This window comes from Podarcis gaigeae (assembly GCF_964106915.1).
Source record: "Podarcis gaigeae genome assembly, chromosome: 17".
In the NCBI taxonomy this organism is placed as follows: domain Eukaryota; kingdom Metazoa; phylum Chordata; class Lepidosauria; order Squamata; family Lacertidae; genus Podarcis; species Podarcis gaigeae.
In genome coordinates, this window is record NC_139694.1 from 33,538,217 (window position 1) to 34,681,265 (window position 1,143,049).

Here is a 1,143,049-nt window from a genome sequence, read left to right on the forward strand (position 1 = left end):
ACTTTCTTGGGCTCCATGATCACTGCAGATGGTGACAGCAGCCACGAAATTAAAAGACGCCTGCTTCTTGGGAGAAAAACAATGACCAACCTAGACAGTATCTTAAAAAGTAGAGACATCACCTTACCAACAAAGGTCCGTATAGTAAAAGCTATAGTTTTCCCAGTAGTGATGTATGGAAGTGAAAGCTGGACCATAAAGAAGGCTGATCGCTGAAGAATTGATTTTGAATTATGGTGCTGGAGGAGACTCTTGAGAGTCCCATGGACTGCAAGAAGATCAAACCTATCCATTCTGAAGGAAATCAGCCCCGAGTGCTCACTGGAAGGACAGATCCTGAAGCTGATGTTGGGAAAGATTGAGGGCACAAGGAGAAGGGACGACAGAGGATGAGATGGTTGGTCAGTGTTCATGAGTTTGACCAAACTGTGGGAGGCAGTGGAAGACAGAAGTGGCTGGCGTGCTCTGGTTCATGGGGTCACGAAGAGTCGGACGTGACTAAACGACAACAACCACCTATAGAAAACTGCATAAATTGGGAATTATTAAGAGCATGGCACATCTTTGTAGTTTGCATTGCCTCAGTATCCTTGAGAGGGAAATTAATTAAGGTCAGAACAGCACCTGCCACAATTGCCCCCAGAGGAGCAAAGTAATGCTGCAATCCAGCCAGAGTTCTCCAGACGTTTTCAACAACAAACAGTAAATAAATTTCATGAAATTTATAATCGGTGCTCACAGAGCGACACAATTAAGCAGGGAGTAGGTGCTAAGAGGGATGTGGGCGGCGCTGCGGTCTAAACCACTGAGCCTAGGGCTTGCCAATTGGAAGGCCGGCGGTTCGAATCCCCGCGACGGGGTGAGCTCCCATTGTTAGGTCCCAGCTTCTACCAACCTAGCAGTTCGAAAGCATGCCTGTGCAAGTAGATAAATAGGTACCGCTCCAGCTGGAAGGTAAACAGCATTTCCATGCACTGCTCTGGTTTTGCCAGAAGCAGCTTAGTCATGCTGGCCACATGACACAGAAAAACTGTCTGCGGACAAAAGTCAGCTCCCTCAGCCAGTAAAGCAAGATGAGCGCCGCAACCCCAGAGTCATTCACGACTGGACTTAACTGTCAGGGGTCCTTTACCTGGTGGTAAAGTGTTGGTGGCTAAATATTGGAAAGAAAATGATATACCCACCAAATAATGGTTATGCAAGCTGACCTGAGTACAGTGGTACCTTGGGTTAAGAACTTAATTCGTTCTTGAGGTCTGTTCTTAACCAGAAGCACCACTTTAGCTAATGGGGCCCTCTTCCTGCTGCCGCTGCTGCACGATTTCTGTTCTCATTCTGAAGCAAAGTTCTTAAACCAAGGTACTATTTCTGGGTTAGTGGAGTCTGTAACCTGAAGCGTATGTAACCTGAAGCATATGTAACCCAAGGTACCACTGTACAGTGGTACCTCGCAAGACGAATGCCTCGCTAGACGAAAAACGCGCAAGATGAAAGGGTTTTTCGTTTCTTGAGTTGCTTCGCAAGACGATTTTCCCTATGGGCTTGCTTCGCAAGACGAAAACGTCTTGCGGGTTTGCTTCCTTTTTCTTAAAGCCGTTAATACCCAGGGAATCCGTGCTCCGCAAGACGAAAAAATCGCAAGACGAAGCAACTCGCGGAACGAATTAATTTCGTCTTGCGAGGCACCACTGTACTTTGAACTCGCGAAGAAACAAATCTAATGCTATAGTTAAGAACAGGATCATTTAAACAACTACCTGATAAATCAAGGTTCAGCACCTAAGATCTGGTTGTGCCTAGAATAGCACTGCAAAAGCAATAGTGTCCTGATACCAAGATGAGGAACCAACTGAAATACAGGAAAGTATCTTTACTAAGAACAATGAACTGCTGTGGTATTGGCGGAAGTCTTATTTGTTGTTTCGTAGGTAGTTTTGTATGTGGTTCTCTGTGTTTTAATTTAACAATTTGTTTGTAAAATATTAGTCTAACAATGAGTGATTTACTGTTATCCTATTATATATCCATATATATTTCCCCCCTCCTTTTCTTCACTTTTATACTTCTTTTTTCTTCTATAATTTTACTTTTCCTTATTAATTTTTTATTTATTTACTTAATCTGTTTGACGACTATAAGTTTTGTTCTAATTGTTTGTGTATGCAACATAATTCAATAAAAAAGAAAGAAAAAGAAAAGAAAATAGCAAGACCTGAGCCTAGAGCATGGGTAGGTAAACTAAGGCCCGGGGGCTGGATCCGGCCTAATCACCTTTTAAATCTGGCCCGCGGACGGTCCGGGAGTCAGCGTGTTTTTACATGAGTAGAATGTGTGCTTTTATTTAAATTGCATCTCTGGGTTATTTGTGGGGCACAGAAATTCATTATTATTTTCCCAAAATATAATCCACCCCACCCCCCACAAGGTCTGAGGGACAGTGGACCTTGCTGCAAAAGTTTGCTGACCCCTGCCCTAGAGTGTCAGAACTGGAGCATTCCTCTCGAACCAAACTTCCCCCTTTTACCAAATGCACCCACAAGAGGTCGTTTTGCTCCATAAAATGCAATCTTGGCAGCTGGCAATAAACCAGCTTCATCCACTTAATCTGTGATCTGCAAATAGCCTGTAACTTCAGCTGACATTCACATTTTTCTGCTTACAGGACACAGCTGGGCAACCAATGTCGCTACTTGGAACAGGAGTATTTTCAGGGGCACTGGAGGAGGGGTTGAATGTGGGGGCTCCAGCCAGCATTCTGGATGGTGCAGTGCAATTGCTTTGGGTAGCAACCTCGCCCCCCCCCCCCAACCTCTGAGGCTGTCCTGTGTTCTTGCCACATTTCACAGAACAAATGCATAATTTGTTGCTCATAAGTCAAACTCAGAAGAGTGGTCCAGGAGTTTGAAAAGAGCTTTTGTGCCATCTAAACCAATCCTAACCTTTTCCAGAAAAAAACAATAACTTTCTGCTGTGTTCCCACCCAGCCACCTATGGAATAAGCCTGGCAAATATGCAAATGCAATTTATAATATTTTATTGCTTACCCTTACTTCCACTACATTTATAGGATGGAAACTGAAGCAAGGTGAATTGTGTAAGGCCCTACAATAAGTCCATGGGAACAGAAATCCCATAAGCGTCCAAATTATTGATTATTTATTCATTTTAGACAATTAACATACTGCTTAACATGGAAGTTAAGTCTCCCTATCCACTCAGACTCTCCTGTCAAAACTATCAAGTTATCTATTTCTCCACTCCTTTGTGAGCTTTCTGCCTTCCTAAACTACTTTTCCCTTTTATTGCCAAAATCTGCATACTTAAGTGTTCTTTGAGATTTGGTTTTAATTGGATATTGCCTTAAGCATCCAGTTTCTGAGCTGAGAAGGAGCCTCTTGGTATTTTAAGAAGAAAAAGTGGAAATTAACAATGGACAATGGTCAAGTACAGCTATGAGGCTCTGGACTGCGGTGGTTTATAGGTTGCTCTTTATAGCACACAATATTGCTGAATAGTCTTTTAGTTGTTAGTATGATTTATTGATCTCCTCTATTTATTTATTTATTTATTGTCTGTGGCAGCTTTTAAAAAAAAATAGTTGCTTTGGCTGTGAACTGCTTTTGGGTATTGCTTTAAATAGAAAAGCACTCTGTGAATATTTGAAACAAATAAATAATAAAAGACGTAGCCCCCCAGTTGATAAAAAAATGTTTTGAAAATAAGTAAAAAAGATAAAATATTGCAATTAGCCGCTCAGCTTACCAAGAGACTGGGTTCAGTGCTACCTCCCCACTCCATACCAAACAGCTGATTTAGCAGGATTTCTCGTTTTGAAAAAGAGCCTCAGCGGAAATGTGAGCTGCGCTTAACGTGAATGTGTACCTCATGTTCAAGAATTATTCAAATCTGACTTGCAATGGGTGAGATCAAAAGAGTACCTTCCTTTTGGTAGTTCCTTATAAAGAAGCAAGATCTTACTGAAGCCTTCAATACAGCAGTGTATACCAGAGTTTAAGAAAAATATTCTAAGTATTCAGGCGAAGACATTCTCCAGGACTGAGTCATCAGAGCGAAGTATTCAAAACACAAGAGGATGCAATAGCTTGAAAGGGCAAGGTGGGAGTGAATCAGTATTTGTGATAGCACTGGCATATGTGAAAGTGGGCTGGGTTCAAGCAGAACCAGGACCAATAAGAACTACTGCTGTGTTTCTTGGTTCAAACACTAGGCATGCAGTGGCCTGTTTGAACAGATCTCAGCTTTGAAGAGCTGGGGAATACTTCATATCCTTGTAAGGTGGGAAGCTGAGCTCTTGTTCTGGTCAATCTTTAATATTTACTTTTTCATCAGTTTGAGGAATATATTATTACACACAGCAGAGGTTTTCAACCTTTCTGAGTCCAAGGCTCCCTTGACCAAGTCCATTCTTCCTGCGGCACCCCTGTGAGGCTCAGGAGCCCAGTTATGCCACCCCATTACCTGCAGAGCTGGCAGCTTCTCACCCCTTTTCGAAAACCCTCCCTTGGCAGCCTGGCAGCCTCCTCTCCTTGGGAGTCCTCCGGGCAACCGCTTCTGGTCTCTGAGCTGCCCCTCCTGCCCCAAAGAGAGATGCCTCCTCACACTGCCCCACAGGCACCTGGGAAGAGGATGCCACCAGCCTTAGTGGCCCTACGAAGACTGGCCAAAGGTGAATATGAGGCCAGCACGTTACCAGGGGAGGCAGCAGCGGGCGCTGTCAGGCCTGCATGGCGGAAAGGCTCCTTTTCAACACTGGGCACTCAGCTCCCAGGCAGGGTTCACAAGGCCAGTGCAGCACCTTTCTGCCTGGCCTCCCACTTGTCTATCCATTCCCGACAGCAAGGGCTGGTGGACTGGCTGGCTGGGCTCCCTCGCCCGCTTGCTTACTCCGAGGCCACCTCAGCTCCTGGCAACCAGCACCCCCTGGCCAGCCCCAGAGGCACCATTTGCCTAGGGAGCTTGTAGCCAGGGCTGCTGCAACAAACAGCTGTGCAAGCCTTTGGGAGGCCGAGATGGGAGAGGGCATCAGAGGAGGAAGGGAAGGAAAGAGGGACAGAGGCCAGTGTTACCCACGGCACTCCTGACCATCATTCAAGGCACCCCAGGCCTTAGAACAGGGGTTTTCAACCAGTGTGCCGTGACCAGGGGCGTCTTGCCCATAGAGGCAAGTGGCGCGGGGCACCAGGGTGCCAAGTTCTGGAGGGTGCCAGGGAAGAGGCGGAGGCTGCCCTCGCCCGCTTCCGCCATGCCGCACCAAAACAGTGCCACACCCAGAGCCTCTGCCTGCCGTGGCCACAGATATGCTTAAGACGGCCCTGGCCATGACACCCTGGGGTGCCTTGAATGGTGGTCTGTCTCAGTGGCAAGTGCTTCTTATAGGTAGTCATGGTGGGGGAATCACAGCAGTTTCACCTTGGAAACTAGCTATTAGTATTGGATATAAACTATAAGCAATTGTGTGTGGTTTTTTAATTTAAAAAAAAACACCTTTTAATTCTGTGATCTGAAACATACTTGCTAGGGAGTAAGGCCCAAGGAAGTTCTTAGGCTGCAATTCTCTACACAGTGACCTGGGAGTAAGTCCCACTGAATCCAGTAGTCTGAGAAGTCTGCATAGACATTTATAGGATTGCAGTTAGGCTGCAATCCTATGCAGCAGCACCCCCCAGCCTGGTATCCTCTAGAGGTATATTCTAAAACACCTGGAAGGCATCAGATTGGGGATGGCTGCTATGCAGTATGTACACTTACCTGGGAATAAGACCCATTGCATTTGTATTTATTTTATTCTCCTTGGTATCCAGACCCTTGGTCATCTTGGTAGTCGTCCTCTGCACATGTTCCAGCTTGTCAGCATCCTTCCTAAATTCAGATCAAGGGAGGTAATAGTACCACTTTCTTCTGCCTTGGTCAGACCACACCTGAAATACTGTGTCCATTTCTGGGCACCACAATTTAGGAAGGATGCTGACAAATACAGGTATGTGAAGCATAGGAGACTACTCTTAGGGGCAGTGCCAGATTTACGTACTGTATAAGCTAAACAAGCTATAGCTTAGGGCCCCACTCCCTTGGGCCCCCCAAAAAAATTTTTAAAGAAAAAAAACTGGACGTACATTTCCAAAATATAGGATAAAAGACGAATAAAATAAAACCTACAATTATTATTTCATGTTATAGCAAGTTTCTAGAAACTAGATTATGAGTCTTTGTAAATTGTTTTTCCAAAGGAACTTTTGTTATTGCCAATGTGTTTGCATTATTAAGTATGTTATGACTAAAAAATCATTTTAAGTTAGAGCTTCATAATTATTTCACTATTAATATATTTCTTAATTGTATTTCACTATTAATATACTTCTTAATTGAATTTCAGTTCAACAATTACTTTGATAAAATACCTATTTTGTTCTGTGCAGTTGGCTTTAGATACCTATTAGGTCCATAAATGACCATATAGCATATATTCAACACAAAAAACAGCGACAATTTGTTGCTGACAAAGGAGAACTGGACATATAAAGGGCCCCATTACCGTCAGTAGCTGAGGGCCTCATCGAACCTCAATCCGGCCCTGCCTAGGGGCTGAGGTCCCTTCGGGTGCGGGTCCCCCCCAAAAGTTGATTGGCATTGCCATTCCAATAGTGCGCGCGCGCCGCGTCTTGCCATCGATTATGCAGGGCGGGGTTTACCCGCCCCCCCGGCACTATTTTACTCAAGTTGATTCCATAATTGTGAAGCATAACTAGGAGGTGCCCCCCCCCCCCCGGCGGAGGGACATTCCCGGCCCTCTTCCGCGGCTCCGCGCCTTCCTATTGCGCCCAGAAGCGCAGCGCAAACTGCGCGCGCCGGGGAGTCGCCAGCGGGTTTGCCGCTTCGGACGGGCCCGGCGAGGTCTGAAGGAGAGCCGCCGCCCGGGTTCAGCAGGTGGCGAGGTCGGAAGCCGAGGCGCGCCCGGGGAAGCCCCTCCCCGGCTGCAGGTAGCCGCGGGGAGGAGGCAGCAGGCGCGGCTCGACGGCGAGCAGGAACCACGAGCGCGGCGCCCGGGCCTCGCGTGGAGGCGCTGCGCGGTCGCTTCCAAGAGAGCCGTCGCCGAGCGGGCGGGAATCGGGAAGCCGCCTCCGGGCTCCCTCGGGGCGGGGAGTTCCGCGGTCCCCACCTTTGAAAAGGTGGGGCTTGACTGGGAGCCACGCTCCTTCGGTGGCGCCTTACTCCTCCTCGCCGCCGGCCTCACCCACCCGAAGGAGGAAAGGTACGTCTCTTGGTTTCTTTCTGTTTAGTGAAGGGTCGGAGGATTAGGCTTCTGGGCCGCCTGTCCTTTTCCAGGCGCGGAAAACGGAGCTGGCTCTCTGCTACCATAGATGGGCTTCGGCGGAGCTGCGCGCGGCCGCGTTTCCTTTCCCACCGAGCGCGCCGTTTCCTGGTCTCTGGACTTGGGAGGAGAACTTCGCGGCGCGCATTTTTCGCCGCCGTGCAGTGCCGGATTTACGTATAAGCTAAACAAGCTATAGCTTAGGGCCCCCCCAAAAAATTAAAGAAAAAAAAAAACCCTGGGTGTACATTTTCAAAATATAAGATAAACACAAATAAAATAAAACCTACATACAGCAACAGTGTTTTAATATACTTCTTAATTGTATTACAGTTCAACAATTGCTTTGATGACAATTTGTTGTTGACAAAGGAGAGCTGGACATATAAAGGGCCCCATTACCTTCAGGAGCTGAGGGCCTCAACAAACCCAAATCCGGCCCTGCCGCCGTGGGGTTTCCGTGTGCCAAATTCCAGCTTTAGTTTTTGGTCAGAGTTGTGGAGCAGTATCCGTACCTGGCATTGCAAGGTGGGCGTGTTTGTGTGTGTGTGTGTTTTCCTCTGTCCCGTCCCCCCCACAACACAACACCAAGTCGAACGCCACATACAAAGTGATCACCACCCAAGAGCTGCACAACTTTTGCAGGTTGAAGGGAATTAGACAACATTCAGAAACTGCTAGTAATGATATGGCCCCGAGTTCACCCTATGGCATAGTTGAGTAGAGTGCATTTTAAATTGGCATTCCACTTGCTCAGTAACAAACGCTGAGCTCAAAAGTGGCACACAGGGATCTGAGAATTGTAAAGCTGGAAGAACACTGCAAACACTGTAATATCAAACACAATAGGTGAAGGTAAAAGGTAATGGAGCCCTGGATGGTTAAGCCTAGTCAAAAGTGACTATGGGGTTTGTGGTACTCATCTCACTTTCAGGCCGAGGGAGCTGGCGTTTATCTGCAGATAGTTTTCCGGGTCATGTGGCCAGCATGACTAAACTGCTTCTGGCACAGCGGAACACCGTGATGGAAGCCAGAGCACACGGAAATGCCATTTACCTTCCCGCCGCAGTGGTACCTATTTATCTACTTGCACTGGCGGGCTTTCAAACTGCTAGGTTGGCAGGAGCTGGGACAGGGCAACAGGAGCTCTCTCCATCGCGGGGATTCAAACCGCCAGTCTTCCAATCGGCAAGCCCAAGAGGCTCAGTGGTTTAGACTACAGTGCCACCCACTTATGTAAAGCAAACAACAACAACATCCCATTCATCAACACAATCCATACAATTCACTAAAGTTATAGTAACTCATAGTATTGCCAGGATACTTCCTAATCACATGGAACCTTGCCCTTAACTACAAAAAATGAACTGGCTGTTGGTTATCAAATGCATTCACTGTACATGAATTATAGACACTTACAAGGACCTAGAGATGTAAAAAAACATTTCGGAAGGCGTGGCCAAGTTCATTGAATGGTTGGCCAGCTTCCACTGGCGGTTCCCTCACTGTGAGAAGTGAGGTTACAGGGAACTAGGCAGAGGGCCTTCTCGGTAGTGGCACCCGCCCTGTGGAACGCCCTCCCACCAGTTGTCAAGGAAATAAACAACTGACTTTCAGAAGACATCTGAAGGCAGCCCTGTATCGGGAAGTTTTTAATGTTTGATGTTTTATCGTGTTTTTAATGTTCTGTTGGGAGCCACCCAAAGTGGCTGGGGAAACACAACCAGATGGGCAGGGTATAACTACCGTATTTTTTGCTCCATAAGACTCACTTTTTCCCTCCTAAAAAGTAAGGGGAAATGTCTGTGCGTCTTATGGAGCGCATGCAGGCTGCGCAGCTATCCCAGAAGCCAGAACAGCAAGAGGGATTGCTGCTTTCACTGCGCAGTGATCCCTCTTGCTGTTCTGGCTTCTGAGATTCAGAATATTTTTTTTCTTGTTTTCCTCCTCCAAAAACTAGGTGCGTCTTGTGGTCGCGTCTTATAGAGCGAAAAATACGGTAAATTATGATGAAATAATAATCGAGTAAGTGCCTCTGAGCATGTGTGAAACGCCTTTCCCTCATTTGCAAGAAATCCCAACCAGTTGAGTCTGGGACCCAAGGCCTTTCTAGGTCTGAGAGTGATTTGCAGACAGACTCTTAGTCTTTGGTGACTCCTTCCCTTCTAGGAATCAAGGGCATGACTCTGGTCTGACTGGAGTGGCTCTCAGTTTTTAAGAGGAAGCTGAGAACTAAAGCTGAACAAGATCCTCATCCTCCTGGAAAAAAGTGACAAGTGAGGTGCTGCAGGGTTCTGTCCTGGGCCCATGGTTGGTCAATGTCTTTATGGATGACTTGGAGGAGATTGATCAAAATGTTCAAGGGTGTGGAAACCAAGCCTTATGAGGAACGGTTGAGGAAGTTAGATATGTTTAGCCTGAAGAAGATGAGACTGAGAGGAGATATGACAGCCATCTTCAAATATCTAGAGGGAAGAAGAGTGAACAAGCTTGTTTTCTCGTGCCCTGGAGGGTAGGAGACAAACTAATGGCCTCAAGTTACAAGAAAGGAGATTCTGACGGAAAGAGCTGTTCGACAGTGGAACAGACTAATCCGGGAGTCGGGAAGTTGTGGACTCCCTTTCCTTGGATGGCCATCTTCATGAATGCTTGAGTTGAGCTTCCTGCATTGCAGGGGGTTGGACTAGATGTCCCTCGGAGTCCCTTTCAACTCTGAAGTTCTGTGATTCCAAGGAAGAATATTTGTGGCCAGTGAGTAAAGGTAAAGGGACCCCTGACCATTAGGTCCAGTCGTGGCTGACTCTGGGGTTGTGGCACTCATCTCGCTTTATTGGCCGAGGGAGCCGGCGTACAGCTCCCGGGTCATGTGCATAGCTGTCAACTTACAGATTTGAAAATAAGGGACCAGCAGCCTTGAAAATAAGGGACCTGCAGCCTCACCTGTTCCAGGCACTCCAGTCTTCCTGTCCTCCTGCAGTCTGGTCAAGCTCATGCTGGTAGCTTCGAGAACACTGTCCAACCAACTTTGTAACCAGAGGTTCAACTGAATAGAATCTGAATCACATGCACCACAAGGCCTATGCAGCCTCAACTTAAGATGGCTCCCCGGTCTGGCTTTGCACTGCAAAGTTTGCAGCAGCACGTGCAACAAAATGGCGTCCAGCATTCAAAACCCCTCTCAGCTTGCATTAACTAGCCACACACAAGCCATGCAAGCTCCACCCCCCCCAGTTGTTCTTAGACTTATTATTGGGTGGGCAACACAGCCAAGCAACACAGTTGGAGCCTCCCTCCTCCCTGGCTGGCAGGGGGGGAGGGAGAGGAGCTGCTTCCTTTGAAATTTAAGGGACATCATTTAAGGGACATCTATCAATAAGGGACAGCAGCGGGACATGGCGCTGGAATAAGGGACTGTCCCTTCAAATAAGGGACACTTGACAGCTATGCATGTGGCCAGCATGACTAAGCTGCTTCTGGCGAACCAGAGCAGTGCACGGAAACGCTGTGTACCTTCCCGCCGGAGTGGTACCTATTTATCTACTTGCACTATGACGTGCTTTTGAACTGCTAGGTTGGCAGGAGCAGGAACCGAGCAACAGGAGTTCACCCCGTCGTGGGGATTTGAACCACCGACCTTCTGATCGGCAAGCCCTAGGCTCTGTGGTTTAACCCACAGCGCCACCCGTGTTAATTCATATCAGTGAAGTGGCACAGTTTGTGTTGGGAACCTTATTCAGCTAGCCGCAATCAGGGCCATGACCGCAATGAACCGTAGAACGACTGAGATAATAAATAACGAACTTGGGGAAGTGCCTTCTCTTTCGTGCTTCTGCCTTCTCAAGAAGAAGAAATGACTCATGGTGCTCTTAAGACGATGACACCCCAAACCCTCCTGTTATGAGGTGCGGGAACTTAGAATCATAGAATCCCAAGCTTTTTCAGGCCACCCCCCCCTTGCTTCCAAAAACTCATCTGCCACGCAGTGCTCCTTAACATATAAAAACAATATTTCAGAATGAAAGCTTTCACAACCCACTAAGGAAGATGATAACGCAGTAAAATTCAAAACAGTGACAATCAGTTGCACATTTATTCAAAATTCAATTTAAACTACTTAGTTTGATTAATTCAGCAGTGTTAATGAACTTGATCCAGTAGTGCCAGCTTTTCAGAGGCTGATGGGCAATGACACCTCCAGGGCCCCCTGTCTCTTACTTCCCTCTTTGCCCCCCCCCCCGAACACCCCCTCTCCACTTTGGGAACCACTGTTTTCGCCTCTGCAAGGCCCTCCAGTTGAGGTGGCTGCGGTTTAGAGGTATAATTAGCTATTTGCTATCTATGGTCAGGCCCCTGCCTTAAAAGGATTCTCATTTAAATGTGACACTGGGAGGATGAAAGGGAAAGGAAACTGTGGAGGAATATGCAGTTACACAGGCTTAGTTACATAGACTTAGTGTCAATCGGAAGAGCAGAGTAAAATGTTTTAAAATGCTTTAGATAAATGTGACATTAGGGGGCTGTGCCAAAGGCTTCACGGAGAAATTGTGCTTTGCTTAGGGATTGGAAAGAAGGAAGAGAGGTGGATTTGTTGTGTAGGTGTTCTGGGAAGGTAGTACCAGGCATAGAGGGCAGTGTCTTTTGAGGCAGCAAGGGGACCTTGGAGAGCTGAGAGTGGGCAAGCAAAGGTCAGGGATGCATCTGGACATTTCATTGATTCATTCATAGATTCATTCATTCATTCAGAAGGGCTCCCAGAGGAACTTACAGATCAGTTTTTTTAAAAAAAAACCACACACACACACAACAGAGTACCTGAGGTTATAAGAAGGACGTCTCTCTTTTCCTTGTCTTCAGGATAGATTCTTTTTGAACCAAACGCCTTTGGAATCAATGGCCAAGCCCTGGTGAGAAATGGCCACCCTCCCCATGGAATTAAAGACTCGCAGGTGGCGCTGTGGGTTAAATCACAGAGCCTAGGACTTGCGGATCAGAAGGTCGGTGGTTCGAATCCCCGCGATGGGGTGAGCTCCCGTTCCTCGGTCGCTGCTCCTGTCAACCTAGCAGTTCGAAAGCACGTCATAGTGCAAGTAGATAAATTGGTACCGCTCCAGCGGGAAGGTAAATGGCGTTTCCGTGCGCTGCTCTGGTTCACCAGAAGCAGCTTAGTCATGCTGTCTACATGACTCGGAAGCTGTACGCTGTCTCCCTCAGCCAGTAAAGCAAGATGAGCGCCGCAACCCCAGAGTCGTCCGCGACTGGACCTAATGGTCAGGGGTACCTTTACCCTTAAGAGTTGGAAGGGACCCCAAGGGTCATTTAGTCCAACCCCCTGCCTGCAATGCAGGGATCAAACTGCAGGATTGGCTTGGTGTGGCTGGATCTCCCTCTGGGGGTCCGTGTGAAGCTGTAAGCACTGCTGTGGCTATTTTCAGTGTCTGGTGATCTGGGGTGCTGCTCTGGGGCACTCAGTAAAAGGTAAAGGGGCCCCTGACCATTAGGTCCAGTCGCAGATGACTCTGGGGTTGAGGCCCTCATCTTGCTTTATTGGTCGAGGAGGCCGGCGTACAGCTTCTGGGTCATGTGGCCAGCATGACTAAGCCGCTTCTGGAGAACCAGAGCAGCACACGGAAGAGCCGTTTACCTTCCTGCCGGAGCGGTACCTATTTATCTACTTGCATTTTGACGTGCTTTCAAACTACTAAGTTGGCAGGAGCAGGGACTGAGCAACGGGAGCTCACCCCGTCATGGGGATTCGAACCACTGACCTTCTGATCGGCAAGTCCTAGGCTCTGTGGTTTAACCCACAGCGCCACCCGCGTCCCGGGGCACTCAGTAACCTGCTCTTTTGAAGACTCTGAAGATTTTAGTTGGGGGGTGTATTGGTGTGAGAGAGAGAGAGTTAGGGAGTTCTGGGTGTATTCAAACAGGTTCTGTTGTCGTTATGTATCAGCTGTGCCTGATGTGGAAATCTACAGGATGGTAGATTTTAAGTGCTCTCCAGGAAAAAGCACACCTGGCCTGACACTGTCTGCCTGTCTGTCTGCCTGTCTGTGCCTCTGGCCATCCTCCCTAAGTCAAGCTGCTTTTGCAAGGATTTCCAAAGCTGTTGCTTGTGTGGGTCCTGTGCTGGGAACAATGCGCGAAAAGGGAGCATTTCCTCTCTATTGTGTGGCTCACCCTGGCCTCTCTCTGTGTTGATTCTGACCAGCTGGTGGAGCTGACTGTTGTGCCTATTAGCTTGGCAGTGGCAAAGTTGGCTGTGCATGTGCACATGGCGGTGTGTGTACGTGTGAGGAGGGGGTCGTGATTTGGGATTCCTTTACTCACATCTATCTGTTAGTGACAGACCCCAGGATAACTTTATTCTGAGATTGGGGCAAGGTAGGCAAGCTAGATGCACCATTCCCCCTTCCGCATCTAGTGTCTTGCTTTTTGGTTTGTAAGGCAGCTTCCCTCCCTTCAGGGCCATTTAATTCAGTTGTTCTCTCTCTAGCATTCCAGGTTGATGCCTCAGGCTTGCTTGTGAGTTTATTTTGGCTGGAGCCATTCTTGCTGAATCAAATTAGACTGAAAGAGTCGATTCTGCCACCTTCACCATGTCTGTTGAAGCAAAAAAACCATTCCCATTATCTGCTGCAAGCCTCCTATGTTTTTTCCTCATTCTCATTTTTTTAATATACATTTCTATTAGTTTTTTTGACATATCATTTCCAACAATCATTTAACATAACTTATTATCTTATACAATATTTTATTCTTCCGTCAACAACCTCTGAAGATTTTCTGTTCTTTATCACTTGTTCTGCATTTCTTAATTGCTCTATTACTTTTAATTATCATTAACTAATAATTCTCTTCATAGTCTTCCTTGCAATATTTCACATAGTCCTCCATACAGAACTTCTTGCAGTCCTATTAGCGTAATGTGTTTATTACAATTGCTTTTCAGATAGTTCAAATATTTACTCCAGTCTTCTAAGAGTCTCTGGTCCCGCAGAGTTTCCAATCCTTCCTGTTAATTTATTTAATTCTGCATAGTCCATTAATTTCATTTGCCTTTCTTCTTTTGTCGGTAATTCTTCTTGCTTCCATTTTCTTCATTCTCTTTACTCCACCAACTGAAGTCTTCATTGCATGAGGTGAAATTGTACTGATCCTCTGGAATTTCTTTTTTTTTTATTATTATCATCTTTTAAGCCAGTGTATTAATCTCTTTCTCCCCCCCCCCCCGAGGTGGATGAGTTCAGAGGGGACTTCTGGTTGTATGTGACACATTTGTGACATCGGTTTCCTCCCCCTCAGTGAGTTTGTAACCTCAATCTTGTCATCACCTTTCCTGCCCCTTTAAAAGGAAGTGTTTTTCTTTATGCAGGCTGTAGAGTCAGTGGCGGCAGGCTGGAAGGCAGTTCAGAATGGGGAACCAGACAGAAGTCATTTTCCCTGCGAATTAATGTTTCTGGAGGAGATAAGAGACACATCTACCACTGGAGAAGTTGTTTCCTCAACAAGTCATTTATTAGATGATGGTATGTTACACCTTCTACTTATTTATTTCCTTTTTAAATACATAACGGTCTTCTTTTCCCCAAGAAAAATCCAGGGAAAGTGTTTGGGTAGTGCCTTTCAGTGTGAGTTCAGCTCCCTTTCTGCTAGAAAATGCTGGACTAAAAACTGTTCGGCTATGAGTTTCTGTATCTGAATAGGGAGAATAGAGCATGGGTAGGCAAACTAAGGCCCAGGGGCCAGATCCGGCCCAATCGCCTTCTAAATCCAGCCTGCGGACGGTCCAGGAATCAGTGTGTTTTTTACATGAGTAGAATGTGTCCTTTTATTTAAAATGCATCTCTTGGTTATTTGTGGAACATAGGAATTCATTCATTTCCCCCCCTCCCAATATAGTCTGCCACCCCCCCCCCCCAAGGTCTGAGGGACAGTGGACCGGCACCCTGCTGAAAAAGTTTGCTGTTTTAATGTGTTGAAAATGGCTTTGAGATTTCCCCCCCTTTAAAATATAAAGCAGTATAGAAATAAAATTAATAATAATAACAGTAAGTTCCATTGTAAAAAACACAAAAATCCTGCCTAGAGATTCTGTTGTGGCGATCATAACCCAGGTTTAAGAGGTGCCATTTGGCGATTAGCTTATATACCTGAGTTTCTAACACTGGTCAAGGGTGGGGAAGAGACTGTCAGTGCCTGCAAATCCCAGTGCTTTACTTCCAAGTAAGAGAGAGTGCAGATACAACGAAGCCCGTGTAATTGGGTTTGAGGGTGGGGCAGCATCAGAGTCCCCCCCGCACTGTTGCATTCTTGGAAGCTGAAACACTCTAATCGAGCTTCTAATTCAGGTGGTACAATGGGGGCACCCAGCTAGAATGTTGCTCGGAGTGGAAATGTTTAGGAGACTTTTGAAAATGCACTTTCTGGCTGGGCTGGCAACTCTTTTTTCCCGGTCAGAACGGAACGGTCTTTCAGATTCCTATGAACAATGGGGCTACTGATCATGGCCGTGCAGCCTTAAGATTGAGAGGCGATTTTAGTTGGAAAATGTTGACCAGCTTGTTGGGCAAGGGATTCATGTCATGCTCTTTTGGCTTCCGTTTCTTCACCTGCACTGAGCCTGCTTCTGAAGACAGCACTGCTTTTATTTTCCAACACTCCTTTCCTGTTAATGGTTAATTCCATCCCTAGGCAAACAACGCCAGAAGGAGAAAGTGCTTATTTCTTTCTGGTAGGTTGTCATGGCTCCAAGCTGCTGCTGGCTGTTATCTCTCCCTCCCCCACCTGCTCAGCAGGGCCAACCCAATAAGTTTACCTGTCCCAAGCAGGTACCCTGTGAAATGGAGGGGTTAGGAGTGCACCTCTTTTACTTCTTGCAACATTGCAGAGCATGTTGGCACCACAACTATGAATATGTACACTGTGTTTGGTCCTGTGATAGGAATTTTGAGGTCTTAGATATATGTTAAAATGTTCATAAGTGTACCAACCAAGCACGTACATAGATCAGCACAGGAAGACCGACCTGAAGCCATTTTGATTCCTAAACTGAGCAAATGTTTTCTCTGCAAAGTGGCAAAGCCTCCCCATTGTCTTTTCCTTCACAAATCCTGTCTTAAGGGTATGTCTGTGTTTGAATAGGGTGTGAGCCTGTGACCCGGCCCAGGAACTAAGTATTTATCATTACAAAAGACTGGCCAGGCTCCCCAGGCAATCCAATCAAGTAACCTGCCAGACAGGAGATAAACAGCAACAGGCGGAAAAACAACATTCAAATTTCTATTTTAAGACCGCCTTTTCTGTGATGTAGGTATGATGTATCTGATGGGAGGTCTTAGGTTACACCCTTTCTGTGATGTATGTATGATGTTTCTGGGGGTGGTCTTGATCTACAGGGTGGCAATTTCAAAAGTTTTTATAAGGCCTTGAGCGCCATTTTCCTGGGTCCCTCCTCCTCTCCTGCGGGTGAGGGGAGCACCCTGTTGCAACAGATCAATAAAGATCAAGCTTACTAGCTGCTTTGCTTCTCAATATTCTCTGGTTGGCCTCTGTTATTCTCTCCTACCAATAGGGAACCTATGTAAGGACTCTATATGGGCTCTTGGATACCCCATAAGGGAAAAGGGCAATTTTTGTTTACAACAGTCCACTGTCTTCTGTAATGCTTTCCCCCCATTTATATCCCACAAGAGTTCAAGATGGTGCAGCTGATTCTCCTCCTCATTTAATCCCCACATCAACCCTGTGAGGTAGGCTCGACAGAGACATAAGAAAGTTACTGGCCCAAGGCACTGAGCTCCGAGGCTGAGTGGATCTGCCAGTCTTAGTTTGGGCATTTGAACCAATATGCACTGCTGGAATCTACTTATGCAGGCAACTCTCAACTTAGGCAGGGGTTGGCAGGCAAAGCCAAAATTGTGTATAGTCAAAACACATTTGCGTTCAAGGGTGGTGAGATTGCCAAAGTCTTTATTACCCGCTTTTGACCCCCTTTTAAATTTTTTTTTGCCAAGCATGTAAAGCTGAATGCGCACAAGTTTTAAATGCACGTAAGCTACGAGTTACCTGGACTAACATTGCGGACTGTTTACGTTGTACTCTACATCAATATTTTCTTATACGCAGCTTAGCAGCTGTTTTATGTCTTGTGCCCCTTGCCTGGTTAACGCCTTCTCCTTCTTTCTTGCTCCACAACTGAGCAGAAGAATATGGAACTGGCTGGTGAGAAACTGAGGAAGGAGCTGGAAGAGGAGTTGAAACTGGACCCCGAGCAACTTCGCAGCCATGCCTGGTACCACGGCTGTCTGCCACGCCAGGTAATAGCCCACAGATACTGTGGCGGTGAGCAGGAGGAGAACTTAACAATGCTTTCCTGGGACTGTCTCTTAACTCTTGGAAAGTGTAGAAATCTGCCGGTAGTGCCCCAAACTGTTCTGAATGGCGAAGCTCTGCTTCTCCCGATGTATTCGTGATTACTTGTGCCTTTTCTCTCCTGTCCATCAATTAAGTCCTCTGCATGGTTCACAGCTGAACGAAACAATAAAATACAGTAGAAAATGTAGTGGAATTCAGCACGATGGTATTACTCGTAAAGCCTGTTCTGCTCAGCGCAAAGCCCTTTACAAAGCTATCTTAATCCTCTTTGCCTCTTTCGGAAGTTTGGACAAAGAGGAGGAGCTGTTTCAGCACAGAGAGCAGGAACAGTGGTGGTGAAATCATAGATGAAGATGGTTCTGTGCCTCCAAAGTGTGCGGAAACTGAAAATGCCATGTCCTCTCAAAGTGGGGGGGGGGGGGGAGGAGAGCATAGAATTGTAGAGTTAGAAGGGACCCAAACAGCCACCTAGTACAATGCCCTATAAAATCTCTTCCCACTGTGGATTCCCTGTGGCAGAGGTTTTCAATCTTTGGCAGCCTCTCTCCCTCTTTCAGACACCCTCCCTTGTGGAGGGTTCCTCCAGCCTCCTCTTCTCTCCACTCTCCTTTCCTTAGGAGTCCTCTGGGCAGCAACTGCTGCCGCCCCTGGTCTCTGAGCTGCCCCCTGACCAGCTCCAGAGGCACCACCCACCTGTGGAGCTTGTAGCCAGGGCTGCTGCAACAAACAGCTGTGCAAGCCAGAGACATGCAAGAGGGCATCAGACGAGGGAGGGAAAGAAAGAGGGACAGAGGCCAGTGTAGCCCATGGCACCCCTGACCATCATTCAAGGACACCTCAGGGTGCCACGGCACGCTGGTTGAAAACCACTGCCCTATGGAGTTATTGCGTTCAGTAGCTACAAGGTTCTCTCCTTTAATAGTTGTCCGGAAGGGAAGAGCTTTGATGGGTGCATATTGTATCTGGCCCAGAAGGGAAACTGATGTAGCTGTCAAAGGCATGAGTGTCCTATAGCGGATTTGGTCTCCTGCCAATGGACTTGCAGTACCTCTCCACACTGACTCCTTGGATCCTGCTAGACAACCCTCCTTTCTTGCTACAGTGGTACCTCGGGTTACAGACACTTCAGGTTACAGACGCCACTAACCCAGAAATAGTACCTCGGGTTAAGAACTTTGCTTTAGGATGAGAACAGAAATTGCGCGGTGGTGGGAGGCCCCATTAGCTAAAGTGGTACCTCAGGTTAAGAACAGTTTCAGGTTAAGAATGGACCTCCGGAACAAATTAAGTTCTTAACCCAAGGTACCACTGTACACTGTTTTTGCTCCTGATCGCCTCGGCCACCTCCAGCCGCAAACTAAGTTCCTCTATCTCTCTCTCCCTTGTTTTGCTTTCTGGCCTTAGGAGGCAGAGTCTCTGCTGCAGGACGATGGAGAGTTCCTCATTCGTGACTCACGGTCCAGCTCCGACGACTACGTCCTGTCGTGCCGCTGGGGCGGCCAGGCCCTGCACTTCAAGATCATCCGCGTGGTGCTGCGCCCCCGAAAGGGCTATTCCCGCACCCTCTTCCAGTTTGAGCAGGAGCAGTTTGACAACGTGCCCGCCCTGGTGCGTTTCTACGTGGGCAACCAGAAGGCCATCTCGGATTCCTCGGGAGCCGTGGTGTCCCGGCCTGTCAACAGGAGCGTGCCCCTCCGCTGGCTGAAGGAGCGGTACAGTGACACTGGCCAACCCCCGGGGCCGGGCAGGGTGCCCCTTCGGCGCTTCAGCTTCCGTGGAGCCACAGATGTGGAGGACACGGGAGACGGGAGCTTGCTTCGGTGAGCAAACCATTGCTGTGGGAGCTTTGTCTTGGGGGAGGTTGTGATGGTGGGCATGGCATGGCTTTCTTGTGGTGCGAATCTAAGCCAGTGCCTAATGGGACTCCCAAATCCCATTCTCAGCCAGCATGGCCAATGGTTACGGGCAGAACTTTCCCCTCCAGCTGGAACTCAGTTCCAGCATCTCTCAGGTGAGTTCTAGCACCTCTCAAGTGGGCACCATTGCCATTCTAAGAGAACAAAGGAGTTGTTCATGGTGAGTTCCAGCACCTCTTTTTCTAGAAAAATAGTACTGGCTAGGGGTGAATGATAGGTGTTGTAGTTCAACAACATCTGGAGAGCCACAAGTTCCCGTGATTTAAGCAGGCCAACTTGGACAAAGCACCACTTTTAGACTTACGTCTAAATAGCTGCGAGCAATTCTCTGGTCTCGTTCAGACGTAATGCCAAACCATAGTTCAGTGCTTCAGAGGGCCTTGGGCACGGGCGCTCCCTCCTCCCCTCCCTCCTGTCCAAGTTTGAGATAAATGTGCCTTGTGTCGTGGCTCTTGAAGCCTCCTCAGTGTGATTTTAACGCCTCCCTTTCCATGGAGGCGCAGGTTACAGCAACAGCCAAGGCGACATTTTTCCACCTTTGCTGCATCAAGCAGTTGGTCCCTTAGCTTTCCCGCCCCGACCTGGCCACAGTGATCCAGGCGACGGTAATCTCCAGGCTTGACTACTGTAATTCGCTCTACACGGGGCTGCCCTTGAAGCTGACCCAGAAACTCCAGAGGGTGCAGAATGCTGCAGCGAGGCTCCTCACGGGGTCCCTGCCATGGGAGCATATTCACCCAGTGCTTTTCCAGCTGCACTGGCTCCCGGTGGAGTACAGGGTCAGGTTTAAGGTTCTGGTTTTGATCTTTAAAGCCCTTCACAGCCTAGGACCCTCGTACCTACGGGTCTGCCTCTCCCGGTATACCCCACGGAGAGCCTCAAGGTCCATAAATAGCAACACCCTAGAGGTCCTGGGCCCTAAGGAAGTCAGATTAGCCTCAACCAGAGCCAGGGCCTTTTCAACTCTGGCTCCTGCCTGGTGGAACGCTCTGCCTCATGAGACCAGGGCCCTGCAGGATCTGATTTCTTTCCGCAGGGCCTGTAAGACAGAGTTGTTCCGCCTGCCCTTTGGCTTGGAGTCAATTTGATTCCCTCCCCCTCTTTTTTCCTTTCTCCTCCTGTGATGAGGCTGCATTTTAATGTTTTAATGTTTCAATATTTTAATGTTGTATTTTAATCTTGTTTTTAAGTTGTATTCATTCAACTTATTTTTATTATTGCTTGTTAGCTGCCCTGAGCCCGGCCTTGGCTGGGGTGGGCAGGGTATAAATAATAATAATAATAATAATAATAATAATAATAATAATAATAATTATTATTATTATTATTATTATTATTATTATTATTTCCATTTGTATGTGAGTCTTAAGCATTATCTGGCAGCTGGTCCACACATTCAAGTGGATTTTCTGCAGGTTTTTGAAAGGTGGCGTTGGTGGGCTGGAATGGGTTGGTCAGCCAGTCATTTCCTCTTATCTGTCCCCCACCCCAGGACAAAAGATCGAAGTGGAAGTGACCCCAGTAGTCTAGACCAGTTGGACCGGAGGCCGTCCTTGCATGGTGCCCAGTCGGATAGCAATTTGCTGACAGGTGAGTGACATGGAGATGATAGGCTGAAGATCAGCAACTTAGCACAAGGCAGCTTCTGTTTGTAATGCTGGAGGTGGGTAAGCAATGGTAAAAGTTCAGTGCAGTTATTACTAGACTTGAAAGAGGCAAGCTGTTAAGTTTTCATCAGCTTACTGGGATGTTTTTCACTGTCCAGTTGTTCTTGGGCTTGCTGATCAGAAGGTCGGTGGTTCGAATCCACTTGATAGGGTGAGCTCCTGTTGTTTTGTCCCAGCTCCTGACAACCTAGTAGTTCGAAAGCACACCAGTGCAAGTAGATAAATAGGTACTGCTGTGGTACCAGTGCCGTGTCCCGCTGCTGTCCCTTATTGATGATGTCCCTTAAATTTCCCGGGTTTCACGCTCGCCCGGCTTGGGAGGGAAGCAGCGGCTCAGGGTCCTCCGCCTTGAGAGAGAGAGCGCGCAGGAGCTGCTGCGTCTCTGTCTCTCCCTTTTCCCCCTCAGGGGCGCATTGTGAGGAGACGGGTGGCGGCGGGCGGGCAGGCAGCCCCTCTCTTGCGAAACTTCCGCTGCACTGCCAGGGGAAGCTGGAGGCGGCAGCAGTGGCGGTGGCTGAGGAGGCGGCCTGAGGGAGGAGGAAGAGGAGAGGATGGGGAGGGACGCAGAAGGGTGGCGCTTCAGCGGCTGCCGTGGTGCCGCAACCACCTCATGCCGGGCTTGCGGGCAGCATGGGTGAATCTCTCTCCCTCTCCCTCCCTCCCTCTCTCTCTCTCGGTCGGGGAAGGGCCAATGGAACTTCTCGCACCAGGATGACGGCAGCCCCGACGTGCTGCTTAGCATACCCTCCAACCAGTGCAGCATCTTAATGTAATGATTTCCCCCTCTGCATCCCTTTCATAACTCTATTTTTATAAATCATTTGTCCATCCATAGTTCAAATTTTTACTACAAGTTTTCTGTCAATCCTACCAATGTATGTAACTCTTTAGCTTTTCAAATAAATTATAAGCTTTCCCCATTCTTTATGAAAGAGGTCCTCTTCCTGGTTTCTAATTCTGCCTGTAAGCTTTGCCATCTTGACGTTGTTCATCAGTTTTGTCTGCCACTCTTCTTTGGTGGGAGTTGTGGACCCTTAGGATCATCTAGTCCAACCCCCTGCAAAACACAAGTCAGTCGCAGCCAAAGCAGCATGGCTCCATGAGTGCCGGATTTCTGCATAAGCTAAGCCAAAATCCCTTATTTTGGCTGCTGATCCCTTATTTTCGAGGCTGTTGGTCCCTTATTTTCAAATCTGTAAGTTGACAGCTATGGTCTGGAATGCTTTCCTAGTGATAACGTGTCAGCCAGCTGCTCCGTCTCTGCCTCACCCTCTCCCATTATTTCCCTACTTTCCCCCTCATCTTCCTCTGAGCTGTGATCCCCTCAAAGCCCTGTTGTAATTCTGAACTGTCTTCTTCTCTGGAAGGTTCAGGCTGGGGGAGCCATTCTCCAAAATTCCTCCTCTGCCCAGTCCCTGACACTGCGTGGACTTAGCGCCTCTTCTTTCTTCTGACCCACAGGTAGCCCAGAAACATCACCTGGAGCCCAGGACCGGTGCCAGCTCCCTCCCCTGTCTCCTGCCTTCCGCACAGGTAGCGACCCTGTCCTGCGGCCCAACGCCCTGAAGCCTCGCCCACTGGGAGGTCCACCATTGAGCGGCTCTGAGGGGCGCCTCCACTCCAAGGCTCCACCCAAACCTTTGAGGGCCCCGTCCATGCTGGTGAGCGACTACTGCGAACTGGTTCCCAAGGCTCCCGAAGGCCCCGGGAGCCACGTGGAACGTCTACGGAAGGAAGAACGGTGGCGGGGCCAGGCCTACATCACAGAGACGTCCTTTGGATTCCTGGACACGGACGGGGCGCCTTCTACCCTCCCCAACACGGCGGAGGCTGTCGAGGAGCTAGAATTCGAATGGCCCCTGGTAGAGACCACCTCCTCCTTCCAGCCTCGCAACTTCAAGTCGCTGCTCTTGGCCCCTGACAACAAACCCCTGGAGCCCAGCGCCCTAAAACGTCTCAAGGACCTGTTTGCCCAGCATGACTGCCGGGCAACTGCCCTTCACATTCTCCAGGTAGACTGCCAGGTGAGAGAGGCCAGCGGCAGGTGGGTGGGGGACACACGACAACAACTTTTCACTTTACCGTTCGTCCCTGTGATCTCCTGCCCCCACCTCAAGTATGGCACATTTTGGGTCTTTTATAGATGATTGGTTTTGTCCAAACATGTCCTGAGAGCTCACTGCTGAGATGGGACTTGAATGCAGATCTGTAATATGTTCTCTGCCGCACCACCACTGTGGAGGTGGGTTTTTTTGGTAGGGGGGTGCATTCCCCTTCTCACAATCGGGTAGGGGCTAAATCTAGGTGGGAGACCTGGCTTCCAGCTCAGTATCATGGCTGGGCAATACAGTGGTGCCTTGCAAGACGAAAAGAATCGGTTCTGCGAGTCTCTTGCGGATTAGCGCTATTAGTGGCTTAGCGGATCAGCTGATAAGCAGCTTAGCTGATAAGCGGCTTAGCGGATCAGCTGATAAGCGGCTTAGCGGCTTAGAAAAAGGGGGGGGAGGAAAAAAACCCCGCAGGAACTCGCAAGACATTTTCGTATTGCGAAGCAAGCCCATAGGAAATTCGTTTTGCGAAGCACCTCCAAAACGGAAAACCCTTTCGTCTAGCGGGTTTTCCGTCTTGCGAGGCATTCGTCTTGCGGGGCACCACTGTATCTGGTTTTCAGTATTGCAGTATATCACCAGTTAAACATCTCAATCTACTGATACAGTGGTACCTCGGGTTACAGACACTTCAGGTTACAGACTCCACTAATTCAGAAATAGTACCTCGGGTTAAGAAGTTTGCTTCAGGATGAGAACAGAAATAGCGCACCAGCAGTGGGAGGCCCCATTAGCTAAAGTGGTGCTTCAGGTTAAGAACAGTTTCAGGTTAATAACGGATCTCTGGAATGAATTAAGTATGTAATCAGAGGTACCACTCTGCATTATAATATCTGAAATGAGAATGGAACTATGGAGAAGCATTGGCTGGCTTCGCAGTTTTTCCCACATTGTGATTTCTACAATAGTGCATACACACAAACACACACACACCATGATTTGCAATATATTGCCAGGTTAAAATTATGAAAATGATATCATGATATGAACTTCAAACCAGTTTTGGGTGATATATCCATATATCACCCAGCCCTATTCTAAGCTGGGGGGGTGGGGGTGGTTCTATTTTTGCCCAAAGTTGTGGAGCCCACCCCCCATCAAAATCTACACTTTCGACATGGGTTGCTATCCATCAGGATTTTCCTGGACATTTCAGCGAAATGCACAATAGAATCTCTTCTCTGCCCATAAGCATAAATTGGAACGCTTTCGCTCTTTTTAGGATGATGCAAAAACTGACAGATGGACTGTGCCAAGAGCTTTTGTCGACTGGCTAGACCATCGTTTATGTGACCAGCTGCTCTGTGGCTCACAAAAGCTGATATCTTTGTTGGCCTACAAAATGCCTGAAGACACTGTTGTTTTTACTGTAACAGTCTGACACACTGCTATCCTTCTGAAACCCACTCACAGTCCATCCTAGATTGTAAAAGTAAAATAAACTAAATAATTAAGGATGAGACCTGCCTTGGTTAAGAGGTAGGTAACCTTTGACTTTAGTACATCTCAAGACAGAGAGAGAGAGATGCATGGTGTTGCCCTGAGAACTAAACATGACAAGGTGGAGTTTTACTTTTTTTAAAAAAATCAGTGAATAAATATTGGAGCAGAAAGCTTTGGAGTCAAGATTTCCCTTCCTTCAGCCCTCTTGCTTATTCTTGCACACATGCTATTTAAGGCACTGTTTTAATTTGGTTTAACAAAATAAAGCTGCCTCATTCTGAAGAGATAGGTTTGCTTTTAAGCCAGAGATTCATTGTGAAGTTTTAAAAAGCCTTATGAAGGCAATGGAGAGCCATGAGATTGGACTTGTGTTGTACAGGAGTGGTTCATAGGAAGCGATGTGGGGAAGGCCGACTCGTTTTTAAATGGAAAAAAAATGCATGTGGGTTGCATTTTTGCATTCCTACATAGTGCAACATTCAAAGAAATGTTCTGATTCCTAAAATGCCTGATCCCTACTCGCTCTAATGGACCAGGGAAGGTTCTCACATGTTGGGTCCCAAAAATGATGATTTTTACTACCACATTGTGTTCGCGTTTAGTTCTTGGGTGCCCACCTGAGCACTTCTCATTGTGCACCTCGTCACAGAAAGCAGATTTTTATGCTTGCTTATCTCAGGTGGGAAGCACGATATCTGTGGCAGCCCATAAGGGAAACCGGCCTGCATGGGGAGCGGAATGGAGGGAGGGAGGCCATTGGCTGCCTGATCTTCCTCACCCTTTCCCCAAAATGTCCCCCTCTATTCTTCAGGTTGCCAGAATCATTGGAGTGTCCAAGGAGCAGCAGCGGGCGATGGGGGTCAGCTCAGGTCTGGAACTCATAACCCTCCCTCAAGGGCATCAGCTGCGGAAAGACCTGCTGGAAAGGTATTGGCATTTGGGAGTGGGCAATGGAGCAGCTGCGGGTGGCGTTGTGGGTTAAACCACAGAGCCTAGGGCTTGCCGATCAGAAGGTCGGCAGTTCGAATCCCCGCGACGGGGTGAGCTCCCGTTGCTCGGTCCCTGCTCCTGCCAACCTAGCAGTTCGAAAGCACGTCAAAGTGCAAGTAGATAAATAGGTACCACCCCGGTGGGAAGGTAAACGGAGTTTCCGTGCGGTGCTCTGGTTCGCTAGAAGCAGCTTAGTCATGCTGGCCACATGACCTGGAAGCTGTATGACGGCTCCCTCGGCCAGTAAAGCGAGATGAGCGCCGCAACCCTAGAGTTGTCCGTGACTGGACCTAATGGTCAGGGGTCCCTTTACCCTTTACCTTTAATGGGACAGACCCTACAAGAGGGGAGGGTGGCATTCCTAAGATGACCACAGCTACCCCAGGAGTTGGTTGCTTGTGGCTCATGTGTGTTTGTGTGTATGAGAGAGAGAGAGTGAGAGAGAGCGCGGGTGCGGGGGGCAACCAAGTCAGTATGGAAATTGTAAACTTTGATAATGAATGTATTTGGAGGCGGAAAAGAATTTTCCTAGGCTGAGTGTTCATGGGGCCCTGAAATATTTTGTGTGTGTTGGCTGCATTTTTCCTCCTTCTAGGGCTTGAGATGAGTATGCAGAGCTGTTTGCCAAGTGGAAACATGTTCGAGTGGGAAATCCAGCAAGGGAAAATCCAACAGGAGGGTTTTTACGGGGAGTCACCCAGCCTCTGGCCAGACAGAGCTCCAAATAAATAGCTAACTTAGCACTGTGATCTTGTAACTACTTGGTGAGAGGTTACCGCTTGGCAACTGGTTGACTGTATTCACTTTAATAGTCTGAGCAGCAAAGAGCAGCCCAAACCTCTGTATGCACCATGTTGAGTTTCACACCTGGGCTGTGATGCGATTCTGGCTAATCTGAAAACCTGAGTGTTTTCCCCAAGACTAGAAATCACACCTGCAAAATTCAAAGCCTTGAGAGTTGAAACATTTGTGGTGGGAGACTCAAGGTGTGCTATTGAAATTGGCGTGGTGGTCAGAAAGGCCTCAAGCCCTCTCCCTACCACAAAACTGCTGCTGTGCTCCTGAGTTTGGAATGTTTACTTATTAAAATTTATGCTACACCTTTTTGATACGGTGGAGTGGCTAAGAGGCTAAGGTTTTGGGAGTGTGCCTGGTTCTGAGTTCACGCACTATCTTAGGCAGACTCTCTCAATGTCAGCCCCACAGCTGCAATAGGGGAATAATCCTACTTGCCTACCTTGCAAGCAGGGGTGCCAACTTGAATAATTTTTTTTTGGGGGGGGGGGAGGTAAGCCCCACCCCATATAATCACATGATGTGCACACACACCATTTGAGTGGCAATGCCCATCAACATTGGTGGGGGGCAACCTCCTCAAATATTTTATGGGGGGGGTCAAAGGGACCTCAGCCCCCAAGAATTCGCTCCTGTGTTTGCAAGGGTTTGTGATATAATGTGATTGTGATGTTACTTGATCACTCAGCAGTAGCATAAAATTCTGCTCTTCTGCTGGTAGGTGATGGGATTAAGAATTTCCTGAATTATGGGTATATTCAAACACATTTAGTATTGGATAATATGGGAGTAAGGGACGCAGGTGGCGCTGTGGTCTAAACCACTGAGCCTAGGGCTTGCCGATTGGCAGGTTGGCGGTTCGAATCCTTGTGATGGGGTGAGCTCCCGTTGCTCGATTCCTGCTCCTGCCCACCTAGCAGTTCGAAAGCACGTCAAAGTGCAAGTAGATAAATAGGTACCGCTCCAGCGGGAAGGTAAACGGCGTTTCCGTGCGCTGCTCTGGTTCGCCAGAAGCGGCTTAGTCATGCTGGCCACATGACTTGGAAGCTGTCTGCGGACAAACGCTGGCTCCTTTGGCCTATAGAGCGAGATGAGTGTGCAACCCCAGAGTCGTCCGTGACTGGACCTAGTGGTTAGGGGTACCTTTACCTTTAAGATGGGAGGTGATTTTCCATATCCATTTTCTGTGGCGCAGCACCCTCTCGTGGTGATGTCATGGAAGGACAAAATAAAACACTAATTAATCTGTCATTGCTTCTGGGCCGAGAGCCCAGATGCCATAGAAAATGGTACTCTAGGACTGTGTTTGTTTTGAGGGCAGCAGCGCCCCCTGTCTGTCCACTCAAGATTCCCCCTTTGCCAACCCTCAGGCACCACCTCATCGCTCTGGGCATCGCTGTGGACATCCTAGGCTGCACAGGGTCCCCAGCTGAGCGGGCGGCCATTCTGCACAAGATTATTCAGCTGGCGGTGGAGCTGTGGAAGTCAGCGGGGGACCTCTTTGCCCTCTCTGCTGTGATGAAAGCCTTGCAGCTGCCGCAGGTGAGAGATGAGTAGGGGAGTGAAATGAACAGTAAGGCATTTGCCAACATTCTGGTCACGGGATCTGCTGCAGGGGATGGAAAGCCAAGGCTGTGGAGCAGCTGTTTGCCCAGAAGGATTGTGTAGTGGGCCACAGACAAGCGTCGCCCTTCGGAAAAGCCAGCCCTGCTCACACTTTGTGTGTTGTGGGGGCCTGACTTGCTGTTAAATGGCTGTCGTGATCTCTCCTCCCCTCAAACCACTTTCATCTGAAAAACAAGTATCAAGTTTCTGGGCCTGACTGAAGGGTGTACAGTGGTACCTCGGGTTACATACGCTTCAGGTTACATACGCTTCAGGTTACAGACTCCACTAACCCAGAAATAGTGCTTCAGGTTAAGAACTTTGCTTCAGGATGAGAACAGAAAGCGTGCTACGGCAGCAGTGGGAGGCCCCATTAGCTAAAGTGGTGCTCCAGGTTAAGAACAGTTTCAGGTTAAGAACGGACCTCCGGAACGAATTAAGTACGTAACCAGGAGTACCACTGTAATGTGCTTTAGAACATGAGAGTGTGGGTATTTTAACACAGCCATGTTTCCTCAGAATGGGGAGGCTTCATCCCAGTTATCAACATCCTTCTTGAATTCTTCTGATGTTTCATTAAAAAGTCCCTGCTCATGGCATGTACAAAGTTATACCTCAATAAATCTGCACGTGCTGATAATGCCGGCCCTTATTTTGGTCCTGAACTTGCCATTCAAGGCCAAGAGGTTTCGGGCTCAGAAAAAAATGTACAGATTAATGCCAATGAAATGGATTGAATTTGAATTTGCCCAACCACAGGGTGTGAATATAAAAGCAGCCCTGGGTGTTATGCGGAAGCTTGCATACAGACTTATTAACCCCCTTGTGTGGATTTAACACATTTCCATCCTGTATATCAGGGGTAGGCAACGTAAGGCCCTTGGGCTGGATGCGGCCCAATTGCCTTCTCAATCTGGCCCACGGATGGTCTGGGAATCAGCATGTTTTTACATGAGTAGAATGTGTGCTTTTATTTAAAATGCATCTCTGGGTTATTTGTGGGGCATAGGAATTCGTTCATTCCCCCCCCCCAAAAAAAAAAATAGTCCGGCCCCCCATATGGTCTGAGGGATGGTGGACTGGCCCATGGCTGAAAAAGGTTGCCGACTCCTGCTGTATATCCTCAACAGAGCTCTGTGGGTTATCAGGCCAATCGCCCAGGTCTTTTTGTGACACAGAAGTCTGTGCTGGTAGCTGGTCCAGTAAGTTTGGCTCTGCTTCTCCCTCTACAGATCACACGACTGGAACAAACATGGAGGCACCTGCGGCAGAACCACACGCAGAGCGCCATCACTTTTGAGAAGATGCTGAAGCCTCTCATGGGGTGCCTGAACCGGGCTGAAGGTGAGGCCTCTTAGCCATTTTGACGGAGGCAGGCCTTGAGGATGCAGAACATGGCGTCTACGTGATGACATGGTTCTATGGCTCCCATTCCACATGCTTGAACCTAGTTGCGGTTTGCAGCTGTCGCAGAGTGTACAGCTCCACAGACGTTTATTTTTGTGGCCTCCACATGGGAGGCTATGATGTTTGGATCTTCTGCCTGTGCCACAGTTCACAGGAAGGGCTTTGCTAGAACCATATAATTGTAGAGTTGGAAGGGACCTATTAAAAACCATTTGCTACCCTTCTGGAACTTCTGTTTCCATGCTTTGGTACTAAACACTATGGCAGCTCTTGGCTTGTCATTGCAGCCCCCCCCTGCCCCCCCATCTCAAGGTCAGGTCACTTTTGTACCCGCCTCTCAACATGCAGAAGGCGGTGTTTGGCTACAGCCCCATTTACATGGCGGCCCAGGAAGAAAAAGCCTGTGCAGGGTGAGCTGGGGGTGATGTAAACGCATTGCTGCCTCCCCATCTTGGAAGTAGGTGTGGATGGAGGCAACTACCGTATTTTTCGCTCTATAGGACACACTTTTTCCCCTCTAAAAATTAAGGGGAAATGTGTGTGCATCCTATGGAACAACTGCAGGCTCCTTGGCTTCAGCGATAGCAATGCGAAGCCTCCGAAGGGCAGAGGGAGTGCTCCCTCCGCGCTCTGGAGGCTTCACGTTGCTTTCGCTTTCCGACCCCTCTCGCTCTCCAGGCTTCAGGGATAGCCGCCTGAAGCCTTCGGAGCGCAGCGCGAGTTCCCGCTGTGCTCCACAGGCTTCAGGATCCTTTCGCTGAAGCCAGGAGAGTCTTGCTCTCCTGGCTTCAGTAGAGAGGGAGAGCTGCGCAGCGCCCCTTCAGCCAAGCGGGAGGAGAAATGGAAGGGGCTCCGTTTCTCCTGCTGCTTCGCTGAAGGGGAGAATTTTTTTTTTCTTGTTCTCTCCCTCTAAAACAAGGTGCATCCTATGGTCGGGTGCATCCTATAGAGCGAAAAATACGGTACTTTGCCTCTGGCTGGGGACCACTCTGTAGGCTCCCCTTGCAGTTGGATGACACCCAGATGAATATGCGCACCGGCTCTTGGAGAAAAATTTCATCCTTCCTATATACTTGCATCTAATATACCGTTGCTCTCCTACTGTCTCCTGAAGCTCCCATTTTTTGTTTTTAAAAAAGCATTAATAATTTATTGAGCTCTCAATTGAAGCAGCAGCATTTTTGAGAATTTGCACAAGTCAGCCTGTTAGCCAGCGCTGTCTGCTATGACTGATGGCAACTCCTTAAGGTCTTTCCCATTACAAAAAGGCTCCTGGGGTCCTTTTAACTGGAGATGCCAGGAATCGAGCACAGGACTTTTGCCTGCAAGGCATGGGCTCTTCTAGTTGTGGCCCCTTCCATTTTTCTTTTTTTTACAAAATAATTTAATTACAAAGTGATTTGTGCTTCTGCCCCACAGGGAATTCAGTCCCCACCCTGAAGGAGGTTGCAGTTCCCCACATCCTGCCCCTCCTCTGCCTTATGGAAGGAGAAGAAGTCTGGGGTAGCAATGAGGAGACCTGTGACGCTCTTCTACGGACACTGGAAGCAGCTCGGTTCATGGCCACCAACGCCAGTGCCTACCGAATCAGTGCTGAAGCAAAGCTCCAAGGTAGGGTAGCTCTTGACAGTACTGATGAGCCCAAGCCTGTCCAGAGGTTGGCAGCTTCATCCCTTTACAGTCTCATTTTGTGCTCAGGTTAGAGTACAGTATATGAGAGACTTACATTTTATTCTCTCAAACATTTACAACTGCATATGCATGGAACGTTTCTTGGAGTACATGGAGATTGTTTGTTGTAGAGATTTCCAGAAACCGAAAAAGTTAAGGAAACCAAGTTGGCTGAGCTGCAGAAATAGACAGATGCCTCCAGGGGCAATGTGAGTGTCGTGGCTGTGTAGGGGTTGGAACCTGGGCTTTCTAAATCGAAATCTGGCGGGCAGCCGTTCCATCGCCATGTTCATGTGCAGATGCATGCCCTGTTTGACCCCCCCCCCCCATTCAAGCAAGAGACTGTTGGGTGTCTCAGTCAAATCCTGTAGCCACATTGGTGCTTAAAATGTGAAGCAGCGAGATTTTTTTGGAAGGTTGTGAAGAGGTGTAGTTTGCACATCACAGAAACACCCGAGGGGATCCTCAAAGCGAGGCCTCTCAGGCGCACGTGCAACTTGTGCCAAGGCTTCCCTAACCTACATTTTATTCCAGGCAGCGAAGGCTTCTGCACATCCATTATTTTTTTCTGTGTCAGCTTGTCTTAGCCCCAGGCAAACACTCTCTCCCTTCTCCAGCCAGCTTTTCTGCCTTTCCAATAAAAAAGCTAGATAGCAAGAACCAACCCACAGGAGTTCATGTCTTGTGGCACTACTTGAGTAGCCTGTTAGTTCCTTTCCCTGAAGCTCGGGGGGTTAAATTTGCGACATGCTGCATCTGTCCACTGTGGCTTCTGTTGCTTGTGATAACATCATAATCTGCTTTGCTCGGGATCTGAATTCTGCACAGACAACACCTGGTGCCTCAAGCAGAGGCTTGCAGAGAGGCATTCCTTTTCATGCTGCCTTAATGTTTTCATGCATGTGTGTTTAAGCTGATCCACAAGAGCGCCACTGTGGCCCAGAGGGGCTGCCCTTTCTTCTACCTGGCATTGTGGCATCTAAAGAATATGGTTTCGTGCTGAGCCTTTCCGTTAAGCCAGCACTGCTCAAACGGCTGTTTTGTTATGTCCTGGAACTGCTTCTCTCTAAGCTTATAATGTGCAACTTCACACCTTGAGCCACCTCTATTGTGGGCAAGCCTGGTGCCTGACCTACGTGTAACTCTCTCACTCCCTGCGGACAACTGCTGGAGCCTCACGGCTGTTTTTTATCCCTTCTCCAGGGTTCCAAGGTACTCCAGAACTCCTGGAAGCATTCCAGACTGAGTTTTCCCTCCGCTTATTCTGGGGCAGCAGAGGAGCCGATGTGGACCGGGTGGAGAGGCACAAGAAATTTGAACAGATACTGACTGTCCTTTCCCAGAAATTGGAATGAACGGGACTAAGAGTTTTGCACTCCTGACACACCTGCTGGGATGCATGCAGGGAACAGCAAAGAGTAATTGGTCAAGAAGCCAAAGGAAGAAGCATCTGCTGCTGCTATGAGAAACGTCCGGGACTGGAAGGCGCAGACAGCAGCGTTTGCAAGGAGCCGAGACTTTTCGGTGAGATAAATGTTCCTTCTAGGAAACAAATGGTCGTCTTTCTATGCTGCCCGAGGCTACTGGTGCCTCTCCCGGTCTTTGAGAATACAGGCAGCCTCTGCTGGGGACCGAACAGGTAGAAAGCAGTCAAAGGCCTTTGTTACGATGTGGTGGTGGAAGCATTCTGTTCCCATCCTACTCGTAAATTTGAATGCCGATTAAGAATGCTACAGATGGGGAAATCTGGGATTACCGGCGTGGTTTTAGAACCCAGGAAGTTACATTTTACACACCCCTTCTGTTTCAGCACATGCTTATAGGTATCTGTGTTGGTGTTCGGACCGAGGCTGTTGAAAGTTAACTGCAGATGTATTTAAGCTCTCTAAGCTAACTTCGCCTGATTAGTGGCATTTGCCCAATACTGATGCTGGAAGGTGTCTCCCCACTCCAAAATTAAAGGAGGCACTGTTCTTTCTAGAATTAGATGTAATTAATCTTAAGCAGTTGAGCATGCTCCCAAACCCTCAACTTATAAAACTCCTTCATCTCATCTCAGCTCTGCTGTAGAAATTGGGAAACGGTGGTCTTCCAGTAACCCCCATAACCTAATCCTGGGGGGCTGCCGGCTGAAGGGCCCCGGGTCTCCTAACACCCTCACTTTGCCAAGTGCCGTTTCATATTTTGCTGCCGTCTATGTCATGTATGCTTTGCTTACAAGCCATAGAGGCAGCTTATGATAAAGAGGGGGCAGAAAGTTTGGTTGGCAGGGGGTCTTTGTGATAAATGGGGACAGGGGGTAGTCCGCTCCCAAATGATCAACATACACAGCCGTCTAGCATTTTTATAAACTTCTTAAAAAACCCGCACTTGGGAGGCCAGAGAAACCAACAGTCAACTGCACAGGCTAAATTTTGTCTGCTATTTACATAAAGTGTAAAAAGGCACCAGCAAATACATTCTACATCTCGAGAGAGAGTGTGGCTCGGGGCCCCCCAAAATCCCCTTACCCCCCCCTCCATGCTTTATGGGGGAACCAGGGTTAAGAGCCAGGGACATTTTACCGATTATGTGAGTAAGAAGCTAAACTGAGTGGTAAAATAAATTGGTCACTGTATAAAAAGGCTAATATGTTAAGAGTCCTCTTTTTGTTTTGTTTCCTAAAAACAAAGCCACACGAAAGTCCACAGATCGGGGGGGGGGGGCAGGAAGTAATTGGTGGCTGTCCCCAATGGCAAAGTTCAGGGTTCAGGGTAGTGACTCCAGGGAGCAGGCACTTCTGAATGGCTGAAGGGGCCAGGCCAATCAATCCAGGAAAAATAAAGTGCATTTCAAGGAAAGAGGAGCTGGGTGTGGTTTGATGCCGCTGTGGCATTTGGCCTGCCTTCCGAGCAGAGGTGGTGGTGCTCACACCTTACGCAGCGATAGCAGCCGACTGCCTTGCCAAGCAGCTATTCACAACCCGGTTCTCCCTCCACCCTACCCCAGAAAGCCAATGGCAGGCACAGTGGCATGAGGGTGCAAGTTAAAGGCTTCCTTTCAATCCGGCTCCCTTCTCACTGGTACACACACATACACACAAACACACAGAGTCTACTGACTTGCAGTGCAAAGCAGCTACTGATTCCTTAGAGAGAGCTCTGCTCCGACCAGCCCTACTGAGGGGGATGGCTGCCACCTCGCCCCCATGAGAAGGCAGGCCCATTTTGCCCAGGGCAGCTGGGAGAGAGGAAGCAACGCCCCCCCCCACGCACATGCCACACCAATTGCGCTTACACGATGGGAGACCCACCCAGGGCTACAGGCGGGAAGCGAGGCATCCGCATCCTTTATGCAAAACCGCAACATTGCTAAAGAAGCAAGCAAGCGGTACGTTTCGATCCGTTCCTTCTAGAGAACGTTTTGCCAAGGGATCTAGTGTACCTAGGCTTGCCTCCAAAGGCATGGCGGGGAGGGAGGGAAAGGGAAATTACTGGTTGGGGGCACATTATTAGCATGGAGACCAATTCCACCCCTCTCCTCCATGGCTCTTATCCAAGATTTTGAGCGGGCTGCAGCCATCATTTCTTCTCTTCAGGCAAGCAAAGTCGCCTCCCCCAGTTTCTGCAGTGGTGATTTGGTGTGACCTTCCTTCTCGGACGGGGTCACCCGCAGCAGGCATTGCACCGTCCTTCCCCTCAGTCAGCTGAAACACTGCACCTCTCTTCCACACGCGCCCTGCTGTTGACTCGGAAGTCTCCAAGCCGCAGGCCTCGTACCACGGCCAACTCGGCACTCAGTTGAGGTTGACCCGCAGGTAGGAAGTGGGGACGTACCCCTCGCCCCCTTTGCTTCGCCGCACACGGGTCCACCCGTCACCCTTGTCCTCCTCCATCAAGCCAAGCTCTTCGCCCTCCAGCATGGAGATCGTACCTTCACTGGAACCTGGAGTGGAGGGGGTGGGGTGGCGGGGGGGGGGGGGGAGAGCAAGCAAGCCGGCAAGTGAGCAGAAACCTAAGAAAAGGTAAAGGACTCCTGGATGGTTAAGTCCAGTCACGACTATGGGGTTGCGATGCTCATCTCGCTTTCAGGCCGAGGGAGCCAGCGTTTGTCCACAGACAGCTTTCCGGGTCATGTGGCCAGCATGACTAAACCGCATCTGGCGCAACAGGACACCATGACGGAAACCAGAGTGCACGGAAACGCTGTTTACCTTCCCGCCACAGCAGTACCTATTTACCGTATTTTTCGCTCTATAAGACGCACCAGACCACAAGACGCACCTAGTTTTTGGAGGAGGAAAACAAGAAAAAAATATTCTGAATCTCAGAAGCCAGAACAGCAAGAGGGATCGCTGCGCAGTGAAAGCAGCAATCCCTCTTGCTGTTCTGGCTTCTGGGATAGCTGCGCAGCCTGCATTCGCCCCATAAGACGCGCACACATTTCCCCTTACTTTTTAGGAGGGAAAAAGTGAGTCTTATAGAGCAAAAAATACGGTATCTACTTGCACTGGTGTGCTTTCGGACTGCTAGGTTGGCAGGAGCTGGGACAGAGCAATGAGAACTCACTCCATCACGGGGATTTGAACCGCCGACCTTCTGATTGGCAAGCTCAAGAGGCTCAGTGGTTTAGACCACAGCGCCACCTGCACTCAAAAGTAGAACTGTAGCAGGAGATGTACAACCCAGTGACAACCACAGCAAGCTTGGAACATGGGGTGGATGTGAAAAGAAGAAGCCAGGACTTTACCAACCTCTGTCCGAGACAAATTAAAAGCAGCAGTGGTTCCCACAGCCCTTATGTAAGTTAAGATTGACTTTATTTAGGTTGGTTTACCTTCGCCTACATAGCCCATGCGGCTGGGATACTTGACCGGTGTCCCCAGCCAGGACATCGGCAGGGAAACAGCTGTAGCAACCCCTCCATAGCCCCAGAAAGACTGTATGGGGTGAGCTTTGCTATCCTGGATGAGTCATTAGCTCTCTAGGGAGGGGCGTCCTGTGACAGGACTATTTGCATGCTGAGGGTCTGCCAAAGTGCAGGAAAGGCACAACAGAACTCAGGTTCTGAGGAATCTTCCTTTTCGCTACTGCACTTTAAAAAATGTTCCCCATAGGAATGTACAGCCGGTCCCTGCTGGATCAGACCAGAGGCATCCTGTTCCCATAGGCAAGTAAGCTAAGGAAGTGTAGGGGAGGAATTCATTGCAAGAGAAGGGATCCTGTGGCCCTCCAGACCTTGCTCTACCTCTCTTTTAAATCAGAACCAGTGAAGGCGGTGAAGGTCCTGTGTGAGTGTCTGGAAGCGGTTGGGGGATGGATGGCGGCTAACAGATTGAGGTTGAATCCTGACAAGACAGAAGTACTGTTTTGGGGGGACAGGAGGCGGGCAGGTGTGGAGGATTCCCTGGTCCTGAATGGGGTAACTGTGCCCCTGAAGGACCAGGTGCCCAGCCTGGGAGTCATTTTGGACTCACAGCTGTCCATGGAGGCGCAGGTCAAATCTGTATCCAGGGCAGCTGTTTACCAGCTCCATCTGGTACGTAGGCTGAGACCCTATCTGCCTGCAGACTGTCTCGCCAGAGTGGTACATGCTCTGGTTATCTCCCGCTTGGACTACTGCAATGGGCTCTACGTGGGGCTACCTTTGAAGGTGACCCGGAAACTACAACTAATCCAGAATGCAGCAGCTAGACTGGTGACTGGGAGCGGCCGCCGAGACCATATAACACCGGTCTTGAAAGACCTACATTGGCTCCCAGTACGTTTCCGAGCACAATTCAAAGTGTTGGTGCTGACCTTTAAAGCCCTAAACGGCCTCGGTCCAGTATATCTGAAGGAGCGTCTCCTCCCCCATCGTTCTGCCCGGACACTGAGGTCCAGCTCCGAGGGCCTTCTGGCGGTTCCCTCACTGCGAGAGGCCAAGTTACAGGGAACCAGGCAGAGGGCCTTCTCGGTAGTGGCGCCCGCCCTGTGGAACGCCCTCCCATCAGATGTCAAAGCGATAAACATCTACCTGACATTCAGAAGACATCTGAAGGCAGCCCTATTCAGGGAGGTTTTTAATATGTGACATTTTAGTGTATCTTTCATCTTTGTTGGAAGCCGCCCAGAGTGGCTGGGGAAACCCAGCCAGATGGGCGGGGTACAAATAATAAATAAATAAATAAATAAATAAATAAATAAATAAAAATAATAATAATAATTGCCTGTCTGCAAGGACCACCATCCCTAGCTGTGGCTGGAGTTGAGCAACATTTGGAGAGGCACAGGTTCCCCTTCTGAGACTGCAGTACTGCTGCAGCTAAGCAGATAAAGGCCTGAGCAGCCCCTTTGCCTCGAGGCTCCCAGTGGCCTCCTATCTGAGCGAGATGTGTATGTTTTAAGTGTGGGCAATGCCACCTGAAGTTGCAAGAAGCCAGAGCGGTTGCCAAATGGAAGTATACCTGAAGGAGCGTCTCCACCCCCCATTGTTCAGCCTGGACACTGAAGTCCAGCCCCAAGGACCTTCTGGCGGTTCCCTCACTGCAAGAAGTGAGGTGACAGAGAACCAGGCAGAGGGCCTTCTCAGTAGTCGTGCCCACCCAGCAGATGTCAAGGAAATAAACAACTATCTGACTTTTGGAAGACATCTGAAGGCAGCCCTCTTTAGGGAAGATTTTAATGTTTGATGTTTTATCGTGTTTTTAATATTCTGTTGGGAGCCGCCCAGAGCGGCTGGGGAAACCCAACTAGATGGGCGGGGTATAAATAATAAATTATTATTATTGTTTTGAGGAGTGAAAGTGTGCAGTGGTAGAAGCCCCAATTGTGCAAACTGGACCATTTTGCACCTGCTTTACAAATAAAACAATTTGCGGGGATTTGTGCAGTGTAAATTTTGTGGCTCTTGGGTTCCTCCCCCACTTCAAGGGAACCATGCCTACCTTTGCTTTATCTGTAACTTATAGGATGAGGAATCACACTTTCCGGATACAGGACACTACTTTTTGTTAGAAAACTGTGCTGGCAGGGCAGGAAGAGAATAAGACTGGGTCTCTTTCTTAGGCGAAGTCATATAGGCCAAAAGGAGCCTGGCCTGGCCACTGCATCCTTCACAAGTTCGCACTGCCAAGTTAGCAGGGTGAAATAGCACATTCCAAACAGCACAGTCCAAAAGCAGGTCTGTTCCTTGCAAATATAGTAAGGTAAAGGTAAAGGGACCCCTGACCATTAGGTCCAGTCGTGACAGACTATGGGGTTGCGGCGCTCATCTTGCTTTATTGGCCGAGGGAGCCGGCGTACAGCTTCCGGGTCATGTGGCCAGCATGACTAAGCCGCTTCTGGCAAACCAGAGCAGCACACGGAAACGCCGTTTACCTTCCTGCTGGAGCGGTATCTATTTATCTACTTGCACTCTGACGTGCTTTCGAACTGCTAGGTTGGCAGGAGCAGGGACCGAGCAACGGGAGCTCACCCCGTCGCGGGGATTTGAACCACCAACCTTCTGATTGGCAAGCTCTAGGCTCTGTGGTTTAACCCACAGCGCCACCCGCGTCCCTTTGCAAATATAGTAACTGGGCAACATTGCTGAGCAGGTACCTTCAAACTGATAGAGAGCCACACAGGTGCCTATGGGAGACGTCATCTCCTCCTCAAAGTCGTCATCAAACTCGGTGTAGATGGGCTGGTTGAGTGCGTCCTGATTCTCATCAGAGTGGGTGGTGTTGAGGCTGCAAGGGGAAGGGAGAAAAGAGAGTGAAGCTGGTTCTCTCTCCAGTACTAGGATCAAAGCAAGTCAAGGAACCAGGGCTGCTGGGCTCTCCTGCAAAGCTTTCCTTAGACAAATGCTTCCCTCTGATATTCAGGACCTCCGTATTCATGCTGCACCGCAAGCGGCAATTACTGAATCTGATCAAGAGCCAGGAGGGTCAGTACCAGTTAATGGGATGGAGGTGGGAGAAAAACAAAAGAATCGGAAGGGAGAGAAAAAGAAATGTTCTCCTTACCAAAAAGCAAACAATCCCTTCCCTGGCCCAAAAGGGTAGGACGATCCAGCTGCTAACCTACACAAATGCTACCTATTCAATTCGGGCTCACAAAGCACCAATAAAGCAGATGCACTCTACAAAGGATAATGCGCAGCTCACGCAAGTGAGCCAAGCCACTTTCTGCAGGGGGTCATTGTCCTTTTAAGCTCTGAGAAAACTCATATCTTAAACAAACATCAAATAGGAGATGGTTATATTTGCAAGTAACCACCAACTGACTTCTGTGAATGGGTCATGGAATCGTAGAATTGGAAGGGATACCAAGGGTCATCTAGCCCAACTCCCTGAAATGCAGTGTCACTCATGTTTTGCATAGAAGTGTGACCCATTCACCTCCGTCTTTTGTTCTCATGGCCCCACTATTTTAAACCATTTTCCTGCATGTGCAGAGGGCTTTGCTGCTTTCTTCTGACAACGTGGGTTATTTTGAGTCCAGGCAACCACCCTGCTGGGGACTGGACAGGACTGGGGTTTTTATTATTTTTTATTCTGTAGTTCTTGTCTTCTTCTACTGATCTTTGTGAGCTCCAGGTTGCTTTCCAGTAAAAGCACTGCACTGTACACTGGAAAAAGCAGCAGGCCTCAGACTAGGGAGAGACTCTGGGGCCTGGTGCAAGGGGACAATACCCTCAGAAAAGCAACTGACATCAGCCACAGCCACAGGCCCGGCCTCCACTGCTTCTAGGAACAGAAGCAACTGGACAATGTGTCTTGATTTTTCTGCTGCTTCTCTCTCCAGCCTGTAACATCCAGGGCTTAGGGACAATTTCATGTCCCCGAAGTTAACTCTTTAGATGGAGGTGGGGAGGGTCAAGCAACAAACTGAATACACCAAAAACTAGGTTTCAGTGGAAGAGTTAATGAGAACCTGTGATAAGGTAGTTGCAAATATGTGTACAGTGGTACCTTGGATCTCGAAGTTAATCTGTTCCAGGAGTCCGTTTGACTCCTGAAACCGTTAAAAAAGAAAACAAGGCACAGCTTCCAGTTGGCTGCGGGAGCTTCCTGCACTCAAGCGGAAGCCGCGTCAGAAGTTCGGCTTCCCAAAAATGTTTACAACCTGGAACACTCACTTCCAGGTTTGCAGCGTTCGGGAGCCAATTTGTTTGGGAGCCAAGCCATTTGAGTACCAAGGTACCACTGTACTGTACTGGCTTTTTCAGATTCGGATCTCTGCTTTAACCATGTTATTTACAATTCCTAATATTAATGGGAATTGTAACTCGCAGTGTGTAACAACTTTTAAAGACTTGAAAAACACATGATACATGAACCCTTAACTAATGTAAAAAATAATAATCCAATGTGTCTGGGGGGTTATTGGTTTGCTTCTGTTTTCGATTATGTATTTTGTGTTGTTATATATTGTGATTTTCTCTTGTAAACTGCTCTGAGACCTGTGGGTACAGGACAGTAGAGAAACTTAATTAAGTAATTAAAGATGAATTTGAAGCTCAAGGAAGTTTTGAGGCCTTGGCTCCGTTCCAACGATCAACTCAGCCCATGTAGCTCATGCCAACTTGCTGCCAAGCAGCAAGTTGTGCCACTGCAGCAAAGCAGCCCTTCCAGGGACTTGGAGAGACTTGGCTCATCTTCTGTTCATAAAAAAAGAGGGCTCCTGGCACACCTGCTATGGGGGCAGCTGGACGTCCTGCACCTTGCTCTGCAAACCCAGCTCTCACCTGTCTTTGTCATGCGAGCAGTTATTGTTGTTCAGGGCGCTTGCATGATCCAAGTGGCGGTTGTAGCGTGTGACGCTATCGGGTCGGTTACTCAACATCCTGCTCTCTGCATCTGCCAACCAAGCCTACAGAAAAAGAAGGGACACAGTTAGGATTTCACTGCACAGATAAAAGGTAAAGGACCCCTGGACGGTTAAGTCCAGCCAAAGGCAACACTGGGGTTGTGGCACTCATCTCGTTTTCAGGCTGAGGGAGCCAGCATTTGTTCACAGACAGCTTTCTGGGTCATGTGGCCAGCATGACTAAACCTCTTCTGGTGCAATGGAACACTGTGACGGAAGCCAGAGCACATGGAAACACCATTTATCTTCCGGTCACAGTGGTACCTATTTATCTACTCGCACTGGCATGCTTTCGAACTGCTAGGTTAGCAGGAGCTGGGATAGAGCAATGGGAGCTCACCCCATCGCGGGGATTCGAACCGTCAACCTTCTGATCAGCAAGCCCAAGAGGCTCAGTAGTTTAGACCACAGCGCCACCCTAATCTTTCCCATAGTGGTGCCTGGGCTGCTTGCACAGCTGTCCTGTCTGCTGTGACTTCTTGAAGAATGAAAACGTGTGGATGGCCACAATGATCCACTGAAGAAAACAAGACCCTCTCCCCCGACCCCAATGTTTCATCCATCCCTGTTCTAATCAGGCTTTCCACACACGACACTCAGGGCTACCTGAAGATGCTGTGATGCTCAGGGTAGAAAATAGTGGAGAAAAAAGGACAGATTGCTCCTCCTCCTCCCTCAGTGTAACTTGTCAGGAAGCTGCTCTGTGCAAATGTCATGGGAATGAATAACAGCAAGGCTGCAGCTTTTGTCCCATCTAATGAGCAGTAATGTACATCGGTTTTCGAAAAGCTTAGTTCATGAACAACTTGGAACTCAAACGCCGCAAACCTGAACATCTGGTGTGGCTTCCGATTGGCTGCAAGACGCTACTGCAGCCAATCGGAAGCCGCATCTTGGTTTCTGAATGTTTTGGAAGCCCAACGGACTTTTGGAACGCATTCTGTTCGAAAACCAAGGTACGGCTGTATATCAGCTGCTATTTGTAAGATGGTGAAGAACCTGAACTAGGAAGTCGCTAGTTCAGATCCAATAAATTGGGGATCGCAGTCAACGCACTCTCAGCTGGCCCCTTCAACCTGGAAGATTCAACCAGCGAAGAACCCTCCCATTTTGTCTCTGGCCTGGCCTGGGTGGCTTCTGTGCAGAGAGTGGATTCAGGCAGTGAATCTGGGCAAATGCCTGACCCTACCACTGTCTGGAGCCGATCACAAAATCACCTCCGTCTCACACTTGCTAGGCACACCCCGATCTGTTAAAAGGTCAGGTCTTTTGTTTATGGGCGCCATTGCTGTTATAAGAGAACAAGGGAGGTGTTCACAGTGAGTTCCGGCGCCTCTTTCTCTAGAAAAATCGCATCGGATATGGTGTGAAGCAGTTTACAGGGCTACTGAAGAAGTGGGCAACTGGATCTGGCCGGCAGCCCATATCTCCACCCCCTCCAGTAGGCCAAATACAGCAGGTGGGCAGGATGGCTCATCTGCCCATCGCTGGAGTGACACTTTTTTTGCCCTCACAGTTGAAATCAAATGGTGAGGGCAAATGCGCAGCTTGCGGAAGTGCCCCACTAGACCTGATGAACAATTGCAAACCTCTTTTGGTGGAAACAGGTCTCTCACCTGCTCCAGATGGCCGTGACTTGCTTGAAATGGCCCTGTAGGCCCAATGAGGAGGTTCCCTAACCCTGGATTACTGATATGAATGACAAATAAATTGCTGCCCGGTTCAGATCTACAAAAATAGAATTACGCCTAAACCTTAACATTTGGGACACAGTTCCGGGTCAGCCGTGCCTGAGCCATACATGTGATGATGGTAATGATTTATATAAGTGCCAGTAAGGAACCTGCAAGTAAGGAACCCCCCACTTTGCCTGCCAGTCCCTTACTTCACATTTCTGGACTTCTAGTCGCAACCTCTCAATGTTGCCCAGAGTCTCAGAGATCTTTGGCTCAAGGCTATTAGGGTCTCCCATCTGCGGCGTCTTCTGGTAAACATCCTTCATCTTATTTAAGGCATCCCTGAAAGAAAGGAGGAGGGCAAAATGTTCTGCGTTGTGAAGATACTCTAAAAAAGCAGGTTCATAAAATCAGGAATCCATGGGGTTGGCCGCCTTGCGTTGCCCAACAGGGCCAGTTAGGTATTCTTAACATTCCGTGCCGTCCGAAAGCAAAAAAATTCATTCATTTTTCCAGAGGGGTAGCTATGCATGCTGTTTTTGCTGCAAAATACTAGACCCCCGAGGCACCACAAAGACAAATGCATTACAACTGTTATAGCTTTCCTGGGCTAGAGTCCACCATCAGGTGCATGATTGTAATCCTAAATATAGGCAGCGTCCTCATTTGCATATCATGATAAGCCACCATGCTTTAAACTGTGAACATGCCTTTTCCTGCAAACATGGCACACCCCTTCCCTCTAGTTTGCATGGCACAAACAAGGCACACTGAGACTTTCTGGATCACCTGATTCTAGACAGTGGCTTGTTTGTTTCAAAGAAACTATGGACGGTAAGCCAGAAACACACTAAGAGTGGATTAAATTTAATGATTACTTAGTTAAATATGTTAAGTTAAATTAACTGAAAACAGCTTGCAGATACTTAATTGGCCTAGGATTTTATTTATGTTAAGTGATGAATTAATATGTTTAATTTCATAATGTGAAGATCTAAGGATGTTAATGTTTAAGTTAAATTTTATAAGAACTGTGATTTGGAAAACCGTTAAAAGGATATGCAATGAAATCCAACCAAGGGGAAGTGAGGAAGTCACTTAACAATGTTAATAAGTGTAATTTTCAATAAGGCTATGATTTATGTTTGTTTGTTTTATGTGTTTGTTTGTTTGTTTGTTTGTAATGTTGTGAAAACAATAATTTTTTGGAAAACAAACAAACAAACAAACAAACAAACAAAAACATGCTAAGAACAAACCCTGGTTCATTTCTGACTTTCTGTTCATGGTTTTCTTGCAACAAACAAACTATGGCCTGGGTTTGGATGACGCAGCGAGTGGTTGGGGTTTCCAGGCAGGGGGAGAAACCACATGGCAAGGGAGAGGCAGGCTCACGGTTCAACAATTGTTTAAGACACTAGACTGTGGCTTCTCATGACATGCAAACCAGGGCAGCGAGGTCAGAAGGAAATGAAGGGCATAATCTACAGAGGAAGCTTAAGCTCAAACAATGATCTCTAGAGTCTGATCCAGCAAATGGCAGGAAAAACTACAATGGTATCTTGCAGCACCGTAAATGACTAAACAAATTTATGACGGCATTAATTTTCATGGTTCGTAGAACTGTAGAGTTGGGAGGGACCCCGAGGGTCATCCAGTCCAATCCCCTGCAATGCAGGAGTCTAATGATGATGATGATGATGATGATGATGATGATGATGATGATAATAATAATAATAATAATAATAATAATAATAATTTATTTATTCCGCAGCCACTCTAAGCGGCTCCTAATTTAGAATATTAAAAATACAATAAAACATCAAACATTAAAAACTTCTCTAAACAGGGCTGCCTTCAGATGTCTTCTAAAAGCCAGGTAGTTGTTTATTTCCTTGACATCTGGTGGGAGGGCGTTCCACAGGGCAGGTGCCACCACCGAGAAGGCCCTCCACAAAAGCATCTATGATATCACCTTCCATACGATTAAGGATTTCTACGCAAAAGCAAAATTTTGCACAGCCCTAAAATCCCTATGATTATTTATTTATTTTCTATGTCACCCTTCATCTGAGGATCACGGGGTTTACAATATAAAAACACACACAAAAATTATCCTAGTAACCAGTGCTATTTTTCAGGGGTTTTCAAGGGTACACAATACCAAGGGTACACAATACCAGCACACACATCTCTCTCTCCCTCTCTCTCTTAAAGTGTTGCACTTACTGTAACAACTTCATGGTGAGTACCGACACCTATTTTACTACGGGGAAAGGCACTGATAGTAACAAACTAACCAAAAGTAAGCCGTTTGAAAGGCCTTGGATTGTTTGATGAGCCAAAGGCATGGGAGAAAAGGAATGTTTCACCCGGCTAGGCGAGCCTCCCTGGGGAAAGCATCCCACAAATGGGGAGCCACTGCGGAAAAGGCTCTGCTCTCATGTTGCCACCCTTCAGACTTATCGTGGGGGAGGCACGCAAAGGAGGGCCTCAGAGGATGGTCTCAGGGTCCAGCTAGGTTCATATGGGGAAAGGCGGCCTTTGAGACCCTGAGCCTTTTAAAGCTTTGTAGGTCAAAACCAGAACTCTGAATAGGGCCTGGAAACTGATGGGCAGCCAATGCAGTCAGTCAGGATCCTGCCCTATGACAGATAGCAACCGACAAGCCATGAACTTTTTGGCCTTTTACCAAGTCAAGTGTTTTCAGCCTGGCTGTTTGGGAAAGACCGACGAGATAGTGCCTTTTTGTATTAAAGGCTACAGGTATTTACTTGGGAGTAAGTCCCTTTGAACTCAACAGGGCTTACTTCTAAGCAGGCATATAGAGGGCTGAATTCTAAGCGCTACAGTAAGACAGGGAGTAAAACTGCTTGGGCTAAGCCTGGTGTCGGTAACACTGAAGGCTAGATTGTTCGTGGATATTATAAACCATTATTAACTATCAAGTTTAACTACAGATTTTGAAAAGATTCAAATACTGAAATCTCAAGATATATATATATATTTAAAAAACTGCCAAGAGCTAATTTTAAGCACTGCTTAGACCACACAAATCCCATCTTAAGAGCCTAACAAGCAAAGAGGATGGTGGTTTTCGGTTTCTGACCTCTGATCGAGTTCTTTCTGCAGCTCCCGATTCCTTTCTTCAATCTTCTGCTGGAGCTTTTTTCTCCTCTGTTCTGGAGGCAGATGGCTAAAGTCCTCCGTGATCACAGTCTGGCAGCAGGAAAAGAAACACACATGAATGGCATTGGTGCCCTTAAGGCGCCTCTATGCGCATTGCCCTACTGACCCCAACCCCTGCCTCTTCCCTTGTCCACCTAATCTGTCCAGCCCATCTGTGGTTAGGGCACATCATTTAGCACAGCCCCAGGCACAGAAAGGACCACCGACAGCTTGCAGGCAGCAATGATCCCAGGGCCTAAAGCAGGAGTCAGCAAACTAAGGTCGCAGGTCAGATCAGGCCCAATTGCCTTCAGGATCCGGCCTGCGGACTGTCCATGGATCAGCATGGGGATTCTGTTCCTTCGGGCTGCGCCATTCCCCCCCTGCGCCATTCCATTTTCCCCTCTCTCCTTCACACACCTCATCGCCACCTCCAGGCTTCTCCCCGCCCTGCCTAGAGGAGGAAGGGGGCTGGGCTGAGCTAGATGAGCGCCATTTTAAGCAGCTATCTCCAGAGCCAGCTTTCACGCTGCTCATCTTCCCTCCAGTGCCGCTGCCACTGCCCTGGTACTCCTGTGGGCCAGAGAGTGGAGTGGAGTGCATGAGTTCGCTCTGCCCACCCATGAGAAGCAGCAGCGGCAGTAGTGGTGGCAGCAGCGGCAGTCCCTGGGAAGGTAAGCGCAGAAGCTGGGAGTGGGGAGGAGGACTACTTGCCCCCCTCGCCTCTTCTTCCAGCCCCCCAGTGCCGTTTCTCTGGCCCGCCACAAGGTCTGAAGGACAGTGGACGGGCCTGTGGCTAAAATTTTTTGCCGGCCCCTACCCTAAAGCCTCACAGGCCCTGCTGCAGCAGATCTTGCTTGCCCTACCCAGTGTTAGGATATTGATATTCCATTCCACCTTAAAACAGATGTGTGGATTGTTGTGTGTCACATGGCTGTTTACACACCAGCACAGCACAGCTTGCTGGGAACTTGCGTTTCTGTATAGCTTTTGCTTATGCTGTTTGCTTGGAAACGAAGGGGAGCAGACATGTTTTTCCTTTGTCCTGATGCTGCATAAAATGCCTGTAAATATGTTTTTAAAAGGTAAAGGGACCCCTGACCGTTAGGTCCAGCCGTGGCCGACTCTGGGGTTGTGGCGCTCGTCTCGCTTTACTGGCCAAGGCAGCCGGCATACAGCTTCTGGGTCATGTGGCCAGCATGACTAAGCCGCTTCTGGCGAACCAGAGCAGTGCACGGAAACGCCGTTTACCTTCCCGCCAGAGCGGTACCTATTTGCACTCTGACGTGCTTTCGAACTGCTAGGTGGGCAGGAGCAGGGACCGAGCAATGGGAACTCACCCCGTCGTGGGAATTCGAACCGCTGACCTTCCAATCGGCAAGTCCTAGGCTCTGTGGTTTAACCCACAGTGCCACCTGCGTCCCTAAATACGCTTTACACAGCCTCTAATTTGCCCTTTTGTTGCAAAGAGTTCTTATCTCGGCTGGCTTGCGTGCTCAGTTTCTGAAGTTTTCATGAAACTTGAGTTGCAGTTATACGCTGATCCAAGGACCGGGGTTCGCCCGACTGCTGGCCAGTGAGCTGGAGCCAGCTGGGGGCCTGCCAATTGCCACTGCAACCCAACACCCAGCTCTACGTATAGGGCACTAGGACAGGTCCACCAGAAATAATCAACAGTGCTTTTGAGCATTCAAAGAACTTCATAGCATTATTTCAGCAGTTCTTATGGCAAACCTGTAAGCTAGACCACCTGTACCTTTCCCCTCCGTGGGGTGAAAGTGACTGGGGAGTGACTTGGGACAGGAAAAGTGGAAAGGAACAAGGAAACACCTCCCCCACCTACATGATCTTCCACTCCAAACTCCCGTCTTACAACACAGCTTTGGAGGGCAAATAAATAAATTGGGAGGGGGAAACCTCACGCCACTAAGCAACACGTGTAGTTTGAGCATGAGTGGTGCATGGATTGCATAAGACCAATTAGTGAAGGCCAGGGTTAGATCCTAACTGGGGACTTCTTAGCACACAGCCAGGGTGAAAATGCAGCAGAGCAGCCTTCTTTTCCACCCTTGTGTCATTCATTCTCTACTGTGCGCTGTAAGGGTCAGAACAGAGGGGCAACAGGCACCCTCATCAGATCTAGCCAGAAAAGCAAGCCAAGGCATCTATGACCTTGTTAGACAACTACAGATTATCACAGCAGGCTGTGAGCCCTTTCCAATTCCATGATCCGTAGGTCTTTCTAAAACAAGGGACCACAAATGAAGTCGCACCAAGGCTGAAAGACAATCTACCCTAGGGCTGCTTGGTAGTGACAGAGGCAAGGCAGGGAGTGTGTTTGCCTCCCTTCTACAGAGTGTAATTCGACTCAACTGCACAAATCACCAGAGTTATTTGCTCCATAAGCGTCATCTTCCAGCACACTTGCTCATCTGCTTTTGTGGCATAAATGTGGCCTGAATTGTGCAAACTGACTGATAAGAACTGATGGGCTTTGCTTTGGGAAGAAGGGTGCCTTCCGATTTCTCCCACCACCTAAGCTTGTAACAAGTTCCCAAGTAAAAGCCACCTTATCTGAGACCTGAACCCACAGTACCTAAGAAATGCAGCAACTAAACCCTTCTCTTCCTCCAGCTTTTACTGCTTTGGCATGATTTCGTGGAAGCATGCATAAGAATGCTTTAGGTATGTAAGATTGGAAAGTGCAAGTCTTTGAAACTACATTCATGCGTGGACTACGACTGCCAGTTCATTGGAGCTAAAACTAGTTCTTGTTTGGGTCTGTGCAAATAAAATAAAATAATAATAGTAATAATAATAATAATAATAATAATAATAATAATAATAATAAGGCACAGCTAAAAAGTCAATAACCCAAATCTCAGGCAGACACTCTAAGCTATCGCCTGAGGTCACTTGTGCTAGTATCTGAGCTCAATGGACCTCATTGCCCTTGCAAGACTCCACGTATCAGGAGCCCTATAGGTCAGAATGGAAGAGGGAGGGGCAATATCTGTCTTTAAGACATTTTATAGGTATATGTCAGACCTGAGGTCAAGAAAGCAGGGTAACCAGCTGCACCAGAAACAGATAATGGATAGACTGACGGCATATTCAAATTTGAAATGTCTCTTTTCCATATTCAGTGTACTGGGGCAAACAGTGGCTGCTTTGAAACGAATAGGTGATCTAGGATTCTGGCTTTTTAAAAAGTGTCTTCTCAGCACCAAAACTACGACTGGCAGGCAGGTGCCTTTGGAAGCAGGAGGCACGCGATGCTGGTTTAGCAAAGAGCAATTGTCCACTTACCCCCCGTTTGAGGCTGCGGAAGGACGTGATGCGGGGTTTGACTGTCTTATTGATCTCGTTCAAACAGTAAGACAGGGGGTCACGGGTGAATTTGGGGGATGGAGGTCCATTGATGGCAGATGAGGAAGGAGAAGAAGTGGAGGAGGAAGGGCAACTTATGGGAGAGAGGGGAGGGGGTGGAAGCTAGCGACAGACAAGGGTCGTGAACAAGAAACGAAACACAAAAGAATGGAGAAAACTCTGTAAGAAAATAAAAAGGCACACGGAGACACACACACACAAAAAAAACCCCACCCCCAAAACACAACAACAACAAAAATTACAGTACATTCCATCTATACGGTACATTCTTACAATGGAGAGCAACCCATTGGCCAAATGTTTTTAGAAACCATTTGCCCTGAGAAGCAATGAAGCAATGGCTAAGTTCGCCTACCTCAACCACCTGACAAGACAACAAATAGCAATCCAGTGTGCCCAATATAACAGGAATGCACTGTAATAAAACCCCACCACCAAGAATACATGGGGAAGTGGGGGGGGGGGGAAGAGAGGCAGGAGGCAGCAGAACAAGATGTAGAGCAACACTTCACCACCACGGACAGTATGAAAAAGAGAGAGGGAGTTGCAGAGTCATGCCAAGATGCAAAGCTGGCTTTCTGTGTAGGCATCTCATTCAAACATGTCCTTAGATATTGCACACACACCCCCCCCCCCATCCTGAAATTGCTGGTCACCGATCCCATGATTTAAGGGCTGGCCCTAAACTGCAATACCAAGGGAGGATGAGATTTGATGGGGCCAGTGGCGTAGCGTGGGGGTGCAGGGGGGGCCGGCGGCACCGGGCGCAACATCTGGGGGTTAGGGTTGGGGGCACAAATCCATGGGTTAGGGGGCGCAAATTACTTGCCTTGTCCCGGGTGCTGACAACCCACGCTACGCCACTGCATGGGGCACAATATTGTTGTTGTTTAGTCGTGTCCGACTCTTCATGACCCCATGGACCAGAGCACGCCAGGCACTCTTGTCTTCCACTGCCTCCCGCAGTTTGGTCAAACTCCTGCTGGTAGCTTCGAGAACACTGTCCAACCATCTCGTCCTCTGTCGTCCTCTTCTCCTTGTGCCCTCCATCTTTCCCAACATCAGGGTCTTTTCCAGGGAGTCTTTTCTTCTCATGAGGTGGCCAAAGTATTAGAGCCTCAGCTTCAGGATCTGTCCTTCCAGTGAGCTTCAGGATCCAGCTTCAGGATCTGTCCTTCCAGTGAGCATTCAGGGCTGATTTCCTTCAGAATGGATGCATTTGATCTTCTTGCAGTCCATGGGACTCTCAAGAGTCTCCTCCAGCACCATAATTCAAAAGCATCAATTCTTCGGCGATCAGCCTTCAGAAGCCATTTTTGAAGGCCAGGGAATTCAGTAGCACTGAATACTTTGAGGGAGCCACCATTTCCACTCCCCACCCCATGCTCTCCCTGTTTCAAATTAAACCTTCAAAGCTCGTGCAACTCACCCCTCCTCCCAATGGACCCTTCCCCCTTGAAATGCTGCTTTGTGTTCCTGACTACCCCATCACAGGGTGGAATCAGCCTTGCTTTACTGAGAGCACCCTGACGAAAACACACAACCTTTGTCTCTCTTGGAATGAGTCACATGGCGGGTCGAGGGATTCCTCAGAGCTGGACCCAAATTCCCTGCGCCTCTGAAGGCCACGCTGCCAATCAAGTTGAGAAAGCAGCATGCGGTCACTCCAGGGGAGCACCCCACCCCGACAGCAGCTTCCTTCGGAGCTGCGCAAAATTGGCACTTGGTTTGCAACAGCTGGAAGAGTCGCGTCCGAGGAATTGCGTCAGACTCGTTCCGGCGTGGCTGCACCTTGCCACAGGGGAGCTGCAAGAAGCTTGGGAGCCCTGCGCAAGCTAGGAAGAGAAACTTGCTGAAGCTCAGCGAGGGAGAGTCTGGTCAGGGACTGGATGAGAGAGCGCCTGGAAAAAAACCCGTTTGCTGCCTTAGGTTCCACAGCAGAAGAAAGATGGGGAATAAAGGCAATATACCGTATTTTTCCGCTCTATAAGACACACCAGACCACAAGACGCACCTAGATTTTGGAGGAGCAAAACAAGAAGAAAATAAATTCTGAATCTCAGAAGCCAGAACAGCAAGAGGGATCGCTGTGCAATGAAAGCAGCAATCCCTCTTGCTGTTCTGGCTTCTGGGATAGCTGTGCAGCCTGAATTCGCTCCATAAGACACACACACATTTCCCCTTACTTTTTAGGAGGGAAAAAGTGAGTCTTATAGAGCAAAAAATACGGTATATGCTGTGAAAAGCATCGGCACCGGGCAGTGGGGCTTAAAGGCAGCAAGCCAGAATCTAAGAGACTTTATCGATCAAGTGAATGCTGGGATTTTGGCATGCACATCCTCACTTGGCTCAGAAGTCAGCATCTCAAAGCCCTGTTGCTGGGAGGTGGGCGGTAAGTGAGAGGCAAGAACTATCAGACTGGTGTGGGATGCATGACGGAAAGAAAACAAGGCTTCGCTGAGATTATGAACAGCCTTTGCCCCCTCACCTCCCGGATGCAGGAAGCAAAAGAAGTAGGGACTATCACTGAAGATCTTTTGGGTGTCCCACATGAGCTAAAAAGGGGCCTGGCAAGTTCTCTTAGAGAAACATTGGATCCTGGACCACAGCTCCCATCTTCCTCAGCCAGCATAGCGGATGGTGAGGGGGTGGGGGGTTGTAGCCCAACAACAACCAAAGACCCAAGGTCATAAGAGTTAGTGCTCTTATTTCCTCCCCAACTAGAAGACACTTGTGGCTACGCAAGGAGAAAACAGGAAGCAACAGGAAGCAAGGAGCAAGGCTGCACACAGGACATGGAAGAAATTACACAGTATTTTTATTTTTTTTAAAAAAGGGATGCAACAGATGTGAGCCAAGGCAGCAGAGTCTGGCTCTCCTGTAACATCTGCACTGCGAGATTTACAGGACAGATGTGGCTGAGGAGAGTCCCAGCCCAGATCTGGCAGCAGAAGAGTTAGGGAGCGAAACGAAGGGCAGCTTAAGAGGAAAGCAGGAGAAAGGAACCTTCACAGCACCCGAGGAAGTTGTTCAGGTGGGAGAAGGAAGGAAGGAAGGAAGGAAGGAAGGAAGGAAGGCCTTGCTAAAATGAGCTTTTTGCGAAAGAACAGCCTGTGCACAAGTTATAAAGGAGCCTCTGGAGAAAACTAGCTAGAAATGTGAGGGCTTGCTGAAGCAGATCTTGGGCCTATGCCATAACCATCTCCATAATACAAACACAGGGGTCAGCTAGGGACTGTAGGGAAGAGGAATGCCCTCCTCTGAGTGATAGGGGCAGCTGGAAGTGAGAATAGCAGGTTCCAGAGGCAGAGATCCAAGGCTTCCATAGCAGAGAGCCTGGGTGACACGAAGGGCAGGAGGCTGACCTGGCCAGTGCCTGAATAACCCAAGGTCAGCATTGAGGTGACCAAGAGGTGTCTACCATTAGTTATTGCAAGACAACCACTTTTGGGGAAGGCTCAAAAAGTTAGAGGAGAAACCTCTTTGATAAGGACTAGTACAAGCAGCTGGGAAAGAGACAAGAGAGGGCAGCCAGAAAGTGGAATGACATGGGGGAGAGGTGCAAAATCATGGCATTTGCTAGCTTGTCTGTCGTGCTGCCATCTGGCAGACGAGCAAAGTGGCAGAGGCAGGGAGGAAGGAATGAGGTCAAAAGGGGCAACCTGCTGGAGATCCAGGACTCTGGAGAGGAACCCAGGAGATGAACACTGTGGTGATCACCCCTCTTCTCCCCAATCCCTTCCCCCAATTTTACTCAATCACACTTCACAACCTGATCTGTGAACAGAACCTGGTAGCTATGGGAATCCCACAAGCCTGAGGGCCAATGGGTTGAGGGCAGAAGGACAGGGTGGATTTGATTTAAATCAAATTGATTTAAATCACTATTTAAATCATGATTTAAATCACTAGTCCAGGCTTCCTCAAACTCGGCCCTCCAGATGTTTTGAAACTACAATTCCCATCATACCTGACCGCTGGTCCTGCCAGCTAGGGATCATGGGAGTTGTAGGCCAAAAACATCTGGAGGACCGAGTTTGAGGAAGCCTGCGCTAGTCAGTAAGACTTGATTTAAATCATTTAATATTTACAACCAGATGAAGGTTTCAATTTTGGAATAATCAATTTTCAGAGTAGTTTTTACAGTTATATCAAAAATTACTGATTTGGTTCTTCTATCAGAAATACATAGACAGATAATTATGAAATTATTGTGAGGTTTAATAAGTTAAGTGTTTATATTTGGACAAGTTTTCTGCTGTACTTTATTGGAAGGAGAAAAATAATCCTTAATAACAATTTAAACAATTTATTTAGCTAAAACAATAACATTATAGCATACGTATCCATGTTAACTGATGTAGTTAAACAAATTCTTTTTTTTATATAAAAAAAGAGGCTTTGAGTTTTAGCACACATGAAAAACTTAAAACAAATCCTTATTTCCTGATGAATAGCCTTTGGACTATAATGTAACTTAAATAGAAAACTATCTTTAGAAAGATTTTTCCTCCAAAAGCATTTTATTTTAAAAATCCAATGTAAATTTTAAAAAAATTCCAATTTAAAAATCTGAATTTTTAAAATTTATTTTTAAATCATTGATTTTTATCCACCCTGCTTCCCGGCCACCCTTTTCCAGGCTGTCCCAGGCCCTCCATGCTAGTCCTCACCTTGCTCTTCCTGCTGAAGGGCCAGCGCTTCCCCTTGCTCTTGACTAGCAGGCGGGGGTCCAGGCGACCATCGAGGGTGCCGCGGGGGTTGCCAAGGCTGCTGTCTGATGAGGTACGATTGATGGGTTGGCTGAAGTCTTCAAAATCCATGTCTCCTGGCCTCTCAAAGCCCGATTTGTGCAGTTCAATCAGCATCTGGGAATCCTGCAGGAGAAGAACATCCTTCTGAGTGACCTTGAGGAACAGAACCACCTCCAGCCCAGTTGTGCTGCTGAGCCAACACAACACAAACGAGCAGGAGTTGGGGACATCCATTATCAGTCCTGCTGAGGACCAGAGGAGGATATGTGTCAGGGAACTGCCATCGGAGCCAGAGGCGGAGGGAAGGCTCCAGAGGGATGCCGGAGAGGGTCCCAGCAGGGAGAGAGGCAGCCCATCTGCTGGGGAAGGAAATCAGCGTAACACCAGGGGTGAAGGGGGGCAGATGGGGGAATCGGAGAGAAGGCTCCAGGACTCTTCACTGGAGACCAGTGGGGAGAGCACGGGTCCTCCGCTGCCCACACCCTCCCTGCGTAGAAGACTTCCGCGCAGGGAGAGTAGGAGGAGACTTGGCGTCAAAGAACTTCTTTGCTGGAAGAAGTTCAAGAAATGCCCACTGACGGATTCTGCCAGCGACTGAGACAGGCACGAAGTGAAAGGCTGTCCAGACAGAAAAGGTTCAACCAGGTAACCTAGCCAAGAGTGGCGGCAACTTACGCATGAGCAACCCCTAGAACCATTACAATATGGCAGAAATTTTGTGGTAGTTTGAGAGTACACTGAGTTTGTGGGATGTAATCCATTGGTACGGTCAAATGCAACATTCCTTATTTCCCTAGAGTAGGCACAAGCAGGGGGACATCCAGTCAGTGTAACTTCCTGTTCCACTGGTCTGGAGCTTCCTCCCCCTGCAAGTGGCTCTGGCTGACTCCACAAAAGAGCCATGCAGCCATTTTCTCAGTTCGTCTTGTCTCTTATTGCTCTCTTGATGATCTTTTGCTGCCACGCTGCTCTCCTGCAGTCATTTTGTTCTATTAATGTAATTTTGCTGTCTGCTGGCTCTCAGCCAGCAGCACATGAGTTCAGTCTTTTTATGAGATAAACTTACTCTTTCCTTATGTAACTACCAAGTAAATCCTGCCTTTCAGAGATCATATTGTGAACTGAAATGTGAGTAAAAAAAGAGTTCGCAAACCGGAACACTTATTTCAGGGTTTGCAGTGTTTGGGTTCCAAGTTGTTTGAGATCCAAGGTATACCTGAAGGAACGTCTTCACCCCCATCACTCACTGAGGTCCAGCTCTGAGGGTCTTTTGCTGGTTCCCTCACTGTGAAAAGTGAAGTTACAGGGAAACAGGCAGAGGGCCTTTTTGGTAGTGGCGCCCGCCCTGTGGAACACCCTTCCTTCAGATGTCAAGGAGATAATGAACTATCCAACTTTTAGAAGACATCTGAAGGCAGCCCTGTATCGGGAAGTTTTTAATGTTTGATGCTTTATTATGTTTTATCTATTTTGTAAGCCAGAGCAACTGGGGAAACCCAGCTAGAAGGGCGGGGTATAAATAAATTTTAAAAAAATTATTATTATTATTATTATTATTATTATTATTATTATTATTAACTATGCATGGACTACAGCGGTTATTTGATAGCACACTAACTTTTCGGCAGTACACAGGGGAAATGTTACAACTTATCCGGGAGGCACTTACGTTCTTCTCATCCACCACATCTGCTGCTGCCTTCATGCCCTCCAGGCACTTCCCAATAATGGGCATAACTTGCTGCTCCGTCTCTGAAAAAACGCTGTAGCCTTCCTTGAGGCGCAGTGTCCGCCGCTCGTCCATCTCTTGCAGCTTCTAGGAACGGGGGGAAGGAAGGGGGCAACACACACAAAAGGAACAATCAGAACTTGAGGATTAGAGAGGGAAGGTTCCTCACAGGGAGCTAGGATCCCCTCAGCACCCCCGTCCTACCAGAACCCACATCACCCACAAAACGAAGAGGCTCGTCTGGTTATCACACCTCTGTTCCTTGCAGTCAGCAAGGCATGTGGCACTGGGAAGGCTGGTACACAGTTTAAAATGGCACAATGCCATCTAAAAAATGCCTGTTATAATAGCTGCATTTGGGTTTGTTCTTTAAAAATTATTTTTTTAAAAAAATAATTTTATTTTCTCTCCTTACAAATATACAGTGATACCTCAGGTTAAGTACTTGATTTGTTCCAGAGGTCCGTACTTAACCTGAAGCTGTTCTTAACCTGAAGCACCACTTTAGCTAATGGGGCCTCCTGCTGCTGCTGCAGCACCGCCACACGATTTCTGTTCTCATCCTGAAGCAAAGTTCTTAACCCGAGGTACGATTTCTGGGTTAGCGGAGTCTGTAACCTGAAGCGTATGTAACCCGTGGTACCACTGTACTTATAACATACAACTTACATAACATCTCTCCCTCCCCCCTTTTGGACTTCCCTCAGCTTCCATTTCTGATGTATTAATCTCATTAGTATATTCTGTTATTTTCTACAAATATCACATTTTTCCTTTTATTACATTATTTGTTCCCTATCTATAAGGTTGTGAATGTTTATTTAAATCCTACCATCAGGTCAATATTCTTTCTTTGTTTCTATGATATAAAAGGTTCCCACTCTTTTTTCAAAATCCCTATTTTCCTTTTCCCGAAGTCTGTCTGTCAGCTTCGCCAACTCCACATAAGTCATCAGTTTTTCTTGCCTTTTCTTTTCTTTGCATCTGGGTGTGCTATAATGCGATACCATCCAAGCTCAACTTCCCAAATGTCTCCAGATAAAAAGATTTCAGGGAACGGGACAACAAGGATGTGGGTGCATTTTCTAGCATTTCCAGGGCTGCCATCAGTAGATTGCAAACTGGCATGGATCAATTTTAATCGATGAAGCAATAAACTGCCTTATTTATTTTCTAAGCTATGTTTTTCAAGTTTTTCTGATAAGGCAGTGGGAAATGAATGAGAAACCCTTTTAAAACCACCTTTCCTTTTTAAGAAGGGTAGCTATGGTTTGCTGTCAGGTTATCTCAAAAAGGCCCTTATTACTGAGGTTCTGATAGTACAGAAATGCAAACTTAAAATTTTAAGTTTTAAAGCAGACGGTTAATCAATTAACAAAAGGATCCCATGCATGCCTTACTCAGACATTAGTCCCATTCAGCTGAATTTGGAATTTACTCTCAGGTAGGTATGCACAGAATTGCAGACTGAACCCTTTAATTGTGTGGCAGCCCTAATAATGTTCAAGGATTATTATTTTTTAAAGCCCACCCCAGGAATGGCACTTGTGAAGTTAGGAAAGGTTAATAACCCTCCCACCTTCCTCCATTACCCCCAGAGAGGAGGTTCCTGCTTTCTTTGTCGTGGGATCTTTCCACATTCTCAACCAGAACCTTTCCCCACAAATGCTAGAAGCCTTCCCCATAGAGCAGAGATTAACAAGGCTGCAGTGGCCCAAGGTGAACTTCCTGACGAAGACGTGTTATAGGTCTCCAATGACTTCCACTGCCAAGTTATTTTCTTCTGGGGGAAGGCTGAGAGCCTATCTAATATCTGAAGTCAGAGAGAGAAAAAATATTCAACAACGAGGAGCCATAAAAAGAGCTGCTCTAGGAGAAGCTCTAATTTTATGGAACTCCCTTTTCTGAAAGTTCCATGGCGCTTGCTTCATTTTAGGTGATCTGAGGCAGGCCTATCTTTTCCTCCAGCTTTTAGCAATCCTTGATGTTGGCTGGTCCCAATCTGCTGCTGCTGGACAGCTAGTTTTTAGAGCTGTTGCTCTTTCTCCCCTTGTTGCAGGGATGGAAAGATCAGAGTATGTTTCTGGTTCATGCTAGTTTCACACGCATTTGTTCTTAAGTATGTTCTGCCCTGTTACCACATCAGTATGTGATTAAAAAACAACAACAAAACCCTGCATTAAAATTTGCATTTTGTTATTTTCCCCACAAGCTGCCACAAATATGCTTTGTGGATGCATTTAAAACTTATACATGTGTTTTGTTACGTTTCTTTGAGCAGAGAACTGTATCGCAAAATTTTGAGAAGGGCAGAAGGATGATTGCATTCTGATCTGTGTATTAGTGTGGAATTGCAAGTCAGGTTGGTTCATGTAGAAGAATCGCTAGATGGTTGATTTTTATAGAGCAAGGTTTATTTTAAAATGCTGTTCTAAGGCTTTTTGTTGAGGGCTACTTTGAAGGACGGCTTAGGCTAAAGGGAGTTGCAGAAAACTCTAAACTAAAATGTTAGGAAGTTGCTTAGAGAGACTTGCATTGAAGATTTGTGGCATCTCCAAAAAGTAGAACTGGCTCTGATTGTGGTTAAACTTCTGCAGATATGAAGCATATTCATTCTTGCTCTCCTCAGCCATATGACTCCTCAAGTTTGCCTGCTGCTTTGCCTGGAGAAGGTAAGGGGAAATGGATCAGCAGAAATACTTTGGTTACAGTCAGCTCTAGAGCAGAGGTGGGGAATCTGTGACCCTTCCAGGCACTGAGGGAATCCAGTTCCTACCAGCCCCAGCTAACATGGCCAGTGATCAGGGATCAAGGGAGCCCAGCAAAATCTGGGGGGAACCAAGGTTCCCCGCCCCTGGGCTTAGTAAGTCATCCAAACCTAGGCTTGTGGGTTTAGCTCTCCCAAAAAAACCCACAAGATGTAAACCGTAGGACTGTCTTGCAGACTGTCTCGCCAGAGTGGTGCATGCTCTTGTTTCAGGGAACCAGGCAGAGGGCCTTTTCGGTAGTGGCACCCACCCTGTGGAATGCCCTCCCACCAGATGTCAAGGAAATAAACAACTATCTGACTGGTTTCCCGTAACTTCGCTTCTCGCAGTGAGGGAACAGCCAGAAGGCCCTTGGCACTGGACCTCAGTGTCTGGGATGAACGATGGGGGTGGAGACACTCCTTCAGGTATGCAGGACCGAGGCCATTCAGGGCTTTAAAGGTCAGCACCAACATTGTGAATTGTGCTCGGAAACGTACTGGGAGCCAATGCAGATCTCTCAGGACCAGTGTTATGTGGTCTCGGCAGCCACTCCCAGTCACCAGTCTAGCTACCGCATTCTGGATTAGTTGTAGTTTCCGGGTCACCTTCAAAGATAGCCCGACATAGAGCGCATTGCAGTAGTCCAAGCGGGAGATAACTAGAACATGCACCACTCTGGTGAGACAGTCTGCAGGCAGGTAGGGTCTCAGCTGGCATACCAGATGGAGCTGATGGACAGCTGCCCTGGACACAGAATTGACCTGTGCCTCCATGGACAGCTGTGAGTTCAAAATGACTCCCAGGCTGCACACCTGGCCATTCAGAGGCACAGTTACCCTATTCAGGACCAGGGAGTCCTCCATACCCACCCGCCCCCTGTCCCCCCAAAAGATGATGTCTTGGCTTTAATGGCTAACTGGAGAAAGAAGCTGTGGTTTGCTTAGAAAGCTTTCATAAGCAAAACCAAGGGGTAGGTGGTCAGTTACGGGGCACAAGCAAACAAGGGACTCAGGATATCTGTCATGACTTCCATTGCAGAAGGACTCTGTTGCCCTCCTAAACACTATTAGGGATAGTGGTACCATCCTATTCAAAAGCACTGACCTTCTCCACATCTGCCTTGGTAGCATTGATGTCCTGGTCCAGTTTCTCAGCAGTCAGCACAGCTTTCTCAGCCTCTCGGCAGTCTCGCTCAAACTTGCGTTTGCTCTGCAGTTAAGAGAGAGCGCCTTTGAGAGTGAGGGATGCCCACAACAGCAAGGCCCACAACAGCAAGCCTAACAAAAGGCTACACACATTTGGACGCAAAGCGTTAGATGCTGCCATATCTCTCTTGCAAGGATACAGACATGAGCATCACTCGCACTTAGGCGATGAGATCTCTTGGTTTCACAGGCAGGATTAAATCACACCACCTGTTAAGTGCTCCCATTTTGTTTGCCCCGTTCTGGGCTTTCAAATAAAAGCTGGAAATGGGAGAAGGGGTTAACAGATTGTTATGTATAATGGGCTTTCAAAACAAGGTGCAGTACAATCAATAACACTAAAAAAGACTCTGGCTGCAGGTTTACAATTAAGTGACACATGCAAACATTTGCTGGAAAAGGAGTGGGTGGAAAGGCTGTTTGTGTACACGGTCTATGGAGCTACTTTCAAAGCTTGCTGAGGCTTTGAAAGAAGCTACTAAACCAAGTGATCTTTTATTTTTGGGGGGGGGGGCAGAGGGCATAATTTATTGGGGTGGGAATAATTCAGGTACAATTGATTGTACCCCAGTGGACAGGGAGAGGAGAGCTGGAGAATGGACAGGAGACCTTTCCCAGTTTAGACAGCAAGAGCTTCACTGAAGTTCACCAACTGGAAGGCTACTTAATTCATCTTTCCAGATTGTCTCCACGTTCAAGGTTACGCTTAAGGCAGGGCTTAAAATTCAGCCCAGTGAATATTCTAAACTGGGCTCTAAAGTAAAACAAAGCCCACAAACAATTCCCCCCATTAATTCATGTGGGGAAAAGTAAACACAACCGTGTGTTTGTGCCTTGTAGAATGTAGGAAGGTGAATCACAATGGAGGCACTGCACAGCCAAAATAGGGAAGGCAGGAACTGGCTTTGGCAAGTGCATGCACACTCACATGTAAAAACTGAGTGTACCTGCGTGTGAATGTATGCAGGAAGGAAATTCAATGTATGCAAGGTCTTATAATATGACTTTTTTCTGCTTTAAGGGAAACTGGAGCAAGTGTACTATTTCTTTTTGAGTCTACATCTAATGCATGCACACCCCTACAAAGAAAAACATTTACAAGTTGACAAGAGATCCCTGTGGTCTTCCAAGGTTTCAGTCTTGGCTTATTTGCATATCATTCTATTGCACCTTCTTTGAAATCTTCTCTTAAAACCCTTTATGCAACAAGAACAAAGCACTAGCAACAACGCCGGAGATGGGTTCAGTTTTGTTTCTGGCAAGCTTGCGCCTCTGCTGTTCATAAAGGCTTGTTCTTGCGTAGTCCAAGCTGGGGTCTCTCCCCCCCCCCCCCCGGATGATTTACAAAAGTTGAGAAGTTCTTGGAGACTTCCAAAGGTAACACAGGAGATTCTATGGTTGATGCCATAATAAAGCCAGTGCTACAGCTTCCCTCTCTCTTTCCATGTGCATTGGATTCTGTCCTCTTCCTTGCTTTCCTCCATCTGTCATCCCCAAATTTAATTTTGAAAAAAGGACAGAGGAAACATTCTTGGTGGAAAAAAAAGCCTATGTTTCCATTCACTAAATGTTTGGAGAATTCTAAAGGGATCAATGACCCTTCCACAGCTGTGTTCCTGCTCCGAACATTGGCCAAATCCACAGAAGTTGTTTTAGGTCTTCCAAGCATATGAGCCTCGGACTCTGCACACCGCTTGCAGAGCTAGGCTGAAGATAAAAACAACTCACATTTTCAAGTTGCTTGAAGGAGTTCTCCAGCTGCTGCTGAGCCCTTCGGCCTTCTTGCAAGTGCTGGAGAAGGAGAAAGTTTACAGAATGAAAGCCTTTGTTAGAAGTGTCATGGTGCTTCTGCCAGAACCCAAACAGTTCTGTCAATCATTTTCAAATGATGAATAAAGTACCTCAGAAAGAGCAAAAGGCCACCTGCTACTACCAAAAGAGTCTTCCGGCACCTACCTGCTACCTGATCTACCTAATTCTTCCCATCTTTTTACCAGAACACTACAACCCTAAGAAAACTTACTGAAGAAATGGGCCCCCAAACAGGTCCAAGTCCCTACTGTCTACAATCTGAAAAAGAGAGTTTGGGACATAGTGGGGTGGGCTTCAAAGGAGATACCTCAGCTTGAAAAACCAGAAGTACTCATAATTCAAGGTTACTTCCTAATCAGGTACTCTAGTCCCACTGTGCTGAGGTCATGAAGACTGCTCCACAGAACTTAATTTTGAAAAGTCATACAGAAATACTGCAATAAATAAATACAGATTAAAACACTATGTAGACAGCATAGTGGCTACGCTATTTTCAAATCCTGAATCTAATTGCTAGCCCTCTTCTCCAAAACCTGCCTAATTTTAACATTATCCTAGTTCCCAACCCTCAGTGACTCAAAAGTCAACACTGCTGATGGAGAATTTAGCAACAACAAGGTGATATTTTTAGTGTCCCCTTTTTGTTATGTTATTCAAATTGATTTTGTTGTTGTTTTATTTTATTTTATTGTGCTTTTGCTGTTAACAAACACTCTCCTGATGGAAGAGTGACAGATGAACCAAAATTGGGTGTGGTTGTTGTTGTTTTTTAAGGGGGGTACTTTACATTAAGGCATGGTGGACTCAGCAGTCAAAAACAGTTTTTGAAAGCAGTTTGCCACGCAGCATGCAGTGGCTGCTGCTCAAACTAAGAACAGATCTACAGTCCTCTTGGGCTTACAGAACTGAGTTTCACAGTTCTCTGGATCTTGGCCATCATAAGTAAGTACATAAAAAATCTCTACGCCAATGCCAGCAGCATCAGGAACATCTGGAAGTAGCATGGAAGCTCTCCCCACAGATGATGCAGATGGCCAAGCAATCCACTCTGTATGCACAAAGGCAAAAAGGCCAGGGACGATATGCCTTCATCTCCTGCTGAACAAGCAGCAAGAGAGCCAGGAGAGCACAAAATATGAAGAGCCCCTCACAGAGAGGTAAACCTGAATGGTTTTGTTCTTCAGGACCCCTGGGCAGCAGAATCAGAACCTGATTTGGTCCCCCGATTGACCACTATGCAGAGTTTCTTGACCCTACAAAGGCAGGGGAGCACTTTACCGACTTCCTCTCCTGTTTGAGCTCCTGCGAGTACTTGGCAACCTCCACACAGATCCGCGTTAGAAGGTTCTCAGCTACCAGCTCACGCTGGCCTGCAAAGTCGTTCAGCTCCTTCACCACCTGAAGGAAGGCCTGATATTGGCAGAACCTGAAAAGGAGAGGAAAGGCAGGAAGGTTGTGCCCAGCAGCAGAGAATGAATGAATGAATAAATCTTTATTTGTGTCGGCCATCAGCCATAGCAATAAAACAACAATGCAATATACAAAGAATAGAAATAAAAGTCAATTACATAAAATACAATCAATAGTCAAACGGTGGATCTTATTCTGATTGCCCCAGTAAAAACCTTACAACCTTTGCTGTCACCTGCTCATCTTGATCTGCCAAGATCAAGCAGTGGCAGTGGTTGGGCGACTCAGAATGGACAATAAAAGAGGGGTGATAATCTCATTCCTCAAGTCTTTATAAAGAGTGCAAGTCAGAAGGGCATGCACCACCAATTCGGGCCTGCCATCTCCACAGGGACATAAGTGTTTTTCAGTTTGAAAGCACGCCAGTGCAAGTAGATAAATGGGTACTGCTGTGGCAGAAAGGTAAACGGTGTTTCTGTGCACTCTGGCTACCGTCACGGTGCCCCATTGCACCAGAAGCGGTTTACTCCTGCTGGCCACATGACCCGGAAAGTTGTCTGTGGACAAACACCGGCTCCCTTGGCCTGAAAGCAAGATGAGCGCTGCAACCCCATAGTCACCTTTGACTGGACTAAACTGTCCAGGGGTCCTTTACCTTTTTTTACTGAATGACTGCTTGGGTGGTCGGCCCTGCAAGAGCCCAAGGCTTGCTAGCACAAAAGTCTGTGAACCACTGAGCTAAGTTTTTGTGGTCAGAGTACTTTTGCCTCAAAAATGTGTAGCACTGAGTAGGAATATCTCATGCATCGCTGCAGCTAAACATGCACTTGACACAATACATACTTTGATTCTGGGTCTTCTCGCGTAGTCCTCTTAGGAAGATGCTTCTTCACAAGATTCCTATAAATGAGAGCAAAAATGAGCTAGCCAAAGGCATTTTGCTGCCTGAAGATGAGCTCCCGTTGTGCCCCCCACCCTCCCAATGCCTCCTTATATCATTCAGACATCAAACTCCTGCCTTCATCTATTGGCTGACATCCTGTCACCTTGTTTCATTTTGCTGCACCGTAGGGCTGACAAATCAAACAGGAGCCAGGTAAAAAATTGGACAGCTTCGATATTAGGCCTATAAGAAGCAGCTCCAGTCCTGTGTAGATGGAAGTGTTGATAATTGGCACAGGTGAACATCCCAGAGATAATTCTTATCAAATGTGACAGGTTTAAATAAGCTGGTAATGTTTTATACAATAATTTCCCATGAATGCTGGATACTGAGTGAATATTTTATCTTTCTTATCTTTTCTAAAGTGTGCATGTGGGATCTTTGGTCACATCAATCTTTTGTTTTCAAAAGTAGGCTCCCCCCCCCCCATTCCAATTCATTTTTCTTCAAATATTAGAAATACACAGCAGAACTGGCAAGACCCACAACAGGAGCTTGAAAGAGGGAGAAAATCAAGCCTGCTGCCCAGGACTGACCTGCTGGGAGCCTGAAGGGCCCTGCCCTGCCTCTCTCCACCAGGCTTGGGGCAAGGCCTGACAGGCTCCATAAAGGCCTGCTGCCGCTGCTGCTAAGTTTTTGTTTTTTAAATGGCTTTTATTTTTTATCTATGTCATTTTAAATTGTGATTGATACTAATGCCATATTCTTAGTTTTAGATTTTATGATTTATGTGGAAATTGTTTTCCATTTGGTTGGGTACTTTTCGATGTGTTTTATTTATTGCTTGTGACTTTTGTTACGCTGGTAATTATGTAAATCTTGTCAATGTTGTAAGCCGCCTTGAGTATTGTTTTAACTATGGAAAGACGGCATACAAATAAAATGATGATGAAGAAGAAGTTGGGATGCATTTTAAAATAAGGAAAGATGAGCCGCTTTTATGTGGAACAGGATTTTCTTACAAAGCTAGACAGAAGACTGAAGTAAATAATAATTAACCTCCAGCCTGGGAAAAAAAGATATATATGCTGTACCAAAAGGACGGAAAGGACCTCTCTGGCTCTAACAGGGAAACACTCCCTTTGGAGCAGTGTCCACGTTGTTCCATAAGACAAGTAAACTCTTTTCTAATGTCTGCAGGACCAAACAAGGACCACCTGATTTAGCCAGGTAACTTCCAGAGTGGATTTTCACTATGTGCTGTACATGGGGCTGCCCTTGAAGATGATTCAGAAACCTCGGTTGGTCCAAAAAGCAGCTGCAGCCAGATGAACCAGCTGGGGTTCCATTGAGATCTCATACAACCCCTGTTCTGAAACAAATGCACTGGTTGCCAGTTCATTTCTGAGCCCAACTGAAGGTGCTCACCTTAGTGTTTAAAGCCCTAAATAACTCAGACTCCAAATACCTGAAATAATAATAATAATAATAATAATAATAATAATAATAATAATACAGTGGTGCCTCGCAAGACGAAAACAATCTGTTCCGCGATTCTCTTCGTCTAGCAGTTTTTTCATCTTGTGAAGCAAGCCCATTGACAGCTTAGCGGATTAGCGCAATTAGCGGCTTAGCGGCTTTTAGTGGCTTATCGGCTTATCGGATCAGCTGATAAGTGGCTTAGCGGCTTAGAAAAAGGGGGGGAAAGGAAAAAAAAGTCGGAAAAACTCGCAAGACATTTCGTCTTGCGAAGCAAGCCCATAGGGAAATTCGTTTTGCGAAGCGCCTCCAAAACGGAAAACCCTTTCGTCTAGCGGGTTTTCAGTCTTGCGAGGCGTTCATCTTGCGGGGCACCACTGTAATAATAATTTATTATTTGTACCCTGCCCATCTGGCTGGGCTTCCCCAGCCACTCTGGGCGGCTTCCAACAAAGATTAAAAATACATTAAAATGTCACTCATTAAAAACTTCCCTGAACTTCCCTTGCCTTCAGCTGTCTTCTAAATGTCAGGTAGTTGTTTATCTCTTTGACATCTGCTGGCAGGGCGTGACACAGGACGGGCCCACCACCGAGAAGGCCCCGTGCCTGGTTCCCTGTAGCTTTGCTTCTTGCAGTGAGGGAACCACCAGAAGGCCCTCAGCACTGGACCTCAGTGTCCAGGCAGAACAATGAGGGTGGAAACGCTCCTTCAGGTACAGTGGGCCGAGGCCATTCAGGGCTTTAAAGGCCAACACCAACACTTTGAATTGTGCTCGGAAACGTACTGGGAGCCAAGGAAAGGCTGCCTCCTGTCCCGCAGAGCCTCTCAGGTGGTCAGATCAGCAGGGGCCTCCCTCTTGGTAGTTCCTCTGCCCTCAGAGGCCCTGGCATGGGGTGGCCAGGGAGAGGGCATTCTCTCTGGCAGCCCCTAAGCTGCTTCCCCACAGAGGTGCGCCTCGTAGCTTCATTATACGGCTCAGCCAAGGGAACAGGCTTCGCTAGGCTCAGCTGTAGCTTTCAAGTGAGCTTCAGAAGAGGGGCAACAGGAGGACAGCAAGAACTGTACTTGCTCTGCGGACACTTTGTTTAGTTATTTCCTGTGGTTTTGGCAAACGGTGCATGAAATGGTGGCAGGAGGCTGAGGTATAAAGGAGCCCGCAGTTGATGGACTTGTGTCAGTCTGAATTTTTTTTGCAATTCTAGGGCTCAAGAGAAGAGGAGAAACCCTTTTAAGGGAAAGGAGCCAAATGAGTCATTCTTGACTCTAAAAGGAGTAAAACTCGTGGAAAAGGATGGGTGGGAGCTGGGGAACTCAGTTATTGGAGGAAGAGGAGGAGGGGAAAGCAAAGCAGCCAACTTTTGTGCTGCTGCTGTCCAGTTCAATCACCTCGGAGGACTCTGCTCCCAATTCCAAGTTTGCCTGGTCATCCAGACCGGCAGACTGGGTGGTGGTGGTGGTGGTGGTAGGAATGAGTGTCACAGGATCCAGCCAAAGAGCAAAGGGACTTGGATGGCCCCTGAAGTACTGAGTCAGCCAGAAATTCAACACTCTTTTGGGTCTTCCTGGACAAGCGGCTCCGTCCAAAGCGAGTCTTTGGCTCTGCTTCAGGGACAGCTGGAACAAGTGGCTGGGAAGGAGACAGCTTTAAGAAGCGCGGGGACAGAGGGCGAGAGAGAAAAGAGACTGTGTCTCAAAGGTTGGACAAAGCTGCTTGGGAACTCGGCTGGACCAGTGAATCATGGGGAGAGGGGTAGGAAGGGAGAGAGAGAGAATGAATAAAAACAGACCCGGGAGCAGACGCTGGAAATGAAACTGTAAGCCTCAATTAAGAACTGGTTTGCTGGCTCTGACCAAAAGGTCCATTTAATCCAACATCCTACATCCAGTGGATGTTCACAAGTGGGAGATGAAAGGGGAACCCCTTTTCTGTTTATCCCCGACATTTAATATTTGGAGGAGCAGTGCCTCCAAGCATTGGGGGGCAGGATGGGGGGAGAGGGGGGAGGAGAATTAGATCAATTCACAAGGATGGGTTTAATAAGAGATGATGGCAATTACAGTGGTACCTTGGTTCTCGAATGGCTTGGCTCCCAAACAAATCGGCTCCCGAATGCTGCAAACCCGGAAGTAGGTGTTCCGGTTTGCAAATGTTTTTCAGAAGCCAAACATCCGACATGGCTTCCGCTTGAGTGCAGGAAACTCTTGCAGCCAATCAGAAACCGTGCCTTGGTTTTCAATCGGTTTCAGGAGTCGAATGGACTCCAGGAATGGATTATGTTTGAGAACCAAGTTGTCATTGTGTTGTTGTTCAAGAACCAAGGTGTGGCGATCACACAGGGTCCCCGGACGTTTGACGGTCTATTGATCCCTGTGCCACCACTGTGTTCGCTTCCCCGCTGCCACCAACCCATTTCTCAAGTTTATTTTATAAGCATTAACAAGTTTATGGTTTCAGATAGTTTTTCTTGTCAGTTTCTTAACCTTAGTTTCTTTACCGGCCTATACCTTCCTAATACCTTCTAAATGATTATCCCAACTGTTTAACTGACTCCTCTTAACAGGTTCTCTCACTCTCTCACATCAAACTGGCCCAACCCACAGACTTATCCTCCCTCCCTCTCTCCCTCCCGACTGACTTCTTAACAACTCTAACTCCTCTCCTTGGGTTCCTATTGGTTAATCATTTTACACTTAGTTAACTCTTTCCTTATGACCCAGTATGATGTCACACACGGAGGAGGGCAAACGCCACACAAGGTGTCACTGTGTCATTGTTGTTGCTTTATTGAATCTAAAATAGTGGCCATCACTACATCCTGTGGCAATTCCACAATTATTCACAGTGTGAAGAACTTCATTGTTCTGTCCATCATAAACCGAATGAAAAATCAACTTGATTCTAACCAAGTATCTTGAGAAGGGGAGAAAAAAGTCACTCCATCTACTATCTCTACACTATTCTAGAATCTATCAAGCACCTCAGGAGCAAGTTTTTAAACCTCGCTCTCCCTGACCAGTGGCGTAGTGTGGGGGGTGCAGGGGGGGCCGGCCGCACCGGGCGCAACATCTGGGGGGGGCGCGCTCGCCGCCTCCGGAGTCGCCGAAGATCCTCGGGCGCAGGCTGTAGCAGAGCCCCATGTCTCGCGGAACCGACAAGCTGTGCGCGCGTCCGGGCTGAAGGCGTCCGGCAGGCAGCGGCTCTCAGCGCTCGCCGCAGAGGGTGCGCCAGGCAGCCCCTCCTCACAGCCCCGCCGCTGCTGCAGCTATGTTGCATTTTCCTTGCCTCTCTGCCCTCCTCCTCCTCCAGGCAAGCGCCGTTGTTTGGGTGGCAGCGCCAGCGGCAACTCGCCTCAGACCACCTGACACGGACCCGCCGCCATGGCTACCTTACCGTAAATACCCCAGCCCAGGCAGCAGCAAGAAGAAACTGGCAGTGGCGGCAGGTTAGGGGTTAGGGGGCGCAAATTACTTGCCTTGCCCCGGGTGCTGACAACCCACGCTACGCCGCTGTCCCTGACAAACTGCTATTTTCCAATGCCAAGCATAATGACCAGTTGGCGATGTATCCCTTCCCCTTCCCATGGCCCATCCCAAGCTTTGCCATTCCCTGCCAGGCTCAGTCGTCCTCGTAATAACCCAGGCATAATACCTACCTCAGCTGCTTTGCATACGCCTGCTCGATCTCGGTCCGCTCTTTCACAAACTTGACGTATTTGTCCATCAGGTCCAGGCCCCATTGAGTGTGGCGCTCAATTGTGTCAAATTGATCCTAAAGGGAAACAGAGCAGGCGAAACATTACCAAACAACACCGAAAGCAAGTGTAAGTGCTGGCCCCAATAGGCGGAACCGAACACGCGTTTAGATGGTAAAAAACGTGTCCGGGTTGAACCACTTTCGGCAGCAGCTGAGGATTCGCACACAAAGTTCCCTGCAGCTGGAAAACTAGCAGGTCAAGGATAGAACCTTTCCCAACAGAGCCACTGAGGTGTGTTGGCTCCTCTGTCAGACTAGGAGCTGTGAGTCCAGGTTTCAAATCTCTATTCAGACATGATGCTGACTGAGTGGCTTTGGGTCTTTCATCATTTTTCCACCTACCCGACTTCATCAGTTTGTTGCAACGCTGCAGGGAACCACGTCTACCACCTTGAGCTCCTTGGAGTAAAAAGCGAGGTACAGTGGAGCCTCGAGTTATGTACCGCTCTGGATACATGACTTTCGGGTGGCGAATGTGGCAAACCCACGTGTTTTGCCGTGCGCTCAGGCGCAGAAGTGCTCTGTGCATCACATGTGTGAACAGAAGCGCTCTACCGTACCACGTGCGTGTGTAGAATCAGCACCTCCAGTTACGGACTTTTCAAGTTAAGTACGGACCCCTGGAATGAATTTAATTCGTATCCGGAGGGTCCACTGTATAAAGGTAACAACAAGCTAGCTTTCTATGCAAATTAATTTTATTTTTTGGTATAGAAGGGGAAAAATATCTGCCATGCAAGCCCCTACCCACTGTCTGAAATGACGCAGCCCAGACACACACTAACCAACTCAGAAAGCGCTAGGTTAAACAGTGCAGAGCCTGTCAGGGCAGGAAGGAAGAGATGTGTACTTAGGGATTGCATAACAGCAACAAGGCTTATCTGCCATACGCTGATCTATCCATTTGGCTTCCTGCCTAAATTTCACCAGGTAAGTGAGCTTGCAGGTGTAGGCCTGTCTGTTATGAGGTGCCAGTCATGTAGCTCTGCCCAGATGCCCACATGAGTGTGTCCCCTTGCCAGCCTTACTCATAGGTCTAACCCAGGCATAGGCAAACTCAGCCCTGCAGATGTTCTGGGACTACAACTCCCTGACCACTGGTCCTGTTAGCTAGGGATGATGGGAGTTGTAGTCCCAAAACATATGGAGGGCCGAGTTTGCCAGTGCCTGGTCTAACCCATAGCATTTTGGAGTCTGGAAGTAGAAACTGCCCCCTCCACACACACTAACACAAGGCAAAATCCACCAGGAATCTCCCCTGTACAAGACCCATTGAAAGCAGACAAAGAAGGACAACTGGAGCACATCTTTCTATCTCCAGATGCCCTGGGTTCTGCATAGTTAAGGAGTTAGTGATAGAAACTGTGATAGAAAAGCTAGGAGCCAAATGGCTTTTGGGACCTGTGGGCACCAAAACAGAATGTCTAGTCGCCATTTTGGGGGGGCTGGGCAGTTGACACTTTTTATTTATTATTTATTATTTTGATAAGCAGGAACTAATACGCAATTCACTTAAGTGACACATTGTTAATATCACATTTTTAACAGGAAATGTTAATACATGTTTAATTTGGTGTGGAAAATAAAAATACAGTGGTACCTCGGGTTAAGTACTTAATTCGTTCTGGAGGTCTGTTCTTAACCTGGAACTGTTCTTAACCTGAAGCACCACTTTAGCTAACCTGGAACTGTTCTTAACCTGAAGCACCACCTGCTGCTGCTGTGCCGCCGGAGCAGGATTTCTGTTCTCATCCTGAAGCAAAGTTCTTAACCTGAAGCACTATTTCTGAGTTAGCGGAGTCTGTAACCTGAAGCGTATGAAACCTGAGGTACCACTGTATTGGTACCATACTTCAGTTTTCAAAACATTTTATTCTTTATTGTTAAACTCCTTAACGCAGTGTTTTTCAACCACTGTTCTGCGGCACACTAGTGTGCCGCGAGATGTTGCCTGGTGTGCCGTGGGGAAAATTGAAAAATTCAAAAGATTTAAAAATAAAGTATTTTATAATTTTTCATATTTCTGTTTACTTACTATTTCGTAATAAAGTAATTATAAAATACTTTCTTTGTGTTTATTTGATTCCTATTCAAGAGAATTACTTTATATATAGTCAATATAGGCACAGAGTTAAATTTTTTAGCATTTTCTAATGGTGGTGTGCCTCGTGATTTTTTTCATGAAACAAGTGTGCCTTTGCCCAAAAAAGTTTGAAAAACACTGCCTTAACGTATTGTCTATCCTTAACATATACAGTCGTACTTGTTTCTCGATTTCCAAAACGTTCAAAAACCAAGGTGTGGCTTCCGAAAAACGTTCTAAAACCGGAACACTTACTTCCGGGTTTTTGGCGTTCGGAAGTCAAAATGCACAAGTACCAAGGCGTTCAGGAATCAAGGTACAACTGTACTTCGAGGCTTCAAAGCACATACATTTCAGTGAATCTTGAGTGTCAGCCAGGCACAAAAAATGGCACCCAGACTTTTTGAGGTGCTCACAAATGGAGAATCTTCAGGCGTGAAAAGCGCCTGGTGCCCTGCTAATTTCGAACCCTGATAAGCAGAGTCTGTCTCCTCACTCAACGTGCAACTACTAACCACCAGATCTACTGAGAATATCGACCTCTTGGATCCTTGCCAGTATTTATTTATGCTCACAACAGATATGAGAACTTTGTCTGAATGCAAGGGAAACAAATGAGTCAGGGCAGTACACTCCCCTTGACACAACAATCTCCATCACAGTGGGAGCAAGCGGCCACCCAAGGACATGTGGCTGAGTTCACAAAACAAAAGGTACAGGAAGGTATTACACAGGAGAAAAGACATGGAGAAGGGTAATCCTCTGCTTTTCTCAAAAAAGGCAGCTTTTAATCATATTCTTAATAAGCCTAGTTTGAGCCTGTTTGGCAAATCATAATGGGCTTGCTTGCCCCAAGTTAGCTTGGACATGCGCTGCACACAGCAACACTCCGACATGAGCCACAGTGCTGAGAATGGTGCAGAGACCATGGGTGGCGTGTGAGGGCTGGAGCAGTACAGTCGTACCTTGGAAGTCGAACGGAATCTGTTCCAGAAGTCTGTTTGACTTCCAAAATGTTCAGAAACCAAAGCGCGGCTTCTGATTAGCTGCAGGAAGCTCCTGCAGCCAATCGGAAGCCCTGTCAGATGTTCGGCTTCCAAAAATAGTTCCCAAACTGGAACACTCACTTCCGGGTTCGTGGCGTTCGGGAGCCAAAACGTTCGAGAACTAAGCTGTTCAAAAACAAACGTACAGTGGTACCTCTGGTTACGAATTTAATTCGTTCCAGTGTTCCGTTCTTAACCTGAAACCGTTCTTAACCTGAGGTACCACTTAAGCTAATGGGGCCTCCTGCCGCTGCACTGCCAGCGCACAATTTCTGTTCTCATCCTGAGTTAAAGTTCTTAACCCAAGGTACTACTTCCGTGTTAGCGGAGTCTGTAACCTGAAGTGTCTGTAACCCTAGGTACCGCTGTAGAACTGTACAAGCAGAAAGCAGGATTTTTCTACTACCTTTGAACAAGCTGTCTATATTACACGTGACTCATATCTGAGTACTGCTATTTTGTGAATTGGGGTAGAGCTATGCCCGTCCATTGGAAGCCTTTATACCACCATACAGTTAACAGGGCTTGAAGTAAAAATTTTAAATTTATAAGCATCAATAATGTTTTTTTTAAAAGGGAAACTTCTTTGCATAAGGTTGTCGAATAACACATAGTGCAAATTTCAAAGAATAGATGTTTATGGTCTTGGGATGAGTAAATTGGGCCTTCCCCGCCATCTCTACTCAGTGTATTTATTTATTTAAAAAAATTGTATGCTGCAATCTCATAAAACAAAATATCAAAGCAGTTTTTATCTATGCACAGTGAAAACCACACAAAGATTTAAAATTACAGACGAGGTACTATGAAAACTGATTTTCTTAATTTCCCTGAATAGAAAACTTTTCAGCAAGGTTTAAAAGCAATTGGGGTTTTTCTTCAGCCCAGACCCCAGCAAAGCCAGTTAGCCATTTGTAACTTCTTCAACGTGGAATCCTGTTTTAAAATCCTACTTGCAGTTGCTGTAGATTTGAGGAAGTTTTCCAGCACCGTAGCTAAGCAACTTTTATTTTTATGCATGCATGCATGCTGGGGGATGAAAAGAAAGTTAATACTGTCTGAAATCTTCTCTGAATATACTGCTTATGTAACTAAACTACCTGGTGTTCTGCTTCCAAAAGTTTAATTACATCACATTATCTAGTGTAGTTAAGAGTACCCTGCTTTAAATCCACAGTGGGTCACAAACACAGGGGCAACAGGCTAGATTTGGAGTTTATTCCAGTCCTCACAGATGTTCCACATAGTCTGTTATTAGTGTTAGGAATAGATGGATCTGTAAATCCCTCAGTTTCTCATCTTCCCAATCTTAAATTCACTTCAACAAATTTCCTCATCAGTATGCAAGTTTAATTGCACTTTGCGATTTTTTTTTTAAAAGCCCTCACAAAATTTGCCAGCATTTTAGTGTACATTTCCCCTAACAGTCAATTTTTCAATCCATTTTCTCTAATAGAGTGCATTTTGCATGTTACTGTCACCAAAGCACATTTTCATTTTTGGGCACTTTCCCCCCAATATAAGCATTTTAATACATGCATTTTGGTTGGAGAACTGCATCCCAAAATTTGGAGAAGTGCAAATTTCAAAGAATAGCTGTTTATGGTCTTGGGAAGTGTAAATTGGGCCACCCCCGCCATCTCTACTCAGTGTCAGTGTATTTCTTTATTTATAAAAATACCTGTATGCTGTAATCTCATAAAACCAAATATCAAAGCAGTTTTTATCCATGCACAATAAAAACCGCATAAAGATTTAAAATTACAAACCAGCTACCACGGAAACTGATTTTCTTAATTTCCCTGAATAGAAAACTTTTCGGCAAGTGTTTAAAGGTTATTAGAGAAGACGCCTGCTGCATCTGTCGGGCTAGCTAGCCTTCCACCTTACTGGGTTTCATGCTAATGTCAAATGAGCTTTGCCAACTGGGGAGGGAAATGCTTTGTGTGGTTTGCTGTCTTCCTCCCCTCTCTCCGAGTGCTCAAAATAAAGCACACAAAGCAATCGGATAAACGAAACCACAAAACATTAATTCCCACAAACATTTTAGGAGAGCCTCAGCAGTATTCGCTGAGTCCTACCCTCTCTTTCTTACCGAAAAGACTACAAGTATTCTAAGCATAGGACTAGATTCAGATTGACACAAGGCTACTACTGAAAAGAGAAACTCTGTGTTGAGTTTTCTTTCTTTCCCTCCACAATATAGTCATATCTCAAGTTACAGATGCTTCAGGTTATGTTTTTTCAGGTTACAGACCGCCGAAACCCGAATGGGTTACTTCCGGGTTTTGGCAGTCGCGCATGCACAGAAAGCACTAAATCGCGCTTTGCGCATAAGTGCCGAATCGCAACCCAGGCATGCACAGAGGTGCCACTGCAGGTTCCGAACATGCATCCCACATGGATCACATTCGCAACCTGAGCGTCCACTGTATAGGGAACAATTTACCTGGTTGCATTGTGCATTGCCAGTGGGGAAACACACAAGCAGATGTCATAACACAAGGTAAAAGTGACAACAGGGAAGAACTCAACTCAGGGATGCTATTTTCTGAGGCAGCTCCATGTCTGACCCAAGCACATGAGCGCTGAATATGCCAAACGCCAAAAAGCAACGGGCTGTCATGCAATGACATCTTCTAGGTCAAGAGAAGAGGTCAACAGCAAGATAATATTTTGGCCACTGGAAAAGAAAAAACAATCCCAGCAAGGGCCAAAGCAAATCATTTTAACAACTTTCATGCTGATTCCTTGAGTCAGCCACTCAGACCTTGGCTCTGCCTACCGAATAGAGAGGGGGGAAGTCCCAAGCAAAATGCAGATTCAAATAACAGGCTTAACTTCAGAAGAGATGGAGGTTGGCAGGAGAAAATTGGCAACTGCTGAATTCTGCACTCCAAGCAAGCCATGTTATTGGGAAAGCCAGCCCTGCATGCTCTAAGGTTTAGAAATGCTAAGCAGGAACTCAAAAGAACTTCAGCAAAGTCCTCTGCTGATCTGTATATAAATTGCAAGCGGACCTTTAGGCACAAACTTTGCAGCAAGATGTCTCAAATCTACCCCGAACTGAAAGGTGCTAAATACAAACTGTTATGTACTGAAGTTCTCACCCTGGGCCAGTAGGGGGATACTGTAGATAGTTATGCAAATAAGTGACGTTCAGTGATTGGATAGTTTTAGAAAATTGTTACAGTTACGTTGTACTGGAGCTCTATATAAGCAGGCTGACTGAACCCTTCAGTTCAGTTTTGTTCTGGCCTGTTTGAAGAATCGCTGTGTCGTCTGATATGTTCACCCACAACTTAACACAAATGGTCTAACGCTGCAATCCAAACCACACTTACTAAACACACCTAGGATTGTGTGCCGTACAAAGGTGGAGAATGAGTATGGTATCCACTAAGGAAGAATGGCAGTTTACAATGCTTGAATATGCTGAATTGGCAGGTATAGTGAATAGGATAAGAGAAAACGATGCAAAAAGAATATAAGGAGGACTGTAAAAAGTTCACTGAATATTTTAAGAACCGGTATAAACAAGTAAATAACCTAGCAGGTCTTTCTTGAGTAAATCCAGTGGAACAGGAGCAAATAGAAATTAACAGAGGAAGAAATTTGAAGGTTAAAAATCTGGAATATGAGATTTAGTAGAAAAGTAAAGAAATTATGAAAAGGGTAAAAGGGGAGTCGCTAGGTATTTAGTTGTACTGTATGTCGTTACTGGTACGAAAGTTGTATAATTGGTGGGTGGAGGGAAAGGGATGTGTGTTTCGTTTCTGTATTATAAATGTAAATAAAAATGTTTTTTTTTTTAAAGGATTGTGTGCTGTAAGTTAATTACATTATTCTAACGACATATTTTTTAATGTGTCTGTCAGGCATTACACGCATTGGCCAGAACACCAGACAGATTTGCTTCTGACTACACAAGCAGAACACTGCCTGCATACTTTGCCATCTCTCTTTGCATAAGAGATGTCTTTGGATACAAAGGCATATTTTTTTAAAAAATCTTAATAATAGTGTAAATCTAACATTAAGGGAAGAGCCCAAAATACCCTGAAGGAGACTAGACCCACCTCAAGACTCTGTAGCTAAGGTTCTGACTGCATGTCAGATACTGTAAAATAGAAATAATTATTTTGCCTTCTCTTTTAATCTTTCTGCTGTTGGGTCAAACACAGCCATCCAACATCCGAATCTCACAGGTAGGATCAGAATCAGGAATGATTCTTGGAATTAAAACATCACACAAATGTGTGGGGGGGTTAAATGTATCTTAAGGCAGAGGGTGCCATAGATGTTTTAGCTGAGATTCCTGCATTTCAGGGGGTTGGACTAAATGATCTTCAGAGTTCCTTCCAACTCTACAATTCTATGATGCAATAACATTTTCCAGGAATAAAACAAGCCTGGTTTGGTGCTATGCAGATATCAAGGTCGGAGTACAAAGAGACAGAGATAATGTCTCTGCCTTGTTTATCAGCCCACATCCTAGCCTTAACAGAGCTGATATAAGGCCACACAGTGGACCGACAGCAAGTCAATACTTGGCTCTTAGATCTCTTCCGTCCCAAAGCACTCAAAATACTTTGCAAGCTTTTTGGCCCATGAAATCTCCAGGAAAGACTCCAGGAAGATGCTATAATCACAGGAGTGGGGATGTGGTCTTGTTCAAGGTCACACAGTGGGAAAGTTAAAAGAACTCATGAACCTTACCAAGCAAGTGGTATTCAATGGGTTCCACTTACACACAAGAGAAAGAGAGAGAGAGAGAGAGAGAGAGAGAGAGAGAGAGAAACTAACTGACTGACTAACTAACTAACTAACTAACTACAGTGGTACCTCGGGTTAAGTACTTAATTCGTTCTGGAGGTCTGTTCTTAACCTGAAACTGTTCTTAACCTGAAGCACCACTTTAGCTAATGGGGCCTCCCGCTGCTGCTGCCACCACACAATTTCTGTTCTCACCCTGAAGCAAAGTTCTTAACCCAAGGTAACATTTCTGGGTTAGCGGAGTCTGTAACCTGAAGTGTATGTAACCCAAGGTACCACTGTAACTGAGATTTCTGTATGCGTACTCTGGAGACTGCGGTTTTCTCATCTCCACTCTCCAAGCCGGATGGATGGGGAAAGAAAGAGACAGAGAGAGCCAGCAAGCTTTGAAGTAAGAATTCCAGAGTACATACTGCTCCCTTTCAATTCTGTATGTCATGACGTAAGGAACTGAGCTTTCATAGGATGCCAGATTACACTTCAAATATAAAGTATATTTCTAGTCCTCACTGTTGCAGTAGGAAATTTCAAGAAAGCATGGTCAATGTCTCTTTGCTGAAGGCCCCGAGGAAGGATTTCTGCTTATAATATGTTTGCAAGTGTGAGTGGACACACCCAACACCAGTTTGTGGGCCACGTCGTAAGAACCATTTCAAAATAATTGAGCTGGCAATGTATTGCGAAGCACAGCCTTCCAAACTCCAAGGGGCGGTATAATTGTGAGCCGTCTAGCAGCTGGTTTGGGGGAACTGGCTGCTTTTAATGAAAGGGCCGGTGCTGTGCTGTTTCTATTGTAATTATATGTATGTTTTAAACAGATCTCATATTTGCATACAGTTTTGATTCTATTAACGTTTAATTGCTTTCCAATGATTTCTCCCTCCTATGTTTTTAGCGATCCTTGGTTTTCCCCTGTATGCCCCCTTGAGTCTTCTCAGGGATAAAGGCCGGTTATAAATATATAATAATGATAATCATTCCCAAAGCAGCAAAGGGCTTGCTAATATTCACTCTTAAAGGGAACAAGCTGAAAAGCTAATCTGCCTTAGAATGGACTTTGTCCCTTCAGACTTCATTCTGCTGCAGACAAAGGGAAAAGTTCTTGAAGCTGAAATTTCCCCAAAAGTCCCTACATTACATACGCGTAGGCTCAGAATTTCTCCACGTTTTCATGAAGCAGGAAAAACTCTGCTTAGATTTGGTGGATTTACGCAGGGAAAAAACCTTAGCATGAACTGTGAAACAAACAAAAACATTCCTGACGTGGCTTCTTTGTCAAAATGCAGTAGGCATTGAGGCAGGCAAGAGATAGAGTGAAGAACAGTTTTGGAGTCAGCAAAAATGTCAACATCCTTTTACAACACTGCGTAAGGGCCCAGGTGCATTCGGGGGGGGGGGGGAAGGTTTATTTTTATTTATTTCATAAACCCACATATCTTGGGAAGGCTTGCCTGAACAAAAATGTCACATCTAGTTTGGTCTTCAGGTGTAAGCTACTGAAGCGATTATTATATTTTGGAAGTTTCTGAACCAAGTCATGCTGTTCTCTCTGTGCGATGTGGGAGATAAACTTAGAAGACACGTTAGAAGCTTGCAGCCTTGGTTGAGATGGGAATAAACACACCACGGGAACCAGGAGCTTTGCAAAGTTAGTGAGGGATGGCTGAACATCAAGTTCAAACGAAACACGTTACAGAGAGCAAGGGAACCCTTGAGAAATTTAAGCAGACTCTGACCAAAAACCCCTCACTGCCACTAGAAGTAGCAGCTCCACAGTGTCTGCGGCGAGTGCAGGTCTCCAGAAAAAAAGTTCTGCTTCCGAAAACGCAGCCTAGAGGGCATCCAGGGTATATTTTACTTCTGTGTGCCTTGCAGTCATGTAGGAGAGAAATGCTACCCGCTCTGAGACCCCACAGCTAATTTTCCCCTGGTCTCGCTGACCCAAATAGGACTAATTCAGCCAGCTAGCCCTGGGGATTATCTAATGCTTATTTCTCCTAAATTGATTTTTGAATTTTATTGTTATTCATGTTTTTATACTGTATTTTATGCTGCTTTTATAATTGTGTTTTAAATTTGTTGTTAGCCGCCTTGAGCCCGGTTTTTGAACTGGGAAGGGCGGGGTATAAATAAAATATTATTATTATTATTACATTTAAGAAGTTGCATAAGCCATGGAAGCAGCTTCCGCACTGAAGAGATTCCTGTGTTGCAGAACTTGCTATTGCAACATCCCAATGCACAGAAGGATTGCCCTTTCCTAACAAATGACTTATCATCCTCGACAGCCAAGCAGTTCTCCCAGTGCTCTCAGCCTCACAAGTACGTAGGTTGGAACCTCCACCCGGAGAGAACTTGCTCACTGCACTTCCAGTCAATGCCAAGGAAGTCCACCCTCTTTAATGTCCATGACCACCTTCCCAGGACAATAAAGCAGAGACTTCAACAGACTCGGGAAGGAGACTCATATCATGACAGATACTCTCCTCCCTTGCTGTTATCAGATGGAAACCAGATGGACGTTTGTCAAGCAGCAGGAGAGTTCTTTTGCGTCATCTCACCAGCTAGGCTTTCTAAAATACAGATTACCGTGACTATGGAACAAACTAGGCAGTCCAAGCAGCTACCAGTCTAGGCAGTTCAGTCGAAGACACTGCTAGTTAAGTCAGCATGGAAAGAGCTACCCCTAAGGAGGCAGAACGGTTTGGAAATGTCCTCTTTTCTTTGAGGCAGCACACCTACTCTGGCATCCTACGTGGAACCACTTCCTACGTGGTCTCCTAAGTACTGAACTGCAGGGCTAAAAGTCAGGAGAACCAAGTGTTTATCTCTACACTTGCAAGAACTCCCCAAGCAACAGAGATGAAAGCAAAGGAATATAACTACCTAAGGCTTCTATGGTGCTGGAGGAGACTCTTGAGAGTCCCATGGACTGCAAGAAGATCAAACCTATCCATTCTGAAGGAAATCAGCCCTGAGTGCTCACTGGAAGGACAGATCCTGAAGCTGAGGCTCCAATACTTTGGCCACCTCATGAGAGGAGAAGACTCCCTGGAAAAGACCCTGATGTTGGGAAAGATGGAGGGCACAAGGAGAAGGGGACGACAGAGGACGAGATGGTTGGACAGTGTTCTCGAAGCTACCAGCATGAGTTTGACCAAACTGCGGGAGGCAGTGGAAGACAGGAGGGCCTGGCATGCTCTGGTCCAGGGGGTCACGAAGAGTCGGACACGACTAAGCGACTAAACAACAACAAAGGCTTCTACTGAGCAGATCTTCTGTCTAAAAAAACATTTCTGCAACATACTGGGAGCAGTGAGCAAGTTCTCTCCAGGTACTTCACAGAGGTTCTCAAGGGGCAAATGCCTTGCACTCCTTCATTCCACAGCCTTGCTAAAATGAAAGATGGTTTCTCAAGATATACTTCCACTTTGATCATTCAAGTACAGTACAAGAAACCAGTACTTTCAATATGTCATCAGGATAATTATACTAGGCAATAAACGGCTAACCACATTTTATCCAAATAACCCTTAAGACATCCTTTTAAAGCCGGTCAGTATTTTTTGTCCATACTGCATATGAAGGCGCCAGGGGAAAGAAATGTCGTTTCCTCAAAATCACCTGAAAGTTTGTTGCTGAAAAGAGATTTCAACTAAGTCCTTCCCAGGTCACACTGTTAGCTGCAACAGTATGCAAAGTCTCATTAGCAGGATATAATATAATGGTCCACCACAGCTACCCATTGCCCAGAATTATATTTGTAGAGGTGGGGAAAGACTGTAAGTGGACAGGAAGAATTGAGGATCACTGCTGAAAGAGCAAAGCAGTGATCTAAACCTGATAGGGGCCCAGGAGCCCACCAGCTTACGCAAACTTAAAAGTGTCGGAGCCACTGGCCAACAGCACAAAATCTCGATGCCGAGAACAAGCTGTTGCTTCCAGGGAACAGGACATCTGGCAGGAAGAATGGCTGGCTGGCTGGCTGGCCAACGAATGGGAGTTTGGCTGAGACCAAGTTTCAGACTGGGATCCTCCCAGAGCTCAGATCCTATGGGGGGATTACAAGAGGAAATGCCGATCCTCCCACTCACAGCAACATTAGGAGGGAAAACAGCTCGGAGGATGTTTACCAAGAATAAACCCTATCATGGAGGCCTTGTAAATGGACTGCAACCAGCCTTGGAGCTTGTTCTGGGGATAGATAGAGAACATATGGATCGAGAGAGCTGGAGCCCCGCTGCCCAGGAAATCAAGGCACAGATGCTCACTGGCCACCAGCAGTTTGAACTTTATGGGGTAAGAACATGCGTATCTAAAAGCATCACACTCCCTTACACAGGGAATGGGATGAGGTAGCCCTGTGGTCTAAACCACTGAGCCTCTTGGACTTGGCGATCAAAAGGTTTGAATCCCTGCGACAGGGTGAGCTCCCGTTGCTCTGTCCCAGCTTCTGCCAACCTAGCAGTTTGAAAGCACACTAGTGCAAGTAGATAAATAGGTACCACTGCGGTGGGAAGGTAAATGGCGTTTCAGTGCACTCTGGCTTCCATCATGGTGTTCCTTGCCCCAGAAGCGGTTTAGTCATGCTGGCCACATGACCCAGAAAGCTGTATGGACAAACACCGGCTCCCTCGGCCTAAAAGCGAGATGAGCTGCACCCCATAGTCACCTTTGACTGAACTTAACCGTCCTTTACCTTTACCTTACCTAATAGTCCATCCAGCCCAGCGTCATTGGCAGTGGCTGGCATGAGGGCTCTCATCCTTCAGGCAGAACCCTTCCCTAGATCTGCTGCCTGAGAACTTTTAAGTGGACATGACCAGAAATCATGGGGCTCAGTCTGTAGAGAGTGAGACTCTTAACCTCAGGGTTTGGGGCTTGAGTCCTGCATTGCAGGGGGTCGGGCTAGAGGGCTTTGTGGTCCCTTCCAACTCTACAATTCTACAATAGGGAATGAGCGAAGGACCTCATGTGCACATTCTAACTCTAAGCTCTGGACCATCCAGGAGGCTGAGGGGACCGTTTGACGGAAAACAAGCCAGTCAGACTTTCAGCTCAAGTTTCAACTCAGGCAAGCCAGCATTTCCTCAGCCGCCCAACTACAACCCTGAAATAATGACTGGCCTTCCACGCAAAGTTGGTAAGGTATAATGCATACGAAGAATACATGCTTGAAACTTGTCACACACCCTTGTCAAGCCTCTCACAAAAATGAGCACGAGGCAACAGAACAGAACTCGGCAAGAAGCAAAGACAATGGCCGATTCTCACCTATCTCCACTCCTGACACTGAGGGTGGGTCCTCTGTCCTCAGCAATGCTTGCAGATAACTAAGGCAACACTGCAGATCTAATCTCTAAAGGTAAAGGTAAAGGTACCCCTGCCCGTACGGGCCAGTCTTGCCAGACTCTGGGGTTGTGCGCCCATCTCACTCAAGAGGCCAGGGGCCAGCGCTGTCTGGAGACACTTCCGGGTCATGTGGCCAGCGTGACATGATCTAATCTCTAGTTAACGGTTAAACCAGGGGTCAGCAAATCTTTTCAGCAGGGGGCCGGTTCACTCTCCCTCAGATCTTCTGGGGGGCCGGACTATATTTTGAAAAAAAATATGAACGAATTCCTATGCCCCACAAATAAGCCAGAGATGCATTTTAAATAAAAGCACACATTCTACTCATGTAAAAACATCCTGATTCCCAGACCGTCCGCAGGCCGGATTTAGAAGGCGATTGGGCCGGATCCGGCCCCCGGGCCTTAGTTTGCCTACCCATAGGTTAAACTCTCCTTCCCCACAAACCCCACCCAATTATTACAATCTAGAAGTCACTGCCTATTCAACCCCAGTCAGAAAGCATTATAAATGAGGTTACTGTACTATAACTGGTGACCTGGGGCACAAAATTTTCAACTGCTATATCCCACCCCCCAAAAATGTCCATTTCTAAAGCACATTTGTTTCATTAAATGTAATTATCAAGATAATCGGGGGGGGGGGAGGTGGTTTCAGATTAGTGCCATTTTTTCCTCCCTAATGATTCTCTCTAGGAAGCATGCATATATCATAAAATAAAAATTGAAACATTTAAAACCAGGAAAAAGCATTAAAAATAGTTAATCTACAACATATTTAAGATCAGGTACATCCAAATCACGTGCCTGGATTTTTCTTTTCTTTTTTTCTTTTCCACCACAGTGGTCTCAAGAAATCCCTGTGGTACAGATTTTTCTGGCTTAGATCCCACTCAGATAATTAAGCTTTCATTACCCTCACCCACAATTCTCCTCTGTTGCAGCAAAAGCAACTGATTAATAAACATGGCAAGACAGCTACAGGCAAAGCTTTCAGACATAGCACGGTTCCAACAGCTTGCTAGTGACCCCAGCAGTTTACAGACCACCTAACCCTGTACTGATCACCTTCAACACGGGCTGCATGTCCTTCATGCACTGTCCTAAACAAACCTTAGTAATCTGTGCAAGTTCCTGCAGCCTTAATCTTCTCCTTGCTTGTGCCTATAAACCTCCATTACCCAGCGTCACAAATGCAGCAACCTAATCCCCACGTACGCTACTGATGGAAAGAGAGCAGCAGCATGCTTAAGCATTTGAGCTGGCGGCAGAAAGTCTTCAGTTCAAGTCTTACCTTGGTTGTGAATGCACCAGATGGTTGAGGAAAGCTACTCTCTCTTGCACCGTCTTGGATGAAAGAATAGAACAGGGTTCGGCAACAGTGGACCAAAACCAGCTGATGACATGGCTCCCCAAATCTCTTTTCTGATGAGCAGCTTTTGCATCTCATTTGGAAACCAAGGACCAAGAATCTTGAGGAAGAATGGGGAGGCAAACAATGCCAGATGCTTGAAGTCCAGTGTGAAGTTTCCACAGTCTGTGTTGATTTGGGGAGCCATGTCATCAGCTGGTGTTGGTCCACTGTGCTTCATTAAGTCCAGGGTCAACGCAACCGTCTACCAGGAGATTTTGGAGCACTTCATGCTTCCTTCCACAGACGAGCTTTATGGGGATGCTGACTTCATTTTCCAGCAGGACTTTGGCACCTGCCCACACTGCCAAAAGTACCAAAACCTGGTTCAATGCCCATGGGATTACTGCGCTTGATTGGCCAGCAAACTTGCCTGACCTGAACCCCATAGAGAATCTATGGGGCATTGCCAAGAGAAAGATGAGAAACATGAGACCGAGCAATGCAGAAGAGCTGAAGGCTGCTATTGAAACATCCTGGTCTTCCATAATACCTCAGCAGTGCCACAGGCAGATAGTATCCATGCCACGCCGCATTGAGGCAATAATTGATGCAAAAGGGGCCCAAACCAAGTACTGAGTACATATGTATGCTTCTGAGAGGTCCAATATTGCTCTATTTGCAATCCTTGATGATTTTAATATTCTAATTTTCTGAGATTGTTAATTTGGGGTTTTCATCAGCTGTACGCCATGATCATCACAATTATAACAAATAAAGGCTTGATATATCTCGCTTTGCATGTCATGAGTCTATCTCATATATTAGTTTCACCATGCAACATGATGGAGGAGGCCTCGGTGCTTCTGATATGTCAGGTTTGTGGCTTCATGAGCTCATCATAGCTGAGCATAAGGCTCAGTCCTACCTGCAGTCATTTCCTCTGGATTGTGGAGATGACGACTAGCACACTAGCTGCAGCTTCAGGGGGTTGTATTTCCCCCGCCCTGCGTGGGTTATGTGGTTCTAGCAAAGCCATGAATCCTTGTTTCTCCATTACCCTCCAGAAGTGTGTTAGTAGCCACACCAGAGACACAAACTGGATTTGCTTTAGCCGGCAGTGTTTGCAGAGACAAACATGCATCCCTTTTCCTTTTTCTTTGAGTGCAGGCTGTGGAGAATGCAGCCAGCCAGGTTTTCCCAGTTAAGAGAAGAAAAGGCCAATTTGACAACTCCCACGACAAAGATGGCAGATATATATGCCTGGCTGCAGGGTGAGGTTGGGAACGTACTCATTCCCCAATAAATAAATAAAAATTAAAAACCAAGCCATGTCAAGCATTTGGAAAGGCACACTGAGAAGACCAGGGCTGGAGTTGCCATTGTGGCCTCACAGCACAAAGCAAGAAAACTATACCTATTACAGTGGTACCTCGGGTTACATACGCTTCTGGTTACATATGCTTCAGGCTACATACACTTCGCTAACCCAGAAATGGTGTTTCAGGTTAAGAACTTTGCTTCAGGATAAGAACAGAAATCGGGCTCTGGCAGCGCAGCGATAGCAGGAGGCCCCATTAGCTAAAGTGGTGCTTCAGGTTAAGAACAGTTTCAGGTTAAGAACGGACCTCTGGAACGAATTAAGTACTTAACCCGAGGTACCACTGTACTAGATTGTGGCCTCACTGAGGTGGTACGGGCAAACCTGTGTTTGGGCCACCCTAATTCAGACTGCAGGTGGGGCTCAGGGGAATTTAACAAACAAGTTGACCATTTCAATGAAACGTAGATGTAACTGATGACACAAGTTTGAAAATTGTCCATTCATCATCAAAAATAGGGGTTCAGAGAAAAGAGATCTATCCAAGTGAACTGGTTCAATGACTGTATTCAGATGTCATGATAAACCCTGGTTTGTTGTGACAAGAATGATCCTTGGGTTCATGCATTCCTCCACTCTCCCTTCCTTTTGTGGTGTGGCTCCAAGGAGTAGCTTGAAAGTAAAAAATAAAAAAGAATGGAAGCAAATGGTAAATGCGGCTTGCAATTTCACACAAACCCAGAAAACAGTAGTTCATTTTAACTGCTGTTCATTTGAAACAAATCAAACAATGGGAAATAAAGTTTACTTGTTTCAAAGAAATGGTATTTTTAAATAAGCATGGTTTAGAGATAGGTGTAAATGCTAAATTGTCAAAAATAGCAGTGAAAGCTTCCAATCTCCTGCTCATAGTCAAACTAGGGCGGGCAGACCATGGACTCAGCTACAATAGTAAAGAAAAAGTGTTTTATATGTGTTACAACACTGTGGCACCAGATGGCGCTGTGGAGTTCCGTCTTTCGCCAACGTGATTTCCCACTATGTGGTTTACAACACGTTTTCCTGAAAAGCTTTTCTGATGTGTCTAGATCCAGCCTACGCAAACCAGAGGCCTACCTAGGTCTGATGCCATCATGATAAATCATGACTTATCACGACAATCAAATGCAACCTGTATGTTACCTACAAAGAGATGCAGCAACAGCTTTCCCTCCTCTGCAAGCTCCCCATTCAAGGTTCATTTCAACTATTTAACTCACTAAACAACCTTAAGCAAGCCACTATTCCCTAACCTCTGTCACAAGGCCAGCCTTACAATTAAGCAGGGTGAGGCAGTCTGCCTTAGAAAGCTAATTGTGCTGTATCATTAAAAGGCAGTTAAAAAAACAAAACTCTTCCTGGGCAAGGAGGCAGAGTGAGAGCTTGCTCTGTGTCTGTCTGTCTGCCTACACACTTCACTGTCGGATGACACACATGGGCAATGGAACAAACTCTTCCTCATTGCAGAAGTTGGCTGGCTGGTTTTCTTGAAGCTTGCAACTGGGGTACTTTAAAGTACATGTAGGGAACCCCTGGGAGACAGGCCAGTTCGGGGGGTCCAGTTTGGCTGCTGAGGCCATTTCCCCCAAACCACGCTCAACCATTTATCAGCTGGTGACATCAGTTGGTGGGTGAGGCCTTCTTGGGGAGCCCACCCCACACCAATCCCTTTAACCTTGGGTCTTTCTAAAAAAAACCTAAAAGCAGGTACAGTCATACCTCGGGATGAATACGCTTCAAGCTTAAATATTTTCGGGTTGCGCTCCGTGGCAACCCAGAATTAACGGAGTGCGTTACTTCTGGGTTTCGCCGCTCGCGGATGCGCAGACACTCAAAATGGCGCCATGCGGAAGCGACGAAACGTGATCCACGCATGTGCAGTCGCGCCTTACGTTCGCTTCAGGATGCGAACGGGGCTCCAGTACGGATCCTGTTCACTTAATCCGTTCTGGAAGTCCGTTCTTAAACCGAAACATGCTTTCTTTCCCTAATGAGACCTCCCGCCGCCGGTGCACTTGCACCGTTCGCTTTCTGTTCTTAGACCGAGGTAAAGTTCATAGACTGAGGTAAACTTCTGGTTTTGTGGATGCTCGTAACCCGAATCGTTCATAAACAGGGTTGTTCTTAAACGAAGGTACCACTGTAGAACCATTTACCTCACCTTCATTGCTGCATGATGGAGTAGTCCCTGCCTGAGTTGGCGTCTGTTTTGTGCTCTACCACACACTGCTGAAGAAACTGGCGATCTCTAAAGGGGTTGGGGAGAGACTGCTGCAAAGAGTGCTCAGTCCTCACTCTCCTATGCTCAGGGTCTGCCTGAAAGCAAGGGATTCTGATGACATGGGAGTTGGGAGTCCAACGACTGGAGTACATTAGGCCTCTGCAGGATCTTAGGGGGTCAGTGCTGAGCTTTTAAATCAACATACAAGAGGGGATAGAGATTTTCCCAGATTGTGTCAGGACGCATTAGTCAGGACAGTGTGACTCATTATGCTTTCTTGGGAACAGGGTGGGAGAAGTTCAAAGCAAGCCTGAATTTCACCACACACAGCAAAACAGAGGATCGCCTCCACCCGCCACAGCCTCAAAGCATCGACCCATGCTGCAAACAAGAGCATAAAAATCACAAGGCTGTCAATCATCGAATCTCACAAACGGAAACGAAGGGGCTACTGCAGATGGAAACTGTTGGCCACCTTTCCGATTCCTTTCTGTACACCAAAAAATGTTTACTAAAGTGGTAGATCATGCAACAAAAGGGACAGACTTCTAATGAGTCTGAACAGCAACCTGTCCAAATTATAAAGATACAGTCGTACAGTGGTACCTCGGGTTACATACGCTTCAGGTTACACACCCCGCTAACCCAGAAATAGTGCTTCAGGTTAAGAACTTTGCTTCAGGATAAGAACAGAAATCGTGCTCCGGCGGCGCAGCAGCAGCAGGAGGCCCCATTAGCTAAAGTGGTGCTTCAGGTTAAGAACAGTTTCAGGTTAAGAACGGACCCTCAGAACAAATTAAGTACTTAACCCGAGGTACCACTGTACCTTGTTTTGTGGCCAGGACCCATTCCGGAGCCCCAGCCGCTAGCCGAAAAGAACGCAGGGCAAAGTGCCGCGTCTGCGCACAGAGTGGTTTCCACTTCTGCGCATGTGCGAGTGGCAAACCTGGAAGTAACCCGTTCTGATACTTCTGGGTTTGCTGCGGACGTTCGCCAGAATGGACACTATACAAGGCGGACGTTTGCGGAGGTATTACTTTACTGGGAAGTCTTTCAAACACTGAAAAAACATGTGGAAGTGTGCAACATGCATGCCAGTTCCAGACCCTGTTGAGCACACACTTTTACACATGTAAGAAGTCCTTCATTGCACTGCTTAATGTGTGGCTGGCCTAGAGGAGGAAAATCAGCACGATCCTAGGACCCGCTCACAATGGTTTCAGCACTTCTGGGTACAGTGGTACCTCGGGTTACAGACGCTTCAGGTTACAGATGCTTCAGGTTACTCCAATAACCCAGAAATAGTACCTCGGGTTAAGAACTTTGCTTCAGGATGATAACAGATATTGCGCGACGGCAGCAGGAGGCCCCATTAGCTAAAGTGGTACCTCAGGTTAAGAACAGTTTCAGGTTAAGAACGGACCTCCAGAACTATTTAAGTTCTTAACCCGAGGTACCACTGTACTCAAGTGAACTTCCCTGCTGATACCCTTAACTCAATTAATTTCTCCAAAGTAATTCTGTAGTTATTTGGAAGCCTACTACCCAAGATGCTGTGGACTGAGGTTCTCAAAATGTGTATTCTACCAAGCTACAGTTAACGCCTAAACCTGGCCAACTTTTCAAAAATTTAACTTCAGTTCACACAACTATCTTAGTGCAATCTTATCTTAGAGCCAGTGTGGTGTAGTGGTTAAGAGCGGTGGACTCGTAATCTGGTGAACCGGGTTCGATTCCACGCTCCTCCACCTGCAGCTGCTGGGTGACCTTGGGCTAGTCACACTTCTCTGAAGTCTCTCAGCCCCACTCACCTCACAGAGTGTTTGTTGTGGGGGGAGGAAGGGAAAGGAGAATGGTAGCCGCTTTGAGACTCCTGAAGGGGAGTGAAAGACGGGATATCAAATCCAAACTCTTCTTCTTCTTCTTCAATATGGAAGAGGATTTGTTACAGTTCATAGGTGACCATTTTCAAGTCAGAACTGGCTTCACCTTCAGCCCAGAGCTATACAGAGGTAACAATGCTAAACCTATGATCAAGATAACGATGATAAATATTTGTGCAGCAGTTTACTGTGTCCAAAGCTGTTCTCCTCCTCGCTATCCTCACAAGGGCTTTGTTAAAAAGAGGTCAGTATTATTCCAGCATTGGAACTGGGATGGGAGTGAGGTCAAAGGAGTGACTTGCCTAAGGCCACCTCATGGCAAAAGTGAGGTTTAAAGGTGGGGTTTCCCAGTATTTGGCTCCATCTATTAGCCACTATGTGGGACACGGGTGGCGCTGTGGGTTAAACCTCAAAGCCTAGGGCTTGCCGATCAGAAGGTTGGCAGTTCGAATCCCCGCAACAGGGTGAGCTCCCGTTGCTCGGTTCCAGCTCCTGCCAACCTAGCAGTTCGAAAGCACGTCAAAGTGCAAGTAGATAAATAGGTACCACTCCGTCGGGAAGGTAAACAGCGTTTCCGTGCGCTGCTCTGGTTCACCAGAAGCGGCTTAGTCATGTTGGCCACATGACCCGGAAGCTGGGCGCTGGCTCCCTCGGCCAATAAAGTGAGATGAGTGCCGCAACCGCAGAGTCGGTCACGACTAGACCTAATGGTCAGGGGTCCCTTTACCTTTACCTATTAGCCACTATGCCACATCAACTTTCGAAGAAGCACGTAAACAACCTAGGCAACCACAGAATCAGGTACAGTACAGATGCACTACAGCGACAGAGCCCTAAGTGTCCTTCCAAAGGGTTGCACATTAAGATCCAACTGCGAGTCAACACGTTTCTGTGCCTTGGGGCCAGAGTTGGCATGGTGCAATTTGGAGATGAACCTACAAGCATTGTTGAGGCAGAGAGGCCTGGAATGCACTTCGCCAGCCTGGATAAACAGAGCAGGAATTCTAATGAGGCCAACCTCAACTGAGTCATGGGACTGCATTGTTCCAGCAACCCCAAGACTAATCAGCTCTCTTGTCCCTCACCCAAAAGGTCTGATGAGTGGGCTGGTCTTTCAAAGAACAGTTGCATGTTGCTGGAAAGCTACCAGAAAGGGCTACGAAGTATTCAAGGGCTATATCTGAAACCACTTTTGCGCAGAGAGCCGAGCAAAGTAGATTTTTAATGAGAGATTCGTTCTTGGCATGAGGAGTGGCACAAATGCAGCGTACAGAACAGCTGCCCATCCCCTCAAAAGCTGAAGGTGGGATGCAAAGATAAGAGCTGGAAGGAAACAGGTAGGCTCTGATACCTGCATGCAGTCAGGGTCACTGCATACAACCTCACACCCACCATTCTCCAAATGTTTGTTTCTGTGTGCAGAACAAACACGCATCTATTTCTGCATGAGAAACTGAAGAGTTTGATAACATTTTAAAAATATATAAATTTATTTATTTGGTTTTTCAAATTGAAATTTTACATATATATATCAAACATATATCAGAAAAACAAGATTCCATCCTCCCCTTTGTGGGTCCTAATTTAATCATTTCCTCCCACATCTTTTATAATAATCCAAATCTTTTACCTCTCCATTGTAACCAGAATTCACTCTTAAACAACAAGTGATATTCTAATCCTACTAACAATTTCAACTGTTTACAATGGTCTTTAAGATAGGTTATAAATTCCCCCCATTCCTTATTAAAATTTTGGTCTTCCCGATTTCTGATTCTTCCGGTCATTTTAGCCATTTCAGCATAGTCCATCAACTTCATCTGCCATTCTTCTCTGGTAGGGACTTCATCTTCTTCCCTTCTCTGGGCCAATAACATCTGTGCAGCCATGGTCACATAGAACAGTTTGATAACTTGCAAGTCTCTCTCATTTTTCTTCTTTTTGGGGGGCAACCTCAAACTAATCATTGCCAAGACTAGGTCTAACTCAGGAAAACCTGAGGATCCCCATATCACACTGAAGCTTCTTTTTAAAAAGCAAACAGAATTTGTCACCTGCCTCTCCGTGCAGTAGGAACCTTTAGGTCTTACACAAAAGTCAACCCAGAAAATGAAAGACGCCAAGTCAAACACAGAGTTCAAGAGGTCTCACCTCGTATATCACATGTATCTGCATCTTTTCTCCCTGACTTAAAAACAGACGCCAGGAATTAGAGGAAATTAGGTTGTAAAACATGCAATCAAGTTTCATACTGTCAGTTCAGTGACAAAGAAGACTCCACGTTACAGCGTATTTTGTGCGTTTCCTGGCTCCCTTGAAAACCAATGCAGAGACTGAGCTGGTATTTGACACTTAACGTACCACATTTCATTCTGGTATCTCAGACATGTTTTATTAAAAACAACTAAACAAGAGCATGACAAACCATCAAGTTAAATATCACTTTGCCTTGTTAAAAACATTTCCAGCCACAGTAAGAGCAAGTACCGTATTTTTCGCTCCATAAGGCACACTTTGACACTGGAGTTACGATAGCTCAGTTTAAATCTGCTAGCACCTTCCACTTATCAAATGCTAAATGCTAATTGCATATTTGGTTTTTACGTCTGCATTATTTTGTAAGTCATTCTGGGTTACATTTTGTACAACTAAAAGTGACTAATAAATGTAATGACTAACATGTAATAAATAATGCCAATTACCAGATATCCCAACATATAACTCACAAAAATATCTAATACTCAGCAGATATTCTGCTATTTGGAGAATGACAACGAAATACGATTGAGAGCAAAGCAGGTCTTTGGAACAGTGCTTAGAAAACTCTGGGAGCTGCCTGCCCACCCCAACTGGGAGAAGGGAAATGTCCAAATCTAAGGAATAAATATACTGGCTGTTTTATTGAGTAGGAAGAGCAAATGCAGTGTGTACATTTTTTAAAATGCTGAAGGAAACAAACCTGCATTTGACCTAATGGAATGTAAAATGTAAAAATCAAACAGTGTAACTGAAGGGGAGCCTCAAATTAAAGTACAGTGGTACCTTGGGTTAAGTACTTAATTCGTTCTGGAGGTCCGTTCTTAACCTGAAGCACCACTTTAGCTAATGGGGCCTCCTGCTGCTGCCGTGCTGCCGGAGCACAATTTCTGTTCTCATCCTGAAGCAAAGTTCTTAACCTGAGGTACTATTTCTGGGTTAGCGGAGTCTGTAACCTGAAGCGTATGTAACCTGAAGCGTCTGTAACCTGAGGTACCACTGTATTTAGAGTGGGGAGCCTAAGTAGGGGACGACACATTAAAATACAATACAAAAGGAAATGCTTCCATTGAGGAGGTTGGCAAAAACAAAACACACACACACACATCTTGCAGTTAAATGCATCTAAGCCACCAAAAACTAAAATTAAAGGTTGAAACCAGGAATTCCAGAAACCTGTCAAATGATGACTCTAGAGAATCCAGCTTCCTACACAGAGACCTAAATCGTGAAAGCCCAGGGCTGGAAGAACTGCAGCCACCCACACTAGATTCAATGCCAGCTCCTAAGAATATTTTATCCCAGCCCTGATGAAGTCATAACCCGTTTTATCTGCAGAAACTTGAAATGCCTGGACTTTTAGCAGAACGAAGGAGGTGCAGGACACAGCGTCACAGGCACAGGGCTGGCTGCCTCGCTTCGTTTGTGCCTTTGCAAAGCTTGTTTTTCTAGAGGGCTTTTGGAGCCAGGCCATGTCATGTGGGAGGGTTTTACAGAAAGAGAGAAGGGACACCAGTGAGGCACGCATCCTCATATTATGCATGCCTCTCCTCTGAAGGGCTCTGCAGAACCCTGCCTTCTTTGAAAGCTGCTTGGCAAGTTGGCCATCCAGAAATCCCCAGCTTTTCTGTTTGAAGACGCTGCTCATTTGCAAGGGGCATCAAAACAGAAGGACATTCAGAGTCACCCTTGGAAGCTGGCATTTGCTGTGCGCTGCCCTTGCCAAGCCACTGCTGCCACCATGTATTATTTTTAGGAGGCAAGTAGGTTGGAGTGGCACAGAAAGGCGAGAAGTTCAGGCGTCAATCCAAGGCAAGGGCAGCTGCTGCAGAAGTGAAGGGGACTTAAAGGGAAAGAATAGACCTGCTAAACCTTTCTGTTCGAGTTGCAAGGCACTCCTTTGCCGGCCCTCATCTTGCAATCCAAGAAGCACGGCCAGCCTAGCTGGATCTCACCCAACTGTAGTAAAGTTGCTGCAGGAACATGCACACCAGGTCTGGCTGTTCCCCACCACCACCCCAGTCCCAGGTATCAACAAGAGTTTCTACATGCCAGCTAGGATACGATGACACAAGGGCACAGCATATGCAAAGGGCAAACAATGCAGCCATCACCACCTCTTCCACCTGAATAGTATCAGAGGAACTCTTAGGGTCATGGGTTTGAGCCTCACTTGGGGCAAAAGATTCTTGCATTGCTAGGGATTGGGCTAGATTACCCTTGTGGGCCATTCCAACCCTATGTTTAAGAAAAGTCTATGAAATGTTATGAACCGTGCATTGGTTCCTCTATGGCAGGCACGGCCAACTTCCAAGAGACTGCGATCTACTCCCACTACACACACACACACGAGTTTGGATTTGATATCCCGCTTTATCACTACCCTAAGGAGTCTCAAAGCAGCTAACATTCTCCTTTCCCTTCCTCCCCCACAACAAACACTCTGTGAGGTGAGTGGGGCTGAGAGACTTCAGAGAAGTGTGACTAGCCCAAGGTCACCCAGCAGCTGCAGGTGGAGGAGCGGAGACGCGAACCCGGTTCCCCAGATTACAAGACTACCGCTCTTAACCACTAGACCACACTGGCAGTGATCCACCCAGAGTTGTTGAACTTTTGGGTAGGGGGTGATCGATCAGGATCCCGTGATCGACCAGGGACACCCAGCGATCTACTGGTTGGACACGACTGCTCTATGGCTACAGCACCAGAACTGGTGAAGATTTTGACAGTAGCAGCAGCTGACGTGATTGATGCCTTCATTAAAAGGAGCAGTCCAGTTCCTGCACGCTAATCCCTTTGCATTCCAGACAGCAGGCAAACTAAGAGACTCAGGGTCCTGATCTAATCCAATATCTATTCAGATGCAGCCTACTTTTTTTATTGAGATTCACCTTGGAACTAAGTTGGAAGGAGGAAGTGCTTAGTCCTGAAACAAGTACCCATTGTGCAGTCTGGGAAGATTATTGAAAAATCAGAGCATAAGCAAAAATACCTATTCTCCATGGCTACAGAACAAGCGTTCAACAAACCATTTAAATCTTTTTAAAATAACTGCAATAAGGTGTAAAGTCCAGATCTGTCAGTTACAGAGCAAAACGCATTAATCTAAAACATTGTTGATAATGAACTTCATCAAAATTGATTCCAAGGCAGTTTTAAAAGGTTTTTAAAAAATCCATATATATAAAACCACAAATAAAACATGAGGCCAGCAGATAAAAGGCCAGATAGCAATATTTAAAAGCCCATGTTAATAACAAGATTTCTGTCCAATCCAATCCACTGGAAAAGTTCTCCTGAACAAGCCCCATTGAAATGAATGGGCTTATCCTTCTTGAAACTGTCAAATTCCATTGCAGTATCATTTAAACCTGTAGACATCATTCCATCTGGAGGCATTGTGCGAAGTAATACTGTACTTTGTGTGTCCTGAATCTGCAACTACCTCTTGGTTTTACTGGGTGGCCTTCAAGGCTAGAAGTTTGACAGAGAGAGAAAGTGTTATGCTGATATTCTCCACATGATGTATTTTGTTGTTGTTGTTGTGGTGGTGGTGGTCTTGAGACACATGGATGGTACACAAACCCTGCTGAAGCCATGGAGGCCTAGGCCTGGTCAGTGCTCATGCGAGAGGGTCTGGAAACCCCCCTGCAAACTGGTTCGAGTTTCATGAAGACAGGTGCCATATAAATGTACTAAATCAGGAGTGGAGAACATTTTCCAGACTGTGGGCCATGTTCTGTTGTGGACAACCTACCAGGGTCCACATTCTAATTCTAGCGGTGGACAGGGCAAGAAGGAAGAGTGGGCACAGCATCAGATGCAACTCTTTCCTTTGCAAAAGGTATAGTGCTTTGTACAATGCTACACACACACACGGACGGGGGTGGCGCTGTGGGTTAAACCACAGAGCCTAGGACTTGCTGATCAGAAGGTCGGCGGTTCGAATCCCCGCAACAGGGTAAACTCCCGTTGCTCAGTCCCTGCTTCTGCCAACCTAGCAGTTCGAAAGCACGTCAAAGTGCAAGTAGATAAATAGGTACCACTCCGGCGGGAAGGTAAATGGTATTTCCATGCGCTGCTCTGGTTTCCAGAAGTGGCTTAGTCATGCTGGCCACATGACCCAGAAGCTGTACGCCGGCTCCCTCAGCCAATAAAGCGAGATGAACCCCAGTCGGCCACTACTGGACCTAATGGTCAGGGGTCCCTTTACCTTTACGCGCGCACACACACACACACACACACACACACCACTTTGGCTATTCCCCACCCCAAGCTAAGAAGCTCCAAATGATTTATCTCTTACTTGTGGAGAAAGGTGCTCAACTTCTTGATCATTTGGGTCACCCAAATTGAATTGAATTGGAAGTGACCAAAACTGTACAAAATTTCACATATGGCTGTGCCACTGACATCTTATCAGAATGCACATGTTACCTTCTGACCTCCAGCTCACAATATAGTTTCAGTGTGAACTTCTTTTGCTGAATGAATTGTTTAGTCCTGAAGTAGATATATTGTCTTAAAGAGCAGGAAAACACAGCATCGCATCTCTGTTTTCACAAAGATTTGCTTTCAGGCTTACTCACAAAACAGGGCACCCAATAAAGCAGGTTTTGGTCATTTGCAGCCATTCCACAGGGACTCCCCAGGGCGCTGCTTTTATTTAGCCAATCAAGACCAAAGGCTTCAGAAGAGTCTTGATTCTTTGCACTGAAGTCATGCCAAGGCTTTTATCGCCAAGATAAAAGCTCTACTACATCATCAATAAAGTTGCTCAATAGAAACAGCAAATGCCAAGAACAATGGCACTAAATCCTATCAACAAGAGCTACAGACAATGACCAGATTACAGCAAAACCCTCAGATTACATACTGGTATATCAGCAATGGAACTGGGAGCATCATGCAGACCAATGTTTGAGAGTGGGTACAGATTATATACTTCTCAAAACCAAGGAAAGAAAACCAAGGAAAGGGGAAAGAAAGCAACATTTATTTGTGAGTCAGCATTTGCTTTCTTCTCTGCTTTAAACTTCTTCTTCTTCTTCTTCTTCTTCTTCTTCTTCTTCTTCTTCTTCTTCTTCTTCTTCTTATCCCCAATGGAACTCCTATGCGAGGCTGACTCCATCTCCTCCTACAAATCTCTCCTAAAACCCCACTGCTCCCATGAATCTTTCTGCACAACCTCCTTCCCCCAACCCAAGTCTGCATCCCCTTCTAACTGTGATGGGAGATCCAGCTTTCCTTTGCTTTACAGTTCAAAGCAGCTGAAGGTTGATTTAGATCAGGAAAATCCACATCATTAACCGTCCTCCCCAAGCTAGTTGTTTGAAACTTAAAATAATTATTGCATGGGAGATCCAGTCCCAAGAATTTCTATCACCTTCTTTGGCCCTAACTAGATTTTCCCGGACATGTCCTGGAATTGGGCAGCATTTTGGCATTTGGGCGGATTTTCAAGAAATCGGTAAAAAGTTAGGGGGAATAAGGCAACCCTACCTAAACCAAACTAGTTAACTTTTAATGAACTCCTCTTCCTTCTTGCCTTCTGTAGCTTTCCCCTGCTTTGAATTTTGGACTGCAAGCTCCTCAAGGCAGGAACCTGTTTCTTTATCACTCTTATGTTGTATCCATGACACTACATAAATAGTAAGATGAAGAATTGTGGGTTTTCGCCCCCTCTTGGGGAATGGGCTATAGCTCGGTGGCTTCTGCTTCTGAAGGCCCCAGTACGGCTGGGAGAGGATCTTCATCTGAAACCCTACACATCTCTAGCCAATCAGTGTGTAGACAATACTGGGCCAAGTTTGATAGGCCAAGGGTCTGATTCAGCATAAAGCAGCCTCTTATGCTCCTAATTAGAATCTCACTTAGAAAACAAAACATCTAGAGCCTAGATGCAGAACCTCAGGAACTGGGCATTTCACACCGCTGTTGATAAAAATGGCTGGAGAAGCCATCAAGAAGATGAAAGGAAGGACCAGGGAGCAGGTCCTCATCAGGTTTTTCTGGGGCACTTAAAAGTTTCTTTCAAAAATTTCAAGATCAAAGGCTCTTCTCAAAAATTCACTTATCTCCTCCTAGGGTACTTTCTGGGAATGACAGTAGAAGTAGCTGATAATGATAGTGGAAACAGAAGCAAGAGATCCTGATCAGGAGCATTTAGCACGAGAAGTAGCTCTCATTGACTACTCTTGCTCCAACACTGCATGGATATACGCTGTATATTATAAAGGTAAAGGTACCCCTGCCCGTATGGGCCAGTCTTGACAGACTCTAGGGTTGTGCGCCCATCTCACTTAAGAGGCCGGGGGCCAGCGCTGTCCGAAGACACTTCCGGGTCACGTGGCCAGCGTGACAAAGCTGCATCTGGTGAGCCAGCGCAGCACACGGAAACGCCGTTTACCTTCCCGCCAGTAAGCGGTCCCTATTTATCTACTTGCACCCGAGGGTGCTTTCGAACTGCTAAGTTGGCAGGCGCTGGGACCGAACGATGGGAGCGCACCCCGCCGCGGGGATTCGAACCGCCGACCTTTCGATCGGCAAGCCCTAGGCGCTGAGGCTTTTACCCACAGCGCCACCCGCGTCCCTGCTGTATATTATACAGCATACTTATTGACTGAGGGGGTTGGGAAGAGATGAGCCCATAATCATAGGATCCATTTACCAAATGGCCATGACGAACATCCTGTCTATCTCCTGCCCTAAGGGCTGGCACTATCATGAGCCATCCAGCAGCTGATTCAGGAAGACTTTTTCAGACCAGGGTGGATAAAAATCAATGATTTAAAAAATAAATAAATCAAAGAAATAGGATTTTTTAAATCATTTTTTTAAATTTTAATTGGATTTTTTAAATAAAATGCTTTTGGAGGAAAATATCTTTCTAAAGATAGTTTTCTATCTGTTAAGTTACATTATAGTCCAAAGGCCATCAGGAAATAAGGATTTGTTTTAAGTTTTTCTTGTGTGCTGAAAATCAGTCTAAGGTGGTTTTTTTAAAAAAAAAAAGTTTAACCACCTCAGTTAACAAACATGGATACATATGCTATAATGTTATTCTTTTAGTTAAATAAATTGTTTAAATTGTTATTAAGGAAATGATTATTTTTCTCCTTCCAATAAAGTGCAGCAGAAAAGTTGTCCAAATATAAACAGTTAACTTATTAAACCTCACAATAATTTCATAATTATCTGTCTATGTATTTCTAATAGTATAACCAAATTAGTAATTTTTGTTATAACTGTAAAAACTGCTCTGAAAATTTATTATTCCAAAAATGAAACCTTCATCTGGTTGCAAATATTAAGAATATACCAGCAGGAGTGACTTTCTGTAAAAAAAAAAAAAAAGATTGCAATCAAGTCTTACTGACTAGTGATTTAAATTGATTTGATTTAAATCAAATCCACCGTGTCTCAGAGAGACCTAAAGGGCACCAGTGTTACCTTGCTCAGTTTTGAGAGGACAGGCAGTAGGGCAGGGCCTGGCTAGGTGAAAGGCAGTCCTTACACAATTTTGGAAGTGGATTTTGCTCAGGACATAGTAGTTGGTATCAGGAGTATGACTTTCGGATACAGAGCCATCCCCTACACAGGGATGAGAAAACAGTCACCCTTCAGCTCTTGTTGGAGCTCTTGGACAGGGTTATATTCCTGGATTTGTTATGCTTATATGCTGCTTTATAAAAAATTCTCATAGTAAAAGTATACAGTGGTACCTCGGGTTGAGAACTTAATTCGTTCTGGAGGTCCTTTCTTAACTGTTCTTAACCTGAAGCACCACTTTAGCTAATGGGCCTCCCACTGCTGCCTTGCCACCGCTGCGCAATTTCTGTTCTCATCCTGAAGCAAAGTTCTTAACCCGAGGTACTATTTCTGGGTTAGCGGAGTCTGTAACCTGAGGTACCACTGTACTCAGATCTGAGAGGTGGCTGCATACCTGAGCGGCAGTTTGAGAAAGCTTCCTGAAGCCAGCTTCTCCATACCACTCCTTGTTCTGTTCCACTTCAGCTACACTAACCAGGACTATGGCTCTCAGAAACTCAAGACCTTACTCCAAGAATCCCACAACAGTTTTGGTGTACACTTGGGGAACCATGGTTATATTTGTATTTCTAAGACATATCAGTGTTTATGTTCCCCCACACAGGAAGTTGAGCGTCTCCTACCTGACAGCAACCAAGGCGCAAGCCATAGGGACTACAGTGAGATGGACCCCCTAGGGCTTCATACAAAATGTTAAGCAAAGCACAAACACTGCGGCCACAAGGCAAAGATCCTCATACAAATGAGGCTGTTGGAAAGAATGGATCACAGAACGCTGATGTCTACCGAAGCAGCATGCTAACATGACTACAGAGGATCCCACAATCTTGTCACCTTGCCCTCCCTTTGGCTAAGTTGCCACTGAACCCCAGCAGATCTGGGGAAGTTCACCAAAGAACTGTAGTGGTAGAAGCAAGACAAGGCAATCTCCTATTACATACATAGGTCACTTGGAGGTCTCAGTTACAAGAGCACCTTTTCAGCTCAGGTGAGCTTTGGGCTGAAGCAAGGGCCTTGACAGTGCTAAATGAGTAGCAGGGGAGAAAGAAGGCTGGTGCTTTCTGAAAGAGTGCTAAGGTCCCAACCGAGTTATAAATAGCACCTGAGCTCTTCAAACACTGTGTTCCCGTTGAAATTTGGGGACCACTGCACGAGGCCTCTCTCTCTTCCATCACACACACTCTCCAAACTATAATTAGCAGCAACAGATGCATTTAAATGACAGGTCTACAGGTGGGCAACTTGCTAGATCAGTTTTCCTATTATTTCACCAGTGTATTACTTCATGGGTTCCTGCTGCAACACTAGATCTCAATCAATGCAAAAGTCAATTTCTCTGCTAGACTGGGGTGGGGAGAATTAACCGGATCTTTCAGCAGTAATACCAGGGACAGGAAAATTACAGCCCAAGGGCTCTGTGTGTGGCCCTCAGTCTATTTTAGCTCCATCTGGTACGTAGGCTGAGACCCTATCTGCCTGCAGACTGTCTCGCCAGAGTGGTACATGCTCTGGTTATCTCCCGCTTGGACTACTGCAATGCGCTCTACGTGGGGCTACCTTTGAAGGTGACCCGGAAACTACAACCAATCCAGAATGCGGCAGCTAGACTGGTGACTGGGAGCGGCCGCCAAGACCATATAACACCGGTCTTGAAAGACCTACACTGGCTCCCAGTACGTTTCCGAGCACAATTCAAAGTGTTGGTGCTGACCTTTAAAGCCCTAAACGGCCTCGGTCCAGTATATCTGAAGGAGCGTCTCCTCCCCCATTGTTCTGCCCGGACACTGAGGTCCAGCTCCGAGGGCCTTCTGGCGGTTCCCTCACTGTGAGCGGCCAAGTTACAGGGAACCAGGCAGAGGGCCTTCTTGGTAGTGGCACCCGCCCTGTGGAACGCCCTCCCATCAGATGTCAAAGCGATAAACATCTACCTGACATTCAGAAGACACCTGAAGGCAGCCCTGTTCAGGGAAGTTTTTGATATGTGACATTTCAGTGTATCTTTTATCTTTGTTGGAAGCCGCCCAGAGTGGCTGGGGAAACCCAGCCAGATGGGCGGGGTACAAATAATAAATTATTATTATAAATTATTATTTTCAGGAAAGGCAGAAGGAAAGACAAAAACAGAGGGAACACGGGAAAGAATGGGGCGGTGGCGAGGGGAGGAAGGAAGCCCTCTGTAAGAGATCAGTTCAGACCTCTGGCAAGAGCAATCTGTCCTCCTTCTGGCAGCCTGCTGGGCAGATAGACATGTGAGGGTGTGCATAGAGGTAGAAAAGGGGATGGAAGAAAAAGAGACAAGCTGGGGGGCCCATCCACTTTTGGCTCTGGCACCACCTATCACTGGCTTTGCTTCTGCCCACTGCTGCCAAATTATCCCACCGTCCAGGAATGCACCCCTTGAGAGAAAGAAAAGTTCCCCACCCTTGACTCATATAAACGTGGAAGAAATATGGCGATTATTGGCCAGTTGCAGATCCTTGTTTTCCACTCCCCATTTGCTTACACACACACACTCAAATACAGGAGCATCTTTCATCATCATCTTAATTGGAACAAGTATTGCAAGGGACTATGAATGGGATCTTACCCGCCCCACTATAAAATGAAGGAAAGCTTGCGCTTTGGGCAATCTAGCACAGCAAGACCGGAAAGGTAAATAGATAAGCAACCCAAAAGGGCTGGAAAAACAATCTCAAATTCCTTGGAACCAACAATACAGCCTATTTTTTTTTAAAAAAATGTGTCAAAGCCCATTGGGTTCAACTTGATTCACACAATTGTATTTTAAAACTCAAACCACAGCATCCAAACATGCAGCGGGTATGATGATGGTCAGCTTTCTTCTTCCATCTGCTCAGTACTTCTGTTCCTCTAGAGATGGAGCAATGACTATTATTATTCAGATACCACATCAAACCATGGCTTGCAAATACATTTCATTGCAAATACATTTCAAACCATGTTTCCATATTCTGGTTTGCTGGCTGGAAACAAGCCACTGTTTTTTAAGATGACATTATGCCAGTATACAATCTTTGGTCAGTCCTTATTTCTTAGCCTAACCTGCCTCACAGAATTGTTGAGAGGATAAAATGGAGGAGAAAGAGAAAGAGGTAGGTTTCCAGGAGTTCCTTGGAAGGTGGATGAGATAACAAAACAAATATAAAGCTTCCATAGTTATAACAACAACAACATTATTAATAATACTAATAATACCCCACCCATCTGGTCGGGTTGCCACAGCCACACTGGGGCAGCTTCCAACATATAAAAACATAATAAAACACAGAACATTAAAAACTTTCTGATACAGGGCTTACTTCAGATGTTTTCTAAAAGTTGTATAGTTATTTATTTCCTTGACATCTGACAGGAGGGCATTCCACAGGGCGGGTGCCACTACCGAGAAGGTCCCCTGTCTGGTGACTTCACTTCTTTTATATATATAGATATATAATATTTATTAAGATTTTGGAAATTACAAAAAGAAAAGTTGAACATACAAAGACAGAAACAAAAACAAAAACACTACATAAAACATTAAATTAACAAAACAAAACAAAAACAATTAAAAACACTTCCAATATTTTCAATCTTAACTTTCATACACTTGTTTCATTGACTTCCTCAACGCCTCCCTTTTTGTATTCCACTTCAATTAACTATTTCAGCAAGTCCTTTCCATCTTCATCTATTTTCTATCTTAAAGTTAATTTTAACATATTGTAACCTTGTTTTTTCCCTTTTAATGCATTAACAATCTATCTGTACCTAGTTCCTTCTAACATTTCTGCCAAAGCCATATAGCTTCATTCCACCTTTTTTCTAACATTCATTAATTTTACAATATTTCCGTAAATAATCTTTAAACTTTTTCCAGTCTTCTTCCACCGACTCTTCTCCCTGGTCTCGGATTCTGCCAGTCATTTCCGCCAGTTCCATATAGTCCATCATGGTGACTTCACTTCTCACTGTGAGGGAACTACCAGGAGGCCCTCGGAGTTGGACCTTGGTGTCCGGACTGAAAGATGAGGTGAGACGCTCCTTCAGGTACATAGGGCCAAGGACATTTAGGTCAGCACCAACACTTTGAATTGTGCTCGGAAACTTACCGGGAGCCAGTGTAGATCCTTTAGGACCATTGTAATATGGTCCTGGTGGCCGCTCCCAGTCAACACTCTAGCTGCTTCATTCTGGATTAGTTGTAGTTTCTGAGTCACCTTCAAAGGTAGCCCCATGTAGAGTGCATTGCAGTAGTCCAAGCAGGAAATAACCAGGGCACTCTGGCAAGAAGAGTCTCAGCCGGTGTACCAGATGAAGCTGGTAGACAGCTGCCCTGGATACAGAATTGACCTTCTGTCTCCATGGACAGCTGTGAGTCCAAAATGACTCCCAGGCTGCACACCTGGTCCTTCAGGGGCACAGTTACTTCATCCAGGACCACAGAGTCCCACACACCCACACACCCTGTCTCCCCCAAAAAGCACTTCTATATTGTTGGGATTCAACTCAATTCCAACAGCCTCCAGACATTCAAATACGACATTCACCGCCTTCACTGGTTCTGATTTAAAAGAGAAGTAGAGCTGGGTATCATCCGCATACTGGTGAACACCAAGCTCATACTGGTGATCTCTCCCAGCGGCTTGATGTAGAAAAAAGCATGGGAGAGAGGACGGAGCCCCAAAGCACCCCACAAGTGAGAGCCAAGGGGTCGGAACACTCATCCCACAACACCACTTTCTGAACACAGGCCAGGAGGAAGGAGTCATGGCTTGATACTACGTATGAACTGGACCCAGGTAACCAGGCAAATCAGATTTGTTTCCAGCATATGAAAGAAGGCAGTATTACCCTGATGAGGACTCCAAGCTTTTGATTATGCAGGCAAGAATTCCTGAACAAAGATAGAACCACGCTGAGCCAACAACTCCAGAAGACAAGGTGTCATTTTACAGTTCTCACTGGGACCTAATGACCAGCCACCATCAATAACTACACCCAGCTTTTCCTTAACATCAAATCATTATTGAGCACAAACGATGGAGCAGCAAGGTTGCCAAATACGTACCTTGACTCTGCAGCTGCTACAGCATCTCATTGTCACAAGAGAATAAGGCCCATGACCGACAGCAAGCGTCCTATCCTTAGCTTATTTGTGCAGCAGCCAATATATTTCCCATGCAGGGACGCCTCCTGCTTTCCTACTGAATATTTAACAGACAGGATCAGTGTGCTTTGCCTCCCCATTTAAAAAGCTAGCCAATCAAGGCACACTCACCGGCATTTGACAGCGACGAGGTAGAGCCTACTTCTCCACCTTTGCAGCAGGAGGTTCGCAAAGAATCTTGTAAGTATAATGGCAAACATATTCACAAGTCATTTTTCCAATCTCCTGGTTAAGGTGATCACGGAGGAAGCCTTGGGTGATTTCATTCTCTGCCCATCTCCCACTGGTGCCAATGAGACTAGCTTGGGAGAACTGACCAGTAGATTATTCCCCACGTGAATTAGAGCTGGGGGTTGCCATTTTGATTTCCTGCCTCCGACACCAAAATGCTTTGAGTTGGTCCCCAAGACAAACTCTGAAGTGGAAGGCCAGGTTTCTGCAAGTACAGTGGCACCTCTGGTTGCGAACGGGATCCGTTCCGGAGGCTCATTTGCAACATGAGCAGAATGCAACTCACGTCTGCGCGTGCGCGGGTTGTGATTCGCCGCGTCTGCGCGTGATGTCATTTTGCGCGTCTGCACATGCGGCGAAACCCAGAAGTAACCCTTTCTGGTACTTCTGGGTCACCGCGGGACGCAACCTGAAAATGCTCAACATGAAGCAAAAGTATAACGTGAGGTCTGACTGTACAAGGATTCTGGAAATAGTGGAATCTCACCTCTGCCAAGTATGCAAGTGGCTTGCTTTCCATGGACCTACCCCTCCCCTACTCGGATCTTTGGCATCCTTTACCCCCACATGCCAAGAGAATCTCATTTCCTCCACTTCACAGTCAAAACACACACCAGCGTCTCCTACTTTCTCTCTCCTCTTCCCTCGCCCCTCCTGGATGCACAAAGTGCAAGACAGTCTCCGTGGCAACTAAGGCTTCACCCCAACAGACTATGCCAGCTTTGACTGTGAAAAACACGTGTGTGTGTGTGTGTGTGTGTGTGTGGAGATGGAAGGAGCAGTAATGTCAGCTGAAAAGGCTCTCAAGACACCAAGGCATGCAGACACAAGCAATCATTGATTTGTACCCTCGTCTCTTACAGTTGCATTCAGATTGGCAAGACTCAAAGACTGCACAAACTTTGAGCCAACATTTGCGGCATGGAGACGGAACCCGGTGGAACAGAACAAAAGTGTACTCCGTATTCTTTAGAGCAGGAGAGGCTGTCCTCCAGATTCGGGGCCTGATTCCCACCCCACAACTCCCTCCCTGCCATTTTGGCAGCAGTGGCAAAATAAAAAAACCCCAACAACTGCCCCAGGTAGAGTAGACACAGCAGTGGGGTGCACAGAGACCTATGCCCTCAGAGTGACATAAATTCCTCCTCTGTAACGAGATCAAACATTTAATGAGCTGGAAAGTGGTGATTCCATCTCCCCCTCAGCTGATCTGCGTGGATCAGTGGAGGAGGGAGGGCTCTGTACCAGTGTGCATCACCATACTCGAATTTGTGGAAGAGTATAGTAGGGTGGTCACACTGCCATATTGTTCACATTGAGTTGGCCAAGGGCAAATGCGGTCCTCACGGGGGGCGGGGAAGGTTAGCCACCTCTGCTGCAGAAACTGGAATGCTCATCAGAATAGTGTGCAAAAGACACAGGATGCCATTTCACACATTACAGGGGGAAAACTCAGAGTTGCCACCTGTAATCCGCTCAAGAGGGTGTGGCAGACCACTATCGCTCTGTGAATTATGTACCAGTGGCAAGTCTGCGTCTGCACAAGCACATTTGATGTGCTACATCTACAAAGCTATACAACTGAAAGAGGTGTGGTGCAGTGACTACAGAATGCTGGATCAAGACTGGGAAGATCCAGAGTGGGATCACCCCTCAGCTGCGAATCTCACTTGATTCCCTTGGGCCAGTCCCCATCTCTCAAGGCCAACTGTCATCTCTCTGCCTAACCAAACTTAACAAGGGCTGTCACGAGGAGGAAAAGGGAAGTGGAAGGGGCGGGAGAAAGATACATAATAATGTACATAATTTTATGTTTGATTTCTTAGAGCAGGGGTGTCCAAACTTTTTTCAAAGAGGGCCAGATTTGATGAAGTGAACATGCGTGAAGGCCGACCAAAGTTTTACCCCAGGAAATAAACCGCCACAGGGGCCGGATTAAACCGAACAGCAGGCATTAGAGGAAACACGGGATACAAATGCAATAAAGCAGATAACATGTTAACCTTTTAAGCTGTACAGGTGCAGGGTTCGAAATTAGCAGGGCGCCGAGTGCATTTTGCACCTAAAGATTCTCCATTTGCAAGCACCTCAAAAAGTCTGGTTGCCATTTTTTTTTGCGCCTGGTTAACACTCAAGGATTACTGAAATGAATGTGCTTTGAAGCCTCAAAGTATATTTCAGGATAGGCAATATGTTAAGGAGTTTAACAATAAAGAATAGAGTGCTTTGAGTACGGTACCAATATTTTTATTGTCAACACCAAATTAAAGATGTATTAACAATTTATGTTAAAAATGTGATATTAACAATGCTTATCAAAATAATTAAAAGTGTCCCCCCCCCCCCCAAAGGCAACTAGACATTCTGTTTTGGCACCCGCAACCCAGGTCCCAAGAGCCATTTGGCTCTTAGCTTTTCTATCCCAGTTTTTAAGACTGTCATGTGAAGAGACCCCAAAAGAAATCAAGACAACCTAACATATGGATAATAAATATTATGACTAATAGGTGCTCCGTCTCTCTCAATTCCCTTCCTTGGCTACAGAGCTGAAGCTGTCTCCCACAGGAACTTGCTAAGGAACAGCTATTTGAAACTCCTCTCTCTGAACCAATTATTTTCCATCAGAAAAACGGAACTCCCCTCCTTATCTCTAGCAAAAAAACAACAAAAAAAACCACAATAAAAAAACTTACACAATAGACTAGTAAAAGAAAGAAAGAAAGAAAGAAATGTGGTCAAAGGCAGGGAAAACTTTAGACAGCGCACTATCTTCAGCGCAGAGAGACACTTGTGAAAATTACAGCTAGACAGCACCCTAGAAATTGGAATTAAAAGATCCAGTTTTTCTTGCTTACATGAGGCATTGCTATAGACACCCTTGTTTGAGACAAAACTGCTTTCAGTACCATTTGGCACAGCCCCATTTCTCCCCTACATTTTAACCATGTGTTAGGTCAGGTATGAGGAAGAAAGTCTGAAATTAAAACACACACACACATACACATACACACACACACACACACACACACACACACACCTTTACCCAAGTGTCAACACAAACAAAATAAAGGAACAGCAACTACTGCCAGGAAGTCAGCTGCATTTATAAGAAATGCCATCATGCAGGGAGGAAACACTTTCATGTCTAGAGATGGTTTGCATTTTTTGGTAATCGAGACAAATACTCCCAGCTTCTTGGGTGCGAGCTACCAGGAAGAATCTCCCTAAGTGAATCACTTGCTTTATGGCATAAAACTTAGTAGTAGTAATAATAATAATTTATTATTTATACCCCGCCCATCTGGCTAGGTTTCCCCAGCCACTCTGGGCGGCTTCCAACAAAACACTAAAATACAATGACCTATTAAACATTAAAAGCTTCCCTAAACAGGGCTGCCTTCAGATGTCTTCCTAAAGTTTGGTTGTTATTTTTCTCTTTGACATCTGGTGGGAGGGCGTTCCACAGGGCTGGTGCCACTACCGAGAAGGCCCTCTGCCTGGTTCCCTGTAACTTGGCTTCTTGCAGCGAGGGAACCGCCAGAAGGCCCTCAGTGCTGGACCTCAGTGTCCGGGCAGAATGATGGAGGTGGAGATTCTCCTTCAGGTATACTGGACCGAGGCTGTTTAGGGCTTTAAAGGTCACCAACATTTTGAATTGTGCTCGGAAACGTACTGGCAACCAGTGTAGGTCTTTCAAGACAGTTGTTATATGGTCTTGGCGGCCGCTCCCAGTCACCAGTCTAGCTGCCACATTCTGGATTAGTTGTAGTTTCCGGGTCACCTTCAAAGGTAGCCCCACGTAGAGCGCATTGCATTAGCAGTGAAGAAATTGGGAGCGGATTAGGCAACCCCACATTCCAGTACGACTCTGAACTCTCCTTCCTTTTCCTTTTGCTAACAAAGGAATAGAGACCCCGCCACATACATTATTCCTGCCCACCAGCTGCCGCTTGGTGAAGTGCAGCCCAATCCTAGCATGTTGTGTGCTAAATGAGACTCTCTCATATATACGACTGAGCATGACTCAGACTATGCCACCTTTTCCCTTATATTCTGCCTTGAAGCCAGATTGGGCCCACCAGTTCAAACTGAGGCAGGAGAACCGGGCCCAAAGAGGCCAAATACCCTCTCAGATAGGGAACTTAATCCTAATCTCACAATACCCTGGGTGTAATATGGTAGTACCTTGGTCTACGAACAGTCCTGTTAATGAACTGTTTGGGAAACTAACTCCACAAAACCGGAAGTTGGTGTTCCAGTTACCGAACTTTGCCTCAGAAGCCGAACGTGCTCCACTGCCGGTGGAAGGGCTCTGGCCGTGGGAGGCCTCGCCGCAGCCCCCATCCCACCCCCAAAACTGTGGAAGACTATCACCAGTGCAGGTAAGGGGGGGGAAATCATATTTTCTTTTTTTTAAAAAAAAATCATCAATACTGTCTTATTTATTTTATAGTACAGTACACTGATGATTGCTTTGATTATCGATCAATGGTCTCGTTAGATAGTAAAATTCATGTTAAATTTCTGTTTTAGGGGTTGTTTTTCATCGTCTGGAATGGATTAATGTATTTTCCATTACTTTCTATGGGAAAGCACGCCTCGGTTTAAGAACGCTTTGACTTAAGAATGGACTTCCGGAATGGATTAAGTTTGTAAACCGAGGTACCACTGTATAGCTACTTGAACACTCTGCATATGAGTTGCTTCTCTGCCACCCCTGTATTTAGCATCTAGCTTGATAAAGAGTTCTGTACAATCTAGAAGCTTGCATGCTGTCTTGTGACATTACCACACTATGATTTCTGGATTTCAAATGTGCCAACACTGTACCTTGTGACTCATTTAAAAAGCTATGCAATTCACAACAACTTGATGAACACAATTTTGCTAGCATTACATTAAAAAAAAAAAGATCGCAGAGTGCGTGGGTAAAAATGACTTGGTACAAATTCAAATGTTTATGTGAAAAAACTGACACACATTTTGACATGATCCACCTTTTTCTGAAATGTGAACTGAGCATCATTTTACCCCCCCAAAAAAGTTCAGTGTGCCCCCACCTTCTTTCCGTATACCCACGGAAACTTCCAAATACTAACAGTTAATGTTTGTTAATGACCAGGAAGAGGGCCTTCTTGGTAGTGGCGCCCGCCCTGTGGAACACCCTCCCATCAGATGTCAAGGAAATAAATAACTATCTGACTTTTAGAAGACATCTAAAGGCAACCCTGTTTAGAGAAGCTTTTAATGTTTGAAGTTTTGTTCTGTTTTTAGTGTTCTGTTGGGAGCCGCCCAGAGTGGCTGGGGAAACCCAGGCAGATGGGCGGTTTATAAATAATAAAATGATGATGGTTGTGGTGGTGGTGGTGATGATGATGAAGAATGGGTTTTCCAGTTAAATAGAATCCAAAACAAGGTACAGGTTCTACTCATGTAAAAACACCAGGCAGGCCCAACAAATAACCCAGAGATGCATTTTAAATAAAAGGACTCATTCTACTCATGTAAAAACACACTGATTCCCAGACCATCCACGGGCCGAATTAAGATGGCAACTGGGCTGCATCTGGCCCATGGGCCTTAGGTTGCCTACCCCTGCTTTTGCCTACTCACTTATAAGCAGCGCCACTTCAGAGAAGCTACAAGAGGTTCCTTCAAGAAAGATGAAATGGGAGGTGCAGTGATAGCAGAAGAACATGCTGAAGAAAACAGACACCACCTCACCCAACATAAACAGCCCTGGCTAGATTTGCAAACAGTGGAACTGTTTGATCCTACCCAATTCACCAATCTAAACACCGTCCCTTTTAAGCTCCAAAGCCTTGCAAGTCCTTAGCTAAAGGTTAACAAAAAATACCCTGGACCACACCCAGAGACATCGGGCGGAATAGCCTGAACAACGGACAACACGTTAAATATATCTGCACAGAAGCAACTCGGCAATCAGTATAGGCTTCTACACACACACACACACACACACACACACACACACACACACCATTTCAAAGACAAGTTCCAATCCATCCTGCAACAAAGGACAAAACTACATGTTATGCTGGTAAACATGTACTTGCCAGTTAATGTTAATGAAAGGGCAGAGGGGAGGCTCAATGTGCAGAAAGGTGCTTAAAACTTTGCACGCCTGCCAGATCTCCCCTAAAAGTCCCCCCCACCCTCCGCCTGCTTTTGCTGGCTTCCCTCCCCTCCAAGCAAGCTTCTTCTGATCTTTGAGTCAAACAAGACTGTGGGACAAACAGTAAACAGCCACGTGGGGCAACTTGCAGAGGAGAATCTGGTTAAACACCCCATCCTATCTATTACCGTATTTTTCGCCCCATAGGACGCACTTTCTCCCCTCCAAAAATGAAGGGGAAATGTGTGTGCGTCCTATGGGGCGAATGCAGGCTTTCGCTGAAGCCTGGAGAGCGAGAGGCATCGGTGCGCACCGACCCCTCTCGCTCTCCAGGCTTCAGGAAGCTATCCGCAAGCCTTGCAAGCCTGGTGGGAGTTCCCGCAGGCTCACAAGGCTTGTGGGCAGCAGCCTGCAGCCCCAACGAGTGTCTGCAAGCCTTGGGCGCCCAGCGGGAGATCCCGCCGAGCGTGCGAGGCTTGGGGCGGCAGCCTGCCGCCCGAAGCACGCGGAGCCCTCCGGAGGGCTCCCCATGCTTCGGGCGAGTGTCCGCAAAGCTTGGGGCGGCAACCGCGGCTGGGGGGGGGGTAATTTTTTTTTTCACTCCCCCCCCCAAAAAAACAAAGTGCATCCTATGGGCCGGTGCGCCCTATAGGACGAAAAATACAGTAATTCTTCCTTCCAAAAAACCCCCCTCCATCTCCTTCAGATTAGTGTTGAGGGCGATGCAGTTTTCAGTACATGGGTGGTTATTGCTTGCTTCTTGTTGTTGTTCTTCTTCTTCTGTATTTTATGTTTTCATACTGTAAACCACCCTGTGATCTTTGGATGAAGGGTGGTATATAAATTTAATAAATAAACAATAAATAATACAGTGGTACCTCGGGTTACATACGCTTCAGGTTACATATGCTTCAGGTTACAGACTCCGCTAACCCAGAAATAGTGCTTCAGGTTAAGAACTTTGCTTCAGGATGAGAACAGAAATTGGGCTCCGGCGGCGCGGCAGCAGCAGGAGGCCCCATTAGCTAAAGTGGTGCTTCAGGTTAAGAACAGTTTCAGGTTAAGTATGGATCTCCGGAACGAATTAAGTACTTAACCTGAGGTACCACTGTACTTCTATCACACAGCTCATCCCAATGATTAAACATCAGCATCCCCATTAAACAAAAGGGAATTATCCCTTCAGATACAAAGTAGAGACTTTTATGTCCAGTCAAGATGTACATAAAAGAGCATAGGAATCAACCGATGCTTGTGTCCCTCCCCCTTTTTGGGCAGAGTACAAAATAAGACACAACCTGCAACATTGGAAGGTGAGGGGGAATCGGTTCCATGAATCTGCCACAAGTTTTTGAAAAACACCCCAGAGTTTGATTTATTATACAGAGAGCATGACCACATGGGAAAAATCAGGGCGATCAGATTGCCAACTGCTACAGTCAAATGAGTATAGACCATCGCTATTTTGCTGCGCGTACAGATGGTGTACATTAATATGAAAAGACACGGCCAATCTGTAGCTTCCCAGCAGTTTGTACAGCAGCATGTTCTACACACACAGTTTTGCATGCTGTTTCTGACATGCAAGTGCTACCTGCACAGGTAATTCATTAAATGAGAATCAGACGCTAGGCAAAGAATAAGCAGCCTCCAACTAAATCTACGGATTGGGAAACAACAAACTCAGGCACCCAGTGGAAGGTTCCACTAATGGCAACATTCTGAATTAATTGTGGCCTAGCAACCATAGACTGCATGATTCCAGCTTGTACATTGCCCCTTTTGACCCTAGACATGGTAGAGAACCCAGGAGACCCAGAAAATTGGCCAAGTTATGCTATGCAGATGTAGAAGTATGCAGATCAATTTTACTGGTGGAAATGGTTAGACTGAATTTTGAGGGTATTTAAATATTCCTTCCCCTGTCGAGGGCACTCAACTGTTGCCCATGCAAGGGCAGAAGCCAGAAATAGCCTCCTCTACTCATGCAACCAGGCTAAAGTTAATCTCTGAACTAACTAGATTAGACACAGAAGCTTTGCTGAAGGGGTGAGAAAGACACCTTCGGATCCTGTATCTTCCACATTTGCACACAAGCAAAACCTAAACCAGGTGCAAGAGAAAGCACTGGTCCTTCCAGAAACCCAGAACGTGCTTCACAGCACATGAAACAAGGGCTGCGAGAGAAAAGCAAAATCAAGAGCCCCTTTTGAGCAATTGGCAAGAGAAACAGAAAAGTCAAAATACAGACCAAAAATAAGGGGCCTGACATTACTAATACTCCCAACCTCTCTTGGATGTGTTCAGGATCAATCATCACCTTTAATCCATGAAAAAGTAATCAGGGAAGGGACTTCTACCAAATATACTCTCCAAACCTATTAGGTATAAAGTGCATATACCCAACACTTTTTCTTCTTGGGAAACTATGTTTTGAACTGGGTACAAAGGTCTTACCCTCTGTGAGGCTCTAGAACAGAGCAAGCTACAAATAAAATTCTCCCACACTCTTTTCTCCAGCTCACTTTGCACCACCAGCAATTTTGCCTTACATGAAAGTCTCTTCCACTGCTATTTAAAATCATTACTATATTCCTGTTCTACCCCAAAGCAGATTAAGGGACATTTCTGCTGCTGCCTGTTTAAAGCAACAGTGTTTGTTTCCCCCCCCCCTTCCTCAGCTCCTGATTGAAGTCTCTACCCTGTTTTTCTTTATGCAATAGCTACACATTCTGCCCACCTCTGGCTATCCTTCACCATAGCTTACCTGGGAAGATGAAGGGGAGATTAAATCACATGTACATAGAAGTTGATGGTGCCTTAAGGGCCTCATTGTGAGACGCTGAATTTGCTCCCAAATAAGTTTTCATGAACCAACGCATATTCTAGATCAGAAGAAGGCAAAATGAAGACCACAGTCCAATTGACCAAAGGCCAATTTCCTAGGGCTTGCTGATCAGAAACTCGGCAGTTCGAATCCGCACGACGGGGTGAGCTCCCGTTGCTCAGTCCCTGTTCCTGCCAACCTAGCAGTTCAAAAGCACGAAGTGCAAGTAGATAAATAGGTACCGCTCTGGCGGGAAAGTAAATGGTGTTTCCGTGCGCTGCTCTGGTTCGCCAGAAGCAGCTTAGTCATGCTGGCCACATGACCCGGAAGCTGTACGCGGTCTCCCTCGGCCAATAAAGCGGGATGAGCGCCGCATCCCCACAGTTGTCCACGGCTTGGCCTAACGGTCAGGGGTCCCTTTACCTATCAAAGAGTACTGGACTATGTAGACATTGGTTCACTACATCAAGGGTGAGTAAAAGGACGGTCTTGATCTACTGGCAGATTTGCAGTAGACTGATCTACTGGGAGATTTGCAGTAGATTAAACAATTGGCACCACAACAAACAGCAGCAGTAACAAAATGAATCCTCATTCCCTCATATTGCCAAAATGAAGAAATTCAGGGAAGCCAGGAGAGGGTTAGTGTGTGCAAGGACTGTACACTCAGTTCAGTTCTGGTACTCAAAATAAATTCCTGGGCTCAGAATCCTTTAGTTCTTCGATGTATCTGTCTTTTGTACCAGACTCCAGGCGGTGAATATCAGAAGTCTGGTAAAAACAAAGTAAATTCTGAAAGTTTGCTCACTCCCTACAGTAAGTATAGCACGTCTCATGTTCTTAGCAGGAGAGCCTCCTCAGCATCACTTGATATATATCAATTAGGCTTTCAGCTGCTAACAGACCCAGAGTACGCAGTCTGCCTTGCTTCATACATTTAACCCGTATTGGTGGACCACGTAATGATTAAAACAGACCACGTAAGACTAAAGTCAGGCCACCTTTATTCCAGATTAATTCGAAGCACAAAATGGTACAGTCTGGCAACACTCTTGGGTTTTGCATTCATTAAAATGGGCCAGGATTAGAATTCATACTTTACCCACAAATTACATTATTTGGCCTCCCTGATTTTAAGTACAGCAGGACAGTTAAAAGGTATTGAGGGATGTGTATACATGAGCATTTTGCATATACATAGAGCCATGCACTCCAAGTGGCTGTTTAGGGCAAAGGTCCCCAAACTGTGGTTGGCAGACCACTAGTGACCTATGAGCTTCATTCAGGTGGTTTGCAATGTGTTTGTGTTTTTACGGTTGTTGAAGAATCATAGAATCATAGAGTTGGAAGAGACCACAAGGGCCATCGAGTCCAACCCCCTGCCAAGCAGGAAACACCATCAGAGCACTCCTGACATATGGTTGTCAAGCCTCTGCTTAAAGACCTCCAAAGAAGGAGACTCCACCACACTCCTTGGCAGCAAATTCCGCTGTCAAACAGCTTTTACTGTCAGGAAGTTCTTCCTAATGTTTAGGTGGAATCTTCTTTCTTGTAGGAACCATTGCTCCGTGTCCGCTTCTCTGGAGCAGCAGAAAACAACCTTTCTCCCTCCTCTATGTGACATTCTTTTATATATTTGAACATGGCTATCATATCACCCCTTAACCTCCTCTTCTCCAGGCTAAACATGCCCAGCTCCCTTAGCTGTTCCTCATAATGCATCGTTTCCAGGCCTTTGGATTTGATACCCCTAAGGAGTCTCAAAGCGGCTAACATTCTCCTTTCCCTTCCTCCCCCACAACAACCGCTCTGTAAGGTGAGTGGGGCTGAGAGACTTCAGAGAAGTGTGACTAGCCCAAGGACACCCAACAGCTGCATGTGGAGGAGTGGGGAAGCGAACCTGGTTCACCAGATTACGAGTCTACTGCTCTTAACCACTACACCACACTGGGTCTCTTAACCACTACACCACACTGGTTGAACACCAGATACGGCACATCCATTTCTTGTATTGTAGTACAAAATGCAACAAATAAAAGAAGGAATAAATAAATAAATAAATAAATAAATATACAATTAAAAACCACACAGCATCTAGCACAGCATTACAACTGGGACAACAGGCAGAAAAAATAACATTAAGTGGTCCGCCAAGACCCTCAGCAATTTTTAAATGGTCCATGAGGGGAAAAGTTTGGGAGCCACTGAGTTAGGGGCATCTTCTCACAAGCAGTAAAGCAGCACATAATGGAAGATGTATGCCTTCAAATGATATACAGAGGCCCAGTGACCATTAGGACAACCCTGCTTTGCAGCTTGTCTGGTTTTTGCCCCAGGTGAAGCCTCCAAAGGGGCGCCATTGAGGCTCCCATAGCCTGTGTGTGTGTGTGCAAATATGCATGGGTGGGGTGCTAAACGGGGTCTTTGTCTTGGGTGAAATAAAGCCTAGTTTCGTCCCTGGTAAAGAGCTAAACCACAAGCCCAGGTTCAGGTAACACATTAAGCCAAACTACAGCTTAAATTTAACTTAAAACTTAACATGCTTGCTTGTTATGTGTGAATGAGGACAATATCACAGAGGATATTAGGACATCCAGCTCTTAAATCACAACTCAGGTGTTCCCAATCTGAGAGCTGCACCCCAATATGCAAAAGTGCAACAGCAGAGCCAAAATATGATAGGCTAGCACAGTAAAACATGCAGCTCACTTACTCATGATAAAGCGGTAGACAAAGGGTTTCTTGCCCATCTAATTATCAAGCGTAAGAAGCCAGAACCAGGAAAAAATATATACTTAGGGAGCAGTGGGGAGTCTGCTATGGGTCCAGCTACAGCTTTAAATATTGAAGATCATTAATGTGAAAGCGCCTCCTCTTGCTTTCAGGTGGTCTTATCTACCCGGCCAAATTAAAGTTAGTCTGTGTTAATACAGTGCCTAACGACCCAGGGAAAATATTGGTTTCTCTCTCTCTCTCTCTCTCTCTCTCTCTCTCTCTCACACACACACACACACACACACACACACAGAATAACATCCCTTTTCTCAGCCAAGGGGCAAAGGGAGGGAGGAAAGCAACAGGGTCACCGAAAGAGAAGAAAACGGAACGGAACAAGGCGGCAGAGAAAAGGAGAGAGCCCAGGACAAGTAGCAGCCAGAATAATATTAGCAGCCATCAGGAAAAGAGGGGGAGGCAGGCACTGAAGGGGGGGGGGGAGAGAGAGAGAGAGAGAGAGAGACGACTTCTGACACGAGGGAGAAAACTCTGAGTTTCGGGTGGGAGCTGGAGAAGAGGGCGGAGAAACGCGCTTTAAATCAAGTCTGGGGAATCATGGAGAAGCCCAACCCTTGAGTGGAGAGACGAAGTGATCGGACATGGAGGGAGGGGAGAGAGGGAGATAAGGACTGGAGGGGGGAGAATATGGGGTGCCTCCGGGCAAAACCCCAGGGGGAAGGGGCGGCCGCGCGCTTTCTTACCCAGAGCTCCGTGCCCCAGTCCATGCTGGCAGCGCCGTCGCCGTGCGCCCTCGCTCCGTGCGCCAAGGCCCACCCGGAGCCCGATCCGCCGCCGCCTCCGCCGCCGCTCCCGTCCCGGGGAGTCCCGCTCCTCCCGCCCGTCCAGCCTCCAGCGCCTGCCCGGGACACTCCCCGCTCCGGCCCCGGCCCTTAAAGGCGCAGGCAGGGCTCAGCGCAGCCCGACGAGCGCCGGCATTCCCCGGCTTGGCACGGGGCGCGTCTCCCTCTGGCTTCCGAGGGTTTGATTGATGCCGAGGCGAAGGCCGCCCGCCCGCCCGTCTTCCCCCTCCCCCGAAAAGGGATCAACAGGCGGAGCCGAGGCGCGCCGCTCTTCCCAGGAAGCCGCCGCCGCCCTCCTTCCCCCGCGCAATGGGCGAAGGGTTTCCTCTCGCGTCAGGCTCCGCGATCGCTCGCGCGCGCGCTTCCTTGGAGCCGGGCTCAGCTCGCCGCGCGGGGAATCTCGCGGCGCGGGCGCTCGGGATCCGGCCCGCTGGACTCGGTCGGGGATGCGCCGCCGGTGAACGTGGGCGGCGCTGGGGTGGATCTTCTCTCGCTTTGACCCGAGACAGGAAAACGCGTCTCGATCTCGGGTGGGACGGAGGGCGCGCTCAGCGTCGCGGCTCCACGCCGGATTTTGCTTCGCCTCCAAGGATGGAGTCCATGTGGCTGCGTCCCCCGCGTGGTTGCTAAGGGAGCCCGGGCAGCGTTCGCAGGAAGGCTATTTCCAGTCCCACGTGGCTGCGCCAATCCGTACGGTGGCCCCTTACCAGACGTGACAAGCAGTCACGTGAAGCCTCACGGCTCCCAGAGAGGTGCTCCGCAAGCCACTGACGTGTGGTATGAAACGATTCCAGTCCCATTCACCCTGAGAAGAGCAACCCCAAGGCCGGCCCAAGACACAGAAGCATAGAATTGGAGAGTTGGAAGGGACTGCAAGACTCATCTAGTCCCATACCCTGTAATGCAGGAATCTCAGCTAAGGTGAACCACAAAATGCCTCCCCCAGCCAAGAGAGACTGGGGAAACCCAGCCAGATGAGCAGGGAATAAATAATAACATCATTATTATCATAAGGAACAAGCATGGGAGGAAAGATCTAGATCGGCAACAAAAAGGGAAAAATCAAGTCAATAATAATAATAATAATTTATTTATACCCCACCCATCTGGCTGGGTTTCCCCAGCCACTCCGGACGGCTCCCAACAGAATATTAAAAACACGATAAAACAGCAAATATTAAAAACTCCCCTTAACAGGGCTGCCTTCAGATGTCTTCTAAAAGTCAGATACAGTAGTTGTTTTATTTGCTTGACATCTTATGGGAGGGTGTTCCACAGGGCAGGCGCCACTACCGAGAAGGCCCTCCGCATGGTTCCCTGTAACTTTGCTTCTCGCAGCGAGGGAACCGCCAGAAGGCCCTGGGAGCTGGACCTCAGTGTCAGGGCTGGACGATGGGGGTGGAGACGCTCCTTCCAGTATACTCAACCTTACCCAAAGGTTGAAGTGGGAATCAAAGGTTGTCATGGTGGGGAAAGGGGCTTGCTGTAAATCACACTGGGCAGGCGCAGAATCCGGGAGATCCCAGAGGGGAGCCTCTGCTATTGCCACCCTAAGGGTGGGAGGAAACCAGCAGTACCTCCTATTCACTGAGAGGTTGCACTGGGGAGGGACTGCTGAGGAGGAAGGCAGATCCAGCCTCCAAGGAGTGTGCTTGTGATGGCCTGGGATTCCGATTCAGAGGATGAACCAGAGGAATCCCAGCCTGCACAGGAGTCCCCGCCTCCAGGGCCGGCTGAACTGGGGCAAGGCCTAGATGCTGAAGAGCCTGCACCTGTGGCAGAGCACCAGGAGCTGGCCCCAGGTGAAACCCTTCTGGCCCCAGAGGTGCTTGAGGACTCAGTGGCGTCAGGTGAGCCTCCTCCAGGGCCCAGTAACCCTTCGGCCTCTCCTGATCTGCAGAGGCTTAGGGCAGAGAGGCGAAGGGAACTGGTTGCTCCCAGGAGGAGTGCTTGCCTTAAGGCCAGAGGAGGCGGGGCTCCTGGGGGCCGGGACCGCCCCCGGCCTTAGAAGAGGATAAAAGCCTAGTCAGCCCGGTCCCAGGTTGCGGGAGCAATGTCGTTGTTGGCTTCGGACCTTCCTGTGTCCCTGACCCCTGCTCGGCCTCCTGTTCCTGACCAGCCGGTGCTCCTGTTCCCTGCTCGGTCTCCTGTTCCTGATCATCCGGTGCTCCTGTTCCCTGCTCAGTCTCCTGTTCCTGATCATCCGGTGTTCCTGTTCCCTGCTCAGTCTCCTGTTCCAGCGTTCCTGTTCCCCGCCCGGCTCTCCGCCTCGGACCTCGCCCCTCTTCGTGTGGACTCTGCTTACGCCCACGGTACCTTACCCCTGGGACCAGCACAGTGCTGCAACCATGCAACAGCAGCGGCAGGCAATGCATTCCTTGCAGGCCGGATCTGCTGCCCCTATGTATCTTGCCTGAGGCCCACACTTCACTTTGCCTCATGGGTGGGCCAGCCGTGACACCACCACCACCTGACCAAACCCCCACATTTCCTTGGGACCAATAAAGTAAAGGTAAATGACCCCTGGATGGTTAAGTCCAGTCAAAGGCGACTAGGGGGTTGCGGCACTCATCTCACTTTCAGGCCGAGAAGTCCACAGACAGCTTTCCAGGTCATGTGGCCAGCATGACTAAAACGCTTCTGGCGCAACGGGAACACCATGACAGAAACCAGAGCACACAGAAACGCCGTTTACCTTCCTGCCGCAGCGGTACCTATTTATCTACTTGCACTGGTATGCTTTCAAACTGCTAGGTTGGCAGGAGCTGGGACAGAGGAATGGGAACTCACCCTATCGTGGAGATTCGAGCCTTCAACCTTCTGATCGGCAAGCCCAAGAGGCTCAGTGGTTTAGACCACAGCGCCACCTGCGGCTTGGGACCAATAACGCCAACTCAAACACAAATGGTCTGTTAAATGCCTCTCTGTTCTTTTTTGGGGGGTGGGGGGTAATATTACAAAGCAGGTACAGTGGTACCTCAGGTTACAAACTCCGCTAACCAGGAAGTGGTTTCTCCAGGTTAAGAACGGAAATCGAGCGGCAGCAGGAGGCCCCATTAGCGAAAGCACGCTTCAGGTTAAGAAAGCACCTCTGGAACAAATTAAGTTATTAACCCGAGGTACCACTGTATTCACAACAATTTAAGGGCAGCAAAAGTACCTTCAATAAGAAGCGCAAATGTATGGGCGTTCTTTGCAGACACACCAGGGATGACCTGAATGAAGCTTGCAGGCCAGTGTTGGTCTGCAGACCAGTTTGGGAACCTTTTCCTTAGGGGGTGGCCACTGGACGGAGACAAAGTCTTTTGGGGTCTGCCGCCAGCTACTGTGGTAGAGATGGGGGGGGGGAGGCCTACTGTCACTTGTCAACTGTACATCAAAGGCACCTCCATTTCTTCCCTTTTAACAAATGCAAGGGGACAGCTAGGCTTTGTTTAGCTTCATTTAACTGCTGCACACCAAACAGTTCCGTTCTTTGGAATGTCCATTCTTGTTTATTTGCATATATGTGTGTACGATAGCATTTGCAAATTTTATGCAGATGTGTCTATTGCTTCTTTTAAGCACTAAGCAGTGCCCCCAGATAGCAAGCAAAGGTTAGTCATTTGCCACCCTCGAGGCACCACAAAAACCTCTGCCTTTTCTTTCCTTTTCCTCACACATTTCTTTTTTTTTTACCTACCTACACAATTTCTCTTTCTCAGCCCGTTCGCTACTTCCTTCCTTGCCTGTTGACTTAACTTCCTTACATTCTGGGACTTTTGTTCTTGCCCTATTCTGTACTGTGTGAGGTTTTGATCTCAGATAGATAGACAGCTTTCCCACTCCAAACAGAAGTTGACTGCAGGCTGCTTAATGCTCTAATAAACTGAACATAGGTGAACCATCACAGCGAATGAACCAGTCAGAGGCAGATGTCACAAGCACCATGCAGTTTAAAGGAGGACCAAGTCAGTGGTTTAGCTGTTCTGGATGAGAGTGGATTCTTCTATTATTTTAGGTAAAGGTAAAGGGACCCCTGACCATTAAGTCCAGTCGCGGACGACTCTGGGGTTGTGGTGCTCATCTCACTTTACTGGCCGAGGGAGCCGGCGTTTGTCCGCAACAGCTTCCGGGTCATGTGGCCAGCATGACTAAGCCGCTTCTATTTACCTTCCCGCTGTTTACCTTGCACTTTGATGTGTTTTCGAACTACTAGTTGGCAGGAGCTGGGACTGAGCAATGGGAGCTCACCCAGTCACAGGGATTTGAACCGCCGACCTTCTGATCGGCAAGCCCTAGGCTCTCTGGTTTAGATCACAGTGCCACCCACATTCCTCTTATATTATTTTAAAGTAAAGGTAAAGGGACCCCTGACCATTAGGTCCAGTCGTGACTGTCTCTGGGGTTGTGGCGCTCAACTCGCTTTATTGGCCGAGGGAACTGGTGTACAGCTTCCGGGTCATGTGGCCAGCATGACTAAGCCGCTTCTGGCGAACCAGAGCAGCGCACGGAAACGCCATTTACCTTCCCGCCAGAGCGGTACCTATTTATCTACTTGCTCTTTGACGTGCTTTCGAACTGCTAGGTTGGCAGGAGCAGGGACTGAGCAATGGGAGCTCACCCCGTCGCAGGGATTCGAACCGCCGACCTTCTGATCGGCAAGTCCTAGGCTCTGTGGTTTAACCCACAGCGCCACCTATGTCTTGACCTTATATTATTTTATTATTTAACAAATTGGTACATTGCAGCGTGAAGCGATTAAAATGGTATACAGCAAGCTAAAAATGAGATAAAAACAACAAATGAGATAAAAACAACAAGTTCTAGAAACATGAAAAGCAAACCATTGATTCCTTAAGGATCAGGTTCAATTTCATATTTGGATTGGGTCCTTTTTGCCAGCTTCAGATGGTATGCCAACTGTGCCCTCTCCTGGTGGACAAGTGTCCCTGCTGCCCACTCTTCAGAGGGTAGCAACTTTCTGGTTTGATTACTACACTGAGCTCTGCATGGTTCTACCCTTGAACACAGTTGCCCAGCAATTGGTTGAAGTTAGCCATCGTATGGAATATTTTATTCCCCTCTGAAGGGGCGCCACTGATTGCTAGTAGGTTTCTGGGCTTAGCTTATGGTACTGCCCATGTGACCCAATCCAATACACGTTTACTGAAGAGTAGGACCCACTGTGCTCAATGTAGTAACAATGCACAGGACGGAAGTTATAAAATCCTAAATAGCCTGGGTCCAGGAACAGAGAACATTATCACTTGTATGAATCTTCCAGGGTGGTGCAGTCTTCAGGAAATGGTCTGTTTCTTATTTCCATACAACTGGGCATCAAACTCATGTCCACTAGAAGCAAGGAATCCAAGATGGTGAAGTCTGTGACCCAGTACTGTTGGATTCGAACTCCCAGCTGCCTCAACCAGTATGTCCTGGGGTGATGGGTGTTGCAGTCTGCAATGTTCAGCAGTTCTCTGTACTAAATGGATACTTTGACTACTGCAATAATCTTGAATTGTTGATTTAATCTGAACCGTGTGTTGTTTTTTTACTGTTGTATGTTAATTGTTGTATTGAAATTGCATCCCATTTTATTTTATAAAATAAATAAGTGAAGGAAGCAGTTATTCTGAATTAATGCAACTGTATGGCACAAATGTGCCCTTATATACTGTACACACCATTGTTTCTTATAAACTTCTCGCTCAGCAGAAAAACAATGGACTGTTGAGATTACCAAGGCATCCTTCAGTGGAATGAGCAAGACAAAGCTGTCTCTCCACAAGAACTAGAAAACCTTGCTGTCAGCAAAACCATCCTCAACCCCAATGGCAATGAGCGTCACATCAGTTTCCCATGTCGCTGACCTCAGGAAATTTAACTTCCTCATAACCTTCGGAATGAACCAGTATCAGAAGGAATGTGGAAGGACTATCTACAAAAATGCTGTGAAATTCATGCAGGGTTGCACATAGAATCCTATCGCGTTGCCATGGTGACCAGGAGGGGTAGTGGCGGCGGCTGGGGGAGCCAGTGACTCAAGAGCGAAAACTATGCGGAGTCAGGAAGTTTTGTTTTCTTCCTGTGTGTTCCAAGAATACCGTACATAGTCATTGAAAACCCAGTCCTAATGGCAGTCGGCTCAGTCAAGAGTGGCTCATCTTCCCATCCTTTCAATGCTGACTGGACGCAACTTGATGGCTCTTCTCTCCATCAATAATTCTAACGAGGTGATAAGTTGTGCCAGATTGATTAATGTAGAGACATAGATGGGACGTCAGATAGGTGGCATTAAAATGGTAACCCTCTTGGTTTATTGAAGCAAGACTCTGCCACAAGGAACAGCTGTTGCCTACTGCGCAACACTGCTGATTCCCTCATCTCTTACCAAAACGATTGAAATAACTTTAGTTTCAGTAAAACCCCTACACCTTCATCTCGCAGAGATTAATTCCAGAGTTTGCACATCAATTCAGCCTGACCCCCTCCTTTGGCAATCCTCACAGAACTCTAGCCATTAATCTGATTTGAACTGATTTTATAATCAAATGATTTTAGAATGTTGTATCATTTTACTGTTGTTAGGCACTCTGAGCCCGGTTTAAGCAGGGGAGGGCAGGATATAAATAAAATTTTATTATTATTATTATTATTATTATTATTATTATTATTAAGGTGTGTTACCTGCAGGAGTTATGTGTGTTATGGTGCTGGAGGAGGCTCTTGAGAGTCCCATGGACTGCAAGAAGATCAAACGTATCCATTCTTAAGGAAATCAACCCTGAGTGCTCACTGGAAGGACAGATTCTGAAGCTGAGGCTCCAAGACTTTGGCCACCTCATGAGAAGAGAAGACTCCCTGGAAAAGACCCTGATGTTGGGAAAGATGGAGGGCACAAGGAGAAGGGGACGACAGAGGACGAGATGGTTGGACAGTGTTTTCGAAGCTACCAGCATGAGTTTGACCAAACTGCGGGAGGCAGTGGAAGACAGGAGTGCCTGGCGTGCTCTGGTCCATGGGGTCACAAAGAGTCAGATACGACTAAACAACAACAACAACCTGCTACAAGTACACGGTTAATAATATCTAGCATTTATATAGTATTTAAAGTATGCTATAATTTGTTGTGATTCTTATAACCTGTATTGCAGATGGGGGCAGGCTGAGGCTAAGGAACTTGACTAAGATCATCTAGTGACCTAATGCTGGTGGCAACATTTGAACCCAGGGACTTCCTAGGCTGCACCACACCAGGCCCCGCCCCAGAACATTTTCATTAAAACATCCCCGCTTCTCTAGCCCATTTAATTACAGGTAAAACAAGTGAGCCCGGTATTACTGCTACATATTGCTATGGCCTATTGGATGAAGTACAGGCCACCCCAAAACAAAACAAATGTCTATTAAAAAGCTTTCATGTGATAATTTGGCCATAGTTCCTTTTTAACCAGGCTTTTGCCTGACTTGATCTACATCCTATAACCTTTTTAAAATGCTGGCTCTTTTGGGGGTTTTTTAATTGGGTTGTTGTTTTTGTTTTACAGTGGTGCCTCGCAAGACGAAAAGAATCCGTTCCGTGAGTCTCTTCGTCTTGCGGTTTTTTCGTCTTGCGAAGCAAGCCCATTAGCGGCTTAGCGGATTAGCGCTATTAGCGGCTTAGCGGATCAGCTGATAAGCAGCTTAGCGGATCAGCTGATAAGCGGCTTAGCGGATCAGCTGTTTAGCGGCTTGCGGATCAGCTGTTAAGCGGCTTAGGCTTAGTGGATCAGCTGATAAGCGGCTTAGCGGCTTGGGAAAAGGGGGGGGGGAGGAAAAAAAACCCCGCAGGAACTTGCAAGACATTTTCGTCTTGCAAAGCAAGCCCATAGAAAAATCGTTTTGCGAAGCACCTCCAAAACGGAAAACCCTTTCGTCTAGCGGGTTTTCCGTCTTGCGAGGCATTCGTCTTGCGGGGCGCCACTGTAATTTTATGTATTTAATATTTTATGTGAACCGCACTGAGACCTTCAGGTATAGGGCAGTATAGAAATTAAATAAATAATAATAATAAATAATTTTATCACTCAAAGCATCTTTAGAATTTGTGTCCTCCCTTTACCCCAGCAGCTTAGCTAGTGGATACGCAAAATAAAAATTTAAAAATGGGACCCTTACATTGCTACATTCTCAACTCCAGCCACCCAAAATGCCTCTTTAAAACGAAAGGATAGATTGGAAGGTTCTTAGTGTGACAGCAGGGCAGGAAGACCTGGGGAGGAATGGGATGGCAGAGAAAAATGGTGGTCTGGTCTCCAGGCTGCAGTTTGCTGCCTCCAGATGTTTTGCAGGAGGGATTCAATTTCTTGAATGTGCTAAAGATCTTTAATGGATACATCTTCTAACAAGGTGGGCCTGTGAAAGCTTCTGCCCTAATCAATGTGTTAGTGCCTTCAGGTGCCACAATAATCTGTGATTGTTCTCATACTCTGTTGGTCACACTTGCAAAACTCCAAAATAACAGGAGTTGGCAGAATGACATGTCAGCTCTGAGTCTTCCACACATGGATTCAGAAAGTAATGGTCTTTCCCTGATCCACACACTTTAGACTGCCATATGTCTTGCTTTTTGAATTATGGTGCTGGAGGAGACTCTTGAGAGTCCCATGGACTGCAAGAAGATCAAACCTATCCTTTCTGAAGGAAATCAGCCCTGAGTGCTCACTGGAAGGACAGATCCTGAAGCTGAGGCTCCAGTACTTTGGCCACCTCAGGAGAAGAGAAGATTCCCTGGAAAAGACCTGATGTTGGGAAAGATTGAGGGCACAAGGAGAAGGGGACAACGGAGGATAAGATGGTTGGACAGTGTTCTTGAAGCTACCAACACAAGTTTGACCAAACTGCAGGAGGTAGTGGAAGACAGGAGTGCCTGGCACGCTGTGGCCCATGGTGTCACGAAGAGTCGGACACAACTAAACAACAAAAAATGTGTTGCTTTAGTTGTGAAGCACACAATTAACATTTCTCTTCCCACCCCCCAGTCAAGCCCCCTCCCCCATTAAGTTCTTTGGTGGAATTTACAGGAAATATAGCAAACCAATAAACAATGACTACTAATCGACCAAGACACAAATAGGTATCAAAGCAGCCAATTCCTTTACAAAAGTATTTATTTAACAGACTACTGCATGGTGGAATGTGCACAACTCAGGCACCAATCCTAGACACTTACTAGGAAGTAAGCCCCAAATAACTTAATGGGACTTAATTCTTAGTAAAGGTGCACAAGATGGTGCTATTAGACAGTTTCTCAATAAAACCAGTCAGTGTCCCTATACTGGAAGATCATTTGGATTTGGTAACAGGATTCTCTCCTGAATCTCTCTCTCACACAAACCCCGCCTTGAGAATATACCTAAATTACCTAACTGGTCCACTCCCTTGTGGGTTGAAAACCCCTGTTCCACCCACACTGATAAGAGATTTGGATATAGGATGTATGTAAAAAAGACACAGAAAAGGGGCAGTTCTACTTAGGATATTTTAATTATTATATTTTAATCCTACTCTTCATCCACGAGACCAGAACAGGTAACTCTCTCCCATTTTGTCCTCACAATAAAGCCTTCAAGGTAGGTACGACTGACAGTGACTGGCTGAAGGAGACCCAGTTAACTCCATGGCAGAGCAAAGGTTTGAACCCAGGGGCCTCTGACCCAAATCTAGCACTCTCAACAATCCCCATACTAGACTAGCCAGGCCAGACAATCTGAGAAGTGTGCTTTGCCGTTCTTTGCAATGTTGCAGAAAACACTCTCCTGTTGGTGCTTTCTAAGATGTAGCCCGAACGACCGCTTGGTCTATTTAAGCTAGTGGAATCTAGCATCTTTTCCTATCATTGTTCTCCTGTCCCCCTGTATTCAGTCATGGTTGGTCCAAGAAGCAAGAGCATTTCCCCTTCCTCGTCCTTTTCTTTTTTTAAAAAAAGGATTCCTATCTCTGCTTTCACCCCAATGCCTCCCTCAGTTCTCCTCCTCCTGGTTACGTTAAGAAAGAAAATAAAACTGGAATTGCAATTTCTTTTTCAGCCTTAAAAGCTGCTCCATAGACTTGTTCTTATGACGGCTTCTCCATTCTGAGGGTTGCTCTAGATCAGTGATGGAGAGACTGTGGCGCTCCAGGTTTTGTTGGTCTTCGACTTCCATCAGCCCCAGTCAGCATGGCCAATGGCCAAGGGCAGGAGATGTGGTTCACCAACATCTGGAAGGCCACAGCTCCCCCCAGCCCTGACTTGAGAGCTGGTCCAAGACTGCCAAGAGTCGCTTGACATCTCCAGCAGCAATCCTAAGGGGAGGTCAGTCAGGTAGAAGTCCAGATTCCTGGTTATATTCCTGTTTGTCCTCAAGTTGGTCCCTCCATTAGGCAGAATGAGATAAGACAGGTGTGATTGCATTCTGGACAAATCCACTTTGGATTACAGAGGGCCATGTTTTTAATAAAGGGGAGGTGGCAAAGCTCAGAAGCGAAGCACTTGTTTTGCATGGAGAAGGTCCCCAGTTTCTGGCATCTCCAGTTAAAAGGTTCAAGTAGTAGGTGGTGGGAAGTCAGCATAAGCCAGAGGAAGCTATCAGAGTAGTGGGCTAGACGACCAGATAGTCTGGCTTTGTATAGCCCTGGTAATTCTCTCCCTCCTATAAATCTCCCTGCATGCAGTAAGCTAGCATATCAGCAGAGACTGCTCTGCTAAAACCCTTGACTGACATGCCAGTTTACTACGTGCAGAGTATTCATTTTCTTATTTTACATAAAGGAAGATGGAAAAAATATATGGCAATCCTACTTGCAGGGCTAAAGTGGTATGGGCTCCAGAATGCTACCTGGCTCCAGAATGCCAGGGCAGGAGAACCTGTGCCCAAGCAGTTCCAACTCCTGAGACCCAGCCAGCTTTGCCAAGGCTTAGGGATGATGGAGAGCTGGCAGTTCTACAACATCTGGAGGCCGACAGCTTCCCCAGCTCTAAAGCAGACGCCCCCAACCTGGTGTTCTCCAGATGTTTTGGTTGCAACCCTCACCAGCCTCTGTTGGTGCTGGGAGTTGTAATCAAAACATCTGGAGAACATCAGTTTGGGGAAGACTGCTGTACATAGTGTGAAAAACAGGGTCAGCCAATGTTGTGCCCTGTGGATGTGGTTGTACTACAACTCCCATCATCAGCAACTACTGGTTATGCTTGCAAAGGCTGATGGGAGACCAGCAACATGGGCGACATGTTGTCTATCCTGGTGAAGAACAAAGCATAGGCTACTGGAACATAGAAAGTGGAGGAATTGCCCCTTTCCCACGTTATTCGATGGCCTATGAGGGCTTGGTGCCTCCTTTCTCTTTGATCCTTAAAATTCAAGCCTGTGAAAAAGCATAAATAAAATGAATAATCTAACCAAATCCTGCTGCTTGCCTCGGTTAGACTAGGTGACATTTCAGGCTACTTCTGGTAATGAGATTCTTAAATGTTCAGAGAGGACATGATGCTGAGGCAGGTCCAGTGCTGGATGTTGGGACGCTCTTCTGCAGCAGAAGGCTGGGTTTCCTTGCCTGCTTCTGTGAGGAGACTTGCAAGACCTCAGCGGCAGCCAATAATTTCTCATCTCAGGAATTCTGGTGCTCAAGGGCAAAGACGACAACAAACCCTGCAGAACGTAATGGCACCTTCCTCTCGTTAACTGACAGGAATGCAGCAGAATCGAAACCGAAAAGAACGTGAGCTATCAGAGCGTATCACCTCCCCAGTGGATCAGACTTTGCCTCCATGAGACATCCAGAATCTGCCGCCTGAGGCAAGGGCTGCCTCACTTTGCCTCATAGTAGGACTGCCCCGGCATCTAGGGAGTATAATGCCGCCCAGGATTCAATGCTAAACTCTCTAGAAAGCCTGCGAGTGGGCTGTGGAAGTGAGAGGCTCTGAGGCGAGTCAGCCGCTTCCTCTCAGGGGGACCTGCTGTGCTCCATGTCCCGCCTCTTCCTCCACTGGAGCATTTTGAGGAGGCTGAGGCTGGCTTTGAAGAGCCGGTCATGCTGGAAGATCATCTGATGGAAGGCGTTGAGGGGCAAGTTCCCACTGGGGTCAGCGTGCTTGAGGGTGGTGATGGGCGTGTAGAGGCTGTTGGTTTGGTACCGGAATGGAGGCTTCTCGGAGGTGATCACTTTCATAGTATGCTGCCAGGAGGAGTGCAAAGCGGAAGGTTAGAAAACAACAACAACCACCACAACAACAACCACAACAACCACCACCAGCCAGGATCACCATTTCAGAATTCAGCAGGGGGTGCAAAGAAATTGCTGCAGGAAAGGCAGAATTCATTTTGAAAGCCTGCACTTCAGCATGGTTAAGATGAAACACACTAATGATAAATTGACACATGCTATTAAAGTAAGACGGGGAATAGGCAGGAGAAATGATTCTGGGGAGATATGGAAGGTTTTTGTAGAATTTGTACTGTTAAAATGGAAAGGGGCCGAACCATCGAAAGAGGTGTTGAAATTTTGGGAGGATGGATAGTTACAATGGAATGGTCTCATGGTGGGGTGCACGTTTTTATTCTTATTTATTTATGATTATTACTTTGTCAAAATTATATATATATATGATTAAACACACACACACATTTATAAATAAATAAAATTTTAGGAACTTTTCATCGGGATTTAATAATAGGCAACCATATGTCCTGTGTCAGTATTTTTGATAACCAATTTCAGACCGTCACCTATTATTTTTATACAAGAGAAATGGTGCCTTTGGCCCAATTCAGGAATAAGTAAATAAAATACCGTACTTCTCCATGTATAGGACTAGGCTTTTTCCTTTTGAAAGCATGCTAAAAAACGGGGGTCGTTTTATACATGGGTAGCGCATAGGGTGGACGTTTGATGGGTTGCTGCCATGGCTGTTAGCAGCCATTGTGCGTGTTATTGGTTGCTGCGTCAATGGGTAGTGTTGACTGGCTGATGCTGCAGCAGTTGGGCGGGCAATTGGCAGCTTGTGCCAGCGAGGGGACACATGAGAGGCAGATTTTGTGATGCGTGCGGGAGAGAGATTTTCAGCAAAAAAAGCTCAAGAACTCTGTGCTGCCATCTCCTCCCATTTTCTTAAATTCGAGTCCCTCAAAATAGGGGGCGTCTTATACACGGAAAAGTACAGTACCTTGTACACAGATCAGTTATACTGTGGGCAGACTAGAAAGCACCCCATCCCAATATTCCTGTATGTTATCACTAGGGGTTGCCACCCCTGTTTGCTCTGCTCGCTGGCACCCTTTTGCCACCCCCACTCCCCCCACACCTGGCCAAGCCCTCCCCCTTTAGATGCCACCCACCTCCTTGCCTATCCCCTTATAACTCGCCCAAACCTCTCCTCTCCTCAGGGTTTCCCCTAAGCTCAAGCCCTTTTTGTTAAGTTGTGGGTGAACATATCAGACGACACAGTGATTCTTCAAACAGCTCTTGTTTATTCACAGGCCAGAACAGAACTGAACTGAAGGGTTCAGTCAGCCTGCTTATATAGAGCTCCAGTACAACGTAACTGTAACAATTTTCCAAAACTATCCAATCACTGAACGTCACTTTCGATCCCTTATTTGCATAACTATCTACAGTATCCCCCTGCTGGCCCAGGGTGAAAACTTCAGTACATAACACCTTTAACTCCAAACTGCTCTCTGAACCCCACCACAAACCCCACTGTAGCCTTTTAAAATAATGCCTTTCGCCCTCCTTTAAGCAGCTCACCTGCGGGGGCTGCCTGCAACCTGAGCTGCTTCCCCCCCCCCTTGCCTCCCTGCTGTTCTGGCACCACACTGGAGTCAGTGTGGCCACCGCAAATGGCACCATGGCAGCAGCCTTGCACTTTTGCATACAATATGGCTTTAATCATGTTTTCCGTTTGATTCAGTCTGCAAGGAGGCAGCTTGAGACCTGATCGCAAAACTGGCTGGAGGAGTTAAACCAATCACCTCATTGGGCCCAAGACTGGAAGTCACATATATGCATGGAACGTGACCTTTGGCAATTTAATCAAGGAGATACAAAAATAGGAGATGAGCCTATTGTTCAAGTCCAAACGTAATCAGTGACTATCAATGCATGTCTCCACAAAAGAAAACGCTATCTGGGTTAGGACTCACTTCATCCTGACTCTCCAGAAAGCATCTAAATATAGTCGGAAGTGAGGAATGGCAATCAATTGTTCAGTTTGTCTGAAGCTTTTGTTTATGAGGGTATAAATACTACAGGCTTCACAGCAAACAATTGTTCTGGCTCTTCAGATCTACTTTGCTGAATATCAGCAAAGCACTTATCTTAGCTTATCACTTTTTACTTCCCTAAAACATTACTATCCATTTCCTGTCTCTTGGACATTTGTTTCAATAAATCATCACTCACAACCTCTCAGTGGGATGATGGTCTGCCATAGATTCTGAGCAAAGGGTTGAATTCCTTCATTAATTGTTACCCAGCTACATTGGCCGGTGGAGGCAGCTATCTGTTTTCAAACTAAGAACTGGGAATTATGCTGTATCATAGAATCACAGAGTTGAAGGGACCCCGAGGGCCATCTAGTCCAACCCTCTGCCATGCAAGAATCTCAACACAGTCTCCCATCCAATTTGAAACCATATCAGACCCTGCTTAGCTTTGCAAATGTGGTAGCAGTTTTATTGCTGCACCACTAGGAGATAGTGGCAGGACTATTTTTTCGAAACAACCACATGACGTTTCAAAGACATCTGAAGGCAGCCCTGTTTAGGGAAGTTTTTAATGACTGATGTTTTAAATCTTTTGTTGGAAGCTGCCCAGAGTGGCTGGGGAAACCCAGCCAGATGGGTGGGGTATAAATAATAATAATAATAATAATAATAATAATAATAATAATAATAATAATAATTTATTATTTATACCCCAGCCACTCTGGGCGGCTTCCAACAAAATATTAAAATACAGTAATGCATCAAACATTAAAAGCTCCCCTGAACAGGGCTGCCTTCAGATGTCTTCTAAAAGTCTGGTAGTTGTTGTTCTCTTTGACATCTGGTGGGAGGGCGTTCACCAGGACAGGTGCCGCTACCGAGAAGGCCCTCTGCCTGGTTCCCTGTAACCTCACTTCTCACAGCGAGGGAACTGCCAGAAGGCCCTCGGCGCTGGACCTTAGTGTCCAAGTAGAACGATGTGGGTGTAGACGCTCCTTCAGATATACTGGACCGAGGCCCTTTAGGGCTTTATAGGTCAGTACCAACACTTTGAATTGTGCCTGGAAACGTATTGGGAGCCAATGTAGGTCTTTCAAGACCGGTGTTATGTGGTCTCGGCGGCCACTCCCAGTCACCAGTTTAGCTGCCGCATTCTGGATTAGTTGTAGTTTCCGGGTCACCTTCAAAGGTAGCCCCACGTAGAGCGCATTGCAGTAGTCCAAGCAGGAGATAACCAGAGAATTATTATTATTATTATGAACTGAGGAACACTGCTGCGAGGGTGCTGATGCTTCTTGCAGCTGAACCACAGATCAAAGCTGCAGCAATTTTAAACCTAGCAAGTGCTGCCTGCAACAAAATATTGTAGCACAACTTCCCTCCTGATTCAGGATTCTAGTCAGCTCTTACCTCAAACAAGGCATTCCACTTCTCCCACTCCCCCCATTTTAATAGTTTCTCTTTTCTTTCCCTCTACATTAATGGCTACTGAGTGTTCTCAGGCCTCACTGGGAAGTTTTGCGGTTCTTACCAGCACCAGCACCACTTTTAAAGCATTGCACTTCTGCACACCTTGGGGCACCTCCATCTTATTCCTCGGTGGTTCTGTTCGAGCTACAAGCCTAGCGGCACTCAGCACCTGAGCTTGCTGTTAGAAGGAACAATGGGCCAATGCCCTAAGCCAGAGCTTTCCAAACTGTGTGTTGCGACAACTGCCTGACTTTCAGAAGACATCTGAAGGCAGCCCGGTTTAGGGAAATTTTTAATGTTTGAAGTTTTATTCTGTTTTATATTCTGTTGGGAGAAGAAGAAGAAGAAGAAGAAGAAGAAGAAGAAGGAGAAGAAGAAGAAGAAGAAGGAGAAGAAGAAGAAGAAGAAGAAGAAGAGTTTGGATTTGATATCCCACCTTTCACTCCCTTTAAGGAGTCTCAAAGCGGCTAACATTCTCCTTTTCCCTTCCTCCCCCACAACAAACACTCTGTGAGGTGAGTGGGGCTGAGAGACTTCAGAGAAGTGTGACTAGCCCAAGGTCACCCAGCAGCTGCATGTGGAGGAGCAGGGAAGCGAACCCGGTTCCCCAGATTACAAGACTACCACTCCTAACCACTACACCACACTGGAGCCGCCCAGAGTGGCTGGGAAAACCCAGCCAGATGGGCGGGCTATAATTACCGTGGTACCTCGGGTTACATACATTTCAGGTTACATACGCTTCAGGTTACAGACTCCGCTAACCCAGAAATAGTACCTTGGGTTAAGAACTTTGCTTCAGGATGAGAACAGAGATCAAGCTGCGGCGGCGCAGCAGCATCGGGAGGCCCCATTAGCTAAAGTGGTGTCTCAGGTTAAAAATGGACCTCCAGAAGGAATTAAGTTCTTAACCCGAGGTACCACTGTAATTAATTAGTTAATTATATTATTATTATTATTATTGTGTGTTGGCTGCAGCGTGCAGCTGTGTCATGCAAACGCTTCCCATGCTCTTATAAGGGGTTAGTTTAACCTCCAGCTTGCTAGTAAAACCAAATTGCTGCGCCACGAAATGATGCGTGTCTAAAAAGTGTGTCACCAACATGAAAAGTTTGGAAAGCTCTGCCATAATAATGAGCAAGGCTGGGCAGCCTTTTCCCTTCCCCCGCAGAAGCAGATCCCAGCTAGCTTTCCTGTGGGCTTGAGAGGAACCAGGGAGAAAACTTACAAACCTACCTGAGCCACCTCTTCTGGAGATTGCCCCAGCGCAGTGAAGACTTCCTTGGAATAGGCCATGTAGAAGCCCTGAAATATATCCAGCGTTTCTTTATCCACCTGAGAGAGGTCCATATTGGCTGCTTCTTCGTAGAGCTTCCTCTCGAATTCTGTTATCACTGGCCCAGGCTCAATTAAACTGATGCTGCAGAATGAAACAAGCAGTAATCAGAACTAATGAACGTCACCGTCTGCTGAGCTGAGAAACCGGGTGGGGTCGGGGGGGGGGGGAGAGACTGCCTGCCTTCACATGGCTGAGCTTCACCAGCCAGCATGGATTTTGCCTATAGCCCTCTGGCATTCAGGCCGATCACTTCATCTCTGCTTTAGTAGACTACTATCTGGGTTTACGGCGTTTAAACGGCGTTTCCGTGTGTGGCTCTGGCTCGCCAGAGCAGCGATGTCACACTGGCCACGTGACCCGGAAGTGTCTTCGGACAGCGCTGGCCCCTGGCCTCTTAAGTGAGATGGGCGCACAACCCCAGAGTCTGTCAAGACTGGCCCGTACGGGCAGGGGTACCTTTACCTTTACCTATCTGGGTTTAGCACATTCTGTCCTGCTCAGTCTTGCGCCGATAATGACCTAAAGAATGGGCTGTCCACACAAAACACGATACCTGTGTTATAGGAATTCTAAGGTCTTATATATATATATAAAATAAATGTTCATAAATGTACAAGGCAAATACATAAGTATATAACCACGTGTCTGAAACAGTACAGGAGAACAATCCTGAAGCCATTTTGACTCTCCCAAATTGACCTCAAATATTTCTCTGCAAGGAGGAAGGAAATGGGGAAAGCTTTCTAACTGTCTTTGGACTGCAGGGGCTCACACCTCCCTGTAAATACAGTCTGGCAAGTATCTGTTAAGCTGAGCACACTATCAATATGCGTAAGAGATTCAGGAACTAAGTATTTACCATCTCAAAGGAATGGCCAGGCTACCCAGAAAAGGCAATCAGATAATAAGGCATTATCAGGTATCCTGGCAGACAGGAGAGAAGCAACACACTCAAATTTCTTGCTGGGGACCACCTCTTTCTATGTATGATATTTTGGGGGCTGGTCTTGAGCTACAGGGTAGGCAATTTCAAAAGTCTATATAGGAGCTTGCACACCAATGTTCTGGGTCCTTCTCCTTTCTATTGCGTGTGAGGGGAGCACCCTGTTGCAACAGTTTAATAAAGATCATGCTTACTAGCTGCTTTGCTTCTCAATATTCTCTGGTTGGCCTCTGTTATTTTCTCCTATCGACAGAGAACCTGCTTAAGGACTCTATACGGGCTCTTGGATACCCCATAAGGGAAAAAGGAGCAGTTTTTTCTTATAACATCTGGTAAGCAAGACTGACCAAATGTGCCTGAGAGAAAACACACTGTGGAGTTAAGGCTATATAATTTTGGTTCACCAGGGAGTCCTTTTATATTAACTCTTCCCCGTCAATTTTCAAAAATTTATCTGCCACCAGGGAGTCTATATGGACTATATTAAAGATTCTGCGCAAGTTCTGCAGATAAATGAAAATACTTACATCCTGCCTTTCAGTCCACAAAAAAAACCAACAACTAATAAAACAGAATGCTAAAACCAGAAAAAATTGTACAGATATTCAGAGAGAGCAGACTAAAATGAACTCAAACCAAAACACTGCCACTAGGAATGTGAATTTAATTAGGACATATCTCTCATGCCTTCTTTCAACCTTGAAGCCTCAGGAACATGAAAGGAAAAGTTGCATTCATCGTCCTCCATGCTAATATTGAACTTGGGTGGTCCTGCACATATCAGTTCAGAAGTGAACTCATATTTTTGGGTGGAAGGGTTACCCAAAAATAAGGTGATGGTTTCAGTCTTCTTGGGCAAATAGCCAGCTACGGAGAAGAATATGAGTTGGTAAATTATTATTTTTTGGGGTGGGGGAGGGAATAGCCAGTAGGTGTCCAGGACCTACAGTGTCTGTGTAAAAAGAAAATCAGGGCAAGGCACAGAATTGGCCCGCTTGTGTTTTTAACAGCTTACAGTACTCTTGTGGGATTTCAGACTCCGTGAGCATCATGGCATGTAAATTGTGTTTGGCGGAACTCAAGAAATGGCTTCTCAGTGGCGGCTGTACCCTGACTTTGGAACCTATCTAACCTACTCATCGATAGGTTGCTCACCAGGGCAAGACCATCTGAGCATATCACACAAAACCCAGCCCAACTGCACTGGCTGCCAATTAGCTTCCGGGACCAATTCAAAGTGTTGGTTTTGACCTATAAAACCTTAAATGGCACAGGAGGACTGCAGTACTTCAAAGACCACCTCTCCCCATACGAACTAACCCTGACCCTGCAATCATTCTCTGAGGGCCCTTCTTCATGGGCCTCCTCCATGAGAGGTCCAGAGGGTGGGAACAGAAGAACAGCCCTTTTCTGCAGTGGCACCCCATTTGTGGAATGCTTTCCCCAGGGTAGGGACGCGGGTGGCGCTGTGGGACTTGCCGATCAGAAGGTCAGCAGTTCAAATCCCCACGAAGGGGTGAGCTCCTGTTGCTCAGTCCCTGCTCCTGCCAACCTAGCAGTTCGAAAGCATGTCAATGTGCAAGTAGATAAATAGGTACTACTCCGGCGGGAAGGTAAACGGCGTTTCTGTGTGCTGCTCTGGTTCGCCAGCCTGGCTACATGACCCAGAAGCTGTATGCCGGCTCTCTCGGCCAATAAAGTGAGATGAGCGTTGCAACCCCGGAGTCGGCCACTACTGGACCTAATGGTCAGGGGTCCCTTTACCTTTACCTTTACTCCCCAGGGTGGAGGCCTTTGGCTAATTAACATGCTGTGGCCTTTTAAATGTGTTTGTAGAAGAGGGGTTATAGGTTTGTTTTGTTTTTATTCTGTATTTTGTATTCTCATTTTGTATTTTTATGTTGTTAACACAATCTTTGGATGGGTGGCATAAGTAATAATGGTGACGATGAAAATATAACCTTCTCCCATTTAAGCAGGCATTGCCCTTACTGAACTGATTTGTTTGGTTTTGCTGTTCTGTTATTTAAACTTAAACACGTTTTTAACTTCCTGCTCCTGTTGTCTTATCTTTTATCTACTCTGATTTTATTATACTGAGTTTTTGCTCTTTTATTGTTTGTTTGTTTAGAAAGACCGATAGAGCACTTAACTGCAAAATTCTCTAAGCAGTTTACCATGTTACGGCTTATTATGTTAATTGTTAAGTGTACTGGTTACTTTTTAACTACATATTTTATTGCCAGCTGCTTTGGGCATTGTATAGGGAAAGGTTTATTTAGTAAACAAATAAAAGAAAAAATCACCCCTTCTTGCACTGCGTGGAAAAGGACACTTTCCCCTTTGCAAACATCCAGATGCCTCCCCTACAAATATATAGCAATTAAGTGTTCCAGTTTAGTGCTGAACCTGAGCACTTTAGCTCAGATATAATAATGCAGCAGAAAGTTGTTTCTAGGCAGGAAAGACCAAACAGAAGTGTCCTTCCTGAAAAGCTGTTTGCCCTCCTCCCAAGGGGGCCAAACATCAGAAAGTAAGAAATGTAAGGATGAAGAGAAGAACATAAGAAGGGCCTGCAGGATCAGGCCAATGGTCCACCTGGTCCAGCATCCTGTTCTCACAGTTGCCAATCAGATGCCTGTGGGAAACCCACAACAGGTAAATGTAAAAGGTAAAGGACCCCTGGACGGTTAAGTCCAGTCAAACTAGAGCCAGGGCTTTTTTGTCTGTGGCTCCGATCTGGTGGAACACTCTGTCACAAGAGACTAGGGCCCTGCGGGACTTGACATCTTTCCGCAGGGCCTGCAAGACAGAGTTTTTCCACCAGGCCTTTGGCCAGGGCACAGCCTGACTCCCTCCTTCGGCAATCTTCGCGGAGCTCTGGCCCAATGGCTGCCATTGGTTTGATTTGAATTAATTTTATAATGAATGATTTTAGAGTGTTGTGTTGTGTTGTACTGTTGTACTGTTTTATTGTTATTAGCCGCCCTGAGCCCGGCTTCGGCTGGGGAGGGCGGAATATAAATATTTTTTTTTTTTAATTATTATTATTATTATTATTATTATTATTATTACCATCATCATCATCTAACTATCAACGTATCTCAGTAAAAAAATTCCCCCTTTGCTTAAGCATCATACACAGCCAGCGTATATCCCTTACAAAAAACAACAACAAAAAAACATCAATTCATGGTGTGACCTTTTATTACTACCCTCCCCTACGCATGTCCAGTATAGATGCCTCTGTTATTTGTTATATAAAGCCTCTCACTGTGGAAAAAGAATGCTGCAAATGTGCTGATCTTAGTTCCACTGGGAACATGAATAACTTGCATCTGGGCAAAAGGGAGGACTGGCGTAAGGGATGTGTACACACAGACCTCCTAACCTAAGGATAGAGAGGAAGAAAGAGACCTCTCTATGTGCCTGCTCTTTGCCTGCTGTGGGCTGGATACACATGGAAACAAGTCCCAATGATCTCAATGGGATTTTCTTCCAACCAGATGTGTGTAGGATTGTGCATTAAAGCATCTTTTTTCCCCACCCACTAACCAGAAGCTTCCAGCATTTAAATAACGTCCCATGCTCCCTAGCACCTGTAATCTAGTTTGTTAAAACATCTCCTCCAGATTCTAAGACCTTTTAGGAATTCCTCTAATGAATTTGAGAATTGTTGGATCAGACGCCCCCTGCAAGGCTGGTGGGCTCCTGCTGATCAAGCCTTTTCCGTCGTCATCTTTTAAGCTTCCTGTCACTACAGGGCTGATCTAGGTATCTGAACCATTTATGTAGACTTGCTTTTTGGATAGGCCTTTAATGACTAGTGGTCTGTTGATCCGTTTTAATGCTGACTCTTGGTCTTGCTTTTGCCTTTCTGTGCAGAATTTGTGCTGTTAAATTATCTCCAGTGGGAGATCAAACCTTGCTTTGGAAATCTAACAGGACTGAAGAATGGGCTGCGAACAACCATTTCAAAAAGTGGCATGTTGATTTCTGCACAAACATAAGGGACAGAACTGTGAAGAATCACTGTACTTTGCCATTAAAGGCCTGCAAAAGAAGTACACGGGACAGAATATTATGTACGAGGTTAAGTTATTATAAGAATCTTGGGGAAGGTTGTAAAATAAAACAAAAACTCTGCTAAAATTTTATGCAGTATGGGAATCAGAGAACATACTATCAGAATGCTGAAAGAGAAGCCAATTCTTTTTTGGTGGGAGGAGGAGAGGGGAACATGGGACTCATTAGTTAATTACTGCCCTGTGTTTTTAATTTATATCTTTTTGTGCGTGTGTAAATCATGTCCCTCCTACCTGATGCCCTCTAGATCTTTTTGGGCTACGATTCCCATCATCCTTGCTGGTACACTAGTGGCCAAAATTCTGGAACCCTTAAGGAAAAAGTGTACTTCCGAGGTTTGATGTCTCATAACACCACTTTTTTTTTGAGTAATGCCATAAAATTATATATCAATGGAAAGATAATTTAACGAAGAATGTAATTCACCTGATAGGCTCTCTAAACACTCATGCTCATTGGCTACATTCAAACGAATGAAATCTACTACATATCAATCTACCGTATTTTTCGCTCTATAAGACGCACTTTTCCCCTCCTAAAAAGTAAGCGGAAATGTGTGTGCATTTTATGGAGCGAATGCAGGTGGGAGGCTCTGTCAGCGCTCCCTTTTAAATAGCCGTGTGGAGCGTGTGTGAGGCTCTTGGGGGCTTTTCCCGAGGAAGGAGAAGGGCTGCCCTTCTCCCTTCTCGGGGAAAGGCCCCCAAGAGCCGCACACACACTCCATGCGCTCTTTAAGGGGAGCGTGGCTCTTGGGGGAGCCTTAGCTGCGCACAGCCTCTCCCGGGCAGGGGATGAAGGCTCCCCTTGCCCGGGAGAGGCTGTGCATGGCTAAAGAGGAAGCCAGGACAGTGAGCGGGATCCCGCTGGCTGTTCTAGCTTCTGACTTAGCCACGCGAAGCCTCCGCAGGGGAGCGGGAAGCCTTCATCCTGCTCCCCTGCGGAGGCTTCGTGCGGCTCTTGGGGGCTTTTCTGGGAGGTGGGGTGAAGGGACAGAGCGGCCGCACGCTCTTTAAAGAGCGCGCGGCTCTTGCAGAAGGAAAGCCAATAGGCTTGCTTTTGCTGAAGCCAGGAGGGCAAGAGGGATCGGTGCGCACCAATCCCGCTTGCTCTCTTGGCTTCAGGGGTAGCCGCGCAAAGCCTCCTGAGCGAAGATGGAGGAGCGCTCCCTCTTAGCTCAGGATGCTTTGCGTTCCTTTCTTATTTCTTGCTTTCCTCCCCTAAAAACTAGTTGCGTACAATAGAGCGAAAAATACGGTAAGCAAGTTCTGCTTCCTTTTTCTGGTTATTTGGCTACAGCTTTTGATAGAATACAGATAATTGAACAAACTTTGTTGCATTACATTCTTCATTAAATTATCTTTCCACTGATGTATAATTTTATGGCATTCCTCCAAAATAAGAAATTATTTTTGGAGTAATACACTTTTCCCAAAAGGTTTCCACAATTTTGGCCACTAGTGTACATCTAAGGGGGCAAAAGGGCACAGACAACCGTGAGCGAGGCAAACCAATGAACTGATTCGCCAGGGCTGCTTCCTACCACACTACACTAACCTGGCTCACAGGAGTCTAGCTCAGTAGTAGGAGAACCCCAGCCATGATGTCTCACAATCCCATAATACTCACTTGACCCCAAATTTCAGGGCCTGCAGGGCCAAGCTTTCGCAGAAACCTTCCACAGCAAATTTGGAGGCAGAGTAGATGTCGTTGAAGAGGAGACCTAAAGGGAATGGAGTGTTGGCATAAGAGGTGTAAAATAATTGTGGAGAAAGATGGTTCCTTTGCATGTCATCTTGCTCCAGAGTTGGGATGGGGGAACTGTGGGCCTTCCAGGTGTTGCTGAGCTGCAGCTCCCATCATCGCTGACCATTGGGACATACTGCCTGGGGCCGATGCAACTTCTGGATGGTCGCAGGTTCCCCATCCCTGTTCTGGGCATGGGGGAACAATTGTAAGAAACACCACAACAAACACAAACCTTTTGCCAGTCGGGAGCAGAGCTGCCAACATTTTTACTGCCCCAGCTCCTATGCCTTTAACAATAGTGACAACAGACAGAAGTAAAGCAGGGAAAGTTCTTTCTGGCATGGAAATAGTGATGGGAATCCGACATTTACTTGTATTTTTTATTTATTCATTACAGATTGCTTTTAAAAGCACAGGATCAGGGTTGGTGAAATAGGTGGCAACCCTAGTCAGAAATCATGGGCATAGCCAGAGGGGCAGCTACCCCCCCATCAAGTAAATAAATAAAAATACTTAACTAACTGACCAACTGTGTCACTGATAACTCAGTTCTGCCCCTCCAATAAATCTTGGCTATGCAGTGGCGTAGCGTGGGTTGTCAGCACCCGGGGCAAGGCAAGTAATTTGCGCCCCCTAACCCATGGATTTTAGCAGTCAAGTCTCTTCCACTAGAGAGCTGTGAGTGCGCCCCCCCCCCAGATGTTGCGCCCGGTGCGGCCGGGCCCCCCTGCACCCCCCACGCTACGCCACTGTGGCTATGCCCATGGTCAGAATGTGGGAGTTTGCCCATCACACCCATTCCACACCCAGGGAGGGGAGGAAATAATCTTGCTAGCATAAAAGTCCCACCTCATTCATTAGGCCGATTAAGTAAAACAGCAGGAATAGGCAATTTATTTTATGAGCAGCAATTAAAAAGAAATTAGCTTGTTCAGGCAATAGGAAACAACAGCAAAGCAGACATCGCGTTTGCAAGGTATTCCACGATACCATCTGAGAGAACAACACGGAAAAGAAGGGTGGACTTTTAAAGGGTTCAAAAAACGGCTTTTGGAAAAGAGCTAAAGGCTCCTATGCACGTATTAGAAATCTCTTTTATGTGATTTTACAGTAAGATGTATCCTACTCAGGAGTAGTCATCAGCGGAAGGGGCTTCATTGCATGACAGAACTGTTGGATAAATCTATGAAGGATGTGTTAAATTTCTTTCTTGGTACCTCCTTGGGATCAGAAAAGACCCCCCTCACCATGTATGCAATTGTAGGCCCGCTCCCCCTTCGTTGTGGTCACTTTTTCCTCCTGTGGACGAATTTTATTTGCAGAATTTGCCTTCACCTCTTTGCCCTATAGCAGGCCCATCCAATTCCCAAGAGACTGCGATCTACTCCCAGTATTAATAAACTGGCAGTGATCTATCTATTGTCATTGAGGATTGAGCAGAGTTGTTTACCCTTTGGCGGGCGGGGGATTGAGCAGAGTTGTTGAGCCTTTTTTAAGGGTAGTGATATATCGAAGTGAAAGCTGGACCATAAAGAAGGCTGATCGCCGAAGAATTGATGCTTTCGAATTATGGTGCTGGAGGAGACTCTTGAGAGTCCCATGGACTGCAAGAAGATCCAAACCTATCCATTCTTAAAGGAAATCAGACCTGAGTGCTCACTGGAAGGACAGATCCTGAAGCTGAGGCTCTAATACTTTGGCCACCTTATGAGAAGAGAAGACTCCCTGGAAAAGACCCTGACATTAGGAAAGATGGAGGGCACAAGGAGAAGGGGGCGACAGAGGACGGGATGGTTGGACAGTGTTCTTGAAGCTACCAGCATGAGTCTGACCAAACTGTGGGAGGCAGTGGAAGACAGAAGTGCCTGGCATGCTCTGGTCCAGGGGGTCACGAAGAGTCGGACATGACTAAACGACTAAACAACAACATAAATCGCTCAACTGAAACTCTGTCGCATGCTGCGCTAGAACCAATTGCCGTATTCCCAATCTCCAACAGAAAACCCCCAAACACCGCCCACTGGATACGACAGAGGTGGGGTGGGGGCAGAGACATTCATTCCCCAGTTCTTTTAAGGCCGTGATCAATAAGGATCCCACAATCAACCATGATCACCTGGGGATCTACCTGTCGATCGCAGTTGACTGGTTGGACATGTCTGCCCTATAGCAACAAAGGACCATAGCTCAGTGGGCAGAGCTTTGCATGCAGATGACGCCAGGTTCCACCCCCAACATCCGCAGGTAGGGCTGAGAAAGGTCCTGATCTGGAGAGATGCTGCCGGCCAGTGCAGGCAAATGAGCTAGATACTTCCTGCACAGGCCCCTTCGGGCTATGTTCCAGGTCCATACTGTGTCATACTACTGTGTTTGGATGATAAGGTGATCAGCGTGGGGGCAAGAAACTGGCCTCAGTTCATAGGAGGGAGTTAGCTCTGATGGACTTTTGTGTTCTGCCTGTGCCATTCACTGTGGTCCCAACAAGAGAGGAATGTGTGGAGCATGGAGGTTGCTTTGGCAGAACAATACAGTGGTACCTCTGTTTATGCACTTAATTCGTTCCGGAGGTCCATACTTAACCTGAAACTGTTCTTAACCTGAAGCACCACTTTAGCCAATGGGGCCTCCCGCTGCTGCACGATTTCTGTTCTCATCGTGAAGCAAAGTTCTTAACCCGAGGTACTATTTCTGGGTTAGCAGAGTCTGTAACCTGAAGCGTCTGTAACCCAAGGTACCACTGTACAGGACAACCAGCTCACCTAAAGATTACAGTGGTACCTCGGGTTACATACGCTTCAGGTTACAGACTCCGCTAACCCAGATATAGTACCTCAGGTTAAGAACTTTGCTTCAGGATGAGAACAGAAATTGTGCTCCGGCGGCACAGTGGCAGTGGGAGGCCCCATTAGCTAAAGAGGTGCTTCAGGTTAAGAACAGTTTCAGGTTAAGAACGGACCTCCGGAACAAATTAAGTACGTAACCAGAGGTACCACTTTACTGTTAGGCAGATGTATGTATTCTCCTAAAGTGAAAGAGAGAGAACAGAAGGGTGGCCGGCTGGGCATTATGGGGAATACCATTCAAAGGCTGTAGGAAGTTATTTAAAAATGGCTTGAGGTAGGGAATGAATGAATTTATTATGGTCACAGACCAGAAATACGGACATATACAGCAATAGAGAACATGTTTACAGATTACTCACTGATTACTTACAGATTACAGAACAGATTACTCACTGCTTTCCTCTCAGTTTTGTTTTAGGACCAATGTGCTCTCAGGGCCCCCAAACCCCCTTATCAGTCACTGAGGACATCTGGTGAGCCCTTCATTCATCCAGAAAAAAGTCCAGGACTCTTCTACATCAACAGAAGTCTAGTGTATTCTGCCTGGGTCAGACCACACCAGGAATACTGTGTCCAATTCTGGGCACACAATTTAACATTATTATTATTATTATTATTATTATTATTATTATTATTATTATTATTATTACTGCACCCCACCCATCTGGCTGGGTTTCCCCAGCCACTCTGGGTCACTCAAAGCATGTATCAGAACATACTAAAACAACAAACATTAAAACTTCCCTAAGCAGGGATGCCTTCAGATGTCTTCTAAAAGCCAGATAGTTTATTTCCTTGACATCTGATGGGAGGGTGTTCCACAGGGCAGGAGCCACTACAGAGAAGGCCCTCTGCCTGGTTCCCTGTAACCTCACTTCTCACAGTGAGGGAACCAGCAGAAGATCCTCGGGGGAGGACCTCAGGCACTATAAGCTAGTGTGCGGTAAATAATACAGATATAAAACAATTAAAATATATAGGTTAAGACCTTAGCTGCTAATTTAAAATATGCATATTAAGACATTGGCCATTAGATTCATTCAGAGCTCATCACCTTAGTTTTATAGCAGCAGCACGGAATGTGGCCATCTCTGGTTCCATGACCTCTATTAGATATTTTAATTAGTGGCCACCTGATCTGATGGGGTTCATTGCATAATTGGAATGATAAATATCGAAGTAGGGAGAGATCGGAGGAAAGGCCAAGGAACAGTTGACAGACCACGTGCTCTGTCTGCAAAAGGTTCCCGGTACCATGGTACCTGGGGTTACAGACGCTTCAGGTTACAGACTCTGCTAACCTGGAAGTAGTACCTCAGGTTAAGAACTTTGCTTCAGGATGAGAACAGAAATTGTGCGGCGGCACAGCTGCGGCGGGAGGCCCCATTAGCTAAAGTGGTACCTCAGGTTAAGAACGGTTTCAGGTTAAGAACGGACCTCTGGAAAGAATTAAGTTCTTAACCAGAGGTACCACTGTATATTCATCCTGGCAACGCCATAAAAAAATCAAGGTGACTGGGAAAGATCCAAGAGCCACTCTTAGTCAGAGCAGACAAATGTCTTATGTTCCAAAGGGGAGAAATGAACTCTTATTTAGAAGGCTTTCGAAATAGAAGGAATCTACCACAGCCCTGTGTCTCCCTTCCTCCAGAGCTCACCTCATCACCATCCTGTTGGTCAAACAACATTTGCTACCCAAATGCTCCGCATTAGAGTCGCGCCCCCCCCCCCTTCTGGCTGAGCCTCACCTTGCAAGCCCAGAACGCTGCTCATCACGACGACATGTCCCTGTCGTCGGCGCTTCATGCCAGGGAAGACTTCTTGAATTAGGCGCACCAAGCCAAAGAAATTGGTATCAAAGAGCTGCTGCATTGAGGCCATGCTCTGGCTTTCAACCGGTCCAATCATGCCTAAACCAGCGTTGTTCACTGCAAGGGGAAGCAGTCAGTTAGCAATAGAGAACAGGCAAAGTGGTGCTTTTCAGATAATAATAATAATAATAATAATAATAATAATAATAATAATAATAATAATAATAATAATAATAATTTATTTATACCCCGCCCATCTGGCTGTGTTTCCCCAGCCACTCTGGGCGGCTCCCAACAGAATATTAAAAACACGATAAACCATCAAACATTAAAAACTTCCCTAAACAGGCCTGCATTCAGATGTCTTCTAAAAGTCAGATTGTTCTTTATTTCCTTGCGCTGGTGCTGACCTTTAAAGCCCTAAATGGCCTCGGTCCAGTATACCTGAAGGAGCGTCTCCACCCCCATCGTTCTGCCCAGACACTGAGGTCCAGTGCCGAGGGCCTTCTGGCGGTTCTCTTGCTGCAAGAAGCCAAGTTATACAGGGAACCAGGCAGAGGGCCTTCTCTGTAGTGGCACCCGCCCTGTGGAACGCCCTCCCACTAGATGTCAAAGAGAAAAACAAGTACCAGACTTTTAGAAGACATCTGCAGGCAGCCCTCTTTTGGGAAGTTTTTAATGTTTGAAGTTTTATTCTGTTTTTAGTGTTCTGTTGGAAGCCGCCCAGAGTGGCTGGGGAGATAATAATAATAATATTATTATTATTATTCCTTGACATCTGATGGGAGGGCATTCCACAGGGCGGGTGCCACTACTGAGAAGGCCCTCTGCCTGGTTCCCTGTTACCTCGCTTCTCACAGGGAGGGAACCGCCAGAAGGCCCTCAGTGCTGGACTTCAGTGTCCGGGCTGAACAATGGGGGTGGAGACGCTCCTTCAGGTATACTGGGCTGAGGATATCCTTGCTGGAGGTGTCTTCCATCAGCGGAGATAATGAAAGGATGGCATTCATTCTGCCATTTACCTTCTACCAGCCTCTAGATACTGTACAGCTGGATACCTGGTTTAGCAACCAGTTGCTCCTTGAAGGGCTAATGTCCCACAGTTTGAGCTACAAGGCTCCTGCTGAAACACACCACTTCTAGCTGAGAATTCCTGTGACCGTCTGGGCCTGTTGCAATGTTGCGCTCACAGGGTTTATGCTCATGGGCTTGCCTGCTTCACCGTGAGCACAGATTACATCTTGCCCCATCCACATTCAACCTGCTTGCGAAGGCTTTCACAATAGGGTGGAGCCCCACAACCTGTACGTTTAATGAAGCACTCATGCAAGTGTTTTTTGCATGAGGAAAAAAGGCACCCTGGATTGCTTCAGCTCTAGACTGTGCCTGACATATGAGCTGTGAGAATTGGCGTAATCTCTACTCCATACAGTGGTTTGATGAAGTGCTTAATCCACAGTGGATAATATGAGATACTTGTGGGGTCCAAGTCCAATCCAGAGTGAGGATGACAATTTAGCCATGGCTGGCTGGGCCCAGCATTACACAGGCCCATCTGTGCAGAAACAAAATCATGATTGTATAGCCTAGCAGGTCTTGTGAGAAAACAGACACTGCCCATTTCGCAGCAGGAGGCAGCTACCTGTGGTCTGTTACACAGGCATTTATTACAGCACACTGACCAATAAAAGAAAACGCAAAGTGTAAAATACAAAACCAAGGCCTCAAGAAAACCAAATTATAAAAAATGACAAGGTAAGGTCAAACGGTCATAGCAGATCCAAGAGACAACGACATTCAACACCTCAGAAATAAATTTACTGAGAAGATACTTAAAATAATTTCTAGATACCAACCAGGAATCAATCTCATTTAAAAAAATGCATAATGATTCTCTGATAACATGATTTAGAAAAAGAACACACAGGAGATGTTTCCCATCTCATAAGAATTATATCTAGCTATAAAACAAACTTTTAAGAGATTCGCCATCTAATCTCTTTGAAAGCCAAATGTTCAAATGGCCCAATAAAACAGCTCTACTGTATTTAGGTCTTGATGAAGCATTCAAATAAAGGCATATAATTGTTAAAAGCAGACCAAGTCATGCTTAAACAGCATGGCTTACGTGGTCCGCTAGCTAATGCTAGCTAATGCATGTAGCTGCCACACTCTCATATCCTTTATTCTCTGTTTACCCAAAGATTTGGCTTGCTCTACTTCCAGTGTCAGCAGATAAGAGGAGAAAAGCCAACAATGTAATTTCTCTCCATTAAGCTCACTTTTCCACAAAGGCCAAGAGGGTTAACTAGCACCTGATGGGCCAAAGACCTGAAGGAGGCAAAGGAGCAAATTTGGAACTAATAAATAACAAAACTTATCCATGCCGTGCTACTTAATGAGGCCAGCTTCTAAATTAAGAATATCAATAGCAACACATTAAGGTAGGTAAAAGGTCCAGGCAAAGGCGATTATGGGGTTGCGATGCTCATCTCGCTTTCAGGCCGAGGGAGCCGACATTTGTCCACAGAAAGCTTTCCGGGTCAATTGGCCAGCATGACTAAACTGCTTCTGGCGCAACAGAACAGCATGATGGAAACCAGAGTGCACGGAAATGCCTTTTACTTTCCCGCTGCAGCGGTACCTATTTATCTACTTGCACTGGCGTGCTTTCGCACTGCTAGGTCGGCAGGAGCTGGCACAGAGCAATAGGAGCTCACCCCATAGCGGGGATTCGAACCACCGACCTTCCAATCAGCAAGCTCAAGAGGCTCAGTGGTTTAGACCACAGCACCACCCACAATTAGGTGTGCCTCTAAGGGTTGAATTCCTTCTTTAAAAAGTCCTCAAAACCAATACTGAGGCTGCAGGGGAACATTTTTCCTACCAAGCACATCCACCCTGCGCTGGGGGATGGTGCCCACACAGCGTCGGATCGATTCCTCGCTGGTCACATCCATCTCCTTGATTTCCAGAGTCTTCTCCAGCACAGGCCCTGCATGCTTCACCAGTTCTTGACTCTTCTCCAAATTCCTCATGGTGGCAATAACTAGGGAGCAAGGGGAAAGGGTTACATGACACCACTGGGATATTGAGGATGAGGGGTGAGTTCTTTCAGGAATACTCAAGGCTGTGGGGTTTGGCAGGGGGCATGCACCAACTAGAGTTAGTACTCCAAGATACTCCTCTGTTAGGGAAGGCATCTAACAACGCTCAAAGGTGTTCAGGATACCAAACAATAACTGCAGCAACCAAGGCCATGTTCCACTTCAGGCTGCAGGTGCAAGACTGAATGCCTAATGTCTCCACAAAAGTGGAAGAGGCAAAAGCCAGAGATCTGCACACGTGGGTTTTCCTCACTGCATATAGGAAAACTACCACATTTTTCGCTCTATAGGACACACTTTTCCCCCTCCAAAAATGAAGGGGAAATGTTTGTGCGTCCTATGGAGTGAATGCAGGCTCCTTGGCTTCAGCAAAAGCAACACAAAGCCTCCAAAGCGCAGAGGGAGCGTTCCCTCTGCGCTCTGGAGGCTATGCGTTGCTTTCACTGAAGCCTGGAGAGCGAGAGGGGTTGGTGTGCACCAACCCCTCTCCCTCTCCAGGCTTCAGGGATAGCCGCCTGAAGCCTTTGGAGCGCAACTTGAGGTCTCGCTGCGCTCCAAAGGCTTCGGGGTTAGCTGCGCAAAGCCTCCGCAGGGCAGCGGGCTGAAGGCACCCCACTGCCCTGCGGAGGCGTGAAAGGCTGTCCCCAAAGCTAGAACAGAGACACGGAGCGCTGCGCAGCGTCTCGCTGTTCTAGCTTGGGGATGTTGGGGCTTTATGGGGAAACCCCGGGCTTCCCCCTTCAGCCCCGACACTGATTTGATTCAAAATATTTTTTACTTGTTTTCCTCCTCTAAAAACTAGGTGCGTCCTTTGCTCGGGTGCGTCCTATAGAGCGAAAAATACGGTAACTTGTCAGGAAGAAAACAAGACTAGGACTTGACAGGGAAATGGCTTTTTAACCCACCCGCTTTATATACTCTTATACCAGTGCCAAAGTTTTGCATGTTTAAACTGCAGTTCCATCTGAGACACCCACACCTCAGTGTAGAACCCGAAAAGCACCTCTGGGTGCAAAGCCTGGCGGGGACTGAATGCAGCAGTAGGCTCAGGAATGAAGAACGTAATCCATTGCTCTGATTCTTCCAAGGAGCTGCACTGTTCCCTCCCTGCTCCCTACCAGCTGGTCCCTGGATCCAGGCAGTTCCTCACCTCGGAATCGCTTCAGCTCGTCTCTGGCCAGACGCACCGCCAGGGCGAGGCCAATGCCGGAAGAGCAGCCTGTCACGAGTACATTTCGAACGGCCATCTTACTGCCTGCGGAAGGGAGAGGAGAAAATCAGAGGAAATCCTGAGGAAGTGCGGGGAGAACCATGGGATACGGTTCAAAGGATGCTAGGATTGGATCTCTTCACTCTGACGGTTTCTGGAAGCTCTGTGGTGGAGAGAGATCAAGCTGTCCCAACTCAAATGCCACCTCTGCTAGGAATGTTTTAAGTGCTCTGAACACTTAAAAAACAGGTCCATGCTAAGCATTATTGTGGGCTGGGCTGGAAGCAATATAGGTCTTACCTACATCACCAAATATTGGACCAAGGGATAGAGAGGAAATCACAACACTTGTGACTAGGTGAAAAGACGACAGAGTAACTTTTATGTTTCTGGTGTCAATGACTGGCTCAAGGTCATTCCCCCTAAAACAGGGGAAGCCAACACGGTGCCCTTCAGCTGTTGCTGGATTATATACTATCCAGGATTTGACAGGGAGATATTTGAATAAGAGAGGCAGCGTTTTCTCCCCCCTAACCCCCCTAAACTTGTTTTCAAGACGCCTTGCAAAGCCACAGAACCCTGTGTAACAGATATCACCATGAAAATTGGTACATACATTTAGGGCACAATAATCCTTTAAGGCTTCAAACACTAACTGCCTCCCCACACCCATTTTACGGAGCAGAAAGGCATGCAAAATACATTGCAGTTCGGTATCTGAATTACTTATTATTTATTAAATTTATACACAGCCCTTCACCTCAAGATCACGAGGCGGTTTACAATATTATATACACAACAAACTCATAACATCACAACAAACGGAAACAATAACCCCTGCCCCCCCCAATTTAAAAGGCCATAGATTGTTTAATTTGCCAAAGGCCTGGGAGAAGAGCATTGCTTTTGCTGGCACATAAAGATATGTGATGAAGGTGCCAGGCGAGCCTTCCAGGGGAGAGTGTTCTATAAGCAGGAATCTACCACAGAAAAAGAGGCCCTGCAAACAAGGGCTTTAAATATGTAGGCTGCACATTTTCCTGAAAGGAAGCCCCACTGAACAAAGTGTGACTTCTGGAGCTGTTTACTGCAAACAGTTCTTAGTCTACTGTCACTAGGTACCACTTTCTGCGCCAAACTGGGAATGGGTGGCCACTAGTCATAACCCTTGCTCTGTCTGATTTGCCAACAGAGCAGCCTGGGCAGAACCAGGGAGAGAGTCTGGTAACTTTTGACACCCCCAGAGACACACTTTCCACCGCCGGTGGACTGAGGGTGTAGAAGCCAGAGCACACCAGCTTTCTTCCCATTTTACCCTTTTAACATAACCAATTGATTCCTCCTCTGCTTGTGAGCCTCTTCTCTCCTTCTTCAAAGTGGAAATCAGATTATTACTCTAACATTACTTCAGAGAGCTCTATAATCCATTTACAAACGGTGTGCATTGCTCTTAGTAAAACGACCCTGCCTGTATTCTGTACAGCATAAAAGACAAGTGCTGAACTAAACCAAACACAGCTTTGGGTCGTCCCTGGAGCCTGCATCTCACACCACCCAGTCTGGCTGCTCCTTCGTCACCCTTACCCAGTCCATTTTTCCACAACTCTCTCTATCCTCGTAGTGAACATTTTCAGCTGGGATTATTAATGCTGTATTTAAACAGTACCCCTTAAATAAGAAAACAGGGGGCTATTATATACATTATATGCTGAGTCAGAGTTCCAAGGCCTAAAATGCTGCTGTGACTTGTTAAAGCTCCCACATGGAGTTTCAGACTAACCTGAGATGTGTCTGAGCTAGTTTTCCATTGCAGATCGGGTCAGTGGTCATCGGAAATATCTCCAGAGCGCTTTAGCTGCCTGTACTGGTGACATGCAGCATATGGTGTGCTGTTACCACTCAAGACACATTCCCCTGCTTCATCCTTCAGCATTATAGAAGAGGGTTTGGAAATAAAGCTGCCGGATCAAGGACCAGGACCGGTCTCTTTGCACACAGCCTGGTTCAACAGGTGAGGCTCGCTGGATGGGAGGAGTCTGTGTGGTCTTCTCCAATCTAGCTGGGTAACACGGGGTCTTTTCCACAGGACCTCCTGATGTGATTGTCCTCCAGATACCTGCTGGACTACAATTCACATCACACCTAACCACTGGTCAAGCTTTATGAGGAACAGTTGAGGGAGTTGGGTACTGTTTAGCCTGAAGAAGACTGAGAGCTGTATGATAGCCATCTTCAAATATCTGAAGGGCTGTCACACAGAAGGTGGAACAAGCTTAGTTTTCTGCTGCTCCATAGGGTAAGACCCAAACCAATGGATTCAAATTGTACGAATCATATAGAATAAGAGGGTAAGAGCTGTTTGACAGTGGAATAAACTCTCTGGGAAGGTGGGGCATTCTCCTTCATTAAGAAGTTTTTAAAGAGGAGAAGAAGAGTTTGGATTTGATATCCTGCTTGATCACTACCTGAAGGAGTCTCAAAGTGGCTAACATTCTCCTTTCCCTTCCTCCCCCACAACAAACACTCTGTGAGGTGAGTGGGGCTGAGAGACTTCAGAGAAGTGTGACCAGCCCAAGGTCACCCAGCAGCTGCATGTGGAGGAGCGGAGACACGAACCCGGTTCCCCAGATTACGAGTCTACCACTCTTAACCACTACACCACACTGGCTCTTTAAACAGAGATTGGATGGCCATCTGCCAGGGATTCTTTAGCAGTGATTCCTGAACTGCAGGGGGTTGGACTAGATGACCCATGGGGTCCCTTCCAACCCTGCAGTTCTATTCTTCAAATCTATGAGATCTGGGCAAAAACAAGATGCTAAGGCACAAGTGCTCAGGGGAGAAACAGTACCCAGCAAACAGAAGTGTATGATGAGGGGTGGTCCAAGACTGCAATTGGGCTACAAAACCCTCCCTGCCCTTCCCAACTGCATATTTGTTGGTGTATGTATTGCAAAGAAAAGAAAACAGGCTTTGTGTCATCATGCCTTAGAGCTACTTGTACAAAACAAAGCCTTGGCCTGGAGAAAATGTGGAGGCATCTCGATGTCCCTTGAGACAGCCCAAATTATATTCAGGCTTGCTAACTCACAATTTCTTAATTACACGGACATCAACTGCTGTGGATATGCCGTCTGCTGCGATTCAAAGCTTGGATGTAGGAGTACACAACCTAAGATTCACATTCTTTATAATTTGAATGAACATAGGCTTTATTTACAGCCCATTGACCGTCAGTAGAAAGTTACAGAACATGAAATACATAAGATTGTTAAAAGGAGGGAGACCTGGGTAAGCAATCGGGGCTTGTCTGAAGGAAATTAAAACATTTAGAAATGTTGCAACTTGCTTAGCAATTTAAAGCAAAACATGAGTTCTCCAATAAAATGGTCAACGGAGACTCAGAAGACTGTCCTTGCAAAACATGCCCACAAAAAGTGGCCTGGACTGTGGCACTTTGTAGGCTCCTGGTGGTACAGATATATCAATGCTTATTTTGATGCACACCCAGACTTTATTAATACTGGTAATTACTGGCATTGGGTAGCATGCTGAAGAGTGACTTGTCCCCCCAAAGAAATGCTAGCTAGAGCACAGTAGGGGATGGTCTCCCAGTGTTGTGGGTGCATCATGTGGGGTGCCCTGTTTACTTGGGAGTAAAAAAATATCCAGACCCTTATTCCGAAGTGCAGCATGGAGGTGCACTGTTAAAAGTGTGTGCCACAAGTTAGGGATCATGCAGCGAGGATCACAGGTTGCATGGTGTGATGCAGCCCAAAACTTATTTTGGGGTGCAGCAGCACAAAAGCTTAAGATCCCCTCTCAAGCAGCTCGTGCATCCCTGTGCAGAAGGGACCCCAGCAGTCTATGAAAGTTCACGCCGTAATAAACGGAAAGGTGCCGCATTGCCCTTTGTTCTTTTCGTTGCTACCCGTCTGTGGAAACTGTGTAGGCAGATAAGCAAGTGGAAATCGGAAACCGGCCTCGGCCTGCCTCGTTCTCCAGGGGCTCCTGTGCAGCAGCTACAGGTTCTCTTTTCCAGGCCCGGGCAAGGAGAGTGATGGGGAAAGCTCCTGCAAACAGCAGCTCCGAAGACACCGGAGGAGCCCCGCCACCTGGCAACCCAGCGCCGCGCCAGCCAGCCGGCGAGCAGCAGGCGGCGGCAGGGCGATTACTGGCCACGTCATGGGGGATTACAGGGTGTCCTCACCGAGCGGAAAAGGCCGAGGAAAAAAGGTGGGGGGGGGACCTTCCAGCCTAGCGGTCACCCCGGATAAATCCAGGCTGGGGCGCGGACGCAACAGCCGCAAGCTCTTTATCTGCCACCTCTCCAAGGCGCGCACGCAGCCCGAGGCTATGCAAGCCCCAGCCGGCTGCAGCCCGGTCGTGCCTTGGAGAAGGCGGGGGGCACCTCCTGGCTGGGAGATTTCCTGCGCCATGCTGCTGCCCACCCCGCCGCCGGGCACCTACCTACCTCTCGCGCCCCTCTTTACGCACGATCCCTCGTTGAGAAAGGTGAGGAGAGAGACACAACAACAAAAAATATGACCCCAGCGCCCACCTCTCCAAAAGCGCAGAAGCGGGCGCTCGCCCGCGCACCAGCCAAGCCTCTCGCCTCCGGAGTCAGCCGCCCCTCGCTCACTTCCCCAAATTCAGCCTCAAGCCCGGCGATCGAAGGACAAGCGAGCCCGCCCCGAGCCGGAGGACGCCGGGCGTTGTAGTCCCGTCCTCCCCGGCGAGGTCCGGCTCCTCCTTCTCCTCCTCCCTGTCGCCGCCCCGCCTTCCTCGGCCGAGGAAAGGGAGGCTGCGCCGCGCTCGGAGCGCAGCCTGTTGGTAACTTAGGAAGGCGATTAGAGAGCGAAATCGCGGAGGAGGAGCGGACGAGCCCGAGAGCTCCGCGGATGTTCCGCGCCTAGAGACAGCTGCGCGCCAGAGTGGGGCGCTATAGGCTTCATGCCTTGCTTGGGAGGGTTCCCGGATTATATGGTTGGCGCTGGGGAAACAGGATCCTGCGCTAGCTTGTTGTTGTTATACTTAACAACAACAACAGTTTCATTAATTAAATGTATATTGTCTCCCTGCTTATTTAACTTATATGCAGAATTCATCAAGCGAAAGGCTGGGCTGGACGAATCCCAAACCGGAATTAAGATTGTCGGAAGAAATATCAACAACCTCAGATATGCAGATGACACAACCTTGATGGCAGAAAGTGAGGAGGAATTAAAGAACCTTATATTGAGGGTGAAAGAGGAGAGCGCAAAATATGGTCTGAAGCTCAACATCAAAAAAATGAAGATCATGGCCACTGGGCCCGTCACCTCCTGGCAAACAGAAGGGGAAGAAATGGAGGCAGTGAGAGATTTTACTTTCTTGGGCTCCATGATCACTGCAGATGGTGACAGCAGTCACAAAATTAAAAGACACCTGCTTCTTGAGAGAAAAGCAATGACAAACCTAGACAGCATCTTAAAAAGCAGAGACATCACATTGCCAACAAAGAAGGCTGATCGCAAAAGAATTGATGCTTTTGAATTATGGTGCTGGAGGAGACTCTTGAGAGTCCCATGGACTGCAAGAAGATCAAACCCATCCTTTCTGAAGGAAATCAGCCCTGAGTGCTCACAGGAAGGACAGATCCGGAAGCTGAGGCTCCAATACCTTGGCCACCTCATGAGAAGAGAAGACTCCCTGGAAAAGATCCTGATGTTGGGAAAGTTTGAGGGCACAAGGAGAAGAGGACGACAGAGGACGAGATGGTTGGATAGTGTTCTCGAAGCTACCAGCATGAGTTTGACCAAACTGCGGGAGGCAGTGGAAGACAGGAGTGCCTGGCGTGCTCTGGTCCATGGGGTCACAAAGAGTCGGACACAACTAAACGACTAAACAACAACAACACTGCTCTTCATCCGAGGATCACAGGGTGCCTAACAGTATAAAAACACAACAATACATAGCATAATTGCAGACAAAACAATGCAACCCCCCCATTTTAAATGCCATAGATGTTTAATCAGAATGTTTTTGCCCGGTGCCTAAAGGTGTATAATGAAGGTGCCAGTCAAACGTCCCTGGGGAGGGCATTCCACAAATGGAGCCACGGCAAAAAAGGCCCCTTCTTGTGTTGCTGACCTCGGGACCTATGGTGGAGGAGACATAAGGAAAAGGACCTTATCAGTTCATATGATATTTTTTTTACTCCTTAATCTGGAGTAGTAATTTTGGTGATACATTTTTGTATGACTTTTCTTAAGTAGAGACAACTAGGAATGTGGCCTAGGGAGAGCTTGTGAGAGCCAGCTAGAAATACCCACCCCTGCCTTAGAACCATTGTAAAATTATCACTCATTTTTTCTCTGGCAGTGCTCTTGTGCCTTTAAAAGGTGCATCACAGGCAGGAACTGAACAGGTGCCGCTTTCCAGGGATAACAAAATTGTTATTGCTATTATTATCTTTCCTCCCAAAATAGCCCAGGGCAGCAGACGCACAAGCAAAAATAATAATTTCAATGCAGATGCAGACTGGGAAAGAGTTCTGCTTAAAAGATTTGTTATAATATGACTTTCTTGCTTTTGAGTCCTAATACTACATCCACAACATCACCGAGTGTCGGTGGAGATTCGTGCTGTGATAAGACTGCATTTAGGATTCATCTGAGGGGTCCAGAAACAGAAGATCAGGAGAAGGAAATGTGTCTTGTGAACACAAGAGGCTACTGCTGCTAGATGCAGATAGGTTCTAGTTCTGCAGTTTACATGGTACCCCCTAATAATAATAATAATAATAATAATTTATTTTTTGTACCCTGCCCATCTGGCTGGGTCTCCCCAGCCACTCTGGGCGGCTTCCAACAAAGATTAAAAATACATTAAAATGTCATTCTCACAACCATTTTCCATGACGGATGAGGCTGAGAAACTGTGAATGGCCCAAGATTTCCCAGCAAGCGTCACACCCAAACAATCAGTCAGAAGCTGGAGCCAGGAGGTCAGTAATAAAACTGCCGCACACAAGATGGAGCAAGCTTGTTTCCTCTGGCTCTGGAGGGAAGGATTCGAACCAATGACTTTGAGTTACAAGAAAGGAGATTCCGACTAAACATACGAGGGGGAAACGTTCTGACAGTAAGGGCTGATCGACAGTGGATTCCTCCCTTGGCAGGTTGTGGATTCTCCTTCCTTGGAGGTTTTCAAACAAAGGTTGGACGGTCATCTGTCATGGATGCTTTAGCTTAGATTCCTGCATTGCACTAGAGGACTTTTGGGGTCCCTTCCAACTCTATGATTCTATGACAACACCCAGTGTCAGTGCTGACATCACTTACGCATCCCTCAGGGCATGCTATGTGTTGTGTGCATGCCACACAGCTTGCACAAGTGACATCAGTACCCCCTGCAGTGTGTGCACATGGCCACTGTGGAATTTTGAGCCTCCTCAAAATTTTTGGAGGGGCCTTGTCGCCCTTCCTGGCACCCCTGGCACTGGTTTCTTCAAAATACCTGTGATGCTTTCTGACTCTCACTTGCAGCCCCTATCACCACCAGTCATTTCTCACCCAGTACAGTGGTACCTCAGGTTAAGAACTTAATTCGTTCCGGAGGTCTGTTCTTAACCTGAAACTGCTCTTAACCTGAAGCACCACTTTAGCTAATGGGGCCTCCCACTGCTGCTGCCACACGATTTCTGTTCTCATCCTGAAGCAAAGTTCTTAACCCAAGGTAATATTTCTGGGTTAGCGGAGTCTGTAACCTGAAGTGTATGTAACCCAAGGTACCACTGTAACTGAGATTTCTGTATGCGTACTCTGGAGACTGCGGTTTTCTCATCTCCACTCTCCGAGCCAGATGGATGGGGAAAGAGAGAGATAGAGAGAGCCAGCAAGCTTTGAAGAAAGAATTCCAGAGTACATACTGCTCCCTTTCAAATCTATATGTCATGACGTAAGGAACTGAGCTTTCATAGGATGCCAGATTACACTTCAAATATAAAGTATATTTCTAGTCCTCACTGTTGCAGTAGGAAATTTCAAGAAAGCATGGTCAATGTCTCTTTGCTGAAGGCCCCGAGGAAGGATTTCTGCTTATAATATGTTTGCAAGTGTGAGTGGACACACCCAACACCAGTTTGTGGGCCACGTCGTAAGAACCATTTCAAAATAATTGAGCTGGCAATGTATTGCGAAGCACAGCCTTCCAAACTCCAGGGGGTGGTATAATTGTGGTACTATTTCTGGGTTAGCGGAGTCTGCAACCTGAAGCGTATGTAATCCGAGGTACCACTGTATTAGGGCATTTGCTTTTGAGTTAACTAAACTGCATATTTGACCTAGTAAACATGCAGACGTGTTGCAACAATGTCTTTGGAGATTGTCCAGGTTCCATTTCTATCCAGACCTGTTACTGGAAGCCAGCTGATAACCAGCATTTCCCAATTAACTCTTTATTTGGTTGTTTATGCCCATTTTATTGAGCAAAAGTCATCATAACCATACCCGTATTTCTCTACTCTGAATTACCTCCTCCTCAAGTTTCTTTCTCTGTTCAGGGATAGAGATAACGTGACGCTTCAGATGTTGTTGGACTCAGGGAACAGGGAACTGAACTGTAAATGCTTTCGTTTGTACTGTGATAGAGCACGCGTGAAAGACTACCGTATTTTTCCATGTATAAGACTATATTTTTCCTTCAATTTTTGAAGTTTAAAATAAGGGGTCGTCTTATACACGGATAGTGAATACAGTGGTACCTCAGGTTAAGAACTTAATTCGTTCCGGAGGTCCGTTGTTAACCTGAAACTGTTCTTAACCTGAAGCACCACTTTAGCTAATGGGGCCTCCTGTTGCCGCTGTGCTGCCACCGCACGATTTCTGTTCTCATCCTGAAGCAAAGTTTTTAACCCGAGGTAATATTTCTGGGTTAGTGGAGTCTGTAACCTGAAGTGTATGTAACCTGAAGCGTATGTAACCCAAGTTACCACTGTAGTGCAGTTTCTTAATTTTGAGTCCCAGAAAATAGGGGGTGTCTTATACCTGGGGAAGTCTTATACACAGAAAAATATGGTATATTTGAGTGACAGTGGCATGCATGGGACCACATCTTTTCTGTGACATATCTATGATGTCTTGATGATGCTTCTGGAAATGTATTATGGGAAACTTTGGGAAACTTTAAAATACTGATGTAACCATTGTTCAGGGCTTCGGGCTTCTTCTCTTTGTGGTAGTGAGAAGTCTTGTCACAGCAATAAAGATCAGGTCTACAGGTCGCTGTTTTGCTTCTATCTCCTGGCTGAAGTCTTTTGTTTGTGACCCTTGACCTGAACCTATGGGATCCAAGGTTAGGCAATTGTGGGGTGATCCAAGGACTCCCTTATACAACTCTCATCGGCAATTATTGCTGCTTCCCCTTGACTGCCATTTTCGGGAGAGGCACAGGTTTTTAAAAACACACAGATAAATCCTTGTGGTTTTTGACAGGCTTGCTAGTTTATTTTGAAATTGCCAGGTTGCTCCAACTCCTCCCCATTTACTGATTAAACATGGAGAGATTGCAAAAGGGCAATGGCTTGGAAGGGGGCTCAGAGGATAAATACTGAGACGGTAGCTTGCCTCTCCTGTTCCTCCAGATCACCATGGAGGGGACTGCTCTCTACCTGGTGGCTGCCCTCTTGGTCTCTTTCCCGACTTCTTCTCACAGCCAACTGTAAGTACAGGTTGATTTCAGCAGTTCACACCAGCACCACATTTCTTAAGAAGTGGGGTACAAGCCCCACTTCTTTCAATGGTGCTCATTTCCATGTAGACACAGTTAGAATCAATGTCTTGGTGATGGGTCAATAGCCACTTCATTCATTCTGTCTTTAAGGTGCCGCAAAACTTTGTTTTTGCTACAAAATAAGGCCTCTGACTAAAGTAACGGGGGGGGGGGAGTGTGCTTTAAAAGGGACAAAGATGCCACAAGACAAACATATTTCAACACCCATGGGGGGCACCAGGGGTGCCAACTTGAATAGAATATTGGGGAGGCCCCACATGACATGGTGAACACACACCATTTGAAGGCCAATGCCCATTAACTTGGGGGTCCTGGCACCCTCAAATATCTTATGGGGAGGTGAAGCCCCCTCAGCCCCTAGGAGTTGGCTCCTATGAGGGGCCATGCAAATGGGTCCTCAGAAGTGGTGGCAATGATTAACAGTAGCAGAACTGCAAACAACTACAAACGGTGAAATCCATTGCGCAAGGAGTGCCCACAACACATCCTGGCAGATGCAGCATGGAGGGGCTGTCATATGACATTTAAATGCACCAAACAAACTCACTACTGTGAGCTTTTTCTCCTCTGTAGCTACTCCCTCATCACCCCAAGCGTCCTGCGGGTAGAGACCGAAGAGACGATTGTGGTGGAGGCTCATGGGGCCAACTTTGACGCAGAGGTCACCGTCTCTGTCCATGACTTCCCACAGAAGAGAAACACCCTGTACATGGTCAAGACTCGCATAGAGCCAGCAAGTGGCATGATGGTGACCCCAACCATAAAGGTGGGTGCAGAGTGACGATTAGGGATGATGACATTTTGTGCACGTCAGTCCTATACATGCACAAATCATGCTGCAGTCCTATACACACTGAACCTGGTAGAACACAGTACTACTAGCATAGGACTGCACTGTGTGTCAGTTATTTTGGGGGTGTCTGTGTGTGTGCTTATAAGGGACACGGGTGGTGCTGTGGTCTAAACCACAGAGCCTAGGTGTGGCATTAGTATGGAGCCCCCGGTCATCTCACAGACTATTGACCCGTACACCACTAATCCGCTGCCACCAACCAGGTCCTCCCCGGTAAAATCACTTCAGTCTCAGTCAGCTTTTCAATTCATAAAGAAGAGTGTATTTTATTTCAGACTTAAAACAAAACTATTACAGCCTTCCAAACAGTGTTCCTCTTTACTTTCTTAGTCTTATGTTCCTCTCTCTATCTCTGCTACCACCTCACACTCACGGACCAATTGCCCTAACTGTCTACTACCAACTGCCTTTCCCAACCAGCCAAACCACTCAAACCAACCAACTACCCACCCACAATTCCCAATGAACTAACTCCCAGAACTCCTTTATAGACCCACTGACTCCACCCCCTTGGGTCCTGTCTGTGCAGCCTATTTAACTATTTCCCCTCCAGCACTCTCTCATATATGTTAACGTCACATACCTCCCTCTTAAGAAGTTTCAATTCAGGAGGGTTAACTTCTTAAAGTTGATCAAACAGTTTTGTATGTGGGGTTTTTTAATATATCTATCTATATACATACATAAACAAGTAAAATATTGTTTGTCTTTGTTTATCCTTCACTCTCTGGTTTTCGTGATAAGGCATCCGCCACAATGTTCAAGGATCCTTTCACACTTTTAGTTTTTCAGTTTCTAGATCCAGAGGTTGCAAGGCAGGTTTTTCTGACTGGCTGGGGTCATTTTCCAGCACAGGTTTCTCAGCATGCAAAGCCTCAAGCCTCAGTTTCTCTCGCTCTATTTGTAATCTCCCCTTTTCCAGTTGAAGCCCCTCATGCTCCAGGTCAAAGTGTCGTAACCGCTCTTTTTCGATCTGCAGGTGCTCCTTCTCCACTTGCAGGCATTTTGCTTCGATATCCAGTCGCTGTTTCTCTAACTCCAGCTTCTGTTTTTCAAGGCTATTCAGCAGATGAGAATCTTCATAGGCCAGCCTAGCTTGATCAGAGCTTAGATTGCCAAATCAGGAAGGTCACTTTCCTTTTTAGAATCTGGCGACACTGAGGACAGAATCTCTTCTTCTTCCTCAATAGGAAATTCAAAACTCTGTGGATTCTCCTCCTCTTCTTCCACTTTTATTTCTGTTAATGATGCACCTGCTTCTCCGAAGTCTGTAATATTCTGCCATTCAAAACCAGCTTCAGTTGGAAACCCAATTTTCTCATCAATATCTTCGTTGAGAGAATCATCCAAATCAGATGATGGAAGGTGAAAGCCAGCACCCACAAGCTTTATGTTGGTCTTAAGTCACTTCCGTTTCTTAAGGGCCCTCCAATCGAGGTATCGTCTTTTGACTTCTGTTCCCATCCTTTGCTCTCCTTCACCAACAGCATTAACACATTCTGCTATCTCCTCCCAAGCCTTCCGCTTCATCTCATTAATGGTTGCTTCATCCACTATGGTGAGGATGTATCTGTTTCCCCGCTTGCTGGCTCTAGGCAAGGGCCCTATCAGGTCCAGTCCTAACCGTTGAAAAGGGGTTGATATGATAGGCAAGGGGCACAATTTGGCTTTTGTTTTGTCTTGCCCGGTGCCTTTTCTCTGACATATGTCACTGGCTTGACAGTATTGTTTTATTTGCTTCCCCATTCCTGGCCAATAAAAATTTTGAGCCACTCTCCGTTTTGTACGTGTAATACCATATGCGCTCCAAATACACTGTTGTGAGCGTGCTGCAGGATTTTGCCTCGGTATTCATGTGGGATTACTAATTTTCTTTTCACTTCTTCACCCCCCCTGCATGGTGGGCCAAGGACTTCTCGATATAAAAGGTCCTTGCTGAAACAAAACCATTCTGGGCACTCAGGAGTTAACGGCCTCTCCGACTTGGCTGCCTCAAAGTACATTTGTAACTCAGTATCTTCTTTTTGCTTTTTGGCAAAACTTGGGGTTTGACTTTTAGTCAAAGGAAATAAAAAGGTGTCTTTTCTTTCCTCACACAGATTATCCCCTTGCTGTCCTTCAGCATTGTCTGACTCTGCTACTGTATCCCCCCCCCTCAGGCTTGGGTGACTGTGGGCTCCCTTTTGCTCTGGTAACTAGGAAAGCACTCTGCACATGTTCTAAAATGTCCCAACCAATGAGCACAGGGGCGGGAATTTCTTCCGAAAGGGCTACCTGCCACTTCCCTGCCCAATTTTTGAACCTGACATCTATTTCTGCCACCTTTAGGATCTCTGCTTCTTTCGAAATTCCTTTTAATTTCATTACTTTTCCTGGGATTATGGCCTCATCCCTGATTATTTCCGGGTGGACTATGGTGACTTGCGATCCCGTGTCCTTTAACCCGAGATATCTTTTCCCGTCTATCCAGATATACTCTCCAGCGTTCTTTAACAAGAGATTATCTTGTTGTATCACATAACAATGCACGACTTCGGCCTCTACTTCCTCAGCAGGCTTGGGCCTAGTTGGCATTTCTGTTTCCTTGACAACCTGACTAGTTGGGCCCTGCTCCACAGACTGGATACAATATGTCTGTTTCTGTGTGGTGCTAGAACTAGATGTTTCTTTTCCTGGTCTACAATCAAAACTTTTATGCCCTAACTTTCCACATCTCCAACATGAAATGTCTTTAGCTCCTGCATAGCTTGTTTTATTGACTTTTCCCTCAGAAAACTCTGTATGGGTGTGTGCCTTCTCATGTGGGCATTTTGATGAGGGCTGCTTCTCTCATCGGTTTCTGAGGTAAACTTTCCTTTGGTTTGCTGAAATTTATTTTTGTTTGTTACTTGTCCTATACATTTTTGCCAACTTAGTAGGGGTTAAACACCACTGGTACACCATTGAATAATAATTATTTCTTTTAAATCCACATCTTATTTTTTTAAACCAACATTACAAAAAACAGTGCACTTTCGCAACCTGAATGTGCTGTTTCCCCCACCCCAGTCTTATAAGAATTCTGTGAAGTTTTACTAGGCTGAGAATTAGCAACTGGTCACCTACTGAGCTCCATTACTGAGCAGGGATTTGAGTTTGCTACTATTTGCCTTGCAAGCAAAAACCAGGAGATATCCGATTTTTAGCTCCTGATTTGCCCCTGCAGGTTTCTGCCAATGATATGAAGAAGGATTCCAAGCGAAAGCAGTATGTGATTGTTGTGGCCAAGTGTCCTCAGTTCACATTGGAGAGGATGGTTCTGGTCTCCTTCCACAGTGGATATCTCTTCATCCAGACAGATAAAACCATCTACACACCTGGGTCCAAAGGTAAAGCCTTCTGCGAGTCCCTCCCATAACATTATCTGGAACTGCAGGAGGGGTCTGGAGTGGATAACCTACTTGCAATCTGCAGATCTCTGCTGTTCATAGATCCTTCCCTTGCCACCAGAGCTAGGAACGGATGATCCCCACCTCACACAACAGACAGTTACCGTATTTTTCGCCCTATAGGATGCACCGTCCCATAAGGCGCACCTAGTTTTTTGGGGGGGAAATAAAGGGAAAAAAATTATTTTCCCCCAGGCGCAGGGCTGGGGCGGGGGAGGCCCAAGCTTCCCCCGACCCCAGTCCCCAAACAGGCAGCTCTCTGCAAGCCGTGGGAGCCCAGCGCTGGCTCCCGCTGCTCGCTGAGAGGTCCGCGAAGCCTGGAGAGCTGAGCTCAGTGCGCGCAGGCTTCGGCATGCAGGCAACTCTCCGCAAGCAGCGGGAGCGCTCCTGCTGCTTGAGGAGAGGTCCGCGAAGCCTGGTTGGTGCGCACCGACCCCTCTCGCTCTCCAGGCTTCAGCGAAAGCCTGCATTTGTCCCATAGGATGCACACACATTTCCCCTTCATTTTTGGAGGGGAAAAAGTGCGTCCTATAGGGTGAAAAATACGGTAATAATGATAATAATAATAATAATAATAATAATAATAATAATAATAATAATAATAATATTTTATTTATACCCCGCTGGGCTCAGGGCGGCTAATAACCAATGATAAAAACAAGTTGATTAAAATCCAATTTAAAAGATTAAGATACAACATTAAAACATTCGGGTGCAATCTCTTCATAGGAGGAGAAAGGAAAAAGAAAGAGGGGGAGGGAATCAGACTGATTGTAAGCCAAAGGTCAGGTGGAACAACACTGTCTTACAGGCCCTGCGGAAAGAAATCAGATCCCGCAGGTCCCTGGTCTGATGAGGCAGAGCGTTCCAGCAGGCTGGAGCCAGGGTTGAAAAGGCTCTGGCTCTGGTTGAAGCCAATCTAACTTCCTTAGGGCCCAGGACCTCTAGGGTGTTGCCATTTATGGACCTTGAGGCTCTCCGTGGGGCATACCGGGAGAGGCAGTCCCGTAGGTACGAGGGTCCTAGGCCATGAAGGGCTTTAAAGGTCAAAAGCAGCACCTTAAATCTGACCCTGTACTCCACCGGGAGCCACTGCAGCTTGAAAAGCACTGGGTGAATATGCTCCCATGGCAGAGACCCCGTGAGGAGCCTCGCTGCAGCATTCTGCACCCGCTGGAGTTTCTGGGACAGCTTCAAGGGCAGCCCCGCATAGAGCGAATTACAGTAGTCAAGCCTGGAGGTGACCGTCGCATGGATCAAGTTGAAGTTTGTCTGAGAGAGACATACACATCACAACTCTTTTACCACTGGTAAACAGGTTTTGCACTTGTTAAAGAACCAGCAGACTCTCTTCTACCAAGACAATCATGGCAAGACAGAAGTACTGTTTTGGGGGGACAGGGGAGGGCAGGTGTGGGGGACACCCTGGTCCTGAATGAGGTAACTGTGCCCCTGAAGGACCAGGTGTGCAGCCTGGGAGTCATTTTGGACTCACAGCCGTCCATGGAGGCACAGGTCAATTCTGTGTTCAGCTGCATCTGTGTTCACCCTATCTGCCCATGGACTGGCTCGCCAGAGCGGTACGTGCTCTAGTTATCTCCCGCTTGAACTACTGCAATGCGCTCTACGTGGGGCTACCTTTGAAGGTGACCCAGAAACTACAACTAATCCAGAATGTGGCAGCTAGACTGGTGACTGGGAGTGGCAGCTGAGACCATATAACACTGGTCCTGAAAGACCTACATTGACTCCCAGTACGCAGAGCCATAGCTAGGTGATCTTGCGCCCCTGGCAGAAACGTCCAGATTGCGCCCCCTAGCCATGGACAAATTAGCTCTTCTTTCTGCCTCTCCTCCAACCCCCCCCCCCCGCTCCACCCATTCAAATCACCCTCTATTTAAAACCTTTTCTTATGAGGCAATAATTGATATTTTTTATTTACAGACATATTTATGGAAATATTTTTAGCTGATTTTGCGCCCCCCCCCATCGCCTGCACCCTGGCAGGGGCCCACCTCACCACCCCTTAGCTATGGCCCTGCCAGTACATTTCCAAGCGCAATTGGGCGAAATACGTTGGAACCGCTTACAACAACTTCACATTTGCTTAACTATTTGTAAAAAAAAAAAACCACTTGAGAGAGTTTATGTTGCAAAGAGTGTTTGTTTCCTGACTGGTGACACTTTACATTAGAAATATAAACTGTGTTCTAGTCAGTTTAACTTATCCTGATCAAGTAAGCCCACCTCCCAAAGTTCTCCTGTGTAGGATCTAGAGATCTCCAGCAAATACCATATTTTCCAGTGTATAAGACTAGGATTTTTTTAAACCAAAATTTAGGTTTAAAATTGGGGCTGATCTTATACACAGGTAGTGCTGAGGGATGTTTTCTTAATTTGGAGTCCCCCAAAATAGTCTTATAGATGGAAAAATACAGTAATTATCAGCATTCTTAAAATATTGCTGTTCAATGAGTGCTTTGAGGGAAGACATGAAACTTTGTCAAACCAAATGTACAGGGTATATGACAAACATCTTCTCTTCTTTCTCAGTGCACTACCGTATCTTTTCTGTGAATCACAAAATGCAGATTTTGGATAAGCCTGTGATTGTCGAGTTTGAGGTGAGTGGTTCGTGTATGTGTCCTTGTGGTTGGTACAGTCAGAGCCATTTTCATTGGAGAAATGTTGGAGAGTATGCTTTATGGCTGAGCAAAGATTTGCTGGTCTCGATCCAGCGCATCATATCTGGTCTCCTCATCTCGATGGTGCACAACTTGTGTGGACACAAGCTCTTGTGCTCCGTAAGAACTCTTGCACTGTGGCAGGGCTGGATTGAGGTTTGATGATGCCCTAAGTTACTGAAGGTAATGGGGCCCTTTATATGTCCAGCTGTCCTTTGTTAACAACAAATTGTTGCTGTTTTTTGTGTTGAATATATGCTATATAGTAATTTATGGACCTAATAGGTGTCTAAAGCCATTTGCACATAACAAAACATGTATTTTATCAAAGTAATTGTTGAACTGAAATACAATTAAGAAGAAGTATATTAATAATGAAATAATAATTAAGCTCTAAATGTATGTAGGTTTTATTTTATTTGTTTTTTATGTTATATTTTTGAAATGTACATCCAGTTTTTTTCCTTTAAATTTTTTTTGGTCCCCCAAGAGAGTGGGGCCCTAAGCTATAGCTTGTTTAGCTTATACATAAATCCGGCACTGCACTATGGAATACAAATATTAAGTGCCAGCGTTTTTATTATTACTTTTCCAACATCCCTTTAAATATACTTTTCCTCTTTCAGACACCTGAAGGAATTGTTGTCAGGCAGTCATTCATCAATCCTACTTCAAGAAACTTCCAACCTCACCCCTTACCAGAGATTGTCAGGTATTTGCCATGAATATTACCTCAAACCTAAGGGACACAGGTGCTGCTGTGGTCTAAACCACAGAGCCTAGGGGCTTGCTGATCAGAAGGTTAGCGGTTTGAATCCTCGCGAGGGGTGAGCTCCCGTTCCTGAGTCCCTGCTCCTGCCAACCTAGCAGTTCGAAAGCACGCCAAAAAGGTGCAAGTAGATAAATAGGTACCGCTCTGGCGGGAAGGTAAATGGCATTTCCGTGCGCTGCTTTGGTTCGCCAGAAGCGGCTTAGTCATGCTGGCCACATGACCCGGAAACTGTACGCCGGCTCCCTCGGCCAATAAAGCGAGGTGACCGCCGCAACCCCAGAGTCGTCTGCGACTGGACCTAGCAGTCAGGGGTCCCTTTACCTTTATTACCTCAAACCAAATTTGTACACAGGACTGTTTTATTCAGCCAGAACGTGCCTGAACTCAGTTCCGGTGCCTCTCAGGTTGGCGCCATTGCCATTCTAAGTGAACGAGGGAGGTGTTCATGTTGGGTTCTAGCACCTATTTTTCTAGGAAAAAATAGCACTGTTTGTATAGAAAGTGAGCTGAAACAGCAATTGGCAAAGAAAGCACATCAATGATGAATTAATGATGTAAGGAGGGAGCTGCAGCCCAAGATAGGAAAAGAGGTAGTAAGGGAACATCTAGCTACTTTAAATGAATTCAAATCTCCAGGGCCTGATAAGCTGCAACCAAGGGTACTAAAAGGAGCTTGCGGATGTATGTTCCTGCCCACTTTGGCAAACTGAGCCCCCCACTGTAGCAGAATCATCCCCCTCCCTCAGCCACGGTGCGTTTCTCTACTGGCCTCCAGACAGGACCCTAAGCACCATTTTAATTCCAACCACCATCGGGGGGAATGAGCATCAAGGGACATAGACTATATTCTAACCTCACCCATGGGGAGAAGAGGTCCTGCAACCCATTCTTATTTCACCTTTAATATTATGAGTTGACAAAGCAGAAGCAGTGAAGATTCCTTCCTTTTCCTTCTCTAGTTTGGGGACCTGGAAGATTGTGGCCAAGTACCAAGACTCCCCACAGGAGACCTTCAGCACGCAATTTGACGTCAAGGAATATGGTAAGGAGGACCATCTCTGCTTAGCACTTTTCCTGGTTCACCACAGGCACTGTTTCCTCTTTAATCCCTTGGAAGACGCCCTTTGGTTCTTCAGCTCTGCTTTGGGACTGCTCATTGAAATATACTCGGAGTCCAGTGTGGATTTCATGCTCTTTATTCAGCTCATAGTAGTGAGGAATGGAACTTCCCCTGAAATGTCTGCTTTACATACGTTATTTACACAATGGGCCCCATGTGATTGGCTAGTTCCGGGATTCTCCTGTAGGCCAATCAGGTTGCGGATTCACTTCCACCTGGAGTTGGATTGGGTGGCTCCTGCGGACCAATCAGACTGCTGCCTTCTGGATCCTATTGTTCTAGGACCAATCAGACTGCTGCAATTTGGATCCTATTCAACTCAGTACATAACACTCATACTTTTCAAATTGCAGACACTGTCCTAAAAAGTCACATCTCTCCTCAAATATTTATATGTTCTTCTTCCCCTATTTTTTTCTTTAGTATTGCCAAGCTTTGAAGTCATAGTGGAGCCATCGGCTAAATTTTATTACATTGACAGCAACAGGGATTTCAGAGTGTCTATCACTGCAAGGTGGGTGTCTGCAACTGTGGGAAGGTAAAGACGAGGTATTACCTGCGTGAAAGAAAATTAACATATCTAGAATTAATAGCATAGTAGGGAGCAGCTGTGCCAACTGCAGGTGGCAGAGGTGTCGTCACCCCCTCAATATTCCTTACCAGGGGGTTCAGCCATCCCATTAGTGAGGGGCGTCAGTGGTTGAACCACAGACCCAAACACAGTGCAAGGCATACAATCTGGACAAAAAAGTTGGCTTCCAGGTGGAAAAATCAAAATTGGAAATAGAATTGTTAGACTCAAAAATCAAGAATTTGTCAAGAATGTATAGCTTGCTGTTGAAATGGAACACACAGGATGAAATGGTAAAATCAGCTATGATCAAATGAGCACAAGATGTTGGACATAACATAATGATGGCTGACTGGGAACAGTTATGGACCACAGGTATGAAATTCACGGCATGTAATGCCCTAAGAGAAAATTAATGAAAATGATTTATAGGTGGTACGTGACACCAGTCAAGCTTGCAAAAATTTACCATTTGCCCGATAATAAATGTTGGAAATGTAATGAGACTGAAGGTACATTCTTTCACCTTTGGTGGACATGTCCAAGGATTAAGACATTCTGGGAGATGATTTATAACAAAATGAAAAAGGTATTTAAATATACCTTCCTGAAGAAACCAGAGGCCTTTCTCCTGGGCATGGTCGGCCAATTGGTGCCAAAGAAGGATAGAACTTTTTTTATGTATGCAACAACAGCAGCAAGAATACTCATCGTGAAGTATTGGAAGACACAAGATTTACCCACCCGGGAAGAATGGCAGATGAAGTTGATGGACTATATGGAACTGGCGGAAATGACTGGCAGAATCCGAGACCAGGGAGAAGAGTCGGTGGAAGAAGACTGGAAAAAGTTTAAAGACTATTTACAGAAATACTGTAAAATTAAGGAATGTTAGAAAAATGTGGGAATGAAGTTATATGGCTTTAGTAGAAATGTTATAAGGAATTAAGTATAAATAGATTATTAGAGTATTAAAGGAAAAAATAAGGGCAGAATATGTTAAGATAATTATAGGATAGAAAACAGAGGAAGATGGAAAGGAATTGCTGAAACAATTAACAGAAGTGGAATACAAAAAGGGAGGTGTGAGGAGGTCGTTGAAACAAGTGAATGAAAGATAAGATATTGAAATTGATTGATGTGTTTTAAATTGTTTTTATTTTGTTTTGTTAGTTTAATGTGTTAGTGTTATGTAGTGTTTTTATGTTATGTTATGTAGTGTTTTGTATTGTATTGTATTGTTCATTTTGTTCTGTAGTGTTTAAATTGTTGGAAAAGTAATAAATATTATTTTTTTAAAAAACCACAGTGCAGCATCAAAGGCACTGTGCAGCAATCAAAGCCATTGAAGCTGTGTGACTCTGGGCAAGGCCTCCTCCCGACGATGTGCGTGTGTCGTCCCACATTGGGTGTGTGATGTCACAGGCGCATACCAATCTTTGCCTCAGGGTAGCACCTCTGGCGGGGTGTTAATAGCAGCGCTCTCTCTCTCTCTCTCTCTGTGTGTGTGTGTGTTTGTGCAAGGTTTATGTTGGGACCCCAGCACAGGAGGAAAGTTTTTCAGCATGATGTGAGCGCAAAAGCCCTTTCTCTCCTTGTTATTCCCAGCAGTGGCGTAGCGTGGGTTGTCAGCACCTGGGGTAAGGCAAGTAATTTGCGCCCCCTAACCCGTGGATTTGCGCCCCCTAACCCTAACCCCCAGATGTTGCGCCCGGTGCGGCCGGCCCCCCCTGCACCCCCCACGCTACGCCACTGATTCCCAGCAATTGTTACTGAGAAGTATGGTGCCTCTAACAGATAGCCCTATCCTTTTTGAATTTGGCCCTTATTTGACATTGGATTTTGTTGTTTTAGGTTCCTCTATGGGAAGAGTGTGGAGGGTATGGCCTTTGTCCTCTTTGGAGTGAAAGTGGATGGCGTCAAACACAGCATTCCAGACTCACTCCAGAGAATTCAGGTAGGGTGTGTTTATGTGTGTGTACTCTCTCTCTCTCACACACACACATGCACAAACACATGTATCACTTGGCTTACCTCCCATTTTCCTTTTCAGATGAGTAATGGAGAAGGGGAAGGAATCCTAAGGAGAGACATCCTTCAGACTCGATTTCACAACCTCAACAATCTTATTGGGCACTCCCTCTATGTCTCTGTGACAGTGATGACAGAGTCAGGTGAGTGTCAGTCTGAAAACCAGATGGAATAGGATGGAATTTTATTATTCATTAAATTTTTATACCGCCCTCCTTCTGAGGATCACAGGGCGGTTTGCAATATAGACAGACAAAAATACACAACATAGTAACAAAACAAAATACCTGTCCCTGCCCCTGCAGTTTAAAAGGCCATAGATTGTTTAACTACCGTAGCTGAAGGCTTGGAAGGAGAGGAATATTTTCGCCGGGCACCTAAAGATATGTGTTGAAGGCACCAGGCGAGCCTGTCTAGGGAGAGCGATTCACAAGCGGGGAGCCAGTACAGAACTCTCGTGTGTCACCGTCCAGACCTCTTGTGAATGTTGGAGTCTGACTAACCTGCCGCAGTTCATAATGTTGCTTTGAGACTATTCAGCCCCTTCTGATTTGGATTTTTACAGCCAGACATTTGATTATGTAACATTATGAAGCCAAAATATTTAATCTTGCAAAGAAATAATCTTCACCCAACTCCTGGAAAGAAATATATATTAGACCTGTATTTTGCTGCCTGCGACGAAGAAGGTCAAATGATGCTCTCTACCTTGCCATTAGGGTTGGCATTTTAAAGAGCCTTGCTGTATCATTTAGACACCAATTCCTGCCTTCATTTATCCCTTTACAAGTCTGCAATCCCTAGTCACGCTTTTCTGAAAGTAGGTCCCATTGAACTCAGTGGAATTTACTTCTGAGTAGACCTACATTGGCTTCTCCAAGGTCTCTTATTATTTTTAATGATTTTAACTATTTAGTTACTGAAATTTTCAAGTGGTGTACTGTACATAAAAACGACAAAAAAGCATACAGTGGATAAAACTAATTAAAATTCATCGTAAAAACAGAAAACCTCCTTTAAATGCCTGCTGAAAGGCTCTGAAACAATTGGAAGATTTCTCTCTCCCTGTCAAGCAGCTTGGCTTCATTCCTTCTCTGAGTCCCCTCTTTTCCTTCCTGCAGGCAGTGACATGGTGGTGACTGAGCGATCTGGCATCAGCCTTGTGACATCGCCCTATCAGATCCACTTCACGAAAACCCCCAAGTACTTCAAGCCAGGGATGCCCTTTGAACTGATGGTAATGTTCACCTGAGTCTCTCTTCCTTTCATGGCCCAGTCCCAGGCTCTTGGAAATCCACAGTGGCAAACATAAGGAGCCGTGGGAAATCTCTTAAATCCATGGATGTCTTGGGGAAAAGTGGTGTTGGCTCTGCAGAGATGGCTGCATCTCACGTTCATTCACCTCTTCTCAATTGCTTAGGTGTTTGTCACCAATCCTGATGGCTCCCCGGCTTCCCGTGTTCCTGTGGTGACAGAGCCAATTGCAGCTGATGGAACCACCCAGAATGATGGGACAGCCAAGCTGATCCTGAACACGCCAGCAAACAGCCAAGAGCTCAGAATCACAGTGAGTCCCCCCGAGGCCGTGCCAAGTTCCCTTCAAATGCATGAATTGTGCTATTGGCAGTTCCTGTGTGTATCTTCTGCACACAGAACCAAAGCAACTGTTCACGGGGGTACTTAGGAATTTTTAAGGAAGGGTCCATAGCTCAGTGCAATAGAGTTTTGTTAGCCCCCAAATGGGAAGTGAGCGAGGTCCCAACCAAAGAGGATTGACAACTTAAGTTGACAGAATATGCACAACTTACAGATTTAACATATAGAATAAGAGAGCAAGGAGAACATACGTTTAAAGAAGGCTGCAAAACATGTATTCAGTATATGGAAAATAACTATACAGCTGAAAACGCTGGCAGCATTAAGATGAATTCAACAGAGTAAATAATTTTTGATGGATGTAAAAGTGGAAAACTGATTTGAATGGTTATACAGTGGTACCTCGGGTTACAGACGCTTCAGGTTAGACGCTCCAGGTTACAGACTCCACTAACCCAGAAATAGTACCTCGGGTTAAGAACTTTGCTTCAGGATGAGGCCCCATTAGCTAAAGTGGTACCTCAGGTTAAGAACAGTGTCAGTTTAAGAACGGACCTCCACAATGAATTAAGTTCTTAACCCGAGGTACCACTGTAGTAAAATATGCAGGGATGTATGATATGTAAAATGAACCATGGGAAGAGAAGAAGGGAAGCCATTGGATTTTTTAAAGTTTGTAAAATGTTTATTTGAAATTGTAAAATTGAAAATTTAATAAAAATTATTAAAATAAAAAGTTCTGGGAAGCAGACTGGGAAAGTGTGGACCTGTACCTAGAAAGTTAAGTGTGGATAACTTTTTCCACTTTCTGTAGGTAAAAACCAAAGATCCCCAACTTTTAAATGAACGCCAGGCAACCAAGACCATGATAGCTACAGCGTACCAGACCCAAGGAGGATCCGGAAATTATCTCCATTTGGCAGTCACAGCTACGGAGCTGAAGGCTGGAGACAACTTGCCTATCAATTTCAATCTGAAGGGCAACAACCAAGAAGTGCTGGATCAGATCCAATATTTCACCTATATGGTACGTACTGGGCAGAATGGAAGCCTGAGGGCCAAGTCTCTATACACCTGTTAATACTGAAGCTGGTGAGAGAGGTGTCTAGTCCTCATGGAAAAACAGGTTTCAGCAGTCATTTCCTACAGCACCTGCCTTCTTTGGTTGCTTTGGGTTAAGCTTCACATTACAATGGCACTTATAAAGGCATTCCTCAGAGATGGAAGGGAGACAAAGTCCCGACCTGAGAAGAATGGGTGATAAAGATGATGGATTAGGCCAAAATGGCGAAAAAGACTGGGAAGATCAGAAATCAAGAAGATAGAAATTTTACTAAAGAATGGGACAAATTTATAATTTACCTCAGAGAACACTGTAAACAACTAAAAACTTTGGCAGGACTGTAACAACACTTGTAATGTAACAAGAACTATGGGAAAACAGGGATTTTTAAGAAAATGGAGAATTTTAAATGATGCAGTTAAAAGAAAATAATGTAGACGGAACCCATAGAGGGGCAGAGGGAAGTCCAAGGATTCATGGAATCCTATATGTAAATTGTGAAAACCAATAAAAAATGTAAAAAGAAGAAGAAAGGTATCCCCCAAAATAAACTTTTCCATGTCGCTGTGCTCCATGAGGTGAAAAACATTTGCATTACACTTGTTATGTGAGTTAGCCCAATTGCATGGAGTTTTGTTCAAACCAATCTATGCTTGCTAACCTGCTTCACGTTAAACAGGATGTCTTGTTCACCACCAGATCTTGACAAAGGGGAAAATGTTCAAGGTTGGGAGGCAGCGCAGAGAAGCAGGACAGAATTTGGTGACCTTTTCCTTGCCCATCACCCCAGAGCTCATTCCTTCCTTCCGGATTGTGGCTTACTACCAAGTGGGGAACAGTGAGATTGTGGCCGACTCTGTCTGGATGGATGTGAAGGACACCTGCATGGGAACGGTAGGTGAATCTTCTCATGGATTTCCTGTAACAGTGCAAGCTATTGCAGAAGTGCAATAAATTCACTTCCCTCCAACCCCACTCCATCACTCACTGTTTTTAAGAACATTTGGAATGAGAGTCCTCTCACAGTTTTGTTTCACTTTGGATTAGAAAATGAGTAGAACCTTACAATGTACGTGCAAATGTTTTAACCCATAATAACTAAAATGGGAGGGGGAAAAGAAATCCAGCTCATATTTCAATGCAAAACCACTGAATCTGTCCAATCTGAAACAATAGGAGAACCAAAACGCAGCTATTCTTTGAAATTTGCATTCTCTGAATGTTCTCAGGCACTTCTCCAACCAAATAATGCATCCACAGAGGTGTTATATTAGAGGAATGTGTGCATATGATATGTGGGAAAGGACATAATATATAAAAAACCAGCATATTAAATTTGTTATATTCCTGCAAAAAATGTGCATTTTAGGAAAAATTGCATATAAAAATGTGCACATGTATGTATGCACATATTAGGAGGAATTATGAATTGTCATGAGGTATTTTAAAAGGTACAATTACAGAAAATTAAATTTAATATTAGAGAAATGATAAACTCGGAGAAACAAAAATAGACAAATTCTTCCATCCTACCAAATACGTGTTTCTTCACACATACATAAAAAAAGAACACCTGTCATCGTACAGCCCCCTTCATTGGAGGATTTGTACTGTGGTCTAAACCACAGAGCCTAGGGCTTGCTGATCAAAAGGCTGGTGGTTCGAATCCCCGTGACGGGGTGAGCTCCTGTTGCTCGGTGCCAGCTCCTGCCAACCTAGCACTTCGAAAGCACGTCAAAGTGCAAGTAGATAAATAGGTACCACTCTGGTGGGAAGGTAAACGGTGTTTCCGTGCGCTGCTTTGGTTTGCCAGAAGTGGCTTAGTCATGCTGGCCACATGACTGTACGTCGGCTCCCTCAGCCAGTAAAACGAGATGAGCGCCTCAACCCCAGAGTCGTCCGTGACTGGACTTAATGGTCAGGGGTCCCTTTACCTTTACTGCCATTTTACAATCCTGGATTTTCATGAAGACGAGGTCAGGTAGGGGAGCTGAAGAGAAAGCAGGTTGCACAACAGTAGTGACAATGGCAGGGCTGTTGGAAAGGAAAGACACTGAAAATGGAAAGAAGTGGAAGAGGTCCGAACCGATTGGGAAGGGAAGTTTGTGTCATTGAAATTCTACTCAATATTGATCCAGAGTGGATTTCAACGTATAGTTAGCAGAGTAAAAACTTAAACACATTGCAGGATTCTCAAAAAATAGACCAGAGGCAATTGTATTTCATCCAGTAGAGCTATACTGCTACTGAAGGCGAATGAGCATAATGGTCACAAATCCAATACATTCAGGATTGGCACTGTCCATAAGAAATCCAGTTGCAGCAGACTTAACTTAAACCTACAACTACTTATAATTATAAACTTTAACACTATATACGGAACACCACACCAGAAGGAAAAGAGATGGAATGAGAGAATGAAACCCAGGCTCCTTCTTGCCTCACTATTATAGTCAGCATGACCTTGACAAAAAGAGATAACAGAACCAGTTTAAGCCTTCTCAGAAGGAATAAATCAAATATCAGTAACCTTCTGCTTGATTCTTTCACACAAAGAAGCTTCCAGAATTCTCTTGAATTTATTAGAATAGGAAAGATCCCTGCACATCAGATCAATACTTTCTACACCAAGAAATTCAATCTGAGAGTTTGTTTCTACTCTTTTAAATGTCAACAAGGAGAAATAGCAGAGATGGGTACAAAACAGAAGCTAACACTAAAATGCTAACATAACAAAGTTTTCCTCAGCTCTCTTCTTGCTATACTGAAACCCTGCTTTAAACTGCCACTTTTCCTCCTCAGTGGGTCATCCCCCCCCCCACTGCTGCTATCTCTACTCAACCTTGGCCATTGTTGAAAACCAACCTGTCAGGGAACTGACATCGGAGCCAGAAGTGGAGGCAGGGCTCCCAAGCGATGCCGGAGAAGGGCCAAGTAGGGAGAGAGGGAACTCATCGGCTGGGGAAGGAAATCAGCGTAACACCAGAGATAAAGGGGGGCGGATGGGGGAATCGGAGAGGGGGCTCCAGGACTCTTCGACGGAGACCAGCGGGGAGAGCACAGGTCCTCCGCTACCCACACCCACCCTGCGCGGAAGACTTCTGCGCAGGGAAAGTAGGCGTAGACTTGGCGTCAAAGAACTTCTTTGCTGGAAGAAGTTCAAGAAACGCCCACTGACGGATTCTGCTAGCGACTGAACAGCCACGAAGTGAAGGGCTGTCCAGACAGAAAAGGTTTAACCAGGCTACCTAGCCAGGAGTGGCGGCAACTTACGCATGAGCAACCCCATATAACCATTACACAACCTTTTCCTGTCAGCGTGTCTCCATCCCTGCCTCTGCTTCCTTTCCTCAGCTGCCATGTGTGTGAGAAATAAAGGATTCAGAGCCCTCAAATATTCCATAGTACTTTCACAGAATGTATTTCCTGGCATCATATGCTGTCTTCAACATGAAGTTCCAGATTCAATCAAGTAATTTAGAACAGGTATTTTATTAACAGGCAAACATCCATAGATATACAACTGAATTGAACCTTCTCTAAATGAATAGGCTAACTGACAGGCTTGCTTTTAAGATTACAGTATATTCATCTTATGCATATCCAATTTATGTGCTCCAAATGTCACTGTTTACCAGGTTGCACAGTGTTGATTGTCTGTCTGATCAGAAAGCTACCCTTTGCTTGTCCCCTTGTTCAGCTCTCGGAGAAGGAAACATAGGGGAGATTGGCAAAGTATCTTTACAAATATTTAAAAGACTGACTTAATATAAAATAGCGATTCTTCTTCCCTCCCAAGACAGTCATTCAGACACTTTCCCTGCCACGGAACTGAACTTCTTTGTTGCCTTGTTCAAGCAGCTGGTTGTGAAAGGAGAACATCGGGAAGATGACCAGATCCACGAGCCAGGAGATCAAGTGTGTATCAAACTCGAAGGAGATGCAAATGCTTGGGTTGGTCTTGTGGCTGTGGACAAAGGAGTCTATGTGCTTAACAAGAAGTACAAGCTTACACAAAGCAAGGTGAGGCCGGGAACGATGCATGATGACACAAGAATGTACAAAATTCAGTTGGTAAAGGCACATTCACCAGGGCAGGGGCTGTTGGAGATTGATTGGGAAATGTACACAATTACTTGTAAGAATTATGTGCACGTTCTCCATGAGGCCTGGGTGAATGTGCACAATGGTGGATTGTGATGTACATTAACCCTTCACCTTACATTTCCCCTTAACGTTTATTGATTGATTTCCCCCTCTCATACTGTGCCTGCTCCATGTCAGATATGGGACTCAGTGGAAAAGAGGGATATTGGATGTACAGCCGGCAGTGGCAGGAACAATCTGGGTGTGTTTGAAGATGCTGGACTTGCTCTGGTGACCAGCAATAAGCTTTCCACGCAACAGAGATCAGGTATTATTGGGGAGGGTGTTGGTGCCGGTGAGATGGCAAAGGAGTGAGAAAGACCTTTCACCTAAGAGCAGGGCCTAGACCAGCGGTTCTCAACCTGTGGGTCCCCAGATGTTGTTGGACTACAACTCCCATCATCCCTGACCACTGGTCATGCTGGCTAGGAATGATGGGAGTTGTAGTCCAACAACATCTGGGGACCCACAGGTTGAGAAACACTGGCCTAGACTCTTTTCTGGCTCAAGTACTAGCATGGCATTGTCTGCAGGCTATGCCCCAGGATGCCAGGCAGGGGGTGGGGTGGGGGTGCAGGTTCTTGGACTGAACTGTCCCACTACCCCCCACTGTGTGATATGCAAATACACGTGACAAATCTCAGAAGACTGCTATTTCTAAGAAACAGCTTCAACAACCAGGACAATCAGAAATACTCCACATTGCACCCCCTGTAAGATGTCTTAATGAGAAATGGCAGCTATCAGGAGTTCATTGTCCCATGTGTAACATGTAGTTAAGCCTTACATAATGGGACTCGGTGGGAACCACTTTTACGTAAACACGCATAAAGTCAGTCTCCAAAAGAATTAGAATTCAGCGGTACTAACAGCTTATTTCAGTTCCAAACAATTAGTTCCTTTTCCTCCCTTTTCTACTCCAGATCCAAAGTGCCCTCAGCCTGCAAGACGCCGACGCCGCTCTGTACAGCTCATTGAATCTAAAGCAAGTAAAGGTATGTGATGCATGGCAAAGGCTTCATCTGCAAGAATGGTGGAGGATTTTGCAATCATTGAACATGAATTCCAGTTCTTCTCCAAAATCTCTCATTCAGCTACCAAATGAACCCATTGATTTTCACACGAGTATTAATGAACCTTATCAATGCCAACTTGTTAAATAAATCCAACGAAATTAATGACACTCTTTCTGAACCCAGAACATATTTAACAATTATTTCTTATACTAACATTGCTCCGTTCATTGTCTTTGTTTTGGAGTGATGGTAGGCATTCACATTTATTGTGATGCACTAGTCCTAGATCCTGCTGAGTTCCAGAAGAGGGGAATTTTTTTTCAGAAATATTGTAACTTGGAGATGTGATTTTAACTGACCTGACCTCAGAGGTTTCAGAAAGCGATTCAGTGCCTGTTTCCTCAGAAGGGATGGTGGGTTGGAGTGGTGTCAAAACAGCTTCCTCGTTCCGCTGAGCCACTTGGTCAGAATCAATTCACTCTACAATGGCTAACAAATCAATACTTAGCCTTCAGGCACCCTAAAACGCAATCCCTCTTGGCAATGTTTTATACCCATCCAACAGTTTCACTTTTTCAGGCATTCCCGGCATATACCACCCTTTCTCAACTTTTGGGCCTTAGATGTTGTTGGACTACAACTTCCATAATCCCTGACCGCTGGTTGTGCTAGCTAGGGATGATGGGAGTTGTAGTCCATAAACATATGGGGACCCAAGTGTGGTGTTCGTACGGAGCCCCCGGTCGTCTCACGGACTATTGACCCGTACACCACTAATCCGCTGCCACCAACCAGGTCCTCCCTGGTAAAATCACTTCAGTCTCAGTCAGCTTTTCAATTAATAAAGAGTGTATTTTATTTCAGACATAAAACAAAACTTTTACAGCATACCAAACGGTGTTTCTCTTTACTTTCTTGGTCTTATGTTCCTCTATCTCTGCTACCTCCCCACACTCAAGACTAACCGCCCTAACTGTCTCTCTATTACCAACTGCCTTTCCCAACCAGCCAACCCATGAAACCCAACCAACTGCCCACCAACAACTCCCAACGAACTCCTCCCAGAACTCCTCTCAGAACCAGTTTTATAGACCCACTGACTCCACCCCCCTGGGTCCTGTCTGTGCAACCTATTTAACCATTTCACCTCCAGCACTCTCTCATATATATTAACGTTACACCAAGGCTGAGAAACGCTGCCTTATATGCTCCACCATCTCACCACCACCAGGAGAATCCAAAACAATAACATTCATAGCATTTATTTGCACTAGGGGCTGCGCATCTGCTTATCTTGCTTACCAGCCCCACCTACCCCCCACCCCCACTTGCCAACTCTCCCACTTCCTTTACACCTCACTCAACCCCCATCTCCTCACAGTTTACCTTACACCCTCATTCCCATGATCTCCAGTCGCTGCCACCACTGGAGGGGGGGAGACACAGAAAGAATCCCCTCCATTGCTTCTGCCAGTGGCAGCAGTGATGACAAGGAGAGCATGATAACACCTTCTTGGGTTTCTCACTGCCTGGCCAACCCAACTGCTCACTTGGCCTGCTTGTATGCCTCCTTGGACTGCCTGCCTCCTATTGGCAGCCATGCAAACAACAGCATGACAACATCTTATATTATTACTATAGAATAAGATAACAGCTTTCTTCTGATGCCTGTTGGGAGTAGGAAAACAACAGTGGTATGGGAAACATTCTTTGATATTTCCCATGTTGTTTGCATATTTCAGCTGGCCAATTTCAGAATCGGACACTAAGGAAGTGTTGTGAAGATGGCATGCATGAGAACCCCATGGGCTACAGCTGTGAAAAGCGTATACAATACATTGTGGATCAGACTGAGTGCCAGAATGTTTTCCTTGAATGTTGCCGCTTCATCAGAGACATATTGAATGAGAATGAGCAGGATGAAGAACTGATACTGGCAAGAAGCAAGTAGATTTTTAATAATAATAATAATAATAATAATAATAATAATAATAATAATTCAGAGGCGCACTATTGGGGAGATGGTAAGTAAGTCTCTCAGAACACTATGGAAGGGCTGCAAAACCCTTTGTTACTTATGTGATCCCATTGCCCTATCTGACACTTTCTGCTTATGTAAAGATTGGGCCCTGGTCTGAGGAGACTGCAGATTTGACAGAAGGAAAGGGAATGAGAGAGGGGTGAAAGGAGTGAAGAGAAAGCAGAAGGATATGAGAAGAGAAGGCACAAGGGCATGCACAAATGCAGTTGCACCCTTTTGGACATTGTTTCAGGTGGAGAGGAGTATCTTTAGATTAAACCAAAAGCCTCATAAAAACAGTGGACATTAAGTGTTTGATGGAAAGGAGGTGCTACATAGGTGTTCTGGGAAGGAATTCAAGGTGTGTGACGGCTTAGAGTTTAATATAGTCTTGATTTAAGCCTGGTCTATACATGCAGAAAAATTAGTAGAACTCCTGAGGTGGTAGAATAGACTACTATTTTTTACCTCAAGAGGGTGTGTGTGTGCCATTTTTGAATGTCTTCCCGCTACAATAACTCCCTGCAAGTACAGTCGTAACTTGGATCTCAAATGCCTTGGCTCCCAAACAAATCGGCTCCCGAATGATTGAAACCTGGAAGTCAGTGTTCCGGTTTTCGAGTGATTTTCGGAAACCGAATATCCTGCACTGCTTCCGCGGCTTCCGATTGGCTGCAGGAGCTTCCTGCAGCCAATCAGAAGCCACACTTTGGTTTCCAAACTTTTTGGAAGTTGAACGGACTTCCGGAATGGATTACCGTTCGACTTCTAAGGTACGACTGTACAAAATTTTCTACGTGCAAAGAGTTCTTAAAAAACAAAACAAAACTCAAGCCAAGCAGTATTAAAGAGTGTTCAAAACCTCCTGCAGTGATCTAGCCCATTCTGTTGCCTCAAGAATCTCTTATAGTTTTGCTCAGGGGGAAGCACTTCTCTTGTTCGCCCGCTCAAGCCAATGCCACAGGGATTAAGTTAAAACTTTCACCTCCAACACACAGCCCTGAGCACTGTGCTGCCTGATGCCTCTGTTGCGCAGCCCCAACGCTGTGCAAACAATGGAATACGGGAGGTGTCGGGAGAGATAAAATAAAGTACTTCTTTACAAACAACACATGGTTAAACTTTGGCACTTGCTCCTGCAGGGATGGAGTTCTGGCCACCAACCTAGATAGCTTTAACAGAGGATAGGGCAAATTCATGGAGGAGAGGGCTTTCAATGGCTACTAGCCCTAAAGGCTAAACTCTGCTTCCACAGATGGTGGCAGCAATTATTCTGAACAGTGCCGGATATACGTATAAGCTATAGCTTAGGGCCCCACTCTCTTGGGGCCCCCCAAAAAAATTAAAGGAAAAAATAAACTGGATGTACATTTCCAAAATATAATATAACAAACAAATAAAACAAAACCTACAAACAGCAACAGTATCTTGTGTTGTGTAGGCTCCTATGATGTAAAGTCATGGGCCCCGCCTGCTAGCCTGCTCCCTAAAATATCACTGGTTTGCTCATTTCTATATATAGGGTGCCTACATTCTGCATGGACTGGTTGCATGGCAACATGTGCAAATGGCTTTAGATACCTATTAGGTCCATAAATGACCATATAGCATATATTCAACACAAAAAAACAGCGGCAATTTGTTGTTGACAAAGGACAGCTGGACATATAAAGGGCCCCATTGCCTTCAGTAGCTTAGGGCCTCATCAAACCTAAGTCCAGCCCTGCTTCTGAACACCAGTTGCTAAAACCACTGGAGGATTTTGTGCTTGAATCCTGCTAGCGGGTTTCACACAGGCTTCTGCTTGGCCACTGTGAGAACCAAATGCTGGACTAGTGGGGTCCGATCCAGGAGGTTTTCCTTATATCAGTGGCAGGGGCCATAGTGGGGCCTTTGTAGCTGCCCTTCCACAGCAGGACTGTGGTGTTCAACAATATGAATGCTGCCAAGTCCATATGCATTAGCCTGCCAAGCATGTTGAGATGGTGGCCTGATGTGTTCTTTTCCTGAAGCTGCTGCTCTTAATGAGAACGAACCCAGAAGTCAAGTTTTGGGTCTGTTGGTCACTTATTGCAGGGACTTCACAGTAACAAAGGCCATTGCAGCTAAGTCTTTGTCTCCCGTTTTCCCAGGTGACTTTGAGGATGATTTCTTAGCTGATGAAGACATCACTTCTAGAACTCAGTTTCCAGAGAGCTGGTTATGGCAAACAGAACAGCTGACTGCACCTCCTAATGATCAAGGGTACAAAGATGTTATGGCTATGTTCTCCTTTGGAGCCTAGCATCTGCTCTCCAGACTTAGGCTGCAATCCTACAAGGTGTGATTGGAAAGTTCGGTGGATGGTCACAGAAATCGGACAGCGAGAAAAATTTGAACATACGTACATACCTTACATGCCTTCAAAGTAGGCCCCCTCAGATACAATGCACCGTTGACATCGTTTGTATAACTGTTGGAAACTTCTGGAGAAGTCCTCTTTTCATACTGCTTTCAGTTCCCTCGTCATAGCAGCTTGGACATGTGAAATGTGGGAAAATCTGTGTCCTTTCAGTGCAGATTTCAGTTTTGCAAAAAAAGAAAGAAATCCGGTGGGGCCAGATTGGAGAATATGGAGGGTGGGACAACTCAGTAACCTCAGTAATGATTTCCTGTGGAATATGCAATTCTTCTGCCATCATTTGGATGGACAAATGCTGATCCCGCATCAATAACTCACAAACTCTGTCAACCTTTGCCACCGTTCTGCTCATTGATGGTCTGCCAGACCTAGGGTCATCTTCGATGGTTTGCTGCCCTTCATGGAATCTCTCAAACCACTCATACACTGTCTTTTGAATTACAGCTTCATCTCCATACACAATTGTGAGCATTTCGTGGGTTTCTGATGCCAATCGTATGTTTGAATATTTATCACTGTCCGATTTCTGTTACCGTTCACTGAACTATCTAGCCACACCTTGTAGCATTTACTTGTAGCAAGAACCATTTAACTCAAGTACACACACACACACAGTGCAAGAGAGAGGATTATGCTATATAGCTAGCTTGACAATAATTCCTTTTCCCCAAAGGCTAGGTATCTCGACAAGAGACTCTTCGACACCTTCACCAAAACTACAGTTCCCAGGATTCTTTAGAGTAGGGGTAACCAATGTGGGTACCGCTAGATGTTGCAGGACTTCAACTCCCATAAGCCTCAGCCAGCACTGCCAATAGTCAGGAATGAAGGAAGTTGTACTCCAAAACAGCTGCATGGCATCATGTGAGCTAGCCCTACTCTGAACGCTAAGCTTGTATGGAGCCGATATCTATCCATCACACAATTTGTCAAAGAGGAAGAGCAGGGTGTAAGATGTAGTTTTTATATGAAGGATGGTGGCTAAAACACTTGGTTCAGAGCAAACACACATGAGGCATGAGGAAAGCTTAGCTGTCTCAGAGCTTGCTCCCAGCGGCGGAGGAAGCCGTTTGGGCGCGTGGGGTGGCACACCCAGGAGCAGGGCGAGGGCAGGGCAAGCCGCCTATGGGGTGGGGCGCACCGTGGGGCCTCCAGAGTGCCTGCCTCCTCCCACTCAGCCACCCTACAGCTGGGGGGTGGCAGCGGGCAGACAGTTTGGACAGCATGGAGCCTGCGCGCGCCCAAGCCACGGCACCGCGGTGAGTGCTGCCTGGCATTTTGTCACCCCCCTCAGTGGTGACACCCGGGGGGACCACACCCACTGCACCCCCTTCCTCCACCCCTGCTTGGTCCCTAGAGCTTTAGGTGAAACCTGGCTGGAACTCCTCCAAACTCTGGTCAGCTGGAACAAATAAAACATGGATTGATCACCTCAACATATGTAAGAACAGAGATGACCGAACATGCCTCAATCTATTCCAATATCTATTCACATTTTCAATGGGTATTTTCTATTCCACAGCAACTGATTTATTTTGCACAAGTCTACATTCCATTCTGATGTCTACTGATATGATAATATATGTAATTTTTTTAAAAAAAATTTTTTACATAGCACCCAATACACATGCATTATCTTAGCCACCAACAGATATTGCTTATCCATTATGTTCCCTGTGTAGCAGCTGCACTCAGGTATGACATGGTAACCTTTCTCGTTGTTCCTAGGATCTCATCCAAAACAATACCTGTTTACCTGAAGGATTCAATCACCACCTGGGAGGTGCTGGCTGTGAGCATTTCAGACACAAAAGGTGAAGAAGAGCAGGTGGGAGACAGGGGCTGGGGAGATGATGCCAGGCCACACTCTGCCTGGACAAAAATCTAGGATGGGCAATGTTCAAGTTCTTTTGATTTTTCAACCTGCTTCCTTCCCTGTTGGCCCGCCTTGCAGGGATCTGTGTGGCTGACCCTTATGAGATAACTGTCAGGAAGAACTTCTTCATCGACCTACGGCTACCCTATTCAGTAGTGAGGAATGAACAGGTGGAGATCCGAGCTGTTCTCTACAACTATAGGAGGCGGGATCTCAGAGTAAGTGCAAGCTTTTGGCAGAAGCATTTGATGTTGATGATTTCATGCTTAATTGGTTTCACACAAATTGTGTGTTGCCTGTTTATTTTTACACTGTAACTTGCTCTGGCATTGCTTGTTAGGAAATGTGTGCACACTTCAGTCCAGCTGCAGGGAAATTGCATTGCAAATCCACACTGTAATGAGTACTGTAAGTATTTGCAGGGGCCAGGCCCTGAGCGCAGTGGGAAGTTGCAGGACTCCTTGCTGTGCTTGTCTTGGGGGAGTCGGGTGCGGCCTGGCATGTGTGGCCAGATCAGGAGATGTGTAGCATCTGGAGGCAAGCCTAAAAGGAGTATATAAGGACAGCATTTTCCCCTGGTTCTTTGCCACAGCAATGTGGTTCATACTCTGCTGTTACCAGTTCCTGCTTTCGCTCTTGATCTTGCTCCAGCACTCCTGTCCTTGTTCCAGTTCCTGATCCTATTTCGGTTTCTGCGTTCCAGCCTTATCGACTTTCCATTCTCCATTGAACTGCTATCATGATCTCTTTCAGCTTCTGCCTTCTGGAAGAAGGTACAGGGTTATAAAGACTAGGACTAGCCGCCTGAGAAACAGTTTCTATTCAAATGTGATTTTGGTTTTAAATGCAGTGTAAGATGGTCTCTATCGGGGTATATTGTATTTAATTATGGGGTATCAGAGTTTTTAGGGGGCTAACCAGGCTGGGATAGCTGGCATAGCAGGCTTGTTGGTTTCTGAATGTCTGATGTGGATTTTCAATTTCGTTGTTCTGTATGGGAGAATGACAATAAAGATTATTGTATCGTACCATTGTTACCACCCACACCCTGGTCCCGGCGGGTCAGGCCTGGACTCCTGCCGCCTACGACCCAGACTGTGGCGCACAGTTGCAATGAGGCATTGCTCCTAAACCTGCTGAGCCAGCGATTGTGGCCTTCAGAGGGTTTAGCAGCAATGCCTCACTGCAAGCGTGGATTTGCATTGCAATGAGGCGTTGCTGCTGGAACGAAGTGCACACACATCTGTGCAAAAGAACTGAGCACTCTTTGGGTTCAGGAAACATGTTATAAATATAAAGAAAGTGTGGATAGCCCGTGTCCCCAAGTGTTACTTGTGTCCATCTAATTTCACACAGCTTACTTTCATTTTGGGTTATGAGGAGGGGGGAAGTGGCTGGCAGAGAAAGAAAGAAAATGGGATGACAGAAGAGAAAGCAGAAAAGGGAACAGTGGAGAGAGAGAGAAAAGGGGCAACCCCCCCCCCCCACTTTGCTTTGGTAGAGCTTATTGTTGGCTTTGGCCTTGCACATCCTTGACATGCAGCTACCAAAGAGCCATCAGCAGGGGATGTGGGGTACGCAGCCAAAATCACAAATGCATGTTTTGCTAGTCATGCAAAGGACAAGCACACAGAGAGTTCTTGAGCTTCCTTGTGTGTGTGGTCACTTCCTTTGCTTCCTCTGGTCAGGAATTCTGCAGCAAAGGAGACAATCCTTTGTATTTCCTTCTGCCTTTTATGAGACGCTCTTTCCACCATGCTTCCAAGCTGACCAGACGTCCATGGCTAAAGCTCCTGCTTTCAGGAGCTAAGACTACCAGCTTTTATTTTACTATAACAAGTATTTTTTTTGGCACATTACTTTACTGTATGTGCTGCCTGCACTGAAATGTAAGTAAACCCTGCTTTCTTTGACTTGCCAAAAAATGTGTGGTTCATTTTCTGCAATGGAGGTGAAGAAGGGGATGTCAAAAGACTGCAAACAGAAGGGATAAAAAGGTGTAATTGCCTATTAATAAAAGGTAAAGGACCCCTGACAATTAAGTTGTTGCGAATGACTCTGGGGTTGTGGCGCTCATCTCGCTTTACTGGCTGAGGGAGCCGACATTTGTCTGCAGACAGTTTTTCTGGGTCATGTGGCCAGCATGACTAAGCCGCTTCTGGCGAACCAAAGCAGCGCATGGAAACGCTGTTTACCTTCCTGCCAGAGTGGTACCTATTTATCTACTTGCACTTTGATGTGCTTTCAAAGTGCAAGATTGGCAGGAGCTGGGCCCGAGCAATGGGAGCTCATCCCATCGCTGGGATTTGAACCACCGACCTTCTGATCGGCAAGCCTTAGGCTCTGTGGTTTAGACCACATAACCACCTGTGTCCCCAATTGCCTCTTACCAAAGCTTTAATAACTTATAAGCTTCACAACCAGATTACTTTTGTATTTCTCCCCCATACTTGGGATAGGATGTTTAGATCTAAATCTACAGGTTTAATCCTCGCTCCATCTCCCACAGGGGAAAGGTCCCTCACTCACTCCTGGTGTGAAGGATCTGGCAGCGGGAGCCTTTGGGTGCCTCCTAGTTGGAAGCTAAAGCATGACCCTGCTTCATGAAGGAGACGTTCCCACTGGAGGGTCCTTTGATCAGGGAGTTGGCAAACAAAATAGCAGGAGGGCAAGTCTGCAATGAGCCTGGAACAGAAAAGCATGTATCTGAGACAGGGGATAAGAAAATAAAATTATTCCAGCTTCCATAGCAGAGTTACACGTACACCAGCCATTCAGAGGGAGAATCTTCTCTGAACAGACTTATCTGGATTGTGCTTAAACATGAGCTCAAACAGCTAGCCAAAGCGAGGGACCTCTGCTGCTGGAGAGGAGTTTGTCAAATGCCCAATCAAGATTTTGGAGATGGCTGTGTGCTGGTAAATTACCCGTTGTTCTCTGCTGACATAGATGTAGCCTTTGAAGAATGGGTAGGCAAACTAAGGCCCAGGGGCTGGATCCGGCCCAATCACCTTCTAAATCTGGCCCCCGGACGGTCCGGAAATAAGCGTGTTTTTACATGAGTAGAATGTGTCCTTTTATTTAAAAAGCATGTCTGGGTTATTTGTGGGGCACAGGAATTTGTTCATTCCCCCCCAAAAAATATAGTCTGGCCCCCCACAAGATCTGAGGGGCAGTGGACCCTGCTGAAAAGGTTTGCTGACCCCTGGTTTGAAGGGTAGCAGAGGCTGTTTGCAAGGACCTTTCCTGCCATTAAAGCACACATACTTCCCCCCCCCCACCCAATCACAGGCTGAATGATCCCCACCCCCTCATTATAACGGATCACTTCATTCTCTCTTTTCTCCTCAGGTGCGGGTGGAGCTGATACACAACCCAGCCTTCTGTAGCGCCTCCACTGCCAAGGAAAAATACCAACAGATGCTCACTATTAAAGGCCAGTCCTCCAGGGCGGTGCCATTTGTGGTCATTCCACTAAAGCTGGGAGAACATGACATTGAGGTCAAAGCTGCTGCCTTGGGAGGCGCTTCGGACGGCGTGAAGAAGAAGCTGACGGTTGTGGTACGTGACAAGTTGGGTCTGTTTAGCCTGGGAGTTGGGTCTGTTTAGCCTGGAAAAGAGGAAACCAAGAGGAGATATGATAGCCAACTTCAAATATCTCAAGGGCTGTCATGTGGGAGAGGGAAGAAGCTTGTTTTCTCCTGCCCTGGAGGGTAGGACCTGAACCAATGGCTTCAAGTTACACTCAAGGGGGTTTGCTCTCTAGAACTGAGGGCACCTGGAGTCACTCCTCCTTGAGAGAAGGAGTGAGGAAATGAGATAGATTCCTTCTAAGCTAGGCACCATGTTCCCACAATCCATGGCTTCTATTTCTCTCATGGCCGATTGCAGCTAGGGGTAGAGTAGGCATGGAAGAGTTTCAGTTTAACTGGGCATTTAGTTTGGAGACTGAGGAGGTTTTTACTCATTCTTAGCCTTTGGGAAGGGGTGGTGTAATAATAATAATAATAATAATAATAATAATAATAATAATAATAATAATATATTTGTACCCCGCCACTCTGGGCGGCTTCCAACAAAGATTAAAAATACATTAAAATGTCACACATTAAAAACTTCCCTGAACAGGACTGTCTTCAGATGTCTTCTAAATGTCAGGTAGTTGTTTATCTCTTTGACATCTGGTGGGAGGGCGTTCCACAGGGCGGGCGCCACTACCGAGAAGGCCCTCTGCCTGGTTCCCTGTAGCTTTGCTTCTCGCAATGAGGGAACAGCCAGAAGGCCCTCGGCGCTGGACCTCAGTGTCCGGGCAGAACAATGGTGGTGGAGACGCTCCTTCAGCTATACTGGGCCGAGGCCGAGGTATAGAAAATGAGTTGTAAATAAACAGGAGCAATCTTGGAGAGAGAGACAGAAAGAGTACGTTGCAGGGTGTGCCATTTGTATTTCCTAAATTTAGATTACTCCCATAGAGGAGCATGCTTTTCACAAGTACCACAGGGTCTGAAAAGAGCTCTCTCCCTTCTCCTGATGTGCTCTGTCAGCCAGGGGCAAAGCAAGGAGAACTGGCACCCAGTGCCGGGTATTGGGGGCGGGGCAAACCACCCGGTGATGCATGCATGTGCGCCATAAGTAGGGTGCATGCATATGCCATACGTAGCACTGTTGTGCATGCACCTCCAGGCAGTTTGCCGACAGTGCCACTTGAGTGCCATGGGAACGGCAGCGGAGGGTGCAGCTGCGAGCGGAGGATCCTCCACATGCGACTGCGGCGGAGCGATGGCGGCGGCTCACACCGCCATGCTCGGGGGCAGGGGGGAGAGCCCCCCACAGGGTGCCTTCTTGTCACCCCCCTCAGAGATGGCACCCAGGGTGGACTGCCCCCCTGCCCCCTTCCTCTGCCACTGCTGTCAGCTTGCTAGGACACAGGTGGGCTTCCTAGGGCATCAGGGCTGACCTAAGAGTGGATGGAATGGAATCTGTGACTATCCAGCTGTGGTGGCAAAGCACCATTAAGGACAGGTTGGTGCCACCTATGGATGAGGGACTATTGACCCCAACCCAGGATTGCTACAGTGCCTTAGCTACTGAGGATTTATGGGGCTGACCTGAACCTATTCCTGTGTTATATTCGGGCACAAACATGTAGCTGAGTCATATTGCAACAGAAGCTAGATCCGATCATAGCTATCGACCTTCCCTTTTTTTGCGGGAAATTCCCTTATTCCAGCACCGTTTCCTGCTGCTTCCCACTGCTATCCCGAATTGTTAGATATCCCGTAGACTGTCTCCAGGACAGGCGAGGCTGCTGATCCCTTATTTTCAAATCTGAAAATTGACAGCTATGGATCTGATGCATATGTTTGCCCTGTCCTGCCTTTTTGAATTGCTCTTTGCTGCTATGTTAAGTACCGTAATATTTGCAGTGAGACTCGTTCTTTTCTTTCTTCTTGCCCCAGCCTGAAGGGATACAGAGAAAACTTGTGACTGTCATTGAGCTGGATCCTGCTACGCAAGGGAACAGCGGTAACATTCATTCTTCAACTTCCCTTTTCCTTCTCTTTCTTCACCCTTGGAAAACCAGCTCTCTGTTGCCCAGCTCTTCCATTTGCTTACAAGGGAAAATGGGTATCATTTTGTCTAGAAGATTTCAGACAGGAGTTCATTTCTCTTGTGGAGATTGTTCTGAGCCCAGAGGAAGGCATCTCTATGTAAGGGGAGGAGCTCGCTGGCAGATTAATAGGTACCACTGTGGTGGAAGGTAATAGTACATACACTATCACACCTCCTGCCAATCCCTAAAGAAGGTTAAAAACGCAAAAAGTAAGATGAACGCTTATGCAAAATCACACTTATGTGGTGTGTCTGTACATCAGGCAGCGCTCCTGGCAAGACCTCGGAGGACCGACTCACTTACTGATCCAGCATTCAGTTTGGTGGTGAGTGTGTTTGTAGCACCAGCTGTGAAGTGGTGGTACAAACATGGTAGAGCAGGTGTGGGTGGCGCTGTGGTCTAAACCACGGAGCCTCTTGGGCTTGAATCATAGAATCATAGAATCGGAAGAGACCACAAGGGCCATCGAGTCCAACCCCCTGCCAAGCAGGAAACAGAAGCTAGATTATGATCGGATCGGTTGGCGGTTCAAATCCCCATAACGAGGGGTCTCATTGCTCTGTCCCAGATCCTGCCAAACTAGCAGTTCGAAAGCATCCCAGTGCGAGTAGATAAATAGGCACCACTCCGGCGGGAAGGTAAATGGTGTTTCCGTGTGCTCTGACTTCCTTCACGGTGTCCCATTGCACCAGAAGCAGTTTAGTCCTGCTGGCCACATGACCCGGAAGGCTGTCTGGACAAACGCCGGCTCCCTCGACTTGAAAGTATGATGAGCGCCGCAACCCCACAGTCACCTTTGACTGGATTTAACTGTCCAGGGCATATTTTGTACGCAGAACGTCCCAGGAACTGTCTATAGAGTTCCCAGTTAAAAGGATCAGGTAGCAGGTGATAGGGAAAGACTTGTGCCAGAGAAGGTGGCAACATTGGGCTGGATGGACAGATAGTTTGACTAAATCCATTGCCCTTCTATACCCATGTTCTCTCTTAGCTTGATAATGCCCTGACAGGGTTTATTGTACTCCTTTTTTCAGATGGAGTCCAGGAACATCAGGTCAAAGCTAGGAGTTTAGAAGATATCATTCCTGGTACAGACCCTGAGACCAAAATTACTGTTCAAGGTAAGCACTAGTTACAGTAGTGGCCAAAATTGTGGAAACCTTTTGGAAAAAGTGTATTTCTGAGCAGTGGCGTAGCGTGGGGGGTGCAGGGGGGGCCGGCCGCACCGGGCGCAACATCTGGGGGTTAGGGTTAGGGGGCGCAAATCCACGGGTTAGGGGGCGCAGATCCACAGGTTAGGGGGTGCAAATCCACGGATTAGGGGGCGCAAATTACTTGCCTTGCCCCGGGTGCTGACAACCCACGCTACGCCACTGTTTCTGAGGTTTGATGGCTCATAACACCACTTTCTTTTGGAGGAATATCTAAAATTATATATCAATGGAAAGATAATTTAATGAAAAATGTAATGCAAGAAAGTGTGTTCAGTTATCTGTATTCTATCAAAGATTATAGCCAAATAACCAGAAAGAGGAAGCACAACTTGCTTAGGTTGATATGCAGTAGTTTCCCTTCATTTAAACCTCAGAAATACACTTTTTGACCATTAGCGTGCTTCGACATGCAGAAGTCTAGGCTTGCAGAACTGAAAATAATCAAAACCCCACCCTGACTTGCCCCCTGCAGCAACCCACCAGCCCCAGGAATATGCTCCTGGGGCAAGCCCTCTGAGAATTTCTGAAGTGATAGACCATATAGCAGCCAGAGCCTCCTCTGCTGATCTCAGTGAGTGTGGCAGATGGAAAAAAGCTTTAAGGCTTTCAAGGGAATAAACCTTGAATTAGGCTTGGAAGCTAATTATACCAGCCCTTGATGCAAATCGGACAAGGCTGGCACAAAAGAAAACTAGCTGGAAGAAGGAGGCAAGTCTGAAAAGAGCTGTCTGTACTTACTGGTGGGTTTTATTAGGTAGGTGAGGGAATATAATTAACTATATTTTATTCCTCTACAGACCCGTGTGTGTGTGTGTGTGTTAGCAGACAGAAAGGATCAGCTTACCATTTGTATTTAAGAGCACGAGGCTGAGCAGAGTTTAAATCCCATCTCCTGTGGTTTAATTGAAAGCATAGGAATTAGCCGCTGGGCTGATCACCCACTATGTTGCCCCAAATGTCAAAGAAACAGGCTACAGACTGAAATGTAAGTTTAAAGCTTACAGTTTACTCACAGTCCAGCATTCGTCCTTAGAAACAGCCGCAGTAAAAATAAATGCAGGTAAAATACTTGTGTTTACAGCAATAACAGCTTCAGGTATGGGCCTAATGCTGGAGCAAGTGGGAAGACATCTGTCTCCGTTGCTGATTGAATAGAGAGAGGGGAGAAGGAAATACTTCATTGTTTTTTCTTTCCTCCCAGGAGAGGAGGGGGAAATGATATCACACAGAGCCTTCTCTACCACTTGCCTTTCTATGGTCTGAGTTTGCCTTTCAGCAACGGAGCTCTGTGGTCATAACCCATTCACATGCTAACTAGCAAGAAAATGCATGGTTAGATTTGCTTATCTCCCACACTTACAATCCAGCAAGGCTAAGACTGCAACCCACACAAGTGTTAGTTTCTGTTTGTTGCCACTGTGAAGTTCTTGGAGTCACAAGACTCTGTTTACATTCCAGAGATTCCATACTGTTGGAAGTCTCACGGGAGACAGGAGACAGATGTGACGTTACTGGTTTCCTGTTTCTTTGTTTTTCCAGTTGCTCTCTGCTCTCACAGAGAGAGGATGTATTTTCTATTCTGTCTGCGTAGTTAGCAATAAAACCTAGCAATGTAGCTCAAACTTCTCGTCACTTCTGCTGCTTTGAAACTCTGCATAATGGGGAACGTGCTTGGAGTCTCATCAAAGGCTCAGGTCGTTAATCACGTCGGAGGGCGATTCCGGAGGAGTCGCTCAGTCGAACGCAGGTTCCGACAACAAGTCCCTACTCATGCTTGGGCTCACATGTCTGCTATCATTCTTTTTGTGGCCAGGAGACCCTGTGGCTCATATTGTTGAAGACTCAATTGATGGGACCAAACTGAAGCACCTCATTGTAACGCCCGCTGGCTGTGGGGAGCAGAACATGATCACCATGACGCCATCGGTTATTGCCACCCACTACCTCGACACCACAGGGCAGTGGGAGAAGCTTGGGATGGATCGTCGCTCCGATGCAGTCAATCAGATCATGCAAGGTAAGACAATTGGGTGTCTCCAGAGCTGTTCCTCCTCCAGCTCGTGCAAGGGTCTGTCCATGGCTTCTTGAGTTGTCCATTCATAGAAACACTGAGTTCAGGACCCTCCTAGATCAAGAGTCCCACAGAACTTGCAACAGGTTTCAGGCAGCCTCTCCCCATATAAACCGCCCCAGACCCTGTAATCATCATGTGAGGCCCTTCTTTGTGTGCCTCCTTCATGTGAGGTCCAGAGGGCAGCAACATGAGAACAGGCCTTTTCTGCAGTGGCTCCCCATTTGTGGAATGTTCTCCCCAGGGAGGTTTGTCTGGTGCCTTAATTATACATCTTTAGGCGCCAGACGGAAAACGTTCCTCTTCAACCAGGCCTTGGGCTGATGAATATTCTATAGCCTTTTAAATATGTTTGTGGGAGGGAAGGTTATTGTTTTGTTTTGTTTTTGTTTTAACTATTTATTTTGTGCTTTTATCCTGTATTTTTATCTCGTGGCTAACCTAAGATCTTCAGATGAAGGGCTGAATAACAACAACAACAATAATAATCATCAGTGCTTTTTTCTAAAAAATTGTTTAGGGATACTCTCATTTTGACTCAAGAAAATTGCCATTTTATAGTTCGAATTGGGAAAAATAAATACAGTAAATGGACAAAAGTACAAAGAACATGTATTACCTCATATTACACAGCTAACAGCTCACACTAACTTCCACATTGGCATGAGGTTGTGTGCACTAACATCTTCCTGATTCCTCTGCTAGATTCCAACTCCTAATTCACACATTAAATGCTTGTTTTCGTCTGAGACTCAGGAAACCACCGACAGGAAATGAGGCCAGCGGTGCTAGCAACAGAACTAACGATTCACCGTGCTAGAGAAGAAATTAAAATTTTTAGTTTCTTCTTCCATTAGATTCACAAAATGTTTAGGGGTACGCGTTCCCCCTGCATCCCCCCAGAAAAAAAGCACTGATAAAATTTTATTGAAGAATGGGTACCCACTGGTAATGGCCTCTGAGAAATTTCTAAAGGCTACTTGAGTTGCCTCCATATCCATTTACAAGGTTAGGAATTTCCATCTCCCATTTTTCTCATCTGGAGAATCCCAAGATAACAAGAAGGTAACTGCCCATTTCTCAACTGCCTATGCCTCATAGTGGCAGTCTCTGTGTTAAGATCTTGATGGGGCAAAGCAGTCCTGTTCCTCAACTGGTGTTCTGCCGAAGCTACAAAGAGACCAGAAGGGAAAGCTGAAAGGGACACAAGGAAAAAGGCATCTGCAAAGGAAGAGCAGATGAGGCGGTGCAGCAATTAAATAAAAGGGGCATGGAGCAAAGTTTATTTCTGTGCAGGGTGAGTGCCAGTTGCCTGTCTAGATGCATTTGTCTAAGCCAGAGGACGGCAGCCTAAGGCCCAGGGGTCGGATACGGCCTATGGGGGTCGTTTAACCGGCCCCCGAACCCTGCCGCTGTGCTCAGGGACTCACTTCTGCAGCGCTGGCGGGGTTTCTTATCAGCTGCAGGAAGCTCCTGCAACCAATAGGAAGCTACAGGCGCCTCCTCCGTGCTGGAAATAGCATCTACGCATGCGCGCACACATGCAGACGCCTCCTCTGCGCTGGAATTGTTATGTACTGAAGTTCTCACCCTGGACCAGCAGGGGGATACTGTAGATAGTTTTCCCTCAGGTCTGCATATGCAAATAAGGAATTGAAAGCGACGTTCAGTGATTGGATGGTTACAGAAAGTTGTTACTGTTGCTTTGTAGTTGAGCTCTATATAAGCAGGTTGGCTGAACCCTTCAGTTCAGTTCATTTCTGGCCTGTGAATAAACAAGAGCTGTCTGAAGAATCGCTGTGTCGTCTGATATGTTCACCCACAACTTAACAGGAATGCACACGTGTGATCCAGCCTGTGGAGAGATCTCCGGGGGAGTGAAGCAGACCAGGGTGTTTAAGCCTTGCTGACCCCTAGTCTAAGCTGCTGAAGCAGCATTTCAGAGTTCTGTTTCTCTTCCTTCCTTCCTTTTAGGTTATACCCAGCAGATGACGTACAAGAAAGAAGACCACTCCTATGCTGCCTTTCAAAACCTCAAAAGCAGCACTTGGTAAAGGCAGTACTCATATGGCAGTATATATCACGGATGAGCTTTCCAGATGTTGATTGTAGCCTGATAACATGGACAAGGTCCTTTCAGCAATGCGGCCAATAATGTCTCCTCAATTGTTGCCCCTCTTGGCTTATTAAAACTTACTAATTGGATATGACCTGGTGGATTGAGGGAGCAGACCCTCCCGATGTCCCTATTTTCCAGGGACAGTCCAGATTTACAAAAGGCATCCCAGTTTCTGATTTTATCCTGGAATGTCCCAATTTTCCTTAGGATGTCCCTATTTTCATTGGAGAAATGTTGGAGGGTATGGAGTTAGGCAACTATGCAACCTTGAGAAGACATCTAGGCAGCCCTGTATAGGATTTTTTAAAAAAATGTTTAATGTCTTGTTATGTTTTAATGTATGTTGGCAGCCGCTCAGAGTTGCTGGGGCATCTCAGTCAGATGGGTGGGGTATTAACAACAACAACAAATCAATAATAATTAATAATAGAATAGGACATCCCTATTTTCTTCGGAGAAATGTTGGAGGGAAAGTGACTGCAAAGGCTGTGATGAAAAAAGTGCAAGTACTCTTAAATGAAACTGATTATTTCTCCCCATTACAATCTGGATTCAGGCCTAGTTATGGATCTCTTATCAGGCTTGGTTGCCCTGATGAGTGACGCTTATTGGGAGAAGGGCAGGGAGGGTGTAACCCAATTCTTCTTAATTTATCTCTCAGCATCTTTTGAAACCATTGACAGGGTATCCTTCTGAGCTGACTTAGTGAGATGGGAATTGGAGAGACTGTTGTACAGTGGTTCTGATCTTTTCTCCATGGTCGATTTCAGAGAACAGCATTGGGTTTTTTGGCCCCTTGGCAGTTGTGCTGTGGGATGCTGTAGGGTATATTATCATTATTACTAATATAATCATTCTCATTATCATCATTATTACTAATATAATCATTCTCATTATTTTAATATAATTAGTTCCTTGGTGTCTAAAAGGTGCCCAAGCAACTTACATCTAAAAAATATAAATTCATTAAACCTGTAAAAATTAATATAAAACATAATTTTCCTCATACCAACAAATAGACTATAGCCAGAAGAAGATTTAACAGCACATTTGACAACAGACAAAATCAGCTCAGTCCATAAAAAGCCTTGGGGGGGGGGGAGCTTTTACCTGATGCCAAAAAGATGTTCCGCAGATGGGGAGCCACCACTGAGAAGGCCCTCTCCTTTGTCATTAATCTCTGAGCCTCCCTTAGAAGGAGGACCCAGAGAAAGGGTCTCAGGTGAATTTCCAAGGGTTGAGTACACTGGGAGAGAGGAAACATATAGTGTGGCTGGAATTTAAGTGGGGGTATATGTAGAACCTGGCAACTGGCAAACAGACATAATTTGCACTTAACTGAAGTTTCTGAACCATTTTCAAAGACAGCCCCATGTAAAGCACATTGCAATGCTCCAATAGTTCAGCCACCAGTTTAACATGTATGTGAAGCGGTTGGGAGATTAGGAAATCAGAACGCAGATCATACCCAGCTCTATTTCCCTGTAACATTTGAATCAGGAAAGGCCATGTAAGTCTCTGACTGCTGCCTGGATACAATGGTAGGTTGGATGAGGGCCAACAAACTGGCAATGAATCTTGGGAAGATGGAAGTGCTATGGGTGGGTTAATAATAATAATAATAATAATAATAATAATAATAATAATAAATTTTAACAACAATCAAAATAGTCCAACATTCTAAAAACATTCATTATAAAATTAATTAAAATCAAATTAAAATCAAATTAATGGCAACCATCAAGCAAAATTCTGTGCAGATTGCCAGAGGAGGGGGTCAGGCTGCGCCCTGACTAAAGGCCTGGTGGGACAGCTCTGTCTTGCAGGCCCTGCGGAAAGATGTCAAATCCTGCAGGGCCCTGGTCTCTAGTGACAGAGTGTTCCACCAGATTGGAGCTGCGGGTTGTTCGAGGGTCCAGATAACAGGTCCATTGTTGTATCCATCTCACAGTGGCTAGGTGTGCCTTTTATCAGCTTCAGGCTTGTAAGACAGATACAGCCATTTCTGGACTGGGATAACTTGATCGCTGTTGTCCATGTGCTGGTAACCTCCAGGTTGGATTGCTGCAATGCACTCTATGTGGGGCTGCCCTTGAGGTTGGTCTGCAAGCAAGTGCAAAATGCGGCAACTCAGAGGCCTGTTGGAGAATATGCATTATGATTACAGAATATACAAAATTCAGTTGCTATATAAACGTTGCCCAAGGACTTTTGGAGTCTATACGTATTGATTGGGAAATAAATAATAATAATAATAATAATAATAATAATAATAATAATAATAATATAAAATAATTTTATTTGTACCTCACCCTCCCCAGCCAGAGCTGGGCTCAGGGCGGCTAACATCATAAAACTAACACAGTATACAAAGAACATAAGAAAATAAAAAGGCAATCAGTCAATTAAAATACATCTTAAAATTAGTTCAGAGCAAATTAAAATCTGGACAGAGGGCAGTCCAGGGGTAAAATTGGGAGTGGTTAATATTCTTCAGGGTCAACTGTTACCATTGGTCTTATAGAGGCCTCTTTAATGCTTGTTCTTATACAGAAAGAAAAGAATCAGACTGAACCCCGAACAAAGGCCTGGTGGAACAGCTCCGTTTTGCAGGCCCTGCAGAAAGATGTCAAATCCCACAGGGCCCTGGTCTCTTGTAAGAGAGCGTTCCACCAGGCTGGGGCCAGTCTAATCTCCCTGGAGCCTGGGATCTTCAGGGTGCTATTATTTGCAGACCTTAAGGTCCTCCGTGGGGCATACTAGGAGAAGCGGTCCCGTAGGTACGATGGTGTGCACAAGTTAGCTCTTCATGGGTAGATATTGTGAACATTCTCAATGAAGTCTGGGGAATGTGCACAATCGCTGGTTGTTAAGCACATATCCACTCAACTTGCATTCCCTTTAACATATGTATAACTTCAGTTCAGGACAGTGCTTCATGCATCTGATAAAGTACATTGTAATTCAAAAACTTGCCCCATAATTAATTTGTTAGCCTTTAAGGTGCCCAACATGTTACTCCTGTTTAATGGTGGAGCTGATGCATCGTATTCTCTGCAGGTTAACAGCTTATGTCATAAAAATCTTTGCCATGGCTTCAGGAATAGTATCTTCTATTAACAACGATATCCTCTGTGGAGGTGTGAAGTGGCTGATTCTGGAGAAGCAGAAACCAGATGGAATTTTCCATGAAGATGCCCCTATGATCCATGGAGAAATGCAGGTGTGCTTTCTTTCTGCTACTAATGGGGCTTGACGTGAATAGAATCATAAAACTGTAAAGCTGAAAGGGGATCCTAAGGGTCATTTAGCCCAACCCACAGCAATGCAGGAATATCAACTAAAGCATCCATCACAGCTGACCATCCAACCTCTGCTTAAAAGCCTCCAGTGAAGGAGGAATGCCTTTATTGGCACGAAAGTGAGGTTGCGATGGACAAGAAGCCATTATAATCACAACCGTATGGGGCTGCAGAACCATCAAGAAGGCCCCCTCTGCCAATCTTAACATCCAATAGCCTCTGCAGGGAGCTAATACCTGATCTATGTTGATCTATCTACCCACATTGCTTAGATCAGGCATGTCTAAAGTCTGTTTATGCAGCCCCTGTGGCAGTTTATTTCTTGGGGTCAAACAAACTCAACAAGTTCAACCCTAAAAAAAGCTCCACAGCTTCAATCCTAAAAAAATGGTCAACAGTTTTGGTCGGCCCTCACAAATGGTCACTTCATCAAATCTGGCCCTCTTTGAAAAACGTTTGGGCACCCCTGGCTTAGATACATAATCTGTGTTTGCGCACAGAGAGATGGTGGTATGCTTTCTTTCTGCTGCTTGTCCTTTCTGATAATAAATCCATGTATTTTCTGGTTCCTAATTCAGAAGAATCAGTCAATAAGAATAAGAATAAGAATAAGAATAAGAATAAGAATAATATTTTTTATTTATATCCCGCCCTTCCCAGCCAAAGCCAGGCTCAGAGTGGCTAACAACAGTAAAAATAACAATAGACTGTATTGCAGGCAGGTGGTCCTTCAAGCCTTTTGTCCGATGACAGTTTCCTGCAGGCCAGGTTCTTTATGGAGGGGTTCACAAAGAGGACATGGTGGTGAGACACACCCCTACCTACCACTGTGGCTGCTGTGTTACTTTTCTGTAGTGCTGTCCTTGTGCAAACCACAAAGGCAAATAGCTTCCCAGGGGATATGCAATCTGCAAAAGATGGGGGAAAGCGGAAAACATATATGTCTTTAAAATCCTTTGGGTTTTTAATTTTCTAAGCTTGTCAAATTTCTGGTATGTTCAGGCTTGCTTCCCCTACCTTCCTCCCCACCCCACTGCCTGTACTTCTGAGCTATGTTTTTGGTAGGAGATCTGTTTGTGTGAACCAAACACATTCAAGTGTTCTTGCCCACTCCCCTCTGCTTCCTTCCAGGGAGGTTATAAGGGCGCTGAACCAGAAGTGTCATTAACTGCTTTCGTCCTGATTGCATTGCTGGAGTCCAAAGACATCTGCAAGGATCAAGTCAATGTAAGTACCTGTCAGTCCCCCTAACAGTCCCTTTTGCCCATCCCTCTGAGTTTTGGCTGGCAGGGAGGTGAGAGAGGTCTCCATTGTTGCTGCTGTTTGTGTGTTATCTTATTTGTTATTTCATGGGTTTTTTTTCTTTTAACTTTTGTAAGCAGCCTTGCGTTTTTCCATTTCTTTGGTAGTAAGAAAGGTGGGAAGATAAATTTGTAAATAAGATTCTGGCAGGAGCGCTCTATCAGGATCTGATGCCTGCTTGTAGTGACCGTTTGCTCGTGCTCTGCTCTGCTTGTATATTTATAAATAACACAGATTTTAGAAAGGCTCCCTAAATCTAATTTGCTTTCTCAACCAAAGGAGACTGGGCTCAGTAGTGCAGCCCCTGGAGCTTCTCGTTGCTAAGAAGAGCAGGAGGACATTGCATTATGTTTGCATGAAATACATAATGTCTGCAGTTGTTCTCCCAAACACTCCTACAGTGTATATTTTGTCCTTTTTACCCAGATTCTAGACAGCAGCATCACCAAAGCTTCTGAGTATTTATTAAGACAATATGGGAAGTTGCAAAGACCTTACACCGTGGCCCTCACGGCTTATGCTTTAGCTCTGGCAGGAAGGCTTAATGATGACAAGGTACTCATGGAAGCATCAAGAGGTATGTTTGCGGCAGCACACTCAATGCAAGTAAAAACATGGTCAGGTTTTGAAGGCTTCTAGGAAGGAGGACAGTGGTAGCAGCCAGGCCAAAAGCAGTCTGTAAGCGGCTGCCCTGCGGGAACTGGGAATGCTTTCCAGAGTACCAAGGGAGTATATCCTGACTCCATGCACCCTTCCCTCCCCCTCCTGGCTGCCTTGTTCCTTCTGCTGTTGGGGAGAAATGGAAAGGTTGTGTCTGCAGAGCAGCAAGAGAAGGAAAGGGCCCCGTGGTGGTTGTGGGTGGCAAATGAAGCCAAATACAACCGTGGAGGGGAAAGGGATTTTTTGCATTTGCTTTACTTGTTGGAAGGGGATGCATGAGCCGACGAGGAGCAGAAGCAATGTTTGAGTCCCAGACTCTAAGTTTATGGAATCAGTGTGTGAAGCCTGAAAAGGAATGGCTGAAATGCTGTGTGGTTGTGGGTGGTTGTGCCTGTGTGGATGAGCCTCAGGGCTGTCTTTTAATGGTTGCTGGCTTCTTCCTTGGGGGTGGTCTAGATGACACTTGGGATCCCTTCCAATTCTACCATTCTATGAAAAACAGATATTTTGTTTCCTGCACTGGTTTTCAATATTCTGCGCTTCCATAGCTGTTGTAAATTTGTTCATAAACAAATGCTGCATCACAGCAGCTTGGCCCAATGGCTGGGGGAGGGAGGAGGCTTGCAGGCAAGTGACAGGCAGTTTTTAATTTATAATGTATTATGTAGTGCATTGATAATCTCTTAATGGAAACTGGTGGGAACTGGGTGGGCCCTTAGGACATTGAGCTCATCCGCCCATCAGGATCTGTTTAACAAGGATCTGTTTCATTGCTGGTATTTAGGTAAGAATCGCTGGGAGGAATATAAGGCTCACACCTACAACATCGAAGGCACCTCCTATGCTCTGCTGGCCTTGCTGAAAATGAGGAAGTTTGATGCTGTTGGTCCCATAGTCAAATGGCTGACACAGCAGAAGTATTATGGCGGGACATATGGACAAACCCAGGTGATTGCTTGCTTTACTCCGCTTCTGCTTAAAAACTGAACTGTAGCCTGCATTGGCACCTATTTTTGAGTGAAGTGATCAGCCTGCATCTGGGCTACACTGTTGTGACGTGGGGTTTGTGATTTCAGCTCTCTTGACATAATATGCTGGAGACAGTTCTCTAGTAACACTTCTTTATTAACGCAACAAGACTGAAACTTGAGGAGGGGAGAGCTACATTTATAGGGACAGGGAACCAGCTAGAAAGGATACATTTTGGAGGGAACAATATCAGGCAATCACAGTCCTGCCTTTTGGAGGCAACCAATAAGACAGAGGATCCAAATACAGCAGCTTAAATGAACCAATAGTAGCTGTACCCTCTGGAACCAAAAGGCAGTTACTTTACCCTAATGCAAATACAGACAATAATAATACAGATATAAAATCCTTTGACTCAATACACAACATACACCACTTTAGATTGCTGGTGGGGTGACCTCCCTACAAAACAATTCCCTACACTTTGAAAACTAATGTGTTCAGCTTCCACCATAGCCTTTAAGTTTGGCATGTTAATATCTTAAATGTGGGGAGGGGAGGGCTCCACATATAGCCATGTACCCCCGTACCCACCCCAATCAGTAGACTCAGATGGTGCTACAGTTCAGACACTGCTTAATCACTTCAGGAAAAACTAGGTGTGGCTGATGGGCAAATTACATGTTCAACTGCAGCTACTTTCCATGTTTGTTTTTGTTGCTTCCTGCCAACCTGGCAGTTCGAAAGCACGTCAAAGTGCAAGTAGATAAATAGGTACCACTCCGGCGGGAAGGTAAATGGCGTTTCTGTGCGCCGCTCTGGTTTGCCAGAAGCAGCTTAGTCATGCTGGCCACATGACCCGTAAGCTGTAAGCCGGCTCCCTCGGCCAATAAAGTGAGATGAGCGCTGCAACCCCCGAGTCGGTCTTTTTACTTACCTGTCAGATGTTGTTGGTGGTTGCTTGTGCGTAACCAGGCAGGACTCCGACCTGTCTTTTACAGGTTTTATTGTGCAAACTACTTACAGTGCAGATCTACCAAGTTCATGTCTGTCTTAGTCACTTGCAGAATCCGGGAGTGGCCCCTTCCGGCTTCTCCCCCAACATAAGAACTTCGGCACCCGAAACCTCCTCCTCCCCTCCTTGTGTTTCACGCCTCTGTGTAAGCTGGGTGACGGAAGGGATGTGCGTCCCTCCTGGCCAGCCTGGCGAGGTGAGGTGCTGGGGCTCTCAGCAGCATCCTCGAGCCCTCTCCTCACTTGGCTGGCCCCTTCCCTCTCTTCTCCACTGGAGGTGTGGCTTTTCCCACCACTGGAGGAGGAACTGCTTCTCAGGAGCTTTGGAGGCTCTCTATATCCCAAAGGTCCCCCTGCCTCCCTCCCCTGTTCCGATGGCAGTCCTCTGACATTACCCTAATGTAGATTTTGATCTAGGAGGCTTAGTTTGCTCAGAATTGAGTATGCATTTCCAGAGTTAACGCTAAATTGATTACTTCTGGTAAAGGAGCCACCATAGCCGCTAGAGGGCCATGAAATTTTTTTGTCTCAGGCTTTTTAGACTTGTCTGCCCCTGTACTATCTGAAACCAAAGGAGTGCATTGGTTGCCAGAGGTGAACCCCTGCCCAGCTCTGCTACCCCACTACTTAGGAGACGATGCTTTACAGCAGAGGAGGGGCAGGGATAAGATGATGCTTCTTCCTTATCCCCTTTATCGTAGAGCTACCCACATGTTTTGATCAGCAGGGCAAATAATAGCTTACAGGGGGTGATTTTTATCTGAAAGGTGGTGCAGTTAAGGAATGGCTCCAAACTGAATCAGGGCCTCTCATAACGGATATTAATAACTTTGTAGGAGATTCTGTTCACAGACCTCCTGTGTCATATACAGTGGTGCCTCGCAAGACGAAATTAATTCATTCCGCGAGTCTTTTCGTCTTGCGAAGCACGGTCCGTCGCAACTGCGCCTCTTCAAGCGGCTTTAGGAAAAAAGCGAACAAACTCACAAGACGTTTTCGTCTTGCGAAGCAAACCCATAGGGAAATTCATCTTGTGAAGCGACGCAAAAACCGAAAACCCCTTCGTCTTGTGCATTTTTCGTTTTGCGAGGCATTCGTCTTGCGGGGCACCACTGTATCTAATCTACTCTCACCCACAGGATTTAAATATGTGGATATTTAAAGTATCAGATACATGTCTTGATGGCATTCATGTTTCACATGCTTACTGCAAGAAGCAGCAGCATCACATCGGTGCGCATGCATTAAACGCACCTGCTGCCTAAACACAGAGCTGCTCTGAGTGTGCTCCAGTTTCCAGGTGACCTCTGCTGGTGAACTTTCATTTCCTTTATGCTAAGGTCCCTGTCTAGATAGCCACTGCAAGCAGGTGCTGACCCACCACAACTGCCCTGCTGCTGAAGCCTCCCTTATCTTGGTCGCAGGGGCAATGGCAGAGGTCTTGCAAAATCTTGGCAACATCTCACCCGAAGCTGCCAACGCTGCCACTGCTTCTCTGCTGCCAGTGGAGATGGCAGGGCAGGTGAGGTGCCCATGGGGCACCACCTCTTGGGGTTCCACTGCCTGAGGTGGCTGTCTCATCCCAGCTCATGGTCGGGCTGGCGCTGACTGCAAGCTGAACTCATTGAACTCCATCTTCTTCCTCCCGTTTCAGGCAACCGTCATGGTATTCCAAGCTCTTGCCCAGTATGAGATCGACATCCCTACCCATAAGGAGATACAGCTGGCAGTTTCTATTAAACTGCCAGGACGTCGAGAGATGATTACTTTCCCTATTGACTACGACAGCGCACTCTTAGTACGATCAGCAGAGGTACAGCTTTCCTTTGAACGAATGATATTTTACTTGTTATTTCCCCCTCTGGAAATCAATATTTATTACTCTGTAGCTAGATTTTGAACTTGGCTTGTTGCAAGAGCTGAGAGGAGGAGTGCGGCCAAACAAAAAATGTCAATGAAACACAAACACAACAATATAAAATGCCAGGGTAGGCCGAAACTACTTTCTACAATGTCATGTTGAAGTGCCCTCAACACCATATCTGACTTAATGCCAGCTTAAATAAATGGACAACCATCGCTAAATATGTCCTGGAATTCTACTCACTGTTGATCCAGAACAGATTCCAATGTATAGTTAGCAGAGTAAAAACTTAAACACATCGCAGGATTCCCAAAAAATAGACCAGAGGCAATCGTATTTCATCCAGCAGATCTTTACTTCTACTGAAGGCAAATGAGCATAATGGTCACAAATCCCAATACATTCAGGACTGGCTCTGTCCGTAAGGAATCCAGTTGCAGCAGACTTAACTTAAACTTACAATAACTTATAATAAGACTAAACCTTAACACTATGTACTAAACACCACACCAGAAGGAAAGGAGAGATAGAAAGAGAAAGTGAAACCCAGGCTCCTTCTAGTCTCTTATTATAGTCAGCATGACCTTGAGATAACAGAACCAGTTTAAACCAGGTGTACTGAGCTTTTCTGAAGGAATATCCCAAACATCATGAACCTTCTGCTTGTTTCTTCCACACACAGAAGCTTCCAGAACCCTCTAGAATTAATTCGAATAGGAAAGACTTCTACACATCAGATCAATACTTTCTGTACTAAGAAATGCAAACTGACAAAATAATGCTTTGGTATGCTGCCTTGCAGTGTTTAGCCACTGGTGAATGGTGAATAATTTTTTATGAGGACTTTATAATCACAAAAAAAATGTGCCATCTGTTTGCTTGCGTCATAGTGTTATATCTCACCTCTACTACAACTTAATAAAACAGTAAAAGCAATCAATAAAATTGAATGTGTCAAGAGAGAATCAAACCAAAGGCACACTGACTCTTTTTGTTTTTTCAGACCAAGCTCAATAAAGATTTCATTGTGAAAGCATCTGGTAAAGGAAAAGCAATTATGACCATTGTGACAGTGTATAATGCAAAGCTACAGGAGAGTGCAGAGCAGTGCAAAAGTTTTTCTCTGCAAGTTTCTGTTGAAAATGTCCAGCTGAGTAAGTATGAATAGTGGGCTTAAGTTTGCTAGAGCAAAGGTATTTCCCCCCCTGTAAAATATTTGAGGCCAGCCCTCCCCCCCCCCCAAGTTTCAGGGCATTGCCATTCAAATGGTTTGCATACACCATGTCTTCTGATCAATTATGCGGGTTGGGAATTTAGATGAGGCAAGTTGTTGGACTCCATGTCTCGTCAGTCCCAGGCAGCATTGCCAGGACTCAGGGGTGAAGGGTTGTGGTCCAACAACATCTGGAATGCCACACGTCCCCACACCTGGTTTAAACATGGACATGGCATCCTTCAGGAAGGGGCCAGCAATGGCAGGTATGGACGAATCCCTTTTTCATAAATGGACAAGCCAGCCAGTTAGCTCTTCTTCAAAACACATAAGATTGACACTGGAATTTTACAAAGTGACTAATTCTTTTCTCTTTCCCCCATTTTCAAGGTAGCAGGCAGGCAAAGGGAGCCAAGGGTGCAGTCAGGATCAAAATCTGCACCAGGTGAGAACTGGGGGCTTTCAATAGAGACATACGTTGTCATCACTGAACATTCAGAGCAGAGGTCGTCAAACTAAGGCCCGCGGGCCGGATACGGCCCACCGGGCTCGTTAATCCGGCCCGCAAACCTTGCGGACCCTGCCGCCCGCTCGGTCAGTCCCCGCGCTAAACAGGCACAGCGTAGAGGCCTCACTGCGCGGAGGCTGACTTCCGCGACACAGCATGGCTTCTGAAGCTCCTGCAGCCAATCAAAAGCCGCGGATGCCTCTGGGCAGGCAGCGATGCTGGCATGGTTTCTGATTGGCTGCAGGAAGCTCCAAGACAGAGGACGCCAACACTGTCGAAGACGAGACAGCATCGGCTGCGGTGTGAGTGGCATAGGCGGGGCGGCCTTTTGGGAGGGGGGCGCTTTCGGGAGGTGGTGGGTCCGGCCCCCCACAAGGTCTGAAGGACAGTGGACCGGCCCTCTCCTGAAAAAGTTTGCTGACCCCTGATTCAGAGGAACAACCAGGAGAAACATCAAAGGTGGCTTAGCATGAAAAATAGCTTACTCACCTTTGTCTGAATGCTTCAGGAGTTGGGGATATTTTGACTCTTAAAGTCTCCCTCTTGGCCACTTGCACTGCAAACCTCACTCCAAAAATCTACCTCCAAGTGGACTTCCTTTGGAGATCTAAACAAACACACACACTGGTGTGGGAAGAGGTGTTCTTTCAGTTATATGTGTGCCCTTTCTTCTTCTTTTTTTAAAAAGGTGGACTTGCCAGATGTGTAATGACTGAGGGACGAGGAGTGAGGCTTGTTTTTATGCAGCTGTGTAATGTAAGGTTGCCCTATTTCAAAAAGTTGATGAATAACCTACTGTGACTTAAAATCTTATACTTCAGTAGACTCCCTGCAGTGGCCCTGCAGCACTGGAAAAGCCTTCCTTGTGAGGCACACCTTGCTTTTACAATACAGTGGTACCTTGGTTTTTGAACGTCTACGTTGACAAACATTTAGGTTTTCGAATGGCGTAAACCCAGAAGTGAACGCTTTGGTTTTTGAACACGCCTCGGAAGTCAAACATGTCATGCGGCTTCTGTACTGAGTTTTCCATATTTATTTTTCCGTATTGAAGCTTCCGTGTTGAGTTTTCGGTTTTTGAACGTTTCAGAACTCAAACGGCCTTCTGGAATGGATTACGTTTGAAAACTGAGGTACCATTGTATTTTCATTTAGACAGGAGGTAAAGGCACACCTCTTTGCCCAGACTTCTGGACAGGGGTTAAGTTCATAGTGATGGTATATTTTCACTTCTGCTGCCTGTATTCAGTTTTAAACTGTTAGGACGCTGAGGTTGTGGGAAGCTGTCATTCTAAATCCTTTCAAGGTGTTGTGCATTAACCAAGTTGATCACATTGTATTTCCCTTCATCCTCTCCGGTTCTCAGTGTTGAAACCTAAAACCCTGAGAATTGGCTTATTGCAATAACATTAATATGGGAAGCTGATAGAACTGAAGCCAAACCTATTTTTAAACTATGAAATTCATTTTGGTGTCTTTTTTCCTCTGTCACTGATTCTAGATACCTTGGTAAAGTTGATGCCACAATGTCAATCATTGATGTCTCCATGCTTACTGGTTTTGCACCTGACACAGAAGATCTCAAGAGGGTAAGTGATGCTGAAACCAACTGCTCAAGTTGTTCTTTGAGGATATTGCACCGGAAAATTCACTACAGTCAGTGAAAAACTTTAAACAGATATCCAGAGAGAATGGAATAGGATTTCTCATCTGTGCGGCACCAGTTCTCCTGCTATGAAACAGCAGCTTACTATGCTAGATGCATCAGAGATGCCTGTTTCCTATCAGTTCCTTGAAGACAGGGGTCTGCGCAAATGTGACCCTGGCCAAAATTGGCATCTTTTTATTATCTGCTATACTTTATGATTTGTATTAGTGTCCTTGTACAGTTCAGTCTGGATCCTTACTAGAGCAGAGCTCAGAGGTTACTTTAGCAGGAGTTATCCTGAGACTGAGGCTCAAATAGGAGCCTCTGTTCCTAGCAAGTCTTACCTTTGCTGAGAGCAGTTCCTTCATTTAAAGGGGCACAGTTAAATTTAGCAGCCATGGGCTGCAAGAGATCAAGGGGAAACGGCTCAAGGATGGGCAAAAGCTCCCTGAGGGATGTTGGGAACCTTATCAATCACAGATACAGGAACTTCGATATTGCCCCTGCCCTGGCAAGCATGACTGAGAGTTCTGTGGAATTCCCCCAACAAATTTCTCTAGCTGTGTGAAAATTCATTCTGCCTCTTTTGAAAGAAGAAGAGCAGTTTGGATTTGATATCCCGCTTTATCACTTCCCAAAGGAGTCTCAAAGCGACTAACATTCTCCTTTCCCTTCCTCCCCCACAACAAACACTCTGTGAGGTGAGTGGGGCTGAGAGACTTCAGAGAAGTGTGACTGGCCCAAGGTCACCCAGCAACTGCATGTGGAGGAGCGGAGATGCGAACCTGGTTCACCAGATTACGGGTCTACCGCTCTTAACCACTATACCACACTGGCTCTCTGAAATCCTTCAGATGCCTATCTGAAGCCTGGCACCTCCAAATTTCCTCTAGATGAAATGCTCTACCCCTGAGGGGTTGCATGCTTGGGTTAACTCCAACCCTTGGTGCCAATGATTCAATTGTTCTCATTCTGTGTTCAGCTCTCTGAGGGAGTCGACAGATACATCTCCAAGTTTGACATCAACGACGCCGTGTCTGAAAGAGGGAACCTCATCATCTATCTGGACAAGGTAAATACTTGCAGGAAAGGTTCTAGGATTAACTGGCATAGCTGAGAGTAACCATTTAAAGGCTGCCACCCAAAGACTTGTTTTCTCTTTTGTTTTCCCATCCTAGGTTTCTCACACGGAGGAGGAATGTTGGCAATTTAAAGCGTACAAATATTTTGAAGTAGGTCTCATTCAGCCAGGATCTGTCAAGGTGTACAGCTATTATAATCTAGGTAATGGCTACCGTACTGTAAAATGGGCTTGCCGATCAGAAGGTCGGCGGTTTGAATCCGGGTGGGGTGAGCTCCCGTTGCTCTGTCCCAGCTCCTGCCAACCTAGCAGTTCGAAAGCACGCCAAAGTGCAAGTAGATAAACAGGCAGCGCCGTAGCAGGAAGCTAAACTGTGTTTCCGTGTGCTCTGTTTTCCATTGTGCCAGAAGCGGTTTAGTTGTGCTGGCCACATGACCCAGAAAGCTGTCTGTGGACAAACACTGGCTCCCTCGGCCTGAAAGCGAGATGAGCGCCGCAACCCCATAGTCTCCTTTGACTGGACTTAAGGGTCCAGGGGTCCTTTACTAGTTTTTTAGTGCAAAATGTACACTTTACATGAAGGATAGTGACCTTAAACTTAGTCTGAAACTACTCTCGGCTTTGTTGAACTGAAGGACATAAAACACAAGCTGGATTCCCTGAACATGACATGCAGCTCTTCCAGTGGTCTCGGCATAGTAGAACCCAGCCAAATAGGAGTAAGGATTCTGAGAACAAAAGGCAAATGACAAGAGAGCAGAGGCCCACAAGTAGCACTCAGCTCAGCAACATTCCTGCTCTAAGCAGCCAGATATAATTTCCTTCCAAGGGCAGTGAACAAAACCAGGGTGGCCTGGCTCCTAGTTTCCTCTTCTCTACCACTAACCCACCCACGGTGCACATAAGAAAGGCAGAATACTTCTTTCTTTCTTTCTTTCTTTCTTTCTTTCTTTCTTTCTTTCTTTCCTTTTCTTTTTCTCCAAACCTTTATTAGGCATTACAGATACAGAACATCTTGAAATATCCATATAACTAACACACACACACACACACACACACACACACAGCCATATAAGATATATAGTAACAGAAATTTTCATTGGAGTGTCTTCCTGTTAAAAAAGGGGGATAACATATTTTATGTAGCTGGTTGTACACTGGACAGTAGAAAAGTAGCCCTCTTGATGGATTTCCCTACGGGACCGCCTCTCCTGGTATGCCCCGCGGAGGACCTTAAGGTCCACAAATAACAACACTTTGGAGGTCCCAAGCCGCAAGGTGGTTAGATTGGTCTCAACTAGGGCCAGGGCCTTTTCAGTACCGGCCCCGACTTGGTGGAACGCTCTGTCACAAGAGACTAGGGCCCTGCGGGACTGTTGCGAATTCCTCGCGCCGCTTTTTAGTGAAACGCTCAGAGTCCCAGGTTTTTCCAGTGCAGTCTTTTTAATGTGAGCTATATACAGGTATTTACAAAAACAGTCCATACAGAGTATCTGCTCCTTAAGGCAAACGAATACTCTCCACCACAGCACCACCACACCACAGCACAACCACCACAATTACTGTTGAGCAGGCTTTCCTTTTTAAAACAGGTGTTAGCCAATCACATTCCTGCTGAGTCACTCTGACCCAGCACTTCACAGAGTATTGCATCAGCCTGTTGAAGCCTGCAGACTTACTCATCATCCTGCAAATCCCAACAAGGACTTGACATCTTTCCGCAGGGCCTTCAAGACAGAGCTGTTCCACCTGGCCTTTGGTTTGGAATCAGTCTGATCCTTATTTTTCCCTCCCCTTACGGTTTTGATTTATGGGCTACTATTAAAACGAGGCTGCATTTTAAATTGTATTTCAACCTGTATTTTAATAAATTGGGTTGTTGTTGTTTTTGTCCCGTCCTCCCCATTATGGTTTATTGTAATTTTATTGGTGTTAGCTGCCCTGAGCCCGGCTCTGGCTGGGGAGGGCGGAGTATAAATAAATTATTATTATTATTATTATTATTATTATTATTATTATTATTATTATATTAAGTCAGGGTGATGTGCCACTAGTATTCCTTTTGGTAGAAACGGGTCACCCACTCCTGCTCTGTGCATTTCCTAAGGCTTATCTTATGGAATCAACCCCCCCACTAGGGAATTAAATCGGTGAGCCACATAGGCGTGTCAGTGTAGAAGTAAGGACCTCTTTTCATTCCTCCTTTCAGATGAGCAATGCACCAAGTTCTACCATCCCTCCAAAGGGAGTGGCCTCCTTGATAAGATATGCCATGGTGAAGTTTGCCGGTGTGCAGAAGGTAAGGCAGGGCGCGAAGCAGAGATGCTGCTTCCAGTCACCCAAACACAGCTCTGGGGATGCGGGGAAGGTTGGTCAGCATGGAAACAAAGGTCCTGTCGACATTTGTGGTTTCTGAATTATAGGAATTAATCTAGGGTGTATCTATTATCTAAGGTGGCATAGTGAGGGATGGGGTTGCTATTAAAAGAATCAGGTCTTTACAAGGTTTGGCAATATCACGAATGATGGGTTTGGACTTGGTGATGCTTCAGTAGTTTGATGAAGGGCCTTCTTGGTGGCTGCTTCCGGACTTTGGAACTCCCTCCCTGGAGAAGCCAGACAGGCTCTCTCCTTCATGTCTTTTTGCCAGCAGGTGAATAACTTTTTCTTCCAGCAGGCTTTTGAGATCTGACTACTTTTAATGAAAGGGATATTTTTATTGTAATTATTTGTCTCTCTCCTCTTCTCCCGAAGACAACTGCTTCTTGCAGAACGATGCAGATAACCCTGTTGATGTTGATGCACGAATGGAAGCAGCCTGCAAGCCAGGAGTGGATTATGGTAACTGAAGTTTAGATTGCCGAGCCCTGTAAATTCAGGAGTGGATGTGTTTTCATGTTAATGACCACCAGCACCTTAGCAACCCTTGGGGGGGTGGCTGCCTTGCATTTTCTCATGGTTGGGCTGCTTCCCTCCACATAGTGAGTTGCTACAACACAGAAAACAGGCACTGTGGACACCGTATTACAGTTTGTTGGTGTATGTAGAGTCTCCAATCTATCACAAAAGAACTTATGTATTCTAGAATCAGACCTGAACCAATCAGGAGGCTCTGTATATACAGGCGCCAAAATGCAAACAGATTTTCTGTCTCTCCAGAAATGTTAGCAGCCCTGTTGATGAGGTACCACTGATGGGAGCTTAGACCAGGGGTCAGCAAAGTTTTTCAGCAGGGGGCCGGTCCACTGTCCCTCAGACCTTGTGGGGCCCCCGGACTATATGGGGGGGGGGGGAAATGAACGAATTCCTATGCCCCACAAATAACACAGAGATGCATTTTAAATAAAAGGACACATTCTACTCATGTAAGAACACGCTGATTCCCGGACCGTCTGTGGGCCGGATTGAGAAGGCGATTGGGCCGGATCCAGCGCCCGGGCCTTAGTTTGCCTACCCATGGCATGGACCTTCATGAAAAACACAATACAAGCTGAATGACTTGTTAATCCTTTTATGTGGAAAACATGCAACCATCAATTAATGACTTTTCTCTGTCTTTGTTTTGAAGTGTACAAAACCAAGCTGAGTCATATAGAAGAAGAAAATGATTATAACAACTACTTCATGGAAGTTCTGGAAATTATTAAAGCAGGTAAGAATTTCCCTCCTGAAGAAAAACATGCCTTGGATACAAAAGCAGGGACTGTTTATAAAAATATTTCTTGATTTAAACACTCGCTTTCGGCCAGTGATATCCAGTCTGTGTTGTTATGGGACCCCAAGGTTCCTCAGAAACTCCCCTGAAAGGCAGCAGTCCTTGCACTATAACCAAATCAGAATTTTTTTTAATATAACAGTAAAAACTACTCTGATAATTTATTATTCCAAAAATGAAACCTTCATCTGGTTGTAAATATTAAGATTATACCAGCAACAATGTCTTTTTGGTAAAAAAAAAAAAGATTTAAATCAAGCCTTACTGACTAGTGATTTATATTGATTTGAATTAAATGCAATCCACCCTGATTATGAATAACAAACCCGCATCCCTTCTGAGGTCATTGTTAGGACTTGCAAACTCTGTAAAATATGAAACAATATGTTGTGAGCTGGGAATATTGCCTTTGTCAGTAAGAGCATGGCTGAGGACCTTGAAATACTGGATCTTCCTTCATTATAGAGCCCTATCCCCTAATTCTCTACTTTACGATCTTTTAAGTGATAGTGCAATCTACAATCTATCATTGATTTGTAGGAGAAAACTGGATTCGATAGGGCTCACTCTAACTGACTTTGAAATCTCTGATCCCAAAGATACATGGGAAATTATCAGGAAGACTCTCACAGAAAAAAGTGTTCTCGCCATGCTTGAGGTTGCAAAGCACAGCACCTGCTCTCCTATCCACTTAAATCTCCCTTTGTGTAGAGATTTCCAAAAGGGATACATGACAAATCTGAAGAAACATGAATCGTGTAGGCTGTTTATGTTGGCCAGATTTAACATGTTTCCCTTGGTGGTAGTGAGAGGAAGATACTTAGCTATCCCAGAATCAGAGTGTCTCTGCAAATGCAGAAAGCAGGAACCCGATACAGTACTCTGGAACATATATTCTTTTCCTGTGATTTTGGCAGTTGTGCCAGAGGATTTGAGGCCCTAAAATTTAATAGACAGATTTTCACACAACCAACTGTTCAGGACCTGCTGACGGACATCGATAACCAAATTACTTTAATAGCGGCTGAATTTTTAAGTGCTGTCCATGAAGAAAGAATGGGCCATGGTAAAGAGACTTAGTGGTTTTTAATGGTAGGTGATGTTGCTATGTTGTATTATATTATCTATGTTCATCGATTTATTTCTTGGAGTTAAGAATAAGACTGGGATAAACTGTGTTTGCTGAGCCCGTATTTTATACAGTCTGTATATGATGCTTGTTAGTTAATGTGTGGTGTGTTATGCCTAATAAAGGATTTTGAATTGAATTGAAATTGAATAACAAACCTTTTTCTGATGAGTAGTAACTCAGTCTTTACTTGATACCCAATGCTGAACAGCATCGGTACCAGTTGTATCTTGGGATGAAGGAGGTCCAAAGTTGGGACATCACCACTTAGAAACCTCCCCCATACATTACTACAAATCAATTTGACATTAAAATGTAACACTACCACAAGACCTTATATATGTATATTTACTACAAATCATTTTGACATTAAAATGTAACACTACCACAAGACCTTATATATGTATATTTATAAGCCAAACTTAACATTCAGATAGGATCTTGGTTCAGATCACAATAGGGGTGTGTCCACACTTATCTTTCCTCCACTTTTTCCAGACACAGCCCATGCTTTAAAGCTCTGTGTTGGAACACTTCCCACGCCCTCTGGATCTTTCCCCTTGAAAACTCACTCTTTATAGCTCAATTGGACGAAACAGCAATCCTTGGAAAACCCAAATTGATGTTGAATCCATTTGAGCACCAGAGAGCATGTTTTTGCAGGGAAAGCTCAGAGGCAAAAAGAAAGCCTTACACACACAGAGCATTTAAGCACAGACGTGTGCCTGTTTTGTCTGATTCCTAGGGAGTGATGCAAACCCAGAAGCCAAGCCCCGCAGGTTTATCAGCCACAAGAGATGCAATGAATCTCTGGATCTGGTGGTGAACAAGGACTATCTAATCTGGAGCCTCAACAGTGACCTGTGGCAAACCAAAACTGAGTATGTATTTCATTTATTTAACGTATCCTCTGCTTCCTCCACCATTAGGTCCATGGAGTGCCTATCGGGAAACAATTCCTTCAGTCCCACTTATTATAAACATGTTTATAAGCATTTGCGCTTCTTTGATTTTTAACTTTCTGGTGGAACTTCATGCCACTATAACTCACAGTTCATCATTGTGACCCTTTCCCACTGCCACCGAATCCCTTAGAAAGCTTTCAGAACCTCCTGTCAGCTTATTATAGGCAGCATAGATGTGAAATTGACACTGAGACAGTCTCGACAACTGATCCATGGGGCAAGACCTACTAGGGATGAGCTGCTGCGCCCATTAGACCGGACACCCCACCAAGTCTGTGCAGGTTGTGTTCTTGCATGTAAAGAGTTAACTCCAGCTTTAACTGCTGGCTTGCTCCTGTCACCAATCTGCATCAGCTGATAGCTGATGTCTGGATTCATCCACTCCATTCAGGTCAGCCAGTTTTCCTGTGGAGTACCGATTCAAATCTTCCCTTCTCCCCCTTTCCAGTTTCAACTACATGATTAGCAAGGATACCTGGATTGAGAAATGGCCAAATGAAGATGAATGCCAGGACGAAGAATTCCATGACCTGTGCAATGACTTAACTCAATTTTCTATCACACTGATGACTTTCGGTTGTAACACTTAACGATGGAGATGTCAACTGGAGCCCATGAGATGGGTTTGAGTCAGTGTTTGACGGACACCTTCCCTCCTGAAGTTCACCTTAGGTTTTTTGCTCAATTTCTCCTTAAAGGGGGGGGGGGGAGTGTACATGTACCAAATAAAGAATTGATTTCTTACTGTTGTGTCATGTTAATTCTTTGCCAATCACCTTATGTTTCTAATGCTCTTTCAGTTTTTATTCATTTAAAGCACACCATCAGTGTGCATGAATGGGAACACAGGTCTAATAACTTGACACAGGAAAACAGGGGAGGCAGAGGTAGATAGTCAAATGTAATTGCAAATTTCTGATGGTTGCTAAAAAAAATTAATCAATGAAGTTGACAGATGCATTGTAATATAGGTGATTCCTACATTGGACCTGTTTAGTTCAATAACTTTTTTTCCTGATCTCTTGGGCAGCTGCAGCAAACATAGAAACCTTACAGGCAACATATTTATCTCTATAAATTGATACCCTGTTGTTTAAAGGAAACTCACTGAAGAATCTCTTTCAAAAGCCTTTCAAAATCTCTTTCAAAAGGGGGAAGTATACAGGATGCAATGTAATACATAATCAACAATATCCTCCTTCTCCCCCCTGGCCACAAATGTGTAGACACGTAGGAAAGTGCCCATTTGCTTTCAGGGATAAACTTAAAACTGAGCTAGAACAGATGGTGCACTTACAAGGAAATGCAGGAGAAAGAGAGAGAATCGAATGGAGCCGGTAAGCAGCGGTGGAGCAAGGTAGTAGTTGGAACATTTTGTTTTGCTTTCTCACAGATGGCAGGGGGAAAAGAACAGGAGATGTGTCTACAAGCAAGGAAGCTATTTTATTCTGCCCGATTCTGGTAGAATAAAAGGAAACCAAGGTTTTGTGAAGGAGAGAAAATGCAGGTGAATCCAGAGTTTCTTACCACTGTTTTTTTAATAGGTAAAGGTAAAGGTACCCCTGCCCGTACGGGCCAGTCTTGACAGACTCTAGGGTTGTGCGCCCAGAGACACTTTCCGGGTCACGAGGCCAGCGTGACAAAGCTGCATCTGGCTAGCCAGCGCAGCACACGGAAACGCCGTTTACCTTCCCGCCAGTAAGCGGTCCCTATTTATCTACTTGCACCCGGGGGTGCTTTCGAACTGCTAGGTTTGAATAGAGAGAGACTTTATTCTGGGATCTAACATGTGTTAAAAGATTTGATACAACAGTTTGGGAAGGACACATTAGACTGTGTAAGTGTGCATTCAAGATCAAATCTAAATAATTGTATACCCTTCAATAAGACTCTCTTCCTATCCTTCCCCGTATTCCTCAATGTCTGCTTCTTCCCCAGAAACAACTACCGTATTCGCCTGAATATAAGCTGCACCTGCAAATAAGCCACACCTTTAAAATTCAGGGAGGGGGGAGAGGAAAAAAAGACAATACCCTAATATAAGCACCTCCCTTAAAATTCCACAGGCACTCACACCTGTAAATGGCAAATGTAAAAGAAAATCCTATAGTAATATCATAAAAGCCAATTTTTGTAAGGTCATGAATTTAAGCCGCACTTTAAATTTTCACGGTCAGAATTTGGAAAAAAAGTGAGGCTTATATTCAGGCCAATATTGCTCTCTTCAAGTCCCCTGCTTCGGAGCTTCTTCCACTATTATTTTATAAGAAATTGCAGTTTATAAATGCAACATTTAAATTAAAAATTATTTAGCAACCCTGAACAACCTTTAGGCTGGGAGCAGGCAGCAGTCAAGGTGTGGAAGAAGGTGCCTCTTTATTAGGAATGTTTTCTTAAGGAAAACATGGGAGCTTGCTCAATTAAATGGCCCAGGACCAGTGGTGAGATAAGAATTTGAACTTATGGCTCTAAGCTAAGCAAGTAGTTTGTGCACATGGTCCAAATAATTTGGAAGGGAAAGGTTCAACAACTGCGTTGCTAAAAAATGCAGACTTTTGGCCATCTGTCTTGGATGTTTTTGTTGAGACCCCTGCATTGCAGGGGTTGGACTGATGACCTCGCCACTCTACAGTTCTAGGATTGTAATATTCTCTTCACCCAAATTTGAGCTGCAACCAGATTGCTCCCCAAAATCTGCAAAATCCAACTGCAGGTGTTAATGCTCTACAGAAGCTGGTGACTCTGATATTTATAGACTATTTGAAAATTATATATTTTGACAGTATCTGATTTGCATCTGGTATGTACTAATGGGCACCGTGACTTACAAGTGGAGTCAATGTTTGACAATATACGGCATGTTGCAGTTAGAGTTACACTGACCTGGCTTGTATGTCATGTAAAGCTGGGACTTGTGGGCTTCTGGGTTTCTTCTGCTGCATGCAGAAGACTGGAGTTTCATCTTCTGTTTTCAGCTAACCACAGATACCAGTTTTGCCCAAACCGAGAAATGTGATTTTTGTTACGTAAGGTTTAGGGAAACCAGCAAGAATCATAAGCAAAAGTTGGTTTGTTTTTCTAAATCACAGATAAGGCTAACCACAGTTTGTTTGTGCGTGTGACATATCAGCAACTGTTTTGTCAATTCAAAGTGGAAGCAAAGATTTCCAGTATCCTCCTTATGGTTGTACTAGAGGAAAAGTGAGTATGCAGGCCAAAGATTCACTATGGCAGACCCTCCAAGTGTCCTTATTTTCCCTGGGACGTCCCTGATTTAGAGAAGCCGTACTGGTTTCTGATTTGATCCCAGAATGTCCCACTTTTCCTTAGGATGTCCCTACTTTCATTGGAGAAACATTGGAGGGTATGAAGTTATCTGAACCCTGAGCTGTCTGAAGGCAATCCTGTATAGGGAAGGGTTGTTGTTTTTTAAATGTTTTTATATATGTTGGAAGCTGCCCACAGTGGCTGGGGCAACTCAGTAAGATGTGGGATATAAATATCAAAATTATCATTATGGAAAGGGAATGTCTCTATTTTCATCGGAGAAACGTTGGAGGGTATGCTATGGTTTGTAGTGTTATGTCTAAACAGAACCAGTTTTCCCTTTGCTACTTTTACGTTGGTTTTCAATTGTTGTACCTTGGAACCACAGAATTGTAGAGTTGGAAGGGACCTTGAGGGTCATCTAGCCCAACCCCTGAAATGCTCGAACCCGCAACTCTGAAATTAAGAGCCTCATGCTCTACCCACAGAGCTATCTGAGTACTTACACTGATTTTAGATGGTTCTTGCTACTTTGATTTTTATAACTGGTTTTGCCATTTTGTTGTGTAGAGTTTTAGATGTGATTGTATACATTTGATGTTTCTAAACCGCCAAGAGAACCTAATCATTTGAGGCCATATAAATTGAAATAAAAGGTGGTGGCGGCCTCAGCTTAGAGACTTTGAGCTATGCAAGGAACTTGGCTGGGCATACCAGGAAAAGGAAGAAGAAGAAAACTGATTCAGAGGTGTCAATCATGTCATAAAATGCCTGTGGGAAAGATTGTGGGGCGGGGGGTGATAGAGAGCAATGATGTCAACAGGGTTGGACTGCTATAAAAGGTAAAGGTAAAGGAACCCCTGACCATTAGGTCCAGTTGTGGCCGACTCTGGGGTTGCGGTGCTCATCTCGCTTTATTGGCCAAGGGAGGCGGCGTACAGCTTCCGGGTCATGTGGCCAGCATGACTAAGTCGCTTCTGGCGAACCAGAGCAGATCACGGAAACGCCATTTACTTTCCCGCCAGAGCAGTACCTATTTATCTACTAGCACTTTGACGTGCTTTCAAAATGCTAGGTTGGCAGGAGCAGGGACCGAGCAACAGGAGCTCACCCCGTCGCGGGGATTCGAACTGCCGACCTTCCGATGGAGCCAAAAGCAATGACATGGGCAGCCAGTTTTTTCCTCCTCTTCCCTGTTAAGTTCTTAACAAAGGCAACACATGGACTGTGTGTATATTAATGCCATAAACTGCATCCAGGTTGTTCTGACAGGGCAAGGCCCTACTCACATGAATGGGTTAGTCTACTGACAAGACTTTGGATCAGAGGGTCCTTTTGTAAAGTAATACACAGGCCCAGGCTGATCCTTCAGAAAGTTTACAAAGCCTTTTTAAGTATATGTCTGTAATATAACTCCAGAAGAGAGCAACATCATGGGGGCGGGATGTTTTCTGGTACAACACCCCCCTTCACCCCACCCTGAGAAGGCTTATAAAATGGCGCAGGAGTGGGATTGCAAGGGATTTTTCTAGGAACGAGGTGAAACTGTAGAGCTCCCTTGTTATTTTTGCTATCGGATGTTGTTTATAACACTGCTATATTTATAAAACTGAAATGTGTTTTTTATGTTATTATATTTGCTGCTGTGTTTCGCTGTTTTTCTGAAATGGATTTTGCACTGTTTGGTTTCGAAATGCATTCCTGTTTCCTTTGTCGGAAGCTACTTTGGGCTGAGATCTTTTTTGTTGCTGTGGTAGAAAAGTGCAAATAAAAGGAAGGAATGCATTATCACCTCAAGAGAGCCAAACCACCCCCCACAATAAGACTCTTACACCCAGAGTTTGAAAATGCTTAACTGCACAACTGAGTACAGTGTCTTTTCATAGTGACTAATCTGTGTCACGGGGTTTGCAAGAATGGACGCTGCTGTCAACGAAGGCTCAAGTCCAAAAGGTTTCAGAGCATGAGTATTTATGTGAGAAGGAAATGTTGTGTTTTTCCCCAGTTTGGTAACTTATGAGGGGATTTCCCTGTTATCTGAAAGGGCTCACCGTTCCCACCCATCCCCTGCTGTTGATTAGAACTGTTTGTTTAGCTTTTCTCTGGAAACACTCTCTAGGCCTTGTTCTCTGAAATTTCAGAAGCTGGCATTTCCCTTCCCTGTGATTGAGGGATAAGGAAAAGCATTTTTCTTAAAAGAGAAGGAAAAGTGACCAACTCCATATGCAAATGAGGGACCTACTTTGCAAATGACCAGAGGAGATGCAGAGGGCATGTGAAGTGATAGCTAGGCATGGTGGTAAATGTAGAGAAATTCATGTATGAATAAACTAACCTGAAGCAAATACACCATGGGTAGGCAAACTAAGGCCTGGGGGCCGGATCCTGCCCAATTGCCATCTAAATCCGGACTGCAGATGGCCCGGGAATCAGCGTGTTTTTACATGAGTAGAATGTGGTTTTTTATTTAAAATGCATCTCTGGGTTATTTGTGGGGCATAGGAATTCGTTCATTTCCCTCCCAAAAATATAGTCCGGCCCCCCACAAGGTCTGGGGGACAGTGAACCGGTCCTGTGCTGAAAAAGGTTGCTGACCCCTGGTCTACACGCAATTCATAAACATGCAGATATAATAAATTAATAATAATAATAATTTTTTATTTATTCATACCCCACCCTTCCTGGTTCAGAAAACCAGGCTTAGGGCGGCTAACAAAAATTTAAAACACGTAATTGTAGAAGCAGCATGAAATACAGTATAAAAAGATGAATAACAATAAAATTCAAAGTTCAGAAATCAATTTGGGGGAAATCCATCTAATAAGCATTAGATAGTCACCAGGGCTAGCTGGCTGAATTAGTCCTACTTGGGCCAGCGAGGAGGCCAGGGGAGAATTAGCTGTGGGATCCCAGAGCAGGTAATCTTCATAAAAGGGGAGGGGGAGGGAAGGGGAGGGAAATAAAAGATCAGGCTGGATTCAAATTAAAGGCCAGGCGGAATAGCTCTGTCTTACAGGCCCGATGGAAGGAGGGTAAATCCTGAAGGGCCCTGGTCTCATGGGACAGAGCATTCCACCAGGTCGGAGCCATCACTGAAAAGGCCCTGGCCCTGGTAGAGGATCTGATTTCCATAGGGCCCAGGACCTCTAAACTATGGTTATTCATGGACCTTAAGGTCCTCTGCGGGGCAGACCAGGGGAGGCTGTCCCGTAAATATAGATATGCCAACACCAGCCACATGAAGGGTGCTGACCTGGACTGCTACTCTTTTTCTAAAAGGCTGCTATTTATTTATTTATTTTTGCAAAATGCAATAAGCTGTTCTCTGATGTCCCCTCTCCTTTCTCCAGCTCTAATCAAAAGCACAGCCATCCCCTTTTAGCAATCAAAGGTCACTTACCTCTCTCGCCCTGACCTAGCCACTGTGATCCACGCGACGGTCACCTCCAGACTGGATTATTGTAACTCGCTCTACGTGGGGCTGCCCTTGAGACTGACCCAGAAACTCCAGCGGGTGCAGAATGCCGCAGCGAGACTCCTTACGGGGTCTTCGCTTAGAGATCACATTCATCCGGTGCTATACCAGCTGCACTGGCTCCCGGTGGAGTACAGGATCAGGTTTAAGGTGCTGGTTTTAACCTTCAAAGCCCTATACGGCCTAGGGCCCTCGTACCTACGGGACCGCCTCTCCTGCCATGCCCCACAGAGGAACTTACGGTCTTCAAATAAAAACACCTTGAAGGTCCCAAGCCACAGAGAGGTTAGGCTGGCCTCAACTAGAGCCAGGGCTTTTTCGGCTGCGGCTCCAACCTGGTGGAACGCTCTGTCACAAGAGACAAGGGCCCTGCAGGACTTGACATCTTTCCGCAGGGCCTGCAAGACAGAGCTGTTCCACCTGGCCTTTGGTCAGGGCGCAGCCTGACTCCCTCCTTTGGCAATCTTTACAAGACTTTAGTTTATGGTTGCCATTAATTTTGATTTTAATTCATTTTTATAATGTTTTATAATGTTGTACTGTTTTAGTGTTGTTAGCCGCCCTGAGCCCGGCTTCGGCTGGGGAGGGCGGGATATAAATAAAATTTATTATTATTAATTTATTACTTGCTCGTGACTTTATCACAATGTCAGCGCATTATTTGCTATGACACTCTGATCTGCATCTCCTTTAGAAATATCTCTTTCCCTGTCCCATAGTGGGAAGGCTAACAAAGGACGGGTTAATGCTCCCAGTCCATGACCCGGTTCCGGGAATCTTGAAGCTAGGATACCCACTGCAATATTGTGCAAGCTGCATAAACAACTCCAGGGCCACCTCATTTCAACAAACAGTGTCTTTGCAGGGAATTCAGTGTAGCCTTATGGCAATTGTTCCATCAGTGCAAACATTTCAGCTTCCCAGACAGAACAACTGTTCTCTTCTCCCAAACCTGCCTTCCCCCAGCCTGTTGGAGGGTGCCAGGGGAGGAATGGGGATGGGGAAAACCCCCTGGGCTATCAGAAATCATTGTGTGGGCCTCTGCTAACAGGTGAATCCAACCATGAGTGCTATGGTGTAACCTGTTACAACATTTTATGTTGTATGCTTTTATGTTACATGCTTTTATACATGTTCAATTGAGGTGCTGTTGTTTTTTTAAGTCAGGGCCTCCAGTGGAACTCGCAGCCAAGAACTGGTGCAAAGGCGAATAGCATGTAACAATCACACAACCTGGATTGCTCGGCTGGTTAGAGAGTCCTGCTGATAATGCCCTGGTTGCAGGTTTGATCCCTATGTGGGACAGCTGCAGATTCCTGCATTGCAGGAGGTTGGACTAGATGACCCAAAGGGTCCCTTCCAACTCTGCAATTTAGTGGTTCTATGATCAGTCAATAACCTGCCTTGATTATACAAATGTATGTGGATTTTAAGGGACGTGGGTGGTGCTCTGGGTTAAACTACAGAGCCTAGGACTTGCCGATCAGAAGGTTGGCGGTTCGAATCACCACAATGGGGTGAGCTCCTGTTGCTCGGTCCCTGCTCTTCCAACCTAGCAGTTCGAAAGCACACCAAAGTGCAAGTAGATAAATAGGTACCGCTCCAGCGGGAAGGTAAACGGCGTTTCCGTGCGCTGCTCTGGTTCGCCAGAAGCGGCTTAGTCCTGCTGGCCACATGACCTGGAAGCGGTACGCCGGCTCCCTCGGCCAATAAAGTGAGATGAGCACCGCAACCCCAGAGTTGGTCATTACTGGACCTAATGATCAGGGGTCCCTTTACCTTTATGTGGATTTTACATAAATGCAATGTAATAAAACAATCAAAGATGTCTGTTTTTAACTTTTTATAGTTTTATTGTGTGGCTTTATTGCTGCAATCTGCTTTGTTTTGTTTTTTTAATGATATAGCCATATACAAATACTTTTTGTGCTCTTAAGGTTCTGTATCTTCCAGACTTTTGCCACAGAATCTCTTTTACTCGGGTCTCATCCACACTTCTGCTTGTCCCGTGCATAGAGCCCCAAACACTTGGACCTGTGCTTAGAAATACAGTGCAAAAGGTAAGGTGGATAAACCCTTCGTTAGCTCTGTAAGATGTCTTCAACTACAGCTCCTCAAGAGAAGTACTTATACGGAAGGAATTTAAAACTCTAATGACACTGGCACATGTAAAAGCAGTGCTATTTTTCTAGAAAAAGAGGTGCTGAGACTGAGTTTCCAGAGAGTTCCGGCTGGGGCGAAAAAAAGCCCTGTGTAAAAGCACACTAAAATATAATTTTGTCACACCCTTCTGTGTCGGTTCATTATAACAAAATTGATGGGGATTCACATTGCATACATATTTCCCTTTAAATGTTTTTGGCTCATCTGGAGTAGGAGTCCAGCATTTATGCAACGTGAAAACACTCATCCTCCTCTGTGAAAAATGACGGATCTTGATAAAGGTATTTTTACATTGCTGTCTCCACCAATTAAAAAACCACAATGCAATAAAGTGATGGAGCTGGATCTGAATTCAATGAATGCTGCACCTCCTTTGAGGAGTTAGAGACCTCTTGAAATGTCCTTGGGGCCTCCTGCCTCTCACCTGCAGACCTAGAGTCATAGATCACTTCTCACTCCCCGTGTTAGGACACTTGCTTTTGAGCAAGCTGTACTGAATGTTTGGCTGAAGTAAACACGCAGACATGTTGCGAAAGAATGTCTTTGGAGATTGTCCAAGCTCCGTTTCTGTCCAAATACCGTTGCCAAGAAAATAAACCTGTTACTGGAATCCAGCTGATGACTAGAATTTCCTGATTAACTCTTGATTGATTTGCATGGATAATTTGTAAATTGCTGTTTGTTTGACATCTTTTTTATCTCGGAACTTTTATCTGCAAAGAGTCATCATAACCCATTCCATTTATTCCTTTGGCCTCCAAACATTCTTAAGAAAAGGCATGAAGAAGCAGTTAGAGCATGCCAGAAGATGCTGGTCTTTGTAACTTGCAAAGAGCTAGCTGCAAGTCTTCCACTGGCAAACTTCAGCAGAAGGGCCAAAATGTGTTTGAAAAACACACCTGACCATTCACAAATTGTGATTATGCAGTTCCCATTTGCACTTTTAAGGAAATGGATGTACCTGGGATTTTTGGAGCTCCCCCCACCCAAATTGTTCCCTAGCCATGGCTCTTTGCAGACATGATTTTCCATATGAGATTGCATTTAGGGCCAATTTGGACTCGCTTTGGACTTGCAGGACATTTGTGCAATCTCTTCCAGGTTATTTATTTAATAACTTTACATAATGTACCTCCAACTCCCTAGAGTTTCCATGCTCACCATTATTTTTTTTTAAAAAAAATTAAAACCAGAATATTCCCTGGCCATGTACGAGTAAACCCTAGTAAAGAGATTGCCATCTCCACAGCTGTGTGTAACTGATCTCTCAAAAATTTTCAATGCGGTGACTAGACATTGTCCTCAAGGTAGAGGACCTGGTACACTTTTTGTTGGCATGCCCTCCACATGAACATCTGAGGACCTGATATCTTGAGTCCCTTGTTGCTGGGATTAGTGACAACTCTCCTTTAAGCAAACGTTTTGTTCATATTGCCTGGGAAAGATTGTTCTGTGTCATATAGGACTGACTTTAGGGAAACAGAAGTTGCTTACCATGTTATTATATGTTGATATCTGTAGGTAAGTTACTGAAATGGCATAATCTTTAATCATATTTTTGTATGGTTTAATGTATTCTAGCTCCGAGGGCCTCCTGGCGGTTCCCTCACAGTGAGAAGTGAAGTCACCAGACAGAGGGCCTTCTGGGTAGTGGCACCCACCCTGTGGGACACCGACCTGTCAGATGTCAAGGAGATAAACAACTATATGACTTTCAGAAGACATCTGAAAGCAGTCCTGTGTAGGGAAGTTTTAAGTGCTTGATGTTTCATTATGCTTTTATATTTGTTGAAAGCCACCCACAGACCCTGATTTAGAGAAGCCATCCCTGTTTCTGATTTGATCCTGGAATGTCCCGCTTTTCAGAAGGGACCGGTGTGTTAAAGGTATACAGGTCGGAGCCAAACAGTACAAGTTGAGAGCCTTTGCAGATGACTTAGTATTGACGTTACAGGAGCCAGAATCTAGTACTAAAAGGGTTTTAGAACTAATTCAAGAATTTGGTCAAGTGGCAGGATTTAAACTGAACAAGTTAAAAACTAAGGTTTTAGAGAAAAATTTAACATCAATTGAAAGAGAGAGGTTTCAGAATGAGACAGGTTTGACCGTGGTTAAGAAAGTGAAATACCTGGGGATTAATATGACAGCTAAAAATGGGAACTTATTTAAAGATAACTATGAAAAATGTTGGACGGAAGTGAAAAAAGATTTAGAAATTTGGTCAAATTTGAAGCTTTCGTTGTTGGGTCGAATTGCAGCTATAAAGATGAATGTATTGCCTAGAATGTTGTTTTTGTTTCAAACATTGCAAATTGTGGACAAGATGGACTATTTCAAGAAGTGGCAGAAAGATATTTCTAGATTTGTCTGGCAGGGCAAGAAGCCCAGAATAAAATTCAAGATATTAACTGATTTAAAGGAAAGGGGTGGATTTGCCCTGCCAGACTTTAAACTTTACTATGAATCAGCAGCATTCTGCTGGTTGAAAGACTGGCTGCTTCTTGAGAACACAGACATTTTGGATTTAGAAGGTTTTAACAATGTTTTTGGGTGGCATGCATATTTGTGGTACAACAAGGTTAAAGCACATAAAGCATTTAAAAACCATATTGTCAGGAAAGCACTGTTCAATGTCTGGATAAGATATAAGGATCTATTGGAAAATAAAACCCCAAGGTGGTTGTCACCAATGGAAGCAAAAGCTCAGAAAAAGCTCAATATGGAGGCCAAATGGCCGAAATATTGGGAAATTTTGGAACAAGAAGGAGATAGACTGAAATTGCAGAGTTTTGAGAAATTAAAAAACAAAGTGCGAGATTGGCTTCATTATTATCAGATAATGGAGGCATATAATTTGGACAAGAAAATTGGCTTCCAGGTGGAAAAATCAAAATTAGAAACAGAACTGTTAGAACCTAAAACTAAGATTTTGTCAAAGATGTATAACTTGCTGTTGAAATGGAACACTCAGGATGAAACGGTGAAATCTGCTATGATTAAATGGGCACAAGATGTTGGACATAACATCATGTTTGCTGACTGGGAACAGTTATGGACCACAGGTATGAAGTTTACGGCATGTAATGCCCTAAGAGAGAATATTATGAAAATGATATACAGGTGGTACATGACACCAGTCAAGCTTGCAAAAATTTATCATTTGCCCGATAATAAATGTTGGAAATGCAAAGAAAATGAAGGTACATTCTTTCACCTTTGGTGGACGTGCCCAAGGATTAAGGCTTTCTGGGAAATGATCTACAATGAAATGAAAAAGGTATTTAAATATACCTTCCTGAAGAAACCAGAGGCCTTTCTCCTGGGCATGGTCGGCCAATTGGTGCCAAAGAAGGACAGAACTTTCTTTATGTATGCCACAACAGCAGCAATACTTATTGCAAAGTACTGGAAGACACAAGACCTACCCACTCTGGAAGAATGGCAGATGAAGGTGATGGGCTATATGGGACTGGCAGAAATGACTGGCAGAATCCGAGACCAGGGAGAAGAGTCGGCGGAAGAAGATTGGAAGAAATTTAAAGACTATTTACAGAAATATTGTAAAATTAATGAATGTTAGAATGATGTTGGATAGAAATTAAGTGGTTTCCAGCTGTAATGCTTAAGGGAATATGAAAAAAGGTTTAGAAATAAGTAAAATTTAATGGTAAGGATTTGCTGAACTAACAATCTGAATTGGAATACAAAAAAGGGAGGTATGAGGAGGTCTGGGAAATAAGTTAAAGGAAAATAAGTAATGGAAATTCTGTGTGTTTTTAATTATTTTTATTTTTGTATTTTTGTTATTTTTTCTTTTTATTTTTCATTGTATTATTATTGAAAATCTTAATAAATATTCTATAAAAAAAAGGAATGTCCCGCTTTTCCTTAAGATGTCCTTATTTTCATTGGAGAAATGTTAGAGGGTATGGAGTTATCCAATCCCCAAGCCATCAGAAGGCAATCCTGTATAGGGAAGGTTTTTTTTTTTAGGTTTTTAAAAAATGTTTTCTTATGTTTTTATATATGTTGGAAGACGGCCAGAGTGGCTGGGCAACCCAGAAAGATGTGTGGGGTATAAATAGTAAAATTATCATTATGGAATAGGATGTCTCTATTTTCATCGGAGAAATGTTGGAGGGTATGCAGCCAGAGAGGCTGGAGCAATCCAGTCTGATGGACGGGGTACAACGATGAGGATGAGGATGAGGATGTTTGTATAAACTGGTAGACCTGTTGTCCCTTCCGCACACTTTAACTTTTCACCTTCCCAGTAGTGAGATAAGTGGGGGAGGAGAGGGGAGGCAATGGGTGAGCCCAAGGCCCACCCGCAGTCTCTCCCAGGTAGATATAGATAGATGATGATGATAGATAGATAGATAGATAGATAGATAGATAGATGATAGATAGATAGATAGATAGATAGATAGATAGATAGATAGATAATACTTTATTCAGCTATAAGCCCACAAGGTAAAACCAATCAATAAATAAAATAGCATTTTACATTCTAAAATATCAACTAAAATATTTCAACGCATAATCTCCTTCCCATTACATACAATCTCTAGATGTACCGTATTGTGGCCTTGAATATAAAGATGGTGCATAGAGTTTACTAGATTTTTAATGAAGTCTTTTATATGAAAGAACTGAATTCAGGAATCTGGCAACCTGTAATGTTCTATAAGAGTCAATGTCCTGGAGTAGATAGGCTAGATGTAATTCAGGTGGGTTAGCAACAGTTTCCAAAACGATTGAACTCAGAATCCTTGATCGGGGAACAATATATAAAGGACAATTAAACAAGATATGATAAAGGGATTCTATTGATTTGTTGTCACATGCGCATAAAACAGAGGTTTTACCGTTAGAAAATCTATTGCTCAGCACATTTGAGGGGAACACATTAAATCTGGCTCTAACAAATGCGAATCTATGCGACGCAACCGATAAGGTAGACAGATATCGAGGTATCTGGGACATAGATGTAATGCCCTGATTTATCGGGGAACATGTACCTCCACCTGTAGTAAGATTTTGTTGCAAATCAACCTCCTCCAATCTTTGTTTGATGACCTTTTTAGCTGTAATTAGATGTAAATTTAGTAAATCGGAAGGAGAGATTCCATAAGACAACAGTTTGGAATGGATTTTTGTTGCCCATGGGCTGGTAAATTCATCTCTCCAAAGGCACTGAATAAGATGGTAATTAGGCAATTTATGCCAAAGGGACAGCCAATAATTAAAGGCATGTCTCCACATCAGGATCTCTAAGGAGGGGGTCTTAAGTTGTAAGCGAATAGCAGAGTTGCTTACACAGGAGGGTAGTTTCAAAAGGCGTCTGAGAAAAAGATTTTGCAATGTCACCAGAGGCATGAGGTTTACAAAAGCGCCCCATCTCTCCCAGGTAAATAAATAATTGTGTGTAATAAGTAATAAAAAAAAAAAAAAAATTGCATAGGGCTCTTGTGATACAAGTGTATCAAGCCAAGATGCCAAGATGCCAAGAAGTTCAAAGCAATTGGAAAGACCTCTTGTTGCTATTGACCATGCAAGACTTCCTTCTTAGGGGATAGATACTGGTTGGGAAGCTGCGCCCCAGGACTGGACTCTTCAGTGGTGTGTGTGTTCGTGTGTGTGTGTGTGTGTGTGTGTGTGCGTGTGTCAGAAAGAGAAAGTTTTCAGTCGGCCTTTTGAAACTAGGATTGGCCCAGATCATGTTTGCATAGTATGCCAACCTCCATCAGGATTATCAAGAGCAGATTGCACAAACATACTGTTTAGCTGTTGCTGTAAAAAGAAAAGGGGAGGAAAAAGACAAATCATGGTCATTTTTGACAGCCTTGCTAATTTATTTTGAAATTCCCAGGTTGCTCCAACTCCTCCCCATTTACTGATTAAACACAGAGAGATTGCAAAAGGGCTTGGACAGGGGCTCAGAGGATAAATACTGAGACGGTAACCTGCCTCTCTTGTTCCTCCATATCACCATGGAGGGGACTGCTCTCTACCTGGTGGCTGCCCTCTTGGTCTCTTTCCCGACTTCTTCTCACAGCCAACTGTAAGTACATGTCAGATGTCAGCAGTTCACAGCAGCACCACATTTCTTAAGCAAGGGGAATTTTCTGTACAGGGAAGCTGAGGAGAACCTTCAATTTCAGGAATCTGGTCCTTCTAGGGGTGATTTAAAATTGCTTCAGATGTAGTGTGAAGAGGATTTTTTGTGAGGGGGGGGGATTGCCTGCAGCAGAAAATCCAAGTATCACTCTCCCCCTGGCCCCTCACCACCATAGTGATGGAAATATCATTTAAAATATTCACGAACTGGCTGCTTCCAGCCATACTCCTAAGTCTGCTGCCTGAAGCAAGCTACTTCACTGCCTACTGGCAGGGCCGGCTCTGAATTTCTGACATGCAGAAATGTTCTTTGTACAAGAAGTGTAGAAGCCATGGAAGGACAGAAGAATCCTGCTTTAGCAAACTGTGTCTCTGGGTCCCTCTGATCTTGCATTTGCCTCCCTGGAGTGGCCCACCTTTGGAAAGCTCTCCATCGGGGCATGAAGGCAACAGCCCTGGCCTGTTACTTGTCTCCAGTTTCTGATCACCTCAGAGCATGAAGTTTCCATTTAGCCATCCTGATTTAGGCTTCATGGTATGTCTGACAATTACATGTGTGTTTGCTCTGTTGCGTGTACATGTGTTGGAATGATAGTCAGTTGTGGTGTAAAATGACTAATTACCAAGACATTTAATTTACCAAGATGTTTATTATGTTTTTATATGTGCTGGAAGTCGCCCATAATGGACAGGGTATAAATATAATAAATAATACAGTGGTACCTCGGGTTACAGACACTTCAGGTTACAGACACTTCAGGTTAAAGACTCCACTGACCCAGAAATAGTACCTCGGGTTAAGAACTTTGCTTCAGAATGAGAACAGAAATCGCGTAGCGGCAGCGGGAAGCCCCATTAGCTAAAGTGGTACCTCAGATTAAAAACAGTTTCAGGTTAAGAACGGACCTCCAGAAAGAATTAGGTTCTTAACCCAAGGTGTCACTGTAATAATAATAATTCTACCTGAGGCTAAGGGCAAGGTGACATCCCCTCTAGTTCTTGCCAAATTGCCAGGGTTAATCTTATTTTTATACTAGTGACTGGACCTCCATTGCGCCGAGGGGCAGCAGGCTAGTTTAGGGGTTACACACAGCTCCATCCTCCAACATTTTGCCATTGGCACTCGCCCCCTGCCATCTGTCTCCAGAGACAGCCACTTTACTCTGCCTAATGATAGGACCAGTCCTGTATTTATGCACTATCAAAAAAGAGAAAACTCATCACCTTAAAAGAGGACATAGATTTTTCATAATTTTTTTCATAAAATCTGTATATGCTGCTGTCTATATATTTAGCAGTGATTACAATTTATATAGGAATGAAATACCTCTCACCATAAGGTGGGAGAAGAAAGTGTGATCAGCTGAACTGTGCGCATGTTTAAAGGTAAAGGGACCCCCAATTATTAGGTCCAGTTGTGGCCGACTCTGGGATTGCAGCACTCATCTCGCTTTATTGGCCGAGGGAGCCGGCAAACAACTTCCGGGTCATGTGGCTAGAATGACTAAGCCGCTTCTGGCGAACCAGAGCAGTGCACAGAAACACTGTTTACCTTCCTGCCAGAGTGGTACCTATTTATCTACTTGCACTTCATGCTTTCAAACTGCTAGGTTGGCAGGAGCAGGGACCGAGCAGCGGGAGCGCACCCCGCCGCAGGGATTCAAACCATGTTCTTCTGATCGGCAAGTCCTAGGCTCTGTGGTTTAACCCACAGCGCCACCCGTGTCCCTTGTGTGACTGTTTACTATGATGTTAATGGGTGATCTTTGCAAGCTCCTTGCTCTCCCTTGTTAGGTTCATTATCATTAAGTCAAACTTTGAACAGATAGCTCTTTGTATAGAGAACTCATTCAAATAATAGAGGGTTGTCCTCCAACAGCCCTTCAAACAGAGAAGTGTCCTTGGCACACTGACACCCTAGGATAGAACATGAGATTCTTAATCTCATGGTTGGGGCTTCAATCCTTTCGTTGGGCAAAAAGATTCTTTCATTGCTACATTGCAGGGGCCTTGGGCTAGAGGAGCCTTGAGCTGACTTTTGTCAGATGCCACCACTCTGTGTCTGTTGTGATGGGATATGGGGAGCGTATGGAGTAAATGTGGAAATGTCCTCATCTCAGGCATAAATCAAAAGTTAGTGCATCCAAAAATGAAAAAGTTACAATCAAAAAGTCGCTGAACTTAACCTGAACTCAAATTTATTGGTTTAGAGAGGGTTTCTTGTAAGTGAAGTAGAATTGAATCCAAACCCAAAATCTTTTTGTTGCCTTAGACTGAATAGGAACCCAACCTCTAATTCTAAAAAAAAAAAGGTACATGAGAGCACACACATTAGGGAGCCAGACCCTTCCCCCCCTTTTTTTGCTGACCTTCTTATGTTTGGCTAACATTGGAAGGAGTCAGGGATTTCATGAAGGGACCCCAACCTTATGTTTTTATACCGTGCTTAGAGGCAAAACCTTCTCAAAGCAATTTACAAAGCATAAAACAATAAAATATGCATCATATACAATCAGCTTAAACAACAGCATTATCCAGGGTGCTGGTAAGTAGTAACCAGTTCCCTATTGGTGGTTACAAATTTCAAACATAAGAGGAAAAAACAAAGTGCAATATCTAATGTCAAGACTTATGCATCAAATGTCAGCTGGTGTTCACATCCAGATTACTGTTGTGCGATTCCGGAACAAATTGTGGTGTGATCTCATAGGAGGAAGTAAGATGTTCACTTCACATTATGGCTGAGGTTAGAAAGTAATGATTGACGAGGGCCCTACAGTCTTCCTTGCATAGGAGCCAACTCTTAAAGGCCAAGGTCCCTTTGCCCGCCACCCAAGTTGTTGGGCATTGCCATTCAAAAGGTATGTGTGTGCCGCATATTGTGATCAATTATGTGGGGTGGGGCTTACCCCCCCAAGTATTTTATTCAAGTTGGCACCCCTGATTCCTTGGAATCTTTAAAATACATCATATACGGTACATTTCCTAAGAGGTCACATGTACAGCACCTACATAAGTCTCCATCCTTTTCTGTTGTGAGTATTTTGCTGTAATACTAATTCAACCAGGCTTGTTTTCCGATTCAATGCAAGTGGACAGAGGATTGCAGGCGACATATATCATTCACCAATATAAAACTACAGCAATTACCCCAGGGTAATATGAGCTTCATGGCTGTGTGAGGTTTTGAAGCGAGGACTGGACTCCTAGGCGCTAGCCCAACAATCTTATCTCTAGACCTGCACATAGGACAGTTTGCAATTTCAGCAGAAGCCTCCAGAATTCTCTCATCTCCCCCACATGCCACCGTTTCTCACAACCACCTAAGTAAAGGAAGAAAAACCGGGCTGCTGTATGAACTTCCATTATGCAGTTTTCTCACCCTAGTTTTACAACAAAAGCAATGTTGGGCAATGTGCCTGGACAAAAATCCTTCCTCCTCATTCTTTCTGGAACTGTTTTCTCTTGATGGGGACAGAGGAGGGATATTCTGCTAGTGGTTTTTATGACTAGCTAAGCAGAGGAGACGCAGGTGGTGCTGTGGGTTAAAGCCTCAGCGCCTAGGACTTGCCGATCGAAAGGTTGGCGGTTCGAATCCCTGCGGCGGGGTGCGCTCCTGCTGCTCGGTCCCAGCGCCTGCCAACCTAGCAGTTCGAAAGCACCTCCGGGTGCAAGTAGATAAATAGGGACCGCTTACCAGCGGGAAGGTAAACGGCGTTTCCGTGTGCGGCTCTGGCTCGCCAGATGCAGCTTTGTCACGCTGGCCACGTGACCCGGAAGTGTCTCCGGACAGCGCTGGCCCCTGGCCTCTTAAGTGAGATGGGCGCACAACCCCAGAGTCTGTCAAGACTGGCCCGTACGGGCAGGGGTACCTTTACCTTTACCTAAGCAGAGGAGATGGATGGAAGCCTCTCTGTCACTGGAAATGTATTGCTATTATTCTAGGTGACAGGACAAAGACTGGACCATGGCTTTGGAGGGTTTTTTTTTTGGGGGGGGAATTCAGAATCTTGACAGGGTGATGCCCCTCCCACCCTGCCTATAAGTGAGGGCCTCTTAAACCATTTGTTTCTTGAATTTCCCCAAGCAAGAGGAGGCAGCAAATGCAGCATGGAGGAGCTGTGGTAAGGTATTTAGATGCAACAAACAGACTCACTGCAATGAACTTTTTCTCCTCTGTAGCCACTCCCTCATCACCCCAAGTGTCCTGCGAGTAGAGACAGATGAGACGATTGTGGTGGAGGCTCATGGAAGCAACTTTGAGACCGAGGTCACTGTCTCTGTCCATGACTTCCCACAGAAGAAAAACACCTTGTATATGGTCAAAGTTCCCATGAACCCAGCAAATGGCATGATGGTGACGCCAGCCATAAAGGTGAGTGCCGAGTGATGGTTAGGGACGGTGTCATAATGTATGCAAAAATCAAGCCCCACACTTGTGCACACTCAACCTAGGAGCAAGTCCCATTGAATGCAGTAGGGCATGCATACGATTGTGCAGTTTGTCCATTATGTTTGAGGTAGGCGGGTTAGCATATAAAAAGAGAAACTCCGGGAGGGGTAAGGGAAGGGCAAAACATCTGTGCTATCAAGCCTGATGATGGGAAATTTAAAGAAAGTACAATGCTGTCTGATCAGACCTGAATATAACATAGGCTTCCTCAACCTTGGCCCTCCAGATGTTTTTGGCCTACAACTCCCATGATCCCTAGCTAGTAGGACCAGTGGTCAGGGATGATGGGAATTGTAGTCTCAAAACATCTGGAGGGCCGAGGTTGAGGAAGCCTGATATAACACATCAGAAGATCCAGATTGTTAGTTCCCAGACCAGCTTTAGAGGTTAGTAAAATATATTTGTGAGGATTTGTGTGATCGTATGCAATGGTCATATTTCAGTATCTGCTTTCTGGCAGGGTCAGCAGTAAATTTGGCCTGAAAAATGTCAAGGTTGACAACCCAGAAAAATACCAGTCTCTCCCACCTTTGTGCCTTGATCTGCAGAAACTCACCCATGAAACTCATTCTTCGCACAAGGTCTAAACATAATTTGCCCATTGCAGGTGATCAAACTGCTGTTAAAAGTCAGAACTGCAAGATTCTTTTGAATGACTGCACTGTATAGGGTTGCCCTATAGCTGATTGTAGGGCAGTGTTTCTCAAACTTGAGTCTCCAGCTGTTGTTGGACTACAACTACTATCATCTAAATTTGATTTTAATTAATTTTATAATGAATGTTTTTAGAATGTTGAACTATTTTGATTGTTGTTAGCCGCCCTGAGCCCAGCTTCGGCTGGGGAGGGCGGGATATAAATAAAATTTATTATTATTATTATTATATCTCTAGCTGGCAGGACCAGGAATGATGGGATTTGTAGTCCAACAGCAGCTGGAGAGTCAAGTTTGAGAAACACTTTTATTGGGTGTTATTCCTAATACTTAAGGAAGGATTCTAAGAATAGTGGTTTACCATTTTGATGTTTCATCTTAATGGATTTGACTTTGCTAGTGGCTGGATGCAGAGGAGTGGGGGGAAGCACCAGCTGGGGAACCCCCAAGGTAAGAAGGCTCAGAGCCAGGGGATTGGCCCCCAAAAAATTAAAGGGGGAAAAACTGGATGTACATTTCCTAAATATAAGATAAAAATATAAGATAAAAAACCAAAAATATAAGATAAAAAACCAAATAAAATTAAGCCTACATACAGCAACCTATTAGGTCCATAAATTACCATATAGCATATATTCAACACAAAAAACAGTGACAATTTGTTGTTGACAAAGGACAGCTGGACATATAAAGGGCCCCATTACCTTCAGTTGCTTAGGCCCTCATCAAACCTGAATCCAGCCCTGGTTGGCATGGTGAGCAGCATGTATCTTGGTCTTTTATGAATACATATTTCAGGCCTTCTTCTATGATTAGTCACAGTTTGGCTCTGCCTTACGGTTTCAGCTGAGGGAACCTGAAATATCTGAATTCTATTTTTAAAGTGCCTTTGGCAAGTTTATGTATTGTCTCTTTAGTCTGGAGTTAATGAAGTGTGCGGTCATGTTTGCATTAAGAGCAGAAGACAAACTCTGTTGTCAGCACGTCCACAGGCATTTATTTGAAGTGTTTGGTGGGCCTGTCATGCAAGAACCACTCTGAGCTGCCATCCTCCACATGCTCTGGGAATCATCTGAATCATAAATTATAGTAACAACTTATTTTCTTAAGGTCATCCAGCTTACTTATGCGCTCCTTAGTTATATCTCTTGCACACTTCAGTTTTACTTGCCAGTCAGCAGCTATATTTGATGCTGTGCCAACTGTTTGCTGAATGATTTGCATTTACCTTGTCAAAGAAAGGAGTTACACTTCAATTGGGTTGAGCTTAGGGATGTTATAGAATTCTGTCAGACACAGAAATGGAAATAGAAATTCCCACTATTTTCACGTTTGTCCGAGGTCAGGAATGAATATCATGCAATCATACGAGTAGTACTGTATTCACTATTGTGGTGTGTTTTTTTAATGCGTAAACATTTTGTAAATAACTGTTGTTTTTTTGGCATGTCCCTTCCACTGAAATGCATTGAAATTACTTATGTAAGTACAAGGTAGAGGAAGCTGCAGCTGACAGGGTGTCTCTGACCCAGTGACATGTGGGAATGTTAAGGATAGTAGGGAAGGATAGATTGAAAAATATTATCCTTCTTTCACTCACGCTAGTAAGTGATGTAGCAGAGCAAATTCCCCTCAATATAGCTGGAAGCTAGTTAAGATTATTTCCTGGTGTCCCCTTTAATCCCTCTTAAAACAATAAAGGGACGAGAGTCTTTCTGAGTAAAGTAACAAAAGGTTTACTCACATTTCAGTTCACGATTTGATCCCTGAAAGGCAGGCTTTACTTGGTAGTTACACAAAGAAACTGTGAGTTCACTGAACTCATGTGCTGCTGGCTGAGAGCCAGCAGACAGCAACATTACCTTTAGATAACAAAATGGCTGTAGGAGAGCAGCATGGCAGCAAAAGATCAGCAAGAGAGCAATAAGAGACAAGACGAACTGAGAAAGTGGCTGAGAAAGTGGCTGCATGGTTGGGCTCTTTTGTGGAGTCAGCCAGAGCGATGCCCATCTCCCGGGTCACATGCAGGGAGAGGAAGCTCCAGACCAGTGGATGGTCTGACTGGATGTCCCCCTGCATGTGCCCACTTTAAGGAAATAAGGAATGTTGCATTCGACCGTACCAATGGATTATGTCCCACATGACAAAGTGTCAAGCAAACAGGAGAGTTAAACATCTGAATGAGTTTAGCTGCAGGGCAAGGAGGTCAGGGCATTCTATTCTGCCCCCCTCCAGCCCTTTGACCTAAACAAGTTTTCCTGATTCCCTCACGCAGGTTCCTGCCAAAGACATGAAAAAGGATTCCAAACAAAACCAGTATGTGGTTGTCCAGGCCAGCTGTCCTCAGTTCACATTGGAGAAGACGGTTCTGGTCTCCTTCCACAGTGGATATCTCTTCATCCAGACAGATAAAACCATCTACACCCCAGGATCTGCAGGTGATGCCTTCTGCTAGCCCCACCTTATCTGGGACCACAGGAAGAGGGTACAGAGTGGATGACTAGCTTGGGATCGGCCTTTGATTTATCTTTCAGAACTTTACTATTATTAGACGCATCCCTAGGTACAACTAGAGCCAGACAAATATTAACACCCCCACTACACACACCTGACAACTCAAGTTGGTCTGAAAAGGTTCTGTGTATCATCACTCAGGTATTGTAGGTTTTTGTGTTCTTTAAAAAACCAGCAGCCTCTCTCCTGCAAGAGGCAACTGTGGAACAAAGCAAATGGATGTGCACACCATGGGATGTGAGAGTAACAGACAGCTTGTTGGGACTGTGGCACTCACCTGACCTCCCTCCAGCTGAGTTGTAGCTGCATACTGCCCCAAAGAGGAGGAGAGGAGAGGCTGACACCGTGCAGACTACCAGAAGGAGCACTTGATTGGCTTTGCACCCCCCTTTCTCTGCTGCTATGCGGCAGTGACTCAGCCAGAGGGAGGTCAGGTGAGCAGTGCACCTTCACCATGCCATAGTCCACTACCAGAAATGGATTTATCTTCTGGTATTTTTTATCTTTAAGCAATAAGGAAAAAAACCCTGCAAGATTTGTACATCTCAAAATATGGATGTGAGCCCACACGCACACACACATTTTTTTTTTTTTTATCTTTAAACAATAAGAAGGAAAAACCTGTAAGATTTGTACATCTCAAAATAGGGATGTGAGCGTTAGTGCGCGCGCACACACACACACACTCAGACAAAATGTGTAGGATGGATGTAGTTGATGTTTTTTTTCCCTATTTCTTTTCAAACTCAAATACCTCTCTTTTATTTCTCAGTGCGCTACCGTGTCTTTTCTGTGGGCCACAACATGGAGCTTTTGGATAAGCCTGTGATCGTTGAGTTTGAGGTGAGAGGCATATATTTGTGTGTGTGTTGAGTACAGCATTGGCCGCCTGAAATTTCAGTGATGGTTGGTGCTTCACTAAACGTTCTGCGGTGATTTCGCAGAAAGAGTGATGGCCATTCAGTGTAGCTTTTCTTAGGAAGCATGGGCATTTTTCATAACTCCTTAAATGCCATTTCAGACCTTGGCAGTGCTGGCTCATCTCAGCAGTGGAATAATGGGAAACTATCTCACCAAGATGAGAACTGGGATGAGGGAGGTGGGGCATCAGGCTGTTTATTTTTTTCCTCTCAGTCACACAACCATTTATTTCTCCTGCTCCTCCTTTAATCACCCCAAAGTGGCAATATGGGGGTTATCCTCTTCTGTCCTCTTGCCTGCATCTTAAGAGCTAGTTCAGAGTGCCTGCTTCAATGTTTGCTAGTAAAGGCAATTAGACAAGTGTGGTGAGCGCACACACAATAGCAGGTCTGGCGGAAGACATTTTGGCGCCTGAGGTCAACCACAAAATGGCGCCCCTCTGCCAGGGAAGAAGGCATCAGAAACAAGGGGGAGAAAAGAAAGATTTACAGCGGGAATAAGGGAAGTCCTATTTGCCAAGAGATCCTTGTACAGGGGTAGATCTGGCCTCAAGGAGCATCCTACAGCTGTAGCTGCCTCTGTGGCAGCAGGGAATACATTCCTTGGAGACTGGATCTGCTGGTCCGATAGATCCTGCCTCCTGAGGCAATCACCTCACCTTGTCTCATGGGCTGGCCCTGTATTGTTTTTCAGCCGTGCTGGAATATGATTGCTGTAGAGATTAGGTTGGCCCCATCTACTACAAGGATAGCTAATTGAGGCAAGGCTGGAGATTCTTAAATGTACTTTTGCTTATTGTTACTGGTTTTGTATTTTCAAAGATAGGTATTTTTAAATACAGAAAGCCACTTTGTGGAGGAGTTCCTCAAAAAACAGTGTGTGAATCTCCTAAACCAATTAATTAAATTAACTATCATCACAACGGTTTAGGCCAGAGGCATCCTGGAAGCTTTGTGTCTAAGCCGAGGTCAAGGACTTGGTAGTGTAGAACTAAAGCTCTACCTATCTAGAGAATTTGTTTTTCCACATTATGAATACTGAGTGCAATCATTTTTCATTCCTTCAGCAACCATTGAAACATGTTTTTCTCCTTCACAGACACCAGATGGCATTATTGTCAGCCAGAGTTCCATCAGCCCCACTTCAACAAACATCCGGCCTTACAACTTACCTGAGATTGTCAGGTATTTGACCATGAATACTACCATGCAGCATATTTGTAGAGAAAGTGAGCTGAAACAGCAAATGGAGAAGAAAGCTCATCAATGTGCAAAGTGCCCTTTATCCTTCTTTTGGGGGTTTCATATGAAACAAAAATACACTCCAAGCTCTCATCAATATTAGTATATATTTACCACCCACAACCAGGGAACACGGGTGGCACTGTGGGTTAAACCACAGAGCCTAGGACTTGTCGGCAGTTCGAATCCCCACGACAGGGTGAACTCCCGTTCCTCGATCCCTGCTCCTGCCAACCTAGCAGTTTGAAAGCACTTCAAAGTGCAAGTAGATAAATAGGTACCGCTCCGGTGGGAAGGTAAACGGTGTTTCCGTGTGCGGCTCTGGTTCACCAGAAGCGGCTTAGTCATGCTGGCCACATGACCCGGAAGCTGTATGCCGGCTCCCTCGGCCAATAAAGCGAGATGAGCGCCGCAACGCCAAAGTCAGTCACAACTGGACCTAATGGTCAGGGGTCCCTTTACCTTTACCACCCACAACCACCCTGTGACATACACGTAGATGGGGTGTGAGAGTGTGATCTCATCCTCCACATATCCACATCTTAAGATTTTTGGGGCAGGCATTCTGCTCCAAGCTAAACAGCACAGTCCTTTGCATGTATTCCCGATTGAACCCAATACGGCTTATCTCAGGTGTGTATGACTAGGAATGTGGCTGGGCAGAGTAAGCTCAACCCTGATCAGGAAGCAGACATGTGGCAGATCCAACACTGCACCCAAAGGCCTGTCACTCACCCTGGCCAGGGCGGAGAATGGGGAGGGGGTTTTTACACATATTTTGCTGAGGTGCAGCTGAGAGACTTGAGGATAGGACCCCTTGGGTGGTCCTTGGTGCTCTGGGTTCAATAGGCCCGAAGTCATCACTGCTCCACCGTGCCCCAAAATGGCACTTTGGGGTTCTTCACAGAGTACTGCCAGCAAAGAGAATTGCTGATGGGATCTTGCTGCCAGCTTTAATAATACAGTAATAATAATAATAATTTATTTCTACCCCACCCATCTGGCTGGAACAAGCATGGGAGGAAAGCTCTACATCGGGAACAAGAAGGGGGAAGTCAACACAACAACAACAACAACAACAACAACAACAACAACAACAACAATTTATTATTTATACCCTGCCCATCTGGCTGGGTTTCCCCAGCCACTCTGGGTGGCTCCCAATAGAATATTAAAAACACGATAAAACATCAAACATTAAAAAGTTCCCCAAACAGGGCTGCCTTCAGTTGTCTTCTAAAAGTCAGATCATTGTTTATATCAGTGACATCTGATGGCAGGGAGTTTCAGAGGGCAGGCGCCACTACCAAAAAGGCCCTCTGCCTGGTTCCCTGTAACCTCACTTTTTGTAGTGAGGGAACCGCCAGAAGGCCCTTGGAGCTGGACCTCAGTGTCTGGGCTGAATGATGGGGGTGGAGAGCTCCTTCAGGTATACAGGACCTTTACAGGTCAGCACCAACACTTTGAATTGTGCTCGGAAACGTAATGGGAGCCAATGTAGGTCTTTTAAGACCGGTGTATTGTGGTCTCGGCAGCTGCCCCCAGTCACCAGTCTAGCTGCCACATTCTGGATTAGTTGTACTGTAGTTTCCAGGTCACCTTCAAAGGGAGCCCCATGTAGAGCAAAGTGGCACTTTGGCACTTTCTCCCCTCTAATGTATCATAATCATCCCCCTCTCTCAGCCATGGTGCTTTTCTCTGCTGGCCTCTAAGCACCATTTTAATTCCAACCACCATTGGGGGGGAATGAGCATTAAGGGACATAGACTATATTCTAACCTCACCCATGGGGAGAAGAGACCCTGCAGCCCATTCCGATTTCACCTTTAATATCATGAGTTGACAAAGCAGAAGCAGTGAAGATTCCTTCCTTTTCCTTCTCTAGTTTGGGAACCTGGAAGATTGTGGCCAAGTACCAAGACTCCCCACAGGAGACCTTCAGCACGCAATTTGACGTCAAGGAATATGGTAAGGAGGACCATCTCTGCTTAGCATTTCCCCTGGCCCATTACAGACATTGTTTCCTCTTTAATCCCTTGGGTTGGATTCAACAGATGAATCTTGCCAGTGAAAGCCCTGCCCACTTGTGCAACTGGGCTTCCCCCCTCTCCCTGCTCCTGAAGTTGGCTTGTGAAGGGGTCACAAGAACCCCCAGAATAGTGCACTGAGAGGGATTGTTGAATTGCTCCCCTTGACTGTTTCCCAGGGAATACTCCCATTGGTCTTCCACCATGACACTTGGAATCCCTCTTGCTGTTCTGGCTTCTGGGATAGCTGCACAGCCTGCATTCGCTCCATAAGACGCACACACATTTCCCCTTACTTTTTAGGAGGGAAAAAGTGAGTCTTATAGAGCAAAAAATACGTTATATATTCTCATCTTTCCATGAATGTTTAGATGTTCTTCCCCTGTTTTTCCCTCTAGTACTGCCAAGCTTTGAAGTAATAGTGGAGCCATCAGATAAGTTTTATTACATTGACAGCGACAAGGATTTCAGAGTGGATATCACTGCAAGGTGAGTGTCTGCAACTATGGGAAGGTAAAGACGAGGTATTACCTGCATAACATGAAATTATCACGTCCAGAAAAACAAGAATTCACAGTATGATTTTAAACACGTTTATTTGGTACATTTTGAATGTTTAGAAACATTAGAATGCAAAATACAAAGAAGGAAAAGAGAAGATATTGTAAAGGGGGAGAGAATAAGATCATGTTTTCATTATATTACAGAAAAGAAAATATCCGATTTTATACTATCCTGAAACTTATTATTCCAGATTGTAACAATCAATATTTCAGTAGATTTGCTTGGCTAAAAGGAACCTATAATTTTCCTGCTTTGGCTGCTAGAATACATGTCACATGTAGTTGGGTTGCTATGTGAACCTTTTAAAAACTGTAAATAGCAGCCACTGGGGGGCCCCATCCAGTTGTTTTTACCTCACTAGGAACTTCCCTCTTAGAGTTTAGAACAGCTGGAGAGGGGAGAGGAAAGATCTCCTGGGATCACAGGACAAAGGCTAAGAGTAAAAACCTTATCAACACCCTCCATGGTGCCTGCCCTGATCAGGCTGCCCAGGAACTGCTATTTACAATTTTTTAAAGATTCACGGGGTCACAGCTACAAGCGATGTGTGTAGTGTCACATGTAGTTTGGCCCTTAGGGCAAAAATAGATGTGAGAGGGACAGACACATTTGTTCGTGTACAAATCTAGCCCGTTCTTTTATCAAGGGAAGAGGTAGGAAATTCTATTAAAACATCATAAGAGGCAGATAGGTATGGGAATTGAACCCTTCCCCTTCTGCAAGTTGATCTCATTGTCATTCTTGTCACTGCTGTTATAAATAGACTATGTTTTCCACAGGTAAATCTGTATTCAAAGTGGTACATACAAAAAACAACATTCTAAGTACAGTACAGTCGTACCTCTGCTTACGTATCTCTCTGGATACGTAAACTTTGGGCTGCGAACATGGCAAACCTGGAAGCACTCTATGTGCTCGCACATGAGCAGAAGCACTCTATGGCACCACGCACATGTGCAGAACAGGCGCCCTTGGTTGCGGATACTTTGGGATACGTCCGGAGCTCCGGAACGGATCCTGTTAGCAACCGGAGGTACCACTGTATCAGAATAACCACACATAAGACACATAATATCACTGCAACATAATGCTAAAAATAATAATAACCAGCAATTGCAGTTCTTTTAATATATCTAAACATACATCTGCCTATGGATCTGGCACCGGTCTCCTGCTTTTTGCAGTCCTCTGATCTTACCCCCACTTACCACTTACCCCCATTTGACGTTGAAAACAGATCTTTAATTTCCCAAGAAAATAAGATAATAGGTTAATGACACTGATATTGATAGTTTTGCTTTCTCATTTGGTGAATTAACCAGAAATTTTATGTTAGGAAGAAAAGCAGATGAATTTAGGACTCTAAAATATATGTTGGGTGTCTTACATTTGTCATAAAAAACACATACTCCATCTCTCCCAACAAATAAAAGGGAAATTCAGTATGTTTTAACTTTATTCTCTGCTTTGAGGTTCTTAGCATTAAGGAAATGTGGTATTAACAGAAATGTGTTTTACATGCATTGTGACTGATGTAACACCACCAGGGTGCGACCGACATAGTCGGGAAAAGGGGAGACAAGCCTAGGCTGCCCGATACTGTGACTGAGCTGAACATGCAAGTTGCAGAGAAATTTTGGAGTCTGCAAAACAGTTACATTTTTCTCAGCTTTTAAAATGCAATTACAGTGGAACCTCGGCTTACATTACCCTTGGGTAATGTAAACTTCGGGTTGTGAAAACGGCAAACCTGGAAGTATTCTTTCGGTTTTCACAGCTTGCATATGCACAGAAGTGCTATGCACGGCGCACATGCGCAGAAGTGGCACCTCCGGTTGCGGAAAACTCGGGATCTGACCGGAGCTCTGGAATGGATCCCGTCTGCAACTGGAAGTACCACTGTACAGGAAAGCATCTAAACTGTCAGTATTTTTTTTTTTAAGGGAAGATCAGGGCAGTTAACAAAACAGTATATAGTTGTACCTGGAAGTCGAATGGAATCCATTCTGGAAGTCTGTCCGACTTCCAAAACGTTCGGAAACCAAAGCGCAGCTTCTGATTGGCTGCAGGAAGCTCCTGCAGCCAATCGGAAGCTGTGGAAGCCCTTTGGATGTTCGGGTTCCAAACAATGTTTGCAAACTGGAATGCTCACTTCCGGGTTTGCTGTGTTCGGGAGCCAAAACGTCTGAGTACCAAGGCGTTTGGGATCCAAGGTACGACTGTAATGTTAACTGAAGTTAAATAATATCAGCTAAAACACAAAACGTTAAGTAAAAAAGCTTACAAGAGTTATATTGGTCACTACAGAATCACCCCAGGGCCGTCTCCCCAGTTGTGATTCTGAAACTGGTAGTCGTCTTTATGCTGCCCCCAGAAAGTGGAGGTAGAACACGGCTTTCACGGCTAGTAGCTGTTGAGAGCCATGTCCTCTGTAAATTGACCCCTGCAATTCATTTTTGTTCTTTTAGGTTTCTCTATGGGAAGAATGTGCAGGGTGTGGCCTTTGTCCTCTTTGGAGTGAAAACAGATGATGTCAAACACAGTATTCCAGATTCACTCAAGAGAATTGAAGTAAGATAGGTGTCTGTGGGTGTGTTCTGTTGTGCGCACACGCATATGTGCCACATTGGTTACACTTTTGCTTTCCTTTCTTTCCAGATAACAGACGGGGAAGGGGAAGCTGTGCTGACAAGAGCAATGCTGCAGAAGCGATTTCAGAACCTCAACGAGCTGGTTGGGCACTCCCTCTATGTCTCTGTGACAGTGATGACTGACTCAGGTGAGCTATGATGCAAACAGGGCCAGATTTAGGTTTGATGAGGCCCTAAGCTACTGAAGGTAATGGGGCCCTTTATATGTTCAGCTGTCCTTTGTCAACAACAAATTGTTGCTGTTTTTTGTGTTGAATATATGCTATATGGTAATTTATGGAGCTAATAGGTGTCTAAAGCCATTTGCACATGTTGTCACACAACCAGTCCATGCAGAATGCAGACACCCTATATATAGAAATGAGCAAACCAATGATATTTTAGGGAGCAGGCTAGGATCACAGGAGCCTACACAACACAAAACACTGTTGCTGTATGTAGGTTTTATTTTATTTGTTTTTTATCTTATATTTTGGAAATGTACATCCTGGGTTTTTTTCCTTTACATTTTTGGGGGCCCCCAAGCTAAAGCTTGTTTAGCTTATATGTAAAATAAAGGAAAGGGAGCAAGGAGGGGAAAAAGGGAAAGAAAGAAGTGAGACAGTTTCTCCAGCCAAGTTAGCAATCCCTTCCCTGTAGGAGCAGGGGCAGGTATTTGGAGAGAATCCCAAACAAGAACGAAACAGAGAGAGAGCATGCAGCAGAGTAGGAATACAGGACAAACTGTGTCCTGTATTGAATTAACGCAGGACATTGCATTCTGCATTGAAATACTGGATGATCCTGTATTACATGGGACAGGTGGCAACTCTACTGCCAGTACATAGAGCATTGTGTATGGAGGGGCTGACCTGTTCTTTGGCAAGGATCCTATGGCCAATCCGATGCACAGGGATTCTTCGGCAGTCAAGCAGGTGTGTAAGGGATCACCTGGAGGGCAGGACATTTGTGTACTGGAGCTATTCCATTTGGAGGAAATGCTGAGAGCCTGGCTCTGAAACACTGTGAAGATTTTTCTCTCCCCGCTTGGCTTCATTCCTTCTCTGAGTCCCCTCTTCTCCTTCCTGCAGGCAGCGACATGGTGGTGACTGAGCGATCTGGCATCAGCCTTGTGACATCGCCCTATCAGATCCACTTCACGAAAACCCCCAAGTACTTCAAGCCAGGGATGCCCTTTGAACTGATGGTAATGTTCACCTGAGTCTCTCTTCCTTTCATGGCCCAGTCCCAGGCTCTTAGAAATCCACAGTGGCGAACATAAGGAGCCGTGGGAAATCTCTTAAATCCATGGATGTCTTGGGAAAAGTGGTGTTGGCTCTGCAGAGATGGCTGCATCTCACGTTCATTCACCTCTTCCTTTTCAATTGCTTAGGTGTTTGTCACCAATCCTGATGGCTCCCCGGCTTCCCGTGTACCTGTGGTGACAGAGCCAATTGCAGCTGATGGAACCACCCAGGATGATGGGACAGCCAAGCTGATCCTGAACACCCCAGCAAACAGCCAAGAGCTCAGAATCACAGTGAGTCCCCCCGAGGCCATGCCAAGTTCCCTTCAAATGCATGAATTGTGCTACTGGCAGTTCCTGTGTGTATCTTCTGTACACAGAATCAAAGCAACTGAATTATGATTTTTTTAAGGGAGTGGGGATCTGTAGCTCAGTGGGAGAGAGCATGCTTTGCATAGAGGTCCCAGTTTCAGTCTATTTTTGATGGATATACTCTGCTTCCATGGTCAAATGCTATATGCTTCTGAATACCAGTTGCTGGAAACTGCAGGAGAGGAGAGTGCTCTTGTGTTTGAGTCTTACATGGGTGGCGCTGTGGTCTAAACCACCGATCAGAAGGTTGGCGGTTCGAATCCCCGCAACAGAGTGAGCTCCTGTTCCTCTGGCCCAGTTCCTGCCATCCTAGCAGTTTGAAGGCATGCCAGTGCAAGTAGATAAATAGGTACTGCTGTGGTGGGACTGTAAACGATGTTTCTGTGTGCTCTGGTTTCTGTCACGGTGTTCTGTTGCTCCAGAAGTGGTTTAGTCATGCTGGCCACATGACCTGGAAAGCTGTCTGTGGACAAATGCTGGCTTCCTCAGCCTGAAAACAAGATGAGTGCCACAACCCCATAGTCGCCTTTGACTGGACTTCACTGTCCAGGGGTCCTTTACCTTTACCTGCTTGTGAACTTCCCACAGGCATCTGATTGGCCACTGTGTGAACAGGATTGTGGATTAAATGGTGGACTTGATTTAGCAGGCTCTTCTTATGTTCCCCTTGAGAGCAACAGTCTGACTTGGTTCATGTGGTTTATTGGTACTTCAGTCGCAGTGTTTACTCTTTAAACTTTAGATCCCAATAAACTATATTCTAATTTTCTTCTTTCTTTTGATGGCAGTTCACCAATTCCATCTCACCTGCACCTTTGATGTGTTGTTCAGCCATCATTCACACTGCAGACTGGAGTTCACAAGTTACTTAAGATGGCTTTCCCCCAAGAGCCAAGATAACTTGTGCTTTAAAGGAATCTATAATGTGAATCTTCATTGGTCTGAATAGGGTTGAGAGACCACACTGTTCTCTTTTTATCCTGAGGTACTGAAAAGACCCACCATTCTGACCCATTGATTCCAGGCACAGTGCAGGACCCGACCCAAGCTTGTGTGGGGCCTGGTAGCTGGGAACGCAGTGATATATATACTGTATATATATAGTTTCTCCATAACTGCTACATCCTATATTTGAGGAAGGGTGTTCTGAATTTCAGTTACTTCAAATATTCATATTAAAGTGGAGTTATTTCTGAAGATACAGGTTACGTAACAGAGGTGTTTCATAGATCTTCATAGGTCCAAGATTCTATCCAGTTCCTCCCCACTAGGACATTGCCACCCTGGGCAGGATATAAATATGAATATAATAATAAATAAACACTCAACTGTGCTCCGTGTGGACCCTCTCTCACAATGTTGGATGTAAAAGGACTGATGGATTCATGTCTGAGATCTGATCAACACTTTCAATTTTCTGTAGGTAAAAACCAGAGATCCCCAACTTTTAAATGAACGTCAGGCAACCAAGACCATGATAGCTACAGCATACCAGACCCAAGGAGGATCCGGAAACTTTCTCCATTTGGCAGTCACAGCTACAGAGCTCAAGGCTGGAGACAACTTGCCTATCAATTTCAACGTGAAGAGCAACAACCAACAAGTACTGAATCAGATCCAATATTTCACCTATATGGTAAGTACTGGGCAGAATGGAAGCCTGAGGGCCAAGTCTCCATACACCTGTTAATATTGAAGGTGTTGGTGAGAGAGGGAAGAGGGAAGTCTTCAGCCATGCGCCTAGTCCTCATGGAGAAGCAGGGAGGTGTTATATAATGAAAGGAGGGGAGCTATTTAAAAGGTATATTGTAAAAAGACTGGAAGCCTTTCTTTTAGGAATAATAGGGTCAGATGTACCCAGTGATCAAAAGAACTTGTTTCTCTATGCAGCTATGACAGCCTGAATGATATATGCTCAGAAATGGAGGGAGGGAACAGTACCAACAAGGGAGAAGAAGCAACTGAAATTTGTGGAGTATGTAGAATTAGCAAGCTTTAACTAAGAAGAGACCAGGAAGAAAAGACTTTTAAGGAAGATTGGAAAGTGTTTGTAGCATATCTGAAGAATCATTGTAAACAGGTTAAGGCACTAACAGGATTAGAGTAAATTCAGCAGTATAAATCAAGTAGAGAAATGATGAGAAAAAAGAAAAATGGGAGTAATTAGAATATTCGGTAGTAATTGATAACTAAAATGAACCATGTTGAGGGGGTGAAAGGAAGTCAATGATCAATGTATTGTTGTATTGGTTAATGTATGAATGTGGAAAATCTGTAACAGAAAAAAATATATTTTTAAAAAATAAAGGATAAGCAGGGTTCAGCAATCATTCCTACAGCACTGCCCCTTTGTGGGTTGAGGACAGTTTCATGTTATTGTGGCACTTATACGGAGCCCACAAAAATAAGTAAACTCTTCCATGTCACAGTTCTGCGTGAGGAGGAGAAAAAGATTTGTATGACACGTATTGTTGAATGGAGCTTCTCCATGACAGCATTACATTGTTCAAACAAACCAGTGCTTCTTTCCCCCCGCAATTTTTTAAATTAATTTTCCACATTTTTAAACAAGCAAACCAACACACATCATAACTGAACTTGGTCCAATGTTAATATCATAATTAAATGACTTCCTCAAATTCCCTTGACTGAATTTCATTGTATATGATTGTAACCGTTTCCCAAAATACTATCTCATAAAATTTACTTAATCCTCTTAACATCTTTATCTATTTTCATCTTAACTTTAAACATATTCTTTTATAATTTCACATATTTAAATCCGTAGCCTATCTGATATTTCGCAAGTATTTCTATTTAATTTATCTTAGCATATTTGAATAAATAGTCTTTAAACAAATCAGTTCTTCTTAACTCCCTTCATGTTAAACAATAATGGCTTCTTCAACCATCAGATCTTGACTAAGGGGAAGGTGTTCAGGGTTGGAAGGCAGCCCAAAGCCCCAGGACAAAATCTGGTGACCATTTCCTTGCCCATCACCCCGGATCTCATCCCTTCCTTCCGGATTGTGGCTTACTACCAAGTGGCGAACAATGAGATTGTGGCGGACTCCGTCTGGGTGGATGTAAAGGATACCTGCATGGGAACGGTAAGTCGCTCTTCTCATGGATTCCTACATACAGCATCAGCGCAAGCCTTCTTCTTCCTACAGCCATATCAAAGGTGTAAAGTAACTCTTCCCCTACTCAAAGCTTTTCAGAGCATATGACTTGAGAGTTTCCCCCACAAAACTGTTTGGTTTCTAGTTGGAAAATGAGTAGAACCTAACAACATGCATGCAAATATATTCACCTTTAATAACTTGTAAATAACCTGACACTAGGGAAGGGAGATGAATTCAGTTCTTATTTTAATGCAAACTTACTGAATTTGCACTTCCTAACACGTTATGAGAACCAAAATGCAGCTATCCTTGGAAATGCACATTTCTCTGAATTTTGTGAGGGAGTTTTCTTTTTAGAAACATAAATTTTATTAGAGTTTATAAAGAAAACTACAAAGATTATTGTCAAATATCTTTTTTGGGTCCAAACTAAAACATTAATCCAGGGGCAAAAAGACGAGAGAGATAGAGGAAGCAGTGGCGTAACATGGGTGGCTGGTGGGGCCGTGGCTCTGGGCACATTTTTTTGAGGGGGTGCAATGTGGCGCCCCCATGACTGGCTCCTTCATCAAGGCCAGAGCTGTGGGGAGGGAAGCTGTGCCCAAGTCGGGCCTTCAGGGCCCAACGCTGTCAGCCGGCCTCAGTTCCACTCCCAAGTCAGGCCTGATCCGGGGGCAGAAGAAGCATCCCAAGTTTTCTTGACTTATTGCTTAACTGTCCCTCCCCAATGCCTGGGTAAGGGAAATGAGGTAAAATGACAAGTTTATATTGAACTGTGGAATCCAGGTAGCAAGAGTGGCTGCAATCCTAGCCTCACTTAAGTTGGAGTAAGTCTCGCTAAATGCAATAGGATTTACTTCCGAGTAGACATTGTTAGGTTTGCCGCCATATATGGCTTTGCGATTGGGCCCATAGCCACTTAATAAACTTTGTCTGTGGTGTGCAAGGCTCTTGTTGTTGGAAAAATACTAAAAGGGCTATTCCTTTGGGAACTCATTTATTTGGAGATGTGCAGGGAAAGTACCGTAGTTTTCGTTCTATAAGACACACCAGACCACAAGACGCACCTAGCTTTTGGAGGAGGAAAACAAGAAAAAAAATATTCTGAATCTCAGAAGCCAGAACAGCAAGAGGGATCGCTGCGCAGTGAAAGCAGCAATCCCTCTTGCTGTTCTGGCTTCTGGGATAGCTGCACAGCCTGCATTCGCTCCATAAGACGCACACACATTTCCCCTTACTTTTTAGGAGGGAAAAAGTCAGTCTTATAGAGCAAAAAATATGTTAATTGATTTGTAAATAACTGTTGATGGCTGAGATATGCATGTTTATTGTGTGCTACATATGAAATAGTTCAAAGTATGTATATTTCTACATCAGCAGAATACAAAACAGAACACAGATTTGTGCAAAATATACTAATTGCAGCTGAGCGGAAAATCCCAGTTGGAAATGGGAATGAATATCTGAATGGATATGTATGAAACTAAACCACCTGGTTTCCTTTGTCCAAACAGCTGGTTGTGAAAGGTGCAACTGAGGCAGACAACCGGATTCACCAGCCAGGAACTCAAATGAAAATCAAACTGGAAGGCGATCCAAATGCTCGGGTTGGTCTTGTGGCCGTGGACAAAGGCGTCTATGTGCTAAACAGGAAGCACAAGCTTACCCAAACGAAGGTGAGGCAAGAAATTCCTTGGGGTGGGAGCAGTGGGGTTCTGATCCTTCCCCTACAACTGGAAACATGCTGGGCATATACATTTATTTTTTCTATCACCTTGTGCCTCCTCCATACCAGATATGGGACTCAGTGGAAAAGAGTGACATTGGATGTACAGCCGGCAGTGGCAGGAACAATCTGGGTGTGTTTGAAGATGCTGGACTTGCCCTGGTGACCAGCAATAAGCTTTCTACGCCACAGAGAGCAGGTATTATTGGGGAGGGTGTTGGCGCTGGTGAGATGGCAATGGAGTTCCAGTTTGAGAAAGACCTTTCACCTTTAATTTGAATTCAGCCTGATCTTTAATTTCCCTTCTCTTCCCTCCCCCTCCCCTTTATGAAGATCACCCGCTCTGAGACCCCACAGCTAATTCTCCCCTGGCCTCCTCGCCGGCCCAAATAGGACCAATTCAGCCAGCTAGCCCTGGGGATTAGCTAAAGCTTATTTCCCCTAAATTGATTTTTGAATTTTATTGTTATTCATGTTTTTATACTGTGTTTTATGCTGCTTTTATAATTAAGTGTTTTAAATTTGTTGTTAGCCGCCCTGAGTCTGGTTTTTGAACTGGGAAGGGCGGGGTATAAATAAAATTTTATTATTGTTGTTATTATTATTATTATTATTAGGGCTTAGACTCTTTTCTGGCTCAAGTGCTAGCATGGCATTGTCTGCAGGTTATGCCCCAGGATGCCAGGCAGGGGGTGGGGTGGGGGTGCAGGTTCTTGGACTGAACTGTCCCACTACCCCCCACTGTGTGATATGCAAATACATGTGACGAATCTCAGAAGACTGCTATTTCTAAGAAACAGCTTCAACAACCAGGACAATCGGCAATACTACACATTGCACCCCCCGTAAGATATCTTAATGAGAAATGGCAGCTATCAGGAGTTCATTGTCACATGTGTAACATGTAGTTACGCCTTACATGGGAGTAAGCACCGTTGGACTCGGTGGGAGCCACTTTTACGTCTACACGCATAAAGTCAGTCTCCACAAGAATTAGAATACAGTGGCGCTTATTTCAGTTCCAAACAATTACTTCCTGTTCCTCCCTTTTCTACTCCAGATTCAAAGTGCCCTCAGCCTACAAGACGCCGACGCCGCTCTGTACAGCTCATTGAATCTAAAGCAAGCAAAGGTATGTGATGCATGGCAAAGGCTCCATTTGCCACGGGAAATCAAAATAATTTGAGCCAGATTGAAAAAGATAACATCTAATGGGCATTAGAGTGGAAGAATATTGTGCCTGTTCAGCTTTAGCACTGGGGATTGATTGTTGATGCTCATGCATGGTCCCCACTGTGGATGGATTTTCTTCTCCCTTTGAGGTGGCTTTCAGTTCCTGCTCTCTCAAGGAACAGGCTAGTGTCTGACAGAGAAAGATCACTGTCCATTAAGCAAGGATCTCATTGTACCTCAGTATCAACAACAAGAGGAAAAGCCAAGCTCTCTTGTAGAAATTATTGTGGAAGACCTCATTGTGTAGTGAAGAAGCACACACTCTGTATGCAGAAGGAATCAGGCTCAATCCCCAGTAACCCCAGTTTAAAAATATCTCAGTAAGGCTGGGAAAGACCTTGAAGAGGAGCTGCCAGTCAGAGTTGACAGTGCCGGACCAGTGGCCTGACTCTCATTCTCTCTAATATCACACTAAGCCATCCACTGCCTATCGGTTTGGAAGTGAATTGGGCAACACACACACCCCTCAATGGTAGTAATTTCTGCTTACTCGGGGGACTCCCTAGGTATGTAGGAGTATAATAGTTGGCATTTGAAATGGAAATGGAAGTTTTAATTCCTACCTGCAAGATGGCCTATTAAGGACATATATGTAGTAACATTCAGGACTTATGGAAATTGGGAGGTTGTTGGAGTTGAGAGAAAGAGGTTGTGGAAAAGAAGGGAAGGGAATTAGCTTGCCAAGGGCCCTGATGTAAACAATAAAGCAGTATCATAAAATGGCAATCTATAAAAACTAGCAAAAATTTGAAGCACATTTCATTTCTCCCTGGAAGCAGACCAGAATAGGACATGGCAATTAGGAGACCAGAATAGGACATGGCAATTAGGAGCTCATTCATAGCGTTTATCTGTATTTTAGCTTTCTTCTGGCTCCTGTTATGAGTAGTAGGACAACACTGGTGTGGGGAACAGACATTCTTTGATATTTCATGATGTTTGCATGTTGCAGCCAGCCAATATCAGGATCGGGTGCTAAGAAAGTGCTGTGAAGATGGAATGCACGACAACCCCATGGGCCACAGCTGTGAGAAGCGGGCACAATACGTTGTAGATCAGACTGAGTGCCAGAATGTCTTCCTGGAATGTTGCCGCTACATCAGAACCATAAAGGATGCAAACAGACGGGAAGATGAACTGCAGTTGGCAAGAAGCAAGTAGAATTTTTGTAAATAATAAAAATTCAGGGGCGCAATATTGGGGAGATGGACAACTTGGTTAGCGAGCTGCAAAATCCTTTCCTACGAGGATGCCAATCTGGCTTGCAGAACTGAGACCTGGGCAGCGTTGAGCTGACCCACCTGCACCCACCAGAATTCAAGTTCTGGGTCCATTTTTGTCACCTCTTCAAGAGACATAGCTTGATCAAGTTGTCATAGCTTGGTTACATAGGGACACGGGTGGCACTGTGGTCTAAACTACCGAGCCTCTGGGGCTTGCCAATTGGAAGGTCAGTGGTTCGAATCCCCGCAACGGAGTGAGCTCCCGTTGCTCTGTCCCTGCTCCTGCCAACCTAGCAGTTCAAAAGCATGCCAGTGCAAGTAGATAAATAGGCTTCAGCAGGAAGGTAAACAGCATTTCTGTGCGCTCTGGTTTCTGTCACGGTGTTCTGTTGCACCAGAAGTGGTTTAGTCATGCTGGCCACATGACCTGGAAAGCTGTCTGTGGACAAACGGCGGCTCCCTCGGCCTGAAAGCGAGATGAGCGCTGCAACCGCATCACCGCCTTTGACTGGGCTTAACCGTCCAGGGGCCCTTTACCTTTAAAAAGATAAAGGACCCCTGACAGTTAAGTCCAGTTGCGAATGACTCTGGGGTTGCAGAGCTCATCTCACTTTACTGGCTGAGGGAGCCAGCATTTGTCCGCACACAGTTTTTCCAGGTCATGTGGCCAGCATGACTAAGCCGCTTCTGGCTAACCAAACACCGTTTACCTTCCCGCTGGTGCGGTACCTATTTATCTACTTGCACTGGTGTGCTTTCGAACTGCTAGGTTGGCCGGAGCAGGGACCGAGCAACGAGAGCTCACCCTGTCGTGGGCATTCGAACCGCTGACCTTCTGATCGGCAAGCCCTAGGCTCAGTGGTTTAGACCACAGTGCCACCCGCGTCTTCCCTTTATCTTTACCTTTACCTTTACCATTGATAAATCTGTGTCTCCTGTTTCCCCAGGTGACATTGACGATGAGTTCTTATCGGATGAAGAGATTGTCTCTAGGTCTGAGTTCCCAGAGAGCTGGTTGTGGCAAACAGAAATTCTGACTGCACCTCCTAACGATCATGGGTATAAAGTTTTTTATGGCTGCATTCTCCTTTGGAGAACACTGTCTGCTCTATAGACTTAGGCAGCATTCCTATACTCCCTTACAGGAAGTAAATTCCATTTAGCACAATGGGAATTCCTTCTGGGTAGACATGTACAGGATTGTGCTGTATATCTAGTTTGAAAATAATTCCTTCTTCCCAAAGACTAAGAATCTTGAAAGGAATAATCATCAGTGCCTTCACCAAACTACAATTCCCAGGATCCTTTAGAGAATGCTATAAGGGCTAAGACCCCAGACAGCATCTTAAAGAGCAGAGACATTACCTTGCCAACAAAGGTCCGTATAGTTAAAGCTATGGTTTTCCCAGTAGCGATGTATGGAAGTGAGAGCTGGACCATAAAGAAGGCTGATCGCCAAAGAATTGATGCTTTTGAATTATGGTGCTGGAGGAGACTCTTGAGAGTCCCTTGGACTGCAAGAAGATCAAACCTATCCATTCTGAAGAAAATCAGCCCTGAGTGCTCACTGGAAGGACAGATCCTGAAGCTGAGGCTCCAATACTTTGGCCACCTCATGAGAAGAGAAGACTCCCTGGAAAAGATCCTGATGTTGGGAAAGATGGAGGGCACAATGAGAAGGGGATGACAGAGGACGAAATGGTTGGACAGTGTTCTTGAAGCTACCAGCATGAGTTTGACCAAACTGCGGGAGGCAGTGGAAGACAGGAGTGCCTGGCATGCTCTGGTCCAGGGGGTCACGAAGAGTCGGACACGACTAAACGACTAAACAACAACAACAACAACAACAACATAAGGGCTAAGATGGGATAAAGCTTATGTAAACGCATCATGTAAATTTAGCTTTCAGTTTATCAAAAGCAAGGATGATGCAAAACTTAATTGCTCTGCTTTTGAGGCAAATTTGCCTGTCTCACACAATGCAAGCATGGATGGGAAATCAGTCTTGTCTCTAGAGATGGCTCTGCTTCCAGGTTCCTCATCCTAGAAATGGAATGAAAAGGAAAGATCCTCCTCCCTGACTATGTGAAAGGGAAGGGAAGTTGCCGAAAGTATTGCACCTGAGCTCTTGCCTGCTAGTTTGAACACCAAGCTTCGGAAAGGGTGGATTTCAGTTAGGTGTGAGGAAGAAATTTGGTTCAGTTTCAAATTAAAACCTACCTGCCATATTTCAAGAGGTAATAATCCAGACACAAAAAGAACCACACCAGAACCACACACAAGAAATTGAAACCAGGACATTTCCTTTAAAATTCCCCCCAAATGGGAATGTAGGACCCCCCCCCCCCAAGAGGACATGTCTGGGAATTCCCAGGTATATGACAACTCTCCCTAATTCACACTTCCTGAAACAATATGGAAAGCAAAGAACAGCCTTCCTTAGCGATTCACACTTCTCCAAATTGTGCTTGCGGTTCTCTAAACAAGTAATGTGTACACGATGCACATGCTAGATCAAGTCTGCATAAAAATCCCTTTACGAGGGAAAAATAGTTGCAAAAATGAGTATATTAGGAGAAGTTTGCATTAAAATACTGATGAGTTTTTATGGTGACTTAACAACAGGACTGTACAAGGGTCCCCGATTATAAAATCATAGAAAACGGGAAATACGTAGCCACTCCAGCAAAGACTCTCCTCCCTGAAAGAGAGGGGAGTGGTTGTGGGCGGGAGCCTGAACACCGCCCCTAGCAGGGGGCGTAGCCCCCTGCCTCCAGCTCACCTGGCTGGTGCTCACGCCCCCCCCCCCCGTGGCCGTCCAACCAGGTGCCGTGGGGGGGCGTGTCCAGCAGCCTTGATGCTGCAGCGTCAGCCTCTCCCCGGCCTCATATCTCTATTTCCTCACATCCAGAAACGCAAGAAGAGCTTTCACTCTTGCTAGAAGCTCAGCCTTGCCCTCACCGGTTCTGGAAGGCTCCTATAGAAGAATCCCGTACGCACAGTGACTTTACACCTGCCCATTCGGGGAAATAGGAAGTCCCGAACATATATATTTTTAGATGTCCTTTTTATGTTGAGATTCGTAGAGACACCATTGATCCTTTGCTGAAGAGGCTTGCTGATCTTTCAGACAAGTCTAAACTTAATTCTCTCCTATTAGGCAAAGATCGCAAGACCACCTGGCTGGTAGCCAGATTCTGCGCCCAGATTTGTAGGCACAGATCATCCTCTGGAATAAAATAGCTTACTAGGGAAATGCTGAAGTCGCCCTTTGGGGTGCCTCAGGGTCAAATTTTATGGTAGCCCAAATATCAGTTGTACGGGTGTGTGTATATATCTGAATTTTAACTCATGAGCTATTGCTGCAATCTGCTCTGACTGTATATTTTATCTTTATGAATGCTGTTTTTATTGTGTTATGCGAGCTGGTCTTTGACCGTAATAAATTATCTGGTGACTTAAAAGCAACAACAACAAAGGATGGTGTGGAAATGTGGGCAACTGAGAGATACTGAAACTGGTCAATTTGCCCATCCCTAGCTTCTACTTGCTGGTTAAAAGCCCCTGGGATCACAGGGCACCTGAGCCACCATGTCCCTTCCAGCTGGACTGCGCCTGAGAAGGATGTAGTCACCCCCTGTCCCACAACGTGGTGTGTGCCCCTGCCCAGGCAGCTTCCTGTGTTCTTGTTCCATCTTAGTCTTCAGCTACACAGAAATATAACATGGCACCTTTCTCTCTGAATCCAGAGTCTCATCCAAGACAGTGTCTCTTTTCCTGAAGGATTCCATCACGACTTGGGAGGTGGTGGCTGTGAGCGTTTCAAACACAAAAGGTGAGGAATTCTCGACAGCAGGTGGAAGGCAGGGGCTGGGGAGATGAAAGCAGGCTATGTCCACCTCAGTAAACACCTTAGGTAGGTGTTGTTCAGCTTCTTTTGATTCTCAACCTCCTTCCTTTCCCATTGGCTCTCCTTGCAGGGATCTGCGTGGCTGACCCTTACGAGATAACTGTCATGAAGGACTTTTTCATGGATCTACGGCTACCTTATTCAGTAGTGAGGAATGAACAGGTGGAGATCCGAGCTGTTCTCTACAACTATAGGCATGAAGATATCGTAGTAAGTGATTACCTTTCAACAGGGTTATTTGATAGTGATGATTTTATGTTTTGTTTTGTTTTGTGCAGTTTGTTTTGTGGTGTATTGTGTATTTATTTTTACACTGTTGGGTTCTTAATGAAAAGTGGCTTAAATATACTCTAATAGGTAAGTTTGTACTACTACTGATATTTGTGGTAGTGCCCCATCTAAATGTTCTTTTTTATTGTACATTCATGATTTGTGTTCATGATGCTATCACGGCAATCATATGTTAAAAAGTACTGTTTGTGCCTGCAAAGATTTCAGGGCGGTCACACTGATTCATTTCCAATCAGAGCCTGTTCTGTAACTTCGCCTTTTTTTACTTTATTCCCCCAAGCATTTGAGGAATTCAGTTAAGATCCTATGGAATATGAACTGAAGTAAATGATCTTGCTAGCTTTAAGCACAAAATGTGGAAAAGCCCATTTTTCCTCCGTCAGTGGTGAGGATGTTAATAGTACATACACTATCCCACCTCCTGCCAATCCCTAAAGAAGGTTAAAAACGCAAAAAGTAAGATGAGCGCTTATGCAAAATCACACTTATGTGGTGTGTCTGTACATCAGGCAGGGCTCCTGGCAAGACCTCGGAGGACCGACTCACTTACTGATCCAGCATTCAGTTTGGTGGTGAGTGTGTTTGTAGCACCAGCTGTGAAGTGGTGGTACAAACATGGTAGAGCAGATGAGGGTGGCGCTGTGGTCTAAACCACGGAGCCTCTTGGGCTTGCCGATCAGAAGGTTGGCGGTTCGAATCCCCATAACGGGGGCTCTCATTGCTCTGTCCCAGATCCTGCCAAACTAGCAATTCGAAAGCATGCCAGTGCAAGTAGATAAATAGGCACTGCTGCAGCGGGAATGTAAACGGTGTTTCTGTGTGCTCTGGCTTCCGTCATGGTGTTCCTTGCACCAGAAGCAGTTTAGTCATGCTGGCCACATGACCCGGAAAGCTGTCTGTGGACAAACGCCGGCTCCCTTGGCCCGTAGTTGCCTTTGACTGGATTTAACCATCCAGGGGTCCTTTACCTTTTACAAACGTGGTGATTCATGGTGCAACAAAAGAACCTATAATGAAAACAATGTGGTTCACCAAGGGGAAAGCAAAGGAGACACAGAACCGATCCAAGAGGGAACACTGCCTTGGCAATGGACCTAGTAATGGATCACCGCCCTTTCTCTTTCTCCTCAGGTGCGGGTGGAGCTGATACACAACCCAGCCTTCTGCAGTGCCTCCACTGCCAAGGAAAGATACCGACATCAGGTCACTGTTAAAGGCCAGTCCTCCAGGGCGGTGCCATTTGTGGTTGTTCCGCTGCGTTTGGGACTGCATGACATCGAGGTCAAAGCAGCTGTCAGGGGACAGTTTGTGTCTGATGGTGTGAAGAAGAAGCTGAAAGTTGTGGTATGTAATATGTCCAGAGAAAAAGAGCCAGAAGCACTATGCTTCTGAATACCAGCTGTTGAGAATCACAAGTGGGGCGAGTGCTGTTGTGTTCATGTCCTCCTTTCACACTTTCATATGCATCTGTTTGGCTACTGGGACTAGATGGGCCTGTGAACTGAGCCAACGGGGAGCACCTTAGGGAGGCAGTAGGATGGGGGAAAATGGCTTTAAACATGAGAAAATAATTGGGGAAACATACTCCGGCCAACCTAGCAGTTCGAAAGCACGTCAAAGTGCAAGTAGATAAATAGGTACCGCTCCAGCGGGAAGGTAAACGGCATTTCCGTGCGCTGCTCTGGTTTGCCAGAAGCGGCTTAGTCATGCTGGCCACATGACCCAGAAGCTGTACGTTGGCTCCCTCGGCCAATAAAGCGAGATGAGCGCCGCAACCCCAGAGTTGGCCACAACTGGACCTAATGGTCAGGGGCCCCTTTACCTTTACCTAGGTGGTGATTACAGACTTTTTTGCACCTTTACAAAAGTATCTGAACACCATGGAAATTCAGTAGAACTCTGGTTTGCACCATAGTGTGTGAGCCTATGAGCTTCTTGAGTTCTAGGTAGTACATTCAAGCCATCGCCTATTTTCCAATGCCTGTCGTCTGTCAGTTGACCACACGAGGGCACATCTGCATTTTTCTTTTTTAATCCAAGGAAGTACGGCTGGCTAGGGTAGTTTAAGTTTAACTGGATATTTTGGAGAGAAATCCTGTTTTTGTTCTTTGTAGCCCTACGTAATTCCATATCAATGGTGCTTCCTCAGCATTGTCACGTTCTGTTATTAGCTTTTTTCAGTGCCATGCCGCTAATTTAACACACTTACCTCACTGCCCATGGAACCTTTGTCATCAGCCCATAAACCTGGGGACACTCTGTTCTGTCACTGCTTCCAGCAAAAATAAGAAAAACACATGTGATCCGCTTGCTTCTCTTTCCCCCCACATATTTCCCTGGCATAATTTGATTACTGCTGCACTTTGACTAAACGTTGTTTCCATGTATAGCTCAGAAGTAGACATCACTAAGTGGAAAAGGAGCTTCCTTCCAGGTACATCTACTCAGAGAGGAGAGTGAGTTCCATCTGGGAATAAAGAGTAGCAACAATAAAAATGAAATGGGATGGGGCAAGCACTATGTAGAATCGTGGTGGGCACAAGGAGGTGGGGGCATGAAAGCCCTGAAACCTGATATAATCCGAAAACTAGGATATGCCAAATGCACACTGCATGGCGCAGTGGAATGTAATTGTTTTATAAAACCTTTTTGCACTGCTATCGGCGGCAGGCCTTAGCTCTAGGAAAACCGAAATTTCAGTAGGAAAGTGTAAACATTGTATGTGGGGCTTTTTTATCATCCATAACTCACTGAAACACAGTTCTCTCAGGTGGGCACCATAGCCATTTTAAGAGAACAAGGGAGGCGGTCATGGCAAGTTCCGGCACCTCTTTTTCTAGAAGAATAGCACTCAGTATGGTTCATACCCTAAAAACACAGGAACAGGCAACCTACAAGGCACGTTTTGAGACCTTGGATAAACCCAGAATGTGTGCACTGTACTTGGACACTGTGCATACCTAAGACAGTTTTTACTTGCTCTGAGCCTTTGGGGTGGTATATAAACTTAATTAAGAAAATAACTGGGAACAACTTTAGCTATTCAGGGTATTTAATGATAACTGCAACCTCCACTTGAATAGCTAGGGGTGGGAAAATGTTTGCAAAACAATGCAGATCCCATGACTTTCTGTGGGGTTTGCTCAGGATGAAATTCTGCTGCACTGAATGCACTGTTAATTGGTGGGTGGGTGTTTTGCACAGAGTGCCATTTGGATTTCCCAAATTTAGATTACTACTATAGAGGAGGATGCTTTTCACAAGTACCTCAGGGTCTGAAAAGAGCTCTCTCTTCTCCTGATGGGCTCTGTCAGCTTGCTAGGACACAGGTGGGTTTCCTAGGGCATCAGGGCTGACCTAAGAGTTGACGGAATGGAATCTGTGACTATCCAGCTGTGGTGGCAAAGCACCATTAAGGACAGGTTGGTGCTGCCTATGGATGAGGGACTATGGACCCCAACCCAGGATTGCTACAGTGCCTTAGCTACTGGAGATTTATGCAGCTGACCTGAACCTATTCCTGTTACAGATAGGTAGCCGTGTTGGTCTGCCATAGTCAAAACAAAAAATTCCTTCCAGTAGCACCTTAAAGACCAACTAAGTTAGTTCTAGGTATGAGCTTTCGTGTGAATGCACACTTCAAACTACAAACATGTAGCTGAGTCATACTGCATTTGCAACAGAAGCTAGATCTGATGCATATGTTTGCCCTGTCCTGCTGCCTTTTTGAATTGCTCTTTGATGCCATGTTAAGTAATATTTGCAGTGAGACTTGTTCTGTTCTTTCTTCTTGTCCCAGCCTGAAGGGATGCAGAGAAAACTTGTGACTGTCATTGAGCTGGATCCAGCTACAGAAGGGAACAGCGGTAACACTCATTCTTCAGCTTCCCTTTTCCTTCTCTTTCTTCATCCTTGGAAAACTGGATTGACTGGAACCCAAGTCAATCCTAGACTTAACTTAAATTGTATATTTTTCTGCTGCTGCTTCCTCCCCTGTTTCCCCCTTCTTAAATAAATCTTTATTCATTAACATTTCTAAACATTTTTTTAACTTTCATTTTAACCCAACTCTTAAAGTTTCAAGTTAGTGCCAATGCATTTTAAAAAACTTAAATATTTATACATAGTTAGACTACTTATATTTGTAATAGCTTAGATATATAAGTAGTCTAACTATGTATAGATATTTAAGTTTTTTAAATACATTGGCACTAACTTGAAACTTTAAGAGTTGGGTTAAAATGAAAGTAAACAAAAAAATGTTTCTTTTTAGTTAGACTACTTATATTTGTAATAGCTTAACCAAAACTAGTTCCTGCCAACCTAGCAGTTTGAAAGCATGTCAAAGTGCAAGTAGATAAATATGTACCGCTCCGGTGGAAAGGTAAACAGTGTTTCCGTGCGCTGCTCTGGTTCGCCAGAAGCGGCTTAGTCATGCTGGCCACATGACCCAGAAGCTGTACGCCAGCTCCCTCGGCCAATAAAGCAAGATGAGCACCGCAACCCCAGAGTAGGTCACGACTGGACCTAATGGTCAGGGGTCCCTTTACCTTTACCTTTAACCAAAACTAGTAACTTTTCCAAAGAGCATACAAGCCACACTGAAACACGCTGGGACTTATTTCTGTGTGACCAAAATGAGTATTACTGTGATGGGCAATTGCCGAATTTATTAAAACAAGAAAACAGAATTGACTCTAGATCCAAAAATTTCTTATATCTGCTGTTTGTTAATGAAAAAGCTTGAATTCTGTCATAGCAACCTAGGGGTTACAGTATCTGATCACATATTCCTGTAGGTGAAGGAATGCTCTTTGAGGGGGTCAATCTCCGTAGAACCATTGAGTGTTAATAACGGCACACGCACAAACAGATCAATCAATCTAGTTCTTGGAAACACGGGAAGGTGAGGATTCCTGATCACATGAGGAGCCTCCACAGATGCAATAGGCTCCCCACTGCAAAAGCAACTAATGTTTCTGTCTCGTAATTTTCCTTCTTTTCCTCCCTTTCTTCAGATGGAGTCCAGGAACAACAGGTCCAAGCCAAGGATTTAAGTGATATCGTTCCCGGCACAGAGCCTGAGACCAAAATTAGTCTCCAAGGCAAGAACCAGTTATTTTAACATGCAGAAGACTAGGCTTGTAGAACTGAGAATGATCACAACCCCACCCTGCTCTACCTTTGCCAGCAGCCCACCTGCACGAGGAATACCCTCGGTGCCTGAATTGAACCATACACCAGGCAGGGCCCCCTCTGCTGATCTCAGTGAGTGCGGCAGGTGGACAAGTTTAAAGGCTTTCAAGGGAATAACCCTTGAATTTGTCCTGGAAGCTAACTGTACCAAGCTTCTGGTGCAAAGGGACAAGGGTGACAGAGAAGAAAATTAGCTGGAAGGAGTAGGCAAGAGCTGTCTGTGCTTAGGACCCAGCTAGGCTAAGACTGCAGCCCCTACAAAGTCCCTATTGGCTTTCTGCATGCTTGGGTTCACATATTTGCTGCTGTTGTACTTTTTGTGGCCAGGAGACCCCGTGGCTCAGATTATTGAAGACTCAATTGATGGGACCAAACTGAACCACCTCATTGTAACGCCCTCTGGCTGTGGGGAGCAGAACATGATCACCATGACGCCATCGGTTATTGCCACCCACTACCTCGACACCACAGGGCAGTGGGAGAAGCTTGGGGTGGATCGCCGCTCCGTTGCAGTCAATCAGATCATGCAAGGTAAGACAATCGGGTGTCTCCAGAGCTGTTCTTCCTCCAGCTTGTGCAAAGGTCTGTCCATGACTTCTTGAGTTGTTCATCCATAGAAACACTGAGTTCAGAATCCTCAAGAATGCCACAGAACTGCCTATGCCTCATAGTGGCGGTGCCTGTTCTGCTCTTTGTGAAGATCTTGATGGGGCAAAGCAGTCCTGTTCCTCAACTGGTGTTCTGCCGAAGCTACAAAGAGACCAGAAGGGAAAGCTGAAAAGGACGCAAGGAAAAAGGCATCTGCAAAGGAAGAGCAGATGAGGCAGTGCAGCAATTAAATACAGTGGTACCTTGGGTTACAGACACTTCAGGTTACAGAGGCTTCAGGTTACAGACTTTGCTAACCCTGAAATAGTACCTCGGGTTAAGAACTTTGCTTCAGGATAAGAACAGAAATCGTGCAGTGGTAGCTAAAGTGGTACCTCAGGTTAAGAACAGTTTCAGGTTAAGAATGGACCTCCAGAACGAATTAAGTTCTTAACCTGAGGTACCACTGTAAAAGGGGGATGGAGCAAAGTTTATTTCTGTGCAGGGTGCGTGCCAGTTGCCTGTCTGGATACATTTGTCTAAGCCAGGCATGTGCAAAGTCCATTTCGGGGACCTAATCTGGCCCGCCAGTCAGTTTAATCCGGCCCCTGTGGCAGTTTATGTCCTGGGATAAAAACCTCAACCACCTCAGTCCTAAAAAAATCTCAACAAGTTTGGGGGTAAAATCATGAAAAAGCTCAACAACTGCAATCCTAAAAAAAAAAAAAAGGTCAAAAACTTTGGTCGGCCCTTTGGTCTGCCCTTCACTTCATCAAATCTGGCTCTCTTTGAAAAAAGTTTGGACACAACAGGTCTAACCATGGGTAGGCAACCTAAGGCCCGGGGGCCGGATCTGGCCCAATCGCCTTCTAAATCCGGCCCGCGGACGGTCTGGGAATGAGCATGTTTTTACATGAGTAGAATGTGTCCTTTTATTTGAAATGCATCTCTGGGTTATTTGTGGGGCATAGGAATTCGTTCATATATTTTCCCCCCAAAGTATAGTCCGGCCCCCTACAAGGTCTGAGGGACAGTGAACCGGCCCCCTGCTGAAAAAGTTTTCTGACCCCTCTAAGCAGCTGGAGCAGCATTACAGAGTTCTGTTTCTCCTCCTCTCCTTCTAGGTTACGCCCAGCAGATGGTGTACAAGAAAGCAGACCACTCCTACGCTGCTTTTAAAGACCGCAAGGCTAGCACTTGGTAAGGGCAGTATTCGTATGGCTGTATACTTTCAGATTTCCAGTGGACTTTGCAACAGCTTTTCCCCCTTGCATACTATTGACCATCTAATATTTTCATTCTCTTGCTCTCGCTAGCTAACTCTTCACCATTTCCTTCTCTTCACTCCTTTTGGCATGCTTTGTCCAAAATGCCAATTCCCTTTCCCCCAGCAGTGCCATTTTTTGTCTCACTGCTCCCTACCATTGGAACAATCAGATATTTCAGGCAAAAATACCTAATACAGCATCCATATTTCCAGCTACTCAGTGTTCCAAAGCTCTGCCCCAATGCTAGAGGTGGGGGACATATTTGTCCAGTTTGAATTTTAATGTGAACCTACCAAATTTTCACTTCCCATTCCAGTATGCATTGAAACATAAATTATTATTATTATTATTATTATTTTACCAACTTTGGCTAGCACAACAGCTACATCTGTACTTGTGCAGGGACAGCCTTGCCACTGTGACTCAAGGATTGGTAACTTCAAGGTTGGACTGCTATAATGCGCTCTGTATGGGGCTGCCCTTAATTCTGTTCCAGAGTTGCAGCTAGTGAAAAACGCAGCATCTAGGCTACTCAGAAGTATAGTCTTATTTTATGGACTTTACAATATGGACCTTACTGTTAGCATTGGCTGTCAATAAGATTCTGGATCATGTTGAGAGTTTTGGTCTTGACCTACAAAGGGCTAAGCAACTTGGGATTAGGATACCTGAAGGCATCTCTCTCCTTACTGTCACCCATGAAACCTCAGTTAACAGGAACCAAGGGCAGGGCTCTCTCTGTCTGCTAATTCCGGAACCACTTTTCCTCTGAGTTTTGGCAAGCCCTCACATGAATGGAATGACCTTTCAGTGTCTATTAAAACCACACCTGTGCTCCCAGGCCTTTGCTTAATTTCATAATGTTATTATATATTTTTATTCTTTTCTGGGTCAGCTGCATTTCATTCTGTGCCGTGATTTGAATGTTGGATGGTTATTTTTAAATCATTCTATATTATGTCAAGATGTCATCTGGAAGGTGATCTAGAAATGTTTTAAGAAATAACTATTCCTATTTTCCTAGAGCAGATTGGATCTCTGTGTTATCAACAATCCTTTGAAAACTAAAATAGTAATGTAATTATTACAGTCTGGATTTTATGCGTTTCATTTCCTTTTGACCTCACTGTTTACAATAACCCCCCATACCATGTGTATTTAAACACACACTGCAGGATAGGACACCCAGCATCTGACGAAGTAGACTCTAATTCACAAAAGCTTATGCCACAATACATTTGCTAGTCTTTACAGTGCTAAAAGGCTCTATGCTGTTCATGATCAGATCGTTGAGCTGAGGCATCTTATTCTTTGCAGGCTAACAGCGTACGTCGTAAAGGTCTTTGCCATGGCTTCCAAAATAGTAAACACTATTAACAACGAGGTGGTCTGTGGAGGTGTGAAGTGGCTAATTCTGGAGAGGCAGAAACCAGATGGAATTTTTCATGAAGACGCCCCTGTGATCCACGGAGAGATGGTGGTACGCTTTCTTTCTGCCGCTTGTCCTTTCTGATAATAAATCCATGTATTTTCTGGTTCCTAATTCAGAAGAATCAGTTGATAGACTGTCTTGCAGGCAGGTGGTCCTTCAAGCCTTTTGTCCGATGACAGTTTCCTGCAGGCCAGGTTCTTTATGGAGGGGTTCACAAAGAGGACATGGTGGTGAGACATACCCCTACCTACCACTGTGGCTGCTGTCGTTGTGCAAACCACAAAGGCAAATAGCTTCCCGGGGATATGCAATCTGCAAAAGGGGAAGACATCTTTTAAAATACTTTGGGTTCTTAATTTTCTAAGGTGGTCAAATTTCTGGTATGTTCAGGCTTGCTTCCCCTGTCTCCACACCACCCACAACTGCCTGTACTTCTGAGCTATGTTTTGGTGGGAGATCTGTTTGTGTGAACCAAACACATTCAATTGTTCTTGCCCCCCCCCTGCTTCCTTCTAGGGAGGTTATAAGGGCGCTGAACCAGATGCATCATTAACTGCTTTCGTCCTGATTGCATTGCTGGAGTCCAAAGCCATCTGCAAGGATCAAGTCAATGTAAGTATCCTTGAAGTGGCAAGAGACATTATAAGATATGGTCACCTTGAAAAGCAATGACTTCCCTTCTTCTCTTTCCGTGGTTCATTTTGCATACCATACATCCCTGCATATTTCACATGAACTAAACCAATTTGGTAATCCATTGTTATATCCATCAAAACTGATTTACACTGTTGAATTTATCTTAATGCTACCAGCATTTTTAAATCAACACAGTTTTCACCCATATATTTAATAAACATTTTCCAATCTTCTTTAAACGTACATTCTTCTTGTTCTCTTAATCTATAAATTAAATCTGCAAACTGTGCGTATTCCATCAGTTTAAGTTGCCATTCTTCTTTAGTTGGGCCCTTGCTTGTTTTCCATTTTGGGGCTAACAAAACATGGGCCACAGTAGTAGCATACACAAATAGTATTTTTTGACACATGGAAATTTCCCTCTAAATTATCCCCAACACAAAGGACTCTGGGTTTTTTGGAAAGGTACTTTTAAACATTTCCCCCCCCCAATTTATTATATATCATTTTCCAATACTCTTTTACAACATAATCACATTCTCAGTTCTTTCTCACGTTGTCCCCTTTTTGCTACTTCCTCCCAGTTAACCTAGTCATAAGCAGAAGCACAACCTTAAAAGCCTTTGGGACCCAAGGGAGCGACTCAACTAGCACGGTTGTGCTGCATCATGCCTTCATTTCAGTAAGGCTTTGGGTGCATTTTAATGAGTTGCATAATCACTCTCTCCCCCCCCCCCCCAATGTAGCGCTAGCTCACAGTTTAGGGGATGGGGAGCTGAAAGGAGAGCAGAAATTGGAGACCACTTGCAGTGATGTAGTGGTCAATAAGCAGCCAATATGGTGAGGTGGCACAGTGGGTTAAACCACAGAGCCTAGGTCTTGCCGGTCAGAAGGTTGGCAGTGGTTCGAATGTCCGTGACGGAGTGAGCTCCCTTTCCTCGGTCCCTGCTCCTGCCAACCTAGCAGTTCGAAAGCATGTCAAAGTGCAAGTAGATAAATAGGTACCACTCCAGTGGGAAGGTAAATGGAGTTTCTGTGCGCTGCTCTGGTTCGCCAGAAGCGGCTTAGTCATGCTGGCCACATGACCCAGAAGCTGTACGCTGGCTCCCTTGGCCAATAAAACGAGATGAGCGCCACAACCCCAGAGTCGGCCACGACTGGACCTAATGGACAGGGGTCCCTTTACCACCAGTGAGCAGGTGGCAGCCCAGATCCTGTCACCTCCCTACTTGACCTCTATCCAGGTAAGCTGCAGTGACAGTGACACAGGCTGCTGCTTGCCAATGGTGGTGGTGAAAATCACCAAAAAGGTTCAATGTGTATGTGTGTTTCCAACTGGTGGGTGGCAACATGGTTTTCTGTTTAGTTTTGGTGATGGAACTCCTCGTTTCCCTTCAGAATTTAGCATCATTCCAGATAAGAATAGTTATCTCTATTGATGAGCACTTTTGCAGCAGAAATGAATCCCCTCCCCCTCCTTTGCCTGGGGCCGACACTGTCTCTGGGAGGCAGTGGAAGCTCCATTCCTCTCTCCCCAATAGGCCGCCCCATATTTCACCAGCCACAAATGGGGTTGCGAGAGAGGAGAGGGCATTTTGGCCTCACCTTTCTTCAAGCCCAAAGCACCATACAATTATGATAGCTGCAGATATTTGTGTGTTTTACATCTGGTTAGATGCGACTTAATTGGCTTTTGCTTATGGAAGTTGTGTTGGGCATTTCTATAGGTTTTGAAATTGGAAAGTTGGGGTATTCATCTATAAACGAGGAAGTTTATGGCTGAGATAGCTGCATAAGCTGGTCTCTGAGGATCTGCTGCCTGCCGTAGGAGTGCCCGTTTGTTCCCATTATGCTTTGCTTGTATATTGTTTGTATATTTCTAAACCAAAGGAGACTGATCTCAGTAGTGCTTCCCCTGGAACTTCTAACTGCTCAGAAGCGCAGGAGCACATAACAATGTGTTTCCTCCCCCAAACACTCCTAATGTATCTACTTCTCTTGTCTTCTCTTTATCCAGATTCTAGAGAGCAGCATCAGCAAAGCTTCTGAGTATTTATTAAAGCAATATGGAACATTGCAAAGACCTTACACCGTGGCCCTCACAGCTTATGCTTTAGCCCTGGCAGGAAGGCTTAATGATGACAAGGTACTCATGGCAGCATCAAGAGGTACGTTGGCGGCAGCACACTCAATGCAAGTAAAAACATGGTCAGGTTTTGAAGATGAGCTGCACTGGTTTTCAAAATTCTGTGACCCATTAATCCTCTTCCATAGCTGTTGTAAATTTGTTCATAAACATACCATAGCATCACAGCAGCTTGGCCAATGGCTGGTGGGTGGTGAGGACGCTTGCAGGCAAGTGACAGGCAGTTTTTAATTTATAATGTATTATATAGTACATTGATAATCTCTGAATGGAAACTGGTGGGAATTGGGTGGGTCCTTAGGACATCGAGCTCATCCGCCCATCAGGATCTGTTTAATGAGGATCTGTTTCATTGCTGGTATATAGATAAGAATCGCTGGGAGGAATATAATGCTCGCACCTACAACATCGAAGGCACATCCTATGCTCTGCTGGCCTTGCTGAAAATGGGAAAATTTGATGCTGTTGGTCCCATAGTCAAGTGGCTGACAGAGCAGAAATATTATGGAGGGACATATGGACAAACCCAGGTGATTGTTTGCTTTATTCTCCTTCTACTGCTGCCAACAGCAGTTGGACTGCTTAAACACTGAACTGCAGCCTGCATTTGCACCTAGTTCTTAGTTCTCAGCCTGGTCTTATGATAGAATGCTTTACCTGCAGAATAAAAGGGATGCAGATGGAGCTGTGGTCTAAACCACTGAGCCTCTTGGGCTTGCTGATCAGAAGGTCGGCAGCTCGAATCCACACAACAGGGTGAGCTCCCATTACTCTGTCCCAGCTCCTGCCAACCTAGCAGTGTGAGTAGATAAATAGGTACCACTGCGGTGAGAAGGTAAACAGTGTTTCTGTGTACTCTGGCACTTGTCAAAGTGTCCTGTTGCTCCAGAAGCTGTTTAGTCATGCTGGCCACACGACCCAGAAAGCTGTCTGTGGACAAACGCCTGAAAGCAAGATGAGCGCCATACCCCAAAGACTTAACCGTCCAGGGGTCCTTTCCCTTTTTACCTTTACCTGCAGAATACAAAACAATTCCTTGCCCATTTGCTCTGATTTAGCACTAAAGAGCATTTTTTCCCTGGGAAAGGACTGGGGCAAGGGAAAGATTGCTCAGACCCATGCTTTCTAGGAACAAGGACATAAGAAAGTGTGGAGGAGCCCTAAATTAGACATGCCTATTAATGTTGGTTCTCCAGACAAACAATATGGCCTGGATTCATCTAAGATGCTGCATGGGTGTAACAATGTTTGTTTGTGCAGTGGGGCTTTTCTAGAGGATTCGGGGAACTCACAGAACAGGTTTAGGGGGAACAGGTGAGGGGGAGTCCCATTATACCAGTACAAAAGGTTCTGTGTAGTCACTTAGAGCTTCATTGAATTCTACCCTGTGTACAGAAATTCATATATTAGGGGAAAGTGAACAGGAATGCATATGTTAGTAAAAATAATACACAAAAGCACACTATATTAGGAGAACCTATTTGTAAAAATGTTTCAGAACACACACAAAATTTGGAGAAATTTTCACCAACTTATAAGTTGTTGTGGAAATGTGAAGAAGTGAATTTAAGTTTGGTGAATTGAGAAACTTGAGAGAGACCAAAATTGACATACTTGTCCCTGAGTGTGCTCCAGTTTCCTGGTAACCTCCATTAGCAAACTGTCATTTCCTCTATGTCTAGGTGGGCACCACAAGCTGAACTCACTGAACTCCCATCTTCTTCCTCCCATTTCAGGCAACCATCATGGTATTCCAAGCTCTTGCCCAGTATGAGATCGACGTCCCTACCCATAAGGACCTGAACTTGGATGTTTCTATTAAACTGCCAGAACGTCAAAATCCATTTACTGTCAGGATTGAGTATGCGAATGCCCTCGTTACCCGGTCAACAGAGGTACAACATTGTATTTACTTCCATTGTCTCCTAAGACACATACACATTAAATGTTTATTTATTTGTATCTCACCTCTAGTTCAAGCCATACTACAACAGGGGGGAAGAACAACAGTAACAATAATCAGTATAATGACATCAGTCAGTAGAGAACACAATCCAAAGGCATACTAACCCTCTTTGTTTCTTTAGACCAAGCTCAATCAAGATTTCACTGTGAAAGCAACCGGCACAGGAAAAGCAACTATGACTGTTGTGACGGTATATAATGCAAAGATACGGGAGGAGGCAGAGCAGTGCAAGAATTTTTCTCTGCGAGTTTCTGTTGAAGACGTCCCACTGTGTAAGTTTGAGTGGCGGGCTTAGATTTTCTAGAACTACATGTGCTTCCCCAGAAGACTGATGGGCTAGGGGGTTGTTTTCTGAAATCAGTAGAATAATAGAATTGTAGAGTTGGAAGGTACAACAAGGGTCATTCAGTTTAACTGAATGCAGGAATCACAGCTAAAGAATCTGTGACAGATACCAACCTCTCTTTAGAAACCTCAAATGAAGGAGAATCCATCACCTTCTAAGGTAGTCTATTACGCTGTCAAACAGCTATCACCATCAGAAAGTTTTTCGTAATTTTTAGAATTCCCTTTATTGTAATTTGAAACCCTCTGGAGGAGGAGAAAACAAGCTTGCTTCGTCTTCTATGTGGCTGCATTTCAGATACTTGAAGATGGCTATCAGATCATCCCTCAGTCTTCTTTTCTTCAGGCTAAACATACCCAGCTCCTTCAACCATTCCTCATAAGGAATGGTGTCCGGACCCCTGATCATCTTGTTCTCCCTCCTCTGCACACATTCTAGCTTGTCAATATCCTTCTTAAACTATGGGACCCTGAACTGGGCACGGTACTCCAGGTGTACCTGTACAAAGAGTGGTCTTGCTCGTTTATCTACTGCTTAAAGAAATGCATATAAAATTAACCAGGTGAATATGGGTAGAATGGTGCAAAAAATAAATAAATTGAAAACTAGGTCAGGATACAGAGAGAAGAAAAAGGCCAAAGGGCTTGGAAAAGGAAGGTGAGACCATGCCAGAAGGAGGGATAGTGCAAAATTTACCCAAGAACAATCCTATAAATAGTTGTATCTTTTTAAAATATTAGCTAGAACAAAACAAACAAAAAAAGAATTCAGACAGTGATTAATCGTAGTGTGCCCTGTATAATCTGCCAGTCTGAACTGAGACACACTGCTTGGCTTGTTCAATACCACTCACTGTAATGATCCCAGAAAATGAACTTTGAACAAGTCCTCCAAACAACATCACAAAACACCTCCAGGGAAGAGAGCACTGCAGACTTCAGATGTTAAAATGTCCAAATTGAACAGCGAGTTAGATGTGACAGCAGCAAATGTTTGTCTAATTGTGTGTCTGGGATGGGTGGGTCTGGTGTTAAAATAAGTAGGGACATGTGGGTAAAGGAAGCTGCATGGACCCCCTCCTTCCCCTCCCCTCATTGCACTCATTTGCCCCACCTCCTTTTCCCTGACCCCAGTCCAGTTGTGATACAGGAAGCAATCTTTAGACCAGAGAGGTTGTTGGACTCCAAGTCTCATCAGCCGCAGGCAGCATGGCAAGTGGTCAGGGATGAAGGGTTGTGTCCAACAACATCTGGAGAGCCACACATCCCCAGTCATGGCCACAACATTCTTTGGGAAGGGGCCTATTAGTTGGATAGGCCAGCGATGGCAAGTATGGTTCTTAGTTGGACAATCAAGCCTATGTTACTCTTTTTTGAGTCACACAGCAAGGAATTTCCACCAAGTGACTAATTCTTTGTGCTTCCCCCCCCCCCCCAATTACAAGTTAAAGGGCAGGAAAAGGGAGGAGCCAAAGGAGCAGTCAAGATCAACATCTGCACCAGGTGAGCATTTGGGGCTTTCAGGATAGACGTGGGTCACCATCACTGAGCATTCCAACGACTGGGAGAAGCAGAAATTGTTGCTTAACAACCAAAGGCTTCTCTGGTTTCAGGAGTTTGAGATATTTGGATTTGTAGGGTGGTTGACTGCACCATACTCTCTGGGCTTATCTGCAGTTACCTTTCCTTCATGCTTTCCAGACATAGCTTGAACTTTATAGCTTCATATCCAAGTGCTCTCCCCACCCCCCTGGAGATTTCCCTGTGAAAACCCACTTTTACCACTGAATTGGAGCAAAACCACAAAGCTCCACAAAACCACTTGGACACAGAGCTTTGAAGCGTTGGCCTGTGCCTGGAAAGTGTGGGGCAAAAGGAAGGCATGGATAAGCCCTCAGCCTGCAAAAGAAACACAAGATAAAGGAATGGTTCCAATTTTGAACACCAGAGAGTCTATTGAAATACCTAAACAATCGAGATTTTAAGCCACGGTAGGTTGCTCAATTGTGGTTTTGCAGTTTGTATTGCACACCTACATAACCACTGTGCATCAAGCAAGCTGTCCAGGGCATATCTTAAGCATATCCGGCACCGTGGTGCAAAGATCCCTCCGGCGCCTCCCCCCCCCGGCAACTCCAAAACAAGGGAGGGGGCGGTAGAAAGTGTCCTCTGCCTCCCCCACTGGCCTGATTCCCAGGGTGGTGGTGGCAATCAAGCAGGAAAATGTGCTGGCGGACATGTTCTCCGGCGCGAGGGCACTGGTTAAGGCAGCCTGGGAAGGCTGTGCACCACCTTTCACCAGGAAGCAGGAGGACGACAATGACCAGGAGCAGGGCTGTCTTCAGCAGGTGCAGAGGCTAAGCCTCTGCGGGGATCGATCTGCTCCTGCGGAGGCTTGGGAAGGAAGCTGCATGCCTGCCAGGCATATAGTTGGTGGGCACAGCTGGCGGGCGTGCTGGGGAAGGGGAGGCCGCCAGCAGAGCCGCGCAGCTTCCACACTCGCTAGGGTGCCCCTGAGAGGCCGGCGCCCTGGCGCAACAAACCACTAACACCAATGGGAAAGACGGCTCTGAAGCTGTCCAAATTTTTTAAAAAGAAAAAAAGAGCACAAACACAAAGTGTTCAATGACTTTTGCCCCAAATAACAGAAAGAACACCTCCTCCCACGCCAGCCTCCCTGTTTGTTAAGATCTGCTTGGTGGAGTGAGGTTCACATACAGTGGCTCACAGAATGGCCTTGCGAGTCACACCTTGCCTTTGCATTGTTTTCATTTAGATGGGAGGGAGAGGCACACTTTTTTGTCCCGATGAAATGGACAGCGATGCTATATTTTCACTTCTGCTGCCTGTTCTGCAATTGCAATTGACTTTAGCATGCTGGTTGACGTATTGTTTCAAATTGTTACTGTTAATTCTGATGTTAATGCTATTGTTAATGGCAATGAAATCCATTCTGGTGTCATTTTCCCTGTCCCTCATTCTAGGTATCTTGGAAAGGCTGATGCTGCAATGTCAATCATTGATGTCTCCATGCTTACTGGCTTTGCACCTGACACTGGAGATCTTAAGAGGGTAGGTGAGCTTTCCTTGGCACTGGGGATGACTGCTTCCGTTGTTCTTTGAGAATATTGCACTAGAAAATTCACTGCGGTCAGCAAAAAAACTTGGAATTAGATCCACAGGGAGAATGGATTAGGGTTTGTCATAAATGTGCCACCAGTTCTCCTGCTATGAGGCAGCAGCTTACTAGACTGGGTGCAACAGAGGTTCATAGAATCATAGAGTTGGAGGGGACCCAAGGGCCATCTAGTCCAACCCCCTGCAATGCAGGAATCTCAGCTAGAGCATCCATGACAGGTGGCCGTCCAACATCTGTTTAAAAACCTCCAAGGAAGGAGAGTCCACCACCTCTCCTGGGAGTCTGTTCCATGCAGAAATTTCAACATTCCTTCTGCCTTGGGAGAAATGACTGAGGGTTTAGTGGAATGTCCCTAAGAAATTTCTCTAACCGTATGAAAATTCATCCTACCTCTCTTGAAATCCCTCAGATACATACCGTGTTTTTCCGTGTACTGGATGAGGTTTTTTGACACAAAAATGTCAAAGAACTGGGGTCGTCCAATACACAGATAGTGGTGTTGGGGGGGGGGGAGATGCTGCTGCGTGTGGGGAGCGATCTGGGGGCACTGGTTGGCGGTGTGCAACTTCCCTCAATGCCGCTGTGCGCGAGAAGCACTCCCTGGATCGTTTCCCGCTCGCAGCAGCATAGGGGAAGGTGCCCTCCAGCCAACCAGCTGGCTGGAGCGCAACTTCCCTCAATGCTCAATGGGAAATGCTCAATGGGAAATGATCTAGGGAGTGTTTCCCTCCTGCAGCTGCGTGGGGGGAGAGGCTCAACAACTTTGGTCCATCTCCCCCTCAATTTCTTAAAATTGAGTCCCCCCAAATGGGGGGAGTCTTATATATGGAGGCGTCTAATAGACAGAAAATTACGGTATACTGAGCCTCCAAATTTCCTCTAGATGCAATGCTCTACCCCTGAGGGGTTGCATGCTTGGGTTAACTCCAACCCTTGGTGCCAATGATGTCAATTGTTCTCATTCTGTGTTCAGCTCTCTGAGGGAGTCGACAGATACATCTCCAAGTTTGACATCAACGACGCCATGTCTGAAAAAGGGAACCTCATCATTTATCTGGACAAGGTAAATACTTACTGGAGAGGTTCTGGGAATAACTGGCATAACTAAATGTAACCGTAGCTAGACTAGCACTGGTGTGCACCTGTGAATTAGAGGGTGGGTTATGTGTATACATTTTACAGGATTTATTTTATTTTCTGGCACAAGAAGCATTTTGTCTTCATGGGCATACACTCTAGTCCCCATGTAATTTGAGAAGGTGTTATCTTTCTGTATTTTGAATCACGATATAAATTATTTGCTTTGGAATGCTTCCTGGTTCAGGCAAGCCTTAAACACAGGTCTTCCCAGCCATTGTGTATCTTTTAAGAATAGCTTAGGACTTAGACACGGGTGGCGCTGTGGTCTAAACCACAGAGCCTAGGGCTTGCCGATCGGATGGTTGGCGTTTTGAATCCCCGCAGCAGGGTGAGCTCCCATTTCTCAGTCCCAGCTCCTGCCCACCTAGCAGTTCAAAAGCACGTCAAAGTGCAAGTAGATAAATAGGTACCGCTCCAGCGGGAAGGTAAACGGTGTTTCCTTGTGCTGCCCTGGTTCGCCAGAAGCAGCTTAGTCATGCTGGCCACATGACCCGGAAGCTGTATGCTGGCTCCCTCAGCCAGTAAAGTGAGATGAGCGCCCCAACCCCAGAGTCGTCCACGACTGGACCTAACGGTCAGGGGTTCCTTTACCTTTACCTAGGACTTAGAATTTCACTATGTGGCTTTTCCTATCTTAGACCTGTGTACTGTAGGAGGAAGCTACAGTTGGTAGTTTTTTTCTTTTCTACACACAACTCTTAAAATTATAGGAGCACTCTCAGGTTCAGTTTAGGTGCACAGTCTTAGGGTTTAGGAATCATGAACATATGGAGCTTGCATGGATTTCTTCTCTGGTGGAAGACTGGCACCCAAAGACTTGTTCTTTCTTTTCTCTTCCCATCCTAGGTTTCTCATGAAGACGATGAATGTTTTCAATTTAAAGCTTACAAGTATTTTGAAGCTGGTCTCATTCAGCCTGGATCTGTCAAGGTGTACAGCTATTATAATCTAGGTAATGGCAACCTCAGCATAAGTTGAAAGCTGCCCTCCGTTGTGTATCTTAGGGCCTGATCCCTACACCTTTGTGTAAAACTGGGACTTTGGGCTCTGGTGAACTTGAGGACATAAAATACAAGCTGGATTCTCTTAACATTACATACAGCTCTCCCCGTGGACCCAGCCAGATAGGTGTATTGACCAAATAGCATGCACATAACTTTTCTGAAAGTCTTTTTGGCCCCATTTTATGAATGCAGAACTGAGCAATATATCACATAAAAACATCAAATGGTAATGACAAGAGAGCAGAGACCCACAAGCAGCACTTAGCTCAGCAACTAAGCCCTAAGACATCCCTGCTCTAAGCAGCCAGATACAGTGGTACCTCGGGTTACAAACACTTCGGGTTACAGACTCTGCTAACCTGGAAGTAGTATCTTGGGTTAAGAATTTTACCTCAGGATGAGAACAGAAATTGCATGGTGGCGGTGCGGCAGTAGCGGGAGGCCCCATTAGCTAAAATGGTACCTCAGGTTAAGAACGGTTTCAGGTTAAGAATGGACCTCCAGAACGAATTAAGTACGTAACCAGAGGTACCAATATATACCGTTTTTTTCTGTGTATAAGACTAGGTTTCCCCCCCTCATAAATTATGTCAAAAATTTGGGGGCGTCTTATACGCAGATAATGCTGAGGCCATTTTCTTAAATCTGAGTCGCCCCAAAAAATATCTTATACATGGGGGCGTCTTATAGACTGAAAAATACGGTAATTTCCTTCCAAGGGCAGTGAACAAAAGTAGGGGAGCCTGGCTCCTGGTTTCCTCTGCTCTAGCACTAACCTACCCAGGGGGTTGTGTGCACACAGGAAAGACAGAATACTATAGAAACGTGAGTAATTGTCCTAATCAGCTTTGCTGCAGCACGCAAGAGTGGATTTTTTGATGGTTTCTTGGGCAGGATGGGCCAGTCCCAAGGTATTTTGCCACGCCAAAGAGCTCACCTGCTTGATGGGATACCTGCTCTCTCTTTAAGGTCTCTTTCGGTGTTATAGTGCCAGGGAGGGTGAGCTGGCCACTGACTGGCACGACCTGGGCTGCCAAGCCCTTTTAACCGAGCACTGGTGGCTCCACCAAACTCAGATCAACATCTGCTGAAAATATTTGCCCACAGTCTCCCCTGTATTGCAATTGTCAGAAAGAACAATAAACCACATTTTCCATGTGAATTATATCCGCGGTTCCCTAGCCATGCTTAAGCACAGGAACTCGGGGGCCCTTCGTGGCAGCACTGTCTGTCCTGAGGAAACTGGCCAGGTCAATTTGTGCAGCAAAATACACTTACAGCCTCAGACCGTTAACAGTGGTGCCTCGCAAGACGAAAAGAATCCGTTCCGCGATTCTCTTCGTCTAGCGGTTTTTTCGTCTTGCAAAGCAAGCCCATTGACAGCTTAGCGGATTAGCGCTACAGCGGTCTAGCGGCTTTTAGCGATCAAGCTGTTAAGCGGCTTAGGAAAAGGGGGGGGGGGAAAGCGGAAAAAAACCCGCGGGAACTCGCAAGATTTTTTCGTCTTGCGAAGCAACCCCATAGGGAAATTCGTTTTGCGAAGCGCCTCCAAAACGGAAAACCCTTTCGTCTAGCGGGTTTTCCGTCTTGCAAGGCGTTCGTCTTGCGGGGCACCACTGTACTTGAAGAATAGAGTACAGAACTTGAAGGGAATGCTGGGGTACTACTCTCTCCTTTAAAAGTGACCATTTAAAGAAACCCTCTTGATGGGTTTCCCTGCATTAAGTCAGGATGAAAACAGGTCACCCACTCCTGCTCTGTGCATTTCCTAAGGCTTATATTATGGAATCAACCCCCCACCAGGTAATCAAATCGGTGCGCCACACAGACATGTCAGTGTGGAAGTAAGGACCTCTTTTCATTCCTCCTTTCAGATGAGCAATGCACCAAGTTCTACCATCCCTCCAAAGGGAGTGGCCTCCTTGATAAGATATGCCATGGCGATGTTTGCCGGTGTGCAGAAGGTAAGGCAGGGCGCGAAGCAGAGATGCTGCTTCCAGTCACCCAAACACAGCTCTGGGGATGCGGGGAAGGTTGGTCAGCATGGAAACAAAGGTCCTGTCGACATTTGTGGTTTCTGAACTACAGGAATTAATCTAGGGTGTATCTATTATCTAAGGTGCCATAGCGAGGGGTGGGGTTGCTATTAAAAGAACCTGGTCTTTACAAGACTTGGCAAAATCACTACTGATGGGTTTGGACTTGGTTTGAGCTCTAGCACTTTATATTATCTGATGAAAAATTGCAAATTTTTCAGCTCGAGGGAGCGGCAGGTTCCTTTCTTTTACATTTACCAAATATATATTTCAGTGTATAGTATATTTATAATACTAACAGGTAATGCACAATAAAAATAATCTAAAATACAGTCAGATGCCACAATAATATTGAATATATTCTTTTTTACTTGAAGTTATAATTAACTTCAAGTCTCTACATACCATCTCCTGAAATATGACAAGCCTCCCAACAATTTCATTTCAGTGGCAAGAAGGTGTCAATTAGTTCCATTTTAAACTTTCGTTTGATAATTGTAAAAGAGGGATTTTTCAAAGCTGAAAATTCTTTTTAACAGGCAAAGACGTCACTAGCCTCACAGTTATATATATATATACATAAAATTGTAGGGCTGTCATCAGGGTGCAGTTTGAGTGGATGAAGACAGGCAGCTGCTCCAACTCCAGTATGATGGCAGTCAGGCGAGTGGGAAGCATGGGTGGCTGGCGACTCAGGCGAGAAACACCTGCCGCGGCCTGTAAAATGCAACTGCGGCAAGGTTTGACGGAGGAGGGCCGGTGTTTCAGAAAATCGCTCTCAGAAGCGCATGCCCACCTTTAAAAGGTAGGATGAGCTGTGAAGGACGAGGGATACACTTGGACAGCACTGAGGAAGGAGGGGGCAGTTTGGGGCAACCTACGAGAGGAGAGGGTGGGATGAGCCATGAAGGGATATTTGGGTGAGCAGAGGCGGTTTTAGAGTGATGTGACCATTGTGGCTGCACCGTCCGCCGCACTGCAGGGGGCGCCAAAACAATGCTATAGAACGGGGTATGGCAAGCAGGGGTTCCAGATTTTAGCGGTGCACAGGGCTCTGCTGAAATTTGGGAGCCCGAAGTCTGCCACTGCAGGGAGAGGTGGGTGAGGTGGCTTTTAGGTTTGGACTCAGGGCTGGATTTAGGTTTGATGTGGCCCTGAGCTACTGAAGGTAATGGGGACCTTTATATGTCCTTTGTCAACAACAAATTGTCGCTGTTTTTGTGTTGAATATATGCTATATGGTAATTTATGGAGCTAATAGGTATCTAAAGCCATTTGCACATAACAAAGTATGTATTTGATCAAAGCAATTGTTGAACTAAAATACAATTAAGAAGAAGTATATTAATAGTGAAATACAATTAAGAAGAAGTACCGGTATATTAATAGTGAAATAATTATTAAAATGATTGGGAGCCCATTACTTATATCATTGAAGCCTACACAACACAAAACACTGTTGCTGTATGTAGGTTTTATTTTATTTGTTTTTTATCTTATATTTTGGAAGTGTACATCCAGTTCTTTTTTCCATTAATTTTTGGGGGGGCCCCCAAGAGAGTTGGGCCCTAAGCTATAGCTTGTTTAGCTTATACGTAAATCTGGCACTGATGGCACTAGAAATGGGGTTGGTGGGTAGGTGAGCAGAGCCACCATTTGCAATCGAAGAGGTGATGTCTCCTCACTGAATTCTCTCTGCAGTGTCTTACAACCTCCTGGGGTAGACTCATGACTATGCAAAGATTATGGCACTGGTGAATAATTGCTAGGGCTGCTGCTGGAGCTCAGCCCTAATTTGAAAACCCGGCAGCCGCAATTATCACATCCGTTTAATCATACTCCCAGAAATCTTCCATCTCTTCATTCATTTTCTCTCTCTGCCTTTCTCCCAAAGAAACTTGCACCATTTACAACACGGCTACGAAACCTGTGGATCTGCAGCTAAGAATTGCAGAAGCCTGCAAGCCAGGAGTGGATTATGGTAACTAAAGTTTACTCTGCTAGATGAAGGAATGGCTGTGCTTTGATGTTAATAGCAGCTGCATCTGGTAAACCCTGGACATTGTGGAGTGATGTGCCTAAGGAAGTGGCTGAGCTATCACTCCCATGAGCCTGTATAGTCAAAGTTCAGAAATGATGGGAGTTGTAGTTCAGCAACACCTGGAGGTCAGCCCCCTCTGCTTCAAATTCCTAATAGGTTTCAGCTGAAGAATTAAAAGCATACCTGTTTTTCTTATTGAAGCATGTGGGCTTTAAGGGTGCTGAAATTATGACTGCATCATGCCCTATTATTTATTTAAGATTTTTAAAGACTATGAGGAGATTCAGATCCTATACCCACTTGTAAGAGTCTTGGTGAACTCAATAGGGATTACTTCTGTGTAGCCATGTATAGAGAGTTGCGCAGCAAAGGGAGAAGATTAAATTCAAGAATTTCTCCTTCAAATCTGTACCCACTTACCTGGGAGTAAAACCTACTGAACTCAGTGGGATTACTTCAGAGTAGGCAATGTAGTCAGAGTAGAGAGAGTAGTCAAGAAGATGGTTTTTGCACGTGCTGTAGAGGGAACTGAGGGGCACGTCTCATGAGAAGAGAAGACTCCCTGGAAAAGACCCTGAAGTTGGGAAAGATTGAGGGCACAAGGAGAAGGGGACGACAGAGGACGAGATGGTTGGATAGTGTTTTCGAAGCTACCAGCATGAGTTTGACCAAACTGTGGGAGGCAGTGGAAGACAGGAGTGCCTGGCATGCTCTGGTCCATGGGGTCATGAAGAGTCGGACACGACTAAATGACTAAACAACAACAAGAACTGGACCTGGGTATTTGAGGAGGCTCTGGATTTACTGGTGCCAAAATGCAGTGTCTTTAGCATCAGTGATTATCAGATTATCCCAGTATGTATCGGAGCACAATTCATAGTGTTGGTGCTGACCTTTAAAGCCCTAAGTGGCCTCGGCCCAGTATACCTGAAGAAGCATCTCCACCCCCATTGTTCAGCTGAGGTCCAGCTCCGAGGGCCTTCTGGGGGGTTCCCTCCCTGCAAGAAGTGAGGTTACAGGAAACTAGGCAGAAGGCCTTCTTGGTGGTGTCCCCTCTGCGGAACGCTCTCCCATCAGATGTCAAGGAAATAAACAACTATCTGACTTTTAGACTTAAAGAAGACTTTAGAAGACATCTGAAGGCAGCCCTGTTTAGGGAAGTTTGTAATGTCTGATGTTTTATCATGTTTTCAGTATTCTGCTGGGAGCTGCCCAGAGTGGTTTGGGAATCCCAGCCAGATGACCGAGATATAATTAATTAATTAATTAATTAATATTATTAATTGGAGTTAAGGGTTTTTTTGTGGGGAATCATACAAATTATGCAGAATCATGCAAGTTCACTAGCAATGTTAAGGCATATATGAGGAAAACATGCAGCCATCTTAATTAAAATCTTTCTCTGTCTTCGTTTTTAAGTGTACAAGACCAAGCTGATTCTAATAGAAGAGGAAGGCGATTATAACAACTATATCATGGAAGTTCTGGAAATCATTAAATCAGGTAAGAATTTGCGCCCTGAAGGGAAACTTGCCGTGGATCAAAAACATTTACTTCAAAGAACTGTTAAAAATCTCACATTAAGTCTCTAGGCCATTGATTTTCAGTCAGTCCAACAAACAACCCTGGGTCTCCTCAGAAGCTTCCCTGAAAGATGCCATGCCGAAAGATGCCATGCCCAGCACTAGGAACAAAGGAAACTTCTAGTAGCCATTGAGACCATTGGCCCATCTAGTTCAATGTTGTCTACACTGACTGGCAACAGCTCTGCAGGGTTTCAGGCGTGGGGGGGGGAGGAAAGGGGTGTCTCTCCTACATCTACCTAGATTGGACTAGGTATCTTCTACATTCAAAGCAAGTGCTCTACCATTGAACTGTGTCCACTTCCCCATCACTGCTTGTATTTTCTTCCCACCAGAGGTTGTTTCAGAATGTACGTGTTCTGCATCATGCAAACCACGAGGAAAGGGTTTTGGTAGCTAGAAACTCTGAAAACCATGAGCCTAACTTACTAACAACTATTCTTTATATTAAATGAATACCACACTTTTTAGTAATGCTCACCTTGATTCACCTAGGATCAAATGTTGATGGAAATGTGTTTTTGTTTATGTCTCTTACTGGATGAAGGACTGAGGGTTCAAAGAGGTCCAATCCAGAAAATAAACCTAGGCATACGTAGCTCAGATCAGATCATTGGCATTGCCAATAACACTGGTCCTCTATTTCGAAGAGGAAAGTAGGGGACTAAATTTACTCTATTCTGCTGTTCCATAAATGATTTCTTAAAAAAAAAATAAATTTATTTTTAAACACTTAGCTCTACAAGTGACAGATTAGAGAACAGATTAGTGACCCTTTATTGTCCTGATGCTTTTGTGTGGTTTTTTTTCATTTGGTGAAATGACAATAAATTTTAGGAACAAAATTAGAGGCGCTTAGGTTGAGAAAACTTACATTGCTTAAATATGTTACATTAATTACAAAAACACGCACCCCTTTTCCCTCCTCAAAAAATGAAAAGAAAAGTAGGCGTGTTTAATTTTATTCCCGTCTTTGAAGTTCTCAGCATTAAGAAAATGTGGTGAGCTATTAGCTGAAATGTGTTTTACATGCAACATTTACTGTGACCAATGTAACACCACTTGTGCAACTTAAAGACCGTCATCTATTTTCTTCCCTGATAATTTAATAAAGGATTAAGGGAGAAATTCTACGCATAAGAAACTAGTATAAAGCAAGCTACTATAAATTAAGCTGGAGTAAAGTTACACCAGATCCAAATTCTGTTCAGCAGGGAGGCTGTTGAAGTTGTTCTGCCTAAGCCCAGCACAGGGAAAACTTTAAACTTTAAAATAGTACAGTGGTACCTTGGGTTAAGAACTTAATTCGTTCTGGAGGTCCGTTCTTAACCTGAAACTGTTCTTAACCTGAGGTACCACTTTAGCTAATGGGGCCTCCCACTGCCGTGCAATATCTGTTCTCATCCTGAAGCAAAGTTCTTAACCCGAGGTACTATTTCTGGGTTAGCAGAGTCTGTAACCTGAAGCGTCTGTAATCTGAGGTACCACTGTATTCTGCACCAGGTTGCCAGGTCATGTGGCTGAGCTGAAGAGAGTTGAGATCCAGCCTCTCTGGTCCCACCTTTGGCACACCTACAGATTGTCCCCTTTTTGGACTTACACCTATGTCAGCTCAGTCAGCTTCAGCTCAGCTGACCGAGCCCCACTTGAGCCAACAATAGCAAGTTACATCGGCGTATCTTTGGCTGAGCCAGGGATTTCATGCTGATCGAGATCCAGTTGCTCATTCCAGTGGATCTTGCCCCCAAAGCCAGATATGTGAGAATCTGAAGGATAGTGGTTTGCATATTGTTTCTGACTAATCATGAACCCAAAATTAGAAGGACATATGGGAGGCCCCTTAGACAAGCCACTCCTTGAGCCTTGATCCTTTGCATATGAGAATAGCAATGCTAATGACCTACTGAGTAGGTGTGTCTCCACCCCCATCAATAAGCCCAGACACTGAGGTCCACCTCTGAGGGTCTTCTGGTAGTTCCCTCACAGGGAACCAGGCAGAGGGCCTTCTCAGTGATAGCACCGTCTCTGTGAAACACCCTCCCATCAGATGTCAAGAAGATTAAGAACTACACAACTTTTAGAAGACATCTGAAGTTTTAAACTTCATTGGGAAGTTTTTAACATTTGACATTTTATTATGTTTTTATATTCTGCTGGAAGCCGCCCAGAGTGGCTGGAGAAACCTAGCCAGATGGGCGGGGTATGAATTATTATGCAGATTTGATGCATTCATCTTTAAATGTGTATTGGATCCAATTTCTGCTCATGGACCTGATTCAAATATTTCTCCATGTTCTGTCTGGTTCCTCCAGGGAGTGATGCAAATCCACAACTCAAGCCCCGCAAGTTTATCAGCCACAAGAGATGCCAGGAATCTCTGCATCTGGGAGTGAACAATGAGTATCTGATCTGGGGTCTCAGCACTGACATGTGGCAAACCAAAACTGAGTATGTATTTAATTTCATTTATTCATTATATCCATAGCCTGCTTCTCTACCATCAGGTCCACAGAGTGCCTAAGAACTGAAGATTCAGTAACAGTTATGCTGCAGCTTTTAAAAACAGCATTCAGCCAATGAAACAAGCAAGAAAAAAGAAGAAAAAGTTTTTGGGGAGGCCACTTCCACAGAGAACTCTTTGTGATCACAACTGACATTTTCTTGGTACATAGATGGGATTGTTAAAGCCACCTTAACCATGCTGCTGCTAAGAACCCTTTATATATACCAGACTTGTATTCACACCCTCATCATGGTTGCTTCCACGCCGTCTCGCTAGATATCTGGAAATACAGAAAGCTTGCACCCATGTACTCCTGCATTGCAGAGCTTATATGAAACTCAGGAGCTGTGTCTTCTCCCAGGGGCCTCAGGTCCCATATCCTTATCTCCTAGTAAGGACACAGGTGGCGCTGTGGTCTAAACCACTGAGCCTCTTAGGCTTGCTGATTAGAAGGTCGGCAGTTTGAATCCCTGTGAAGGGGGGAGGTTTCCGTTGCTCTGTCCCAGTTCCTGCCAACCTAGCAGTTCAAAAGCATGCCAGTGCAAGTAGATAAATAGGTACCACTGCGGCAGGAAGGTAAGCAGCGTTTCCATGCACTCTGGTTTCTGTCATGGTGTTCTGTTGCACCAGAAGTGGTTTAGTCATGCTGGCCACATAACCCAGAAAGCTGTCTGTGGACAAATGCTGGCTCCCTCGGCCTGAAAGCAGAGATGAGACTTGCACCCCATAGTCAAATTCGTCCAGGGATTCTTTACCTTTACCTTTTACCTTATCCCTATCTCATAAATTATTATTTACACCTTTGCTCCCACAGCAAAAGCATGAAGTGTGAATTGCAAATAGTTGTTCCTACCCTAACATTACATACCAGGTAGACTTGATCAACTGTTGCAGGTTTCTCTGGATTTATGTACTGTACACTGTAAGAACATGTACCTGCCACTTCACATGTTTGCTTTGGGACGCACCAATGTAGCACCACTGCATATACAAAATTCAAGCGTAAAGCTGTTTGTATTCTAAAATTTCCTCTCTCAACCTGCATCTTCTTGGAGAATGCTCCTGGGTTTCAGCCCTCTAATGGAAATGGAAATGTTTATTGGTTGGAAGCTACAGTTGCCTTAGTTAGAACAAGCCTGAAATTTGGTCCCCATGACTAATCTTGGCTATGATTCCATTAGAGGGGCTTTTTCCCCTTTTGTGTTGTACCTTTGTAAGATCGCAAGAGGTGTTAAGGCCATTGAGCATGCCTGCCAACAGGGCCGGGCCATCCACGAGGCAGACTGAGGCAGCCGCTTCAGACAGCAGAATATAAGGGGCAGCGAGGAGAAGCAGCTGCTGCAGCTTCTGGATTCCAGTGAGATCTTGTAAGAGCCCCGCGAGTTCACGTTGAGAGCTCCTTCCTTACTGGGGTCTCGGGAAGGTCGTGCAAGGCCTTTGGAGGCCTCCTTGTAATCTTGTGGGGCTCTTGTGAGATCTTCCCGGAAGCTGAAGCTGCATGACCCAGGTAAACCCTTCATGGGCAGGCAGTCCCTTCCTATTTCTCTGCCTCTACCTGCTGATCTAGAGAAGCGGGTGGCGCTGTGGGTTAAACCACAAAGCCTAGGAAGGTTGGCGGTTCGAATCCCCACAACGGGGTGAGCTCCTGCCAACCTAGCAGTTCAAAAGCACATCAAAGTGCAAGTAGATAAATAGGTACCACTCTGGCGGGAAGGCAAACGGCGTTTCTGTGCGCTGCTCTGGTTCGCCAGAAGCGGCTTGGTCATGTGGAAGCTGTATGCCAGCTCCCTCGGCCAGTAAAGCGTGATGAGCGCCGCAACCCCAGAGTCGGCCACGACTGGACCTAATGGTCAGGGGTCCCTTTGCCTTTACCTGCTGATCTACGATGTCTCTAGATTCACCTGCAGCACTTAGGCCAGCCAGTTTTCCTGTGGAGCAAAGATTCAAAGCTTTCCTTCCTTTCCAGGGTCAACTACCTCATTAGCAAGGACACCTGGATCGAGAGATGGCCAAATGAGGACGAATGCCAGGATGAAGAATTCCAGGACTTGTGCAATGACTTCACTGAGTTTTCCAACTCACTGATCATTTTGGGCTGCCAGGTCTAATGGCAGAGGCATCGGCAGCAGCGAATGATTCCCGTGAGATGGGTTTGAGTCAGAACTTCAAAGACACCTTCCCTCCTGAAGTTCTGCTTCCTATTCTTTTTGCTCTCCAAGTTCCTCTTCAAATTGTTTATATTGAAAATAAAGAACCGATTTCTTACTGTTGGGTCAAGTTAATTATTTTCATACAAACCTCAGGTTGTTAAGGCTGTTGCGGTGTTTGTTTCTATAGTGCCATCAGTGCAAGTGACCCTTCACAGAGGGTAGGGGAAGAGCAGTCTAAAATTTAGCACAGGGGAGTCAGTCCATCTATCAGTCAAATGTTATTTGCTACAACCCATGGGCAATCAAAAATGAAAACAATCAAACTGAGAGATACATTTTAACAACACAAATATACAGGATATGTCCATAAGTGTGACATAAAGATACTGACTCCAGATGCATATCTGGCAATCAAATGGTCCAAAACAGGGCATAAGGAATAATGATAATAATAATAATAATAATAATAATAATAATAATAATAACAACAACAACAACAATAACAACAACAACAGTGGTACCTCAGGTTACATGCGCTTCAGGTTACATACGCTTCAGGTTACATACGCTTCAGGTTACAGACACCGCTAACCCAGAAATAGTGCTTCAGGTTAAGAACTTTGCTTCAGGATGAGAACAGAAATCGGGCTCCGGCAGCGCAGCAGCAGCGGGAGGCCCCATTAGCTAAAGTGGTGCTTCAGGTTAAGAACAGTTTCAGGTTAAGTACGGACCTCCGGAACGAATTAAGTACTTAACCCGAGGTACCACTGTATATATAAAATAAATGTTCATAAATGTACAAGGCATTTATACCCCGCCCATCTGGCTGGGTCTCGCCAGCCACTCTGGGCAGCTTCCAACAAAGTATTAAAACACAGTGGTCTGTTAAACATCAAAAGCTTCCCTAAACAGGGCTGCTTTCAGATGTCTTCTAAAAGTCTGGTAGTTCTTCTCTTTGACATCTGGTGGGAGGGTGTTCCACAGGGCGGGCGCCACTACCTCTGCCTGGTTCCCTGTAACTTGGCTTCTCGCAGTGAGGGAACCGCCAGAAGGCCCTCGGCACTGGACCCCAGTGTCCGGGCAGAACGATGGGGGTGGAGGCGCTCCTTCAGGTATACTGGACCAAAGCCGTTTAGGGCTTTAAAGGTCAGCACCAACACTTTGAATTGTGCTCAGAAAGAATATATGGCATGGTCTCAGTATCCTTAGGCTTGGTTACAGCTTATTACTACTTAAAAGGACCAGTGAATGGTCTGGAAGCACCATTATTCTTGTTTGTATATTTGCGGGCTCAGGGGTGAGAGGCACATATATATAGGAAGAGCATTGCAGGTTGCTGCACTAGTCCCTGATTTGTTGGAGAGAGGAAAGAAAGAGAGGCCCTCCTTTTGCGGGGGGGACGGGACTTCAATCCTCTTTTTCATATGAGATTCAATCCCATGCTGGCAAATTCAGGTTGCCCAGTTAAAGCTGATATGGAGTTCTTGCACATCTAACCTGTTTCTCGAAATATTAGACTTCTTGCAATAAGAGTTATGGAGAACTGCATTGGAAGAGTGGGAGAGCCCTTGCTTGACACAATGTCATGTAATCTCCCTGCGCCACGAATCAGTATGAATGATCAACAAACAAGGCAACCTGGAAGTGACAAGTCCTATTCCTCATCATCTAGATGTTTCAAAACCTCGTCCCTTTATCTTTGGATTACAGTCGGAAAAACTACAGCATCTGCCAAAGGAACCCACAAGAGGTTCGCAGCGCTTGGGGGCAAACGAACAACATTTTCTTGAAGTGGAAATACTTGATTTGGAGCTTACAGGCTTAGTCCTCTCAGTTTGCAGGACCTCATCCAATTTGTAAGGAAACGGCAAGTCATCTCCAGAGCCCTGGCTTTCTGAAATAGAGACAGCCACTGATCTTGAAAGCTGAGGCTTGGAGTTGGTCTCTCCTTCCCACTTTTCCACTTGAAAACTTTTGAGAGGGTTATCCAAGTGGGTTGGGCAACCCCCTCCCAGATTCAATACATGTTCAAGCCAAACCTTAAAACGCGTTCAGAACTAAAAAGTAGTACCGGCTGCTAAGTAAACCACAAAATTCAGGCGGATACCCACCTTTCCTCCCTACAGAGAAGTAAATTAATCACAATAAGTACCAATATTCATTTCTTCTGCAGGGAGGAAAGGGATTCTGTGTGGGATACACTGCAGAAGTTTTCAGAGCAGGCAGGAGCCACTGTGGGTTGTGTCTCGGCAGTGCTCCCTACCTGTTGAAGCTGGGCAGGTTGGTTCACCAAGTGTGTTATTTTATTTTTCCCTGCCAGCAAATGGTTAATGAACAGCAGCTTATGATTGGCTGGGGTTCCAGGAAGGAGAGTTGAAAAGGAGAGGATTTGGAGCAGGCATAGGCAAACTCGGCCTTCCAGATGTTTTGGGACTACAACTCCCATCATCCCTAGCTAGAAGGACCAGTGGTCAGGGATGATGGGAATTGTAATCTCAAAACATCTGGAATGCTGAGTTTGCCTATGCCTGATTTGGAGAGACAGTGGAAGTAGGTTTTTGGAGTAGGTTGGGGCAAACTTATACTGGTTCTTCTGCCTGCATCTTGGCAGCAGTTGAGTAATAAATAGAGTGTAGACTTTAAATGCCTGTTGTCTTTGTCCATGGAGTTTTCTTGGCAGGGATACTTGAGTAGCTTGCCGGTTCCTGCTCCAGGTGGATCACGTTTGATCAAAACTCTCCACTATGACCTATCCATCTTGGGTGGCCCTGCACGGCATAGCTCATAGCTTCTCTGAGTTATTCAAGCCCCTTCGCCATGGCAAGGCAGTGATCCATGAAGGGGAACCTTGCCAGCAAAGGTCCGTATAGTTAAAACTATGGTTTTCCCAGTAGTGCTGTATGGAAGTGAGAGCTGGACCATAAAGAAGGCTGATCGCCAAAGAATTGATGCTTTTGAATTATGGTGCTGGAGGAGACTCTTGAGAGTCCCATGGACTGCAAGAAGATCAAACCTCTCCATACTGAAGGAAATCAGCCCTGAGTGCTCACTGGAAGGACAGATTGTGAAGCTGAGGCTCCAGTACTTTGGCCATCTCATGAGAAGAGAAGACTCCCTGGAAAAGACCCTGATGTTGGGAAAGATGGAGGGCACAAGGAGAAGGGGACGACAGAGGACGAGATGGTTGGACAGTGTTCTCGAAGCTACCAGCATGAGTTTGACCAAACTGCGGGAGGCAGTGGAAGACAGGAGTGCCTGGTGTGCTCTGGTCCATAGGGTCACAAAGAGTCGGACACAACTAAACAACAACAACACATTAAATCTGAAGTTTATTTGTTTTTACTTCTTTTTTGGACAGGTCGTCCTTCTGGAGCGGCTTTTAAGATGTTTAAAAACATCAACGCATAAGAATAAGCTTTTTTCACTCCTCCTCTCTAAATAACGGGGTGTGGGGGTGTGGGAAGCTGTCTGGAAGATCCATGAGGGTGTTGGGCCCCTCTCACCCACACCCACACCCCGGCTTCACGTGTAATTCCGTTCCAAAAAGCCCCCACATTGTGGCTACCAGTATGAATCAAGTCTCACCCACCAGACCTCAAGACCAGCTGAAAGCAACAGTTGATCAGTTCAAAATTTCCTTCCAGGAAACTGCAATCAATAGCTCTCCCCACCTTCCGGAACTTAACATGTGCTGCACACAACCACCTAACAGTGAATGTCTATGTCCACAGCCAGAATTTTAATTGCAACGTATTGGAGCAATGAAATTACACCTACAAAATCAGAATGGCAAGTTAAACTGTTAGAATATCTGCAAATGGCAAAAACGGCAGGGAGGCTAAGAGGGTATTCGACACAAAAAGTAAATCAAGAATGGATTATATTCAAGGAATATCTGAAAAATTACTGTGACAGCAAAAGGCTCCTGGCAGATCTTGAAAGAGTCTTGCAATGTATAGATAATATATGTAAATTTAATGCTTCTATATAATTTCTCTTTTTTCTTTTTCTTTTCTTTTTCCAAAAGACTTAAGAAAATAATATAATAATATGATACTATGTAAAATATAACAAATGTAATTTATGGGTTTGGGTATTTTTTAGAAAAATCAGAAATCTATTTTAGGTCTTTTTAAATTTCTTGTATTTTTAATTGTTTTGCTGTATGGGATGGGATACAAATTGTAATACAGTAATACCTCCGCTAACGTCCGCCTCGTCTAGCATCCATTCTGGCGAACGTCTGCATCAAACCCGGAAGTACAGGAACAGGTTACTTCTGGGTCTGCCACTCGCGCATGCACAGAAGCACAAACCGCTCTGTGTGCATGCACAGATGCAACGCTTTGCCCTGTGTCCTTTTCGGCTAGCAGCCAGGGCTTCAGAATGGATCCTGGTTGCAAAACAAGGTATGACTGTATAGTCTATAGTATATTGCTGTATAATTTTGTGAAATATGTTTAATAAAGATCATATTTTTTAAAAAACCACAGTGAATGTCTATGTCCTATCAGTCCTTTGGGGGCTGTAATATACAGTGGTGCCTCGGGTTACATACGCTTCAGGTTACAGACGCTTCAGGTTACAGACTCTGCTAATGCAGAAATATTACTTCGTGTTAAGAACTTTGCTTCAGGATGAGAACAGAAATCGTGCTCCGGCGGTGCAGCAGTAGCAGGAGGCCCCATTAGCTAAAGTGGTGCTTCAGGTTAAGAACAGTTTCAGGTTAAGAACGGACCTCCAGAACGAATTAAGTCCTTAACCCGAGGTACCACTGCAATACATTTCAATGGTTGCCAAACGTTTTTGGGATGGTAACCCAGAGGTCGAAATTTACTTGCTGTGCTGACCCATCACTCTATTGCAGCATGAATTTTGAAGCTTATGGGCTCCAGTAGCTGTCCATTTCATGCATTTTTAACTGCAAACTTGCCTACTTTGTAACTGGGACTGTCCCTGGAAAACAGGGACACTTGGAGGGTCTGCTTCTGCCACAAGGTACCATCTGCTCATTGATTGTTAATGTCACATGTGGAGTCCCTTCAGTCTTTGGAGCTTGATTATGTTCTGATTCTCTCTCTCGCCCTCTCTCTCTCTCTTAATCAACCTAAGAATAGCTCCCTGGATCAGACCAAATGCCTTCTACTCCACCTCTGAGACTGGAAGTAATACACAGCCATTGTGGCTAGTGGGCCATTGATTGTCAGGAATGAGCCAGCTCCAAGTGAAAGTTTGCAGCCAACGGCAGAAAGCAGCCAGGAACAGAGAGGCTTAGATGTTAGTCAGACAGGGAAGAGCCGGCAGCTGCAGCCTTTGGCTCTTCCTGACCTTGATGCGCAAGCTGATAAGGCAGTAACTGGGAGCAAGCTAGAACACAGCCAAAGCTGGCCAGAAGCACAAACATGAGTGAACAGACTCAGAGACAGCCTCTCAGAACAGGAAGAGGTAGGAGCTGATCCAATAAGTCCACATAGTTGGTGTCAGGGAACTGCCATCGGAGCCAGAGGGATTCCGGAGAGCGTACTGGGAGGGAGAGAAGCAGCCCATCTTCTGGGGAAGGAAATCAGCGTAACACTAGTGTAGAAGGGCGGCAGATGGGGGAATCAGCGAGGTGGCTCCATGACTCCTCGCCGGAGACCAGCGGGGAGAGCACGGGTCCTCCGCTGCCCACACCCTCCCTGCGCAGAAGGCTTCCACACAGGGAGAGTAGGCGGAGACTAGGCGTCAAGGAGCTTCTTTGCTGGAAGAAGTTCAAGAAACGCCCACTGACGGATTCTGCCAGCGATTGAGACAGGCACGGATGAGTGGCTGTCCAGACAGAAAGGGTTCACCCAGGTAGCCCAGCCAAGCGTGGCACCGATTTACACACGAGCAACCCCTAGAACCATTACAGTTGGCGAATGGGAGGGCTGTTAGACAGGACGCAAAACAAGAGACGTAAGATGCAAACGTTCAATATACTCTGTAGAGACAGGAAGAAATCTTCAGAAGGGTCATCTTGAGTAATGATGCCGGAGGCTTTGTTAGAGCCGTCCGGAGCTCTCTGTTTGTTTTTGCAACAAATCCTCCTTTTTAATTACCCACACTTTACTGTGTTATCCAGCTGGGAACTTGGACTCCTGACATTGATCCTCCATGAATATATCTAACCCCCTTTAAAGCCATGCCATGGGCTACACCTGGTGGAAGCAAATTCCATAGTTAAATCATGTGCTCCTTTCTGAAGAAGTACTTTCTTCCAACCTTAAACTTCATTGGGTTCTTGCTTCATGAGTCAGGGAAAACAACTTCTCTCTATTCACTTTCTCCATGGTATGGCCCCTCTTTGAGCTTATCAACACCATATTTTTTGCTCTATAAGACGCACCAGACCATAAGACACACCTAGTTTTTGGAGGAGGAAAACAAGAAAATATTCTGAATCCCAGGACAGCTGTGCAGCAATCCCACTTGCTGTCCTGGCTTATGGGATAGCCATGCACAGCCTTTACCAGGCAGGGAGAGCCTTCATCCCCCTGCCCAGGAGGGGCTGCGCATGGCTAAGGCTCCCCCAAGAGCCGTGCTCCATGATTTGACATATTGTATGGACCTTGGTTCTAGCTGTGGAGAGTTGGCTGGCCTGTCGAGAGGGAATGGGGGCATGGCTGGGTTGGGGACTCCCCAAGACTTGCTCTTCAGCATTTTCAGCATTAAAGAATATGAAGAATTCCAGAAGGGACTTGGAAAAGATTTAAGAGCCTCGGACAGAAGATCTCCAGGTTGATGAACTATATGGAACGGACGGAAATGATTGGCAGAATCTGAGACCAGGGAGAAGAGATGGTGGTAGAAGATTGGGAAAGTCTAAAGTTTGTACATAGAAATATTGTAAAATTAATGAGTGTTTGAAAATGGTTGGAATGAAACTTTATGGCTTTAGCAGAAATGCTATAAGGAGTTAAGTCTAAATAAGTATTTTAGTATTAATGGAAAATAAGGTTAAAAATATGTTAAGACATTCATAATGATAAAAATAGAGAAAGATGGAAAGGATTTGCTGAAACAAGTAACAGAAGTGGAATACAAAAAGGGAGGTGAGAGGAAGTCGATGAAATGAGGGAATGAAAGATAGACTAATGAAATGGTATGCTATATGTGTTTTTTAAAATTGTTGTTGTTTTGTTTTGTTTAATTTAGTGTTAAGGTTGTGTTTTGTATTGTTCATTGTATTGTTTCTTCTTTTGTTCTTTTTTCTTGTCAGCCGTAAGTTTGAAAAGTGATAAAGATTATTAAAAATAAATAAATAAAGAGTGCGCAGAGCATGTGTGTGGCTCTTGCGGGCTTTCCCCCCCCCCAAAAAGGGGCAGCCCTTCTCCCTCCTCGGGGAAAAGCCCCCAAGAGCCGCACACACGCTCCTCGCGGCTCTTAAAAGGGAGCACTGGCCAGAGCTTCCCCCCTGCATTCGCTCCATAAGACGCACACACATTTCCCCTTGCTTTTTAGGAGGGGAAAAGTGCGTCTTATAGGGCGAAAAATAAGGTAGCTTTCCTCTGCTCTTTCCAGACACAGTCTGGTCTGCAATTTAAAGCTCCATGTCTGGGAGCCCCCCTTTTTTTGTTTGTTTCAGGGCTTTCTGCCACCAACCTTTATTTCTGCCACCCTCAAATTGCAGAGGGTGACCATGTGAGGGGGGGACCCCAAAAAACCCTCATACTCCTCTTTTCTGGTTTCTAGGTTTTAGAACATGGGGGGTCTCCACAGATACAAGAGATGCTCTGTTTCTCTCACACCACCAGCTGCGGGTAACAAAATGAAGATTGAGGGGAGCAGACCTAGCCTGTTTACCCTTGCTGGCTCCATTCAAGTGATTTCAATATCTGAAGAGGATTCTAGACACACATGAATGCAGTCGGTTCCCCTCATGTGTCTAATCGGAACCATGAAAGGAATACCAATCACATTAATATTGACCAGGACTTCCCACATATTTATTTTATGCAGGAAGATTAATACAGTGGTACCTTGGGTTAAGTACTTAATTCGTCCCAGAGATCTGTTCTTAACCTGAAACTGTTCTTAACCTGAAGCACCACTTTAGCTAATGGGGCCTCCTGCTGCCGCCACCGTTCCACCACTGCACGATTTCTGTTCTCATCCTGAAGCAAAGTTCTTAACCTGAGGTACTATTTCTCGGTTAGCAGAGTCTGTAACCTGAAGTGTATGTAACCTGAAGCATATGTAACCTGAGGTACCACTGTAATAATAATAATAATAATAATAATAATAATAATAATAATAATAATAATAATAATTTTATTTATACCCTGCACATCTGGCTGAGTTTCCCCAGGCTCTGGGTGGCTCCCAATCGAGTGTTAAAAACAATACAGCATTAAATATTAAAAACTTCCCTAAACAGGGCTGCCTTCAGATGTCTTTTAAAAATAAGATAGCTGCCTATTTCCTTGACATCTGATGGGTGGGCGTTCCACAGGGCGGGTGCCACTACCGAGAAGGCCCTCTGCCTGGTTCCCTGTAACCTCACTTCTTGCAATGACGGAACCGCAAGAAGGCCCTCGGCGCTGGACCTCAGTGTCCGGGCTGAACAATGGGGGTGGAGATGCTCCTTCAGGTATACAGGACTGAGGCCGTTTAGGGCTTTAAAGGTCAGCACTGTGCACTATAACAAGACTTAAACAATGGTTTGCTGTTCTAGAATTTCTGAAGGGTGGAGTGGCTCTCTTGAAAGTGAGGGAAGTTCCTCTCATGGTAGAGAATAAGAAAGCCAATGAGAGAGTATGCAGGGAATGTACATGCCATGGTTTTTTTTGTTTAAAAAAGAACCCAAATTATGCTTTCAAAATGTCTTGATGCCCTTCTTCTTCATCCACCCTTTCCTATCCCTCTCAGAGTTATTCTGGCCAGATTTCTTATTCTTTTCCTTTAAACAAACAAACAAGCAAGCACAAATGCTTTTTCCCTCAAGCACAATTCTGCTCTTCTGAACCAGTGTTTCGGTTTGTTTTTTTGTTTTTTATTTTTTAAAAATGCAGAAGTCTGGAAAAGGACAAGGGGATATCCCATACCTCCCACTGAAGCACACAAAAAGGACAGAGGGAATCTCCCACACCCGTACAGAGTGAGGCTTTCAATCTGAAGCCAAAACCAGATTATTATTTTTGAAAGCTAACCTGATCTTCCTCTTCCACGAGAGACCATAAGGAGAGACAGGGAAGTTGGATGCAGAACATAAATGTCACTGTAGGCAGAAAGGGCCACTTCCAGGAAGTCTCTAGATATTTATGATTTCTGCAGAAACCAAAATCACAGTTGGCAGATACCCCAAAAGTGTTTCCAGGGCAAAAGGAGTACAGTGGTACCTCAGGTTACATACGCTTCAGGTTACATACGCTTCAGGTTACAGACTCCGCTAACCCAGAAATATTACCTCAGGTTAAGAACTTTACTTCAGGATGAGAACGGAAATCGTGCTCTGGCGGCGCAGCAGCAGTAGGAGGCCCCATTAGCTAAAGTGGTGCTTCAGGTTAAGAACAGTTTCAGGTTAAGAACAGAAATCGTGCTCTGGCGGCGCAGCAGCAGTAGGAGGCCCCATTAGCTAAAGTGGTGCTTCAGGTTAAGAACAGTTTCAGGTTAAGAACAGACCTCCGGAACGAATTAAGTACTTAACCCAAGGTACCACTGTATTTGAAAAATGAGCAATTTTTGTTCCCTAAAATGTCTGATAGGAACCCCACCTTCCACTTACCTGCATGTCAAAAACGCTTCTCTGTCCATGGTCATGAACTCAGTTCCCACTGGCGGCTGGCAGTATGAACAGGTAAAGCTCCTGACTGGGGGAAGAGTTGGGGCCAGCCTCCCTGCACCCTTCCCCTTCCCCCTCCATGGCAATATGTGTGGGTGATCAAACAGAAAGTTGTGTACACCCACTCAGGAAAGGACCAGGAGGGGAGTGGCTTCCCTCGAGGAAGTCCCAGCCCACCCAAGCAAGCGTAGAAACCTAGTGTGTAGAGGCCAGTTGGGTAAGATTGTGGTTTCCTCTCCAGGGATGTGGGCGTTGCACTCTCTCATGTACATAACTTGGGCCACAGAGAAGCAACAAGCCTATCTGCTCGGCAACACATCCCCCTCGTGCCACAATCATCCTGCTGCCAATCTATTGAGAGACAAGAGTTATGGAGGACAGAGTGGGCTGCCCATCTGTTTTTGTCGTGGACGTGCCACAGAGGGATGTCCCCTTTGTGCCACCCGTGCGGAAGACCCAGAAGAAACGGCCGTATGGCCAGCTGCTGCTGGGAATCCTGGTGCTGCTGGCATTGGCTGGTGTAGCCATAGAAGCTTATTTCCTTCTCTGCTTCCGCAAGGAACTGGACAAAGCCACATCACAGGTCATATCAAGTGCACAGAGAGCAAGGGGTGATGGGGAGTGGGAAGAAGAACGTGGAGGGTGGCTCTGGGTGTGGATGTTGAATAGTAAGAACAAATAGAAGCTGCAAGGATGCCAGGACTTGTGCATTGGAGGGTTAGATGCACTTTGTTTGTTTGTTTGTTTGTTTGTTTGTTTCTCATTGGTTGAGATGGTAGAGAATTTTGTCTGGGTGACATTTTAAGCCCTGACCTAATTCACCACCTCCTGGAGAAATATATGAATCAGAATGTAAATTATGCTTTGGATTTTTCTCTTCTCTGAGTTTTGTGATACGGATCTCAGATTCCATCTTTAAAATATATGCCAATTAATCCAGAAATGAGACGGAACAGGCTTATGAATAAACACATGGCAAAAATTGACACAGAGCAGAGTAATGTAAAGATCTCTAGTGAGGATATTGTGTATGTAGAGTCAGGCCCAGGTTTTATGTAGGATTAGTGTTAGGGTTATGGTTAGGAATCAGGATGCGGGGCTAGATTATCCTTTGGTGTGATCCAGTATTGCTATTCCTATGCTCTTTTGTTTGTGTGGATTATGTACTTAGAGTTCAGTTCAGTGTGTGTGTGTGTGAGAGAGAGAGAGAGAGAGAGGGGGGGGGAGGATGCATGCTCAGGTACTATGGGTGCAATTAGGTTTTTCAGGAACAGTTTCTATGAGACAATGCAAAAGTTAGCTTTTAAGATCTGAAATGCTTTGCATTGCACAGAATGTCAGGTAGCTATAGATACAGTATAAATAATCAGCTGAACCTCAGACCAGTTCATCTGAAGGATTTAGAGTTGAAAGTTGATTGTGGTTTCATTTAAGAACATGCAGCTGCTCTTAAAAATGAATTTCACTTTCTTCCAACTTACCAGACTAAATAGCATATGAACCTTCCTTCCTTTAATGATACCTTATGCAGAAAGACAAAGGGATCTCCTAACTTAGAAGGCGTGGGGATGTACATGGAGTGTGGAAACTAATAATTCTCTCACACTTCATCTGGTGTGCTTGGATGCTCTGTGCCAAGAGAGAATGGCACAGATTTTATTGTGCTTATTTTGGTATACTAAATTCTCTGGAAACAGGGAAGCAACTAATACCTGTGGCAATAAGGAGGGATGTTGTAAATTGAGCTTTAAGAGTGCTCCCCACACGGAGACCTTGGGTGCAAAACTCTGAGCACTGCCAGAATTCTCTCTTCCCCTTGGGTGAGTGAGACTGGACTGTATCCACTAAAATAAATATACTAACAACGTTGTTAATTCATTATTTCCATCCTAGAAAGCATTATTTCCACCCTAGAAAGCTGCAACTTGCTCCTAGCTTCTAAGTGCATATAGACTGGATGCACATGAAGCAAACTTCCCATAGGTGCAGCTGGGGCCGTCCCTGCCATGAGGCATAATGAGGTTGCTAGATACTGAGGTGCAGGGAATGAGCAGAGCTTTGTATGACCCCCTAAGCTAGGCCACATTCACACCATACATTTAAAGCACTATGACACCACTTTGAGCAGTCATGGCTACCCCCAAGAATTCAGGGAGCTGTAGTTTGTTAGGGGTGTGGAGACCTCTTGGAGACCCACATTCTCATCACAGAGCTACAATTCCCGCTGTGATTTTAACCCTCAATCCCTCTTCACAGGGAACTCTGGGAATTCTAGCCGCAGGAGAGAATAGGGGTTTCCTAGCAACTCTTAGCACCCTTCACACGTCACAGCTCCCAGAATTATTTGAGGGAAGCCATAACTGTCCAAAGAGATATGACAGCTCTTTAATGGTGGGCTGACACCATCTTGTCGTTGGCCTCAGGAAGCGTAACTTCTTCAAGATGATCCATCTGTGGTTTCTGCTCTTTTCCATGCCAAATATGTTTTCCAGGAAGGATGTCTGCAATATCTGAAGTGGCCCTACATTTATATATGTTGATATTACAGACTTTTCACAGAAATTGAAGAACAGCCATTCCCGAATTATTATGTTTTAATAGATTCCGGGTGTATGTTAGAGAAGCAGTGGGAGAAGGTAGGAAGATGTGAGGTCCAAACTGTGATTCATCCGCTGACTATGTCTATCTAGCATTGGTTTCCCGTATACTGATGAAAAACAAATAATTCCGTGAGAAATATTTCAGAGATGGGACCTCTGTCAGCACTATAGTTGTTCAGACGTGAGTGGAATGCTTTTTCAGGCAGCTTGACTGGAAATTGACTTCTGGATTTTATTTTTTCCTTTTTTAAAGGGATCTGAGGATGCAACTTTTGAGAAATTTGTACAAGGTAAGTTTGTCTTGCCCTTTATCTAGAGCCTTTTGGTGCTCCTGAGGCATTGCTTTTCTGCAGTTAGCTGGAAGCGGAATTAAAAGTTTCACACAGTATATTAACGTATTATCCAGCAAATCCGTTCCCCGTGGTCATAATGATACAATAGTGTCTTCTCACAAGTAGATATGAGATCAGCAACTAATTCTGTCCCATTTCAGTCAAACTGGCACTCAAACATATGTCTATTCTATCTCATTTTGAACTGATTTTTTAAAAATGCACAATAAGTGTGCAATTATATTGTACACTTTTTGATACACTTTTTGCACAAAACACTACTTCTCAAACATAAAACATGCAGTTCTCAAAATTAAGATATACACCTCTCAAAATGTGTACTTCTAAATGCTTTGCAAAGCACTCGTTCATAAAATATGCAACTTAAATATAAAACATATATCTTGTTTGTGCGTTTCCAAACTGAAGCCACATTGCAAAATCTGAGGAAGTCTTTAATTCAACTGGGAGTTGCATTCCACAGACAACATTATTGAGTCAGGATGGTGTGCTGTGAAAAGTGGAGCAAAAACGCTCCTCCCTCATCCCTGCTCACAAGTAATTTCCATGCAACAAAATTAATTTCCAATGCTAATTTGCGAGTGTAACCCATTTTATTGTATCTCTGCTTAGTGAGGCAGAGAAAAGAATGCTGAATTGTCCCTTATCTGATTTTGTTCAGATTCAGATTTGCAGTGTGCGCGATTCAGATTAAGATTACCAGTTTCTTTCCATTATTTCCTTCCTTCCTTTCTCTTTTAGTGTGATTTTGCAACAAAAAGAAACTAAATAAGATTCAACTGACCTTGTTCACCAGCAGTTCACTAGGGTAGCAAAACAACAACAACCTGTGGGTACCTACTAACATTCCCTCTCCCCTCAGTCACTACTGTACTTTCTTTGATTATATGCTATTTCACCCAGTGCCCGATTTACATATAAGCTAAACAAGTTATAGCTTAGGGCCCCACTCTCTTGCCCCCCCCCCCAAATATCCTTCTTCTTAATTGTGTTTCACTATTAATATACTTCTTCTTAATTGAATTTCAGTTTAACAATTACTTTGATAAAATACATATTTTGTTATGTGCAAATGGCTTTAGGTACCTATTTGGTTCATAAATGACCATATAGCATATATTCAACACAAGAAACAGCGGCAATTTGTTGTTGACAAAGGATAGCTGGACATATAAAGGGCCCCATTACCTTCAGTAGCTTAGGGCCTCATCCAACCTAAATCCGGCCCTGATTTTACCCCTTCCATACTATAAGGGAATGTTGCATAATCCATTTGTGGAATTAATTACAATAGCTTAATTATAGCCACAGATAAATGTAGTGTTGGTGTGTGTATCAAGGTCTGTAAATCAAAGATGAAGGAAACATTGAAACTTGGAAGTTTCCACAGGTACCTCATTCTCTGCTTTCGACTAACTTAAACCACAATACACATTTAATCCCAGCTATAAATAGCATTGGATTTTAAAACTGTTGTGTGGTCATGCAAAGGTTTCTCTCACATGAAGAAATGTAAGATTCAGATTTGTTTATTTGAACCTGGTCATCAGACTATCATAAAGTAAGACTTTGACAGTGTTCCAGCTCACATTAAAGGGCCACAAGTCCAAATGAAATTACATACAACCTAAACAAATGTCAAGGACGCGGGTGGCGCTGTGGTCTAAACCACAGAGCCTAGGGCTTGCCGAACAGAAGGTCAGCGGTTCGAATCCCTGCAACGGGGTGAGCTCCTGTTGCTCAGTCCCTGCTCGTGCCAACCTAGCAGTTCGAAAGCGCGTCAAAGTGCAAGTAGATAAATAGGTACCGCTCCAGCGGGAAGGTAAACGGCGTTTCTGTGCACTGCTCTGGTTTGCCAGATGGTGGCCACATGACCCGGAAGCTGTACGCCGGCTCCCTCAGCCAATAAAGCAAGATGAGCACTGCAACCCCAGAGTCGGTCACGACTGGACCTAACGGTCAGGGGTCCCTTTACTTTTAAACAAATGTCAAACATTGAATTTCCCTGGCAAATCACAACCTTCCCCTTTAAAAATCTGGACCCTAACATATGTTAAAATAAAAAAAATGTACACAAACCTAAATAAAACAATAAATAACCTGAATAAATTAAAAGTGTGAGGTAGCTTCCTTAGTGATAGGTCGTGGGCCCTTCGATAAAGCACCTGGGCATTTGTGGGGGTCTTTCCCCTTGACTGTTTTGCACCTGAGATGGATGTTTGGCTTTGCAAACCTCTTGCGTGCCAAGGCCCCGTGCCCTGCACTTCTCCATTCATTAATAACACAAAGAGACACCAGTATTTAGGATTATGGGCTAAAACAGGCCACAACTTTATTGGTTACAGATGCACTTGGTTTAGCTTAGGCATTGGGTGAAACCAGGCAACATCTTGACTCCTGTAGGGAGTGGAACTAAGGGTAAATCACCAGAAGGGGGAGCCCTATGACCTACATCAAATAGGGGCACCCCAGGGATCCCCATTGACGTTGTGGACAGGATCCACACCCCCAGATCCCTTTAACAGGATACCCTTTTCGAGGAGGGGCAGACGGAGGCTACAACCTCCCTTCCATTAAACAAAGGCTTAACCCAATGCCTAACCTTACAAAGTTGTGAGGATTGCTACAAGGTAGGCAAAAACCAAATCGCAGGTGCCAATTCGCCAAGTGGAAAAATTCCTACCCAGCCCCAACAATAAGGCAGTCGACATTTGTCCATAGCGAGGTCATGTCAAACCAAAGCTTAAAAAGAGGGTGGGTGGGTTGGGAGGTCTGACAAAGAGGTGAGAGATTGGAAGCCCCTGGCTGCCCACGGTTTAAAACACCTGCGGCCACGCCCCCCGCTGGCATAGATTGGCTGGGTGGGGGTGACGCAGCTGGAGTTGGCGCAATAGGGTAACAATTCCCTACCCCTGAGCCAGGTCATGGCCAGGGCCAAAGGCCTGGCCGCAACACCACCCACCACGAAAGGTGAGCAGTCCTTTTAAGCAGGGCAATCCTTCATCCCATGGGCCAAGCAAAGCTCAACAAGGATTCTGATTGGCCCGTGAGGTCAAAAACCCCAAGACATCTGCCCTACACCTGCCCTACACTTTGGGAGTTCCCAAGTGGAACCAATATCTTCTGCCATCCGCTCAGTTCAGCTGCATTTGGGAATTTTGAGTACTGTATAGCCTTTCCCTCATGGGACGCGGGTGGCGCTGTGGGTTAAACCACAGAGCCTAGGACTTGCCGATCAGAAGGTCAGCGATTTGAATCCCCGCAACAGGGTGAGCTCCCGTTGCTCGGTCCGTGCTCCTGCCAACCTAGCAGTTCGAAAGCATGTCAATGTGCAAGTAGATAAATAGGTACCGCTCCGGCGGGAAGGTAAACAGTGTTTCTGTGCACTGCCCTGGTTCGCCAGAAGCGGCTTAGTCATGCTGGCCACATGACCTGGAAGCTGTATGCCGGCTCCCTCGGCCAATAAAGCGAGATGAGCACCACAACCCCAGAGTCGGCCACGACTGGACTAATGGTCAGGGGTCCCTTTACCTTTATCTTAGCCTTTCCCTCCTGAAGGTGAAGCTTTTAGTCAGCGCTGATGGAAGCCCCACTTTCAGCAGGCCTCTCTCTTTACTGCCTGGCTTGAGTCCAAAGCAAAGGTTGCTGGCCTTGCCTGGCCTGTCTGAAGCCAGAGGCAAGCACAGGCTGAGGAACAGGATCTGACAGGTCAGGCTGGATCCCGAACTCCCACCACCACCATAGGGTCAGTTTATGGGTGGGGCCACTGACTTATCCATCACCTGATGTCACCTGAATGCCAGGTAACTCAATTTCAAAGGAAAGAGTCATTTCTTCCTTTGCAGGTGTGGCAACATCCATCGAGGTGTTGGAGGATAGAACTGTAAATGCTACACAGTCTCTTCTAGACACTCCAAGGTGTGGAGGAACATGCTATATTATCACAAGTGTAGAAGAAAGATTCAACCGCCACTCTGTCTGTGGAACGGAGCAGGTGCCATCTTGTTGTTTGCCTCAAGCAGCAAGATGACTTGGGTTGGCCCCGAGTACAGAAGCCCCACTGGGTAGGGGGCTATATAGAACTCTTCTTGAGAGTGAAGACATCTGGTGACCAGAGCCAACTGGGGCAAAGTGGGCGACTTCCAAATTCCATGGGGCTCACTTTTGGAGGAGGTGCATAGCAGAATCTTAGCTTAACATCTCCTCAAGTGTTCCACTGAGAACCTTCTGATACCTACTGACTGCCTACACCATTGCCCCAGTTGCGCAAGGGAAACAAGTGAAAATAAGAAAATAGTATATTTGGCTGTGCACACACCATACATACATTTAAAGACTCCTGGGAGCTGAAGTTTACCCTTTACAGAGCCACCGTTCCCAGCACTCCTAACAAACCACAGGATTCGTTGCAGGGGGGTGGGCGGGCAATGCATTAAGTGTGCTTTAAATGTACGGTGTGTGTATGACGCTGAAATAGACTCAGAGTCGAGAGTGGATTTCATGCTCTTTATTCAGCTCATAGTGGTGAGGAGGAATGGAAGTTCCCACAGAATGTCTGCTTTATATACATTATTTACACAATGGGCCCTAAGTGATTGGCTAATTCCAGGATTCCCCTGCAGGCCAATCAGGTTGCGGATTCGCTTCCACCTGGAGCTGGATTGGGTGGCTCCTGTGGACCAATCAGAGTGCTGCATTCTGGGTCCTATTGTTCTAGGACCAATCAGACTGCTGCATTCTGAATCCTATTGTTCTCAGTACATAACAGAAGCCCTAGTCAATTCTGGATGATGTAACGTGCTATTACAATGCTTCTCACTCCCTCAGAAGATGGTGGGCTCTCCTTCCTCAGAGGTTTTTAAGCAGAGGTTGGATGGCCATCTGTCATGGATGCTTTAACTGAGATTTCTGTATTGCCGGGGGTTGGACTAGACGGGTTGGATGAGTCCCGTGCAATTTTATGATTCTATGATTAGACACAAGGGAGTAGCAACGTTTTGTTCCTCTAAGAAACCCCCCCCCCCAAAAAAAAAAAACCTTGGACTGTTCCTTTTAATGACGCCTACACCACCCTCCATTCCCCACCCCCTCAGACTACACATCATTTCCTCTGGTTACATGCTGCATCAACCCTTCCGTGTGGTAAGGAAATATTGCACAATGCATTAGTAGAATTAATCGCCATCGCCTATAGGCACAGAGGAATCTTGTGGGTCAGTGGCGCTAGGTGCGTGTTTGATGTCTATAAATCAAATGGAAACCAGGAAATGTCTTTTAGAAGGAAAACCACACTAGCTAACACTTTAGAGCAAGAAAGCACACAATTAATCTCAACTGTAAATAGCACAGAGCTATGCTGAGTATCTATCTTTTTCACCGTGTGATCATGCCTGAGATGTGGCTATGTGAGGGAACCTTTTCGGATGACAGATGGTGTGTTACTTCCCTTAAGAGCAGCAGAATGGATGTGACAGACAAGGTCTGATTCCAAGAAATGCAAGCCACTGGGAAATTTTCTGCACATGTCCCACTGAAGTTCTACAAATAATTTCTCCCTCTCTCTCTCCCTCTCTCTCTCTCTCCCACACACACACACAACAATTGCACATATAAAACAATCACACATAAAACAATTAAAAAGAACGAAAAGGAATTCCAAATATAAAAACAGTTTCAAAGCCAATAGCCAATTCAGATACCCAGGGTTGACGCAAAGCATTTTGCTGCCTGAGGTGAAGAATGTTTCCCCGGCACATACAGAAGCCAACTGGACTGGTAGTTGAATCTTAGTCCAATACTTGTGTAAGGATAGCATCCTTCACAGCACTTGAGGGCTAGAGTACTGGGCCGGCCACATGGCACTCACAGTTTGGCCCCTCCCTGTACCTCGGCATGTGCCACCTGAGGCAACTGCCTCATCATAGGGCCGGCCCTGCAGATACCAATTGGGGTAACAATCTCTACTTCAAAGGCTTGTTGAAAGAGGAACGTCTTCACCAAGCATCTAAGAGGCAATAGAAGTTAAGGCTTGTCTGCTATATAATGGGAAGCACTTTCCCCATACTCTCCATACCCGGAAGCTACCATGCCTTTGTTTCTCTGCCATTTGGCCACCCAGGGCATGTCACATGGCACAAGGGGCAGAGAACCCTCTCCAAACTCCCATGTCCCTGCTGGCAGAACTGGGTCTGGACTGGAGGGAGAGAGAGAGAGACTAAGTGGGCCAGTGAAATGGTGAGCAGCAAGGGAGTGGCTGCAGAAAGCGGGATATCTAATAATAATAATAATAATAAAAATAATAATAATAGTTACAGATAGGTAGCCGTGTTGGTCTGCCATAGTCAAAACAAAAAAAATTCCTTCCAGTAGCACCTTAAAGACCAACTAAGTTAGTTCTTGGTATGAGCTTTCGTGTGCATGCACACTTCTTCAGATACACTGAAACAGAAGTTTCCAGACCCTTCTATATAGTGAGAAGGTGGGGAGGGGTATTACTCAGAAGGCTGGTGGGAATGGGTGATTGGCAGATAGCTGTGATGAGCCTGTTGACGACTCTTAACGACTGCAATAGGTCTTACAGGAAGAAGCAAGGGGTAAAAAGGTGAAAAATCACAAGACAGAGAAACCAGTAGGAGAACACTTCAATCTCCCAGGACATTCTATACAAGATCTCAAAGTAGCTGTTTTACTACAAAGGAATTTCAGAAATAGACTGGAAAGAGAAGCTGCTGAATTACAACTTATCACAAAACTTAAAACCATGGAGAAACCTGGCCTGAACAAAGACCTTGAATTCTTATCTCATTATACATGACAAAGCCATTTTTCACCTTTTCACCCCTTGCTTCTTCCTGTAAGACCTATTGCAGTCGTTAAGAGTCGTCAACAGGCTCATCACAGCTATCTGCCAATCACCCATTCCCACCAGCCTTCTGAGTAATACCCCTCCCCACCTTCTCACTATATAGAAGGGTCTGGAAACTTCTGTTTCAGTGTATCTGAAGAAGTGTGCATGCACACGAAAGCTCATACCAAGAACTGACTTAGTTGGTCTTTAAGGTGCTACTGGAATGAATTTTTTTTGTTTTTTTAATAATAATAATAATAATAATAATAATAATAATAATAATAATAATTTATTTATCTCCTGCTCTCCCCAGCCAAAGCCGGGCTCAGAGTGGCTAACAACATCCAGACTCTTCTTCTTCTCCTCCTTCTCTTTCTTCTCAGGGAGGTCAAATATGTTCTTGCTCTCACGCTACACACCCCTGGTTCATTGTGGGCTACAGGGAAGCCCAACAGCTGGAGATGGTGACAATAATTAAATAAAATGTTACCTTTTTAATGATGTGATAATTTTTTTTGTGCCGCACGTATCCAGTTTCTGTGATGAGAAAAGTAGGGTCCTGGTGCCTGTATCAGTTACGTAAACTGGGCAAATGTGCATAGTTTTTCTTGTGTCGCAGAATCTATTCTGCTATGTTCACTCTTTTGTGTTATTTATTCTGGCTTTGCTATAGAGAAGAACAAAAAGTCATGCAAGCCTCCAGCAACCTTTTAGGGTTCTGAGATTTTAGCCAGCGCTGCCCACACACTTTCCAACATTTCTTTGCATCCCTAAACACTCTATGTGGGGCTACCTTTGAAGGTGACCCGGAAACTACAACTAATCCAGAATGCGGCAGCTAGACTGGTGACTGGGGGCAGCCGCCAAGACCACCTAACACCGGTCTTGAAAGACCTACATTGGTTCCGAGTACATTTCCCAGCGCAATTCAAAGTGTTGGTGCTGACCTTTAAAGCCCTAAACGGCCTCAGCCCAGTATACCTGAAGGAGCGTCTCCACTCCCATCATTCTGCCCGGACACTGAAGTCCGGCGCCGAGGGCCTTCTGGTGGTTCCCTTGCTGTGAGAAGCCAAGTTACAGGGAACCAGGCAGAGGGCCTTCTCAGTAGTGGCATCCGTCCTGTGGAACGCCCTCCCAACAGATGTCAAAGAGAAAAACAACTCTCAGACTTTTAGAAGACATCTGAAGGCAGCCCTGTTTAGGGAAGCTTTTAATGTTTGACAGACTATTGTATTTTAATACTTGTTTGGAAGCCGCCCAGAGTGGCTGGGGAAACCCAGCCAGATAAATCCCCACCAAAGGATCATCTGAGATTCTTTGCACCCAGCAGTACATTTCTATACTTCCTCACTGCCACAGAATTGCAGCACTTATAAATCCCTGATCACGGTTACCTGCTGCTCAGAGAAGTTGCTTCACAAGTGCCTCTGCTGCGCACAGCTGCCTGCAGACAAAAGGAACCAGCAAAACTCATTTTTGCCCTATTCATTTCCACAGGTCACAAACCTACCGTTGAAAAGCCAGCTGCTCATCTGACACTAGGTAAGAAAACTCTCTAAGTGAATTACAATTATACCATTTGCCAAGCTTTTCCAAGAGGCTGAGTGCCGTGGGCGCGATCCAGAACCAGTTGACTGGAGGGGTGAAGGGTGTAAAGGTTTAGAGTAGCTAACCTTGCAGCCAGGCCACCTGGAGCCTATAGTCAGGCTTGTGAGGCATATAAGATGGATATATAAGATGGTGGATCAGAACCATATAAGGTGGATATATAAGATGGTGGATCAGAACCAATGGCCAGCAGGGCAGTGGGAGAGTAGACATTGGCTTTGGGCAAGCGGGGCAGATTAGGGATCCTGTTGATGTACTGCCCACCTCGCTGCCCAGCAGTCTTCCTGGCAGACGTGGCACTGAGATTCTCCTGGAGATTTCCGTGTCAATGCCATTGATCCTGATTCCAAGGCAGCTCAGGACTTCATGGCCTGCAAGGCAGCCAGGAGAAGGGAACCTGGGCTGTATCATGGTCCTACTCTTTCTTCAACCTTGGCCCCCTAGCTAGAAGGTATCCAGGAAGGCGGGGTGGATGAGTATTCAAACCATAATTTTTAGGTTTGATTTAGGGGTGGATGAGACTGCCTCTTTCAGTTTCTCTCGGTTTTGCATTTGTCTAGTCTTACATTTGGTCTGCCCCATAGCAGAAAATTTCTGCAATTTTAAAATAAATGTCCCCGTGTGAATTTGTTACATCCTCATGTGCATTTCTCTTCATGTATGCATTTTTCCATGAAATTTTGTCTAGTATATGCATTTTTGCAAGTAACACGCACCCCGCTCCCTGGAGAATGCACTGTTGTATATTATTTTCAACAATATGTGCATTCTTGTGCGCCCTCTTCACAAATATATGCATCTTGTGTTTACTCTGGAGAGCTGCATTGCAAAATCTGGGTAAATTTTGAAGGAGAGCTGTGTTTGCTTCGCTTCTTTGCTTGGAAAGTGTGGACTTGACAGGTTTGCACTAAAACATGAACCAAATGAAGTTCTCCCCCAGGCCTAGTTTGATCTCATTATCATTTCACTGTTGAAAGGGACAGGATCTGTTTGTTTACCCTCACCTCCACCACAAATGAAGATACAGGGTGTTGTGTTTTGCAGGTTCCTCTGTCACTGTGGCTCCGAACGGATCTCTGCAGTGGGAACCCACAAATGGCTTGGCCTTCCTACAGGACATGAACTACAGTGGTGGTTCCCTGATTTGCAGCAAGCCTGGACACTATTACATCTATTCCAAGCTCTACTTGGGGCATTCAAACTGCCCAGACATGCAGCAGAACAGCCAGTTTGTCACTCACTCCGTTTACAAGAGGACTTCTCAGTATCCTGATCACATGGTGCTGTTAACCAACAGCATTCCTTACTGCAACTGGAAGAACAGCAAAGATTGGAGGCATAATAGCTTCCTTGCTGGAATGGTGCAGCTGGAGGAGAAGGATGAGGTCTTCATCAAGGTGTCTCAGCAGCAGCTGGTGTGGGTCAAGGATGATTCAAGATCATATTTTGGAGCCTTCATGATCTGAGAGCTATTAGAGCTGTGTACAGACAATTGAATCTGTGGAACAACCAGATGGCTTCCTTCTTATACTGCTGTGGCAGAATTAGCCTCAATCCTGCTTCAATAGCTTGATAACTTCTCAAATATTATGAAGGTGAAGGGGAGCCTTACTGGGGAGCTGGGTCCACCTTGCTGAAGGGAAGTTCACTCCTTTTGGATAGAAAAAGATGGTTGCTTGTGCTGGATAACAGCACACTGACCAAACGTTTGAAAACATTTTGGTGGTGGGCAGGGGGGTTGCTGGGACACTGCTGTGAGAGGGAGGGTAGCTTTGTACTTATCCACTTTTGTGGATAAGCCCTGCCAAAAGACTGCCAAAAGATAAGAAGAAAAACAAGAGTGGTATTTGTCACCATAGGCACTAGCCAACAGGTGCCCACGACTGCCATACCACAAATATGTTGGAGCAGTGCTGGTTGTTTTTCCAGGGCTAGTTTTGCCTTTTCCTGGTTACACATTAAAATTCTACAAAAATCCACTTTGACCAGGAACTATGGTGGGACGCAGAATATGAAAATGTAAGGTGCCACCTCAGAGTCTCTACAAATTGGACATCTTTGTACATAGCCTCAGCACTGGCGACAGAATAGGATGGTTTTATTTTTATTTTGTTTGCTTGCCACTGAACGCATATGTCTTAAATGGGATTCCTAGCACAATCCAGAACGCTGCTTTACAATTTCAGCTTGTTGCTCAGCTAAGGAAGATCCTGTGCTGGAGACCATACTTGACCTCTGAGGTAAAAAGTGAAGCCTTCTTGCTAAGACGTGAGATCCGTAGTCAGCTATCAAGACACCGCATTGTGATCTCTTGGAGAACGAAAAAACAATCTGACCCTTCTGTGCTTTGCGCCTTTATTTTCAGCGTCTCCTCCCGCAACCAACCTCCTTCTCCAAGTATCCCAGAAGGGATTGTGCATATTACTATTATTATTATTTTGTTAAAAAAAACATCACTTTATGAACTCTCCTCCATGTGCAAGTATCTGCTTTTCCTATAAGACACGACTGTAGAATGAGATTTGACAATGGGATGGTGTCAGTAAGGGCAACTGAGGCTTTGGGCATTGCTTCCAAGATTAGGTATTCCTGCCAATCAGGGATCAATCAAGCAGTGAGAAAAGCAATCTCACAAGACAGTACAAAGTAAACAACAAGATTTGGCTGTGTGAAGTCACTGAGGGCAAGAGAAGGCAACATTCATGAATGGGTCACTGTTTTCGTAGGAAGTGCTGAAAAATCCTAGTGAAACGGAGGCAGTGTGTCATGGCTAAAAATACTCATTAAAAACTGCCCTACTAATAGAACATATGAAATGAAATTAAAATATCTGCCAACAAATGGTCTGTTTGCCCATGTGTTTGGGATAGGAAGGGAATTGACAAAGGAAATGCTATTTGCTATACTGGGACAGAATGTTTTTCTTTTCTGAGGAAAAGTCATTACGTTGATACTGGAGAATTTCTGAGCGAGATTAAGCATAAGCCTCGGACAACTCACAAACAATTTTAATGGGGTTACTCTGCATGTTAACTCCCACTGACTTCAATGAAGACTTCACTTTCAACGTTTTATATCTTGTTTTTCCTCCAGACACCTCATAAAGTTTTATCCTCATAAAGTTAGGCTGAGATACAGTAGTACCTCGGGTTAAGAACTTAATTCATTCTGGAGGTCTGTACTTAACCTGAAACTGTTCTTAACCTGAAGCATCACTTTAGCTAATGGGGCCTCCTGCGGCTGCTGCACCGCTGGAGCACGATTTCTGTTCTCATCCTGAAGCAAAGTTCTTAACCTGAAGCACTATTTCTGGGTTAGCGGAGTCTGTAACCTGAAGCGTATGTAACCTGAAGCGTATGTAACCCGAGGTACCACTGTATAGTGACTGACTCAAAGTCACCCGGTGAGTTTCCTGACTGAGTAGAGTAGGCATGGGCAAACTCGGCCATCCAGATGTTTTGAGACTTCAATCCCCATCATCCCTGATCACTGGTCCTGTTAGCTAGGGATGATGGGAGTTGTAGTCCCCAAACATCTGGGGGGCCAAGTTTGCCTATGCCTGGAGTAGAGATTTGAACCTGTGATCCACGCTAACCACAATACCACAATGCATTTACCAGTAAGAGTACCTCATTATAATCTGCCTGGAACTGTTATCTCACCCACCTCTGAACATACCTGCCACATGTTCCACTGCCATTTGCATTTGAGAGCTAGGTCTCTATGTGTGGGTACAAAAGCCTTGCCTCGCAGGATCACTACTCTGGCGTGGAAGTTTCTGCCTAATCAGAATAGCTATGATATAACAGCAACAACAACGACAATCAGGTACCTACAATTTTACACATTATGTTCCACCTCTCCACATGCAAGTGCTTCCAACACAGCTTAAATGCCATAATAATGTAGCAATAAACAATATCAAAAACATAGCAAGCCATTGGGATCCTTCCTACAGGACAGGTTTTGTCAGAGGGGGACATTTAAGCCGACACAGAGACCCCAATGTCTTCTTTGCCTGCCTCCCCACCTCTCTTGGAATCGTTCCTGTTATGTACTGAAGTTCTCACCCTGGGCCAGCAGGGGGATACTGTAGATAGTTATGCAAATAAGGGATCGAAAGTGACGTTCAGTGATTGGATAGTTTTAGAAAATTGTTACAGTTACATTGTACTGGAGCTCTATATAAGCAGGCTGACTGAACCCTTCAGTTCAGTTCTGTCCTTCGGGCAGCTCTCGTAATACAGAAAGCAGTGTGGCTTACTGCTTTCTGTATTACATTGTTATGGACACTCCATAAACAGTAAGGGCTTTGTGGGGCATCTGTATAGCTACGGGTTGTATAGAAAGCAGAAAGGAACATTTGGGTCACTTGAGGAGTCGTACGAAACTCTGCGGCACAGAAAGCTCTAGATACCTTGGGTGCTAACAGCCCAGCTCATGTCGCTTCTGCTGTGCCTCGTGCAGGCTTCCTCTCAGCCAAACCGCACTGGAGGGGGCTTGTTAGCATCACAAAGAGGATTTCCTGTGGCCTGTAAGCAACACTTGGCTGGAGATGCTTCAAGCGGGGGCTGCCGGGTAGGTGAAGAGCTGCTTGCATTCTTGGAAGCTGGGCCGAAATTAGGCATCCTGTAGCACTGAAGCAGCACCATCCGACGCATGGAGACATGTGGTAGAAGGCAACCTCAGCTGGAGCATGACTTCCTGTGAAGCTGCACAGATCCCTGGAAGAAGAGATTGACAGTTCTTAGTAGTCAATATTGGTGCTGGTTCCCAAGCAGGTCTGGGTGAGGCAAGGTGAAACAACCACCTTGCGCAGCAGGATCCACGGGGGCAGCTGATCTGGCTGCCTGTTGTCACCTGCTGTCTCAGATTTGTCGTTACCCTGTCCTATTCATTTAAATTCCCACTAGTAAGGGAATCCAACTGCCTCCATTGCTGCTGTATAGGCATAAAGCACACCTTTTACCCAGAGTCTCTGGACAAATATCTTGGAAAACATCCAGAGTAGTTTTGCCATATTTTAGCTCCTGCCGGTTGTGTGGTGCCTTAAAAATCAGCTCTTTTTGTTGGTAGCATTCAGACTTAAGCACTATAGCCCTGGGAGCATCTTCTATGTTGCCTCTTGGACCCAAGACCCTATGAGCTGTACAGTAGTGAGGGGATGCCTATATCCAAAGTGGCTAACCAATCTGCAATGAATTGGGACATAGAAGAAGAAGTGTTTGGATTTGATATCCCGCTTTATCACTACCCTAAGGAGTCTCAAAGCGGCTAACAGTCTCCTTTCCCTTCCTCCCCCACAACAAACACTCTGTGAGGTGAGTGGGGCTGAGAGACTTCACAGAAGTGTGACTAGCCCAAGGTCACCCAGCAGCTGCATGTGGAGGAGCGGAGATGCGAACCTGGTTCACCAGATTACGAGTCTACCGCTTTTAACCACTACACCACAGTGGTCCCTCCCTCTACTTTCTCCAGAAGGCTTCTCAAGCGGAAATTCTCAGAAAACTCGTCCCATTTCAGTTCCAGATCATCAGCTGCCATTTGCAGGAGTTGTCTCTCTCACTGATCACTTGGGCTTACATTTAGGGCACAGCCATCTTTCCCATTGGGCTTAGTGGTGCGTTGCGCCAGGGCGCCGGCCTCTCAGGGGCGCCCCAGCGAGTGGGGGAGCTGTGCGGCTTTGCCGGTGGCCTCCCCTTTCCCTCCTGCACCCCCGCCAGCTGCGTCCCATCAACCATATGGCTGGCGGGCATGCAGCTTGCCTCCGCAGGAGGAGAGCGATCCCCACAGAGGCTTGGGAAAAGGTCAACAACTCTGGGAAACGGGGCTTGGGGTGCTGGAAGGATCTGTGAACCACGGCGCTGGATATGCTTAAGACGGCCCTGATTTAGGGCCTCATTTGCCATCTGAGAAATGTCTGAGATCTAGGTTGTTTAAGTCACAGCTTTTGTTTCCAGTGGTAACAGAGCTGCTTTTCTCACTTTTGTATATATTTTACTTATTTGGAAAAGCCCAATTCTCTTCCATATCACAGGCTGTTTTCACTCCCTTTTGTCAATGGCAAGCTCCCCTCATCATATCAGAGTCAGAGGCCTCATCCAAGAGCTCTGAGAAAACCCACAAAGTTTACTCAGGGGGCCAAGTAATCCCCACATCATCAGCCTGATGAGAATATGTGTATTTTAGGGCAATGAAGCACTAATTACTACCATGTGCACACATGTGTTGGGGAAAGAGGTTTCTAAAGCAACTTTCTAATCTTTGCGTAATTTAGAGAGAAAAGTCCCCATAAGTCCTTCATGCTCATTTATTCTTACTTTCCGATCCTACCAAATCTATATACAGCAGCTGCTCTGCCTGCTCTCTTGAAGCGCTAACAGCTGCATATCATCTTTTTTCATATTAAGGGCAAGGGGACAACCTTCCCCCCAAGAAAACTTCTCAGAAAACCTTGTCTCTTTTGAGTCAAAATTAGATAGCCCTACAGACTAGATAGTTCACAGATCTTCCAAGTGTCCCTATTTTCCAGGAATGTCCCTGATTTAGAGAAGCCGTCCTGGTTTCTGATTTGACCCCAAAATGTCTTGCTTTTCCTTAAGTTTCCCTGTTTTCATCGGAGAAATGTTGGAAGGTATGGAGTTACCTGACCCCTGAGCTGTCTAAAGGCAATCCTGTATAGGGAAGGGTTTTTAAAAAAATGTTTAATGTTTTATTATGTTTTTATATATGTTGGAAGCTGCCCAGAGTGGAGAACGGGGCTGAAGACTATCCAGAGACTTCGGAGAAGGGGGGGTGAATACTATCAAGAGGCTGTGAATCTGTAAACTCTCTCTCTTCCAGTGCTTCTTCTGCTAGCTATTCCCCATCCAGTATTTCCCAGCTTCTGCCTCCTGAACTATGCCCCTCTGCAAACCACTGTTCCAAATCTATACTGTCCTCCTGCTCCTGGGAAGATTCAGGATTGGGGGAGGGGGTGGCTCCCACCATTCCTCTTCAGTGCAGCTCTCCTGAGCATAATCCCTGACACAGGGTAACTGGGTGTGAGGTGGCAAGAAAATAGGGGGAAGACAGGCTGGCTGAAGACAGGTTGGGAAAGATGCCTTGTGTTAAGTTGTGGGTGAACATATCAGATGACACAGCAATTCTTCAGACAGCTCTTGTTTATTCACAGGCCAGAACAGAACTGAACTGAAGGGTTCAGCCAACCTGCTTATATAGAGCTCAACTACAAAGCAACAGTAACAACTTTCTGTAACTATCCAATCACAGAACGTCACTTTCAATTCCTTATTTGCATATGCGGACCTGAGGGAAAACTATCTACAGTATCCCCCTGCTGGCCCAGGGTGAGAACTTCAGTACATAACACCTTGGACTCCAACACTGCACTGCTGTGGGGAATAAACCCCTTGAGATGACCATGCTGCAATTCCCTTAATCCAAACTCAGAGTTTACGGGGAAATGATATACAATGAATTGAAAAAAGATGTTTAAAATAACATTTGTGAAAAACAACAACCCAGAAGCTTTCCTTTTGTTAATTATAGGGACAGAACTATCTAAACTGTATAGAAATTTATTCATGTATGCGACTACAATGGAAAGAATGTTTTGCCGAAAAATGGAAAAATGGACTACAATGGAAAGAATGTTTTGCCGAAAAATGGAAAGAAGAAGAAGTCCCAGTGAAAGAAGAATGGATACAAATCCCAATGGAATACGCCGTAATGGCGAAACTTACCAGAAAAATATGAAATCAAGATAACAGACTTTTTATAAAAGAATGGATAGGGTTTGTTGAATATTTACAAGCAAACTGTAAATAGATAAGAACATTGGCAGGATTACTGTAATAACCTGCAGTTTTATAAGAGTATACATTTAAAGTAGATGAATGAATGTTTAAGTTAAGTTAATTTGGAATATGCAGAAAATATAAAAAAATAAATTTAAGGAACTGCAGAAAGAGCAGGAAAGGAAGTCGAGTTTTGAAATGTTAAGATGATTGTAAAATTATTGAAATGTATAAGATTGAAAATCATAATTTTTTTAAAAAAATCCAAACTCGGGTGTAATTATGTGAATATTTCAGATTTCTTAAAGCTACAACAATCTCCACTGTGTCTTGATTCTCAAAGGAACACAGACCTTGGGTAAGCACCTAGAACCCCCTGGAATCTGGCCACAGTATGACAGATTGTGGGAAGGGGTGCCCAACTTTTGTAACAAATCTCCTCTTTTTCAGACTAAACATACCCACCTTCTTCAACTATTCCTCATAAGGCTTGGTTTCAAAGCCTTTGCTCATCTTGGTCGCTCTCCTCTGCACATGTTTGAGCTTGTCAATATCCTTCTTAAACTATGGTGCACAGAGCAGGAAACAATATCCCAGATGGGGTCTGACTAAGGCAGAATACAGCATGGTTCCTAACATGGAATTTGCCCTTATGCTGGGTCAAAATTAAGTTTTCTTCGAGACTTTACTGCCCTTTACTGCATGAATTACAATAATAATAATAATAATAATAATAATAATAATAATAATAATAATTTTATTTATATCCCCGCCCTCCCCAGCCAGGGCTGGTCTCAGGGCAGCTAACACCAAATATAAATTACAATAAAACGTAATAGCAACAACAACAACAACAAACAACGAACAGTTAATTAATATACGGCTTAAAATACAGCTTAAAATGCAGCCTCATTTTAGCAGTAGCCCATAAATCAAGATCATAAAAGGAGGAAACATCAGATATTCACCCGAGCCAGCTATCCATGCTGGTCCTACATTGGCCAGCAAAAAAGCCAAGGGAAGATTTATACACCAAATCCCATATAAGGGCTCAGAGTGAGCTTAAGCTGAAGGCCAGGCGGAACAGCTCTGTCTTGCAGGCCCGGAGGAAAGATGTCAAATCCCGCAGGGCCCTAGTCTCTTGTGACAGAGCGTTCCACCACTTCGGAGCCAGTGCTGAAAAGGCCCTGGCCCTAGTTGAAACTAATCTAACCTCCTTGAGGCTTGGGACCTCCAAAGTATTTTTATATATGGACCTTAGGGTCCTCTGTGGGGCATACCAGGAGAGGCGGTCCCATAGGTACGAGGGGCCTAGGCCGCATAGGGCTTTAAAGGTCAAAAAAGGTTTACACTTGTTTCTTTTGGAGGTTTGGGAACCTGAGCATTTCAGAGAGGAGTGTGTTTTTATCATTGCCCACTGCAAACGGTGCTACATACTAGCAAACCTCAATGTAGGTCAGGGTTTGCATGAAGTTTGCTCAGAGTCGCATGCAGTAGGAACAGCCACAAACCATTAGAGTGCCAACTTAACTCAGAGTGACAACCAGGGCTGAGCCAAACAAGGGGTGCTATTCATGTGCATTTTCAGTCATCCTGGAAAGTGACCTGGGATGTAATCCTAATCTGGGGAAGCCCTCTTTAACTCCATGGGACCCACTTCCAAGGAAGTTTGCTTAGGAGTTGTAAGTTAAGGCCGCAATACTAAACACACTTACCTGCATGCATGAGAGCAAGTCCGAATGAATTCAGCAGGACCAACTTCTGAGTAGACATGCACAGGATTGCTTATGGCCTAAAAATATTAGAATCATAGAGTTGGAAGGAATCCAAAGAGTCATTCGGAAATGGCGAAAACTGGGGCTAAATTGTGCTGTAAAAAAAGCTCCAAAACTCAAAAATTCTTGTAAGGTAAAGGTAAAGGGACCCCTGACCATTGGGTCTAGTCATGGATGACTCTGGGGTTGCAGCGCTCATCTCGCTTTATTGGACAAGGGAGCCAGCGTACAGCTTCCGGGTCATGTGGCCAGCATGACTAAGCCGCTTCTGGCGAACTAGAGCAATGCATGGAAACACCGTTTACCTTTCCACCGGAGCGGTACCTATTTATCTACTAGCACAGGCATGTTTTCGAACTGCTAGGTTGGTGGGAGCAGGGACCGAGCAACGGGAGCTCACCCCGTCGCGGGGATTCGAACCGCCAACCTTCTGATTGGCAAGCCCTAGGCTCTGTGGTTTAACCCACAGCACCACCAGCGTCCCAAAAGGAAGTTAATTCCCAGCAAAGATTAGGAGGTTAGAAGATACAGAAAAAGTCTCTATATCAGTGATTCCCAAACTGTGCTGCTGAGGCGTCCTTTGAAAAATTAGCAAGAAAAGGAAAGCTGTCTTGGCATCCACAAGTACTGGGATGGCTGTGCAAGAGCTGCAGTGATAGCACAGTAATATAGTCTGCGGAAAAACTGATCGCTGTTTGCTCCGACTGAGTGCTAAAGAGCTCTTTTCTCTGGGGGAAAGCAGAGGGACAAGAGGAAATGTGGATAAACCCTCAGTCTTCCCTAAGCAGTGTTTTTTGGGGAGAGAGTTTTTCCCTTTAGTTTTTCCTCCTCTTCTAACCATTTCTTGGTACAGTGGTAGGTAAAGGTAAAGGGGCCCCTGACCATTAGGTCCAGTCGTGACCGACTCTGGGGTTGCAGCGCTCATCTCGCTTTATTGGTTGAGGGAGCAGGCGTAGCCGCTTCTGGCGAACCAGAGCAGCGCACAGAAAAGCTGTTTACTTTCCCGCCGGAGCTGTACCTATTTATCTACTTGCACTTTGACGTGCTTTCAAACTGCTAGGTTGGCAGGAACTGGGACTGAACAACAGGAGCTCACCCTGTCGAGGGCCTTCTCAGTAGTGGCACCCGCCTTGTGGAACGTCCTCCCACCAGATGTCAAAGAGAAAAATAACTACTAAACTTTTAGAAGACATCTGAAGGCAGCCCTGTTTAGGGAAGCTTTTAATGTTTAATAGGTTATTGTATTTTAGTGTTCTGTTGGAAGCCACCCAGAGTGGCTGGGGAAACCCAGCCAGATGGGTGGGGTATAAATAAATTGTTGTTGTTGTTGTTATCCAAACAATGGGCATCATAATGCTAAGGGTTCGTTCTTCACCTGGAGCTTAAACTGGAGGAGGACCAGCAAGGGTATAGAAGCCACCAGTAGGTCCTGGGGCTCACATCCCTGGGCTGAGCAGAACAGATCACCATGAAAGATCTCTTCAGCCATCACAGCTCATAGTGTGCAGCGGGCAGCAAGCCAGGGCAGAAACTAGTCACCAAAACCAAGACTGCCTCCTGGAATCCTTTGCAATGCGAGACAAGTTTCCCTCTCCGAATTTGGGGGCTGCCGCTCCAGTTTCCACCAGCAGGTGACAGATTAGTGGTCACAGCAAAGGAGAGCAAGAGGATGTGGGGAAAGCCACTAACTTTCAGCCCGTCTCCTTTCACCATCAGACACCCACTAAGTTTAGGAAAGAAAAAGAAAAGAAAAGAAAACGGTGCGGTTTGAGCACAGAAAACTTTGTTCCTCTTCTTTGTCATGGGATTCACTAAAGACGGATTCTTTTCTTGATTTAGAGCAGCTGGGAAGTTCCATTAAGCGAAGATGGGTCAGTCACGTTCCTCATGAGATTTTTTTTTTTTTTTGGGGGGGGGTGTCACCAGAATATTCCTGCAAATAATTCCCGTGACCAAATAAAACAAAACAAATGAGATGATAAAGTTGAATCTGGGCTATATTGTTTGATGCTACAGGTGCAGGTTCATATAACTAAATGTTCCTTCCAAATAAAAAAGAAGTAATATTTCTGCCACCCCCCTTGCAAAAGAATGTGCATATCAGAGACAGCGCAGTTTTAGCCTAAGCTTTTTCTTGACAAGCTGGTTTTCTACTTGCAGTGAACTTCTTGTCTCTGGAGGAACATTCAGTGGCGTAGCGTGGGTTGTCAGCACCCGGGGCAAGGCAAGTAATTTGTGCCCCCTAACCCATGGATTTGCGCCCCCTAACCCTAACCCCCAGATGTTGCGGCCGGTGTGGCCGGCCCCCCCTGCACCCCCCACGCTACGTCACTGGGAACATTTCCTCATGTGAGCTTCTGCCGGCAATCTGAAGTGGTACGGTTTGTCACAAAGCTGGGCCTGTTGTCTCCTAGCAGGGCAGGTGTGGATAGTATAGAAATTATGGAACTAATCCTGAGTTCACAGCAGGTAATCCAGAGATCTACAGTTGCCACGATGGTGATTCTGGTCTTGAGATTGACTTTTGAAAGTCCTCCAGTTTTGAAAGTTTAAAATACTAGGAAGGAGCCTTGAGAGGCTCCATCAGGCTAGCAGCAGTGGTGGTGAGTTTATCCCTGTGTACACATTAATGTTTTACTTGCATTCATGAAAGCTATATTAGGTATTATAATGATAGCAATGATCAGTATTACTGTTACTAGTGCAGACCCTGTGGCAGCAGTAGGCCAGGTGGGATTCTGTTCTTTTTTTTAATAAATTTTATTTTAAAAGTTTTTACATACATTATTATTTGCATTAGTCCACAAACAATATCAGTACAGTGGTACATAGGGTTAAGAACTTAATTCGTTCTGGAGGTCCGTTCTTAACCTGAAACTGTTCTTAACCTGAGGTACCACTTTAGCTAATGGGGCCTCCCACTGCACCGCCACCACACGATTTCTGTTCTCATCCTGAAGCAAAGTTCTTAACCCAAGGTACTAATTCTGGGTTTGCGGAGTCTGTAACCTGAAGTGTCTGCAACCCGAGGTACCACTGTATCTTTATGGGGGTTCTTCCAACCCTCAGACTTCCCCCCACCTGTCTCCCCGGTTTATTAAATTTCCTTTTGAATATCCTTTGTCATATTATATTAAAAGTGCCAGTCCCAGTTATGAAAATGTTATGAAAATGATATATAGATGGTATATGACTCCTGTGAAACTTGGAAAGCTGTTTAAAGTTAGTAATAAATGTTGGAAATGTCAAGAGAAAGAAGGAACATTTTATCATATGTGGTGGGAATGTAAGAAAGTGAAATGCTTTTGGGAAATGATTTATAATGAGATGAAAAAAATGTTGAGATATACTTTTGTAAAAAAAACCAGAAGCATTGTTACTTGGTATATTAGGGAATGATGTTGAAAAGAAAGATGTGAAGTTATTTAGATATGCAGTAACAGCAGCCAGAATTTTGTTGGCCCAAAAGTGGAAACAGGAAGAAATGCCAACGAGGGAAGAATGGAGAATGAAACTGATGGAATATGCAGAAATGGACAAATTAACCAGAAAAATTCGAAACCAACGCGATCAGAGATTCACCGAGGACTGGAATAAATTTACAGAGTATATGAAAACTGTGTGTGATCAGGAATTAACGCTTGTTGGATTTCAAGAAGCTCTGTGAAAAAAATAAACTGGAATGTCGCTTAAAAGAGAAGATAAAATAGGGATTGTCAAAGTGCAACATAAATGTATGAAATGTGAGAAGTTGTGATAAATACGAAAATTGTCAGATAGGCTGATGGAAGTCTAAAAGAATGTATAAATTAAATTGGATGTTTAATTATAAATGGATTGGTTATTGGAAATTTGAATAAAAATTAATTTTTTTTTAAAAAAGTGCCAGTCCTATCCTGCTAATGTTTTTAGATGTTTGTAGTGCTCCTTCATATATTCTATAAATTTAATCCATTCTTTTTTAAATTTATTGTCCTCTTGGTGTTTAATCTTCCCAGTCAATTTTGCCATTTCAGCATAATCCCTCAGTTTCAATACCCATTCTTCTTTCGATGGGGTTCTTTCTTCTTTCCATCCCTGGGCATGCAACATTTTTGCTGCTGTCGTCACATACGTTTAACTTCCAAGGTATGACTGTATTTGATTTAAATGCCTCCTGGAACAACAACCCCCCCAAAAAGGTCTACAGTACTGAGAGCAGAACACATGGCCATCGACATCAGTGACAGGCAACTGACTCACCACAGACAAACAAAAGTGTTTCTTCGAATAGCAGATAACTTGTGGCGTTCACTCCTGCATGATACAGTGATGGTCATCAGTTTAGATGCCTTTTCAAGCTGATTAGACAGATTTGTGGATCCATGACTCATGGCTAAATGTCACGAGGGCTATATGAAATCTCCAGCATCAATGGCAGTAAGCCACTAAATAACATCTGTTGGGGAGAAGTAACTGCGGGTGGCTGCTATATTGCCTTAATGCTCTGCTTCTTGGAAGCATCCGCTTGGGAACTGTGGGCAAGAGGAGGCTGAACAACATGGAACTGACCCAACAGGGTTATTGCTTTTACTTTTTTTTTTTTTTACCTTTTACCTTATTGCTTAGCAGTCTTGTCACTGCATTTTGAACGTACTGGAGCATACCCTCCAACATTTCTCTGATGAAAATAGGGGTGTCCTATTCGATGATGATGATGATGATGATGATGATGATGATTATTATTATTATTATTTTACTATTTATACCCTGCTCATCTAACTGGGTTGCCCCAGCCACTCTGGGTGGATCTCAACATATTATAAAGAAAATAATAAAATATTAAACATTAGAATACTTTCCTATACAGGGCTGCCTTCAGATGGCATGAGGGTTGGATAACTCCATACCCTCCAACATTTCTCTGATAAAAATAGGAATGCAGGTGGCACTGTGGTCTAAACCACTGAGCCTTGGGCTTGCCAATAAAAAGGTTGGTGGTTCGAATCCCCGCGACGGGGTGAGCTCCCGTTACTCGGTCCCAACTCCTGCCAACCTAGCAGTTCGAAAGCTTGTCAAAGTGCAAGTAGATTAATAGGTACCGCTCCGGCAGGAAGGTAAACGGCGTTTCCGTGTGCTGCTCTGGTTTGCCAGAAGTGGCTTAGTCATGCTGGCCACATGACCCGGAAGCTGTCTGCGGACAAACGCCGGCTCCCTCAGCCTATAGAGCGAGATGAGCGCCGCAACCCCAGAGTCGGTCATGACTGGACTTAACTGTCAGGGGTGCTTTTATCTTTACCTAAGGAAAAGTGGGGCATTCTGGGATCAAGTCAGAAACTGGGGCTGCTTCTGTAAATCTGAGACTATCCCTGGAAAATCAGGACATTTGGAGGGTCTGCTGGAGTTCCTGGTCACTTTTTAAAGGCAGCCCCACGTTTAAGACATTATGACCAAAGGCTGTGTCCTCAGGCATGCCATGGTCAATATCAGCATTTGGGGCAAATGGGGTCAGCTCACCCATCCTGTCCCCATTATACCACCCCTCACATAGGGCCAGTCTGAGACATGCCACTTATCCCGCCAAATTCAAGGCTAGGGTTTTCTGAAGCAAAAGATGCCAGAGGTTCACGGGTGCTGGAGCCCCAAAACCTTTAAAAACAAAAAACACAAAAACTCAGTCCCTGAAATGGGTGGGGCAAAGTGGCAGTTAGGTGGCTTTAACCCTTTAGGTGGTAGCTCGGTACACTGTGGTCTCCACAAAATGAGCCAGGTGGGTTTGGGTTTTCTCTAACTCAAAGCTAAATACAGTGGTACCTTGGTTTTCAAATTTAATCTGTTCCGGAAGTCCATTCCAAAACCAAAGCGTTCCAGAACCAAGGCACGTTTTCCCATAGAAAGTACAAAACAGATTAATCTATTCCAGACTTTTAAAAACAACCCTTAAAACAGCAATTTAACATGAATTTTACTGTCTAACAAGACCACTGCTTGATAAAATGAAAGCAATAATCAATTTACTGTACTAGAAAATAAATAAGATGATAAAAATTAAAATTATTTTTTTTCCTTACCAGCGCTGATGATAGTCATTGTCTGGATGGAGGGCTTTTATCCATTTCCACAGTCACACAGTCAATCAATCAGTAGCTAAACTGGGTTCCACTCAGTCACAAAAATGAATGAACCGAAAAAGCCTCAAAAACAGAAAAGTAAAATAAATAGCAAAAACAAAAGCGCCAAACTTAATCCATTCTGGAAGTCTGTTTGACTTCTGAAATGTTTGAAAACCAAGGCGCAGCTTCTGATTGGTGCAGGCGCCCTGGAAACAATTGATGACAGCCGCATCGGACATTCGGCTTCTGAAAAACATTCGAAAACCGGAACATTTACTTCCAGGTTTTTGGCGTTTGAAAACCAAGGCATTTGAGTATCAAGACGTTTGAGAACCAAGGTACCACTGTATTGAATTTGCAAAACAAAAGTAGCACAGCCGCCATAAAGTGATTCACTTTTACGTTGTGGCACAGGTGTGTTTGCAGGTTTAGTATTGTGAACATCACTATTGGAACCAATTCCTCCTTTCCTTGTGGCTAATATGCCTTGCCCAAGTGCTAAATCGTAAGCAGTAAGTACCACGTGCACACTGATAGTTTGTGGTAGGATTCATATGAAACCAGCAGTTTATTTTAAGTGCAATTCTGCAACAAGACACTAGAGGGGCTCTTAGCTGCACAGCAGCCATAGGAGTTTGGCACATATAGGTAACCCAAGGCTAAGAAATGCACTCCAAATGGACAGTGGTGGAGCTTCATGCGCTGGCACTGGGGGCAGAGAGCAGGCGAGTGTGTGGCTGGCATGTGTCCCGGGGCGTGGCACCCAGCACGGGGGGGGGGGGCAGCCGGGGGCAGTATGCTCTCCCGCCCCCCCTTCCTCCACCAGTGCAAATGGATCTCCCCTTGGGCTGCAATTGGATTTACTGGGTCCAAAACCCTATGTAAACAGTTATGGGAGAACAGTGTTATAAGAAAAAACCCCTGCTCCTTTATCCCTTATGGGGTATCCAAGAGCCCTTATAAATTCCTTATGTAGGTAGGAGGAAACAATAGAGGCCAACCAGAAAATATTGAGAAGCAAAGCAGCTAGTAAGCTTGATCTTTGGCCACCTCATGGGAAAAGAAGACTCCCTGGAAAAGACCCTGATGTTGGGAAAGATTGAGGGCACAAGGAGAAGGGGACGACAGAGGACGAGATGGTTGGACAGTGTCCTCAAAGCTACTAACATGAGTTTGACCAAACTGCGGGAGGCAGTGGAAGACAGGAGTGTCTGGCGTGCTCTGGTCCAGGGGGTCACGAAGAGTCGGACATGACTAAACAACTAAATGACAAATCGGGTCCTCCCTTAAAGAGGGCACGTATTGCAATGAGACCTGGCAAACTGATACCCTGTGTTGTGGGTGGGTACGATTGGTCAGCCACAACACCTGAGTGGTAGGTCCCTCGACGCTGGGTACAATCTGGCCAATGGGACGCAGTCCAAATGGTTTGAGGAACCTATTTATGCCCATGCATGTGACCCAGAGCTTCCTCTTTCAGCGCTTGCATTCAGAACACCCGCCCACCTCTCCCTACTTTTAGGGCTTTGCACTTGACCTTGCTATGCCATCGTGCGTCGTCTGTCATTGGGACAGGGGCACGGCAGGAATTTTCCTCACTTGGCTGATTGGCTGTTGCCATTTGGGTTTCACCTGCCACGTAACAAATCATCACTTGTAAGGTTGCGGATAGGCTCTGGTTCAGGTGATAGGGATGGGAGAACGCTCTCGCCATCCTTTTGTGAAGGGTATTCCGTTAAAGGAATCCAGGGACTCAGTGGTTTGGTCAACCCCTGAGAAGGGGTTGTGCCCGTGCCTGAGTCCAGGGGGACATTTGGTTGGCGGAGTTAGCCCGTTCCGCTTTTCCAGGTGTTCCCCCTTGGCTGACCTATGCTGGAACCCTGGGTCAGCGCTACATGAATGGCAGGGAGCTAGTCGAACCAGAGCCTATGCAACCTGTCACTTTCTGTAATCCATAAAGTTGTGGCCGAAATTCTGCCAAAAATCAAACCAAAATTTTGTGTGAATTTATTTAGGGGGGAGGTTTCAGGGTCTGAACACGCAAAAGCCTGGTCTTTATTAAACTGTTGCAACAGGGCTCCCACTCCCCCCACGCAGGGAGGGAAGAGAGGAACCCAGAACATTGATGTGTACGCTCTTATATAGACTTTTGAATTTGCCTACCCTGTAGCTCAAGACCACCCCCCAAAATATCATACATATATCACAGAAAGAGGTGGTCCCCAGCAGAAATTTGAGTGTGTTGCTTCTCTCCTGTCTGCCAGGATACCTAATAACGCCTTATCTGATTGCCTTTTCTGGGTAGCCTGGCCATTCCTTTGAGATGGTAAATAGTTCCTGAATCTCTGCATATTGATAGTGTACTCAGCTTAACAGATACTTGCCAGACTGTTTACAGGGAGGTGTGAGCCCCTACAGTCCAAAGACAATTGGAAAGCTTTTCCCATTTCCTTCCTCCTTGCAGAGAAATATTTGAGGTCAATTTGGGAGAATGAAAATGGCTTCAGGATGGTTCTCCTGTACTGTTTCAGATACGTGGTTTATATACTTATGTATGTGTTTGCCTTGTACATTTATGAACATTTATTTTATATATACAGTGGTACCTCGGGTTACATACTTAATTCGTTCCGGAGGTCCATTCTTAACCTGAAACTGTTCTTAACCTGAAGCACCACTTTAGCTAATGGGGCCTCCTGCTGCCGCTGTGCTGCTGGAGCATGATTTCTGTTCTCATCCTGAAGCAAAGTTCTTAACCCGAGGTAGTATTTCTGGGTTAGTGGAGTCTGTAACCTGAAGCATATGTAACCTGAAGGGTATGTAACCCGAGGTACCACTGTATAAGACCTTAGAATTCTTATAACAACAGGAAATTTTCATTTTACAAATCACTCCTCCCGAATACTGAAATACAAATATTCATAAAAGAATCTTGTGGTGCTTCAAAGACACACACACACACACACACACACACACACACACACACAAAAGAGAGAGAGAGAGAGAGAGAGAGAGAGAGAGAGAGAGAGTTGTCTGCTACCTGGGGAGAGCAGTTCATGCACCAAATGAAGTGGGTACTAGTTTGCAAAAGCACATGCTACAATAAATATGCTTGTCTTTGTGAGTGTATGCACAGTGATGGCCAAACTTGGCCCTCCAGCTGTTTTGGGACTACAAGTCCCATCATCCCTGACCACGGGTCCTGTTAGCTAGGGATGATAGGAGTTATAATCCCAAAACAGGTGGAGGGCCAAGTTTGGCCATCACTGGTATGCATGTTTATTTAAGAGGCTGGCATGGCTAGCCCTCTGTAAAATATATATGAGGGTTTTCAAATGTCCAAATGTTTGATATCCATATTGTTCTCTTTGTCACTGAATGCAAAGGAAATTTTACCGGAGAATAATTCATCTCTCTCAGAGACAATTGTTCTCCCCTCTCCCCAAACTACTTTATAATTATTAAAGTAGGCGTTTTTTCTTTTCCCCAGTCTGTGGACCTGTGATGTAATAATAATAATTTTGCACCACACCACGTGCTGGGAAAGAAAAACCTCAGTGCTTTTTCTTTTCCTAAGCTCAGTGGGTGTCTAATGGTAAGAATGGAGCGGCTGAAAGTCACTGGCCTCTCCACATCCTCTTTCTATTCTTTGACACGACCAGAGACTAAATATATTGCCTGCTGGTGGAAACCAGAGCAGCAGAAAAGAAAAGGCAAGTCAGACCAGTCTGATGCACATACACACTGCCAAATGAGGAACACAAAAGCTGTTGTTGTTGTGTTGTTGTGTTACTGTTTTTATTTTTATTTTATATACAGTGGTACCTTGGGTTACATATGCTTCAGGTTACATATGCTTCAGGTTACAGACTCCACTAACCCAGAAATAGTGCTTCAGGTTAAGAACTTTGCTTCAGGATGAGAACAGAAATTGTGCTCCGGCGGCGCAGCAGCAGCAGGAGGCCCCATTAGCTAAAGTGGTGCTTCAGGTTAAGAACAGTTTCAGGTTAAGAACGGACCTTGGAACGAATTAAGTACTTTACCCGAGGTACCACTGTATTGTGATCTTTTCTGTGAACCGCCCTGAGACCTCCGGGTATAGGGTGGCATATAAATTCAATTAAGAATAAGAATAAGGATTTAGCCTCTTGGTCCCTAAGTGGTTTTCTGGCAGGATGGACTGAACTCAGATGCACAACAGAGGACCATTAAGTGCATCCTGGATTTAGGTGGAGAAGCAGCAAAGCCTCTTTTGTCCTGGATGATGCCCCATCCATGCAAACCAAAGGGCTGGGCGATTTTCTTCGCCCCTGCCCACCAGGAAAGTGAGCTCCAGGACCTCTCAGCAACTGGGATTTAGGTGAGCTATTCTCACTCCTCATAAGATGGCCCCAGAAAATCCAATTGGCTGCTGAAGCCATATAACGGAGTCCGTGATGGGCATTTAGAGGCAGTGAGCCTGCAGTCCTCACATGGCCGGTTCTGACTGACAGCGCCAGAATGCTGGAGCATTGCCCCACAAACTGGATCAGATGGGGTGCGTTGTGACTATTTTGATTGAGCCTTAGGTGGCATTTCAGATTTTGCTCACGGTGATCCAAAACATGTGCTGAATTGGAGCAGATATCAGTTAGGTTTTCAGTGGACTGATGTTTGTTCTGATTCAGTGGTAAAGAGCGGGTTTTCTGGGGGAAAGCAGCAGCCAAACATAAAACAGTGGACGCTTGGGTTGCGAACGTGATCCGTGAGGGATGCACGTTCGTAACCCACAGCGCTCACAACCCGCGTCTGCGCATGCACGGGTTGTGATTCTGCACATGCGCAAAGCACAGTTTAGCGCTTCTGCACATGCATGACTGCCGAAACCCAGAAGTAACCCGTTCTGGTACTTCTGGGTTTCAGCTGTCCGCAGCCTGAAAAAACACAACCTGAAATGGATGCAACATGAGGTATGACTGAACTGCTCAGGGAGCCATGCCTAGGAAGCATGAGATAAGCAGAAAACATCTTGGCCTCATGGCTTTCTAGGGAGAAGTCTCTGTGGATCATTTATAATCTTGCATTTGTGATCTTCCATGTGTTTGATGTTTTGAGTTTTGCTATGTGCTCTGCTTGTCAAATGCTTTCCAGGCATCTATGCAAGTAGACGAGAGAAGCGCACATTTGCACACATGCCGTGCTACTGAACAGAATCAATGCGCTGGGGGGGGAAACACGCCTATCTCTGCAACTGTTTTTGACCAGATTAGTTTATCCTGTTGTTGTTGTTGTTGGCATTTGACCACTTATGAATCTGGAAATGTCTTGGAAGGAAAAACCCATCAGAATGATTGAAAATCTTTGCTGAGATCCCCCACCACAAATACCAAGCCGATTCCTCACATTTTTCAGTCCACCCATTTCCAGTGAAGTACTGTACTAAAAACAATCAATTTACAACAGATGGTCAAGTATTTAAACAAATTAGTTAAATGAAGAGCTCATCTTTCTTTATTTCTTTATTGCATAACTTGAAGCCATTGTTTCTTGGGGTTCCTATGCCCTTTTAAAATGTGGCATTTTTGGGGGGGTGTTATTGGGTTATTGTTTTTATTTTAATTATATATTTTGTGGTTTTATATTTTGATTGTGTTCTGTGAACCATCCAGAGACCTCCGGGTATAGGTTGGCATACAAATTCAATAAATAATAATAAATAAATAAAATAATTACTTTTTATTTTTGAGTGACAGGTTGCTAAAGGCTAAAGCCATGTGTTTTAGATCAGGCATGTCCAATTCCCGAGAGACTGCGATCTACTCCCACTATGAAAAGACTGGCAGTAATCTACCCATTGGATTGACCAAAGTTGTTGAGCTTTTTGGGGGAAGCCAAACTTGTTGAGGTATTTTTTTGTTTGTTTGTTTTTGAGAGATTGATCAGGACCACGCAATCGACCACGATCGACTGGGTCCCCCAGTAGATCGCAACCAGTAGATCGCAATCGACCTGTTGGACATGCCTGTTTTAGGGAATGGTTCTCAACACCTTTCCAGAACGTTGGGAGCATAGCTGTCAACTTACAGATTTGAAAATAAGGGACCAGCAGCCTCAAAAATAAGGGATCAGCAGCCAAAATAAGGGATCAACAATTACTTGGATAAAATACATATTTTGTTGCATGCAAATGGCTTTAGATACCTATTAGGTCCATAAATTACCATATAGCATATATGGTACAAAAAACAGCAACAATTTGTTGTTGACAAAGGACAGCTGGACATAGAAAGGGCCCCATTACCTTCAGGAGCTTATTTAAGGGACATCATCAATAAGGGACAGCAGCCGGACATGGCGCTGGGATAAGGGACTGTCCCACCAAATAAGGGACGCTTGACAGCTATGGTTGGGAGGTGGGTGTTAACCAAGGTGGGATTTCCCCCAGATTTGCTTACCTCCCTTGCAAGCTATCTCTGCCTGGATATTATGGTGGGAGTCCTACAGGCACTGGGCAATCTGAGCATCTCTCACTCCTGTTTTTCAGCAGCCCCATTATGACTACAATCCTGTTGGCATTCACCATCTGAGTTTGGGGACGACAGAGCAAAAGTGGTACATTGATCTTTTCTGTCAGTTTACACGTGAACTAGGCAGTTATTATGGAACTGCCATGCTATGCATCTTCCAGTCCACATACCGTAATTCTCTTTGGGGGGCGGGGTTTCTGGAAAATTTTGAACTGGAAAACAATCTCAGTTTTTTAAAAAATATATATGCAACTAATGCGCTAGTAAGTTTTCAGTTTACATTGGAACATTTTTCTGGTGCTCTAGACAATGATCTAATTAAGCATGCTTATTCTGCTTGTTTATTCTTGACAAGAAAGCTGCCAAGCTTGCTTAATACTGTATTTGCAATAAGCATCTATTCATTGTCACTAATGGATTGATGAAATGGATTTTTTTCCACAGAAACACAAAGCACTAAAAAACCTCCTGCACATAAACTCACCACCACCATGGCCCATATGATAACTTCATCCATTTGTAACCCTCCCATGATCTGCCACTGCTTATTTGTATTTTTTTTAAATTGTAGGTAAGAGAAAGATGGAAGAGCAGCACAATCTCAACAGATGTAAACGCTCTTAGTTCTTCATGTCCATCTTTTTGAAGAGGCATGGTTTTGATATGGGCAGTGAACAAAGTGGGGAATGAACTTATCACGGCTCAGCACAGATTCACTAGAACCTTTATGGCACCTGTTTTTTTAAAATAAAAAAAAAGAAGATGTTTTCATTGGTGCTAAAACACATTGCTACATATTTCTAATACTAAATTTTTGACAAAATAGTACATAAGTGAAATGCTGATTTTTAAAAACAAAAGCAAGAACACTTGTTAGGCACTATCCAATATTTGCCCTGCTCCTACAAGAAGTTTCAACGTGCAGTTCTGATCCAAAGCAAACATTTAACATTCCGGACTGGATTTAACTAAGGAGCTGTGCTAGTAGGCGAAGTGTCGGTGGGTTCCCACGAGGCAAGACACAGTGATAACAGCAATAACTTTTCTTGAACTAACAGAACTGGACAACAGGAGCAAAGCCACTGCTTATATACATTTCTGCAAGCCTGGGCCATTCCCACTCCCAACGTGATTGGCTGTCTAAACTTCCAAGATGCGAATCATGGGCCAATGGCAGAGGCCCAAATCCTGAAATGTTCTGTGATTGGATCTCATGTATTAAATCAGAACACAGGAGCTCAGAATTCTTAGTCCAGACTCAAGCTCAGGCAAACACAGACCACTGAATACAGTGGTACCTCGGGTTACATACGCTTCAGGTTACATACGCTTCAGGTTACATATGCTTCAGGTTACAGACTCCACTAATACAGAAATAGTGCTTCAGGTTAAGAACTTTGCTTCAGGATGAGAACAGAAATCGTGCTCCGGCAGCGCGGCGGCAGCAGGAGGCCCCCATTAGCTAAAGTGGTGCTTCAGGTTAAGAACGGACCTCCGGAACAAATTAAGTACTTAACCCGAGGTACCACTGTACATAACAGTAGGGGCCAGAGATTTCCCTCCCTCTTTTCCCCCAAGTCCCAGCTAAGCAATGGTGGGCCAGGGGGTGTCTTGGAGAAGCCCTAGAAAAGTTTGCAGAGGGAGAAGAGATTGTTTGTAGAGGCAGAACAATAGTTAACAGTGTCACATGGACTCCACCCTGTTTTTCACATTTTGTGGGTAGCGTTTGGCAATCACACTTAAATGAATAAATGCATAGCACACCAGAAATGATTTTTTTAAAATGATCTCATTAATCCGAGCTCCCTTTTCTTTTCAAAGGGTAGCTCAGATTAATGGGACCTCCCCCACCCACAGCAGCTCTGTCACGCAAAATATAGCGAGGTGGCCCTGCAGAAATAGCCCTAATCATGTGGAAAGTTTGTTGCAACTCCACTTGCAGAAGAACGACTATTTATTTGTCCAGAAGCAGCCCACTGTGCAGGTGTGCCAGCCTTAACTTTTAGAGACAAGGGGCTGAAACCTGACACACTTCAGGGCACGACTGTTGCGTGTTAACATGTTGCAAAAAGTCTCTCTCTCTCTCTCTCTCTCTCTCTCTCTCTCTCTCTCTCTCTCTGTGTGTGTGTGTGTGTGTGTGTGTGTGAAATCCCCAGCATTTCCCCACAAGACAAAATAGGGACAAAATAATGACACTGTTTTATAACAAGTTGAAACCAGAAAGTAGGGGGACTCCCCCTAGATAAGCTCCAAATAGAAAGCACCAGCAAAAACTAGACTTTTTGGTTCAGCCCACTGTCATCCAAGCTGAAACCCTAAACTTTTTCTTTCCTTGCCCACCAACACAGAGCTGGAGGAGAAGCTTACCCCTCCCTGTCTTGCACAGGCTTGCCCTATGAATGGCTTCCCGGATGAGTGGTGATTGGCCATCACCAGCCTTGGTTCCCCTTAACAGCTTGTTGTTGTTTAGTCGTGTCCAACTCTTCGTGACCCCCTGGACCAGAGCACGCCAGGCACTCCTGTCTTCCACTGCCTCCCGCAGTTTGGTCAAACTCATGCTGGTAGCTTCGAGGACACTGTTCAACCATCTCGTCCTCTGTTGTCCCCTTCTCCTTGTGCCCTCCATCTTTCCCAGCATCAGGGTCTTTTCCAGGGAGTCTTCTCTTCTCATGAGGTGGCCAAAGTATTGGAGCCTCAGCTTCACGATCTGTCCTTCCAGTGAGCCCTAAGGGCTGATTTCCTTCAGAATGGATAAGTTTAATCTTCTTGCAGTCCATGGGACTCTCAAGAGTCTCCACCAGCATCATAATTCAACAGCATCAATTCTTTGGCGATCAGCCTTCTTTATGGCCCAGCTCTCACTTCCATACATCACTACTGGGAGAACCATAGCTTTAACTATGGTTTATCTCTAATGGCTTATCTCCTGGCAATGCCCTGGTGCAGAAAAAGGTGAGCCTGCTTTCTTTACACTGCAGGACCCAATGCCCGTCATCTTAATGCTCACAGCACTTATCAAACCCTGGCACCCAAGAATCTAGAGAGGAGCAGGGACCTGCAACCGAGGGAAGTCAGGGCAGCTGCAAACCCGTAGCAATATTATTTATGACGACCATTTGTAATTCCCACCTTTCATAAGGGCATAAGGATAGTTCTGCTGGATCAGACCAGTGGCCCATCTAGTCCAGCAGCCTCTTATTCTCACAGTTACCAGTCGGACGTTCTTGGGAAGCCTGCAGGCAGGAGCCAAGGCCAACAGCAGTCTCCCCTTCTGTGTTTCCATAAACTGGAATTCGGACATCTAGCACCTCTGGCTCTGAAGGCAGTCACCATGGCTAGTAGCCTTGTCCTCCATGATTTTGTCCAATCTTCTTTTAAAGGTAAAGGGACCCCTGACCATTAAGTCCAGTCGTGGCTGATTCTGGGGTTGCGGCGCTCATCTCGCTTTACTGGCCAAGGAAGCTGGCATACAGCTTCCGGGTCATGTGGCCAGCATGACTAAGCCGCTTCTGGCGAACCAGAGCAGCGCATGGAAACGCCGTTTACCTTTCCGCCGGAGTGGTACCTATTTATCTACTTGCACTTTGACGTGCTTTCGAACTGCTAGGTTGGTAGGAGCAGAGATCGAGCAATGGGAGCTCTCCCCATCGTGGGGATTTGAACCGCCAACCTTCTGATCGGCAAGTCCTAGGCTCTGTGGTTTAACCCACAGAGCTGCCCGTGTCCCAGTCTTCTTTTAAAGCCACCCAAATTGCTGCCAGTTGCTGCCTCCTGCAGCAATGAGTTCCATAGTTTCACTAGGCACTATGTGAAGAAGCTCTTTCTTTGGTCTGGCCTGAATCTTCCAACCTTCAACTTCCTTGTATGTCTCCAAGCTCTGGTGTTATGAGAGGGGGAGAAAAACTTCTCTTTATCTAGCTCTGTCTAAAAAGGTAAAGGACCCCTGGATGGTTAAGTCCACTCAAAGGTGACAGTGGTGTTGCGGCACTCATCTGGCTTTCAGGCTGAGGGACCCGGTGTTTGTCCACAGACAGCTTTCTGGGTCATGTGGCCAGCATGACTAAACTGCTTCTGGCGCAACGGGACACCGTGACAGAAACCAGAGTGCACGGAAACGCCATTTACCTTCCCGCCGGAGTGGTACCTGTTTATCTACTTGCGCTGGCATGCTTTCAAACTGCAAGGTTGGCAGGGACCCAGTAACAGGAGCTCACCCTGTTACGGGGATTCGAACCGCCAACCTCCCGATCAGCAAGCCCTATCTGTTTATCACATCACTTCTTTCTTTTTCTCTAAACTAAAAAGCCCCAGGCGCTGTAATCTTTCCTCATAGGGAAGTCCTTGATCATTTTTGTTCCTCTTTTCCAAACCTTTTCCAACTCTGCAATATCCTTTTTGAGGTGAGGTGACCAGAAATGTATGTGGTTGCATTATAGATTTGTGCAACGGCATTATGATATCAGCGGTTTCACTTTCACTTCTTTTCCGAATGATTCCTAGCATGAAATAGGCCTTTCCCCACAGCTTCCACACACCAGATTGACATCTTTATTGACCTATCAAGAAGCAGGACCAATATCACATCTGGTTTGGCCTCGAGGGAGTAAACCTCAATTGGAGCTGAAAATTGATTTGCTTCCAATAAGTCACTTCCAAATTCGCTTCTCTCAATTCTCAATACACTCAATATACTCAAGGGGTCCCCCCCATAACCATTTCCCACATATTGCAGAGTATCTGATATTTGACTTCAGTATTTGGGGGTCTATATGCAACTGGTATGTAGCAGCCTTCTGCGACTGTATTTAATATCTGACAGCATTTGATAACATGCTGTGGCACTGGGCATGATAACTGACAACTTAAAACATTGCATATTTGTTTTTTTGGTTCTCTCTTTTCCCTTCTCTCCATTTCCTTTCCTGCATTTACAGAGACATGACAAGGAATTGGGTGTGTGGCTGAATATATTGTTCCTAATTTGGTGGGGTTATGCATGCCTGAGCCCCCTTCTAATTCCTGGCTACAGCACAGAATCAATGCCTCAACAGCCAGGCTAGCTTCTTAGTGCGGTAATGGCCCTCAAAGTTTGGGCCTTTAAGGTAGGAAAGGAAGTGGCTCTGTGGCAGACTACAAATGGGTGAGCCCCCTCTCCCTCTCTGGTAGTTAGAAAGACAAAGGCCAGAGCTGAGAGTTGAGTTATGTGAGCTAGAAGCTTGCAGGCTGGGTAGCTGGGAGGCAGAGTGATGCCTGATTTCTGCTGGAATCCAAGGCTGTGGCTATGGAAGAAGCAGGGCCCTCTTGACGTGTTAATGGTGGGACCTCCCTCCATCATAGGCTCAGGTGGTATATATGTGAAAATAAACCATATACAGTGGTACCTCAGGTTACATACGCTTCAGGTTACAGACTCTGCTAACCCAGAAATAGTGCTTCAGGTTAAGAACTTTGCTTCAGGATGAGAACAGAATCATAGAATCATAGAGTTGGAAGAGACCCCAAGGGCCATCGAGTCCAACCCCCTGCCAAGCAGGAAACACCATCAGAGCACTCCTGACATATGGTTGTCAAGCCTCTGCTTAAAGACCTCCAAAGAAGGAGACTTCACCACACACCTTGGCAGCAAATTCCACTGTCGAACAGCTCTTACTGTCAGGAAGTTCTTCCTAATGTTTAGGTGGAATCTTCTTTCTTGTAGTTTGGATCCATTGCTCCGTGTCCGCTTCTCTGGAGCAGCAGAAAACAACCTTTCTCCCTCCTCTATGTGACATCCTTTTATATATTTGAACATGGCTATCATATCACCCCTTAACCTCCTCTTCTCCAGGCTAAACATGCCCAGCTCCCTTAGCCGTTCCTCATAAGGCATCGTTTCCAGGCCTTTGACCATTTTGGTTGCCCTCCTCTGGACACGTTCCAGTTTGTCAGTGTCCTTCTTGAACTGTGGTGCCCAGAACTGGACACAGTACTCCAGGTGAGGTCTGACCAGAGCAGAATACAGTGGCACTATTACTTCCCTTGATCTAGATGCTATACTCCTATTGATGCAGCCCAGAATTGCATTGGCTTTTTTAGCTGCTGCGTCACACTGTTGGCTCATGTCAAGTTTGTGGTTAACCAAGACTCCTAGATCCTTTTCACATGTACTGCTCTCAAGCCAGGTGTCACCCATCTTGTATTTGTGCCTCTCATTTTTTTTGCCCAAAGAGATGGTGCTCCGGCGGCGCGGCAGCAGCAGGAGGCCCCATTAGCTAAAGTGGTGCTTTAAGAACAGTTTCAGGTTAAGTACGGACCTCCGGAAAGAATTAAGTACTTAACCTGAGGTACCACTGTATCATAAAGACATCCTGGGTAAGTCTTGGGGTGTTTAAAATGGAAACTCTGAATTTTCATTTATGGTTTTCAATCTTGCAAGGGGACCCCAGTGGTGCTCTAAACCACTGAGCCTCTTGGGCTTGCCAATCAGAAGGTCAGTGGTTTGAATCCCCGTGACGGGGTGAGCTCCTGTTGCTCTGTCCCAGCTTCTGGGAACGTAAACAGCATTTCCGTGCACTCTGGTTTCTGTCCTGATGTTCCATTGCACCAGAAGCGGTATAGTCATGCTGGCCACATGACCCGGAATGCTTTCTGTGGACAAACGCCGGCTCCCTCGGCCTGAAAAGCGAGATGAGCGCTGCACCCCATAGTCACCTTTGACTGGACTTAACATTCCAGGGGTCCTTTACCTTTTTTATATGTGAAAATAAACCATATATCATAAAGACACCCTGGGTAAGTCTTGTAATGTTTAAAATGGAAACTCTCAATTTTCATTTCCGGCTTTCAATCGTGCAAGCCACTGACCCATAAGACTCAAGCTTCTACATTGGTCGGCAAGGAAAAACAATGAAATTCACTTTCCAAATGGACAAACAGATGCAGAGATGAACGGAAACAGAGTCGGTGGCTAGGCAGAGAGCTGCACTTTGTGGTGGCAGCTCAGGACCTTTAACATGTGAGCACCCTTCCAAACATCACTGCTGGCTGCAGCAACGCAGAGGAAATAATAATAGGCTTCTGAGCTCGAGAAAAAAACAGCAGCTGCTGAATGATAAGGTAGCCAAGATGCTTTTTCAAAATGATCCCCAGCAGGGATGTGGTTTTCTCAGTTTCATTATGCTACACCGACTTTCCTCCCTATTGTTTGTGAGCGGGGAGTTGGCAGCAGTGATGCAGACTGAAGCATCAATTTCCACTGTAGTGGATGGAAGCACTGGCCTAATCCTTCCACCATCTCTGTGCAAGTTTGCACCTGCAGAGGAGCAAACGCAGCGGCTTTTTCCAAACAGTTGCCACAGTGGGCTCAGGGCAGCTAACAACAAATTTAAAACACTTAATTACGATACAACAAAAATAGCATAAAATACAGTATAAAAGCACATTTATGCGCATTATTGCACATTTGTGCAAACTGGTGGCTGACAGGCTGAAGGAAGCCCCCAAACCCATTTTATCCAGCCTCTGGCATTCCTACCAAAAATATTTTGCAGTGTAGAGAGGGGGCCAGTGTGGTGTAGTGGTTAAGAGCGGTAGTCTCCTAATCTGGGGAACCGGCGCGTCTCCGCTCCTCCACCTGCAGCTGCTGGGTGACCTTGGGCCAGTCACACTTCTGTGAAGTCTCTCAGCCCCACTCACCTCACAGAGTGTTTGTTGTGGGGGAGGAAGGGAAAGGAGAATGTTAGCCGCTTTGAGACTCCTGAAGGGGAGTGAAAAGCGGGATATCAAATCCAAACTCTTCTTCTTCTTCTTCTAAATGAAGAAACAAATCGCCAAGCGATGATCTCAGACTTGGTGGTGCACAAGCTGTAATGACTTACGCGGCAAACCTTCAAAAGGCATCTATTGTGAATTATACTGAGGCAATTAAGCAACCGTGCCGTACATTTACTGTTAAATGCTTCAGAAATATTGCTGAGTCCACATTTTCAGATATGCAGCCCATCCCTGTGAAAGCTTAAAGGTAAAGGTAAAGGTACCCCTGCCCGTACGGGCCAGTCTTGACAGACTCTGGGGTTGTGCGCCCATCTCACTTAAGAGGCCAGGGGCCAGCGCTGTCCGGAGACACTTCCGGGTCACGTGGCCAGCGTGACATCGCTGCTCTGGCGAGCCAGAGCCGCACACGGAAACGCCGTTTACCTTCCCGCTGGTAAGCGGTCCCTATTTATCTACTTGCACCCAGAGGTGCTTTCGAACTGCTAGGTTGGCAGGCGCTGGGACCGAGCAGCGGGAGCGCACCCCGCCGCAGGGATTCGAACCGCCGACCTTTCGATCGGCAAGTCCTAGGCGCTGAGGCTTTAACCCACAGCGCCACCTGCGTCCCACTGTGAAAGCTTACTTGGAAGTAAATTCCTCTGAGTCGAATAAGGCTTGCTATCAAGTAAGTACAAAGGACCACAATGCGAGGCATTAAGATACCCCCCCCATACATTGTTATGATGGTAGTATTATTTTTTTAAATGCCCATTGATCTGTTCTGTGTGTCTGTCTTGGGACTCAGCTACACCAGTAAAAAAACCACCCAAAAAACCACCCAAAAACTGCTTTAAGTGAAACCAGGTGGTGCTGTAGTGTTTTGTCTTTCAGCAACGTGATTTCCCAACGCGTTTTCCTGAAACAGTTTTCTGATGTGTCTAGATCCAGCCTTGATTATGATTTTTATCTATGCATTGATTTATCTTTATTAGCAAAGTGTCTGGATAATCTTACTGAGGGATGAAACCAGCCAAGTGTACTGGGGGTCTTGGCCTTAAATAATAATAATAATAATAATAATAATAATAATAATAATAATAATAATAATAAATTTATTTATATCCCGCCTTTCCCGGTTCAGAAAACTGGGCTCAGGGCAGCTAACAACAAATTTAAAACACTTAATTATGATACAACAAAAAACAGCATAAAATACAGTATAAAAGCACATTTATGCACATTGTTGCACATTTGTGCAACCTGGTGGCTGACAGGCTGAAGGAAGCCCCCAAACCCATTTTATCCAGCCTCTGGCATTCCTACCAAAAATATTTTGCAGTGTAGAGATTCTACTTTAATGTTCACAATTGAATGCTTGTTCTCTATTGGACATAATGTGTATGTGTGTGTAACACCTTGCCTGGATACATGTTCTCTAAAACGGTAGTCCCATGACACCAAATTCTTTGGGGAACTGAGACTTCCTAGCCCCCACTGAATGGACTCTGGAGAATAGAGTGGTCCTTGGAAGAAATACATTGGCCATACCTCTCTTACATACAACCTTGACCATCCATTTTCTGTGACAGATTGCAGCTTTTCACACACATTTTTAAAATAAAAAATAGCTATTTCTAGCAGACGGCTTTATAAACACAAAAGCAGTGATGGCATGCAAAGTTAGGAATTTATCACAAAATAAGGAAAGCGGCTCCAAACACTTGATTCATAGCACATCAGTCAAGGTTCCTTTGCACTGAGTTTTTGAAAAAGCCAGGTGAGTACTAACAGAAGCAGCCTTGTATCTTTGATACTTCTGTGGTTGTGGCGATCACATTGCTTCTTTCATTTTAGCATTTCTCCACCATGTGTTATCAGGGCAGGAATACAGGGGTGCTGATGTTGCTCTAAAATTGCTTGCTTCTTCAGGTAAAGCTGATGCATCTGCTAGCTGTTCTGTTATTTCCAAGTTCAATGAGAAAATCAGTTTATGCCAAACATGACTTTAATACTGGCAGCAAAGTATTGATTTTAGGCCTTAGCAGGATGCAGATTCTGCTACAGCTGCAGCAAACAGGCTGAGGTCTAATCCTTTATCCGGCCCGCACATGACAGAGCAGATGAGCAATGAGAAACAATACTAGATGAGGGTTTCATTTTTGTTAGATAATGCTAGGTAATTCTTCTGCCACTGCCACCGACTCCGGCTGAGCTCACACTACCGTTTACAGTGTACCCACTGCATTTCTGGTGTGGGGTTTTTAATCCATGCCCCCCAGGAAGTGATCCAAAATGCATGCATACACTGTACTGTTTGGTGTGTTGTTTCTTAAACCAGCTTCACATCAACTGGAGTCCTTAAGCCATTCCTAATTCATCTCTAGCCAAGGAATGGACACTTTTGCAAAGGGTGAAGACAATTTCACCCCATCAATTCCCCCTGGTGTGAATCTGACACTAATGAAGCCATGCGGATTTGAGCAGATGGGGGGGCACTGTGAAATATATACAAAAACAAATTCACCAGCACTCTAAGGCAGCAATGTGAGCACATCCTCACTCTCCCTCCTCCAGGAGTGTGTAGTTGGCAAGGTTGTCAAACAGGAGAAGGAGGAGCTGTCCATTTGCTCACCTGTGTATCCTCATATTTTAAGGGTGCCCATTCTGGGCATCTTGTCCAAGGGTTCCCAGTGCTCTAAGCTTGGCATTGAGATGATATGTGAAGCAAAAGAAGAGGGTGACTAATTGTGAAACAGACTGAGGTTTGGATCTATGGTTTTGGGTAATCAAACTGAGTAAGAGTTGAGTGTAGGAAATGCTATTGTCAGCACTTGGTAAGGGAAAAAGTGGTTTAGATTAGGGACTCAGTAAAACTGAATACACACAAGGGACATTTTCAAAGCCCCCAAATCGCCCTCGCAAGCTGTTATCTCTGATGGTGATTATTAACACCTCTAACCCAACCATAGCTGTCAACCTTCCCTTTTTTTGCGGGAAATTCCCTTATTCCCGCTGCTATCCCGGATTGTTAGATATCCTGTAGACAGTCCCCGGGACAGGTGAGGCTGCTGATCCCTTATTTTCGAGGCTGCTGATCCCTTATTTTCAAATCTGAAAGTTGACAGCTATGAACCCAACACGTCTCCCCAGATGTTTCCGTGGGTCTGGGGACGTTGCCTTGACTGATTGTTACGTCTCCTGTAGGAGATGAATGGATGCCAGGAATTGTAAAAGGATGAAGGACTCATCTTGCCTCTGGTGTCAATTTCTTGGACCACATCTGAGCACAGCGTGAATCGATGGACAGGCCTATTGCATAATGCCAGCATTTAGCCTTTTCTAAATGAGCGGTAACAAACAAAAATGTCAACATCTCCCGATGAGTTACACGTTGCAGAGTTACAGAGATTTTAAATTAACGAGATTTTAAGTTCTGCAGGTTTCTAAATTTCTTCTGTTTTCAAATGAGCCTCCCCAACTTGGGGATAACTCGTGTAATGTGTGAAAACTCAACAGATTGGTGTCACCTTATTAGACATAAACTGGGTGAAACTTCAGGAAGCATGCAGTGGCCCAGTGAAATTTTGTGTATACGCTTCCCTGTTGCACCTAGAAAGGTGAAGAGTTCTGTTGAGCCTTACATCCTGTCAGGGAACTGCCATCAGAGCCAGAGGCGGAGGGAAGGCTCCAGAGCGATGCCGGAGAGGGTCCCAGCAGGGAGAGAGGCAGCCCATCTGCTGGGGAAGGAAATCAGCATAACACCAGGGGTGAAGGGGGGCAGATGGGGGAATCAGAGAGAAGGCTCCAGCACTCTTCACCGGAGACCAGTGGGGAGAGCACGGGTCCTCCGCTGCCCACACCCTCCCTGCGCAGAAGACTTCCGCGCAGGGAGAGTAGGAGGAGACTTGGCGTCAAAGAACTTCTTTGCTGGAAGAAGTTTAAGAAACGCCCACTGACGGATTCTGCCAGCGACTGAGACAGCCACGAGTGCAAGGCTGTCCAGAGAGAAAGGGTTCAACCAGGCAACCTAGCCAGGAGTGGCGGCAACTTACGCACGAGCAACCCCCTTAGAACCATTACACATCCCTTTGAATGAACACAACTGTGCCCATGTGTGCATGAATAGTCCCTCTAGTGCAGAGATGGGGAACCAGTGGCCCTCCAGGTGTTGCCGAACTGGCTTGCATCAAAGCTGGCCATGGGGCTGATGGAACATGAAGTACCATCGTATGCTGGGGAGATAGAAGAATACACCCTCTGATCCATTGTATGTGTTTTTTTTTCTTTTGGAGTTAATACCATATGAACTTCAGAAGCAGTTAAGCACTCTTGAAATCAGTGGTTTTCAGAATACTTGTGCGGCCATATTCTGGAACTGCTCAGGCACAAGAAAATTTTGCATTAATATTTTAGATATACCAAGGGAAATGGGTGGCTATGAAATAGCATTAGATCAAAATCTAGTGTTAGCGATTTTTACAGGAAACCTGTGACCTGGAATTTTGAATATTACCAGCTGGTCCAAAAAGTATTGTCACAAAATGGTCATTTACTGAATGAAATACTAGCCATATTAATGAAAATATATAGGTACAACAATGAAACTGAGAAAACTATGTAAGATGTAAAGAAAAAGACAAAAATGATAAATTAACCAGTTTTTATTTATTCCATACCCAAGGGATAAATAAAATTTAAAAATTCAACCTTTTTCTCTATGTCCCTTAATATACATTTGAACGGTAGCAATAACAATAATAATCAGAGTTTATTTGATATGCAAAGAAACGAGGGGCTTTAAAAATAGCACCTTGAACCTCTTAACTTCACCATTTATTTACGTATTTACAAAATGCACAGCTAACTTCTCTATGAAAAAGATAGCCCTCTTTTTAAATAAAAAAAAATTGCACTAAAACAGGCAAAAAAATCCTATTAAAAAGAAAAGGCTGCCCAACTGGCCCTAAAAAAAGCTACCAGAAATAAAAAACACTTGAACCAGCTCAAGGAAAACAAAAAACAAAAACAAAATATACAGCAGCAACATCAAACATACCTCAGCAGAAATGAAATGTTAACATTCAATAGTCTCATATAAGCCAGGCTCTGACTGTTAAGTGCAGGAATTTATTAATTTTATTTATTTATTTAATTTGTATACCACCCTATACCTGCAGGTCTCAGGGCGATTCACAGGATAAAATGAGAAATGAGGAACCTATGGCCCTCTAGACGCTATGGGACCCCAAATTCTTGGTGCATTTTGCTCAAGGCTACAACCCTTGATCCTAATATAGGATCAAGACAGACAGATTATATCCCTTCAACAGAGTTTCCTAATTTTTTTTATAACAGGATTTTTTTTTAGAATTACAACTGGCAGCACATTTGGCTCATGTAACTGAGATGTGGGTGTTTATCCACAGCAGCCTTGAAAACACACACACACAATAGTTGTGATTTTTCTTTCTAAACTAGCCAGCTAAAACGCATGTATCCTGCATTTTCAAGCTGGCCATGAAGAAATCTACTCTCCTCCCTCCTCCCATGGTCTAGCACAGAAAGCATGGTGCTGCCCTGATCTGTCTCTCCTCTGTCAGCCCGCTCAGCTGCTTGAGAGGAATTCTGTGTACTTGCTTATCTGAAACATCTAGTTGCCTGTGGCCTCTGGAGACTGGTAAGCAAAGATGCTTTGGAGAGAAGAGTGTTGAGCAAATAGAAAGGCAGGAAAGCAAGCCTTCAAGAATGCAGAGGTATATCCAGATACACTCTTACAGGTGTAAAGGCTTAAGACACAGGTGTATACAACTACTTTGTCATATATTAAATACAATTCAGAATAAAATACAAAGATTAAATATGTCAATAAAATACACTGTTGCAATATCAAGAAACATAAATAAGTTAAAATATAAATTAGGTATGTTTCCCACCCCCCACCCCCCATTTTCTAGTCTGGATCTGGGCTATTAATTAGTGCTGGATATTTTCAGGGTGTTTTGTGGGATGGAAGAGAAAGCAAATCACTAATGTGCTCCTTTAATACTTTTGTTATCAGTGCTTTCCCTGCCCAGAACACAGGTGAATGCAAAAATTCAAGAAAGCAGAGATCTAAGTCACTAACTGGGAAGCAATGGGCAAAATGGACTGGAACAGAAAGCGCAGTGATTAACATGCAGACAGCAAGGGTCTTCATGAACCTCAGCATCTCTTTGGAAGCTCGGCATAGTCTAAGCAGAGGGAGTGGAACCAGCCACCCAATCAAACGGATGTATAAAATAAAGGTTTTGATAGTGTTTTCAGGAGCAACTTGTCAGAGATCCACCCAGACCGTCTGAGGCAGAAGGAAAGGGAATGGTTTGTTTGGGATCTCCTGGAAGCCAGCATGCAACAAACTGAGTGACCAGCACCAGAGGCAACCAGGACTGCTGGAACCTCCAAATAAGAAGAATTGCAGAACTGTAGAGCTGGAAGGGGTCCCCCAAAAGTCATCTAGTCCCACCCCCTGCAAGAATCGCAGCTAAAGACATGTCACTCTGGACAGCAATGTCAGGATAGGGACAGGCACACATCTGCTGGTGTAGATCTCATGAGTTGCATAATATTATTTCAGAATTGCTGCCTGACTGAAATCTGTCACATATTTAACTTGATTTTACCTACTTCGTACAGTAGATTAAGATATAAATCTAATAAGAATGAAAGGATCTTCAAAGGTCAGCAAGCCCAACCCCGTTCTCAGGAGCGGATTCCCAAAACCAGCGCTAGCAGCAAAGCTTGCCCCCTTTTCTTCCCAATCACACAAAGTGATTGCCCCACAGTGAAACACAGGCACGACACGTGCCAATCATCCACACATTGTCCCAGTTGCCACACAGATCCATGCATTTCACAGCAGCACTTGGAGCAGTCTTGAATGTCAAGTTTCCCACTGAAGTTCTGGTCCTGGTTCTCTCCAGACCCTGTAATCTGCATGAGCCTGCACACAATTACAGCTGTCATTTTTGATCCAGAGGATCAAGCATGGTCTGAAAGTTCTTGAGCACCCTTCTCCATTCCACACACCGAAGAACGGCATTTGATTCCAGTTTCTTCTGAAATAGGCTCTGCAGGAACCTGGGAGATACCAAAAAAGTTACCCTTGGGACTAAGGGTCCAGCTCTTGTATGTGTCACTTGCCATTAATTCCGCAGAAAGTTTATCATTCTCTTTCAGTTGATAAGATGAGACATCCATGAAAACTGTGAGTGCAGTTTCCTTTGTGTGCGCTGTAGCAGGGTAACTCAACGGGAGGGTCAGAATACGGAAAGAGTGTCCATCGCGATGGCCATGGATGATGAGGCTGATATCCACCTTCTCTTTAACATTAGATAACTGGTGTGAAATATTCATCTGGGCATAGATGCTGTACAGGCCATCATACTTAATTCCCAGTCTTGAAGAATTGTATTCAAATATTGGGCTACATATTGTTCCGTCAACTTTACAATCCCACCAGTTCAGTTGCCTGTTCTTTAAGCGTGCTGTAAAAAGAGAGGAATCAAGTGTCACACCACAACAACCAGTTCCTTTGCATCATCCCAGCAGGAACCCAACAGAGCCACCCACCAGTTTCCATGGAGTCTCATAGAAGACTTATTTCTTGTATTTATAAGATTCTTTATCAACCTTTCACCTGTACAAAGCTTCCTGGGCAAGTTACATGAACGCAGTAACCAGAATAGTATAAATTCAGCAGAAGAGGCGATTCCCTCAACACAAAATACCTTATGGAGCTGTACAATATACACATTCAACGCTGTACGAGGAAGGCAGTGCCGGATTTACGTATAAGCTAAACACGCTATAGCTTAGGGCCCCACTCTCTTGGGGGCCCCCCAAAAATTGGATTTACACTTCCAAAATATAAGATAAAAAACCAATAAAATAAAACCTACATACAGCAACAGTGTTTTGTGTTGTGTAGGCTCTGATTTGTTATGTGCAAATGACTTTAGATAATTAGGTCCATAAATGACCATATAGCATATATTCAACACAAAAAACAGCAGCAATTTGTAGTTGACAAAGGACAGCTGGACATATAAAGGGCCCCAGTATCTTCAGTAGCTGAGGGCCTCATCAAACCGAAATCCGGCCCTGAATAAAGGTGCTAGGCACAAGTGGCGTAGCGTGGGTTGTCAGCACCCAGGGCAAAGCAAGTAATTTGCACCCCCTAACCCGTGGATTTGCGCCCCCTAACCCTAACCCCCAGATGTTGCGCCCGGTGCGACTGCCCCCCTGCACCCCCCACGCTACGCCACTGCTAGGCACACCTCTGTGTGGAGGGAGTCCACCATTTAGGGGCTGCCGCAGAGGAAACTCTCTCCCAGGCTGTCTTTCTCTGTACTTCTGAGGGTGGCAGAGCCTTCTCTGCAGATCTTTATAGCTAAGAAGTTTGGTAGGAATGGAATGGAGGCAGGCTTTCAGATGTTTGGAGCCCCAAATAATCAAGGGCTTCGAACACTGGTGTGAACACATTAAATCAGGCCTGGAAGCAAAACTGGCAACCAGTGTAGCTGTTCTAAAACAGGGGTTATTCTATGCGCTCCAAAGAGATCCCTGGCTCCTGCGTTTTGAACCACCTTCTCCACAGTCCTAGTGTGTGACCCCCTATCCCACAAGGCCTTCTTTCTGGACTCCAAGTGAGCACACGTGTTCGGAGAAGGGATACTTACTGGTACCTTCGCTGATCTTAAAGACGAGGCGAGTGCAATTCTGAAAAAGAAAAGAGAAGTCTGGCGTTAGAGGCGTCGGAGAAGCAGAAATGGGGAAAGGCATGTTTTGGCGCTGGCCGCCTCGCGCGGGGTTGGACTAGATGAGCTTTAGGGTACCTTCCCATGTTGCGATTTCTCAGAGCCAGAAGGCACTGGCGTCGGCGGCATCGGGGGCTGCAGCGCCCGCGGCGGCTCCTGCGCCCGACGCGCCAGGACCGTGGCGAGCGCCGCCAGCGAGGCAACCAGGGCGCACACGGCCAGCAGCAGAGCGCACCGCACGGCGAGCGAAGCGCGCCACACGCCGCGCCGACAGCTCTCGCTCTCGCCGGGGACATCCATCGCGCCGACCGCTGCCCAATTCCCTCGCCTGCCGGCCCGGCTCTGTTTAAGTATAGCCGCCTGCCCGCTCCGCCCAGCGCTGTCGACGGGACATCCCTGAAAAGGGGCAGGCACAGCTTCTCAGCAGCGACGAGGAGAAAACCTGTTCCTGTTGGAATTCCCTCAGCTATTAAGAGTGAAAGAGCTTTTTTTGGTACTCTTTCTTTTTTTGTGTGCTCGTTTAGTTTAGTTTAGTTTAGTTTTTAGTTTAGTTTAGTTTAGTTTAGTTTAGTTTAGTTTAGTTTTTAGTTTTTAGTTTTTAGTTTTTAGTTTTTAGTTTTTAGTTTTTAGTTTTTAGTTTTTAGTTTTTAGTTTTTAGTTTTTAGTTTAGTTTAGTTTTTTTGGTACTCTATTAGTTTAGTAGGGGAACGCGGGTGGCGCTGTGGTTTAAACCACTATGCTGCTTGGACTTGCCGATCGGAAGGTCGGCGGTTCGAATCCCTGTGGCAGGGTGAGCTCCCGTTGCTCAGTCCCTGCTCCTGCCAACCTAGCAGTTCGAAAGCACGTCAAAGTAGTGCAAGTAGATAAATAGGTACCACTCCGGCGGGAAGGTAAGTGGCGTTTCCATGCTCTGCTCTGGTTTCACCAGAAGCGGCTTAGTCGTACTGGCCACATGACCCGGAAGCTGTATGCTGGCTCCCTCGGCCAATAAAGCGAGATGAGCGCCGCAACCCCAGAGTCGGTCACGACTGGACCTAATGGTCAGGGGTCCCTTTACCTTTACCTATTAGTTTAGTTTAGTTGTCGGGGTTGGAGTAGAGAACCCTGAGAGTTCCTCCAACGATTACGATGCTACGATTTTTTCGCATTTTGTTTCTCTCCTTTCCTGGCTCTTTATCTCTGCCCCCTCCTCGCCCCATTGTTTGTTAAATGTTGGTTGTTCTCAGTGCCAGATTTACATATAAGCTAAACAAGCTATAGTTTAGGGCCCCACTCTCTTGGGGGCCCCACAAAAAATTAAAGGGGAAGAAAAATGGATGTACAGTGGTACCTCCAGTTGCGAAAGGGATCTGTTCCGGAGTCCTGTTTGTAACGTGAAAAGCCCGCAACTTGAAGTGCCATATCTGCGCATGGGCATGGCACGATTTGGCTCTTGTGCGCAAGTGCGAAGCGCGATTTAGCGCTACTGCACATGCATGAGCGGCGAAAGCTGGAAGTAACCCTTTCTGGTACTTCTGGGTCGCCGCGGGACGCAACCTGAAAAAACGTAACATGAAGCAGATGTAACATGAGATATGACTGTATATTTCCAAAATATAAGATAAAAAAACAAATAAAATAAAACTTACATACAGCAACAGTGTTTTGTGTTGTGTAGGCTTCTATTTGTTATGTGCAAATGGCTTTAGATACCTATTAGGTCCATAAATTACCATGTAGCATATATTCAACACAAAAAACGGCAACAATTTGTTGTTGACAAAGGACAGCTGGACATATAAAGGGCCTCATTACCTTCAGTAGCTTAGGGCCTCATCAAGCCTAAATCCAGCCCTGGTTACTCGTCTGATTCAAACCCACCTGTAGCCAGAGTGGGACCCCATGTTAATTCACAAAGGATCACTTTGATCTTCCCTGGTTGAAGCACGATACAGCCAGCCGGATATATTGTTGCCCGCTCCCCAGGGGTTTGGTTTCCTTGCAAAGAAGGTGAATGGAGACTGTGGTGTCTAGTTTGTGCATTAGGCATGGCTACCTACTTGCATACATACCCCCCAACCCCCGCTAACTTCAGTTTTTAAAAGGTGACAGAATGGATTGTGTAAACTATCGAGGCATCTCTCTATTAGCTACGACCAGCAAAATTATTGTAAGAATCTTAGCAAACCATCTCTTAACAATATCCGAGGTGACCCTTCCTGAATTCCAAAATGGTTTTAGACCTTCTGGGGCACAGTGGACATGATTTTCACCGCTCGACAGCTTCAAGAAAAATGCAGAGAGCAATACCAACCCCTGTATATGGCATTTACTAAGGCCTTTGACACTGTAAATCATAATGCCCTGTGAACTGTTCTTCTGAAAATTGGCTGCCCAGATAAATTTGTGAACATCATTTGGATCCTCCATGATAATATGACAGCAACCATTGCAGATAACAATGGCTATCAAAACGAACTATTCACAGGGCGATCAGGTGTTAAACAAGGCTGTGTTATCACCCCAACTCTATTCATTATTTTCATTGCCATGATCCTACACTTTGTTGAAGGGAAGCTCCCCACTGGAGTAGAAATCACATATCGAACAGATGGAAAGCTCTTTAATCTGAAAGCAGGCTGAAAGCAAAGAGTAAGGTTACTGTAATTCTGTCATAGAGCTTCAGTATGCTGATGACAGCGTAATGTGTGCACGCTCAGAGGATGACCTCCAAACCATCCTAAATATCTTCACAGAAACTTATGAAAAACTTGACCTATCACTCAACATCCAAAAAACCCCCAAAGTGCTGCACCAAGAAGTACAAAATAACCCCTCTGTAGTGCTACAAATCCAACTCAACAGTGTAATGTTGGAAAATGTACACAACGTCTCCTACCTGGACAATTATCTTTCCACAAGGGCCAACATGGATGTCGAAATCCAGCATTGTCTGAGCTCTGCAAGTGCAACTTTCTCTCAACTGAAGTACAGTGTTTGAGGACCAGGACATTCACAGGGAAACCAAAATGCTTGTTTACAAAGCTATTGTACTACCAACCTTACTGTATGCTTGTGAAACATGGATCACTTATAAACACCATCTCCAACTTCTTGAAAGATTCCATCAATGGTTTCTCCGAAAAAATTTACACATCACTTGGGAAGACAGGCAAACTAATGCCAGTGTATTGGAAGAAGCAAAGATCACCAGTGTCAAAGCAGTGATTCTTCAACATCAACTTCGTTGGACTGGCCATGTTGTTCAGATGCCCGATTATTGCCTTCCAAAGCAACTACTCTATTCTGAACTTAAAAATGGAAAGTGTGGTGAACAAAAGAGGTTTTAAGGCTCTTTCAATGCAAATCTTTAAAAATGTAGTATAAACCCTGACAACTGGGAAACACTGGCCTGCGAGCACACCAATTGGAGAACAGCCTTTACCAAAGGGGTCATGGACTTTGAAGACTCTCAAACTCAGGATGAAAGGGAGAATGTGCTAAGAAGAAGGCACATTTGGCAAACCCTCACCATGATCAACTCCTACCAGGAAACCTATGTCCCCACTGTGGAAGGACGTGTGGATCCAGAACTGGTCTTCACAGTCACTTATGGACTCACTGTTACAACCGTGTTCATGAAAGACACTCTTACTTGTCTATGAGTGATCGCCAGAGAAAAAGGTAAGCAAAGGGGTGGGGGCTGCAGTATAGGACAGGAGGTGGCGTGAAAATGCAAGGGTGGTCTGTGTGCAAGGGAGAGTTGAGCAAAGTTCAGAGGAGGATAGAGTGAAGGTGAAAATGCAGGTGCAAAGAGGGTTGCAAAAAAGGAGGGAGTAGGAAGCATGGGAATGTGGGGCACAGATGAAAGCAAGGGCATGAAAGGATCTGAAGAAGAGGGAATGGCATCTTCAGAGTTGCACAGAAACTGGAAAGGGTGCTTACTAGTTGCAATGTGTGGGAGAAGATGCAAGAAGTTATCAGGAGTGTGGTTTGAGGGAGCGAGGGTGGCACCAAAGGAGTGGGGAGGCCTGGATGCAGAAGTGAAAACAGGGCAGAGCAGGACTGGAGAACAGAGAGAAGTAGTGTTGGCAAGGTCAGGAGTGAGCTTAGTGGTTGCATGGGGTGGGAAGGGGAACTGCAGGAGGTTAATGCAGGAAGAAGAATGGCAGGCGTTGTAGCAGTTCAGGGTTCGCAGAAGCACAGTCCTAAGTAAAACCAGGACTGGTGCTATCATGAGGTCAACTAGATAGCTACCTTGGCTGCAGACCTCAGAGGGGTGCAGTACTGATCTTTGAGGGGCACAGTTTTATGTGCTGTGGACTTAAAGCAGTAGCTCAAAAGATTTCCAAAGTCCATGCCACCACCAGAAGTACATATCCTCATACTATATAAATACTATGACATAAACTCTGGGATAGTGTCAGTGGCCAGTGGCTAAGTGCTGGATATCTTGAGCTTTTTTCTATCCATCAGGTGTTCTTTAGTTCTTTGGTTCTTTTTTGAACCTCAGACTTAGCGTTGGCATAGGTTTTTTTTTCTTAGTGGCGCAGTTTTGCAAGATCTGAAAGGCCTTCCTTTTCTTGTTAATAATGTATCCAGTCTCACTGTCATTCTCATCAAACTAGTCCTGGTATTTCTTGGTTTGATAGCCAATAGTTTGTTCACAGGCTGCAATAATGGATGTTTTTAGCTCGGTCCAGTGTTCTCTGACGTTATCAGGAAATTCCGGAAGCAGATGGTCCTTAAGAGTTGTTTGGAAGCAATTCCGCTTAATAGGATCTTGAAGGGCTTGAGTGTTCATTTTGTGCCTTGGTTTCGTTCCTTGAAGCCTCTGTTGAGGTTTAATCTTGATAGCCATCTTGGAGCGTATTAATCAGTGATCTATCCATCAGTCAGGAGCACTCGTCATAGCTCTGGTAAGGAGCACAACACAGCAAATCCACTCCACTTCCTGGTGGTGAGGAGTTGCGGTGGACCATGTGGCTAGTCCTGCATCCCCTGGAGGTCCCAGCCATGTCATTCGCCTGCCAGCCAATCCGCTGGCTGGGGTGTGTGGCTGGGCCCCAATTAAACTGAGACACAAGCCAGAGAGCTTCCTCTTGGCTCACTTCCTCGATCTTCCGCCATCCCTCCCTATTTTCAGGTTTCAAATTTGGCCTTGCTATGGACCTCGGTTGTTCGCCATTGAGGGGCCTGGTAGGAATTTTTCCACTTGGCGAATTGGCATGGGCCATTTGGTTTTTGCCTACCTCGTAGCAATCATCACAACTTTGTAAGGTTTAGCGGTTAGGCATTGGTTGATCTTATGATGGGGGAGGTGAGGTGTGGCCATCACCTGCCCCTCCAAGCTTAAGGGTATTCCGTTAAAGGAATCCGAAGGTGTGGACCTTGTCCGAAGCCCGGGGCTAGGGCCATGGCACGATCCCAACGGGAACACCTGGGGGAGTTCGAGTTGGTCTGCATTGACGGGGCTCCCCCTTCTGGTGGTTTACCCTTACCAGCCACGGGCAGGAGTCAGATATAGTTGGGTCCAATCAATGCCTAAGCCAATACCGCTCACATTCTGTAATCAATAAAGCTGTGGCCAAAACTTGCCCAATAACATTAACCTAATATTGGTATCTTGTGTGTTTCATTTCAGTGAGGGAGTGTTTACAGGGTCTAGACACACAATTAGACAGCATTTTCAACCTAGACTGTTTGAACAGAAGGTTCATCATACAGAAGGTTATGTTTTTATCATTCAGTTATCATAAGATAATGACTCAGGGAATGCTCAGGAACTTACTTGTGACGGATCAGTTGATACATCAACCACCTCACCCACAAATAGTTGTGCACTGATCTAGTCCTGACCAAAGAGTCGTGCTGTCACTCCAGAGCTGAAAGCCCCTGCTAATGAAGCAGAGCTGGTCTCACAAGCTGATGCTTAAAAACTGCTCCATGCCTTCCCCACCACAGGCACACCATATGCTGGTCTGGAACTCATTAGGCCTTCCTCTTCTTGGTTTGCTGAGAAAGTGGAATTAGCAGCCCCCGAGGAAAGGAGAGAGAAGGGGAATGTCAAAAGGCAGTGGTAGATAGTGCCCCCCACCCCATAACTTTGCTTGGGACAGTTCTGCGGCATGCCCATGGCTTTGTTGGGCAGGGTGGTTGCCAGACTTCCAGGGAGTTCTGTTATGTATTCAGTGGTCTATGTTTGCCAGAAATTGAGTCTGGACTAAGGATTCTGATACATGATATCCAATCACAGAACATTTCAGGGTTTGGGCCTCTGCCATTGGCCCTTAAACTATGAGTCATGATTCGCAGCTTGGAAGTTTAGACAGCCAATCACGTTGGGAGTGGGAGTGGCCCAGGCCTTTAGAAATATATATATGTGCAGTTGTTTTGCCCCTGTTTTCTAATTCTGTTAGTTCAGTAAAGGTTCTTGCCTTGTGGGAACCCACCTTCACTTCAAGTTCCTCATCCAGAACCCTCCCTTTAAAATGTGTACAACCTGGAGCTCCTCTGCATACAGATTTCAATTGGAAAGGGTCAGTAAATGATAATGACGGGGGGAAGCTATCCAAAAGAACAAGAGGTTTGCAACCTACACCCATCACTCCCCCCCCCCAACCATTTTTCTCTTAACAGGAAAGCCACAAATTCTCCAGAGGGAAGCCAGAGCACAGCTAAGGTAAGTTTACATCCTGGGACCCGTTGCCAGGTTTCCACCATCTCTTAAGGTAGGAAGCTGAGGAAAGTAGTGAGACTCTTTTCCGGCCAGACAGATAAGGAATTCACCACAGAGCAGGGGTGGGGAGATTGTGGCCCTTCACAGGCGCCCATTCCTCCTGACCATTGACAATGCTGGCTGGGTCCGATGGGAATTGCAGTTCAAAGAGCGGTATGGTCTTTCAGGTGCTGTCGCAGAACATTTGAAGAAAAAGGAGGTGTATTGTGGAGGGGCAGAAATCCTCGGTGCATAGCAAGCTTCACCAACCGTTTTGGACCAGTGGGCACACTTTGTCGGAATCTCTGCTATGACCCAGCTGGAAAAGCTCATCCTCCGGTCGAGTCCTTCGGCATCACCTCCGATGATGATTAACGACCTGAGCCTCTGATAAGGCTCCAGGCACATTCCCTCATTACACAGAGTATCCAGCATCAGGGAAGGACGAGAAATGTCTGAGCTACATTGCTACGTTTTATTTCTAACTACGCAGACAGAAAAGAAATATACGTGCTCTCTCTGTGAAAGCAGAGAGCAACTGAAAACAGAGGAACAGGAAACCAGTAAAACATCACATCCGTCTCCCGTCTTCCGTGAGACTTCCAACAGCCTGGAATCTCTGGAATGCAAAACAGAGTCTTGTGACTCCAAGCACTGCACAGTGGTACAAACAGAAACCAACACACTTCAGATTCTGAGAGAGCGTTGTGGGCACCTGTCACAAAATGGCTGTCCTGGCGGCATAGTATAACACAACATTGGAGAGAGTGCTCACATTGCTGCATCTCCTTCTCACACCTGGAGACAACTTCCGGGAAAGTTAACATGGGAAGCTGGCTGTGTCTTGCCAGTCCTGATGGCGGGGATACAGCTGTTAATGGCAGAAGTACCCTGTTTCCCCCAATGCCAACCCTAAACTAAAGCATTGGCTGCATTCAAAGATGTGTCTGTTATGAATATGTGTTTACCCCATAGCTGTCAACGTTTCCCTTTTTAAAGGGAAATTCCCTTATTCCTAATAGGATTCCTTGCAAGAAAAGGGAAAAGTTGACAGCTATGGTTTACCCTCAGCCTACAAGACGTACTCACAGCAGAGGAATAAAGAAAGGTTGGTTTATTGCAAGAAATAAAGGTGGCAGAGCATAGCGATGCTGCTTTCAGTCAGTCAAGTTATAATCCAAGCAGGCAGCAAATTACACAGTATACACCCCTTGATCAAAAGAGTAAAAAGGATCCCTATCTTGCCCAAAAGAGACAGTTGAGCATGACAGTTTGCCACAGACCCACACTAAAAGACAACTGAGAGAGGGAGGGGAAGAATGGTATACCCAGGGCCTTCTTTCAGTCAGAACTCACCCGAATTCAGTTCCGGCACCTCTCAGGTGGACGCCATTGCCATTCTAAGAGAACAAGGGAGGTGTTCATGGTGAGTTCAGGCACCAGTTTTTCTAGACAAAAATAGCACTGGTATACCTGTCCTGAAGCAAACAGTGACACAGCATCCTTGCAGGTATAGAGTGTCAAGGAAATAAACAACTATCTGACTTTTAGAAGACATCTGAAGGCAGCCCTGTTTAGGGAAGTTTTTAATGTCTGATGTTTTATTGTATTTTTAATATTTTGTTGGAAGCCTCCCAGAGTGGCTAGGGAAACCCAGTCAGATGGGTGGGCTATAAATAAATAAGTAACAATTATTCTTATTCTTATTCGAGTGAAAAGAGATCCATTGTTGGAGCTTTGAGAGCTACAGGGTCTAATAGTTCAATAACTGTTATGAATCAATATTATGAATCCCCTTTGCCCTTTGGGAAAGGGGAGAGGTTCTTTTTGAATGAATAAGTGGCATAGCACCTTTATTTCATTGTTTATTTTCTACAAGTTCTTATCTGTTTGCTATTTTATTTACCTTACCCAGTTTGCAGTTGAAACAATGTGACCCTAGTGAGACATGACTCAGGTTCCTATGTTCTGAGTTTACCTTTAGAGGAAGATTTTATTGTCTATGCAGACCCTCTACAGCAGGCATAGGCAAACTTGGCCCTCCAGATTTTTTGGGACTGCAACTCCCATCATCCCTAGCTAACAGGACCAGTGGTCAGGGATGATGGGAGCTGTAGTCCCAAAACATCTGGAGGGCCGAATTTGCCTATGCCTGCTCTACAGGGTGTGGTAATTAAAGTTTGCATATAACATTGGATTACTCTTCTGATCTTTAAGTACTGAGTTTTTAATTCGTGTCTTCCAGAATATATTTAAGATCAGGGCTAGCACCAGGGTCAAGAGAGTTCATTGAGGGGCTCTATTTTATTCCAAGTTATTCCAGCTTTACTTATCCCATGAACTACAGAAGTAAACCACCAAAAAATCAGATTGGCAGTCACCTTGTAGTAGTATTTGCAGAAAATAACTTCTAAGCAATACCTGATCTCAGATGAATCTACCACAGGAAAGGTGCATTCTGATTTATATCCATCTCATGCAAAGTTTGCGGAGGTAATATCAGCTTGGCATATTGTCAGGGGTTCAGAAGGAGAGACACAGGAGGGGGAGCAAATGGAGAGTGAGGAGGAGGAGTATGAGGGGGGCGCAGGCAGTGACAGTGGCCAGAGTTATTCCACAAGCCTCTCTAGCGAATCGGAGGACTCACAGAAGGGAGCGCCGGTGGCCAGAGCGAGGGGGGTTCCAGGGGGGAAGCCCCAGGAGGAAGGGGCCAGCGGGGAGTCCCTGAGCAGCAGTTGGAGATCAGGACCAGCGTCTCCACCAGAGCGCAGTGGGGAGGGGGAGTCCCAGGAGGGAGGAGAGGAGTCAGGTTTGGCAACGCCCACATCAGGAAGCGGGGAAACGGTCAGAAGGAAAGTCACTGGCTGGGCGCGCGCGCCAAGTTCAAATTTACAGGAGCGCGGCACAGCGGGGAGCCCGGGAAGGGAGCCAGGTCCTAAAGCCCGCCGGAGGGAGGGACAAGACTCAGAGGGCTCAGCGTCAGAGGAGTCCAGGAAGGAGGAAACCCCAGAGGGCAGAAGGACCCAGCGAAGGAAAGAACAGCGTAAGAGGTGGAGCCGGGCTAGAATCTTAAACTGGTGTGGGTGGAGCAGTGAGTCAGAGGGCACTTAGCCGGTCTAGCGTCAAGACGTGGGTCTGCGCGCCCAGAGCTTTGAAATGGAAACTAAACTTCAATAAAGACTTTTGTACATTATATCCACCGGGCGTTGGTCCTCTGTGAGCTGGGATCTAGAGGCAGACCTGACACATATATTCACTGGATGTGACAATAATTTATAGGGAGATCTGCAAGAAAGATGAAGCAGTGCCTAAAGTGCAATAAAAAAATAGTGACACTTTTTTTTGGGGGGGGGGATGTTGACTATCCATCTGATGCAAGGTTTGCAGAGTTAGAAAGATATATATGCTTGATTTACAAATCAATGATTGAGCTTGTGTTTAGATGAACTGTGCTGCTTCCTGTATGCAAAACAAGAAGCTCAAGCCGAACAACTTCCTTCTTTGTTGGAATTACGATTCAAAGTAAGACTGTAACTTCAATCTACCCACAAGCATAGATCAAACAACAGAGATAATATCTCCTACTATACTTTTCAAGTATGAGCTTTGCATTTTGCTATATTGCACTTCAGATATTTCCAATGTTTCTTTGAATATGAAGCTTATATAGCCACAGAGCTTTTTTTAAAAAAACTTGCTGCACAGCTTAATAATTTAAAGCACTAATGTCAGCATTAGCAAACAACTTGAATGCAACCCACGTCTCTGTCTGCACTTGTATTTTAATTGTCACCAAGAGCCTGAGCTCAACATGCAAACTGCACCTGGTTTCACCATAAAGTATTATAGTAATAAATAATCGTAATACTTAGCCTTTGAACTTTTAGGACGTTCACAGTGTTTCGCACCCACTACCTTGCAATCCTTGCATCAGTCCTGCAAGGCAGCTCAGTATTATTATTTCCAATGTGAGATGAACTGAGAATAAGAAATAATAATTCAGTGATTAAGGCCACCTATTGAATTCCTGTTAGTGGCGAGATTTCTACCAGGAACTTCCTGATTTATAGTTCAGTCTTTTACCCCCTTTAGGCTATATTACTGTGCTATCACTGCAGCACTTGCACAGCCATCCCAATACTTGTGGATGTCAAGACAGACTTCCTTTTCTTGCTAATTTTTCAAAGGACGTCTCAGCAGCACAGTTTGGGAATCACTGATATAGAGACTTTTTCTGTATCTTCTACCCTCCTAATCTTTGCTGGGAACTAACTTCCTTTTGGGGCTTCCTTTTTAGAGTCACGTTGTCTCTGAATCTCCTAAGATCTCACCACAACAGATCTCTGAAGATGCACAGAAAACAGAGGAGAGGCAGCAAGTGAGGAATCCTATTATAGTATGGAATGGATGTACAGTGATACTTTGATTCTCAAACAACTTGGAACCCAAATACTGCAAACCCAGAAGTAAGTGTTCCAATTTGCAAACTTTTTTTGGAAGCCAAATGTGCTCCGTTTCGACTGTTACGCTTCCGGTTTGAATGCTACACTTTTGTTTTGAGTGTTACACTGAGGTCTGCCTGTTTTTGCTATTTATTTTGCCTCCATCCATTCTTCTCTGACTGATCATGGACTTAGTGGGATTCAGAGTCCCATGGGGAGTTGGGCAGCAAAAGCTAAACCCCTGCTTTGACATCAGGGCCATGGGCAGGCCACCTCTGCTTTGAAGTTTTGTTGGTTTCGGTGAAGTTAGTAAAGGTAAAGGGACCCCTGACCATTAGGTCCAGTCGTGACTGACTCTGGGGTTGCGACACTCATCTTGCTTTATTGGCCGAGGGAGCCAGCATACAGCTTCCAAGTCATGTGGCTAGAATGACTAAGCCGCTTCTGGTGAACCAGAGCAGCGCATGGAAACACCGTTTACCTTCCTGCCAGAGCGGTACCTATTTATCTACTTGCACTTTGATGTACTTTCGAACTGCTAGGTTGGCAGGAGCTGGGACTGAGCAACGGGAGCTCACCCCGTCGTGGGGATTCGAACTGCTGACCTTCTGATTGGCAAGTCCTAGACTCTGTGGTTTAACCCACAGCACCACCCTCGTCCCTTTCTTTGGTGAAGTTAAGTGCATGCTAATCTGTCTCACTGTGAGTTTTCAAGGTGCTTTAAAGCAACTAAGGTGGAAAGGAGAGAATTATCAGTGAGAGTAGGCAGGTTGGTGAGCAGAGCAAATGGGGGCATAGCTGTCAACTTTTCCCTTTTCTTGTGAGGAATCCTATTCGGAATAAGGGAATTTCCCTTTAAAAAAGGGAAACATTGACAGCTATGATTGGGGGCCGGGGGCAGGGCAGAGCCTCCCTAGATGGAAATCAAAGATTCAGTTTTGTTTATATGAACTGTGCTGCTTCCTGTATGCAAGTCAAAACACTCCAGCTTATTACTCATGATCTAAAATGCTGAGTATGTAACAAGATTTCAGTCTACTCACAAACAGGACCAGCCCGCCCTGAGGTGGACTGAGGCAGTGGAATTCAGTGGGGTGAATTCCCCTACCCAGCAGTGGAGCGTGTCTTCATGTGACGCCACTTTGTGATGCTGCAATGATCCCAGCCTTGCAGAGCAGCTTGGGGCAGGTGGCATGAGAAGGAAGCAAAGCGAGTTCCCCTTCATGGAGAGCACATGTTGCGGTGGGGGCAACCATGACACCCCCTGTCGTTGGGTGGGTTAGTATGGATGGCCACGAATTTGATAGGGCACCTCCTATTGTTGCTGGGGAGAATTTAATGTTGCAAATTTTTTTGATTGATGGGGTGCTATTTATTCCCTGTGTTGAACTTCCTCTTTTCACTGCACACATCGGATTACCCACCCACCCTATATTTAGGGTTTGTTTGTGCTGACTTTGCTATGCCTGTCATGGAGTCATCTGCTTTGGAGCAGGGGCCTGGTAGAAATTTTTACCATTTGGCTGATTGGCTGGTGCCATTTGGTTTTTGCCTACTGCGTAACAAATTGTCACAACTTGTAAGGTTGCGGTTAAAGGTAAAGGTAAAGGGACCTCTGACCATTAGGTCCAGTCATGACCTACTCTGGGGTTGCAGCGCTCATCTCGCTTTATTGGCCGGGGGAGCCAGCGTACAGCTTCCAGGTCATGTGGCCAGCATGACTAAGCCGCTTCTGGCAAACCAAAGCAGCACACGGAAACACCGTTTACCTTCCTGCCGGAGTGGTACCTATTTATCTACTTGCACTGGTGTGTTTTCGAACTGCTAGGTTGGCAGGAGCTGGGACCGAACAACGGGAGCTCACCCCATCACGGGGATTCGAACCACCGACCTTCTGATCGGCAAGCCCTAGGCTCTGTGGTTTAACCCACATTGGTCAATTTTGTTTGGTGGAGGGGATGTGGTTGGCTGTGCCTGCCCCCCCAATGCTGCTGTTGCAAGGGTATTCCAGTAAAGGAATCCAGGGGCTCGCCATGCTCTGTCCGAACCCCTGACAAGGGGCTAGCGCCACGCAAGAGCCCCTGGGAGCATTTGAGGAGCGGTGAGAGCCTGGCGCCCAGCTCAATTCTCTCCCCAAAAATGTTTACCCTTACTGACTTCCGCAGGCTTGCGGTTGTCAGTTCTGTTCCTACCTCTACGTGGGAATAGATAGTCGCTAACCAGTGCCTAAGCAACCACTCACATACTGTAATTCAATAAAGTTGTGGCCAAAATTATGCCCAAAACCAAACAAAAATGTTGTGTAAACTCTGTCTTTATTTGGGGGTGTCCTGGGGGCCCTCGACATGCAATAGCCACAATCCCAGCCTTTCCCTCCCAGCAAGGCTGGGAGATCAAAGTACTCATACCTGTTGCATCCTCCTGATTGGCACCTTGCCGGTGGCCCCCAGAAAAATGTGCCCTGGGTCATAGACCTGGCAGTCCCACCCCCCACGCTACACCCCTAACCACTCCCCACCCCGTCTCTGCTGGAGAAGTGGGAAGCAGTAATGGCAGCAGATTCCAGTGAGGTCTTCTGGAAATTTTGCAATATCTCACTGAAGCTGCTGCCACCCAGTAAACAAGGCTTTGGCTGAGTGGGGCAGCAGGGGCACCTTTCCGTTGCTACAAATGCTATGGGTAGGCAGGGGGGGGGGTGTAATCACCTTGGCTACCCAACAATGCTGGAAGCCCGGGGTAAAAACAGTGGCGTTTTGGGTTTTCTGGCAAGGACATTTTTCTTCGATGTCAGGGAATTCAAAGCAGCCACTGAAAGGAATATTGCATTATGGAAGATGCAGTTTGTCTTTCCTGTGATGGCGAATAACAAACAATCAATAGACCTCATGAATTAGGATGCAAGGCTTTCAGGCAAGAGGAATCAAAGAGGCAGTGAGGAGGGATTGGGAAAATCCTGCCAGTTTCCCAGGGCTGAGCATCCAGCAGAAGCAGCTTTTGAGGTAGCAGAAAGAGGGCAAAAAGAGTAACAAGAAGGCAGCCAAGCCACAGGCCAAGTAAATAAATAAATAAGAAACTGCTCACAAACCAATATCCAACTATCTTTAAAAAATGTGCTCTCTGTTCCCTGATTTATGTGGGTTGTAGCCAAACAATTAATTTCTTGGCATGGATGTGACTCAGAGGGCCAAACAAGACAATATGCAAGAGGCAGGTGCCAATTTTCCTGACTTTAACGTATCTATGGGCTCACTCACACTTATCTATATGGTGTAACATAGTGGAAGACCAAGTTCTTGTGAGCCAGTATAAGGGGGCACAAAGGCTTGCAGGCTTCTTCCTCCATCCTTCCACTTGCAGCCAGAGCAGGCTGGATCAAAAGGATCTTACTGAGCATGAAGGTCAGGTTTGGAGAGACTGCGCTAAGCATCTGTGTTTGGGGCTTCAGTCAGCATAGCTCATTCTCTCCCCCCCCCCCATGTAAAGCCCCAACCCCCCTTTCTTACCTGAGGGTTTCTTCCCCCTAATTTGTGAGGTAAGGTATTTAGTCTTCTGCTCATTATGCCCTGGTATTCTGATGTCTTATGCTGTTTAGATGGATGAATGGCAAATGGGCATTTTATGGGATTTCACAATATATTTCTCATAGAGCCTGAGAACAAAGACTCAAAGGCAACTGCCTTCAAAATGGCGATTTGCAATTCATTGCTTTAATCACCTGATCTAAGGTGATTAGGTGATTCACTCACATCAGAGCTACCAGAGAATAACAATCGATAAGTTCAACTCAGCTAGAGCTCAGAGGGCTCTTCTTGGTTTTCTAAAGCTTCAATGGAATCTTCCAGTTAAACCCTCTCAGCAGTACACATTTAGGGATTTTTCATTTCAGTGTTGATTAAACAATTATACAGTTGTACCTCTGGTTGCGAACGGGATCCGTTCTGCAACCTGAAGCACCGTATCTGCACAGGTGCGCAGTGTGATTCGGTGTTTCTGCGCATGTGTAATCTAGTGCTACTGCACATGCGCAAGCGGCGAAACCCAGAAGTAACCCTTTCCGGTACTTCCGGGTCACCATGCGACGCAACCTGAAAAAACATAACACGAAGCAAACATGAGGTATTGCTGTACTTAGCAATAACGACAGTGCTCACTGTCAAGAATCCTTCCATAGTTTTGTCCAAAGTGAAACAATCTCTCCCAAAGTATTTGCCTTCTAGGAGTAAAACACAGCAGAATTAATACTGCAAGTTGCATACCCAGAACTGCCTGTACAGTATTGTCCTCGTGGTGCCTTTCTTTCTGCTCCCCAACTGCATGCAGGTAGAGGACTTTCTTTACAGAGACTGCAAAATGGGCTTAGCCGATGGTGTTGAAATCTACAGAAGGCATCAATGGAGGGAAAATGAATCCTGGAGCCCCCATCTAATGAGCTTCATGTAGATGAAAGGTTGCTGGGGGAATTATTTCAGAATATGGGTGACATGTGCGGAGGCAATGGACATTATAAAAAAAAAGTGTTACTTTTTTAAAAAAGACAAGCAAGGCTGCCATTTCTTCCCTAATGCTTTGGGTGCAGTGAATGGTGGTTGGTAATTTCCAACGGACCCCCTTTCCTCCCTCTTGTGTCTCTGCAGGTGTCTTCATATCTAGTGAATGAATGAATGAATTTACTTTATTACGGTCACAGACCAGCATAAGCAAAGCATCTAAATAAATAGCATAACAGTATGAGTCTAAGTGAATAATTACTAAATAAATGGGAGCAAGAACCAAACGTAGCTAAAAGCATATATATAGAATACTTAATTAAGCATAAATAAAGGATGGATAAAAACTGATAAGAAAATTTAAAAAGACCAGTTAAAACAGCTATATGGGGTGTGGATCTAACAATATCGGCCTTCAATTTAGGACTGAATTGTAGCATAGACCATTCTTCGACAAATATCAATCATAGCAATGCAAAATCTGGCGACTGAATATGTGACTTCTAGTTTTGTCCTGTAGTAACAGGGAGATGTTGTGTTGTTCTGAATGCGCAAGAAACTTACCGTATTTTTCGCTCTATAAAACACACTTTTCCCCTCCTAAAAAGTAAGGAGAAATGTGTGTGCGTCTTATGGAGCAAATGCAGGCTGCGCGGCTGTCCCAGAAGCCAGAACAGCTAGAGGGAGCCCTGCACAGTGCACCCTCTCGCTGTTCTAGCTTCTGGCTTAGCCACTCAAAGCCTCCGCAGGACAGCAGGGAGCCTTCATCCCACTGCCCTACGGAGGCTTCGCACGGCTATCCCTGGCTTTTGCGGGAGGTGAGGGAAGGAACAGAGTACGCAGCTCTGTCCCTTCCCCACCCTCCCAGAAAAGCCCCCGAGAGCTGCGCTCCCTTTAAAGAGCGCACGGCTCTTGGCTGGCTTTTGTGGGTAGCGGCCCGTCAGTCCCTTCTCCCTCCTGGGGGAAAAGCCCCCAAGAGCCACAAACACGCTCCGTGCGCTCTTTAAAGGAAGCGCGGCTCTTGTCTGGCTTTTGCGGGAGGTGGGGGAAGGAACAGAGGGCAGCTTAGCCGCACGCAGCCTCTTCCGGGCAGGGGGAGCCTTCATCCCGCTGCCCGAGAGAGGCTTCGGATGGCTATCTCAGAAGCCAGAACAGCAAGAGGCTATCCCAGAAGCCAGATCCCTCTTGCTGTTCTGGCTTCTGGGATTCAGAATTTTTTTTTCTTGTTTTCCTCCTCCAAAAACAAGGCACATCTTATGGTCTGGTGCATCTTATAGAGCGGAAAATACGATATATAAGATGGGTTGGATAAACCTAGTTCGAATGTCTATATAGTGTATCTTTCATCTTTGTTGGAAGCCGCCCAGAGTGGCTGGGGAAACCCAGCCAGATGGGCAGGGTACAAATAATAATAATAATTAATAATAATAATAATAATAATACTTGCAGTGAAGAAGGGCATGCTCCATTGTTTCCTGGTGCCCAGAGCCACAAGGGCATTTCCTCTCCTCTTAAGGTATCTTCCCATATTGGCTTCCTGAATGGCTGAAGGGAGGGCCTGACAACGGGCCAAAGTGGAAGCCCTTCGTTGTTTTGGTGTTTCAAGGTTAGCTGTGTATGGCATTTGGGAAGTCAGGTATCTTCTAGTTTTGCTAATTAAAAATTTTGGGGACCTGGCTATGTCTGCATGTCGCTCTGTATCTACCACACGCTCTTTAATGTTGTTTTTTGCTTGTGCCCCATGCTAAGTAAGATCTGTGGATTGAATCCTAGAGTTGTTATTATATTTTCCACTGCTCGTTTCCATGTCAACTGAAATTCGTCTTCAGTTGTCAGGGAAGCAAGGCTGCTCGGAAGACTAGTCTCAGCCAGTAATTAAGAGTGGTGAGCCACACTCTGGCCTTGATTCTTATGAATCAAGTTTTGAAGTGTCTCTGCCCCTCTTCTGTTTTTTCTGTTTCAGAACTCCCTTTGCTAACGCCGCTTTCATTGTCATCTATCACAGCTGTAATGACAGAACAGTTGCTCTCTCGGGACTACATGTTCCGATAAGATTGATGACTGATCGTTTATTTTGATGCAAAGCAGCTGTGGGTGATTTCAGGCGGTGCAGAGAAACAGTGGAAGGAGAAGGGAAGGAAGGGGATTGTTGTTTAGTTGTTTAGTCGTGTCCAACTCTTCGTGTGACCCCATGGACCAGAGCACGCCAGGCATTTCTGTCCTCCACTGCCTCCCGCAGTTTGGTCAAACTCATGCTGGTAGCTTCGAGAACACCATCCAACCATCTCATCCTCTGTCGTCCCCTTCTCCTTGTGCCCTCCATCTTTCCCAACATCAGGGTCTTTTCCAGGGAGTCTTCTGTTCTCATGAGGTGGCCAAAGTCTTGGAGCCTCAGCTTCACGATCTGTCCTTCCAGTGAGCACTCAGGGCTGATTTCCTTAAGAATGGAGAAGTTTGGTCTTCTTGCAGTCCATGGGACTCTCAAGAGTCTCCTCCAGCACCATAATTCAAAAAGGAAGGGGATAGCGACAGCTATTTCCCTGCTTAGAGTTGTCCCGCTCAAGCTGTTTTTCTCTCTGATGGGAAAGAGATACAGAGGTCCCAAACCAGTTTCCCTCATCAGTGGGGAGGCAAAATGGTGGGAGATTTTGAGCAGAGAAACACAGGCAGAAAAGAGCTCCCCCAATCTGAAACCACCTGTGTTTCTGCTTGCCATTTTAAGCATAAAAAATGGAAAAACTATTGCATGCCAGGGCACCCGAGCCACAAAGTGTCAAGCAGAACAATGAAACACACTGACTCAAAGTATTTTAGTTTATGGGTTCAAATAGGCCACAACTTTATTGGTTACAGATGTGAGCGGTTTGGCTTAGGCGTTGGGGTGAAGCCAGGCTATACAGTGGTACCTCAGGTTAAGTACTTAATTCGTTCTGGAGGTCCGTACTTAACCTGAAACTGTTCTTAACCTGAAGCACCACTTTAGCTAATGGGGCCTCCTACTGCTGCTGCGCCGCCAGAGCACGATTTCTGTTCTCATCCTCAAGCAAAGTTATTAACCTGAAGCACTATTTCTGGGTTAGCGGAGTCTGTAACCTGAAGCGTATGTAATGAAGCGCATGTAATCCGAGGTGCCACTGTATCTTGACTCCTGCTTGTCTTCAGGGAGTCCACTTAAGGGTAAACCACCAATAGGGGTTGCCCTATGACATACATCAAATAGGGGCACCCCAAGAGGTCCCTGCAGGGGCTGTGACATGGCCGTAGCCCACGTCCAGACTTCGGACAGGAGTCACACCCCGGAAACCTTTAACACAGTGATGGCCAAACTTGGCCCTCCAGCTCCCATCATCCCTAGGTAACAGGACCAGTGGTCTGGGATGATGGGAACTGTAGTCCCAAAACAGCTGGACGGCCAGGTTTGGCCATCACTGCTTTAAGAGGATACAGTTACTGAGGAGGGGCAGGCGAAGGCTACAACCTCCCCTCCATCCAAACAAAGACCTAACCTCACAAAAGTTATGACGATTGCACAAGGTAGGCGAAAACCAAATGGCAGGTGCCAATTCCTACCCGGCCCCAACAATATGGCGACCAACAAGTGTCCATTGCAAGGCCATATCAGAGCAAAGTATGGAAAGAGGGTGGGTGGGTTGGGTGATCTGGCAATGGGGTGAGAGAGAGGATACTGGCTGGGCGTGCCACGGTTAAATTGCCCACGGCCACACCCACCCTGACCGCTGATTGGCTGGGACTGTCCTACAGAGGGCAGAACCCCAGCGATGATGGATGACGATGCAGCTGGCGTGACGCAGGGGGGAGGCTCCGCCCCTTTGGCCGGTAAACTGTTGAGACCCGGCTGCCCAGCCGCAACGCTGCCTGCCAGGAAAAGGTGAGCGGACTTACAAGAAAGTGTAGTGTGATTGACAATGTTGAATTAAATCTTATGGCAATAAATGCTTTTTTTTTTTTTTTTTTTTTTGCTGCAACAGGCTAACATGGCTTCACCTCTGGAAATTGTCTATACAGTATCCTTGTCTACTACTATCTTGGTAATAAGGTAATTAATAAATTATCACCTAACCCACACTATTGAAATGTTTAACAATTCAAATAATTTTAAATATTTTATACTATGTGGCTGAGCAAGTGAGTTTAGCTAAGTTTGTTACACACACAATTTATTTTGGTTTCAGGATAGCAATTCTCATTAAACCGAACGGGACTTGCTTTTGAGAAAAACATGTGGAGGATTGCCATTGCTATGAAGACCATTCATATTTTACTGCTGTATTTAAGTCACAAACCCACCCAGAAGGGTGATGCAAACTGATGTAACCCGTTGCAAGATCCAGATTTGGCTCAGCCCCCTGTCTAAGAACGAGATTTGGGAAAAGGCTTTCGTAATCTTGCGTCCCACGATGAATGCAGTTTTGTCTTTCTTATAAGTTCATTCCCACTATCATCGCTTGTGGTCAGTGGATATCCCGTATACATAAACGCAAAGGTTTCATTGCACAATTGTGCAATTGCCGCCTTCTTTGTTTTTCTCCACTCTGGGGAAAGCTGCATTCTTATGTCAAATTCAGTATCGCAATAGTTCTGTCAATGTAAGCGTTTCAGTTTGTGTGATGGAATGACTTGCGACTCCTTCCCCTGTGTTCTGTTCTGGGTGTTCTGCAGATCCGAACCCCCCCCCGCCCCCGGGCACAGCTGATTTTGGAGGTAGGGTGAGGAGAAGGGAATGTTCTGTTGTGCTAGTGGGACTTAGTGCGCTGGCTCCCTCTATCTCAGGGGTCAGCAAACTTTTTCAGCAGGGGGCTGGTCCACTGTCCCTCAGACCTTGTGGGGGGCCGGACTATATTTTGTGGGGGAAATGAACAAATTCCTATGTCCCACAAATAACCCAGAGATGCATTTTAAATAGAAGGACACATTCTACTCATGTGAAAACACACTGATTCCTGGAACGTCTGTGGGCCGGATTTAGAAGGCAATTGGGCCGAATCCGGCCCCTGGGCCTTAGTTTGCCTACCTATGCTCTATCTAGTAGTTGAAAGCAGCAGGGAGTGGGATTGCCTTCACACACGACCTCCATCTATTGCAAGGGTCGGCAACCTAAGGCCCATGGGCCACAAGCAGCCCATGGGGGTCGTTTAACTGGCCCATGGACCCCCGCTGCCCACTCCCGTGTGCTGCACTAAACTGGCACAGAGCAGAGCGGGGACCACCTTTCGCGATGCTGGCCAGCTTCCCATAAACTGCAGGAAGCTCCTGCAGCCCATGGGAAGCTGCGCACGCCTCCTCCATGCCGGAAGGAGTGCCGGAAATAGCGTTTGCGCATGTATGCACGTGCACACTCCAGCCCACCATGGCATCTGCGGGACCATGAACCGGCCCAAGCCACAAAACCTTTGCCAGCCCCTGGTCTATTGCAATAGTTTAGAGAAGCTTTTAATGTTTGATGCATTACTGTCTTTTAATATTTTGTTGGAAGCCGCCCAGGGTGGCTGAGGAATAAATATTAGTAGTAGTAGTAGTAGTAGTAATAGTAGTAGTAATATTACTCTATGAATCACAATGTACCCTCCATTCTCCTGGGATTCCAGTGCGAGAAAGGATTTAATTCTGAGAAGTACTTTCTAGGAAGAATGACATTAGGGGAAAGAGGGTTTGCCTTCTGTTCCCAGACCTGCCCTGTCTGGCTAGCAGGCAGCCAGTTACTGGCATTGCTCTCATCTGAGCTATTGCTTGAGACTCCCAATGGAATTCTACATCAGGGGCTTATTTCAGCTGCGGGAGAGAGATGCTATCTCAGGCCATGCTAAACCCTAAGGAAACCATTCCTGGGGAGACGCAGTCTTCTGCTGGTGCTGCTTCTCCTTCTCATCTCACAGAGAGTGGGAAAGAATGTACATTCTTTCATATGCTATGGACCTGTAAAAGGGTAAAAGAATATTGGGAAATAATTCATAATGAATTGAAAAAAAGTGTTTAAAAGCACTTTTCAAAAAACAACAACCCTGCGTCCTTTTTGTCAGGGATAATTCAGATGGAAATTCCCAGGTGTCAAAAAATTATTTATGTATGCCACTACTGCGGCCCATGTTTTGTTAGCCCAAAAATGGAAAACGAGCGAGGTCCCAGCTATAAAGAAGAATGGCAGCTTAAACTGATGGAATAAGAGAACAAGAAGAACATACGTTTAAAGAAGATTGGAAAATGTTTATTGAATATATGGGGGGGATTGTGTACACTTGAAAACGTTGGCAGCATTAAGATAAACTCAATACTGTAAATAAGTTTTGATGGAAGTAACAATGGATTACTGAATGGTTTATTTATGTAAAATATGCAGGGATTTATGTTATGCAAAATGAACCACGGAAAGAGAAGAAAGGAAGTCACTGATATCTTAAGGTTGTTTAAACGGATATTCTAAAATGTACCGCAGAAAATTTAATAAAGATTATTTTAAAAAGAGGGGGAATGTGGCCTGCGCTGAGGTAAAAAAAGGCTAGGTGTCTTTCAGTCCTGGTCGTGACAAAAGGCCCGCAAGGCATGAAGGCAGTGCTACTGAAAGGCCCACTTTGAGAGCCATGGTTATTCGCCATTGTTGCCTTCATATTCTCGTGGAGGAACCAAAGGATGTTCACAAATTTATCTGGGCAGCTGATTTTTAGAAGGACAGTCCGCAGGGCAGTACGATTTCGTGTTGAAGGCCTTGGTCAGATCAATAAACGCCGTATACAGGGGTTGGTTTTACTCTCTGCTTTTTTCTTGAAGCTGTTGAGCAGTGAAAATCATGTCCACTGTCCCACTAGAAGGTCGGAAACCATTTTGGGATTCAGGAAAGATATCCTCGGCCTCCACAGACACCTATGGACACACTGTTAAGACCATACTCATGGAAGACAATCTTACTCGGCCATGAGTGACTGCCAAGGAAGAAAAGAAAATAGAAAGGTCCATGGGTGCCACTTGCTCTGATGCTGGTGCTGCGATTGATGTTGACGAGAACGATAATATAAAGCTCCTAGAACAGGGTAGCCACCAGGACCAGCAAGGGGAAGAACAGGTGTTGTGGCACAGCTGCTATGTGGATTGGAAATTGCTTCCCAAAGAGGCAGCTAGTTAGAGCAGAGGTTTTCAACCTTTCTGAATCCTTGGCTCCCTTGACCAACCACATTCTTTCTGTGCCCCTCCCCCCCCCCCGTGGGATACTTATGTGGGGATTCCCTTCCAGGCGACCATGTGCATCACCAGCATGCATGTAAGTGGGGACTCCCCCCGTATTGCCTAATTCCATCCCCGCCCAGGTTTTCAGTATGTGTGCAAGTGTGCTGGTCCCGGGGGGAAGGTTACCGTGAGGCGTGGTCAGGGGCCTGGGTCGAGGGTCTGTGGACTGTCCTCCAAGGGCGAAGTGAGGTCCAAAGTGGGGAGCCGGGCAAGGACGGGAACTCTGGAATAACAGGTCTGGGTGCTGGCCGAAACAGGTCTTCAGCGACGTTGCTCCCGCAACCTGGGACCAGGCTGACTGGCCTTTATCTTCTCTGAGGCCAGGGGCGGTCCCGGCCCCCAGGTGACCCGCCTCTTCTGGCCTTAAGGCGAGCACTCCTCCTGGGAGAAACCAGTTCCCTCCGCCTCTCTGCCCTGAGCCTCTGCAGCTCAGGAGAGGCTGGAGGGTAACTGGACCCAGGGGGAGGCTCACCTTCCCCTGACAGGGCTGGGAGAGGCGCACCTGTAGGCAATGGGTCCTCAATGACCTCCGGAGCCAGAGTGGATTCACCTGGTGTCCGCTCCTGAGGATCCGGCACAGGTGTAGGCGCTTCAGATACAAGGCCCTGCCCCAGCTCAGCCAGCCCTGGAGGCGGGGACTCCTGTGCAGGCTGGGATCCCTCCGGTTCAGCCTCTGAATCAGATTCCCAGGCCATCACAGCAAGTGGAACACATGTTCTGATAGTGCGCGAGTAGGAATTTCCCTGTTTTGCTTTTTACTAGTGCCTGCCAAACTAAAGTATCTTTCCATATCACTGTGTTTCAAATTTAAGTGTGGGACCTGGGTGCAAGAAATTATGGAAGCAGAAGGAATAAAATAGCCGGCAACTTTAGGCCAGAATGGGCGTCAGTTGGCCATGGTTTCCGGCAGTCAAAGGAGAATGCCATCAGCGTTTGACACCTACCTTGATTTTACAGTTTTATATCTTATTTTTTAATCCAAATTGTTTTATTTATTGCAAAATCTTTTGTTAGGGATCATGCAAATAATGGCAGCAAATAAATCTTTATTATTTGGTAATCCTGAATCAAAACCTTTGGTATGTTTCCTTTGATCCTTCATACAGATGCTGAAAGCTTATAACAAGAACAAACTTAGTTGGTCTCTAAGGTGCTACTGGACAATTTTTAAATTTTTTTTATATATTTTGACAGATGCTGAAGTTATTTGGCAGGAAATGAAGAGGGGGCAGGTAGCACTGAAACATTATATTTTCCTTCATGCTTACCTGACCAGGTGTATGACTATGACTCTGAAGCATGTATCCTTCAGGGAAGATGCTGAAGCATATGTAACCTGAAGCGTATGTAACCCGAGGTACCACTGGAAAAAAAAATCCGATTTAAACCCCCAAAAATCTGATTTAAATAAAAGAAGATCCGATTATTATTTTTTTAAAATCATTGATTTTTATCCACCCTGATCATGTATAACACTGTTAACATTTATGAGGAAACAGATTGTTTAGCCATGTCACTTGCACAGAGCCAGAGGCTCCAGCCCACAGCATGCAAATGGTGCCAACCGGCCACTCCATGCCTCCTAGTGCAAGAAAGCATCTCTCCTCTCCTCCATTGGCATGCATTATTGTTGGCCTCAAGGCACCTTCCCCTTGTAATGCCCTCTTCAGAACTGGATAAAGGATGTTTGGCTTTATAAGTTTTTGATTTGAGTTTCTACTGAAATGAGGCTGCATTTTAATGTTGTATTTTAATCTTGTTTTTAAGTTGTATTTTAATCAATTGTTTTTATATCTGGTGTTAGCTGCCCTGAGCCCAGTCTTGGCTGGGGAGGGTGGGGTATAAATAAAATTTATTATTATTATTATTATTATTATTATTATTATTATTATTATTATTAAGGAAGCTTGGCTTTATAAAAACAAATGAGCACTTCAGAAGAGGACAGATGGCCCCTTGGTCCGGAAAGGAGGGATTCTTGGTAGGTTGTCCACAACACTTTTGGCTTTGAGTTGCTCTTCCTTACATTCTGTGGAGCCATCCTCTTACCTGTCTTGCTGTGGGCCCAAACTCCATGTTAGTCTTTGCTCTTTCCCTTTAACTCCCCTCCCTCTATCTGTCCTAGAACCAAGGGAGAAAACAAACAGTCATGTCTCTCCATGAAGTTGTTGAAGGCTCAGCTCCAGGACCTGAGACAGCAACTCTTGTGCAGAGACACTACCAAATACCACACCTGCTTGGTAAGACCCTGTGGCGTTTGCCCCTAGGATGTGTCAATGAAAGGGTCAAAATGGGTGTGATGTGATTGGTCAGTGAGAATGCAAGGGGGGAGTAAAAGATAGAGTGGGAGGTTTTGAAAAGACAGTTGAGGTCTGGGGGTTGACAGTTGAGGTTTGGGAGTTGGGAGTTGAGGCTTGGGTGTTGGAGAAGGAAGAGGGTGGAATACGCAGTGGGTTGGTTGAGTTGTATGGTGAGAGAGTGAGAGGAATTGTTAGGGAGTTAGATAGATAGTTGGGAATAATTCAGTTTGAAGTTGTAGGAACTAAGATTAAGAAACTGACAAGAGAAAAATAAACCGAAACATTGATTGTTCCTGCACTTAAAAATAAACTTGATTATTTGTTTATGTTAACAACTGTCTGGACTCCGTGTGTCCCCATGAGAAGTGGGGTGGTGGCAGCAAAGAAAGCAACCGCAGTGGTGGCGGCACAGGGTCAATAGACCGTGAAACGTCTGGGGCCCCTGTGTGATCGCCACAGACCCCTTGCCACCTGCAGCTTTCAGCGTGCTTTGTTCAGAAGGCACAACAATGTGGACTGTTAGTAGACAGGATTGTGAATACGGGTCATTGGAAGTCTGACGCTGACAAAGGTTATGTCAGGAAGCATCGCCAATGATGCCTGTGCTGATGCCTGTCTGTTATTCCTTTTTTCATAGGAGCAGCTGTGCACATTTGGATTGTCGGCCACAGCATCATGCACTGAGCTGGCAAGGACCCTGATGAGTCTGGACTGGGGGCGCCATCTCGGCCTTCCTGCCCATGTTTCTAGCTCCAGTCCGCATCTGGATTGTGGGGCACAGCATCGTTTACTGGGCTGGCATCAGAGCTAGGCAGTCTGGAAGGGGACTGGGTCTTGGCCTCCTGCAACGTGCAGGTGTTGTGGATGTCCAGGCGCAGAATGCAGTGGAGCGAATTCATCCCGCTAATTAAGCAGAGGGTGCTTTCGGATGGTCCCACCATGGCAATTGTGGTTCAGCTGGGGGAGAACGATGTGGCAACTTATGATTGCTTTACTTTGCGCTCCACGATTCAGAGAGACTTGGGGGAATTGGTGACCTTAATACCCACAGTTAAAATATTTTGGTCACAATTGCTGCAAAGGCGCAATTGGCACGGCATTTCTCGACCTGAGGCTGCTGAAAGGGCCAGGAAGCGCATTAATTCTGCAGTGTGTAAGAAGGTGGCGGATTTGGGTGGATTGGTTATTTCCCGCCCGGATATTACCTTCAAGGCTCTGGCCCTTTACCGCAATGATGGAGTACATCTCTCTGTACTGGGGAATGATGTTTGGTTGGATGCGGTAACTGCAAGGTTGAAGGTTGGGTGGGGATTGTGAGTGGTTGGTGGCGAGCGTAAAGGGCTCGATTAGCGGTTAGGCATTGGTTATAAATTGGTGGAGGAGGGGTTAGGATAGGCTGGGCCTGCCCCTCCATGGTTGCTGCGGAAAGGGAATTCCGTTAAAGGAATCCTGGGGCTTTCCATCTTTTCATCCAATCCCTGGAATGGGACTAGGGCCGGCAAGTCTTCGGGGAGCATGCGGATGAGAATTGAGGGTCTGTGACTCAGCTCCATTTCTCCCCGACTTGCTTTCCCCCGCACTGTCTTTCGGTGGTGCCCGGAAGTCAGTTCTGTCCCCAGGCGGGGGGACAGATAGTCTTAACCAATGCCTAAACAACCACTCACGGTTTTGTATTTAAATAAATTTGTGGCCAAAATTATGCCAAAAACCTTAAACAAAAATTAAGTGTGCGTTGTGAGTTATTTGGGGGGTGGCTTGGGGACCTCGACACACAACTGTCTGGACTCCATGTGTCCCCGTGAGAAGTGGGGTGGTGGCAGCAAAGAAAGCAACCGCAGTGGTGGCACAGGGGCAATAGACCGTGAAACGTCTGGGGCCCCTGTGTGATCGCCACAGACCCCTTGCCACCTGCAGCCTTCAGCGTGCTTTGTTCAGAAGGCACAGCAATGTGGACTTTATTAGGCGTGCTATATTATGAATGTGGAATAGATATTAACTTAGGTTATGCACAAAGGCACCATTATTGGTTCACCACAAGAAGCTTTTTCTAGAAGAGAGGTGACAGATAAAGAAAATTTGTTAACCTATCAAGAGTTGTTAGAGTGGAACCAAGGAGATTGTAAAATTAAAATAAGGGAATAATTAATAGTGGAAAGTTCTAACTTCCAGCGGTTTTCTCATTTACAATCAGTGGATAAATTCAAGTTGTATAAAAAGCATTGGGGGCATGGAATAAAGTAAGATGGATTTCGAAATAAAATTGTGTAATGGTGAACACGTTATATCAAAAAAATTATAAAGTTTTGTTGAAATTTGAAATGGAAGAGGAACATGTTGAAGAATGCATGATTAAATGGGCAATATAATATAATATAATATACAGATGGAACATATGTGGGCTAAAGAGTTAAAATACACATTGTGTTGTGATTTAAAAGAGAATTTCCCCCCATAACATTTTATTAATTTCAGCAATAACAAAAACAAAAAAAACAATAAAAACAAAACCAAAACAAAATAGATTGACTTCCTCCTATTCCCTTCCTTGGTTCCATTGTATATCAATGTGCTACATGTCCATTATAAAGTTTTAACCATTTGAATTACTTATTGTCCATTCATAATAAAATTACAAGTATTCTTAAAACCCTGCCAAGAGTATTAAGCTGTGTACATTGCTTCTGTATATATGCAATAAAGTCCTTCCATTTGTCCTTAAATTTGTTGAAGCAGAGTCTGGATACACCTAGACTGATCATAATAGCTGCCTTGCTTACCCTTCTGCAATCTACAAACTGTATGCAGTTCTTTGTTCAGGAGTCTTTCTCCCTCCTTCATAGTAAAGTCATACCTTGGAAGTCTAACAGAATCCATTCCGGAAGTCCTTTCGACTTCCATAATATTCAAAAACGAAAGCACGGCTTCTGATTGGCTGCAGGAAGCCCCGTCAGACATTCGGCTTCCAAAAAGAGCTTGCAAACCAGAACAGTCACTTCTGGGTTTGCGGCGTTTGGGAGCCAAAATGTTTGAGAACTAAGCTGTTTGAAAACCAAGGTATGACTCTACTAGAAACAGGAGCTATCCAATGAAGCTGAATTGTGGGAAAGTCAGGACATGCAAAAGAAGTGAAGGCGTCTAACTGTAGGTGCCAAATATCTCCCTACCCCAGGGCATTTATAAAATAGTTCTTAGTTTCTTTCATTTTGCCTTTCATCTGGCAATGAATTCTTTTTTTTTTTTACAAAGATCAGCTGTTTGCTTAGATTTTCAGTGAGATCATGGGTGGACCAGACAAATACACACTGTTATTTCTACTTATGAGAGACTGATTTTCTGGCACTCATAACGAAAGAACATTTTAAACTCAAATAAAGTCCTGTCTTCTCTAGTACAGTGGGGAGTGTATGTGTAGAGACAGATGATGAAGGGGGAAGTGTCATTCTGCTTGCATTATGGTTTGCTTTATAATTTCCTGAAGCTAATAAATATTCCTGCATCTTAGAATGCCTTTGAGCATGTGCAGAATTCACAAGCTGCCCCCATATATATATGGAATTAGGCTAGATTAAAAGATCAGCGAAGAATATGACATCTAGAGAAACTAATCCCATTACTTTTTTCCCTCAATGTATCAGTGGGTGGAATTGCAGAGATACATCAAAAATGGGAAAATCTACAGTGACTTCCATCTTACCATTATTATTTATTATCAGTTAAATTTATTCTAGGCTGCGGACACATTTAAATTTACATAGATTGCGTATGAGATGCAGTTATGGGGCAATTCTAATCCTGCCATGTTCAATAGGAAAACAAAAAGAAAATATTGGACAGGACATGAAAATAGAAAGCTTTTGAGTAAAAGCGCAGGAATCAATAAAAAACCCCAAACCTTCAACCCCACACTGTACCTGTTGGTTCAGCGACTGAATTTTATTGTGGGGGAAAGTAAAAACTGGGTTTGGAAAACCATGGGACAAAACAGAAAACACTAATATAAATGTGTGTGTGTGTGTGTGTGTGTACACACACACACCGGTACCACTTGATTGTCTAAAAAACCCCAAAGTGTTTACAAAAATATGTACCTTTACAAAAAAAATATATCTTTTAAAGTATACAGAAAGTTAAAACTACAATAGAATAGACTAAAATGAATTAGAACTTAGAAAAGGATGTTGTGATTACTAAGACCCAGGATGGGTTTCTCAAAAACAAGTTGTGTCAGATGAATCTCATTCCTTTAAAAAAACACAAAACATAGTTACAAGTTTGGTGGATCAGGGGGCTGCTATGGATGTAGTGTATCTTAATTTCAGTAAGGCTTTTGAAGAATTACCCCTTGGTATTCTTATGGAGGGGACGCGGGTGGCGCTGTGGGTTAAACCACAGAGCCTAGGACTCGCCGATCAGAAGGTCGGCAGTTCGAATCCCCGCGGCGGGGTGAGCTCCTGTTGCTCGGTCCCTGTTCCTGCCAACCTAGCAGTTTGAAAGCACATCAAAGTGCAAGTAGATAAATAGGTACTGCTCTGGCGGGAAGGTAAACGGCGTTTCCGTGCGCTGCTCTGGTTCGCCAGAAGCGGCTTAGTCATGCTGGCCACATGACCCGGAAGCTGTTTGCCAGCTCCCTCGGCCAATAAAGCAAGATGAGCGCCGCAACCCCAGAGTCGGCCACGACTGGACCTAATGGTCAGGGGTCCCTTTACCTTTTATTCTTATGGAGAAGCTGGAAAATGTGGGCTGGATGAGGTAACAGTTAGATGGATTTGTAGCTGGTTGACTAACTGAACCCAAAGAGTGCTCATTAATGGCTCACCATCATTCTCAGAAGAGGGCAACCAAGATGATAAGGGTAAGGTAACCAAGCCTTACGAGGAATGATTGAGGGAGATGGGTGTGTTTAGCCTGGATAAGAGGCATATGAGACCCATCTTCAAATCTGTAAAGAGCTGTCACATGGAAGAAGGAGCAAGCCGAGTCAATGGATTCAAATTTCAAGAAAGGAGATTCTGAGTAAACATTAGGAAGCTCTTTCTGATGGTAAGAGCTTCTGGACAGTGGGACAGGCCCCCTCGGAAGGTCTTGTACTCCTTCACTGGAGGTTTTTAAGCAGAGGTTGGGTGGTCACCAGTCAGGGATTCGTAAGCTGTGATTCCTGCATTGCAAGGGGTTGGGCTAGATGATGCTTGGAATCCCTTCCAATTCTACAATTCTGTGAAACTGATTTAGTATGAAAGAACATGGAGACAATTGGAGGTTGCAGAGTTTGGAGAAATTAAAGGGGAAAGTGCGAGATTGGTTACATTACGCTCAGATTAAAGAAGCTTTTAAGTCAGATAAAAAGTTAGGATTCCAGGTGGAAAAATCAAAGTTAGAAACAGAACTGTTAGAACCCAGCTCTAAGTTACTTTCAAGAATGTATAACTTGCTGCTAAAATGGAACACACAGGATGAAACGGTCAAATCAGCTATGATAAAATGGGCACAGGACATAGGGCACAACATTATGTTTGCGGACTGGGAAAAGTTATTGACCACAGGTTTGAGATTTACGGCATGTAATGCCTTGAAAGAAAACATTATGAAAATGATATATAGGTGGTACATAACTCCAGTCAGGCTTGCAAAGATATATCATGTGTCTGACAATAAATGTTGGAAGTGTAAAGAAGCTGAAGGAACATTCTTTCACCTCTGGTGGACTTGCCCTAGAGTGAAGGCTTTCTGGGAAATGATATATAATGAGCTGAAAAAGGTATTTAAGTATACCTTCCCTAAGAAAGCAGAGGCCTTTCTTTTAGGCATTGTCGGCCAGAGTGTGCAAAAGAAGGATCGAACCTTTTTTATGTATGCTACAACAGCAGCAAGGATACTCATCGCCAAAAGCTGGAAAACTCAAGATTTGCCCACACTGGAAGAATGGCAGATGCAACTGATGGACTATATGGAACTGGCGGAGATGACTAGCAGAATCCGAGATCTGGGAGAAGAACTGGTGGAGGAGGAATGGAAGAAATTTAAGGACTATATACAAAAATATTGTAAATTGTATGAATGTTAAGAAAGATGTAAGATTAGCAATAGAATGGCTCCAACAAATTAGCTACAAGGAATACATATCTAATTGTAATTGAAATAAAAGACAAATTTTGGATAAATTGTTATAACTAAGTCTTCAAAAGAGTGATTTAAATTCTAAAATCTGAGATTTAATATTGGAAAAATATATTATATGAATTGAAACAAGTTAATAATTTGCTAGTAAAATTTATGAGTTTAGGATGCAGGAACAAGAGATGTGAGGAAGTCCAAAGATGAGAATGAAATGTGGATATTGGAAAATACTATGTTATTATGTATGTTTTTTATTGTGTAAACAAAAACTTAATAAATATTATTATAAAAAAAAATAAAAAATAGTATGAAAGAACATGATTCTCTGAAGAATTCCTGAGCACAGGGTTGGTTGTTGTGTTTTACAGCATCAGAACTTAGATGAACTCACGGTCTTTCGACACATTGAGCTGTTCATGGTTTCCTCAAGTTCTCTTTGTTTCAGTTGCCAAATTTCCAACAGATGTGCTTCATTCGGCTATTGTTCGATAACTGGAAGTCAGAAACTCTTGCAAAATGATTACACATCTCCAAGAGATATGCCAATAGATTCAAATCTACCTTCCGCCAAGATTGTTGTAATAAGAATAAGTGGATAGGACGTAGGTAGCACTGTGGTCTAAGCCACTGAGCCTCTTGGGCTTGCCGTTCAGAAGGTCAGCGGTTCGAATCCCGGCGATGGAAGAAGAAGAAGAAGTGTTTGGATTTGGTATCCCGCTTTATCACTACCCGAAGGAGTCTCAAAGTGGCTAACAATCTCCTTTCCCTTCCTCCCCCACAACAAACACTGTGAGGTGAGTGGGGCTGAGAGACTTCAGAGAAGTGTGACTAGCCCAAGGTCACCCAGCAGCTGCATGTGGAGGAGCGGAGGCGCGAACCCGGTTCCCCAGATTACAAGTCCACCGCTCTTAACCACTACACCACACTGGCTCTCAGTGAGTGAGCTCCCATTGCTCTGTCCCAGCTCCTGCCAACCTAGCAGTTCAAAAGCATACCAGTGCAAGTAGATAAATAGGTACCACTGCATCAGGAAGGTAACTGGCGTTTCCATGCACTCTGGTTTCCGTCACAGTGTTCTATTGCGCCAGAAGGGGTTTAGTCATGCTGGCCACATGACCCGGAAAGCTGTCTGTGGACAAACGCCGCCTCCCTTGGCCTGAAAGCGAGATGAGCACCACAACCCCATAGTCACCTTTGACTGGACTTAACCATCCAGGGGTCCTTTACCTTTACCTTTTTACATAGTAAGAATAAAACCATGGTGACAGGAAAGGCTCTTCAAAACATTGCCAAATAAGACATCCCCTCAAATATTTTCATATATAAAATATTTAGTATGGTTGGAGCTTTAGTTATATAGTTCTATCTAGGAGTAAGTCCCATTAAACCCTACGGGGATTACATCTGAGTATAAACTATATAGCATTGTGCTGGCACTCCTCACTCAAATTTCAGCAAAATCCGCCAATCTCACAGGTGTTGTTGTTGTTGTCATCTCCAAGTGCCTGGAATTTCCTTTCAACAGAAATTATTCCCCACCCTCACCCCCTATCAACACACATGTCTTCTGGCATAAATGGGTGGTTTTCAATGCTAGTTCTGTTCAGATCCACTGAAGTTATTATACATGATCCACTTAAGTTCATTAATTTCAGTGGGTTTTCTCTGAGAGGGCCTTAGTTGAATACTAAATTAAATAATCCAAACCTAAATGAAATGCTCAAAAAATGGTAAGGAAAACGGCATAGGATAAGCTTGCAGTTTCATAGAAGCAGAATCTTAGAATTTGAGTTGGTAGGGGCCGCCAAGGCTCCTCTTGTCCAACCCCCTGCAATTTCAGCTAAAGCTAAAGGAGCCTGTGTGGTGTGGTAGTTAAGAGCAGTAGTCTAGTAATCTGGTGAACCGGGTTCGCGTCCCCGCTCCTCCACATGCAGCAACCTTGGGCTAGTCACACTTCTTTGAAGTCTCTCAGCCCCACTCACCTCACAGAGTGTTTGTTGTGGGGGAGGAAGGGAAAGGAGAATGTTAGCTGCTTTGAGACTCCTTTGAGTAGTGATAAAGCGGGATATCAAATCCAAACTCTTCTTCTGACAGATGGCCACCCAACCTCTGCTTTAAAAGCTCCAAAGAAGGAGGGTCCACAACCTCTTGAGGGAGTCTGTTCCACTGTCAGCTCCTATGGTCAGAAAGTTTTTTCCATATGTTTAATCCAACAGTTTCAACAGAAGCCTCCAGAGCTCTCTCGCCTCATGAGAAAAGTAGGTTCCTTACGCAAGCAAATGTCCACTTTTTTCTCACATCCATCTCTGCAAAGGAGAAACGCTGGGCCCTGCATGAATTTTTCTCACCCGAGTTTTGCGACAGAAGAAAAATAAAACTCCCTCCCCACCCTCTTTACCTCAATCTCAGAGGAGGGACGGCAAAAATGCCAACGGTTTGGGCCCTGTCCCAGGGGCTGGGCAAGAACCGCTCCACCCAACCCTCTCCCCTCCGACTCCTTCTCTCCAGAGCAGGGGAAATACTTTAAGTCAAGCTACATCAAGCAAACTTTTCTACTTTGAATAATAAAAGCAATTATGCCAGATAAATTCTATATCCCTGAATGTGATTGCAAGCCTTTCTGGCATTTTTGGTAGTGAATACAGAGCAGCAGGTGGAAAAGAGGAACCAGAAAGCAAAGGAATTTCGTGGGCATTTTCAAAGAAAGCAGAAATTCCTCTGAGTCACACAGGATGGAGTTTCCTCCTGACAACGGTGAAAAGAGCACCTAAATCTCCACTTTCTTCACTTCTGGTCTGCTCCAGTTACCTCAAAGTAGAATCTATGTATGGGTGAGGAATCTGTCCAGACTTGCCAACCGCAGGAGCTACTAAATTCTGAATCAGGGGTTTTCATCCACCTGCTCAGAAACTAAAGGGACTTGCCAAATACTGTACAACTGAGTGCAGTAACGGATATAGTAGGCGCACTGCTCCTTTCAAAGCATCGAGGGATGGAAAAGTTTCTTCATAATTTTTGCACACACACACAAATACACATACATGACTCGCCAGTCAGAAAGAGGAGAGTGAGAGACACTATAAAAACTGATTTACCCCTTCTCCAGAAATAAACTTCGGGGAATTCCTCCAGCTAATTCATTCAAATGTTATTATGGAGTTGTTGTGACATTGTTTTTCAAAACAATTTTGTAGCTGAGGACCTTAAAAACTGCATGAGCAATTTTTATCATAAACTGTCATCATCAGTGAAATCCAGGTATTTTTTAAAAAGTTATTTTGCTGAAATAGTGATGCCATTTTTTGTACTCTGGGGTTCTAAAGAACTGCTGTGTTGAACTCATCTCCTTGTTAAAAGTGCTTTGGTTTATCTTTTTTTCTTTTTCTTTTTCCTCCAACCCTCTGCCATTGTTTACAAACACAATTTTCATCTCAGTGTTGCCACCCCTGCTCTACTCAAATTTCTGTTGAGTAAAAGGAGGGACACTGTTTAAAAAGGGAAAGTTTGACGGTATTCAAATTGCTCTTAGCATTCCAGTCTTCTTAAAGATACAGCTTATTCAGTCTGCTAACTGTTGATGGGCTATATCACCTGGTCACAGTCTCCCCAATATGCTGAGATGATGATGATTATTATTAATTGAATTTATATACTGCCCTACAACTGGAGGTGTCAGGGTGGTTCACAGAATAAAACCAAAATAGAAAACCACAAAATACATAATCAGAATAAAAACAACCCAGTAACTCCCCACCCAAAAAAACACATTTGAAAAGGGCCTAAGACCCACACAACATTTAAAGTAAGACAATTAACAAACCTGCACGAGAGCCATTAGCTGGAAAGACCACAATCTCAGAAATATGCAGCAAAATTTATTTATTGGCAACCAAATTGGCCATGTGCCAATTTGGCCAAGTATTTGCATCTTCCAGACAGTCAAACTAAATAACCCAATGCAGTTCACAAACAACGTAGTTCTGTTCCAAAGTTGCTGGAGTACTGAACTTAGCCTTCTCGTGTACCCAGATATATTCTGGATCCTTCAAGCTCTGCTGGGCCAGGTCCTTCACCGATTTTGTTTGCGTGGCTGAGAAAAACAGAGTCTGGCGCATCTGAGAAAGGTTTTCTATGACTGCGCTCATCAACCACCTCATTTGCAGTGATCTAGGAGGGACGCAGGTGGCGCTGTGGGTTAAAGCCTCAGCGCCTAGGACTTGCCGATCGAAAGGTCGGTGGTTCGAATCCCCGCGGCGGGGTGCGCTCCCGCTGCTCGGTCCCAGCGCCTGCCAACCTAGCATTTCGAAAGCACCTCCGGGTGCAAGTAGATAAATAGGGACCGCTTACCAGCGGGAAGGTAAACGGCGTTTCCGTGTGCGGCTCTGCCTCGCCAGATGCAGCTTTGTCACGCTGGCCACGTGACCCGGAAGTGTCTCCGGACAGCGCTGGCCCCTGGCCTCTTGAGTGAGATGGGCGCACAACCCCAGAGTCTGTCAAGACTGGCCCGTACGGGCAGGGGTACCTTTACCTTTACCTTAGGAGTAGCTCTGCTGCAGCCTGGCCATGCCTGCCTTCTCCACCTCCCAAGCGGGGCGCTTCTTCTTTTGGGGCTGCTGACGCAGCCGGTCCATGCGCTTGGCGTAGTTCCTCCAGCTGTTGAAGGTGTGTACCGGGCCGGGCTGGGCCCACCGAGGATCCCTCCAGCTTTTTTCCACTTCCTCAATTCAGCAGGCTGCAATTCTTGCTGATACACAGGGCAGCGAAGTGATGAGCAGGCTTCAATGTTCACATCCCAACCTACAGAAATGGGGAAGACCCATTTATCCATGTTTCCAGAGGTGGTGTTCACCCGGGGAGGGGGCTAGCTGCCCGAGGGGCGCATCCCAGAGGGGAGCCCCCTGCCGTGAGCGTCCCAGGGGGTGCCGCCCGCAGCAAGCGGCAATTGTCCCGGGGAGGTGCTGCCCACGGCGAGCAGTGAGCAGCCTGGGGGGGGGGCGCGGTGTAGCTATGTCACCCTCCCTCAGGGATGAAAAAGGGAGCGGTTGTTATTTGGGCAGTGTGGGATAGAGAGGGATAGAGAGACAGAAAGGGGTAGAGAGGGATAGAGAGACATAGCAGTTGCATTGGAAGTAAGCATATACACCGCAGGGGCTTGAACCCCGTCCTGGGAACCAGGAGTACCAACCACCAGTGTCTTTTGCTTTTTTTTTTGAGCAATGCAACAAGGGGAAAAGCAAAACCTGAGAGAACATTCGCAGAATGTTCTCTCAAGGAAAAAGAAAACCTTAAGATGTTAAGTAGAGCTCTGTGGAGAGACCTGTGGAGAGAGCAGAAAAGAAAATGGGAAAACAGAATGGAGATTTTCTCCCTAGCCAAGCAAGGCATGCTCTGGGATGTGGGAGTCATAAAGCCAGAGGCAGAGGTTTGTAAATGCTGCAGGGTACCTCTGGACCTCGTGACCAGCACTCTGAGCTTTACAATGTATTGGAATGTAATGACCCTATATGGCGATGGGGTGCAATAAAAGCTTGGCCGGATGTAGGTAAGATGAGATTGGCAAACGGCCATGCGGCTGGTCAGAACAAAGGAGAATAAATCGGAGAAGGGCAGACAGAGGGGCTGCTCTCTCATATCATGGAAATATTACTGGCTTTCTGCGTCTTTATTTTACCCTAAAGAAGTGCCACTTGTAATGGCAGGTTCCAACAAGTGGTGCCCTCTCTGAGGCTCAATTAAAAGAAGAGGAAAACTTAAAAGAAAGGAGGCTGACTGAAGAAAGCAGTTGAGACGGACTTCGAAGGCTAAATAAAGGAAGCAGTGGGACGCTGACTTCAAACTTCATAGGAAACTGTAAGAGGCTTCTCAATCATCGACTCATCTCGCCCGGAAAGGGTTACACAGTGCTGAATTCATCTACGGATCCCTGGTGAGTCGATCCCTATTATATTAATTTTAGAAATATGGGCAATTCCCTGTCATCTCCGCAACAGAAATTTTTAAAAGACTTACAATTTCTCCTGTCCTCCAACCAATTGGAAGTTCCTGAGGGTGATTTGATACAGCTCATTCTAGCCATTGATGAACATTGTCCTTGGTTTCCAGCAGAGGGCACATGGGAGCTAACGCAATGGGATAAGATCGGAGCACATTTTCATGGACATCCCAGTTTTGGTGTTCGAATTTTAAATGCTTGGTGTAAAATTCGTTATGCTATGGGCTCTCTATCACCAAAAAATATCTCCATGGCTACATTGCCAACATCACCTCCAGCTTCTTTACTCCAGCCTGCTGTGATGCCGCCTGTTCCAGCACTTGCTTTGCCAGCAGCCCCAGACCCCAAACCTCCATATTACAGTTCCTCACCAGAGGACCCAATCCTGCAAAAATACAGTGGTCTGGCTGGAAATGACCCTACTCTTTCAGCGGCAGAACAAGCTACCCCTTTTCAACGTGCAGTACTTGCCTGCTCCTTATCTCAGGATACCATGGCATTCCCTGTTATTGTGCCCCCTGCTGGTGCTCCAGCAGGAACTCAAGCCCAGCACCAACCATTTGACTTTAAAATCTTGAAAGAGCTTCAATTGTCAGTTAGGACAAATGGACTGCAAGCTCCATTTACACAAGCTCTTTTGGAAGCCACATTAGCCCAGCTATTGGTTCCAGATGACATCAAGCTTTTGGCACGTACAGTTTTACCCCCATCAGCAGGTGTATTGTTTGCCCATGAATGGGAAATCGCCTGTCGTGCTTATGCTCCTGCTTTACTGCAACAAGCAAGAGGGAATAATCCTAATCTTACCCTCGCAGATGTGAGGGACGCTATGATGGGGCGTGGGCCCTTCGCTCAGGCCTCAGTACAAGCCACACTGTTGCAGATCTTATTGAGGGATACTGCTCTTGCTGCTCAACAAGCAATGAGAAAAATCCCGGAACCCTCCAGTATTCAGTCTAGGTGGGGTTCAATCAGACAAGAACCTAGAGAATCATATTCTTCCTTTATGGACAGGCTGATTACAGCAGTGAGTAGACAAATTGAAAATCCTGAAGCCAAACAAATAATTATCAAACAATTGGCCTTTGAAAATGCAAATGAGGATTGTAAGGTTGCGTTGCGCCCGATAATACGCAATCCTGCCACAGACACAGCAGCTATGCTTCGCATTTGTCAGTCTGTAGGTACAGCCACCCACAAGGCCCATCTGCTGGCGGCAGCGCAAAATAAAAACCAGGCTGTAGCCACCGATACAACGTTTCCAGCGTGGCAAACCAAGATCATTGATACCTCAATGTGAATAGAACAGTGGCCTCCACCAAAAGAAAAATCCGGAGCAACGGCACCATCTCGTTTCTGAACAGCTTAGTTCTGAACAATTGACTTTTGGCCACATTGAACTGCCTTCATCCCACTGGCTCCAGCAGACAGGACAGGAACGGTTTGCTTTTACATTGCCAGTATATAACAATTTGCAGCCCACCCAGCAATATCAGTGGGTTGTTCTGCCACAAGGCATGCGGAACTCCCCTACACTTTGTCAACATTTTGTGGATGAAGCATTGAAACCTTTCCGCATGTGCCACCTAGAGGACAAGCCGTTGTGGGTTCCAGCTCGATGCGTGCAGCCATGGCGAGTCCCTTCAATTGCGGAAGTGCCTTCCCCACCATCTGCCTTGCCATCCTTTGCTGCACCGTTATACAAGGGAGAGAAGCAGACGACCCAGTCCAGTTGAAACCACCATATTTCACCTTATCAGCTGGCAAGCCGCTGTCATCAGAATCCTACTCTGGCTGGCAGCATCCATGGCTCAGCCACTCTCGAACTATAAGAACAGCTTTGTTGAATAAGACTTTTAGGGGAGAAAATTATCATAAGATATGGAGGAATAATATTTTTGTGCAAGATATGATTAAGTTTTATTGCATGCTTCTAAATGTTGGTTGTGTAAAATATGCCCCCTTTTACCCTTCATTCAGGCATAATGCTTCATGCTGTGCCTATTAATGGATGCTTTCAATTTATAAATATTATATCCCCTAAGCAAACCTTTTGGCCTCCAGTACAATTAAACCTCCATATGCCTGCCCCCATTTGTTTTCAAATTAGAGAGGGGAAAGAATCATGGGGCATATATCCAAACTGTCAATATACATTGAAATCCATGTTTAATAGCTCTTGTTCTCTTACAGGAACATACAGTGACCAATCTCAGTGCTGTAGGAGTGACACGAGTGCATGGCTAAAAACTAGGAAAGAAACCTACCATGCAAATTGGAGTCTGAATTCTTCTATCCCTGGCTTAGCAAATGCTGCAGATGAGCAATTTCATATCAGTTCCTTATTTACTGAAGCCTTTAATTGGTCCCAACAGAGTAGTAATATCAGCTATTTACTCCAAAGAGAGTTATGGTTGCTTTGTGGTGAAAAAGCATACAAAGCCATTCCTCGAAATCTCACAGGCACATGTACCTTAGGTATCGTGGTTCCGTTGTTGTATAAGGTTGATAAGTTACCATCTTCTCTTAGACTAAGAAATCGTCGGGAGGTTAATTCACCCATAAATCAATACATCGGTACCCAGATCTCTCGGGCCTTGCTGCCCTCAGTGGGTGCAGCAATGAACTATAGGGACCTAAATCAGCTAGCAAATTGGACTGAGGGATTATTCAATGATACCATAAAAGCTTTGAAGGAACTCAACCAGGAGGTGTCCGCAATGAGAGAAGTGGTTTTACAGAATCGTTATACTTTAGATGTGATTTTAGCCTCAAAAGGAGGAGTTTGTGCACTTGTTCATTCTCATTGTTGTATGTTTATTCCTGATAATAATGTCAGCATATCTGCGACGATCGACCATATGGAAACTATGGTAGCCCACAATCCGTTTGCCCCCCTCCTTCCGTTGATCCATGGGCTTGGTTATATTCTTGGCTTCCGGATGGAAGTTGGCTTCGACATTTATTAATTTTAGTGATCATTATAGTAGTTATTTGCATTATTTTGTGTTGCTGTATTCAATGTATTCCTTCTTTAATCTCTATATGTACTGCATGGTTCTCCAGTCCGCGGCCCGCTTCCGGTTTCACAAGAGTCACTTATCGCACTCGATATTGGTGCTGACATTTATGACTCTGATTAATAAAATAAAGAAAGAGGGCATGTGGGAGTCATAAAGCCAGAGGCAGAGGTTTGTAAATGCTGCAGGGTACCTCTGGACCTCGTGACCAGCACTCTGAGCTTTACAATGTATTGGAATGTAATGACCCTATATGGTGATGGGGTGCAATAAAAGCTTGGCCGGATGTAGGTAAGATGAGATTGGCAAACGGCCATGCGGCTGGTCAGAACAAAGGAGAATAAATCGGAGAAGGGCAGACAGAGGGGCTGCTCTCTCATATCATGGAAATATTACTGGCTTTCTGCGTCTTTATTTTACCCTAAAGAAGTGCCACTTGTAATGGCAGGTTCCAACACTGGGAAACCTGATCAGAAGAAGAGCTGGAACAAAAGGAAAGAAGAGCTGGAACAAAAGAAGAAGTGTTGTCCTACCTGCAGGTGAGCCTTTTCTTACCACCATGACTTCTGGGACGCTGCTGGAAGAGCTGGCTTCATGTGAGTGACGGGAGACCTGTGGAGAGACCAGCAGAAAAGAAAATGGGAAAAAGGAGAGACCAATACAAAAAACATGGTCTTGAAAAAAAAGACCACAGAGTGGTGGAATGTGAACTTACCTAAAGCAGCACAGCCCAAATGCAGGTGACTCTCACTTCAGGTACAGTGAACTCTTGAAAACCTGAAGAGCTGCAACAAAAGAAGAAGTCATCTCCTACCTGCAGGTGAGCCTCATTGTGGTGACGCAGAATAGGCCTCTTCTGACAACTCAGTCACCGCAACCTGAAAGAGACTTAGCACAATGAGTTGCAGACAGAACCAATACAAAAACATGGTCTTGAAAAAAGACCACTCAGTGGCGGAATGTGAACTTACCTAAAGCAGAACAGTCCAAATGCAGGTGACTCTCACGTTAGGTACAGTGAACTCTGGGAAACCTGAAGGGAAGAAGAGCTGGAACAAAAGGAAAGAAGAGATGGAACAATAGAAGAAGTGTTCTCCTACCTGCAGGTGAGCCTTTTCTTACCATGACCTCTGGGACTCTGCTGGAAGAGCTGGCTTCACCTGAGCGTTGGGAACTCTTTGGAGAGACCTGTGGAAACACCACCAGAAAAGAAAATGGGAAAAAAGAGAGACCAATACAAAAAACATGGTCTTGAAAAAAAAAGACTCTGAGTGGTGGAATGTGAACTTACCTAAAGCAGCACAGTCCAAATGCAGGTGACTCTCCCTTCACTGTACACTGAACTCTTGGAAACTTGAAGAAAAGAAGAGCTGGAATAAAAGAAGTGTTCTCCTACCTGCAAGTGAGCCTCATTATGGTGACACAGAATAGGGCCTCTTCTGACAACTCAGTCACTGCAACCTGAAAGAGTCTTAGCCCATGCCTCCTCTAAACACACAAACACACAGGTCACTCCAAGGCCATCATTTTCATGCTTGCATTGGATTCCTCTCCTTCCGCCACTCCCCCCACCTTCAGATTGTAACACCCCCAAAACCACCTCTGTGTGGAATAGGGACCCTCATATTGGATGGAGAAGACGTGCCTCTTTATTTTAAAGCTCTAGCCAACCCCCCACCCCCAACCCCTGCTTCTTGCCACTGGGTTCCATCAATAGAGGGGTTTACCCCCTGCCTCTTTGAGCCACTGGGAGCCAGCTAGGAGCACCCACCATTCTGCCCCACTTCAAATATTGGTCCTTTATAGGGAAGGATTTCCTCTACTTGAGTGTCTGAGTGTGTGTGATATGGACACTCCTAGCTGGCTCCCAGTGGCTAAAAGGGGCAGGGAAACCTGGGGTGGGTGGGTGTGTATATACACACCAGCCCCACACTTCAGCCTTCAGGTGTTGTTGAGCTACAACTCCCATCATCCCTGACCCCTGGTACTAGGAGCTAGGGATGATGGAAGTTGTAGTGCAACAACAACTGGGGAGCGTGCGCGCATACACACACACATTCACAGTTCTCTTTTCTGAACCTGTTAAAAAAACCTTCCTTATTTAGACAAACTTACCCAGATGCTTAGAAAGTTGCGTTCATTTTAATCTGTTTTATTATTTTAACTTTTGTGTGTTTTAAAGTACGATGGTGATTTTTGCTTGCTTTTACTGGCTTATCTCTTGTAAACCACTTTGGGAGTTTTTACCATCAAGCAGTGTATAAATTTGATAAAATAAATAAACTCAAACAAGCATATGTAGGATAGTATCTTGTCCTATAGAATCATAGAATGGTAGAGTTGGGAGGAATCCTGAGGGCCAGCCTCCTGCAATGTGTGTGTGTGGGGGGGGGGGGGAGAAAACGTAGTATTTCATCATAGATGCCTATTGTTTTAACTATATAATTGTTAACTGGGTTTTAGTAAATCTTACTCAGCAGCATAAGTAGGAATGCCAAGCAGAAACTCACAAGTATTATTCTTAAGGATGTTTGAATGAACATGCACATTTTTAATCTAGAATGGAATACTTTAAAGTTAATCCAGTTACTAATAGGATGAATGGAGGGGTGGGGTAGGGAGAAGGAGACCAAAACAACTTCCCAAGCAAGTGGATGTCTAGCCTGTTTTAACCCTTTAACTCCCCTAAAATTTTGTTCCTTTGTTTTTATTTGATAAAATATGTCTGACCCAAAGAGTACTTTTTAAAAGAAGAGAGAAGGAAAGAAAGAATACCGAATTGTTTCATAGAACTTTGCACTCTTATATAGGGTAAAGTCACCATCCCTGGAGTGCTATTTCTTGGTATTATGCTTCTGAAGGTCAGATGATGGAAATTGCAGGAGGGGAGCTTGCCCACCAACAAGGAATTGGTTCTAAGAACACAATATCCAAATAACCAGCTTAATCAAAATAATCCACTGTTTGTATGGATTGCGTTTTTGTTGTAAACTGCTTTGAGAGCCTTTCTGGCAGAAAAGTATGGTGGAAATGAAAAGAAATATGTCAGCAGTTTGTTGCTTAACTCTTGAAGCAAGTCTACTTTCATGGGAATAAACTACCTCCCGCCTTCTCCCCCCCCCCCCCACCTAAACCAACAACTATAGGTATCAGAGCAGAATAAGTGCTGGAAATCATGATGACTTCTGAACATGAAAATTTTCCTCTCCTTTCCTCTTGATTACTAGTGTTTGTGACCCAAAAAAGCACATTCCTAAAGCAATTTCTACTATTTCATATTGCTGTTGTTATACTCGTCGTCATTAATTACACAGCCTTTACCAACAGGTCCCAGGGTTGGTTGCAATTTAAAATTCAAATTTTTAAACAGTTAAAACAGTTAACAATCAACGGGACAGAGTGGGCCCTGAAAACCCACATCTCCAAGGTTCATCTCCATCTTTTGCCCAAAGCCACATGCATATCTGTGAGGAGGGAATTCCACAATTTAGGGGATTCCACAGAGAATACCATCTTCTGGGCCACGCCCACCCCCAAATCGCAAGGGCTGTGAAACTCCCAAGAGCTTCCCCTCTGCTGATCTTAACACCTGTGAGGTTCTGCAGGAAAGGAGGAGGTCTTTCAGCTAAATGTGGGGCCTAAGTTATTTAGGGCTTAAAACACTCGAGTACGAAAAATTGGACCCAGAAATGAACTGGCAGTTAATGCAGCTCTTAGAACAGGGCCTATATGAGGTTATGTTCAGAGTTTATTTTCATACAACCCAGTTTGAGGGAGTGCATGGTTCTGGGACAGTTAGCTTAGCACAGTATTTAAGTGTGCTCTGTATCATTCTGTTCAAAAGGACATAGTGAATTATTATTATTATTATTTAAATTTATTGGTCTTTTTTACCATGGTAATTCAAAGCAACTTTCAATATATGTACCTACAAACACATACATTGAAAGCAGCATAAAAGAAAAAATAAAGGAAAATCCTATTTCTAAAAGGCAGGATTAAAACATTCCACCCACTCAAGGCCAAAGATAATTGAGAGGCAAAGGCCTGCTTAGAAATGATTTTTATATAATGATGGTGCCAGAACATTCCACAAACAGGGGGTCACCACTAAAAGGTCCATTCTCACATTGCCACCCTCCAGATCCTCCGGCTCTCTCTGGTAGAGGGGGGGTGGAGGGAGGGAGGGCGAGAAGGCAGGATCTGCACCCAAGATCGAGATCACCTGCATGGCTCTCTTTGACAGATTTCAATTTCAATGTGTTTGTGGGGGGGGGGGGGTTGAGACAAAAAAGTCCACACCGGCTACCACCTAACCTTGCTGCGCCACTGGTCCACAATTGACTGTCCCTCTTTGATTAGGATTAATTATTTGGTCTTCTATTTTCTTTCCGTTTCCCTTTGATTTAAAAATTATTGCCTCTCCTAATACTTTTTAGACAGATACCGTGTGTGTGTGTGTGTGTGTGTGTGTGTGTGTGTAAGCTCACAGGTGAAATTTAATTGTACCTCCTTTTAAAGTTATAAACAGTACTTTTTCAGAAGAGTAAAATCCCTTTGTTTACTTTATAAATCTAACCTAAACTGGTTTCAGTCCTGTTTACAAACCTGTTTCACCTTCCCCAGCTGGGTCTCTTTCCTAATCCTTCTGCCCCTTAACTCCTTCAGCTTTGACCAGTGAGAGGGCCAACACCAGTAGCATAGCCAGGGACAGGCTCACTCCCTGGACTGTGACTCGCTCCCTCCACCACCTGTTGGTCATAATGACACATAAAAAAGTCCCTTGCAGCATTAATCCAGTGGGTGCAAATGTGTTCATTTTCAGCATGCAATCATTGCAGGGCTTGGGTGAAGAATTAGTATTTTCTTCCCACATTAATACATTCTGGAAATAAAGAAGTGTGCTTCACACTGCTCCTTTCATCATCTTAAGGTGACTCCCTCGCCATTTCATCTTGACCCACACTAGAATAAACCTTCAAACAGATGTGTGTTTACTTAGAAATTGGTGCTGGTATATTCTATTGGCCTTACCCCTTCATGTTTTTAGGACTGCAGATGTTGGATTGGGGAGTGAATTCTCATCACTTCTTGCCACTTATTAACCCATCACACTCTTGCGTGACCACCGTGAAAAAGGGCTAAGGGAAAAGCTATGGGAAGAAGGGCTGGCTTGGGACCTTGGGCCTAGCTAAGGTGGCAGCAGTGGCGGAGCTGGGTGCTCTTGTACCCGGAGCGGCACCCATGCTGCGCACTTGGGGGTGAGGACGATCCCCGGGGGCCTTCAAAGAGATGTGTGTTTACTCAGAAATCAGTCCTGCAGGCAGGGAGCTGTTCCCTCAGTCCTGCTCCACAGCGGCCTGCACACCTTGCTGGAAGGAAGGAAGCTGGACTCTTCCTGTTATGTAGTGAAGTTTCACCCTGGGCTAGCAGGGGGATACTGTATATAGTTTTCACTCAGGTCTGTAGATAGTTTTCACTCAGGTCCACGTCAGTTATTTTAGGCGGGAACTCTGGGCTGTTGTTGCTACAATGTTGACAGCCGGCTGCCTATAAAAGCAGGCCGGCTGAGCTGTTTGCAGTCAGTTCTATTCCAGCTTACAAAATAAAGAGCTACTTGGAGAAATCGCTGTGTCGGCTGCTATGTCAACCCACAACTTAACACTTCCCATCACTGACAAGCAGAGAGAAGGCTGCCCCCACATGAAGGAGGGACTTTCACTGAAGCCCTTCTGCAGATGGGGTGTGTTAGATGAATTTAGATTTAACTTCCGAAGACCAAAGAGAGGGAACTGAAACCTGAAGGACTCTAGTTCATGTATGATATATGTGTGCACACTGAGGGGACATGAAAAAGGAACCCCCTAACATCTATCCAGAAGCCCTCGGGATACCTCGGGTTAAGAACTTACCATATTTTCCGCTCTATAAGACACACTTCCCCCCAAAAAAATATTAAGGGGAAATGTGTGTGCGTCTTATGGAGCGAATGCAGGCTCCATGGCTTCAGCGATTGAAACGCGAAGCCTCCGAAGCGCAGTGGGAGCACTCCAGCCGCGCTCCGGAGGCTTTGCATTGCTTTCGATGAAGCCTGGAGAGCAAGAGGGGTCGGTGCGCACCGCTGGTTTGCTTCGCTGGAGAGGCGCTGCGCAGCTTTCCCTCTCTGCGCATAACCCCTTCAGCGAAGCGGGAGGCGAAATGGAAGGGGCTCCGTTTCTCCTGCTGCTTCGCTGAAGGGGCACTGCGCAGGGAAGGAGGAATTTTTTTTCTTGTTTTCCCCCTCTAAAACAAGGTGCGTCCTATGGTCGGGCAGTGGCGTAGTGTGGGGGGTGCAGGGGGGGCCGGCCGCACCGGGCGCAACATCTGGGGGGGCGCACTTGCACCCGCAGCTCTCTGCCCCTACCTGGCTCACTCACTCTCACTGCAGTGCTGGCTGTGCGAATCCGATCCGAGCCGCCGGGTCGCTGCCCACTGTGGAGGGGGTGGGTGCCAGGCGTGCGGTGCGGAGAGAGAGCGAGGGACTATCTGGGGGAGGGACAGTGCAGCGGCCGCCCAGCGCAGCGCTCAGCGTGGGAGAGAACCACACCCGACCAGACCAGGCAGCAGCAAGAAGAAGCTGGCAGCGACGGAAGGTTAGGGGTTAGGGGGCGCAAATTACTTGCCTTGCCCCGGGTGCTGACAACCCACGCTACGCCACTGTGGTCGGGTGCATCCTATAGAGTGAAAAATACAGTGATTTGTTCTGGAGGTCCGTTCTTAACCTGAAACTGTTCTTAACCTGGGGTAGCACTTTAGCTAATGGGGCCTCATCCTGAAGCAAAGTTCTTAACCCGAGGGACTATTGCTGGGTTAGCGGAGTCTGTAACCAGAAGCGTCTGTAACCCAAGATACTACAGTATCTTTGCCAGAACAAGTGCCAGACCGTGTCTGTTGGAGCATATTGTTGCATGCCACTGCAATCTCCAAGCGGTGAATGATTCTAGGCATTCCTTTTTTTAAAAAAAGTTTTTATTGAGTTTTACATTTTTATCATATTACAACATATCAAATCATCATAATAAAAGGCGTACATTTCCCCAGTTTCCCCCCTCCCCCCGACTTCCCTCAACCTTCTCTTCTGTTTTCCCCCCATATTGACTTCCCCTGCTTGCTTTCTTCTATCTTTGTATGGATTCTCACAGGTTATTGTTATCTTTATAGTTTTTATATTTATTTTCATAGTTTTTGATAGTATATATAGTTTTTATATTTATTTTCTTCTGGTTTTTCCCCCATATTGACTTCCCCTATTTGCTTCTGTCGTCATATGGATTCTGTATATTCTTGTTATCTCTTATCGTTTTAACATCATCTTTATAGTTTTTATATTTATTTCTGTTAACTGCAAGTGTTTTCTCAAACCCTACTCCTGAGTCCTTTTCTTTACATTGTTTCTGAAATGGTTCCCAGTCTTTTTTTTTTTTAATTCTCTTTTGTCTTTGTCTCATAGTTTTTCTGTTAATTTCGCCTTTTCAGCATATTCCTTCCTTTTTTTGTAGCCCTTCTTCTTTAGCTGGTATTTCTTCCCTTTTCTATCTTTGGGCAGGTAACATCCTAGCCGTAGTCGTGGCAAACCTAAAGAGTTTCTACTTTTCTCTTGGCAGCCCTGAACCTGAACTCCCCCTTCCCGGCCCCCTCCTTCGCCTGCCAGCCAATCCGCTGGCTGGGGGGCGTGGCCGGGCCCCATTTAAACCGAGGCGCGAGCCGGAGAGCTTCCTCCAGCTGCCGGCTTCTGCCTTCCTCGGTCTCTCCCGCTGGGGCTTGGCTCCCTCGGCCGCTGCGGGGAGAGCTGCTGCCCCAACCCCCGAGCTACAGCGGAGAGCAGGTCTGGGGGCGCCCTTAGCCGCTCTGCCACGGGAGGGAGAGCCGCCCATTGGAGCCCTCATTACACCTCCCCCTACTCTTAGGTTGCCCAGCAGCTGTGTGGGTGAGTGAGGAAGGGGCTGCTTCGTGGCTCTGCGCAGCCACTGGGACCTTTCCTCAGACCTCAGGTTGTGTGTGTGTGTGTGTGTGTGTGTGTGTGTGTCCCCCTCCTTCCCTGCATCCCATCCAGTCCCTTTGCTCCATTTCCTCCTCCCTCCACGGAGCTCGCTTTGCCTGCTGGGCGCCGGTCGGTCTTTGCTTGCTTTGGGAGAGCGAAGCGGCTTAATTTCACGGAGCTTTCTTTTTTTGGCGGGGGGGGGGGGGCAGTTGATTTCTTTTCCTGACAGTTAACCCTTTTTTCGCCCACCGGCTTTTGCTGTGTTGTGCAGCCGGCTGCGGGACTTCCTCATAGCGAGCTTCCCTTCCTTTCCTGGCAGTTAACTCATTGGTGTTAGCCGCTCTGGGCGAGGCATAAATAATTTTTTATTATTATTTCTTCGCCCACCTGCTTTTGCTCTCCTGAGACGTCCGTGTTTTTGGCCACCAAGCTCTGTTTACGGTTTACCGTTTACGGTTAACGGTTACGGCGGCCATTTTTAAAGTGGGCAAACGATCTATATTCTACAGGTCTGCGAAGCTTGGCTGTGGGCCGCCATTTGGTCGTGTAGCCTTATGAGGCTTTGCCCTCGGGTGGGAAAAATATTGCGCCTGGAAAAGGGAAGTGGGAGTCAACAGACACTCAAGGAATAGTTTCGGAGAAATGACTTTTATTTCTACCATCCATGAACTGGTAGAAGGAGCAAGTGTGATAGTTCACAAAAGCATGCACGAAGTTCACAGTCCTGTGCACAAGTATATAGATAGATAGATAGATAGATAGATAGATAGATAGATAGATAGATAGATTCTTTATTGTCATTACACAAGTGCAACATTGCACAAGTGCAACGAAATTGGATGCCATCCCTTAAAAACAACATATACCCCTTCCAGATCCCTCCTTCCAGAGTCCTGCCCCATGAGTTCCTCTGAGCATGAACAGAAAGCTGTCTTGGGACTCTTGGTGCCCTTCCCAGGAAAGGGGGGGGGGGATTTCAGAATGTTCAGATATGTTTCAATCAGGGCAACAGGTTTTTTCGGTGGTAGTTCTAGAACTGTGATTGGGGTTGTCTCATGGCTCCCAAGAAGAACCAGGCATCCACTGCTGCTGGCACTGGGTCGAAATGTGCTCTAGCTACCAGGACCCGGTCCCAGTCAGCCCAGTAAGGAAGGGGTTCCTCACTTGCAGGGCAGGCAGTAGGGCCACTGGAGTCAGCATTGGCAGGTATGGCAAAAGACCCATGGGTGATGCACCAGTTTTTTTGCTGAATTGGATACCTTGATGCAGCAGTTTAGGCCTGAGAACGTGAGCCAAGATGCAGACCCTGAGTCTACCTCTGATTTTATTCCTGACACTGCAGCCACTGCTTCCAGTGGGTCTCAGACCCATGATGAGTCTGAGGAGCTGCCTGGTACGTCCCAGGCTCTCTCTATTTAGCGATGTGCAGCTTTCCGGCTCGGCATCTTGGCCTACGTCTTCTGCACCCAAGCTCTGGAGCAACATGCCCTCCACTGCATCGCGCCCGCGTTGCACGAGAGAGTCTTCCGATACTTAGGGGGCGGCAGCGCAGTCATGGCGCACAGGTGCTAGGGTCACCTGATCTACCGACAAGGCGGCTTCTCCTCCTCCTTCCCAATCGTCCTCTGGACAGCAACCCTCTTTAACATCACTCTTGACTCATTTCCTCAATCTCTTTTCCCTCCCTATTTTCAGGTTTCAAATTTGGCCTTGCTATGGACCTCGGTTGGTCGCCTTTGAGGGGCCTGGTAGGAATTTTTCCACTTGGCAAATTGACATTGGGTCATTTGGTTTTCGCCTACCTTGTAGTAACTGTCACAACTTTGTAAGGTTTGATGGTTAGGCACTGGTTGATATTATGATGGAGGAGGGGAAGTGTGGCCATCACCTGCCCCTCCAATCTTAAGGGTATTCTGTTAAAGGAATCCGGGGCTGTGGACCTTGTACAAAGTCCAGGACTGGGCTCACCCTACAGAAAAATAGGAATACCTATTTATCGTGTTTCCAGAGGTGCTGTGCACCCGGGGGTGGGGCTAGCCGCCTGCGGGGGCACTGCCAGAAGTGAGCAGTTAGTGTCCCAAGGGGGTGCTGCCCGTGGGCCAACATTTCGTTATTTCTGTGTCGCCGCGGAGCGCAACCCGAAAGCGCTCAGCCTGAAGCAACTTCAACCCGAGGTATGACTGCACTTAACTTGAGGCTCATGCCTCAAGTTTATTAAAAATCTTTGCATCCTATATCTACTCAAGAATTTTTACGTCCCCTTCAGCAGAAGTAGACCAAGTCTGATGCATTATAAAGGCTACCATCCTACATACACTTAGCTGGGAATAGGTCCCTTTGAACCAATTTGGGTTTACTCCAGAGTAGATAAGCATAAGGTTGCACTGGAAATCCCTCTGTTGACACTTTTTATTTCAAAAATATATTTTTAATTTGCAGGCTTGCCACGTGACCTCCAAAAACAGACTCACCGTTATGAGAAAGCACATCAAATCTAGCCTTGAAACAGAGGCCTCCTTGCACAATAGTTTGGTTGTACCTGCCAATCTGAAAGCAAGCAAACATAGACACTGAACTTTCTAAGTTGCCAGAACATCTGTCATCAAAGTTGCATCTGCACCTGCATCACACAAAGTTGTCAACAAAGTTGCATCTGCCAAGATCTCTCCCCAATTCTCCTTGCTTCATGATCCACCATTTACTGACAGAAGATTGGTAAGCAATTGATCATGAATTGTTAAAAAACATAAACACCATCCTACATAGCAAGCTCCACAGCATGTTTCCCCCATAAGGTTACCTTTGCAGGGAGAATTGCTCCTCCAGTAGTGTCTGGAATGCAGGCAGACAAGATGCATAGAGAGACTTCTCACACCAGTGAGTCGGAACGCTAGGAGGGGAAGTAGGTACTGAATCCAGCTGACTTAGACACACACCAGTGATGCATCAAGTGAGCATCTTCCCAGCAACAGCACATTGCCGTGGTGCTTGAAATGGTCCTTTGGTGCAATGGTGGAGTTAAAATTCAAGCTCAGTCACAGAAGTCACCCCCCTCCCATGCTAATACTTTGGCTTAAGAAAAAGGGAGCCAGTCGTTATTTGAGCAATGTGGGGTAGAGAGGGATAGCGAGACAGAGAGGGATAGCAGTTGCATTGGAAGAAAGCATGGACACCGCAGGGGCTTGAACTCTGTCCTGGGAACCAGGAGTACCAACCACCAGTGTCTTTTGCTTTTTTTTGAGCAATGCAACAAGGGGAAAAGCAAAACCTGAGAGAACATTCACAGGGAAAAAGAAAATCTTAAGATGTTAAGAAGAGCTCTGGAGAGAGCAACAGAAAAGAAAATGGGAAAAAGGAGACACCAATACAAAAAACATTGTCTTGAAAAAAGACCACTGAGTGGTGGAATGTGAACTTACCTAAAGCAGCACAGCCCAAATGCAGGTGACTCTCACTTCAGGTACAGTGAACTCTTGAAAACTTGAAGGAAAGAGGAGCTGGAATAAAAGTGTTCTCTCACCTGCAGGTGAGCCTCCATGTGGTAACATGGAATAGGGCCTCTTCTGACAACTCGGTCACCGCAACCCGATAAGAGTTTTGGCACAATGAATTGCAGACAGAACACAGTAGAGATTTTCTCCCTAGCCAAGAAAGGCATACTCTGGGAAGCCTGAAGGAAAGAAGAGATGGAACAATAGAAGAAGTGTTCTCCTACCTGCAGGCGATCCTTTTCTTACCACCATGACTTCTGGGATGCAGCTGGAAGAGCTGGCTTCATTTGAGGGTTGGGAGCTCTTTGGAGATACCTGTGAAGAGACCACCAGAAAAGAAAACGGGGAAAAGGAGAGACCAATACAAAAAACATGGTCTTGAAAAAAAAGACCACTGAGTAGTGGAATGTGAACTTACCTAAAGCAGCACAGTCCAAATGCAGGTGACTCTCACTTCAGGTACAGTGAACTCTTGAAAACTTGAAGAGCTGCGACAAAAGAAGACGTCTTCTCCTACCTGCAGGTGAGCCTCATTGTGGTGACACAGAATAGGGCCTCTTCTGACAACTCAGTCACCGCAACCTGAAAGAGTCTTTGCACAATGTGTTGCAGACAGAACACAGTAAGAGACTTTCTCCCTAGCCTAGGAAGGCATACTCACCTAAATGTCCTTCAGTCATGGAATGCCATTTTGACTGCCATTCTTGTTTGAAGCTGGATGAGCCTTTGATCTAGAGGGGCACAACAGAGAGATGAGATTCAGACTTAAATCTCTGCCATTAAGATTGGTATGAAAGAAGCAAGACTGTTCACCCTTTTGTTTGTCCATCTGAGGGTGACATTGTGTCCTGCGGATCCCATTCGTGGTCTGCGATCTAGAGTCACTAGTTTCTCCCCAGCCACCTTCCACCAATCCTACAGAAAATGAATTTCAAAAAAACAAATAGCTTTTCTTACCACCATGACTTCTGGGACTCTGCTGGAGGAGCTGGCTTCATTTGAGGGTTGCGAGCTATTTGGAGAGACCTTTGAAGACACCACCACAAACAAAATGGGAAAAAGGAGAGACCGATACAGAAAAAATTGTCTTGAGAAAAGGCCACTGAGTGGTAGAATGTGAACTTACCTAAAGCAGCACAGCCCAAATGCAGGTGACTCTCACTTCAGGTACAGTGAACTCTGGGAAGTGTGAAGGAAAGAGGAGCTGGAGCAAAAGGAGTGTTCCACCTGCAGGTGAGCCTCGTGGTGACACAAAATAGGGCTTCTTCTGACGATTCAGTCACCGCAACCTGAAAGAGTCTTAGCACAAAGAGTCGCAGATGGAACACAATAGAGATTTCCTCTCTAGCCTGAGATCCAGAAACACTAGTTTGTCCTACCAGCAGGTGAACCTCATTGTGGTAACACAGAATAGGACCTACTCTGTAGTGGCACCCTGATGGCAGAAGTTCCTTCGATTGGAAGCACAGATGATGACCACATTGGTTTTTCAAGTTCTCTTCTCTTCTGAAAAAAAATGATTGAATGAACAGGATTGCTCAGTACAGGCCCCTTGGGAACCTTCATCTGTATTTTATGTGTCACTACATTTATATCCTACCTTTCATCCAATGAGCTGAAGGTGGTGTGATGGTTGTATCGTGACCAAAAAGAGCCTTAGCAGAAAGAGCTGCAGATGGAACACAATATAAATTTTATTTTCAGTGAAGCAAGAGATGTTCGCCTAGATGCCATTAATTCAGAACGCATCTGTATTGTTACTATCATTATGATCTAGCATTCAGACATCACTTGTTAGGTATTTGTGTGTGTTGCCACCTCTGAAAAGTCAAGAGTATTTGATAGTTACCTTCCTTGAACAAGTGAGATGTTAAAGGCAAAACAAGCAATTAGTTAGATCTAGTTTTTAAATCGTTATTTTAAAAGTATCACCTTGAAAACAAGTACTGGAGATGATCCAAGGTTTAATATAGAGTCAATGCTGTGTGAGCTATGAACTAAATAGCTTTTCCTAGAAGTTGCTTAGCAGAAATAAAACAATTTTTAAAATCCAAAAACACGGTTGCAGCGTATGAATTTTTCAGTGAAACTGTAGGCTGTAATGAGAGTTATTGAGTTATTGCAGTCACAGCCACATTGTGTACTGGTGATTGTTTTGCCTGCCCTGTTTGCATCATTACCTTTTGAGGTCTATTTCCCATATTTTACATAATTTTCTGCACAGGTGGTATAATGGTCCCCCTCATTATTTCATCCTCACAACAACCCTGTGAGGTAGGTTAGGCTAAGAGGCAGTGACCGGCCCAAGGTCACCCAGGAAGAGCTTTCCTCAGAAAAATAATACACTTTCACACAGGGTCCTGGAGTTGCTACGTCCCTGAACAGTTGCTCTGCATTTCCTCTTCCACAGGAGCCAAAGACAAGCCACCTCTTTCTTATCATTGCCATCAGCAGCTTCATCCTCCAAATGCCTTCTTTGCTTTTCCACACTGGAATTGGCAAAGTCAACTTCAATTTGCTTGTGGTTTTTCTCTTCCTAAAATGTGGGCATGTTTGGGACCTTATTGATTTAGAAACAGCTCAAGGAACGAAAAAACCCTCAACAATATTTTGGTGCCCATCTTCTGCAATTCCCCCATAGCTTCAAATTAGGTAAAATACTCTGACCCATGATGAATGTATTTTGCTGTTGCTGCAGCTTCTGCTGCTATTTGCAGCACTTGCTATTCCCCAAAATCTTGGCACACTCATCCTAAGAGAGTCTTACAGATGCTAGATGCCACTCTCAGGGCTAGTTAGTTTGAAAAGTAAGCAAAACCTGATTTATCCCTTTCATATTCCTTCATTTTCTCTTTGCTCCTCCAGTTGTCACGTGGTTTTTTTGTTTTGGTGATTATCCTTAAAATCTTCATCTTGGGATTTTTCTGAATTTTCAGTTTAGATTTTACTTGGCTAAGCTTTCTTTTGGGGACTTCCGTTCTCATCCTGAAGCAAAGTTCTTAACCCGAGGTACTATTTCTGGGTTAGCGGAGTCTGTAACCTGAAGCATCTGTAACCCAAGGTACCACTGTAATCAAAACCTTTCTAACTAAATGACATTTTATCTTCCCACAAAGAAAACAGATGCAGAAATGTGCAAAGAGAAAAACAAGAACCAAAGAATGATTTGCCCAAACGCAACACTTGATACTGCTTCTTCCTTTCTCTGCCATCCCTTCTTACAAACAACCCTTCATCTCATGTTCTGCCAGGTTTTTTAAACTTGTGGGTCATTGCAATCTTCATGAACATTCCATAACACCTCAGCAGCAGAGCCAATGAGTAAGGAAGGCTGTTGTCTGTATGTGTTTGCTTACACACCCAGATGTGTCTCATTGCAACCTCAATCAAACCAGCTCTGCAGAGATGCTTTCCTGAGAAAGAGGCTCAAGGCTGCCACTATCATTTATATTAGGACTGAGCTACATAGTATGTTGGGGACGCAGGTGGCGCTGTGGGTTAAAGCACAGAGCCTAGGACTTGCCGATCAGAAGGCTGGCAGTTCGAATCCCCGCGACGGGGTGAGCTCCTGTTGCTTGGTTCCTGCTCCTGCCAACCTAGCAGTTTGAAAGCATGAAGTGCAAGTAGATAAATAGGTACTGCTCTGGTGGGAAGGTAAACGGCGTTTCCATGCACTGCTCTGGTTCGCCAGAAGCGGCTTAGTCATGCTGGCCACATGACCCAGAAGCGAGATGAGCGCTGCAACCCCAGAGTCGGCCACGACTGGACCTAATGGACCTTTACCTTACATAGTATGTTATTCACATATTTTAAAAAAGAAGTGTGCATTGTTAAGTTGTGGGCGAACATATCAGATGACACAGCGATTCTTCCAAAGCAGCTCTTTATTTGTAAGCTGGAGCAGAACTAACTGAGGAGCTCAGTCAGCCTGCTTATATAGAGCTCGAGAACAATTGTAACTGTTGTAACTTTCTAAAACTATCCAATCACAGAACGTCACTTTTCGATCCTTCATTTGCATACAAACTATCCAATCACTGACCGTTACTTTCGATCCTTCATTTGCATAACTATCTACAGTATCCCCCTGCTGGCCCAGGGTGAGAACATCAGTACATAACATGCATAGACGAAACATTTTTATTTTGTAGAATAGAGCAGCCATGGAGGGGTGATTTTTCACCAGTCTGCGGATATATTAGGTTTATGGATGTTTATTTTTCAAAACAAAATTGGCCAGTTTAAGTGATCTTCCCCTCCTCTTCTGACCTTCGGCCACTCTGGCTGGGACTGTTGGGCAACTGCCAACAACATCTGTACAGCCACTATTTCCCCATCCCAGTGTCTTTGACCTGCAGCTCCTGATAGACATGTGTTTACTTAGCTGATATTTCAAATTGCAACCACAGAATAAATTCTTTAATAGGCCAACAAATGAAGACATTGTGCACTGTAGCCTCTACTGCCTTTATTATGTTCCTTGTGCCCCCCCCCCCCCCACGTTACTGTCAGGCACCGTGAAGGTTTGTCATCAGGCAGAAAGGTAAAATGAAAATATTTCAGATAAAATAAATACATAAAACAAATACACAAACGCCTTATCAACTTCTCCCCCCCCCCCCGCCTGAAGATATTCCATTTCAAAATACACATTTCCCCACGATCAACAGCAATGCACCATTTTTGTCATGTGGAAAAGACGGGGAAACAGGCCAAATCTATGCAACGACTTTTCTTAGAGGGGAACAGCCAGGGGTTTAGGAGGCACTGCCCCAGCACATGTCACAAGAGGCCTTCACCTCACTTTGCTGGTCCTGGAAGGGATGAAGCCTTTGCTCCAGCATGGATCAACCAGCTTAAATCTGCCCTTGAAGCAGCTCCTTGGCATCTGAAAATAAAAGGTATGGCTCAGACTTAAAGCGGCACATCTATGCTCACCAGCCAGCAGCTTTTCTCTGGTTCTTAATGACCACAATGGCAATTTGAAAGAGGTGTTCCTGCTCCCCTAAGCTTGCTTTAAGAGAAGGCAGAACTGGCACAGATAAGATGATAAGATTTTTCACTCATTGTTTGACATTTGGCCAAGGTTAATTGTGTGTTTTCCCTTTAGTGGTTAACTACCATTGCCTCATCACTTACTGAGATGATCTTTCCAAATATAGCCACATATAGCTGCAGCAGAGGGAACAAAGGGAAGCTGGCTCCCATCCGCTTTTCCAAGAAACCAGCTCCATCAGAGTCCTCTCTCCTATCAACAGTCATCTAACAGCAGCCATTCTCGGTGATCTCAGTGGCTCAGAGTGTCCATTGCCAACTTTAGCTGGTGCACTGCTCTCCCCCTCGTCCCTCCCAACCCCTTTTCCTTTTGTGCCACGCCTTTTAGAGTGCAAACCTGAAGACAAGGGCTGCCTCGCTTTTGACCTTTGTAAGCCACTCAGAGCATGGGAGGGGGGCTTGAAGAGTGAGGCAAATATGCTCCCCTCCCCCCCAAAAAATTATTCCAAGCTCTTCTCAAGACAAGCACCCCAGTCTGCATAGTTTATATGCTCAAACACACTAATATATACATACTATGTAAATCATGGAAGGGCATCATGCAATGTGTTTCGGGAAACACCACTTGACGGCTCATGAATGAGCCCTCGCCATCCACTGAAGGGAGTGGATTGACATTGTGAACTGGTGTCACTCATTATAGAAGCAGTAGATGTGGTTTTTTTCCCTTTTACAAGCGATGAAAGCTCTGATCAGCTCCACAGCACCATCTACTGTGTCGATAATGAATAACACCAATTCACAATGTGTATCTGCTGAAGAAGTGTGCATGCACACGAAAGCTCATACCTAGAACTAACTTAGTTGGTCTTTAAGGTGCTACTGGAAGGAATTTTTTTATTTTGTTTTGACAAATTCACAATGTCAATCCACTCCATTCATAAGCTGTCAAGTGGTGTTCCCACACAAACATTGAATGATGCCCTTGCGTCATCTCTACATAGTACAGTGGTACCTTGGTTCTCAAACTTAATCCATTCTAGAAGTCCATTCCAAAACCAAAACGTTTGAAAACCAAGGCGAACTTTCCCATAGAAAGTAATTCAAAATGGATTCATCCGTTCCAGACTTTTAAAAACAACCCCTAAAACAGCAATTTAACATGAATTTTGCTATCTAACAAGACCGTTGATCCATAAAATGAAAGCAATGAACAACGTACTGCAGTCACACAATCAGTAGCTGAACTGGTTTCCACACAGTCACAAAAACAAAACAAAAAGCTGCAAAAACTGACAGACCTCAAATGGGAAGCGTAACACTCAAAACAGAACACGTTCACAAATTGGAACACTTCTGGGTTTGCAGTGTTTGGGTTCCAAGTTGTTTGAGTAACAAGGCGTTTGAGAACCAAGGTACCACTGTATGTATATAAACCAAAGAACCCACTGTAGGTAAAACAATAAAGTTTATTATTTAGATAAGGAATAAGGTGATGATTTAAGTCTATATATTTTATACGTTGCTAAGCTACAACCCCCCCCCCCAAGTCTTGGACTTTCTTGAGACGCTCCTTTGATACTTCCTTTTCACATTCCTAAGGATGTGTTCCCCACTGTTTGTTCCTGCAAAAGACAATAACAAGTAATTGTTAGCATGTTTTCGATATTAGGATGTAAGCAAAAAAACCAGGAACTGGGAGGAAGACATTTTTGAGGCAACAGACTGAAACCCATCCATGCCCGTCTCTCCATTTTAAGGGTTGTATAAATGCTAAATAAAAACCCACAGACACCTGAGGTGTCAATGACTTACCTGTAAATCTTACCTGTAACTCTATCCGATGTCCCTCCTTTGTATGATGTATGACTGATGTTCTTGTAGGCCAGGCCGTGAGGAGATCCGACTGTGGATCAAAAGGTATAAAAATTCTGGTTTCCTTTTCTTCTGGGTGTCCCCTTCTGTGTGTGGGGACCCTGTTGCAACAGCTTATTTTCTATTAGGATGCGGGTGGCGCTGTGGTCTAAATCACTGAGCCTATTGGGCTTGCCGACTGGAAGGTTGGCGGTTCGAATCCCCACGACGGGGTGAGCTCCCGTTGCTCGGTCCCAGCTCCTGCCAACCTAGCAGTTCAAAAGCATGCCAGCGCAAGTAGATAAATAGGTACCACTGTGGTGGGAAGGTAAATGGCATTTTCATGCGCTCTGGCACTCATCACGGTCCTCCATGCACCAATAGCGGTTTAGTCATTCTGGTCACATGACCTGGAAAGCTGTCTATGGACAAACACCAGCTCTCTCGGCCTGAAAGCTAGATGAGTGCCACAACCCCATAGTTGCCTTTGACTGGACTTAACCGTCCAGGGGTCCTTTACCGTTTACCTTTTATTTTCTATTAATAAAGATTAGGCTTATTAGCTGCCTAGCTTCCAGATACTCTTCTTGGCCTCTGTTTCTTCTCTCCAACCAATAGAGACTTTCCTGAGTCTGTATGGGGCTCTAGAAACCCCATAAGGGAGATAGAGGGGTTATTTTTTCTTATAACACTACATTTAACATAGATAAGAGACAGCAGAATTACAGCCTGCTCCAATTTATAAGCTAAGAGAAAGGCATGTTAAACAAACGGGCAGCAGAGGGCGCTCAGCCTCCATCTGGTCTATGTTTAAATCCTTAAAGTCAGATATGATTTAATTTAGTGAGATTGGTCACAGGTTCTGCCTGGGTACAGAGCACACAAGCATGGACTTTATTTCTGACATTTTCTAATGTCAAACTCTTATAAATCCAGATAGTTCCAATGCTTACCTAGCAAAATCAGAACTATTGGTATTGACTTGGAACTCTTGTATAATTCAAGTGTTCAATATATTTATTATAATATTCAAATCAGATTAAGGGACATTGAAAAACAAAACATTCAGTCAACTGTAAATACAATTTGCTGCCCCAAATTTTATGGTTTAAAACCGATAGATAACAGGGTCACTTATATTTCAAAATTAATAATTGCAGTCCAATGCAGGGCCTTTACATTAGCCCAACTGAATATTTCCCCCTCAGCTTTTGTCAAGGGCAGATATTTAAGCATCCCCAGAAATGATAGACATTGCAGATGTTTTTTGAATGTGCCAGGCACAGTAGAACATATTCTTTTCTACTGTCCATTGTACAACCAGCTACACAAACACGTGCTATCCCCTTTTCTGGGTAGTCTAACATCATGGCATAATGAAAATATCAGTTTCTATCTGTCTGACATTAACTCAGAAGTAACTACAAGGGTGGCTTGCAAGAGTTTTTATCAATAGCATCTCTTAGAGTGGTGAATGGCACTATTTAGTGGGAGGAAACCCCAATGAAAATCCTTGTTATTACATATTTTTACATGGCTGGTTATTTGTAAATATTTTAAAATTTTATACATGGACGTTTTTATGATGGCCTATATTTGCAATGCCTAATAAAGGTTTGGCAAAGAAAAATAAGTAAGACAACATTCCTTTTTGCCCCATGTAAAATGCTCTCTGCTTTTAGGTTGGCCAGTCTGGAGAATTTCCCATGAGCTTCAAAAATGGAATTAAGTAGTCACATCATGCAACAGAGGGCAAAAAGTGGTACATTGATTAATGAATGTTAGAATGATGTTGGATAGAAATTAAGTGGTTTCCAGCTGTAATGCTTTAAGGGAATATGAGAAACAGGCTCAGAAACAGGTTAAAACTTAATGGCAAGGATTTGCTGAACTAACAATTTGAATTGGAATACAAAAAAGGGAGGTATGAGGAGGTCCGGGAAACATGTTAAAGGAAAATGAGAAATGGAAAATTTGCATGTTTCTTTTTTTTAATTATTTTTACTTTTGTATTTTTGTTACTATTTTTTATTTTATTTTTATATTGATTGTATTATTATTAAAAACCTTAATAAATATTCTATTTAAAAAAGTGGTACATTGAGCACCTGTGCAGCAATTGAAACGTGAAGATGGGCTAGACTCATGTTAAGTTCTGAAGTGATCAGTATGGTTCTGCTCATGCCTTCCTTAAGGAAAATCATTTCCCCAGTAGCTGGATTGTCAGAGTTTTAAGGTATTATTTGTTGAAGCAGTGCCAGGTTTACACATAAACTAAACAAGCTATGGGGACGCGGGTGATCAGAACTTGCTGATCAGAAGGTCGGCGGTTTGAATCCCTGCGACGGGGGTTCGGTTCCAGCTCCTGCCAACCTAGCAGTTCGAAAGCACGTCAAAGTGCAAGTAGATAAATAGGTACCGCTCCAGCGGGAAGGTAAACAGCGTTTCCGTGCGCTGCTCTGGTTCGCCAGAAGCAGCTTAGTCATGCTGGCCACATGACCTGGAAGCTGTACACCAGCTCCCTCGGCCAATAAAGCGAGATGAGCGCTGCAACCCCAGAGTCAGACACGACTGCACCTAATGGTCAGGGGTCCCTTTACCTTTAAACAAGCTATAGCTTAGGGCCCCACTCTCTTGGGGCCCCCCAAAAAATTTAAAGGGAAAAAAACCTTAATGTACATTTCCGAAATATAAGATAAAAAACAAATAAAATAAAACCTACACACAACAACAGTGTTTTGTGTTGCGTAGGCTCCTATCATGTAAGTAATGGGCCCCACCTGCTAGCCTGCTCCCTAAAATATCACTGGTTTGCTCATTCCTATATATAATAATAATAATAATAATAATAATAATAATAATAATAATAATAATTTTTTATTTATACCCCGCCCTCCCCAGCCAAGGCCGGGCTCAGAGCGGCTTACAAGCAATAATAAAAACAAGATGAATGGTTACAACTTAAAAACAAAAATAAAATACATTAAAATAATGGAACATTAAAATATTAAAATGTAGCCTCATCGCAGGAGGAGAAAGAAAAGAAAGAGGGAAAAAAGAGAGAGGGAGGGAGGGAATCAAATTGGCTCCAAGCCAAAGGCCAGGCGGAACAACTCTGTCTTACAGGCCCTGCGGAAAGAAATCAGATCCTGCAGGGCCCTGGTCTCATGAGGCAGAGCGTTCCACCAGACCGGAGCCAGAGTTGAAAAGGCCCTGTCTCTGGTTGAAGCCAATCTAACTTCTTTAGGGCCTGGGACCACTAGGGTGTTGTTATTTATGGACCTTGAGGCTCTCCGTGGGGCATACCAGGAGAGGTGGTCCCGTAGGTACGAGGGTCCTAGGCCGTGAAGGGCTTTAAAGGTCAAAAGCAGCACCTTAAATCTGACCCTGTACTCCACCGGGAGCCAGTGCAGCTTGAAAAGCACTGGGTGAATATGCTCCCATGGCAGAGACCCCGTGAGGAGCCTCGCTGCAGCATTCTGTACCCGCTGGAGTTTCTGGGACAGCTTCAAGGGCAGCCCCGCGTAGAGCGAATTACAGTAGTCAAGCCTGGAGATGACCGTCGCATGGATCACTGTGGCCAGGTCGGGGCGGGAAAGGTAAGGGACCAATTGCTTGATGCGGCGAAGGTGGAAAAATGTCGCCTTGGCTGTTGCTGTAACTTGCGCCTCCATGGAAAGGGAGGCATCAAGGATTACACCCAAACTCTTAACGGAAGGCAATGGCACTAATTGGGCCCCCGCAAGAGAAGGGAGTTGGTCCCTCATCCCCATGCCATCCCGACCTAGCCATAGGACCTCTGTCTTCGAAGGATTTAGTTTCAATCGGCTCCCACGAAACCATCCAGCCACAGCTTCCAAGCATCTGGTCAGTGTGTTCGGGGCCGAGTCAGTGTGGCCATCCATCAGCAGATAGAGCTGAGTGTCATCAGCATATTGGTGACAGCCCAGCCCAAAGCTCCAGATAATCTGGGCAAGGGGGCGCATAAAAATGTTAAAAAGCATCGGCGAGAGAATTGCGCCCTGCGGCACTCCACACACCAAGGAGTGGCGCGACGACATTTCCCTCCCTAGTGCCACCCTCTGTCCCCGACCAGAGATAAAAGAGCACAACCAGTTACGGGCTATGCCCTGTATCCCTACGTCTGCAAGGCGGTGGTCCAGAAGATCATGATCGACCATGTCAAAGGCTGCTGACAAATCTGAAAGGATCAGCAGTCCTGACCCGCCTCGATCCAGTTGTCTACGGAGATCATCTGTTAGGGCAACCAGAGCCATCTCCGTCCCAAAACCAGGACGGAAACCAGACTGAAATGGATCTAATGCCGATGTTTCCTCCAGAAACCTACCAAGCTGTTCAGCAACTGCTCTCTCAATTACCTTACCCAGGTATGGAAGATTTGAAACTGGGCAGTAATTGGATAGGTCTAAGGGATCTAATGAAGTTTTTTTTAAGAGTGGAAACACCACTGCTTCCTTCAATTCCCCTGGGAATGTCCCCGTGTCAAGGGACAACATCTGGACACTCCCTAATCAGCCAAGACGGGCACGGATCAAGCAGGCAGGTGGTGGGCCTACCAACTTGGAGGAATCTATCCACATCAGTAGGGAGTATCCGATCGAAATGGTCCAACACTGGACCTGAAGTCAGTCGAGGGGCCTCCAGTTGAGCCACTGTATCTAAATTGGCAGGGAGGTCACGGCGGAGCAACAGGACTTTCTCCGCAAAAAAACTCGCGAATGCCTCACAGCTGTGGGTCGAATTTGTGCTATATTTGTGATATAGAGTGCCTATCCTATTTTATTATGTGCAAATGACTTTAGATACCTATTAGGTTCATAAATTACCATAACAGCATATGTTGTTGTTTAGTCGTTTAGTCGTGTCCGACTCTTCGTGAACCCATGGACCAGAGCATGCCAGGCACTCCTGTCTTCCACTGCCTCCTGCAGTTTGTCAAACTCATGTTGGTAGCTTCAAGAACACCATCCAACCATCTTGTCCTCTGTCGTCCCCTTCTCCTTGTGTCCTCAATCTTTCCCAACAATCAGGGTCTTTTCCAGGGAGTCTTCTCTTCTCATGAGGTGGCCAAAGTATTGGAGCCTCAGCTTCAGGATCTGTCCTTCCAGTGAGCACTCAGGGCTGATTTCCTTCAGAATGGAGAGGTTTGATCTTCTTGCAGTCCATCGGACTCTCAAGAGTCTCCTCCAGCACCATAATTCAAAAGCATCAATTCTTCGGCGATCAGCCTTCTTTATGGTCCAGCTCTCACTTCCATACATCACTACTGGGAAAACCATAGTTTTAACATAACAGCATATATTCAACACAAAAAATCAGCGACGATTTGTTGTTGACAAAGGACAGCTGGACATATAAAGCGCCCCATTACCTTCAGTAGCTTAGGGCCTCATCAAACCTAAATCTGGCCCTAAGTTGAAGCAAGGCAAGCTCAACTCCAACATCGAGAAAGACTCTGAAGCAGGTGTTTTTGCTGCTTAAGGTTGATGGGACGAGGCAATGGCTTCTTTCACATGTTGTTTTGGGCAAGACTGCAATGCCCGTCACTTACAAAGTCTACAAATGCCACAAGAAATATTCTTCTGTTAAAGGTGCCCCAGGACTCTCTCTAGCAGGCAGGCATGCCAAACTCCATAACTCTTTGTTTGCTTATTTAAAACCCTTCGGCCATGAAGGGAGCCAATAAAAACTGCAAAACCAGAAAGGGACCATCAGCAATGCAGAATGCAAGTAAGAGGAGGAGATTAAATAAATCACAGCAATTAAATACATCGGGAGCAGGCAAACGCCAGCCAGGTAATTAAATCCCATAAAACTCTGCTGGAATAGGAAAGTTTTCAATTGATGTTAATTATACTAAATTATTATTAACTGATGTTAATTATTTTAAATGTATCCATTTAAAATTAACTACTGCCTGAGGCAAAGCTTTTTTTGGAGGGGACAGAGGGTGGCACAGTCTCCAGATCAAAGGTGACCCATGATGCGGCAAAAATACAACTCATGGGAGATTGCAAGGTAGGAGTTGATTGTGATTAAAACCACTGAAATGAAATAACTTAAAGCAGGATGCGGCCAGGCGCTTCCTACAGGACTGGGAGCACTCTGTGCTCGAAAGGACAAATTCTGTGCCAAGGTAACCCAAATTCTGCATCAGGAAATACTGAATTCTGCATCCGGCATATACAGTGGTACCTCGGGTTAAGTATTTAATTCATTCCGGAGGTCCATTCTTAACCTGAAACTGTTCTTAACCTGAAGCACCACTTTAGCTAATGGGGCCTCCTGCTGCTGCCGCGCCGCCGGAGCACAATTTCTGTTCTCATCCTGAAGCAAAGTTCTTAACCTGAAGCACTATTTCTGGGTTAGCAGAGTCTGTAACCTGAAGCGTATGTAACCTGAAGAGTATGCAACCTGAGGTACCACTGTATTGTACACATCGGGCATGTTTTCCGGTTTTGCATAACTTGCATTGTTTATTGTCTGCATGGTTTATTCTGCCTCCATTTCTTCCAGGAAGAGGAAAGGAGCGATTCAGGGCACCAGAACTCCCACCACCACCAGGCTAGCCACTGGAAAACTTACTTAGTTACATCCCTTGCATCTGGGGTTCTCCCAGGCATTACCCACAGCTTTTCAAGTATCTTCTTCTTTGGCGATCACTCATAGCCAAGTAATATTGTCTTCCAAAACAGGGTTTTAGCAGTGAGTCCATAAGTGACTGTGGAGGCCAATTCTGGATCCACATGTCCTTCCACAGCGGGACCTAGGTTTCCAGGTGGGAGTTAATCGCAGTGAGGGTTTGCCAAGCGTGCCTTCCTCTTAGCACGTTTCTCCCTCGTGTCCTGAGTTTGAGTGTCTTCAAAGCCCATGACACCTTTGGTAAAGGCTGTTCTTCAGCTGGAGCGCTCGCAGGCCAGTGTTTCCCAGTTGCCGGTGTTTATACTACATTCCATTAGATTTGCCTTGAGAGAGTCTTTAAACCTCTTTGGTTGACCACCAACATTCCGCTTTCCATTTTAAAGTTCGGAATAGAGTAGTTGCTTTGGAAGATGACAACCAGGCATCCGCACAACATGACCAGTCCAACAAAGTAGATGTTGAAGAACCATTGCTTTGACACAGGTTATCTTTGCTTCTTTCAGTACACTGGCGTTAGTTCGTCTGTCTTCCCAAGTGATGTGTAAAAATTTTCAGAGACACCTTTGATGGAATCTTTCAAGGAGTTGGAGATGGCATTTATAAGTGGTCCATGCTTTACAAGCATACAGTAAGGTTGGTAGTACAATAGCTTTGTAAACAAGTATTTTGGTTTCCCTGTGAATGTCCCGGTCCTCAAACACTCTGCACTTCAATTGGCAGAAAGCTGGACTTGCAGAGCTCAGGTGATTCTAGATTTCGGCATCAAGGTCGGCCCAAGTAGTGAAAGTGATGTATTGGATCAGATTGTTACTATTAATGTTTGATGTTTTATTATGTTTTTATGTCTTGGAAGCTGCTCAGAGTGGCTTGGGCAACCCAGCCAGATGACTGGGGTATAAATGAAATATTATTATTATTAGGCAGAATATGTATCTTTCATATTTCATACCTCAGGCATCAAACTGTCTAAGTTCCAAGTCTGAACTTTTCCAAAATGAGTTGCACCTCTGCTGTTGATCTGAATAGCCAAAGTTTTCTCCTTTGGCAGCAATGAAACTCATTCATTCAGGAAACCACTGGGTGCCCTTGAGTTTATTTTCAATCTGTTTCTGCTACTGTATAATAGTTGTCCTGTGGTTTGGAAGTTCCAGCTCAACTTGGCTCCCTTGGGAAGAATTGTTCCACTACTACACCATCCGCACAAACCAGACTGTTATTGTAGGGGTTGCCCACAAACCCTACAAGCACTGTTTTTGGTTGCGTGCAGCAGGAGGAGCGCGCAAAATATGGTTTGAAGCTCAACATCAAAAAAGCGAAGATCATGGCCACTGGTCCCATCACCTCCTGGCAAATAGAAGGGGAAGAAATGGAGGCAGTGAGAGATTTTACTTTCTTGGGCTACGTGATCACTGCAGATGGTGACAGCAGCCACGAAATTAAAAGACGCCTGCTCCTTGGGAGAAAGGCGATGGCAAACCTAGACAGCATCTTAAAACGTAGAGACATCACCTTCCAACAAAGGTCTGTATAGTAAAAGTTATGGTTTTCCCAGTAGTGATGTATGGAAGTGAGAGCTGGACCATAAAGAAGGCTGATCGCCGAAGAATTGATCCTTTTGAATTATGCTGCTGGAGGACACTCTTGAGAGTCCCATGGACTGCAAGAAGATCAAACCTATCCATTCTTAAGGAAATCAGCCCTGAGTGTTCACTGGAAGGACAGATCCTGAAGCTGAGGCTCCAATACTTTGGCCACCTCATGAGAAGAGAAGACTCCCTGGAAAAGACCCTGACGTTGGGAAAGATGGAGGGCACAAGGAGAAGGGGACGACAGAGGACGAGATGGTTGGACAGTGTTCTCGAACCTACCAGCATGAGTTTGACCAAACTGCGGGAGGCAGTGGAAGACAGGAGTGCCTGGCATGCTCTGGTCCAGGGGGTCACGAAGAGTCGGACATGACTAAGCGACTAAACAACAACAACAAGCAGGAGGATAGGGCAACATATTACAATGGCGCATTTTCCAAATTAAAAATATTCTGCTTCAATTTCGTCCTCGTTGCACATACTGCCAAAACATTCCTTTGAAATTCCTGCAAAATGCACGAGTTTCTTCTCTGTCCACAAGCTGGCACTGTTTTGCATCCTGTTTGATTCTCTGTGCAGGAAGGAGGGTGGATGGCTGGATGTAGAATTCCAGTCCTTTCCTCAGCCTGACTCAACATCCCCCCAACAGGGCAGAATGAGACAGCTGCACCAGGCTGCAGATTTTGGGCAGTAACTGTTAGTTATTTAATATAAGGGTCCCAATTCTACAAATGTTTCTATGGACCACCTGAAAACTGAGAGTCTTGGTGGCTCGCTTAATGATTTCCCCACCTGTTATAATTGTAATGCATGCTAAATGCTGTGTGGGTTTTTTATTTCTTCTTTCATTTCTTATACAGTGGTACCTCGGTTTAAGAACAGCCCTGTTTATGAACTATTCAGTTTACAAACTCCACAAAACCGGAAATAGTGTCCTGGTTTGTGAACTTTACCTTGGTCTAAGAATGGAAGCCGAATGGTGGAAGGGCACTGGTGGTGGGAGGAGTCATTTGGGAAAGCGCACCTTGGTTTAGGAACGGACTTCCGGAACAGATTGTTTGTAAACCAAGGTACCACTGTATATTGTATTTTGTTGCATTTCATTTTGAATTCCATAGAATTAAGTGAATTACGTGTCCTGAGTCAGCCTTCTGAGCCCATCTGGGTGATCTCAGTCATATTATTCTATGCCTACAAAAATACCCAAAATCAGTTTTCAATTTTTCAAATTCATTTGTAATTCTACCTACCAGGGAAGCAACATGGATACATGATGTCTTCCTCAATGCAGAAACACTGGTCTGCCAAATAGCTATCAGACCTTCCTCCTGGAAAGTTCACGTTAAAGTAAATCATGTGGATCAGAATTCTCCCATGTTGTAGAGATAACAACCATAAAATCATTACTCATGAAGTTGTGCTCTCTCTCCTGATCCATCTCTAAAGAAACAGAATGCTACAGAGCAAAAGGCATTTGGGTATCATTAGCAAATTCCCCTTCATGGATCACTGCCTTGCCGTGGCGAAGGGGCTTGAAGAACTCAGAGAAGCTATGAACTATGCCGAGCAGGGCACCCAAGATGAACAGGTCATAGTGGAGAGTTTTGACCAAACGTGATCCACCTGGAGGAGGAACCGGCAAGCCACTCCAGTATCCCTGCCAAGAAAACTCCATGGACAAAGACAACAGGCATATAAAAGATATGACGCTGGAAGATGAGCCCCTCAGGTCGGAAGGCGTCCAACATGCTACTGGGGAAGAGCAGAGGGCAAGTACAAGTAGATCCAGAGCTGATGAAGCGGCTGGGCCAAAGCCGAAAGGACGCTCAGTTGCGGATATGCCTGGAAGCGAAAGGAAAGTCCAATGCTGTAAAGAAAAATATTGCATAGGAACCTGGAATGTAAGAACCATGAACCTGGGTAAGTTGGAGGTGGTCAAAAATGAGATGGCAAGAATAAATATTGACATCCTGGGCATCAGTGAACTAAAATGGACGGGAATGGGTGAATTCAGTTCGGATGACCATCATATCTACTACTGTGGGCAAGAAACCCATAAAAGAAATGGAGTGGCCCTCATAGTCAACAAAAGAGTGGCGAAAGCTGTACTGGGATGCAATCTCAAAAATGATAGAATGATCTCGATACGAATCCAAGGCAGACCTTTTAACATCACAGTAATCCAAGTTTATGCACCAACTACTTGTGCTGAAGAAACTGAAATTGACCAGTTCTATGAAGACTTACAAGACCTTATAGAAGTGACACCAAAGAAGGATGTTCTTCTCATTATAGGGGATTGGAATGCTAAAGTAGGGAGTCAAGAGATAAAAGGAACAACTGGCAAGTTTGGCCTTGGAGATCAAAACGAAGCAGGGCAAAGGCTAATAGAGTTCTGTCAAGAGAACAAGCTGGTCATCACAAACACGCTTTTCCAACAACACAAGAGACGACTCTACACATGGACATCACCAGATGGGCAGCATCGAAATCAGATTGATTATATTCTCTGCAGCCAAAGATGGAGAAGCTCTATACAGTCAGCAAAAACAAGACCTGGAGCTGACTGTGGCTCAGATCATCAGCTTCTTATAGCAAAATTCAAGCTTAAACTGAAGAAAGTAGGAAAAACCACTGGGCCGGTAAGATACAATCTAAGTCAAATCCCTTATGAATACACAGTGGAAGTGAGGAACAGGTTTAAGGATTTAGATTTGGTGGACAGAATGCCTGAAGAACTATGGATGGAGGCTCGTAACATTATACAGGAGGCAGCAACGAAAACCATCCCAATGAAAAGGAAATGCAAGAAAGCAAAGTGGCTGTCCAATGAGGCCTTACAAATAGCGGGGGAGAGAAGGCAAGCAAAATGCGAGGGAGATGGTGAAAGATACAGGAAATTGAATGCAGATTTCCAAAGAATAGCAAGGAGAGACAAGAAGACCTTCTTAAACGAGCAATGCAAAGAAATAGAGGAAAGCAATAGAATGGGAAGAACCAGAGATCTGTTCAAGAAAATTGGAGATATGAAAGGAACATTTCGTACAAAGATTTCCACAATAAAGGACAAAAGTGGAAAGGACCTAACAGAAGCAGAAGACATCAAGAAGAGGTGGCAAGAATACACAGAGGAATTATACCAGAAAGAAATGGATGTCTCGTATACCCCAGGTAGTGTGGTTGCTGACCTTGAGCCAGACATCCTGGAAAGTGAAGTCAAATGGGCCTTAGAAAGCACTGCAAATAACAAGGCCAGTGGAAGTGATGGCATTCCAGCTGAACTATTTAAAATTTTAAAAGATGATGCTGTTAAGGTGCTACACTCAATATGCCAGCAAGTTTGGAAAACTCAGCAGTGGCCAGAGGATTGGAGAAGATCAGTCTACATCCCAATCCCAAAGAAGGGCAGTGCCAAAGAATGCTCCAACTACCGCACAATTGCACTCATTTCACACGCTAGCAAGGTTATGCTTCAAATTCTACAAGGAAGGCTCAAGCAGTATGTGGACCGAGAACTCCCAGAAGTGCAAGCTGGATTTAGAAGAGGCAGAGGAACCAGAGACCAAATTGCAAACATGCGCTGGATTATGGAGAAAGCTAGAGAGTTCCAGAAAGACATCTACTTCTGCTTCATTGACTATGCAAAAGCTTTTGACTGTGTCGACCACGGCAAACTATGGCAAGTTCTTAAAGAAATGGGAGTGCCAGATCACCTCATCTGTCTCCTGAGAAATCTCTATGTGGGACAAGAAGCTACAGTTAGAACTGGATATGGAACAACTGATTGGTTCAAAATTGGGAAAGGAGTACGACAAGGCTGTATTTTGTCTCCCTGCTTATTTAACTTATATGCAGAATTCATCATGCGAAAGGCTGGGCTGGATGAATCCCTAGCCGGAATTAAGATTGCCGGAAGAAATATCAACAACCTCAGATATGCAGATGACACAACCTTGATGGCAGAAAGTGAGGAGGAATTAAAGAACCTTTTAATGAGGGTGAAAGAGGAGAGCGCAAAATATGGTCTGAAGCTCAACATCAAAAAAACGAAGATCATGGCCACTGGTCCCATCACCTCCTGGCAAATAGAAGGGGAAGAAATGGAGGTAGTGAGAGATTTTACTTTCTTGGGCTCAATGATCACTGCAGATGGTGACAGCAGCCACGAAATTAAAAGACGCCTGCTTCTTGGGAGAAGGGCAATGACAGGCCTAGACAGCATCTTGAGAAGTAGAGACATCACCTTGCCAACAAAGGTTCGTATAGTTAAAGCTATGGTTTTCCCAGTAGTGATGTATGGAAGTGAGAGCTGGACCATAAAGAAGGCTGATCGCCAAAGAATTGATGCTTTTGAATTATGGTGCTGGAGGAGACTCTTGAGAGTCCCATGGACTGCAAGAAGATCAAACCTCTCCATACTGAAGGAAATCAGCCCTGAGTGCTCACTGGAAGGACAGATTGTGAAGCTGAGGCTCCAGTACTTTGGCCACCTCATGAGAAGAGAAGACTCCCTGGAGAAGACCCTGATGTTGGGAAAGATGGAGGGCACAAGGAGAAGGGGACGGCAGAGGACGAGATGGTTGTATAGTGTTTTCGAGGTTACCAGCATGAGTTTGAGCAAACTGCGGGAGGCAGTGGAGGACAGAGGTGCCTGGCGTTCTCTGGTCCATGGGGTCACGAAGAGTCGGACACGACTAAACGACTAAACAACAACAACAACAACAAGCAAATTCAAATTACCCTCCCAGGTAACATAAAAGTGTTGTCATTTTTGTTGTTAAACTATACTTACATACATAGTTTGTTTTCTATGCAGCTGACATGCATAAAATGCTAACATGCAATTAAAATAACAATATAGTGGTACTTTGGTTCTCGAACTTAATCCGTTCTGGAAGTCCGTTCGACTCCCAAAACTGTTTGAAAACTAAGGTGTGGCTTCCGATTGGCTGCAGGAACTTCCTGCACACAAGCGGAAGCCGCATCAGACATTCGGCTTCTGAAAAATGTTTGAAAACCGGAACACTTACTTCCGGGTTTTTGGTGTTTGGGAGCTGATTTGTTCAACAACTAAGTCGTTCGAGAACCAAGGTACCATGGTATCCTAAAATAAAAACTTGCAGCAAAGAAACTCCAGTAGAGAGAATAAGATCAAAGTAAATAAATAAAAAATGTACAGCCACATGAAACAGTAAAAAGTAAAATGTTACTAACTGGGACGGTTTTTAATGAAGCCTTGGTGCAGGAATGACTATAAAGAGAGCACCAGGTAAGCCTCTGCAGGAAGGCTATTCCACAGTGGTGCTATCACTGAGAAGGCCATCTCTGGCACGTTTATCTTCCCACCACAGTGGTACCTATTTATCTACTCGCACTGGCGTGTTTTCAAACTGCTAGGTTGGCAGGAGCTGGGACAGAGCAACGGGAGCTCACCCAGTCACAAGGATTCGAACCGCTGACCTTCTGATCGGCAAGCCCAAGAGGCTCAGTAGTTTAGACCACAGTTCCACCTGCGTTCTACTCTGGAGTAAGGATGTAGGAGCCAGCTGTACATCATCTAGCCTGATGAGAGGACCTCTCCCCTCTAAACTGCATTCAGTGGTATAAAGAGGTGTGGGATATAGCTATTAATGATAAATTAACATGTGCCATTAAGGTAAGATGAGGAATATGAAGGAGAAATGATTTTGAGGAGATATGGAGGGTGTTTGTAGAATTTGTACTGTTAAAACGGAAAGGGGTCAGACCATTGCAAGAGGTGTTGAAATTTTGGGAGGTTGGATAGTTACAAAGGAATGGTGTCAGTGGTGGGGTGTACGTTTTTATTCTTATTTGATTATTACTTTGTTAAAATAAAATAATATTTTAAAAGAGTCAATTAAAATGTGGTTTTTTAAAAATGAACTGCATTCAAGTCATGCTCCTTGGAATGTAGGAAGACCAGTACCAGAAACTTTATTGTCAGTTAACTTGTGTTTTGCTTTGCATTTATGTACATAAACCTAGACCAGTTTTCTTAAAAATAATTATATTATTTATAATATAATTTTATTATTTGAACCCTGCCCACCTGACTGGGTTGCTCCAGCCGCTCTGGATTCCTTCCAACATATATAAAACCATAATAGAACATTACACATTAAAAAGCTTCCCTATTTAGAAATTGTTGATTTCTGGCCTTTTATATATATATATAATTTGCTCTGTATTTCATATATTTGCATTTTTGTAAGGTTTGCTGTGAGCCAGTTTGGGAAAGTGACATATAAGTAAACTCAAGCAATGGTATACAGCATCGGTAGCCAAACTAAGGCCCGGGGGCCGAATCCGGCCCAATCGCCTTCTCAATCCGGCCCGTGGACGGTCCGGGAATCAGCGTGTTTTTAACATGAGTAGAATGTGTCCTTTTATTTAAAATGCATCTCTGGGTTACTTGTGGGGCATAGGAAATTGTTCATTCCCCCCCAAAAAAATATAGTCCGGCCCCCACAAGGTCTGAGAGACAGTGGAAAAAGTTTGCTGACCCCTGGTATACAGTATAAGCCTAAGGTGATAAAAGGTGCTCTGATCTACAAAGGCCACTTGGTCCTGTAACGACAGTACTGGATCAACAAGTACCCCAAACTGGGAATCAGATCCTTACACAGGATACAACCTGCTCTAGAACAGGGATAGGCAGAAGGTAGCTTGGAATTACTTTCAGAACTCAGTGCGGCTTGCAGTAGATTGGCAAGGATTTCTAACCCCTTGTTAAACAGCAACAACACACACACACACACACACACACACACACACAAAATTAAGCCGCCAGAATGAAGAAAGCTGGGGAAGGAAAGGGGTTGCTGCTTTAGTGCAATGGGTATCCTCTATCATCATACTGGCGAGGAACTGCCATCATTTGTCCGACATTATATGGTCTTACTACCAGCCTCTGGATTTGGCCATTTTGGGTAAAAAACATTCTCAAGCTGGAATTCAGCTGATATAGCTTCATTAATGTGTGACCCCGAAATTCTGGACCCCACCCATTTGATGCCAAAGTTTGGTGCTAGTTTGGTGCCACAAACCTGTTCTGTGCCACCCCCCCCCCAAATCAAGCAATTGACACATCAAATCGGGGTCACAGGTTAACGCCAACTGACTTCAAACATGTCACATGTGGGAAAGCTCCAGGACCCCCTTCTAAATCCAAAGAGTGCATTCTTTATTCTTTCGTTACAGCTGTCGCTTAAATTGGGCGCTTTTAAAATTTAGTGCCTTTTTCTAACACCCATGGCAACAGAAATATGCACCAGAGTCAAAAAGTCCAGAATTCTCGCCTCTTTCCCCTGGCCTTTGACACCTGGGGCATGTGCTCTCAGGACACAAACACAAAAATTCCCATGACTGCAATTTGTTTTAACTGTTCTTAATACTGACTTTTAACTTGGGACCCACTTTTGGGACCCACTGATGAGGTTAGCGCGCTACACCTCATGTCCACAGGATGGACTGTGCGGAGGCCCAGACTAGGACAGCACTTTTGTCCTTGGGGGGGACAACTTCGCGAGTTGCAACTTCTCCCTTTACCCCACCAACACAGTTTTCCCAAGGCAGCGAGAAATGGCTGGGATTCCCCCTGGCTTTGACGCAGCGCCTTCTCCCTCCGGCCTCGGACGTGGCAGCACAACTGAGAGCCAACGGCTCGGCTGGCTTTCGTCGGGAGCAGCTCCGATTGAACCCGGGGAGCTCGCTTCCAAGTCGATGCGGCTTGGATCCCATCCGGCTCCCTTTTCCTTGGACGGAGCGGGGCTGCGCCGGGAGGAGCGACCAGAGCTGGGCTGGCCGGACCAGGCCAGGCTGGAAGAGGGCGGTGGGCGAGACCCACTTCGCTTCTGGCTCCGGGCCTGGAGGTGCGACGCCCAGGCGGGTCTCTGCCCCGAGGCAGCTGCTGCCGCTGCAGCCACCGCCCCCGAACACGCCCCGCCCCTCGACGGGACGCGCTCGCTCCGCCCCATCGGGTTGCCCGAGCATTTCGGGGGCGGGGGGACCCGGAGGAAAGCTTCGCCCAGCGCCTCCGGGGCCGGCGAGCGCGGGGTTGGCTCTCCCTCCGCCGCCCGTCCGCCCCGTCGTGCCGGACTTTGGCCCCGCTCCTTGGCCCCGCCTCGTGGGGAGAGGCGCCAGGGATCCTTCCCAAGTGGCCCCGGCCCGAGGCTGCTGCGCTCTCGTGCGCTCTCGTGCGCCCTGAGCGCCACCGGAGCTGCTCTTTGTTCCAGGGCTGATGCAGAGGCGAGGAAACTTTGTTTGTTTGTTTGTTTGTTTGTTTGCGCTCCTTGCCAGGCGGCCCGCCCCTCCCCCCCTCGATCCCTGAGAAGATCCGGATTGCAGAGGACTTCCAGGAGCCGACGGGAGCCCCTGCCCCACCCTGGCGCTCCAAGTCCTGCTTTCTGCCCTCTCCAGCCGCTCTCACCAGGGACTAGAAGACTTGGCGTCTTCCTCCCCAGTGACTGAACCCCAGCGCGGCTCTGCTCTCTTCCCCCAGGGACCCGAGGCTCCGGACTGGGTTTGAACCGCATGGACTAAGGAGCTGGATCCCGCCCGATCCCGCAGCGGCAGGTTGCTCTGCAAAGATCATGCAAAAAGATCCCAACGCGCTCCTCCACGCCCTGTCCCGGCAGCCGCTCAGCGCGGAGCCTCTGGCTTGGCCTCGCCAGCAGGGCGACGTCCAGGTGACGGTGCGGAGGCCCAGATCCCGAGCCGGGGACTTCGCTGCTGCTCCCAGAGCTGCGCTGAGGAAGACCTTGGTGGCTGTGGATGTCGTGTGCCTGCTCGTGGGTGAGTGGGGCGCGGAGGGGCTGGGATTTTACTGGCCAGGTAACCAGGAAAGTGGGAATTTGCCAATTAGCTTTCTCGAGATGAAATCCTCAATCCAGGCAAAGGTTTCTCTTAATACCCCTAATTAGTGATTTGCAATTGCTTAATTTTTTTGGTTTGTGTTGGCGTCTTATGGCGTGTAGCTCATTTCACCTTCTGGTTATTTGCACATCTGGTAATGCAGCATGGAGCTTGGTACAGTATTAAGATCACCAGGCAGCCAGTGCTTTTCTCCAGCTTTTCACAGAGTCATAGAGCTAGAAGGCACCCTGAAGGTCATTTAGTCCAACCCCCTCCAATGCAGGAATCTTTTGCCCAACCTGGGGCTCAAACCTACAACCCTGATATTAAGAGTCTGACTGATGCCAATTCTGCAAGCTGGAAGGGTCTACCTAAATCGGAACATGTGCAGCCCAACACTCTGCTCAAATATTATTGTAATTCATGGAGCACTTTGCTCTGATCCTTGGCAACCACTGCAAGGGATATTAGGTAAAGGTAAAGGGACCCCTGACCATTAGGTCCAGTCGTGGCCGACTCTGGGGTTGCGGCGCTCATCTCGCTTTATTGGCCAAGGGAGCTGGCGTACAGCTTCCGGGTCATGTGGCCAGCATGACTAAGCCGCTTCTGGCGAACCAGAGCAGCGCACAGAAACGCTGTTTACCTTCCCGCCAGAGCGGTACCTATTTATCTACTTGCACTTTGACGTGCTTTCGAACTGCTAGGTTGGCAGGAGCAGGGACTGAGCTCACCCCATTGCGGGGATTTGAACCGCCGACCTTCTGATTGGCAAGTCCTAGGCTCTGTAGTTTAACCCACAGCGCCACCCGCAAGGGACATTAAGCCTCCATATATTCAGCCCAGCTAGTACAGGAATACCTTAATCTCTTTCCCACTCAGAATCAAGTTTAAGACACTAACAGCAGCATAGTTCTTTCTTTACCCTTTTGACCAGTGCTTTGAGTTGTTGGGCCAGAGGCTGCTGTTGAGATCCCAGCTAAAAAAAGTAATAATAATAATAATAATAATAATAATAATAATAATAATAATTTTTTATTATACCCCGCCCATCTGGCTGTGTTTCCTCCAGCCACACAGGGGCCATGCTGGATACCTGGAAGTCATGTGGAGGATTTGAGGAATTGTAGCAGTGGCATTTCTTGTCTGGCTCTTTAATTCCGGGTGCCATTGCATGATTCCTGATGGGGAACTGCTATGATTAAAACATCCTGACTGGCTGGCTGGCACACTCACACACATCTTTGCATTGAAAGTTCTTCAGCCTTTATTCCTGACTTTTGGCCCTGTTCCTCCCTGGACGACTTTTAGCAACACATTGCAAAGATGTCACATGGAAGAAAGCAGGGCACCCGTTTTGTGATCAGAGGTGACCTTGCCTTGAGTCAAGGTGAGGAGGCTGCCTTCAGGGCAGAACTACGCATACGGCTTTCCTGGTTAATGATAATACAGAGGAGGGGTCATCTTCAGAGGAGATCTGGTGGGTGGAAGGGCTGGGCTTCCTGCTTCCACACACCCACTGGTTTTCCCAAAACACCCCTCCCCTTCTTTCCCCAGTCAGGCATATTTCTGGTTACGGGTCATGGGGGAGAACTGCTGAGTGGAGAAGGGTTAATTACCCCTGAAATCTGTGCTTTTGTAAGGAATCACAGGGTTGTGATAACATCTAGTTTCTCCCTTAGATGTTGGATTTTCAGATGCCTGGCCCATGGGGCACAGTTGCTCTATTAAGCCCTGGTGTAATCAGTAATAATAATAATAATAATAATAATAATAATAATAATAATAATAAAAAATAATGTATTACTTATATCCTGCCTATCTGGATGGTCCTCCTCAGCTACTCAAGGCAGCTCCCAACAGAATATTTAAAACACAATAAAACATCAAACATTAGAAGTTTCCTTAAACAGGGCTGCCTTCAGATGTCTTCTAAAAGTCAGATAGTTATTTCCTTGACATCTGATTGGAGGGCATTCCACAGGGCAGGTGCCACTATCGAGAAGGCCCTTGGAGCTGTGTCCGGGCAGAACTATGGGAGTGGAGAAGTTCCTTCAGGGCCGAGGCTGTTTAGGGCTTTAAAGGTCAGCACCAACACTTTGAATTGTGCTTGGAAACGTACTGGGAGCCAATGTAGGTCTTTGAGGACCGGTGTTATATGGTCTTGGCGGCCACTCCCAGTCACCAGCCTAGCTGCCGCATTCTGGATTAATTGTAGTTTCCGGGTCACCTTCAAATGTAGCCCCACATAGAGAACATTGCAGTAGTCCAAGCAGAAGATAACTAGAGCGTACACCACACTGGCGAGACAGTCCGCGGGCAGGTAATAAACCTATGGTCAGAGTTTAATGAAATGTCATGGTGGAGTCATTGCCCTAGGACACCCAGCCACCCTATCTTACTTTTAGCTTGCTCTGCGTGGTTTAATGCAAATGTTGGTTTCTGATTCAGCAAAGTATGGAGAACGGCAAGAAGCTTTGGGGGTTCAAAACTCAACCCCTAGAAACATAATCCAGCAACACTTCTGGCTTATGCCATTCCCCCAGACACAGCCCATTTGCTCCCAAAGCATTGCTCCAAAACCTCAGGGCTAGAAACTTACTTGGTTGCAGTTTAATTAATACTGATTTTCCCAGGGAACTCAATTCTATCCCCCAATACCAGATTTGGGGTTTACACAACCCCTCAATTATCTGCTGGATGGTGTTGATGAATACATAAGGGAGTTGAGGGGAAACTTGGGAAGGCACCTTGATCAAGGGGCTGGGCTCAGAAGCGGGAAACGCAAGTTCGAATCCCAGCTCAGCCACAGAACTCTCGCTCCCGTCTCTTTAAATCGTTTTCTGGCCAGGATCCCAACTGGAAGTAGCTTGGAAGTAGAGGAGGGAGGAGGTGTCAGGAGAGAAGCATTTGAGAATTGAGACTGATGGGAAGTGGAAGCCACTGGGGTTTGGAAACCATAGCTCTAGGGCAGGGGTCAGCAAACTTTTTCAGCCGGGGGCCGGTCCACTGTCCCTCAGACCTTGTGGGGGGCCGGACTATATTTTGAAGGGGGGAAAAGAACAAATTCCTATGCCCCACAAATAGCCCAGAGATGCATTTTAAATAAAAGGACACAGTCTACTCATGTAAAAACACACTGATTCCCGGACCGTCTGCGGGCCGGATTTAGAAGGCGATTAGGCCAGATCTGGCCCTCAGACCTTAGGTTGCCTACCCATGCTCTAGCCCAGGGGCCAGCAAACATTTTCAGCAGGGGTCCGGTCCACTGTCCCTCACACCGGGGGGGGGGGTGGACTATATTTTTTGGGGGGGATGAACAAATTCCTATGGCCCACAAATAACCCAGAGATGCATTTTAAATTAAAGCACACGTTCTGCTCGTGTAAAAACACCAGGCAGGCCCCACATTTTAAATAAAAGGACACATTCTACTAATGTAAAAACACGCTGATTCCCGGACTGTCTGTGGGCCGGATTTAGAAGGTGATTGGGCCGGATTCGGCCCTCGGGCTGTAGGTTGCCTACCCCTGCTCTAGCCGCTAGCGGGACAGGGGACAGTGTGGCCCTATTCATTCCCCTCCTGTCTGCTGCAGCAAGGGCAAGAGTCTTCCACTGTAGAACAAACAAAACTGAGGCGGTGTGTCATGCAAGAACCAACGTCTGTCTTCTTTCATGCTTCCTGGTTATTCTGGCCCAGATGTCACCAATATGCCACTCTGCGTGTGCCTGCAGAGACCTTCCTCATTGTCCATAGGTTGCCTTCCCCTTCCCTCTGATGAAATTAGGCCTTTCAGGGGCTAATGCAATAGGTTGGGTGCGAGGTGTTTGATGTGGTGCCCATAACAGTTTCTGCAGTTTGCAAATGGTCCTCAAAAGAGGGAAACGTGAGTCTCCTGAAATATTTACCATATTTTTCGGCCCATAGGGCGCACCGGCCCATAGGGCGCACCTAGTTTTTTTCGGGGGAAATAAAGAAAACAAAATTTATTTTCCCCCCAGGTGCCGGGCTGGGGTGGGGGAAACCCAAGCTTCCTCAGCCCCCAGAACTGGCAGCTCTCCACAAGCCGTGGGAGAGCGGCGCGAAGCCCGAAGCCTGGGGGCGCTGAGCTCAGCGCACCCCCAGGCTTCGGGGTGCAGGCAGCTCTCCATAAGCCGTGGGAGAGCTGCGCAAAGTCGCACAGCTCTCCCACGGCTTGCAGATAGCTTTCTGAAGCCTGGAGAGCGAGAGGGGTCGGGGCGCACCGACCCCTCTCGCTCTCCAGGCTTCAGCGAAAGCCTGCATTCGTCTCATAGGACGCACACACATTTCCCCTTCATTTTTGGAAGGGAAAAAGTGTGTCCTATAGGGTGAAAAATACTGTGCTGGATATCTCTCTTTTTTTATACAGTCACACCTCATGTTACGTTTGCTTCATGTTACGTTTTTTCAGGTTGCGTCCCGCGGCTACCCAGAAGTACCGGAAAGGGTTACTTCCGGGTTTCACCACTCACACATGCACAGAAGCGCTAAATCGTGCTTCGCGCATGCGCACAAGCACCAAATCATGCTGCGCACCTGCGCAGATACGGCGCTTCAGGTTGCGGGCTTTTCATGTTGTGAACGGGCCTCCGGAATGGATCCCATTCGCAACCAGAGATACCACTGTATAACAATTTATTGATTTAACAAAAACAATACCAAAACAAAGCAAAACAAAACAAATTGACTTCCCTCTAGTCCCTTCCTTGGTTCCATAATTTATCAATATACTGCATGTCCATTGTTCAGTTTGAAACCTTATTTAAATTACTTATTACCCATTCATAACAAAATCACATGTAATTTTAAAACCCTGCTAATGTCTTAACTGTGCACAATGCTTCTGTATATATGCAATAAACACCTTCCATTCTTCCTTAAATTCATTGTCAACTCTTCCTCTTAGTTTCATTGTCAATTCTGCCATTTCAGCATATTCCATTAATTTAACTTGCCGATCTTCTTTAGCTGGGACTCCTTCTTCTTTTCAACGTTGTGCTAATAATGTCCGTGCAGCCGTAGTTGCATACATAAATAAATTCTTTTGTGATTTGGGTAGATCCACTCCTATAATACCTAATAGGAAAGCTTCTGTTTTTTTAAAACAAAGTTTATTTTAAACATCTTCTTCATTTCATTATAAATCATTTCCCAATATTTCTTTATGATTTTACAGTCCCACCACATGTGCGGAAAATGTCCCTTTACTGGATATCTCAAAAGGACATCATAAGAGACTCCTGCTGGAGCAGACCAAAGTCCTCTCTAGCCCAGCACCCTGTTTTCCACAGTGGCCAACCAGAGGCCTAAGGGAAGACCACGAGCAAGGCATATACCATATTATTCTCTCTATAAGACACACTTTCCCCCTCCTAAAAAGTAAGCGGAAATGTGTGTGCATCTTATGGAGCGAATGAAGGCTGTGTAGCTATCCCTGAAGCCAGGAGAGCAAGAGGAATCGGTGCACACCGGGGGAAACGTGAGTCACCCGAAATATTTACCGTATTTTTCGGCCCATAGGGCGCACCGGCTCTCCTGGCTTCAGAGATAGCCGCGCAAAGCCTCTTCAGGGTAACGGGAGGAATGCTCCCCCTGCCCTGAAGAGGCTTGGCATGGCTATCCCAGAAGCCAGAACAGCAAGAGGGATCGCTGCTTTCGCTGCGCAGCGATCCCTCTTGCTGTTCTGACTTCGCTTTGGTGGAGAGGCACCGCTTTCCCTCTCTGCGCAGCACCCCTTCAGCAAAGCGGGAGGAGAAACGGAGCCCCTTCTGTTTCTCTTCCCGCTTCGCTGAAGGGGCCCTGCGCAGAGAGGCAGAGATTGTTTTTCCCTTGTTCTCCTCTTCTAAAACTAGGTGCGTCTTATGGTTGGGTGCTTCTTACAGAGCAGAAAATACGGTAATACATTTGATGTTTTGTTGTTGTTTGTTTTTGTGTTTAAAAACACGTTATTTTGAGGTAAAAACACCTGAAAAATCAGTTGGTCTGTTGCATTGTAAGCTATGGCTGTAGCAGAGGGAAAGGGAGAGAAGGGAAGAAAGGAGAGGAACTGTTTGTACCATCGCTGCCATGGTAAGGTTATCTGTTTCCATAAAGTTCAAGGAAGCCTGTGTCTCAGTGGGCTTCTGTCTATAAAGGCAAGCATTTATATAATGCTTTAGGGTGTTCAAATGGCTTAACGTCCACTGGATTTAAAAAAAAATCTTTTAACAAACCTGTAAGTTAGATCAACTGTGTTATACCCAATTAGCAGATACGGCAACTGAGGCTGAGAGAGTAGATTGCCTAAGGGTATCCTATTAGTTCATGGCGGAGGAAGTAAGGTGCTTAATTGCTGGCTGTAGATGTTTAAGGGCAGAGGGTTCGCCTCATTCTAGTGCCATAACAATAGTACAAGTGTTGTTAACCAGGGTTTAAAATTAGCAGGCGCATTTTGCGCCTAAAGATTCTCCATTTGCATGCACCACAAAAAGTCTGGGTGCCATTTTTTGTGCCTGGCTGACACTCAAGGATTACTGAAATGTATGTGCTTTGAAGCCTCAAAGTACATTCTAAGGATAGGCAATATTGTTAAGGAGTTTAGCATTAAAGGGTAGTGTTTTGAAAACTGAAGGATGGTACCAACATTTTTATTGTAAACACCAAATTAAACATGCATTAACAATTTATGTTAAAAAAGTGATATTAACAATGTGTCACTTATGTGAATTATGTATTAGTTCATGCTTGTCAAAATAATAAATAAAAAGTGTTGCTGATACCCTGCCCCTCTCCAAATGGCGACTAGATATCCTGTTTTGGCACCCACAACCCATTTGGCTCCTAGCTTTTCTATCCCAGTTTCTAACACTGTTGTTAATGTTTAAATGTGGCCCTATCCCTGTGAAAGAAGCTGAGTAGATTGGCTGTGCTCTGTTTGCATAGAAACCAATGGATCCTTTCTCCCTTTGCATAGAAACCAATGGATCCTTTCTCCCTCACTTAGCTATTGCCAAGGCGATAGCACCAGAAATGTCTGGATTTTGTAATCTGGGAATATAATTAAGCAAAATGGAATCTTGGTTTTCAAACATAATCCGTTCCGGAAGACTGTTCGACTTCTAAAACGTTCGAAACCCGAAATCTAAAAGAGGAAGCATCAATTCAATAGGTAAACTCAAAACGGAAGCTGCGTAGCACGTTCGGCTTCCAAAAATCGTTCAAAAACCAAAGCAATTACTTCCAGGTTTTCGGCGTTGGCTTCCAAAACGTTCGTCAGCGGAGCCTTTCAAGAACTGAGGTTCCACTGTATATTTTTTCCCCTTATTTTCAATGTATCCATGTGGCTTTGGTTTTTTTGTTTTCTTTCTTTGGTTGCAAGTCACTTTGAGTTGCCTTGGGCAAGAAAAAGCAACTGACAAATGTAATAAATAATACGTTGGCAAATTTTGCATGGTTTGTAATCATTTAGTAGGCAAAAGGGGCACGCAAGTGGTGTTCTCAGACCCCTGGAAAGCCCAATGGAAACTCATTTGGTGTCTGAAATTCCTCTGAACTTTTAAGTGCCGGGTGGGGAGAATATGAAGAGGAGTTACTTAGGACTCCCATTTTTTGCCCCATCACCTATCGTATTTTTCGCTCTATAGGATGCACTTTTTCCCCTCCAAAAATGAAGGGGAAATGTGTGTGCATCCTATGGAGCGAATCCAGGCTCCTTGGCTTCGCCGCGACGCGCCTGTCCTGGAAGCCGGAGGAGGAACAGAAGGGTCTCCTTCTGTTCCTTATCCAGCTTCGCTGAAGGGCGCTGCACCTTCTCCCTCTCTGCGCAGCACCTCTCCTGTGAAGGAGGGGCGCTGTGCAGAGAGAGAGAGAAGGCGCAGCGCCCCTTGAGCAACGCGTCTGTCCTGGCTTCTGCTTTAGCCCTGCGCAGCCTCTTTGGGCAGGGGGAGCCTTCATCCCGCTGCCCTGAAGAGGCTTGGCGCGGTTACCCCAGAAGCCAGAATAGCCACACGGTATCCCGGAAGCCAGATCCCTCTTGCTGCTCTGGCTTCTGGGGTTCAGAATAATTTTTTCTTGTTTTCCGCCTCCCAAAACTAGGTGCGCCCTATGGTCCGGTGCGCCCTATGGTGCAAAAAATACAGTAATTCTCCACTTATGTGCAACATGATGGAATTTCACAGTGCCCAGCCCTTGGCACTGCAAGCCTCTAAAGGGCTAGGAATGCCAGGAGCAAAACTGTCCCATTAGAGGGAGGAGTTGTCCCTTGACACTGATCCTTGGATGCCAATCCTGTGAGCTGCTGCCTCTATGCAGCTGGGCCGTCAGGGCCGTACTTAGCAGAATGAACTCGCTATGTTTCGAACCAAGGGAAGTACCGTATTTTTTCGCTCTATAAGATGCACCAGACCATAAGACGCACCTAGTTTTTGGAGGAGGAAAACAAGAAAAAAAATATTCTGAATCCCAGAAGCCAGAACAGCAAGAGGGATCTGGCTTCTGGATAGCCTCTTGCTGTTCTGGCTTATGGGATAGCCACGCGAAGCCTCTCCTGCGCAGTGGGATGAAGGCTCTTTAAAGAGTGTGCAGAGCATGTGTGCGGCTCTTGGGGGCTTTTCCCCGAGGAGGGAGTAGGGCTGCCCTCCTCGGGGAAAAGCCCACAAGGGCCACACACAAACTCCATGCAGCTCTTTAAAGGGAACACTGAGCAGAGCCTCCTGCCTGCATTTGCTCCATAAGATGCACACACATTTCCCCTTATTTTTTTAGGAGGGGAAAAGTGCATCTTATAGAGTGAAAAATACGGTAATACACAAGCCCTTCCCATCTGAGGAAGGAGCCTTGCAAGGCCACCTGAAGTAAGCTGTGATCATGCACAGTCCTGCTGAGAGGAGCTTTCAACCAAAACCGCAAACCCAAATTTCAGCAGTGGTGTGATGGCCTGGGACTCAGGCTTGGACTCGGAGCCAGAGGAGTCTAAGTCTGCACCGGATCCTTTGCCTCAGGCATCATCTGAACCAAGTCTGGGGCCTGATCCTGAAGAGTCCCAGTCTGCACAGGTTCCCCTGCAACAAACACCAGGTGGGCCGAGTCAGGGGCCTGAGCCTGACCTGGCTCCAGATGCAGGGATTACCTCGTTGCCTTCAGCTGGGCCATCACTTACAGCTGCTCCACTTCCGGTTTGGTCAGGGGAGGCTGAGGCGGCCCCTGGGTCTAGTAACCCACTGACATCTCTCGAGCTGCAGAGACTAAGGTCTGAGAGAAGGCGAGACCTGAGTACTCGCAGGAGGAGTGCTTGCCTTTGGGTGAAACAGGGAGGTGAGTCGCCGGGGGATCAGGACCGGCCGTTAATCCGACAAAGATAAAAGGCTGTCGGATCTCGCCCCATATTGCAGGAGCAATATTGCTGTATGCTAGATCCTGCCTGAGATCCTGTACCTGTTCTTGCCTGGTTTCCCGCCTCGTGTCCTGCCTTGACCCTGTCGGACTGACTCCTAGCGGAACCTTTGGATTCTGGACTGGACCTGGATCACGATTCTTGGGTTACCCCCAGACCCAGCACAGGTGGTCAGCTGCATCCGAGAGTTCCCAGTGAGATTTGTAGGGATCCACTGGAGATCTCTGATTGGGAGCTACCAAGTGAAGCCACTTGGTATTTGACACCAGTTTTAAAAGGTGCCACCTACAGCCCCTTGCCAAGGAGCAAGCAGGAGCTCATTGACACTTTCCCAGCCACATCTTTTATATGCCTGTTTTCTTTGTCCATGGAGTTTTCTTGGCAGGGATACTGGAGTAGCTTGCCGGTTCCTGCTCCACGTTTAGTCAAAACTCTCCACTATGACCTGTCCTTCTTGGGTGACCCTGCACAGCATAGCTCATAGCTTCTCTGAGTTATTCAAGCCCCTTCACCACGGCAAGGCAGTGTTTTTCCTTGGGTTCCATGATGGTGACAGCAGCCACGAAAATAAAAGACGCCTGCTCCTTGGGAGAAAGGCGATGGCAAACCTAGACAGCATCTTAAAAAGCAGAGACATCACCTTGCCAACAAAGGTCCATATAGTTAAAGCTCTGGTTTTCCCGGTAGTGATGTATGGAAGTGAGAGCTGGACCATAAAGAAGGCTGATCGCCGAAGAATTGATGCTTTTGGATTATGGTGCTGGAGGAGACTCTTGAGAGTCCCATGGACTGCAAGGAGATCAAACCTCTCCATTCTGAAGGAAATCAGCCTGAGTGCTCACTGGAAGGACAGATCCTGAAGCTGAGGCTCCAACACTTTGGCCACCGCATGAGAGGTGCAGAGGCAGCCAGGAAGAGGTGGAGTGATGAACCTCAGCCTAGTGTCGGGGGGGGGAATGTGACCCTTCAGGGTTCTCCACCTGGTCCTCAGGATTCTATCTAGGCCACGCCCACTTGCCAGGCCACACCCCTCACCAACCCACCTCAAGTGTCAGGAATGTGTCTTTTAGCTGAGGTGTTGCCCTACTTACTTGCCTGGATGGAGAGGTGAGGCTTACAATAATACAAATCTTTATTATGGTCATAGACCAGCATTTGGCACTGTGGGTTAATCCCCACGACGTGGTGAGCTCCCGTTGCTCAGTCCCTGCTCCTACCAACCTAGCAGTTCGAAAGCACGCCACAAAGTGCAAGTAGATAAATAGGTACCACTCCAGCGGGAAGGTAAACGGCGTTTCCGTGCACTGCTCTAGTTCGCCAGAAGCGGCTTAGTCAAGCTGGCCACATGACCCGGAAGCTGTACGCCGGCTCCCTCGGCCAGTAAAGCGAGATGAGCACCGCAACCCCAGAGTCAGTCACGACTGGACCTAATGGTCAGGGGTCCCTTTACCTTTACCTTTACCTTTACCTTAGACCAGCATTTAAAATCGAAAAATTGCTTTAGAAAGCTAAAAGGTATTAAAACACAAGGTGAATATAAAAGTCTATAAGAATTTAAAAGAAGCTAAAATAATCCACAAGAAGGCTCAGTAACATTGGGCGGGTGTGGAAGAGCACCAAAGGCTGATATATAAAGGGAGGTGTAAAATTGTCCCATACTTATGAAGTAATGGGGAAATCAGATTAGTACGAATTGGGGAGCAGGCCTTGACATTTCAAGAGTTGAAATGTGTGATACTGTAGAAAAGTAATTTATTTATTGATTACATGAAATTTATATACTGTTTGATTGTTTGAAAACAAACAAAATGAAACCTCAAAGCAGTATACAAAACAAGAAAATCCAGGGGAAAATTACAGCAATACTTTTTTACAAAATACAAAAAGTTAAAATGGTTAAAAGAGTTTAAAATCTACACCAGCATTTCTAAGCATCTCGGCAGGCTTGCCTAAACAGGAATGTTTTTAGCATGTGCCGGAAATGAGTACAGTGAAGGCGTCTGCTTGATGTGAACCAGGCAGGGAGTTCCAAAGTATGGCTCGCGCTTTTACATTGCTGTTACTCTTGTCCTCATTTGCCCCCTCCCCCTTGAGGAAGAGAGCACAGTGGTACCTTGGTTCTCAAACTCAATCTGCTCTGGAAGTCCGTTCGGCTTCCAAAACGTTCGCAAACCAAGGCTAAGCTTCTGATTGGCTGATTGGCCCCGGAAACAATGCTGAACGCCAAAACAGACGTTTGGCTTCCAAAAAACATTCCCAAACCGGAACACTTCTGGGTTTGCGGCATTCGGGAGCTGATTTGTTCGGGGGCCAAGGTACCACTGTAGAGGGCTAGCCCAGCGAGGCTGGCATCTGGTTCTTCCTCTTCGTTCTGAGAGTGGGCCACTGGGGAATAAAGCCATGGTGGAGCAGGAATTTTGGTTGGTGGGAAGTAGACTGTTGGACAAACAAAGCTTCCATCAAGTATCTCTCCCCAATGGGTCACAGAGTAAGAGGCTCCTGGTTTTTTAGCCCTGGTGGTCCAGCTCGCCTGTTTTGCCCCCTGCCTGGCAATGTTCCCAACCCCTGTGGGCGTCCCCTCGCCTCCTTCCAGGCCCAGCCCTGTTTTTCTATCCCCCCCCCCCCCCCGTGCACTGAGGAAGCACCACAGGTTGAGTCTTGCTCGCCTGGGCGTTGCTGTGGGAGGGGGCCAGGCAGGCTGCCACTTGTTCCCAACAGATCCGGAGCAACACCTAGCAGAAGAACGCGAGAGGAATGTCGCCGAGGGCATAGAGCAGGTCCCTTTGGCACGAAGCAGCTCCATCCAGGAGACGGAGCCGTAACAGGCAGTTGCATAGCAGGGACGGGAAGTCTAGCGTGAGGGTTTGCAGTCATGCAGAGCAACAGCGAAAGAAGTCAAAGGATGGCAGTTCCAGATCCGCAGCTCGCGGTGCCAACTGGGTGCTTCCTGCCTTGTGGTCGCAAGAAAGTCCCCTCTCTCTATATATATATATATAATTCCTCCGGGGTGTTGTTGGGCCCTGGCACTCAGTCCCTGGGCCTCTCCCTCTCTGGACCGCAACACCTGAGCCCTTTGCTCTGGGCAGCTGACCAAGCAAGGCAGTGTGAATGTCTCAGTGCAGCCGAGAGCTCTGTATATTAATAGCCCTCTCCAAGTGCCAGGGAATCTCTGCATGCATTGAGAGGGCCGAGGCACCATATAAGGTGAGATGGGTAGTGATTATTCCAAGCAAGAGGGCTATTGTGGGAAGCTGGAAAGTTTATTGTGAGGTGACGAGCAAGGCCTTTTTTATTTTTATAAGGGGGGAAAGAGATATTTGTAAGAATTAATCATAATAAATAAATGTAAGAGGAGTACAGCCTACAGTCGTACCTTGGAAGTTGAACAGAAGCCATTCAGGAAGTCCGTTCGACTTCCAAAACGTTCAGAAACCAAAGCACGGCTTCTGATTGGCTGCAGGAAGCCAACTGGAACACTCACTTTTGGGGTTGCAGTGTTTGGGAGCCAAAATGTCCGAGTACCAAGGCATTCGGGATCCAAGGTACGATTGTATTTGCGTTCTTTTTTTCTTTTTTAAAAAAATAATATTTATTTAAATTTTGAAGGTTACAAAATTCGAAAAAAGAAGACACCAAATTAAACAAAAACAAAACAACACATCACATCACAATAAGAAAAAAAGAAAAAGAAAAAAAAACAGAAAAATAAAAACAATTAAAAAACACATCAAACCATCCCATAACTTATCTTTCTTTTGCTTGTTTCCTTGACCTCCTCACACCTCCCTTTTTTGTATTCTAGTTCGGTTAGCTATTTCAGCAAATCCTTCCCATCTTTTCCAATTTTTGTCCTGTAATTTATCTTAATATCAATGTAACTTTACTTTCCCTCGTTTCACCAATTAACAGTCTGTTTTTTCCTAAACCTTTGTAACATTTCTGCTAAAATCACATAAATTCATTCCAACATCATTCTAACATTCATTAATTTTACAATGTTTCTGTAAATAGTCTTTAAATTTCCTCCAATCTTCCTCCACCGAATCTTCTCCCTGGTCTCGGATTCTGCCAGTCATTTCCGCCAGTTCCATGTGGTCCATCACCTTCATCTGCCATACTGTATTTGCGTTCTTGGATCTTGCGCTGAGGTACAGTTTTTCAGATATCTCATCTGTACAGTTCTAAGCAACATCTGGAGAGCCACAGGTTCTTGCCCCCCCCATTCTAAAAGAAAGTGTGGTGATCTTTAGTCTGTCCACAGACCTCCCAGCTGCAAGCTGATAAGCAAATGGGTGTGGTTCTCTTGTCCCTCCAGGGCTGACCTGCCCACCAGACAAGGTGAGGCAGTTGCATCAATACCTGGAAGAGGTGGCAGATCTGCCTCCTGAGCTTATTGGCCGCCACCTCCTCATGCCCACTGGTGCCATTCTTCTGCTACATCTTCTACTGTGCCCACCCTCGTGTGTGCCCACCGTTGCTGCTGGGTGGCAGTGGGCAGGTGCGCAAGGTGCGTGCAGAGGTATGGTATGCAGCAGAGGAGATGAGGGCATTTTCTGTTTGGCCACTAGCAGCCAAATGGCCATTGCTGGCCCTGCCACAAATACACCGTATTTTTTACTCCATAAGACACACCTGACCATAAGACGCACCTAGTTTTTAGAGGGAGAATGCAAGAAAAAAAATTTGTTAAGGGAGCGCTGAGCAGAGCCTGTATGCATCCCAGGCTCTGCTCAGTGCTCCCTTTAAAAACATTTTTTTTTCTTGCATTCTCTTGCATTCTCCCTCTAAAAGCCAGCGTGGGGGCTTTTCCCGCCTCCCTCCCGCCTTCATTCGCTCCATAAGACGCACACACATTTCCCGTTACTTTTTAGAAGGGGAAAAGTGCATCTTACGGAGCGAAAAATACGGTAATTCCATTTGGGTTGAGAGCTCATTCACTCCATGGCTTTCTCTGAAGGGACTTGCTCTGGTAAGCAGACTACTCCAAGGAGGCAAGGCCCATGTTTCTCTGGTGTCTCTGGCTGGAGCAGACACTGATCCACCCCAGATCTGTGGCTCAGGTCCTTGAGCTCTTTGTGTTGGTTGCTTTGCCCAACTAAATTTAGCCCTCTTCCTTCTCCCCGCTGCAAACCTTCACGTCCATCTCACTGCCCCTGAGAAGGGCAGAATGGCAGGAGTCCAACGGATTCCGCTGGAAAACCAGAGCCTTTTCAAAGAGCTCTTTGCATGTGCCGAGCTCAGCGGATGCCAAAAGGCTTGGCTGTTTGACAGAGAACCCTGATTGTTTTGGGCTATGGGTGTCTTCGCCTTGGTGTCTCCTGCAGCACAGCTGTCTGTGCAACTTGACCCTTGCTGGACCACTCACACCCTACAGGGACCTTCTTGCTTTTTAAAAACCTTTCGTTTGTCTCCTCCTCTTCCAGGGAGCACTTCTAGGGAGGCTAAAGTAGAGAGAGCAACTTGCTCAAGGCCCATCCACTCAACTTCTTGATCACACGTGGGAATTTGGCCAAGGTTTCCCACTCCCATACTCTAGTGCAAAGGTTTTCAACCTTTCTGAGTCCACAGCTCCCTTGACCAACTCCATTCTTTCTGTGGCACCCCTGTGGGGCTCAGGAGCCCAGTTTTGTCACCCTTTGCCTTCAAAGCTAGCAGCCTCTCACCCTTTTTCAAACGCCCTTCCTTGTGGAGGGTTCCCTCAGCCTCCACTCCTCTCCCCTCTCCTTGGGAGTCCTCAGGGCAGCTGCTGCCACCCCCCACACCCCAAAGAGAGGTGCCTCCTCACACTGCCCCACAGGGGCCTGGGAAGCACCCCCTGGCCAGCCCCAGAGGCACCATTCACCATGCATGTGATGAATGGTTCACTTCCCCGCTCCTCCATGCATGTGGAGGAGCAGGTAAGCGAACCTGGCTCACTAGATTACGAGTCCACTGCTCTTAACCACTACATCACACTGGAGAGTTTATATCAACAAACAGCCAACCCAGCCTTTGGGATGCAGAGATGCAAGAGGACATCAAAGGAGAGAGGGAGGGAAGAAAAGAGGGACAGAGGCCAGTGTTGCCCGCGGCACCCTTGACCATCATTCAAGGCACCCCAGTGTGTCATGGCTCGCTGGTTGAAAACCACTGCTCTAGTGACTCAGTTTCATGACTGCTTCTTGTTCTGTTGTTCTTTCATCTGTAGCATCCATGCAGTAGCTGAGAAGGGAGTTGGGTCTGCATGCCTTGTATGTTGGAAGGTGGGGGGTCCAAGCAAGTCCTTTCCACCCATGCTGATCTGGCAGGTGGAGTCTGAGTCAGTTACTAGGACATGGCTGGGGAGCCTTTGGGCCTTCCAGATGTAGCTGGACTACAACTGCCATCATCCTTGAGCAGGGGTCAGCAAACTTTTTCAGCAAGGGGCCGGTTCACTCTCCCTCAGACCTTGTGGGGGGCCGGACTATATTTTGGAAAGGAGGAAAAAAAGAACGAATTCCTATGCCCCACAAATAACCCAGAGATGCATTTTAAATAAAAGGACACATTCTACTCATGTAAAAACATGCTGATTCCTGGACCGTCCATGGGCCGGATTTAGAAGGCGATTGGGCCAAATCCAGCACCCAGGCCTTAGTTTGCCTACCCATGTCCTTGAGCATGGGCTGAGGCTGATGGGAGTTCAGGCCCAACAATAACGTGAAGGGCTACCAAGTCCCCCACGTAGGAAACCAAAAAAAGTAGCATTACTTGGTGGCAGGAATAAAGGATGTGAATTGTCCCCAAAGAACGGTTTGACTCAAAATGTGTTGGGCTGCACCTTCCTTCCTTCCTTTTTTCTCAGAAAAGAATCCTGAATCCAGTCAGACTGAAAGAGCGTTAGACTCGTAATCTGGAGAACCAGGTTCGCATCTCCGCTCCTCCACATGCAGCTGCTGGGTGACCTTGGGCTAGTCATACTTCTCTGAAGTCTCTCAGCCCCACTTGCCTCACAGAGTGTTTGTTGCGGGGGAGGAAGGGAAAGGAGAATATTAGCCGCTTTGAGACTCCTTCGGGTAGTGATAAAGCGGGATATCAAATCCAAACTCCTCCTCTTCTTCTTTTTACAATAACCCACTGAAATGCACAAGCAGAGGTTCCAATTAACAGTTCCAGCGACAGACCACTGATGCCAGGGAGGGAGTGTTCTCCCACAGGTGGGGCGGGTCCCTGCTCTGCCAGTCCATTTGGTTTCCATGCTAGTTGCAGAGGAAGCAAAACCTCTTCCCCCACAGCTAGCATGATAATCAAGGAAGCTGATGGAGGAGAAACAGATTGCTCTTCCACCATCTCACCATCTCCGTCTTGTTGAAAGGCATTTCCCACTTCCGGCCTCTTGATTCCTTGCCGACCATGGAGGGAAGGGGGCTTCTGCTGTTCCCTGCTGGCTGCTAACCTCTTAAAAGGCTTGTAAATATTTTGTGCAGGCTAGTTATTTTGTGTGCTTATTCACAAGACTGCAGAGGGATATGGAAAGTGCCGCAGAGAAGCAGACTTGGGCTCCCCTTGCAAATGTTACTTTATGAAAACCAAGCATTACACCAGGCAGATCCATGGAGGAGTCTGTTGCCATGAAAGCAACATGGAACCTCCACAGTATAGGCAGTATACCCCTGAATCCCAGATGAGGGAGGTAAAGGGACCCCTGACCATTAGGTCCAGTCGTGATCGACTCTGGGGTTGCGGCGCTCATCTCGCTTTATTGGCCGAGGGAGCTGGCGTACAGCTTCCGGGTCATGTGGCCAGCATGACTAAGCCGCTTTTGGCAAACGCCGTTTACCTTCCCATCGGAGTGGTACCTATTTATCTACTGCTAGGTTGGCAGGAGCAGGGACTGAGCAACGGGAGCTTACCCCGTTGCGGGGATTCGAACCGCTGACCTTCTGATTGGAAAGTCCTAGCAAATGTTGCCTGTCATCTTCAGTGTATGTGGAAACGTCAAGTAGGTGTTTGGCATTGAGAAAGCTTTTGCCATGTATATGAGCCAATGGGGTCATTTCTAACAGTTCTTCCTGGGTTCTTAAGTGTTGCACCAATACTAGCCCTGGGTGTGGTAACTGGTGATCCCTCAGGGTGCGGTGGGGAGTTCGTTATGCCAAAGCCCTAGTGTTAATTAGGACAAATGACACACATTGTGTCCCATGGGCCAAGCTCTTGGGCAGAAAGAGCTGCGGCTGAAACACCTTGTTCCATGTTTGCCCCAGGCCTTCTAACATGCCTGGTTTCACATTCCAGTCCCCAGTGTGTGGCAGACATCACTTGTTTCTTACCAGGGGATTTGATGGAATGGATGGAAGTACCTATTTTTGTGGACCATTTCACTCCTGTCAGTCAAATCTGCTTCCTTCCCACAGCTGCCTCCCAGAAGTCTTCCTAGTTGCAAACCACTGGGGCTAAATCTGCTTTGTTGGATAAGCACGAGACCCTTTATCTCAGGGTTGTGGGTTCAAAGAGATCCCTGCATTGCAGATGGTTGGGCTAGAAGCCACTAGATGGTCCTTGTGGTCTGCTTCAACTCTGTGATTCCCTGGAGACCCCAGCCACTGAGAATCAAGCAAGTCCCCAGTTTGCATAGCTCCATCCTGGGTTCTGTTTTATTTTGCTCATGCTACAGTAGGATAATTGTGGGGTGCGGGTGGCGCTATGGTCTAAACTACTGAGCCTCTTGGGCTTGCTGATCAGAAGGTCGGCAGTTCAAATCCCCATGACGGGGTGAGCTCCTGTTGCTCGTTCCCAGCTCTTGCTAACCCAGCAGTTCGAAAGCATGTCAACATGCAAGTAGATAAATAGGTACCACTCTGGCAGTAAGGTAAACGGCATTTCCGTGCGCTGCTCTGGTTTGCCAGAAGCAGCTTAGTCATGCTGGCCACATGACCCGGAAGCTGTCAACAAACGCCGGCTCCCTCGACCAGTAAAGCGAGATGAGTGCCACAACCCCAGAGTCGTCCGCGTCTGGACCTAACGGTCTAGGGTCCCTTTACCTTTACAGTAGGATAATAATAATGTTATAATAATTTATTATTTATACCCCGCCCATCTGGGCAGCTCCCAACATCATCATCATCATAATAATAATAATAGTCAATAAAAATCAAACATTCTAAACTTCCCTAAACAGAGTTGCCTTCAGATGTCTTCTAAAAGTCAGATAGTTGTTTATTTCCTTGACATCTGAAGGGAGGGCGCCAATACCAAGAAGGCCCTCAGAGCTGGACCTCAGTGTTTGAGCTGAATGATGGGGGTGAAGATTCTCCTTCAGGTATACTGGGCCGAGGTCATTTAGGACTTTAAAGGTCAGCACCAACACTTTGAATTGTGCTCGGAAACGTACTGGGAGCCAATGTAGGTCTTTCAAGACTGGTGTTATGTGGTCTCCGCGGCCGCTCCCAGTCACCAGTCTAGCTGCCGCATTCTGGATCAGTTGTAGTTTCCGGATCACCTTCAAAGGTAGCCCCACGTAGAGCGCATTGCAGAGTCCAAGCAGGAGATAACTGCTCTGGCGAGACAGATGGGATGCTGGGGACTAGCATTACATAGGTAGGTAGGGAGATCTGTAATCTACAAAACTCTGGGCTTTGTGTTCCTAGCTCAGCCCTCGGCTTCCAGCCTTGGCCACCACAGCTGTGGATCTCAGAACCCTTCCCTCTCCCTGACTTGCTCTTTTTCTTGCCCGCTTCCTTGGCTGCAGCATCCATTCCGTTCTTCATCTGCGAGGTTGGCCTCGTTTCCCCTATGCGCCGCGGCTTCTTCTGCAACGACAGCAGCATCAGGTACCCGCTGCAGCGGGCTGAGACTGTCAGCGACTCTGTGCTCATCTCCGTGGGAATCCTCATTGCCTGTCTAGTGGTGAGTCTTTCAGGGGAATGAGGGAGGGAACCGTGCCCTTTTGTCCTTTAACATCCTGTGCCGTGCCTTGTTCCTGGCATCGAAACACCACCCACCCGACCATAGTATTTTGCTGATATGTCTTCTTGCATGCATTTATTGCGTGCCTTTCCATCCCAGGTTCCTCTGAAGAGCTCAGGGTATACAAGACCCTCTCCCCACCAGACTCCCTTCTAGAACATCACATCACCTGTATCCTGATGCCACACAATATTCCCTTACGGTTCCTTGCAGGAGCCCTTCTTCTGTTTTCCTCCAGCACAGATGACTCTCCATCTCCATTTCATGCAGCATGCTGTCAGGGGCCATGCTGAGGAGGCTGCACTTGAGGAGGACTGGATCCTGGATCTTCCCAGGAGCAGTGGGACAGTATAGATTTGGAACAGTGGTTGGCAGAGGGATAGTTCAGAAGGCAGAAGCTGGGAAGTACTAGATGGGAAACAGCTAGGAGAAGAAGCACTGGGAGAGAGAGAGAGTTGACTCACTTTTTCTGGAAAGCGTCCGTCCACTCAGCCCAAGGTCAAGGAGAGCAGATAAGGCGGCTGCTCAGAAAGCGCAGTGGTTGCAAGATCAGGTTACAAGGTGTGGTAGTGACGTGGGTGACTAGGGAGGAAGTGGGTGGAACCCTTAATTGGGAGCACCTTCATTCCTAGGAAATGGATTCTTTGTTCTCTCGCTATAATCATTAAAAAGATGCGGGTGGTGCTGTGGGTTAAACCACAGAGCCTAGGACTTGCCGATCAGAAGGTCGGTGGTTTGAATCCCCGTGACGGGGTGAGCTCCCGTTGCTCGGTCCCTGCTCCTGCCAACCTAGCAGTTCAAAAGCACCTCAAAGTGCAAGTAGGTAAATAGGTACCACTCCGGCGGGAAGGTAAATGGCATTTCCGTGCGCTGCTCTGATTTGCCAGAAGCGGCTTAGTCATGCTGGCCACATGACCCGGAAGCTGTACGCTGGCTCCCTTGGCCAATAAAGCGAGATGAGCGCCGCAACCCCAGAGTCGGACACGACTGGACCTAATGGTCAGGGGTCCCTTTACCTTTATGATCATTAAAATTTCTAACTGGTAAGAGACTCCTTTTACTGTGTTCTGCTTATCTACTGCCAAAGGAGGGGACAGGAAGCTGAGCCCCTGAAACCTGACACATGCACCCTTTTCTCCAGCGCTGTAGCCAAACTTAGTTCAAAGAGGAAAGTTTCTTTCCAGCCATATTCATTGTTGATTTGGCTAGTGTGGAAGCTGTTCTCTGTGGAAGCCCATGGAACCCATTTGCTAGGTTCAGTAAAAAATTTCCTTTCCTTTGGTTCTGATTGGCTAGCCCAAGGGCAGCTTCTTGATGGCTGGGACAGTGCGAATCGCTGCTTGCCATTAAGAAATGTGCCCCACTGCCAGGACTGGAATTGCTTGTAGCCGGACCACCTTCTCTGTTCAGAGCCAGTGTGGTGTAGTGGTTAAGAGCAGTAGACTTGTAATCTGGTGAACCGGGTTCGCGTCTCCGTTCCTCCACATGCAGCTGCTGCGTGACCTTGGGCTAGTAACACTTCTCTGAAGTCTCTCAGCCCCACTCACCTCACAGAGTGTTTGTTGTGCGGGAGGAAGGGAAAGGAGAATGTTAGCTGCTTTGAGACTCCTTCGGGTAGTGATAAAGCGGGATATCAAATCCAAACTCTTCTTTTTCTTTCTTTCCAACGCAGATCACCCTGGGCGAAAGCTGCCGTGTGTACAGCCTGCCCCACAGCTCACGCTCCATAGTCTCCAACCGTTACGTGGCTGCCCTCTACAAGGAGATTGGGGCTTTCCTCTTTGGCTGCACTGTGGGCCAGTCACTAACCAACATGGCCAAGGTTGCTGTGGGCCGCCTCCGTCCACACTTCCTGGCCGCCTGCAGGCCTGACTTTGCTCACATCAACTGCTCTGCTGGATACCTGGAGGACTACATCTGCACTGGTGGCCCCTCTGAGGAGAAAGAAGCTAGGTGTGTATGGTGACGTCTCCTCTCTCTCAAAGAGGGATGTCCTTCTGATGATGATTGTAGGGTCTGGGTCAGTTCAGCTGGGAAGAGGCAGTAAATAAAAAGGTAAAGGTAAAGGACCCCTGGATGGCTAAGTCCAGTCATTTGGCTTTCAGGCCGAGGGAGCCGGCATTTGCCCACAGACAGCTTTCCAGGTCATGTGGCCAGCATGACTAAACCACTTCTGGCACAACGGGACACCGTGACGGAAATCAGAGTGCACGGAAACACCGTTTACCTTCCTGCAGCAGCAGCACCTATTTATCTACTTTCACTGCCATGCTTTCGATCTGCTAGGTTGGCAGGAACTGGGACAGAGCAACAGGAGCTCACCCCGTCACAGGGATTCAAACTGCCGACCTTCTGATCAACAAGCCCCAGAGGCTCAGTGGTTTAAACCACAGCACCTCCTCAGCCATTTAAGGCTTTGTAGGTCAAAGCCAGCACTTTGAATCAGAGGCGGATTTAGGGGAGCGCAACCAGTTCACCCACACTGGGTGCCACAGGGCCCCCTGCAACAGTGACTTAGAACAGAAGGCAAAAGGTGGGGGTGCCAGATTTTGGCACCACACAAAACTGAAAGCCTGCTATTTCTTTGAATTGGGCGCAGAAACTAATTTGCAGCCAGGGCAGTTGGGCCAGGATTGGTGTAATATGCTCAAATTGTCTTATCCGGACTGCTGAATTCTGCACCAGCTGAAATTTCTGAACCAACTTGATGGTATAACACATAACAGTAATCTAAGTAAGAGGTTACCAGATTCTGAAAGGCAAAGGAGATGGGAGGAGCAAGGTTGGAACTTTCAAGGAGATGTCTAGAAGCTAGCATAAGTCTATAGCATACATTCCAGGGACTGGGATATGTTCATCATGACCTCTCTGCTACAGCTGAGACAGTTAGTTCTATTTATTTATTTCAAATATTTCTGTGCCTTCTTCCAGGGCAGGGCCCTCCAAAGGTGGCTCATACCGAAAAAACAAAAGATAAAAAATATATTCTGTTAATAAACTTAAAACAGCAGTCTGAAATATTATATAGCACAGTAGCTATGTAATGAAGCCAGTTTAAAATGAAGCAAAATCAGCAGTGGCTTCAACAATTTTTTTTTTTTTAATGGCCCAGCATCTTAGTTAAAAGCAGGTTAAAATAAGTAGATTTTCAAGGGCCACTGAAAAGCCAGTGATGATTGAGTCAAGTGTGTATCCCATGAGAAAGAGTTCCACTGAAAAGGCCCTGTCTCTGCTGCCTCCAAATCTAATTGAGTCATATGGTGGGCCCGTGAGAAGGGCCTCCGAAGCTGATCCAGGCAGCTTCATATAGGTGTCTTTTCAAACTATCTGGATTTTAAATGTCAATTGAGGATTTTAAATGTCAATTCTAACCTAGGGGAAGTTACTGAGGAACTCAATGGAATTTAGCACAAGTTATCCTTTGCAGGTCTCAGTTAAGGGGGGGTGGAGGGAGTTGAGGTCATGAGATTTGGCACACAGGGACAGTTGGTGCCAGAATATCTGGCTACCATCTCAAGATCTGGGAAAGATTCTGTTGCCTTAGACAGGATAATCTGGAGAATGAGAAATAGGAAACCTGGCAGCTACGTTCAGAAACTATCACCTTTGAGTGCCAGGTGTGGGAGACAAATGTGAGAGAAGGGCTGTCACTTTCATGCCCTATTTGTTATCTACTTGGAGATATCTAAGTCGGTGTTTGGAAGCTGAACAAGTTGGGCCTTGACTTTGACCCACCTGTGCTGCTCTCATGCTCTCCTGGGACCAGAGCCAGCCTGGCAGTGCATGTAATCCAAGCAGTCACGGGGGCAGCAAGATTTTGGGGTGCATCCGAAGTGCTGTGAAGTAGCAGGTGAACTCTGGCAGGTATGCCCCATGCAGTCATTTTGAACCAAAGGGGTAGGGAAATCTCGGATCACACAATTCGTTCCCTGTCATTTCCACTGGCACTGATCCCCGCTACTCTCATCCTGTAGGCAGGTATATAGCCAACATTTATAGCCTTTTCCTCCAAGGATTTGTCTAATCCCCTTTCAAAGTTGTCCAGGTTGGCAGCCATCATTGCCATTTGTGGTAGCAAAATCATATACAGTCATACCTCGGGTTGCAAACGTGATCCGTGCGGGAGGCATGTTCGCAACCCGCAGCGTTCGCAGCCTAAAGCGCCGCGTCTGCACACGCGTGATGTGATTCAACACTTCTGCACATGCGTGTGATGTCATTTTGTGTTTCTGCAAATGCACGAGTGCCAAAATCCAGAAGTAACCCATTCCGGTACTTCCAGGATCGGCGTGGTCCGCCACCCAAAAACGCGTAGCCCGCAGCATTCGTAACCCAAGGTATGACTGTACCTTGGTTTTGGAACAGCTTAGTTCCTGAACATTTTGGCTCCCAAACGCCGCAAACGCAGAAGTGACTGTTCCAGTTTACGAACTATTTTTTGGATGCTGAATGTCTGACGGGGCTTACAGGGCTTCTGGTTGGCTGCAGGAAGCTCCGCTTTGGTTTCCAAATGTTTTGAAAGTTGAATGGACTTCCGGAACAGACTCCATTCGACTTCCAGGGTACAGCTGTACTTTTAACACTGTGGAAAGAAACATTTCCATTGATTCCTGAATCTCTCACTGTTCAACTTCACTGGATGACGTGGATTCTAGTATTCAGCGTGTTGTCAATAAAATATAACTAGACAGTGGCTCCTTCCTAATGTAGGCTGCTGTAATGGTTATATGGGGTTGCTCGTGCGTAAGTTGCCGCCACTCCTGGCTAGGTAGCCTGGTTAAACCTTTCCTGGCTGGACAGCCCTTCACTTCGTGGCTGTTCAGTCGCTAGCAGAATCCGTCAGTAGGCGTTTCTTGAACTTCTTCCAGCAAAGAAGTTCTTTGACGCCAAGTCTACGCCTACTTTCCCTGCACGGAAGTCTTCTGCGCAGGGTGGGTGTGGGTAGCGGAGGACCTGTGCTCTCCCCGCTGGTCTCCAGTGAAGAGTCCTGGAGCCCCCTCTCCGATTCCCCCATCCGCCCCCCTTTATCCCTGGTGTTACGCTGATTTCCTTCCCCAGCCGATGAGTCCCCTCTCTCCCTGCTTGGCCCTTTACATGTCTTCTGTGGAAAGGGGTTTGAGCCATCACTGAACAACACTGGCCTGCTTTGGATAGAGCTGAAGCAACTGACACCCCCCCCCCCCCGAAATGGCAAGGCCCGGTGTGTACGTTTATTCTCTTAGTTCTGGAGGGACTCAAGTGAGATGGATGCATCTTGGCTGAAGAGGCAACAGGTACAAGTGGGATAGAGAGAGCTTATCCAGTCCAGAGTAGACTTGATGGGAGCAGGCCTGTGTGTTGAAGCCTGGGCTGGCTGCCTTGAATTCTTAGAAGGTGAGATGAGGGTTTTGATTTTAAAAGCTAAAGAGACACATGCAGTTGGGAGTGTAAAACCCTCCCTCGCCTGCAACTCACCTCCTTCCCAGCCCCTTTTCTCTCTGCCAAGGCTCCAATAGGGATTTTATGTGGTCTGTTATCAGCTGGCTGAGGTCATTCACCCTCAAAGGAACAGAGAGATGTTGGGAAGAGAAGCTGGGTCAAAGTTCGGCATCCCTTAAAAGAACAATGTGCACATTGTAACATAGAATCTTGTCGCTAGTCATCATTGATCTAAAACCCAAAGACCTAGGTGTCTAGCTTTCACACCTTAACCAAAGACTATTTTATTTTATTTTATTTTATTTTGTTACAAGTACAGTGGTACTTTGGTTCTCAAATGTAATCCGTTCTGGAAGTCTGTTCCTAAACCAAAGCATTCCAAAACCAAGGTGCGCTTTCCCATAGAAAATAATGCAAAATGGATTAATCTGTTCCAGACTTTTAAAAACAACCCCTAAAACAGCAATTTAACATGAATTTTACTATCTAACGAGACCATAAAATGAAAGCATTAAACAATGTACTGCAGTCACACAATCAATCAATCAATCAATCAGGAGCTGAAAAGAGCCACAAAAACAAAAACGCAAAATAAATAGTAAAAACAGACAGACCTCAACATAACACTCTAAATGGAAGTGTGGCTCTCAAAACGGAGCACGTTTGGCTTCTGAAAAAGGTTCGCAAACCAGAACACTTACTTCTGGGTTTGCAGTGTTTGGGTTCCAAGTTATTTAACTACCAAGGCGTTTGAGCACAAAGGTACCACTGTATATCGCGCCTTTCCACCAAGGAGCTCAGGGTGGTCTTCCTTGCAAGGTGGTCTTCATGCAGTGAGCATCATGGCTGAGTACAGATTTGGGAGGAGGGAGGGGCTCTCCTTCCCTTGTCCAACACTTTAACCACTTCATTGAACCTGGGTCACCACACAGTTAATATCCGGGATATCTTGGTCTTGTTGAAATGAATAGGTTAGATTGCATTTAACTCAGTGGGACTTACCCAAGCTGTTGCCCAACATTTTCTCAGTTGAACCCTACTGCTAGGAAGTAGGAATCGAACAGAGGGAAGCTGCTTTGCATAGGTGGTGTGAGAAGTGTCTGAAGGAACAGTGTTGTAAATAGGTTACAGGGACTGCATTGTCATGATCTGTGAGCAGAAATCCTCTGCCGTAATAATCTAGCAGACTGCATGCTCTGTTCTTATCTAACAAAGCAATCATTTTCTCTTCCAGGAAGTCATTCTACTCCGGCCACGCCTCCTTTGCCATGTATACCATGATGTACCTGGTGGTAAGTCCCTATGTGCAGCTTTACGTGGGGAGGGTCTTCGGGTGGTTGTGTTGTGGGCCACCTTGTGAGCCACAGGGTAAAAGGGGGCCTGATTCACCTTGCAAGCAGCTGCGTTGCTGTCTACAGGAAACACAGGTGTTCAGAGCAGCAGCTTCGTGCCATAGTTCTGAGCTGCTTCCTGCATAATTCCAGGAAATATTTACATGTGTGTGGTGAAAATAGGTTATGCATATGAGGAGCTGCTTCATGTGGATAGTTTGTCGTGTGGAGCAGCCTCCGCCAAGTTTTGTTTGGCTGCTCGCAGGTGAGTGAATGAGACCTGACAGCTCTACCTAGCAACCCATTCTGGGCACAGTGGTACCTTGGTTTGCAAACTTAATCTGTTCCGGGAGTCTGTTCAACTCCCAAAACTGTTCAAAAACCAGGGCGCAGCTTCCGATTATCTGCAAGAGCTTCCTGCGCTTGGACATTTGGCCTCTGAAAAATGTTCGCACACCAGAACACTTACGTACTTCTGGGTTTGTTTGTTCGACAACTAAGCCGTTCAAGAACCAAGGTACCACTGTACCAGAAAATTCCACAGACTGGTGGGGAAATAATTTGGAAATAGACTCTTGGAGAAGTCTTCGTTCTCCAAAGCATCTTTTTGAAGGCCCTTTTCTGCATTCCCTTAACTGTGAATTTACATGTTATTTGTATTTGTTTATTAAAATCGTTTATATACTGCCTTTAAGTAAGAAGCTACCAATGTGGTCACATCAATATAAAAAGAAATAAATTTAACTTTGCTCCTGGACTTACATTGCCTAGATATCTTGCAGGGGCTTTCCACTCCTTCCCAGAGGAGGAGCAGAAGGAGGGTGCTCTTCAAGTATACCCAATTATCCTTGGTTTATGGGGCACCTCCCAACCCCAAACTTAAATTGGTTTAAGAGTTATTCCCTCCACCCAGACAACATCCGGAATTATAGTTTGGAGGGGGATCTCGAACACAAAACTTTGCATCCTCACCAAGCTATAATAATAATAATAATAATAATAATAATAATAATAATAATAATAATAAAATTATACCCCGCCCATCTGGCTGGGCCTCCCCAGCCACTCTGGGTGGCTTCCATAGAAACAAAAAATACAGTAAAATATCACACGTTAAAAACTTCCCTGAACAGGGCTGCCTTAAGATGTCTTCTGAATGTCAGGTAGTTGTTATCGCTTTGACATCTGCTGGAAGGGTGTTCCACAGGGCGGGCGCCACTACCGAGAAGGCCCTCTGCCTGGTTCCCTGTAGCTTTGCTTCTCGCAGGGAGGGAACCGCCAGAAGGCCCTCGGCACTGGACCTCAGCGTCCGGGCAGAATGATGGGGGTGGAGACGCTCCTTCAGGTATACTGGACCGAGGCCGTTTAGGGCTTTAAAGGTCAGCACCAACACTTTGAATTGTGCTCGGAAACATGCTGGGAGCTACAACTCCTAAGGTGCTGCAGGGAGACCATTCCAGCAAAAACTGATATAAAACTCTGATTAAGTTTGCAGGGTAAATATAGTTGGGATGAGAAAAATCCATGGAAGGAAGAGTCTGGCACCAAGCCAGGAAAGGATTCCAAGAATCTCTGGAGCTTTTCCACTGAGGAAGGAAAAGGTGTCTGGCTGGGGCGGTTAATTTCCACGGCTGACCAAACAATCTAAAATTGAATGTTAAAGAAGTAGAAGCATTAAGACAGAAATGGGGAAAACTGTGGACCTCCTAACGGATTTGGGTTCCCGCCAGCCTCCGCCAGCCTGACCGGTGCTTTAGGGGTGATGGGAGTTGTTTTCCCACAACAGCTGGAGGGTCACAGGTCCCCCCCCTAAGTTGAAGTGTTGCTTTTAACAGCCATGTTTTCTTACATTACAGCTGTGTTTTGTTCCTAAATATTGCCGGGGGGGGGGGGTCTGCTGCTACTAAAATTATAATGAAACGGTCTTCATATTGATTAGATGGAATGAGAGGGCTTGTAAGCAGATAAAGAGGTTGGAAGTGAAAATAGAAACATTTTATACTAACACGTTCCACTTGTTGACCAGGGACTGCCCCCACCCCCCCAAATCTGGTACCTGGCTGGTCCTGGTGAGACACTGCCACTTTTGAGGGTATTTTGGAGATACCTCTTCAATTACGTATTAGTGGCTGATGTTAGGTTTGTTCAGGTTTTAGACCTGTCCCTTGGGTTTCTAAAACCTGCTTTTACCTGCCCAAACCTTCAGATCTTGCTCTGGGTGACTCCATCAAGTGAAGTGATGTGGGTTTTTTGTAGCGGCTCCAGAGAGAAGGGAAAACCAAGAGACTTTCAAGGCGTCTTCTCTATGTTCTTTTCAGCACCTTTTTATCCACTTAGGCTTTTGAACTGCTTTCAGTCTGTGAAATAGTATTTATTTATTTATACATACATACATACATACCCATCTGACTGGGTTTCAATGGTACCTTGTTTTGCGACCAGGATCCATTCAGGAGCCCCAGCCGCTAGCTGAAAAGGACACAGGGCTACGTCTGCGCACCTGCACGGAACGGTTTGTGCTTCTGCGCATGCGCGAGCAGCAAACCTGGAAGTAACCTGTTCCGGTACTTCCAGGTTTGCTGCAAATGTTCGCTGAAATGGACACTAGATGAAGTGGACGTTCGCAGAGGTATTACTGTAATAATTAAAAAGCGATAAAACACCAAACATTTAAAACTTCCCTAAACAGGGCTGCCTTCAGATGTCTTCTAAAAGTCTGGTAGTTGTTTTTCTCTTTGACATATGGTGGGAGGGCGCTTTGGCAGGATGGGTGCCACTACCGAGATGGCCCTCTGCCTTGTTCCCTGTAACTTAACTTCTCCCAGTGAGGGAACTGCTAGAAGGCCCTCGGCGCTGGACCTCAGTGTCCAGGCAGAACAATGGGGGTGGAGGCGCTCCTTCAGGTATACTGGGCTGAGGCCGTTTAGAGCTTTAAAAGTCAGCACCAACACTTTGAATTGTGCTCAGTAATGTACTGGGAGCCATGGAAAGGGTATGTGCAGTCTTTGGTTGTTCTTTGCATATAAATAAACTAATTGATACCGGAGTTGTTTCTAGTCCTTGAATAAGTAAATCCATGTGCATGTTAACACCAAAGCACTGTGCTATGTTATACCATGCCATTTCATGTGCCTGGTTCAATTTGAGCTGTTGAAAACCTAATTGCCTTAAAATGATGTTAGTCTGGCATATCCTTAATTAAAAAACCAAGCACCCTCTTTGCTTTTGAATTGGTACAGGGCTGTCTACCAGAGAGTAAATTAGTACAGCAATGGGAGAGAGCCTCCAGGGATGTCTATGGTTTCGTTTGCACCGGGCAGGGGGAGGGCTCATGCAGTAGTGTTTGAGAGTAGACCTTGTATAAATTACCTTACACATACACAATTGGATCCCTCTTTTCTTCTGTGAAATATGCACATTTATACTAGGCTCTGGGAAGAAAGTGGAATGTGCCTGATTTAGATGGAAGTGGATGGGAACCAGGAATTTTGGCTCCAGGTGAAGTTATTGGAGTCAGCAGACATACCTTTCTCTACGGCCATTTCCTGTTATGAAATGCGGAAGACGTGGATTATTATCTCCTCCTTGAGGGCTTGGGCTTAAAGGCTTAGCAGATGTGGATTTGCAGGCTGCTGTGAGCTTGTCAGTTGCAGAGTAAAGGAAGGCACAATGCAGCCTCAGTGACTTGTGAGAAACTGCCAATAGGGCTTCAGAAAGACCATGCAAGACCAAAATGGGACTCCAGAGTCTTTGGGGCTTTGGTTTGTGCCTCCCAGTTTGGCTATTTTTATTTTGTTTGTTTATTATTATTTTTGTTGTTGTTGTGGCTTCTGAGAATCTGTCATGCTTTACTCTCCTATATTTAGAAGAGGGATTTGCCTGGCAACCTAACAAGGACTCTTCCCCTGTGAGAGATCAGTCTGGAAACAGGGAGTGGCTGAGAGGAGGAAGCGAGATGGCGATGGAGACACAGGACCTGTCTGGCTGTCTGGTTTCCCTGAAACAGATGTGGGCAGCCTGCAGCTCCTGGGCCACGCGTGGTCTTTGGCCTAATTTAATCTAGCCCGTGGCCTGTTTTCATGTAGGTGTTGTTAGAGGGGAAGAGGAGCGGGGAAGAAATGGTCCTGCACAACTTCGATTCTGACCATGCTCCTCACCAGCTAGGACAAGATTACCTCCAAGGGAATGCAGTCCTCAACAGAAAAAACAAAATTGCTGCCCTATGACAGGGTGCAAAAACTTACCGTACTTTTCGGTGTATAAAAGGTGAAGGGACCCCTGACCATTAGGTCCAGTCGTGGCTGACTCTGGGGTTGCGGCTCTCATCTCGTTTTATTGGTTGAGGCAGCCGGCGTACAACTTCCGGGTCATGTGGGCAGCATGACTAAGCCGCTTCTGGCGAACACCGTTTACCTTCCCGCCAGAGCGGTACCTATTTATCTACTTGCACTTTGATGTGCTTTCGAACTGCTAGGTTGGCAGGAGCAGGGACCGAGCAACGGGCGCTCACCCCGTCGCGGGGATTTGAACCGCCAACCTTCTGATCGGCAAGTCCTAGGCTCTGTGGTTTAACCCACAGTGCCACCCGCGTCCCCTTTCGGTGTATAAGACTAGGTTTTCCCCCTTAAAAATCATGCTAAAAAGTAGGAGTCGTCTTATACATGCGTAGTGCATAGGGTGGGTGTTAGATTGCTTGCTGCCACGTCTGTCAGTGGCTATTATGCGTGTTATTGGTTGCTTCGTCAATGGGTGGTGTTGATTGGCCGATGCGGCGGTAATTGGGCGGGCGATTGGTAGATTCTGCCAGTGAGGGGACAGACAGGAGGCAGGTTTAGCAATGCGTGTAGGTGAGCGATTTTTGGCATTCCCCCCTAAAAAAAGCTCAACAATAGCCCAAAAATAGGGGGCGTCTTATAGACGGAAAAGTACGGTATTCTATTTCTATACTGCCCTTCATCTGACAATCACAGGGTGGTTTACAATATAAAAACCCCAAAATATATATAATAACAAAAGAGAAACAAATCTTGTTGGACTATAACTCACAACAGCCCCAGCCTTAATAGCTAGTTATCAGAGATTAAGGGAACTGTAGTTCAGCAAAATCTGAAGAGCTATAGGTATCCCTCCCCTGTCCGATGAAATATCTCCAGCCACCCATGTTTGTGAAACAGATCCTGGAGGGAAAGCAGAGGGTCTCCAGGAGAGCTTTCTCTGAGCAGCTTAACTAGGCAGCTCATAGCAAAGGCAAGACTTGGAGTGGGGCCTCCTGGTTCACTGCTCAGTGTCTCTTAACTATTCTAGTACAGTGGAACCTCGGTTTTCGAATGTAATCCGTTCCGGAAGACCACTTGTCTTCCGAAACGTTAGAAAACCGAGGTTCAGTGGGCGGTTGGCAAAACCCATTTAAAAAATGGAAAAACACGCAGTGGAAGCCATTTGACTTCCGAGGCGTGTTTGAAAACGGAAGCAATTACAGTGGTACCTCAGGTTACAGGCGCTTCAGGTTACAGACGCTTCAGTTTACAGACACTTTAGTTTACAGACTCTGCTAACCCAGAAATAGTACTTCGGGTTAAGAACTTTGCTTCAGGATGAGGCTCCATTAGCTAAAGTGGTACCTCAGGTTAAGAACAGTTTCAGGTTAAGGAACGAATTAAGTTCTTAACCCGAGGTACCACTGTACTTCCAGGTTTTCAGTGTTAATGTTCTGAATTGTTCAGCTTCTGAGACGCTTGAAAATCAAGGTTCCATTGTATACCGGAATATATGCGCATCTATACATGTGTGCACACAAAGTTGAGTAGGAGATCAGTTTTGCAAGGTGAGAGTCAAAGGAACACACCAAGAAAACAGATTCTGAAACAACGAAGCAGGCCGTTGTCTCTCTTGCCGTTCCTTCTGACAGCTCAGGACAGCATATGTGTGGGCTGTCTCTATTTATCTGTGCTGCAGCCCTGGGAGCTAGGTTTGGCAGAGAGGTACTGACCAGCCCAAGGTCATCCAGTGAGATTCATGGCTGAGTGGGGATCTGAACTGGGGCCTCCCCAGTCCAAATCTACACTCTCCCTACGTTGCAGCACTCCCTCCGTGCCTTTTGCTCTCTTTACCTAGGGAAGCTTAAGCCACCATAAGCTTGTTATCCTTTAAGGGGCCACCAAATTCTTTGCTGGCTTTGCTGCAGCAGACTTAGTGGGGCTGCTGCTCTGTAATTTGCCCATACATTGTAGGTTGAATATCTCCACCTTCCCTTTCTAAACCCCCTAATGTCCCATTCCCCTTCTATATTTGGGAGTCTGATCCTTCCATTTGCATGCTTCTGTTGTTTTCCTTTAAAAAAAAATGCTTTTCAGGTTTATACATTTCACTTAATTCACAATCATTTTAACATTTCAGAACTTGACTTCCTTCCCCCTCTTTCTGCGGTTCCTTAAATTTCTTTTTAATATCTTCTGCATATCCTAATTAACTTAATTTGCTCAGTTACTAATCTACTTTAAATATATACTCTTATAAAACTCTAGGTTGTTACAATAATTCTGCCAATGTTCTTTTCTGTTTATAATTTATCTGTAAATATTCAATAAACCACTTCCATTCTTTTATAAAAAGTTTGTTATCTTGATTTCTTATTCTTCCGGTAAGTTCCACCATTTCTGCATATTCCATAAGTTTTTGTATCCATTCTTCCTTTGCTGGGACTTCAGCTTCTTTCCATTTTGGGGCGAGTAACATTCTTGCCACTGTAGGAGCATACATGAATAAGTTTCTATACAGTTTAGGTATTTCTGTAACTATAATTCCCAAAAGAAAAGCTGCACAAACCATTGGTCCCGTTTGTGCTGCTGATGCTTGCATTGTACACAGGACTGACCCGCATCTCTGACTACCGGCACCATGAATTATAGATCATTTCCCAGTAAGCTTTAACCTTTCTACAAGACCACCACATATGATAAAAAGAACCTTCTTTCTCTTTACATTTCCAGCACTTATTTGATTTAGATTTATACATTTTCCCCAATTTACTTGGCCTGTTGTTTCCAATAGACTGTGGTCCTTGTAGATCCCTGGCTGATGTCTCAAGGTTCAAGATGTGTCTAAACCATGGGTAGGCAAACTAAGGCCCGGGGGCCAGATCCGGCCCAATTGCCTTCTAAATCCAACCCACGGATGGTCCGGGAATCAGCGTGTTCTTACATGAGTAGAATGTGTCCTTTTATTTAAAATGAATCTCTGGGTTATTTGTGGGGCATAGGAATTCGTTCGTGTGTGTTTTTTCCAAAATATATTCTGGCCTCCCCGCAAGTTCTGAGGGACAGTGGACCGGCCCCCTGCTGAAAAAGTTTGCTGACCCCTGATCTAAACAGATTGGCAAAACTTCCCTCAGAAGTTCTCTGTGCTAACAGCCTTTTTCTACCTCTTCTTCCCCCAGTTTTACTTGCAGGCCCGCTTCACGTGGCGGGGAGCTCGACTGCTGCGTCCATTGGTCCAGTTTGTGCTGCTGATGCTTGCATTGTACACAGGACTGACCCGCATCTCTGACTACCGGCACCATCCATCGGATGTGGTTGTGGGGCTGCTGCAGGGGGCACTTGTGGCTTGCTGGGTGGTGAGTTCTGATTCTGCCCTTAGTTGACCCTTTCTCTTGTCTTTTGGGGGGAGGAGAGTGTCGCTCCCTGTTGAGGTGAGAGAGAGAGAGAGAGAGAGAGAGAGAGAGAGAGAGAGATCTGGATGCAGAATCCCAACCTTTTGACTGCTCTGCAAATCTTACTTAGCAGGTCCTCCTCTTCCAAGCGCATCAGAGGGGAGAAAACAGTTTCAAGCAAGCGAGCTGAGGTTCTTTGGGAGTGAAATTCTGCAACCGAAGTTCAGTTCTGTGTGACTGTAGGAAGGCAAAGCATTCCTAACCAAACCTGCTTCTAGTTCCCGCTGTGGGGATCGGTGTTTCTCGCAAACTGTATTTGTTTATGCATTAAGAACACTTACGTTGCATTTCTGTTAGGAAACGTTAAGAAAAAGCCGCCTGTTTACAGGAGTGGAAAGGGCAACCACATACCTCCAGGAACCCCACAATAAAAGCCTGAAGGCAACAAGGCCTCTCCACGATTTGTCCATCAGAAACTCATATTTAGGGATAGACTGCCTCTGAACATGGAGGGTTGATTCATCTATGATGGCAGATAGCCAGCAACAGACATGACCAAGAGGGATTTGTTCATTCCCTTTTTAAAGCTGGACAAGCCAGGAGCCATGTCCACATCCTGTGGCAGCAAATTGAGTCAGATATGGCTTGTGCTGAAATGTTTATGCAAAACCCAGGAATGAAGCTTCCTTGCTGCTAACCTGCTAGCTTCTTTGAGTGACCCTGAATGAGTTCTAGTATTGAGAAGAGAGAAGCTCTAATCCATCATTTCATAAATTCCAACATGCTGTCACCTTCTGTCTTCTGCTTTTTTCTAAACTATAGTGCCCCAAACACATTAGCCTTTTTTTCTTGTAGGGAAAATGCCCTTAATCTGATTGTTCTGGCTTCCCTTTGCTTCCCCCCTTTTTCTATAAAGTTGCAAGAAGCTCTGTGGTTGCAATGCTTGGCAGGTTGTGTTGCGTGTTATACTAAGCGATGCAGAAAAATCCGCTTGGATGAAGGGAGCAGGGGTTTGGTGTGAGCCGCCAGGAAATAACTAAGGATGGGCACACCCTTGTTAGCATTGTGTGCAGGCGGCCGGGAGGAAATCCTTCAATTTCCTGCCCTGGCTGTTGGGATCCCAGCTCCACCCATCAGGCTCCAGTCAAGGAAGTATGTTGAACCCTGGAATTGAGATTCCTAGGAGCTGGGAATAGAATCAAGGAATCTTAGCTTAGTAATCTTATCCCACGCTGTGAAGGAGGAATGGGTTCTTAATGTTGATAGTGAGCAGCGAAGAATTATGCACACAGTACATGTACAAGGCTCATTAGTGTGATGGGATTGATCACATAAACCTTTGAAATGTTTTTTGTGCCTAAACTGATGTCAAGGGAGGGTAGGGGCAATGTTTAATTTCTAAAAGGAAAAGTAGAGAGCCGTGGAAGGATGCCCAGTTCCTTAACGCCGTGTGTGTTGTGGACAGGCCTGTAAAACAGTTCATTATTATGATCGCTTCATTGAAGACTCCTAGCCAGGTCTTCCATGAGCTCAGCAGTGAGGATATCCTTTGAAAAACAACCAGGTTCTGTAGTGAAGTGGTCTGTGACCAGTGCCAGCTTTATGTATAAGCTAAACAAGCTATAGCTTAGGGCCCCACTCTCTTGGGGGCCCCCAAAATATTTAAAGGAGGGGGAACCTGGATGTTCATTTCCAAAATATAAGAAAGAAAACAAATAAAATAAAACTACATACAGCAACAGTGTTTTGTGTTGTGTTGGCTCCTACGATGTAAGTAATGGGCCCTGCCTGCAACTTACAATATCACTCATTTCAATAATAATAATAATAATAATAATAATAATAATAATAATAATAATAATTTGTACTCTGCCCATCTGTCTGGGTTTCTCCAGCCACTCTGGGCGGCTTCCAACAAAGATTAAAAATGCATTAAAATGTCACACATTAAAAACTTCCCTGAACAGGGCTGCCTTCATATGTCTTCTAAATTTAGGGTGCCTGCATTCTGCATGGACCGGTTGCATGACAACATGTGCAAATGGCTTTAGACACCTATTAGCTCCATAAATTACCATATAGCATATATTCAACACAAAAAACAGAGACAATTTGTTGTTGACAAAGGACATCTGGACATATAGAGGGCCCCATTACCTTCAGTAGCTGAGGGCCTCATAAAACCTAAATCCGGCCCTGGCCACAACTTCCAACAGCCCCAGCCAGCATAGCCTTTAGTCAAGCGGGATGGAAGTCAAAATTATCTCCAGCTCACCAGGTTGGGGGAGGCTGCCTTCATGAGATTCTGTGTTCAGTCAGGACTGGCAAAGTTGTGTGCTGTGCCTGCTCCTTCTGCAGCTAGCTGCCTCTTGAGAGGATATTGGGTGGGCCTGGCTATCTCTGACGCCCTCTTTCTCTTCTCTCCATTTTCAGGCCTTCCATGTATCCAGCATGTTTCACTGCAAGCACCAGCCTCGCCACCTGCCGCCAGTCTCCTTGGACACTCCCAGCTCAGACTGCCACACCGATTGCTAGGGCATGTTCGCTGGGGGTCAGAGACGCACTCTTGTCTGGCTGACTACAGGAGCCTTGAACTGTTGCTTGGCACCAGTTGCTTGGCACTCACTGCCCACATCGGCGCCAGTCGGGGCAGCCACTGCCTTGCCACCTGCTAGGGGCCACAAGGGAGCTTTTGCTCACTGCCATGCCAACATCCACTGCCGCGCCAGCTGCTGGAAGCACCAAGAGGAGGGAAAAGGGAGCAGTGTTCTCCTGGCTGTTAGGGCACCTCTGTGCCAGAGATCCCTCTGTCTTCACAATGATGGACAGGGCACTCTTGTTTTCCCTTTGGGTTTGTACACATGAGACCACTCCTTTATGAGCTTTCCCTCTATCAAAGAATCCAGTGGTCACACCATCGCTGCCACTTTGGGTTTCCTTTTAGATGATATTCTCAAGAGAAGGAAATCCCCCATCATCTTATTTTTTTCCGACGCAGGAAGTTCTGCCCTTCCTCCTCACTAGTACTGGGATGATCTCACCCTTGAAACATTATGCACTCGGGCTGTGTTGCTAGGAGAAAGGCTGGTGGCTCCTTGAGAATCCAGTCTCTGCTGCGCTAGTGATGTCTCTCAGCTGCTTGAAAGGCCAAGCGATGTGTCTTGCAGAAGCATATTCATGAAGGAATGAACCACAGGCTTGGGAGGTGGAGTTGGGAGGAAAGTGCCTGGAAAATCGTGGAGGACCTGCAAGTTCATACCAGGTCACCCTGGTGCTGCCAGATACCTCCCACCCTCCACCCCACCCAACGCTTCCGCTCCCCATAATGTGAAATGTGTTGTGTTTTTTTGTAATAAATGGTACTGACAATCACCTAGATTAATAACTGACTTACGGGAGGGTAGACTGCATATGGACCTCAGAACATCCCTCATAGCTGAGCACGAGGTTCCAAAAGCACTGGCGGCGCCATTTGGATCCTGTATTCCACTGGCACAGGACTTGGTACCTGATACAGAATGAGTTCCTGAGATACTTACCTTTCACTCAAAACAAAAAGTGGTCATCTAGTCCTCATGGTTGTGAAGATTCAAACCCTTTCCCTCCAGATGTTCTTTCCTATCGAGTCACACCCTTCTTTGAAATCACGCCAATAATGCAATTGTTTTGAGGATAAATGCTTTAGGCAGGATTACAGTATAAAGCCGGATTGGATCCTAAGGAGTGATGAGGAAATAATTTTGTGTTTCTCAGCCAGCGAGGCATCCCCTCCTGAGGGGCTATGATGGGGTGGGGTGGGGTGAGTGTTTCAAAAAATATATATTTTACAATGTGAGTAAAAAACTAAAAGTTGTGAAATTTCAAATGAAAGAATTACAGGAGCAAGGTTTGAAGCGTTCTGTGGGGTTTCTATGTTAGCTGAAAACGGGAGACATGGTTTAAAAAGGGCTGAGAAATAAGGAGGAAACAGAGCAGTATCTGTGCATGATCTTCCTTGCTACTAAGGCAAGCAATGCAACCTTGCACATAGAATCGTATAATGGGGGATCACTGTGATGCTAAACAAAAAAAGTTTGCAGCTACCTCTTATAGGCTGTGATGTTGAACTCAGTTTTAGAGGCTTGGTTCCACTGAAATCAGCAGCCTGAAACTTGTATAACCAGACACAGGATTGTAGCAATCTTTTAAGTGCTGGATGCAGTTCAAGCTCAACTGGTTTGCTTCTGTTCACATGCATTGTTGGAAAAAGTGGAATGGGTCACTGGGTTGCTGTTGCCTCTGATGTGTTCTGGGGGATCCCCAGGACTCTTCAGCAATTTGTGAGAAGGAAAATGGCAGATCAGTTTCCCTCGAAGACCGTTTGTCCACCATTACCAATGTTTGCCTGCTTGTACTGAAGCGCTATTTGTGTGTGTCCACTGCTTCAGATTTTTGGACTTTGCTTCAGGCAAACGTCTCTCAAAGGCTGACTTGCCGCTGGTCTAGTTCAGTGGTTCCTAATTAGCTAAATACTGTGGCCCGCCTGTTTTTCAAAAGCCAAGCCATGGACCCCCTACTTTTGATCATTTTGATATCACTCTGGGAGTTTTCCTTATGTGAATGGTGCCACAGATCCCACTGGTGGGACCCCTGGGCTCCGCAGCCCACCAATTGGGAACCACCGATTCAGTGAATTGAACAGAATAGAAGGCAAAAGGCCAAGGAAGCCAAATTTTGAGCCCGCCTAGGATACTGTTGAAATCTGAAAGATCAAAATCCCCCCCCTGAAGGAGCTCAAGGTGGTGTACATGGTTCTCCATCCATCCCCCATTAAATTTTCCAAAACAATCCTGCGGTGTAGGCTAGGCTGAGAGGCAGCAACTGGCCCAGGCACCATTGTCAAAGTCACATGGTGCAAGGTGTTTGGGGGCAGGAAGCCCTCAAATCATGACTTTTGGAAACCTGACCTAGCAGAGCCTTGTTTCTGGAACCCTGACCCCTCAATGACTATAGAAGAGAGAAGCAGGAGACACTGTTGTGGACCTGGGATGTGAGTCCTTTGTCTTGCCTTGGTCTTCTGTAAGCCTAGTGCAGAGCAGAGGAAAGATCTCATGGGAGCCAAGTGAAGCAGCTGTTCTGGATGGCTGTGGTGGAGAGTGTGCTCCAAAGGGTTGAGGCCTATCAAAGCCAAATGCAGCTCATGGGTTGGTGGGAGTAGATGGGCCTCTTTTCTGCTGCTCATTTGGGACTGACAAATTCATCGTAAGTCATGGGTAGGGAATGTTCCTGGTCCAAGGGCCCCATTCCATCTGAGGAGGCTCCTGAGGGTAAAATGCCAGTGGAGGGCAGGAGCCAGAGACAAAACTGGGTAGAGTAAGGGATGCAAGTAGGCTCATTTAATAATAATAATAATACATTTTATTCATTCCCCAGCCAAGACCGGGCTCAGGGCAGCTAACACCAGGTATAAAAACAATTGATTAAAATACAGCTTAAAAACAAGATTAAAATACAATATTAAAACGCAGCCTCATTTCAATAGAAACGCAAATCAAAAACTTTTTGGGGATGAAAACGTCAAATCTTCACTATCAAGACTGGTCCTACATGGGCTAGAAAAAAGCCAGGGGAGTCCCCAAATAGGAGTTCCATCACAGAAGGAAAAAGGAAAGAGCGGGAGGGGATCAAGTTGATTCCAAGCCAAAGGCCAGGTGGAACAACTCTGTCTTACAGGCCCTGCAGAAAGAAATCAGATCCCGCAGGTCTCTGGTCTCATGAGACAGAGCGTTCCACCAGGCCGGAGCCAGAGTTGAGAAGGCACTGACTCTGGTTGAGGCTAATCTGACTTCCATAGAGCCCGGGATCTCTAGGGTGTTGCTATTTATGGATCTTAAGGTCCTCTGCAGGGCATACTGGAAGAGGCGGTCCTGTAGGTATGAGACACACAGACACACCTTTCTGTTCTCCATCCAGGCATCCTCAGAGTTCAAAATGTTACATCTGTGTTCAGTTGGCTGGACTAGGAGGGGTATTGAGACCTGCCATGTGGGTGTTCCTGATCTTGGGTAGCATTAAGGACTGTCTTTTGCTGAGTTTGAGCTTTCAAGGGCAGCCAGCCTCAGAGGGGTAGCTGAAAGAAACTGTTAGATAAGGATGAGTACAAGCTTAGAACCAAACAGAGGGCAGCCCATGTAGGCTTTCTGGGGGAGAGGAGAGTGATATACAAAACTGCCATAATGGCAGGAGGGCCGGGTTTGAGAAAGCAGCTTGCTCAGAGGCTTAGTAAAGTTGGCCGGTCTGAAAGAGCGGCAGTGCTGCCATTTCTCAGCAATCCTGTGCCAACTGCAAATAATGTTCAGCCCTAAAGGTGAGGAGGGAAATAAAAAAAACCAGAGACACTGGGCAACCGTAACTATCAGGATTGTTCCACAAAGAGAGGGGAAATGAGCTTGTTTTCTTTTTCTAAGAGCAGGAGCACTCTGGCTCCATGTGACCAGAACCCAACTTTGGCATTCCTGCAGCTGAGCTTCACGTTCATTCTCAACTCATTCCTCATCCAAAGGAGGAGGTGGGGAGCCTGTTTGGGAAGTAGCATTCAGAGAGATGCCAGGCTGCAATCTGAAGTGCTGCCACCCTGGAGCAGGTCTATCACCTAGCGAAGGGGTGGGGAAGCTTTGGCCCGCCATCCAAATGTCGCTGAACTACAATCCCCATCAGCCCCAGCATGCATGGCCAATGGCCAGGGATTATGGCAGCTGTATTTCAGCATCTGGGCAGCCAAAACTGCCAACCCCCCGGTCTTAGCACGCTTGGCCGTGAGGTCAGGCATTTTGCTAGCTACTTAAACATGTAAAGCGGCTGTGGTAAACAACTGTATATGCGTCCACCAGAAGGAAAGAGTGTGTGTTCTGGCCCTCTGCAACTTGGCTGTTTATTAGCAAGGGTTCTCCTCCCAGGAGTTCTCCTCCCAGTGAGCCAGTGTGGTGTAGTGGTTCAGAACGATGGACTTGTAATCTGGTGAACCGGGTTCGCATCTCCGCTCCTCCACATGCAGCTGCTGGGTGACCTTGGGCCAGTCACACTTCTTTGAAGTCTCTCAGCCCCACTCACCTCACAGAGTGTTTGTTGTGGGGGAGAAAAGGGAAAGGAGTTAGCTGCTTTGAGACTCCTTTGGGTAGTGATAAAGCGGGATATCAAATCCAAACTCTTCTTCTTCTTCTCCCCCCTTCTGTACCTCAGGCACTTTCCTGGCCAGCTACGGCTCCAGATTGCCAGATCAGCGCACAGCAGCCCCAGAGGAGGCTGCATTTCCAAGCAGGGCACAGCCACCTGTGCTTTCATCAGGAGACAATCTGATATCAACTTTCAGCAACACAGAGTGAGGTTTCCCAGCCCTTCTCTCCCACTCGATTGGCTGCACCATCCCCCAGTCTGTTCTTCACAACAGTCTCTCCCAGGAGAGCTGCTGAATCGATTCAAGGCCATTCTCAATGGCTCCTTTATGCAATGTCCGGGGTGTGCTGGAGGCATGTGACTTCCAGGGCCAAGACTGGGGGTGGGAATAGTCCCAAGCTGGCACCACCGAGTCCTTGCTGGCATCCTGCACAGCCTCTGTTCAAGGCAGGGACAAACAACACTTAACATTTTCTTGCTGGTCATTTGCACAGGTCTCTTCATGTGCAACAGGGACACGGGTGGCACTGTGGGTTAAACCACAGAGCCTAGGACTTGCTGATCAGAAGGTCAGCGATTTGAATCCCTGCGACAGGGTGAGCTCCCGTTGCTCGGTCCCTGCTCCTTCCCACCTAAGCAGTTTGAAAGCACGTCCAAGTGCAAGTAGATAAATAGGTACCGCTCTGGCAGGAAGGTAAACAGCGTTTCTGTGTGCTGCTCTGGTTCACCAGAAGTGGCTTAGTCATGCTGGCCACATGACCCGGAAGCTGTACGCCGGCTCCCTCAGCCAATAAAGCGAGATGAGCGCCGCAACCCCAGAGTCAACTGGATCTAATGGTCAGGGGTCCCTTTACTCTTTTACTTCATGTGCAAAGCGCAAGGGGGGGTGGCATGCTGAAGGGCAGCAGAATCCGGAGGCAGAGCAATGGAGGCTCTTTGAAAAGGGGCTTGCTGCTTGCAGCGTGAGGGCACGTCTCACTTTCACCTCTAGTCAACAGCTTCTGAGGGTGGGGTTTTTGTATGGTTTCAGCAACCTGCAAAACTTGCTTGACCAGTGGCAGGCGGGGGGAGGGGGAGAGAGACATGTGTGTGCATCTATGTGTATAATATGGGGTGTAATGCTTATCTCAGACATTTTGAAACTCTGATTTAAATCAGTTGCCCTTCTTTAGCCAGAATAGGAAGCAGGCAACACCCACTAGTTGGCTCTCCTGCACCAGCCCATCATGTGCAGGCCTCATCCCTTTTGATAAGGCTTGTGCCCTCTGTAAAAGGGGGGGAGGGAATGGAATGTGGATTTTCCACCTCGGGCACCAAAATATCTTCGGTTGGCCTTGGCAATGTGACTTTTAATGGTTATCTGAGTCTCACAGCATTCCTGCCAGGTCAATGTAATTCCCTTTTTTACAGCGGGAGAATTGGAGCTGAAATAGACGATACAGAGCTAGAGCTGGAGCTCTGGGAGGCTGTCCAGTGAAGTGGGTTAACGGTAAATTCTGGACACGCAGAAGGAAGTACACAATTGTGTAAAGCACTTAACGGCCCCAAAGCAAAGTCCAACACCCTCTCGCTTAGTTGGCTGGTGTCCAGCAGCACACAGAGCAGAAGCAGCTTGCCAGGGGATTCTACAAAGTCACAAACAGGACTTGCGTATAGAATTACAAGTCTGGAATTCACCTGAAAATCCTGCAGTCCCTAAGACTCGCTGTCGTAAATCACTGGATCCCTCACTCTGCTTAAAACCAAAAGACATGCAACCCAGGTTAATGGTTTATTGAATATTTACAGATAAATTGCAAACAGGTGAAAAACATTGGTAGGATTATTGTAGTAACCTGCAGTTTCATAAGAGTTTATATTTAATGTAGATAATCAAATGAGCAAATTAAATGAATTTGGATATGCAGAAGATGTTAAGAAATAAAGTTAAGGAACCACAGAAAGAGGGGAAAGGAAGTCAGGCTTTGAAATGTTAAAATGATTGTAAAAATAATGGAATGTGTAAATTTGAAAAGTATAAATAAAAACTTTTTTTAAAAAAATACATGCAACCCAGGTGTCCTGGCTGCAAGCTCCCCTTGAGGAACTTTCAGACAGGAGCTTATTTTCCACTTGTGGTGAGGGAGTCACTGCGCTAGACCAAAGATGATTATAGATGGTGGTTTAATTTGCAAATGGGTCATTGAAGCAACAAGTCATTGGTAACCATTTAAAAAAAGAATTACTGTGGTTTTAATTACTGTGGTTACCAGTGGCGTAGCGTGGGTTGTCAGCACCCGGGGCAAAGCAAGTAATTTGCGCCCCCTAACCCGTGGATTTTAGCACTGATTTTAGCACTGCGAGTGCGAGCGTGCCCCCCCCCCCCGATGTTGCGCCCGGTGCGGCCGGGCCCCCGCTGCACCCCCCACGCTACACCACTGGTGGTTACAATTGCAACCATAATATGTTCTGGGGGTCCGTTTGTAAACCAAAATAGGTTATAACCCAAGGCGTGCTTTCGCCAATGGGGCCTCCAAAAAAATTTTGTTCATAATCCAAAATAAATGGGTTGTAATCCAAAAAAAGGTTGCAAACCGGGACACGCACTTCCAGGTTTGACGTGTTTGTAATCCAAAGCATATGCAAACCAAGACGTATGCAAGCCAAGGTACCACTTTATTGCATTTTTCTCCAAAGAGGGGATTAAATCTGGATTAAATGGGGGGAGAGAATATGGAGTGGCATTTCGATGTCAGTGACGTTGTGTAGATGCTGTGAAAAAAATTGCATGTACAAGGAGCACTAATCTCACAAGAAATGTTTGTATGCTATTTCTGGGGAGGAGACACAACAGGAAGTACACAAGCATTCAATGCTCCCAAAGCAGATGCCTACAAATGTGGTGTGATGGAGAGGTGAAGCAGCTTTTATTTCATACTTCAGTTAGCCTCTTTTCTCACATTATCGTAAAGCAGTGATTCCCAAACTATGTGCTATGAGAGTTGCTGAATATGCCATATTCAGAATACGGTCTCAAGTTACAGGCTTTGATTTCCTAAGAATCTCCGCTTCTCAAAGAAGCAAAGTTCAGAGCCTGATTGTGGTGAAGAAATACTTCGAAGCATATGGGAGAAGCCTGTTGAAATCCCAGAAGCTGGAGCAGGTGCTGAATTAAGATCTCCAGTGCCAATGGTTGGAGCAGGGCTTCTGGGTACTGTATTTACCCATCCCCTTAAGTGGCAGAAGCAGAAAAAGTACAGTGTGCAAGCCATAAAACAGCACAAGGAATTATGCAAAATCATGTAAATATGTTGAATTTGCATAAATTATACTGACTGCAGAATTCAGCTCTTTTTGTCACAGAATTTGGGTTACCTCGGTGCAGAATTTTAGGATTGTTTATTTGTTTTGAAAATGATTACAGACACCTCTCCATGCCAAGTGCACTAAAAAGGTAAAAGGTAAAGGACCCCTGAACAGTTAAGTCCAGTCAAAGGTGACTAGGGTTGTGGCGCTCATTTCGCTTTCAGGCTGAGGGAGCCGGCATTTGTCCGCAGACAGCTTTCTGAGTCTTATGGCAGCAGGACTAAACCACTTCTGGCACAATGGGACACCATGACGGCACAGAAAGCCGTTTACCTTCCCGCTGCTGCAGTACCTATTTATCTACTTGCACTGCCATGCTTTCGAACTGCTAGGTTGGCAGGAGCTGGGAGAGAGCAACGGGAGCTCACCCCGTCACGGGGATTCGAACCGCCAACCTTCCAATCGGCAAGCCCAAGAGGCTCAGTGGTTTAGACCACAGCGCCACCCACATCCAATGCACTAGCACCAACTTGCTTACGCTCAGTTTTTATCAGGGGTAAATGCACTTTCTTTACAAGACATGACATGAACAAGTAGGGTGCATGGGTTTACTTTAGAGGTATCCACCACTGCGGAATATTGTTGTAAACAAAATCTGCCTTTATTCCCTTGTGGGGGACACAAGAGCCCTTATAGAGTCCTTTGTAGGTTCTCCATCGGTAGGAGAAAATAACAGAGGCCAACCAGAGAATATTGAGAAGCAAAGCAGCTAGTAAGCCTGATCTTGATTGAACTGTTGCAACAGGGTGCTCCCCTCACACGCAATAGAAAGGAGAAGGACCCAGAACAAGGGTGTGCCCACCCTTATATAAAGGTAAAGGGACCATTGCCCACCCTAGAGTCCAAGACCACCCCCAGAAACCTCATACATACATCACAGAAGGGGTGTAGCCCAAGACCACCACCCCGGATACATCATACCTACATCACAGAAAAGGTGGTCTACAACAGAAATTTGAATGTTGTTGTTTTTCCTGTCTGCCAGGTTATCTGATAATGCCTTATCTGATTGCCTTTCCCGGTAGTCTGGCCATTCCTTTGAAATGGTAATCACTTAATACCGTAAACAGTAGGAAGGTTCCCCCACCCCCTCCCTCCTTGCAGAGAAACATTTGGTCAGTTTGAGGAGTCAAAATGGTGTCAGGACTGTCTTCCTGTGCTGCTCCAGACATGTGGTTTATATATTTATGTAAGTGTTTGCTGGGACGCAGGTGGCGCTGTGGGTTAAAGCCTCAGTGCCTAGGACTTGCCGATCGAAAGGTCGGCGGTTCGAATCCCTGCGGCGGGGTGCGCTCCCGCTGCTCGGTCCCAGCGCCTGCCAACCTAGCAGTTCGAAAGCACCTCCGGGTGCAAGTAGATAAATAGGGACCGCTTACCAGCGGGAAGGTAAACGGCGTTTCCGTGTGCGGCTCTGGCTCGCCAGAGCAGCGATGTCACGCTGGCCACGTGACCTGGAAGTGTCTCCGGACAGCGCTGGCCCCTGGCCTCTTAAGTGAGATGGGCGCACAACCCCAGAGTCTGTCAAGACTGGCCCGTACGGGCAGGGGTACCTTTACCTTTACCTATGTGTTTGCTTGGTACATTTATGAACATTTATTATACATATGAGACCTTAATTTTTTTTATTACAAATATGAACTTAAAAGCTGGTGGAAATGTGTGGTTTCCTTTCACCTTGAAACAAGTCCATACAACATCCAAGACAACTTCTTTTCTGCATAAACATCCACCTTGACATTGTATCTGAACGTAACGCTTCCAGGGTCAGATCCATTAGAGCCTGCCTTACAGAACTGTACTGTGGGAACATTACTCACATATTCATATCTTAGCCCTACTCATCTAAGCTTTCAAGACATGTCACCAGAGGGGCGGGTGGGATTTTGGCAGCCTGGTGCATTCCTCTTTTCCGCCTTGATTTGTGCTGGATCTCCCCCCCCCCCTTCTCAGAATGAGTTTCAGGTGATACTGCAGGAACAATTGATCCTTTGAGTTCTTCCTGACATCACCCTCACATTTGCCTCCAGCTCCGGGGCAGAGAGGGGAGTGTCTTCCCAGTCAGTCAGCAGAGCTTGGCTGAGGTTGCCAATGAATGAGGGGAAAGGATCTGGGGGAGAGGGGGTAGATCTTTCTAACTGGGCTTGGACAGAGTCTGCATCCCTTTTTTCTCCTCGTTTCTTTTTCCACACAGGGCAAGCAAGTGGAACTCATGGCCAACAGATGTTGTGCGAGCGCCAACAGTCGCAGCAAGTTGGGGCAGGAGGGATTTGACTAAACTGTGGCTCCCTGATGCCAGAATTCACAGGAAGTTCAAATATGAATCCCAGGTAACAACGTTCAGAGGCTGAAGTTGTTTAGAACCTCATAACAGAATTGTGAAACCACAAGAGGTAGAAAGTAGCTTAGTTAAAAAGGTAAAGGGACCCCTGACCATTAGGTCCAGTCGTAGCCGACTCTGGGGTTGCAGCACTCATCTCGCTTTATTGGCCGAGGGAGCCGGCGTACAGCTTCTGGGTCATGTGGCCAGCATGACTAAGCCGCTTCTGGTGAACCAGAGCAGTGCACGGAAATGCCGTTTACCTTCCCGCCAAAGCGGTACCTATTTATCTACTTGCACTTTTGATGTGCTTTCAAACTGCTAGGTTGGCAGGAGCAGGGACCGAGCAACGGGAGCTCACCCCGTCGTGAACCGTGAACTGCTGACCTTCTGATCGGCAAGTCCTAGGCTCTGTGGTTTAACCCACAGCGCCGCAAGTTAAGCTTCCTTAAAGGTGAATTCTAACAAGACAAACATATTTTGAGGTTTTCCTGTGTTTTCCTCAATATCACACAGCCCTGGTGGTTAACAGTTTATATTCACCTGAGTTATTCCAATAAAGAATGTGGAAATCTTCCATTATATATATATATATATATACAAAAATGAATCCCAGGTGATTGAAGCATGATATACAGGCAAGCTTTGAGGTACACACAGCTTGTACAGCTTTTATAGAGAGCTGGTGGTAGTGATTCAAAAACTTGCCATACTGTTTGGCCAGATATGAGCAGTGGGCTGAGGGTACATGCTACAATGGGCACAGACTCTGTCAGATCATCTTCAATTTGTTTTTTTTAAAAACAAAGCGGGGGGTTGTGTATATCAGACCACCTGCATGTTCCACTCACCAATTCCACCCCACCCCCATATCGATCCCCTGCCATAGGTGCCAACTCCCTGGGGCCCTGGGGGCCCGAGCACCCACAAAATTCCCCATGAAGGGGCTGGGCAAGCACAAATTTCAGTGCCAGGGCAATGCACGCTGCATGGCACCCAAGACCCCTGGCACCCACAGTCGAATGGCCAAGCTAGACCTCCTGCCCCCTGAAGCCACATCTCTCTTTTATTATGCAGCCCTGTTTTGCACCTCACTTTAAAATGCCCTCCTGAGATTTACTTTTACTTTACACCCTATAGCAAGCTTCCTCAAACTCAGTCCTCCAGAAGTTTTTGACCTACAACTCCCATGATCCCTAGCTAGCAAAACCAGTGGTCAGGGATGATGGAATTGTAGTCCCAAAAACATCTGGAGGGCCGAGTTTGAGGAAGCCTGCCCTATAGAATGCAGCAGAATTAGCTTCCACCAGTTGTGGGGGAGAGTTTCTGCTCTGGGAATGCCTATTGATTAGTAGGAGATATGATGCACTGAGCAGTAAGCCATGCAGAGGCACAACATGTGACCTCTGAGGGCAGGTGACCTTGGCATTGAACATGTTTGGATCATCCAGCCACTCCCAATGTTCAAAATTATGTAGAAATTCAGTAGAATCATCTGGCCTCAGACAAGGCTGTGTGGAAAGAGCCCCATCTGAGCTATGCAAAAGCTTTTGACTGTTTGATTGGTTTCTTGCAGCGCATTCGTGGTGCCCTATGGAGGAATGTCTGGTATAAGTCTTTGGGTGCAGTCTGGCATTTGAGGCCTTGGGCACCATCTTCTGGTTATAATACACATTACATGTTGTTTCACTTTCCTTTTTTCCTAGAAGGTAATAGGACTACCTAATTGGTATACTTATTATTATTATTGGTCAATCCGTAACAATTAATTCAAACCACATAGTTCTCATCTCTCACCATTATTGCATACAATTATTTTTAAACAATTAGATTCTGGGGCTGAATTCAGAAGCTACATGTTTTGTCCTAGAACGGGAGATTGGATTGTTCTCATCCTAAGTGTGTGGAGCAGTCTTCTCAAAGCTGGTGTTTTCCAGATGTTTTGGAATACAATACCCCTATACAGTGGTACCTTGGGTTACAGACGCTTCAGGTTACAGACACTTCAGATTATAGACTCCGCTAAGCCAGAAATAGTACCTTGGGTTAAGAACTTCGCTTCAGGATAAGAACAGAAATCACGCGGCGGCAGTGGGAGGCCCCATTAGCTAAAGTGATGCTTCAGGTTAAGAACAGTCTCAGGTTAAGAATGGACCTCCGGAACGAATTAAGTACTTAACCCGAGGTACCACTGTATGCTGATGACACAAAGCCCTACTTCTCCTTTACATCCGCAGGTGTGGCAGCGCATGGGCTGGACCATTGTCTTGGCTCAACAATGGACTGGATGAGAGCCAACAAACTGAAGCTCAATCCAGATAAGACGGAGGCACGGTTAATCGGTTGTTCCCCAGACCAGATGGCTGGGAAGTGGCCTGCTCTTAATGGGTTTACACTGCCTCTGAAGGAGCAGGTACACACTTTTTGGGTCCTTCTCAATCCATTGCTGTGACTTGAGGCTCAGGTGGCCTTAGTGGCTCAGGGTGCCTTCCATCAGCTTGGCTGGTGCCCCAGCTACGCCCCTGTTTAGACAGGAATAGCTGAACTTCTGTTGTCTGTGCTCTGGTAACGTCTAGGTTAGATTACTGCAACATGTTATACATTGGACTGACTCTGAAGATGGTTCAGAAACTTCAGCTGGTGCAAACTTCAATGGCCAGGTTGCTCACCGGGGCAAGACAGACTGAGAATATTAGTCTCATCCTGGCCCAACTGCATTGGCTGCCAATTAGTTTTCAGGCCGAATTCAAAGTGCTGGTTTTGATCCATAAAGCTTTAAATGCCTCAGGACCACAATACCTCCAGGACTGCCTCTTCCCATATAAATTGACCCAGACTCTGTGTTCATCAACTGAGGCCCTTTTTCATGCATCTCCTCCCCAAGAGGTCTAGAGAGTGGCAACAGAAGAGTGGGCCTTTTCTGCAGTGGCTCCTCATTTGTGGAATGTTCTCCCTGGGGAGGTTCGGCTGGTGCATTCATTGTACACCTTTAGGCGCCAGGCGAAAATGTTCTTCTTCAACCTTTGGCTGATTGGCATCTGATGCCCTTTTAAATGTGTTGTTGAAGGGGTGGGGTTACTGGCTTGCTATTGTTGTTATTTTTACTATGTATCTTGTGGTTTTTATATTGTGATTTTCTGTTGTGAACACCCTGAGATAAATGGGACAAAAACTGAAGTCTCCTTCCCCCCCCCCCAGCTGCTAGCTAAAACTGCTCCCCAGTGCACCTACTTTCCATGCTGCCAACAAGGCTCATTCGAGGCCAAACGAGCCCATAGGTTCATGAACAAAGATCCGGCGGGGGGGGGGGGGGAGCTCACATTATCCAAAAGGATGTTGATATGGAACACAACCCTACAGAGAATTCCAAAGGCCTTGCTGGTGTTAGGATTCTTGCTCTGTGTTTGCAATCATGGGATTGTTGTCTGTCACGTGACGGTGTATATTTTCATTCCACAGTGTGAGAAGTGATGGAGACAGGATGTTTATGTTACCGTGTTCTGTGAAGTGGGACTATTGTCCTGTTAACGGAGAAATCTGAGGGCTCCCTTGGACAAAAAACAAGGACACCAGCCAGGAAGACCAGAGCAAAACAGCAGCCAGTAGGCTTGGTCTTTATTGAAAACTGTCGCGACAGGACTCCCACCTGCCACAAGGTGGAACAAGATGGAAGCCCCGAACAAAAGAGCCCCCAAACTTTTATTAGCTGCTAATCCCCATGTTACACCCCCGAAAAACTACATCACGGTTACATAATGAAAGGAGAGGTCTGGTGGCAGTAATCTGAGCATCCTGGACCTTGCCCCATGCTTCTCCTTGCCCTCCACCAAACACCCATCAAGAGTAACAAAAGAGATCTTTCAATTTCCCTGTTTCCCAGCCAAGTTAATCACACCCTTTTGTCTTCATCTGGGTTTCTTATTTCTGGAATGGCTACCTATCTGGCACTCAGGTATCAGGATGCCAGGGATTATCACTCAGGCAGAGGGGCTGCTGAGTAGCTGAGCTCACATGTCCAGATGAATTTCTGAAGTTATCCCTGTGAGCCAGTACATAGGAACATTTATCAGTGAATTCTTACATTTGGTATCGTGCAGCAAAGGCCCTTTGAATAGAAGAAACTGTGATGCAATGTTTTGTGGGGACAAATCACAAAAGTCACAAAAGTGATTGTGCTGATTTTGGTAGTGGGTTGCATGTGCATGATATCTTCTGGAGGGGCAACCCCCCCAACCTGTACATAAATTCCTGCAACAGTCCTTTGTTCTTCTTCATTGCTGTCTGATGAGAAAAAGGAAGGGGCTAAGTCAGAATGCTCCAAGTGTATTATGTGTAAATAAAGTAGCTTAGTGCTTACAACCCCAGCCTAGCTCTGACTGCATTTTATCTCTGCTGGCACTGGGTCTGTGGCCCCGATCCCTGGGCCCATAACCATATTAGGATAGTCCTACTCGCATGTAGGACCCTGGCAGAGACACATGCCCGACTGGCATGTTCTCTCCCTCCTGGTCAGTCGTTTGGGAGCTTCAAAAGCTTTCTCCAGCCCGAACATCGCAGCGACTGATACCAAGAGACACTTAGGATCCTGCAGAGTATTCGCAGTTTGCGTAACAGACTCAATCCTACACAATATCTGCACAGTGAGAGGAATAGAAACCCAACAGCTGGTGCCCACAAGAGTTAATCATGCTGCTTGGAGCCAGGGAAATGAGACACCCACATACTCGCTTTCTGACAGCAAGAGCTGTTCAACAGATTATCACAAGAGGTTGTGGACTCCTTGGAGGTTTTTAAGCAGAGGTTGGGTGGCCATCTGTCATGTATTATCTTGCTGAAATTCCTGCATTGCAGGAACTAGATGACTCTCTGAGTCCCGTCCAACTCTACTGTTCTCGGATTCTATGATCATGCCTGCAAGCAGAATATTGCTTCTCAAGGGCAATGGTTTCCTACCCTTGTCATCCATATTCCCCTACCAAAGAGGATAATGCATGTGTTTTGTGGAACCTCTTCATATTGCAGAGGACTGCGGAATTGGCTCTAGGGCATGAGTAGGCAAACTAAGGCCCGGGGGCTGGATGCGGCCCAATCACCTTCTCAATCCGGCCCATGGGTGGTCCAGGAATCAGTGTGTTTTTACATGAGTAGAATGTGTGCTTTCATTTAAAATGCATCTCTGGGTCTACCAGTGATCTACCACAGACGTCCAGTGATCTACTGGTAGATCACAATCTACCTGTTGGATGTGCCTGATATATGCTAAAGAGACCACAGTCTTTTTTGACCTTCATTTTAAAAAAAACAACTCTCAAATTCTGGGTAAGCACTGGAACCCCTGGAGTCTCAAAGATGAGGGTGTGTGCAGCTATAGAAAGACACTGCAAAGCAGAAACCTTCTGTATTTCTGTATATCTAGAGAGATGGGGTGGAAACAACCATGATGGTGGTTAATACAAGCCAGATAGATGTAAAGGGGTCTTAAAAAAATAAAAATAAAAATTGGATTTTCAGATTAAAATTTTACAGTCACATATGCAACAATCAACATAAACACAAGTTTTCAAAGAATCTCCTGGACTTCCCTCCTCGCCTTTGTGGGTCCTATTCTTAATCATGTCCTCCTGCATCTTTTATGATAATCCAGATCTTTTACCTCTCCATTATGTCCAAAATTCACCCTTAAACTACAAGTGTTATTCCAATCCTACTAACAATTTTAACTGTTTACAATGGTTTTAAGGTAAGTTATAAATTTCCCCCATTCCTTATTAAAATTTTGGTCTTCCTGATTTCTGATTCTTCCGGTCATTTTTGCCATTTTGGCATAATCCATCAACTTGATCTGCCATTCTTCTCTGGTAGGGACTTTATCTTCTTTCCATCTCTGGGCCAATAACATCTGCACAGCTGTGGTCACATACATAAATAGTGTTTTCTGCTCTGTTGGGATTTCAGCACTTAGAATTCCGAACAGGAAGGCTTTAGGGTTTTTTAAGAAAATGTTATTTTAAACATCTTTTCAACTCATTATATATCATTTCCCAAAATTCTTTTACTACCTTACATTTCCACCACATATGATAGATGGTGCCTTCTTTTTTCTTACATTTCCAGCATACATTTGACCCCGTTTTACACATTTTTGCTAATTTGCTAGAAGTTAAATAGCAATCATTTTCATATAGTTTTCTTTCAACGTGTAACATGCTGTGAATTTTAAATCCCAATTCCATAACTTAGCAGGGGGTCTTAGCAGAATCATGGTTAAGGTCTCATCTATATCCAAAGAATATGTCAGCTATAATCACAACAGGGCACCTGAAAAATCTGAATTGAATGTGTCAGTTTTCACAGCCAGCGTATCCTGGTGTATATATGAGAACCGACATGAACCTAGGCTGAATTCATGTGACTGTGCCACCACAAACAAAACTCATGTTTTGAGCTAACAGCAACCAGTTGCCAGAAACCTTGGCTGCAATGTTTGTAAACGTTGGCCCTAATCTAGCTGTTTGCATGTCTCCCTGGTGAGATCATCAGTAATACCGTATTTCACCGCATAATAGTCACCACTGCATAACAATCGCACCCTTTGCGGGGGACCTAAAATCGGTCCCAAAGCATTCACCACATAATAGTCTCAGGGGGGTTCTCAATGGGCATTCTCAGTACCAGACAAAGGCGAGAGGGGAGCAGGTGGGTGGACAAAACTGTCATGAGTGAGACACAAGAAACTTGGATGGCACCAAAACAGTTAGTAACAAATAATAAGCATAAGTATGTTTGTTAATAAAAATTGTTTCCTCACATAACGGTCATCCCTTGGGCTTCTCGCCACATAATAGTCACACACACACCCCTTTTTTAAAAAAAGAAAAAGAAAAATCAGGATTAAAAATGTGGTGATTCTGCAGTAAAATATGGTAATCAGTTCAGTGGTCGCATGGATTGTCAAGATTATCGCTGGTGATCTAACCAGAGCTATTGAATCTATGTCATAGATGCTCTCTTCCAACTCTACAGTTCTATGATTTTATTATTCTCTATATGCGACACCTTCAGTTCTAGATTGGATCTCTTTTCACACTCGGCCTGAAAGAGGCATACATAGAAACATCCTTCCATCTGTGTGGAACAGCATGAGTATTCATACTGGAGAAAGTTATACACATTAGTCATAATGTGCAGTGGCGTAGCGTAGGTTGTCAGCACCCGGGGCAAGGCAAGTAATTTGTGCCCCCTAACCCGTGGATTTGCGCCCCCTAACCCTAACCCCCAGATGTTGTGCCCGGTGCGGCCGCCCCCCCCTGCACCCCCACGCCACTGATAATGTGTAATGTGAGGAGCGGCTCTTTGTTTGTCAAATTTTCTAGTTCCAGAGATCCATTTCCTTCTAGGCTGTAGAGGATTCTGGGAAATGTTCTAGTCTCTACACTCTAAGACAACTTTCCACAGCAGGGAAAGATCAATAGCGCTGAGCCTGCTGTCTTTCAGGGAAGCTTCTGAGGAGCGCTGGGATTCCCCATCACTAGGCGAGATTAAAAGGAGCTTTTAAATCAATAGTTATTTAAAGAAAACGGTCCTGCTTTGGTATGCCTGTCATGTTTGTCTTCGTGATGAAGTAGAATTACCAAAGAAGGTTTTGGCATTGCTTACAACAATGATGCAAATTCTCACCTACTTTAATGATTTCCATAACTTTCCTGAGGTAGTTGTGGTAACCATTTTCTTCTAACTGAATCTCCCCCTTGATTTAAAATAATTGTACCCTTATTACGTATGACCGATCTCAAAATGGTGGCTGCCGTGGGCGCCACTTCTCTGCTGGTGTTCCTCAGAATTGCTCCCCTGCGTCCATTCATGGAGAACATCAGTTCCTGCTGCCATTACAAAGCTTGTCTGTGCCTAAGAGCAGTTGGCCTCATATGGCCCAATGTCCAAGAGGTGGCAAGGGGCAGCTTGCTTGTGCCAGTTTCGAGAGAAGTTGAGCTTGTTTGAACTTGGAGCCGTGAGTGACCCGTTGTGTGGCACAACTAGCCAAAATGCAGCCCACTAGCCATTCATGGCAGACCAGCTAGGGCTCCATAAGCCTCCAGATTTTGCTGCCTGCCTGGGACCGCAAAAGCAGGGAGCTTATCAAGCACCTGGCTGGCCAAAACCCAAGCCTTTTCCATCTTATCTTATCCCTAGCTAGAGCATCCAAAACCTGGACTGAGAGTTAGGAGGAAAGAAAAGAAGCAGAAGGTGGTATCGGGAACGCTCATAATTGAGGGCTGGAAAAGCAAAAAGAGACTTCAGATGAAAGAAGGGAGGGAGCTTGTTGTATAATGCATAACTTGGACTCGGGCCCAGTACTTATGCTCCTGTTTGCTCTTTCCCTGGGCTGCTTTCCCAGGCACGTGGTCTTCATCCTGGTCCATTGTATCAGGCACAAATTCCCCCTTCCGCAAGGAATCAGGTCTTTTGAGGCTGTCTGCCCTCAAGTGACCAGCTACGCAAAAGGTTGCGAGTAGAAACAGGGAGAATCCCAGAGATGTCTGAGAAGGGAGGACTCCACTGCAAAAGGCTCAGTGTGATGCACAAAAAGCAGACTGTCTGGCACACAGAAAAAAGGTGTAAAGGTAAAGGTAAAGGTACCCCTGCCCGTACGGGCCAGTCTTGACAGACTCTGGGGTTGTGCGCCCATCTCACTCAAGAGGCCAGGGGCCAGCGCTGTCCGGAGACACTTCCGGGTCACGTGGCCAGCGTGACATCGCTGCTCTGGCGAGCCAGAGCCGCACACGGAAACGCCGTTTACCTTCCCGCTGGTAAGCGGTCCCTATTTATCTACTTGCACCCGGGGGTGCTTTCGAACTGCTAGGTTGGCAGGCGCTGGGACCGAGCAGTGGGAGCGCACCCCGCTGCAGGGATTCGAACCGCCGACCTTTCGATCGGCAAGTCCTAGGCACTGAGGCTTTAACCCACAGCGCCACCTGCATCCCTGAAAAAAGGTGGGATGTAAATAAATACAATATACAAACAAGCAAACCATATTTTATGTTAACTATGGTTTTACATAGCATTTGACCCAAGCCAGTCACACACAGAGCACAGCCTTTATTACCACTTCCAGTTTAAAATGGTGCAAGTTTTCCACTTGTTATATTTATCCATTGCAATACGTAGATGGTTTTCAACACACAGAATCTGCAGGATGGAAGGGCAAATAGCTGCTTTTGACTTTTACAGGAACTAAGAGTACTATTCTAGCCTTTTTCTTTTTTTTTCTTTTAGCAAAGGAGGGACACTGGGATCAGAGAAGGTGGAGAGTAAGCAAGCAATTTCTAGCAATGAGTAATTCCAAGCCATTAGGGGAATATATCTTGCCATTAGCTTCCACTGATAAAACTTCAGTCAAGCATCCTGGACTATTAACAAGTCATCAGCCTAGCAAAGGATTATCTCCCAGAACTCATGACAAACTTCTGTTCTTATTCATGTGGGAAGTGTGTTATTCTGTATAAGAATAACTTACAGAATGCATGATGTCCATAAACATAATATAAACTTTTATAGGTCTGGGTAAAAGGTGAGGAAGTCAATGAAACAAGCGTATGAAAGTTAGGATTGAAAATATTGGAAGTGCTTTTAATTACTTTTGTTTTGTCTTGTTAATTTAATGTTTTATGTAGTGTTTTTGTTTTTGTTTATGTCTTTGTATGTTAAATTTTTCTTTTTTCTTTTTGTAATTTCCAAAATCTTAATAAATATTATTAAAAAAAAACACAAAACCACGTTTTTGGGCCACGGTATGGCCAGGAAGCCGTGGATCCGTGATTTTTGTGGTGGATGATGTGCCCCTGGCCATGATGTTTGAACTGATGGTGACTTTGGGCTGGTCTTGTGCAAAAATCATGAGGGTCCATGAGGATCCGTGTTTTTTAACCATGTTTTTGCACCCCTGTGGCCCCACGAAATAGGGGATGCGTGATTTTTTTGATGCTGTCTACAGAGTAAGACATAGTCTACAGTATCATGGTGGTTTTATTTAATTTGAATGAAAAAATCATATGAATTCACAAGGATCTGTCTAGATCCGCCTTTTACCTTTTTCCAACTTTTATTAACTATTTGCAGAATGAGGAGTCTCTGCTGAAGGAAGCCATAGCTTCTCTGTTGCTAAATCACTCTCCTGCCCACAAATGCCTTCTGGCCTCTTAAGCAGGAAGGCGGGCACTTGCTCCTGCTGTGTGCAAACAAAAGTAATACAATACTGCAGAATAACACAACAACTCACCCTAGTTTCTTTTTTCAAGAGGTTGGGGGGGGGGGTCCTGCTTTTACACGGTTGAAATTGTTGTAAACAAAATCTGTCCTTTTCCCCTTATCCAAGAGCCCGTATGGAGTCCTTAAGTGGGTTCTCTATTGGTAGGAGAAAATAACAGAGGCCAACCAGAGAATATTGAGAAGCAAAGCAGCTAGTAAGCCTGATCTTTATTCAACTGTTGCAACAGGGTGCTCCCCCACACGCAGGAGATAGGTGGAGAGCCCTTATGTAGACTTTTGGAATTGCCCACCCTCAAACTCCAGACCACCCCCAGAAACATCATACATACATCACAGAAGGGGTGTAGCCCAGGACCACCTCCCTCAATACATCATACATACATTACTGGGGGCGGTCTAAAACAGAATCCTGAATGTATTGTTTATCTCCTGTCTGGCAGGCTACCTGCTTGCATTATCTGGGTTTTGGCCACTCTTTTGTTATTATAACTACCGTATTTTTTGCTCTATAAGACTCACTTTTTCCCTCCTAAAAAGTAAGCAGAAATGTGTGTGCGTCTTATGGAGCGAACGCAGGCTGCGCAGCTATCCCAGAAGCCAGAACAGCAAGAGGGATTGCTGCTTTCACTGCGCAGTGATCCCTCTTGCTGTTCTGGCTTCTGAGATTCAGAATATTTTTTTTCTTGTTTTCCTCCTCCAAAAACTAGGTGCCTGGTGCGTCTTATACGGTACTTGTTTCCTCAATCCAGGTCACAGGCTCACCCTATTCACACCTTAAATGTGCCCTTAAGGCAGGATTGGTGAGCACAGAGACATTGGGGAGGTTTTTTTCATTTCCTCCCTCCTTGGACAGAAACATTTGGTCAGTTTGGGAGAGTCAAAATGGTTTCAGGACTTTCTTCCTATACTGTTTCAGACATGTGGTGTATATATTTATGTACGTGTTTGCCTTGAACATTTAATTTATATATTGGAGACCTTAAATTCTTATAACAAAATGATAAAAGGAAGGGCATTGATCTGACCTAGAACATCAAAGAAGACTTTGATAATTTGGTCGCCTTATTCCTGGAATTGATGATAATACGGTCCCAACTCCTGGAGAGGCGTGGTTGGCGTGGTTGCCCCACCAGGCGGCAATCAACAGAGCCAGAAAAATTGCGGATTGTGCCGTGGCACAGAACGTGCAACTATTGTGGGGCTGGGTGATACGGCACCCCACCATTACATTCGACCAGGAGGCCTTGTTGCACTGTGATGGTGTTCCCCTTACCAATGATATTTGGCTGGCTGATATCGTCAATGGCATTAGGGGTTGGCTGCAGGTATGAGGGTGTTGGTGGCAAGCCTTTTGGCTCGGGTGGCGGCTAAGCATTGGGTAAGCCTTGTCATGGGAGGGGCGGCTGTTGCCTCTGGCCTGTCTCTCCCCTTAAAGGGATCTGGGTGTGTGCTTCCTGTCTGAGGGCCATGCCATGACCCCATCGGTGACCCTGGGGGTGCTCAATTGATGTACGTCATAGGGCTCCCCCTATCAGTGGTTGACCCTTTCGGGACTCCTGCAGATGGGCAGGAGTCAGGATGTAGTATTAAAGGTAAAGGGACCCCTGACCATTAGGTCCAGTCCTGGCCAACTCTGGGGTTGCAGCGCTCATCTCGCTTTATTGGCCGAGGGAGCCGGCGTACAGCTTCTGGGTCATGTGGGCAGCATGACTAAGCCGCTTCTAGCAAACCAGAGCAGCACACGGAAATGCCGTTTACCTTCCTGCTTGAGCGGTACCTATTTATCTACTTGCAGTTTGCCGTGCTTTTGAACTGCTAGGTGGGCAGGAGCAGGGACCGAGCAACGGGAGCTCACCCCGTCGTGGGGATTCGAACTGCCAACCTTCTGATCAGCAAGTCCTAGGCTCTGTGGTTTAACCCACAGTGCCACCCATGTCCCTAGGATGTAGCATTGCTTCACCCAGTTGCCTAAGCCAAACCGCTCACATCTGTAACCAATAAAGTTGTGGCCTGATTTATCCCATTAACCCAACATATTCGTGCCTTTCTGTTTATTTATGAGGGAACTGCGGGGCCCGGGGCCTTGCCACACAAAGGTGCCTGTATGCAAACAAATGAAGACAGGATCACATCTGTATTCAGCTTTGGGTTAGAGGGGTCTGTTGAGATGCTGACTGGAGTGAAAATGCAATTAGATTTATCTTCGCTGCAACATAGAGTGTGTTTGGTATGGTATATTTTTTCCCCCTGTACTGCCAGATTTCATCATGACTGCGTTATGATTTCAGTTGATTTAGATACACGTACTCTGTTAGCAAAAATTATTAACTTCAAATATCCACATATCCTATTACGTAATTAACTGTTATTATTATTTGTCTGCCTCTGGATTACAGTATGAGATATTGCTTTATCTGAATGTCTGGCACAAAACCAATCAGTCAGTTTTGGCGTGGATTAGTCTCTATTTTTTTAATTATATAACTTGGGGAAGTCATGTGATTACTCCTCCCATGACTCACTCCTCATTGTGGTTGGGCTATATTGTATAGACCCATCTTTAATATTTAACTGTACTTTGTGATAACAGATGATAACTGTGGACTGTGTCCTACTTGCAACATGGGCATATGCAGAAGATCATGTTTGGCTCTTAATCATAATAAGGCACTTAAAGATTTTTCCGTGGTAAGTAATCAATCGGTCAAATTAATTAATTAATAATAGCAATCACATGGCTTCTCACCTTCCATTTCCTTTTCCGGGTTGCAATAGGGGGCAAATAATACTAGGCAGTTTTTCTTTTTCTTTTCTTTTCTTTAAAAAAAGAAATCATTTTGGGGCAGATAGAGGGACACACTGCTACCAGACCACTACCATATAAACATTTCTGGGTTACTTCATCTTCATTATCTCCTACAAACAACTTCCACCACCCTAACAAAAGAAACACATAGTATAATTAGGAAGTCCAGTTTGAAGACGTTCGCCTGATTCACACATTATTTTAAACCATAGTTAAAAGCTTAACTATAGTTTAAAAGTGAATGTGCAGTGTGTTTAACACCTCCCCTGTGTTAGGGTTACGTGATTGGAGTTCTCTGATCTGGGCCTTGTGCAGAGAATGAATCGATAAGTTCTCCACACCAAGAAAAGAGTTCCAAAGTTTTACTGCAAACTTCTTTAAAATGGTTACAAAATATATACATTGTAAATGCAAATCGACACATTGCTCTTAAACAATGAGCAACGCAGTCCAGTTTTCTTTAGGTTCTTACTTGTTGATGGTCCCAGAGAGTTTAGCAAGTTACTTGTTCGATATGCCAGTGGCTTCTGAGAGAAAACCAGATATTGTGCCCATCTCTAATCTAGAGCATATTTGAAATATACTCGGAGTCCTGTAGTGATTTCATGCTCTTTAATGCCGCTTGTAAAACAGTGACTGAATTGCCCCCCAAACCTCAGGCTTTTATATACACTATTTACACAATGGGTCTCGTCTGATTGGCTGATTCTGCTTCCCTCCTGGAGCCTGATTGGTCTTTTCCTGCAAGCCAATCAGTTGTTGCATTCTACGATCCTACTTGCCTATTGTTCTAGGATCCAAGCTTAGAACAGTATTAGTTCAGACAGAGCAGTGGAATGCCCCGACCAGTGCTCCATGTGAACGGACTTTGCACAATCAGACGTGCTCCCAAAGTATTGGCCATGTGCAGGTCTCCTTTGAGAGATATTCATTGGCAGGAAGGAAGAAACAAAGACTCCACCGCCTTGTTGAGGCTTTAGCTACACAAGTGCCTTTTGCACTCGCTACCGCTCTCTGCAGAACAGACATTCTGAAAAAGCAAACCTCCACATAGCATTTTAGGCACATTAAACTTTTACGAGAGGAGATATGATAGCCATCTTCAAATATCTAAAGGGTTGTCACATGGAAGATGGAGCAAGCTTGTTTTCCCCTGCCCCAGATGGTAGGATCTGAATCAATGGCTTCAAGTTACAAGAAAGGAGATTCTGGCTAAACATTGTGAAGAAATTTCTGTTTGCCAGTGGGACAGACTCCTGCGGGTGGCTGTGTGTGAACTCTTCTTCATTTGAGGTTTTTAAGCAGAGGTTCGATGGCCATCTGTCAGGGATGCTTTAGTCAAGTTTCACTACATTCAGTGTGGCTTACTCCTAGTGTCCACAGGGTAGTAGCCTTAAAATTGCTCTCTGTTTAAAGGCTGATAGCAAAAGGGCCCGGTTCACAGGCTCTTGTAAGCATTTACAAGCACAGTTGATAGAAAACCCACCTGCTCCGTGCTTTGAATGGAATCTGCCTCTCTGGGTCTCCCCTCCTCTTGTGCAGCTTCCAAGCTTTCAATGGATGCCAGCATATAATAGGATAATGAGGGATAATAGATACTCTGGCGTCCTGGTAATTAATACCCTCAGAATGGCATCCCATGTAGTCACACAATACCAATCTGTTCAACCAGTTTGGGCAGACATGGCAACAAGTTAATAGGAAGCTCTGCAGATATCCAGAGGGTGTGGGGGACAACAACCCCCAAGCCACTAATCTGGAGTGACAACACATCTCAGTTCCCTAAGTCTGTGTGTAGAAATCTCTGACCACTGCACGACTGGCATGCTGCACATTGCGCAAATGTAAGACTTAGCGCACATTGCCCCTCTCACTTTTGCTTCAGGCCACACCCTCAGACACGCCCACTGCAGGGGAATGTGTCCGGGTCAGTCCAAGACATTTTAGCACCTGAGGCAAACGACAACTGCTTCTCCCCAACAGGCAAGAAGGGATGAGTGAAGCTCTGCATCAGGGGCAAGGGTAGGAGACCTCCTACCTGCCAAGGTGACCCGGTAAAGGTCCACGGCAGCAGTGGGTGATGCTTTCCTTGAAGGCCAGATCTGCTGCCCCTGTGCATTCTGCCACCTGAGGCGGCTGCTTCACCTTGCCTCCTGGGTGGACCGGGCCTGGAATGTGCCCTTGAGCTGAAAAAGGCTCCCCCCTGCTGCTGTACATACACACCCTGACATCCGAGGCTCCAAGCATCCCAGGGAAGCAGAATTTGCCTGAACATTAGGAGGACCTCTTACCTGTAAGGCCCCTTAGACTATATAGAGCAGCCTGCCTCTGGAGGTGGTGTGATGGGCTCTCTTTTGGGGGCGGGGTTTAAGCAGAGGCTGGTAGGCTTATCCGCAAGGGATGCTGTGGTTCCATTCTGCATTTGCAAGACACTGCCTTGAGAAATGGGAATGGACTAGATGACCGCTAAGGTTCCTTCCAGCACCATAGAATGACAGAATTCTAATGACCGAATATGCAGAATTTGACCAGTTATCAGAAAGAATAAGAAATAAATCGAAGGAAGTATTTACCGCAAAATGGGAAGTCTTTAAAATTTATTTGAAAAATAGCAACAGCAGTTAGAAGTCTGTAGCAGCATTTGAATAACTTCAGTAGGAGTTTTAAATCTGATGGAAAACCTAGGATAGAGTAAATAACATTAAAGCCAAAATATGCTATAATATGGCACTGAATAACGGATGAGAAATAGAAGTAAGGAGTAGAAAGGAAGTCAGCTACATAGGAAAAGTCATCTTTATGTTAAATGTATTGTGAGCAATATTCAGTGTATTGATGTTGTTGTTTTGTTTTGTGTTTTTTTCTTTTCTTCTTTCTTAGTTGTTAGGTGATGGATATCTGTGTATCTTCATATTTTCTTTTTGTATGTGGTGTATTAAAATGAAATAAAAACTATTAAAAAAGAATCACAGAATTCTAATGAAGAATTCTTCTTCTTTTTAAAGCGCCACTTCACTAATGCACACCCTGTGTCTAAATCCAGTGCTGGATTATTTCCTACTGCAAAAAGTATAAAAACAGAATGTTGGGGAACTCCTTGCTCTGGGAAAAAAAATATTTTCCTCAATGCAGTGGTACCTTGGTGGTCGAATGGCTTGGCTCCTGAACAAATCGGCTCCCAAGTAAGTGTTCTGGTTTGCACACGTTTTTTGGAAGCCGAATGTCCAACACAGCTTCTGATTGAGTGCAGGAAGCTTCTGCATCCAATCAGATGCCTTGGTTTTCGAACAGTTCTGGGAGTTGAACGGACTCCTGGAACTGATTAAGTTTGACAACCAAGGTAGCACTGTATTGGCTATATATCCAAAAGCAGGTGAAGATGACTATTTGAATAAGTATTATACTCTGTTTGGGGATTTTTGTTATCTTTCCCTGAATAACTTGGTGTATTTTTAAGCACCCATTGCAGACCCCAAAGCCACAGGCGTGTGTTTTCCCCACTGGAGAACACGGCTCAGGAACACAGCCTAGACTGTCACTGCCATTACAAGTCTTTTCCTCTTGAACGGCCAACGCAGGTGGGGAAAGTCCAGAATCTTGGCCACATCCTGCTCATGCCGTGCATCCTCAAAGATCCATAGGGAACAGCAGTTGGCATCGCAACACCTCTGAGCTCAAGCAGGGGTGCTTTTCCTGCTCCCCTAGCCCCCTACCCCCGGTGCCCCAACACCATGTCAGTTTGCATTTCTTAGTGCAGAAAGTATTGATCCGATGTGTAGAGATATTTTCTATTTTAATTAATTCAAGAAGGTTCTGGAAGCTTCTGTGTGTGGAAGTAACACAGAGAAGGTTCATGATGTTTGGGTTATTCCTTCAGAGAAGCTGAGTAAGTACAGCTGGCTTAAACTGGTCCTGTTACCTCTTCTGTCAAGGTCATGCTGCCTGTAATAATAGTAGACCATATAAAGTAAGCAGCACATAAGCAGCACACAAAATGCTACCAAACCATTCTACGTTCTAAATCTTATATTAATAATCCAAAAATTGAGAGAGCTATGTACAAGATCTACTACAGAAGCCACAAACAGAAAACTCATTCAAATTGTGTCCAAAAGGAAGATTCAGTCTTTAAAGTTCCTTTAGCCAGGCTCTTGTAGATATCAACAAAAGTAAGTTTGATCAAACGAAGTGTCGGCGATGTGGCGCTCAAGGGTTAGATATTAACGAGGATAAGTTTGATCAAACGAAGAGTCGGTGATGTTACGCACAAGAGTTAGACAGGGTGCTGGCGTTTGTCACCTGCTTTGCCTATGAAGAGTCTCGGGTTTCTTCAGTAAGTTCTCTCTCACGGTTTTGATATATTTATAAACATTCAACTTCATATGCTAAGTTCTTTCTTGACTTGAGCATTTATTCATTTACTAAGACTGTAATAATAGGCCAGAAGGAGCCTGGGATTCACTTTCTTGCTATCTCTCTTTCCTTCTGTGTGATATTCTGTAGATAGTATGCTAAGTGTTAAAGCTTGGTCTTATTATAAGTTGTTGTAAGTTTAAGTTAAGTCTGCAGCAACTGGATTTCTTATGGACAGTGCCAGTCCTGAATGTATTGGATTTGTGACCATTGCTCTGCTGGATGAAATACAATTGCCTCTGATCTATTTTGGGGGGGATCCCGCAACGTGTTTAAGTATTTGCTCTGCTACCTATACGTTGGGAATTCTGCTCTGGATCAGTATTGAGTAGAATTACAGGACGCACCAGGCCAGGACACAGAAGAGGCCAACCGCTCGGGCGTCTTGGTAACGCGGCGGCAGCCGGGAGGGCTGACAAGCGAGGGAGGCGGGGAGCATCGGCGGCGGCGGCTGCGTCGACGGGCAGCTTCGGCCCATGCGCAGTGCCGGGCGCCTGCCCTTCCCTTCCCTTCCCCGCCGGGCCCTATTTAAGGCGCGCGAGCGCAGCGGCCAGAGGCAGAGAAGCGCGAAGGAGCGGCGAGACGAGGATCGGAGTCCCTGCGCAGCGTCCAGCCACCGCCACAAGACCATGAGGGAGATCGTGCACCTGCAGGCCGGCCAATGCGGCAACCAGATCGGGGCCAAGGTTAGGGCACGGGGCAGGGGCACGGGGACCCCGGGGTGGGGGGACTTGGGCCAGGTTCCGATTGCCCCCCCCCCCCCACGGCCATGGGGCCTCCTGGCTCTCGGGGCGGGCGGGCGGACGGATCCCCAAAAAAGGGCGCTCGGACCCTTCGCCCCCTTTCCAGCTGGGCGGAGGCGCATCGGCTGGTCTCCTCTTCCACGATCTCGGCGCCTTTTTCCTGGGCGGCCTGGCGCGCGCCATGCGGTGGGGGGCGGGAAAGGAAGACTTAGATCTGGAGGGGGGGGGGGTCCTCCAGTTTTCCCTGCCCCCGACCCCGACCCCCGTAGGGAATTGTAGCGCGGCGGCTTCCCGGTGGCGGCTCCTTGCCGGATCGTGCCTGGAGCGCAGAGTGGGGGACCCGGGAACGATGACGAAGCGCTTGGCTCCGTGCGCCACGGAGAGCGGCTGCCTCGGTTGCGCCCAACCGATCCCCGATTGGCGCGTCTGGCGCTGCCTTTGCGCGCCTTGTTTTCCCGCCTGTGGGAGGGGGGGGGCTGTGGATCTCTGCATTGCGGCCGCCAACATGGCTTCCGCCCGTAGCCGCTTACGAAGGCATCTGGAGGGGGGCGATCTCCTCCGGGATCTTCGCCCCCTTCCTCTCCTGCGCCGCAGACGGATTCCCAGAAGGGGCTCTCCGTCGCTGGTGGAAGGCTAGACACCCCCTTCCCTCGTCGGTGAGATTTTGGCGCAGTCTGGTTAGGTCTCGAGGGAGGGCGAGGCTTGGCCGAGCTGCCTTGCTGCCACCCAGCCGTTGAAGAGATTTGTCTTTTTGATTTGATCGCTTCATCGATCTCCCTCCTTTCCTCCAAATGGTGGTCAAGGCGACCTTTTGGCGTCGTCCAGTTTAGTGGGACAGCGCTGGGAAGCCTGGAGACGTTTCCCGAAGGAACGCGTGGCAAAAGATTCTCTCTCCCTAACATGGATGCAGAGGGAACCCGAACATGCTGTATAATGCTGCGTGAGAATGCAGCAGAATCAACATGTGCCAAGCACACTGCGGTGCGGACGCTGCGCAGCAACAGGGGAATGAGAACTGTGTCAGAACTCTGCCTGGTGCAAAGCAGAATCAAACAGAAGGCATTCTGTCCTCCCCCAACAGCGTCTCCAGGGATGGGGAAACATGGCCCCCTGGATGTTCCTCGACTCTTCACCTCCATCAGTCATGGCCAGCCAGGCCAGTGGTCAGAGGCGATGGTGGTTGTAGTCAGACAACATCTGGGTAGCACCAGGTTTCCATGCAGTGTAGGATGGGCACCCTTTGGGTATGCTTATTGGGCTAAATTAGCACACCTAAAATTGCCTGTTCTGTTTGGTTGTTTACTTAGGTCAGTTCCCATGATGCTTGAGGAAAGATGTTTTTTGAACTGTGTCATGACAGCCTCCATTATGGCCAGAAGTATATTGAAATTTATTTATTTTTTAATTATTATTTTGGGATTTTTACATGCATTATATTATCTCCTTCCAATTTTTAAATTTCACGTACAATTTTTCCTTCCCCTCCCTTTCCCCCCCCCCCCAATATCCATTGGAAGGGTTGAAACAATTATCCTCAGCCACGGGCATAGCCTCTTTAGTTTCCACCGAATGTCTTTTGTTCCAGTAGTTTCTATCCATTGAAGATAGGAGTTCCATCTGTTCCTTATCATGGTGGACTTGACCTTCCACGTTGTTTCCTGTGACGTTACTGCGACAATGTCTGACTGAATTAGTTCAAACAAATAACTATTCCATGCCTCTACTGTCCATTTTTCTCTATCTTTCCAACCTAAAACTATTGCTGCCTTTCCCGCTAATATCATAGCTTTGAAAGTAAACTGGTCCCCTTTCTCTATAGCCGTTTTCCCAAGTATACCCATTGTCATGAAATCAAAGTCTATTGAAAGCTTCACTTTAAGAGAGCCAGTGTAGTGCAGTGGTTAAGAGCAGTAGACTCGTAATCTGGTGAACCGGGTTCGATTCCCCGCTCCTCCACATGCAGCTGCTGGGTGACCTTGGGCTAGTGACACTTCTCTGAAGTCTCTCAGCCCCACTCACCTCACAGAGTGTTTGTTGTGGGGGAGGATAAAAAAAAGAAAGCTTCACTTTAAACAGTTCATTAATAACCTTTAGGATTTTATTCCAGAAGAAGTATATTGAAATTAACCATCCCTCGTGTCTTGGCCTGAACTTGGTTGAAAGGAACGCAGTGGGCCCAACTAGTCCCATCATTTGGCATTGGAAGATCTCTGTCGCAACTGCAAATTGCCTTCAACCCCTCTGAATTGATACTGTTAACCTGCACCCACAAACTGCAGGCTTACCAAACCCTCAGAAAGGGATTCCTCCCCACCTTTCTCAGATGGAGAGAGGAAGTAGGTTAGAAATGAAACACACCTTTCCACCCTGACCGTCAGAAGTGCTCCACCCTTGCCATCAAAAGCAAGAGTTACTTATTTGTGGAGAGGTAGGTGAGCCTTCAGGTTCTCACTTGGGAGAGCTGCTGATAGTTCCCTTTCTACAAAACTGTTATTTGCTTTATGAGGGAAATGCATAGGAGGGAGAGTCCTTGCTGCTAAACCAGCTTTCCTTGTAGACTTAATTAAGATACGCTGAGGTCTAACTAAAGCACACACGCACATATCCCACTCACACACCAAAACCAATCTCACTACAGCCAACCAAAGACAACCAACTACACCCTAAGGTCACCCCCAGGCTCTCTCACTGCCAAAGAAATGCCACAAGTGAACAGTAAGAGAACCCACACAGGTGACGCTGACACAAAACCCCACACATAACACTAAGTAGAAGAGTTGCCCCTCCCCCTCTTTCCCCCTTTTCTTCCTAACCTAACACTGTATACAGATAGGTAGCCGTGTTGGTCTGCCATAGTCAAAACAAAAAAAAATCCTTCCAGTAGCACCTTAAAGACCAACTAAGTCAGTTCTTGGTATGAGCTTTTGTGTGCATGCACACTTCTTCAGATAGGTATCTGAAGAATAGGTATCTGAAGAAGTGTGCATGCACACGAAAGCTCATACCAAGAACTGACTTAGTTGGTCTTTAAGGTGCTACTGGAAGGAATTTTTTTTGTTCTAACACTATATGTAACAGTGTCTCACAACAAATGAAGCTGATCTGTAGAAAACGCAACTTGAAAAAAGAGACAATGCACGTATTTTTGTAAATTAAGAAATATTTAATAAAAAATATTTTTTTAAAGAAAACACAGGTGGATGGCAGGCAGAAGCTTAAATAACTGAAAGCTTCTTCGTGCAAAGCAGTTCTCCACACAGCAAGCTAAAAATTGGGGAGAAGGGCTCTGGCCTTGTCTTCTACAAGGAAAAGCTTTCCGTCAGGCACACCCCCACCTGCAATCAGAAATGGTATAGCCCAGACACCAGTTTATAACTTAAATGAGAGTCAGACCTGAGTCACCATTGCAAAGCTCACTTTTCTTCCAATTGAGAGATTGGCAAGGGAAGGATCAATCTTTGACTCATCCAGAGTTTCTTCACTTGTTAGCCCTCCAGGAGAAGATCGTGCCAGGGCAATTGCTTCTTGGGCCATGTGCCCAGGCCTCTCATCAAGATGGCTATCCCAGGTCCTGGTGACTTTCCTCACTAAGAATGGCTGCAGAACTAGGCTGGCAGCTGTTTTACTGCAATGCCCTTTGAAGATTATGCTGTAGCTCTTCTGACACACACACAAAAATCAGCTTCTCTCCCTCCCTGCCTTAAACATCTGTCTGGTTTTCATGGCTGAACCTGGTGAGGATCTGAAGGCATTAATACCCAGAGCTCAAAGACTTATCTGCTCAGCATGCTGGGATGAACGCAAACATGTGCCCATGTAGAATTGATGCATTCTTGGGACAGCAGATTCATCTTGACCTCTAGGCTCAATGCAGCTGTAGCAGCAGTTGCATTGATGTGTCTCCCTACCCCTCTACACACACACACACACACACACACACACACACACACACACACACACACACTGTGCTCATAGGGCATTCAGGAGCGATTCTGCACAGAGCCAAGCTGGCTTAAATAGTAGCCTCACCCTTTATGGTAATGAGATCTGGCTTGCTCTCTCCTCACATAACGTCCTCCTGCAGAACAAAGGCAGCAGCTGTGCTCCCAGGCTGGTTTTCAATGTGCAGGGGCATGCTGCTCCAGCAGAAGGCTCCTGGAGAGAAGTCTTGTGTGCTCACCTCTTCCCATTGGGTGGCAACTTTTTTTAAAACAAAAATGGGCTTGGCCTGAAGCATGCGAAATGGGAGGTGGCTGCATGCTCGAGATGGAAGGCCCCTCTTCATTTTAAGGCACGGCCACATGGAGAAGAAGCTGCAAGCTAGAACTGGCTGTTTGTTTGGGGGACCAAGTGCAGAAAGGAAAGCCAAGCGTTCCAGCGCTAATCTGGGAAAGGCATGGCCCTCGTTTCTGGTAGCAAAGTTTGAAGGGACGTTGCGAGTGCAGGCAGGGTGCTGGAGAATGGGTGTGTTCTCTTTGAACACGTCACTGGAGCCTGTGAAGCTCCAGCCTTTTCCTGCAGCCTGTCGAAGCCTGTCAGCCATCTTTGCTGTTAGCCTCTTGGGCTAGAAACCTCGTTCTCCTCGCTGGATTTATGACTGCAGCGCTTGCCTCTCCCTGCTGGTCCGGCTGCTTTCTTGGGTGTGTGTATGTGTGTTTGCACAGAGAGAGGTGGCGTTAAAAGTGCACCAACGTCGGTGTCCACCCTTGTGGACTCTCCTTCAAGCTCTCCCCCACCCTCGGGCTTTTACAGGCATTGGGTATAAATAGAATCTGCCACTCACAGGGCTGCGGTTCCTGCAGCAGTGTGAGGGAAGCAAAAACTGACAGAGCGACTCCATTTTAGAGCTGTGCACAGTGCTCTGTCTGCAAGGGGGAGGAGGAGGGAGGGGGTATGATATGATTTCAGGCAGTGGGCTCCCTATTTGTATGCTGCTCTGCCGGGGAGATCTACTCTTTTAAGCCTCTCAGACTTAAGTCATGACAGCTTATTCCCAGCACAGGTTTTGCTGCCTAAGGGAAGGGCAAACATGCAGTGGGAGAGATTTTGGGGAGCAAGTGTGAGCCCCAGGGGGTTCTGTCCCAAGCTCTTGAGAAGTGAGTCTTCATAATATTAATACAGTATATCAGGGTGTAAAAAGCACGTTCGTTGTAATTGTTGTTGCAGCAACTGTGTATGGTAGGTCTGCAGAGCTTTCGGTATCTGAAGAAGTGTGCCCAAATTTAGGTATCTGAAGAAGTGTGCATGCACACGAAAGCTCATACCAATAACTAACTTAGTTGGTTTCTAAGGTGTTACTGGAATGACTTTTTTTATTTTGTTTGGTGCACAGAGTGAGTGTAGACTTGTTTAAGCCACTTAGTGAAGTCACGGCAAAGAGATTTCCTAGTAGTTCACAGTTCAGTCTTATACCGCTGCAATGCTCCCTAGGTTGGGTGGGAGTCAGGAAGGCTGTTTTGAGAGCCACCTGCTCTCTGCATCTACCATATATCTAAACACCTGTTGTCAACCTGGTGCCAGCACAATTTTGAGACTTCCCTTTACAGTCTGCTTGTCCCTTAGGATGGGGGGGAACATGTGGCCCTCCAGATTTTGCTGGCCTCCCCTCATCCCCGACTACCGGTCGTGCTAACTGGGGCTGATGGGGTTGAGGCTCCAACATCATCTTCTCTACCTTGGGTACCCCAGGGCCATGTTGGTCCCGTTATCTCCACCGCCCCATCACTGCAGCTAAGAGTGTAGCATGCCAGCATTGGCCAGTTCCCGTCTGCCCCTTTGGTAACCTGGTTTCTAGCAATTGCTTGCTGACAGCTGCCACCCTTTGGCCTTTCACGGGAGGCCCAAGAGAATTTTTGGGAAAGAAAGGAGGGTAGCTTCTCTCTCTTTCCGCTGGGCTTTTGCAGAAGGTGGATGCAGCAAGGCTCTGCTTGCAGCTTCTGTGAAATCCTGATGCTAAACACCTCTTCATTTCCCAAGGTCTCTTTGTGCCACAGGACTCAAGGACGGGAGGTGCTGATGGCAACCACAAATACGCCAAGCCAAATATCTGTGGGGATAGAAGGGGGGAGGAAAATAGTGAATAGAGATCCCAAAGCTTAGAGTCTGTTTCCAAAGCAGAACTGAGATGTCAAGTTTAACAGTGGATTTCCTAGGGCTGGTACATCAGTTGATTTCTCTACATAGTTAGTGGCTTAGTATGAGGACACCATCAAAAAAGTACTGCCTCAGTGGGGAATGTCTGCTGCAGGAACTCTTTTGAAATGAACCAGCAGTGCTCTTGCACAGCTCCCATTCATTTCATTAGAGCTTGTGCCTCATCATTAGTTTTCAACCTTTGGTGCCGAAATATTTGGATGGGCATGAGTAGCAGACTTGAAGAGTGGCAAAGAGCACTCACTCCATCCCTATTGACTTCTGAACCACTTTTGCCTCTGATTAAATCTGGCTGCTCTGGTAGCTAGAGCCTATCAGAGAACCCGTTGCCTGGGAACATGCCACAAAAAGGTGGCCTTAGGTGTGAATTCTTGCCTGACCTTTTACCTGCTCTTCCCCCCCCCCGCCGCCCCCCCCCCCGCCGCATTTGCCTCCTTGTCGACTGTCTCTTATCAGGTGTATGCTGTGACCCTTGTGTGGTGGGTGCCACCGCTGAAGGGCAGCTAGGAATGCTCCTAAATCCTGTATATCTTGGATTTACCTGCCTTCCCCCATTAAAGCAGAATATCTGAGTTTGGGTTGTATTCCCAGTATCAAACTTCTGGGCATCTAGTATACATAATTCCACTATTTCAAAACATACAAGTGAATGAATTTATTAATACGGTCACAGACCAGTGTCAACACACACAATATCATAGATCATAAAGAAATATCAGAAATACAAGGGACAATATGAATATAACAAAGATTTAAATATAAAAAATTAAAATTAATTATTAGAAAAACATACAAGTGTTTTCTTACCTAGCTCCTGCAACAGTGGACAGGTATCTTGCCTAGTTATTATTTCCCACTTAACATTCCATCCACCCTACTTTGCCCATTCCAGTTAGGATTTGGAGATGGGATCTATAGTTTCTTGGTCATGCTCCTGGGCTTTCCCCCACACTTGTTGGCTGTAGTGCAGCCAGCATCAAGGAATCCTAGCGCAGCATCATAACTAGAGAAGCTCACTGCAGTATTTCTCTGCTGCAAGTTGTCAGGATGTCAACCCACCTTGCTTTGAAACTTGTGGAAGTTTGAAATGTTTTTGATATGTTTTTTTGTGCATAAACTGATGTCAACTGATTGGTTTCACATCCTTGCCATGCAACCGACTTAAAATGTGTTAAGGGCACTAACAGGTCGCAACTATTCGCAGCCTCAAAAATCTTGGAAGCTGAAGCTCACGCTGGGCAGGAAGGTCATGGAGCCAGCAATTGGCTCCTTGGGGACCTCACAGCTGATTTGCAAACCTGGGTGGCTTCTCCTGGCACAGTGAATGGGCTTTTTGAAGCAGCTGCCTTGGTAACCAGGTGGTGGTGACCTGACCCCTTAGTTCAAATGACAACTTGTTGAGTTTCCACAATGGGGTTGCTTCCTTAGTTGCAGTGTTAAATCACGAGTGTGGTTTCTGTAGTCAAGTCATGTATCTAAAATATAACATGAGACTGTGTGTGTTGTGTGTTATGTTACTCTGTTGCTATAGTTCATTGTACGTGTTACTTAGCAATACAATGTGTCTGCCTTATGTGGAAAAACAAAAGACACACTCACAACATTATTGGTGGCCGCTCTCCCATGCTCAGGTCTCTCTCTTTTTATAACATTTTCTTAATTTTCCAAAAATAAAACAGTAACAGTATCAAAACAAAACAAATTAACTTCCCCTTAGTCCCTTCCTTGGTTCCATTGTTTATCAATGTACTGCATGTCCATTGTAAAGTTACAAACCATTTTATTACTTATTATCCTTTTAAAGTTAAGTTACAAGTAGTATTAAAACCCTGCCAACGTATTAATCTAAGTATATTGCTTTTGAATATATGCAATAAACTCCTTCCAATCTTCCTTAAATTCGTTATCGTCTCTTCCTCTTAGTTTCACTGTCAATTTTGCCATTTCAGCATATTCCATTAATTTAACTTGCCAATGTTCTTTAGCTGGGACACATTTCCATTGCTGTGCTAATAATAGTCGTACGGCCTCAGGTCTCTCTCTCAAGTAGATGCAGTTGTAGGCATCTACAACATTTGCTACCAACATTTGGTCCAAACACTCAGAGAAGAATGTGGTATACAGGGGAACAGGAAGCTGCCTCATACTTTGTCAGACCATCATCAATGCTGACGGACTGTAGTTCTCCAGTGTTTTGGACAGGGCTCTCACCCAGCTATATGCTGGGAGGTGCCAGGAATTGAACCCGGCTCCTTCTGCATGCTGTGCTTTGGTCCCTCTCTATAGTCAGGCTGTATCATTTTCAAAATACATATGGGTGGTTGTTTGGAAGTGTTTCCATATCAAGAGTCTCTTGCAGGTAGAAGCCTAACTTGTGAAGGAGACAAACAATTCTAGAAGCATCCTTCTTGGCATACTAGACTTCTGCGTGTAACGATACTTTGTTGGGGGCCCTTCAAAGGAATGCCTTCCCATTCTAGTAGTGCTGCAATCTCACAAGGGCTATACCATACACCTCCCTGCATGACCAGGTGACACGGGAGTGGCTAGGAAAGCTGGTTTGGAAGTGGTGGCATGCAGCAAAGTTAATTATTGGATGGAAGCCTGTGAAATCTGCCCTGTTCCTTGCTGTTGTCCTCTTCAAGATGTGCTTCCCTTAAGAAAAGCTGCACCTTTTCCTCTCTGTCACTGGAGTGTGCAGTGTTCAGGCTTTGGGGAAGTGTTCGGGTGTGTGCTTGGGGTCCCATGTGATGCCACAAGTCTGCCCCGCTAGGCCCAACCACCACCCTGAATTGAATATACATAGTTCCTCACTGCCATCTCCAGCCACCATGTTCCCCTTGCAAAACCCCCCTGAGGAGTGGGATAGGCTGAGAAAAGAAGACTGGCAGACAAAATTAATGGACTATGCAGAACTAGATAAAATGACAGGAAGGACTTGAAACCTGCGGGACCAGAGATTTGCAGACGACTGGGGAAAAAATATACAAATTATTTGAAGAGCAACTGTAATCAACAAATTACGTTAGTAGGATTACAATAAGTTTTATAAGGAAAAATATCTGAAATATTGCAAAATAGAGAAAGAAGAGAGATTAGTTATGAGATTTAAAGGTAGTAGTGAAAGTAAGAAATGTATATTAAATGATTAGATTGGAAAATTTCAGATGTGATTGATGGAAGTCCAAAAATACTGTATAAGATGTAAAAGTATGTTTAATTATTTGAAAATGATATTGATATATGTATATATGAGAGTAGAATGTTTAGAAACCACCGTGTGCTGAATCGCTTTGTCAGTTTGCTTCTCCCTAAAGCTGAATGTCTTCTGTCACCGAAGTTCCTTTGGAGGTCAGGGTTTGTTGAATGAAGAGCAACCAATACCCTCGATTGACTGCTGCTTGAGATAATGGGTAGCAAATCCAATACACGCCGACTGGTGAAATGATCTGAAGTAGGGGGTGATGCTGATACCTGGCCTACCCTCCTCGGAGGTATCTTGAGTTCATTGCTCTCTTGCAATGGATACTACTGGCAGCTAACTGCAGCCAGGACAAAATACATCCCCTTGCAATGATAGCCTGCCCGTGAGACTAATGAGGGGGAGGCATTTGTGTGACTGGAGCTGCTTAACTGCTGCAGGGATGGGAAATCTGTGCCTTCAAAATGCTGTTGTATCTCGGCTTCCCTCGGCCCCCACTCTTTGGCCCTGCTGGCTGGGGCTGATGGGAGACGAAGTCCAGCAACCTGGTGGGCCACAGGTCCCCCTTCTCTGTTCCAGTGCGCAAGGTGGTAAAACCCAAATGTTCCTCCCTGTGTTCGCACAGGGGCCCAATGCACTGGGAAGAAACCCACTCAGTTCCCACTGAAATGAATGAGAACTAAAAGGCACAGAAGTGTCTTAAAGGCCACGTGAAATCTGCCACTTGCTACTCCGCCTCACAAGAGGCCAGGCTAGACCTGGTTTTCAGAAGGGTTTGGTCAGATGACTCCCTCTTAATGCTGTATCCCCCTTTTCTTATCTTTTTTCACCTGCTACAGTTCTGGGAAGTCATCAGTGATGAGCACGGCATAGATCCCACCGGCACCTACCACGGAGACAGCGACTTGCAGTTGGAAAGGATCAATGTCTACTACAATGAGGCTTCAGGTTTGTTCCTGCAGCACTGCTGTCCATTTCAGAGTTCAGAATTCTTTCCTTGTCTCTTTCCACGCTCCTCCATGCTACCCAAGCTCCTCTGTATGATCAGCTACTTTCTCTGCACTCCCTCTTGCCTTTCACAGATCAGGGATGGGGAAATTGTGACCTTCCAGATGTTGCTGCATTCCAGGTCTTATTGGCCCCAGACAGCACAGCCCAGGGTGGGAGTTGTAATCACACAACTGCAGGAGAGTCACAGGTTCCCCATCTTGTCATAGAAAGTGACAGTCCTGACTTCCCCAATTCCTGGCTAACATTTGCTATTTTAAGAGCAAGTGTTCAGAGTGGCATCTCTGGTGCTGTACCCTACTTTGACGAGCCCTATATATGGTTGTGTTCTGTTTGTGACTAGGCTATAGTCGACAGTTCGAATCCCCGCAACGGGGTAAGCTCCCGTTGCTCTGTTCCAGCTTCTGCCAACCTAGCAGTTCAAAAGCACACCAGTGCAAGTAGATAAATAGGTACCACTGTGGCGGGAAGGTAAACAGCATTTCCATGCACTCTGGCTTCCATCACAGTGTCCCGTTGCACCAGAAGCGGTTTAGTCATGCTGGCCACATGGCCCGGAAAGCTGTCTGTGGACAAACGTTGGCTCCCTTGACCTGAGAAGCGACATGAGCGCCACAACCCCATAGTCAAGCTTGACTGGACTTAACCATCCAGGGGTCTTTTACCTTTTTGCCTTTACTAAAATTCAGTTGATGCGGCTCTCTCTCAGATCTGTTGTCTCTTCTAATTAAGCCTTTGTCTGCTGTTTTCTCTCCCCCAGCCCCCATATGAAAGCACTTTGCTATATCCTATAAGTTGACCTCCAGTTAATCCTTTTCTGTTGACCTAGTGGCGCCTGATCTCTCTATCCCTATGTATCCCAAGTGTGGATCATAATAGACTTGAGAGTGGGGACTGAGATGGAAGGTGCCTAGACCAAACTAAATCAGTGAGTCTGGTGTCATCAGCAAATGGGATCTGCTGGGTCGCAGAACAGGCTCCTGGCTCTCTCCATGGGATCAGTCCCTGGCATGGGACTGTGATGAGGAATGAGTGTGGGAATAAGAGCCTGTGGCAGCTGTCGCCAACTGTTTCTGGAATTGCTGCAAAATCTCTGTGGAAGGGGCCTAGCGGTTTTTGTGGGATGATGGTGGTGGCAATCTTCCCTTCAGAAGTGTCTCAAAAGTATCTCTTCTCTTTGTTGGAGAACCCAGAGGATGGTTAAGACCTAGAGGCAGGTCTGCTACTGAAGTGAAGCTACCTAGGCCCTGTAAGCTGCCCAAGGAGCTGTCGCTGTGAGCTCTTGGAGTAGACATGGGGAGTCTTGCTAGGTACCACTTGCTAGGTACTGCATACCATGGGGAGGTATTGCTGGACTTCGACCCCTACCAGTCCCAGCCAGCCCACTAGCGTGCTGCCATCTTTTGAACTGAGTGATTTGCTCAACATGAGCAGGTCAGATTAAATGCTAGTATATCTGTTGGGAGGGCGGATTATTAAACACTTCTAAAAGCTTTTTTCCTTCTCTCCATTCAGGTGGCAAGTATGTGCCCAGAGCTGTCTTGGTCGACCTGGAACCTGGCACCATGGACTCGGTCAGGTCCGGCCCTTTTGGGCAGATATTCAGGCCTGATAACTTTGTCTTTGGTAAGGAACTATTGCGGAGGAGCATCGCTGAGCTGCAGTTGCAAATGTTGCCCGGTCAAGCTAAAGGATGTTGGGGGGGGGGGTGGAGAGAGAGAGAGAGAGAGAGAGAGAGAGAGAGAGAGAACTGTAATTGATCACAGGAGCTCAAACCTGAGGCACTTGAACTGTGATCTACTGCCCACATAGGCAAACAGGGCTGTAGCTCCATGGCAGAGTGTCTGCTTGGCATTTAGAAAGTCCCTGGCATTTCCAGGTAGACTTAGACTTCTGCCTGAAATCCTGAAGACAATTCAGATCTAGAAGGTCCAGTGTTGTGGCAGCTTCGTGTCTTCCAATGGACATGGTGGGAGTGGAGAAACAATTGTCAGTAGCTGGGTGAGGAAGCAGAAAATAATGTTGGGCTAGGGCGATCCAGGTTCAAATCTCTGTTCAACCTTGACATTCAAGAGTCACCCAAGGGACCATCTCTTCCTCCCCCCCCCCCCAAGTCCTCAACATGGTATTTTATTTTGTTCACATACACTATGCCATAAACTCATATGGAACTGGTTCCAGCAGCTCTGGCTCCTTGACATTGTTTCTCAAAAGCGGGCTTCTCTTGGAGGAGCAGGCTGGCGTTTTAGTTCAAACCAAATTCCCTTTTCCTTTCCTTCTATTTTCTTTCTTTCATTCTCTTTCACACGCTGCAACAAGCTGTCGCTGCTCTTTGAGTGCTTAATATGCTCAATTTGCACATTAATTCTCTTAGCCAGAATCTTGCCCTTCACTTTCTTGTTCACAATAATGCCCACAGCATGCTGGGTAATGTCATATACACTTCCTGTCTTGCCATGGTAACATTTGTGGGGCATGCCTTTCTGAATTGTGCCCGTGCCCTTTATGTCAACAATATCACCCTTCTTATAGATGCGCATGTAGATAGCGAGCGGGACCACACCATGTTTGCGAAAGGGTCTTGAGAACATGTAACGTGTCCGCCTCTTCTCCTTGGTGTTGGTCATCTTGACGGTTTACTGTAAGATGGCGTCCGAGGCCAAAAGGCCCAAGAGGACCACCTTGAGATCCATCGTGTGACCTCCCTTCTAGGTCATGCCCAGGGTGCCTTCTGCTAGCAGGAATAACCTTATTTGCTATGTCCCAAGTTAAAAACGGCAGTTGCTTGATGTAGCATGCATTATGCAAAAGCAATTCTTAATTAAATTGCCCCCATTGTGTGTGTGTGTGTGTGTGTGAGAGAGAGAGAGAGAGAGAGAGGGGGGGGGGGAGGGAGACCTGAAGGAAAGAGCCAGAATGAGCTCGCAACCGCTTTTGGCTATCTCTGTACTACTTCTACAGGCATGTATGTTCTGAGTGTGCTGACGGAAGCTGCTCCCTCCTTACTTGACGCATGCAAAACTTGGAAGTTTGACCTGGTTTGCATTGTGGGGAGGAGGAGGAATGTTCCAGAATGGAGCTGGGGGGGGGGTTGGGGAACTGGGGAATAGCAACAGCGTTCTGTAATGCAGAAACTCCGCTTTTATTACACCTACCAGCTCCTGCGATGTACAGATGGTCAGATATAATGTAAATCAGTGGGGTAAGGGAGGTTGAAATAGCAACATTTGGGCATGAGGATTATTCGAGGGAAAGGTTCTTTGCAGTTAAAAAAAATGCTCGTGGAGAATAAGGAGATCAATGTTTTGTGCACAAACTCTTATTTGGCTCAGGTCCTAGTTCTGTAAATGTAATTCTAAAGCAGCAGGGTTTTTGTTTTTTTAAGGTTCTGACTTTTTGCAAGAGATAATTATTCTTAGCAAAAGCAAATGATAGGAAGCCACGAAGGAGCAGTTAGTCATGCAGGGCACGAAAACACCGCACCCTAAGTACAGGAATGTTTTACGTAAGCTGCCTGCAGTTCTCTAAAACATAAGGGCTAGGAACCCGCTACTTAAATTATGGTGGAGATTTCTCATCAAAACTGGATCTGTATGCACAAACTGTTACGTAATGTACTTACACAACAGTTATTAGTGGTCCCTGGGAGCATGGAAAGATAGCTTTGATGCTTTAGACTGCAATGCTAACTCCACTTACCTGGGAGTAAGCTGCATTGAATTCAGTAGGACTATCTTAGTAGACATGATAAGGATTGCAACTTTTAAGTTACCTGATACTACCCAACATTGAGGCTTCAGGTATGTCACCCAAAGGTGACAGGAGTGGTCTGTAAGCTTTGGGCTGAGCTGAAATTATAGGAGTGAGAGGTCAGTTCTGAAGTGTTTTTGTTCCCCATGAATGGGGGCACCTCTTTGGGTCACTATTCAGGGGGCAATGTAAAAGAAGAGTTGAATGAATACAGGTAGGTAGCCGTGTTGGTCTGATGCAGTCAAAATGAATGAATGAATGAATGAATGAATGAATGTCTAGTAGCACCTCAGAGACCAACTAAGTTTGTTCTGGGTATAAGCTTTCGTGTGCATGCACACTTCTTCAGATACACTGAAACAGAAGTCACCAGACCCTTATATACAGTAGGAAGGTGGGGTGGGGTATTTCTAAGAAGGGTAGTAAGAGATGGGTGATTGGCTCAATGGGTATGGTAAACCTGTTGACTGCAATTAGTCCTACAGGAAAAAGCAAGGGATAGTATGCAGAGGACCAAAAATAGCTTTAGCATGTGTAATGAGACATGAATCCAATATCTCTATTCAGACCAGGTCTCTCCATAGTTTTCAGTTTAGTAATAAGAGTCGAATGGCTTGCCTTCTTAAAAGAGACCATATTGTTCAGAAGAGGCCAGTAACGAGGTGATGACCTTTAACCCCCCACTCCCGACTTTCTCCTTGCTGCTCAGGTCAAAGTGGTGCTGGGAATAACTGGGCCAAAGGCCACTACACGGAAGGAGCTGAGCTGGTGGACTCTGTCCTAGATGTGGTCAGGAAGGAAGCCGAGAGCTGTGACTGTCTTCAGGGGTTCCAGCTCACCCACTCGCTAGGCGGGGGCACCGGATCAGGGATGGGGACCCTGCTGATCAGCAAGATCCGCGAGGAATACCCCGACCGTATCATGAACACCTTCAGCGTGGTGCCATCACCCAAGGTTTCGGACACAGTGGTGGAACCTTACAACGCCACTCTCTCAGTCCACCAGTTGGTGGAGAACACAGACGAAACCTATTGCATTGACAATGAGGCTCTGTATGACATCTGCTTCCGTACCCTAAAGCTCACCACTCCCACTTATGGAGACCTCAACCACTTGGTGTCCGCCACCATGAGTGGTGTTACCACCTGCCTCCGTTTCCCCGGCCAGCTCAACGCTGACCTCCGCAAGTTGGCCGTCAACATGGTGCCCTTCCCTCGCCTCCACTTCTTCATGCCCGGTTTCGCCCCCCTGACCAGCCGCGGCAGCCAGCAGTACCGGGCTTTGACCGTGCCCGAGCTCACGCAGCAGATGTTTGACGCAAAGAACATGATGGCAGCTTGCGACCCACGCCACGGCCGCTACCTAACAGTCGCAGCCGTTTTCCGCGGCCGCATGTCCATGAAGGAGGTGGACGAGCAGATGCTGAACGTCCAGAATAAGAACAGCAGCTACTTTGTGGAATGGATCCCCAACAACGTCAAGACGGCGGTTTGCGACATCCCGCCCCGTGGCCTCAAGATGGCCGCCACCTTCATTGGCAACAGCACGGCCATCCAAGAGCTCTTCAAGCGCATCTCCGAGCAATTCACAGCCATGTTCCGCCGCAAGGCTTTCCTCCATTGGTACACAGGCGAGGGCATGGATGAGATGGAGTTCACAGAGGCCGAGAGCAACATGAACGACCTGGTCTCCGAGTACCAGCAGTACCAAGATGCTACTGCTGAAGAAGGGGAGTTTGAAGAGGAGGCAGAAGAAGAAGTAGCATGAAGATCTCCTCCTTCTCCTTCCCCCATGACTCCTCCTTCTTCCCACCAGTCTTCTGAACCAATGGACCATACTGCTTGTGCTGGCATAGACTTGAGCGTTCTAGGCCAGGGTTGGGGAGCCAACGGCCTTCCAGCTGCTGTTGGACTTCACCTCCCATCTTTCCTGACCATTGGCCAAGCCGGCTAGGGTCGATGGGAGTCCAGCAATGTCTGGCGGGCCGCCGTTTCCCCATCCCTGCTCCAGCCCAACCTAAAGCAATTAAAAGAGTTGTGAATTTAAGTCCTTCCCACCTACCCATTGCAAATATTTAAAAGGAGTGATGGTTGCAGAATTGGTGACGGGGTAGAGGCTTCAGAGTCATGTTTGGGAATGGCAGTAAGTGGGTAATATGTCTAGCTATAAAGCACTATATTTTCTCAGCTGACCCCCACATCCCTTCTTTCCTCTCTGCCCACCCTCCAAGGCACCTTTCCTGCGGCAATGTCTGTCCTTAGTGTTCTGTGGTCATGTGGGTTTTTTTGTTTTCGGAGATGAGTATGCACTAACTCGTAACTCACATTGTTTCTTTTCCATCCATGCTGGGCTTAAAGAAAAGATGAATGGAACTCAGGGGGGGTTGGTTTGAGGGGGGTGGGGCTCTGTCCTTTAGGGTGAAATGTAGTCCCCCTTTTGAGTGTTTGCTGTCAAAGCAGTTATGTCTCCATAATAAACTACTGAATAACGATAACGGGCTAATGTGAATCATTGAACAGGTACTGTTGGGGGGCTTCCCCACTCCTAGGACCATCCAGTCAGCCACCAGCAATACAGAGTCATGTGCAAGAAAAGAGAAATGGGAGAGGTTCGTGCAGTTCCAACTATTATGCCTGATTGGTTTCAGCCTTGTGGCTTGGAAGCGGCCTTCATTTGTGTGCTTGCAAAAACCTGGAACACTTTGGATGCAGAAATCTCAGGTCATAGAACTGTGAAGCTGGAAGAGACCCTAAGGATTACCTAGTCAAGTATTAAGTGTCTCCCCCACCACACACAAGCACCTCTTTGCCAGCTCAGGACCGCCTGTTCCCCATATAAACTGACTTGGACTTTCCATTCTTCATCTGAGACTCTTCATGTGCCGCCTCCACAAGAGGTTTGGAGAGTAGCAACATGATGTAGGGCCTTTTCAGCAGTGGCTCCCTGTTTGTGGAATGCTCTCCCTAGGGAGGTTTGTCTGCTGCCTTTATTGTACACCTTTAGGTGCCAGGCAAAAATGTTCCTCTTCAACCAGGCTAATTTATATTCTAGGCAAACTCGGCCCTACAGATGTTTTGGGGGCTACAACTCCCATCATCCCTAGCTAACAGGACCAGTGGTTAGGGATGATGGGAGTTGTAGTCCCGAAACATCTGCAGGGCCGAGTTTGCCTATGCCTGTTCTTACGGCCTTTTAAATGTGTTTCTGGGAGTGGAGGGCATTGTTTTGTTTTGGGCTTTGTTTTAACTATTTGTTTTGTCCTTTTACCCTGTATTTTTTTTCTTGTGAACCTCCCCAAGACCTTCAAATGAATGGCGGTGTATAAAGAATGAAAAAATAGTTTCCCCTCAAGCCCTTTTGAAGGAAACCCACAGAACTGATGAGCTCCATTTTGTGCCACCACTGCTAGGAACCAATAGGAGTATGACCTGGTTTTGGGGTGGTTCCATTTCACACGCATGTGGATATGGGGGTTGGAATAGCCCTACAGCAAAAGAAAGGTGAGGAAACTCTCAGGGTGTGGGGCATACAGGTTCAGTTAGAAGAACAGGCTCTCCTTCCTTGTTTTTCACTACCTGTCCAATATGAGTAATTTGTTGGGAGCTCCTAGTTGATGATTACACAGACAATAAGATCCTTACTCTGCCTCAATTGCTACTTAGTTGGGTTGCTCATTGGAAGAACACCGCCAATAACTGATCAAGATATCCAGAGCAGTTTGTATCCTGTTGCATTTATGTGGCAGTGCAGGCAGGGGGGGAATTAGCAGGGGGGTGCAGAGTTTGGCCTTCATTTATAAAGCACAGAGAAGTTGTTCTTCCAAAGGTGCATTTGAACCTGTGAGGTAAGCACTACCTGTGGGACTCTTTGGGAGGCAGAAGAATTGCTCAATGAGACAGCAGGGGAACAGTAGGTAGGAGCCCAAACTCTGTTGCTTCCCTTTAATAGAAGTTAAGCAAGAGAAATTCTAAGCCCTTGGCACACACTATCATTTGTAGGAACACAGGATGTGGATCGCCACCCCGTCAGATTGTGTTCCTGGGTGGAGACGACTGTCCCTGTAAGGCAGGGGTCAGCAAACTTTTTCAGCAGGGGGCCAGTCCACCATCCCTCAGACATTGTGGGGGTCCGGACTATATTTTGGGGGGAAATAAATGAACTAATTCCTATGCCCTACAAATAACCCAGAGATGCATTTTAAATAAAAGGACACATTCTACTCATGTAAAAACACGCTGATTCCTGGACCGTCCACAGGCCGGATTTAGAAGCCAATTGGGCCAGATCCAGCCCCTGGGCCTTAGTTTGCCTACCCATGCTTTAATGTGCCCATGGTGGAGGTGCAAGGAGGGAAACCATAGCCTGAGCATGTGTGTTTATTCTTAATCCCATTCAGTCTGAAACTGCAAAAGTGATATCCTAACAAGAGGTGAAAGAGAGTACAGGAAACCTGAACAGTTCTCCTAAGATGCCATAAGCTCCTAGGTATCTTACTCTTGCCCTGGTAGTGGTGGTGGTTTTAAAAAATGAAAACTTGACAAGTTACTTCCCAGCATTCCTGAGAAAATGGAACAGTTTGCAGTCACTGCCATTTAGAAAAAGGGGACACTACCCTAACCCGCAGGGTCACGGTTTTGCCAAAAACCTAATCTCATCTGATTCACTCAAAAGCAGTGCCAAATACCTTCAAATTGGCCCCTGCAGTGTTTTGAGGTGCAAACCCCACGTTTCACAGTAGGCCATAAAATGAGCCCTCAGCGCCCTAACGCACGGAGTCATGGTTTTGCCAAAAAACCAAGGTCCAGTTCACTCAAAAGCAGTACCAAACACCAGCAAATGGCTCCCTGCAAAAACTTATGGAATATGCAGAAGTGGCAAAACTTATTCAAAAAATAATAAATCAAGATAACAAACTTTTTAATAAAAGAATGGAAATGGTTTATTGAATTTTTACAAATAAACCAAACAAATAAGAACACTGGCAGGATTATTGTTAATAACCTGCAGTTTTATAAGAGTATATATTTAGATGAATAAATGAGAAAATAAATTTAATTTGGATATGCAGAAAGGCGGAAGGAAGTAAAGTTTTGAGATTTTAAAGTTATAAAATTATTGAAATGTATAAAATTGAAAATCATAAATATTTTTTTAAAGGAATTTTAATCTACATTGAACTTGTCCTTATGCTTCTGTCCTACTCTAGTGTGACTAAGAAATGGAGTGGGCTACTACACAAAATAGACTCCATTCTCCGTCGTTTTCATTAGTGCCCATTCACTTTATCCCATACAAGACTGCGGGAAGATCCAACACACAGTCTAGACAAGAGAAATATGGTGTATATACTATTACTTTCTACCATATACTGCAGCTCAATGGCTGCCATTTTGTTCTCCGAAATGGAAAAATAATGCTGGGGTGAATCAACATGGTAGGTGTGGGGTGGATTTGCCTTGATTGTACCTATGTCTGTTGCAGGGCCGCCTTTACCTGGGGGTGCAAGGGGTGCAGGGCACCCAGGCGCCGAATTCTGGGTGCGCCAAATGTATATCTACTGTATACCGGTCCCTCTCGATTGGCGGCAGTTCAAAGCAATGGAGCAAAAGTCCCCACCCACTCCATCGCTCTGTTACTCTGCAGCATCAAATAATCAAATATTCCCGAGTCAGGAAACAAAAGCAGTCTTTTCTGCTGTGTCATTGTTACAGGTGAGCAACCCCTGCCCAAAAGCTCAACAATTTGGGAGTTTGCCCCCCCCAAAAAAAATAGATCAACAACTTTGGTTTCCCCCCTCCCCAAAAAAGCTCAATACAGTGGTACTTTGGGTTAAGAATTTAATTCGTTCTGGAGGTCCATTCTTAACCTGAAACTGTTCTTAACCTGAAGCACCACTTTAGCTAATGGGGCCTCCTGCTGCTGCTGTTGCGCGATTTCTGTTCTCATCCTGAAGCAAAGGTCTTAACCCGAGGTACTATTTCTGGGTTAGCGGAGTCTGTAACCTGAGGTACCACTGTAGAAGTTAATTTGGGGGCGGCTAAACTAAAATTTAGGGAAGGGACACGGGTGGGTTAAACCACAGAGCCTAGGACTTGCCGATCAGAAGGTCAGCGGTTCGAATCTCTGCGACGGGGTGAGCTCCCGTTACTCAGTCCCTGCTCCTACCAACCTAGCAGTTCGAAAGCATGCCAGTGCAAGTAGATAAATAGGTATCGCTCCGGCGAGAAGGTAAACGGCATTTCCGTGCGCTGCTCTGGTTCGCCAGAAGCGGCTTAGTCATGCTGGCCACATGACCCAGAAGCTGTATGCCGGCTCCCTCGGCCAGTAAAGCGAGATGAGCACCGCAACCCCAGAGTCAGTCATGACTGGACCTAATGGTCAGGGGTCCCTTTACCTGAACTAAATTTGGGGGCACTGGGCGGATCTTTGCACCCCGGCGGCGCATGTGTGAAAGACAGCCCTGGTCTGTTGCTGCTCAAAAGTGTCTCCCTATGTTTTAGAACTGCCCAAAGCTGAGTGTCTTTAAAAGGTGCCTCACTTGGAATAAGTTTGGCTGTTATAACCTGGGGAAGTTAACCTGCCTAACAGGTGCTGTTCCCAGGCAACTGCCGAAGAAACAAACACATAGAGAAAGCCATCTTATATGTTTGCTGCTTGCTTCCACCAGAACAGACTTGTTCAACTACCTTTCCTAGGCCAATGTGGATTCCCTTGATCTCTAGCCTCTACTCCGTGCCACTTCAAGAATGCTGCCCTCTCATCCAAATGTTCCACTTGCGTTATATTGGCACTCTAAGCCGTGTAAGGATGCCAGCTTTTTCTGAATGAAGAGAGCGTTGCGATTCACCCGCTCCATGGAAGTGTTCCAGCATCACAATGGGCCCCTTTGTGTGGCTTAGAAAGGGCAGGCCGGGCACCACCTGTAGACTATGGTTCTCTGTTTTTATTAGACGGATCTAGTATGTCAGCTCAGTTTTCAGCAGCAGAAGGCAGAGAGAAAACACCAAAAGACAATCCTGAGAAAGAAAATCCAAAAGCATCAGGGGACAAGTCAGTGGGAGGATTTTCTGTGCAAGTCCTGCTTAGATGATCGGATATGCTGCAGAAGCTGATGTAATCGCTAAAGACTGAATGGTTTCTTGTGACATAGCAGAGGTGCCCAGCCCTGAGGAGTAGTGCTCAGAGGGGAAAGTGATTCACCCATATTTTGCATGACTAATTCAGCCATTGCAACATCCCCACCCTCCATGACTTCCTATTTGCAGACTAGCCTTAGCTGATGTTTCTCACAGTTTCCATTATACTGGCATGTTGTGCTCCCCCAAGTGGCCTGTGTAACAGAACACAGTGATACTCACCATTACTGATCACATTATAATAACATGCACAGAATTGAAGGGATTTTTCATCTCTCTCTGCTCCTTTTAATTGCATCAGCTCTAAGGCATTGATCTGCTCAAAAAAACAACTTTAATTCAGTGAGTTTAATGTGCCCAGTGACTTCAAAAAAGCCGTGAACAATCTGTCGGTGCAAGGAAAATATAGGTATAAAAGGAGAATTCCCTGTATGCCAAGATTCAGGTAGGTGAGAGAACCGCAGCAGAGATTTAAAATCGGATAACATGCAGCAAAGCAAAGTGTGGGGATATAGGCTATTAGACCTTTAAAATATGCCCTTGTGAGTTCTGAATTTCCCTCTTTCCCCAGCATAGGAAAAGAGCACACGTTTGGTAAGTTGAAAATTGGTTTACTTACAGATTCTTCAAAGGTTTGATTCATGTGCTTTTCCATACAGCATTCAAAAAAGTTGCACAGTCTGTAAAACCTGACTTAGTCACATTGGTGACGGTGCCTAAATTATTGGTATAGAATTCAAGAGCAGCTTGCGATAGTCATGTGCTTCTCAAGTAGATTGGGAAGGAAAGAATAAGCATGATTATTTTCCTCCCAAGGTGAGAGGGAGCGACCTAGCTAAGCTTGGCAGGACAGTTCACCCTATGTTATTAACCCCTTCATGCATTCATTAGACTTAAGCATGTTGATTAAATGAGGCTGGTTATCCCACACAATCTAGACAAACAATGGATAGAAGCAAAGCAACATGAAAAAAATGTTCTACCTGGGAGAACTTTTCACACGAAGGCCTGGTCCACCTCACACCCCTTTCTCATTGCATTTGTACAAAGGACTTCTCCAGTATGGCTATGAACAGGTGATGGTTAGTTTCACTGGCAAAAGAGAAATGTAGCACTAGGCAGCAGTAAGTTTTTTTTAAAAATGTATTTTTATTAAATATTTTCTTGGTTTACAAAAGTATGTGCAATGTCTCTCTCTCTCTCTCTCTCTCTCTCTCTCTCTTTTTTCCCCCAAGTAAGATTTTTTACCAATCAGTTTCATTTGTTGAGACATTTTTTTAAAAAAATTAATTTATTATTTATACCCTGCCCATCTGGCTGGGCTTCCCCAGCCACTCTGGGCGGCTTCCAACAAAATATCAAAATACCGTAATACAGTGGTACCTCGGGTTACATACGCATCAGGTTACACACTCCACTAACCCAGAAATAGTGCTTCAGGTTAAGAACTTTGCTTCAGGGTGAGAACAGAAATCATGCTCCGGTGGCATGGCGGCAGCGGGAGGCCCCATTAGCTAAAGTGGTGCTTCAGGTTAAGAACAGTTTCAGGTTAAGTACGGACCTCCAGAACAAATTAAGTACTTAACCTGAGGTACCACTATACATCAAACAGTGAAAGCTTCCCTAAACAGGGCTGCCTTCAGATGTCTTCTAAAAGTCTGGTAGTTGTTGTTCTCTTTGACATCTGGTGGGAGGGCATTCCACAGGGCGGGCGCCACTACTGAGAAGGCCCTCTGCCTGGTTCCCTGTAACTTGGCTTCTCACAGTGAGGGAACCACCAGACGGCCCTCGGCGCTGGACCTCAGTGTCCAGGTAGAACGATGGGGTGGAGGCGCTCCTTCAGATATACTGGACCGAGACTGTTTAGGGCTTTAAAGGTCAGTACCAACACTTTGAATTGTGCTCAGAAACGTACTGGGAGCCAATGTAGGTCTTTCAAGACCAGTGTTATGTCGTCTCGGCAGCCGTTCCCAGTCACCAGTCTAGCTGCCGCATTCTGGATTAGTTGCAGTTTCTGGGTCACCTTCAAAGGTAGCCCCACATAGAGCGCATTGCAGTAGTCCAAACGGGAGATAACCACAACATGCACCACTCTGGCGAGGCAGTCTGCGGGCAGATAGCGTCTCAGCCTGCGTACCAGATGGAGCTGGTAAACAGAATTGACCTGCGCCTCCATGGACAGCTGTGAGTCCAAAATGACTCCCAGGCTGTGCACCTGGCCTTTCAGGGGCACAGTTACCCCATTCAGGACCAGGGAGTCCTCCACACCTACCCACCTCCTGTCCCCCCAAAACAGTACTTCTGTCTTGTCAGGATTCAACCTCAATCCATTAGCTGCCATCCATCCTCCAACCACCTCCTGCACTCACACAGGACCTTCACAGGACATTAGGAAGAAAAGTGGGAAAGAGGTGGAGGGGGGGGGGAGGTGAAGGGGGGTGGGGTCGGGTGACGACGTTGGCAGCAGTAAGGTTGACTGACTGACTGATTGATAACACGGAGTGTGGCAGAGTAGCTGGAACTGCAGAACATGTATGAGCCAAGAAATTAGCTCCCTGAGTTTATTCAGATGCTTTTTATTCCTGCCCTTTTCTAACTGTTTGGGAATGACACATCCAACTCTATAATTCTATGATTCTATGCCTGGATCATCACTTTGGGAAGATGACATTGACATTGTGACAATTAAGCCTGTAGCCAGAAATATTGCAGCGAAGGAGGGTAACGGAGGTGGGAGGATGTAAAATCCATACAGAACAGCCAAAACCCAAATGCAGTACAGTTAAAAGTTATGCAGTTGTTTTAAATTGCTATAAGAATTCAAAGGTCTCAAATATAAAATAAATATTCATAAATGCACATATCTCTAAAGATATAAACCATGAGGCTGAAACAGTACAGGAAAACAATCCTGAGGCCATTTTGACTCTCCCAATGACCTCAGATATTCCTCTGCAGTAAGGGAGGCAAATGAGGAAAGCCTTCCCATTGTCTTTTGGCTTACAAATCCTGTCTTAAGGGCGTATTTGTGTGTGAATAGGGTGAGCCTGTGACCTGGATTCAGGAACTAAAGCATTAACCATCGCAAAAGAATGCCCAGGCTGCCCAGGTAATGCAATCAGTGACCACTATCAGGTATCCTGGCAGACAGGATTTCTGCTGTAGACCATCTCTTTTGATGTATGTATGATGATTTTTTTTTTTTGGGGGGGGGTCTTTGGCTAAGGGAGTTGGTCAATGTCAAAAGTCTTTAAAGGTTCCTGCACACTTTTGCTCAGAGTCCCTCCTTCCTTCGAAGGAGGAGAGGGAACTCTGTTGCAACAGAAAAATAAAAGCCTGCCTTGCTTTCCACTGGATATGATACAATACAATATGATACAATAATCTTTATTGTCATTGCCCCATACAGAACAATGAAATTGAAAAAATCTACATCAGACATTCAAAAACCAACAAGCCTGCTATCCCAACTATCCCAGCCTGGTTAGCTCCTAACAGTGGCGTAGCGTGGGGGGTGCAGGGGGTGCCGGCCGCACCGGGCGCAACATCTGGGGGTTAGGGTTAGGGGGGCGCAAATTACTTGCCTTGCCCCGGGTGCTGACAACCCATGCTACGCCACTGGCTCCTAAAAACTCTGAAACCCCTTAATTAAATACAATATACTCCCACAGAGACTACCTTACACTGCATTTAAAACCAAAATCGCATTTGGATAGAAATTGTTTCTCATGTGGCTAGTCCTAGTCTTTATAACCCTGTACCTTCTTCCAGAAGGCAGAAGCTGAAAGAGATCATTTCCGGGGTGTGCACTATCCTGCACTATCTCTGCAGCTTTCTTATGGCACCTGGAAGCATAGATTTGATCCAAGGTGGGAAGAGCGCACCCAATTATTCTCTCCACAGTCTTCACAACCCTGGACAGCATTGGTTTTTCCCTGACCGTGCAGCTCCCAAACCACACACACAGACCATAACTTAATACACTCTCCACAGTACAATGGTAAAATGCCATCAACAGGTCCTTTGAGAGATTATTTTTCTGAAGGATTCTCAGAAAATATAACCTCTGCTGTGCTCTCTTTATCAGGTCTTTGCTGTTTTCTCCCAAGGTTAGGTCATCTCTCAGCTCCATTCCCAGAAACCGAAACACCGAAACCTGTTCCACACACTTCCCCTCAATAATATTCTGTCTCTATCCATTCCTCTCTAACTGATCATGGACTTAGGGCACTCCGAGTCCCATGGAGAGTTGGGCAGCAAAAGCCAAACCCCAATTTTGACATCAAAATATCAGCAGTGTTCAAGTAAATATTAAAGTGTTTAAATAACTGCATGTTGCTTTCAGGTGTCCAACCTAGATACTCTTTAGCCATAATAACAATAACATGGAAAAGGTGGGAGCAAGTTTATCCCCCAGTGAGCAAATGGAATACCGCCTATAAGTTTCCTCCCTATACCTTCACAAGTTAAAGGGACAGTTTCTCAATTTAAAAAGATTTTTAAAAAGATTTTTACCCCTTAGGTTCTGGCCCAGTTCTCCCTCGTATTACTAACCCGGCTGTAAACTGCAAGTGGAAAATCACTTTTAAAAGAACTAACACAATGGAAAGCCAATTAGCATGTCCAGGACACAGCTAGGCACTGATCCCTTCCCCCTGACATGCTTGTTTTCTGCAAATTGGGGGGGGGCAGGCATTCCATTATATGAGCCCCCATCTGCAGGCTGGCACAGGTTTGCTACCTAAGAACTGGGCCACTGTGATGCTTCTTGTACCCTGATTGTATTTTTTCAGTACAAATATTTTCAAAAGCCTGGCTTCTGGGAAGTGAGCTGCTCAACAGCCGGCCTGGGATTTTGTCCCAACATGTAGTAAGCGTTCCCATGACCTCACATTCCCTTTGGAGCACGTGCGCCAATTCTTGCTCACAGATGGCAGCAGCTTAATGCCGTTCCAGAGAGCTGTTGCTTCCGATATGTTCCTCCCCTTTTCCAACATAACAGGCAGAAGCAAAGTGTGCAAAATACATACAGCCACTGGCTGCAATGAGATGCAGAACCAACTCACGTTTACACATTTTCCTATGTGTTTTATTGTATTCTGCGTCTGCCTGTCAGGAAGTCAGTGGAGAAGAGAAGCTGCAGAATTAAGGATAATATTGGGAAAGTTCTTTAAAAAGAAAAAGAACCCATTCCAATGCACCTCAAAAATAGAGTCCGTTCAAGTTCCACTTCCAAAAACGAACTAATTCCACTCCAGTTCAATCCATAATTCATTCACATGGTCCTCAACTTTTTATTTTAAGCTTCCAACATTTTACAAGCTGCACTGCTACAGTAAAATATACTTAAGATCAGTGCCGCATTTACGTATAAGCTAAACAATCTATAGCTTCGGGCTCCACTCTCTTGGGGCCTCCATAAAAATTTAAAGGAAAAAAACCCTGGATGTACATTTCCAAAATATAAGATAAAAAACAAATAAAATAAAACCTACATACAGCAACAGTGTTTTGTGTTGTGTAGGCTCCTATTTGCTAATTTCTATATATATATTCTGCATGGACAGGTTGCATAGCAACATGTGCAAATGGCTTCAGATACCTATTAGGTCCATAAATTACCATGTAGCATATATTCAACACAAAAAACAGCAACAATTTGTTGTTGACAAAGGACAGCTGGACATATAAAGGGCCCCATTACCTTCAGTAGCTTAGTGCCTCATCAAACCTAAATCCAACCCTGCTTAAGATTACTTCAGCCACATCCAGACTAATGTTTTATTGGGGCATATTCTGCAACATGTAGTTGACACAATAATAATGTGTTAGTGGCATATTCTACTTTAGTTCTGTTATGTTTCCCCAATGCAATGATTGGCTGATTCTGCTTCCCTCCTGGAGCCTGATTGGTCTTTTCCTGCAAGCCAATCAGTTGTTGCATTCTAGGATCCTACTTGCCTATTGATCTAGGATCCAAGCTTAGTGCATAACAAATTTAGTGAGTAAGACTCCTTGAGGAAGCATGAATTCCTATTAGCAAGCAAAGCAGCTGAGCAAAGGCTGGTTACCAAGTGGTCCTAAATGTGCCATTTCATACCCTCTACATCTTCCTGTGGCAGGAAGTTTCAGGAGTTGTTACTAGGTCATTTTACTTAAAAGGAGAATTGTCACATCTTTTTGTTTGACAAGCTGGGCAGGACAGAGTGAATAGATAAGTTTCATCAGTTCCTCAGATCTTCTTCTTCTTCTTCTTTGGTAATCAATCTTAGCCATGTAAGATTGTCTTCCATGAAGGAAGAGATCCCAACAAAAGAAGAGTGGCAGATGAAGTTAATGGACTATGCCGAATTGGCGAAATTAACTGGGAAAATTTGGAACCAGCAGGACAAGACCTTTTTGAAAGACTGGAATAAATTTGCATTGTATTTGAGAGACAATTGTAAACAATTGACATTGTTAGTAGGGCTACAAGAAGTTTTGTAAGGTTAGAGATATCAATTATTATCAATATGATGTTTAATGGTGTATTTAAGATTTGGATTTAAGGGTAATAATAATAACAAAATGCAATATTAGAGTATAATTAGGAAAACCATTAGTTGAGAAGGAGGGAAGTCTCAAGCCAAGATGGCCAAGTGGTTTTTATATATTATATGTAAGATGGATGTTTTGCCATTTTTAAAAAATAAAATTGAATAATATATATATATATATATATATATATATATATATATATATATGCTTTCGTAGATTTTCACGGGTACAGGAATGCAGGTTTTGGTGTCCTCGGGTGTCTTCCCGTGTAAAAGTTGGGGTGTCTAGGCGACGTTTCGACGAGGTCTCACTCGTCATCTTCAGGCTGGTGCTTTCGGCTTCTTGTTACTGGAACAGAGCGGGATCTCAATGTTTGAGTTCCTATAAATACTGTAGAGGGGGTGTGGTGTCTAGCCTCCAATGTTCTGGGCAGAGAGGAAGTTCCCAGGCTAGTGTGCCTTTTCTTCTTTTGTTCCTTAATTACTTGAGAGATACCTTGAGTGATTTCTTGAGTGATATCCTGAGTACCACTTAGGTGGGTCATTAGGTGTGGATTAGTTGCTAAAGTCTTTGTGTCTTGACCTCTTGAACTTTGTGAACTTTGGCCAATCCATGGTGGCACCTCCGGATGCTGCACCCCCCTGCAATCCCTACACAGATCTGGCTGACACAAGCCACAAAACCACAGCTCGCCCCTATACACGAAGCCAAGCCAAAGCACAACTAAGTGCAATACAGCCATCTTCTCAGGAAAACTCTTCACAAAGTTCAAGAGGTCAAGACACAAAGACTTTAGCAACTAATCCACACCTAATGACCCACCTAAGTGGTACTCAGGATATCACTCAAGAAATCACTCAAGGTATCTCTCAAGTAATTAAGGAACAAAAGAAGAAAAGGCACACTAGCCTGGGAACTTCCTCTCTGCCCAGAACATTGGAGGCTAGACACCACACCCCCTCTACAGTATTTATAGGAACTCAAACATTGAGATCCCGCTCTGTTCCAGTAACAAGAAGCCGAAAGCACCAGCCTGAAGATGACGAGTGAGACCTCGTCGAAACGTCGCCTAGACACCCCAACTTTTACACGGGAAGACACCCGAGGACACCAAAACCTGCATATATATATATATATATATATATATTAAAAAGATTGTCTTCCATGAACACAGTTTTAACAGTGTGTCCGTAGGTGATTGTAGAGGCCAATTCTGGATCCACATGCCCTTCCACAGTGAGTACAGAGTTGAGGGTTGATCATGGCGAGGGTTTGCCAAACATGTCTTCCTCTTAGCATGTTTCTCCCTTTCTCTCCACACATGACCAGTCCAACAAAGTTGATGTTGAAGAATCACTGCTTTGACACTGGTGATCTTTGCTTCTTCCAGTACACTGGCATTAGTTTGCCTGTTTTTCAGAGACACCGTGTGTCAGGGGCTCAGGAGCAGAGGCACAGGAGAGGGAGGAAATGGAGAGCGAGGAGGAGGAATCCGAGGGGGGCATAGGCAGTGACAGTGGTCAGAGGGATTCCACGAGCCTCTCCAGCGAATCGGAAGATTCACAGAAGGGAGCGCCGATGGCCAGGGCAAGGGGGGTGCCAAGGGGGAAACCCCAGAAGGAAGGGGCCAGCGGGGACTCCCAGAGCAGCAGTTGGAAATCAGGACCAGCTTCCCCACCAGAGCGCAGTGGGGGGGAGGAGTCCCAGGAATCGGGACCAGTGTTCTCACTACCAGCGAGAGGAGATGAGTCAGGATTGACCACGCCTCCATCGGAGAGCGGCGAAACAGTCAAGAGGAAGGTTACCGGCTGGGCACGCGCGCCAAGTTCAAATGTACAGGCGAGCGGCACAGCAGGCAGCCCGGATAGGGAGCCAGGTCCTAAAGCCCGCCGGAAGGAGGGGGAAGACTCAGGGGGGTCAGCGTCAGAAGAGTCCAGAAAGGAGGAAACCCCAGGGAGCAGAAGGACCCAGAGGAGGAAGGAACAACGGAAGAGGTGGAGTAAGGCTAGAGTCTTAAACTGGTGTCTAGGAGGCGGAGACTCAGATGGAGCTTTGCCGGTCTAAGGTCTAGGACGTAGAGTTGCACGCTGCGGTTTGGAAATGGAAACTAATCTTCAATAAAGACTTTTATATGTTATTACTGACTAGCGTTGGTCCTCTGTGAGCTGGGACCTGGAGGCAACTCTGACACCGTGGATGGAATCTTTCAAGGAGTTGGAGATGGCATTTATAAGTGGTCCATGTTTCGCAAGCATACAGTAAGGTTGGTAGTACAATAGCTTTGTAAACAAGCATTTTGGTTTTCCTGCGAATGTCCCGGTCCTCAAACACTCTGTACTTCAGTTGGGAGAAAGCTGCGCTCACAGAGCTTAGGTGATGCTGGATTTTGGCATCCCTTGTGGAAAGATAACTGCCCAGATAGGAGAAGTGATTGACTCCAGTGTTACACCATTGAGTTGGATTTGTGGGACTGCAGAGGGGTTGTTTTGTGCTTGTTGATGAAGCACTTTGGCTTTTTGGATGTTGTGTGACAGGCCAAGCTTTTCGTAAGCTTCTGCAAAGATATTTAGGATGGTTTGGAGGTCATCCTCTGAGCGTGCGCACACTACGTTGTCATCAGCATACCGTACAACAGCATACAGCCCCCACCTCCCTGCTGTTTCTTGTCAGCCAGCTGCAAAAATGTGGACTTCCTTCTTTTTGCTGGCTACATTTAGACAGCCACACTGTTTCTCCTTTCTCACACCCACACAAGAAGGCTAGTAGCCACCAGTTACCAAAGGCTAATCCAGTCAGCAATCCAAAAGCACTGGGAGGAGGTAATGGTGCTGATCCAAAGAGGATGCAGGCAACGATCCTTGCAACTCTCTAAATGTCTCCAAGCACCACAAAAGCAGGAGTAGAGAAAGGCTGTACTGCCAGCAGAAACATCCCTTTCCTCCTTTCCCTTTGGTCAAAGGCCTAAGCTGATCCAAAATTCTGCTCCCCTCCCGGAATCTGCCGCTAACCTTGCTTGAAGGTTCAGGTGAGCTCGGAAAGGAAACAGCAAAAAGAAAAGAGCAAGACTCAAGCAACAAGCACCCCTCCCCCCCCCAAAACCTCCACCCTAGCAGTGAGCTAAGGCAGTCACAGGCCTCAGACTTCCTCTAACACAAAGCCACAAAGGAAATGCCCTGCATGTGTGTGTTTTTTCTTTTTAATGCACCAGACTCAGCCCTAGAGAGATTTGTCACTTTTCAGGGCTTCAGTCCACTTGTTCAGATGCAAGGAAAGATAGTCCGCCGTGGTGCTTCAGCAGATGACAATGTGATGGAATGAGCCAAGGACGATGGGATCCCGGATCAAGTAAGACCATGGGCTGCAGGGTAGGGGATTGTGTCTGCAAAGCCTGCTCACCTTCACTTTCCTTCGGTTTTAATTCTTCCGTGCAGCAAAGTAAATCAGGATCTACCTGAAACTATTTCCTCCTCCAACTGACCTGAGAGTTGTATCCCACTAGAACACCTTGCAATGCTGGAGGACATGCTATGGGCCAACTCTTCAAGTTGTGTGTTGCTGGGATAATTAAGTGCTGATTCAGGCCAGGTGGCCGTGGTTGGAAATCTCTTGGCTTGTAAACAGTTTTAGGTCCAGGGTGAACAACCTGTGACCCTCCAGTTGTTGCTAGACTACAGCTTCCATTATCATTATTCCATTATTACTAGTGGCCATGCTGGCAGGAGTTGATGGACATTGGAGTTCAACATCTGAAGGTTCACAGTTGTCCACTCCTGTCTTAGGAGGTCATGGTGTGTGGTGGGATTCTTGAAGAATCAACAGTCATTGGGTTACAAGAGCCAAGACAACACAGAAAATACTGGTAGAATAGGAACAGATAGGATAGTCCTTTATTTGTCTTCAGAAGCTGGCCATGGTAACAAAGGTCATCTCCTGAAAGGCACTTTGCTCTTCCCGTATTTTGTTTTCTGGTAATGTCACTGATGATATATTGTCTGTTCTAAATGGCAGCTACTCTCCAGATTCTCTTTACCAGTTCTGGTACCTGATACCACTTTTTAACCAGAGAGAACCAGGAAGAATAGTAGGAATATTATTCAGTCTGGTATCTCCAAGGCACAACATTCCTGGCATGAAATTCAGCTCAGGTACTTCAGATAGGCTGCATATGCGGTAACTTAGGTGCACACAGACTTGCTTATTGCTTCAGTTGTGAGGGCACAATTAACATTTCTGCCCCACCCCAGTCTACCATTTCATGCCTTCCAATTGCCTCTTTATTCCTGACATGTTGGAGCAAAACAAACTAAAGTCTGGCAACTCTGATGTAAGAAAGGAAATACTCTGAGCATGTGAAGTTTCACATTTCAAACTCACAGCACCCTCATGACCGCAGGAATAAAATATTTTTTTGCTTCATTGATCCAAAAAACAACAACAACTAGGAATAAGCACCATTTTGCAAGGAAAAGTATTTGTAGGGCAAAAATAATAGAATGAGCATGTGTAACCATGCATATAGCTAATCAGGGAATACACACCTGCTGCACATGCAGTCAAATAGCCACTATTTTTGGAGACAAATGGTGTATATCTGATCTGACAGGGGAAACTTTGAAATTAACTCCTATGCTGCTTTTGTTTTATGTGACTGAGGATAAGGATGATATAGGTTTAGGAACTACTAGTACAGAGATCCTGTTTAAAGTTGCAAAGATAGAGTGGACTAGATGCTAGAATATGGCACTCTCAGCAACCTGCATCTAACTGGGAATAGTTATTAAGCTGCTTGGAAGTTATATAAATGGACAAATTAACCAAACTGATATGAAGGAGAGAAAGTAGACTCTGAAGTGTTAACTGTACAGAGAGATGGACCTATTTTACAGATGGTTAAAATATATTATATGGAGATGTAAGACTTCAGATATTAAGAATTAAGTTTTGCCTCTATCATTTTTGGTTCAGTTTGATCATGCTGAAGTCACAGAATTTTGGGACTCAGATAATGATAATGATTAATTATTGAATTTATACACTTCTCTATACCCAGCAGTTTCAGGGCGGTTCACAGAACAAAATCAAAATATAAAACCACAATTTATATAATCAAAATAAAAATAACAACCTAATAATAACCCCCCCCCCCCATATTTTACAAGGGCATAGGATGTAAATCAGACCAACCAAAGGCCTGGTTAAAAAGGAACATTTTTGCCTGGTGCCTAAAGGCGTATAATGAAGGCACCAGGAGAACTTCCCTGGGGAGAGCATTCCACAGATGAGGAGCCACTGCAGAGAAGGCCCCGTTCTCATGTTGCCACCCTCTGGACCTCTTGAGGAGGTGGCACATGAAGAAGGGCCTCAGAAGATAATCTCAGGGTCCGGGTAGGTTTATATGGAAAGAGGTGGTCCTTGAGGTATTGTGGTCCATTTAAGGCTTTATAGGTCAGAACCAGCACTAAAAATGCATACTCACAAAAACGGGATGTGTGGCAAAACCTTGCAGTATTTCCTCACCTCCCGCCTGATCAACGCCCTTGCCAGTCTGCCACACCTTCCTCTTTCCCCTACAACCCAGAATCTTGCTTTTATTTTTAAATATGACAGGCAACATTCTGCGGCTCTTGAGCATGGCCAGTCCTCATTGGGATGGGAGGAGATATTTTTGGAGGGGGGTCTTAGGGTTTGTCTGTTTGTCTGTTTTTTTTAAAAAAAGCTTCTGCAAACCTTGGAGTTTACCAGAGCATGCAGATATCTCCTGTTATCTCTCAGTGTCTCTATTTCTGTCGGCACTCACCACCTAAGTTCAGTATCACAGGAAGTGTGTGTGTGTGTACTATACTATATTTGTTCTAGTTCGTCATCACACTATTTCCATCGGCTGTTTCCAAAGGGTCTAAAGGCAGGAGTGGGTTAAGGAGAAGTGGGCAGGAAGGGGGGGAAGGGGGTGCTGACGTCTGTAGCAAATAATTGCTTGGGTTAACAGAAGAGTGGGCTGGGAGAAGGGTCTCTTGGTTTGTGGTGGTTTTAATTCTCTGGTGATGGTGGTGGGAGAGAAAGGAGAAGCAGGGCCAGATGGAATTAAGGGAGGGTAAGGGTGGTATTTGGGGGAATGAGGGGGAATATGAGAGGCAGAAATTTGTGTGTGTGTGAGAGAGAGAGCTTTAGGGTCCTGGTGATCTGGGGAAGAAAGCTGGAGAAGAGGAGGAATTGAGAAGGAGCCTGGCCCACCCATGAGGTGAGGTGAGGCCACTGCCTCAGGCATGAGAAACCCATGAGGCTGTGACCCCATTGGTGCCCCAACTACCCCACCACCTTCACCACCGGTGGAGAAGCAGCACAGGCATCGGCGGTGGTTTCTTTCTGGAGCTCATGAGAACTCATCAAAATATTGTGAAATCTGTGAGTTCTTGCCAGAACTCGTTGCTGCTTTGCCCATACAGAGAGAGACACTTCTCCATCCTTGTAAATAAAAAGGTAAAGCGGCCCCTGACCATTAGGTCCAGTCGTGACCGACTCTGGGGTTGCGGCACTCATCTCGCTTTATTGGCCGAGGGAGCAAGCTTACAGCTTCCGGGTCATGTGGCCAGCATGACTAAGCCGCTTCTGGCGAACCAGGGCAGCACGGAAATGCCGTTTACCTTCCTGCCAGAGTGGTACCTATTTATCTACTTGCACTTTGGTGTGCTTTCGAACTGCTAGGTTGGCAGGAGCAGGGACTGAGCAACAGGAGCTCACCCCGTCACGGGGATTCAAACCGCCGACCTTCTGATCGGCAAGACCTAGGCTCTGTGGTTTAACCCACAGCACCACCCGTGTCCCTATCCTTGTAAATATTGTCCAATAAATCCATGGGTCTGCGCAAAGCTCTTCTTCTACCCTCTTCTTACCAGATCTGAGTTCCTTGATCCCTCTTCTCTCTCCTCAGGGAAAATCCTCAGAAAATATTTGATCTGTTCTTTGAAGCTGCCTGCCCAACGCTTGCAGAAGATGGTGAGTCTCATTTATGGCGGGAAGTGGTGCTTCTTGGGGTGGGATGTTTATGCATCAGTGGGCCAGATTTTTAGGAGGCTCCAGGTAGCCCTTGCTGGGCGAAAGTGAGCTGAGAACCATCCCAGTTCAAAGGTGAGTCCTTTCCCTTTCTGTCTCACTGCTATCTCATCCACATCCCAGTCACAAATCATAGAATATAGAGTTTGAAGGGACCCTGAGGATCACCCAGTCCAACCCCTTTCAGTGCAGGAATATGCAGCTGCTCCCAGGGCCAGATTTAGGTTTGATGTGGCCCTGAGCTACTTAAGGTAATGGGGCCCTTTCTATGTCCAGCTGTCCTTCATCAACAACAAATTGTTGCTGTTTTTTGTGTTGAATATATGCTATATGGTAATTTATGGACCTAATGGGTACCTAGTGGGACGCGGGTGGCGCTGTGGATAAAACCTCAGCGCCTAGGACTTGCCGATCGCATAGTCGGCAGTTCGAATCCCCGCGGCGGGGTGAGCTCCCGTCGTTCAGTCCCAGCTCCTGCCCACCTAGCAGTTCGAAAGCACCCTTAAGTGCAAGTAGATAAATAGGTACCGCTTTATAGCGGGAAGGTAAATGGCGTTTCCGTGTGCTGCTCTAGTGCCGGTTCGCCAGAGCAGCTTCGTCACGCTGACCACGTGACCCAGAAGTGTCTGCGGACAGCGCTGGCTCCCGGCCTTTAGAGTGAGATGAGCGCACAACCCTAGAGTCTGTCAAGACTGGCCCGTAAGGCAGGGGTACCTTTACCTTTACCTTTACAGTGGGTATCTAAAGCCATTTGCACATAACAAAACATGTATTTTATCAAAGTAATTGTTGAACTGAAATACAATTAAGAAGAAGTCTATTAATAGTGAAATCATGATTAAGCTCTAACTTAAAATTATTTTTTATTCATAACAAACTGCAAACACATTGGCATTTGTCAATAACAGAAGTCCCTTTAGATACACAATTTACAAAGACTCATAATCTAGTCTCTAGAAACTTCTAAACCATGAAATAATAATAGGTGTAAATATATGATGCAAACTACTAATAATTATAAATAGCATAATGTAGGCACCCTATATATAGAAATGAGCAAACCAGTGATATTTTAGGGAGCAGGCTATCAGGCGGGGCCCGTGACTTACAACATAGGAGCCTACACAACAAAAAACACTGTTGCTGTATGTTGGTTTTATTTGTTTTTATCTTATATTTTGGAAATGTACATCAATTTTTTTCCCCTTTAAATTTTTGGGGGACCTCCAAGATAGTGGGGCCCAAAGCTATAGCTTGTTTAGCTTATATGTAAATCTGACACTGGTCCCATACAGGGATCAAACCTGCAAGCTTGGTGTTATCAGCACCACACTCTAGACAACTGAGCTATCCAGTAGTGCCCATGGGTTTATATCCAGTTCTGTCCCTGCAGCCCCAACATTGCAGGTCTGGGAGACCCTCCTGAGCAGATTTAAGAAGAACACAGGGAGGGGGCTGCAGGTGTATCCCCGGACATTGCTCCCATGCCACTCTCAGCTGAGTGACATTTTTGAAACTACCCAGTTGTAGTGGTCAAAGGAAGTAAAAGACAGCCACAGTAGTCAAAGCGCTTAGCTCAGCAGCTAGAATTGGTTTGAGGTTGTCTACTTTCGGTTGCTTGCAAGGTGCTTCCTAGAAACTTCTCTCATGGTGGAATGAAATCCTGCACAATGTGGAGAGAACGGGCCAAATATCATTTTTCTCCCCTCCCTCATCACAACTCAGCACCAGTGGATTTGTAATAGATGCAGAACGGAGAAAACAGAGTGTTTCTTTGCACAGCACAGCAAATAATTAACAAATGGACCTCAAGGTTGCAATATATTTATTTCTACATCACTTGACTTATACATCGGGGGAAGATTACAGTACATGAAAACATGCAAGAAGTTAAAATAAGAAAACAGATTAAATTCACACCAGCATTTCTAAGCATCTGGTCAGGCTTGCCTAAAGAAGAATGTTTTCAGCGGGCGCTGCAAAATATGGCCATAGCAATTGGCTTAGACAGTTATAAAAGAGTATTAGACAAAGTCACAGAGGGCTAGCTCGTTAAATGGGAGTAAGCTGGGATAGCTCAATACAGCTTCTATGTTCAGATGCAGTGTATCACTCAGAACCAGTGGCCAGGGTGGGACAATCAATGTGAGCTGCCCAGAAGCATTTGGCTGGCTAAAGTTCAGAACAAGACACTAGACTACAGGGGTCTTTAGCCAACAACTCAGCACCTCAGGAAGGTTCCATTGTTGTTTGACTCCAGCTCCATCATTCACAACTGTTGGCCTTCCAACAACAGTGGGGGACAACCAACAGCCTACCGCTGCTGTACCTGCTTGGGACGAAACTCAAGGGGCATGTAATTTTGGCAATTTATTTATAATATTTTTATCCGCTGTACAGCCTCGGGAGGCTCTCAAAGCAGCTTACAGAAACTGTTGAAATAGAAACCCACTCGGTTCTGCTATGACAGCCATGGCCTGCAGACCACGTTAGGCCTGGGCTGAGTTCTAATTTGATCCACAAGGCTGTTTCCCCCCACCTGCCATCGTATGACCTCAGGTGTGGAGCAGGTAAAGCAACCAAGCAGAGGAGCAACCGGCAGGCTCCCGGTTCTTCCTCTGCAAGCTCCTGCTCAGAGCTCTGGAGTGTTACCAGACCTTGCCAGGAGTTGCACTTGCATTCAATGCCAAATGCACGCCCCACTTCCAGCAGGAATTTTTGCAGCTGCAACTTAAAGCCAGGGCTTGAGAGAAAGAACCCAGAATGCACTGAGTGTGCTCCCAATTATATATTTGAATTTGAATCATACAACATCATAGGGCAGTGGGTGATTGCAGTGCAAGATTTACATATAAGCTAAACAAGCTATAGCTTAGGCCCCCACACTCTGGGGGGGGCCCAAAAAAATTAAAGGAAAAAGAAACTGGATGTACATTTCCAAAATATAAGATAAAAAACAAATAAAATAAAACCTACATACAGCAACAATGTTTTGTGTTGTGTCGGCTCCTATGATGTAAGGAGCATGGACCGGTTGCATGGCAACATGTGCAAATGGTTTTAGATACCTATTAGGTCCATAAATTACCATATAGCATATATTCGACACAAAAACCAGTGACAAATTGTTGTCGACAAAGGACAGCTGGACATATAAAGGGCCCCATTACCTTCAGTAGCTTAGGGCCACATCAAACCTAAATCTGGCCCTGGGTGATTGGCAGGTGAGCGGCTCTAGCCACCTGTTAAAAGTGGCTCATAGAGGATGGGCCAGTTCTGGAACTAGCCTGGTATAGGCACAAAAATCACATGGTATCTTTATGGAACCAGTATTTGTTCAGGCAGCACTTCCAGTCTCATTCTTGTTCTTCACTGAGGCCATAACAGGTGCTTATTGCAGCAGACCTGGCTATAAGCTCACCAGGAGGCACCTCTCTTTGGGGCAGTAGAGATATAGCTCAGAGACCAGGGGCAGCCCTCTGGCCGCCCAGAGGACTCCTAAGGAGAGGAGAGAGAAGAGGAGGCTGGGGGAACCCTCCACAAGGGAGGGTGTCTTAAAGAGGGAGAGAGGCTGCCAGCTCTGCAGGCAAGGGGTGACAGAACTGGGCTCCTGAGCTCCACAGGGGTGCCACAGAAAGAATGGAGTTGGTCAAGGGAGCTGGGGACTAAAAAAGGTTGGAAACCTCTGACATAAGGAAACTGGTGTCCCTATCCACCTGCACCTCTTCCAGTTCCAGGTGTCCCTATTTGACAGAGATAGTGCTTAGTTTATGTACCCCCTTCCCCCTTGCTGCTGTGGTTTTCTCCAGATGGCTTAAAATGACCGTTGGATGGTTGTTAAAAATAAGAAAGAGAGGGGAAAGGGAAGTCTCCGCTTAAGCTCTCCTGCTCAAGGAAGCCGGCAGGGGGGAGAAGCCCGTCTCTGCCCAGAGGCAGCCCAAGGCAGCATGAAACTCTTTCATCATGCCCCATCCGGTTCTCTCCTTCCTGTGTGTGCGTGTGCAGGTTAGTCTGTGCAACTGAGGTGCAGGGTCTCATGCATGCCTGGAAGCCAGGCCTCGAATCTCAGCTGCAATAGGGCTGCGCTTCTTCAGTGGTTAGGGAAATGTTCACAAGGGCTGGAGGCATTTTCTGTCAGCTGTTGCCACTTTCTAGCACTGTTTCAGAGTTAGGCAGTCCTGGCCAAAATTAAACCGTGTAGCTTGCAAAAGCTAACCAAGGTATTGGGCCTCATGGTTCACCGTACAGAGGGTTTCTCATTTAGGGCATCTCTGCTCTCAGGTTTTGTCAAATGGATTTCTATTATATTGTTTTTAGCCGCTCTGAGCCCTGAGTCAAATGGATTTCTATTTTATTGTTGTTAGCTGCTCTGAGCCCGGCTTTGGCTGGAGAGGGCAGGATATAAATAAAATTTTATTATTTATTATTATTATTATTACACAAAGGACGGAGGGGGAACTGCACTATTCCTAGCACATTCACAAATGAAAACGGATGTTTTTGTAACATCCTATTCTTACAACAAGGACTTTCTTCCTTTAAAAGGTAAAGGTAAAGGTACCCCTGCCCGTACGGGCCAGTCTTGACAGACTCTGGGGTTGTGCGCCCATCTCACTTAAGAGGCCAGGGGCCAGCGCTGTCCGGAGGCACTTCCGGGTCACGTGGCCAGCGTGACATCGCTGCTCTGGCGAGCCAGAGCCGCACACGGAAACGCCGTTTACCTTCCCGCTGGTAAGCGGTCCCTATTTATCTACTTGCACCCGGAGGTGCTTTCGAACTGCTAGGTTGGCAGGCGCTGGGACCGAGCAGCGGGAGCGCACCCCACCGCAGGGATTCGAACCGCCGACCTTTCAATCGGCAAGTCCTAGGCGCTGAGGCTTTAACCCACAGCGCCACCTGCGTCCCTATCTTTCTTCCTTTACTCTTTGATAAATCAGTTGTGCACTGGGCTTCTGGAGCAAAGAGATGTTAGTGAACTGACCATAAAACTGCTTAAAATAATATTTAATTTTATGACCTCTGATTTGCATGGGATGGGGGAGGGTTCTGGAGGAGGGTGGAGTTCGAGATGTCTGCTTGGGCGTCTCTGGCTGGTGAGACACTGTCCCATTTTGCTCTAATGAGAGCCCTCCTTTGCCTGATCCTTTTAACTGGAGATAATTAGGGACCGAATCTGGGACCTTTTGCATTGCTCTCCCCTGCAGACCCTCAGAGGGAAATGTATGTCCATGGGTATGCATTTGCATGTATTATTGTCAAGATGGGAGGGAGAGGGTGGGGGGAGCTGCAAACTAAACAACTTTGTGTAGGTGTGTTTGCATAATTGCATATATTTTTTCAAAAATGCATTCTCAACATCTCCTCTAGAGGTTGGAAGAAATGAGACAGAACAGGAACCATGCTTTTCACGGGGACAGGGGACAGAAAACGGGTCCTGTTTCTGTTAAATAACAACAGTGGGAGCAGGTGGAAATATGCCCTAAGACTTGCTCAGACCACAATGCAGTGTTTTTGGAGATGAAATTGTCTCTGCAGGGATCCTACATATGGAGAATGAATGATGATTTGTTGAGGAATTGGTAAGGCCCAAAAGACTCTAAAAGATTACTTTGAGATAAATATGAACTTAGAGATGGAAACAGATTCAATGCTCATTCCCACTTTTGCTTGCCCCATATTTTGATTGTGTACTGATGAATTCCTCCAGGTCTGAGAGCTTTTCTCGTTGTTCCATGGCTGTGCCTTGCAAAAATCAGATCTGACCCACTGAATCAGATCTCATCAGAAGTGCAGACAAGCCAAAGAGGTATTTTGCTTACTGCGCTTCTGATTCAATGGGTAAAATTGGGTTTTCCCAAAGCACAGCCATGGAACGATGAGGAAAGCTCACGGACTTGGGGAAATTAATTGGTATCCAATTCTATCAAAATATGGGGCAAGCAAAAGTGTGACTCCTGCCTGAAAGTCTGGAGGAGCCACTGACAACCCAAGGCTAGCCAACAGGGTGCCCTCCAGATGCAGCTGAGCACTGGCACCCATCAGCACCTTGGTCCCTGGTCAGGGTGAATGATGGGATCTTAAATCCAGCCACAGTTGGAACCATGTTGGCTGCCTCTTTGTTCCATATGCTGACTTCCGCTCTCTTTCCCTGCGCAGATCCTCAAGTGCTTAGACAGTTCCCTCCGGAGTTCGATGACCAGGTCAGTCCCCCTTTGCACAATTGCTGCCCAACTCCACTTTGCATTCCAAAATCATTGCTAGCATGTGCTCAAGAGTCACCAACTTTTTCTTCTTCTGGATTTGGGAAAACAACCCGACACACAGAAATTAAACTGGTGAAGCTTTCCTGCCATGAAGATAAAATGGGAGCAATTAAACAGCTTATAGAAGCTAAAGGCATTGGAAGATATTAAATAGAGACCATTCGCACTGCCTTGTAGGCTAGTAACTTGGAAACACAGAAGACTTCTCAATTTGCAAGCTAGAAAGCAAGCTGGCTGCTGTGCCAGCCCAGTTGCATGAAATACCACTTACCCAGTGGAATTCCTATGGCTGCCAGGCAAGTTGTTCTAATACAAGGCTGCATAAGCAACCTTTACTTAAATGTGAGATACTGTGTGGGGGAAGGAGAGATTTTGGAGGAACGTTGTGGAGTATCTGGAAACAGCCCTAGGCACTTTGCCAGGCAGATAGGTGCACACACACTCCATATAAGCCCAAGGGTGGGGATTTACAGTTCAGCAACATCTAGAGGGCGTCCTGTGGTCCAGGATGATGGGAGCAGCTGTCCATCAACATCTGGAGGGCAACAGTTTCCCCTCACTCTTGGTTCTAAGCAGGTGGGGAAACACTGCATTCTTTGCAAATGATTGGCATTCAACTTGCAAAGGAGGCTACAGCTGCAGTGCTACTTGCCTGGGACTCAGCCCCAAGGAACTGGGGTGGGCACTTCTGAGCAGACTTGCCTAGGATTGTGCTGTAAATTCAGATCGTTCCGTATGTGCACCAGACTCCTCCTTGCCAACCGAAGGTTTTTCTCAATGTGCCTATAAGTTTGTCTGCTGGGTTCAGGCTGTAATAACTGAGGATCCTTCTCTCTTCCTGTAGGATTCAGTCCAGATACTGCCCAAGTTTTGCTTCCCCTTTGATGTCGAAAGGTACGTGGTGGCCTGAAAGAATGGGGTCTCCATACACTTTATGCACCCTTGCAACTTAGGCTCGCCAGCTCTTGAAACCAGCTGTTGCAAGTGGTGCCTTTGGCAGCAATATGATGCGCAGAGCGCCACACAACAAGAAGCATTATTTGCTGACAGATAAAATTGCTGTTGGTCACAACAGTACTTTTCTCCTGGTCAATTAGCAACCCTCCTGAAGCCCCCTCTTTGTTTGTAGCTCCCTTCACACAGCTGGGAACAGCACCCCAGTGATTAGGATCAATCGTTGTGTAACAAGTTTCCCTTGTAGATATGGACCTGCAGAAGTCTACCCTCGTTGGAGGGAACTTTTTGTCCTCTGCTTCACATTGACAAACCATTCTCTCCCATTCCAACTACAGTTGTTCCTTGAAAGTCAAACGGAATCCGTTCCGGAAGTCCGTTCAAGTTCCATAATGTTCAGTGACCAAAGTGCGGCTTCCGATTGGCTGCAGGAAGCTTCCTGCAGCCAATTGGAAGCCACAGAAGCCCCATCAGACTCAACTTCCAAAAGAACGTTCAAAAACCAAAGCACTCACTTCCGGTTTTCATTCGTTTGGGAGCCAGAATGTAGGACTCCCAAGGTGTTCAGGAGCCGAGGTATAACTGTATTATGGGGTCAGAAGTTCCCACATGCAGGTACGTCCCTTGATCTCTTTATTGAACAACACAACACCTGTTATTTTGGCTGTGAACTGCATGTGGTGAACTACCTGCATGGAAATGTTTTGTGTTTGGGGGTGATAGGAAGCCTCCGTCTGGAAAATGCCCCCTCCCTACTCACCTTTTTTGCTCTGCATAAAAATGTGCTATAGACCTGTGGCTACCTCTTTCTTAGCCCACCAGCCTGAATATATGGAGAATATTATCTCCTCCTGCATTCATACGACATTTAAACAATTGCTTTGTGCATTCATCCCTCTGTGTTTTGCCTACCAAAGCATATTAGCAGTTTGTCGCTTTAGCCAACTTATTGCATTCTTTCTCCAAAATGGCACCCCCTTACCCAGTCTCCCCACTTCTTTGTTAAGGGTCAAGGACAGCCCCACGATCCAACATTTCACTTTTGTACTCACCGATATGGACGGAAAGCAACGCTTTGGTTTCTGCCGCTTGGCCGTGGCCTTCCGCACCTGCCTGTGTATCCTCAGGTAGGATGGTTTGTTCGTCCTCAGCCTCTTCTCATGGATGGGAATTTTCATGTCACGGGGGGAAGCATTTTCTTGGTGTGGATTGACCCCACAAACTTACAAAAAGTTTTAGCCCACTGGGTGTCAGGGCTGGAGTCAGATGCAGATCAGCACAAAGAAGCAGAGTCCGTTGTCAGTGAATTTCACTCTTTATTCAAGGAAATGGCATACAACTCAGCAATGCTTCCCAGCAGGTCTTGCCCCTATAGAGCAGTTGCCAGGACTGAAGGTTCCTTGCCTTCTACCCCTGTAAATCTCCTCATCTCCTGGATATTTCCCAAGTGCCTGCACACCCCTGGTCTCTGTTCTGCTCTCCTCATTATTCTGTGCGGTCTTGGAGACCAGAGGAGAGGGAAGCTTGTAACAGCAGGAGAGGAAGACTCCTGGGATTCTTCAGCAGCCTCTTGAACCCCCACCTCTGCTTCAGCCCCAGAGCCTGAACTGCTCCCTGTCACAGGCTCTTCCTGCTCACTAAACCCTGCTGCCCCTTCAGCATCCAGCCTTCTCCCTTTGACTTCTCCTCAGTGTCCCACCACCAGTCCCCAGGCTCTGAGCCCTCCTCCCCTGGGGGTTCCCTGAGAGCCAGTGTGGTGTAGTGGTTAAGAGTGGTAGACTCGTAATCTGGGGAACCGGGTTCACGCCTCCGCTCCTCCACATGCAGCTGCTGGGTGACCTTGGGCCAGTCACGCTTCTCCGAAGTCTCTCAGCCCCACTCACCTCACAGAGTGTTTGTTGTGGGGGAAGGAAGGGAAAGGAGATTGTTAGCCGCTTTGAGACTCCTTCGGGTAGTGATAAAGCGGGATATCAAATCCAAACACTTCCCCAGCTGCCATCTTCCACCATTCCTCATTGTTCAATCAGACCCTGACATCTGGTGTTGCTGAACTACAACTCCCATCAGCCCCATCCAGCGTGGGCAGTGGCCAGGGATGATGGGCATAGCAGTTTAACAAGATCTGGAGGGCAGAGGTTCCGCACACCTGGACTAAGCAGAAGTGCAGGCAGGTGCAAGCCGTCGCAGAAGCCCAGTTGCCACAGTTACCCATGTGCCTCTCCACTAAGTTGGCATGGGGCCAATTTCACTTCTCTATGCCCTTTTAAAATGTGGCTCTTTTTTGGGGGGGGGGTTATTGGGTTGTTGTTTTAATTTTGATCATATATATTCTGGTTTTTATGTTGATCTTTTCTGTGAACCGCCCTGAGACCTCCAGGTACAGGGTGGTATATCAATTCAATAAATAATAAATAATAATAAAATTCTAATTAGACACCCTGGCTTGTATACTTAGCTAAGGAAGTACAGGCCACAATGACTTTTCTGGTGTACAGATTAAGTACTTAACCCGAGGTACCACTGTACAGTGGTACCTCAGGTTACATACGCTTCAGGTTACAGACTCTGCTAACTCGGAAATAGTACCTCGGGTTAAGAACTTTGCTTCAGGATGAGAACAGAAATTGTGCGGCGACAGCACAGCAGCAGCGGGAGGCCCCATTAGCTAAAGTGGTGCTTCAGGTTAAGAACAGTTTCAGGTTAAGAACAGACCTCCGGAACGAATTAAGTACAGTACTTAACTCGAGGTACCACTGTATTACCAAAATGTATACCTACTCTTTCACTAAAGGACTTTCGACTTTGTGCGCTCATTTACCAAAGACACGCTTGTCATTCTCAACGGTGCCGTGCACACCAAATTAACTCTTGCATCAAAATATTATGCTACGTATTGTGTTGAGCTGCTATGAGGGGTCAGCGGCACCTTTGACACGACTGATGTTTCTCCTAAGTAGGTGCCTAAGCAATACTTATAAGTTTAAGTGTTGTGGTCTTAATTTGGGGGCTAAACTAAATTTGGGAGCACTGGGCGGATTTTTGCACCCCGGCAACACATATGCTAAATGCCCTTTGCTTGGTCAGTTGTGCCCCTGATGCTGATTCTCTTTGCAGCTACGTACCCTGGTTTGAAGTTTTCTACAAGATCTTGAACTACATCGCAGACAACTTGGCCAAGGAGCAGGTGAGGGCAGAAATTCTGGATTCCTTGCAGAGCCCAGCAAGTTGCCCTGTGCTGTTCCCACCCCCACGCCCAGATTCCTAGCATTCCCATTTAAACACCAATCTCTGCCTTTATCTCCTCTCTCACTAGTTCACAGAGCTGGATGTGTTCTTGTCTGCACTTTATCTCCATCCTGTGCCTGACCTCAGCAGCCCCATCAGCCTTGAATTTGTAAGTTCTCACCTCTCTGACACAGAAGAATCTGCTCCCATAGATACACAAAAATCTTTAAACAGCTGAGCTTTGAGTTGCATTTCCTGGTAGTGCCTTTAAACAACTGTGTGGGCTTCCTGTGAGGGATGGGGGCACTCCAAGAGTCAAAGGGGGGCATATTTGCATTTTGCAGGACCCCTGGAGTGTCGCCATCCCTGCATCTATACACAGGAAAGAGTTAGTGGGGAGGGTGATAATTATTGGAATCTTTGTTCCCCCTCTTCATTCCAGAATGAAGGGGGAAATTTCCACCCTCTGAAATTGGAATTTGCATTAGGAGGGAATCTTCCCCACCTCCAAGAGGTGCAAATGGAGAGTTTCCCTCAATACAATGCCATGGGAGGAGAGTCTTAACTTTTAACAACAACAACAAAAACGTGTTTTTTATACCCTGCCCATCTGACTGGGTTGCCCCAGCCACTCTAGGCAGCTTCCAACAAATTATAAAACCACAGTAAAACATCAAACATTAAACACTTCCTTAAAGCCTCAGCGCCTAGGACTTGCCGATCGAAAGGTCGGCGGTTCGAATCCCTGCGGCGGGGTGCGCTCCCGCTGCTCGGTCCCAGCGCCTGCCAACCTAGCAGTTCGAAAGCACCTCCGGGTGCAAGTAGATAAATAGGGACCGCTTACCAGCGGGAAGGTAAACGGCGTTTCCGTGTGCGGCTCTGGCTCGCCAGAGCAGCGATGTCACGCTGGCCACGTGACCCGGAAGTGTCTCCGGACAGCGCTGGCCCCTGGCCTCTTAAGTGAGATGGGCGCACAACCCCAGAGTCTGTCAAGACTGGCCCGTATGGGCAGGGGTACCTTTACCTTTACCTTTTATACAGAGCTGCCTTCAGATATCTTCTAAAAGTCAGATCGTTGTTTATGTCCTTTACATCTGATGGATGTCAAGGAAATTTTAGGCAGTGTACAGAATTTGTCTATTTACAAATGTCAGTAAAAACAAAACAAATTTCCTTCCAGTAGCACCTTAAAGACCAACTAAGTTATTTCTTGGTATGAGCTTTCGTGTGCATGCACACTTCTTCAGATACACTGTGTATCTGAAGAAGTGTGTATCTGAAGAAGTGTGCATGCACACGAAAGCTCATACCAAGAAATAACTTAGTTGGTCTTTAAGGTGCTACTGGAAGGAAATTTGTTTTGTTTTGACTATGGCAGACCAACACGGCTACCTATCTGTAAATGTCAGTAAAGTTAGCCTGCACGTATTCTGATAATTACCACACACACTTGCAGCTGATGCTATTTCCTTTTTAAAAAGCTCAAAACCATCATGCTGGGGGGTTTTTGAGGGGAAAATTTTGCAAAAAAAAAAAAAAAAAAAAAGCCAAAAAAAGCTCAACATTTTTGGGCAAAACCTTCATTTTTTTAAAAAAAAAAGCTTTGCCATAAAAAGCTCAACACCTTTTGAGTTCACTGGGTCCATCTTGTAGGTGATGGATTGGGGATTACCGTAAATCTGTAGATTGAAATTTAAACCTCCTATCCCACATGTATAGGAGAAATACAAAAAGTAACACTGTGTATCCAGATGCATTTTGCAAACTATCACTCATTCGAGCTGCAGCCTCTCCTTTCTTAGCACAGACCAGCTGTTCCAATGTCTATGTCAATGTCCCTGAATTCCTCAATTTAGTAAACCAGTGGCGTAGCGTGGGTTGTCAGCACCCGGGGTAAGGCAAGTAATTTGCGCCCCCTAACCCATGGATTTGCGCCCCCTAACCTGTGGATTTGCGCCCCCTAACCCTAACCCCCAGATGTTGCGCCCGGTGCGGCCGGGCCCCCCTGCACCTCCCACACTACGCCACTGTAGTAAACTGGTATAAAATGTTTTCTATGATGCCTCCAGATTATATGGAAGTGGAAGTATGTGGAGTTTAATGAACGAAGGTGTGTTTGTTTTAAAAAATGGATGCATTATTGTTGAAAGACTAAAAATGTAAACAATTCCTCATCCATCTTCTTTTAATTTGTTGTGGGGTGTATGTGTCCCCCCTTTTAACCATTTCTTGTTGTCTTGCAAGGATCTAAAGATGACCAAATTGAAAATTTCCACTGAGAAGGATCCAAACAAACAAGACAAGAGCCAGAATCTGGACTGTGGGACTGCATCAGTGAGTCAGGAGTCAGGCGGGGGGGGGCTGTGTCATTTACAAGGAATAAAGAACCCTAAAAATGGAGAGCACCTTGATTTTGCCCACCAGCAGTTGGCATCTTGAAAGCAGACAGAGAAGGCCCTACTGTATTTCTATTTAATTTTTTCCCCAGAGGGGCAGCCATGCTGGTCTCTTGCAGCAAAAACAACTAAGTCTTGCGGCACCTTAAAGACTAACAAGTCTGAGTCCACAAAAGTTCTTCTATAATAAATGTGTTAGTCATGGAATACACAAGATGAAATGGTTAAATCGGCTATGATAAAGTGGGCACAGGACATTGGGCATAACATCATGTTTGAGGACTGGGAAAGGTTGTGGACCAACGGGCTGAACTTCACTGCATGTAATGCTCTGAAGGAAAATGTAATGAAAATGATATATAGATGGTACATGACCCCAGTTAAACTTGCCAAAATATACCATTTGTCTGATAACAAATGTTGGAAATGTAAAGGAAATGAGGGAACATTTTTTCACCTCTGGTGGACCTGCCCTAGAGTGAAGGCCTTCTGGGAAATGATATATAATGAACTGAAAAAGGTATTTAAGAATACCTTCACTAAGAAACTAGAGGCCTTCCTTTTGGGTATTGTCGGCCAGAAGGTGTTAAAGAAGGACCGAACATTTTTTATGTATGCAACAACGGCAGCAAGGATACTCATCGCTAAGCACTGGAAAACTCAAGATTTACCCACACTGGAAGAGTGGCAGATGCAACTGATAGACTATATGGAACTAGCCGAGATGACCGGCAGAATCCGAGACCTGGGAGAAGAGAAGGTTGAAGAAGATTGGAAGAAATTTAAGATTTATTTTAAAAAGCATTGTAATTTGGTTGAATGTTAAGATGGAGGCTGGATCATAAATAATTGGCCACTACTAAATTAGATGTAATTAGGATGATAAATGTGATTGAGGAAAAATCATAAACCTTTGGGAGAATTATTAGATTATATTCTAAATGAATGAGATACAATAATGTAAACAAGATGATAAATTGCGGGCAAGAATTGACAATGATGCAAGTGGGAGCGGGAGACGTGAGGGAGTCCAAAGAAGTTAAGAAACTATGTTATGATATATGTTACATTGATCATTATATTTGCATTTATGTTTAAAAATCTTAATAAAAATATATATATATATATATATATATATATATATATATATATATATATAATAAATGTGTTAGTCTTTAAGATGCCCCAAGACCCCTTGATTATTTAAATTATAGTAATTTTCTAAATTTGCATTTAGTTTTGCATATATGCATCCTTTATACAAATCTGTGTCCTTTTTAAAAAGTTCTTTTTCTGGGGATGCCCAAGATCTCCTATTGGGAGATCAGCCAAGAATCTACATGGGGCTACCCTTGAGACTGACCCAGAAACTCCAGCAGGTGCAGAATGCTGCGGCGAGACTCCTTACGGGGTCCTTGTCATGGGATCACATTTGCCCAGTGCTTTTCCAGCTGCACTGGCTCCCGGTGGAGTACAGGATCAGGTTTAAGGTGCTGGTTTTAACCTTTAAAGCCCTATACAGCCTAGGACCCTCATACCTACGGGACCGCCTCTCCTGGTGTGTCCCACGGAGGATCTTACAGTCTTCAAACAAAAACATCTTGGAGGTCCCGGGCCACACGGCTGGCCTCAACCAGAGCCATGGCTTTTTCAGCTGTGGCCCCGATCTGGTGGAACGCTCTGTCACAAGAGACTAGGGCCCTGCAGGACTTGACAACTTTCCGCAGGGCCTGCAAGACAGAGCTGTTCCACCAGGCCTTTGGCCAAGGCACTGGTCTGACTCCCTCCTTTGGTAATCCTCAAAGAACTCTAGCCCAATGGTTGCCATTAATTTGATTTTCAATTGGTTTTAGAATGAATTGATTTTAGAATGCTGTGTTACTTTTATTGTTGTTAGCCACTCTGAGCCCGGCTTCGGCTGGGGAGGGCGGGATATAAATAATTTTTATTTTTATTTTTTAATGTGCTTGATCTGGTGTAATATGCTGGTTGGCCAGTCAGCTACTATCCATAAAAATAAGGGTGTGTGTGTGTGTGTGAGAGAGAGAGAGAGAGAGAGAGAGAGAGAGAGAGAGAGAGAGAGACTCGGACCACTGCCACAAATTTTGTTTCACAGAGTCTTCTTCTAGCTGGACCAGATCATCACCAACGTCTTTCTTCCTCTCTTCCAGGTTTATTTCATTGCCCCTGACCAAGGCAAACTCCCCACCATCCCTGAAAGTGTAAGTCACATTTGCAGTGTCTCGAGGAGCTTTGAGAGAGGTGGTTGTGGTTTGTAGGGGCCGTGTTTGCTTTTCTAAAGAGAGAGGCACCAGCTTTCACAATTGTGGAAATGATGTCTCCTTAATCATCAGCCTTAATCCACCAGAGTGGCGTAATGTGGGTCACACAAGCCTAGTTCCCTTGCTGGTGCCCAAAATCCGCTTCAGCTCCCACATGGTAGGGGGCGACCCCAGAAAAACCAGATGACATTGAGGAGGAAAAAGAGGGGGAGCAGGCTGTAGATTTTGTGTGTTGCGTGACTGCCAACACAATAGCTCTTGTTGCAGTAGAGTGGCAAGGAGAGATCACCCACACTTTTTCTTTCCCTGTGCCTAGAAAGCATGATTCTGAGATATTTTCTGCTAGTGGTTTTCTCTTTGCGCCACTGGAAAGCTCACTCTTTCACACTGAATTGGAGCAGACGTCAAACTGCAGGAAACCCAACTGACAGTTGCTCAAAGTGGCGGGGAAAGTGGAAGTCTGGATGAGCCCTGAATGGGCTGGGAAAGGACATGGTCTGGCAATGCTACGAAGATTTCAAAATAGAGAGAAGAGTGATTCATTGCAAAAGGGCATTTTCTCCAAGCAGGGCTGGGGATTGGGCAGGAGTATAATGTGCAATGAATGGCAAACATAGTCAGGTGCAATCTAGGGGAAGGAGGGGATTGTGAAAAGTGGGAATAGGAGGGCAAGATGGGGATTTTTGCTGGATTTTTGTGGACAGGCCGCTGCTGCTGCACTTTTTGTTGTTGTTTAGTCGTTCAGTCGTGTCCGACTCTTCGTGACCCCATGGACCAGAGCACGCCAGGCACTCCTGTCTTCCACTGCCTCCCGCAGTTTGGTCAGACTCATGCTGGTAGCTTCAAGAACACCGTCCAACCATCTCGTCCTCTGTCGTCCCTTCTCCTTGTGCCCTCCATCTTTCCCAACATCAGGGTCTTTTCCAGGGAGTCTTCTCTTCTCATGAGGTGGCCAAAGTATTGGAGCCTCAGCTTCACGATCTGTCCTTCCAGTGAGCACTCAGGGCTGATTTCTTTCAGAATGGATAGGTTTGATCTTCTTGCAGTCCATGGGACTCTCAAGAGTCTCCTCCAGCACCATAATTCAAAAGCATCAATTTTTAGGCGATCAGCCTTCTTTATGGTCCAGCTCTCACTTCCATACATCACTGCTGCACTTTAAACAGCTATAATAATAATTTAATAATAATTTATTACTTATACCCCGCCCATCTGGCTGGGTTTCCCCAGCCACTCTGGGCTGCTTCCAACCGAATATTAAAAACAATACAGCGTCAGACATTAAAAACTTCCCTAAACAGGGCCGCCTTCAGTTGTCTTTTAAAAGTAAAATAGTTGTTTATTGCCTTGACATCTGCTGGGACAGGTAAGCAATGCAAGAGCTGGACCTGTTCCTAGCACAAGAGATGTAAGAGGAGAGAAAGGGATTGTATTTCAGTGGCAGAGCACAAGACCTGCAAACAAAAGGTCCATTGCCTGCCATCTCTAGTTTCAGAAGATCAGGCCGCAGTTGATGGGAGAAAGACTTCTGCTGGAGACCAACCCTCAGAGTAGGCAGCACTGAATTAGATGCCAAAAGTATGGAGAGGACCAGGTTGAGACTTTCACTCCAGTAGTCAAAATACACCACCATCAGGATGCTTTTAAACAGAGCAGTTGCTAGGCAAAATAGAGGTGAGGCACATAGACATTGGAACAGCTTGTCCACACTAAGAAAGGAGAGACTGCAGCTCGAATGAGTGAATAATTTGCAAAATGCATTCAGATACACAGGGTTCCTTTTTGTATTTCTCCTACACACAGGGGATAGGAGGTTTAAATTTCGATCTACAGATTCAATCCTCAATCCATCGCCTACAAGATGGACCCAGTGAACACAAAAGATGTTTTATTTTTTATCATTATTTTTTTGCAAAATATGAAGGTTTTGCCCCAAAATGTTAAGCTTTTTGGAAAATCTCCCCACCCACCCCCACAAAAAACACATGATGGTTTTGAGCTTTTTTAAAAGGAAATTCGCTAAAATCTACACTTCCGACATTGGTTGCTATATGTCTGGATTTTCCCAGACATTAAAGCGATTTCTGTCTGGACGCTGTGCTGCAGCTGGGCATTTCCTGGTGTCATGGTGTTCCTAGAAAAAAGACAACAGAAGATGATCATGAAGTAAGAGAGCTGGATGCATTGTACTGCCATGAGTGACACAGAGTACAGAGAGCAGAACAATTGGTGGGGAGGGGACTGTGCCAAATCTTCACTGGAGAACCTAACCGGACATTGGCTCCTTCCCACAGAGGAACCTGACAGAATTTGTTGTGGCCGTGGATGCAAACAACATGTTACGCCTGTATGCGAGCCTGCTCCACGAGCGACGGATCCTGCTCACCACCAGAAAACTCAGCACGGTGAGAGCAAGTGGATGCTTGGGGTGGGGGGAGAGGAGGGTGGAATCACATATAAAAAATGCTGTGAAAATGCTTTCAGGAAAAAAGTTTAAAATATATATATTGAATTTGCCGTTAGCTCACCATCGCCATCTGGTGTCACATTTGCAGAATGCATTCAAAACACACTCAAAATGTTGTGTTTGCAGCTGTACAGCTGAGTCTCAGGTCTCAGGGAGTTGCCAGGTCTCTTGTGGATCAAGCCCCAAATTGCAAGGAGCAGAGGTCAAGGAGTTTGGGAGGGGGGCTGCCTGGTAGGGAGAAGTCTAGACATAGACATGGGCATAGTAGAAAATAGGCTAGCCTGAGACCCACCTACCCACCCCCTGAATCTGGAGGAGACCCCAAAACATCAGGCCAAAATTCTGGCAATTTTCAGGAAGAGGACGAGGCTGATCCTTCTACAGGGGCTAAAACCACCTGTAAGGCACAGGCTGTCACTTGGAGGGTGGTTCTGGTCTTCTAAGCAGAGTCAGGCCATCCTAAGGGAAATCTCCTAACCCCTCTCTCTCTCCCTGCAGCTCACAGCCTGTGTTCAGGCCTCCCTCTCCATGTTGTATCCCATGCACTGGCAACACATCTACATCCCGGTGCTGCCTTCGCACCTCCTTGACTACTGCTGGTGAGCCTTTTCATTTCTTCCTTTTGAAGCACTGGGCAGGGCAGGGGGTAAGACTGAAAGCTGGACGTGTGTGGTGCTGTGGTCTAAACCACTGAGCCTCTTGGGCTTGCCGATCAGAAGGTCGGCAGTTCGAATCCCGGTAATTGGGTGAGCTCCCGTTGCTCTGTCCCAGATCCTGCCTGTACAGTGCCGGATTTACATATAAGCTAAACAAACTATAGTTTAGGGCCCCACTCTCTTGCCCCCCCCCAAAAAAAATGTAAAGGGGATAAGAACCTGGATGTAAATTTCCAAAATATAAGATAAAAAATAAATTAAAACCTACATGCAGCAACAGTGTTTTGTGTTGTGTAGGCTCCTATGATGTAAGTCATGGGCCCCGCCTGCTAGCCTGCTCCCTAAAATACCACTGGTTTGCTCATTTCTGTATACAGTGGTACCTCGGGTTAAGTACGGTATTTAATTCATTCCGGAGGTCCGTTCTTAACCTGAAACTGTTCTTAACCTGAAGCACCACTTTAGCTAATGGGGCCTCCTGCTGCCGCCGCACTGCTGGAGCACGATTTCTGTTCTTATCCTGAAGCAAAGTTCTTAACCTGAAGCACTATTTCTGGGTTAGAGGAGTCTGTAACCTGAAGCGTATGTAACCCGAGGTACCACTGTATAGCGTGTCTACATTCTGCATGGATGGGTTGCATGGCAACATGTGCAAATGGCTTTAGATACCTATTAGATCCATAAATTACCATATGGCATATATTCAACACAAAAAACAGCGGCAATTTGTTGTTGACAAAAGACAGCTGGACATATAAAGGGCCCCATTACCTTCAGTAGCTTTAGGGCCTCATCGAACCTCAATCCACCCTGTTCCTGGCATCTGACTTGAGGGGTGTTTGCTGGGAAATGGCCTATAAATAAACAGGCAGCGATTGTGATGTCTGCAATGAATCAACAGCGAGAGCAAGGCAGGCACCAGGCACAGAACCTCAGCAGCCAGTTGCTGTTTCTTATCTCTGCTGCTGTGATTTGGGAAGCTGTAGTTCAATTCAAGGCTCTGTTGTAGACAAAGGACAGAAAAGTGGAGCATGGAGAGTTGAGCAATAGGAAAAGAAGTCTTTCCCTGTACTCCCACCCTGGGCTTGCCCCCCCCCCCATGTCTCTGGCATCCGCTGTGGGGAGGCTTGGACCCTTCCCAGGACCCTTCCCACAGCCTAGGGGTGATTATAAGAGGTCCTTGTGCCTAATTCATTGCAAATGAGCTGTGGACTTCAATGCACATTAGAAGCAGGAATCTTTGGTGTGTTTAAAGACATAAATTTTGTGGGGGGGGGGTGCGTGGGTGAAATGAAAGACAATGCCTAGAAATAACATTGTTTTCCCTGGAAAGCCCTTACCAACCTGATCTGTTTTTGAGCCTGGGTGTGGCTCCCCACAGGTGGCCCCCCACCAGGGGCACAGGCAAAGTGGGGGGGGGGTGCAAAATCAGCTAAAGCATATGTTCATAAATATGTCTATACAGTGGTACCTCAAGTTACATACGCTTCAGGTTACATACGCTTCAGGTTACAGACTCTGCTAACCCAGAAATTGTGCTTCAGGTTAAGAACTTTGCTTCAGGATGAGAACAGAAATTGTGCTCCAGTGGCGCGGCAGCAGCAGGAGGCCCCGTTAGTTAAAGTGGTGCTTCAGGTTAAGAACAGTTTCAGGTTAAGTACGGACCTCCGGAACGAATTAAGTACTTAACCTGAGGTACCACTGTAAATAAAAATATTGATTATTGCCTCATAAGAAAAGGTTTTAAATAGAGGGTCTTTATCCAGGGTAGGGTGGGGTGGAGGATAGAGGAGAGGCGGAAAGAAGAGCTAATTTGTCCACTGCTAGGGGGTTCAATCTGGACGGTTCTGCCAGGGGCTCTGAGCCCACCTGAATCTGGAACCAGCTCTGACTTTCTTTCTTTCCTTCCTTTTCTCGACAGTGCCCCCATGCCCTACCTCATAGGAATCCACACCAGCTTCATGGAGGTGAGCTTGCCAATCCATTCTGCCCTTGGCCTCACAGGTCAGTTCTCATGAGCCAGCAGCTGAGTCCTGCAATCCCCAGAGGCACAGAACAGCCATGCCATGAAGAGTAGGGGGCCCCACATGTTCCATGAATAGGTGCAAGAGGGTGGGTAGGTGGGTGGGTGGGAAGAAGCTCTGGTCATCAACGGAGTCTCGACACCCAGGGCAGCCGCCATTTTGTGGTCACTCGTAGTGTGGGCTGCACGGTACTGTTGAGCAAAGTCTGTTCCATACTTGTCTCAACTCAAAAGCCGTGTCTGACATTGCCAGTGACATTGCAAAGGATTCTGGGCCTAAACCTCTAGGATTGCAGCCTTCTTCTTTGATGGCAGTCATTAGTTCCATCACTCTGGACTGTTGGAAACACACCCAAGAAGGCCGCCAACTTCCCAAGTCATCGGGGCATCTCTCCGGTGGTCCTCCCTGGATGTAAATCTCCCTCAGTCCAGAGAGACCGGTGATAAGCGACCCCACTCTCCTGAGAGAAACACACTCGTCTTCTGGCATATCATTGCAGAAGAAAGAATCAATCAGTAACTCTCAAACTACTTTATTTACAGTCTTTAATACAAAGACTCCATCAGCACGTCTGTGCTCTTTGAGCACCTGTACAGAACAGCAACAAAGGGACGCGGGTGGTGCTGTGGGTTGAACCACAGAGCTTAGGACTTGCCGATCAGAAGGTCGGCAGTTCGAATCCCCGCGACAGGGTGAGCTCCCGCTGCTCGGTCCCTGCTCCTGCCAACCTAGCAGTTTGAAAGCACGTCAAAGTGCAAGTAGATAAATAGGTACTGCTCCGGTGGGAAGGTAAACAGTGTTTCTGTGCACTGCTCTGGTTCGCCAGAAGCGGCTTAGTCATGCTGGCCACATGACCCGGAAGCTGTACACCGGCTCCCTCGGCCAATAAAGTGAGATGAGTGCCGCAACCCCAGAGTCAGCCACGACTGGACCTAATGGTCAGGGGTACCTTTACCTTTACCTTTACAGAACAGCAACACATTCAGAAGTGAAACCAACTTCCAACAGTACTCCAACAGTACTCAGACTTCCTGTCTCATGCTCTCTCAGACACTCACATGATGCATACAAAAACATGGTACAAAAGTACCACTTGCTGGAGCACCTCGGATAGATAAAAATCCTAACATGCTTGTGCAGTCTAGATGACATGATCCTGGGCTTAAGTTGATGGAGGCTTGGTGTGTGGCAGGCAGGCAGGTACTCCTACCTTGGTTGGTTGGTGGGTTGAGTATAAGCCCTTTGGCCAACCCATCTCTTCTGTTTCTATGATGCTTAGAACCTAAGAATAGCCACTGGATCCGGCCAATGGTCCATCTAGTCCAGCATCCTCTTCTCACAGTGGCCAACCACATGCTTGTGGGAAACCAGCAAGCAGAACATAAGCACCAAAACACTCTCCTATCCCATGGCTTCCAGAAATTGGAACTGTGGAGGCAGAGCACAGACATCATGCCCAGTTTGTAGGAACAACTCAGTGCTGTGAGCCAGGGATCCCTCCCCAAGAGTGGTGAGAGATCAGCTGGAGCTGGGTCACATTTAACATTCATGACAGCGGTTTGCAAGGCAGTGAATAGAGGAGCAAGCAGTGTCTCTCTTTTAGTTTCTCTCTTTTGTCTTTCATTTCTCCAGAGAGTGAGGAGCAAGGCCCTGGAAGATGTCGTCATTCTCAACATTGACAGCAACACCTTTGAATCGCCCTTCCAGGACCTGGAAAACCTCCCAAGTGATGTAGTTAGTATTGATTTCATAAAATGATGATGATGATGATGATGATGATGATGATGATAAATAACAACAATAAACTATAGTGCAGGTAGTTTTGATGTCCTTCTGAGCACCCTGGGGCCTTTGTGGTTTGCTTCCATTATTCTTTTCTTCCACTATTAGTCCCTCTTCCTCCCCACTGCTATGAATTATCACGTGGGTGGCGCTGTGGGTTAAACCACAGAGCCTAGGGCTTGCCGATCGGAAGGTCGGCGGTTCAAAACCCCCTGATGGGGTGAGCTCCCATTGCTCGGTCCCTGCTCTTGCCAACCTAGCAGTTACAAAGCACAAAGTGCAAGTAGATAAATAGGTACTGCTCTGGCAGGAAGGTAAACGGCGTTTCCATGCGCTGCTCTGGGTCGCCAGAAGCGGTTTAGTCATGCTGGCTACATGACCCGGAAGCTGTACGCCGGCTCCCTCAGCCAATAAAGCGAAATGAGCGCCGCAACCTCAGAGTCGTCTGCAACTGGACCTAACAGTCAGGGGTCCCTTTACCTTTACCTTTATCTTCTAACAGTTATTTTTTATGTATGCAGACTTTAGTATCCAGTACTAAACTTTCACTTTAAAGCAACTGATTCATTGCTGCCCTCTCTTCTTTTCTGAAAATATATCAGCTGAAAATGTATTAGCAGACCTGGAAGATGGGAAATGGCCCTGCATAAACTCTTGGGCTATTTTGCCAATGTGTGAAAATTGCCATTTTCTGCTGTGTTCTGATAGAGGGAGTTGAGCTATTTGTGAAGAGAGGTCATTTTTTTGCTTAGTGTGTTCTTTAACTCTCTAACTTCCAAATACGATTCATAAAAACAATTCAGGTTTTGAGCTTTCTCAGATACATTCCATACAGATGAAGGTCATAAACTCCTACACAGTGGGTTTTACAAAAAGTACACTTATTAAAATCAATGGGCCTAACTTAAGCTTAACTTAAGGCTCGTCCACACTAATGCTTGTCATGTGCCTAGAAAACATGACCCCCCTTGCCCCGATCCTTTCCCAGGGACTACCTGCTCTTTAGCTCTAAATCAAAACAAATGGCAATCCATGAATAACCCAAATTGCTGTTTGCTCTGATTGAGCGCAAAAGAGCAGTTTTCCCTGGGGGAAGTGGCAGGACGAGAGGAAATGTGGATAAACCTTTAGTGCTGTTCATAAATGTCAGCTGGTCTATTCTAATACTAAATTGAATACCATTGTGGGCTGGAATTCAACATAATGCAACATGGGATACGCACATGGGAAATGAGGTCTACCTGCACAGTGGGAATTTCTCCCTCTCCCCTCCCCTGTATGGCCCCTAAAGCTGTTCTGTGCACACAACTTATTTTAATCTCGCCCTAAATAAATTGAGAGAGTGTCTATTTTTTAACTTGCTGTTTGCATGCAACTGATATCACATCCTCCAGTGCCATGTTAGTCATATTTGAATGCCAAGAGCACGATTTGTGTATCTACCCTCAAATATTCTTTCTGCAATGACTAATTTGGCATAAACAGAATTTCAGCTCATTTTATGTGTGTGTGTGGCCTCTCCCTTCAGATAAAAGAGAACAGAAAGCAAAAATGCCATTACATAATTCTATGGTGTAGCCGCATGTACAGCTTTTGGGTGTTCGTCTCATAAAAAATATTGTCAAGTGGGATAAAGGAATAGAAAAAGAAAGTAAAATTACATATGTATGGTGTACTTTCATACAAAGAAAGACTAAAGTTTTTGTTTGTCTTTAGTTTAGGTAGGAGGGGGGGAATATATGCAAGAGGGAACACACCAGAAGTTTAGAAAATTATGAATGGTTGGAAAGATGAGGCAATATACATTTTTCTCTCCCTTTCTTAAATTGTGGGGTCTCCCAATGTAGCTGATCAGCAGAAGAGTGGTTTTAAGTTTTCAAATTCAGCGCTGTTTTTAATAGGGCAAAATATTTACATGGAACTGGTGTGTTTTTAGTTGTGTCTCTTCTCATTTATGTCATTTCCACCTTGAGAAAGGTAGAAAATAAAACACTATGAAATGCTAACCAGAAAGTGACAAGCTGGCACGCAAGACTGCAAAATATCCCACGATCCCAACAGTGCCACAACTTCCATTTTGTCTATGTCACCCAAAATCACAGACCTACCATTGGCATGGGCGATGGGATATTTCTTTTTTAATTTATAAAAGCGTTTTTATACCACCTTCTATACCGTCCTAAGGGACGTGGGTGGTGCTGTGGTTTAAACCACTGTGCCATTTGGACTTGCTGATTGGAAGGTCACGGTTCGAGGCCCCGCAACGGGGTGAGCTCCCGTTGTTCAGTCCCAGCTCCTGCCAACCTAGCAGTTCGAAAGCACACCAGTGCAAGTAGATAAATAGGTACCGCTCCAGTGGGAAGGTAAACGGCATTTCCGTGCACTGCTCTGGCTTCACCAGAAGCGGCTTAATCATGCTGGCTACATGACCCGGAAAAACTGTCTGTGGAAGTGGACTAACGCCAGCTCCCTCGGTCTGTAAAGTGAGATGAGCGCCACAACCCCAGAGCCATTTGCAAGAACAGCAGATTGGTAAGGCACATGCTTTGTACAATCCCCAGCATCTCCAGGTCGGGCTGGGAGAGAACGTTGTCCGAAATTCTGGAGAGCTGCTGCTAGCCAGTGGCTCTAGTCCAGCATGCTGAATTTTATTATTTCGGTCACAGACCAGTTCCAGCCCACATACAATATCAAGGAAGTCATAAAACACAATAGGGATATATTTGAATTTGCAATTAGGTATAACAGGAACGAGGGATGCGGGTGGCACTGTGGGTTAAACCACAGAGCCTAGGACTTGCCGATCAGAAGGTCAGCGGTTCGAATCCTCACAACGGGGTGAGCTCCCGTTGCTCGGTCCCTGCTCCAGCCAACCTAGCAGTTCGAAAGCACACCAGCGCAAGTAGATAAATAGGTACTGCTCTGACGGGAAGGTAAACGGCATTTCTGTGCGCTGCTCTGGTTCGCGAGAAGCGGCTTAGTCATGCTGGCCACATGACCCGGAAGCTGTATGCTGGCTCCCTCGGCCAATAAAGCGAGACGAGCGCCGCAACTCCTGAGTCGGCCACAACTGGACCTAATGGTCAGGGGTCCTTTTACCTTTACCTATAACAGGAACAACTGGCCAGCATGCTGTTCTCACATTGGCCAGCCACAGACCCACAGAAAGTCCACAAACAGGTGCTGAGCACAAAAACACACTTCCCTTCCTGTGGTTTCTGGAAATTGGACCAATCTGATACAGCTTCCTTTGTCCCAGAGTTAAATTCTTCAATCTTAAAGAGCCAATTAGTGAAACAGTGGTTTTTTACTGCCTACAGAAAAGCTATCAAGGTTGTGGCCTACCTGACCTCCCCAGACCAACCTCCCAAGGGAGAGAATTCTATGACCAGGGTGCTGCCACAGAAAAGGCCCTAAACCTGCATTCCTTACCAATAGAAACTCCTATGGCCGTGATTTTCACATTCGCCTGATTTTACAATCATCTTGACATTTTAAAACTTGACTTCCTTCCCCCTCTCCCTGCAATTCCTTAAATTTATTTTTAATATCTTCTGCAGATCCAAATTCACTTAATTTACTAATCTTTTTATCTTCTTTAAATATATACCCTTATGTAACTGCAGGTTATTACAATAATCCTGTTAGTGTTTTTATCTGTTTGCAATTTATCTGTAAACATTCCATAAACCATTTCCATTCTTTTATTTAAAAAAAAGTTTGCTATTTTGATTTCTTAATTCTTCTGGTAAGTTTCGCCATTTCTGCATATTCCATAAGTTTTTGTATCCATTCTTCCTTTGCTGGGACTACTTCTTCCTACTTTTTGAAATATGGCAACCCTATGGCAGTGGGACATATGACAGGGCCCTGGCACTTGGTTGGGGCTTCTGGGTACAAATTGTGGTTGAGACACCCTCTTGCAATTTGTGGGAGGACCCCCTGGTCAGAGAAGAGCTTGTAACCCTCCTCCTCTCCCCGCACAGGTCTCTCTGTTGAAGTTCCAGTTGAAGAAACAGACGGCGACTACTGGGGATGGAGTCGCCCGAGCTTTCCTTAGGGCACAGGCACTGCTGTTTGGCAGCTACCGCGAGGCTCTCGTTTGCAACCCGGTGAGTAGCTGGGCTCCTCTTGGTTCAAAGTTTGTGCAAAGAAATCATGATGAATGCTCAGTAAACAGGCTGCCTGGAAGCAACTTCTCCTTATCGCATGTGAACACTTACTATACATACCTATATTAGGGTTGCCAGACGTCCCCGTTTCCCAGGGACAGTCCCCGGATTTGCGAATAAGTCCCCGGACAAATTCCATCCCCAGAATGTCCCCGGATTTCATCTAATGTCCCTGGGAAATGCAGCAGCAGCAGTCTCAGCAGCCCAGAGCAGTTGGCTCTGGCTGGCTTCAGGAGCTGCTCAGAAGTCCCCATAGGATGGTGGTGCAGGGGCTCTAAGATGCAGCTTTCGGGCTGCCTCCACCTTCCCTGACCCCGGCAACTAAGCTGTGAATGCAGGCTTCATGCTGCCTATCGGAGCAGCCTCCCAACTCCTACTTGCGTGCAAGCAGGAGCGGGGCGGGGATCTCTCAGCTGTGAAGGGAGGCTTCACAGGACAGGGCAGGGATCTCTCAGTTAGGCAATGGGAAGCCTCCCTTCCCAGCTGAGAGATCCCCACCCCCTCTTGCTTGCATGCAAGTAGGAATGGGATTGGGGCTGCTCCGACGGGAAGGGAGGCATCGCGCTGTCCGAGCCCCACCGCCGCCGCTCTCGGCCCTCCTTGTCCACCTTCCATGCCTGACCCACCGCCCACCGCTTCCCCACCACCACCACTGAAGAGCCAACAACTCAGGGGCTGCCCAGGCTCATGGAGAAAGGAGATAGAAGCCTCGGAGGAAGGGGAAATGTGGTGGTTGAGGTCAAGGCGGCGGCAGCCCCTCTGCCACCACCATAGCTGCAGCATCAAAGTCCCGAACGTGTATTATTTAATTAATGTGTCTGCAGATTCATTGAAAAAAATCTGGTAACCTTAACCTATATTGCTTGCAAGGGTTCTCTCTCTCCCACCCTCCACCCTCCAGCCACACTGACTATTACCTCCCAACTTATCTCTTTTCCCTCTGCAGGGAGAGCCCGTCTCCTTCTGCAAAGACACCTTCTTGCAACAAGGCTCCAGTGCCATGCAAGCTTTCCTCCAGCGGGCCGTGCACCTGCAGCTCTTCAAGCAGGTATGGGCTGATGGAGAAACCCAAGCAAGATGCTCTTCCACAATTTGAGCACCGCTATCAATTCGCCAGCAAAAGGCATTTGACTGTTCTCCTCTTCCTTTGTGCGTACCGGTTGTTGACGCTGTACGTGCTTCCTTCTCCCATGGAAGATGACTTCTTCCCGCATATTTTCTAATGGCTTCCTTTGTTTCTCTCCCCAACGCTGCACCCAACCTCAACACCACCAGTTCGTAGATGACCGCCTGGAGAAGCTGAATGCAGGGGAAGACTTCTCTGACCTCTTTGAGCAGGAGATCAACAGAAGCCTGTCCCCAGGTAGGGCAGAACCTCGCTTGTTTTTGCTCTTCGGCTGATAACATGGAAACGGATCCGCCAGCGATCCACCAAGCCACAGCCCTAGGTCGTATGGCCTCCTCAACACCCCTCTCTTTGTGGGGTGAAGGTGAAGCTATGACAACAACAAAGTCTCAGCAAGAATTTACTGGGAGACTCCTGAGATTGTAGGATGCTTCCACATTAATAACCAGTTACTCTGACATAGAGTAGACTGATAGAAAGCAATGGACATGACTCACTTAGGTCCATTAATGTCTGTGGGTCTCACATGAGTGTAACTTAATTGGATACAGCCTTAGGGCACTAGGAAGGTGTGGTTAGCTAACTTTCCAATTATATATAAACTCTGGAATTCCCTGCCTATTGAAATCAAGCAGGCACCTTTACAGTATTCCTTTCAGTGCCTGCTGATAATAATAATAATAATATATATATATAATACTCTACCCCAGAGAAGCCTTCACAGATGTTCGGAAAGTCTATAGGAGTTATAATTTGCTTCAGTCTTATTTTATTGTGATTTTGAGGTAGGGTTGCCATAGGTCCAGAATTTTCTGTACATAGTTGGGAAAATGTTGCTTAAATGTCCATGAAAATCTGTATGGCAAACCATGTCGGCAGTGTCGCTTTTGGCAATTTCCCTTAAAAATTGCTCAACAACTTAGCCCCCCCCCAAAAAAAAAGCTCAATAATTTTACGAAGAAAGCTGAACAATTTGAAATATGGCAACCCTATTTTAATCTTCTGTATATTTTAAATTATGGTTGTACATTTTTAGCATTAAGTATATTGTTTTATCTTTTTTTTTAAACTGCTTTGAGGTTTTTCCCCCTTCAAGCAGTATAGAATTTCAATAAAATAAGTAAGTAGATCAGTCTGTGGGAATCCCATGCCGTTTCCACACCAGCACCCACCCACCCATTTCCCCCTACATTTAGGAGCCTTTTTGTGTAGGGAATGTGTTCAGAGCTGCCTTCTGCGTCCAGTTCTTTACAGAATGTGGGTCCTTTGTACACCGATGGGCAGATATAAGGAGTTACTCTGAATATACAGTTCAAATCTCTGTGAAGGCAAAGTCAAGGCCCTCAGGGACACTCACCTGTACTCTCTTTCCTCCCCAGGTAGCATGCATTCCTATCAGCTATGGGTGGAGAACTTAAAGGTAAACGAATGAAGCTCCATCCATCTTCTTTTACCTTGTTATCTCTTTTCCTTACAGATACTTGTTTTGTTTGTGCTGAGGTCTTTTCTAGGCTGTCTTTTAGGGCCAAGCCCCCAGAAAGCAGCTTACATAATATAAGCGCGAAATTATAAAATTAGGACGTTTGATTAAAAATGCACCCACCATAAAGTATCGTGAAAGACCACACTAGGAATAAATAAAGATAGAATAGCAGTGGAACCAAAACAGTGATAAATAACATTCATCTCAGGATAATACCACACAAACATGTAAAGGTCTTCAGCACCTTTTATTCTCATCTTTTTAAAAATGTGACTTGACTTCAGGGAGGTTTGGTTTTGTATTTTTATCTTGAGAGACGCTACAAATAAATTTTGCTGTGATTATTAACAGTATGGCCATAAACATGCTTGTGCTGTTGAGGAAGAAAACCTAAGAAAGGGGTTTGCCCAAGGCCTCTTGTGGCAGTTGTGGGACTTGAACCCTTGTCTTCCAGATGCAAGCCCAGCTCTAGATGTCTGGGTCCCTTGACCTTGCAGTGAGTGAGTAAAAAAAAGGTAAAGGACCCCTGGACGGTTCAGTCCAGTCGAAGGCGACTCTGGGGTGTGGCGCTCATCTCACTTTCAGGCCGAGGGAGCCAGTGTTTGTCCACAGACATATTTCTGGGTCATGTGGCCAGCAGGACTAAACTGCTTCTGGCGCAATGGAATACTGTGATGGAACCCAGAGTGCACGGAAACGCTGTTTACCTTCCTGCTGCAGCCGTACCTATTTATCTACTTGCACTGGTGTGCTTTCAAATCGCTAGGTTGGCAGGAGCTGGGACAGAGGAACGGGAGCTCATCCCATGGTGCAGGTTCAAGCCTCCAACCTTCCGATCGGAAAGCCCACGAGGCTCAGTGGTTTAGACCACAGCGCCACCCGCGTCCCATGCAATGAGTAGAATTCACCCAACCATGAGCCACCATTAAGTGTAGCAGAGTGGGAGAGGCCAGGATCTGACCATTGCATGGGAGAGGGGGATGGCCACAGGGAATCGCAGTTGGAGCAGGGTCTGGAGCCGAGAAAGCAGTGGTGCGATTCTGCCAATCCACCAGGCAGGGCAGGGTGAACACAGGCCTCCTGGATTCTCCGAGCTCTGTGTTTTGGTCCTTGATGTGGGCTGGTGAAATTTAATAGCTAAGAGTCAGAGCATGAATCTCTCTCTCAACATCAGCACACACACACCCCAATCTGAAGTATGGAGGTAACAGTAGTGACCTACTTTACAAGATTCTTGCTTTTTTTGTTTCTTTTTGTTTCTTGTTTTTGTTTTATTATTATTATTATTATTATTATTATTATTATTATTATTATTAAATAATCATAAATAAATAAGAATAAAAATGTGCACCCCACCACTGAGACCATTCCATTGTAACTATCCAACCTCCAAAAATTTCAACACCTATTGCGATGGTTTGACCCCTTTCCATTTTAACAGTACAAATTCTACAAGCACCTTCCACATCTCCTCGAAATCTTTTCTCCTGCATATTCCCCGTCTTACCTTAATGGCACATGCTAATTTATCATTACTAGCTATATCCCACACTTCTTCCATTTTATATTCTGCTTGCCGTTTCCACTTCCTAGCTATCATAATCCGCGCAGCTGTCAATAAATTTGTGAGCAAGTCCTTCACAGCCTGCACAACTTCCACCCCATCGTAAACTGATAATAATGCAACCTCTGGACTTTTGGTCAGCTTTAACCCAGTGGTTTCTGTTATCTTCGAGACTGTTGCTTGTAAGGACTGCAACAAAGATGATGTCCAGGGACGTAGCTGCTGTGGTGTGTGGCAGCAAAAAGTCTTGTGGCACCTTAAAGACTGTAACAAATTTAATGAATCAGCTTTTATGGACTGTAGTTTGCACAAGCCGACACACACAGGCTGGGGGACCTGCTTCCTCTCTGCACATCTAATGATTGTCTCAGTGGCCAGGAATTAAATCAAGCTCCCTTGCATGCATAGCATCCTTGCCCATTAGTGTCTTTTGAGTGTGTTGTTCCGAATAGATGTGTGCCTAAGCTTCACCTCTCTCTCTCTCTCTCTCTCTCTCTCTCTCTCTCTCTCTCTCTCTCTCTCCTTAGAAAGGTGGAGGAGCCCTGATAAGTACCATGAAAAACAAGGCCAATCCAGCTGTCAGGAATGCATATCAATATGTAAGGCATTTTTTTTCTTCATAGAATCACATACTTGTAGAGTTAGAAAAGACCCGAAGGGTCACCTGGTTCCTGCAATGCAGGGATCTCAACTCAAGCATCCATGACAGAGGGCCATCCAATCTCTGCTTAAAAATCTCCAAGGAAGGAGATTTTTAAGCAGATTTTTAACCACAACCTCTCAAGGGAGTCTGTTCCACTGTTGAACAGCTCTTACTGTCAGAAAGTTTTTCCTGATAACAGTATTTAGTCAGAACCTCCTTTCTGTCAACTTGATGCCATTGGTTCGGGTACGAGCCTCCATAGCAAGAGGAAACAAGCTTGCTCCATCCTATATGTGTTAACAGAGAAATCGGAGGGTCTCCCTTGGACAAAAAACAAGGACACCAGCCAGGAATACCAGAGCAAAACAGCAGCCAGTAGGCTTGGTCTTTATTAAAGACTGTCGCAACAGGACTCTCACCTGCCACAAGGTGGAACAAGATGGAAGCCCTGAACAAAAGAGCCCCCAAGCTTTTATTCGCTGCTAATCCCCATGTTACACCCCCCCAAACTACATCACTCATACATCACGGTTACATCATGAAAAGGGAGGTCTGGTGGCAGTAATCTGAGCATCCTGGATCCTGCCCCATGGTTCCCCTTGCCCTCCACCAAACATTCATCAAGTGTAACAAAAAAAGATATTTACATTTCCCTATTTCCCAGCCAAGTTAATCACACCCTTTTGTCTTCATCTGGGTTTCTTATTTCTGGAATGGCTACCTGTCTGGCACTCAGGTATCAGGATGCCAGGGATTATCACTCAGGCAGAGGGGCTGCTAAGTAGCTGAGCTCACATGTCTATATGAATTTCTGAAGTTTTCCCAGTGAGCCAGTACACAGACACATTTATCAGTGAATTGTTACATTTGGTATTGTGCAGCAGAGGCCCTTTGAATAGATAGGAAGAAACTGTGATGCAGTGTTTTGTGGGGACAAATCACAAAAGTCACAAAAGTGATTGTGCTGGTTTTGGTAGTGGGCTGCATGTGCATGATATCTGCTGGAGGGGCAACCCCCAACCAACCTATACATAAATTCCTGCAACACATGTGACAGCCAGTTAGATATTTGAAGATGGCTATCATATCCCCTCTTTTCCAGGGTAAACATCCCCAACTCCCTCAACTGTTCTTCATAGGGCTCAGTTTCCAGACCCTTGATCATCTCGGTTGCCCTTCTCTGCACACGTTCTAGGTTGTCAATATCCTTCTTAAATTGTGGCACCTAGAACAGGACACAAGACTCCAGGTGTTGTCTGACCAAGGCAGAGCAGAGTGATACTATTACTTCCCTTGATCTGGACGCTAGACTTCTGTTGATGCAGCCTAGAACAGCATTAGCTTTCTTTTGCTACCGCATCACACTGTTGACTCATGTTAAAGCTTGTGGTCCACTAAGACCCCAGATTTGTCACCTGCACTGCTAGTAATCCAGGTTCCCCATCTTATATTTGTCCATCTGGTTCTTCCTCAGTGTAGAACCTTATGAACCCTATTGAATTTCATTCTGTTTGTTTTGTCCTAGTTCTCCAGTCTGTTAAGGTTATTTTAATCCTGGTTGTGTCTTCTGCAGCATTAGCTACCCAGTTTGGTGTCACCTGCAAATTTGATGAGCATCCCCTCAGTTCCCAGCAATCCTTAACAAACTACGCTGCCCAGAATTCTTTCAGGGAAAGAATGTGCTTTGAATGTGCTTTTAAGTACAGCCGTACCTTGGAAGTCGAACAGAATTCATTCCAGAAGTCCCTTCAACTTCCAAAATGTTCGGAAACCAAAGTGCGGCTTCTGATTGGCTGCAGCAAGCTTCTGCAGCCAATCAGAAGCCCCCGTTGGACATTTGGCTTCCAAAAATAGTTCGCAAACCGGAACAGTCACTTCTGGGTTTGCGGCATTTGGGAGCCAAAACGTTCGAGAACTAAACTGTTCAAAAACCAAGGTACGACTGTAGTTGCAATGAGGGTTTTGCAAATTCCAGCTACTTGGATGCAATGCTAAAGACTGCACAAAATGGCTCTTTTTTTACACTCTAAACTTCATGCTCACCGTGTGTGTGTGTGTGTGTGTGTGTGTGTGTGTGTGTGCAGCCTTGAGAAGCTACACATTTCAATCGACTGGTCTATTTTCTTTGTCCTTGAAATTCTGGGAAGTATTGAACTAAGTTCTACTCAGAGTAGAACCTTGAGTTAGTTGTGTCTATTATTGTCAATGGGCAGGGACAGTAGGTGAAACAGAAAGGTGCAGCCGCCCCCCAACACTGCCCCTGCGCTGGAGTCCTGCTTTCCAGGGTCATCCCAATCTCACTGGAATCTGCTGCCATCACCTCTCCTCACTTCTGCAGTGGCAAGGGGTCTGTGGGGGCCCTGCCCCATGGGATTCTGGCACAAGATGGTGGCTGCCTCAGCCCTTCTTATGGGCAGACCAGCCCTGTCAGTGGGTCTCTCTGAGTAAGAATAGCCTTGGCCCAAACCCTCTGTTTGGAGTGCTGCATATCTCCTCACACCCCCTCCATGTTCTGTCTAGGCCAAAGGCCATGCCAAAATGCGGCTGAAGAATATGCGGAGCCGTCTGATGGAAAAGGTAAGCCACTCCAGACTTCTTCCTTAAAATGATTAAAGGTGATGTAGTGCTGGATGAGTGCTCAGTGGTTCTTGTTTTTGCATTTGTTTAAAACCCAACTGAAAATTGTTTTTAGAGTTTATTTTTTAAAATTAAATTTCTGTTTTACATGTTAGAATATTCACTTAAACAACCTTAAAATATCAATAATAATAATAATAATAATATAATTTTTTTTAAAAAAAAATATTTATACCCCACCCTTTCTGGTTTAAAAACCAGGCTCAGGGTGGCTAATAGCAAATTTAAAACATTGATTAAAATGCAACTTGAAAACAGCATTAAACAGCATGGAATGCAACATAAAATGCAGCATCAATATCAATAAAATTCAAAAATTCAGGGTCATTGACTTCCCTTCCTCTCTTTCCATGGTTCATTTTGCACAACATAAATCCCTTTGTATTTTATATAAACTGAACCATATAGTATTCCATTATTACATCCATCAAAACTTATTTACACTATGGAAATTATCTTAATGCTGCCCACGTTTTCAAATAAACACTTCCCCCATATATTCAATAAACACTTTCTAATCTTCTTTAAACCTATGTTCTTTTTGTTCTCTTGTTCTATTTGTTAGGTCTGCAGGCTGAGCATATTCCATCAATTTAAGTTGCCAGTCTTATTTAGTTGGGACTTCTCTTGTTTTCCATTTTTGGGCTAACAAAACACGAGCCGCAGTAGTGGCATACAGTACATAAATAACCTTTTCCAACACCTGGGTGAAAATTGTTTTTAAATATGATTGAATGTTTTACGAACAGAAGAACAGCCTATTGGATCAGGCCGATGCTCTACCTAGCGTAGCGCCATGTTTTCACCTTGGCCAGCCAGGTGTTTGTTGGAAACCCACAAGCGCAATAAGAGCAACACTCTCCCTTCTTGTGGTTTCCAGCAACTGATGTTCAGCAGCATTAATGCCTCCAACTGTAGAGGCATAACATAGTCATCATGACTGGTAGTCATCGATAGCCCTCACCTCCAGGAATTTGTCTAATCCTCTTTGAAAACCATTGGAGTGGGTAACCATCACTGTCTCCTGTGGGAGTTCCATAGATTAACTATGCACAGTGGCAGAGGAACCCTCTCAGTTATGAGACGAACCGCTCTGTTATGTACTGAAGTTCTCACCCTGGGCCAGCAGGGGGATACTGTAGATAGTTTTCACTCAGGTCCACATATGCAAATAAGGAATTGAAAGTGATGTTCAGTAATTGGATAGGTACAGAAAGCTGTTACTGTTGCGTTGTAGTGGAGCTCTATCTAAGCAGGCTGGCTGAGCCCTTCAGTTCAGTTCTGTTCTGGCCTGTGAATAAACAAGAGCTGTTTGAAGAATCGCTGTGTCGTCTGATATGTTCGCCCATAACTTAACACGCCTGATGGTGCACGAGAGGCAGCCCTTATGGACGCCCATACAGACGGCGCGAGAGAGCGGCAGCCCGTACGGAGCCACACAAGCGGCGCCCATACTAACGGTGTGTGCGCACTCATCCACTCTACAGCTGGGGGGGCAGTGGGTCATCTTGTCACCCCCCCCAAGTGATGCCCAGGGCGGCCTGCCCCCCCCTTTGTACGTCCCTGACTAAGCGCTGCGTGAATAAGTACTAAGCGGCCATGGTCCTGTACACCTGAAGGAGTGTCTCCACCCCCATCGTCCAGCGCCAAGGGCCTTCTGGTGGTTCCCTCACTGTGAAGAAGAAGAAGAAGAAGAAGAAGAGTTTGGATTTGATATCCCACCTTTCACTCCCTTTAAGGAGTCTCAAAGCGGCTAACATTCTCCTTTCCCTTCCTCCCCCACAACAAACACTCTGTGAGGTGAGTGGGGCTGAGAGACTTCAAAGAAGTGTGACTGGCCCAAGGTCACCCAGCAGCAGCATGTGGAGGAGCGGAGACGCGAACCCGGTTCCCCAGATTACGAGACTACCGCTCTTAACCACTACACCACACTGGCTCTGTGAGAAGTGAGGTTACAGGGAACCAGGCACAGGGCCTTCTCAGTAGTGGCACCCGCCTTCTGGAACGCCCTCCCCTCAGATGTCAAGGCAATAAGCAACTATCTTTTAAAAGACACCTGAAGGCAGCCCTGTTTAGGGATGTTTTAATGTTTAATGCTGTATTGTGCTTTTAATTTTTGGTTGGGAGTTGCCCAGAGCGGCTGGGAAAACCCAGCCAGATGGGCAAGGTATAAATAATAAATATTATTATTATTATTATTATTATTATTATTATTATTATTATTATTATTATTATCTTTTATGTGTCCTGAATCTTCCAATACTGTGTTGCCAGGGGCAGGGAAGATACTTTTCTCTATCCACTTTCTCTGTGCCATGCCATAATTTTATAATTCCGTTCCAATTCTGTGCTGCTGGTAGACATGCTGCTACTCAAAGCAAAGTAACCAAGGTCCAATTGCCCTTCTTTAAAAACAGTTAACAATCTTAAACTCAGGGTACATTCCATATATTGACCTGTAATATAGCTTATTTCTGTAAATACCCTTTGCCAGAAGGGGAGCCAGGGTGGTGTAGGGGTTAAGAGCAGTGGACTCGTAATCTGGGGAACCGGGTTCGCTTCCCCGCTCCTCCAAATGCAGCTGCTGGGTGACCTTGGGCCAGTCACACTTCTCTGAAGTCTCTCAGCCCCACTCACCTCACAGAGTCTTTGTTGTGGGGGAAGAAGGGAAAGGAGAGTGTTAACCGCTTTGAGACTCCTTCGGGTAGTGATAAAGCAGGATATCAAATCCATACTCTTCTTTATACACAAGGCTGTTCAAATGAAGTTTTTGAGCTATTTTTAAGGTAAATTGCCCAAAATGACACTGCCAACATGGGTTGCCATACATCCGGATTTCCCAGGACATTTTTAGCAATTTCCGCCCGGATGTTGCTTCTGACTGCAGGATTCCAGATATGTCCGGGAAATTCCGGACATATGGCAACCCTAACTATTGCAGCCTCTCCAGTTAGCTTCTTCTTTGACAAGCTAGCTGGTGTGTGGTCTGGATCAGGGCCAGTTTTAGGTTGGATGAGGCCCTAAGCTACTAAAGGTAATGGGGCCCTTTATATGTCCAGCTGTCTTTTGTCAACAACAAATTGCCGCTGTTTTTTGTGTTGAATATATGCTATATGGTAATTTATGGACCTAATGGGTTTCTAAAGCCATTTGCACATAACAAAATATGAATTCTGTCAAAGTAATTGTTGAACTGAATTAAGAAGATGTCTATTAATAGTGAAATCATTATTAAGCTCTACCTTAAAATGATTTTTTATTCATAACAAACTGCAAACACATTGGCATTTGGCAATAACAGAAGTTCCTTTAGAAACACAATTTACAAAGACAAGACTCATAATCTAGTCTCTAGAAATTTGCTATACTATGAAATAATAATAAGTGCAAATATATGATGCAAACTACTAATAATTATAAATAGCAGAATGTAGGCACCCTATATATAGAAATGAGCAAACCAGTGATATTTTAGGGAGCAGGCTATCAGGTGGGGGCCATGACTGTTTTTTGCATTGAATATATGCTATATGGTAATTTATGGACCTAATAGGTATCTAAAGCCATTTGCACATAACAAAATATGTATTTTATCAAAGTAATTAGAATGTAGGCACACACTATCTATAGAAATTAGCAAACCAGTGATATTTTAGGGAACAGGCTAGCCGGCGTGGCCCATTACTTACATCATAGGAGCCTACACAACACAAAACACTGTTGCTGCATGTAGGTTTTATTTTATTTGTTTATTATCTTATATTTTGGAAATGTACATCCAGTTTCTTTCTCCTTTAAATTTTTTTGGGGCCCCCAAGAGAGTGGGGCCCTAAGCTATAGCTTGTTTAGCTTATACGTAAATCCGGCACTGGTCAGGATGAGAAGCAAAGCTTATGCTCAGAATAATCTTGTCCTCTCTAGGATTCCAGTACAGGCCCTCATCGACAGCGAGGGCATTCCTCGAACTGTGACCATATCTCCGACCCCATCATGCCCACCAGGAATAGGCAGTCTGAAAGCTTGCAAAGCCGGTTGCCCATCACTCAGCACTTTGGGAAGGTAAGGGGGGAAATGAGTAATTTAAAATGGGTGGGGAACCTGCATCGCTGCCACCACCCTTAGATAGTGTTGGACTGTAGCTTCTATCATCCCTGGCAGTTGACTGGAGCTGATGGGAATTGGGAATCTTGAAAGGTCATAGTTTCCCTATCCCTCACCTAAAACAACATGCGAGGAAAAGAAGAGGAACCAGGTCAGGGAGCACCCGGAAGAGGATTCCTCCAAGAGTGTACAGTGGTACCTTGGGTTACAGACGCTTCAGGTTACAGACTCCGCTAACCCAGAAATAGTACCTCGGGTTAAGAACTTTGCTTCAGGATGAGAACAGAAATCGTGCAGCGGCAGTGGGAGGCCCCATTAGCTAAAGTGGTGCCTTAGGTTAAGAACAGTTTCAGGTTAAGAACGGACCTCTGGAATGAATGAAGTTCTTAACCCGAGGTACCACTGTAACTGCATTGGTGCAAATGGGCAGCCTTAACACTTGCTGCATGTACTCTGTGCAAATGTGGAGTCACGGATGTCCCTCTGCAGGAGATCAGTGCAACAGCTTGTCTGATAGTCGCAAGCACAAGACAGCAGGCAAAATCTGTGACCCTCCAGAGGTTGTTGAATTCCAACTCCCACCAGCCCCAGTCAGTATGGCCCAATGGTCGAGCAATATCTGATGGGCCCAGGTTGCTTACCTCTAACACAGGTGTAATAAACGAAAATCTGCCCTTATTCCCTTATGAGGGACACAAGAGCCCTTATAGAGTCCTTTGTAGGTTCTCCATCGGTAGGAGAAAATAACAGAGGCCAACCAGAGAATATTGAGAAGCAAAGCAGCTTGTAAGCCTGATCTTTATTGAACTGTTGCAACAGGGTGCTCCCCTCACACACAGGAGAAGGAGGACGACCCAGAACCCAGGTGTGCCTGCCCTTATATAGCATAGCTGTCAACTTACAGATTTGAAAATAAGGGACCAGCAGCCTTGAAAATAAGGGACCAGCAGCCAAAATAAGGGACCTGCAGCCTCACCTGTTCCAGGCACTCCAGTCTTCCTGTCCTCCTGCAGTCTGGTCAAGCTCATGCTGGTAGCTTCGAGAACACTGTCCAACCAACTTTGTAACCAGAGGTTCAACTGAATAGAATCTGAATCATAGGCACTACAAGGCCTATGCAGCCTCAACTTAAGACGGCTCCCTGGCCTGGCTTTGCACTACAAAGTTTGTAGCAGCACGTGCAACAAAATGGCGTCCAGCATTCAAAAAACCCCTCAGCTTGCATTAACTAGCCACACACAAGGCATGCAAGCTCCACCCCCCAGTTGTTCTTAGACTTCTTATTGGGTGAGCAACACACCCAAGCAACACAGTTGGAGCTTCCCTCCTCCCTGGCCGGCAGGGAGGGGGGGAGAGGAGCTGCTTCCTTTGAAATTTAAGGGACATCATTTAAGGGACATCCATCAATAAGGGACAGCAGCGGGACATGGTGCTGGAATAAGGGACTGTCCCTTCAAATAAGGGACACTTGACAGCTATGTTATATAGACATATTAAATTGCCAGCCTTGGAATCCAAGACCACCCCCAGAAACATCATACCTACATCACAGAAAGGGATGTAGCTCAAGAGATATCTGAGTGTGTTGTTTACCTCCTGTCTGGCAAGTTACCTGTTAATGCTTACTTGATTGGAGCCTGGCCAATCTTTTGTAATGATAAATACTTAGTTCCTGAGCCAGGTCATAGGCTAACCCTATTCATACCCTATTCATACACAGACATACCCTTAAGACAGGATTTGTGAAGGAAAAAACAATGGAGAGGCTTTTCCTTTGACTTTGCAGAGAAAACATTTGGTCAGTTTGGGAGTCAAAATGCTTCCAGGACTGTTTTCCTGTGCTGCTTCAGACATGTGGTTTATATATTTATGTATGTGTTTGCTTGGTACATTTATGAACATTTACTTTATATATATAAGACTGTAATTTTTTATTTCACAGGGGTCAGCAAACTTTTTTAGCAGGGGGGCGGTCCACTGTCCCTCAGACCTTGTGGGGGGCCGGGCTATATTTTGAAAAAACAAAATGATGCAAAAGCACCACGGGCCCCGGTGGCTGCTTACCTGTGTCTTGCGAGTGTCAGGGGCTGGCGGCGGCGGCGGCACAATGAGCGGTGCGCAAAAGGGCTCTGGAGAGGGGCTGCTTAAAATGGCGGCCGCTCAAGCACTGCTGCTACTGGCACCAACAAAGCCCAGCCCCCTTCCTCCTCTAGGCAGGGCGAGGAGAATCCAGGAAGAGGGAGGGAGGAGGCACCGCCGCTGCTGCCCCCGTGTGAGGGAGAGGAAAAGAACGTACGGGCTGGCGATCCACGCGGCGATTCCCGGACCATCCGCAGGCCGGATCCTGAAGGCAATTGGGCCTGATCCGACCCACGGGCCTTAGTTTGCTGACCCATGCTCTAACATAAGGAAATGAGCAGAGTAGTGCAGCTCCCATTGTTTATAGAAATGTTCTGCAAGTTTTGCCTGTGTCTGGCCTGTATGTGAATGTGTTGCTTGCTTGCATGTTTTTATATGCAAAAGGCATCAGTATGCAAAAGTTAAGGAATAAATAAATTGGGAGTAGATAAGTAAAGAAACAGGGGCAGAGGATTTTTTAAAAAAATGCTACCTTAAGGCTCCCATGTACGGCTAGCTCCTAAATACAGTGGTGCCTCGCAAGACGAAATTAATTCGTTCCGCAAGTTTTTTCTTCTTGCGAGTTTTTCGTCTTGTGAAGCACGGTTTCCCATAGGAATGCACTGAAAATCAATCAATGCGTTCCTATGGAGACCGTCTGGGGACAGAGGGGAAGGCGCGCGCCCCTTGGAGAAGATCGCTTCTCCCCGTTGCCGCCCCTTGCTTCAAAAGAGGTCCAGGGACAGCGGGGAAGACACGCTGCGCTTCCCCGCTATCCCCGGAGCTTGCGGGGCAAGCTTCGTTTTGCGAAGCAAGCCCATAGGGAGATGCGTCTTGCGAAGTGGCTAAGAAAACGAAAAACTCCTTCGTCTAGCGAGTTTTTCGTCTTCCGAGGAGTTCGTCTTGCGGGGCACCACTGTATGTTAATTCAGAAGGAAGCCCTTATAGGTTCAGTGGGTCCTACCTCCTAATATCCCCTTGCATTCAAAAGTCTACTTGTGACTGTGCTTCTTTGTGTCAAATGTAGAGAGCAGCACTGTAATCATGAGAGCTGAGTTCACATTTGTAGCGAAAACTAAGTTACAATATGCAAAGCAGAAAGACGGGACAGAAAATTTGGCTGAATTAATTGCACAACACATATGGGCATTATGTACTATTTAATTGCCATGTCTTCTGCTAAAGAATACTGGAAATTGTAGTTTGTTGAGAGTGCTCAGATATTCTCTGTTGGAGATCCTTAGCTCTCCTTGCAGATCAACAATTCCCTGGTGAGAGGGAATGACTGAAAGTGGGTTTGTTGGCGGTAAAGACACATCCACTGTTAAGGATTGCCAAGGATGATGCCTAATGTTTAGGGAAGTTTTTAATGTTTGATGTTTTGTCACTTTTTATTATTATTATTATTCTGTTGGGAGCAACCCAGAGTGGCTGGGGAAACCCAGCCAAATGGGTGGGGTATAAATAACAAATTATTATTATTATTAGTAGTAGTAGTAGTAGTAGTAGTAGTATTACTAATGGAGAAAGCAGCCTGGTTGTCCTGAGAGTCTCCAGCTGAATCCATGCCCCACCTTACACTAGAGTGGGGAATATGTAGTTTTGAATCATGGAGAAAGGGCCACTAATCACCAGGACATTTTGTTCTGGACAAGGGGATCAGAACCCTTACAGGTGTGTGTCCAGTGCCGGATTTACATATAAGCTAAACAAGCTATAGCTTAAAGGTAAAGGTAAAGGGGCCCCTGACCGTTAGGTCCAGTCGCGGACGACTCAGGAATTGCGGCGCTCATCTCACTTTATTGGCTGAGGGAGCCGGCGTACAGCTTCCGGGTCATGTGGCCAGCATGACTAAGCTGCTTCTGGCGAACCAGAGCAGCGCACGGAAACGCCGTTTACCTTCCCACTGGAGCGGTACCTATTTATCTACTTGCGCTTTGATGTGCTTTCGAACTGCTAGGTTGGCAGGAGCTGGGACTGAGCAACGGGCACTCACCCCGTCATGGGGATTCGAACCGCCAACCTTCTGATCGGCAAGTCCTAGACTCTGTGGTTTAACTCACAGCACCACCCACGTCCCTAAGCTATAGCTATAGCTTAGGGCCACCCCAAAAAAATTAAAAGAAAAAACCTGGGTGTACATTCCCAAAATATAAGATAAAAAACAAATAAAATAACACCTACATACATCAACAGTGTTTTGTGCTGTGTAGGCTCCTATGATGTAAGTAATGGGCCCCCAATCATTTTAAGTTAGAGCTTAATAATTATTTCACTTCTTCTTAATTGTATTGCACTATTAAAATACTTCTTCTTTAATTGTATTTCAGTTCAACAATTACTTTGATAAAATTACATATTTTGTTATGTGCAAATGGCTTTAGATACCTATTAGGTCCATAAATTACCATATAGCATAAATATTGTGCTCTCTTTCTCTTCACAGTCTCGCCCCAGGCGACCACAAAGACAGACCAGCAGTACAGAATTGGAGTCACAAAGGTAAGGCCTGCTTACCGCCGAACTCTCTTTGCTGTTCTCAGCTCTGCTTGCCACATCCTGTGAGTGTTTCAGGGCTGGCCCAGCAGGTGGATCAGAATCTGCTGGAAAATGATCCTACACAAGCCTCGCTGCAATGAATTAGGTTCTGTGACGGGGGGGGGGGGGGAACCATGCTCAGCTAAACCTCTTGGGCTACAGTGCTGTGCACCCTTAAATCTGAGAATAAGTCTCACTGAGCTCAGAGGAAGTTTCCTAGTTCTGAGTAAACCCATAGGGATGGGAGGATTATCTCTAGGGGAAACCATCACTGCTCTTGGGGGTGTCATTGTGCTCCAGAGTTCCACAGATGTTTAAACAAATAATTTCCAAAATGATTAAAAAACAAACAGACGAGTGGTTTTACTCATCTGTTCTTCCATAAACACTCAGGGATGAGGTATTTGTTGTGTCTTGTTAAATGATTAAAAATAATCGTAAGCTGCCATCATCTTTTTTGGTAAAAACAGAAGAGTCTGCTGGCACCTTGAGGAAAAACTGTTCTACTGTTTAGTTAATTTGTCTTCTAGGTTCATTATTTTCAAATCTGAAATAGTAATTTAGACAGCCAAACAGAACATCCCCTCTGAATCGCGCTTCTGAGGAGGAATTTATGTATTTATTTATAAACCTTGTTTTTTAAAAAAGAAGTAAAGTGTGGCATAAGCTTTTATGGTCCAGAGCTCACTGCTAGCAGACTGTTGCTCTTTTGCCAGTAGGATTAAATCACATACTAGTAAATACAATTTGTGCAGTTAAAGTAGATTTGAAACTCACTCTGCTGCACCAAATTGAACTTTGGAGTGCCCTACCTGGGTGGATGGAGCAGCCAAGTAATTTCGTTGTCCCCGAGAGGGGGCAATGACAATAAAGATATTATTATTATTATTATTATTATTATTATTATTATTATTATTATTATTATTATTATTATTGCAGTAAGGAAAGTGATGGGGAAATGCAAAGATAAAAAGTGGGTTGACAACTGCTTGGCAGTTGACAGGGCATCAGATGCCATTAGCCAGTCACAGTTCTATTGTGCTTTTCAATGGGCAATGGAATGGGTAATATTCCAGCAAAATATTAAAATACAATAATGCATCAAATATTAAAATCTTCGCTAAACAAGGCTGCCTTCAGATGTCTTCTAAAAGTCAGGTACTTGTTTATTTCTTTGACATCTGGTGGGAAGGCATTCCACAGGGCGGACGCCACCACCGAGAAGGCCCTGTGCCTGGTTCCCTGTAACTTTACTTCTCGCAGTGAGGGAACCACCAGAAGGCCCTCAGATCTGGACCTCAGTGTCTAGGCTGAACGATGGGGGTGGAGACGCTCCTTCAGGTATACTGGGCAGAGGACGTTTAAGGCTTTAAAAGTCAGCACCAACACTTTGAATTGTGCCTGGAAACATACTGGGAGCCAATGTAGGTCTTTCAAGACCGGTGTTATATGGTCTCGGTGGACGCTCCCAGTCACCAGTCTAATTAATTCTGGATTAATTGCAGTTTCTTGGTCACCTTCAAAGGTAGCCCCACGTAGAGCACATTGCAGTAGTCTAGGGGTCAGCAACCTTTTTCAGCCGTAGGCCGGTCCACCATAGAATCATAGAGTTGGAAGAGACCACAAGGGCCATCAAGTCCATCCCTCAGACCATGTGGTGGGCCGGACTATATTTTGAAAAAAATAATGAACGAATTCCTATTCCCCACAAATAACCCAGAGATGCATTTTAAATAGAAGCACACATTCTACTCATGTAAAAACACCAGGCAGGCCCCACAAATAACCCAGAGATGCATTTTAAATAAAAGGACACATTCTACTCATGTAAAAACACGCTGATTCCCGGACCGTCCAAGAGCCAGATTGAGAAGGCGATTGGGTCGCATCTGGCCCCTGGGCCTTATGTTTCCCACCGCTGCAGTAGTCCAAGCGGGAGATAACCAGAGCATGCACTGGTTCCTGCCATCTGAGAGGACAGAAAAGCTTTAGAAGGAGCAGAGTAGTAGCACCATCCCTGCAGATTTCCTTACCACTATTCTCTTTTTCTTTTCTTTTTTTAAGGAGAGGCATGTATTTAATGTGCATAGTGACATATCGAATGGACAGAACATATCTGCCCTCTTCAAAGCGTGGAAAGGTACCAGGAGTTGCCTGTGTAGAAATGCCTCTTTAAAATAACCCACACAGCAATGCAAGAGACAGCAGGAACTGCGTCCCATTAATAGGCGGAGCCCTGATTAATACCAGAGCGGGTGTGATTACCTTGCAGATAGACGGCACTGGTGAAAAATTAGCATTACAACAAGGCAGAGTGCAAAGTGGGGCGTTGCCTTTCTGTAGCGAGATGGCCCCTCCCACAGGATCATATCTGGTAATGAATTCCAACTGTGGCTTCTCTTGAATTCTTTAGCAAACAGGACAATGTCGTACTTGGAGGAGCTGCACAGCCCCTCCTGTAAAGACATGTGAACCATGCCCTGTGGCCATCCAAGCTGAGTTTTGTTTTCGTGAAGTCCCTGTGAGTTTTGCTCCACAGGCATTTTGCAGAGAGCATGGATTCGGGAAGAGGGTAACAGAGCAGGCCCAAACAAGCTTTTACAGGTCACCTACACCCAAAATAAATTTGGAAGCTGTTCTGTGGTGCAGCTCGACTGTCGTGCAGGTAATGAGATAATTAGCAGTGTTCAGCTCAAGCGCTGCCCGGGGCTAGTCCATAAACGATCACAACAATGCAAATCCACCTACCAACCTACTGCCTTTCACATGGGACAGGGACAACTGAACATAGCCAGGTTCAAAACAAGGATGAATTGCCTTTCCTTGCTTTCCAGCTTTCTTCATAAACCACAGCAGTCAAAATCTTGCTGAGCGGGGCCAGAAACAATACAAGGAGGGGCAAATGCGCCTGGTTCCCTTGGCCATTGTGTTGCGTGAACATGCTCATCTCCCATGTCACTTTACATGGACCTTTCGAATGTTGTTGTTTTCATGTACCTCAGGGGTCAGCAACCTAAGGCCCAGGGGCCGGATGCAGCCCAATCGCCTTCTAAATCCGGCCCATGGACTGTCCGGGAATCAGCTTGTTTTTACATGAGTAGAATGTGTCCTTTTATTTAAAATGCATCTCTGGGTTATTTGTGGGGCATAGGAATTCGTTCATTATTTTTTTCAAAGTATAGTCCGGCCCACCATATGGTCTGAGGGACAGTGGACCGGCCCACGGCTGAAAAAGCTGAGCCCTGATGTACCGTATAGCATTTCATTCCTGATCACATTTCACATGTGAAACATATATTCTTCCAGGGAAGTTTCCCACTCTTCCAGCTCAAGCTCGCTGGATTGTTCTTTGGAGCCTGGAGAAACTGAAAATCTGCACCCAGACTTCCTGGATACAGGTGGGATTGATCTCTTAGGTGAAATCTTTGAGACTCTAAACTTTCTGGAGCCAAGCCAAGCCCAGCGGCCACTCTATGGGACGCGGAGCCTGGACTTCTGCAACCTAGAAGAGAGGAACTTCTATACTAAGGTAAGCCCTCCTAGTTTGGTTCTCTGTGCACCTGTCAAAGAGGCCAAGCGTGGACAGAGGCAAATTACAACTCAGTCTCTTTGTCTTTTGTAGCTGAGGCCCAGCAGGAACACACTCCATGAACCCCTGTCTGAGGAAAAGGATGATGATGACGATGATGATGATGACTCATTGTCCGAGGGCACCCTGCTCCCAGCCTCTCCGGATCAGGAGCATGTGCAGAGTGCTCTGCTAGTGTCCACCAGAGCAGCAGAAAATAGCTGTGAGAAGTGGGACCATGACGTCCCTGAACCCGAAGAGATTCCTTGCCCTGAGAAGTCAGCAGTTCCATCGCAAGGGGAGACAGCAGTTGTTACCACTGGCTATGAGCTGCCGCAAGTGGCATGCACCCGGAATATAGACCATGAGAACTCCAGCGCAAATGAAAATGGAACTGAAAGCTGCACTGAGGTGGAGTCCAGACAGAAGTCTAGGACAGACCAGATGCTCAAACTCACTCCAGCCATTGCCGTCGCCGAGGTAGAGCCACCAGCAACCAATTGCTCCAGCATCCGATCACCTGCGGCTTTGTCCCAAAGAAAACTGAATGTGGACACCGACTTCAAGACCAAGCACAGCGTGCCAGCCCTTGGGGCTGTCACTAGACCACCATACTCCTTGACTTCCCGGCCCTTGGCCAAAGTGTCAGAGCTGAAGAAAAGATTTGAGGCCTAGAATGTTCAAAGTGAGGAGTCTGTAGCCTCGGAAGAGGAACAAATGCCTGCTTTTTTGACTTCCGGGGTGAAGTAGTAGCTTCTGTGGCTGGGGGCTGCACTACAGGCCTCTCCTCTGGTGCCACAAGGCAGCTCTGGGCTTTGAAAGGCACTGGGGGAAACACCCCATCGCTCCGGGCATCAATAATGATTGCTAGATGCAGAACTGGGTTCTGCTCCTAGTCCCAGTGCATAGGAACTCGCTTCCTGCCTGACTTGTAAGCTGCCTCTTGCTCACTACTAGGAGACAGTAGTGCTTTTTTTTTCCGGGGGTACGCATACCCCTGAACACTTTGTGAATCTAAGTTTGGCCTCATTGAGGGGCAGAATTTCAATATGAGTAGGAAAATGAGAGTACCCCTAAACATTTTTAAAGAAAAAAGCAGTGTGTGTGTGTTTATGTGTACGTACATTCATATTCCTGGGACTGGGGGAAAGACTGCTTTAGCACCATTCCTCTCCTAAACACGTGAAACTGCTCTTCATGTAACTTTTCCCAATATGGAAACCATTATCAGGGAAAGTATGTAACTAGAAAAGGACAAGCTATCATCATGGGCTGGTTCAACATATGCACTGCTTGCCACCCAGTGGCTGCAACATCAGTTAATTTGGGGGGGGGGGGTTTGCGCACATGCGAATAAACATAAATAAAACCAAGCAACGTTAGCTCCAGATGTGGTAATAGCCACTGACTTAAATGGTTTATGGGTAGAATATTCAATAAATTCATGGAACAGCGCAGGTCTGTCGATTGCTGTTATTTATGCTAGCCAAATGGACCCTCCAGGTTCAAAGTCTCTGAATACCAGCTGCCTGGGCAGGGGTAGCAATGCAAGTGAGGCTGGTTCTTTCATTCACTGCTTGTGGCCTTTCCAGAAGCACCTGGCAGACTGTTGCTAAAATCAAATCATTGTAGGTAAAAGCTAAATGTAAAGGACCCCTGGACGGTTAAGTCCAGTCAAAGGCGACTATGGGGTTGCAGCACTCATCTCACTTTCAGGCCGAGGGAGCTGGTGTTAGTCCACAGACAGCTTTCTGGGTCATGTGGCCAGCATGACTAAACTGCTTCTGGAGCAACGGGCCACCGTAACGGAAACCAGAGTGCATTGGAAACACCGTTTACCTTCCCACCACAGTGGTACCTATTTATCTACTTGCGCTGGTGTGCTTTCAAACTGCTAGGTTGGCAGGCGCTGGGACAGGACAACGGGAACTCACCCTGTCGTGGGGATTCGAACCGCCAACCTTCTTTTTTTTAAAAAAAAAAATTCTTTTTATTCATTTTCTATAACCAAATAACGAAAAAAGAAAAAGAAACAAACACACCAAAGAAAAGAGAAAAACATCAACCAAAACAAAAAACATAAACAGACCAGAAGACAAACATTAGTTAACGACAAATAATGGTTGACTTCCCTCCATCTCGGTTTTGGGTTATGTAAAATAATAATTCCATTCTGCAGTTTTCATTTTATATCATCTACACATCGCAAGGATTATATTAAACCTACTGTGATTTTTATATCTCTAGAATTTGCGAACCGCCGACCTTCTGATCAGCAAGCCCAAGGGGCTCAGTGGTTTTAGACCACAGCGCCACCCATGTCCCACAAATAGTTGCATCTTAGGTCTGACCCACCAAAGGCATCCTTATGCCCCTGATGTTTTTGAACTGAATCAGTTCATTCCATCATCCTGTGCCTGGGCACTCTGGTGAAACTCATGTAGTTTATTCTGCAGGGATGAAGCCAGACAGCCCTCTTAGTACTAACTCGGAAACATGTGTGGCTCTTCCAAGTTATAGCTGGCATATGCAGATGGTAAAACTTGTTTCTCGGAGAATGAATAATGGAGCAGGAAGGAGCGGTCAGAAACAGCCTCTATCAGCATCAGTGCAATGTTTACACAGTGAAGAGCAGCCCTTCCTCAAGGGGTACAGATGATACCTATATTTCCAGCCATTCCAAACCCGCTTTGCACACTACAGAATCATAGGATCTTAGAGCTGGAAGGGACCCAAGGGTCATCTAGTCCAACCCCCTGCAATGCAGGAATCTTGGCTAAAGCATCCACAACAGATGGCCATCCAGCCTCTGTTTAAAAACCTAAAAGGAACTTGCTTTCTAGGGAAAAGGATGCCAGAGGGAAAATAGAGCAAGCAACTGTCAGATGGAATATCTGTCCAAAATCTCTCCCCCTCCTCCTCCTGCTGATAATAATAATAATAATAATAATAATAATAATAATAATAATAATAATATTTTTTTAATTTATATGCCGCTCATCTAGCTGGGTTTCCCCAGCCACTCTGGGCAGCATCAAACATTAAAAACTTCCCTTAACAGGGCTGCCTTCAGACGTCTTCTAAAAGTCAGATAGTTGCTTATTTACTTGACATCTGATGGGTGGGCGTTCCACAGGGCGGGCGCCACTACCGAGAAGGCGCTCTGCCTGGTTCCCTGTAGCCTCACTTCTCGCAGGGAGGGAACTGCCAGAAGGCCCTTGGCGCTGGACCTCAGTGTCCAGGCTGAATGATGGGCCAGTAGTTTTTGTTTGGGAGGATTTTTACTTCACAGTGCCTAGCCAATGCACATGAAAGCAGAGGATGTCAGACTTTGCAGATGAGGGTAAGCTTTGAATTTTCTGAGACAATTTACAAAGGGAATGGGGACCCTATCCCCCCACCCCCGATCTTATTGAACTACAACCTCCATCATCCCCATTTATCCATGGTGGCTGTTTGGGGCTGCTGATTCCCCATCCATGCAGTAGAGTACCTGTTGCTGGCACAAGGCATTGGGGAAATAAATTCATGTGTACCTAAGAACTTGCAGGAGTAGGGGAATACTTATGGAGAGGGCAGTGCATATGTTCGCAGAGCACAAGGAACAGCACTGGCTTCCCAGTACGTCTTGACTTCTCAAAGCATCAACAGAAACCAGCAACAATATAAAAAATCAGTTTATTTTAGGGAAAGGGAGGGGGGAAGATTCTCAGTGAAGAAAGAATAGCGGATTGACTTCGCAATGAGAAGGAAGAGAGAGGGACCCTTCCTTCTCTGTAACAGGTGCTAACCATTCCTCCTCTAGGGTGGAAGCTTTCCATGTTGAGGCATTGCACAATGCTACTGCCTTATGGGGAGATGGATCTGCAAGCAGTGGAGCCTGTTGGCTTGTGGAGGGGGACCTGATCCACCGGGAGATCCACCAGGGAATCATACAGCAATAGTGGTTTCACTTCTGGCATCAGAGTTGCATGTTTTAGCAACTGTCATATTTGATTTGGCTGAGTATCCCACCTGTTTAAGGATGTGAAAGAACAATTGGATCAGGGGTGCAAGGACATACAAGGAGACATCTCAGCATTCAGACTTAGAAGAGTACATTTCTAAGTTGCCTTCTCCCTCCTCCTAAAAAACAGGGGCATAATATAACTCGTGCACGTTGCCTTGCCTTTGCAAACAGCTTGGTAAGATGCCTCTAATGGCAAAATGCTACTGAGGACACATCACACAGCCCAACGCAACCTCCTGTTACACATGCCTAGATATGACATGCATTTGTACCTTATCAAGCATACAGTGGTACCTTGGTTGTCAAACCTAATCCGTTCCAGGAGTACGTTTGACTCCCGAAACCATTCGAAAACCAAGGCACAGCTTGCGATTGGATGCAGGAGCCATTCAGCTTCCAAAGAACGTTCGCAAACCGGAAGACTTACTTCCGGGTTTTCAGCATTCGGGAGCCAAAACATACGAGTACCAAGGCATTCGGGATCCAAGGTACGACTTTAGATCTAAAAATGTGTGACGAGATTATTAGAGTGAAAAGCCAACTGAGATGCTGTCATATATTGCATTGATTACTGTGGACTGAACCACTAAGCAGAGGACAAAAGCCAATAGACCCATTTCCCGACTGGCTTTCGCTTCATTCGGTCTGCATTATAAACATTAACACCCACAATAACTATTCAAGTTTTCTGTGACAGTGGCTTCAGGTTTGGAAAGATATTGTGTAAATAATATTGTGGGAGAAGCTTAAGGAAACCCAGAACTAAAAGCAAGCAGTGCCCCATAAATGCAGTGCCTTTTTAATTATATTTTGTTGGAAACATAACATCTGAGTGAAGCACAGTGAGAGCCAAACCCCTATTCCTCAAGGCCTGTGCCAGGGGCTGACACTTCCACAGGGGCGCCGACTTATAAAAAATATTGGGGGGGCGGGGGCCCATAGGTAAAGGTAAAGGTACCCCTGCCCGTACGGGCCAGTCTTGACAGACTCTGGGGTTGTGCGCCCATCTCACTTAAGAGGCCAGGGGCCAGCGCTGTCCGGAGACACTTCCGGGTCACGTGGCCAGCGTGACATCGCTGCTCTGGCGAGCCAGAGCCGCACACGGAAACGCCGTTTACCTTCCCGCTGGTAAGCGGTACCTATTTATCTACTTGCACCCGGAGGTGCTTTTGAACGGCTAGGTTGGCAGGCGCTGGGACCGAGCAGCGGGAGCGCACCCCGCCGCAGGGATTCGAACCGCCGACCTTTCGATCGGCAAGTCCTAGGCGCTGAGGCTTTAACCCACAGCGCCACCTGCGTCCCAGGCGGGGGCCCATACCGACTTATAAAAAATATTGGGGGGGGCCAAGACCTCCAAACCGCTGCTGCTGGGGGAACGAAAGGGGCGAGCCCCGGGCTGCCCCGACCTTAAGTGAACCTGTGAGGGCCCGCCCTTTGCGGCAGCCGATTGGCTGCCGCCGTGGGCGGTGAATATTAATGAGCTAGGGGGAATCCCCCTTCTCGTGGGGCTAACGCCAGCCCCGCGAGATTGTTGATGGATCGAGAGCCCGCAACCCCACCCCCTCTCTAGATCGGGAGTGGCTTTGTTTTAACTCATTACTGAATGTATTTTAAAAGGTAACTATCGTCAAACAAGGAAAATAAAAAATACCAACATAATTTTGTGATTTTACAAAGCATAATATAACTAATAATTTTCTTAAATTATGGGGGGGGTGGAATTTTTGAGGCGAATTCCCAAACGAATTTTTGAGGCGGCTCGGGCCCCCTCAGGCCCCATGGAGTCGGCGCCTAGTGACTTCCAAGTGGCGGGCTTTTGGACGGCCTTAGAGCTGCAGATAGCCAAAATGACCCACAGGACAACATCCCCCAGAGATGTTTTCCTACACACATCCCACTGAGGCAAAAGGAAGCTGTACAAAAGCCCCACAAGCGCATGCAGGAAAAATTCCTCATGGAAACTTAAAGTACATTCCCCCCTTCAAAAACGAATCCTGAGAATTGTAGCTCTGTGAGGGGTAAGCTACAGTTCTCAGGATTTTAGGGTGCTTTAAATGTATGGCACAAGTCTTTGTAACCAGCCTTAATTGTCCATTGGTATTTTAGGCTAACTCTAGTTTATACTGAGACAATCTGTTGAGCGGCCCCTCCCTTTAAGAAACGAAAAACAAAACTAGAGGGCAGGTTCATGGACCAAGTGTTTCAAACAGTGGAGACTTCTGAAAGGAAAAAACAACAACAGGTTTGCTTGTCTGCCCTCATTCACACAGGGTCAATGAGGGCTGAAACACCTGTTATTCTGGCATTTCAAGGGGTTGGATTAAATGACCCCCAAGTTACCTTTCAACTCTACAGTTCTAGGATTCAATGGGAGATTTATCTATTTTTTTATTTATTGTGCAGCTCTGCCAATTTGAAACGGTGTGTCTGTAGGCAAGTTGCAGTCTCCAGCCCACTTTCCCTAGGTAAAACATGGTGCGTTTCCAAATCCAAGAGGCACGGAGGTGGAAACAGAGCAAAGCACAATCACCTTTCCTTGGGAGAACTAAGAGAGTCATGGATCAGAAAGGAAGTAAAAAAACAACAACACCAGAGCTGCCCTTAAAAAAAAGCTCCCTTAAAGAGACAGGACTTTGGTGGCACAGAACCGCTGAAACCAGTTGTGCAATGCAGTTCTGCCACCTAGTGCCTGTGGTGGGATAAGAGACTTTGCCACCCTTTGAATTGTCACTCTTCCACTGAACCAGGTCCTGTCAGGTTATTTCTTCCTCTTGGTTCATGTGGGAACCAATGACACTGCAAGCAATAGCCTCCAGAAGATCAAAAGAGACTACGAGGCTCTGGGCAGGAAATTGAAGCAATTAAATGCACAAATTGTCATCTCATCTGTCCTCCCAGTTGAACAACGTGACCCAGGGAGAGAGGGGAAAATAGTAGAAGTGAACAGCTGGCTTCGCAAATGGTGTAAATAGGAACGGTTTGGATTCTTAGATCACGGACTGCAGTTTCTTGAAGATGGACTTCTGGCAAGCGATGGGCTGCACCTCACAACAGTTGGGAGGAATGTTTTTGCCAAAAATCTCAGAAACCTCATCAGGAGGGCTTTAAACTGACTAATGTGGGGGAGGGAGACAGTGCTCCTGAAGGTAGGAGTCTATCAATTGATGAAGATGATCATCAATAGGAGTATAGCATCTAGATCAAGGGAAGTAATAGTGCCACTGTATTCTGCTCTGGTCAGACCTCACCTGGAGTACTGTGTCCAGTTCTGGGCACCACAGTTCAAGAAGGACACTGACAACCTGGAACGTGTCCAGAGGAGGGCAACCAAAATGGTCAAAGGCCTGGAAACGATGCCTTGTGAGGAACGGCTAAGGGAGCTGGGCATGTTTAGCCTGGAGAAGAGGAGGTTAAGGGGTGATATGATAGCCATGTTCAAATATATAAAAGGTTGTCACATAGAGGAGGGAGAAAGGTTGTTTTCTGCTGCTCCAGAGAACCGGAGACGGAGCAATGGCTCCAAACTACAAGAAAGAAGATTCCACCTAAACATTAGGAAGAACTTCCTGACAGTAAGAGCTGTTCGACAGTGGAATTTGCTGCCAAGGAGTGTGGTGGAGTCTCCTTCTTTGGAGGTCTTTAAGCAGAGGCTTGACAACCATATGTCAGGAGTGCTCTGATGGTGTTTCCTGCTTGGCAGGGGGTTGGACTCGATGGCCCTTGTGGTCTCTTCCAACTCTATGATTCTATGATTTGGCTGACCTGATCAACATCCCATACCCTTTTAAAATGTGGCTCTTTTGGGGGGTATTATTGGGTTATTGTTTTTATCTTGATTTTATATACTGTGATCTTTTTATGTGAACCACCCTGATACCTCTAGGTATAGGGCATAATAATAATAATAATAATAATAATAATAATAATAATAATAATAATTTGGATGCCAGGGTAGCTCTTTGCCCTCTGGAGAAAATAATGATATTTACTCCTTTCTAGGAATATAATAGAAACACAATCTGAACTCTATCCAGTTGATGGCAAATGGGAGAAAAGTCAAAGGAGACATGCACAAATGTGAAGGGTCAAAGTCTCCCAAAAGGGTAGATTTCCATTTTTTTAAAGTTAGCCTGAGGAGGTTTCTGGAAAGGGCACATAAAATATCTAGGATACACCCTCCCCCCAGCTCAAGGCACAAGGTTGCTGCTCAAAATTATTGCCTGGAAGGAGCTGCCAGTACTGTACAATTCAAATACCTTCCACAACTGAGCTTTGGGCAGCTCCTAATTATGCTCTAGTACAGCTCCCGTGAGCTGGAATGGGACTTAGGCAGGAGAGCACCCTGATGGATTGGGCTTTATATTAATTAGCAACAGTGTTGTGGTGGTTGGAGTTCACTCCTCAGGCACCCAAGTGCCCTGGCTTCACCACCAACTTGAGACAGACCAGATATCATGCACTGTAGGGCAAGGCACGGCATCCAATTTGCCCCGTGGAGATAGCCACCGTACAAAGAGAGTTTAACAGTAACCGCGTGGCAGCCTGTCTGCACATCTTGCCAGGCAATTACTGGCCACATCTGGACCTATGAACCTCGGCTTCATAACATGCACACAGCCCAATCACTCACACGTCAACCTTCCCTTCATAGGTAAAGGTAAAGGGACCCCTGACCATTAGGTCCAGTTGTGGCCGACTCTGGGGTTGCGGCGCTCATCTCGCTTTATTGGCCGAGGGAGCCGGTGTACAGCTTCCAGGTCATGTGGCCAGCATGACTAAGCCGCTTCTGGCGAACCAGAGCAGCGCACGGAAATGCTGTTTACCTTCCTGCCAGAGCGGTACCTATTTATCTACTTGCAGTTTGACGTGCTTTGGAACTGCTAGGTTGGCAGGAGCAGGGACCGAGCAACGGGAGCTCACCCCGTCGCGGGGATTCGAACCGCCGACCTTCTGATTGGCAAGTCCTAGGCTCTGTTGTTTAACCCACAGCGCCGATAAATAAGCCAGGAAGGGGGAAGTCAATTTGTGAATGCAGGCTCAGGGTTGGTTTCTCCCTAGCAAACCAACAACAAACCTTGATCTAAGACAAGCTAGGGTTGCCATATTTCAAAAAGTGAAAATCTGGACAGAAAAGTTGTGGAGCTTTCTTTTGGGGACGTGGCAAAGTTGTTGAGCTAATTTCGAGGGAAATTGCCCAAAACGACACTGCCGACATCAGTTGCCGTGCATCCAGATTTTCCTGGACGTTTCACCGATTTCCGCCCAGACACTGTTTCCGAAGGCCAATTGCCGGTTATTTTCGTGAAATTCTGGACATATGGCAACCCTACGTCAAGCTAGCTGATTAGGGAGAAACGAACCAGGATCCCAAGTCTGGATGTAATGCTAAAACCCCATCGTAGTCTTACCACTTGCACAAAGTGGGAGCGGCTGGCTTTGTGTACCAACCTGCAGTTCATGCAGAATGTAGCTTTTTAAGCCAAGGTTTATCAATTTGTGCAGTCAGTACCTGAGCCTAGCCTAACTTGGAGCTGTGACAATAAAATGGGGAGAGGAAAATTCTATATAAGGGTAAAATGAACATGGAACTCTTCCACATCCACCCCCTCCTTAAGAGGGCCTTGGGGTTAATACAGGCATAGGCAAACTTGGCCCTCCAGATGTTTTGGGACTACAACTCCCATCATCCCTAGCTAACAGGACCAGTGGTCGGGGATGATGGGAGTTGTAGTCCCAAAACATCTGGAGGGCCGAGTTTGCCTATGCCTGGGTTAATACAAATACGAAGCAAAGGTTTCCAATGGGACCTTCTGACATTTCCCACCCACATAAGCAGACTTTATTTGGTTTTGGACCTCCTGCATTGTGTCTGTTGCAGTCCTTAGGCAGAGGTTAGATAGGATATCCAAAGTGGAACAAGGGTTGGAAGACCTGCAATGGCAGTTGCCTTTGATGGAGGCTGACGTGGAGCAAAAGCTAGGAGATTGAATGAGAATCAGGAAAGCCTCAGTTCAAATCATGCGTTCATGTGGATGACTTGGGCTGGCCTGGATGTTCCCTCCCAGTCTGTAATATGGGAATAATAATGCTGACCTACCCCTTACAGTGTTGCTGGAAAAACTTGAAATAATGTGTATAAGGTGCTTTTGAACAGGCTAAAGCAGACTTGAAATACCTAAAGCAAAGTTTTGGAATCGGGTTAACAATACAGTGGTACCTCGGGTTAAGAACTTAATTCGTTCTGGAGGTCTGTTCTTAACCTGAAACTATTCTTAACCTGAAGCACCACTTTAGCTAAAGGGACCTCCTGCTGCCACCGCGCCACGATTTCTGTTTTCATCTTAACCCGAGGTACTATTTCTGCGTTAGCGGAGTCTGTAACCTGAAGCGTATGTAACCTGAAGCATATGTAACCCGAGGTACCACTGTATCTTGTTGAGACCCTTTTGGGGGCCTGCCTCTGTTCATTTGCTGGGTTTCTGTTTGGTACGGTCCTCCTTTAGTTCATTTAAAACAGGGCTGGGGGAATCTGTGGCCCTGCTGCTGGACTCCAGCTCCAATGAGCCCCGGCCAGTATAGAAAAACTGTAGCCCAAGAGCCCCTAGGAGGGCCACAGCTCTCCCCTTCCCTATTAAGAAACATTTAAGAGTCACCTGCCGACTCAAACTGGCCAACCGTAAGGCAACAGGGTAATAACACTCTAGGTTGTGTCGACTTTTCTCTTGCCAGAGAAGGGAGATTCGTTTTTATTAAATAGTGGCATACTGAAAGGCACAGCGCAATACATTTTCTTTAAAAACAAAGGAGGCAAGCCTGCCCCAGATCTCACGCGGCAGGACCCTTAAAGCCAAGAGCAGCCTCCCCACCCACCCTCTGCTCTTGTCCTGTTCACACAAAAGCAACAACTCCTGTGTCAGCTCGAGTGGCAATTCCACGCACTCCCACTTAGAGTCAGAAGAGTTCGCTCTTTGGGGCAGCATAGAGAAGGGAGATCTAGCACTGGGCAGTTGGCATTGCATGGGCTGAGGGGGGCAGCCCTCTCTCTTCTGTGTGCCCAGAGAGGCAGGATCCAATCTTGCCTTGAACTGTCTGCCTCTAGCCATTCCCAGCAGTGTGCATGCATGAGATCCAGCCGCTCCTCAAAGCCCATTCTAAAACATGTGTCTCCTGTGTGCAGCAGTTCACATCCAGCCTGCAGGGAAAGCTTTAAGAGGCTTGCTGGGAAACCTCAAGCCTGGCAACAGCAGCAGAAGCACCCTTTTAAATGTTAGTGTTTTTGGTTTTTTGGAGTCCAGTGTGTTGAGCGGCTCCATCCAAGCTGAGACCCAAAAGCAGAGCCCTTTCCCCCATCTCAGATGAGTCGCTCTTCCGGGGGAAGCTTGAGGTTGGTGTTAGTTTCGACGCGGGCACCCACCTGCTCCTCGCTGCTGGGCCGGTAAGTGCCCTCTGTCTGCCGCTTCTCCCGGATTTTGAGTCCCATAAAAACCAGGAGGCCAATCAGCAGGAGGCCCCCAAAAACACAGGGCACAGCGATGGCTGCCGCCAGCTCCGACTTCTGCCACGGGGAAAGAAAAAGGGGGAGAACATCGTTACAGCGGAGGAAAGTGAAGCAGGGCCTAACACTGAGGTCCAGCGCCGAGGGCCTTCTGGCGGTTCCCTCGCTGCGAGAAGCCAAGTTACAGGGAACCAGGCAGAGGGCCTTCTCGGTAGTGGCACCTGCCCTGTGGAACGCCCTCCCACCAGATGTCAAAGAGAAAAACAACTACCAAACTTTTAGAAGACAATTGAAGGCAGCCCTGTTTAGGGAAGCTTTTAATGTTTAATAGATTGTTGTATTTTAGTGTTTTGTTGGAAGCCGCCCAGAGTGGCTGGGGAAACCCAGCCAGATGGGCGGGGTAAAAGGTAAAGGTACCCCTGCCCGTACGGCCAATCTTGACAGACTCTAGGGTTGTGCGCTCATCTCACTCTAGAGGCTGGGAGCCAACGCAGCACACGGAAACGCTGTTTACCTTCCTGCTGGTAAGCGGTCCCTATTTATCTACTTGCACCCGGTGGTGCTTTCGAACTGCTAGGTTGGCAGGCGCTGGGACCGAACGACGGGAGCGCACCCCGCCGCGGGGATTCGAACCGCCAACCATGCGATCGGCAAGTCCTAGGCGCTGAGGTTTTACCCACAGCACCACCCGCGTCCCAGATGGGCGGGGTATAAAGAATAAATTATTATTATTATTATTATACTAACATGCTGTAGGGGGGAAACCTGGGCTCCCCTGCACGCTACTTAGACTTGCACACCTGCACTGAATAAATCAATATGCGCAGTGCAGATTCATGGGCATCTCTTGAAAATAGGGCTGCCCTGATCAACGGCTTGGCTTGCTGGTGCGGCTGCACCAATTGTTGTGAGCAAACTGATGGGCAGCCCAGCACCAGGAGGGTCATGTGTCAGATGCAAACCTGAACTGTAAGCCAGGTTTTAAGCCCAGAGGTGCTGCCCAAACCCAGTCCTTTGTCGTCAACATTGCTGCTACCATAACATACCATCATCAACTGACCACAGCAGAGGGAGGGGCGGCCAAATCCAGCCCTCTTCCTTTTTTTTTCTTCAATTTTTTACCATGTTGTCTCAATTGGCCGCAGTCATTTTTGGGTAGTGGTGATAACAGCTGCCTCGAGCATGTAAATATCTATCAAATTTGCCACTGCAGGCAAGAGCTTCAAAAGACCCAGGGTGCCCTTGCCTGAGGTAAGGAAAGGCAGATCGAGCTAAGCTACAAACAGTCTGCACCTACCTTGCCCAGACAATGATGCCCCCCTTTTAGGCAGCATGAGATGCCCACATCAAGATCACCCCCCCCCCCAAAAAAAGCTGACACACACAGACCCTGCCCAAGAAAGACAGACATACATACATACCGAAAGGCCATATGAAGGAGAGGGAGGAAAGGATGTGGTTTCCACTGGAGTGCTGTTAGTGCCTTGTTTTGGAAAGAGACAAACAGTAGGCGTTAGAGAAGAACATGGGTAGGCAAACTAAGGCCCAGGGGCCGGATTCGGCCCAATCGCCTTCTAAATCCGGCCTACGGACAGTCTGGGAATCAGTGTGCTTTTACATGAGTAGAATGTGTCCTTTTATTTAAAATGCCATCTCTGAGTTATTGTGGGGCATAGGAATGCCCCCAATATAGTCCAGCCCCCCAAAAGGCCTGAGGGACAAGATTTCACCTGACTCAGGTCTTTTGCCAGGCAACGAATCATTTTACACTCCTCCCTGTTTCATTAGACCACAGCCAAGAAGTAACATGCAACACAGGGCACCCTCCCCATGGAGAGCCATATGGCCCAATTCATGAGGTCTGCACACAGACACACTTTTAAAAAATAAATAATTTTATTAAAAGATTTTCATGAATTACAAAAGAACGTGCAATGTCTCTTTTTTAGGGGTTCAGATCAGACGACAAAGAATGCACTGAAGATACATCTTTTAACCAAGAGCATGTGAATCTCACGTTACAGGTTGCTCGCATCTTGACGCTTATTTTTCTTACCTACCGATTACTTACCGCCGCCACCTGTGCAAAGCAAACCATCACGGACTTGGCTTTGGAAAGGCAGTGTGTGGGCTCTAGCAGGGTCTTAGAGCTCTCCCATCTCCATCCCCAAGCTGGGAAAGTATTAACTAGGCTTCGGGATGGAGGCATGAGGGCTCTGGGACTCTGGGACCCTTGCACTGCCTACTGAAAACCAGGTAAGCCAACCTCCACCTTGCCAGGGAAGGAGGACCATTTGAGAGGTTCCTGACTTCACACATTTTTCCAAATGCGTGTGGACCCCTGGAACTGAACCCTCACACAAGATGCGAGTTACCTGCAGTTCAGTTGTGTGGTGGCAAGGGGAGGGGCACACATGTGGCCCTATTTATGGCAGTGGGACGGGAGGTCAAGCAGCTGGTGCAACAGCAGAGCAGGTAAACTTTTGTCATCTCTGCATTTGCTGCTGCTCCCCCTTCAAGGAGAGAAGGGGTCATCCGCCCAGGACACACCTCCACTGACATGCAGAGAGAAGGAGGGCAGGTTATTGTTGTTCTTTGCACTGATTTCTTACTTACTACATAAAATGTTTCATACTGACTCCTAACTGTAAAAGCATAAAGGTAAAGGTAAAGGAACCCCTGACCATTAGGTCCAGTCGTGCCCGACTCTGGGGTTGCGGCGCTCATCTCGCTTTATTGGCCGAGGGAGCCAGCATACATCCTCCAGGTCATGTGGCCAGCATGACTAAGCCGCTTCTGGCGAACCAGAGCAGCGCATGGAAACACCGTTTACCTTCCCGCCAGAGTGGTACCTATTTATCTACTTGCACTTTGACGTGCTTTTGAACAGCTAGGTTGGCAGGAGCTGGGACTGAGCAACGGGAGCTCACCCTGTCGCAGGGATTTGAACCACCGACCTTCTGATCAGCGAGCCCTAGGCTCTGTGGTTTAACCCACAGCGCCACCCGTGTCCCTTGTATGTATGTAAAAGCAAACATAATAACAAATTTAAAGCAGGATTGAAAAGTGTCCACACATTACAGTTTTGGCTTCTGCACAGCAGAGGTTTACAGTGCACCCAACTGTACACCATGTACCCATGAGGCACATTCACACATTTATTTCACCGCATGCGCACTGCAAACAAAGACTGCAGAAAGCTGTTGCCAGAGCATGTATCAGTGATGTGCACACATGGAGAAACAAACAGCATCTCACACACTATGATCTCTAGGGGAATGGGGGGTCAGTGGTGGGGGAAGCTGCTCGGGTGGGGTGAGCTGTCCATAGGGGCAGGCTGCACCGTGGGGCCTCTGGAATCTGCCTGCCTCCTCCCACTCAGACGCCCTACAGATGGGGGGGGGGGGAGGCAGCAGACAGACCATTTGGGCAGCATGGAGCCTGCATGCCCCCAAGCCACCACATCTCTTCCAGGAAAGATGCATGGCTCAGGCGCACTGCAGGCCCCACAGTGAGTGCCGCCCGGCATTCTGTGTCCCCCCCCAGTGGTGACATTCGGGGTGGACTGCACCCACCACACACCCCTTCCTCCACCCCTGTAGGGGGTGTCAGGGTTTGAGTTCTATTTCTTACCTGCTGGTTAGTGGGTGGGGGTATTGCTTTTGCTGTGGCAGCCAGGAGTTATTTATTAAGTCTATCATGTGCCTGGTAGAGCAAACCTTGGACTGCTTGAGGGAAGCATCAGAAAGCCCAATTCCAGTGGTCATGGACAAGCGGAGATTTAACACTGGATCAAGGGTGAACCAGTTGAGGAGAGCTCAGTTGAGACCTTTGGAGTCTGGACTGTGGCACAGGCAAATACAGCCTGTGTCATGTTCTGACCCTTTTTCCATCTCAAGATTTGGTGGTGACTATGCCAGCTTGGGGGTGTGGGTGGCGCTGTGGGTTAAATCACAGAGCCTAGGACTTGCCGATCAGAAGGTCGGCAGTTCAAATCCCCACGACAGGGTGAGCTCCCATTGCTCAGTCCCTGCTCCTGCCAACCTAGCAGTTCAAAAGCACGTCAAAGTGCAAGTAGATAAAGAGGTACCGCTTCGGCAGGAAGGTAAACGGCGTTTCTGTGAGCTGCTCTGGTTCACCAGAAGCAGCTTAGTCATGCTGGCCACATGACCCAGAAGCTGTATGCCAGCTCCCTCGGCCAATAAAGTGAGATGAGCGCCGCAACCCCAGAGTTGGCCACGACTGGACCTAATGGTCAGGGGTCCCTTTACCTTTATGCCAGCTTGACCTGGGTCTCTGGGTGCTGCTTGAAAATGCCAGGTTGGTCCATAATAAGATGTCCCTCACCCACAATTTAATCAAGGATGAAGAAGCCGATGGGGCATCTATAACTAAGGCCTAGGTGGGGCAGCAGTGTGGGGTCGGCCTCCCTCAGCAATGCCCCCTGAGTACCAAGTGCACCTCCAGGGTGTGCTTGGGGGCTGGCTGGAGGAGTCAGGCAGTCACTGTTACTGCCCAAGTTATTCTCTACCTGAGCTATCAAACATGGTTTCAGACCTGGCCCCCAAGACTTAGACTTGGAAGATGTCAACATTCACCACCAAGAAGGCCCTCTTGCCTGGTTCCCTGTAACCTCAATTATCACAGTGAGGGAACCGCCAGAAGGCCCTCGGCACTGGACCTCAGTGTCCGGGCTGGACGATGGGGGTGGAGACGCTCCTTTGGATATACTGGGCTGAGGCCATTTAAGGCTTTAAAAGACAGCACCAACTCTTTGAATTGTGCCCAGAAATATACTGGGAACCAGTGTAGATCCTTTAGGACCAGTGTTATATGGTCCCAGCAGCCACTCCCAGTCACCAGTCTGCCAGCCACATTCTGGATTAGTTGTAGTTTCTGAGTCACCTTCAAAGGTAGTCCCACATAGAGCCCATTTCAGTAGTCCAAGAGGGAGATAACCAGAGCATGAACCAGTTTGTTAAGATGCTGTGGTAAACAGGTAGGGTCTCAGCCGGCGTACCAGATGGAGCTAGTAGATAGCTGCCCTGGACACAGAATTGACCTGCACCTCCATGGACAGCTGTGAGTCCAAACTGACTCCCAGGCTGAGAACCTGGTCCTTCAGGGGCACAGTTACTCCATTCAGGAACAGGGAGTGTCCCAAACCTGTCTGCCCTGTCCCCTGCCCAAAACAGTACTACTGTTTAATGACAGCCAAACTAGTCCTCAGGCTCTGCACTTTCCATGGGGGTTCTTCATCAATGGCACGTGATGCAGAGATAGGTGCATTTCAGAAAGGACCTCCCTTGGTCACCCAAGACCTGCACCTCCTCCGGTAGCCTTCACTTACAGAGCTAAGCCCATGGCTTTCAATCTCTCCTGGGACAGGTGTGGTTCTTGTTGAGACAGTTGGCACGAGTGAGTCAGACAGAGCTCACTCCTTGGGCCAAGGGAGCCAGAGGCACGCCCTGAAAGTGCTTTGCAATTGACAGGTGAAGCCTACAAAAACACTTCAAGGAAGTCCAGAGTAGCTCTGACACATTCCTAGAAAAAGGAGCTCCGTTCTGCTTTCTGGGATGACCTGGCCTCTTTCCTTGAAACTATTTCTGGATCAAGAATGATCCAAAGACCTTTCCACCCTTAAATTGAATCCTAGCAAGAAGCGTGCGTGACTTTGACCCCCAAAATGAATTTGCTTGAAGGAATTTGCTCCCCCCCCTTTTTTTGAAAAATTTAAAGTTAAATATTCTTCAGACACTCTACATCTGTATTTGTACTGATAACCATTTTTTGACAATCCTTGCTATTTTGATAGAATCTCAACATTTAGTAGTTGCGATCCAACAGTACAGTCATACCTCATGTTACGTTTGCTTCATGTTACGTTTTTTCAGTACCGGAAAGGGTTACTTCTGGGTTTTGCCGCTCGCACATGCGCAGAAGTGCTAAATCGCGCTGCGCACCTGCACAGATAGGGCGCTTCAGGTTGCGGGCTTTTCATATTGCGAACGGGCCTCCGGAACGGATCCCGTTCTCAAGCAGAGGTACCACTGCACAGTGGTACCTCAGGTTAAGAACTTAATTTGTTCCGGAGGTCCGTTTTTAACCTGAAACTGTTCTTAACCTGAAGCACCACTTTAGCTAATGGGGCCTCCCGCTGCCACCACGCGATTTCTGTTCTCATCCTGAAGCAAAGTTCTCAACCCGAGGTACTATTTCTGGGTTAGTGGAGTCTGTAACCTGAAGCGTCTGCAACAGGAGGTATCATTGTTTTCTATTGCTGACATGCAACGCTGTTTGGCAAGATACAGCATCTAATGGTGTTTTATATTGAATAGTATCTGAAGGCTGACACAGCGACAGTGCAAGCCAATCAGGTGCCTGGGGAGGCGCGTGTGCCCTGCGCCCGGGGGCGGGGCCAGGACACCCGGGGCAGGACGCTCCTGCCTCCTCCCACTCAGCCACCCTACAGATAGGGGGGAGGCAGCGGTGGACCATTTGGGCAGAGCGGAGCCTGCGCGTGCCCAAGCCACTGAGTCTCTCCCAGGAGAGACGTGTGGCTCGGGCACGCTGCAGGCGCTGTAGTGAGTGGTGCCCGGCATTTTGTCACCCCCCTCAGTGGTGACACCCAGGGCGGCCCGCCCCACCGCACCTTTAAGGTTCCTAGGTATGAATGGCTTTCCCCACCCCCCAGCTGCCCCCCAAAAAGGTTAACCTATAGCAGGCTTGCATTTAACGAATCGACCAGGAATTCCGCGCAGGTAGTGGGTGGGTTCACAGAGAAGTGACAGCTCTCTCCATTCCTCCTCCACCCACAGCTAGTGCAGAAGCAAAGCAGAATGGTAAAGGGGACCCCCCCCCCCCGGCCCCCAACCAGCTTGTTTGGTTCAAAACATGTTTCTTTATTAGCTTTCGGAATTCACCACCCCGCTAACATTACCATTCCATCACGCCAAGCAATTTGGCTTGGCAGACAGAACAATCCCCTCCCCATGTGCTGTTCTGGGTCTTCTCCCAATTTCCACAGAGTCCATTTTAGGGGGGGCTACAGTGGGTGCAAGGGTAGGAGAGCGGGGGGAAGAACCATTGCACAAGCAGAAGTCCTTGCTGGTGGGACTCATTTGTTGAATCCCACCCTGCGTTTCCACGCAGAGGGGCTTCCCCTCTGGCCAGCTCAAAAATACAGGCTTCTAGCTGCTTAGCAGGTTCTTTTCTTTTTTAAGACATGCCAGTAACTTTTATGGCTTCTTTGCACCGTTGACTCATGGCAGGTTCAGGGGGCGGTTCTGTTACACTGAGATCCATGCTAATGCCAAAGGGGGAGATTTGTTGATACTGGGGTTGGGGAAGGCGATTTTAATAATAATAATAATTTTTTATTTATACCCCGCCCTTCCCAGTTCAGAAAACCGGGCTCAGGGCAGCTAACAACAAATTTAAAACACTTAATTGATGCAAACAATTGATTTTAGAGAAAGCTTTCTGCCTGTTGGTCACTGAATGCTCTCTAAGCACTTAGTGCAGCGATGGGAAACACTTCTGCAGGCCTAGAGCCTCTGCCCAGCTGTAGAGAGGCCAAGGGTGTGCGCAGTCAGTATGGGCACCTCTCGCACAGCGACTGTATGGGCTGCCGCGCATATGCAATCTGTACGGGATGCCGCACATGCACTGTATGGACGGCATGCACGAGCGACAGCCCGTATGGAGTGCGCATGCGCAAAACCCATGCGGTCGCCACGGGAGCGATGGGCTGCCGCATGTGTGCACCTCATACGGGATGCCACACATGCGCACCCCGTACAGATGTCGCGCATGAGCCACCAGGCAGTTCACCCCGCCACTGATTGCAGCCAGACAAAAAACATTCAAGGACGATTTGAAGCAAGGTAAATGAGGCTTAGGGACGCGGGTGGCGCTGTGGGTTAAACCACAGAGCCTAGGACTTGCTGATCAGATGGTCGGCGGTTCGAATCCCCACGACGGGGTGAGCTCCCGTCGTTCGGTCCCAGCTCCTGCCAACCTAGCAGTTTGAAAGCATGCCAGTGCAAGTAGATAAATAGGTATCGCTCCGGCAGGAAGGTAAACGGCTTTTCCGTGCGCTGCTCTGGTTCACCAGAAGCGGCTTAGTCATGCTGGCCACATGACCTGGAAGCTGTACGCCAGCTCCCTCGGCCAATAAAGCGAGATGAGCGCACAACCCCAGAGTTGGTCACGACTGGACCTATTGGTCAGGGGTCCCTTTACCTTTACCTAAATGAGGCTTGGGGAAGAAGTTGTGGTTGTGGAGGGAACATGGCCCTGGGAGAGTTCTAAGGGCCAGAGATATAGGCCAGTGCGCACACAGACACACCATACTGATCACTTTTCCTCTGTTTGCAACCGCGAAGGGAGCACTCACCTTGACACAAAGTGGGCTGTAAGCAGGACTGGAGAGAGACTGCCAGAAGGAATCCAAGCTGTTTCAAGCGAGCCATCACCCTCCTCCCCAGCCAGGAGTGGGGCAAGGGGAAGGCAGAGGTTACCCCACTGCCTCCGCCAAGGAAGGAAGGGAAGCCACAGGCCCAGATGCTCCCTTTGCCCCGCAGCTGCCTCCAAAACACTTCAGCCGGTTTAAAGTCCTGCAATATCCGACGGTGGAGTTAAAGGCCTGAATTTTTAAAGAGAGAGAGAGAGAGAAAGGAAATCTGTGATACTCCAAAATCTATGGCTACTTCTGCTACCTGCATTTGCAGGGATGGAAAAACCTGAACACACCCAGACTTTGCTGGCCTCCAGCTCCCAGCATCCCCGACAACATGGAAATTATTTATTTTATTTTATTTATACCCCACATTTGAGGAAAACCTTCCTGAAAAGGCAAAGTTACAAAAACTACAAATATATATGAACTACTTATTTTAAAAGCAGTACAGTGGTACCTTGGTTCTCAAACTTAATCCATTCCTGAAGTCCGTTCCAAAACCAAAGCGTTCCAAAACCAAGGCGTGCTTTCCCATAGAAAGTAATGCAAAATGGATTAATGTGTTCCAGACTTTTAAAAAACAACCCCTAAAACAGCTATTTAACATGAATTTTACTATCTAACGAGACCATTGATCCATAAAATGAAAGCAATAAACAATGTACTGCAGTCACACAATCAGTCAATCAGGAACTGAACTGGGTTCCCCACAGTCAGAAAAACAAAACAAAAAAGCCGCAAAAACAAAAATGCAAAATAAGTAGCAGAAACAGACAGACCTCAGCGTAACACTCAAAACAGAAGTGTGACACTCAAAACGGTGTGTCCGATATGTACGTGACCGCACTCACGTGCATCGTGCCGAACCCGGAAGCGACCCAAAAACATCACAAAAAGGGGCGGAAGTGACATGGGGTGTTTGCAGGCTTTATCAATAGGTGTTCCAAGAATACGCAAGTTCACACAAGCACGCAATGACCTGGAACACAACCACCGTGCAAACAGGGAGTTGCCTCTACTTAAAAATGTAATGTAAACTTGCAAATGTGTGTGCGTGCGTGTGTGCAGGTCCACTCATCAGGGAGCCACAACTAGCTGCTCCTTCCTGCCCAATGTACTCAGGGATGGCCTGTCAGTTTAGGACAGGCCTCAAGTGAGTTTGCAAGGTCTATCCTAGCAACACTCCCTAAGTGGATCTGCGAAAGAGCAAGTCCAAGCAGCTCACCAATTATCAGGGTCATAATGCCCTTTTTCCTGTTCTGCCTTTTTTTTCTTTTCTAGGGGCCAGCACCACACCCTGCAGCTATGCCTGTTAAAAATAGGGACTGTGTGTTTTTCTTACTAACTATGGCAATAGTGCGTATTAGTGAATAGTGCGTATTAAATTTGCTGCTGTTATATAATAACAATCTGTAGCATTTCTTGCATAAAATAATAATAAAAATAATATATTATTTATACCCCGCCAATCTGGCTGGGTTTCCGCAGCCACTCTGGGCGGCTTCCAACAAACACTAAAATACAGTAACCTATTAAACATTAAAAAGCTTCCCTAAACAGGGCTGCCTTTAGATGTCTTCTAAAAGTTTGGTAGTTATTTTTCTCTTTGACATCTGGTGGGAGGGCGTTCCGCAGGGCGGGTGCCACTACCGAGAAGGCCCTCTGCCTTCTTTTGTCGTGCTTTGTTATAGGGATGGAGAATCTGTGCCCTACCAGAGGCTGTTGTACTCAAACTCCCATCAGCCCCAGCCAGCAAGGGCAATAATAGTCAGGGATGATGGGAGTTCTAGTCCAACAACATCTGGAGGGTCCACGGCTTCCATTAATAGTAAGATGCGGGTGGCACTGTGGTCTAAACCACTGAGCCTCTTGGGCTGGCTGATTGGAAGGTCAGCAGTTCGAGTCGGCACGACCTAGCAGTTCAAAAGCACTCCAGTGCAAGTAGATAAATAGGTACCGCTGTGGCGGGAAGGTAAACCGTGTTTCTGTGCGTTCTGGTTTCCATCACGGTGTCCCATTGCACCAGAAGCAGTTTAGTCCTGCTGGCCACATGACCCGGAAAGCTGTCTGTGGACAAATGCCAGCTCCCTTGGCCTGGAAGCGAGATGAGTGCCGCCACCCCATAGTCACCTTTGACTGGACTTAAATGTCCAGGGGTCCTTTTACCTTACTAATAATAAGATACTTTTTATTTATTCATTCATTCATTCCTATACAAGAAACTCATGTAAAATCTAAACAAATGCTAACAAATAAGAATTTAGGTTATCATTTTAGTGTCGTTATGTCAAAGTTCTGGCCAAACCACCACAAGCTACAGGGGAGAGAGGGACAGAGCAAGCGGTGCCTGTCTTCTGAAGTATGTGAATTTACACATCAGGCCCACCTCATCCATGAAGGGAAAAAGAGATGCATCACTGTGAGTGTTTTTCCTACTAAATGCAGTCAAGTAAAAGTAGCATACAATAAATTATTTACCAATATTAGATTCCTTCTACAACTTCTTGCCTCTCCACAGTCACCAGTTACCATAAATCTGTGGGCCATTTGTTACATTCTGTTGTGGTTGAGGTAAAAAGAAGAGGCTTAAAGACTCTCTCAAGGCAAATCTACAAAAATGTAGTATAAACAGCGGCAAATGGGAAACACTGGCCTATGAGCACCAATTGGAGAACAGCCTTTACCAAAGGTGTCATGGGCTTCAAAGATGCTCAAACTCAGGATGAAAGGGAGAAACGTGCTAAGAGGAAGGCATGTCCGGCAAACCCTCACAGTGATCAACTCCTGCCCGGAAACCTATGTTCCCACTGTGGAAGGATGTGTGGATCCAGAATTGACCTCCACTTACGGACTCACTGTTAAGACAGTGTTCATGGAAGACAATCTTACTCGACTATGAGTGATCGCCAAAGAAGAAGAAGAAGAAGAAGAAGAAAGATATTCTGTTGTCACCAAAGTCCACCCAAAGGAACCCTATGCGAGGCTTAATCATCCATGCGATTATCAGGGCCTCTTCACACGTTACACTACCAAGATAACCCATGGGCAATGAGCAGGTGTTCAAAAATGTGTGCCTCATTTAGGTATACTTGTTGGAGACCCAGGATTGGCCGTAACTCATTTTTCAGAAGACACACAGTGTTGGGGCGCAAAGTGGGAGAAACCTCAAGAGTTGTTGCTGGGAAATGTGTGAAATAGCAGGCAGTGGAGCCAAGCTGACAAAGGGTTGCAATCTTTTCACGTTTACTTCGAAATAAGTCCCACTGAAACCTATGACTTAACTTCTACTAGCACAGCATGGTGGTTCAGTAGCTGAGCTATGAACCAGAAAACCCCAGTTTGGATCACTTCAGGCAGGAACTCTTAGGCAAGCCACTGATTGATCTGTCCCTGCACTGAGGGTACATAACACAGGCCTACATAACAAAGAGTTGCAAAACTGACCCAGATTAAGCTTGGAACACTCCAAGGCAATGTGATATAAATGCACATAAAGGCAACAGATTAGCATTTAAATGATGCTGCCTAGAGGGGTAACAATGGATTTTCCTGGATTTGGAAGAGTTGAGTCTTGCCTCTGGCAAGACACATTCTCAGCCTAAACCTCACCTCAAGGAGGTTGTGGGGAAACATAAAGTGACACAGGCCCTATCATCAACATCATCATTATAGGGTTATACTGTAATTTAATGCTCAAACCTTCAGGGTTGGGTGGGAAAGAGGTCTAAAAATAGCCAGCTTGCATTCATAAGCTGGGGCTAGGCAAGAGTTACCGAGTGACAGAGTTATTTCACATGATGACATCAGTCCCTGTAAGCAACATCACACTTCCAGACATGGAGGAAACCTGAGGGAGGGAAGAAAACATGGCAGAGGAACAGAGCTTGGCGTTGCAACATCACACAGGAACTGGGAAGGAAGGAAGGCAGGCAAGCTAAGAGCATATTTATTTATTTAAATCACACCTGGGCAGGATCTCTCTTCCTGGCTCAACTTCCCCCACTTTTGGCAAGCAGCCCAAAGCGAAGTGGGGAGTCTTGTTGAACAACCTTTAAGCAGGACTCACTGCCTCTTCCCACCCCCACCCCACCCCCGCACTGTTCCACCCACCTACCTTTTTTGAAGTATTGTACCCAAGCTCTTTCAAGGTACCATATAGCCCCCTCTTTGACTAGAGTTTCACGCTGTACTATTTTCTGGTTATATTATAATATTATTGTGCCATTATTGTTGTTACAACAAAAAAAATTCCTTCCAGTAGCACCTTAAAGACCAACTAAGTCAGTTCTTGGTATGAGCTTTCGTGTGCATGCACACTTCTTCAGATAGGACACCCTGGGAGTGCCAGCAACATTGAAGGGGTAGTGATACAATTTCAGAAATAAGAAAACATACAAACATACCTGTGACATGCTATAAAGTTATCAGTGATTTGAACACTGATCTCAGTCACCTGCTCTGCCAGTATTCGGGCTGGACTGCAAGAAGATCAAACCTATCCATTCTGAAGGAAATCAGCCCTGAGTGCTCACTGGAAGGACAGATCCTGAAGCTGAGGCTCCAATACTTTGGCCACCTCATGAGAAGAGAAGACTCCCTGGAAAAGACCCTGATGTTGAGAAAGATTGAGGGCACAAGGAGAAGGGGATGACAGAGGACAAGATGGTTGGACAGTGTTCTTGAAGCTACCAGCATGAGTTTGACCAAACTGCGGGAGACAGTGGAAGACAGGAGTGCCTGGCGTGCTCTGGTCCATGGGGTCACAAAGAGTCGGACACGACTACCGGTAAACAACTAGATAACAACAAAAGTGTATATATTGTTATAAGTTTGGGGAGGGGACCCCCTAACCCTAGAAATTAATAAATGGCAGGATTTTGATTATTTGGGATATGAAGGGAGAAATACAAGCTGCAGAGGAATTCCTGAGCTAGCCTGTGCAAATTACCTGGCCAAGTTAAAGCTATTAAGAAACAACACAGGGCCATTGAAGGTCATTGGCAATGCAAGAGCACTGTCCTCCCCCTTCTCACCGCTGTGAAAAGAGACTGGGAATTTTGAAGGTTACTAGGTAAATGGGTATACCCCACCCATCTGGCTGGGTTTCCCCAGCCACTCTGGGTGGCTTACAGCACATAAAAAATTGTAAAACATTAGACATTAAAAATTTCCCGATACAGGGTTGCCTTCAGGGCACAGACCCTGGTTGAGGGCCAAGACTCCTGGAGCACAGCTCTGGAAGGATTGAGGGGGCAGTAACAACATTCGTTGCTTATTCTTTTAAAGCAGGGATGAGGAATCTGTGGCCCTCCAGTTGTTGCCGCAACATCAGCCCTGACCACTGGCTCTGCTGGCTGGGACAGATGTGAGTCAGGAGTCTAGCAACACCCCGATTGAAACATTTGTTTGTCATTTCAGAAATGAAGATCCATTTTAGAGGAGCAGAAAGATTGTTCTGAGCAGGGTGGAGGGGGAAGGTCAATTTTTGACATTACAATGCTCATCGGTCGGCACTCTTTCACTGCCAGCCTCTGCTGCAAAACAGCACAACTACATTTCCACCCACAGCTGCTCTCAACTGCTCAAACAACGTGTATCTGTACTCACCCTTAGTATGTCCCCATTGTATGAAGTTCCCTCCCCATCCGTCTCCACGACTTAATCCGACGCAAAATATTTGCCACTTTCTCAGGCTGAAGAAGCGCTTTGATTCAGATGGAAGACATCTGTAAGCCTCTACACCCAGGAAAGGGAAGCCCACAGCAACTCCTTTCTGCTGAGTGAACTACAACCCCCATCATGCAGGCTGAGGCCAACTGAAACTGTAATCCAAAATATCTGGAGGGCATCACGTTAGGGTGGAGGCTGTCTTATGCCATAGCGACCTCCCCAATGTTAGCAGGCCCCCACATGTTAACAGTCTACATTGTCCACATGTTAACAATGTCTACATTCTAGACATTGTTGTTTGCTGAGAAGCATGACTTTCTGCCACAGTCAACTACATCTAAGTCTGCAACCATCTATAACTGGGGGGAAATCCACATATATATTTTTTTGCTTCCACTTCCTGTGTGTCAAGTCTTAGTCTGCAAGCTCCTCACACTAGGGAGCTGCAATCTTGTTCTCTGAAAAGCACCCGGCACATTGAAGCCACTATATAAACAACACTCCAAAGACCTTGGACCTCAAGGAGCTCTGTGAAGTTCCAGTACATGGGTAGGCAAACTAAGGCCCGTGACTGGATCTTCTAAATCCGGCCCGCGGATGGTCCAGGAATCAGCGTATTTTTACCTGAGTAGAATGTGTGCTTCTATTTAAAATGCATCTCTGGGTTATTTGTGGGGCATAGGAATTCGTTCATTATTTTTTTCAAAATATAGTCCGGCCCACCACATGGTCTGAGGGATGGTGGACCGGCCTACGGCTGAAAAAGTTTGCTGATCCCTAGACTACTGCAATGTGCTCTACGTGGGGCTACCTTTGAAGGTGACCAAAAAACTGCAACTAATCCAGAATGCGGCAGTTAGACTGGTGCCTGGGAGCGTCCACCGAGACCATATAACACCGGTCTTGAAAGACCTACATTGGCTCCCAGTACGTTTCTGAGCGCAATTCAAAGTGTTGGTGCTGACTTTTAAAGCCTTAAACGTCCTCTGCCCAGTATACCTGAAGGAGCGTCTCCACCCCCATCGTTCAGCCTGGACACTGAGGTCCAGATCTGAGAGCCTTCTGGTGGTTCCCTCACTGCGAGAAGTAAAGTTACAGGGAACCAGGCACAGGGCCTTCTCGGTGGTGGCGTCCGCCCTGTGGAATGCCTTCCCACCAGATGTCAAAGAAATAAACAAGTACCTGACTTTTAGAAGACATCTGAAGGCAGCCTTGTTTAGCGAAGATTTTAATATTTGATGCATTATTGTAATATTTTGTTGGAATATTACCCATTCCATTGCCCATTGAAAAGCACAATAGAACTGTGATTGGCTAATGTCATCTGATGCCCTGTCAACTGCCAAGCAGTTGTCAACCCACTTTTTACCTGTGCATTTCCCCATCACTTTCCTTACTGCATAAAGTTCAAATCTACTTCAACTGCACAACTTGAATTTACTAGTATGTGATTTAATCCTACTGGCAAAAGAGCAACAGTCTGCTAGCAGTGAGCTCTGAAGAAGAAGAAGAAGAAGAAGAAGAAGAAGAAGAAGAAGAAGAAGAGGAGGAGTTTGGATTCGATATCCCGCCTTTCACTCCCTTTAAGGAGTCTCAAAGCGGCTCACATTCTCCTTTCCCTTCCTCCCCCACAACAAACACTCTGTGAGGTGAGTGGGGCTGAGAGACTTCACAGAAGTGTGACTGGCCCAAGGTCACCCAGCAGCAGCATGTGGAGGAGCGGAGACGCGAACCCGGTTCCCCAGATTACGAGACTACCGCTCTTAACCACTAGACCACACTGGACCATAAAAGCTTATGCCACACTATACTTCTTTTTTGAAAAACGAGGTTTTTATAAATAAATACATAAATTCCTCCTCAGAAGCGCGATGCATCTCTGGGTTATTTGTGGGGCATAGGAATTAATTCATTATTTTTTATCAAAATATAGTCTGGCCCCCCACAAGATCTGAGGGATGGTGGACCGGCCCCCTGCTGAAAAAGTATGCTGACCCCTCTTCTAGTACTTCATTGGTGCCTTCCGCTTTCAGATGATTTCGGTAATCTTTCACACACAAACCAAAACACACAAGCACCCCACCAGCTTCACAGCAGAACATTTCAAACTGAACATTCCCCAGATTACTGGTTCAGTGGGAGTACACGTCAAGCGCTGCTCCATTTCCAGCGCTGGAAACAAAACTGCACCATTGCATAATAGTCATGTCGGCAGGAATTTTAATTTACTGAGTCAGATCCATCAATCATCCACCTAAGCCCAGCTTTCTGCCTGCAACAATACTATGAGATGTGCCTAGCAAGTTCACCAGCAAGACACATCTGGCAGCCACAACCGTCAACAACACAAAAGGTTGCCTCTTGGAGTTACTGTGTCTCGTACCCACCAGTGAATCAATCTAATCCTTTTCTAAAAGCTTGACCATGTCCTGTGGCGATGAATTCTTTTGCTTAATTACAAATTGGAGGGGATCCAAAGGACTGTTTTCGGTATGTTCATGGGCTTCGATGTGCTCCCCCCGCCATGGGATTTTTGCCTCCCACCAACACCACTTGGAACTGCGGACAGACACACTTGCACAAACCATCATCACCACATTACAAGCAGCTCACACAAAGATCTGGAGGGCACCAGGTTGGGAAAGGCCGATTACCTTAATGACCTTATAGCACCTAACTGGGGAGTCAACTATTTCGCCTCTTGCTCTGCTCAAGAGCTTCCCAGGGGCATCTAACTGGCCACAATACTAAACTAGCTGGGCCTTTTATCAATTAATTAATTTTCTACCAATACAATGGTACCTCGGTTTACGAACTCATTCCGTTCCGGAAGTCCATTCTTAAACCGAAACTGTTCTTGAACTGAGGCACGCTTTCCCTAATGAGGCCTCCCACCGCCGGTGACCTTCCACCGTTCAGATTCCATTCTTAGACCGAGGTAAAGTTCTCAAACTGAGACACTATTTCCGGTTTTGCGGAGTTTGTAAAGAGAATCGTTCTTAAACCGGACTGTTCTTAAACCAAGGTACCACTATATAGTTAAAATTTCTATAAAAGACAATAAAAATGCAAGTAACATGCAATAAAATTTCCTTAAAATTAGATAATAAAAAAAAAGATAACACAAATACAACTGAACATTGTACAAAGCAATTTTGGGGAAGAAGAAGAAGAAGAGTTTGGATTTGATATCCCGCCTTTCACTCCCTTCAAGGAGTCTCAAAGCGGCTAACATTCTCCTTTCCTTTCCTCCCCCACAACAAACACCCTGTGAGGTGAGTGGGGCTGAGAGACTTCAGGGAAGTGTGACTGGCCCAAGGTCACCCAGCAGCTGCATGTGGAGGAGCGGGGAATCGAACCCAGTTCCCCAGATTACGAGACTACCGCTCTTAACCACTACACTACACTGGTGTACCCCAAAAGCTTGTGTAAATGTTTTTAAGAGGCATATACAGGTCACCACTGTCTGTGGCTCACTAACGTACTATCTGTGCCCTCACTGAGAAGGCCAGCTTGTCTAGTGTCACCAAGTTACAATCTGATAGTCATGAAGAGACTAGCAGGGTCTCCTTGGAAGATCTTAAAGATTGGCTTTATCTGATCTTGCATAGGCGCTTATTTTTTGACCCGCTTCTTAATGTTTCCTAACATTGGGGTGTCCTTTTTCAACTCCACAGCCTTGCAAGTTGATGTTTCCAGTGATCCATCTATTCTGACTTTTTGCCTGCATAGTTTCTGCCTGTTTGGTGCCCACCAGTTTATTACAAAGTTGATGCTTATCAGCCATTCTCATGCATACAGGCCCACTATATATAAAGTCAACAAAATCAAATGCTGAACTGCATTGGGTTGTATCTTGCAACGATTACTTTGAGGCGCAGGGGGCGGGGGGCAGGACTCCCTGCACAGAGGAATATAGCCTATCAGGAAAAAGGCTAAAGTGCGGTCTTCTTCCCTGATGTGCTCATTTTCTGTGTGCAGGGCTTTTGTTGTTGCGGAAGGATTGAAATATTCAGTTACCTAACTGTAGTTTGAAATGGAAAGAGCACCATTCCAAAACTCAAGGCCAGGGGTTGGCAACCTAAGGCCTGTGGGCCACAAGCTGCCCATGGGGGTCGTTTAACCAGCCGACGAGCTGCCCCCAAAACGAGCCACCCGCTTGGCGAGTCCCTGCGCACTGCACTAAACTGGCACAGCATGGCGCGGGGACTCGCTTGTGCGGCGCTGGAAATCGCGACTGCGCAGACACCAGAAATCACATCTGCGCAGATGCAGACACCAGAAATCACAGGCACAGTCTGGCTCATGGAGGGATCTCCGCTGGAGTGAACCGGCCCAGGCGAGGTAAACCTTGCCGACCCTTGCTCTAGGCCATGGTTTCAGCAAGATTTGCATTCATCACACAGAGCTGTCCATCAATGCCTGTTATTTCCCCATTTATTCAAAGGCTAGTTCTCTTATCCTACAGTTAGTTGAAAAGTCTAAAATTATTCATGTTCCCATAGGCATCTGGTTGGCCGCTATGAGAATAGGATGCTAGACTAGGTGGGCTTTTGGGTTTGATCCAACAAGACATTCAAGAGATGAAGAAAACAGTGGCATTAGTGAGGTAAGAACTGCCTCATGGGATCAGACCACCATCCACCCCGTCTACTGTTTAGTTTCCACGCAAACCATGAATACGGTTTCCCCTACTTTGACCCTAACAGCTGGTTTTCAGAGGCACCTGCAGTCCTACGCCTACTTATCTGGAAGCCCAACTGAATTAATAGGGCTTAGTACTGAATAGACATTTGTAGGATTGTGCTATTAGCATCATAATCAACACCTCATGATAAATCTATTGGTTTGATCAGACCTTTTTGTTTGTTTTGCTTTTATTTTTTAGCTTTTCTATTATACAAGTGTACACATATAAATCACAAAACATGACATCTGGCACAAAAAAGCATCACTGGAGGTGTGCAAAAAATGGTACTTAATATATTATTTTACAGGGTACAATAATGAGGTGATTACTGTAACGCAGTCCAATGAATTCTTCTATAAATAAACTTGGAAAATACACAATAATATGAGTGAGCTAGAATATTGCCTGCATATCTGCACCCTAGTGCAATATATGCTGGCTCAAATATACAAATTTAATAAAATCTCCTCTTGCCACCTTCAATTTTTGCAACAACTTCAATTTTTGCAACAACTTTTCCATTATAGCCGTTTGCCAGGCTATATTACACTAGTGATCAACATTCATTAAGTACAAGTTAATTTTCCAAGTTCTGGCTATTACCATTCTAGCTGCTGTTAATATATATGTCATTAATTCTTTACTTTTTAATTGGTCCATATCTGAAGTATATAAATTAAGTAAGGCTAAAGCTAGAGTCATTGGGATTGTCTGAACTGTAATCAGAGTTACTCTTTAGAAACTTTCTTCCAAAATTGTTCTATTTGTGGATATTCCCTCCACATATGTTGGTATGTACCTATAATTTAGCATCCTCTCCAACATGATGAGGAGCTATTGGGCTTTATATAAAATAGGCACCTTGGTGCTATCATATGTAAGAGCAAACATTCGCATTGTATTCTGCTCCTTGCCTGGGGCTCCTACCCAAGACATCCTTGCAGTTTCAAATGCCTTGGCAAAGAGAAGTCTAGGTCAGAAAGGCAGCTTCAAGACAAAGACTCATTCCCATGACCTTTGCAGGTTTCTGTGAGTCATCTTTCAAAATGGGAGGTGATACCAATTCTATGGAAGCATGACAAGCTCCTTTTATGTTGAGCAAAGTAACTGTGTGACGTTGAATCACAGTGTGAGGCTGGATCCTTGCCAGGAACAAATTGTCATCATTATTATATATTACGTCTTTATTCATGCCCTGCCTTCTTCCCTGACGGGACTCAAGGTGCCAGCATCACAATCAATGGTGCAAAGCAAGAAAGCAAACATACCCAGAAAGAGTGAGCAAGCACCAGAACCACATATACCACATCATGCACAAATTGCCCACAAGGCTCACGGCTAGCTAGCCCAAGACATTTGGCTGACTGAGATGAAGGACAAGATAGTGACACATCCCATATCCCCTGTTCCGCTTACAGAAGCTGACTGAACTGGCAACCGGATCTTACTTCAACGCCAGAGCCAGAAAAAGGTCCTCCACCACAGTGGCGTAGCGTGGGGGGTGCAGGGGGGCCGGCTGCACCGGGCGCAACATCTGGGGGTTAGGAGGCGCAAATCCACGGGTTAGGGGGCGCAAATCCACGGGTTAGGGGGTGCAAATTACTTGCCTTGCCCCGGGTGCTGACAACCCACGCTACGCCACTGCTCCACCATGCCCGAGGGCACAGTGCAGACCACATGGTACACAGGGCTCTCTTCTCCAACTGCCACCCGCCCTGTGAAATGCCCTCCCATCAGATGTCAAGGAAATAAACAACTACAGTGGTACCTCAGGTTAAGAACTTAATTTGTTCTGGAGGTCCATTCTTAACCTGAGGTACCACTTTAGCTAATGGGGCCTCCCGTTGCCACTGCGCCACCGCCGTGCGATTTCTGTTCTCATCCTGAAGCAAACTTCTTTACCTGAGATACTATTTCTGGGTTAGGGTAGTCTGTAACCTGAAGTGTCTGTAACCCGAGGTACCACTGTATCTGCCTTTTAGAACACTTCTGAAGGCAGCCCTGTTTAGGGAAGTTTTTAATGTTTGAAGTTTTATTGTGTTTTTAATATCCTGTTGGAATCCGCCTGGAGTGGAAGGGAGGCCCGGCCAGATGGGCGGGGTATAAGCAATAAATTATGTATTATTATTATCATTATTATTATTAGACCCGGCCAGCCCTGCACAAAATTAGACCAATGCCAACAAGAGATACATAGCTTCAATAACCAAATGTGCTGTTTTCCGCCATCCCCGAGAGAGTATCTCCTAATGAGTAGACAGATTTTTCTTTCTCTGCCTAGATATAACCTGGTGCAATTTAGGTCAAGAGGTGCCAGTGTGCCAAAGCCGTAAGAGTATTTGACAAGGTCCCTAGTCTACCAAAAGAGTACAGATATACACAAAGGGGTGCCCAACCATTATGGCTTGGATAGCAGTGAATGATGCAAATTTTGCAAAAGTGGCTTCAAATTCCCTTCTCTGCAGCGTAGCAAAGGCTGCCATCACTGCGGGTTGTTCTGAGGAACCACTGACGACCGCAGACAGATCTGCCCCTCTGAGGGGAAAATGCTCCCACTTTGATCAGGGGTGGGGGACCTGTGTCCGTGTTTAGTTAGACTCCAACTCCCATCAGGCCTATCCAGTGCAGCCAACGGTCAGGGACGATGGGAGTTGTAGTACAACAAACACTTGGAGGACTATAGGTTCAGCTCTGAACCATCCAGCTCTGATTTAGATGGATGGGCATTATGGAAGAGCACTACTGTGGGTAACACCCTGGTAGTCTATGCCCCATGTCAGCAAGTGGAAGGTAGTTGCCATTCAGATTTTATGCCTTAGATGACATGGGCTTTCCCTGTAGCCCAGGTGGGTGAGCTGCCATCACCACTGAACTTTTTCGTGCCTGAAATAAACACACCATGGAATAATCCTAAAGTAAATAAAGTTTAATTGCCTGCAAATAGTTACTGAGTGTCTCTCTTTTAATAGCTAGAGGCATACCAGCACCTGTTCATACACAGTTCAGGAGCTGGTAACTAGAAGGTACAAAATCCTTTTGAACTCAGTAGAGAGGGACACATCTAACTCCACTAATAGATACAAAGTTCTGAAACACTTGAGAACTATTTGAATAATATTCCAGCATATGCCAATCCAATGCATTTTTTAAAAACAACCTTAATGAATTCAGGAGGATGTAATTTCTAGTGGAGTTTTTAATAGCAGCAGGTCAAGCAAGAATTCAGCAGGTAAAGCTTTTCAAAACAAGCAAACAAAGTTCAGCTGCTCATTTCTGCCTGTCATCCAACAGTCAAAGGGCCAGGGAGTCACAGAGACCAGGAGAAAGAAGACTGGCAACCCTTCTTCTCAGGCTTGTTACGTGAGTCACCAAACCCTCAAGAAACACAATTATTTGCCCACAAAAACAGAGCAATACTGCTAGCAAATGCCTGGTCCGAAAAGTTGGAAACCTGAGCATTTATTCACTCTGAAAACCTGGCTGTACCAGCCAGAAGTCTGACATAAATGTATTAGCCCCAAATGAAGCTTCAAGTGCCATCTCCAAGGGCCTCCGTCAAGGGAAATGAAGGCCCCAGGAAGGCTGACCCATAAGCAAAACACATCTCAGGAAGTCAGCATGGCTCTAACCAGGGAATCAAAGGCGAATACTAACCAAGAAAGGGTTAAAAAATTAATTTGGCACCATGCATATTTCTCAAATTTGAAAAGGAAAGGGAGGTGTGAGGAGGAACAGCAACCACCCCAGATGTCTGTTCTGGTTTCCATGCGGTGATTTCAAACGTGTTTCAAACTGCTGCCATTAACTGCCATTAAATAAACACACAAGACGTAACCGGCTGTACGTTTGAAAAAATAATATATACTATTCATTGTATTGAATTGTAGATTACAACAGAAGTACAGTGGTACCTCTGGATACGAGCAGGATCCGTTCCGGATCCCCGTTCGCATCCTGAAGCGAACGCAACCCTCGTCTGTGCACCCGCACAGGTCACAATTCGCCGCTTCCACACATGCGCGTAACGTCATTTTGACCGTCTGCGCATGTGCGAGCGGCGAAACCCGGAAGTAACATGTTCCGTTACTTCTGGGTTGCCACAGAATGCAACCCGAAAGCGCTCAACCTGAAGCATATTTAACCCAAGGTATGACTGTAGCTCATAAAGTTCAACGAATAAAGTAGAAGGCCCAGTGGATCAGTTCATTCTCTAATCAGTTTATGCATAAGGTCGATATATGTGAAAGAGTCTATTCTACCTGTCTGTTCACAGAGTCCATCAATCCACACGAAAGGTTGTTGCAGTTCCACAGAATCCTTTCACAGAGTCTAAGACATGGATTTCCGGAATACTAGCCTTGTTTCGCCATCCTAGGCTTCACCAGTAGTACAAACCATATATGATGTCACAGGACAGTGGATCTTATAGCATAGTAGTAGCTGTTGTTTTGCGCATATTAACTGCCATTAAGCAAAACAAGATGGGGTGAAGCTGCTTTGTTTTTGTTCTCCCAGTTGGCCATTTGGCAAGCCTACTGGGTGGCCTTGAACCACCACCAGCTCTTACCATGGGCAGGAGCCCAGGGCTTCGCTGACTGAAATTCCTCCAACTATCCCATTGTGGTGCTTTTTATGGGCACAGGAGCCCTGGCCTCGTTTGCATAACCAGGTGGGCCGAATGTAAAGTGCTAGCGAGTTTCCTGCAGGCTATTTCATGCCGCCGGTTGCAAAAATGAAAATAAAAATGCTAGGCTAAGCAGACCTTGGTCTGGCCCAGTAAGGCGCAGCTCCTCATGTCCTTAAACTAGGAGATTGCACACACAAACATATCCTAGAATTGCTTAGCAGAGTAATTATGTTTTTTTAAAAAGTACTAGCAGATACACAGCCCAGCACGGTAAACAGAACACACACTGACGGGCCATAGCAATTTGTGGTGTGTTTTTAAAAACACAACAACAACACCGAGGAACACACCAGCAAGAAGCCAGCCGGTTGGGGACTATTGCAAACCCAAAGGATAATTTCTGGGTTATTCCCAGCCTGCAAGGCCCAGATTGGGGGGGGGGTCAAGGAGGTGCCCCCCCCTTTCCCCGGGTTCCCGGCTTGGCTTGCGATCAGTTCAGGCGTGCTGCTTAATGGTTAACTCGGCCGCTTGGGAAGCCAAAGTCACAGCGAGCAGTGGCAGCAAGTCTCCTCTTCCCCCTCGCTCGGCCCCGCAGCCGACTCTCCTACTCCGGCGCCTCTTTGCAGATGCCACGCAAAGCTGCCTCGGTTTCCTCTCGAGCAGGAGAGGTGGATGCGGGGGAGGAGGAGGGAAGAGGAAGAAAAGCGAAATCACTTTCCCCCGCCCCAGATCCGGGGCAGAACAGAAGCGCCCCTTTCCCAGGAGGCTTCGGACTGCAGACACCTTCTTGCTCAGGAAAGAACGGGAAAGTGGGGGTTGGGGGGCTTTGGGAGGGGCTACAGACGCTCCCCATTTGTAGGGAAGTCCGGGCCGGACGGTGGCAGCCGCAAAGGCCGGGGGGGCAGGAAAGGTCCAGACCCCAAAGTGGGGAGGGAGCCTCCATTTCCCACTCTACTTATCCCACCCTACCTGTGCCACGAAAATCACCCTAAGAGCAGCAAGATCGGAGAAGGAGAAACTAATTCACACCCACACGCCCGTCCGGCAGGTGTCCCGGGCAGAACTTGGCTCCCTCGCCATGGGTTGCCAGGCCGCGCAGTGGGGCTCTTCTGGGGCAGGTACCCCCAATCATTCCCCCCCCCCCTCCTCGCCGCCCGGACGCCTCTCACCTGCTCAGCCGCCGTCGGGCCCTTCCCGATCCCGGAGCTGCTTTGGCCGGAGCGCTTGTTCCCCCGCGAAGGCGACCCCGCGACGGCGCCGCCTCCCGCTCCTGGCCACGTGACCCGCCCAGGTACTTCCCTCCGTGCACCTGAGTCAGGTGAGGCGCCGCCTCCCCGCTCACCTGGCGGCGGCCGAAGCCAGGACTGCACGGCCTGGACGGCGGCAGCCAGCCAACCCGCCGGGCCGGAGTTCCCACGAGCTGCCCTGCGAGTGTCCGATCGTCGTGGGCGCCGACCTTCCTCCACTTCGCGGCGCCTTGCCTGGGACGCGGGAGCCTGGCTGGAACCATCGGCGCCCCTGGAGCTGGACGGAGTAGGAAGAGACGGAGGTGGGTCTCTGCCCCGAGGAGCTCAGGAGCCAAAATTCCTCCCTCGGCAAAGGTACAAAGGGGAGGCAGATGGACTCCGGCGGCAGGAATATTGATAGGTATATTGAGGTGGGGAAGAGATGTTGTTCCGAGATTGAGTTCCAAAATCCTTTATATGTACATAAATTTATTTATTTGGCTTTTCAGATTAGAATTTTACAGTTGCATATCCAAGATTGGGTTCCAAAATCCCCATCAATTGGCTCTGCTGTTTTTAAGTCTGCTTGGCAGCTTTTCTTTCTGGCATCTTGACCACGCCTATGTTAAATTCGAAATTCTCCAGGAGAAGCTTACAGGTGCAGGACAGAAAACAGCATCACCTGTTGAATTCCGCTTGGCAAGAAGCTGATGAAGAAATAAAACAGGGTGGTCCAGTGTGTGGCCTTCAAGGCCATTTTGGGCGGCCCTTGGCAACTTTTGATGCCCCAGCCCCAGCCCTGGCACAGTGTAAGTGAAGCACTGGGCTTTGGGAATGAGCTGCAAGGGCTCTGGCAGGGTCCTTCCAAAGCCTAGTTAGCATTTTTCTCAGCTTTAGAAAAGAGGTGGCAGGGCTGAGGGGAGCATCAAATTTTGCCCTCGCTCATCCCACCCCCTCATGCGACAAGACAGTGTGCAACCCACAGGTTCTGTGTGGTAAAAGGTAAAGGACCCCTGGTCCAGTCAAAGGCGACTATGGAGTTGCGGCGCTCATCTCGCTTTACAGGCCGAGGGAGTCGGCGTTTGTCTGCGGAAAGCTTTCCAGGTCATGTGGCCAGCATGACTAAACTGCTTCTGGTGCAATGGAACACTGCGACGGAAACCAGAGCGCACGGAAATGCTGTTTACCTTCCCGCCACAGCGGTACCTATTTATCTACTTGTGCTGGTGTGCTTTCAAACTGCGAGGTTTGCAGGAGCAGGGACCAAGCAACGGGAGCTCACCCCATCGTGGGGATTCGAACCACTGACCTTCCAATTGGCAAGCCCAAGAGGCTCAGTGGTTTAGACCACAGCACCACCCGCTCACTTAATATGAAAAGTTGGACCACCCTGAAGTAAAAAGTCTGGTTTGGGGTGGGGGTCCCGTTTACTTCTATATAACGTTTAATAGCAGCTTGATGCACAGAAAGGAGCAGGTCTTTATTGTATGGGATTAAGCAGCAGTATCTGCTAAAATCTACAGATTGAGGTGCTGTGAGAGCCCTAAGTGTGTTGGCCAATAAAGAAGATGGTTGTTCTGGTCTTGAGGCAAGGTGAGGTGATCAGCTCAGGCGGAAGATCTTATATGCCGTATTTCCACATTGTCTTAGCCTCAATCATTTGCAAAAACATAGAGCAACTTTAGTAGCTGAAACTTCCCGGGCACTTACCATCATGTCAGATAAAACTTCCACTGCTAAATTTGTGTGCACGCATCAGTCTGGGTTGCCAAGAGATCAGAAAATGTCTTGGCCTGCTGCTGTGCCTTCACCGCATCTCAATGTGCTGAAGTCAGCAAGGGAAGTAGCAGTATCACCTAACTGTATGAAGCTGCAATGAAAAGCACAGCTACAGAGATGGGTTGAATAGTTGGCATCTCTGGTGTCAGGCTGCTTTTAAAGGCACAGAAGAGGAGCAGAGCCAGTAAAAGGGGGAAAGGGCATTGAGCTGAAAAGCTTTCAAACAAGGATGGGACTATGCTCAGGAGGCAAAGGGTTGCCAACTTTTCAACCTGCTCCTGTAGCTGGGCCTTTAAAAGCCAGTTGATGTGGTGAGCAGATATTAACGTAAATCTCTATGCAAAAACCGAACGTGTTTGCATTAGAGGATGTCCTGAAGTAGAGGACCTTATGCATGATATCTTGCGCTGTCCCTTATATAATGAAGCAAGAGAAAGATTTTTAGCACCTATAATGACAAGGTCCCCTGGCCAGAACCCCTCTGACATGATTTTATATCTCCTCGCAGACACAGATAAGTATGTGATCTGGTGTGCAGCACTCTTTGCAACTGCCGCTAGGAAAATTAGAGCAAATTATATAGCCAAGGTAGCCACCAACTGTAAAGGAGATGAATTTATTTGACCCTATCTACATCAAGCTATATTCTATCTTTATCACCAAACTCCGCATATAATTGCACACTGTATTAATTAACATTATTTTTTTAAATATTAGTGGCCATATGATAATTTTAGCTTATAAATTTTATTGTTTAATGACTTAATTTGTATATTAAGGTACTTTTATAGCTCTGTTTAGAGAAGGTAATTTCTTGATAATATAAATGTTTTAAGTCTTCTGTATTTTCTTTTAATTGTTGAATGATTCTGTGTACATTGCGGCAGCCTTTCAATAAAACCGACTGACTGACTGTAAATCTCTATGCTTTGAGAAGTTTCACCGACTTATTTCTGCATGCTAAGCAGCTATAAAAGGCATGAGAGTAGGCCACACCGCTTTGCAGTGGTGGTTACTGTACACACTTTCTTGAGAGTAAGTCTCACAGAACTAACGCGATGCTTTCTTCTGAGTAAACATGCATAGAATCCAACTATGCGCTGGGAATCACAAGTCTTCATAATGACGAGGGGGCCACTAGATCCCATTCCACTTCTTTGTGCCGGGAATAGGATCCAAGATTCTTGGCTGCATTTACAAGTCCATTCTGCTCTTTGCCAATAACTCTGAAGTCATATTTCCAACTTTACATGTTTTAACTCCCCACTTGACACCTGTTAATATTATTTTCTAGTGAAACGTCTCCCCCTAGTGGGAGAAAAATGTACTCTACGTCACTTGGAAGGTCTGTTGCCAAAAGGGGGATAAAAAGCAAAGGGGAAGGCCTGTCACAACAAAAGCTATCTATCATCTGTTTATCTATCATCTATCTATCTATCTATCTATCTATCTATCTATCTATCTAACTATCATCTGTATCTATCATGTGGCTCTGTATAGGCCAAGAGTGGCATTCAACTAAGTTTTACTCAGAGTGAACCTATTAACATTAATGAATATTACTACATTAGGTCCAATAATTTCAACAAGTCTACTCTGAATAAAACTTAATTGAGTACCAACCCATTTATTACAGATTAAGCACTATTTCATATACCTGCAGTGGTTGCCTAGGTGAGTGTGTAAACGATGGCAGGCCAAAAAAAGTTAAGAAATGTGCGAGACGATGGTAGGTGTCCCATGAGTGTAGCCAGGATTTATTTTAGGGGGGGCAGGCTTTATGTTTTTTGGGGGGAGGAACCAAGTTATTTATTTGCTTGCCTCCCCTGGCTAAGCCCATGAGGTATGCCACAGTGCTATGAAGAGCACCAATGTTCTGAATGACCCAATCACACTCCAATCAGGGTGAGTGTGATGCTTTGGGTGACAAAGTTTCCTAACAAAGGAAAAATAATTTTCTTTCAGGAGGTAGCCATTTCCAGGAACTGTTGAGACCAAATTCCCCAGTGTCAAACAGTGACTGTAAGCTTACCGGAGTCTTCCTTTGGTTCCACTTTTTGTTTTTAAAGGGGTCTGAGTTTGATGACTCAGAACAGGGCTGGGGAACCTGGGGTCTGAGACTGAAATGCTCCCGCGTCTGGTTTCAACCTCTGATGGATGTCCAGTTTTTCTCTGGAGTGGAGGCTGACCTGTTTGGACTATAGAACTGGCAGAAAGGCACTGTTTGCAGATGATATCCTGTAACAAACAAGGTGTGCAGGTGAACGAACTTCTGGTGAATGAACTGGCGGTGTTGCCTGAGTAAATAAGGGGGAACAGAGTTTTTGTACTGGGATTAAATAACAGCTCTGACAAGCCACCTTGTCCCCTCTCGTTTCACTATTTGACTTGAACATGCAGCTGAGTAAGAATTCCAATAAGCTTATTATGCCCATACAAAGCAGGGCCTGACCCAATTTTAGACTGGGACTGTCCTGGCACAGAAGATGTTTCCCTTTGCCCCAAATTGGGAACAGTTCAGCTACCTGCAGTTTCCATTGTGTTTTTAATGTTACGCACACACACTGATCAGGGAAGGCTATTGTGCTACCCAGGGACATACCAAACGTTTTCTGCGCTAGAAAGTCAATCTGCTCCCTCTTCTGTTTATTAACAGAGGGTACAATCCGCCGGGAAGTTCTCTCTGAAACCAACAGGAGCTGTACAGGAACATGGTAGCAGCAAAGCTGTTAAGAGCAAGGCAGCCTGAGTCTACTAGAATCAGCGGCTGGGTACCCAGATGCAGCCACAATGTCTATTTTGGGCAGCAGGGATGTTAATCAGAGGGGTAGATATCAGGCTGTAATTATCAAAGGGAGGCCACAATCTGCCGCTGGAGTTTGCACTAAAGGCCAAAGATACTGCCGGGTTTGGGCTACCAAATACGGCACACGAATAGGAGAGCTGTATGAAACCTTTGCATATGTCTTTTGGGTTGTTAGGGATGCGGGGGGCGCTGTGGGTTAAACCACAGAGCCTAGGACTTGCTTATCAGAAGGTTGGCGGTTCGAATCCCCATAACGGGGTGAGCTCCCGTTGCTTGGTCCCTGCTCCTGCCCACCTAGCAGTTCAAAAGCACGTCAAAGTGCAAGTAGATAAATAGGTATGGCTCCAGCGGGAAGGTAAACGGCATTTCCGTGTGCTGCTCTGGTTCGCCAGAAGCGGCTTAGTCATGCTGGCCACATGACCCGAAAGCTGTACGCCGGCTACCTCTGCCAATAAAGCGAGATGAGCATCGCAACCCCAGAGTCGGTCACGACTGGACCCAGTGGTAAGGGTCCCTTTACCCTCAGGTTGTTAATATTGTTAGAAAAGCCCGGTGCCCGTCCCTCCATCGAGCAGTGGCCAGAGCGCATGGGGTCATAGGCACACACACAGGGTCTGTGTCCCTTTGCAGAATAAAAGACACGGCAGAGACTGTCGTGCTTTACAAAATAGGGTTTATTCACCTATTTACACCTTCAGTCTGCATGGAGGCAGTCCAGGTCTTCCAGCATGGCTCACAGCAGTTCTGGGAACCTTTCACCTCTTCCTCCAAGATGGATCTCAGCTCTACTTCCTCCTCCTTCTCCCCAGGAGCACCTTGCTCTTCCCCCAGAGCAGTTACCTGGCAATCTTCCAAATCTCCAGTCTCTGCTCACACCTGGGGAAAGGTAAAGGGCGTTTCCGTGTGCTGCTCTGGTTTGCCAGAAGCGGCTTAGTCATGCTGGCCACATGACCATAGCTGTCAAGTGTCCCTTATTTGAAGGGACAGTCCCTTATTCCAGCGCCATGTCCCGCTCCTGTCTCTTATTGATGGATGTCCCTTAAATTTCAAAGGAAGCAGCTCCTCTCCCTCCCTCCCTGCCGGCCAGGGAGGAGGGAAGCTCCAACTGTGTTGCTCACCCAATAAGAAGTCTAAGAACGACTGGGGGGTGGAGCTTGCATGCCTTGTGTGTGGCTAGTCAATGCAAGTTGAGGGGTTTTTTGAATGCTGGACGCCATTTTGTTGCACGTGCTGCTGCAAACTTTGCAGTGCAAAGCCAGGCCGGGGAGCCATCTTAAGTTGAGGCTGCATAGGCCTTGTGGTACCTATGATTCAGATTCTATTCAGTTGAACCCCTGGTTACAAAGTTGGTTGGACAGTGTTCTCGAAGCAACCAGTGCCTGGAACAGTGAGGCTGCAGGTCCCTTGTTTTGGCTGCTGGTCCCTTATTTTCAAGGCTGCTGGTCCCTTATTTTCAAATCTGTAAGTTGACAGCTATGCACATGACCCGGCAGCTGTACGCCAGCTCCCTTGGCCAATAAAGCGAGATGAGTGCCACAACCCCAGAGTTGGCCACGACTGGACCTAATGGTCAGGGGTCCCTTTACCTTTACCTCATGTTTATCCTAAGTCTACAACGCTACCTTTTCTGTGTTCATTCCATATTTGCACACACTGCTTGAACAAATGCTGCCTTTTCTTTGATAGGTGGGTGCATACCTCCACGTATCAGTCACTAACAGTATATTTCAGTATGCATCTAAATTATATCATGTGTTAAACAGCTATTGCATTGTCTGTTGCACCATTTACCCTGCAGTCCTATAGATATATCTATGAGTTCAGTGGGACTTGCTCCCACCTAGAGAATTGCAATCTCATATCGCCTATATCTTTTCAGCTTGAAAAACATGGATTCTCTGTGTGTGGGGGTGTTTCACAAATATACAGTATTCATGATGCAGACCCTTCCTAGTTTAATGCAGAATTCTCTCCAGCTTCCCCAAATTTACAGTTTTCTGATGTTGGTTTCTAATTCAATGAAATACTGTAACAACCATATCAAGAGATCCCATCTGACTGCTCTTGTTTTTCCATTCAGATGGTATAAGAATCATGTCTATTTACCTATCGTTATTTATAATTTATTTATAGTTGTTTACAGTTACAATATCTACTTGAGTTGCCTATAGTTTATTTATAGTTCATTCTTTTTACAGACACACACATCCTGTTTCTACTTTGAGGGGAAACAAAATACTTTGGATAGTTTCTCATGCCAGCAGGAATTTAAGCAGATTTATAATAATTAATTTGAACGCTAGACCCCAACCTACATTGAAGCTCATACTTGTTTTACATGCTATCATTACTTGGAGATAAATCAGCCCCCTTCCAAGACAAAGGAAGCCCAGGGCACACAAAAGTAAACCGGATGCAAGTTTTAATACAAATTTTACTTTCTTGGGCTCCATGATCACTGCAGATGGTGACAGCAATCACGAAATTAAAAGACGCCTGCTCCTTGGGAGAAAGGCGATGACAAACCTAGACAGCATCTTAAAAAGCAGATACATCACCTTGCCAACAAAGGTCCGTATAGTTTAAGCCATGGTTTTCCCAATAGTGATGTATGGAAGTGAGAGCTGGACCATAAAGAAGGCTGATCACTGAAGAATTGATGCTTTTGAATTATGGTGCTGGAGGAGACTCTTGAGAGTCCCATGGACTGCAAGAAGATCAAACCTATCCATTCTGAAGGAAATCAGCCCTGAGTGCTCACTAGAAGGACAGATCGTGAAGCTGAGGCTCCAATACTTTGGCCACCTCATGAGAAGCACAAGGAGAAGGGGATGACAGAGGATGAGATGATAGGACAGTGTTCTTGAAGCATGAGTTTGATCAAACTGTAGGAGGCAGTGGAAGACAGGAGTGCCTGGCGTGCTGTGGTCCATGGGGTCACAAAGAGTCGGTACACAACTAAAGAGATCAAAGTGAGCAGCAAGCTGGATGGCAACAGGTTCCTGCAGAGAACTATTGTACTGTTTCACACCATGCCAGTGTCCAAGCGGCAAGATACTTTAGGGGTTTCAAGTGCTTTACTGATGGTTCACTTTCCTTGGAATGAAGGTCAGCAGAGACTGAAGTGTTTTTAGGATACATAGTTTTATTTATATTTAACTTGAGTTCAGGAGATAGGAACTCACAACATCAACACCCCATAGATGAGCTTTCGTGTGCATGCACACTTCTTCAGATACACTGTAGTGCATGCACATGAAAGCTCATACCAAGAACTAACTTAGTTGGTCTTTAGGGTGCTACTGGAAGGAATTTTTTTTGTTTTGACTATGGCAGACCAACACGGCTACCTATCTGTAAATACAACTCCCATATCTAGCACCCCTTGACCTATTGTTTTTCAACTTTATTTTTGGTTATATGGTGTAAGCGTAGTGTATATAAACTGGTGTAAGCCTGGGGCTGCATATTCCTGGCTTGCAGGGGGTTAGACTAGATCAGGGGTCAGCAAACTTTTCCAGCAGGGGGCCGGTCCACTGTCCCTCAGACCTTGTGGGGGGCCGGACGATATGTTGCCATGATTATGACCCGCATTTGGGGGGGGGAACTTATTGGGACCAACCCCAACGTTGCCCAAATGTGATTTTTTGGGGAGGGGGGGTTTCCCTCATACACCCATGCTGCTTCCTTTGCTTTTTACGCGTTGACAGTTATTATTTCTCTCGTAAGACGGGGTGGGGGCTGAGGTAAGCGCACCATTCCTGTCAGCCCTGGAGAGCATGTGCGCATGCATGGGTGAAGGGGAAAGCCGTTGGCCACGCTAAGTCAGGCTGGTGCCGCTCAAGCAAAAATGTTATTTTCCCCACGTGAGGGAAGATGAGGTAGCGGCTATTTACCTTTCCATGAGTCGCACCATGTATCTAACTAGTGGCCTCCCCAGCAGAGCGCAGAACTGCTCCGGAGTGCAGCCACCCAGACGCTCCCTGCTTCCTCTGTCAGGGAGCACAGCCGCCACAGACACCGGTGGGCATCGCTCCTGAGGCGCCACCAAGCCCTTTCCGCTGCAACTGCCCTTCCCAAGGTCAGTTGCCGGCAGCTCCATGGTGGAAATCTGACCTGTGGCTCCTTTTCCCTCTTCCCCACCCCGGAAGAAAAGATTGCTGCGCATGCGCGAGGGACGGAGAAGGGGCTTGTCTCAAGCAGCCGCCCACCTCACTTTTGACCCCCCAAGCCTGGCCGAGTCACAAAAAACATCATGCGCGTGCACTGTGCTAACTGCCTGGATTCCCGGACTGTCCGCAGGCCGGATCTAGAAGGCAATTGGGCCTGATCCGGCCTGCAGGCCTTAGTTTGCTGACCCATGGACTAGATGATCCTTGGTGTTAAGTTGTGGGTGAACATATTGTGGGAATGTTCTGGGGTGCAGGAGAGGATATATTGACTAATTATATCCTTATCCAACTTGTGCTAACAAGTTCCCAAAATATCAGCAGAGTTTATAACATTCCCCTTTAAAGTTCGCAACGGTAACGCTTGCACAGGTTCGCTAGAACCTCTATAATAATTACTCTGGTAATTTCCCCTTTGTTCCCTCTTAAAATACAAGACACGACACAGTCTTTATAAAAGTATAAAAGAGTTTACTCACGTTCTGTTCACAATATGATCCCAGAAGGCAGACAGCTTTAAAAAGGTTACATACATTCAGAATCTATCTTATAGCAAGATAGTCCTTTTCTCCTCTCTTGGCTGGGAGCCAAGAGGGCATGTTGCTCCTTCAGAAGATGAAGATGAGAGAGAGAGAGATGGCTACCTGCCCTGTGCTTTTATCATTTACCTGCACAGGTGAGGCCACACCCACCTCTGGTCACATGCGGAGGAAGTCCGTCCCCAGGAAGTTTACCTGCTTACTGGACAGACATTCCTCCCCATGTTCTAACATGTACACTCTAGGAATGTTGTCATTGACGGCTCCTGTGTTTACATCCCACACATATCAGACGACACAGTGATTCTTCAAACAGCTCTTGTTTATTCAGAGGCCAGAACAGAACTGAACTGAAGGGTTCAGTCAGCCTGCTTATATAGAGCTCCAGTACAACGTAACTGTAACAATTTTCTAAAACTATCCAATCACTGAACGTCACTTTTGATCCCTTATTTGCATAACTATCTAAAGTATCCCCCTGCTGGCCCAGGGTGAGAACTTCAGTACATAACACTTGGAGTCCCTTCCAACTCTGCAATACCGTGAATCTATCCTATGTTGACTTGCCACCCAGCCACACAAGGGGGAAAGGCCTGCCGATTTGCCTCAATGCCTACGGAGCTGCTTCTTTGGATATGTTAAACGACAACACTGAACTGGCCAGCCTTAACAAAGGTTTGGCTGGTTTCCTCTTCTTACCCACCCACCCCCGGAGACAGTATCATCAGTGGCGTAGCGTAGGTTGTCAGCACCCGGGGCAAGGCAAGTAATTTGCACCCCCTAACCCGTGGATTTGCGCCCCCTAACCCTAGCCCCCAGATGTTGCGCCCGGTGCGGCCGGCCCCCCCTGCACCCCCCACGCTACGCCACTGAGTATCATAGTTTGAAAGGGGCTCGGGGAAGGATGGAAGAATGAAGAAATCCCAACAAAAGAACAGTGGCAAGAGAAGTTGATGGACTACACAGAACTGGCTAAACTGACGTACAAATTGCGTGAGGACAACTGTGACTATAAAGAATAATGGGAACTTTTTACAAAATACTTAAAGAAACAACAAAACGAATTGGACTCCTTGGCAGGTTTTCAATAAACATACACAAATTTATTTGTTAATATAATAGATGGACAGTTCAGAGATTTTTACATTTTTATAACATGCAGAGAATAGTATGTGTTAATAAATCAGAAAGAGGAACTGAGGAAAGTCGTGGGGGGAGGGAGGGGTATGAGGAGATGGGAGGGGGGAAATTGGGGGGGAATATAATTGTTGGAATAATTTGATCTGTGAAAATAATAATTAAAAAAATTTTAAAGGGGCTTGGGGATCATACAGAATGATCCCCCAAAAACCTTCTTTTTAACAGTATATTATGAGCTAATTACCTAACCAGTTTTTTTATAAAAAAAATTCAAAGTGCTGTACACTTACCGTACTTAGCTGTGAAGTTTCACTTTATGTAGTCCTTTCAAGCGTTCAAAGCCCGTCACCTGATCATTCAGTCATAATCTTCCTTACTCAATCCTAAAGCAAGCTGGCATTATTATCTACCATATTGCAGAGGACTACGGCTGAGAGGGGGCGGGGGAGGCTTACGTAAAGCCATCCAGTGCGTACATGGCAGAGGGGACATTCAGAGGCTTCCTGGTTTTCAGCTCAGCCTGCTAGTCCCTTCACTCTGCCAGCTCACTTGCCACCAGGATAGCAATGACAAGAATCGGGGAAAAGAATACAAGCTCCAGTACAAGCTCCATCCAAAGATTACTCAAGCGATGTGTATCCCCCCCCCCCGCCCCCCATCTCACCCTGCTGCCAAGCAATACCACTATTCCCTCCCTGCTAGTGATCTGCCCTCCTCAAACAGTATGGCAGTGGTTTTCAACCAGGGTACCGTCGCACCCTGGGGTGCTTTGACACTGGGAAACAAATTTTTTGTTGCATTGACACCTGCAGTTGTTCTAACCTAATTTTGATGTGCTGATTTCATATCTGAAGTTGGCTTTGTTCTGTAAGCTCTAGGGGTTTTTTGCAATTCATGTTTTTCACTTTTCACCATAAACTTTGTTTTTCACAACGCAAGAATTCAATATTTTATTAAACACATAGCCAAAGTAGTGCAATATGAGTATAAATGTAAGTGACTTATATAGCATTGAACATGACATGTTCAGTTGGAGGTATGCAAAAAAATGTATTCCCTTGGGATACATAATATACCAGGGAACAATTTTTTTTCCATTTTCTGTTGCGTGAGATTTTTCAGCTGCTGTTATATGTTCTTTCAATGCTGATTTCAAATCTGAAATCGATTTTCGTGTACGTGCTATAGTTATCTTTCAATTTCTGACTTTTGCCGATATGTCATATTTATACTGGGGATAAGTGGACACTGACACATTTTTGCCTACTTGAAGAAGCCATGGTCTGATCTGAAAAATACAAATATTTAGGTTACAAAACTAAAAATGAAGAAAAATTAAGTTTGCAAAACAATAATTACCATGTGGTTAGGGTAGATCAATGTGTCAGTCACTGCATATTTTTTTTCTTGCATTCCCCCTCTAAAAACTAGGTGCGTCTTATGGTCAGGTGCGTCTTATGGAGCAAAAAATGCAGTGGATATTTCACAGAAAACATCAGCTCAACAATGAACCACTCGGCAAATCCCATGTTTGAAATTGCTAGGAAAGGGATTAAAAATAAAACTGCAACATGCACAGTTCTGACCCCATTTTTCTTACTTATTTCACTTCTACCACACAACTGAGTTCAGAGTTACTGCTCTTTTTTTAACCAAAGTCTCACCTTCTCTTGTGCCTTTAACACAAAGCCAGCCCAATACCTTTTTGCTGCCTGAAGGGAAGGGCAAAATGTATTCTTCGCTGCCCCATTCCACGTACAAAAGCCAACTGGACTGGCAGCTCTGTTTTACTGCTTGGGAGCAGAATAATAATGTCAACGATGCATGGCAAGCAAACCGCATGATACACAGAGCTCTTGTCTTCCAACCCCTTGTCCCTGCTCTGTACCCCTGCCTTTGGGTTTCTCCAGCGATTGTCTCTCTTGCCTAATGGCAGGGCCTGCCCTTCTTTAACAGAAGCACCTTAGTACAGAAATAAAGCAGGGGACTTCTTTCTCCTGCCTTGGAGATAAAGGTGTGAGGTAGGGAATGAGCTGCCAGGTTTCTGCATGTGTTTCTAAAGACACAGAAGCTTGATCATTTGAAGAAGAAACTGAAGCTCAATCTAGATAAGGCTTAGTGGGTGGTTCCCAAGACCAGATGGGTGGGAGGTCGCCTGCTCTTGACAGGGTTACACCTCCTCTGAAGGAGCAGGTTTTTAGCTTGGGGGTACTCCTAGATCAGGCATAGGCAACCTTCAGCCCTCCAGATGTTTTGGACTACAATTCCCATCATCCCTGACCACTGGTCCTGTTAGCTAGGGATCATGGGAGTTGTAGGCCAAAACATCTGGAGGGCCAAAGGTTGCCTATGCCTGTCCTAGATCCTTTGCTGCCACTCGAGGCTCAGGTGGCCTCAGTGGCCCAGAGTGCCTTCCATCAGCTTCAGCTGGTGCCCTAGCTATGCCCCTTTCTGGACAGGGATAGCCTAACTACTGTTGTCTATACTCCGCTAACCCAAAAATAGTGCTTCAGGTTAAGAACTTTGTTTCAGGGTGAGAACAGAAATCGTGCTCTGGCGGCACGGCAGCAGCAGGAGATCCCATTAGATAAAGTGGTGCTTCAGGTAAAGAACAGTTTCAGGTTAAGAACGGACCTCCGGAACGAATTAAGTACTTAACCCAAGGTACCCTGTACTCTGGTAACCTCAAAGTTAAATTACTGAAGTGCTTTATATGTAGGGCTGCCTCTGAAGACAGTTCGGAAACTTCAACTAGTGCAGAATTCAGCGGCCAGGTTACTGATCGAAGCAAGACGGTTTCAGCATATCACACCGACCCTGTTCCAATTGCACTGGCTACCAATTAATTTCCAGGCCCAATTCAAAGTGCTGGTTTTGACCTATAAAGCCTTAAAAGGCTCAGGACCACAATACAGTGGCACCTCAGGTTACAGATGTTTCAGGTTACAGACTCTGCTAACCCAGAAATAGTACCTCGGGTTAAGAACTTTGCTTCAGGATGAGAACAGAAATCGAGCGGCGGCCCCATTAGCTAAAGTGGTACCTCAGGTTAAGAACAGTTTCAGGTTAAGAACGGACCTCCAGAACGAATTAGGTTCTTAACCCGAGGTATCACTGTACCTCAAGAACCATCTCTTTCCATATGAACCTACCCAGACCCTGAGATCATCTTCTGAGGCCCTTCTTCATGACGCCTCCTCAAGAGGTCCAGAGGGTGGCAACACGAGAACGGGGCCTTCTCTGCAGTGGCTCCCCTTCTGTGGAATGCTCTCCCCAGGGAAGTTCGCCTGGCGCCTTCATTATACACGTTTAGGCGCCAGGCAAAAACGTTCCTTTTTAACCAAGCCTTTGGTTGATCTGATTGACATCCTATGCCCTTTTAAAATGTGGCTCTTTTGGGGGGGGTATTGGTTTGTTGTTTTTAATTTGATTATATATATTGTGGTTTTTATGTTGATCTTTTCTGTGAACCGCCCTGAGACCTCCGGGTATAAAGGTAAAGGGACCCCTGACCATTAGGTCCAGTCGTGGCCGACTCTGGGGTTGCGGCGCTCATCTCGCTTTATTGGCCGAGGGAGCTGGCGTACAGCTTCCGGGTCATGTGGCCAGCATGACTAAGCCGCTTCTGGCGAACCAAAGCAGCGCACGGAAACGCCGTTTACCTTTCCGCCGGAGTGGTACCTATTTATCTACTTGCACTTTGGTGTGCTTTCAAACTGCTAGGTTGGCAGGAGCAGGGACCAAGCAACAGGAGCTCACACCGTCGCGGGGATTCGAACCGCCAACCTTCTGATCAGCAAGCCCTAGGCTCTGTGGTTTTAACTGGCAGCTCTTGGTGGTAAACAGAAGAGGCCTGGGCTGGCTTTTCTTTCCACTTCCTCCAAGGCTTGCATTACTCCAATCAAGAGCTGGCAAGAAGCTGGCAGGCTCCTTGGGCAATGCCCTGGTTCACATTCCTTTTCTGCATGCACAGCAAGGTGGTAGGGAAGATGGAAACATCCATCATTCCGTTCTCTCCACCCAACCTCCCCTCCTCTCCAGCCAGACAAATTGCCCCACCAGAGCGGTGGAAGGAACAAACAAAGGCATTCAAGGCTGGAGGATTTGGAGGCAGGGCATGTACGAAAGCAGGAATTAAACCTGGCCATGCTTACGACACTTCCAACGACAGCAACAGGCAGGGGGTAGAAAAGGAGAAAAAAACGAAAACCTGCGTCCGGCTAATTCACGGGAAGAGATTATCTTTAGCGTCAGTCGGTGGGCAGAGCTTGCAGGAACTAGCCTTTCATGGGCTGCGGGGTTGGATCCAGGCTCCAGATCCCACCCCACCCACCCACCCTCCTTCCTTCTGCTCTGCCAAGAACGCTCAGGTCTTCTTAGTAGGAAGAAGGAGATGAGACAAGGTGCCTTTCTCACTAGCAGTTGTGACAGTGCCACCAAAGAGGAGAGCCTAAAGGGGTTCAGGGGAAAGGGGCCTTTAGCTTGGTGGCAGGTCCAACACAGCAGAACTTCCGAAGTTCCCCTTGCTAGCTGGCACCAGCCCATTTGAACATCCATGGGCAACTTTGATCCGAGGCAGAACCTTATCCTGTGTCAACCTGGGTGGGTGGGTGTGTTATGGGGTTGTTGTTTTCATTTTGATTACAGTGGACGCTCAGGTTGCAAACGTAATTTGTCTGGGATGCATGTTCGCAACCCGCAGCGGCGGGTCTGCACATGCAGGGGTTGTTATTTGGCACTTCTGCGCATGCGCAAAGCTCAATTTAATGCTTCTGCGCATGCGCGACCTCTGAAACCCAGAAGTAACCCATTCCAGTATTTCTGGGTTTCAGAGTGTCCGTAACCTGAAAAAACACAACATGAAGTGTCTGTAACCCGAGATATGACTGTATATATTTTGTGGTTTTATATATTGATTTTGTTCTGTGAACCGCCCTGAGACCTCCGGGTATAGGTCAGTTTATAAATTCAATAATAATAATAATAATATTTTTTAAACCCATTAGTCCACCTTTCCCGCTATTGACATCTCAGTTGGCTTTGATCCTCTCAGATCTCAGTAGGGCTGAGGGATTGTAATGGGAACCTACCTAATGTCCAGTTCCCCAAACCACGGATAGCAGGTGGAACACATCCTTCTCTGAAATCTTGCTAAGCCACTGCTGGACAGTAGAGTGGACTGGGTGGACCAGTGGTCAGACTCTGTGTAGAGGTCAGTTTCACATGCTCCAATGGAGAGTTGAAATTTAAGTAGTGGCTCCCCTGAAACCACATTGTGAGATCACGGCAGAAATGGCATGTGAATTGCCAGGGTATTGAGGGCTGCCAACCCTTTAAAAAGTGAATTGGCAAAGCTGTGCAGGATAAGGCAATTGAGAGCTACAAGTCATTGCAGGAGGTTGGCCTAACCCTTCCAACTCAACAAGTCTGTGAGTCGTCATAGTTGTGCTTTACCTGCAGTTTGCTGGAAGCCGCAAGCGAAAGCCCTCACATCCCATTCACAGGCTTGCAACGGACATCTAGCTGGCCACGGTGAGAACACAGTGCTGGATGACGTGGGGTCTTGGGCCTGATCCAGGAGGGCTCGTCTTAGGTTTCTCTAAGCTCCTGATCTGCAGCCCTGTCTGCAGTTCCGCACACACTTACCCAGGACCCTGGAGGGGAGGAAGCCCTGCGGGAGCTGCCTCCTAAGCAGTGGCGTAGCGTGGGGGGTCAGGGGGGGGCCGGCCACACCGGGCGCAACATCTGGGGGTTAGGGGGCGCAAATCCATGGGTTAGGGGGCGCAAATCCACGGGTTAGGTGGTGTAAATTACTTGCCTTGCCCCCGGTGCTGACAACCCACGCTACGCCACTGCTCCTAAGTCACTGTCTGCAGACTTGCTGCAGGGAATGTAGTAAGGTTAAGGCTTACTGGGAAATGATACATAATGAAGTGAAAAGGACGTTTAAAATAAAGTTTGTAAGAACAAAAACCAGAAGCTTTTCTTTTGGTAATTATAGGGACAGAACTACCTAAAATGTATAGAAATTTATTCATGTATGCTACTACAGCAGCAAAAATATTACTGGCCCAAAAATGGAAAGAAGCAGAAGTCCCAGCAAAAGAAGAATGGATACAAAAACTTATGGAATATGCAGAAATGGCGAAACTTACCGAAAGTATAAAAAAATCAAGATAACAAACTTTTTATAAAAGAATGGAAATGGATGGTTGAACATTTACGGATAAATTGTAAACAGATAGGAACCTTGGGAGGATTATTGTAATAATAACCTGCAGTTTCATAAGAGTATATATTTAAAGAAGATGAATAAATGAGCAAATTAAGTTAATTTGGATATGCAGAAGATATTAAAAACAAATTTGAGGAACTGCAGAAAAAAGTCAAGTTTGGAAATGTCAAAATGATTGTGAAATCCGCGAACTGTACAAACCTGAAAAATATAAATTTAGAAATTGATAATCAAAAGACTTGTTGCAGCAGGGAAAGTCTCCTTGCAGGGAAAGACTCCGGGCGGCTTCTTCGGGCAGGCGTAGCCAAGACCCGGCGACAGAATGGCCGCTGCGGGAGAAGGCAGCGCCGCAGCGCGGCTCGGATCCTGCGCATTTGCCGAGCGCTGGCTTGCGGAGCGCCTAAGCCCTCCTGACGCGGTCGGCCCCCTCCCTCCCCCTCCTTCCTCCCTTCCCCGCCCCCCGGAGGCGCATTAACCCTTCGGCGCCCGTGCGGCGCGCCTTCCTCCCGTTTTCTCCCGCTAAGCGGGGAGGGGCGAGAGGAGGAAACGGCCGAGGGAGGCGACGCCAAGCAGCCGTCGGTTAAATGCCCTTGCGCGGGCGGGCGGCGGCGGAGGCGTCTCCGTTTGCGAAGCGAGCCTGCTGGAGGCCGGGCAGCAGCGCGATGGTGGCCCCCGGCCCGTCGGGCTCCTCCGCGGCCAGCAAGACCCGCCTGTTGCCGCCGGGGCTCCGGTGAGACCCAGGATGCTGGGGCCCCGGGAGAGAGCGGCGCCCCGCCAGGCGCCCCCCGCCGAAAGCGCCCGGGACCCCGAGCGACACCAGCGCTGGGCCAGCCTCTTCGAGCAGCTGGACACCAACAAGGACGGGCGCGTGGACGTCCACGAGCTCCGCCAGGGCCTGGCCCGGATGGGCATGAACGCCGGCTCCCACGCCGAGCAGGTGGGTGGCCAGCGCGGGGAAGGCGCCCGGGGCGCCCCGGGGAAACGGAGGAGGGGGGCGCAGGGCGGGAAACCCTCGGGGCGCAGGAGACCCTCCGGGCGCAGGGTACCTCTCTCTGGATCGCAGGCGTCTGGGTGGCACGCGGTGCCCCCCCTGCTCTCCAAAGACCCCTTGCAAAGTGAGTGGCCCCCGGACGGGGCTCCCGCTGGACCCTGGAAGCGCACGGATCGAGGAGGGGGATGTTCGCCGGCGCCGCTGAAGCCGGATGCAAGCGGCGACTCCCCGAAGGCGAAGGAGCCCCTTCCTCTCTTGCATCTTCCCTTTCTCCGGCGGGGTGGTCTCCTCTTCTCCGCTCTCCCGAGACCAGAAGGGAGCCGTCTGCTGGCGGGGACGCGGGGTTGCTTTGGGCGCGCTGCCCGCCCGGCGGCTGGGGAAGGGGCCTTCTGCATCTTGCACAACCGGCGAACGGGACGGATTCCGCCCCCTTTACGCGCACGACTCCGGCATTGCACTGAAGCTTTCCTTATGAGTCAGCCCTGCTCCTACTCCGGCACCAGAAAAGCGCTCTGCCCCCGCCTCCCCCCCCCCCCACGCCCGCTTGTCAGAACGGTGACAAAATAATTTCTCCCGCTTTGCAGTGGCAAAAAGAGGTGACAGCGTAGAAGTGGGTGCATGCCTTCCAGCCGGGTCTAGGAAGGAGGGCAGGGCGCCTGTGTTTTTTCCAGGGATCTGTTAGGAGGTGGGGAATTTCACCTGCCGCAGCTTCTCACCCTGACAGGTGCCACACACCCCCCTAATTGAAGAAAGCATTAAAGGTACAAAAAGCCTTCTCTTTGCACCCTGACAAGTGCAAAGGGACGTGCGCGCGCACACATATCCAGGCAGGATTTAATTTGGGTCATGGAAACTACATTGAATGCCAGGGATCAACAAGCGGAATATGCTAATAAAAATTCCTTTGAACATGTGCAGAATGTATACGCAGGGTAACCGCAGTGTGCCCTGCACTCAGGAGGATTAGGAGCTGGGCTTTCCAGGACAGCTGATACAGCTTTTGGACATGCTTCTAAGTAATTGCCTGTTTTGTGCAGTGAGAGTGGCTGTGCTAAGTCTGTTGCAGCAAAAGCAGCAGTAAGTCTGTGGCACTTTTAAAGATGAACAGAACTGCTATGATGATAATAATAATAATAATACTGTAATAAATTTTTATTTATATCCCGCCCTCCCCAGCCGAAGCCAGGCTCAGAGCAGCTAACAACAGTAAAATAATACAGCATTCTAAAATCAGTTCATTATAAAATCAGTTCAAATCAAATTGATGGCAACCATTGGGCTAGAGTTCTGTGAAGAATTACCAGAGGAGGGGGTCAGGCTGTGCCTTGGCCAAAGGCCTGGTGGAACAGCTCTGTCTTGGTAGGGGTGGACTTTGGTAATCTTTGGTACTATGGCACCATTTGTGGCCCCCAAATGGGTCTTCTCAATTTTGCACCCCCTCAGCTTGGCGTCCTGTGCGGGAGAACTGCCCGCACCACCCTAAATCCGGCTCTGGTTGTGGCACAAGCTTTTGTGGATTTTTATTTTTTATACGCTTATGTACAAAGTGTTGTCAGGTTTGTGAATACGTATATGGATGTAGGGAGAAAAATAATAAACGGTGGAGTCAAATGGCAATTAAATGCTGCTGCAGAGGGGGCTAACCTTTGACGTCGCTGGACTCCCAGCGGCTCCAGCCAAGCAGAGGTGAAACTAGGCTTTCTTTCACCCGGGTCAAAGACCCAGTTTGGCATGCGTGCGCACACACACACACACACAGAGGCTGGGAGCCTCAATGGCACCCCTCTGTAGGCTTCACTGGGGGCAAAATGCCTGGCTAGCCCCGCTCCCCATAGCTGCAGCTCTGCAGCCAAGCATGACCAAAAGTCAGGGATGATGGGAGTTCAACAACTGGCTAGCCACCTTTGGGCTAGTGTATCGTAAACAGTGCCATGAATCCATATGCCTACCCAAACCCACTTCCTGATGCGCTATTATTTACATTGACCAACAAGCAAGGTTGAATCCAGGTTAATGGTTAATGGTAGTCCTGGGGCAATATATAATTATAATTCTGGGAGCACTGGGAGAAAACAATGACTATCTCAATCATTTGCCCTTAAGATATGCATATTAATGTATTTATTCCTGTGAAAGTATTTTTGTTGTTTGCTGCCTGTCTTCTGTACTTTTCCAGATGTTATTTTGCAGCAGCTAGCTAATGCATTGTTAGCAATCTCTGTACCTTCATCCAGAGAGCACAGGGTGACTTGTGTGGTTATTCTTTAAGTGTCTGCCTGTGGATCTATTGCTTTATTTAGCTCTGCTGCTTGGAATAGTCTGGTGAAAAGGAGCAGAGGTTTAAAGTAGGGATGCCAAGCCTCTGGTCCCCCTGAACTTGCTGGACTCCAAGTCCCATAATCCCTGACCACTGACTCTGCTGGCAGAGGCTGATGGGAGTTGAGAGTCCAGCAACATCTGGAGGGCCACAGGTTCCCCACCCCTGGTGTAAAGAGCCGTAATGAAGGTATCCTTGCCTTGGGAAGAGATATCTGGGGTACTTTGCAGGAGAACGGTGCTGAGGCTGTTGCTGCTCAATATTTTCATTGCTGACCAGTAAGCACATCCACTGACTTCACTTGCTGAGTTATCAGATAATGAAAAGAATGCTTGAGGGTATTCACCTCACCTGAAGGGCTCTGTTAAAAAAGGACTGAGTTCACATGGAATTCAACGGACACATGTGGCTTGGAAGTTAACCTACCGTGGCTTGTTCACTCAATTAATTCTCAATGTGTGCATGAGCTGGCTCTGATGTGAAGGCACAGAAAATGGTGTGTGTGTGTGTGTTTCATAGAGAAGTGCTATGGGGAAACTTGATAGAATTAACAAATACTTGGATGATAAAAAATGGTTGCTTTTTTCATTTCATTTTCATTGGAAGGAAGACACTGTTGAAAAGGAATAGCAGTGGTGGACTTTGGGCTCTCAAATTCCAGTGGTGTGAGGAACTTGAAACCCTCCAGATGTTGTTTGGACTGCCAGCACAGTCAGTGGTCAGGGATTATGGGAGTTGGAGTCCAGCAAATTCAAGGATTACAATTCCCATTCTTCTTGACCATTGACTATGATGGCAGAGGCTGATGGGAGCTAGAGGCAAGCAACAACTGGAGGGGCAGAGATTCTCCATTCTTGATGTAAGGGATAAGCATTTGTTGTTGTTTCAACGATTATCTTCTCAAACAAGAGCTAGGTAGCTGGCAACACAGTGGAATTCCACAACCAACTAACTGGCTTGAAGCCAAACTTCTGTTTGGTAGCTCATATTCTTTATTTTGAATTCGGTATTTTAAAACAAAAGCTGGAGCATGTTGCCAAGGAAACTAGCAGCCTAAAAAGAAATTCAAGAAGATGGTATAACCCAGTGCATTGATCTCACCAGCATCTAGGTCTCAGCAAATCATGTCATTTGAAGTAAAAATACACAACTCATAAAATGTTGAGGTGACATCTCAAGGTCAAAATCTCACATTAGAAATGTGATATATGGAAACCATCTTGATATGAGGATTGGACGAACGGAAAAATTCACACAGGATTATAATTGGTGTTTATCTGCTTAAGGAGATTATCAGAAGAGATCATAAAGAAAAAAATAAAAAATATATACGAACAAGATGAGATGTGGAAACAGCTAGATAAGACTGGATAGAATTATGAACATTATTTGGACTGATTTGGATATTAACGCAGTAGTAAGAAGATGATCGGAATCCCCCTTCGGAACTTGAAATATGGGTCCCCTCAACAACAATTTAAAATTCGGCTTTGTAATTTGGAATTTATTGGATTTGATTTGATTGGTCGGTTAATAAAAAATATTTTTTAAAAAAGAAAAAAAGAAATGTAGGCAAATTTCCAAAAATTTATTTTCATCCTTTGAACAGGCAGCTTAGTGAATTCTGGGCTTAAGGAGGAAGAGGCAGCTGGAAGTACAGATATCGCTTTCTAATTCTGCCACCTTAACTGACAGTGCAAAGTGGACGTATTCAGAAATATGTGCATTTAGGAATATAGCCTGACAGTCAGTGCAATACTATACCCACCTACCCAGAAGCAAGTCTCATTGAGTTCAATGGAGATTACTCCCTGGTAAGTGAATAGAAGATTGCAACCCAAGAGATTCTTCCAGTTTTCTGCATCTCAGTTTCTCAATCTTAAATGAGAGAGAGAAAGAGAGAGAGAGAGAGAGAGAGACCCAATGGTCTGTACTCAAGCTTTATTAAAGTTATGCCATTTTCAGCACTAGCCAATAACCCATTTCTCTGGCAATGTTGTGAAATGTGAGCTATTACAAAGAGGAAGGAATGTTAATGGTGTTTATCCTCAGCATGCACTCCAATGGCTGCAGAAATGAAGTGCAAGACAGGTCAAAAACTCCACGCAGCTGCACTCCATAATATGTGCCCCAGGATCCTTTGTGCAAGGATGTTTGTCTTGGGGAGGTGTCATGGTGTGTACAGTCTGGAATGCACTTTTCGGTTTGCATCCCTCTTCCTTAATGCTCCTGGATGCATTCTTGAAGCCATTGGAATCAAATGCTGGGGTATTGTGCAAACTAGGTGTGCTCATTAGCAGATTTCCTTCACATATTTTCCACCAGCTGCCTCAGCATCCTGTTATGCCCTGGGATGCCGTGATCATAGAACTGGAAAGGTCCTTGTAAGCCATGTGGTTCAACCACTGCTTAATGTGTGTGTGGGGGGGACGACAATCTGTCTCTTTCACTCTGGCTGGAAAAGAGGTTCCCTTCTGAAAGCGCTTCACAGAAATGCACACAAAGACTAGGCATGCTCATATATGGAGGAATGTACTGAGGTTGTTGGCCTACTTACTGTTTTAGAATTGTTGCACAGCCCCGTCTAAGAATAACTTTTGCCAGTGTAATGTTGGTGGAGCTTGTCAGTTCTACTCCCACTTCTCCTTACTTTTGGTGTGTGAACGTATCCTTCCTTAGATCAGGTGTGAGGAACCTTTGGCCTTCCAGATGTCACTGAACTACAATTCCCATCAGCCCCAGCAAGCATGACCAATGGCCAGGGATGGTGAGAGATCAGCAACATCTGGAGATGCCAAAGACTCTCCACATCTACCTTAGACTCTGAATTACCGTATTTTTCGCTCTATAAAACACACTTTTTCTCTCCTAAAGAGTAAGGGGAAATGTGTGTGCGTCTTATGGAGCGAATGCAGGCTCTGCGGCTATCCTAGAAGCCAGAACAGCGAGAGGGATCACTGCGCAGCGCTCCCTCTTGCTGTTCTAGCTTCTGGCTTAGCCCCTCATTCCCTTCCCCCACCACCCAGAAAAGCCCCCAAGAGCCGCGCTCCCTTTAAAGAGCCACGCGGAGCGTGTGTGCGGCTCTTGGGGGCTTTTCCCCAAGGAGGGAGAAGGGCAGCCCGTCAGTGATGGGCTGCCGTTCTCCCTCCTCGGGGAAAAGCCTGCAAGCGCCGCACACACGCTCCATGCGGCTCGTGAAAGGGAGCGCTGAGCAGAGGCTGGGATGCATACAGGCTCTGCTCAGTGTTCCCTTTAAATATTGTTCCCCCTTGCGTTCCCCCTCTAAAAACTAGGTGCGTCTTATAGTTGGGTATGTCTTATGGAGCGAAAAATACAGTATGTGGATATGCTATCTCACAAATCTTACAAATGAAGTATGCACAGATAGCGGCAGAGCAAGCCGATCGGGCACCTGGGGCAGTGCACATGCCCTGTGCCCAGGAGCGGGGCCAGCCACCGTGGGGTGGGACGAGTCTGGGCAGGACATTCTGCAGGGCCTTCATACACTCTGCCTGCCTCCTCCCACTCAGCTGCTCTACAGCTGAGGGGGAGGCGGCAGGCAGACCGTTTCGGGAAGCGCGGAGCCTGTGGGTGCCCAAGTCACCATGTCACTCCCAGGAGAGACGCGTGGCTTGGGCACGCTGCAGACCCCACGGTGAGTGCCGCCTGGCATTTTGTCACCCCCCTCAGTGGTGACACCCGGGGTGGCCCGCCCCCACTGTACCCACCCCCCTTCCTCTGCCCCTGTGCACAGGAAGTCTGCAGACAGGAAACTGCAGTCACGGATAGATTCACACCCATTGGTGCTTTAAAGCCTACTTGAGTACAGTGGTACCTCGGGTTACATATGCTTCAGGTTACAGACACTGCTAATCCAGAAATAGTGCTTCATGTTAAGAACTTTGCTTCAGGATGAGAACAGAAATTGTGCTACGGCGGCACGGCAGCAGCAGGAGGCCCCATTAGCTAAAGTGGTGCTTCAGGTTAAGAACAGTTTCAGGTTAAGTACGGACCTCCGGAACGAATTAAGTACTTAACCCGAGGTACCACTGTATTTGGACTCAGCATCATTTGATGGTGAAACCTTCTGCATACACAGTTAGGCGGCGGCAGCAGGAGGCCCCATTAGCTAAAGTGGTGCTTCAGGTTAAGAACAGTTTCAGGTTAAGTACGGACCTCTGGAACGAATTAAGTACTTAACCCGAGGTACCACTGTATTTGGACTCAGCATCATTTGATGGAGGCCCCATTAGCTAAAGTGGTGCTTCAGGTTAAGAACAGTTTCAGGTTAAGTACGGACCTCCGGAACGAATTAAGTACTTAACCCGAGGTACCACTGTATTTGGAACGAATTAAGTACTTAACCCGAGGTACCACTGTATTTGGACTCAGCATCATTTGATGGAGGCCCCATTAGCTAAAGTGGTGCTTCAGGTTAAGAACAGTTTCAGGTTAAGTACGGACCTCCGGAACGAATTAAGTACTTAACCCGAGGTACCACTGTATTTAAATGTTATCTATGCAAACAGTATGAAACTTGCCTTTCCTCCTCAAGCTTCTAGCTCCCAATTCCTCATAAAGTCTGAACCAGAAACCATTCCAAAGCAGGGTTTGAACTGAGCCAAACTTAGGAACACTGAGCTTTGAGAACCTGTGCCAGATACCAGGGTTCCCCCTGAAATATGGAAAGCAGTTATGAAATGATGGAGACTGAAACCCTGTATGTGTCTTTACTTGAAAGTAAGGCACACTGTGCTCAGTAGGATTTATTTAGGAGAAAGCAATTGTGGATGGGCCTCACCATTAGGCAGGATGAGGTTAAAGGGCAGAAAATCTATTTTTGTTTGTTATTGTTGTATTTTTACTACCAGTGAAGATGTGTTTGTGGGATTAGCTGCCTTTAATGCCAGAAATAACTTTGCTAGTCTTGAGCACTGTGCACCCTGATGGGCACAGCAGGTATTGTATTTGCTCTTCTGCATCAAGCAACAAAATACTGTATTTTTCCGTCTATAAGACACCCCATGTATAAGTCCCCTATTTGGGGGGACTCAGATTTAAGAAAATGGGGGGAGATGGCCCCGTGTATAAGACGCCCCCTAATTATTGACATTATTTTTTAGGAGAAAAACCTAGTCTTATACATGGAAAAATACGATATCTTCAGCCATCCCTGATAAATATGCATAAACTTTGCTGCATGTCATTCACCACCACAGTAAAGATTCTGGGTCCACAGATGTGAGGAATGATGTGACACAACTTCATTCTTAGGAATTGTGCAACAGCCTCTGAGCCTCTTTCTTAATACAAAAGGGATATCTCTAAATTATCAGCTCTACATAATAATCTATAGATTCCTCCCACGCCTCTGGGACTGGAAGAAAGGGCAGTTAGAGAGCATGGTTTGGTAGGTCTGAACCGCAGTTTTCTCAGCCCTTTCTCAGCTCTTTCTATGTGAAAAAGACCTTCCACACCAGGCATAGGCAAACTAGGCCCTCCAGATGTTTTGGGACTACAACTCCCATCATCCCTAGCTAACAGACCAGTGGTCAGGGATGATGGGAATTGTAGTCTCAAAACACCTGGAGGACCGAGTTTGCCTGTGCCTGTTCCACACAAACCAAAGCTGATTTCTCAGCAGGTGGGGAAAATTTGTGATCTCCGAAAGGTTTGTTTCAAAGGGTATTCTTATACCTGCTAGGAAAAAACCCACCCTTTGGAGTGTGTATCTGTGTGTGATGAAGGTGTCCCTGCAGATACGTAACCAGAAATGTGAAAGTGCCCAAGGCATTAAGCCAAATGGGCCGGACTTGGGGATTGAAACAGCCAAATAAACACAGGCAGTTATAAATAGAGGGTTGCTCATGGCTCCCTCCCAGTTATTTTTAACCTGTCTGTGGTGGCCTTTTTGCTGTCACGGAGGTCCCTGGTGGCAGATGAGGAAATGACCTGGGAGCTCTGGAATACCAGCTCCTTCTTAAAGGGAAAAGGGAAGCCCTTCTTCCTTGGAGGTTGGGTGGCCATCTGCCATGGATGCTTTAGCTGAGATTCCTGCATTGCAGCGGGCTGGACTAATGACCTTTGAGGTCCCTTCCAACTCTACAATTCTATGATTCTAAGTGGTGGCTCATGGCCTGGTATGACCACTAATTGGCAAAGGGGACTCAGAGGCGACTCTAGCCTTCCCAGTCTACATGTCCACACACCACATTTCACCTGCCTGCATGTTATCCCACCCCCACCCCTGTGCTGTGTATACATAAGGAACCGATCCGGTTTCACTATCATAAACAGGATATGGTACCTACATGGGGACTGAGGAGAGAAGGAGAGATCCAGTTGCAGTCTCCAGATTCGTTTTTGTCCATAGCTGAAGGATAGAGAAACCACAATACACACACACACCCAGCAGCTTTGCTGCTCTTCCTAAGATGAAAGCGGTGAGGGCCTTGTTTAAAAGGACATCAAAGAGGAAGCTGCAAAGAAACGTCTGGTCTCAGTCCAGATTGTGTTGGCTGTGGTGGCACAAAGATCAAGTTTGTTCAGCTGATAGATCCTTTGGCTGCTGCTTGACTCTGAACTTTTATTATCCCAAGCCAGCCTCCTTTCCCACACTCCCATTATTTGTCTCCCAAGACCAGCAAAGATAATAATAATAATAATAATAATAATAATAATAATAATAATAATAATAATAATAATTTATTATTTATACCCCACCCATCTGGCTGGGTTTCCCCAGTCACTCTGGGTGGCTTCCAACAGAATATTAAAATAAAATAACCTATTAAACATTAAAAGCTTCCCTAAAGAGGGCTGCCTTCAGATGTCTTCTAAAAGTCTGGTAGTTGTTTTTCTCTTTGACATCTGGTGGGAGGGCGTTCCACAGGGCAGGTGCCACTACCGAGAAGGCCCTCTGCCTGGTTCTGAAAAAAACACCCCCACCAAATGCTGTCAATCTATTGAAACCGTTCTTATCCCTTAGTTGTGGGAATTATCTGTAGTCCATGCTGGCTGGCACAGCTTGCATGAGGTAGAGTGCTGCAGTCCTTGCTCTCCAATGCCATTTCTTTGCAGGGAGAGTAAATAGGATACAGTCTACTGTGTCCCATTGTGTCCTATCTTCTTGTAGGAGATCCACTAGCAGCCTGTGTGAACCTCCATAAAAAGCTTCAATCAGCAAAACGCTCATTCTCCTATACGTTTCTGTACCGTCATCAGAGGCAGCCCCAATTGGAACATGTTGCAGCAATCCAACCTCTATGCAAGCTGGAATCTGCTGCAGAAGTCACGTGGACAATTGCATTCTGAAATTAATTCTCAGAGCTCCAAATGCAGGCAGTGGAACACGAAGCAGAGCTAACCCAGAAAACAATCCACTGCATTGTTCTGCTTCAGGTGAAACTGAATCCGCAGTTCCAAGTCCACTCACAGATAGTTCAAAAACTAAGGCCCAACAGGAGTCCAGGGTCAAAACACCAGGACAACACAAGAGGCCAGGCTGTAAAGGAACTCTGCTCAGGGAGCTGCTGTAAGGAACTAAGGGCTTTTACTCTTAAGACAGTGATGGCCAAACTTGACCCTCCAGCTGTTTTGGGACTACAGTTCCCATCATCCCTGACCACTGGTCCTGTTAGCTAGTCCCAAAACAGCTGGAGGGCCAAGTTTGGCCATCACTGCCTTAAGCCTTCAAAGACCCACCCTGAAGCACAGCTGCAAGCCATACGGACTGAGGAGTTGGTCTACTCATGAGCAACTCTTATTCCAGAGTCCTTGTTGCTCTGGTGGGTGCTCTGGCATGTGTATCTTTTATCTCTTGGACTTGGAGGCTGCTCAGCCACAACCTCTCATTCTGCGCAGGAACTCTTTTGTGTCGTGATCTCTGAAGGTCCCAGATCCCTCTGCTCTGTCTCATTGTCCATTGGCATGGCCTGCTGCTCCTTAGCATTTGCCTTGGGGGCCCTCCGTGGGACGCAGGTGGCGCTGTGGGTTAAAGCCTCAGCGCCTAGGACTTGCCGATCGAAAGGTCAGCGGTTCGAATCCCTGCGGCGGGGTGCGCTCCCGCTGCTCGGTCCCAGCGCCTGCCAACCTAGCAGTTCGAAAGCACCTCCGGGTGCAAGTAGATAAATAGGGACCGCTTACCAGCGGGAAGGTAAACGGCGTTTCCGTGTGCGGCTCTGGCTCGCCAGAGCAGCGATGTCACGCTGGCCACGTGACCCGGAAGTGTCTCCGGACAGCGCTGGCCCCTGGCCTCTTAAGTGAGATGGGCGCACAACCCCAGAGTCTGTCAAGACTGGCCCGTACGGGCAGGGGTACCTTTACCTTTACCTTTACCTGGGGGCCCTCCAGCTCCTCTTGCAATTGGGGGGGGGGGGCGGGTCCTCCAGCAGGGCCATGACATACACAGAAGATGGGTCAGTCAGGGATTAAGCTCATTAGGGGTTGGGTGAAGGGAACGATCCCCCGCTTGCTTCTTGAAAACACCCTCTGTGGCTGACATCCTCGAGACCTGGCTTCCAACAGCAACTGAATCTAGAAAAGTGTGATTTTCCCCCATTCACTGCCCCTCATACTTCCTACCAGCAGAACTCCTTTGGGGCTAATACCACATTGCTACAGTTTTTTCCTGTAGCAGCACATTCTCAGCTGTGAGTGTGTGTGCTTGGGGGATTGGGGTCGGTGCACCTGAGGACTTTTTTACTCCTTTGGCACCAAGACACAGAATGCAGTAACCATTTCCTTTAAACTGGCTCTGCTTAAAATGACAAGCAAAGTACAAGCAGTCACACAGTTGCAAAATAGAGGGAAGAATACATAGAAACTAAGCCTTACTGGTTTCAATAGGGTTGTTTTCAATGTAGCACTAAATAAGTACAGTCATACCTTGGGTTACGAACGCGCCTCCTGCATGGACCACGTTCACAACCAGAGGTATGGCTGTGCAGTGGAACCTTGGTTCCCGAACAGCTTAGATGCCGAACAAATTGGCTCCCGGACGCTGCAAACCCGGAAGTAATTGTTCCAGTTTACAAACATTTTTCGGAAGCCGAACGTCCGGCGTGGCTTCCGATTGGCTGTAGAAGCTTCCTGCAGCCAATCGGAAGCCACGCCTTGTTTCCTGAACTGTTTTGGGAGTCAAACGGACTCCTGGAACGGATGAAGTTCGGGGAAACAAGGTTCCACTGTAGTTCCATCAGCTCAAGGATTTACGCTGGCGCCACAGAGCTTCCCCTCTCCTCCTCCATACCACCCCTAAATCTGTTCAAGAGGTTCCCCCAACCCCCCAAAGCAGCTTTGGGGAGGCGGAAAGTTGCATTGCACAGATTAGACAGGTTAGTACAATACAGCCTTTTGGGCAAACTTTTGGCAACTTTTTGGTGCAAAGTTCTCAACCCGCAGGTCCAAAGCATGCTTGACCTGAAGTCTCTTACCAAACAGGTCTTCTGGGTTTATCTCTGCAAGATCACTATGGGGCTCATTCAGGGATTTTAGAAGACATCTGAAGGCAGCCCTGTTTAGGGAAGTTTTTAATGTTTGATTCTGTTGGGAGCTGCCCAGAGTGTCTGGAGAAACCCAGCCAGATGGGCAGGGTATAAATAATAATAAATTATTATTATTATTATTATTATTATTATTATTATTATTATTATTATTATTATATTATTATTATTATTATCATCATCATTATCTAAAACCCTGAGGTTACATACTTCACCAATCAAATTTAGGAACTTTATTAGGATTAAAATGTAGAAGGAAATGAAGAAACTTTATTAGGACTAAAGGTAGAGGGAAAGCAGGCAGAAGATCCAAATTGAATACAGTGGTACCTTGGTTTACAATCATAATCCGTTCCAGAGGTCCGTTTGTAAACTAAAACAGGTTGTAACCCAAGACACGCTTTCGCCAATGGGGCCTCCCAAAAAAATTTGTTTGTAATCCCCCCCCAAAAAGGGGGGGGTTGTAATCCAAAAAAAGTTTGCAAACCAGGACACGCACTTCCGGGTTTGACGTGTTTGTAATCCAAAACATATGCAAACCAAGACATATGCAAACCAAGGTACCACTGTACAAAATAAGCACTGTGGCTCTAAAACTGAACTATTGCTAGTCTATTCACTGCACTCAGTTTTGCTCACAAAGAATCAGCAGGGCAGCCTTGGGACCCTGGTGCTGCAGAGGGAACTGGATCCCCTGGTGTTAGGAGGGAAAGGAAGCAGCAAATACAGTCCAGCTTCTTCAACGCTCTTTCCTCACCAGTGGGAGGGGGCTCTTGGTTCTTTCTCTTTCTATTCCCCAGGTAGGCCCTTTAAGTACTCATTTTGCATATGTAGACAGGAGGCAAATGACAACTTGACTTAGGGAAATGGTGGGCAACTCAGGCCCCTTCTTCACACCCAGGACTTGGCACTGCGAGGAAAGCTGAATACCTTCACGACTGGGGATTGAGCAATGCGCTCTATGTGGGGCTACCTTTGAAGGTGACCCAGAAACTACAACTAATCCAGAATGCATGACTGGGAGTGGCCGCCGAGACCATATAACACCGGTCTTGAAAGACCTACACTGGCTCCCAGTACATTTCCAAGCACAAGTCAAAGTGTTGGTGCTGACCTTAATTTAAAGCCCTAAACTGCCTGAAGGAGCGTCTCCACCTCCATCATTCTGCCCAGACACTGAGGTCCAGCGCCAAAAGCCTTCTGGCGGTTCCCTCACTGCAAGAAGCCAAGTTACAGGGAACCAGGCAGAGGGCCTTCTCGGTAGTGGCACCCGCCCTGTGGAACGCCATCCCACCAGATGTCAAAGAGAACAATAACTGCCAAACTTTTAGAAGACATCTGAAGGCAGCCCTGTTTAGGCAAGCTTTTAATGTTAATAGGTTATTGTATTTTAGTGTTTTGTTGGAAGCCGCCCAGGGAGGCTGGGGAAACCCAGCCAGATGGGTGGGGTATAAATAATAAATTATTATTATTATTGAGGGAGAAGCAGCATCAACCCACTGTTCATCCTGCCTCTGCATAACCTTCATCAGGCAGTAGCATCCACAGTGACTCGCTATCTACCCTTTAGGAGAATGAAATGAATGGAGAGGATGTTATTCTTTGACAGCCACCAGTGTTAGCTGCTATGCTGAAGCTGGATTCATCACAGGGGCACCAGTTGTGCTGTTGTCCTGATGCTAAGACCTTTATATTTCATCTTGTTTCGTCCGAGGCTATGAAATCCCACCCAGGCCTTGGGTGAATGGATGTGGAATTGTGTTCTACCCGATCAGTTTTGTAGAAAGGAGAGCATGTGGTTAAAAACAACAACAACAACCTGGAATGGAAGGATGGGTGGAACTAGGATGCCCAGCCTGAAAAGCTCTGCTCTTGAGCCCTTAAATGCTTCTACAAATTTGTTCAAAGCACGTGGTGCTGGGCTATTTTCATACTGCTGTGTTTACATTCCTTCGCCTTGCCTGGCTCCCAGTTCTGCCCTGGCTGGTCATATGAACGTACTGAAACACCCACTCTGCTACGAATGGCAGAAAGCATTTGGAGTTAAGAATCCTGGCTTCTATTCTCAATTCACAAAATGGAGCACAGTAAGGGACATGACGTGGGCTTGTAGAAATACCTGTCCTTGTGCTCTGGGGGGCAGATGTATCCCTGCCCCCCCCCCTGCAAACTTCATTCCTTGGCTCCCCCTATGGAAAACTGGTCACCTGAGCAAAATGAGCATTTCTTATGCAAGTCCAGTTTTATGAAGTTTACTAATCTCAGGCCAGGATGATCTAGGCAGGTTTCTTCATGTATCAAATTGCCGTATTTTCCGCTCTATAAGACGCACCAGACCACAAGACGCACCTAGTTTTTGGAGGAGGAAAACAAGAAAAAAATATTCTGAATCTCAGAAGCCAGAACAGCAAGAGGGATCGCTGTGCAGTGAAAGTAGCAATCCCTTTTGCAGTTCTGGCTTTCTGGGATAGCTGCGCAGCCTGCATTCGCTCCATAAGACGCAGACACATTTCCCCTTCCCTTTTAGGAGGGAAAAAGTGAGTCTTATAAAGCAAAAAATACAGTATGTCTGTGCCAGATCTCTACAGATTATGAGGCTATATTTTTGTAACAAGAAAGCATAATGCCTATAAGGTGCCAGATTCAGGATTGGGGGGGGGGGGGCTGGAATAGACTTTAATCTGAAAGAGAAGGAGCGTATAGAGAAATCTCACATTGTTCTAAGCTGCCCTGGGTGCTTTGTGTGGAATGAGAATGGCAGTGCCCTTGGGGTGATGGACCCACTGCTGGACTAGTTTCCCTGGCAAATGTTTAGTTTGCTGCCACCTGGAGCTTTGGTTATTTGCATGATCACTCAGTTGGTGTTGAAGGGGAGGAAGGATGCCTGGAAGGACAAGGCATGGGATGTAAACGAGGAAAAGAGGTTGCTTTGTGAAGTACAGTGGTACCTCGGGTTACAGACGCTTCAGGTTACATATGCTTCAGGTTACAGACTCTTCTTACCCAGAAATAGAACTTTGCTTCAGGATGAGAACAGAAATCGCGTGGTGGCGGCAGCGGGAGGCCCCATTAGCTAGAGTGGTACCTCGGGTTAAGAACAGTTTCAGGTTAAGAACAGACCTCCAGAACGAATTAAGTTCTTAACCCGAGGTACCACTGTAGCAGCAGAGAACAATAAGAGAAAGTCTGCAGAAGGAGTTGAAAGTTTGGGCATTCAGAATGTTGAACTGCCACAGGAAAAATAGGATCAAAGAAGGAGCTGGCAAGGCAGGCAAACATCACCAGCTTCAAAGATCAAGGAAAAGGCACAGTTCTTAATAATGTGACATTTGCTGTGAAGATACAGTTTCATGAGATGGTATCTGGAGATAGAAACTGGTCCCTGGTGGTGCTCTTTTTCTAGATTCTCATTAACTGTTCTTAACTGTTCTGGTTTAGACTCCAGCAAGCCAGTGTTGAAACTTTCCTGGAAGTCCTGAAAGTAAATATAGTTTCTCTTCTGTGTTTATTGCATAAGATGCATTGCGCAAGAGATGCCCGCCTAGTTCAAAGAGCATTTTATTGAACGTTACCCTGTTCCTGTTGTATCAGAGGAGGTAAAATGATGTATCATGTTGGTCCACAACCTGCAAAACCTTTTGCAGCATTTTCAATTCATACCTTTGCTCAGGACCAGAGAACCTTCAGCCCTCCATATATTCTTGGACTCTTAACTCCCATTAGCCCTCCGCCGCCCATGCATTCTTTTGAAGCTTAGAACAGCCTTATGAAAGAGGCACATGGTGTGATCCCACCCACCCCTGTGCCATTCAGTCCACTGATGTGTTGTCTGAATAGGGCTTCTGTAAGAATTCGGAGCTGCTTAAATTAAAACAAGGGAAATTTATGATGTTTCCTGCCCTGTTCAGAATGAGAATAAAAGGACAGAGCCTGCTAAAGGGCCAAGCAGAGGACAGCCTGGCTGTATGAGAGGGGGGGGGGGGAGAGAAAACACGCAACAAGTTTGTTTGGCCTTGTGCAGTTAATTGATTTTCGGGCTCATGTTTCTTCTAATCTAACCCTCTTGGCTCATAGACAAACTTATATCAAGTGAGAGCGATCAGTGAAAATATGCTAGCCAGAGTGTAAGGGGGGATAGACTAATCGCAGGGGTCAGCAAACTTTTTCAGCAGGGGCCAGTCCACTGTCCCTCAGACCTTGTGGGGGGCCGGACTATATTTTTGGGGGGGGGGCAAGAATGAATTCCTATGCCCCACAAATAACCCAGAGATGCATTCTAAATAAAAGGACACATTCTACTCATGTAAAAACACGCTGATTCCTGGGCCATCCACGGGCCGGATTTAGAAGGCAATTGGGCCGGATCTGGCCCCCAGGCCTTAGTTTGCCTATAAAGGACTAATGGGTGATGCTACCACCAAATATGCCCCCCCCCCCCGCTTTCCATAGAGACTTCCCAGCAAGGTCTCTGATCCCCAAGGACTTCCTTCTCCCCCTCTTCCTGCCCACCATATTTAGGAATGTCAAACCACTTTCAGCCCCCTGGTGATGGGGTGCTCTTCCACACAGAAGCAATTCCTTCCACTTAGAAAACTGGTGTGCCAGGAAAAAGCCTTCTCAGAGGCATTTTCTGTTTATATTTTACAGACTCTCACTCGCACTCTTTTGAACCGACCTCACCAAAGCCAGTGTGGCAAAGTGCCAAAGGGGGACTAGTCAGGAAGTACGGTTCAGATCTCACCTCTGCTATTTGTGGCAATAAGCAGGTCATTTTCCTTTTCAGCCTCACCCTGCCCCACCCCCGCTCTGCAATATGGGGGATAATAAACCTACCTTGCTGGTTTGTTGCAGGGATTATAATAAGATACGATATGGGAAGCACTTGGACACGAGTGCTCTGTCAAAAGTTACATGCCATTGTACCTAAATGCACAGAATATATTTGTGGTATTTTCATGGCCACCCAATCAATGTAAACGCACTAATTCCTAATGGTGTGTGCTCTGGCATCTGCACCCTTTATCTCAAGTACTTGTGCAAATTATTGCAATGAAAAGAAATACATGCACCCCTTAAATACAATCCTCCCCACCTACGTCTCTTGTCAGCTATGTATTGTCTCGGCTCCAACATCCGCAGGTAAAGTTAATCATCTATGGTGCAAGAAGTGGGCTGAGTTCTGTAATCCGATGAACAACCACCTAGTAGAATACCTTCCTCATGCAGTGGCTTTGCAGATGTTCTAAAACAGTGCTTCTCCCTTTCTTTGGACTGCATTGTTAAGACTGCAACTCAGTTCTCGCCTTCTAAAACCCACTTTTACTTCCTCTGCCTGCAGGATATCCTGCGAGAGGGTGATACAGACCATGACGGGGAACTTAATTTTGAGGAATTTGCCCGCTACCTCCAGGAGCGCGAACGCAAACTGCTGCTGATGTTTCACAGCCTGGACCGCAACCATGATGGTATGAAAACACCTCCAGCTGCTTCTAGCCCAACCTCTGCTGCAGCCTGGAATGAAAACTTATTTGCTCACTTGTTCTTTTATTTATTTATGGCATGTGCACTCCATTCTTGAGGCCGAAAGGTTCTCGGGGAGGCTTGCGAAAACCAGTTTTGTAAAGATGTTGCTACAAATACCCTTTAGACTCCTTGTGATTTGGCTGCTTTCCCTGAAACACACGTTCACTTACTTTGTTACATTTGCATCCTGTGTGTTATAAGAAAAATACTACTTATGGGGTATCTAAGAGCCTGTATTCCTGCCAACCTAGCAATTCAAAAGTACGTCAAAGTGCAAGTAGATAGATAGGTACCGCTCCGGCGGGAAGGTAAACGGCGTTTCCATGCGCTGCTCTGGTTCGTCAGAAGCGGCTTAGTCATGCTGGCCACATGACCCAGAAGCTGTCTGCGGACAATCGGCCAATAAAGCGAGATGAGCGCCGCAACCCCAGAGTCGGCCACGACTGGACCTAATGGTCTGGGGTCCCTTTAAGAGCCTGTACAGAGTCCTTAAGTAGGTTCTCTATCGGTAGGAGAAAATAACAGAGGCCAACCAGAGAAAATTGAGAAGCAAACCATCTAGTAACCCTGATCTTTATTAAATTGTTGCAACAGGGTCCCCCACTCCCCCATGCAAGGAGGTAGGAGAGGAACCCAGAACATTGGTGTGCAAGCTCCTATATAGACTTTTGAAATTGCCTACCCTGTAGCTCAAGACCACCCCCCAAAACATCATACATACATCACAGAAAGAGCTGGTCCCAGCAGAAATTTGAGTGTGTTGCTTCTCTCCTGTCTGCCAGGATACCTGATAACACCTTATTATCTGATTGCCTTTTCTGGATAGCCTGGCTATTCCTTTGAGATGGTAAATAGTTCCTGAATCTCTTACACATATTGATAGTGTGCTCAGCTTAACAGATACTTGCCAGACTGTATTTACAGGGAGGTGTAAGCCCCCACAGTTCAAAGAAATCTTTTCCCATTTCCTTCCTCCTGGCAGAGAAATATTTGAGGCCAATTTGGGAGAGTCAAAATGGCTTCAGGATTGTTCTCCTGCACTATTTCAGACACATGGTTTATATACTTATGTATGTGTTTGCCTTGTACATTTCTAAACATTTATTTTATATATATATAAGGCCTTAGAATTCCTATAACATGTTTCCTCTGAGAAGCACAAGGTGGCATGCATAGAACTTCCCTTCCCCAATTTCTCCTCACAACAACTCTGTGAGGTAGACTATCCTCAGGGATGGTAACTGACCCAAGTTGACCCTTGTTTGCTTCACGGCTGAGTACAGAATTGAGCGCTCCTTCAGACTGTTGTTTTTTGCAGGTATAATCCACAGCATGTCATTGATGCAGTGGATTAGTGGTAGATTGACCCTGAACCATTCACCTATAATTTCACTTTGTGGGATGTTCTGCAATTTCCCTCCAGTGTTACTGCATTATCGCTGCCTGGAGGGACACTCCTGAGCTGTGGGGTAAGAGAAGTGGAACAAAACACATGTTTTGGTACAAAAAACTACAGGCTTTCAGCAGGAATAATCTGTAATTTCAATAATTTTTATTATTTATACTCCGCCCATTTGGCTGGGTTGCCCTGGCCACTATGGGTGGCTAGGACATTATGACAGGAAACGAAGTGGTATGGTCACCGTGACACCTTTGCAGGTTCAAAGAGTATGGAAAGTGGAATTGCATGTAACTGCCCTGTTATCATCCTGAGCACAATACATTATGAGTGCACAAAGGAAAGGCTGGTCCTAATCTGACCCTCTAGTCTAACCCCTACACCACAGTGGTTGTCGTAACTAAATCTATAATCATGCAAACCCTGCCCTTTCCCACACCTTCCTGTTTCTCCCACAACAGACTGGGTAGACCCCTCCCTGGCTACCTCCCCCTCTTTTTTAATAATAATAATAATAATAATAATAATAATAATAATAATAATAATATCTTTATTGTCATTGCCCCCTCTCGGGGACCACGAAATTACTTGGCTGCTCCATCCACCCAGGTAGGGCACTCCACACAAAATCAAAACAACTATAGAAACACTAATTAAAACAATACAGTATAATACCGCAAGGAAGATGTCGGGGAACTGCCATCGGAGAGTCAGGTGGTGGAAGGGCTCAAGGAGGCTAAGAGTCCCTCAGATGCTGAGGAAGGAACCAGCAGGGGGAGAGGGAGAGTTCCTGCAGAAACTCAGGCGGAGGGATGGCTCCAAGATGCTTCCAGTGAGAACAGCGGGGAGAGCTCAGGACCTCCGCTGGGGACGCCCACTCCGCGCAGGAAACTGTCACGCAGAGAATCCAGACGTAGAGTTTCCGTTAAGGAACTCTTATGTTGGCGTAAATTCCGGAAGCGTCCACTGACGGATTCTGCCAGCGATTGAGGGAGTCATGCTTTGAGGGCTCCCGTAAAGGCAGAGCTTTGAGACCTATGCAAAGCTCTGAGGGATTCAGCTTTTACGCACAAGCAGCTCATTATCCCATCACAGAAGATTAGATGACTTTCAAAGTCCAGGCTTCCCATTCAGGGCCGAGATCGCTCTGGAGAAGAAGCTGTTCTTAAGACGGCTCGTTCTTGTCTTCATCGTCCTGTATCTCCGTCCCAACGGCAGGAGCTCGAAGTGACAGTGACCAGGATGCGATGGATCTTTTACTATGTCCAGTGCCTTCCTATGGCACCTTGTGGCATAAATCTGCTCTAAGGTGTTTTTTTTTTTTTAATAAATGAGGTTCTGATTTATTTTAAAGAAAAATAAAGAAATCAAATGCCAGGAACTCATCAGTTAAGTGTAACCACATTTTAAATTGTGGCCAAATAGTCCCTGGCTAATGATAGTTGAAAGCGAAATATTTTAGAATTGAATCCTGCCATCCACAAGGCTATACCAGTCATGGGGGGGTTCATGACTATTCTTCCCCTCCTCCTGGGCTCCCCACCCCAATCCTGGAACAAGAAGACCTAACTGAAAAGCTCCCTATTTCCTTTCAGCCTATCATCAGCTTAATTCAGTTTCCACAAGCTTCCCCACGCCAACTCCAGATAGTGTGTCTTAAAATGCAGGCCATTCTGTGCGTTCCTTGCAGGGACCAGTTAAGAGACGCAGATCGAATAATGACCATGGTGTGCTCCTATACTTCCTCCATTTGGGACCCACTTGTGCTAGCTGCATGTCAGAAAAGATGGAGGTGCAGGGATAAAGAGCGTAGGAATTTATGTTCCGTGAGGCTGAAGAGAGCCGGGAAGTGCCTGTTCTGTTCTGCAGCCTTGAATAAAGGGCGTCTGTTTGACGGCTCCAAGACAAAACCCAGGCATGGCTGGCCTCCCTCCTTGGCAGTCTCTGCCCCAAGGAGTGGGTGGCCTTGCCTCCTAAAGCTCTTTCCAATTCCTACCAGATGACTGTAAATGATAGATGCATGAGACGCACCCGAATGCCAGACTCTGCACGGGTGCCTTTTCCTCCCATTCTGGCCTAGTCAGAACGAACTCCCAGGGCTGTGTCTTTGAGGCATGGCACATGATCCTTGTGGAAGCCAGGAGAGGGGTACCTTCTTGAGGGACACATTTCCTTCTGGGCACCAAATCCCTGTGGTAGGCAGGACCAGAGGCAAAAGTAGGGAAAGCCAGAAATGTCAATTTACCTTTGTACCAGGTGGCTGGTTTTCACACGCTCCTCAAGTGGGCATTTTGCTGCTAGAGGCAAACCAGAAAATGGGGGGGGGGCTGTGTGCCAGTCATGTACCCACTCTTATGCCCCTGCCCCCCGCCATGTGGCAGTGGGCAGAGGAGGAGGGGGCTGACAAGCGCAGAAGGCGGATCTGCCACTTCTCCCAGCTTTCCAGAGCCTGCTGCCCTGAAGCAACTGCCTCACCTTGCCTCATGGCTGGGCCGGCCCTGTCCTCAAGCAAGATGCACCATCAGAGTTCAAGGACACATTTCAGCCAGGCAAAAGCACTCAAGGAGGGTGCAAAGCAGGGGTGCTGAGACACGTGACCTGGGAAGACGGGGTTTGTGAAGGAGGAAAAGTCCTGAGGGGGCAGCTAGAGAGGCTCAGAGGGCTTCATCTGGCCCCCTCAAGCCCAAGGTTGCCATCATTAGTGGAGGTTCCAAAGGGACTGATCCAACTTGGGGACTGGTTGGTTTAGCAAGTCATCTTAAAGCTGGCTCCTATCTGGCCCTGGAATCAAAGTCCTCTGTATGGTGGGGGCATGACAGCAAGCCCTGAATGTGCCACATTCTTCCTGCCCCCACCCTCCACGAAAAGGGCAGAGGGATACAGAAGCCTCAATCATACACCTGGAGACTTTGTGTGCCTCATCAGTATTTACTGTGGAAGACAGAGCAGGTGGAAGGTGGATCACATGAGTGAAGCTAATATTTGTACAGGGAGTTTTGCATGTGTTCACCTTGCACTGTGAGGGTGGTTTATGATCTTAAGCTCTGGGTTGCTCCCAGACTTGGCCAAGCACAGAACCTACACATGGAGTGTGTGTGTGTGTGTGTGCGCGCGCGCATGCACCAAGTCTTTGAGTATTTGACCCTCTGGCTGAGTGCTTCTGCTGCAATGTGAAGGCCACATTGAATGGCAGTATGCAGTATACTGAGTGGACTTCCACTAGGATTGATTCCCACTTCTCCATGGGATAAGACTCCCTCCATATACAGGATGACCACCACACGGGGACAGAAAATGCCCTAAGAAATTTGCGTATGCTTATCAGCAATGTGTCAAGTGATACTTGAGGAGATGAGAGAAGGGCTCTTTGTTGCAACAGGGATGAGGGTCACGGCTACACTCTTCACAATCCACAACTGCATGGCAATGACCTTTTTTATGAAGTGGAAATTGCCATGGGGCCTTGGGGAATATATGTGTTCCTACTACTTTGCCGATCGCATGGTCAGCGGTTCGAATCCCCGTGGCGGCATGAGCTCCCGTCTTTCGGTCCCAGCTCCTGCACACCTAGCAGTTTGAAAGCACCCCTAAGTGCAAGTAGATAAATAGGTATCGCTTTCTAGCGGGAAGGTAAACAGCGTTTCCGTGTGCTGTGCTGGCTCGCCAGAGTAGCTTCATCACGCTGGCCACATGACCCGGAAGTGTCTCCGGACACCGCTGGCCCCCGGCCTCTTAAGTGAGATGGGTGCACAACCCTAGAGTCGGACACGACTGGCCCGTATGGGCAGGGGTACCTTTACCTTTTTTTACTACTTTGGGAGGGACTTGGGTGGCGCTGTGAGTTAAACCACAGAGCCTAGGACATGCCGATTAGGTGGTCGGTGGTTCGAATCCCCACAATGGGGTGAGCTCCCATTGCTCGGTCCCTGCTCCTGTCAACCTAGCAGTTCAAAAGCATGTCAAAGTGCAAGTAGATAAATAGGTACTGCTCCGGTGGGAAGGTAAACGGTGTTTCCGTGCGCTGCTCTGGTTCTCCAGAAGTGGCTTAGTCTTGCTGGCCACATGACCTGGACGCTGTACGCCGGCTCCCTCGGCCAATAAAGCGAGATGAGCACCGCAACCCCAGAGTCGGTCACGACTGGACCTAATGGTCAGGGGTCCCTTTACCTTTACCTCACTACTTTGGGGGTCTTCCTTCTTAGCCTTCCCCTCCCCTTGCTCTGATTATGATTTCATGTAAAGTGTTACAGCTTGGGTTCACAGCTATACAGTAGTAAACTAGTCTTGCCTTTTGAAAGGCAGACATTATGCAGGCGAAGCTTTCACAGGCGCTGAGGGGCAAAGCTTCGCTGTTAAAAGGCAGGGGAGGAGAGGCAACGTGAAAAACCACCACTGGCGATCCTGCTGCTTCTGAATCTGAACCCCTTTAGAGCACAGGGTAGTCTTGAAAAGTGGGCTGTTAAACGTACCAGATGGCGGGTGAATGTTTGGGACAAAGCCGAAAGCTTGGAGAGAGCACAGACCGCTAAGTCAGTGAGTGCTGCAAGCCCTAGTGGCGTCCGCAAAAAATCTGGAATGCACCGGGCTGCTTTTGCCAAGCCTCTCCTTCCCGCATCTAGTACAATCAGTTCAAAAACTATTCCGTTTCTTCCAAAACATGTCTGAAGGGGGCTTGTTTCAACAAGATGACCACCTGCACCTCCTGTTCAGTGAGTCTTCCTGCCTAGCCAGAACTCAAGGGAGAGGGCCAGAAGCCATAAATGGGCAGTTTTGTCTACTTGGAGATAGAAAAAGCCCCCAGGCCCATGTAGTGAAGCATCCTGTATCACAGTGACCAACCAGATGCCTAAGGGATGCCTAAGGAATCAGCCATTCCCCCACTTGTGGTTCTTGACAACTGGTATACAATACAGCCACGGAAGTTATGAGCCACTGATAGCCTTGTTCTCCATTAATCTGTCTGTTCCTTTAAAAAAAACCAAAAACACAGGTTTAAAGACTCATAGGAGGGGGCGTGGAGAGAGAGGCACAGCTCAAAAGACTTATTGAAACAAGCCTTTGTCCCATTATTAAATAAATCATAAGCCCATCTGATCCCACCTGTCCTGCTGTGACCTTGCAACTCTTGGCTGACTCTGCAACATGCAGTAGACATCTGTAATATTGTCCCAAAGGGAAAGAATAAGAAGAAAGGCATCAGAATGGAAAAAAGGAGAGGGAGAACTAGAGCAGTGTTTCCCAACCTTGTGCCTCCAGATGTTTTTGGCCTACAACTCCCATCATCCCTGACCACTGGTCTTGCTAGCTAGGGATGATGGGAGTTGTAGGCCAAAAACATCTGGAGGCACAAGGTTGGGAAACACTGAACTAGAGCACAGAGAACAACTGACTGTTCCTTTAAATATACAGAAAAGTTGTCCACTACTCGTGGGGTCACTCATCAGACTCTCAGACCCTCCAAGTGTCCTTGTTTTCCAGGGACGTCCCTGACTGAGTGAAGCTGTCCTGGTTTCTGATTTTATACCAGAATGTCCTACTTTTCCTTAAAGGTAAAGGGACCCCGATCATTAGGTCCAGTCGTGGCCGACTCTGGGGTTGCGGTGCTCATCTCGCTTTATTGGCCGAGGGAGCCGGTGTACAGCTTCCGGGTCATGTGGCCAGCAGGACTAAGCCGCTTCTGGCGAACCAGAGCAGCGCAAGGAAACGCCGTTTACCTTCCCACCGGAGCGGTACCTATTTATCTACTTGCACTTTGACGTGCTTTCGAACTGCTAGGTTGGCAGGAGCAGGGACTAAGCAACGGGAGCTCACCCTGTCACAGGGATTTGAACCGCTGACCTTCTGATCGGCAAGTCCAAGGTTCTGTGGTTTAACCCACAGCGCCACCCGCATCCCTATTTTTCCTCAGGATGTCCCTATTTTCATTGCAGAAATGTCGGAGTGTATGGAGTTATTCAATCCCCAAGCTGTCAGAAGGCAATCCTGTATAAGGAAGTTTTTTTAACGTTCAACATTTAATTATGTTTTTATATATGTTGGAAGTTGCCCAGAGTGCCTGGGGCAACCCAGTAAAATATGTGGGGTATAAATAGTAAATATATCATTATGGAATGGGACATCCCTATTTTCATCGGAGAAATGTTGGAGGGTATGGACTCTGTGCACACACAATACCGGAGACAGCTTGTTGATTTAAGGAAAGTTGGAAGTGGTTGGGGAAAGTTTTGCTTCCCTCTTTCAAACTGCTTTCAACCGAAGAAACTATGGTCAGCCTCCAGCCTAAACTAACAACCATAATGTGGATAATGATCTTGTTTTGTTTCCGGGAGATGTTTTGGTTTTGGCCCAAATCCAAATGGAGGCTATTAAAGATCCATTAACCAGCAGTCATTCAACCCCACCCTGCAGTAGTTTCAGGATTTCTCGTTGCCCCATGCCCTTTGTGGTTATCCTGTGTACCTTTTACACTGTGTGTGTATATACATTTGTGTGGAGGCAACTGTAGGCTGATAATTGCTAGAGAAGGCAGGTTTCTCTTAAGCTATATTCCAAAAACATGTGTGCTGCTGCTTGTTGGGCTTAACAATATGGAGAAACAAAAATTAGAAGAATCCAGTGGATTTAGATGCAGCCATGGCAGCCATTTTGCCTAGACAACTGCAACAAGGTTATTCAGGGCTGCCCTAGATGACTGCTCAGAAACTTCAACCACTGTAAAACACCCGGGATGTTCTCCAAAGCGGGAAGCTGAGCATCTTCCAGAACTCTGGCACACAGTTTTATTAGGACTCAAAAGTTTAAACAATTAGTCAGTTAACCTAACTGGGCTAAAACTTAGGTGACTAAAAAGATTCCTCTGATTAATTAGGAAACAGCCTTTATGTTGTTTTTTGTCAGATTTATTATATGTCCTTCATACGAAGGTCCCATATTTTATTGTTTAAAGCCAACCACAAATGCAAAGCCACTAATGCAAAACCAAGAACACATTAATTGGCAATTTTCAGGTAGATAGGGCGAAATACTTGATTGCTTGGGATAGCTCTGTTGATAGAGGATGAAACTCTTAATCTCAGGGTTGTTGTGGGTTAGAGTCTCATGCTGGGCAAAAAAGTATTGCATTTCAGATGGTTTGACTAGATGACTCTTGTGGTCCCTTCCAACTCTACAATTCTATGAACTTTACGATTCTATGATCCTCTATAAATCACTTAGTTAAATGCTGAGCTTTTTGGACAGAACCGATACGGTTCTGCACTCTAATGGAGGGCCAAAAAACCTCTTACAAACTCAGTCTGACAAATCCCTGTTGTGCTTGTTTTAGACAATGTCCACCTGCATTTAGTAAAACAGTGGTGTCTTACAAACAGTATGTTTTCTGTAGCTTAAGGTCAGGCTTTTAATATGCTCTATTGCAGAAGATCTAAATCCACATTCTTCCAGAGAGGCACTGCTTGCCAAGATGTACACAGGACATGCGTTTATTTTGTCCTCTGCTCATCTCTGGCCAAACAGGCTTTGCAGGTTTTTGAAACTATACAGGACCTATTCAACAAGGGCAAAAGTAGAATCAGTGAGCAGCGCTTTCTCTTTCTAAGAGCAAGCACATTTCAGAGGCTGAAAGCATGCAAGGAAGGGACACTTAGCAATGCAGCGCCTCTTTAATACTCAGAATGCAAATAATACATTTTGTGCTACCAAAGTTCTGATACACTATTCTTTCCAATCTCTTGGGCAAATGTGATCATTCTTAATGAAATTGTTAAATGACCTCTCTTGTAGAAGAACAGCCAGCTTTTCCATTTCAGTCACACACTGTGCTTTCTTCAAGCATTTGGAAACCTCGGGGAGTGCTTCATTTTGTTGTATCTTACTAAAGCAACATACCGTACCTCTCTTTTATTTGGAGCTTAATCTCTCAGTTTCTTTTTAATCTGGACCCCAGGGGCCAAGTGAAGTCTTTTTCTTATCCACCCCCCCCCCCATTTAAATAGGCCTCCTTTGGGATATTGCTGTGCATTCCTGCCTCAAGCTTTTCCTCCATCGTACTGACTGCAGCAAACCGATGGGGAATTTTGGCAAACCAAACATAACCTTTGGGGAAAATGGGAAGCAGAGAGACTGAAATCGACAGACTCTGACTTGCAGTACATGTTGGCAGCATCAGTTAGTTTGAACTTAATCAGGATTTCCTGATGAGGAAGTTTCCTACCCTGTGCTTTCCTAGCAAAATGAATGCTCCTGCTCCTTCTATATCTCCGGGTAGAATAAAGTTAATTGTGAAGCTGTATACATACAGGACACAGGTGGCACTGTGGGTTAAAGCCTCAGCGCCTAGGACTTGCCGATCGAAAGGTCGGCGGTTCGAATCCCTGCGGCGGGGTGCGCTCCCGCTGCTCGGTCCCAGCGCCTGCCAACCTAGCAGTTCGAAAGCACCTCCGGGTGCAAGTAGATAAATAGGGACCGCTTACCAGCGGGAAGGTAAACGGTGTTTCCGTGTGCGGCTCTGGCTCCCCAGAGCAGCGATGTCACGCTGGCCACGTGACCCGGAAGTGTCTCCGGACAGCGCTGGCCCCTGGCCTCTTGAGTGAGATGGGCGCACAACCCCAGAGTCTGGCAAGACTGGCCCGTACGGGCAGGGGTACCTTTACCTTTACCTTTATACATACAGGAACAGCTGTATAATAAACACATCAGCTACTGTTCTGTATCTGCAGAAAGTTCCTGGTTTTGCCTGCATCCGAAGCAGGGGTGGGAGCCTGCGGTCCTCCAGCTGGTGTTAGACTCTTACTCCCATCAGCCCCAGCCACTACAGCCAATAGTCAGGGATGATGGGAGCTGCAGTCCAACTTTATAGGGAGGGCTACCTGAAAGACCTACATTGGCTCCCTGTACGTTTCCGAGCACAATTCAAAGTGTTGGTGCTGACCTTTAAAGCCCTAAATGGCCTTGGCCCAGTATACCTGAAGAAGAATCTCCACCCCCACCATTCAGCCCAGACGCTGATGTCCAGCGCCAAGGGCTCACTGTGAGAAGTGAGGTTACAGAGAACCAGGCAGAGGGCCTTCTCGGTAGTGGCACTCACCCTGTGGAACGCTCTCCCATCAGATGTCAAAGAGATCAATATCTATCTGAAGGCATCATCATCATCTTCATCATCATCATCATCATCATATAAAACTTTCTTCATTGCCTGGTACCCTCTTCTGACTATGCTTACTGCTTCATGCCCCCACGTTAGCAATAGTCCTCTCCAGTGTGTGCGCGCACAACAGCATCTCTGAGATGTAAATATTGGGGAGGGTCTTTTCCAGAACTGTAGGAGGCATCCTTCTTTCTCCTCTGGCACCACCTCTGTAGCCCTCTCTGTCTCTCTTCCAGGTGGGATGCCGGCAGGGGCTCAGTGTGGGAATCCCAAAGGCTGGTATGGCTGCCTGTATGGTGTATCCCTCCCCACCCTGACTGCATGCACCCCTGGGCCAGCAACAAAATTGCTACCCCTTCACCCACCCAACTTCCACCCCTTCAAGAAATCCCTCAAAACCCACTGGGTCCTTTTGCGCTTCCGCAGGTCTGCAGCCCAGGAAGCTGTGGGCACATCTCACTTCCTCCCATTGGGGGACCCTGTAGAACCCTTTTGGCATAGCTGTCAACTGTCCCTTATTTGGCGGAAACTCTCTTATCCTGCTGCTGTCCTTTATTGATGATGTCCCTTAAATTTCCCGGGTTTCATGCTTGCCGGCTCAGGAGGGAAGCAGCGGCTCGGTGTCCTCCACCTCAAGAGAGAGCGCATGCATGAGCTGCCGCGTCTCCGTCTCTCCCTTTTCGCCCTCAGGGGCGCGTCGTGAGGAGATGGGTGGCGGCGGATGGGCAGGCAGCCCCTCTCTTGCGAGACTTCCGTCGTGCTGCCAGGGGAAGCCAGAGGCGGAGGCAGCGCCTGAGGTGGCGGCCTGAGGGAGGAGGAAGAGGAGGAGGAAGAAGAGGAGAGGATGGCGAGGGACGCAGAAGGGTGGCGCTTCAGCGGCCGCCACAGCGCCGCAACCACCTCATGCCAGGCTCGCGGGCGGCATGGGCAAGAGTCTCTCTCCCTCCCTCCCTCCCTCTCTCTCGGGCAGGGAAGGGCCGATGGAACTCCTCACGCCAGGATGACGGCAGCCCTGACGTGCTGCTTAGCATACCCTCCAACCAGTGCAGTATCTTAATGTAGTGATTTCCCCCTCTGCATCCCTTTCATAACTCTATTTTTATAAATCATTTGTCCATCCATAGTTCAAATTTTTACTACAAGATTTTTGTCAATCCTACCAATGTATGTAACTCTTTACAATAGCTTTTCAAATAAATTTTAAACTTTCCCCATTCTTTATTAAAGAGGTCCTCTTCCTGGTTTCTAATTCTGCCTGTAAGCTTTACCATCTCGACGTCGTTCATCAGTTTTGTCTGCCACTCTTCTTTGGTTGGAGTTGTAGACCCTTAGGATCATCTAGCCCTGCAAAACACAGTCAGTCGCAGCAAAAGCAGCATGGCTCCAACAGTGCCGGATTTCTGTATAAGCTAAGCCAAAATCCCTTATTTTGGCTGCTGATCCCTTATTTTCGAGGCTGCTGGTCCCTTATTTTCAAATCTGTAAGTTGACAGCTATGCCTCTTGGCTCCCCAGCTTCTCCTAACCCATCAGTAATTTAAGATGCACCCTGGTTCCTCCAGACAGACAGATCCTCTTTTCTTCTGTGCTTGTGCTGCAGGCCATATTGATGTGTCCGAGATCCAGCAAACCTTCCACAGCCTGGGCGTTTACATCTCCCTGCAGCAAGCGGAGAAAATTTTGCACAGGTGAGGCTGTCACTACCCTTGCTTTGAACTCTCACCTCCCTGACCCCCCCCCCCAGTCCCAGTGTGCCCTAGCCCACACTGGCTCCCCCCCCCCCCGACTCACTCTACTCTGTTTTGTGTGTGTTGCAGCATAGACAAGGATGGCACCATGACCATTGACTGGCATGAGTGGCGAGACCACTTCCTCCTCAATCCGTTGGAGAACATGGAGGAGATCGTATACTACTGGAAGCACTCAACGGTAAACCAGTTTCCTAGTCCTCTCCAGACCTGAGGTTGTTCTGTTCTCCACTGATTCCTTGATTCTCAACATGGAAAAAATAGGGTTATATGAATGGAGATTGCAAGAATGGAGATAGATAGATGATAGATAGATTAGATAGATGATAGATAGATAGATAGATAGATAGATAGATAGATAGATAGATAGATAGATATAGATATTGTTTGTTTGTTTGTTTGTTTGTTTGTTTGTTTGTTTGTTTGTTTGTTTGTTTAATCGTCTTAGTTGTGTTTGACTCTCCGTGACCCCATGAACCAGAGCATGCCTTGGAAACTCTCACTTTCTTCTCAAAGCTTCTCAAAGCTCCGAGGGCCTTCTGGCGGTTCCCTCACTGCGAGAAGCCAAGTTACAGGGAACCAGGCAGAGGGCCTTCTCGGTAGTGGCACCCACCCTGTGGAATGCCCTCCCATCAGATGTCAAGGAAATAAACAACTATCTGACTTTTAGAAGACATCTCAAGGCAACCCTATTTAGGGAAGTTTTTAATGTCTGATGTTTTATTGTGTTTTTAATATTCTGTTAGGAGCCGCCCATTGTGCCTGGGGAAACCCAGCCAGATGGGCAGGGTATAAATAATAAATTAGTAGTAGTAGTAGTAGTGGAAGTACTAGTATGTTCAGGGTTGCCCGGAACAGTGCCTTTCAGTCATCAAATGCCTGGAGTCAGCAGGAATGTTTTCAAATATCTCCTGAAAGCCAGTAATGAGGGAGATAGATGCACCTCCCTAGGGAAAGCATTCCATAAATGGAAAGGACTGTTCCAAGCACTGGGTCCCAAGCCATTTAGGGCTTTATGTGAATTTGGACTGGTAGTTCACTGGCAGCCAGTGCAGCACTTTCAGGATCTATTGCGCAGGGTCCCATCAGGCATTCTGCACCACCCACAGCCTCCAGACCAGGGGTCAGCAAACCTTTTCAGGAGGGGCCGGTCTACTGTCCCTCAGACCTTGTGGGGGGCCGGAGCCACCGTCTCCCGAAAGCACCCCCCTCCCGAAAGGCCCCCTCCCTGCCTATGCCATTCATGCTGCCACTGCCTTGTCTTCGGCAGCATCGGCGTCCTCTGTCTCAGCAGGGCACAGAGCCCATGCCGCTGGCCTGGGTGGCGAAGGCAGCCTCCATACTGCTGCCACTTCCTTCCCGTTCGGCCACCTTAGCGGGAAGGAAGGGGCGGCACTCAGATGCCGCTGGCCTGGGCAGCCTCCGCACCGCTGCTGCTTTCTCCTGCTCAGCTGCCTCCTGCAGCCACTGGAGAGCCAGTGTGGTGTAGTGGTTAAGAGTGGTAGTCTCGTAATCTGGGGAACCGGGTTCGCGCCTCCGCTCCTCCACATGCAGCTGCTGGGTGACCTTGGGCCAGTCACACTTCTTTGAAGTCTCTCAGCCCCACTCACCTCACAGAGTGTTTGTTGTGAGGGAGGAAGGGAAAGGAGAATGTGAGCCGCTTTGAGACTCCTTAAAGGGAGTGAAAGGCGGGATATCAAATCCAAACTCTTCTTCTTCAATCAGAAGCCGTGCTGCGTCGCTGAAGTCAGTCTCTGTGTGGCAAGGCCTCTGTGCCATGCCTGTTTAGTGCGGGGACTGACTGAGCGGGTGGCAGGGTTTGCAAGGTTCGCGGATTAATGAGCCTAGTGGGCCGTATCCTGCCTGCAGACCTTAGTTTGACGACCTCTGCTCCAGACCATCTTTGAGGTAATCCTACACACAGCACAGTACCGTAGTCCATATGGGAGGTCATCAGAGCATGGTCAAGGGAGGTTGGACTATCCTGATCTAGGACTGGCCATAGCTGGCAAAGCATTCTAAGCTAGCTAGGCATAAGCACTCCTAGCTGTAGAAGCTACATGAGACTCTGCTGACCTATCAGAATCCTGAAGTACTGGAGTACTCCCAGAGTATCAATCTGTTACTTTAGGGGAAGGGACATCCCCGCCAGAAGCAAATACCAGGCTTGTACTGTCTGTCTTGTACTTTGTGCTTTTCCACGCTCAGCACCAGTGAATAAAAACACCTCATTAAAATGCAGCAAACCTGTAGGAAACCATCCCCACAAGAAAGTTGCCGTTGGGAAAAGGCTGCTCCTAGAATCGCCTGCCCCTCAAGGAAGCAGGGAGCGTGAAGCATAGCCAGGAGCCAAGGATTTCCAGGGAACAGCAAGGAAGCTTCCTGTGATGTCCCCCCATCTCCCTTTCCACCCTTCCTGAACTCTACAGGAGGCGGGAGGAAATAGGAAGGGGAATAGTTCAGATCTTTCTTCACTGTCCTGTTTCAGCCACGCTAATCTCATCAGCCGATCGGAACAGGGAAGATTAAAGTTTATATTTAAACACAATGTGTGTCTCTCCCATCGCTGTTTGCCAGACTTTGCCCATAGAGTCAGCTTGGAAGGCCAGGGGAGAAGGAGCTTGGTCACTTTCAAGGCCCTCTAGGCACAATCCTCACCTTAAACTCTTCGCTCTCCAACATGCCCTGTTGAACTCAGATCTGACCATTCCACCAGCATCCCTTTCTCACCTGCTGCACTTCGAGAGATAAGAGATGGCAGCCGATGAACTCCAGGTGTTGAGTCCTCCACTGAGAGAGGACTGGGGAGCCTGTGGGTGGAATGGGCCAGAGGCCAAGAGCCCAGGCAGTCCTGCCACCATCTGGGAAGAAGATCTCTTGCCCATGGTCCCTTTAGATGAGCGGGAACTGTGCAAGAGCACAGCAGCCCTGTGCAGCTTCCATTCACTTCAATATGGTGCATGTCGGAATATTTCCGGATGATTCTGCACCTGGCTGGGGTCTCTGTGTGTGCTGTTGGGCCTTTCTGCCTTTGGGCCCCAAAACATCTCGGGTCAGCCCACAGGAACCAACTCCTAGGGGACAAGGTCCCTTCAGACCCCCCCTAAAATATTTGAGGGGGCTGACCCTCCCAAAGTTGGAGAGCATTGCCATTCAAATGGTGTGTGAGAGCCATATCTTGTGATTGATTATGCAAGGCGGAGCTTACCTGGGCCTCCCCCTCCAAAATTTTTTTTAATTCAAGTTGCACCCCTGAGCCAACCCTTCCCCCGAGTTTCATTTCTTTCTGACTCCCCTCTTGACATTGAGGGCCAGCCCCCTTCCCTGCTCTGCGTGTCTGTAATCCGCAGGTGCCGATGGGATTGGCTCTCACACCCAAGCCCCTCCCCCTGATTATCCCTCCAATCCCATTAGGAGATTGCAGGAGGGTTTATCGTGTGCCCTCCTTGTAGTGCCCAGCACTTTTCTGTGCATTCCCGGCATGGAAGACCTGTCTGCCGTCAGGAAGGGCCCCGATGGCCAGAGCACCTCGGGGATCCATGGGAATTCAAGGCTGCTGTCCCTGGCTGAGCTGTGGGAAAGTGACTACAGGCGCCCCAAAGGCTTCGAGTCCATCCTGGGGGAGCATGAGATGGTAGGGCTAAGTCTCCATGGCTGGAGCTTCCTTTTCTCCCCCTCCTAACCCACAGGCTGCCTTGAGGTTCCAAGGCATCTCTCCAGAATCCCTGGCTGGCATTCCACTATGTTTTACTCAGAGTAGACCCATTGGCATTAATGAGTGTGACTAAATTGGATCCATTGATTTCAACAGGTCTACTCTATTGGATCCAGGCTCCTTATTTCCTCCTGCCCCCCTTTACCTCTCTAAGCCAGTATACTCAGTTTCCATTGCGTCGCTCAAGACCAAACCAGTTGTTGCCTTGTTTCCTGTGGCAGCTGTGGGCAGACGCTTGTGGTGGCGATAGGTAGCATGGTGACCTCTGGGTGGTGTTGGCCTCCCACTCCTGCAGCCCCAGCCAACACGGTCAGCGGTCAAGGATGATGGGAGACGACCACCTGCGCTACCCCTGCTGCACAGAACCCGTCGCTCAGTGCAGAATGAGGCTTGTGGTGCGCTGCTTTTGTAGGAAAGAGTAACACTCGAGGGTGTGTCTCAACCCCACTGTCACTGAAAAGACCACAGGGGGAGCTGTTGCCCATCAGAACCTCTTCCGTTCTTCTGTCCCCAACAAGCACAGTGCTGTCAGGTTTCTCTGTGTAAAACCTTCCTGCAATTAGTTTGGACGGATTTGTGTGTTCAATCTGTGTCCTATCCTACCCTGCACCCCACTTCCAGAGAGCTCACAGCAGCATGTATGCCTCTTTCCCCCACATCCGCTTTATCCCCACAACTCTGTGAGTTAGGTTAGGGTGAGATGTTCCAGCTACCCTACAGTCATGCAGTGAGCTTTGTGGTTGTGTGAAGATTTCAGCCTAGCTCTCCCTGGTTCCTAGACAAACGCTCTAGACAACGCTAGCTAAAATATTTCCTTGTGTCCTATAACCCAGCCACGGCCTTGCTTGCCTTATTTCACTCTCAGCGAAATATTATTTCTTTAATAATAATAAAAAAATTGCACAAATTTGCCATGTCACTATAGAAGTGTCACTCTTTCCCAGGGCCGGATTTAGGTTTGATGAGGCCCTAAGCTACTGAAGGTAATGGGGCCCTTTATATGTCCAGCTGTCCTTTGCCAACAACAAATTGTCGCTGTATTTTTGTGTTGAATATATGCTATATGGTAATTTATGGACCTAATAGGCATCTAAAGCCATTTGCACATAACAAATAGGAGCCTAAAGGTAAAGGTAAATGTACCCCTGCCCGTACGGGCCAGTCTTGACAGACTCTGGGGTTGTGCGCCCATCTCACTCAAGAGGCCAGGGGCCAGCGCTGTCCGGAGACACTTCCGGGTCACGTGGCCAGCATGACATCGCTGCTCTGGCGAGCCAGAGCCGCACACGGAAACGCCGTTTACCTTCCCGCTGGTAAGCGGTCCCTATTTATCTACTTGCACCCGGGAGTGCTTTCGAACTGCTAGGTTGGCAGGCGCTGGGACCGAGCAGCGGGAGCGCACCCCGCCGCAGGGATTCGAACCGCCGACCTTTCGATCGGCAAGTCCTAGGCGCTGAGGCTTTTACCCACAGCGCCACCTGCGTCCCTTTTAGGAGCCTACACAACACAAAATACAGGTTTTATTTTATTTCTTTTTTATCTTATATTTTGGAAATGTACATCCAGGTTTTTTTCCCCTTTAAATTTTTTGGGGGTCCCCAAGAGAGTGAGGCCCTAAGCTATAGCTTGTTTAGCTTATACGTAAATCCGGCACTGCTCTTTCCTTTTGAGAACGTTGTGTATGTGTGTGTGTTGTGTTGCTTCTGCTGATATTGCACAGACTTGTTTACCCCACATCTCTTCTATAATAATCACTTCATATCTATTTAAACCTATCATCCTGAGAAGAGGGAGAATGTATGTAAAGGAAGCTATAACTGCTGGTGTGTGTTAATACAAGCATAGTGAAGGTCTGGGTTCTCTCTAGCCAAAACAGCCCAGAGAATATTTCCCAAAGTGAGGAGACCCAAGGACGTTGGTGCTCTGATGACATTAATATCGGCCATGCCTTTTGCCGCTACAATAAGCTCTCTGCAAACTGATCTTTTTTTGCATGTGTCTGATCTTCTGCTTAGTCTTATTAAATCATGTGAGTCCTTGAGCGCAGGAATGTTTTCAGTATTAAACTCCTGCTGCCCTTGAACAGGATCTGCTGCAGGTCATTAGCTGGTTGGTGTAGCAAAGGCTTCTGTGATCTACTGTGATTTACACTCCCTGCTATGGCATGGGCTGTGGCAGGTCCATTGGCAGAATTCTTGGAAGGGAGGCAGGGAGGCAGGGAAACCCCAGCTGCATGGAATAGGAGAGCATTATAAGTCAATCCAAATGAGAAAAAGCCTAAATATAAGGTTGAATATGTTTGCAATTCAATCCTATCCATATTTGCTCAGAACAAGCCCTCCTCTGCTTACTCCATTGATTTGTAGGACTGCAGCTTCAAAGTGATTTGATTTAATTAAATGATTTTAAGAAAACAAAGTCTCAGGAGCATCTCAGTCATTCCCAGTGTCTTTGTGTTCACTGGCTAGAATGCTGGAAGCTTGGAGCAGGTTTCACTCTTACTGCACGACTGATATGCGATAGCATTTGCTAGCTCACACCATGTAGTATTTGAAAGTTGAGAGGTTATGAGATGGCATATATTACATTTTCCTGAGTCAAAATAAGCAAGAAAGTCCAACGAATACTTGAGAAGTACTCTGATTTCAATGCTCAATAGAAAACACCCATTCAACAAAATTCCAGTTTGAAATTTTGAATCTAAAATGTGATGGAAATTGACATTTTTGGAGCATTTAGAATATTCGCAAATCCAGACCTGGGACTCAGCTATACAGCTGCAAATAAAACGTTTTAAGTGTGTTGCAAAGTGCATTACACAAATGAGACACTAGATGGTGATGGTGAGCTATGGCAAATTCAGTATGTTTTTCAAAGCGTTTTTTAAAAAAACAAAACATTTTCACAACTTTTTTTTATATGTGTCTAGATTCCACCCTGGAGGTTGTCTCCTTAATAACAGGTGCTTCTCAGTCAAATGTGGGCAGAGCTGCTTGTCTTTTCTTTAGCTTTTTCCTGTTCTGACTGCATTCCTCTGCAGGTCCTTGACATTGGCGAGTGCCTCACCGTCCCAGATGAGTTTTCCGAGAAGGAGAAGAAGACAGGGATGTGGTGGAAGCAGCTCATTGCTGGAGCCATGGCTGGTGCTGTCTCCAGGACTGGAACTGCCCCATTGGACCGACTGAAAGTCTTCATGCAGGCAAGGAGCTGCTAAGAATTATGGAGGGAGGGGAAACAGTATTTCATTCTGCATTGGGACCTGGAATGGTGGCATCAGTTCATGTGGTGTGGGGCAATGACAAACTCAAATGGGCCTCTGTTTTGTCCCAGAATGCCATGCTCAGGATGTTATGACCAGGTTTTTTTTTACATAGTATGTTACACATGAAGACTGTAAAAGGAGAAAAAGGGCTGCCCCATACAAGCAGGAGCCAACAGGTTCAGGGGTCTTTCATTTACTGTATTTTTCGCTCCATAAGACACACTTTTCCCCTCTTAAAAACTACAGTGGTGCCCCGCAAGACGAATGCCTCGCAAGATGAAAAACTCGCTAGACGAAAGAGTTTTCTGTTTTTTGAGGTGCTTCGCAAGACGAATTTCCCTATGGGCTTGCTTCGCAAGACAAAACGTCTTGCGAGTGCTTGCGAGTTTTTTTTCCTTTTTCTAAGCCGCTAATAGCCACTAATAGCGCTAATCCGCTAAGCCGCTAATAGCCGTGCTTCGCAAGACGAAAAAAACGCAAGATGAAGAGACTCACAGAACGAATTAATTTCGTCTTGCGAGGCACCACTGTAAGGGGAAATGTCTGTGTGTCTTATGGAGCAAATGTGTGGTCCCTGGAGCTAAATTGCCGGAGTGTGGCACGCTCCTAAGCTGCTCTTTGGGTCTGGGGGGGGGACCCAGGCTTCCCCCTCCAGCCCTGGGAGTAGCAGGCAGGCTGCAAGCAGATCTGGGGTAGCCCGCGAAGCCTCCGCAGGGTAGTGGGATGAAGGCTCCCCGCTGCCCTGCGGAGGCTTCATGGGCTACCCCAGAAGCCAGAACAGCTAGAGGGAGCCCTGTACAGTGCACCCTCTCGCTCTTCTAGCTTCTGCCTTAGCGGCACGAAGCCTCCGCAGGGCAGCGGGGAGCCTTCATCCCGCTGCCCTGCAGAGCCTTCGCACGGCTATCCCTGGCTTTTGCGGGAGGTGCGTCCTGTGGTCTGGTGCGTCTAATAGAGCGAAAAATACGGTGCCTCCCCGATTCCTGAAATATGGCAGGGGAAACGGCTGTGTAGAATCAGCCTTCATATTGGGTTTACTGGTCTTGGAATTCCACCAAGTCCAAAGACAGCATTCTGATGAGTGCAAGCGATGCTGTTATCTGCAGGCTCAACTACAGCAGAGCTGGCCATTTGTTGAAAAGTCGGCATGTGAATTCAAAACTTATTGTGCCTCTTAGCTTCTGCCCTTGACATTAAACTCCAAGCAAAGACCACAACTCCCTATGGCATGGCTAAAACACATTTTGAAATACCCTGACCAGTGTTTGAAGTATGTTTTGAAAGACTGGCCTTGGGAATTGTTGAAAAAGACCAATCTCTTCGCCCACAGCATTTGAAGATAGCAAATGGGAGGAGAGACTGGATGTTGGGGGAAGTGGAGAGATGCATGCAAGACCTACAGAGCTTATTTCTTCGCAGAAGGTGGCTTACTTTCTGACTAGTGTTAAACCTTATCTGCTCCCCTCGGCAAACCTTAACATTTAGGGAAACAGATTTCATTTATTTAGGTATTGCACTCATATCCCAAGCTTTTTTCCAAGCTCTCCCAGGTCCTAGTCTGACACTCTAACCACTGCACACCATAGAGGACACTGTGTGCAATCAAAGAGTTGCATCAACAACAATGAAGAATAACATGGCTGTATCAGAGTCTTCTCCTCGTGTTCCTAATTTTTCCATAGGCTAAACGCCAACCTTGACTTCCGTCTGCATCCCTCCTCCTTTCTCCCAGAAAATAGCAGCAACACCTTCTCAGAGCCTTTAAATCTTGCACATTTAGCAATCTTGCCTCCTGTGCCTTCCCAGTGGACTCCATTGTGAAATTTGAGGGGCCTTTTTGGAATGCTGCAAAGGATACTGGGATGCAGCTCCCGCAACACCACTGGCTTTTCATTGATGCCCCAACCCCTGAAAAATGGCCATTGTTACTTATGCTGTCAAGAAGAAGGAGAGCTCTTTTTTCCTTGCCCAGGCCCTGACATTGTGCTTCCATCTTGCTTGTAGGTTCACGCCTCCAAGAACAACAGTATGAACGTTTTGGGCGGATTGCGAGGCATGATACGCGAAGGAGGCATCCGCTCCCTGTGGCGAGGCAACGGGATCAATGTGCTCAAGATCGCACCTGAGTCTGCCATCAAGTTCATGGCCTACGAACAGGTACGGCCTGGGGACGGGGCTGCAGCTTTGCATGTTGTCCCTGTGCATGTGTGCACAGCATTTTTATTCCTTTTTTAAAAGTCCTTCATTTACAATGACTTCATGCAGCACAGTATTTCCCATACCTAAGTGCATGGAACTCCACCTTGGGCATGTCTTTATTGCAAGAACTGGTCCTAAAAGGATCACGCTTCTTTTACTCAGCTGCATCGCCTTCACTCAGCCCAAAGTGCCTAAGGGGGGAGTTCACCAAATCTATCTGTGGCTCGCAATCCATTGCTTATCATTGCAGATCAAGCGGGCAATTCGTGGGCAGCAGGAAACACTGAGGGTGCAGGAGAGATTTATTGCTGGCTCCCTGGCTGGTGCCACAGCACAGACCATAATCTACCCCATGGAGGTAAGTTTTCTTTGGTAGTAGAGCTTAAGGGGCAAATTCTCATTCTGTTGCTGACTTCATCCATGATATCCACCCAAATGAATGTGAGAACCTAGCACTACAGTGGAACCTCGATTTTTGAACGTAATCCATTCTGGAAGACCGTTCAACTTCTGAAATGTTCGAAAACTGAGGAGCAAAGGGCTGTCAGCAAATTCAACTGAGAAAATTGAAAAACACACAGAGGAAGCCACTCGACTTCTGAGGTGCGTTCGAAAATGGAAGCATTTACTTCCAGGTTTTCGGCGTTTGGGTTCTGAAACTTTCGTCAATGGAGTTGTTCGAGAACCGATGTTCCACTGTACTGCTAACTAATACAGGCCTAGGAGAAGTATCCCCTCTGCAGTGCAATTTCTCCCCAGTTGCTCCTACTAATTTGTGGACAGATACTATGAAGACATTGGGATGCAGGTACCGCTGTGGGTTAAACCACAGAGCCTAGGACTTGCCAATCAGAAAGTCGGCGGTTCGAATCCCCGTGAAGGGGTGAGCTCCTGTTGCTCGGTCCCTGCTCCTGCCAACCTAGCAGTTCGAAAGCACGTCAAAGTGCAAGTAGATAAATAGGCGGGAAGGTAAACAATGTTTCCATGCGCTGCTCTGTTTCACTAGAAGAGGCTTAGTCATGCTGGCCACATGACCTGGAAGCTGTACGCCGGCTCCCTCGGCCAATAAAGTGAGATGAGCGCCACAACCCCAGAGTCGGCCACGACTGGACCTAATGGTCAGGGGTCCCTTTACCTTTACCATGAAGACATTTGGCAGAAGAAACTTTTGTATTTAAGGGACAGGAAGGTCCTGATCATTTCTTTTCAGTATGGTGGGATTTTATTTCACCAAGTTTCGTTTCAGATGTACTGGTCTCTTTCCCTGTGCCATCTAGAGAAACATGGCTATCATGATTTCAGACTGGGTGCTGTTGCTTAATATGAGGGGATGACGAATAAAGGAGGGATATTCATGCCTTAGTTCATCTGACTCCCCCTCTCTCTCCAGGTTCTAAAAACACGGCTGACCCTCCGCAAGACGGGTCAGTACTCAGGGGTGGCGGACTGTGCCAGGCAGGTCCTGCGGAAGGAAGGGATCCGTGCCTTTTACAAGGGCTACCTGCCAAACATGCTGGGCATCATTCCCTACGCTGGCATTGACCTGGCAGTTTACGAGGTGAGTGACTGGGCATGGGGTTGGCACGAACAGCAAGGGAACTTCAACATCACATAATAATAATAATAATAAAAAATTTATATCACGCCCTCCCCAGCCGAAGCCAGGCTCAGAGCAGCTAACAACCATAAAAGTAACACAGCATTCTGCTAGTCCTCTGTGAGGAAGGATACTGACCTGGAAGCCTTTTCTCCTTAAAGCCCTTTTGAAAGACACTGCCACCACCCTTGCAGGAACCCTTTCTCTCCCATGCTGTGTGGCTAAACAGCAATCTCGCCAGATTCCAAGGCTTGGCATGAAAGCCACTGCCTCCCCATCTGTGTTAGGCCCTGGGATGCACCTGCGCCAGATTCCCAAGTTACCAACTCCTCCTCTCCCCTTCCTTTTGTGGCAGACGCTGAAGAACACCTGGCTGCAGAAGTACAGCAAGGACACAGCTGACCCGGGCGTTCTGGTGCTCTTGGGCTGTGGCACTGTCTCCAGCACCTGTGGCCAGATCGCCAGCTACCCGCTAGCTCTGGTGCGGACCCGGATGCAAGCCCAAGGTGAGATTGCAGCATCGTCCAGACAGTCTGGCCTCCAAGGAGAGCACTGAAGGTGGCTGTGACTGAGGTGTAATGAGCAGGAGGCTGGACTAACTGCAAAGCCCCATTAACAATAGGGGGACATAAGGAGTGTGGGGAATAAACTCTGAGGGGGGCGGGGAGAGAGCCTGGAAGGGCTAAGAAACAATGGCCTGTTAACATAACAGTTATCTCCTCATACTTGCTGAGTTTCAAGGCTGGCCATGAGTTTTCAGTTTAGACCTACACACACACACACACACACACACACACACACACACACACATTAGGCTTCACCTGACTCTGCTCTGTGATCTCATCAGGCAGCGCTAGGCTCTTTGGGCAGTTTCCAATTATAAATTATAAAACCACAGTAAAACATCAAACATTAAAGACTTCCCAGTACAGGGCTGTCTGCAGATGTCTTCTAAAAGTTGTATAGTTATTTATCTCCTTGACAGCTCATGAGACAGCATTCTGCAGGGATGAGAAGGCCCTCTGCCTGGTTCCCTGTAACTTCTCGGAACAAGGGAACCGCCAGAAGGCCCTCGGAGCTGGACCTCAGTGTCCGGGCTGAATGATGGCGGTGGAGACGCTCTTTCAGGTATACAGAGCCAAGGCCATTTAGGACTTTTAAAGTCAACACCAATTGTTTGAATTGTGGTCGAAAACTTACTGGGAGCCAGTGTGGGCCTTTCTGGACCAGTGTTATATGGTCCCAGAGGCTGCTCCCACTCACCAGTCTAGCAGTCACAATCCGGATTAATTGTAGTTTCTGAGTCGCCTTCAAAGGTAGACCCAAGCAGAGTACATTGCAGTAGTCCAAGTGGGAGATAGCCAGAACATGTAACACTCTGGTGAGACAGTGCACAAGCAGGTAGGGATGTGGTTGAGGCAAGTATCAGAGGTGGGCATCAGTTGCTCACAAGTCAATCACCTGAAGTCATCATTGCTTCCCATGAATTCAAGCTGGTTTGCAGATGCGAAACGTTCCCTTGCACAGAACCCCTTCTGTGTCCAGTTCTGGGCACCACTGTGTCCAGTTCTGGGCACCACAGTTCAAGAAGGACACTGACAAACTGGAACATGTCCAGAGGAGGGCAACCAAAATGGTCAAAGGCCTGGAAACGATGCCTTATGAGGAACGGCTAAGGGAGCTGGGCATGTTTAGCCTGGAGAAGAGGAGGTTAAGGGGTGATATGATAGCCATGTTCAAATATATAAAAGGATGTCACATAGAGGAGGGAGAAAGGTTGTTTTCTGCTGCTCCAGAGAAGCGGACACGGAGCAATGGATCCAAACTACAAGAAAGAAGATTCCACCTGAACATTAGGAAGAACTTCCTGACAGTAAGAGCTGTTCGACAGTGGAATTTGCTGCCAAGGAGTGTGGTGGAGCCTCCTTCTTTGGAGGTCTTTAAGCAGAGGCTTGACAACCATATGTCAGGAGTGCTCTGATGGTGTTTCCTGCTTGGCAGGGGGTTGGACTCGATGGCCCTTGTGGTCTCTTCCAACTCTATGATTCTATGATTCACTTTTGAGCTCCCAAGCTGGGCTTCCTGTCTGCGCTGGTCAGCTGATTGTTCCTGACAGCAAGCCCTGCCTTCAGCAGTGATCAGCTCTACCAGGGAGTTCCTTGTCGGGGACTCCCTAGCACAGTTGATCCCACGAGGGCTTGCTGTTAGCACTGACAGCAAGCCCTTCATGGCAGGGAAAGACCAGGAGCACATGTTGCTCCTTTGCAGCTACACCTGTTCCTGTCCCACACCTAATGTCCTATGATATCAGGTGTGAGGCAGGTGGCTTAGAGAACACAGCCTGATTTGGCCCAGGGGGCAGAGGTTCTCCAGGCCTGAGACACAGCACCATCGTTCACATGCCTTGCACTCGCCCTCAGGGCAGTTGTGTAGATTGGGCCCAAAGGAAGAGGGCAGTGAGAGACTGTCAGTGAGGAGGAGTGGGGGGACTGCTCTGGCTTGTTGGATAGGCCTCACCAAGATACATAGAGAGCAGTCAAATACAACATTCGTAGAGTGGACATGAAAGTGGATGTTTGCTCCAGTCAGTAGAAAACTTCCTGTTTCCTCCTGGGCTGGGACAGACTTCCTCTGCATGTGACTAGAGGTGGGCGTGACCTTACCTGTGCAGGTAACAAAAGCACTAGGCACACAGGCCCCCCCCCCGACTCCATTTGTCGGAGAAGCAACAGCTTTTTAGCTTGAGATGTTCTGTTGGCTTTCAGCAGAAGACAAAGGGACTATCTCCATATGGGATAGATTCCACGTGTATATACTTTGTAACCTAAATCTGCCTTCAGGGATCCATCTGTGAACTGAAGGTGTGAGTAAACCTCTTTTATACTTTTTACACAAGATTGTGTCGTGTCTGTTCTTTTTAAGGGGGAGAAAAAGGGGATTACCAGGAATCCTATACTGAGAAGCTTATAGGAGCTTGCAACCAGCTAACCGCTGTGCACATTTAAAAGGGGAATGCACTCTGCTAAGTAAAGGGACTTGCTAACGCAAGTTAGGAAGGATATTATTAAACAATATAGCCTCTCCTGCCTCCCTGAACATTCCCACACAGAGGTTGGATGGGCCAAAGCAGGGGTGGGTTCCGTCCAATCACTGTTGATGCAGGAACCTCGTCAGTCGGGTCTCACTGAACGTTCTCATTCCATTCCTATGCCGAAAGAGCTATAACGTTAATTAAAAGCTAGGGCCGCTTACAGAAACAGAAGCGACCGACCCTCTCTTGGAACTTTGTTGGAGAAGCTTTCAAACATATGATCTCTGCTCCTTTCCCCTCTCTCTGCAGCAACCATTGAAGGTGCCCCACAGCTGAGCATGCTGGGCCTCTTCAGGCACATCCTCTCTCGAGAAGGGGTGCTGGGCCTCTACCGCGGCATTGCCCCCAACTTCATGAAGGTCATTCCCGCCGTCAGCATCAGCTACGTTGTGTATGAGAACATGAAGCAGGCTCTGGGAGTCACGTCCAGATGAAGCGGATGAAGCCTGCTTCCCCAAAGGGGCCAGGACCTGCCTCTCAAGAAGGACCGCTCCTGAAGGCAGCAGTAGGTGGGGACGTACCTCCTCTGCTCTAGTGCCCTGTGGGGCAGGGAGTGGGCAGCTGGGCGGAGGAAGGCCGGAGAGTGTTGGAGTGAGCGGGCCCTTGTTCTCCTCATCCCCAGAAGAGCAGAGAATTCTTCCTCAGAAAGGAGGACCAAGGAGGCCTGTCCCACTTGCTTACAAAGGTGTCCCCCGTCCCACCGCCAGACACCAGAGGATGAGAAGTGCCATGGCCCTTCTGAGGTAGATTTTCATAGGTCTCCCAAGTGCTGGAGTCTCTGGGGACGGCCACTTCAAATGGGCTTTCTTCTGAGTCAAGGCTACTCGCCAGGAGCCTGCAGCTCTCGCTGCATGTGTGTCGTCTTCTTCCCTGCCCACCCCCCCCCCAGCATGTTTCCTGTTCTGCGTATTTCTGCCAGCCATCCAGCAGGAAACCGACCCCACCAACGTTCATTGCCGGTGACGTGTGGCCGGATCTGGAATGAGCAGCTATCCTGTAAGCAAAATGGGGAAGGTACTCTTCACCCCACTTCACCCACGGTGTCTCAGCACTGGAGATTATGCATTCAGGGACAATCTGCCGTACACTGGAGGCGTTAGAAAATTCAGCGTTTGCAACCAGGTGTTTTCCAAGCCCTTTTGTTGAAACCCTGGCATCTGGGGTTTGAGGATACCCGAGAACATGTTCTTACTCCACCCCAGATATCCAGCTGCAAAACTGAACCAGGTTGATCCCTCTTCCATTCCTCTCTCTTCCACATCCTGTGGGGGCGCTGGAGCACCAATGAGTTGCATTTCAGCCCAGCACTGCGTTATCTTTACCTATGTGGAAAGTGTCTGTATATTTTGCACGTTGACTTGTTTTTAACTTATAAGACTGGTCTGCACTCTCTTCTCGACCTAGACATCGGGAGATGAACTGAAATGTCTTCCCATCCCCAAACCTTCCCTTTCCCCTCTGAGGTGGTGGACAATGGAGAAAGACATTTCAAGGGCTATATGCTGTTGTCGTCAACACACTTTACCTGAGGTCTCTGGATTTCTTGTGTGAACACATTTCTGCTTGCTGGGAGATGTTTGCGAGGGTCACATCAGCACTGCGGCTTAAGAAGTGACACCCCCTCCCCAACAATAACCCTTGAATCCATGCTCCCTGGTTTCCATGGCCCTCTTCTGTCTTGCTTACCTCTACGTATTGGCAAGTTGTAATACAAAGGAGGTAGGAACTTATTTTTCCTCTCCCCGCCCCCCGTGGGATATTGCTTTGAAAGATGTAGAAGAGGCAGGATGGCAGGTAGAAAGATTGCCCAGAAATACCTTCCTCCCCACCCACCACCCAGTAATCATAGTAATAGTAATAAAAATAAAAACCTGTTTTCAAAAGATTACCCGGAGCACTATCTTCTAATGTGTACAGTTCTGGGGCATTAGGGTTCCAAGTCTCTGCTAAAGGGATCTGTACAGTTGAACCAGAGTCGCACTAAAAACAATTAACAGCAAAAAAAAAAATCTGCGGCAAGAAAAGCTTTCATCTTTGTTTTTCATAGTCATTTCTGCTTCTGCTAATCACAGGCAAGAAGATATTAAGGGCACTAAATTCCTCCCACCACCAGTACCAGCAGCTATATTCAGGAACCTCTCTGGCTACTGAAATTTCCCGCAAGCATAGCTCCCATGCTTTGCAACCAAAGGGCAGGACCAGGGAAGGACGCCAAATGCTAGAGACGGCGCTTTTGTAACCACAAGAAGGCAACAATAACTCAAGTTCCCTCAGAGTTTTAATACAGTCGTACCTTGGATCTCAAACGCCTTGGCTCCCGAACGATTGAAACCCAGAAGTCAGTGTTCCAGTTTTCAAACGTTCTTTTGGAAGCCAAAACTCCGGCGGGGCTTCTGATTGGTTGCAGGAGCTATCTGCAGCCAATCAGAAGCAGCGCTTTGGTTTCTGAACGTTTTGGAAGTTGAATGGACTTCTGGAACAGATTCGACTTCCAAGATACGACTGTACTTGGGACACAGGTGTGGATAGGATGGTTGTTGTTTTAATGGGATCCTTTTTTTGCTCAAAACGGTGCACCTGTACTTTTCATCAGCTTCCCAGACAATAGGAAGTCAACAGTGGCATCTACAGTAAGTTGAAGCTGTGGGACCTCAGACCCCAGACAAGCAGTAGCAATGTTGATGGCAGCAAAGAGGCTCTGCCCCATAATACCCACACAACCTTTGGGAAGGTATCTTCCTTGTAACTGCAGGTCATATTGTTCCCTCCTCCCTTTAGGCTCAAGGGTGAGATTGCGATTTCTGGACTACAGTGAAGCCTCTGTGATTCCTTCAAATGTGTCAGATGTAGTGTTGAGCTGTGTCAGGGGTGGACCTTGCTAATATGGCGCCCTGTGTGAGGCCAAAATTTGCTCTCCTCCCCAAGGCTTGTGCTGCCTTCCCAAAGCTGGGAAAGCACTAACCTGTTAGAGCCCTCACACCTCCTTCCCAAAGCAAACACTTACTAGGCTTTGGGAAGGAGGCAAGAAGGTGGCCCCTTGGCCCCTGCACCCTGGCCAGGGGAACCACTTGCGCTGTCCTAAATCTGGCCCTGGCTTTGTCTGGGAATTGATACGTCAGGAAATCAGTCTCTTGGGTTGATATACATGGCCATAAGTATTTAATACTTTTTTAAAAATGCAAATACAGTGTTACCTTGCTTCTCAAACGTAATCTGTTCCAGGAGCCTGTTTGACTCCCAAACGGTTCAAAAACCAAGGCGCGGCCTCCGATTGGCTGTAGGAGCTTCCTGCACTCAAGCAGAAGCCGCGTCGGATGTTCAGCTTCAAAAAAACATTCGCAGACTGGAACACTTACTTCCGGGTTTGCAGCGTTCAGGAGCCGGTTTGTTCGGGAGCCAAACCATTCCAAGTACCAAGGTACCACTGTACTGTATAACAAAAAGAGAAAAATAAAATTTGAGAATTTCCGGCTGACGTTAACAATAAAAATAATTCATCACTTCTAATTTAAACAAATAAATTAATATAAGCAGTCTGTGTGTCCAAATAGGTTTCTAAACAAGATTGATGATTATAAGCCATGTGTTCAAATGTAGAAAGAGCGCTGCATTTTATTCATGTTTAATGCACAAGAATACACAAGAACCTTGGGAACCGTAATTTGTTGTGGGCGCTGGGAACTGTAGTTCTGCAAGGGGCAAACTACCATTCCCAGGATTTTTTTAGGGGGGAGCCGTGTGTGGATGTGTGGTGTCTTGGGAGGGAAGGGGGTCAATGCTGCACAGGACCTGCATGTTTCAAGGAGCAACAGAGTGTAGTGCATGACATTGGCTTGGGCCCCTCTTGTGTTGCACAGATTTGGAATCTCAGCCTTAAGGGCTCGTCCAGATAGCAGTTGTGTCAATGTGGAAGCCTCACCAGAAAGAGATGCCAAAGAAAGAGGAAAGAATTTGTGCGGTTGTCAGTACACTGTGCAGCTTGCACGACTCTCCGGTAGCTCACTGCACTAGCAGTAATTAGTGTGTGGAACTTGAATTTCCCTGTGGCTAAGGAAAATATTCTGTCTCCGATTTAAGGAGGATATTGAGAAGCTGGAACGTGCAGAGGAAGGTGGCCCAGATGACCGAGGGTCTGGAAACCAAGCCTTATGAAAACGCTTGAGGGAGTTGGGTATGTTTTGCCTGGAGAGGGGATATGATAGCCATCTTCAAATAGCTAAAGGGCTGTCACATGGAAGAGGCAGCAAGCTTGTTTTCTGCTGCCCCAGAAGGCAGGACCCGTACTAATGGATTCAAGTTACAAGAAAGGCGATTCCAACTAAACGTGAGGACAGATGGGAGGAGACAGTGCTATGTTTGTAGAAAAAGAGGTGCCAGAACTCACCATGAATACCTCCCTCGTTCTCTTAGAATGACACCCACCTGAGAGGTGCTGGAACGGAGTTCCGGCTGGAAAAAAAAAGCCCTGGCAAGAGGTTTTCAGCAGTGGAATGGACTGTCTAGGAAGGTGGCTTATTTGACTGGAGATATGGGTGGCTATCTTTCAGGGATTCTTTAGTTGTGATTACTTCATTGAAGGTGGGTTCGATGAGATGACCTTTGCCTTTCTTCCAGCTCTATGATACTGTGTTGCCTGATGGGCATGGTGAACCTATTCCAAGTTAGATGGGGGTTATGATCCCTTTAAAGAGCTTTGAGGAAGACGTTAGTTCCACATTTGTAGCTTCTCCGATTGCAGTGAAGGAAAAAGTAGTTGCTGAATACCAGCTCTCTCTTTCAGAGCATTTAACAGGAGACCTTACCTATAAGAAATGAAGAGCAATTATAAATGTATATATCTGCCAGTATTCCTATCCGGTTGTGTCCTGGGCTGACGGTACAAAAATCCAGGAGAGATAGAAAGATGGGGAACCCACTGTACAGAACTGAGGCAATGCTATAAAGATGTTTAAGATTGTTTTCAGTAGAAACTTATGATTTAAGGTTAATGGCACTTTGATTTTAGTAGCAAAAGGGGGAGAGCAGGAGTTAAGAAACAGCCAAGACTTGGGAGCTTACAGGGATGAAGTGAAACTAAAAGTACCGGTATTCCTTGAGCCTGGCTGGTATCTCATGCTTGGGGCAACTCGCCCTTCTCCTGCTTGCAACACTGGGGAAACCAGGTAGGATTCCTCAGTTGCAGCCTTGAGGTCCCCACCCTCCCGTCAACAAATTGGGAGAAAAGGCCGAGGCCGTTTCTGCTGCCCATTCCCATGATATACTCCTTCCTCTGCTAGCTATAGCAAGCGAGATCCCCAGATGTGCTGCCCAGAAGGTGGGTGAATAAAAACACCGGGAAGAAAATGAGTGGGGTAAGCTGTCACTGCCTTATCTCCTTTGTCAGCTGCACATTTGAAGGTGTTTTAGGGGAAATATTTGACATGTAGACTAGCAACCCTAGTGAGAGGGTTAATTTGGTATGTGACCTAAAGCATGGGGTAGATGTAAGTAAAAGTTTGGAGAATCTAACTGTGGGGCAAAGGACCTGTTAGCCTTCAGATCCCCTCCTGCCATTGAGTCTGCAAAACAACTGTATATCCTGTTATCCAGTTGTGGCCCTGGGCTTCCTGCTGGATACTCTTTCAGCATTGAAAAGGTGTAAATATCAAATGATCCCTGACTAAAATTTTCTACAGAGAAACCAGCTACCTCTTGTTACTTTCTCCCAGGAAAACAAGTGTGGGGGCTGGATTCTAACATAGAATCCACTTTTTAGGGACAGAGCAAAGTGGAAAGTCCTATCCACAGCTTTTGCATTCATCTTGCACTCTTTCTTTATAAATGTTGCCTGAATCAGACTCCAGCAAGGCTACTTCCATACATCTGTTGCTGCTGCGTTTTGTTTTGGTATTTCAAAGGGAAAAAAGAACACACACTAATAAATTTTCTAAACTTTCCTTTATGTTTCTTGGCCTGCTTATTATGAAAATGGTTTCAGTTGCAGAGTACAAACATTTTAGGGCAGGAATCAACCATGTCTATGTTGCCTTTGTACTAGGAGCTGCATTTTAATTCATTATTCTTAACTTCCTGACCCAAGAGAGACAGGAATTCTGTGCAAGGTTCACCAGTCCTCCTGGCTTGCATTACAGTGTGGTTTTATGGCTTGATTGGAGTGAACATTTTGCATCTGTTCCAACTGTATAGTATCATTACTCACCCGCGCCACCAAACTGTGAGAAGTTGCAGGGATCATGTTATAGCAGAGCTGGGGAACCTGTAACATTGATGTGGTTGGACTCCAGTTCCCGCAAGCCTTCGCCAGCATAGTCAATGGTCAGGGTTGATGGGAGTTGCATTTAACAACATCTGGAGGACCATGGGCTCTACAACGTGGTTCCTTTGGAGGAAAGAGTACTGGATACTTAGCTCATCCACACCTCCAGTTCTCCATGCCTAGAAAGCACGGGCCCAAGCAGTTTTCTGCTCATCCATTTTTTAGGCATGGATCCAAGTGATTTTGCCTTTTCCCTGCTACTTTACCCCAGAAAAGCAGCTCTTTGGCACTGAATTGGAGCAAACAGCGATCCATGGAAAAACCAATTGCGGTTTGTTTTGATTCAGTGCTGAAGATCGTGTTTCCCTGGGGGAAAGTGGTGGGCCAAGCAGAGGTGTGGATAAGTCCTCTGGGTGTCTTTGTAATATTCAATTTATGCAATTTGCAAGTAGTGCCTGGTGAAAGCAGGCAGCTGTGTAGCAGGGTCACAAAGCCTGCTGACTGTGCACCAGGTTCCCAAAGGGAGCCACAGCCTCCCAAGAATGCTTCTACTGCAGCTTACCCACAGCTCTCTCTGCCTCCAACTCTGAAAATACAGAATTTGGCTACAGCTGCCACTCTCTACCCAAGCACAGATCCACATTTAAAAGCTCTATTCGGTTTGGTTTTGGGGGTTTTTTTGCCCCAGAGCATTCCCTGCGAAGACCCACTTTTTAGTGCTCAACCTGAGCAAACATCAATTTAGTTTTTTCACTGATTGCCATTTGCTTTAAAGGGCAGGCTTTCGCAGGGAAAGCTCAAGTGAGAAAAGGGGGGGGGGAGCGCTTGGAGCTTTAAGGCATGGACCGTACCTGGCAAGAGCGGAGGAAAGTTAAGTATAGATAAGCCCTTACATTCTGTGGTGTGTTACAATCACAAAGCAGGAAAGATTATTCAGTCACCAAGACACATGAACATTCTACCCACTGAGGACATATCAACTGATGATTTCTGAACATTAAGCATCTCTATAAAATTCTGGAGATGCAAAATGCATATTGTTCAATTTGAACAAATGACACTGGGATGGCCACCTGTCATGGATGCTTTAGGTGAGATTCTTGCATTGCAGGTTGGACTAGATGACACTTTGGGTACCTTCCAAGTCTACAATTCTATGGTTCTAAGACTTCATAATTTGCACAAGCAACTGGCTAGAAATTGGCCTGCAGTTCAGGGCTGCCTCAACTACACAAGCAACCAGGCACTATCAGGGAGTTACACCCCTGTTTGCTCTTCAGAACTTAAGGGTTGATACAAAACTGGGAAGAGGTGCAACACTTTAGGGCCGTACAGTGGTACCTTGGTTTTAAGACCTTAATTTGTTCCGGAGGTCCATTCTTAACCTGAAACTGTTCTTAACCTGAGACACCACTTTAGCTAATGGGGCCTCCTGCTGCTGCCGTGCCGCCGGAGCACGGTTTCTGTTCTCATCCTGAAGCAAAGTTCTTAACCCGAGGTACTTTTTCTGGGTTAGCAGAGTCTGTAACGTGAAGCGTCTGTAACCCGAGGTACCACTGTACTTCCCAAAGTGTGATACATGAACCCCCCAGGGTTCAATGCAAAAGCGTTTCAGAGGGTATATGGCAGAATTATTAATGTTACTTTATCATAGTTTTTAAGTATTATTAAAACTACCCCCTAATGATCTTCTGGGGTTTTACAGCACATTATTTAGTGTAACTTTCTTTCTGAAGAGCTAGAACATTTCTTCCCTACCTTTGGCACAAATAACCCATCTATGCAGTTACAAGATGGACATCTGAACAACATCCACAGGCCCAGTGAACACGACTGAGGTGAACGGAACCTTTTGCATGCAGCCAGGACATCCCTATGATAAACACCTTTAACTGTTCTTTAAAGAGCTTGTCACACTAGGTAGTAGAAAAAGTTTGGTTTAATACACTGAAAGATACAGACAGTGGGTTTTTTCCTCAGGGGTACTCAAGGGTACACAGTACCGGAAACTTTTTGTTGTTGTTGTTAAAAAGTGTGGCACTTACTGGAACAACTTTACGGTGAGTACCGGCACCTATTTTTCTAGAAAAAAAAGTAGTGGATACAGAGTACCGTATATGTGTGCAGGAGCCCCACCCTCCACTGACTCTCATTCAGACAGCTCGCAAGCTCAAAACAAAAGTCTTTCTCCACCGAGTACAATCAAGAGTTTAGAAAGAGCAGGGAACTCTGTCTTTGCTGTGGTCTAAACCACTGAGCCTCTTGGACTTGCCAGTCCGGAAGGTCAACGGTTTGAATCCCCACAACGGGGTGAGCTCCCGTTGTTCTAACCCAGCTCCTGCCAACCTAGCAGTTGGAAAGCACACCAGTGCAAGTAGATAAATAGGTACCGGTGCATCGGGAAGGTAAACAGCGTTTCCATGCACTCTGGTTTCCGTCATGGTGTTCCGCTGTGCCAGAAGCAGTTTAGTCATGCTAGCCATGTGACCTGTAAAACTATCTGTAGACAAACGCCAGCTCCCTCGGCCAGAAAGCAAGATGAGTGCCGCAACCCCATAGCCACCTTTGACTGGACTTAACCATCCAGGGGTCCTTTACCTTTTACCTTACATTATTATGTATTTATAACCCGCCTTCTCCCTTGGCCAGGACTCAAGGCGGCTTACAGATCAAAATAAGAACACCTAAAAACCGGGGTGGGGAATGCAGTAATAAAAAAGCAATTAACCATTAATACCACATGCAACCTGTTTAATTCATGTAGGTAGTTACATCTGTCAGTCTGCCTTTGAGCCGGTGCCAGCAACTGGGCTCAATACAGTGGTACCTTTAGATACCAATGGGATCTGTGCCGGAGCCCTGTTCGCATCTAGAAGCAAACGTGACGAATGACGGCGTCACTTTTTGCCACTTCTTCACATGGCGTCATTTTGAGCGTGTGCACATGCGCAAACGGCAAAACCCGGAAGTAACGCGCTCCATTACTTCCGGGTTGCCACGGAGCGCAACTCGAAACGCACTCAACCTGAAGCTCATTCAACCCGAGGGATGACTGTAACTGGTTCTGTCCCGACTGGGCTAGACGACTGGAGCACTTCCAGAGACCTTCCAATCCTAGAAAGCAGGTCTAAGTTCACTGGACTCACAACTGTGCATGTGAGCACCATACTCATGCAGAGTACAGTGGTGCCCCGCAAGACGAATGCCTCGCAAGACGGAAAACCCGCTAGACGAAAGGGTTTTCCGTATTGGAGGTGCTTCGCAAAACGAATTTCCTATGGGCCTGCTTCCCAAGACAAAAATGTCTTGCGAGTTCCTGCGGGGTTTTTTTCCTTTCCACCCCCTTTTCCCCAAGCCGCTAAGCCGCTTATCAGCTGATCCGCTAAGCCCACTAAGCCGCTAATAGCGCTAATCCTCTAAGGGGCTTGCTTCGCAAGACGAAAAAACCGCAAGGCGAAGAGACTCACAGAATGGATTCTTCTCGTCTTACGAGGCACCACTGTATAAACAACACAGAAGCTTGCTGCGAAGCATAACCTCTTTTATTTCTAAAAGCTACTGCAAACTAAGACTACTGGCTTGCATGAGTGTTACAGCTGTCACTCAGCCATCTAATCACTACATAGATAACACACAGACTCCCCACAGAGTCAGGCAGGAGCGGAAGAAGCGAAGAGCAGTTTCCGCCCCCTCCTTTCTCAAAACACATCAGATCAGGAGATTCTCGCAATGGGGGAGGGGTGCGGGAAAATATCCCCAGTAAGACTAACGCGGCACCAGGCCTTTCATTAAAAACGTTGGTACACAAAACCCCGCGGGAACAAGGCCTCCTCCTTCACCTGCAGGTCGAAGGGAAGCAAGGAGGGCGTCCACCTTTCACGCCACCACGCAGGTCGTTCCAACGGTGTCCAGGAACAGCTCCTGGACTTCAGCGTCCTCGGCCAGCGCACAGCTCCTCCCGCGGAAGCCTGAAATCCGCTCGGCGCCTCCAGCCTGAGGGACGTTGGCCAGTGTCCCGCCCCTTCCGGCAATCGCTCCTGTCATTGTTATGGCAACCCCGAGGGAAGAGACCGGCTAGCTGCTTCCCGCCTCATTGGTCCAGCCTCGCGTCGATCATGCTGCACTTCCGCCCTACTGCAGCTCTCCGACCAATCGCCTCCAAGGGGGCGGGAAAGAAGCGGAAGTGGGGTCCCACCCCCCGCCTCCCCGTGCAAGGGCCTACGTGAGAAATCTGGATTTTTGTCCCTGCTTATTTTTGGCGGGCCGGCGGTGATGCGCACGTCGAACGCGATAATTCCCCCCCCCCCTGTTATTGTTGTTATTAAAGGACCCCTTAAGAAATGACGTAACCCCACGTTAGCCCCGCCCTTCCAAACGGTGAGGGGATTCAACCCCCAGCCTCTGAGGCAGAACCCGGTTGTCGCTTTGGCTGAAACCAGCGCATTCTGCCACATGACGTACTCTCCGTTTCTCCAATGGAGGGGCTTGAGGTTTAGCGACCTTGCCTCCCTGATTGGTCCAAGGACGGCTTCTCACCCCGCCCCTGCCATGCTCTAATAGGTCGCAAACCAAATATCACGCTCCTCCCCTCGCTTGCCACTCGAGGAGCACCCTGGCACTCAAGCTGCAGAGCCCGCCTCTTCTTAGCTTTTAATTGGCCGGGCGTTGAGGCCGCCTGTTTCCTTTTGTACCCACTGGCCCTTTGCCATGCCAGTCACCTGGAGCCCCTAAGCGATTGGTCCTCCGAGGAGAGGTCGGAGGGCAACGGGTTGTAGTCCCGCCTCGCGTTCCCAGCGTGCAGCGCGGACGTGTGTCTGTGAGTGTGTGGTGAGGGAGACGGGCAGAGTGCTCGGCCTGCTTCCCGTGTTGAGCCTTCGGTGCCCCGCTCCGTCTCCGCCGCCATGTCGGACTATAACGCCGGCGGGCCGCCGCCGCCCTCAGCTGGGCCGCCGGGCGCCGGTGGGGGAGCCGGGCCGCCCAACCAAGGGGGCGCCGGCGGGGCCGGCCAGGCCGGTGGAGCGGCGGGTCCCGGACCTGGCGGGATCCGCAAGGACGCCTTCGCCGACGCGGTCCAGCGCGCCCGGCAGGTGAGGGAGCTGAAGCGGACGGGGGAGGGCGGCCCGGCGGCGAGGGAGCGGGCAGCAGCGGGGCATCTCTCGCCTCCCTCCCTATCCTCACGGCAGGCCCCGGGGATGGCGATGCTGGAGAGCGACTCTCCACATGCAGCGGGGCTTGAGGAAGGACAGTCCTGAGGCAACGGAGCTCTCTCGGCCGTACCACTTCAGGTTAAAAGCGCGCGCGAGGAGTGGGGGGGGGTGTCAGTCCCTGCACGCAGAAAGGTAGCTGCACAGTTCTCTCCGGCACGTGCAGGACGCGTGGAGATGGTTCCCTCTTCTCTAAGGCGCGCTCAGGTGGAATGGCAGCGGGATGGATTTTACCCACAAGCGTTGCATTGTTACTGTACCACGCGTGGACCTTGATTGGGATTTCAGACGAGCTGTTTGAGGCGTGTTTTGAGATGATGGGCTTCTTGAGCTAAGGAGAGGTTGGGTGGCCATCTGGCATGTATGATCTAGTTGAGATTCTTGGGCCCTTTTAAAATATGTTTTTTGGGGGGTTGAGTTATTGGGTTGTTGTTTATTTTAATTAAGTACATTGTAGTTTTATATTATGATTTTATCCTATGAACCGTCCTGAGACCTGTGGGTGTAGGGCGGCATATAAATTCAAGAAATAATAAAATAGAAATTACTACAATTCTGATTCTATGATGTAGTCCAGAAAACTATGGAAAGGGCTGTACCATATTTCCTTCTGTAATGTTCATATTTTCTGCATACAGGTAGTTTGTGGGTGCTTGAAAGCAGTATGAAAATGAAATGAAAACTTGATGCTCTGTGGAAGAGTAGCAAGGTTGAATAAGGATAGCGCTTGCTGATATGTATTTACAAATAGTTAAGGCTTAATTTAAAGCCAGGCTCCAATCTCAATACAATGTCACTGTCTACCAGGAACTATTCCCTGTTTGGGTTTAGATTTCGGATGAAGGTTTCCAGTTCGGAGGGGAGTGTTTCTGAGATAGTTTCTGTGCATTTTGTCTTATGAATAAAGTTTGGTAAGTAGGGTAAAAGGTTGTTTATTTTAATTAAGTACATTGTAGTTTTATATTATGATTTTATCCTATGAACCGTCCTGAGACCTGTGGGTGTAGGGCGGCATATAAATTCAAGAAATAATAAAATAGAAATTACTACAATTCTGATTCTATGATGCAGTCCAGAAAACTATGGAAAGGGCTGTACCATATTTCCTTCTGTAATGTTCATATTTTCTGCATACAGGTAGTTTGTGGGTGCTTGAAAGCAGTATGAAAATGAAATGAAAACTTGATGCTCTGTGGAAGAGTAGCAAGGTTGAATAAGGATAGCGCTTGCTGATATGTATTTACAAATAGTTAAGGCTTAATTTAAAGCCAGGCTCCAATCTCAATACAATGTCACTGTCTACCAGGAACTATTCCCTGTTTGGGTTTAGATTTCGGATGAAGGTTTCCAGTTCGGAGGGGAGTGTTTCTGAGATAGTTTCTGTGCATTTTGTCTTATGAATAAAGTTTGGTAAGTAGGGTAAAAGGTTGTTCAGAATGGATAGTTTAGCTATTTGTCCATACTTTTTATCACTTTACTATCTTCCAAGTTGCTTGGGTGTTGGGAATATCTCATTATCATTAAAGTCCTTCGGGGGAAGGCTACCCTACTTATCTGGGGAGCCTCATGGCTGTATAGGATTTGAACTCAGTCCCCTTTTCTAATATCTGGTTTCCCTATGAGATTTTCTTTTGTTTTGTTCATCATTCAGTCTGGAGATATGAAACTGCTAAGCAAAGCTGAGGTTGCTGCACACAGTATTTGATTTATTCTTCTGAAATGACTTGTAAGCAGGCTGTAGGAGAGAGATTTCCTTTTAGAAGCATCCTGTAGCGAAGGGCTATGTAAATAGGAAATTTGGGTTTCTTTTGTTTCAATCCTGAAACTTTCTTTGGTATGAGAAAATGCCATTCAGTTTTAAAAGCTAAATGAAAAATCAGCTACCTGAAATGTAATGGCGCCATTTCTTTTAAGCATTCCGTCATAGAGTGTTATCATCATTAGCTAGTGAGCTGTTCTACATTTCAGCAGTGTTTTCTTAGAAATCAAAGTATTCAAGAAGAAAAGTTGAAAACTGATTAGGCCCTGGTATGATTTTCATGCCATGAACTATTTATTTGTCACCGTTGGAACACATTACAGAGTGGAAAAGGCCTGAAATAGTTTTGTTCATCAAATTTGTTGCACTTGTCCATGACAGGGGGGCGGGGGAAGTTTGTCTAAAAGTAGGATTTCTGTACTGCCCTTCACCTGAGGATCACAGGACAGCTTACAGTATAAAAACACAAAAAATGTAACATAATAACAAAACAACAAACCATTCTCCCTGCCCAAATTTAAAAGGCCATAGATTATTTAATCTGCCCAAGGCCTGGGTGAAGAGGAATGTTTTTGCCTGGTGCCTAACTATATGTAATAATCCCTGGGAGCATTCCACACATGGGGAGCCACTGCAGAAAAGGGCTGCTCTTGTGTTGCTGTCCTCTGGACTTCTAATGGAGGAAGCACATGAAGAAGGGACTCGGGTGATGATTGCAGGGTCCAGGTCTATGCATATGCGGAGAGGCAGTCCTTGAGATAGTGTGGTCCTGAGCCATTTAGGACTATACATCAAAACCAACATTTTGAACTGGACTTGGAAATTAATTGATAACCAGTGCAGTCAAGCCGGGATTGGTTTTATATGTTTAAACTGTCTTGCCTCGGTGAGCAACCTTGCTGCTGAATTCTGCACCACCTGAACCTCTTCAGAGGCAGACCCTTGTACAATGTGTTGCAGTAATCTAACCTAGAGGTTACTAAAAAGGTAAAGGACCCTGATAGTTAAGTGCAGTCGTGAATGACTTGGGTTGCGGCGCTCGTCTTGCTTTACTGGCTGAGGAAGCCAGCCTTTGTCTGGGTCAAGTGGACAGCAAAACTAAGGCGCTTCTGGTGAAACCAGAGCAGCGCATGGAAACACCATTTACTTTCCCGTCGGAGCAGTACCTATTTATTTACTTGCAGCACTTTGACGTACTTTCAAACTGCTAGGTTGGCAGGAGCTGGGACCAAGCAACGGGAGCTCACCCCGTCACGGGGATTTGAACTGCCAACCTTCCAATCAGCAAGCCCTAGGCTTAGTGGCTTAGACCACAGCATCACCTGCGTCCCTTAGAGGTTGCTAGGGCTGGGCAATATATTGATATAGTGTCTGAAGCCAGTTTGAAATCTACCGGTATGTCATGATATCACTTTCAGAATTTTTTACCTTGCAATATATCATGAATCGCATGTGCGCGCGCGCGCGCTGTGCTGTGCAAAAACCACAATGTGGGAAAAACCATGAAGCCAGCCAATGCCTCTACATAGCTCCACCCTTAATTCATATAGAGTGATACATCAGTGTATAGTGATGTTTAGCTGGTTGAAAACCACATATCGCCCAGCCTTAGAGGTTACCAGAACATAGTGTCCATATCGGGGCAACGGCTAGGCACAGCCAGAGCTGATGGAAGGAACTCCATGCCACAAAGACCACCTGAGCCTCAAGCAACAGCAATGGATCCAGAAGTACCCCCAAGCTACATACCAGGTCCTTCAGAGGGAGCGTAACCCCATCAAGAGCAGGCCACCTCCCAGCCATCTGTCTTACCTGGACTGAACTCCAGTTTGTTGGCCCTCATCCAGCCCATTACTGAGGCTAGATAACTGTTCAGCGCATCCACTGCCACAGCTGCAGATGTAAATGAGAAGTAGAGCTCTGTGTCATAGACTTGACTATTGAACATATTTTTAAAGCAATTTTTAAGCATTCTGCTTTTTATGATCTATTTTTCTTGGGAAATTCTCTGTTCTCCTAAACGCAACATGAACTTAAAGGGTTTGACATTTCTATGTAGCTAGAACTTGTGTGTCAAGGAGAAGAGGTCTTATTTTTAGGAAGTCGTGCAGGGATAACATATACTAGTATAAATCTCTTAGGGCTATGAGCCATATATTTGCCTGCTTTTGTTGAAGTGAGAGACATTGACCATCACAGATGCCTTTCTGCTGCTTCCAGCATTCCCTTATTCCGAATAGGATTCCTTGCAAGAAAAGGGAAAAGTTGACAGATATAGCCTCCAGTGATTGAATAAAAGACTTGCTCACCAGGTCCTGACATAGCACTGATAGTTCTATTCTATACTGTGATGTTTTGGTGTTTATTTTAGATATTCCCTGATACAAATTCAGGGGAAATTAATTTTTGTATTACAGTACTTTTGCAAGTGGCTTGATGAAATCCAAATTCTCAGAACCTTGGGGTTTTTGTTTTTTGAAAAAAAGAATATTCACTATATTTATTGATGAGGTCCAGTAAGTATACTTTTACATAACCAGGAAACCCTTACCTGGTTTGCACTTCAGTCTAAGCCCAGCGAACCCATCCCTTAGCACAACCATTTTACTCCTACTTTGTTGTTTTTGCGGCTGCAAAACAAAATAAACCTGGACTTCTTGTTTAGAAACGATGTTTCCCCTTCCACTACCCCCCCCCCCCCGCTGCTGGGGCATTTATTGTCAGATTTGATGGGTGGTTTTGTTTGTTCCTGCTAATCAACAGAATCACTGCAACCCTTTCCTTACAGTATCAGTTTTGAAGTTTTAAGTAGGCTGCTGACTTCCTTGTTTCAGATTCTTTGTCCTCTGGATACCCTTTGTTCAGTCAACTTATTTCCACAGCTAGTCCGTTTTAGGAATTCGACACAGTTTTTGTCTTTGGAGCCCTGTGTTAGTAGTATTAGACTTGCTGTACTTCAGATTAGATAAAATTGATAGTTTGGTGTGTTTTTTTAATTTTAAATTCTCTGTTTCTTTGAAATAACTGTTAATATGAAGTTTGTGTATAAGCATTCTAGTCCAACAGTTATCTGTAATTCCTCCTTCCCATAGATTCAGCTGGTTAAGACAATCCTGCTAAACCTCAAATAGCCATCCAAACCCAGCACTCCTGTGATTCTTGCTTATTTTTCTGGTTTGTTAACCAGCACTAGAATTCCCTGGTTCTTGCCTAATACAAAACAAGATCTTCACTGTGAAACTGGAGTGCAATAGAGGGCAAGGTAAAATTGTTTTAAGTGATTGTGCAAATCAGGTCATTCGCCAAGTTCTAAAATTTGTGACACTTACCTTTGTAATGTCAATAAAATTGACCATTTTTGATACAGCAAAATCTATCCTTCACTTGTTATTTCTTATATTTTATTCATACACTTTTTCTTGGTTTTTCTTTATCTTTATGAAAATGACAAGTTCTATGCTTGTTCATTTTCACACCTGCAGTCAAAACTTACAGGTTCTTTCTGCAATTCAAGCACTTTTTACAAAATTAAAATAGTTTTTATATTTCAAATCAGTAGTGTTCCCTTCCACTTTAGACCAATTATATTGGCTAAAAACAGTTTCCTGGTGGTCCTTGCAATTTTAAGCCCCAGGTTTCTGTTGAAATTACTACTTTGTCTATCTGTCTCCTAATCTATTATTATAGCTTTATTGCATACATTAGATAGTAAACCTTACTATCTAGAATACTATAGACATAAGAAATAAGCACCCTTAAGAAATAAAGTCTTTTGTAGTCATTTTTCTTTATAATTGATTACCTTATGTTTTCTCTAATAAATATTATCTACCTATACTTTCCTTTAAAGCAAAATTAAACCCAATACTTTCTCGAACCACTGTTCATAAAGTCAGCTAATAAGCCTACCGTATTTTTCGCACCATAGGATGCACCGGCCAATAGAACGCACCTTGTTTTAGAGGGGGAGAACAAGAAAAAAAAATTCTCCCCCTCTCTGCCCAGCGCCCCTTCAGCGAAGTGGCAGGAGGCGCTGTGCAGAGAGGGGGAGAATTTTGCCCCTCTAACTGCGTTCAGTCACCTTCAGGCGGCTACCTTGGAAGCCTGGAGAGCGAGAAGGGTCGGTGCGCACCGACCCCTCTCGCTCTCCAGGCTTCAGGTTCCTTTCGACTTGCTCTTTGGGGCTGGTGGGGGGAAGCCCACCACCAGCCCCAAAGAGCAGGTCGGGGAGCAGCGGAGAGGCTGTTGCCATAGTCGCGCGTCACCTCTCCAGCTGGGAGAGGGTCGCGGGGCTATGACTTCTTTAGCCCCGCATGCGCTCTCCCAGCTGGAGAGGTGGCGCGCGGCAAAAGAGGCTCCAGTCAGGAGAGGGTTGCGGGACTATGGCGTCTTTGCTCCATAGGACGCACACACATTTCCCCTTCATTTTTGAAGGGGAAAAAGTGTGTCCTATAGAGCGAAAAATACGGTATATTAGCCACTGATTTATGTCTCTTGATAAACTAAAAATAAAGCTCCAAGTAACATCTAGCATGTCCTTCCACACTTTTTGTCCACTTGTTCAATGAGGCTTGTGCTCAAGTAAACGTGTGTAAAATTGCAACTTTTAATGACATCTCCCTCAAATACAAGGCCTTACTGCCTCCCATAGTCATGGTTTGATTTCTGTGTTGTTTTTTCACATACAAAATGTAAACAACTGTTTCAGTAATACTTCATTTCAGTAGCATGTTGAACATTAAATAATAAGCTAGAAGCTCAAAACATCTGCTGAAAGTGTATAGAGATAAATTAGCCAAGCCCTAAAAAATAGCAGAAGTAATACTAAAATTGAGGTACGCAAAAATACATTTGCAGTACCCCCAGCCAAAATGGAAGCAGCTCAAGTTATCCTCAGAGCGTCTTCATTTCATCTTCCAAGTAGTGACCTCTTAATCTCTGGACTTCCATTTTAAATGAAAACACACTTGCAGATCTTGAGATCTGTGGTTTGTATCCAGCAAACTCATCTTGTTAAGTGCAAGGATTTCAACCTGCACATTTAGATGACTCCCCCCCCCCCCATTCCCAAGTGTTCTGAGGATTCCTCTAACCTTCTGGAGCAGATATGGAGGGGTGGATGAGAGGGGGATGAAGTCCTGCTGTGCGGGTAGAAATCCTTTTGCTAAAGGGAAGACTTTACCAGTTGCTAGCATGCTAGCAACCACAGGAAGGGAAGTGCTTTGGTGCTCAGGTCCTGCTTTCCTACAGACATTTGGTTGACTACTGTGAGAACAGGATGCTGGACTAGATGGGTCATTGGCCTGATCCAGCGGGCTCTATTAAAAACATGCAACACATGACTTCATTCGATATGATCCTCAATCTGCTTTCTTATCAAATATTCACCCAATTTCCAGATCCTCTACTTCCTTTTTTATTTCCATTGAGTAACTAATAAGAAGTGATGAGCAATCTGAAAAAGTCTTCATTCCTGTTTTACAAGTTTCTGATACTACATAACAATGCTTTACAATGTTTGAATACAAAAAAAATCAATCAGTCCTCTGGTGTGGCTTAAAATCAATGGTGTAGATTTATAATTTGGGGTTCAACCACCACCCAAACTCAACTGAACTCAACTTTTCTAAAGTCTGTTCAGAGAGATTTGGCAAAATATTGGAGGACTTAGTGATTTTGGGACTTCTGTAACTTGGAAATCCGTTGTACATTAAAGTCACTCACTGGAATGATTTATATTCTGATAAAAAGCTAACAATCATGGTACCAATCTTGTTTGGTTGTTGGGTATATAAATATGCACCTGCCCCTTCTCTGAAACCTCTTTGGTGCCATGATTGTATTAGTCATGTCCTCCTGATTGGTCCTATTCTGTTCAAACTTCTCTTGACCTTCAAATGCTTTCCATCCACTTGCTCTTATTTAGTAAGTTAACTCTTCTCCCTCTCCATGGCCCTTGTTACCCCCTTTCTGCTCTCGTATTCATCCTTCATAAACCCAATCTATGTTGCCACTCTCTGCCATGAGAACTCTTTACCGTCAGGCATCCCCCTGTCTTCCCCCAATACTTTCCCCTCAATTCTTGTCTGTTACCTACATTATAGCCCTGGGTGCAGAGTCTGTGCCTCTTTATTTGATATAAGTATACCAACTAATTCTATGTGTAGCATCTAGAGAGGACCAGTATTGGCATCCCCATCACTGAATTTCCATTTCTATAGGCCTTACTGTAGCAACTTTCAGGAGAGGCTGGTTCAGAGAGCTGCAGGCAGGCATACTTGGCCATAGTGAAGAACAGGTGTGGCCAACCTTTGGGCTTCTGTACATTTAAGGGTTGTGCAAAGGCGTGAATTTTAGGAGATGTAGAGGTGTCACAGTACTGCAAGTATGGAAAACCTGCCCTGCCATAATTCTCTCTTCCTTATTGTTAAAAGTATTGGGAGTTCTAAAGAGGAACGGAAGCCATTCCTGGCAGGGAATCAGTGCAAGTTTAGGCTTTACAGTGAGCTGGTGTGAAGGTCAAGTTCTAGAAGGAATTGGGACTCATTGGGGACAAGCTGTTGGCTCCTACATTTGAGTATTGCTGATATGTTTTGTGGTGCAGAAGTAGAGTGGTATCTGATGGCTAAAAATGTTGATGCTTTTCTTTGGAAGTTACGTATTCGGCAAGCTGAAAATCTGAAAGCTACTTTTGTTTCATGGATGTAAAACGTAGCAAGATAACTTTGTGATGGGGCAAAATACTAAGTAGAGTTGCCATAACGAAGTTGCCTTTTTAGTTGTACGTAAAAATTATTCTTGAAAGAAAATATAAATGTGGAAATACTTAGAATTTAAATGTTGTTAACCACAGTTTTTGCAAAGAGTTAGGATAGACAGCTACATCATTACAAGATACAGTTGTACCTCAGAACTCGAAAGTAATCCGTTCCGGAAGACCATTCGTCTTCTGAAACGTTCGAGTTCCAAGGCATGGCTTCCGATTGGCCAACAGATAGGTTTTTGCACAGTGGAAGCAATATTCTGAGGAACGTTAAAAAACCAGAGCACTTCCAGGTTTTCGGCATTTGGGAGCCAAAACATTCGAGAACAGAACCGTTCGAGTTCCGAGGTACCACTGTGGTACAAGACTAGCCTGTGCTTTAAGAGGGCTTTTAAAACTCCTGTGTGCCAAGGAAGGCATGAGAAAAAAATACCAAGGTGATCATGTTGTCATTTTATCATAAGCAAAAGTGCTACTGTTCTGATGAGAAAGTCAAAGTTACACAAAGCCAGTTGAAAGTCAACTTCTAGCCAGGCACCTAGCAGAATGGTGTGTCAGAGCCAGATCTTAGAGAGAATAACTTGTATAGTCAATGTCACCACTGAGAAAGCTGCACTCCTTGTGAGTGCCTGCTGAATGGCACCCAGGGTAAGACTTCATGTGTTGAACGGCATCATGTGGGTCACATACAAAAGAATGCTGTCTTTGAGATACCCCATTCACAAATGATTTAGGGCTTAAAGGTTAAAATCAGTACTTTTATGTTAAGCCCAGAACAAGCAATCAGATCACACAAAATTAGAGTAACATTCATCAATTGTCTTACTGCCAGTCCATCAACCAGTGAAAAATGCTGCTGCCAGTTTAATTTTCAGAACACTTATTAAAAGCAACACCACACTGAGAGTATGACAGTAGTCTAAATAGGAGGTAACTAGTGAATGAATTACCATGGTGAGATTTAATGGCTTGCCATTTTTATATATATATAGACCACTTTGGGCTTAGGAAAAGCACAGTCATGTGCCATGTGTTGCAATGTATACTTAATGACTTGATGTTCCTGGGTTTTTGAAATGATTGTGTATTAAACAACTTGCTCTTGGTTCTTTTGATAAGATTTCGGGAAGACTAACTAGTGTCTATTCTACTTTCAGATAGCAGCTAAAATTGGGGGGGACACAGCCACAACAGTGAACAACACTACACCTGACTTTGGATTTGGTGGTCAGAAGAGACAACTGGAGGATGGAGGTATGTGAGACTGACCCTAGTGGGACACAGTAAATTAAACTCGCAATACTTCATGTAGAACTCTGGATTCTTAGGAGTGTGAAGTACACACACACACACACCTTGCTAAAGGTCATGCAGTTGTGTTAGTATGCCTGAATATGAATGTGTTGTTGATATAGTTATCAGAGCTCGTGAAGTTTCCATAATATTCCTTCCATGTAGCTGCAATCTTGGCTGTTAGTTTTGAAAGCTTGAAGAGAGGAGAGACGGTCTTTTAATTTTTGAAAGAGGTGACTATTTATTTTTATTTTGACAGACCAGCCAGAGAGCAAGAAAATGGCTCCCCAGCCAGAACGTAAGTATACTTTATTATTAAAGACTTGTAGAATAATGTGTGTTAACGACGCGGAAATTCTATTCATATTTATTTTCATATTGATACTGAAAAGTGGGAGGACATGTAAGCTAACTCTTTTGGTGGGGAGAGTTCTATGGGATTAGGAAGGTCAGCTTTGCATTTTAAAAACAGGACCTTTTAAAAAACAGCCACAGCAGCAGACTGGGAAACACAGTGACTGATTTATAGTTTACCTTCAAGAATGTGGATTCATAACCATACCCTTGCTTTGCTTTCCAGCCATGCCACCACCCCCTCAGCTTGGACCGATCCATCCTCCTCCCAGGTAAATTAGCTTTGTGCCTCTTTTTTTTTCTCTCCACATAGGCTTGAGCTGGAAAGGTTAAATCAATGCTAAAAGCATTCAGCTTGTGAGTTCAGGTTGACTGCAAGGGGGCAGCATTTCAGTACCCCCAAAGAGAAAAGGCTGCTTTTGTTGGGTGAGGTTGGCATCCAGATTTGTGAGTGATGTCCCACTAAAAGACCAGTCACTCCCAAGCACTTGCGTGCCTTGGTAGGTAGTGAAAGGTTGTGCTGGTTGGCCATTTCTTAGATACTCACATTCTTGTGTAGCTTCTGGTTTTGTAGCTATAGTTTGTGAAGCCTGTGTCTGAGCCTTGTGGGCAGATGCTGGGCTACTTAGTTTGCAGCAGCTTCTGCCAGGTTGCATGGGTGCATTTTGCACGGGTGCATGGTGATTTCCTCAGAGCAGTGCCTAATTGCTCAGCCACCTTCCTGTCTGCCCTCCCAGGAGGAGGAGGAAAGCTCTCCGTTTTTGCTTCTTGATGGATGCTGGTAAACACCAGCTCCATTTCTGTAACCCTCCCACTCCTTACTTTAAGCTGCCAAACTTTCCCTTGCAGGTCTACAGTGACTGAAGAGTACAGAGTACCTGATGGCATGGTGGGACTCAGTGAGTATTAGACAGAGAGGGCAGAAATCTGCTGTTGCCGTAGTTGAAAGACTGTCACTTTACCTTTACTAACCGGTGCCTTCTTGATTTTTCAATGCCTGTTGGCTGAGCTTTCCACAGGGAAGGCTCAGACAGGCTGGTTTGTTTTGTGACCCTTCTGTGTGTCTTTCCTGAGAGATGTCAAGTGTTTGAGTTGACCCTGTGTGCTTCAAGCTGTGTATGGTACGTAGCTCCAAATATGTGGGGTGGGTGTTCTGCTCAATAAAGTGCTCTGGCAAGCCTTCAGTTTAATTAAATTGGTAGGAGCTGGTTGCTGAGGACAACTTGAGGCTGGTGTCATATGAGCACTTTCCATGCGTAGCAAGACTTTTGTGAGTTGAGCAGCAACACAGATTTGCCCTGGACACTTCTGAGGCTCAGGATGGGAGTGCTGCAGTGAAAAGAGTTCCTTTTTTGGATTGCTTTTGGCATTTGCTTTGGATTCATCAACTTTCTGTGAGTGATCCTGACTAAGGTAGAAGGCCCTTCATTGGCCTTTACCAGAAGGAATGGTGGCTGCAAAACACTGCCTGAAGCAGAGTTTTATCTTAAGTAGGGAAGGATTGCTTCTCAGAAGGCATTTTTGTTTACAAGCCCTGGTTTTAAATTGGCTTGGCATTCAAGCTCTGAAGGCTAGCAGAGAAATTGGTTGAAACCTGAGCGGTAAGGTTCTCATTGACCTCTAGTTCTTGTAGGCTATTACACCTCTTGTGGCATCATGAGACCCTGGAGTTCTTTCTTTCATGTTTGTGTGAACTTTGTTTAGGAGGAGCAGTTCTGTCATCCTTCACTTATATGTCATATAAACAGCGAAACTTGATTGGATTACGTCTCCTCTTAGCTACTGTCCCCAATGCACATATGCACACAACCCTTCATGCGGTTGTATTTACTGTTAGAAGATCCTTTCCATCTCTTGTGGAGAGGAGAGAGGGAAACCTGTGTTGTCTTCAAGCCTCCCTCTTAGGATGATGACAACTGCTTTTATCTCAGGCTTGAGTTTCTTAATACCCCTCTCCTTACTTTGCAGTCATAGGAAGAGGTGGGGAACAGATCAACAAAATACAGCAGGACTCTGGATGCAAAGTACAGATCTCTCCAGGTAGGTGTGAGAATTGCATGGGGTGTAACTTCCAGCATATGGAGCTGCAGATGTTGGCTGTTCCTTTTGAAGCCTATAATCGTGGCAGCAAGTAACTCAATGGATATAATTGTGGTAAAGAATGTAGTTCAGGAGACAAAGTGTCTTCTGAATATGCTAATACACTCTGCTAGAAAATAGGAGGGAGGAATCTTGTTGAGGCAGCATGAATACAGTATTCTCACAAGGCAAATGGTATTTTCTAGCTTATGGTAAGTTAACTTTGTTTGAGTGTGGAACCATTTCAGTTGCTAGGTTTACAGGAGTCTTCACCATTTTCAGTCCTTGTACTACCTGTTGACTGATCAGCATTTTCATTATAGAGAAGTTGCCCTTAATAATGTTGTGCCTGTGTGTGAAAGACCTACTCTTTCAATGCCAATTCCTTCATACCCTGTGGATGATACATGATTTGGAGGAGGGATCAAACTCTGAGGAAATGTGTTGTGGAGATGTCTCCTGATGGCCTTTATTTCCTCCTCTAGACAGTGGAGGAATGCCAGAGCGAAGTGTGTCTCTGACAGGATCACCAGAATCTGTGCAGTGAGTAGCCTCTTGTCCTTTGTCAATATGTTACGTATTTCAAAAACATAAGGGGGGGGAGACAGGGTGTGCCAAAAGAATCCAGCCTCCAGGTGGCATAGCTAAGGACTGTGGCAGAGGTGCAGGGCATAACAATCAGGAAAACAATTGGGCCTTCTTAGTAACAATACCCAAATTGTGGCAGTTCCCCCTGAAAGCAGTTGAATTGGCCCCTTCTCTCAAGGTAAGGAGGGCAGCAAAGACTTTTTTATTTCACTGTGCCTTTAATCTGTTTTTGACCTCCATCTGTGATGGGGTATTTTAAAACTGATCCAGTTTTATGCCTCTCTCTTGCTGATTTAACAGATGTATTTGCTTTTACCTCATTGTTTTTATTGTATTTTTACTTTAGAAGCTGCCTTGTTGTCTCAAAACATGGTAGAAAATTTCAAGAATTAAAAAAACAAAACTTGGCAGGACTTTGTATCTCAGCACACAAAAGCCATTTCATTGTGATGCGCTTTTTATGTTCCATGTGGGGAAGCATCTGAGCTCGGAACATGTCTGGTTTGACTGACATTGGTGGGTGGGGCTAAAAACTTACTGAGATTTGCAGTTGTGGCACCACTGTACCTGGCAGACAAGCAGGATTTTTCCTGTTGGTCTTATGAATGACATAACATTGTATAGACACAAAATGCAATGTCATTAAATCGGTCATTACTATCCAGAGCAAATATAAAGTGCTTGTATTCGCAACTTGAGCTGGTTAGGTTACCTGTTGTGTGATGTTGTGGAATCAGCACAACAGCAACACTGAACTACAGGTGATTTGAGAACGAAGAACACTGCTGTGAGTTCCATTTCATGTTATAGTACCTTCATAATGAAAGAATAGAGGCGGTAAGCCCTGTCACTCACCGTCATGTTGTTTGTCATTCCACCTCTTTGCAGGAAGGCAAAAATGATGCTTGATGATATCGTGTCTCGAGGACGTGGTGGGCCACCTGGTCAGTTCCACGATAATGCCAATGGGCAGAATGGTACAGTGCAGGAAATCATGATTCCAGCTGGGAAAGCAGGCCTGGTGATTGGCAAGGGAGGGGAGACCATTAAGCAGTTGCAGGTGAGGGCTATGCTGTGCTCCCAGCCCAATTCCTTGCATCAGAGCTGGTGCTTGCCCTCTTTTTACTCGCCTCCTTTCTTGCTTACAGCACTTGGTTTCTCTGGCCTCTTGGGGCAAGGATGGTTTCTTGGACTGGAGCCTCCTGAAATTCAAATTGATCTTAGTTTAGGTCCTGTCCAAGGAGGCAGGGCTTGCAAGAATTCTGCACAGTTGTGTAACCCGCTTGACCTCTCGCTTTCTGCCAATGTAGGAACGAGCTGGAGTGAAAATGATTTTAATTCAAGACGGTTCACAAAACACAAATGTAGACAAGCCCCTTCGGATAATTGGTGATCCTTACAAAGTACAAGTAAGCATTTTGAATAAAAGCCGAAGAGGTGAAATTTCTTGTTTTGCAATAAGTTAATTAACTTGTTTTTCTATTTAGTAACAATGATCAACAATCTCTTTTGTTTAAGTAACAAAAAAATCCCAATGAAATGTTATGTTAAAGTTATCGTTTTTCTGTTTGAGTGATCAGTTTACCATGTTGGTGGTGTTTAAATAGTTAGATACCCAACCGTACTCTCATCATTGTGAAAATGGCTGCATACTCTCAGTTCAGACTCATGCACCGGTGGTTTCTTGCCGTGACTATTGCAGCCTTCCTTTTAGACTTGCCTTGTTATACTTTGGTCCCCTCACTCATCCCCAAAGGTAAAGGTAAAGGTAAAGGTACCCCTGCCCGTACGGGCCAGTCTTGACAGACTCTGGGGTTGTGCGCCCATCTCACTCAAGAGGCCAGGGGCCAGCGCTGTCCGAAGACACTTCCGGGTCACGTGGCCAGTGTGACATCGCTGCTCTGGCGAGCCAGAGCTGCACACGGAAACGCCGTTTACCTTCCCGCTAGAAAGCGGTCCCTATTTATCTACTTGCACCCGAGGGTGCTTTCGAACTGCTAGGTTGGCAGGCGCTGGGACCGAGCAACGGGAGCGCACCCCGCCGCGGGGATTTGAACCGCCGACCTTTCGATCGGCAAGCCCTAGGCGCTGAGGCTTTTACCCACAGCGCCACCCGCGTCCCCTCATCCCCAAAACTCTGCTGCAAAAGTCGTTCATCTCTCTCCTTCATACCACATGATGTGCTTTCTTGAATCCCTGCTGTAGTTTCCCATCAGTGTATGATGCTACCTTTATACTGAGTTGCTAGTACAGCCATAAACTGGGTTACTTGAACTGAGACCTTTAACTAGCTACCCCAAAGTTTGCTCTTGCTGCACTGCGCTGCAGTGATAGTGACTAAACCGCCCAGCCTCAAATCCAGGTATTCACAAGTAAAAAAAGGACTTCTTCCTTGCCTTGGCAATTCTCGTGCCACATTTACCTTGGGAGAAATACTCTTGAGAGAGGTTCCCAAATAATTCCAACATTAATGTTTGTGCTTCTTTGCAGCAAGCCTGTGAAATGGTAATGGACATCTTACGAGAACGGGACCAGGGAGGCTTTGGTGACCGAAATGAATACGGTTCCAGGATTGGTGGAGGAATAGATGTAAGGACATTGGCTTGGATTTGTTGGGACAGAGGGGCATAATTTATAGTATGACATTTTGTGCTCGTCTCTCTCCGCCCGCCCACCCCCCTCTTGTCTCTGTATTGATACTCACACTTGTCCAGTCCTAACATTTCTTAGAAATTTGAACTGCTCTTACCTGCCCTTGATTCTGCTTGCCATTTTCTTGCTTGCTCAGGTCCCTGTGCCCAGGCATTCTGTTGGTGTGGTTATTGGGCGTAGTGGTGAGATGATTAAGAAAATACAAAATGACGCTGGAGTTCGGATACAGTTCAAGCAAGGTCAGAAGACTAAATCTCTTCCCTTTCATGATCTGTCTTCATTCAGCTTGCTGAAACATCAGGCCTATTGAATGTTCTATGGCTTTTCTCCCTATACTATTTATCACCTATTTATCAGATCTTTTACCTGCTCTCCACAAGTTTTTGTCCCTGTTGTAATTATGTTCTACAAAACACTTTTGAAAATCACAAAGTGAAATCTTTTCCCAGAGAGATCCCAGATTTAAGGGTTTACACAATCAAAGATCCATATGGGCTTGGTGTATTCAAATCTTGGCATGGCTTGTAGTACCCATTTCCTGAAGGGCCGTGTTGCCTGTTTTGTGTGTGTGGGTTCTCTAGGCTTCTTTGTGTGAACTGTGTGTGTTCTCCTTCCACAGAACTGGAGTGGCATATTGCTGCAGAGGGGAGAAGGTATTAAGGAAGCTAAATGGACGCTTGTCTCTCTCTTTTGAGAGCTTATGCTGTTGCTGCACCAAGTGGCTCATGAGCTAGTGGACTGGTTCTGAAACTAATTGAATGTGGAACCTAATGAAGTTCCCTGTTTGGTTTGCATTTTAGATGATGGGACAGGTCCTGAGAAGATTGCCCACATCATGGGTCCCCCTGACAGATGTGAGCACGCCGCCAGGATTATCAATGAGCTTCTCCAGAGTCTCCGGGTATGAAATGCTGTTACCTTGACCCTCAAAGCCTTGGTCCAGCATGTCTCATCTTGTGTACACAAGAGTTGTCTTGAATACGTTTGTCAAGTAGTTTGAAAATCTTTTCAGTCATGTTTTGCTAATAAGGTGCTAGAGCTCCTCAATATCATCCCACTGAGAACTTGACTCTGGTTGTCTTACCAGCCCAAGGTAGAAATCACACCGAAAAAGTAGATGTTGCTATTTCTCTTCAGCAGACTTTCATGCTTAACCTTCAGGGGAGCCCTTTTCATGTTGACTTAATTGTCAAGGATCCCCAGCGTGTTTGACACATTATTCTGTGGCATGTTGGTGGTGGCAGGTGCAGTGGTAGCCAGGCCACACTGAAGCCGAGTGCATCCCAAAATGCATTCAATGCATCTCTGTAGCTTCACTTTGCAGCGAAAAACTGTTGATGGTGGGCAAAGTGTCCTTCAAGGAAGTGTGCCATGAATGGCCTTCTCATTCAGGAACCCCTGATGAACTTTGGCTCCCTATATTCCGTATTTTTTGCTCTATAAGACTCCCTTTTTCCCTCCTAAAAAGTAAGGGGAAATGTGTTTGCGTCCTATGGAGCGAATGCAGGCTGCGCAGCTATCCCAGAAGCCAGAACAGCAAGAGGGATTGCTGCTTTCACTGCGAACCGATCCCTCTTGCTGTTCTGGCTTCTGAGATTCAGAATATTTTTGTTCTTGTTTTCCTCTTCCAAAAATGAGGTGCGTCTTGTGGTCTGGTGCGTCTTAATAGAGCGGAAAATACGGTAGTTTGGAGGCCACTGCAGAGTCAGCATTACAGATGCACCCACTAACCACAGAATGTTTCCTGTTTCCTTTTCCCATGAAGATGAATTGTGTTTCTGTCTTGCAGAGTGGCCCACCAGGTCCCCCAGGCTCAGGAATGCCTCCTGGAGGCAGAGGCAGAGGCAGGGGGCAGGGTAATTGGGGGCCCCCTGGAGGAGAGATGACATTCTCTATCCCCACTCATAAGTGCGGACTGGTTATTGGCAGAGGTAAGTGAGGTGGTATAATAAGAATAATATTTATACCCTGTCATCGGGCTGGGTTTCCCCAGCCACTCTGAGCAGCATCAAACATTAAAATTTTCACTAAACAGGGCTGCCTTCAGATGTCTTCTAAAAGTCGGGTAGTTGTTTATTCCCCTGACATCTGATGGGAGGGCGTTCCACAGGGCGGGCGTCACCACCGAGAAGGCCTTCTGCCTGGTTCCCTGTAACCTCACTTCTTGCAGTGAGGGAACCGCCAGAAGGCCCTCGGAGGTGGACCTCAGTGTCCAGGTTGAACGATGGGGGTGGAGACGCTCCTTCAGGTACCAGTCACGTCCTGAGGTGTTACTTCCACGTTCTCTTTTCAGGTGGAGAAAACGTAAAGGCTATCAATCAGCAGACGGGAGCCTTTGTAGAAATATCTCGGCAGCTACCGCCCAATGGAGACCCCAACTTCAAACTGTTCATCATCCGGGGATCACCTCAACAAATTGACCATGCCAAGCAGCTCATTGAAGAGAAGATTGAGGTATTTGCCTGCCCTTCACTTGTGGCAGGCCTCCCAGCTGGGAGCGAGCTGGGAATGTTAGTGACTGTGTTCTGGATGTGGCAGTTTCCACTTCAGGGATTATTCATCTCTTCCTTAGGGTCCCCTCTGTCCAGTTGGACCAGGACCTGGGCCTGGTGGACCTCCTGGACCGGCTCCAATGGGCCCCTTCAACCCAGGGCCTTTTAATCAAGGGCCACCTAGTGCCCCCCCTCAGTAAGTACTAAGACTGCTCGAGTGTGCCTCCCTTTCGGGCCATTTTGCCTTCGACGCCCCTTTCAATCTTCCCAGACATTAAAATCTACACTCGCTGTCTTGGAGAGACGCTTGTGTACTGCCCAGTGTGATGTGCCCAAAAGTTGTGGGGGAAATGATGAGCTGAGACTGAATGTCTCTGAAGTCCCTACCCCAATTTGGGGTTTTTTCGAGGTTTATGCAAACAGGGCGAAAAAATGTTACCTTCAAGACACACTGCAGTACACTGTCACTTTCTTGACCAAACACTTAGAGAGGGGGCATGGATCCACATAGTTTATGCAGAAATAAGTTTTGGGTTTGGTTTTGGGCGTGTTCCTTGCTGCTGCTACCCTCATTGGCATCTTCCACCTTGAAACTGAAAACCATGTGACAGTGTACTACAGCACTTAGAAGGCATTTGGTACCAAGAAAGTGGTACCAGGGCAATCTGGTAGGGAAACAAAACCATTGCAGAGTTAGAGGGCTCTGCTGTCGTTGCTTGGTGCTGTTGCAGGACTAAAACTTGTGCTTTCAAAAGCTAATATATCAGATAAGACTTGCTTCTTCTTTGGGAAGTTAGAATAGACTGTCTCTCGGCCATTGGCAGGTGCTCACTGTGATGCATTGCCCCTGGATAAGATTTGCTCTTAATGCAGTGCAGCTCCCTTGTATACCTATTTCATAAAGGAGATTGGGCTGGATCTGGGGTGTCTTGCTACAGGGATTAGGAACCTGTCACCTTGCATTTTGCATCATCACTGGCCATACTGGCTGATGCTGATGAGCATTGGAGTACAGCAACACCTTCCCTCTCCCTGCCTTATTACCTTTTAAAAAATGAAGGTGCTCCAGTTTCCCTGTTCAGTTCCTTTTGGGGGAATTCAATGTTGCGCTGTGTTGAACGTACAACAGGGGTTCAGCTGACAAGACTCAATAGGTGAATCCCACCCTTTGTATTCTCCAGTGACTTCCTGGAGCAATTTGATTTGCTGCTCAGCAGGTTCCAGATTTCTGAATCCTGAGTCTAGAGGGTTGCTTAGTGTAAATATTGCCAGTGACCTTTTCCCTCCTCTTATTTCAGTCCTGGGGGGCCACCACCTCCACAGTACCCACCTCAAGGCTGGGGGAATGCCTATCCACAGTGGCAGCCTCCTGCTCCTCATGACCCAAGTAAGTATTTGTATACCAGCCCTCAAGAGTCAATTGTCAGAATATACAATGCAGTGGTACCTCGGTTTTCAAGCATCTCGGAAGCCAAACATTTCAGGTTTTCAAACGCCGAAAACCCGGAAGTAAATGCTTCCATTTTCGAACACACCTCGGAGGTCAAACAGCTTCCGCTGCATGTTCCTCCCCCCCCTCCATTGACTTTACAGACTGCCCTTAGCACCTCGGTTGTCGAAAGTTTCAGAAGTCAAACATCTTCTGGAACGGATTACGTTTGACAACTGAGGTACCACTGTACTGTTGCACATTTAAGGTTTGCAGGGGGATGAGGGAGAGTGGCTGGAAGCATTCAGGTTTTTTGTGCTGTCTCCTGCCCAGGTAAAGCGGCGGCGGCGGCAGACCCCAACGCTGCCTGGGCAGCCTATTACTCGCACTACTACCAGCAGCCCCCGGGCCCAGTTCCAGGAGCACCGCCTGCCCCCACGGCGCCACCAGTGCAAGGAGAGCCCCCCCAACCGCCCCCCACCGGACAGTCAGACTACACTAAAGCATGGGAGGAGTATTACAAAAAACTAGGTAATTGACGATCCAGATCCTTAACCTCTTTTGATAGGAGTAATTTAATGGTATTATTACAAGGGCTGCAGAAAGCAACTTGATTGAGAAACTACGCTGAATTCCTTCCAGTCTCCCCTGACGAATAAATAACATACTGACTCAAAATGCTTCAGCATTTGTTTTCTGTTCCTGTTAAACTATTTCTGCATTTTGATTTGTGAACGTCATGGGGGTTGGTGCCCCTTAGGGATGGCCCATTCAAATCCAGGCATGAATGACTGACTTAATTGGAAGGCCCTCTTAGGTTGATTCCTCAAGCCAGTACAAGTTTTGCCAACTGCTACTTAATTTCGAGATTTTTGACCATGAACAAACAAAATTTAGGCAAATTATGGTTAGGTTAAGTCAGCATGGCAACACTATCAACAGCAGTACCATTTGGGGACCATTTTTCAAAGCAAGTTTGCTTTGTTCTTTGTAATGGTTCCCTATGAGGAATTTTTCATCTTGGTATTTAGCTTGAATCTCTTAAATCTACTGCAGGGAAGAAAGAGCTGAAGCCTTTGAGATGCTGAGAGTCACAAGGCAGTTTGGCTGCGGGTTCTTCCACTCTTCTGACTTAGGAGTCTTGTCAATGAACTTTCTTCGGTTTTGGGGGTGGGATTGTTATGGGTCAGGGGTCTATGAATGTGCTCCCTAAGGTAATCATACCTCCCACTTCTGGAGAGAATGACAAGCTCTACACTGTACTTCAGAAGTGCTCCATGCTCCTCTAAAGTTCAGCACGTTGTGAGCCAAGACATTGCTTCTCCCTCATTGGTCCTAGTGACTGCTCTTAGTAGTCGGTGTCACTGTAAACCTTTTAGAATCTGAATCCTGTAAGTGAGGTGGATCTTGAGTAGTTGAAAGCTTTGCATGACCAGGGTCCTGTTGTCGTTTGACACTGCCTACAGGCCAGCAGCCCCAGCAGCCTGGAGCTCCACCACAGCAGGACTACACAAAAGCCTGGGAAGAGTATTATAAGAAGCAAGGTGAGTTAAGGGTCTGAGATTCCTTGGAGGATGTGTCCTATAGCACTTCTGTCAGGCTGGGTTTGGAGTTACCTCCCTTGAGTGTCTTAAGGTCGCAGCCCTATACGCATTTATCTGGGAGTAAGTCTCACTGAGCCGAGTGGGGCTTGCTTCTAAGCCGGCATGCCTCGGATTGCACAGTTAGTCCCTCTTTTCTTTTTGGAAGCAGCTCAAGTAGCTACTGGGGCAGGGCCAACGGCACCGCCAGGACCTCAACCAGACTACAGTGCAGCCTGGGCAGAATACTACAGACAACAAGCTGCGTACTATGGACAGACGCCTGGCGCTGGTGGCCCAGTGCCACCACCCACACAGCAGGGACAGCAGGTGAGTTGCAGAACTACAGCCAGGGTGGCCTTTCTGCTTCAGAACAGGTATCTGGCTCCGGACTGGGCTCCACACACTTTCTACAAACTCCTGTGAGACATTTTGAGATGTAATCCTTTTTTAAGTTTGGGGTGCCTAGCTTATCAGTTCTTCCCTCCTGTCCAAACCAGCTGCCTGCCACGCCTTTTTAAGGTCTAATCCTCGAGGCTTTTCAGAGAAGACGTTGAAATGCCTCAAATGTTTTTCTTAAATCTGGAGTGAGAGATCCAGGTTTGTTTGTTTTTTTCATCCCAATAGCAGAAGCAGTGTCAGTTTGGGAAGTATTATTGCCAGTTCAAAGAGGGGTTAGAGTATTCCAGATGAACAAGCCTCCAAAATCCTTGCCCTCAAATATGTGAGGTGAAACGTGCTAGCATCACCCACATCTAAGAGTTTTCTGCTCCATAATTAACAGCAGCAGTATCTGTCCACCTTCAATAGTGGAAATTTCCTTCCTGGCTTCATTTTTTATTCCAAACATTGATTTCTTCAACCCCAGTGTCAAAAGACTAAGCCATATTTCTTCAGTCAAAAGTCCTGCAAAACTTCCTTCAGTCAAACACTTTCAGACTGGGTTCAGTCCAAGACAGACACCAAAAAAAGGATGGTTCTCATGTAGCCGCCTCAAAGTTAAGACTAACATGCAAGCTATATGCTTGCGAGCAACATCAGGGTGCATCTGAGGTTAACCCAAATCCATTTGAGAGCCCAGGCTCTATTGTCACCTAATAAGGCACCCATATAATTTACATGGGACGCGGGTGGCACTGTGGGTTAAACCACAGAGTCTAGGACTTGCCGATCAGAAGGTCGGCGGTTCGAATCCCCGCAATGGGGTGAGCTCCCGTTGCTTGGTCCCTGCTCCTGCCAACCTAGCAGTTCGAAAGCACATCAAAGTGCAAGTAGATAAATAGGTACCGCTCCGGCGGGAAGGTAAACGGCATTTCCATGCGCTGCTCTGGTTTGCCAGAAGTGGCTTAGTCATGCTGGCCACATGACCTGGAAGCTGTCTGCAGACAAACGCCAGCTCCCTCGGCCAGTAAAGCGAGATGAGCGCCGCAACCCCAGAGTCGGTCATGACTGGACCTAATGGTCAGGGGTCCCTTTACCTTTACCTATAATTTACATGCTGCTCTAATTGGGGTATTTTTAATGCCAAAGTTCCAACAAACAAACAAGGTACAAGAAGTTGGTGAACAGAAATAATGTACAAATAAACCCTCTTTTCCTAATGGGGAGGATCTCTGTTTGGGAGCGGATGACCAGGAGCCTCTTGGTGAGTATTGTGTTAAGTTTTTAGTACAAGGTGTTGTAAAATACTGTCTGAGCTTTAAGGGACTAGGAGGGGGGACACAGAAATAATACTCATTTTGGGGAGAATTTAAGAAAATCTAATGAACACATGTGGAACATGAGCCATATCTACAAGTTGAGTGTTGAGCAATCTCCAGCCCATGATACGCTTTAGTCTTTCTTTGAAACACCTGATTCCATCTGGTATGAGCGAGAAAAGCATACGCTGAACACATGCAGCCTGAATTACATGTTAAGCAAAGTTAGCTGTGTTGACTTCATAAAGATAATTCTGTCCCTACTAGTCATTGGTAGAGAGGCAAGGAGCATTTGCCACCATAAAATCTAGAAACCTGTAGTTATAACCAAAGGAGAACTTGTTAGGACTCTTCATTTTGTGTCTGACATGTCTCCAGAAGACTAGTTCCCAAACAGGTATCCTCCCAACTAGCAAAAGAGAACTGGTTTGTTGAATATTTCTGCTCACCAACCCCCTTGACCTCAAACTCTGCAGCGTGATTATGGAATCCAGAGCACAGAGTCCCTGATAAGTTTCATCTAGCTGTTCCTTTAGTGACTGGCACTTCTCCAAAAGCAGGGAGACAGTTTTGTCAGTGGCTGGACAAATGAGTTTATACAAATGAAGTCTGATTGTGGGGTTTGTACAGATCTTAGTAGATCAAGTATTTGAGCTTTTACACAGCACGCCAAGTAACAGAGCATGCAGCCATCTGTATGACTGGGCAGGTTCATGGGTGGGGATGAACACAGAGCACATCCAGGGCAGTAAGGTTTAATTTAGGTTCCAGGTTGTCAGAGTTACAACATCTGCTACCATTAGGACCAGAGAATTGTAAAACTGGGAACAGGGCTCTGGGGTAGGAAAAAGTTACGCACTACTAATAGTCCAAAAATAGGTAAGGGTATACACATTCAGCAGATACTGTCGCCTTTTCTGTGTGCTGTTTTTGTTTCTGCTATTGTATAACAAATACTAAATAAAATTCAAGTTTTTAAAAAGGCAGCAACTGCGTTCCAGATAGCCAAATTCTGTACCTGAGTCCATGGAATACACATCCTTGCGGTTGCCCCTCTTGCCTCCTGCTTCAAGCTTCAGTAACAGGTTCCCATCATGTTTTTCTCCTTTCAACAGGCTCAGTGAGTTGAATGTGAACCTCCCCATCTCTGAGAACCTTTTGTTTTGGAAAGAGGTGGCTGCTGCAGGAAGTGACAGGGTGGGAAGGGAGCTGGCCTGTTGCTCTGATTGCTGGGTTTCTCCTGGGAATCTCAGCTACGCCGCCTTCAAGTCTCTCTTAAAATAAATCCAGATCTCCAAACCCCTAATGTTGAGCCAGCAGCTGTAGAAGATAGCCGACTAAAACCGCCGCCGCCAGACCCTATCCTGCCTGACACACACCTCAGTTTTCAGGGTAACACTTCCTCTTTTCTTTCTGTTTCGTTTTAAAAAATAAACTTTACAAGGAAAAGTCACTCTGCTTTTTAGTTAGAGTTGGAACATTCCTCGGACAAAGGTGTTGGTGTTTCAGACAAACCCTGCCCTGGCCCTCCATTTCTCCACTGCTGGGACTGATCTGTCGTGTTTTTTGTCTGTTCAAGAGGAGATTGAAACAAGAAATTGTATGCTCAATTTTTACTTTTTACCGCTCGTTTTTAACTTCACAAATAAATGATAACAAAACATCCCCCCGTGTCTGCTGGGTGGTGTCTGTTTTTCTCTCTCTGTCCATAGGGTTTTTTGAAGCTGATGTTTGTTCACAATATAGCTGTTGTAAAAGCCTGATAATGGTCATGAATTAAGAGCTTCCTGTGTTTTTATAGTTTGAGCAGGCATTTGTGCATTTTTGTTGAATAAAATGCTTTTTTGTTTTAAAGTCTCTGATGCAACCGTGTGTGTTTCAAAAGGTAGGGCCCCAGAGAGCTGTTCTAGCTTCACCACAAGAGCCCTGGGAATGAGAAGCAGGTTCCGACCTTTGGATGATACTGAGCTGGGGAACAGGGGAAAGCTGCCTCTCCGGGGAGCTTTTCAGTAGACTAAGCTTTGGTTTGGTTTTGGGGACTCCTGCAAGTTCAGTTCATTTGGCGAATCATCTCTTGACAGTTTGAAAATAACATTAGTCTTCTACAGTGGTACCTCGGGTTACATACGCTTCAGGTTATATACACTTCAGGTTACAGACTCCGCTAACCCAGAAATAGTGCTTCAGGTTAAGAACTTTGCTTCAGGATAAGAACAGAAATCTTGCTCTGGCGGCACGGCAGCAGCAGGAGGCCCCATTAGCTAAAGTGGTGCTCCAGATTAAGAACAGTTTCAGGTTAAGTACGGACCTCCAGAACGAATTAAGTACTTAACCTGAGGTACCACTGTACTTGGATTTACAAATATGGGGGGGGGGGGAGTGCAGTGTTACACAATCGAAATTTCTGGAAGACTGCACCAGCTGCTGGAACCCTTAGCTGCTTCAGCCACCTAGAATAGATCATGTCTCATCGTTTTGTGACTTGATGACACTCAGCTGCGTTACTTAAGATTTTCTGCTGGATCTGAATGTCTTGACTGACACGAACACGAAACAACATCTCCTTGAGCTGTTTTGTGACCTGCCAAAAACATGGCTGGAGCATAAATGCTGCAGATGAACTCTGGGACCCAGAGTTCTGGCTCCAGAGGCTGATGCAGTAGATTTGAAGACCCAACTATTATGCTCAGGTCTCCCAGGGTTGAACCAGTGCAAAACACTTGTTTGTATTTGGATGCAATGGTTCTCTTATTCTTCTGTGCCAGGTTATACAAAGGGGAAATGGGGAGGATTGTGGTAAGTGCCGCTGATGGCTTCTGTTCTGCTGAGCTGCTTGCTATTCCTACCCTCCCATACATCCTCACTTGTAGGCTGTGTAAGAGATCCTTTGTTGCAGGAGTGAGCACTCAGTGCCAAAAAGCACTACATAGGCTTTTGGATAGCCATGTGTCCGTCCACCCACCCCTTTATAATTCCCTCTTCACATATATTTCCTTTTACAACTTTCAAAAGGAAATATATGTGGAGAAGGAATCTCTATTAAAGGGGGAGATGGACGGACACATGGCTACATGACAGGAAATACGTGAAGCATGCCTGAAACTGAAATAGCTTGCATTTATCTTCCTAGTGTGCTTCAGTGCCAGTTGTAGAACCTCTTGACTGCTTGGTAACTTTACAAGTTTCTAATCCAAAGCTCAGCCTTGCCTACTCAGAAGAAAAGTCATAGGAGGATTGCTGGAGCATGGTGCAACAGCCTGGTCTTTATTGATCTTGACATGCAAAGCACTCACTGTATACAGCAGCTAAGAACAGGTGTGAATGGCCCACTGTACCAGGAAATGAAGGTACTTACTGAAGAAACTATTAGTATGGATCACATCTTCCTTCCATTTACAGTAAGGATGTTTCTGTGCTAGTTACTGCCCTGTGATCAGTTGAAGTAGGTGCTAGCCATGTGGCTTGGGCATTTTTGTGAGCTGCATCCTTTGGCCTGCACTGGGACCTGCTAGCTAAGGGCTATTAAACACATACATGATCAATGATTGATGAATGCACCAACATACACACGATTTTCCAAAGGAATTTGCAACTAAGCTGCAAGTCATCAAGTGATGTATATGTGTGTGTGAACTAGCTCTAAGACTTAAAAAAAAAATCCTGCAGGACATGGTGATGGACCAGCAGCATAAATCTTTATTCTTACGTAGAGATACCTAGCTTTGCACTTTATTTAGTGGTAGCTGCCTTTATCACTTCATCGACTACACTGCAGGATTTCGTAAAAATGGTGTCTGGTGGTTCTTCCCCAAGGATCTGGAAATAAATGGAATGAAGAGCTCTTGGGCACATCTGGAACGAACTACTTACAGAGGAGACTTTTCTGTTGCTGCCACCAGGTATAGAAAGCCTGAGCATGCCTCTGTTTATAAGGAATTATGCCAAGTACGCAGCAGAAAACAACACTTGCTGCTGACCACCCCCACGCTGGGGTAGACATTGACAATGAAAGGAAGCCTGCCCAGTTTTAGGAGGGCTTGGAGTAGGTGTGGCCATCACTAGACCTTGGTGCAGCTATTAAAATTTTCCCATGAGATAGTCCCACAGATAAGAAAAAGAAGCAAATTGCTGTGGGGGCCAAATGTGTTCTGTGCCCCCCCTTGGGGTGAAAGAACACACAAACCCATGCCCCTAACTGTAGCCTCTTTGCTCAGTTTAACTTAATGGTTCCTATAGAGGTCTTGTGCAAAACAGGCCACATCTACTGTCACAGCTAACAGGGGAGACAAAAATCTTCCTTGACCCCAGCTGCCCTAGAGCAAGAAGTTTACTTTCTGCTTAAATTAGGTTTGGCTTAATTCACATCTGACAGAATTGCAGAAAAAAGCAAAGAAACCTTAGTTGACCTAGAAGAAGAGATGCAAAAAATCCAGTTGAGTAATATATTGAGGTGCATCTTCAAACCCATCAATACCAAATCAAGCCTAATCCGACTGAACTGAAGTTTTGTAGGAGTTAACATATTTAACACCAACAGAGTAGCCATAAAGTTTATATTCCATCGAGCCAACTTCTTTTCTTCCTACCCCCTGCATTGCTTAACAACCAGCCTAATGAAGAATTTTGGAGAGCTCAAAAGCATTCTCACTATTTTGCAAGAGTTTCTTTGGTAAAGACGTCAAACTAGATTTATACCTTGCCTTAGTCTTTCCTTTTGTCATCAGCATGGTTGGGGCTTTCCTCCTCCTTCAGCTGCCCTTGGGCATCTAAGGGGAGGGGGGCAACCCCTATCAGATTGAGCTGCTCCTGGAAAGCAGCTTTCAGTGGCTTCTTTAGAGCAAAAAGCAGACCTGGTGCAGTACCTAACCAGCTCTTCTTGGCAGTTCAAACATTCAAAATCAGGAGAAACTGCTAGTGGCAAACTGGAAGAAGTTAAGGGAAATCCTTTAGCGGTAGTCAAGGATGAACAGGACAGCATCCCTTTAAGTTCTTGGATATCTGCCATCCTGCTTCAAGGAAGGGAATTGCAGCAAATGATCTACTAGAGGGCCCTTCCGCTTATGATCCTATTGCTTGGTTGAGGAGTGAGTGCATTCCAGTCTAACCTTTTCATGAGCATTTCTAGAAGACCACCTCCCTGAAATAAGATGATTTGGGTCTAATATGGCTGTTTCCAACCTCCTGCCCTTTTGTCTTAATGCTTCCTGCCGCGCTGCCTATTGGACACAACCTTACAAATGGCCCTGTTAATAGGCAAGAGAGAATCATTCTGAAAGGACTGCATTGGCTGCTTGTCCACATCAGAATCAAATAAGCTGCCCTCTTGCAAAGTTGCCAGGACTTCCAGGCCTGGATTCTGTGGGAGAGGACAAGGAAGGGGCCCAGCCAAGTTCTCTGAGACCTACATGCCGAAGTAGGCTTTTCTGTAGGTAGTGGGTGAAGACGGGCTCACACAGTGTATAGTAAGTGTCAAGCCGGTTCTGGATGATTTTATCATGGTCATCCACCCTCTCGCCCATCTGGCTTCGGATCAGCAGTCGCTGGACCATTGTCTCCGTTGAGCAGTCAAGCACTATCACGATGTTGGGTGCACGCCCCACCTGCAACATGAAACATACAACTCGGCTGTTAATTGGTTTGCCTTGGGTGTGCAAAGCTGTTGTGCATAGGAACCGAGGAGCCTAGTCAGGATTCAGGGCAGGCATGGAGGGGAGCAGATTTCTTTATTCATTTCATTTCTATCCCACCTTTATCTCCGTGCAAGACCCAAGGCGGCTCACTGCATGAATTAAAACAGATACATTGGTGCCCCGCAAGACGAATGCCTCGCAAGACGAAAAACCTGCTAGACGAAAGGGTTTTCCGATGCGCTTCGCAAGACGAATTTCCCTATGGGCTTGCTTTGCAAGACGAAAACGTCTTGCGAGTCTTGCGATTTTTTTTTGCTTTCCCCCCCTTTTTCTAAGCCGCTAAACCGCTAATAGCGCTAATCCGCTAAGCCGCTAATAGGGTTGCTTCGCAAGACGAAAAAACCGCTAGACGAAGAGACTCGCAGAACGGATTATTTTCATCTTGCGAGGCACCACTATACAGTGAAAAACACACAATATAACAATTTAAAACATTAAGTAAAAACAGTGCTGAAAGCACTGATAAGAGAAAAGAAAACATGTGGCACAGCCACTCCCAGAAGACCCACTGCCACAACAACCAGCTAGTGGCCAGAAGCCTGTTTGAACCAAAAGGAAAGCAGAGAAGCAGCTAGCCTAGAAAGGGAGTTCCACAGTCTGGGAGCAGCCACTGAGAAGGCCGTCTCCATCGAAGTCCATATTGCTTCTACAAGCCAGTCAGATGCTTGTAAAAGCCCCAAAGCGGAGTATATGAAGGCAACAGCTCTCCCTGCTGTTCTCTTCCCCCAGCAACTGATCTTTAGAGGTATACTGCCTCTATGTGAAATTCCATTTAGTCATCATTTACTAGTCACTGATAGGCCCCAACCATGAATTCATCTAATGTTCTAAGCCAGGGGTCAGCAAGGCTTACTGGGCATGGGCCGGATCACTCCCGCGGAGATCCTCCATGGGCAGGGCCGGCGCAGCACAGTGCAATGCCAGAAATCATGTCTGCAGCACCGGAAATCGCTTCTGTGCATGCCCAGATGCCAGAAATCATGCCTGCAAAAGCGATTTCCAGCGCCACGGACATGCACAGATGCGATTTCCAGAGCTATGGAAAAGAGTCCTGTGCTGCGCTGCACCGGTTTAGCGCAGCATGCGGGGACTCGCCAAGTGGGCGGCTTGGTTCTGGGGTGACTCATGGGCCGGTTAAGTGACCCTCATGGGCTGCTTCCGGCCCATGGGCCTTAGGTTGCCGACCTCTGTTCTAAGCTCATAAAAGCCAATAGGATTTAGGGAACAAGGTGATGGGTTCATTGTTTAGGGCAAAATGATAAAAAGGGGGGTCACAGTATTGGGCAGCACAGCAATAGGAGCTGGGTGGGGGAGGACTTGTAAGCAGGTCTGTTCTCTGGACATTATTTCATGCAAAGTGCCACATGAAACCTCTGGAGGTAACCTTACTTCAAGGCACAGTCCAGCATGTGGTCTGAGATCCAGCTGTAAGGAGTTAGCTGCTGGTCTGGCTGACACCCCCACCCAATCTGTACTTAACATTTGGTGTGAAATAGGCAAACTTTCATAGGCAAAACAGTTAGGAATGTGGTGTTCTACGTGACAACATGCTGGTCTGGTAAGGTTAGTACTTCTCAACTCAGAATGATTTGGAGGTACAGTTCCTTCTCTGAGCTTGCAGTGACAGGGATAGAGTGCCTCTATAGAATGCCTCTCACAAACAGTAGTAAGCATTGTCCAAATTATAAAGACCTGTGAGAGCTGAAAAACAAAGATAAAGCCCAGGCAAAAAGGACCAGACCCTTTGAGCTATAGAGTTAAACCTCAGTTCCCAAACGCTGAAAATCCGGAAGTAAGTGTTCCAGTTTTCAAACGTTTTTCAGAAGCTGAACATCCAACGCGGGTTCCGCTTGAGTGCCACAAGCTCTTGCAGCCAATCGGAAGCTGTGCCTTGGTTGTTTCAGAAGCCGAATGGGCTGGAACGGATTACGTTCGAGAACCAAGGTTTGACTGTACTTGATTTTCACAGCATCACCTGACTAGGGATTTGCATTGTGGCTTTCCAACCACCTTTTAATTTAGCATCTGACCCAACAAAAAAATTACCAGCACAGGATTATTGCCTCTCCGCTATCTATACTGAGCTGTTTCCCCCTAGCCCTCTCTGAGTTGGAAACAGAACCCAAAGATCTGGCACGCAACCAATCAGCCACTGGACTATTGGGAATGTATTCCTTGCCAACCCACAACTTACCCATTTAGTGTTGCACATTTCAACCTGAGAGCCTCTGGAGCATTTCCTTCCTTGGTCAAGCCTCTATTTCCCTTTTACCTCTCACTCAGATGCCACACTTACCACTTCTTCAAATAGCTTGGCCTGCTGGATTTCCCGGGGGAAGCCTTCAACAAAGAATCCTTTGACATTTTCGGCTTTTAGCATGTTGTCAGTAAGCAGTTCCAAGATGTAGCCCTGCAGAGACAGTGATCTCCATCGTCAAAGAGCTTTATTACACCAGATAAAGGCAACAATAAACCACGCAACCTAGCACTGTTTCATCCACCTTTCTAATGTCCTCGGAGGGTCTCAATCTCTGGCCATATTTAAGTCCTTCCAAAGAGCCTTTTAAGTTTCAGTCCAGAAAGAACCTAGGGGAGCGGTTTCCCACTATAATAGATTAGACCGCATCCCAGCAGGCAGCCTGCATGTGAAGTAGCCATAAACATTTAGCCAACACTAACAGCAAATTCAGGAAACTGGCCTGAGCTTACGAAGGTAACCAAGCCCTGAATTCAGTGTGATTTTCACTGTTGCTTTCAGAAAGGGAGAATTAAAATATGTGAGTGAGAGAAAGAGAGACCGGCTGCAGTTGTGTTCAGGTGGTGGGGGCTCCCCCTTGAAAGTACAGTAGTACCTTGGGTTACATACGCTTCAGGTTACAGACTCCGCTAACCCAGAAATAGTGCTTCAGGTTAAGAACTTTGCTTCAGGATGAGAACAGAAATCCGGCAGCGCAGCAGCAGCAGGAGGCCCCATTAGCTAAAGTGGTGCTTCAGGTTAAGAACAGTTTCAGGTTAAGTACAGACCTCCGGAACGAATTAGGTACTTAACCTGAGGTACCACTGTACAATATTTGTCACTTCTGTTCCAGTTTGCGCCACAATCAACGCTCTTCTGCTCTTGCTGTTCAGAAGAACAGCTGAAAGAGTCACCACGGAACTGTTCCAAGTGGTGTTCCCATTGCTGTAGGAATGCGGGTGGAACATGGAGGTAATTCAGCATCCTGTCTCACACCCTGGCCAACCAGATGCCTTCAGGAAGACTGCAGGAGAGGCAGGAGAGCAACAGTCTTATTGCCCTTGCTTCAAAGCAGTAAATATTCTCCCGCATAATGTCTCTGAAACTACCTGTTTCACTTAGGCATCATAGCTCTCCATAATTCTCTCCATGACTTTGTCTAATCACCCCTTAAAGCCTTTTGCCCTTAGATGCCTTATAAATGTATGGCACATATAATATCCCAGGGTGTGGTCTGAAGGGATATTAAGCAGGTCAGATCAGTGGCTGGATGAGTGAGCCCTTGGGAACTTCCTTGGGCTCCATGGCACAAGAAAGGTGGGATAGAGATGTAAATAAATATAAGAGCCCCTACTGAATTAGAGCAAGAGGCCATCAAGTCTAGCATCAAAAATGTTCATTTAAAAAAATAATCTGAGATACTTTTCACTTAGATTATAGCTTTAAATCCTGTTATTCAGTGCTGTTACACTTAATTTTCTTTCATTTAATATTTTTTAAAGTCTAATTCCAGCACCATTCATTGTTTGGAAGATTGCAAAAATAATAATAATAATAATGACTGAAATTAGATCTATTTTTTAAAAAAAATTGCAACAAATTCCAGCTCAATTTTCCAGCCAATTTCCACCCAAAATGTCAAGTACTGTATATATGCATGTTAGCTAAATGCAACGTGTGACACGTTGCTATGCCCAAGGGGCATGATGAACATTTTAGTTGAAGCACATGCCAAAATGGGAGTTGAAGGTATTTGGACCAGGGCTCAGAGGGAAATAAAAGAGCAAACTGCTTCTGGAATATAAATCTAGTGATCTCAGCGGGAGAGGGCAGAATGTTCAGGGTTTGTCTCCTAGTTGAGCAAGCTGTCATTGGCAGGGAAAACTTCCAAAAGGCAGTCTCATACTAACAACTGTTGCTGAGTTGATCCTAGTGAAATACTAATACAGTACAGTAGATAAGTAGATACATTTCACTGGTCCAAATTCTAGGCATATGCAGACTGAATTCTGCCAAAGTTTTGACATAGAGGCCACAATGTAACACATGGTATGGCACACCTAACTTTATGTAGCATTCTTGCAGGAATCTAATTTATATTCTTTATAAAAATAATCCATCTATATTCAAATGGGAACAAACTCTCACTGATACTAATGTATTACTGCTGCTGAAACTCCCAAATGGTCAGATTTCAGGAAGACACATCAAAAGGAATAAACCTTTCACAAAAATGGTATTCATTAGCAGCATAAACTTATGCATTTCTGCTTGGAAGTAAATTCTATTGAGTCAATGAGACTTGACTTCCAGATAAGGCTATGCAGTGGTACCTTGGTTTACAACCATAATCCATTCCGGAGGTCCGTTTGTAAACCAAAACAGGTTGTAACCCAAGGTGCGCTTTTGCCAATGGGGCCTCCCCCCAAAAATTATTCGTAATAAAAAAAAATAGGTTGTAATCCAAAAAAAGGTTGCAAACTGGGACACGCACTTCCGGGTTTGACATGTTTGTAATCCAAAACGTATGCAAACCAAGACATATGCAAAACAAGGTACCACTGTATAGGATTGCAGCCTTAGTACTAGAAGGCATGCTCACATTTTGGATGGGGAGGGATGTGCAGGCAAGCCCCACCCCCAATATCTTCTTTAAAAAAAAAATTATTAAAGTTTCAAAAAATTACAAAAGTAAAAAGGAAGAAAAAAGAAAAAAAAGAAAACACAGAAAAATAGAAACAATTAAAAAACAAATCAATCTTTCCATAACTTATCTTTCGTTTGCTTGTTTCCTTGACCTCCTCACACCTCCCTTTTTTGTATTCTAGTTCAATTAACTATTTCAGCAAATCCTTTCCATCTTTGTTTTTGTCTTAGTAATTTATCTTAATATAATATAACTTTATATTCTCACCAATTAACAATCCATTTTTACTTAATCCTTGATAACATTACTGCTAAAACCACATAACTTCATTCCAGCATCCTTCTAACATTCCTTAATTTTACAATGTTTCTGTAAATAAACTTCAAATTTCTTCCAATCTTCTTCCACCGACTCTTCTCCCTGGTCTCGGATTCTGCCAGTCATTTCCGCCAGTTCCATGTAATCCATCACCTTCATCTGCCATTCTTCCCTGGTCCCCACCCCCAATATCTTCATACAAGTCCCTGACCTTCCCCAGGTACACAGGGAATGTTTGCAGGGGCTTCTACATAAGTTCCTTTGGACGCAGGCAGAACCTTCCTTGCATCCCAGGACCCTTATAAAGCAGGGTCCCTTATTGCATGGAGAGGTCTACTCCTGTTCACATTCAGAATGTCAGTTCAAGCATGTTACTTTTTTAATACCGTACTTACATTGAATGAATTTTATTATTACTGTCACAGACCAGTTCCGGCTCACTTACAATATCAGGAAAATCATAAAACACAACAGGTATACATTGAATTGCAATTGGGTATAACAGAGAAAATACAGATATAGCGGCAGTTAAAAATATATACTCAATCTTGATCACTAAAATATAGCCTAAAATTGTCATTTAAAACCTTAATCATTTTGGTAGTACAGCTTGTTCCCTAGGTTTTATGGCAGTCACACAGAATTTGGCCACCCTTAGCGTGATCTCTAGATCCTTGTCCTTTACCAGGAGTTTTAGACATTGAAGTTCGGACCCATTTGGAGATTTTTGTATAACAAGAGTGATAAATACCGAGCGTATATCCCTGTAGAAACGGCAGCATAACAAAGCCGCTGGGGCAGACTTGTTCCACGCATGCTTTACCCTCGAATCTGCCCTGCGATAAGGCAGATGGCAGCACGTTACTTACACTGATTATTTTTGTATGGCTGCGACAGGGCCATATAGATCCTTCTGTTTCTCCTTTGAGGGTTTAATTATCCAAAACACAACATGCACAGTGTTTAAAACGGTTATCTACTGTATTTTTCGCTCTATAACACGCACCCGACCATAACACGCACGTAGTTTTTAGAGGAGGAAAATCCGTAGGCATGCCACCCGTAGGCATTTCCTCCATAACACGTACAGACATTTCCCCTTACTTTCTAGGAGGAAAAAAGTGAGTGTTATGGTGCAAAAAAAAACGGTAATCTAATGGAAAGGGGTTCGGCAGGTGGCAGGTGTGAGGGCTTCTTACCGAGGGCACCAGAGCCCCTTTCAGGATGATGTCCCTAATGATCTTTCCTTTCCGGGTAGGCCTGCTGGCTTCCGCTCGCAGCAGCTCTCCGATGCCAACGTGGTAGAAATCATACTTGCTGGCCAGCCGGTGACCCTGTATCTGCTTGCCACAACCTGGACCACCTACCATAAAAATGATGATGGGATTCTGCAGCTTCTCTGCAGTGAAAGAAAGTGAGGTATAAGAAAGGGGACTTTCTACTTAGAAATAAGGTGCAAGAATTAAATCACTGCAATCTGGGGTTGAGGCAGCCCTTCCAATAAGCAGCGTGGGGATGGCCGGCACCTTAGGTGGAACATTTTGAATGGTTTCAAGGCATTAAACACAGGTTCAACATTTTTGTGTTCCAGACCTTTTTTTTCTAAATATAACAACAACAACAATCTTTATTATGGTCCAGAGACTCAACAAATTGTTACAAAGCAATACACAATTCATACAGCCTACCTCCAGGTTAAACAAGCATTTTGTTCAGAATATAGGGATCACTGGGTCTTGCAACCACCGATAAAAACTTTGCACTTTTCTAAATATACTATTGAAATATACCTATTTACGGGCAGGGCTGCAGCCGATTGCAGATGCTACATTACTGTGAAGATCTTGCTGGTAGATGGTGCCAGTGTTATGAAATAAATAAGAGAGTGGTCTTCAATCCCATGGAAGCAATGACATCCTCAGGTGCTGCTGGTCTGCAGGTTTTGGTACTGCCTTCTCTGCCTCATTAGACATCTATTTGAACCCCCAGCAAGTCCCTCATTAGGTAGGTTGGTACGGGCTAGTTCAGGCATAGGCACCCTTTGGCCCTCCAGATGTTTTGTCCTACAACTCCCATGATCCCTAGCTAACAGGACCAGTGGCGTAGCGTGGGGGGTGCAGGGGGGGCCAGCCGCACCGGGCACAACATCTGGGGGTTAGGGTTAGGGGGCGCAAATCCACGGGTTAGGGGGCACAAATTACTTGCCTTGCCCCGGGTGCTGACAACCCACGCTATGCCACTGAACAGGACCAGTGGTCAGGGATGATGGGAATTGTAGTCCAAAGCATCTGAAGGGCTGAAGGTTGCCTCTGCCTGGGCTAGTTTCTGTAGGGCTGTCCAAAATGGTTGAGTGCCAGAGGCTGAAAATCCAAATGGATTGCTAATTAACATGGGGCACAAGCTACCAGTCCATTCTCCTTAGCAGCCCCCACTGAAACTAGCAATGCAAGAGCACCACTTTGATTTGTGAATAGGAACAGGTACACTCTAACACAAGTGGAGCAAAAACTGCATCAGGCAGCAAAGTGAGGGCTCCAAAGTAATGAAATGGGAGACAGGTCTGGTCCACAGGCAGGGCCGGATTTAGGTTTGATGAGGCCCTAAGCTACTGAAGGTAAAGGGGCCCTTTATATGTCCAGCTGTCCTTTGTCAACAACAAATTGTGGCTGGTTTTTGTGTTGAATATATGCTATATGGTAATTTATTGACCTAATAGGTATCTAAATCCATTTGCATATGCAGAATGTAGGTACTCTGCATATAGAAATGAGAAAACCAGTGATATTTTAGAGAGCAGGCTAGCAGGCGGGACCCATGACTTACCGTACATCATAGGAGCCTACACAACACAAAGCACTGTTGCCGTATGTAGGTTTTATTTTATTTCTTTTTTATCTTATATTTTGGAAATGTACATCCAGGTTGTTTTTTCCTTTACATTTTTTGGAGGGGCCCTAAGAGAGTGGGGCCCTAAGCTATAGCTTGTTTAGCTTATACGTAAATCCGGCACTGTTGCAGAATTCTCTTGTGCAAACCCTGTTGGATGAACCAGAACTGTTGTGTTCATTCTTCTGCAACTTGCGCAGAACTTTCTGATGGCTTGTGCCCTGGGCAGGGCTTGAGGTGGATCTGACCTGGGAGTAAAACCTAAGGGAAATCTATTGACTGGAATGCTTCTTGATAACATTGTTTTGAAAGCCTGCAGAATGCACAAAACAGAAAGAAATGCAATCAGTTACCTTGTAGTTCACGTTTCAAGGGCTTGATGGATTTTGGAAGGCGGCCCTGGCAAATCCCCATCCCTGTGGACATCCAGGGATCTGCAGGTACTGGTCCAGCAGCCTTCAAATTCCTGTAAAAAAATAATTTGGCCATTTCAGCTTAACTGATATGTGACTCCCCTGAGCTGTCTTTCTGATGTCACAGACATGTGATGTCATAGATTTTATAGCAAGCAGAACTGGGACAACTAGACTGAACTGCTTTGGTAGGGGGACAGAGACCAGATGGGCGGAAGGGTTGGAGACAAACTGAGAAACTGGCAAGTCATTCATATCTGGACTTAGTGTTCAGTTTGATAGTGAATAAAATAAACCATCTGATATAACTGAAGCTGGCTAAGTACCTGTCTCCTTTCCTTGATTGTAACTCCCAAGGGAGGGGGGGGAGTAGGCTACTGAAGGCTGCATCCTGACAATTGCTATTATTGCATTGCAGAACAAGGCGAGTGCCATTGGGTGAGTATGGAAGTAGTCTCTGCTTTGGCCTCCCTCAGCTGTTTTATTGTCAACAGCTTTTGGACCCTCTTACATCAAGCTGCTTAAAAGTTATTCAGTCCTCAGTACTCTCTTCCTACATAAATTCTTCTAAAATCAGTTTGCTAGGATCTGCAAAGCGCTGTGCCAGACCGGACTTCTCAAGCCCTGACAATCACAGCTTGTGGAGCCTGGTGCACAGTGTCCCACAAGACTAGGGAATCAAGTGACTGTTGTTGTTTAGTCGTGTCCGACTCTTCGTGACCCCATGGACCAGAGCACGCCAGGCACTCCTGTCTTCCACTGCCTCCTACAGTTTGGTCAAACTCATGCTGGTAGCTTCGAGAACACTGTCCAACCATCTCGTCCGCTGTCGTCCCCTTCTCCTTGTGCCCTCCATCTTTCCCAACACCAGGGTCTTTTCCAGGGAGTCTTCTCTTCTCATGAGGTGGCCAAAGTATTGGAGCCTCAGCTTCACAATCTGTCCTTACAGTGAGCACTCAGGGCTGATTTCCTTCCGAATGGAGAGGTTTGATCTTCTTGCAGTCCATGGGACTCTCAAGAGTCTCCTCCAGCACCATAATTCAAAAGCATCCATTCTTCAGCGATCAGCCTTCTTTATGGTCCAGCTCTCACTTCCATACATCACTACTGGGAAAACCATAGCTTTAACTATACAGACCTTTGTTGGCAAGGTGATGTCTCTACTTTTTAAGATGCTGTCTAGGTTTGTCATTGCTTTTCTCCCAAGAAGCAGGCGTCTTTTAATTTCGTGGCTGCTGTCACCATCTACAGTGACTAGACACAGCTTTTTTGCACAGGGCTTTCAGGCCAGCCATGATGATGTAGGATGCACAGGACTTTGCTGGTTGGCACCGTACTTTGCAGGCTCCTACGATCAGCTATAGGGCAGGTGTGTGTGGCTTTCCAAAGGTGACGCACTGACCAAATTGGGGGGGGGGGAGAGAGAGATTTGGTGAACCTAATCAGGCCCAGGGGCAGGAGATCCCCCACAACTACTCTAGAATGGTGCTGGTCACCAAAGAGCACACAAGGCCTTTGCTGGTTATGCAATCATCCGCCATCTATACAAGTCTGGCTTTGGGTTGATGTGCAGTGGGAACAACCCACCTTTGCAAAGAGATGCACACAAACAGGTTCATGGCAGGAGTTCTCTGCGTGGTTTTCCTGTGGGACAGATGAATATAAGATAATACTGTACGTATTTGCTTTTGCAATCACATCAGAGAGGGACACACAAAAGAAATAAGAACAAGCTGTTTCACACCATAGACCTAACTGCTGGCAAACCTGAAACCACATCAAAATGCAGTTGCCCACCATCAAGAAGACACTCGCATTTTAACATTTAGGTAATGTTAAGTGTGTTGTTAAGGGATGCGGGTGGCGCTGTGGTCTAAACCACTGAGCCTCTTGGGCTTGCCGATCCATGCGCTGCTCTGGTTTCGGTGTTCAGTTACGCCAGAAGCGGCTTAGTCATGCTGGCCACATGATGTGGAAAAACTGTCTGCGGACAAACACAGGCTTCCTTGGCCTGTAAAGCGAGATGAACGCCGCAACCCCAGAGTCGTCTGAGACTGGACTTAACCGTCAGGGGTCCTCTACCTTTTTTTTTAAAAAAAAAAGTATGTTGTTTGTCTCTCCAGCCAAAGAGGTACACAGATATACAGACAACCAGTGTCTTTTTTTTCTCTTTAAAAATGTTTAGGGATACTCTCATCTTCCAACTCATATTGAAATACTGCCCCCTCAGTGAGGCCAAACTTAAAATTCACAAAATGTTTCAGGGTATGCGTCCCATTGCGTCTCCAGAAAAAAAGCACTGCAGACAACTGTGGTGGAGTGATTAAAATAAAGTCCGACTGAGAGACCAGGGTTCAGGTCTCTTGAACAGGAGATTTTGTGCCAGCCACTCATTATTTGTGTGTATGTGTGTGTGTGCCTAGCCTACTGAAATAAAAAAATTAAGGTCTTATATATATAATAAATGTTCATAAATGTACCAAGCAAACACGTACATAAATATATAAACCACATGTCTGAAGCAGCACAGGAAAACAGCCCTGGAACTATTTTGACTCCCAAACTAACCAAATGATTTCTCTGGAAGGTCAAGGAAACTGGAAAAGCCTCCCCATTGTCTTTTCATTCACAAATCCTGTCTTAAGTGTATGTCTGTGTTTGAATAGGGTGTGAGCCTGTGACTTGGCTCAGGAACTAAGTATTTATCATTACAAAAGACTGGCCAGGCTCCCCAGGGTATCCAATCAAGTAAGCATTAACAGGTAACCTGCCAGACAGGAGATAAACAACGACAGGAGATAAACAAGGCACTCAGATTTCTGTTGTAGACTGCCCTTTCTGTGATGTAGGTATGATGTGTCTGGGGGGTGGTCTTGAGCTACACCCCTTCTGTGATGTATGCATGATATTTCTGGGGGTGGTCTTGGACTCCAGGGCTGGCAACTCTATATAAGGGCGGGCACACCTTGGTTCAGCGTCGTCCTCCTGCGTGTGAAGAGGGCACCCTGTTGCAACAGTTCAATAAAGATCAGGCTTACAAGCTGCTTTGCTTCTCAATATTCTCTGGTTGGCCTCTGTTATTTTCTCAATGGAGAACCTGCAAAGGACTCAATAATAATAATAATAATAATAATAATAATAATAATAATAATAATAATAATAAATTTTATTTATACCCCGCCCTCCCCAGCCGAGGCTGCTAACAAGCAATAATAAAAACAAGTTGAATGAATACAACTTAAAAAACAAGATTAAAATACAACATTGAAACATTAAAATAAGGGCTCTTGTGTCCCCTATAAGGGAATAAGGGCAATTTTTCGTTTATTACACTACCCTACTTGGTTATTATGAGTCTTGAACAGGGTAATCCCCAAATATATGCTGCCCTGGCCTTGGAAAACAGGGATTTTAAAATCTGAACTTTAAAAACTAAACAGCAGTTGCGAACACCAGAATGTCTATCAAGAAGCTGCAAAGCTCTTTCCTCTGACAGACCAATAAACGCGACATTAACCCAAGTTCGTCTGCACCCTTGATAGACTCAGCCGCATTCGGCGCGTCACAGGATTGCCTTTTAAGGCGAGAGGAGGTGCTCATTTACGCCACGCCCCTTCCGATGGGCGCGGTTTCCACAGCAACCGCCTCGGACTCCCCACTTCCGCTAAAAGGGAACCGGCGCTTCTGCGCATGCTCAGTTCAACCGGCGGGTGCGGTCGCGGTCAAAGAGGTGCCTCACAAAGCTCCACGCAACCGCATCTTAAGGTTCCGATTAGGATGCAACGCAAAAAGCAGGGAAAGTGTAGTATATAGAAATCCGTCGTGTGTGTTTTTTAAAGGAACAGTCACGGGCTCCCTTTCTTTTGGAGAGGATCCTACAAAATGTGCACATGGTCATCTAGTAAAAATCCGAAACTAGCAGTCGAAATTTAAAAAAATAAAAAATTTTAAAAATTTAAAATTTAAATTTAAAAAAATTAATTTAAATTTAAAATTAAATTTAAATTTAAAATTTAAAAAATAAAATTTAAAAAATAAAAAATTGTCCAGTACCACCTTAGAGACGAACTCTTTTTAATTTTTTTATTTATTTCGACTGCGTCAGACCAACACAGCTACCTACCTGAACCCAAAACTAGCAGTTGCTTGTTGTTGTTTTTGTTTAGTCGTTTAGTCGTGTCCGACTCTTCGTGACCCCATGGACCAGAGCATGCCAGGCACTCCTGTCTTCCACTGCCTCCTGCAGTTTGGTCAAACTCACGTTGGTAGTTTCAAGAACACTGTCCCACCATCTCGTCCTCTGTCGTCCCCTTCTCCTTGTGTCCTCAATCTTTCCCAACAATCAGGGTCTTTTCCAGGGAGTCTTCTCTTCTCCTGAGGTGGCCAAAGTATTGGAGCCTCAGCTTCAGGATCTGTCCTTCCAGTGAGCACCCAGGGCTGATTTCCTTAAGAATGGAGAGGTTTGATCTTCTTGCAGTCCATGGGACTCTCAAGAGTCTCCTCCAGCACCATAATTCAAAAGCATCCATTCTTCGGCGATCAGCCTTCTTTATGGTCCAGCTCTCACTTCCATACATCACTACTGGGAAAACAAAAGCTTTAACTATACGGACCTTTGTCGGCAAGGTGATGTCTCTGCTTTTTAGGATGCTGTCTAGGTTTGTCATTGCTTTTCTCCCAAGAAGCAGGCGTCTTTTAATTTCGTGGCTGCTGTCACCATCTGCAGTGATCTTGGAGCCCAAAAAAGTAAAATCTCTCACTGCCTCCATTTATTCCCCTTTTATTTGCCAGGAGGTGATGGGACCAGTGGCCATGATCTACCTGAACCCAGAACTAGCAGTTGTTGACATACTGTGTTTATGGAAGACAATCTTACTCGGTTACGCGTGATCGCCAAAGACCAAGCAAAACTTGATGCAGAAAAACAAAATAAAAACGAGCTTTATTATAATTTTAAATGCGAGTTTAATTATATTAATGATTTATAATTGTTGTTGTTGTCTTGTACTTTTAGTGTTGAAACTTATTCCAAAACGCTGCAATAAAATGGGAAACTCCCGCGGGCGCCAAAAATAAATATACAAAACCCACCCTCTGCTGCTCTATTTTGAACTTTCCCCTTAGTTCCTACGCCCCTCATATGGCGGGCGCCAATGAGTTTGGCGCAAGGGTACCGGAAGTGTCAAGAGACCATGGAGCCACGGAGACGCCTCACTTGGTCCTCGCGCATGCGTGGGTGGCGACGGCGGGGAAAGCGCAGGAGACCGGTGTGCTGCTGCCGGGCAGGTGAGGAGGCTGCGTGTCGGGCGAGGAAGGAGCGGGGAGGGAGGCGGGTGCGGGGCGCGCGCGTAAATACGGTACTCCAGCAAGTGCCGCCATGGGACGGAAGCGTCCCGGTCTGCCCCACCCCCATTCCCTGGAAGGGACCCAGGAGTCCGGGTGCCCCACCCCCCACCCACCGGTTCAGTCCTTGCAGGGGTATTCTCAGGTTCGGACAGGTTCGCCCTCCAGCCCCAAACCCCAACGCCTTTTAAGGTTGCCACTTTTTTTTGGTTTTTTGTTAACGTTAATCTCCCAAAAATAACAGAAAAAGAAAAAAGAAAACAACAAAAATACAAAATCATTGCAAAACAAGGGGGGGAAAGAACATAAACAATTTTTTTAACCATAATTTTTGCTTTACTTTAATCCCCCTCTTGATTCCATTGTTTTATGCTTGCTCACGCCCGTCCATAGAACCTTATATTCCTAACAAGCCAATTTTAAAACCTTCTTCATCTTATTACAAGTGAGTTTTTAAAGTTATGCTCCTGTAGAAGTCTATACACAAAACTTGCATTTGCCCTTTTTAAGAAAAAACAAAAATAAAAAACAACTCAAAGTCCTCTTTGTTTCTTGGGTTTCTAATTGTCTATTTTGTCCTGCATAGTTGAATAATTTAGTTTGCCAATCTTCTTCATCTTTTTTGGCGGAGGCTTCTTCCTTTTGTAGGGACTGGCTTAGGGTTTCTACTTTTGACCAGCAAAGGACAGGACAGGATATGGGGCGGGGCGCAATTCCACCTCCGCCCCCGTGCTGAAATGACTTCATTTTTTTTTTTCCCCAAAATTTTTATTAGGTTTTTTTAATAAAAGAGATACAAAATTAAAAAACAGCATTGTTTGTGTCTTTACAAAATTTCATAACATCTTTGGACTTCCTCGCGTCATCCGCTCGCACTTACATTGTTCATAAAATTTTTCAAGCAAATTACCATCTTATTTGTAATCTTATAACCAATCATTACAATATAGTCTAATAATGCTCATCTAATTTAGTGATGGCCAATTGTTTATAATCAAGCATCCTTCTTAGCATTCCATCAAATTACAATAATTTTGTAAATAAATCTTGAATTTCTTCCAGTCTTCTTCAATCCTTTCTTCTCCCAGGTCTCGAATTCTGCCAGTCATTTCCGCCAGCTGCATATAGTCCATCAGCTGCATCTGCCATTCTTCCAGCGTGGGTAGATCTTGAGTTTTCCAGTTCTTTGCGATGAGTATCCTTGCTGCCGTTGTTGCATACATAAAGAAAGTTCTGTCCTTCTTTGACACCTTCTGGCCGACAATACCCAGAAGGAAGGCCTCTGGTTTCTTAGTGAAAGTATACTTAAATACCTTTTTCAGTTCATTATATATCATTTCCCAGAAGGCCTTCACTTTAGGGCAAGTCCACCAGAGGTGAAAGAATGTTCCTTCATTTTCTTTACATTTCCAACATTTATTGTCAGACGAGTGGTATATTTTGGCAAGCTTAACTGGGGTCATGTACCATCTGTATATCATTTTCATTATATTTTCTTTCAAAGCATTACATGCAGTAAAGTTTAGCCCAGTGGTCCACAACCTTTCCCATTCCTCAAACATAATGTTATGCCCAATGTCCTGTGCCCACTTTATCATAGCCGATTTAACCATTTCGTCTTGTGTGTTCCATTTCAACAGCAAGTTATACATTCTTGAAAGTACCTTAGTCTTAGGTTCTAACAGTTCAGTTTCCAGCTTCGATTTCTCCACCTGGAACCCTAGCTTTCTGTCATTTTTAAAAACTTCTTTAATCTGAGCGTAATGTAACCAGTCTCGCACTTTATCCTTCATTTTTTCCATACTCTGCAGTTTCCAGTTATTTCCATCTTTTTCTAATATTTCCCAATATTTTGGCCAATTGGCTTCCATATTGGGTCTTTTTCGGGCCTTAGCTTCCAGAGGTGAAAGCCACCTTGGGGTTTTATTTTCCAATAAGTCTTTATATTTTGTCCAGACATTAAACACTGCTTTTCTGACAATATGGTTCTTAAAGGCCTTGTTGATCTTAACTTTGTCATACCATAAGTATGCATGCCAACCAAAATTATTATTAAACCCTTCCAGATCCAACACATCAGTGTCTTCGAGAAGTAGCCAGTCTTTTAGCCAGCAGAAAGCTGCGGCTTCATAATACAACCTTAAGTCTGGCAGGGCAAAGCCCCCTCTTTCCTTTGCGTCAGTCAATATCTTAAACTTAATTCTGGGCTTTTTGCCCTGCCAGACAAATTTAGAAATATCTCTCTGCCACTTCCGGAAGCATTCCGTCTTGTCTATAATCTGTAGTGTTTGAAACAAAAACAACATTTTTGGCAATACATTCATCTTAATAGCAGCAATTCGGCCTAACAAAGAAAGCTTCAATTTTGTCCAACTGTCCAAGTCTCTCTTACTTTCAGACCAGCATTTTTCATAATTTTCCTTAAATAGACTCAGATTTTTTGCTGTTATGTTCACCCCTAGGTACTTTACCTTTTTCACCAATGATAATTCTGTTTCTCTCTGAAACTGTTCTGATTCAATATCTGTCAAATTTTTCCCCAACACCTTAGTTTTCTGTTTGTTTAACTTAAATCCCGCCACCCGACCAAAATTGTCAATCAATTGTAAAACTCTTTTCGTACTAGATTCCGGCTCCTGCAGTGTCAAAACTAGGTCATCTGCAAAAGCTTTAAGTTTATATTGTTTCGCTCCGACCTGGATCCCTTGCACCAACCGGTCCCCTCTGATCAAGTTTAAGAGCACCTCCAGGACTGAGATAAATAACAAAGGGGAAATCGGGCAGCCTTGTCGTGTTCCTTTTTCAATTTTGAACTCTTCTGTTACCACATTATTAACAATCAATTTTGCTTTTTGTTCTGAATATATTGCGTCAATCCCATTTTCAAAACCCCTCCCCACTCCCATTTCTTTTAAATTTCCCTTCATAAATTTCCAAGAGATGTTGTCAAAGGCCTTCTCCGCATCTATAAAAATTAGCACTGCTTTAGTGTTTATGTCAGTTTGCAAAAGTTCCAAGACATCAATAATGTTCCTTGTGTTAGCAAACATATGTCTGCCTGGGAGAAAGCCTGCTTGGTCTTTATGAATTACTTGACTTAAAACTCTTTTAAGTCTGTTTGCCAAAACATCCGCAAATATTTTGTAATCCACATTTAAAAGGGAGATGGGGCGGTAGTTCTTGAGCTGTGTCTTTTCAGTTTCTGATTTTGGTATCAATGTGATGAACGCTTCTTTCCACGATTCTGGCGCCTTCTTTCCCTCCATAATTTCATTGCTGACCTCCAGCAGTGGTTGGATCAAATAATCACTTAATGTCTTATAGTACTTGGAGGTCAAGCCGTCTGGCCCTGGAGATTTGCCCAATTTCAAGTTCTGAATGGCATGTTCAATCTCTTGTCGTGTTATTTTGCTGTTCAGGAGTAATCTATTTTCTTGTGACAATTTTTTCAATCCGTTTTTCCTCAAAAATTGTTCAATCTCAACTTCATTCTGCGGCCCTTGAGTATATAATTTTTTAAAATATTTTTGAAAACACTTTCTAATCTCCACGGGGTTCTGTATACTTCTTCCTTCAATTTCCAAATTTGTTACTATGTTCAATTTTTGTCTCTTCTTCAACTGCCAGGCCAGCAGTTTCCCACATTTATTTGCCGATTCAAACGTTTTTTGTTTCATTGATTTAATCTTCCATTCTATTTCCTGGTTTATCAGTTTTGAATATTGTGCCTGATGAAGTTTAATTTCTCTCAAAATCGGCTGTGACTTCGGATTGGCTCTTAGCTTCTTCTCTAGTTCTTTAATTTTCTCCAGCATCTTGTCTTTCTTTTCATTTTGTGTCCTTTTCCTTATGGCATTCTGTTGTATCAAGAACCCTCTCATCACAGCTTTGCTTGCGTCCCAAATTGTTCTTTTTTCCACCGCGGTGTTCAGGTTTATTTCAAAATAGTCCTTTATAACTTTTTGGGCCTTCTTAATGATCTCCTGATTTCTAAACAAATTGTCATTCATCTTCCATCTAAAGGAGCCGGTTGGTAATAATGTCATGTCCATTTTCAAGGCATTATGGTCGGAGCAGGTTTTTGGGCAGATTTCCACTTTCCTGACCTTAGGTGCCAGACCTCTAGTAATCCAAATTTGGTCGATTCTTGTCCAAGTCAGTTGAGCCTCAGAGAAAAATGTTCCTTCTTTTCCTAGGGGGTTCTTGATTCTCCATATGTCAATCCAGCCCATATTTTCTGTCATTTCAAAAAAGGTCTTTGGTAGTCTGCCATCTTTGGTAACTTTTTGACTTTGCGACTTATCCATGTTAGTTGATACAATCCCATTCATATCTCCCATCATTATGATGTTGTCATAGTCCAGATATTCCAGCATGCTTTCATGCAACTTCTTATAAAATTCCGATTTCCCATCATTTGGTGCATAGATTCCTAATATCAAAATTTTTTCTCCTTGATATTGTATTTCAATTGCCAAAATTCTGCCATGTTCATCTTTAAATAAGAATTTAGGTGAAAGGCTCTCTTTTGCATATATCACCACTCCTCTCTTCTTCACTATGTCTGAAGATATAAATTCTTGGCCAAGTCTCTTATTTATCAGCACTTTTCTGTGGAGCCTAGTCACGTGGGTTTCTTGCAGGCAAATAATGTCCAATTGTTCCTTTTTTAATATGTGAAAAATTTTCCTCCTTTTCTCCGGAATGTTGCAGCCATTTATATTCCAACTCAGAAGTTGCAGAGACATCCTGGATAGATCTGGTTATTTTTCTGGGGGTGGTACCTTTTTCGCTGAATCTTCAGAATCCAAGGGTGCAGGTACCTCTGGTGTTTCGAGCTCCGATGGTAATCCAAGTTTTTTATGAAGGTCCTCTCCGTATTGGTTCAGAAATTTGTCTCTGTCTTCCAATGTTCTAATTTTGATCTTCCTCCCTCTGAAAGTAAAAGATAGTCCTTGTGGAAAATCCCACCTAAAGATGATGGCGTTGCTCCTCAAAAGTCTTGCTAATTCCAAATATTCCGATCTCAAATCCAAAAGCTGTTTGGGAACGTCCTTGTATAACTCAATCCTCTTATCTAAAATGTCCAGTGACTTTCCGTAGTGTAGGCCCAAAATCTTGTCCCTCTCCTCCTTTGATCTCAGTGATATCAAACAGTCTCTGGGCTTGTCTTTTTTTGTCAGTCTTCCAAGTCTGAAAGCTGATGTAATCTTAAAGTCCGTCTCTTCTAGGTTCCAGTGCTTGGAAAATATTTTGGTCAGAAACTCAGCCAGGTTGTCCTCTTCCACTTCGGGTATCGATCTAATCCTTAAGTTGGTCTCCCTACTTCTCAGTTCAATCATCGAGAGATAGGTCTGATGTTCACCAACTTGTTTGTTGAGTGGCCTCACCTCTTTTTCTAACTTTCCCAGCCTTTGGCTGGTGTCTTCAACCAATTTTCTGTTCTCCCCTGTAGCTCCCTTCAATTCTGCAATTGTTTCCACGTTCTGTGCCACTTGTCCAGCTAATTTATTTAAACATTCGGTGTTTTGGTCTATTTTAAAAGTTTGCTCATCAGCTTTTTTATCCAAGGATTCCACTTTCTTATCCAAAGATTCCAATTTTTCATATATTTTTTCTAAAATGGAGGCAGCTGTTCCTGAGGCCATATCTTCCAATTGTAGTTCCTCTGTTTCTCCTTCCCCTGCACGTGGCAGAGAAGCTGCTGCTTCCTCAGAGAGCACAGTGGGTACCGAAGATCTGCGTTGCTGCAAGGCTGAGGCTAAAGTTGTTTGTCTAGTTCGCGGTCTTTGTTCTTTTTCCTTTTCTTTTGGCTCCTTTTTCTTTGCGCCACTCATTCCAAATTTATCTAAGGCTCAAGGTCAAGCTGAGTTGTTCCCATGAGAAAAAGACAGCCCAGATGGTAACATTCAACCAGGAGACCGGGAAACAGAAAGTATGAGGATGTCACTGCTGTAAAGTCCAAAACCTCTAGGGGGAGCTTAAAAAGTCTTTCAGAAGGGAATCAATAAATACAGTTCACAGAGAAAACAAAACCCATATCCAAAAGCCTTCAAATGCTAAATCTTCAGCAGAGTTGGTTTTACAAAAACACAATGTTTCAAGCCGTGCTTGCTGGTACCTCATAAGATGTCAAAGTAGCAAAGTCCAAGCCCCTCAGATTTTTTCCAAATTTTGTTTCAAAGTATTTATGTCTGCAGGCTGACTGCTACTGTTGCCAGGCAGTTCCAGCACCTGGGTTTCCTTTTTTAAAATGTGGATTCCTCAGAGAAAGATCCTACAGTCCAAATCTTAGCATAAATCCAATGCTTAAAATCCTTTTCTGCATTAAAGTGATGCACTGAATGCTCAAATCCAAATTGTAAAAGAGTTCATTCACTGCCTCCACTCCTCCTGCTCTTTGCTTTGAAGTTTAGTGTGAGCGGAAGACGGACTTCCTTTTTTTACGTCCTCCGCTTTCAGCCAAATTCAGGAGCTTTGATCTTTAAGCTTAATTAAAAGTCCTTATTACTCACGGGTTGCTGCTTTCCAAGGTGCCAATTCAAGGAAGAAAGGTCAGCGCTCACCGGCAACGGCTTTGCGGCTTCACTCCGCCGATTGCGGAACGACCCTCAGCGCCGCAGCCTCCTCCACGATGCAGAGCCCCTTACGGGGTTCCTTCTGCGTCTTGGGGGCTGCTTCTGGCGCCCGCCGGGTCCCAAGGCCGCAGGCTTCTGCCGCCTGCGGTTTTCCGATGTGGGTCTCCGCTTCGCCGTAGCGGACGACCCGTTTTCGCGCGGAGCTCCCTTCCCGGTTAGGAAAGGGCAGCCATTACCCTTCGCGCCGCCTCCGGAAGTGCTGAAATGACTTCAGAGCAACCCATTACCCACTGTCCAACCATCTCGTCCTCTGCTGTCCCCTTCTCTTTGTGCCCTCCATCTTTCCCCACATCAGGGTCTTTTCCAGGGAGTCTTCTCTTCCCATGAGGTGGCCAAAGTATTGGAGCCTCAGCTTCAGGATCTGGCCTTCCAGTGAGCACTCAGGGCTGATTTCCTTCAGGATGGAGAGGTTTGATCTTCTTGCAGTCCATGGGGCTCTCAAGAGTCTCCTCCAGCACAAAAAGGCATATTGGGCACATTTTGCAAACGGAACGTCCACGTACTGGAACACCCCAGAGACAGGCCACTAGCTGCAATGCCCTTGTGACTGCTGCCACCACTTTCCCTTCCACGCACTCTGTTACACAACAAGTTTAAGCTGCAACCCCTTGTGGACCGTGGCCTTGTATCCTCCATTTCCCTGGCCTGTGGGAAAATAACTGTCAGCTTTAACGAGAGAGACACGTGCGCAGGCAGGTTTGGACGACCCTTCCGCCAGCCAGCCTCATCTTCCCTCTTCTCCTTCCTCCCCTCCAAAGCACTTCCAAAGTCACTCCGTTCTTTCTCAGCCTTGCCCCTACGTTCCAGACTTTCTGCCTCTTTCTGTTGCTTTTTTATTTTTAAGCAGCTTCCTGGCAGAAAGGAAAAGGCCCTCTGTGCATGATCAGAAATACTCTGCCCTGTTATGGTGGGTGGGACAACCCTGCTTGGAGATAAAGGCACCCTGCACACATCTTAAGGGACACTGTGAGGTGCCAAGGATTCTTGAAAGCAGAAAGTGGCATCCCTCTCTCTCTCTCCAGCCCTTCATCTGACTTCTCCCCCAATTCTTCCATTCCTCCATGTGGGACTAACTCTTCCATTCTCTTTCTTCCTCAGACAGGTGCTTTTGGAGAGGCTCAGCTGGATACCTGCGCAGCACGTTCAGGAATGACTTCTTTGGTGAGCAGTCATTCTGGGATGGAGGCCAAGAGTTGTCTGAATCTTTGGGTTTGTCTCATCCTGGTTCAGTTCTGGGAATCCCCACTAATTTTTGGCATCCCAAACTGAAAAGGCATGGTCAGCTATTTCCTACCTGCCCCCCAACCTCCTTTGCTTCCACAGCTTCAGGACACTAGCCAGTTAGTGAGCAGTGTTAGAAACTGAGATATGAAAGCTAGGAGCTAAATGGTACCTTAAACCTCGGTTATGGGCGCAACAACGGAACGTCTAGGCACATTTTTTTATAAGAAGAATTCAAAGTTGACAATAAACAAACTGCAGCTAAAATATTATGTTCATTTTTCACATGGTCCAGTCCTTCCCCTGCCCATCCCCTTAATATTCTTAAAAGGGTCTCTTCTCCAGTCTTCAGAGAGTAACTGGAAGTGGGGAGGCAGAAAAAGGTCCTCTTTTCCTTCCACTCTGCAGTTTTAATCTGAAATCTTAGGCGCAGTACTGGACCCAGAGCTCAGAAACTGCTTGCGCTAGTGAAATTCCCTGTCGCAAAATGCGCCTAGAACCATGGGAGTTTTGAGCACTGTTAGTGACTGTACCAGCTTTCTGAAACTGGACAGCCCATTATTACACACACACACACACACACACACACACACCCCACCAGCTCTTATCTGCCCCCAGGCAGACAGATGTATTGCTCCCTTCCTCTCTCACCTGACTTGGCAAAGCTGTTCTCAAAATGGCCACCTGTTATTTCCCCCCAAGTCCCGATTGGGTTCCCTGTTCTATCTCCTAGTGCCTACAGCGTATTGTAGTACAACATGATGAGCCCGTTCCTCAGCAAAAATGGATTCAGCTCTTTTGTCTCTAAGAGTGACAGAGACATGACGATGGTCATCTGCTCAGGCTTGGACCTTGAGGGCAAACATGCGGCTCCACCCTTCCCATCTCATTGCATGCCTCCAGCCTGGAGCTGTGACCGGAAAACATATACTGTTACTAGGCAACTCTAGCTTCCTAGCTTATTATATGATCTAAAATACCGTATTTTTCGCACCATAGGGCACACCTAGTTTTGGGAGGCGGAAAAATTATTCTGAACCCCAGAAGCCAGAACAGCAAGAGGGATCTGGCTTCTAGGATACCGTGTGGCTGTTTGGGCTTCTGGGGTAACCGTGCCAAGCCTCTTCAGGGCAGCGGGATGAAGGCTCCCCCTGCCCAAAGAGGCTGCGCAGGGCTAAAGCAGAAGCCAGGACAGACGCGTCGCTGCGAAGCGGAAGGAGGAACAGGAGACCCTTCTGTTCCTCCTCCGGCTTTGCTTGATAGGCACGTTGCTCAAGGGGCGCTGCGCCTTCTCTCTCTCTCTGCGCAGCACCTCTCCTTCACAGGAGAGGCGCTGCGCAGAGAGGGAGAAGGGGCAGCGCCCTTCAGCGAAGCTGGATAAGGAACAGAAGGAGACACTTCTGTTCCTCCTCCACTTCCAGGACAGGTGAGTCGCTGCGAAGCCAAGGAGCCTGCATTCGCTCCATAGGATGCACACACATTTCCCCTTCATTTTTGGAGGGGAAAAAGTGCGTCCTATGGAGCGAAAAATACGGTACATGGCCAGGCCATAGATGACCATGCAGTTTGGGGAATTAGCAGCAGCTGGGCTAGCCATTGAGATGACACTGGATTACAAATTAACTCTTTGCTGTTTTGCAGCTTTTTGTCTTTGGTGTTGTTTTGCTTGCAGCAGAGCAATTCTTAATGATCTGTAGGAGCATATTGCTCGGAAAAAAATATATTTTTTTCCTGTGACCTGTGCTAAACCTGTCACCTACGAATACCTATACCTATGATATATTTCCTGTGACCTGTGCTAAACCTGTCACCTGCGAATGCCCTTGAGTTTGACCAGCCTCCTCTCTGCATCCTTTTTCACTTGAGCAATCTCTGTTGCTTTGTTTTGTAGGGGACCAGCAGTCAGACGGCAACTGAATATGTGGTCCGTGTTCCCAAGTAAGTGTAATCCTTTTTCTTACTTTCTTTCTTCAGACGTTTTGGTGTTGTGGTTGAATCTCCTTCATTTGATAGTTTTTCTCCTCTAACCCAGGCAGGTGCAACATTTGACCATACTGGCCTTTGTGCATTGTGGTCGGGTTGTTAGATTTGAATGTCTACCCATGGAAGCAAAGCCTTATCTGGGTATTCTGGGCATGCTGTAGATATGCATACATTGAAATGTGGCCCTCGGTAGCACTGAGCTGCAGGCATGCTTTGTGCTGCTCTGCAGTGTTCAGGGATGGCTTCCCCTTAGACCAGAAGAAAAAGAGTTATTTTGTTGGAGCATTCCCACTTGGTTCCAACCTGTGGTGCTGGGCAGTGATCTGACTTATTTCGGCTTCCTTTCTCCACAGAAACACCTCTAAAAAATACAACATTATGGCATTCAATGCTGCTGACAAGGTGAACTTTGCAACTTGGCACCAGGTAGGACTCTGCGCTTAGGCTGCTAAAGTTTTCTTTTTCTTTTTTTGAAAGCATTTTTATAAATACAGTGGTGCCTCGGGTTACATACGCTTCAGGTTACAGACGCTTCAGGTTACAGACTCTACTAACCTAGAAATAGTACCTCGGGTTAAGAACTTTGCTTCAGGATGAGAACAGAAATCATGCTCCGGCAGCGAGGTGGCAGCAGGAGGCCCCATTAGCTAAAGTGGTGCTTCAGGTTAAGAACAGTTTCACGTTAAGAACGGACCTCCAGAATGAATTAAGTACTTAACCCGAGGTACCACTGTACTGTAAAGAGTTAAAACAGTACTGTCAGGGGTTCAGGAGCAGAGACACAGGAGATGGAGCAAATGGAGAGCGAGGAGGAGGAATCCGAGGGGGGCATAGGCAGTGACAGTGGTCAGAGAGATTCCACGAGTCTCTCCAGCGAATCGGAAGATTCACAGAAAGGAGCGCCGATGGCCAGGGCAAGGGGGGTGCCAAGGGGGAAACCCCAGAAGGAAGGGGCCAGCGGGGACTCCCTGAGCAGCAGTTGGAAATCAGGACCAGCTTCCCCACCAGAGCGCAGTGGGGGGGAGGAGTCCCAGGCATCGGGACCAGTGTTCTCACCACCAGCGAGAGGAGATGAGTCAGGATTGACCACGCCTCCATCGGAGAGCGGGGAAACGGTCAAGAGGAAAGTCACAGGCTGGGCGCGCGCGCCAAGTTCAAATGTACAGGCGAGCGACACAGCAGGTAGCCCGGATAGGGAGCCAGGTCCTAAAGCCCGCCGGAAGGAGGGGCAAGACTCAGGGGGGTCAGCGTCAGAAGAGGCCAGAAAGGAGGAAACCCCAGGGGGCAGAAGGACCCAGAGGAGGAAGGAACAGCGCAGGAGGTGGAGCCGGGCTAGGATCTTAATCTGGTGCGGAAGGGATAGTGACTCAGAGGGGACTTCGCCGATCTAGAGTCAAGACGTAGGGCTGCACGCCCTGGGGTTTGAAATGGAAACTAAACTTCAATAAAGACTTTTGTACATTACATCAACCGGGCGTTGGTCCTCTGTGAGCTGGGACCTAGAGGCAGCTCTGACAAGTACCAAATACATATCAATATATCCAGATTCCTCTGAATCTCGAGACTTCCCATCATCCCCTCCATGGGTCCTATTGTCAACATTTTCGACTGCATATTATTTCGTAATTATATTTTGAATCTGTGCATATTGTCCATAGTGTTTGTGACATTACAAGTGTTACAGTGGTACCTCGGGTTAAGAACTTAATTCGTTCTGGAGCTCTGTTCTTAACCTGAAGCTGTTCTTAACCTGAGGTACCACTTTAGCTAATAGGGCCTCCCACTGCCATCGCACGATTTCTGTTCTCATCCTGAAGCAAAGTTCTTAACCCGAGGTACTATTTCTGGTACTATTCCGTTTACTTTTGAGGTACGACTGTACTTAATTGGAATCCATACTTTGTGCTAGCAGACATTTAGTAATGAATTGGAGCTGCTCAAGAGCAAATTCATCCCCCACCCCTCTTTATTAGAGACAACACTATACGGGTTGACCTTGGCCCTTGGCCCTTTCTTTTCTGCTCCTTCATATAGGCAAAGATGGAGCGAGATCTCAGCAATAAGAAGATCTACCAGGAAGAAGAGATGCCGGAGTCAGGAGCTGGCAGCGAGTTCAACCGCAAGCTGCGTGAGGAGGCGCGGCGCAAGAAATATGGCATCATCTTGAAGGAGTTCAAGCTTGAAGACCAGCCCTGGATCCTGAAAGTCAACGGCAAGACTGGGCGCAAGTGAGTGGGTGATGGTGCTTTTTTGCCCAGCGGGGTTTTGGTTCACAGCTCAGTTTGGGAGTTTGTACTGAAGAAATGAACCTATGGTGCCAATTCTCATAGTAAAAAGTAAAGGGATCCCTGACCATTAGGTCCAGTCGTGACCGACTCTGGGGTTGTGTGCTCATCTCACTCTATAGGCCGAGGGAGCCGGCTTTTGTCCGCAGACAGCTTCCGGGTCATGTGGCCAGCATGACTAAGCCGCTTCTGGCGAACCAGAGCAGCACACAGAAACACCGTTGACCTTCCCGCCGGAGTGGTACCTATTTATCTACTTGCACTTGGACGTGCTTTCAAACTGCTAGGTTGGCAGGAGCAGGGACTGAACAACGGGAGCTCACCCCGTCGCGGGGATTCGAACCGCCGACCTTCTGATTGGCAAACCCTAGGTTCTGTGGTTTAGCCCACAGCGCCACCCGTGTCCCCAGTTCTTGTAGTAGACCACTATAAAGTAAGCAGCACATAAGCAGCATAGAAAACACTAAAAAACTATTCTACGTTCTAAATCTTATATTAATAATCCAAAAATTGAGAGAGCTATGTACAAGATCTACAGAAGCCACAAACAGAAAACTCATTCAAATTGTGTCCAAAAGGAAGATACAATCTTTAAATGTTCCTTTAGCCAGGCTCCTGTAGATATTTAAAGATTGTATTTTGTAGTAGATCTTGTATATAGCTCTCTCAATTTTTGGATTATTAATATAAGATTTAGTACGTAGAATGGTTTTTTAGTGTTTTGTGTGCCACTTATGGGCTGCTTACTTTATACTTGTATACTACCAGTTTGGGCTAGCGTTACTCTTCAGTTTGCTTGCACTTGGTAAAGTCTAGAATTGGAGCATGTGATGAACCTCTCCCACTTCGTGAGCAGGTGATGTAGCAGCTTTGACATCTAGAAAGCTCTAGTTACACATTTGCAACTGGGAAAACTTAAGTCTCAAAATTAGAAAGTTAGGCTAACCCATATGTGCACCTTCAGGACAGTTAAATATTTTTTATCTTATGAATAGTCTGGTTCCAGACTTGCGGGGCTGGGAGTGGGGAAGGAAATGCATAACTTGAATTTAAAATAAATATATAGCAGGGAGCTAAACTGTTCCTACATCCAGACCCTGTGATTTTCCAGTTTTAACAACTGTGACAAGTGGAGAATTTAATAATAACAATAATAATACATGTTTATTTAAGCAGAAGCTAAAATTCTTGAGGTTCTCAAAAACTCAACAGATTTAGTGTTTCAATCATATCCCTGGATTTGGGCAGTTGACATCAGAGTCTTAAGAGCTGTGTCTTCCCCTGATCTTGCCTTGCACCCTTCTGGAACTGAATCCCTAAGATTAAAACCTTTGGAGTACTAAGAGTGCTGCTGCTTCATGCTTCATGCTGTTTCTTTTTGCTCAGGTTCAAAGGTGTGAAGAAGGGTGGGGTGACCGAAAACACCTCCTACTACATCTTCACCCAGTGTCCAGACGGCGCCTTTGAAGCCTTTCCAGTCAACAACTGGTATAACTTCACACCCATTGCCAAGCACCGCACGTTGACTGCGGAGGAAGCTGAGGAGGAGTGGGAGAGGTGAGCAGAGGGACTTTGGGGGGCCTAAATCAGGCATGGCTGTTAATTTCATGGGGTCTATTCCTAGTGAAAGCTAGTAGACTACAACACATGGGGTGGAATTCAACGTAAAGAGATTGTTCCATCAGCTCATGCATCTCTGCTTGTCTAGTGGAATGATCCCCCATCTCCTCCCCTCTGTGGAGGGGTTCAACTGTGATGATGATGATGATGATGATTAATTTATTTATTATTTATACCCCACCCATCTGGCTGGGCTTCCCCAGCCACTCTGGGCGGCTTCCAACAAAATATTAAAATACCATAATACATCAAACATTAAAAGCTTCCCTAAACAGGGCTGCCTTCAGATGTAATAATATCTGACCCTCCAGATCAGATTTGGGGACGCAGGTGGCGCTGTGGGTTAAAGCCTCAGCGCCTAGGACTTGCCGATCGAAAGGTTGGCGGTTCGAATCCCCGCGGCGGGGTGCGCTCCCGTTGCTCGGTCCCAGCGCCTGCCAACCTAGCAGTTCGAAAGCACCTCCGGGTGCAAGTAGATAAATAGGGACCGCTTACCAGCGGGAAGGTAAACGGCGTTTCCGTGTGCGGCTCTGGCTCGCCAGAGCAGCGATGTCACGCTGGCCATGTGACCCGGAAGTGTCTCCGGACAGCGCTGGCCCCCGGCCTCTTGAGTGAGATGGGTGCACAACCCCAGAGTCTGGCAAGACTGGCCCGTACGGGCAGGGGTACCTTTACCTTTACCTTTTAAACAGGGCTGCCTTCAGGTGTAATAATATCTGACCCTCCAGATCAGATTTGGGGGGAGTGTGGTGGCAGGAGAGTCCTCTTGAGCTAGCAGGAATCATTGTGCTGGTTTCTTTTTCTTTCTTTCTTTTTGAAATCATTTTTATTTGATTTTACCAATACCAAATTGTGAAAATCCAAACATATATCAATATACAGATATTTCTCCGAATCTCTGGACTTCCCACCACCCCTTCCATGGGGTCCCATTTGAAACATTTAAAACTGCATCTTCTTCCAAATTCAATCCATATTGTCCATAGTAATTATTACACTACAAGGGAAATCAGAATCCTGCCTATTTTTCCACCTGCTTACAGTGGTTTCTTAGATCACTTATAAATTTTTCCCATTCTTTTGTAAAGTTTTTTTTCCTCTTGGTTCCTGAGGTTTCCCGTCAGCTTTGCCATTTCGGCATAGTCCATCAGCTTGGTTTGCCATTCCTCTCTGGTAGGAACCTTGTCTCCTCTTAGCCTAGTGGAGAGATCTTTAGGAAACTTCCAAGGTGTGGCGATGTCTCTCATCTTGGGTCCAGTGCTTCTGTTACCCTTATAAGGTAAAAAGGCAAAGGACCCCTGGACGGTTAAGTCCAGTCAAAGGCGACTATGGGGTAATGGCACTCATCTCGCTTGAGCTGGTGTTTGTCCGCAGACAGCTTTCCGGGTAATGTGGCCAGCAGTTGCTTCTGGTGCACGGAGGACCGTGACAAGTGCCAGAGCGCACGGAAACGCCGTTTACCTTCCTGCTGCAGCTGTACCTATTTATCTACTTGCACTGGCGTGCTTTCGAACTTCTGGGTTGACAGGAGCTGGGACAGGGCAATGGAAGCTCACCCCATTGCAGGGATTCAAACCACTGACCTTCTGATCAGCAAGCCCAAGAGGCTCAGTGGTTTAGATCACAGTGCCACCCACATCTTATAACTTGTATAGCATCTTTCATGTGCATAAGAAACAAAAAATTCTGGTCCCCTGCCCCAGAACTGCAGCATCCCTGCCTGGCGCTTTAAGGCTCCAGCCTGGTTTGTTGCGAGTCCCTGTGCCATGTGGCCCTTGCCTCCCAACACAGTGTCCTGGGGAACTGGGGCTTTAAGGAGCAGCCCGGTTGAGTCCGGCCCCGTTTTTTGCCTTTTGCAGGCGGAACAAGGTTCTGAACCACTTTAGCATCATGCAGCAGCGGCGGCTGAAAGACCAAGGCGATGAAGAAGAGGAGGAGAAGGAAAAGAAAGGCAAAAAGAAAGGGAGCGATCTAAAAATCCATGACCTGGAAGATGATCTGGAGATGAGCTCGGATGACAGCGAGTTCAGCGATGCTGATGGTGCGAAGGGCAGGGGGTGGGGGTGGCAGCTCTGACCTGGATTCTTTTTATATAATAATTTTAGACGTTTTCAATTACAATAATCCAATAAAAGCCTCATTATAACAATGCCAAATTATAATATAATTACTGATGCCAGTCATTCAGATACCAAATTATGTAATTTAGGTGGCCCCCCACATGCTAGAATTGATGGTTTGATGGTTTACAGTGGTGCCCCGCAAGACGAATGCCTCGCTAAACGAAAAACCCGCAAGACGAAAGGGTTTTCCGATTTTTTAGCGGCTTCGCAAGACGAATTTCCCTATGGGCTTGCTTCGCAAGACGAAAGCCCATAGGGAAATCTCTGGGGACAGCGGGGAAGCGCAGCGCGCCTTCTCCTCTGTTCCTGGACCTGTCCTAAGGCTTGCGGTGGGAGGTCTGGGAACAGAGGACAAGGTGCGAAGGGCTTCTCCTCTGTTCCCGGGGCTTGCGGTGGGAGGAGGGTTTTTCCTCCCCACCGCCAACATTCAGAACAGCCTTCTGAATGTTGGCGGTGGGGAGGAAAGCCCTCCTCCCACCGCAAGCCTTCAGGACAGGTCCGGGAACAGAGGGGAAGGTGCGCAGCGCTTCTCCTCTGTTCCCAGACCTGTCTTGAAGACTTGCGGTGGGAGGAAGGTTTTCCTCCCCACCGCCAACATTCAGAAGGCTGTTCTGAAGGCTGGCGGTGGGAAGAAAAGCCCTTCTCCCCCCAGCCTTCAGAAGAGTTCCCGCCTAGGCTGCGGATAGCAGCCTGCTGCCCCGCGCGAGGGGCACTCTTAAGTAGAGCGCCCCTTGCGCGGGGCAGACATTCGCCGCTTGGGGAGCCCTGCAGGGGAAGTCTTGCAGGGCTCCCCAAGCTGCGAATGTCTGCCCCTCGCGCGGGGCAGCAGGCTGCTATCCGCAGCTTGGAGAGCCCTCTGGACCTCTTCTGAAGGCGGGCGGGGGGCAAAAGTCTTTGTCCCCCCTGCCTGCCTTCCCGGGGGATTTTAAAATGCTGGCGGGCGGCAGCGCTGCCGCCCGCCAGCATTTTAAGATCGCCCCGGACAGCGGAGAAGTCCTCCGCTGTCCCGGGGTTTTTAAAATGCTGGCGGGCGGCAGCGAAGGCTTCGCTGCCACCCGCCAGCATTTTAAAATCGCCCCAGGACAGCGGAGAAGTCTCCGCTGTCCCGGGAAGGCGGGGGGGGGGAAGCAAAGACTTTCGCCCCCCCCCCCCGTCGGCCTTCAGAAGAGGTCGGGGGACAGACTGTCCCCAGACCTGGTCTGAAGGCGGTTTCCATAGGAACGCATTGATTGATTTTCAATGCATTCCTATGGGAAACCGTGCTTCGCAAGACGAAAAACTCGCAAGACGAAAAGACTTGCAGAACGAATTAATTTCGTCTTGCGAGGCACCACTGTACTTCATTTCTGCATTCCAAAATCTTCCTAATTTCAATTATATTCTGGTCAAAATAACAATCCCTTATACAACTACAATATTAACAACTTCCATTTGTATTGACATATTACATGATTTATAAAACTACAGGTGAGGCACTCAAACTATATCCTTGCTCATCCTGTGTGTGGCAATTCTTCTGTCCGTAATGTTTCTTCCTGTCGTGGTAAAATATTATGTCTATCTTTTCCTTGGGCGGAGGAGCTAATATCCCATTGTTGTTTCAGAAATTCTCCATTGTTCCACCCCGTACTTCATAGTTTTGCAACTTTAATAACAGCTTCAAAAAACTCAATAAATTCCTGTTTTCTGACCTGGATTTTTGAAGGACCTCTCTGAGAGAAGTGGCTAGCTTTATAATGAGTTCCCTTTCATCCCCACTGAGCTTTCATTCTTTCTCGTGTGGAGGAAGGCTTGGGCAAACTTCTGCAAGGCTTCAGGAAAGACCAAAAGAACAGTTACGTCCTATAAGTGAAACAGTGAGGGATGGGAGCGGCAAGGCATAGTCACTGTGATAGGTAGCAGTGACACATCTGGGCCATACAACAAGAGCTGGAGTGCTTCCAAAAGAGGTTGGGCTTCAGCAAACCTTGAAGCACTCTTGTGCAGCTTTTGTCTCTGATATTGCTAGGTCTTTTCCTTGTTTGAGTTTATGGCCCACACAGAAGGTGGATCTCCTTTGACACTGGCTCTGTGCATATAATCTTATTCATAAAAATCAATTTGCGGCGGAAGATTCTGTGCATTTGCTATTTGTCACAGGTGGGGAACCTGTGGCCTTCGAGATGTTGCTGGACTCCAACTCCCACCAGCCCCAGCCAGCCTGGTCAGGGATGATGAGAGTTGTAGGCCTGCAACACCTGGAGGCTCCCAGATTCCTCACCCCCTGCTCTGTGCTGTATAAAGTGTATAGGAATAACGGAGGGCAACAGGAGGTTGGATGCAGGTGAGCTGTGCAGAAGCACGCTGGCAAACATGCTCCAAGACAAGCTGCCGGCTAGCTCTGTAGAGGCTCCTTTTATTAGCACAATATGCAAAACCAGTCAGATACATTTTGGACTGTGACCTTTACACATCTTCCAGTCCCGAGATCATGGGGTGGTACAAAGTTATTTTGGCACCTGTTTCCACCGCGTCATTTTCCCCTTGAACAATGTATGACGAAGGAGACAAAGGTCACAGACAGGGCACGGCAGACCACTAAGAGAGCAAAGGTTAGATAGAGGGCATGATGTTCAGACAGCTGTGGCTTTGTCTGCGGGTGGAAGTGTGCTCCACACCCAGCGATCGTTCCTTCAAAAGTGCACCCCTTTTCTTTTCTTTTCTTTTCTTTTCTTTTCTTTTCTTTTCTTTTCTTTTCTTTTCTTTTCTTTCCTCTCCTCTCCTCTCCTCTCCTCTCCTCTTCCTCTTGGGTTGTACCTCTGGGCTACCACTTCCAGTGAGATTCCTGCCTTTGGAGAAAAGTGTTTAACGTCATCCCGTTATTCATTAGATGAGAAACCCACCAAGCCCAAGAAGAAAGCCCCTCTGACGAAGAAGAAAAAGAAGAAGAAGGGCTCTGACGATGAAGCCTTTGAAGACAGCGATGATGGGGACTTTGAAGGGCAAGAGGTTGACTACATGTCTGACGGATCCAGGTGGGCACCACAGTGGACGGGAAGTGGGGGTTTTTCCCAGCAAGGGGGGGCAAGCATTGCCTGGCCACCCCCGGGGTGGTCAGTCTGCTGCTGCTTCTCTTTCCTATTCCCCCTGTTGGGACGGGTGGCTTTCCCTGCCAACACTTCATGTTGCCTCTATGTGTTGTGTCCATTCGCACTGAGGGTTCTCCCTGTCCTCTTACAGCAGTTCTGTCGAAGAAGCCGTGGGGAAGCCCAAGGTGACTAAAGAGGAAGACATCCCAAAAGGTGTGTGGCTGAGCAGGTCGTGCAAATGAACAAACCCTAAAGTTCAAGATGGCAGCAAGACCTGGAGCAGCCCATTGGAAGCTTGGTGGTTTTTATCCATTGGCCCTGATCGTTGTTTTGCTCATCTCCTCTGTAAGATGTGTGGGAATGTTAAGGAAAGTAAGAAAGGATTTATTGGATAAGTATTATCCTTCCTTCCTTCCTTCACTCACTCACTCACTCACTCTAGTATGTAGAAGAACAGATTCCTCTCAATATAGCTGGAAGCTCGTTTGCAGATTCATTAGAAACTCTTAGTTACGATTATTTCCTGGTGTCCCCTTTGATCCCTCTTAAAAGAAGAAAGACGAGAGTCTCTCTGAGTAAAGTTACAAAAAGTTTACTCACATTTCAGTTCACGATATGATCCCTGAAAGGCAGGCTTTACTTAATAGTTACACAAAGAAAGAGTGAGTTTATCTCATAGGGAGACTGAACTCATGTGCTGCTGGCTGAGAGCCAGCAGACAGCAACATTACATTTAGATAACAAAATGGCTGCAGGAGAGCAACATGGCAGCAAAAGAACAGCAAGAGAGCAATAAGAGACAAGACGAACTGAGAAAATGGCTGCATGGCTCTTTTGTGGAGTCAGCCACAGCGATGCCCATCTCCCAGGTCACATGCAGGGAGAGGAAGCTCCAGACCAGTGGAACAGGGAGTTACACTGACTGGATGACCCCTGCTTGTGCCCACTCTAGGGAAATAAGGAATGTTGCATTTGACTGTGCCATTGGATTACATCCCACAAGATGCATGTTGGTGTGCATACTGACGTTGACTTGCAAGGAGATTCTGTTCTGCCTTTGTCCTCATCTGAGTTAGATCTACCCAGTTTTCTGCCAGCTTGCATGGCATGGCTTCCCCCAATAATCCTCAGAGATGTACTTTGACGTGGGTGCTGATCATCCTCTGCTCGAAGACCTCTAGGGCCACTCTGCACCCCTCTCAGAGCTGCACTTCCCTGCAGAGAGGGAAGCAGCAACTGATCTGACATAGGCGGGTTAGGTTTTCCTTTTAGCCGGCACTGGCAAGGGGAATGGGGGAAACTGTCAAGCGGATTTGCCCAGAAACAAGTCAACCCCAAATCTGTTGCCTCCTAACCCCATTGCCTTTCCGCTTTGCAGGTATAGATGAAGCAAGTGAGAGCAGTGAAGAGAGCGAGGAGGAGAAGCCGGTGGAGGAGAAGGAAGAGGAAGAAGAAGAAAAGAAGGCCCCGACTCCCCAGGATAAAAAGAAAAAGAAAGGTAATGCTCAGTTGGTAGAGCATGAGATCTCAGGGTCGCGGGTTTGAGCCCCACAATGGGCAAAAGATTCATGCTTCGCAGGCGGTTGGGCTAGATGACCCTTGTGGTCTCTTCCAACTCTACAGTGGTACCTCGGCTTCAGGTTACAGACACTTAAGGTTAGACTCCGCTAACCCAGAAATAGTACCTCGGTTTAAGAACTTTGCTTCAGGATGAGAACAGAAATTGCGGCGCGGCGGCAGCTGGAGGCCTCATTAGCTAAAGTGGTGCTTCAGGTTAAGAACAGTTTCAGGTTAAGAATGGACCTCCCGAACGAATTAAGTTCTTAACGCGAGGTACCACTGTACAGTTCTGTGATTCTAAAAGCCTCGAGTATTGAAGCAGCATACCATAGAAGGCTGGGAAAGGGGAAGCATTTATGGTCTTGATTTATGGGCTACTACCAAAATGAGAGAAGGGACACGGGTGGCGCTGTGGGTTAAACAACAGAACCTAGGACTTGCCGATCAGAAGCTCGGTGGTTCGAATCCCTGCGACGGGGTGAGCTCCCATTGCTCAGTCCCTGCTCCTACCAACCTAGCAGTTCAAAAGCACGTCAAAGTGCAAGTAGATAAATAGGTACCACTCTGGCAGGAAGGTAAACGGTGTTTCCGTGTGCTGCTCTGGTTCGCCAGAAGCGGCTTAGTCATGGTGGCCACATGACCCGGAAGCTGTACGCCAGCTCCCTTGGCCAATAAAGCGAGATGAGTGCCGCAACCCCAGAGTCGGTCACGACTGGACCTAATGGTCAGGGGTCCCTTTACCTTTACCTTTTTACCAAAATGAGACTGCATTTTAAGCTGTATTTTAAGCCATATTTTAATTAACTGTTTGTTTGTTTGTTTGTTTGTTTGTTTGTTTGTTTGTTTTGTTTTGTTTTGTTTTGTTTTGTTTGTTGTTTGTTTTCCTATTACATTTATCGTAATTCATATTTGGTGTTAGCCGCACTGAGCCCAGCCCTGGCCGAGGAGGGCAGGGTATAAATAAAAATGTATTATTATTATTATTATTATTATTATTAGTCAGACTTAAGAGAGGCAGAACTAAGCTTATGCTGCAATTTCACAGGCTATGGCAGTGGGCATAGCATTCAATTTCCCAAGGATCTTTGCTTTCACTTGTTGAAAAAACCAAGGCTTATAAGCCTTTATGGCCTCAAAGACATGCTATAAAGAATGTGGCTATTGGCCGTTGGAATCAGGGTTAGAGTAGCCTTTATAGCAGCTAATGTCTCCCTATAGCTAGGTTGTAGAACTTATTGCAGATATTAATAATGTGCTGCTTGAAGCAATGAGGTGCAAAAAACTGAATGCTTTTGGAATAAAAATTGTCCAGACCCATAAGTATTATTTAAAGCTTTATTAACCAGAACTTCAAAACAGGTAGAAAAACAATCAATGATATACATATGCATATGCTTTATCCAGAAAGTTGTATAAAGCATGTGCACATTCAAGCATAGATTCTTCTTAAATATATAACATAAATACGATCAGAACAAAAATCAAAGCTCTGTTTCTCCCATAGCTTGCATTAGGCTGCATCCGGCCTAAGACTTTGCAGCTCCTCTTTGTTGTCTCTGTGGCATCCAGAGACTTGCAGTTGAATACCCTCACGTGATCTAAGGTGCTAGCACATGAGTGCTGGCAGAGAACAACAGTTAATTATCAACTCAGAAGCTTAGAGAGCTTCAGTATGGCCCTATGGAATTTTCCACTGTTAAACCCTTCACAACATACAGACAGACATTCTGTTTTACTGTGCATTTAAACAATTATACTTCAGAACTTTGCTTCCTTGGGGCAGAATTTTGACAGTTGTAGCATGCGCCCAACCTTGACCTGCTGACAAAAGTCTCCAGCGACACACCTTGAAGCCCAGAAGGGGCAGAAGCTTGAGCATCAAAACATTATTTCTGGCCTTGGGAGATAGTTTAGTTCCCAACTTAGGGCCCTCCAAATGAAGATGTTGTGCTCCAACTCCCAGAAGCCCCAGCCAGCACTGCCAATAGGTAGAGATGGTGAGAGCTGGGAGTCCACAACAACTCGAGGCCGCCATATTAGCCACCCTGGCCTAGTGCTTTACTTTTGACCTGAGTGGTCTTGCAGTTCCTTGAGAACAAGCCTTGGTGAACAAGCAGCAGCCTGACCTAGAATCTCCGTGCCAGTGTCAAATGGGTTCTGCCTGTGACTTGTTTGTTTTGAAGTCTGCCATGAAGACAGCAAAGCCCAGATTGACTTGGTTTGGCTCTGTTTTACAGACACCAGTGATGAGTCTGAGACGTCTGAGGACAGCGACATTGACAGCGAAGCATCTTCAGCACTCTTCATGACGGTAAGCCCAGATGCAGTTGGATTGGGGGTGGCATTCCAGGGGTTTGGACCTTGTTTGGAGAACAGCTGTCATTTCCAGTCTAAGCCTGGTCCCCATATGTGGTAGAACGGACTGTGTGACACTGACAGTGGCAGTGAAGAAATCAATTTTTTTGAATCCGCTTGCACTAACTTCCTGCAGGCAAGAAAGCGCCATCAGCTGCAAGTTTTCTCCCCAGTGTGGTAGATTTGCAGGGGTCGACTTGCATGGATTTCTTTTATCAATACCAGAAAGCATATTATTATTACTATTATTATTATTATTATTATTATTATTATTATTATTATTATTATTATTATATTCCTCCCAACTGCCAACTGAACTGGTCCAGTCTCCCTTCCACCTCACAATTCTGTCATTCCAACCTGCTTCATGGATGGGCCCGACAGCGTATTGAGGGCCACACACACTGGTGGTGCTTGAGTGGAGAAGAGAGCCCTGGCTGAGCCTGTGTTTCTGCCCTCACAGAAAAAGAAGACTCCTCCCAAGAAGGAACGCAAGGGCTCGGCTAGCAGCTCACAAGGGAACAGCCGTCCAGGGACGCCCTTGGTGGATGCCGGCACCTCATCCACCTTGCGGGCCGCAGCCAACAAACTGGAGCTAGGTACAGCCGAGTGTGGGCCCACAGGAGCTTCTGAGCTCTGCCTCTTGCTTTGTATTGTATACAGTCGTACCTCGGGTTACATACGCTTCAGGTTATATACGCTTCAGGTTACAGACTCCGCTAACCCAGAAATAGTGCTTCAGGTTAAGAACTTTGCTTCAGGATGAGAACAGAAATCGTGCTCCGGCGGTGCGGCGGCAGCAGGAGGCCCCATTAGCTAAAGTGGTGCTTCAGGTTAAGAACAGTTTCAGGTTAAGAACGGACCTCTGGAATGAATTAAGTACTTAACCCGAGGTACCACTGTATTGTATAAGCTGAAATGGGTGCCCTCTTCTTTGCTTCTTGAAAATTTCTGGGCCTTGTATGTATTTTGGAAAACAGGCAAACGGCTCCCATGATCAATGGGCAGGGCTCCTCCGCGAGGCTGAAAACCATACCTGTTCCGCTCTTCTTTGTGGCCTGTGGTCCTTCTCTCCTCCCATTCTTTGTATCCCATAAAAATTTTTTCCTTCCAGTAGCGCCATAGAGACCAACTAAGTTTGTTATTAGTATGAGCTTTCGTGTGCATGTACACTTCTTCTGATACACCGGGCCCTTATATATAGTGAGTGGGTGGGGGGGTATTACTCAGAAGGGTGGTGGGAATGGGTGATTGGCTGATAGGTGTGGTAAACCAGTTGATGACTGTTAACGACTGCAATTAGTCTAACAGGAAAAAACAAGGGATGAGATGGCCAAAAATAGCTTTATCATGTGTAATGAGATAAGAATCCAATGTCTCTATTCAGACCAGGTCTCTCCATGGTTTTAAGTTTGGTAATAAGTTGTAATTCAGCAACTTCTCTTTCCAGTCTATTTCTGAAATTCTTTTGTAATATGACAGCTACTTTGAGATCTTGTATAGAATGTTCTGAGTAATACCCCTCCCCACCCTCTCACTATAGATAAGGGTCTGGGGACTTCTGTTTTTGTTTTTACTACGGCATACCAGCACTGCTACCTACCTGTATTTTGTATCCCATAGTTAGAAAATAGCAATGCAGTCGTAGTTTGGTTCTCAAATGTAATCCGTTCCAGGAATCCGTTTGACTTCCGAAAACTTTCAAAAACCAAGGTGTGGCTTCCGATTGGCTGCAGGAGCTTCCTGCACTCAAGCAGAAGCTGTGTTGGACGTTTGGCTTCCAAAAATCATTCAAAAACCGGAACACTTACTTCCAGGTTTTCGTCGTTCGGGAGCCAAAACGTATAAGTTCCAAGGCGTTCAAGAACCAAGGTACGGCTGTAAATGAATAGTAGCAAAACCAACGAATGCACAAATTACTGAGGCGCACATTCCCTCTTTAGCCTCATTCATTCAGGCTCCAGGGGTGGAAGGGAAGGTGTGTTGCAATGGTTGTCCTGAGGCCAGCTGGTTTTCTTTCCCTGGAACAGGAAAGCGGCAGGCAGGGTCCAGTGAGCTGCCTGCAGCAAAGAGGCTGAAGCTGGACGCTGGGCCCCAGGCCTCCACCACCTCTGGGAAATCTACCCCACAGCCACAGTCGGGCAAGTCAACACCCAGCAGTGGGTAAGCATACAAGTTCACCTTCCCGCTGGAGCGGTATCTATTTATCTACTTGCGCTGGCGTGCTTTCAAACTGTTAGGTTGGCAGGAGCTGGGACAGAGCAACAGGAGCTCACCCCGTCGCATTGATTCAAACTGCTGACCTTCTGATCGACAAGCCCCAGAGGCTCAGTGGTTTAGACCACAGTGTCACCCACGTCCCTATAAGCGGCTTTCCGCGCACTCTGGTTTCCGTCACAGTGTTCTGTTGCGCCAGTAGTGATTGAGTCATGCTGGCCACATGACCCAGAAAGCTGTCTATGGACAAATTCCCTCGGCCTGAACACAAGATGAGCGCTGCAACCCATAGTTGCCTTTGACTGGACTTAACCGTCCAGGGGTCCTTTACCTTTACCTTTTTTATTTACGCATACAAGTGTTGGCTTTTGTTTGGGCAGAGGTGGGGAGGGTCCTTGCTGTGTGTTGGGCCCTTCTGCAACTATGATGACACACTTCGCATAACTGCTGATAATAATAATAATAATAATAATAATAATAATAATAATAATAATAAATTTTATTTATACCCCGCCCTTTCCGGCCAGGGCCGGGCTCAGGGCGGCTAACACCAATAAAACCACAGCAAAAACATAATGGGGGGGGCAATTTAAAATACAGGTTAAAATGCAATTTAAAATGCAGCCTCATTTTAAAAGTAGCCGATAGATCAAGACCATAAGGGGAGGGCAACATAAGGGTCAGACTGAGTCCAAGCCAAAGGCCAGGCAGAACAGCTCTGTCTTGCAGGCCTTGCAGAAAGATGTCAAGTCCCACAGGGCCCTAGTCTCTTGTGACAGAGCGTTCCACCAAGTCAGGGCCAGTACTGAAAAGGCCCTGGCCCTAGTCGAGACCAATCTAACCACCTTGTGACCTGGGACCTCCAAAACATTGTCATTTGTGGACCTTAAAGTCCTCCATGGGGCATGAGCTTTCCAGAAGCAGTTTGAAGAATTAAGCGATTGTATTAACTCCCTAATCCGTAGCGGACGACGATGTACATGGCTAAGAATGCAGGATGTGAGGATCAGTTCATGGCCCACCCTCCAGTCTTTCTAATGGCTGCCTTTGGTGAGCCGCTGTTTCCGAGAGCCACCACCATGCTCACAACACAGGGGCAGTATTTGTGAGGGGTACGAGCCCTCAGATCCCATTTCTAAGCAAACTGATGGAAGACGTGGGGTTCTGTGAATGGTGGAAACCCCCACACCCTGACCCTTGGAATTACGCCAGTGCTGTGCTAAGGGAGACACAGCTAAGTCAGGTCAGGCCCACCGTGGCCTTAGTAAAGCACCAGCTTAGCTGCTTCATTTATAGTTGAATCGTCTTACAGTGGTGCCTCGCAAGACGAAATTAATTCGTTCCGCGAGTCGCTTCGTCTTGCGATTTTTTCGTCTTGCGGAGCGCGGATTGCCAGGGTACTAACGGTTTTATGAAAAAGGAAGCAAATCCGCAAGACGTTTTCGTCTTGCAAAGCAAGCCCATAGGGAAATTCGTCTTGCAAAGCACCTCGAAAAACGGAAAACCCTTTCGTCTAGCGAGTTTTTTGTCTTGCGAGGCATTCGTCTTGCGGGGCACCACTGTATTATGAACTCCTCCTAGTGCTTTGGGGAAGTGAGCTGCTATGACGGTCCAGGTCTTGCCAACTGAAGGATGGGCCAGAGAGAGGCCACAGCAGTCAAGGCCCCCCCCATGCCATATCTTCATTTAGGTGTGACACTAGTGATCAGGGCAGCTCAGGCCTGTCACCCACTTGCCCCAAACTCTGTTGTCGCAGGCACATTATTGCCCACTTCTTTGCAGTAATAGCCAGTTCTCCAAAAGCTCAGAGATAACAACAACAACAACAACAACAACGCCAGTGGCAAGAACAGCAACAACAACAACAAAGGCGGTGGCAAGCCAAATGGTTAGGGCAGATAATCTAATTATCTCAGATATTCAGACCTAATGAATAAGCTAATAAGATTAAAAGAGGGACCGATGTGATAATTTATGAGAAATACCTGAAAACACTTTGTAAAGCAACATTTTAAATAGCCACTGTCGCCGTTCAGGATCTGGGCACTGCAAAGCTTAGGGCCTGAAGATTTTAGCGAGGTTTAGAAGTACACCTGTGTTTTCAAGCACTGTGGTTGTCCTGGCCAGCTGCACGCGTCAGAGAAGGGCAGTGGGACAATTCTGGCACTTAGGTTTTGCTGCGAGAGCCGTGGAGAAAAGTCCTTCCTCTTCCGCGGTGTTCTTCCCGGCCTCGTGCCATTGCATTAACCTGCCCTTTAGTTTTAGTTTTTTGAATTTGCGTTTTATTTATTTGTTAACATTCTTATATTACACCGGTAAACATTGTCATATTACATTACAGGACTTACTATAATATAACTTCCAATGTGTATACAAAAATTATATACAAATTTTATATACCTAGAAAGAAAATGAAACAAAAAAAGAAAGAACAAAGAGAAAAAGCAAAAACAATTTTCCACCCAAAATCATATACATACCAACACACTAGACTTCCTGTCTATTCCGTTGTCTATTCCTTTTGTACAAATGAATGTACTCTTATTATTGTATATTTCTTTACATTCCGCATTAACCTTTCCTTGCAGCGATGTGCAGCTGACGGAGGACGCCGTGCGCCGCTACTTGACCCGAAAGCCCATGACCACCAAGGATCTTCTGAAGAAATTCCAGACGAAGAAGACGGGGCTGAGCAGCGAGCAGACGGTCAATGTGCTGGCCCAGATCCTGAAGCGCCTCAATCCCGAGCGCAAGAACATCAATGACAAGATGCACTTCTTCCTCAAGGAGTGAGGAGGGCAGCGGCTGGGCCAGAAGCAAACTGTCCTTTGGCATCCACCCTCCTGCTGAGCAGCTCTGAGCCCCCTTACCTTTGGTTAGTAGCTGGGGGTGGCTACATCCTAGAACCATGTGGACTGGCATTCATACCCTTTGGGGAAAGCGAAAGAGCCATTCTTCTGCCTATGTGCTGGTGGCCCCCTTGGGATTCAGGGGGTGGCGAAAGGGGGCGGAAGACTGGGACAGTCTCGTGAGAGGCATCGAAGCCACGATCTCTCTGAACAGGAATACTTTTCTCTATCATGTGGAGGAGTTCACAAATGAAATGCTGCCATTTTTAGAATAAACAGAGGAATCTTTTTACACGCAATCCGCAAACACCCGCCCCACACCTTGTGTGTTCTCTCACATGCTGGAACCATTCTCCTTTGCGAGTTGTTTTGCAACCAGTTCCACTCTTCTCCCCTCGCCTCCCTCACCCGAAATCACAGAGACTCTGAGTAAGCCATTACTGGTACACAAATATTTTTTCCTTGTATTTTTTTTTTTTTTAACGCAGTCTAAAATTGTGTGTGCTTTGGCAAACAGAGAAAGACACTGCTCAGCCTGCCCCGCTGTGACTGGATTCCTCTAGCTGGATGCATCCAGTTGTTTTCAGTCTGCCCTGAAAAAGTTTTTGGGATGGGTTTTTTTTTTTTTTTTTTTTTTTTGTAAAAGCTTGGGATTCCAGGTTTGACACGAAATGGGAATAAATTAAGCAAATTGAATTATTTGCATGTACATGCTTGCTGTTCATGCTCTCTGAGCACTTCATAGTTCCATGATTCACCTACTTCTGTGCTGGATTCTAGATTGCTCCCCTACACCAGTGAATTACTACAAAGAAGATGTTTTGTGCAGCGCTGGATTGGTGCTCCAAATGGGCACAAACATAGTAATCATAATAATTTATTATTTATACCCCACCCATCTGACTGGGTTTCCCCAGCCACTCTGGGCGGCTCTGAGGCAGGAGGAGGGATGGACGGGAGCAAGCAAAGCTCTCTCTCACTTTGCCTGCCCAGCCCTCCTCCTGCCTCGCTGTAAAGCAAGCAGAGCACCTGTCCCAGTGCCGCCGCCGCCTCCTCTTCTTTCTCCGGCGTCACCGCGCTTTACAGCAAGGCAGGAGGAGGGATGGGCAATCAAACTGAGAGCTGCGCAAAGAGGGACAGAAGCCATGTAAGCGGCTCTCCCTTGCTTTCCTCCTCTAAGAACTAGGTGCGTCTTATGGTCAGGTACGTCAAATACGGTACTTGGTGCTATGAGGATCACCTGCTTCCACAGATTTATCACTCTAGCAAAGCAACTGCCTAAACATGTCTTGTCATAGTTGTCTCAGGAAGTCATATGTAAGGGGGCTCCCCTTTTGGTGCCTCGACAGCTTTGCTGCTTGCTGACCTCACTGGCCCTTGCATCACCCCCACCTCTCTTTCAAGCCGGATGTCTCACACTCTCTGGGATGCCTGGCATGTTGTGATTAATTGGCTAAAAATGCTCAGTGGTGTCTGCCAAGCATCCTTGTGCATCTTTGTGTCCTGTGGGCTCTTGAGGGAGGGGGGATGACAGTACTTCTGGGTGGTGGCCCCCACAGTCTCCTACCACCGTTGCCTTCTATGGGAATGCTAGCACGATTTGGAGATGATGTTATCCAAAGCATTAAACAAGGACATATACATGCTTGACAGCTCTGTGACCACAGCACAGCCTCCACTCTTAATCCATTCATGAACACCAGCAGCCCGAGCCAGAACTGTTGTGTGTATGCACACATCTGGAGTTGCTGTTTTGTGCACACATGTGTCCTAATAATAATAATAATTTATTATTTATACCCCTGCCCATCTGGCTGGGTTTCTCCAGCCACTCTGGGCAGCTCCCAACAGAATATTAAAAACATGATAAAAGATCAAACATTACAAAACCTCCCCAAACAGGGCTGCCTTCAGATGTCTTCTAAAAGTCAGATAGTTGTTTATTTCCTTGACATCTGATGGAAGGGTGTTCCACAGGACGGGCGCCACTACCAAAAAGGCATTCTGCCTGGTTCCCTGTAACCCCACTTCTCGCAGGGAGGGAACCGCCAGAAGGCCCTCGGAGCTGGACCTCAGTGTCTAGTCTGAACGATGGGGGTGGAGATGCTCCTTCAGGTATACTGGGCAGAGGCCGTTTAGGGTTTTAAAGGCCAGCGCCATAACTTTGAATTGTGCTAAGAAACGAGCTGGGAGCCAAGGTAGGTTTTTCAGGACCGGTGTTATATGGTCTTGGTGGCCACTCCTAATCCACGACAGGCACAGATTGTGTCCAAACCTCCAAGGAATAAGTGCTTGGAGAGGATATGTACAGTACAGCCCCAGCAGCAGAAATGTATGACATCGGAAATGGCCTGAGTGAAAGAAGCAGGGTAAGAATGGTCTACATGAATGAGCAACCTGATCAAAACTAAGCAAGCACATTACACAAGATTATTGGGGCTCAAGAACCTGTGGTTGCCCCAATCAGTTCCTTTCTTTTGTCTAGTTTTTTCCCCTATTAATTCTTGAGTTTAAGATATGGGATGGCAGTTTTCCAGAGTTAGTAGGCCTGGCTCCACGCTGGTATTCCCAACAGTTGATGAATATGGTCAACTTGCTTCATTTCACATATATAGTCTTATGTGCCTGCAGGCAAGCACGTAAGTCTGTAGAAAATCACTTTCTTTAAAGAAGACTGCTGTGACCAAGAAAACTTAACGGAATGAAAGCATGAGATTAAAGGAAGAGGAAGGAAGGATAAGGCTAATAATATATTGGTATGTCTGCTAAAGGTGCCTTTCAGAGTAACTTATCCCAAAGTGGTTTGCAAATGATTTGTTGTTGTTGTTGTTGTTTAGTCGTTTAGTTGTGTCCGACTCTTCGTGACCCCGTGGACCAGAGCACACCAGGCACTCCTGTCCTCCACTGCCTCCCGCAGTTTGGTCAGACTCATGTTTGTAGCTTCGAGAACACTGTCCAACCATCTTATCCTCTGCCGTCCCCTTCTCCTTGTGCCCTCAATCTTTCCCAACATCAGGGTCTTTTCCAGGGAGTCTTCTCTTCTCGTTAGGTGGCCAAAGTATTGGAGCCTCAGCTTCGGGATCTGTCCTTCCAGTGAGCACTCAGGGCTGATTTCCTTAAGAATGGATAGGTTTGATCTTCTTGCAGTCCATGGGACTCTCAAGAGTCTCCTCCAGCATTGCAAATGATAATAGAACAATAAAATAACCAACAACCATTAAATTGCATTAGCAAGTAAAACAGTTAAAAATGGGGGGACAAATCAACGTTAAAACTAGCAATTAAAACAGCCATTAAAAACAGTGCCATTAAACTATGTAAGTCTGGCTTTAGGTCTTTAGGGCTCCCTTGCAGGCCAGCAAGGAGAGGGCAAGTGCCTACAAGTTACGTAGCTGCACTATGAGGATGTAGTTGACTAGCAATTACTCAGAGTAGACCCACAGAAATTAATGGCCATTGAAAATGGGTCTATACTGCATAATAGTTTATTGCAACCCTTTCAGATAACCAGTATACATAGCATAATAAGTACAGAGAACATTTCTGTAGGCCTGAAAGGGGGAACACAGACTCCAAATGTTGAATTCCCATCACCCCTAATACCTTGGCTGTGCTGGCCGGGGACAGCGGAATGGCAGACAGAAACCGAACAGGTAAATCCGTCTTTTCTAGTACTGTATAGGAATGTGATTATGGAGAAAGCTTCACCATGGCTGTATGCCATGCCCCCATGGCAGCCATGTTGTGACTGGCGCCCACAGCAGTCCCTCAATATTCAAAATGTGCCCACTGGTCCAGAAAGGTAGGCAACCTCATATTTAATGCATAGGCCCAGTTAACTCTTCATAGCAATATTGTGGTATCTCTAAAACTAGCCTGGTCCTCCACTCACAATATTCCTAATCTGACTCGGATACTACTATGGGAATTTGTATTCTGGTTTCTGCAAGCTGGTGCATTTAGTTGCATGTTTGGCTCAATATAGATACCAAATCACAAACAAGGGCAGCGTTCTATACTATAACCACAAACAGCGCTAAAAGGCACGGGACTGTAACAGCAATATATTGATGATGAGAAGTTTTTAAATAAAGTTTCAGTGAGGCTTGCAAAGAACCATAGAGCACAAAAAAATAATTATTTTTATATGGAAGAATACTCGTAAGTAGCTGACAGCAGGCAGGCTGTCCTATTTTAATTAGCTTCCTGAGATGATAACTGCAAAAGCATTCCCCCTGGAGGAATTAACAAGCAATTACCGGTAGTTTCTAAAGTAGGTATCCACATGTCAACCACACAACCCGGAAACATTTTGATACCCGGATTGCAGTTTTCACTAGTGGGAGAAAGTCAGGTATGTTTATCTGCCCAAATAAGTTACTTGATTCCAATAGGACAACTGCAATGGTCCAAATTTTAGGCTCTGCCTATACTTTGCATTTGTAATTTTGTCTACTTGATTGTAAACTTCTTCTCATCAATATATTGTTAGGTTAGAGTTCTGTGCCTTTCAGAACTATTCTGCGGTCAATATAAATACCACCAGTTATCTGCGCAAAGCCAGTTCACAGCCAACAGACTGACATGACCAGAGCCAGGGCCTTTTCAACACTGGCTCCAGTCTGGTCGAACGCTCTGTCTCATGAGACCAGGGCCCTGCGGGATCTGATTTCTTTCTGCAGGGCCTGTAAGACAGAGTTGTTCGTCCTGGCCTTCGGCTTGGTATCAATTTGATTCCCTCCTCCTCTTCTTTTTTCCTTTCTCCTCCTGTGTTGGAACTCCTATTTGGGGACTTCCCTGGCTTTTTTCTGGCCCATGTAGGACCAGTCTTGGTGAAGACTTGACGTTTTCACCCCCCAAAAAGTTTTTGATTTGAGTTTCCATTGAAATGAGGCTGTATTTTAATGTTTTAATGTTGTACTTTAATCTTGTTTTTAAGTTGTATTTCAATCAATTTGTTTTTATATCGGGTGTTAGCCGCCCTGAGCCCGGTCTTGGCTGGGGAGGGCGGGGTATAAATAAAATTTATTATTATTATTATTATTATTATTATTATTATTATTATTATTATTATTAGGTATAGCTCGGTTGGTAGAGCATAATCTCAGGATTGTGGGTTCAAGCCCCACATTGGGCAAAATATTTCCGCATTGCAGGACGTTGGACTAGATGACCCTCGTGGTCCCTTCTAATTGCAGTTCTATGATTCCCTGAACATGAATGTTTTTGCAGGTCCTGCACTGGCATAAGTAGGTGCTGCGTCTTCGATGCTCTGCTGTGCTCTCTCTCCTCTGCCCCAGCCTCTGGGCACTGATCCCTTACCCTTCCAATACCGTTTCCTCATCCATCATCCATTCAGGAGCATCAAGGGAAGCCCAGTTGTGATTTATCCTCGACAAATCCCCTATCCTCCAGACTGGAGCAGCCCCAGCATTCCTCAAATTGTTCCTTGCATGCCACTACCCACTGCGGTCTCTGTTGGCAGGAGAGCAGACCTTTAGATGTCCTGGCTAAAAATAACATGCTTGAGATAACACCTGCATGGAGGCACAGGCCTCCCTTTCGGACTAGGTCCCACCTCTTCGGGTCTTGGTTATGTCTCTGCAAGCCAATATGTTGCTCTGCTCTGCAGAGTAGTGCCAGTAGTGTCCTGGATGGCTTGTGGGTCTTTGGTGCACAAAGCCTTCTTGTGCGCTATTGTGGCAGAGCTAGGTGGTCCACAGTCTTCTCAGGCCTTGCCAAGATGGCCACATTGATATCCACTGCATAGCAAAGCGTCAGTAGGATTTCTCCCAGTGGCTAGAGTCTTTGTTTGTAAATATAAATTGCCACCACTGTGTTTGTGGGTCTAGTGTTCCTTTTTTGCATCAGGCACAGTGTTAAATTAAAATGCCAAGACCATTTAAATGCCAAGCAGACAGTAACGTCAGACAAAAGGGATGTGGGTCTCTGTCTCTAGTCCCCTAAGTGAGTCCTTAACTGGACATTGTCAGTAGATGGTTGCAAATTCTTAAATAATATTTCCTTTCCCAGTTTCCCACTACAAAAAGATAATTATATAGTTGGAATAAAAAGATGCACTTGCCACACTTCCTTGTTTCAGGTGGCGGTGGGGGTACCCTCTTAGATCGGGCATGGGGAGGCCTTCTTTCAAAGTGATGGGGAGTAGAAAGGACCATTTCACAGAAAGGATGGAATTCAACACCACACTCTTCTACCTGTTCCATCTGCACAAGGATTTCAGCTTGCCAAATAAACTATCCTCCTTCTTCCCCTTTGCACTGTCCTGGAGGTTCTGACACACACACACACCCAGGCCAGAGCCAATTTCAGGGGACAAATGGGATTTTTATGTTAGCTAAAAGAGAGTGGGAGTTTAAGAAGGTTGAGAAAGACAGGCCTAGGGGTTGGAATCGGAGTCATAGACTGCCTAGTGGAACAGTGGAATTTCAAGTGAATTTGTGGCAGGCCTACTGAATCCTGTTCCCTACACGTGCTTGATAAGATGACTGACTCTCAGCTTCTCTGCCAGATTTTTTTTAAAAAACTTGCTTTCAAGGAACCCTTTCTGCATTGTCTGTTGAGGAACCCTCAAATGTCCCAGAGGATAATCTAGACCTTGTGCTACGACACACATTCTGTTCACACAAGGCCCTGACTAAGATGGTTGGGCCTCACCCATGGCCCTGTGGAAACCTAGAACAATCCCATGGCTGTACATTGCATAGAAGGTCTGTTGTGGCAGAGAAGTTTTCTTCAAACATGGACAGACAGCCCTCCCTGAAAGAGAGCTTGCCATGCCATTTATTAGTGGTCATGATCTTCACATAGAGGAACCTTCAGTAAAACTCTGAGGAAGCTCAGGGTTCCCTTGGAAACACAACTTGAAAGCTGCTGCTCTAACCATTATTGACACACATGCATACACGCGTAACTCCATGTGCCCAGATCCAGTTGAGATGGGGAACTTGTGTGGTCCTCCGGATGGTTTTGGATTCCAGCTCTCACCACCCCCAGCCAGCATGGTGAATAGTTGGGTATGAGAGGGGTTCTAATCCAGAAACATCTTGAAGGCCACAAGCTCCCCATCACTACTGTTCACTTGGCACATTACTTGAAGTTGGGTGTCCTCCCTTCTGCCCACCCGCACAACTCACATCCATTGATCATCCGTGTTGCCCTCTGGCCTGTTATTCCGCTCCTCCTTATTCTCCAGACTGTTTCCACTCCTGCTAAGCCTCCATTGGGCCCTGTTGTGGTATTCCCCATGCCAAGTGGAAGGAATGTGCTTGGAGAGGCCGAGCACAGACAGCGGAGATCCCTCTTGTGTCGGCTTGATGGTGATTTATCAGCGCTGTCATGCCACATGCAAGCGCTCCCAGCCTCGCCGGGGCTCAAGAAGATGTTCCATGCTCTACAGGGCTAAGCCGACAGCCAGACGACGGCTCGCCTGCCCCAAATTCCTCTTCCCCCTTTGCTGACCTTTCCCTCGGCATTCCAGGAATGCTCGCATACATGGAAGTGGCTGATCTGGAGTCGCACACTAGCCCAGAGAGCACAAAACACATCAAGGGAAAGCTCTTTGGAGCCATTAGTCTCAGGTGTCTTTTGACCCTGCAGCAGCCACAGCCGGCTCTGAGATGTTTCAGGTCAATGCAGCAACAAGCTGAAAGGTCAGCTGGCCCTGACTGCCCACCTTGGTCCTGCTGAGGGAACTGTGCAGCAGCTGACCTCTACAACCTCCCTGTTTTTGTGACGAAGGCGTCAAGTCATGTTTGGTTGCATGCAGGCAGTCAACTCTGAGCATCCTCCTCTGCCCCATCACACATGGCTCAAGTTCAGTGCAGGCTGCCCCAAGTATCACGAGCTGTGCTGAAGCAAGTGCAACAGCCTGGAAGTGTCATTTCACAGTGGAGGGAGAGCTTGTGTGAGGCATGTTAATAATAATAATAATAATAATAAATAATAATAATAATAATAATAATAATAATAATAATAATAATAATAATAATAAATTTATTATTTATACTCCGCCCATCTGGCTGAGTTTCCCCAGCCACTGGGCAGCTCCCAATCAAGTATTAAAAACAATACAGCGTTAAATATTAAAAACTTCCCTGATCAGGGCTGCCTTCAGATGTCTTTTAAAGATAGGATAGCTAATTATTTCCTTCACATCTGAAGGAAGGGTGTTCCACAGGGCGGGCGCCACTACCAAGAAGGCCCTCTGTCTGGTTCCCTGTAACCTCACTTCTCGCAATTAGGGAACTGCCAGAAGGCCCTCTGCGCTGGATCTCAATGTTGTGGTTCTGAGACAGTAGAGGCACTGTTCTCTGTCCCACTAGGGGTGCCCTGTGAGGCCCAGTGGTGTTGGCATCAGTGCCATCACCCCGCTCTCTCAAGATGGGAGGTTTGGCTCCATCTCCTCACCATCCATCAGTGTGGAGAAAGGGAGTCCCCCTTTCCGGACATCCTGTCCGATAACTGCAGGCTAGGTTGCTTCTGAAGCCAGGGCCAAGCCAGCCAGCTTGGTATGTTCCTTGAAGACATAATTTATGGAGTTGCCCTTCTTTTTCGCTCCCCACCCACCCCGCCAGCCGCCACTGTCAGCAACTCCTCCCAAAAGCATTTCACCACAGCGGGATCTGGGCAGAATAAGCTCCAGGAATTTCCATTCAAGGATTCTGGGCTCTCTTAAAGATTTAACCATTTCGGATGGGGAGCCAAGGGCAGCATTGGACAGAAACACCAATGGTTCCAATTTCCATCAAAGCCACGGGACACAGCCGTGCTACCAGAAAAATGCACTGGACACAGAAGAGACTGGGCAAGACACTTGGGTTGTGTAGAGCTGCACCTAACCCCAGTGTCACGTCCTGCAAGGCACAACATTGCCAAGGACAACCTCCCCCAAACTTCTTGCGTTGGTACCCCTGGAGTATTTCTGCTCCAACTGACTACGTGGGTTACTTGTTTAGCTGGCTGACCTGGTACTTAGAAAATAAAGTGGCCTGGAAGCCTGCCTTCAGATGCAGCTAGGGTGGTTCTCTGCCCGCCTCCTGCAAGGAGGGCTTCCAGAAACATCTCAAGGAAAGGGTAATAGGCTGCGGGGAGGGAGGCTGCATCCTTTACAGGGATCTCATCGAAGCGACAGTGATTTATGAGCGCTTTCTCGATTGAGCCTCTAAGCCCATCGTGCAGGAAACATCACTTGCGTGATCTGTAATAGTTTTCAAGGCACAAGGGTTAACGCTTTTCCTTCCAGCCAGAGTACATGCTACTCCCCCTCCCACCCCTGTTCCAAAGAAGATATAAATGAGGGGGAAGGAGTCATCTTCCTTATAGAACCTGGTCCTGCTCACTGGGTAAAGGATGGGGCCCCCTCAGCTCCTCTCTCTGGTCCTATTGATCCAAATAGTTCCTTCTCAGCTCACTGAAGGCAAGAGCCTGGCAATGCAGACGCCGTTGGGGACCGCAATCGGAGATGCGCTACAGAGACCACTAGGTATGACAACAATTTGGGAATTCTTAAGGAGTTCCTACTGAATTCTGCTTCCAGTAAAGGGATCCTGCCATGCTTGGGTTTGGTAGTGGCTCTTGCTGAAGCTGGTGGGCTAGAATGAGCTAAGGTGCTCTCTTGGAATTAAGCAACGTGGGTTCAAATTTCTGCTCTTCTGGAAAATCCCCAGTTGTGGCCTTGAGCACATCCTTTGTGTCTCTGAATATCGCAGTAGCCTGCTGGAACAAACGGCTGCATTGGCCAACAAGGGTTTTGGGGCATTAGCAAAGCAGTCCTAAATTCAGCATCTCTCACTTTTTGTATGTGATGCCAATAAAAGGTTTGATGATGATGACAATAACAGGAGCTGGAAGGGGCAGCTCATATTCTGTGCCCTTTCGAGAGATTCTGTGGCATGCCTCTTCACGATGTGCCATTGAGGGTGGCCTTGAACAGCCCTTCCAGGGCTCCAGAAATATAAATGTCATGAAGGTCGTCTGGTGTACCAAACATTGGATGGATGAACATACTAGTTTGGGTGGAAGAGCATTGAGAGGGCCTAGCTAAGGCCAGAGCTGTAAGCAAGACCATGCTTAGAGCAATGTTTAGACCAGGCCCTCCAGGTGTTTTTTGGGACTACAACTCCCATCATCCCTGACCACTAGTCCTGTTAGCTAGGGATGATGGGAGTTGTAGTCCCAAAAATAATCTGGAGGGCCGAGTTTGCCTATGCCTGGCTTAGATTCACTCCCAGGAAAGCCAGGCAGTTAGGTGTTAAGATTTGGAGGCTAAACCTCCAATTACTACCTAACAATGAAGCTCACCTACACGTGCTCTCTCTCTGACCTCACTAGGTAGTTGTGAGAATAAAATGGTGGTGGCAGAAACACACACACATACCATGTGTGCTGCCCTTGGAAGGACAGGATAAAAATGTACTAAATAATTAGTTATGAGATGCTGTCAGGACTGCCGCTAGGTCCCAGCTCACAGAGGACCAACGCCCAGTGGATGTTATATACAAAAGTCTTTATTAAAGTTTAGTTTCCATTTCCAAGCTCTCTACGCTAGACCGGCTAAGTCCCCTCTGACTCACTGCTCCACCCACACCAGTTTAAGATTCTAGCCCGGCTCCACCTCTTGCGCTGCTCTTTCCTGCGCTGGGTCCTTCTGCCCTCTGGGGTTCCCTCCTTCCTGGACTCCTCTGACGCTGAGCCTCCTGAGTCTTGCCCCTCCCTCCGGCGGGCTTTAGGACCTGGCTCCCTTCCCGGGCTCCCCGCTGTGCCGCGATCCTGTACATTTGAACTTGGCGCGCGCGCCCAACCGGTGACTTTCCTTCTGACCGTTTCCCCGCTTCCTGATGTGGGTGTTGCCAAACCTGACTCCTCTCCTCCCTCTGGTGGTGAGGACACTGGTCCCGACTCCTGGGACTCCCCCTCCCCACTGCGCTCTGGTGGAGACGCTGGTCCTGATCTCCAGCTGCTGCTCAGGGACTCCCCGCTGGCCCCTTCCTCCTGGGGCTTCCCCCCTGGACCCCCCTTCGCTCTGGCCACCGGCGCTCCCTTCTGTGAGTCCTCCGATTCGCTAGAGAGGCTTGTGGAATAACTCTGGCCACTGTCACTGCCTGCGCCCCCCTCGTACTCCTCCTCCTCACTCTCCATTTGCTCCCCCTCCTGTGTCTCTCCTTCTGAACCCCTGACAGATGCGTTTCAAGGAACTTGTGCCATTATTGAAACATGGCCCCCCTTTCCCAAAAGGCACTACAGTTCCGCTCTCTGAAGTCTCTTTTCTTGATCCATTGCCAACCAAAGCTGCCGCAGCAGCAGCAACAGAAATGGGGAACTTCCAGATGTCCTCAAACTACAACTCCCATCATCCCTGCACCTGCTGCTATGCTGGCTGATAGGTTCCCCTCCTCTGCTTTATGGCTTAAAGCAAAAGTAGCATTTAGTACCAAGAGGGGAAGGTTCGGTAAAACATTGTTTTAGGTTTTGAGTGTATGCAAGCCCTCTGTCTTAATGCGCTTGTGGCATGGAAGGGGCTTATTTTAAAAAACACAAAACCGGTGTTTGAAAACACAGCGGACATACAGGATGGAAATGGAATGAGGTCTCCTCACTCAATGCAATTTCCTCTTGCACCCCCTAATTCTATTATGGAGTTCCCGTAACCATCCAGAGCAGATTTAGGGGGCATGGAGGATCCCGTTGCATGAGCGGACTTTGTTTTGTGCATGCAACAACTTGGTTGAGTCCCATCCTCATTGCTTTGGGATGGGACACCCTAGATAAGTGACAGAAATGCCAAGAGAGAGGAAGTAATGCAAGCTTCTCCTGTACTCCTGCCTCCCAAGCTGATTTTGCACGTATTTCTTATTTGGTAAGAAATGTCCAAGTCATTGTTCTATGTGTGCGGCTGACGTATCAGTTATTTACAATTCAAAACATTCCCAGCGGTGAATAGCCAGATCCACTGTGCATACAAACCTGGACCACCGTAGAAGCTTGCTCACTATTTGTCTCTGTACCAGCGCTCTGGTTTTTTGACCACTATAACTGACATAGCACAGTGCGCAAGGATCAGGTAGGATGGCAACAATTCATTGGGGGTTGAAACGCAGAATTGGCCCCGTCATGGAGAACAGACTTCCCCAAACATCTGGAGGGCCACAGGCAGGCAAAGGCTACCAGTGAAGGGTTGGGTATCTGATTGTCCCAAGGGTACCAGGCATCTTATTCCCAGATGGGGCTCAAATATTGGAAGTGATCCCAGCTTGGAGGTGTGTGGAGGGGGAGGGCTTGGGTGTCAAACTATGGGAGCAGGACGTTTCTTGCTTTAAACTGGATCTGCGGCGAGGCTCCTTACAGGGTCCTTGCCGCGGGATCACATTCACCCGGTGCTATACAAGCTGCACTGGCTCCTGGTGAAGTACAGGATCAGGTTTAAGGTGCTGGTTTTAACCTTTAGGGACGCAGATGGCACTGTGGGTTAAACCACAGAGCCTAGGGCTTGCCGATCAGAACGTTGGTGGGTCGAATCCCCGCGACAGGGTGAGCTCCCGTTGCTCGGTCCCTGCTCCTGCCCACCTAGCAGTTCGAAAGCACGTCAAAATGCAAGTAGATAAATAGGTACCGCTCCGGCGGGAAGGTAAACGGCGCTTCTGTGCGCTGCTGCTCTGGTTTGCCAGAAGAGGCTTAGTCATGCTGGCCACATGACCCAGAAGCTGTACGCCGGCTCCCTCGGCCAATAAAGCAAGATGAGCACTGCAACCCCACAGTTGGCCACGACTGGACCTAATGGTCAGGGGTCCCTTTACCTTTAAAGCCCTATATGGCCTAGGACCCTTGTACCTATGGGACCACCTCTCCTGGTATGTCCCATGGAGGACCTTACGGTCTTCAAACAAAAACATCTTGGAGGTCCTGGGCCACAGGGAGGCTAGGCTGGCCTCAACCAGAGCCAGGGCTTTTTCGGCTATGGCCCCGATCTGGTGGAACGCTCTGTCACAAGAGACTAGGGCCCTGCAGGACTTGACATCTTTCCGCAGGGCTTGCAAGACAGAGCTGTTCCACCAGGCCTTTAGCCAAGGCACAGTCTGACCCCGCTCCTTTGTAATCCTCACAGAACTCTAGCCCAATGGTTGCCATTAATTTGATTTTGATTTGATTTTAAAATGAATTGATTTTAGAATGCTGTGTTACTTTTATTGTTGTTAGCCGCTCTGAGCCCGGCTTCGGCTGGGAGATAAATAATATTTTATTATTATTATTATCCCCCACCTGGCTTCCCCCATTCTTCCTTTCCTTCTCGTTTCAGAAACGCAGACCTCCCAAGGAGCATCCCTGGACACGGTGGGCCTCCAGAACAGCCTGCTCAAGTCACTCCCTGGCCCAGCCAGGAGCCGTCCCAAGCGGCGCGCATGGGAGAGGCCTGAGGACTGGGAGTGCCGCCTGCGAAGCCTGCAGGTTCGCGTCAAGGACCTGGGCTTGGGCTACAGCTCCGAGGAGACCATCCTCTTCAAGTACTGCAGCGGCAGCTGCCCCAAGGCCCGCAGCAACCATGACCTGACCCTCTCCGCTCTGCTGCAGAGGAGCGAGATACCGGCCTTGGGGGACCCCTGCTGCCGCCCCACACACTATGAGGATGCGGCTTTCCTGGATGACAGTCACCAGTGGCAAGAGGTGGAGCAGCTCTCGGCCGCTGCCTGCAGCTGCGTGGGCTGATGGTGGTGTTGTTTTTGAGGGGGCGAGGGGAGGGATAAATGAATGCAGACATGGGGCAGCAGCAGAGCCCACAGTAGAACAGGCCACCTTGCCCCACCAATGCAGTCCTTGGCTCAGAGATGTGCTTTTAGCCACCAATTAATGTACAACTAACAAAGACGTCCCAGCAAGGGGTGCCCAGGCCGCCATGCTTCTCCCCAGTTCCAACTGCAAAGCCATTCCTCATAACTCACAGCCAAGGGGAGCAGCTCAAAGAGTGCCACACCCATTACTGGTCCCCTGCTCCTCCCTAGGACCACTTCACTTGACAAACATATGGTGTTTTGACTGGATCCTTTCCGCATTAGGTCCAAGAGGCTGGGGCAGCACCGTGAGGGCTGAGCAAGCGGATATATTTATGGGTTATTTCTAAGTTATTTAATTTATTTCTTCCCCTAGAGAAGAGGAAGGCCTAGCAGTTGTGCTAGCCTTTGTCCAAACTGAGCTCCCCGTTACAAAATAATAATGTATATGCTGATTTCTTGTGTTAAGAGGCTTGAGGGTATTAGTCCCAGACATGCATTAAGAATGACTTACTTGTAAATACTGGTGTCTATACAATAAAGAGCAAGCAAGGAAATGACAGTGTCCACAGTTTTGGGGTTACCAGCACACATTGGGAGGACAGGTTGCTTGCTAGCTGCATGGGAGCAAAGACTGGATGGGTGAGGTATAAATAATATATTATTACAGTGGTACCTCGGGTTAAGTACTTAATTCGTTCCGGAGGTCCGTTCTTAACCTGAAACTGAAACTTTAGCTAATGGGGCCTCCTGCTGCCGCCAGAACATGATTTCTGTTCTCATCCTGAAGCAAAATTCTTAACCTGAGGTAATATTTATGGGTTAGTGGAGTCTGTAACCTGAAGCGTATGTAACCCAAGGTACCACTGTATAGCTATTCCCCAATGGATGACCTGAGCCAAATGATAAGAGACTGCTGCACAGTGACCCAGGCAATGGCAGGTATAGAAAAGCAATGTACTGCAAAAGCAATACCTGATGAATAATAGTATTATTATTAGGTACCTATGCTATTTGAGGAACCAAGGAAAATGTAAAAATCAGAAAGAGACCCTGGCAACAAGCCTTCATTCTAAGGAAAAATATATATAGGTTTTTTTTTTTTAAAGGATTGCTTCTCAATCATCCCAGCTCCACAAGCATCATGAATCTTTTTCTATTTAAAAAGAGAGGGAGGGACAGAAGAAGAGGCAGCAAAGGGCAGTAAAGGGTGAAAAGTCAAGAGGAGGAGGAAGATGGCCATATGCAGCATACAGATAAAAAGTGGTTCCTTTCTTGCAGGCTGGAGTTCAAGGTGGGTCCAAAGTCTTGAAATGGTGGACAAGCATTTTCCTAAATTCTCCCTCCCTGCACCACCACCAACTGATTCAAGGATTATGTGAGCTATGGAAAGGAGTGCAAAGAGTGGAAATTCTGTGAGCACTATAGAGTCTCCCCTCTCTCTCTTTCCACAGCCAATATCAAATTTGCAGCTTGTCTTCCATTTTTATGTTTCAATTGCCAGCTATCTTCATGGAATTTCAGTGCCACAGGCCAGAAGCAAGATTTTTATTCTACTCTATTTCCACTCTTTGAACACCTGTCCAGTATCCCAATCTAGGAGGACCCTGAATTAGCCTCTGAAATATTTTTAGATCACAGGAATACTCAGGCTACTGTTGAGGATCTCATGACAGGTCCTTGCAAGGCCCACTTTGAGGGACACACCTCATACAATGGAGAGCAAATCCCAGCTGTGAGAAAAAGCAAAATTTCAGGCGATTTTGGTTTTGAATTAGGAAAAACAAGAAAAGCTTTGCCATTCTGTTCACACCAGCGAGTTGCCACAGACCAGGTGTGTGATTCTCCTCATGACCTCCACTTTTGTGAGCCTGTAACCTTCCATTGGACAACACCTGTTCACAGTGGTGTAGCGTGGGGGGTGCAGAGGGGGCCGGCCGCACCGGGTGCAACATCTGGGGGTTAGGGTTAGGGGGCGCAAATCCACGGGTTAGGGAGTGCAAATTACTTGCCTTGCCCCGGGTGCTGACAACCCACGCTACGCCACTGCCTGTTCAGCCTCCTTTGCTTGAGTTTGCCATTTTGAAACAGCCTGTGTGACAGTGAATGCAGGCAAAAAACTTGAGAGCAACATATCAAAGACGAAGCATCAAGATTTTTATTCCCTGAGATGAACAGTACATTCACGAAGTATGTTTCGGCCCATTTCTCCAACTCTTTGCAGGGCTCCCCTCTTTCCCATCCGCCAAGGGCAAAACTGCCTTAGATCTTGACCATCCTCAGACTCTCCTTCTGGTGCACTGAGGAGAAAGCCCACCACTTACACCTGGCTGCAAAGCTGTGTCCCATGGAGCCAGGAGGGCAGGGCAGAGCAACAATTTCAGAAGCAGCCCCACCCCCACCAGGTGAGCGCTTAAGAGATACTCCGAATGGAGACAGTCAGTCAGGTTCTACGGTGGAGTAGATGGCAAGGGGAGGTTTCGGCAGATGACAGAGATCCTCCGCTCCCGGGGGATCTTCCTTCCACCGAAAAAGGATTCCTCATCTTTAAGGATCTCGTGAGTGAATTCATAGCGAGCTGGACCCCTTAAGGCAAAGAAGAAATTACACAAGACTAATAACTAATAATAATAATAATAGTAATAATAATAATTTACACACACACAAACACTGCCCATCTGGCTGGGTTTCCCCAGGTATTCTGGGCGGCTCCCAACAGAACATTAAAAACCACAATAAAACATCAAACAGTAAAAACTTCCCTAAACAGGGCTGCCTTCAGATGTCTTCTAAAAGTCAGATAGTTGTTTATTGCCTGGACATCTGATGGGAGGGCTTTCCACAGGGCTGGCGCCACTACCGAGAAGGCCCTCTGCCTGGTTCCTTGTAACCTCGCTTCTTGCAGTCAGTGAACTGTCAGAAGGCCTTTGGATCTGGACCTGAACGATGGGGGTGGAGATGCTCCTTCAGGTATACTGGGCCGAGGCCATTTAGGGCTTTAAAGGTCAGTACCAATATTTTGAATTATGCTCGGAAACGTACTGGGAGCCAATGTAGGTCTTTCAGGACCAGTGTTATATGGTCTTGGTGGCCATTCTGAGTCACCAGTCTAGCTGCCGCATTCTGGATTAGTTGTAGTTTCCGGGTCACTTTCAAAGGTAGCCCCACGTAGAGTGCATTGCAGTAGTCCAAGCGGGAGATAACCAGAGCATGCACCACTCTGGCAAGACAGAGTGGAAGGAATTTTGCTCCAGGCAGAAAAAGAGACACTGTGACCCACCCAGTTGGGTCTCTGTGGCTCAGCTCCAGGACTTGGGTATTTTATATCTGGCTTCACTGGGCAATCCTAAAGAAGACCTTCTGTTTTCAGACACTAACTGTAGAGATGAGTCTACAGATACACACACACACACACACACACACACACACACACAACAAAACACACACACACTAGTCTACATCTCACAGCAGTTCATGTGTATGAAGAGCTCAGGACCTTCATGAATTCCTGTTAAGATATCAGACTGGTTCACACATAATGTGAAGCCACGGTTCCTTGATCCACAAATGACTCCTGAGCTCATATATTCCCCTCTCCCCTCTTTTTGGGGAACAGAAGCTTCTGCGGTTGAACAAAACACAGTGCCTTGTAACACCCAAAAATCAGGGAACCGTGATTTGCTAGAACCAGTATCTGAGTGGAGTTCATCCCCCTGAGTTTGAGCTCAGGGTTTGAACAGGGAATGGTGTTTAAATTGTTCTGAAGCACGCCTTGTGGCCGTGCAGAGAAGCAGAAGCAGGAACCTGGTGCTCCCCTCAAAGAACGCTTTGCAAGCAAACAACAAGGGAGGACTCTTGCTTTCATCGCTGTCCTTTCTCAAAGGCATCTGTTGGGAGGCAGGATGCTGGGCTACATACAGTGGTGCCTTGCAAGACGAAATTAATTCGTTCCACAAGTCTCTTCGTCTTGCAGTTTTTTCGTCTTGCGAAGCACCCCTATTAGCGGCTTAGCGGCTTTTAGCGGCTTAGAAAAAGGGGGGGAGGGAAAAAACTCGCAAGAACTTGCAAGACGTTTTCGTCTTGTGAAGCAAGCCCATAGGGAAATTCGTCTTGCGAAGCACCTCAAAAGACGGAAAACTCTTTCGTCTAGCGAGTTTTTCGTCTTGCGAGGCATTCGTCTTGCGGGGCACCACTGTAGTCTCTCTGCCCTTAAACTAACCAGGCAATTCTAACATGCTAATATTGCTTAATACCTGAGGATGTAGAGAGAACGGCGTTCAAGAAGCAGGTCCAGCCAGTCGTGCGCGTTCTGTTCACTGACCAGGCGCATTACACTTGAGGAGAGCAGGGAAAGGCCTGCAATGGTGCAGCCACAAAACTAGCAGGTGATTTTTTTGAAAAAAGGAAGGGGGAAAGAGAAGAGAATGTTTAATTCTGTAATCACAACCGGTCCTTTAACACAACCCAGAAACAAGAGCACCTGTGAGAGGTGGGGCAGGAAGATACATTTACACGGGGAGAAAGGTGCTAACATTTGAACACATTTTCTCAATGCCTGGCTGGGGTTTGATGTTGCCAAGAAGGGGCACCAAACTCAACGGGACCCACGTCTGAGTAGACATGCTACAGACATCACGTTCCAACACAAATCTTCACAAGCAACAATTCCCCAATTGAAGCAAAAACCATTCTCATCAGAAAGCCAATGCTAGAAGGGAACAGACAAGCCTGATTCTCACTGACAGGGTAAATCTGTATTTGAACTCTTTCCCTTGTATTCAGTTTAAAGGAATTCGTGCGATGAAATCCTCCACCAAACACAGTCCCCATGGCACAGAAAACTAGCATGTCAGGGAAAATGAGAGGCTAGAATCCTTCCCACACCTGCAGGGAGCTGCTTTGACCGATGGAGCATTCAGACAGACAAGCCTCCAGCTGCGGTCACAGGTACTGCTGCCATCCAAACACAAGTTTACCTTCTCAATGAGAACCAGGCCTTCTTATAGCACCTAAGGGCCAACCTTTTGTGCATGAATCCACAGCAGCAAAAGGCAGGCGCTCTTCTTGAAAAAGGCCTTAAAGGTAAAGGGTAAAGGGACCCCTGACCATTAGGTCCAGTCGTGGCCGACTCTGGGGTTGCGGCACTCATCTCGCTTTACTGGCCGAGGGAGCTGGCATACAGCTTCCGGGTCATGTGGCCAGCATGACTAAGCCGCTTCTCGCGAACCAGAGCAGTGCACGGAAATGCCGTTTACCTTCCCGCCAGAGCAGTACCTTTTTATCTACTTGCACTTTGACGGGCTTTCGAACTGCTAGGTGGGCAGGAGCAGGGACCGAGCAACGGGATTCGAACCGCTGACCTTCTGATCGGCAAGTCCTAGGCTCTGTGGTTTAACCCACAGAGCCACCCACGTCCCAGAAAAAGGCCTTAGGCCAATGCTAAATATTAATCTTGCACCCACGCCAAAAATATGTCTCTTATTCATGGTCACTTGGGGGGCGGGGGTCTCCTGCTGCCCACCTGCACTTATTTCAGTCACCGTTGCTTGATGTTGCTTCCCATTCATTTTGCTGGCTCAAACTGAAGGGGGGGGGAGAGTTGCCATATTGCAAACAAATCCATAAGGACTATTTATGGCCGACCAGATCAAAGATCCCTCTAGCACCACATCTCTCCATTCCTGGCCAGCCAGGTGGCTCTAGGTAAAGGTAAAAGGACCCCTGACCATTAGGTCCAGTCGTGACTGACTCTGGGGTTGCGGTGCTCATCTCGCTTTATTGGCCGAGGGAGCTGGCAGACAGCTTCTGGGTCATGTGGCCAGCATGACTAAGCCGCTTCTGGCGAACCAGAGCAGCGCACGGAAACACCGTTTACCTTCCTGCCGGAGTGGTACCTATTTGCATTTCTACTTGCATTTTGATGTGCTTTCGAACTGCTAGGTTGGCTTTAGGAAGCCCATAAAGGGCACCTACGGAAGGGGTGGCCAACATGGCTGGTACCAGCCAGCACAGATCATAACCAGGAATGAGGCATGCAGAGGCCACCCCTATTTCTAACCCCTGCTCTGGGGCACAACCCTCCCCAGATACAGTGGTGCCTCGCTAGACGAAAAGAATCCGTTCCGCGAGTCTCTTCGTCTTGCAGTTTTTTCGTCTTGCGAAGCAAGCCCATTAGCGGCTTAGCGGCTTAGCGCTATTAGCGGCTTAGCGGCTCAGCGCTATTAGCGGCTTAGCGGCTCAGCTGATAAGCGGTTTAGCGGATCAGCTGATAAGCGGCTTAGCTGTTAAGCGGCTTAGCGGCTCAGCTGATAAGCGGCTTAGCGGATCAGCTGATAAGCGACTTAGCGGATCAGCTGATAAGCGGCTTAGCTGTTAAGCGGCTTAGCGGATCAGCTGATAAGCGGCTTAGCAGCTTGGGAAAAGGGGGGGGGAGGAAAAAACCCCGCAGGAACTCGCAAGACATTTTCGTCTTGCGAAGCAAGCCCATAGGAAATTCGTTTTGCGAAGCACCTCCAAAACAGAAAACCCTTTCGTCTAGCGGGTTTTCCGTCTTGCGAGGCATTCGTCTTGCGGGGCACCACTGTATCAGGATGCTATTCTGGAAAGCTGCAAGGAGAATACCTGGCGTGTTTGCCTTACCTTGACACTGTCTATGTGAGGCTTTATGTAGCCAGTTTTATCCAAATCCAGGACGTGAACTTGAGCGAGTTGCGGCACTCCCGGGGGGAAAGCCGTATCCCGAACCCTTTGCAGGATCTCCTGACACTCCTTGCTCCAATGCGATCTTTCTGTCTCGCGGTACCTATGAATAACCTACGGGATGGAGAAGAGATTTCGTGAGATGTTTGCCAGGCCCCTGGTGGTTGAACCTGCCCAAGGCCTGGAAAAGGAAATCCCACATCTGAAGATTGGGAAAGGTTGTGCAGGAAAGGGCTCAAGTTTACTGCATGTACAATGTTAAAGGAAAATATAATGAAAATGATGTATAGATGACACTTGACCCCAGTAAAGTTAGCAAAGATTTATAATCTATGCTGGAAATGTAAAGAAAAAGAGGGTACCTTTTACCATATGTGGTGGACCTGCCCCAAGGTGAAAGACTTCTGGGAGGAAATTTATAATGAGCTGAAAAAAATGCTGAAATACACATTTGTTAAGAAACCAGAGGCCTTTCTTCTTGGAATAATAGGTCTGGAATTGCCCAAAAAATATGTTAGATTGTTTTTGTATGCCACAACTGCAGCTTAAATTATATTAGCCAAGAACTGGAAAACACAAGAAATACCAACAGTGGAGGAATGACAGATGAAGATGATGGACTTTTCGGAGCTAGCCGACCTGACCAGAAGAATCCGTGACCAGAAGGAGGAGGACCATCAGGAAGAATGTCAAAGACTATTTATCTAAATATGCTAAGATAAATTAAATAGAAATACTTGCAAAATAATAGTTAGGCTACAGATCTGAATATGTGAAATTATAAAACAATATGTTTAAAGTTAAGATGAAAATAGATAAAGATGTTAAGAGGGTTAAGTAAATTTTATGAGATATTATCTTGGAAAACCGTTACAATGATACATAATGAAATTCAGTCAAGGGAATTTGAGGAAGTCATTTAACTATGATATTAATATTGGACCAAGTTCAGTTTGTCTAAAAATGTGGAAAACTAATAATTTTTTGGGGGGAAAAAGATTTATAATGAATTGAAAAAAATGTTGAAATATACATTTATAAAGAAACCAGAGGCCTTTCTTCTTGGAATAACAGGTTTGGAATTGCCCAAGAAAGATGTTAAATTATTTTTGTATGCCACAACTGCTGCTCGTATTTTGTTGGCTAAAAAGTGGAAAACCCAAGAATTACCAACAATAGAAGAATGGCAGATGAAGATGATGGATTTTTCAGACCTAGCCGACCTGACCGGAAGAGTCCGCGACCAGAAGTAGGAGGAGTAATAAATGTAATGATTATTTAGTTAAATTTGTTAAGTTAAACTAACTGGAAATAGCTTGCAGATACTTAATGGACTTAGGATTTTATTTATGTTACGTGATGAATTAATATGTTTAATTCTATAAGGTGAAGATTTAAGGATGTTAATGTTTAAGTTAAATTTCATAAAAATTGGGATTTGGAAAACCGTTAAAAGGACATGCAATGAAATTCAACCAAGGGGAAGCGAGGAAGTCTCTTAACAAAGTTAATAAATGTAATTTTTAACAACGCTATGATTTATGTTTGTTTTGTTTGTTTGTCTTGTGTGTTTGTTTGTTTGTTTGTTTATAATATTGTGAAAACCAATAAATTTTTTGGGGGAAAATAATAATAATTTTTTTGGAAAGAGGAAAGCCCCCATCTCCCCTCCACTTCGCGCGCCCAAGGTGCCCCGGGGATACCCACCCCGTCCCAGTGCGCGTCCTGGTAGCGGCCTCGGCGTAGCGGCGCCTCCACCTCCCGCGCCAGCAGCGCCTCTTCTTCCTCGCTCAGGAAGCCGGGGACCACCGACGCGCCGCCCGCCACCAGCCTCCGCAGCAACGCCTCGCTCGACGCCGCCGCCATCGCCGGCTGCCCCAGAGGGCCTTCCCGGCCGTGCAGCGCCCGCTCGGCGCATCGCCGCGCAGCACAGTGCGCCCTCCGTGCGCCCAGGGCGCACCGGCTCTGCATGGCCGCCGGCGGGGCAGGGCGAGCTCGCGGTGCATGCCGGGCGCGCCGACACCCCTTGCTGCATGCTGACGTTCGCCTTTCACGGATCCCGAGGACGGGAGCCAGGAACCCACGTGTTTGCTTTCTCCGCCCCCTGCCATCCTGTCCCTTGAAGGAATGCACCAATGTTGTGGTGCGTCCCCGCTTTGCAGCTAGTTATCCGATCAAGCTTTCCTTATTAGTGTCGTTCTTCGTTTCATGCTTTCAAAGGAAAATCTCCCAAGCGGTCGACCACACATTGGGACGGCAAATTAAACAATGCGGAACAAAACATTAACTGAAGAAAGAAAGCCAAATGTCAACATACATTCAAAACAACTTTTATCGAGCTGTGTTTCCAAATGGCACCCACCGCAGTCTTGGGTGGCCGCTACAAGGTCCCGTAGGTGAACAGATCTTTGTATTTGTGGTCAGCGTTGGAAGACATCTCTCAGCTTTCTGAAACCTTGTTTAGGGAAGTTTTTAATGTCTGATGTTTTATCGCATTTTAAACATTCTGTTGGGAGCCGCCCAAAGTGGCTTTTTTTAATTTTTATGTTTTTTGGCCAAGTGCACAAAGCTGAATTCACACATTAAATGTGTTTAATACTCTGGCCAGTAGCTTGCCAACAGTATGCATTACTTTTGCAGTGTACAAGGGGACAGGAGCTTACAATCTTAAAATTTGTTGTTGTTTTTTTAAAATATTTATTAAGTTTTCAAAGTTAGTACATAATAACAGAAAAAAAGAAAAAACAGAAATACAAAAATACAAAAAATTAAAAACAATTTAAAAACAAGGAAAAAAAGGACAAAAAGAACATGTATAAATTCCATTTACATATTTTCTTTTACCTTACTTTCTAGACCTCCTCATACCACCCTTTCTTATATTCCAGTTCAAAATTATTTATTCAGCAAGTCCTCACCATTAGGTCTTTTGCTTAATTCAAATCCTTATTTTCTATCTCTTAAGCATTACAGCTGAAAACCACTTAGCTACCATCCAACATCCCTCTAACATTCCTTAATTTTGCAGTGTTTCTGTAAATAGTCTTTAAACTTCTTCCAGTCTTCTTCCACCGACTCTTTTCCCTGGTCTCGGATTCTGCCAGTCATTTCTGCCAGTCCCATGTAGTCGATCATCTTCATCTGCCATTCTTCCAGAGTGGGTAGTTCTTGTGTCTTCCAATATTTTGCGATAAGTATTCTTGCTGCTGTTGTCGCATACAAAAAGAAAGTTCTATCCTTCTTTGGCACCAATTGGCCGACCATGCCCAGGAGAAAGGCCTCTGGTTTCTTCAAGAAGGTATACTTAAATACCTTTTTCATTTCATTATAAATCATTTCCCAAAAAGCCTTAATCCTTGGGCATGTCCACCAAAGGTGAAGGAATGTACCTTCATTTTCTTTACATTTCCAACATTTGTTGTCCGGCAAATGATATATTTTTGCAAGCTTGACTGGTGTCATGTACCACCTGTATATCATTTTCATAATATTCTCTCTTAAGGCATTACATGCCGTAAATTTCAAACCGGTGGTCCATAACTGTTCCCAGTCAGCCAGCATAATATTGTGTCCAACATCCTGTGCCCATTTAATCATTACAGATTTCACCATTTCATCCTGAGTATTCCATTTCAGCAGCAAGTTATACATCTTTGACAAAATCTTAGTTTTAGGTTCTAACAATTCTGTTTCTAATTTCGATTTTTCCACCTGGAATCCAATTTTTTTGTCCAATTTGTAAGCCTCCATTATCTGACAATAATGGAGCCAATCTCGCACTTTATTTTTTAATTTCTCGAAACTCTGCAGTTTCAATTTGTCTCCCTCTTGTTCCAAAATTTCCCAATATTTTGGCCATTTGGGCTCCATATTGAGTCTTTTAATAGCTTTCGCTTCCATTGGTGACAACCACCTTGGAGTTTTGTTTTCCAATAAATCTTTGTATCTTATCCAAACATTAAACAATGCTTTCCTGACAATATGGTTTTAAAATGCTTTATGTGCTTTGACCTTGTCGTACCACAAATATGCATGCCACCCGAAAACATTATTAAATCCTTCTAGGTCCAAAATGTCTGTATTCTCAAGAAGCAGCCATTCTTTCAACCAGCAAAATGCTGCTGATTCATAATAGAGTTTAATGTCTGGCAGGGCAAACCCACCTCTTTCCTTTGCGTCAGTTAAAATCTTAAATTTTATTCTGGGCTTTTTGCCCTGCCAGACAAATCTAGAAATATCTTTCTGCCACTTCTTGAAACAGTCCATCCTGTCCACAATCTGCAATGTTTGAAACAAAAATAACATTCTAGGCAATACATTCATCTTTATAACTGCAATTCGGCCCAACAAGGAAAGTTTCAAATTTGACCATATTTCTAAATCTTTTTTCACTTCTGTCCAGCATTTTTCATAGTTATCTTTGAATAAGTTCACATTTTTTGATGTCATATTAATCCCCAGGTATTTCACTTTCTTAACCACAGTTAAATACAATCTTAAAATTTGAAGAGAAAAACAACAGAAGGGTAAATACGGGATTCCCACCCCCTCCAGCTGTTATTCATACTTTGCTTGGTCACAGTTTTAGTTGCAGCAGGGCAAGGAAATAAAGCCATAGGCGCCGACTCCATGGGGCCTGAGGGGGCCCGAGCCCCCTCAAAAATTCGTTTGGGGGGGCTCCGCCCCCCCAATAATTTAAGAAAATTATTACCGTAAATTTCGCTCTATAACACACAGATTTTTTCTCCTAAAAAGTAAGGGGAAATGTCTGTGCGTGTTACTGAGCGAATGTGTGGTCCCTGGAGCTGACTCGCCGGAGCGCAGGGGCAAAAATAGGCAAAAATAAGATCGGGCAGGCGGGCGGAGGGAAGGCGGAAGCTGCTGCTTTCCTGCATTCTGCCTCAGGGTCTTACTGCCCACCCGCTTCTGTTGCTGCATTTGCTCAAACTCAACAAAGAGCAGGGAATCCCCTGCCCTCCTGGCAAGCAGAGGGTTAAGGAAAGGATCGAGTCCTTCTTTCTAATTCTTTCCTTGTCACACTGCGTGCAGGCTCCAGCCCACCACCTCCTCCTCTCCGTGCTCTAGGGATGCAGGTGGGAGAGAGAGAGAGAGGGCTGGCTTGGGGGGGGGGGACTTTTGCCTTCCTTTCCTCCCCCCCACCCCGTTAAACTCCTCCCCTGCATTCTTAGCCAGCTGCTTCTCCGCACACCCCTCTTGTGCTTCTTGTCCCTTCTGTGTTTTTCCTTCCCTCCCTATTTAAAACGTGGTGACAAAGCACGGATCCACATGGATCCTCAGGATTTTTGCATTGGGTCACCCCAAATTCACCATCAGATCACATTACATGTCCATGGCTACAGTCTGTACCAAAAAAATCACGCACCCACTGTTGCCTGGGGCTGCAATGGTGCAAAAACGTGGTTACAAAGAATGGATCCACAGGATCTTTGCACTGGGTCACCCCAAATTCACCATCAGATAACATAGCATGTCCATGGCTACAGCCTGCACCAAAAAAATCACGCACCCACTGTGGCCTGGGGCCACAATGGTGCAAAAACGTGGTTACAAAGCACGGATCCACATGGATCCTCAGGATTTTTGCATTGGGTCACCCCAAATTCACCATCAGATCACATAGCATGTCCATGGCTACATCTTGCACCAAAAAAATCACGCACCTACTGTTGCCTAGGGTCACAGTGGTGCAAAAACGTGGTTACAAAGCACGGATCCACATGGATCCTCAGGATCTTTGCATTGGGTCACCCCAAATTCACCATCAGATCACATAGCATGTCCATGGCTACATATTGCACCAAAAAAATCACGCACCCACTGTTGCCTAGGGTCACAGTGGTGCAAAAACGTGGTTACAAAGCACGGATCCACATGGATCCTCAGGATCTTTGCATTGGGTCACCCCAAATTCACCATCAGATCACATAGCATGTCCATGGCTACATCTTGCACCAAAAAAATCACGCACCCACTGTTGCCTAGGGTCACAGTGGTGCAAAAACGTGGTTACAAAGCATGGATCCACATGGATCCTCAGGATCTTTGCATTGGGTCACCCCAAATTCACCATCAGATCACATAGCATGTCCATGGCTACATCTTGCACCAAAAAAATCACGCACCCACTGTTGCCTAGGGTCACAGTGGTGCAAAAACGTGGTTACAAAGCACGGATCCACATGGATCCTCAGGATCTTTGCATTGGGTCACCCCAAATTCACCATCAGATCACATAGCATGTCCATGGCTACATCTTGCACCAAAAAAATCACGCACCCACTGTTGCCTAGGGTCACAGTGGTGCAAAAACGTGGTTACAAAGCATGGATCCACATGGATCCTCAGGATTTTTGCATTGGGCTACTCCAAACTCACTGTCAGATATTAAAAATCTTTATAAAATAGAGAATTAAATACATACAGAATGTTAATTTTTCAGTTTTGAAATATTAGTACTAGTTTAGTACTGTATTTCCATATTACTATAGTACTGTATTAGTTATTTTCAAATACTTAAATATTTTTAGGGTGTAAGACCCAATTAAAGCCCGTTATTTACATACAGTATTACAGTATTTACATACAGTATTAGGCATACTGTATTAACTTTATTAACTGTATTAAAGCATTAACTCTGAGATATTATTTTTATTTAATGAACCCTCAGCCTTATTCAAAGTAAGCTTAAATTAGCTATTTCACTTATTAATCAAAGTGCTATTACTGTGCGACAGCAATATTTTATGTTTTATTCTTTTAATGATAGTTTAGGATTTATTTAAATATCATTTCAGTCTTTTCAGAGCTATATATTCACTGCTCTGTAATAGTCTATAAGCATAATTGTTACTGTAAATTAAATTAGCTTTTTACGAAAATACCATGCCTGTTTATGTTTTGTTTCTTTTTTCAAAGCCAAAAAGTGTTTCAGGCTTGTCGAGTTTCCCGGAGTGTGGAGTTATAGAGAGTAGAGTTTTCGGGGTTCTAATGTTGATCATATGACTCTAAAATACTTTTAAAAAACTTTAAAACTCACTAATTTTCATCTAAAATTTAGAAAACTTCCCGGGGCAGGACCCCGGTATGGGCCCCCCCAAATATTTTTTATAAGTCAGCGCCCCTGAATAAAGCCAAAGGCCTAATAAGAAAGGGGGTTGAAATAATTGCAAGAGCATCGTATACACCTGGAAATCCAACACTCGGATCACTGCAAACACTCCCTTCATGTATCCTGGATTAAGGCACTTGAATTTCAGGCCCCACCCACAAATTGCACTATGGCAGAGATAGCTATGGCCTATGTCTGAACATACCGTATTTTTCGCTCCATAAGACGCACCTGACCACAAAACGCACCTAGTTTTTGGAGGAGGAAAACAAGAAAAAAAATATTCTGAATCTCAGAAGCCAGAACAGCAAGAGGGATTGCTGCGCAGTGAAAGCAGCAATCCCTCTTGCTGTTCTGGCTTCTGGGATAGCTGCGCAGCCTGCATTCACTCCACAGGACACACACACACTTCCCTTTACTTTTTAGGAGGGAAAAAGTGAGTCTTATAGAGCAAAAAATATGGTACTTCCCCCCCCCCTCGCACTTACCGTATTTTTGGCTCCGTAAGACGCACCTGACTATAAGACGCGCCTGGCTTTTAGAGGAGGAAAGGGGGAAAGCCCTGTTTTTGGAGGGATCAGCTCACAGTTGTGCAGCTTCTTTTGCAAAGGGGGAAAGCCCATTTTTTTGAGGATCAGCTCAAAGTTGTTGAGCTTACTTTGCAAAGGGGAAAAATCCTGTTTTTATGGGGTTCAACTCACAGTTCTGCAGCTTCTTTAGGAAATGAAGGGAGCTGTTTCTACAGTTTCCAGACAGATAATCTAATCAGCCAGTCACATGTCGCTGGGGAAACAAACAGCCTCCGTCTGTAGAAGATTCAACAATGGAGGCCTGGGCAAGGGGGCGAGGCTGGAAAGGGAGCCAGCGATCGACCACACATTCGCTTCATAAGACGCACAGACATTTCCCCTTACTTTTTAGAAGGAAAAATGTGCATCTTATGGAGCGAAAAATACAGTAAATCCTACCTCTCCTCCATTATGGAACCCAAGGTGTCAACATGTCGCTAACTCTTAGGTGGTCCTGACCAGACCCCGCTCAGCTTCAGAAAGCTGGTTAAAGCTGCATTGAGACCAAACACTGAATTGAACTCTCTCATGGTACCTGAGCCACGTCAGTCAGAGTATTAGCTGCGCTGAGGCCTCTGAAATTCAAGGAAGCATACCTTTCCAAAAACCCTTCCAAAATTAAGCCAGATACCACATATGGTTAAAAACACATTTTTATTATAAGGAGATAGGAACCCGTGAAGAAACCCTCAATTCTATGGCCACAAAAATAAGAAAAAACTTTAAAAAGAGGTAACTGAGGTATAACAGGGTGCTTAACGTGTAAATTCTTAAAAACCTTCCCCACTGGAACGTTCTTGGATACAGATGGGGGGAAATAGGCATTAACATTACACTCCTAAGAGCAGATGTATTAACAAATAAAATTCAAGTGCCCAGTTACCAGCATTAGTTACCAGCAATGATTATATCACTTCTATACTTGCACACAAAGCAGTTCAATTGCATCTTTCATTCCCATTAGCAGCTTTTCCTAAGCAGAAGCAATAAACTGAGTTCCAAATGAGGGAAAGCCATCTCTTGTAAGTTCTACTGAGGTTAAGGAGTCATGCATTAGCATTTCAGCTTCTTATAACTAAGACAGCAAAATATATTGAAATGGAACTTTTTTTAAAAAAAAACCAAAAACCCACTCAGGTAGCAAGGTTAAGAGCATCCCTAGAGGAAGCTGTCCAGGAAGCGTTCTAAAAGGTCACCCTGGAGCTCATCTTTCACAGACATCTCAGTTTGGCAAGCTGTGTTTTGGCAGCTCCTCTTACTTTGCCAGAGCTGTGGAGGAGAAGCTGGCCTAGAAGAAAGAGACCCAAATAATAAGTGAATCAATACACATGTGGTTATTGTATGCCCATTCTTCCTTGTGTGTAGGCTGTTCAAATCCCAAAATTCCCTTCCTATTTATGGACAAGAGGGCATTATTTATTTGTTTTGATTTTAGCTGATTTTTATTTAAATTGCCACCCAAAAAAATTTAACATTGACATTTTGATAATGGCACTCATGCCTTCCATCCCTATAGACAAACTATAGAAACAGAGGCAAGTGTCCTCTCTGTCATATTCATTCATTCATAAATACAGTGGTGCCCCGCAAGACGAACGCCTTGCAAGACGGAAAACCCGCTAGACGAAAGGGTTTTCCGTTTTGGAGGCGCTTCGCAAAACGAATTTCCCTATGGGCTTGCTTCGCAAGACGAAAATGTCTTGCGAGTTCCTGCGGGGTTTTTCCCCCTTTCCCCTCCTTTTCCTAAGCCGCTAAACCGCTTATCAGCTGATCCGCTAAAAGCCGCTAAACCGCTAATAGCGCTAATCCGCTAAGCTGTCAATGGGCTTGCTTTGCAAGACGAAAACACCGCTATACGAAGAGCCTCACGGAACGGATTAATTTCGTCTTGCGAGGCACCACTGTACACAAGTTACAGTTACTATGTCCAATCCTATCAACTATTGATGTAAGCAACAAACAGGCATGGGTCAACAACTCACAAGAGGGCTCTTTTAGCAATACAGAAAGCCTCAGCCATTGCATAAGGCAATGAAGGGCTAGGACAATGTTGGGTAATTCAGTCCGCCTGGAAGGTCATCCCCAAGTCTGGACTGGATCTCCATCAGCCCCCATCCTGCTGCCTGATTAGACCAGGAGCAATGATGGCCTTACCAGTCATCTGGGAGGAGCGGCTGTTGCCTGCACATGGTGGGGCTGGTTGGGTTTGAAGCAAGGTGTTTTCTTCTCAAGACCTGCACTGGGCTGCAGCAAGGAGTGATCATGACCTTTGGATAAGGGGTACAGATGGGTTTGTTCCAGGTCCTTTGTTTGAGCAAATGCTCGTCTGTGGTCAAGGAAAGAAAAAGGGTTACAAAGCAGAAAGCCACATAAGCAGCTAAGAATGTCAAGACAAGCCCTAAGGGATCACACCAAAGGTCCATCAAATTTAATACATTATTGTAATGGTTCTAGGGGTTGCTCGTGCGTAAACCGGCGCCACACCTGGCTGGGTTGCCTGAGTGAACCTTTTCTGTCCGGACAGCCACTTGCCCGTGGCTGTCTCAATCACTGGCAGAATCCGTCAGTGGGCGTTTCTTGAACTTCTTCCAGCAAAGAAGCTCTTTGACATCTAGTCTCCGCCTACTCTCCCTGCGCGAAGCCTTCTGCGCAAGGAGGGTGTGGGCAGCGGAGGGCCCTTACTCTCCCTGCTGGTCCCTGGCAAGGAGTCATGGGACTGCCTCGCCGATTCCCCCATCTGCCACCCTTCTCCACTGGTGCTACGCTGATTCCCTTCCCCAGAAGATGGGCTGCCTCTCCCCATCCTGGGACACTCTCTGGAATCCCTCTGGAGCCCGCTCTCTCCCTCTGGCCCTGATGGCAGTTTCCTGACAATTATCACCACCATCATCATCATCAAGTCCTGCAATCTTTTTCCAGCAGCAGATGGCCAGATGGCACCAAACCAAACTTTGCATCCCATGGAGCAGTTTCCCATTTCTGTGGCTTTTAGACATCAAGATCTATGAGCCTATGCTAGCAACACTCTGTAGCATAACTCTGCAAAACACAAGACCATTAGCACTGTGGGATGAAAAAGTGGGACACACATTGAATAAACAAGCAAACACACAAGACAATAATACTTTTGGATACCTCCGAAGACAGGGACAGACAGGATTTCTATGCATTTCTGCCTTTACATATGTACTACAGAAAACACAGGCGTAACCACAGTAGAACACACCTGCCATGTGTTTTGAAGCTATACTAGAGATGGAGACAATTACCTTGCACCCCCCTGGCAGCCACTGGGGCAGAAAGCCTTCGGGTAGGATCTCTCACATCAAATCCTGGCCACGAGGACAAGAATCCTTGCTGCAAGAATAGGGCCTTGCGTTGCTCAAACTGCTTCCTCTGCCAAGGAGAAGAAAAGAAGACAGATTATTATCTATTTCCAGAATTCCACCAATCTCTCAGTCATCTTGAGAGCACTCAGAACTTCTTCCATGGCCCAAAGCTCAGTGAGATGATCAACTTGTGGTTGAGTTATACTGCTTAAGATTCTAGGAGCTCACAATAATCCTCTCTGTCATATTCATTCATTCATTCATTCATTCATTCATTCATTCATTCATTCTTATTCTCTCTCCCTCTCTCTCTCTGTCTCTCCATGCAAAGAACTAGATGTTCAAGAGAAGGGTCCCAGTCTAGCCTTTTCCCTGACATGACATGCCAGACAATGAGAAAGCAATTTGACTTTGTGTTTGTTCCTGGGGAAATAAAAGGTAAAGGTACCCCTGACTGTTAGGTCCAGTTGTGGATGACTCTGGGGTTGTGACGCTCATCTCGCTCTATAGGCCGAGGGAGCCGGCATTTGTCCACAGAGTTTTTCCGGGTCATGTGGCCAGCATGACTAAGCCACTTCTGACGAACCAAAGCAGCACACAGAAACACCGTTTACCTTCCCACCGGAGCAGTACCTATTTATCTACTTGCACTTTGATGTGCTTTCGAACTGCTAGGTGGGCAGGAGCTGGGACCGAACAACGGGAGCTCACCCCGTTGCGGGAATTCGAACCGCTGACCTGATCAGCAAGCCCTAGGCTCTGTGGATAAACTTGAGGGTGGGGTTTTAAGAAGATGAATCTATCAGGGATGAGGAACCTTTGGGCCCTCCAGATGTTGCTGGACTACAACTCCCATCATCCCTGACCACTGACTGATGGGATTCAGAGCCCAAAAACATATGGAAGGCCCACATCTGCCCTACCGTGTTTCATCATTCTCAAGGAGGCATTGCTGCTGCTTGTTAAAAATGTATAAAGGTGGCAACTTGGCATCAGGTCTTCTGGAAAGTAGCTGCCTACCTCCCACCCTAGCCGAATGGCCGCTTCCGTGAAGTTTTTCCGCTCTACTTCAAATGCTTGTTTTTGCTCCTCAAATCTATTCTGTTCTTCTTGCAGCAACTGCTGTTCCTCCAGAAAATAAGATCCCTTCAGGTGAGCTGGGAGCTCTGAACTGGAGGCAGCAGTCAATTGCTCCTGAAAGGAGGAGACATGTCACTTTGGGTGGGAAAATGAAATGAAGAAACAACGGATTTTTTCACTGTCGTCCACCATTACGGGGCAACATCTTGTACCCAACCCCATATTAGCCCTGCTGCCAATGCTACCAATCCAAAATGTCAAGCATAAAGCATTGGCCTTCTTTCTTATGAGCAGCGAGACAAATAGTTGCTCACAATTGGGGGAAAAACCGCCCCCTCCCATCACAGAAATTTGGGCCCAATATGTGCAAAACATAGCATTTATGGAACGCTTAACTCACTTATCAGAAGGTGATAAGAGGAATACGAAAGAAAGATGGGTTTGACTCGATTTATATCATTTATTAACAAGAGTAATCTCCCTTCCATGTGGATGACTGAATGCAAGACTTAACACCTGTACATCTATTTGTATTGGAAGATAACATGTTTGGTAACTGATTTTTTAAAAAAATAATTCAGTAAAGTTTGTAAACAAATAAACGAGCCACCCTTTCCGATTACAGAGCTTTCTACCAAGGGGAGTAGGAACAGGGCATGTCTCCATTACAAACTTGCATTGGTTCTGCCCCAGTTTTAACAGCCATGCGTTTCCTAGTAACTGATTCCTGGAAACCACAGTTTGGTGCTGGTGCTGGTAATTCTATAGTCAGAACTACGGTTCTCATTGCTCCTTGCAAGAAGGCAGTTTGTGGTGCTACATGATTCAGCCAGTAGAGGGAACTAAAAGGCTGAACTAACAAGGGACGAAATTTCACAAGGACCTGCTGCTGATGGCGTGTGGGGTTCAGCCATATAAAGTCTGCAAACAGCAGCCTGTAAGTACAAGTCATAAACCTTTTCCCACAGCCCAATTATTTGTGCACCAACTCACAGAAAGAACCCTGCTCTTCTGTCAGACTTGCTGCAATTCCATGTGTACTCAGACACCTGTCCTACTGAATTCAATACTTTAGGATGAATTCCAGTTACCTTAGAATACCTCCAACTTCCTCCTCCAAAAGGAGATTGCCCCACGTCAGCCCAAGCAAACTCTCCAATGCTCTCTTTGCAAATCCTCCCCCTTCCAGTGGACATTTGGCACCTGCTTGCTGGCCTCGGACCCGTATACCTGAAGGAGCATCTCCACTCCCATCGTTCTGCCTGGACACTGAGGTCCAGTGCTGAGGGCCTTCTGGCGGTTCCCTCGCTGCAAGAAGGCAAGTTACAGGGAACCAGGCAGAGGGCCTTCTCGGTAGTGGCGCCCGCCCTGTGGAACGCCCTCCCACCAGATGTCAAAGAGAAAAACAACTACCAGACTTTTAAAAGACATCTGAAGGCAGCCCTGTTTAGGGAAGATTTTAATGTTTAATAGACTATTGTATTTTAATATTCTGTTGGGAGCCGCCCAGAGTGGCTGGGGAAACCCAGCCGAATGGGTGGGGTATAAATAAATTATTATTATTATTATTATTATTATTATTATTATTATTGCTCTATCTTTTGTTTGCGTAGCCAGAGCATCTGGGCAGGATAACTGGAGATGTGATGCCAGCTACATGCACACTCATCCCCTGCCCATCCTGACTATTGAGAGTGTCAATTTCAGAAGGTTGTGCTGGCCATGATCATTGGATGCTGTCCACAAGTTGTGTAATATCTATATGAAACTGCAAGGAAGCACCCAGGAGTTTGGAGCTCAGTATGTTGTTGACACCACACTCTATTTTTCCCCCCTCACTTCATGGAAAAGCTGCGTAGAGGTTCTGAACTGAGCCCTAGAGAAAGCAGTAGACTTCTTGTGGCCAATGTGAAGCTTAATCCAGACAGGACAGAGGTGTTCCTGGTTAGCAGAGCCAACTCAGAAGTGTGTAACTGATTTTTGATGGGGTAGCTTTCCACTTGAAAATAGGTGGGGATTCTTCTGGACTTTGCTATCACCTTAGATGCTTATGTATCAGCACCAACTATGCCCATTCCTTGAGGCTGCACATTTGGCTAGGGTGACACGCGCTTAAATTGCATCCCATCTGGATTCCTGCAACAGGGCTGCCTTTGAAGAGAGTGCTTGGAAATTTCAACTGATTCAGAATATTGCAGCAAGGCTGTTAGCAAGAGCTGCTAACTTGCAACATAACTAAGCTATAAATCCTGGCTTATAAAACCATACTATACAGAGGCTATGTGCTGGTCCATGCAGCTTAAGCCCTCCCACTTTGCACAACTGGCTAAACAAACCACAAAGGGGATGGCTTGGTGCTATGTCTGAACCCAGGATTGTGGTTTGTTTCACTGCAACAAACTATGGCTTTAGGCTGGCTAGCAATCAAAGCTTGCTAGGGCGGAACAAACTACGGTCCTAGGTTCAGGCACAAAGCTAAACTATATTTTTTCTGGTGTGTTTTCCAGCTTGCACCAAAGAAAGAGGGAAATGAGAGTGCCTGATACAATTTAGTGAGCCAAGGGTGATGGCTAAGGGTTAGGGTTTAGAACTGTGTGTTTCAACTGCTACAGGCTTCCAATTCGTTTCCAGGCACAGTTCAAAATGCTGGGATTGACTTTATGGCTTGGGGCCAGGATAACTGAAGGACTGCCTTCTCCAGCATGAACTGTCTCCCTACTGAGACCCACCTGCATGTCCCAAAACCCCCAGAAATATGCCTATTTAGGACTAGGAAGAGGGTCTCTCGGGAATGTGTCAACAGCAAGCTGAAGGCTCTGGCACAGCTTTAAACTTTAGCCCTTGGCACATCATCTATCAATCCACTGGGCACCGCTCCTTGTCCTTCTCAGTGCAGCAAGCATATTTTTGCACGATGCGTACTTGTAGTTCACAAGAGCCTCGTGCCTTGCAGCAATAACAAATACTGTACTGGGACATTTATGTGTGTATTCTGCTCAAATGCACAAGGAATCCAGTTATTATTGGAGAGCCTCAGTTTTCAAGTTTATAGACCTTATGGGGTTTTTTTAGAAGAGCTTTAAAACTGTGTGAGAAATGCCTAGTTACTGGATAAAGCTTCAGGTGGAGTGGGCTTGCTTTAATGCCCATAGCTGACCCAGGCTCCCCACCATGTAGGGCAGGTGCTGAGTACAAACAGCCCTTTCCTGTGGCTGCCTAAAGCAGGGAAAGGCAACCTAAGGCCCAGGGGCTGGATGCGGCCCAATCACCTTCTCAATCCGGCCTGCAGACAGTCCAGGAATCAGCGTGGTTTTTACACGAGTAGAATGTGTTCTTTTATTTAAAATGCACATCTGGATTATTTGTGGGGCCTGCCTGGTGTTTTTACATGAGTAGAATGTGTGCTTTTATTTAAGATGCATCTCTAGGTTATTTGTGGGGCATAGGAATTCGTTCATTTTTTTTTCTTTTCCAAAATATAGTCCGGCCCCCCACAAGGTCTGAGGGACAGTGGACCAGACCCCTGATGAAAAAGGTTGCTGACCCCTGCCACCTGCAGAGGGCAGACAGGAGAGCCTGGAGAAGGGCCAAAATTGACCAAATCTTTCCTTTACCTGGAAACATTGCTGCTGCAATGCAATCAGCACTCTGCTCTCCTCAATTTCTCCCTTCAGCTTCATGATTTCCTTCTCATGATCCGTCACGCTGATTACAGGGTCTTGCCCACCTCCCTCAGATACGCAGGAATCAGCAGCATAGACAGCTGTGGAGGGAAAGGGAAAGCAGGAATGTGTCTTTATGGAGCCCAACATTTCAGCACTAGGAGGCTCAGAGAAGGAAGCTACAAGAGAGACACAGATTTTGGAACATTCGAACTCAGGACTTCCAACGCATCAGCTTGCCTAGTTGGTCCAAAAATGTTAAAAAGTAATTTCAGGCTTCAAGCCGCACTTAAAAAGATTTCAGAATCAGTATGGTTTGGTGAAGAGAGTTGAAAAGCTAGACTCCACTGCAAGACGGGAATAAACAGTGATGCACCTCACAGGGGTTTGTAAAGTTCTTAAAGTACCTTGTGTATTTTTAAACCTGAAAACTGGATCAGTTCGTTATTGTATGCAATATTTTTAAAGATAACAGTGTACATACAAACACACCCTTTCAGGTGTGTTTTAAGGCAATCTGATAGGTCAGAGCAGCTTCACCTGTTGCGTTCCTAACATACCACGCCTTTGCTTTATAAACATCACTGCTAAGGAAGGCTGCATTTTAGTGGAAACAATGCACCAAGTTTTGATATAAGCAAGTGTCCTTGTTGCCAGTAAACTTTCATGAGCAAAAGGCATCATAGGAGGATTATGGTTCTTGTTGCTTTTGAATTAGCTCCAGCCAGAATCAAAGCTGAACAAAACACTACAAAAAAATGTCAGCCAGACCACCTTTGTTGGTTCTTATTGAGCTGATGACGACTTCTGGCTTTTCAATTCAGGCAAAAGGGGGCTTGCTGATACCACAAGAGAACAAGGCCCATTAACCAAGCTTTCGTTCTGCTATGCAAGCAAGGTTCCATGCTGTGTTTTACCGCTGCTAAGGTCTTGCACATGTCATCCCTGAACTGAACAATGTTAAGAACCAACATAAGCCAACATCGGAACCGGGTGAGACATGCAATCAAATGTTGTAGTGTGGATTTCAGCCAGCTTCTCTCTCCACACCCATTATGGAAGCAAAAAGACCTTGCCCTGTGTAATCCCAGCATTTGACATACAGAGAAGTTGCTGTATGCAGAGGAACCATTATAGCTGCTATCCTCCAGGAATGTGCGCAATCCTTTCGGAATCTCATCCGATCTATGTTCGCGACCAGTGCCAGATTTACGTATAAGCTAAACAAGTGTAGCTTAGGGGCCCATTCTCTTGGGGCCCCCCAAAATATTTAAAGGGGAAAAAACTGGATATACATTTCCAAAATATAAGATAAGTACAACAATTACTTTGATAAAAATACCTATTTTGTTATGTGCAAAGGGCTTTAGATACCTATTAGGACCATAAATGACCATATAGCATATATTCAACACAAAAAACAGCGACAATTTGTTGTTGACAAAGGACAGCTGGACATATAAAGGGCCCCATTACCTTCAGTAACTTAGGGCCTCATCAAACCTGAATCCGGCCCTGTTTGCGACCATCACCGGTGCCTCTTTTCCCCAGGGAATTCCGAGGGTAAGTACAATGTGATATGGGAGTAAAAAATCAGAGGAAAGAACTTGCAGCTTCCAAAACCATACCTTGACCCCCAAGGGTCTTGAGGCTGCTCTTCAGCCTGCTCCACTGCTCCTGGAAGGCTTTGTATGGGCAGCTTAGATCTGTATCCTGGAGAAGAGAAAGCAGCAGCTGAGCACCAGAGAAGTCAGAGGACTGTGGATCACCCTCCCATCAGATGTCAAGGAGATAAGTAGATATACAACCTTCAAAAGACATCTGAAGGCAGCCCTATATACAGTAATGTTCTGATACATTTTTGTATTATGTTGGAAGCCACCCAGGTTGGCTGGGTCAATCCAAACAGATAAAAAGGTAAAGGTAAAGGAACCCCTGACTATTAGGTCCAGTCGTGGCTGACTCTGGAGTTGCGGCGCTCATCTCGCTTTATTGGCCAAGGGAGCCGGCGTACAGCTTCCGGGTCATGTGGCCAGCATGACTAAGCCGCTTCTGGAGAACCAGAGCGGAGCATAGAAACACCATTTACCTTCCCGCCGGAGTGGTACCTATTTATCTACTTTGCACTTTGACGTGCTTTCGAACTGCTAGGTTGGCAGGAGCAGGGACTGAGCAACAGGACCTCACCCCGTTGCAGGGATTCGAACTGCTGACCTTCTGATCAACAAGCCCAAGGCTCTGTGGTTTAACCCACAGTGCCACCCGCGTCCCTCCAAACAGATAGGCGGGGTACAAATAATAAAATTATTATTATTAAGTGGCGGTGGCAGTTGCTGCCAGCCAGGAGCCCCACAAAACTCTTACCCGGGCGGTGTCAGTCCCCAACAGCTGCTCCACATCTTGGCCCACTTGGCCCAGCAGCTGCTTCAGCTGGGCATTCTCCAAAGCCAGGCCCTGCTCCCGCCGTTCCTGCTTGGCTAGCTGGGTACGGTAGAGCTCTTCCTCCTTCCTGCCAGAAAGGAGAATGAAGAAATAAAGGAAGATGGATACTGCCTTCCAAAGCCTAAACCTGGCTCAGGACTACCACCCCCTGTGATCTTCAACAGCTATCCACCGTTAGGATTCATTTCCCGTGCTGCAGTCATGGGATTGTTTTTATCACATGATGGTGTATGTTTTCATTCCACATTGTGGGAAGTCACGGAGACAGGATGCTTGTATTACTGTGTTTCCATGATGTAGGACGTTTGTCCTTTGTTCTCTCTCTTTGCTGTCTGATGCTGAAGAGGAAGGAGCTGAGTTACAATGCTCTGCGTGTGTATATGTAAATAAATGTAGTTTAGCCAAATGCTGCGCTACTGAGTCCGTACGCTGACTGCCTTTACTCTGCTGATCCTGAAGTGTGCTGATGTCTCTAAGGTATCAGTCACTGTGATTTTCAGGTTGGAGAAAGATTTTGAATCTCCCAAACGAATGACCAGGAGTGAGAGAACATGCCAGTCGGGCATGTGTCTTTGCCAGACCCCTACTCTTGTGTAGGACTTCTTGACATCTACCACCTCTTGATAACCCATCCTTGGATTTAAGAATTTACCTGGCAGCCAGGAATTCCATGCAGGCTGGGAGGGTGGGTGGGTGGGTGAGGAAGGAAAGTCTCTTCCTCCACGACCCACACAAAAAATGCCACGTGGAGCAGGCATACTTAGCCTGCATGACCTCCAGATGTTGTTGAACTAAAGCTCCCATCATTACTGACCATGAGACCCGGTAGCTGAGGTTGATGGGAGTTGATGGGAGCAATAGCTAGAGGGCCATAGGTTCCCCATCCCTGATGTAGAAGGGCCTGGGGTTCCATACCCAGAAGCTCTAGGTAGCGATGGGTTAGGGAAAATCTCCTGTCTGAAACCCTATAGAGTCACCAGCAGTCCATGCAGACAGAACTGAGCTAGCTGGACCAAAGGCTGACTTGGTAGATAACTAAATAAATAACCATGTTCCTATCAGCTAGATCAGCTACCTTTAACCTTTCCAAACCTATGACCCACTTTTAACCCAAACATGCATTTGGGGATCCATTTCTTAATATTCTACCATACATTTGGACAGTGGTAGTGCTTCTGTTGAAACGTCGTCCAGCCTAGACATTGAGGTCCACCTCTGAGGGCCTTCTGGTGGTTCCCTCACTGTGAGAAGTGAGGTTACAGGGAACCAAGCACAGGGCCTTCTCGGTAGTGGCGCCCACCCTATGGAATGCCCTCCTGTCAGATGTCAAGGAGATAAAAAAAAACTATTTGACTTTTAGAAGACATCTGAAGGCAGCCCTGTTCAGGGAAGTTTTTAAAGGTCAATGCTTTATTGTGTTTTTAATATTTTGTTGGGTGCTGCCCACAGTGGCTGGGGCAACCCAGTCAGATGAGTGGCATATAAATATTATTACCCACCTCGCATAAGGCTGTGACCCACTAGCAAGTCCCAACACACCAGTGGAAGATCGGTGCGCTAGATTAGCCAATCCATTTCTGTGTGCAGCTAGTTCTTTCACACACTTCTTAAAGCCCCTGGGTCCTTAACAAACAGGTCCCTGTGACTCACCTGCCAAGCGTTTTCCCGGTTTTCCACGTTGCTCTTCTACCATCAACCCGGGGCAGGGTGTTGAGGACTTCAATTGCTAGAGACAGCAAGACTAGCCTGAGTAGGAGATCAATATTACACCATCTCTTTCCTTGCCCCCAGCCCCAGGACAGAACTCCCCTTCCCCAGACCCCACAGCCAGGTTCTTGGAGCCGAATCCAAATTGTGCTAGAGCAAGCAGTATACGGAGTCCTGCACTGCAGGGGGTGGGTCTAGATGACCCTTGGGGTCCTTTCTAGCGCTACGATTCTATGATTCTATATGCTAACCTCTCCACTTTCCATTATTCAAGTTGCAAAAGGAATTTTTCAACATGCCCAGATGAAGTTCTCTTGCCTTGAACTTCCACACTCCTCCACCCTGCTCCCTTGCCCACTTACTTCCTCTCTTGTCTTTCTTGTCAGTCACCAGCTGGCTCATCTTCTCCCTGAGTCGGAGTAGCTCTTGTTCCTTTCTTTTCATTTCGTGGCTGTGCTGGCTCTTCTGGTTGGCCAGCGCATTCAGGAGCTTGGCGATCTTTTTAGACAAATGCGGACTGCTATCAGCTAGCGACCCACCACAACTCCCTTCGTCTGACCCCGTTGAAAGTTCTGTGTTCTTAACAAGTGCACACGGGAAGCAATCCCAAAGTCTATCCAGACTTTCCCCTCCAATATATCACAGCTGGTCAACTTGTATTGCCTTTTATTCTATTCATCCTCACATACATGCATGTGCAGGAGTTGCTAAATTGGCCACAGCAGCAGCCTGCTTAGCGGGGTAGCTCATGGTCCTGAGCCATTTTATGTTTTTTAAATGTGTGCTTTAACATCATCAGCCACAAACCCATTGGGTGGAAAGAAGAGGTAGCCATGAAATATAAATGGGGTTGAAAAAAATATTGAGTGGTATTCAACTAAGTTTTACTCAGACTAGAGTATTCAACTAAGTAGACCCAACCAGGGCTTCCCTCTCCCCACCAAAATTGGTTTGTAGGGTTCAGAGAGCCAAACCATGTGTAGCAGGAGGAGAGGGCAGAGTGTTCCACCAGGCAAGCAGAAATGTGTGCACTGATGGTGTGATCTGCTTAGCGCTACGTTGAACCCCCTCCTGTAGAAATTAATGGATGTGACCTAATGGTACCGATTATTTTGATTGGCAAAGCAGAGGAGATGGCCAGAACCATGTAGGAATTCTCTCAGTCATGGGGAATGTAGCACTGAAGACTGTTGGTAACAGGAGAAAGACTGGACTATTATTATTATTTCTTCTTCTTCTTTTTCTTACAAGAATATGTAAGAATGGATTGATATTAGACAAAAATTTGAAGTTATAATATGTGAGGATAAACAATTAAGGGTAAATTAAGAGGGTATGGATTTGCTGAACAAATTTTTAAATGGAATACAAAAAAGGGAGGTGTGAGGAAGTCATGAAAATAAGTAAATGAGTGGTAAGATATTAGAAAGAGGGATTTACTTTTTTCTTTTTTCTCTTTATGTTTATTTTTGGTTTCTGTATTTTTTTGGTGTTTTTCTTTTACTGTTTTGTAACCCTTTTCTTGTTGAAAACTTAATAAATATTATTTTAAAAAAATATTATTATTATCTTCTTCTTCTTCTTCTTCTTCTTCTTCTTCTTCTTCTTCTTCTTCTTCTTCTTCTTCTTCTTCATTGAATTTATATACCACCCTTTACTCGGGGGTCTCAGGGCGGTTCACAGAATAAAATCAAGATATAGAACCACAAAATATGTGATAAAAATAAAAACAACCACCCAATAGCCCCACCACCACCAAAAAAACCACATTTTAAAAGGGCATAGGATGTAAACCAGATCAACCAAAGGCCTGGTTAAAAAGGAACATTTTTGCCTGGCGCCTAAAGATGTATAATGAAGGTGCCAGGCGAATGTCCCTGGGGAGAGCATTTTACAGACGGGGAGCCACTGCAGAGAAGGCTCCGTTCTCGTGTTGCCACCTTCTGGACCTCTCAAGGAGGAGGCAAATGAAGGAAGGCCTCATAAGATGATCTCAGGGTGTGGGTAGGTTCATATGGAAAGAGGCGGTCCTTGAGGAATTGGGGTCCTGAGCCATTTTATGGGTTTGGAGAACCTTGGAAAGGCTACACCCAATTTTGACCAACAGAGGAGCCTCAGCTGGGGTTTATTATGTCCAAACTGCATTATTGTGATGCTCTTTTCAGCTGGCCTCCTCTGTTCCCACCAGTCTCTTTTCCTGCTGTCAATTAATGAGAAGTGTTGCCAGTTGGATTTTCCATCCCCAGCATTAGAAAGCCAAGATTCATTCAGTCGTTTCCCCCCTCATTCCACTTACTTCATCCTTTTCTCCTTTCAGCATGCTATTCAGTTGCTTGTTCTTGCTTTGAAGTTCCTGCTCCTTGCTCTGCACAGCTGCAATTTCCTGTTCACAAGCTTCCACCTGGTCCTGAAGCAGGAGGTGTAAAGAATTAAGGGAAGAAAGACCGTGTCTCTCTCCCTGCACCTCCCACCCCCAAAAGATAAAGCACCCCACTAATTATATTGCTGAACAGGGCAGGTGGATGATGCATGGGTTAATAAGTCTGTAGGGAAGCAAGCAAATATCTATATAGGCCCAGTTCACACATAATGCTAAGCCAAACCATGGCTTCCTGCAAATGAGCGGATGGTTTGATGTATTACGGTATTTTAATATTTTGTTGGAAGCAACTCAGAGTGGCTGGAGAAGCCCAGCCAGATGGGTGGGGTATAAATAATATATTATTATTATTATTATTATTATTATTATTATTATTATTATTATGCGGGTGGCGCTGTGGGTTAAACCACAGAGCCTAAGACTTGCTGATCAGAAGGTCGGTGGTTCGAATCCCCACGACGGGGTGAGCTCCCGTTGCTCAGTCCCTGCTCCTGCCAACCTAGCAGTTCAAAAGCATGTCAAAGTGCAAGTAGATAAATAGGTACTGCTCCGGCGGGAAGGTAAACGGCGTTTCCGTGCGCTGCTCTGGTTCGCCAGAAGCGGCTTAGTCATGCTGGCCACATGACCTGGAAGCTGTACGCTGGCTCCCTCGGCCAATAAAGCGAGATGAGCGCCGCAACCCCAGAGTCAGTCATGACTGGACCTAATGGTCAGGGGTCCCTTTACCTTTACCCATTATTATTATTATTATTCCTAGAGTGAAGGTTGCAGCTGCTCTCCTCTTCCTCCTGCTCCCACGCTGCTGAAGGCCAACTCATGCTTTGGCTAAGTGTTGCTTCAGAGCCCAGGTGTGTGGCATGAGCAGTTAAGACAGGAACAAGCCTTAATTACAGCCAGGTAAGTTAACAGATTTTAGAGGCTCACAGCTGCTTTCGGCTGAATATTGGTTCCTTACTGAGCCTGCTACCTGACAGGGCAAGCCGGGCCCTTCCTCTTGTTATAAGAATTCTAAAGTCTCAAATATAAATTAAATGTACAAGGCAAACACATACCTAAGTATATAAACCACGTGTCTGAAATAGTACAGGAGAGCAATCCTCAAGCCATTTTGACTCTCCCAAATTGACCTCAAATATTCCTCTGCAAGGAGGAAGGAAATGGGAAATCCTCCCCATTGTCTTTTGCTTACCTGCCTTAAGGGCGTATTTGTGTGTGAATAGGGTGAGCCTGTGACCTGGATTCAGGAACTAAAGTATTAACCATCGCAAAAGAATGGCCAGGCTGCCCAGGTAATGCAATCAGTGACCACTATCAGGTATCCTGGCAGACAGGATTTCTGCTGTAAACCGCTTCCTTCTGTGATGTATGTATTTATGTTTTAGGGGGGTGCTCTTGGGCTACAGTGTGGGCAATTTCAAAAGTCTGTATAAGGGCTTGCACACCATTGTTCAGGGTTCTCCTCCCTCCTGCGTGTGATGAGTGGGGACCCTGTTGCAACAGTTTAATAAATATCATGCTTACTAGCCGCTTTGCTTCTCAATATACTCTGGTTGGCCTCTGTTATATTCTCCTACCGATAGGGGACCCACTTGAGGACTCTGTACGGGCTCTTGGATACCCCATAAGGGGAAAGGAGCAGTTTTTTCTTAATACTCTTAATACTTAATACTCTTATTGCAGGTAGGTGTCCAAATCTGGCATTTGGGGCTGGTGGAGCTACCCACAAGCTTATCTACGTCATGGGCTCCTTTGGAGGAAGGGGCAGGATATAAATTTAATACACAAGCAAATAGAAGTAAACAGAACTTGAGCAACTGGCTGTGGCTCCCTACACCAGCAGCGTGCTCACAAGTAAGTCCACTACTTTATATCACTGCAGCATGCTAGGCCTCTCCTCATCCTTGAGAACCCCTAAAGATCAAGGAAAATAGATGATCATACAACAGTTAACCCTGTATGATCTTTTTGCTGCTGCTTAGAGTAAACAGTGTTTAATTTATAACAGAGACAGCATGTTATTGTACTGCTCAGTCCAGATAGTTGCTGTTCCAGTAAACTATTTAAGAGTTTCATACTGTACAGAAAGTGTCCTTGAGCAGGGACACTTTGATACAGCTTCTTCTGCCTCACCCATTTCTTAGTTGCCATTACACAGAAAAAATATTTTGAACTATTCATTATTCAGTGGAAGTTTTTTTTCCTTATCAATTGTGATTTTTTTTTTTTTGCTGCGCTCACAAAATTTCCTATAAGCTCATGATTAGTCCACAGAAAACCCAGAAGTTAAAAGGCACTAATTATATTAGGTAACACTTTGAACATTCTGAAGCGCTATCTCAGTAATTCTTACAGCAAACCTGAAAGGTAGGACAATATTATCCCACACTGCGAATCAGAAAGGTTGCTGACCCCTCTTCTACCCCAAGACACCCAAATGCAGAGAATGGGCATGAACAAGCTGAGATGCACTTATGGGATGAACAGAGTAAAAACCCAGGAGCTCTGACCTTGAGTTTACCATGCCGCGACCTCAGATAGTCCAGTTCTCCAGCCCGTCGCCTTTCCTCTGCCTCCAGGTCACCCACCTTGGCAGACACACCTTGGTAGAGATTCAGCAGTCTGCAAGTACCGTTAACTAACGCCAGGAGGTCAAAGCCGTGCTCAACACCATCTCCAGAACCATCATCCTTATATAACGCAGGAAGCCCCAGCATCACCAGTTCCTAGGTAGAGAAGGTAGTTAAGGAGAGAAGAGTCACTAAAGGAGTCCAATGACTGTTTAACTGCAACTGCTTTTCTCCAGGTTCTGTCCACCTTACCATTAGGTACTCAGTTTCTCTCCTGGCTCATTGGTTAACTTGCTTTCACCATCTTCTTAACCAGTCCTTATACAGGGGCCTACCAGCACACCGGGACATGGGTGGCTCTGTGGGTTAAACCACAGAGCCTATGACTTACCGATCAGAAGGTCAGCGGTTTGAATCCCCGTGACGGGGTGAGCTCTCATTGCTCAATCCCTGCTCCTGCCAACCTAGCAGTTCGAAAGCACGTCAAAGTGCAAGTAGATAAATAGGTAGTGCTCCGGCAGGAAGGTAAAAGGCGTTTCCATGCACTGCTCTGGTTCGCCAGAAGCGGCTTAGTCATGCTGGCCACATGACCCGGAAGCTGTACGCCAGCTTCCTCGGCCAATAAAGCGAGATGAGCGCCGCAACCCCAGAGTCGGCCACAACTGGACCTAACAGTCAGGGGTCCCTTTACCTTTACCTACCAGCACACCAGAAGTCTACCCTTCTGTGATCCCTTTGCAGGAGACAGATATCCCCAAATTTATCATACAGCTCAGTTTCAATAGAAATTTTGACGCATCCTCAAAACTACCCGGCAATTTGAAATGTATAAATCTAAATCATAAAAGTGTTGGAAATGTAAAAAGAAAGAAGGTTCTTTTTATCATATGTGGTGGTCATGTACTAAGGTTAAAGCTTACTGGGAAATGATATATGGGGAATTGAAAAGGATGTTCAAAATAACCTCTGGGGGAAAAAACCCCAGAAATTTTTCTTTTGGGAATTATAGAGACAGAACTACCTAAAATGTATAAAAACTGATTCATGTATGCTGCTACAGCGGCAAGAATGTTACTTGCCCCAAAATAGAAAGAAGCAGAAGTCCCAGCAAAGGAAGAATGGATACAAAAACTTATGGAATATGCAGAAATGGCGAAACTTACTGGAAGAAAAAGAAATCAAGATAACATATATTTTTTAAAAAAAATGGTAATGGTTTATTACATTAATTATAAACAGATAAAAACATTGGCAGGATTGTTGTAATAACCTGCAGTTTCATAAGAGTATATATTTAAAGAAGATGAATCAATGAGCAAATTAAGTTAATCTGGATATGCAGAAGATATTAAAAACAGGAACTGCAGAAAGAGGGGGAAAGAAGTCAAGCTTTGAAATGTCAAAAGGATTGTAAAAATAGTGAAATGTATAAAATTTATGAAATGTATAAGCTTGAAAAGTACAAAATAAAAATACATAAAATGCAAACAAAAAACAAAGACCCCAACTACCCTGCAATTTGCACGGGAGCGAGGGAAACCTCTCAGTTGTTATACCTGCAGCTTGACATCACCAAACTAGATAGTAGCAGACAGCTGGAAAAGTAGATTCCTTCCCGGTAAAAGGCTCAGTCCTGACTCGCACACAGTGGCCTTCCTGCCCAAGGCCATTGCTCACCTTGTTAAGGTAGGAGATACAATGATCGACATTGTCACTCCAACAGACGACATCGCCCAGGCCACCAAGGCCTCCCAGAAGCTCCCCAGAGTCAGGGTAACAGGCTGGGTTGCACCCATCAGCTGAAAAGAGGCCCATCTCAGAAGCATAGCTGGAAACGAAGAACTGTGTGTCTGTGAGGAAGAAGACAAAGTAATAACACAGGAAGGTCCAGCGGAAAGACGTAGGTGGAAGAGGAACCAAAGGATGCCTGAGCTGTAGGTAGGATGCAGACTAGCAGGATGGACCTCTGCGAATCCAAAGGACAGAAGAAGGTCTCTTGCAGCTTAAGTGTGGGAGTGAATGCTAAGCTGGCGTTTTCATGCATGCATCTGCACCCGTGTTAGAAACTGAGATATGGAAGCCAGGAGCTAAATGGCACCTTAAGCTGAGGTTATGGGCGCAGCAGTGGAATGTCTAGGTGCACTTTTTTATAACAAGAATACAAAGCTGAAAATGAATGAACTGCAGCTAAAATATTATTTTCATTTTCCACATGGTCTAGTCCTTCCCCTGCACACCCCCATATATTCTTAAGAGGGTCTCTTCTCCAGTCTTCAGAGAGTAGCTGGAAGTGGGAAGGCAGAAAAACATCCTCCTTTCCTTCCACTCTGCAGTTTTAATCTGAAATCTTAGGCGCAGTATTGCGCCCAGAGCGCAGAAACTGCTTGCTCTAATGAAATTCCCAGTCGCAAAATGCGTCTAGAACAGTAGGAGTTTTGAACACCGGTTTCCACGCACACACACAGAGAGAGAGCTTCTTTACCCATATATTTGTGCACTCAGTAATATACAGTCATACCACAGGTTGAATGTGCTTCGGGATGAGCGGGTTCGAGTTGCGCTCCGTGGCAACGAAGCGCGTTACATCCGGGTTTTGCCGCTCGAGCATGGGCAGACGCTCAAAATGATGTCATGTGCATGCGCAGAAGCGCCAAAACATGACCCGCACAAGTGCAGACACGGGTTGCGTTTGCTTCTAGATGCGAACGGGGCTCTGGAACGGATCCCGTTCGCATCTAGAGGTACCCCTGTACTGGTATAATGACAAGCTTGAATGTGAACCAGCCACTTAAAGACAGCAGTTTCAGTGGCATCAGTTGTATACCTGAACACACAGACATATAGATAAAACAAGTGCAGCTTTTTTGTGGGAAATGACTGTAGGGTACAAGGCTGCAGAGATAAAGGCCCAGAGGTCCAGGAGCCAGGAGCCCTGCTCCTCAAGGAGGAATCAGTCCAGGAGGAAATAGTCCTAGAAAAACAGAGTAGCTCTCCCGCCAGCTATAGCACAGGCCATTTGGTGCCTCACTATCTCAAGCAGACCTTGAGATTGTCACTCTCTCGCTGAGCCTAACCTACCTCACAGGGTTGTTATGAGGATAAAAATGTGTCTCTGTGGATATAATAATGTACACTGCTTCCTTAAGACCCTTGGAGGAAGGATGGGATAGAAATGTAAGAAATTAATCAAATGAGAAATGCTGGAAAAGTTAGAAACTCTGGCAAACACCTCTAGCTAAGATGCCTTACCAAATGGTAACCGCACAGTTACCTGTGAATAGTTGTTCCCCTGGAGTATCTGGTGCAGTTGAGGCTTCCATTTTCTACCAGGGGTTCACTAGAAATCTAGAAAGAAACTAAGAGTTATTATTATTATTTTGACACGCCTGCAAGGTCCACAATGCAGCAGTGACACAGGAATCTGAGCTCTTCTACACCCAGCTAGTCAACATGCTTCTGGCTCTCTTGCAAGAACTCACACATTAATTCTATTTTAATAATCACGACCAGTTGCTAGCAGATACAGATTCATTTTTAAAACTTTGATCCTGTACTGAATTTACTTGCTGGGTGGATGACTGAGAAAACTGAATGTCCCTCTAGGTAACAGGGCCTCACATTGCTTATGCACTGAATTTCTAGAGAGCTTTTGAATTTAGGTAAAAAGAAAAAGCACAACCTTGGAGGCCGTACACTTGTCCTGAAGCGTGGTTTTTGGGATTCAGAAAAGTGTGTAATTTCCCCCACACATTATTTTGCAATGCTTTTCCATCAGATTGCCTCAGAATAGCTCTGTCACACAGGTGGCTTCTGCAAATCCTGCCCTTTGCCCCATGCTTCTGTCAATTTAAGGCAGCCTTTCCCAAGCTGGTGCCCTGCAGATGTTTGGGATGAGGCAATTCTCAAATGCCCCTGCCAGCACCATTGGCTGACTGGGACTGATGGGAATCAGACTAAAACATCTGCATGTTGGTGAAGGCTCATTTCAGGAATGCTGCCTGTTTCCTAGGACAGAAGGCCTGGAGTTTATCAGCATTTTAGGCCATACTATTAAGATTGCCTGCCAAGCCATATTTTACTTGTCTACTCTGTAAGGATGCTAGCTGGTTTGCCACTGTAAACAATGGCCCCACAGCATTCCTCAAACTTGGGTTCCTGGCTGTTGTCAGACTACAACTCCCATCATTCCTGACCACTGGTACTGCTAGCTAGGGATGATGGGAGTTGTAGTCCAGCAACAGCCAGGGACCCAGGTTTGAGAAACACTGCCAGAGTCTTGAACGCATCCCTCCCAAATGTCCCACCCCACATTTGTAAACTTTTCTGGACATAGTCCTAGCTATGCATTTGCTACTTTGTAAAATGTACGCATTTTTAAAAATATCCAAATATTAATTAAGATGCCTACACATCACTTTTTATTAATAATAAAAACACAAACAAGGCAAAACATACAATAGAGCCCTTATAGGACAGCTGCCTGACAAGCTTTTCTCATCTCTATGTGGGGAGAAAACTTGCCCTGCGGAATTTCTGCTTAAAAGGCACAGGCACCTTGCAAACCAGGCAGAAGTTGGCAACCTTCATAACCACCTTCCCTCAAGCTATTAACTTTACTTTAGTATTCAAAGGGGAACCTGCAAGCACAATCTTCATCCTTTAAGAAGTCAGCACCAAAATTTCCATGTTTAAAGGGGTTTCAGGCACCTATATTAGAGGGCAGCAAGCTTGTTGTTTTTTACTCAAGCTTTGCCTGTTTCCCAGTGCAGAATTATTGCCACTGTTCTCCTACTTTTAAGAATATCTCTGTCACTTCCTGCACCCACCCAGACAGAAGGATACAGAGACACTAATAATAATAATAATAATAATAACAGCAATAATAATAATAATAATAATAATAATAATAACATATGGGAAAAGGTGTGGCTGATACTGTTAGGGAACAGGGCATGACGTCCATTTTCTCTCTCTCTTCCACACACACACACACACACACACACACCCCTCTAGCCCTTCAAACACACAATCACACACAGCATCCATAGCGTATAATAAAAAGCTATTCTTTTTAAAAAGCAAAACAAAACTTGAAATCCCCCGTAAGCTTATCTCGTTGATAAAATGCTCACACACTAATCCTTTAGCTGCTCCTATTTTTTTTTATCTGTAAGCCGCCTTGAGTCCCTGGCAGGGGGAAAGGCGGGGTATATTATATAAAGGAAGAATAGGACGGCGGTGAAGCCGCCAACCTCGCTAGCCTAACCCCCTGCAGAGTTGGGCAATATACGCTCAGCAGCCCTGCCGGCACCAGAGAAACCCCCCCGACCCGCCGTCCCCACAACCGCAATTCACACGCTCCTTACTAGCGCAGCGCAGACCCCGCAAGACTCGCCGGGAGCTGCAGGTCAATGGCTTTTCCCCTAAAGTTCCCGCCCCTGTTCAGCGCGACTCGCCATTGGATGGAACGGAGGGATCCCGCTCTGACGTCATGCAGTTTGCAGTTCCGATATGTTGAGGCTGGTTATCCCCAGCAACTTCAAAGTGAGGTATACTGTACTCAGTGCCGGATTCACGTATAAGTTAAACAAGCTTTAGCTTAGGGCCCCACTCTCTTGGGGGCCCCCAAAAAAAATTAAAGGGGAAAAAAACCTAGATGTACGTTTCCAAAATATAAAATAAAAAGCAAATAAAATAAAACCTACATACAGCAAGTGTTTTGTGTTGCGTAGGGCTCCTATGATGTAGGTAATGGGCCCCACCTGCTAGCCTGCGCCCTAAAATATCACTGGTTTGCTCATTTCTATATATAGGGTGCCTACATTCTGCATGGACTGGTTGTAATAATTACTTTGATAAAATACATATTTTGTTATGTGCAAATGGCTTTAGATACCTATTAGGTCCATAAATTACCATATAGCATATATTCAACACGGGGAAAAAACCAGCAACAATTTGTTGTTGACAAAGGACAGCTGGACATATAAAGGGCCCCATTACCTTCAGTAGTTTAGGGACTCATCAAACCTAAATCCAGCCCTGGATATACTGCAGCTGAATATGGAGGTTCCACTCAGCTATCACAGAATATTGGCAGCTCAAAGCAGTAGAGGAGAGAGATTGGCCAGTCACTTTTGTGCATGTGACAGTATGCACAGCCATTTTGTGCTGGCACCCATGGCACTTTTTTATCAATATATGTGTACTGGCACCTCACTTTTAAATGTATTTTTACTGGGGAAAGGACTGACTATCTTCGTATTGACGTCTTTATTTTAACTTGCCGCCGGGGCCATTCTGAAACTAGCAAGCAATTTAACAGTATATATCCTATTGGAATGCACTTAAAATCCAGCTAATATATCTGAAACAAGCTACCTATCAGTTTAAGGCAGTGTAATAATCAAAAGCAGTGTTTCCCTAACTCCCCACCACCACCACTTCACAATTACTAACACCATTTATTGATTTTTCTGCCCCCTGTAGCAATTGTAACACATTGCACTAGATGCTGTGTGGCTTTTCATGGAATTTTATTACTTCATTTGTTTCCTACATTGTATTACCATTTGAATTCCAGAGAATACAATGTAAAGTACGAGCATAAACAAGAGAATACAAAGAAAAGAATAAAATAAAATGCTTTTGGAGGGAAAATCTTTCTAAAGATAGTTTTCTATTTAAGTTACATTATAGTCCAAAGGCTATTCATCAGGAAATAAGGATTTGTTTTCAGTTTTTCATATGTGCTAAAACTCAGTCTAAGGTTTTTATTTTTTAAAAAGCGTTTAACCACATCAGTTAACAAACATGGATGCATATGCTATAATGTTATTGTTTTAGTTTAAAAAATTGTTTAAATTGTTATTAAGGAAATTATTATTTTTCTCCTTCCAATAAAGAACAGCAGAAAAGTTGTCCAAATATAAACTGACTAGTGATTTAAATCGATTTGATTTAAATCAAATCCACCCTGCTTGTCGTGAATATATGCACTTTCCCCCTCCATTAATGTTTTGCGGCCCTCTCTCGTCACCTTTTCTGCTCTTTTAGACGTGGCAGCCATTTTGTGATGTGGCAGCATGCCCCTACAGCAGCCATTTTGAGCATCAAACGGAGCCTGCGCAGTCTGTGTTACTGTTGACTGTGAGCATATTAGGAAACTTTCCAGGTTTGGGGGCGGGGTAGGGTGTGGTGGGCCTTGAAGAGACAAATAATGATGTGCTAGTCACAGAGGACACACACATATGGCAACGATTTATCAGCTGCTCGTGCCATAGGAGGATCCAAGGGGCCAAAGTCTCTTCTTCCACCCCTGCAAAATATTTGAGGGGACTGGAGCCCCCCCCCCAAAAAAAATTGATGGTCAAAATGATGTGCATACGCCATATCTTGTGATCAATTATGTGGGGCGGGGCTCACCTGTCCCCTCCCAATATGTAATCAAGTTGGCACTCTTGGCTCATGCTATCTAGCAAAGTGCTTTTGCAAAGTGATTGTCTACAAAAGTGCTTTTATAAAACCCCAAACCGCATCACTTCAAATGCTGTAAGGTGTGCAGGTGCCCCCTCTCTACTTTTTCCACCAAATACTTATATCCAACTGTGGATAACTGGGATTCTAATTTTTTTTAAAAAAATGAAAATATTGCACATAGTTTAGTTTGGGAGTTATGGGATTAATTTGATTCCCAGAGCCAACCCACAATTTCTGAGACACAGGTTCCCTTCTGAAACATTGCGAGAACCACAGAATTATGGAATTGGAAGGGACCACGAGGGTCATCTGGTCCAACCCCGTGCAATGCGAGAATCTTTTACTAAGATAGTGACAACTCCCCCCCCCCCCGCTGATTAGAAGATTATTAAAATAGCAGTTTTCAGTGATGGGTGCCCATGCGAACCCTGGGACTGCTTCTCAGCCCAGTTGCAAACCACCTCCTAGTGTTCCGAGTCCTGCACAGATATCCACTTTCCATTCTCTCTGGAAATATTTGCTCTTGAACATGCATATCAGCTATCTTTTGCAAGAGTTTGGTGTCATTGTCTTGTTGGGGAGGGGAATACTTTTTGGGGGCCGAAGCAGCAAACTCCCCCAACGAGTGCATGCACACTTCTTCCGATAAACTGAAACAGAAATCACCAGACCCTACTGGAAGGAATTTTTTTATTTTGTTTTGACTACAGCAGACCAACATGGCTACCTGCCTGTAACTAGAACTATGAAAGCCATGATTATGCATGGATGTGGCATAGAGATGTTTGTGGACCCTCCTGGGCCTCCTCCATATTGTGTGGCTGCAGAAGAGCTAGATGGCAGGACAAGGTCTATGAGGAAGGTGTTGGAAACACAGTCTTCTTGGTTACCTGGCAGAGATAATGTTTTGGCAAACTGTCCGGGCCACAATTCTGCAACAGCCAGCAAAATTATCTCCCACAAGCCTATGCTGTGGACTATGGGACTTTTACCTGATATAAACAGCGGGCCCATAAGTTGAGGGAACCTCAAGATCTGCTGCCAATAGCCTTTCACTTAGAAAACCAAGGGAAAAAAGGACGCCCACATCACAGAGGTCTAAGTTTAATTTAAAAACATCACTCTCTTATACAATGGTGCAACTGGAGGAGCGAGAAGGAAACTGGATCAGCTGAGGAGAAAATGGCAAAGAGACCAGCTCCTGTTAAAACAGCTGGCCAGCTACTTGTGGGACCCTCCGCTAAGAGAAGGCCTGCTAAGGGGAGACATCCCCAAACAATTCGAGGACTCCAACCAACCAGCCTGGGAGGTAACACCGTCCTCACTTCAGAGTGCTGGCGCTGCAGAAATAATTCCCAACACAACAAGCATCCGAGGAAGTCGTTGATCCCTCAGGGTTCAGCTGACGAAGAGGTGGGAGCAGGAGCAGGTGGACCCTCTTTCTGAACCAGCTCCGGCTCATCTTCCCCATCGTGTGGAGGATGAACAAGCACCTTGTCCAAGATGCCAAATTCCTGGGCTTCAACTGGGCTCATGTAACGATCTCTCTCCATGGCAGCTTCTGTGAGGGTTAAGGACACGTAAAGGCTTAATACATAAACATGGAAAAACACCAAAAAGTGCGAGCCCACATACCAGGGAGAAAGTCCTACTGAGTTCAGGAAGCTTTCAGAGTCTCCCTGCTCCATCCCAACTTCCCTCTCCACTGCCATTCTGCACTTGAAGCATCCATGGCTAGACACTGCAAGGATCCCATCAACCCTTACTTAGTCTTCCAGTATTATTTGTTTACATAATAATAGAATCAATGCACAAATGCAACATCGGTACAGTTTAAATTAGGGTCCAGTTCCAGAGCTAAAATAATTTATAAATGCCAGAAAATACCAATAAATCTAACAGCACAAGTCCAGCCCTGAACCCACCCCAGCCCAATTAGTCATCTGACAGCACCTCTCAAGGCTGACCAGGGAGGATGCTGGGTGAGAGAGAAATGTCAGTCTCCCAGGGTGAAAGACTGGGAGGAGAGAAAAAAGATCCCAGGTGAGAGCTGGGAGGAGTTACTGTCCTCTGTGGGTGCTAAGGACCAATAATTACTTTTAAGAGTAATTCAATTTGCATCTTCTGTAGTTGTAAATTAGCTGTCTTATGGGAAAATCTGAATTAAAAATATATATTTTTAAAAGGAAATTGTGTTATTACAGAAGGAATTCTTGTTTTATTTGTTTATTCGCCTTTTCATCAAAGGGAATCTGCAGCCCCACAGAGGTTGTTGGACCACAGCTCATATCATCACACTGGCTGAGGCTAACATCTCTGAAGGGTCACAGGTTCCCCTTCTCTGGTTTATACCCTGCCTTTATTCCTCCATGGAACTCAAGCTGACATACATGTGGATCTCAGGTGGCCAGACTAAGACTTGCTTGGCTTCAGGCGCCTTCAGAAAGCTTTCTCACCGCAGTGGTGTCCAAGAAGGAACAGATCCAAACTGGAACAAGCATATGGCCTCCCTCTCTCTTGTCCGAATACTAGATATCTCCCCTGGCACACAAGGTTTTGTCTCCCTGCCCCACCTTCTGGCTCCAATGCTTCTTACCAATCACATCCAGGGATTGCTTCGTGTGCTTGGCATAGAGGGCATTGATCTGCTTCTTCAGCTTGAGGATCTCCTCGGCCTGGATGGCAATGTCTGTAGCCTGACCCTAGAAGTCAGGAATCAAGAGTCAGTGGAAAATGTTACCCTGTCATCTGCTGAGGTCATTCACTCACCAGTGAGAATTGGGGAATGCAGAGGATGGGTAAAGGTAAAGGTAAAGGACCCCTGGATGGTTAAGTTCAGTCAAAGGTGCTCATATTGCTTTCAGGCTGAGGGAGCTGGCATTTGTCCACAGACAGTTTTCCGGGTCATGTAGCCAGCATGACTAAACCGCTTCTGGTGCAATGAGACACCGTGATAGAGAGCACGAAAATGCCATTTACCTTCCTGCCGCAGTGATACCTATTTATCTACTTGCACTCGCATGCTTTCGAACAGCTAGGTTGGCAGAAGCTGGGACAGAACAATGGGAGCTCACCCCACTACGGGGATTCGAACCACTGACCTTCTGATCAACAAGCCCAAGAGGCTCAGTGGTTTAGACCCACGTTCCCTAGGCAGAGGATGGATACAAGATCTGCACCCCATGTCCCACGTCCCGGGGAGCAATTTGCCCAGGGAAGCATCAAAATAGGGTGCTGGCTAGAGAAGGTGGTGTGGCCCCTGTGAGAGAAAGCAGCAGTAGGGTTTGACTTACCCGTGCCCCACCTGAAGGCTGGTGGATCATTATGCGGGAGTTGGGCAGAGAGTGGCGCATGCCTGGTGAGCCCGCAGCCAATAGCAGGGAGCCCATGCTAGCTGCCTGCCCCACACACCATGTGCAAATGGGGTTCAGGATGTACTGCATGGTGTCGTAGATAGCCAGTCCAGAGGTTACTGCACCACCTACGGAGGGAACCAAAAAGTCACTAGTGCTCCCCAAATTTAGACACGGCATGCCTTCTTAAGCCATTTCTTTTTTTAAACACCCAGGTGACACTAAGGATAAGGTAAGAGAGAGAAGATTCTGTAGGGAAGCTGCTCTGATGTCACTCTGTGCTTTTCGTTGCCTCTCACCTGGGCTGTTGATGTACATGTGGATGGGCTTCTTGTTGCTTTCCGACTGCAGGAAAAGTAGTTGTGCAATAACCAAGCTCGCAACATTGTCATCAATCTGTAGATGGGGAATGCAAGGCAGTGGATGAGAAGCAGGGGAACTCCTTGCTGCAGGAAGCCCACCTCCTGCTCAAGTCAATATATACCTGAAGTCAAGTATACCTGAAGGAGCGTCTCCATCCCCATTGTTCTACACGGACACTGAGGTCCTCCTCTCAGGGTCATTTGGCAGCTCCCTCACTGCGAGAAGTAAGGTTCCAGGGAACCAGGCAGAGGGCCTTCTCGGTAGTGGCGCCCACCCTGTGGAACGCCCTCCCATCAGATGTCAAGGAAAAAAACAACATTCTGACTTTTAGAAGACATCTGAAGGCAGCCCTGTTTGGGGAAATTTTTAATGTTTGATGTTTTATCATGTTTTTAATGTCCTGTTGGGGACGCGGGTGGCGCTGTGGGTAAAAGCCTCAGCGCCTAGGGCTTGCCGATCGAAAGGTCGGCGGTTCGAATCCCCGCGGCGGGGTGCGCTCCCGTTGCTCGGTCCCAGCGCCTGCCAACCTAGCAGTTCGAAAGCACCCTCGGGTGCAAGTAGATAAATAGGGACCGCTTTCTAGCGGGAAGGTAAACGGCGTTTCCGTGTGCAGCTCTGGCTCGCCAGAGCAGCGATGTCATGCTGGCCATGTGACCCGGAAGTGTCTTCGGACAGCGCTGGCCCCTGGCCTCTTGAGTGAGATGGGCGCACAACCCCAGAGTCTGGCAAGACTGGCCCGTACGGGCAGGGGTACCTTTACCTTTACCTTTAATGTCCTGTTAGGAGCCACCCAGAGTGGCTGGGGAAACCCAGCCAGATGGGCAGGGTATAAAGAATACATTATTATTATTATTATTATTATTATTATTATTATTATTATTAGCAGCAAGTCCAACGCCCCAGAACTGCTTTTGTCTGAGAAGCGGCCATCCAGAATTCAGGAATGAGAATCCCACCAGCCCAGAGTGACAAAAGGGTGCACGTTAATATAACGCAAGGGACTTAATTAGAGGAACCCTTTGAATTTAATTATCCAAAAGAACCCGCCAGAACAATGTGCAGAGGAGGTTCCATCTGATAAGCTGAAAATCTTGTACTGATGGAACAAATGCTATACACTTGAATTCTTCTCATTATAAGCACATTTAACCATCTATCCACAATCTTCAGAGCTCTTCAAAAATATTTTTCAAGAGCTCAGAGAGTGGAATTCTGTGTAGGTCAGTGGGGTAGGCACTCAGGGAATGAGGTCCACTCATGCAGTGGGACTCCCCCCACTCCGCACACTCCCACTAAACATGTAATGGGGGTTCGCCTAACCCTCCAGTGCAGATTTAAAAGATGTCTGGAAGCATGCAGGGAGAGGAGGGAGGGGAAGTTCTTTTGTGCAAGCAGACCATGTTCCGCCACCCAACAATTTAGCTGAATTATGCCCAGAGTTCCCCAGGAGTTTGAGTTCATAGCCACGTTCTGGGTTGAGTAAGCTAGACTGGTGACTGGGTGTCGTCGCTGAGGACACATAACACCGGTCTTGAAAGAACTACATTGGCTCCTAGTATGTTTCCAAGCACAATTCAAAGTGTTGGTGCTGACCTTTAAAGCCCTAAATGGCCTCGGCCCAGTATACCTGAAGGAATGTCTTCACCCCCATCGTTCAGCCTGGAAACTGAGGTCCAGCTCCGAGGGCCTTCTGGTGGTTCCCTCACTGCAAGAAGTGAGGTTACAGGGAACCAGGCAGAGGGCCTTCTCGGTGGTGGCGCCCGCCCTGTGAAACGCCCTCCCATCAGATGCCAAGGAAATAAACAACTATCTGACTTTTAGAAGACATCTGAAGGCAGCCCTGTTTAGGGAAGTTTATAATGACTGATGTTTTAATGTATTTTAAATCTTTTATTGGAAGCCGCCCAGAGTGGCTGGGGAAATCCAGCCAGATGGGCAGGGGAAAATAATAATAATAATAATAATAATAATAATAATAATAATAATAATAATAATACAACACATGGACACACTGTGTCAGAGGACCCCGTTGCCTCACTGCAGAAGGAGTTTGTGTACTTACTGGGCCCATGACACAGACAATGCGCTCTCTCAGAAGGCGGGAGTAGATGTCATAAGCTCGCTCGCCACGACCCTGAAACAGAGAGAAGATCAGCACAAGTACCTCAAGGCCTGGGATTTGGTGCTGGTGGAGGAGGAAAGTCCCAGCATATTTCAGAGGGAAGGACCTCCAGTCTCATACGAGGGAAACAGCTTGCTGGAAGCTTTCTTTAGCATGGTTCTAAGAGCAGAACAAAGTTAAGCCATTTTGAAGGGCACTGGAACAGTTGCTTGCTGATAAAAACCAAGGCAGAAGGCAGAGTCGTAAATAAATTAGGGGACTTAAAACATGGCTGCACCGTGATTCTGGTCTCCACAAACTCCATCCCTGACACTCTGGCTGTCATTACCAAAAAGAATTAAAATTTAAATAGCATCCACCCTTAGGGAGATATAATAAAAGATGAACAGGCAATAATTTGTGCCATCAGAAGGAAACCTCCTCCAATTGCAAAAAGACTAGCACAATGTACAAAGCCCTGTCCATATTCTTAAATTTTCTTAAGAGCCTTCAAATGCAATTGCATAGTATTAAACATAACCTGCTTGTAGTTAGGTCTCTGCAGTTTTTGCATCGATGGGCCTGCAATGTAGCACAACCCTTAACAAATCGCTGCTATGAGCATGATGCTAACTGCCAGCTGCCACAACCACCTGTTATAAGTGATTTCAGACTTTGCAATTCCTAGTCTGCTCCCTTTCCCAAAAATACGTTGATAGAGGAGTACCTCCCTCCCTCCCCTGTGCTTACCGTTTGCTCCACTACAATGGGAATGAGAGGGATATGACTCCGGGGAGACTGGTGCAAGCTCCGAGCCACAGAGAGGACGTGGCTTCCCAGCCGCAAAGGGTGCTGTAGGAAGAGAGAAGGCCGGTTACCAAACAGACAGACACTCACCCCTGTCAATAACCACCAGCAGCTCCTCTGCAATCCTCCATCTAAGGTGCAGCATTTTCATTAACACCCTTTCAAATTCACTGCCACATTCATCAATGCGCCCTCATGCTCAGAGGGAAAAGGAGGAGACTACGCTGCTTTTAGCACCTGTGAGTGTAGAGGAAGGTCTCAGCAGGGATGCCAAGCCAAAGAAAGCCAAGGAAAGGTGTGGCATTCTACTTTCATGAGAGAACAGCAACACGTACCCATCAGTCTATTTTTGTGCATTTGAAACACTTGACACACAGCGCAACCAGCTGTCGCACTTGCATGGCAGGTTGGCATATATCCCCATGAGTTTGTCCTCAAAGACAACACTTTGCATTTGGTGATTAGAATCAAAGAAGCACAGAGTTGGAAGAGACCCCAACTCTAGTCCAGGCTTCCTCAACCTCGGCCCTCCAGATGTTTTGAGACTACAATTCCCATCATCCCTGACCACTGGTCCTGCTAGCTAGGGATCATGGGAGTTGTAGGCCAAAAACATCTGGAGGGCCGAGTCTGAGGAAGCCTGATCTAGTCCAACCCCCTGCAATGCAAGGAATCTCAACTAAAGCAAAACGCTGTATTGTTTTTAAATGCTGTATTGTTTTTAATAGGGACACAGGTGGTGCTATGGGTGTTAAACCACAGAGTCTAGGACTTGCCAATCAGAAGGTCGGCGGTTTGAATCCCTGCAATGGGGAGAACCCCCATTATTCGGTCCCTGCTCCTGCCAACCTAGCAGTTCGAAAGCACGTCCAAGTGCAAGTAGATAAATAGGTACTGCTCCGGCGGGAAGGTAAATGGCATTTCCGTGCTCTGCTCTGGTTTGCCAGAAGCGGCTTAGTCATGCTGGACAAACGCCAGCTCCCTTGGCCAATAAAGCGGGATGAGCGCCGCAACCCCAGAGTCGGTCACGACTGGACCTAATGGTCAGGGGTCCCTTTACCTTTACTATTGTTTTTAATATTCGGCTGGAAGCCGCCCAGAGTGGCTGGGGAAACCCAGCCAGATGTACAGGGTATAAATAATAAATTATTATTATTATTATTATTACTACTACTACTAAAACATGCATGACAGATGGCCATCCAGCCTCTGCTTAAAAACCTGCAAGGAAGAAGAGCCCACCACACCCTCTGAGAGAGTCCGTTCCACTGTCAAAACAGCTCTCTCTGTCAGAAAGCTATTCCTAATGTTGACTCGGAATCTACTTTCTTGCAACTTTGAATCCCACCCTCCAGAGCAGGAGATAACAAGCTTGCTCTACATGACGGCCCTTTAGATATTTGAAGATGGCTTTCATATCTCCTCTCAGTCTCCTCTTATCCAGGCTAAACGTACCCAGCTCCTTAAACCTCATCCTCTTAGCTGTTATACCAGTTCTCATTGCTGGCCACGAGCAATGATGTGCTACAGGGCCCACAGCAATGTCACAGTACCAGGATGAAACTATCACCTCCGTGTACAACCTGCATAGGGCCTAAGAGCTGCCATTCACACCCACCTCCTTCTTCTTCTGCAAGGGACGCCTCTAAGGCTGCACACCCCAAAAGTATTTGCCACCCCCCAATAAACACCGTAAGTGGCTTGCTTTAAGCAATTGGCCAGTATGGGGCTTGACCCTTCTGCTCCCACTGCCCTGGCAGCAGCACAAAACAGAGAGAAGAGCACATGTAGGCCTTTGAAGAGAGACAGGCAAGGCACTGATCCTGTGGGGCTACTTATAAGGAGATGCTAAGCATCTGAGTCTTCCTGGCTCCGAAAACCAACATAATACAGGTTTATAGAATCATGAATGGACGCTCCAAATAAAATGGACATTCTTTGCCCCCGGCCCACTCCCCAAAAAACGTCTAGAAAGGGTGACCACAATGAAACGGAGCAGTACATTCAGGAGAAAATAAAAAGTACTTTCCCGCACTTGCTACACCCTTTTACAGAGGTTGTAGCAACAAGAGACGACAAGGATCCCTGATTTAGATGGGTTGGAAAAACGGGATTGGACAAAATGCATGGGTTGTTATGTGTGGTTTTGTATATTTTGCTGCTTCTTCAGATTGTAAACCACCTTGTGCATACAAATTAAAAGTGGAAGTGTGGGGGAAACTGAAAAGTCTATTCTAACTGATTTTATAATGAACTGATTTTAGAATGCTGTATTATTTTACTGTTAGCCGCTCTGAGCCCAGCTTTGGCTGGGGAGGGCGGGATATAAATATTTTTTTTTATTATTATTATTCAAATTAAGTCTTTTCAACATCTATCCCCCGTAGCAGCTTCAAATGGTAAAGGTAAAGGGACCCCTGACCATTAGGTCCAGTCGTGACCGACTCTGGGGTTGCAGCGCTCATCTCGCTTTATTGGCTGAGGGAGCCGGCGTACAGCTTCCGGGTCATGTGGCCAGCATGACGAAGCTGCTTCTGGCGAACCAGAGCAGCGCACCAAAAGGCCATTTACCTTCCCACCGGAGTGGTACCTATTTATCTACTTGCACTTTGATGTGCTTTCAAACTGCTGGGTTGGCAGGAGCTGGAACCGAGCAACGGGAGCTCATCCCGTCACCGGGATTCGAACCACCAACCTTCTGATCAGCAATTCCTAGCATCTGTGGTATAAATATTATTATTATTATTATTCAAATTAGGTCTGTTCAACATCTGTCCCCCGCAGCAGCTTCAAATGGTACTTCCAGTTTGAAGGGGCCTTCGACTATGGGAGAGGAGGGCAAAAGGCTGAGGAAGGTGCTGCCACCACCGCCTTCATATTCCGCCTCTGAGGTTGTAGAGGAGGCTAGAGAGCAGCTGTGGAAAAGGAGGCGCTCCGCCCGCGGCTGCAAGGCTCGGATCGCTTCCTTGCCTTTGAGGAGACCGGCGGGTGGGAGCTCCAGGAGGCGCTTGAGGCAGGAGAAATCTATGCAATGGGTGGCTCTCGGGGTGGGGGCTGCCCCTTCCACCGCCCCCCCTCCTCACTACTGCACCCACAGTCCCTGATGCACCCACCCTCCAAGCCCCACCCACGTGCACTTGCCCCTCACCACTATCCTTTGCAACATGCTGCCCCGGAAGGTCTTTCTTGCTTTCCACCGTCCCACGTGGTTTAAAAAAAAAGTGGGGGGAGAACAAGAATACTGCACGCGAATCACGTGATGATGGCCGAGGTGCCGGGGTTGCAACGCCGCCGCAGTGCACCATGGGAAATGTAGTTTAAAATTTAGGTGCCGGTGCTTTTTGTTTTGTTTGGGGGTTTTTAAAAGCGGTTTTAGTATTAAGCTGCTCTAAAGAGCGTCATTCATTCAGTGCTGGATTTACGTATAAGCTAAACAAGCTATAGCTTGGGGGTGTTTTTTTTGGGGGGGGGGATAAAGGAGAAAAAACCTGGATGTAATAATAATAATTTCACTATTAATATACTTTTTCTTAACTGTATTTCCTGTCAACAATTACTTTGATAAAAATACATATTTTGTTATGTGCAAATGGCTTTAGATACCTATTAGGTCCTTAAATTACCATATCATACAGCATATATTCAACACAAAAAACAGCGACAAATTGTTGTTGACAAAGGACAGCTGGACCTCATCAAACTTAAATCCGGCCCTGCATTCATTCATTCATTCATTTTTAAGCAAACGGGATTTTAAAAAATAAGTGCACGGCAAGAGGAAAATCAGTATTTGTCAGACGGCTGCGGGGGAGAACCGAATTGTTTGCAGGTCTGCCAGTTCAAAGGCGGCTAAGATCGGCAGCGGTCCCTTCTTGTGCCTTCAATAGCGATGGGATCTGCAAAAAAGAGCGAGTGAGGTGTCTCATGGCATGCACATAAATTTCCTCTAACGCCAATGTGCCTTTAGGGTTGCCATATTTCAAAAAAGTAAAAACCAGGACACCCCGAAAGTTGTTGAGATTTTTTTAAAGGAAGACCCGAAAGTTGTTGACTTTGTTTTAGCCACTCACATTAAATGTCTACAGATGGTGACATTGCTGTCAGCTACAGGAAAAGGGGTAAAAAAAACCACACCGCAAAGGGGTACCTTACATTTCCAGGTGGGGATGGAGGTCTGTCACACACTGTCCTTCTTCCTGTTTCCACTTCCTCCACCAAGTTTCTAGCATTTATATTTTGGAGACGGCAAAATTTGCACAAACGATAAGTTTGTGCAAGATCAGATCAGAAGAATCTTTATTTGCATCAGCCACTAGTCATAGCAATAGTCAGCTGTGTCAATCACAAAGTCAGCTGTGTCTGTTACAAGTAAGTCTCCTGGGATCGCCCTGTTTTGCCATTGTACACTCTTGCCTGCTGACTTTATTATAGATGCTTTCAGATCCATTCTACCATGTCCAAGACCTGTATTTCCATTACTGTCCGCACAGTGGCAAGAATGCCAGAGAAATATCCTGCCAGCAACAGCACAGGGAGAGCTGTCTCCATAATATTCAGACTCCACCCAGTAGACTTACAAAGAAATCAGCCCTATTGTAGTACATGCCAGTGCACCGAAATACCTTCATACATGCAGGGACATTCCTTTATGCAAATCACTAATTTAGGGTGCAATCCTAGCCCACCAAATACATTGGCTGGGAGAAATTAGGATGTAATGTACCTTTCCTCACCTCACTGATCTGGCCTGATGTCCGTGTAAGTAACTTGTCCCAGCCTATCTCCTTGTGTCAGCTAAGGGAAAGACCTGTCGGTGGAAGTTATTATTTAATATTATTGTTAGCATTTATTAAATTTATACATCACCCTCTATCTGAAGATCACAGGGCAGTTTACAAGTTATGCCAGTATCAGACCCTCCAAGTATCCCTATTTTCCAGGGACAATCCCAGATTTACAGAAACTGGCCTGGTTTCTGATTTGATCTCAAAATGTCTCACTTTTCCTTAGGACGTCCCTATTTCCATTGGAGAAATGTTGGAGGGTATGGAGTTATGCAACCCCCGTTCCATCTGAAGGTAGCCCTGTATAGGGAGGTTTTTTTTAATGCTTAATATTTTATTACGTTTTTATATATGCTAGAAGCTGCCCAGTCAGATGGGTGGGGTATAATTATAATTATAATTATTGAATAGGACATCCCAATTTTCATCGGAAAAATGTTGGAGGAATGCGGTACAGTGGTGCCCCACAAGACAAATGCCTCGCAAAATGAAAAACGCGCAAGACGAAAGGGTTTTTCAGTTTTTGCGTCGCTTCGCAAGACGAATTTCCCTATGGGCTTGCTTCGTGAGACGAAAACGTCTTGCGAGTTCGTTCGCTTTTTTCCTAAAGCCGCTTGAAGAGGCGCAGTTGCGACGGACCGTGCTTCGCAAGACGAAAAACATTGCAAGATGAAAAGACTCGTGGAACGAATTATTTTCGTCTTGCGAGGCACCACTGTATAGAGCTCAAAAAGGGCTGTGTCAGGCTCCCTCTCCTTTTCTGTATGGGGGTAGTATAAACCATGCAAAATGAAAGCTGCAGTTTCCCCTAATTTCAGATGGAGCAATCTTACACACTCATTACTGGAAGGGGAGATTTAGTGGAACAGCCACTCAATCCTAATTTGCCCTTCAGTATGTATATCTTCGAGGGACGCGGGTGGCACTGTAGGTTAAACCACTGAGCCTGTTGGTCTTGCTGATCAGAAGGTCTGTGGTTCGAATCCCCGCAACAGGGTGAGCTCCCGTTGTTCAGACCCTGCTCCTGCCAACCTAGCAGTTCAAAAGCACGTCAAAGTGCAAGTAGATAAATAGGTACCGCTCTGGCAGGAAGGTAAACGGTGTTTCCGTGCGCTGCTCTGGTTCTCCAGAAGCAGCTTAGTCATGCTGGCCACATGACCCGGAAGCTGTACGCTGGCTCCCTCGGCCAATAAAGCGAGATGAGCGCCACAACCCCAGAGTCATTCGCCACTGGACCTAATGGTCAGGGGTCCCTTTACCTTTATGTATATTTTCAGTATATTCTTGCCTTAATCCTCCCACTGAGGTGTATGGGGTGCCAGAAGCGGTTTAGTTCTGCTGGCCACATGACCCGGAAAGCTGTCTGTGGACAAACGCCGCCTCCCTCGGCCTGAAAGCGAGATGAGCGCCGCAACTCCATAGCCATCTTTGACTGGACGTAACCGTCCAGGGGTCCTTTACCTTTTAATTTTAATCCATTTGGTGGGGGACACATTGTTCTCCTTCTGGTGTAGTTTGCCCACCTTTGGTCCACACCCTGGACCAGTGGCGTAGGGTGGGTTGTCAGCACCCGGGGCAAGGCAAGTAATTTGCGCCCCCTAACCCGTGGATTTGCGCCCCCTAACCCTAACCCCCAGATGTTGTGCCCAGTGCGGCCGGCCCCCCCTGCACCCCCCACGCTACGCCACTGCCCTGGACTCAGCTCTCACCGGTGTCTCTTAGAAGCTGTCAGCATGCAACAGCGATCACACCTCGGGAACGGCTTCGACTGGCTGGCAAACCAGGTGAGAGTATCCAATGGGTTTGAAACCATTGGTGTGTTAGGGACTTCCCCTCCATGTGAAGATAGGTTCTGGCAGATTGAGCAGACGAGACCATCCAGGAGAAGGAAAACTCTGACCCCAAACCTCCACTGCCTTGCAGGATATCATCAGGGGAAGATAAGGCTAAAGAGTAAACCCAACACAAAACCAGAGTGGAGACCCTAAGACACCTTGTATATCTCCTTCCAGCAACCTGCAGCTCAGCTGGTGCCAAACATACACTGGTACCTCAGTTTATGAACTTAATCCATTCCAGAAGTCCATTCTTAAACCAAAACCATTCTTAAACCGAGGCACACTTTCCCTAATGAGGCCTCCCGCCGCCAGTGCCCTTCCACCATTCTGATTCCGTTCTTAGACCAAGGTACAGTTCTCAAACCAAGACACTATTTCTGGTTTTGTGGAGTTTGAAAACCAAATTGTTCTTAAATCGGACTGTTTATAAACCGAGGTACCACTGCATTGCTCTGTTTTCCTTTGGACCACATCAGTGAAGCTGAGAGGGATGATATTGTCATCTGGGCAGCCCAGGATTTCCTAATTCTCCAGCCAGGATCCAAATATTAAGTAAACTCATTGCAGAGGAAACAGAGTAATTTTAAAAAGAGGGTGTGGGATGTGGAAGACCACACAAGTACAGAACTAATATTTTAATAACATTCAGCGTAACATATCCAAACCAATAAGGAACAAAATGTGGTGATCCCTGGTACCAGAATATTTGCAAAAGATAATAAGTAGGCACAGGGCAAATAAAGCACCCATCGGTTGTGTCCACTGATTCTCCCCTAAAAGCTACCATACCCCTTTCATCGGTGTTATGTACTGAGAACAATAGGATCCAAAATGCAGCAGCCTGATTGGTCCTAGAACAATAGGATTCAGAATGCAGCAGTCTGATTGGTCCTAGAACAATGCAACAGTATGATTGGTACGCAGGAGCCACCCAATCCAGCTCCAGGTGGAAGTGAATGCCCAACCTGATTGGCCTACAGGAGAATCCCGGAATTAGTCAATCACGTGGGGCCCATTGTGTAAATAATGTATATAAAGCAGATATTTTTGGGGAACTCACTACTATGAGCTGAATAAAGAGCATGAAATCCACACTCCGAATATATTTCACTGGCGATGACAATTGTGTTTTTGGAAACAGCTCTTTGCCCAAAGGCAATGTATAGTTCTGCTTCTGCTAAGCAACTTGGAAAGTGAGTCCTGCTGGCATATATCCCTTTGTTTTTCCACACGCTAAATGTCTCAAGACTGATTATATTTGCTGAAAAGTCAGAGAAGAATGTCCCTGAGTGTGCCAGGTTCCTACAAAACGCCCCGGCTCCTCCCATCACAGGGTGCAGCTTTGGTTCTCGTTCCCTGTCCAATTCACATGCTTTCCAGTCAAGGCCAGAAAGACTGTGAAGTTACTGGAAGCAGAGCCATACCTCCCCTTGCGCAAATCTGGGACAAGGAAAAGTAACATTGTAGTGCAATCTGCTCTTTGCAACTCCATGACAAAAAGGCTCCTTCAAACTGCAACAACTTCTGTCTGTTCTTGTATGTTTCCTCTTCAGGCATGGAACTTGATGATCCAAACTGCCGGGGGCATACCCCTCCTGATATTTCACAGATGAAAGAAGGACACTCTTTTGTGCTTATAAAATGCCTGTGGCAGCTTGAGCTGCCACAACTACAGGTTGATGAATCTGTAATACTCCCCTACCTCAGCATTAAAGGACCCCTGACCATTAGGTCTAGTTGTGACTGACTCTGGGGTTGCGGCGCTCATCTCGCTTTATTGGCTGAGGGAGCCAACGTACAGCTTCCGGGTCATGTGGCCAGCATGACTAAGCCGCTTCTGGCGAACCAGAGCAGTGCATGGAAACGCTGTTTACCTTCCCGTAGGAGCGGCACCTATTTATCTACTTGCACTTTGATGTGCTTTCGAATTGCTAGGTTGGCAGGAGCAGGGACCGAGCAATGGGAGCTCACCCTGTCATGGGGATTCGAACCGCTGACCTTCTGATCGGCAAGCCCTAGGCTCTGTGGTTTAACCCACAGCGCCACCCGCGTCCCTACCTCAGCATTACAAATTGCCAAAGGTTATTTTCTGCCTGCTATATTTTGTTACTACATCTCTTGTGCTGACTTCTGAAACTTAATACTGTATGTACACTGACCTTAACTATTTCCTTTTTGGAAAATGGGAGAAAATTTAATTTCACAGAGGACCAAGGAGGTGTTAATTGTAACATAGCTGCGACTCAAAGACACCCAAAGACATTTACTATCTAATGTTACTTGCAGAGGGGCTGGTGGAGACAAAGAGAAATGTCCTTTCTTATCTATGTAAATAATCCAAAGAGTTGCATGGACCTCATAAAGGAAACGGCAATGGAAAATATTTTAGATATTGCATTGAGAAGCAAGGATATGGGAACTGAGGGGGGGGGGGGAATTTGCATGTTGTAATGATTTAAATTCTGCTCCTTTTAGTTAAATGGTATCTCTTTCTTATTAATTCGTGTGAATGCTTTTACACACACACACACACACACACACACACACACGGATGTTTAGAACCAGCAGGTGGTTTTTCTTTTAATGCCATGGGGATAAGCATTAAAAACATGCAACTGTCTGCAGCTGAAGCTGCTGTTCCAGGGAACGGAATCAAGACTGGTTGAAGAACTGGCAATTCTGTGGAGCGGGATAGGACTTTGGCAGTCATGAAGCCCTTTCAAAGGTATCCACAATGAACAAGGCCATTGTATTCATCGAGGAGTCTGAAGGGGAGAAATGTACAAGGAGTAAAGGCAAATATAAAGGGACCCCTGACCATTAGGTCCAGTTGCGGAAGACTCTGGAGTTGCGGCGCTCATCTCGCTTTATTGGCCGAGGGAGCCGGCGTACAGCTTCTGGGTCATGTGGCCAGCATGACTAAGCCGCTTCTGGAGAACCAGAGCAGCACATGGAAACACTGTTTACCTTCCCACCGGAGTGGTACCTATTTATCTACTTGCACTTTGATGTGCTTTTGAACTGCTAGGTTGGCAGGAGCAGGGACCGAGCAACGGGAGCTCACCCCATTGTGGGGATTTGAACCTCCGACCTTCTGATCGGCAAGCTCTAAAATCCAATGAATTGATACAAAGCAGAAAATCACAAGTAGCAATGCCGGGCATTTAGAAAATTCCATGCAGCAATAGTAAAACAATACTTTTACTAGGACAAAAAAAAGGAAAAGGAAAAGAAACCACAAGGCACTGTGCCAGTCTTTGAGTATATCAAAACTCCTTCAAGCTGGATTTAGCAAATAATAATTTTTGAGAGGAGAAGGACATTTTCTGAGTACGACGGGAAGGGTGGTCTGAAATCTGTATGTAACAGCCTTAAAATTGAAAGAAAGAGGCATTTGATTATGCCCAGTGTAAAAGGATATCAGGTTGCAGCAAGGCTTTCTTGGACAAAGAAATACGTAATAGGCTCTCTCCCTTGGATTTCAATAGTTGCTGGCTTTTTCATTTTCGAAAGGAGAGTGGCCCATTGTCCCAGCCAGCCTTGCTGCAACCTGATATCTTTTCCACCAGACACCATCTAACAGTAGAATCCTATACATGTCTACTCCAAAGTAATCCCACCTGAATTCATTATGGGGGTGCTTATTCCAAGGGAAATGTGTATTGGGGTACACCCTCCCTTTTTGTTCATCCTAGCTTTAGAACCATTAGCTTTATGCCTCAGAACAGGGCATATAGCTTGTTCTGAAACAAAGGAATCCAGACATCAAAGGAATCCAGTTTGGGAACCAAACTTTACAATTGGGTTATTTGCTGTTGATTTAATTATTGTGACACCTGACCTGCTGAGAGCTTAACAGTTTTGCAGGCCTGCAGGTTAGCTTGTCACAATCCGAAGCTTTATGCTTCATTGTATCACCCAAGAATCAAAAAACACTCACAGAATTCACAGGCATTAGACTCTGTCACACAAAGCATAGATATTTAAGAATTACAGTTGTACCTCGGTTTACGAATAGCCCTGTTAACAAAATATTCGGTTTACGAACTCCGCAAAACCGGAAGTAGTGTTCCGGTTTGTGAATTTACCTCACTCTACGAATGGAAGCCGAATGGTGGAAGGGCACTGGCGGCAGGAGGCTTCATTACGGAAAGCGCACCTCAGTTTAAGAACGGCTTTGGTTTAAGAACAGACTTCGGGAACGGATTAAGTTTGTAAACCGCAGTACCACTGTATTATAACAAGAAACCTTAACAGACTCTATTCACAAAACTATTCCTTTGTATGGCGGACAATTCTTCAAAATTTGTAAAAGGCGAAAGATTTATACGATCTGAAGAGAAACCAGACTAACTGTTTCAAAAGGACTGGAACAAATTTATACTTTATATGAAAGAAAATTGTAAACATCTGAAAATGTTTGTAGGTCGGAATTGAAATGTTTTGTGATGTAAATATAAGGAACAGACTTACCAATAATAAGGTGAACAATTATAATAAGATAGAAGGTAAATATGTGATCATAGAAATGCGGAAAATACAGAAAGATGTGTGGAAGTCAGAAAGGGGGAGGGAACGAGGTCAATGCGCTTATAGAGTAATGTATTAAGTTATAGAATTATGTAACAAAATGTGATTATGATAAAAGTGGAAAACTCAATAAAAAGTATTTTTTTAAAAAAATTCTTCAACATTTGGAAAAAAATGAGCAATACCCATGTCACCCTCCCAGACAAATCAGTAATGGTAAAAACAGCGATCCTACCAAAACTGCTGTTTCTATTCCAATCATTCCCAATTTAGACCCCACTCAACTAGATACAGTGGCGTAGCATGGGTTGTCAGCACCCGGGGCAAGGCAAGTAATTTGCACCCCTAACCCGTGGATTTGCACCCCCTAACCCTACCCCCCAGATGTTGCGCCCGGTGCGGCCGGCCCCCCCTGCACCCCCCACGCTACGCCACTGACTAGATACGAAAGTGGCAGGGGAAAAAATTCATTTCTTTTTTTCCTGCAAAAGGCCCAGAATAAATGCCAAACTCCTGTTTCTCCCCACAGTGAAAGGAGGCTGGAGCATCCTATGCCTGGAGCTATATTTTATTGCTCTCCAAGCATAGGCGCCATCTCTGGCGGGCCTGGGGGGCCTTGGCACCCACAAAATTTGCACTGTGGGTGCCCAGCGGGGTCGCACATGTGACGTCACACAGCATGACATAGGCACAATCTCCATGGGGTTGTGGATGCCTGTGCCCACGGCCCAAAAAATGTGCGCTTTGCCGCCCCACCCCTGCTGCCACTGCTGTGACCAGACCAAGCCCTCTGCTGTGAGACCTCCCCTGAGGCCTGCTGTGGCCGCAGATGCACCCTAGAAGCTGGGCTGCACAGGGACCCCCATCAAAGACCCCACTGAGGAGGCAGAGGCTTCGGCCCAAGGCACATGTGCGACATGAAATCATGTTGCACGCATATGATGGCACAAGTGATGTCACGAGCACCCACAATCTGCAGCCCAAGTCAGAGGCTCTGTCACCAAGTAAGACATGCCATCCCTTTTATTTTAGATGACACCTCAAAACAATGGGTCCGATGAGAAACAGAACTAGCTGAGGGAATATGGACCTCAGAATACCCTTTCTTAGAACTTGCCTAAAAATTTGAAGGAGAGTCATGCAAACCATGCTTAATGCATGGAAAGAGACATGGGCATAGCCGGGAGGGGGGGCAGGGAAGGGTAGCTGCCCCCCAATCCATAAAAATACATAGCTAACTAAGGTGATAATATAATTTATTATTTATACCCCGCCCATCTGGCTGGGTTTCCCCAGCCACTCTGGGTGGCTTCCAACAAAATATTTAAAATACAATAAAACATCAGACATAAAAAACTTCCACCTGCCCCCCAACAAAAGGCCTGCCCCCCCAAACAAAAATCCTACTATTTCACATTACCTCACAACAATTTGATGTGGTCAGAAGGTGGGGGAAAGTTGCATACCAGTTATGTGACTTTTATAAGAGATACACAACACTCTCAGTCCAAGAAATACAAACTACATTAGGAAACTTACAAACCCCTTGACCATAGCTGTCAACGTTTCCCTTTTTTTAAGGGAAATTCCCTTCTTCTGAATAGGATTGTCCCTTAAAAAAAGGGAAAAGTTGACAGCTATGCCCTTGACTGCTACTCCAACAAATCTGCAACTTTTTTTTGCTAACCCAGTGACCAATAAGGCAGCCACAAGACCACTAGCCACATTTCAAAGACATGTAATTTCCACAGAAGGATGTGGTCCAAGTATAACATTTGCAAGCTATACCATTCTATTCAGTGCATCAGTTGGTTCCATTGTCCTTGGGAATGCAATTTTGGCTATGAACTTGACACAGGACTTTAGATAAACAAACAAGGAGGGAGGTGTGAGGAGGTCGGGGAAATTAGGTTTAAGAAAATAAGGTTTGAAATTATACTTGTTTTTGGTCTTTTGTTTGTGTATGTTTTTATTGTTGTTTGTGTTTATATGTTTTTATTGGAAACTTTAATAAATATCATTTTAAAAAAAAATAGATAAACAAACAACGTCTGTTTACGTCTGTTTCGGCAACCAATAGAGAATTAACCCTTAAACTCATAAATAGATGGTACCTAACTCCTAGGAACGCAGGGACGCAGGTGGCGCTGTGGGTTAAAGCCTCAGAGCCTAGGACTTGCCGATCGAAAGGTCGGCGGTTCGAATCCCTGCGGCGGGGTGTGCTCCCGCTGCTCGGTCCCAGCGCCTGCCAACCTAGCAGTTCGAAAGCACCTCCGGGTGCAAGTAGATAAATAGGGACCGCTTACTGGCGGGAAGGTAAACGGCGTTCCGTGTGCGGCTCTGGCTCGCCAGAGCAGCGATGTCACGCTGGCCACGTGACCCGGAAGTGTCTCCGGACAGCGCTGGCCCCTGGCCTCTTAAGTGAGATGGGCGCACCAACCCCAGAGTCTGGCAAGACTGGCCCATACGGGCAGGGGCACCTTTACCTTTACCTTTAACTCCTAGGAATCTGGCAATCATCTATCCTGGCACCTCATAATGTTGCTGTACGGGTTGCCTGAATACTGAAGTTAATTTTGCAATCAGTCCAGAAAACTTTTTTGTGCCTGCGTCCTATTGTGTCTGAGGTACAAAGGTTATGAGGCTCTGCAAATATTTATTGGACTGTTCTCTGTGTAAGGATAAAACAAATAGCTTGGTTTCTAGATTAAAGAAGGATCTGCATTCCACCCTTAATCCTAACTCTATTTACTTGAGAGTAAGCCCCATTAAATTCAACAGGATGTCCTTTTGAGTATAGATAAAGTTCGGATTGTGCTGCTAGTCTGCAATCTTATACCCACTTACCTGTTGGAAAGTCAAACCAAGGAGGCTAACTCCTGAGTAGACACTTAAAGGTTCCCTTGGTCCACAGAATTCTGGGAACTGTAGCTCTGCGAAGAGGGTAGTCAAGTAATCTTCTGTATCCTCACTAAAACCACAATTCGCAGGATTATTTGGGTGGGAACCAGCATAGTTAAAAGATTTCAAAATATAGCTGGATTTGTTTCAACTGTGTGAAATGTTTTTGGATAGACATGTGGTATATTACCATAATAACCAAGAGTGTTTGGGGTTTTTTTAATGCAATGGTCTAACCCTGCTTATTTAACTTATATGCAGAATTCATCATGTGAAAGGCTGGGCTGGATGAATCCCTAGCCGGAATTAAGATTGCTGGAAGAAATATCAACAACCTCAGATATGCAGATGACACAATCTTGATGGCAGAAAGTGAGGAGGAATTAAAGAACCTTTTAATGAGGGTGAAACAGGAGAGTGCAAAATATGGTTTGAAGCTCAACATCAAAGAAATGAAGATCATGGCCACTGGTCCCATCACCTAATGGCAAATAGCAGGGGAAGATATGGACCAGAGCCCATGGACCAGAGCACGCCAGGCACTCTTGTCTTCCACTGCCTCCCACAGTTTGGTCAAACTCATGCTGGTAGCTTTGAGAACACTGTCCAACCATCTCGTCCTCTGTTGTCCCCTTCTCCTTGTGCCCTCCATCTTTCCCAACATCAGGGTATTTTCCTGGGAGTCTTCTCTTCTCATGAGGTGGCCAAAGTACTGGAGCCTCAGCTTCAGGATCTGTCCTTCCAGTGAGGACTCAGGCCTGATTTCCTTCAGAATGGAGAGGTTTGATCTTCTTGCAGTCCATGGGACTCTCAAAAGTCTCCTCCAGCACCATAATTCAAAAGCATCATTTCTTCAGCGATCAGCCTTCTTTATGGTCCAACTCTCACTTCCATACGTCACTACTGGGAAAACCATAGCTTTAACTATACGGACCTTTGTCAGCAAGGTGATGTCTCTGCTTTTTAAGATGCTGTCTAGGTTTGTCATTGCTTTTCTCCCAAGAAGCAGGCGTCTTTTAATTTCATGACTGCTGTCACCATCTGCAGTGATCACGTAGCCCAAGAAAGTAAAATCTCTCACTGCCTCCATTTCTTCCCCTTCTATTTGCCAGGAGGTGATGGGCCCAGTGGCCATGACCTTAGTTTTTTTGAAGTTGAGCTTCAGACCATATTTTGCGCTCTCCTCTTTCACCCTCATGAAAAGGTTATTTAATTCCTCCTCACCGAAGCAGCTTTCTTAAGGATTGTGCTGGTGTGGAGGGAGGCTGGCTACAGAAGAAGCTGGCTAAGCAACAGCCCTAAGGCAAGAAGAGCCTTTAGAATACGGTTTCCCAAACTTGGGTCTCCAGCTGTTTCTGGACTACAGTTCCAGACCAGTACCGGATTTACATATACGCTAAACAAGCTATAGCTTAGGGCCCCACTCTTTTGGGGCCCCCCCCAAAATTAAAGGAAAAACAACAACCTGTATGTACATTTCCAAAATATAAGATAAAAAACAAATAAAATAAAACCCACATACAACAACAGTGTTTTGTGTTGTGTAGGCTCCTGTGATGTAAGTAATGGCCCCCCGCCTGCTAGCCTGCTTCCTAAAATATCACTGGTTTTGTTATGTGCAAATGGCTTTAGATACCTATTAGGTCCATAAATTACCATATAGCACATATTCAACACAAAAAACAGCGAAAATTTGTTGTTGACAAAGGACAGCTGGACATATAAAGGGCCCCGTTACCTTCAGTAGTTTAGGGCCTCATCAAACCTAAATCCGACCCTGTACAGTTCCCATCATCCCTGACCACTGGTCCTACTAGCTAGGGATGATGGGCTTTGTAGTCCAACAACAGCTGGAGACCCAAATTTGGGAAACCTTGCTAGAGAACTAATGAACCCAAGAGTTTATCTTTCCCCCTTTTAAATATCTCTTTGCATGTGGTAACGGTAATGATGGTGAACCGGCACAGAGCAGGCCAAGAACATAGCTAGCTGTGCCCCACCTAGTCCCATTTCCCTATCCTTCTAGGTTGGGCTGTTTGTTTAAAGGGAGATTAGCCACTGTTTACAATCCCAGGTTTCCAGCTTCTTTTGTCCTATGACATACTACCTGTTTCACGAATAAAAGAACCATTGTAAAGTTTTACTGCAGGTAGACACAAAGGCTTGGTAAAGATGGCTGTTGTCATCCTTGGAAAGGTTCACAGGTGCTGGCGGACTCACCTTCGTACAGGACTGGCCTTGGACTGGCCAAATATTTATGGTGTTTCTGTTTTTTATATTTTTATATGCTTACTGTGATTTTATACTTGCTGTACAGCATTTCAATGTTTTCTGTATGAGTTAGTGGTATACCTGCACATGCATATATATATATATAATTTTTCCTGTCTAAGGTGAAGGATAAGATGTACCCACCCCCGTTACATCTTATGACTGGACAGGTAGTTGTATTTTTTTTCCAATACTGGTGACGGGGGTGGGGTCATTATCCACCATACTTGAGAGTAGCCAACTACCTTAAGGCAGCACCTCATTGCCACATCTCAACATCATGTTGCCTAATGGGAGGGCTGTACTACACAAGTACAGTCGTACCTTGGATCCCAAATGCCTTGCAAGTCGAACATTTTGGCTCCCGAACGCCGCAAATTTGCAAGTGAGTGTTCCAGTTTGCAAACGTTCTTTGGAACCTGAACGTCTGATGCGGCTTCTGATTGGCTGCAGGAGGTTCCTGCAGCCAATCGGAAGCCACGCCTTGGCTTCCGAACCTTTTGGAAGTTGAACGGACTTCCGAAACGGATTCCGTTCGACTTCCAAGGTACCACTGTATCCTGATTTCACCTCCACCTTCTTAAACCCACATGCTGCTGCTTAGGTTACCTCAGGGGTCAGCAAACTTTTTCAGCAGGGGGCCAGTCCACTGTCCCTCAGACCTTGTGGGGGGCCAGACTATATTTTGCAAAAAAATATGAACGAATTCCTAAGCCCCACAAATAACCCAGATGCATTTTAAATAAAAGGACACATTCTACTCATGTAAAAACACGCTGATTCTCAGACCGTTCGCAGGCCAGATTTAGAAGGTGATTGGGCTGGATCTGGCCCCCGGGCCTTAGTTTGCGTACCCATGGGTTACCTCCTGTACCTGCCCCCTTTTCTTCATTTGTGCTCATTTATTTGCTCCTATCCCTGCTATGGTTTTCCCAGTAGTGATGTATGGAAGTGAGAGCTGGACCATAAAGAAGGCTGATCACCAAAGAATTGATGCTTTTGAATTATGGTGCTGGAGGAGACTCTTGAGAGTCCCATGGACTGCAAGGAGATCAAACCTCTCTATTCTGAAGGAAATCAGCCCTGAGTGCTCACTGGAAGGACAGATTGTGAAGCTGAGGCTCCAGTACTTCAGCCACCTCATGAGAAGAGAAGACTCCCTGGAGAAGACCCTGATGTTGGGAAAGATGGAGGGCACAAGGAGAAGGGGACGACAGAGGACGAGATGGCTGGATAGTGTTCTCGAAGCTACCAGCATGAGTTTGACTAGACTGTGGGAGGCGGTGGAAGACAGAAGTGCCTGGCGTGCTCTGGTCCAGGGGGTCACAAAGAGTCGGACACGACTAAACGACTAAACAACAACAACAACAACATCCCTGAGAACTATCTGTAGCAGAAAGCCCTTCTCCCTATCCTCCTCTTAGGACTCCTTGAGTAGCCTTCAGTAAGAGGTGTGTATACACAATGGGACTAAAATTGGAGTTGAACAGTAAAAAATGTGAATTCATCAAGCCTTTGCCCCATTCCTTTCCTGTCATAATTTTAACTAGGGTTAAGATGAAGCCAGTTGCCCTTCAGAGACGCCAGGGCTTAAATCAGAAACCTCTTGGGTTCCAGTTGTGCCCTAGCCAGAGCTCTCACAAACTATGAGGCAAAGTATACATGACATGTGATTGCATGGCTTTTTCCTCAGCATTTTTAAAGAGCAAAGCAACTGCCTGGAACTTTGAGGCTGATCAAGAACAGGAGGGGAAGGGTAGAAGAGGTGCTGAAAACCTTTCCCTTGGTCTGGATTTGCACTCTAAATCATCCCCCCTCACACATACTTTTCTCCCTGGTAGAAAAGGCTGGTACCCTTATAATTTTACCCCTTGGGGAGAGAGACACCCTGAGGAGACCAATTCTGACCAGACCAATGGCAGGAAGGGAAAGAGTGGGTGATACAATGCACATCATGTGTGGCGTGACAATCTTTCTTGACTTATCTGTTTGGTACGTTGGACATTTTCTTGTTTGTGTGGTCTGTGCTTGCCAGATATCATGTGTGCATGGTCCTGATGTGGCAGAATACCTGTAGGGATGTGCAAAAGCTTCACAGGGGAGGAGAAAAAATTGTGCATGAGAGAGGGAAGAGAATCATGTTTGTGGGACAAGTCTTGTATGAGTTAAATATGTACAGTGGTTCTTGCCAATGTATGGGAAGGTGATGTGGCGGACCCAGTCTATATATAACACACAGAGCCCAGAAAATCCTGTTGGCACCCCATAAAATAAGCTCTGATGACAAAAGCCAGAGTTCCCTTTTTTCTCTTTTGAAGGTGGGCCTTTGAATCTATATAAATAGAATTAGCATATACAAATGTTATGCAAATTTGCGTTATGGACACCACCATTCCAAGGCTTTATGTGCCTAGCAACATGTAGATGTGGTTCTTTTGTGTACAGGCAAGCTGCCCACGGGATAAAGCTATTCCCCCCCTTCCCTTCATAAGCATTTAGAAACTTTACACTGTAGTTGGCTAGACAACTTTTGTGGTACGCCTTGGACTCATTGCAAATGACAATGCCAGCTTCCACTCTCAGGACCTGCTCAGTTGGTAGCCTTAATTAGGGCCCAGTGCCTGTTTGGCAGTGAAAAATCTTCTGTTTGCTGCATTTTTTAATCTAGTAGTGCCTGAATTATGGAGCGTTTGTGTGCTTTACTATTGTTTTTTTTTAAAAAAAGATGCAATGCCCAGGATGTGGCTAAAATTAGAGGGAGACAGGGGTTGGGGCTTGTGGATTTAATAAAGGCTCCCCTATCTCCACCCCCCACCCACCCCATAGTTTGAGCATTGGTTCCACCTTCCAGCTTTGGCTGCTCACCTGGGGAATGCAAGCTGGAAATGCCCCCTCCCAGTTTTAGTATTGCTTGCTTTCAGCTTTGGCTCAGCACTGACAGAAGCGACTCTCCTTCCCTCCAATTCAGCAGGGCCCCAGGGACTGTATTTCCCTTTTAAAAATATCGCCTTCACCACCTAAGCAGAACTTGACAGAGATGGGGAGCACCGTGGAAGAATTGCGTGTGTCAGGGGTATCCTGGGGTAGCAACTTTCTGCTAAGCCAGGTCTGAAATGTATAACTCCTTTTGATACCTACCAGAATGTGGTTTGACTGGTCAGACCAGGAAAATAACAGAGGCAACCTGAGCCTTTGTGTTGCACCCCACTCCAGACTAGTGAAACAAGAAGCCTCTTTTGCCTTCCTAAGCTACTCATGTTGACGTATTTTTCCTTCTGTTGCCACAAAACAGAAGGCAGAGGAGAATGAAGTGGCCGAGGCAGCCAGGGCGAAACAGCCCAGGCATCTGGCTCCAGCTCCTTTCCTGTTCTTATATTTTAATTTATGGTGCATACAATGCCCACATTAATTAAGACAGCCAAGCCTGACAGCCTACCCCGCATTTATATTTTACAGCGCACTAAATGCCACATAAACGCACTGAAATTCCATTGCTTACAGAATGGAATCTGGTTGCAAATTGGTCCCTCTCAATTACAGCTAGTTAAGCATCTTAATCACTATGGTGAGATGCATTGCATTCTGGTCATATTGTGGCAATTATCCATACACCTATAAATCACCATATACAACTTTTATGCAAATTTGCTTCTCGGTGGGGGCTTGATGTATTTCCTCTGTGGGGTGAAACAGGCACCCTGTTCTTCTCTCAAGGACAGGAAATAGTTGTCAGATGGCTTGAAGTCCAAAGAGAATTGGAAGCAGCTACTCTTCGAGATTTTGCAATATTCTGCTATCTAAGCAACAAGTAATGTTTGTTTCTGGTGAATGGCTCCAAGGTCCTTCAGATAATTTGTATCTGTGAAGTATCTTTCTAAAAAGGCCATGACATGAAGACATCTCAACCCCTTTCATTTAGACCCCAAGTAGCCAAGAGGGTTCAAATTTAGCCTGCTTTCCCATGGCAGTCAGCAGTCTCACCCAAGGCTCAGACCGCCAGACGTCAGAACAGCTGAGCAGCAGCCCATTATCGTACTATATGACCTGTAGCAGTTCTCATTATTCCACAGCGCACCTTGCAAGCCTAAGGCTAGGCAACTGGTTCAATTGCAAGAAGATAAGCACTTTAAAACGAAAACAAAATATGCTTAACAATGCCCAGTTAACATTTTTGTTAAAAATGGATTGGAAACTGTGGAGGGGCAATAATTTCCTCCCCCTACCATTTCTCCACTGGAAACAGATCCTTGGGAGGGAATGAGCAGCTGAGAGGCATTTGTGGTGGTAAAACAGCTTTGGGGTGAAGGGGTTAACCCCCTCTCCCTGCAATTGGAATCATGCAGCTGCTGTTTTGGGTTGGGTGGGCATGCTTTTTAAAAAAGCAGGCTTAAGGTAACATGTAGTTTGATCCTAGCACAGGTCTGCTATGGCACTGCAGTAGATGAGTCAGAATTATCAGCAGGGTTATTTAATACCACTCTGTGCCTTTCATTATACGGACAAGCCATTAACCGTACCCACCCCCACCCCGAAACAGAAGGGTCAGTTATAAATTATCTGGTAGTAACAAGCAAAAGTATCTGATAGTAATGCATGGTTGAATTTTCTGCTTACAAAAGGCTCTTTGGGCTTTGTTGTTCATCGCTTTTCAGACTTTCTCCTTGTGATATCTTTCTAGCAATTTCCCTGCTCTTCTTTGAGGAATTCCCACGGCGGCTTTTACGACCCTGCTTGCAACCAGCTTTCCCCCATTGGTTCCCCCCCCCCAATCACTGAGGGGAACTGAGGCAGGGCTTCCCCTCAAAAGGTGCTAAGGGACTCTTTCTCTCCATTTGTCGAAGGTCAATGTTCTCATAGTATTTACAAAAGGCAACAATCTGGAGTCATTCCCGTTTGATTTACTTTTAATTCTTGCTGGCATAGACAAAATCAAGGAGCTCTTTTAATTGAAAGATTCTTGTTTGATTCTTATTTTGCTGAATGAAAAAGAGTGTCAGTGGCAAAGCATACTACCCCAGAGTAAAAAAATTGCCATTTTTCATCAACCGCCTGTAGGCTGGTTCCTACAATACTTGTTTGTACACAAGTTTGAATACCCAGGGACAAAACCCACATGTGACTTGGTCAAATCTGAGGATGAAAGAAGTCTTGGGGGAACAGTCGCAAGTCACCTGAGATAGATGCCCAAAGGCACAAGTCTGCCCAGATTATTGGCCCTCTGCAGCCAGTTAAACATAGGAATGTAGGAATCTGCCTCACAGAGTCAGACCTGTGTCCCATCTAGCTCAGAATTGCCTACACTGACTGGCAGCACCTCTCCAGGGTTCCAGGCAGGAGCCTCTCCCAGCCCTACCTGGGATTATACCTAGGACTTTCTCCTTGCAAGCCAGGTGCTCGGCTACTATGGAGCTATGGCGCTTCCCCATAAACAACTGGACCTCAACAGGAAAAGATGCTGCTGGCATGGGACAGCTCCTACACATGCACTTAAGTGTAGCTGCTCTTGCGCATGGATCCACCCGTACACTTCAGTGTGGGATTGCCCAAAACAGACCAAATGTAGACGAAACCTGTGTTTGGAAAGCCCTTGGGTTGAGAAATCAGTGTCCAAGCAGGTGTTACCTACGTAAAAAAAGGAACTAAAATGAACCGTAATGCTTTGGAGCCCATCCCTTAAATCTTTCTCCTCTTTGTTCCAGGATAAAATTTGGAAGAAGGCAGCCGGTTAGAAACGCTATTTCTGCCTTGTGATCAGACTGGTTGCGCAGACGTGCTTTTGGACTTTTTTTTTTGTCAAATCAAAAGGCGGAGTGGAAAGAATACACGGCCAGCTCCAGAGGTGCACTCGACATGCACACCGTGAGTTATGTTTTGTGCAAGTTTGGGGGAGGCACAGGGGGGCCCTTGTGTCTTTTGCACTGGAGACGCGACCCAGTGGCTTTTCTTGCTGAGGCAGCCCCCTAATCTTCACTGTCCTGGTTGCCAACAGCTCCCGACTCCCAGCGCTGGATTAAGGCACTCCTCTGTCGGCGGAGGATTCGAGGGCTTCTCTCCGGCTGTGGGGTTAAATGAGGGGAGAGAGAAAGTGGGGAAAGTGAGCAAGAGTCCACAGAAAGTGAGGAAACATGCAGGCTGAAGGCTGGGGCAGAGAGCTTTCTCTGCTTAGTGATAAAGGACTTGAGGCTCTGGGTGGGTGCGGCTGTTTCTGAACAGAAAAGACTGAAGACCCCATTTCTCTGCAAAGAAACAGTTATTGCTTCAGTAGGAAAACTGTTTTGCCCCATGCCCTGTGGGGAGTTCCACGGAGCCCAATTATTACACTCAAGGACTGAGGGAGCAGAGCCCCACACCTAAAACAATTCTTAATTCACCCACCCCATTCTTCTGCTGAAATTTAAAACTTCTTCATGCATTTGGTGGAGGAGTTTGGAATTGATATCCCACTTTATCACTACCCGAAGGAGTCTCAAAGCGGCTAACATTCTCCTTTTCCCTTCCTCCCTCACAACAAACACTCTGTGAGGTGAGTGGGGCTGAGAGACTTCAGAGAAGTGTGACTGGCCCAAGGTCACCCAGCAGCTGCATGTGGAGGAGCAGGGAATCGAACCCAGTTCACCAGATTACGAGTCCACCGCTCTTAACCACTACACCACACTGGCTCTCCCTTTAAAAAAGAAAGAAAAAGCACTCACAAATCACAATTAGTGAGCTAAATTTTAAGATGTAATACGTTGTGGTTTGTGCTAGGACGAATTCGCAAGCATGCATGCTGCAATTCTACACATGCTCCCTTTGAAGTAAGTAGGGTTTACTCCCTACGACTTGAGTTTAGGATTGCAGCCTGATTGATGTCGAAAACATTTCAGTGCCTGATGCTGAAAATCCAAATGGTATCAGGCATCTCATTTATTAAAATTGGAGCGAAAGCCGTAATGCTTTCTCATAAAATGAAAGCCATGCCAAATCATATAATGAAGTTTTCACACGTTCTTGGTACATATATTGAATTCAGATACGTTTGCTCTCAAACAACTGCCCAAGGTAGGGGTTGCTATGGGAAGAGGTAGAGATAAATGCGAACTGGCAATCCAAGTCCTATTCAGTGCCTGCCCTGATGTTACAGCTTCTCAGCCTTTTGTCTAAGTTCAAGTGTATATTAACAGCAGCTGTAGGCAAAAGGTAAAGCACGGACCTATCTCATTTCTGATGAACCTGATTCCTGCTGACTGTTGGGGTTCTTGCAAAGAACACTGGACTATTTATTTCTTTATTTAAATTTCTATACCGCCTTTCAACTGAGGATCACAGGCCAGTTTGCAATATAAAAACACCAAAACACGTAACAAAGGGCTCATCTACATTTTGGTTTGTCTCGTGCTTTCTAGGCATGGGTTAAAGCAGTTTTCTCTCCTCCCCCACCCCCCACTTTCCTCTAAGAAACCCACTCTTTAGCGCTAAATCGGAACAAACAGCAATCCGCAGAAAACCCAATTGCTGTTTGTTCTGATTTGCAGTGGGGAAAATGGAGGTGTGGATAAGCCCATAGCAACAAACAAAAACAATACCCACCCCCCAGGATTAGGGAGGCTCTGATCTGCTCCTAAAAGTTACTTCTGATAACTTGGGTTTGCTCACCCACATGATTAGTGTGAAGGGCCAGAGCTCGGTGACAGAGTTTCTGCCTTGCACAAATAAGGTTCCTGGTTCAATCCCTTGCCTGGGATGCTGAACGAGATGGACCAATGGCCTGACTGAGTACAAAGCAGCTTCTTCCGCCTCGAGTATCAAGAGATCCTGAGTCTGCATTCTTGCTTTGGGTCTTTGAAACACAAAGGGACCTTTTTGGTGCCAGAGGTGGAAAACTGAAGCTGCACCCACTTTCACTAAAGACTTACCCTTGCTCCCTCTTTAGTGCTCTATCGGCAAGCGGGTTTTCCACAAATAGCCATTTGTTCCAGTTTAAAGCTAAAGAGCAGACTTTCCCTGGGAAAGGAGCCGGGCAAAGGGGAAACCGCTCAGACCTGTGCCTAGAAAGTAAAAAACTACTGAGACCTGTGCTTTTTAGGCACAGGCCAAGGGGAAGTGTGGCTGAGCACTAACTTTGTAGCAAGGTAAATCTTCTGTTATCCCAGGGACCAGCACCATCAGGCTTCCATTGAGGCCCCAGCACCCTAGGCTCCTATTGCAGATACCCCTCCTGGGGACAGGGGTGCTTCTCCTTACAGCTAAGCAAAAGGGATACAGGGCAGGAAAAAGGGGTGAATGTGCAGAGGCAAAACTAGGATCCCTGGCAACCATGGCAAGGAGCTGTATTGGTAAGGTAAAGGTAAAGGGACCCCTGACCATTAGGTCCAGTCATGACCGACTCTGGGGTTGTGGCACTCATCTTGCTTTATTTGCCAAGTGACAGCTTCTGGGTCATGTGGCCAGCATGACTAAGCCGCTTCTGGCGAACCAGAGCAGAGCACGGAAACGCCGTTTACCTTCCCACCGGAGTGGTGCCTATTTATCTACTTGCACTTTTATCTACTTGCACTTTGACGTGCTTTCGAACTGCTAGGTTGGCAGGAGCAGGGACTGAGCAACGGGAGCTCCCCCCCCATGGGGATTCGAACCACCGACCTTCTGATCGGCAAGTCCTAGGCTCTGTGGTTTAACCCACAGCGCCACCCGCGTCCCTGCTGTATTGGTGCCCCTCCCCCCAAAAAATCTGAGAAGCAGGCAAGGTTATCTAGACAGGAGAAATGCACCTCCTTTGGGCTGGATGGGGCACCAATTCTGCTCTCTTCCTGGAAGCTGCTCCAAGGACCCCTTTCTCTCCCCTGCTGGAAAGCTTGGCAGATTCTTTCTGCAGGCAAAGCAGTTGGAGTGCTGAGCTGGGGATTGGGGGGGGGCACTTCAGGTGCCACAGGAGGAGTTCAGCACCTGAGAGGAGGTGATTTTTATGTCCCCTCCTCTCCTGTGGGTGTGGAAGGGGTCTTGCTGGCAGGCACTGTGCAGAAGGCCCCTCAGGCCCTTTTCAAGATTGTTTGTTTGTTTGTTTGTTTGTTTGTTTGTTTGTTTGTTTGTTTATACATACTCCGCCCATCTGGCTGGGTTTCCCCAGCCACTCTGGGCGGCTCCAACAGAACACTAAAATACAATAACCTATTAGATGGGACCTTCAGCTTTCAGAAACAAAACAGCCGGCTTTTACCATATCAAGAAGCAGGCAAACGATACAAAGTTTTATTGCCTCCTGTCCTGCCAGCATTTTGCAGCCACGTGAAATGAGGAATGGCAGGCTCAGCCCTGCTATGCTCAGTGGGCTTGCCAACCCCTATTTATCAGCAGCAAAGGAAACAAAATTTTAATGTATTACAATGAACCTATTGAAGTGTGTGCTTGTCTTGTGTGTGTTTTATGAAATCGAGAAATGCAAAGGAAAGATAACCAAGACTTGTTTCCACTGGATATTTGTGTGTGCGTGCCATTAAAGCACAACACAAATCGAGGGGACCTGGCCAATGGAGCACAACCCCCCCCCCAGCTTTTCTCTGCAAGCCTAGTTGAAACAGGAAGGAGTTGCTCTTTTGGAGTTACTGGGGGCTCATCCATACTTCCCTTTGCCTCCTCGCTTTCTGCCAGGAAAACCCATAGTTTGGTGCTGAATTGGAACAAATGGCAACTGAGTTTTCTGCAGATTGCTGTTTGTTCCGATTTAGCATTAAAGAGTGGGTTTTCCCAGGGAAAACGGCTGGGCATGCTTTCTAGGCATGGGGCAAGCAGAATTGTGGACATGTTAATTAGAGAGAGTCAAGCACTGCTAGGATCCTCACACACACACCCCGCCTGTCCTGTGCACCAAAATAATGCTTGAATTGTTCGTGGAATGGTAGGGAGTCTTTAATAAAATCCAAACCCCTCTCTCATTTTTAACCAAATCATGCCCCTGTAGCCTTCTGAAAACAATGTGGGGGAGAGCTTCTATCGTTTCCCCTCTTTAGAACATCTGCCTGGCCCCATTTCATTGCGCTACCTTTTGATGAACGCCTATCAAACTATTGATCTGTCAAGTATTGTGCCTTCCACATTCAGAAACTAATTTGAGAGTCTGACCTTTGCAAGCAGACACACACATTTTCTGCTCACAGCCAAATGAGACAATGGACTTATTCACATTTGCCTTTCCTCAGCTCTTTTCAGACACGGTCCACACTTTAAAATTCCATGTCCTAGTGCCCCTTTTCTTTGCCGCGGAGCTTTCCCCGTGAAAACCTGCTCTTTAAAGCTCAATCGGAGCAAACAGCAATCTGCAGAAAACCGGGACTGATGCTTGCTCCGACTGAGCACTAAAGAGCAGGTTCTCACAGAAAAGCCTTGGGGTAAGAAGAAAACACTTGGACACAGAGCTTTGAAGTGTGGACCTGTGCCTGGGGAAAAGGGGCAAATGGTAAGTGTGGATAAGCCCAATGTATCACCTTGGCATCTGCCAAGGCCCTGGATCCCTCCAAAGGTTTACTACTTCTTCTTTTTTATTATTTAAAAAAAGCGTTTTGGGAGCTTTGGAGAGTTTTGTTTGTTTGTTGTCTGCACTGCTTGGGTTTTTTTGGAGGGAGTGGGCATGTAAATACTTTGCCTGTTGTTTGTTTCGGGGGGGGGGGTGTATTCCTGAATCTTGCTATTTGTCTTCTGCAAAATGGATGTTTTGTGGGGCTCATGAACATTTCAGGGGTTTCCAAATGTGCCCCCAGGCCCAAAAAGGTTGGGGACCCCTGCACTTATGTACATACCTGTGCCTCTAAGTGCAGGGTTTCTCCCTACCAATTCCAGATCATAAGATGGAGGTACAGAGGGTTTAACCCTTTAGCCCTGTGCTGCAATCTTGGTCCTGATCTGGATCCCACTTCTCATGCCCAGATGAGCAGAAGGACTCTTGATTGCTTCAATGAGAACTCTTTTCTTAAACAAACTGAGGACACAACAGGGGTGGGGAAGGGATAAAGTCCCCTTTCCTCTTATCACACTAGCATCTGCATCCAGATCAGGCTCCTTTATGCAAATTGGAGAAAACAAAGCAAAACCCTGCACTTAAGGGCCCAGACATGTAGGCATGGGCATAGCCAGGGGGGCAGGAAGGGGCAGTTGCCCTCCCAAAATCAATAAAAATAAATAAAAATACATGTTCTGCCCACCCCCACAAAAGACCTGCTCCCCTAACAAAAATCCTGGCTACGACCATGCATGTAGGCATGAGTATAGCCAGGATTTATTGGGGGCGGGGGCAGAACAGAGTTATCTGTGACACAATTTTTATTTATTTACTTGATTTAGGGGGGGCAGGTGCTCCCCCCTGCCTATGCCCATGCATGTAGACTGTGTGCACATTACCGATTTAAAACACAGCAGGGTCATTCTTTTTCTCAATGCAGATTGAAGCTGGTTTGTGGGTTGGGGGGGAGACACATCAAAATGTAGTATTTCATATCAACAGCAGGATAGATATAGCTTGTAGCTAATGTTGTGTGTACACAGATTCTCAAACGAGCAGTAAGAGTGCACTTGATGCAGAATAAACAGTGTGTACACTGCCATAGCTAACATATTGTCTAGCTTGGCTCTTAGTTCAGTGGAATTTATTCCCAGTTCCATTTGCTCTGCATCCAGGGCTTGAGAAGCAGCGTACACACCATGTAAGTCACAATCCATACCCACCCTGCGTCTATCCTGTTGTTTCTTAGGAAACACTGCATTTTGATGCGCTTTCTGCAAAACCAGCTTCAATCCCAATTGAGAAAAAGAACGACCTAGATGCATTTTAAGCCGGTAATGTATTATGCAGCCTGAAGAGTGTGTATAAGATTGCAGTCTGAGTTACAGCAGTCGCTAACCACAAGTTACTAGCGGCAAATAATGAATGAATAGGATTCTAGCCCTTGCTGTTGTGTAAAAATAATGTATATAATTTTGTCGATGAGCACCTGTTTTCGAGAGCAGCAAAAGCAAAAAGATTTGAAGGAATCTTGAAGGAATTTGCCACTGAAATGTTAACAGCAAGGGAGACAAAAAAAGGGCATGGGGTATCCAACAGTGGAGTGTGTGTGTGTGTGTGTGTGTGCTTGTCGCTCAGAGATAACAGCACATGGTTTGCATACTGAAAGTTCAGCTCCTTCACCCCAGGGCTGATTGAGGCTTTGGTTGGTCTAAAACTCTGAAGAGTCCAATATGCATATTTATGGTATGATAAAGTAAAAGTGCATAAAGGATTCCTGAATCACACAATAAGAAAATCAATTTATGAGGTGTGGAACAGATATAAAAACTTATTGGAATGTAAAACTCCTTGGTGGCTCTCTCCAATTGAAGCAACAGCAGTAAAAAAGTTAAATATGAAGGGAGAGTGGGCCACGTATAGAGATTTGTCGACAGAGGTAGGAAGTCAGTTAAAATTAAAAACATTTGAAGAAATAAAATAATTATTGACGGATTGGTTGCAATACCACCAGGCAAATGAGGTGTTTAAGGAAGAGAAAAAGAAAAATGGTTTTGATACAGTAAGATCTAGGTTGGAGATAGATTTATTGGATAATATTGGATAATATTATTGAAAATGTACAAATTAATTTTGGAGTGGCATACTAAAGATGAAGCGGTTAAAGGGGTGATGATACAATGGGCTAAAGATTTTGGATATAATATTCAGTTAGAATCGTGGGAAAGGCTGTGGAATGAAGATATTAATTTTACTGCATGCAGTGCACTTAAAGAAAATGTGATGAAAATGATGTATAGATTGTATTTAACACCATCAAAACTTGCAAAAATGTATAAGACAAGATCTAATGAGTGTTGGAAATGCAAAGAAAAGGAAGGTATCTTCTACCGTAAGTGGTGGACTTGTAAAGAGGTAAAGGCTTTCTGGGAAATGATATATAATGAGTTAAAGAAAATGTTTAAAAACACTTTTGTTAAAAAACCAGAAGCCTTTTTACTGGGTATAGTAGGCAAAGAGATACCAAGAAAAGAAAAAAGACAAAAGACTGCTCATGTATGGAAAAACAGTGGCAAGAACCCTTTTAGCCCAAAAATGGAAACAACAAGAAGTACCAACGAAAGAAGAGTGGCAGATGAAACTGATGGACTTAGCAGAACTGGCGAAGCTGACAGGAAAAATCTGAAACCAGCGCGATCGAGTATTCCAAAAGGACTAGAGTAAATTTATACAATATTTGAAAGATCATTGTAAGCAATTAAGAACATTAGTAGGGTTATTTGAAGACTTGTAATGAGAAATTTCTTACCTTTCTATATTTATTTAAATTATGAGGTATTTTGTAATGAGTTACCGTATTTTTCAGTCTTTAAGACGGAATGTATAAGACACCCCCTATTTTGGGGGACTCATATTTAAGAAAATGGGGGGAGATGGCCCCATGTATAAGACGCCTCCTAGTTTTTGACATTAGTTTTTAGGGGGAAAAACCTAGTCTTATACACAGAAAAATACGGTACATTAGAATTGGAAAATATATAAAATGCTGTGTAAACAAGCTTAGTTTTGAAAGCCAAGAGGCGGGAGGGAAGGAAGTCAACAGGCTCTAAAGAGCCAAAGCAGTAAAGTGGATAATAATGATGTGATTATATATGTTTAAATGGAAAATTAATAAAAAATATTTGTAAAAAATCTGTCTGCTGGATGGCTGGGTTTCATTCACAGGTCGGAGAGCAAGTGTGGATCCAGACATGTCAGCAGTTGTGTGGCTGTTGTTATAATAAGGCCATCCATTTGAACATGGATTGCATGTTTGCAATCATGATGTGAACTAATATCAGACCAATATCTGCCTGCTGGTATCTTGAGGCATCCCAGTAGTGACGTATGGAAGTGAGAGCTGGACCATAAAGAAGGCTGATCGCCGAAGAACTGATGCTTTTGAATTATGGTGTTGCAGGAGACTCTTGAGAGTCCCATGGACTGCAAGAAGATCAAACCTCTCCATTCTGAAGAAAATCAGCCCTGAGTACTCACTGGAAGGACAGATCGTGAAGCTGAGGCTCCAATACTTTGGCCACCTCATGAGAAGAGAAGACTCCCTGGAAAAGACCCTGACGCTGGGAAAGATGGAGGGCACAAGGAGAAGGGAATGGCAGAGGAGATGGCTGGACAGTGTTCTCGAAGCTACCAGCATGAGTTTGACCAAACTGTGGGAGGCAGTGGAAGACAGGAGTGCCTGGTGTGCTCTGGTCCATGGGGTCATGAAGAGTCAGACACGACTAAACAACAACACCTTGAGGCATATTTGGTAGTTGCTTTTCATGCTTACGCTTCAAGTGAGATTGAGAGTTGCGCATCGCAGGATATTTTTAATCCAACTCCTTCCTTGTAAGATGGCAGCTCTCTACCACAGGCATCTTGTTGGCCCACAGAGGCAGCTGGTGCTGCTTTCTGAGGACAGCTACAGGCCGCCAGTCATAGCTGTGTGATAAGGGCACTGCTCCCCTGCGCTTGTTACCTGATGGAGGCCATTCACCTGAGAGGTCTCCGGAGGGCTTGGAGGGGGCCAGGTGACGTCCAGCTTCTTGCAGGAAGGTCTCTCTGAGAAGGAGACAGAGACAAAGGACAGGTCTCAACAGTGACACAGGGCTAATGGTCAGTAATAAGAGTGCTTCTGGCCACCTGCATTTCCCAAAGTGCAATTTTCTCAACAGGGACTGACCCACCCACATCAATGGCCTTAGGGAAGGGTTTTCTTTCAGGCTCTGAAGATGGGGAACTGGAGAGAGAGAACATTCTTTCCACATCCCTGTCAGGAAAGCAGTTTCTCCTAGTTTCCGTTTTATAACCTTTGCGTCCCTCTCGTGACATTTCCTTGTCCCTGGTTACACCTGCTGGTTTCCCTTTCAGTCTTGCCTCTGTTAAAATTCAACCAGCCCTGTGTTTGCTACAGCAGCCTAGGAAAACTCTTACCACCCACTAGGTACACATTCTGGTTCTGTTGGCTGCCAGGTTCTCATGGTGCAGCTGGGACCCTAATTTGTTTATTTAATCTATCTATATCATTCTGTTTTCCCCAAGGAGCTCAAGGAAGTGTGCATACCACCAAACACCACCCCATTTCTCCTTAACCAGGAGCTCCTCTTTCTGCAACAGCCCCCTGCCCTGGGCAAAGAAAATCTTGGGTGGGGAACCTAGAAGACGCAGGGAGAGAGGGAGCAGCAGTTCTGCTGTGCAAACAGAAGTCATTGCACAAATAGAATGACATAGTAGGATACAGTGACTGGCCTAGGGTCACCCCATCTGAGTGGGGATTTGAACTGACTCATAGTTCAATTGTGGGACGCGGGTGGCACTGCGGGTTAAACCACAGAGCGCTTGCCGATCAGAAGGTCAGCGGTTCGAATCCCCACAACGGGGTGAGCTCCCGTTGCTTGGTCCCTGCTCCTGTCAACCTAGCAGTTCGAAAGCATGCCAGTGCAAGTAGATAAATAGGTACCGCTACGGCGGGAAGGTAAACGGCGTTTCTGTGCACTGCTCTGGTTTGCCAGAAGCAGTTTAGTCATGCTGGCCACATGACCCGGAAGCTGTACACTGGCTCCCTTGGCCAATAAAGTGAGATGAGCGCCGCAACCCCAGAGTCGGCCACGACTGGACCTAATGGTCAGGGGTCCCTTTACCTTTACATAGTCCAATGCTCTGAACATTAAGCTAAAAAGGTAAAAGGTAAAGGACTCCTGGATGGTTAAGTCCAGTCAAAGGCAGTTATGGGGTTGCGGTACTCATCTCACTTTCAGGCCGAGAGAGCCGGCGTTTGTCCACAGACAGCTTTCCAGGTCATGTGGCCAGCATGACTAAACTGCTTCTGGCACAACGGGACACCGTGACGGAAACCAGACCACATGGAAATGCCGTTTACCTTCCCGCTGCAGCAGTACCTATTTATCTACTTGCACTGGTGTGCTTTTGAACTGCCTGGTAGGCAGGAGCTGGGACAGAGCAATGGGAGTTCACTCCGTTGTGTGGATTCGAACTGCCAACCTTCTCATCAGCAAGCCCAAGAGGCTCAGTGGTTTAGACCACAGCGCCACCCACATCCCTCATTACAACACATTGGCTCAGGTGCTAAGCTTACAAGGAGGCAAGGAAATGGCTGTGTGTGATAACTTCTGTAGGTCAGCTGCAGCTCACCCCACAAGCCCTTAGCCAAGGGCCCGACTCATTTTGGGCCTTGGTGCAGAGGCTCCAGATAGTGTACCCTCCATGGCAATAAACGTGTCACAGTAAATAATAATAATAATAATAATAATAATAATAATAATAATAATAATTTATTTATATCCCACCCATCTGGCTGGGTTTCCCCAGCCACTCCTGGCGGCTCCCAACAAAACATTAAACAGAATGAAATTTCAAACATTAAAAACTTCCCTAAACAGGGCTGCCTTCAGATGTCTTCTAATGAAGTACATGGCAATGTTTTGTCCTTGAACGATGCCACCAAAATCTGCTTCTTCAGGCAGGCTACCTTACCAGAAGAACTTGCCCTTCCAGGAAGGTTATTATATTCAAACACTGGGTGGCCTGGGGATGCAGATATGAAGAAGAATGGCACTGGAACATTTTCTCTGCCAGCCCTTTCCCACTCCATTGCCCCGCATATGTTTTGGACTACAACTCCCTTATGGCTGGGGCTGATGAGAGTTGAAGTCCAAAGCATCTGTGTGCAAAGGCAAGTGGAAATATGGTCCAAAATCCAGACACAGAGTTCTGTGACACCTACATCCCTGTCTGTGATGACAGAGCACACGCTCAGTCTCTTTTTCTCTTCATTCAAGAACAGGTTGTGTCAGGCCTTAAGCAGCCTGAGTAGCAATCGGAGATGAGAAACTGGACATCCTATGATCCTGAAAGATTCATACACTGCTTTCTGTGTATTTTTGTGCACTTGTAATCTGAGGCCCTTCTGTATGTCTCCCCCACCCCAGAGATTTGGAGGGTGTCAATGGACCTTTTCTGAGGTGGTTCCCCAATTGTGGCATGCCTTCCCCAGAGAGGCTCGCCTGGCGCCATCATTACATATTTTTAGATGCCAGGCAAAACCATTCCTCTTTATTCAGGCCTAAGGATATTAAGTAATCTATGGCCTGTTAAAATGTGGAGGAGAGGACTGGTCTTACTATTATTTTACTATTAGGCTGTCTGTCAGTCTGCTTTTTACTATATTTTTCTTATGTTTTTGTCACTGATGTTTTGCAATGCGTTTCTAATTGTGTACACCGCCCTGAGATCTTTGGATAAAGGGTGGTATATAAATTGAATAAGTAAAAGTAAAAGTTAAAAAGGGGGATTTTTTTACTATCTGATTTGCATACAAACTCAAGGTTACCCAGTGATAGGGATTTGATTGGAAAGTTCCAGCGCTTCAGTTTGTAAATCACGCCAGAGGTCAGGGCTGTAAGTGCGCCCGGATTCAATGGAAATGCTAAATGTTGTGTTAGATGCCACATTCCTTTGATTGTTGGGTCCCGCTGCTATGGAGCCAGGATGTGAGTCAGAAGGACTGTGCAGGTGTGATCTGAAAGGGTGGCGGTTTTCATGATCCCTTTGCATCTTAATGATTTTGCAAGCAAGAATGCTGGACTAAGGCAATTTTTGCCCGAGGTGGAGCTGCTGCAAGGTCTATGATGTGGTGGAGGACAGGGAGGGGGGTCAAGTTATTTTGGCACCTGAGGCAGAAAACACCACAAGTGCCTCTCCTCCTCCCTAGCAGTAAAAGTACAAGAACATTAAATAACAATTTCCCGCCTTCTCTTGATACTCAGTTTTAGTTGCCTGAGTCTGCTGCTTCACTCTGCCTAATGTTGGAGCTGGTCCTTGGAAGTGATATTCATTCCCTACATCAGAGCTTTTCAAACTTTTCATGTTGGCAACACACTTTTCAGACATGCATCATTTTGCAACACAGTAATTCAGTTTTACTAGCAAACCAGAGCTTAAAATAACCCCTTTCCAGCCCCAGGAGGAGCGCGGGGGCGTGTTCACACAACACACCTTAACACTGCAGCCGACACACTAACATGTCGCAATGCTGTTTGGAAAGCTCTGTCCTACAAAACAGGACTTTCGCGGGAGTTCTGTGGCAAGGCATGTTACTAGAAAACCAAGAACATCAGCTTTCAAAAGCAAATAGCAAGTTTCTAGACCATATGCTTCCCTCCAGAAATATTACTGTTCCAAGCAACAGCTTCTGTTGTTTACGCAAGCCCCGCACTTGTATGCATACAGCCTTCTTAGTTCACCTTTTGGCACCAGACAGGAAAAAGAAAACCCACCTTGCTTGTGAAAACTGATGCCACACAAGAAAGGAGCCAGACTTTTAAGATCCCATAGCATTCTTTGCTTTTCTACAGATCTACTCCTAAAATCACCGATTGTAAGAAGAGCTCTGGTGGACTTCACCAAAGGTCCACCTAATGGAACCGCCTGGTTCTGACAGTGACCAGCAAGGTGCTTTTCTGAAGCCCACAAGCAGGGCATGAAAAGGTAATGATCCTGCTGCTTGTGGTCAGAATATTGAGCCTGCAAGGCCAAGCTTTGCATCCCCACTAAGCCATGCAGCTCACCTGGCGTCCTTGGGTCAGTCGCCATCTCTCAGCCTCACCTGCTTGTAAGGATAACATAGAAAGGGGAGAACTCTGCCTTGGGCTCCTTGGCGGAACAGTTGGGTGCATATGCAGTAAATATGTAACTGAATACAAGAGGACTCCCTTGGTCCCTTTTATGTACTTATTATTACCATTATATATTTATTCATACGCTGCTTTTTCCCCTGACAGGGACTCAGGATAGCCAAGTAGGAATTCTACATTCAGATTTGAATGCAATGCCAAATCTGAATGTAAGAATCCCACTTAGCTATCACAAGTACAGTGGTACCTTGGGTTACATATGCTTCAGGTTACATAGGCTTCAGGTTACAGACGCCGCTAACCCAGAAATATTACCTCGGGTTTAGAACTTTGCTTCAGGATGAGAACAGAAATCGTGCTCTGGTGGTACGGCGGCAGCAGGAAGCCCCATTAGCTAAAGTGGTGCTTCAGGTTAAGAACAGTTCAGGTTAAGAACGGACCTCTGGAACAAATTAAGTACTTAACCTGAGGTACCACTGTATGTAAAAGTAACCAAGAGGCTTCCTCTAGCCCAGCGTTCTATTTCCAGCAATGGCCAGTAAGATACCTCTGGGAAGTCCAGCAAGGAGGCCCTTCCCTGTGGTCTGAAATCTAACCTTGCAACTGGCGTTCTGCAGCGCACTGCCTCTGAAACTGGAGGCTCCACTGAGCTTTCCTCTGTGTGTTTGCCTGTTTCATTCTAAGGCCAACTAATCCAACGGCTATGAATACATCTTATGGGAAACCAAGCCCATGCGTTAATTACGTGTTGTGCGAAGAAGCGCTTCCTTTTCCCAGTCCTGAACCAATGGCCCTTCAGTCCCAGCGGGTGACCCCCCATTCTCCCTCTTCCCCACACTCGCTCATCGCACCTTGCCCCTTACCTGGCTGGCTGGGGGTCTCCTCATCCTCATCCTGAGCTGAGGCCTCTGCAGCCTGGCTGGGCAACGCTGAGCCGTACAGATTGTGCCTCTGCCTCTGCAGCTCCCGCTCTCGTTCCTGAGCTTCTTGGACCTCTTGCTCCAGCAGAGACTGGGGGCTTTTGGCACGCAAGCAGAAGAAGGGGTTGGCCGAGGCAGGGGTTCTCTCGGCCAGCGGCCGTTGGGCTCGCAGCAGAGCACCAGAGTCCACGATGACCATGTTGGCGGTGCTGTTGGCCTCCGCAAAGGAGAGACCCCTCGCCCCTCTGGGGCTGCTGCACAGCATATTCCTGGGGGCTGGAGGTTCTGGGCTGGGATGCTGTTCAAAAATCATCATCTTCTCCTGCATCTCTTGCGGGGTGCCACGGTCGTAGGCCCCCCTGACCTTCCCCAGCTGGACCAGGTCCTCTTCACGTTGACATTCCCTCTGGATCTCCCTCTGCATTTGAACCCCGGCCCACTGGCGCTCCTTTTCCTTGGGCAGCATGGGGGGCCCCACGTTCTGGTTCAGGATAGGCCTGATGCGCACCTCCACATACTCCTGAGGGCCCCAGGGGCTGGCCAGGCCCCTTTGCCGCCGCAGGTGCTCTTCCCGTTCCTGGTGGAGACGGATCTCTCGCTCGATCGGGGTCTCGGTGGCAGGGTGCAGGGCCTCCGTACTCTCCGTGGCATTTCCCGTCCAGTCCATGCCGCCAGTCCCAGAGGGCCTGCTGGGCGTGGATGTGGCACAGACCGGGTCTGCAGGGCTCACCAGGTCTTCTGCGCTGGCAGGGTCCCTGGCACCAAGTAGCGACTGGTCTCCAGGTTTCGGACTGGAAGTGTCGTGCTCCGAAACAGCAACTGGACATGTGGTGCTGGCCAAATCTTGAGAGCCTGCTCTGTCCCTGGCCCCAAGTGGATCTTCAGCGCTAGCTAGCACCATGGTCCCAGCTTGGTCTTGGGGACCAGCTGGATCCCTTGTGCCAGTCGGGCTTTCCAAGCCAGGTGATTCTACGGCTGGATCTTTGGCACCGGCTAGGTCCTTTGTACTCTCTGGCACGCAGGTGGCTACCCCAGGCCCAGCGCTGCTGAACGCCTCCTCTCCCTTCTCAGATTCCAGCGCAGCCTTGGCTCCAGCCTCACCCTGGGCTTGGCTGTCGTTGCCGGCTCCGCTCGATTCCTCAGCAGCCAGTCCTTCCCTCTCTTGCCTGCCACAGTCAGGAGCCAGGCCCCAGTGGGCAGGTCCAGAGGAGTCACCGGTTGCCACAGGAGACTGCCTTGGCACTGCCTGGAGGGGAGTGTCGCCATCTGCACCTGCTGCCCTCTGCTGGCAATAGGTGCCAACATCTGGCTGAGAGTCTATCAATGCCAGTGAAAGTCCGGCTTGGGTGCATTCAGCATCTTGGGCATCCTGCTTCTCCGTTGTTTGAGAGTGATCCGCCGAGCCCTCCCCAAATAACTGCCCATTCAGGTTACCCAGATATTCCTCTGCAGCTTGGGACTGATCAGCCAGCTCCCTGGGCGTGTTTTCCTCCTTGCCAGCCTCTACCGTTTCTGAGCAGACTGGTTTTACCTCTTGATCAACGCTGGCAGTGTCAAACGTCTCCTGATGCTCAGCACAGGGAGCGGAGCTGGTATGGTGGCTGGGAAAGACCAAACAATCTCCCTCCCATGACTGCTTTGGGGAATTGGTCCCCGGAAATGAGATGCTGGGTGGCTCAGAGGATGCAGCGGTGGCATGTTCAGGTTCCTCTAGCGATTCTGAAGCAGGATCCTGGCTGTGACTACCCACAATGCCACTCTCCTCCCATACGTCCAGTTGATTTGAGGTGCTGGTGGAGTTCTGTTGCTCCGTAGAAACACCTGAGGTCTCCACACAATGAAGAAGAAGAGTTCCTTTTTCTTCTTGGCCATGCTCCAACTGTTTCAAGGAGTCAGTGGGCCCAGCTCCGTTCTTCTCATGGCAGTGATTCAGACTGGCCTCCTCCTCTTGCGCCAGCTGTTCCAAGGTCCCAGTAGGACACTGGGCATCCGTCATCTTGTCACAACACACAGATTGGCTGCCATGTCCCCCTTGGGCCAACAGGCTTGCAGCATCTTCAGCATTCGGTTGCTCCGGGGACGGCCTTGGCATCTTGTCCTGGTGAGCGGAATAGCCGTCATCCTGCCCTTGGTCTGCTGACGTGGAAACCTCTGCCATTTCAGTCCCCCCTGGAGGCGTGACTGGAGATTGGGGGCCCCTCTCAAAATGGTTGCCCTCCTGTCCTGAGTTGGACGGTTCCTGCAGCACATTGTCTTTGGCAAGGGAACCAGTGGCAACATCGAGTGAGGGGACCAAGGAGTTGGGTGGGGTGGCTATGGGGACATTTTCAGCCATAGTCCCACTTTCGACCATGTCCCCGAATACATCCACACCGGAGTTCTCCTGGTCTCTGTGGCACAACCCAGCAGCTGGGGGAGGCAGTGGCAGAGTTTCAGTGCTCATCCAGGCCAGGGTGTGGCTCTCTTTTTTTTGGAAAAAATAAAACAGAACAGAAACCTTGAACAAAAGCATATATCTCTTTTGTGCCGGTTCCCACTACACCCATGGCCTGAGCTCAAGAAACAATGAGGTGATGGCTCCCTCTCCTGGCAATGGAGTCACAGGGTGCCAGGGGGCGCTGGAGTTGGGTTTCTCTGCAGCTTCCTTTCTTCCTCCTCCTTACCTGCTAACCCATGGGTAGGCAACCTAAGGCCCGGGGGCCGGATCCGGCCCAATTGCCTTCTAAATCCGGCCCACAGATGGTCTGGGAATCAACGTGTTTTTACATGAGTAGAATGTGTGCTTTTATTTAAAATGCATTATTTGTGGGGCATAGGAATTTGTTCATTTCCCCCGCAAAAATATAGTCCGGCCCTCCACAAGGTCTGAGGGACAGTGGACCGACCCCCTGCTGAAGAAGTTTGCTGACCCCTGTGCTAACCCCTGAGCCAGTGGAGAAGGGGGTTAGCACAGGGCCAAATATTTTCTGCACTCTTCTATGCCCTTCCCTGGCTCCTTCCCTTGCACCTGGGGCTCATCCACACTTCCTTTCATACCATGTTTTTAGGCACAAGTCCAGGATTTCCAGATCCATGTCCAAGCAGGAAAACCCACGTTTGACCACTGAATTGAAGCAAATGGCAGTCAGGTTTCCCAAGGATTGCCATTTGCTCCGATTCAGAGGTAAAATGCAGCGGTTTTCCAGTGAAAATGCCAGGATGAAAGAAACCTGCTCGGACACGGACCTGAAAATCCTGGCTGGAGGGGGAAAAAACCCTCCTGATTTTTATATAGGTGATCTGAAACGCAGTCCAGGGGCCAACCAAGCACCTATTCGTTCCCTACTTAGTGCTTCTGGTAGCAGGGAATTGGATTCCTTCACCACCAACGGGTGGCAGAAATAACTACCTTTTCCAATAGACAAAAATTGGGAGCCCTGTACAGCCATGAAGGATATTAACATGCAGCTTCCAGAGACCTTCCCAAACCCTTCCCCTGCTGTTCTGGGATGGATATTATATGAGCAAGCAGGATCACACCCTGAAATGCTTTGTACAACCATCTGCCTTGGAGTGGGGGGAGTGCATTCATGAAAAGCAAAGCAGGAGCTATATTCCAGGAAGATGAAAGGGGAAGGGATTTATTTATCCCACCCCTGTGAAGGAAAAAATTATTTCAGTCCAAGAATGACCAGGGCTCAATCTTGGGACATTGCAGCCCTTGCTACTCCAGAGTTTGACCGTATGAGCCCCTAATCCAGGGGTCAGCAAACTTCTTCAGCAGGGGGCCGGTTCACTGTCCCTCAGACCTTGTGGGGGCCGGACTATATATTGGGGAAAAACATGAACAAATTCCTATGCCCCACAAATAACCCAGAGATGCATTTTAAATAAAAGGACACATTCTACTCATGTAAAAACACACTGATTCCTGGACTGTCCGCGTGCCGGATTGAGAAGGCGATTGGGCCGGATGCGGCCCCCGGGCCTTAGTTTGCCTACCCATGCCCTAATCAGTCCCCACCCCCATCTCTTTCCACTGCCTTCTCATGACCCAGTGGATTAACTAATTGTTTACTGCCTGCATAAGGATTGCCCTTTCCATTATCCTCTTCCAACCTGCAGAGTGATGCCCGCACCCTGTATCTCAGAGGCGTAGGGCTTCTCTTACCTGCCACTGACACACGCTCTCCAGATTCTGCCTGGCCGGAGTCCTGGACCCCTGGTAGTCTGTCCCAGCAGGAGGTGGTTTCCCTGGGCTTTATGCTCAGCCACTGAGCCAATTACACGCCCCAAGCTAATCTGCGGGGAGGACACAGCCCTGCCGCACAATTGCAAAAAGAGTTGCCAAGAAAATGCACAGCCCTGGGGCCACTCCTCCCCGAAATATGCACAACAAAGCACAGGCAGTTGTGCAATGGCATTGAATATTAACCACATGCAAGGGACATTCTTGGGAACAGAGAGATTCATGCAGGAATCTCAGCCTATTGGTGACTATTAGCAAGGAAAGCTGAACAAACCTTCACGCACTGTGGCAGGATATACCGTATTTTTCGCTCTATAACACGCACCCTACCATAACACGCACGTAGTTTTTAGAGGAGGAAAATCCGTAGGCATTCCACCTGTAGGCATTCCCTCCATAATACGCACAGACATTTCCCCTTACTTTTTAGGAGGAAAAAAGTGAGTGTTATGGTGCAAAAAATACGATAATTTTTTCTTTCCAGATGCTGTATTGACAGGGAAGGTTCATGCCCTTGTTTGGGGGTTTTCGGAAGGCATCCGTACAGCTCCTGTGGCACTTGCATGCCTAGCCAGGACCTTGACCTGATCCACCAAAGCAGCCCCTGTGTTTTTCTGTTCTTCCCTGCAATTGAGTTTCTGCCCAACTCTCTCCAATAATAATAATAATAAATTTTATTTATACCCCGCCCTCCCCAGCCAAGACTGGGCTCAGAGCAGCCAACAACTAATAATAAAAACAAGTTGAATGAATACAACTTAAAAACAAGATTAAAATACAACATTAAAACATTAAAATGCAGCCTCATCACAGGACGAGAAAGGAAAAAAGAAAGTGAGGGAGGGAATCAAACTGACTCCAAGCCAAAGGCCAGGTGGAACAACTCTTTCTTACAGGCCCTGCGGAAAGAAATCAGATCCTGCAGGGCCCTGGTCTCATGAGGCAGAGCGTTCCACCAGGCCGGAGCCAGAGTTGAGAAGGCACTGACTCTGGTTGAAGCCAATCTAGCTTCCTTAGGGCCCGGGACCACTAGGGTGTTGCTATTTATGGACCTTGAGGCTCTCCGTGGGGCATACCAGGAGAGGCGGTCCCGTAGGTACGAGGGTCCTAGGCCATGAAGGGCTTTAAAGGTCAAAAGCAGCACCTTAAATCTGACCCTGTACTCCACCGGGAGCCACTGCAGCTTGAAAAGCACTGGGTGAATATGCTCCCATGGCGGAGACCCCGTGAGGAGCCTCGCTGCAGCATTCTGTACCCGCTGGAGTTTCTGGGACAGCTTCAAGGGCAGCCCCGTGTAGAGCGAATTACAGTAGTCAAGCCTGGAGATGACCGTCGCATGGATCACTGTGGCCATGTCGGGGCGGGAAAGGTAAGGGACCAACTGCATTCTGCATGAGTTGTGGACCTGGGGAGAATCAAGCTTTCTTCACCATCAGAATTTCTGACCCCCTTCCTGTAGAGACTCCAGGGAAGTGGGGGGACATGGGAACTCCCTCGGGCAGGTCTTCCTTTCACCAGGCTAGTAACACCCCCTGCCTCTGATATACACTAACATTCTTGCCCCATATATTCACGGCAGAGACAGAATTCCTGCTCCCTGCTCAGAACATTCCTTGCATTATTTTTTGGTGGAAAAGCATCATACAAATAAATCAGGATCAGGAACGGTAGGCCTTTTAATACTTGTAAACCACATTTCTCAACAAGCAGTCACAGAACTTGGTGGGCCTATTAAGGGTTTCTGGTTGTCCACTGTGTGAAAACAGAATGCTGGACTAAGGTAAGGTAAAAAAGGTAAAGGACCCCTGGATGGTCAAATCTAGTCAAAGGCGACTATGGGGTTGTGGTGCTCATCTCGCTTTCAGGCCGAGGGAGCCGGCGTTTGTCCACAGACAGCTTTCCAGGTCATGTGACCAGCATGACTAAAACGTTTCTGGCACAACAGAACATCATGACAGAAGCCAGAGTGCACAGAAATGCCATTTACCTTCCTGTCGCAGTGATACCTATTTATCTACTTGCACTAGTGTGCTTTCGAACTGCTAGGTCGGCAGAAGCTGGGATAGAGCAACAGGAGCTCACCCCATTGCGGGGCTTTGAACCGCTGACCTTCTGATTGACGAGTCCAAGAACCTCGGTGGTTTAGACCACAGCACCACCCACGTCTAGTGCTGGACTAGAAAGGCGACGATCTAATCTGGCTGGGCTCTTCTCATCAACAGCAGTTCACATTTCAGCTTCTGTGAGATATACAAGCATTCCCCCCGCCCAATTATGCAGGGTTTTTGTTCTGGGCCCCCAAGCGCGTAAGTGAAATCGTGTAAATTGGGGAGCATCCTCTAAAAAACCTCTAAATACCTTCCTGTTTGGGCTGAAATACCGATTAGATGCCAATGAATGCCTAGCTGTTGTTTGTGGATGGAAGAGGTGAGCCTTGTCCCTCCTAAAAGTTCTTTCCTTCCCAGCTCCTGGTCCAAGAGTCCCCTTGAACCCAACATCAGGCAGGTGTCAAGCAGGTGAACCAAAGGCTGACCGTCAAGTCATGAGGCTTATTGCCTTACACAGAGGGAGAGGGGTCTCTCCCAACTTGCATTGCCTGCTACGCTTTCATCAGCAGGAGTTTTCCAGTGTGAGACCTGACCCTTCAACAGTTCCTTTGCTGCCACTCGATAAAATGCAAATCGAGAAACAAATAGTGTCTATGCTCCTGGCTTAAGGAAGGTGCCGCATGGAATTTTAGGCAAGGCTCTGAGAAAAATTGAATTTGGGGTGGGGAAATAGTTGGCTAAAAAGCAAGGGGAGGGCTGTATGATTTTCTGGCTTTCGGGGGGGGGGGTATGCTGTAATGCACTGGCCATTTCATGGGAAGATTCCCAGGGAAGATTCCAAGGGGAGATTAAAGAAGGACAGGAATAAAGGCAGAGCTTTTAGGGTTGAACTTTTGCCATTGTGCTCCCAAGCTGCCCCAGCACATGATCTAAGGCAGGGGTCAGCAACCTTTTTCAGCAGGGGGCCGGTCCACTGTCACTCAGATCTTGTGGGGGGCTGGATTATATTTTGAAGGGGGGGGAGAACGAATTCCTATGCCCCACAAATAACCCAGAGATGCATTTTAAATAAAAGGACACATTCTACTCATGTAAAAACAAGCTGATTCCCGGACCGTCTGCGGGCTGAATTGAGAAGGCGATTGGGCTGGATCCGGCCCCCAGGCCTTAGGTTGCCTACCCATGATGCAATCAGTGCAGGTAATGCCGACTTATCAGTCAACCTCCCCCCTTTTTTAAGGCTAATTCCCTTATTCCGAATAGGATTCCTCACAAGAACATGGGAAAGTTGACAGCTATGAATGCTGAGCAGCATTGCAATGGCAGGCCTTGCCCCCCCCCTCTCTCTCACACACACACATAGTCATACCTTGGAATTCAAACCGAATCCGTTCCAGAAGTCCGTTTGACTTCCAAAACGTTTGGAAACCAAAGCGCAGCTTCTGACTGGCTGCAGGAAGCTCCTGTAGCCAATCAGAAGGTGCAGAAACCCCTTCGGATGTTCGGCTTCCAAAAATAGTTTGCAAACCGGCCCCGGGCCTTCGGTTGCCTACCCCTGATCTAAAGGCTGCACCCCAGCATCTTGTTTGATACAGCCACGTGTTCTGCAGTGCTGCTGCGCCCACCCCAAGTCACAGGCTGCATCACCCCTGAAAAGACTGCAGCTGTGTGCCATGAGAGCGGCAGGAGGAAGGGGGGTGGGGGGGGCAGAGAAAGAGAGAGAGCCAGCTCAAGTTCTGTTGTTTGATGGGATTAGAGGACGCTCAAGGACTTGAATAACTGTGATCAGGCTGAGAGGCTTTGCACAACCACCCTTCCCTGCCCAGCACAGACTGGATCCAATCCCTGCCCCCTCCGCCCCCTCCCGCGTGCAGGTTGGAGGCAGGCAGGCCTGGTACACCAAGGTACCAAGCTCAGTGCTGCTCCTTCGTGGGATCTGAGAGTCACAAAGTCACCCTGTGCCTGGCGACGTTATGATTATCCAGTCTGGAACTGGGGAAAACCAGATTCCAGAGCCTCTGGCGATTGGTAGGAGGAAATGTTCCTTCAAAAGTGTTTCACGTCACCCAGGAGAGATTGGGATCAGTTCTGTGAATGGAAGGGGGAGAAAAGCTCCAAGGGAAAGAGAGGCAGGGCCCAAGGTCAACCACACAGGGTGAAAGTGACTGCACCCCCATCTATTTTTCATATATATATATATATATTTTACTAGTTTTCAACATATCATTTTCAAAAATAATTAAACGTACTTTAACATCTTATACCATTATTTCGACTTCCATCAATCACATCTGAAAATTTTCCAATCTATTTACTTGATTTACATTTCTTATTTTCACTGTTGTTGTTGTTTAGTCGTGTCCGACTCTTCGTGACCCCATGAACCAGAGCACGCCAGGCACTCCTGTCTTCCACTGCCTCCCGCAATTTGGTCAGACTCATGTTTGTAGCTTCGAGAACACCGTCCAACCATCTTGTCCTCTGTCATCCCCTTCTCCTTGTGCCCTCAATCTTTCCCAACATCAGGGTTTTTTCCAGGGAGTCTTCTCTTCTCATGAAGTGGCCAAAGTATTGGAGCCTCAGCTTCAGGATCTGTCCTTCCAGTGAGCATTCAGGGCTGATTTCCTTCAGGATGGAGAAGTTTGATCTTCTTGCAGTCCATGGGACTCTCAAGAGTCTCCTCCAGCACCATAATTCAAAAGCATCAATTATTTGGCGATCAGCCTTCTTTATGGTCCAGCTCTCACTTCCATACAGCACTACTGGGAAAACCATAGCTTTAACTTTATGGACCTTTGTCGGCAAGTTATTTTCACTATTACATTTAAATCTCAAGACTAATATCTCTCTTCTTTGCAATATTTCATAGACAGTACCCACATCTCAGAGGGTCACTGCCAGGGGAGCAGAGGTGAAAGGGGGCACAGACATATTTAGGGGTGCCAACGAAGCAGCATGTGTTTGATGCACCTCACATTCCTTTGCACGTGGTCTGTGAACTGGGGCCCAGCATGCTTTTTCCCACCACGAGGGAGCCTTAGATGCCTCTTCCAGATCATGAGGTACAGCTGCTTGAGATGGTCAAATGCCAGGGGCTGGCAGTGAGAACTACATCACCACATTGCAGGAGGACCACAACTTCTCTCAATAGCCACACACTTGGTTTTATCCATAGTCCCTCGTTCTGTTTTTTAAAAAAAACATTTTATTTATTTTATGTACAATCTTTACAACATAGGACTTTACAACCAAAATAAACCAAGACAGAAGCAATAACATGACTCTCACTTTTCATTTGTACTAAATTCTTCTCAGATTTCCTTATTTTACTATTCTTTAACTTAAATCTTCTTCTTTTAATTCCTTGTTCTTAACCTCCTAAATTGCATGTTTGTCCTCTACAATTTTCCAATTACTGCCTTATACCTCCCTCCCCCTTTACCCATTACAGTGGTACCTCGGGTTAAGAACTTAATTCATTCTGGAGGTCCGTTCTTAACCTGAAACTGTTCTTAACCTGAGGTACCATTTTAGCTAATAGGGCCTCCTGCTGCCGCTGTGCCGCCAGAGCACGATTTCTGTTCTTATCCTGAAGCAAAGTTCTTAACCCGAGGTACTATTTCTGTGTTAGTGGAGTCTGTAACCTGAAGCATCTGTAACCCGAGGTACCACTGTACTTCCCTTCAGCCATGTGTGATCTTCTCTTCATACTGTTATTTCTTCTTGTGTTGATAGCTATTAAGTTTGTTTTTCCATTTGTATTGTAATATTCTCTTGTATCCTTGCGTACTTCAGGCTACTGCATGTTAAATTTAAGCTCTGAAACCAAATCTTATCATATATTCCTGTACGCATTCCCATTCTTTGTAAGTTCTGGGCGTCTGCCTTCTCTAAGCACTGCTAGAAGTTCTTTCCTGCTTGTTTTATGCTGCCTTTCTGCAAAAAGATTGAAATGCATGAAGCAAACAAAGTCATGAAAGCATAAATACTCTGCAGCAGCTTGTCTTGCCCTGGCTTCCGAAGCATGGGGTTATTTGCAGTAAATGGACCGTAAGAGATTTCTTTTTGAAAAAATGAAGAGCGCTTAATCTTCCAGAATCCAGAGGATCAAGTTGTGTTGCTTGTTGGCAGCAGCTCAGGTACATTCTAAAGATCTTAGATGCAACTACCCAGGACTTTGCTTAGCCCAGGCCGCAAAGCAGAGGAACCTTCTGATATTAAACGGCAATATAGAAGGGGATTGCCCTGGGAAATACACCCACTTCACAAAGTTTGGCGGTAGTGTCATAGATTATATCTTAATCTCAAGATTTGCATACAAGTTTGTCATGGAGTTCCAGGTGGGCTATGTGATAGGAATTTTATGGTCTTAGATATATGGTAATGTTCATAACCGCACATACATAGATCAACACAGGAAGACCGACCTGAAGCCATTTTGATTCCGAAATTGAGCAAATGTTTTCTCTGCAAAGTCAAAGTGGAAAAGCCTCCCCATTGTCTTTTCCTTCACAAATCCTGTCTTAAGGGTATGTCTGTGTTTGAATAGGGTATGAGCCTGTGACATGGCCCAGGAACTAAGTATTTATCGTTACAAAAGACTGGCCAGGCTCCCCAGGCAATCCAATCTGGTAAGCAGGTATCCAATCAAGTAACCTGCCAGACAGGAGATAAACAACAACAGGAGAAACACAATATTAAAATTTCTGTTTTAAGACCGCCTTTTCTGTGATGTAGGTGTGATGTATCTGAGGGGATGGTCTTAGGTTACACCCCTTCTGTGGTGTATGTATGATGTTTCTGGGGGTGGTCTTGATCTACAGGGTGGCAATTTCAAAAGTCTTTATAAGGCCTTGGACGCCATTTTTCTGGGTCCTCTCTCTCTCCTGCGGGTGAGGGGAGCACCCTGTTGCAACAGATCAATAAAGATCAAGCTTACTAGCTGCTTTGCTTCTCAATATTCTCTGGTTGGTCTCTGTTATTCTCTCCTACCAATAGGGAACCTATGTAAGGACTCTATACGGGCTCTTGGATACCCCATAAGGGAAAAGGGCAATTTTTGTTTACAACACATATAACATTGAAAGTGACCACTTACCCTTAACTCTGCCTTTTGCAGGTCCGCTCCTCAACAATTCTATCGTAAAACCGCAATATATCCCTAATGCAAATCTTGGCATATCCGCAGCTAAAAGAATCAAATGGTCCCCCCTACTGAACGCAGCCCTGGCTCACCTTCTTCAAACAGCTGAGCTAAAGGACATCCATACTGCGATTATATCCGCTGCTGAGGCCATGGAACTACTCAAGACACTCACAGAAAGGCTAAAACAACACTTAACAACCGTGATCCAAAATACTGCCACAAAAAGGTTAACGGAATTTGCCACCTGGTTTGACTCTGAGTGCAGACAGGCAAAGGGACACCTGCAGAGAGATTACCATAAATACAAGATCTCCAGGTCGCCTCTCTTATTTACTGCATACGTTTCTCTTAGACGGAAGTACATTCGATAACTTTTACTATTTGGAAAGGCTGTTATTTGAGTGGGGAAGAGGAAAGGAATCGAGTACACTCCAGTATACCCGGATAAATTAAATATTATATTCCATTTATTACAAATATTCATTATATTAAACATTCTGTTCAATACCACAGACACGGGCGCAAGTTAGTGACAGAGATTTACCAGGGACAGAAAGCAGGATAAATATAGGCATTTGGAGCATATGCAGACTTCAGGTTCAGAAACTGATTCCTAGTCCTCACAGTGCACCCTTTCCAAACAGAAAAGGGCAGGAAACCAGAGGCGGGGTCTATCCCCAATTGACTTTTCTACTCCTTTTCTGTATGACTGGTTTCATACCTAGATTGCGGCAGAGGAACAGATCTCTGACTTCCCTTCCCCCCCTCCACCCATCTGCCAAAGACTTTTCACAAACCAGGAGCTCATCTAGTTGAGCCAATACTGCCCAAATTCAGATCTTTCCCACCCTAGTGGCCTCCAGTGCTCCTGTGAGATTGCTGCTCAGCAATCATCTGAAAGCTGAATTATAAAGGTAAAGGGACCCCTGACCATTAGGTCCAGTTGTGACCGACTCTGAGGTTGTGGTGCTCATCTCGCTTTATTGGCCGAGGGAGCCGGCGTACAGCTTCCGGGTCATGTGGCCAGCATGACTAAGCCACTTCTGGTGAGCCAGAGCAGCGCACGGAAACGCCGTTTACCTTCTCGCTGGAGCGGTACCTATTTATCTACTTGCACTTCGTGCTTTTGAACTGCTAGGTTGGCAGGAGCAGGGACCGAACAATGGGAGCTCACCCGTCGCGGGGATTCGAACCACCGACCTTCTGATTGGCAAGTCCTAGGCTCTGTGGTTTAATCCACACCGCCACCTGGGTCCCCTATAAAGCTGAATTATAGGCCCCCATAAAAAACAGAAGCAAAGAAAAATGTGAAGTAAACGGCAGGTTTGCAGCTCTTAACTGATACTAATGGTCACAGAACAACGCACCAGGCCTATACAGATGTGAAATGCCTTTAGTTCATTGTAAGTAGGAGAGCGTCTTCTCTGCGCCTTGAAAGCAAAAAAAGACTCTGTGCCAAGGCACCAGTCACATACTTTGGTCCTGGCAGGTATTATGTATGCAGAGAGCTTCTGAGTTGAAACCCTGAAGAGCCGTTTCCCATCAAAAACATCCTTTTTATTTAAAAGGATTCCATCGTACAGTGGTACCTCGGGTTACATACGCTTCAGGTTACAGACTCTGCTAACTCAGAGATAGTGCTTCAGGTTAAGAACTTTGCTTCAAGATGAGAACAGAAATCGGGCTCCGGCGGCGCAGCAGCAGCAGGAGGCCCCATTAGCTAAAGTGGTGCTTCAGGTTAAGAACAGTTTCAGGTTAAGAACGGACCTCCGGAACGAATTAAGTACTTAACCTGAGGTACCACTGTATAGGATTCCACTAATCTACTTTGACACAATATCAGAGCATTGCACCCCAGCATCCCTGTTAGATCTCCTAGATCATGTAATGTAACAGGGTGGATCTTGAATAATAAGTAGATGATGGAGAATCCTCCCCTCTGCTACTCCAACACCCTTCCAAGTCAACCTAGAAGAATGTCATCTATTTCTGTCTTGCTAATCGCCAGCCCTGCCTTGCTAGGGCAGTGTTTGGTACACAGTCGTCTTTAGAGTCCTAAGCTGATTAATATTCCTTGAAGAAGAGATGGGAAACCTCGGGGAGAAACTATTAGCGGAGAGATGGAACCTCAAAGCACCACTGGTTCCTTAGGCAGATAAGGCATTTTAGTGTGTGTGTGTTTATTAAATTTTCTATTTTACAATTTGAAATACTCATTTAAACATCCTTAAAATAACAGTGACTTCCCTTCTTCTCTTTCCATGGTTCATTTTGCATATCATAAAGCCCTCAATATTTTACATAAACTAAACCATTCAGTATTCCATTACAGTGGTACCTCTGGTTAAGAACTTAATTCGTTCTGGAGGTCTGTTCTTAACTTGAAACTGTTCTTCACCTGAAGCACCACTTTAGCTAATGGGGCCTCCTGCTGCCGCTGTGCCAGCGCTGCACGATTTCTGTTCTCATCCTGAAGCAAAGTTCTTAACCTGAGGTACTATTTCTGGGTTAGTGGAGTCTGTAACCTGAAGCATCTGTAACCTGAAGCGTATGCAACCACTATTACATCCATCAAGGTACCACTGTATTACATCCATCCAAACTTATTTACACTGTTGAATTTATCTTAATGCTGCCAAGGTCTTCAAGTGTACATAATTTCCCCCCATATATTCAATAAACATTTTCCAATCTTCTCTAAACATATGTTCTTCTTGTTCTATATGTTAAGTCTGCAAGCTGAGTATATTCCATCAGCTTCAGTTGCCATACTTCTTTGGTTGTGACCTTGCTCGTTTTCCATTTTGGGGCTAACAAAACACGGGCCGCAGTGTTGTTGTTTAGTCGTTTAGTCGTGTCCGACTCTTCGTGACCCCATGGACCAGAGCATGCCAGGCACTCCTGTCTTCTACTGCCTCCCGCAGTTTGGTCAAACTCATGCTGGTAGCTTCGAGAACAATATCCAACCATCTCGTCCTCTGTCATCCCCTTCTCCTTGTGCCCTCCATCTTTCCCAACATCAGGGTCTTCTCCAGGGAGTCTTCTCTTCTCAACGGGCCGCAGTACTGGCATACATAAATAACCTTTTAGCCTAAATAACAGCATTTTATTGTCAAGCAATAAGAATTAGCAGCTGGGCGACCAAGTGTTTAATTTGTAAGAAATGCTTTTCTTGCTTCATCTGTGGAATGGAAATTTGAGCAATTGTAAAAGCAGTTTGCAAATTAAGAGCGATAGGTAGGAAGTGGCACATGCATACGATGAAGGACATACTTGCTGGCAGTAGGTACTGAAATATGGGGTGCAAGAAAGGCAGTGGGGTGTGAGGAAGAAGACCTAGCAGCCGGTTACAGAAAAGAGAGAGGAAGGAGGCTGTGAAAGGCTGGGAAGTAGGCGCACTATATTGGCTTGCCAGCAGGGGGCGCAACAGAACTAACCAGAAATGTTCTTACCCATCCTGCCAAAAGTGACAGCTGTTCCGATCTAACGCACATGTAATGAAGTGTTTTGTTGTGCTGGCTTTTATGGGCTGGGTTCAACCAACCTCGTGGATGACAATTTGTCGGAATACTAGAGAGCATGATACATTGCATTTGCATCTCGTATTTTCTTCAAATAGCTTGTGGTTTTCCAGATCTTTTTGCATTAGGAAATGCCCTAGGTTCCTCTAGTTCCTTATTGCCTGCACCGGCCATCTGGCAGCATTCCCCAGGGTGCCTTTTTTAAAAAAAGTTTTTATTTATACTTTTCAAGTTTATACATTTCATTAGTTTTACAATCAATTTAACATTTCAAAGTTTGACTTTCTTCCCCCTCTTTCTGCGGTTCCTTATATTTATTTTTCAATATCTTCTGCACATCCAAATTCATTTAATTTGCTCATTTAATTATCTACTTTAAATATGTACTCTTATCACAATAATCCTGCCAATGTTTTTATCTGTTTGCAACTTATCTGCAAATATTCAATAAACCATTTCCATTCTTTTATAAAATGTTTGTTATCTTGATTTCTTATTCTTCCAGTCAGTTTTGTCATTTCTGCATATTCCATAAATTTTTGTATCCATTCTTCCATTGCTGGGACTTAGGTAGCTCTGTCCCTATAATTCCCAAAGAAAAGGTTCTGGTGTTGTTGTTTTTACAAAAGTTATTTTGAACATCCTTTTCAATTCATTGTATATCATTTCCCAGTGAGCTTTAACCTTACTACAAGACCACCACATATGATAAAAGGAACCTTCTTTCTCTTTACATTTCCAACACTTATTTTATTTAGATTTATACAGTTTTGCCAGTTTGCTAGGTGTTAGATACCAACGATATAGCATTTAAATTTTCTCTTAAACCACAACATGCTGTAAATTTTATATGCATATTCCACAGTCGTTCCCATGCTTCCATGTCTATACTGTGACCAATATCTAATGTATACATTAGTGGCTTAAAACACAGTGAGGTCATCCCCCTCATTTTTGTGCTTCAAATCACATTTGCAGCATTGCTGTGCGCTCCGGGGTGTGTGTGTGTGTGTGTGTGTGTGTGTGTGTGTGTGTGTGTGTAAGGATGTCTTCACTTGATGCATATTACCCAAATTGTCTACCCACACCTTCAACCCTCCCAACTCCTATTCAAGGAAGCTGTCAACCACACAAGGGCAGAGGCTGTCTGAAGCGTACTTAGCTCAGTTTAACCACGGCTTGCATTTTCAAGTTGGATGGAAGCTAGTTTGAGGGAAAGTGCATCAAACAGGAATATCATTTCTTGCATCATGGAATTATAGCGTTGGAGGGGACCCAAAGCGACATCAAGCCCCACAATGCAGGAATCCCTGGCAGATGGCCGTCCAGTAACAGACAGAGGTGTTTCTCGAGAAACTACTATGGGATACCCTACCTGCCCAGAGACTGTCTCGACAGAGTGGTGCATGCTCTGGTTATCTCACGCTTGGACTACTGCAATGCACTCTACTTACACGCTACCTTTGAAGGTGACCTGGAAACTGCAATTAATCCAGAATACGGCAGCAAGACAGGTGACTGGGAGCGGCCGCCAAGACCATATAACACCGGTCCTGAAAGACCTACATTGGCTCCCAGTACATTTCTGAGCGCAATTCAAAGTGTTGCTGCTGACCTTTAAAGCCCTAAACGTCCTTGGCCCAGTATACCTGAAGGAGTGTCTCCACCCCCATCGTTCAGCCTGGAGACTGAGGTACAGCACCGAGGGCCTTCTGGCTGTTCCCTCACTGCGAGAAGCCAAGTTACAGGGAACCGGGCAGAGGGCCTTCTCGGTAATGGCACCCGCCTTGTGGAACGCACTCCCATCAGATGTCAAGGAAAGAAACAACTTTTAGAAGACATCTGAAGGCAGCCCTGTTTAGGGAAGCTTTTAATGTTTAATAGGTTATTGTATTCTAGTGTTTTGTTGGAACCCAACCATGGTGACAGGGTATAAATAAATTATTATTATTATTATTATTATTATTATTATTATTATTATTATTATTTGTGGCTAACAGTCATATGTACTTGGCTTCAAACACCAGTGATGGGAGCGCATAGGGGCTGGAGTAAGCAGTAATGGATACATAGACTAATTGTCAGGCTGTGTATGAGAGAGAGAGGGAGAGGGATAAAAACAGGCAGGTAACTAAACAAGGCAGCCCAGGAATGCTGGTAAATAATTCAGCCAGACAGCTGATAACGTCTCTGACCCAGGAAGGCGGAGGGGAGGAAGGTTTTCAAGGGCGCCAGGACCCGGAATCACTTTTGCCGGCTGTGGAGAAACTCTCTTCCCTTTGCCCAAGTCCGCCTGCCTCTCAGCTTTCCCTGAACTCAAACCGGCCTGACCAGCTTTCTTCTCCATCTCTGCCTCTGGACACACACGCACGCCGGGGATCGAAGCCAAACTGGGCCCTGCTGAGTTGGAGATGTGGAGAGATGCCTCCTCTTTGACTTTGCCGTTCGGGCAATGCAGAGGCATTTCTTTGTGCTTCTGATCTGAGCAGGGCAGAGGGGGGCTGGGAGCACACCCTCCCCACCCTGGGCACAAGCTTCACCCCCTCCCCGCCACTGCCGGAGGTCTCACCTGGAGGAGAGGCAGCTCACATTTTGGGCACTGGCTGCTGCAAAGGTAAGTGAAAAGAGCAGAGGGGTAAAAGCAGAATAGCTGCGGTAGGGAGGTAAGATTGTAGACTTGGAAGGGGTGCCAGGGGGTCATCTATTCCAACCCCCCACAATGAAGGAAATGGCCTACAGTGCCAGTGTTGGCCTGCAGGCTTGGAGAGGGTGGCATAGTGCTGGGCAAGGGGGAAGGCTTTGACTGAAAGCAAAACAAAACTCATAAAAGCACAACACCGAGATTATTATTATTTTCCTCTTGGATTGGAACAGGGCCAAGGTAGCTCCCTTTTGCCATTTAAGAAATCTGGAAATTGGCCAAAGTGGTTTCTCAGACTGGCACCAATTTGGCTGCTTTTTAAATAGTTCTGCGGAAGAGGGGATTTTGGCAGGTGGTGCTTGCTTATTAGGTAAGGAGCAGGAAAGCTGCACCTGCGGAGACTTCCAAACTCTCGCTTTCCATCACCATGGATCTCCAGCTGGTTTTGGACTACAATTCCTATCATCCCTAAGCACTGGTCCTGCTAACTAGGGAAGATGGAAGTTGTAGTGTAAAAACAGCAGGAGACCCAAGTTTGGGAAACCCTAATCTATAGGAACATGGTCCTCCCTCCCCATGCTTACCAGGCCTACCTACAGAATATTGTTTTACGGAGGCAAAGGAAATAACAAACTCAGGTATGCAATGTGGGGCAAAGGGAAGGCCCTATAAGTTGCATCAAGATGTTTGCATGTGCAGGTAACTGTGGCTAGGAGCACTTGTGCCCAATTAAACCTTTCACCTGTACCTCTATGGGTAAAGGTAAAGGTTAAGGGACCCCGGACCATTAGGTGCAGTCGTAGCTGATTCTGGGGTTGCGGCGCTCATCTCGCTTTATTGGCCGAGGGAGCCGGCGTACAGCTTCCAGGTCATGTGGCCAGCATGACTAAGCAGCTTCTGGCGAACCAGAGCAGCGCACGGAAACGCCATTTACCTTCCCGCCGGAACAATACCTATTTATCTACTTGCACTTTGACGCGCTTTCGAACTGCTAGTTTGGCAAGAGCTGGGACCGAGCAACGGGAGCTCACCCCATCGCGGGGATTCGAACCGCCAACCTTCTGATCGGCAAGTCCTAGGCTCTGTGGTTTAACCCACAGCACCACCCGCGTCCCATCATTTCTATGGGTACTTTACATAATGACAGTAGGTTCCCTCAAGAAGCTGCTGTGCTGAAGGGGAAATCTGAAGGAAAGCACAACAGCCTATAGGACACTGTCCCAATGTGACTGATTAAAAAAAAGGTATTTGTACCTAGATTTGCAGGAATTTACAGGGAGCATATATAGGATGACTTACAGGGAATGAATTTCCCATTTAAATCCTTTAACCATCATGTCTCAGGCACAACTGTGCATGTTAAATAAAAACGTAGCAAAAAAAACACGGGGTGACTTTCCTAATCTCAGAATTTGATTGTGGAGGAAGAGCGGAATCTGAACTGCCTACATTAACACCAAGATGTGTGTGTGCTTGATCCAGATTAACACAGAATATAAAAGTCTGTGACCTTGTGATATATTACATTTTTATGATGCACGTTTGGGAGCAACTATAGCCTCAGGCTGGCCTTGGATTTACTTGCCTGCGCTTGGGAGAGGCAATTAGTGAGATTTTTGTTTCCAGCCTAATACAAGTGTTCCTTAGCCGTGTTAATTTCTTCCTAGTGCTGAATTTTTCCAGATAGTAACGATTCCTTTACATCATGTGATGCGAGAGCAGCAGTGGGTGAGAGAGCTGGCGGGCAGGGAGGGAAATCTCAGTTCTCGTAGCTGCTAGTCCAGATGAGCTGGTAGATTCAGCCCAGGAGGCAAGATGACTGCTGCAGCAAAACAACAGTTGCGTGTCGAGACCCCGCAGCCACCCCATTGTTGGGAAATAACTCCCACCAGGACACAGATATTAAGTTTATGTTATTTGGGCAAATTTGTCCACAACTTTATTGAATTACAGAATGTGAGTGGTATTGGCTTAGGCATTGTTTGGACCTGACTATATCTGGCTCCTAGGGACGTGGGTGGCGCTGTGGGTTAAACCACAGAGCCTAGGACTTGCCAATCAGAAGGTCGGCGGTTCGAATCCCCGCGACGGGGTGAGCTCCCGTTGCTCAGTCCTTGCTCCTGCCAACCTAGCAGTTCGAAAGTTTCAAAGTGCAAGTAGATAAATACAGTAGGTAGGTACCGCTCCGGCAGGAAGGTAAATGGCATTTCCGTGTGCTGCTCTGGTTCGCCAGAAGCGGCTTAGTCATGCTGGCCACATGACCTGGAGGATGTATGCTGGCTCCCTCGGCCAATAAAGCGAGATAAGCGCCGCAACCCCAGAGTCGGTCACGACTGGACCTAATGGTCAGGGGTCCCATTACCTTATATCTGACTCCTGCCCGCTGTGCAGGAAGTCTGGTAAGGGTAAACCACCGGTAGGGGGAGCCCTGTCGATGCAAACCAACTCAAGCTCCCCCTGGTGTTCCCATTGGGGTCGTGTCAAGGCCCAAGCCCCCAACCGGGCTTCAGACAAGATAACACCCCCGGATTCCCTTAACGGAATACCCTTAAGCATGGAGGGTCAGATGATGGCCACACCTCCCCTCCCCCCCACAAGGTCCAACAATGCCTAACTGCCACAAGAGTCCAAAGGCTCGCCGCCTACCGTATTTTTTTATCTATAAGACTCACTTTTTCCCTCCTAAAAAGTAAGGGGAAATGTGTGTGCGTCCTATGGAGCGAATGCAAGCTGCACTGCTATCTCAGAAGCCAGAACATCAAGAGGGATTGCTGCTTTCACTGCGTAGCGATCCCTCTTGCTGTTCTGGCTTCTGAGATTCAAAGTATTTTTTTTATTGTTTTCCTCCTCCAGAAACTAGGTGCGTCTTGTGGTCTGGTGCGTCTTATAGAGCGAAAAATACGGTAATACCCTCACATCTGTAACCAATGCATCAAGCCATCTGCAATATCGTCCAGCCATATATCATTCCCCCAATCAGAAAGGTGCACGCCATTGTCACGAAATAAGGCCATCCTACTGAGAACTATGGAAGGGTGCACGATCACCTGGCCATTCAAAGCAACCACTTTCTGTGAAATGGAAAGATTCAATTGCTTCCAGGCACGGTCTGTTGCGGCTGGGGAATTGCTGCCACGCCAAACGCTGTTGCAGCAAAACAACAGTTTCTCAGAACCTCTTTTGACAGGATGTAGAAATGCAGGGCTTGCTTCAGTGGGTGGCACAGTATGGCATTTGCTGAGCCCCCAAGGTGACAAAGGGCCCACCAAATAATAATAATAATAATAATAATAATAATAATAATAATAATAATAATATATTTATACCCCAGCCACTCTGGGTGGCTCGCAACAGAATATTTAAAATGCAATAAAACATCAAACATTAAAAACTTCACTGAACAGGGCTGCCTTCAGATGTCTTCTAAAAGTCAGACCGTTGTTTATTTCCTTGACATCTAATGGGAGGGCGTCCACAGGGCGGGTGCCACCACCAAGAAGGCCCTCTGCCTGGTTCCATCCTCACTTTTCCTAGAGCCACCAGAAAGACAAGATGAGACAATGTTTGATTCACACATCTCAAACCACAGAAAGTGCCGTGCCCAATGGTCCCCCAAAGCATGGAGCTGGTACTAAAATCCAGGATACAGTGGTACCTTGGGTTAAGTACTTAATTCGTTCCGGAGGTCCGTTCTTAACCTGGAACTGTTCTTAACCTGAAGCACCACTTTAGCTAATGGGGCCTCCTGCTGCCGCCGTGCCGCCGGAGCACGATTTCTGTTCTTATCCTGAAGCAAAGTTCTTAACCTGAAGCACTATTTCTGGGTTAGCGGAGTGTGTAACCTGAAGTGTATGTAACCTGAAGCATATGTCACCCGAGGTACCACTGTATTCAACTGCTTGGCAATTCCTAGAACCCAGCACACTCCAAGCTGAGCTGCCTCACCCATGAGGCAAGGTGAGGCAACCGCCTTGGGCAGCAGAATCCACAAGGGCAGCAAATCTTGATGTAGATCTTTATTCCCCCACCCTCATTTTTCCTGATGAAAATCTTCACTCACCCATTCTTCCATGGTGGGGAGGGGGTGCCATTTTGCCAAAATGTCTTGGGCAAGCTTTGACTTTAGCTATGTCATTGGGAGGTGCTGAGGGTCTCTTGAACATCCTATGACTCAAGAGCCCACCAATAATAATAATAATAATAATAATAATAATAATAATAATAATAATAATTTATTTATACCCTGCCCATCTGGCTGGGTTTCCCCAGCCACTCTGGGCAGCTCCCAACAGAATATTAAAAACGCAATAAAACATCAAACAAAAACTTCTCTAAACAGGACTGCCTTCAGATGTCTTCTAAAAGTCAAATAGTTGTTTATTTCCTGGACATCTGATAGGAAGCCGTTCCACAGGGCGGGCGCCACTACCGAGAAGGCCCTCTGCCTGGTTCCTGGTAACCTCACTTCTTGCAGTGAGCAAAACAAATGGTGATCTCTATTGTTTGAATCACAGCCTGCACTGTGAGACAAGATGCTGTTGTGTGTAATTGGGCCTCTTGGCATGATGGTAAATGTAGTTTACTTGTTGAAAGACACCATATGCCAGCAGCGGCTAGAGTGGCAGCGAAGGAGTCCACCCCTCCCCCCACTCCCTGGCTTGTTCATAAGACCTACAGATGAACAGGATTGGGTCCCTATCCCTCTCTCAGTGTACAGGCTTCCTATCTGTACCCAATTCAAGCTCTGACATGTCATCTAAATCAATTAATTCAAATAGCAGATTATTTACTGATGTAGCTCCACTCAGAAATAACAGGAAGAATACTTCCTGCGTTAAGTTAGGCAAGGCAGCATCTGGAAATGTTTGTGCCCTAGCACAACATTTTAATACATTTAGATTAATATGTTTATCAAGAACTTTGAATTGATAGCAATTAGCTACAGACTGTAGCTTTCTCCCTTTTTTGTATCTGTTTGCCTGTTGACAGGTTTCTGGATGTTGTGCATATGGCAAACACTCAGTAGACGCAGGGTGGATCTGCACACAGGAAAAAAACCACATGCTATAAATAAGTCAGAAATTAAATCCTTATAACAAAGGTAAAAAAAAACACTATGTAAAACTGTTGCATTCAACACACTGTTTTATGACTAACGTAGAAGAGGCCCCAGGGCACAGTTGGGCTTTACCATTGCTCTCCTTGAACAGTGTGAGATTCAGAAGTTTCTGTTTGTGAGAATATGTGTGAGTGAGAGAGATCAAAATGATTGCTGGGTTCCTGGCTGCGCAGAGAAAATTTAATAACAACAACAACTACTACTACTACTACTACTACTACTACTACTACTACTATATATATATATATATATATATAATATTAACACACACACACACACACACACACGTACCTTGATTTTCAAACAGCTTAGTTCTCAAACGTTTAGGCTCCTGAACGCCACAAACCCAGAAAGAACTGTTCTGGTTTGCGAACTATTTTTGGAAGCCAAACATCCGACTGGGCTTCTGCAGCTTCCGATTGGCTGCAGGAGCTTTCTGCAGCCATCAGAAGCAGTGCTTTGGTTTCCAAACGTTTTGGAAGTCAAACGGACTTCTGGAACAGATTCCATTTGACTTCCAAGGTATGACTCCGTGTGTGTGTGTGTGTGTGTGTGTGTGTGTGTGTGTGAAAGAGAGAGAGAGAGAGAGAGAGAGAGAGAAAGAGGGGGGGGGGCAAGGCCTGCCATTGCAATGTTGCTCAGCATTACCTGCACTGATTGTATCATGGGTAGGCAAACTGAGGCCCGGGGGCCAGACCCAGCCTAATCACCTTCTCAATCCGGCCTGCGGACGGTCCGGGAATCAGCGTGTTTTTACATGAGTAGAATGTGTCCTTTTTAATTAATATGCATCTCTGGGTTATTTGTCAGTCCTGCCTGGTGTTTTTACATGAGTAGAATGTGTGTTTTTATTTAAAATGTATTTCTGGGTTATTTGTGGGGCGTAGGAATTTGTTCATCCCCCCATACAAAAATATAGTCCGGCCCCCCCACAAGGTCTGAGGGACAGTGGACCGGCCCCCTGCTGAAGAAGTATGCTGACCCCTGGATTGCATGAACAGGGTTGGTGTCACTCTGTAAAAGATTTCCCCAGCCCTGAATAATGCCACAAGTGCTCTCTGCAACAAGCCTCAGTAGGAGGACATCTGAGGATTTAAGGATCAGCAATACCCGAGATCCCCTTTAAACATTACACAAATGGCATGGCTGCTTGCCACCAGCACATCATGCATCATTATAAAGCTTCCATTCCGTCCTATCATGCTCTTAAGGGCAGTTTGTGCGATTCAATATCGCACCCCATGAGATTTGTTGCCGCGCCTGACCACTTAGGAGGATGGAAACTTTGTGTCACTAGAGCAATGGAGGGAATAACCACAGGATGATAAATAACCACAGTGTTGCTAAAACCAGGACTGAATTAAACGCTGGAAGCATAGCTGACCCAGGTTCTTTATCCCCGAGTACTTTATCCCTGATGGAATGATACGGAAGGGGGGGCATGTCTTCTTCACCTTCTTCTTCGCTACAATATATCCATTTATTTCATAGAATCATAGAGTTGGAAGAGACCACAAGGGCCATCGAGTCCAACCGCCTACCAAGCAGGAAACACCATCAGAGCACTCCTGACATATGGTTTATTTCCAATTGTCAATGTCAAAAGGGACTAAAATCTATAAAATTCATAGAAAATCAACGTGCCAATTTGCTCAATTTCTCTAGGACTCCATGACACCTCCCCTGTCCTCCATAATCCCTCAAGCAAGGTGTCAAGACCCTAATCCTGTCAAATCACTCTGCCAAGCCTTTCCTCCGGGCAATGCCAGTACATGGACCATTGTCTTCTCATCACCGGTACTCAGGATGTGCTTATCTGCGCATATCTCTTGAACCTGTTGCACAATAAACCTGGATCTTCTGCAGCTTGCTCCTGTCTCCGACTGAGCTCATTTTCCTCCGCAGGGACCCGCGGACTTAGTCCGGCGAGCTGGGTGGCAGAGCAGCCTCGCACCCAGATTTTACTGTAACAGGAACCTGGTAAAAGATGCTCGGAGTGCCATTTCCAGAGCCGTCACAGCCTTGTGTGCAACGCAAGAGTTGTGAATCAGCATCCTTCATAGTTCAGATGTCCAAGTTAGTCTCAGGACCCATTTCCCCCCGCAGTCAGTGCTCTGAGGGCTGGAAGTGTTTTTTAGCCACACAAACCGTTCTCACAGATTATCACACTCCATAATAAACTGAGTGCCGCATAACAACGAAGGATTAAACTGATCAGGCATGGCGGTTTACATGTGCAATCCAAAAATGCTTGGAAAACATATAGGCTTTTTTATTATTATTACCTGTGAAATGACGAGCATGCCTTGACTACAAGTTTGTAGGGCCACCAGGGGCTGGATAAATTTATCTGGGGGAGGTCCCAGTTCCAGCCCAGTTGTCCATTTCTGTTCCATGGTTTTGCAAGAAATCTAGAGGTGCTCCTCTCAGATTGTATGTTGCTTGTCAATTTAGGACCTTTAAAAATGTCTGTCTGTCCAGCTTAGAGGATGGTTTGGGTTGCTTCTGCACTTGGCCAGCCCTTAGTGTGTGGGGTGTGGGGGGTATGGGGGTGAGGAAACCAGGATGGGCATATCCCTGGTTGGTGGGTCATGCCAAAATCCCAACATCCTAGAAAAATGCAACCTGTGCTGCTGAAAGAAGTAGTGAGACTCATGGAACAAGTTGGCGATTAATATACACAGAATAATCAATTATACATTCTTAATCAACCTTTTGAGAAAAATACAAAACATTAAACAAAGCCACAGAGACTTGCAAACTACCCAACCTAGGATGAACTTATATTGTCTGGTTTCAACAGATTTTTCAAATGCTTAACTCAGTCTTTTAGATAAGTTCATGAATTCAATACTAAAGGTAAAGGTAAAGGGACCCCTGACCATTAGGTCCAGTCGTGACCGACTCTGGGGTTGCGGCACTCATCTTGCTTTATTGGCCGAGGGAGCCGGCGTACAGCTTCTGGGTCATGTGGCCAGCATGACTAAGCCCCTTCTAGCGAACCAGAGCAGCGCACATAAACGCCGTTTACCTTCCCACCGGAGCGGTACCTATTTATCTACTTGCACTTGATGTGCTTTGGAACTGCTAGGTTGGCAGGAGCAGGGACCGAGCAATGGGAGCTCACCCCGTCGCGGGGATTCGAACCACCGACCTTCTGATCGGCAGGCCCCAGGCTCTGTGGTTTAACCCATAGTGCCACCTGCGTCCCTAGTGGAGTTGTAGATAGATGTTAATGAAGTTGTAGACTGTAGATAGAAACGTCCCAACATCCAGCTACCAAGTGGAAAAATAATTACGCTAGGCCAGGGGGTCTCTTGGCGAGCAGCATTGCACCTCAGTTGCATCATTCACCCTCTGCTGCTTCTCAGGTATGTTCCAGGCACCCTTCAGTCTGGCCCACCTCCCTCAGTCATGGGCACCCCCCTCCTTCTCCAGCATCTATACATATGAGTGGTAAGTCTCTGGACTTCTGACGTCAGACTTCCTGGATCCCAGCCAGGAACAGGATCTGACCATTAGTCCCTTTTGTCCTAGCAAACAACTGTTAGCTCAGTTCCTTATTGGAAGGCTCTCAGCAAAGTGCTGACTTGCAGGACTCTGCAAAAAAGGAATTAATAAGCAACCCTATATTATTAAATCATCTATTCCCATCTAATTAATCATTTATCTGTCCATCAAAAAGAAAGCTGGCTATATAACAGTGTTTCATAAACTTCTGGTAGCTGGGGCACTTTTTTTTCTCTGAATCAAAGCGGGGGGGGGGGCACTTCTTCACTTTTGCACCCATAAAGACTTATTAACAGAGTGTGAATTAGCTGCCTTCAAAGGAGCCCACCGCTGTGCTTCTGCATGAGTCAGTGTTCTGAGTGAGGCTTCTTTTTGGAGCTAGGCAAGCCCAAAGCAGTCATCGGTCTATTCTGTCTCAGCTAGAATGGGCTTTTTAAAAACCTGGGGTTATTTGGTTGATGCTCTGATCACTGCATTTTTGCATTTCTGCACTGTACATCGTAATCCTAGAGTGTCTTTCAATGGGCTGCCATGCTAATTTAATTCAATACTAAAGGTAAAGGTAAAGGGACCCCTGACCATTAGGTCCAGTCATGACCGACTCTGGGGTTGCAGCGCTCATCTCACTTTATTGGCCGAGGGAGCCGGCATACAGCTTCTGGGTCATGTGGCCAGCATGACTAAGCTGCTTCTGGCGAACCAGAGCAGCGCATGGAAATGCTGTTTACCTTCCCGCCGGAGCGGTACCTATTTATCTACTTGCAGTTTGACATGCTTTCGAAGTGCTAGGTTGGCAGGAGCAGGGACCGAGCAATGGAAGCTCACCCTTTCGCGGGGATTCGAACCGCTGACCTTCTGATCGGCAAGTCCTAGGCTCTGTGGTTTAACCCACAGTGCCAACCGCGTCCCTAATTCAAAACTACTAATAGCAATAATATGGCATAATATATTATTAACACAGCCTGATAATTTTACTGTTTATACCCCATACATCTTACTGGCTTGCCCCAGAAATTCCGGGCAGCTTCCAACATATATAAAAACATAATAATACATCAAACATTTTTAAAAAATCTTCCCTGTACAGGATTGCCCTCAGACGGCTCGGAGGTCGGATAACTCCATGCCCTCCAACATTTCTCCAATGAAAATAGGGACGTTCCGGGATCAAATCAGAAACCGGGATGGCTTCTCTAAATCAGGGATGTCCCTGGAAAATAAGAACATTTGGGAAGGTCTGGAGGTCAAGGATTGCCCTTGAGGAAGCTCATTACGGCCTGGCTTAGCACAGGTTGTTTGGTTTAACCTAATAGTTATTGTTATGAACGTGGGTGGTCAGTCTGGATGAAATTATTATTATATTATTATCGGTACTTCCCCCCCCCCCCAAATGTTTAGGGGTCCTCTCATTTTGACTCAAGAAAATAGTTTTATAGTTCAAATTGGGAAAAATAAATACAGTAAATGGACAAAAGGCCGCCATCGAGGGTAGCAACTGAACTGACGATTCACCGTGGTAAAGAAGAAATTAAAAATTATAAAATTTTAAGTTTCTTCTCCCATTAGATTCACAAAATGTTTAGGGGTATGCGTACCCCTGCATACCCCCAGAAAAAAGTACTGCTTATTATTATTATTATTATTATTATTATTATTATTATTATTATTTAAATGTATGTAACGCCCTTCATCCAAAGATCACAGGAAGTTTACGGTATAAAAACACAGAAACACATAACATAAAAACAAATAAAACAATAATCCCCCTCACTTTAAAAGGCCACGGATTGTGTAATTAGCCCAAGGCCTGCGAGAAGAGGGATGGTTTCACTGGGTGCCTAAAGATTTGCAGTGAAGGTGAGCCTTCTTGGGGAGTGCATTTCACATATGGGGAGCCACTGCAAAAGAGGCCTCTTCTGATGTATATTTTGCTCTAGGAGGCTTTGTTTGGTCAGAATCAAGTATACACTTCCCAAGTTTATGCTAAATACATTACATCTGCTAAATGAGCCATCATAGCTGGTGGAGGACTGTGGAAATTTGTGTCCCGGGCTTTTTAGACTCGTCTACCCCTGTGCTATCTGAAACCAAAGGGGTGCTTTGCTTGCCAGAGGTGATGCATATTGTATGCGGGTGGTGCTGTGGTCTAAACCATTCAGCCTCTTGGGCTTGCTGATCGGAAGGTTGTTGGTTCGAATCCCCGCGACAGGGTGAGCTCCCGCTGCTCTGTGCCAGCTCCTGCCAACCTAGCAGTTCAAAAGCACACCAGCGCAAGTAGATAAATAGGTACTGCTTTGGCGGGAAGGTAAATTGCATTTCCGTGCACTCTGACATCCGTCATGGTGTTCCATTGCGCCAGAAGCGGTTTAGTCCTGCTGGCCACATGATCTGGAAAGCTGTTTGCGGACAAACGCTGGCTCCCTCGGCCTGAAAGCGAGATGAGCGCCGCAACCCCATAGTCGCCTTTGACTGGACTGAACCGTCCAGGGGTCCTTTACCTTTATCTTTTTATATTGGCATTACAGTCAGCTCTCTCCCCCCCCCCCATTGTTACGTACTTAAGTGTGATTGACAATTACAATGCGCTGTATGCAGTGTGTCCTTAAAAGATTGCTTTGAAGCTGTAGCTAGCGCACGTCGTGGCTGCCCACTTCCTTTTGCTTGCGAGTATGAAATGAACATGCCGCCACCGGCTGCTTCTTCGCTTCCGGGCCTAGTTCAAAGCACCGGCGGTTAGCCTTAAAGACCTTTACAGCCTTTGTATGTTGTACCAGAAGCTGCCTTATCACTTATAAACTCTTTAGGGGAGGTGAAATCCTGCCCAAGATTCTGTCTCCTGCCAACACATGGAGCAGGGCTGTGGAGGCAGCGCAAGACCGTGACTCACTTCCTAAGGTGTCCCGACAGAGTTGGACTTGCAGCTTCTTTCCAAGGCTATCCTGTGCAGGTGCGTGTTGTATCTTTAGGGTATTATCATCCGTGATCCATGTTAATATGCTTGCAGGTTTGATCCCTGTATGGGCCAGCTGCATGTTCCTTCATTGCAGAGGGTCAGAACAGATGATCCTCAGGATCAGTGCTTTAAAAAATATATATATGTTTAGGGGTAATTTCATTTTTACTGGAGAAAATCACCATTTTATAGTTCAGGGGAAATAAATACAGTAAATGGACAGGGGTAGCAATGCAACTGATAATTCACCTTCCTAGAGAAGAAACTAAAACAATTTTTTAAAATAGTTTTTTCTCCCGTTAGATTCACAAAATGTTTAGGGGTATGTGTACCCTCCACGAAAAAAGCAGTGCTCAGGATCCCTCCCAATTCTGTGATTCGATGTAGCAATGGCATAGTTTCATTTGTATCTAGGTATGATTTTATCCAGTCCTTTTTTTTCCCTAAAAAAAAAAATGTTTAGGGGTACTCTCCTTTTGACTCAAGAAAATCACCATTTCGAAGTTCAAATCGGGGGAAATCAATACAGTAAATGGGCAAAAGTACAAAGATTCACAAAATGTTTAGGGGCATTCAGTGGCGTAGCATGGGTTGTCAGCACCCGGGACAAGGCAAGTAATTTGTGCCCCCCAACCCGTGGATTTACTCCCCCTAACTCTAACCCCTAGATGTTGCGCCCGGTGCGGCCGGCCCCCCCTGCACCCCCACGCTACTACGCCACTGGGGGCATGCGTACGTACCCCTGTGTCCCCCCCCTAGAAAAAGCACTGATTTTATCAAGAAGTGCTAAGCTGCTTTGAAGTCAAATGTGGGGCAAATGACCGGGTGTCACTGACCCCTCTCTCCCTGTGTCTCTACATGTGGGAAGGTGTGTCACAATAATTCATTGCATTAGGATTTCCACACCTCCAGCTCCCTGCAGGTAGCAGGCAGTGGAGTGTAAGGGGGGGGCGGGTTGAAAAGAAGGGGGAGGACACAGAAATGCCTTCACAGCTAGCACCATTTTAATGGATTTCTAGCCCGCCTCTGAAGGTGTATGTTCTCCCAAGCCAGATTACAACAGATCGATACAAGTCGACGTTAAAAGCCTAAAATTTAAAATGGGATTTTCTAAAATAACCTAACATTAAAATAGCAGTGCATAAAACAGTCATTAAATATCGCAACCATTAAATCATCCAAATGTAAAACAGAAAGAATAAGTATTTAAGGCTTTTCTAAGGCCGACAGAAGGACGTGGGTGGCACTGTGGGTTAAACCACAGAGCCTAGGACTTGCTGATCAGAAGGTTGGTGGTTCGAATCCCCGTGACGGGGTGAGAGTCCATTGCTTGGTCTCAGCTCCTGCCAACCTAGCAGTTCGAAAGCACATCGAAGTGCAAGTAGATAAATAGGTACCGCTCCGGTGGGGAGGTTTCCGTGCGCTGCTCTGGTTTGCCAGAAGCGGCTTAGTCATGCTGGCCACATGACCCGGAAACTGTACGCCAGCTCTCTCAGCCAATAAAGCGAGATGAGATGAGTGCCACAACCCCAGAGTCAGTCACAACTGGACCTAACGGTCAGGGGTCCCTTTACCTTTTTAAGGCCGACAGAGATGGGGGGGGGGATGGAGAGGGAGATGTCATACGAATTTCCCTCAAGAGGGTATTTCAGAGATAAGGGGCCCAATTCAGAGGAGGCCCTGTGATGCAATAATGTTGTGCCAGCCATTGGTGTATTTTAAAATATGTTATCAGGGAGGCATGGGTGCAGGGAGAGGCACAGTTTGGCAGTGCTCATGTGCTCCCTGTTATGCATAACTGGGTGTGAATTTTGCAAACTGGGCACTCAGGTAGACTGTAAGTGTTAAATCTGAATTCATAGAGCTGTATTGTGCAATGGTAATGATGAGATTCTTAAGAGAGGCAGTATGGTCAGAGCAGGGGTAGCCAACGTGGTGCCCTCCAGAGTCCAGACATGGCTAGAATCCAGCTTCCACCAGCACCATGTACCTATTAGTTGGGGTGATAGGAATTGTAGTCCAACAATAATCTGGAAAGCTCCAGGTTTAAACTTCCACTCAGCCAAAGAGCAAACTCATTACTGTGGTACCTCAGTTTATGGACAGTCCTGTTTACGAACTATTCGGTTTACCAACTCCGCAAAACTGGAAGTAGTGTTCCAGTTTGCGAACTTTGCCTCGGTCTACGAACGGAAGCTGAACGGTGGAAGGGCACCGGTGGCGGGAGGCCTCATTAGGGAAAGCGCGCTTTGTTTTAAGAATGGTTTCAGTTTAAGAACGGACTTCAGGAACGGATTAAGTTCGTAAACCGCGGCACCACTGTATCTGTCACCATTAGCCTGCCTCAGAGGAGAGTTTTGAAGATAAAATGGATGCCTGGAGAACATGGATGCTGCCTTGAACGTCTTAGGGGAAAGGGGGGGTAGGCAGACAGACAGACAGACAAAATTGAAAAGAAAAACTGGATGTATGTTTCCAAAATATAAGATAAAAAACTACATACAGCAACAGTGTTTTGTGTTGTGTAGACTCCTATGATGTAAGTCATGGGCCCCGCCTGCTAGCCTGCTCCCTAAAAGATCACTGGTTTGCTCATTTCTATATACAGTGGTACCTCAGGTTACATAAGCTTCAGGTTACATACGCTTCAGGCTACAGACTCCGCTAACCCAGAAATAGTGCTTCAGGTTAAGAACTTTGCCCCAGGATGAGAATAGAAATCATGTTCCGGCGGTGCGGCGGCAGCAGGAGGCTCCATTAGCTAAAGTGGTGCTTCAGGTTAAGAACAATTTCAGGTTAAGTACACACCTCCGGAACGAATTAAGTACTTAACCTGAGGTACCACTGTATAGGGTGCCTACATTCTGCATGGACTGCTTTGCATGGCATCATTTGCAAATGGCTTTAGATACCTATTAGGTCCATAAGTTATCATATAGCATATATTCAACACAAAAAACAGTGGCAATTTGTTGTTGACAAAGGATAACTGGACATATAAAGGGCCCCATTACCTTCAGTAGCTTAGGGCCTCATCAAACCTAAATCCGGCCCTGAAGCATCCTAACTTGAACTGGGAGTACACTCCTTGACCATGCAAGGTAATGCAGAGCCTGCGTCTATGGTTGAGCCGAGCCGGCTTGAGGGTTTGTTGACTTGGAAGGCCCTGGGGCCCCCAAACACAGCTCCGTCAAGCTGCAGCCCCATAACGTTTCTACTAGTTTGGAGGCCTGACGAGAGGCAGCAGGCAGAAAATGGCAGCTGCCTTCATTGGCTGCCTTGCCACCCTCCTACACAGTGACCTTTGGAGCTGCTGCTGGGAAACGCAAGCCCTTTCCCCTTCTCCCGAAGGGGCACTTTGTGACGCTCGTGCGGTTTGCAATATTAACCAGGTAGCCTCAGGAGGCCCCTGAGAGCCAGGCAGCAGCTTCTGAGCAGAGCTGGCCTCTCCCAGATGATGTCCAGTGAGAGGTTAATGGGGTGAGTTAACGTGGGTGAATGTACTTGTGCAGCCAGGCTAAGCTCTGTGCAAGTCCATAGGATTAGGCGATCCATTCGCTTTATAAATGGGCATTAGCTCAGGGTCACCGAGAGAGAGAGATGCTGATGCGACAAGTCCTTGGTGATGGAGCTGCAGCACTTTTTACTGGGCACACACCCATGGGATCATGGGCACAAATACTTCCCTCCCCATGCAGAGTCAGATGCTCATTGAATTCCCACGAACAGCATGAAACTTACTGTGAAATAATAATAATATTAATGATGATGATGATGATGATGATGATGATGATATATTATTTATACCCCGCCCATCTGGCTGGGTTTCCCCAGCCACTCTGGGCGGCTTCCAACAAAACACTAAAATACAATAACCTATTAAACATTAAAAGCTTCCCTAAACAGGGCTGCCTTCAGATGTCTTCTAAAAGTTTGGTAGTTATTTTTCTCTTTGACATCTGGTGGTAGGACGGGCGCCACTACCGAGAAGGCCCTCTGCCTGGCTCCCTGTAACTTGACTTCTCGCAGTGAGGGAACCACCAGAAGGCCCTCGGCGCTGGACCTCAATGTCTAGGCAGAACAATGTAGGTGGAGACGTTCCTTCAAGTATACTGGACTGAGGCCGTTTAGGGCTTTAAAGGTCAGCACCAACACTTTGAATTGTGCTCGGAAACGTATTGGGAGCCAATGTAGGTCTTTCAAGACCGGTGTTATATGGTCTCGGCGACCACTCCCAGTCACCAGTCTAGCTGCTGCATTCTGGATTAGTTGTAGTTTCTGAGTTACCTTCAAAGGTAGCCCCAAATAGAGCGCATTGCAGTAGTCCAAGCGGGAGATAACTAGAGCATGGACCACTCTGGTGAGACAGTCCGCAGGCAGGTATGGTCTCAGCCTGTGTACCAGGTTGAGCTGGTGAGAGAAGTGTATAACCAACCGGGCATCGTGGAACATTATTTGTATTTATGTGTGCGGCTCCCCTAGTGCGTATGAAAACCTCTCTGTGTGTGGCTTGGAGGCACACACTCATTCTCTCATTTTCCCTGCCTGTAAGTTTGTACCAATGGACGTAAATTGTGGCACAACACCATAATTTGTGTCCTCACTTCCTGGATGCACATTTACCTTTCTGAACACTGCCTGTGTGTGAGAGCATCAACAATCTCTTCCTCTCATTACAATCTCGCACAGGGAGATCTTCCAAGAGGGCTGTGTGCCCCTTTGGAATAAAAATTGTCCTGCTTCTTCCCACTCTTACTACCGGTTATGTATTCAGTGGTTTCTGTTTGTCTGAGCTTGAGTCTGGACTAAGGATTCTGAGCTCCTGTGCTCTGATTCGATACATGATATCCAGTCACAGAACATTTCAGGATTTGGGCCTCTGCCATTGGCCCTTGAACTCTGAGTTGTGATTCGCAGCTTGGAAGTTTAGACAGCCAATCATCTTAGGAGTGGGAGTGGCCCAGGCTTTCAGGAATGTATATAAGCAGTTGCTTTGCCCCTGTTTCCCAGTTATGTAGTTCAATAAAGGTTCTTGTTATCACTGTTATCACTTCACTACCTATAAACTTACACTTCACTACCCAAATCTAAGGTGGGCTGCCTTAGGATAAGCCTTGCACTGCGCATGTATGTCTAAACCATACGTTTTCCCAGCCAAATGTCTCCCAAGACAGAAGGATGTCAACAACAAGAAGAAATTGGCAATCCCTTAAGGATGAGCTCTGTGGGTAAAGATATTATGCATAAAAACAAGCCTCTTTCAGCGTGTCGCAAATGATACAAGGTTAGATGCACATATTTTGTTCTTGGTTATTTGTACAGTCTTGAATACATGTACTCTTCACTTCTGAGCAGTGACAAGTTCCAGGGATAAGGCTACATGGTGTCCTTGTAGTGTTTGCTTTATTTATAAGCAAGCAGAGCAGAGCAATTTGGAAGGAAACAGCTCTCTCCCCACAGCTGGCAGCAGCTGACACATCCCAAACTCTAAACAGGTATCTCATTCCAAAGGCTGAAAAGGGATCCTCAGCTATCAGGAGAACCGCTCCTATAATTAGCTCTGTTTGAAGATGCACCCACTAATTATCCTGGATAATTAGTCTGTCATCTGCTGAACAACAGATAAGTCACCCAGCATCCATAACAATATTATTAGGGGATACACCATAGATCCGTGTTTATGTATCTAGGGATTTGGTCATCAGTAAGCACGCCGGTTTGGGAGACTCAGAGAATCATTCCCCCTTTTCCAGAACTGAAGTAAGAAGAAGACCAACTTGGGAATTCTCACTCCCTTTTATCTTTCCTGATAGGTTCCAAACACAATAGTTTCCAATAGTCTCTGAGATTTTCTATTGTCCAGGTTACAAAAGCAGCATCCAAACTATCTGTTTGTCACACCACTCCTGTGTGCTTGGTGAAGCAGGACACGGGTAATCTCCTGTCCTGATCAAGGTTTGTCCTGTTTTGCAAACAAAAGTCATCTTTCTAACAGGGCTTTCAGAACCCAGCAGTCTCTCCCCGCCCCAGTTAAGCTCATGATATTTGTGGAGTCAAGAAGCAAAAGGAATCCAGTCGCTCAGCTTCAGTGGTCCATCTACACCAGGGTGACCAAGACCGTTTCAGTGCCAAAACAGATCTAGAAACTGAATCAAAAGGGATCCAGATCCTCAAAGCAACTTTGAAGTTAATCTTCCACCACCTTCTTGAGCCCCTTGCCCCCAAAGTGACATTTGTGAATTGGCTATGGTTTCTTAATTCTCTGGGGTCCGGGATTTTTGATGGGGGGCAGGCTTTTGTTAGCAGGGGGCAGAACCTCAGATTTGTATTGATTTAAGAGGCAGCGTCCTCCCTGCCCCCTGGCTATGCCCCTGGGTCCAGGGAAATTCTTTTAAGAAAGGGGTGCTGGCACTCTGCCCCTCAAAACGCACACATGCAATGAGGCATTAATTGCTCCCTGGACACTTTATCAGGAGCATCTGTGGCGTCTAATTCCATGCAAATCTAAGCATTTTTCTTCTCAATGCACCTAACAGGTTTGTCACAAGCCTATGGTCGCTCCCACATCACTTCATGCTACCACCACACTGAAAATCTCCTTCGGGTGACTACTTTAGGGTGTAGGGTGCAACTGTGATGACCAGGAGTGTGACTGTGAGTGCCCAGGGCCGTGGGTTCCATGCAACGTGCATGGCCCTGGCACCGAAATTTGTGGGTGCCTGGCCCCTTCATGGGGAATTTTGTGGGTGCCCTGGCATCCAGGGCCCCAGGGAGTTGGCACCTAATAATTATTTCTTTTTTTAATTTTTTTTTTATTTGATTTTACAAATTCATTCACACTCATAATCACAAATAATAAAATTACACAAGATTCTTCCGAATCTCAAGATTTCCCTCCTCCCCTCTGTGGGTTCTTTAGTTAACTTTTTCAACTGCATATTATAAATCCTCCTAACTTTCAGTCCTCCATTGTATCCCAAGTCTATGTATCATTACAAGAGTTATTTAAGACCTGCCAAAGAGTTCAAGTGTTTATAGTGGTTTCTCAAATATACAATACAGTCATACCTTGGGTTGAAGTAGCTTCAGGATCAATATTTTCGGGTTGTACTCCGCGGCGACCTGGAAGTAACGGAGCGCGTTACTTCCAGGCTTCGCCGCTCGCGCATGTGCAGACGCTCAAATGACATCACACGCATGCATGGAAGCAGCAAATTGCAACCCGCACATGCGCAGACACACAGACGCGGGTTGCGTTCACTTCAGGATGCGAATGGGGCTCCGGAACGGATCCCGTTCGCATCCAGAGGTTGTTGCTGTTTAGTCGTTTAGCCGTGTCTGACTCTTTGTGACCCCATGGACCAGAGCACGCCAGGCACTCCTGTCTTCCACTGCCTCCCGCAGTTTGGTCAAACTCATGCTGGTAGCTTTGAGAACACTGTCCAACCATCTCATCCTCTGTCGTCCCCTTCTCCTTCCGCCCTCCATCTTTCCCAACACCAGGGTCTTTTCCAGGGAATCTTCTCTTCTCATGAGGTGGCCAAAGTATTGGAGCCTCAGCTTCAGGATCTGTCCTTCCAGTGAGCACTCAGGGCTGATTTCCTTCAGGATGGAGAGGTTTGTTCTTCTTGCAGTCCATGGGACTCTCAAGAGTCTCCTCCAGCACTATAATTCAAAAGCATCAATTCTTCGGCGATCAACCTTGTTTATGGTCCAGGTCTCACTTCCATACATCGCTACTGGGAATTGCTACATCGCTCTGGTATCCAGAGGTACCACTGTAATATAACATTCTCCCATTCTTTGTTGAAGTTTTGATCCTTCTGGTTTCTGATTTTCCCAGTCATTTTTGCCATCTCTGCATAGTCCAATAGTTAGTCTGCCAGTCCACTTTGGTAGGGACCCTGTCATCTTTCCAGCCTTGGGCAAGCAGCATTCTTGCAGCTGTTGTAGCATACATAAACTTTTCAGTTCTTTCAGTATCTCTGCACCTACAATTCCTAACAAAAAGGCTTCTGGTTTTTTTTAACAAACATTATTTTGAACATTTTTTAAATTCATTGTATATCATTTCCCAGAATCCCTTTATTACTTTACAATTCTACCACATGTGGTAAAAGGTGCACCTAATAATTCTTTGCTGCTGCCCACAGAGTAGGCACATGGTAATGTGCTCTTATGTATGGAAGTGAGAGCTGAGAGCTGGACCATAAAGAAGGCTGATCGCTGAAGAAGTGATGCTTTTGAATTATGGTGCTGGAGGAGACTCTTGAGAGTCCCATGGATTCCCATGATTTCTGAAGAAAATCAGCCCTGAGTGCTCACTGGAAGGACAGATCCTGAAGCTGAGGCTCCAATACTTTGGCCACCTCATGAGAAGAGAAGATTCCCTGGAAAAGACCCTGGTGTTGGGAAAGATGGAGGGCGGAAGGAGAAGGGGACGACAGAGGATGAGATGGTTGGACAGTGTTCTCGAAGCTACCAGCATGAGTTTGACCAAACTGCAGGAGGCAGGAGTGCCTAGAGTGCTCTGCTCCATGGGGTCACGAAGAGTCGGACACGACTAAACGACTAAACTACAACAACAAGGTCTCTTGCCCGTGCTCAGTCAGACTTGTCTCAGGATCTCAGCACTTGTGCCATCACTGCCATCGCCTGCAGCTCCTCAAAACACCAGGGAGTTCTGTGGGCTCCACAGTGTCAGGGAGCATGCCTGCTTGGGAGTCATCCTGTTTCATAATGAGACCAGGGCTGTGGCTGGAGCACTGACCATATCGGCTGGAAAATCCCCCAGAGCATTCAGGAATCCACCAGGTCCCATACATCTCGGTTAAGGGTAGCCAAATTTTGTGCGACTGCCGTAAAACTTAGGGAACAAGCTGTGCTATCATAATGATTAAGGCCTTAAATGATAATTTTAGGTTATATGTTAGCAAGTAAGTTTTAATTTATATATTCTTTAACTGTTGATATATCCATAGCTGTCAACTTTTCCCTTTTCTTGTGAGGAATCCTATTCGGAATAAGGGAATTTCCCTTAAAAAAAGGGAAACATTGACAGCTATGGCTATATTGTCCCTGTTATAGTAAAGGTAAAGGTAAAGGGACCCCTGACCATTAGGTCCAGTCGTTACCGACTCTGGGGTTGCGGCGCTCATCTCGCTTTATTGGCCGAGGGAGCCAGCGTACAGCTTCTGGGTCATGTGGCCAGCATGACTAAGCCACTTCTGGTGAACCAGAGCAGTGCACGGAAACGCCGTTTACCTTCCCGCCGGACTGGTACCTATTTATCTACTTGCACTTTGACGTGCTTTCGAACTGCTAGGTTGTCCCTGTTATACCTAACTGCAAATGCAAATGTATCCCTATTGTGTTTTATGACTTCCTTCATAACCTACGACTTCCTTGGAACTTTATGACTTACTTGGAACTGGTCTGTGACCGAAATAATAAAATTCATTCATTCATTTATCTCGGGGGGGGGGGGGCAGACCATCTTAATGGATCCTCCACCCTAGAGGAGGAGATACTGCCACATCCAGGCATCTCAGCAGGGATGGATTTATTTGCCCATAGCAACAAACTCCTTGCAATCCCTGCTGCTAACAAGCCCATAGCAACAAACTCCCCGCAATCCCTGCTGCTAACAAGTCCTCCCTTTCCTGTTCTGTTGGGTTGCCTGCATCACCACTAAGCATAGTGTGGAATTCTGCATACAACAGCTTTCCATAAGCCACTGCAATGACCTGGAAAAGCCATGGTTGTTGTGGCAGGCAGAAGGCTGATTTGCACGACATTCAGTCAGTGAGTCAGTCAGTCAGTCAGTCAATCAATCAATCAATCAATCAATCAATCAATTATTGCCCTTCCTTCTTCCCTGACAGGGACTCAAGGCAGCTTACTGATAAAATAAGAATAATCAGCACATGATTGGCCATTCGTGCACTTCAATACTTTCTGTGGACTTGCCAGTTAAGTGCTGATGTGACTTGGCCCTGAGTACCTTTCAGAAGGAGATGTGGGTGGCACGGTGGGTTAAACCACAGAGCCTAGGGCTTGCCAGTCAGAAGATTGGCAGTTCAAATCCCTGCGACGGGGTGAGCGCCTGTTGCTCGGTCCCTGCTCCTGGCAACCTAGCAGTTCGAAAGCACATCAAAGTGCAAGTAGATAAGTAGGTACTACTCCGGCGGGATGGTAAATGGCATTTCCGTGCACTGCTCCGGTTCACCAGAAGCGGCTTAATCATGCTAGCCACATGACCCGGAAGCTGTACGCCAGCTCCCTCGGCCAGTAAAGCAAGATGAGCGCCACAACCCCAGAGTCAGCCACAACTGGACCTGATGGTCAGGGGTTCCTTTACCTTTCAGAAGATGCCACTTTAAAAAGAAAATAAAAGTAGTTTGAAATGTAAAACATTGGTGATATTTTTCAGCTGTGTTAGCTGAACTGCGCCAGGTTATTTGACTTCAGCATGGGAACGGCACTGTGGGCAGGTAAAAGGAAGAGACACAACCATGTGCCGAATGATGGAGTAAGCCGGAGAAGAGGTTTCGTGCCTGCAAACCTGCTTTCCCTTTGCCGTGCCTGGGCTTGCTGCTGAATGCCATGAATGCAGTGGCCAAATGTCAGGTGGGAGAAGGGGAGAGGGGTCTGCTTGCATGCAGGGATCAGAGCAAGCAGGAATGCGAGACGGGAGCTGGGGGAGGGGAGGGGAGAAGAGGTGAGCGCTGGCATCCAACTGGCATCCAATGTCCTTTGGACACATCCCAAGAGGCTCTGTTTGTCTTTCAGAGGGAAAATGGCAGAGAGCTCCCTGTTTGCGCAGCGGCTGCAGGCCATTACTGTAAGTATTCTTCCCTCCCCTCCACTACCCCTGCCCCACTTGTGCAGAAATGGGGCTCATGGTCCTCAGACGAGGTCCAGCCTCCGTTGCCCAGAGGAACTGCCCCCCATCCCCGTTCCAAAGCTGAGGGAGAGGGGGAGAGGTGGGTGGGAAGGCAGAGTGCCCAGATCTGCATGCCAGAACTAAGCGATTCTCATAATAATAGTGTAATGTAACTAGGGTGGGGGCGATAGGGGCAACTGCACCAGGCACAACCTGGGCAGAAGGCACAGCTGTCAAAGTTTCCCTTCTTTAAGGGAAATTCCCTTATTCCGAATTCCTCGCAAGAAAAGGGAACGTTGACAGCTATGGCAGAAGGGGTGCAGTGCCTGCTATGTATTCACGACCCTCAAAGCCACATTGCAATATGTAATGCTCTACAGTGGTACCTCGGGTTACATACGCTTCAGGTTACAGACTCCGCTAACCCAGAAATAGTGCTTCAGGTTAAGAACTTTGCTTCAGGATGAGAACAGAAATCGGGCTCCGGCGACGCAGCGGCAGCAGGAGGCCCCATTAGCTAAAGTGGTGCTTCAGGTTAAGAACAGTTTCAGGTTAAGTACGGACCTCCGGAACGAATTAAGTACTTAACCCGAGGTACCACTGTATTTATCAGTTTGGCATCATTAGGCATTTTTAAAAGGCTGACATGAACTGGCAGGGAGGCTTATTGCGGCAGCTAGGCTGGGCCCAGTGGTGCTTTTGGGCTACTCATTTGCCCTATAGCCTAACAATGGCTGTAGGTTGAAAGCACATGACTTCCCCCAAAGGATCCTGGGAACTGCCGTTTAAGCCCTCAAAGAGCTTCCATTCACGGCACCCTTAACAAACTACAGTACCCAGGATCCTTTGAGGGAAGTCATGTGCTTTCAACGTATGGTGTGGACACAGACACAGTCAAATGTATTCAGCCGTGGGGATGCTGCTGGTGGGAAGGAGGGTGTTGGTGGCATGTGGCTGGCCAGCTATTGATTGTGGGAAATATTTCTAAAAAATTATTTCTGGCTTTACAGCTTCTCCTGACTGGCGGTTAAGGTGCAAGCAGCAGGAGCTGTCTATCTTGAGCAGTCTATTTAAAGCACACACCACTAAGAATCCTGGGAACCCTAGTTTACCGCTCACAGAGCTATGATTCCCAGCATCCTTAACAAACTACTATTCCCAGGATTCTTTGGGGGTGCTTGGAATGTATGATGTGTGCGCACTATGCCTTTAAAGCACATTTGAAGCACATTCCCTCCCCCCTCAAAGAATTATGAGTGCTGTGGTTGCTCAGGGCTGCTGGGAATTGTAGTTTGTGAGGTGCAGACTACCATGCTCGGGATTCCTTGAGGGAAAGAAGGCGCTTAGAATGTGCTTTGTGAAATATACTCGGAGTCGAGAGTGGATTTCATGCTCTTTACTCAGCTCATAGTGGTGAGGAGGAATGGAAGTTCCCCCAGAATGTCTGCTTTATATACAGTACATTATTTACACAATGGGCCCCACGTGATTGGCTAATTCCAGGATTCTCCTGTAGGCCAATCAAGTCGCGGATTCACTTCCACCTGGAGCTGGATTGGGTGGCTCCTGTGGACCAATCAGGCTGCTGCATTCTGAATCCTATTGTTCTAGGACCAATCAGGCTGCTGCATTCTGAATCCTATTGTTCTAGGACCAATCAGACTGCTGCATTCTGAATCATATTCAACTCAGTACATAACACTTTGAATGCATAACGTATACACAGTCTAGTCCCTGCTCTGTAATATAAGAATAACAGCATTGCCCTCCCTGGGTTGATGTGAGGCTTTGAGGGGATTCCGTTTTTAATCCCATTTTAAAAAACCTTCCTGCACGCAGGCAGTTCCCCCATTCCACAGGGGCAACCATTTTAGACCCAGCAGCTGTTTACAAACCTATGAGCTGTATCAAAGGCTGCAATTCCGCTTGCACAACTGACTTCTGTGCACACAGTGAAACTTCCTATCCTGTTCCTGTTGCCTCGAGTCCCTTGTGCACCCTCAATATCAGCTCCCAGGGGGTGGGGGACCCCCTGGATCAGATTTTGGGGCATGTGGGGACATGGGCATAGCCAGGATTTTTGTTATCAGGGCAGGTTTTTTATTGGGGGGCAGAACCTCAGTTTGCTATGTATTTTTATTCTTATTGATTGGGGGGCAGCTGCCCCTCCCTGCCCCCCCCCCCCGGCTACTACCATGCACAGGGAGAAGAAATTGAATGAGTGTAACTCTGCTTGCGCAGTTCTGGATACAAGCCCAAGTTCCCCTGCAGGAAAGGAAGCAGCCAGAGGACCCCCTTCATTTAAAATACGATACGATATCTTTATTGTCATTGTCCCATACAGAACAATGAAATTGAAAAAACTACATAAGACATTCAAAAACCCCTAAAAGCTCTGAAACCCCATTTTAAAATACAATATACTCCTATTGAGACTCCTTATACTGTGTTTAAAACCAGAATTGAATTTGGGTAGAAACTGTTTCTCAGGTGGCTAGTCCTGGTCTTTATAACCCTGTACCTTCTTCCAGAAGGCAGAAGCTGAAAGAGATAATTTCCGGGGTGCGCACTATCCTGCGCTATCTCTGCAGCTTTCTTATGGCACCTGGCAGCATAGATTTGATCTATTTTTTTTAATAGATTTTATTAAAGTTTTAAAGGTTACAAAAATAAAAGTAGAAAAAGTTAAACAAACAAAGCACAAAAACAAACAAAAAGAAAGAAAAAGAAAAAAGAAAAAAACCACACAAATCCAACCTTTACATAACTTTCTTTCCTTTGCTTATTTCCTTGACCTCCTCACACCTCCCTTTTTTTTGTATTCTAGTTCAATTAGATATTTCAGCAAATCCTTTCCATCTTTGTTTTTATCCTAAAAATTTATCTTAATATACTATAATTTTACATTCTCCTCTTTCACTAATTACCAATCCATTTTTACTTAATCCTTTATAACATTTCTGCTAAAACCACATAGCTTCATTCCTTCTAACGTTCCTTAATTTTACAATGTTTCCGTAGATAAACTTTAACTTTTTCCCAATCTTCCCCCACCGACTCTTCTCCCTGGTCTCGGATTCTGCCAGTCATTTCCGCCAGTTCCATGTAGTCAATCACCTTCATCTGCCATTCTTCCCGGGTGGGTAAATCTTGTGTCTTCCAATACTTTGCAATAAGTATTCTTGCTGCTGTTGTGGCATACAAAAAGAAAGTTCTATCCTTCTTTAACACCAATTGTCCGACCATGCCCAGGAGAAAGGCCTAGCAAAGATTTGATCTAAGGTGGGAGGAGTGCTACTGAAAAGATGACTTGCAGGGATGAACTTTTGGGGAGTCTTCCTTCCAGTCTCACACGCGCATTCAACTGGGAGAGGCTCTAGTGAAAAACAGCCCCTCCCAAAATACAGTTTTGTATGGCAACCCGTTTTCTCTAGAAGAAAATAGCACGGCCAGAAATGTGATGATTTGTCTGTGGAGTAATGCGTCCACACATAGGGCAGAGAACTTTGGTTTGAAGTTCTTTGAGAAGAAAGCCATGCATTTTGAAGAAGACTTCTGTTTTAAATCCAATTTAAAGATAAGGAACCATAAGAAGATTTGGAGCCTTGAAGTTGTCCATAATAACAGTGAGCGGCAGCCTGAGCGAGCCCTCGGGTCACCTGGCCACAGTCTTTCCCACTATGAGAGATATATTGTATTTCTATTTAAATGACAGCAGTTGCTTCTGAATTTGCATTGCACATGCAAATTTTATGCAAACTTGTTCCTTGATGATACACAAGCGGCAAACCTGGTGTGTGCATATCTCTTCTGCCCAGTGATGTGGCTATTAGAAGTGGCCAGGTCCAGTATACCTGCAGGAGCGTCTCTATCCCCATTCTTCTGCCTGGACACTGAGGTCCAGCGCCGAGGGCCTTCTGGCGGTTCCCTCCCTGTGAGAAGTGAGGTTACAGGGAACCAGGCAGAGGGCCTTCTTGGTAGTGGCGCCCGCCCTGTGGAACGCCCTCCCACCAGATGTCAAAGAGAACAACAACTACCAGAGTTTTAGAAGACATCTGAAGGCAGCCCTGTTTAGGGAAGCTTTTAATGTTTAATAGGTTATTGTATTTTAGTGTTCTGTTGGAAGCCGCCCAGAGTGGCTGGGGAAACCCAGCCAGATGGGTGGGGTATAAAGAGTACAGTGGTGCCTCGCAAGACTAAAAGAATCCATTCCGCGAGTCTCTTCGCCTAGCGGTTTTTTCGTCTTGCGAAGCAAGCCCATTGACGGCTTAGCGCTATTAGCGGTTTAGCAGCTTTTAGCGGATAAGTGGCTTAGCGGCTTAGAAAAAGGGGGGGGAAAGGGGAAAAAACCCGCAGGAACTCGCAAGACATTTTCGTCTTGCGAAGCAAGCCCATAGGAAATTCGTTTTGCGAAGCACCTCCAAAACGGAAAACTCTTTCGTCTAGCGGGTTTTCCGTCTTGCGAGGCATTCGTCTTGCGGGGCACCACTGTAAATAATAATAATAGTAATAATAATAATAGTAATAATAATAGTAGTAGTAGTAATAATAATAGTAATAATAAATATATATTATTATTATTATTATTATTATTATTATTATTATTATTATTATTTCAGCCCTTGAATATATTCCCAGTGTTTTTGGATTTGGGCTAAATCTGGGCTGCTTCCCCTCCTCCGTGGGAAACACTGAACAGGCCTGGTGTAACCTGAGCTGCCATTCCTTTGCTCATCCTGCCTTTGAAACAAATGAATTATTCACCAGGCAATAGCTCCAACCTGAACCAAACAGGAGGAGAGGGATCTGGAGGCCTGCCCAGGCTGGAAGAAGCAGGGGCCGGGCTGGGGTTGATGCCTGTGATGCAGCCCGGCTGCCCTTGTGTTCAGCCCCACGCACACATCCAGATGGGAGATGTTGTCATGAATGGTGCATGCCAGGAAGCGTAGTAAACATTTATTGTTGCGAGAAGTGTTTCGGCAGCTGAGAGATGTTTCTGTGCAGGGAGAGAATCGGGGCAAAGGGAGATGGAGCTACAAACAGCAGTGAGGAGCCTTCAGTACGTGAATACTGGCAGACGCACCCATGACCTTATGCACGCCACAGGGTGTTTTGAGCGCATGCAACATAGGCTGGCTTGGTAAACACATTGTCACCTCCATGTAGGCACACACCCAAACACTGCATCAAAATTTGTACCTTTGTACTTGGTGATAGGGACGCGGGTGGCACTGTGGTCTAAACCACTGAGCCTCTTGGGCTTGCTGATCAGGTCGGCGGTTCGAATCCCTGTGACGGGGTGAGCTCCCGTTGCTCTGTCCCAGCTCCTGCCAACCTCGCAGTTTGAAAGCACACCAAAAAGTGCAAGTAGATAAATAGGTACTGCTCCAGCGGGAAGGGAAAAGTGTTTCTGTGCGTTGCTCTGGTTTCGGTGTTCCGTTGTGCCAGAAGCGGCTTAGTCATGCTGGCCACATGACTCGGAAAAACTGTCTGTGGACAAACGCCGGCTCCCTTGGCCTGTAAAGCGAGATGAACGCCGCAACCCCAGAGTCATCTGTGACTGGACTTAACTATCAGGGGTCCTTTACCTTTACCTTTTACTTGGTGATAATTCATTTGACGTTATGTCCTCTCTTTTAATTTCATATGCCTAGTCACCAAGGAAGATTAGAGCCCTGATTTCATTCATAATTCCAATTAGTCTCCGAAGGGTTGTTTATGTGTAGGGAAGTCTGTTGGCACATACAGATGGTTGTGTAGCATAACCATGTTGATTTTAAATGTCAACACAATAGACTGTAAACTCCAGATTCTGCTGGGCACCCCCAGGTTGTATTGATATGGTTGTGTTTGTCTCCAGTGTTCTAATTGAATTATTTGAGATCATTGCAGCCTGGTGCCAAAAAGTAACTATTTTTAAAAAGATGTTTAGATCTACACAGTGTGGATCTTTCATTAACACAGTTAAATCAGTCTGATAATAGCAGCATTATTTGAACCAACGTAGTGCAACCTTCCCTAGCCTAGTGGCTTCCTGATGTTTCTGACTATGACTTACATTAGCTGAAAGGTACAAAACATCAGGAAGACTCATGTAAACAAACCGCCCATATGTAACTCCAGTGCAATTAGCATTTTGATTTTTTGGTATATTAATTCAAAAGCATTAATGATGAACACTTCTAATGATTTCCCTAAACTCTGAAAAACCACGCTGTTGAAAAAAAAAACTGATTGAGAGGTAAAACCAGTCTCTCCAAGAGGATTAGCCCCCTTTGATTGATTGTGACACACACACACACTTTCATGGATCGCAGCCCAAAGACGTGGTCTGTGTACAAGTCATCCTCACAAGGATATGCCGCCGCCTTTTAGGTGCCACGAGGCTACAGAGAGTCCAGCCAAAAGGGGAGGGTAGCAGTAAAGTCTCCCACTTGCTGCACAGAAACCCACCCCCCGCCAGGGTCTCCCTCTCTCTCTCTTAAACATCCCCAGGCCCAGACAGAGGGGGGGGGGCATATGGGCCACTTGGCCCGGGCCTCCGATTCCAAAGGGGGCCTCGGTCAGCATACATTCCCTATGTATTTTTAAAAAGCACTGTTGTATACAGTGGTACCTCGGGTTACATGTGCTTCAGGTTACAGACTCTGCTAACCCAGAAATAGTCCAAGAGTCCCCTTTGTGGTGACTCCAACTACAGGCAGGTGTCAAGCAGGTGAACCAAAGGCTGACCCGTCATGAGGCTCATTGCCTTACGCTGTTAGCCCAGAAATGGAAGCAAGAAGAAATTCCAACAAAAGAAGAATGGCAGACGAAATTAATGGGCTACAGTGGTACCTCGGGTTACATACGCTTCAGGTTACATACGCATCAGGTTACAGACTCTGCTAACCCAGAAATAGTGCTTCAGGTTTAGAACTTTGCTTCAGGATGAGAACAGAAATCATGCTCCGGCGGCATGGCGGCAGCTGGAGACCCCATTAGCTAAAGTGGTGCTTCAGGTTAAGAACGGACCTCTGGGACAAATTAAGTACTTAACCCGAGGTACCACTGTATCCATATTTTCCATTTTGTCTTTATATGCAGATACAGTTCAAGCCTTGAAATAAAATTATTTGTCAGCATAACTTTTGTGAAAATTATTTACATACTTATTTATAAGACTTCAGTTATCCCCAGGGTTAAAACAAAAGTGGGGGAGGCACATTATCTACCTGGCCCCAGCCTCTGCCTGGCTCTGAAAGGCCCTGAACATCCCCGTAGGGTTAAGGGGGCAGGCCCTTTGCAGACAGGGCAGTCTCTCCCCACCACCACCCCAACCCGCATCCCCCCCCCAGGTCTTCCAGCCTTTAAAAGGGGGAGGCGCTGGCACAGTGGCAAGGTGGCGTCTGGGTTGGCATAGATGGGTTTTTCCTTAACCGGTGGCGAGAGGGAGACACAGAGATAGAGAGCGGCGCAGCGCAGGGCGAGACACAAAGGGGTGGCGGCGGGGGAGGGTCTCTTCTCTGCTGCTCCTCTTGCACCCAGGTGATGCTGCTGCTAAAGGCCGAGGAGGGGCGGCTCTGCTGGGCTTAAGTCCTCGGCGCGGTCGGGCAGGCAGGCACGCCGCTTCGCCTGTCTGCCGCCCACGTGGGCTCGCTCGCGCCCTGCCTCCCACCTCGGCGGCGGCGGCGGCGGCGGCGGGCCCTTTGTCCGCCCCTCTCTCTCTGCAGGGCGGCTCCTGCCTCGCCTCGCCTCCCACCCCTTCGGTCCCCTTTTTGCTTTGCTGCAGGAGCGGCGCAGGCTGCAGGAGCGTATCCTGGCCACCCGCCGGGAGCTGGAGGAGGAGAGACTGCGAGCCCAGCGCCTCAAGGTAACGCCCAGGAGAGGGATGCAGGAATGGATGGACCAGAGGGATGGAGGTTGGGATGCGGGAGTGGGGAGATGAAGGAGGTGAAATGATGGCGGGGTGGGGGGTGCGGTACCACTGTGGGAGGAGGGGGCATGTCAGACCCCAAGATTAAGGTGATTGGGGGCCCTGTTGTAGTTCCCAAAATACCCCCCCCCAAAAAAAAATAGAGCCTGAAATAAGATACTACAAAAAAAAGAAGTCTGGGAGTGTCTTAAAAACTAACTCATGTATAATGGCACATGCTTTTGTGTAGTTTTTTTTTTCTTGGTCCACCTTGATAAACAAATAGAAAATACTCTGCGCATGTTCATTTAACTCCCCATTGCTTTTGCTCACTTCCTTGGCCCAGTTACCAACTCTCAACCTAACCTACCTCACATGGCTGTTGTGAAGATATAGGAGGAGGTATAAAATGGCTGCAAAATGGAACTTAGTGCTTGTATCACAGGCATCAAATGTTGGTTCCGTTAACCCCACTAGTGCATCTTTGTTCTATAAAGGATCATATTTTTTCTGCACACCTCCCAGAAAAAAAAAAATCAGGACAGCTCCAAGGCTTCAACCAATCATAATCTGGCCTGAGAATTGCATGCTTTAGTCCCAGCAAAAAACAGCAACAACCTTGCTTCACTTACCAATTTTCTGCACTGGAAATAAACATGTCTAATCAAATTTATAGCCCACATTTAGCAACGAGCATCACTGGGCATTCTGACACAGTCACTGGGATATGAGCCATGGGTTTGCTTGCAAGTTTTTCCTGTTTTGGCCTGTGTTTTCACAACCTTGTGTGAAAAAGGTGTGCAAAAGGACCACCTATGTGCAGATTTTCATGCCTCTAAAAGCTGAAAGGTGTGGGACTGTGTGGCCCTTTGTGTGCAAATGCTTGCATGGTGCGTGGTGGTTGTGGAGAGAGAGAGAAAAAAACGGTGAGGATTGTGACTGGAGTACATTTGAACATCCGCACTAGTGGGTGTGTTCAACATCTGCTGTCAACGCCATGTAGCTTCATTATTTATTTATTTTAAAGTATTTCTGAACCGACCTCCATCCTTTACTGGTACTAGGATGGTATGTAAAGAGCATGACTGACAATCCTAGCAAATACAACAATACAATTTTTTTAAATAAAAAAATCACCACTAAAATACATTTCCAAACAATATAAGCAATTGACACAGCCAGCACTGAATATGCTGCAAATATCTGGGCATGTAGCCTGGCGTGAAAAGATTGTACTGTCGTTGCTTCGTGTGTGACTGCTTGCCCATATAGACCTATATGTGCATGTGGTTGAACAAAGATGCAATTCTGGGTATGCGCAGGAATGATCTCATGTGTGCCTGTGCATATATGCATGACTGTAAGCCCATTGTCTTGTCTTGATGTGTCCTGACAGCCCACGTGTCTCTGTCGGCGTGGGTGTCCAGTGCAGGATTGCTGACAAATGCATTCTCTGTCTCTCTCCTCAGAGGAAATCCCTGCGTGATCGTTGGCTGATGGAGGGAACATCCTCACCCACAGACGACAATGATCACTTGTCTTCTGTCTGGGAGGCACAGAATCGCATTCAGGAATTAGAGCAAGATCTGTCCAGGTGGGTGTGTCTTAGGTGATGGTGGGGCAGTGGTGGAGGAGCAGCACTGACAATAACACACCCAAAGGGGCTTCATGGTTTTACCCAGCACAGAGAAGCAGCCGCCTCAGTTTCCTCCCCCTTCTCTTGCCCCTCCCTGTGTCAAATTTTAGATTGTAAGGCCCTCGGGGCAGAGACCTGTCCTCTTCACTCTTTATAAAGCATCTCACATTCTGTTTTTATTTATAAAAGTATTTATATGCCCCCCCCTCGTGAAACATTAGGGTGATGTACAACAGGAACATTTAAAACGAGACAAAGCAATCATAAAAATGACTGACTACTCAAGGAACGTTTTGGGCAACTACTCAGGCTTTTTTGCATTAAAAAAATATATATATTCAAGAGATACCTGAAAGTTAAAAAAATATGAGGATGCTTGCTGAATCTCTGCTGGAAGAGGCAGCGTGGGACTAGCAACACTTAAATGCCCATCTCCTAGTGGAGGCCAGTCAGGCCGCTGATGGCAATATATACATAAATAGCAACTAGAGCCACAATAATGTGCTGTTCCGGCTGAAGCTGCAGATGGAAGCTGATGATGACATCGAGGTCTCTGGAGGACGTGAAGGAGGGATGTTTTGTGGGCACTTTGTGTCCCCCTCATGCCTCTGCATCTTCTTCTTTCCGGAAGAGAAGATGCCTGGGACTAAAAACAACAACAACCAACACTCAGGACAGAGAAGCCTGAAACCACTTCCTGGCCTGAGGGAGCTGGAGGGAAGGAGCTCAACGGAGTGATTAGTCAGCAAGGCTCCTGAGGATTAAATCACCCTCCAGCAGCAGCAGGAGGAGGGGGAGGAGGAGGAGGGCAGGATCCCCCAGGCAGTGCAAAAGTGACAATTCAGCAAGAGGGGTGGAGAGCCTCCAGCAGCCTGGCTGTAAATGTAGGGGTGGGGGTCTTTTCACACCCAGGCGCACAGGCAAGAAGCCAGGATTTGTCTAACCAAAGGATGTCAGAATACAGTAATTGCTCATGAAGGATAGCGCTAAGGTTCTAATTCTAATTCTAAAGGACAGGAGAGCAAATTGTTCCCAGAATAGTGACTGGTGAGTTTAGAATGGGGCTGAAGATCTCTGGCTTAAAACCCCACTCAAAACAATGAAATACATCTGTTGTTCTTGTTGATGTTGTGATTTCTGTCCTGTTGGGTAGCTTAAGGTCCTTCAAAAGCAGATTGCAAAGGGGAAAAGGCAATACGATAAAAACACAACACAGTAATAAATCAACACCAAATCAATAAAGCACAAGTTATTTCAAGCCAGTCCATAGTACTCTTAGTAGCATGCAGATGCATCTAAAAAGCCAGGTCTTAGCCAGCTGGCTAAAAATCAGACAAGAGCAAGCCGGGCAGGTTTCCAGAATGAGGAGGCAACCACCGAGTAGGTCCTGTCTGTTATAGCTACATGCTATGCTTCCTTTTGCCAAACTTCCTCAGAAGGTTTTAAAATTACGGGGGAAGAGGACAATCTTGAAGGTAGATGTGATATGCTTTCTATGGCCAGTTCCAGTCAACAATCAGACTACGGCATTTAAGATTTGCAGATTCCAAAAGCATGTCAGAAGGAGGCCCCACTAGTTACCAAGGCATGTGTTGTAATAATCAAGCGCATCAATTTCCTGTGAACAGAGTCCTGGTTTGCACATCTCTGTGTCGCAATAATCATGTGGATCAGGGGTGGGAAATTTGTGGTCTTCCAGATGTTGTTGAACTCTCAACTCTCATCAGCCCCAGCCAGCAGGACTAGTAATGAGGGGCAATGGGAATTGTCGTCCAGCTCTGACCGCAGAACCACATGTTCACCAGCCCTGATGTAGAGATTTGGTCATGGCCACCATTGTTCCCTGTCACTGCTTGCCAAGGGCATGAAATGTTGTCCTTTCATGGCTGTTCCTCTCTTTTTGAAGCCTCCAAACTCAGATGCAGCAGCTGGATAATCCAGAACTTCACCAGGGACTGCCGCAGCCAGAAGAGCCTGTGAAGGCTTTGAAGGACGTGAAGCGGTCTTCGTTGGATGGCATTGGGAAGGTATGAGTAGTTCCTGATCTCCAGTGTTGTGGAAAATGCAAAACTGCCTATCAAGCACAGAATTTGACATTTTGAGAATTTCAGCATACATTTTTTTAAAACCAAGCTTCTTGCCCTTATTGTTGTAGGGAACAGCTTAAATACAGTGGTACCTCTGGTTACATATGCTTCAGGTTACATATGCTTCAGGTTACAGACTCCACTAACCCAGAAATAGTGCTTCAGGTTAAGAACTTTGCTTCAGGATGAGAACAGAAATTGTGCTCCGGTGGCGCGGCAGCAGTGGGAGGCCCCATTAGCTAAAGTGGTGCTTCAGGTTAAGAACAGTTACAGGTTAAGAACAGACCTCTGGAACGAATTAAGTACTTAACCCGAGGTACCACTGTATGTGGAAATCAGCTAATTTGCATGTTATTCTCAGCCAAACCATGGATCGGTAGGAATGTGCAATCATGTGGGGTCCAAGACAGGGGATTGGGGCCACTTTTACTACTCTTTAGTCATTTTGCTGCTGCTTGAGCTAAGCATGGTTTGGCTTTGCATGTTGTCTCAAGCCAGGCTCAAGGCTTAGCACTCTCCAGACTAATCATGTAACCAAGGTTTGCCCCATGATTTATGGCTTGTGGTTTGTCTGGGAGAGCTAAGCCAAGAGACCAGATCTGGGTGATAAGCTACACCAAAACTAAGGCTTAGCTCAGCGTAGCAGCAGGACATTCAGGGAAGCGAAAAATAAACCCCAATCTCCTCTCCAGTGGCCCATATATGCATAGTTTGGCTCAGCAAACGGGCCAACAACAAATGAAATTTCAAAAGCCGGGACTTCATTTATTCTCAGGCAACAGGACCTAATGATCAATGCTTTGTGCCCTGTTTTGTAATTCTTGGATGTTCGCTCCTACAGCCTACCTGCCTCCAGTGTCCATATTCTCTCCCTTTCTATCAACATTTTCCAAGTTGTTTTAGAATTTGGATCTTGGAAATAGAGTATTTTCTGCTGTAGTTGCAAAAGCACCTCTGATCCATCGTTCAGTAGACATTTTTAGGCACCATGTGAAAATGTTCCTTTTCAACCAAGTCTTCAACTGATTTGCATTCTATGTCTTTTTAAATGTGCTGGTGGGGTGGGGTTATTGTTTTGTTTTGTTTTGTTCTTGTTTTTATTGTGTATTTTGCGTTTTTATGCTGTGAACCGCCCTGAGATCTTGGGATGAAGGGCAGTGCAGCCGTACCTTGGAACTTGAATGGAATCCATTCTGGAAGTCCGTTCGATTTCCAAAACGTTCAGAAACCAAAGTGCGGCTTCTGATTGGCTGCGGAAGCCCCACTGGACATTCGGCTTCCAAAAATAGTTCGTAAACCGGAACAGTCACTTCCGGGTTTGCGGCGTCCGGGAGCCAAAACATTTGAGAACTAAGCTGCTCGAAAACCAAGATATGACTGTCTACACATTTAATAAATAAAAGGTTGTAAATGTTTCACTTTAGATAGATTTCAAAATTGTGGGTTCATTATCTAGTGAGAAACTGAATTTTCCATATAGAGATGAGGTGTCCTGGTGATATTATTGGGTTAAAAAAAACAAAACTACAATACCATGTGGGTGTTCTTTTGAAATGTAATTTGGCCCCTTCCAAGTCCAGGTGAATAATATGTAAATTGAATTGACTTGATGATGCTCTGAAGTCTGCCAAGCAGCCACAACCTTATGAATTTGGATGCAATCTGGGAGGAAGGGATGAAGAAAGGAAGGAAGGAAGGAAGGAAGGAAGGAAGGAAGGAAGGAAGATCACTGGAGGTCAACCTACATAAGATCAGATCAGCAATATAGGATGCTGCCTCACAGCAAATCACAACATTGTTTCCAAGATCCTTTAACTGGAGGAGTGAGTGGGCTATGGCACCTCCCTGAGGGTCTCACCTTCACTTCTTCAGGCCTTGGGTTGCATTGTTACCTGGCTTCCCAGTTCTTCCTTTGCCCAAGTGAAGGGTTCCTAAGGCTCAAAGGGGGATCCTGATCTGTTATAGAATTGGACCTCATCTCATCCCATTGCCACAAAAGCAGAACCAGGCCCCATAGACCAGGCTATGCAATCCAGACCATATTGTGCCACGAGAGGTTCTACCAGAGACAGGGAGATATCTGTATGCACAGTAGCCATAGCTTCCTGACTTTTGCAGCAGTCTCAATGAAGGAAGTTACAATGGATTAAGTGCTCTTGGGCAAAACTGCAACAGAGATGGGGAACTTGCAGCTTTCCAGATGTTGCTTTACTACTCTTTCCATCATCCTTGACGATAGACCTTGCTGGCTAGGGCTGATGGGAGTTGAATTCTCAACAGCATCAGAAAGGCCACAACATGGTTCCCACCCCTGATTGAGTGCAAATGTCTTCAAAAGACTCCAGCAACTGAGCCACAATACTCATTTTAAGGTAAAGGTAAAGGGACCCCTGACCATTAGGTCCAGTCGTGGCTGACTCTGGGGTGCGGCGCTCATCTTGCTTTATTGGCTTAGGGAGCCGGAGTACAGCTTCCGGGTCATGTGGCCAGCATGACTAAGCCGCTTCTGGTGAACCAGAGCAGCGCACGGAAATGCCGTTTACCTTCCCACTGGAGCGGTGCCTATTTCTCTACTTGCACTTTGACGTGCTTTCGAACTGCTAGTTTGGCAGGAGCAGGAGCTCACCCGTTCGAACCGCTGACCTTCTGATCAGCAAGCCCTAGGCTCTGTGGTTTAACCCACAGCGCCACCCACGTCCCTTAATAGACATTTTAGAGGAAAGCAAAACCTGCATTCCATTTTGAGCCCCAATGTGGATCTCAATCAGACCCTGTGATAATGTCTCTGCACCAATACCCTTGACACCTTTCTTTCTTTCTTTCTTTCTTTCTTTCTTTCTTTCTTTCTTTCTTTCTTTCTTTCTTTCTTTCTTTCTTTCTTTCTTTCTTCTTCCTCTGGTTTGTTGATATATATCTGTTTCTCACACAGATGAGCCACCTCCTCTCAGGATGTGGGCTCAGTTTTGTGGGGGGTGGGGAACCCTATTGCTGAATTATGCTCATACACCCACACACAGGCCAGGCCAAATGAGATGTTCAGAAAGAAGAGGGGAGGGATATCTCTGTGGGAGTGGAAACACTCCTCACCCAAAAAATAAGTTAGTGGGAGGGGGTGGTGACCAAGGCAGCTATGGTGAATTGGTGGATATTATTAAAAAATTAAGTCAATTAAATTTCTCTCCCACCCCTCCTCCCCAAGGAGGCCTGCGTGCCATTGTTTTTGTCATCGTACATTACAGCGTGAAAGTAGACAGTGCCTGTTATTTATTATTTAGTTCATCAGTTTGGAAATGCTTAATCACCATCATCTCTAAGCAGAGTGCTAGAGACCCAATACAGTAGGTCTAGCAATAAACTGACACTATAAAATCCCAATTCAGTTAAGAAACCTACTGGGATTTTTTTAAAAGTATGCGGTACGTGCCAGAAGGTCAACAATGGGAGTGGGGTGGGGGGCTTTTTAACCTCAGCTGAAAAGGAGTTTCACAGAATCTACCTTGAAGTAAGTTCCATGAGGTTCAGTGGAATCTACTTCCAGGTAATGGTATGCAGTTGCAGCCATAAAAAAGCATGTGCCTTAAATGCTTGTTTGTACTTCTTCTTTTTTTAATGGAAATAATTTTTTAAATCATTTTTATTAATTTTCCAATAAAAAACATCCAATTAATATATCCAATCATAATGCAATGAAAATAAAAAACTAAAATAAAAAAGACCAAATTGTAATCCAAATTATAATTGTTGATTTTTCGGGGCTTCCCATAGTCTGGACCTCTGAAGCATATCTCCAAATCTCAGGTACTGCCTCTCCTCATTGTTTCCATATTTTCCACATCCCGATTTTAACACTTTAAATTTAATGGAAATGTTTTTAAAGCAGAAAATTCTTCCAGGGATTGGGGGAAGAGATGCCTTGGTGATGTCACGGGTACTGGCCAATAAGCATTGTGCAAAAATTCTCTTGGTCATTGCTTTAACCTGGAAAAGGGCCTTAGCTCAGTGGTAAAACACTAGGTTTATGTGGAAAAGGTCCCAGGTTCACTTCCTGGCATCTTCAGGCAGGGCTGGGAAAGAAGACTCCTGTCTGAAGCCTTGGGGAGAGGCTGCTAGTCAGTTTGGAGTTTGACAATACTAAGCAGGGCCAATGGTCTGACTCGTTACAGTGGTACTTCGGTTTAAGAACAGCCCTGTTTACAAACTATTCGGTTTACGAATTCCACAAAACTGGAAATAGTGTCCTGGTTTGCGAACTTTACCTCGGTCTAAGAATGGAAGCCAAATGGTGGAAGGGCACCAGCAGCGGGAGGCCTCATTAGGGAAAGTGTGCCTCAGTTTAATAATGGTTTCGGTTTAAGAACGGACTTCTGGAAAGGATTAAGTTTGTAAACCAAGGTACCACTGTATAAAGCAGATTCCTGTGTCCATACTTTGCCGGATTGTTGTGCAAATAAAACGAGAGAGATCCTTATGGAGGCTCTTCTGAGCTCTTTGGAGGAAAGACAAAGAATCAACATTTTGAATAAATAAGAATTTGAGAATGAGCAAGAGCCACCTCAATATTATTATTATTTTTTAAAAAGATGTTTACTAGTGATATCTTTGGAGACTGTTGCCATGAAGTTCATTTCTTTTGCTTTCAGGTTGATGGGACCTCTTCCTCTCCTCCAGAAGGTGAGTCATTCTCTATTTGCCGGCATACCTCTATCACAGTGGGTACAATTTGCCTGGCAGTTCTTCTGCATAAGCTTCATTGGAATGAATGGGAATCTCACAACTATCAGTTGCAATCTTCTGAACTATGCAGGTCAACTGGTTCAGTCCATCCAGGACCTATGAATTCACATCCCACTGTGCTTTAAGCAACAGCTTTCTACTTCATCCTCTCTTGTTTTCTGCAGCCCAGTTGGCAGACATAATAAGGCGGAAGGTGGGCTCCCTATTCCCCAAGCATATTCAGCAATTTACTTCCCCAGATGTGTGTTGAAATATCCACACCTGCCGGACTGAAATCTGATCTCCAGCCAGCTATTTGTGTGAAAAGGGCAGGCTCAGAGGACAGAGTAAATTGGAATGAACACAGTCATGATCCATGTCTGTGTGTCTCTCTGTGTGTGTATTGTTTCTTTATCTATTCTAGATTGTTGGTACAGCCTTGTAGGGCATTCAGATAAAGAAACAGCCCTGGGACGTGTTCCAGCCTGTTCCAAGCTTATGTTTCTTCTTTGCCTTCTGTAACCTCAACTTCGGAAGCCTTGTCATTTAGACAACCTCTAGCCCACCTTTAGCCATTCCTCTACTCATCCCAGAATGTACCCCACCTTTCCCTACCATTACCCAGGTAACCTATACCTCTCTTCACCCATCCTCCCTACCCACTGTCACCTTTTTCTCCCTACCTGCTGGTGAAACTAGAACCCTTTTCATATTCTTCATATTCTTCCCAGCCTGCACAGTGTGACCCACCAAGCCCAAAACCAGCCACCAGTCATTGCATTGTGGCCTTGCAGCTTTGCCTTTGCCCGTCTGGTTTTTAGAACTCTCTTCATATAAATTGACGCAGACCCTGTGATCGTCCTCTGGGACCTTTTCTGCAGTGGCTCCCCATTTGTGGAATGCTCTCCCCTGGGAGGTTCGTCTGGTACCTTCATATCTTTAGGTGCCAGGCAAAAATGTTCCTCTTCAACCAGGCCTTTGGTCAATTAATATTCTACAGCAGGGGTAGGCAACCTAAGGCCCATGGGCCGGATGCGGCCCAATCGCCTTCTAAATCTGGCCCACGAACAATCCAGGAATCAGTGTGTTTTTACATGAGTAGAATGTGTGCTTTTATTTAAAATGCATCTCTGGGTTATTTGTGGGGCATAGAAATTCGTTCACCCCCCCAAAAAAAATTTATATAGTCCAGCCCGCCACATGCTCTGAGGGACGGTGAACCGGCTGAAAAACCCACGGCTAAAACGGTTGCTGACCCCTGTTCTACAGTGTTCTAAAACGTTTTGTGTGTTGGAGGGGTATTGTTTTGTTATTGTTTTAACTATTTGTTTTTTGCCTTTATCCTTCTGAGGCCCCCTGAGATATTTTGATGAAGGGCAGTATATAAATTTTAAGAATAAGAATGAGAATGGAAGATATGGACCAGTAGGAAAGTGCAATGTCAGGATGGTGAGCCTGTTGCTCTTTATTTTAAAAATAAAATAAAAGTCAGTACTCAGCAAAAAAAAAAGAGAGAGATGCTGGTACTCTGTAGAGGTGAGTCCTGTCACATAAAAATCCCTGCCTACAGATATTCTTCCACTTCAGTATGGCTGGTGGTCAGGGAAATATGGGAGCTGGAGTCCAGTAACATCTAGAGGACCACCAGTTTGCCATCCCTGCCTACTTCGGTGCATCTTTAGGGGTCTCTGATACTACTTAATAGCAGTACGTTTCCAAGCACAATTCAAAGTGTTGGTGTTGACCTTTAAAGCCCTAAACAGCCTCGGTCCAGTATACCTGAAGGAGTGTCTCCACCCCCATCGTTCTGCCCGGACACTGAAGTCCAGCTCCAAGGGCCTTCTGACGGTTCCCTCACTGTGAGAAGCCAAGTTACAGGGAACCAGGCAGAGGGCCTTCTCGGTAGTGGCACCTGCCCTGTGGAACACCCTCCCATCAGATGTCAAAGTGATAAACAACTACCTGACATTTAGAAGACACCTGAAGGCAGCCCTGTTCAGGGAAGTTTTTAATGTGTGACATTTTAATGTATTTTTAATCTTTGTTGGAAGCCTCCCAGAGTGGCTAGGGAAACCCAGCCAGATAGACGGGGTACAAATAATAAATTACTACTAGTATTACTACTTTAGCTTGTCTGAACACTGATCTGCTTGGTCTCAGGGCCTGGCTTGTTCAGGGTTTTGATGGCCTCATTTGGAGGAAGAGGTAAAAATCACAGAACCAAGGTGAAGGGTTAGTTATCTGCTTGGCAGTTCTTGCTGTACATTTGTTTATTTATAAAAATATTTATATACCAATATATATTATTAATATATATATAAGTAGAAGTAAAGGGACCCCTGACCATTAGGTCCAGTTGTGGCCGACTCTGGGGTTGTGGCGCTCATCTTGCTTTATTGGCCGAGGGAGCCGGCGTACAGCTTCTGGCTCATGTGGCCAGCGTGACTAAGCTGCTTCTGGCAAACCAGAGCAGCGCACGGAAACGCCGTTTACCTTCCCGCCAGAGTGGTACCTATTTATCTACTTGCACTTTGACGTGCTTTCGAACTACTAGGTTGACAGCAGCAGGGACCAAGCAACGGGAGCTCACCCCGTTGCAGGGATTCGAACTGCCTGCCCTCTGATCGGCAAGCCCTAGGCTCTGTGGTTTAACCCACAATGCCACCCGCATCCCTTAATATATATATAGTATAATATTAATAGAAAGCACCTGTTACCTCTGCCCCCATTATCCACAAGGGTCCAGGCTGAACTGCCAAGACAGATAATTACCTTTTCCCCTTGACCTGCCCCCCAGGTGCTGCTGCCGCCTCTTGCCCCCACCAGACTTTGCCTTCTGACCTATGACTTGCAAGCTTCACACACCCCTCTCAGAGGACCTGATAACTTCATCTGAATGTGACCATGAATTCCTTGCAGAGAGAAGTTGCCCTGAGTCCAGGCTCGAGTTGGCTCCTGTTCCACCCAAGAGGTCTCTGCAAACAACAGCCCAAGAGAAGCTGCAGAATGGAGATATGCCAGGAGGAGGTGGGTGCTAGAGACCGGCAAGGCCCACCCTAGAGTGAGGCAGGGAGGGAGCTTTCTTTTAGCCTGAGGGCCACCTTCCGTTCTGCGCAACCTCTCGGGAGCCAAATGTCGGTGGTGGGCAGAGTCAGAGGCAAACATGGGCCGAGTAACTCATGTAAAGTTTGCCTTGATGAGCTGAATTGCCACACATGTTCAAGCACTCCTTTCTACCCTCCATGCAGCCAGGAAGAGACATTATCTGAGTGAGGGGACATCTTCCTGCTGGACAAAAATGCTCCAGGAGCCTGCGAAGGAAAGGGGGGAGGGCTTGGAGGGGTACATTTGGCCCCTGGGGCTGAGATTTCCCACCGCAGGGGTGAGGGATCAGGCCAGGAGGACCAGAGGCAAACCCTTCGACTCAAGCCTTTGCATTCCAGTGGAGCAGGGGGTGAAGCAGATTTCTGCAAACATGGACTTTGGTATTGAGTGGCAGAGCGTTTGGCTGAAATCCTGAAAATCAGAACAAAAAAAATTCCTTCCAGTAGCACCTTAAAGACCAACTAAGTCAGTTCTTGGTATGAGCTTTCGTGTGCATGCACACTTCTTCAGATATCTGAAGAAGTGTGCATGCACACGAAAGCTCATACCAAGAACTGACTTAGTTGGTCTTTAAGGTGCTACTGGAAGGAATTTTTTTTGTTTTGACTATGGCAGACCAACACGGCTACCTATCTGTAACTGAAAATCAGAGTTTTCCTTTAAAAGCAGGATGCAAATGTTAAGGTTTGAAGTGTGTGTGGGGGGGTGGGACCTCTCCATGGAATCACAACAGAGGTCTATATCAATCACTTCATAGCCTCTTGTCTCTCCCCATGACTGGCAAAAGCAGGGTGAATTATGCAAAGTGTGTGTGTGTCCTTGTTTGTCTACCCCTTTCAAAGTTCAACTCTGGTTTGGTCAATTTAGACTCTGGACAATGGACTCGGCACAACACCACTTTATATAAGTAACTGTGTCTTCTGGGGGGTTGCTAACCTTTGGGCCTCCAGCCTACAACTCTTTCTCCTCCTTGACCATTGGTCATGCTGGCTAGGGTTGATGGGAGCTGTAGTTTATTTTATTGAGAATATTATACTGTTTCCTGCCCAGCTTTGCTTCTTTGTGTTACAGCTGCTTCAGGTTGCGTTTTTTCGGGTTACGGACCACCGAAACATGGAAGTACCGGAACAGGTTCCTTCTGGGTTTTGGCGGTCACGCATGCGCAGAAGCACTAAATTGCACTTTGCGCATGCGCAGAAGTGCTGAATCGCAACCTGCGCATGCACAGATGCACAGACGTGCGGACGTGCATCCTGCACAGATCACATTCACATCCTGAGCATCCACTGTACTGGGAAATCAGAGGACCCGAGTGCCTGAGATAATGTTGTTGCTTTTTCCTCCAAAGGTGTGTTTGGCAGTGAATGCAGTCCTGAGAAGGCAGAAGTCGATGTGAACCCTATGACTGAAGAAGGTGGGGACGTCCAGCCCCCACAGAGAAGTGCTGAAGCTGCTCCGGACATGAAACTGGCCTGCCAGAGCTTGGGCCTCAGTGAAGCCTCTCCCAACTGCCCAAGAAAGCTGGCAGTGGAGGAGATGGTCATCCGAGACCACTTGGGCCAGGAAGTGGGCAGCATGGATGCTGTTGGCCAGAAGCAGAGCTCCATTGGGAAGGAGGAAGACTTGGAGGGCCACCCTGATTTAGGGAATGAGGGTGAAGAAGGGAGCAAGCCAAACCACCTTTGCAGTGCCTCGAGTTCAGTGAAGGCCCCTGGAGCTACAGAAAGCCGGGTGGACGGTGAACTGGGCAGCCGTGACGGTCCAGAGGGAGAGTCCCCCACTTCTTGGGATCATCAGAGTCCCTCTAAGGCACCGCAGGGTGAGAATAGCTGCCTTGATTCTCCCAAGTGGCGGGCAGAGGCAGAGCTGGAGCTGGGCTCCCTGGCCAAGGAAGCAGAACGGATGGGAGCTGGGCAGAAGGAATTCCCAGAACAGGGTGCCAAGGAGGCGGATCCTGCCCGAGGCCTAGCAGTTGGCCATGCGGAGCCAGCGATGGGGGGACAGGAAAATCTAAGCGGAGAGAGCCTGGGGTCATGGCTGGACCAGCCTAAGCTTCCTCTGCTGGACCAGATCCCTGATCTGGAAGAAGCCAAGATGCCACTTCTAGATGAAGTCATGTCGTCATCATCACCTCTGCCAGATCAGGTTCCAGTGACACTTCAGGAACAGACTCCTCCTCCCCTGCAAGACCAGATTCCATCTTCTTTTCAGGAAATGGAGGGTTCATGCCTAGAGCCTTTGTTACCAAATCAGAGCCTGTCCACCCTTTCGGACCAGACTGCTCCTTTGCAAGAAAGGAAGGAACAGCTTTCAGCCCCAGTTCCATCCCCACAGCAAGAGTCCCTTTTAGATCCAGGCCCACCATCTCTGCAGGACCATCCTTCCTCTTCTCCAAAAGAGAACCCATCCTCTTTGCAGGGTGAGGTCACTTCTCTGCAGGACCAGATCCCATCGCCTCTACGTGAAGCTATTGGGAAACCTCTGGACCAGATCCCAACATCTCTACAAGAACAGAGTGCTGCTCTGCCAGATCAGGTCCTGTCACCTCTACTAGACCAGCTCACATCTCTGCCAGAGCAGATCCCTTCCTCTATGAATGAAACAGAGAAATCGCTTCAGATATCGACAACTTCACAGGGCCAGGAACTTTCTGGGGTGGAAGCTAAAGGATCCTTTCCAGACATAATCCCCTACCAGCTCACTTCTCTGCCTGATCAAATAAATTGCCTTCAAGAAGCAGAGGGGTTGTCCTTGGAAGAGATTCCAGTCATTCTGCAGGATCAAATGCCAACAGCTCCAGAGGCCTGTGTCCCTTCTCTGCCAGAGGAAGATCTCATTCTTCCAGGCCAGATCCCACTCTCTGTGGATGAAGGTAAGCATTTACTTCCAGGGGAGTCTTCAGCATCTGTACCAGATCAGATCCCACAAGCTCTTCTGGACCAGAACCCAACATTTCTGGAGGGTGCAGCCCCTTCTTCTCTGCAAGAGGTGGGAGGATGCCTTACAGACCAGATGCAGACATCCCTGCCAAGCCAGACCCCACCTTGTCTCCTTGAAGCTAAAGGGTCACCTCAGGGCCAAGCTCAGCCTATGCTAATGGAGCAGGTGCCAATCTCTATGCAGGGTCAGGCAACTTCCCTTCAGGAACCTGAAAAGTCTCTTCCAGAAAAGCTGGAAGAAGTGCCCCTTATGCCAGGCCAAGCCCCATCCCCTAACCCAACGGCTCCAGATGCTTTGCTCCTGTCCAGCCAGGAGATTGGCCAGCCTCTCCTGGACAAGACTGTATCAGTGGGAAACCAGGAGCTGAAAGAAGGTGGAGATGCCAGCCTGGCGTCAGCAGCAGACGAGGCTAAGGAAGTCCTGGAAAATCTCCACGCTGAACAACAACCTCTGCTGCAGGAGGCCTCAGCAGATGCTCTGGACATTTCTGTCGGAGACATGCAGCCCAAGACGGGGATCTTAAAACTCCAGGCAGCCACAAACCAGGAGGCCCCAACCTACACCACCACCTCTGCCAACACTGCCTCCTCATGCCAGCTCCAGCCCATGGCACCCCGGCAAGGGGAAGACCCAGAGCAGGGTCAGAGCAGGCGCAAGCAGAAGTCATGCCAGTGCTGCTCAGTCATGTGAGCTTGGCTAGGATGCCCTCCTCAGGAACAGGAGTTGTTGATCTGGTCCCAGTGGCAGGCTCTGAAGTTGGTAACATGCCCTGCCAGTAGTCTACTGTAGTCTCTCTCTCTCTCTCTCTCTCTCTCTCTCTCTCTCTCTCTCTCTTTCTCTCTCATACACACACAAACACACACACTCCCTGGGAGGAGACGGATGCTGGTTGTGTTCAAATAGTGGATTTGCCTCTCCATGTTTATCTCTCCATGTTCCCCTGGAGTGGGTGAACAGGAGGGAGAGAAATCTGATGCTCTCGCTGTTTGGGAGGCTCCAAGTGTGTCTCTACATGACATAATCACACGTAGGCGCTAACACATGGACACGCACCCACACAATTGCAGCAGGCACACTCTGCACACTAGCAACATGGGTCCACATTGCTGACCGTGCATTGTCATGCACTAACGCATAGACTACACCATGTTCCCTCCACCTGTGTTTCCTGTGTATGCATTCTCCCCCAGACACACACCCATTTTGGTGTGCATTTGTGTAAATTTGCGTAGTTGGAATGCACATATCCATGCACAGCTGTTGTTAACATGCATACACAGGCACATACAGTCACATATCCGCTTGCATGTTGGCCTGCAGCGCATCAGTTCACGCCCCACAGTTTCATGTGCCAGTACGAAAAGACATCTGCTTCCACATGCTTGTACATAACTCGCATTGGGCTGGATACGAGAGCTACACCTATGCATGCAGAACTCTTGACACCTCCACTCTCCGCATGTGCCTGAATCCCTCTTGCCAGCTTGGCATTACTCTCCAAAATCAGTCTGGGCACATTCCAGAGACACTGAGCAATACCTTCTTCCCTTCGTACTGCCTTCTGCACGTAGGCTGAGGTGCCCCAGCTGTGCCACGACGGATTCCGCAGCAAATACTCAGCACTGTGACACTTTGGGCACAAGAGGACTCTGGGACAGCAGGAGCTGGCAATACAAAGAGACTCTGGACAAGAGGCTGCTGGAACCCTCTCAGTTTGGATGTGGCCTCCCAACTAAGATCTCATGTGGTGCAGACGTAATGCTCTCCCTCACAAGGACAGACTGAGAGACCTTTCCTAACTGTGGACCTTCCCCCATTCCTATCACAGTCACTGGATCTGTGCTCTATCCAGGGTACAGGGACCCCCCCCCAGCCCTCCTCCTCACAACCACCCACACCCTTCCCATGACTGTTTATTCTATGCACTTTGTTTTTAATTCTAATTATCTAACTTCTGTTAGGGCCACCACCAAAGTAAGAGCCTTTTACATGGTCAGTTCCTGGGCAGTACTGGAAGAGTCTCAATTAAAGTCAGATGCAATGGCGAGCGGGACCTCTGGCTGTGCTTGGGGTGAGGAAATGGGTCTGGTGCTCTGGAGCTGGCAAAGGGGTGGTACTCAGGGATGTTCCAGCTATCAGCATCTTTTTACTAACAACCACAGCTAGAGGAACAGCACGGCCCACATGTCAGGGCAGGAAACACAGGCAGGCAATTGGGGGTTCTGGGGTTATCCTAAATAAGCAAAGGTAAAGGACCCCTGGGGAGTTCAGTCCAGTCAAAGGCGACTATGAGGTTGCAGCGCTCATCTCGCTTTCAGGCCAAGGGAGCTGGCATTTGCCCATAGACAGCTTTCCGGGTCATGTGGCCAGCATAATTAAACCACTTCTGGTGTGTCAGGGAACTGCCATCAGTACTGGAGGGGGAGGGCAAAAGCCAGAGGGATTCCAGAGAGCGTCCAGGGATCGGGAGGAGCAGCCCATCTTCTGGGGAAGAGAATCAGCGTAGCACCAGTGGAGAAGGGGGGCAGCTGGGGGAAGTGGTGAGGCGGTCTCATGACTCTTTGCCTGGGACCAGCAGGGAGAGTAGGGGTCCTCCGCTGCCCATGCCCTCCCTGCGCAGAAGGCTTCCGCGCAGAGAGGGTAGGCGGAGACTAGGCGTCAAAGAACTTCTTTGCTGGAAGAAGTTTAAGAAACGCCCACTCACGGATTCTGCCAGCGGTTGAGTCAGCCACGGTTGAGTGGCTGTCCGGACAGAAAAAGGTTCACTTTGGCAACCCAGCCAGGTGTTTGCACCCAGCCAGGGAGATAGGTACCTGCTTACGCACGAGCAACCCCTAGAACCATTACATAGTGCAACAGAACACTGACGGAAGTCAGAGTGCACTGAAACGCCGTTTACTTTCCTGCTGCAGCGGTACATATTTATCTACTTGCACTGGTGTGCTTTCAAACTGTTAGGTTGGCAGAAGCTGGGACACAGGAACGGGAGCTCACCCCATCACGCGGATTTGAACCACTGACCTTCCGATTGGCAAGGCCAAGAGGCTCGGTGGTTTAGACCACAGCGCCACCCACGTCTGGCTTCCATCACGATGTTTCTGCTCTTTCTAGCAAGTGAGGCCCTTGACTTCTGCCCTAAAGGCCTTCCCAGCTAGCCCCACTTCCAGCTCCCCACATACTTGCATACTGAGAGGTGAGAGGAGGCATTTCAGCAGATGCTGGCAGGGGGACATGGGGGTAGCCAGGATTTATTTCGGGTTGGGGGGCAGGCATTGTTAGGGGCGACACAGAACCGAGTTATCTGCAATGCAATTGGTCTGTTAGTTAAGTATTTTTATTTATTTACTTGTTCAGCTATGCCCACGTGGGGAGGCTGTATTTGCAAGAACCTTGTTTTGTGCTGAGGATTGGACTTGGTGACCCCCTAGCTCCCTTCCATATCTAGGAGTCGAGGAAAAGCTGCCAAGGTGATGTTGGGCCACGGACTCATGGCAAAGGCTTGGTGTTTCCGTGTTAAGCAGCTCCTATAGGAAGAGCAGCTGTGGTGGGGCAAAGCTTTGGGTCAGGTGTACCAACAGGAGATGGTGCTATGCAGTGCATATGCAAGCTCCCCAACCCCAAAGGAAGTGCTTCTGATCTACTGATCAGAATAGGGTAGAATGATCAGTGGTAGAATAGGGGTGGATCAGTGCAAGGATCAGAGCACCCAGAGTTCTTCTAGTGGGTTTTCCTGTTGTCTTATCTGGGCGTAGGTTTCTACTCCTGGAGTTATTTGCCCAAAGGCAGCCCTAGTATGAGGCCAGATTTCAGGTGATCGGGTAAAGCCTTTGTTCGGTGCCTAGTGAAGCAGAGCGCTCAATGGCCTTGCCAGCCCCGGAAAACAAACAACATGATTTTATTTCAACCAAAGGATGGAGCCAGGCTGTTTTCTCATGGGCAGTTCAGAAAAGAGAAGTGTCATTTGTTTAGGTCAGGCACGTCCAACAGGCAGATTGTGATCACTGGACGTTTGTGGCAGATCACTGGCTCCCCCCAAAGAAGCTCAAAAAGTTTGGTTCCCTAAAAAAAGCTCAGCATGCACCCCCCAAAAACGCCCAACAACTTTGACCTGAACCCCAAAACAGGGGATAGATCACTGCCAGTCTTTAACTCTGTGAGTAGATCGCAGTCTCTTGGGAGTTGGCCATCCCTGCTCTAGAGTAAACACTGTTGGGGAAAGGAGAGCCCTGCTTCCCAATCCCATAGCACCCCCTTCTTACTGCCCAAAGGAACACAACTGTTGATATTTTATTGTTAATAATTTTGCTTTCTACCGTCCTCTCCATAAACCATTACAAGTGTGCCGGCAAGGAGCAACTTTTTGCCTGAGCTCTTACAGATGGCAGCACTGAAGGGAGTCCTTTCACGGGGTGGGGGTTATGTCTACAAAGCAGATCATCTTCACAAGTATAGAGGCTGCTGGAATACCTCTGATCGATAGCTGGTCAAATGGTCACACCAGGACATACGGGGCAAGCCAGGCATTATGTCAATTGCAAAGGCATTCTGGAAATTGTAGATTGAAAATGATGTTGTGTTGGTGTTGGGATTTCAGGCACAAATGGCACCCCCACCCATTACAGTGTCAGCATCGCCCTTGAGCCAGTGCACCAACTGGACTCATGCACTTCAACCCCGACTGGGCTAGGCGAGCTGGGTAGCACTGCCAGAGACCACCTTTCTCACAGGAACAGGTCACAGTGCTGTGGACTCACAGCTTAGAGCTGAGAGCACCGGATTCACTGTCTCAATAATACAGTCGTTGCGCAGCAGAGTTTTGCAGAGTCTTGCAGAGTATAAACCACTCGGAGAGCAGCTCTGTAGAATACCTTCCTTTTATTCTATAACTACAACTATGATACAAAACTATATACAGAGCTGAATATTCTAAGCATAAATCAATGCTACACTGAGAGTCTGCAGCTGCTCTTAGCAGCAACCTTATCTCTAGACACGATCTCTAACACTCTCTCTCTCCCCCCATACACTGGCTGACTAATTGACTCACTCACTGACAGACGTTCTGACGGAGCTGAATAAGTAGAAAGCAGAACATTGCTCCTCCTCTCTGTAGAATCAGCAGCCTCCTCAGGAGATTCTTGGATATGGGAGGGGTGAAATCTCCTCATACAGTACCAGAGGTTCTTTGTGTGGCATCCATGATTATGAAATAGCCATAAAACTGATGGTGGTGGGGGTAGAGACCTTCCAAGCACAGCCGCACCATTGCCCCATCCTCTAACCTGTAAGCCAGGGAAGGAAACTCGGAAAGGATTAGGGTGAATTCCACTATAACTAAATTCTGAAGTTTTCCTTCAGCTTTGATGCAGCTGGTGTATAAAAGCGTGAAAAAGAGATTTGACTGTAAACACACAACAGCCAGGGGAGAGCTGGGCGTCCCTCTCTGCTTGAAGCATCGTCATATTTACCACTGCAAACTGTGGTACAAACACACAGCAAAAGCCCATGGCCTGAATCAGTCCCAAGGCAAGTGAAGGGTAGCGGCTCTTTTGGCAGGGGGATGAAGATGTTTATTTAATTCTACATGGCTCGTAGGGAAACAGACCTCAAAATGGAGAAATGTGTGTCAGATACAAAAATCTGCACACTAAAAGTTGTAGGTAGGAAACACAACCAAATACAACTGCGCTCAGTGGGCTCTAAGCTGCCTTGACCGTGCAGGTAGCAGCAAGTGGGTGTACAGAAGCATCTGTCACACACATATCTAAGGGATGCTCAGATAAGACCCACCTCCTGAACAGAAAGAAGCTGCCTCTTTTATATCCACAGAATTTTCTACAAGGGAGACAGGAGGGCAGGGAAGGGGAGCTGCTCTCAGGGGAAGAGGGGACTTCATACAGCTGCCCAAAGGTGGGCTCTAGAAGAGCCAGAGGCTGCACCCCCAACTCTGCCTGCACTGGGAAACCTGGGCCAATTCCCTTCTGATCAATCCTTCAATGGGTGGCAAAGGAAACTGCTGCCATTTATAATCGGAGGCATGCAAGGCTGCAAAAAATCACAAACAAATTTGGAAAGGGGGGTCATTGCAGAATACACAAGGCAAGCAATGAAACAGGAATCCAGTGGCTTGGGGGACAGAGAGGAAGACATTTTTATTTTAAAAACAAAACCAAACATATCCCACCCCCACCCCCCAAAAAAACTTGATAAAACAGCTGTAACTTGTCAGTATCTAGAGCACCCTGAGCTTTCCTGCCCCCTGGTGGGGGGAAGGGAGTTGTTGCACCTTTTAAACTTGAACCAGATCTGCCAAAAGTTACTACAAGAAAGTACCGGTATGTGACTGTTTTACAGAAGCACTATGTAACAGGTGGGGTGTAGCTGCAGGCTTCGCCTTCTCCATACCTTTCTTGGTAACGACACCATCTTGCATAGACATCTTCCAGGTGATTTTGGCTGCAAGTTGTGTTAGCTGTGTTTCCATCAAGGGTGAAATACACCTGTCCATTGCATGGACAGGGAGGCCACCCCAATTCAATCTCCACCTCTGCTTTATCCATCCAGGGAGCACCTCTCTCTCTCTCTCTTTTAATCGTCTTTATTGATCAGGGAGCAACCTCTCAGGTGTGTTTCCTAACCCCACTGCTTTAAGCACAAGGCACCTTTTTAATGTACATCCATGCTGCTTTGCAAGAGGAAAAACTTCCAAAGCAGCTTACAAGACACAAAACCAAACCAATGATATAAAAAGCAAATCTTAAAAAAAACAACCACCAAAACATTTTTTTAAAAAAACCCCAACGAAAGGTCAAAGTAACAGTTACACTTGGGAATGGGAACCAGACCCCACCCAAAGGTGAGGTGTTTATAGCCCTTCCCAGAAGCAAGCAGCATTTCTTCCTCTTTGGCACTTTGGCATTCTGCTGCCTTCGGGCTACAGCTGTGTGGGGTTTGCTGAATACACTGATAGGACAACACAGGAAGCTGTTTTATGCTGAATCTGACCACTGGCCCATCTTGCTCTGTCTAATCTGCAGTGCCTCTCTGGGGTTTCAGACGGGATATTCCCAGTCCTGCCCAGAGATGCTGGTGACTGAATCAGGAACCTTCTTCACGAAAAGTGTGTGCTTTGAGCCAGAGGCGTAGCAAGGTCAGGTGGTACCCGGTGCAGAAATATTTTTGTCACCCCCCCGACACACACATTGACAGCTCGGGGTAGGCTTGGGAGAGACACCTCTCAGGATTCTTGGGGCGAGTGTGCTTTAAATGGGTCCACAGCAAAGCAAGGCAGAGGGGCAGCATCACCCTAAATGCGCCCCGCTTGCTGGGTTGCACATGGTTTGGAGACCCTGCCCAGCGCTGGAAAGAGCGCCCTGTCTTTGGCACAATGGAATACAAAGGCTGAGGCCCCCACCCTCCCATTTCCCTGCCCGCCTACCCAAATGCCTTCTCGCTGCCTTACTCCATGCTGGCACCCTCTGTTCCCACGGCAAAACAAAACAAACTCCTCTTACTTCGTCTTTCTTTCTCACCCACATCTAAAGTACGGATCCAGCCCAGATCCACTCACTGCGTCCTGGAGAGCGTGCACCTCTGGATGCAAAATAAGTTCAGGAATCGAGGGAGGATTTTTTTGCCCCCTCCCGGGGATCTGTTGTCTCTCTTTGCTATGGCTCTGTCCCTATAGGAAGCTCAACCCTGCCAGGCTGAGCAGAAAGGATTCCGGAGGGCCAACTCCTCCCCTCTCCTCGGTCCCAAGGCAGGAGTTGGGGACCATCTGGTCACCCAACAACCAAGAAGTGTGATTTGTGGTGGCCCCAAAGACTTCTCCCCGAACAACCCACTGGCTTCTCAACTAACCAGTGCAACCCTTGTCCAGTTAGCTGCATGGGCACCTGGAGCGGCGGTCATGCCGTGCACCCGGGGGCGGCGGGGTGAGCTGCGAAAGGGCATGGGGGAAGCGAGGCGAGCCCCCCACAGTGTGCCTTCTTGTCACCCTCCTCACGGATTACACCTGGGGCGGACCGCCTCCCCCTGCCCCCTTCCTACATCCCTGCTTTGTGCTTATGAGCTACTGGCCCCCAATGAGATGAACGATGCCTCTGCTTAAGGAAGGAAGAACCAACCCCCCTCCCCCCTTTGACACTATGGCTCTGTTGGGAATCTGAATACGTTCAGCTTCACACACAGAGTCGATTAGGGTTTGGCCGACAGCCAAGGCAATGTGAAGGAGTAAGTCTGCCTGGTGATACAGAGGCATGGAGACAGCTCCATGATTGGTCAAGCTCTCTCACAGGAATGATTTGGCCTATTAACTGGAATGTATTAGTTCAGAGTTCAGAGTTCAGTGTCAGTGAGTGAGGTTGAGAGTTGTGAGTCGTGTAAGAGAGAGCAAGTCAAAGATCCGTGTTCTGTTCTGTTCCTGTAAATAGTCCAGTGTATATAAATAAACACCTATAACTACAAGTTACTGGTTTCCTGCTTCGTCCATCCTGTCTGCAGCCAGTTGCCAATTGCTTTTGTGAACTCTACGTTTACTCTGCTAGGCCTGGCTAAGGTCCTGCAACTAGTCAGAAAGTTGCAAAACACCAAGAGGCTCCAGCATCCAGGTGGAGATTAAACAGCTAAGACGACAGAAAGACTGAGCCAAGTAGTAACAGCTTAACACCAGGGAGCCTTGAGGAAGATCCAGGCTCAGTCCACAACTTCATTGTGCTTCCTCCTTCCCAGGAATCTCTCTGTGGCTGTTTTGAGGCCACAAGTACCTGTTAGAGCACCTGGGGCTGTAAACGACAGTTCTGCCCTTTGATCCATGGCATAAGAGATGCTCTGATAGCCAAAGAAATTGGCAGGGCACTTTTCCTACAGTATGTCCAAGGCTGAAGAACAAATGCGGGAGCATAGGTTGCTGACCCTGGTCCAGCCAGAGATCAGAGGCTGTAGGAATAAGCTTCAGGTCCCCACTCTCCCATTGGTCTCCAAAGGTCACAGGCATCCTCTCTTCTCTTCTCAAGCCAGCTTCTGCAGCTCCTCCAAAGTGGGCATGAATCGCTTCTCATAGCCAGAGAACTCCACTGGGGCAAGGGGCATGGTCTGCTCTGGGGCTGGTTCCTTAATCTCAACAATGTCTAGCTCTTCTGGGAACTTGACTGGGCATTGGCTTAGGGCATCCTGCAAAACAAATTAAATAACCATAATTTATTTGCCTCCTATCTAGCTTGGTTGCCCCAGCCATTCTGCAAATTATAAAACCACAGTAAAACGTCACACATTTAAAACTTCCCTATACAGGGCAGCCTTCAGATGTCTTCTAACACATTTTCAACCTGGCGCATAAAATATACATAATGGCGCCAGATGAACCTCCCCGGGGAGAGCATTCCAGATAAGCACATTTATTCAAATACATCATCAGTTACTGTCTGTTAGAAGATGGGTTGATCAGTCCTTAAAATCTGGCACAAGTTCTTTTTGGGTCCGCTCAGCAAGTGAAGACAAAGAGGCAATTGGGATGCCTAGTTTTCTCCAGAAACCAGATCCTTCCCATCTGCTCCCACCACAAACAGAGACGGTACATATCTGGGTTGTTATTTTTTTAAACCAATGACTTCCTACCATGCCAGGGGCAGCGCTGTGCTCATCAATCCCCCAGGTAACATCACTGTGCCCTGGGTCTGGAATCTTCTCCCAGCACCACGGAGGCAGGATCTTATGGCAGAAGTCAAGGACCCTGCAAAGGAGAGACAGCGGACAAGAGTTTTCACACCCACCAAACCCGAAAGTCAGTTGCCCTGTTGTTATCTTTTCATTCAGCAGCCCACGGATAGAAGCTCTACTTTACCCTGTTGGTGCGACTAATCATGCTTCTATATCTTCTCCCTGAGGGCAGGAGATCAAGAAAGTGCCAGCCAGGGTGTGAATCATCCCTGAGAATTTTCCTCACTCACCTGAGGCAACGTTCTTCCACTATTTCATCCAGCAGAATTAACGGGACAGCCCATAATATCTTGTGCTGTATTCACCACCCTCTGTAGGCACCTCCTATCAGATGATGTCAAACCAGCATACCACACCATGATACAGTATGAAAGGACACTTTCTATTGTGGACCAGTAGAAGGAGATCATCAAATGTTGATTGACATTGTTCTTCTGCAATACTCTGAGGAGATGGAGTCTCTGTTGGGCTTTCTGAACCACCTGGGTTGTATTTATTTTCCAAGTAAGGTCTTCACTGAGATAAACTCCTAGGAATTTAAAGGAAGAGACTCTCTCCACACAGCCCTCCCCGATGTATAGCGGAGCTAGTTCTCCTCTCTTCCTCTGAAAGTCCAACACCATCTCCTTTGTCTTGCTGATATTAAGGTGCAAGTTGTTCCCTAGGCACCATGTAATTTTGGACCTCCCCTCTATACGCTGATTCGTCTCCACCTGTTACTAAACCCATTATGGTGGTGTCATCTGCAAACTTAATAATTGCAGTAGACGGGTCAGATGATACACAGTTGTATAAATACAATGAATGGGGGGAGATGGGGAGGGGAGGTAAGTAGCCACAGATGCTGGGCACGATGTTGTACGGGCCAGCCTGCCTCCCCACCACACCTCTGCCTTTTATTACTCACCTTCTGTAATTAACCAGCACCACAAGGAAGGCCACGAAAAGCAGGAATCCCACAACCAGGAGGACTGCCAGGAGGGACTGCCAATGGGAATCTGCAGGAGATAATGGGGATAAAACTCAAATTAACCTCACTGGGCACAGACTGTTCAGAGTCAAACCAGAACGTACTGTGTGAACTGCTTTACTTTTATTGCATGTTGACTAGACGGCTGCCATTCAGTCCAATGGAACAAAGTAAAAAGAAAGCTTCCCTTGGAGAGCGCGCTGAGCCATGGGGGAAACCTGACCCAGGCCCATGGCATTAGCTGGCCCCTGACTCCACCAGAAGAAATCTCCCATGGCTGTGGCTGTGCATGTGCATCTTTGCAGATGCCAGAAAGGTCTTTGCGCAAAAATCGGGGCTTCCCCAGGACCAGTGTGAGAGCCAGTGTGGTGTAGTGGTTAAAAGCGGTAGACTCGTAATCTGGTGAACCGGGTTCGCTTCCCCGCTCATCCACATGCAGCTGCTGGGTGGCCTTGGGCCAGTCACACTTCTCTGATGTCTCTCAGCCCCACTCACCTCACAGAGTGTTTGTTGTGGGGGAGGAAGGGAAAGGAGAATGTTAGCCGCTTTGAGACTCCTTTGGGTAGTGATAAAGCAGGATATCAAATCCAAACTCTACTTCTTCTTCTCTAGCTGACAAGGCCTGATCTTGTCCCGAAGTTTGATATTTCCCTATCAAGGCATTTCAAGATGGCTCCAGCTGCTGTGTTTACTGAGATATTACATAGCCTTTGCACATGCCAAGTAGGTTTCGCTTGGTCCAAGCAACAGATATCCTAGAAGCCTCTCCTACCTGGAGTGTGGAAGCGATGCAGAGGACTGGGCACACCTTCCCCGGCTGAGGTAGATCCCGTGATGCAGAGCTGGTAGGAAGTCCCAGGCGTCAGGTCTGAGAGAATGTAGCTCCTCTCTGCAGCACCAACTACAACTAGGAAAGGGGTGGATAATCTGAGCACAGGCGGGGGGGGCAGTTTGTACCCACCATCCAAGAGTTTACTGCACCAGTATCTCAATGTGTTGGCTGGCATGGGTGGGAGAAGAGATGGGGACCATAATGAGAGCACATTGACATCAGAATGCTAGGAAGAAACTGAAGTCCAACATGACATGAAATTCTGGTACTGAACTGTTACTGAACTGAAGTTAAAAGGTAAAGGTAAAGGACCCCTGGACGGTTAAGTCCAGTCAAAGGCGACTATGAGGAGCAGTGCTCATCTTGCTTCAGGCCAAGAGAGCCGGCCTTTGTCCACAGACAGCTTTCCGGGTCATGTGGCCAGATGGACTAAACAGCTTCTGGTGCAACGGGACACCGTGACGGAAGCCAGAGCGCACGGAAACACCATTTACCTTCCCGCCACAGCAGTACCTATTTATCTACTTGCACTGGCATGCTTTTGAACTGCTAGGTTGGCATGAGCTGGGACAGGGCAACAGGAGCTCAACCCATTTCGGGGATTAGAACCACCGACCTTCCAATCGGCAAGCCCAAGAGGCTCAGTGGTTTAGATCACAGCGCCTCACTGAACTGAAACTGAAAGCAGATAATGACCCTTATGCTCCACTGAGTTAATAATGATTTTATTATTTATACCCAACCCATCTGTAACTCCATCCTTGTATTTCTATGGTAAAAGCCCTATGGCTACACACAAGGTCAATCATGCCCAGCCCCAATCCATGTGCACCAGATGTCACATTGGCATAGCAGTCTGAGACTGGTGCAACCTGCATGCCGCACAGTAGTGGAATCTGGTTTGGTTTCCTTGGTCCACTCAATGCATCTTTCAACCCAGGGGTTGCAGATTCCAGATGAAAACCATGTAGGCAGCTGCAAGGAAGACCTCCGGGTCGGCAACTCAGAGGGTCTTGGGTCCAGCCTCTCCCTCCCCGCAAACTTGAGAATTGCCTCTTGGTCTTTAGTGTCACTCACTGGTCCTGTTTGCCTTGGCGCTCCGTAAAGTGGGATGTCCCAGGTAAAGCGTGTAGTGGGTGATGTGCCCATTGCGATCTTCCAGCGGGATTTCCTCCCAGGAGATGAGAGAGGCTGTAGGTGAAATGCTTCTGTCCTGCAGTCCCTGGGGAGCAGCTGTTGGTGCTAGAAAGGGGAAGGAAGGAGAAAGAATGGGAATGTGTTGAAAAATATATTGTACAAAACCATCGTAACAGAAATCTCTGGATAAGTATTGACTGAACCCATTAAGTTAGGAACTGATACTTCTAATAGGTGGATGATTATTGGGATGAATAAAAATGAACGCAATATTAGAATTTTGAGAAATGAGTGTGATATCACGCACGTGGGTGAAGGAAGTGACTTGGGTATTTGGGTAGAGGGTTAGGTGTGGGGAATTTGTAATTACGGTAAATACACTATATGTTATGTATAATGTTGAAACCTTATGTTAATTAACATGTAATATGTATTTGATGATAATAATAAAAAAATAATAGTAATAATAATAAAACAGGAGAAGGAAGGAGGATGGCCTGTCAGTTAAAGAGAATGGCAGGAGACCGTGGTGGAGGGGCGGTTCCATTTTCAGGTGATGTTAGGAAGGCAAATGGAAGACACTCCATTCTGCAATGATCCTCAGTGAAAGTGCTTTATTATGGGTGAACATAATAGGAAATCTGGGGAACGTCCACTTCCCTACAAATCTTAACAATGATTAATAAAATAAATCAGTATATAACAGGCTAAAACCAGTAAAGAGAAAAGTTTGGTCTTATCTGTTGAAGAAATGCTTTCATTTTTTGGCCTACGTTGCTTTAAAAGTGGGGGGGAGAGAATTAAAATCTTGCACTAATTATTTTACATGCCATCCAGATTAAGTAAGCTTTATAATTTCTCTAATTGGTGTTGGAGGTAAAATGAAGAATACTGACGGACTCCTCTGTTTTTTAAACAAATCTGGTGGTCCTGTTAAAATTCAGCTTTACGTGGCAAAGAATATATAGCTGGTGACAGAGCTTCCTTTGCAAACAGATGAGCTTTTGAGAATTATATTTTGAGTATACCTGAAGAAGCATCTCCACCCCCATGGTTCAGCCCAGACACTGAGGTCTAGCTCTGAGGGCCTTCTGGCAGTTCCCTCACTGCGAGAAGCGAGATTACAGGGAACCAGGCAGAGGGCCTTCTCGGTGGTGGAGCCCGCTCTGTGGAACGCCCTCCCATTAGATGTCAAAGAGAAAAACAACTACCTGACTTTTAGAAGATATCTGAAGGCAGCCCTGTTTGACGTTTTAGCGTGTTTTTAATATTCTGTTGGGAGCCGCTCAGAGTGGCTGGGGAAACCCAGCCAGATAGGCAGGGTATAAATAATGTTGTTGTTGTTATTACATTAATAAGCAGTTCCATACACTTTTGAAGGGAATCTTCTTACAACAGCTGGGATTGTGGCTAAGGGAGACCCAAATCAATAGCAAGCTCCCCTTTCTACAAGCTGGAACAACAGCAAGGTCCACACATGAAGAGTGAGCAGAAACAAGATGACTGCCCTATTTCAAGATTACAGGCAGAGGATCTCACACCAGAAAGCTAAAACCCACTCCTCTTCCTTGCCAAAAGAAAACCAATACACCAGGAGGGATAGTTTCTACCTTGTTCCTCATCCCACTGCCAACCTCCACATTCCCTTTGCCCATCAAGAGTACCTCCTTCCTTGAAGTAGGCTCGCACAGGGACTGAAGCGCTGCTCCCATGAGCGTACACAGCATAGACGCAGACAAGGTAGGGCACCTTTGCTCTGAAGTTACCTGAGAAGTGGGGAGCAAAAGCAACGTCAGGCCACCTGAGGACGTACAAGGTGGACAAGCCTCTTTCTCCAAGCACAGAGACCCCTGTGGTGCCAGACATTATCTGGGGTTTGTTGTCTGTCTCTTTTCACTCCACCCATCCCACATGATTATCCAGAGGAGGGCCGTTAGTTGTCTCCACACCCAAAGAGGACTTGCATGTTTTTGGTTAGGTGAATATCCAAGTGCGGGAAAGCCCTGAGAGACCTTGTGGGGCTGGGTGGTAGTATGTGGAAGAGTAACTATCTCCCAGCCATGGTTTGCAATTTAAGGGAAGTCTCCACCAGGGTCCATGAGTGAAGAGCAAAGAGCATCCTCTAAGGCAGCCTTTCTCAACCTGCGGCTAGCAAGGCCAGAGCTCAGGGATGATGGGAGTTGTAGTCCAACAACATCTGGGGACCCACAGGTTGAGAACCGCTGCTCTAAGGAAAGGATTTCTCTTGGGACTGTGGCAGGGGGAAGAGAGGACCAATCTGCCTCTTCCCCACCACCACAGTGCCAAAACTGATGGGTTTCTCCCAATACTGCTTTCTATATCCTTGTTTTTCCTTTGCCAACAATCTTGCACTGTCGTGGGAGCTGCCTCCATTAAGGCTTCCCTCAACACTGCTATCTATATCACAAAAAGTCTGCTAACTGCATTTCACACCACTAACAACACATTTACTTTGGCTTGGGATTCCCCCCCTCCCCCCGCTTAGAGCTCTCCCACACTCCTCACCTCTCAACAGGCTGCTGCTAATGCCCCTGGGGCTCCGTGTCCAGTTCAGCAACTGTCCAGTGGGGTTGCTGGAGATCTCTTCTCTCCATTCCACCACATACTCCTTAGGCTGGAGCCACCGAGCGCTTGCACTGGGCTTCCACATCACCCTGAGACCCAGGCCTGGTACAGCCATCACCTGGACTTCCTCAGGGCCAGGAAGATCTGGAGAAAGGCCAAGTCGTTTGTCATTAAGAGCATCCCTGGAGGTGCTGGCTACCTTCCCCAGCATAATGCCATGGGTTCTTGGGGATGCCTTTCCCGTATGCACAGAAAGTGGAAACACATTCTTTCCCAGTGCTGCCGTCACTGGTTTGACACATCTGTAACCCTGCTTGGGATTTTTGGAGGATTAAAAAAAGCTTCTGATAAGAGACACCCAAGAACAAATCAGGAAAAAGAACCCTTGAGGTTCAGACATTGTGCATGCTCTAGCTATCTCCTGCTTGGACTACTGCAATGCGCTCTACATGGGGCTACCTTTGAAGGTGACCCAGAAACTGCAATTAATCCAGAATGCAGCAGCTAGACTGGTGACTGGGAGTGACCGCCGAGATCATACATTGGCTCCCAGTACGTTTCCGAGCACAATTCAAAGTGTTGGTGCTGACCTTTAAAGCCCTGAACGGCCTCAGCCCAGTATACCTGAAGGAGCATCTCCAGCCCCATTGTTCAGCCCGGACACTGAGGTCCAGCGCCGAGGGCCCTCTAGCTGTTCCCTCGCTGCGAGAAGTGAGGTTACAGGGAACCAGACAGAGGGCCTTCTCGGTAGTGGCACCCATCCTGTGGAATGCCCTCCCATCAGATGTCAAGGAAATAAGCAGCTAACTTATTTTTAGAAGACATCTGAAGGCAGCCCTGATTAGGGAAGTTTTTAATATTTAATGATGTATTGTTTTTAACACTCGATTGGGAGCTGCCCAGAGTGGCTGGGGAAACTCAGCCAGATGGGCGGGGTATAAATAATAAATTATTATTATTATTATTATTGTTGTTGTTGTTGTTGTTGTTGTTGTGTATTGAGTCAAAGGATTTTATATCTGTATTATTATTGTCTGTATTGCATTAGGGTAAAGTAACTGCCTTTTGGTTCCAGAGGGTACAGCTACTATTGGTTCATTTAAGCTGCTGTATTTGGATCCTCTGTCTTATTGGTTTCCTCCAAAAGGCAGGACTGTGATTGCCTGATATTGTTCCCTCCAAAATGTATCCTTTCTAGCTTGTTCCCTGTCCCTATAAATGTAGCTCTCCCCTCCTCAAGTCTCAGTCTTGTTTGCTTTAATAAAGAAGTGTTACTAGAGAACTGTCTCCAGCATATTATGTCAAGAGAGCTGAAATCACAAACCCCACGTCACAACAACTATTATTATTATTATTATTATTATTATTATTATTATTATTATGGTCCAAGAAGACTCCTGTGACAGCATCCCTGCTTGTGACATTCACCCGGCAAGAGACCTCTCTGCAAGAATGGTGCAAGGGGAACAAGTTCCCCTACAACAAAGAGCTCCCCCCGCCACTCCATTGCTGGGTGCATATACAAAGTGCATTCATATAATATTAACCCTGCAACTCTTCAACATTTAAGATGCACGTCTTGAGCCAACAAAGGATCCATGCATTGCAGCTACTGACATGCTCTTCAGCATGCCAACAGAACATTGGCAACCCAGTGAAGGGAAGTGAGAGGAATCTAGTGCGCAGAAGAGAGCAGCCAGTTTTCATCCTGGTCCCCACATCTGTGATAGGAATTCTGAGATCTTAAAAGGTAAAGGTAAAGGTACCCCTGCCCGTACGGGCCAGTCTTGACAGACTCTGGGGTTGTGCGCCCATCTCACTCAAGAGGCCAGGGGCCAGCGCTGTCCGGAGACACTTCCGGGTCACGTGGCCAGCGTGACATCGCTGCTCTGGCGAGCCAGAGCCGCACACGGAAACGCCGTTTACCTTCCCGCTGGTAAGCGGTCCCTATTTATCTACTTGCACCCGGAGGTGCTTTCGAACTGCTAGGTTGGCAGGCGCTGGGACCGAGCAGCGGGAGCGCACCCCGCCGCAGGGATTCGAACCGCCGACCTTTTGATCGGCAAGTCCTAGGCGCTGAGGCTTTAACCCACAGCGCCACCTGCGTCCCTCTGAGGTCTTAGATATACGTTAAATGTTCATAAGTGTACCAACCAAGCACATACATAGATCAGCACAGGAAGACCAACCTAGAACCATTTTGATTCCCAAACTGTCCCAAACTGACCAAATGTTTTCTCTGCAAGGTCAAAGAAAAATGGAAAAGCCTCCCCATTGTCTTTTCCTTCACAAATCCTGTCTTAAGGGTATGTCTGTGTTTGAATAGGGTGTGAGCCTGTGACCTGGCCCAGGAACTAAGTATTTATCATTACAAAAGACTGGCCAGGCTCCCCAGGCAATCCAATCAAGTAACCTTCCAGACAGGAGATACACAAGGACAGGAGAAAAACAACATTCAAATTTCTGTTTTAAGACTGCCTTTTCTGTGATGTAGGTATGATATATCTGAGGGGTGGTCTTAGGTTACATCCTTTCTGTGATGTATGTGTGATGTTTCTGGGGGTGGTCTTGATCTTCAGGGTGGCAATTTCAAAAGTCTTTATAAGGCCTTGCACGCCGTTTTTCTGGGTCCCTCCTCCTCTCCTGCGGGTGAGGGGAGCACCCTGTTGCAACAGATCAATAAAGATCAAGCTTACTAGCTGCTTTGCTTCTCAATATTCTCTGGTTGGCCTCTGTTATTCTCTCCTACCAATAGGGAACCTATGTAAGGACTCTGTATGGGCTCTTGGATACCCCATAAGGGAAAAGGGCAATTTTTGTTTACAACACATCGAGGATCAGCATGGAAGTGGAGCTCCTTAGCCACTGAGAAGATGTCTTCCCACCCTTTGTGATGATTGGAACCGAACAGAGTGAAAGGATGAGAATTGGCTACTGTGAATTGGCTCCTAGGCTCAATCTGCAGAGAAGGCGCTCAGACACAGAGGAGAAATGTGGAGAGATGGAGGAGAACAAACAAGCCTGTGTGGAAAGGGGGAGCCTGGGCTGAAGGGGAGCTTGTGGTTGCTGCTGTCTCTCCATTCTGGCACAGAAGGACCATGCTGAAGAGATCTGTGCTATCTTTGCACTTTTATTGGTCTAGATTTGGAGGGGTGTGTGTCAGGGAGGTGGGTGGGTGGGCAGCATGTTAGCTAAACTCTGTAAGCTTGCACATCCTCCAATTTGTTTCGTTTGATAACAATGATCTCGTTCTTAACCCAACAGCAACCCAAAAGGGCCAGGGAGATGTGGGGCTTTGTTCGAGTCCAAAGCCATGTTTAGGAGAGGAAGGGAAAGAGAGAGGAGTAAAAAGGAATTTCCACGTTTCCTCTTAAAACGCATAATAATACGCTCTGCCCAAATGCAGTTACTCCGAGTCTTAGAATGGCAGCCAGAGGGGGAAATCAGCAAAGTAATTCCTTATCTTGCAGCATCTTAGTCTTGCGGGCACTGCTGGTAATGATACTACTAAGAATGATAGTGAGGCATGGTGATATGCAAAACTGCCTGAATGGGCTGAAACCTATCTTTTCTAACATTCCAGCCACAGAGGTATGTACAGGGAAATAGAAGAAGGATGTGGGAAGGTGGCAAAGTTCAAAAGGTTACAAATTCCTGTGCGAAATGAGTGCCTGGCCTGCTTGCAGTCCCATAAACCTCTGTTTATCAGGAACATGGAGATAAATTCCTGAAAGTCATCAAGGAAATTCCAGAGTATTCTGGTACAGTGGTACCTCAGGTTACATACGCTTCAGGTTACATACGCTTCAGGTTACAGACTCCGCTAACCCAGAAATAGTGCTTCAGGTGAAGAACTTTGCTTCAGGATGAGAACAGAAATCATGCTCCGGCGGCGCGGCAGCAGCAGGAGGCCCCATTAGCTAAAGTGGTGCTTCAGGTTAAGAACAGTTTCAGGTTAAGTACGGAACTCGGAAACGAATTAAGTACCGTATTTTTCGCCCCATAGGATGCACTTTTTCCCCTCCAAAAATGAAGGGGAAATGTGTGTGCGTCCTATGGGGCGAATGCAGGCTTTCGCTGAAGCCTGGAGAGCGAGAGGCATCGGTGCGCCCCGACCCCTCTCGCTGTCCAGGCTTCAGGAAGCTATCCGCAAGCCTTGCGCGCCCGGCGGGAGTTCCCGCAGGCTTACAAGGCTTGCGGGCAGCAGCCTGCAGCCCAAAGCACGGGGCGCCCTCCGGAGGGCCCCCCGTGGTTCGGGCAGGTGTGTGCAAGGCTTGTGGCGGCAGCAGCGGCTGGGGGAGGGAAATATTTTTTTTTTATTCATCCCCCCCCAAAAAACCGAGGTGCGTCCTATGGGCCGGTGCGCCCTATAGGATGAAAAATACGGTACTTTACCTGAGGTACCACTGTATTGCATCTGTGTGTCTGGAGGAGAAAACCCATTCTGAGGAGAACAGGTAACTATTGATTTCAAAGTTATTCCTTAGAATCATTGAATTACAGTGGTACCTCGGGTTATGAACTTAATTCGTTCTGGAGGTCCGTTCTTAACTCGAAACCATTCTTAACCTGAGGCGCGCTTTCACTAATGGGGCCTCCTGCTTCCGCCGCCACGCAATTTCCATTCTTATCCTGGGGCAAAGTTTGTAACCTGAAGTACTGCTTCCAGGTTAGTGGAGTTTGTAACCCAAAGTGTTTGTAACCTGAGGTGTTTGTAACCCGAGGTACCACTGTATAGAGCTGGAAGAGACCAAGTGGTGCATCAACAGCTAACTATTTTTATAGGTATCTTTAAAAATAAAATAGAAAACATATGTTTACGTCTATCCCCCAATCTTCCCCTACCCCATTTGCATTGAAGAGATATCCTGACCAAACATGCCATGGTAGCACATGCTCTTTCTGGAAAACAAAAGCTGAGGCACCCTTGCCTTTCTTCAGTTTTTATCAAAAGCCGCTTAGAGAAGCACAGCCCCTCCCCAAGTATCTCCTGCCCCTCCCCTTCCTGTCCCACAAAGGGACGACCGCAAGTCATGGGGGAGGAGAGCCGATCACAAGTGAATGAGGCAGTTTTGTGGGTCTTTTTTTCTGTTTCTCTGGGGTTCTGTGGTTCCCTCTCTGTGTGTATGTCAAACACATGCATTACATTACCAATATTGAAAATGCTGCTTTCTCCCAGCCCAATACATTCTGTAGTACTTCCCCATTGGGTTCAATTCTTTTCTTTAATAGTTGTCCGAGTGCCATTTCCCTTGTCTTATGTACCAGCATTTGAAGGAAGAGTTTGTATTTTGCCTCTTGTTTTGCACAGTGGAACCTTGGTTCCCAAACTTAATCCGTTCCGGGAGTCCATTCGACTCCTGAAACAGTTTGAGAACCAAGGCTCGGCTTCTGATTGGCTGCAAGAACTTCCTGCAGCCAATCGGAAGTCAAGGCGCAACTTCTGATTGGCTGCAGGAGCTTCCTGCAGCCAATCGGAAGCCATGCTAGACGTTCAGCTTCCAAAGAACGTTTGAAAATCAGAACCATCACTTCCAGTTATCAATCGTTTGGGAGCTGGAACATTCGGCTCCCAAGGCGTTCAGGAGCCGAGGTTCCACTGTATCCTAACTCCACCTTCAAGGTACTTTAAACTATTAAGGCGAGGGGGTCGGAATTGGACAACCAGATATGTTGTTGCACTATACCAGGTATGGGGAACCTTTGGCCCTCCAGATGTTGCTGAACTACAACCCCCATCATTCCTGGACATTGGCCATGCTGCCTGGTCTGACGGGAGTTGTAGCTCAGTAACCTAGGGAGAACCAAAGGCTTCCCTGTACTACAGTTTCTGCAACCCCCAATTATTCACCATGCTTGCTGGGGCTGATGGGAGTTGTAGCGCAATGAAGGCACAACACAATTTTGGCCCTACAGTCATAACTCAGGTTACAGACACTTCTGATTGCGTTTTTTCAGGTTGCGGACTGCCGAAACCTGGAAGTACCGGAATGGGTTACTTCTGGGTTTCGGCGGTCGTGCATGCACAGAAGCGCTAAATCACGCTTTGTGCATGCGCAGACGTGCCGAATCGCAACCCACGCATGTGAAGACGTGACGCTGCGGGTTGCGGACGCTGGGGGTTGAAAATGTGCATGGATCACGTTCGCAACCTGAGCGTCCATTGTACTTCACTTTCAAGCCAAGCGAACTAGAGTAGCTGAGTTGCTATGTTAGGATTAGCATATAGGGTTGCATTTTCTTATTAGGTCTGGCAAGAGTTTGGGTGACAGGCAATGCGCTCTCTCACGAACAGGATGTTAGGGGAGGTGCACAGAGGGCAACAACACCACCTTCCCCCATCAGCGGTGAGGATGACTCAGCTCTAGTCTTGGCGGAAAAGGCAGGAAACAGGGCGGGCGTGAGAGGAAAGACCCCTTACAAGCAGCCCTTTGATAAGGCATTATCAACAACTCTTGCCTGCTTGTTCCAAGCTGAGGTTGGCAGGCAGCGTATTCTTAACGGAATTTCGGGCCGATACCCAGGCGTAGTCGGCGGAAAGAGGGAGGGCAGCATGGCAGCAAAGGCACACCATCGTAGTGATGTTTTTGTCATGGTCCCGGAAAACAACTTCGTAGTCCAGGATGACTCCCCGAGCTGCTTCTGGGTCTGGTGCCTGCGAAAGGGAGGTGAGCAGAGGTTCCTCTGGTCAAAAATAGAGGTTGTAAAAGAAAACAAAGGAAAAGAAAAGCCTGAAGAAGCCCACCCAGTCAAACAGATCTTGCTCACTAAGGACACAGCTGCACGGCAGTCCCTGCTCACACTCACAGCAGCCAGAGAGTCATAGATGGTGTAACTACTTTTATTTAATTAGATGGAAAGTCCTGAGCCTTTAACACACTGCAAAGACAGGGCAAAAGGTCCACAGGGTGCATCTCCTCTCAGCGAGGGAATGGGGTGATAAGAAAAGGTTGGGCTGTTGCTATAGGGCAGGAAGCTGGCAAGGGAAAGATGGGCAAAATAAGGTTTTTTATCAACAGCAACTGCATGAAAAAGCACTCAGATTTCATTCTAGTGTTGGTGAGGCAAAAGACCCTGGGCCCAAGCACACATGAATATTGTATAAAGGTGCAAAGCCCTTCTTTCGCACCCTGTAAAACATACCGTATTTTTTGCTCTATAGGACACACCCGACCATAGAATGCATCTTTTTTTAGAGGGGGAGAACAAGGGGAAAAAATTATCCCCCTCTCTGCGCAGCGCCCCTTCAGCGAAGCGGCAGGAGAAATGGAGCCCCTTCCATTTCTCCTCTTGCTTAGCTAAAGGAGCGCTGCACCTTAGCTGAAGGGGCACCTACCCTTCAGTGAAAGGAACCCGAAGCCTCCGGAGCTTCGGAGCCCGCTGCGCTCTGGAGGCTTCAGGCGGCTATTTTTGAAGCCTGGAGAGGGAGAGGGGTTGGTGCGCACCGACCCCTCTCACTCTCCAGATAGCCTCGGGTTCCTTTCGCTTGTGGGGCTGGCGGTGGGGAAAGCCAAGCTGGTCGGGGCTGGTGAGGGAAGCCCAGGTTCCTCCCCCCCAGCCCCAGGGACCACACATTCGCTCCATAAGATGCACAGACATTTCCCCTTAGATTTTAAGAGGGGAAAAGTGTATCTTATGCAGCGAAAAATACGGTAAATGAACAGTTTTTTAAAAACTGGGCAATGGCCGCCCACCCACAGTTCCCGAGCCTCCCCTGATCAGTCAAATCAAAGGGGGAAGGGGGCAGGAGATTACACAAGACACATCCTATGCGCACAAGACACATCGTATGGGGACTTCTGGTGAGGAAAAATGGTGGGCGCCACGGCAGTGAGCAGCTCCTGAAGCCAGCCAGAGCCAACTGCGCTACCAGGCTGGCTCTGGGCTGCTGAGGCTGCCGCTGCCACATTTTCCAGGGACAGATTTGCAAATCTGGGGACATTCCGGGGACGGATTTTTTCCGGGGAGATTTGCAAATCCGGGGACTGTCCCCGGGAACCGGGGAAATCTGGTAACCCTATCCTGCACGGTATTTTTCCTGTTGTTTTGTTTGATAGGCCATGAGTGCACCACAGACATTTATGGAACATCAATTTACAGGTGGCAATTGGCAAACTTGGCAAAAGTATGCATTCTTCTTATAGAAGTATAGAACTGTAGAGTTAGAAGGGACCCCCCCCCCAAAGGATATCTAGTCCAACCCCCTGCAATGCAGGAAACTAAACACAGAATCATAGAATTGTAGAGTTTAGCTTGATGCAGGCCAAACGCATGCGTGGTTATGGCGAGGTCAGATCTAAAGCAAACCTGATTAGAATTTGCTTTCTGGGCCTGCAAACACAAATCTCCCTTAAAGAAAGAAAACCAATATTTATAATATTTCTGGCCCCATAGGGAACCCTAATAATAATAATAATAATAATAATAATAATAATAATATATTATTTGTACCCCACCCATCTGGCTGGGCCTCCCCAGCCACTCTGGGCGGCTTCCAACAAAGATTAAAAATGCATTAAAATGTCACACATTAAAAGCTTCCCTGAACAGGGCTGCCTTCAGATGTCTTTTTATCTTTTTGACATATGGTGGGAGGGCGTTCCACAGGGCGGGTGCCACTACCGAGAAGGCCCTCTGACTGGTTCCCTGTAGGTTTGCTTCTCGCAGTGAGGGAACCGCCAGAAGGTTCCCCTAAAGCAGCTCACAGCTGTAATTAAAAAAAAGTGCACCAGTCCTAAGAGGAAGTGACCATGATTTGCTAACATCCCTGTTATCTGACAGCATAGTAACTTCATTTTGCTGCAAAGCTCAGCATATTTGCTAGCAGTCTGTGGTCTGTGTAGCGCCATCAGTTCCCAGAAGCTATTATGACCAATAGCTGAGCACAGAGAGCCATTACAGCTCAGGCGAGATGTTAATTCAGTTAAACTAAATAAACTTCAGGTTCCCCCCAGCCAGCCAGCCAATAGCAGGGAGTGTATGTCTGCTCATTTGCCAAAAGGCTCCATGTATTATACACTCCAAGGCTCCTCAAATCCTGTGAAAATTCTTTAAAATTCAAAAAAAAATTCTTTTTTTAATTTTTTACAATAAGTTTTTATTGTTAAAATAATTCATCATTAATACACATATATTACAAATATACAAGCATACAAACATACATTTCATATAATTCTTAAAAGTGTTCAAACATACTTACACTCAATCCCACAAATAATTCCTTTTCCCATCACCATCCACCACCCCTCACCCCACCTTTGTGTTAGACTTCCAATCTACCCAATTGCAATTTCTTTCCACTTCTATTACTTTCTTTCACACACCTTTAGCCTAATTTCATACTTCTTTTTCTATTACACATTGTTATCCATCTTATTTAGTATTTCAGTATTTGAAACGGAACTTGTTTATTCTAATAGGAGTTCTGATTTTTCGATATGGTTTTGCAAGTATCTTTTAAACACCTTCCAGTCCCTATCTATCTTCTCTTTTGAGATCCTTCCAATTTCTCCCATTGTTTTGGATATATTGTAGTACTCCAATAATTTTCATTCACCCCTTATGTATGTACAGTAAAAAGGAGACCAGCAAGGTTCACTTTACCTTCCACAGCAGGAAGCGACTTGGAACACCTTTCTCAGAAACACCAACTTTTTGCCACACGTCTACCTGACCCAGTGGAGCTAAAGGCAACAGAGATGCAACAGGTGGTTAGTGGGAGCTAAGAGAGCAGCTGGACAATCGCAGGTGCTTTCCTCAAAGAATAAGTCCAAGAAACAAATGAATAAGGCACCATGCACAATTGACGTTTTCCATGCAGACAGAAACAAAATGCACAATGGTAATTTAGTAATGATCAGGTTTATACTCCAATTTTGTTGCTTGGAACCAGTTCCCCCAAGAGAAGAACAGAATCTTGAATCCCAAAAATACCTGCCTAAGGAGTTGGTGGGCTCTGGATATATTTAAGCAAATGCTGGGCAGCCCCCTAGTCACAGGTTCTGCGGTTGCATCCTGCGCTGTGAAACTTGCATTGAAATTGGGGTCATCAGGGAGGGTGGATCAGAAGACCTCAAAAATGCCTTCCAACTTTGGAATTCTATGATTCAGTACCCCAACCCCAACCATCCCACATAAGGTCTGAGAGTACAAGGTTAATTCCTTATACAATGGCCTCTCCCCACATTTACATATATATTTTTCAGTTGTACACCTACATTTTCAAGTGTACATCTCAAAAATGTGAGACGTGCGTGTGACTGACAGGTGTTTGATCCTGCTGTGATGTTAGCGCATCCGTCCCTAAAGACAGAATGTTTCCTCCAGGAAAAGAGAAGGGGACCATAATGAGAGCACATTGACATCAGACTGCAAGGAAGAAACTAAAGTCCAACATGACATGAAATTCTGGTACGGAACTGTTACTGAACTGAAGGTAAAAGGTATTGGTAAAGGACCCCTAGATGGTTAAGTCCAGTCAAAGGCGACTATGAGGTGCGGTGCTCATCTTGCTTCAGGCCAAGGGAGCAGGCCTTTATCCACAGACAGCTTTCCGGGTCATGTGGCCAGCAGGACTAAACCGCTTCTGGTGCAATGGGACACCGTGACGGAACTCAGAGCGTACAGAAACGCCATTTACCTTCCCACCACAATGGTACCTATTTATCTACTTGCACTGCTGTGCTTTTGAACTGCTAGGTTGGCAGGAGCTAGGGTAGGGTAACAGGAGCTCACCCCGTCATGGGGCTTTGAACCACCAGCCTTCCAACCTTCTACTTGCACTGGGATGCTTTTGAACTGCTAGGTTGGCAGGAGCTGGAACAGAGCAACGGGAGCTCACCCCGTCGTGGGGATTCGAACTGCTGACCTTACAATCAGCAAGCCCAAAAGGCTCAGTGGTTTAGACCACAGTGCCACTTGTGTCCCTTCCAGGGCTGTACGTACCTGCCTCTGGGGTTACGAAGGTCTGGGAAGAACTCCATTCACTCCAGAAACCTTTTTTCATTTCTGGAATGCATTGTACCTGCACCTCGTAGGAAGTGAATGGCTTCAGGTCCTCCAGGTCATACCCTTCCTGGTCTACATGCTCCTCACGCAGCTGGGAAAGAACATTATCGTCATTATTATTATTATTATTATTACTCTTATTATTCATCGTAGCAATAGAAGTAGCAGTTATATTCCTCTTTTAAAGTAAGAATCTATAGAAAACATCTCACAAATCAGGTTAAACAACCCCCAACCCCATTTTCTCCTGCTATTGTTGTTGTGCTGATATACTTGCCTTCAAATAAAAATAATAAAAACAAAACAAAACAAAAATCATCAACATAAACATTCATCAGAATAGCAGGAAGTTTAGGGGGGAGTAGATGCAGGAGAGCACGGGGAGTGAGGTGTTAGGAGACCATATTCCCTCCTATGAACCTGTCCTGGTTCTGAGATCTTCAGAGAACACCCTTGTCTCTGTCCCACCACCATCTCAGATACACTTGGTGGGGACACAGGACAGGGCCTTCTCGGCGCTGGCTGCTCCAGACAATTGTGGAACTCCCTCCCTAGAGAAGCCAGACTGCCTTCTTCCTTGTTGTCTTTCTGCCGCCTAGTGAAGATTTTATTGTTCCAACAGGTTTTTGAAAACTGACTGCTTTTAATGAAAGGGCTGGTGCCATGCTATTTCTACAGCAATTAATTGTATGGTTTTAATTTAATTCTATCAATGTTTAATCGGTTTTTAACGTGTCTTTTCTGTTCTTATTATTATTTGTAAGCCATCTTGAGCCCCTCTTAGGGAATAAGGTGGGGTATAAATAATAATAATAAGTTGTTATTTTTTATCACTGAGAGGGAAAGCAACGCCAAACAATTGGAGCTGAGACTCCTAGGTTCTGTTCCAGTTTGGGAAGCTGTTTAACTTCCACTGAGGTCTCTGTGCTTTCTTCTCAAATCATTTCAAGGTGCACCCACAGAGAATATGCTTGGTCTCCCAGGTTTGTTGCTGTGATGTGCCAAACACCATAATTGTCTCAGATTCCTCAGGTTGCAGTTCTCCCAGAATGCAAGCTGGGTAACAGCTGATGGGATGGGGAAACAGACCCATGCATCCAAACAAAACAGACTCACATAGGTCCAGCTGTGGTCCTTGGACATCTTGTATCGAAGGGCACAGGTGAGCGGCTGGTGATGAAGGGATTCAGACCAGTGAGGGTTCTTCCAACTCACTGTAGCGACAGAGGACTCAAACACCACAGGCTCCAGATCAGGAGGAGGAGGCTTCACTGAAAGACGCAACGCAGAGAAAGGCCCTCAGGCACAAGAACCCTTCTTGCTTATCCTTCACTCCCACTTCCCACTCTCCACTCAAAGCATCAGGAATGGAGCCATAACTATGCTATACAGTCATACCTTGTGATAAATATGCTTCAGGATAAGTATTTTTGGGTTGCACTCCACGGTGACCCGGAAGTAATGGAGTGTGTTACTTTTGGGTTTCACCGCTCGCGCATGCGCAGACGGTCAAAATGACGTCGCGCACATGCGCGGAAGCGGCAAAACGCAACCTGCGCACACGCAGACACACTGTCGCATCTTACTTTCTGTTCAGGATGCAAACGGGGCTCCGGAATGGATCCCGTTCGCATCCCGAGGTACCACTGTAACAACAAACTCTAAACAAAACCCAGGAAACAAATGCTAAGGAGTAAGATCAAGGGTCAGCATGTCCACAGAGCAGGTGGCCTTCAATTCCACATCACAACTTCCACTGTTTTTATTACTAAAATTACTGGTTTCTTATGAACAAGAGGAAGCAGCCTAGTGTTTTTCTCAGAAGTCAGGGAGAGATTAGGTGGACTTCTGCAGTCAGCGCAGTGACTTTTCAAGGTGTCCTAAATTCTTTCAGGATCCAAATATTGGGAGGCCAAAACCAACCAAACAAAAATGCAACATGAGATAGCGCATTTGATTCACTTTCACAATTTAGTCTACTCACAGGATTTGTGCGCACATTTTTGAGAAAGCACACACAGGACTGAATGCAGTGAAGAGGTGGGTGTTGCAGAACTAGAGATAACTTGGATGGGCTGGAAACTGCTTTAAATAAATTTAACAGAACCCACTGAAAGCCTCAGCCACATAATTTCAAGTGTCAAAGTCTTTAGGGATATAAGTTGCCATTTTTTCTTGAACAATAGAAAAGCTGAGGTGTCTGGAATTTCACAGCTCGTGACATCACTGTGGAATCTGCAGGCGTGATCCTCTATTGCAGCGTAACAACATTATTTAAGCTGTCCTGTACCACACAGATGCAAGATCAGCTCCAGATGTGAGATGGCCCTTGGCAGAGTGCCCTCTGGCAGCCCAGCCTCCCACATCACTGGTCCCCCATCCACAAGCTTTCATGGTGGTGGAAGTAGTGGCATCCTGAATTTCCCACAATACCCCACAGTGATGCTACATCAGGTTAGGTCTTAAGGCATTGTGGGAATTCCAAAGTGGTACTCACAGGCCCAGCTGTTTAGTTCTGGGGATGAAGGCCAGCACTGCCACTAGGTCCCCTGTTGGGGTCTCAGCAACTGCTAAGAGTTACCTGATGCTGACACTGAGCCTGCACTGATACACACAAGTGAGCAAGCGCACTGGTACCATTTTTAGCACTGACCCTCGTGGGCTTGCCGACCAGAAGGTTGGCGGTTCGAATCCCCGTGATGGGGTGAGCTCCAACTGCTTTGTCCCAGCTCCTGCCAACCTAGCAGTTCGAAAGCACACCAGTGCAAGTAGATAAATAGGTACCACTGCAGCGGGAAGGTAAATGGCGTTTCTGTGCACTCTGGTTTCCATCACAGTATTCCGTTGCACCAGAAGCAGTTTAGTCCTGCTGGCCACATGACCCGGAAAGCTGTCTGTGGACAAACACTAGCTCCCTCGGCCTGAAAGCAAGATGTGCACCGCAACGCCATAGTCGAATTAAACTGGACTTAACCGTCCAGGGATCCTTTACCTTGTTTCCCTTACTATTGTTAGTAATATTTTTTTATCCTCATCTGCAAGTTTATCTAGACCCTTCCCCAAAGCACTCTGTGCCTATTTTCTCTCACCTATTTCATGCAGGCTGAAGTTTAACTTAGCGGAAGTTGCAATCCCAGCCATGCCATGATTGGTTTCTACCCAAACACTGTAGCTGTCCCCCTGTGTCAGGTTGCGCCTTTCAATAAGCAACCAGTTCTGCTTGCCGGGAGCTCCACGCCTGGGGGGTTCGCCAGGATGACTAGAGAAAGAGGCAGAAAGAGGAAAGGCAATTGCGACATGAATCAAAAGTGAGTATTTGCCACTCCTTACGTATACAAATTCCTGCCAACCTAGCAGTTCGAAAGCACGTCAAAGTGCAAGTAGATAAATAGGTACCGCTCTGGCAGGAAGGTAAACAGCGTTTCCGTGCACTGCTCTGGTTCTCCAGAAGCAGCTTAGTCATGCTGGCCACATGACCCGGAAGCTGTACTCCAGCTCCCTCGGCCAATAAAGCGAGATGAGCGCTGCAACCCCGGAGTCGGTCACGAAAGGACCTAATGGTCAGGGGTCTCTTTACCTTTGGTTATACAAATATATTGCCCAGGACTTACCATTCCTTGCAAAACCTTGCCACAAAAATCCTGCAAATCCCCCATTTCCAATTCAGAATAAAGAGTTATGTAAAGTGGGTAATTTGTTTTGTTCTGAGTGTGGAATTTGTAAATTTGGTCTCCCAAGACTATGCATTTTCATACACATGCCTCTGTGTTGGCTACAGTAGTAGTAGTAGTAATAATAATAATAATAATAATAATAATAATAATAATACATATGTGATATAGAAATAAATAAATATACAGTACTGCCACAAATTTTAGAGAGCCAGTGTGGTGTAGTGGTTAAGAGCGGTGGACTCGTAATCTGGTGAACTGGGTTCGCTTCCCCGCTCCTCCACATGCAGCTGCTGGGTTACCTTGGGCCAGTCACACTTCTCTGAAGTCTCTCAGCCCCACTCACCTCACAGAGTGTTTGTTGTGGGGGAAGAAGGGAAAGGAGAATGTGAGCCGCTTTGAGACTCCTGAAGGGGAGTGATAAAGCGGGATATCAAATCCAAATCCAATTGCTTTCTGGAATGACTAGGAATGCCTGCTAAAAAACCCCAATGCCAATTCATCTACAAACCAAGAGCAGTACATATTTGACTTATTTTTTTAAAAAGTAAGCAACAGGCAAATATGGAGGGTTTGTGAAAAATAATCAAGAATTTGGAGATGTAAGTAGGAAGTAGCGATTGCCCCATGCAAAGACACAGAGAAAGGTCATAATGAATACTGGGCAACAGGAGCTTAATTCCTGACTGGCCTGGAAGTGGTCTATATGCAGAGATTGTTAAAGTCAACCTGAACACTTTCCCTCCGAGTAATAGGGTATCTGAGGAATTATGAGGTATAATTATGAGGTATTACTATTGTCTCCATACTGCAGATGTGGGGCTCATTGCAGTGGCGTAGCGTGGGGGGTACAGCGGGGCCGGCCGCACCGGGCGCAACATCTGGGGGTTAGGGGGCGCAAATCCACGGGTTAGGGGGTACAAATTACTTGCCTTGCCCCGGGTGCTGACAACCCACGCTACGCCACTGGCTCATTGGAGTCTGGCTTGCCTAAGGGTACCTGGTAAGTTCAAGCAGACGTGAGATTTTCGGCAGGGGACTTTCCGACTCACAGTGACGCCAGCCAATAGAGTGATGTGTGAGGAGACAGGTTAGTTTAAAAGCAAGGTCTGTGGGCTCATGATGAGTCTGGACTTATTTGCAAAGCTGTCTGAAGCATAATGGCAGACAACTCCTGTCCAGGCAGGTAACTTCCAGAGTCAGAAACTCCCTGGAAGGCTCTGTCAATCAAATGCAGTGACTTCTTTTGCTGACAAGACCTTGGTAGAAGCCCTTTTGCCTCCCTGAAGAATGCTGAAATGGCATTTGAGACCAACGCGGCTAACAATAGAGTGAGGAAGTTGCAGCACATTGTGAGGACTGCCACCCAAGCGCACACACGCACCGATGCACACACACACACACACACCGACAAAGCAAATTCTGCCTGACATTTCGGAAGTTTTGCCTCTTTCATGCCAAAATCCACAGGCTCTCTGGGGCTGGACCAGCACAGGGAAACACAGGTAATGTCTTGCTTACAATTTCAGGCTCTTATAGTAGAGGACATGGGTAGTATTAGCATCTGGAGGCTCCCTGGTAGACCAACTGCAGTTCACAATATTGCTGGGCACTGACTGGTAACATTTCAGGTCTGTGGGGGCATCAGGGTCACCTGCAAATAGAGACATATTCCAAAATCAGCACTTAAGCCACAGAAAACACAGCCATTATCTTGCACTATTAAAATTCAAGGGAAGTGATCCTAGTTGCCCAGACAGAATTAGCACCCTTCTCTCTCTATTTGTTTGTTTGTTACATTTCTATCCTGCACTTTACCCCCCAAAGGAGCAGAGCGCAGCAAACAACAAGTGACAGAGCAATACAAACATCATTAAAACATCTCCAATATACAGTGGAACCTCAGTTTTCAAGCATCTCAGAAGCTGAACATTTCAGAAGCTGAACGCCGAAAACACGGAATTCATTGCTTCCATCTTCGAATGCACCTCGGAAGTCAAACGGCTTCTGCTGTGTGTTTTTCCATTTTCTCAATGGATTTTGCCGATTGCCCATTGCTCCTCGGTTTTTGAACGTTTCGGAAGTTGAAAACCGAGGTTACACTGTATAAGCTAATCACCAAATGGCACCTTAAACATAGATGGCAGTCACCACAATGGAATTTCTAGGTCCCATTTCCCCCCATTGGTGGTATTATTATTATTATTATTATTATTATTATTATTATAGAAAACAAATCTCTAAGGGGTTTACAACATCTCCCCAAAGAATCCAGAATAAAACAGGGGGGCTTTTCTGCAGCGGCTCCCCATTTGTGGGGTGCTCTCCCCAGGAAGGTTTGCCTGGCACATTCATTGCATATATTTAGGTGCCAGGTAAAAACATCCCTCTTCTCCCAGACCTGTGGCTAATTAAACAATCTATATGATTTTGAACGGGGAGGGGGGGCAGGTATTGTTTTTGTATGTTACTATGTTATGGGAACCAGATAGAGGGCCTTCACAGTGGTAGCACCCTCCCTGTAGAACGCCTTCTCATCAGATGTTAAGGAAATGAACCATTAGAGTGGACACTCGGGTTGCGAACGTGATCCGTGCGGGATGCCCGTTCGCAACCCACAGCGTTTGCAACCCACAGCACAGTGCTGCATCTGTGCACGCGCAGGTTGCGATTCGGTGCTTCTGCATATGCGCAAAGCGCAATTTAGCGCTTCTGCGCATGCGAAACCGCCAAAACCCAGAAGTAACCCGATCTGGTACGTCCAGGTTTTGGCGCACCTGTAACCCGAAAAAACGCAACCTGAAGCGTCTGTAAGCCGATGTATGACTGTATATGACTTTTAGAAAACATCTGAAGGCAGCCCTGTATTGGGAGGTTTTTATATGTACTGTAAACTGTCCGGATGGGTGGGGGAATGAATTACGATGATGATGATGATGTTTTTAGATTGTAAACTACCCTGTGCTCATTGGATGAAGGGCAGGATAAAAAATTTATAAATCATCCTCATCATTCCTCTACAGATGCAGCTTAAAAGGCTCAACAGTAATTGCATTTCTGACCCACAGCTCCCCACCACACACACCTTCTCAGCATCTTCACTTCCTTCCTGCCATTACCACACAGGCCCCTGCTGTCTCTAGGCCTTAGTCCTGCTTTCTCCTTCACCTGCACCTTCATGTCTTCACCATTTACTGTTTTTGTTGTGTATTGAGTCAAAGGATTTTATATCTGTATTATTATTGTCTGTATTTGCATTAGAGTAAAGTAACAGCCTTTTGGTTCCAGAGGGTACAGCTACCATTGGTTCATTTAAGCTGCTGTATTTGGATCCTCTGTCTTATTGGTTGCCTCCAAAAGGCAGGACTGTGATTGCCTGATATTGTTCCCTTCAAAATGTATCCTTTCTAGCTAGTTCCCTGTCCCTATAAATGTAGCTCTCCCCTCCTCAGGTCTCAGTCTTGTTGCTTTAATAAAGAAGTGTTACTAGAGAACTGTCTCCAGCATATTATGTCAAGAGAGCTGAAATCACAAACCCCACGTCACAACAGTTTTCTCAAGTCTCTGCTTCTCAAACACTCCCTGCTCTGTCCGCCTTGCCTCCTGCCCTCTCTCCCCAAGAGCTCACAGCCTTTCCTGTCCTTGCTCCCCTGCCCTCTCACACCCTTCTCATTCTGAAACATTATCTCCCTTGCACTTATTCCCTCACGCATTTATCTGTCTCCTACACCACCCTTCAGATACCTGTAACCCACTGCTTCACCTGTCTCCTTCCATTCCGAGAGAGCTTAGCTCCCGGGCAAGCTTGATGTTGGTGGTATCACACCAGCCTAGCTAATTAGCATCACAAACTCTGGTGCCCAGGCTGGTTTGCGTCCCCCAAATTTTAGACTTGTGGCATTAAAGACCTATGCCACCAGCCACTCGCACGTAATAATAATAATAATAAATTTTATTTATACCCCACCCTCCCCAGCCAAGGCCGGGCTCAGGGCGGCTAACAAGCAATAATAAAAACAAGTTGAATGAATACAACTTAAAAACAAGATTAAAATACAACATTAAAACATTAAAATGCAGCCTCATCACAGGAGAAGAAAGGAAAAACGAAAAAGCGGGAGGGAATCAAAACTGATTCCAAGCCAAAGGCCAGGCGGAACAACTCTGTCTTATAGGCCCTGCGGAAAGAAATCAGATCCTGCAGGGCCCTGGTCTCATGAGACAGAGCGTTCCACCAAGCCGGGGCCAGTGTTGAAAAGGCCCTGGCTCTGGTTGAGGCTAATCTGACTTCCTTGGGGTCCAGGACCTCTAGGGTGTTGCTATTTATGGACCTTAAGGTCCTCCGTGGGGCATACCGGGAGTTGGGATAGTCGCACAAATGCACAGTGCCACGAATAATCAGTTGCCACACAGCTGTGTGTGAGAGACAATAGCAGGAGTCGTAATTGGCTCAGCTATGAAATTTTTGAGACAGTCCTGTATGAAGGAAATGATGAATGCTGATACCTTACCTTTTTTCAGCCCAAAGACCTTTAACGACAGAAGCAACAGCCACGCTGCATTCCCCCTGTTTCCCATAGTGCCAGCAATGTCCTAAGAGACAGCAATGGTGGATCATGAGATAAGGACAAAGTCAAGCAGCACTGAATTAAATGCCTCCCCCCATTTACTATATTTATTTATGTGGACTTTATTTGTGTGCCCATGTCAGAATGGCACATTGGAACCTTCAAGGAACTAAAGCACAAAACTTTTTTACGAGCTCAAAGATTGGCAGGGGATTGATTTGGCAGAAACACCAGCGTGTGAGGAGATGCTGCGAACTTATAGAGGGGAATCATAGACATAAAATCCACACAGAAACACATCATTGCTTGTTTTAACTCGCTTGTGGGAACAACTCGGAAGCTGTGAAAGAAGGAAGCTTAACAACAGAAAGAATTAGAGGAACCATTGGAAGTGTCTATGAAAAGCAGTAGACGTATGAGATGATCAGAACCCTCCAAACTTGAAGCATGGGATGTCCTATTAAAAATTAAAAATTTGGCAGAATATTTGGATTATTTGATATGTATATGTATAATTTGGAATGTTTAATTTGATTTGATCGGATTGTTAAAGTGGAAAATTTAATAAAAATTAATTAAAAGAAAAAACAAAGACTGGCAGGGGAAGCAGCTGTGTGGGACTCACCACTGGCAACGCCACAGGTACTATGGCTCCAGTGGGAGCCATTGCTGACTGCATAACTCCATGTTCTGCCTCCAATGTCAGAAGCAATGTATGCACCTGAATGCCGGGTGCAGGTGAGCACAAGTTGTTGGGCGAGTGCTCAGGTCATTCTTTTGAGCTTCCCACTGTTAAGTTGTGGGCGAACATATCAGACGACACGGCGATTCTTCCAAAGCAGCTCTTTATTTGTAAGCTGGAACAGAACTGAACTGAGGAGCTCAGTCAGCCTGCTTATATAGAGCACCACTAGAATGCAACAGTAACCATTTTCTGTAACTATCCAATCACTGAACGTCACTTTCGATCCTTCATTTGCATACAAACTATCCAATCACTGAACGTCACTTTCGATCCTTCATTTGCATAACTATCTACGGTATCCCCCTGCTGGCCCAGGGTGAGAACTTCAGTACATAACACCCACAGTCATCTCATTGGCTACAATGAGAACAGGACACTGGACTAGATGGGCCTTTGGTCTCAACCAGCAGAGCTCTACTTAAGTCATGGGTAGGCAAACGAAGGCCCGGGGCCCAGATCCGGTCCAATTGCATTCTCAATCCAGCCCGCAGACGGTGCAGGAATCGGCGTGTTTTTACATGAGTAGAATGTGTGCTTTTATTTAAAATGCATCTCTGGGTTATTTGTGGGGCACAGAAATTCGTTCATTTATTTTTTTCAAAATATAGTCCGACCCCCCCGCACAAGGTCTGAGGGACAGTGGACCGGGCCCCTGCTGAAAAAGTCTGCTGACCCCTGATCTAAGGTATCAAGTCACATCAGGCACGGGGCCACAGAATCTCCACCAAAAAAGTCATCTTCTGTGAGCCAGGTGATCAAACATGGGACCCTAACAACTGAATGTGTTAAGATAACTTAAACAGAATTACTTGCAAGTATCAGATTGGCCTAGGATTTAAATACAGTGGTACCTCGGGTTAAGTACTTAGATGACAATGGCAATCAGAAACAAAACAAAACAAAAATTTAAAACTGAGTGGGAGTGTTACAGTGGTATCTCGGGTTAAGTACTTAATTTGTTCCGGAGGTCCATTCTTAACCTGAAACTGTTCTTAACCTGAAGCACCACTTTAGCTAATGGGGCCTCCTGCTGCTGCCGTGCCGCCGGAGCACGATTTCTGTTCTCATCCTGAAGCAAAGTTCTTAACCTGAGGTACTATTTCTGGGTTAGCGGAGTCTGTAACCTGAAGCGTATGTAACCTGAGGAATATGTAACCTGAGGTACCACTGTATGTGATGTTATAGAACAATATGTTTAAAGTTAAAATGAAAAGAAAGAAAGAGGTTAATTGACTAAGTAATTTTTAGGTGAAATTAGTTTTGGAAAACTGCTGCAATGATATATATGGAAATTCAGCCAGGGGGATTCGAGGAAGTCACCCAACAATGTTAACAAAAATGGAACGATTACAGTTAGCATTTATGTTTGCGTGTTTGTTTGTGTTTCTTTTTTATGTTTTCTTTTATATGTTTGTCATAAATTTGGAAAATCAATAAAAAAAATGGGGGGGGGGAGAATTCTTCGGGAGGGGACGAGATGCGCTTTAAAGGCATCAAACGTCAAACTGGAGAAAGGAAGAGAAGCGGATGAAAGGAGAGCCCGGAACCACGTTGTGGTGGAGCCCTTCCCGGCTCCGGCCCCAGATCCCGAGCGAGCAGCCTGCCCAGCTCAAGCCTCGTCGATGATGCAGCGGCTCTTTTGCCCTGCCTCCGGGACTAATCCGGATCCTCTTTCCCCTCCGCCCGTCCCACCTGCTAAGAGAGAAGACCGAGGAGGACCCACCGTGCCAGCAGGATCCCCCCAGAGATCCCAGAGGGGAGAAAGTCATCGGCTCGCCTCGTTACTTACACGGCATCCTTTGCGCGCCGGGAGGAAACTCCAGCGCCCGCTCGGCCAGACAATGGCTCCCCAAGCCGCGCGCTCCCCAAGGCGCCCCTCGGGGACCCCGGCGAGACTCAGGAGCGACGACCCCCCGAGCCGGGTTCTTCTCTTCGCGGAGGAAGGAAATGAGCTCGGGGCTTTTTTTTCTTTTCGAGGGCACTAAGTGTCGGGGCGCTCGCTCCTCCCGCTGCCCGATCACGCTCCGCCCCGCGACGCACCAAGCCTGTTCCGCGACGGGCTGCTCCTTCTTGGAGCGCAGTCGGGGGGCGATGGGGGCTCGTCTTTCCTGGGTGGAAGGGGCGACAAGCCTCCCTTCCTTGGCCTTCCTGGCTTTTTGAGAGCGGAGGGGGAAGCGGGTGGAAGAAAAGCAAGAGCCACGCCGGGATTCGGTAAAGAGGAAATCGTGTCTCATCCAAATCGTGACTCACACGACAAACTCACTCGTTTCCCCTGCTTGGGGAGTGGGTGGGGTGGGCGGGCAGGGCGCCCATTCCTCCCAGCACGTGTGCGGGGCTATGGGAGGGAATCACAGAATTGTAGAGTTGGAAGGGACACCGAGGGTCATCTAGTCCAACCCCCCCCCCCCAATGTGGGGAAACGTTAGGGAGCCTTAGCCAAGCGCAAAGGCGCAGAGGCGCAGCGTGGGCGGAGGGCGGCGACCGTCGCTCCGAGCGCAGCCGGACTGAGAAGGACGCAGCAGCTCAAGCGCCCTGCGAGCTCAGCGCTATTTCTGCGAGTCTTGCAAAGTGTCGCAGTTCACTATGAGTGCGCCCCTCAAAGCCTGGCGGGCAGTGGGTGGGGGTTGCTCTGGCGGCGTCCCACACCCCCACACTCTTCTTATTGGAGAATGATCTGGGTCTACGGATGGAGTGACAAAGTATGGGAAGCAATGGGGTCTAAACCGCCACTAAATACAATTTCTGTAAGAATACAGGAAGCCACACTGAAAGCAGTGTGAAAATGGCATTGGACTCTAATCCGCCCAGGGGTGATACTAGGCTTTACAGTGGTACCTCGGGTTAAGAACTTAATTCGTTCTGGAGGTCCGTTCTTAACCTCAAACTGTTCTTAACCTGAAGCACCACTTTAGCTAATGGGGCCTGCCACTGCCACTGCATGATTTCTGTTCTCATCCTGAAGCAAAGTTCTTAACCCGAGGTACTATTTCTGGGTTAGCGGAGTCTGTAACCTGAAGCATCTGTAACCTGAAGCATCTGTAACACGAGGTACCACTGTATTTCACCCGGGTCAAAAGACCAGTTTGGCACACACCCCATGCGCATTTGCATACACACAGAGAGAGGCTGGGAGCCTCTGTGATGCCCCTCTGGAGGCTTCACCTGGGGCAAAACCCTCAGCCAGCCTCCACCCCAGGGCCGGATTTAGGTTTGATGAGGCCCTAAGCTACTCGAGGTAATGGGCCCTTTGATATGTCCAGCGGTCCTTTGTCAACAACAAATTGTCACTGTTTTTGTGTGTTGAATATATGCTATTTTTTGTGTGTGCTGAATATATTTTGTGTGTTGAATATATGCTATTAGATACCTAATAGGTATCTAAAGCCATTTACACATAACAAAATATGTATTTTTTCAAAGTACGGTAATTGTTGAACTGAAATACAATTAAGAAGAAGTATATTATTTTAGGGGATGCGGGTGGCGCTGTGGGTAAAAGCCTCAGCACCTAGGGCTTGCCAATCGAAAGGTTGCGGTTCGAATCCCCGCGGCGGGGTGCGCTCCCATCGTTCGGTCCCAGCGCCTGCCAACCTAGCAGTTTGAAAGCACCCCCGGGTGCAAGTAGATAAATAGGGACCACTTACTAGCGGGAAGGTAAACGGCGTTTCCGTGTGCGGCTCTGGCTCGCCAGAGCAGCGATGTCACGCTGGCCACGTGACCCGGAAGTGTCTCCGGACAGCGCTGGCCCCCGGCCTCTTGAGTGAGATGGGCGCACAACCCCAGAGTCTGTCAAGACTGGCCCCTACGGGCAGGGGTACCTTTTACTGTATTATTTTAGGACAAGACTTGCCAAGGAAAACAAAGAATTTATTCATGTCTGCTACGACAGCGGCAAGAGTCTTATTAGCACAAGGATGGAAGGATGAGGAAGTCCCAAGGAAAGAACAATGGCAAGAAAGACTGATGAGTTATGCGGAATTGGCAAAGTTAACAGATAAACTACGAGAGAAGGACAACCGTGACTTTAAGGAAGAATGGGAACTTTTTACAAACTATTTAAAATGACAACAAAAGGACTTGGATTCCTTGGCAGGTTCTGAATAAACATCCACAAATTTATTAGTAGAACATAGTATAGATAAGGTAATGATATGTATAACTTTTTAACGTGCAGAGAATAATATGTGCAAACAAATCAGAGAAGGGAGCTGAGGGAAGTCTCTGGAGGGTGGGAGAGGGAGGGAGGATAGGGAGGGGAGAAAAAGGGGGAAATGTAATTGGTTATATTGATTCATAATTTTTTTGTTAAAATTCTTCACTAAAAATATATTTTTTTAAAAAAAGTATATTAATAGTGAAATAATTATTAAGCTCTAACTTAAAATGATTTTTTTATTCATAACAAACTTAATAATGCAAACACATTGGCATTTGGCAACAACAACCCCCTAGCTACAGCTCTGACTCCGCCTATCCAGAATTGGCAAAGATTACTCTAATTCATGGGTAGGCAAACTAAGGCCTGAAGGCCGAATCCGGCCCAGTCGCCTTCTAAATCCAGCCCGCGGACAGTCCGGGAATCAGCATGTTTTTACATGAGTAGAATGTGTTCTTTTATTTAAAATGCATCTCTGGGTTATTTGTGAGGGATAGGAATTCATTCATTCCCCCCCCCCCCAAAAAAAAATATAGTCCGGCCCCCCACAAGGTCTGAGGAACAATGGACAGGCCCCCTGCTGAAAATGTTTGCTGACCGCTGCTCTAATTTATGCTGGCATGGTTGTGGTCACATTGGAACATTGCTCCATGTGTGGTGGGATTGCTGCATGGTGCAGAGATTCTGGAGCCAAATTTTGGAAACTATCTCTACCGTTGCCTCTTGGATACTGCCGTGGGCAACCCTGGCCTCTGTCCCTCTTTCTTTCCTTTCCTTCCCTCCCTCCTCTGATGCCCTCTTGATTCTCTGCCTCCCAAAGGCTTGCACTGCTGTTTGTTGCAGCAGCCCTGGCTGCAAGCTCCACAGGTGAATGGTGCTTCTGGGGCTGGCCAGGAGGTGCTGGGTGCTAGGAACTGAGGTGGCCTTGGAGTAAGCAAGAAGCGGGCAAGGGAGCCCAGCCAGTCAGTCTGTCAGCCTTTGCTGCCTGTCCAACAAAATGGACAGACAAGTGGGAGGCCGGGCGGGCAAGCTTGCTGTGTGCAAGGCCTGCCTGGGAGGTGAGTGCTTGGATACCTTTGGCCATTCTCCGTTTGGCCACTAAGGCTGGGTGCCTCCTCTGCCCAGGCTCCTGTAGGGTGACGTGAGGAGGCATCTCTCTTTGGGATGTGGGGGGCAGCTCCCAAGGAGAGGGGAGAGGAGAGGAGGCTGAGGGAACCCTCCACAAGGGAGGGTGTTCGAAAAAGGACAAGAGATTGCCAGCTCTGCAGGCAAGGGGTGACAGAACTGGGCTCCTGAGCCCCTCAGGGGTGCCGCAGAAAGAAGGTAGTTGGTCAAGGGAGCCGTGGACTCAAAAAGGTTGAAAACCTCCGGCATACAGCATTCAGTTGGTTAGACCCCCAAGAGTCATTCCTCTTTACCTAGCCCAGTTGAACGAGGAATTCCAATTTCAATACCCAGGGCTTTAATGAAACTTTGGACAGACTGGAAGTATGTGCAGATGCAAGAACCACCTTGAGAGATTTCGTTGGTCTTATCGAAACTCTTCAGAATCTGCTCAGAATTCTTCAGGCACTTCTCGTAGGGTGGACAGTGGAGCAGCTTGGTCATTTTAGATTCTGGATTTAATGGCGGGGGGGACTCTTTGGGTTGTGATATATGTCACAATAGTGGTAAGCTAGCCTTCTTGTGTTTGAGGGCCCTCTTGCCCATTCTGCTTAGTGGAGGCCATTGGCTTCTCTGAAATTTCGCTATGATGGCACCATCATGGAGTAACCCCCACCAATTGGTTTAAAACATACTTTAAGCAAACTTGCTGCGGCATTTCTAATTTTAGGCCTGCTTATGTCATCAACATTGATATTATGATTATGATTATGAAATCCACCTTGAAGGGCCTTCTTGTTACCCTCCATGTCAACAAAGTTCATCTCTCTGTTTTGTTTCATTTCAGCTTTTTATTTCAGCTTTCACGTAATGTGCAATCTTAAAAGAGAACAAACACTGTCTTTCTCCAGGAAGAAGGAACTGATGAACAGAGAAGCAGCAGCAGGGCAAAGACTGTTGCTTGCAATGCCATCCTACTCAAAGCAAAACTCAGCTGCACATTCGTAAGATCAAACGTGACACAGACACACACACACACACATCAAGAGACCAGGGCATGACACATTCCTTGTGAGCATTTCTCTGCACCACTTGGGAGGGTTCCTTGTTCCACTGTGACTACAGGTACATTTGGTTTCCTATTGCAGTAATGGCTGTAGGAAATCAAACTTCAGGTTTATCAACAGCAACTGTAGGAGAGGAGCAGCGTAAGGGAAGTAATGATAGAGTGGGAATTTGTCAATTAATTGGGACTTGCCAGAATCATTAAATCCCACTCAAATTGTGTAGGTAGCCACTTAGGAGAGCTGTCTGGCAGTATGCCAGTATGGGGTAGGTAAAGGTAACGAACCCCCGGACAGTAAGTCCAGTCAAAGGCAACTGTGGGGTTGTGACGCTCCTCTCACTTTCAAGCCAAGGGAGACGGCGTTTGTCCACAGACAGCTTTCCAGGTCATGTGGCCAGCAGGACTAAACAGTTTCTGGTGCAATAGAACATGGTGACAGAAACCAGAGCGCACAGAAACGCTGTTTACCTTCCCGCCATAGCGGTACCTATTTATGGTATCTACTTGCACTGGTGTGCTTTTGAACTGCTAGGTTGGCAGAAGCTGGGACAGAGGAACGGGAGCTCACCCCACCCATCGCGGGGATTCAAACCGCCAACCTTCTGATTGGTGAGTCCAAGAGGCTCAGTGGTTTAGACCTTGTCTCATAGGATGCTGGGAATTATAATTCTTGGGCACATTTTCCTAGCTTGGCGAAAGGGGTGGAGCTTTAATAGACATATTTATGGTCAGCTGTGTGCACATTTTTGTGTCTGATGGCCTGAGCTTCAAGTTTACAAATATTTGAATATTTGAATTCCCTTTTTGTCAAACACCCACACCCACACTCAACCTCGCACGCCGCCCCTTAGCACAGGGAGCTGATTTCACTCTTGCTACAGCCCCACTTGCAGCAAGCATTGCTCAGTCCTGCCAAAACATCTCGGGCTCCACGGTCAAAGCCCCAGGTTTCTTCCGAGGGACTGTGGCTCTGCTGGCCATGCCAGCTCCCATAATAGTCAGACGGATCTTTCGGCGGGGCATGGATCGGGACCCATTCATTGGATGAGGAAGTTGCAGCAAAGGCTTCTGCAGAATCTCCTCCGGGGAGGGCACCGACATTTCCTGCAAGGAGAATCCAATATGGAAAATTGGGGGGAGCAGGCACAATGCATGTAGCTCAGCAAACAGAAAGAGAGATCAGGGTTCAAAATCATGCCATCCCTACCAGGGGTATTTTCTGCCTAAATTTGCATCTGTAAGCAAATATTATGCAAATTTGTGTCATGGCATGGATCTGCACCTTGAGTCATAAGAACATAAGAGGTAAAAAAAGGTCAAGGACCCCTGGATGGTTAAGTCCAGTCAAATTTGACTATGGGGTACAGCACTCTTCTCACTTCAGGCTGAGGGAGCTGGCGTTTGTCCACAGACAGCTTTCTGGGTCATGTGGCCAGCATGACTAAACTGCTTCTGGTGCAACGGGACACAGTGACGGAAGCCAGAGTGCACAGAAATGCCGTTTATCTTCCCACCACAGCAGTACCCAGTGCTTTTTTTTCTGGGGATACGCATACCCCTAAACATTTTGTGAATCTTTGTACTTTTGTCCATTTACTGTATTTATTTCCCCCGATTTGAACTAGAAAAATGGTGATTTTCTTGAGTCAAAATGAGAGTATCCCAAACATTTTTTAAGGGAAACAAAGCTCTGGCAGTACCTATTTATCTACTTGCACTGGTGTGCTTTCAAACTGCTAAGGTGGCAGGAGCTGGGACAGAGCAACAGGAGCTCACCCCGTTGCGGGGATTCGAACCACCAACCTTCCAAACAGCAAGTCCAAGAGGCTCAGTGGTTTAGACCACAACGCCACCCATGTCCCACCAACCTCCAGAATTTGTCTAAGCTTCTTTTAAAGTCATCCTGGTTGGGAGACATCACTGCCTCCTGTGGGTTCAAATTCCACAATCCTTTAAGGACCCAGCAATGCCCCTGTTAAGAATTCAATATATTATATGAAAGAAAGGGATAGATTGGGGGCAGCAGAGCTGAAGCAAAACATTCAGCGAATTCCAGTTCTAGCAAATTTTCAAACTTTGCAATGTAACTGTCAATTTTCAGCTAGAGTTCAAATTTCAAAATAAGAAACCAGCAACAAAGGAGCCTGGGGGACAGTCATCTAAACAAAGATGCCTATAAATATGGTAGCAAATAAATGATTTGGCAGTAATGATTTAAATTTGACTGTCCTTTTTTTTCACCTGTTCAAGAGGATGCTTTCTGCGTAGCTGAATGAATGAATGACGTTAGTAAAAACTTTATGCTAATACAAGTCAGCCATCATATAAATCAGAATCAGAAGAATATTTATTTGCATCAGCCACTAGCCATAGCCATAGCAATAAAATAAAATAAAATAAAATGTACTGAAGATAGAGGTAAAAACTTAACTATAGAAAATACATTTGGGGGGTTTACATCAATCAAATAATAGATCTTATTCTAAGTGCCCCCACTAAACACCTTGCAGTTTTTGCTATCACCTGATTATCTTGATCTGCTAAAGGAAAGGACATGGAGAGCAACCTGGCATGGACAATAATAGAGGGGTAATAACCTCACTCCTCAAATCTTCATAAAGATTGCAAGCCAGAGGCACATGAGCCACTGACTCAATACTGCCATCTCCACAGGGACATACTGTATTTTTCCATGTATAAGACGCCTCTGTGTATAAGACGACCCCTATTTTTGGGGACTAAAAATTAAGAAAATGGGAGGAGATTGCCCATGTATAAGACTACCCCCCTTTTTAAAATATTATTTTTTAGTAAAAAAACAACCCTAGTCTTATACACAGAAAAGTACGGTAACCGTTCTTCCAGTGCATTTTTTTGAAATCGACCCTCAAATACAGCCAAAGGCAGTATATTCAATCTTGTGAAAGTGAAAGCGCATCTGCATTTTGGAATTGTTAAATTTTGCAAATAGGGTGCCGAAGTGTCAAAATGACTAGGTGGAAAATAATCATGCCATGGACAAAATTTCCTTATTGTGGCCAAATTATTCTGTCGTTCGATATCTTATAGGGCATATAAAACATGTACTACTGCTACTGAAAAAACGTTGGATATCAAATACTGGTGCCAAATGTCAAATACATACTGGACATTCATGCACGCATGTATTCAATGTCATAATTCACAGAAGATCATTTCTGAGCATAATTAGGAGGGCAAATTCCATGCAAAGCTTCTGTTTATCAGAATCTCATCAGTAGCATCTGTGCTGGGGCTGTGCACAGCTCACCACCACCCACAGCCTTGAGCCAGGGGTCCCCAACCAGGACCTGCCTTTAGCTAGTGTGGTTTAGTGGTTGGAGCATTGGACTAGGACCTGGGAGACGAGGGATCTGCACTTGGCCATGATGCTAATTGAGGTTACTTTGGGCCAGTCATTGCCTCTCAGCCTAACCTACCTCACAGTGTTGTGGGGATTAAACGAGAACTGTGTATGCCACACTGAGCTCCTTGGAGGAAAAAGCAGGATATAAATGCAATAAAATAAACAATTGGCGCATCCAGGCAAACCGCATAGTAGCCAAGTTATTTTGTCAGCTGAGTCCCTTTCCTCACTCTCTGGCAGTAAAAGGCAAAAAAAGCTAAAGGCCCCTGGACGGTTAAGTCCAGACTATGGGGTTGTGGCGCTCATCTCGCTTTCAGGCCGAGGGAGCCAGTGTTTGTCCACAGACAGCTTTCTGGGTCATGTGGCAGCATGACTAAACTGCTTCTGGCGCAACGGGACATTGTGACAGAAACCAGAGCGCACAGAAACGCCGTTTACCTTCCCATCGCAGCGGTACCTATTTATCTACTTGCACTGGCATGCTTTCGAACTGCTAGTTTGGCCAGAGCTTGGATAAAGCAACAGGAGCTCACCCCATCCCAGGGATTCGAACCACCAACCTTCTGATCGGCAAGCCCAAGAGGCTCAGTGGTTTAGACCACAGTGCAACTATAACAATACAGTGGTACCTCGGGTTAAGAACCTAATTCGTTCTGGAGGTCTGTTCTTAACCTGAAACTGTTCTTAACCTGAGGTACCACTTTAGCTAATGGGGCCTCCTGCTGCTGCCACGAGATTTCTGTTCTCATCCTGAAGCAAAGTTCTTAACCCGAGGTACTATTTCTGGGTTAACGGAGTCTGTAACCTGAGGTACCACTGTGGTAAAATCAAATGACTAACAATTTGCTGGACCTCTGAAAACCAGCTGTGTCACTCTTGCCCAATGTTAGGACTGGTCCTGGCTAGAGGAGGCCTCGCTCCTCCTCTCTCCCACCCACCCCTCCGGTCAACAGTCCCTAGCACTCCAAGCACTCACCTGCCCGTCTCCAGCGAGATCCTCCACAAGTGAAGATGACTGCGCGGATGAACTCCCTGCCACACAGTTTGACACCATAGGGTGGTGTCCTGGCCTCACTTGGGAGCTTCAACTCAGACAGCAGCACCCCGAGTACCAGAGCCAAAAGGATCTTGGGCATGGCTGGACTCGGGCAGGATGGTCGAGAGATGCTGGGCGCTGCACAATTCCTATCTGCCTTCTTGCCTGCTCTCAACGTGCCTTGCTCCTCTTTATACCATCATGAGTGATTGAGGATGTCCTTCAAGGTTATCTAGCCAATTATCATCAGGAAGGGATGTAGACCTTTCTTGGACAATGGGCAGGGTTTTTGGGGGGCGGGGGGGGCGGGCGGGATGACTGCTATTGATAACGCTAGCTAGTCAGAGATAACCTTTTCTTTGTTATCAGCATGGCAAGTGCGGAATTGTGTTCACTGTTTACCTGGCCTTTTGGAGCTGCACACTGATGGAGGTACCACTTGGTGCGGAGAAAGTGGAGAAGGTGTCCCACCCCCCCTTTCATAACGCTTGAACTCAGGGCCATCCCGTTGAAATTGAAGGTTAAAAGATTCAGGACAGAGAGTACTTATTCACACTGCATGAGTCTTTCACCCCCATTTACTGTTTTAACTTTTGTTGATTTTTAAACATGGATACATATCAAATGGGACGTGGGTGGCGCTGTGAGTTAAACCACAGAGCCTAGGACTTGCCGATCAGAAGGTCAGCAGTTCGAATCCCCACGACAGGGTGAGCTCCCATTGCTCGGTCCCTGCTCCTGCCAACCCAGCAGTTCGAAAGCACATCAGAGTGCAAGTAGATAAATAGGTACCGCTCCAGCAAGAAGGTAAATGGCGTTTCCGTGTGCTGCTCTGGTTCGCCAGAAGCGGCTTAGTCCTGCTGGCCACATGACCCGTAAGCTGTATGCTGGCTCCCTTCGCCAATAAAGCGAGATGAGCGCCGCAACCCCAGAGTTGGCCACGACTGGACCTAATGGCCCTTTACCTTTACAGATAAAATATAAAAGAAGGAGAATTTGCAGGGAACAAATAGTTGGGGAGGCCAAACAAGAGAAGTTGAGGGAAAGAAGTAATCACGATCTTCCTACGGGTAGAATAGGTCAGATAAATTGTTTTAAAAAGCAAATAAATCGTAACAACACAAAGAAACTTTGTCGAAACCATACAGAAATAGTAGAACGTCCGGTTCAGGGGACGAGAGGCAATGATAATGAAACAAAAGTAAGTTACATGTATTTGTAAATAAATCAGAATTTGGCTTTGAGATGTTATTTGTCCACATAGTCCACCACAGCTCCTAGCCATGTTGGCTGTATTCTGCTTTCCCTGTGGGAAAGTAGCCTCTGAAGGCTGCAAAAGGGGAGGGTGCTGTTCTGCTTCTGTCGTGTTTGCAGGATTACCATCAGCACCTGGATGGCCACTATGAGAAGGGGGTGATGGGCCAGATGATCCTTTGGGGCCTAATCCAGCAGAATTGTTCTTATGCTCTTACATTGCTAACTTTTGGCAAGGCATTAGCCAAGTCTTGACAAGGGTCATGCAGACTGACTAAATTTTATTACGGTACAAAATTGTAAATCACCCTTAAGTGAGCCTAATAAGCATGTTGGGGATATAGTTCACTGGGTTTTGGTCCAATGTAGTCTGTGAAACAAGGGACGCAGGTGGCACTGTGGGTTAAACCACAAGGCCTAGGACTTGCCGATCAGAAGGTCGGCGGTTCAAATCCCCACGAAGGGGTGAGCTCCCGTTGCTCGGTCCCTGCTCCTGCCAACCTAGCAGATCGAAAGTATGTCAAAGTGCAAGTAGATAAATAGGTACCGCTCTGGCGGGAAGGTAAACGGTGTTTCCGTGCGTTGCTCTGGTTCGCCAGAAGCTGCTTAGTCATGCTGGCCACATGACCCAGAAGCTGTACGCTGGCTCCCTCGGCCAATAAAGCGAGATGAGCGCCGCAACCCCAGAGTCAGCCATGACTGGACCTAATGGTCAGGGGTCCGTTTACCTTTACCTTTTAGTCTGTGAAACAAGTGGTTGAATGTCTATACAGTGGTACCTCGGGTTAAGAACTTAATTCGTTCTAGAGGTCCGTTCTTAACCTGAGGCACCACTTTAGCTTATGGGGCCTCCTGCTGACGCTGTGCCACCGGAGCACAATTTCTCATCCTGAAGCAAAGTTCTTAACCCGAGGTACTATTTCTGGGTTAGCAAAGTCTGTAACCTGAAGTGTCTGTCACCTGAAGCGTCTGTAACCTGAAGCATCTGTAACCCAAAGTACCACTGTACTGAACAGATTTTTTGAGGGCATTGTCATTGGCATGCTGACAGCACCCAGTGCTATTTCTCCTTTCCATCTTCTCTAGGTGGTGCAGTGGATATGCTGAATCAGTACTTGGTCGTAATAATGGGCTGGATGAGGGATAATAAACTAAAAATAAATCCAGACAAGACTGAGATGCTGTGAATGGGGGGTTCTTCCATCCAGCTGAGCGATAGTACTGCTTGCTCTAGCTGGGGGGGGGGTCACACTCTTGTTGAAGGAGCAAGTAGTTTGAGGGATCTCCTGGCAGCGGTGGGTGCGGTCCACCCCGGGTGTCCCCACTGGGGGGGGTGACAAAATGCCGGGTGGCACTCACCGTGGGGCCTGCAGCGGTGGCTTGGGTTCCCCCCAGGCTTTGTGCTGCCAAACGGTCCGCCCACCACCTCCCCCTCAGCCGTAGGGTGGCTGAGTGGGAGGAGTAAGCAGACTCCTCGGAGGAGCCGCGGAGCATCCTGCGCCAGCTGGCCCCACCCAGTGGATGGCTGGCCCCGCCCCCGCGGGTGGCTGGCCCCACCCCTGGGTGCAGGGCACGCGCAGTGCCCCAGGCGCCCAATCGGTTTGCTCTGCTGCTGGTTCAGTGTAGCAAACTTCAAATAGTTAAAACGAGGCTGTTATAAATAGAACCACTCTGGAAACATTTAAAAGCAGTTAAAATTTAAAGACTGTGGGATGATTTATTTTAATAATAATAATAATAATAATAATAATAATAATAATAATAATAATAAATTATTGTCTTTGTACGACCTTTGTACAATGAAATTAAACGAGCCTCCCCCCCCCACTCAATCTCTTATCGAACAACACACCACCTCGCAAGTCAATTTCGCTATGTTATTTTCTGTTCAACAGCCTAACAGCCCATGGATAGAAGCTATTTTTCAGCCTGTTGGTACAGCTGATTATAGGGACGTGGGTGGCACTGTGGGTTAAACCATAGAGCCTAGGGCTTGCTGATTAGAAGGTCTGCGGTTTGAATCCCCGCAACGGTGTGAGCTCCCGTTTCTTGGTCCCTGCTCCTGCCAACCTAGCAGTTCGAAAGCATGTCAAACTGCAAGCAGATAAATAGGCACTACTGCGGCGGGAAGGTAAATGGCATTTCCGTGTGCTGCTCTGGTTCACCAGAAGCGGCTTAGTCATGCTGGCCACATGACCCGGAAGCTGTACGCCGGCTCCCTTGGCCAATAAAGTGAGGTGTGCGCCGCAACCCCAGAGTCGGCCATGACTGGACCTAATGGTCAGGGATCCCTTTATCTTTACAGCTGATTATACTTCTATATCTCCTGCCCGAAAAAAAGATTTCTCATCTGCTTAATATTTTAAAATCTGTAAGCAGCATACAAAATGTACAGCATAAAAACAATGGGTGGAATCCAACATAGAGCTAAATGAGGTCTGTTTGCCTGTTGGGACTTTCCCCCACTTCACCCACAAACCACATGCCCCCTAAACCTCCTTTGGGGTTTCCCTAACCCTCCAGAGCAGATTTAGGGGGTGCAGAGAAGAGGGGGGAAGTCCCATTGTGCAATTGTACCTTGTTTTATGCATGGTAGCAACTTTGTTGTACCCTGCCCAGTAAGACAGTAGAAAAAACAACAAGTGTTACAAGACAGAAACCAGTAAAACAGTATAATTCAGTAATAAGGATCCAGCATACCTAGGATATGGAAGAGAAGAACATCCAGAATTTTGAAACAGAGGGTTGTATCCAACATTAATATTACTCACAGTAGCCGCATAGTTGGATACAAGCAGGGATGGATGTTTCTGTCAATATCAGTTTCTCTTAGCTACTCATTTTTTCAGTAAAATTTGTTGTTGTTTAGTCGTTTAGTCATGACCGACTCTTCGTGACTCCATGGACCAGAGCATGCCAGGCACATTTTCAGCACAATCTTTGATTTTTTTTATTTAAAAAAAAATTCTCATTGAAATTCATAAGCTCTGTAAATTTCACAAATATAAGTATTTTATGCATATTTTCCCTTAATATGTGCATTTTTGTATACATTGGTTGGAGAATTGCATCACAACACTTGGAAAAGTGCAAATTTCAAAGGATAGCTCTGTTTCATTTTACACAGAGGTTCAAGAAGTATGAATCAAAATGAAGATAAAATTGAATTCCGCCCTATTTTTAGATATAAACTTTCTCTCTCCCCCCCCCCTCTCTCTCTCACACACAAAAAGCAATTTTAAAATTAAATGATATATTTATTTGGGTTGGCTTCATCATTTTGTAATGAGCAGTTCAGAACGGTCTCTGAATGCCAGTTGTTGAAGAGCAATAGTGCGAGTGGGCTATTGTTTTCACTTCCTCATGTGCTTCCCAGAAACATCAGGCTGGTCACGGTTGATAATGGGGTTAATGATCTAGAGTGACTTTTCTCTTGCCCTTATGTTCTCCTCTAGCCATTCATTCCATGTGTGGAGACAAGAGTGGGGCTGGATGAGGCCTTGTTCAGCAGTGATGCTCAGTGGGATAGCCAGCTGTTATCCCTGGGCCCAACTTTTGATAAAGTTGGAGTAACTCAGGAAGTAGTCAATGTGGTAACCCTCCAAATGTTGATGGACTCTAACTCCCATTATCCCCAACCAGCATGGCCTATTAGCAGGAGTGATGGGAGCTGGAAACCAACAACACCTGTAGGACAACACATTGGCAATCCCTGGGATAACTAATGCTCATCATCCTGCTCTCCTTGGAATAGAGTTGAAAAAATGATGATCAAAGTGCAGCCAGCCTGCTCTTTGTGTCACCCAGAGTACTTTGAGATCGAACATGGGGATGTAGTAGGCTGCCATATACTGAGTCCAGTATTGTCTACACCAGCCTTCCACACTACAACTTCCATTGCCCTGATTCATTGGCCATGCTGGCTGGAGCTAAAGTCCAACAACATCTAGAAGGCCACCAGCTCCCCAACGTTGGTCTACGCTGATAGTTGCTCTCCAGGATGTCAAGCAAGAGACTTTCTCAACCACCTGAAGATGTCAGAGATTGAAGTGCCCTCCATAACTACCTCTCTCACCAGCCCTGTTTAACACCCTGATTGAGTATTTGTCTGGCTGGATTAGGTCCTTGAAATCTGATATTGCCTCTTGTTTACCCGGATGGAGCTTAGAGAGGGGTGTGCTTTATAGAAACATAGAACTGTAGCGTTGGAAGGGACCTTGAGGGTCATCTAGTCCAAGCCCCTGCAATGCAGGAATATGCAGCTGTCCCATATGGGGATCGAACCTGCAACCTTTGTACACCGGCTGTACAAAGGTAAAAATTACATGTTCCACACTCTTTCCCTGCTGGCTCTGCCCACAACTGGTAAGTGGCCCTCCAAAGACTGCTCAGAAAGGAAGGTGGCCCTCAGATAGAAATAAACTCTATTGAAACAGAAAAGCTCTTGTGATACTCTGAAAACACCAGAGATGGTACAATGAGGGAGAAAGAATGCAAATTACACTCAGTGGGATTCTCATGGGTATCTGTTTCTCAACCTTTGTTCCAGATTCACCCCATCACTCATATAATGGCTTACTGTGGCCCAGCCTGTGCCGTCCCATCCATTGAATCCAGCCCAGTTGATGGTTTTGGATCTGTAGGAGGCATTGGCTGTGGCTCTGGTCTCAGTTACAGAGTTCTAGGCTTTGGCTATGGTCTAGGTGGTAGATTGGACTATGGCTACGGTTCTGGTGCACTTGTCGGAGGAAGCAGTGCTTAGCTCTCTGTCTGGGGTTATTCCTCAGCCCATCAACCAGATTCCACCAGCAGAGATCATGATCCAACCACATTCCTCCTTTGTCACCATCTCAGGACCCATCCTCTCTGCCAGCTGTGAGCCTGTTGCTGTTGGAGGAACTACTCCATGTGCTGTTGGTGGCTCTGGGCTGGTAAGAGGTTCTGACTATGGGGGCTTGGCTGGAAGAGAGCTTCACTTATTGGAAAGAGCATTGTGGTAGCATCTGTCATTAGGCTGACTGAACCCCAGAATAATATGAGATAGAAAACAACCGATAACCAGATAAATGGATACAGATATGTTGGCCTGGTTCAGAAGAGCTGAATCTCAGGAACTGCCTGCAGAAGCTCAGTCTTTTTCACATGCCCTCTTTGCTTTGAAGTCCACAAAACAAAATCCTTCCTTGGGTCCTCCATTGCTTCTTGTAATGCCATTTCTTTGACCTTTCCAATAAAGCATATGCTGCATTCTGATAACCGACGAGTCTTGGTTTTTGAGCCGTTGGCCCGGATTCCTCATTGCAAGTGCAAGATTAGTTGACCCAGGCAGAGGAAAGATAACAAGGAGGCTGAATAAGTCAGAGATACAAGAGGCTCACTCTCCTGAGAGATCTGCTACATCCCTGCATTTGGGTGTGTGATTGAAAGACCACAAAGACCAACTAATTCATGGGTATGGAAATCAGCAAATGTCAGAGTAGAAAATCCATGCAGACCTGAAGCAAGAAGACTCCTTCAAGGGTGGGTCTTTCTGATGAATCCCTTCAGCAACCCCATATGAAGGTTGAATGGAAGAAGGTAAACCCAGGACAGTGAATCATGCAAAGATACAGCAGGTAGGCTTTCAGGTGTAATGTTTCTGTGGGTACCCAGGACTCTTTGCTTATTTAACATACAGTGGGACCTTTGGTTACGTACTTAATTTGTTCCGGAGGTCTGTTCTTTACCTGAAACCATTCTTAACCTGAGGTACCAACTTTAGCTAATGGGGCCTCCCGCTGCCGCCGCGCCACCAGTGCACGATTTCTGTTCTCATCCTGAAGCAAAGTTCTTAACCCAAGGTACTACTTCTGGGTTAGCGGAGTCTGTAACCCGAAGTGTTTGTAACCCGAGGTACCACTGTATTTCATGTTTCAAAGGTCTATCTGGTAGCCCAGAAATAAACAGTTTAACTCTATGTTTGGCAGAAATACGTAGGTAAATAAGTAGGTAAACTCAGTGTTATTTTTCTAGAAAACACTTCCATGAACACCTCCTTTGTTCTCTTAGAATGGCAATGGTGTGCACCTGAGATGTGCCAGAACTGTCGAGTTCTGGCTGAAAAAGAAGCCATGGTTAAACCTCTTCCTTGGTCTGAACCAAGGATTTGGGGGTGGGGATTCACATGTTTGAACTTTCCCCCGTGTTATGAATACCTCCTTGAGAGACCTCAGAGGCATTGGTATTGCAGTCAATACAGACCCTTGTGTAACTGTTTCCTTACATTTAAAGGCAATAATCCTTAATATAATCCCACATAAAAGGGGAGGGCCGAATTCCATAGTAGAACACTTGCTTTGCATGAAGATGCCCAAGGAGAACTGGGATTCACTTCCGGAAACCTTGGAGAGCTACTGCCAGTTGCTGTGTAGGTGATACTGTCCTAGATAGAGGACCGTCCTCTGACAGCACTTTATAATAGAGGACCACCCTCTGCAAACGAGGGCCCTCTAGTTCATGGATAGGCAAACTAAGGCCTGGGGGCCGGATCCGGCACAATTGCCTTCTAAATCTGGCCTGCGGACAGTCTGGGAATCAGCATGTTTTTACATGAGTAGAATGTGTCCTTTTATATAAAATGCATCTCTGGGTTATTTGTGGGGCATAGGAATTCATTCATCCCCCCAAAAAAAATAGTCTGGCCCCCCACAAGGGGGACAGTGGACCGGCTCCCTGCTGAAAAAGTTTGCTGACCCCTGCTCTAAGTGGATTGTACATCTGGGTGAGTTCTGCTCGCCTCCCCCCATGCTGCCTTCACATAGCTGAGGCAGCCTTACGCAGAGCCACCACAACTCCTTGCTGCATAAGACAGCCAGAGCATCACTGAACTTTCCTTATCTCCCAGAATACTGTCCTTTCGGCCTGCTGAAGATAAGAGACCTTGCTTCTCTGCCCTGCGATAAGAAATCCACCGCTTCCCCGGCCGCTGGCAAATGCCGCCATCCAAGCCTTCTGCGACAGAGATAAACTCTGCCCCAAGTGCTGAATGGCTAGTTTGCCTTCAGCTGCATGATAAATGCAACATTTCCAAAAAAAAAAAAGGGGGGGGGAGGAGCAATTCCACACACACACACACACACACACACACACACACACACACCTCAACAAGCAAGAGACAATGTTGTTCTTTAGTGAAATTTTATTAAGACTTTTCATAATACAATAAAAAAGAAACAATCTAGACAAAAATTGAAAGAAAGAAAGAAAGAAAGAAAGAAAGAAAGAAAGTCCTTTCTCACAGGTATATCTTAACCTTTGTCTCAAGACAGAAAAGGTGAGCTCCCACAGCCCTCACCTGGGAGCTTTCCTTTTCCTTTCTTCCCCTGGCCTCCCACCCTAGGACATCTCCCCTTCCCACCCTCTCACACAGAGTCCTTCTCCAACAATCCATCACCTTCATCTGCATGCAATTCCCTCCTTACCCCAAAGTAGAGGACAACAACAGCAACACCAGAAAATAAATCAAAACAGAAGCAAGAACAGGGCAGAAAAGGAAACGAACTAATAACAAAGATATAAGAATAATAAAGGAATGGAAAGATAATAAAAGAAAAATAGATAAGGAAAAGGAAAGAATACAAATAAAAAGGACTTCCAACTATCAGGTTTGTCAGATACACACACACACACACACACACACACACAATATTTCTTCAAAATATTTGAAATGTTTGCTCCAGGATGGTGTCCAACTGTTCCTCCTTCTGCTAGGCGATCTTTTTCCAATACTCAATTCTGGGCATCTCATGTTTGTTGTCCTTCTACTTAAAAAGTCTAAAAGAGCTTCTCCAAATACTATTATTGATAAAAGTTCATCATAGTCTCCCTCCAGTCCAGCATAACAGCTTTGACTCCAGTACTGAGGAACCATGCATCCTTGATCTTTATTCCCTCTTTCCCAAGTATTTTTTTAACTTCTCCAAAAGGCCTTTTTGGAGTTCCTACTTGGTTGGGAGAGGGAAGGCAGGAATAGGGTGTTTGCAAGCTTTTTCAATTATGCGCAATTTCACCCATGCACGCAATGACCTGGAGCGCAATCCCTGAACAAATGTGGAGTTGCCCATATACACATGCTCCCTCTTGCTCACTTCAGGTTAGGGACATTATTTTTCAGCTCTTTTCGTTCATCTGTCTTGCACAAGCTCCTCCTATTTTGTTAACCTAAACGGAAGTCTCAAGTTTCCATCCTACCACTTTGTGGTACATGACCTTTGAACACACCCACATCTGAGCCCACCCCAGAGAACAACCCACCCACCATATGTGAGAGTAGGGAGTATATGCATGTACAGGAAATACGGAAGCATGGGTCGGGGTGGGGGGAAACAAAATGTGGTAGGAAACAAAGCTAAAACCCTGCTACGGTGTCCCATAACACGCACCTGATATTTAAAAAATAGACTTGCAGCTGCAATTAGCTTGTGCAGTTTTGCTCTCTGTCACATGTATAGATGATCTCTGCACTTGAAAGTCCAAATTCATTTTTTAAAATTTATTTCATAAATTTGCTTGACTATAAAACAAATTCTTCAAAGCAGCTTACAAAAAAATAAAACAATAGAATGAAGAAAAAATGATGACCCAACTTTAAAACATACAAAAGTAAAACTACTAAAACAGACTAAAATACCTCCTTTCCAAGAATCTTTTTGTTGTTGTTGTTGTTTAGTCGTTTAGTGGTGTCCGACTCTTCGTGACCCCCTGGACCAGAGCACGCCAGGCACTCCTGTCTTCCACTGCCTCTCACAGTTTGGTCAAACTCATGCTGGTAGCTTCGAGAACACTGTCCAACCATCTCGTCCTCTGTCGTCCCCTTCTCCTTGTGCCCTCAATCTTTCCCAACATCAGGGTCTTTTCCAGGCAGTCTTCTCTTCTCATGAGGTGGCCAAAGTATTGGAGTCTTAGTTTCAGAATCTGTCCTTCCAGTGAGCACTCAGGGCTGATTTCCTTAAGAATGGATAGATTTGATCTTCTTGCAGTCTATGGGACTCTCAAGAGTCTCCTCCAGCACCATAATTCAAAAGCATCAATTACATTGAAGGCACCTGATTGATCTCAATGGGCAGGGAGTTCCAAAGTGCAGGTGCCGCCACACTAAATGAGTTCTGACAAATATGGAACGGATGTTGTGTGGCATTTGTAGTAGTGCTAATTATACCTATCAAACCAGTCGAGTGGGCACATGTGGGGTAAGGCAATCTCGTAGGTAAACTGGTCCCAAGTTGTTAAGGGCTTTATATGCTAACAATAACCCCTTGATGTTGACCTGGGAGCAAATTGGCAACCAGTGTAGATCTCTCAGCACAGGTGTTATATGCTGACAAGGCCTCACTTCTGTCAGCAATCATGCTGCTGCAATCTGTAGTAACTGCAGCTTCCAGATCAAGCATGGAAGAGTTTGATGCAAAATGATGGCCAAGGTATTTAACAGCATAGTTGCTAAACAACTGGGATCTACTGCAAATCACCCAGAGATCTACCAGTAGATATCGCTCTAGCTTTTGTTCACCCATGGCCTAGGTCAGGTGTAACTGTCCTATCATGTGCATAGGCTAATATTTGGATTGCTTAGGCCCCAGGAACTGAACTGTCAGCCATGCAACTTTATCTCCCAATCCAACTGGGAGACATAGCATTTTGCCTTATCTTTACAATTCCTCTCCAAACACCAGGCAGAATGATCTTGTATCTTAGCCCTAAGCACCACAGCAGTGCAATCAACCCCCCCCCCCGCCTACTCTTTAACAGTAAAGGGCAACATCGCCACCCCCACCTCACTCCAATGCTGGGGTGGGAAGAGATGTTGCATTTTACAGTGGTGCCTCGCAAGACGAAAAGAATCCGTTCCGAGATTCTCTTCGTCTAGCGGTTTTTTCGTCTTGCGAAGCAAGCCCATTGACAGCTTAGAGGATTAGCGCTACTGCGGTCTAGCGGCTTCTAGCGATCAGTTGTTAAGCGGCTTATCAGTGGATCAGCTGTTAAGCGGCTTAGGAAAAGGGGGGAGAAGCGGAAAAAAACCGCGGGGACTCACAAGATTTTTTTCGTCTTGCGAAGCAACCCCATAGGGAAATTCGTTTTGCGAAGCGCCTCCAAAACGGAAAACCCTTTCGTCTAGCGGGTTTTTCGTCTTGCGAGGCGTTCGTCTTGCGGGGCACCACTGTACTTAGTGCTAAGTTTGTAGATAAAAAAACCCCTGTGACTGCACCTTAGAGATTCTATAAAGTACAACTGTGCATAAACATCGGCCAATAATTTGCTACAATTTATGTCATTATGTACAGGCATTGTGCTATATCACATATTGTGCATTCTCACTTTCCATTAGGGGTATGAGAGAGGGAAAACACTTCCCCCAACTTTTGTGTCCAGATTTTCACTTTTTGAAATACGCCAACCCTATCACACTGCCTCTAACTTGCCTTTTCTCTAAACTAAAAAGTACAAAACTCTGCAACTCTTCTTCATAGGGGAGTTGTTCCATCCCTTGATCATTGTGGTGGCACTTTTCTGAATCTTTTCCAATTCCACAATATCCTTTTTGAGGTGAGACCAGGACTGTACACACTACTCCAAATGTCATTATGATATTGACAGTTTTATTTTTTAGTTCCTTTCCTAACCATTGCTAGAATGGAGTTTGCCTTTCCCACAGCCACCGCACCCTGGGTCCATTATCATTATCTGCCACCTCCACCTTACCCCATAGCTGTCCACCTTCCCTTTTTTTGTGGGAAATACACTTATTCCAGCGCCATTTCCCGCTACTTCCCACTGCTATCCTGGATTGTTAGATATCCCATAAACTGTCCCTGGGACGGGTGAGGCTGCAGATCCCTTATTTTCAAATCTGAAAATTGACAGCTATGCCTCACCCCCATGGGCGTGTACGTGAACTTAATATTTTTTGCTCCAACAATATTTTAATCCCTGTTTCCACTGAGCTGGAGCAAATGGTCCTTTCAGTTTTATGGTAAGGTACCACACAGTTATAGGGACACGGGTGGCGCTGTGGGTTAAACCACAGAGCCTAGGGCTTGCTGATCAGAAGGTCGGCGGTTTGAATCCTCGCGACGGGGTGAGCTCCCGTTGCTTGGTCCCAGCTCCTGCCAACCTAGCAGTTCGAAAGCACGTCAAAGTGCAAGCAGATAAATAGGTACCGCTCTGGCAGGAAGGTAAATGGTGTTTCCATGTGCTGCTCTGGTTCACCAGAAGCAGCTTAGTCATGCTGGCCACATGACCCGGAAGCTGTACGCCGGCTCCCTTGGCCAATAAAGCGAGTTGAGCACCGCAACACCAGAGTCGGGCACGAATGGACCTAATGGTCAGGGGTCCCTTTACCTATGCCAGGATGCTAAGGGATGCGGGTGGCGCTGTGGTGTAAACCACTGAGCCTCTTGGGCTTGCCGATCAGAAGGTCGGCAGTTCGAACCCCCGCGACAGGGTGAGCTCCCGTTGCTCGGTCCCTGCTCCTGCCAACCTAGCAGTTCCAAAGCACGTCAAAGTGCAAGTAGATAAATAGGTACCACTCCGGTGTGAAGGTAAATGGTGTTTCCGTGCGCTGCTCTGGTTCGCTAGAAGCGGCTTAGTCATACTGGTCACACGACCCTGAAGTTGTTTGCTGGCTCCCTTGGCCTAATAAAGCAAGATGAGTGCCGCAACCCCAGAGTCGGCCACGACTGGACCTAAAGGTCAGGGGTCCCTTTACCTTTACTTTACCACACACTTACAACTATTGCAGGCATATCCATATTGCAGAGCTGCTTCTGACACAGGGAGTGGGCAACACAGTGAAGCGACGAGCACGCGCGCCACCTACTTGCCTTTAAACCGGGCTCTCCTGCAAATTATGAACTACGATTCCCAGCATGCCACAAGTTGCGCAAGCGCCCCAGCCTCCTGTCTAAGGAGTCCGTTTTAACGGACGCATCAGTTTACTGACAAGGCCTCCGGCCAGTAGGAAGTTGCCAACTCCCAATTCGTTACAGCCGCCCATTGGGCTCGCCCTTTCTACTAGACAGACAGGCCTCTAGTTAAATCCCTGTTGCGGAATGCCTGATTGGCCAATAAAAGGGTGAAGTATTCGGTGAGGGGCGCGGCTTTCGAACCAACGGAGAGGAGGAAGCGCCGACAAGTGACTGACAGCAGCACAGCCCAATGGGCCATCGACACCGTCCAATCGGCGCCGGGAGCCGCCTATTTCCCCCTCCCTTCCCCTCCCCTCGCCGAGGTGGGTAGCAACAGTTGCCCCGGTGAGGGAACACGGAGGGCGCCATAGCCACCGTAGTCGTGGCGACCAGGAAACCCGGCAACAACAACAACAACCGCCCACCCTCTCTTCCTCAGCGCGATTCCCGCCAAAATCGAGAAAGGGCACGACAGCCGCGACTCCGTCCCCGCCCTCCCCCTGAGGGGACGCGGCCTCGCGGGGCCGGGACGGTCCAGGTGGGTCCGAGTCCGTTTCCCCTCCTTCCCCCCCACCACCGCTGTAAAATGGCGGGGCCCGCGGCTCCCGCTTGACTCCCCGACGCAGCCGAGGAGGGTGAAGCGAGTGAGCGGTGGCTTTTCTCCGGGCTTTGGCCCCCGCGGCGGCGGCCACTCCAAGCAGGGCTTGTCGGGAGAGGGCCCAGGCCCTGACAGGCGGGGCTTCGGCGCTCCGCAGTGATTGGTGGGCGGGCGGACCAATAGGCGCCGGCTGAGGCCCTGAGATTACCCAATCGAGTTTACGGGGAGGCGGGCGTCGACTGCTCCCTCATAGACACGAAGAGAAAAACAGTGACTCACGGACGCGTCATGGCGTCGCAGTGACGTCAAGTGGAGTAGTGGTTTTTTCCCTGTTTGGTTAAAAATGATTGTGACGTCGCACAGCAGTAATAAATGAATAATAATGAAAAAATCACTGCCTCCCTTTCTGGTTAAACATCAATGGGTAGTAGTAACGGCACAGAATTTAGAGAGTACTCTACAGTGATGTAAAGCAAAACATTGGTGTTTTGGGAGGAATGATGTCATAGTGACTCCATAAGTGAGATTTTTTATTGGAAGAGTCCATAGGTTAGTAGATAAAGGGATTCTGAAGGTTCAGGATTCAATCTCTAATTTAAAAAGAACCTCAAACTTCTGAAATATTGGCTGCCTGGGGCCTTAGAGAGCTGCAGTTAGGCGATGGTTAGTACTGACCTAAAGATGTATCAGTGGCCTCTCCAGTTATGAGTCAGTTACTTATATTTGACACATATTAAAGGGCTGGAAGGCTGTATCTCAGTACAGAGAAAGGACCTGCTTTCTATGCAGAAGTTCTTAGTCAATGGCATCTCCCATTAAGGGATCATAGATAGTCTGAGAAAGATTTTGAGAACTGAAGTGAGTGTGGGTAGGCATTAATGGTCTTATTTGTGCTGGTTCATAATAAACAGACTTGTTGCTACTTCAAATGAGCACTTTTACTAAATTTCTACCTGGCTTGGTCAGTCCTGGCTGGGAGGGCAAGAGCAAGAGGACACCATAACTTCCTGATTCAGATGCAATTGGAAACTAATTGAAGTGTTGTGTTAGAGGGGACAAGGAAGTGGATCAGCATAGGGCTTGTTCCCATCCAGGTTTATGGAATGTTTGGAACTGATATATTCTCAGCATCCAGAGGCTACTTAAAAGAGTGAACCTTTTGGCTGCCTTGTGTTGTTTATATGAAAAAGCAGAGCAGAAATTTAAAAATAATTAATAAACATGTAGTTGTCCTCCTTGGGCATTTGACCTGTATCCCCTGAAGAGCAACTAATGAACTGTCGAGGGTGGGAGAAGCTGAAGCTGCCGTATCTACTTTTCCTGATCCTTTCTTTTGGACTGGATTATAATATTGGACTTCAAAATGACCTATGGTTCTTCCTGTTACAGGCCAGTTAGGCCTGTAGCCCAATTGTTTACATGCTAAAGGATACATTATATTTACTACATGATATGACTTGGGTATATATGAGAATTGTTCCATCCCCCCTGTGTCCCAAAATGTATTAATTATATGCCATCAAAACGCTCTTTTATCTTGAGTTCAACTAACAGCCGAAAACCAGCAGCTGAAAAGCACATTGTTACTTGCTCATAGCAGCTGCTGCAGGGACAGAAATTACAGCGAGTCAGTTATATGACAGCCCAGGTTGTAGCTCCATCCAAACATGTAGTTGCATCACAGAAAAGATGGAATTTGTGCCATGTGGGCAGGGCTGTCCCATGGAAGCTATAGCCAGGACAGCCATAGCACACAGCTTTAACTTTAGCTCCTAACTGATTCCTTCCTTCTATTAAGTGGTGAAGGCAAAATTTTGGAGGCCTAAGACAGTGTGCTGATATATTGAAGAATCTGATAATTGTATTCTTCTGACTATATGGCATGATGCACTGTTGCCCAGATAGTGGTGTGATTTAAAATACTATTCAGTTATTGTATTGGGAAGGAGGTAAGTTTTAGTATACAGCAACTGCATTCTTTAGACCAAGAGTAGAGTCTGGGATACTTTCAGACAGCATCCTGCCAACAAAACTGAGACAATTCAGGAAAATATGGATAAAGTCTCATTGTGCCTGGAAAAATGTGCTTATTTTGGCACTAGTTCAGGTAAGCTGGGAATGGATTTTAACTTTCTGTCTCCATTTTCCAGTGATGTACATATGCCTTGGCTCCTGGCCTATAATATCTGTATACGTTTCAATGCAGGAATTTAAAATTCTCTACATGAGAAGGCATATGATAATGGTGATAATGAAATGTTGTACAGTACTTAAAAAACAAGGCAAGCTACTAAGAATGCAAGGAGAACACAGTGACAGCCTTTTTCATTCCTAACCTTTCTCTTGTCCCTAGGGAATGTTACCAGCTTTTCAACTGTATCTTTAACTACAGCCGGAGATGTAGGCATTAGGTAGTGATAATGCTTATCTCTATGCCTTGGGAAACTTAACCTGCAGATATGTGTACAACAAGCCACTGTTGGCACAAGAGCAGTTCATACTTTTTGATCAGTTGGCAACCCTATCAATAGGGGTGCCCATTCTGCCTTGGAAGGTCACTAGTTCCACAGCTGAGGAGTTCTAGTTTGTGCTCTAAGAGAGCCTTCCCTAAAATCAAAATTTTTCTGTTTCACATTCAGCCCAATTTTAAGCACTTCTACTTGACAGTAAACCTACTTGCTTTTAGTGATATTTGCTTCCAAATAAGTCAGTGATGTGATGCAGAAATTTTTCTAGTGCTTTATTTTCTCTTTGATGAGTTCATTAATAACAATAAATGGATGTCAGTTGCAAATAAATATTTGGCAAGGTTTTCTGTTTCAAAGTTGTAAGCTATTTTGCTTGGATTTAGTCAACAAAAACACACTCTGAGGCAACAGAAAATTCCTAGTGTGGTGTGTTTTGCAAATTTGCTGAGCATCCCCTCTATGCCTTCATCCAAGTTATTTATAAAGATACTGAAAAACAACAGGCCCAGGACAGCATCCTGCAGACCCCACTTGTCACTTTTCCCCTGGAAGGATGAGAAACCATTGGTGAGCACTCTTTGGGTTCAGTCAGTCAACCAGCTAAAAATCCACATAGAACCTAGGGCAGGCATAGGCAAACTCGGCCCTCCAGATGTTTTGGGACTACAGTTCCCATCATCCCTGACCACTGGTCCTATTAGCTAGGGATCATGGGAGTTGTAGGCCAAAAACAGCTGGAGGGTCGAGTTTGCCTATCCCTGACCTAGGCCCTGGAAATAATCCTCCGTCAGCCGCAGTTCCAAATGCATTGGTTGCTTGTGGTCTTGCACAGCTCCTGTTCATTCAATTGGAGCTTGTGTGATTGCCCACCCAGTGGATAATGCCAAAAACATTTCCGAAAAGCTCTCTGTCTAGAATAATGTCATTCCCTGCTTTGGACAGAGACCCTTTTGAGCCCTTTTGAACATGTGTGTCATATACAGCAAGACTAAACCTTTCAGTTTAATTATCTACCCTGCTGCTGCTTGAGAAACAGTATTTTCAGTGAGATCTCATGAGATCTTGTGGAACACACAAGCTCTCATGAGAATTCTGTGAAATTCTGTGAAATTGGCACCAGTGCAAGTGGTGGAGGTGGTGAGGTGGGTGGTAGGGGACAGCAGCAGGGCAGGGGGGCATTTCCCGTTTCACCTCCAGCAGCGAAATGGGATGCAATGCCCCTGGTTTCTTCTTAAGCCCTAAAGAAATAAGAATGTTGTCTGCATTCAGACTTCTGTGTTCCTTCTCAGAGATGGCTGCATTTCAAGAGGTAAATCCAACAAGTGACATAGATATGGTTACTCTGCTGCCAAGTCATGTTTGACAGCCAGTGCAGGATTGCTTCCCCTCTCTTTTTGTATAATGATACCATCAGCTGCAGGCCAGAGTACTTCCTGTTCCCCCTCCTGTTTGTGGAGTTCTGTGGATAGGAATAGTTGCTTGTTTAATGAAAAGGAGAACATGGTTAATGTGAGAAGCAAGAGTCAGCAGAGCCTCTGAAGCTAGCGACTTGCCGAGAGTTTGCGCTTCAAATATAATGGACCATGTCTGCCAGTGAGAGACTTGAGTACACAATTCTGATTGGGATCAGGCCCAGTTGTTCTTCGCTGTGACTCTCTGAATCTAAAAACAGCCGGGTCATTTCCAAGTTTGGCTTGTTCCAAAAGGAGTGACCAAGTGTATTGGAACCTTTGGAATGTAGCTTAAGCAGAGAACTGCGCTGTGGATGACATGATCCTGTCTCTCTTGACTCCATTGGCATGAAGGTAACGTCTAGCTACCAGCACATTTCCAAAGGGGAGAAAAGTCAAGAAGGGATACTTGTTTGGAACTAGGACTGAAAAAACTTGGTCAGATTCCCAGCAGCCTCCATCATGGTTTAGGCATCAGCCCTGTAAAGGGCTGAACAAAATATACTTAGAATTGAATGAGTATTGACATTTTACTCACACTACTTTCATAGCATACCGGAAGAAAGAGTATGGATTTAAGTATAGAATTATGAAAAAAGTAGTGGTATTAGAGAGCTGCTGTTGCTCAGAGTAGATAGTCCTGGGCTACAGGTGACTAGTGGTCTGACTCAAAATAAGTTAGCTTCAGATGTACATAGCCAACAGGTTGCCAAACTGTGTAACTCAAAATAATATTAAGATTGTTTTGCACAGTTAATTGAGGATAGAAAAATCGAGGAAGGCAGCTTTATCCCAGACCTTACAATTTTCACCAGTAGATTCTTGGAAACTTGACAGCTCAGAGGCAAGACTTGAAGCCAGAAATAACCAGTAGCAGACAGAGAGGTGAAGTGATTTCTCACTTCACCTGACTTCTGGTTGCCTGTGTTACTGCTGTGATGAGGTAAGTGTGGTGCAATCCTATGCTCCTGCTGGTGGGTTTGCACTACACTGACCTCACTGCCATCTTGCCTTTCCCTTCTCTGCCCCAGTATCCTGCTTGGCAGGGGGTTGGACTCGATGGCCCTTGTGGTCTATTCCAACTCTATGATTCTATGATCAATGTGAGTGATGAGATCTGATGAGTACTGCTGCCTCACCTTGCTTTCTGCTGCTGTAAATACCAGTGCTAATAAGACAGCTACTTTGCCCATACAGTTAAGTGCATAGCAGTTTCTTTCCCCCATATTATAACTAGCTGGATGGGAGTGAGGAAAATTGAGTTTCATTATTTTACAAAAGCTTCCTTACCTGGTTATCTAGGAATAATCATTGCAGGGGCCCACACAGGTGGCTGCTTACAAGTCTGAGTCATATTTCTCATACCATGTTCCAACTAGAGTCCATTGAAGAACACATTTTAAACTGGGCTCCCAATCCTTGTGTAAAAATAAACAGGCAAAATTCTCATTTTGTTACATACATGCTACACTTTCAATTCCAGAGGAGGCAAGATCACCCACTAAAAAGAAATGATCCCTTAAAGTGGCAACTGCCCTAACCTGGATCTCACTGTAGCACCAAGTCCACTGCATCTCCAGGAGCAATGCTGAAGCAGTCAAGCTGGACATTTCAAGAGAACAGTCTTGGTGTTTGAATTGCTAAGTGTTTTCTCCCTTTTCGCCAAACGCAGAAGGAGCAGCTCTGTGTCACTGTGTTGTAAGGAAAAGTCTGTACCATGGAAGAAAATAAATAGGCCACAGGAAGAATGGCCTCCTGCTGGCAGTGATTACTATAAGATAGGGTCGCCATATTTCAAGCAGTGAAAATCTTTTTGTTTTGGAAATTTGAAATTTTTGGCTATTTTTAAGGAAATTCAGCAAAATCTAGACTTCCGGCATGGGTTGCCATACGTCTGGATTTTCCAGGACAGTTCAGCATTTTCCACCCAGATATTCCTTCCGACTGTTGTATTCCAGCTATATCCAGGAAATTCTGGATGCATGGCAATAAGAAGGAAAATGTATACTGTTGAAGAGATTCACTACAGGAGTAACTGCAGGAGCACTTGTTTTTCCTTGGCTCTCTATGTAAAGCTATGTCACAAATAGTGAGAGTTGGCCTGCAGTCATCCAGGACTAGCAATTTCTTGAGGCATTAGCCTCAATTTCTATAGTAAAGGTACCCCTGCCTGTACGGGCCAGTCGTGTCTGACTCTAGGGTTGTGCGCCCATCTCACTTAAGGGCCAGCGCTGTCCGGAGACATTTCCGGGTCACGTGGCCAGCGTGATGAAGCTGCTCTGGCGAGCCAGCACCAGCGCAGCACACGGAAATGCCGTTTACCTTCCCACTATAAAGTGGTACCTATTTATCTACTTGCACTTAGGGGTGCTTTCGAACTGCTAGGTGGGCAGGAGCTGGGACCGAACGACGGGAGCTCACCCCGCCGCGGGGATTCGAACTGCCGACCATACGATCATCAAGTCCTAGGCACTGAGGTTTTACCCACAGCGCCACCCGCGTCCCTCAATTTCTATAGTACAGGATGCCAATTTCTGGGTTTTTTAAGTCAACCGGCCTCTGGCATTGACCTTGAGGAGTAGTGCACCATTCAGATGGAACTGTCTTCTTTCTTACATTCCACAAAGGCTGCAGTTTTTGTGGGGAAACGCCTCCCCCCCCCCCCCAGGCACAGATAGATACTGGAAAGCTAGTACAGTCTTACCTTGGAAGCTGAATGGAATCTGTTCCAGAAGTCTATTCGACTTCCAAGGTGCAGCTTCCGATTGGCTGCAGAAGCTTCCTGCAGCCAATCGGAAGCTGTGGAAGCCCCGCTGGATGTTCAGGTTTCAAAGAACGTTCCCAAACTGGAACACTCACTTCCGGGTTTGCGGCATTTGGGAGCCAAAACATTCTACTGCTAAGGCATTTGTCAACCAAGGTATGACTGTATACTTTTGCACCAACTACACTAATGGATCCATTGAAAAACAATACACTTTTTCTTGTGCTCATCAAGATACCCTTAAGATGCAAATTAATAACAATAATTCACACACTTCAGAGAACATTTTCTACATAGCCCGGTTCTCTAATACATTATTCTGCACATGTTGTTGCTATTCACACACACTACCTTGTTAGCTGTGTACCTTAAAAAGTGTGACATTTTCCTGATATTGGCCAGGACCAGTGCCTGGATGCAACCTGGATGTTGAACAAGTTCTTGAATGCACTCATCTTGAGTGGATGAGAATTATTAGACTGAAGCTGAATCCTGCTAGGACAGAGACACTGTGGGCAAGTGGTTTTCAGGTCCAAGAACTGGGGAGTCTGCCTGTTCCAGAAAGGGTTGTGCTCCCTTTGAAAGAACAGGTACAGTGGTGCCCCGCAAGACGAATGCCTCGCAAGACGAAAGGGTTTTCCGTTTTGGAGGTGCTTCGCAAAACGAATTTCCTATGGGCTTGCTTCGCAAGACGAAAATGTCTTGCGAGTTCCTGCGGGTTTTTTCCCCTCCCCCCCTTTTTCTAAGCCGCTTATCGGTTTATCCGATAAGCCGCTAAAAGCTGCTAATAGCGCTAATCCGCTAAGCCGTCAATGGGCTTGCTTCACAAGATGAAAAAACCGCTAGACGAAGAGGCTCGCGGAACGGATTCTTTTCGTCTTGCGAGGCACCACTGTAATCAGTTTAGGCCTGCTTTTGAAACCATCTTTGCCCATAGAGACTCAGGTGGCCTCTGTGTTGAAGAGCACCTATCATCTGCTTCAGTTGATGTGTCAACTGCATCCTTTCCAGGACAGGGATAACTTGGCCACTGTGACACATAAGTTTGCAACCTCATGTCTGGAGTATTGTAATACACTCTGTGTGGGGCTTCGCTTGCAGCTGATCCAGAATAGTGCAGCCTGGGGGTTTCTCTTTATTCAGCATGCCAGTGTTGAGGAATCTGCCCTGGCTGCCTATTAGCCACAGAGCCAGTTTATTACTTACATACAAAGCCCTAAATAACTCTGGACCAGGTTACAAAAAAACCTGCCTTCCTGTTCATCACCCAGTAAGGGCACTATGATCAGCCAGTGGAATACAGTTTTGCCATGGCCTGATGATTTTGACTTACGTTAACATAGGGGTAGACTTTATCCACTAGCGGCACAAGTGTTTTGGAATGCTTCGTTGCTGAAATACCAGAGTCCCCCTCAGTGTGGGCATTCTGCCAGCTCCTGAGGAAAAAAAAAACTGTTTAGGCAAGCATTTCCCTAAGCAGAAATTGTGATTTTATTGCTTTAACTGTTCTGTTTTTCAATTGTTCATTTAATTGTATATTTTAATTAAAGATAATTTTATTGCTATTTTAATTATGGGTTGATTTTATAGTTGTAAACCACTTAGAAGATATTTTGGCATATAAGCAATACAGTGGTACCGCAGGTTAAGTACTTAATTCGTTCTGGAGGTCCGTTCTTAACCTGAAACTGTTCTTAACCTGAAGCACCACTTTAGCTAATGGGGCCTCCTGCTGCCGCCGCGCCGCCAAAGCACAATTTCTGTTCTAATCCTGAAGCAAAGTTCTTAACCCAAGGTAATATTTCTGGGTTAGCGTAGCCTGTAACCTGAAGCACACTTAACCTGAAGCGTATGTAACCCAAGGTACCACTGTATATAAATTAATAAACGAGAATAACAAATAATAATGTAAACCAAAGGTATGTCTTAAAATACCCACTTGCATTCCCCTAAAGCTTCAGATTGAAAGTGAAGATTGGCAGTGGTGGGCAGCTATTTGCCCAAGAAACTGGTCTGCCATTACTGATTTTTATTGATTTATCGTACCATAGAATTCCTGAGTTTCCTGGAGGAGTTTGAAAACCACTGTGGTGTGATATAAAACATAAAGGGCATCTAATTTCAGCCCTAATCATATCAATAAGAATGGTCTGAGTGTTTTTTTTTTTACTATAATAAGAACAGATATGACTAAAAATAAAAATAGCACAGCTTATTTGGTGTAGTTTGTTGTCGGTAAGGGGCTTAGCACAGATGTACCTCCCTTTTTGGGTTCAGTACTAATTCAGAGGAATGCTTTTCCATAAATTAAGCCTATTTCTTTTCTATGTTTAATTTTCTTTGCATGTTTAATTTTCCTCATACCCAGTTAGTAAATCATAGTAGTGCCTGATGCTCTTGAATTGTCCATTGTCCCTCTTGATAAGATGCTTCTCTGCTCATTACCAGGTGTTGGGCTATTGCCATTTGTTTCTTGGGTCCTATTATTAGGGTTACACTGCCTCTGAAGGAGCAGGTACACACTTTGTGGGTCCTTCTCAATCCATTGCTGTGACTTGAGGCTCAGGTGGCCTCACTGCCTCAGGGTGCCTTCCATCAGCTTTGGCTGGTGTCCCAGGTACACCCCTGTTTAGACAGGGATAGGCCAACTTCTGTTGCCTGTGCTCTGGTAACCTCTAGGTTAGATTACTGCAACGTGTTATACCTTGGGCTGTCTCTGAAGACGCTTTGGAAACTTCAGCTGGTGCAGAATTCAGCAGCCAGGGACGAGACGATCTGACTATATAACTCCAATCCTGGCCCGACTGCACTGGCCACCAATTAGTTTCTGGTCCTAATTAAAAGTGCTAGTTTTGACCTATAAAGCCTTAAGTAGCTCAGGGCTGCAATACACCTTTCCCCACATGAACCGACCCAGACCCTGTAACTATCAGCCCTTTCTGCAGTGGTTCCCCATTTGTGGAATATTCTCCCAGGGAGGTTTGGCTGGTGCATTCACCTTTAGACTCCAGGCGAAAACATTCCTCTTCAACCAGGCCTTTGACTAATTAAACAATCTATGACCTTTTAAACTGGAGGTGAATAGGTGGGTATTGTTTCTGTTTGTTACTATGCTATGTAATTTTGTGTTTTTACATTTTAATAATCCTGGAGATTGTACAGCTTGTGATTCAGTCCTCAGTTTCTCATCTCTGACATGGGCTAAATCTGTTTGCTACTGATAGAATACTGAATTTCGGAAAGTTGTGAATGTGAAATACAACATGTACGGCCATTCAGAATACACTTGAGTAAATGCAAAGTGGTGTTCTCTGGTCTCCCAGATTTCTAGGCAGATCTTCTGCAGCATACCTGTTGCCACTCTTTTCTGTAATTGGCTGCATTTAGGTATTAAGCATGGTGTGTTATTAAGTTAGTGTTCAGTGAATAGAACTGTACGGAGCTTTTTCTGTCTATGGAATGCTTTATAATTCATTAATTTTTCCTTCTTTTTTGTTTTTATTTGTTTTTCCTCTTTTTTTTCTTCACCGAAAGGAAGCAAAAAAAAAGCCTTATTTATTATCATTTTCCCCACTGTTGGCATGGCAACACAGGCGTACGTTACAGAATTACAGGCAGCGCAACAACAGTCACAACAACAGTCACAGCAACAGCCAGCAGCAACAGTGGCCACAGCAGCACCTGTGGTGGTGGCAGCAGCTCAGCAACAATATGTGGCAGAATTGCAAAGTGCGCAGCAGCAGCAGCCTGCTTCGAAACAGTATGTCTCGGAAATCCCACCTCCCCAGACACAGGCTCCACCTACTGGGCAACAAACACCAACGCCAGCCCCACAGCAGTACATAGTAGTAACTGTTTCTGGTAAGTATGTGTGCAGCAAGGGGGAAAGGGTGTGTCCTGGTACCTGAACGGGTGAAGCATTTTGCAGCCTGCAAAGGAGGCAAGTATTCTGTAGAAAAATCCAGGGTCGTACACTGACTGTCATCACAAAACAGTCACCTGTGGCAGAGGAGAGAGTTCCGTCAGCAGCTATCTCTTGAACCAATCAAGGCATAAGCTCGTCGGTCTTCTCTTGAAAACTGTCAAGAATGGAGATCCTACCACATTCCTAGACAACTTGTTTGATTGATCAGCTACTTCTATTTTATACACACATATATATATATTCCAACTCTACAATTCTATGAAAATGTCATCAAATAGCTACCTTAAATTTGCCTTTGAATGATTTGCATCCCATTGCTTCTTATCCTATCCTCAGTGGGTACTTTGGGGGGGGGGGAAGGAACACAGATGGTTGTCTTTTGGTAGTTTTTTGGCAAATCCATGTCTGTCTAGTCCTGAGAGATATGTGCAAATAGCATTAACTTATTTGTTTTGGAACTTATTCATTATAGGGTCAGTATAGGCCCTTCTTTCTGTGTGAGCCCCCCCATTTAGGGTGCACAATTTTAACTGTATTTCAATATATCTCCCAGACCATCTTGAAAGCTTAGAGCAAGTAAGTGTGTGTGCATGCATCCATGTGTTTGTAAAATAGTTCCAACTAATTACTAGCTTAGTTTTAAAAAAAAGTTATTTTTTTGTGCTCATAAAAAGGATTGTCAGGATCAATGTTCAATGGTTCTTAAAAGGAAGGTTATTTTCTAGGGGGGGGGGTTGGCAGCCATTATGAGCAGCTCTTTCCACCTGTCAACTTTTGCTTTTCAAACATTGAATGAATTGTTGTCCATAATAGTTCATAGTTCAGGACATCTTTTCTCAGGCGGTCCTTCTCAGGCTGTGGCTATGCAGTATTACTTGCACCCTTCATAATACCTAATTTGAACTGGCTTGCCATCATAAAAGTGTGCATTCCAGCTTTCCTAGGCTTATTATCTGCACCAAGCCAGGGGTTCTCAAACTGACTATTAGAGCCAGTATGGCGTAATGGTTAGAGTGTTGGACTATGACCTGGGAGACCAGGGTTTGAATCCCCCCTCAGCCATGAAGTTCATTAAGTGTCCTTGGGCCAGTCACCATCTTTTAACCTAACATATGTCACAGGGTTGTTGTGAAGATGAACGGGGGGTGGGGAGAACCATCTACACTCCCTCAAGCTCCTTGAAAGAAATGGTGGTATGTAATGGTGATATGTGGGGGTCCTGTCACTGAGCACAATATTTCTGCATCCTTATCTACAACTATCTGCAACGTAGCATGCATCAACAATTTGACAAAACACCTTAACTGGCACTTTTAAATATACCGTATTTTGCGCCCCATAGGACGCACCGGCCCATAGGACGCACCTAGTTTTTTTGGGTGGAAATAAAGAAAAAAAAATTATTCCCCCCCCCAAGGGGGGAACAGCGGGAAGGTGTGCTCCACCTCCCCGCTGTCCCCTGAGCTTGTGGGGCTGGCGATGGGGAGAGGTGCACTGAGCCCGGGACTGGAGGCAGCTCTGCACAGCCATCGGGATCCGGGCGGGATTTCGCGCCCCACTCCCGATGGCCGCGCAGAGCTGCGCTGAGCCCGGGACTGCAGGCAGCTCTGCGCAGCCATCGGGATCCGGGCGGGACTTTGTGCCCCGCTCCCGATGGCCGCGCAGAGCTGCGCTGAGCCCGGGACTGCAGGCAGCTCTGCGCAGCCATCGGGATCCAGGCGGGACTTCGTGCCCCGCTTCCGGTGGCCGTGCAGAGCTGCGCTGAGCCCGGGACTGCAGGCAGCTCTACGCAACCCTCGGAACCGGTCTCCCGAGGGTTGCGCAGAGCTTCCTGAAGCCTGCATTCGCCCCATAGGACGCACACACATTTCCCCTTCATTTTTGGAGGGGAAAATGTCCGTCCTATAGGGCGAAAAATACGGTATTTGTTGGTGTGAATGAGAATTTGAATAGCAAGGAGCTTCTAGGGCACCTTGGTTGCAGCTCGTCTCACTTTAGCAAGATTTTGGAAAGACCTAATGGGCAATGATTTCAAACTGGCATGGCAAAGTCCGGCATACTTCTCTTTCAGAAAAACTTACCTCTAAGCTTTGATTTCCACGTGGGCATACAAAATTGGACAATTTTGTAGTAACATGGTATAACTTTATCACCTATGTCAACAACAAGATAATTGGATATCGGACCCCCATCGCAATATGCTAAAATTTGGAACGCTTAAAGTTGCATCTGGATTTCGGCCCCTGCTTACCTGACTTTCTGATTATATGGTTTTTCCTGTCTTTTTAGTTGTCATTTATAAGCTGCCAGCACTCTTTTTTTTTCTCAGTTCTCATGGAAAAGCACAGCTGTCAGTCCACAAAAGGTCATGATGTTGGCAATGTTTTAAAATTTAGGTCCCTTTAAAATTCTGTAAATTCCATAAATAAAGCATAAAAGATGCCCTACTCCACCCACAAAAGTTCTGCAGGTCAGCCTACTGCTTTTCAAGACAGACTAATAGGTATTTTAAAAAATATATTCAGTAAAGGAACCAGAACAGAGATATGCTGGCTGTACAGGTCTAATAAAAGAAAAAGCAGCCATTTCCTAATCTGGGCTCTGGTGCAGATCCATAAAGGAGGGTCAGTAGCCTCACTTCAGAAAAAAAACCCTGTAGGTTAATAAGTTAGAATGTATATACAGAGTTGCAGTTGATAAAAGAGTTTTGCAGAATTCTTTCTGGCTCCAGCATCAACAATGAAGATTTGCATTTAGAACTTAAGTGTAGCAATGAGAATAGAACCCAGCTTAGTCTTCCGCAGCAGGTCTTTGCTGTCACTAATCAGTTTTTTATGATTGTCAGTGAAATTATCTACATATTTTTTTAGTTATTCTGGTCTATAGTCTGCATCCAGTCTACTGGGAGACATGACATGAACTCTGCATCAGAGCTCTGCGCAGGCCTACTGATCAGTGGTGAGATTCTAGCCAATTTAAATGGGAGAGGTTCAAGCACATACTGAACTCTTCCACTTTTACGTTAATGATACTTGAAAATGTTTTAACTTTCACTGGATTATGCCACAAATAGGCATTTAGAGCTGAGCTCATTGATTGCTACAGCATATTGCATTGGACTTTCCACACTCTGTTTCTTGCCATGGGCACTCAGGGAGATCAGACTAAGCGGGAAAATCTCTGTAGCCATTTTCACTGAATGTTTTGACCTGCTTGGTGGAAGAAACACATGAATAATATTGCCTTCCATGGCACTTAACTTGTACAACTCTAGACAAAGGTGATCAGTACAAGCTCCACTTCAAGGGTGTTCAGGTCCTTGTACACACGTGTGTGTGTGTGTGTGTGTGTGTGTGTGTGTGTGTGTTTGACAGAGCTGGCCCAAGATATTCTGGTTGCTGAGGCATAAAATGCATTGCCATCTGCTAATTATCATGGGATGCAATCCTCTAGGAAGTTCTTCTGTGCATGCTTCATTAAAATGCATAGAGGTTGCACAGACATTGTGCTTGATGGGTCATGTCTGTCATGTCTTCAATTGTGCTATCTTACTGGCTCGTAGGATCAGCTGTGTTGCCTTGCTTCTTGGTGGAGCCTTCTCCGTATCTTAAGAAGACAAGGCAAACAGCCAGATAGAATTCCTGCTGTCTTTCGTAGTGTAATGCAGCACTTCAGCTGGCCTGAAATATGATCCAAAGAAACCTGGACTGCTTCTGATTCTAATCAGGTAGCTCCTAAGCTGCAGAGTGAAGTTGTTTGATTTGCCTTGTGGTTGAGCTTTTTCCAGAGAGTGTAGATTTCCATATCTATGGAAAGCAACTGAAAAAAACTGGCAGAATTCAACTTTGCACTATTGAGTCCTGTTGAAATATTGAATGTCTGTTGGATTTGGTGCATTCTCCCAGTTCTAGTCTTTCCTTCAGCTTAGTTCTTACTCTTTTCAGTCAGTAGAGCTGGAAACTGCTGGATTTTTCAAATGAAGGTTCATGTGATCCTTTAAAAAAATAGTACATTCTCACCAGGATCCAGACTCGGAACCTGTTTTCAGTATCAGGGTCTAATCTTAGAAGGAGTATTGAAGGAAAGTGCCTCTAAGCATGAACAGGGTATAGATGAGGGAGGGGGGGTATTTTTGTGAGTTCAGAAAATGTTTGATATTGGTTGCATTTTGCCTGTTTCACATTTCTACGTTTTCCTCCCTGCTTCAGCTGCTATCCCTTCTGTTTCTTCTTAAGTGTATAGCTCTTTTCATACACTGTGTCAAAACTGGACAAGAAGGCCAGGAGGCAAATGGACAGGAGAGGCTCTGCATATAGACCGTCACAGAGATGGTCATTCCTAGTCAGTTCAGCCAAACTTGGGCTAAGCGGAACAATGGCCTATTGCAATTTAAAGCAGCTTCATATTTTTCAGCAGTGGAGTGGAATAATATTTGACCTTGCTCATGGGGAAGGGCCAGAGCTCATTGGTAGAATACATGCTTTTCAGAGGGAAGCCCACAGGTTCAATCCCTGGCAGCTCCAGTTAAAATAATCAAGTAGCAGGTGATGGGGGAAGTCCACTACTTGAAATCCTGGAGATTCATGAAGTAGTGACAGTACTGGATTTCACCTGGTACAAGACAGCTTCGTCCTTTCCTCTTATTTGAGAAACTGAGTCTAGAACAGATCTCTGGGTTTTTTAAATCTTTCTTTTCAGGCACCACTATTAATCGCCTTCTTTCTTGCTTTGTATCCCATAAGTGACCACTGGGCAAATTACGGTACAGTGGTGCCCCGCAAGACGAATGCCTCGCTAAACGAAAAACCCGCAAGACGAAAGGGTTTTCCGATTTTTTAGCGGCTTCGCAAGACGAATTTCCCTATGGGCTTGCTTCGCAAGACGAAAGCCCATAGGGAAATCTCCGGGGACAGCGGGGAAGCGCAGCGCGCCTTCTCCTCTGTTCCCGGACCTGTCCTAAGGCTTGCGGTGGGAGGTCCGGGAACAGAGGACAAGGCGCGAAGGTCTTCTCCTCTGTTCCCGGGGCTTGCGGTGGGAGGAGGGTTTTTCCTCCCCACCGCCAATATTCAGAACAGCATTCTGAATGTTGGCGGGGGGAGGAAAGCCCTCCTCCCCCCGCAAGCCTTCAGGACAGTCTTTGTCCCCCCTGCCTGCCTTCCCGGGGGCTTTTAAATCGCCCCGGGACAGCGGAGAATTCATCCGCTGTCCCGGGGCGATTTTAAAATGCTGGCGGGCGGCAGCGCTGCCGCCCACCAGCATTTTAAGATCGCCCCGGGACAGCGGAGAAGTCTCCGCTGTCCCGGGAAGGCAGGCGGGGGGAAGCAAAGACTTTCGCGCCCCCCCCCCCGTCGGCCTTCAGAAGAGGTCGGGGGACAGACTGTCCCCGGACCTGGTCTGAAGGCGGTTTCCATAGGAACGCATTGATTGATTTTCAATGCATTCCTATGGGGAACCGTGCTTCGCAAGACGAAAAACTCGCAAGACGAAAAGACTTGCGGAACGAATTAATTTCGTCTTGCGAGGCACCACTGTATATGCTTGTGCTTGTTTAGAAAACAGAAAACACAACCTCTCTCAATTTATATTTACTTGTTGGCCAGTTACATTGTCTGAATTTATCAGCTTTTAAAAATCAATCCATTAATATTAAAGTCGCATTTTCTGTAAGTTGTCAGAATTATTATTCTTATTATTCTTTTACTCCGCTGCTGTTATAACACGTGCTTTGGACAAAATCAGAGATAACAAAAGAGTAAGGTGATATCTTCTGCTGATGTAGGGATATGCAGGGTTTCGAGTTACACTGACCTCTTCATTCAGCAAATGGAAGAAAGCCACTAATTTTCAGCTACACTGAAACACAAGTGCACTGAAAAACAGAAATAAAGATGGCTAGGAAGGCAATGTTCAAATTCACTCTAGATGAAGTCCAACTCTCCTGCTTCATGTATTCTGCTAAATTGTTTTTGAAACTTTTTCTCAGGCTGCAATCATAACCCTGCTCATTTGGGAATAAGCCCCAATGAATTCAGTTTGCTTTTGAGTAGACATTCGACTGCCAATGAGAGTTTTATTTGGATGTTTATTTGGATGTTCATTACCTTGTGCCCCCTCCTTTGTCAAACAATGCAGAGCACATTTGAGCAACCTGGTAGAGTGGCATCTGTGGTCATAGCAGGTTTCTCTTTGGGTTGATGCTAGAGATATATAGCCAGTCCTGCTTCATTTCAGTGAAGTCGAACTGAACAGTTTTATAGCAGCTGAGGACTTTGCTCAAAGATTTTTTTCTGGATAATCTTGCCATTATTGTTTTTCAGGTTTTTAAAATCCTAGTTAAATTATGTCCTTCAGCTGAGTTGCCAAAGTGTGTACCTCATTAAATGATGGCTAGCGGTGATATTCCAAAATGCATATCAAGGCAATACTCTTATTTGGCAGATAAAACTATATCCCCAAATAGTGTGCAAGCTTTTGAGTTCTCCAGCTCTTCATTGGGCTAGATGCTAAACAAAATCATGGAAAGTGAGGAACAAACAAACAAACAAACAAAAGTCTTATTTTGAAGCTATGGAGTCCGCATCTGGTCACAGTATTAAGATGATGTTTCAACTAACGATGGATACAGACCAGAGCAACAGTACACATTAGCCTAGAAAGAAAAATGGAAAATTAAGGCAGGCAACAAGCTTCCAGAAAATATGAAAAGAACACAGAGATGCTCAGTAATCTCTTTCTTTTTCTCTTTTAACAAAATGACAATGTCAGCAAACCATGGTTGTCAGCAAACCATGGTTGCCTTAGGCAAGTAACTCTCTCAACCTGTCCATTCTGCAATATGGGAATAAGAATACCGGCCATGCAAATTTACCAGGATCAGTGCTAAATTCCAGTGGGCTTTGTTCCTTTAGGTTTATTCCTGTGACTTGTTTCCAAAAGGAGTTAAGGCTGTGCATATGTGTTTGTGTGCATGCAGACACACGCTTGTGCAGATACATGCCCTGTTCCTCTGCTGAGCTCCATGGGGATCATAAACCCTCTTATAATTGGAAGTATACTCCTTTAATACTCTGATAAAAATAGTTCTAGTACCAATATGTCCTGAAATTAGCAAGGGGAAAAGAAAGATTGAATGAAAGTTTGCTTATCTTTGGGCCTTGTGGTAAGAGCAGTAGTGAGAGGAGGGGCAGCTGTGGAAAGGTTCTGCCTTCCAGTGATCAAAGCCTGTCCATTTTTCCTTGATTGGCATGTCAGAGTTGGCAAATCTAGAAATTGTGTCACTGGGGCATTGAACAGAATGCTTGTTCATTCCAGGCAAAGGGCCTATTCAAAAATGCTCCCATCTGGCAGTGGTTCAGGTCTTGCACAGTGTAAAGCCCAATCACTGCAAGCTAAATTCTGCTTATCCCAGGTCCAACCCTTTTAACTTTTATTTTTGTCGGGCTCTTTTCCAGTCCCCCTTTTTCTGGTCCTGCTTCTTCCTGTTTGCTTTGATCTTATATGCTCTCATTCCCCAGAAAAGAGCAACTACTTTCAGATAACTTGTCTGCATTTTCTTTAGTTGTCTTTTCAAGGGAGGCTCATTATGACAGTCTGTTGACCCTCTAGTCTAGAACACCAGGCCCTCTGTTGTCAGCCACAGCAGAATATCCTGATTAAAGTAAGATTTTCAGAGTTCCAGAACCGAAGGTAGCTCTGTGAATGTTGGGAGGTACAAGCGGATACCCTCCAATATTTCTCTTATGAAAATAGGGACGTGCCATTCCATATTGATAATTTTACTATTTAGACCCCCCCACATCTTACTGGGTTGTCCCAGCTGCTCTGGGCAGCTTCCAACATGTATAAAAGCATAATAAAACATTAAACATTAAAAAAACTTACTTAAATAGGATTACCTTCAGACGGTTCTGGAGTCAGATACCGTATTTTTCACTCTATAAGACGCACCAGACTACAAGACGCACCTAGTTTTTGGAGGAGGAAAACAAGAAAAAAAATATTCTGAATCCCAGAAGCCAGAACAGCAAGAGGGATCGCTGCGCAGTGAAAGCAGCAATCCCTCTTGCTGTTCTGGCTTCTGGGATAGCTGCGCAGCCTGCACTCGCTCCATAAGACGCACACACACTTCCCCTTACTTTTTAGAAGGGAAAAAGAGTCTTATAGAGCAAAAAATACGGTAATTCTGTTCCCTCCAGTGTTTCTCCAATCAAAATAGGGACATCCTACCATACTTTCCAACATTTCTGAAATGAAAATAGGGACATCCTAAGGAAAGGTGGGACATTCCAGGATCAAATCAGTCTGCAAGCGCCTTGTCATTAACTGAATAGATCTCTTCCAGCTATTTTGTAGATGGAACACTCTCTCATCCTTGAGATGTCTGCCATATGGTTTTGCACTCCTCAGTTCAGACATGTGCATAGTCATATTGGTTATGTAGTTGCTGATCATTCTGCATGTTAAAAGAGCTGAAGCTTTTAAACAGAACAGTTTTGAAACCCTACTTATGATGCTAGTTTTTCTAAGGACATAAATGCACAAGCCTATTGCAGGTGGCCCAGAGTGACTTCACCTGCCCTTTTTCTCCCTCCCGCTGTGCATGTTAAATGAGACACTCGTGAAACGTGAACTCCTGCTTCGTGATTACAATCAGGTGAACAGCCGGCATCCGCCACCCCATCCTGAGAAGAACAGAGGGTGTACCTACTACAATGCGAATGTTTATTTGAAACCAACCTGTCTGGAGCTTTGGTAGGAACTAGCAGGGATTATCTGGCCAAGGTTACAGTTTATAAAAGCCTTGTCTGTTTTATTCTCAAGGAAAGGAACAACTAGAACTGAAACCCTTTTTACAGCCTCACCATGTATTATGATTGCCTTTATGCAATGCCTTTTGACCGTAAGTACTTGGGAAGGGATTTCTGCTTAGGATCAGCCCAATTGTGACAGAGGTCAGAGCTTTTCTAAATCACATTCTCTGCTTTTTTTGCAAATCCGTTGTGGTCACTGGAATTACAGCAAAAAAAGAAGCAAACTCCATTCAAGCAGGGCATTGTTAAAACCAACTCCTGAGCACCAAGAGTTCATAATTCTGCACTTGGCACTGGAAGCTTCCTAGTTATCACAACTACTGCTTGCCTCAAGTGGTCAGTCAGTCCTTGCTTTTGGGAAATAGATGTACCTGCTTCCTTTGCCAATTTGTGAAAAATAGGGGAGGGGTGAGATCTAGAAAATGAGAAACACTGGAATTATTCATTATAGCACAATAACTTCATCAGGTTTGGATTAAGTGCCAGGGAGACAATATCCTATATTGACATAATTGAGAATGGGTTTATATAGTGGAGATAGCCTTTCTGCAGGAGAGAGACGTACTGCTGTTTGCCACATCTAAAAAATCAGAATATCCATGTACCAGTCATGGGAATAGGAGCACATGGTTGTCGGAGTTTTGTTGTTTTTATTTTAGGAGTTTATGAAATAGTGAAATGTTGCTGTGGCAGGATTGGGTAGCCTTTTTGGTGTATTTCTTTTTTTGTTGTTGTTGCTATTCTGACAGGGTGAGAGAGTTCATTCAGCCTCTAAAGTTGGCAAAGCATTTTAAAATTCATAAAATGGCAGGAGCAGTGGAGAGGGGTTGTGCTATTACTAGCTATGTTGCAGGCAGTATCCATTAGGTGGCTGTAACACACAAGCCTGTTCCACACAGCACTAATTCACAATGAATGTGAGAAGAGAGTGTTGTGTTTGTGACTGTGTGCAAATAGCATTTTCTCAGGCAGTAGTCCTATGCACAGTTTACTTGGGAAGAACCCCCATTGGTCTCAAGGGTACTTACTCCTTACTACACATGTTAGGATTGTAGTGACCAGAAATTGCAGACTGAGTGCTGAGAAAATGAGATATCCCCTTGGCAATCACTGCCTTGAGGAAATACCTATGGAACCCTCTCCACAAACAAGTAACAGCTGCATATTTATTGCACCAAATAACAGTAATTTGGAAATATTTATTTTCTTGTCTATTCCTGCTTCAGGAAGGTCAACCTTTTATATGTTTAACTACCAAATACAATTCCTTTTACTATCTGAGGTTAGGGTCTGGATGGTGAAAGTTCTGGATAGGTCAAAATTCATTGGAATGTAGTTCTGGCCAGAATTTGTTCCCCTCCAAAACACAGGCCATCATCTCAAGCAGTTGCTTGGGGCATCAAAGTTTATGGGGGTGATAATTTAGGTGCAATCTGTAAAATGTGGCCCAAGATTCCCTGCAGTGTTGCAAGCGATGCTGGGGCAAAGTCCTTTCATTGTGTGCTATACTATGTCAGGTGGCAGAATGTATTGTGCGAACACTCCACAGAGCTAGCAGTTAAACACAGGAATCATTACTCTTGGCCTTCCAGTTTTCACTGAATCATATTATAAACTAGGGCAATGGACACCTGAACTCCCAATGCCTGAGCTAGGGGGTTCTGAGCCTAGTCTTACGCATCACCTACTTTGCTGTTGGGATTTTAAATAGGTGGCTGGAGAGTTGGGGCTGGTGCTATTAACTCTTCTCATCTGCCTCTCTACAGAAAGCTCCATGAGGCCCAGTGACACAGTTTCAGAGTCCAGTCCAGGCTCCACAGCCACACAGTCAGGGGTGCCAACTCAGGTGGTCCAGCAAGTCCAGGCTACTCAGCAGGTATGTAGCTCAACTATAGTTTCTGTGGTTAGTTCAACAGTGGCCACCTTGTAATAAAGCAGATGGGGCCGCTCTCTTAATCAGGACTACTTTGACATTTTAAAAGTCCAGATACCTCTGAATTAGTGGTGTTAGAATAAAAGGTGAGGAGAGCTGTGAATAAAGTTCTTGGATTCCATAAATATAGAATGGGATATAGTTGGTAAGAGCAGGGGAAGGGTCCTGGAAACCAGAACAAGTGGGTTTGTTTTGTGGATCAGAGAAGTAGGTAATTCTGTGTTTTGTTCTCAGTTATATGGGTTGGGAGAGGGGTGCAAAGTCTTTAGCAAAAGACGGATACGGTCATGTAGGTAGGGTGGGAGGTTTGGAAGTAAAAGGTAAAGGTAAAGGTACCCCTGCCCGTACGGGCCAGTCTTGCCAGACTCTGGGGTTGGTGCGCCCATCTCACTCAAGAGGCCGGGGGCCAGCACTGTCCGGAGACACTTCCGGGTCACGTGGCCAGCGTGACATCACTGCTCTGGCCAGAGCCAGAGCTGCACACGGAAACGCCATTTACCTTCCCGCTAGTAAGCGGTCCCTATTTATCTACTTGCACCCAGGGGTGCTTTCGAACTGCTAGGTTGGCAGGCGCTGGGACCGAGCAGCAGGAGCGCACCCCGCCGCAGGGATTCGAACCGCCGACCTTTCGATCGGCAAGCCCTAGGCGCTGAGGCTTTTACCCACAGCGCCACGAGCACTTATATTCTTTTCCTGAAATTGTGTATAAGAAACCAATAGCACAGGTTCTTCACCCAGCCGGGATCATTATCCCCCTGTGCTAAATGCAAATATCAGTGCTTTGTGGACTTTACAGTGAGCCTTGCTATCTTTGAGGGGGAATGCAGGTGAAACTGGCAGCAGATAAAATGTTTCCTGTGAATTGCCTTTGTTTGCCTTGATCCTTGGCTAGTTTGTTTTTGTTTTGGCAGAGGTTATTGGTCCAAGCTAGTGTGCAGACGAAGCCTGGAACGGTATCGCCTCTACAGCTCACAAGTGTACAAGTACCCCAGCAGGTGAGTCTGAACTTTCTCTGTGGTGCTGCCACAAGTAATTGGTGCAGTTTTAAAGCACATACCTCTGCCCAGTGGCCTGCCTGCCTTCTGTGTCTGCATCTGAGTGATGCAGATGTTGCCCTGAGAATATATTCTAGCTATTGTAGCTTATTGTCATGAGAAATAGGGCACCTGTATGCTACTAATTCAGATAGCTGTCAAGTAGCATAATCTTTCCCAAGGGTGAATTGTTTTATTAGGGTGCTAAGATTTCTTTATTAGACACCTGTAGACCTCTTGCAGAACTACAATTTCCAGTATTTCTGTTGAGGGAATCCTTCTTTGATGGTTTTCTCCTTCATTGGAGAAATCTCTCCTTCCTTGGAGGTTTTTAAGCAGAGGTTGAGTGGCCATCTGCCGTGGATGCTTTAGTTGAGATTCCTGCATTGCAAGGGAGTGGGCTCCACAACCCTTGTTGTCGCTTCTGTCTCTACAGTTCTATAGTCACCTGTGTATAGAATCTATTAGAATCATAGAATTGTAGAGTTTGAAGGGACCTCAAGGGACATCTAGTCCAAACCCTGGCAATGCAGGAATCACATCTGTAGCATCCATGACAGATGGTCATCCAGCCTCTGCTTAAAAACCTCCAAGGGAGGAGAGCCTCCCGCCTCCCAAGGGAGTTTGTTCGACTGTCAAACATTAGGGTGAGTGATTGTTCACCAAACAAGTCCTGTCAGTGCAAGCCCTGCCTGAGAGCTTCCATTTGTGCAATAGGACTTTCCCTTCCGCTTCCCTGCGACCTGGAAGCCCCTGAAATTGGCTCCAGGGTGGTCAGGAGAAGCCCCAGAACAGTGTGGCAGGTGGGGGTAGCAGTACATCTTGTTTGTGCTGATGGTGAGATTTACCAAAACATGATGTAAGATTTGTATTGTATGTGCCTTTCAGGGCTATCGGTTCTGTCTTCCTGCACTGAAGTAGGCCGCTTTATGGCAAAAACAATCTTAATAATTGATAAATGAGCAGTTGGATAGTGTGTACTTCTGCTAAGGTGCTCAGGGAATCTCCTATCAAAGAGGTGTAGTGGATTGGCTGCATTCATGCTTTGGGACCTGACCTGTTGCAGCAGTTGGAGTGGAAAAAAATTGACCCAGACAATAGGCTGTATCGGCTTGGACCCTGGAAGAGGTTGGGTTAAGCCTTTAAGTGCAGCTGGGCTCATGTACCCTATTCACCTGTGTTTTGGATATTTTGGGTGACAATCTGGGTATTTTTGAGCTTGTCCAAAGACTTCACTTGCTCTTCTTTTCTGCATTTGGAAGGATGAGTGTATGATTGTGTGTGTATAGCTATAGATGGGTGAGTGCATACATAAATTTTATTTGTTGCTTTCTCTGTGTGTTCACCTGAAGCATCTAAAAATTGTGTGGTGCCATTGCATGAGATGATATCTAGGTACAGTTTTTAGTAGAAATACTTTCCACTGCCAAAGAATGAATGCTTCTTTAAAGACAACATTTTGATGTTCACCTTCAGTTTACACACTTCTCCTAATCTTAAGAAGCTGCTGCCAACTGGTTTTCATTATGTGTACTAGCTAGCTTTGTACGTATTTGAATTTGAGTCTAGGTGCCTTCCCTGACAAGGGCATTATTTTTCAACGCTTCTTTGTCACTTTTGCATTCTAAACCTTCTGGTACCTTTGCCATAGTTCACTTGGTTGGTTGGTTGAATCTTTCCAGTGTCATACCAGGCACCAGGCATCATCATCATCATTTTCATCATTTTTAATTTGTATACCACCTTTCTATCTTACAATACTCAAGGCGGTTTACAAGCTGAAGAAACAAAAAATGTACATCTTATAACAATCTAATGCAATACAAAAATGTGCTAATAAAACATAACTTTAAAATAGGCAACCTCCATCAAAAAAGTAACATTCAACAATCATTAGAATAGTATAAAATGATAATATCAACATATAAAAGTTAAACAGGCAGTAGTAGCAACCTTCATAATCTTGCCATTTTAGTAAGCCTGTTTATTAACTAGTGAAATCCTGCTAGTGAATTGTATGTTGTGCTTACAATGTCCTTAGAATAATAGAAATGACATATGTGTGCTGTGCTGATCTCATTGGAAGAAGGGCAGGAAACAATTGTAACAAATCAGTATTATATAATGGTAGGATTTACACTTTTAAAAGGTTTTGCTGTGAAGTTTATAATATAAACCTCCAGTGATTTTTCATAAAATATTCCTGTCCCAATCCCAGGCATAATGACTAACATTGTTATCAATTATCTATATTTATGGACATGATATATTTCGGACAAGATAGATGTAGAATACACATAATTGTGATGCCATACACTTTCTGCATTCCTCTGTGGCATCACATCTACACCAGGCCTAGAAGTTCCTGGAGGGTCTAAAGCAGTTTAAGGGAGTCTAAAGGAGATGAGAATCCACTATATTAATTTAAGGAAATAAGAGTTTACATAGTATTCAAGAAGTACAAAAAAGTAGAAACAGAATGTTTTTTAAAAAGTAGTACACTTAACCTATATTTGTCTGGCCAAGGGAATCCTCAGTTCTTGTTTTCAGAGCTTTTAACCCATCTCTAAAGATGCTTACAAGCACATAATATCATCAGACTCGTTGGGAGCTCTCTTTTGGTCTCAGCGGGAGCCTTTGACATCCTGGTCATCCCCAGGACCTTCTTTGGGGCGCTCGCTGCCTATGAGCCATCCCAAAACTCCAAAAACAGCAGCCGGTTCGCTGCAATAGCGATCCCGGTTTCCTTTCCCCTTGGTGGCAAACCGGAAGTGGTTGATTGCAGAGCATCCCATTTGAGGAGGCGGTTCCATGTTTTGTTTGATCTTCTCAACAGGCTTTCCTGAATCACTTTCTTTTTTAAAAAAAACTTCTCTTAGCTGGTACGGCTGCCTTGACAACTGAGTGAGAAAATGACAGTGCGTACTGCAGGGTGGGGTGGGAAGGTAATTGCCAACGTGAAAGGTAGCTAGTAAAAAATTGCTCACATTATAATTCACCAAGTGTGTGTGTTTGGTTGGTGAGCAGTTCTTTGGTAGCTCTCTGGTCAGTAGCTTCTGAACAGTCTCCTGGAGATACGGTAATTAACCAGGGCTTGCTTCTTTTATGTCATCCTGTTTCAGCGGCTGGTGGTACAGAGTACTTCACAGGCTAGTAAAGGAGGAGCTGTTGCGCTGGCCGTCCATGGTGTGCAGCAGGTCCACTCTTCACCTGAGGTGGGTGGCCAGATGTTTGGAAAGCCTGTTCAGATGTTCCATCCGCCATGAGTCAAAGAAAGCCTAGTTTTGCCTTCACTGTGTTGCTCATTTATTTATCTGCCTGATCAGTCCGATACTTCTTTTCTTCATCAGATACTTCCTGGTTCCTCCACAGTTGATGCCCATTTCCAGTTTCCTCCTAAGCTCCCTTGTGACTATCATATTCTGTGAGACCTGGGAACATCTTCTCATTACCTGGCAATGGGTTCTTATCCAACCTCAGTTGCTCCTAAGCATCCTCTCACACATCACAGAGCTCAGTCTGCTCCCTGGCTTACCAGTGAGGTAGGAGCAATGAGGCAAGATGAAAAATTACTAGGACGTGCACAGCATAAATCTCAGTGCAAATCAGATCAAAAAGAGATAATTAGTGAGACCACTTTGTGGTGGCACTGAAAACACAAAATTTCTCTGTCACAGTTGCATCCAGTGGGGCTTTTCCAAGTGATTTGGGAGCCTACTTGAAGTTGGCCCACAGGGTGACATCAGAACCCTGGGAAACCTGCTGTATCATATTTGTTAGCCACTTTGAGGATTAAGTTGATAGTATCTGCTTTAATGCGGACTCCTCTAGCTTACAGATGAGCTTGTCTAGATGTGCCTTCCTCAGCCTGGTCCCTGCAGTGTTGCAGACTACAAGCCCCTTCATCTGTGTTAACTGGGACCGATGGTTGTTGTAGTCCAATATATTGGGGGTGGGGAGGTTGGGGTAGGCTATTCTAGGGCTGTAGGATGAATTTCAGTTACTGTGGCCTAAAGAAATTGACAGATTACTTGAAGGGTTACAGCCCTACCACATGCCTGCTAGGTAACAGTAAAGGATCCCTGGACGGTTAAGTCCAGCAAAACTTGACTGTGTGGTACAGCGCTCATCTCACTTCAGGCCGAGGGAGGCGGCGTTTGTCTGCAGACAGCTTTCTGGGTCATGTGGCCAGCATGAGTAAACCTCTTCTGGTGCAACAGGACACCATGACGAGTGCCAGAGCGCACAGAAACACTGTTTATTTTCCCACTGCAGCGGTACCTATTTATCTCCTCATGCTTTTGAACTGCTAGGTGGGTAGAAGCTGGTACAAAGTGGGGGCTCACCCCGTCACACAGACTCAAGCTGCCGACCTTACGATCGGCAAGCCAAAGTGGTTTAGACCTCAGCGCCACCTGCTCCCTAGAATTGGCCTCCACAGTCACTTACGGACACACTGTAAAGACCATATTCATGGAAGACAATCTTACTTGATTACAAATGATCGCCGAAGAAGAAGACATGCCTGTTCTGCGTCAAGTGTGTGTGTGTGTGTGTGTGTGTGTGTGTGTGACTGTGCCCAGGCTGTGATCATTTAGCAGCCTTATATTCTGTTTCCGTAAAACATCCTTTGCTTCAATATACAGGTTAGACAATTAATGTCCCAGGAGAGTGAGACTGGACTGGTTTCTGTGTGTTGCCATTTTTCAATATCCAGTTTACGTTCATTCTGTCATTTTTGTAGAGACCTACATTCAGTAAACCTTAGAAGACTATTGTTAGAATATAGCACCATATGTAACCTGGGAGGAAATGCAAGTGACTTAGAATATTTGATCTCTGACCTCCATAGGCACCAACTCTATAAAGCTGAGGCGTCTTCAGCCCCCTCCCATGTCTGCTGGGATGGGGCTGACCCCCTCCCCCCAATCTTGAGGGGGCGGAGGAGGCTGAGCCCCTCCTCACCTGCCTCCTCCCTCCCTCCTACCTTTGTCCACGGGTCTCCACCATCTTGGAGGTCACCCCAGCCACACAGTTTTGAGAGACACTGCACGGAGCGGTGTGGCCTGGCAGAAAGTTGCCTTGCTTGTGCAGTGTTGGGAGATGCTGCACAGACACTTGGGAGGTCTGCGACAGCTGCACGAAGTCGTGATGCGTGTGACGGGCTCCCCAATGTTGGGCACAACTCAGTGTCCCTCTGCTAACCAACAGACTTAAGCAAAGAATATAGCAATGCATGTGGTGTCCCCTCCTGCTTTTTTGTTATAAAAATTGGTAGTGCTGGACAACCTTTCTCTTCCATAAAATGTTCATCAGCAGTATAATGACCATGTAGAAGTTTTTCTTAGAAGTAGAGTGCACCATGAGGGAGGGACCCCACCTGATTCCAGGCGGAGACAAAGTAAGCATGAATTCTGAGGCAGCAGTACATCATGCAGTTATGCCTTGCTCCTTCATCCATACCCAAAAGTAAGGTCTCCTTCCTTGCCTTTCAGCGCTCCCCTGTCCAGAACAGCAATTCTGCTGCCAAACCGGGACAAGTGCAGCAGCTCCAGGTCCACGGAGTCCAGCAAGTGCCTGTGGCGCAAGAGGTGCTGTATCTTTGCTTGCCAATATCTTGTGGTCTCTTCCCAGGCATGGTAACGTGATCGGATTTTCGAGTGGCAAAAGCTGCAGCTTGTCAAGGGTTCACACTAGATTTTCAAAGTTCTATCTGTTAACGGTTTCTAAGCACTTTCAAGATCTTTATTGCACTCCATGTAGCCATTGCTTTCAATTTTAAGGTAGTGTGAACTTTCCTATAGTTTACCTTCATTTTGTTGTGGAGGTGTCACACCAAATCTGTGTAACTCTAAAGAACTGTCCCCTTCACATTGCTACAAACTGATGGGTTTATGTGATATATATAAATAAATAAACCATTTTTTTGTGAAACATTTTTGTCATTTTGAATGTTGAGCAAGGTTTTTGACATCCTTAGTTTTCAGAAATCAAACTTTCCACGTGAGGTTTTGGGGTGCAATTCAGATTTATAAGACTAATATAAAATGAATGGGCCAGAATCAACTAAGGAGTCTCAGTTGTGGAAGCCCACATGAGGACCTCTCCTAGTGCAGTGATGGTCAAACTTGGCCCTCCAGCTGTTTTTGGACTACAACTCCCATTATCCCTAGCTAAAAGGACCAGTGGTTAGGGATGATGGGAATTGTAGTCCCAAAACAGCTGGAGGGCCAAGTTTGACCATCACTGTCCTAGTACAACAGGGATCTCTTCCCCACCCCCACCCCACCCAGATTGGCCTGGAGAGGAGAAGCCTTGGAACAGAAACGTTTGTGCTGACAGGAGTGCTTTGTTGAGTTTTTCCTAATTGTGTTCAGATTCTTTGGAATACCCAAATGAAGTAATATGTTTGTAGGGCCTTTTGTGAAAATAGCATTTTTGTAAGACTTCTGTAAAAAGAAAAATCATTACCGTATTTTTTGCACCATAGGGCGCACCTAGTTTTGGGAGGCGGAAAACAAGAAAAAATTATTCTGAACCCCAGAAGCCAGAACAGCAAGAGGGATCTGGCTTCCGGGATACCGTGTGGCTGTTTGGGCTTCTGGGGTAACCGCGCCAAGCCTCTTCAGGGCAGCGGGATAAAGGCTCCCCCTGCCCAAAGAGGCTGCGCAGGGCTAAAGCAGAAGCCAGGACAGACGCGTTGCTCAAGGGGCGCTGCGCCTTCTCTCTCTCTCTGCACAGCGCCCCTCCTTCACAGGAGAGGTGCTGCGCAGAGAGGGAGAAGGGGTAGCGCCCTTCAGCGAAGCTGGACAAGGAACAGAAGGAGACCCAGGACAGGCGTGTCACTGCGAAGCGGGAGGAGGAACAGAAGGAGACCCTTCTGTTCCTCCTCCGGCTTCGCTGGACAGGCGTGTTGCTCACAGGAGAGGCACTGCACAGAGAGGGAGAAGGTGCAGCGCCCTTCAGCCCTTCTCCTCCGGCTTTGCTGGACAGGCGCTGCGAAGCGGGAGGAGGAACAGGAGACCCTTCTGTTCCTCCTCCACTTCCAGGACAGGCGGTCGGGGCGAAGCCAAGGAGCCTGCATTCGCTCCATAGGACGCACACACATTTCCCCTTCATTTTTGGAGGGGAAAAAGTGTGTCCTATAGAGCGAAAAATACGGTACTTTGTATGTTTCATGTCCTAGGGTTAGGGTTCGGTTCCTGTTGGCCTGTTCTTGTCAGTATGTATTGCAAGCTATCCTTGGGGCAAGGAGGCCTTGTATCACCTCTGCCTTCCAAAGCATTCTGATAAGTTCTGGTTTGTTTCTGCAGAGATCTGTTGTGCAGACAACTCCCAAAGCAGGCACAGTGCAGCAGCTGGCAGTGCAAGGACTCCAGCAGGTTCATGTTACTCAAGAGGTAAGAAAGAGATTTTGACTGTTGCTTTCTGGCTGCCCTACTTTGGTAGCAGCTGTGATCTACCATGGAGGATATTCCTAGATTAGCTGCTCCCCATGACAGCTAGCCAGTGCCAGAGCATTAAAGCTTTTCTGTCCTGAATTCCTCAGTGGTGGGAGGTTTAAATCTTTCCCACCCAGAACTAGCTTTCTGGATATATCCAAACTCCCCCACACCCTTCTTCTCTTGAAGAAGGGTCACCCATAACTCTCCCATTATGGTTAGTAGTCACCCATAACTCTCCCATTATGAGTTGTCCCCGGCCCCATGTTGATCGCCATAAATTCTAGACAGTGAAGATGGGGAAGGTTCTCATCCCTGCCAGTTCTTGTTTTGTAAGGAACCTCCTTAGCCACCATTATAGAATACCTTGGGCTCATTGGGTAAAATGCAGATGAGGCAGGATGAGTGGATCTTCTGGATTGTAATCAAAGTAGCATTAAGGGGAATATTCCATCAGCACAACAGTTTTTCCTTGTGCAACAGAACTTCCACCATCCTCAATCTGTTCTGGAGGTTCCCTGGATACGAATGGCATTGGGAAACGGAGAGGGGAAGTTCACTTGCGCAAGTGGAACTCATTCTGCTTCTCCAATTATTTAATTGAATACCACCCTCTGCCTTAATCCTTCATTCCAGCAGGACATTTCTGGGTTTCTCCACTATCTCTGATTGCTTCAGTCTCTGTGTTTATTGTTTAGAGTGCAGACAGTGGCCCTTCTAAGAGCAATCAGCAGTCGCAGCAGCAAGAGCAACAAGGAGTGCAGCAAGGTCTCTCCCTAGAGTGCAGCAGCAGCAGCAGCAGCAGCAGCAACAGTGCACCCCAGCTGGCCAGCTGCTGTTTATCTGGCCCAGAGCACAGGCTCCACTACATGCATTCTCTAGATTCTGCCTCGGAGCAGTGGGTGGAGCTGGTCCGCATGCTTCCTCAACCGCTCCTCCTGCCACAACAGAAGGTGGTGATAGAGCAGCTGCCATTCCTCTCCTCTCATCACTCCAGCCCTGACCAGAGAGTCAAGATTCAGAGAGTCCCTCAGGTGCTAGTGTTTGGAACAGCAGCTACAGCACTTAAAGTAGGTCCTGCAGAGGGCACCGATTGAGATCCAAGAATAGCAAGCTCTGTGCATTTCCCTTCCCACAGAGTCAGGTAGCAGAGCTTGCCAGCATTATCCCCTTCTCTATGATTGTGACTCTCCTCTTAATTTGCGGTGGTAGAGCAACCCTCTTTCCTTCCCCACATACTGCCAGAGAAATTGAAATTCTTGGACCTCTTCAGCACTGGATGTGATTTTGATTTCATTTGCTTGAATCAGGTGCAGATATGGAAGTCTTGAGGGACTGGGGTTTGTGGGAGACATATGCCACCAGATAAGCATGCTACGTTTTGTGCAGGACTTTCAGTATTTGGGAGCCAGAACAGAGGCTTGCCATAGCTAGCCAGGATCCCAGATAACTGCATCTATGTTTATGAACAAGGTCTGATATAGGTAAGCTAAATCATGCAGTACCGATTGTATGAGGACTACTTAGCCTCTTTGCCCTAAAACTGTATCAGCTACTGAAACAAAGGCAGCTCCCTGAGCCAAAGTTAGCTGCTGTCTAATGAGTGGAAACTGAGTTTTCTTCAAATCACCTCATCAGATTGTAAGACATTAGAACCATCATGGCAAGTAAAAAGCCTCTTGTTTATAAAGGTGTGCTATAATCCATGTATTTCCATAAAACCAATATTGTACCATTGCTGCAAAGGGCCATTTCACACATTACACAGGAGCGAACCCAGGTTTGCCATTGAGCATGCACTGGAGGGCAACTGCAGCCAATCATGGCTGTCCTACAAGTGCATCTGCATAATGCAAAAGTATATTTATCACACCTGCACTTTACTCTTGTAGATGTACACTTGCAACATTTTAGCTGCACTCTTAACAAAAATGTGCAAAGTGACCTTTAGAAGTGATGGAATTGCATGCAGCTCTGCACCTTAGCATTCTAGAAGGTAACGCAAGAGAATCTGTTGGGGGCTCTTGCCTGCCCAGCAAGAGCCCCCAGCACTTCCTTCTCCATGTTATACCCTTGTGCTGCTTTTGCCAGGATCAGAGTATGTGGACCCTGGGTTCCTGACTTTCCTCACCATGGCTATGGCTTGTGGGGAAATCCTTGGTCCATGGGAATAAGCATTCTAGAGTCCCACCCCCCCAAACCCCCTCCCCCCGCATTTAATGTCTGCTAGATCAATACCAGATGCAGGATAGAGGCAAATATAAATCATGAGACAGGTGGTGACAGCTGCAAGCAGATTGACAGTAGGTGTGGCGGTTAGGAAGGCAGAGAGGTCGCCTTTTGTCTAGAGCATCCTCTTGGGAGGGATTAGAGAGAGTAGAGCGCAGCAACCTTGGCCCATCCTGTCTCACCTCTTTTCCTTTCCTCTCTTTGTGGGCTTGCTGCATTCTCAGGTGCAGCAGCTCCAGCAGGTACCTGTGCAGCATGTCTATCCCAACCAGGTGCAGTATGTGGAAGGAGGTGATGCCAGCTACACAGCAAGTACCATGTGAGTAGATGCCTGGTGAGAAGGAAGGCTTTATCATACCACTGCTGCCCCAGCATTCAAGCTCACAGTGAGCCGGGCATGGACTCCTGTCAGGTGCAGGTTGCAAGAGACACAGATCTTCACACAGATGCTAATTGATTCTATCCTGTATCTTAAGCTAGAGACGGTCAACTTCCCTGTGCATAGATGGCCAGACAATGATCTAGCGGCTGGAAATGCCTTTCTGGATGGCCAGGCTCCATCACAACATTGGGGCCACCTAGCAATGAGGGGTTAATGGTTATGGAGTACCTGCACCCAGTCGCAGCAAGAACATTACATTCTGGGAACAGGTGGTGCTAAGCCTTGCCGATCGGAAGGTCGGTAGTTCAAGTTTGCACAACGGGGTGAGCTCCCGTTGCTCGGTCACAGCTCCTACCAAGCTAGCAGTTCGAAAGCATGCCAGCACAAGTAAATAAATAGGTACTTCTGCGGCAGAAAGGTAAATGGCATTTCTGTGCTCTCTGGCACTTGTCACAGTGTCCCGTTGTACTAGAAGCGGTTTAGTCCTGCTGGCCACATGACCCAGAAAGCTGTTTGTGGACAAACGCCAGCTCCCCTGGCCTGAAGTGAGATGAGTGCTGCACCCCATAGTCAAATTTGACGGGACTTAACCATCCAGGGGTCCTTTGCCTTTTACCTTAGAACATTACATACAAATACCAAACACAGATGAAGCACTATGGTGTGGACAATATCTCTTAGACATTTCCCCTTTTTATTATAAATGAAACTATGGGCGCCTGAACTTAGATTTTTCTTTTTAAAAATGAACTCTTTATTATTGTTTTGTAAAAAATAGAAAATGAAAGTTTATATAGTGAACGTTGTTGAAAATCAGGGAAGTTATTCTGAAGTGCTGCCTTGAAGAAGATTGGTGGATTGGCTGTTGATTGTCCCTGTTTTCTAATGGGGTGGGGAAACCCAAGTGAAATCACTTGGGGGCTGGGTTTGGCCAAGGAGCCATCAGTTGTGCACCCCTGAGCTAAGTCATCTTGATCTAACCAAAATCATGGTAAAGGAGTGGAGATGTACAGCCTTCTCCTTTTTGCTCACTGTAAGGTGGTGTATATGTTTAGCTGCCATTTCTCTATAACAAGTGGTTGTTTTTCTTCACTTGGAAATCGGAGATGGAAACAGCACCTCTTTCTCCTGTTTTCAGACGCTCCAACACTTACCCTTACACGGAAACCCCTCTCTACACTCAGAACACTGGCGCAAACTACTATGAATCGCAAGGCACCCCAACCCAGGTCTCCACCCCAGCAACCTCCCAGACTGTGGCCAGCAGTGGGTCAGTGCCCATGTATGTCTCTGGAGGGCAAATCATACCCAACCCAAGCGGAGGCAGCAGTGCTGGAGGAGGAGGAGGTGGAAATGGAAATGGTGCTGGCGGTGGCAGCACCGGTGGTGGCGGTGGAGGAGGCAGTGGCAGCAGCAGCACGGGGACCTACGTGATTCAAGGAGGTTACATGCTGGGAAGTTCAAGCCAGTCATACTCGCACACCACTCGTGCCTCCCCAGCAACTGTAAGTCTGAGTCTCGCTCTGGATACCTTGCTGTTCATTCAAGGGGATTGGAGCTTCAGCAGCTTGTCCAAGTGCTCTTAGAGCAGAGGTTTTCATGGCTGTGTTCCAGGGAACCTGGGGTTCCTTGGAGACTTCTCAGGGTTCTCAGGCAAGCCTTCCCTGAGATGGCTTGCCTGCCCACAGCTGATCATTCTGTTCAAGGGGCGGCAGCAAGAAAGTACTGGGCCCCTTTTGGGTGCACTTTCAGTCCACACAGAGCAACCTTGAGCCCTAACAGTCAATAGCAGCACCCTGTGCATTCAAGAAAATGTCCCAGCATTCTCTGCAATGCTAGGGGTTCTCTTGTGGACAAGTTGTTATGGAAAATGTCCTTTGAAGGTAGCAAGTCTGAAAACCACTGAATTAGAGAATTAAACACTTATGCATGTTCCTCTGTTCAGTGTTCTTTTGCCCTTCCGAGAGGACATTGCTGCGATGGGGTAGAATTATTATTATTATTATTATTATTTGGTAGGCCTGGGGCTCTTTCTGATGGAATCATTTTATATCTTTTAAAGATGCATTGAACATTTGTAATACAGTAGGCATGTGAAAGTATGAAGTAATTCATAGTGCTTTTGAGACTCAAAGGAAAACGATAGCTCTGATCATTCTAGTGAACAGTGAACCAGAAGCTGGTTCAAAAAAAGATGCCACCCAAGACAGCCCTATCATGAGGGGAAGTAGCATGTTTGGATGTCATAAAAGGCAGCAGAGTGGAACACAAGACAAATTTCACCCAGAGGGCATAATTTGCCATCCTCTTGCACAGCTTCAATGTAGATACACAGAAGTGTTTCATTTCCTAAGTCAGAGGTGGGGAACCTGTGTCCTTCCAAATGTTACTGGACTACACCTCCCATCATCCTGATCATTGGCCATGGTGGCTGAGTGTGATGGGAATTTGAGTCTCTCAACATCTGGAGGGACACAGATTCCCGATCTCAGCCATAAGTATAGCTTGCACAGAGAACTTATTTGTGGTTTTTGTCTCATTTTAAGAGGGGATGCTCTTGCTTAGATTTTCTGGCCCTTGATGCTACTTTCCCTACTTCATGGGTCTTGTTCTCTGAGACCAGCCTTCCGAAAGCACGCTTTACCTCATGGTGGATCTAACTGAAGATTGTGAAATGTGCCTGCTTTCTCTTCTGTGTGTCTTTAGACCCATTAGAATTCATTAGTTCTCACAGGAAACAATTCCTTAGTTCTTCATTAGAAACAATGGGAGGAAAAGAAATGGGATTGAGGTACTCCAGCTCTTGGACTGGCCTAATTCAGTCCCAGGTTTGGCATAATTCAGGCCTTTCCCTGGTCATCTCCCAGCATGTCCCCAAACCAGCCCTGACCTGCAAACCCCTTTTGGCCCTACCCTGCCATCTCTGGAGCACCAATGTTGGTAGGGCCAGGGCTGCGAAAGTTGGGGTGAGAAGGGGGAATCTAATGGCAGGTCTCTATACTGCTTCCATAGGATTTCAGTCAAACACCTGTAAAAAGATGTGTGGTTCTTATTTAAAAGAAGGCGCTGTGGGTTAAACCACAGAGCCTAGGGCTTGCCGATCAGAAGGTTGGCAGTTCGAATCCCTGCGACAGGGTGAGCTCCCGTTGCTTGGTCCCTGCTCCTGCCTACCTAGCAGTTCAAAAGCATGAAGTGCACGTAGATAAATAGGTACCACTCCAGAGGGAAGGTAAACAGCATTTCTGTGCGCTGCTCTGGTTTGCCAGAAGAGGCTTAGTCATGCTGGCCACATTACCTGGAAGCTGTATGCTGGCTTCCTCGGCCAATAAAGCGAGATGAGCTCCGCAACCCCAGAGTCATCTGCAACTGGACCTAATGGTCAGGGGTCCCTTTACCTAATAATATAGGCATGTTAGATGTTTGACTTTGGCATCAATACAGCCTTCTCTTGTATAACTTTGGGAGCCTGGGAGTGGGAAGAGAACGGACCCTCACATGGCTTATTAAGATGGTGCCCACCTCCCAAGCGTGGGTTGCACCATACGAACCATTCATTGAGAGAGATTGTGACGGTACCTGAACTATTCCCTTCAATAACTGCAAACAAAAGGGCTTGGAAGGCCCGTAACTTGGATTCCTGTTTCTTTGCAGGTCCAGTGGCTGTTGGATAACTATGAGACTGCAGAAGGTGTAAGCCTTCCACGGAGTACCTTGTATTGCCATTACCTCCTGCATTGCCAGGAGCAGAAACTGGAGCCAGTCAATGCAGCTTCCTTTGGCAAGCTCATCCGCTCAGTGTTTATGGGACTTCGCACACGCCGGCTTGGAACCAGGTAATTGAAAAATGACTTTCCCGTGGGCTGCATGGCAGCATCGCAGAGTAAAAATGTGAGGTGCCTAAGCTGCCAAGCATCTCTGCATCCCCTGGGAGCTTCAGGAATACAGTTATTGTCAGCACTAAAGCCCACCTTGTTTTCCCATTCACAAACCTCAGATTGAGCAGAGCATGGGGGAAGTGTGGGTGTGCTGTACAGGGTGGGGAGAGGTACATACAAAACCCACCCTTTCTCAGAGCAGTCGGAAGGTGCCAAATGTCTTCTAAAAGGGAGCTTGCTTCTTAATGCAGAGGCCTAATGCCTGGACTCACACTGATCTGATTTGCGCCATGCCAGTGAAGCTTTGTAATGGCCAAATGGGCAAAATCGTTTTTTATTATTTACATCTTCCTCCTGGTAACTACCAATAGGACATATGGGGAGGAGAAGTAAGAAAAGTCCCATTGCGCCAGCCGAAGTTCTTGGGTGGGCTTTCACTAGTGGCACTGATTTGTTGAATTTGGCCTGTTATGTACCTAAGGGTACCTTGATAGCATCTCTCTGTGTCTGGTGGTGTACCTTTTGTTGTGGTCCAAGGGGTTTGTTTATATGGAGGCTTATGTTTTCTCACTTCACTTTTTTTTCAGAGGAAACTCCAAATACCACTACTACGGGCTACGCATCAAAGCTAACTCCCCGTTGCTGCGGCTCATGGAGGATCAGCAACACTTGGCCATGAGGCAACAGCCCTTTTCTCAGAAGCAAAGGTAGGCAATAGTGCAGGGGAAGGACCGTAGTTTAGTAGCAGAGCACTTCCTTAGCAAACAGAAGGTCTGAGCATCAATTTCTGGTATCTTCAGGTAGGGCTGGGAGGAAGTCAGGACTGAAACCCTGGCAGATACAAAATATTATTACAGTTGCAAAGTGTACATATCAGCAAGGCAAACCAAGGACCATATAGCTCAAGCATTATATGAAAGAGTAGAGTGCTGTACGCAGGTCCCCAAAACTGGGGACCCTTGTAGTGCTATTATCCTCTTGGAACTGAGTAACTTCTTTGGTGAGATAGACATTCTTGAAGTTGTCCTCAGTGTGAAAAGTGACAACAGGACCTTGAAATGTTTTTGAATCTGCTGAAGAAGATTTTTCCATAACAGAATCTGAGGCAGCCCCTTCTCTCTGTATCCCATGCTCTTGACATAGGCACATACTGTGGATGTTACTGTGATGTGTTGTGCGCTGACTCTAAGTTGTTCTGTTTTATAGGCTCAAACCCATTCAGAAGATGGAGGGCATGACCAATGGAGTGGCTGTCGGGCAGCAGCAAGCCTCGGGGCTGTCTGACATCAGTGCCCAAGTACAACAGTACCAGCAATTCCTGGGTAAGGAGGACCACTCTTTTGCACATGGCAGAGTGAGGTCTTTGAGATGGAAGCAGAGGACATGCAACACAAGCTTCTACGTTCAGTTGTTAGGGTCCCATGTTTGATCACCTGGCTCACAGAAGATGACTTTTTTGGTGGGGATTCTGTGGCCCCGTGCCTGATGTGACTTGATACCTTAGACCAGGGGTCAGCAGACTTTTTCAGCAGGGGCCCGGTCCACTGTCCCTCAGACCTTGTGAGGGGCCAGACTATATTTGGGGGGGGATGAACAAATTCCTATGCCCCACAAATAACCCAGAGATGCATTTTAAATAAAAGAACACATTCTACTCCTGTAAAAACACGTTGATTCCCGGACCGTCCGTGGGCTGGATTTAGAAGGCGACTGGGCCAAATCCGGCCCCTGGGCCTTAGTTTGCCTACCCATGCTTTAGACAGTGTCTGTGTGGTAGGAACACCATCTCAGGGCCAAATATTGCGGAGAATCTGCATGTCCCAGGAAATGCAGCACTGGAATGAGATTTTTTCACATGGTAGGGTCACTGTATGTGGGAAATTCTTCACATGCATTACCACAACCCCTGCACTGAGTCCTCACTACAAGGAATTATTTTTGGGCGACAACCATTTTGTGTCCATGTTACATTTGAAACAGGTCTGTGTGGCTTAAGTGCTGACAGTCCCGCCCTTGTGGCCAAGGATAGAGTGGGCCATGGAAGCACAACTCCCCAGTCCCCTGAGAAGCTATAGATCCTGATCCAGATAAACCACCACCTTTTCGTTCAAACTTCAGCAGACAGTGTCAAGGTGGGGCTGCTCCCTGGGACCCAGGGTTGGGCCTGGAGGGCTGATGTCTCTCTCCTCCTCACAGATGCCTCTCGCAGCCTGCCTGACTTTGCAGAGATAGACCTACAAGGGAAGTCCCTCCCTGAGGGAATTGGAGCCGAAGATGTGAAGTCTTTCCAGTCGCTCTATCGAGAGCATTGCGAGGTACATCAGGAGAGCACATTGGAAAGGGAAATCTAGGCAGGGGTGGAGAGCCTCCGGTTCCTTGCCTGGCCCTGTTCCATACCCACCTTGAATGTTCTTGCTTGGATGGAATGTACCCCTGAACTATGGCAATGCCTCTTCCTTGCCTCCAGAGAGGGTGGAGTGATGGGTGTGTTTGCAGGGTAAGCGGGTGGATTGTACAAACAGCTTCTGTGTGACTGGAGTGTAGCCTTGGAACTCACTCCCCTTCCACATTTCCTTCCTCTCAACCTGCCCGCTAGTGGCAGGGAAGGTTGCCCATGAGGGTAAGTAAAGGGACCCCTGACCATTAGGTCCAGTCGTGGCCGACTCTGGGGTTGCAGCACTCATCTCACTTTATTGACCGAGGGAGCCGGCGTACAGCTTCCGGGTCATGTGGCCAGCATGACTAAGCCGCTTCTGGCGAACCAGAGCAGCACACGGAAATGCTGTTTACCTTCCCGCCAGAGTGGTACCTATTTATCTACTTGCACTCTGATGTGCTTTCGAACTGCTAGGTTGGCAGGACCAGGGACCGAGCAATGGGAGCTCACCCCATCGCGGGGATTCGTATCACCGAACTTCTGATCAGCAAGTCCTAGGCTCTGTGGTTTAACCCACAGCGCCACCCGCGTCCTGCCGATGAGGGACTGCAGCCCTAATGGGCTGAAAAAGGTTCCCCACTCCTGTGCTACAGTCCACTGGATGCAGTTGGAAAGTAGCAGGCTAATGTGCCTCCCAGGCAGGTGTGCATCAAATGGACCACCCTCTGCAGCCCCACATGCTTGCTTGTAGGCCTGGCATTGCTCTGGCTACTTCTAGGCAAAGCCATGTCAATGGAAGCAGAACCAAGCCAACAAGTCAGGCAGCACACCTTGCAGGCAGGTACTCAATCTGCATGGCACAGATGGAATAATTAGAGTTTTGCTTCAATAAGAAATAATTTGTATTGAGTCTGTCCGTGAATTCCATTTGAGCAGCCTTTATGCTCTATCTGCTCTCTGAAATATTCCCCTTGAGTATTAGCAGAGTATTGGCTTTGAATTCAGAAATGACAGAATGTGCTGGACAACTGGGTTGACTCTTTAAAGGCAGCCTATCATCTTGTTGATAGGAACAAATTAATTTAGCAGGGAGGGTCCTGCTGTCCCTGTTCCTTCCTGTCAGGTCTAAAATTAAATCATACAACTACTTCTCCTCCTCAGGCCATTGTTGATGTGATGGTAAACTTGCAATTCACACTGGTGGAGACACTCTGGAAGACTTTTTGGAGGTACAATTTGAACCAGCCCAGTGAAGCCACCCCCATCGATATGTGAGTCTTTGTTTTTGGGCATTTATATAAAAATGAACTACATGCTGTAGGGTGCTTTGCAAATTTATGATGCAGAGGCTGTCATTTCTGGACATCTGCAAGTGACTTCTGCTGAAAAGTACATGGGATTGGCTTTTTGCTAAGAAGTGCATCAGACCACTGAACACTAAGGACAGGTTCACTCTACTGTCTCCATGATCCAGGTCTGGGTGCAATTCTCAACTGTTTGAGCAACAAAATCACTTCCGTGTTTCCCCTGCTATATAGCACTTCAGTACTGTATTGTCTCTGCTCATCCCTTTAAGAAGGATATCACACTTACCACGGGTAGCCAGCCTGCGGCACAGACGCCACTATGCAGCAAGGGCTTGCAGCCTAGAGTCAGCCCAGCACTCAGTGGAGATTTAGGCATATATGCCTATGGGAGTAGAACAACAGTAAAAAGAACTCCACCAGTTTTGATTTAATCTAGGCATTCCCAGACTTTGCTGAATTGACATTCCATACCTGTATCAGCATCTCCCCAAGTTCCCTGCATCTTCCTCTGCCACCAATACCCAGATTATTTTCCCCAGCATCTCTTGGGTATAGTCTGCAGGCTCCTTTGATACAGAATCTGCCTCTGTATCAAAATGAATAGAGCAGTTCACTGCCCTGCAGGCCTGTTGATTCAGGCTGACAGAGGACTTGGGCTGGCATGGCCACATTAGGATATAAAGGCTCAATGTAGGGGTTGTAAATGGGACAGGAGGAAAATAAAACTGATAGGGGGAAGAATAACAACTTGTTAATGAACTTCTTATAACAGGAAATGTGAACCTTTGCAGGGGAACCAAAATAGGAAGTTGTTTTCCCATCTTAACTGCCTAGCATCTTATCTCCACCTTTGCCCCGCAGGCCCTTAAACATCTAGTATCCAAAATCTATTTGCTGTTCCTGGGGAAAGGCTGCTGGCATAGCTGATGGGTCTTGATAATCTGTGTTGTGGCTTGGTGATGGTGCTCTTTAACCAGGTGTCTCTGTTTCATATTTAGACAAGACGAAGCAGAGAAGCGTCTCCCAAAGAGCTGCTTGGTGACACTGTCCAAGTACGAGCCTGTCCTCAAATGGACAAAGGACTGTGACAACTTGCTGTACCAGGGGCTGGTAGAGGTCCTGATTCCAGAAGTGCTCCGGCCCATTCCGAGTAAGCTCATCCTGCCCAGCTCATATCTGAGGCCTGCAAGAGGCTGCCCCAGGCCTGGGGCCACAGCCAATACCAATGCTGAAATCAGGATGCTTCAGCTGCTGGTGGGGCTCTGTCAGGTGCTCCTGCCCTGTTCCATAGTGGGCTGGGTGATCGGCCTCATGTGCAGGTTTGGGTAGGAAGCCTCTTTGGCCTGAGGTGGAGGCATTTAAGCCACCCCCTGAGTGCCGTGTGGCCCTTGGTCTTATTCTCTACTACCCCCATGAACAGAGGACTGTCAACCATCTTGAAACAGGCCATGCTAATGTTACATCCTTCCCCAGGTGCCTTGACGCAAGCAATCCGAAATTTTGCAAAAAGTTTGGAGAGCTGGCTGACGAATGCCATGATGAATATTCCAGAAGAGATGGTCCGCGTTAAGGTGAGCCAGATGTGGGAAGCTGTGGGGTTCTGTTGGTCCTGGCTTCCCATTTTTCTGAGACTAGGAGGTCTTAAGGCTGTGCTTTCTGGAGCCTTTGGTCTGTGTTGCGGCAGATCAGTATACAACTATCAAGTCACCTTGGGTGAGGTTTTCTGCCTCTGCACCAGTGACCAGAACTTGATGCCACAGTTGGCTCTTTTCAGCAGTTGGAGCCACTCCTCCCCCACCCCGCTTCCTAGTGGGGGTGGCAACAGAACAAACTCCTAGCTCCTCAGTTTGGGGCAGATGGGAAACATATGCTACTGTGTTTTGTCTCTCAGGTTGCAGCAGCAAGTGCCTTTGCCCAGACGCTGCGGCGTTACACCTCCCTGAACCACCTTGCCCAGGCTGCCCGGGCTGTTTTACAGAACACTGCCCAAATCAATCAGATGCTGAGTGATCTCAACAGGGTGGATTTTACTAATGTCCAGGTAACAACCTCCACACTTCTGCCACTGTTTTCTTCCTCTCCCATTTTGAATCCAGGAGCTGCAAATTATCTTCCTATTGACTGGTCTCATTTAACCCCAAAGCCTTATTTGGCATTCGGAGTGGTCAAAATAAGAGTTGTGTCAGACCCAGGCCTTACAGTTTATTTGCTAGGCCCATCTGCTTCAACATAGGACTTACTCATAGTGGCACATATGTGCTGGGAGCCCACAGGTAGGACACAAAAAGAAGGACCCTTCCTATGGATTGTTCCCAGAATTTGGTCCTTGGAGGATAGTTGATTTCCGTTTGATGGCTAATGGCTGTTGATGGACCTGTTCTTATTGAATATGTTTAAAAGCCTTCTAGATGTTGCACATACGCATGAACACAGTGCTGGCGCCCCTTTTTCTTGTGCTCCCAGAAAAAGCAGATTTGGAAGCAGTGTGTGATGAGAAGCAGTGGGGGGGGGCTGCTTCATCCTTAACCCACGTCTTTGCTTCAGATTCTCTCCCCTGCCCCCCACTTAACAGCACATTTGTATTCATATAACTGGAGTAGGGATGGGGTACTTGTGCTTCAGATGCTGCTGAACTACAATGCCCAGCATCCCTGACCATTGGTCATGCTAGCTGGCACTGATGGGAATTGGAGTCCAACAATTCCCTGAACTAGGCATTACTGCAACTTGGCCCTAAACTAGTGACCACCACATCTTGTGACTGTGAGTTCCAGAAGATAATTATTACTTGTGAAAAAGTATGCTGATTAATTCTAGCAATGAACGTATCTTTTTAGTTGGGTGCCCAGTGATGACTTAGCAGGACAGTGAAATTATCTGGCTAAAACCGTGATGATTTTAGGTGGGCAGAAGTAAGCCAGCTCCCTTGCTGCAAACTGCTCCTCCTCCCCCTCTTTGGGCAGTCTGGACTCTGTGGGCTGTCTGGAGCTCCTTTTCATCCCATCCATTACAAGGGATTTGCCTTCATAGCCATTGACGGTATTTTGTTGGCATTTGAGACTCCACAGTACCAGATTTCCCTGGCCACTTTGATTCTACAGTTCATTTAAGTAGCTTCAGAGTGGGTCATTGGTTTACCCAATGGGGGAAGAGAAACCCCACTGGAGACGCCTTTCTTCCTCCTCTTGCTGCTCCACAGGAGCAGGCCTCATGGGTATGTCGGTGCGAGAATCGTGTGGTGGAGCGCCTTGAGCAGGACTTTAAGATGACTCTGCAGCAGCAGAACTCTCTGGAACAGTGGGCCGTGTGGCTGGATGGCGTGGTCAGCCAGGTCCTGAAGCCCTACCATGGCAGCCCCAGCTTCCCCAAAGCCGCCAAACTCTTTCTCCTCAAGTGGTCCTTCTACAGGTAAGTAGAAGGTGAGAAGCAGAGTGTTGGGCTTGGTTCTGGGCTCACACCTAGCTCAGCCATAGACTTTCCCCCTGCTGTTTAGCCATGCCTGTGAAACAGGGCGGTTTACGTGCCTTGTGATGCTGCCTGCAGATGCAGATTTAGGGCCGTGCAACTGGTTCTGCACTGGGTGCCGAGTCGGGGGGGGGGGGCTGCAGGGCGTTGCAACTATGGCGTAGTGCACACACAGAATGGAAGATTGGGGGGGAGTTGGCCTCACACAGGGCACTGAAAAGTCCTTCCCAGCTGCCTGCATGGTAACTGCAGCATTGGGTTCCTTCTTTCTCCAGCTCTATGGTGATTCGGGATCTGACCCTGCGGAGCGCGGCCAGTTTTGGCTCCTTCCATCTCATCCGCCTCCTCTATGACGAATACATGTACTACCTGATAGAGCACCGTGTGGCCCAGGCCAAGGGAGAGACTCCCATTGCTGTCATGGGAGAGGTAGGTGTTATGGGCTTTGGACTTGAGGTTGGAAAATCTTGCTTAAAGACATGCCCTTGGCTGGGATGTCAGAATCAAGAATCTTCCCCCCGTTGACACCAGGGAGCTTTTGGACATATGAAGCTGCTTTATATTTATTTGTCAAATCATTGATCCATCTTGGTCAATAATGCCTCTCTGGTAGTAATTTTTATGAATCTCTAGTCTCCTCTTCCAACCCAATCTTAAGATTCTGCTAACTGGCAGGTCAAGGATTAAATCTTGGACCTTTTGTATGTGCTCTAGTGCTGAGCTACAGAAATGTTGAAACTGTGCCTCTGTTTGTATGCAGAGCCCAACGTGTTTAGTTTAAGACTGTGGTCCACACACTAGCATGATACACTTTCGCTTGCCCAGTGCTTACCAGTGAGTGAGGAGCCATGCCTAATCCAAGACTTGCCAGCCATGTTCCATTAGCTGGTAGATGCTTGTGTGTGGAGGTCAATAAATCAGCAAAATGCAAACAAGAAGTGCCCCACCACCACCTCCAATTTTTAGGCCACAGAGAGCTCATTGCCATGTTCTGGAGAGGGGGGTGGGTCTCTGGACTGTTTCCCCCCTATCCCAGATCTCTGCCTGCGAAAAAGAGCAGGGCCCACCAGCATAGAAGGGCTGTGTGAGGTAGCGTTAGGCTACAGGCAGGGTAGTCTATAATGTGGGAAAGATCCTTATGTATGTTTTCTTTGTTTCTTTTTAAGTTTGCAAACCTGACGAGCTCCTTGAACCCCTTGGATCCGGATAAAGGTATCGCCCAGCCCCTCGGGAGGCCAAACACTTAGGCTTTGTCAGAGATAGATGTTAGAGACTTTGGGGCCATTACTCTCCCTCCCACTTACAATGTGTGAAGCGGTAGTGCTCTTACCATTTGTCAAGTATGAAAGGGAAACTGAAGGAGGGAGGTTACCTGAGGCTATTCACTGAATTCTAGAGCTGAGCCAGCATTGGAGCCTATATTTTGCAGCTCTGAAGCATGTTGGCTGCCTAGACTATAAAGATAAAGGGACGCCTGACCGTTAGGTCCAGTCGTGGCCGACTCTGGGGTTGCGGCGCTCATCTCGCTTTACTGGCCAAAGGAGCCGGCGTACAGCTTCCGGGTCATGTGGCCAGCATGACTAAGCCACTTCTGGCGAACCAGAGCAGCGCACGGAAACACCGTTTACCTTCCCGCCTGGAGTGGTACCTATTTATCTACTTGCACTTTGACGTGCTTTCGAACTGCTAGGTTGACAGGAGCCTAGACTATACATCTTCATTATTACTTTGGATTTATTAACCACCCTTCATTGAGGGGAGGGGTCACAACCATTTAAAATACAATATTAAAAAGTTTAAAACAAATTACATAGAGAGATAAAGAGACAAGTTTGATTATGGCAGTGTCCTTTGGTTTGCTTGTGGCTGCCCTCTTTTTCTGGGATATCTTACAGTACTGCTTAGGTCTTTCTGCTCTCCTGGATGTAAGACCAGAACACAGAATGAAATCAAGGGCTCATTAGCTGGCTTCAAGCTCGGTGAAGCTATGAATTCGAAATGACCGTGGTCCCATTTCATTCTCTTTACTTCAATTTTTCCCCCACCTGTAAGATGGGAATGATAGCAAACCCCTGTGTATGGTTAGAAGTGAAGAAGTAGTAGATATAAAGCAGGGACATGAGGCCCTTGACCTATTTTTTTTTTAAAAAAACGCCCTCTATAAGTCCTCAGTTCAGACCTGGCAAGAACAGTCTTCTAGGTGAGGAAGAAGAGGGAGGCAAAAGGAGAAAGGTGGGTGGCAGAAGATGCGGCTTCATCCACTTTTGATGCTGGCCTCAACAACATGTGCCCTGAGGGAAGGTGATCCTCAAACAAACAAAAAACGTGTAAGAGAGAGAGGGAGAAAGGAAGGGGACGCTCAGTTGGAAAGGGACTGGTTGTGTTACAAGCTGTCCCTGGAGCTGTGAAGGGTGCTTTTACATCATCACCTGTTCATTTAATGCCAGTTGCTAGCAAAGTACCAGCTGCTGGGAATCACTGGTAGAGAGTGTGTTGCTGTGCTAAAGTCCCATTTGCAGTCTTCCCACATGCAGTACAATACTCTCCCCTGTCCCCAAGTTCTCTGGCCTGAGGAAGAAGACTTGGGCAAAGTCAGTGGTAGCAACAGACACTTTAATATATGTATTTAAGACGTATTACATTTGCTGGATAAGACTGAAGGTCTAATCCAACATTATATCTTGAATGGAGCCTTCCAGGTGCCTCTCAGAAACTCTTATAAAAGGCAAGTAGGTGATGGGCCTTAACTGTTGGTAGGTGATATTTATATTAATATTTCCCCTCTGAGCATGGGGGCTCTATTTAGATGTCATGGCTAATACCTGGATTTTACTTAGGCTTCCAAGTTGATAGCTGATGACTGTCTAGTTCCCTGCTGTTCTTTGTCAGCTGGACCTGAGGGGAGGTACCCAGGCTGTGGTTTGAAAAAGACATCTCTGAAGATTGAGGGGACAAAATAGGCTGGTGCTTGCATTGTATCAGTCCTCAGGTTCTTTCAACCAGGCTGCAAGTCTCAGGATTGCTGTAACGATCTCTCTTTCTAAATCAGATGAGGAAGAGGAAGAGGAAGACGAGAGTGATGAAGAAATGCCCCAAGAATTATCTCTCAGCTCCAACGAGTCCAGCAGCTTAACAGCAGAGTCTATGGAGCCACCTTCGAAGCTGGCACGGACAGACTCCCGGGGCATCTTTGTACAAGCACTGCCCTCCAGTTAAAAAGCAGCACAGGAGGGACTGACTGCCAAGTGGCCGGCAGGAGGCCAGGATGCACCTTGCGCTGCGTTGCGCTGCCCTGCGATAAAGATGAGCTGTTCCCTATCTCCAAGTGGTATGCAACGCGCTTTCATTTCACACCTCTCCGTCTCACCTATAGCCCAGTGTAGCCCAAGCAAGCCTCCAGTTAGGAGCACTCACCCCAACAGCCTTCCCAGCCCCTAGCAGCACCAAAGGGGCTGGTTTGGGCGACTTGGGCTGGTTTCTGCCTCATTCCAGCTGCTGCTCTGATAACCTGGGTTCCCTGGAAGTTGGCTTAGCCCTTCTGCCCCATGCCCCTCATCCATGGCTGCTTTCCACTGTCAGTTGGAGGGGGTGCTTGCCCAGGCACAAGTCCCAGCCCCCACGGTCTCCGCTCCCAGAGCAGTGAGTGCTATTCAGTTATTAAACTGGGGTAGGTTCACCTGGGGTCCAGCCATTACTGTCTTTTGGCAAGGACTAGGCTCTGCACAGTATCTAGTAACCCTACGTTTCTTTATATGGGTAGCCAGATGAGTCACAGAGATGGCTGCCTGGGAAGTGGCACTCCAACTGCTTCCTCAGATCAGGCTGAATATCACTAGATGATGGGGAACTTTTCCTGTGTCTGCCTGGGAGTTTCTGTTGTTCCTGGGCATCTGCCTTAGTTTTGTACTTCTGGAGGCTGTTGGGCTCATGGTTTGAGCATCAAGGAACTTGAAGAGTGGTCAGTGCTTGGGTTTAGAACTCCCAGCAACAAGAATTGTGCCTGTTTTGGGGTGAGGTGCTGTGCTGTATTCATCCCATAGCTTCAACATGGATCCTGGGTTACTCTTTCCTGTGTTCTATGACAGTGGCTAAATGCAACAATGGGTTTTCTCAAGTGTGGTGTGTGCTACTGGACTTTGGACTGCCTCAAGCTAATGGATGTGTGAGATGATACTTTGAAGAGGGCAGCATGTACCTGTACTGTCACAATGGTATCCAAGCTCCCATTTGCCACGGACATGTGCCTAATAACCACATGCATGTGTGGGCATGCACCACATGCTGTACTCTCTTGGTAGCCCAGTCAGACCTTAACTGCTTGCAGACTTCTTGCAGCAGGCAGGGTCTCATTAGAAGAGGAGCTGCATCGTTGCAGTATTACGGTCTACAGTAGGTGGCCCTGGCTCTATGCCTGACAATTTCTGGTTTTTAATATAACTAATTCTCATTTTTCCAGCTGCTTAGAAGTTGTCCAGGGCTTATTGCTCTGAGCAACTCCTTCCATCCAACCCATTGCTTAGCTTGATTTCTGTCCTACCCCCCCCCCCCCTTTTCATTCTCAATAAGCATGTCTGAATTTACAGATAATTCTTTCATAACATGCAATTGAACTCTCGCTGCAAAACTCATAGGATTCTCCCACTTCTGTACTCCTGCTGCTACATTTGGGTGCAGAGAAGGCATGAAGCAGCTGTGTTCTCAGATGCTATACTGTTCCTGATTAGCTTTATTGTATGCAGTTTTAAGCTGATTAGTGCTGCTGCTGGTGACTGGCCAGAAATTTGTCTCTCTGGGCAGATTTGATTATCCGTTGTGACAAGTCAGGAAGCTCTACTTGTTGTTAACCCAAAGTCAGGCTAAGTGATCCCTTTAAATCAGGGATGGGGAATGTGGCCTTTGAGATGTTGGACTCTGAACCCCCATCATCTCTGACCTCTGGCTATGCTATCTGGGGCTGGTGGAAGTTCAGCAGCATCTGGAGAGCCAAAGGTTCCCCCATCCCTGCTTTAGTGTCTTGAGTAGGAATGGGAATGCAATACTAGTAGGATCTTTGAGTCAGTGTCCTTTGCACTGGACTCCTGGTACAGCTGTGACAAAATGGTGTCGCATTTCAGCCACGCCAGATAATTAGCTGCACTAATTATAAAATTCTCCAGTGCTGGGCTTCTCGGCATGCAAAATGGTGGCATAAACAGTACCGCCTTCTGCCAGACATGGCTAACTCACCTGTCTGTGTTAAGCGTCTGACCATTATGCAAGGCTAGCTTTTCAATGCGATCAACAGTGGCAGACAAATACTTAGCTTTTGCAGGTGTGGAGGGCGGGGTGTGGGTGGGGCAGACCTTCCATTAACCAAGTAACGGGGTCTGGATACATTGATTCCACTTACGGTTTTATTATGGCTGTCACAATGCATAGGATAGGGTTAGTCAGTCCTCTTGTGAGCGCTTGGAGGCCAAAGTCTGCTTGATACACTGCAGTCAGGTCGGATTCAGTGTAGGAGCTACTACAACCAGTGTAACCGTGGTACAAAGTACGCTTTTATCTCAGCCTATATCCACGCTAACAGTCCACCATCAGCCACATTGCAGCATAATTAGGCTACAAAATTTGGGTGGTAATCATGTGGTTGCAACCTACTTGATTACACTGGTCCTGTGATAGGAAAGGTCAAAGGCAAAGCAAACTGAAGTACTTGGGAGGGTAGAGATCACTGCAGAACTTATCTCCAATTGACACTGTAAACGCTAGCTTCTTCCTCCCCTTACAAGCCGTAGTTGGAAGAGTTCGTAGGCTCAGAGCTTACAACAGTGGGTTTGTCCTTACCCATTACAGTTGCTTGTAGCAAGGCATGAAGACTGTCCAGGAAAGGTGCAGCCGCTGTTCGTTATCTTTGTGTGTTGACCTACCCGGGTCTGGAAGGTGGGATTCAACAAACATTTTGCTTGTATGAAAACCCTTTGCTAATTGCTGACTTTCAGCAGAGACTTTTCAGGCACTAGCATCACCCACTCCAGGAATCCAAATCATAGTGGTTGATGCTGCACTCCTGTTTCCTATAAAACACCTCTATCTAGGGTAGCAAAAGGAAAGATCTGGGGGCCTTTAAGTTAAGGGTGTGCACCAAAGCAAGTGGTCGAGGAGAAAACTCTCAGGACCATCCTTGTAGTCCCTCTGTTCCTTGAAACCTTTCTCCTTACCAATAGATACTTCATGTAAATCTTTTAACCCTCGTCGTCATATAAAGGTGCTCATAAAGGGTGGCATAGGAATTTAAGTAATTAATAATAATAGTTGGTAGTCCAATAAGACTGAGATTTGAGGCTTTCAGGCAGTGGCGGAGCTTTATGCCCCATTACCTGGGGGTGGGCGGAGAGCAGGCAGAGGCGGTGCGCTCCCCCCCGCACGCCTCTTCTTCCGCCAGTGCTTTCCGGTTCTTCTCTTTTCTGGTTTGTCCAAATTCTCCATGTAAAAGAAATTGGTTTACTGAAGCTACCTGCCTCACAGCAGAAACCAGAGAATCCCATTGTTCTAGCCACTACCATCGTATTCCCAACCTCAGCCAAATAGGCTGGTGGCAGCTCTTAGCTGCACCCAATTATATTAAGCTGCTGTAATTACCTAGAGCACAGCACCTCAGTATCACTCCCATCATGTAAATGTGCCAGCTTGCTTAGAGGCACGTGGGTTTTACAAGTACCAGGATTGTAGGCAGGCTTTCTGGTCCTTCTAGCGAGATATCCCCTCTGCAGTTGTTGCAGCAGAGCAAGTGCATAGTGTGCTAAATAGGAACTTACCCCACCCCCTGTAGTCCCAATTAAAGTGCAATCAGTCAGTCTAGTCTAGAGAAGGGCTACTTAGGAGAGTTGCCCAGCTTGTGGGCCAGCAAATTTCTCCTTGAAGTGATTGACTATAGGAAAAACACAGGTGCCAAAACTTTTGCTTTGCTCCTGTAGCAGAATGCTACCTTGAAGGGAGATATTTGCACAAAGCACCTCTTCATTATTTTGAACTACAGCAAGTAGGATGCAGGTGATAGAGGCATATTTCTTTCCTCACCGGGGGCTTCATAGCCATTTCCCACTTTGCAGAAATAAGCACTTGCCCTGTCAGAGAAGCACCTTATTTATCATACCTGCCTCTTCTGCTGCTTTTACTAACAATTCACAGCAAAGCAGTGTGTTCAAATGTTTCTGGTTATGCATGCTGATTAACTTCACTGTCAGGCATGTGAACATACCCACACACCTGACAAAGCAAGATACACCCATCAGAGAATAAAGGTTCGTACTCCATCAGGCATATAAACCAGTGATCTGAAAGGGACAGGCTGTAAATCAAGGTTCCAAGTAATGAGACTCATCTGTTCCAGCATTCCCCTAGTTCCTGCTCTCTGAAATGTATGCAGATTGGCTTTTAGCTTTAGAAAAGTCCTAACTTTGATATGGAAAATGGATCATGTTTTTTGCAAAAACCTTGCTTCTGTAAGCTAGCTATTCCCCTCTTTGAACTGTGCAGAATGCTGGATCTACCAATCACGCAGGACTCAACAACATGAATGAGCTTACCTTTTTATTCAGTTGCTGCCTTACACAATGCCAACACCCATTCCCTCCGAACCAAGATTCTCTCTGTCCACCAAGATGATTAGCTGCAGAGCAGCTAAGGAGAGTTATCAGTCAGCAGGTTCAACTAAGTCTGGATGCTCCAGACTGCAGAAATACTTGCTAGATGAGAACACCGCATTCAGTTTTTAAAAGAAACCAGTCCTCTGTTCCCTCTGTGCTAGTAACTAAGCAAACAGGTTTGGTTACTTCCTACTCTAAAGAAAGTAATCACTCTTCTGGTTTGTAACTGAATATTAGATATTCTAGTTTTAAACAGAAAAAAAATATCTGTGCTTTTATATGTAATTACTAATTCTTGTTCTAAAAACCACCTAAATATTGTGAGATTGGTGAAGATAAATTACTTGATATTTTTGGGTTTTTCAACCATCATGGCCTTATTTGTTCAATTTTCCAGTGTTTTAAACCTGTGATATAGATGTTTATTGCAAATCTACATATTGTATAAAATATATATTTTGTGTCAATCTTTTGTGCAGCAGCAGCTTTAGCTGCACTATAGACTTCAAGTGGAGTTTGAAGAGCTTTGTAGGTGTCCTGGGTCCATGAGATGGGCAGTGCCTGTGGTCAGATGATGTACGTGTGTGTAGTCTGGAGTGAAAAAGCTGTTTTCTACCTTTTGTAGTTCTTTCTTAAGAAATAAATTCAGCCGTGTTCTTTGCCTAGGATGCTGCTTGCTTACTCTTACCAAAATAAAAATTTACCTTCACTTTTAGTCCAGCTATACTAAACTAAGAGGACAACCTTGACTTGACATACTCTGCACAAACCTCGACTTGGCTAATAGGTAGGACACCCACTGCATATAAGCAGTAAACATTAGTTTTTATAGTTTACAGCCACTGCAAACCTGGCTATTTTAATTTCCAGGAAGCAAGTTCCCATCTAAAAAGCTTCCCCCTCTGCGTTTTAGAGTGGGAAGTGGAGAGATCTTTATCAGACCCATAGCAAGGAGGGGGGGGGGTTGATTAGCTCCTCCATGCTCCAGATTCTACTCAATACTCCCTCCTAGTGTCTATATTTTAAATATTGCATATTAATTGCCTGTTTCATCTAGCTTAGCCCTAGAACAGCCACTTTACAGGGAAGACGACATAAGATGAGCCTACCGGATCAGGCCAGTGGCCCATCTAGTCCAGTATCCTGTTCTCCCAGTGGCTGACCAGTTGCCTGTAGGGAACCCTCAAGAGGATTTGAGCACCAGAGCACTCTCCCCTCCTGTACTTTCCAGCAAGTGGTATTCTGCCTCCAGCTGGACAAACACAGAAGCAGATGAGGTCTTCTTATTTAAGAGTACTGTACCAGACACCTGTTTGGCTTACTTTTGCTATTTCCTAGTTGTTCACTGTCATGTAGCTGCTGCTGAAAGAGTCCTGTACCAGCTATATATGAAGAACAGCAATGCCAGAGCGGTCTACCAGCCAGCAGGAAAGAATTTCAAGCAATTTTTTTCCTCAAATAAGTCTTCTCAAATAGCAGTAATTTTATTCAAAGGCATTTCCAGCATGCTGCTATTTGACAGTTACAGTACTGTGAGGTATTCACACTTGTATAGGAGGAATTTCTATGAAATCCAGGGCACAAAATCTTCAAATTGCAACATTTTAGTGGTTTTGCTGGTAATGTGCTAATATCTGCTTTGCAGTGTAGGAAAAAATCTCAGCTTTGATTTCAAGTGAATACTGCTCAGGGGTGGGGGAGTAATGCCTCCCCACCCCCAATCCACCATGAATCTTGCCACTTTTCCCTTCTCCGATCTCTCCCCTCCCTCTTGAAAGCAGCAAACAAAATTGTGCCATAGTATGAGAAAGTAGAAGTTAATGGCAGACAGAATATGGTCAGAAGGTGCATGATACAATACAGCCTTGCTGAACCTGAGCAAGTCTGGGCATTGATACTCCAGCTAGGAAGTCTGTGTACACTGCTTTGAGTTACCGGTATATGGAAGAATGGTGGGGTGTAAACAAAACATTTAAGCTGCTACAATGCAAAGCTGGACCGCTCTTTATTTTCACTATTGCCTTGCGTTGAAAGAGGCAAAAAGACGTCTTGAGCTTGCACAAGCATCTCCTAAGTTTGCAGACGGTGGCTTTGGGAATATACATACACCTTGCTGCTGCTGTAGTGGTGGACTTTGGGCTCTCAAATTTCAGCGGCACCCTGTGCAACACTAAAATTCTGCGCCCCACCTCTCATACTCTGTTCTACATCATTGTTGTGGCACCCAATATAGCTGAACCAGCTGAAGTACCCTAAACCCGTCTCCGGCTGCAATGTGACGAGTTTTTTCCTCTCAAAGATTAAATGAAACAATAACAGCCATTCTCAAATTTAAATGTTTATTGCAGGGAAGAGAAAGCCTGCTTGAGACAAATTAAAAGAATGAAAAACACATTTGTGGCCCCATCCACTGGGGGGTGGGGGTCCTGAAACACTGAAACTCAAAACAGGGAAGTTGGTTTTGGTCTCCTTAACAATCATTGCCCCGGAATCATGTCATTCTCTAGGCCCAAGGACAAACCCTGTAGAAGACTCACCTCTTAAGAGTCTGCTTGCAGTTTCACCAAGTACAAATGGGCATAACTGCACAGAAGCAGCTGCTTTCTGTTGGAGCCTGTGTAGCCCAACTAGTACGACTACCTTACATGGAGAGGCAGGCTTTTCAGAGCGTCTGGACCAGCCTTGTATTTCCCCCCCAACATGTAGACACAGTGAAGCAGAGGGTGTGGTTCTACCCACAAATCAATTAAGATGCACTCAAGGTCATCGGGGCAACTGTCTAGTCAAAAGGGATAGGGAAATTAAAAACTTTTAACAAGGGAGGTAGTTGAATGTGACACACAGTTATGGCAGGAAATGAACTACTGATGTAAGCTTTGCTTCCGAACCCGGCCTCATAAGACAATCCACGTGTAACGCTCGTTGTCGGCAAGGAATTTCAAGGAGCAGCCTGAAGGAGAAGGAGGAAGACATAAAATTAGCCACACACTGATCTGGGCCAGGCAGTTCACAAAAGGGCATGAGTGTTTCAAGAATCCACCAGATTACAATTTAGGTACAGGAATAAGCTGAAACTTAAAAGTGAGCCCAGAGCAACAGCAAGGGCGAGAATGAGTCCTGTGTCCTAGAAAAAGTACATGTGTTCCTCCATCATCTAAGACCAGAAAAATGCTAAGATAATGTGCTGTTGTCCTCCTGACGGGCGCAGAAACCAGCAGCTGGCTCCCTGGTTTGAAGTAGGCTTTCTGCCTCAACATTAGCAGTCAACTATAACCACTATGGGGATGTGGGTGGCACTGTGGGTTAAACCACAGAGCCTACGACTTGCCGATCAGAAGGTCGGCGGTTTGAATCCCCGCGACGGGGTGAGCTCCCGTTGCTTGGTCCCTGCTCCTGCCAACCTAGCAGTTCGAAAGCACGTCAAAGTGCAAGTAGATAAATAGGTACCGCTCTGGCGGGAAGGTAAACGGCGTTTCCATGTGCTGCTCTAGTTCGCCAGAAGCGGCTTAGTCATGCTGACCACATGACCCAGAAGCTGTACGCCGGCTCCCTCTTCCAGTAAAGCGAGATGAGCGCCGCAACCCCAGAGTCGGACACGACTGGACCTAATGGTCAGGGGACCCCTTTACCTATAACCACTATGCCTTGAGGAAGGAACCAAGGGCCTCCTGGAAAGTGCTGAGTTACCTTTATGAAGGGCCTCGTTAGTCATCCTGTTGACATAACGACCACTGCTCTCTGGCACCAGCCATTTCATTACCATGTCCACACAGCTTTTCCGGTAGGAGCTCCACACGCTGCCACTAAGGGAGGAAAGATGGGGCTCTATCAGCATCTACAGTCTGCAAACAGGTCTCCAACAAAGTACTAAGGAAGAAATCAGTTTCTTTCCCCATCTTGGTATCATTAATCCACAACAGACTGAGGCTTTGTGAAATGTCTATTCATTCGCAACTATAAACACCCTTCAGCTGTGGGAACGGTTTTAGGTAAAGCAGTATGGGTACAGGTGACAGTTGGCTTTAGCAAGCTCCTTAATTATTTTATTTATTTATAAAAAGATAGACTATTTCACAAAAAATAACTAAGCAGATTACAAAAAAATGCAGGGGATGGAACTGTACTCAATACAGGCCCTAAGTTTCATAGCCAATTAAAAATAAATGCAGTTTTACATGAAGAATTAGCGTTCAAAAGGTATTTTGGTGCAATGTTCATAATACTGAATATATACCCAGTCACCGGGCACCTCTGGTAACAAGTCAACTAGCTGTCCGAGGTGGATTTTCCTTATGGCACATCATACAATGTCTTACCTGGTCTGCCCTTTGACTTCTGTGAGGTCTCCCACACTGACTGTGACAAAGATACCGGTGTTCAGATCCCATGCAACTTTGAGACTAGTGTGATACGTCTTTGGCCTGTGAAAAGCAGAAAAGGGCAATTTAGACAAGCAGCTGTGAACACCAAAAAGCAACATCCTCTTCCCAACCTCATGACGACATACCGTATTTTTTGCTCTATAAGACTCACCTTTTCACTTCTAAAAAGTGAGGGGAAATGTGTGTGCGTCTTATGGAGCGAATGCAGGCTGTGCAGCTATCCCAGAAGCCAGAACAGCAAGAGGGATTGCTGCTTTCACTGCACAGCGATCCCTCTTGCTGTTCTGGCTTTCGAGATTCAGAATATTATTTTTCTTGTTTTCTTCCTCCAAAAACTAGGTGCGTCCTGTGGTCTGGTGCGTCTTATAGAGTGAAAAATACGGTACCTTGTAAATTACTCCAAGATTAATCTCAGCAACTGATGAACCTCCACCAGCCTATGCCCAGGTGTTGGCTCCAGGAAGAGAACTTGATACTCAGAACCACAGCTGAAAGTAATTTGCTCTCAATATATATCCTCCGCAGATGCTATTTTCACATGCTAGTTATTACCCAAGTATTTGCCCAAGTACTGAGATTGGTATTTTGCATCTGATTTCATTACCTGAGAATAAATACTGGAAAACATTTGCTAGCTGGGTGGTTTTGACTATTTGACAAATGACATTAATGTTACTATTTGCAGTACTGGGCAATATTTTGACAAATCATGAGACCACATTTGTCACATCAGAAATAAAAACTTGCTGAGGAGGTAAAATTTCATTAAAATCTTATTCTCCCCCAACACACAAAATGAGGTTCTGCAAAAAATTCATTTAGCTCTGCCCAAATCAAGACCAAAATGCAAAAGTGAGCTAGCAAAACAGGCCAAGTGTATGACTTTTAAGACCTATATATTAATGCTTATTCTGCTTCCTTCTACTCTAGTAAATCACTCCAAAAGATTTCTCCCCCCTACCAAAAGTCCTTCTGTGTCAAAATCCTAATACAATAGAACTTCAAAGAGAAGATATTCAGAGGCCCAAGGTGGGCGTGACAGAGACTCACCTGAGCTGCCCCTCTTCATCAGGAGAAGGAAAGGCTAGGAGCAGGAGTCCGATATTGATAATAACTTGGTTGGTTTCTGGACACACCTAGGAAGGCAAAGTTGACAGCTGGTAAAAGTAAACTACCTGAACTGCACTGTACTCACAGCAGGACCAGCAGGTCAGAATTGCTGGCCCAACATCTTTCCAGAACAACTTTTTGGGACAGTCATTTGTTCCAGCGCCTTATGTTTTTATAGAGTTCTGCTATCTAACTATTGCTTTAAATCAGCAACCGGGTGAACTTCAACATCACACTAAGGCAATGGTTCCATCAATGCAAGTATTTTAGCTTGCCAGATGGAACAATTCCGCTTCTCCTCCCCCTGTGTGCTGTTCCAGGAGTTCCTGACCCGCCCAGAGCCAATTGCAGGGGGCAAATGAGGGGGAGGGAAGCTCCACTGTCCCAGAAGCAACTTCTGCTGATGGGACTCAGCAGGTAAATCCTACCCTAATTTCTTGTGAAAATTAAGTGGGGACGAGGGCTACACTCTTCCTGGAAAAGCAATTAAGGTCTGAATTCACATTCCCTGGTGAACACAACACACTTAATTCCTTGGCTAGCCACACAGGCTCAAGAAACTGTGAGGTACCATGGGAGAAGGATTTCTCCCACCCATTTCAATCCTCCCCTGGGCAGGTTTTAGGATTGTGTTGCAGAGTACCACTTCCAATCTGGTGGATATGTCTCACAAGAAATGAGAGGTAAATAGCAGTAGCAAGATAGATAGGTAAGATAAACTTTATTCGCATTAGCCAACGGCCATAGCAACATAAAACAAGCAATATATACAAATAAAAAAGACAGCAATGGGTAAAAAGGGCAATCAAATGGCCAAGATTATCGTTCAGACAGGTAAAGATAAAGGGACCCCTGACCATTAGGTCCAGTTGCGGACGACTCTGGGGTTGCGGCGCTCATCTCGCTTTACTGGCTGAGGGAGCTTAGTCATGTGGCCAGCATGACTAAGCCGCTTCTGGCGAACCAGAGCAGTGCACGGAAACGCCGTCTACCTTCCCACTGGAGCGGTACCTATTTATCTACTTGCACTTTGACGTGCTTTCGAACTGCTAGGGTGACAGGAGCAGGGACCGAGCAACGGGAGCTCACCCCGTTGTGAGAATTCGAACTGCCGACCTTCTGATCGGCAAGTCCTAGGCTCTGTGATTTAACCCACAGCGTCACCCGCGTCCCAGATAGTTCAGATAGTGGCCCTTAATCTCATTGCACCTTCGATAAACCTAGCAACCTTTGCTGTTGTCTGACCATTTTGATCTGATAAAAGAAAGAACAATGTGGCCTCAGATGGGTGGCCTGAGATGGTAAGAAAGAGTGGGGTAATGATCTCATTCCTCAGATCTTTATAAAGGGGACAGGACAGGAGAACATGAGCCACTGTTTCCAGATTACCATCCCCACAGGGGCACAGTCATTTCTCAGTTGGAATCTTTTGGTATCTGCCCTCAAGTATGGCAGAGGGCTAGCAGTAGCAAGCTTTGCACCTTATAATCAGACACTAGGTAGACAATTGGCCATCCCTGTCTTTAAAAAAGGAAGGATCCATATCAGTCACCTTTGGTAAGGTAGAAAAGAAGGTCTCCCACTACCCCTTATTAGTCAAGGCTCCTGTACAAATTAGATATCATGCCTGAAAACAGGATGGGAAACTCAAAGGCCCTATTGAGTTGGAAAATCCAGAGGTGCCATAAACAGGTGATGACATGTGCTGGTACTGAATACAATTCACATGTACCAGCCTAAGTTACTTAGGCCACAGCATTTTATTTATGGCTTGGCACTATTGGCCAACATAATGAGAGTTCTGGTTTTCAAACAATGATGCAACTGTGTTTCAGCCTCCCCTTCAGTCACAACTAACCAGAAAATTAAAGAAAGAACCCCTGCTCATTTTTACCCAAGATAGGAGTGGGGTTCGCTAGAGGGTATTACAAACAGGTCAATTGCCAAGGGCTCTTGTAATGTAGCAATGCTAACTAGACATGCACTGGCTATTTTATTTATGTTGACATCTCTCTCATTTTAGCTTTAAAAGGATTCGATGTAGCTATAAAAAATTAATAAAAGAGACAATAAATAAAGCCCTTCCTTGGAAATAAAGTCCTAAGATCAATGGCAGCAAGGATGCAAATTACCAAGGAGCAACAGAGTTCCTCAATGGCCCAAACTGCACCCAAATGCGGCACCATTAGAGCGGTAATACACCCAACATGGTCCTACCTCCAAAATGACGATGTCGTAATCACTGAAGGAGCAAAACTGCTTGGACCATGAGGCATCGTTCCGGATCACCTCGTTAATGACATACTCAAAATCTAAAGTCAGTTGCTCCACTGTTAAGTATTGGCCCTGGGAAGGCAAAGAAAGATGTGGATTTAGGAAAAGGGAATTATTTGCATGCCAGCTACCTTGAGACAATTCTTAATTCTCAAACATTTACAGCATAAAAAATTACAATGTGCAAAACCCAACTGTGAATCTAAAATAACTTGAATCCTAACAAAGCTTGGCAGGGAAAGTCAAAATGGCCGAGAGCATCTTCCAGAGACTCATCTGAGGTGGAACCTGCTGCCCCCCTCTGGAATCAAAACAGCTCCCTTTTAGCACTGGAGGGTAGTTGAGAGATGCAATCTTCATAAGTGACCTCATGTTGCAGATGATGGATGAGCAGTTGGTTCAAGTGAGCCAGGATGAAGGCTGCCAACTTTCTGCTAGTGAGTTCTGCAGGCCAAGTGCACCAACACTAACAGTCAGAACAACATCTCAGCAGCAGAAAGCTCAGTAACTGTCATAGGACGAAGGCAGATTTGGACTAGAAACACCGCCAGTTGGAGAGAGGACATTTTGTAACCAAATAGATCACTCCTCTGTTGAGGGGGAAAGCTGATTCTGCTCCTCTAATAATCCTTTAAGCCATCATCATATATTATGAGCATGTGGCTGCTGCTAACCTCCCCACTCCCTGATGAGGCTCTAAGGCACAGCTGTAATATATTGCAAAAGCCAGCCATATGTAGCAAATCCATGTGGAAGCACCCCATAGGGTGGCGTATTGCTGGTGTGATGGACTTCCTACACTGTCTGGCCCATCAGTATGATATTCTACATGATTAGAAAAGAGAAAGTTCAGCCCTCTAGGACTGTACCATTGCAGAATGTAGGTGGGGGAAGTCACATGTTTGAAAGTTCCCCAATGTCAAAATTCCCAGCCTGGGGACAATTAACAATTAGGAAGTATTCAGATCTTTCTCCACAACTTTCTAGTTTTTCCATATGCAAAGAGCTGGTACATACATAATTGCCATTCAATTATTTGCTCTTTCCTCCATGTGCTCAAGTTTTTGGGATGCAGTCCCTAGAGGACTACACCACATACCTTTCTGAATGAGTTTCAGCTCTCAGTTTAAACATTTTGGGAGGTGAGCAGATCTGTATTGAAGGCTCTGGGTTGTTTTCAATGCTAGTCCTATTTGGAACAGACCCACTGAAATAAGTGGACATGACTAACTTAGTTCAATGAACTTCAACAAATCTCTTCTTAATAGGACTAGCACTGAATACAACCCTCTCTTTAGTTACAAAACTACACTTTTTCTGGTTATATGAAGTAATCAGTATACACTTCTGTTTAGGAAGTAAGTGGTAATGGGAAACCTGCTTGAGTTTAAATTAATTCCTCTCAGTGACTTTAGGTCACCTTGTTAATAGAAATAAGTCAAAATGGTTCAGTTTAAGTGAACCAATCACAAGTCTAGGCTAGCTGCAAATCCTGTTTCTCTAATGATGCTGGGACCAGAAACTACCCTCACCTGACAGACAGCCTTCTCCTTCAGCAGCTTCAAATTTCTTCCTTGTAGGTCTGTCACAACAAATGGCAAGGAGATCTTATCATCCTCATATTCTGAAAGTAAACACAACATGAGACGAAGGAGAGGGTAATCTCACACAGTCAAAAGAAATAGATGTCAAGATGAAGCACCTGTCCAAGAAGCTCAAATTTAGTGAGAGAGAGAGAGAGAGAGAGAGAGAGAGAGAGAGAGAGAGATCGCATCAGGGGTCAAAAGAATATTTGCTCCTGGAACAGCATGCTTCAAAAGGAAATTTTCATCTTTCAACAAGGCAAGGCTGAGGCTCTCCCCATTATATTAGCCTTCTTCACATTTTATAAGTATAAATAAAAAATTTTAGTATAAATAAATTTCTACTCTCAATTTGGAGTCTGCCCTATCACTATCACTATACAGGTGGAATGTGCAAAACCACCAAGCCAGATTTGTGACCTGAAAGGGAATTGAAACCCAGGTTTCCTCATACTGGTCCAATTACAGCGGCAAGGCACCAAGGCTCAACATTTGCTTCTAAGGGTGGATTCACAGTGTCTTCCCCAAACCCCAGACTTTTTGTAGTCTAAAACTGAATCTGCTTCCACAGTCAGTACAGCATGATATTCTTAATCTCCAGGGTCATGATTTTGAGCAAAATATTCCTGCATTGTAGGCGACTGGACTATATGACCTGTGTGGTCCCTTCCAACTCTACAATTCTACAGATTGTACAGATTCGTGGAAAGTGGATGATTCACAGAGGCACAACCATCCAAGAGGAAAATATAAGGCATACTTAGTGTCTTAACACCCAAATGCTTTAAATGTGGGCAGCGGCAAGGGCATGTACACAACTCTCACGTCCAATTTCCTCGTACATGTAGCACATCCTCCTTTAGTTTGCAACTCTCCTCATGCTGCATGGGGTGGTTTGCAGAGGGCTTCTATGTTAGTTCATCCGGGGTGGGAGAAGAGCCCTCCACATGACTGGTGACCCTGATAAAGTAGGTTCCCAACTGTGCAAGGCAATTCACTAGAGTTCAAGCAGAGTACAACCCCCCGAAGACTCCTCCCACCTCAACATGGGGCAAGTTGAGGACTGAGCATGCAGAATGACACACATGAGGACACTGAAGCAGGGCCCACATGCACACCCCTGCCCACAGATGCATGTCAAATGTTTTGAACATTTGCCAAGTCTACAATTTTAGACAGGAGGTCTACATTTTCCATGGCTGGAGATCTGTCACCACAGCCAACACAAGCACAAAGCCAAGAGCCCCAACATAGATAATCATGTTTCATTTGCCAAACCCTGCCGCAAAACAGCCTACTTGCCGCAAGTTTTTCTTGCATCATGTTCCCAACATCCCCCATTCTGTTTGGTTCAGAGAAGGGTGGGGAACCTCAGGCCCAAGGACAAAATGCTGCTATCCAGGCCTCTCTATCTGGCCCTCAGAACTTTCTCCAGGGTATATCCCCCTCCACAGGCCATACCCCTCACTGCCCCTGCTTTGCACCAGACGTGTTTCTGCATGGCTAGAATGTGACTCTGAAAATGCCTATCTGGATAGCAGAGGCAGAGAGAGAAACCAGCCTACTGTAAGGAGGTAAAATGAATCATTCTGCCTATATTTGCCTCTGGCCCCACCAACCTCTGGCATATGTATCTTGGAAGATTCCCCAGAAAGGAACACAATCCTTGGGCTGAAATAGGTTTCCCAGTCTAGGGACCCAAATAATGCACACATGAAAACCAAGCAATCATGGTGAAATGCAGCATCCTAGTTTTGCCAGAAAGACGAGTTGTTGAGACCTGCAACCCTAAATCAGTCCAAGGGCATAAAATGAAGCAATAATGGAACCATCATTCAAAATGACTCAATGGATGGTAGGGCACCTAGTTTTCTGGCTAAGCATGTTTCAAAATACATGCATGCAGAAGACAGGTCTGTCCCCCATTCATACTTTATGCAGACCTTCAGACTCTCAGGGAATGAATTCAGATGAACACCCTCTGTCCACCCCTGGGGTGGGGAGAAGCTGAGTAGGATGTCAGTGGTCAGTGCTGTGCTCAGCTCTTTGGTCCTCCCTATGACCAATAAATTTTGCAAGATGTATACACAGCACCTCTGCCTAACTTACACAGATCACATAATTCAGCTTTCCTTGGCACAGTTTGATTTTCCTTTTCCTGCAGAGTACACACATTCCTTCCTTTATGCAACTGTAAACATATTGCTTAACACTGAGGTAGGATTAGGAAAATATCCCAAGGAAAAGACCCTACATGCACACTCAGTATTCTCTTGTTGAAGTCACAAATTATCAAATTTGTCAAATCCATTGCCCTTAAAGTGAAAATAAAAATTAGCCTCTTATACATAGACTTACTTCTCAAGAGCTTCAACAGCCACTTGCTATGATTATAAACGAGTCACAATTAGGTCTATCAGCTACTATACTAGTAGAATTGGCATTAAAAGACCCATTCAGCCTAGGACAACTAGGCTCCATGCCTCAGCATAGTTCCACTTCACTGCTTCACATTAATAGGAGACATGGAAACTTTTAAGTCCCTATGTTGTATACAATATTTCCAGAAGAGAAGAGCAAAAATCTCTCATGCAGTCCCACTGCCAGGCCTGCCCCCAAATGTTGGGTGAGGGTTCAGAGGGAGCCCACGAGATCAGGGGCCACACAAGAAGAAAACTGCTGCTTGTAGCTGTACAACGGGGACAGCATGGGAAACATTCCCAAGGCTGAAGAAAACAGCTTTTCCTTGTACATACAGGAAGTCAAACAAAAGCATGGGCCTGACACTCTGTGCCTTCTAGGGAAGAGGATGGCTATCAATAACCAGCACAGCTGCAGGCTTTCTTACTGAGCCTCTTTGCTCGTGCCTGCAGATCCAGATGCCAAAGCTTCAAAACCCTGTCACCTGCTCCTTCCCCAAACACTGTGCTTTGTTTTAAAGGGAGACTTACCAACTTCTGTCTCAGAAGAATCACTGGGCTCCATAACATAACGCAGTTTAGTATAGTTCACGTAGCCTGGCTCTGTTGGCTGGTTTTCCAGTTCAGCACTGGCAGTGGGTGAATCTTTGGGAGATCCATCCACATCAGAGATGCTGTCTGTTCCAGGAGATGTGGAGCTACAAGTGCCACTGCCATGCAAGCAAGACCCCAATCTCTTCCCTAGATCCCAAGAGGCTGAACTGCCCTGGCCAAGGGCCCCATCAGAGTCAAGAAGGCACTGAAGCCCACTGCCTGCCTCCTCTTCCATCGGGGCAGTGCCTTTAGCTTCCTTGGCCCTCCGGAAGATGTCCGCAACAAACTCCTTTGCCATAGCTACAGCAGGGGAGACATGGTTTCCTGTGTCCTGCGGAGGCACGGCAAGGGGCTGCTGCAGTGCAGCTCCACCCTGACAGTAACAGTTATCTCTTTCTAGCCCTTCTTCCAAGCCCGCAGGGCACTGTGAGATGAGAGCTGTGTGGCTGACTTCAACAGGAGACCAGGGCTGACGACTCCTATCATAAAGGATTTGGCAAAAGTTGCTGTCATCTGAAAGAAGGTAGCGAAGAAAGGTTAGAAAATGCTGAATATATTGCTATTTCTGCACCCAATGCACCATTGTTTTCAATCACCAACAAAAGTAGTATGACTTCAAGATAGTCAGATATCAAGAACTGATTAAAATCTTAGATTTTGTTCCCTTTGGAAGGGGTAAGATGCAGTGATAAAATGTTTCAGGGGCATGGGAAAGTGTTGTTGCACTCAGGTTCTGCAATCAGGCTTACAATGGGCATCTGGATGGCCACTCTGAGAACTGTGACGGATTAGATGGGCCATTAGCCTGACCCAGCAGACTCTTCTTATGTTTTTCTGCATGTTGTGTATATCAAAGCTCTCCTTGCTTCCCACAGGCCAGCTGGACGTCATCCTGTCCACAAGCCTACCTCTTTTTCAAGCAGAATTCACATCTATGACAATGACTGGTTTAGTTCAGAAATGGAGCATCTACATATTGCATAAACATGTATACATAAACTATATATGTATATAGTTTTAATTATATCAATCATTTCTTAAAATATCACTTTTTGTTTTTAGTGATTCTTGTTTTTAATCTGTAAGCTGCCTTGAGTTCCGTCAGGGAAAAAGGAGGGGAGTATAAATAAATATACAAGAAGAATATCGTAATAGTAAGCAATGCAGTTTTAATCCCTGGCACCTCCACATAAGGATTTGCAAAACAGATTAGTACTGCGAAAGATGGACCAAAGATGCAAGTGTCAATTGGGCAGTTCCTTATTGCAGCAGCACAGTCTTTCTAAAGTTTAGTTTAGCGTGACAAATACTTCCCACCCCAAGATGGACAAATGTTGATAGAACCTTTCATTTTTAATGACTGAGGTCACCGGGGTGCACTGTGGGCAAGTAGCTCCAATATCTAAGAATCTGGTCAGCTGCCTGCCCTGGATGGGGTTGTGCTCCCCCTGAAGGAGCAGTTTCACAGTTTGGGAGTGATTCTGGATCCAGCTCTGTGGCTGGAGGCTCAGGTAGCATCTGAGGCTAGAAGTGCCTTTTCCCAACTGCAGCTAGTTCAACAGCTATGGTCGTTTCTGGACCAGGAAAGCGCTGCCACAGTAGTTCATGCATTTGTTAGTTCAAGCCTGGATTAATGCAATGCGCTCTAAGTGAAGCTTCTCTCATGCTTGATCCAGAAGCTGCAGTTAGTGCAGAATGCTGCAACACAAGGTCATGTAAAACACCTGTGCTCAGAGGTCTGCACTGGTTGCCTACTCACTACCAGGCCAAGTTCAAGGTGTTGCTATAAGTATAGAAAGCCTTTAATAACTTGGGACTAGTCTGCCTACAAGATCACCTTGCCCCATGTGCCCACTTCAATTGGCGAAATTGGCACTACTACAGGTGCCACATAATACCTCTTCTGCATCTGTAAGAAGTTGATCATTTAGTATGGCACCACCTACACTTTGGAACGCCTTGCCTATTGATATGAAGCAGGTGCCTTTTACTGTAGTCTTTTCGGCGCCTGCTAAAAACATTCTTGTTCAGACAAGGCTACCCAGATGTTTAGAAAGTTCAGGTTATGTTAAAGTATGGTTGTGAATTTTTCTTGATTTTATTGTGTTACCTTTCTGAAAACTGCTTCGAGGGTTTTTTAAAGATATAATCAAGCAGTGTATAAACTTTATGAAATGAATAAAATAATATTCCAAGAGCCTATTCCTCTCACCTTCATTAACCTTTCCAGTCCACCCTTTCCTATACTTTCTCAGAAGCAGCAGAAGGCAAAACAGAGATCAGTGAAAGGGCTTTCTCTGCAATAGCAGTGTCTCTTTCACCATCCCAAGAAAAACTCACCTAGCACTGACTTCGTTATCTATCCAGTGCCAGGCTTTTCAGATGTTTGTCTGAAAACTGTATAAACTTAGAGCCAATAGGGTAAAAACAGTGTCCTGTCATTTTGCATTTTTAAACATCAATGCCTTTTTATTATTTTGTTTGCCATACTAAAAATCCTTGGGGTTGAAAGAAAATATAAAAATGCAATAAGTTAGTTCACCTCAGTTTGAAGTAGATTTTTAGGACTGAAGAATTCTTTTTGATACATAAAAGTGGAAGCACTTTAATTTATTGCAATTAACTAGAGCCAGGGCCTTCTCGGCCGCGGCTCCAATCTGGTGGAACGCTCTGTCACAAGAGACTAGGGCCCTGCGGGACCTGACATCCTTCCGCAGGGCCTGCAAGACAGAGTTGTTCCACCAGGCCTTTGGTCAGGGCGCAGCCTGACTCCCTCCTCTGGCAACCTGCTTAGAATCTTGCTTAATTAGTTGCCATTAATTTGATTTTAATTGATTTTTATAATGAAATATTTTTAGAATGTGTGAATATCTGATTGTTTGATTGTTGATTGTTGTTAGCCGCCCTGAGCCTGGCTTCAGCTGGGGAGGGCGGGATATAAATAAAATTTATTATTATTATTATTATTATTATTATTATTATTATTATTATTAATGGGTATGTTCTCAGTGTTCCAAATGAAAGGAAGCTTCAACATATGATTGTTTTAACTGGGCAGTCCCAGTGTTAAAATGCAACAGAGGCATGCAACACTTGAGGCTGTACATCTCAAAGCTCACCTTGCACAGATTCTCATCCAGAGGCTGAGAAGTGACACACAAACTTCCCCATACTCTCTTACCTGATGTGTGCACAGAAACAGCACAAGCTACCAGAGAATAGCTGGTATTAAGCAGCACCACTTGGTCCTTCTTAAGCTGGAATGCTGGCTGGAATGTGGGGAAAGGGTACACCACCTGGTACTTGGTGTGCAGCATGAACCCATGCTGCAAACATTTGGCGTTTGGATCACCTAAGGAGCATGTACAAAGGATCATCAGCACCAACTTAGGGGAAAAGTAAATAGTTGTTTTCTGAATTTCTAGAGAAGAACGATTGGCACCTCTTCAGAAAGAATATGAAACTATAACCTGAGCCTTGGAATTGGGATGGCTCTAAAACTAAACAAGTTCTTTATGGCTATGAACAAAAGTTCAATGGCCATAAATATTCAATGTTTCACATTGATTATTGGTTTCATAAAAAGGAACTTTTGGTGACTGCTACATTTTAATAACTGGAAATGCATGTAATATGAAAATATTTTAGGAAAATTACATTGAGCATAAGTATTCTTTCTAATGATGTGAATCCTGTCATTTCCCCACATTGGATTACAGGTGCAATTATTACTGCTTTAGCTATCAGTCCATCCAAGTTTATTAATTTAGGGCACTTTGCCAGCAATAGGCCACTCACCTGGATGTGCAATGGCCATGTCCCTGCAGCTGGGACAGTGCACAAGAGGAGGCATAGCAACTGTACTAATGTAGATATCCCGATGGTTTTCATCACTCATCATCATGTTCATGAGCAGGCCATTGGCTGAACGGGTACTACCAGGAGAGAAGGGACAATTTTCAGAGGAGGAAATCCATCCATCCATCCATCCATCCATCCATCCATCCTTTGTTCAAGCTCTGAAGTGACCACACTGAATGACAGCAGTGCCCCAGCATCACAACCAGGAGACTTTCCCTGCTCTGTCTGAGGTTTCCAGGGATTGCACCAGCAACTTTTTACATGAAAAGTGTGTGCTCCACCAGTAAGCTATGCTCCTTCTCCATAGTCACACTAACTCATTCAACAGCAAAGGAACACCCTGTTAAACTGAATTCTTGCTAGCTTCTGTTTTATCTGGAAGAGACCCTTGATTCAGAAAAGGTATTGACACAACTGACACAACCCTTTTGCTTGATTCAATTAATCAAAGTAAGGGGGCCATGTCAGTTAAATAATTTGTAAAGACACCAATACCTTTCCTGATTTTTAGCATTCCTTAAAAGGCAGAATACAATAAGCAGTAATCCAGAATGCCTCAAGCAAGTATAATGAGTTCCTGATTCTCATGGAAATGTGGGAAGTTCAACTGGCAGATATCGCACTCAATCTCAAAAGCAAATTTCATTGAAAGAAACATACTTGAAACCAAAAACGATGACCTTGGAGGAGTCACTGGGCCATTCACATACAGTCAAGTAGAGGTCACTGTAGATTTCTTCATCTTGGAACAATCGAACCTGACGTACCTGAAGGAGCAGCAGGACACTTGGTAAAACTTCAGAAACCCCAACTGGGCCTCAGAAAAGAGACTTAGCAATAGATGACCCCACGAAAAAAGGAGGATACACTTAAAACCTGTATCCAACAAATTAGTCCCATTAGTACCCAACCAATTAATGGTTTGGAGCTGTACAGTATTAATTCACGGAGGAAGGAGTAGGCACCTTCTGTGTTTAAACCTTAGTTCAAAAGGGTTTTCTAGATTTGTGAAGATTGCTATTTTATATTCATATATAAACATAATTAATCCAGACTCATCATTGATTGACGCAGCACACCAGACTTGCCAAATTTGGTGCATTTCATAAGAACATAAGAGTTCTGCAGAACAGGTGGCCAACCACATGCTTTGGAGCAACTCCCATCATCCCTGACCTCTGGCCACACAGGCTGGGGATGACAGCAATTATAGTCCAAAATACATGGAGGGCACCAGGTTTGGAAGCCTGTTGTAAGCCAGTACGTGACAGGCCCAAGCACAACCCAACGTGAAGCCAGTTAATAATACCCTCTAAAAGTTAAAGTACTGGTTTGCTTTTAGTAGGGGTTTGTCTAAATTTGTAACCCCTAACAATCAGAACCTATTTGTGTACAGCAGTTCACAAATATTAATTCCCTTCAATTCAAAAAGATTCACCTTGGCCTGGTTCACACATCATGTTAAGCCATGGTTGGTTTTAAGCAAACTAAAAACTATGAGTTGCCTCACAGATGATCAGACTCTGGCTTGCTTTGTGAAAACTTGCTTTGTTTCCCACCCCTTTCTACTCTTCAGTGCCTGCTTGATCCCATTAGTACCTTTGTGGTACCCTAGTACTAGCATCACCTCAGGAGGTCACCAGCCTCTTTACCATTGGACACCTAAGTGAACAAGGTGGCAGTGAGATCTACTCAAAAGTTAATCAGTTCATCTCTGTGGCACACAAGCCATACTGGCTTCCCACCCTTACCTGTAAAGGGAGACCTGTCCTCTGAAGCTGATAAGCTCCCTTCATCCTTTCCTTCCATCACTCCGCTGAGAAAGGAATTTTCCCCCAGAAGACTTTAGCCTCCACTTCACCCCACCTCCCCACAAATCTTTGGGTGAAGAGAATTCTTCGGGAAATGTATTATTCTTTGTTTAGTTTAGTTCTTTCAGAAAGCCAACCAGGTAACCTAAGTGTCTTTCGCTTTGCACCTCAACTGCACTCTTTTCGCCAATGGAGTCGTTTTGATTCATAATCAAATTTATTGATTTCAAAATCAGAATAGACAAAAGCAAGCAAACATCCATACAATTCAATACAAAAAGTGTGGAGAGGGGAGTAAATGTAGTGTCAGAATGGGGCATGAGTTCAAAGGTTACTAGTGTTGTGAGCAAAGATGTACAGCAAAAATCAGTATTAGCCTGAATCATGAGGAAAATAAGGGCAATGGTCCCAAATTAATTTAAATTAACATTACTGCAACACCAGGGTCTTCTAGAGTAGACACATTCATGTTTTCATGCAATTTCTAGGGCAAGATTCAACTAACCCCTTGCATTAGCAGGAAGCAGTACAAGGATTTCTGTGGGTGCACTGGGACTTTGAGCCCCTCTCCTCCCCCCATGCCATCTCCAAATCTGCTCCAGAGGTTTGAGGGAACCCATGGAACAGATTTAGGGGTACGTGGAGAGGAGGAAAGCAGGGGGCAAAGCCCAAATACGTTGTATCCCTAAATTGGGTCAAAGCAGGCTTCCAAGGGTGTCAGAGAGATGCTCTACCGGCCAGGTAACAAAAAAAAATCTATCACCACTGGAAGCTCTGCTAGTCGTGCAGAAGCAATGGTGCCGAAGTAATCAGTTTTATCTGCCTTTGCTGCCACATGGAGAGCATTAATGCACTCTCACTTGTGTTCTGTCAGATTCAGAGATTTGCACCAGCTATGCTCCACTGTCATCCCTCCTGAAGCAACAGGAGCATCAGACAGAAAATTCCTCAGAGAATTCAGGGATCCATCAGATTCCATAAGTCTCCACAGACAGACTATCTCAATGCCCTCACCACTAATAGAGTGAAGTAGGTGCATTCAACCCAAAACTAACCAGGATACAACCCATCCATGACAACCAACTCACAATGGAGTATTACCAATCTGTTCTGTGGCAAAGACCAGGTCAAGGGTATATCTGGCCTCATGGGCTGGGCTAATGGTGTACTGGGCAAATGATGCAACCCCATGATTGTCCTGGTAATCATAAAGTCCAAGCTAGCCCATCTGAAACAGCCTCAGCATGGGCAATGAAGTCAGCCCAACTCATTAATGCTTCTGGGCTTCACATAGAACCTGGTTGGCCACTGTGAGAACAGAACACTGAACTGGATGGGCTTTTAGTCTAACCTAGCAGGGCTATAATGCTCTTAAGTATATCTTCACAACTATAATTGGTCTAGGTTGATAAGAGAATACATGTGCCCCAGGAGTGCACAGAGGTTTTGTGATCAGCACAAAAAATGGCATCCACTACCCCACAAAAAAGAAACTACGTCCCTTGCCAAAAACAGATTACTAACACTTGTTTTTGTACCTATAAATTATCTGCAAAGTCTGTTAGCCAGATTGATAAACTGCAGCTTTTAGGTGCTTGGGTATCAAGAAGCAATCTGTATACCTGTGATAAGCAAATACTGCAAGTATGTAAGGGCAAATATATTATTCTACATTGGCTTCAACAGATGTGTTAATCCTTCCTAGCAAACTGTCAGACAGGACGCAATCACACATGAGAACTAAAGTTCCCACGCTTTGCACCCAGCTCAGAGGCACCAAGTTGCCCCCAAGATTGGAGGTGTGTGTCATGCGGCATCACACACATCTCACGACACTGTGCAGCCTTCTGCAAGGCTGCACCAGCCCTTGCAGCATGGAGGGACTGGGCCCCCTTCAAACAAATATTGAGGGAGCCAAAGACACCTCGCCCCCTAGAATTGGCGCACCTGACCCAGCTATTTGATGGGATCCAACTTCAAGTATGGCCCAAAGATCATACTTACTACTTCCTGCTGCCAAGGCAAAATACTCTCCCTGAATCCTGATTTCCCACTACCTGAAGTTTTCCAAGTGCCTTCCACAGTGTTCCACCAATAACAAGGCAAGTTGTGCTAATTCCCCAAGCTAATTCCCCTAACTCACAACAAGGGGGAGATCTCAATTCCATACCCATCATATGCAGCTTGAACCATACCATTTTTAGTTTGCTGTGGACATTGAACTCCCACCAATAGAGATGGTAGATATAGAAGGAGAAATCATCATCACCACTGCTGCTGGTGTAGGACAAGACGTATCTCCCACACTTAGAGAAGCCAAGGAAAATGTGCCTGCAAAGAAAAATGCCAAATTAAGACTATCAGGTCCATGTGTAGAATGACCACCCATGCAGCTAAGGAATAGCCAGCACAATGACAGTTCATCACAGAATGAGGGACATAGTCTTACCCTGCACACAAGAAATGTTCATCAACAATGCTCTTCAGAGATACACAAACTCTTGGTGGTAGCTTACGGAAGAGGCGAGGTGAGAGCTGTCCACTGATCTGCAAGGGGTATCAAAGACAGTAAAGAAGGTTCTCTTAAAGATCTCAAGGCCATATCTAATGTACAAAGTACCACAAATGGTCAAAATGGGGAGTGGGCCACATTAGAGTTACATGGGTGTTAATGGGGCTTAATCAGCGGCAAAAGCATCTGGTGCCCTCTTTGTGGTCCTGACAAGTCACTGATTCTTGGCAGAAATCAACTGCAAACCTTACAACACAGATGAGCCAGACCTCTAGTTGCACATGAACATCACTGCTCCACTCAAGAATCAAGATGGCACAAATGAACAGGAATGGACTTAAAGTGGCCAACCTCTCACTTATACCCTTTGCTTTGGTGTTAAAGGCACAAGGAGGGATAGCTGGTGCCAACGACCCAATAGCTGGCTTGCACTTAACATTAAACTATGGTTTAGTGTTAAATGCATAAGCTAGAATGAGACTCACACACTCTTCTCTTCCTTCTCTTTAGCAGACGTAAGGACAGAGCTAACACTTTGTTTCATTTCAAAGAACTCTGGGTTACATTATATAGTTGTACCTTGGGCCTTGGTTGACAAACGCCTTGTGAGTCAAACATTTTGGCTCCCGAACACCGCAAACCCGGAAGTGAGTGTTCCAGTTTGCGAACGTTCTTTGGAACCTGAACGTCCAATGCAGCTTCCAAACGTTTTGGAAGTCGAATGGATTCTGTTTGACTTCTGAGGTACAACTGTATATGATCCAAAAATTGTGGTTGAAGGAAGCCACCTTTTTATTCATAATCCATGCTTTGAAAATGGCTTGCTTACTTTAGAAATGGGGGTGGCGAACTAAATTGAAGAAAAAGTAATGCGGCTTCACACAGCACAATACGGCTTTACAGAAGACAGCAGCAACAGCAATAGTTTACTTTCATAAGTAATTTTACATGCTCACAGAGAATAGGTCTGACCAAATGCATTTAGTGACAATAAAAAGGAACCTCTGTGTACAGATGTAATATACATCTGATTAACAGGTGCTGAGGAAAACCTCCTGTTGTTACCCATCCTCTATATGCCCTGCCTGCAAGTTTTCCAGGAGCATCTGACTGCTGGATTAGAAGGATTTTGGTTCAATCTAGCAAAGAAATTATGTTATTTATTAGAAGGCTCCCCAAAAGACTGGCAAAGCAAAGGACAATAAAGCTTTGAAGTACTTCATCCAACAAGCCACAACATAAAAGATTAATAATGAATTATATCTGCAGAAGAGGGAAAATGGCAGGGAACAGATGATCTGTCCTCGGCTGACCACTAACTGTGAATCTGAATGCCACTGGTCTCTGCAACTCACAAAAAATATAAACCCCTCTATAATATGAATTTTACATCCTCCCCAATTTTATGTTCCTTCCATCACAATACTACTTCACATTCTCTCAATATGCTTGCTCTTTCCCTACACGTGCGTCTGTAGATTACAACATCTTTGTCTTACCCAGAACCACCCAACCAGTGTTAGAAACTGAGATATGAAAGCTAGGAACTAAAGGGCACCTTAAACCAAGGTTATGGGAGCAACAACGGAATGCCTAGGTGCGCTTTTTTTATAACAAGAATACAAAGCTGAAAATCAATGAACTGCAGCTAAAATATTATGTTCATTTTCCACATGGTCTAGTCCTTCCTCCGCCCACCCCCCTAATATTCTCAAAAGGGTCTCTTCAGAGAATAGCTGGAAGTGAGGAGGCAAAACGGTCCTCCATTCCTTCCTCTCTGCAGTTTTAATCTGAAATCTTAGGTGCAGTACTGCGCCCAGAGCTCAGAAGCTGCTCGCGCTAATGAAATTCCCTGTCGCAAAATGCGCCTAGAACAATGGGAGTTTCGAACATTGCACACAACCCAATGAGGTAAATCAGACAGACAGAAGAACGACTAGTCAAAGGTCACATTATTAGCATGATGGTAAAGCAGGCATTTGAACATACGCCTCTCTTGCACTAGCCTAATCCAACACAGCCAGAAATACCTCCATACACCATTCACCTCCACCAAACTATCCACTTTCATAGATAAATAATCTTTTAGCGGAAGAATTCTTAATGCTTTCATCACACACACAAAACTATTTATTTCAATTATTTATATTCCACCTTACATACAAATTTGTCAAGATGGCTTAAAAGTAACATTAAACTGCATTTTTATAAATGAATGAATAAACACCACAACATAACAATGTATAAAAGTAATCAGGATCCTTCCCACGGGGCAGTTACTGGTAAAAAGGCCCTGAGGGGTAGGGATGGCCAGCTGTGAGGGGCTCCTTGCATGCATCCTCCTCTCTACTGGACTTGCTTCCACTGAAACAGTTGATAGCAGATGGGCCTGTGGAGTGAAGGGCAGTGGGAAGTCCAGCAGACTCTGAGGTTTTGGTTTTTGTATTATTATTATTATTATTAGCTGCATGTGTTTCCCACCCCTCCTTAAATCGACATTCCACCACCATCTTTTACAGACTCTTTGCACACCCCCAACCACAGGCAGCAGCTCATTCCCTCATCCTAGTCACTCCTCACCAGCCTCCCTAGTGTCACACAATCTTCTCCAGCACTTCCATCACAGTCTGCCATTCACTCTCCCAGTACACCTGTTTCTCCTCATGATACACACACCTATACCTACAGTATTAGCAATTCCAGAGGGGTATATGTATTGGTTTGTTGAAACAGAAAAGGCTAAAACTTGCTTAGCTTTCAAGCCTAAAACTTGGTTAGCTTTCAAGGATTTCAATACCCAATGCACAACTATGTGCAAGGTGTTTTCACATGGTTATAACCTACCTTATTCCCATCCCATCTCCATACATTTATCTTACCATTTTTTAAAAAAAATCTAATTTGTATCCCCAAATCCAATTCATACCCTCAAACATGCACACCTTCCCCAATTTACATTGAACAAAGGCCTTCTTGGTGGTGGCTCCTCCCAGATAACTTTGGAACTCCCTCCCTGGAGAAGTGGAGACTGGCTCCCTCCTAGTATGTACTCTATGTGTTCTTTTTGTTTTTATGTTATGTTTATGATGTTACTCTTGAAAACCATAAAATACGTATTTCATTTTTAAATTGGCTCTCTCCACATTGTTCTTCTGCCAGTAGGTGAAAAGGAAATTATTCCAAAAAGCTTTTTGAGAACTGTCCATTTTTAATGAGGGGGTTGCTGCTGTCATTGTTGTTTTCATCTGTATGTTTAGACTAAACGTGTGTGTGTATACACACATATATACTTATAGCTTTTATTCTACTGATGTTTAATTGCTTCTTAATTATTATTCCCTATGTTCTCAGCAGAGTCCCTGTCAGGGAAAAAGGTGGGTGGTATATATAAATAGATATATTATAATGGTAATGGTAACAGTAGTAGTAGCAGTAGTCATGCAACTAAAAACATTGCTGTTTAGACAAGTCTACCAGATGAAAGCTGAGGTAATATTAATCTGCTTTAGCATTTTAACTTTTGCATGTTTTAAAGTAGGGTTGTGAGGTCGTCGTCCCCCCGACATTCATGTTTTATCTTCCTGTAAACCGCTCTGAGGAGTTTTGGGGTGTTTTGTGGGTGGGGGGGGAAGCAATCAACCAAGCGGTGTGTACATTTTATTAAATAAATAAATGAACATACAGTATAGACATTTCCTGCCTTCGGCGCGGAAGGTCTCGGCCGTGGCACCAACACCGCCATACACACCCGCCCGGCCGGACGCCTTTCTTTCCGCCCCTGCCCGCACCGCTTAAGATTTCCTCTCCATCCCCGCGGGGTCTTTTTCCCATCTCGACCCCACCGCTTCCCACACGCCGCCCGTCCTCCGCCTTCCACCTCCGGCGCTCAGGGCCAGGCCTCGGCCGCCCCGCCGCTTTCCTCACCTTGACGCGCTCGAGCTGCCTCACCACATGCTCCCGCCTCCCGCCGCGCCCGGACTCCGCCGAGCCCCGCTTGCCTCCTGACGCGCCGCCGCCCCGCTCCGATTTCGAGCTCGGCGCCATTTTCCTCCGCCGCCGCCGCCAGAGCAGCAGCAGCAGCAGCAGCAACAGAAGCAGCCTTCCCCCCTCCCCCTCCCAACGAGCGTCCCGTTCGCAGCCCCGCCCATCGCCTTCTCCTCATTGGCCAGCCTCGCGCGCGAGGAGTCGCCGCTCGCCGCGGCGCTCTGGGATTCTTATGCGCTCCTTTCTCGCTCTCTATTGGCAGCCGCGGCCGCCGATCATCCCCGCTGCCTGCCTCCAAATCCTGCAGCTTCGCGTGCTGAGCTCTCACCGGCTTGCGATTGGTGGGGCCGCTTTTCAGTCTGGGAAATAGCTTTCAGTTGCCGCCGATGAGAAACGATGCGTGCCTTAATGCCCCGCCTTAACGGGGTTCTCAGTCCCGCCCCCAAAGTAAAGGAAGCCGATAGGGCAAAATAAAAACGTGCGTGTTGCCGTGGCAACGAGGCTTCGGCCTGCGGTCCTGTCAAGCGAGGACCACAGGGAGCGAGAGGGAGAAAGTTGAGGTAGTGCGAGGGTTGACTGAATTCCCCCCTACCAAGACAAGCAAAAACTCTCTGCAAGTAGAAGATGAGCACGCAAGCAATAAAAGTATATCTGAAGGAGCGTCTCTACCCCTATCGTTCTGCCCGGACACTGAGGTCCAGCACCGTGGGCCTTCTGGCCGTTCCCTCACTGTGAGAAGCCAAGTTACAGGGAACCAGGCAGAGGGCCTTCTCGGTAGTGGCACCCGCCCTGTGGAACGCCCTCCCACCAGATGTCAAAGAGAACAACAACTACCAGACTTTTAGAAGACATCTGAAGGCAGCCCTGTTTAGGGAAGCTTGTAATGTTTGATGTATTACAGTATTTTAATTTATTTTTTTTTTTGAAGCCAGCCAGAGTGGCTGGGGAAGCCCAGCCAGATGGGCGGGGTATAAATAATAAACTATTATTATTATTTATTACTCACCCACTCAGCTCTCTAGCTAGCTTTCTGCCTGCAGGGACTTTAACCACCAGGGATGGGGGCATTCAGTCTAGTTGCAGGAGAGGGAGAAATGGAAGAGAGCTCCATGGCCTCAGCTGACAGGACACCCACCCACCCTTGTCATTTGGCTCCCCCATCTCTGAACCGTTTCCATTCAAGCTGGTCATTATAAGAACAACTATGCAGCTTTGAGAATTGATGCATAAGTTTGCCAGTTTCTCCTTTTCCCTCTGTTCTGTTTCCTTTCGTCTTTACAGAAAAAAATGGGTGATATTATCATTGTGGTAATTATACAGAGTTGTGTGGAAGTTGCCCCAGGACATTTGGCCTTTTGAATAGTTCTCTTTTTCCCTCCTAGAAGAAAACAATGCAACACACTTGGTTTTAAAATTTAAAAGTAACATATGACTTTTACTTGCTGTACTTGCTCTTGTTAGATTGAATGTACAAGACAGGCAGGCAATACTTACGTTACTGAAGAATATTTACATTAATTTGTACCTAAGACTGATCAGTATTTACCGACTAACGGGGGGGACTGCCTAAGGCAGGGGTCAGCAAACTTTTCCAGCAGGGGGCTGGTCCACTGTCCCTCAGACCTTGGTGGGGGGGTCCAGACTATATTTGGGGGGGGGGATATGAACGAATTCCTATGCCCCACAAATAACCCAGAATTGCATTTCAAATAAAAGGGCACATTCTGCTCAGGTAAAAACACTCTGATTCCCAGAGTGTCCATGGGCCGGATTGAGAAGGTGATTGGGCTGGATCTGGCCCCCAGGTCTTAGTTTGCCTACCCCTGGTCTAAGGCATATGGCATTACAATATTCTATGCTACAGCATTAACCCTTTGGGATGCACCATTCCCAAAATCATTTCAGTGCTATCATCAAGTAGTATGTTGATCTAGGATTCCACAAGGCTACACACTTTCTGCCATAGGCGTAGCTGGGGTGGGGGCAGGTGGCAGCTGTCCCCCTAATGCAATATAAATCAATACAAATCTGAGGTTCTACCCCTGCAACAAAAATCCTGGCTATGCCCGTGCTTTCTGTTTCATTTTTGTTGCTGTTTAGATTTGTACTCAATCTGAACCTAAGAGAGCAAGGTGACTCACAGTACTTATGCTAAATAAGACTTATTTCTCCCTCCTAAATGTCCACAATCTAAATTGCATTCATTCTGTTTTCCTCAAAAGCTCTCTTAGCCACAATATTAGAAGTTCAGCCAGAATGTGTACTTCAGATGAAGAAAAGTACTTCCAGGGCCAAGAAGACTGCTTGAGACATACCAATTTTGGCAGCACAAGTTTGATGAGGCAGAGGAGTAGATAGACAATTTTCAGGAAGTGGCCCTTGCACTTGTATGTTGGGTTTTGCTGGAGATGAGAATGAGAATGACTAACTTCTATGGAAAAACTGCCACAGGTGTAAGCAAATCATACTGTGTGTTCATTTGACACTTTGTGTATGCATGCATGTGTGACATGATGTCTCACAGAGAATTTGTGCAGCTGGAAAATCTGCTTTTAAAACCCCCTGAAGGGATGCTAAAAAAAGAATTTGAGGAGCACATTGCTAAACAAAAACATGAAGAACACCACCAACAAAAAATCATTTAAATACATTAGTAGCAGGAGATTGGCTAGGGCGGGGTGTTGGACCTTTAGATGACAACGGAGTAAAAGGTGTGCTAAAGGAATTTTTTGCATCTGTCTTCACAGCAGAAGATATAGGGCAGATTCCTGGGCCTGAACTTTCACAAGAAGGGAGTCTGAGGAATTGAGGCAAATAGTAGTGACAAGAGATGAAGTTCTAGGGCTTCTTGATAAAATAAAAATTGACAAATCACTGAGTCCGGATGACTCTTCTAGCAAAAATACATAACAACAACAACGATAATGATAATGATAATGATAATTTATTTATACCCTGCCCATATGGCTGGTTTCCCCAGCCACTCCAACAGAATGTTAAAATACAATAGCATTAAACATTAAAAGCTTCCCTACACAGGGCTGCCTTCAGATGTCTTCTAAAAGTCTGGCAGTTGTTTTCCTCTTTGACATCTGGTGGGAGGATGTTCCACAGGGTGGGTGCCACTACCAAGAAGGCCCTCTGCCTGGTTCCCTGTAACTTGGCTTCTTGCAGCGAGGGAACTGCCAGAAGGCCCTCGGCATTGGACCTCAGTGTCCGGGCAGAACGAGGGGGGTGGAGACGCTCCTTCAGGTACAGTGGTACCTCAGGTTACAGATGCTTCAGGTTACAGACTCCGCTAACCCAGAAATAGTACCTCGGGTTAAGAACTTTGCTTCAGGATGAGAACAGAAATCGTGCTCCGGCGGTGCGAGGCAGCGGGAGGCCCCATTAGCTAAAGTGGTACTTCAGGTTAAGAACAGTTTCAGGTTAAGAATGGACCTCCGGAAGGAATTAAGTACTTAAACCGAGGTACCACTGTATACTGGACCGAGGCTGGCCTTTAAAGGTCTTTAAAGGCCTTTAAAGGTCAGCACCAACACTTTGAATTGTGCTCGGAAACACTGTGAGTCAGTGTAGGTCTTTCAAGACCGGTGTTATATGGTCTTGGCAGCCGTTCCCAGTCACCAGTCTAGCTGCCGCATTCTGGATTAGTTGCAGTCCCTAAGAAAACTATACAGCAAACCCACAACCTGAGCACAATTTACTTAACACCATTGCAACCTTATGTGAGGTGGAGGGGAATGAATAACTAAATGGAGAGCGGAGAAACCATTTATATGTCCTCACCCACATGTGCACCCAGCAAGTTTTCCTTGCTTACTGGGCTCTGGGAAGTTTTTATATTGTGGTATACTTCCTTGCAATCGTCTGATGACAGGTAGTCTAGAAACAAAACCATCGATGACAAGAGAGCACGCAAACCCAGTAATTCTGCCCTATGTGCTTTTCACTGAAATGCATGGCACTGTTTATATCTCAGATTTTGCAAGGGCAGAGTTAAAATGTCCTGTTTTTCTTCCCTTTTTTATTTATCTCAGCACTTCTTGGGCTTTGACTGTGCCTTGGTGTCATCCTAACTGGAGATGGAGTCCTGGCTGTGCTGTGTGCCCCAGCCTGGCACAGAATTGAATACGCTGGCAAACATAACAAGGAAGAGGTGAGGGAACCAATAACAAAACAATAAACAAGAAAAGTGTTTATATATCCCTCACTTAAGCCAAGCCAGGAAAGGAAGCTATAAATAGTGCTTTCAAGCCAGCTAGTCAGATGTTACTGTTTGGCAGTCTTCAAACAAAGAACTGTGTCCTTTCGCTGCCAAGTTAAGTTCAGCCCTGTAACACTTCTGTTTTTCTCCAACCTAGATAATTTTGCATATCAGATTCTTATACGTCTGAAAATCTGGTAGGCTGGAAGTATGCAGTCAAGACATTGAGGCAGGCTGTCTGCAGCAACAGAGAAATTGAGTTCCAGGAAAAATGATAAACCCAGAACTAGATTTTGAAACAAATTCTACTGTCTGAAATAAAGCACTGAAACTACGCACATGTCTTGGGCTCAGCCCTGGTTCAAATTAAGCCCTACACGTGAGCCAAATCTGGAAGCTTTTTTTTTTTGTCCGAATGAAGTGAGCCCCTGCCCATGGCTTCACAGAATTCCTCTATCTCATCCCAATGACATATGGGAAACTAAAAGTGATCCATTCCAGAGTCACTGAAATATTCCTGGCATCTGCTTTCGGAGCTGTATAAATTTGCATGACAATCAGAAAAACCAGAACCACCTGCTCTTGTTTACCAACTCTTGCATTGCATAATTCAGGGCTCCCCAAAGTGGGGACATGAGAAGCCTGTAGGGACGAGTGATGGGCAGACAAGTATGTTTTTATTAAAACGGCACCATCACAAATCTGAGTAGAATGCCATATTCCTTTTGGGGGCAAAGCAAGTTACTTTATAGTTGGCTTTTTCTGCGATGGTGCTGCTACTGCCGCACAATCCAAAATTCACTATATCTGCACATTTGTTAAAGGCACAGATGTTGTCTTTCTAAGGGGATGTTGACTAGAGTGCATACAGCCCTGCTGGATCAGACCACATTTCCTTCTGCTTTAACATCCTGCTTCCAGCAGTGGCCAGCTTCCAGGAAGTCCCCAGTCAGGACAAGAAGGCAACAGCCCTACCCTTCGCTAATCTCCTAGCATCTCGTGTTCAAATATACGCTGCCGCTGAGCACCTATCATGACTAATACCTGCTGATAAAGCCACACAAGTTGTCTGCATAAACTTGTCTAGCCTTTTTGTATCTAAGGCTAAGCCAACCCCACATCTCATGTCAGCAAATTGCATAAGAGAATCATAAATTTCTTGTTCCCTTCCTGAATCTACTGCTCATCCATTTCACTGGATGGCCTCATGCCTTAGTGTTATGACAGACAGATAAATGCCTACTCAACTTCCTGTTTTCGTTGCAGCTGTCCCGATTCCTGAGCTCTCCACTAGAGCCAGATTTCCTTGAAGATTCAGTGAGTTCAAGTCCCTCTCAATATGTTTTTGGAGACTTGTAGAGAATGGGGAGACAAATGAAGATTACCAGTTGATAGGAATCACAGGTGGGCAGGTTACTGTTGTGTTCATGCCCAGTATGCAGGCTTCCCACTGGTATCTAATCAACTACTGGAAGAACAGAATGCTGGACTAGATGGGCCATAGGCCTGATCCAGCAGTCTTTGTCCTACGTTCCTATGAAGACCACCTCAGAACCTGCTCCAGTTGGACTTTTCCCCACACCACAGGGCCATCTACAGTCAGGGCTTGTAAACACTACAGCTTTACAGCACACATGAAACATATTCTCCCCCTCCAATAATTTTCCATGCTGTAGTTACAATTCCCAGCAACCCTTAACAATACAGGCGGCAACTATTTTGCATGTGTCCAATTGATGCGCAACCACCGACACCTGGCTCCTTTTGGACTTGGAAGAGGGCAGAATGGGAGCATAACAAGGCGAAGTGGACTTATGCATGCTCCACCAATGCACAGGGGAGCCAGGAACGAACCCCCCGTGCAAAATGGTTGCCACCTGTGCTTCAAAGACCACCTCTCCCCACATCTGGACCCTGTGATCATAATCCGAGGCCCTTGTTTGTGTGTCCCCTCCATGAGAGGTCCGAAAGGCAGCAACACAAAAGTGGGCCTTTTCTGCAGTGGCTCCCCAGGAATGCTTGCCTGGCACCTTCATTACATACCTTTAGGCGGCAAGCAAATACATTTCTCTATAACCAGGCCTTGGACTGATAACATTCTGTGCCTTTTTAAAAGTGTTTATTATGTATTTTGTGTTTTAATTTTCTGTTTTTATGTTGTGAACCACCTTGTGATCTTTGGATGAAGGGTTATAAACAATTTTTTAATTTTTTTTATTATTAACAACAACAACAACATTAAGAATAAACAAACTACAGTGCCCGGAATTCTTTGAGAAGGGAAATGTGCTTTGAATGTGTAAGGAGCCCAGTAGAGAGAGGGAGGCAGGTGAAGACCACCGTGGCAACTATTCCATCTGGACTGTCTCCTTTCAAGACAGACACATTCTACCATTAAGTGCCCTGTGGCAAGGATGACTTTTTATATGTTGCTGTTGTTTATTGTAGTTTTAAAATGTAGTTTAATATAAGCTGCCTTTGAAGGAACTGTATCCTGAAAGGCAGGATATAAACAATGGGCTAGTGCAAGGATAATAACAGAAACGAATTTGTTTATATCATGGTCCACATACCCTGTTAAAGCATGTGGGCATCATTGTCAGGTGTGCATGCAGGCAGTGGCATAACGTGGGGGGTGCAGGGGGGGCCGGCCACACCGGGCGCAACATCTGGGGGTTTGGGGGCGCAAATCCATGGGTAAGGGGGCGCAAATCCACGGGTTAGGTGGTGCAAATTACTTGCCTTGCCCCGGGTGCTGACCACCCACGCTATGCCACTGCAGGCAGGAGCCAGGCCCTGTGACCAGGACTGGGGCCTTCCTAAGTTTGTTCTGGAGAGGCAAGGCGCGGCCTCACAGGTGAGGCCGATTGGTAACTCACAGCATCTGGTGGCAAGAGCTGGGAAGAGATATAAGGTCAGCATTTCCCTTCAGCTCTTTGCCACAGCAACACGTTCTCTGCTTTGCTGTGTTTGGTTCCTTGACTCCTTGCACCCCTGCCTTTGTGACTCCTTTCTCCTTGATCCTCGGACCCCTGTCTTCATGACTCCTTGCTTCCTGACCCTTGGACCCTTGGCTTCTTGACTCCCAGCTCTCTGACCCTCAGACTCTTGGCTTCCCAATTCCTGGCTTCTGGACTTCCGTTCCTGCTCCCACTCCGCCATCTTGCCCCCAGTCCTAATGTCCCCAGCTGGGACCTCGATTGCCCGTGAACTGGACCGTGACAATCGTCCTGTCCTGTTGATTCCTCCAGTTTGTTCCGGGGGAATAAAATCAGGGCATTTTGCAGCTGGACAGAGAATGGAACCCAACTTGCCCTAACTTTGTGACCCTGGAACCAGGTAGTCTTTAAGTGTTTGGCAGATTCTCTTCCAAAGGTAAAGAGCTGCAGAGGAAGGCTGGTGGCAGCCACTGGATAACAGATTGCAGTCCCAAAAACTGATTGGTGGTGTGTGGGTCTGAAGTACAAACATGCAGATATTCCAGAGAAGTGCTGTAAGTGTCCTGGGAGGTGGGCAGGTGTGTGAGAGGGGGGAAAAGTCATTTTGAAGGTCAAATGCCTGTCATTCAGATTGCAGCTGATGACTTTGATGTGATAGTCTTAACCTTAAAGGTAAAAGGACCCCTGAACATTGGGTCCAGTCATGGCCAACTCTGGGGTTGCGGCTCTCATCTCGCTTTATTGGCCGAGGAAGCCGGCGTACAGCTTCTAGGTCATGTGGCCAGCATGACTAAGCCGCTTCTGGCGAACCAGAGCAGCGCACAGAAACACCATTTACCTTCCTGCTGGAGTGATACCTATTTATCTACTTGCAATTTGAGGTGCTTTCAAACTGCTAGGTTGGCAGGAGCAGGGACCGAGCAACGGGAGCTCACCCCGTCATGGGGATTCGAACCACCGACCTTCTGATTAGCAAGTCCTAGGCTCTGTGGTTTTAACCCACAGCGCCACCTGCGTCCCTATCCTTAACCTTATCCTGTTGTAATTTTTACAGTGCAAGTTTGATTGATATTTGACTCTCTGCACTTTGCTCAGCCACTTTGTAAGGGCAGATACCTGTCCCCCAGCGGCTTTTGCTTGAAACCACAGCAGGGGCCCTCTGAGCATGGTCAGGGGGCACTCTGTTCCTTGTGCCAAGTCTCATATTTTTCTTAGGTGTTAAGTAAGACAAGCCTTGAAAGTCCTGGGAGAGCACGGGGTGCCGCCGCTGACAGGTTAACTGGAGGAGGTACGAGGACTAAGGTGGGCGCGCTGGAGAAAGCAGTCAGTCCGCGGGCGCGGCGCAGCTGATCGGCCCCCGGAGCGTTGCGCCTCGCTGGCATTTCACCCACCTCTCTCCGCGGAGGCAGCGTTATGCAATAGCCCGTCTTAACTTTGATCGGATGGAAAACAAGGAGACGCAACAATTCTTTCTCTCCCCCCCCCCTCCTCCCCACTCCCACGCAGAAACAGCGGCGACAGGTCCGTCCCGGTTGCCTTTGGGGAAGAAAGGGGAGGGCTTTCCCCCGGCTCCTTCCCCTTGCGCTCCTTGGGCTCCTCCGCAGCGAGAGGTTGGTTTCAGAAGGGAAAGGAAGGCGAGCGAGCCAGCGGGGAGGGCAAGGGGTGCCGCCCCGCGCGGCTCTGGATCCCATTCGCGACCCGCGGCATCCTCCCGCGGAGAGGCGGCTCCAGCCGAGCAGGGCGATGGTGAGCGAGCGGGGACCCGGGCGCCGCTTTCCCCACCCCCGCGTGGCGCCCCGGAGCGCGCCGGCAGGGGGCGACGCGGAGGGGCCGAGGGGCGGGGAGCTCCCCAGGCGGGCGCGGGGGAGTTGCCCCTTTCGCGTGGGAGGCGCCGGGGATGCCGGGGAGTTAAGACCCGTGTCGCGCGGGGTCGGAAAGGTCGTGTGCATGCTGCGCCTGGGTGCAAAGGGGCCACCGCGCGGGCTAACGGTTGTCCAGCCCGAAACCTCGGGTTATTCAGCATTAATGGATGCAGCAGGTATGCTTTCTGTTTGGGTCTGACTAGGAAGGGAAATCGTAGTCTCCTGCGTCTTTAACAACCGCACAGCAGGCAGGTTGTGGTGGTGGTTGTTGATTATGATGATGCTTTACATGTGCAGCCCTTTCTGTCGTGGAGAAGAGAGTTTCTATTATTATTATTATTATTATTATTATTATTAATTCCTGCGTGATGTTAAGACACAGAAAGTGTGTGGCGCGGGAAGAAGGGTAAGGAGGAGAAACGTACTTCCAAATATTGTGTCTTCTTTTTTCTGAATACAAAAGCGAAAGCTAACAAGCAGACAAGACTCCTTGGCTCAGAACCAAGGGCTTCTAGCTTCTGTCTCTTCTGTTTGACAGACCGGTGTCCGGTGGTAAGGAGACAAGGACTGGTTGTTTCCTGCTTTGAGCAGACTTCTGTGGTTCCCAAGATCGATTTACAGACATGCTGGAAAGAATTCCCAAAGGAGCTGAACGCAAATCCAGGCGCACCTTGCCAATGGCATAACCCCTCGTCCTTGGGCCAGACTGGCCTCCTGCCTTTCCAGCTGGCCAGAGATACCAGATTGCCCCTGGAATGGCATCGGGTCCCTCCAGTATTGGCCACAGGGATACAGACAGTGCCATTTCAAGGTCCATTTGGAAAAGCATTTCCCCTCCCCTCCTTCTGGGCTGTTTGATCCCTAAAATCCATTCTCCTTGGTTTAGTGTATTCTTATAGCACATTGGAAAGTCCCTGTATTCCTGTGACAACACGTTCCTCTCCAGAGGAACAGTGGTGTAGCGTGGGGGGTGCAGGGGGGGCCAGCCGCACCGGGCGCAACATCTGGGGGTTAGGGTTAGGGGGCATAAATCCACGGGTTAGGGGGCGCAAATTACTTGCCTTGCCCCGGGTGCTGACAACCCACGCTACGCCACTGCAGAAGAAGAGTGTCTTCTGGGCCACAACTCTCAGATTAAGGGGCTGCTGAAAATATTACCAGCCCATGTGACTGGTTGTGCTATCAAGCGCTCATCAGCTCCCGCCCGGAAACCAATGTCCCACTCTGTAGGGATGTGTGGATCCAGAATTGGCCTCCACAGTCACTTTCAGACTCATTGTTAAAAACGTGTTTATGGAAGACAATCTTACTCAGCTACGAGTGATCGCCAAAGAAGAAGAAGAATGCCACAGATTAGGGGTGGAGATGGATTGCTGGGCAGCTCTGCTTTCTGATGGGCAATCCTGGACCCATTTCAGGACCACAAAGCTCAGCTCCCATTCATTTTAATGGGGGTGTGCATTGACTTAACTGATGGGAAACGATGACATATGGATTCTTCCACTTCTTGGGCCTGTCCTGAATGGGGCATGCTGGGAGGAGAGTGGGGAAGTGATTTAAAGGATCCAGGCAACCTCAGGGCAGAGGAACACTTTGAATGCTCCCAGTCATCCATCCATCCTCCGTCCCACCCCCTCGCCGCTTCCCCCTCCATGCACAATTCCACATCCCGTTCCTCAGCTGCAGCTCTTCGGCTTTTTAACTTCTGCCTGAGACTCAGACTTGTTAGGCTCAAACTGTTTGCAATTTTCTCCCCCCCCCCCCAGAAATGCTGGCCCAATAAAGCCACTGGTTTGCACAGCAGTTTGTGAGTAGGCACCCCCACCTTCACTAGTAAGCAACCGTTTATGAGCCCACACACATCTTTGACACCCTTCCCCATGCACAGGAACTCTACCCAAACATTTACGACACAGGCTGCTCTCTGTTTTATTTCATTTTGCCACCATCCGGTGCTTCTCCCGTCTCCCATGCAGCACATTCATTCGCCCAGCTCCCCTCTGGAAGAGACAAGCACCCCCTTGTGCCTTCCATCTCCCCCCTCCAAATCAATGAGGCGTTTCCATACTTTTAAGGGGCTCTGTCTGCATTTCCAGTGAGGATTATGGGGGTGGGGGGAGAAGGGGGGCTTCCTGGCCTACCTGGTGAAGCAGACAGGGGAAGCATTGAGAGAAAAGCGTGCACAGGGTGGTTGTATAGAGCCCTTATTGACTAGCCCTGACCTCTGCCCCCAGCAGCTGGGCAGTGGCCGTCTTCTACTATTCCTGCTGGCAAGCATCCCTTACAGCTTCCTGCTCGACAGCCTTGATGACGACGAACTGCTGCTGGCGACATCCCAGCCCATGGGAGGCACCCCAGCACAGAACGTGCCTGGCTGCCCAGCCAACTGCACCTGCCCAGCAGAAGAGACAGTGGACTGCGGTGGCCTTGACCTGCACATCTTCCCCAGCAATATCTCTGCAGGCATCCATCATCTTTCGCTGCAGGTGGCGGAGGGGATCCTGGGGAGGGGATGTGGAGGGTGGCCCTGTTGGGTGGGAGTACGTCAGGGGCTGGCAGGATGCTGAGGACTGTGCACTGGGGGGAAGCGGGGCTGGAGTCTGACTCCAGAGAGGAGGGCAGTGGGTTGTGGGGGCTTGTACGAGCCAGGAGGCAAGAATCCGAGGTAGGGGGAAGCTTCAGAGCTGGAGGAAGAGGAGGCAGGCAAGGGAAGGGCTGGGTGCTTCCCTACCCTCTCCTGCACCACTGTCTCCCAGAACCAGGAGAGAACTGAAGTGGGAAGAGCAGAGGCAGCTTCCACACAGACATAGTCTCCAATTGCATGTGCGCAGCCTGTCAGTGGAAGGTAAATAAATGGGTGGAGGGGGAGCAGTCCCTAGTTGCTGCAACTGCTCCATAGAGTATGAGCCTGGGAATAGCTGCCTAGACACTAGATTGGTGTATCCAGAGCTGTGGAAGCGAAGGCAAGTGTTATCTTTGACAATAAAGAGTTGACTTTCTGCAATGGGCATTCTTTTGGCTAGGAAGTATGGAACTGCAGGAGATCAGGAGCCACCCAGATCAGAGTCCATGTGAATGCCTTGCCACTCATTCTGACCACCTGCTGGTTTTCTTTCTGCAGAACAACCAGTTGCAGGAGCTGCCCTACAATGAGGTGTCCCGACTGGCCGGACTGAGAACCCTCAATCTACACAACAACCACATCACCTCTGAAGGTGAGCAGACCCAAGAGAGCAGAGTCTTCCCTGGCATTCTGAAGGATTGTTAGCTTTTGAGGGGACCCTCAGCCCCTCCCTCCAATACATGAATAATTGTCTCCTAATTGACCAATGACGTTTGTTCCCATGAGAAGTAGATGGGTTGATTGTTGTAAGGAAATGGTTCATGCTCAGTTTTTTGCCCTTCCGTCCCTTGGAGTTGTGATGCTCCAAATGAAGGAACTGTTAATTAGCAACCCCCTTCAGATCCAGAGCTGGTTGCACGTGACCCATCAAGAGATCACAAGACCATCACTGCTGCTGCTTGGGCATAAATCTAGTGGGTAGAGTCGGTAGAGGGCATGAATCCCAAATCTGCCTTTTTCTGATGTGTCCCATTTTAAAGGTCTCCCAGATGAAGCCTTTGAGTCCCTGCAATCGCTTCAGTACATCTACCTGGCCAACAATAAGGTGAGTTGTGTTTTAGGAAGGGTTTGATCTTCATAGCCACTGAATTCTGTTAATGGTAGGATTCACTAGGGGACAGGTAGGCAATGTGTTGCACTCCATACGTTGCTGAACTACAGTTCCTATCATTCCTGGCTGGGGCTGATGGGAGCTGGAGTCCCATAACATCTATGTGGAGAGATCAGGTGGAGATGTTTCCCATCGGAAGGTTTCCCATCTGTGATACAGTCCAGCATTATTTGCAAGAATTTCAGCCACCAGCAGGCACTTGCCTTCTGCACATCTTTTTCAGAATGCTTCCATCTTTGTTGGATATGTATCTGAGATGCTTCAAGATATTGTGAGAGGGAGCAAAAACACATTAGTAAATTCCAGAGGGGCAGCCAAAAAATAAATGCCTAGATATAGAGAAAAAGGTTCACAGAATGTAAGACGACATCTTTGACATTTCTGTGCAAAGCTCCAATATATTCAAAGTAAGAATAGTGATAATTCAAAGCAGGTGTAATTGGGGATAATTTATTACATTTTTATCTTGCCCTACGTGAACTCGGAGTAGCATCCAAGATTCACCCTCCAGGAGTGCACAAGTCCTTGTGGAAGGATGTTTTGAGATACGTGCAATCGACTCTGTAAGAGAAGTGCTGTGCATGAACAATTCAGTATTGTAGGTTCACTGAAACAGTTAGGAGACCATGTGAGGATAATCATGTTAAGAGTGTGTATATTATATTATAATTAATTTTCTATACCGCCCTTCATCAGAGGATCACAAGACAGTTTACAATATAAAAAACGTGCATATATGTTTGCACATCCCATTCTACCACCTTACAAGATAAGGTAGGCTGAATGCCCCTCATGTGCCTGGGGAGGGGGTTGAATCTGTCCACTCAAAAGTGAGTTCCATTGAGAGGGAATAATGGGAACCATTCACTTCCATGGGAAGGAAGCAAAGGGGTGCACTCAAGGATAGCACTGATGTGCTTATCATGCTTGGTATCCCAGGACCTTTCAGAATCCATAGCTCCATCCTGTTTCTTGTTCACTCCAGAGCAAGGTTTCCCAAACTTGAACCTCCAGATGTTTTGGGACAACAACTCCCATCATCCCTGACCACTGGCCCTACTAGCAAGGGTTGATGGGAGCTGTGGTCCAAAAACAGCTGGAGACCCACATGCTCTAGAGGGTATTGGAGAGAAACAGCTTCTGTATGTGGGAAGCTTGTTCTTGCTATGGCACACAATTCTAAAACGTGGTTTTGCATTTTCTCCTTGAGTCTACCACCACCGAGGTCCAGTGCCGAGGGCCTTCTGGCAGTTCCCTCGCTGCGAGAAGCCAAGTTACAGGGAACCAGGCAGGAGGGCCTTCTCGGTAGTGGAACCCACCCTGTGGAATGCCCTCCCACCAGTTGTCAAGGAGAAAAACAACGGCCAGACTTTTAGAAGACATCTGAAGGCAGCCCTGTTAGGGAAGCATTTAATGTTTAATAGATTATTGTATTTTAATATTCTGTTGGAAGCCGACCAGAGTGGCTGGGGAAACCCAGCCAGATGGGCGGGGTATAAATAATATATTATTATTATTATTTATTATTATTACCACGGAGCAGGCAAGCAGGCTCCATTCTCTACCACCATTTTGAAATCTGAAGGGACCTTTCTGCTGATGTGTGGCTGGGCCTGGCCGGCCAGTTCTTAGGCTACGATGTTTCTGGCTGCTTCCCCTCTGAACAGGCCGTAGGTGGGTGTGGATGTAGGAAGCTGGAGTCAGTTCAAAATCTTTCTGCATCTCAGGGGGTTGGCCTGGATGACCCTTGGGGTCCCTTGGGCCGTTACCATTTTGTGAGTTGGTGTTTTTTTTATTTCCAGCTTTCGGTGGCGCCACAGCTCCTACCCAGCACTCTGCGGATCGTGGACCTTGCTGCAAACCACCTGACTCGTGTCTACCCATTTACCTTTGGGCATAAACCTGGCCTCAGGTAAAAGCGGGACGGAGGACTGGTACACATTCCAACATAAGCAAGACCACAGAATGTTGGCAGACACCCTTTAGCATGATATTGGTTACTACAGGGATCCCAGTACGAGAGAAAGTTATACAGTCATACCTCAGGTTACAGCCGCTTCAGGTTGTGTTTCTTTCGGGTTGCGGACTGCTGAAACCCAGAAGTACCGGAACAGGTTACTTCCGGGTTTCAGTGGTCGCGCATGCGCAGAAGCGCTAAATCACGCTTTGCGCATGCACAGAATACCAAATTGCAACCTGTGTGTGTGCAGATGCAGGTTGCGAATGCTGCGGGTTGCGAACGTGCATCCCACATGGATCACATTTGCAACCCAAGCGTTCACTGTACTTTCTGAAAATCAGAGCCAGCTAGAAGCCACACCCTCTGCTCAAGAAGCTTGCTGGGGTTATGAAACGAGGAAAAAAGGCACTCTGCATCTGCTCAGAGGCACCCTCTACTGCTCCCCTTACATCAGGCTACTTATTTCTCACTTGAGGGTGGGGTGGCAGCAGGGCAACCTATGGGGTTCCCCCAGGGAGGAAAAGAGCTTGGAGAGAGCACACAAATGTTTGGCAGAGAAAGGGTGAAGCAGCTATCCTCTCCCCCCAGTCCCTTATGCAGCCTGAAAGCCACAAACAGCTGCCTTATATCAAAATAAAATTGGAGGTGGGAGGGTTCTTAGGGAATTATTAGATGCAGGTATACATATGAAGAATGTGCTGTGTGAATCAGGCTTGACCCATTATAGAGGCCAAGGATTGCAGCAATCTCTTAGGAAAAGAAGATGCTCTTACTTCAGGATCACCAGCCCAGTGTCAAGCTCAGGGGATAGTGTTAAGTTGTGGGTGAACATATCAGACGCCACAGCGATTCTTCAGACAGCTCTTGTTTATTCACAGGCCAGAACAGAACTGAACTGAAGGGTTCAGTCAGCCCAGTGGCGTAGTGTGGGGGGTGCAGGGGGCCCAGCCCCACCGGGCGCAAATCCACGGGTTAGGGGGTACAAATTACTTGCTTTGCCCCGGGTGCTGACAACCCACGCTACGCCACTGAATCAGCCTGCTTATATAGAGCTCCAGTACAACGTAACTGTAACAATTTTCTAAAACTATCTAATCACTGAACGTCACTTTCGATCCCTAATTTGCATAACTATCTACAGTATCCCCCTGCTGGCCCAGGGTTAGAACTTCAGTACATAACAGATAGCATTTAGATCCAGGATGGGGTGCTGCCCCTAGGACTCAATGAGGCCAGCCCACAAGGTGGCACTCCTAACCTGTCCCTTACCTTTCCCCCCACAGGTCTGTTTATATGCACAACAACCAGCTGAACAACACAGGTCTGCCCTTTGATGCCTTCAACGGCTCCGATGCCGTGAGCACCCTCATCCTCTCCAGCAACCTGCTCACTTACGTGCCCCAGAACTTGCCCCGTGCCATCGTCCGCCTCCACTTACAGGTTGGCAGCTGAGATTTCCCACCTGGATGGTATAGAAGCAGAGGCTTGCTTCAAGTAGTCAAGAGAACAGAGCCCAGCCATGAACAGGGGAGCTGAGGGAGAGAAGGGGAGATTTTAGCTCAAGGAGAATGGGGCCCAGCAGTTAGGACAGGAAAGTTGGGGTACTAAGCCAGAGCCTTTGTTCTCCTGACTCTTCAGCGCCAAGCCCTACCAGTTGTGGAATTGGATTGTTTTATGATCATTTAGAACATTTTCAAAGACACTTGCCCTTAATCTCACAGATGTTTAGTGAAAAACAAATCCCACTTAGTTCAATGGCATTTACTCACATTTACTCTACCGCTGGCCTGCTCCCAAATAGTTGGTTTTTAGTTTTACTCAATAGGGTGTGTGTGTGTGTGTGTGTGTGTGTGTGTGTTTTTTTACTTCCCTACGAAACAAAAACAAAACTCTAACAATAAACCTCACACACAACTCCCTACAAATAGAAAAGGGCAAATCTTTGCTCCCTGACATAATGGGAAGATAATATCTAAAAAATATATCCTCTCTTAGCATCTATTCACATCCCAACGCCTAGGCTGGTGGGGTGGGAGCAGTGGAGGGGATCCTCCTTAACCACTAGGCTCCGCTTTGCAGAACAACCACATCTCCCGCATCCCAAAAGGGGCCTTGAGCAGCCAGTGGCGCCTCCGGGAGCTCTACCTGCAGAACAACAACCTGTCCAATGATGGCCTTGACCCCTCCACCTTCAGGTGACTCTTTTGTTTTTAATGGGGCCCCCCTGGTGGCGAAGCCAAGAGCCAGGGCTGCTGGGTTTCCCGTGGCCAGCTCTGGGGAACTGGAAGACCACAGGAGAGCGGATGCTGATTGGCCGGTCTCCTAATCTTCAACTCTTGCTTCTCTACAGCCGGCTGAAGAGCCTGGAGTACTTGGACCTTTCTAACAACAACCTGACGCAGGTGCCTGCCGGCCTCCCCCCCAACATTGCAATCCTGCACCTGGGCCGGAACCACCTGAGCCACCTGCCCCCCGAGCGCCTGAGCCGTGTGCGGGGTCTCCAGTACCTCCTGTTGCAGAGCAATGCCCTGACCGCCTCGGGAGTCCACCCCGAGGCCTTTGCCCGCCTTCGTTCCCTCCACACGCTGCACATGTACAACAACCGGCTGGAGCACGTCCCGCCCGGACTTCCGCGCAGGGTCCGTTCCCTCATGCTGCTGCACAACCAGATTGCGCACATTGGGCTGCAGGACTTTGCGGCCACCTACGCCTTGGTGGAGCTCAATCTCAGCTACAACCACCTCTACAGCGCCCACATCCATCGCCTGGCCTTCCGCAAACTGAGGCGCCTGGAGACCCTGGACATTTCGGGCAACCAGCTCACACTCCTACCGGCGGGGCTCCCCTCCAGCCTTCAGGTCCTCAATCTTCAGAAAAACCAGCTCAACTCCCTCTCTCCAGAGCGGCTGGTCAACCTCACGATGCTCAAGGAGCTACACCTGGCCCACAACCGCCTGCGGATCAGCGGCATCTACCCAGGCACTTGGCAAGAGCTGCATGGACTCAAGGTGAGGCTGTCGGCAGGCAGGCGCCCTTCTGTGTGCTCCAGTGGCTCAGAAGCTGGTTTTAGGACAACAATAACACAACTAAGGGTCCACAGTAACAGTCTCTGGGCTGGATCTTTTCCTAATCTGGGCATGGGGAGATCTGCGTGGAAACTAGGAGCCATCCCAGGAAAAGCGGGAACAAGTGTAAGGCAGGGCTTTTGTCCTTAGCTACTAAGAAAAGCATATTTTTCTCCTCCTAGAATTTGGGGTCACCTAAAGAAGTTGAATTGCCATCAGTTCAGGGCAGACTAGAGAAAGTGCTGCTTCACACAATGCAAGACAAATTTGCAGGATGCACTTGCACAAGCCATGGCAACGACTTCACACTTTGCCTAAAACCTGGATTTGCTGCAATATAATAATTGCATGTGCTTGTTACTCCTCAAGCCCCTGCTGAAAAGTACTCAAAATTCAGCATGTTTCTATAGTGACTGTTTTCCCGCTAATGTGGGCTTCTACTCCCAGCTACTGGACTCTGAGCTTATCCACAGTTACCTTTCACCCTGCTCTTTCAAGGCACAGGTCCACGCTTAAAAGCTGTGTGTCTGAGCAGTTTTGTTTTAACACACACATACCCCCGTGCTTTCTCTGCAAAAACATGCTCTTTAGCGCTCAATCAGAGCAAATGTCAGTTCAGGGTTTCCACGGATTGCCATTTGTCCTGACTGAGCTTTAAAGAGCAGGTTTTCGCAGTGAAAGCTCTGGAGCAAAAAAGAAGGGTGCTGAGACAGAGATTTAAGGAGCAGACAATGCCTGGAAAGAGCCAAGGAAAGGTAAGTGTGGATAAGCCCATTCTCTTTCAGTTTTTGTTTGAGTAACTCTCAGAACACAGGCAAGAGTATGGCTCCTACAAATCCTGCTTCAAGCATTTGGATGCCAGAAGCATAGAACTATGTTTGAGCCCTAAGGCAGGCATGGCCAAACTTGGCCCTTCAGATGTTTTGGGACTACAACTCCCATCATTCCTGACCACTAGTCCTGTTAGCTAGGGATGATGGGAGTTGTAGTCCCAAAAACATCTGGAGGGCCAAGTTTGCCTATGCCTGCCCTAAGGGGAACTACCAGTTGTTCTCCTGCACTGGCCAGCTTAGGGCTACAGTGCTCTTATGCCACTCCAGCTGATTTCAGTGGTGTGTATGGAAGAAAACCAAATGATTGTGTTGTTGTCACTCACAACCCAAGGCAGATCTGCCTATGTCCAGCACCTGCTGTCCTTAATGATGCTCCAGATCTGGCAGGAATCTCTGGGACTCCAACGTTTTATTGGTTTTGCTTTCCCAGCTCCTGGATCTGAGCTATAATGAGCTGTCCTATGTTCCACCAGACCTACCAGAATCACTAGAATATCTATACCTGCAGCATAACAGGATTGCTGTCATTATGGCTGAGGCCTTCTTCACAGCACCCAACATCCGTGTCATCACTCTCAGGTAAGGGAAATGACAATTGACTACAAGAGTTTGGATAGACACTCAGGCATGGAGATTATTACATTCCCACTGCTCATAAAGGAGGAAGTGTGTGTGTGTGGTGCTTTAAAAAACAATGTAATCCAGGGGTCTGAATTGCTGTTGTGGAATGCATCAAACAAAATGTCATGCCTGTGTTCTTTGCACATTTAGTCTACACTTAAAATCTGCAGAAATGCAAGCCAAATTCTACAAGAAAAGTTTGAGTACCTGCTTGAATTAAACAAATTACTTCACACAATTTATTCTGCAATTTTACACACTAATTCTGATACTCTGATACAATGTTAAGGCTGTTCACATTTGCAGTCAAGTTGGTGCATCGCTTCCTAATAAACATGCATAGGGTTGTGCTGTGACAGAATCACATTTCTGACTCCTTTGAATTAAATCCATCCTCTGGAGCTGTTTCAAAGTTCCAGGAACTGTGTTGTTGTATTTTTTTAAAAAAACAAACGCTTCACATATCAGTGCTTTCCCCATTTCACACACAAATCCTCCTTTGTTTTCTAGATCCAACCGTTTGTTGGCAGCCAACGTGTCGAAAGCTGCATTTGCAGACCTGAAACTGCTGGAGGTAGTAGACACTACCGGGAATCCAGAACCTATCACCATCTCTCTGCTGCAAGCTGGGCACTGGGTCCGCACCCAGATGGGTACCTAAGGAGGTTGCCTAGAACAGGTTAGCCTTTGAGCTGTGGCAAAGTGTTCATTCATAAACTAAGTCACTCTAGTTTCCAGCTTTTGTTGGGATTGTTGACCACTAAGAACGTAGTGATCCGAAGCTCTCCAAACATAAAGTTGTATTACACGTCTGCTGTATTTGTGACTAACACAAGCTCTGTGATGAATTGTACAAGGGCTGGAGCATTAGTTTGGCTTCTGCAGGAGCAAGTGGTTAGAAACAGGTATAGCCCACTATTTTCCATCAAGACCAGTAGGTGCAGTATAGCTGCTGCAGGTGAAGCCATCTGCTACTTAGCACACATTTACTATAGTGCTTGGGTTGGGCACCATTTTGTGACTCCATTTTTATATTTTAAAATTGAGCTTTTGCTAAAACACTTTTCTGGGACTTTTTTAAAGTGCTAGAACATCACACACTAAAATGCTAATTCACTTTGGTGTTATAGCAATATTACACAATATTACACAACTCAGGACAAAAGGGAGAAGTCCCGCCCAGAAACCTATCTCCCCACAGTAGAAGGATGTGTGGATCTAGAATTGGCCTCCACAGTAACTTACAGACTCGCTGTTAAGACTGTGTTCATGGAAGACAATCTTACTCAGCTACGAGTGATCGCCAAAGAAGACACAATATGACAACAACACCATAATGTTATAGTGTTATACTGTACTTCTTTCATAAAAAGCTCATAGTATAAAGTATCAATTTTATTTATCATAAAATGGTGACCACCACAAAAGCAGTAAGAAAAATGTGCCCACAGCTGTGATCATTGCCCAGAAGAGTAACTCTAAAGGCATCATCAACACCTGTGGAGAATGTGCTCTTTTTCCATTCTGAAAAAGTCTGTGTTCTGAGAAAAGACAGAAGAACCAAAGGAAAATATGAAATAGGAATGACTGGATGACAGTGTTGTGTGTGCTCACTTTAAAAAGAGGACTTGCTTTTAGTGTCTTGGCTACATGATGTCCCCACTGTCATTATGAACATGGTCATCCTCTGGTGGGTGTCAGATCCAGCTGACAGAACCTCTTTCTTTTGCAGATCACCACCCTACACTTCCTTTCTACCGCTGCCTGTCCTTGGGCATCTCTACCAGGATGGCTCAGCCCACCTGCAGCCTTCTGGAGAGGTTTGCACTGCCCAGTGTTTGTCCTTCCACCTTCAGCCAGTTGCACGGAGCAGAGCCTCTACAGTATGCCCTGTCTGCTTCTCTAAGGTGCAGGACTCAGCTATAGCTTTTCAGGTCGAGAGAGACAAGATGAAGATACAAGATTTCTCCAATTCTAGCTACTTCTGGAGCCTGATCTTCAATGGATCTGTGTTTAGCCTAGGGCTAAGCAACGGCACTGGCAAAGCTGAAGTTTCCATGGACTAGGACCAAAGAGGCAGCCAAGGCTAGCTAAAGGTATTTGCGTGCCCCTGCTTGGCTCCCGTTATTTGGAAACAGAGTTGCTTAGGACAACGCAAGCATCCGCCAGGGCACCTATGTTCTACTCCTTCTTCTGCCTTGCTCCTCAAACAGGTGCACCCAAACCGTCCCTGTTGGGTGACAGAGGTGTTACCTAATCTAGACAACCCAGTTTATCCCTTAGAGTAAATGCAAACTTGTTTCCTGCGTGTCACAAGCCCCAGTGCCGGTCCAGCTCTTCTTTGCAAGGGAGGAGATGAATAGAATCCATCACACAGAACCAGCGGGCAGCTTCTGGATGCCCCACATGGGCAAATGTTTGAGTAAATCTCAAGACAACATGGGGAGGGGAGGCTCCATAGTTAAGAAACTGGGTTTTGAGCCCAGATTCATCACAAGCCTTTGGTTTCCCCTGTAGAAAGGCCAGGCAACATCACCCTAGCCAGGATCACATGAGTCACAGCTGGAACAAGAGGGAATCCATGTAGGGAACCAGGAAAGATTTGATTCATCCTGAAAGCCAACATCTACCTGCTTTTCAAGGCCGCCCTCCTCTCTCTGTCCTCCACACCACCTCATTTCACTTGAAACTAATGTTAGCTTAGTGGATTGTGCTAGGGCTTTTGTGGCGGGCGCAGTTTGCACCTTACTTGCAGATTGCTGGGAAGCAAGAGATGTTTCAGTTTGAAGTGAGAAGAGGGAAGACTTTCAAGATTCCACATGAATGACCGTCTCAATGCCCAGATGACCCAATCAACACAACCCAGAAGAAAATGAGGTTTCAACAAGGTTTATTATTGGTGCAAGATTCCAGTACGTCTTTTTTACAGAAGTTTTTAGAACTCCCCCCACCCTAAAAACTTTATATATTTATGTCACTCCAAGCATAAAATAAAAGCCGTAACACAGTCAGATTCACGGCCTCTGGTTTTTAGCATTGGCTTTCAACGCCTCTGGCTGAGCAACAACCATGGAGGTAGGCACTTGTATAAAAATCCAATTTCCCTAATACCAAAGAGGGGGTGGTAAGAATGGGGTCAGGAAAGAAAGGCTGCCTGGAGCATTTGTTTATCGTTCCTCTGCCCAGGGACATGAGAAGTTAAATTTTGGTTTAAAAAGGAATTGGGCAGGGGCAGTAGTGCAAGATCTAACCCGCAGCTCGTCACCTCATCCATCCTGAGCAGCAGCAACCCTGAGTTAATTTCTTACCCTTTAAAACATCTTTAACCTAATATAGGAAACAGAACACTTTCATAAAAGGTCACATTTCCAGCTGCCCAAGGGGAGCCCAGACCCCCCACAAGGCCACACCAATGTGCCCCAGTGCAGAAAGAGGACACCCCACAGACTACAGCAGCATGCCTCCCCCAACTGCAAGGACGACAGAGAGGATGCGGGATACTCCATCCAACATGCCAAGAAACTGGCAATTACTTAACACCACCCCACACCAGAAATGACACATGGTCTGGGCCAGGGGCCAGCACAAGCCCTGCTCCAAGCTGCAGCCAATGGACTGTGCCCCACAAGTCTTTGCACACCAGAACAGAGCTGGCGCTTGAGCAACCTAGTTGTCAACAGGCCGCTGATGGGGGACGGAAGCCTCTTCTATGTTCTTTGGAGGTCAAAGGGAAGGGGCAGTCTCCCTCAGCAGTCTCTTATGCTGTTCTCTAGCAGGGGCAGGTAGTCTCAGCCCCGTGTTTCTTCCTTTGGCAGCCAAAGGCATTAACATTAATTGCAACGATAATTTTAAAAAGCAGGCAGCCCTCTCAGAGATTAAGACCCAGCAACAGTCGTTGAGCTCAGTCATTTTTCTTACTTGGAAATGGGCTGCACAGATAGCAGGGGCAGAAGCTGGTCAAGAAGGATGCCCCCTTTGCAGGGTCATCCGCCACAGGCATCTGAAGAAACCCGAGGTAGGTTCAGAAGCTGGGTTCTCACGGGAGCCGGCAAGCAAGGCGTCACGCCAGCACCCTGCTAGGTCCTTTTGGCCATTCAGGAGGGATCAGGTCAGTTAAAAGCAGCAAGCTATTAGCTCTCTACAGCCCCCAAAGAAATAAACCAATAGAAGGGCAAACAAGCAGAGCTCAGAGAGGTGTAGGTGCAAAGTGCCTGGTGCAAAGGAGGACTGGTGTGGAAGGAGTGGAGGGGCAGCGAGCTGAGTGCAGACCACATAGGCTGGGGGATATACTAGAAGGTGCCAAATTCCTAAATGAGCCAGTTTGGTGCATGTTGAATAATGTGGGGCCTTCTCTCTGGGGCTGAGGAGGCAAGACACTCCGAGCATATCTGCAGGGCAAGTTTAAGAGAGCTGCAAGCTTCTCTCTTGCTGACACAATAACTCTGGACCAAGGAACTCTGGGCACCGAAGTTCCATCAAGGGGCTTTTCTACTCAGCACTCTCTCAAAACTATCACTCCCAGGTTACTATGTGATAGGGAGCCTTTGGAACTAAACCTGTTTCAAGCTGTAAATGAGGATGCACCCAGCAGCTGCCACTAGAGCAGCTGGGAGAACAAAGAGCGAGGGAGGGGGATTCTTTCCCTTCTCCCTGCTGAGAAAGTGGCTCATTATGGACCTTGGGGAGTCTGGGCTGAGCCAGAGGACAGAGTGCCAAAGCAACCGTCACATGGATTGTCTCCAGCTAGCAGTGTCACATGACCTGCCCCACTGATGGGGAAACTAAGGGAGTCTCCATTCTTATTTACCCAGCGAAGGCTAGAAAGAGCCCACTGCCAGAGGTGCTTTGCAGCATTGCCGCTCCATCAGCATACATGGAGCCCTCCCCACCCTGCTCTCCAAACCCCCGTTCTCCTGCAGCGGGGAAAAGGCCACGTAGGAAGAGAGCAGTTGCTTGACCCGGCGATTCCAAGACTTCCACATTTCCACCGCTTTCTTCATTTGCGAAACTTCTGCAGCTGGAAGGCAAAAGGGTTTGCCAGTCAGTGTTTCTGCCACCATAGCCTCTTTCAGGAAAAGGGCGGGCACAAGCCAGGGAAGGGGAACCTGCGGCAGCCCTCAAGGTGCTGTTGGGCTCCCAGCACCTGGCCAGCAGGGCCAACGGTCAGGGATGGCGGGAGCTGTAGGCCAGCAGCACCTGGACGACCACAGGACCCCCAGCCTTGGCACCAAGAGCACCATTGATTGATTCTGGGCATTTATAGATTGCCCTCTCATCAAATTTCCAGGGTGGGCCACAGAAAAAGAAAGCAAAGCTGCATACTGTTGAGTAACAAGCAGCTAATAAGTCTAATTAATCATCATAAGCTGCCACCCAGAGCTTCTTGGAGAAAAGGGGGTGAATATATGAAGTAAATCAATAAAAACAGTGAATGTTGCAATGCAGATCTCAAAGCAGCTTAACAAAACAACAACAACAGAGTTCAATTAAAACTAAGAAGCTTAGAACAATAAGATGCCAAAGAGACAACAGCATCCTAGGTGCCAGGAGCTCCCTCTGGGAAGAGCACACTAACACTGGGGGCCACTACAGAAAAGGCCTTTATCCCTTTACATCTCATGGCAGTGGCACCCATAGAAGATCTTAATATACAGGTACACATGGAGATAGGTGGTGGATCCCGTAAGTCACCTGGTCCTAAGCTGTCAAGGGCTTTAAAATGAGCACATTCAAGTCATGCAATCCTTAACATTGGGAGAGGCAGAGGAAGCATTCTGAATCATGAGGATCTATGCCTACGGAGAGAGACAACAGAAGGGGGAACAGGGCACCTCAGTCCACAGAGCACTCTGCCCAGAAGCGATTTGGGAAACAAACCACCTAGAGAGGCGGCAGCGCCAAACAAGCCAGAAAGTTCCAGCTGTGTGCTGCTGCAGGTGCTCAATTTGACGGCACTGCTTAAAATCATTCCAGAAAGCTCTCCCAGGGCTCGTCCAGACTTTCTGTTGCACCATGATTTCCAGGCACAGGTTTGATCTTTAAAACTCCATGTTCAAAACTCAATGTCCAGGCATTTCCTCTGGGGAAATCCACATTTTACGGCTGAATTGGAGCAAGTGGCAATGGAGTTTTCTGCAGATTGCCACTTGCTCCAGTTCAGCAGTAAAATGAGGGTTTTCCTGTGCCTAGAAACATGGCAGAAAAGGTAGTCTGAATGAGCCCTCAGTCACCCTACAAATGACCAGGGGATCTATGAAGGCAGGACCAGTCTGGGAAAAGCTCCTCTGGTCCCCAATCTAACTCATTCAGCCAGCTTTGTCTATTCTAGTGGGAGGTGACTGGGTGAGAACAGCAGAAACAACAGCTTGCGTGACAATAAGCACACTCACCTCGCCCTCAACCAGATTGCGCTTGTAAAGGGCATCCTTGGCTGCATCCTGCCAAATAAACACACACAACAGGCAGTTAAGTAGATACAGAGGCTCTCGTTGCACCAGGCAGGGGTGCTCCTTTAAGCAGGCAGGCACTGGTGCAACCAAGAGGCTTTCAAAAGGGGATCTGAGGTCTTTGTCCCCCCCCCACCCCATCTAGAAGTAAAATGGAGTGGATGGGGGGGGGACTGAGGCACCTTACCCGCTTTCCTTCACTGCCAAGGCGCCGTGCTGCCTCTGTATACCACTGCTGGTACCGCTCCAATTGGGTCAGGTATTCTGTGGAGTAAAGATGAGACATGACTAAGGAACAGCTCCGGTGTCCAACGGCATCCCCTTCACCTCCAACCCCAGAGGTTGGGACTCTGCCTCTTTTCTTGGGATGCAGTGTTTTGAGAGAGCTAAAGAGAGGGCTGAGAGACACCGAGGTGCAACCACAAACTGCTGAGATCAAGATCTGTCAATCTAACAAATTGTATGCTTTTTAAAAATTATTCCATTGTATCCATCCCTGCCAAGATATCTGGTAGATTTGCCGAATGTTAAAATGAGGGTAGTCTTTGCACAGGCAAGACTAAATGTCCTTCCGTTAGCAGATTGGATGGGCCGACATAAAGGAATTCCTAAGAAGGATAGAATTTGCAGCTGCAACTCTGTGTCAATAGAAAACATAACTCATGTACTCTTTCAATGATCTTAGAAACAATTATATCCACCCGTTGTTGAGATCGCAGAAGGGAAGGACATCCCTTGCAAAGACCTGTTTTTTGTTTGTATATCCCCCCTATTGTTTATTTCAGTTCTGGAGGTACTATTGAACATGATTAGAAAGGACCGGTTGGTACAGGGGATTGAGGTCGAAGTGAAACAATATAAATTGAAAGCATTTGCAGATGACTTGGTATTAACACTACAGGAGCCAGTCTCTAGTACTAAAAGAGTGTTAGAATTAATTTCTGACTTTGGTCGGGTGGCGGGATTTAAGCTGAACAAGCAAAAAACTAAGGTTCTAGCAAAAAATTTGACAACTACAGAAACAGATGAGTTCCTGAAAGAAACAGAATTAAATGTGGTTAAAAAAGTAAAATACCTAGGGGTGTATCTGACCTCCAAAAATTTGAATTTGTTTAAGGATAACTACGAGAAATGTTGGTCAGAAATCAAAAGAGATTTGGAAACATGGTCAAGATTGAAACTTTCCTTGTTGGGCCGAATAGCAGCTATAAAGATGAATGTACTGCCGAAAATGTTATTTTTGTTTCAGGCCCTACAGATCGTGGACAAGGTGGAATGTTTTGGAAAGTGGCAGAAGGATATTTCCAAGTTTGTTTGGCAGGGCAAAAAGCCCCGAATAAAGTTTAAAATATTAACTGACGCGAAAGAAAGAGGGGGATTTGCCCTGCCAGACTTGAGGTTATATTATGAATCTGCAGCCTTCTGCTGGTTGAAAGACTGGATTTTACTGGAAAACACTGATGTCCTAGATCTGGAAGGGTTTGACAATGCTTTTGGGTGGCATGCGTATTTGTGGTATGACAAGGTTAAAGTGCACAAACTGTTTAAAAACCACATTGTCAGAAGAGCAATTTTGATGGTCTGGACAAAATATAAAGACTTATTGGAGAGTAAGACTCCGAGGTGGCTCTCACCGGTGGAGGCCAAGGCACGTAAGAGACTTAACATGGAGGCCAATTGGCCTAAATATGGGGAAATAATTGAAAAAATTGGAGACAATTGGAGGTTGCAGAGCTTGGAAAAGCTAAAAAACAAGGTGCAAGATTGGTTGCACTATGCACAAATTCAAGAGGTTTTTAAAGTGGACAAGAAGGTTGGATTCCAGGTGGAAAAATCGAAACTAGAGACAGAACTGTTAGAGCCAAAAAATAAACTACTTTCGAGAATGTATAATTTGCTGCTTAAATGGAATACTCAGGATGTGACAGTCAAATCCGCCATGATAAAGTGGGCACAGGATTTGGGGCATAACATTATGTTTGAAGACTGGGAAAGGTTATGGAACACCGGAATGAAATTTACGGCATGTACTGCCTTGAAGGAAAACATTATGAAAATGATATACCGGTGGTACATGACCCCAGTCAAGCTTGCCAAAATATATCACCTGTCTGATAATAAATGTTGGAAATGTAAAGAGGCGGAAGGGACATTCTTTCACCTCTGGTGGACCTGCCCGAAAGTGAAGGCCTTTTGGGAGATGATTCATAATGAACTAAAAAAGGTACTTAGATTTACCTTACCTAAGAAACCGGAGGCCTTCCTCCTGGGCATGGTGGACCAGAGAGTGCTTAAGAAAGATAGAACTTTTTTTATGTACGCCACTACAGCAGCAAGGATCCTGATTGCAAAGCATTGGAAGACACAAGATCTACCCACACTGGAGGAATGGCACACGCAGTTGATGGACTATATGGAACTGGCCGAAATGACTGGCAGAATCCGAGACTTGGGAGAAGAAACAATTGAGGAGGACTGGAAAAAATTTAAGGACTATTTGAAAAAACATTATAAGCTGTATGAATGTTAAAAAATGCACCTTTTAGGAAATTCTAGCTTCAGCAATGTTAAACTAAAGAAATGGAAATTAAGGTACAAGAAGTCAGAGATAGAATAATGAAACAACTTTATTGTGTTTAAATGAAAATGTACATGATTTGGGTTATAACACATTTGAAATTGGGTAACATGATAAAATGAAGGATACAACAAGTATTGAAACAAGTTAACAAATTGCTGATGTTCTGTATTACAGAGAATGCAGGGTTGGGAGGATGTGGGGAAGTCCAGCAGATTTGGAAAAAAGAACATGAAAATTTGTAACCTTTCTATTTTATTCTCATAATCTGTTCTCTATTCTTTTTTCTGCACTTTATAAACTTAATAAAAAATATTATTAAAAAAAAACACAAAGACCTGTTTTTTGTTGTCTGATGTAGAGAGGGATATATACTTTAGAAAACCCAAATTTCTGTATGCAACAACAGCAGCAAGAATATTTATCGCAAAGTATTGGAAGACACAAGATCTACCCACCCAGGAAGAATGGCAGATGAAAGTGATGGACTATATGGAATTGGTGGAAATGACTGGCAGAATCCGTGACCAAGGTGAAGAGTTGGTGGAAGAAGATTGGAAAAAATTTAAGGACTATTTGAAAAAACATTATAAGCTGTATGAATGTTAAAAAATGCACCTTTTAGGAAATTCTAGCTTCAGCAATGTTAAACTAAAGAAATGGAAATTAAGGTACAAGAAGTCAGAGATAGAATAATGAAACAACTTTATTGTGTTTAAATGAAAATGTACATGATTTGGGTTATAACACATTTGAAATTGGGTAACATGATAAAATGAAGGATACAACAAGTATTGAAACAAGTTAACAAATTGCTGATGTTCTGTATTACAGAGAATGCAGGGTTGGGAGGATGTGGGGAAGTCCAGCAGATTTGGAAAAAAGAACATGAAAATTTGTAACCTTTCTATTTTATTCTCATAATCTGTTCTCTATTCTTTTTTCTGCACTTTATAAACTTAATAAAAAATATTATTAAAAAAAAACACAAAGACCTGTTTTTTGTTGTCTGATGTAGAGAGGGATATATACTTTAGAAAACCCAAATTTCTGTATGCAACAACAGCAGCAAGAATATTTATCGCAAAGTATTGGAAGACACAAGATCTACCCACCCGGGAAGAATGGCAGATGAAAGTGATGGACTATATGGAATTGGTGGAAATGACTGGCAGAATCCGTGACCAAGGTGAAGAGTTGGTGGAAGAAGATTGGAAAAAATTTAAAGTTTATCTACAGAAACATTGTAAAATTAAGGAATGCTAGAAGGATGTTGGAATGAAGTAATGTGGTTTTAGGAGAAATGATATAAAGGATTAGGTAAAAATTGATTTTATAATTGGTGAAAGATGAGAATGTAAAATTATAGTATATTAAGATAAATATTTAGGATAAAAATAAAGATGGAAAGGATTTGCTGAAATATCTAATTGAACTAGAATACAAAAAAGGGAGGTGTGAGGAGGTCAAGGAAATAAGCAAAGGAAAGAAAGTTATGTAAAAGTTTGAGCTTTTTTCCCCCTAACTGTTTGTATTTTTTTTCTGTATTTTTTCTTTCTTTTTTGTGGTTGTTTCTAATTTTCTTTTTGTAGTTTTTAAAAACTTGAATAAATATTATTATTTTTTTTAAAAAAAGAACACCCAAATTTCTTTCCAAGGCTTTACAAATTTGTGTAATAAAACTTAACGGGAGGGGGGGGAGGGATGAGAAATGATTTATCCCGTAAAGGTCGGGGAGCAGAAATGTAAACCACTATTATTAGCAGTATTCTTATTCTTGTTATTTTCATGTGTGCAACGGCTGCTCGCTAAACACAATAAATCGAACTGAACTGAAGCCCCTCAATGAGCACTTCCTGCTAAGGCAATTTAACACACCAATTCAATATGAACCGTCAGAGAAAGGGGGGAAATATTCACTTGCCCAAGCCTTGGGAATGGGGCCTTTGTGGCTGGGCTTTCATCGCAAAGTACCTTTCATGACTGCAGGGCCTCCGTGCTGAAGCTGGGACTTCTGCCACTGGATCATCCGTAAAACGTTCTGGTGCTGCTCCACTAGGTCGTTAGGAGGTCGTTGGCCAACTTGTTTGTATCCTGCCATCTGCCAGCAAAGGAAGGAGGGTTTGTGTACGTTCTCAGGGAAAGGACGGAGCACTCAACTTCGGGGATAAGAAGTGGACCTTCTGGGACTAGGTTTTGTCTGGCTGACAAGTGCATGTCAGGCTAACAGGCTGAGAAACGGCTTTTCCAGGGCCACAGCAACTGTGAGCAGCACACCTGAACAGGTGACTAAGAGAGAGTTGGTCACCTGAGAGATCCAGCCACATAAATACAGAAGGAAGGCAAGACTTCATCACATGTGTTTGCCACACAACACTTCTCTTTTAAATTGGCACGGAGTCTGCAGACCTCAGGGGGGACTCCTTCTGCAGAATGAAATTAAAGGCCAGATTTTTTTTCTAAAATAAAAAGGTAGTTTATGAAGCCGAAGCAGGCAAAAATAGCCCGGAGAGAGCTTTCCATTCGACTGCCCTTTTATTTGTTTGTTACCCAGCCGAGACCGGAATGCCAAGCAGGGCCCAAGGTTATGAGGGCTGGGAAGAAGACATCATTTTAGGTCACTTTGAAAGGGCATCACTCACACATTCCCTAGAGATTTGTCTTGTCCAACCTTGGGTGTTTTTGCTGTACTGTAACACTTCAGCTGACTACTGCACTACTAAGGTAAGCAGATTTTAAAATCATAAGCATTATACGATGCCCTAAGGAAGCACAGCAACTTTGAGACAGGGCTGAGATTTCTGATTGAGCTTCCTGCTCCCCCTCCAACCATTAGCTTTGTAAGTTAGACATTCCTAGTGCCTTCAGCCCAAGTACAAAATGTCTCAGTCAGTTTGCAGGAGTCAAGATTCAATGTTTGCTTGCAGTTTTGCTCCCAGCAACCTCGTGCCTTGTTCTTTTGAGGGACAATGAACACAACTGTTCAAAATGTAAGACATACCAGTGTCTCACTCGTCAAACTTCTGTCTCCTGTTTCCTCCCATCCTTTTGTTGTCAGTTGCACAGTATCAAGATTTGTCTGCAATCACCTTGAGGTGGAAGGGACGTGGGTGGCACTGTGGGTTAAACCACAGAGCCTAGGACTTCCTGATCAGAAGGTCGGCGGTTCGAATCCCTGTGACGGGGTGAGCTGCCGTTGCTCGGTCCCTGCTCCTGCCAACCTAGCACTTCAAAAGCACGTCAAAGTGCAAGTAGATAAATAGGTACCACTCCGGCGGGAAGGTAAATGGCGTTTCTGTGCGCTGCTCTGGTTCACTAGAAGTGGCTTAGTCATGCTGGCCACATGACCCGGAAGCTGTCTGTGGACAAATGCCGGCTCCCTCGGTCAGTAAAGCGAGATGAGCGCCGCAACCCTAGAGTCGGCCATCACTGGACCTAATGGTCAGAGGTCCCTTTACCTTTACTTTGAGGTGGGGGCCTGCCTTTTGGCCAATGTTACGCTAAAGCACCATGTACACGGAGATGCTGGAATTAGTAACTACTGCCCTGATAAACATTACTGACCTTTTTCTCCAGCCTCTCCTTGTCAAAAGCGAGGACATTGAAGCTGTGCAGAGTGCAGACAGGCTTGCTGCAAGGAAAGAAAGTGCAGCATGGTTAACCTCAGAAGAGGCCAGCAGCAGAAACACAGCACAGAGAATAAGGCAAAGGCAAGCAGGCAACCGCCATCTGGAGAAGCAGATATGGATTGGGTGTGTGCCTGCCAACTTCATGCCCAATCAACAAAAGCACAGCTGACTCCTGCCAAGGCAGGGGGGCAAGAACCAGGCACATCAGCTGCAGCAGAGCCCCCTAGCTTGGGGACCAGAGTTTGGCGGGCAAGCAGACTGAATTGCTGCCCAGGATCCCTCAGGTTCTAGATTCAGGACCTGCTGTGGGTTTCTTCCTGTCAGCCCTGAGAGCAAAGGCAGCCCAGCACGCACACAGGGACACTCCTGATCAGACCTGTTGGCAGGCAGCGTGCTAATTTCTCATTTGCTAGAATGCCATAGGACAGGTTTTAAAGGAACACAAGAGCAAGATGAATGGGGGTGGGTTGGGTTTGAAGATTGACTGGCCAAAGGAGCGAGGAAAGCTCTGAAGTTTCATGCCCGGTGCTGTTTCTCGTGTTGTTCTCAACCCAAGAAAGACAAATCTAGTCTGGTAAACAGCTACATGGCAGATTTGAGGCAAGAGAGACACTCTTTGTCATTTAATAATAATAATTATTATTATTATTTATTTATACCCCGCCCTCCCCAGCCAAGGCCGGGCTCAGAGCGGCTTACAAGCAATAATAAAAACAAGATGAATGATTACAAACTTAAAAACAAAAATAAAATACAACATTAAAATAATGGAACATTAAAATATTAAAATGTAGCCTCATCGCAGGAGGAGAAGGAAAAGAAGGGGGGGAAATTTGCATTCAGAACAAGAGAACCTTTCAGGCAAGCGTTCTGCCTTACACCTTGGCCTCAGCACCCCCTTTTCCTTTCAGGATGCCTCCAATCGCATTCAGGAATCTTCCTCGCTAGCTGGTTGGTCCTGACTTCTCTCCCATCTTAGGCCCTACCCCTGGGAACAAGAAACTCTGCCCTAGTGCTGCTCTGCCTGTTCCTCATGCTCTTTGTTTCTCAACCCTACAGGAAATGCCAGGCTGTTATCAGACCAAAAATCTATCCTGCTAGATTTCCTGTTTGTTTTGAGTGGTGCCATCCAGATTGCACAGTTTCACAAGAAAGGCACGGTCTGTCCAGGCCGCTCTTGAATGCCAGTTCGAGACATCTTTCTCTCTCCCTGCTCCTCCAGTTACAGGAGAGGCTTTTGGCTATGGCTAACTGGGAGGAGGCCCTACCATGAGAAAAGTTAGCAAACTGTCTCAACCCATTGATTCAGGGCATCATTATCAGAGCGGGAGACAAACCACCTTCATGCCCTCCTACGTGAGCCCCACAGAATGGGACCTGAAAGAGGCACAGCAGTCTCCCATGTTACTCGATGGAAAGGGAGGTGCCGTTTGGACCTCCTGCCCCAGCCACCAAAATATCTTGGGTCGGTTCTGGGCTCGTTATTCACCATGCAAAATTGTACCTGTTCTTTCGAAGCTTTAACTACTTTGCCTTCCTGCCAATTGCCACAAAACCTTTTGTGCCCATACAACCTCCCAGAGCTCTTTGCCCTCTCTAGTTGTCCTACATTTCTTTTCTTGTCCAGAGCCGGCAGAAGCAAACCATTCTCTGTGCAAGGGAGCCTTCGAGGCCTGAGAGAAGGAAGGTCCAATCAGAGCTGGCTTGGCTACAGCAGGGAGCAGATGGATGTTCTGGAAGGGAAATTAGAAGAGACTATCAACAGCCACTGGCAGAGAAAAAGGTGCTGGGCTGGACACCTGCCTCTGTGCACACCATCCAACCGTCCATCATGCTCCCTTAACACGGAATTCAGATATCAAAAACCCTACATGGTGGTAACTGGTGTGGTTTGGTGGGCAAAGCACAGGACAAATCTGCGAGACTTGCTTATGGGCTTCTCAAAGGCATCTATCTATCTGGCTGGCCCCTGTGGCAAAGAGAATGCTGAATTTGTTAGGGCTTTGTCTGATTCAGCAGCAAGGCTCTTCTCATGCTTTGTCTCAGCCACTGACTCATTGTGTGGCCTTGAACAAACTTCTTCACTTACTGCCTCTGCTCTCTCTACTGTACAGACGCTAGCTGAGGCTTGGAGCTTCCCCTGCCCTGTGGGCCAACTTTAGAACAGGTATGGTTCTTATACACTCTCCTAAGGCACTAAGGGCCTACGCAAAGAGGCTCTTGTGGCATCAGAAACTCCATTACAAAACCCTCACAAGAAGCTACATTGCCACTTTTGACAACCTGGGCTATTCAATTCCTGTTTATTCACAAGTCTCAGTAGCCAAGAACAATGCAGCAGATCTGTATGATCACGGCAAGCTGTCTCCTCAGCAGAACTGCTATTTGACGGAGGCCTTTCTATCAGAAAGTCGGACCAATATCATGCAGCGTTACGCAGTCAGGAGAGCAGAATGGATCCATGAGGTGCAATCCACCAGGAAGGTCTTCTGCACAAGTTAAACGAAAATGAACTACAGTGGTACCTTGGGTTAAGAACTTAATTCGTTCTGGAGGTCCGTTCTTAAGCTGAAACTATTCTTAACCTGAAGCACCACTTTAGCTAATGGGGCCTCCCGCTGCTGCTGCATGATTTCCGTTCTCATCCTGAGGTAAAGTTCTCAACCCCAGGTACTATTTCTGGGTTAGCGGAGTCTATAACTTGAAGAGTCTGTAACCTGAAGCGCCTTTGTGGTAAAATACTCAGAGCAGCTTCCAAATAAAACTCATGCCAACAGGGCTTACACAGGAGAACTTCCTGGTTAAATGTGACCTCCAGGTCAGATTGTCCTGTCTTTCCCCACCCTGCTGCCCCCCAAACACTCAAAAGCAGCCCCCTGAAGCAGACACACCTGCCCTACTGCTTTTTTGTGAGATGCCTTGGGCCTTGCATTTGCCTTCTTGAGCCGAGAGCGAAGTAAGAAAAGAATGAAAAGGAGAGCGGAAGGACAGGAGTTAAGATTTCCCCACAGATTATGCATGGAACTAACTCTCAGGAGACCCCAGCAAAAGCACAAGAACATACATACCTACTGCCCACATCCTTCCCAGGAGCTATTGCCGGCTTGGGTTTGGGAAGAGCAACCTGGGAGAAGAAAACAAATACTGTTTTGCTCCTGTATGTCTTTTTATTTCAACAATGCAAGACTGGTCAAGGTTTTTCAACCCACTTTCCAGAGGCGGGGTGGGGAGCTGACAGCAGAGACCAGCACATGATCAGGGTTATGAGCATGCCAAACAATTCTATGAAAGTAGAAAAGTCATAGCACATGGTATTGCCTACAGAGTTTGGTGCCCTAAGAATCTCAGCTTTCATTTGGGTGGGGGAGGAAGCCCTTATGAATTGTGTAAGACCTAGCTGAAACTGTGTGGGACACATTGGACTAGTGATTTTGGGTATAATATCCAACTTTCATCTTAGGAAAAGTTGTGGAGAGAAGAAATAAAATTTACAGCATGCTGTGCGATGAAAGAAAATCACATGAAAATGATGTACCGTTGGTATCTAACACCAAGAAAGATTGCAAAAATGTATAAAACTAAATCAAATATGTGTTGGAAATGTAAAGAGAAAAGTACTTTTTTCCATACGTGGTGGTCATGTTGTAAGGTAAAAAGCTTCTGGGAAATGATTTATAATGAATTAAAGAAAATGTTTTAAAATACATTTGTTAAAAAGCCAGAAGCCTTTCTTTTAGGTTTAGTAGGGGAAGAAGTAGCAAAAGAAGATAAAAGACTTTTTATGTATGCAATGACGGCAGCAAGAATGCTACTGGGAAGAAGCATTACCAACAAAGGAAGAATGGCAAACAAAATTGATGGATTATACAGAAATGGCGAAACTTATGGGGAAGATCAGAAACCAAGAAGATCAAGTATTTGTTAGAGACTGGAGTAAATTTATAGTTTACTTGAAAAACCACTGTAAGCTGTTAAAAACATTGGTAGCGTTGTAATGACATCTGTAATGTGAAAATGACTATGATAAAATAGGGATACATAATAGTTGGAAAAATTATAATAAGCAAAAAAAATATTTTTAATTTAAGAACCCATGGAAGGGAAGTCGGAAGGTTCAGGGAACCTTGTAATTGGATATATGTGAAAGATAATATGTATAAAAATGTGAAAATTAATATATTTTTTTTAAAAAAAGAAACTGTGTGGGACAATGCCTGGTGAAATCTGAGGGGTCAGAGGTTGGGATGTCAGTGCTCTGCATAATTCCTTGCCTCACCTTACAAGCAAACTCAGAATAAAACATGCAAAATAGTTTACGAACACAAAATAAATTACTTAAAACAAAACATTTGCCAGATTTGTCCAGGCTGCAAATTGTCTCCCCCTGTCCCCATTTAATATATTTTTTTAAGCAGACAGTATGCACAGGGCTGGACAATCATCTGCCTCTTCCCATCACAATATGCTGCTCCTGTGGGCAGAAAACCAGCCTCTGAAAAGCAACAATTGCTGGAGACATTTTAAGCCACGCTTAGTCATTAGCCACGCTTTTGGCCCACATCCATTTCTGAAGAAACCAAAGTTTGGGCTCTGGTAACACAGCTGAAATTCATTTCTCGAAAAGAAAACGGAGTCACAGAAACGAGGTGACGGAAGGGGCACAGTCGGCTGGATACCCTCTAGGATGAGCACCAACCACAGATTCCATATGGTTCATATTTTTGCCAGCCTCAGCTGAGCAAGGGCTTGGGCACAGGGCCAGAACTTTGCAAAACCACACTCAGAACAACTTTTCGGGTGCCACCCAGAACAGCTTTGCTCTTGATGGAAAGCTTCTGGGACACAGAGAACAGCTTGGCTCTTACTGGTGGCATCGTGAGCGGGTCAATGACCAGCCACTTCTCCGTCGTCGTCTCCAGTTGCTGGGAGGTCAGCGGCTCTCTCAGACGCACAATGACTTCCAACTTGCCCCCTGTGGGCCGCCGACCATCCAAGAGCTAGGCAGAGAAAAGAAAAAGAGAGAGACGTCCCAATTAGCGTGAAGCCACAACGCTCGGAACTTCTCCCCGCCAGCACCAAATGCGTCCCGCTCATGGTTCACACTTGTCAATCTGTATGGCAGAATGATGCAGCCTGTTCCTTTTGGCCCTCGGGGTGCTGAGGGAGGAGCTGGCATCTCTGTCTTTTCGACTACGTGGCAGATGGCAAACCAAAGCCTGGAGAAACTGCTCTCTCAAGATCCACAGGGAGGCTGGCTGAGCAGGCAGCAAAGGCTAGCTCAGAGGTCTAATCCAGGCCACTCATTTAGTCACAATTTGCCTGTTTGTTCTCTGACGAAGAAATGACAAGTCAATAATTTTTATGGTAGGTTTACTGTAGCTGTGAGAGACAGAATAACAACAGGAAAACCCCACATCAATCTCTGACTTTTGTCTTCTGGGTTTCTGGGGGTTTTCCTGTTGTTATTCTGTCTCTCACAGCTACAGTAAACCTACCATAAAAATTATGGACTGGTCATTTCTTCGTCAGGGGGCAAATGGGCAAATTTAGCAGGGGATCAAATACTTTCCCCCCTCACTGTAAACAACAACAACAACAACAACAACATTTAGAAAGTTCAACGTTCCTGAAGTCCTCCACTTCTGAAAACTGCAATTGGGCCTTGAAATGTTTTTGAGGTGATGGGTTTTTGGTGGATGTGTGGATACCTCCTTTAGCAGCTAATTGCATTGGTAGTGTGAATGTCAATTCCTCAGGTGGAATGTTTTTAGCAGTTATCATCTCAGGAAAATCTTCAAAATGGGACCTTATCCAAAAGCCTGCCTGCTGTCAGCTGCTTAGAGCATTCTTCAAATGCAGTATTTTTGTTTGTGCTATATGGGTTTTGGGGTTTTTTTTGTAATCCTCGTTGAAATGTTCAGTTGGCAGTCCTCACGATAGCTTGTTTACTTTGTTCCAAACTTATTCTCATTAATAAACTGTTGTCACAGTCCTTTTAGCACTTTTAATGGCCGTTATATAGAACTGTGGTCTTGCACGTGATTTCACATTTAACTTCAGTACAGAAGGCGGCAAAGTGGAGCCACTTCTGATGCCCTGCTGCAATAGGGGTGCTGAAATGGGTGCTCCCCAAGACATGCTGAGCCCAAGGCCTTGAAAGGCAGTGACATTTCTTCTAGCAAGCATCACAAAGGCATGGTCTGCGGTGAAAGCAAAAGTCTGATTTCACTCTAGCCACTCTCAGTTCTGCTAGAGCAGGGGTCAGCAAACTTTTTCAGCAGGGGGCCAGTCCACTGTCCCTTAGATCTTGGGGGGGGGGGGGAGACTATATTTTTTTTGGGGGGGGGGAATGAACAGATTCCTGTGCCCGACAAATTACCCAGAGATGCATTTTAAGTAAAAGGACACATTCTACTCATGTAAAAACATGCTGATTCCTGGACCATCCGAGGGCCGAATTTAGAAGGCGATTGGGCTGGATCTGGCCACTGGGCCTTAGTTTGCCTACCCATGTGCTAGAGGGCTTGGTTTTACATGCCCATCATGCCTGAGAAGAAAGGGAAGAATTCAGGCTTACCTCCAGAATCTCCCGAAGCTCGCAAGCTGTCTCCAGTGCATCCAACTTCAATTGTGCAGTTCCAACTACACGGTCAGTTTTGAACAGCCCTCTGGAGAGAAAATGGAAGTATTAGACTGAAGACCTTATTCAGAGAGTCACAAATTTCATTCTGGTCTTACTTGCTCCCTTTCAATAAAACTAACACTTGGCCTTTTCAAAATAACCATACCACAAGAACTGCTGCAAGGTTACAGCAGAGTATTCCCAACATTCCTGTAGTAAAACTACTCATAGCTTGGATGCCTCTTTTCAGCTTAGTAACAACAACAACAACAATTTATTATTTATACCCCACCCATCTGACTGGGCTTCCCCAGCCACTCTGGGCGGCTTCCAAAAAAATATTAAAATACTGTGATACATCAAACATTAAAAGCTTCCCTAAACAGGGCTGCCTTCAGATGTCTTCTAAAAGTTTGGTAATTATTTTTCTCTTTGACATCTGGTGGGAGGGCGTTCCACAAGGCGGGTGCCACTACCGAGAAGGCCCTCTGCCTGGTTCCCTGTAACTTGACTTCTCGCAGTGAGGGAACCACCAGAAGGCCCTCAGTGCTGGATCTCAGTGTCCGGGCAGAACGATGGGGTGGCTTTCAGTACATGTGGATCTGAGCTATACGTTGCCCACCTGTCTTGCCTGTGTGTGTCAATGAGCCAACCTGAGTTTCTTCCTCCCATAACAAACATTTCCCAATCTCACATCCTGGGTTTTCTACTAATGTACTGCCACCACCACATTATAGAAGTGAGACGTGGAAGATGTACCTTGTGTGGAATGAAAGCCACCTTGTCTCAATTGTTTTATCACTCTTTTGATAGCACTCTGAAGCCTGTTTCAGTTAGTGCCTCCTTGACCGCTAAATATCCTTCCAGTCTCCTCCATATTTTTTGTGCTTCTGCCAATAGCCCTGAAAGAATGTGCAATCTCAGCACATTCACGGACACTAAGAACCAAACGACACGTTACAAGAAACACCCTGAAATACACAACTGGGACTTGCCATTTTACTTTCTTAAGAAAAAAATCATGACCACCATGTTAGGGAGGGAGGTGTATTCCTTTCCCCCTCATGCTTCCCCACCAAAAATCCCCACCTCAAGCTACTTGCTTCCGAAGGTGTTATTTGACAGGACAATTCCAGAAGGAAGCACAGTGGTTATCCCAACAATATACTATTCTTCTGTGCTTCCTGCATTGCATATTAAAAATACGTATGTCAGGTTTAAATAAAAGCTCAGCGATTTCATGGTAGAGTTGTAAACGCTCATATTAAAGCTCTCAGGCCACTCAGACATGCAGCTTCCATGTTGAAGGTGGCCCACTTCCAGTCAGTTTGACCACAGCAGGAAGGTCCCTACGGGTTTCTGCCAGTAACCTCCATTTTGCTCACCCTTTATGGACGACTTCAAACTTGATGCCTTTTGTCTGGATGGCCCTCTTCAGCCCACGGTGCCCCCGATTAATAAACAGCTTGAACTTCTCTTGGAATTCTGCCAGAGTGAGATACCAAATGGGAAGGTTACTGGGCGTCAGGTGAGAGCCAAGAGCAATCATCACTGAAAGGAACAGCCTTGCATTGCTGGAGGGACTGGGGTCCCTGCAGTTTGCTTCAAGTCCCCCCCCCAAAAAAAAGCTTGGGAGGGCTCAAATCCAACTCCTGAGCATTTACGCAGTTGTTGTGCCCCATTGATATGCCACTGTTCACCCCATCACAAACACCCTAGGTAAAAAAGATAAAAGGTAAAGGACCCAGGACGGTTAAGTCCAGTCAAAGGTGACTATGGGGTGCAGTGCTCATCTTGTTTTCAGGCCGAGGGGGCCGGCGTTTGTCCACAGACAGTTTTCGGGGTCATTTGACCAGCACCACTAAACCACTTCTGGTGCAATGAAACACCGTGACGGAAACCAGAGCGCACGGAAACGCCGTTTACCTTCCCGCCGCAGCGGTACCTATTTATCTACTTGCACTGGCGTGCTTTTGAACTGTTAGGTTGGCAGGAGCTGGGACAGAGCAACAGGAGCTCACCCCAGATTTGAGCCAACAGCCTTCTGATTGACAAGCGCAAGAGGCTCAGTGGTTTAGACCACAGCGCCATCCGCGTCCCTATGCAAGCACTCTATGCACTGGTAAAAGCAAATCGTGGCAGGATCAGGTTGTACAACATTGGCCATAGTGATGTTTCAGCACAACAGCAAACCCCTCCATTTGCTTCTTGGTTCGCCAGAGGCACTTACACTGAGACAGCCAAAGACTGTGCAGTTCTGATGCTGCCACTACTCCTTGCCATCAGATACCCTAAGATGTCAGTCAGCAGATTCTGTAGGAGGGAGGGAGGCGGGGAAAACCTGGCAGCTATCCTCACGCTTTTTCCAGCTTCCCTCAAATCACGCTCGCTGTTGCCAAGAAGGAAGTCTGTGCCACAATATACTCCACCAGACACCTTTCCCTTCAAACAGCAAGTTGCTGTCATATTCACAGAAGCAACTTGCACATAAGGACTGAGAATATTCTCCACTAGAATCCAGGAGCAGTAGCCCAATGGAAACCAGCAGTAGCCCAATGGAGCAAAAGGACCAACAATTTTCCAGAGCCGCCTATGATGATGCAGGCTTGCAACTAACAAGTCTTGCGGTATCTCTGGCTGCCGAGCCGTCAAAAGCCCTGTTCTTCAGCTGGTAGCCTGTAGCAGAGTTTCAGAGTGCCAAGCTTCTGTGGCGACAAGAGAAATCTATCCTCACCTGCTCTCCTCCCTGTAATTGTTTCCTTTGCTGTCCCCAGTAAAAGCCTGGCAAGGACATTTACTTCCAATACTGCACAGCTAGATCAGTGCTTGGGACAAGGGGGGGCCTCAGAAAGCAGCCAGTGATGAGGGTCTGGCATACCCAGACAGAGAACTAAGGGACCAGCCCAGTATACCAGTGCTTCATAGCTCTGTCCAATATCTGACCTGCAGCATCTCCCTCTATCCCAGGTGTGGGGCTGTCCCTGTGACTAAGGGCTAGACCACATGCAGCACTGTATAGGTGACTTGGAAGCCAACCCATTAAAAAAATATAATAGTATGCAAGTGTAGGGCAGGTTTAACTCTTCCCTCCCCAGCCACGATCCTGATATTCACCCCCCCCCCCGTCCTCCATTTGCCTTTCTGAAGCTAATGGCGGAGAGAATTTTATTAGGATAAAGCTGCCATACATGTGGCGTTTTGTCCTGGATCTTAGTCAAGTCAATTGTAAAAGTGTGTGTGTGTGTGTGTGGGTTGTTGTTAAAAAAGAAAAGCAGAAAAAAAGAAAAGCAGAAAAGCTCAACAATTTTGGGGGGTCTTCCTAAAAAAAAAAAAAAAAGGATTGCAGCAGGGGAGAGAATGGTTGAACCTCCCCTCCCTTGCATGCTGCAGCCCCCCCACAACACACACAGCTTCTAATACGTTGGTACCTGGGTAGTCGAACGGTTTGGCTCCCAAACAAATCGGCTCCTGAATGCCACAAATCCAGAAGTAAGTGTTCTGGTTTGCGAATGTTTTTTGGAAGCCAAATGTCTGACGCGACTTCTGACTGAGTGCAGGAAGCTCCTGCAGCCAATCGGAAGCCACGCCTTGGTTTTCGAACAGATTAAGTTTGACAACCAAGGTACTACTGTATTAATTTTACTTACAAGAAACACAATACTGATGGGCTTCCTGGTGATGTGCTCAGTACTGTATATGCTTTGGCCCTGAAGCTGTGAGGTGCTTCCCCCCCCTTTCTTTCTAGCATGGCCTAAAGCTCACAAACATAAATTTACCAGGAGAGTTGGAATTCTTGATCACGTTGGTCTTGTCTTTCTGCGCTTCCTCCTGCAAATACAGAAATGTGAAAAGAAGCAATAAGAACTAGGCGCCTGCCAGAGAAGTGATTCGGAGCATTTCAAAGCAGACCCCACCACCGTCCTCAAAGCAGCTTCACGCACCAAGCTTTTTCTACACCTGCATTACATGCAGCAGGCTATTGAAAAGGCAGTTTCAAATTGTTAGTCATACCTCGGGATAAATATGCTTCAGGATAAGTATTTTTGGGTTGCGCTCCGCGGCGACCCGGAAGTAATGGAGCGCGTTACTTCCGGATTTCGCCACTCGCGCATGCGCAGACGGTCAAAATGACGTCATGCACATGCGCGGAAGCGGTGAAACGTGACCCGCGCAGTCGTGTCTTACATTCTGTTCAGGATGCAAACGGGGCTCCGGAACGGATCCCGTTCACATCCCGAGGTACCACTGTATTGTTATTTTTCTTTTTATTAAAATACCACCCCATAGCCATAGATATCAGAGCGGTTCACAACATAAATATACAAATCCAGGGGGAAATGATCATTGGCTGCTTCCCACAGGATAATGAAAAGTTAACATATGACTCACCGCATTGGGATAGGGGAATTCAAAGCGGACAAAGGCATCCAGGTCATTAGGAGACATGCCTGAAGAAGGGAAAAACGAGAGTCAGGAAACCTTTAAGGTAAAAATCTCAAAGCTAAAGGACAACGAGGAGGGGCTGCTCTCAGATGGCTCCACATGGAAATTGGCTCAAATCCAGCCTTTTAGTCTTTCTCCCCTGACAGGTGGGAAGGTGAGGATTTCACAGAATGGGTCAAGAGAAAAGGGAGATGAAAGGAGAAAGTGCCCTCCCCAATGCGCACACACACCTGTTTTGGGGGTTGGAAGTACAGTGGTACCTTGGTTCTCAAACAACTTGGAACTCAAACACTGGAAGCAAGTGTCCTGGTTTGTGAACTTTTTTCAGAAGTCGAACATGCTCCGATTTGAGTGCCACACTTCCGTTTTGAGTGTTACGCTGAGGTTTTTGATATTTATTTTGTGTTTTTGTGGCTCTTTTTATGTGTGTGTGACTGTGTGGAACCCAGTTCAGCTCCTGACTGATGTATTGTGTGACTGCAATACATTGTTTATTGCTTTCATTTTATGGATTAATATTCCTGTTAAATTGCTGTTTTAAGGGTTGTTTTCAAAAGTCTGGAACGGATTAATCCATTTTACATTACTTTCTATGGGAAAGTACGCCTTAGTTTTGGAACGGACTTCTGGAGCAGATTAAGTTTGAGAACCAAGGTACCACTGTACTCAAGAAGCACACAAGATCCCTTCCCTGGCACCCTGGCTGAACACACGATTTAGGAAGGTGGTTGCAGAAGTGGTGGGGGCTGTGTGCTCTTCACAGCCAGCTTCCCAGCTGGCGCAGAAATGACCAGGAAGCGGGTGAGGGGGGAGAGAATGCAAGCTATTCAAACAGGTTATTCTGATGCCCTGTCTCAGCCAGCCACACATCCTGTGTGCTTCACACAGCAGCAGCAAATCCTTGATCTCTCTATAAATTTTTCTCTCCCCTTCCTCTCCTACACAGGCTCTTTGCTACTCCACTAACCAGATTTCTTCCAGTCTTCTCTTTCCTGATAGGCTCTTTCCCAAGCAGCAAAAACCTAAATCACTTTTTATTTTATTTTTATAGGATATTTATTAAGATTTTTTTTACAATAAAAATAAAAAATAACAAAAATACAAAATAAAAATAGTTAAAAACACACAGATTTTCTATTGCTAGTTTTCCTTTAGCTTGTTTCCCGGACCTCCTCATACCTCCCTTTTTTGTATTCCAATTCAAATTGTTAGTTCAGAACTTCCTTGTGTTACTGAGGAAGGCAGAAGCCACTGTCTAAGTGAGCAGAGCTAATCTCAATCACTGTTACACTGTCCTATCCATGGAGGAAGAAACGTGGCTTTTGAAAACAGTATTGCAGAGTGGCATCTTGAACAAAGGACTGTATCTCTATCATTCTCCTCCTCCTCCTCCTCATTTTATTCATTTCTTCATTCAGTCTATCCCCTGCCTTTCTTTCCTAATGGAAACTCAAGGGCAGCTAACAGCATCAAAGCAATAATAACATGACAGTAAAACCCATAAAAAGTGATTGGATCCTGCTCGCTTGGCTCTCCTGCCTGCTTGTAATTTCAGTAGCCGTCAGAAACACTGCCAGAAAGAGTATCCTGTTGTTATTATTGATTTACAAGCCAAGCCCTCGCAGGCATGCCCCAGAGCAAATTATTGTGCGATAAGTTAAAAGGTTTTAAAAAGTGATTTACAACAGCAGCAAGAATACTTATTGCAAAGTATTGGAAGACACAAGATCTACCCACTTTGGAAGAATGGCAGACGAAGGTGATGGACTATATGGGATTGGCAGAAATGACTGGCAGAATCCGAGACCAGGGAGAAGAGTCGGTGGAAGAAGATTGGAAGAAATTTAAAGCATTTAATTTAAAGGCACCTAACTTTCCTCTGCCCACCCCGCCTCCTCCCAGTTTGGCTTTAGACCAGAGAAAGGGGACCTTCGAACCTCCAGATGTTGCTGAACCTCAGCTCCCAGCCAGCATGACCAATGGTCAGGGGTGATGGGAGCAGCAGCTCAGCAATATCTGGGGAGTCACAGGCTCCCCCATCCCAACTGCTTTCTCCAACTTACAAGTAATGGTGGCAACAGGCATAGCAACTCCCACCCCCAAATTACGTTTTCAGAAACAGAAGCCGTTTCCTGCATTACCTGGAGGAGCTGGCAGGTTGATTCCTTTCACGACAGAAAGAACCATGTCGTTGCTGTTCAATTCTGGGAAAATCCTGCGAGGGGGGGAAGGAGAGGGTCAGCTTCAACTGAGGTGCTTTCAGTGAACAGGCCAAAATCTCACCATCACCAAACAAAGCGTCCGACTTCACCCATCTATTCCTACCACTCCAAAAAGAACACTCTGAAAGACTTCATGTCTCTCTCTGTCTCTGTCTCTGTCTCTGTCTCACACACACACACACACACATATATAAACATACATGCTCTGGGCAAGAGCTGAGGTTTGAAACAGGTCAAGGCCCTTTAATAAATCTTGGTTTGGTCTATGTGGGATTTTTAAAAAAATCCTCCTTTATTGTTGTGGCTCTGAGAGAACCTATTCCTGCAAAGGAAAAGCCTGATCAATGGCTACATGCATAAGAGAGCCAGTGTGGTGTAGTGGTTAAGAGCGATAGACTCGTAATCTGGGGAACCGGGTTCGCTTCCCTGCTCCTCCACATGCAGCTGCTGGGTGACCTTGGGCTAGTCACACTTCTCTCTCAGCCTCACTCACCTCACGGAGTGTTTGTTGTGGGGGAGGAAGGGAAAGGAGAATGATAGCCGCTTTGAGACTCCTTCGGGTAGTGATAAAGCAGGATATGAAACCCAAACTCTTCCTAAACATAAATCGCTTTATATGCATTATAACACTGTAACACCAGATGGCGCTGTGGAGTCCCGCCTTTCACCAATGGGATTTCCCTGTATGAAATTTACAACACATGTAACTGAATCGCTTATTTGATGTGTCTAGATCTGGCCTAGGAAGGAGAGCCCCGAAAGCATTTGGCATCTAGCATTTGGGGCAAACTGCAAAGCAATGGCCCACATACTTGACCACACTGAAAGTCCGCTGCTCATAGTGATATTTGGGCAGTGGAAACCCCTTGGTATGGGCTTGCTTTAAGATCTCCATGTTCTTTTTGCAGTCTTCAGCCATCTTCTCAAATCTGGACAGGGGCACATCAAAACAGTCAACTTAGTTTACAGGGTGATTCACGGAGTTCAAATAAGTTTTCTTAGCACTTTGTAGATAACTTTGAGCCATAAAAGAAGAGCTATGAGAACTTTGTTAAGCATGAAGAAATAGTTGGAGTAGAAGATGTGTTGGAAAGCTTCAGCCAATGAGAATTCAGATAAAGCTGGGATCTTGGTTAAGCAACAGCCCAAAGAATTCAGCACAAGAGAGTTAACTTGGATGCTAGCAAACAGAAGCAGTATTTTCAGAAAACAGCCAAAACTGGAAGCCCTCCAACCGTAACTGACTGGCAGCACACACAGATGTCTGGGAACAAGCTATGTTTTGAGAACAGGGTCAGAAAAATAGAACATTCCATGCAGAACAGCTAGCTTTGCACTAGAGTGCTGGTTATGGATTTCATTAGGCAGTAGCAAAAACAAATTGCGCCATGAACTGAGCAACGTAGCAATGAGCAAAAATGTCATACTATAAAAGTGATGTGTGGAAATGGACTTTAAGAGGAGCAGACATTCTATTTTCCCTGAAGGAAGAAATGCATGTAACCTTAAATATAAATCATGAAAGCTTGTTCTACTTGCGACCTTTATTTACCCCCCCCCCCTCAATGCATTCCGATCACTTGCTTTGGGAATCCTTTTGCTTGTTTTAAAACGCAAATGAACCTATTCAGTGACTTGCCTCAGCCCAGCTGCAGAACAGATGCAGAATATACAGGGAACCAGGCAGAGGGCCTTCTCCGTAGTGGCGCCCGCCCAGTGGAACACCCTCCCACCAGATGTCAAAGAGAAAAACAACTACCAGACTTTTAGAAGACATCTGAAGGCAGCCCTCTTTAGGGAAGCTTTTAATGTTTGACCGACTATTGCATTTTAATATTTTGTTGGAAGCCATCCCCAGAGTGGCTGGGGAAACCCAGCCGGCTGGGCAGGGTATAAATAAATTATTACTATTACTATTATTATTACTATCATCATCATCATCATCATCATGATCACGATCATCATCATCATCTAAGGAGCATCTGCTGTGAAGAGGGCGTTCCTGGCCAACACAGGCCACAGATTTAGCAGAGAGAGCAGAGGAAGGGAAGGGCATTGCTCACTTGCCATCACGCTTACTTGGTAGTTTCTGCAATGTTTCCTAAATGCGTGAACTGCTTGGAGAAACTCATGCACATCTGGAACAAAAAAGAAAGGAAAAGGAGGGAGTCACATCAGGAGCGGGCAGGCACGATCCTGGCTCCCTCCCATGGGTCATGCACCTTTGCAGTCAAATGCCTTAAATTCCACCCCTTAATAAGCAAGTTCCAGCCCTTATATGGCCAGAGTATGCAGACTATCTTCTCAAGGAACCCAGAAGCCACTTGCATCTTTCTTAATGTAGCCCATCCATTGCTCATCATTTACTTAATACTCGGGTAGCTGCAGGAAGTCCATACAGGGCCACATCAACAGTCCCTTCTGATGTATATATTCACACACACACACACACACACACACACACACACACACACACCCCTTATATGTAAATAGGAGAGAGATGCAAGCAAGAAATACAGCTGCTGCCATTATGTCAGGTTTGCCCCCTCCCTCCCTTGCTGGATCAGACCTACAGTGGTACCATGGGTTAAGAACTTAATTTGTTCTGGAGGTCCGTTCTTAACCTGACACTGTTCTTAACCTGAAGCACCACTTTAGCTAATGGGGCCTGCCGCTGCTGCCACGCCACTGGAGCACGATTTCTGTTCTCATCCTGAAGCCAAGTTCTTAAACCAAGGCACTATTTCTGGGTTAGCACAGTCTGTAACCTGAAGCATCTGTAACCTGAGGTACCACTGTATTAGCGTCCGTCTAATCCAATATCCTGTTTCCAACTATGCTCCACCAACCAAATGTTTCCAGGAAGCCCACCAGAATGGCATGAATGCCACAGCCCTCCCACCTTATTTCGCTCCCAGGAAACGGCAGGTGTAACTAGTGTGATGATTTCAATAAGAATGATCGACTGCCATCCTAGTATGCCTTGTCTCACATCTGGTGGGGCTTCCAGGAAAAGGAGGAAGAAACCTTTCTAGTTTAAAAAGATAGCCCTGCTCTCCCCGATTCCTTACTAATCTCCTCCAAAAGAGGCTGCAACATCCCTTAAAGCTTGCCTGTGCCCCACTTACCTCATGCTGCTGCCTCATAATTTTCACAAGCTCCATGTACTGGGCAGCCGTTTCTGGGGAGATGTTGGCTCCACGACGCTGCCCGAGTGTGAAGTCCTCCTTGTTCACAGGGGCCTGAGGCACCTGAAGGGGGAAAGTGGGTATTTGGGGGTGGGGGAAGTTAGTACCAGAATGAACCACTCCGAAAAGGGCTGTCACCTCCATGCACAAAACACAAATAAGCACAGAGTGATCCTCTGCCTGTCAAACAGACCTGGGTTTCCCACAAAGGGAGCTCCCAATCCAAAACTGTGTGGATCTATAAACTGGCCTGAAATGGGAGGCTTGCCTGCTGCCATCATTATACAGTGGTAAAAGGTAAAGGTATCCCTGCCCGTACGGGCCAGTCGTGTCCGACTCTAGGGTTGCGCGCTCATCTCGCTCAAGAGGCCGGGAGCTGGCGCCGTCCGAAGACACTTCCGGGTCACGTGGCCAGCGTGACGAAGCTGCATCTGGCGAGCCAGCACCAGCGCTGCACATGGAAACGCCGTTTACCTTCCCGCTATAAAGTGGTACCTATTTATCTACTTGCACTTAGGGGTGCTTTCGAACTGCTAGGTGGGCAGGAGCTGGGACCGAACGACGGGAGCTCATCCCGCCGCGGGGATTCGAACCGCCGACCTTGCGATCAGCAAGTCCTAGGCACTGAGGTTTTACCCACAGCGCCACCCGCGTCCCCTTATACAGTGGTACCTTGCGTTAATAACTTAATTCATTCTGGAGGTCCGTTCTTAACCTGAAACTATTCTTAACCTGAGGTACCACTTTAGCTAATGGGGCTTCCCGCTGCCGCTGCGCGATTTCTGTTCTCATCCTGAAGCAAAGTTCTTAACCCGATGTACTATTTCTGGGTTAGCGGAGTCTGTAACCTGAAGCGTCTGTAACCCAAGGTACCACTGTATATCTTTCAGCAAAAGGCAAAAAAACTTTCCTCTATAACCAGGCCTTAGGCTTTTAACTAACTGGCCTTCTAGACGTGGGTGAGGTGTTTTTAATGTATCTCTTTTCCCTCTTGGTTTTAATATAACTATGTGGGGTTTATTGTGTTTGGTTGATTGCAAGTTGCTTCAGGTTCCCTTGGGTAAGATAAAGGAACTATCAAATTAAATTAATTAATTAATTATGAAGTGTCCCATGCCAAGCTTAACTGGCCCTCATTCAGCAACAGCACTAAGTCAAATGGGATGACCAAAAAATTATTTTGCCCCACGCCAGTGGGTTCAAGAAGGGGCATTAGAGCAGGTTTTCCCTGGACACAGACCAAACTGTCAGTCATAATGTAGCATAAAACAGAACAAAAGACCAGGCCTGCTGGATCAGACTAAGGGCCCATCTAGTAAATTTTCTGAGTGGTATGATGCCTCTGGGAAAATCCTAAGCAGTGCATGAAGGCAACAGTCCGCCCACCCCCTTGCTATTTCCCCAGGATGATGTACTCAAGAGGTATATTCCCTCTGAACACAAATATTAGATATGATAGCTAAACAGAACCACCTATTTTCCACATATTTGTCAAATCCCATTATGCTCAGAATACAGACACTGAGGAATGCAAAAGATTGAAAGCATCAGGGCAAGATTTTTGTTCCAGCGCTCCACAGATGAGACCAGATTTATTTTTATTTTTTAAAATATGTCTCTCTGGCTCAGAACTCAGGTTCCAGAACTGGGACATAGTGACTGAAAAACAACATTCATGCACTTCATGAGCTTTGAGCTGTTTTCTAACACAACTCTTTTGACAGACATTTCCCAACCAGAGAGAAAGGGAGAATATGATTGCCTTTGTTATGTCGACCGGGAGCCCACTCTGCGATGCTTCAATCATGGGGTCCAAACCCTTGGCTTGACGCAAGAACATCTTGGCTCCCTCAATGTCATTCTGCTGCTTTGCTCTGAGAGCTGCTTGCATCAGCTGCTTCTTCCGGGTTTCCAGAAAAGTCAGCTGCTGTTGAGCTGCAGGGAGAAGGGAGATCCATCAGGAATGCTTCAAAGTCTCTTCTAAACGGACAATAAGGAGGTCTCAAATGGGCAAGGGTGCAAATCTTATTTCAGTACACTAACATATGTCTGTGCATAAGCAAAACAGTCACTTTTTACAAGTACCATGCTGGTAACATGAAAAGCATGTTTGCTCAGGAGACAGCAATAAATGCAGAGTCTATAATGAGTCTAGGCAGCCTTAGAAATAATAAAAAAACCAGCCATTATCTTATCTCCAAGAGCAGCCAATAATGAATGCTACATTGCACCAGTTAAGAAATGGTTGTTCTCCTGTTGGGTTTGATTCCAAAATAGCAAAAAAAGAGGAGCTGTTTGCTTCCATTAGAGAAAGTTTGGGGCTGCTGCAGAGAAAACAGTCCAAGGAACAGAGCCCAAGCTTCTCAATCTGATGTTAGGTGGTCACTGCAAAGTCCTACCCACATGGTAGTGACTTTTGGGCTGTAGAATTCAGGGGAAAGTGGAGATTGGGAAAAACAAAGTCCCTCAATCAAAGAGGCACCAATCAGCCCAGGGATTGTTGCATAGATCAGGAACGTGGAACGTGCCACCAACATAGATTCTGTTGTTGTCTGACCTGCAATCTGGACCAACAGGAATCAATGTCGCCCAAGGAGCTTGAATGCCTGATACCGAAAAAAATCCTCACATTGCTAATTTGAAAACACGCTATGTCTGAAGAGTGACCAAATCACTTGTAAACTGTGGCTTGGTTTTGATTGTCAAGAGCTCCTGTACAGACTGAAATGCCAAGGCAGAGAAGCTCCCAACGCTTAAACAATTTGTGTATCTAGGATTAGCATGTCTACAAAATGAGTAATTTTATTCATAAAACACTACCCTGTCATTCAGTACTTGTGGTAAAAGGTAAAGGGACCCCTGACCATTTGGTCCAGTCGTGGCCGACTCTGGGGTTGCGGCGCTCATCTCGCTTTACTAGCCGAGGGAGCCGGCGTACAGCTTCCGGGTCATGTGGCCAGCATGACTAAGCCACTTATGGCGAACCAGAGCAGCACACAGAAACACCGTTAACCTTCCCGCTGGAGCGGTACCTATTTATCTACTTGCACTTTGACGTGCTTTCGAACTGCTAGGTTGGCAGGAGCAGGGACCGAGCAATGGGAGCTCGCCCCATTGAGGGGATTCGAACCGCTGACCTTTTGATCGGAAAGTCCTAGGCTTTGTGGTTTAACCCACAGCGCCACCCGCATCCCCAGGACTTGTGGTACTTTACAATAAAAAGCGATAAGGGACAGCACAGAATCTAAACATTTTCCCCACCAGCCTAGACACCACCACACAGATAAGATCAAGCTTCTCTGAAAAATTGTCTCCTGTCACTGATATTCAGGCTGGTACATGAATTTACTTATTTTCCTCTTCCCTCGTTGCCTCTCTTCTGTTTCGTACCAAGTCTCCTCACATCATAAGCCACTATTTTATATTATAAACCATGCTTATATTATGAATGAAAGGTAAACCAATAAATAAAAGTGGGGTTACCTTTTGTGTTGACCTTTGAGGCACTTTTACCTGCCCCCGTTGCCTTTGGAGCTGCAGGGGCCACTCGTGAGCCAGGTTGGGGTGGCAGCTTAGGCTGCGGTGAGCTGGCTGGTTTGGATGATGCAGGCTGGTTTGGGTGGTCAGGCTGAGAAAACAAGAGAGGAGATACATCTCTGAAAACATTCCTTTGTGCAACAAAGGACCAACCTGACACGCAGGGAATCACATGGGATATCAAGGCAGTTGGAGAAGTCCAAACTCTGTACATGACATAGCATTCAATCTTAAAACCTTGACTGCATGACCAGCACGTAAAAGTAATGCTGTTGCCAGTACAGGTCCCCCCCCCCTTTTTAAATTTAATTTTAATTTTATTTATTTACAACATAAATCCACCACAACTCAAATAAACAAATCCTCCAACATTAGACATAAACATAACATAAAATATAACAAAGAACAAAACAAAAGACTTCCTTTATCCTGTACATACCCTCCTTGTTTACTTCTTATGAACTGTTTCCTTTATGAGTTGTTGTCAGGGGCTCAGGAGCAGAGGCACAGGAGAGGGAGGAAATGGAGAGTGAGGGGGAGGAATCCGAGGGGAGCGTAGGCGGTGACAGTGGTCAGAGGGATTCCATGAGCCTCTCCAGCGAATCGGAAGATTCACAGAAGGGAGCGCCGATGGCCAGGGCAAGGGGGGCGCCAAGGGGGAAACCCCAGAAGGAAGGGGCCAGCGGGGACTCCCAGAGCAGCAGTTGGAAATCAGGACCAGCTTCCCCACCAGAGCGCAGTGGGGGGGAGGAGTCCCAGGCATCGGGACCAGTGTTCTCACCACCAGCGAGAGGAGATGAGTCAGGATTGACCACGCCTCCATCGGAGAGCGGGGAAACGGTCAAGAGGAAAGTTACCGGCTGGGCGCGCGCGCCAAGTTCAAATGTACAGGCGAGCGGCACAGCAGGTAGCCCGGATAGGGAGCCAGGTCCTAAAGCCCGCCGGAAGGAGGGGCAAGACTCAGGGGGGTCAGCGTCAGAAGAGTCCAGAAAGGAGGAAACCCCAGGGGGCAGAAGGACCCAGAGGAGGAAAGAACAACGGAAGAGGTGGAGTAAGGCTAGAGTCTTAAACTGGTGTCTAGGAGGCGGAGACTCAGATGGAGCTTCGCCGGTCTAGGTTCTAAGACGTAGAGTTGCACGCTGCGGTTTGGAAATGGAAACTAATCTTCAATAAAGACTTTTATACGTTATTACTGACTAGCGTTGGTCGTCTGTGAGCTGGGACCTAGAGGCAACTCTGACAGTTGTTATTACGATTATTCAAATTATGACTTATAACACAAACAAACCACAAAGTCTCCTGCACACACTAATCGAAACAAGTCCAGATGTTTATTTTAGGGCACTGTTTTGTAAAGTATTCTTTACATTTCCCCCATTCTTTTTGAAATTATTGTCTGGGGAATCCCCTAATTGCCTCTGTTAATCTATCCAATTCAATATGGTTTAATAATTTATCCTGCCATTCCTTTTTTGTTGGCATGAATTCTTTTTTCCAATTTTTGGCCATTAAGGTTCTTGCTGCACCTGTGGCACAGAGGAATATTTTCTGATCCTCTCTCCCAACAGTTCCCCTGTTCTCACACCACCAACAGTGGTGTGATGTTGGGTGGTGGGGTATTCTAGTCTAACCTATGACCAAGGCATACAATTTTGAATGCTTCCCTACAACTTCATTCAGGACTTTGACTAGCAAGCAACCCAACCTTTTTTGCTTCCTCGGCATCTTCATCCTCCTCATTGGCTAGTTTCATGGCTGTTTCGAGGATCCCTGCAAAGCTTTGATCTCCTGGTGAAGATTCCATTCCTTGGATTGGAGGGAACCCTGCCAAAGATGACACAGTGACTGATTAGAAGGCGAAAGCTACTGCTAAATGTCTGCATGCATATACCAGAGGTTGCTGAATTACAATTCCCAACATCCTGGGCCACTGGGCATGCTTGCTGGGGTTGATGAGCGATGTAGTTCAGCAACATCTGGAGGGACAAAAGCTCAGTCTCATAACCTGCCTATTTATCCCACACATCCATAGCCTGAGCATGGATCTATGGCACCCAGAAGTGTGTGTGTAAGCAGAGAATTTGGTATTGAGTGAAGAAGTCAGCTTCATCGGGATCTGAGACCAGTTCTTTAAAAATTAAACACATTTCCAGGCCGTGGCTGTAAGGATACAGCTTGAAACTGAGGGCAATGTCTACTGAAATATCTAAAGCCAGGAGGAAACAAGATTTCAAGCAGCCAAAGATTTCACAGCCCCACTGTTCCTTGCTCCCTTTCGACAAGTAACAGAAATGCAAGCACATTTGTTCGAGCAAATGTGTAGTAAAGAAATCAGAGTTTGTAGTTATTCTACAGGAGTCAATGTGGAGGCCACGGCCACGATTAGCACACTGTATTTATAACTTCTTTCCAACTACCTCTCAAAACAGCCTATGCAAAATCCATCAATGAAATATTAAAGATAACTGGGCATGTTGACGACAGTGCCTTCAATGTACATCAGGCTTCCTCAGCCTCAGCCCTCCAGATGTTTTGAGACCACAGTTCCCCTCATCCCTGACCACTGGTCCTGCTAGCTAGGGATCATGGGAGTCGTAAGCCAAAAACATCTGGAGGGCCAAGGTTGAGGAAGCCTGATGTACATGGTCAGGCTGAGTTTTTTTGCTGGATACCCCCCTTTCCCTTCTTTATGGAGTTTCAGCTTTCAGCAAAGCAAACACAATGCTAAAAAACCCTGACCCTAATTGGGATAATGTGAAATAGGTGGCACTCACTTCCTTCCAAATAATTTTGCTTAGGGCTGCCACCTTCATCTGCAATCTTATCGATTGCCAGCTGACCCCTTTGTCTCATTCTGGAGGGCACAAACTTTGCAGTTAGAAGCATAGGGAGGAATTCAACACAGCACTAAGCGGATAGCTCCATCAGCGCAAGCATTTCTTCCTTGCCTGATGGAATGATCTGACCTCTCCTCTTTCTACAGGCTGTATTGGGGGTTTTCCCAACTCCCCAAAGCCAACTTGGGGGGATGCAGGGAGTGCATGAGTTGGGGTGGGAGCCCTCTTGTGCTAGCAGAAGTTGTGATGTGGGCATCTATTGGCGGGGCTTCTTATAATGCCCAAGATCTCCCTGTGTGATGGAAGCTTAAGGTGGGAACCAAGAAGAAAACTCAGAAGAGCCATCTATTTAGATCAGGCATAGCCAAACTTGGCCCTCCAGCTGTTTTGGGACTACAATTCCCATCATCCCTGACCACTGCTAGGGATGATGGGAGTTGTAGTCCCAAAACATCTGGAGGGCCATGTTTGGTCACACCTGATTTAGATGGAGTTACTTAGGGGTAACCTCACATGATGTTGCCACAAGAGGGCAGCATTTGCCAGATGCATCCTTGCCTCCCCAACTACCAATAACAAGATTGCAAGTTACATACCTGGGGGAACAGGTAGGTCACCAAACTCAACAGGTTTTCCTGCCTTGTGAGCTCTGATGGCCTCTTGATATTGCTGAAGAGGGAAACAAAAACAGAAGCTGAAATCCCTAATTTGGGAGCATGGTCTTTCTAGAAAAGGGTGAGTAAAGCTACTTTTCTTGGGATAGTTGCAGCAAAAAACAAGGTATAAGAGTATGCATATTTGCTTACTTATTATCAGGAACATTGTTAATCAAAGCAATTGTTCTGCCTGTACACTCATTAAACACCTGTGCTTTAAATGGCAGTAACTTGGGTGGATCTCATCCTAGAATCACCCAAATCCTTAGCTCATACCAGTTTGCTGCTTCTGGAGTTGTAAGTAGAATCAGTTCATCTTTTGGTATCTCTTGCCCTGCATTTGAATTGCTATTTTTTAACTTCACTCATTCTGAACTGTTCTTTCAGTGCCACTTGGGTTTTAACACTTTTATCTCCAAGTCCTACAGATTTTACAAGAGTGTTGCTCATTTCTAAGCAAAGCACAGACTGCATTGTTGAGCTGCTGTATGTTTTTAATCTACCGATGAAGTTAACAGAGGGCTTATAGTCAATCAGGAAGCCTGTTCTTGAGCTAAATTAGATAGGAGCACAAGGAGAACTTCAGAGAAATGAAAACTAGCTTTGGTTCTAGTCTGGCCTGCTTTAATCAATCAATCAAATTATTTATATACTGCCGTCTCATAAATATCAGGGCTGTGTACAACACCACTTATACAATAAAATATATGAAACCCTTTAAAAACAGAACAACTTAATTGTTAAAATGACTGGATGTTAAGGGGTTTTAAACCTTTTGCTGCACCGGACAGGAGCAATAATACCAGAATAACATTAGCACACACTCTTCTGCCTCATCCTGCTCACTGAGGATGGGCAAGGAGACACCCCAATTTATAGTGAACTAAAAGCAGAATGGGTGGGAAGAAAATGTTGAGACCTACGACTGCTGTGGGGGGTGATCCTTGAGGATTTCTCAGGGCCAGTAATTTCCCCCAAAGAGTTACACAAGGGGTATGTGTGATGCAAACGCTCGATATCGATCACAATTCCCGTATATCAAAATAAACAGAACCAACCTTTTAATTCAGTTTCTACACCCGGAAACTGTGGTTTTCTGCAAAAATCACCACGATTCTGTATCCGTTCATTAGGCGGCAAGAAGAAAATACTTATTAGCATATTCCAGCCACCATGAACCCAGTTATGCTGCAGCGGGGAGCAAATTGCTTTTTCTCTATCTGCTCCTCGTAAGTATTGCCACAAGATCTGTGCTATGTAACACTTGAGCAGGAAAGCTAGCGAGCAAAACCGTAAAGAAAGCAGGTCCCTCACCTTCACAATTCGCTCGTGCATCCTAGCCTTCCTGTCATCTCCTTTGCTCTTTGCCTGGGCTGCTGCTGTCTTGTATCTGTCCATCCTCTGCTGCAGTGCCTCCATAATATCTCGAGGAGGCGGGGGCACATCTGGAAACAAAGCAGGCAATTCTATGTCCGTCCATTCTTGCATGCAAGAAAGTGAGACTAGGAGGGGGTGGGCGGCTTATCTAAAACAAGGTTAGTGCCTTGAAAGTTTACCCTATCCCTTCAGCATTGGGATAGGGTAAGTGCAGGGAAGTGCAGAATATCCCCAGCAGTTGACGTCAGTGCCTGATTAGCTAAATTTATATTCCTGGGAGTTTAGGATAGGAATTACTGCTTCTCATTCTGCATGGGTGGAAAGATGAATGGTTTCTCCTCTTATTTATGACATTGTTTTGAAGATTAAAAAAATGACAATATGCCATACTCCTCTCCAAACCGATCTTGCCTTCTTTAGAATCAAAGTTCTCAAACTGGTCTAAGCTCCATTCAGAAGGTCCGCTGAAATGCTGCACAATAGCCCATTGTAACTGTACCTGGCCCTGCACCTGACTGATTCCCCCCCCCCCCCTGCGAGGGACCTGGGTCTTTATTTTTACCAAGACCAAATATATCAACCAGAATGACAACGCACTAGCTTTTCAAAATACAACACTCTAATTTTTCCCTAAAATTTAATCAGTCAAAGAAGTTCTTCACAGTGGCCTGACTGAAAGCCTATGATTTTCCATTATACGGCACTGTTTTTTAATTATGATGCTGGCAATATTTTTCTTTATCATTAAACCAGAAACACAACTATCATCTTAGAAAAGTTAGCTTACGGCTGTTAAAATATGAGTTGTAGTTTTTTGTTCATTTGTGGAACCAAAATACTTTATTAGGGGGTCTTGTGAGGCCCTAAGCAATTTTCTAAAGATCTGGGGAGCAGGGAGGAGATTGAAAACCACTACACTAGACATAAAACACTATGATCATTTAAAACTTCTATGTTGGGTCAAGATCAAAAGTCTCCTGAATCCTTTATTAGACTTGTAAGAGCATTTATCAATCTTCTTCAGTCTGTCAAAAATATGCTTAAGACTGAACAGTTTCCACACATGACATATTTGTTAAAAAGATGGCCTTGAGGAAAACTATTCTTTGAATTTGGGGGTCAGTGATACAAGGCAGATTTTTTTTTTTTTTTTGCAGTTTTCTATTTTTCTGCCAAAATAAAAAAATCCTTTCAGAAGTTCATTAGCAACAGTGAGCAGATGCCAGCTGCAAATAATACTAGACAAACTTGGCAGTTTCCATTTTAAAGCTTTATTAAATACAAGTAAAATAAACACGCTAAATCAGATCAGGAAAAATACCCAAATTCATCATGCAAAGTCCTATACAATTCTAGGGAATCAGATCTATTAACTCGGCAGAACTAGGCAAGTGAAATAAGAGGCCAGGCCTATTACAGGGTGCAGGCTGCACCCCAAGAGAACTTTTTCCACCTGCAGAAAAACTAGCAAGCAAAGCCCCAAAGAAAAACAATGCAGAACGCCTATACTACAAGAAGCTGAGCTGCAGGCTCTGCACAGTGAAGCAATATTCTCAGGACAACTAGAAGCAAGAAAGCCTTACTGGGTTCTTACCTCCTGCACTTGAGACTCCCGGTGCCAGTGGGGTTGCAGCCTGTGCAAGAAGTGTTGTTGCTGTAGCTACAGGGGATTGTGGAACACTTGGGGACAACATCTCCTTGGGCAGCTGATCTGTGGAAGAAAAATAGCTGGCAGTTGCATGACAATAAGCCGATTCACAATAGGCTGGCAGCGCCCTTCCCTACTGAAACCAGCAGTCAATGAGTCTTTCAGCAGGGGCTCTTCAATATAACACTTCTATGTTGCATTCTACCACCACCCTGCCCCAAACACCCATGGAGTGCTGAGCTATTAAGACCAAATGTTCGCAATGCTCCTGCTCCAATGCACTTTCCCCTGAGGGTTCAGAGCAGAAGAGAAACACACCCTGGCCCCTGCCGTCAGCCAGGAGACCAAGAGCTGTTGAGTAGCAAGGGGTTGTGGTTTGTGTACAAGTAGTGTGAGTATTACTGCAAATGATTGCAAGCCGCCTTGAGGATCATTCAATCCAAAGGCAGGATAGGCTTGAGCTGTGAGCGAATCTCAGGGATTTTGTCTCCCTTTCTCAGGCTACAAGAAAGGGCAAGTCTCATCACTGAGCAGTCACCATACAAAGGCTTTCCTGTTTGTCTGAGTGCCCCACCCCAGAAACAGAAAGGTAACAAGATTAAGACGCAGACCAAATATTTAGAACAAGCGGAATCCATCTTCTTCCTGACAAGACCAAGGATGTACACTCTCCTAGCCAAAAACATCCAATGATCTCGGATGTAACTTTGCACCAACGTAAGCAAAGATGAGATTCCATCCTTTTTAAACAGTCTCAAGCTCCCTTCATATGACTAGGCCGTGGCCATTCTGGAGGACAACCAACATGCCTTAGCTCTTCATGTTAGCTTTATGAGTAGAATAGTATAAATAAAGCACTTACAACTCGTTCCTATGCATGTCTATTAAGAAACAAGTCCTCCTAAATTCATTGAGACACTCCTGGGTAATGTACACAAAGCTTCAGCCTGAGAGGAGCCTTGGAAGAATTTGGCTTCCTGAAGACTGTGAAGCCAGTACTGGTTGCATCAGCTTTCCCTTTGCACCTGAGAGTGTTAGAAACCTTGAATGGGGGCTCAACTGTGGTGGCCGCTGCCATTGCCATCTTACCACCTTGCCATCTTTTCATGTTTGATGTTTGATTATGTTTTATATGTACTGTAAGCAGCTCAGAGTGGTTGGGGAAATCCAGCCAGATGGGAAGGGTATACAGTCATACCTCGGGTTACTTCCGGGTTTTGGTGGTCGCGCATGCGCAGAAGCGCCAAATTGCAACCCGTGCGTGTGCAGACATGGGTTGCGAACGCTGTGGGTTGAGAACGTGCATGCTGCATGGATCACGTTCGCAACCTGAGCGTCCACTGTAAATAAAATTATTATTACTACTACCAGAAGTCTTGTTAAGTTACCTGAATCAGGAGTGACTGTGCCTCAAGAATTATTCTAGAATTTTTGTAATGGCATATGTTTCAGGTTGGGAAGACAGGAAACATCTGATTCAAGAGTTTCAACTCATAAAATATAACTGGGATTACATTTTGGACTAGCTAGCTATTTCATATTATGGAATTAATCAATGCACTTCTACCTGCTTTTTACTAGAAGTAGAACTGGTGTGCCATATCTCTACAAGGAAGTTACAAATGATATGGAGAGAACCAGAGCTCACGCACAGGGGACACAACTTGGAACACCCAACTATTCTTACCTGGAGGGGGAGGCAGATGACTGAGATCCACCGCCTCTCCTTTACCCACAGATGCTAAAAGAGGGTCAAGGCTCTGAAAAACATGAATAAAAACGTTACTTGTATAAATTCCCTCTACAGGATTGCCTTCAGATGGTCAGATAACTCCATGCCCTCCAACATTTCTCCAATGAAAACAGGGACATCCCAAGGAAAAGCCAGAAGCCAGACATTCTGGGACCAAATCAGAAATCGGGACAGCTTCTCTAAATCAGGGATGTCCCTGGAAAATAGGGACACTTGCGAGGGTCTGCAGAAAGAGATAGCAACTTTGGCGACGATCGTTCTCCCCACGGAGCACTGTTTTTCCTGACCTCTTGCAAAAAGGACCTCTGTCTTGCTGTAGAAGTGCACTTACCTTGGCTATGCGGTAGTACTTAGTAGCCATTTCAATGCTGCCTTCCTGTTTAGCCCGCAGAGCAGCCAGCTTGTATTCCCGCTGTCTGGCTTGCAGAAGCACCTGGGTACTGGAGCTTTTGGAATCTGAGGAGAAGCAGATTTTGCAAAGCATTTTAAGTGTGTTCTGTAGTCAAAAAGGCTCCCGGAGCAGCTAACAGAGATCACTACTAGCAAGACAGTGATGTAGAACATGCTGTTGCACATCCCTGTCAAAGCGATCTGAAAGACTGGGAGCCAGAGAACAACTTGGGCTGTGTGTCCCTGTGAGTTCTTTTTCAGTCCTCCTCCCCACACGAAATTAAACAAACTGCTCTTGAGGTTCCCATCAGTTTCAAAAGCAACTTGCCACGAGGATCAGCCGTTAGAGAAACACAAGGCAAAATGTAAGTGATGTGAGTGCATGCGACAAACTGAAGGACTCTTGGCATCCTTGCCATTATGTTTGGGGCACAGGTTGTCTAAATAGGGTTTTAATTCATGTATCTCTAAGTAAAATTTCTGTCCCGACCTTCACCTTTAGGTCACGGGGCTGGTTACAGCATCAAATGACATAAAGAAGAAATACAGTCATTAAACCATGACGTATTAGTGTAGGGTTTTCTTTTCATTCATGTCACTCCCTCCCCCCGCAAACAAATCCAAAGCGACTGGAAGTGGTGACACCACTAAGTGCTGAAACTAAATTGTACCAGCCAAAACACAGCTAACTAGAGCAAGAAAAATAAAAAGGATAGCTCCTATTCATTGGGGCAGGGCAAAGAAAGCACCAAAGTTACATGATATTTGTATATTTTTTAAGAAAATAACTTTTTCCATTTTCTCTAGTACTTCAATTGGTTTTGATTCAGTTTGTGATTTCTTGTTAGAAATCACAAAGCCCATTCCTATTGAGTTCTCTGACATGAAAGGTGGACTGAAAGACAGCAGAGTGTCTAAACCCATCCAATGAGCACCGTAAGGATTTGAACCTGGGGTCCCTGTTTAGGTCCTGTTTGTGACACCTACTTGACTACCAGGCTAAAAACAGTTCTGAAAAACAAGTCAAGGCTAAACATGGCTTTAACCCAGAGGTGGGGATCCCACAGCCCTCCAGATGTTGCTAGACAACAACCCCCATCATCCTGGTTGCTGGCCATGCTGATGGGACTTGGGAGTCCAAGAAACACCTGGAAGGCACCCCATCGTTTGCCCGGACACTGAGGTCCAGTGCTGAGGGCCTTCTGGCAGTTCTCTCGCTCCGAGAAGCCAAGTTACAGGGAAGCAGTCAGAGGGCCTTCTGGGTAGTGGCACCCGCCCTGTGGAACGCCCTCCCACCAAATGTCAAAGAGAAAAACAACTACCAGACTTTTAGAAGACATCTGAAGGCAGCCCTGTTTAGGGAAGGTTTTAATGTTTAACAGACTATTGTATTTTAATATTTTGTTGGAAGCTGCCCAGAGTGGCTGTGGAAACCCAGCCAGATGGGCATGGTATAAACAATAAATTATTATTATTATTATTATTATTATTATTATTATTATTACTACTACTACTACTTGGCAACCCCTCCTTTAAACCACGGTAAAATATGTTTGCAATAATAATAATAATAATAATAATAATTTACACCCCACCCATCTGGCTGGGTTTCCACAGTTACCCCAATCACCCGTCAAACATCTCTCAAACATCTTGGTCTTTTTTATGCTGCATATTTGCATTTAGTACTAACCCAAAGAAGGGGAAGGTTCCACAGCGGCAGATTTTTCTTGTGGAGCCTCCGGGGATCTAAGTGACACAGGAGGAGGTGGAGAAATCTTTGGTTTTGGAAGTACTGGCGGTGGCAGCTTGGGGGATAGTTCAGGTAGAGGCAGTGCTCGAGAAGGTGGTTGCTCAGGAGCTGCAGGAGTTGACTCTGGAGGAAGGTGATTGGCAGCAGTTGTAGTTTCATCCAAAGCGGAGGAGACCTGTGAGGCTGGAGCTGTCTCCAAAGGAGAGCCCTGCCGCTGGGAATTTGAGACCTTTCCTGTAGACACTGGTGGAGGAATTTCATCTTCGTCAATCTTTTTGCCTTTCTTCACAGAGGTCAACAAGTTTTCCAGAGTCTGAGGGAAGAATGTATATAGTGTAACATGCACGTTTCAGAAACTTAAAACACAAGCTGAGAATGAGAGGGCTTTCCCCACTCAGAAACTCATGCATTTCACACATACCAAAATATTATTTCCCCACATCGCTCTGAAGCTTCCGTCTGCGTCTTTAGAAAAATTTAAAAGAAATTCCCACTGGCTTCCTTTAAGTCTTCACATCCATCACATTGTTGCTCCTACCTTCAAGACTTCAAACACTTGCTCAAACCTTTCCATTTTTTTACATCCTTGCTCATCTAATCAGACACAAGACCTCCTCATGTTTGGTACTGCTGCCTCCTACATTTGCCAAGGCTGTAACTCTTTCCTTACACCCTAATGATAAGGGCCAGTTCAGATGTAATGGCTTACTGTAGCTTAGAGATCAAGAGCGGGCTCTGAGATTGCTTTCATCTCTCCCCTCTCACATGCTAGCATGAACCAGCAACAAGGTCAGAGTCCTTTAAACCTCTCCATCGATGGATGGGACAGAGCCTGCTTCTCACTGCCAGTTAGCTGGAGCTGGTAGCAAGGTGCGTATTTACTCAAGTCTAAAGCTCCATGAGACGCAGGTGGCGCTGTGGTCTAAACCACAGAGCCTAGGGCTTGCCGATCAGAAGGTCGGCGGTTTGAATCCCCACGACAGGGTGAGCTCCCATTGTTCGGTCCCTGCTCCTGCCCACCTAGCAGTTCGAAAACACGTCAAAGTGCAAGTAGATAAATAGGTACCACTCTGGCTGGAAGGTAAATGGCGTTTCTGTGCGCTGCTCTGGTTCGCCAGAAGCGGCTTAGTCATCCCAGCCACATGACCCGGAAGCTGTCTGTGGACAAACGCTGGTTCCCTTGGCCTATAGAGCGAGATGAGTGCGCAACACCAGAGTCATCCGCTACTGGACCCAACAGTCAGGGGTACTTTACCTTTACTGCTCCATTGAATCTGATGCGCACCCAATTTTTTGCAGCATCATTTGGCAAAAAAAGTGTGCATTAGACTTGAGTAAATACGGTATTAAAAAAATCAATTTCTGATAGTTTTTCATACAAGACCTAGAAGATCTGGTTGCCAAATTTCAAAATTATATTTCAGTGAATATCTGGTGACTTACCTTGGTCCCCCTTTCATAGCGACGCACTTTGGAGCTTTCGTTGGCTTGCTTTGCGTTAGCAGCTGCAGCTTTGTACATGGCCAGTCTTTCTAGCAAAACCGATTCCGTGTTGCTGGAATCAGCAGGGGTATTATTTGTCTGGGAAAGCATGAAACAGACCATTTTTTCCCCAGGGAAAAAACAAACCCAATCCCCACATTTGTCCACTGCTGATCTGTTGAAGACATTGCACATCTGACGCCATGCCCCCCAACCCAACAGTTCTAGACACTGGGCAAGGAAGAAAGTGGCCTTGTCCCTCCGCTCCCCTGCAGAAACACCCACCTGTCTGTGCACTATAATGCAGCCGGAGCAAGATCATTTTATAGAAGGAAAAAAAGAGCATACTCTCAGTATGAAAAACAGAAGTCATTGCTTCATTGTCAAAGCTGCGCTCTCTTGCTATCATCCTAAGCCTTAATTATTATTATGGACCTACGATATGGGGGATTTGGACTCCCTAAAGCTCTCTCTATTAGTTATTAGTTAACAGTTATTATTTAATAAATTATTAAATTATTATTAGCACCACCCTCTTCACTGGCCCCGTATTGCACCCTAAGCGTCTACTTGAATTCCAATAACGCCTCTTGTTTGTCTGAATGGAAGAGAGGAATGTGAGAGTGTGCTTAGAAACCGAAAGTTGCCATTTACCTTTGTTGCCATGCCCGCTTTTGCCTCTGTCCCATCACTAGCATGTGGCCGTGGGAAGGTTGCCCAGAAGCAAATGCAGCCCTCCCTTTGGTTTAAAAAGGGGGCTCACTTCTGCTGCAGAGAAGCCCAAAGCACTTCACACACATGCACGCTATGTCATTAAGACTTACAGCAACTGCCCTGTGGTGTAGAACACTGTTACTATTCCCCTATTACAGCTGGAGGCTGAAGAGTCTATCCTGTGGTCCTCCAACTGCTGTTGGGACTCCCAACTCCCATCAGCCTCAGTCATCATGGCAAATGGTCAGGAAACAGAGGAGTTGTGCCCACAGAAGGAAGAAGCCACCACCAAAGAAGATAAAGAAGATTGGCAAAATAAATTAGTAAACTATGCAGGACAAATTAGGTAATTTGAAACCCAAGAAAGAAAGGACTTTGATTTTTAAAAAGGGAAATGTTTAATGCATCTTTTTAAAGCTTTGTGTATAGATTTCTACGTTAGTTGAACTTTTAAAAGCCACTTGTAATGAGATGAATAAGGTTTTAAAATTGGACTGTCAAGAATATAAGGCTTTATGGACATGCATGAATAAGAAGAAAACAATGGAACCGAGAGGGGGAGTGGAGGGAAGTCAAGGGTTTGGTGATGTTGTGGTTTGTATATACAGATGAGCTAAAAATTATGGTGTTTTTTTGTGTGTGGTTATTATAAAATTAATAAATTGCATTAAAAAAGGAAATATAGGAGTTGCAGTCCAGTAACTTCTGGGGGGGGTCACAGGTTAGCTCCCTCCCCCCACTCCCTTAGTGCGAAGACCAACCAGCAGGTTCATGACTAAAGCAACATTTGAACAGGAGACTCCCCAGATCGCAGCTCTTCCCCTTACCTACTGCACACGTTCTTAGCAGTCTCGACAGTTTTTTGTTTTATGAGATACATGAGAGTTGGAAGTCCTACTTACTGCTCCCTTGTATTTACAAGCAAGACTGCAAAACTGGCTACTAGCCTTGGGTTATCAACTAGTGTTAACAAGTCCAAGGGCAAGAACGAAATTCTCCAACATCAGGATCATCTACAATTTAAGACGTGCCCAACAAGAAGAAAAGAGGAAGAAACCCAAGCCGGAAGGGAGGTTCGCACCTTAACAGGAGCAGGAGAAAGTGTTGGAGCATCCTTGCTTTCAGCATCTTCCTCAAGGACTTCATTGAGCTCAGCCTACATAGAAGAGAACAAGACATTCAAATTTTGTAGTCTTCAATGAAAACTGACGAATTCTGAAGCAAACTTTTATCTGCCCCCATCTTTCCCCTTTCCAACCACCCTGACCTGTGCCATCCAGAGCCATCTTTCCCATACGGCCTAGTGGTGTGTCGCACCAGGGCGCCGGCCTCTCAGGGGCGCCCAAGCAAGTGGGAGAGCTGCGTGGCTTTGCTAGCAGCCTCCCCTTTCCCTGCACGCCCACCAGCTGCGCCCCACCAACCATAAGGCTGGTGGGCACGCAGCTTCCCTCCTAAGCCTCTGCGAGGATCGCTCTCCTCCCAAGGAGGCTTGGGAGGGGCGCAACTTCACTCCAAAGCCTCTGTGGGGATCGCTCTCCTGCAGCGGCATGGGGAAGAGTTATGCCCCCCCCCCATGACTGGCAGTGCGCAGCTACAGCCACCCCAACACTATCCGTGGTAATTTGGGGGCGCTGGGTGGATATTTGCACCCTGGCACCGCATCTGCTAAAGACAGCCCTGGTACCATCCCTAGTTCCTCTCCCACACATCTTTCCCAGAACATCCAATCGACCCCTTTACTTCCGTCCATAATACCAACTGAAACTGTCTTTCCTGCACCCACAAGCCACTTTTGTCTCCTCTCTCATTAATGCCTATATGCTTTCTATTATTCTCCTCCATGTGCCCAGAACAACCTCCTGTTCTCTATTTAGCAGGCTTTCCCCTTCTTCTCAAAGGATCCGTCTTAGCCTACCTCTGCCTCGCCACTTTGGCAATTCCCTTCTCTATCCACATAATGCCACTGTCAGTCTCCAACCACCTCCTCCCCACAGTACCCTGCGAGGCTCCAAGGAAATTTTTACCAAGAGTTCGTCGTCATCTTCCAAATCTTCCTCTTCTACCCCATCCTCTTCGTCGAGGTCCTTCATGCAGAAAGCGGCCATTCTTTCAATAGCTTCCATTGGCAAAGGAGCTAGAAAGAAAAAGCAAACAACGGGCCGTTATCACATGTCACAAAATCAACTCAAGATTGGTCCAAAAGGGATTTCAGAACAGGTTTTGAAACAACTGCAAATGCTTAGCGGAGAAAAATAATAATTAAATAAACAACAACAGAGCCATCAGAAGACCAGGAAAAGGAGTACAGTGGTACCTCGCAAGACAAATGCCTTGCAAGACGAAAAACGCGCAAGACGAAAGGTTTTTCGTTTTTTGAGTTGCTTCGCAAGACGATTTTCCCTATGGGCTTGCTTCGCAAGACGGAAACGTCTTGCGAGTTTGTTTCCTTTTTCTTACAACCATTAATACCCAGGGAATCCGTGCTCCGCAAGACGAAAAAATCGCAAGATGAAACAACTCGTGGAACGAATTAATTTTGTCTTGCGAGGCACCACTGTACTCAGAGGGAAAGATTCTAGTTCTTTGAAACTTGCAAGTCTTCAATAGATTCTTTCATCAAGCACTTGGGAGTAGTTGGACGTGTCTACTGGCTTTGCTTCAAAATGGTAAAGGAGGCCTTTGGCAAGGCCACGAGTAGAGTGTGAATGGGGGGTGGGTAAGAAGGGGTGCCCTCACTTGCAGTGAGGCCCCAAGATGCATGACTGGGGTCCATGCTGATGTGGGGAGACGTCAAAGCCAGTGGCAGCCAGGCCTAAGGCGAACTGTGGCATTGCCATTGAAGTAGCAGGTGGCCCACTCTTCTTGACAGTTGCCCCAAGAAAGTAGTACAAAGTTCCTAGTACTGTAGCTTAAAACAATCACTGCTCAGCAGCATAAGGGTGGGGGCTGAGTGGGAAATTTGTGCAGCCTGAAGAGCCGTCTATAATATCCAATAGGAGAGATGGGAAATTCAGGATATTTCAAGAGTTCAAAGAAAGCACAGAGATAAAGAGGAAGGGAAGGACATGTTAAGGCAGCTTCCCCCTTTATTGCAGAGTTGGGTGACAGATTGTGTCTTGGAACCTGGAAATGTCCCATGGGACCTTCAAGATGCACCCCATACACACAGACACACACTCCATAGTGCTCAAGTCACTTTCTTAAGCAACAGGCAATGCTACAAGGGCTTGACAGCCACTTACTTTTTCCATTTGGTTTCCGTTTTGGATCTGGCTGGCCTCCAACAATGGCCAGGAATTCGGCCTCCAGTTCGTGGTCATCCTCCCCATCACTGGCCATCAAGCCTTCGGGTGAAAAATCCAACAGCAAACCCATCTACAGGAAATGAGGTACAACTTTGTCATGAAGAGTGCTGTAGACTTACTTTGTGATGTTCATGCTTTATGGATAGTATTTGTTGATACTGATCTTAGAGGGCCTTCTCGGTAGTGGTGCCCACCATGTGGAATGCCTTCCCATCAGATGTCAAGGAAATAAACAACTATCTGACTTTTAGAAGACAACTGAAAGCAGCTCTGTTTAGGGATGTTTTTAATGTTTGATCTTTTATCGTGTTTTTAATATTCTGTTGGGAGCTGCCCAGAGTGGCTGGGGATGAATAAATTGTTGTTGTTGTTGTTGTTGCTGCTGCTGCTGCAAACTAATGACTGTATTAGCAGACACACTGCTTGTGTACATGTTTAAGTACCAGCATTAGCCTCCATCCAAGCTGGGGAAGACAATTTTCCTCAGCCTTTTACCTTTTGTTTTTTGGATTGTCTTCTAAAATTGATTACAGTGGTACCTCGGTTTACAAACTTAATCTGTTCCAGAAGTCTGTTCTTAAACCAAAACCATTCTTAAACTGAGGCATGCTTTCCTTAATGAGGCCTCCCGCCACCGGTATCCTTCCACCATTCGGATGCCGTTCTTAGACCGAGGTACAGTTCGCAAACCGGGACACTACTTCCGGTTTTCCGGAGTTTCTAAACCAAATTGTTCTTAAACTGGACTGTTCTTAAACAGAGGTACCACTGTATATGTAAGCCACTCCGGGAATCTTTTCAGCTGAAGCATTGGGCAGAGGTATGTATGTGCTGTATACAGCTTGTGTGTTTTTGATTTTGGTGACTGTTCCTTTGATTTTAAAAAACAAAAACAAATAAGAAACAAATATTCATTACATTCTAATTCTTTCCTTTTCTTATGAAATATCAATGAAAGTCACAACAGGATATGACTCCGTGCAGCATTTTTCAAACTTCATACCATGTGGGAACTCTCACAACATTGATTTGTCTGCCAAGAAACCCCTGAGCACCAGCCACAGATTCCTTGCATCTTGCAGAGCTTTCTGGGGCACATTCTTCATTCACGTTGTGCCTCATCACTGCCCAGGCATTCCCTGGAGCATTCCCAACAGGATATGCCTCCTTTATCCCCCACACCCCCCAGGTGTACATACACACTTTAGGTTTTTTTTAAAAATATAATTTTTATTCAATTTTCTGTTTTACAATTTCAAATAAACATTTTACATACTTAAGATATCAATTTCTTCCCTTCTTTCTTTCCGTGGTTCATTTTACATATCTTATATCCCCGCATATTTTACAAAAACTGTACCAATCTGTTTTCCATTATTGCATCCATCAAAACTTATTTACACTGTTGAATTTATCTTAATGCTGACAGTGTTTTGGGCTGTACACTGAATTATTTTCCATATATTCAATAAATGTTTTCTGATCTTCTTTAAACGTATGTTCTTCCTGTTCTCTTATTCTATATGTTATGCCTCCTTTATCTGTGAGTTACAGAGAAGACTAATAATGGTAGACGAACTGCCTTTCTGGTAAGATATTGCCTGCGTGTATAACCCTGCAGCAGGGTATTGAATGGCAATAGATGGAACGTGAGAAGAAGTCTTGTTCCAATGGCTTAGAGTTTCATTTCTCTGTAACAAGAGCAGTGTTCCTTCATAACCACAGAAGTAACCACACAAACCTGCCTGAATAATGTGCAAGTTAGATCTAGAGATGCCAGAGAAATTATGTCAAGCTTGGATACAATACAGGGATGTGTGTGGGTGCGTCTGAAGCTCACCTCAAAGATGATATGTGTTTTACAACCCCTTTAGCTTTTCTGAAAAATACAGATTCCTTTAACTACCGTATTTTTCGCCCTATAGGGCACACCTAGTTGTTGTTTATTTTGGGGGGGGGAATAAAGAAAAAAAATTATCCCCCCCCCAGGGTTTCGGGCTGCAGGCTGCGGGCTCCCAAGGCTTGCGGACATCTGCCCAAAGCCCGGGGTGCACTGCGGAGCCGAAGATACCAATGAGGCTCCCGCTCCCTGTGCGGCTTCTTCAGTGGAGAGCTTCCCAATCCGGCGCAAGGTTCCGCGGCGACGGGGGAGCCCTGAGCTCCGAAGGCAGCGCCACCGGCTGCAGGAAAAACGGAGGCGAGGGAGGAAAGACGAAGCTGGAAAGGAAGGGAGGAAAGGAGGAAGCTGCAAACGCCTCCTCAACATCTGCCGCTCTCCATCCCGCTGCCGATTGAAGCCAGCCCAGCCCGGTGCGCGGGAGTTCCCGCCGGGCTCCCTAGGCTTGCGGATAGCTTCCTGAAGCCTGGAGAGCGAGAGGGGTTGGTGCGCACCGACCCCTCTCACTCTCCATGCTTCAGCGAAAGCCTGCATTTGCCCCATAGGACACACACACATTTCCCCTTCATTTTTGGAGGGGGAAAAGTGCGTCCTATAGGGTGAAAAAGAACAGAGATTTCTGCCTTAAATATTATAAAGCAATAATATGTGTGCATATTGTATGGATACTTGTTGCAACTAAAGTACTAGTTCTCAGGGGAACATAAATGACATTATGAGTCTACTGACAGAATTGTATGTTGTTTTTACTATCAGAATTGATGCTACTCTACTGGCTACCATATTATTGGGGGCATTTCTAACATTTAAATTGTCCAAATGTTGTACTTGATCTATTAGCTGAACTTTCATAGCATCACAATTTTTACTTGTTGCACAGGAGCCTGATGCCCTAGGCAAGTGCTTGTTCCCTTCCACTAGGGCCTATTTGCTCAGCCCTTATTAATCCACCAGCTGAGGAAACAGCCTTCAGAGGTTTCTCTATTTGCTAAGGAATGTTATGCCACTGTCACAGCAAAACTATACTTAAATATAATTGCCATACATTACGCTGCTTTGCTCTGCCTACTGGAGTCTAAAAGGGTGTACTAAACTCAGAACACACCCAGGTCACACCCACATTGACATCTTGGAAAACAGCTCCAGAACAAGGAAGCATTTTGCACAATAATTCCTCTCGCAAGCAGACTATGAACTAACTTGTTGCTCTGCCACACCTACCGCCAGTTCACAAAGCAGTGAAGAAGGCTCATCACACATTCTCTCCCACTTCTCACTCTGCCCCCTAACGTCAACACAGCTGGGTCACAACCATGCCATTTTTTTACTGGTGCAGCATCTAATGATACTGTTACAATTAAAATGCATCTTGTATCTTTAAACATGGTTTCAGTAAGCTGGAAACACTAAAAAGCAGAAGCACTAGGGCCAAATTGTGCATATGGCAACCCAGTAAGTTAACATTTGTTAGAGACATTTATGCTTACGATAGAGTCATATATAATGCTTTTAAAAACATTATCAAACTTCTTTATTAGAGTCTATCCTTTTATTTTAAAATGGTAAGTAAAGTTGTGTTTTTAACCCAGTTAGATTGACAGTTAGCTTCGCAGGTTGTACAACCAGAGCTAAGGGGTAGTGGAATTGGCAGCTGTTCGCTATTTATTAACCAGTCTTGGATGTGTGTGGGGTGGGGGTGTGTGTGATATAAATATCTTCAAGGTTCAGAGTATCCTGATGAAACCCTTCAGTTGTTTATTAAATAGTTTAGTACAACATTTGATTCAGAATATTTTTTTTCTTGTTTTCCTCCTCTAAAAACTAGGTGCGTCTTATGGTTGGGTGCATCTTATAGAACAAGATTTCCTGTGGCAGAAGGATTACACACTATGGGCATAAAACAAGAGTGGCAGGAGAGGACCTGTTGTGTGTACACATTGTTATTTCATAGTGCTCAAGATGTGAAACCTGCACAGCCTAAAACAAGGTGCTTTCAAGAAAGAGCACCTAAGACAGATCACACCACAGAAAAAGAGGATAGCAACCTACCTGTCTAGGTGTGGCAGCACCTTTGCCTCCTGAAGGTGGCTTCCTGTTCCTGTTCATTTCTCTTTGTTCTGTTCTCAGTCAGTGCAAGACAGCATCAGGCCAGATGGAGCTGTATATTTTAATGGGATCAGTCAGAAGTTGTCCCTGTTTCCCTCATTCCAGTTATCCGCATTATCTCCCTCTTCTGCTGACAGTTGCCCAGCCCCCACTTCTTTTCCAAAGCACTTCCGGAAAACCACAAGTGTGTTCTATTGATATTGCACACGACATGCGATATGTGACACTAAGTCATGAAATATGTGCCACCATACCTCCTCTGTTTTTCTCTTCTGTCTGGTGCCATGCAGCCCAATCCTATGTGTGCTTACTTGCAAACAAATCCTGAAGCTCATTGCTGTGGCAACACTAATCACATACATTGACTTCAGTATGGCTGAAATCACTGGGAATAAGCCTCAATAGGATTTACTGCCAAGCTAATGCACATAACATCAGGCTACTAAGCCCACGGCCACTGCTTTCCAGTCCGTATCTTATTCGCCTCAAATGCCTATACTACCACGCCTATCTTATCTGTCTGCCCACATCACTCCAACTCCTAGCCAGCCAGTTTTATTATTTGTTTGTTTGATTGATTGACTGATTTATATACCACCCTTCATCCGAGGATCACAGGGCGGTTTACAGAATAAAAACACAAACAACATAGTAACAAACAAAACACTAACCCCACATACTTTCTCTCCCCTTCTTTCACTCTTAGGAGAAAGCCTCACCATCTCTGCCATTAATCTTACCAATGTCTAGAATGAATACATATACAGTGGTACCTTGGTTTACGAACTTAATCCGTTCTGGAAGTCCGTTCTTAAACCAAAGCATTCTTAAACCAAGGCGTGCTTTCCCATAGCAGTGGGGGACTCAATTTACAAATGGAACACATTCAACAGGAAGCGAAACATGTTCTTATTCCAAGGCAAAGTTTACAAACCAAAACACCTACTTCTGGGTTTGCAGTGTTCTTAATCCAAGTTGTTCATAAACTAAACTGTTCTTAAACCAAGGTACCATTGTAGTACTTTTGAGTCTGGTTTTTTTGTTTAATATGCTTTCAAGTCTTCAAAACAATTCACAATGCATTAAGTTGATACGATTACAACAGTATTATAATCCCACTGAAGGTGGAAGACAGTGGCTTGCTTAAGGAGAGATTTTTAATTAGAACACTCCATAAAACCCATTGGGGGCAGGGGGGGTGTTGGACAATGTGTTCCATGGGACTTATTCTCGGGTAAAAAAATAGCTACTAAACTTTTAGAAGACATCTAAAGGAAGCCCTGTTTAGGGAAGCTTTTAATGTTTAATAGGTTATCGTATTTTAGTGTTTTGTTGGAAGCTGCCCAGAGTGGCTGGGGAAACCCAGCCAGATGGGCGGAATATAAATAACAAATTAGTTATTATTATTAATTATTATTATTATTATTATTATTATTATTATTATTATTATTAACATGCACAGGGTGACAGCCAAAATTATAAATCTGGCCATTATTATCATTCTATACTAGTTTATTTTTACCCCACCTTTTCCCCTGACCAGGGTCTCAAGGCGGCTTGCAAATAAAACATCACCGGTTCATGTTTCTCCCGCCGCTTCTCTTCCTAAAAACAATAATGCTGGCCTACCTTACGGGACTGTTGTGAGGATAACCGGGCCGCGCATGCGAAGGGACTTGGAAGGCTGCGCCGCTAGCCAGAGAGTGGCAAGGGCCCCTGCCGCGGCCCGGCTCCTCGCCCCTCGAAGCTCCTTCGCCCCCGACACCGAAGGCAAAAGTTGGGGGCCAGCCCTTCTCGCTCCAGCCACACGCACTTCCGGCTTCTTTCCGCGACTAGCCCGTCAACCCCCGACTTGCTTTACGTCTTCGTCGCGAGTACGACATCGCACGACGGCGCCCGTCGGGCTTTACGGCAGGCTTTCCCCTTCCCAGTCCGTAGACTGAGTGCGCGGAGGGAAGAGCAGCTACGGTAGTTGCTGGAGCCTGGCAGGCCAAAATTTGGAACAAAAGGCAGAACATTGTGCCTCCCCAACCCCAATGCACGGCGCGTATTTTATTTGGATAGTTACTTTTTAAATTAATTTTTTTAAAGTACAATATTGCTTCGCAAATGCTTCCTGCACTGGGCGAGGAAAAAGAAACTGCCCTAAGAACAAACTAAAAAAAATCCTTCCAGTAGCATCTTAAGAGACCAGCTAAGCTTGTTATTGGCATGAGCTTCCGTGGGCATGCACACTTCTGCAGATGCCCTAAGAACGTAAGAGGAGTCCGGCTGCTGGATCGGGCCCACCTAGTTATTACAGATGCCCCTTGGGGGAAGCCCACGAGCAGGATTCGAGCATATAATATTATCAGGAGAGCCCGGCTGCTGGATCAGGCCAAAGGGCTCAGCATCAAGCCCAGGATCCTGTCCCCACAGTGGCCAGCCACGGGGAAGCCCGTGCGCAGAACCTGAGCGCAGGAGCAGCTCTGTTTCTCCCGTTCTTGATTCCCAGCAACTGGCAGCCGGAGGCATCGCTGCCTCCTTTTTATCGTACTCCGCTTGGAAATCGGAGCGGGGAGGCGGGCCGAGAGACGTTGCAGCCGCACTTCATAGCCTGGCATAGTTCAGATTTATTTCCCCGCTGTTGCAGCTGGGCAGGCTGAGGCTGAAGGATAGTTCCTTTCACCAAACCTGGCCACGCGTCTCTTTTTCTCCATATAGCAGGCAAAGCTGGGCGGTAAGGCAGAGAAGGAGAGCGGTTTGCAACGAACACTGAAAGATACAGCGACGGGATAAACTTGCTGTTAGCTGCTTGTGGTTGTCTGTTTTGCCACCCTTGGAAAAGGGTCCCCGAATAACACCAGAAACCAAGAGGTGTTCGTTCTACCCTTTTTCCTAGCTCTAGGAAAACCGATGGTGGGGTGGGGGCGGGGGGGGGAAAGGAGAATTGGCGGGAAAAGTCGTTAGGGAGTTGCCTTCTCTCACTTTTTGTGCTGCTCAAAAAGCAGGTTCTCCTTTGAGTTCCTCTCTTTTGTATTTAGTTGTATTTTCCCCCTCATGACTTTTGTTTTATGGATACAGCAGACATCGACAGCACAAAGCAATAACGTTACTGCTGGTTACATTAAAAAATTCCATTTTTTTAATGCTTCAGCCCCCTTGGCTTAACACTATTTTCTCTCCAGCTGAGCAACCCAGGGCCCATCAACGTTGCATATCATAGGACCCAACTCCTAGGGGCTACCCAAAATAAATTACTTGATAGGGCCAGGCCTCCACAAAGTTGATGGGCATTTCCATTCAAATAGTGTGTGTGCACTGCATCCATGTGATTGATTATGCAGGGCGGGGATTAAAACCCAACATCTCAGTCTGGATCTGATTCTCCCCATCATATTCATATTTTTTAAACAGCTGTATCATTGCTGGTTATGTTTTCTGCTTTGGGTTCACAGAATTATTTTTGGGGGGGAGAAGGGGGCAAGGTTTTTCACTTGAAGCTAAAGGTCGACTTGTGACTGAATCTCCTGCACTATTACATGGTGTTGAAGAGAAGCAATACAAAACAATGGCGGCTTTGCTCTGCATGGGATTAAACGTTTTAGAACTGATTTCTGACAAATGGCTTTAATTGTCCATTTAATGATAAGGCAGTTAGATACTGTTGAGACATAAAGTCCACTGAACCAAGAGTACTGCAGGCAGCCCTGTATTCACGGTGGGGCAAATGGGTGCTTGGCCCATGCCTCAATTTTTTTTTATTTTAAGATCTTCTAATTTGTGACTTGATGGACAATGAGGGCCTCCATGCAAAGAATAACAGGAACGATTTCAGAACAATTAGCAAATAAGACACAGTGAGTGCATAACAAAAGCCTCATCTGGAAAAGCCCCCAAAATTTGCTAACTCAATACTTTCCTCTGACAGGGCAAGTTTTTGATTATCACAGCCTGCTTATAATTACTAAGGGATTCTGAAAAAAACAGCCTGTATGGTAATGTGACTCTTGAAGAGTTAAACTTTCACATACTAGAGTTTAGTATGCATGAAAATGTCTCAAAACAGCATATGATTAACTTTGGCTGTCAAAACACCATGATATAACATCTAATAATGCAATATATTTTATTTTAGTAGAAAACATTGACCTAAATTGATATTTCCCTTTAGATCTACCAAGCCACTAAAATGAGTAAAAGGAAGAAGGGACAAATTCCAGGTAATAGAATCACACTGTATTTTTTGTCATTATATAAGACTTCCCCCTCCTCCAATTTTTTCAAGCCATTTCCATATTGTGGTTGTCAGGACTGCCGCTAGGTCCCAGCTCACAGAGGACCAACGCCCAGTGGATATTATATACAAAAGTCTTTATTGAAGTTTAGTTTCCATTTCCAAGCTCTGGGCGCGCAGACCCACGTCTTAACGCTAGACCGGCTAAGTCCCCTCTGACTCGCTGCTAAAGCCACACCAGTTTAAGATTCTCGCTTTGCTCCACCTCCTACGCTGCTCCTTCCTACGCTGGGTCCTTCTGCCCTCTGGGGTTATCTCCTTCCTTGATTCCTCTGAAGCTGACCCCCCTGAGTCCCGCCCTTCCTTCCGGCGGGCTTTAGGACCTGGCTCCCTGTCAGGACTCCCTGCTGTGCCGCTCGCCTGTACATTTGAACTTGGCGCGCGCGCCCAGCCGGTAACCTTCCTTCTGACCGTTTCCCCGCTTCCGGATGTGGGCGTGGCCAGCCCTGCCTCCTCTCCTCCCGCTGGTGGCAAGAACACTGGTTCCGACTCCTGGGACTCCCCCTCCCCACTGCGCTCTGGTGGGGAAGCTGGTCCCGATTTCCAACTGCTGCTCAGGGACTCCCCGCTGGCCCCTCCCTCTTGAGGTTTCTCCCCTGGAATCTCCCTTGCTCTGGCCATCGGTGCTCCCTTCTGCGAGTCTTCCGATTCACTAGAGAGGCTTGCGGAATGACTCTGGCAGCTGTCACTTCCTGCTCCCCCTTCGTCCTCTTCCTCCTCACTCTCCATTTGCTCCCCCTCCTGTGTCTCTCCTTCTGAACCCCTGACAGTGGTGCTTCAAGACCGGGGCTTAATGTCACTAGCAGATTGTGCAGATCTGATTTTCTGTGTACACAAATGGCACGTGACAATTCACACACTCAGTTCTGTGTATTCTGGATCCTCCTCCCAGCCACTACTACCCTGCCCTCAACTGCCTTTTTTGTTGTGGGCAGATGTTCAGGTGTGTCTTTACCTTTGTGCAGATCACTCCCCACCCCCAAAATGCTAATCTGTGCTTGGCCTAAATTTATCCTCAATTTGTGGATGTGCACAAAAATGTCATGGTCTCAGTTCAATAATACATAGATGATGAGATAGATTGTTGCTTATGAAAAGTTTGCAAGCTTAGCTGGGAGTAAGCCAGTGTAACCATTTGCATATCAATTCCAAAAGCTGTCACATTGACTTGGAACCTAAGCTAAGTTAACTTAATGAAGTTCATGGGAGAAATGTTTCTAGAACCCTCTTCCCCCCTGAGTAAGCATGTCTAGGTTTGCAGTGTACGGTAAGTCGTGAGAGCATGTGCTTCAATAAATTAAGCAGATCCACTTAAATTAAGTACATTTAAGCCTTGTTATTCAGTAGCAGACTTAAAGCATGTGCATTGAAATCAATGCCTATTGAAATCAACAGGATTTAAAAGTGTTCTCCTTTAGGTGATTAATGTATTTTATTATAAAGTCAATATTAATTGCTGTATTTATTTTGCAAAAAGGTTGATTAATATTTTCCCCCCCAAATAAAAGAAGAGAACAAGGAATGTGGCCTATCCAAAGCAAACAAGTGCCTTAGGAGGAAGCTTACAGAAGGGAATGATCCAGAAATGCCAGTACAGAATTTTCATTCTGACAATTCTTCCACAAAAGTAATTGTATCAGGAACAATTCAAGAATGTCAAAGAAATAGCCTAGCAAACACGAACACAGAAAATTTAGTAGCAGACCTGGATACAAGGTAATCAAGTTTGATTCAAAGCAAGGTATGAAATGACTGAAACATGGTTGGACTGGACAGAGAAATCAAGGGGTGGCAATTGATAAGAGAAAGACAACTGAGACTGCTCATACGATTAAATTGTGATTGTTCTAAAGTAAGGCTTCTGGACAAAAGTTTTATTAAGCATGTGAATTCACATGGTCAGATTATAATGATGCAAGTAGAGCAATTGCACCAGGACCCATTCCTGCAAAGGGCTTCAGATTCTGTACTTTCAGAGTGTAAAACAGTAAGTCTCTAACTGTCGTGGAAGTAAAGTTATGAAGCAAAATGTGCAGGCAACTTTCTAAGTGATTTATGTGAGATGAGTCAGCCTGGCTGCTCTCACTTTTCAGTGTTTTTAGCCCCTAGTTGGGTACTTTCCCCCGGGATGCGAGCGGAAGTTGTGCACTGGCGGCGCAGCAGCAGCAGGAGGCCCCATTAACGAAAGTGCACCTCATGTTAAGAACGGTTTCGGCTTAAGAACGGACCTCCGCAACGAATTAAGTTCGTAACCAGAGGTACCACCGTACTGTAAACCATTTTGATAACCAACAAAAATATCACAAAATACTAAACAAACTTTTAAGCTGCCCTGCATGTTTAGATTTCAGGTAAGATTTCAGTTTTAAAAAATAGTGGAGGAGACTAATGTCCATTTAATAAGCGCCCAGCAAAGTCTCTTCATTAGAAGATCCAATGCCATTTTCCTTCAAGTTCTAGGATCCCTTTCTTTGACAAAGTCCCCATGATATTTATGTAAGGAAGCTGGTAAAATGTGGGTTGAATGAGGTAACTGTTATGTGGATTTGTAGCTGGTTAACTGGCCGAACTCAAACTGCTCTTAATGGTTCCTCGTCATCTTGGGAAAAAGTGACAAGTGAGGTAAAGCAGGGTTTTGTCCTGAGCCCATTGTTAAATGTATTTATAACCAACTTGAACAAAGGAATTGTGAGGGTACCCATCAAATTTGCAGATGACACCAAACTGGGAGGGGTAGCTAATGCCACAGAAGACAGAATCAGGAATCAAAACAATCTTAACAGACTAGGGAGCTGGGCCCAAACTAACAAAATGAATTTTAGTAGGGACAAATATATGGTTCTGTGCTTAGGAAGGAAGAACCAGCTGCACAAATATAAGACAGTGGACACCTGGTTTACTAGCAGTACATATGAAAAAGATCTGGGGTCTTAGTGGACCACCAGTTTAACATGAGTCAACAGTGATGCAGCAGCAAAAAAAAGCTCATGCTATTCTAAGCTGCATCAACAGAAGTCTAGTCTCCCAAACAAGAGAAGTAATAGTATCACTCTATTCTGCCTTGGTCAGTCCACATCTGGAATACTGTGTCCTGTTCTGAGCACCACAGTTTAAGAATGATATTGACAAACTAGAAGATGTACAGAGGAGAGCAACCATGATGATCAGTGGTCTGGAAACCAAGCCTTATGAGGAATGGTTGAAGGAGCTGGGTATATTTAGCCTGGAAAAGAGGAGACTGAGAGGAGATATGATAGCCATCTCCAAATATCTTAAAGGCTGTCACATGGAAGATGGAGCATGTTTGTTTTGTTCTGCTCTGGAGGGCATTTTGCAAACAGAATAAACATCCTGGGATTTTCAAACATACTGGAATTTCCTAGTTACTGTATTTCTATTACTAATTTGCCTTTCCTAAACTTGAATGTGCATATATTTGTTGTCTTTTAACAGCAAGGCTTCATTTGAGAGGAAAGAGCAAGATAATATGAAGGTTTTTGTACCTTTGTCTCAGGTAAATTCCGTCTCAAGTAACATTAGCAGTATATTTAACTGTAGAGTAGCTTTTAGTAATATATTGGTTAGGTAAAGTAAATTTACAAAGTATAGCTGAATAGATTTCCTTTGTGTTCCTTATGTGGACATACTGCTTGATCAAATCCAAATCCTTGCAGTCTGTATGACATAAATCTCGCAAGAGAGGACATCAGAGGTGACTGATATGCAGCAAGATTTACCTGGTAGATATTTGGGTAATTGACACCTTGCATGTATCTTAAGCATTGTATCAGGCAGTTTGTTAAGGCTACAAGGGAATAAACCCCATTGAACCCAATAGCCTTACTTCTTTGGCTTGCTCTGTGCATAGGTTTGCTCTGTGTAAAGAGGATGATTCACTAAACCTCCTTACACATTCTTTCAGTGTGATGTCACAGGATTGCAGTGGCTAGCTTCTACCAACTTACTAGCTGGGCATTCAACTGCCAGAAGAAGAGACCACAAACATACACAGATATATACACCTATTGCTCCACCATGCATATATTTCTACACGTGTGTAGATCCTTCATATAGTCCCTTCAGCCTCCTTATGAGTTGAAAGACTGTATGAGACAGTCCAAATGGACTTTCCCCCTCATAAGAGCTTCAAAATATGTGAGCTAATCCACATGGCTGCAATGCAAGAATCTGTGAGTTTGTTTCTGATCATGTGTTGTTGTTTTGGCCAATAGCCAATAACATTTCACCTTTCAAAATGTATACTGGAAGTGATTATATTGCATACTTCTGTTTGTCATGGCTGAAACACCTAGGAAAATGATCTTAAAAGCTTTTTTAAAAATCCAAGGAAGAGTTGCTGCGATTAGGGAAAAGGGCAAGGCTCTTCCACATTCTCTGCTTCTACAGTGTATCAACCTACCAGTGCTGGAACTACCATGGTGGCAGTGAGCGAAATGAAAGTCACTCTCTTTAGTCACAGAAAATAATTTGTACAGATGGCAAACATTTTGTGTGCGACCGATTGATGTATAGCTAAGGCCCACATCAGGATTCAAAAAGTTGCTTAGAATTTCAAACAATGAGAAGTACAATGCAAACCCAAACCACCAGTGGGCACTCAAAGCCAGAGAGAAGTGAAACCAGGGCAACAAGCCAAGATGCTTTTGCTTGCACAGCTGGCTCAGTCCTGACCTAAATACATCTTCAGCAATGGTCTGTCTAGCTTTTTCTTGAAAACTGTTATAGCCAGAAGCCAGAAGAGCAGCCTGTGTCGTTCCACACAACCTTCCTTTGAATTCATAAACTTTATTGCTGGGTGCAGATTAAGACCAAGGGTTGCCCCTTGTACATTTCCCCCTAGTGGAGTTGTAGAGCACATACTCTGAGAACAGAAGGCCCCAGGTTTGAACCCCAGCATCTCTAGTTAAAAACGCTGAGTAGTCATGAGTGAAGATGTCAAAGACCTCAGCCCTGGATAGCCACTTCCAGCCAGAGTAGACAATACTGGGCTAGATGAACAAGTTGTCTGACCTGGTATTAAGAAATGCCCTGAACTCCTAACACCACCCCACCTCTTTATTAGGCCAAAGAGAACCCAGGAGTCCTGGTTCCTGGCCACCAGTTACCTGCCTCAAAAAACCCCACTCAGTTTACTCCCTTGTGGAGAACATTAAGTTAAGCACTCCCTTTGGGCAACAGCTAGCTTCCTTCCTTCTCTTTATATTAAATATTTGCAGAGCCATAGCTGTGGGGGGCTAGCTGGTTTTTTTGCCCTGGGTGAAGCCTCCAGAGGGGCACCATTAAGGCTCAAAACCTACCTCTCTCTCTCTCTCTCTCTCTCTCTCTCTCTCTCTCTCTCTCTCTGTGTGTGTGTGTGTGTGTGTGTATGTGTGTATGTATGTGTATGTATGCAAATACACAGGGGGGAAGCCAAACTGGGTCTTTGACCCAGGTGAAATAAAACCTAGTTTTACCCCCCTGACATATGTGTTTATATTTTAAACGGTTAGTTTGCCTGTTGTGGCAGCAGCAGGGGGTGGAGAGGAATCCCCCTACCAGGAAAGTTCTGATACAAAGGGAACTTGGACTGCCAGCAACTGGGCAATCACATGCGGGATGATTCCTGCCATGCTTGGCTCGAAGAGGCACTGCTGCTTCACTGTAGTGGGTCTCCGGAAGACAGAGTTTTCCTGTGGAAATGTGGACACAAAGATATAGGACCACTTAGGGCCAGCCCAAGACATCTTGATGCCCAGGGTGGGAAAGGAAATTGGCACCTGCTAATTTATAACCCACCAGGTATAGCTGCAAACTATGCGGCCCCTCAGGTGCCCGGACACCCACAAATTTAAAATGGAGGTGTGCCCCCCAATATTCCAATTGATGGTGTGTACACACCATGGTGATGTTGGCATGCCCTTGGCACCCACTCATGGGAGCAAGGTGGCACACCTGCCACCAGGAAAGTCACCTGCTGAAGCCCATCTGGGGAAAATACACACACACACCCGATCCTTTCATTGGGAGAAGTGCAAGATTGCCAAAGGTATTTTGCTGCCTGAGGCCAAGGTCACGATGGTGACCCTTTACTTTCCATTAGGTGCTAAAATCTCTACATGTAAACACATAATCCATTGATATGATCAAATTCAGATCATTTTTTTTTCTTTTTTTCAGTGCAGGATGTTTTTTTCCTTAAATGTGGGGTATATTTATGAACTTATTGTATTTGCATTTTAATGGTTATAGTAAATTACTGTTGTTCTTTCACTTTTGTGGAATTATCTGTTGCTCACAACGTCTTTTAGTTGACAGTAAAATAAACTTGAACTTCTGGTGCTTCTCATTTTGAGTGAAACTACTACCAATACTTGTTCAATAATTCCAATAATTTGAATCTTAAGTTCCTCTGAGTGGAACCCCACTTGCAGATATGATACTTCCATGGAGTACCTTGAAGATACTGTTTGACAATTCCCTCCGGCAGCCCTCTGTGCCCTTAAGATCTGCTCTGGAGGGTTGGGAATCCTCCCAGAGCAGCAAGGAAAGTGACACTGGGAGCTGCAAGGGGAGCAAGAAATCAGTGAAAATTGTTTTCTGCCTGTGGGAACCTCTGTTGGATCACAATGCCTTCCTTTCAGGATCCAGCTGATGAGGTTTTGTCCAATTTTATTCCTTTGCAAAATCCTCAGAAATTTAGGGCAGTCTCAGTAGGTCAAAAATAATTTTCTTTGTTGAGCCTGATAAATCCAATCTCTTATTGTTATTGTTGAGCCTGATAAATCCAATCTCTATTATCTCTTAAGGATAGGATACTCTTATTGTATAGGATACTTTTATTGAGTATAGGATACTCTTATTGTTATTTTTATTCTTACTCTTATTGTTGGTCGTAGGGAGGAAAGTTGGTACCAAAGTTTACGAAGCCAAGAAAAACATTGGCTGAAAAAAAGGAAGGAAATTTTGGAGGAGCTGTAACAACTGGGACAGAAAAGGTACAACAAGCCCTTCCTCCTTATCTATATAATGTATACCCTTGTGATTTAGAGAAGTGTTTCCTTATGGCTGGACATGGGGAAAGCACTTTCGTTTTTGTACTGATAATTAAAGACAAACTGCACTCTTCTAGTTCAAATTAAGCACACTGAAAATTTCCAGAGGACTTTTAATGATTAGTTTTAATCAAGATATACTGACATGTTATTTAAGGATACTGTTAGCTGTGCTGTTTTATTTATATATACTATGGCTTTTATTTTTGATTTTAATAATAATAATAATAATAATAATTCTAAGTGACATTCTCTAAGAGGCAGTTCATAAATAAATAGTTTTAATGGAGTCACCCCCCCAAATGAAAAACTCACATTTTAGTTTGTCTTTCAGCTAAGGCACCTGCACACTCTCAAGCATATTAAGGACACTAGCTTTGGCAAGACAGGTGGGTCTAGCAGCACCCCCACAATGCAAAGTTGCTTCTTTAGAGGGAGCACAAGCCCATCTAGGAATTTAAAGAGTTCCACTGTGTATACTCCACAATTCACTGTTTAAACTAGTAGGCCAAGGGCAGATAAAAATAGAGTATTCTTTGGTGGAAGATGATAACTTGTGCAGAACTGCATATTCACACATTAAGTTGTCTGTATACTTAGGTAATCTTTAGTGTCCCTGCTCCGTTCTTCCAGTAAGGTTAGCAAAGGGCAAATGAAGAAAGGGCCTTCTGAATTGGGTCAGCTTGCTTATGGAATGCTGTCCTCAGGGAGGCTTGCCTGACACGTACTCTAATGTCTTTTCAGCAGCATGCAAATACTTAAAAAACAAATATCTTAAGACTTTTTACCTGAACTGACTTTTCTGTTGTTAAATATGCCTTTCATTATGTCAGCTGTTATTATTTTGATTGTTTCAGGTAACCTGGAAGTTTGCTCGCTTGTTATAAGCTGTAAAAAGATTGTAAAGGAACTCAGAACCTGAAGGGGCAGCATATAGATGGTTAAATACATAGAAATGCACTATTAAATGGGAACGGGTAGCCATAGTCAGAAAATGCTAAATGTTTGTGCTACTTTTTTCTACTGACACACAATTTTGTCAACTTCTTCAAAGGGTGATTGTATGGATAGAAATGTTACCAGCACAGCAAAAAATTATGTCGAGAACACTGTTGCTTCTTCAGAGACACCAGAAGCAGCGGATTCATTGGTGACGAAAGTGAAGGATGCTGGAGATCAACTGATCATTCATTGTGAAGAATTAAGTAAAAGACTGGATGTTAAAATGCAAGATGAGGACAAGATTGGAGGGATAAACAATGGTGGTGCAAACTCAGGCTTAGCTGATTCCTGTCAAGGAACAGGGACAGCATCCAATTTACAAGAAAATATCTGTGAAAAGGAAGTGTCAGGTAAGAAGGATGTAGATGGTCTGTCTCTAGAGCCATTTAAATGCCAGTTTGTTAAGGAGATGAGCATTAGTATGTTGGCAGAGGACAGTGTCACTGACCATATTAAAAGTACCCCACATGAAGAGCATCTTGATACTTCAAACAAGAGTATGGATAAAAATAAAGCTTTCCATGATATCACAAATTCAGATGATGTAAAAGAAGCAAACTGGACCAAAAATAGAAGTTGTAAAGATGCAAGTCTTATTGAGTGCAAGTTCAGCCAAACCCAAAAGGAGAACAACAGAACATATTTCCCACTGGAGACAGATCTATCATTTCTCACACCTGGAGAACAGGGCAAACATCTAAATACAAGCAATGTATCTAGAGACGGAGATACTGATGTCAAAAAAGCAGACCAGGACCTTTCATATAGAAGGGGGGAAACTGAAGAGCAAAATGTCATTTGCAGCAGTACTGAAATTTCAGAACATCAAGTCACTTTGTGCAGCTCTGCAATGAGTGAAAAGGGGACAGACAAGCAGAACCTGTGGTCAAGTGGCGAACCTGTAGAGCAAATTGGTATGAGTAAAACTGCAAGCCAAAGCAACCCTTGTAAGGAAGAGATCATAGTTGCAGAGCAAAACAGTGTACAAGGCCAGAATACTTCCAGGAAAGACATTCTAGATATTCAATCTATGAGTACTTACTTGGAAAAGAAAGCAGATATTTCTGAATCAAAATGTGAACAGGTTTTTGAAACAAGTGATATGTTCTTGCCACAGCCTGATGGGGATGTTGACCCTGAGAGCAGCACAATCTCAGTGCAAGCAGTGATTTGCAGCAAAGAGACGGGGAGGAATAAAAAAGAATCTGAAATGAAAGCAAGGCCAGCAAAAAGCCCCACCGGCTCACCTGACCCAGAAGTTCTAGTTTTACAGGAAAATGGTAGTGAGAGACTGGTGTCTGATACAAAACAGTCTGAATTGAGCAGATGTGATTTGGAACCAGCTGAAATTAGGGAAGTGCTGTCAGGTATTTCCCAGCAAAATTTGACTGAGACTGCCAAGGCAGAAACAAACCCAACAGAAAACTCTTCTGCTGACATCTACATGGAGGGAAAAGAAGACATTGTAACCTGTGAGGACAACAAGAACAAACCTGCCCATGAGGAAAATGGCCTCTCCACAGTCAAGGTTCTTCCAGCACCACTGGTGGTGGGCGATCCTGGTAGAGAAATGAATGCTGGTTCCGAAATGCAGAAGTCTCTCCTTGTATTAGGTACAGGTTGCAGCAGAAATGCACCAAGCGGCCTTGATACTATGACCCAAACATGCTCTCCTTGCACAGATTCCATTTCTCTGGATATGGAAATTCTGTCTAACAGTCAGCTACTGGGCATCTTTGAATTTCCACCACACAAGGTGAGTTGACCATGAATGACTAGATTTAGAAAGTGATAGTTTTACTTCTTCATATGACAGTTACTATTCAACAGAATCGATAAGACCTTAACACTCCAGTAATCCTTTTAAGATTGCATTTATAAATGCAAGTATGAGTACCCATCATATGAATTTATGAAGGAATTGGCCTTGCACTACTACATACTTTTAGTTAATTAGTAGATTTATATCCCACTTCCTTGCCGGAGTCCTTAAAGCAGCTCATAACATTAACAAAAACCAGTGGATTCCAATTTTACTGTAGTTTGAATAATTTTGAATGGTGTTATAGTGCAAAATAATTGTAGCAATTGAAGTGCATCCCAGTAAAAATATTTGTGAACCCATTACAGTAGTATATAAAATGGTCATTTCCAGATCTAACAAACCCATTGTAACTAGTACTGATTCCGTAGATTAACTGAAGCTGCAACAATGGAAGCAGCGGCTCCCATTCTAGTTCTTTAAAATAGTTTGTACTTGCCTTTGTGGCTCCTCTGGACTAAAAAAGCTGAATAGAGCTGGGAGGGACTTTGGAGGTCATCTGGTCCAATCCTCTACTTAATGCAAGGTTCGCAATGGAGGATGCAACTATAGGAGCCCTGATTGATGGACTTCCCACCTCTGCTTAAATACCTGCTGTGAAGGAGTATCCCTCATCTTCCTAGTTATTCTGCTCTCCTGTCAACTAGCTCTTATCCTTAGGAGGTTTCTTCCAGTGTTATGCCAACATCTGTTTCCTTCTAATTTCTACGCATTCATTTTAATTCTGTTTATGTTATGTCTCACAAGGATGTGGGAGGAAATTCTTCGCTGTGTACATGGAGCAGGTGCCGGCCTGTTGCTGAGGGAGGATGGGGATAGCGGCAGTAGCGGGGGGGGGGGGGGGAGAGAAAAAGGGTTTGCCAGCAGAACACACTGTAGATGAAGAATGGTGATCTGTCCCCTTGCCCTCCCCAAAGTAGCTCAGGTTACAAACAATCTCTGCTTGCTTGCAGGAGGCTTCTCTTAAAATTATATCCATCACATCTAGCCAAAAGAAACGATAAAAATTATTTGCATAAAGTCTAAAAGCTAACTAGTGGATATGTCTATTTATCAACATTCTGAAACCTCTGTGTCTAATAACCCAATTATTACATTAATTATGAACATTATTGCTGTAGATTTCTCCCCATCTGGCTGAGATTGTGATTGAACAAGTCCTTCACTGGTGCTTTTTACATAGAGAATATACCTGTTTCGCTAAACTGCATTTCTATCCCTTCAGACATCCTTTCTGGATAATCCACATAGCCCTTCCAAGGATAAAAGTGATCAGTGTGCTGTAGGAGAACAAAGTGGAATCAAAACACCAGTCCCAGCCATTAATCTGATCTATCCAAATAGTGACAGGTGGGTGGATTTCCAAGTAGGACCTTTCTTGGTACTGTATTTTGCATTCCAGTTGGTATTACTAGGCCTACATACGTGGTTTGCATGAAGTGTATACACACACCTGAAACACCAGAGCTAATGGAAGTGGATGATTTTTATTTCCATCTCAAAAGCTTGGGGCAGGCAGTTTTAAGAAAAAGTGCAATGAAAAACCATAATTAAAACCTATATTCTACATAAATATTTAATATGTCATTTGTTAGATGTGCTATTTGTAGGATGGGATTGGAATCCTAGGTCAAGGGGTCAGTGACTATTTGGAGCAAATATAATATCCTTTGATGTTTGAAAAGGCATGACACCTGGAAAACACTCACACTTTTAATATAGAAAGATATACAGTATATTGCTGATCTCCTGCTTTTGTTTTCCTCCCCCCCCCCAAAAAAAAAACAGGAATGAGGTGACTGAGGGGATTTGTGATCCATACAAACAAGAAGATGTAACAGATGTTGTTTGTGGACTGATTAAAGAGCTCTCTAATCTCAAGTAAGAACTTATTTCTGTACCATATCCAATACTTCATAAAAAATGAGGTTCTTGAAGGCCTGAGATAATGTGGTCACTGCCATAGCATCTACAGCAATTACATAGCTCCCACAGGAATTCTTGTGTAACATTCTTAGCTTAAATGTGCCTGATTTAAAGACAAAAAGACATGTTTGGCCTAGCAACCACTATTAGGCATGGTAGTTAAATTGAATGTCTATGTGTTTTATACTCCTGAATGCCAGATGCTGAGGACAAACACTGAGGGAAAGCTATTGCCTTTTATGCCTGTTTGTGATCTTCCTAGAGGCATCTGGCCCAGGACTGTTTTAAGGGTTTACTGAATTGCAAGTCCTATCACAATTAGTGGGATACATGCCAGATCCCAATGACATCTACTGGGGTGTAAGTCCCACTGATTTCAGATTTTATTTTCACATGTGGGTTAAAATGACTTAGGAATGCCCTGAAGATTTTAAAAATGCCAACATGGCTATACAGCTGCTTCAAACATTCTGATTAGCCAGTCATTTAAGGATATTGTTTTGTGCTGTTTTAAATGATGTTTTGTGTTTTATCATTGTTTACACTGCCTTGATTTGTTATAGTGGTATATAAATACTTGTATAAATAAATAATAAATCTCCCTCCCCTCCAGATCTGGATTTCCTCCCTGCCCATGCTGCTGCTAACCCCCCTATGGCGATTGCACCGGAGTAATGACAGGGGTCAGATCTGCTGCCTGAGGCAAAATTCTTTGCCTTGGGCACCATATTTGACTTGCTTCATTACAGTGCCAACCTTGCTGAGGGCTGACTGGAGGTTGCCTCTTGTGAGTGCTGCTAGGAGCCATGAGGCATATCAGCCACAGTGAGGAAGTAGGAGGTATTTTCCCCTCCCCAGTCACTTTTCCAGCCTGCTACAGCTCTTAGACTGAGAACTGGAGAACATGGCACATGAACCCTTTCAGCTACCTTGAATTATTTCAGCTCTTTAAATCAAATTCCTTGCATTTGTTCTGGAGCAAAAAATAATAATTGTTGGAACCTGCTTCTTTAGATAACAGTGACTGAATTGTTCTGCAAGGGGTTGCAGTCTATAATTTTATTTCTGCAGCTTACTTAAGATGTGCCTTGCTAACATGGAACCCATTGTGGTGTGGTTGGGTTGTTTTGTTCTTCCTAGCCGACTTATCATGAGTACACACAGAGACCTGGATTCCTTCAAGAGACTGAAGTTCCGGAGAAACAGACAATCTGGGAAGCTTGTACCTCATAGCGTGAGCAATGTGACAAGCACACTTTGTACAGTCAAAAAGAAGAGAGAGATGTAGCTAGTGAATTCTGTTCCTGCTTTGAAAGTTTGCTTTGTTATGGTTTTCTTTAGCTGTTTCATTTAGCAGCGGGGTCATTTATGCTATCTGCATCAAAATAGACTGCTAGTTACAGAATAAAATTAATAAAATTATAATAAGTCATCTTCATATCCCACTAACTAGCACAGCAATGTAAAGGACCCTTACAAATAAGAACTGGGTCCAGTGTCTTGGTGCACAATCCAGTAAGTAAAGCTACCTGTATATAAGCTGCGATCAATATCCCTTTCACCACCATCTCTTAACAAACTCTTAACATAACTTTCTGGGTGTGAACTCTTGTCCACAATTGTGAAGAGTTGCCCTATGTTCAGGCATGTATCTATAGTTCTTCCTCCATTAGGCCAAAATGTATCTTATGGAATGCAAAAATAAAAATAAAACCTTAAACTTAAAAGCTAGTTTTACTGGACAGAAACTACGGAATGATGCCATTATCTATAGGGTTCTGGGTTCTTCATTGTTTATAAATGAACTGGGTTAGTGGAATGAGAATGCTGTATTTTGGCTGTATTTTTAGTAACTTTAAACCTCACTTCAAGTGGAAGAGTTATGTGTGTACTTAGTTGTTCCACTCGTTAACCCATAGAGCTTAAAATGCTGTGCACTTTCATTCTTGCCTACTTTATGGTGTCTTGTGTGTTTTGCATTCTACACAGGCAGAACAATTCTAAAATTGGGGAAGATTCTGTGGTGGTAGAACTGCTGCTTTCCAAGCCCTGCTGCTCACTCTAGCTAGGATGGAAGTGGGGTGGGATGCAGCACTTTCTCAGTTAAAAGAGGGCAATTAACTATACCAGCTGCAAGTCTGGTATAATTCTTTGCCCCTTTATCACAGTATGCTAAGACCCCTCATCTAAATCCCCTCAACTGCCCCTCCCTAACTTCCTTGTCCAACAGTAAATCCTTACATAGCGATTCATTTGAAAAATGACACATCTTTGGTTTAGAGTTTTTAAAACACTGTATTGCTTTTGTGTAACAAATAAATAACCATATAAAGTCATAATATTAACCAAACAAAGTAATTACTGTATTGACCATACATTTTAACAACCAAATAAAACCTGGTCAACAAATATCACTTGAAAAACAACCATGCATTTAAACAAAACTTTAAACAAATACAAATATTGGGAGACTTCAGACTGGTGATTTGGGAAATTAGGTAACATTTGTCTCAAGTGGACACTCTTCACACTGAGTCAGACATCTGTAATAACATGAATGTGAAAAAATTCAAGCAGGAAGAGTAGCTGGATTAAAAAACAAGAATAGCGAGTGAGTTGATTGTGATTGTACTGAGAGAATTCATTTCCAGGCCCTGGGTGTGATGTACCAGTGCCACCTGAAGTAAATGTTGCCATCCTGGACTATCTTTCCCTCTCTCCTTTTTCGCTCCAGGTTCCTTCTGAATATTTCAGTTGATTCCTGCAGACCAACCACTTGGGGCATATTAGATCCAAAGTTTCCCTTGACTTCAAGAAAAGTGCTAGCTCTGGTACAGCTGCAAATGTACCTGAAAGAGATGATAAAATGCACACAATCCCAATCACATTTTCCTCACCAGAAATTTATGCAGCATTTTTTTCTAGTTTGTATCCAGCTGTAATTGTATGAATCCTTTGAGGCTAAATACTGGAGAGCAGGCGTACCCCAGGAGCATGGCCAGTGGTGAGGGACAAGGGGAACTGTATTCCAACAATACTTGCACAGCTTCACATTGGCTACCCTTGGTGTAAGAGTAGCAAGGGCAGGCAATGGCTGCTTATCTACATTTTTTACTCATTTTAACCCAGGAACCTCCAGGTTTGAAAACCACTTCAGGGTGGCAGGCTGCTGTGGCTTGCAAGAGAGAAACAAGCCACAGTTCCTAGTTCAGAAGTAACACAAAACCAACCCTTTTCTTGTCCTGCTTGCACTAGGAGTGAAGCAAGAGCAGCTGAGCATTTACCAGCATGCTACTAATGCTCAGGAAACCTTCCTCCCATCTGGCAAATATGTCTCTGCCTCAGTCACACATAGACACACACTTTCCTCCCAGACACACACACACACACACACACACACACACACACACACACGATCTGAGTACTCTTCCTCCTCCCCCCCCCCCCTTTCCAAGGGGCAAGGAAGGAAGGTTCAAATCCCCTCTGGGCCATGAAGGCCACTGGGTGATCACGACCCCTTCCTCTCTCTGCCTAACCTACCTCATAGGGTTGTTGTGGGGATGCAATGAGTAAAGGGAGAACTGTATGCTATCAAGCTCCCATCAGATGTCAAAGCGATAAACAACTACCTGACATTCAGAAGACATCTGAAGGCAGCCCTCTTCAGGGAAGTTTTTAATATGTGACATTTTAGTGTATTTTTCATCTTTGTTGGAAGCCGCCCAGAGTGGCTGGGGAAACCCAGCCAGATGGGCGGGGTACAAATAATAAATTATTATTATTATTATAAACGTAGTAAATACAATAATAATAAACTGTCAGGCACACACATACATACGGGAAGTGTGAGCCAGGATGAAAAGTAACTCATTCGGCACCGGAATGTCGCTCAATCGCTCTTGGAGGACAAATAATACTAATAGTTATTCTTTATACATTGAATCCACCTTAGTCTTACTCACTAAAGGTCACAAACAACTTAGCCCTGTTCATTTCAATGGGTTTACTCTGAGTAAAAGTTACTTGGATACAAAACGGTGACACTGATGCCCACAGGACTAAACCCACTCTCGCCTTCCAACTCCCCATCCGCCTCCTTTTCCTTCCCCAACCCCACGGGGCCTTCTTCCTCCTAAACATCCAGACAAGGTTTGGCCATTTCGGATAGTGGGATTTCAGAGTTTGCTTTTCAGATGCGCTTAACAGACAAAGGCGGCCTGGGGTGGTGGGGATAGGAAGAGGAAGAGTACTTACCACCAGGTTGGAACCTTTGCTGCTGAAAGAGAAAACGAGAGAGAGAGAGAGAGAGAGAGAGAGAGAGAGAATAATATTCCCCTTCCCACCTTTTTATTTTTTAAGTTTTAGGAAAGGCTGGCTTCGTTTTGCAGTTGCTTGCCTTCTTCCCGGCCGAATTCCGGATGCAGCTGTAGACGGACGTGTAGCCCTTGTTGGTTAAAGGGCAGAACTTCCTCGTGTGCGCCCGATCCTGAGTTGCCCCGCACTGAGGGCAAGTGTAATTTCTCAGGATCGGGCACTGCACCCTCCCGGCTGAGTCCTTCAGCGCGTGCGACGCGTAGATGGCCCTCGACTCGCCGTTGTGCTTGCAGAAGGCGCAGTGGCGCGCCGGCCTGCTGACCCCGGCAGGGGGCGCCTCCTTGCGCGGCGCCTGGTCCGCGAAAGCCCCCGGCCAGCTGCTCCTCGCGCTCCGCCAGCGCATCTCTTGCACCACGCGCGCCAGCTGGAAATAGTCCCTCCACAATTGGAAAGCCGCCATGATCGCCGCAGCCTGAGCTGGTCGCCGGAGCCCTGGGCGCTCCTAAATGCAGCCATGTGCCGTTGTGGCCTCCGCCCAGAGCCAATAGCCTGGGAAGCTCTTCCCACTGCCCCCCACCGTCAAGGAGCCTGGAGCCAAGAAGTCTGGCTCGCCCCACGGCCCCCCACCCCGCCGCTTGTGGGTCGCCATCCTGGCAAAGTTGAGGGCGTGGCTGCGAAGCTGCAGAAAAGTGTCTCTCGCCGAATGTTAAAAGGATCTGCAAAGAAGACACTGAATTGAAAGTGGAGACAGGAGATGTATGTACCTTTCCCCGTCTCTCTGTTTGCTTTGTAACACAGATAAACGTAATAAGAACTTATTGAATGCGGAGGGGAGAGAGAATCGTCAACTAAGAAACGCTGCCTTTGGCTTCAAGAGTTGCTTCTTTATTGCAACTTGCAAAGTTGCAAGTTGGAAGCGTCTGTGCGACTCTCTCTCTCTCTCTCTCTCTCACACACACACACACACACAGTTCCGGATTTACGCATAAACTAAACAAGCTCTAGCTTAGGGCCCCACTCTCTTGCCCCCCCCAAAAAAAAATTAAAGGGGAAAAAACTGGATGTACTTTGATAAAATACATATTGTGTTCTGTGCAAATGGCTTTAGGTCCATAAGTTAAAGGTAAAGGGACCCCTGACCATTAGGTCCAGTTGTGGCCGACTCTGGGGTTGCGGCACTCATCTCGCTTTATTGGCCGGTGTACAACTTCCGGGTCATGTGGCCAGCATGACTAAGCCACTTCTGGCGAACCAGAGCAGCGCATGGAAATGCCGTTTACCTTCCCGCCAGAGCGGTACCTATTTATCTACTTGCACTTTGACGTGCTTTTGAATTGCTAGGTTGGCAGGAGCAGGGACCGAGCAATGGAAGCTCACCCCATGGATTTGAACTGCCGACCTTCCGTTCGGCGAGCCCAAGGCTCTTTGGTTTAGACCACAGCGTCACCCTTGCATAGCTTGTCAAAATCATTTCTCCTGCACATTCCCCCTCTTACCTTAATGTTGTTGTTTAGTTGTTTAGTCGTGTCCAACTCTTCGTGACCCCATGGACCAGAGCATGCCAGGCACTCCTGTCTTCCATTGCCTCCCGCAGCTTGGTCAGACTCATGTTTGTAGCTTCGAGAACGCTATCCAACCATCTCGTCCTCTGTCGTCCCCTTCTCCTTGTGCCCTCCATCTTTCCCAACATCAGGGTCTTTTCCAGGGAGTCTTCTCTTCTCATGAGGTGGCCAAAGTATTGGAGCCTCAGCTTCACGATCTGTCCTTCCAGTGAGCACCCAGGGCTGATTTCCTTAAGAATGGAGAGGTTTGATCTTCTTGCAGTCCATGGGACTCTCAAGAGTCTCCTCCAGCACCATAATTCAAAAGCGTCAGTTCTTCGGCGATCAGCCTTCTTTATGGTCCAGCTCTCACTTCCATACATCACTACTGGGAAAACCATGGCTTTAACTATACAGATCTTTGTTGGTAAGGTGATGTCTCTGCTTTTTAAGATGCTGTCTAGGTTTGCCATCGCCTTTCTCCCAAGGAGCAGGCGTCTTTTAATTTTGTGACTGCTGTCACCATCTGCAGTGATCCTTACCTTAATACCACATGCCGATTTATTATTAATAGCTTCATCCTCTTTTTTTAAGCCATCCAAATTGCTGGCTATGCCATGCTAACTGCTGGCGCTCAGTCGGGGTAATAAGCTGCCCTTTCAACAGCAAAGGAAAACACTGCAATGCACAGCTGCCTTGCATTCAGGTCTGGCTGGTGGCAAAGCACAATACAGTGGTGCCCCGCAAGACGAATGCCTCGCAAGACGAAAAACCCGCTAGACGAAAGGGTTTTCCGTTTTTTGAGGCGCTTCGCAAGACGAATTTCCCTATGGGCTTGCTTCGCAAGAAGAAAGCCCATAGGGAAATCTCCGGGGACCTCTTTTAAATGCTGGCGGTGGGGAGCAAAGCCTTTCCCCCCCCATCCGGCCTTCAGAAGAGGTCCAGGAAGGCCGGCGGGGGCCGAAAGGCTTTGCTCCCCACCGCCAGCATTTTAAAAGCGGTCCGGGATAGCAGGGAAGCGCTTCCCGCTATCCCGGACGGCTTTTGAAGGCAGGCGGCGGGGGGGAGCAAAGACTTTCGCCCCCCACCGGCCTTCAGAAGAGGTCCAGGACCTCTTCTGAACGCCGGCGGGGGGCAAAAGTCTTTGCTCCCCCCTGCCTGCCTTCCCGGGAGAGCGGAGAAAGCGCTGCGCTTTCTCCGCTTTCCCGGACGGCTTTTGAAGGCAGGCGGGGGGCGAAAGTCCTTGCCCCCCCCACCTGCCTTCCTGGGGGCTTTAAAATTGCCCCGGGACAGCGGAGAAGTCCGCTGTCCGGGGCGATCTTAAAATGCTGGTGGGCGGCAGCGCTGCCGCCCGCCAGCATTTTAAAAAACCCCGGGACAGCGGAGAAGTCCTCTGCTGTCCCGGGGTTTTTTAAAATGCTGGGGGTGGGAAGAAAAGCCCTTGTCCCCCCCCAGCCTTCAGAAGAGGTCGGGGGACAGACTGTCCCCGGACCTGGACTGAAGGTGGTTTCCTTAGGAATGCATTGATTGATTTTCAATGCATTCCTATGGGAAACCGTGCTTCGCAAGACGAAAAACTCGCAAGAGAAAAAAACTTGCGGAACGAATTAATTTCGTCTTGCGAGGCACCACTGTAAAAGCATCCCCATTGGAAGGCGAATGGTTTGGCTCTGTGCCAGAAACTAAGCAGACGAGCAATTACCTTTTTTTGTTTTTTTGTGCCACCGTGAATATACTGTACACGAGGTTAGTTAGGTCCTGACCATTTTAGCTGCACTTTGTTATCATTGGCACCAACCGAGTTTAATTTAGTCCTTATTAAATTTCCAGACAATTACAATGTTAGCTTAACTGGAATGAAGTTTGGATTCAACCTGTAGCATCTGACGAGTTTTTAGAAGCAAATGAAATAAAATGAGGGCATAATTCATGATCCTGTCACTTAAGGAGCTTAAATGTAACAGCAGGGAAGATATTGTGACAGGGTGGGGAGGGGGAAGCAAGGGGTTAATGTGAGCAGATGCAGTTGCAGGAACTTTTAAGGTTACCAGTGTAAACTGACCCGTCCTGTACACAGTGCACTGTAAACTGTACTGTTCAAATATCATATTGGTGCAATGCATTTTTAAAATGTATACGGTGAGAACCATAACGGTGAGAACATTAATGTGGGGCACAAGCTAGCCAAAATTTAGCATTTTAAAAGTACACTTTATTGAAATACGTAGAAGTGGCTTAATCAAGTGCTGAAAAGGTTATGAGACCTCCTGCCTGATCCTAAGCTGAGCTGAGTGGAATTAATTCCTTTTATTTATGCATGTATTCCTTATTGAAAATGTTGAATTATAACCAAAAAGGCAGACAAATTAACAAGGTGTGTGATTGTATATCTTGAATTATACAGAACAGTGCAGCCCGGCTAATATCATGTATTTTGCATTATTTTGATTGGTACGGGTTGCAACAGAATGGAATTAATTCTCCAGAGAGTGTGTTGGGTTTGCAACCTTCACAAAGACTTACGTTTGACTGGATCCTGACCCTGTTTTTTCTGTGCAAGGAGCCTCAGATTTTAGTTTTAAGGCACAGCTGAAGTGGCGCTGTGGTCTAAACCACTGAGCCTCTTGGGCTTGCCGATCGGAAGGTCAGCAATTCGAATCCCCCTGACGGGGTGAGCTCCCGTTGCTTGGTTCCTGCCAACCTAGCAGTTCGAAAGCACACCAAAAAGTGCAAGTAGATAAATAGGTACCACTCTGGCGGGATGGTAAATGGCATTTCCGTGTGCTGCTCTGGTTTCGCCAGAAGCGGCTTAGTCCTGCTGGCCACATGACCCAGAAAAAGTCCCGAAAAACATCGGGAGCGCCGCAACCCCAGAGTCATTCGCGACTGGACTTAACCATCAGGAGTCCTTTACCTTTACCTTAAAGTTAAAGGGTCTTGATTGTAAGCTGCAGTCGTAAGATCTTTGATGTCAAAAAGGGGGGGGGGTAGAATTTTGTACACTGAAAAGCAGCTTCAGATGCTCATCAGTATTTTCTTGGCTCATGGAATTCCCTTCTTATGGGAATACTTTCACTAATTGTACAATGCTGAGTGGAGGAGAATGCCTCTGTTTCGTCTCTCCCACAGCAAGGGCAAGGAGCCTTCTCTACAATGATTTCACTAAAATGTAGCAAACAAAGCTGGAATGCTCACACACCTCAGAACTGAGCGGGGGCATGAAAACTGTAATTTTCAAAATTACAGCCAGAATTTTCATTGGAGTGTTTATATTAAAATAACAATTGTTCCCCCCCCCCCAATTCTCTTGATATGTTGCTTTATACTGTTCATTAATAAATGAGTTTGGATTTTATTGTTTAATATTATAGATATGCAAATAACTGAGCAGGAATCATTTGTAGGAGGGGGTGGAATTACAGGATTAAGGACATACAAATTGCCTATACTTTAACACAGGACATTTGAGGCGGCTCAGGGAACACCACAAAGGCAAAAATGGGAAGGGGTTTTGTGTGTGTGTGTGTTTTAGTCTGTCTGTTTAAATGGAAAACTACCCCAAAGTGCCATATCTGCCAAATCAGGGGACACTCAGAGGTCCATGGGCCAGGAGTTAGTCACCCAGCACTAAATGAATGGTCAATACACATTTATTTGTTTATTCAAACTACAATGTGGAGTACTTGGCCAATAACACTTTCAGCAAATACACTGAGAGCTGAGTGGTGGTGGCAGCAGGGGGGGAGCTCCTGTGTGAATAAACCCGGGGGTCTTATAGGAAATGTGCTAAAAACAGCAAATACAAGGAAATCAAGTGGGGAAATTGAATATCATGGTTCAGGAAAGCTTTTTACCAGGTTAAAGGTAAAGGTAAAGGTACCCCTGCCCGTTCGGGCCAGTCTTGACAGACTCTGGGGTTGTGCGCCCATGTCACTTAAGAGGCCAGGGGCCAGCGCTGTCCGGAGACACTTCCGGGTCACGTGGCCGGCGTGACATCGCTGCTCTGGCGAGCCAGAGCCACACACGGAAACGCCGTTTACCTTCCCGCTGGTAAGCGGTTCCTATTTGTCTACTTGCACCCGGAGGTGCTTTCGAACTGCTAGGTTGGCAGGTGCTGGGACCGAGCAGCGGGAGCGCACCCCGCTGCAGGGATTCGAACTGCCGACCTTTCGATCGGCAAGTCCTAGGTGCTGAGGCTTTAACCCACAGCGCCACCTGCGTCCCTTTACCAGGTTAACTGGGTTCAAATCCATTTGTGAAATGGAGCAGTGAAATGTATGAACCACAGAGACGGGTTCCTTTTGTTATTGAATAGTTATTGTAAGAGTACTCCATTGGGGTATTCTGATTTTTATTTTCCCCCCGCTTGCCCCTTGCTTTGTGTAACATATTGCCCAGTGAAGAGCTCTGGAGAACCAGGAAGCTTGCTGTGCTTTTGTGAGATTTTTGGTCTGTTCCATACCTCATATTACGCCCCGCGGCGACCTGGAAGTACCGGAACGGGTTACTTCCGGGTTTCACTGCTTGCGCAGATGCGTAAAATGACATCACTCACATGCGCAGAAGCGGTGAATCACAACCCGCGCTTGCGCAGACACGCCGCTGCGGATTGCATTCTTTTCATGTTGCAAACAGGCCTCCAGAAAGGATCCTGTTCGCCCTGTGGAACGCCCTCCCATCAGATGTCAAAGAGATAAATTACCTGACATTCAGAAGACATCTTAAGGCAGCCCTGTTCAGGGAAGTTTTTAATATGTAATGCTGTACTGTTTTTAACACTGATTGGGAGCCGCCCAGAGTGGCTGGGGAAACTCAGCCAGATGGGCGGGGTATAAATAATAAATTATTATTATTATTATTATTATTATTATAACCAGAGGTACCACTGTATTGCATCACTCCAAATAGTGGTGGGGGAGAGGTGCCCTCCAGACACTGCCATTATTGCTCCTTACCTGCATGATGATTGGGGAAGGTCAGGGGTAGGCAACCTAAGGCCCGGGGGCCGGATACAGCCCAATCGCCTTCTCAATCCAGCCCGTGGACGGTCTGGAAATCAGCTTGTGTTTACATGAGTAGAATGTGTCCTTTTGTTTAAAATGCATCTCTGGGTTATTTGTGGGGCATAGGAATTTGTTGCTGACCCCTGGGGAAGGTGGTGGCAACTGGGCACTGTCCCTGCCCTGGCAAAAGCACCCAATTGGCAGCAGCTGTCCTGCTGGTACAATTATGCCGTGTGGCCTTTCCTTGCCCCAGCACTATCCAGGTAAGCAGCAGTAATATTTATATCCCACCTTTCACTTAAATGTCACAATGCCACGTACAATGATACCAAATATGTGGATGGCATCGGGGTGTGTGTGTCTAACTAGCAATAGTACCCTCCCACTGCCCAAAGGCCTGGTGCAACCAAGAGTGTTCTAAGCTGGCTTGCCTTGTACTAGTTTTTTTTTAGCGGGGAGCATAACCCCAGCCAGAACAAGTTATGAACCTAGGATGGGAAGCCCAGAAACCACTAATCCACAGTTCCTCTGTTCTCTACACTGCTATAAGAGGTATAATCAACCACACCAAATGCTTTTTTCTTTTTTAGTGTTGCTCTTCTTGCAGTGTACAGATCTATTTGCAGGATACTATGCATGAAGTGGTGGGATGCGGGTGGCGCTGTGGGTAAAACCTCAGCGCCTAGGACTTGCCGATTGCATGGTCGGCGGTTCGAATCCCCGCGGCAGGGTGCGCTCCCGTCGTTCGGTCCCAGCGCCTGCCAACCTAGCAGTTCGAAAGCACCTTCGGGTGCAAGTAGATAAATAGGGACCAATTACCAGCGGGAAGGTAAACGGCGTTCCGTGTGCTGCGCTGGCTCACCAGATGCAGCTTGTCACGCTGGCCACGTGACCCGGAAAGTGTCTGCGGACAGCGCTGGCCCCCGGCCTCTAGAGTGAGATGAGCGCACAACCCTAGAGTCTGGCAAGACTGGCCCGTACGGGCAGGGGTACCTTTTTATGCATGAAGTGGGCTCACTCATAGAATCATGGGACCGTCGAGTTGGACGGCAGCACAAGATCCATCAAGTTAAACCCCTGCAATCAGTGTCAGAAACTGAGATATGGAAGCTAGGTGCTAAATGGCACCTTAAACCTAGGTTATGGGCGCAACAACAGAATGTCTAGGTGCGCTTCTTTATAACAAGAATTCAAAGCTGAAAATGAATGAACTGCAGCTAACATATTATGTTCGTTTTCCACATGGTCCAGTCCCCAGGGGTCAGCAACCTTTTTCAGCCATGGGCCGGTCCACCGTCCCTCAGACCATGTGGTGGGCCAGACTATATTTTGAAAAACAAAAATGAATGAATTCCTATGCCCCACAAATAACCCAGAGATGCATTTTAAATAAAAGGACACATTCTGCTCATGTAAAAACATGCTGATTCCTGGACCGTCAGCGGGCTGGATTGAGAAGCCGATTGGGCTGCATCTGGCCCCCGGGCCTTAGGTTGCCTACCCCGGTCTAGTCCTTCCCTTGCCCACCCCCCTAATATTCTTAATATTACGACTGAGTTATTTGCTGTATTATGCCTCAGTAAATCTCCAAAACATGCAAAATTGTTGGTAGAGCCATAGGGATCCATTAGGGAAGAAAGTGAAACAACCAAAGCCACAATATGGTGCTATATTTACTAGTATAACTAAGAAGGTTACAAATAGTTAAGATTTGTCCATGTCTTCAAGCTGGACAAAGCAAAGATGGTTGTGGAGGACAGAGGACATGGGGTGAAATCTGGGCATAGTGGTAAGACCCCAAATTGTGGTATGGTATTTGTAACCTTTTTTTAAGTCTACAAAGGTAAAGCACTTTGTAAGAGTCTTAAAATGTGATGTGCAGGAAGTGTTGTATCCAAGGTGTATAACAGATTCTGTGTCACAGGAAAGGCAGAGCAAATCTGTAGCCTCGCTACAAATCGTAAGACTTGTCGTCTTTTCTTCTTTTAACTCCTCCTCCCAGCTTTTTTTGTCGTTGCTTTTAATATCCAGTCTGAAATAGAGTTCTGGAGAATTCAAAAGCTCCCTTGCTATCTCTATACAACTGGCTTGTTGTAACAAACCTATTGCTTATTGCAGCTTCACAAGAAATCTGCTACATCTTTTTTTTTGCAAAAGACAAACCTCTGGATTTATTTATTTTTAATGAACATCTTTATTGAAGAAGTTGCATGTGAAAGGATGCATTTCATAGCAAAGTAACAACGAAACAAAACACCCGTACACCTTTCAGTCGGTATCTAAACTTGGTAGTACAGTAATAGCGTTATGAGCTTGTGGGTGCCAGACCTCTAAATTCCTGCAACCAGCCAATGTTAACAGCTAATCCAACCAGGCCTAGCCTCCTGGTGAGGTGCAGAGACCTCAGAAGGAAGAAAGCCAGAGTTGAGAGTTATCAGTTATGTGAGCTAGAAGCTAGGCGCAAAAGTGGCAGGCTGGAAAAGCAGAAAGAGAGGGAGCCATGCTTGAATCCAAGGCTGTGAGCATTCCTCTTGGGATGCTGATCCTGTGAGCCCCTCCATAGTAGGCTCAGGTGGTATATATGACGTGTTTATTGGTTTGCTTTGTTTTTGTTTTCATTCCGCATCGGGATTCAGGCCTCATCATGGGACTGAAACTGCCTTGGTCACACTGGTTGATGATCTCTGACGGGCTAGGGACAAAGGTGAGAGCTGTTTCCTAGTTCTGCTGGATCTCTCAGCGGCGTTTGATACCATCGACCATAACATCCTTCTGGACCGTCTTGAGGGGCTGGGAGCTGGGGGCACTGTTATACAGTGGTTCTGCTCCTTCCTCCTGGGCCGTGTTCAGAAAGTGGTGGTGGGGGATGAGTGTTCAGACCCCTGGGCTCTCACTTGTGGGGTGCCCCAGGGTTCTGTCCTCTCCCCCATGCTTTTCAACATTTACATGCAGCCACTGGGAGAGATCATCAGGAGGTTTGGGCTGGGTGTTCATCAGTATGCAGATGATACCCAGCTCTACCTCTCTTTTAAATCAGAACCAGTGAAGGCGGTGAAGGTCCTGTGTGAGTGTCTGGAAGCGGTTGGAGGATGGATGGCGGCTAACAGACTGAGGTTGAATCCTGACAAGACAGAAGTACTGTTTTTGGGGGACAGGA

The 1,143,049-nt window shown here is 46.1% G+C and overlaps 30 protein-coding genes, 3 long non-coding RNA genes and 2 pseudogenes across 89 annotated transcripts; 18 read left to right on the forward strand and 17 right to left on the reverse strand.

The window, feature by feature from the left end:
- Window positions 1-6,736: 6,736 nt before the first annotated feature.
- Window positions 6,737-33,929, forward strand: SH2D3A (SH2 domain containing 3A). Of its 3 annotated transcripts, XM_083718993.1 has the most exons (11): window positions 6,737-7,270; window positions 14,703-14,856; window positions 17,533-17,646; window positions 19,109-19,524; window positions 21,113-21,210; window positions 22,749-23,311; window positions 25,650-25,765; window positions 27,994-28,165; window positions 29,461-29,572; window positions 31,055-31,246; window positions 32,510-33,929. In XM_083718993.1, exons 2-11 carry the CDS (start codon window positions 14,851-14,853, stop codon window positions 32,659-32,661), a joined length of 1,941 nt encoding a protein of 646 aa, XP_083575119.1. In that variant the 5' UTR covers window positions 6,737-7,270; window positions 14,703-14,850; the 3' UTR covers window positions 32,662-33,929. The 3 variants fall into 3 exon arrangements, with proteins under 3 accessions (XP_083575119.1, XP_083575120.1, XP_083575118.1); XM_083718994.1 differs by lacking the exon at window positions 14,703-14,856 and having other exon boundaries at window positions 6,873-7,270; XM_083718992.1 differs by lacking the exon at window positions 6,737-7,270 and having other exon boundaries at window positions 14,765-14,856; window positions 17,530-17,646.
- On the reverse strand, window positions 33,637-117,582 carry TRIP10 (thyroid hormone receptor interactor 10). 2 transcript variants are annotated; one of them, XM_083719049.1, is made up of 15 exons: window positions 116,847-117,172; window positions 69,031-69,146; window positions 63,856-63,912; window positions 62,881-63,028; window positions 61,519-61,581; window positions 59,690-59,794; window positions 58,370-58,498; window positions 55,776-55,922; window positions 54,026-54,229; window positions 49,272-49,454; window positions 45,904-46,013; window positions 43,004-43,136; window positions 40,997-41,121; window positions 38,866-38,996; window positions 33,637-35,230 (listed from the first exon to the last, which is right to left on the reverse strand). In XM_083719049.1, the coding sequence occupies exons 1-15, from the start codon at window positions 116,868-116,870 to the stop codon at window positions 35,082-35,084; spliced, it is 1,824 nt and encodes a 607-aa protein (XP_083575175.1). In that variant the 5' UTR covers window positions 116,871-117,172; the 3' UTR covers window positions 33,637-35,081. The 2 variants fall into 2 exon arrangements, with proteins under 2 accessions (XP_083575175.1, XP_083575176.1); XM_083719050.1 differs by lacking the exon at window positions 49,272-49,454 and having other exon boundaries at window positions 116,847-117,582.
- Window positions 117,583-124,464: 6,882 nt separating this feature from the next.
- On the reverse strand, window positions 124,465-943,245 carry IL27RA (interleukin 27 receptor subunit alpha). 5 transcript variants are annotated; one of them, XR_014559352.1, is made up of 17 exons: window positions 942,780-943,245; window positions 940,189-940,270; window positions 937,199-937,331; window positions 935,096-935,265; window positions 933,123-933,277; window positions 931,944-932,097; window positions 930,603-930,682; window positions 927,459-927,654; window positions 920,940-921,143; window positions 920,078-920,179; window positions 918,354-918,518; window positions 917,217-917,351; window positions 916,382-916,472; window positions 915,373-915,487; window positions 912,375-914,928; window positions 912,215-912,328; window positions 124,465-124,889 (listed from the first exon to the last, which is right to left on the reverse strand). XR_014559352.1 is itself a non-coding variant. In XM_083718999.1 (15 exons), exons 2-15 carry the CDS (start codon window positions 940,253-940,255, stop codon window positions 914,767-914,769), a joined length of 1,929 nt encoding a protein of 642 aa, XP_083575125.1. In that variant the 5' UTR covers window positions 940,256-940,270; window positions 942,780-943,245; the 3' UTR covers window positions 912,344-914,766. The 5 variants fall into 5 exon arrangements, 1 of the variants encoding a protein (XP_083575125.1); XR_014559353.1 differs by having other exon boundaries at window positions 124,465-124,927; window positions 912,181-912,328; XR_014559354.1 differs by lacking the exon at window positions 124,465-124,889 and adding an exon at window positions 746,519-746,722 and having other exon boundaries at window positions 912,179-912,328.
- On the reverse strand, window positions 126,059-154,466 carry LOC310835009 (retinol dehydrogenase 8-like). Of its 2 annotated transcripts, none has more exons than XM_083719654.1 (7): window positions 154,179-154,466; window positions 149,645-149,749; window positions 148,275-148,436; window positions 145,325-145,504; window positions 140,614-140,707; window positions 133,856-134,039; window positions 126,059-129,119 (listed from the first exon to the last, which is right to left on the reverse strand). In XM_083719654.1, the coding sequence occupies exons 2-7, from the start codon at window positions 149,739-149,741 to the stop codon at window positions 128,889-128,891; spliced, it is 948 nt and encodes a 315-aa protein (XP_083575780.1). In that variant the 5' UTR covers window positions 149,742-149,749; window positions 154,179-154,466; the 3' UTR covers window positions 126,059-128,888. The 2 variants fall into 2 exon arrangements, with proteins under 2 accessions (XP_083575780.1, XP_083575779.1); XM_083719653.1 differs by having other exon boundaries at window positions 154,266-154,465.
- LOC310834575 (A.superbus venom factor 1-like) lies at window positions 159,259-216,187 on the forward strand. Its single transcript, XM_083718262.1, has 40 exons — window positions 159,259-159,406; window positions 160,052-160,244; window positions 163,537-163,699; window positions 166,313-166,383; window positions 167,070-167,155; window positions 168,175-168,257; window positions 168,759-168,849; window positions 170,761-170,863; window positions 170,960-171,080; window positions 172,059-172,174; window positions 172,358-172,504; window positions 173,348-173,560; window positions 174,296-174,490; window positions 177,458-177,619; window positions 177,881-178,010; window positions 178,666-178,737; window positions 180,501-180,701; window positions 182,911-183,022; window positions 184,908-184,993; window positions 185,134-185,273; window positions 188,407-188,616; window positions 190,515-190,581; window positions 191,704-191,790; window positions 193,697-193,900; window positions 195,929-196,004; window positions 199,134-199,296; window positions 200,507-200,602; window positions 201,104-201,254; window positions 202,122-202,285; window positions 204,975-205,133; window positions 206,188-206,338; window positions 206,788-206,842; window positions 208,407-208,494; window positions 209,536-209,625; window positions 209,732-209,837; window positions 211,844-211,933; window positions 212,389-212,475; window positions 213,203-213,286; window positions 215,224-215,359; window positions 215,892-216,187. The coding sequence occupies exons 1-40, from the start codon at window positions 159,336-159,338 to the stop codon at window positions 216,031-216,033; spliced, it is 4,962 nt and encodes a 1,653-aa protein (XP_083574388.1). The 5' UTR covers window positions 159,259-159,335; the 3' UTR covers window positions 216,034-216,187.
- LOC310835003 (myb/SANT-like DNA-binding domain-containing protein 4 pseudogene) lies at window positions 161,019-163,152 on the reverse strand (annotated as a pseudogene). Its single transcript has one exon. The product of its transcript is annotated as a myb/SANT-like DNA-binding domain-containing protein 4 pseudogene (transcript).
- LOC310834574 (venom factor-like) lies at window positions 218,368-287,886 on the forward strand. Of its 2 annotated transcripts, XM_083718260.1 has the most exons (44): window positions 220,011-221,009; window positions 224,139-224,245; window positions 225,930-226,200; window positions 228,220-228,692; window positions 229,759-230,412; window positions 234,651-234,843; window positions 237,851-238,013; window positions 238,862-238,932; window positions 240,109-240,194; window positions 242,137-242,219; window positions 242,677-242,767; window positions 245,311-245,413; window positions 245,501-245,621; window positions 246,564-246,679; window positions 246,866-247,012; window positions 248,514-248,726; window positions 250,006-250,200; window positions 251,730-251,891; window positions 252,011-252,140; window positions 253,002-253,073; window positions 254,127-254,327; window positions 255,345-255,456; window positions 258,147-258,232; window positions 258,378-258,517; window positions 259,730-259,942; window positions 262,398-262,464; window positions 263,617-263,703; window positions 264,122-264,325; window positions 265,507-265,582; window positions 266,968-267,130; window positions 267,599-267,694; window positions 269,736-269,886; window positions 270,231-270,394; window positions 271,601-271,759; window positions 271,952-272,102; window positions 273,621-273,678; window positions 275,160-275,247; window positions 276,288-276,377; window positions 277,301-277,406; window positions 279,333-279,422; window positions 281,389-281,475; window positions 282,955-283,038; window positions 285,431-285,566; window positions 287,588-287,886. In XM_083718260.1, exons 5-44 carry the CDS (start codon window positions 230,342-230,344, stop codon window positions 287,727-287,729), a joined length of 4,968 nt encoding a protein of 1,655 aa, XP_083574386.1. In that variant the 5' UTR covers window positions 220,011-221,009; window positions 224,139-224,245; window positions 225,930-226,200; window positions 228,220-228,692; window positions 229,759-230,341; the 3' UTR covers window positions 287,730-287,886. The 2 variants fall into 2 exon arrangements, with proteins under 2 accessions (XP_083574387.1, XP_083574386.1); XM_083718261.1 differs by lacking the exons at window positions 220,011-221,009; window positions 224,139-224,245 and adding an exon at window positions 218,368-218,644.
- On the forward strand, window positions 287,595-504,809 carry TUBB4A (tubulin beta 4A class IVa). Its single transcript, XM_083719270.1, has 5 exons — window positions 287,595-287,735; window positions 487,895-488,145; window positions 498,397-498,505; window positions 500,081-500,191; window positions 503,025-504,809. Exons 1-5 carry the CDS (start codon window positions 287,729-287,731, stop codon window positions 504,080-504,082), a joined length of 1,536 nt encoding a protein of 511 aa, XP_083575396.1. The 5' UTR covers window positions 287,595-287,728; the 3' UTR covers window positions 504,083-504,809.
- Window positions 297,894-312,011, forward strand: TNFSF14 (TNF superfamily member 14). The gene is made up of 4 exons (XM_083719880.1): window positions 297,894-298,156; window positions 300,427-300,463; window positions 308,871-308,915; window positions 310,026-312,011. The coding sequence occupies exons 1-4, from the start codon at window positions 297,944-297,946 to the stop codon at window positions 310,445-310,447; spliced, it is 717 nt and encodes a 238-aa protein (XP_083576006.1). The 5' UTR covers window positions 297,894-297,943; the 3' UTR covers window positions 310,448-312,011.
- Window positions 343,613-347,997, reverse strand: LOC310835091 (uncharacterized protein). Its single transcript, XM_083719830.1, has 3 exons — window positions 347,758-347,997; window positions 347,602-347,641; window positions 343,613-346,407 (listed from the first exon to the last, which is right to left on the reverse strand). The coding sequence occupies exons 1-3, from the start codon at window positions 347,977-347,979 to the stop codon at window positions 345,902-345,904; spliced, it is 768 nt and encodes a 255-aa protein (XP_083575956.1). The 5' UTR covers window positions 347,980-347,997; the 3' UTR covers window positions 343,613-345,901.
- LOC310835249 lies at window positions 358,740-400,981 on the forward strand. Of its 7 annotated transcripts, XR_014559446.1 has the most exons (5): window positions 382,913-383,035; window positions 383,578-383,793; window positions 397,998-398,161; window positions 398,427-398,702; window positions 398,796-400,981. It is a non-coding gene; the product is annotated as an uncharacterized lncRNA (long non-coding RNA). The 7 variants fall into 7 exon arrangements; XR_014559445.1 differs by lacking the exons at window positions 382,913-383,035; window positions 383,578-383,793; window positions 397,998-398,161 and adding an exon at window positions 358,740-358,842; XR_014559447.1 differs by lacking the exons at window positions 382,913-383,035; window positions 383,578-383,793; window positions 397,998-398,161 and adding an exon at window positions 391,113-391,634.
- On the forward strand, window positions 422,155-460,532 carry LOC310835000 (phospholipid phosphatase 3-like). The gene is made up of 6 exons (XM_083719645.1): window positions 422,155-423,390; window positions 442,546-442,703; window positions 444,436-444,716; window positions 449,416-449,473; window positions 456,948-457,124; window positions 459,594-460,532. The coding sequence occupies exons 1-6, from the start codon at window positions 423,189-423,191 to the stop codon at window positions 459,693-459,695; spliced, it is 978 nt and encodes a 325-aa protein (XP_083575771.1). The 5' UTR covers window positions 422,155-423,188; the 3' UTR covers window positions 459,696-460,532.
- On the forward strand, window positions 490,265-495,482 carry LOC310835307. The gene is made up of 3 exons (XR_014559533.1): window positions 490,265-491,035; window positions 491,281-495,000; window positions 495,152-495,482. It is a non-coding gene; the product is annotated as an uncharacterized lncRNA (long non-coding RNA).
- On the reverse strand, window positions 500,674-501,256 carry LOC310835198 (large ribosomal subunit protein eL21 pseudogene; annotated as a pseudogene). The gene has a single exon. The product of its transcript is annotated as a large ribosomal subunit protein eL21 pseudogene (transcript).
- On the forward strand, window positions 518,210-570,419 carry DENND1C (DENN domain containing 1C). Of its 2 annotated transcripts, XM_083718778.1 has the most exons (24): window positions 518,210-518,258; window positions 519,197-519,333; window positions 522,917-522,981; window positions 529,195-529,238; window positions 530,146-530,195; window positions 531,263-531,382; window positions 533,370-533,439; window positions 533,569-533,649; window positions 535,725-535,814; window positions 538,048-538,098; window positions 540,453-540,563; window positions 541,124-541,224; window positions 543,203-543,248; window positions 544,938-545,039; window positions 549,074-549,199; window positions 550,206-550,307; window positions 550,535-550,622; window positions 551,765-551,805; window positions 553,960-554,031; window positions 556,596-556,652; window positions 560,634-560,771; window positions 565,378-565,433; window positions 568,776-568,998; window positions 569,092-570,419. In XM_083718778.1, the coding sequence occupies exons 2-24, from the start codon at window positions 519,317-519,319 to the stop codon at window positions 569,710-569,712; spliced, it is 2,472 nt and encodes an 823-aa protein (XP_083574904.1). In that variant the 5' UTR covers window positions 518,210-518,258; window positions 519,197-519,316; the 3' UTR covers window positions 569,713-570,419. The 2 variants fall into 2 exon arrangements, with proteins under 2 accessions (XP_083574904.1, XP_083574905.1); XM_083718779.1 differs by lacking the exon at window positions 560,634-560,771.
- Window positions 572,697-605,288, reverse strand: CRB3 (crumbs cell polarity complex component 3). Of its 2 annotated transcripts, XM_083720022.1 has the most exons (5): window positions 605,150-605,268; window positions 588,940-589,188; window positions 581,963-582,024; window positions 580,461-580,601; window positions 572,697-573,051 (listed from the first exon to the last, which is right to left on the reverse strand). In XM_083720022.1, the coding sequence occupies exons 2-5, from the start codon at window positions 589,013-589,015 to the stop codon at window positions 572,968-572,970; spliced, it is 363 nt and encodes a 120-aa protein (XP_083576148.1). In that variant the 5' UTR covers window positions 589,016-589,188; window positions 605,150-605,268; the 3' UTR covers window positions 572,697-572,967. The 2 variants fall into 2 exon arrangements, with proteins under 2 accessions (XP_083576148.1, XP_083576149.1); XM_083720023.1 differs by lacking the exon at window positions 572,697-573,051 and having other exon boundaries at window positions 579,752-580,601; window positions 605,159-605,288.
- Window positions 604,405-607,913, forward strand: LOC310835004 (uncharacterized protein). The gene is made up of 2 exons (XM_083719648.1): window positions 604,405-605,636; window positions 605,725-607,913. The coding sequence occupies exon 1, from the start codon at window positions 604,662-604,664 to the stop codon at window positions 605,631-605,633; it is 972 nt and encodes a 323-aa protein (XP_083575774.1). The 5' UTR covers window positions 604,405-604,661; the 3' UTR covers window positions 605,634-605,636; window positions 605,725-607,913.
- Window positions 622,256-672,305, forward strand: LOC310834863 (mitochondrial adenyl nucleotide antiporter SLC25A23-like). 2 transcript variants are annotated; one of them, XR_014559371.1, is made up of 11 exons: window positions 622,256-622,820; window positions 640,033-640,159; window positions 652,361-652,448; window positions 652,578-652,689; window positions 659,264-659,422; window positions 661,487-661,639; window positions 661,932-662,039; window positions 663,072-663,239; window positions 663,634-663,784; window positions 666,619-670,373; window positions 670,572-672,305. XR_014559371.1 is itself a non-coding variant. In XM_083719328.1 (10 exons), the coding sequence occupies exons 1-10, from the start codon at window positions 622,626-622,628 to the stop codon at window positions 666,801-666,803; spliced, it is 1,446 nt and encodes a 481-aa protein (XP_083575454.1). In that variant the 5' UTR covers window positions 622,256-622,625; the 3' UTR covers window positions 666,804-672,305. The 2 variants fall into 2 exon arrangements, 1 of the variants encoding a protein (XP_083575454.1); XM_083719328.1 differs by having other exon boundaries at window positions 666,619-672,305.
- KHSRP (KH-type splicing regulatory protein) lies at window positions 677,433-702,372 on the forward strand. Of its 2 annotated transcripts, none has more exons than XM_083718925.1 (20): window positions 677,433-677,712; window positions 687,509-687,605; window positions 687,904-687,942; window positions 688,225-688,270; window positions 688,848-688,897; window positions 689,967-690,038; window positions 690,563-690,620; window positions 691,554-691,725; window positions 691,976-692,074; window positions 693,156-693,254; window positions 693,454-693,556; window positions 694,118-694,218; window positions 695,107-695,248; window positions 695,611-695,771; window positions 695,890-696,005; window positions 697,108-697,196; window positions 697,572-697,769; window positions 698,705-698,782; window positions 698,988-699,148; window positions 701,634-702,372. In XM_083718925.1, exons 1-20 carry the CDS (start codon window positions 677,527-677,529, stop codon window positions 701,640-701,642), a joined length of 2,076 nt encoding a protein of 691 aa, XP_083575051.1. In that variant the 5' UTR covers window positions 677,433-677,526; the 3' UTR covers window positions 701,643-702,372. The 2 variants fall into 2 exon arrangements, with proteins under 2 accessions (XP_083575051.1, XP_083575052.1); XM_083718926.1 differs by having other exon boundaries at window positions 677,435-677,712; window positions 698,991-699,148.
- LOC310835097 (adenylate kinase isoenzyme 1-like) lies at window positions 704,192-718,254 on the reverse strand. 3 transcript variants are annotated; one of them, XM_083719840.1, is made up of 6 exons: window positions 717,674-718,254; window positions 714,649-714,761; window positions 712,609-712,808; window positions 708,505-708,618; window positions 705,924-706,118; window positions 704,192-704,334 (listed from the first exon to the last, which is right to left on the reverse strand). In XM_083719840.1, exons 2-6 carry the CDS (start codon window positions 714,719-714,721, stop codon window positions 704,248-704,250), a joined length of 669 nt encoding a protein of 222 aa, XP_083575966.1. In that variant the 5' UTR covers window positions 714,722-714,761; window positions 717,674-718,254; the 3' UTR covers window positions 704,192-704,247. The 3 variants fall into 3 exon arrangements, with proteins under 3 accessions (XP_083575966.1, XP_083575965.1, XP_083575964.1); XM_083719839.1 differs by lacking the exon at window positions 717,674-718,254 and adding an exon at window positions 716,296-716,749; XM_083719838.1 differs by lacking the exons at window positions 704,192-704,334; window positions 717,674-718,254 and adding an exon at window positions 716,296-716,752 and having other exon boundaries at window positions 705,412-706,118.
- GTF2F1 (general transcription factor IIF subunit 1) lies at window positions 719,883-748,669 on the forward strand. The gene is made up of 14 exons (XM_083719522.1): window positions 719,883-719,994; window positions 727,788-727,850; window positions 729,802-729,848; window positions 730,247-730,319; window positions 731,928-732,121; window positions 733,565-733,735; window positions 735,658-735,839; window positions 738,791-738,935; window positions 739,141-739,202; window positions 740,368-740,487; window positions 742,787-742,860; window positions 743,368-743,503; window positions 744,935-745,067; window positions 747,710-748,669. The coding sequence occupies exons 2-14, from the start codon at window positions 727,839-727,841 to the stop codon at window positions 747,912-747,914; spliced, it is 1,554 nt and encodes a 517-aa protein (XP_083575648.1). The 5' UTR covers window positions 719,883-719,994; window positions 727,788-727,838; the 3' UTR covers window positions 747,915-748,669.
- Window positions 757,338-762,275, forward strand: PSPN (persephin). Its single transcript, XM_083719961.1, has 2 exons — window positions 757,338-757,475; window positions 761,286-762,275. The coding sequence occupies exons 1-2, from the start codon at window positions 757,343-757,345 to the stop codon at window positions 761,690-761,692; spliced, it is 540 nt and encodes a 179-aa protein (XP_083576087.1). The 5' UTR covers window positions 757,338-757,342; the 3' UTR covers window positions 761,693-762,275.
- Window positions 763,890-770,454, reverse strand: ALKBH7 (alkB homolog 7). Its single transcript, XM_083719887.1, has 4 exons — window positions 770,161-770,454; window positions 768,394-768,567; window positions 766,008-766,132; window positions 763,890-764,340 (listed from the first exon to the last, which is right to left on the reverse strand). The coding sequence occupies exons 1-4, from the start codon at window positions 770,422-770,424 to the stop codon at window positions 764,205-764,207; spliced, it is 699 nt and encodes a 232-aa protein (XP_083576013.1). The 5' UTR covers window positions 770,425-770,454; the 3' UTR covers window positions 763,890-764,204.
- On the reverse strand, window positions 776,791-800,445 carry LOC310834796 (afadin- and alpha-actinin-binding protein-like). Of its 5 annotated transcripts, none has more exons than XM_083719146.1 (14): window positions 800,358-800,445; window positions 796,590-796,663; window positions 794,996-795,168; window positions 793,259-793,474; window positions 790,668-790,778; window positions 788,734-788,869; window positions 788,315-788,390; window positions 786,587-786,731; window positions 785,851-785,935; window positions 784,175-784,323; window positions 780,501-780,674; window positions 779,421-779,547; window positions 778,306-778,477; window positions 776,791-777,439 (listed from the first exon to the last, which is right to left on the reverse strand). In XM_083719146.1, exons 2-14 carry the CDS (start codon window positions 796,636-796,638, stop codon window positions 777,310-777,312), a joined length of 1,743 nt encoding a protein of 580 aa, XP_083575272.1. In that variant the 5' UTR covers window positions 796,639-796,663; window positions 800,358-800,445; the 3' UTR covers window positions 776,791-777,309. The 5 variants fall into 5 exon arrangements, with proteins under 5 accessions (XP_083575272.1, XP_083575274.1, XP_083575271.1 ...); XM_083719148.1 differs by lacking the exon at window positions 800,358-800,445 and adding an exon at window positions 799,322-799,518; XM_083719145.1 differs by lacking the exon at window positions 800,358-800,445 and adding an exon at window positions 798,685-798,734.
- CLPP (caseinolytic mitochondrial matrix peptidase proteolytic subunit) lies at window positions 801,886-810,660 on the reverse strand. Its single transcript, XM_083719834.1, has 7 exons — window positions 810,570-810,660; window positions 807,365-807,466; window positions 806,576-806,647; window positions 804,450-804,546; window positions 804,091-804,278; window positions 803,394-803,499; window positions 801,886-802,358 (listed from the first exon to the last, which is right to left on the reverse strand). Exons 1-7 carry the CDS (start codon window positions 810,585-810,587, stop codon window positions 802,189-802,191), a joined length of 753 nt encoding a protein of 250 aa, XP_083575960.1. The 5' UTR covers window positions 810,588-810,660; the 3' UTR covers window positions 801,886-802,188.
- RLN3 (relaxin 3) lies at window positions 816,022-951,906 on the reverse strand. Of its 2 annotated transcripts, XR_014559420.1 has the most exons (3): window positions 951,678-951,906; window positions 947,916-948,420; window positions 816,022-816,041 (listed from the first exon to the last, which is right to left on the reverse strand). XR_014559420.1 is itself a non-coding variant. In XM_083720007.1 (2 exons), exons 1-2 carry the CDS (start codon window positions 951,835-951,837, stop codon window positions 948,164-948,166), a joined length of 417 nt encoding a protein of 138 aa, XP_083576133.1. In that variant the 5' UTR covers window positions 951,838-951,906; the 3' UTR covers window positions 947,826-948,163. The 2 variants fall into 2 exon arrangements, 1 of the variants encoding a protein (XP_083576133.1); XM_083720007.1 differs by lacking the exon at window positions 816,022-816,041 and having other exon boundaries at window positions 947,826-948,420.
- On the reverse strand, window positions 828,632-847,849 carry MISP3 (MISP family member 3). Its single transcript, XM_083718731.1, has 4 exons — window positions 847,834-847,849; window positions 843,275-845,792; window positions 838,238-838,320; window positions 828,632-829,801 (listed from the first exon to the last, which is right to left on the reverse strand). The coding sequence occupies exons 2-4, from the start codon at window positions 845,772-845,774 to the stop codon at window positions 829,706-829,708; spliced, it is 2,679 nt and encodes an 892-aa protein (XP_083574857.1). The 5' UTR covers window positions 845,775-845,792; window positions 847,834-847,849; the 3' UTR covers window positions 828,632-829,705.
- Window positions 860,484-907,800, forward strand: PALM3 (paralemmin 3). 3 transcript variants are annotated; one of them, XM_083718646.1, is made up of 8 exons: window positions 860,484-860,888; window positions 883,289-883,340; window positions 891,154-891,234; window positions 892,746-892,870; window positions 894,819-894,939; window positions 899,640-899,670; window positions 902,632-902,739; window positions 904,166-907,800. In XM_083718646.1, the coding sequence occupies exons 2-8, from the start codon at window positions 883,296-883,298 to the stop codon at window positions 906,445-906,447; spliced, it is 2,793 nt and encodes a 930-aa protein (XP_083574772.1). In that variant the 5' UTR covers window positions 860,484-860,888; window positions 883,289-883,295; the 3' UTR covers window positions 906,448-907,800. The 3 variants fall into 3 exon arrangements, with proteins under 3 accessions (XP_083574772.1, XP_083574773.1, XP_083574774.1); XM_083718647.1 differs by lacking the exon at window positions 860,484-860,888 and adding an exon at window positions 872,190-872,491; XM_083718648.1 differs by lacking the exons at window positions 860,484-860,888; window positions 883,289-883,340 and adding an exon at window positions 887,992-889,905 and having other exon boundaries at window positions 889,950-891,234.
- Window positions 951,907-965,235: 13,329 nt separating the features above from the next.
- On the forward strand, window positions 965,236-1,017,287 carry RFX1 (regulatory factor X1). 9 transcript variants are annotated; one of them, XR_014559324.1, is made up of 23 exons: window positions 965,251-965,471; window positions 975,749-976,075; window positions 986,716-986,825; window positions 987,794-987,877; window positions 991,039-991,131; window positions 993,412-993,507; window positions 995,230-995,316; window positions 996,057-996,428; window positions 997,812-997,906; window positions 999,108-999,474; window positions 1,001,621-1,001,802; window positions 1,002,432-1,002,551; window positions 1,003,051-1,003,166; window positions 1,004,041-1,004,159; window positions 1,005,383-1,005,492; window positions 1,006,527-1,006,678; window positions 1,007,002-1,007,099; window positions 1,007,420-1,007,569; window positions 1,008,728-1,008,936; window positions 1,009,269-1,009,422; window positions 1,010,160-1,010,205; window positions 1,012,043-1,014,607; window positions 1,014,658-1,017,287. XR_014559324.1 is itself a non-coding variant. In XM_083718540.1 (22 exons), the coding sequence occupies exons 2-22, from the start codon at window positions 975,796-975,798 to the stop codon at window positions 1,012,207-1,012,209; spliced, it is 3,207 nt and encodes a 1,068-aa protein (XP_083574666.1). In that variant the 5' UTR covers window positions 965,251-965,471; window positions 975,749-975,795; the 3' UTR covers window positions 1,012,210-1,017,287. The 9 variants fall into 9 exon arrangements, 8 of the variants coding, with proteins under 8 accessions (XP_083574671.1, XP_083574666.1, XP_083574669.1 ...); XM_083718540.1 differs by having other exon boundaries at window positions 1,012,043-1,017,287; XM_083718543.1 differs by having other exon boundaries at window positions 965,260-965,471; window positions 975,808-976,075; window positions 1,012,043-1,017,287.
- On the reverse strand, window positions 965,515-978,714 carry LOC310835277. Of its 2 annotated transcripts, XR_014559495.1 has the most exons (6): window positions 978,391-978,526; window positions 976,119-976,213; window positions 973,548-973,650; window positions 970,741-970,868; window positions 968,165-969,458; window positions 965,515-968,101 (listed from the first exon to the last, which is right to left on the reverse strand). It is a non-coding gene; the product is annotated as an uncharacterized lncRNA (long non-coding RNA). The 2 variants fall into 2 exon arrangements; XR_014559496.1 differs by lacking the exons at window positions 965,515-968,101; window positions 973,548-973,650 and having other exon boundaries at window positions 969,124-969,458; window positions 978,391-978,714.
- Window positions 1,017,288-1,018,943: 1,656 nt separating the features above from the next.
- DCAF15 (DDB1 and CUL4 associated factor 15) lies at window positions 1,018,944-1,041,352 on the reverse strand. 2 transcript variants are annotated; one of them, XM_083718998.1, is made up of 13 exons: window positions 1,041,093-1,041,352; window positions 1,037,106-1,037,203; window positions 1,036,852-1,036,987; window positions 1,033,506-1,033,612; window positions 1,032,783-1,032,919; window positions 1,032,166-1,032,336; window positions 1,028,922-1,029,497; window positions 1,025,920-1,026,011; window positions 1,024,331-1,024,459; window positions 1,022,054-1,022,139; window positions 1,020,938-1,021,042; window positions 1,020,309-1,020,424; window positions 1,018,944-1,019,571 (listed from the first exon to the last, which is right to left on the reverse strand). In XM_083718998.1, exons 1-13 carry the CDS (start codon window positions 1,041,210-1,041,212, stop codon window positions 1,019,516-1,019,518), a joined length of 1,929 nt encoding a protein of 642 aa, XP_083575124.1. In that variant the 5' UTR covers window positions 1,041,213-1,041,352; the 3' UTR covers window positions 1,018,944-1,019,515. The 2 variants fall into 2 exon arrangements, with proteins under 2 accessions (XP_083575124.1, XP_083575123.1); XM_083718997.1 differs by having other exon boundaries at window positions 1,018,944-1,019,888; window positions 1,020,251-1,020,424; window positions 1,041,093-1,041,293.
- An 8,264-nt stretch (window positions 1,041,353-1,049,616) lies between these two features.
- On the forward strand, window positions 1,049,617-1,063,384 carry PODNL1 (podocan like 1). Of its 8 annotated transcripts, none has more exons than XR_014559356.1 (11): window positions 1,049,617-1,049,908; window positions 1,052,395-1,052,646; window positions 1,053,282-1,053,375; window positions 1,053,764-1,053,828; window positions 1,055,697-1,055,806; window positions 1,057,138-1,057,294; window positions 1,057,934-1,058,049; window positions 1,058,205-1,058,862; window positions 1,060,226-1,060,331; window positions 1,060,884-1,061,052; window positions 1,062,106-1,063,384. XR_014559356.1 is itself a non-coding variant. In XM_083719018.1 (11 exons), the coding sequence occupies exons 1-10, from the start codon at window positions 1,049,741-1,049,743 to the stop codon at window positions 1,061,032-1,061,034; spliced, it is 1,920 nt and encodes a 639-aa protein (XP_083575144.1). In that variant the 5' UTR covers window positions 1,049,617-1,049,740; the 3' UTR covers window positions 1,061,035-1,061,052; window positions 1,062,106-1,063,384. The 8 variants fall into 8 exon arrangements, 6 of the variants coding, with proteins under 6 accessions (XP_083575144.1, XP_083575145.1, XP_083575148.1 ...); XR_014559357.1 differs by having other exon boundaries at window positions 1,052,398-1,052,646; XM_083719018.1 differs by having other exon boundaries at window positions 1,060,183-1,060,331.
- Window positions 1,063,247-1,114,810, reverse strand: CC2D1A (coiled-coil and C2 domain containing 1A). The gene is made up of 30 exons (XM_083718583.1): window positions 1,114,586-1,114,810; window positions 1,112,900-1,113,008; window positions 1,108,891-1,109,023; window positions 1,107,673-1,107,782; window positions 1,106,730-1,106,804; window positions 1,104,896-1,105,033; window positions 1,103,393-1,103,765; window positions 1,101,641-1,101,765; window positions 1,101,244-1,101,316; window positions 1,099,503-1,099,619; window positions 1,097,846-1,097,976; window positions 1,096,472-1,096,544; window positions 1,094,744-1,094,862; window positions 1,092,985-1,093,129; window positions 1,091,264-1,091,436; window positions 1,089,442-1,089,564; window positions 1,088,393-1,088,451; window positions 1,087,126-1,087,242; window positions 1,086,233-1,086,306; window positions 1,084,038-1,084,096; window positions 1,083,425-1,083,476; window positions 1,081,034-1,081,133; window positions 1,079,604-1,079,694; window positions 1,077,892-1,078,023; window positions 1,076,095-1,076,150; window positions 1,072,962-1,073,028; window positions 1,071,372-1,071,498; window positions 1,067,007-1,067,083; window positions 1,066,763-1,066,810; window positions 1,063,247-1,065,390 (listed from the first exon to the last, which is right to left on the reverse strand). The coding sequence occupies exons 2-30, from the start codon at window positions 1,112,954-1,112,956 to the stop codon at window positions 1,065,370-1,065,372; spliced, it is 3,045 nt and encodes a 1,014-aa protein (XP_083574709.1). The 5' UTR covers window positions 1,112,957-1,113,008; window positions 1,114,586-1,114,810; the 3' UTR covers window positions 1,063,247-1,065,369.
- Window positions 1,114,806-1,130,754, forward strand: BRME1 (break repair meiotic recombinase recruitment factor 1). 9 transcript variants are annotated; one of them, XM_083718661.1, is made up of 9 exons: window positions 1,114,806-1,115,019; window positions 1,117,110-1,117,158; window positions 1,118,741-1,118,948; window positions 1,120,686-1,120,746; window positions 1,124,129-1,124,227; window positions 1,125,339-1,127,042; window positions 1,128,334-1,128,458; window positions 1,128,897-1,128,989; window positions 1,130,175-1,130,754. In XM_083718661.1, the coding sequence occupies exons 1-9, from the start codon at window positions 1,114,993-1,114,995 to the stop codon at window positions 1,130,320-1,130,322; spliced, it is 2,514 nt and encodes an 837-aa protein (XP_083574787.1). In that variant the 5' UTR covers window positions 1,114,806-1,114,992; the 3' UTR covers window positions 1,130,323-1,130,754. The 9 variants fall into 9 exon arrangements, with proteins under 9 accessions (XP_083574787.1, XP_083574786.1, XP_083574792.1 ...); XM_083718660.1 differs by lacking the exon at window positions 1,114,806-1,115,019 and adding an exon at window positions 1,115,148-1,115,395; XM_083718666.1 differs by lacking the exon at window positions 1,114,806-1,115,019 and adding an exon at window positions 1,115,491-1,115,662 and having other exon boundaries at window positions 1,125,411-1,127,042.
- A 224-nt stretch (window positions 1,130,755-1,130,978) lies between these two features.
- NANOS3 (nanos C2HC-type zinc finger 3) lies at window positions 1,130,979-1,134,311 on the reverse strand. Of its 2 annotated transcripts, XR_014559271.1 has the most exons (3): window positions 1,133,378-1,134,311; window positions 1,132,873-1,132,932; window positions 1,130,979-1,131,883 (listed from the first exon to the last, which is right to left on the reverse strand). XR_014559271.1 is itself a non-coding variant. In XM_083717985.1 (2 exons), exon 1 carries the CDS (start codon window positions 1,133,806-1,133,808, stop codon window positions 1,133,389-1,133,391), a length of 420 nt encoding a protein of 139 aa, XP_083574111.1. In that variant the 5' UTR covers window positions 1,133,809-1,134,311; the 3' UTR covers window positions 1,130,979-1,131,883; window positions 1,133,378-1,133,388. The 2 variants fall into 2 exon arrangements, 1 of the variants encoding a protein (XP_083574111.1); XM_083717985.1 differs by lacking the exon at window positions 1,132,873-1,132,932.
- Between the last annotated feature and the right edge of the window lie 8,738 nt (window positions 1,134,312-1,143,049).

What these genes read in the sequence shown, in the direction of transcription:
- SH2D3A (XM_083718992.1), top strand. An exon ending in GGAGACGGGAGCTTGCTTCG is followed by an intron (nt 19,525 to 21,112) that starts GTGAGCAAACCA and finishes CCCCCACCCCAG; the next exon opens with GACAAAAGATCGAAGTGGAA. An exon ending in TGCTGAAGCAAAGCTCCAAG is followed by an intron (nt 31,247 to 32,509) that starts GTAGGGTAGCTC and finishes TCCCTTCTCCAG; the next exon opens with GGTTCCAAGGTACTCCAGAA.
- TRIP10 (XM_083719049.1), bottom strand. Translation starts at nt 116,870, where the DNA reads ATGGACTGGGGCACGGAGCTCTGG. An exon ending in AGATGCCACAAATCTTCAAT is followed by an intron (nt 55,923 to 58,369) that starts GCAAGTCTCTCT and finishes CCCCGTTCCTAG; the next exon opens with AAGCTGCAAGAGATGGACGA. An exon ending in CCTTCAGCAGGAAGAGCAAG is followed by an intron (nt 49,455 to 54,025) that starts GTGAGGACTAGC and finishes GTCTGTCGCTAG; the next exon opens with CTTCCACCCCCTCCCCTCTC.
- LOC310835009 (XM_083719654.1), bottom strand. Translation starts at nt 149,741, where the DNA reads ATGGCCGTTCGAAATGTACTCGTGACAGGCTGCTCTTCCGGCATTGGC. An exon ending in GCGCAGGGTGGATGTGCTTG is followed by an intron (nt 145,505 to 148,274) that starts GTAGGAAAAATG and finishes TTCCCCTTGCAG; the next exon opens with TGAACAACGCTGGTTTAGGC. An exon ending in CTCCAGAAGAGGTGGCTCAG is followed by an intron (nt 129,120 to 133,855) that starts GTAGGTTTGTAA and finishes TCCTCCTGGCAG; the next exon opens with CATACTATGAAAGTGATCAC.
- LOC310834575 (XM_083718262.1), top strand. Translation starts at nt 159,336, where the DNA reads ATGGAGGGGACTGCTCTCTACCTGGTGGCTGCCCTCTTGGTCTCTTTC. An exon ending in TGAATCTAAAGCAAGTAAAG is followed by an intron (nt 178,738 to 180,500) that starts GTATGTGATGCA and finishes TGCATATTTCAG; the next exon opens with CTGGCCAATTTCAGAATCGG. An exon ending in TCTGGAAATTATTAAAGCAG is followed by an intron (nt 213,287 to 215,223) that starts GTAAGAATTTCC and finishes TCTGATTCCTAG; the next exon opens with GGAGTGATGCAAACCCAGAA.
- LOC310834574 (XM_083718261.1), top strand. Translation starts at nt 230,342, where the DNA reads ATGGAGGGGACTGCTCTCTACCTGGTGGCTGCCCTCTTGGTCTCTTTC. An exon ending in ACACTGGAGATCTTAAGAGG is followed by an intron (nt 275,248 to 276,287) that starts GTAGGTGAGCTT and finishes TTCTGTGTTCAG; the next exon opens with CTCTCTGAGGGAGTCGACAG. An exon ending in TGTTTGCCGGTGTGCAGAAG is followed by an intron (nt 279,423 to 281,388) that starts GTAAGGCAGGGC and finishes TTTCTCCCAAAG; the next exon opens with AAACTTGCACCATTTACAAC.
- TUBB4A (XM_083719270.1), top strand. An exon ending in GCAACCAGATCGGGGCCAAG is followed by an intron (nt 488,146 to 498,396) that starts GTTAGGGCACGG and finishes CACCTGCTACAG; the next exon opens with TTCTGGGAAGTCATCAGTGA. An exon ending in GCCTGATAACTTTGTCTTTG is followed by an intron (nt 500,192 to 503,024) that starts GTAAGGAACTAT and finishes CTTGCTGCTCAG; the next exon opens with GTCAAAGTGGTGCTGGGAAT.
- TNFSF14 (XM_083719880.1), top strand. Translation starts at nt 297,944, where the DNA reads ATGGAGGACAGAGTGGGCTGCCCATCTGTTTTTGTCGTGGACGTGCCA. An exon ending in TGGACAAAGCCACATCACAG is followed by an intron (nt 298,157 to 300,426) that starts GTCATATCAAGT and finishes CCTTTTTTAAAG; the next exon opens with GGATCTGAGGATGCAACTTT. An exon ending in AGCTGCTCATCTGACACTAG is followed by an intron (nt 308,916 to 310,025) that starts GTAAGAAAACTC and finishes TGTGTTTTGCAG; the next exon opens with GTTCCTCTGTCACTGTGGCT.
- LOC310835091 (XM_083719830.1), bottom strand. Translation starts at nt 347,979, where the DNA reads ATGGATGTCCCCGGCGAGAGCGAGAGCTGTCGGCGCGGCGTGTGGCGC. An exon ending in AGAAATCGCAACATGGGAAG is followed by an intron (nt 347,642 to 347,757) that starts GTACCCTAAAGC and finishes TTTCTTTTTCAG; the next exon opens with AATTGCACTCGCCTCGTCTT. An exon ending in TAAGATCAGCGAAGGTACCA is followed by an intron (nt 346,408 to 347,601) that starts GTAAGTATCCCT and finishes CTCTTTTTACAG; the next exon opens with CACGCTTAAAGAACAGGCAA.
- LOC310835000 (XM_083719645.1), top strand. Translation starts at nt 423,189, where the DNA reads ATGCAAAAAGATCCCAACGCGCTCCTCCACGCCCTGTCCCGGCAGCCG. An exon ending in TCTGAGGAGAAAGAAGCTAG is followed by an intron (nt 444,717 to 449,415) that starts GTGTGTATGGTG and finishes TTTCTCTTCCAG; the next exon opens with GAAGTCATTCTACTCCGGCC. An exon ending in ATACCATGATGTACCTGGTG is followed by an intron (nt 449,474 to 456,947) that starts GTAAGTCCCTAT and finishes TTCTTCCCCCAG; the next exon opens with TTTTACTTGCAGGCCCGCTT.
- DENND1C (XM_083718778.1), top strand. An exon ending in CAACAGAAGCCTGTCCCCAG is followed by an intron (nt 550,623 to 551,764) that starts GTAGGGCAGAAC and finishes TTTCCTCCCCAG; the next exon opens with GTAGCATGCATTCCTATCAG. An exon ending in GGAGCCGTCTGATGGAAAAG is followed by an intron (nt 556,653 to 560,633) that starts GTAAGCCACTCC and finishes TGTCCTCTCTAG; the next exon opens with GATTCCAGTACAGGCCCTCA.
- CRB3 (XM_083720022.1), bottom strand. Translation starts at nt 589,015, where the DNA reads ATGGCTCGCTTGAAACAGCTTGGATTCCTTCTGGCAGTCTCTCTCCAG. An exon ending in ACAGCCCACTTTGTGTCAAG is followed by an intron (nt 582,025 to 588,939) that starts GTGAGTGCTCCC and finishes TTCCAAAACAAG; the next exon opens with GCACTAACAGCACTCCAGTG. An exon ending in CTCCTTCATATGGCCTTTCG is followed by an intron (nt 580,602 to 581,962) that starts GTATGTATGTAT and finishes TCCCCGTGGCAG; the next exon opens with AAGTCGGAGCTGGCGGCAGC.
- LOC310835004 (XM_083719648.1), top strand. Translation starts at nt 604,662, where the DNA reads ATGCGGGGGAGGAGGAGGGAAGAGGAAGAAAAGCGAAATCACTTTCCC.
- LOC310834863 (XM_083719328.1), top strand. Translation starts at nt 622,626, where the DNA reads ATGCTGGGGCCCCGGGAGAGAGCGGCGCCCCGCCAGGCGCCCCCCGCC. An exon ending in CCGGCTCCCACGCCGAGCAG is followed by an intron (nt 622,821 to 640,032) that starts GTGGGTGGCCAG and finishes CTCTGCCTGCAG; the next exon opens with GATATCCTGCGAGAGGGTGA. An exon ending in CCATAATCTACCCCATGGAG is followed by an intron (nt 662,040 to 663,071) that starts GTAAGTTTTCTT and finishes CTCTCTCTCCAG; the next exon opens with GTTCTAAAAACACGGCTGAC.
- KHSRP (XM_083718925.1), top strand. Translation starts at nt 677,527, where the DNA reads ATGTCGGACTATAACGCCGGCGGGCCGCCGCCGCCCTCAGCTGGGCCG. An exon ending in AATGGCTCCCCAGCCAGAAC is followed by an intron (nt 687,943 to 688,224) that starts GTAAGTATACTT and finishes TTTGCTTTCCAG; the next exon opens with CCATGCCACCACCCCCTCAG. An exon ending in CGGACTGGTTATTGGCAGAG is followed by an intron (nt 695,249 to 695,610) that starts GTAAGTGAGGTG and finishes TTCTCTTTTCAG; the next exon opens with GTGGAGAAAACGTAAAGGCT.
- LOC310835097 (XM_083719838.1), bottom strand. Translation starts at nt 716,327, where the DNA reads ATGAACCTGTTTGTGTGCATCTCTTTGCAAAG. An exon ending in CTTGAAACGTGAACTACAAG is followed by an intron (nt 712,809 to 714,648) that starts GTAACTGATTGC and finishes CTTTCACTGCAG; the next exon opens with AGAAGCTGCAGAATCCCATC. An exon ending in CCAAGCTATTTGAAGAAGTG is followed by an intron (nt 706,119 to 708,504) that starts GTAAGTGTGGCA and finishes TTCATGTTGCAG; the next exon opens with GTGGGGCGTGCACCCAACAT.
- GTF2F1 (XM_083719522.1), top strand. An exon ending in GCTGAGGAGGAGTGGGAGAG is followed by an intron (nt 733,736 to 735,657) that starts GTGAGCAGAGGG and finishes TGCCTTTTGCAG; the next exon opens with GCGGAACAAGGTTCTGAACC. An exon ending in GGATAAAAAGAAAAAGAAAG is followed by an intron (nt 740,488 to 742,786) that starts GTAATGCTCAGT and finishes TCTGTTTTACAG; the next exon opens with ACACCAGTGATGAGTCTGAG.
- PSPN (XM_083719961.1), top strand. Translation starts at nt 757,343, where the DNA reads ATGGGGCCCCCTCAGCTCCTCTCTCTGGTCCTATTGATCCAAATAGTT. An exon ending in TGCGCTACAGAGACCACTAG is followed by an intron (nt 757,476 to 761,285) that starts GTATGACAACAA and finishes TTCTCGTTTCAG; the next exon opens with AAACGCAGACCTCCCAAGGA.
- ALKBH7 (XM_083719887.1), bottom strand. Translation starts at nt 770,424, where the DNA reads ATGCAGAGCCGGTGCGCCCTGGGCGCACGGAGGGCGCACTGTGCTGCG. An exon ending in CTCACATAGACAGTGTCAAG is followed by an intron (nt 766,133 to 768,393) that starts GTAAGGCAAACA and finishes ATCACCTGCTAG; the next exon opens with TTTTGTGGCTGCACCATTGC. An exon ending in CGTTCTCTCTACATCCTCAG is followed by an intron (nt 764,341 to 766,007) that starts GTATTAAGCAAT and finishes CTTTGCCTTAAG; the next exon opens with GGGTCCAGCTCGCTATGAAT.
- LOC310834796 (XM_083719146.1), bottom strand. Translation starts at nt 796,638, where the DNA reads ATGGAAGCCTCAACTGCACCAGATACTCCAGGGGAACAACTATTCACA. An exon ending in AGGGGAACAACTATTCACAG is followed by an intron (nt 795,169 to 796,589) that starts GTAACTGTGCGG and finishes TCTTCCTCACAG; the next exon opens with ACACACAGTTCTTCGTTTCC. An exon ending in CAAGACCCTTGGGGGTCAAG is followed by an intron (nt 784,324 to 785,850) that starts GTATGGTTTTGG and finishes TTCCCTCCACAG; the next exon opens with CTGTCTATGCTGCTGATTCC.
- CLPP (XM_083719834.1), bottom strand. An exon ending in CCATTGTAGTGGAGCAAACG is followed by an intron (nt 806,648 to 807,364) that starts GTAAGCACAGGG and finishes TCTCTGTTTCAG; the next exon opens with GGTCGTGGCGAGCGAGCTTA. An exon ending in TTGTCTGTGTCATGGGCCCA is followed by an intron (nt 804,547 to 806,575) that starts GTAAGTACACAA and finishes CCCCATCTACAG; the next exon opens with ATTGATGACAATGTTGCGAG.
- MISP3 (XM_083718731.1), bottom strand. Translation starts at nt 845,774, where the DNA reads ATGAGCACTGAAACTCTGCCACTGCCTCCCCCAGCTGCTGGGTTGTGC. An exon ending in GGAGACCCCCAGCCAGCCAG is followed by an intron (nt 838,321 to 843,274) that starts GTAAGGGGCAAG and finishes TCTCCTTCTCAG; the next exon opens with AGAGACCTTCCTGCAAGAAG. An exon ending in AGGTGAATGGCCTCCATCAG is followed by an intron (nt 829,802 to 838,237) that starts GTAACAAGCGCA and finishes TTAACCCCACAG; the next exon opens with CCGGAGAGAAGCCCTCGAAT.
- PALM3 (XM_083718646.1), top strand. Translation starts at nt 883,296, where the DNA reads ATGGCAGAGAGCTCCCTGTTTGCGCAGCGGCTGCAGGCCATTACT. An exon ending in CTCTTCCTCTCCTCCAGAAG is followed by an intron (nt 899,671 to 902,631) that starts GTGAGTCATTCT and finishes AATTCCTTGCAG; the next exon opens with AGAGAAGTTGCCCTGAGTCC. An exon ending in TGGAGATATGCCAGGAGGAG is followed by an intron (nt 902,740 to 904,165) that starts GTGGGTGCTAGA and finishes TTTCCTCCAAAG; the next exon opens with GTGTGTTTGGCAGTGAATGC.
- IL27RA (XM_083718999.1), bottom strand. Translation starts at nt 940,255, where the DNA reads ATGGGAAACAGGGGGAATGCAGCGTGGCTGTTGCTTCTGTCGTTAAAG. An exon ending in AGCCTACTTCAAGGAAGGAG is followed by an intron (nt 918,519 to 920,077) that starts GTACTCTTGATG and finishes TCCCCTTTCTAG; the next exon opens with CACCAACAGCTGCTCCCCAG. An exon ending in GTGCTGGTTAATTACAGAAG is followed by an intron (nt 915,488 to 916,381) that starts GTGAGTAATAAA and finishes TCTCCTTTGCAG; the next exon opens with GGTCCTTGACTTCTGCCATA.
- RLN3 (XM_083720007.1), bottom strand. Translation starts at nt 951,837, where the DNA reads ATGCCCAAGATCCTTTTGGCTCTGGTACTCGGGGTGCTGCTGTCTGAG. An exon ending in ATCTCGCTGGAGACGGGCAG is followed by an intron (nt 948,421 to 951,677) that starts GTGAGTGCTTGG and finishes TTCTCCTTGCAG; the next exon opens with GAAATGTCGGTGCCCTCCCC.
- RFX1 (XM_083718540.1), top strand. Translation starts at nt 975,796, where the DNA reads ATGGCAACACAGGCGTACGTTACAGAATTACAGGCAGCGCAACAACAG. An exon ending in ACAGTACCAGCAATTCCTGG is followed by an intron (nt 1,003,167 to 1,004,040) that starts GTAAGGAGGACC and finishes TCCTCCTCACAG; the next exon opens with ATGCCTCTCGCAGCCTGCCT. An exon ending in CCCCTTGGATCCGGATAAAG is followed by an intron (nt 1,010,206 to 1,012,042) that starts GTATCGCCCAGC and finishes TTTCTAAATCAG; the next exon opens with ATGAGGAAGAGGAAGAGGAA.
- DCAF15 (XM_083718997.1), bottom strand. Translation starts at nt 1,041,212, where the DNA reads ATGGCGCCGAGCTCGAAATCGGAGCGGGGCGGCGGCGCGTCAGGAGGC. An exon ending in GGCAGCTCGAGCGCGTCAAG is followed by an intron (nt 1,037,204 to 1,041,092) that starts GTGAGGAAAGCG and finishes TACCCCTTGCAG; the next exon opens with ATCAGTGGACAGCTCTCACC. An exon ending in CATGGCCATTGCACATCCAG is followed by an intron (nt 1,032,337 to 1,032,782) that starts GTGAGTGGCCTA and finishes CATGCTCCTTAG; the next exon opens with GTGATCCAAACGCCAAATGT.
- PODNL1 (XM_083719018.1), top strand. Translation starts at nt 1,049,741, where the DNA reads ATGGAAAACAAGGAGACGCAACAATTCTTTCTCTCCCCCCCCCCTCCT. An exon ending in GGGCTCCTCCGCAGCGAGAG is followed by an intron (nt 1,049,909 to 1,052,394) that starts GTTGGTTTCAGA and finishes CTCTGCCCCCAG; the next exon opens with CAGCTGGGCAGTGGCCGTCT. An exon ending in AAGAGCTGCATGGACTCAAG is followed by an intron (nt 1,058,863 to 1,060,182) that starts GTGAGGCTGTCG and finishes TTGCTTTCCCAG; the next exon opens with CTCCTGGATCTGAGCTATAA.
- CC2D1A (XM_083718583.1), bottom strand. Translation starts at nt 1,112,956, where the DNA reads ATGAACAGGAACAGGAAGCCACCTTCAGGAGGCAAAGGTGCTGCCACA. An exon ending in GGAACCTTCCCCTTCTTTGG is followed by an intron (nt 1,101,766 to 1,103,392) that starts GTTAGTACTAAA and finishes GCTTCTCCTCAG; the next exon opens with ATTCCAAAAGCTCCAGTACC. An exon ending in GGGAAGGATGTGGGCAGTAG is followed by an intron (nt 1,073,029 to 1,076,094) that starts GTATGTATGTTC and finishes CTTTCCTTGCAG; the next exon opens with CAAGCCTGTCTGCACTCTGC.
- BRME1 (XM_083718660.1), top strand. Translation starts at nt 1,115,168, where the DNA reads ATGAGCTTCCGTGGGCATGCACACTTCTGCAGATGCCCTAAGAACGTA. An exon ending in GAAGAAGGGACAAATTCCAG is followed by an intron (nt 1,117,159 to 1,118,740) that starts GTAATAGAATCA and finishes CCCAAATAAAAG; the next exon opens with AAGAGAACAAGGAATGTGGC. An exon ending in TTGAATTTCCACCACACAAG is followed by an intron (nt 1,127,043 to 1,128,333) that starts GTGAGTTGACCA and finishes CTATCCCTTCAG; the next exon opens with ACATCCTTTCTGGATAATCC.
- NANOS3 (XM_083717985.1), bottom strand. Translation starts at nt 1,133,808, where the DNA reads ATGGCGGCTTTCCAATTGTGGAGGGACTATTTCCAGCTGGCGCGCGTG.